At 44.0% G+C, this 975,337-nt stretch overlaps 1 long non-coding RNA gene across 5 annotated transcripts; it reads right to left on the bottom strand.

The window, feature by feature from the left end:
• Positions 1–434: 434 nt before the first annotated feature.
• LOC125963199 (uncharacterized) lies at positions 435–658,086 on the bottom strand. 5 transcript variants are annotated; one of them, XR_007475022.1, is made up of 4 exons: positions 654,859–654,925; positions 432,043–432,124; positions 403,075–403,160; positions 435–504 (listed from the first exon to the last, which is right to left on the bottom strand). It is a non-coding gene; the product is annotated as an uncharacterized LOC125963199 (long non-coding RNA). The 5 variants fall into 5 exon arrangements; XR_007475020.1 differs by lacking the exons at positions 435–504; positions 654,859–654,925 and adding exons at positions 49,679–49,748; positions 658,020–658,086; XR_007475021.1 differs by lacking the exon at positions 435–504 and adding an exon at positions 49,679–49,748.
• Between the last annotated feature and the right edge of the window lie 317,251 nt (positions 658,087–975,337).

Genomic DNA, 975,337 nt, shown 5'->3' with positions numbered 1-975,337 from the left:
TATATTCAGGAAAAAACGCATACACACTTTTTGGCCAACCAAGCAAGCTTGCAAAGGAAATCTGCACTAAAATGAAGTCTCACTTCCCCCCGGTCAAAAGGGCCATCTGAAAAAAGTGTAAAATCCAGAAGGGCAGAACAGGCCATGGAGAACTGGGAGCCTTGTTATGCTGATGGGTGGGATGTAAATTGCCAACAGCCACTGGGGAGAAGTGTATGGTGTTTCCTGAAACATCTAGGAAACAAAGCAACAGAGCCTAGGGCACTTCCACTTATGGTCCTATAGCTTAGGGAAATTAAAATCAAAAAGACACAGCCACCCCAAAGTTTGGGATGGCTCTGTTTACAAGAACCTCATTTATGGTACAAGTTCAGTATTGCAGAAAGTGAAAACTGGATAAAGAAGTTGCGGTACTTACGTACAATGCAATATCACTCAGCAATGAAATCTATGTCATCAGGCCCGTAGCAGCATAATGAGTGGATTCATGTATGATGATTCTAACTGAAATAAGTCACACAGAAAAAGAACATCATAAGATATCACTAATACACGGAATGTAAACTTGGCTACACAGGAACTGAATTACAAAACAGAACAGGGTCTCAAATTTAGTAAACCAACTTATGCTTGCTTAAGGGGAAAGGTGAGTTGGGGTGCTGCATAAAACCAGAGATTGAAATGAGCACAGATAAAGTTCCTTAAGCCAAATATGGAATAGACAAGAGCTACTCCTTGCTCAACGAAATGGACTCAACACCCTATATTAAACGCCTAAGAATGTGCCTGACTAGTAAGTATCTTAAAACCTATGGATTGCTATGTCTCCAAAAGTCAATCAAGCGTGTGTACAGGGGCATAAACGCAGCAGTGATAGGATTGGAGAGGTACGGTGAGCAAATGAAGACCCTTTGAAGTCATATTGCATGGTACCCATTCCATGGGTCTCAACTCTCCAGGTATAAAGGATTCTTCCTTCAGCTCAAACATGCATGTGGAACCCAGAGTATGATCAACCGTGTGATCGGGAGATGTGTTCTAATATCTCTCAGTTTTCAACCCCTGGTACTCGGGTGCAACATTCCAGACGCTTTACTAACACTCTCCCGACTTGGAGACTCAGTGCCTTTAACCTCCTGTTTGGCCCAGCTTGCAATTTCCGCGGAAGATGAACAGGAATAGGGAGGACCAATGAGAGACTAGCTGGAGGTGTCTGGACGGGCAAATTTAACTCTCATTTCCCACCAGGAAGAGGAATTAACCAAAGGCTCAGCGTGCCATGCCGGAACCAGATTAGGGCCTAAAGCAATCCTGCGGTGTTGTCGCCTTCTCACAAGAAAGCGAGTTGAAGAAAGGAGCTCAGGGGCACTGTAATTCACAAACCTGCAGAGTTATAAATGACAGCTATCGTCCAAAAATATACTGAAGTAAGGCTGCCAAGAGGACTTGAAAGCGGGGCAAAATTGCATGAAACCGATTTCAGGAGGAAGACTGGAATTGCATTTAAAGCATAGGAAAAGAGGCAGAACGTCGACAATAATGCACTTGGCCAAAAAGGGCGTATGCGTTTTTTCCTGAATATATTCAGGAAAAAACGCATACGCACTTTTTGGCCAACCAAGCAAGCTTGCAAAGGAAATCTGCACTACAATGTAGTCTCACTTCCCCCCGGTCAAAAGGGCCATCTGAAAAAAGAGTAAAATCCAGAAAGGGAGGACAGACCATGGAGAACTGGGAGCCTTGTTATGCTGATGGGCGGGGTGTAAATTGCCAACAGCCATTGGGGAGAAGTGTATGGTGTTTCCTGAAACATCTAGGAAACAAAGCAACAGAGCCTAGGGCACTTCCACTTATGGTCCTATAGCTTAGGGAAATTAAAATCAAAAAGACACAGCCACCCCAAAGTTTGGGACGGCTCTGTTTACAAGAACCTCGTTTACGGTACACGTTCAATATCGCATAAAGTGAAAAATCGATAAAGAAGTTGTGGTACTTAAGTACAATGCAATATCACTCAGCAAAGAAATCTATGTCATCAGGCCTGTAGCAGCATAATGAGTGGATTCAGGTATGATGATTCTAACTGAAATAAGTCACACAGAAAAAGAAACATCATAAGATATCACTAATACACGGAATGTAAACTTGGCTACACAGGAACTGAATTACAAAACAGAACCGGGTCTCAAATTTAGAAAACCAACTTATGCTTGCTTAAGGGGAAAGGTGAGTTGGGGTGCTGCATAACCAGAGATTGAAATGAGCACAGATAAAGTTCCTTAAGCCAAATATGTAATAGACAAGAGCTACTCCTTGCTCAACGAAATGCACTCAACACCCCATATTAAACGCCTAAGAATGTACCTGACTAGTAAGTATCTTAAAACCTATGGATTGCTATGTCTCCAAAAGTCAATCAAGCGTGTGTACAGGGGCATAAACGCAGCATTGATAGGATTGGAGAGGTACGGTGAGCAAATGAAGACCCTTTGAAGTCATATTGCATGGTACCCATTCCACGGGTCTCAACTCTCCAGGTTTAAGGGATTCTTCCTTCAGCTCAAACATGCATGTGGAACCCACAGTATGATCAACCGTGTGATCAGGAGACGTGTTCTAATATGTCTAAGTTTTCAACCCCTGGTACTCGGGTGCAATATTCCAGACACTTTACTAACACTCTCCCGACTTGGAGAGTCAGTGCCTTTAACCTCCTGTTTGGCCAAGTTTGCAATTTCTGTGGAAGATGAACAGGAATAGGGAGGACCAATGAGAGACTAGCTGGAGGTGTCTGGACGGGCAAATTTAACTCTCATTTCCCACCAGGAAGAGGAATTAACCAAAGGCTCAGCGTGCCGTGCCGGAACCAGATTAGGGCCTGAAGCAATCCTGCGGTGTTGCGGCCAGCTCACAAGAAAGCGAGTTGAAGAAAGGTGCTCAGGGGCACTGTAATTCACAAACCTGCAGAGTTATAAATGACAGCTATCATCGAAAAATATACTGAAGTAAGGCTGCCAAGAGGACTTGAAAGCGGGGCAGAATTGCAGGAAACCGATTTCAAGAGGTAGACTGCAACTGCATTTAAAGAATACGAAAAGAGGCAGAACGTCGACAATGATGCACTTGGCCAAAAAGGGCGTATGCGTTTTTTCCTGAATATATTCAGGAAAAAACGCAAACGCACTTTTTGGCCAACCAAGCAAGCTTGCAAAGGAAGTCTGCACTACAATGAAGTCTCACTTCCCCCCGGTCAAAAGGGCCATCTGAAAAAAGTGTAAAATCCAGAAAGGCAGGACAGACCATGGAGAACTGGGAGCCTTGTTATGCTGATGGGCGGGATGTAAATTTCCAACAGCCACTTGGGAGAAGTGTATGGTGTTTCCTGAAACATCTAGGAAACAAAGCAACAGAGCCTAGGGCACTTCCACTTATGGTCCTATAGCTTAGGGAAATTAAAATCAAAAAGACACAACCACCCCAAAGTTTGGGATGGCTCTGTTTACAAGAACCTCATTTATGGTACAAGTTCAGTATTGCAGAAAGTGAAAACTGGATAAAGAAGTTGCGGTACTTACGTACAATGCAATATCACTCAGCAATGAAATGTATGTCATCAGGCCCGTAGCAGCATAATGAGTGGATTCACGTATGATGATTCTAACTGAAATAAGTCACACAGAAAAAGAACATCATAAGATATCACTAATACACGGAATGTAAACTTGGCTACACAGGAACTGAATTACAAAACAGAACAGGGTCTCAAATTTAGAAAACCAACTTATGCTTGCTTAAGGGGAAAGGTGAGTTGGGGTGCTGCATAAAACCAGAGACTGAAATGAGCACAGATAAAGTTCCTTAAGCCAAATATGGAATAGACAAGAGCTACTCCTTGCTCAACGAAATGGACTCAACACCCCATATTAAACGCCTAATAATATACCTGACTAGTAAGTATCTTAAACCCTATGGATTGCTATGTCTCTGAAAGAGAATCAAGCTTGTGTACAGGGGCATAAACGCAGCAGTGATAGGATTGGAGAGTTTCGGTGAGCAAATGAAGACCCTTTGAAGTCATATTGCATGGTACCCATTCCACGGGTCTCAACTCTCCAGGTTTAAGGGATTCTTCCTTCAGCTGAAACATGCATGTGGAACCCACAGTATGATCAACCATGTGATCAGGAGACGTGTTCTAATATGCCTCAGTTTTCAACCCTAGGTACTCGGGTGCAACATTCCAGATGCTTTACTAACACTCTCCCGTCTTGGAGACTCAGTGCCTTTAACCTCCTGTTTGGCCCAGCTTGCAATTTCCGCGGAAGATGAACAGGAATAGGGAGGACCAATGAGAGACTAGCTGGAGGTGTCTGGACGGGCAAATTTAACTCTCATTTCCCATCAGGAAGAGGAATTAACCAAAGGCTCAGCGTGCCATGCCGGAACCAGGTTAGGGCCTGAAGCAATCATGCGGTGTTGCGGCCAGCTCACAAGAAAGCGAGTTGAAGAAAGGAGCTCAGGGGCACTGTAATTCACAAACCTGCAGAGTTATAAATGACAGCTATCGTCCAAAAATATACTGAAGTAAGGCTGCGAAGAGGACTTGAAAGCGGGGCAAAATTGCATGAAACCGATTTCAGGAGGAAGACTGGAATTGCATTTCAAGCATAGGAAAAGAGGCAGAATGTCGACAATAATGCATTTGGCCAAAAAGTGCGTATGCGTTTTTTCCTGAATATATTCAGGAAAAAACGCATACGCACTGTTTGGCCAACCAAGCAAGCTTGCAAAGGAAATCTGCACTACAATGTAGTCTCACTTCCCCCCGGTCAAAAGGGGCATCTGAAAAAAGAGTAAAATCCAGAAAGGGAGGACAGACCATGGAGAACTGGGAGCCTTGTTATGCTGATGGGCGGGATGTAAATTGCCAACAGCCATTGGGGAGAAGTGTATGGTGTTTCCTGAAACATCTAGGAAACAAAGCAACAGAGCCTAGGGCACTTCCACATATGGTCCTATAGCTTAGGGAAATTAAAATAAAAAAGACACAGCCACCCCAAAGTTTGGGACGGCTCTGTTTACAAGAACCTCGTTTACGGTACACGTTCAATATCGCAGAAAGTGAAAAATCGATAAAGAAGTTGTGGTACTTACGTACAATGCAATATCACTCAGCAAAGAAATCTATGTCATCAGGCCTGTAGCAGAATAATGAGTGGATTCAGGTATGATGATTCTAACTGAAATAAGTCACACAGAAAAAGAAACATCATAAGATATCACTAATACACGGAATGTAAACTTGGCTACACAGGAACTGAATTCCAAAACAGAACAGGGTCTCAAATTTAGAAAACCAACTTATGCTTGCTTAAGGGGAAAGGTGAGTTGGGGTGCTGCATAACCAGAGATTGAAATGAGCACAGATAAAGTTCCTTAAGCTAAATATGTAATAGACAAGAGCTACTCCTTGCTCAACGAAATGGACTCAACACCCCATATTAAACGCCTAAGAATGTACCTGACTAGTAAGTATCTTAAAACCTATGGATTGCTATGTCTCCAAAAGTCAATCAAGTGTGTGTACAGGGGCATAAACGCAGCAGTGATAGGATTGGAGAGTTTCGGTGAGCAAATGAAGACCCTTTGAAGTCATATTGCATGGTACCCATTCCACGGGTCTCAACTCTCCAGGTTTAAGGGATTCTTCCTTCAGCTCAAACATGCATGTGGAACCCACAGTATGATCAACCGTGTGATCAGGAGACGTGTTCTAATATGTCTCAGTTTTCAACCCCTGGTACTCGGGTGCAATATTCCAGACACTTTACTAACACTCTCCCGACTTGGAGAGTCAGTGCCTTTAACCTCCTGTTTGGCCAAGTTTGCAATTTCTGCGGAAGATGAACAGGAATAGGGAGGACCAATGAGAGACTAGCTGTAGGTGTCTGGACGGGCAAATTTAACTCTCATTTCCCACCAGGAAGAGGAATTAACCAAAGGCTCAGCGTGCCGTGCCGGAACCAGATTAGGGCCTGAAGCAATCCGGCAGTGTTGCGGCCAGCTCACAAGAAAGCGAGTTGAAGAAAGGTGCTCAGGGGCACTGTAATTCACAAACCTGCAGAGTTATAAATGACAGCTATCATCAAAAAATATACTGAAGTAAGGCTGCCAAGAGGACTTGAAAGCGGGGCAGAATTGCAGGAAACCGATTTCAGGAGGTAGACTGGAATTGCATTGAAAGCATAGGAAAAGAGGCAGAACGTCCACAATGATGCACTTGGCCAAAAAGGGCGTATGCGTTTTTTCCTGAATATATTCAGGAAAAAACGCATACGCACTTTTTGGCCAACCAAGCAAGCTTGCAAAGGAAATCTGCACTACAATGAAGTCTCACTTTCCCCCGGTCAAAAGGGCCATGTGAAAAAAGTGTAAAATCCTGAAAGGCAGGACAGGCCATGGAGAACTGGGAGCCTTGTTATGCTGATGGGCGGGATGTAAAATACCAACAGCCACTCAGGAGAAGTGTATGGTGTGTCCTGAAACATCTAAAAACAAAGCAACAGAGCCTAGGGCACTTCCACTTATGGTCCTATAGCTTAGGGAAATTAAAATCAAAAAGACACAGCCACCCCAAAGTTTGGGACGGCTCTGTTTACTAGAACCTCGTATACGGTACAAGTTCAATATCGCAGAAAGTGAAAAATGGACAAAGAAGTTGTGGTACTTACGTACAATGGAATATCGCTCAGCAATGAAATCTATGTCATCAGGCCCGTAGCAGCATAATGAATGGATTCAGCTATGATGATTTCAACTGAAATAAGTCAAACAGAAAAAGAAACATCATAAGATATCACTAATACACGGAATGTAAACTTGGCTACACAGGAACTGAATTACAAAACAGAACAGGGTCTCAAATATAGAAAACCAACTTATGCTTGCTTAAGGGGAAAGGTGAGTTGGGGTGCTGCATAAAACCAGAGATTGAAATGAGCACAGATAAATTTCCTTAAGCCAAATATGAAATAGACAAGAGCTACACCTTGCTCAACGAGATGGACTCAACACCCCATATTAAACGCCTAAGAATGTACCTGACTAGTAAGTATCTTAAAAACTATGGATTGCTATGTCTCCAAAAGAGAATCAAGCGTGTGTACAGGGGCATAAACGCAGCAGTGATAGGATTGGAGAGGTTCGGTGAGCAAATGAAGACCCTTTGAAGTCATATTGCATGGTACCCATTCCACGGGTCTCAACTCTCCAGGTTTAAGGGATTCTTCCTTCAGCTAAAACATGCATGTTGAACCCAGAGTATGATCAACCGTGTGATCGGGAGACGTGTTCCAATATGTCTCAGTTTTCGTCCCCTGGTACTCGGGTGCAACATTCCAGATGCTTTACTAACACTCTCCCGACTTGGAGAGTCAGTGCCTTTAACCTCCTGTTTGGTCCAGTTTGCAATTTCTGCGGAAGATGAACAGGAATAGGGAGGACCAATGAGAGACTAGCTGGAGGTGTCTGGACGGGCAAATTTAACTCTCATTTCCAACCAGGAAGAGGAATTAACCAAAGGCTCAGCGTGCCGTGCCGGAGCCAGATTAGGGCCTGAAGCAATCCTGCGGTGTTGCGGCCAGCTCACAAGAAAGCGAGTTGAAGAAAGGAGCTCAGGGGCACTGTAATTCACAAACCTGCAGAGTTATAAATGACAGCTATCGTCCAAAAATATACTGAAGTAAGCCTGCCAAGAGGACTTGAAAGTGGGGCAGAATTGCAGGAAACCGATTTCAGGAGGTAGACTGGAATTGCACTGAAAGCATAGGAAAAGAGGCAGAACGTCGACAATGATGCACTTGGCCAAAAAGGGCGTATGCGTTTTTTCCTGAATATATTCAGGGAAAAATACATACGCCCTTTTTGGCCAACCAAGCAAGCTTACAAAGGAAATCTGCACTACAATGAAGTCTCACTTCCCCCCGGTCAAAAGGGCCATCTGAAAAAAGTGTAAAATCCAGAAAGGCAGGACAGGCCATGGAGAACTAGGAACCTTGTTATGCTGAAGGGCGGGATGTAAATTGCCAACAGCCACTCGGGAGAAGTGTATGGTGTTTCCTGAAACATCTAAAAAACAAAGCAACAGAGCCTAGGGCACTTCCACTTATGGTCCTATAGCTTAGGGAAATTAAAATCAAAAAGACACAGCTACCCCAAAGTTTGGGACGGCTCTGTTTACAAGAACTTCGTTTACGGTACAAGTTTAATATTGCAGAAAGTGAAAAATGGATAAAGAAGTTGTGGTACTTACGTACAATGCAATATCACTCAGCAATGACATCTATCTCATCAGGCCCATAACAGCATAATGAGTGGATACAGGTATGATGATTCTAACTGAAATAAGTCACACAGAAAAAGAAACATCATAAGATATCACTAATACACGGAATGTAAACTTGGTTACAGAGGAACTGAATTACAAAACAGAACAGGGTCTCAAATTTAGAAAACCAACTTATGCTTGCTTAAGGGGAAAGGTGAGTTGGGGTGCTGCATAAAACCAGAGATTGAAATGAGCACAGATAATGTTCCTTAAGCCAAATATGCAATAGTCAAGAGCTACTCCTTGCTGAACGAAATGGACTCAACACCCCATATTAAACGCCTAAGTATGTACCTGACTAGTAAGTATCTTAAAACCTATGGATTGCTATGTCTCCGAAAGAGAATCAAGCGTGTGTACAGGGGCATAAACGCAGCAGTGATAGGATTGGAGAGGTTCGGTGAGCAAATGAAGACCCTTTGAAGTCATATTGCATGGTACCCATTCCACGGGTCTCAACTCTCCAGGTTTAAGGGATTCTTCCTTCAGCTAAAACATGCATGTGGAACCCAGAGTATGATCAACCTTCTGATTGGGAGAAGTGTTAAAACATGTCTCAGTTCTCATCCCCTGGTACTCGGGTGCATCATTCCAGACTCTTTAGGGAGAACCAATCAGAAACTAGCTGGAGGTGTCTGGACGGGCAAATTTAACTCTCATTTCCCACCAGGAAGAGGAATTAACCAAAGGCTCAGCGTGCCATGCCGGAACCAGATTAGGGCCTGAAGCAATCCTGCGGTGTTGTGGCCTTCTCACAAGAAAGCGAGTTGAAGAAAGGAGCTCAGGGGCACTGTAATTCACAAACCTGCAGAGTTATAAATGACAGCTATCGTCCAAAAATATACTGAAGTAACGCTGCCAAGAGGACTTGAAAGCGGGGCAAAATTGCATGAAACCGATTTCAGGAGGAAGACTGGAATTGCATTTAAAGCATAGGAAAAGAGGCAGAACGTCGACAATAATGCACTTGGCCAAAAAGGGCGTATGCGTTTTTTCCTGAATATATTCAGGAAAAAACGCATACGCCCTTTTTGGCCAACCAAGCAAGCTTGCAAAGGAAATCTGCACTACAATGAAGTCTCACTTCCCCCCGGTCAAAAGGGCCATCTGAAAAAAGTGTAAAATCCAGAAAGGGAGGACAGACCATGGAGAACTGGGAGCCTTGTTATGCTGATGGGCGGGATGTAAATTGCCAACAGCCATTGGGGAGAAGTGTATGGTGTCTCCTGAAACATCTAGGAAACAAAGCAACAGAGCCTAGGGCACTTCCACTTATGGTCCTATAGCTTAGGGAAATTAAAATCAAAAAGACACAGCCACCCCAAAGTTTGGGACGGCTCTGTTTACAAGAACCTCGTTTACGGTACACGTTCAATATCGCAGAAAGTGAAAAATCGATAAAGCAGTTGTGGTACTTACATACAATGCAATATCACTCAGCAAAGAAATCTATGTCATCAGGCCTGTAGCAGCATAATGAGTGGATTCAGGTATGATGATTCTAACTGAAATAAGTCACACAGAAAAAGAAACATCATAAGATATCACTAATACACGGAATGTAAACTTGGCTACACAGGAACTGAATTACAAAACAGAACCGGGTCTCAAATTTAGAAAACCAACTTATGCTTGCTTAAGGGGAAAGGTGAGTTGGGGTGCTGCATAAAACCAGAGATTGAAATGAGCACAGATAAATTTCCTTAAGCCAAATATGGAATATACAAGAGCTACTCCTTGCTCAACGAAATGGACTCAACACCCTATATTAAACGCCTAAGAATGTGCCTGACTAGTAAGTAACTTAAAACCTATGGATTGCTATGTCTCCAAAAGTCAATCAAGCGTGTGTACAGGGGCATAAACGCAGCAGTGATAGGATTGGAGAGGTACGGTGAGCAAATGAAGACCCTTTGAAGTCATATTGCATGGTACCCATTCCACGGGTCTCAACTCTCCAGGTTTAAAGGATTCTTCCTTCAGCTCAAACATGCATGTGGAACCCAGAGTATGATCAACCGTGTGATCGGGAGACGTGTTCTAATATCTCTCAGTTTTCAACCCCTGGTACTCGGGTGCAATATTCCAGACACTTTACTAACACTCTCCCGACTTGGAGAGTCAGTGCCTTTAACCTCCTGTTTGGCCAAGTTTGCAATTTCTGTGGAAGATGAACAGGAATAGGGAAGACCAATGAGAGACTAGCTGGAGGTGTCTGGACGGGCAAATTTAACTCTCATTTCCCACCAGGAAGAGGAATTAACCAAAGGCTCAGCGTGCCGTGCCGGAACCAGATTAGGGCCTGAAGCAATCCTGCGGTGTTGCGGCCAGCTCACAAGAAAGCGAGTTGAAGAAAGGTGCTCAGGGGCACTGTAATTCACAAACCTGCAGAGTTATAAATGACAGCTATCATCGAAAAATATACTGAAGTAAGGCTGCCAAGAGGACTTGAAAGCGGGGCAGAATTGCAGGAAACCGATTTCAAGAGGTAGACTGCAACTGCATTTAAAGAATACGAAAAGAGGCAGAACGTCGACAATGATGCACTTGGCCAAAAAGGGCGTATGCGTTTTTTCCTGAATATATTCAGGAAAAAACGCAAACGCACTTTTTGGCCAACCAAGCAAGCTTGCAAAGGAAGTCTGCACTACAATGAAGTCTCACTTCCCCCCGGTCAAAAGGGCCATCTGAAAAAAGTGTAAAATCCAGAAAGGCAGGACAGACCATGGAGAACTGGGAGCCTTGTTATGCTGATGGGCGGGATGTAAATTTCCAACAGCCACTTGGGAGAAGTGTATGGTGTTTCCTGAAACATCTAGGAAACAAAGCAACAGAGCCTAGGGCACTTCCACTTATGGTCCTATAGCTTAGGGAAATTAAAATCAAAAAGACACAGCCACCCCAAAGTTTGGGATGGCTCTGTTTACAAGAACCTCATTTATGGTACAAGTTCAGTATTGCAGAAAGTGAAAACTGGATAAAGAAGTTGCGGTACTTACGTACAATGCAATATCACTCAGCAATGAAATCTATGTCATCAGGCCCGTAGCAGCATAATGAGTGGATTCACGTATGATGATTCTAACTGAAATAAGTCACACAGAAAAAGAACATCATAAGATATCACTAATACACGGAATGTAAACTTGGCTACACAGGAACTGAATTACAAAACAGAACAGGGTCTCAAATTTAGAAAACCAACTTATGCTTGCTTAAGGGGAAAGGTGAGTTGGGGTGCTGCATAAAACCAGAGACTGAAATGAGCACAGATAAAGTTCCTTAAGCCAAATATGGAATAGACAAGAGCTACTCCTTGCTCAACGAAATGGACTCAACACCCCATATTAAACGCCTAATAATATACCTGACTAGTAAGTATCTTAAACCCTATGGATTGCTATGTCTCTGAAAGAGAATCAAGCTTGTGTACAGGGGCATAAACGCAGCAGTGATAGGATTGGAGAGTTTCGGTGAGCAAATGAAGACCCTTTGAAGTCATATTGCATGGTACCCATTCCACGGGTCTTAACTCTCCAGGTTTAAGGGATTCTTCCTTCAGCTGAAACATGCATGTGGAACCCACAGTATGATCAACCATGTGATCAGGAGACGTGTTCTAATATGCCTCAGTTTTCAACCCTAGGTACTCGGGTGCAACATTCCAGATGCTTTACTAACACTCTCCCGTCTTGGAGACTCAGTGCCTTTAACCTCCTGTTTGGCCCAGCTTGCAATTTCCGCGGAAGATGAACAGGAATAGGGAGGACCAATGAGAGACTAGCTGGAGGTGTCTGGACGGGCAAATTTAACTCTCATTTCCCATCAGGAAGAGGAATTAACCAAAGGCTCAGCGTGCCATGCCGGAACCAGGTTAGGGCCTGAAGCAATCATGCGGTGTTGCGGCCAGCTCACAAGAAAGCGAGTTGAAGAAAGGAGCTCAGGGGCACTGTAATTCACAAACCTGCAGAGTTATAAATGACAGCTATCGTCCAAAAATATACTGAAGTAAGGCTGCGAAGAGGACTTGAAAGCGGGGCAAAATTGCATGAAACCGATTTCAGGAGGAAGACTGGAATTGCATTTCAAGCATAGGAAAAGAGGCAGAATGTCGACAATAATGCACTTGGCCAAAAAGGGCGTATGCGTTTTTTCCTGAATATATTCAGGAAAAAACGCATACGCACTGTTTGGCCAACCAAGCAAGCTTGCAAAGGAAATCTGCACTACAATGTAGTCTCACTTCCCCCCGGTCAAAAGGGCCATCTGAAAAAAGAGTAAAATCCAGAAAGGGAGGACAGACCATGGAGAACTGGGAGCCTTGTTATGCTGATGGGCGGGATGTAAATTGCCAACAGCCATTGGGGAGAAGTGTATGGTGTTTCCTGAAACATCTAGGAAACAAAGCAACAGAGCCTAGGGCACTTCCACATATGGTCCTATAGCTTAGGGAAATTAAAATAAAAAAGACACAGCCACCCCAAAGTTTGGGACGGCTCTGTTTACAAGAACCTCATTTACGGTACACGTTCAATATCGCAGAAAGTGAAAAATCGATAAAGAAGTTGTGGTACTTACGTACAATGCAATATCACTCAGCAAAGAAATCTATGTCATCAGGCCTGTAGCAGCATAATGAGTGGATTCAGGTATGATGCTTCTAACTGAAATAAGTCACACAGAAAAAGAAACATCATAAGATATCACTAATACACGGAATGTAAACTTGGCTACACAGGAACTGAATTCCAAAACAGAACAGGGTCTCAAATTTAGAAAACCAACTTATGCTTGCTTAAGGGGAAAGGTGAGTTGGGGTGCTGCATAACCAGAGATTGAAATGAGCACAGATAAAGTTCCTTAAGCTAAATATGTAATAGACAAGAGCTACTCCTTGCTCAACGAAATGGACTCAACACCCCATATTAAACGCCTAAGAATGTACCTGACTAGTAAGTATCTTAAAACCTATGGATTGCTATGTCTCCAAAAGTCAATCAAGTGTGTGTACAGGGGCATAAACGCAGCAGTGATAGGATTGGAGAGTTTCGGTGAGCAAATGAAGACCCTTTGAAGTCATATTGCATGGTACCCATTCCACGGGTCTCAACTCTCCAGGTTTAAGGGATTCTTCCTTCAGCTCAAACATGCATGTGGAACCCACAGTATGATCAACCGTGTGATCAGGAGACGTGTTCTAATATGTCTCAGTTTTCAACCCCTGGTACTCGGGTGCAATATTCCAGACACTTTACTAACACTCTCCCGACTTGGAGAGTCAGTGCCTTTAACCTCCTGTTTGGCCAAGTTTGCAATTTCTGCGGAAGATGAACAGGAATAGGGAGGACCAATGAGAGACTAGCTGTAGGTGTCTGGACGGGCAAATTTAACTCTCATTTCCCACCAGGAAGAGGAATTAACCAAAGGCTCAGCGTGCCGTGCCGGAACCAGATTAGGGCCTGAAGCAATCCGGCGGTGTTGCGGCCAGCTCACAAGAAAGCGAGTTGAAGAAAGGTGCTCAGGGGCACTGTAATTCACAAACCTGCAGAGTTATAAATGACAGCTATCATCGAAAAATATACTGAAGTAAGGCTGCCAAGAGGACTTGAAAGCGGGGCAGAATTGCAGGAAACCGATTTCAGGAGGTAGACTGGAATTGCATTGAAAGCATAGGAAAAGAGGCAGAACGTCCACAATGATGCACTTGGCCAAAAAGGGCGTATGCGTTTTTTCCTGAATATATTCAGGAAAAAACGCATACGCACTTTTTGGCCAACCAAGCAAGCTTGCAAAGGAAATCTGCACTACAATGAAGTCTCACTTTCCCCCGGTCAAAAGGGCCATGTGAAAAAAGTGTAAAATCCTGAAAGGCAGGACAAGCCATGGAGAACTGGGAGCCTTGTTATGCTGATGGGCGGGATGTAAAATGCCAACAGCCACTCAGGAGAAGTGTATGGTGTGTCCTGAAACATCTAAAAACAAAGCAACAGAGCCTAGGGCACTTCCACTTATGGTCCTATAGCTTAGGGAAATTAAAATCCAAAAGACACAGCCACCCCAAAGTTTGGGACGGCTCTGTTTACTAGAACCTCGTATACGGTACAAGTTCAATATCGCAGAAAGTGAAAAATGGACAAAGAAGTTGTGGTACTTACGTACAATGGAATATCGCTCAGCAATGAAATCTATGTCATCAGGCCCGTAGCAGCATAATGAATGGATTCAGCTATGATGATTTCAACTGAAATAAGTCAAACAGAAAAAGAAACATCATAAGATATCACTAATACACGGAATGTAAACTTGGCTACACAGGAACTGTATTACAAAACAGAACAGGGTCTCAAATGTAGAAAACCAACTTATGCTTGCTTAAGGGGAAAGGTGAGTTGGGGTGCTGCACAAAACCAGAGATTGAAATGAGCACAGATAAATTTCCTTAAGCCAAATATGAAATAGACAAGAGCTACACCTTGCTCAACGAGATGGACTCAACACCCCATATTAAACGCCTAAGAATGTACCTGACTAGTAAGTATCTTAAAAACTATGGATTGCTATGTCTCCAAAAGAGAATCAAGCGTGTGTACAGGGGCATAAACGCAGCAGTGATAGGATTGGAGAGGTTCGGTGAGCAAATGAAGACCCTTTGAAGTCATATTGCATGGTACCCATTCCACGGGTCTCAACTCTCCAGGTTTAAGGGATTCTTCCTTCAGCTAAAACATGCATGTTGAACCCAGAGTATGATCAACCGTGTGATCGGGAGACGTGTTCCAATATGTCTCAGTTTTCGTCCCCTGGTACTCGGGTGCAACATTCCAGATGCTTTACTAACACTCTCCCGACTTGGAGAGTCAGTGCCTTTAACCTCCTGTTTGGTCCAGTTTGCAATTTCTGCGGAAGATGAACAGGAATAGGGAGGACCAATGAGAGACTAGCTGGAGGTGTCTGGACGGGCAAATTTAACTCTCATTTCCAACCAGGAAGAGGAATTAACCAAAGGCTCAGCGTGCCGTGCCGGAGCCAGATTAGGGCCTGAAGCAATCCTGCGGTGTTGCGGCCAGCTCACAAGAAAGCGAGTTGAAGAAAGGAGCTCAGGGGCACTGTAATTCACAAACCTGCAGAGTTATAAATGACAGTTATCGTCCAAAAATATACTGAAGTAAGCCTGCCAAGAGGACTTGAAAGTGGGGCAGAATTGCAGGAAACCGATTTCAGGAGGTAGACTGGAATTGCACTGAAAGCATAGGAAAAGAGGCAGAACGTCGACAATGATGCACTTGGCCAAAAAGGGCGTATGCGTTTTTTCCTGAATATATTCAGGAAAAAACGCATACGCCCTTTTTGGCCAACCAAGCAATCTTGCAAAGGAAATCTGCACTAAAATGAAGTCCCACTTCCCCCCGGTCAAAAGGGCCATCTGAAAAAAGTGTAAAATCCAGAAGGGCAGGACAGGCCGTGGAGAACTGGGAGCCTTGTTATGCTGATGGGCGGGATGTAAATTGCCAACAGCCACTGGGGAGAAGTGTATGGTGTTTCCTGAAACATCTAAAAAACAAAGCAACAGAGCCTAGGGCACTTCCACTTATGGTCCTATAGCTTAGGGAAATTAAAATCAAAAAGACACAGCCACCCCAAAGTTTGGGACAGCTCTGTTTACAAGAACCTCGTTTACGGTACAAGTTCAATATCGCAGAAAGTGAAAAATGGATAAAGAAGTTGTGGTACTTATGTACAATGCAATATCACTCAGCAATGAAATCTATGTCCTCAGGCCCGTAGCAGAATAATGAGTGTATTCAGGTATGATGATTCTAACTGAAATAAGTCACACAGAAAAAGAAACATCATAAGATATCACTAATACACGGAATGTAAACTTGGCTACACAGGAAGTGGATTACAAAACAGAACAGGGTCTCAATTTAGAAAACCAACTTATGCTTGCTTAAGGGGAAACGTGAGTTGGGGTGCTGCATAAAACCAGAGATTGAAATGAGCACAGATAAAGTTCCTTAAGCCAAATATGTAATAGACAAGAGCTACTCCTTGCTCAACGAAATGGACTCAACACCCCATATCAAACGCCTAAGAATGTACCTGACTAGTAAGTATCTTAAAACCTATGCATTTCTATGTCTCTGAAAGAGAATCAAGCATGTGTACAGGGGCATAAAAGCAGCAGTGATAGGATTGGAGAGGTTCGGTGAGCAAATGAAGACCCTTTGAAGTCATATTGCATGGTACCCATTCCAAGGGTCTCAACTCTCCAGGTTTAAGGGATTCTTCCTTCAGCTCAAACATGCATGTGGAACCCAGAGTATGATCAACCGTGTGATCGGGAGACGTGTTCCAATATGTCTCAGTTCTCGTCCCCTGGTACTTGGGTGCAACATTCCAGACGCTTTACCAACACTCTCCCGACTTGGAGAGTCAGTGCCTTTAACCTCCTGTTTGGCCCAGTTTGCAATTTCTGCGGAAGATGAACAGGAATAGGGAGAACCAATGAGAGACTAGCTGGAGGTGTCTGGACGGGCAAATTTAACTCTCATTTCCCACCAGGAAGAGGAATTAACCAAAGGCTCAGCGTGCCGTGCCGGAACCAGATTAGGGCCTGAAGCAATCCTGCGGTGTTGCGGCCAGCTCACAAGAAAGCGAGTTGAAGAAAGGAGCTCAGGGGCACTGTAATTCACAAACCTGCAGAGTTATAAATGACAGCTATCGTCCAAAAATATACTGAAGTAAGGCTGCCAAGAGGACTTGAAAGGGGGGCAGAATTGCACGAAACCGACTTCAGGAGGTAGACTGGAATTGCATTTAATGCATAGGAAAAGAGGCAGAACGTCGACAATGATGCACTTGGCCATAAAGGGCGTATGCGTTTTTTCCTGAATATATTCAGGAAAAAACGCATACACCCTTTTTGGCCAACCAAGCAAGCTTGCAAAGGAAATCTGCACTAAAATGAAGTCTCACTTCCCCCCGGTCAAAAGGGCCATCTGAAAAAAGTTTAAAATCCAGAAGGGCAGGACAGGCCATGGAGAACTGGGAGCCTTGTTATGCTGAAGGGCGGGATGTAAATTGCCAACAGCCACTCGGGAGAAGTGTATGGTGTTTCCTGAAACATCTAAAAAACAAAGCAACAGAGCCTAGGGCACTTCCACTTATGGTCCTATAGCTTAGGGAAATTAAAATCAAAAAGACACAGCCACCCCAAAGTTTGGGACAGCTCTGTTTACAAGAACCTCGTTTACGGTACAAGTTCAATATCGCAGAAAGTGAAAAATGGATAAAGAAGTTGTGGTACTTACGTACAATGCAATATCACTCAGCAATGAAATCTATGTCATCAGGCCTGTAGCAGAATAATGAGTGTATTCAGGTATGATGATTCTAACTGAAATAAGTCACACAGAAAAAGAAACATCATAAGATATCACTAATACACCGAATGTAAACTTGGCTACACAGGAAGTAGATTACAAAACAGAACAGGGTCTCAATTTAGAAAACCAACTTATGCTTGCTTAAGGGGAAACGTGAGTTGGGGTGCTGCATAAAACGAGATTGAAATGAGCACAGATAAAGTTCCTTAAGCCAAATATGTAATAGACAAGAGCTACTCCTTGCTCAACGAAATGGACTCAACACCCCATATCAAACGCCTAAGAATGTACCTGACTAGTAAGTATCTTAAAACCTATGGATTTCTATGTCTCTGAAAGAGAATCAAGCATGTGTACAGGGGCATAAAAGCAGCAGTGATAGGATTGGAGAGGTTCGGTGAGCAAATGAAGACCCTTTGAAGTCATATTGCATGGTACCCATTCCAAGGGTCTCAACTCTCCATGTTTAAGGGATTCTTCCTTCAGCTAAATCATGCATGTGGAACCCAGAGTATGATCAACCGTGTGATCGGGAGATGTGTTCAAATATGTCTCAGTTTTTGACCACTGGTAGTCGGGTGCAACATTCCAGACGCTTTACCAACACTCTCCCGACTTGGAGAGTCAGTGCCTTTAACCTCCTGTTTGGCCCAGTTTGCAATTTCTGCGGAAGATGAACAGGAATAGGGAGAACCAATGAGAGACTAGCTGGAGGTGTCTGGACGGGCAAATTTAACTCTCATTTCCCACCAGGAAGAGGAATTAACCAAAGGCTCAGCGAGCCGTGCCGGAACAAGATTAGGGCCTGAAGCAATCCTGCGGTGTTGCGGCCAGCTCACAAGAAAGCGAGTTGAAGAAAGGAGCTCAGGGTCACTGTAATTCAGAAACCTGCAGAGTTATAAATGACAGCTATCGTCCAAAAATATACTGAAGGAAGGCTGCCAAGAGGACTTGAAAGCAGGGCAGAATTGCAGGAAACCGATTTCAGGAGGTAGACTGGAACTGCATTTAAAGCATAAGAAAAGAGGCAGAACGTGGAAAATGATGCACTTGGCCAAAAAGGGCGTATGCGTTTTTTCCTGAATATATTCAGGAAAAAACGCATACGCCCTTTTTGGCCAAACAAACAAGCTTGCAAAGGAAATCTCCACTACAATGAAGTCTCACTTCTCCCCGGTCAAAACGGCCACCTGAAAAAAGTGTAACATCCAGAAAGACAGGACAAGCCATGGAGAACTGGGAGCCTTGTTATGCTGATGTGCGGGATGTAATTTGCCAACAGCCACTCTGGAGAAGTGTATGGTGTTTCCTGAAACATCTGAAAAACAAAGCAACAGAGCCTAGGGCACTTCCACTTATGGTCTTATAGCTTAGGGAATTTAAAATCAAAAAGACACAGCCACCCCAAAGTTTGGGATGGCTCTGTTTACAAGAACCTCATTTACGGTACAAGTTCAATATCGCAGAAAGCGAAACATAGATAAAGAAGTTGTGGTACTTACGTACAATGCAATATCACTAAGCAATGAAATCTATGTCATCAGGCCCGTAGCAGCATAATGAGTGGATTCAGGTATGATGATTCTAACTTAAATAAGTCACACAGAAAAAGAAATATCATAAGATATCACTAATACACGGAATGTAAACTTGGCTACACAGGAACTGAATTACAAAACAGAACAGGGTCTCAAATTTAGAAAACCAACTTATGCTTGCTTAAGGGGAAAGGTGAGTTGGGGTGCTGCATAAAACGAGATTGAAATGAGCACAGATAAAGTTCCTTAAGCCAAATATGTAATAGACAAGAGCTACTCGTTGCTGAACGAAATGGACTCAACACCCCATATTAAACCCTAAGTATGTTCCTGACTAGTAAGAATCTTAAAACCTATGGATTGCTATGTCTCCGAAAGAGAATCAAGCGTGTGTACAGGGGCATAAACGCAGCAGTGATAGGATTGGAGAGGTTCGGTGAGCAAATGAAGACCCTTTGAAGTCATATTGCATGGTACCCATTCCATGGGTCTCAACTCTCCAGGTTTAAGGGATTCTTCCTTTAGCTAAATCATGCATGTGGAATCCAGAGTATGATCAACCGTGTGATCGGGAGATGTGTTCAAATATGTCTCAGTTCTCATCCCCTGGTACTCGGGTGCAACATTTCAGACGCTTTACTAACACTCTCCCGACTTGGAGAGTCAGTGCCTTTAACCTCCTGTTTGGCCCAGTTTGCAATTTCTGCCGAAGATGACCAGGAAGAGGGAGAACCAATGAGAGACTAGCTGGAGGTGTCTGGACGGGCAAATTTAACTCTCATTTCCCACCAGGAAGAGGAATTAACCAAAGGCTCAGCATGCCGTGCAGGAACCAGATTAGGGCCTGAAGCAATCCTGCGGTGTTGCGGCCAGCTCACAAGAAAGCGAGTTGAAGAAAGGAGCTCAGGGGCACTGTAATTCACAAACCTGCAGAGTTATAAATGACAGCTATCGTCCAAAAATATAGTGAAGTAAGGCTGCCAAGAGGATTGAATGCGGGGCAGAATTGCAGGAAACCGATTTCAGGAGGTAGACTGGAATTGCATTTAAAGCATAGGAAAAGAGGCAGAACGTCGACAATGATGCACTTGTCCAAAAAGGGCGTATGCGTTTTTTCCTGAATATATTCAGGAAAAAACGCATACGCCCTTTTTGGCCAACCAAGCAAGCTTGCAAAGGAAATCTGCACTACAATGAAGTCTCACTTCCCCCTGGTCAAAAGGGCCATGTGAAAAAAGAGTAAAATCCAGAAAGGCAGGACAGGCCATGGAGAACTGGGTGCCTTGTTATGCTGAAGGGCGGGATGTAAATTGCCAACAGCCACTCGGGAGAAGTGTATGGTGTTTCCTGAAACATCTAAAAAACAAAGCAACAGAGCCTAGGGCACTGCCACTTATGGTCCTATAGCTTAGGGAAATTAAATCAAAAACACACAGCCACCCCAAAGTTTGGGACGGCTCTGTTTACAAGAACCTCGTTTACGGTACAAGTTCAATATCACAGAAAGTGAAAAATGGATAAAGAAGTTGTGGTACTTACGTACAATGCAATATCACTCAGTTATGAAATCTATGTCATCAGGCCCGTAGCAGCATAATGTGTGGATTCAGGTATGATGATTCTAACTGAAATAAGTCACACAGAAAAAGAAACATCATAAGATATCACTAATACACGGAATGTAAACTTGGCTACACAGGAACTGAATTCCAAAACAGAACAGGGTCTCAAATTTAGAAAACCAACTTATGCTTGCATAAGGGGAAAGGTGAGTTGGGGTGCTGCATAAAACCAGAGATTGAAATGAGCACAGATAAAGTTCCTTAAGCCAAATATGGAATAGACAAGAGCTACTCCTTGCTCAACGAAATGGACTCAACACCCCATATTAAACGCCTAAGAATGTACCTGACTAGTAAGTATCTTAAAACCTATGGATTGCTATGTCTCCGAAAGAGAATCAAGCGTGTGTACAGGGGCATAAACGCAGCAGTGATAGGATTGGAGAATTTCGGTGAGCAAATGAAGACCATTTGAAGTCATATTGCATGGTACCCATTCCACGGGTCTCAACTCTCCAGGTTTAAGGGATTCTTCCTTCAGCTAAAACATGCATGTGGAACCCAGAGTATGATCAACCTTCTGATTGGGAGAAGTGTTAAAATATGTCTCAGTTCTCGTCCCCTGGTACTCGGGTGCAACATTCCAGACTCCTTAGGGAGAACCAATCAGAAACTAGCTGGAGGTGTCTGGACGGGCAAATTTAACTCTCATTTCCCACCAGGAAGAGGAATTAACCAAAGGCTCAGCATGCCGTGCCAGAACCAGATTAGGGCCTGAAGCAATCCTGCAGTGTTGCGGCCAGCTCACAAGAAAGTGAGTTGAAGAAAGGAGCTCAGGGGCACTGTAATTCACAAACCTGCAGAGTGATAAATGACATCTATCGTCCAGAAATATACTGAAGTAACGCTGCCAAGAGGACTTGAAAGCGGGGCAGAATTGCAGGAAACCGATTTCAGGAGGTAGACTGGAATTGCATTTAAAGCATAGGAAAAGAGTCAGAAGGTCGACAATGATGCACTTGGCCAAATAGTGCGTATGCGTTTTTTCCTGAATATATTCAGGAAAAAACGCATACGCCCTTTTTGGCCAACCAAGCAATCTTGCAAAGGAAATCTGCACTAAAATGAAGTCCCACTTCCCCCCGGTCAAAAGGGCCATCTGAATAAAGTGTAAAATCCAGAAGGACAGGACAGGCCATGGAGAACTGGGAGCCTTGTTATGCTGATGGGCGGGATGTAAATTGCCAACAGCCACTCGGGAGAAGTGTATGGTGTTTCCTGAAACATCTAAAAAACAAAGCAACAGAGCCTAGGGCACTTCCACTTATGGTCCTATAGCTTAGGGAAATTAAAATCAAAAAGACACAGCCACCCCAAAGTTTGGGACAGCTCTGTTTACAAGAACCTCGTTTACGGTACAAGTTCAATATCGCAGAAAGTGAAAAATGGATAAAGAAGTTGTGGTACTTATGTACAATGCAATATTACTCAGCAATGAAATCTATGTCATCAGGCCCGTAGCAGAATAATGAGTGTATTCAGGTATGATGATTCTAACTGAAATAAGTCACACAGAAAAAGAAACATCATAAGATATCACTAATACACGGAATGTAAACTTGGCTACACAGGAAGTGGATTACAAAACAGAACAGGGTCTCAATTTAGAAAACCAACTTATGCTTGCTTAAGGGGAAAGGTGAGTTGGGGTGCTGCATAAAACCAGAGATTGAAATGAGCACAGATAAAGTTCCTTAAGCCAAATATGTAATAGACAAGAGCTACTCCTTGCTCAACGAAATGGACTCAACACCCCATATCAAACGCCTAAGAATGTACCTGACTAGTAAGTATCTTAAAACCTATGGATTTCTATGTCTCTGAAAGAGAATCAAGCATGTGTACAAGGGCATAAAAGCAGCAGTGATAGGATTGGAGAGGTTCGGTGAGCAAATGAAGACCCTTTGAAGTCATATTGCATGGTACCCATTCCATGGGTCTCAACTCACCAGGCTTAAGGGATTCTTTCTTCAGGTAAAACATACATGTGGAAGCCAGAGTATGATCAACCGTGTGATCGGGAGACATATTCAAATATGTCTCAGTTCTCGTCCCCTGGTACTCGGGTGCACATTCCAGACGCTTTACTAACGCTCTCCCGACTTGGAGAGTCAGTGCCTTTAACCTCCTGTTTGGCCCAGTTTGCAATTTCTGCAGAAGATGAACAGGAATAGGCAGAACCAATGAGAGACTAGCTGGAGGTGTCTGGACGGGTAAATTTAACTCTCATTTCCCACCAGCAAGAGGAATTAACCTAAAGCTCAGCGTGCCGTACCGGAACCAGATTAGGGCCTGAAGCAATCCTGCGGTATTGCGGCCAGCTCACAAGAAAGCGAGTTGAAGAAAGGAGCTCAGGGGCACTGTAATTCACAAACCTGCAGAGTTATAAATGACAGCTATCGTCCAAAAATATACTGAAGTAAGGCTGCCAAGAGGACTTGAAAGCGGGGCAGAATTGCAGGAAACCGATTTCCGGAGGTAGACTGGAATTGCATTTAAAGCATAGGAAAAGAGGCAGAACTTCGACAATGATGCACTTGGCCAAAAAGGGCGTATGCATTCTTTCCTGAATATATTCAGTAAAAAACGCATACGCCCTTTTTGGCCAACCAAGCAAACTTGCAAAGGAAATCTGCACTACAATTAAGTCTCAATTCCCCCCGGTCAAAAGGGCCATCTGAAAAAAGTGTAAAATCTCGAAAGTCAGGACAGGCCATGGAGAACTGGGAGCCTTGTAATGCTGATGGGCGGGATGTAAATTGCCAACAGCCACTCGGGAGAAGTGTATGGTGTTTCCTGAGACATCTAAAAAACAAAGCAACAGAGCCTAGGGCACTTCCACTTATGGTCCTATAGCTTAGGGAAATTAAAATCCAAAAGACACAGCCACCCCAAAGTTTGGGACGGCTCTGTTTACAAGAACCTTGTGTACGGAACAAGTTCAATATCGCAGAAAGTGAAAAATGGATAAAGAAATTGTGGTACTTACGTACAATGCAATATCACTCAGCAATGAAATCTATGTCATCAGGTCCATAGCAGCATAATGAGTGGATTCAGGTATGATGATTCTAACTGAAATAAGTCACACAGAAAAAGAAACATCATAAGATGTCACTAATACACGGAATAGAAACTTGGCTACACAGGAACTGAATTCCAAAACAGAACAGGGTCTCAAATTTAGAAAACCAACTTATGCTTGCTTAAGGGGAAAGGTGAGTTGGGGTGCTGCATAAAACGAGATTGAAATGAGCACAGATAAAGTTCCTTAAGCCAAATATGTAATAGACAAGAGCTACTCCTTGCTGAACGAAATGGACTCAACACCCCATATTAAACCCTAAGTATGTTCCTGACTAGTAAGAATCTTAAAACCTATGGATTGCTATGTCTCCGAAAGAGAATCAAGCGTGTGTACAGGGACATAAACGCAGCAGTGATAGGATTGGAGAGGTTCGGTGAGGAAATGAAGACCCTTTGAAGTCATATTGCATGGTACCCATTCCACGAGTCTCAACTCTCCAGGTTTAAGGGATTCTTCCTTCAGGTAAATCATGCATGTGGAATCCAGAGTATGATCAACCATGTGATCGGGAGACGTGTTCAAATATGTCTCAGTTCTCATCCCCTGGTACTCGGGTGCAACATTCCAGACGCTTTACTAACACTCTCCCGACTTGGAGAGTCAGGGTCTTTAACCTCCTATTTGGCCCAGTTTGCAATTTGTGCGGAAGATGAACAGGAATAGGGAGAACCAATGAGAGACTAGCTGGAGGTGTCTGGACGGGCAAATTTAACTCTCATTTCCCACCAGGAAGAGGAATTAACCAAAGGCTCAGCGTGCCGTGCTGGAACCAGATTAGGGCCTGAAGCAATCCTGCGGTGTTGCGGCCAGCTCACAAGAAAGCGAGTTGAAGAAAGGAGCTCAGGGGCACTGTAATTCACAAACCTTCAGAGTTATAAATGACAGCTATCGTCCAAAAATATAGTGAAGTAAGGCTGCCAAGAGGATTGAATGCGGGGCAGAATTGCAGGAAACCGATTTCAGGAGGTAGACTGGAATTGCATTTAAAGCATAGGAAAAGAGGCAGAACGTCGACAATGATGCACTTGTCCAAAAAGGGCGTATGCGTTTTTTCCTGAATATATTCAGGAAAAAACGCATACGCACTTTTTGGCCAACCAAGCAAGCTTGCAAAGGAAATCTGCACAACAATGAAGTCTCACTTCCCCGGGTCAAAAAGGGCCATCTGAAAAAAGTGTAAAATCCAGAAAGGCAGGACAGGCCATGTTGAATTAGGAGCCTTGTAATGCTGATGGGCGGGATGTAAATTGCCAACAGCCACTCTGGAGAAGTGTATGGTGTTTCCTGACACATCTAAAAAACAAAGCAACAGAGCCTAGGGCACTTCCACTTATGGTCCTATAGCTTAGGGAAATTAAAATCCAAAAGACACAGCCACCCCAAAGTTTGGGACGGCTCTGTTTACAAGAACCTCGTTTACGGTACAAGTTCAATATCGCAGAAAGTGAAAAATGGATAAAGAAGTTGTGGTACTTACGTACAATGCAATATCGCTCAGCAATGAAATCTATGTCATCAGGCACGTAGCAGCATAATGAGTGGATTCAGGTATGATGATTCTAACTGAAATAAGTCACACAGAAAAGAAACATCATAAGATATCACTAATACACGGAATGTAAACTTGGCTACACAGGAACTGAATTACAAAACAGAACAGGGTCTCAAATTTAGAAAACCAACTTATGCTTGCTTAAGGGGAAAGGTGAGTTGGGGTGCTGCATAAAACCAGAGATTGAAATGAGCACAGATAAAGTTCCTTAAGCCAAATATGAAATAGACAAGAGCTACTCCTTGCTGAATGAAATGGACTCAACACCCCATGTTAAACGCCTAAGTATGTACCTGACTAGTAAGTATCTTAAAACCTATGGATTGCTATGTCTCCAAAAGAGAATCAAGCGTGTGTCCAGGGGCATAAACGCAGCAGTGATAGGATTGGAGAGGTTCGGTGAGCAAATGAAGACCCTTTGAAGTCATATTGCATGGTACCCATTCCACGGGTCACAACTCTCCAGGTTTAAGGGATTCTTCCTTCAGCTAAAACATGCATGTGGAACCCAGAGTATGATCAACCTTGTGATCGGGAGACGTGTTAAAATATGTCTCAGTTCTCGTCCCCTGGTACTCGGGTGCATCATTCCAGACTCTTTAGGGAGAACCAATGAGAGACTAGCTGGAGGTGTCTTGACGGGCAAATTTAACTCTCATTTCCCACCAGGAAGAGGAATTAACCAAAGGCTCAGCGTGCCGTGCCGGAACAAGATTAGGGCCTGAAGCAATCCTGCGGTGTTGCGGCCAGCTCACAAGAAAGCGAGTTGAAGAAAGGAGCTCAGGGTCACTGTAATTCAGAAACCTGCAGAGTTATAAATGACAGCTATCGTCCAAAAATATACTGAAGTAAGGCTGCCAAGAGGACTTGAAAGCGGGGCAGAATTGCAGGAAACCGATTTCAGGAGGTAGACTGGAGTTGCATTTGAAGCATAGGAAAAGAGGCAGAACGTCGACAATGATGCACTTGTCCAAAAAGGGTGTATGCGTTTTTTCCTGAATATATTCAGGAAAAAACGCATACGCCCTTTTTGGCCAAACAAGCAAGCTTGCAAAGGAAATCTGCACTACAATGAAGTCTCACTTCCCCCTGGTCAAAAGGGCCATCTGAAAAAAGTGTAAAATCCAGAAAGGCAGGACAGGCCATGAAGAACTGGGAGCCTTGTTATGCTGATGGGCGGGATGTAAATTGCCAACAGCCACTTGGGAGAAGTGTATGGTGTTTCGTGAAACATCTAAAAAACAAAGCAACAGAGCCTAGGGCACTTCCACTTATGGTCCTATAGCTTAGGGAAATTAAATCAAAAACACACCGCCACCCCAAAGTTTGGGACGGCTCTGTTTACAAGAACCTCGTTTACGGTACAAGTTCAATATCGCAGAAAGCGAAAAATGGATAAAGAAATTGTGGTACTTACGTACAATGCAATATCACTCAGCAATGACATCTATGTCATCAGGCCCGTAGCAGCATAATGAGTGGATTCAGGTATGATGATTCTAACTGAAATAAGTCACACAGAAAAAGAAACATCATAAGATATCACTAATACGGGGAATGTCAACTTGGCTACACAGGAACTGGATTAGAAAACAGAACAGGGTCTCAAATTTAGAAAACCAACTTATGTTTGCTTAAGGGGAAAGGTGAGTTGGGGTGCTGCATAAAACCAGAGATTGAAATGAGCACAGATAAAGTTCCTTAAGCCAAATATGTAATAGACAAGAGCTACTCCTTGTTCAACGAAATGGACTCAACACCCCATATTAAACGCCTAAGAATGTACCTGACTAGTAAGTATCTTAAAACCTATGGATTGCTATGTCTCTGAAAGAGAATCAAGCATGTCTACAGGGGCATAAACGCAGCAGTGATAAGATTGGAGAGGTTCGGTGAGCAAATGAAGACCCTTTGAAGTCATATTGCATGGTACCCATTCCATGGGTCTCAACTCACCAGGCTTAAGGGATTCTTTCTTCAGGTAAAACATACATGTGGAACCCACAGTATGATCAACCATGTGATCAGGAGACGTGTTCTAATATGCCTCAGTTTTCAACCCTAGGTACTCGGGTGCAACATTCCAGATGCTTTACTAACACTCTCCCGTCTTGGAGACTCAGTGCCTTTAACCTCCTGTTTGGCCCAGCTTGCAATTTCCGCGGAAGATGAACAGGAATAGGGAGGACCAATGAGAGACTAGCTGGAGGTGTCTGGACGGGCAAATTTAACTCTCATTTCCCACCAGGAAGAGGAATTAACCAAAGGCTCAGCGTGCCATGCCGGAACCAGATTAGGGCCTAAAGCAATCCTGCGGTGTTGTGGCCTTCTCACAAGAAAGCGAGTTGAAGAAAGGAGCTCAGGGTCACTGTAATTCACAAACCTGCAGAGTTATAAATGACAGCTATCGTCCAAAAATATACTGAAGTAAGGCTGCCAAGAGGACTTGAAAGCAGGGCAGAATTGCAGGAAACCGATTTCAGGAGGTAGACTGGAATTGCATTTAAAGCATAGGAAAAGAGGCAGAATGTCGACAATGATGCACTTGGCCAAAAAGGGCGTATGCGTTTTTTCCTGAATATATTCAGGAAAAAACACATACGCCCTTTTTGGTCAACCAAGCAAGATTGCAAAGGAAATCTGCACTACAATGAAGTCTCACTTCTCCCCGGTCAAAAGGGCCATCTGGAAAAAGTGTAAAATCCAGAAAGGTAAGACAGGCCATGGAGAACTGGGAGCCTTTTTATGCTGATGGGCGGGATGTAAATTGCCAACAGCCACTCGGGAGAAGTGTATGGTGTTTCCTGAAACATCTAAAAAACAAAGCAACAGAGCCTAGGGCACTTCCACTTATGGTCCTATAGCTTAGGTAAATTAAAATCAAAAAGACACAGCCACCCCAAAGTTTGGGACGGCTCTGTTTACAAGAACCTCGTTTAGGGTACAAGTTCAATATCGCAGAAAGTGAAAAATGGATAAAGAAGTTGTGGTACTTACGTACAATGCAATATCACTCAGCAATGAAATCTATGTCACCAGGCCTGTAGCAGAAAATGAGTGGATTCAGGTATGATGATTCTAACTGAAATAAGTCACAGAGAAAAAGAAACATCATAAGATATCACTAATACACGGAATGTAAACTTGGCTACACAGGAACTGAATTACAAAACAGAACAGGGTCTCAAATGTAGAAAACCAACTTATGCTTGCTTAAGGGGAAAGGTGAGTTGGGGTGCTGCATAAAACCAGAGATTGAAATGAGCACAGATAAAGCTCCTTAAGCCAAATATGGAATAGACAAGAGCTACTTCTTGATCAACGAAATGGACTCAACACCCCATATTAAACGCCTAAGAATGTACCTGACTAGTAAGTATCTTAAAACCTATGGATTGCTATGTCTCCGAAAGAGAATCAAGCGTGTGTATAGGGGCATAAATGCAGCAGTGATAGGATTGGAGAGGTTCGGTGAGCAAATGAAGACCCTTTGAAGTCATATTGCATGGTAGCCATTCCACGGGTCTCAACTCTCCAGGTTTAAGGGATTCTTCCTTCAGCTAAAACATGCATGTGGAACCCAGAGTATGATCAACCGTGTGATCGGGAGACGTGTTCAAATATGTCTCAGTTCTCCTCCCCTGGTACTCGGGTGCAACATTCCAGATGCTTTATTAACACTCTCCCGACTTGGAGAGTCAGTGCCTTTAACCTCCTGTTTGGCCCAGTTTGCAATTTCTGCGGAAGATGAACAGGAATAGGGAGAACCAATGAGAGACTAGCTGGAGGTGTGTGGACGGGCAAATTTAACTCTCATTTCCCACCAGGAAGAGGAATTAACCAAAGGCTCAGCGTGCCGTGCAGGAACCATATTAGGGCCTGAAGCAATCCTGTGGTGTTGCGGCCAGCTCACAAGAAAGCGAGTTGAAGAAAGGAGCTCAGGGTCACTGTAATTCACAAACCTGCAGAGTTATAAATGACAGCTATCGTCCAAAAATATACTGAAGTAGGCTGCCAAGAGGACTTGAAATCGGGGCAGAATTGCAGGCAACCGATTTCAGGAGGTAGACTGGAATTGCATTGAAAGCATAGGAAAAGAGGCAGAACGTCGACAATGATGCACTTGGCCAAAAAGGGCGTATGCGTTTCTTCCTGAATATATTCAGGAAAAAACGCATACGCACTTTTTAGCCAACCAAGCAAGCTTGCAAAGGAAATCTGCACTACAATGAAGTCTCACTTCTCCCCGGTCAAAAGGGCCATCTGAAAAAAGTGTAAAATCCAGAAAGGCAGGACAGGCCATGGAGAACTGGGAGCCTTGTTATGCTGATGGGCGGGATGTAAATTGCCAACAGCCACTCGGGAGAAGTGTATGGTGTTTCCTGAAACATCTAAAAAACAAAGCAACAGAGCCTAGGACACTTCCACTTATGGTCCTATAGCTTAGGTAAATTAAAATCAAAAAGACACAGCCACCCCAATGTTTGGGACGTCTCTGTTTACAAGAACCTCATTCACGGTACAAGTTCAATATCGCAGAAAGTGAAAAATGGATAAAGAAGTTGTGGTACTTACGTACAATGCAATATCACTCAGCAATGAAATCTATGTCATCAGGCCCGTAGCAGCATAATGAGTGGATTCAGGTATGATGATTCTAACTGAAATAAGGCACACAGAAAAAGAACATCATAAGATATCACTAATACACGGAATGTAAACTTGGCTACACAGGAACTGAATTCCAAAACAGAACAGGGTCTCAAATTTAGAAAACCAACTTATGCTTCCTTAAGGGGAAACGTGAGTTGGGGTGCTGCATAAAACCAGAGATTGAAATGAGCACAGATAAAGTTCCTTAAGCCAAATATGGAATAGACAAGAGCTACTACTTGCTCAACGAAATGGACTCAACACCCCATATTAAACGCCTAAGAATATACCTGACTAGTAAGTATCTTAAAACCTATGGATTGCTATGTCTCTGAAAGAGAATCAAGCATGTGAACAGGGGCATAAATGCAGCAGTGATAGGATTGGAGAGGTTCGGTGAGCAAATGAAGACCCGTTGAAGTCATATTTCATGGTACCCATTCCACGGGTCTCAACTCTCCAGGTTTAAGGGATTCTTCCTTCAGCTAATACATGCATGTGGAACCCAGAGTATGATCAACCGTGTGATCGGGAGACGTGTTCTAATATGTCTCAGTTTTCGTCCCCTAGTACTTGGGTGCAACATTCCAGACGCTTTACGAACACTCTCCTGACTTCGAGAGTCAGTGCCTTTAACCTCCTGTTTGGCCCAGTTTGCAATTTCTGCGGAAGATGAACAGGAATAGGGAGAACCAATGAGAGACTAGCAGGAGGTGTCTGGACGGGCAAATTTAACTCTCATTTCCCACCAGGAAGAGGAATTAACCAAAGGATCAGTGTGCCGTGCAGAACTAGATTAGGGCCTGAAGTAATCCTGCAGTGCTGCGGCCAGCTCACAAGAAAGCGAGTTGAAGAAAGGAGCTCAGGGGCACTGTAATTCACAAACCTGCAGAGTTATAAATGACAGCAATCGTCCAAAAATATACTGAAGTAAGTCTGCCAAGAGGACTTGAAAGCGGGGCAGAATTGCAGGAATCCGATTTCTGGAGGTAAACTGGAGTTGCATTTAAAGTATAGGAAAAGAGGCAGAACGTCGACAATGATGCACTTGGCCAAAAAGAGCGTATGCGTTTTTTCCTGAATATATTCAGGAAAAAACGCATACGCTCTTTTTGGCCAAAAAAGGAAACTTGCAAAGGAAATCTGCACTACAATGAAGTCTCACTTCCCCCCGGTCAAAAGGGCCATCTGAAAAAAGTGTAAAATCCAGAAAGGCAGGACAGGCCATGGAGAACTGGGAGCCTTGTTATGCTGATGGGCGGGATGTAAATTGCCAACAGCCACTCCGGAGAAGTGTATGGTGTTTCCTGAAACATCTAAAAAACAAAGCAACAGAGCCTAGGGCACTTCCACTTATGGTCCCAGAGCTTAGGGAAATTAAAATCAAAAAGACACAGCCACCCCAAAGTTTGGGTCGGCTCTGTTTACAAGAACCTCGTTTACGGTACAAGTTCAATATCGCAGAAAGTGAAAACTGGATAAAGAAATTGTGGTACTTACGTACAATGCAATATCACTCAGCAATGAAATCTATGTCATCAGGCCCGTAGCAGCATAATGAGTGGCTTCAGGTATGATGATTCTAACTGAAATAAGTCACACAGAAAAAGAAACATCATAAGATATCACTAATACACGGAATGTAAACTTGGCTACACAGGAACTGGATTACAAAACAGAACAGGGTCTCAAATGCAGAAAACCAACTTATGCTTGCTTAAGGGGAAAGGTGAGTTGGGGTGCTGCATAAAACCAGAGACTGAAATGAGCACAGATAAAGTTCCTTAAGGCAAATATGGAATAGACAAGAGCTACACCTTGCTCAACGAAATGGACTCAACACCCCATATTAAACGCCTAAGAATGTACCTGACTAGTAAGTATCTTAAAACCTATGGATTGCTATGTCTCTGAAAGAGAATCAAGCGTGTGTACAGGGGCATAAACGCAGCAGTGATAGGATTGGAGAGGTTCGGTGAGCAAATGAAGACCCTTTGAAGTCATATTGCATGGTACCCATTCCACGGGTCTCAACTCTCCAGGTTTAAGGGATTCTTCCTTCAGTTAAAACATGCATGTGGAACCCAGAGTATGATCAACCGTGTGATCGGGAGACGTGTTCAAATATGTCTCAGTTTTCGTCCCCTGGTACTCGGGTGCAACATTCCAGATGCTTTACTAACACTCTCCCGACTTGGAGAGTCAGTGCCTTTAACCTCCTGTTTGGCCCAGTTTGCAATTTCTGCGGAAGATGAACAGGAATAGGGAGAACCAATGAGAGACTAGCTGCAGGTGTCTGGACGGGCAAATTTAACTCTCATTTCCCACCAGGAAGAGGAATTAACCAAAGGCTCAGCATGCCGTGCCGGAACTAGCTTAGGGCCTGAAGCAATCCCGCGGTGTTGCGGCCAGCTCACAAGAAAGCGAGTTGAAGAAAGGAGCTCAGGGGCACTGTAATTCACAAACCTGCAGAGTTATAAATGACAGCTATCGTCCAAAAATATACTGAAGTAAGGCTGCCAAGAGGACTTGAAAGCAGGGCAGAATTGCAGGAAACAGATTTCAGGAGGTAGACTGGAATTTCATTTAAAGCATAGGAAAAGAGGCAGAACGTCCACAATGATGCACTTGGCCATAAAGGGCGTATGCGTTTTTTCCTGAATATATTCAGGAAAAAACGCATACGCCCTTTTTGGCCAACCAAGCAAACTTGCAAAGGAAATCTGCACTACAATGAAGTCTCACTTCCCCCCAGTCAAAAGGGCCATCTGAAAGAAGTGTAAAATCCAGAAAGGCAGGACAGGCCATGGAGAACTGGGAGCCTTGTTATGCTGATGGGCGGGATGTAAATTGCCAACAGCCACTCGGGAGAAGTGTATGGTGTTTCCTGAAACATCTAAAAAACAAAGCAACAGAGCCTAGGGCACTTCTACTTATGGTCCTATAGCTTAGGGAAATTAAAATCAAAAAGACACAGCCACCCCAAAGTTTGGGACGGCTCTGTTTACAAGAACCTCGTTTACTGTACAAGTTCAATATCGCAAAAAGTGAAAACTGGATAAAGAAATTGTGGTACTTACGTACAATGCAATATCACTCAGCAATGAAATCTATGTCATCAGGCCCATAGCAGCATAATGAGTGGATTCAGGTATGATGATTCTAACTGAAATAAGTCACACAGAAATAGAAACATCATAAGACATCACTAATACACGGAATGTAAACTTGGCTACACAGGAACTGGATTACAAAACAGAACAGGGTCTCTGATGAAGAAAACCAACTTATGCTTGCTTAAGGGGAAAGGTGAGTTGGGGTGCTGCATAAAACCAGAGATTGAAATGAGCACAGATAAAGTTACTTAAGCCAAATATGGAATAGACAAGAACTACTCCTTGCTCAACGAAATGGACTCAACACCCCATATTAAACGCCTAAGAATGTACCTGACTAGTAAGTATCGTAAAACCTATGGATTGCTATGTCTCCGAAAGAGAATCAAGCGTGTGTACAGGGGCATAAACGCAGCAGTGATAGGATTGGAGAGGTTCGGTGAGCAAATGAAGACCCTTTGAAGTCATATTGCATGGTACCCATTCCACGGGTCTCAACTCTCCAGGTTTAAGGGATTCTTCCTTCAGCTAAAACATGCATGTGGAACCCAGAGTATGATCAACCGTGTGATCGGGAGACGTGTTCAAATATGAATCAGTTTTCGTCCCCTGGTACTCGGGTGCAACATTCCAGAAGCTTTACTAACACTCTCCTGACTTGGAGAGTCAGTGCCTTTAACCTCCTGTTTGGCCCAGTTTGCAATTTCTGCGGAAGATGAACAGGAATAGGGAGAACCAATGAGAGACTAGCTGGAGGTGTCTGGACGGGCAAATTTAACTCTCATTTCCCACCAGGAAGAGGAATTAACCAAAGGCTCAGCGTGCCGTGCCGGAACCAGATTAGGGTCTGAAGCAATCCTGCGGTGTTGCGGCCAGCTCACAAGAAAGCGAGTTGAAGAAAGGAGCTCAGGGGCACTGTAATTCACAAACCTGCAGAGTTATAAATGACAGCTATCGTCCAAAAATATACTGAAGTAAGGCTGCCAAGAGGACTTGAAAGCGGGGCAGAATTGCAGGCAACCGATTTCAGGAGGTAGACTGGAATTGCATTTAAAGCATAGGAAAAGAGGCAGAACGTCCACAATGATGCACTTGGCCATAAAGGGCGTATGCGTTTTTTCCTGAATATATTCAGGAAAAAACGCATACGCCCTTTTTGGCCAACCAAGCAAGCTTGCAAAGGAAATCTGCACTACAATGAAGTCTCACTTCCCCCCGGTCAAAAAGGCCATCTGAAAAAAGTGTAAAATCCAGAAAGGCAGGACAGGCCATGGAGAACTGTGAGCCTCGTTATGCTGATGGGCCGGATGCAAATTGCCAACAGCCACTCGGGAGAAGTGTATGGTGTTTCCTGAAACATCTAAAAAACAAAGCAACAGAGCCTAGGGCACTTCCACTTATGGTCCTATAGTTTAGGCAAATTAAAATCAAAAAGACACAGCCACCCCAAAGTTTGGGATGGCTCTGTTTACAAGAACCTTGTTTACAGTACAAGTTCAATATCGCGGAAAGTGAAAACTAGATAAAGAAATTGTGGTACTTACGTACAATGCAATATCACTCAGCAATGAAATCTATGTCATCAGGCCCGTAGCAGCATAATGAGTGGATTCAGGTATGATGATTCTAACTGAAATAAGTCACACAGAAACAGAAATATCATAAGACATCACTAATACATGGAATGTAAACTTGGCTACACAGGAACTGGATTACAAAACAGAACAGGGTCTCAAATGTAGAAAACCAACTTATGCTTGCTTAAGGGGAAAGGTGAGTTGGGGTGCTGCATAAAACCAGAGATTGAAATGAGCACAGATAAAGTTCCTTAAGCCAAATATGGAATAGACAAGAGCTACTCCTTGCTCAACGAAATGGACTCAACACCCCATATTAAACGCCTAAAAATGTACCTGACTAGTAAGTATCTTAAAACCTATGGATTGCTATGTCTCCGAAAGAGAATCAAGCATGTGTACAGGGGCATAAACGCAGCAGTGATAGGATTGGAGAGGTTTGGTGAGCAAATGAATACCCCTTGAAGTCATATTGCATGGTACCCATTCCACGAGTCTCAACTCTCCAGGTTTAAGGGATTCTTCCTTCAGCTAAAACATGAATGTGGAACCCAGAGTATGATCAACCATGTGATCGGGAGACGTGTTCCAATATGTCTCAGTTTTCGTCCCCTGGTACTCGGGTGCAACATTCCAGACGCTTTACTAACACTCTCCCGACTTGGAGACTCAGTGCCTTTAACCTCCTGTTTGGCCCAGTTTGCAATTTCTGCGGAAGATGAACAGGATTAGGGAGAACCAATGAGAGACTAGCTGGAGGTGTGTGGACGGGCAAATTTAACTCTCATTTCCCACCAGGAAGAGGAATTAACCAAAGGCTCAGCGTGCCATGCCGGAACCATATTAGGGCCTGAAGCAATCCTGCGGTGTTGCGGCCAACTCACAAGAAAGCGAGTTGAAGAAAGGAGCTCGGGGCACTGTAATTCACAAACATGCAGAGTTATAAATGACAGCTATCGTCCAAAAATATACTGAGATAACGCTGCCAAGAGGACTTGAAAGCGGGGCAGAATTGCAGGAAACCGATTTCAGGAGGTAGACTGGAATTGCATTTAAAGCATAGGAAAAGAGGCAGAACGTCGACAATGATGCACTTGGCCAAAAAGTGCGTATGCGTTTTTTCCTGAATATATTCAGGAAAAAACGCATACGCACTTTTTGGCCAACCAAGCAAGCTTGCAAAGGAAATCTGCACTACAACGAAGTCTCACTTCACCCCGGTCAAAAGGGCCATCTGAAAAAAGTGTGAAATCCAGAAAGGCAGGATAGGTCATGGAGAACTGGGAGCCTTGTTATGCTGATGGGCGGGATGTAAATTGCCAACAGCCACTCGGGAGAAGTGTATGGTGTTTCCTGAAACATCTAAAAAACAGAGAAACAGAGCCTAGGGCACTTCCACTTATGGTCCTATAGCTTAGGGAAATTAAAATCAAAAAGACACAGCCACGCCAAAGTTTGGGACGGCTGTGTTTACAAGAACCTCATTTACAGTACAACTTCAATATCGCAGAAAGTGAAAAATGGATAAAGAAATTGTGGTACTTATGTACAATGCAATATCACTCAGCAATGAAATCTTTGTCAACAGGCCCGTAGCAGCATAATGAGTGGATTCACGTATGATGATTCTAACTGAAATAAGTCACACAGAAAAAGAAACATGATAAGATATCACTAATACACGGAATGTAAACTTGGCTACACAGGAACTGGATTACAAAACAGAACAGGTTCTCAAATTTAGAAAACCAACATGCTTGCTTAAGGGGAAAGGTGAGTTGGGGTGCTGCATAAAACCAGAGATTGAAATGAGCACAGATAAAGTTCCTTAAGCCAAATATGGAATAGACAAGAGCTACTCCTTGCTCAACGAAATGGACTCAACACCCCATATTAAACGCCTAAGAATGTACCTGACTAGTAAGTATCTTAAAACCTATGGATTGCTATGTCTCTGAAAGAGAATCAAGCGTGTGTACAGGGGCATAAACGCAGCAGTGATAGGATTGGAGAGGTTCGGTGAGCAAATGAAGACCCTTTGAAGTCATATTACATGGTACCCATTCCACGGGTCTCAACTCTCCAGGATTAAGGGATTATTCCTTCAGCTAAATCATGCATGGGGAACCCAGAGTATGATCAACCGTGTGATCGGGAGACGTGTTCAAATATGTCTCAGTTTTCGTCCCCTGGTACTCGGGTGCAACATTCCAGATGCTTTACTCACACTCTCCCGATGTGGAGAGTCAGTGCCTTTAACCTCCTGTTTGGCCCAGTTTGCAATTTCTGCGGAAGATGAACAGGAATAGCGAGAACCAATGAGAGACTAGCTGGAGGTGTCTGGACGGGCAAATTTAACTCTCATTTCCCACCAGGAAGAGGAATTAACCAAAGGCTCAGCATGCCATGCCGGAACCAGATTAGGGCCTGAAGCAATCCTGCGGTGTTGTGGCCGGCTCACAAGAAAGCGAGTTTAAGAAAGGAGCTCAGGGGCACTGTAATTCACAAACCTGCAGAGTTATAAATGACAGCTATCGTCCAAAAATATACTGAAGTAAGGCTGCCAAGAGGACTTGAAAGCGGGGCAGAATTGCAAGAATCCGATTTCAGGAGGTAGACTGGAATTGTATTTAAAGCATAGGAAAAGAGGCAGAACGTCCACAATGATGCACTTGGCCAAAAAGGGCGTATGCGTTTTTTCCTGAATATATTCAGGAAAAAACGCATACGCCCTTTTTGGCCAACCAAGCAAGCTTGCAAAGGAAATCTGCACTACAATGAAGTCTCACTTCCCCCTGGTCAAAAGGGCCATCTGAAAAAAGTGTAAAATCCAGAAAGGCAGGACAGGCCATGGAGAATTGGGAGCCTTGTTATGCTGATGGGCGGGATGTAAATTGCCAACAGCCACTTGGGAGAAGTGTATGGTGTTTCCTGAAACATCTAAAAAACAAAGCAACAGAGCCTAGGGCACTTCCACTTACGGTCCTATAGCTTAGGGAAATTAAAATCAAAAAGACACAGTCACCCCAAAATTTGGGACGGCTCTGTTTACAGGAACCTCTTCTGTAGCACCAGTTAAATATGCCAGAGAGCAAATAATGGATAAAGAAGTTGCGGTACTTACGTACAACAGAATACCTCTCAGCAATGAAAACTATGTCACCAGGCCCGTACCAGCATAATGAGTGGATTGAGGCACGGTGATTCTACGTGAAAAAAGTGACACAGAAAAAGAAACATCATAAGGTATCACTAATACATGGAATGTGAACTTGGCTACACATGAACTGAATTACAAAACAGAACAGGGTCTCATGTTTAGAAAACCAACTTATGCTTGCTTAAGGGGGAAGGTGAGTTGGGGTGCTGCATAAAACCAGAGTTTGAAATTAGCACAGATAGCGTTCCATAAGCTAAATATGGAATAGACAAGACCTACCCCTTGCTCAAGGAAATGGACTCAACAATGAGGTATCACCTCACACCTGGTAGAATGGGCATCATCAGAAAATCTACAAACAAAAAATGCTGGAAAGGGTGTGGAGAAAAGGAACCCTCTTCCACTATTGTTGGGAATATAAATTGATACAGTCACTATGGAGAACAATATGGAGTTTCTTAAGAAACTAACAGTAGAATTACCATAGGATACAGCAATCCCAGTTCTGGACATATACCCAGACAAAACCATAAATCAAAAAGAGACATTCACCGCACTGTTCATTGCCTCACTCTTTACAATATCGAGGTAATGGAAGCAACCTAAATGCCCACAGACAGACGAATGCATAAAGCTGTGGTACATATATAAAATGGAATATTACTAAGCCATGAAAAGGAATGAAATTGGGTTTTGTAGAGACGTCGATGGATCTAGAGACTGTCATACAGAGTGAAGTAAGTCAGAAAGAGAAAAACAAATCTTGTATATTCATGCATATATGTGGAACCTAGAAAAACTGTACAGATTAACCATTTTGCAAGGCATAAATAGAGCAACACATGTAGACAACAAACGTATGGACAACAAGGGGGGAAAGCTGTTGGGAGGGTGGTGGTGGGAGGAGTTGAGAGACTGGGATTGGCCTGTATACATTTATATGTATAAAATAGATAACCAATAAGAACCTGCTGTATAAAAATATAAAATAAAATTCAAAATTAAAAAGAAAATTTAAAAAATAAAACAGAAAAAACAATTATTCCCTTCACATACATGTATTTATATGAATAAATTATTTCCATGTTTATATCTGTAAATACAAAAAAGAGGAATAAAATCTACCTTGAACCAAAAACGAAAAAGAGAAAAAAAACACAGAACCCACCAGTTCCACAGAGGAAAACCGTATCAGGGCACTTGCTCCAGTTGTAAACAATGCTGAAGTTGGTCAGTGGTGGGGAATCGTCTCCCATTCAGCCAGCAGCCCCCACGCAACAAGCGTCCTCATTGCAAAGCTGGGGCACCGTGCCGAGGCATCTGTGAGTAAACGTGAGCTGAGCCCCAGGCCAGTTGCTGCTGAACTATTCCCACCCGTTCCAGGTAAAACACCTGAATATATACGAGGACTTGAAAGCCTAGAGGAAGGGCCATAGAGCCACACGAGTGACAGCATGCCGGCCGACTTGGTGCCTGCAGGCCAGCCAGGATGGTCCTGGCCCTGGGTGCTCTTCTGGAAGATTTCCATTTCCCTGCCTGAGATACCCGTCCTGTCCCTGCCCCCACTGCTTTTTTCCTTCCCCACCTCTGCCCAGGGAGAAATTCCAGCAGCAGGTATGGGTGACACATCCTCTTCTTTAGCAGGTGGCAGCGTGGCAACTGCTGCAGAAAGTCCAGCAGAGCCCCGCTCACACTGGGCCACCCACAAAGCCGTGGCCTCTCACTCCCTCCCACCAGCCCAGCCCCGAGACTGCTGACAGGGCAGAGAAAATGGCGTCAGGCACGGCTGCAGGGGCTCTTGCTGCCTGGAGTGGTATTTATATTGATCTCAACCCAGGCACACCTGGGGAGGGCTGGCCGGCACGGTAAGGCTGCCCAGGTCAGCCAATCATCACCCCTCAGGGGCTCACAGTTGCAGAAAATGGAACTTGCTGAACCGGCCAGGTCCAAGGAACATGTGTGGGCTCCTGAGAGTCAGGATAGACAAGGGGCTTCAGCTTTGGTTTGTTTTCTAATCATTTTATCTGGCCCATGAGTGGGAGAAAACTTCAAGAAAACCCTCTCCTAATGAGAGGAACCCAGGAGTCAGGGAGAGGAGGGGTGGGTGGTGGTTGGAGACAGAGTCCTGGTGCCCCGGGTGCAGTGGAAGTCTCTGGAAGACCAGGTGGAGGGAGGCCGCACAGAGTGATGCCCAGGGTCACAGACCTGTCGCAGCTGCTGTTTGTTAGTTCAAGTCCTGCTCTGAGGTGCTCTGTGTCAGCTCTGAGCGACAGGTGAGCTGGGGGTGCTCTGCAATGAGGGCTATGTGCACAGTTCCTGTGTGCCCAGCCCTGCCACGGTACCTGCAAGGGTAGCTCTGTATCCTGGGAGGGGCCTGACCATGAGAGCCCCGTGGGCTGGGGTGGGGGTGGGGTACCTGCCCAGGTGAGCTCCATATTCTGGGATTGGTCTGACCACGAGAGCCCCATGGGCTGCTGGGGACCTGGTAAAGGATGTCAGGACAGTCAGTGAAGCCACCGAGGATATACCTCCAGCTGCTCCTAATTCCTACACCCTGCTGGTCATTCTACCAACCACCAGGACATGGTATTCTGTATTAGTCTTCAATGATGCCTTCTTTTGTATTCCATTAGTCCCAGAGTCACAAGAAATTTTGGCTTGTGAGTGGCAGGACTCAACATACAACTAAAACAATACTTCTGGGCCGTCTTGCCCCAAGGGTGCAAAAATTCCCACACCATCTTTGGGGAAAGCTTAGCTAAAGACCTAAAAGTTCTACCTCTGGAAAAGGAAATCCTCCTTCAGTACACAGACGACATTCTGATCGCCAGCCCTACTAAGGAGGCCTCTGAACTACCAAGCCAATAAAGGATAGAAGTTGTCCAAGAAAAAGCTCAAATATCACAGACTGCGGTGACCTGCCTGGGCTTCATTCTCACAGAAGGTCGGAGAAGCCCATCCCAGGAAAGGGAAGAAACCATTTACAGCCTTACCCCTTTCTAAAACTAGAAGACAGCTTAGGGGTTCCTGGGGAGGCCAGGGTTTGCTGCTTCTGGATCCCTAACTACAGTCTACTAGCTGGGCCTCTATATGAAACACTGAAAGGAAAAGATGATGATCCTTTTGAATAGAATCCAGAAGTGGCCTTTCAAGAATGGAAAGAGCAGTCAATTCAGACCCTTGCCCTGGAACTCCCTAATTTAGCTAAACCCTTTGACCTTTACATTCCCGGTGAAAGGTGAATCGCCATTGGAGAATTAGTGCAAAAACTGGGACCACTTGAAATGGAACAATGCAAGAATGCCATCCAGGTAGGATAAACTACGGTCACCAAGGGGTTTGGCCCACTGCCACATCTGGCCAAGATACTGGCGGTATCTAAAAACCTGGAAATCAGCAGCCCAAAAGGCCACCTCCCTCCTAAGGGAAAAGGACCCCACGTGGTGATCCTAACCACCAACCATGCCCTGAAGTTGCAGGGTTTGCTCCGTGGGCACACCAACCTCGAGTGAGGAGGTCCTCCAACTCCAACATCCAGAGAGATAACCGGGGGCAACAGGGCACCATGACGACTCATGTGAACATCACTTGACCTGGAGTTTCTCTCATAAAACAACAAGAGTGTGTCCCAAAAGAGTAGACTACTGCTTGCAGGACTTACTGCAACCAGAGGGGAGCTAATAATCTTGGCAGGGGAACCGTATATCACACTGTCACCATAGAAAAGCCTACAGACACCGTGATGATGGTGGCCAATAAGACCGGCTGGACTCCTGTTTACTTCAAAAGGCTGTTGACTCAGTGGCCATCATGGTCCTTGATCACCACTGACCCTGGACTGTCTGGGAGTTGAGCGGGCAGGGCTCTGACACCTGGTGCTGTTTGTACGTTAATTCAGGGGCCTAATTGAAGAAAGCGCAGTCTACTGGTCAGAGCATCTAGGCTGGCAGAAACGGTCAGCCTAAGGTGGCCAAACAAATGTGGGGTGGGGTGAAACCGGCCCCCACAGCGTCTCTGCACATCTCTTTCCTGGACCCTTAAAGGTCATTAGAATCTATAACACTTCCAATGCTGGTGCTCAGGTGGACGAGCAGGGAGGCAGGGGGCCTGGGGACAATCAACGTCACCTGGAGGCTGCTGGGGAGAAGCTCTGACCCTCGCCCCCGGATATGAGGGCTCCCAACTCAGCACTCAGCAGTTACAGAAGAAGGGTCTGCACCCTCAGCACTCCAAGAATGAGGAACGGGACAAAAGGCAGAGGAGGGGTTTGTCCCCAGCAAAGCCCATTAAAAATCCCTGGGAGATAAAAATAGAATCTGGGCAATAAAGTCAAGTCTAACCTTTTTTATCCTTTGTGCTTTGTCTAATTTCATGTGCTCCTAGGGTCCCGCATGCAGAGGTTCCACACCCGGCACTTCAGACCAGATTTCCTAGTGCAGAATGGCTGGGTCAACACCTCAGCTCCTGGGGCCCAGTGCAGACTCCGCGATATAGAGCCTGAGCTGCAGCCAACCCGGCCCTCGAGAGCTCCGCCCCCTCCCTCCCACTGACTCTGACAGGATCTCTACACAGCAGCCCAGCCCACAGCCCACGGGGTAGTGCATGCTCTCACCTCTCCATTCTCTGATCAAAATATAAAGTTTCCTTTGCTTGTGAACCAAACTCAGTCTCGATCTGTTGGTCCCAATGACACTGGGCAGGGGGACACTTGTTGGGGTCCACTCTGGAGGATCAGTAACAGAAATTGAGACTATTGTAACCTCAATGAACAGATGTGTGAGCCAAACTGTAGTTAACATAGAACAGTGTATAAGGCTCGGGTAAAATAAGATGTTTCTAACACTTCCAGTTGATATTTCCATCACTTTATTATAAGCAAGTTCAGTGAAAAGGTTTGTCTTATTTGTCAGGTCAATATTAGAGAAACGAAGTGATTTCTTTCCAAGGATGTACATCTAATAATCTTGGTTAAAGCTTCAATCTTGTTTTAAATGCTTTTCCATTGAAAATGATACCTCTCTTTCAGCTCCCCCATTTCTGAGAAGTATAAAATCTTATAATTTATTATTACCAAAGGGGAAAGGTGGGAGGAGGGATAAATTAACAGTTTGGGATTAACACATACACACTGCTATGTATAAAATAGATCATCAACAAGGAACTACTGTATAGCACAGGGAACTACACTCAACATTTTGCAATAACCTATAAGGGGAAATAATCTGAAAAAGAATAGATATTTTTATTGACATCATCTATCAGTGACAGTTAAAGTGTAACCTAAGGGAAGCTGGTGGTGAGTGCTTCTGACCCTGAAGACTTCAATCATCTAAAGTTTGGACTCTGCCTACTTCCCAAGGCCCTTAATGAACATATGTGTAGCCGTAGCTTAAAAAATTCCCCAGTTTGGGTTTCGGGGAGACACTGATTTTGAAAAAGCCCTGGTGTTCTCCTTACATGAATGGGACTCTTCCTACTGCTAAAACATGTCTGTCACACCCAGAGGATGGTATACCGTCTGATCGGGAAGAGTTTGGAAAAGGCATCTCATCTCCTCATCTCCTGGTGCTCGGGTTCACCCCTCCAGCGTCTTTACTAACAGTCTCCCCACTTGGAGATGTCAGCACTGTCAACATCCTGTTGCGTACAGTTTGGAATTTGTCCAGAGGATGAAGCGGAAGGATGAGGAACAATGAGAGACAAGTCCTAGGTGTTCAGACAGGCACATGTCACTCTAATTTCCAATCAGGAAGACGAATCGACCAAAGGCTAGGGTTGCCCATGGAAACAGTATAGGGCATGAGGAAATCCCGCTGCTTTGTGGCCAGTTCCCATAAACACAAGTTGAACAATGGAACTCAGGGGCAGTAAAATTCACGAAACTGCAGAGTTGAAAATATCCATCACTGAAAAATGTCTTGAGGAAAGTCAGAGAAAAGGACTTGCAAGCAAGGGAGAATGGCAGGAAAGGGATTTGAGGAGGTAGAAAGGACTCGCCATTAAGCACAAGAAAAGGAGCTGAACATTGCCAACATTGCAGTTGGCCAAAAAGGGTGTATGCGTTTTTTTCTGTATATATTCAAGAAAAGGGCATACACTTTTTTAGCCAACCAAACAGGTGGGCACTGGAAGTCAATACTACAAAAGATATCACTTCGCATCAGTCAGAAGAGCCATCCTCATAAAGCGTAAACAACAGAAATGCAGGACAGGGCAAGGAGAAGAGGGAGCCCTGTGAGACTTATAGTGGAAATGTATATTGCCAACGGCCATTCTGGAGAAGTGTATTGTGTTTACTAAAGCATCTAAAAAATGAGCTACAGAGCATAGGGCACTTGCACTCATGGGCGTATATCTTGGGAAAAACAAAAATCGAGAGGACACAGGCACCCCAATGTTTACCCCCTCTCTGTTTAAAAGATCCTCGACTAGGATATAACTTAAATGTCTCTGGAGGGAAAAAATGGATAGAGATGTGGTACTTAGGTAGAGTAGAATATTATTCAGCCTGGAAATCAATGAAATATGGCCAGTTGTAACAACTCCGGAGGAGTTACGTATGATCTTTCTAAGTGACATAATTCAAAAAGAAAAAGACACATATCATAAGATATCACTTAAAGGTGGAATCCAAAATGGCTACACATGAAATAAATTACAAAACAAAAACATAGTCAAATATGTAGAAAACACGCATAAGGCTGCTAAACGGGAAAGGTGGGGAGGGGTGAGGCATCATCCAGGAGGTTGAAATTAGCAAAGATACCATTCCAAATACCAAACTGATAATCAACAAGGCCTACACGGTAGCTAAAAGAACTGCACTCAGCACACTCAAGTCACCGGAAAAGAATATATACGACTGGTAAGAATCTGAAAAAGAATTTACTGATGTCTCTCTGTACGTGAATCAAGTGGATGTACAGCAGCAAGAAACAGAGCTTTGAAAATCAGCTGTAACCAATATAGTAATAAATTGAAAAAAATAAACGACAGAGAGACAGAGAAAACCTCTTACAACTTTTCCTCAGGGACGGTGATGCAACATGGATTGAACACATCTAGACCCACAGCAGGATGAGACATAAGGCTGGAAACTGTTTGCACTAAGAAAAATGTGAGGTTGGGTGAGGAAATGCACACATTAGTTTAAAAGTAATACTACCTGGTACCCATTCAATGGGTCCCAAATCTGCAGGTTCAAGGGATCGTCCTACAGCTAAAACATGCATGGAAAACCCAGAGGACTGTACACCATGTGATCGGGAGATGTGTCTAAAATGCAGCTCATTTATCCTCTCCTGGTGCTCCTGTTCACCATTCCAGCCACGTTACTTAGAATCTCCCCACTTGGAGAATCAGCACATTTCAACTTCTGTTTCACACATTTTGCAAATTGTGAGGAGGATGAACGGGAAGAGGGGGAACCAATGAAAGAATAGTTGTAGGGGTTTGGGCGGGCACATATCAGTCTAATTTCCCATTAAGAATAAGAATTGAAAAAAGGCTCAGCCCACCTCGCCGGAGCCAAAATAGGGCCTGAAGCAATCCTGCGGGTTTGAGGCCAGCTCACAAAAGAGCAACTTAAAAAATGGAGCTCAGGGTCACTGCAATTCACAAACCTGCAGAGTTATAAATGAAAACTAACGTCCAAAAATATGTTGAGGTAAGGCAAAGAAGAGGATCTGAATGCAAGACAGAATTGCAAGAAACAGATTTCAAGAGATAGATTGGACTCGTCTTTAAAGCACATGAAAACGGCAGAATTTCGACAATGATGCAGTTGGCCCAAAAGGGCGTATGCGTTTTTTCCTGATTATATCCAGGAAAAAACGCATATGCACTTTATGGGCAACGAAGCAAGCAAGCAATGCAAATGTGCACAACAAAGAAGTCTCATTTCCCACCGGTCAAAAGGGCCATCCTAAAAAATTGTAAAAACCAGAAATGCAGGACAGGCCATGGAGAACAGGGAGCCTTTATACGCTGATGGGCAGTGTGTGAACTGCCGAGAGCCACTCTGGAGAAGTGTATGGTGGTTCCTAAATCATCTAAGAAACAGAGCTACAGAGCATAGGATACTTCCAATCATGGGAGTATATCTAGGGAAGTCTAAAAATCAACAAGACACAAGCACACCACAGTTTAGGGCTACTCTGTTTACAAGAACCTCAACTTCAGTACACCTTAAATATCCCAGGAAAGAGAACAATGGATAAAGAAGATGTGGTACTTATGTACAATGGAATATCTCTTCACCATGAAATCAATGTAATAAGGCTAGTAGAAGGATAAAGAGTGGATTTAGGTCCGATAATACTACTTGAAATAAGTCAAACAGAAAAAGAAACATATCATAAGATATCACTTATAGAGGGAGGGTAAATATGGCTGCATAAGAAATGAATTACAGAACAGAACAGTGTCTCACATTTAGAAAACACACTTATGTCAGCTTAAGGGGAAAGGAGAGGTGGGGTGATGCATAAAACCAGAGTTTGAAATTAGCACAGATACCGTTCAATAAACCAAATAGATATTAGACAAGATCTACACCTTGCTCAATGAACTGGCCTCAACACACCCTATACACCGCAGAGAAATATATCTGAGTAATAAGAATCTTAAAACCCATGTATTGATATATCTCCATAACGGAATCAAGTGTGTGCAGAGCGGCACAAATAAGCAATGAAAATGAGCTAAACCCCATTATAGAAATAAATTTTAAAAACAAAATGCAGAAACAATGAAAGAGAGAAAAATTCTTACAAAATTTGCTCAGGGGCTGTGATGCAACCTGGATTGACCACATATAAACCCACAGCTGGATAAGACATAAGGCTGGACACTTGGGGCTGAGAGGATTGGTGAGCTTTGGTGAGCAACTGCCAAAAGTTTAATGCAATACTTCATGCTACTCATTCCAAGGGTCCCAACACTCCAGGTTGAAGGGAATCTTCCTACAGCTAAACCATGCTTGGGAAACCCAGCGACTGGTATACCATATGATCGGGAAAGGTTTCTAAAATGCACCTCATTTCTCCTCTCCTGGGGCTCCGGATCGACATTCCAGCCGCTTTACTAACACTATCCCAACATGGACAGTCAATGCCTTTAAGTTCTGGAATCGCACAGTCTGCAGTTATTGCGGAGGATGAATGGGAATAGGGGGAACCAGTGAGAAACTAGCTGTAGCGGTTTCAATGGGCACATGTCACTCTAATTTCACATCAGTAAGAAGAATAAACCAAAGGCACAGCAAGGTACCCCAAAAGAAGAATAGGGCCTGAAGGAATCCTGTGGTTATGAGGCAAGATCAGAAAAATAAGAGCTGAAAAATGGAGCTAAGGGCCACTGCAATTGAAAAACCTGCAGAGTTATAAAGGCCAACTATTTTCAAAAAATATATTGAGGTAAGGCTATGAAGAGGCATTGAAAGCAAGGCACAATTGCAGGAAACCGATTTAGGAGGTAGACTGGAATTGCATTTAAAGCATAGGAAAAGAGGCAGAACGTCCACAATGATGCACTTGGCCAAAAAGGGCGTATGCGTTTTTAACTAAATATATTCAGGAAAAAACGCATTCAGGAAAAAAAGCATACGCACTTTTCGGCCAACCAAGCAAGCTAGCAAAGGAAATCTCCACTACAATGAAGTCTCACTTTCCCCCGGGGAAAAGGGCCATCTGAAAAAAGTGTAAAATCCAGAAAGGCAGGACAGGCCATGGAGAACTGGGAGCCTTGTTATGCTGAAGGGCGGGATGTAAATTGCCAACAGCCACTCGGGAGAAGTGTATGGTGTTTCCTGAAACATCTAAAAAACAAAGCAACAGAGCCTAGGGCACTTCCACTTATGGTCCTATAGCTTAGGGAAATTAAAATCAAAAAGACACAGCCACCCCAAAGTTTGGGACGGCTCTGTTTACATGAACCTCGTTTACGGTACAAGTTCAATATCGCAGAAAGCGAAAAATGGATAAAGAAGTTGTGGTACTTATGTACAATGCAATATCACTCAGCAATGAAATCTATGTCATCAGGCCTGTAGCAGCATAATGAGTGGATTCAGGTATGATGATTCTAACTGAAATAAGTCACACAGAAAAAGAAACATCATAAGATATCACTAATACACGGAATGTAATCTTGGCTACACAGGAACTGAATTACAAAACAGAACAGGGTCTCAAATTTAGAAAACCAACTTATGCTTGCTTAAGGGGAAAGGTGAGTTGGGGTGCTGCATAAAACCAGAGATTGAAATGAGCCCAGATAACGTTCCTTAAGCCAAACATGTAATAGACAAGAGCTACTCCTTGCTCAACGAAATGGACTCAACACCCCATATTAAACGCCTAAGAATGTACCTGACTAGTAAGTATCTTAAAACCTATGGATTGCTATGTCTCCAAAAGTCAATCAAGCGTGTGTACAGGGGCATAAACGCAGCAGTGATAGGATTGGAGAGTTTCGGTGAGCAAATGAAGACCCTTTGAAGTCATATTGCATGGTACCCATTCCACGGGTCTCAACTCTCCAGGTTTAAGGGATTCTTCCTTCAGCTCAAACATGCATGTGGAACCCACAGGATGATCAACCGTGTGATCAGGAGACGTGTTCTAATATGTCTCAGTTTTCAACCCCTGGTACTCGGGTGCAATATTCCAGACACTTTACTAACACTCTCCCGACTTGGAGAGTCAGTGCCTTTAACCGCCTGTTTGGCCAAGTTTGCAATTTCTGCGGAAGATGAACAGGAATAGGGAGGACCAATGAGAGACTAGCTGGAGGTGTCTGGACGGGCAAATTTAACTCTCATTTCCCACCAGGAAGAGGAATTAACCAAAGGCTCAGCGTGCCGTGCCGGAACCAGATTAGGGCCTGAAGCAATCCTGCGGTGTTGCGGCCAGCTCACAAGAAAGCGAGTTGAAGAAAGGTGCTCAGGGGCACTGTAATTCACAAACCTGCAGAGTTATAAATGACAGCTATCATCGAAAAATATACTGAAGTAAGGCTCTCAAGAGGACTTGAAAGCGGGGCAGAATTGCACGAAACCGATTTCAGGAGGTAGACTGGAATTGCATTTAATGCATAGGAAAAGAGGCAGAACGTCGACAATGATGCACTTGGCCATAAAGGGCGTATGCGTTTTTTCCTGAATATATTCAGGAGAAAACGCATACACACTTTTTGGCCAACCAAGCAAGCTTGCAAAGGAAATCTGCACTAAAATGAAGTCTCACTTCCCCCCGGTCAAAAGGGCCATCTGAAAAAAGTGTAAAATCCAGAAGGGCAGGATAGGCCATGGAGAACTGGGAGCCTTGTTATGCTGATGGGTGGGATGTAAATTGCCAACAGCCACTGGGGAGAAGTGTATGGTGTTTCCTGAAACATCTAGGAAACAAAGCAACAGAGCCTAGGGCACTTCCACTTATGGTCCTATAGCTTAGGGAAATTAAAATCAAAAAGACACAACCACCCCAAAGTTTGGGATGGCTCTGTTTACAAGAACCTCATTTATGGTACAAGTTCAGTATTGCAGAAAGTGAAAACTGGATAAAGAAGTTGCGGTACTTACGTACAATGCAATATCACTCAGCAATGAAATCTATGTCATCAGGCCCGTAGCAGCATAATGAGTGGATTCATGTATGATGATTCTAACTGAAATAAGTCACACAGAAAAAGAACATCATAAGATATCACTAATACACGGAATGTAAACTTGGCTACACAGGAACTGAATTACAAAACAGAACAGGGTCTCAAATTTAGAAAACCAACTTATGCTTGCTTAAGGGGAAAGGTGAGTTGGGGTGCTGCATAAAACCAGAGATTGAAATGAGCACAGATAAAGTTCCTTAAGCCAAATATGGAATAGACAAGAGCTACTCCTTGCTCAACGAAATGGACTCAACACCCTATATTAAACGCCTAAGAATGTACCTGACTAGTAAGTATCTTAAAACCTATGGATTGCTATGTCTCTGAAAGAGAATCAAGCGTGTGTACAGGGGCATAAACGCAGCAGTGATAGGATTGGAGAGGTACGGTGAGCAAATGAAGACCCTTTGAAGTCATATTGCATGGTACCCATTCCACGGGTCTCAACTCTCCAGGTTTAAGGGATTCTTCCTTCAGCTCAAACATGCATGTGGAACCCAGAGTATGATCAACCGTGTGATCGGGAGACGTGTTCTAACATCTCTCAGTTTTCAACCCCTGGTACTCGGGTGCAACATTCCAGACGCTTTACTAACACTCTCCCGACTTGGAGACTCAGTGCCTTTAACCTCCTGTTTGGCCCAGCTTGCAATTTCCGCGGAAGATGAACAGGAATAGGGAGGACCAATGAGAGACTAGCTGGAGGTGTCTGGACGGGCAAATTTAACTCTCATTTCCCACCAGGAAGAGGAATTAACCAAAGGCTCAGCGTGCCATGCCGGAACCAGATTAGGGCCTAAAGCAATCCTGCGGTGTTGTGGCCTTCTCACAAGAAAGCGAGTTGAAGAAAGGAGCTCAGGGGCACTGTAATTCACAAACCTGCAGAGTTATAAATGACAGCTATCGTCCAAAAATATACTGAAGTAAGGCTGCCAAGAGGACTTGAAAGCGGGGCAAAATTGCATGAAACCGATTTCAGGAGGAAGACTGGAATTGCATTTAAAGCATAGGAAAAGAGGCAGAACGTCGACAATAATGCACTTGGCCAAAAAGGGCGTATGCGTTTTTTCCTGAATATATTCAGGAAAAAACGCATACGCACTTTTTGGCCAACCAAGCAAGCTTGCAAAGGAGATCTGCACTACAATGAAGTCTCACTTCCCCCCGGTCAAAAGGGCCATCTGAAAAAAGTGTAAAATCCAGAAAGGGAGGACAGACCATGGAGAACTGGGAGCCTTGTTATGCTGATGGGCGGGATGTAAATTGCCAACAGCCATTGGGGAGAAGTGTATGGTGTCTCCTGAAACATCTAGGAAACAAAGCAACAGAGCCTAGGGCACTTCCACTTATGGTCCTATAGCTTAGGGAAATTAAAATCAAAAAGACACAGCCACCCCAAAGTTTGGGACGGCTCTGTTTACAAGAACCTCGTTTACGGTACACGTTCAATATCGCAGAAAGTGAAAAATCGATAAAGAAGTTGTGGTACTTACGTACAATGCAATATCACTCAGCAAAGAAATCTATGTCATCAGGCCTGTAGCAGCATAATGAGTGGATTCAGGTATGATGATTCTAACTGAAATAAGTCACACAGAAAAAGAAACATCATAAGATATCACTAATACACGGAATGTAAACTTGGCTACACAGGAACTGAATTACAAAACAGAACCGGGTCTCAAATTTAGAAAACCAACTTATGCTTGCTTAAGGGGAAAGGTGAGTTGGGGTGCTGCATAAAACCAGAGATTGAAATGAGCACAGATAAAGTTCCTTAAGCCAAATATGGAATAGACAAGAGCTACTCCTTGCTCAACGAAATGGACTCAACACCCCATATTAAACGCCTAAGAATGTGCCTGACTAGTAAGTAACTTAAAACCTATGGATTGCTATGTCTCCAAAAGTCAATCAAGCGTGTGTACAGGGGCATAAACGCAGCAGTGATAGGATTGGAGAGGTACGGTGAGCAAATGAAGACCCTTTGAAGTCATATTGCATGGTACCCATTACACGGGTCTCAACTCTCCAGGTTTAAAGGATTCTTCCTTCAGCTCAAACATGCATGTGGAAACCAGAGTATGATCAACCGTGTGATCGGGAGACGTGTTCTAATATCTCTCAGTTTTCAACCCCTGGTACTCGGGTGCAACATTCCAGACGCTTTACTAACACTCTCCCGACTTGGAGACTCAGTGCCTTTAACCTCCTGTTTGGCCCAGCTTGCAATTTCCGCGGAAGATGAACAGGAATAGGGAGGACCAATGAGAGACTAGCTGGAGGTGTCTGGACGGGCAAATTTAACTCTCATTTCCCACCAGGAAGAGGAATTAACCAAAGGCTCAGCGTGCCATGCCAGAACCAGATTAAGGCCTGAAGCAATCCTGCGGTGTTGCGGCCTTCTCACAAGAAAGCGAGTTGAAGAAAGGAGCTCAGGGGCACTGTAATTCACAAACCTGCAGAGATATAAATGACAGCTATCATCGAAAAATATACTGAAGTAAGGCTGCCAAGAGGACTTGAAAGCGGGGCAAAATTGCATGAAACCGATTTCAGGAGGAAGACTGGAATTGCATTTAAAGCATAGGAAAAGAGGCAGAACGTCGACAATAATGCACTTGGCCAAAAAGGGCATATGCGTTTTTTCCTGAATATATTCAGGAAAAAACGCATACGCACTTTTTGGCCAACCAAGCAAGCTTGCAAAGGAAATCTGCACTACAATGCAGTCTCACTTCCCCCCGGTCAAAAGGGCCATCTGAAAAAAGTGTAAAATCCAGAAAGGGAGGACAGACCATGGAGAACTGGGAGCCTTGTTATGCTGATGGGCGGGGTGTAAATTGCCAACAGCCATTGGGGAGAAGTGTATGGTGTTTCCTGAAACATCTAGGAAACAAAGCAACAGAGCCTAGGGCACTTCCACTTATGGTCCTATAGCTTAGGGAAATTAAAATCAAAAAGACACAGCCACCCCAAAGTTTGGGACGGCTCTGTTTACAAGAACCTCGTTTACGGTACACGTTCAATATCGCAGAAAGTGAAAAATCGATAAAGAAGTTGTGGTACTTACGTACAATGCAATATCACTCAGCAAAGAAATCTATGTCATCAGGCCTGTAGCAGCATAATGAGTGGATTCAGGTATGATGATTCTAACTGAAATAAGTCACACAGAAAAAGAAACATCATAAGATATCACTAATACACGGAATGTAAACTTGGCTACACAGGAACTGAATTACAAAACAGAACCGGGTCTCAAATTTAGAAAACCAACTTATGCTTGCTTAAGGGGAAAGGTGAGTTGGGGTGCTGCATAACCAGAGATTGAAATGAGCACAGATAAAGTTCCTTAAGCCAAATATGTAATAGACAAGAGCTACTCCTTGCTCAACGAAATGCACTCAACACCCCATATTAAACGCCTAAGAATGTACCTGACTAGTAAGTATCTTCAAACCTATGGATTGCTATGTCTCCAAAAGTCAATCAAGCGTGTGTACAGGGGCATAAACGCAGCATTGATAGGATTGGAGAGGTACGGTGAGCAAATGAAGACCCTTTGAAGTCATATTGCATGGTACCCATTCCACGGGTCTCAACTCTCCAGGTTTAAGGGATTCTTCCTTCAGCTCAAACATGCATGTGGAACCCACAGTATGATCAACCGTGTGATCAGGAGACGTGTTCTAATATGTCTAAGTTTTCAACCCCTGGTACTCGGGTGCAATATTCCAGACACTTTACTAACACTCTCCCGACTTGGAGAGTCAGTGCCTTTAACCTCCTGTTTGGCCAAGTTTGCAATTTCTGTGGAAGATGAACAGGAATAGGGAGGACCAATGAGAGACTAGCTGGAGGTGTCTGGACGGGCAAATTTAACTCTCATTTCCCACCAGGAAGAGGAATTAACCAAAGGCTCAGCGTGCCGTGCCGGAACCAGATTAGGGCCTGAAGCAATCCTGCGGTGTTGCGGCCAGCTCACAAGAAAGCGAGTTGAAGAAAGGTGCTCAGGGGCACTGTAATTCACAAACCTGCAGAGTTATAAATGACAGCTATCCTCCAAAAATATACTGAAGTAAGGCTGCCAAGAGGACTTGAAAGCGGGGCAGAATTGCAGGAAACCGATTTCAAGAGGTAGACTGCAACTGCATTTAAAGAATACGAAAAGAGGCAGAACGTCGACAATGATGCACTTGGCCAAAAAGGGCGTATGCGTTTTTTCCTGAATATATTCAGGAAAAAACGCAAACGCACTTTTTGGCCAAACAAGCAAGCTTGCAAAGGAAGTCTGCACTACAATGAAGTCTCACTTCCCCCCGGTCAAAAGGGCCATCTGAAAAAAGTGTAAAATCCAGAAAGGCAGGACAGACCATGGAGAACTGGGAGCCTTGTTATGCTGATGGGCGGGATGTAAATTTCCAACAGCCACTTGGGAGAAGTGTATGGTGTTTCCTGAAACATCTAGGAAACAAAGCAACAGAGCCTAGGGCACTTCCACTTATGGTCCTATAGCTTAGGGAAATTAAAATCAAAAAGACACAGCCACCCCAAAGTTTGGGATGGCTCTGTTTACAAGAACCCCATTTATGGTACAAGTTCAGTATTGCAGAAAGTGAAAACTGGATAAAGAAGTTGCGGTACATACGTACAATGCAATATCACTCAGCAATGAAATCTATGTCATCAGGCCCGTAGCAGCATAATGAGTGGATTCACGTATGATAATTCTAACTGAAATAAGTCACACAGAAAAAGAACATCATAAGATATCACTAATACACGGAATGTAAACTTGGCTACACAGGAACTGAATTACAAAACAGAACCGGGTCTCAAATTTAGAAAACCAACTTATGCTTGCTTAAGGGGAAAGGTGAGTTGGGGTGCTGCATAAAACCAGAGACTGAAATGAGCACAGATAAAGTTCCTTAAGCCAAATATGGAATAGACAAGAGCTACTCCTTGCTCAACGAAATGGACTCAACACCCCATATTAAACGCCTAATAATATACCTGACTAGTAAGTATCTTAAACCCTATGGATTGCTATGTCTCTGAAAGAGAATCAAGCTTGTGTACAGGGACATAAACGCAGCAGTGATAGGATTGGAGAGTTTCGGTGAGCAAATGAAGACCCTTTGAAGTCATATTGCATGGTACCCATTCCACGGGTCTCAACTCTCCAGGTTTAAGGGATTCTTCCTTCAGCTGAAACATGCATGTGGAACCCACAGTATGATCAACCATGTGATCAGGAGACGTGTTCTAATATGCCTCAGTTTTCAACCCTAGGTACTCGGGTGCAACATTCCAGATGCTTTGCTAATACTCTCCCGTCTTGGAGACTCAGTGCCTTTAACCTCCTGTTTGGCCCAGCTTGCAATTTCCGCGGAAGATGAACAGGAATAGGGAGGACCAATGAGAGACTAGCTGGAGGTGTCTGGACGGGCAAATTTAACTCTCATTTCCCATCAGGTAGAGGAATTAACCAAAGGCTCAGCGTGCCATGCCGGAACCAGGTTAGGGCCTGAAGCAATCATGCGGTGTTGCGGCCAGCTCACAAGAAAGCGAGTTGAAGAAAGGAGCTCAGGGGCACTGTAATTCACAAACCTGCAGAGTTATAAATGACAGCTATCATCCAAAAATATACTGAAGTAAGGCTGTGAAGAGGACTTGAAAGCGGGGCAAAATTGCATGAAACCGATTTCAGGAGGAAGACTGGAATTGCATTTCAAGCATAGGAAAAGAGGCAGAATGTCGACAATAATGCACTTGGCCAAAAAGGGCGTATGCGTTTTTTCCTGAATATATTCAGGAAAAAACGCATACGCACTGTTTGGCCAACCAAGCAAGCTTGCAAAGGAAATCTGCACTACAATGAAGTCTCACTTCCCCCCCCCCGTCAAAAGGGCCATCTGAAAAAAGAGTAAAATCCAGAAAGGGAGGACAGACCATGGAGAACTGGGAGCCTTGTTATGCTGATGGGCGGGATGTAAATTGCCAACAGCCATTGGGGAGAAGTGTATGGTGTTTCCTGAAACATCTAGGAAACAAAGCAACAGAGCCTAGGGCACTTCCACATATGGTCCTATAGCTTAGGGAAATTAAAATAAAAAAGACACAGCCACCCCAAAGTTTGGGACGGCTCTGTTTACAAGAACCTCGTTTACGGTACACGTTCAATATCGCAGAAAGTGAAAAATCGATAAAGAAGTTGTGGTACTTACGTACAATGCAATATCACTCAGCAAAGAAATCTATGTCATCAGGCCTGTAGCAGCATAATGAGTGGATTCAGGTATGATGATTCTAACTGAAATAAGTCACACAGAAAAAGAAACATCATAAGATATCACTAATACACGGAATGTAAACTTGGCTACACAGGAACTGAATTCCAAAACAGAACAGGGTCTCAAATTTAGAAAACCAACTTATGCTTGCTTAAGGGGAAAGGTGAGTTGGGGTGCTGCATAACCAGAGATTGAAATGAGCACAGATAAAGTTCCTTAAGCTAAATATGTAATAGACAAGAGCTACTCCTTGCTCAACGAAATGGACTCAACACCCCATATTAAACGCCTAAGAATGTACCTGACTAGTAAGTATCTTAAAACCTATGGATTGCTATGTCTCCAAAAGTCAATCAAGTGTGTGTACAGGGGCATAAACGCAGCAGTGATAGGATTGGAGAGTTTCGGTGAGCAAATGAAGACCCTTTGAAGTCATATTGCATGGTACCCATTCCACGGGTCTCAACTCTCCAGGTTTAAGGGATTCTTCCTTCAGCTCAAACATGCATGTGGAACCCACAGTATGATCAACCGTGTGATCAGGAGACGTGTTCTAATATGTCTCAGTTTTCAACCCCTGGTACTCGGGTGCAATATTCCAGACACTTTACTAACACTCTCCCGACTTGGAGAGTCAGTGCCTTTAACCTCCTGTTTGGCCAAGTTTGCAATTTCTGCGGAAGATGAACAGGAATAGGGAGGACCAATGAGAGACTAGCTGTAGGTGTCTGGACGGGCAAATTTAACTCTCATTTCCCACCAGGAAGAGGAATTAACCAAAGGCTCAGCGTGCCGTGCCGGAACCAGATTAGGGCCTGAAGCAATCCGGCAGTGTTGCGGCCAGCTCACAAGAAAGCGAGTTGAAGAAAGGTGCTCAGGGGCACTGTAATTCACAAACCTGCAGAGTTATAAATGACAGCTATCATCGAAAAATATACTGAAGTAAGGCTGCCAAGAGGACTTGAAAGCGGGGCAGAATTGCAGGAAACCGATTTCAGGAGGTACACTGGAATTGCATTGAAAGCATAGGAAAAGAGGCAGAACGTCCACAATGATGCACTTGGCCAAAAAGGGCGTATGCGTTTTTTCCTGAATATATTCAGGAAAAAACGCATGCGCACTTTTTGGCCAACCAAGCAAGCTTGCAAAGGAAATCTGCACTACAATGAAGTCTCACTTTCCCCCGGTCAAAAGGGCCATGTGAAAAAAGTGTAAAATCCTGAAAGGCAGGACAGGCCATGGAGAACTGGGAGCCTTGTTATGCTGATGGGCGGGATGTAAAATGCCAACAGCCGCTCAGGAGAAGTGTATGGTGTGTCCTGAAACATCTAAAAACAAAGCAACAGAGCCTAGGGCACTTCCACTTATGGTCCTATAGCTTAGGGAAATTAAAATAAAAAAGACACAGCCACCCCAAAGTTTGGGATGGCTCTGTTTACAAGAACCTCATTTACGGTACAAGTTCAATATCGCAGAAAGCGAAACATAGATAAAGAAGTTGTGGTACTTACGTACAATGCAATATCACTCAGCAATGAAATCTATGTCATCAGGCCCGTAGCAGCATAATGAGTGGATTCAGGTATGATGATTCTAACTTAAATAAGTCACACAGAAAAAGAAATATCATAAGATATCACTAATACACGGAATGTAAACTTGGCTACACAGGAACTGAATTCCAAAACAGAACAGGGTCTCAAATTTAGAAAACCAACTTATGCTTGCTTAAGGGGAAAGGTGAGTTGGGGTGCTGCATAAAACGAGATTGAAATGAGCACAGATAAAGTTCCTTAAGCCAAATATGTAATAGAAAAGAGCTACTCGTTGCTGAACGAAATGGACTCAACACCCCATATTAAACCCTAAGTATGTTCCTGACTAGTAAGAATCTTAAAACCTATGGATTGCTATGTCTCCGAAAGAGAATCAAGCGTGTGTACAGGGGCATAAACGCAGCAGTGATAGGATTGGAGAGGTTCGGTGAGCAAATGAAGACCCTTTGAAGTCATATTGCATGGTACCCATTCCATGGGTCTCAACTCTCCAGGTTTAAGGGATTCTTCCTTCAGCTAAATCATGCATGTGGAATCCAGAGTATGATCAACCGTGTGATCGGGAGACGTGTTCAAATATGTCTCAGTTCTCATCCCCTGGTACTCGGGTGCAACATTTCAGACGTTTTACTAACACTCTCCCGACTTGGAGAGTCAGGGCCTTTAACCTCCTGTTTGGCCCAGTTTGCAATTTCTGCCGAAGATGACCAGGAATAGGGAGAACCAATGAGAGACTAGCCGGAGGTGTCTGGACGGGCAAATTTAACTCTCATTTCCAACCAGGAAGAGGAATTAACCAAAGGCTCAGCATGCCGTGCCGGAACCAGATTAGGGCCTGAAGCAATCCTGCGGTGTTGCGGCCAGCTCACAAGAAAGCGAGTTGAAGAAAGGAGCTCAGGGGCACTGTAATTCACAAACCTGCAGAGTTATAAATGACAGCTATCGTCCAAAAATATAGTGAAGTAAGGCTGCCAAGAGGATTGAATGCGGGGCAGAATTGCAGGAAACCGATTTCAGGAGGTAGACTGGAATTGCATTTAAAGCATAGGAAAAGAGGCAGAACGTCGACAATGATGCACTTGTCCAAAAAGGGCGTATGCGTTTTTTCCTGAATATATTCAGGAAAAAACGCATACGCCCTTTTTGGCCAACGAAGCAAGCTTGCAAAGGAAATCTGCACTACAATGAAGTCTCACTTCCCCCTGGTCAAAAGGGCCATGTGAAAAAAGAGTAAAATCCAGAAAGGCAGGACAGGCCATGGAGAACTGGGTGCCTTGTTATGCTGAAGGGCGGGATGTAAATTGCCAACAGCCACTCGGGAGAAGTGTATGGTGTTTCCTGAAACATCTAAAAAACAAAGCAACAGAGCCTAGGGCACTGCCACTTATGGTCCTATAGCTTAGGGAAATTAAATCAAAAACACACAGCCACCCCAAAGTTTGGGACGGCTCTGTTTACAAGAACCTCGTTTACGGTACAAGTTCAATATCACAGAAAGTGAAAAATGGATAAAGAAGTTGTGGTACTTACGTACAATGCAATATCACTCAGTTATGAAATCTATGTCATCAGGCCCGTAGCAGCATAATGTGTGGATTCAGGTATGATGATTCTAACTGAAATAAGTCACACAGAAAAAGAAACATCATAAGATATCACTAATACACGGAATGTAAACTTGGCTACACAGGAACTGAATTCCAAAACAGAACAGGGTCTCAAATTTAGAAAACCAACTTATGCTTGCTTAAGGGGAAAGGTGAGTTGGGGTGCTGCATAAAACCAGAGATTGAAATGAGCACAGATAAAGTTCCTTAAGCCAAATATGGAATAGACAAGAGCTACTCCTTGCTCAACGAAATGGACTCAACACCCCTTATTAAACGCCTAAGAATGTACCTGACTAGTAAGTATCTTAAAACCTATGGATTGCTATGTCTCCGAAAGAGAATCAAGCGTGTGTACAGGGGCATAAACGCAGCAGTGATAGGATTGGAGAATTTCGGTGAGCAAATGAAGACCATTTGAAGTCATATTGCATGGTACCCATTCCACGGGTCTCAACTCTCCAGGTTTAAGGGATTCTTCCTTCAGCTAAAACATGCATGTGGAACCCAGAGTATGATCAACCTTCTGATTGGGAGAAGTGTTAAAATATGTCTCAGTTCTCGTCCCCTGGTACTCGGGTGCAACATTCCAGACTCCTTAGTGAGAACCAATCAGAAACTAGCTGGAGGTGTCTGGACGGGCAAATTTAACTCTCATTTCCCACCAGGAAGAGGAATTAACCAAAGGCTCAGCATGCCGTGCCAGAACCAGATTAGGGCCTGAAGCAATCCTGCAGTGTTGCGGCCAGCTCACAAGAAAGTGAGTTGAAGAAAGGAGCTCAGGGGCACTGTAATTCACAAACCTGCAGAGTGATAAATGACATCTATCGTCCAGAAATATACTGAAGTAACGCTGCCAAGAGGACTTGAAAGCGGGGCAGAATTGCAGGAAACCGATTTCAGGAGGTAGACTGGAATTGCATTTAAAGCATAGGAAAAGAGGCAGAAGGTCGACAATGATGCACTTGGCCAAATAGTGCGTATGCGTTTTTTCCTGAATATATTCAGGAAAAAACGCATACGCCCTTTTTGGCCAACCAAGCAATCTTGCAAAGGAAATCTGCACTAAAATGAAGTCCCACTTCCCCCCGGTCAAAAGGGCCATCTGAAAAAAGTGTAAAATCCAGAAGGACAGGACAGGCCATGGAGAACTGGGAGCCTTGTTATGCTGATGGGCGGGATGTAAATTGCCAACAGCCACTCTGGAGAAGTGTATGGTGTTTCCTGAAACATCTAAAAAACAAAGCAACAGAGCCTAGGGCACTTCCACTTATGGTCCTATAGCTTAGGGAAATTAAAATCCAAAAGACACAGCCACCCCAAAGTTTGAGACGGCTCTGTTTACAAGAACCTTGTGTACGGAACAAGTTCAATATCGCAGAAAGTGAAAAATGGATAAAGAAGTTGTGGTACTTACGTACAATGCAATATCACTCAGCAATGAAATCTATGTCATCAGGCCGATAGCAGCATAATGAGTGGATTCAGGTATGATGATTCTAACTGAAATAAGTCACACAGAAAAAGAAACATCATAAGATGTCACTAATACACGGAATATAAACTTGGCTACACAGGAACTGAATTCCAAAACAGAACAGGGTCTCAAATTTAGAAAACCAACTTATGCTTGCTTAAGGGGAAAGGTGAGTTGGGGTGCTGCATCAAACGATATTGAAATGAGCACAGATAAAGTTCCTTAAGCCAAATATGGAATAGACAAGAGCTACTCCTTGCTGAACGAAATGGACTCAACACCCCATATTAAACCCTAAGTATGTACCTGACTAGTAAGAATCTTAAAACCTATGGATTGCTATGTCTCCGAAAGAGAATCAAGCGTGTGTACAGGGGCATAAACGCAGCAGTGATAGGATTGGAGAGGTTTGGTTAGCAAATGAAGACCCTTTGAAGTCATATTGCATGGTACCCATTCCATGGGTCTCAACTCTCCAGGTTTAAGGGATTCTTCCTTCAGCTAAAACATGCATGTGGAACCCAGAGTATGATCAACCGTGTGATCGGGAGACGTGTTCAAATATGTCTCAGTTCTCCTCCCCTGGTACTCGGGTGTAACATTCCAGACGCTTTACTAACACTCTCCCGACTTAAAGAGTCAGTGCCTTTAACCTCCTGTTTGGCCCAGTTTGCAATTTCTGCGGAAGATGAACAGGAATAGGGAGAACCAATGAGAGACTAGCTGGAGGTGTCTGGGCGGGCAAATTTAACTCTCATTTCCCACCAGGAAGAAGAATTAACCAAAGGCTCAGCGTGCCGTGCCGGAACAAGATTAGGGCCTGAAGCAATCCTGCGGTGTTGCGGCCAGCTCACAAGAAAGCGAGTTGAAGAAAGGAGCTCAGGGTCACTGTAATTCACAAACCTGCAGAGTTATAAATGACAGCTATCGTCCAAAAATATACTGAAGTAAGGCTGCCAAGAGGACTTGAAAGCAGGGCAGAATTGCAGGAAACCGATTTCAGGAGGTAGACTGGAATTACATTTAAAGCATAAGAAAAGAGGCAGAACGTGGAAAATGATGCACTTGGCCAAAAAGGGCGTATGCATTTTTTCCTGAATATATTAAGGAAAAACACATACGCCCTTTTTGGCCAAACAAGCAAGCTTGCAAAGGAAATCTCCACTACAATGAAGTCTCAATTCACCCCGGTCAAAAGGGCCATCTGAATAAAGTGTAACATCCAGAAAGACAGGACAAGCCATGGAGAACTGGGAGCCTTGTTATGCTGAAGGGCGGGATGTAATTTGCCAACAGCCACTCTGGAGAACTGTATGGTGTTTCCTGAAACATCTAGAAAACAAAACAACAGAGCCGAGGGCACTTCCACTTATGGTCTTATAGCTTAGGGAAATTAAAATCAAAAAGACACAGCCACCCCAAAGTTTGGGATGGCTCTGTTTACAAGAACCTCATTTACGGTACAAGTTCAATATCGCAGAGAGCAAAAAATGGATAAAGAAGTTGTGGTACTTACGTACAATGCAATATCACTCAGCAATGAAATCTATGTCATCAGGCCCGTAGCAGCATAATGAGTGGATTCAGGTATGATGATTCTAACTTAAATAAGTCACACAGAAAAAGAAATATCATAAGATATCACTAATACACGGAACGTAAACTTGGCTACACAGGAACTGAATTACAAAACAGAACAGGGTCTCAAATTTAGAAAACCAACTTATGCTTGCTTAAGGGGAAAGGTGAGTTGGGGTGCTGCATAAAACGAGATTGAAATGAGCACAGATAAAGTTCCTTAAGCCAAATATGTAATAGACAAGAGCTACTCCTTGCTGAACGAAATGGACTCAACACCCCATATTAAACCCTAAGTATGTTCCTAACTAGTAAGAATCTTAAAACCTATGGATTGCTATGTCTCCGAAAGAGAATCAAGCGTGTGTACAGGGGCATAAACGCAGCAGTGATAGGATTGGAGAGGTTCGGTGAGGAAATGAAGACCCTTTGAAGTCATATTGCATGGTACCCATTCCACGAGTCTCAACTCTCCAGGTTTAAGGGATTCTTCCTTCAGGTAAATCATGCATGTGGAATCCAGAGTATGATCAACCATGTGATCGGGAGACGTGTTCAAATATGTCTCAGTTCTCATCCCCTGGTACTCGGGTGCAACATTCCAGACGCTTTACTAACACTCTCCCGACTTGGAGAGTCAGGGCCTTTAACCTCCTATTTGGCCCAGTTTGCAATTTGTGCGGAAGATGAACAGGAATAGGGAGAACCAATGAGAGACTAGCTGGAGGTGTCTGGACGGGCAAATTTAACTCTCATTTCCCACCAGGAAGAGGAATTAACCAAAGGCTCAGCGTGCCGTGCCGGAACCAGATTAGGGCCTGAAGCAATCCTGCGGTGTTGCGGCCAGCTCACAAGAAAGCGAGTTGAAGAAAGGAGCTCAGGGGCACTGTAATTCACAAACCTTCAGAGTTATAAATGACAGCTATCGTCCAAAAATATAGTGAAGTAAGGCTGCCAAGAGGATTGAATGCGGGGCAGAATTGCAGGAAACCGATTTCAGGAGGTAGACTGGAATTGCATTTAAAGCATAGGAAAAGAGGCAGAACGTCGACAATGATGCACTTGTCCAAAAAGGGCGTATGCGTTTTTTCCTGAATATATTCAGGAAAAAACGCATACGCCCTTTTTGGTCAACCAAGCAAGCTTGCAAAGGAAATCTGCAATACAATGAAGTCTCACTTCCCCCTGGTCAAAAGGGCCATCTGAAAAAAGAGTAAAATCCAGAAAGGCAGGACAGGCCATGGAGAACTGGGAGCCTTGTTATGCTGATGGGCGGGATGTAAATTGCCAACAGCCACTCGGGAGAAGTGTATGGTGTTTCCTGAAACATCTAAAAAACAAAGCAACAGAGCCTAGGGCACTTCCACTTATGGTCCTATAGCTTAGGGAAATTAAATCAAAAACACACAGCCACCCCAAAGTTTGGGACGGCTCTGTTTACAAGAACCTCGTTTACGGTACAAGTTCAATATCGCAGAAAGCGAAAAATGGATAAAGAAATTGTGGTACTTACGTACAATGCAATATTACTCAGCAATGACATCTATGTCATCAGGCCCGTAGCAGCATAATGAGTGGATTCAGGTATGATGATTCTAACTGAAATAAGTCACACAGAAAAAGAAACATCATAAGATATCACTAATACAGGGAATGTCAACTTGGCTACACAGGAACTGGATTAGAAAACAGAACAGGGTCTCAAATTTAGAAAACCAACTTATGTTTGCTTAAGGGGAAAGGTGAGTTGGGGTGCTCCATAAAACCAGAGATTGAAATGAGCACAGATAAAGTTCCTTAAGCCTAATATGTAATAGACAAGAGCTACTCCTTGCTCAACGAAATGGACTCAACACCCCATATTAAACGCCTAAGAATGTACCTGACTAGTAAGTATCTTAAAACCTATGGATTGCTATGTCTCTGAAAGAGAATCAAGCATGTCTACAGGGGCATAAACGCAGCAGTTATAAGATTGGAGAGGTTCGGTGAGCAAATGAAGACCCTTTGAAGTCATATTGCATGGTACCCATTCCATGGGTCTCAACTCACCAGGCTTAAGGGATTCTTTCTTCAGGTAAAACATACATGTGGAAGCCAGAGTATGATCAACCGTGTGATCGGGAGACATATTCAAATATGTCTCAGTTCTCGTCCCCTGGTACTCGGGTCCACATTCCAGACGCTTTACTAACGCTCTCCCGACTTGGAGAGTCAGTGCCTTTAACCTCCTGTTTGGCCCAGTTTGCAATTTCTGCAGAAGATGAACAGGAATAGGGAGAACCAATGAGAGACTAGCTGGAGGTGTCTGGACGGGTAAATTTAACTCTCATTTCCCACCAGCAAGAGGAATTAACCTAAAGCTCAGCGTGCCGTACCGGAACCAGATTAGGGCCTGAAGCAATCCTGCGGTATTGCGGCCAGCTCACAAGAAAGCGAGTTGAAGAAAGGAGCTCAGGGGCACTGTAATTCACAAACCTGCAGAGTTATAAATGACAGCTATCGTCCAAAAATATACTGAAGTAAGGCTGCCAAGAGGACTTGAAAGCGGGGCAGAATTGCAGGAAACCGATTTCCGGAGGTAGACTGGAATTGCATTTAAAGCATAGGAAAAGAGGCAGAACTTCGACAATGATGCACTTGGCCAAAAAGGGCGTATGCGTTCTTTCCTGAATATATTCAGTAAAAAACGCATACGCCCTTTTTGGCCAACCAAGCAAACTTGCAAAGGAAATCTGCACTACAATGAAGTCTCAATTCCCCCCGGTCAAAAGGGCCATCTGAAAAAAGTGTAAAATCTCGAAAGTCAGGACAGGCCATGGAGAACTGGGAGCCTTGTAATGCTGATGGGCGGGATGTAAATTGCCAACAGCCACTCGGGAGAAGTGTATGGTGTTTCCTGAAACATCTAAAAAACAAAGCAACAGAGCCTAGGGCACTTCCACTTATGGTCCTATAGCTTAGGGAAATTAAAATCCAAAAGACACAGCCACCCCAAAGTTTGGGACGGCTCTGTTTACAAGAACCTTGTGTACGGAACAAGTTCAATATCGCAGAAAGTGAAAAATGGATAAAGAAGTTGTGGTACTTACGTACAATGCAATATCACTCAGCAATGAAATCTATGTCATCAGGTCCATAGCAGCATAATGAGTGGATTCAGGTATGATGATTCTAACTGAAATAAGTCACACAGAAAAAGAAACATCATAAGATGTCACTAATACACGGAATAGAAACTTGGCTACACAGGAACTGAATTCCAAAACAGAACAGGGTCTCAAATTTAGAAAACCAACTTATGCTTGCTTAAGGGGAAAGGAGAGTTGGGGTGCTGCATCAAACGATATTGAAATGAGCACAGATAAAGTTCCTTAAGCCAAATATGTAATAGACAAGAGCTACTCCTTGCTGAACGAAATGGACTCAACACCCCATATTAAACCCTAAGTATGTACCTGACTAGTAAGAATCTTAAAACCTATGGATTGCTATGTCACCGAAAGAGAATCAAGCGTGTGTACAGGGGCATAAACGCAGCAGTGATAGGATTGGAGAGGTTCGGTGAGCAAATGAAGACCCTTTGAAGTCATATTGCATGGTACCCATTCCATGGGTCTCAACTCTCCAGGTTTAAGGGATTCTTCCTTCAGCTAAAACATGCATGTGGAACCCAGAGTATGATCAACCGTGTGATCGGGAGACGTGTTCAAATATGTCTCAGTTCTCCTCCCCTGGTACTCGGGTGTAACATTCCAGACGCTTTACTAACACTCTCCCGACTTGGAGAGTCAGTGCCTTTAACCTCCTGTTTGGCCCAGTTTGCAATTTCTGCGGAAGATGAACAGGAATAGGGAGAACCAATGAGAGACTAGCTGGAGGTGTCTGGACGGGCAAATTTAACTCTCATTTCCCACCAGGAAGAGGAATTAACCAAAGGCTCAGCATCCCGTGCCAGAACCAGATTAGGGCCTGAAGCAATCCTGCGGTGTTGCGGGCAGCTCACAAGAAAGCGAGTTGAAGAAAGGAGCTCAGGGGCACTGTAATTCACAAACCTGCAGAGTTATAAATGACAGCTATCGTCCAAAAATATACTGAAGTAAGGCTGCCAAGAGGAATTGAAAACGGGGTAGAATTGCAGGAAACCGATTTCAGGAGGTAGACTGGAATTGCATTGAAAGCATAGGAAAAGAGGCAGAACGTCCACAATGATGCACTTGAACAAAAAGGGCGTATGCGTTTTTTCCTGAATATATTCAGGAAAAAACGCATACGCCGTTTTTGGCCAACCAAGCAAGCTTGCAAAGGAAATCTGCACTACAATGAAGTCTCACTTCCCTCTGGTAAAAAGGGCCATCTGAAAAAAGTGTAAAATCCAGAAAGGCAGGACAGGCCATGGAGAACTGGGAGCCTGGTTATGCTGATGAGTGGGATGTAAATTGCCAACAGCCACTCGGGAGAAGTGTATGGTGTTTCCTGAAACATCTAAAAAACAAAGCAACAGAGCCTAGGGCACTTCCACTTATGGTCCTATAGCTTAGGGAAATTAAAATCAAAAAGACACAGCCACCCCAAAGTTTGGAATGGCTCTGTTTACAAGAACCTCATTTACGGAAATAGTTCAATATCACAGAAAATGAAAAATGGATAAAGAAGTTGTGGTACTTACGTACAATGCAATATCACTCAGCAATGAAATCTATGTCATCAGGCCCGTAGCAGCATAATGAGTGGATTCAGGTATGATGATTCTAACTGAAATAAGTCACACAGAAAAAGAAACATCATAAGATATCACTAATACACGGAATGTAAACTTGGCTACACAGGAACTGGATTACAAAAGAGAACAGGGTCTCAAATTTAGAAAACCAACTTATGCTTGCTTAAGGGGAAAGGTGAGTTGGGGTGCTGCATAAAACCAGAGATTGAAATGAGCACAGATAAAGTTCCTTAAGCCAAATATGGAATAGACAAGAGCTACTCCTTGCTCAACGAAATGGACCCAACACCCCTTATTAAACGCCTAAGAATGTAGCTGACTAGTAAGTATCTTAAAACCCATGGATTGCTATGTCTCCGAAAGAGAATCAAGCGTGTGTACAGGGGCATAAACGCAGCAGTGATAGGATTGGAGAGGTTCGGTGAGCAAATGAAGACCCTTTGAAGTCATATTTCATGGTACCTATTCGACGGGTCTCAACTCTCCAGGTTTAAGGGATTCTTCCTTCAGCTAAAACACGCATGTGGAACCCAGAGTATGATCAACCGTGTGATCGGGAGATGTGTTCAAATATGTCTCAGTTCCCGTCCCCTGGTACTCGGGTGCAACATTGCAGATGCTTTACTAACACTCTCCCGACATGGACAGTCAGTGCCTTTAACCTCCTGTTTGGCTAAGTTTGCAATTTCTGTGGAAGATGAACAGGAATAGTGAGGACTAATGAGAGACTAGCTGGAGGTTTCTGGACGGGCAAATTTAACTCTCATTTCCCACCAGGAAGAGGAATTAACCAAAGGCTCAGCGTGCCGTGCCGAAAGCAGATTAGGGCCTGAAGCAATCCTGCGGTGTTGCGGCCAGCTCCCAAGAAAGCGAGTTGAAGAAAGGAGCTCAGGGGCACTGTAATTCACAAACCTGCAGAGTTATAAATGACAGCTATCGTCCAAAAATATACTGAAGTAAGGCTGCCAAGAGGACTTGAAAGCAGGGCAGAATTGCAGGAAACCGATTTCAGGAGGTAGACTGGAATTGCATTTAAAGCATAGGAAAAGAGGCAGAACGTCGACAATGATGCACTTGGCCAAAAAGGGCGTATACGTTTTTTCCTGAATATATTCAGGAAAAAACGCATACGCCCTTTTTGGCCAACCAAGCAAGCTTGCAAAGGAAATCTGCACTACAATGAAGTCTCACTTCCCCCTGGTCAAAAGGGCCATCTGAAAAAAGTGTAAAATCCAGAAAGGCAGGACAGGCCATGGAGAACTGGGAGCCTTATTATGCTGATGGGCGGGATGTAAATTGCCAACAGCCACTCGGGAGAAGTGTATGGTGTTTCCTGAAACTTCTAAAAAACAAAGCAACATAGCCTAGGGCACTTACACTTATGGTCCTATAGCTTAGGGAAATTAAAATCAAAAAGACACAGCCACCCCAAAGTTTGCGACGGCTCTGTTTACAAGAAACTCGTTTACGGGACAAGTTCAATATCGCAGAAAGTGAAAAATGGATAAAGAAGTTGTGGTACTTATGTACAATGCAATATCACTCAGCAATGAAATCTATGTCATCAGGACCGTAGCAGCATAATGAGTGGATTCATGTATGATGATTCTAACTGAAATAAGTCACAAGAAAAAGAAACATCATAAGATATCACTAATACACAGAATGTAAACATGGCTACACAGGAACTGGATTACAATAGAGAACAGGGTCTCAAATTTAGAAAACCAACTTATGCTTGCTTAAGTGGAAAGGTGAGTTGGGGTGCTGCATAAAACCAGAGATTGAAATGAGCACAGATAAAGTTCCTTAAGCCAAATATGTAATAGACAAGAGCTACTCCTTGCTCAAAGAAATGGACTCAACACCCCATATTAAACGCCTAAGAATGTACCTGACTAGTAAGTATCTTAAAACCTATGGATTGCTATGTCTCCGAAAGAGAATCAAGCGTGTGTACAGGGGCATAAACGCAGCAGTGATAGGATTGGAGAGGTTCGGTGAGCAAATGAAGACCCTTTGAAGTCATATTGCATGGTACCCATTCCACGGGTCTCAACGCTCCAGGTTTAAGGGGTTCTTCCTTCAGCTACATCATTCATGTGGAACCCAGAGTATGATCAACCGTGTGATCGGAGGAAGTGTTCAAATATGTCTCAGTTCTCGTTTCCTGGTACTCGTGTGCAACATTCCAGACGCTTTACTAACACTCTCCCGACTTGGAGAGTCAGTGCCTTTAACCTCCTGTTTAGCCCAGTTTGCAATTTCTGCGGAAGATGAACAGGAATAGGGAGAACCAATGAGAGACTAGCTGGAGGTGTCTCGATGGGCAAATTTAACTCTCATTTCCCACCAGGAAGAGGAATTAACCAAAGGCTCAGCGTGCTGTTGCAGAACCAGATTAGGGCCTGAAGCAATCCTGCGGTGTTGCGGCCAGCTCACAAGAAAGCGAGTTGAAGAAAGGAGCTCAGGGGCACTGTAATTCACAAACCTGCAGAGTTATAAATGACAGCTATCGTCCAAAAATATACTGAAGTAAGGCTGCCAAGAGGACTTGAAAGCGGTGCAGAATTGCAGGAAACCGATTTCAGGAGGTAGACTGGAATTGCATTTAAAGCATAGGAAAAGAGGCAGAACGTCAACAATGATGCAGTTGGCCAAAAAGGGCGTATGCGTTTTTTCCTGAATATATTCAGGAAAAAACGCATACGCCCTTTTTGGCAAACCAAGCAAGCTTGCAAAGGAAATCTGCACTACAATGAAGTCTCACTTCTCCCCGGTCAAAAGGGCCATTTGAAAAAAGTGTAAAATCCAGAAAGGCAGGACAGGCCATGGAGAACTGGGAGACTTGTTATGCTGATGGGCGGGATGTAAATTGCCAACAGCCACTCTGGAGAAGTGTATGGTGTTTCCTGAAACTTCTAAAAAACAAAGCAACATAGCCTAGGGCACTTACACTTATGGTCCTATAGCTTAGGGAAATTAAAATCAAAAAGACACAGCCACCCCAAAGTTTGCGACGGCTCTGTTTACAAGAAACTCGTTTACGGGACAAGTTCAATATCGCAGAAAGTGAAAAATGGATAAAGAAGTTGTGGTACTTACGTACAATGCAATATCACTTAGCAATGAAATCTATGTCATCAGGCCCGTAGCAGCATAATGAGTGGATTCATGTATGATGATTCTAACTGAAATAAGTCACAAGAAAAAGAAACATCATAAGATATCACTAATACACAGAATGTAAACTTGGCTACACAGGAACTGGATTACAAAAGAGAACAGGGTCTCAAATTTAGAAAACCAACTTATGCTTGCTTAAGTGGAAAGGTGAGTTGGGGTGCTGCATAAAACCAGAGATTGAAATGAGCACAGATAAAGTTCCTTAAGCCAAATATGTAATAGACAAGAGCTACTCCTTGCTCAACGAAATGGACTCAACACCCCATATTAAACGCCTAAGAATGTACCTGACTAGTAAGTATCTTAAAACCTATGGATCGCTATGTCTCCGAAAGAGAATCAAGCGTGTGTACAGGGGCATAAACGCAGAAGTGATAGGATTGGAGAGGTTCGGTGAGCAAATGAAGACCCTTTGAAGTCATATTGCATGATAACCATTCCACGGGTCTCAACTCTCCAGGTTTAAGGGATTCTTCCTTCAGCTAAAACATGCATGTGGAACCCAGAGTATGATCAACCGTTTGATCGGGAGACGTGTTCCAATATGTCTCAGTTCTCGTCCCCTGGTACTCGGGTGCAATATTCCAGACGCTTTACTAACACTCTCCCGACTTGGAGAGTCAGTGCCTTTAACCTCCTGTTTGGCCCAGTTTGCAATTTCTGTGGAAGATGAACAGGAATAGGGAGAACCAACGAGAGACTAGCTGGAGGTGTGTGGACGGGCAAATTTAACTCTCATTTCCCACCAGTTAGAGGAATTAACCAAAGGCTCAGCGGGCCGTGCCAGAACCAGATTAGGGCCTGAAGCAATCCTGCGGTGTTGCAGCCAGCTCACAAGAAAGCGAGTTGAAGAAAGGAGCTCAGGGGCACTGTAATTCACAAACCTGCCGAGTTATAAATGACAGCTATCTTCCAAAAATATACTGAAGTAAGGCTGCCAAGAGGACTTGAAAGCGGGGCAGAATTGCAGGAAACCGATTTCAGGAGGTAGACTGGAATTGCATTTAAAGCATAGGAAAAGAGGCAGAACGTCGACAATGATGCACGTGGCCAAAAAGGGCGTATGCGTTTTTTCTTGAATATATTCAGGAAAAAACGCATACGACCTTTTTGTCCAACCAAGCAAGTTTGCAAAGGAAATCTGCACTACAATGAAGTCTCACTTCCACCCGGTCAAAAGGGCCATCTGAAAAAAGTGTAAAATCCAGAAAGGCAGGACAGGCCATGGAGAACTGGGAGCCTTGTTATGCTGATGGGCGGGATGTAAATTGCCCACAGCCACTGGGAAGAAGTGTATGGTGTTTCCTGAAACATCGAAAAAACAAAGCAACAGAGCCTAGGGCACTTCCACTTATGGCCCTATAGTTTAGGGAAATTAAAATCAAAAAGACACAGCCACCCCAAAGTTTGGGACGGCTCTGTTTACAAGAAACTCGTTTAGTGGACAAGTTCAATATCACAGAAAGTGAAAAATGGATAAAGAAGTTGTGGTACTTACGTACAATGCAATATCACTCAGCAATGAAATCTATGTCATCAGGCCCGTAGCAGCATAATGAGTGGATTCAGGTATGATGATTCTAACTGAAATAAGGCACACAGAAAAAGAAACATCATAAGATATCACTAATACACGGAATGTAAACTTGGCTACACAGGAACTGGATTACAAAAGAGAACAGGGTCTCAAATTTAGAAAACCAACTTATGCTTGCTTAAGGGGAAAGGTGAGTTGGGGTGCTGCATAAAACCAGAGATTGAAATGAGCACAGATAAAGTTTCTTAAGCCAAATATGTACTAGACAAGAGCTACTCCTTGCTCAACGAAATGGACTCAACACCCCATATTAAACGCCTAAGAATGTACCTGACTAGTAAGTATCTTAAAAGCTATGGATCGCTATGTCTCCGAAAGAGAATCAAGCGTGTGTACAGGGGCATAAACGCAGCAGTGATAGGATTGGAGAGGTTCAGTGAGCAAATGAAGACCCTTTGAAGTCATATTGCATGATAACCATTCCACGGGTCTCAACTCTCTAGGTTTAAGGGATTCTTCCTTCAGCTAAAACATACATGTGGAACCCAGAGTATGATCAACCGTTTGATCGGGAGACGTGGTAAAATATGTCTCAGTTCTCGTCCCCTGGTACTCGGGTGCAATATTCCAGATGCTTTACTAACACTCTCCCGACTTGCAGAGTCAGTGCCTTTAACCTCCTCTTTGGCCCAGTTTGCAATTTCTGCGGAAGATGAACAGGAATAGGGAGAACAAATGAGAGACTAGCTGGAGGTGTCGGGACGGGCAAATTTAACTCTCATTTCCCACCAGGAAGAGGAATTAACCAAAGGCTCAGCGTGCCGTGCCGGAACCAGATTAGGGCCTGAAGCAATCCTGCGGTGTTGCGGCCAGCTCACAAGAAAGCGAGTTGAAGAAAGAAGCTCAGGGGCACTGTAATTCACAAACCTGCAGAGTTATAAATGACAGCTATCGTCCAAAAATATACTGAAGTAAGGCTGCCAAGAGGACTTGAAAGCGGGGCAGAATTGCAGGCAACCAATTTCAGGAGGTACACTGGAATTGCATTTAAAGCATAGGAAAAGAGGCAAGACGTCGACAATGATGCACTTGGCCAAAAAGTGCGTATGCGTTTTTTCCTGAATATATTCAGGAAAAAACGCATACGCACTTTTTGGCCAACCAAGCAAGCTTGCAAAGGAAATCTGCACTACAATGAAGTCTCACTTCCCCCCGGTCAAAAGGGCCATCTGAAAAAAGTGTAAAATCCAGAAAGGCAGGACAGGCCATGGAGAACTGGGAGCTTTGTTTTGCTGATGGGTGGGATGTATATTGCCAACAGCCACTCCGGAGAAGTGTATGGTGTTTCCTGAAACATCTAAAAAACAAAGCAACAGAGCCTAGGGCACTTCCACTTATGGCCCTAAAGCTTAGGGAAATTAAAATCAAAAAGACACAACCACCCCAAAGTTTGGGACGGCTCTGTTTACAAGAAACTCGTTTACGGGACAAGTTCAATATCGCAGAAAGTGAAAAATGGATAAAGAAGTTGTGGTACTTACGTACAATGCAATATCACTCAGCAATGAAATCTATGTCATCAGGCCCGTAGCAGCATAATGAGTGGATTCAGGTATGATGATTCTAACTGAAATAAGTCACACAGAAAAAGAAACATCATAAGATATCACTAATACACGGAATGTAAACTTGGCTACACAGGAACAGGATTACAAAAGAGAACAGGGTCTCAAATTTCGAAAACCAACTTATGCTTGCTTAAGGGGAAAGGTGAGTTGGGGTGCTGCATAAAACCAGAGATTGAAATGAGCACAGATAAAGTTCCTTAAGCCAAATATGTAATACACAAGAGCTACTCCTTGCTCAACGAAATGGACTCAACACCCCATATTAAACGCCTAAGAATGTACCTGACTAGTAAGTATCTTAAAAGCTATGGATTGCTATGTCTCCGAAAGAGAATCAAGCGTGTGTACAGGGGCATAAACGCAGCAGTGATAGGATTGGAGAGGTTCGGTGAGCAAATGAAGACCCTTTGAAGTCATATTGCATGGTACCCATTCCACGGGTCTCAACTCTCCAGGTTTAAGGGATTCTTCCTTCAGCTAAAACATGCATGTGGAACCCAGAGTATGATCAACCATGTGATCGGGAGATGTGTTCCAATATGTCTCAGTTCTCGTCCCCTGGTACTCGGGTGCAACGTTCCAGATGCTTTACTTACACTCTCCCGACTTGGAGAGTCAGTACCTTTAACCTGCTGTTTGGCCCAGTTTGCAATTTCTGCGGAAGATGAACAGCAATAGGGAGAACCAATGAGAGACTAGCTGGAGGTGTCTGGACGGGCAAATTTAACTCTCATTTCCCACCAGGGAGAGGAATTAACCAAAGGCTCAGCGTGCCGTGCCGGAACCAGATTAGGGCCTGAAGCAATCCTGCGTGTTGCGGCCAGCTCACAAGAAAGCGAGTTGAAGAAAGGAACTCAGGGGCACTGTAATTCACAAAGCCTGCAGAGTTATAAATGACAGGTATCTTCCAAAAATATACTGAAGTAAGGCTGCCAAGAGGACTTGAAAGCGGGGCAGAATTACAGGAAACCGATTTCAGGAGGTAGACTGGAATTGCATTTAAAGCATAGGAAAAGAGGCAGAACGTCGACAATGATGCACTTGGCCAAAAAGGGCATATTCGTTTTTTCCTGAATATATTCAGGAAAAAACACATACGCCCTTTTTGGTCAACCAAGCAAGCTTGCAAAGGAAATCTGCACTACAATGAAGTCTCACTATCCCCCGCTGAAAAGGGCCATCAGAAAAAAGTGTAAAATCCAGAAAGGCAGGACAGGCCATGGAGAACTGGGAGCCTTGTTTTGCTGATGGGCGGGATGTATATTGCCAACAGCCACTCGGGAGAAGTGTATGGTGTTTCCTGAAACATCTAAAAAACAAAGCAACAGAGCCTAGGGCACTTCCACTTATGGCCCTAAAGCTTAGGGAAATTAAAATCAAAAAGACACAGCCACCCCAAAGTTTGGGACGGCTCTGTTTACAAGAAACTCGTTTACGGGACTAGTTGAATATCGCAGAAAGTGAAAAATGGATAAAGAAGTTGTGGTACTTACGTACAATGCAATATCACTCAGCAATGAAATCTATGTCATCAGGCCCGTAGCAGCATAATGAGTGGATTCAGGTATGATGATTCTAACTGAAATATGTCACACAGAAAAAAAACATCATAAGATATCACTAATACACGGAATGTAAACTTGGCTACACAGGAACTGGATTACAAAAGAGAACAGGGTCTCAATTTTAGAAAACCAACTTATGCTTGCTTAAGGGGAAAGGTGAGTTGGGGTGCTGCATAAAACCAGAGATTGAAATGAGCACAGATAAAGTTCCTTAAGCCAAATATGTAATACACAAGAGCTACTCCTTGCTCAACGAAAGGGACTCAACACCCCATATTAAACGCCTAAGAATGTACCTGACTAGAAAGTATCTTAAAAGCTATGAATTGCTATGTCTCCGAAAGAGAATCAAGCATGTGTACAGGGGCATAAACGCAGCAGTGATAGGACTGGAGAGGTTCGGTGAGCCAATGAAGACCCTTTGAATTCATATTGCATGGTACCCATTCCACGGGTCTCAAATCTCCAGGTTTATGGGATTCTTCCTTCAGCTAAATCATGCATGTGGAACACAGAGTATGATCAACCGTGTGATCGGGAGACTTGTTCCAATATGTCTCAGTTCTCGTCCCCTGGTACTCGGGTGCAACATTCCAGACGCTTTACTAACACTCTCCCGACTTGGAGAGTCAGTACCTTTAACCTGCTGTTTGGCCCAGTTTGCAATTTCTGCGGAAGATGAACAGCAATAGGGAGAACCAATGAGAGACTAGCTGGAGGTGTCTGGACGGGCAAATTTAACTCTCATTTCCCACCAGGAAGAGGAATTAACCGAAGGCTCAGCGTGCCGTGCCAGAATAATATTAGGGCCTGAAGCAATCCTGCGGTGTTGCGGGCAGCTCACAAGAAAGCATGTTGAAGAAAGGAGCTCAGGGGCACTGTAATTCACAAACCTGCAGAGTTATAAATGATAGCTATCGTCCAAAAATATACTGAAGTAAGGCTGCAAAGAGGACTTGAAAGCGGGGCAGAATTGCAGGAAACCGATTTCAGGAGGGAGACTGGAATTGCATTTAAAGCATAGGAAAAGAGGCAGAACGTCGACAATGATGCACTTGGCCATAAAGGGCATATGCGTTTTTTCCTCAATATATTCAGGAAAAAACGCATACGCCCTTTTTGGCCAACCAAGCAAGCTTGCAAAGGAAATCTGCACTACAATGAAGTCTCACTTCCCCCCTGTCAAAAGGGCCATCTGAAAAAAGTGTAAAATCCAGAAAGGCAGGACAGGCCATGGAGAACTGGGAGCTTTGTTTTGCTGATGGGTGGGATGTATATTGCCAACAGCCACTCCGGAGAAGTGTATGGTGTTTCCTGAAACATCTAAAAAACAAAGCAACAGAGCCTAGGGCACTTCCACTTATGGCCCTAAAGCTTAGGGAAATTAAAATCAAAAAGACACAACCACCCCAAAGTTTGGGACGGCTCTGTTTACAAGAAACTCGTTTACGGGACAAGTTCAATATCGCAGAAAGTGAAAAATGGATAAAGAAGTTGTGGTACTTACGTACAATGCAATATCACTCAGCAATGAAATCTATGTCATCAGGCCTGTAGCAGCATAATGAGTGGATTCAGGTATGATGATTCTAACTGAAATAAGTCACACAGAAAAAGAAACATCATGAGATATCACTAATACACGGAATGTAAACTTGGCTACACAGGAACAGGATTACAAAAGAGAACAGGGTCTCAAATTTCGAAAACCAACTTATGCTTGCTTAAGGGGAAAGGTGAGTTGGGGTGCTGCATAAAACCAGAGATTGAAATGAGCACAGATAAAGTTCCTTAAGCCAAATATGTAATACACAAGAGCTACTCCTTGCTCAACGAAATGGACTCAACACCCCATATTAAACGCCTAAGAATGTACCTGACTAGTAAGTATCTTAAAAGCTATGGATTGCTATGTCTCCGAAAGAGAATCAAGCGTGTGTACAGGGGCATAAACGCAGCAGTGATAGGATTGGAGAGGTTCGGTGAGCAAATGAAGACCCTTTGAAGTCATATTGCATGGTACCCATTCCACGGGTCTCAACTCTCCAGGTTTAAGGGATTCTTCCTTCAGCTAAAACATGCATGTGGAACCCAGAGTATGATCAACCATGTGATCGGGAGATGTGTTCCAATATGTCTCAGTTCTCGTCCCCTGGTACTCGGGTGCAACGTTCCAGATGCTTTACTTACACTCTCCCGACTTCGAGAGTCAGTACCTTTAACCTGCTGTTTGGCCCAGTTTGCAATTTCTGCGGAAGATGAACAGCAATAGGGAGAACCAATGAGAGACTAGCTGGAGGTGTCTGGACGGGCAAATTTAACTCTCATTTCCCACCAGGGAGAGGAATTAACCAAAGGCTCAGCGTGCCGTGCCGGAACCAGATTAGGGCCTGAAGCAATCCTGCGTGTTGCGGCCAGCTCACAAGAAAGCGAGTTGAAGAAAGGAGCTCAGGGGCACTGTAATTCACAAAGCCTGCAGAGTTATAAATGACAGCTATCTTCCAAAAATATACTGAAGTAAGGCTGCCAAGAGGACTTGAAAGCGGGGCAGAATTACAGGAAACCGATTTCAGGAGGTAGACTGGAATTGCATTTAAAGCATAGGAAAAGAGGCAGAACGTCGACAATGATGCACTTGGCCAAAAAGGGCGTATGCGTTTTTTCCTGAATATATTCAGGAAAAAAAACATACGCCCTTTTTGGTCAACCAAGCAAGCTTGCAAAGGAAATCTGCACTACAATGAAGTCTCACTTCCCCCCGGTCAAAAGGGCCATCTGAAAAAACTGTAAAATCCAGAAAGGCAGGACAGGCCATGGAGAACTGGGAGCCTTGTTATGCTGATGGGCGGGATGTATATTGCCAACAGCCACTTGGGAGAAGTGTATGGTGTTTCCTGAAACATCTAAAAAACAAAGCAACAGAGCCTAGGGCACTTCCACTTATGGCCCTATAGCTTAGGGAAATTAAAATCAAAAAGACGCAGCCACCCCAAAGTTTGGGACGGCTCTGTTTACAAGAAACTCGTTTACGGGACAAGTTCAATATCACAAAACCTGAAAAATGGATAAAGAAGTTGTGGTACTTACGTACAATGCAATATCACTCAGCAATGAAATCTATGTCATCAGGCCCGTAGCAGCATAATGAGTGGATTCAGGTATGATGATTCTAACTGAAATAAGTCACACAGAAAAAAAACCTCATAAGATATCACTAATACACGGAATGTAAACTTGGCTACACAGGAACTGGATTACAAAAGAGAACAGGGTCTCAAATTTAGAAAACCAACTTATGCTTGCTTAAGGGGAAAGGTGAGTTGGGGTGCTGCATAAAACCAGAGATTGAAATGAGCACAGATAAAGTTCCTTAAGCCAAATATGTAATAGACAAGAGCTACTCCTTGCTCAACGAAATGGACTCAACACCCCATATTAAACGCCTAAGAATGTACCTGACTAGAAAGTATCTTAAAAGCTATGAATTGCTATGTCTCCGAAAGAGAATCAAGCGTGTGTACAGGGGCATAAACGCAGCAGTGATAGGATTGGAGAGGTTCGGTGAGCAAATAAAGACCCTTTGAAGTCATATTGCATGGTACCCATTCCACGGGTCTCAACTCTCCAGGTTTAAGGGATTCTTCCTTCAGCTAAAGCATGAATGTGGAACACAGAGTATGATCAACCGTGTGATTGGGAGATGTGTTCCAATATGTCTCAGTTCTAGTCCCCTGGTACTCGGGTGCAACATTCCAGACGCTTTACTAACACTCTCCCGACTTGGAGAGTCAGTGCCTTTAACCTACTGTTTGGCCCAGTTTGCAATTTCTGCGGAAGATGAACAGGAATAGGGAGAACCAATGAGAGACTAGCTGGAATTGTCTGGACGGGCAAATTTAACTCTCATTTCCCACCAGGGAGAGGAATTAACCAAAGGCTCAGCGTGCCGTGCCGGAACCAGATTAGGGCCTGAAGCAATTCTGCGTGTTGCGGCCAGCTCACAAGAAAGCGAGTTGAAGAAAGGAGCTCAGGGGCACTGTAATTCACAAACCTGCAGAGTTATAAATGACAGCTATCTTCCAAAAATATACTGAAGTAAGTCTGCCAAGAGGACTTGAAAGCGGGGCAGAATTACAGGAAACCGATTTCAGGAGGTAGACTGGAATTGCATTTAAAGCATAGGAAAAGAGGCAGAACGTCGACAATGATGCACTTGGCCAAAAAGGAGATATGCGTTTTTTCCTGAATATATTCAGGAAAAAACACATACGCCCTTTTTGGTCAACCAAGCAAGATTGCAAAGGAAATCTGCACTACAATGAAGTCTCACTTCCCCCAGTCAAAAGGGCCATCTGAAAAAAGTGTAAAATCCAAAAAGGCAGGACAGGCCATGGAGAACTGGGAGCCTTTTTATGCTGATGGACGGGATGTAAATTGCCAACAGCCACTTGGGAGAAGTGTATGGTGTTTCCTGAAACATCTAAGAAACAAAGCAACAGAGCCTAGGGCACTTCCACTTATGGTCCTATAGCTTAGGGAAATTAAAATCAAAAAGACACAGCCACCCCAAAGTTTGGGATGGCTCTGTTTACAAGAACCTCGTTTATGGGACTTGTTCAATATCGCAGAAAGTGAAAAATGGATAAAGAAGTTTTGGTACTTACGTACAATGCAATATCACTCAGCAATGAAATCTATGTCATCAGGCCTGTAGCAGCATAATGAGTGGATTCAGGTATGATGATTCTAACTGAAATAAGTCACAGAGAAAATGAAACATCATAAGATATCATTAATACACGGAATGTAAACTTGGCTACACAGGAACTGGATTACAAAACACAACAGGGTCTCAAATTTAGAAAACCAACTTATGCTTGCTTAAGGGGAAAGGTGAGTTGGGGTGCTGCATAAAACCAGAGATTGAAATGAGCACAGATAAAGTTCCTTAAGCCAAATATGTAATACACAAGAGCTGCTCCTTGCTCAACGAAATGGACTCAACACCCCATATTAAACGCCTAAGAATGTACCTGACTAGTAAGTATCTTAAAACCTATGGATCGCTATGTCTCCGAAAGAGAATCAAGCGTGTGTACAGGGGCATAAACGCAGCAGTGATAGGATTGGAGAGGTTTGGTGAGCAAATGAAGACCCTTTGAAGTCATATTGCATGGTACCCATTCCACGGGTCTCAACTCTCCATGTTTAAGGGATTCTTCCTTCAGCTAAATCATCCATGTGGAACCCAGAGTATGATCAACCGTGTGATCGAGAGACGTGTTCCAATATGTCTCAGTTCTCGTCCCCTGGTATTCGGGTGCAACATTCCAGACGCTTTACTAACAATCTCCCGACTTGGAGAGTCAGTGCCTTTAACCTCCTGTTTGGCCCAGTTTGCAATTTCTGCAGAAGATGAACAGGAATAGCGAGAAACAATGAGAGACTAGCTGGAGGTGTCTGGACGGGCAAATTTAACTCTCATTTCCCACCAGGAAGAGGAATTAACCAAAGGCTCAGCGTGCCGTGCCGGAACCAGATTAGGGCCTGAAGCAATCCTGCGGTGTTGCGGCCAGCTCACAAGAAAGCGAGTTGAAGAAAGGAGCTCAGGGGCACTGTAATTCACAAACCTGCAGAGTTATAAATGTCAGCTATCGTCCAAAAATATACTGAAGTAAGGCTGCCAAGAGGACTTGAAAGCGGGGCAGAATTGCAGGAAACCGATTTCAGGAGGTAGACTGGAATTGCATTTAAAGCATAGGAAAAGAGGCAGAACGTCGACAATGATGCACTTGGCCAAAAAGGGCGTATGCGTTTTTTCCTGAATATATTCAGGAAAAAACCATACACCCATTTTGGCCAACCAAGCAAGCTTGCAAAGGAAATCTGCACTACAATGAAGTCTCACTTCCCCCCGGTCAAAAGGGCCATCTGGAAAAAGTGTAAAATCCAGAAAGGCAGGACAGGCCATGGAGAACTGGGAGTCATGTTATGCTGATGGGCGGGATGTAAATTGCCAACAGCCAGTTGGGAGAAGTGTATGGTGTTTCCTGAAACATCTAAGAAAGAAAGCAACAGAGCCTAGGGCACTTCCACTTATGGTCCTATAGCTTAGGAAAATTAAAATCAAAAAGACACAGCCACCCCAAAGTTTGGGACGGCTCTGTTTACAAGAAACTCGTTTAGGGGACAAGTTCAATATCACAGAAAGTGAAAAATGGATAAAGAAGTTGTGGTACTTACGTACAATGCAATATCACTCAGCAATGAAATCTATGTCATCAGGCCCGTAGCAGCATAATGAGTGGATTCAGGTATGATGATTCTAACTGAAATAAGGCACACAGAAAAAGAAACATCATAAGATATCACTAATACACGGAATGTAAACTTGGCTACACAGGAACTGGATTACAAAAGAGAACAGGGTCTCAAATTTAGAAAACCAACTTATGCTTGCTTAAGGGGAAAGGTGAGTTGGGGTGCTGCATAAAACCAGAGATTGAAATGAGCACAGATAAAGTTCCTTAAGCCAAATATGTAATACACAAGAGCTACTCCTTGATCAACGAAATGGACTCAACACCCCATATTAAACGCCTAAGAATGTACCTGACTAGTAAGTATCTTAAAACCTATGGATCGCTATGTCTCCGAAAGAGAATGAAGCGTGTGTACAGGGGCATAAACGCAGCAGTGATAGGATTGGAGAGGTTCGGTGAGCAAATGAAGACCCTTTGAAGTCATATTGCATGATAACCATTCCACGGGTCTCAACTCTCCAGGTTTAAGGGATTCTTCCTTCAGCTAAAACATGCATGTGGAACCCAGAGTATGATCAACCGTTTGATCGGGAGACGTGTTCCAATATGTCTCAGTTCTCGTCCCCTGGTACTCGGGTGCAACATTCCAGATGCTTTACTAACACTCTCCCGACTTGGAGAGTCAGTGCCTTTAACCTCCTGTTTGGCCCAGTTTGCAATTTCTGCGGAAGATGAACAGGAATAGGGAGAACCAATGAGAGACTAGCTGGAGGTGTGGGGACGGGCAAATTTAACTCTCATTTCCCACCAGGAAGAGGAATTAACCAAAGGCTCAGCGTGCCGTTTCGGAACCAGATTAGGGCCTGAAGCAATCCTGCGGTGTTGCGGCCAGCTCACAAGAAAGCGAGTTGAAGAAAGGAACTCAGGGGCACTGTAATTCACAAACCTGCAGAGTTATAAATGACAGCTATCGTCCAAAAATATACTGAAGTAAGGCTGCCTAGAGGACTTGAAAGCGGGGCAGAATTGCAGGCAACCAATTTCAGGAGGTACACTGGAATTGCATTTAAAGCATAGGAAAAGAGGCAAAACGTCGACAATGATGCACTTGGCCAAAAAGGGCGTATGCGTTTTTTCCTGAATATATTCAGGAAAAAACGTATACGCACTTTTTGGCCAACCAAGCAAGCTTGCAAAGGAAATCTGCACTACAATGAAGTCTCACTATCCCCCGCTGAAAAGGGCCATCTGAAAAAAGTGTAAAATCCAGAAAGGCAGGACAGGCCATGGAGAACTGGGAGCCTTGTTTTGCTGATGGGCGGGATGTATATTGCCAACAGCCACTCGGGAGAAGTGTATGGTGTTTCCTGAAACATCTAAAAAACAAAGCAACAGAGCCTAGGGCACTTCCACTTATGGCCCTAAAGCTTAGGGAAATTAAAATCAAAAAGACACAGCCACCCCAAAGTTTGGGACGGCTCTGTTTATAAGAAACTCGTTTAAGGGACTAGTTGAATATCGCAGAAAGTGAAAAATGGATAAAGAAGTTGTGGTACTTACGTACAATGCAATATCACTCAGCAATGAAATCTATGTCATCAGGCCCGTAGCAGCATAATGAGTGGATTCAGGTATGATGATTCTAACTGAAATATGTCACACAGAAAAAAAACATCATAAGATATCACTAATACACGGAATGTAAACTTGGCTACACAGGAACTGGATTACAAAAGAGAACAGGGTCTCAAATTTAGAAAACCAACTTATGCTTGCTTAAGGGGAAAGGTGAGTTGGGGTGCTGCATAAAACCAGAGATTGAAATGAGCACAGATAAAGTTCCTTAAGCCAAATATGTAATACACAAGAGCTACTCCTTGCTCAACGAAATGGACTCAACACCCCATATTAAACGCCTAAGAATGTACCTGATTAGAAAGTATCTTAAAAGCTATGAATTGCTATGTCTCCGAAAGAGAATCAAGCATGTGTACAGGGGCATAAACGCAGCAGTGATAGGACTGGAGAGGTTCGGTGAGCCAATGAAGACCCTTTGAAGTCATATTGCATGGTACCCATTCCACGGGTCTCAAATCTCCAGGTTTATGGGATTCTTCCTTCAGCTAAATCATGCATGTGGAACACAGAGTATGATCAACCGTGTGATCGGGAGACTTGTTCCAATATGTCTCAGTTCTCGTCCCCTGGTACTCGGGTGCAACATTCCAGACGCTTTACTAACACTCTCCCGACTTGGAGAGTCAGTACCTTTAACCTGCTGTTTGGCCCAGTTTGCAATTTCTGCGGAAGATGAACAGCAATAGGGAGAACCAATGAGAGACTAGCTGGAGGTGTCTGGACGGGCAAATTTAACTCTCATTTCCCACCAGGAAGAGGAATTAACCGAAGGCTCAGCGTGCCGTGCCAGAATAATATTAGGGCCTGAAGCAATCCTGCGGTGTTGCGGGCAGCTCACAAGAAAGCGTGTTGAAGAAAGGAGCTCAGGGGCACTGTAATTCACAAACCTGCAGAGTTATAAATGACAGCTATCGTCCAAAAATATACTGAAGTAAGGCTGCAAAGAGGACTTGAAAGCGGGGCAGAATTGCAGGAAACCGATTTCAGGAGGGAGACTGGAATTGCATTTAAAGCATAGGAAAAGAGGCAGAACGTCTACAATGATGCACTTGGCCATAAAGGGCATATGCGTTTTTTCCTCAATATATTCAGGAAAAAACGCATACGCCCTTTTTGGCCAACCAAGCAAGCTTGCAAAGATATCTGCACTACAATGAAGTCTCACTTCCCTCCGGTCAAAAGGGCCAACTGAAAAAAGTGTAAAATCCAGAAAGGCAGGACAGGCCATGGAGAACTGGGAGCCTTGTTATGCTGATGGACGGGATGTAAATTGCTAACAGCCACTCTGGAGAAGTGTATGGTGTTTCCTGAAACATCTAAAAAACAAAGCAACAGAGCCTAGGGCACTTCCACTTATGGTCCTATAGCTTAGGGAAATTAAAATCAAAAAGACACAGCCACCCCAAAGTTTGGGTCGGCTCTGTTTACAAGAACCTTGTTTACGGTACAAGTACAATATCGCAGAAAGTGAAAAATGGATAAAGAAGTTGTGGTACTTACGTACAATGCAATATCACTCAACAATGAAATCTATGTCATCAGGCCCATAGCAGCATAATGAGTGGATTCAAGTATGATGATTCTAACTGAAATAAGTCAGACAGAAAAAGAAACATCATGAGATATCACTAATACACGGAATGTAAACTTGGCTACACAGGAACTGGATTACAAAACAGAACAGGGTCTCAAATTTAGAAAACCAACTTATGCTTGCTTAAGGGGAAAGGTGAGTCGGGGTGCTGCATAAAACCAGAGATTGAAATGAGCACAGATAAAGTTCCTTAAGCCAAATATGTAATAGACAAGAGCTACTCCTTGCTCAACGAAATGGACTCAACACCCCATATTAAACGCCTAAGAATGTACCTGACTAGTAAGTATCTTAAAACCTATGGATCGCTATGTCTCCGAAAGAGAATCAAGCATGTGTACAGGGGCATAAACGCAGCAGTGATAGGATTGGAGAGGTTCGGTGAGCAAATGAAGACCCTTTGAAGTCATATTGCATGGTACCCATTCCACGGGTCTCAACTCTCCACGTTTAAGGGATTCTTCCTTCAGCTAAAGCATGCATGTGGAACCCAGAGTATGATCAACCGTGTGATCGGGAGACGTGTTCCAATATATCTCAGTTCTCGTCCCCTGGTACTCGGGTGCAACATTCCAGACGCTTTACTAACACTCTCCTGACTTGGAGAGTCAGTGCCTTTAACCTCCTGCTTGGCCCAGTTTGCAATTTCTGCGGAAGATGTACAGGAATAGGGAGAACCAATGAGAGACTAGCTGGAGGTGTCTGGACGGGCAAATTTAACTCTCATTTCCCACCAGGAAGAGGAATTAACCAAAGGCTCAGCGTGCCGTGCCAGAACCAGATGAGGGCCTGAAGCAATCCTGCGGTGTTGCGGCCAGCTCACAAGAAAGCGAGTTGAAGAAAGGAGCTCAGGGACACTGTAATTCACAAACCTGCAGAGTTATAAATGACAGCTATCGTCCAAAAATATACTGAAGTAAGGCTGCCAAGAGGACTTGAAAGCGGGGCAGAATTGCAGGAAACCGATTTCAGGAGGTAGACTGGAATTGCATTTAAAGCATAGGAAAAGAGGCAGAACGTCGACAATGATGCACTTGGCCAAAACGGGCGTATGCGTTTTTTCCTGAATATATTCAGGAAAAAACGCATACGCCGTTTTTGGCCAACCAAGCAAGCTTGCAAAGGAAATCTGCACTACAGTGAAGTCTCACTTCCCCCTGGTCAAAAGGGCCATCTGAAAAAAGTGTAAAATCCAGAAAGGCAGGACAGGCCATGGAGAACTGGGAGCCTTGTTATGCTGAGGGGCGTGATGTATATTGCCAACAGCCACTCGGGAGAAGTGTATGGTGTTTCCTGAAACATCTAAAAAACAAAGCAACAGAGCCTAGGGCACTTCCACTTATGGTCCTATAGCTTAGGGAAATTAAAATCAAAAAGACACAGCCACCCCTAAGTTTGGGACGGCTCTGTTTACAAGAAACTCGTTTACGGGACAAGTTCAATATCGCAGAAAGTGAAAAATGGATAAAGAAGTTGTGGTACTTACGTACAATGCAATATCACTCAGCAATGAAATCTATGTCATCAGGCCCGTAGCAGCATAATGAGTGGATTCAGGTATGATGATTCTAACTGAAATAAGTCACAGAGAAAAAGAAACATCATAAGATATCACTAATACACGGAATGTAAACTTGGCTACACAGGAACTGGATTACAAAAGAGAACAGGGTCTCAAATTTAGAAAACCAACTTATGCTTGCTTAAGGGGAAAGGTGAGTTGGGGTGCTGCATAAAACCAGAGATTGAAATGAGCACAGATAAAGTTCTTTAAGCCAAATATGTAATAGACAAGAGCTACTCCTTGCTCAACGAAATGGACTCAACACTCCATGTTAAACACCTAAGAATGTAGCTGAGTAGAAAGTATCTTAAAACCTATGGATTGCTATGTCTCCGAAAGAGAATCAAGCGTGTGTACAGGGGCATAAACGCAGCAGTGATAGGATTGGAGAGGTTCGGTGAGCAAATGAAGACCCTTTGAAGTCGTATTGCATGGTACTCATTCCACGGGTCTCAACTCTCCAGGTTTAAGGGATTCTTCCTTCAGCTGAAACATGCATGTGGAACCCAGAGTATGATCAACCGTGTGATCAGGAGACGTGTTCCAATATGTCTCAGTTTTCGTCCCCTGGTACTCGGGTGCAACATTCCAGACTCTTTACTAACACTCTCCTTTGGAGAGTCAGTGCCTTTAACCTCATGTTTGGCCCAGTTTGCAATTTCTGCGGAAGATGAACAGGAATAGGGAGGACCAATGAGAGACTAGCTGGAGGTGTCTGGACGGGCAAATTTAACTCTCATTTCCCACCAGGAAGAGGAATTAACCAAAGGCTCAGTGTGCCGTGCCGGAACCAGATTAGGGCCTGAAGCAATCTTGCGGTGTTGCGGCCAGCTCACAAGAAAGCGAGTTGAAGAAAGGAGCTCAGGGGCACTGTAATTCACAAACCTGCAGAGTTATAAATAACAGCTATCGTCCAAAAATATACTGAAGTAAGGCTGCCAAGAGGACTTGAAAGCCGGGCAGAATTGCAGGAAACCTGTTTCAGGAGGTAGACTGGAATTGCATTTACAGCATAGGAAAAGAGGCAGAACGTAGACAATGATGCACTTGGCCAAAAAGGGCGTATGCGTTTTTTCCTGAATATATTCAGGAAAAAACGCATACGCCCTTTTTGGCCAACCAAGCAAGCTTGCAAAGATATCTGCACTACAATGAAGTCTCACTTCCCCCCGGTCAAAAGGGCTAACTGAAAAAAGTGTAAAATCCAGAAAGGCAGGACAGGCCATGGAGAACTGGGAGCCTTGTTATGCTGATGGGCGGGATGTATATTGCCAACAGCCACTCGGGAGAAGTGTATGGTGTTTCCTGAAACATCTAAAAAACAAAGCAACAGAGCCTAGGGCACTTCCACTTATGGTCCTATAGTTTAGGGAAATTAAAATCAAAAAGGCACAGCCAACCAAAATTTGGGAAGGCTGTGTTTACAAGAACCTCGTATATGGTACATGTTCAATATCGCAGAAAGTGAAAAATGGATAAAGAATTTGTGGTACTTACATACAATGCAATATCACTCAGCAATGAAATCTATGTCAACAGGCCTGTAGCAGAAAATGAGTGGGTTCAGGTATGATGATTCTAACTGAAATAAGTCACACAGAAAAAGAAACATCATAAGATATCACTAATACACGGAATGTAAACTTGGATACACAGGAACTGGATTACAAAACACAACAGGGTCTCAAATTTAGAAAACCAACTTATGCTTGCTTAAGGGGAAAGGTGAGTTGGGGTGCTGCATAAAACCAGAGATTGAAATGAGCACAGATAAAGTTCCTTAAGCCAAATATGTAATACACAAGAGCTACACCTTGCTCAACGAAATGGACCCAACACCCCATCTTAAACGCCTAAGAATGTACCTGCCTTGTAAATATTTTAAACCTATGGATTGCTATGTCTCCAAAAGAGAATCAAGCGTGTGTACAGGGGCATAAATGCAGCAATGATAGGATTGGAGAGGTTCGGTGAGCAAATGAAGACCCTTTGAAGTCATATTGCATGGTACCCATTCCACGGGTCTCAACTCTCCAGGTTTAAGGGATTCTTCCTTCAGCTACATCATTCATGTGGAACCCAGAGTATGATCAACCGTGTGATCGGGAGACGTGTTCCAATATGTCTCAGTTCTCGTCCCCTGGTACTCGGGTGCAACATTCCAGATGCTTTACTAAAACTCTCCCGACTTGGAGAGTCACTGCCTTTAAACTCCTGTTTGGCCCAGTTTGCAATTTCTGCGGAAGATGAACAGGAATAGGGAGAACCAATGAGAGACTAGATGGAGGTGTCTGGACAGGCAAATTTAACTCTCATTTCCCACCAGGAAGAGGAATTAAACAAAGGCTCAGCGTGCCGTGCCGGAACCAGATTAGGGCCTGAAGCAATCCTGCGGTGTTGCAGCCAGCTCACAAGAAAGCGAGTTGAAGAAAGGAGCTCAGGGGCACTGTAATTCACAAACCTGCAGAGTTATAAATGACAGCTATTGTCCAAAAATATACTGAAGTAAGGCTGCGAAGAGGACTTGAAAGCGGGGCAGAATTGCAGGAAACCAATTTCAGGAGGTACACTGGAATTGCATTTAAAGCATAGGAAAAGAGGCAAAACGTCGACAATGATGCACTTGGCCAAAACGTGCGTATGCGTTTCTTCCTGAATATATTCAGGAAAAAACGCATACACCCTTTTTAGCCAACCAAGCAAGCTTGCAAAGATATCTGCACGACAATGAAGTCTCACTTCTCCCCGGTCAAAAGGGCCAACTGAAAAAAGTGTAAAATCCAGAAAGGCAGGACAGGCCATGGAGAACTGGGAGCCTTGTTATGCTGATGGGCGGGATGTATATTGCCAACAGCCACTCGGCAGAAGTGTATGGTGTTTCCTGAAACATCTAAAAAACAAAGCAACAGAGCCTAGGGCACTTCCACTTATGGTCCTAGAGTTTAGGGAAATTAAAATCAAAAAGACACAGCCAACCAAAATTTGGGACGGCTCTGTTTACAAGAACCTCGTATATGGTACATGTTCAATATCGCAGAAAGTGAAAAATGGATAAAGAATTTGTGGTACTTACGTACAATGCAATATCACTCAGCAATGAAATCTATGTAAACAGGCCTGTAGCAGAAAATGAGTGGGTTCAGGAATGATGATTCTAACTGAAATAAGTCACACAGAAAAAGAAACATCATAAGATATCACTAATACACGGAATGTAAACTTGGCTACACAGGAACTGGATTACAAAACAGAACAGGGTCTCAAATTTAGAAAACCAACTTATGCTTGCTTAAGGGGAAAGGTGAGTTGGGGTGCTGCATAAAACCAGAGATTGAAATGAGCACAGATAAAGTTCCTTAAGCCAAATATGTAATACACAAGAGCTACACATTGCTCAACGAAATGGACACAACACCCCATCTTAAACGCCTAAGAATGTACCTTCCTTGTAAGTATTTTAAACCTATGGATTGCTATGTCTCCGAAAGAGAATCAAGCGTGTGTACAGGGACATAAATGCAGCAATGATAAGATTGGAGAGGTTCGGTGAGCAAATGAAGACCCTTTGAAGTCATATTGCATGGTACCCATTCCACGGGTCTCAACTCTCCAGGTTTAAGGAATTCTTCCTTCAGCTAAAGCATGCATGTGGAACCCAGAGCATGATCAACCGTGTGATCGGGAGACGTGTTCCAATATGTCTCAGTTCTCGTCCCCTGGTACTCGGGAGCAACATTCCAGATGCTTTACTAACACTCTCCCAACTTGGAGAGTCAGTGCCTTTAACCTCCTGTTTGGCCCAGTTTGCAATTTCTGCGGAAGATGAACAGGAATAGGGAGAACCAATGAGAGACTAGCTGGAGGTGTCTGGACGGGCAAATTTAACTCTCATTTCCCACCAGGGAGAGGAATTAACCAAAGGCTCAGCGTGCCGTGCCGGAACCAGATTAGGGCCTGAAGCAATCTTGCGGTGTTGCGGCCAGCTCACAAGAAAGCGAGTTGAAGAAAGGAGCTCAGGGGCACTGTAATTCACAAACCTGCAGAGTTATAAATGACAGATATCGTCCAAAAATATACTGAAGTAAGGCTGCCAAGAGGACATGAAAGCGGGGCAGAATTGCAGGAAACCAATTTCAGGAGGTACACTGGAATTGCATTTAAAGCATAGGAAAAGAGGCAAAACGTCAACAATGATGCACTTGGCCAAAAAGGGCGTATGCGTTTATTCCTGAATATATTCAGGAAAAAACGCATACGCTCTTTTTGGCCAACCAAGCAAGCTTGCAAAGGAAATCTGTACTACAATGAAGTCTCACTTCCCCCCGGTCAAAAGGGCCAACTGAAAAACGTGTAAAATCCAGAAAGGCAGGACAGGCCATGGAGAACTGGGAGCCTTGTTATGCTGATGGGCGGCATGTATATTGCCAACAGCCACTGGGGAGAAGTGTATGGTGTTTCCTGAAACATCTAAAAAACAAAGCAACAGAGCCTAGGGCACTTCCACTTATGGCCCTATAGCTTAGGGAAATTAAAATCAAAAAGACACAGCCACCCCAAAGTTTGGGACGGCTCTGTTTAGAAGAAACTCATTTACGGGACTAGTTCAATATCGCAGAAAGTGAAAAATGGAAAAAGAAGTTGTGGTACTTACGTACAATGCAATATCACTCAGCAATGAAATCTATGTCATCAGGCCCGTAGCAGCATAATGAGTGGATTCAGGTATGATGATTCTAACTGAAATAAGTCACAGAGAAAAAGAAACATCATAAGATATCACTAATACACGGAATGTAAACTTGGCTACACAGGAACTGGATTACAAAACACAACAGGGTCTCAAATTTAGAAAACCAACTTATGCTTGCTTAAGGGGAAAGGTGAGTTGGGGTGCTGCATAAAACCAGAGATTGAAATGAGCACAGATAAAGTTCCTTAAGCCAAATATATAATAGACAAGAGCTACTCCTTGCTCAACGAAATGGACTCAACACCCCATATTAAACGCCTAAGAATGTACCTGACTAGTAAGTATCTTAAAACCTATGGATCGCTATGTCTCCGAAAGAGAATCAAGCGTGTGTACAGGGGCATAAACGCAGCAGTGATAGGATTGGAGAGGTTCGGTGAGCAAATGAAGACCCTTTGAAGTCATATTGCATGGTACCCATTCCACGGGTCTCAACTCTCCAGGTTTAAGGGATTCTTCCTTCAGCTAAATCATGCATGTGGAACCCAGAGTATGATCAACCGTGTGATCAGGAAACGTGTTCCAATATGTCTCAGTTCTCGTCCCCTGGTACTCGGGTGCAACATTCTAGACGCTTTACTAACACTCTCCCGACTTGGAGAGTCAGTGCCTTTAACCTCCTGTTTGGCCCAGTTTGCAATTTCTGCGGAAGATGAACAGGAATAGGGAGAACCAATGAGAGACTAGCTGGAGGTGTCTGGACGGGCAAATTTAACTCTCATTTCCCACCAGGAAGAGGAATTAACCAAAGGTTCAGCGTGCCGTGCCCGAGCCAGTTTAGGGCCTGAAGCAATCCTGCGGTGTTGCGGCCAGCTCACAAGAAAGCGAGTTGAAGAAAGGAGCTCAGGGGCACTGTAATTCACAAACCTGCAGAGGTATAAATGACAGCTATCGTCCAAAAATATACTGAAGGAAGGCTGCCAAGAGGACTTGAAAGCGGGGCAGAATTGCAGGAAACCGATTTCAGGAGGAGGACTGGAATTGCATTTAAAGCATAGGAAAAGAGGCAGAACGTCGACAATGATGCACTTGGCCAAAAAGGACGTAGGCGTTTCTTCCTGAATATATTCAGGAAAAAACGCATACGTCCTTTTTGGCCAACCAAGCAAGCTTGCAAACGAAATCTGCACTACAATGAAGTCTCACTTCCCCCTGGTCCAAAGGGCCATCTGAAAAAAGTGTAAAATCCAGAAAGACAGGACAGGCCATGGAGAACTGGGAGCCTTGTTATGCTGATGGGCGGGATGTAAATTGCCAACAGCCAGTTGGGAGAAGTGTATGGTGTTTCCTGAAACATCTAAAAAACAAAGCAACAGAGCCTAGGGCACTTCCACTTATGGTCCTATAGCTTAGGGAAATTAAAATCAAAAAGACACAGCCACCCAAAAATTTGGGACGGCTCTGTTTACAAGAACCTCGTTTACGGTACAAGTTCAATATCGCAGAAAGTGAAAACTGGATAAAGAATTTGTGGTACTTATGTACAATGCAATATCATTCAGCATTGACATCTATGTCATCAGGCCTGTAGCAGCATAATGAGTGGATTCAGGTATGATGATTCTAACTGAAATAAGTCACACAGAAAAAGAAACATCATAAGATATCACTAATACATGGAATGTAAACTTGGCTACACAGGAACTGGATTACAAAACAGAACAGGGTCTCAAATTTAGAAAACCAACTTATGCTTGCTTAAGGGGAAAGGTGAGTTGGGGTGCTGCATAAAACCAGAGATTGAAATGAGCACAGATAAAGTTCCTTAAGCCAAATATGTAATAGACAAGAGCTACTCCTTGCTCAACGAAATGGACTCAACACCCCATATTAAACGCCTAAGAATGTACCTGACTAGTAAGTATCTTAAAACCTATGGATCGCTATGTCTCCGAAAGAGAATCAAGCGTGTGTACAGGGGCATAAACGCAGCAGTGATAGGATTGGAGAGGTTCGGTGAGCAAATGAAGACCCTTTGAAGTCATATTGCATGGTACCCATTCCACGGGTCTCAACTCTCCAGGTTTAAGGGATTCTTCCTTCAGCTAAATCATGCATGTGGAACCCAGAGTATGATCAACCGTGTGATTGGGAGACGTGTTCCAATATGTCTCAGTTCTCGTCCCCTGGTACTCGGGTGCAACATTCCAGACGCTTTACTAACACTCTCCTGACTTGGAGAGTCAATGCCTTTAACCTCCTGTTTGGCCCAGTTTGCAATTTCTGCGGAAGATGAACAGGAATAGGGAGAACCAATGAGAGACTAGCTGGAGGTGTCTGGACGGGCAAATTTAACTCTCATTTCCCACCAGGAAGAGGAATTAACCAAAGGCTCAGCGTGCCGTGCCGGAACCAGATTAGGGCCTGAAGCAATCCTGCGGTGTTGCGGCCAGCTCACAAGAAAGCGAGTTGAAGAAAGGAGCTCAGGGGCACTGTAATTCACAAACCTGCAGAGGTATAAATGACAGCTATCGTCCAAAAATATACTGAAGTAAGCCTGCCAAGAGGACTTGAAAGTGGGGCAGAATTGCAGGAAACTGATATCGGGAGGTAGACAGGAATTGCATTTAAAGCATAGGAAAAGAGGCAGAACGTCGACAATGATGCACTTGGCCAAAAAGGACGTAGGCGTTTCCTCCTGAATATATTCAGGAAAAAACGCATACGTCCTTTTTGGCCAACCAAGCAAGCTTGCAAACGAAATCTGCACTACAATGAAGTCTCACTTCCCCCTGGTCCAAAGGGCCATCTGAAAAAAGTGTAAAATCCAGAAAGACAGGACAGGCCATGGAGAACTGGGAGCCTTGTTATGCTGATGGGCGGGATGTACATTGCCAACAGCCACTGGGGAGAAGTGTATGGTGATTCCTGAAACATCTAAAAAACAAAGCAACAGAGCCTAGGGCACTTCCACTTATGGTCCTATAGCTTAGGGAAATTAAAATCAAAAAGACACAGCCACCCCAAAGTTTGGGACGGCTCTGTTTACAAGAACCTCGTTTACGGTACAAGTTCAATACCGCAGAAAGCGAAAAATGGATAAAGAAGTTGTGGTACTTACATACAATGCAATATCACTCAGCAATGAAATCTATGTCATCAGGCCTGTAGCAGCATAATGAGTGGATTCAGGTATGATGATTCTAACTGAAATAAGTCACACAGAAAAAGAAACATCATAAGATATCACTAATACATGGAATGTAAACTTGGCTACACAGGAAGTGGATTACAAAACAGAACAGGGTCTCAAATTTAGAAAACCAACTTATGCTTGCTTAAGGGGAAAGGTGAGTTGGGGTGCTGCATAAAACCAGAGATTGAAATGAGCACAGATAAAGTTCCTTAAGCCAAATATGTAATACACAAGAGCTACACATTGCTCAACGAAATGGACACAACACCCCATCTTAAACGCCTAAGAATGTACCTTCCTTGTAAGTATTTTAAACCTATGGATTGCTATGTCTCCGAAAGAGAATCAAGCGTGTGTACAGGGGCATAAATGCAGCAGTGATAGGATTGGAGAGGTTCGGTGAGCAAATGAAGACCCTTTGAAGTCATATTGCATGGTACCCATTCCACGGGTCTCAATTCTCCAGGTTTAAGGAATTCTTCCTTCAGCTAAAGCATGCATGTGGAACCCAGAGTATGATCAACCGTGTGATCGGGAGACGTGTTCCATTATGTCTCAGTTCTCGTCCCCTGGTACTCGGGAGCAACATTCCAGATGCTTTACTAACACTCTCCCGACTTGGAGAGTCAGTGCCTTTAACCTCCTGTTTGGCCCAGTTTGCAATTTCTGCGGAAGATGAACAGGAATAGGGAGAACCAATGAGAGACTAGCTGGAGGTGTCTGGACGGGCAAATTTAACTCTCATTTCCCACCAGGAAGAGGAATTAACCAAAGGCTCAGCGTGCCGTGCCGGAACCAGATTAGGGCCTGAAGCAATCCTGCGGTGTTGCAGCCAGCTCACAAGAAAGCGAGTTGAAGAAAGGAGCTCAGGGGCACTGTAATTAACAAACCTGCAGAGTTATAAATGACAGCTATCGTCCAAAAATATACTGAAGTAAGCCTGCCAAGAGGACTTGAAAGTGGGGCAGAATTGCAGGAAACTGATATCGGGAGGTAGACAGGAATTGCATTTAAAGCATAGGAAAAGAGGCAGAACGTCCACAATGATGCACTTGGCCAAAAAGTGCATATGCGTTTTTTCCTGAATATATTCAGGAAAAAACGCATACGCCCTTTTTGGACAACCAAGCAAGCTTGCAAAGGAAATCTGCACTACAATGAAGTCTCACTTCCGCCCGGTCAAAAGGGCCATCTGAAAAAAGTGTAAAATCCAGAAAGGCAGGACAGGCCATGGAGAACTGGGAGCCTTGTTATGCTGATGGGCGGGATGTACATTGCCAAAAGCCAAACGGGAGAAGTGTATGGTGATTCCTGAAACATCTAAAAAACAAAGCAACAGAGCCTAGGGCACTTCCACTTATGGTCCTATAGCTTAGGGAAATTAAAATCAAAAAGACACAGCCACCCCAAAGTTTGGGACGGCTCTGTTTACAAGAACCTCGTTTACGGTACAAGTTCAATACCGCAGAAAGCGAAAAATGGATAAAGAAGTTGTGGTACTTACATACAATGCAATATCACTCAGCAATGAAATCTATGTCATCAGGCCCGTAGCAGCATAATGAGTGGATTCAGGTATGATGATTCTAACTGAAATAAGTCACACAGAAAAAGAAACATCATAAGATATCACTAATACACGGAATGTAAACTTGGCTACACAGGAACTGGATTACAATAGAGAACAGGGTCTCAAATTTAGAAAACCAGCTTATGCTTGCTTAAGGGGAAAGGTGAGTTGGGGTGCTGCATAAAACCAGAGATTGAAATGAGCACAGATAAAGTTCCTTAAGCCAAATATGGAATAGACAAGAGCTACTCCTTGCCCAACGAAATGGACTCAACACCACATATTTAACACCTAAGAATGTACCTAACTAGTAAGTATCTTAAAACCTATGGATTGCTATGTCTCTGAAAGAGAATCAAGCGTGTGTACAGGGGCATAAACGCAGCAGTGATAGGATTGGAGAGGTTCGGTGAGCAAATGAAGACCCTTTGAAGTCATATTGCATGGTACCCATTCCACGGGTCTCAACTCTCAAGGTTTAAGGGATTCTTCCTTCAGCTAAACATGCATGTGAAACCCAGAGTATGATCAACCTTGTGATCGGGAGACGTGTTCCAATATGTCTCAGTTCTCGTCCCCTGGTACTCGGGTGCAACATTCCAGACGCTTTACTAACACTCTCCTGACTTGGAGAGTCAGTGCCTTTAACCTCCTGTTTGGCCCAGTTTGCAAATTCCGCGGAAGATGAACAGGAATAGGGAAAACCAATGAGAGACTAGCTGGAGGTGTCTGGACGGGCAAATTTATCTCTCATTTCCCACCAGGAAGAGGAATTAACCAAAGGCTCAGCGTGCCGTGCCGGAACCAGATTAGGGCCTGAAGCAATCCTGCAGTGTTTCGGCCAGCTCACAAGAAAGAGAGTTGAAGAAAGGAGCTCAGGGGCACTGTAATTCACAAACTTGCAGAGTTATAAATGACAGCTATCGTCCAAAAATATACTGAAGTAAGGCTGCCAAGAGGACTTGAAAGCGGGGCAGAATTGCAGGAAACCGATTTCGGGAGGTACACTGGAATTGCATTTAAAGCATAGGAAAAGAGGCAGAACGTCCACAATGATGCACTTGGCCAAAAAGGGCGTATGCGTTTTTTCCTGAATATATTCAGGAAAAAAAGCATACGCCCTTTTTGGCCAACCAAGCAAGCTTGCAAAGGAAATCTGCACTACAATGAAGTCTCACTTCCCCCCCGTCAAAAGGGACATCTGAAAAAAGTGTAAAATCCAGAAAGGCAGGACAGGCCATGGAGAACTGGGAGCCTTGTTATGCTGATGGGCGGGATGTAAATTGCCAACAGCCACTGGGGAGAAGTGTATGGTGTTTCCTGAAACATCTAAAAAACAAAGCAACAGAGCCTAGGGCACTTCCACTTATAGTCCTATAGCTTAGGGAAATTAAAATCAAAAAGACACAGCCACCCCAAAGTTTGGGACGGCTCTGTATACAAGAACCTCGTTTACGGTACAAGTTCAATATCGCAGAAAGTGAAAAATGGATAAAGAAGTTGTGGTACTTACGTACAATGCAATATCACTCAGCAATGAAATCTATGTCATCAGGCCCGTAGCAGCATAGAGTGGATTCAGGTATGATGATTCTAACTGAAATAAGTCACACAGAAAAAGAAACATCATAAGATATCACTAATACACGGAATGTAAACTTGGCTACACAGGAACTGGATTACAAAACAGAACAGGGTCTCAAATGTAGAAAACCAACTTATGCTTGCTTAAGGGAAAACGTGAGTTGGGGTGCTGCATAAAACCAGAGATTGAAATGAGCACAGATAAAGTTCCTTAAGCCAAATATGGAATACACAAGAGCTACTCTTTGCTCAACGAAATGGACTCAACACCCCATATTAAAAGACTAAGAATGTACCTGACTAGTAAGTATCTTAAAACCTATGGATTGCTATGTCTCCAAAAGAGAATCAAGCGTGTGTACAGGGGCATAAACGCAGCAGTGATAGGATTGGAGAGATTCGGTGAGCAAATGAAGACCCTTTGAAGTCATATTGCATGGTACCCATTCCACGGGTCTCAACTCTCCTGGTTTAAGGGATTCTTCCTTCAGCTAAAACATGCATGTGGAACCCAGAGTATGATCAACCGTGTAATAGGGAGACGTGTTCCAATATGTCTCAGTTTTCGACCCCTGGTACTCGGGTGCAACATTCCAGACGCTTTACTAACACTCTCCCGACTTGGAGAGTCAGTGCCTTTAACCTCCTGTTTGGCCCAGCTTGCAATTTCTGCGGAAGATGAACAGGAATAGGGAGGACCAATGAGAGACTAGCTGGAGGTGCCTGGACGGGCAAATTTAACTCTCATTTCCCACCAGGAAGAGGAATTAACCAAAGGCTCAGCGTGCCGTGCCGGAACCAGATTAGGGCCTGAAGCAATCCTGCGGTGTTGCAGCCAGCTCACAAGAAAGCGAGTTGAAGAAAGGAGCTCAGGGGCACTGTAATTCACAAACCTGCAGAGTTATAAATGACAGCTATCGTCCAAAAATATACTGAAGTAAGCCTGCCAAGAGGACTTGAAAGTGGGGCAGAATTGCAGGAAACTGATATCGGGAGGTAGACAGGAATTGCATTTAAAGCATAGGAAAAGAGGCAGAACGTCCACAATGATGCACTTGGCCAAAAAGTGCATATGCGTTTTTTCCTGAATATATTCAGGAAAAAACGCATACGCCCTTTTTGGCCAACCAAGCAAGCTTGCAAAGGAAATCTGCACTACAATGAAGTCTCACTTCCCCCCGGTCAAAAGGGCCATCTGAAAAAAGTGTAAAATCCAGAAAGGCAGGACAGGCCATGGAGAACTGGGAGCCTTGTTATGCTGATGGGCCGGATGTACATTGCCAACAGCCACTCGGGAGAAGTGTATGGTGTTTCCTGAAACATCTAAAAAACAAAGCAACAGAGCCTAGGGCACTTCCACTTATGGTCCTATAGCTTAGGGAAATTAAAATCAAAAAGACACAGCCACCCCAAAGTTTGGGACGGCTCTGATTACAAGAACCTCGTTTACGGTACAAGTTCAATACCGCAGAAAGCGAAAAATGGATAAAGAAGTTGTGGTACTTACATACAATGCAATATCACTCAGCAATGAAATCTATGTCATCAGGCCCAGAGCAGCATAATGAGTGGATTCAGGTATGATGATTCTAACTGAAATAAGTCACACAGAAAAAGAAACATCATAAGATATCATTAATACACGGAATGTAAACTTGGCTACACAGGAACTGAATTCCAAAACAGAACAGGATCTCAAATTTAGAAAACCAGCTTATGCTTGCTTAAGGGGAAAGGTGAGTTGGGGTGCTGCATAAAACCAGAGATTGAAATGAGCACAGATAAAGTTCCTTAAGCCAAATATGGAATACACAAGAGCTACTCTTTGCTCAACGAAATGGACTCAACACCCCATATTAAAAGACTAAGAATGTACCTGACTAGTAAGTATCTTAAAACCTATGGATTGCTATGTCTCCAAAAGAGAATCAAGCATGTGTACAGGGGCATAAACGCAGCAGTGATAGGATTGGAGAGGTTCGGTGAGCAAATGAAGACCCTTTGAAGTCATATTGCATGGTACCCATTCCACGGGTCTCAACTCTCCAGGTTTAAGGGATTCTTCCTTCAGCTGAAACATGCATGTGGAACCCAGAGTATGATCAACCGTGTGATCAGGAGACGTGTTCAAATATGTCTCAGTTTTCGTCCCCTGGTACTCGGGTGCAATATTCCAGACGCTTTACTAACACTCTCCCGACTTGGAGAGTCAGTGCCTTTAACTTCCTGTTTGGCCCAGTTTGCAATTTCTGCGGAAGATGAACAGGAATAGGGAGAACCAATGAGAGACTAGCTGGAGGTGTCTGGACGGGCAAATTTAACTCTCATTTTCCACCAGGAAGAGGAATTAACCAAAGGCTCAGCGTGCCGTGCCGGAACCAGATTAGGGCCTGAAGCAATCCTGCGGTGTTGCGGCCAGCTCACAAGAAAGCGAGTTGAAGAAAGGAGCTCAGGGGCACTGTCATTCACAAACCTGCAGAGTTATAAATGACAGCTATCGTCCAAAAATATACTGAAGTAAGGCTACCAAGAGGACTTGAAAGCGGGGCAGAATTGCAGGAAACCGATTTCAGGAGGTAGACTGGAATTGCATTTAAAGCATAGGAAAAGAGGCAGAACGTCGACAATGATGCACTTGGCCAAAAAGGGCGTATGCGTTTTTTCCTGAATATATTCAGGAAAAAACGCATACGCCCTTTTTGGCCAACCAAGCAAGCTTGCAAAGGAAATCTGCACTACAATGAAGTCTCACTTCCCCTTGGTCAAAAGGGCCAACTGAAAAAAGTGTAAAATCCAGAAAGGCAGGACAGGCCATGGATAACTGGGAGCCTTGTTATGCTGATGGGCGGGATGTATATTGCCAACAGCCACTCAGGAGAAGTGTATGGTGTTTCCTGAAACATCTAAAAAACAAAGCAACAGAGCCTAGGGCACTGCCACTTATGGCCCTATAGCTTAGGGAAATTAAAATCAAAAAGACACAGCCACCCCAAAGTTTGGGACGGCTCTGTTTACAAGAAACTCGTTTACGGGACAAGTTCAATATCACAGAAAGTGAAAAATGGATAAAGAAGTTGTGGTACTTACGTACAATGCAATATCACTCAGCAATGAAATCTATGTCATCAGGCCCGTAGCAGCATAATGAGTGGATTCAGGTATGATGATTCTAACTGAAATAAGTCACACAGAAAAAGAAACATCATAAGATATCACTAATACACGGAATGTAAACTTGGCTACACAGGAACTGGATTACAAAACAGAACAGGGTCTCAAATTTAGAAAACGAACTTATGCTTGCTTAAGGGGAAAGGCGAGTTTGGGTGCTGCATAAAACCAGAGATTGAAATGAGCACAGATAAAGTTCCTTAAGCCAAATATGTAATAGACAAGAGCTACTCCTTGCTCAACGAAATGGACTCAACACCCCATGTTAAACGCCTAAGATTGTACCTGACTAGTAAGTATCTTAAAACCTATGGATCGCTATGTTTCCGGAAGAGAATCAAGCATGTGTACAGGGGCATAAACGCAGCAGTGATAGGATTAGAGAGGTTCGGTGAGCAAATGAAGACCCTTTGAAGTCATATTGCATGGTACCCATTCCACGGGTCTCAACTCTCCAGGTTTAAGGGATTCTTCCTTCAGCTAAATCATGCATGTGGAACCCAGAGTATGATCAACCGTGTGATCGGGAGACGTGTTCCAATATGTCTCAGTTCTCGTCCCCTGGTACTCGGGTGCAACATTCCAGACGCTTTACTAACACTCTCCCGACTTGGAGAGTCAGTGCCTTTAACCTCCTCTTTGACCCAGTTTGCAATTTCTGTGGAAGATGAACAGGAATAGGGAGAACCAATGAGAGACTAGCTGGAGGTGTCTGGACGGGCAAATTTAACTCTCATTTCCCACCAGGAAGAGGAATTAACCAAAGGCTCAGCGTGCCGTGCCGGAACCAGATTAGGGCCTGAAGCAATCCTGCGGTGTTGCGGCCATCTCCCAAGAAAGCGAGTTGAAGAAAGGAGCTCAGGGGCACTGTCATTCACAAACCTGCAGAGTTATAAATGACAGCTATCGTCCAAAAATATACTGAAGTAAGGCTGCCAAGAGGACTTGAAAGCGGGGCAGAATTGCAGGAAAGCAATTTCAGGAGGTTGACTGGAATTGCATTTAAAGCATAGGAAAAGAGGCAGAACGTCGACAATGATGCACTTGGCCAAAAAGGGCGTATGCGTTCTTTCCTGAGTATATTCAGGAAAAAACGCATACGCCCTTTTTGGCCAACCAAGCAAGCTTGCAAAGGAAATCTGCACTACAATGAAGTCTCACTTCCCCCTGTCAAAAGGGCCAACTGAAAAAAGTGTAAAATCCAGAAAGGCAGGACAGGCCATGGAGAACTGGGAGCCTTGTTATGCTGATGGGCGGGATGTATATTGCCAACAGCCACTCGGGAGAAGTGTATGGTGTTTCCTGAAACATCTAAAAAACAAAGCAAGAGAGCCTAGGGCACTGCCACTTATGGCCCTATAGCTTATGGAAATTAAAATAAAAAAGACACAGCCACCCCAAAGTTTGGGACAGCTCTGTTTACAAGAAACTCGTTTACGGGACAAGTTCAATATCACAGAAAGTGAAAAATGGATAAAGAAGTTGTGGTACTTACGTACAATGCAATATCACTCAACAATGAAATCTATGTCATCATGCCAGTAGCAGCATAATGAGTGGATTCAGGTATGATGATTCTAACTGAAATAAGTCACACAGAAAAAGAAACATCATAAGATATCACTAATACACGGAATGTAAACTTGGCTACACAGGAACTGGATTACAAAAGAGAACAGGGTCTCAAATTTAGAAAACCAACTTATGCTTGCTTAAGGGGAAAGGTGAGTTGGGGTGCTGCATAAAACCAGAGATTGAAATGAGCACAGATAAAGTTCCTTAAGCCAAATATGTAATAGACAAGAGCTACTCCTTGCTCAATGAAATGGACTCAACACCCCATATTAAACGCCTAAGATTGTACCTGACTAGTAAGTATCTTAAAACCTATGGATCGCTATGTTTCCGGAAGAGAATCAAGCGTGTGTACAGGGGCATAAACGCAGCAGTGATAGGATTAGAGAGGTTCGGTGAGCAAATGAAGACCCTTTGAAGTCATATTGCATGGTACCCATTCCACGGGTCTCAACTCTCCAGCTTTAAGGGATTCTTCCTTCAGCTAAATCATGCATGTGGAACCCAGAGTATGATCAACCGTGTGATCGGGAGACGTGTTCCAATATGTCTCAGTTCTCGTCCCCTGGTACTCGGGTGCAACATTCCAGACGCTTTACTAACACTCTCCCGACTTGGAGAGTCAGTGACTTTAACCTCCTGTTTGACCCAGTTTGCAATTTCTGTGGAAGATGAACAGGAATAGGGAGAACCAATGAGAGACTAGCTGGAAGTGTCTGGACGGGCAAATTCAACTCTCATTTCCCACCAGGAAGAGGAATTAACAAAAGGCTCAGCGTGCCGTGCCGGAACCAGATTAGGGCCTGAAGCAATCCTGCGGTGTTGCGGCCAGCTCCCAAGAAAGCGAGTTGAAGAAAGGAGCTCAGGGGCACTGTCATTCACAAACCTGCAGAGTTATAAATGACAGCTATCGTCCAAAAATATACTGAAGTAAGGCTGCCAAGAGGACTTGAAAGCGGGGCAGAATTGCAGGAAACCAATTTCAGGAGGTTGACTGGAATTGCATTTAAAGCATAGGAAAAGAGGCAGAACGTCGACAATGATGCACTTGGCCAAAAAGGGCGTATGCGTTTTTTCCTGAATATATTCAGGAAAAAACGCATACGCCCTTTTTGGCCAACCAAGCAAGCTTGCAAAGGAAATCTGCACTACAATGAAGTCTCACTTCCCCCGGTCAAAAGGGCCAACTGAAAAAAGTGTAAAATCCAGAAAGGCAGGACAGGCCATGGAGAACTGGGAGCCTTGTTATGCTGATGGGCGGGATGTATATTGCCAACAGCCACACGGGAGAAGTGTATGGTGTTTCCTGAAACATCTAAAAAACAAAGCAACAGAGCCTAGGGCACTGCCACTTATGGCCCTATAGCTAAGGGAAATTAAAATCAAAAAGACACAGCCACCCCAAAGTTTGGGACGGCTCTGTTTACAAGAAACTCATTTACGGGACAAGTTCAATATCACAGAAAGTGAAAAATGGATAAAGAAGTTGTGGTACTTACGTACAATGCAATATCACTCAGCAATGAAATCTATGTCATCAGGCCAGTAGCAGCATAATGAGTGGATTCAGGTATGATGATTCTAACTGAAATAAGTCACACAGAAAAAGAAACATCATAAGATATCACTAATACACGGAATGTAAACTTGGCTACACAGGAACTGGATTACAAAACAGAACAGGGTCTCAAATATAGAAAACCAACTTATGCTTGCTTAAGGGGAAAGGTGAGTTGGGGTGCTGCATAAAACCAGAGATTGAAATGAGCACAGATAAAGTTCCTTAAGCCAAATATGTAATACACAAGAGCTATACCTTGCTCAACGAAATGGACTCAACACCCCATCTTAAACGCCTAAGAATGTACCTGCCTTGTAAGTATTTTAAACCTATGGATAGCTATGTCTCTGAAAGAGAATCAAGCGTGTGTACAGGGACATAAACGCAGCAGTGATAGGATTGGAGAGGTTCGGTGAGCAAATGAAGACCCTTTGAGGACATATTGCATGGTACCCATTCCACGGGTCTCAACTCTCCAGGTTTAAGGGATTCTTCCTTCAGCTAAAACATGCATGTGGAACCCAGAGTATGATCAGCCGTGTGATCGGGACACGTGTTCAAATATATCTCAGTTTTCCTCCCCTGGTACTCGGGTGCTACATTCCAGATGCTTTACTAACACTCTCCCGACTTGGAGAGTCAGTGCCTTTAACCTCCTGTTTGGCCCAGTTTGCAATTTCTGCGGAAGATGAACAGGAATAGGGAGAACCAATGAGAGACTAGCTGGAGGTGTCTGCACGGGCAAATTTAACTCTCATTTGCCACCAGGAAGAGGAATTAACCAAAGGCTCAGCATGCCGTGCCGGAACCAGATTAGGGCCTGAAGCAATCCTGCGGTGTTGCGGCCAGCTCACAAGAAAGCGAGTTGAAGAAAGGAGCTCAGGGGCACTGTAATTCACAAACCTGCAGAGTTATAAATGACAGCTATCGTCCAAAAATATACTGAAGTAAGGCTGCCAAGAGGACTTGAAAGCGGGGCAGAATTGCAGGAAACCGATTTCAGGAGGTAGACTGGAATTGCATTTAAAGCATAGGAAAAGAGGAAGAACGTCCACAATGATGCACTTGGCCAAAAATATCGTATGCGTTTTTTCCTGACTATATTCAGGAAAAAACGCATACACCATTTTTTGCCAACCAAGCAAGCTTGCAAAGGAAATCTGCACTACAATGAAGTCTCACTTCCCCCCGGTCAAAAGGGCCATCTGAAAAAAGTGTAAAATCCAGAAATGCAGGACAGTCCATGGAGAACTGGGAGACTTGTTATGCTGATGGGCGGGATGTAAATTGCCAACAGCCACTCGGGAGAAGTGTATGGTGTTTCCTGAAACATCTAAAAAACAAAGCAACAGAGCCTAGGGCACTTCCACTTATGGTCCTATAGCTTAGGGAAATTAAAATCAAAAAGACACAGCCACCCCAAAGTTTGGGATGGCTCTGTTTACAAGAACCTCGTTTACGGTACAAGTTCAATATCGCAGAAAGTGAAAAATGGATAAAGAAGTTGTGGTACTTACGTACAATGCAATATCACTCAGCAATGAAATCTACGTCATCAGGCCCGTAACAGCATAGGGTGGATTCAGGTATGATGATTCTAACTGAAATAAGTCACACAGAAAAAGAAACATCATAAGATATCACTAATACACGGAATGTAAAATTGGCTACACAGGAACTGGATTACAAAACAGAACAGGGTCTCAAATTTAGAAAACCAACTTATGCTTGCTTAAGGGGAAAGGTGAGATGGGGTGCTGCATAAAACCAGAGATTGAAATGAGCACAGATAAAGTTCCTTAAGCCAAATATGTAATACACAAGAGCTACTACTTGCTCAACGAAATGGACTCAACACCGCGTATTAAACGCCTAAGAATGTACCTGACTAGTAAGTATCTTAAAACCTATGGATTGCTATGTCTCTGAAAGCGAATCAAGCGTGTGTACAGGGTCATAAACGCAGAAGTGTTAGGATTCGAGAGGTTCGCTGAGCAAATGAAGACCCTTTGAAGTCATATTGCATGGTACCCATTCCACGGGTCTCAACTCTCCAGCTTTAAGGGAATCTTCCTTCAGCTGAAACATGCATGTGGAACCCAGAGTATGATCAACCATGTGATCGGGAGACGTGTTCAAATATGTCTCAGTTTTCGTCCCCTGGTACTCGGGTGCAACATTCCAGATGCTTTACTAACACTCTCCCGACTTGGAGAGTCAGTGCCTTTAACCTACTGTTTGACCCAGTTTGCATATTCCGCGGAAGATGTACAGGAATAGGGAGAACCAATGAGAGACTAGCTGGAGGTGTCTGGTCGGGCAAATTTAACTCTCATTTCCCAACAGGAAGAGGAATTATCCAAAGGCTCAGCGTGCCATGCCGGAACCAGATTAGGGCCTGAAGCAATCCTGCGGTGTTGCGGCCAGCTCACAAGAAAGCGAGTTGAAGAAAGGAGCTCAGGGGCACTGTAATTCACAAACCTGCAGAGTTATAAATGACAGCTATCGTCCAAAAATATACTGAAGTAAGGCTGCCAAGAGGACTTGAAAGCGGGGCAGAATTGCAGGAAACCGATTTCAGGAGGTAGACTGGAATTGCATTTAAAGCATAGGAAAAGAGGCAGAACGTCGACAATGATGCACTTGGCCAAAAAGGGCGTATGCGTTTTTTCCTGAATATATTCAGGAAAAAACGCATACGCACTTTTTGGCCAACCAAGCAAGCTTGCAAAGGAAATCTGCACTACAATGAAGTCTCACTTCCCCCCGGTCAAAAGGGCCATCTGAAAAAAGTGTAAAATCCAGAAAGGCAGGACAGGCCATGGAGAACTGGGAGCCTTGTTATGCTGATGGGCAGGATGTAAATTGCCAACAGTCACTGGGGAGAAGATTATGGTGTTTCCTGAAACATCTAAGAAACAAAGCAACAGAGCCTAGGGCACTTCCACTTATGGTCCTATAGCTTAGGGAAATTAAAATCAAAAAGACACAGCCACCCCAAAGTTTGGGACGGCTCTGTTTACAAGAACCTCGTTTACGGTACAAGTTCAATATCGCAGAAAGTGAAAAATGGATAAAGAAGTTGTGGTACTTACGTACAATGCAATATCACTCAGCAATGAAATCTACGTCATCAGGCCCGTAACAGCATAGGGTGGATTCAGGTATGATGATTCTAACTGAAATAAGTCACAAGAAAAAGAAACATCATAAGATATCACTAATACACGGAATGTAAACTTGGCTACACAGGAACTGGATTACAAAACAGAACAGGGTCTCAAATTTAGAAAACCAACTTATGCTTGCTTAAGGGGAAAGGTGAGATGCGGTGCTGCATAAAACCAGAGATTGAAATGAGCACAGATAAAGTTCCTTAAGCCAAATATGTAATAGACAAGAGCTACTAATTGCTCAACGAAATGGACTCAACACCGCGTATTAAACGCCTAAGAATGCACCTGACTAGTAAGTATCTTAAAACCTATGGATTGCTATGTCTCTGAAAGAGAATCAAGCGTGTGTACAGGGACATAAACGCAGAAGTTTTAGGACTGGAGAGGTTCGGTGAGCAAATGAAGACCCTTTGAATTCATATTGCATGGTACCCATTCCACGGGTCTCAACTCTCCAGCTTTAAGGGAATCTTCCTTCAGCTGAAACATGCATGTGGAACGCAGAGTATGATCAACCATGTGATCAGGAGACGTGTCAAATATGTCTCAGTTTTCGTCCCCTTGTACTCGAGTGCAACATTCCAGACGCTTTACTAACACTCTCCCGACTTGGAGAGTCAGTGCCTTTAACCTACTGTTTGACCCAGTTTGCAAATTCCGTGGAAGATGTACAGGAATAGGGAGATCCAATGAGAAACTAGCTGGAGGTATCTGGACGGGCAAATTTAACTCTCATTTCCCACCAGGAAGAGGAATTATCCAAAGGCTCAGCGTGCCATGCCGGAACCAGATTAGGGCCTGAAGCAATCCTGCGGTGATGCGGGCAGCTCACAAGAAAGCGAGTTAAAGAAAGGAGCTCAGGGGCACTGTCATTCACAAACCTGCAGAGTTATAAATGACAGCTATCGTCCAAAAATATACTGAAGTAAGGCTGCCAAGAGGACTTGAAAGCGGGGCAGAATTGCAGGAAACCGATTTCAGGAGGTAGACTGGAATTGCATTTAAAGCATAGGAAAAGAGGCAGAACGTCGACAATGATGCACTTGGCCAAAAAGGGCGTATGCGTTTTTTCCTGAATATATTCAGGAAAAAACGCATACTCCCTTTTTGGCCAACCAAGCAAGCTTGCAAAGGAAATCTGCACTACAATGAAGTCTCACTTCCCCCCGGTCAAAAGGGCCATCTGAAAAAAGTGTAAAATCCAGAAAGGCAGGACAGGCCATGGAGAACTGGGAGCCTTGTTATGCTGATGGGCGGGATGTAAATTGCCAACAGCCACTGGGGAGAAGATTATGGTGTTTCCTGAAACATCTAAGAAACAAAGCAACAGAGCCTAGGGCACTTCCACTTATGGTCCTATAGCTAAGGGAAATTAAAATCAAAAAGACACAGCCACCCCAAAGTTTGGAACGGCTCTGTTTACAAGAACCTCGTTTACGGTACAAGTTCAACTTCGCATAAAGTGAAAAATGGATAAAGAAGTTGTGGTACTTACGTACAATGCAATATCACTCAGCAATGAAATCTATGTCATCAGGCCCGTAGCAGCATAATGAGTGGTTTCAGGTATGATGATTCTAACTGAAATACGTCACACAGAAAAAGAAACATCAGAAGATATCACTAATACATGGAATGTAAACTTGGCTACACAGGAACTGAATTACAAAACAGAACAGGGTCTCAAATTTAGAAAAACAACTTATGCTTGCTTAAGGGGAAAGGTGAGTTGGGGTGCTGCATAAAACCAGAGATTGAAATGAGCACAGATAAATTTCCTTAAGCCAAATATGTAATAGACAAGAGCTACTCCTTGCTCAACGAAATGGACTCAACACCCCATATTAAACGCGTAAGAATGTACCTGACTAGTATGTATCTTAAAACCTATGCATTGCTATGTCTCCGAAAGAGAATCAAGCGTGAGTACAGGGGCATAAACGCAGCAGTGATAGGATTGGAGAGGTTCGGTGAGCAAATGAAGACCCTTTGAAGTCATATTGGATGGTACCCATTCCACGGGTCTCAACTCTCCAGGTTTAAGGGATTCTTCCTTCAGCTGAAACATGCATGTGGAACTCAGAGTATGATCAACCGTGTGATCGGGAGACGTGTTCAAATATGTCTCAGTTCTCGTCCCATTGGTACTCGGGTGCAACATTCCAGACATTTTACTAACACTCTCCCGAGTTGGAGAGTCAGTGCCTTTAACCTCCTGTTTGGCCCAGTTTGCAATTTCTGCGGAAGATGAACAGGAATAGGGAGAACCAATGAGAGACTAGCTGGAGGTGTCTGCACGGGCAAATTTAACTCTCATTTGCCACCAGGAAGAGGAATTAACCAAAGGCTCAGCGTGCCGTGCCGGAACCAGATTAGGGCCTGAAGCAATCCTGCGGTGTTGCGGCCAGCTCACAAGAAAGCGAGTTGAAGAAAGGAGCTCAGGGGCACTGTAATTCACAAACCTGCAGAGTTATAAATGACAGCTATCGTCCAAAAATATACTGAAGTAAGGCTGCCAAGAGGACTTGAAAGCGGGGCAGAATTGCAGGAAACCGATTTCAGGAGGTAGACTGGAATTGCATTTAAAGCATAGGAAAAGAGGAAGAACGTCCACAATGATGCACTTGGCCAAAAATTTCATATGCGTTTTTTCCTGACTATATTCAGGAAAAAACGCATACACCATTTTTGGCCAACCAAGCAAGCTTGCAAAGGAAATCTGCACTACAATGAAGTCTCACTTCCCCCCAGTCAAAAGGGCCATCTGGAAAAAGTGTAAAATCCAGAAAGGCAGGACAGTCCATGGAGAACAGGGAGCCTTGTTATGCTGATGGGCGGGATGTAAATTGCCAACAGCCACTTGGGAGAAGTGTATGGTGTTTCCTGAAACATCTAAAAAACAAAGCAACAGAGCCTAGGGCACTTCCACTTATGGTCCTATAGCTTAGGGAAATTAAAATCAAAAAGACACAGCCACCCCAAAGTTTGGGACGGCTCTGTTTACAAGAACCTCGTTTACGGTACAAGTTCAATATCGCAGAAAGTGAAAAATGGATAAAGAAGTTGTGGTACTTACGTACAATGCAATATCACTCAGCAATGAAATCTACGTCATCAGGCCCGTAACAGCATAGGGTGGATTCAGGTATGATGATTCTAACTGAAATAAGTCACAAGAAAAAGAAACATCATAAGATATCACTAATACACGGAATGTAAAATTGGCTACACAGGAACTGGATTACAAAACAGAACAGGGTCTCAAATTTAGAAAACCAACTTATGCTTGCTTAAGGGGAAAGGTGAGATGCGGTGCTGCATAAAACCAGAGATTGAAATGAGCACAGATAAAGTTCCTTAAGCCAAATATGTAATAGACAAGAGCTACTAATTGCTCAACGAAATGGACTCAACACCGCGTATTAAACGCCTAAGAATGCACCTGACTAGTAAGTATCTTAAAACCTATGGATTGCTATGTCTCTGAAAGAGAATCAAGCGTGTGTACAGGGACATAAACGCAGAAGTTTTAGGACTGGAGAGGTTCGGTGAGCAAATGAAGACCCTTTGAATTCATATTGCATGGTACCCATTCCACGGGTCTCAACTCTCCAGCTTTAAGGGAATCTTCCTTCAGCTGAAACATGCATGTGGAACGCAGAGTATGATCAACCATGTGATCAGGAGACGTGTCAAATATGTCTCAGTTTTCGTCCCCTTGTACTCGAGTGCAACATTCCAGACGCTTTACTAACACTCTCCCGACTTGGAGAGTCAGTGCCTTTAACCTACTGTTTGACCCAGTTTGCAAATTCCGTGGAAGATGTACAGGAATAGGGAGATCCAATGAGAAACTAGCTGGAGGTATCTGGACGGGCAAATTTAACTCTCATTTCCCACCAGGAAGAGGAATTATCCAAAGGCTCAGCGTGCCATGCCGGAACCAGATTAGGGCCTGAAGCAATCCTGCGGTGATGCGGGCAGCTCACAAGAAAGCGAGTTGAAGAAAGGAGCTCAGGGGCAGTGTCATTCACAAACCTGCAGAGTTATAAATGACAGCTATCGTCCAAAAATATACTGAAGTAAGGCTGCCAAGAGGACTTGAAAGCGGGGCAGAATTGCAGGAAACCGATTTCAGGAGGTAGACTGGAATTGCATTTAAAGCATAGGAAAAGAGGCAGAACGTCGACAATGATGCACTTGGCCAAAAAGGGCGTATGCGTTTTTTCCTGAATATATTCAGGAAAAAACGCATACTCCCTTTTTGGCCAACCAAGCAAGCTTGCAAAGGAAATCTGCACTACAATGAAGTCTCACTTCCCCCCGGTCAAAAGGGCCATCTGAAAAAAGTGTAAAATCCAGAAAGGCAGGACAGGCCATGGAGAACTGGGAGCCTTGTTATGCTGATGGGCGGGATGTAAATTGCCAACAGCCACTGGGGAGAAGATTATGGTGTTTCCTGAAACATCTAAGAAACAAAGCAACAGAGCCTAGGGCACTTCCACTTATGGTCCTATAGCTAAGGGAAATTAAAATCAAAAAGACACAGCCACCCCAAAGTTTGGAACGGCTCTGTTTACAAGAACCTCGTTTACGGTACAAGTTCAACTTCGCATAAAGTGAAAAATGGATAAAGAAGTTGTGGTACTTACGTACAATGCAATATCACTCAGCAATGAAATCTATGTCATCAGGCCCGTAGCAGCATAATGAGTGGATTCAGGTATGATGATTCTAACTGAAATACGTCACACAGAAAAAGAAACATCAGAAGATATCACTAATACATGGAATGTAAACTTGGCTACACAGGAACTGAATTACAAAACAGAACAGGGTCTCAAATTTAGAAAAACAACTTATGCTTGCTTAAGGGGAAAGGTGAGTTGGGGTGCTGCATAAAACCAGAGATTGAAATGAGCACAGATAAATTTCCTTAAGCCAAATATGTAATAGACAAGAGCTACTCCTTGCTCAACGAAATGGACTCAACACCCCATATTAAACGCGTAAGAATGTACCTGACTAGTATGTATCTTAAAACCTATGCATTGCTATGTCTCCGAAAGAGAATCAAGCGTGAGTACAGGGGCATAAACGCAGCAGTGATAGGATTGGAGAGGTTCGGTGAGCAAATGAAGACCCTTTGAAGTCATATTGGATGGTACCCATTCCACGGGTCTCAACTCTCCAGGTTTAAGGGATTCTTCCTTCAGCTGAAACATGCATGTGGAACTCAGAGTATGATCAACCGTGTGATCGGGAGACGTGTTCAAATATGTCTCAGTTCTCGTCCCCTGGTACTCGGGTGCAACATTCCAGACATTTTACTAACACTCTCCCGAGTTGGAGAGTCAGTGCCTTTAACCTCCTGTTTGGCCCAGTTTGCAATTTCTGCGGAAGATGAACAGGAATAGGGAGAACCAATGAGAGACTAGCTGGAGGTGTCTGCACGGGCAAATTTAACTCTCATTTGCCACCAGGAAGAGGAATTAACCAAAGGCTCAGCGTGCCGTGCCGGAACCAGATTAGGGCCTGAAGCAATCCTGCGGTGTTGCGGCCAGCTCACAAGAAAGCGAGTTGAAGAAAGGAGCTCAGGGGCACTGTAATTCACAAACCTGCAGAGTTATAAATGACAGCTATCGTCCAAAAATATACTGAAGTAAGGCTGCCAAGAGGACTTGAAAGCGGGGCAGAATTGCAGGAAACCGATTTCAGGAGGTAGACTGGAATTGCATTTAAAGCATAGGAAAAGAGGAAGAACGTCCACAATGATGCACTTGGCCAAAAATTTCATATGCGTTTTTTCCTGACTATATTCAGGAAAAAACGCATACACCATTTTTGGCCAACCAAGCAAGCTTGCAAAGGAAATCTGCACTACAATGAAGTCTCACTTCCCCCCAGTCAAAAGGGCCATCTGGAAAAAGTGTAAAATCCAGAAAGGCAGGACAGTCCATGGAGAACAGGGAGCCTTGTTATGCTGATGGGCGGGATGTAAATTGCCAACAGCCACTTGGGAGAAGTGTATGGTGTTTCCTGAAACATCTAAAAAACAAAGCAACAGAGCCTAGGGCACTTCCACTTATGGTCCTATAGCTTAGGGAAATTAAAATCAAAAAGACACAGCCACCCCAAAGTTTGGGACGGCTCTGTTTACAAGAACCTCGTTTACGGTACAAGTTCAATATCGCAGAAAGTGAAAAATGGATAAAGAAGTTGTGGTACTTACGTACAATGCAATATCACTCAGCAATGAAATCTACGTCATCAGGCCCGTAACAGCATAGGGTGGATTCAGGTATGATGATTCTAACTGAAATAAGTCACAAGAAAAAGAAACATCATAAGATATCACTAATACACGGAATGTAAAATTGGCTACACAGGAACTGGATTACAAAACAGAACAGGGTCTCAAATTTAGAAAACCAACTTATGCTTGCTTAAGGGGAAAGGTGAGATGCGGTGCTGCATAAAACCAGAGATTGAAATGAGCACAGATAAAGTTCCTTAAGCCAAATATGTAATAGACAAGAGCTACTAATTGCTCAACGAAATGGACTCAACACCGCGTATTAAACGCCTAAGAATGCACCTGACTAGTAAGTATCTTAAAACCTATGGATTGCTATGTCTCTGAAAGAGAATCAAGCGTGTGTACAGGGACATAAACGCAGAAGTTTTAGGACTGGAGAGGTTCGGTGAGCAAATGAAGACCCTTTGAATTCATATTGCATGGTACCCATTCCACGGGTCTCAACTCTCCAGGTTTAAGGGAATCTTCCTTCAGCTGAAACATGCATGTGGAACGCAGAGTATGATCAACCATGTGATCAGGAGACGTGTCAAATATGTCTCAGTTTTCGTCCCCTTGTACTCGAGTGCAACATTCCAGACGCTTTACTAACACTCTCCCGACTTGGAGAGTCAGTGCCTTTAACCTACTGTTTGACCCAGTTTGCAAATTCCGTGGAAGATGTACAGGAATAGGGAGATCCAATGAGAAACTAGCTGGAGGTATCTGGACGGGCAAATTTAACTCTCATTTCCCACCAGGAAGAGGAATTATCCAAAGGCTCAGCGTGCCATGCCGGAACCAGATTAGGGCCTGAAGCAATCCTGCGGTGATGCGGGCAGCTCACAAGAAAGCGAGTTGAAGAAAGGAGCTCAGGGGCACTGTCATTCACAAACCTGCAGAGTTATAAATGACAGCTATCGTCCAAAAATATACTGAAGTAAGGCTGCCAAGAGGACTTGAAAGCGGGGCAGAATTGCAGGAAACCGATTTCAGGAGGTAGACTGGAATTGCATTTAAAGCATAGGAAAAGAGGCAGAACGTCGACAATGATGCACTTGGCCAAAAAGGGCGTATGCGTTTTTTCCTGAATATATTCAGGAAAAAACGCATACTCCCTTTTTGGCCAACCAAGCAAGCTTGCAAAGGAAATCTGCACTACAATGAAGTCTCACTTCCCCCCGGTCAAAAGGGCCATCTGAAAAAAGTGTAAAATCCAGAAAGGCAGGACAGGCCATGGAGAACTGGGAGCCTTGTTATGCTGATGGGCAGGATGTAAATTGCCAACAGTCACTGGGGAGAAGATTATGGTGTTTCCTGAAACATCTAAGAAACAAAGCAACAGAGCCTAGGGCACTTCCACTTATGGTCCTATAGATAAGGGAAATTAAAATCAAAAAGACACAGCCACCCCAAAGTTTGGAACGGCTCTGTTTACAAGAATCTCGTTTACGGTACAAGTTCAATTTCGCAGAAAGTGAAAAATGGATAAAGAAGTTGTGGTACTTATGTACAATGCAATATCACTCAGCAATGAAATCTATGTCATCAGGCCCGTAGCAGCATAATGAGTGGATTCAGGTATGATGATTCTAACTGAAATACGTCACACAGAAAAAGAAACATCAGAAGATATCACTAATACATGGAATGTAAACTTGGCTACACAGGAACTGAATTACAAAACAGAACAGGGTCTCAAATTTAGAAAACCAACTTATGCTTGTTTAAGGGGAAAGGTGAGTTGGGGTGCTGCATAAAACCAGAGATTGAAATGAGCACAGATAAAGTTCCTTAAGCCAAATATGTAATAGACAAGAGCTACTCCTTGCTCAACGAAATGGACTCAACACCCCATATTAAACGCCTAAGAATGTATCTGACTAGTAAGTATCTTAAAACCTATGCATTGCTATGTCTCTGAAAGAGAATCATGCGTGAGTACAGGGGAATAAACGCAGCAGTGATAGGATTGGAGAGGTTCAGTGAGAAAATGAAGACCCTTTGAAATCATATTGCATGGTACCCATTCCACGGGTCTCAACTCTCCAGGTTTAAGGGATTCTTCCTTCAGCTAAAACATGCATGTGGAACCCAGAGTATGATCAACCGTGTGATCAGGAGACGTGTTCCAATATGTCTCAGTTCTCATCCCCTGGTACTCGGGTGCAACATTCCAGACGCTTTACTAACACTCTCCCGACTTGGAAAGTCAGTGCCTTTAACCTCCTGTTTGGCCCAGTTTGCAATTTCTGCGGAAGATGAACAGGAATAGGGAGAACCAATGAGAGACTAGCTGGAGGTGTCTGGATGGGCAAATTTAACTCTCATTTCCCACCAGGATGAGGAATTAACCAAAGGCTCAGCCTGCCATGCCGGAACCAGATTAGGGCCTGAAGCAATCTTTCGGTGTTGCGGCCAGCTCACAAGAAAGCGAGTTGAAGAAAGGAGCTTAGGGGCACTGTAATTCACAAACCTGCAGAGTTATAAATGACAGCTATCGTCCAAAAATATACTGAAGTAAGGCTGCCAAGAGGACTTGAAAGCCGGGCAGAATTGCAGGAAACCAATTTCATGAGGTAGACTGGAATTGCATTTAAAGCATAGGAAAAGAGGCAGAACGTCGACAATGATGCACTTGGCCAAAAAGGGCGTATGCGTTCTTTCCTGAGTATATTCAGGAAAAAAAGCATACGCCCTTTTTGGCCAACCAAGCAAGCTTGCAAAGGAAATCTGCACTACAATGAAGTCTCACTTCCCCCCGGTCAAAAGGGCCAACTGAAAAAAGTGTAAAATCCAGAAAGGCAGGACAGGCCATGGAGAACTGGGAGCCTTGTTATGCTGATGGGCGGGATGTATATTGCCAACAGCCACTCAGGAGAAGTGTATGGTGTTTCCTGAAACATCTAAAAAACAAAGCAACAGAGCCTAGGGCACTTCCACTTATGGTCCTATAGATAAGGGAAATTAAAATCAAAAAGACACAGCCACCCCTAAGTTTGGGATGGGTCTGTTTACAAGAAACTCGTTTACTGGACATGTTCAATATCACAGAAAGTGAAAAATGGATAAAGAAGTTGTGGTACTTACGTACAATGCAATATCACTCAGCAATGAAATCTATGTCATCAGGCCCGTAGCAGCATAATGAGTGGATTCAGGTATGATGATTCTAACTGAAATAAGTCACAAGAAAAAGAAACATCATAAGATATCACTAATACACGGAATGTAAACTTGGCTACACAGGAACTGGATTACAAAACAGCAGAGGGTCTCAAATTTAGAAAACCAATTTATGCTTGCTTAAGGGGAAAGGTGAGTTGGGGTGCTGCATAAAACCAGAGATTGAAATGAGCACAGATAAAGTTCCTTAAGCCAAATATGGAATAGACAAGAGCTACTCCTTGCTCAACGTAATGGACCCAACACCCCATATTAAACGCCTAAGAATGTACCTGACTAGGAAGTATTTTAAAACCTATGGATTGCTATGTCTCCGAAAGAGAATCTAGCGTGTGTACAGGGGCATAAACGCAGCAGTGATAGGATTGGAGAGGTTCGCTGAGCAAATGAAGACCCTTTGAAATCATGTTGCATGGTACCCATTCCACGGGTCTCAACTCTCCAGGTTTAAGGGATTCTTCCTTCAGCTAAAACATGCATGTGGAACCCAGAGTATGATCAACCGTCTGATCGGTAGACGTGTTCCAATATGTCTCAGTACTCGTCGCCTGGTACTCGGGTGCAACATTCCAGACGCTTTACTAACACTCTCCCGACTTGGAGAGTCAGTGACTTTAACCTCCTGTTTGGCCCAGTTTGCAATTTCTGTGGAAGATGAACAGGAATAGGGAGAACCAATGAGAGACTAGCTGGAGGTGTCTGGACGGGCAAATTTAACTCTCATTTCCCACCAGGAAGAGGAATTAACCAAAGGCTCAGCATGCCGTGTCGGAACCAGATTAGGGCCTGAAGCAATCCTGCGGTGTTGCGGCCAGCTCACAAGAAAGCGAGTTGAAAGGAGCTCAGGGGCACTGTAATTCTCAATCCTGCAGAGTTATAAATGACAGCTATCGTCCAAAAATATACTGAAGTAAGGCTGCCAATAGGTCTTGAATTTGGGGCAGAAATGCAGGAAACCGATTTCAGGAGGCCGACTGGAATTGCATTTAAAGCATAGGAAAAGAGGCAGAACGTCGACAATGATGCACTTAGCCAAAAAGTGCGTATGCGTTTTTTCCTGAATATATTCAGGAAAAAACGCATATGCCCTTTTTGGCCAACCAAGCAAGTTTGCAAAGGAAATCTGCACTACAATGAAGTCTCACTTCCCCCGGGGTCAAAAGGGCCATCTGAAAAAAGTGTAAAATCCAGAAAAGCAGTACAGGCATGGAGAACTGGGAGCCTATTTATACTGATGGGCGGGATGTAAATTGACAACAGCCACTCGGGTGAAGTGTATGGTGTTTCCTGAAACATCTAAAAAACAAAGCAACAGAGCCTAGGGCACTTCCACTTATAGTCCTATAGCTTAGGGAAATTAAAATCAAAAAGACACAGCCACCCCAAAGTTCGGGACGACTCTGTTTACAAGAACCTCGTTTACGGTACAAGTTCAATAGCGCAGAAAGCGAAAAATGGATAAAGAAGTTGTGGTACTTACATACAATGCAATATCACTCAGCAAAGAAATCTATGTCATCAGGCCCAGAGCAGCATAATGAGTGGATTCAGGTATGATGATTCTAACTTAAATAAGTCACACAGAAAAAGAAACATCATAAGATATCATTAATACACGGAATGTAAACTTGGCTACACAGCAGCTGAAATCCAAAACAGAACAGTGTCTCAAATTTAGAAAACCAACTTATGCTTGCTTAAGGGGAAAGGTGAGTTGGGGTGCTGCATTAAACCAGAGATTGAAATGAGCACAGATAAAGTTCCTTAAGCCAAATATGTAATAGACAAGAGCTACTCCTTGTTCAACGAAATGGACTCAACACCCCATATTAAATGCCTAAGAATGTACCTGACTAGTAAGTATCTTAAAATCTATGGATTGCTATGTCTCCGAAAGAGAATCATGCATGTGTACAGGGGAATAAACACAGCAGTGATAGGATTGGAGAGGTTCGTTGAGCAAATGTAGACCCTTTGAAGTCATATTGCATGGTACCCATTCCACAGGTCTCAACTCTCAAGGTTTAAGGGATTCTTCCTTCAGCTAAAAATGCATGTGAAACCCAGAGTATAATCAACCTTGTGATCGGGAGACGTGTTCCAATATGTCTCACTTCTCATCCCCTGGTACTCGGGTGCCACATTCCAGACGCTTTACTAACACTCTCCCAACTTGGAGAGTCAGTGCCTTTAACCTCCTGTTTGGCCCAGTTTGCAAATTCCGCGGAAGATGAACAAGAATAGGGAGAACCAATGAGAGACTAGCTGGAGGTGTCTGGACGGGCAAATTTATCTCTCATTTCCCACCAGGAAGAGGAATTAAGCAAAGGTTCAGCGTGCCGTGCCGGAACCAGATTAGTGCCTGAAGCAATCCTGCGGTGTTGCGGCCAGCTCACAAAAAAGCGAGTTGAAGAAAGGAGCTCAGGGGCACTGTAATTCACAAACCTGCAGAGTTATAAATGACAGCTATCGTCCAAAAATATACTGAAGTAAGGTTGCCAAGAGGACTTGAAAGCGGGGCAGAATTGCAGGAAACCGATTTCAGGAGGTAGACTGAATTTGCACTTAAAGCATAGGAAAAGAGGCAGAACGTTGACAATGATGCACTTGGCCAAAAAGGGCGTATGCATTTTTTCCTGAATATATTCAGGAAAAAAATCATACACACTCTTTGGCCAACCAAGCAATCTTGCAAAGGAAATCTGCACTACAATGAAGTCTCACTTCCCCCCGGTCAAAAGGGCCATCTGAAAAAAGTGTAAAATCCAGAAAGGCAGGACAGGCCATGGAGAACTGGGAGCCTTGTTATGCTGATGGGCGGGATGTAAATTGCCAACAGCCACTCAAGAGAAGTGTATGGTGTTTCCTGGAACATCTAAAACAAAGCAACACAGCCTAGGGCACTTCCACTTATGGTCCTATAGCTTAGGGAAATTAAAATCAAAAAGACACAGCCACCCCTAAGTTTGGGATGGCTCTGTTTACAAGAACCTCGTTTACGGTACAAGTTCAATATCACAGAAAGTGAAAAATGGATAAAGAAGTTGTGGTACTTACGTACAATGCAATATCACTCAGCAATGAAATCTATGTCATCAGGCCCGTAGCAGCATAATGAGTGGATTCAGGTATGATGATTCTAACTGAAATAAGTCACACAGAAAAAGAAACATCATAAGATATCACTAATACACGGAATGTAAACTTGGCTACACAGGAACTGGATTACAAAACAGAACAGAGTCTCAAATTTAGAAAACCAACTTATGCTTGCTTAAGGGGAAAGGTGAGTTGGGGTGCTGCATAAAACCAGAGATTGAAATGAGCACAGATAAAGTTCCTTAAGCCAAATATGTAATACACAAGAGCTACTCCTTGCTCAACGAAATGGGCTGAACATCCCATATTAAACGCCTAAGAATGTACCTGACTAGTAAGTATCTTAAAACCTATGGATTTCTATGTCTCTGAAAGAGAATCAAGCGTGTGTACAGGGGCATAAACGCAGCAGTGATAGGATTGGAGAGGTTCGGTGAGCAAATGAAGACCCTTTGAAGTCATATTGCATGGTACCCATTCCACGGGTCTCAACTCTCCAGGTTTAAGGGATTCTTCCTTCAGCTAAAAAATGCATGTGGAACCCAGAGTATGATCAACCATGTGATCAGGAGACGTGTTCCAATATGTCTCAGTTCTCGACCCCTGGTACTCGGGTGCAACATTGCAGACGCTTTACTAACACTATCCCGACTTGGAGAGTCAGTGCCTTTAACCTCCTGTTTGGCCCAGCTTGCAATTTCTGCGGAAGATGAACAGGAATAGGGAGAACCAATGAGAGACTAGCTGGAGGTGTCTGGACGGGCAAATTTAACTCTCATTTGCCACCAGGAAGAGGAATTAACCAAAGGGTCAGCATGCCGTGCCAGAACCAGATTAGGGCCTGAAGCAATCCTGCGGTGTTGCGGCCAGCTCACAAGAAAGCGAGTTGAAGAAAGGAGCTCAGGGGCACTGTAATTCACAAACCTGCAGAGTTATAAATGACAGCTATCGTCCAAAAATATACTGAAGTAAGGCTGCCAAGTGGACTTGAAAGCGGGGCATAATTGCAGGAAACCGATTTCAGGAGGTAGACTGGAATTGCATTTAAAGCATAGGAAAAGAGGCAGAACGTCCACAATAATGCACTTGGCCAAAAAGGGTGTATGCGTTTCTTCCTGAATATATTCAGGAAGAAACGCCTACGCCCTTTTTGGCCAACCAAGCAAGCTTGAAAAGGAAATCTGCACTACAATGAAGTCTCACTTCCCCCGGGTCAACAGGGCCATCTGAAAAAAGTGTAAAATCCAGAAAGGCAGGACAGGCCATGGAGAACTGGGAGCCTTGTTATGCTGATGGGCGGGATGTAAATTGCCAAAAGCCACTTGGGAGAAGTGTATGGTGTTTCCTGGAACATCTAAAAAACAAAGCAACAGAGCCTAGGGCACTTCCACTTATGGTCCTATAGCTTAGGGAAATTAAAATCAAAAAGACACAGCCACCCCAAAGTTTGGGACGGCTCTGTTTACAAGAACCTCGTTTACGGTACAAGTTCAATATCGAAGAAAGCGAAAAATGGATAAAGAAGTTGTGGTACTTACGTACAATGCAATATCACTCAGCAATGAAATCTATGTCATCAGGCCCATAGCAGCATAATGAGTGGATTCAGGTATGATGATTGTAACTGAAATAAGTCACACAGAAAAAGAAACATCATAAGATATCACTAATACACGGAATGTAAACTTGGCTACACAGGAACTCAATTACAAAACAGAACAGGGTCTCAAATTTAGAAAACCAACTTATGTTTGCTTAAGGGGTAAGGTGAGTTGGGGTGCTGCATAAAACCAGAGATTGAAATGAGCACAGATAAAGTTCCTTAAGCCAAATATGTAATAGACAAGAGCTACTCCTTGCTCAACGAAATGGACTCAACACCCCATATTAAACGCCTAAGAATGTACCTGACTAGTAAGTATCTTAAAACCTATGGACTGCTATGTCTCTGAAAGAGAATCAAGCGTGTGTACAGGGGCATAAACGCAGCAGTGATAGGATTGGAGAGGTTTGGTGAGCAAATGAAGACCCTTTGAAGTCATATTGCATGATACCCATTCCACGGGTCTTAACTCTCCAGGTTTAAGGGATTCTTCCTTCAGCTGAAACATGCATGTGGAACCCAGAGTATGATCAACCGTGTGATCCTGAGACGTGTTCAAATATGTCTCATTTGTTGTCACCTGGTACTTGGGTGCAACATTCCAGACGCTTTACTAACACTCTACCGACTTGGAGAGTCAGTGCCTTTAACCTCCTGTTTGGCCTAGTTTGCAATTTCTGCGGAAAATGAACAGGAATAGGGATAACCAATGAGAGAGTAGCTGGAGGTGTCTGCACGGGCAAATTTAACTCTCATTTCCCACCAGGAAGAGGAATTAACCAAAGGCTCAGCGTGCCATGGCGGAACCAGATTAGGGCCTGAATCAATCCTGCGGTGTTCCGGGCAGCTCACAAGAAAGCGAGTTGAAGAAAGGAGCTCAGGGCCACTGTAATTCACAAACATGCAGAGTTATAAATGACAGCTATCATCCAAAAATATACTGAAGTAAGGCTGCAAAGAGGACTTGAAAGCGGGGCAGAATTGCAGGAACCCGATTTCAGGAGGTAGACTGGAATTGCATTTAAAGCATAGGAAAAGAGGCAGAACGTCCACAATGATGCACTTGGACAAAAAGGGCGTATGCGTTTTTTCCTGAATATATTCAGGAGAAAACGCATACGCCCTTTTTGGCCAACCAAGCAAGCTTGCAAAGGAAATCTGCACTACAATGAAGTCTCACTTCCCCCAGTCAAAAGGGCCATCTGAAAAAAGTGTAAAATCCAGAAAAGCAGTACAGGCATGGAGAACTGGGAGCCTATTTATACTGATGGGCGGGATGTAAATTGACAACAGCCACTCGGGTGAAGTGTATGGTGTTTCCTGAAACATCTAAAAAACAAAGCAACAGAGCCTAGGGCACTTCCACTTATAGTCCTATAGCTTAGGGAAATTAAAATCAAAAAGACACAGCCACCCCAAAGTTTGGGACGACTCTGTTTACAAGAACCTCGTTTACGGTACAAGTTCAATAGCGCAGAAAGCGAAAAATGGATAAAGAAGTTGTGGTACTTACATACAATGCAATATCACTCAGCAAAGAAATCTATGTCATCAGGCCCAGAGCAGCATAATGAGTGGATTCAGGTATGATGATTCTAACTTAAATAAGTCACACAGAAAAAGAAACATCATAAGATATCATTAATACACGGAATGTAAACTTGGCTACACAGCAGCTGAAATCCAAAACAGAACAGTGTCTCAAATTTAGAAAACCAACTTATGCTTGCTTAAGGGGAAAGGTGAGTTGGGGTGCTGCATTAAACCAGAGATTGAAATGAGCACAGATAAAGTTCCTTAAGCCAAATATGTAATAGACAAGAGCTACTCCTTGTTCAACGAAATGGACTCAACACCCCATATTAAATGCCTAAGAATGTACCTGACTAGTAAGTATCTTAAAATCTATGGATTGCTATGTCTCCGAAAGAGAATCATGCATGTGTACAGGGGAATAAACACAGCAGTGATAGGATTGGAGAGGTTCGTTGAGCAAATGTAGACCCTTTGAAGTCATATTGCATGGTACCCATTCCACAGGTCTCAACTCTCAAGGTTTAAGGGATTCTTCCTTCAGCTAAAAATGCATGTGAAACCCAGAGTATAATCAACCTTGTGATCGGGAGACGTGTTCCAATATGTCTCACTTCTCATCCCCTGGTACTCGGGTGCAACATTCCAGACGCTTTACTAACACTCTCCCAACTTGGAGAGTCAGTGCCTTTAACCTCCTGTTTGGCCCAGTTTGCAAATTCCGCGGAAGATGAACAGGAATAGGGAGAACCAATGAGAGACTAGCTGGAGGTGTCTGGACGGGCAAATTTATCTCTCATTTCCCACCAGGAAGAGGAATTAAGCAAAGGTTCAGCGTGCCGTGCCGGAACCAGATTAGTGCCTGAAGCAATCCTGCGGTGTTGCGGCCAGCTCACAAAAAAGCGAGTTGAAGAAAGGAGCTCAGGGGCACTGTAATTCACAAACCTGCAGAGTTATAAATGACAGCTATCGTCCAAAAATATACTGAAGTAAGGTTGCCAAGAGGACTTGAAAGCGGGGCAGAATTGCAGGAAACCGATTTCAGGAGGTAGACTGAATTTGCACTTAAAGCATAGGAAAAGAGGCAGAACGTTGACAATGATGCACTTGGCCAAAAAGGGCGTATGCATTTTTTCCTGAATATATTCAGGAAAAAAATCATACGCACTCTTTGGCCAACCAAGCAATCTTGCAAAGGAAATCTGCACTACAATGAAGTCTCACTTCCCCCCGGTCAAAAGGGCCATCTGAAAAAAGTGTAAAATCCAGAAAGGCAGGACAGGCCATGGAGAACTGGGAGCCTTGTTATGCTGATGGGCGGGATGTAAATTGCCAACAGCCACTCAAGAGAAGTGTATGGTGTTTCCTGGAACATCTAAAACAAAGCAACACAGCCTAGGGCACTTCCACTTATGGTCCTATAGCTTAGGGAAATTAAAATCAAAAAGACACAGCCACCCCTAAGTTTGGGATGGCTCTGTTTACAAGAACCTCGTTTACGGTACAAGTTCAATATCACAGAAAGTGAAAAATGGATAAAGAAGTTGTGGTACTTACGTACAATGCAATATCACTCAGCAATGAAATCTATGTCATCAGGCCCGTAGCAGCATAATGAGTGGATTCAGGTATGATGATTCTAACTGAAATAAGTCACACAGAAAAAGAAACATCATAAGATATCACTAATACACGGAATGTAAACTTGGCTACACAGGAACTGGATTACAAAACAGAACAGAGTCTCAAATTTAGAAAACCAACTTATGCTTGCTTAAGGGGAAAGGTGAGTTGGGGTGCTGCATAAAACCAGAGATTGAAATGAGCACAGATAAAGTTCCTTAAGCCAAATATGTAATACACAAGAGCTACTCCTTGCTCAACGAAATGGGCTGAACATCCCATATTAAACGCCTAAGAATGTACCTGACTAGTAAGTATCTTAAAACCTATGGATTTCTATGTCTCCGAAAGAGAATCAAGCGTGTGTACAGGGGCATAAACGCAGCAGTGATAGGATTGGAGAGGTTCGGTGAGCAAATGAAGACCCTTTGAAGTCATATTGCATGGTACCCATTCCACGGGTCTCAACTCTCCAGGTTTAAGGGATTCTTCCTTCAGCTAAAAAATGCATGTGGAACCCAGAGTATGATCAACCATGTGATCAGGAGACGTGTTCCAATATGTCTCAGTTCTCGACCCCTGGTACTCGGGTGCAACATTCCAGACGCTTTACTAACACTCTCCCGACTTGGAGAGTCAGTGCCTTTAACCTCCTGTTTGGCCCAGCTTGCAATTTCTGCGGAAGATGAACAGGAATAGGGAGAACCAATGAGAGACTAGCTGGAGATGTCTGGACGGGCAAATTTAACTCTCATTTGCCACCAGGAAGAGGAATTAACCAAAGGGTCAGCATGCCGTGCCAGAACCAGATTAGGGCCTGAAGCAATCCTGCGGTGTTGCGGCCAGCTCACAAGAAAGCGAGTTGAAGAAAGGAGCTCAGGGGCACTGTAATTCACAAACCTGCAGAGTTATAAATGACAGCTATCGTCCAAAAATATACTGAAGTAAGGCTGCCAAGTGGACTTGAAAGCGGGGCATAATTGCAGGAAACCGATTTCAGGAGGTAGACTGGAATTGCATTTAAAGCATAGGAAAAGAGGCAGAACGTCCACAATAATGCACTTGGCCAAAAAGGGTGTATGCGTTTCTTCCTGAATATATTCAGGAAGAAACGCCTACGCCCTTTTTGGCCAACCAAGCAAGCTTGAAAAGGAAATCTGCACTACAATGAAGTCTCACTTCCCCCGGGTCAACAGGGCCATCTGAAAAAAGTGTAAAATCCAGAAAGGCAGGACAGGCCATGGAGAACTGGGAGCCTTGTTATGCTGATGGGCGGGATGTAAATTGCCAAAAGCCACTTGGGAGAAGTGTATGGTGTTTCCTGGAACATCTAAAAAACAAAGCAACAGAGCCTAGGGCACTTCCACTTATGGTCCTATAGCTTAGGGAAATTAAAATCAAAAAGACACAGCCACCCCAAAGTTTGGGACGGCTCTGTTTACAAGAACCTCGTTTACGGTACAAGTTCAATATCGAAGAAAGCGAAAAATGGATAAAGAAGTTGTGGTACTTACGTACAATGCAATATCACTCAGCAATGAAATCTATGTCATCAGGCCCATAGCAGCATAATGAGTGGATTCAGGTATGATGATTGTAACTGAAATAAGTCACACAGAAAAAGAAACATCATAAGATATCACTAATACACGGAATGTAAACTTGGCTACACAGGAACTCAATTACAAAACAGAACAGGGTCTCAAATTTAGAAAACCAACTTATGTTTGCTTAAGGGGTAAGGTGAGTTGGGGTGCTGCATAAAACCAGAGATTGAAATGAGCACAGATAAAGTTCCTTAAGCCAAATATGTAATAGACAAGAGCTACTCCTTGCTCAACGAAATGGACTCAACACCCCATATTAAACGCCTAAGAATGTACCTGACTAGTAAGTATCTTAAAACCTATGGACTGCTATGTCTCTGAAAGAGAATCAAGCGTGTGTACAGGGGCATAAACGCAGCAGTGATAGGATTGGAGAGGTTTGGTGAGCAAATGAAGACCCTTTGAAGTCATATTGCATGATACCCATTCCACGGGTCTTAACTCTCCAGGTTTAAGGGATTCTTCCTTCAGCTGAAACATGCATGTGGAACCCAGAGTATGATCAACCGTGTGATCCTGAGACGTGTTCAAATATGTCTCATTTGTTGTCACCTGGTACTTGGGTGCAACATTCCAGACGCTTTACTAACACTCTACCGACTTGGAGAGTCAGTGCCTTTAACCTCCTGTTTGGCCTAGTTTGCAATTTCTGCGGAAAATGAACAGGAATAGGGATAACCAATGAGAGAGTAGCTGGAGGTGTCTGCACGGGCAAATTTAACTCTCATTTCCCACCAGGAAGAGGAATTAACCAAAGGCTCAGCGTGCCATGGCGGAACCAGATTAGGGCCTGAATCAATCCTGCGGTGTTCCGGGCAGCTCACAAGAAAGCGAGTTGAAGAAAGGAGCTCAGGGCCACTGTAATTCACAAACATGCAGAGTTATAAATGACAGCTATCATCCAAAAATATACTGAAGTAAGGCTGCAAAGAGGACTTGAAAGCGGGGCAGAATTGCAGGAACCCGATTTCAGGAGGTAGACTGGAATTGCATTTAAAGCATAGGAAAAGAGGCAGAACGTCCACAATGATGCACTTGGACAAAAAGGGCGTATGCGTTTTTTCCTGAATATATTCAGGAGAAAACGCATACGCCCTTTTTGGCCAACCAAGCAAGCTTGCAAAGGAAATCTGCACTACAATGAAGTCTCACTTCCCCCAGTCAAAAGGGCCATCTGAAAAAAGTGTAAAATCCAGAAAGGCAGGACAGGCCATGGAGAACTAGGAGCCCTGTTATGCTGATGGGCGGGATGTAAATTGCCAACAGCCACTCGGGAGAAGTGTATGGTGTTTCCTGAAACATCTAAAAAACAAAGCAACAGAGCCTAGGGCACTTCCACTTATGGTCCTACAGCTTAGGGAAATTAAAATCAAAAAGACACAGCCACCCCAAAATTTGGGACGGCTCTTTTACAGGAACCTCTTCTTCAGCACAAGTTAAATATGCCAGAGAGCAAATAATCGATAAAGAAGTTGCGGTACTTACGTACAACAGAATACCTCTCAGCAATGAAAACTATGTCACCAGGCCCGTACCAGCATAATGAGTGGATTGAGGCACGGTGATTCTAAGTGAAAAGAGTCACACAGAAAGAGAAACATCATAAGGTATCACTAATACATGGAATGTGAACTTGGTTACACATGAACTGAATTACAAAACAGAACAGGGTCTCATGTTTAGAAAACCAACTTATGCTTGCTTAAGGGGGAAGGTGAGTTGTGGTGCTGCATAAAAGCAGAGTTTGAACTTAGCACAGATACCGTTCCATAAGCTAAATATGTAATAGACAAGACCTACCCCTTGCTCAACAAAATGGACTCAACAATGAGGTATCACCTCACACCTGGTAGAATGGGCATCATCAGAAAATCTACAAACAAAAAATGCTGGAAATGTGTGGAGAAAAGGAACCCTCTTCCACTATTTTTGGGAATATAAATTGATACAGTTACTATGGAGAACAATATGGAGTGTCTTAAGAAACTAACATTAGAATTACCATATGATACAGCAATCCCAGTTCTGGACATATACCCAGACAAAACCATAAATCAAAAAGAGACATTCACCGCAATGTTCATTGCCTCACTCTTTACAATATCGAGGTAATGGAAGCAACCTAAATGCCCACAGACAGACGAATGCATAAAGCTGTGGTACATATATAAAAAGGAATATTACTAAGCCATGAAAAGGAATGAAATTGGGTCATTTGTAGAGACGTCGATGGATCTAGAGAGTGTCATACAGAGTGAAGTAAGTCAGAAAGAGAAAAACAAATCTTGTATATTCATGCATATATGTGGAACCTAGAAAAACTGTACAGATTAACCATTTTGCAAGGCATAAATAGAGCAACAGATGTAGACAACAAACGTATGGACAACAAGGGGGGAAAGCTGTTGGGGGGGGTGGTGGTGGGAGGAGTTGAGAGACTGGGATTGGCATGTATACATTTATATGTATAAAATAGATAACCAATAAGAACCTGCTGTATAAAAATATAAAATAAAATTCAAAATTAAAAAGAAATAAAATTTAAAAAATAAAACAGAAAAAACAATTATTCCCTTCACATACATGTATTTATATGAATAAATTATTTCCATGCTTATATCTGTAAATACAAAAAAGAGGAATAAAATCTACCTTGAACCAAAAACGAAAAAGAGAAAAAAAACACAGAACCCACCAGTTCCACAGAGGAAAACCATATCAGGGCACTTGCTCCAGTTGTAAACAATTCTGAAGTTGGTCAGTGGTGGGGAATTGTCTCCCATTCAGCCAGCAGCCCCCATGCAACAAGCGTCCTCATTGCAAAGCTGGGGCACCGTGCCGAGGCATCTGTGAGTAAACGTGAGCTGAGCCCCAGGCCAGTTGCTGCTGAACTATTCCCACCCGTCCCAGGTAAAACACCTGAATATATACAAGGACTTGAAAGCCTAGAGGAAGGGCCATAGAGCCACACGAGTGACAGCATACCGGCCGACTTGGTGCCTGCAGGCCAGCCAGGATGGTCCTGGCCCTGGGTGCTCTTCTGGAAGATTTCCATTTCCCTGCCTGAGATACCCGTCCTGTCCCTGCCCCCACTGCTTTTTTCCTTCCTCACCTCTGCCCAGGGAGAAATTCCAGCAGCAGGTATGGGTGACACATCCTCTTCTTTAGCAGGTGGCAGCCTGGCAACTGCTGCAGAAAGTCCAGCAGAGCCCCACTCACACTGGGCCACCCACAAAGCCATGGCCTCTCACTCCCTCCCACCAGCCCAGCCCCGAGACTGCTGACAGGGCAGAGAAAATGGCGTCAGGCACGGCTGCAGGGCCTCTTGCTGCCTGGAGTGGTATTTATATTGATCTCAACCCAGGCACACCTGGGGAGGGCTGGCCGGCACGGTAAGGCTGCCCAGGTCAGCCAATCATCATCCCTCAGGGGCTCACAGTTGCAGAAAATGGAACTTGCTGAACCGGCCAGGTCCAAGGAACAGGTGTGGGCTCCTGAGAGTCAGGATAGACAAGGGGCTGCAGCTTTGGCTTGTTTTCTAATCATTTTATCTGGCCCATGAGTGGGAGACAACTTCAAGAAAACCCTCTCCTAATGAGAGGAACCCAGGAGTCAGGGAGAGGAGGGGTGGGTGGTGGTTGGAGACAGAGGCCTGGTGCCCCGGGTGCAGTGGAAGTCTCTGGAAGACCAGGTGGAGGGAGGCCGCACAGAGTGATGCCCAGGGTCACAGACCTGTCGCAGCTGCTGTTTGTTAGTTCAAGTCCTGCTCTGAGGTGCTCTGTGTCAGCTCTGAGCGACAGGTGAGCTGGGGGTGCTCTGCAATGAGGGCTATGTGCACGGTTCCTGTGTGCCCAGCCCTGCCACGGTACCTGCAAGGGTAGCTCTGTATCCTGGGAGGGGCCTGACCACGAGAGCCCCGTGGGCTGGGGTGGGGGTGGGGTACCTGCCCAGGTGAGCTCCATATTCTGGGATTGGTCTGACCACGAGAGCCCCATGGGCTGCTGGGGACCTGGTAAAGGATGTCAGGACAGTCAGTGAAGCCACCGAGGATATACCTCCAGCTGCTCCTAATTCCTACACCCTGCTGGTCATTCTACCAACCACCAGGACATGATATTCTGTATTAGTCTTCAATGATGCCTTCTTTTGTATTCCATTAGTCCCAGAGTCACAAGAAATTTTGGCTTGTGAGTGGCAGGACTCAACATACAACTAAAACAATACTTCCGGGCCGTCTTGCCCCAAGGGTGCAAAAAAAAAGCTTGGGGAAAGCTTAGCTAAAGACCTAAAAGTTCTACCTCTGGAAAAGGAAACCCTCCTTCAGTACGCAGATGACATTCTGATCGCCAGCCCTACTAAGGAGGCCTCTGAACTACCAAGCCAATAAAGGATAGAAGTTGTCCAAGAAAAAGCTCAAATATCACAGACTGCGGTGACCTGCCTGGGCTTCGTTCTCACAGAAGGTCGGAGAAGCCCATCCCAGGAAAGGGAAGAAACCATTTTCAACCTTACCCCTTTCTAAAACTAGAAGACAGCTTAGGGGTTCCTGGGGAGGCCAGGGTTTGCTGCTTCTGGATCCCTAACTACAGTCTACTAGCTGGGCCTCTATATGAAACACTGAAAGGAAAAGATGATGATCCTTTTGAATAGAATCCAGAAGTGGCCTTTCAAGAATGGAAAGAGCAGTCAATTCAGACCCTTGCCCTGGAACTCCCTAATTTAGCTAAACCCTTTGACCTTTACATTCCCGGTGAAAGGTGAATCGCCATTGGAGAATTAGTGCAAAAACTGGGACCACTTGAAATGGAACAATGCAAGAATGCCATCCAGGTAGGATAAACTACGGGCACCAAGGGGCTTGGCCCACTGCCACATCTGGCCAAGATACTGGCGGTATCTAAAAACCTGGAAATCAGCAGCCCCAAAGGCCACCTCCCTCCTAAGGGAAAAGGACTCCACGTGGTGATCCTAACCACCAACCATGCCCTGAAGTTGCAGGGTTCGCTCCGTGGGCACACCAACCTCGAGTGAGGAGGCCCTCCAACTCCAACATCCAGAGAGATAACCGGGGGCAACAGGGCACCATGACGACTCGTGTGAACATCACTTGACCTGGAGTTTCTCTCATAAAACAACAAGAGTGTGTCCCAAAAGAGTAGACTACTGCTTGCAGGACTTACTGCACCCAGAGGGGAGCTAATAATCTTGGCGGGGGAACCGTATATCACACTGTCACCATAGAAAAGCCTACAGACACCATGATGATGGTGGCCAATAAGACCAGCTGGACTCCTGTTTACTTCAAAAGGCTGTTGACTCAGTGGCCATCATGGTCCTTGATCACCACTGACCCTGGACTGTCTGGGAGTTGAGCAGGCAGGGCTCTGACACCTGGTGCTGTTTGTACGTTAATTCAGGGGCTTAATTGAAGAAAGCGCAGACTACTGGTCAGAGCATCTAGGCTGGCAGAAACGGTCAGCCTAAGGTGGCCGAACAAATGTGGGGCGGGGTGAAACCGGCCCCCACAGCGTCTCTGCACATCTCTTTCCTGGACCCTTAAAGGTCATTAGAATCTATAACACTTCCAATGCTGGTGCTCAGGTGGACGAGCAGGGAGGCAGGGGGCCTGGGGACAATCAACGTCACCTGGAGGCTGCTGGGGAGAAGCTCTGACCCTCGCCCCCGGGTATGAGGGCTCCCAACTCAGCACTCAGCAGTTACAGAAGAAGGGTCTGCACCCTCAGCACTCCAAGAATGAGGAACGGGACAAAAGGCAGAGGAGGGGTTTGTCCCCAGCAAAGCCCATTAAAAATCCCTGGGAGATAAAAATAGAATCTGGGCAATAAAGTCAAGTCTAACCTTTTTTATCCTTTGTGCTTTGTCTAATTTCATGTGCTCCTAGGGTCCCGCATGCAGAGGTTCCACACCCGGCACTTCAGACCAGATTTCCTAGTGCAGAATGACTGGGACGACACCTCAGCTCCTGGGGCCCAGTGCAGACTCCGCGATATAGAGCCTGAGCTGCAGCCAACCGGGCCCTCGAGAGCTCCGCCCCCTCCCTCCCACTGACTCTGACAGGATCTCTACACAACAGCCCAGCCCACAGCCCACGGGGTAGTGCATGCTCTCACCTCTCCATTCTCTGATCAAAATATAAAGTTTCCTTTGCTTGTGAACCAAACTCAGTCTCGATCTGTTGGCCCCAATGACACTGGGCAGGGGGACACTTGTTGGGGTCCACTCTGGAGGATCAGTAACAGAAATTGAGACTATTGTAACCTCAATGAACAGATGTGTGAGCCAAACTGTAGTTAACATAGAACAGTGTATAAGGCTCGGGTAAAATAAGATGTTTCTAACACTTCCATTTGATATTTCCATCACTTTATTATAAGCAAGTTCAGTGAAAAGGTTTGTCTTATTTGTCAGGTCAATATTAGAGAAACGAAGTGATTTCTTTCCAAGGATGTACATCTAATAATCTTGGTTAAAGCTTCAATCTTGTTTTAAATGCTTTTCCATTGAAAATGATACCTCTCTTTCAGCTCCCCCATTTCTGAGAAGTATAAAATCTTATAATTTATTATTACCAAAGGGGAAAGGTGGGAGGAGGGATAAATTAACAGTTTGGGATTAACACATACACACTGCTATGTATAAAATAGATCATCAACAAGGAACTACTGTATAGCACAGGGAACTACACTCAACATTTTGCAATAAGCTATAAGGGGAAATAATCTGGAAAAGAATAGATATTTTTATTGTCATTGTCATCTATCAATGACAGTTAAAGTGTAACCTAAGGGAAGCTGGTGGTGAGTGCTTCTGACCCTGAAGACTTCAATCATCTAAAGTTTGGACTCTGCCTACTTCCCCAGGCCCTTAATGAACATATGTGTAGCCGTAGCTTAAAAAATTCCCCAGTTTGGGTTTCGGGCAGACACTGATTTTGAAAAAGCCCTGGTGTTCTCCTTACATGAATGGGACTCTTCCTACTGCTAAAACATGTCTGTCACACCCAGAGGATGGTATACCGTCTGATCGGGAAGAGTTTGGAAAAGGCATCTCATCTCCTCATCTCCTGGTGCTCGGGTTCACCCCTCCAGCGTCTTTACTAACAGTCTCCCCACTCGGAGATGTCAGCACTGTCAACATCCTGTTGCGTACAGTTTGGAATTTGTCCAGAGGATGAAGCGGAAGGATGAGGAACAATGAGAGACAAGTCCTAGGTGTTCAGACAGGCACATGTCACTCTAATTTCCAATCAGGAAGACGAATTGACCAAAGGCTAGGGTTGCCCATGGAAACAGTATAGGGCTTGAGGAAATCCCGCTGCTTTGTGGCCAGTTCCCATAAACACAAGTTGAACAATGGAACTCAGGGGCAGTAAAATTCACGAAACTGCAGAGTTGAAAATATCCATCACTGAAAAATGTCTTGAGGAAAGTCAGAGAAAAGGACTTGTAAGCAAGGGAGAATGGCAGGAAAGGGATCTGAGGAGGTAGAAAGGACTCACCATTAAGCACGAGAAAAGGAGCTGAACATTGCCAACATTGCAGTTGGCCAAAAAGGGTGTATGCGTTTTTTTCTGTATATATTCAAGAAAAGGGCATACACTTTTTTAGCCAAGCAAACAGGTGGGCACTGGAAGTCAATACTACAAAAGATATCACTTCGCATCAGTCAGAAGAGCCATCCTCATAAAGCGTAAACAACAGAAATGCAGGACAGGGCAAGGAGAAGAGGGAGCCCTGTGAGACTTATAGTGGAAATGTATATTGCCAACGGCCATTCTGGAGAAGTGTATTGTGTTTACTAAAGCATCTAAAAAATGAGCTACAGAGCATAGGGCACTTGCACTCATGGGCGTATATCTTGGGAAAAACAAAAATCGAGAGGACACAGTCACCCCAATGTTTACCCCCTCTCTGTTTAAAAGATCCTCGACTAGGATATAACTTAAATGTCTCTGGAGAGAAAAAATGGATAGAGATGTGGTACTTAGGTAGAGTGGAATATTATTCAGCCTGGAAATCAATGAACTATGGCCAGTTGTAACAACTCCGGAGGAGTTACGTATGATCATTCTAAGTGACATAATTCAAAAAGAAAAAGACACATATCATAAGATATCACTTAAAGGTGGAATCCAAAATGGCTACACATGAAATAAATTACAAAACAAAAACATAGTCAAATATGTAGAAAACACGCATAAGGCTGCTAAACGGGAAAGGTGGGGAGGGGTGAGGCATCATCCAGGAGGTTGAAATTAGCAAAGATACCATTCCAAATACCAAACTGATAATCAACAAGACCTACACGGTAGCTAAAAGAACTGCACTCAGCACACTCAAGTCACCGGAAAAGAATATATACGACTGGTAAGAATCTGAAAAAGAATTTACTGATGTCTCTCTGTACATGAATCAAGTGGATGTACAGCAGCAAGAAACAGAGCTTTGAAAATCAGCTGTAACCAATATAGTAATAAATTGAAAAAAATAAATGACAGAGAGACAGAGAAAACCTCTTACAACTTTTCCTCAGGGACGGTGATGCAACATGGATTGAACACATCTAGACCCACAGCAGGATGAGACATAAGGCTGGAAACTGTTTGCACTAAGAGAAATGTGAGGTTGGGTGAGGAAATGCACACCCTTTAAAGTAATACTACCTGGTACCCATTCAATGGGTCCCAAATCTGCAGGTTCAAGGGATCTTCCTACAGCTAAAACATGCATGGAAAACCCAGAGGACTGTACACCATGTGATCGGGAGATGTGTCTAAAATGCAGCTCATTTATCCTCTCCTGGTGCTCCTGTTCACCATTCCAGCCACGTTACTTAGAATCTCCCCACTTGGAGAATCAGCACATTTCAACTTCTGTTTCACACATTTTGCAAATTGTGAGGAGGATGAACGGGAAGAGGGGGAACCAATGAGAGAATAGTTGTAGGGGTTTGGATGGGCACATATCACTCTAATTTCCCATTAAGAATAAGAATTGAAAAAAGGCTCAGCCCGCCTCGCCGGAGCCAAAATAGGGCCTGAAGCAATCCTGCGGGTTTGAGGCCAGCTCACAAAAGAGCAACTTAAAAAATGGAGCTCAGGGTCACTGCAATTCACAAACCTGCAGAGTTATAAATGAAAACTAACGTCCAAAACTATGTTGAGGTAAGGCAAAGAAGAGGATCTGAATGCAAGACAGAATTGCAAGAAACAGATTTCAAGAGATAGATTGGACTCGTCTTTAAAGCACATGAAAAGCGGCAGAATTTCGACAATGATGCAGTTGGCCCAAAAGGGCGTATGCGTTTTTCCTGATTATATCCAGGAAAAAACGCATACGCACTTTATGGGCAACGAAGCAAGCAAGCAATGCAAATGTGCACAACAAAGAAGTCTCATTTCCCACCGGTCAAAAGGGCCATCCTAAAAAATTGTTAAAACCAGAAATGCAGGACAGGCCATGGAGAACAGGGAGCCTTTATACGCTGATGGGCAGTGTGTGAACTGCCAAGAGCCACTCTGGAGAAGTGTATGGTGGTTCCTAAATCATCTAAAAAACAGAGCTACAGAGCATAGGACACTTCCAATCATGGGAATATATCTAGGGAAGTCTAAAAATCAACAAGACACAAGCACACCACAGTTTAGGGCTACTCTGTTTACAAGAACCTCAACTTCAGTACACCTTAAATATCCCAGGAAAGAGAACAATGGATAAAGAAGATGTGGTACTTATGTACAATGGAATATCTCTTCACCATGAAATCAATGTAATAAGGCTAGTAGAAGGATAAAGAGTGGATTTAGGTCCGATAATACTACTTGAAATAAGTCAAACAGAAAAAGAAACATATCATAAGATATCACTTATAGAGGGAGGGTAAATATGGCTGCACAAGAAATGAATTACAGAACAGAACAGTGTCTCACATTTAGAAAACACACTTATGTCAGCTTAAGGGGAAAGGAGAGGTGGGGTGATGCATAAAACCAGAGTTTGAAATTAGCACAGATACCGTTCAATAAACCAAATAGATATTAGACAAGATCTACACCTTGCTCAATGAACTGGCCTCAACACACCTTATAAACCACAGAGAAATATATCTGAGTAATAAGAATCTTAAAATCCATGTATTGGGCTTCCCTGGTGGCACAGTGGTTGAGAGTCCGCCTGCCGATGCAGGGGACGCGGGTTCGTGCCCCGGTCCGGGAGGATCCCATGTGCCGCGGAGTGGCTGGGCCCGTGAGCCATGGCCGCTGAGCCTGTGCGTCCGGAGCCTGTGCTCCGCGGCGGGAGAGGCCACAACAGTGAGAGGCCCACGTATCGCAAAAGAAAAAAAAAAAAAAGAAAATCCATGTATTGATATATCTCCATAAGGGAATCAAGTGTGTGCAGAGCGGCACAAACACAGCAGTGAAAATGAGCTAAACCCCATTATAGAAATAAATTTTAAAAACAAAACGCAGAAACAATGAAAGAGAGAAACATTCTTACAAAATTTGCTCAGGGGCTGTGATGCAACCTGGATTGACCACATATAAACCCACAGCTGGATAACACATAAGGCTGGACACTTGGGGCTGAGAGGATTGGTGAGTTTTGGTGAGCAACTGCCAAAAGTTTAATGCAATACTTCATGCTACTCATTCCAAGGGTCCCAACAATCCAGGTTGAAGGGAATCTTCCTACAGCTAAACCATGCTTGGGAAACCCAGCGACTGGTATACCATATGATCGGGAAAGGTTTCTAAAACGCACCTCATTTTTCCTCTCCTGGGGCTCCGGATCGACATTCCAGCCGCTTTACTAACAACATCCTCACATGGAGAGTCAATGCCTTTAAGTTCTGGTATCGCACAGTCTGCAGTTAGTGCGGAGGATGAATGGGAATAGGGGGAACCAGTGAGAAACAAGCTGTAGCGGTTTCAATGGGCACATGTCACTCTAATTTCACATCAGTAAGAAGAATAAACCAAAGGCACAGCAAGGTGCCCCAGAAGAAGAATAGGGCCTGAAGGAATCCTGTGGTTATGAGGCAAGATCACAAACATATGAGCTGAAAAATGGAGCTAAGGGCCACTGCAATTCAAAAACGTGCAGAGTTATAAAGGCCAACTATTTTCAAAAATTATATTGAGGTAAGGCTATGAAGAGGCATTGAAAGCAAGGCAGAATTGCAGGAAACCTATTTCAGGAGGTAGACAGGAATTGCATTTAAAGCATAGGAAAAGAGGCAGAACGTCGACAATGATGCACTTGGCCAAAAAGGGCGTATGCGTTTTTTCCTGAATATATTCAGGAAAAAACGCATACGCCCTTTTTGGACAACCAAGCAAGCTTGCAAAGCAAATCTGCACTACAATGAAGTCTCACTTCCCCCCCGTCAAAAGGGCCATCTGAAAAAAGTGTAAAATCCAGAAAGGCAGGACAGGCCATGGAGAACTGGGAGCCTTGTTATGCTGATGGGCGGGATGTAAATTGCCAACAGCCACTCGGGAGAAGTGTATGGTGTTTCCTGAAACATCTAAAAAACAAAGCAACAGAGCCTAGGGCACTTCCACTTATGGTCCTATAGCTTAGGGAAATTAAAATCAAAAAGACACAGCCACCCCAAAGTTTGGGATGGCTCTGTTTACAAGAAACTCGTTTACGGTACAAGTTCAATATCGCATAAAGCGAAAAATGGATAAAGAAGTTGTGGTACTTACGTACAATGCAATATCACTCAGCAATGAAATCTATGTCATCAGGCCTATAGCAGCATAATGAGTGGATCCAGGTATGATGATTCTAACTGAAATAAGTCACACAGAAAAAGAAACATCATAAGATATCACTAATACACGGAATGTAAACTTGGCTACACAGGAACTGAATTTCAAAACAGAACATGGTCCCAAATTTAGAAAACCAACTTATGCTTGCTTAAGGGGAAAGGTGAGTTGGGGTGCTGCATAAAACCAGAGATTGAAATGAGCACAGATAAAGTTCCTTAAGCCAAATATGTAATAGACAAGAGCTACTCCTTGCTCAACGAAATGGACTCAAAACCCCATATTAAACGCCTAATAATGTACCTGACTAGTAAGTATCTTAAAACCTATGGATTGCTATGTCTCTGAAAGTGAATCAATCGTGAGTACAGGGGCAAAAACGCAGCAGTGACAGGATTGGAGAGTTTTGGTGAGCAAATGAAGACCCTTTGAAGTCATATTGCATGGTACCCATTCCACGGGTCTCAACTCTCCAGGTTTAAGGGATTCTTCCTTCAGCTAAAACATGCATGTGGAACCCAGAGTATGATCAACCGTGTGATCGGGAGACGTGTTGAAATATGTCTCAGTTCTCGTCCCCTGGTACTCGGGTGCAACATTCCAGATGCTTTACTAACACTCTCCCGACTTGGAGAGTCAGTGCCTTTAACCTCCTGTTTGGCCCAGTTTGCAAATTCCGCGGAAGATGAACAGGAATAGGGAGAACCAATGAGAGACTAGCTGGAGGTGTCTGGACGGGAAAATTTAACTCTCATTTCCCACCAGGAAGAGGAATTAACCAAAGGCTCAGCGGGCCATGCCGGAACCAGATTAGGGCCTGAAGCAACCCTGCGGTGTTGCGGCCAGCTCACAAGAAAGCGAGTTGAAGAAAGGAGCTCAGGGGCACTGTAATTCACAAACCTGCAGAGTTATAAATGACAGCTATCATCCAAAAATATACTGAAGTAAGGCTGCCAAGAGGACTTGAAAGCCGGGCAGAATTGCAGGAAACCGATTTCAGGAGGTAGACTGGAATTGCATTTAAAGCATAGGAAAAGAGGCAGAAGGTCGACAATGATGCACTTGGCCAAAAAGGGCGTATGCGTTTTTTCCTGAATATATTCAGGAAAAAACGCATACGCCCTTTTTGGACAACCAAGCAAGCTTGCAAAGGAAATCTGCACTACAATGAAGTCTCACTTCCCCCCCGTCAAAAGGGCCATCTGAAAAAAGTGTAAAATCCAGAAAGGCAGGACAGGCCATGGAGAACTGGGAGCCTTGTTATGCTGATGGGCGGGATGTAAATTGCCAACAGCCACTGGGGAGAAGTGTATGGTGTTTCCTGAAACATCTAAAAAACAAAGGAACAGAGCCTAGGGCACTTCCACTTATGGTCCTATAGCTTAGGGAAATTAAAATCAAAAAGACACAGCCACCCCAAAGTTTGGGATGGCTCTGTTTACAAGAAACTCGTTTACGGTACAAGTTCAATATCGCATAAAGCGAAAAATGGATAAAGAAGTTGTGGTACTTACGTACAATGCAATATCACTCAGCAATGACATCTGTGTCATCAGGCCCATAGCAGCATAATGAGTGGATTCAGGTATGATGATTCTAACTGAAATAAGTCACACAGAAAAAGAAACATCATAAGATATCACTAATACACGGAATGTAAACTTGGCTACACAGGAACTGAATTTCAAAACAGAACATGGTCCCAAATTTAGAAAACCAACTTATGCTTGCTTAAGGGGAAAGGTGAGTTGGGGTGCTGCATAAAACCAGAGATTGAAATGAGCACAGATAAAGTTCCTTAAGCCAAATATGGAATAGACAAGAGCTACTCCTTGCTCAACGAAATGGACTCAAAACCCCATATTAAACGCCTAATAATGTACCTGACTAGTAAGTATCTTAAAACCTATGGATTGCTCTGTCTCTGAAAGTGAATCAATCATGAGTACAGGGGCAAAAACGCAGCAGTGATAGGATTGGAGAGTTTTGGTGAGCAAATGAAGACCCTTTGAAGTCATATTGCATGGTACCCATTCCACGGGTCTCAACTCTCTAGGTTTAAGGGATTCTTCCTTCAGCTAAAACATGCATGTGGAACCCAGAGTATGATCAACCGTGTGATCGGGAGACGTGTTGAAATATGTCTCAGTTCTCGTCCCCTGGTACTCGGGTGCAACATTCCAGATGCTTTACTAACACTCTCCCGACTTGGAGAGTCAGTGCCTTTAACCTCCTGTTTGGCCCAGTTTGCAAATTCCGCGGAAGATGAACAGGAATAGGGAGAACCAATGAGAGACTAGCTGGAGGTGTCTGGACGGGAAAATTTAACTCTCATTTCCCACCAGGAAGAGGAATTAACCAAAGGCTCAGCGTGCCATGCCGGAACCAGATTAGGGCCTGAAGCAATCCTGCGGTGTTGCGGCCAGCTCACAAGAAAGCGAGTTGAAGAAAGGAGCTCAGGGGCACTGTAATTCACAAACCTGCAGAGTTATAAATGACAGCTATCATCCAAAAATATACTGAAGTAAGGCTGCCAAGAGGACTTGAAAGCCGGGCAGAATTGCAGGAAACCGATTTCAGGAGGTAGACTGGAATTGCATTTAAAGCATAGGAAAAGAGGCAGAAGGTCGACAATGATGCACTTGGCCAAAAAGGGCGTATGCGTTTTTTCCTGAATATATTCAGGAAAAAACGCATACGCCCTTTTTGGCCAACCAAGCAAGCTTGCAAAGGAAATCTGCACTACAATGAAGTCTCACTTCCACCCCGTCAAAAGGGCCATCTGAAAAAAGTGTAAAATCCAGAAAGGCAGGACAGGCCATGGAGAACTGGGAGCCTTGTTATGCTGATGGGCGGGATGTAACTTGCCAACAGCCACTCGGGAGAAGTGTATGGTGTTTCCTGAAACATCTAAAAAACAAAGCAACGGAGCCTAGGGCACTTCCACTTATGGTCCTATATCTTAGGGAAATTAAAATCAAAAAGACACAGCCACCCCAAAGTTTGGGATGGCTCTGTTTACAAGAAACTCGTTTACGGTACAAGTTCAATATCGCATAAAGCGAAAAATGGATAAAGAAGTTGTGGTACTTACGTACAATGCAATATCACTCAGCAATGAAATCTATGTCATCAGGCCCATAGCAGCATAATGAGTGGATTCAGGTATGATGATTCTAACTGAAATAAGTCACACAGAAAAAGAAACATCATAAGATATCACTAATACACGGAATGTAAACTTGGCTACACAGGAACTGAATTTCAAAACAGAACATGGTCCCAAATTTAGAAAATCAACTTATGCTTGCTTAAGGGGAAAGGTGAGTTGGGGTGCTGCATAAAACCAGAGATTGAAATGAGCACAGATAAAGTTCCTTAAGCCAAATATGGAATAGACAAGAGCTACTCCTTGCTCAACGAAATGGACTCAAAACACCATATTAAACGCCTAATAATGTACCTGACTAGTAAGTATCTTAAAACCTATGGATTGCTATGTCTCTGAAAGTGAATCAATCGTGAGTACAGGGGCAAAAACGCAGCAGTGACAGGATTGGAGAGTTTTGGTGAGCAAATGAAGACCCTTTGAAGTCATATTGCATGGTACCCATTCCACGGGTCTCAACTCTCCAGGTTTAAGGGATTCTTCCTTCAGCTAAAACATGCATGTGGAACCCAGAGTATGATCAACCGTGTGATCGGGAGACGTGTTGAAATATGTCTCAGTTCTCGTCCCCTGGTACTCGGGTGCAACATTCCAGATGCTTTACTAACACTCTCCCGACTTGGAGAGTCAGTGCCTTTAACCTCCTGTTTGGCCCAGTTTGCAAATTCCGCGGAAGATGAACAGGAATAGGGAGAACCAATGAGAGACTAGCTGGAGGTGTCTGGACGGGAAAATTTAACTCTCATTTCCCACCAGGAAGAGGAATTAACCAAAGGCTCAGCGTGCCATGCCGGAACCAGATTAGGGCCTGAAGCAATCCTGCGGTGTTGCGGCCAGCTCACAAGAAAGCGAGTTGAAGAAAGGAGCTCAGGGGCACTGTAATTCACAAACCTGCAGAGTTATAAATGACAGCTATCATCCAAAAATATACTGAAGTAAGGCTGCCAAGAGGACTTGAAAGCCGGGCAGAATTGCAGGAAACCTATTTCGGGAGGTAGACTGGAATTGCATTTAAAGCATAGGAAAAGAGGCAGAAGGTCGACAATGATGCACTTGGCCAAAAAGGGCGTATGCGTTTTTTCCTGAATATATTCAGGAAAAAACGCATACGCCCTTTTTGGCCAACCAAGCAAGCTTGCAAAGGAAATCTGCACTACAATGAAGTCTCACTTCCCCCCCGTCAAAAGGGCCATCTGAAAAAAGTGTAAAATCCAGAAAGGCAGGACAGGCCATGGAGAACTGGGAGCCTTGTTATGCTGATGGGCGGGATGTAACTTGCCAACAGCCACTCGGGAGAAGTGTATGGTGTTTCCTGAAACATCTAAAAAACAAAGCAACAGAGCCTAGGGCACTTCCACTTATGGTCCTATAGCTTAGGGAAATTAAAATCAAAAAGACACAGCCACCCCAAAGTTTGGGATGGCTCTGTTTACAAGAAACTCGTTTACGGTACAAGTTCAATATCGCATAAAGCGAAAAATGGATAAAGAAGTTGTGGTACTTACGTACAATGCAATATCACTCAGCAATGACATCTGTGTCATCAGGCCCATAGCAGCATAATGAGTGGATTCAGGTATGATGATTCTAACTGAAATAAGTCACACAGAAAAAGAAACATCATAAGATATCACTAATACACGGAATGTAAACTTGGCTACACAGGAACTGAATTTCAAAACAGAACATGGTCCCAAATTTAGAAAACCAACTTATGCTTGCTTAAGGGGAAAGGTGAGTTGGGGTGCTGCATAAAACCAGAGATTGAAATGAGCACAGATAAAGTTCCTTAAGCCAAATATGGAATAGACAAGAGCTACTCCTTGCTCAACGAAATGGACTCAAAACCCCATATTAAACGCCTAATAATGTACCTGACTAGTAAGTATCTTAAAACCTATGGATTGCTATGTCTCTGAAAGTGAATCAATCATGAGTACAGGGGCAAAAACGCAGCAGTGATAGGATTGGAGAGTTTTGGTGAGCAAATGAAGACCCTTTGAAGTCATATTGCATGGTACCCATTCCACGGGTCTCAACTCTCTAGGTTTAAGGGATTCTTCCTTCAGCTAAAACATGCATGTGGAACCCAGAGTATGATCAACCGTGTGATCGGGAGACGTGTTGAAATATGTCTCAGTTCTCGTCCCCTGGTACTCGGGTGCAACATTCCAGATGCTTTAATAACACTCTCCCGACTTGGAGAGTCAGTGCCTTTAACCTCCTGTTTGGCCCAGTTTGCAAATTCCGCGGAAGATGAACAGGAATAGGGAGAACCAATGAGAGACTAGCTGGAGGTGTCTGGACGGGAAAATTTAACTCTCATTTCCCACCAGGAAGAGGAATTAACCAAAGGCTCAGCGTGCCATGCCGGAACCAGATTAGGGCCTGAAGCAATCCTGCGGTGTTGCGGCCAGCTCACAAGAAAGCGAGTTGAAGAAAGGAGCTCAGGGGCACTGTAATTCACAAACCTGCAGAGTTATAAATGACAGCTATCATCCAAAAATATACTGAAGTAAGGCTGCCAAGAGGACTTGAAAGCCGGGCAGAATTGCAGGAAACCGATTTCAGGAGGTAGACTGGAATTGCATTTAAAGCATAGGAAAAGAGGCAGAAGGTCGACAATGATGCACTTGGCCAAAAAGGGCGTATGCGTTTTTTCCTGAATATATTCAGGAAAAAACGCATACGCCCTTTTTGGCCAACCAAGCAAGCTTGCAAAGGAAATCTGCACTACAATGAAGTCTCACTTCCCCCCCGTCAAAAGGGCCATCTGAAAAAAGTGTAAAATCCAGAAAAGCAGGACAGGCCATGGAGAACTGGGAGCCTTGTTATGCTGATGGGCGGGATGTAACTTGCCAACAGCCACTCGGGAGAAGTGTATGGTGTTTCCTGAAACATCTAAAAAACAAAGCAACGGAGCCTAGGGCACTTCCACTTATGGTCCTATAGCTTAGGGAAATTAAAATCAAAAAGACACAGCCACCCCAAAGTTTGGGATGGCTCTGTTTACAAGAAACTCGTTTACGGTACAAGTTCAATATCGCATAAAGCGAAAAATGGATAAAGAAGTTGTGGTACTTACGTACAATGCAATATCACTCGGCAATGAAATCTATGTCATCAGGCCCATAGCAGCATAATGAGTGGATTCAGGTATGATGATTCTAACTGAAATAAGTCACACAGAAAAAGAAACATCATAAGATATCACTAATACACGGAATGTAAACTTGGCTACACAGGAACTGAATTTCAAAACAGAACATGGTCCCAAATTTAGAAAATCAACTTATGCTTGCTTAAGGGGAAAGGTGAGTTGGGGTGCTGCATAAAACCAGAGATTGAAATGAGCACAGATAAAGTTCCTTAAGCCAAATATGTAATAGACAAGAGCTACTCCTTGCTCAACGAAATGGACTCAAAACCCCATATTAAACGCCTAATAATGTACCTGACTAGTAAGTATCTTAAAACCTATGGATTGCTATGTCTCTGAAAGTGAATCAATCGTGAGTACAGGGGCAAAAACGCAGCAGTGACAGGATTGGAGAGTTTTGGTGAGCAAATGAAGACCCTTTGAAGTCATATTGCATGGTACCCATTCCACGGGTCTCAACTCTCCAGGTTTAAGGGATTCTTCCTTCAGCTAAAACATGCATGTGGAACCCAGAGTATGATCAACCGTGTGATCGGGAGACGTGTTGAAATATGTCTCAGTTCTCGTCCCCTGGTACTCGGGTGCAACATTCCAGATGCTTTACTAACACTCTCCCGACTTGGAGAGTCAGTGCCTTTAACCTCCTGTTTGGCCCAGTTTGCAAATTCCGCGGAAGATGAACAGGAATAGGGAGAACCAATGAGAGACTAGCTGGAGGTGTCTGGACGGGAAAATTTAACTCTCATTTCCCACCAGGAAGAGGAATTAACCAAAGGCTCAGCGTGCCATGCCGGAACCAGATTAGGGCCTGAAGCAATCCTGCGGTGTTGCGGCCAGCTCACAAGAAAGCGAGTTGAAGAAAGGAGCTCAGGGGCACTGTAATTCACAAACCTGCAGAGTTATAAATGACAGCTATCATCCAAAAATATACTGAAGTAAGGCTGCCAAGAGGACTTGAAAGCCGGGCAGAATTGCAGGAAACCTATTTCGGGAGGTAGACTGGAATTGCATTTAAAGCATAGGAAAAGAGGCAGAAGGTCGACAATGATGCACTTGGCCAAAAAGGGCGTATGCGTTTTTTCCTGAATATATTCAGGAAAAAACGCATACGCACTTTTTGGCCAACCAAGCAAGCTTGCAAAGGAAATCTGCACTACAATGAAGTCTCACTTCCCCCCCGTCAAAAGGGCCATCTGAAAAAAGTGTAAAATCCAGAAAGGCAGGACAGGCCATGGAGAACTGGGAGCCTTGTTATGCTGATGGGCGGGATGTAACTTGCCAACAGCCACTCGGGAGAAGTGTATGGTGTTTCCTGAAACATCTAAAAAACAAAGCAACAGAGCCTAGGGCACTTCCACTTATGGTCCTATAGCTTAGGGAAATTAAAATCAAAAAGACACAGCCACCCCAAAGTTTGGGATGGCTCTGTTTACAAGAAACTCGTTTACGGTACAAGTTCAATATCGCATAAAGCGAAAAATGGATAAAGAAGTTGTGGTACTTACGTACAATGCAATATCACTCAGCAATGACATCTGTGTCATCAGGCCCATAGCAGCATAATGAGTGGATTCAGGTATGATGATTCTAACTGAAATAAGTCACACAGAAAAAGAAACATCATAAGATATCACTAATACACGGAATGTAAACTTGGCTACACAGGAACTGAATTTCAAAACAGAACATGGTCCCAAATTTAGAAAACCAACTTATGCTTGCTTAAGGGGAAAGGTGAGTTGGGGTGCTGCATAAAACCAGAGATTGAAATGAGCACAGATAAAGTTCCTTAAGCCAAATATGGAATAGACAAGAGCTACTCCTTGCTCAACGAAATGGACTCAAAACCCCATATTAAACGCCTAATAATGTACCTGACTAGTAAGTATCTTAAAACCTATGGATTGCTATGTCTCTGAAAGTGAATCAATCGTGAGTACAGGGGCAAAAACGCAGCAGTGATAGGATTGGAGAGTTTTGGTGAGCAAATGAAGACCCTTTGAAGTCATATTGCATGGTACCCATTCCACGGGTCTCAACTCTCCAGGTTTAAGGGATTCTTCCTTCAGCTAAAACATGCATGTGGAACCCAGAGTATGATCAACCGTGTGATCGGGAGACGTGTTGAAATATGTCTCAGTTCTCGTCCCCTGGTACTCGGGTGCAACATTCCAGATGCTTTACTAACACTCTCCCGACTTGGAGAGTCAGTGCCTTTAACCTCCTGTTTGGCCCAGTTTGCAAATTCCGCGGAAGATGAACAGGAATAGGGAGAACCAATGAGAGACTAGCTGGAGGTGTCTGGACGGGAAAATTTAACTCTCATTTCCCACCAGGAAGAGGAATTAACCAAAGGCTCAGCGTGCCATGCCGGAACCAGATTAGGGCCTGAAGCAATCCTGCGGTGTTGCGGCCAGCTCACAAGAAAGCGAGTTGAAGAAAGGAGCTCAGGGGCACTGTAATTCACAAACCTGCAGAGTTATAAATGACAGCTATCATCCAAAAATATACTGAAGTAAGGCTGCCAAGAGGACTTGAAAGCCGGGCAGAATTGCAGGAAACTGATTTCAGGAGGTAGACTGGAATTGCATTTAAAGCATAGAAAAAGAGGCAGAAGGTCGACAATGATGCACTTGGCCAAAAAGGGCGTATGCGTTTTTTCCTGAATATATTCAGGAAAAAACGCATACGCCCTTTTTGGCCAACCAAGCAAGCTTGCAAAGGAAATCTGCACTACAATGAAATCTCACTTCCACCCCCGTCAAAAGGGCCATCTGAAAAAAGTGTAAAATCCAGAAAGGCAGGACAGGCCATGGAGAACTGGGAGCCTTGTTATGCTGATGGGCGGGATGTAACTTGCCAACAGCCACTCGGGAGAAGTGTATGGTGTTTCCTGAAACATCTAAAAAACAAAGCAACAGAGCCTAGGGCACTTCCACTTATGGTCCTATAGCTTAGGGAAATTAAAATCAAAAAGACACAGCCACCCCAAAGTTTGGGATGGCTCTGTTTACAAGAAACTCGTTTACGGTACAAGTTCAATATCGCATAAAGCGAAAAATGGATAAAGAAGTTGTGGTACTTACGTACAATGCAATATCACTCAGCAATGAAATCTGTGTCATCAGGCCCATAGCAGCATAATGAGTGGATTCAGGTATGATGATTCTAACTGAAATAAGTCACACAGAAAAAGAAACATCATAAGATATCACTAATACACGGAATGTAAACTTGGCTACACAGGAACTGAATTTCAAAACAGAACATGGTCCCAAATTTAGAAAATCAACTTATGCTTGCTTAAGAGGAAAGGTGAGTTGGGGTGCTGCATAAAACCAGAAATTGAAATGAGCACAGATAAAGTTCCTTAAGCCAAATATGTAATAGACAAGAGCTACTCCTTGCTCAACGAAATGGACTCAAAACCCCATATTAAACGCCTAATAATGTACCTGACTAGTAAGTATCTTAAAACCTATGGATTGCTATGTCTCTGAAAGTGAATCAATCGTGAGTACAGGGGCAAAAACGCAGCAGTGATAGGATTGGAGAGTTTTGGTGAGCAAATGAAGACCCTTTGAAGTCATATTGCATGGTACCCATTCCACGGGTCTCAACTCTCCAGGTTTAAGGGATTCTTCCTTCAGCTAAAACATGCATGTGGAACCCAGAGTATGATCAACCGTGTGATCGGGAGACGTGTTGAAATATGTCTCAGTTCTCGTCCCCTGGTACTCGGGTGCAACATTCCAGATGCTTTACTAACACTCTCCCGACTTGGAGAGTCAGTGCCTTTAACCTCCTGTTTGGCCCAGTTTGCAAATTCCGCGGAAGATGAACAGGAATAGGGAGAACCAATGAGAGACTAGCTGGAGGTGTCTGGACGGGAAAATTTAACTCTCATTTCCCACCAGGAAGAGGAATTAACCAAAGGCTCAGCGTGCCATGCCGGAACCAGATTAGGGCCTGAAGCAATCCTGCGGTGTTGCGGCCAGCTCACAAGAAAGCGAGTTGAAGAAAGGAGCTCAGGGGCACTGTAATTCACAAACCTGCAGAGTTATAAATGACAGCTATCATCCAAAAATATACTGAAGTAAGGCTGCCAAGAGGACTTGAAAGCTGGGCAGAATTGCAGGAAACCGATTTCGGGAGGTAGACTGGAATTGCATTTAAAGCATAGGAAAAGAGGCAGAAGGTCGACAATGATGCACTTGGCCAAAAAGGGCGTATGCGTTTTTTCCTGAATATATTCAGGAAAAAACGCATACGCCCTTTTTGGCCAACCAAGCAAGCTTGCAAAGGAAATCTGCACTACAATGAAGTCTCACTTCCCCCCCGTCAAAAGGGCCATCTGAAAAAAGTGTAAAATCCAGAAAGGCAGGACAGGCCATGGAGAACTGGGAGCCTTGTTATGCTGATGGGCGGGATGTAACTTGCCAACAGCCACTCGGGAGAAGTGTATGGTGTTTCCTGAAACATCCAAAAAGCAAAGCAACAGAGCCTAGGGCACTTCCACTTATGGTCCTATAGCTTAGGGAAATTAAAATCAAAAAGACACAGCCACCCCAAAGTTTGGGATGGCTCTGTTTACAAGAAACTCGTTTACGGTACAAGTTCAATATCGCATAAAGCGAAAAATGGATAAAGAAGTTGTGGTACTTACGTACAATGCAATATCACTCAGCAATGACATCTATGTCATCAGGCCCATAGCAGCATAATGAGTGGATTCAGGTATGATGATTCTAACTGAAATAAGTCACACAGAAAAAGAAACATCATAAGATATCACTAATACACGGAATGTAAACTTGGCTACACAGGAACTGAATTTCAAAACAGAACATGGTCCCAAATTTAGAAAATCAACTTATGCTTGCTTAAGGGGAAAGGTGAGTTGGGGTGCTGCATAAAACCAGAGATTGAAATGAGCACAGATAAAGTTCCTTAAGCCAAATATGGAATAGACAAGAGCTACTCCTTGCTCAACGAAATGGACTCAAAACCCCATATTAAACGCCTAATAATGTACCTGACTAGTAAGTATCTTAAAACCTATGGATTGCTATGTCTCTGAAAGTGAATCAATCGTGAGTACAGGGGCAAAAACGCAGCAGTGACAGGATTGGAGAGTTTTGGTGAGCAAATGAAGACCCTTTGAAGTCATATTGCATGGTACCCATTCCACGGGTCTCAACTCTCCAGGTTTAAGGGATTCTTCCTTCAGCTAAAACATGCATGTGGAACCCAGAGTATGATCAACCGTGTGATCGGGAGACGTGTTGAAATATGTCTCAGTTCTCGTCCCCTGGTACTCGGGTGCAACATTCCAGATGCTTTACTAACACTCTCCCGACTTGGAGAGTCAGTGCCTTTAACCTCCTGTTTGGCCCAGTTTGCAAATTCCGCGGAAGATGAACAGGAATAGGGAGAACCAATGAGAGACTAGCTGGAGGTGTCTGGACGGGAAAATTTAACTCTCATTTCCCACCAGGAAGAGGAATTAACCAAAGGCTCAGCGTGCCATGCCGGAACCAGATTAGGGCCTGAAGCAATCCTGCGGTGTTGCGGCCAGCTCACAAGAAAGCGAGTTGAAGAAAGGAGCTCAGGGGCACTGTAATTCACAAACCTGCAGAGTTATAAATGACAGCTATCATCCAAAAATATACTGAAGTAAGGCTGCCAAGAGGACTTGAAAGCCGGGCAGAATTGCAGGAAACCTATTTCGGGAGGTAGACTGGAATTGCATTTAAAGCATAGGAAAAGAGGCAGAAGGTCGACAATGATGCACTTGGCCAAAAAGGGCGTATGCGTTTTTTCCTGAATATATTCAGGAAAAAACGCATACGCACTTTTTGGCCAACCAAGCAAGCTTGCAAAGGAAATCTGCACTACAATGAAGTCTCACTTCCCCCCCGTCAAAAGGGCCATCTGAAAAAAGTGTAAAATCCAGAAAGGCAGGACAGGCCATGGAGAACTGGGAGCCTTGTTATGCTGATGGGCGGGATGTAACTTGCCAACAGCCACTCGGGAGAAGTGTATGGTGTTTCCTGAAACATCTAAAAAACAAAGCAACAGAGCCTAGGGCACTTCCACTTATGGTCCTATAGCTTAGGGAAATTAAAATCAAAAAGACACAGCCACCCCAAAGTTTGGGATGGCTCTGTTTACAAGAAACTCGTTTACGGTACAAGTTCAATATCGCATAAAGCGAAAAATGGATAAAGAAGTTGTGGTACTTACGTACAATGCAATATCACTCAGCAATGACATCTGTGTCATCAGGCCCATAGCAGCATAATGAGTGGATTCAGGTATGATGATTCTAACTGAAATAAGTCACACAGAAAAAGAAACATCATAAGATATCACTAATACACGGAATGTAAACTTGGCTACACAGGAACTGAATTTCAAAACAGAACATGGTCCCAAATTTAGAAAACCAACTTATGCTTGCTTAAGGGGAAAGGTGAGTTGGGGTGCTGCATAAAACCAGAGATTGAAATGAGCACAGATAAAGTTCCTTAAGCCAAATATGGAATAGACAAGAGCTACTCCTTGCTCAACGAAATGGACTCAAAACCCCATATTAAACGCCTAATAATGTACCTGACTAGTAAGTATCTTAAAACCTATGGATTGCTATGTCTCTGAAAGTGAATCAATCGTGAGTACAGGGGCAAAAACGCAGCAGTGATAGGATTGGAGAGTTTTGGTGAGCAAATGAAGACCCTTTGAAGTCATATTGCATGGTACCCATTCCACGGGTCTCAACTCTCCAGGTTTAAGGGATTCTTCCTTCAGCTAAAACATGCATGTGGAACCCAGAGTATGATCAACCGTGTGATCGGGAGACGTGTTGAAATATGTCTCAGTTCTCGTCCCCTGGTACTCGGGTGCAACATTCCAGATGCTTTACTAACACTCTCCCGACTTGGAGAGTCAGTGCCTTTAACCTCCTGTTTGGCCCAGTTTGCAAATTCCGCGGAAGATGAACAGGAATAGGGAGAACCAATGAGAGACTAGCTGGAGGTGTCTGGACGGGAAAATTTAACTCTCATTTCCCACCAGGAAGAGGAATTAACCAAAGGCTCAGCGTGCCATGCCGGAACCAGATTAGGGCCTGAAGCAATCCTGCGGTGTTGCGGCCAGCTCACAAGAAAGCGAGTTGAAGAAAGGAGCTCAGGGGCACTGTAATTCACAAACCTGCAGAGTTATAAATGACAGCTATCATCCAAAAATATACTGAAGTAAGGCTGCCAAGAGGACTTGAAAGCCGGGCAGAATTGCAGGAAACTGATTTCAGGAGGTAGACTGGAATTGCATTTAAAGCATAGAAAAAGAGGCAGAAGGTCGACAATGATGCACTTGGCCAAAAAGGGCGTATGCGTTTTTTCCTGAATATATTCAGGAAAAAACGCATACGCCCTTTTTGGCCAACCAAGCAAGCTTGCAAAGGAAATCTGCACTACAATGAAATCTCACTTCCACCCCCGTCAAAAGGGCCATCTGAAAAAAGTGTAAAATCCAGAAAGGCAGGACAGGCCATGGAGAACTGGGAGCCTTGTTATGCTGATGGGCGGGATGTAACTTGCCAACAGCCACTCGGGAGAAGTGTATGGTGTTTCCTGAAACATCTAAAAAACAAAGCAACAGAGCCTAGGGCACTTCCACTTATGGTCCTATAGCTTAGGGAAATTAAAATCAAAAAGACACAGCCACCCCAAAGTTTGGGATGGCTCTGTTTACAAGAAACTCGTTTACGGTACAAGTTCAATATCGCATAAAGCGAAAAATGGATAAAGAAGTTGTGGTACTTACGTACAATGCAATATCACTCAGCAATGAAATCTGTGTCATCAGGCCCATAGCAGCATAATGAGTGGATTCAGGTATGATGATTCTAACTGAAATAAGTCACACAGAAAAAGAAACATCATAAGATATCACTAATACACGGAATGTAAACTTGGCTACACAGGAACTGAATTTCAAAACAGAACATGGTCCCAAATTTAGAAAATCAACTTATGCTTGCTTAAGAGGAAAGGTGAGTTGGGGTGCTGCATAAAACCAGAAATTGAAATGAGCACAGATAAAGTTCCTTAAGCCAAATATGTAATAGACAAGAGCTACTCCTTGCTCAACGAAATGGACTCAAAACCCCATATTAAACGCCTAATAATGTACCTGACTAGTAAGTATCTTAAAACCTATGGATTGCTATGTCTCTGAAAGTGAATCAATCGTGAGTACAGGGGCAAAAACGCAGCAGTGATAGGATTGGAGAGTTTTGGTGAGCAAATGAAGACCCTTTGAAGTCATATTGCATGGTACCCATTCCACGGGTCTCAACTCTCCAGGTTTAAGGGATTCTTCCTTCAGCTAAAACATGCATGTGGAACCCAGAGTATGATCAACCGTGTGATCGGGAGACGTGTTGAAATATGTCTCAGTTCTCGTCCCCTGGTACTCGGGTGCAACATTCCAGATGCTTTACTAACACTCTCCCGACTTGGAGAGTCAGTGCCTTTAACCTCCTGTTTGGCCCAGTTTGCAAATTCCGCGGAAGATGAACAGGAATAGGGAGAACCAATGAGAGACTAGCTGGAGGTGTCTGGACGGGAAAATTTAACTCTCATTTCCCACCAGGAAGAGGAATTAACCAAAGGCTCAGCGTGCCATGCCGGAACCAGATTAGGGCCTGAAGCAATCCTGCGGTGTTGCGGCCAGCTCACAAGAAAGCGAGTTGAAGAAAGGAGCTCAGGGGCACTGTAATTCACAAACCTGCAGAGTTATAAATGACAGCTATCATCCAAAAATATACTGAAGTAAGGCTGCCAAGAGGACTTGAAAGCTGGGCAGAATTGCAGGAAACCGATTTCGGGAGGTAGACTGGAATTGCATTTAAAGCATAGGAAAAGAGGCAGAAGGTCGACAATGATGCACTTGGCCAAAAAGGGCGTATGCGTTTTTTCCTGAATATATTCAGGAAAAAACGCATACGCCCTTTTTGGCCAACCAAGCAAGCTTGCAAAGGAAATCTGCACTACAATGAAGTCTCACTTCCCCCCCGTCAAAAGGGCCATCTGAAAAAAGTGTAAAATCCAGAAAGGCAGGACAGGCCATGGAGAACTGGGAGCCTTGTTATGCTGATGGGCGGGATGTAACTTGCCAACAGCCACTCGGGAGAAGTGTATGGTGTTTCCTGAAACATCCAAAAAGCAAAGCAACAGAGCCTAGGGCACTTCCACTTATGGTCCTATAGCTTAGGGAAATTAAAATCAAAAAGACACAGCCACCCCAAAGTTTGGGATGGCTCTGTTTACAAGAAACTCGTTTACGGTACAAGTTCAATATCGCATAAAGCGAAAAATGGATAAAGAAGTTGTGGTACTTACGTACAATGCAATATCACTCAGCAATGACATCTATGTCATCAGGCCCATAGCAGCATAATGAGTGGATTCAGGTATGATGATTCTAACTGAAATAAGTCACACAGAAAAAGAAACATCATAAGATATCACTAATACACGGAATGTAAACTTGGCTACACAGGAACTGAATTTCAAAACAGAACATGGTCCCAAATTTAGAAAATCAACTTATGCTTGCTTAAGGGGAAAGGTGAGTTGGGGTGCTGCATAAAACCAGAGATTGAAATGAGCACAGATAAAGTTCCTTAAGCCAAATATGGAATAGACAAGAGCTACTCCTTGCTCAACGAAATGGACTCAAAACCCCATATTAAACGCCTAATAATGTACCTGACTAGTAAGTATCTTAAAACCTATGGATTGCTATGTCTCTGAAAGTGAATCAATCGTGAGTACAGGGGCAAAAACGCAGCAGTGATAGGATTGGAGAGTTTTGGTGAGCAAATGAAGACCCTTTGAAGTCATATTGCATGGTACCCATTCCACGGGTCTCAACTCTCCAGGTTTAAGGGATTCTTCCTTCAGCTAAAACATGCATGTGGAACCCAGAGTATGATCAACCGTGTGATCGGGAGACGTGTTGAAATATGTCTCAGTTCTCGTCCCCTGGTACTCGGGTGCAACATTCCAGATGCTTTACTAACACTCTCCCGACTTGGAGAGTCAGTGCCTTTAACCTCCTGTTTGGCCCAGTTTGCAAATTCCGCGGAAGATGAACAGGAATAGGGAGAACCAATGAGAGACTAGCTGGAGGTGTCTGGACGGGAAAATTTAACTCTCATTTCCCACCAGGAAGAGGAATTAACCAAAGGCTCAGCGTGCCATGCCGGAACCAGATTAGGGCCTGAAGCAATCCTGCGGTGTTGCGGCCAGCTCACAAGAAAGCGAGTTGAAGAAAGGAGCTCAGGGGCACTGTAATTCACAAACCTGCAGAGTTATAAATGACAGCTATCATCCAAAAATATACTGAAGTAAGGCTGCCAAGAGGACTTGAAAGCCGGGCAGAATTGCAGGAAACCGATTTCGGGAGGTAGACTGGAATTGCATTTAAAGCATAGGAAAAGAGGCAGAAGGTCGACAATGATGCACTTGGCCAAAAAGGGCGTATGCGTTTTTTCCTGAATATATTCAGGAAAAAACGTATACGCCCTTTTTGGCCAACCAAGCAAGCTTGCAAAGGAAATCTGCACTACAATGAAGTCTCACTTCCCCCCCGTCAAAAGGGCCATCTGAAAAAAGTGTAAAATCCAGAAAGGCAGGACAGGCCATGGAGAACTGGGAGCCTTGTTATGCTGATGGGCGGGATGTAACTTGCCAACAGCCACTCGGGAGAAGTGTATGGTGTTTCCTGAAACATCCAAAAAGCAAAGCAACAGAGCCTAGGGCACTTCCACTTATGGTCCTATAGCTTAGGGAAATTAAAATCAAAAAGACACAGCCACCCCACAGTTTTGGATGGCTCTGTTTACAAGAACCTCGTTTACGGTACAAGTTCAATATCGCATAAAGCGAAAAATGGATAAAGAAGTTGTGGTACTTATGTACAATGCAATATCACTCAGCAATGACATCTATGTCATCAGGCCCATAGCAGCATAATGAGTGGATTCAGGTATGATGATTCTAACTGAAATAAGTCACACAGAAAAAGAAACATCATAAGATATCACTAATACACGGAATGTAAACTTGGCTACATGGGAACTGGATTACAAAAGAGAACAGGGTCTCAAATTTAGAAAATCAACTTATGCTTGCTTAAGGGGAAAGGTGAGTTGGGGTGCTGCATAAAACCAGAGATTGAAATGAACACAGATAAAGTTCCTTAAGCCAAATACGTAATAGACAAGAGCTACTCCTTGCTCAACGAAATGGACTCAACACCCCATATTAAACGCCTAATAATGTACCTGACTAGTAAGTATCTTAAAACCTATGGATTGCTATGTCTCCGAAAGAGAATCAAGCGTGAGTACAGGGGCATAAACATAGCAGTGATAGGATTGGAGAGGTTCGGTGAGCAAATGAAGACCCTTTGAAATCATATTGCATGGTACCCATTCCACGGGTCTCAACTCTCCAGGTTTAAGGGATTCTTCCTTCAGCTAAAACATGCATGTGGAACCCAGAGTATGATCAACCGTGTGATCGGGAGACGTGTTGAAATATGTCTCAGTTCTCGTCCCCTGGTACTCGGGTGCAACATTCCAGATGCTTTACTAACACTCTCCCGACTTGGAGAGTCAGTGCCTTTAACCTCCTGTTTGGCCCAGTTTGCAAATTCCGCGGAAGATGAACAGGAATAGGGAGAACCAATGAGAGACTAGCTGGAGGTGTCTGGACGGGAAAATTTAACTCTCATTTCCCACCAGGAAGAGGAATTAACCAAAGGCTCAGCGTGCCATGCCGGAACCAGATTAGGGCCTGAAGCAATCCTGCGGTGTTGCGGCCAGCTCACAAGAAAGCGAGTTGAAGAAAGGAGCTCAGGGGCACTGTAATTCACAAACCTGCAGAGTTATAAATGACAGCTATCATCCAAAAATATACTGAAGTAAGGCTGCCAAGAGGACTTGAAAGCCGGGCAGAATTGCAGGAAACCGATTTCAGGAGGTAGACTGGAATTGCATTTAAAGCATAGGAAAAGAGGCAGAAGGTCGACAATGATGCACTTGGCCAAAAAGGGCGTATGCGTTTTTTCCTGAATATATTCAGGAAAAAACGCATACGCCCTTTTTGGCCAACCAAGCAAGCTTGCAAAGGAAATCTGCACTACAATGAAGTCTCACTTCCCCCCGTCAAAAGGGCCATCTGAAAAAAGTGTAAAATCCAGAAAGGCAGGACAGGCCATGGAGAACTGGGAGCCTTGTTATGCTGATGGGTGGGATGTAAATTGCCAACAGCCACTCGGGAAAAGTGTATGGTGTTTCCTGAAACATCTAAAAAACAAAGCAACAGAGCCTAGGGCACTTCCACTTATGGTCCTATAGCTTAGGGAAATTAAAATCAAAAAGACACAGCCACCCCAAAGTTTGGGATGGCTCTGTTTACAAGAAACTCGTTTACGGTACAAGTTCAATATCGCATAAAGCGAAAAATGGATAAAGAAGTTCTGGTACTTACGTACAATGCAATATCACTCAGCAATGACATCTATGTCATCAGGCCCATAGCAGCATAATGAGTGGATTCAGGTATGATGATTCTAACTGAAATAAGTCACACAGAAAAAGAAACATCATAAGATATCACTAATACACGGAATGTAAACTTGGCTACACAGGAACTGAATTTCAAAACAGAACATGGTCCTAAATTTAGAAAATCAACTTATGCTTGCTTAAGGGGAAAGGTGAGTTGGGGTGCTGCATAAAACCAGAGATTGAAATGAGCACAGATAAAGTTCCTTAAGCCAAATATGTAATAGACAAGAGCTACTCCTTGCTCAACGAAATGGACTCAAAACCCCATATTAAACGCCTAATAATGTACCTGACTTGTAAGTATCTTAAAACCTATGGATTGCTATGTCTCTGAAAGTGAATCAATCGTGAGTACAGGGGCAAAAACGCAGCAGTGATAGGATTGGAGAGTTTTGGTGAGCAAATGAAGACCCTTTGAAGTCATATTGCATGGTACCCATTCCACGGGTCTCAACTCTCCAGGTTTAAGGGATTCTTCCTTCAGCTAAAGCATGCATGTGGAACCCAGAGTATGATCAACCGTGTGATTGGGAGACGTGTTCCAATATGTCTCAGTTCTCGTCCCCTGGTACTCGGGTGCAACATTTCAGATGCTTTATTAACACTCTCCCTACTTGGAGAGTCAGTGCCTTTAACCTCCTGTTTGGCCCAGTTTGCAATTTCTGCGGAAGATGAACAGGAATAGGGAGAACCGATGAGAGACTAGCTTGAGGTGTCTGGACGGGCAAATTTAACTCTCATTTCCCACCAGTTAGAGGAATCAACCAAAGGCTCAGCGGGCCGTGCCGGAACCAGATTAGGGCTTGAAGCAATCCTGCGGTGTTGCAGCCAGCTCACACGAAAGCGAGTTGAAGAAAGGAGCTCAGGGGCACTGTAATTCTCAAACCTGCAGAGTTATAAATGACAGCTATCGTCCAAAAATATACTGAAGTAAGCCTGCCAAGAGGACTTGAAAGCGGGGCAGAATTGCAGGAAACGGATTTCAGGAGGTAGACTGGAATTGCATTTAAAGCATAGGAAAATAGGCAGAACGTCAACAATGATGCACTTGGCCAAAAAGGGCGTATGCGTTTTTTCCTGAATATATTCAGGAAAAAACGCATACGCACTTTTTGGCCAACCAAGCAAGCTTGCAAAGGAAATCTGCACTACAATGAAGTCTCACTTCCCCCCGGACAAAAGGGCCATCTGAAAAAAGTGTAAAATCCAGAAAGGCAGGACAGGCCATGGAGTACTGGGAGCCTTGTTATGCTGATGGGCGGGATGTAAATTGCCAACAGCCACTCGGGAGAAGTGTATGGTGTTTCCTGAAACATATAAAAAACAAAGCAACAGAGCCTAGGGCACTTCCAGTTATAGTCCTATAGCTTAGGGAAATTAAAATCAAAAAGGCACAGCCACCCCAAAGTTTGGAACGGCTCTGTTTACAAGAACCTCGTTTACGGTACAAGTTCAATATCGCAGAAAGCAAAAAATGGATAAAGAAGTTTTTGTACTTACGTACAATGCAATATCACTCAGCAATGAAATCTACGTCATCAGGCCCGTAGCAGCATAATGAGTGGGTTCAGGTATGATGATTCTAACTGAAATAAGTCACACAGAGAAAGAAACATCATAAGATATCACTAATACACGGAATGTAAACTTGCTACACAGGAACTGAATTACAAAACAAAACAGGGTCTCAAATTTAGAAAACCAACTTATGCTTGCTTAAGGGGAAAGGTGAGTTGGGGTGCTGCATAAAACCAGAGATTGAAATGAGCACAGATAAAGTTCCTTAAGCCAAGTATGTAATACACAAGAGCTACTCCTTGCTCAACGAAATGGACTCAACACCCCATATTAAATGCCTAAGAATGTACCGGACTAGTAAGTATCTTAAAACCTATGGATTGCTATGTCTCTGAAAGAGAATCAAGCGTGTGTACAGGGTCATAAACGCAGCAGTGATAGGATTGGAGAGGTTCGGTGAGCAAAAGAAGACCCTTTGAAGTCATATTGCATGGTACCCATTCCACGGGTTTCAACTCTCCAGGTTTAAGGGATTCTTCCTTCAGCTAAAGCATGCATGTGGAACACAGAGTATGATCAAACGTGTGATCGGGAGACGTGTTCCAATATGTCTCAGTTCTCGTCCCCTGGTACTCAGGTGCAACATTCCAGACGCTTTATTAACACTCTCCCGACTTGGAGAGTCAGTGCCTTTAAACTCCTGTTTGGACCAGTTTGCAATTTCTGCGGAAGATGAACAAGAATAGGGAGAACCAATGAGAGACTAGCTGGAGGTGTCTGGACGGGCAAATTTAACTCTCATTTCCCACCAGGAAGAGGAATTAACCACAGGCTCAGCGTGCCGTGCCAGAACCAGATTAGGGCCTGAAGCAATCCTGCAGTGTTGCGGCCAGCTCACAAGAAAGCGAGTTGAAGAAAGGAGCTCAGGGGCACTGTAATTCACAAACCTGCAGACTTATAAATGACAGCTATCATCCAAAAATATACTGAAGTAAGGCTGCCAAGCGGACTTGAAAGCGGGGCAGAATTGCAGGAAACCGATTTCAGGAGGTAGACTGGAATTGCATTTAAAGCATAGGAAAAGAGGCAGAACGTCCACAATGATGCACTTGGCCAAAAAGGGCGTATGTGTTTCTTCCTGAATATATTCAGGAAAAAACGCATACGCACTTTTTGGCCAACCAAGCAAGCTTGCAAAGGAAATCTGCACTGCAATGAAGTCTCACTTCCCCCCGGTCAAAAGGGCCATCTGAAAAAAGTGTAAAATCCAGAAAGGCAGGACAGGCCATGGAGAACTGGGAGCCTTGTTATGCTGATGGGCGGGATGTAAATTGCCAACAGCCACTGGGGAGAAGTGTATGGTGCTTCCTGAAACATCTAAAAAACAGAGGAACAGAGCCTAGGGCACTTCCACTTATGGTCCTATAGCTTAGGGAAATTAAAATCAAAAAGGGACAGCCACGCCAAAGTTTGGGACGGCTCTGTTTACAAGAACCTCGTTTACGGTACAAGTTCAATATCGCAGAAAGCAAAAAATGGATAAAGAAGTTCTGGTACTTACGTACAATGCAATATCACTCAGCAATGAAATCTACGTCATCAGGCCCGTAGCAGCATAATGAGTGGATTCAGGTATGATGATTCTAACTGAAATAAGTCACACAGAGAAAGAAACATCATAAGATATCACTAATACACGGAATGTAAACTTGCTACACAGGAACTGAATTACAAAACAAAACAGGGTCTCAAATTTAGAAAACCAACTTATGCTTGCTTAAGGGGAAAGGTGAGTTGGGGTGCTGCATAAAACCAGAGATTGAAATGAGCACAGATAAAGTTCCTTAAGCCACTTATGTATTAGACAAGAGCTACTCCTTGCTCAACGAAATGGACTCAACACCCCATATTAAACTCCGAAGTATGTACCTGACATGTAAGTACCTTAAAACCTATGGATTGCTATGTCTCCGAAAGAGAATCAGGCATGTGTACAGGGGCATAAATGCAGCAGTGATAGGATTGCAGAGGTTCAGTGAGCAAATGAAGACCCTTTGAAGTCATATTGCATGGTACCCATTCCACGGGTCTCAACTCTCCAGGTTTAAGGGATTCTTCCTTCAGCTAAAACATGCATGTGGAACCCAGAGTATGATCAACCGTGTGATCGGGAGACGTGTTCCAATATGTCTCAGTTCTCGTCCCCTGGTACTCGGGTGCAACATTCCAGATGCTTTACTAACGCTCTGCCGACTTGGAGAGTCAGTGCCTTTAACCTCCTGTTTGGCCCAGTTTGCAATTTCTGCGGAAGATGAACAGGAATAGGGAGAACCAATGAGAGACTAGCTGGAGGTGTCTGGACGGGCAAATTTAACTCTTATTTCACACCAGGAAGAGGATTAACCAAAGGCTCAGCGGGCCGTGCCGGACCCAGATTAGGGCCTGAAGCAATCCTGCGGTGTTGCGGCCAGCTCACAAGAAAGCGAGTTCAAGAAAGGAGCTCAAGAGCACTGTAATTCACAAACCTGCAGAGTTATAAATGACAGCTATCGTCCAAAAATATACTGAAGTAAGGCTGCCAAGGGGACTTGAAAGCGGGGCAGAATTGCAGGAAACCGATTTCAGGAGGTAGACTGGAATTGCATTTAAAGCATAGGAAAAGAGGCAGAATGTCGACAATGATGCACTTGGCCAAAAAGGGCGTATGCGTTTTTTCCTGAATATATTCAGGAAAAAACGCATACGCACTTTTTGGCTAACCAAGCAAGCTTGCAAAGGAAATCTGCACTACAATGAAGTCTCACTTCCCCCAGGTCAAAAGGGCCATCTGAAAAAAGTGTAAAATCCAGAAAGGCAGGACAGGCCATGGAGAACTGGGAGCCTTGTTATGCTGATGGGCGGGATGTAAATTGCCAACAGCCACTTGGGAGAAGTGTTTGGTGTTTCCTGTAACATAAAAAACAAAGCAACAGAGCCTAGGGCACTTCCACTTATGGTCCTATAGCTTAGGGAAATTAAAATCAAAAAGACACAGCCACCCCAAAGTTTGGGACGGCTCTGTTTACAAGAACCTCGTTTACGGTACAAGTTCAATAGCGCACATAGTGAAAAATGGATAAAGAAGTTTTGGTACTTACGTACAATGCAATATCACTCACCAATGAAATCTATGTCATCAGGCCCGTAGCAGCATAATGAGTGAATTCAAGTATGATGATTCTAACTGAAATAAGTCACAAGAAAAAGAAACATCATAAGATATCACTAATACACGGAATGTAAACTTGGCTACACAGGAACTGGATTACAAAACAGAACAGGATCTCAAATTTAGAAAACCAACTTATGCTTGCTTAAGGGGAAAGGTGTGTTGGGGTGCTGCATAAAACCAGAGATTGAAATGAGCACAGATAAAGTTCCTTAAGCTAAATATGGAATAGACAAGAGCTACTCCTTGCTCAACGAAATGGACTCAACACCCCATATTAAACGCCTAAGAATGTACCTGACTAGTAAGTATCTTAAAACCTATGGATCACTATGTCTCCGAAAGAGAATCAAGCGTGTGTACAGGGGCATAAACGCAGCAGTGATAGGATTGCAGAGGTTCGGTGAGCAAATGAAGACCGTTTGAAATCATATTGCATGGTACACATTCCACGGGTTTCAACTCTCCAGGTTTAAGGGATTCTTCCTTCAGCTAAAGCATGCATGTGGAACACAGAGTATGATCAACCGTGTGATCGGGAGACGTGTTCCAATATGTCTCAGTTCTCGTCCCCTGGTACTCGGGTGCAACATTCCAGATGCTTTACTAACACTCTCCCGACTTGGAGAGTCAGGGCCTTTAACCTCCTGTTTGGCCCAGGTTGCAATTTCTGCGGAAGATGAACAGGAATAGGGAGAACCAATGAGAGACTAGCTGGAATTGTCTGGACGGGCAAATTTAACTCTCATTTCCCACCAGGAAGAGGAATTAACCACAGGCTCAGCGTGCCGTGCCAGAACCAGATTAGGGCCTGAAGCAATCCTGCAGTGTTGCGGCCAGCTCACAAGAAAGCGAGTTGAAGAAAGGAGCTCAGGGGCACTGTAATTCACAAACCTGCAGACTTATAAATGACAGCTATCATCCAAAAATATACTGAAGTAAGGCTGCCAAGCGGACTTGAAAGCGGGGCAGAATTGCAGGAAACCGATTTCAGGAGGTAGACTGGAATTGCATTTAAAGCATAGGAAAAGAGGCAGAACGTCCACAATGATGCACTTGGCCAAAAAGGGCGTATGTGTTTCTTCCTGAATATATTCAGGAAAAAACGCATACGCACTTTTTGGCCAACCAAGCAAGCTTGCAAAGGAAATCTGCACTGCAATGAAGTCTCACTTCCCCCCGGTCAAAAGGGCCATCTGAAAAAAGTGTAAAATCCAGAAAGGCAGGACAGGCCATGGAGAACTGGGAGCCTTGTTATGCTGATGGGCGGGATGTAAATTGCCAACAGCCACTGGGGAGAAGTGTATGGTGCTTCCTGAAACATCTAAAAAACAGAGGAACAGAGCCTAGGGCACTTCCACTTATGGTCCTATAGCTTAGGGAAATTAAAATCAAAAAGGGACAGCCATGCCAAAGTTTGGGACGGCTCTGTTTACAAGAACCTCATTTACGGTACAAGTTCAATATCGCAGAAAGCAAAAAATGGATAAAGAATTTCTGGTACTTACGTACAATGCAATATCACTCAGCAATGAAATCTACGTCATCAGGCCCGTAGCAGCATAATGAGTGGATTCAGGTATGATGATTCTAACTGAAATAAGTCACACAGAGAAAGAAACATCATAAGATATCACTAATACACGGAATGTAAACTTCCTACACAGGAACTGAATTACAAAACAAAACAGGGTCTCAAATTTAGAAAACCAACTTATGCTTGCTTAAGGGGAAAGGTGAGTTGGGGTGCTGCATAAAACCAGAGATTGAAATGAGCACAGATAAAGTTCCTTAAGCCACTTATGTATTAGACAAGAGCTACTCCTTGCTCAACGAAATGGACTCAACACCCCATATTAAACTCCGAAGTATGTACCTGACATGTAAGTACCTTAAAACCTATGGATTGCTATGTCTCCGAAAGAGAATCATTCATGTGTACAGGGGCATAAATGCAGCAGTGATAGGATTGCAGAGGTTCAGTGAGCAAATGAAGACCCTTTGAAGTCATATTGCATGGTACCCATTCCACGGGTCTCAACTCTCCAGGTTTAAGGGATTCTTCCTTCAGCTAAAACATGCATGTGGAACCCAGAGTATGATCAACCGTGTGATCGGGAGACGTGTTCCAATATGTCTCAGTTCTCGTCCACTGGTACTCGGGTGCAACATTCCAGATGCTTTACTAACACTCTCCCGACTTGGAGAGTCAGTGCCTTTAACCTCCTGTTTGGCCCAGTTTGCAAATTCCGCGGAAGATGAACAGGAATAGGGAGAACCAATGAGAGACTAGCTGGAGGTGTCTGGACGGGCAAATTTAACTCTCATTTCCCACCAGGAAGAGGAATTAACCAAACGCTCAGCGTGCCGTGCCGGAACCAGATTAGGACCTGAAGCAATCCTGCAGTTTTGCGGCCAGCTCACAAGAAAGCGAGTGGAAGAAAGGAGCTCAGGGGCACTGTAATTCACAAACCTGCAGAGTTATAAATGACAGCTATCGTCCAAAAATATACTGAAGTAAGGCTGCCAAGAGGACTTGAAAGCGGGGCAGAATTGCAGGAAACCGATTTCAGGAGGTAGACTGGAATTGCATTTAAAGCATAGGAAAAGAGGCAGAACGTCGACAATGATGCACTTGGCCAAAAAGGGCGTATGCGTTTTTTCTGAATATATTCAGGAAAAAACGCATACACGCTTTTTGGCCAACCAAGCAAGCTTGCAAAGGAAATCTGCACTACAATGAAGTCTCACTTCCCCCCGGTAAAAAGGGCCATCTGAAAAAAGTGTAAAATCCAGAAAGGCAGGACAGGCCATGGAGAACTGGGAGCCTTGTTATGCTGATGGGCGGGATGTAAATTGCCAACAGCCGCTTGGGAGAAGTGTATGGTGTTTCCTGAAACATCTAAGAAAAAAAGCAACAGAGCCTAGGGCACTTCCACTTATGGCCCTATAGCTTAGGGAAATTAAAATAAAAAAGACACAGCCACCCCTAAGTTTGGGACGGCTCCGTTTAGAAGAAACTCGTTTACGGGACTAGTTCAATATCGCAGAAAGTGAAAAATGGATAAAGAAGTTGTGGTACTTACGTACAATGAAATATCACTCAGCAATGAAATCTATTTCATCAGGCCCGTAGCAGCATAATGAGTGGATTCAGGTATGATGATTCTAACTGAAATAAGTCACACAGAAAAAGAAACATCATAAGATATCACTAATACATGGAATGTAAACTTGGCTACACAGGAACTGGATTACAAAACAGAACAGGATCTCAAATTTAGAAAACCAACTTATGCTTGCTTAAGGGGAAAGGTGAGTTGGGGTGCTGCATAAAACCAGAGATTGAAATGAGCACAGATAATGTTCCTTAAGCCAAATATGTAATACACAAGAGCTAGTCCTTGCTCAACGAAATGGACTCAACACCCCATATTAAACGCCTAAGAATGTAGCTGACTAGTAAGTATCTTAAAACCTATGGATCGCTATGTCTCTGAAAGAGAATCAAGTGTGTGTACAGGGGCATAAACGCAGCAGTGATAGGATTGGAGAGGTTTGGTGAGCAAATGAAGACCCTTTGAAGTCATATTGCATGGTACCCATTCCACGGGTCTCAACTCTCCAGGCTTAAGGGATTCTTCCTTCAGCTAAACATGCATGTGGAACCCAGAGTATGATCAACCGTGTGATCGAGAGACGTGTTCCAATATGTCTCAGTTATCGTCCCCTGGTACTCGGGTGCAACATTCCAGATGCTTTACTAACATTCTCCCGACTTGAAGAGTCAGTGCCTTTAACCTCCTGTTTGGCCCAGTTTGCAATTTCTGCGGAAGATGAACAGGAATAGGGAGGACCAATGAGAGACTAGCTGGAGGTGTCTGGACGGGAAAATTTAACTCTCATTTCCCACCAGGAAGAGGAATTAACCAAACGCTCAGCGTGCCGTGCCGGAACCAGATTAGGGCCTGAAGCAATCCTGCGGTGTTGCGGCCAGCTCACAAGAAAGCGAGTTGAAGAAAGGAGCTCAGGGGCACTGTAATTCACAAACCTGCAGAGTTATAACTGACAGCTATCGTCCAAAAATATACTGAAGTAAGGCTGCCAAGAGGACTTGAAAGCGGGGCAGAATTGCAGGAAACCGATTTCAGGAGGTAGACTGGAATTGCATTTAAAGCATAGGAAAAGAGGCAAAACGTCGACAATGATGCACTTGGCCAAAAAGGGTGTATGCGTTTTTTCCTGAATATATTCAGGAAAACATGCATACGCCCTTTTTGGCCAACCAAGCAAGCTTGCAAAGGAAATCTGCACTACAATGAAGTCTCACTTCCCCCCGGTCAAAAGGGCCATTTGAAAAAAGTGTGAAATCCAGAAAGGCAGGACAGGCCATGGAGAACTGGGAGACTTGTTATGCTGATGGGCGGGATGTAAATTGCCAACAGCCACTCTGGAGAAGTGTATGGTGTTTCCTGAAACATCTAAAACACAAAGCAACAGAGCCTAGGGCACTTCCACTTATGGTCTTATAGCTTAGGGAAATTAAAATCAAAAAGACACAGCCACCCCAAAGTTTGGGACGGCTCTGTTTACAAGAAACTCGTTTACGGGACAAGTTCAATATCGCAGAAAGTGAAAAATGGATAAAGAAGTTGTGGTACTTACGTACAATGCAATATCACTCAGCAATGAAATCTATGTCATCAGGCCCGTAGCAGCATAATGAGTGGATTCAGGTATGATGATTCTAACAGAAATAAGTCACAAGAAAATGAAACATCATAAGATATCACTAATACACGGAATGTAAACTTGGCTACACAGGAACTGGATTACAAAACAGAACAGGATCTCAAATTTAGAAAACCAACTTATGCTTGCTTAAGGGGAAAGGTGTGTTGGGGTGCTGCATAAAACCAGAGATTGAAATGAGCACAGAGAAAGTTCCTTAAGCCAAATATGGAATAGACAAGAGCTACTCCTTGCTCAACGAAATGGACTCAACACCCCATATTAAACGCCTAAGAATGTACCTGACTAGTAAGTATCTTAAAACCTATGGATCACTATGTCTCCGAAAGAGAATCAAGCGTGTGTACAGGGGCATAAACGCAGCAGTGATAGGATTGCAGAGGTTCGGTGAGCAAATGAAGACCGTTTGAAATCATATTGCATGGTACACATTCCACGGGTTTCAACTCTCCAGGTTTAAGGGATTCTTCCTTCAGCTAAAGCATGCATGTGGAACACAGAGTATGATCAACCGTGTGATCGGGAGACGTGTTCCAATATGTCTCAGTTCTCGTCCCCTGGTACTCGGGTGCAACATTCCAGATACTTTACTAACACTCTCCCGACTTGGAAAGTCAGTGCCTTTAACCTCCTGTTTGGCCCAGGTTGCAATTTCTGCGGAAGATGAACAGGAATAGGGAGAACCAATGAGAGACTAGCTGAAATTGTCTGGACGGGCAAATTTAACTCTCATTTCCCACCAGGAAGAGGAATTAACCAAAGGCTCAGCGTGCCGTGCCGGAACCAGATTAGGGCCTGAAGCAATCCTGCAGTGTTGCGGCCAGCTCACAAGAAAGCGAGTTGAAGAAAGGAGCTCAGGGGCACTGTAATTCACAAACCTGCAGAGTTATAAATGACAGCTATCGTCCAAAAATATACTGAAGTAAGGCTGCCAAGAGGACTTGAAAGCGGGGCAGAATTGCAGAAACCGATTTCAGGAGGTAGACTGGAATTGCATTTAAAGCATAGGAAAAGAGGCAGAACGTCGACAATGATGCACTTGGCCATAAAGGGCGTATGCGTTTTTTCCTGAATATATTCAGGAAAAAATGCATACGCACTTTTTGGCCAACCAAGCAAGCTTGCAAAGGAAATCTGCACTACAATGAAGTCTCACTTCCCCCCGGTCAAAAGGGCCAACTGAAAAAAGTGTAAAATCCAGAAAGGCAGGACAGGCCATGGAGAACTGGGAGCCTTGTTATGCTGATGGGCAGGATGTATATTGCCAACAGCCACTCGGGAGAAGTGTATGGTGTTTCCTGAAACATCTAAGAAACAAAGCAACAGAGCCTAGGGCATTTCCACTTATGGCCCTATAGCTTAGGGAAATTAAAATCAAAAAGACACAGCCACCCCAAAGTTTGGGACGACTCTGTTTACAAGAAACTCGTTTACGGGACAAGTTCAATATCGCAGAAAGTGAAAAATGGATAAAGAAGTTGTGGTACTTACGTACAATGCAATATCACTCAGCAATGAAATCTATGTCATCAGGCCCATAGCAGCATAATGAGTGGATTCAGGTATGATGATTCTAACTGAAATAAGTCACACAGAAAAAGAAACATCATAAGATATTACTAATACACGGAATGTAAACTTGGCTACACAGGAACTGGATTACAAAACAGAACAGGGTCTCAAATTTAGAAAACCAACTTATGCTTGCCTAAGGGGAAAGGTGTGTTGGGGTGCTGCATAAAACCAGAGATTGAAATGAACACAGATAAAGTTCCTTAAGCCAAATATGGAATAGACAAGAGCTACTCCTTGCTCAACGAAATGGACTCAACACCCCATATTAAACGCCTAAGAATGTACCTGACTAGTAAGTATCTTAAAACCTATGGATCACTATGTCTCCGAAAGAGAATCAAGCGTGTGTACAGGGGCATAAACGCAGCAGTGATAGGATTGCAGAGGTTCGGTGAGCAAATGAAGACCGTTTGAAATCATATTGCATGGTACACATTCCACGGGTCTCAACTCTCCAGGTTTAAGGGATTCTTCCTTCAGCTAAAGCATGCATGTGGAACACAGAGTATGATCAACCGTGTGATCGGGAGACGTGTTCCAATATGTCTCAGTTCTCGTCCCCTGGTACTCGGGTGCAACATTCCAGATGCTTTACTAACACTCTCCCGACTTGGAGAGTCAGGGCCTTTAACCTCCTGTTTGGCCCAGGTTGCAATTTCTGCGGAAGATGAACAGGAATAGGGAGAACCAATGAGAGACTAGCTGGAATTGTCTGGACGGGCAAATTTAACTCTCATTTCCCACCAGGAAGAGGAATTAACCAAAGGCTCAGTGTGCCGTGCCGGAACCAGATTAGGGCCTGAAGCAATCCTGCGGTATTGCGGCCAGCTCACAAGAAAGCGAGTTGAAGAAAGGAGCTCAGGGGCACTGTAATTCACAAACCTGCAGAGTTATAAATGACAGCTATCGTCCAAAAATATACTGAAGTAAGGCTGCCAAGAGGACTTGAAAGCGGGGCAGAATTGCAGGAAACCGATTTCAGGAGGTAGACTGGAATTGCATTTAAAGCATAGGAAAAGAGGCAGAACGTCGACAATGATGCACTTGGCCAAAAAGGGCGTATGCGTTTTTTCCTGAATATATTCAGGAAAAACCGCATACGCCCTTTTTGGCCAACCAAGCAAGCTTGCAAAAGAAATCTGCACTACAATGAAGTCTCACTTCCCCCCGGTCAAAAGGGCCATCTGAAAAAAGTGTAAACTCCAGAAAGGCAGGACAGGCCATGGAGAACTGGGAGCCTTGTTATGCTGACGGGCGGGATGTAAATTGCCAACAGCCACTTGGGAGAAGTGTATGGTGTTTCCTGAATCATCTAAGAAACAAAGCAACAGAGCCTAGGGCACTTCCACTTATGGTCCTATAGCTTAGGGAAATTAAAATCAAAAAGACACAGCCACCCCAAAATTTGGGACGGCTCTGTTTACAAGAACCGCATTTATGGTACAAGTTCAATATCGCAGAAAGTCTAAAATGGATGAAGAAGTTGTGGTACTTACGTACAATGCAATATCAGTCTGCAATGAAATCTATCTCATCAGGCCCGTAGCAGCATAATGAGTGGATTCAGGTATGATGATTCTAACTGAAATAAGTCACACAGAAAAAGAAACATCATAAGATATCACTAATACACGGAATGTAAACTTTGCTACACAAAAACTGAATTACAAAACAGAACAGGGTCTCAAATTTTGAAAACCAACTTATGCTTGCTTAAGGGGAAAGGTGAGATGGTGTGCTGCAGAAAACCAGAGATTGAAATGAGCACAGATAAAGTTACTTAAGCCAAATATGGAATAGACAAGAGCTACTCCTTGCTCAACGAAATGGACTCAACACCCCATATTAAACGCCTAAGAATGTAACTGACTAGTAAGTATCTTAAAACCTATGGATTGCTATGTCTCTGAAAGAGAATCAAGCATGTGTACAGGGGCATAAACGCAGCAGTGATAGGATTGTTGAGGTTCAGTGAGCAAATGAAGACCCTTTGAAGTCATATTGCATGGTACCCATTCCACGGGTCTCAACTCTCAAGGTTTAAGGGATTCTTCCTTCAGCTAAAACATGCATGTGGAACCCAGAGTATGATCAACCTTGTGATCGGGAGACGTGTTCCAATATGTCTCAGTTCTCGTCCCCTGGTACTTGGCTGCAACATTCCAGAAGCTTTACTAACACTCTCCCGACTTGGAGAGTCAGTGCCTTTAACCTCCTGTTTGTCCAGTTTGCAATTTCTGCGGAATATTTCCAGGAATAGGGAGAACCAATGACAGACTAGCTGGAGGTGTCTGGATGGGCAAATTTAACTCTCATTTCCCACCAGGAAGACGAATTACCAAACGCTCAGCGTGCCGTGCCGGAACCAGATTAGGGCCTGAAGCAATCCTGCGGTGTTGCGGCCAGCTCACAAGAAAGCGAGTTGAAGAAAGGAGCTCAGGGGCACTGTAATTCACAAACCTGCACAGTTATAAATGACAGCTATTGTCCAAAAATATACTGAAGTAAGGCTGCCAAGAGGACTTGAAAGCGGGGCAGAATTGCAGTAAACCGATTTCAGGAGGTAGACAGGAATTGCATTGAAAGCATAGGAAAAGAGGCAGAACGTGGACAATGATGCACTTGGCCAAAAAGGGCGTATGCGTTTTTTCCTGAATATATTTAGGAAAAAACGCATACGCCCTTTTTGGTCAACCAAGCCATTTTGCAAAGGATTCTGCACAACAATGAAGTCTCACTTCCTCCGGGTCAAAAGTGCCATCTGAAAAAAGTGTAAAATCCAGAAAGGCAGGACAGGCCATGGAGAACTGGGAGCCTTTTTATGCTGATGGGCGGGATGTAAATTGCCAACAGCCACTCGGGAGAAGTGTATGGTGTTTCCTGAAACATCTAAAAAACAAAGCAACAGAGCCTAGGGCACTTCCACTTATGGTCCTATAGCTTAGGGAAATTAAAATCAAAAAGACACAGCCACCCCAAAGTTTGGGACGGCTCTGTTTACAAGAACCTCGTTTATGGAACAAGTTCAATATCGCAGAAAGTGAAAAATGGATGAAGAAGTTGTGGTAGTTACGTACAATGCAATATCAGTCTGCAATGAAATCTATGTCATCAGGCCCATAGCAGAATAATGAGTGGATTCAGGTATGATGATTCTAACTGAAATAAGTCACACAGAAATAGAAACATCATAAGATATCACTAATACACGGAATGTAAACTTGGCTACACAGGAACTGGATTACAAAACAGAACAGGGTCTCAAATGTAGAAAACCAACTTATGCTTGCTTAAGGGGAAAGGTGAGTTGGGGTGCTGCATAAAACCAGAGACTGAAATGAGCACAGATAAAGTTTCTTAAGCCAAATATGGAATAGACAAGAGCTACTCCTTGCTCAACGAAATGGACTCAACACCCCATATTAAACGCCTAAGAATGTACCTGACTAGTAAGTATCTTAAAACCTATGGATTGGGCTTCCCTCGTGGCGCAGTGGTTGAGAGTCCGCCTGTCGATGCAGGGGCATGTGTTCGTGCCTCGGTCCGGGAAGATCCCACATGCCGCGGAGCAGCTGGGCCCGTGAGCCATGGCCGCTGAGCCTGCGCGTCCGGAGCCTGTGCTCCGCAATGGGAGAGGCCACAGGAGTGAGAGACCCCCATACGGCAAAAAAAAAAAAAAAAAAAAAAAAAACCTATGGATTGCTATGTCTCCGAAAGAGAATCAAGCATGTGTACATGGGCATAAACGCAGCAGTGATAGGATTGGAGAGGTTCGGTGAGCAAATGAAGACCCTTTGAAGTCATATTGCATGGTACCCATTCCACGGGTCTCAACTCTCCAGGTTTAAGGGATTCTTCCTTCAGCTAAAACATGCATGTGGAACCCAGAGTATGATCAACCGTGTGATCGGGAGACGTGTTCAAATATGTCTCAGTTGTCCTCCCCTGGTACTAGGGTGCAACCTTCCATATGCTTTATTAACGCTCTCCCGACTTGGAGAGTCAGTGCCTTTAACCTCCTGTTTCGCCCAGTTTGCAATTTCTGCAGAAGATGAACAGGAATAGGGAGAACCAATGAGAGACTAGCTGGAGGTGTCTGGACGGGCCAAATTAACTCTCATTTCCAACAAGGAAGAGGAATTAACCAAAGGCTCAGCATGCCGTGCCGGAACCAGATTAGGGCCTGAAGCAATCCTGCGGTGTTGCGGCCAGCTCACAAGAAAGCGAGTTGAAGAAAGGAGCTCAGGGGCACTGTAATTCACAAACCTGCAGAGTTATAACTGACAGCTATCGTCCAAAAATATACTGAAGTAAGGCTGCCAAGAGGACTTGAAAGCGGGGCAGAATTGCAGGAAACCGATTTCAGGAGGTAGACTGGAATTGCATTTAAAGCATAGGAAAAGAGGCAGAACGTCGACAATGATGCACTTGGCCAAAAAGGGCGTATGCGTTTTTTCCTGAATATATTCAGGAAAAAACGCATACGCCCTTTTCGGCCAACCAAGCAAGCTTGCAAAGGAAATCTGCACTACAATGAAGTCTCACTTCCCCCCGCTCAAAAGGGCCATCTGAAAAAAGTGTAAAATCCAGAAAGGCAGGACAGGCCATGGAGAACTGGGAGCCTTGTTATGCTGATGGGCGGGATGTAAATTGCCAACAGCCACTCGGGAGAAGTGTATGGTGTTTCCTGAAACATCTAAAAAACAAAGCAACAGAGCCTAGGGCACTTCCACTTATGGTCCTATAGCTTAGGGAAATTAAAATCAAAAAGACACAGCCACCCCAAACTTTCGACGGCTCTGTTTACAAGAACCTCGTTTACGGTACAAGTTCAATATCGCAGAAAGCGAAAAATGGATAAAGAAATTGTGGTACTTACGTACAATGCAGTATCACTCAGCACTGACATCTATGTCATCAGGCCCGTAGCAGCATAATGAGTGGATTCAGGTATGATGATTCTAACTGAAATAAGTCACACAGAAAAAGAAACGTCATAAGATATCACTAATACAGGGAATGTCAACTTGGCTACACAGGAACTGGAGTAGAAAACAGAACAGGGTCTCAAATTTAGAAAACCAACTTATGCTTGCTTAAGGGGAAAGGTGAGTTGGGGTGCTGCATAAAACCAGAGATTGAAATGAGCACAGATAAAGTTCCTTAAGCCAAATATGGAATAGACAAGAGCTACTCCTTGCTCAACGAAATGGACTCAACACCCCATATTAAACGCCTAAGAATGTACCTGACAAGTAAGTATCTTAAAACCTATGGATTGCTATGTCTCCGAAAGAGAATCAAGCGTGTGTACAGGGGCATAAACGCAGGAGTGATAAGATTGGAGAGGTTCGGTGAGCAAATGAAGACCCTTTGAAGTCATATTGCATGGTACCCATTCCACGGGTCTCAACTCACCAGGTTTAAGGGATTCTTTCTTCAGCTAAAACATGCATGTGGAAGCCAGAGTATGATCAACCATGTGATCGGGAGACGTGTTCAAATATGTCTCAGTTCTCGTCCCCTGGTACTCGGGTGCAACATTCCAGACGCTTTACTAACGCTCTCCCGACTTGGAGAGTCAGTGCCTTTAACCTCCTGTTTGGCCCAGTTTGCAATTTCTGCAGAAGATGAACAGGAATAGGGAGAACCAATGAGACACTAGCTGGAGGTGTCTGGACGGGTAAATTTAGCTCTCATTTCCCACCAGGAAGAGGAATTAACCAAAAGCTCAGCGTGCCGTACCGGATCCAGATTAGGGCCTGAAGCAATCCTGCGATATTGCAGCCAGCTCACAATAAAGCGAATTGAAGAAAGGAGCTCAGGGGCACTGTAATTCACAAACCTGCAGAGTTATAAATGACAGCTATTGTCCAAAAATATACTGAAGTAAGGCTGCCAAGAGGACTTGAACGCGGGGCAGAATTGCAGGAAACCGATTTCAGGAGGTAGACTGGAATTGCATTTAAAGCATAGGAAAAGAGGCAGAACTTCGACAATGATGCACTTGGCCAAAAAGGGCGTATGCGTTCTTTCCTGAATATATTCAGGAAAAAACGCATACGCCCTTTTTGGCCAACCAAGCAAGCTTGCAAATGAAATCTGCACTACAATGAAGTCTCACTTCCCCATGTCAAAAGGGCCATCTGAAAAAAGTGTAAAATCCAGAAAGGCAGGACAGGCCATGGAGAACTGGGAGCCTTGTTATGCTGATGGGCGGGATGTAAATTGCCAACAGCCAGTTGGGAGAAGTGTATGGTGTTTCCTGAAACAGTTAAAAAACAAAGCAACAGAGCCTAGGGCACTTCCACTTATGGTCCTATAGCTTAGGGAAATTAAAATCTAAAAGACACAGCCAACCCAATGTTTGGGATGGCTCTGTTTACAAGAACCTCGTTAACGGTACAAGTTCAATATCGCAGAAAATGAAAAATGGATAAAGAAGTTGTGGTACTTACGTACAATGCAATATCACTCAGCAATGAAATCTATGTCATCAGGCCCGCAGCAGCATAATGAGTGGATTCAGGTATGATGATTCTAACTGAAATAAGTCACACAGAAAAAGAAACATCATAAGATATCACTAATACACGGAATGTAAACTTGGCTACACAGGAACTGAATTACAAAACAGAACAGGGTCTCAAATTTAGAAAACCAACTTATGCTTTCTTAAGGGGAAAGGTGAGTTGGGGTGCTGCATAAAACCAGAGATTGAAATGAGCACAGATAAAGTTCCTTAAGCTAAATATGGAATAGACAAGAGCTACCTCTTGTTCAACGAGATGGACTCAACACCCCATATTAAACGCCTAAAAATGTAGCTGATTAGTAAGTATCTTAAAACCTATGGATTGCTATTTCTCCGAAAGAGAATCAAGCGTGTGTACAGGGGCATAAACGCAGCAGTGATAGGATTGGAGAGGTTCGGTGAGCAAATGAATACCCTTTGAAGTCATATTGCATGGTACCCATTCCACGGGTCTCAGCTCTCCAGGTTTAAGGGATTCTTCCTTCAGGTAAAACATGCATGTGGAACCCAGAGTATAATCAACAATGTGATCGGGAGACGTGTTCAAATATGTCTCAGTTGTCGTCCCCTGGTACTCGGGTGCAACATTCCAGACGCTTTACTAACACTCTCCCGACTTGGAGAGTCAGTGCCTTTAACCTCCTGTTTGGCCCAGTTTAAAATTTCAGCGGAAGATGAACAGGAATAGGGAGAACCAATGAGAGACTAGCTGGAGGTGTCTGGACGGGCAAATTTAACTCTCATTTCCCACCAGGAAGAGGAATTAACCAAAGGCTCAGCATGCCGTGCCGGAAAGGGATTAGGGCCTGAAGCTATCCTGCGGTGTTGCGGCCAGCTCACAAGAAAGCGAGTTGAATAAAGGAGCTCAGGGGCACTGTAATTCACAAACCTACAGAGTTATAAATGACAGCTATCGTCCAAAAATATAGTGAAGAAAGGCTGCCAAGAGGACTTGAATGCGGGGCAGAATTGCAGGCAACCGATTTCAGAAGGTAGACTGGAATTGCATTTAAAGCATAGGAAAAGAGGCAGAACGTGGAAAATGATGCACTTGGCCAAAAAGGGCGTATGCGTTTTTTCCTGAATATATTCAGGAAAAAACGCATACGCCCTTTTTGGCCAACCAAGCAAGCTTGCAAAGGAAATCTGCACCACAATGAAGTCTCACTTCCCCCCGGTCAAAAGGGCCATCTGAAAAAAGTGTAAAATCCAGAAAGGCAGGACAGGCCATGGAGAACTGGGAGCCTTGTTATGCTGATGGGCGGGAGGTAAATTAGCAACAGCCACTGGGGAGAAGTCTATGGTGTTTCCTGAAATATCTAAAAAACAAAGCAACAGAGCCTAGGGCACTTCCACTTATGGTCCTATAGCTTAGGGAAATTAAAATCAAAAACACACAGCCACCCCAAACTTTGGGACGGCTCTGTTTACAAGAACCTCGTTTACGGTACAAGTTCAATATCGCAGAAAGCGAAAAATGGATAAAGAAATTGTGGTACTTACGTACAATGCAGTATCACTCAGCACTGACATCTATGTCATCAGGCCCGTAGCAGCATAATGAGTGGATTCAGGTATGATGATTCTAACTGAAATAAGTCACACAGAAAAAGAAACGTCATAAGATATCACTAATACAGGGAATGTCAACTTGGCTACACAGGAACTGGAGTAGAAAATAGAACAGGGTCTCAAATTTAGAAAACCAACTTATGCTTGTTTAAGGGGAAAGGTGAGTTGGGGTGATGCATAAAACCAGAGATTGAAATGAGCACAGATAAAGTTCCTTAAGCCAAATATGGAATAGACAAGAGCTACTCCTTGCTCAACGAAATGGACTCAACACCCCATATTAAACGCCTAAGAATGTACGTGACAAGTAAGTATCATAAAACCTATGGATTGCTATGTCTCCGAAAGAGAATCAAGCGTGTGTACAGGGGCATAAACGCAGGAATGATAAGATTGGAGAGGTTCGGTGAGCAAATGAAGACCCTTTGAAGTCATATTGCATGGTACCCATTCCACGGGTCTCAACTCACCAGGTTTAAGGGATTCTTTCTTCAGCTAAAACATGCATGTTGAAGCCAGAGTATGATCAACCATGTGATCGGGAGACGTGTTCAAATATGTCTCAGTTCTCCTCCCGTGGTACTCGTGTGCAACATTCCATACGCTTTACTAATGCTCTCCCGACTTGGAGAGTCAGTGCCTTTAACCTCCTGTTTGGCCCAGTTTGCAATTTCTGCAGAAGATGAACAGGAATAGGGAGAACCAATGAGACACTAGCTGGAGGTGTCTGGACGGGTAAATTTAGCTCTCATTTCCCACCAGGAAGAGGAATTAACCAAAAGCTCAGTGTGCCGTACCGGATACAGATTAGGGCCTGAAGCAATCCTGCGATATTGCGGCCAGCTCACAAGAAAGCGAATTGAAGAAAGGAGCTCAGGGGCACTGTAATTCACAAACCTGCAGAGTTATAAATGACAGCTATCGTCCAAAAATATACTGAAGTAAGGCTGCCAAGAGGACTTGAAAGCGGGGCAGAATTGCAGGAAACCGATTTCAGGAGGTAGACTGGAATTGCATTTAAAGCATAGGAAAAGAGGCAGAACGTCGACAATGATGCACTTGGCCAAAAAGGGCGTATGCGTTCTTTCCTGAATATATTCAGGAAAGAACGCATACGCCCTTTTTGGCCAACCAAGCAAGCTTGCAAAGGAAATCTGCACTACAATGAAGTCTCAATTCCCCAGGTCAAAAGGGCCATCTGAAAAAAGTGTAAAATCCAGAAAGGCAGGACAGGCCATGGAGAACTGGGAGCCTTGTTATGCTGATGGGCGGGATGTAAATTGCCAACAGCCACTCTGGAGAAGTGTATGGTGTTTCCTGAAACAGTTAAAAAACAAAGCAACAGAGCCTAGGGCACTTCCACTTATGGTCCTATAGCTTAGGGAAATTAAAATCTAAAAGACACAGCCACCCCAAAGTTTGGGACGGCTCTGTTTACAAGAACCTCGTTTATGGAACAAGTTCAATATCGCAGAAAGTGAAAAATGGATGAAGAAGTTGTGGTAGTTACGTACAATGCAATATCAGTCTGCAATGAAATCTATGTCATCAGGCCCATAGCAGAATAATGAGTGGATTCAGGTATGATGATTCTAACTGAAATAAGTCACACAGAAAAAGAAACATCATAAGATATCACTAATACACGGAATGTAAACTTGGCTACACAGGAACTGAATTACAAAACAGAACAGGGACACAAATTTAGAAAACCAACTTATGCTTGCTTAAGGGGAAAGCTTAGTTGGGGTGCTGCATAAAACCAGAGATTGAAATGAGCACAGATAAAGTTCCTTAAGCCAAATATGGAATAGACAAGAGCTACTCCTTGCTCAACGAAATGGACTCAACACCCCATATTAAACGCCTAAGAATGCACCTGACTAGTATCTTAAAACCTCTGGATTGCTATGTCTCCGAAAGAGCATCAAGCGTGTGTACAGGGGCATAAACGCAGCAGTGATAGGATTGGAGAGGTTCGGTGAGCAAATGAAGACCCTTTGAAGTCATATTGCATGGTACCCATTCCACAGGTCTCAACTCTCCAGATTTAAGGGATTCTTCCTTCAGCTAAAACATGCATGTGGAACCCAGAGTATGATCAACCGTGTGATTGGGAGACGAGTTCAAATATGTCTCAGTTTTCGTCCCCTGGTACTCGGGTGCAACATTCCAGATGCTTTACTAACACTCTCCTGACTTGGAGAGTCAGTGCCTTTAACCTCCTGTTTGGCCCAGTATGCAATTTCTGCAGAAGATGAACAGGAATAGGGAGAACCAATGAGAGACTAGCTGGAGGTGTCTGGACGGGCCAAATTAACTCTCATTTCCAACGAGGAAGAGGAATTAACCAAAGGCTCAGTGTGCCATGCTGGAACCAGATTAGGGCCTGAGGCAATCATGCGGTGTTGCGGCCAGCTCACAAGAAAGCGAGTTGAAGAAAGGAGCTCAGGGGCACTGTAATTCACAAACCTGCAGAGTTATAAATGACAGCTATCGTCCAAAAATATAGTGAAGTAAGGCTGCCAAGAGGACTTGAAAGCTGGGCAGAATTGCAGGAAACCAATTTCAGGAGGTAGACTGGAATTGCATTTAAAGCATAGGAAAAGAGGCAGAACGTCGACAATGATGCACTTGGCCAAAAAGGGCGTATGCGTTTTTTCCTGAATATATTCAGGAAAAAACGCATACGCACTTTTTGGCCAACCAAGCAAGCTTGCAAAGGAAATCTGCACCACAATGAAGTCCCACTTCCCCAGGTCAAAAGGGCCATCTGAAAAAAGTGTAAAATCCAGAAAGGCAGGACAGGCCATGGAGAACTGGGAGCCTTGTTATGCTGATGGGCGGGATGTAAATTGCCAACAGCCACTGGGGAGAAGTCTATGGTGTTTCCTGAAACATCTAAAAAACAAAGCAACAGAGCCTAGGGCACTTCCACTTATGGTCCTATAGCTTAGGGAAATTAAAATAAAAAAGACACAGCCACCCCAAAGTTTGGGACGGCTCTGTTTACAAGAACCTCGTTTAGGGTACAAGTTCAATATCGCAGAAAGTGAAAAGTGGATAAAGAATTTGTGGTACTTACGTACAATGCAATATCACTCAGCAATGAAATCTATGTCATCAGGCCCGTAGCAGCATAATGAGTGGATTCAGGAATGATGATTCTAACTGAAATAAGTCACACAGAAAAAGAAACATCATAAGATATCACTAATACACGGAATGTAAACTTGGCTACACAGGAACTGGATTACAAAACAGAACAGGGTCTCAAATTTAGAAAACCAACATGCTTGCTTAAGGGGAAAAGTGAGTTGGGGAGCTGCATAAAACCAGAGATTGAAATGAGCACAGATAAAGTTCCTTAAGCCAAATATGGAATAGACAAGAGCTACTCCTTGCTCAACGAAATGGACTCAACACCCCATATTAAACGCCTAAGAATGCACCTGACTAGTAAGTATCTTAAAACCTATGGATTGCTATGTCTCCAAAAGAGAATCAAGCGTGTGTACAGGGGCATAAACGCAGCAGTGATAGGATTGGAGAGGTTCGGTGAGCAAATGAAGACCCTTTGAAGTCATATTGCATGGTACCCATTCCACGGGTCTCAACTCTCCAGGATTAAGGGATTCTTCCTTCAGCTAAAACATGCATGTGGAACCCAGAGTATGATCAACCGTGTGATCGGGAGACGTGTTCATATATGTCTCAGTTTTCATCCCCTGGTACTCGGGTGCAATATTCCAGACGCTTTACTAACACTCTCCCGACTTGGAGAGTCAGTGCCTTTAACCTCCTGTTTGGCCCAGTTTGCAATTTCTGCAGAAGATGAACAGGAATAGGGAGAACCAATGAGAGACTAGCTGGAGGTGTCTGGACGGGCAAATTTAACTCTCATTTCCCACCAGGAAGAGGAATTAACCAAAGGCTCAGCGTGCCGTGCCGGAACCAGATTAGGGCCTGAAGCAATCCTGCGATATTGCGGCCAGCTCACAAGAAAGCGAATTGAAGAAAGGAGCTCAGGGGCACTGTAATTCACAAACCTACAGAGTTATAAATGACAGCTATCGTCCAAAAATATACTGAAGTAAGGCTGCCAAGAGGACTTGAAAGCGGGGCAGAATTGCAGGAAACCGATTTCAGGAGGTAGACTGGAATTGCATTTAAAGCATAGGAAAAGAGAAAGAACGTCGACAATGATGCACTTGGCCAAAAAGGGCGTATGCGGTTTTTCCTGAATATATTCAGGAAAAAACACATACGCCCTTTTTGGCCAAGCAAACAATCTTGCAAAGGAAATCTGCACTACAATGAAGTCTCACTTCCCCGGGTCAAAAGGGCCATCTGAATAAAGTGTAAAATCCAGAAAGGCAGGACAGGCCATGGAGAACTGGGAGCCTTGTTATGCTGATGGGCGGGATGTAAATTGCCAACAGCCACTCCGGAGAAGTGTATGGCGTTTCCTGAAACATCTAAAAAACAAAGCAACAGTGCCTAGGGCACTTCCACTTATGGTCCTATAGCTTAGGGAAATTAAAATCAAAAAGACACAGCCACCCCAAAGTTTGGGACGGCTCTGTTTTCAAGAACCTCGTTTACGGTACAAGTTCAATATCGCAGATAGTGAAAAATGGATAAAATATGTTGGTACTTACGTACAATGCAATATCACTCAGCAATGAAATCTATGTCATCAGGCCCATAGCAGCATAATGAGTGGATTCAGGTATGATGATTCTAACTGAAATAAATCACACAGAAAAAGAAACATCATAAGATATCACTAATACACGGAATGTAAACTTGGCTACACAGGAACTGGATTACAAAACAGAACAGGGTCTCAAATGTAGAAAACCAACTTATGCTTGCTTAAGGGGAAAGGTGAGTTGGGGTGCTGCATAAAACCAGAGATTGAAATGAGCACAGATAAAGTTCCTTAAGCCAAATATGTAATAGACAAGAGCTACTCCTTGCTCAACAAAATGGACTCAACACCCCATATTAAACGCCTAAGAAGGTACCTGCCTTGTAAGTATTTTAAACCTATGGATTGCTATGTCTCCGAAAGAGAATCAAGCGTGTGTACAGGGGCATAAACGCAGCAGTGATAGGATTGGAGAGGTTCGGTGAGCAAACGAAGACCCTTTGAAGTCATATTGCATGGTACCCATTCCACGGGTCTCAACTCTCCAGGTTTAAGGGATTCTTCCTTCAGCTAAATCATGCATGTGGAACCCAGAGTATGATCAACCGTGTGATCGGGAGACGTGTTCCAATATGTCTCAGTTCTCGTCCCCTGGTACTCGGGTGCAACATTCCAGATGCTTTACTAACACTCTCCCGACTTGGATAGTCAGTGCCTTTAACCTCCTGTTTGGCCCAGTTTGCAATTTCTGCGGAAGATGAACAAGAATAGGGAGAACCAATGAGAGACTAGCTGGAGGTGTCTGGACAGGCAAATTTATCTCTCATTTCCCACCAGGAAGAGGAATTAACCAAAGGCTCAGCGTGCCGAGCCGGAACCAGATTAGGGCCTGAAGCAATCCTGCGGTGTTGCAGCCAGCTCACAAGAAAGCGAGTTGAAGAAAGGAGCTCAGGGGCACTGTAATTCACAAACCTGCAGAGTTATAAATGACAGCTATCGTCCAAAAATATACTGAAGTAAGGCTGCCAAGAGGACTTGAAAGCGGGGCAGAATTGCAGGAAACCGATTTCAGGAGGTACACTGGAATTGCATTTAAAGCATAGGAAAAGAGGCAAAACGTCGACAATGATGCACTTGGCCAAAAAGGGCGTATGCGTTTTTTCCTGAATATATTCAGGAAAAAACGCATACGCCCTTTTTGGCCAACCAAGCAAGCTTGCAAAGGAAATCTGCACTACAATGAAGTCTCACTTCCCCCCGGTCAAAAGGGCCATCTGAAAAAAGTGTAAAATCCAGAAAGGCAGGACAGGCCATGGAGAACTGGGAGCCTTGTTATGCTGACGGGCGGGATGTAAATTGCCAACAGCCACTCGGGAGAAGTGTATGGTGTTTCCTGAAACAGTTAAAAAACAAAGCAACAGAGCCTAGGGCACTTCCACTTATGGTCCTATAGCTTAGGGAAATTAAAATCTAAAAGACACAGCCACCCCAATGTTTGGGATGGCTCTGTTTACAAGAACCTCGTTAACGGTACAAGTTCAATATCGCAGAATATGAAAAATGGATAAAGAAGTTGTGGTACTTACGTACAATGCAATATCACTCAGCAATGAAATCTATGTCATCAGGCCCACAGCAGCATAATGAGTGGATTCAGGTATGATGATTCTAACTGAAATAAGTCACACAGAAAAAGAAACATCATAAGATATCACTAATACACGGAATGTAAACTTGGCTACACAGGAACTGAATTACAAAACAGAACAGGGTCTCAAATTTAGAAAACCAACTTATGCTTTCTTAAGGGGAAAGGTGAGTTGGGGTGCTGCATAAAACCAGAGATTTAAATGAGCACAGATAAAGTTCCTTAAGCTAAATATGGAATAGACAAGAGCTACCTCTTGTTCAAAGAGATGGACTCAACACCCCATATTAAACGCCTAAGAATGTACCTGACTAGTAAGTATCTTAAAACCTATGGATTGCTATTTCTCCGAAAGAGAATCAAGCGTGTGTACAGGGGCATAAACGCAGCAGTGATAGGATTGGAGAGGTTCGGTGAGCAAATGAATACCCTTTGAAGTCATATTGCATGGTACCCATTCCACGGGTCTCAACTCTCCAGGTTTAAGGGATTCTTCCTTCAGGTAAAACATGCATGTGGAACCCAGAGTATGATCAACCGTGTGATCGGGAGACGTGTTCAAATATGTCTCAGTTGTCGGCCCCTGGTACTCGGGTGCAACATTCCAGACGCTTTACTAACACTCTCCCGACTTGGAGAGTCAGTGCCTTTAACCTCCTGTTTGGCCCAGTTTAAAATTTCAGCGGAAGATGAACAGGAATAGGGAGAACCAATGAGAGACTAGCTGGAGGTGTCTGGACGGGCAAATTTAACTCTCATTTCCCACCAGGAAGAGGAATTAACCAAAGGCTCAGCATGCCGTGCCGGAAAGAGATTAGGGCCTGAAGCTATCCTGCGGTGTTGCGGCCAGCTCACAAGAAAGCGAGTTGGATAAAGGAGCTCAGGGGCACTGTAATTCACAAACCTGCAGAGTTATAAATGACAGCTATCGTCCAAAAATATACTGAAGTAAGGCTGCCAAGAGGACTTGAAAGCGGGGCAGAATTGCAGGAAACCGATTTCAGGAGGTAGACTGGAATTGCATTTAAAGCATAGGAAAAGAGGCAGAACGTCCAAAATGATGCACTTGGCCAAAAAGGGCGTATGCGGTTTTTCCTGAATATATTCAGGAAAAAACGCATACGCCCTTTTTGGCCAAGCAAGCAATCTTGCAAAGGAAATCTGCACTACAATGAAGTCTCACTTCCCCGGGTCAAAAGGGCCATCTGAATAAAGTGTAAAATCCAGAAAGGCAGGACAGGCCATGGAGAACTGGGAGCCTTGTTATGCTGACGGGCGGAATGTAAATTGCCAACAGCCACTCTGGAGAAGTGTATGGCGTTTCCTGAAACATCTAAAAAACAAAGCAACAGTGCCTAGGGCACTTCCACTTATGGTCCTATAGGTTAGGGAAATTAAAATCAAAAACGCACAGCCACCCCAAAGTTTGGGACGGCTCTGTTTTCAACAACCTCGTTTACGGTACAAGTTCAATATCGCAGATAGTGAAAAATGGATAAAGATATGTTGGTACTTACGTACAATGCAATATCACTCAGCAATGAAATCTATGTCATCAGGCCCATAGCAGCATAATGAGTGGATTCAGGTATGATGACTCTAACTGAAATAAGTCACACAGAAAAAGAAACATCATAAGATATCACTAATACATGGAATGTAAACTTGGCTACACAGGAACTGGATTACAAAACAGAACAGGGTCTCAAATGTAGAAAACCAACTTATGCTTGCTTAAGGGGAAAGGTGAGTTGGGGTGCTGCATAAAACCAGAGATTGAAATGAGCACAGATAAAGTTCCTTAAGCCAAATATGGAATAGACAAGAGCTACTCCTTGCTCAACAAAATGGACTCAACATCCCATATTAAACGCCTAAGAATGTAACTGACTAGAAAGTATCTTAAAACCTATAGATTGCTATGTCTCCAAAAGAGAATCAAGAGTGTGTACAGGGGCATGAACGCAGCAGTGATAGGATTGGAGAGGTTCGGTGAGCAAATGAAGACCCTTTGAAGTCACATTTCATGGTACCCATTCCACGGGTCTCAACTCTCCACGTTTAAGGGTTTCTTCCTTCAGCTAAAACATGTATGTGGAACCAGAGTATGACCAACCGTGTGATCGGGAGAGGTGTTCAAATATGTCTCAGTTTTCATCCCCTGGTACTCGGGTGCAATATTCCAGACGCTTTACTAACACTCTCCCGACTTGGAGAGTCAGTGCCTTTAACCTCCTGTTTGGCCCAGTTTGCAATTTCTGCAGAAGATGAACAGGAATAGGGAGAACCAATGAGAGACTAGCTGGAGGTGTCTGGACGGGCAAATTTAACTCTCATTTCCCACCAGGAAGAGGAATTAACCAAAGGCTCAGCGTGCCGTGCCGGAACCAGATTAGGGCCTGAAGCAATCCTGCGGTGTTGCGGCCAGCTCACAAGAAAGCGAGTTGAAGAAAGGAGCTCAGGGGCACTGTAATTCACAAACCTGCAGAGTTATAAATGACAGCTATCGTCCAAAAATATACTGAAGTAAGGCTGCCAAGAGGACTTGAAAGCGGGGCAGAATTGCAGGACACCGATTTCAGGAGGTAGACTGGAATTGCATTTAAAGCATAGGAAAAGAGGCAGAACGTCGACAATGATGCACTTGGCCAAAAAGGGCGTATGCGGTTTTTCCTGAATATATTCAGGAAAAAACACATACGCCCTTTTTGGCCAAGCAAGCAATCTTGCAAAGGAAATCTGCACTACAATGAAGTCTCACTTCCCCGGGTCAAAAGGGCCATCTGAAAAAAGTGTAAAATCCAGAAAGGCAGGACAGGCCATGGAGAACTCGGAGCCTTGTTATGCTGATGGGCGGGATGTAAATTGCCAACAGCCACTCTGGAGAAGTGTATGGCGTTTCCTGAAACATCTAAAAAACAAAGCAACAGTGCCTAGGGCACTTCCACTTATGGTCCTATAGCTTAGGGAAATTAAAATCAAAAACACACAGCCACCCCAAAGTTTGGGACGGCTCTGTTTTCAAGAACCTCCTTTACGGTACAAGTTCAATATCGCAGATAGTGAAAAATGGATAAAGATATGTTGGTACTTACGTACAATGCAATATCACTCAGCAATGAAATCTATGTCATCAGGCCCGTAGCAGCATAATGAGTGGATTCAGGTATGATGATTCTAACTGAAATAAGTCACACAGAAAAAGAAACATCATAAGATATCACTAATACACGGAATATAATCTTGGCTACACAGGAACTGGATTACAAAAGAGAACAGGGTCTCAAATTTAGAAAACCAACTTATGCTTGCTTAAGGGGAAAGGTGAGTTGGGGTGCTGCATAAAACCAGAGATTGAAATGAGCATAGATAAAGTTCCTTAAGCCAAATATGGAATAGACAAGAGCTACTCCTTGCTCAACGCAATGGACTCAACACCCCATATTAAACGCCTAAGAATGTACCTGACTAGTAAGTATCTTAAAACCTATGGATCGCTATGTCTACGAAAGAGAATCAAGCGTGTGTACAGGGGCATAAACGCAGCAGTGATAGGATTGGAGAGGTTCGGTGAGCAAATGAAGACCCTTTGAAGTCATATTGCATGGTACCCATTCCACGGGTCTCAACTCTCCAGGTTTAAGGGATTCTTCCTTCAACTAAAACATGCATGTGGAACCCAGAGTATGATCAACCGTGTGATCGGGAGACGTGTTCCAATATGTCTCAGTTCTCGTCCTCTGGTACTCGGGTGCAACATTCCAGATGCTTAACTAACACTCTCCCGACTTGGAGAGTCAGTGCCTTTAACCTCCTGTTTGGCCCAGTTTGCAATTTCTGCGGAAGATGAACAGGAATAGGGAGAACCAATGAGAGACCAGCTGGAGGTGTCTGGACGGGCAAATTTAACTCTCATTTCCCACCAGGAAGAGGAATTAACCGAAGGCTCAGCGTGCCGTGCCGGAACCAGATTAGGGCCTGAAGCAATCCTGCGGTGTTGCGGCCAGCTCACAAGAAAGCGAGTTGAAGAAAGGAGCTCAGGGGCACTGTAATTCACAAACCTGCAGAGTTATAAATGACAGCTATCGTCCAAAAATATACTGAAGTAAGGCTGCCAAGAGGACTTGAAAGCGGGGCAGAATTGCAGGAAACCGATTTCAGGAGGTAGACTGGAATTGCATTTAAAGCATAGGAAAAGAGGCAGAAGGTCGACAATGATGCACTTGGCCAAAATGTGCGTATACATTTTTTCCTGAATATATTCAGGAAAAAACGCATACGCCCTTTTTGGCCAACCAAGCAAGCTTGCAAAGGAAATCTGCACTACAATGAAGTCTCACTTCCCCCCGGTCAAAAGGGCCATCTGAAAAAAGTGTAAAATCCAGAAAGGCAGGACAGGCCATGGAGAACTGGGAGCCATCTTATGCTGATGGGAGGGATGTAAATTGCCAACAGCCACTCCGGAGATGTGTATGGTATTTCCTGAAACATCTAAAAAACAAAGCAACAGAGCCTAGGGCACTTCCACATATGGTCCTATAGCTTAAGGAAATTAAAATAAAAAAGACACATCCACCCCTATGTTTGGGAAGGCTCTGTTTACAAGAAACTCGTTTACGGAACAAGTTCAATATCGCAGAAAGTGAAAAATAGATAAAGCAGTTGTGGTACTTATGTACAATGCAATATCACTCAGCAATGAAATCTATGTCATCAGGCCCGTAGCAGCATAATGAGTGGATTCAGGTATGATGATTCTATCTGAAATAAGTCACACAGAAAAAGAAACATAAGATATCACTAATACATGGAATGTAAACTTGGCTACACAGGAACTGCATTACAAAACAGAACAGGGTCTCAAATTTAGAAAACCAACTTATGCTTGCTTAAGGGGAAAGGTGAGTTGGGGTGCTGCATAAAACTTGAGATTGAAATGAGCACAGATAAAGTTCCTTAAGCCAAATATGGAATAGACAAGAGCTACTCCTTGCTCAACGAAATGGACTCAACACCCCATATTAAACGCCTAAGAATGTAGCTGACTAGTAAGTATCTTAAAACCTATGGATTGCTATGTCTCCAAAAGAGAATCAAGCATGTGTACAGGGGCATGAACGCAGCAGTGATAGGATTGGAGAGGTTCGGTGAGCAAATGAAGACCCTTTGAAGTCACATTGCATGGTACCCATTCCACGGGTCTCAACTCTCCACGTTTAAGGGATTCTTCCTTCAGCTAAATCATGCATGTGGAACCCAGAGTATGATCAACCGTGTGATCGGGAGACGTGTTCCACTATGTCTCAGTTCTTGTCCCCTGGTATTCGGGTGCAACATTCCAGACGCTTTACTAACACTCTCCCGACTTGGAGAGTCAGTGCCTTTAACCTCCTGTTTGGCCCAGTTTGCAATTTCTGTGGAAGATGAACAGGAATAGGGAGAACCAATGAGACACTAGCTGGAGGTGTCTGGTCGGGGAAATTTAACTCTCATTTCCCACCAGGAAGAGGAATTAACCAAAGGCTCAGCGTGCCGTGCCGGAACCAGATTAGGGCCTGAAGCAATCCTGAGGTGTTGCAGCCAGCTCACAAGAAAGCGAGTTGAAGAAAGGAGCTCAGGGGCACTGTAATTCACAAACCTGCAGAGTTATAAATGACAGCTATCGTCCAAAAATATACTGAAGTAAGGCTGCCAAGAGGACTTGAAAGTGGGGCAGAATTGCAAAAAACCGATTTCAGGAGGTAGACTGGAATTGCATTTAAAGCATAGGAAAAGAGGCAGAACGTTGACAATGATGCACTTGGCCAAAATGTGCGTATGCATTTTTTCCTGAATATATTCAGGAAAAAACGCATATGCCCTTTTTGGCCAACCAAGCAAGCTTGCAAAGGAAATCTGCACTACAATGAAGTCTCACTTCCCCGCGGTCAAAAGGGCCATCTGAAAAAAGTGTAAAATCCAGAAAGGCACGACAGGCCATGGAGAACTGGGAGCCTTGTTATGCTGATGGGCGGGATGTAAATTGCCAACAGCCACTCCGGAGAAGTGTATGGTGTTTCCTGAAACATTTAAAAAACAAAGCAACGGAGCCTAGGGCACTTCCACTTATGGTCCTATAGCTTAGGGAAATTAAAATCAAAAAGACACAGCCACCCCAAAGTTTGGGACGGCTCTGTTTACAAGAACCACATTTACGGGACAAGTTCAATATCGCAGAAAGTGAAAAATGGATAAAGAAGTTGTGGTACTTACGTACAATGCAATATCACTCAGCTATGAAATCTATGTCATCAGGCCCGTAGCAGCATAATGAGTGGATTCAGGTATGATGATTCTAACTGAAATAAGTCACACAGAAAAAGAAACATCATAAGATATCACTAATACACGGAATGTAAACTTGGCTACACAGGAACTGGATTACATAACAGAACAGGGTCTCAAATTTAGAAAACCAACTTATGCTTGCTTAAGGGGAAAGGTGAGTTGGGGTGCTGCATAAAACCAGAGATTGAAATGAGCACAGATAAATTTCCTTAAGCCAAATATGTAATAGACAAGAGCTACTCCTTGCTCAACGAAATGGACTCAACACCCCATATTAAACCCCTAAGAATGTACCTGACTAGTAAGTATCTTAAAACCTATCGATCGCTATGTCTCCGAAAGAGAATCAAGCATGTGTACAGGGGCATAAACGCAGCAGTGATAGGATTGGAGAGGTTCGGTGAGCAAATGAGGACCCTTTGAAGTCATATTGCATGGTACGCATTCCACGGGTCTCAACTCTCCAGGTTTAAGGGATTCTTCCTTCAGCTAAATCATGCATGTGGAACCCAGAGTATGATCAACCGTGTGATTGGGAGACGTGTTCCAATATGTCTCAGTTCTCGTCCCCTGGTACTCGGGTGCAACATTCCAGACGCTTTACTAACACTCTCCCGCCATGGAGAGTCAGTGCCTTTAACCTCCTGTTTGGCCCAGTTTGCAATTTCTGCGGAAGATGTACAGGAATAGGGAGAACCAATGAGAGACTAGCTGGAGGTGTCTGGACGGGCAAATTTAACTCTCATTTCCCACCAGGAAGAGGAATTAACCAAAGGCTCAGCGTGCCGTGCCGGAACCAGATTAGGGCCTGAAGCAATCCTGCGGTGTTGCGGCCAGCTCACAAGAAAGCGAGTTGAAGAAAGGAGCTCAGGGGCACTGTAATTCACAAACCTGCAGAGTTATAAATGACAGCTATCGTCCAAAAATATACTGAAGTAAGGCTGCCAAGAGGACTTGAAAGCGGGGCAGAATTGCAGGAAACCGATTTCAGGAGGTACACTGGAATTGCATTGAAAGCATAGGAAAGTGGCAGAACGTCCACAATGATGCACTTGGCCAAAAAGGGCGTATGCGTTTTTTCCTGAATATATTCAGGAAAAAACGCATACGCCCTTTTTGGCCAACCAAGCAAGCTTTCAAAGAAATCTGCACTACAATGAAGTCTCACTTCCCCCCGGTCAAAAGGGCCATCTGAAAAAAGTGTAAAATCCAGAAAGGCAGGACAGGCCATGGAGAACTGGGAGCCTTGTTATGCTGATGGGCGGGATGTAAATTGCCAACAGCCACTCGGGAGAAGTGTATGGTGTTTCCTGAAACATCTAAAAAACAAAGCAACAGAGCCTAGGGCACTTCCACTTATGGTCCTATAGCTTAGGGAAATTAAAATCAAAAAGACACAGCCACCCCAAACTTTGGGATGGCTATGTTTACAAGAACCTCGTTTACGGGACAAGTTCAATATCGCAGAAAGCAAAAAATGGATAAAGAAGTTGTGGTACTTACGTACAATGCAATATCACTCAGCAATGAAATCTATGTCATCAGGCCCATAGCAGCATAATGAGTGTATTCAGGTATGATGATTCTAACTGAAATAAGTCACACAGAAAAAGAAACATCATAAGATATCACTAATACACGGAATGTAAACTTGGCTACACAAGAACTGTATTACAAAACAGAACAGGGTCTCAAATGTAGAAAACCAACTTATGCTTGCTTAAGGGGAAAGGTGAGTTGGGGTGCTGCATAAAACCAGAGATTGAAATGAGCACAGATAAAGTTCATTAAGCCAAATACGGAATAGACAAGAGCTACTCGTTGCTCAATGAAATGGACTCAACACCCCATATTAAACGCCTAATTATGTACCTGACTAGTAAGTATCTTAAAACCTATAGATTGGTATGTCTCTGAAAGAGAATCAAGCGTGTGTACAGGGGCATAAAAGCAGCAGTGATAGGATTGGAGAGGTTCGGTGAGCAAATGAAGATCCTTTGAAGTCATATTGCATGGTACCCATTCCACGGGTCTCAACTCTCCAGGTTTAAGGGATTCTTCCTTCAGCTAAAACATACATGTGGAACCCAGAGTATGATCAACCGTGTGATCGGGAGACGTGTTCAAATACGTCTCAGTTTTCGTCCCCTGCTACTCGGGTGCCATATTTCAGACACATTACTAACACTCTACCGACTTGGAGAGTCAGTGCCTTTAACCTCCTGTTTGGCCCAGTTTGCAATTTCTGCGGAAGATGAACAGGAATAGGGAGAACCAATGAGAGACTAGCTGGAGGTGTCTGGACGGGCAAATTTAACTCTCATTTCCCACCAGGAAGAGGAACTAACCAAAGGCTCAGCATGCCGTGCCGGAACCAGATTAGGGCCTGAAGCAATCCTGCGGTGTTGCGGCCAGCTCACAAGAAAGCGAGTTGAAGAAAGGAGCTCAGGGGCACTGTAATTCACAAACCTGCAGAGTTATAAATGACACCTATCGTCCAAAAGTATACTGAAGTAAGGCTGCCAAGAGGACTTGAAAGCAGGGCAGAATTGCAGGAAACCGATTTCAGGAGGTAGACTGGAATTGCATTTAAAGCATAGGAAAAGAGGCAGAACGTCGACAATGATGCACTTGGCCACAAAGGGCGTATGCGTTTTTTCCTGAATATATTCAGGAAAAAACGCATACGCCCTTTTTGGCCAACCAAGCAAGCTTGCAAAGGAAATCTGCACTACAATGAAGTCTCACTTCCCCCCAGTCAAAAGGGCCATCGAAAAAAGTGTATAATCCAGAAAGGCAGGACAGGCCATGGAGAACTGGGAGCCTTGTTATGCTGATGGGCGGGATGTAAATTGCCAACAGCCACTCGGGAGAAGTGTATGGTGTTTCCTGAAACATCTAAAAAACAAAACAACAGAGCCTAGGGCACTTCCACTTATGGTCCTATAGCTTTGGGAAATTAAAATCAAAAAGACACAGCCACCCCAAAATTTGGGACGGCTCTATTTACAGGAACCTCTTCTGTAGCACACGTTAAATATGCCAGAGAGCAAATAATGGATAAAGAAGTTGCGGTACTTACGTACAACAGAATACCTCTCAGCAATGAAAACTATGTCACCAGGCCTGTACCAGCATAATGAGTGGATTGAGGCACGGTGATTCTAAGTGAAAAAAGTCACACAGAAAAAGAAACATCATAAGGTATCACTAATACATGGAATGTGAACTTGGCTACACATGAGCTGAATTACAAAACAGAACAGGGTCTCATGTTTAGAAAACCAACTTATGCTTGCTTAAGGGGGAAGGTGAGTTGGGGTGCTGCATAAAACCAGAGTTTGAAATTAGCACAGATAGCGTTCCATAAGCTAAATATGTAATAGACAAGACCTACCCCTTGCTCAAGGAAATGGACTCAACAATGAGGTTCACCTCACACCTGGTAGAATGGGCATCATCAGAAAATCTACAAACAAAAAATGCTGGAAAGGGTGTGGAGAAAAGGAACCCTCTTCCACTATTGTTGGGAATATAAATTGATACAGTCACTATGGAGAACAATATGGAGTTTCTTAAGAAACTAACAGTAGAATTACCATAGGATACAGCAATCCCAGTTCTGGACATATACCCAGACAAAACCATAAATCAAAAAGAGACATTCACCGCAATGTTCATTGCCTCACTCTTTACAATATCGAGGTAATGGAAGCAACCTAAATGCCCACAGACAGACGAATGCATAAAGCTGTGGTACATATATAAAATGGAATATTACTAAGCCATGAAAAGGAATGAAATTGGGTTTTGTAGAGACGTCGATGGATCTAGAGACTGTCATACAGAGTGAAGTAAGTCAGAAAGAGAAAAACAAATCTTGTATATTCATGCATATATGTGGAACCTAGAAAAACTGTACAGATTAACCATTTTGCAAGGCATAAATAGAGCAACAGATGTAGACAACAAACGTATGGACAACAAGGGGGGAAAGCTGTTGGGGGGGTGGTGGTGGGAGGAGTTGAGAGACTGGGATTGGCATGTATACATTTATATGTATAAAATAGATAACCAATAAGAACCTGCTGTATAAAAATATAAAATAAAATTCAAAATTAAAAAGAAATAAAATTTAAAAAATAAAACAGAAAAAACAATTATTCCCTTCACATACATGTATTTATATGAATAAATTATTTCCATGTTTATATCTGTAAATACAAAAGAGGAATAAAATCTACCTTGAACCAAAAACGAAAAAGAGAAAATAAACACAGAACCCACCAGTTCCACAGAGGAAAACCGTATCAGGGCACTTGCTCCAGTTGTAAACAATTCTGAAGTTGGCCAGTGGTGGGGAATCGTCTCCCATTCAGCCAGCAGCCCCCACGCAACAAGCGTCCTCATTGCAAAGCTGGGGCACCGTGCCGAGGCATCTGTGAGTAAACGTGAGCTGAGCCCCAGGCCAGTTGCTGCTGAACTATTCCCACCCGTCCCAGGTAAAACACCTGAATATATACAAGGACTTGAAGGCCTAGAGGAAGGGCCATAGAGCCACACGAGTGACAGCATGCTGGCCGACTTGGTGCCTGCAGGCCAGCCAGGATGGTCCTGGCCCTGGGTGCTCTTCTGGAAGATTTCCATTTCCCTGCCTGAGATACCCGTCCTGTCCCTGCCCCCACTGCTTTTTTCCTTCCTCACCTCTGCCCAGGGAGAAATTCCAGCAGCAGGTATGGGTGACACATCCTCTTCTTTAGCAGGTGGCAGCCTGGCAACTGCTGCAGAAAGTCCAGCAGAGCCCCACTCACACTGGGCTACCCACAAAGCCGTGGCCTCTCACTCCCTCCCACCAGCCCAGCCCCGAGACTGCTGACAGGGCAGAGAAAATGGCGTCAGGCACGGCTGCAGGGGCTCTTGCTGCCTGGAGTGGTATTTATATTGATCTCAACCCAGGCACACCTGGGGAGGGCTGGCCGGCACGGTAAGGCTGCCCAGGTCAGCCAATCATCACCCCTCAGGGGCTCACAGTTGCAGAAAATGGAACTTGTTGAACCGGCCAGGTCCAAGGAACAGGTGTGGGCTCCTGAGAGTCAGGATAGACAAGGGGCTGCAGCTTTGGCTTGTTTTCTAATCATTTTATCTGGCCCATGAGTGGGAGACAACTTCAAGAAAACCCTCTCCTAATGAGAGGAACCCAGGAGTCAGGGAGAGGAGGGGTGGGTGGTGGTTGGAGACAGAGGCCTGGTGTCCCGGGTGCAGTGGAAGTCTCTGGAAGACCAGGTGGAGGGAGGCCGCACAGAGTGATGCCCAGGGTCACAGACCTGTCGCAGCTGCTGTTTGTTAGTTCAAGTCCTGCTCTGAGGTGCTCTGTGTCAGCTCTGAGCGACAGGTGAGCTGGGGGTGCTCTGCAATGAGGGCTATGTGTACGGTTCCTGTGTGCCCAGCCCTGCCATGGTACCTGCAAGGGTAGCTCTGTATCCTGGGAGGGGCCTGACCATGAGAGCCCCGTGGGCTGGGGTGGGGGTGGGGTACCTGCCCAGGTGAGCTCCATATTCTGGGATTGGTCTGACCACGAGAGCCCCATGGGCTGCTGGGGACCTGGTAAAGGATGTCAGGACAGTCAGTGAAGCCACCGAGGATATACCTCCAGCTGCTCCTAATTCCTACACCCTGCTGGTCATTCTACCAACCACCAGGACATGGTATTCCATATTAGTCTTCAATGATGCCTTCTTTTGTATTCCATTAGTCCCAGAGTCACAAGAAATTTTGGCTTGTGAGTGGCAGGACTCAACATACAACTAAAACAATACTTCCGGGCCGTCTTGCCCCAAGGGTGCAAAAATTCCCACACCATCTTTGGGGAAAGCTTAGCTAAAGACCTAAAAGTTCTACCTCTGGAAAAGGAAACCCTCCTTCAGTACGCAGACGACATTCTGATCGCCAGCCCTACTAAGGAGGCCTCTGAACTACCAAGCCAATAAAGGATAGAAGTTGTCCAAGAAAAAGCTCAAATATCACAGACTGCGGTGACCTGCCTGGGCTTCATTCTCACAGAAGGTCGGAGAAGCCCATCCCAGGAAAGGGAAGAAACCATTTGCAGCCTTACCCCTTTCTAAAACTAGAAGACAGCTTAGGGGTTCCTGGGGAGGCCAGGGTTTGCTGCTTCTGGATCCCTAACTACAGTCTACTAGCTGGGCCTCTATATGAAACACTGAAAGGAAAAGATGATGATCCTTTTGAATAGAATCCAGAAGTGGCCTTTCAAGAATGGAAAGAGCAGTCAATTCAGACCCTTGCCCTGGAACTCCCTAATTTAGCTAAACCCTTTGACCTTTACATTCCCGGTGAAAGGTGAATCGCCACTGGAGAATTAGTGCAAAAACTGGGACCACTTGAAATGGAACAATGCAAGAATGCCATCCAGGTAGGATAAACTACGGGCACCAAGGGGCTTGGCCCACTGCCACATCTGGCCAAGATACTGGCGGTATCTAAAAACCTGGAAATCAGCAGCCCAAAAGGCCACCTCCCTCCTAAGGGAAAAGGACCCCACGTGGTGATCCTAACCACCAACCATGCCCTGAAGTTGCAGGGTTCGCTCCGTGGGCACACCAACCTCGAGTGAGGAGGCCCTCCAACTCCAACATCCAGAGAGATAACCGGGGGCAACAGGGCACCATGACGACTCATGTGAACTTCACTTGACCTGGAGTTTCTCTCATAAAACAACAAGAGTGTGTCCCAAAAGAGTAGACTACTGCTTGCAGGACTTACTGCACCCAGAGGGGAGCTAATAATCTTGGCGGGGGAACCATATATCACACTGTCACCATAGAAAAACCTACAGACACCGTGATGATGGTGGCCAATAAGACCGGCTGGACTCCTGTTTACATCAAAAGGCTGTTGACTCAGTGGCCATCATGGTCCTTGATCACCACTGACCCTGGACTGCCTGGGAGTTGAGCGGGCAGGGCTCTGACACCTGGTGCTGTTTGTACGTTAATTCAGGGGCCTAATTGAAGAAAGCGCAGACTACTGGTCAGAGCATCTAGGCTGGCAGAAACGGTCAGCCTAAGGTGGCCGAACAAATGTGGGGCGGGGTGAAACCGGCCCCCACAGCGTCTCTGCACATCTCTTTCCTGGACCCTTAAAGGTCGTTAGAATCTATAACACTTCCAATGCTGGTGCTCAGGTGGACGAGCAGGGAGGCAGGGGGCCTGGGGACAATCAACGTCACCTGGAGGCTGCTGGGGAGAAGCTCTGACCCTCGCCCCCGGGTATGAGGGCTCCCAACTCAGCACTCAGCAGTTACAGAAGAAGGGTCTGCACCCTCAGCACTCCAAAAATGAGGAACAGGACAAAAGGCAGAGGAGGGGTTTGTCCCCAGCAAAGCCCATTAAAAATCCCTGGGAGATAAAAATAGAATCTGGGCAATAAAGTCAAGTCTAACCGTTTTTATCCTTTGTGCTTTGTCTAATTTCATGTGCTCCTAGGGTCCCGCATGCAGAGGTTCCACACCCGGCACTTCAGACCAGATTTCCTAGTGCAGAATGGCTGGGACGACACCTCAGCTCCTGGGGCCCAGTGCAGACTCCGCGATATAGAGCCTGAGCTGCAGCCAACCCGGCCCTCGAGAGCTCCGCCCCCTCCCTCCCACTGACTCTGACAGGATCTCTACACAACAGCCCAGCCCACAGCCCACGGGGTAGTGCATGCTCTCACTTCTCCATTCTCTGATCAAAATATAAAGTTTCCTTTGCTTGTGAACCAAACTCAGTCTCGATCTGTTGGCCCCAATGACACTGGGCAGGGGGACACTTGTTGGGGTCCACTCTGGAGGATCAGTAACAGAAATTGAGACTATTGTAACCTCAATGAACAGATGTGTGAGCCAAACTGTAGTTAACATAGAACAGTGTATAAGGCTCGGGTAAAATAAGATGTTTCTAACACTTCCATTTGATATTTCCATCACTTTATTATAAGCAAGTTCAGTGAAAAGGTTTGTCTTATTTGTCAGGTCAATATTAGAGAAACGAAGTGATTTCTTTCCAAGGATGTACATCTAATAATCTTGGTTAAAGCTTCAATCTTGTTTTAAATGCTTTTCCATTGAAAATGATACCTCTCTTTCAGCTCCCCCATTTCTGAGAAGTATAAAATCTTATAATTTATTATTACCAAAGGGGAAAGGTGGGAGGAGGGATAAATTAACAGTTTGGGATTAACACATACACACTGCTATGTATAAAATAGATCATCAACAAGGAACTACTGTATAGCACAGGGAACTACACTCAACATTTTGCAATAACCTATAAGGGGAAATAATCTGAAAAAGAATAGATATTTTTATTGACATCATCTATCAATGACAGTTAAAGTGTAACCTAAGGGAAGCTGGTGGTGAGTGCTTCTGACCCTGAAGACTTCAATCATCTAAAGTTTGGACTCTGCCTACTTCCCAAGGCCCTTAATGAACATATGTGTAGCCGTAGCTTAAAAAATTCCCCAGTTTGGGTTTCGGGCAGACACTGATTTTGAAAAAGCCCTGGTGTTCTCCTTACATAATGGGACTCTTCCTACTGCTAAAACATGTCTGTCACACCCAGAGGATGGTATACCGTCTGATCGGGAAGAGTTTGGAAAAGGCATCTCATCTCCTCATCTCCTGGTGCTCGGGTTCACCCCTCCAGCATCTTTACTAACAGTCTCCCCACTTGGAGATGTCAGCACTGTCAACATCCTGTTGCGTACAGTTTGGAATTTGTCCAGAGGATGAAGCGGAAGGATGAGGAACAATGAGAGACAAGTCCTAGGTGTTCAGACAGGCACATGTCACTCTAATTTCCAATCAGGAAGACGAATTGACCAAAGGCTAGGGTTGCCCATGGAAACAGTATAGGGCTTGAGGAAATCCCGCTGCTTTGTGGTCAGTTCCCATAAACGCAAGTTGAACAATGGAACTCAGGGGCAGCAAAATTCACGAAACTGCAGAGTTGAAAATATCCATCACTGAAAAATGTCTTGAGGAAAGTCAGAGAAAAGGACTTGTAAGCAAGGGAGAATGGCAAGAAAGGGATTTGAGGAGGTAGAAAGGACTCACCATTAAGCACAAGAAAAGGAGCTGAACATTGCCAACATTGCAGTTGGCCAAAAAGGGTGTATGCGTTTTTTTCTGTATATATTCAAGAAAAGGGCATACACTTTTTTAGCCAAGCAAACAGGTGGGCACTGGAAGTCAATACTACAAAAGATATCACTTCGCATCAGTCAGAAGAGCCATCCTCATAAAGCGTAAATAACAGAAATGCAGGACAGGGCAAGGAGAAGAGGGAGCCCTGTGAGACTTATAGTGGAAGTGTATATTGCCAACGGCCATTCTGGAGAAGTGTATTGTGTTTACTAAAGCATCTAAAAAATGAGCTACAGAGCATAGGGCACTTGCACTCATGGGCGTATATCTTGGGAAAAACAAAAATCGAGAGGACACAGGCACCCCAATGTTTACCCCCTCTCTGTTTAAAAGATCCTCGACTAGGATATAACTTAAATGTCTCTGGAGGGAAAAAATGGATAGAGATGTGGTACTTAGGTAGAGTGGAATATTATTCAGCCTGGAAATCAATGAAATATGGCCAGTTGTCACAACTCCGGAGGAGTTACGTATGATCTTTCTAAGTGACATAATTCAAAAAGAAAAAGACACATATCATAAGATATCACTTAAAGGTGGAATCCAAAATGGCTACACATGAAATAAATTACAAAACAAAAACATAGTCAAATATGTAGAAAAGACGCATAAGGCTGCTAAACGGGAAAGGTGGGGAGGGGTGAGGCATCATCCAGGAGGTTGAAATTAGCAAAGATACCATTCCAAATACCAAACTGATAATCAACAAGGCCCACACGGTAGCTAAAAGAACTGCACTCAGCACACTCAAGTCACCGGAAAAGAATATATACGACTGGTAAGAATCTGAAAAAGAATTTACTGATGTCTCTCTGTACGTGAATCAAGTGGATGTACAGCAGCAAGAAACAGAGCTTTGAAAATCAGCTGTAACCAATATAGTAATAAATTGAAAAAAATAAACGACAGAGAGACAGAGAAAACCTCTTACAACTTTTCCTCAGGGACGGTGATGCAACATGGATTGAACACATCTAGACCCACAGCAGGATGAGACATAAGGCTGGAAACTGTTTGCACTAAGAGAAATGTGAGGTTGGGTGAGGAAATGCACACCCTTTAAAGTAATACTACCTGGTACCCATTCAATGGTTCCCAAAATACTGCCTGGTACCCATTCAATGGGTCCCAAATCTGCAGGTTCAAGGGATCTTCCTACAGCTAAAACATGCATGGAAAACCCAGAGGACTGTACACCATGTGATCGGGAGATGTGTCTAAAATGCAGCTCATTTATCCTCTCCTGGTGCTCCTGTTCACCGTTCCAGCCACGTTACTTAGAATCTGCCCACTTGGAGAATCAGCACATTTCAACTTCTGTTTCACACATTTTGCAAATTGTGAGGAGGATGAACGGGAAGAGGGGGAACCAATGAGAGAATAGTTGTAGGGGTTTGGACGGGCACATATCACTCTAATTTCCCATTAAGAATAAGAATTGAAAAAAGGCTCAGCCCGCCTCGCCGGAGCCAAAATAGGGCCTGAAGCAATCCTGCGGGTTTGAGGCCAGCTCACAAAAGAGCAACTTAAAAAATGGAGCTCAGGGTCACTGCAATTCACAAACCTGCAGAGTTATAAATGAAAACTAACGTCCAAAACTATGTTGAGGTAAGGCAAAGAAGAGGATCTGAATGCAAGACAGAATTGCAAGAAACAGATTTCAAGAGATAGATTGGACTCGTCTTTAAAGCACATGAAAAGCGGCAGAATTTCGACAATGATGCAGTTGGCCCAAAAGGGCGTATGCGTTTTTCCTGATTATATCCAGGAAAAAACGCATACGCACTTTATGGGCAACGAAGCAAGCAAGCAATGCAAATGTGCACAACAAAGAAGTCTCATTTCCCACCGGTCAAAAGGGCCATCCTAAAAAATTGTAAAAACCAGAAATGCAGGACAGGCCATGGAGAACAGGGAGCCTTTATACGCTGATGGGCAGTGTGTGAACTGCCAAGAGCCACTCTGGAGAAGTGTATGGTGGTTCCTAAATCATCTAAAAAACAGAGCTACAGAGCACAGGATACTTCCAATCATGGGAGTATATCTAGGGAAGTCTAAAAATCAACAAGACACAAGCACACCACAGTTTAGGGCTACTCTGTTTACAAGAACCTCAACTTCAGTACACCTTAAATATCCCAGGAAAGAGAACAATGGATAAAGAAGATGTGGTACTTATGTACAATGGAATATCTCTTCACCATGAAATCAATGTAATAAGGCTAGTAGAAGGATAAAGAGTGGATTTAGGTCCGATAATACTACTTGAAATAAGTCAAACAGAAAAAGAAACATATCATAAGATATCACTTATAGAGGGAGGGTAAATATGGCTGCACAAGAAATGAATTACAGAACAGAACAGTGTCTCACATTTAGAAAACACACTTATGTCAGCTTAAGGGGAAAGGAGAGGTGGGGTGATGCATAAAACCAGAGTTTGAAATTAGCACAGATACTGTTCAATAAACCAAATAGATATTAGACAAGATCTACACCTTGCTCAATGAACTGGCCTCAACACACCCTATACACCGCAGAGAAATATATCTGAGTAATAAGAATCTTAAAACCCATGTATTGATATATCTCCATAAGGGAATCAAGTGTGTGCAGAGCGGCACAAACACAGCAGTGAAAATGAGCTAAACCCCATTATAGAAATAAATTTTAAAAACAAAACGCAGAAACAATGAAAGAGAGAAAAATTCTTACAAAATTTGCTCAGGGGCTGTGATGCAACCTGGATTGAACACATATAAACCCACAGCTGGATAAGACATAAGGCTGGACACTTGGGGCTGAGAGGATTGGTGAGCTTTGGTGAGCAACTGCCAAAAGTTTAATGCAATACTTCATGCTACTCATTCCAAGGGTCCCAACACCCCAGGTTGAAGGGAAACTTCCTGCAGCTAAACCATGCTTGGGAAACCCAGTGACTGTTATACCATATGATCGGGAAAGGTTTCTAAAACACACCTCATTTTTCCACTCCTGGGGCTCCAGATCGACATTCCAGCCACTTTACTAACAATATCCCCACATGGAGAGTCAATGCCTTTAAGTTCTGGTATCGCACAGTCTGCAGTTTGTGCGGAAGATGAATGGGAATAGGGGGAACCAGTGAGAAACTAGCTGTAGCGGTTTCAATGGGCACATGTCACTCTAATTTGACATCAGTAAGAAGAATAAACCAAAGGAAGAGCAAGGTGCCCCAGAAGAAGAATAGGGCCTGAAGGAATCCTGTGGTTAGGAGGCAAGATCACAAAAATAAGAGCTGAAAAACGGAGCTAAGGGCCACTGCAATTCAAAAAACTGCAGAGTTATAAAGGCCAACTATTTTCAAAAAATATATTGAGGTAAGGCTATGAAGAGGCATTGAGAGCAAGGCAGAATTGCAGGAAACCGATTTCAGGAGGTAGACTGGAATTGCATTTAAAGCATAGGAAAAGAGGCAGAACGTCGACAATGATGCACTTGGCCAAAAAGTGCGTATGCGTTTTTTCCTGAATATATTCAGGAAAAAACGCATACGCCCTTTTTGCTCAACCAAGCAATTTTGCAAAGGAAATCTGCACTACAATGAAGTCTCACTTCCCCCCGGTCAAAAGGGCCATCTGAAAAAAGTGTAAAATCCAGAAAGGCAGGACAGGCCATGGAGAACTGGGAGCATTGTTATGCTGATGGGCGGGATGTAAGTGTATGGTGTTTCCTGAAACATCTAAAAAACAAAGCAACAGAGCCTAGGGCACTTCCACTTATGGTCCTATAGCTTAGGGAAATTAAAATCAAAAAGACACAGCCACCCCAAACTTTGGGATGGCTCTGTTTACAAGAACCTCGTTTACGGTACAAGTTCAATATCGCAGAAAGCGAAAAATGGATAAAGAAGTTGTGGTACTTACGTACAATGCAATATCACTCAGCAATGAAATCTATGTCATCAGGCCCGTAGCAGCATAATGAGTGGATTCAGGTATGATGATTCTAACTGAAATAAGTCACACAGGAAAAGAAACATCATAAGATACCACTAATACACGGAATGTAAACTTGGCTACACAGGAACTGAATTACAAAACAGAACAGGGACTCAAATTTAGAAAACCAACTTATGCTTGCTTAAGGGGAAAGGTTAGTTGGGGTGCTGCATAAAACCAGAGATTGAAATGAGCTCAGATAAAGTTCCTTAAGCCAAATATGGAATAGACAAGAGCTACTCCTTGCTCAACGAAATGGACTCAACACCCCATATTAAACGCCTAAGAATTTACCTGACTAGTATCTTAAAACCTCTGGATTGCTATGTCTCCGAATGAGAATCAAGCATGTCTACAGGGGCATAAATGCAGCAGTGATAGGATTGGAGAGGTTTGGTGAGCAAATGAAGACCCTTTGAAGTCATATTGCATGGTACCCATTCCACAGGTCTCAACTCTCCAGATTTAAGGGATTCTTCCTTCAGCTAAACATGCATGTGGAACCCAGAGTATGATCAACCGTGTGATTGGGAGACGAGTTCAATTATGTCTCAGTTTTCGTCCCCTGGTACTCGGGTGCAACATTCCAGATGCTTTACTAACACTCTCCTGACTTGGAGAGTCAGTGCCTTTAACCTCCTGTTTGGCCCAGTTTGCAATTTCTGCAGAAGATGAACAGGAATAGGGAGAACCAATGAGAGACTAGCTGGAGGTGTCTGGACGGGCCAAATTAACTCTCATTTCCAACGAGGAAGAGGAATTAACCAAAGGCTCAGTGTGCCATGCCGGAACCAGATTAGGGCCTGAAGCAATCATGCGGTGTTGTGGCCAGCTCACAAGAAAGCGAGTTGAAGAAAGGAGCTCAGGGGCACTGTAATTCACAAACCTGCAGAGTTATAAATGACAGCTATCGTCCAAAAATATACTGAAGTAAGGCTGCCAAGAGGACTTGAAAGCAGGGCAGAATTGCAGGAAACCAATTTCAGGAGGTAGACTGGAATTTCATTTAAAGCATAGGAAAAGAGGCAGAACTTCGACAATGATGCACTTGGCCAAAAAGGGCGTATGCGTTCTTTCCTGAATATATTCAGGAAAAAACGCATACGCCCTTTTTGGCCAACCAAGCAAGCTTGCAAAGGAAATCTGCACTACAATGAAGTCTCACTTCCCCAGGTCAAAAGGGCCATCTGAAAAAAGTGTAAAATCCAGAAAGGCAGGACAGGCCATGGAGAACTGGGAGCCTTGTTATGCTGATGGGCGGGATGTAAATTGCCAACAGCCACTCGGGAGAAGTGTATGGTGTTTCCTGAAACAGTTAAAAAATAAAGCAACAGAGCCTAGGGCACTTCCACTTATGGTCCTATAGCTTAGGGAAATTAAAATCTAAAAGACACAGCCACCCCAAAGTTTGGGATGGCTCTGTTTACAAGAACCTCGTTAACGGTACAAGTTCAATATCGCAGAAAATGAAAAATGGATAAAGAAGTTGTGGTACTTACGTACAATGCAATATCACTCAGCAATGAAATCTTTGTCATCAGGCCCGCAGCAGCATAATGAGTGGATTCAGGTATGATGATTCTAACTGAAATAAGTCACACAGAAAAAGAAACATCATAAGATATCACTAATACACGGAATGTAAACTTGGCTACACAGGAACTGAATTACAAAACAGAACAGGGTCTCAAATTTAGAAAACCAACTTATGCTTTCTTAAGGGGAAAGGTGAGTTGGGGTGCTGCAGAAAACCAGAGATTGAAATGAGCACAGATAAAGTTCCTTAAGCTAAATATGGAATAGACAAGAGCTACCTCTTGTTCAACGAGATGGACTCAACACCCCATATTAAACGCCTAAGAATGTAGCTGATTAGTAAGTACCTTAAAACCTATGGATTGCTATTTCTCCAAAAGAGAATCAAGCGTGTGTACAGGGGCATAAACGCAGCAGTGATAGGATTGGAGAGGTTCGGTGAGCAAATGAATACCCTTTGAAGTCATATTGCATGGTACCCATTCCACGGGTCTCAGCTCTCCAGGTTTAAGGGATTCTTCCTTCAGCTAAATCATGCATGTGGAACCCAGAGTATGATCAACCGTGTGATCGGGAGACGTGTTCAAATATGTCTCAGTTGTCGTCCCCTGGTACTCGGGTGCAACATTCCAGACGCTTTACTAACACTCTCCCGACTTGGAGAGTCAGTGCCTTTAACCTCCTGTTTGGCCCAGTTTAAAATTTCAGCGGAAGATGAACAGGAATAGGGAGAACCAATGAGAGAGTAGCTGGAGGTGTCTGGACGGGCAAATTTAACTCTCATTTCCCAACAGGAAGAGGAATTAACCAAAGGCTCAGCATGCCGTGCCGGAAAGAGATTAGGGCCTGAAGCTATCCTGCGGTGTTGCGGCCAGCTCACAAGAAAGCGAGTTGAATAAAGGAGCTCAGGGGCACTGTAATTCACAAACCTACAGAGTTATAAATGACAGCTATCGTCCAAAAATATAGTGAAGAAAGGCTGCCAAGAGGACTTCAATGCGGGGCAGAATTGCAGGCAACCGATTTCAGAAGGTAGACTGGAATTGCATTTAAAGCATCGGAAAAGAGGCAGAACGTGGAAAATGATGCACTTGGCCAAAAAGGGCGTATGCGTTTATTCCTGAATATATTCAGGAAAAAACGCATACGCACTTTTTGGCCAACCAAGCAAGCTTGCAAAGGAAATCTGCACCACAATGAAGTCTCACTTCCCCCTGGTCAAAAGGGCCATCTGAAAAAAGTGTAAAATCCAGAAAGGCAGGACAGGCCATGGAGAACTGGGAGCCTTGTTATGCTGATGGGCGGGATGTAAATTGGCAACAGCCACTGGGGAGAAGTCTATGGTGTTTCCTGAAACATCTAAAAAACAAAGCAACAGAGCCTAGGGCACTTCCACTTATGGTCCTATAGCTTAGGGAAATTAAAATCAAAAACACACAGCCACCCCAAACTTTGGGACGGCTCTGTTTACAAGAACCTCGTTTACGGTACAAGTTCAATATCGCAGAAAGTGAAAAATGGATAAAGAAATTGTGGTACTTACGTACAATGCAGTATCACTCAGCACTGACATCTATGTCATCAGGCCCGTAGCAGCATAATGAATGGATTCAGGTATGATGATTCTAACTGAAATAAGTCACAGAGAAAAAGAAACATCATAAGATATCACTAATACAGGGAATGTCAACTTGGCTACACAGGAACTGGAGTAGAAAACAGAACAGGGTCTCAAATTTAGAAAACCAACTTATGCTTGCTTAAGGGGAAAGGTGAGTTGGGGTGCTGCAGAAAACCAGAGATTGAAATGAGCACAGATAAAGTTCCTTAAGCCAAATATGGAATAGACAAGAGCTACTCCTTGCTCAACGAAATGGACTCAACACCCCATATTAAACGCCTAAGAATGTACCTGACAAGTAAGTATCTTAAAACCTATGGATTGCTATGTCTCCGAAAGAGAATCAAGCGTGTGTACAGGGGCATAAACGCAGGCGTGATAAGATTGGAGAGGTTCGGTGAGCAAATGAAGACCCTTTGAAGTCATATTGCATGGTACCCATTCCACGGGTCTCAACTCACCAGGTTTAAGGGATTCTTTCTTCAGCTAAAACATGCATGTTGAAGCCAGAGTATGATCAACCATGTGATCGGGAGACGAGTTCAAATATGTCTCAGTTCTCCTCCCCTGGTACTCGGGTGCAACATTCCATACGCTTTACTAATGCTCTCCCGACTTGGAGAGTCAGTGCCTTTAACCTCCTGTTTGGCCCAGTTTGCAATTTCTGCAGAAGATGAACAGGAATAGGGAGAACCAATGAGACACTAGCTGGAGGTGTCTGGACGGGTAAATTTAGCTCTCATTTCCCACCAGGAAGAGGAATTAACCAAAAGCTCAGCGTGCCGTACCGGATCCAGATTAGGGCCTGAAGCAATCCTGCGATATTGCGGCCAGCTCACCAGAAAGCGAGTTGAAGAAAGGAGCTCAGGGGCACTGTAATTCACAAACCTGCAGAATTATAAATGACAGCTATCGTCCAAAAATATACTGAAGTAAGGCTTCCAAGAGGCCTTGAAAGTGGGGCAGAATTGCAGGAAACCGATTTCAGGAGGTAGACAGGAATTGCATTTAAAGCATAGGAAAAGAGGCAGAACTTCGACAATGATGCACTTGGCCAAAAAGGGCGTATGCGTTTTTTCCTGAATATATTTAGGAAAAAACGCATACGCCCTTTTTGGCCAACCAAGCAAGCTTGCAAAGGAAATCCGCACTACAATGAAGTCTCACTTCCCCCCGGTCAAAAGGGCCATCTGAAAAAAGTGTAAAATCCAGAAAGGCAGGACAGGCCATGGAGAACTGGGAGCCTTGTTATGCTGATGGGTGGGATGTAAATTGCCAACAGCCACTCGGGAGAAGTGTATGGTGTTTCCTGAAACATCTAAAAAACAAAGCAACAGAGCCTAGGGCACTTCCACTTATGGTCCTATAGCTTAGGGAAATTAAAATCAAAAAGACACAGCCACCCCAAAGTTTGGGACGGCTGTGTTTACAAGAACCTCGTTTACAGGACAAGTTCAATATCGCAGAAAGTGCAAAATGGATAAAGAAGTTGTGGTACTTACGTAGAATGCAATATCACTCAGCAATGAAATCTATGTCATCAGGCCCGTAGCAGCATAATGAGTGGATTCAGGTATGATGATTCTAACTGAAATAAGTCACACAGGAAAAGAAACATCAGAAGATATCACTAATACACGGAATGTAAACTTGGCTACACACGAACTGGATTACAAAACAGAACAGGGTCTCAAATTGAGAAAACCAACTTATGCTTGCTTAAGGCAAAGGTGAGTTGGGGTGCTGCATAAAACCAGAGATTGAAATGAGCACAGATAAAGTTCCTTAAGCCAAATATGTAATAGACAAGAGCTACTCCTTGCTTAACGAAGTGGACTCAACACCACATATTAAACGCCTAAGAATGTACCTGACTAGTAAGTATCTTAAATCTATGAATTGCTATGTCTCCGAAAGAGAATCAAGCATGTGTACAGGGGCATAAACGCAGCAGTGATAGGATTGGAGAGGTTCAGTGAGCAAATGAAGACCCTTTGAAATCATATTGCCTGCTACCCATTCCACGGGTCTCAACTCTCCAGGTTTAAGGGATTCTTCCTTCAGCTAAAACATGCATGTGGAACCCAGAGTATGATCAACCGTGCGATCAGGAGACGTGTTCAAAGATGTCTCCGTTCTCGTCCCCTGGTACTCGGGTGCAAATTTATAGACGCTTTACTAACACTCTCCCGACTTGGAGAGTCAGTGCCTTTAACCTCCTGTTTGGCCCAGTTTGCAATTTCTGTGGAAGATGAACAGGAATAGGGAGAACCAATGAGAGACTAGCTGGAGGTGTCTGGACGGGCAAATTTAACTCTCATTTCACACCAGGAAGAGGAATTAACCAAAGGCTCAGCGTGCCGTGCCGGAACCAGATTAGGGCCTGAAGCAATCCTGCAGTGTTGCGGCCAGCTCACAAGAAAGCGAGTTGAAGAAAGGAGCTCAGGGGCACTGTAATTCACAAACCTGCAGAGTTATAAATGACAGCTATCGTCCAAAAATATACTGAAGTAAGGCTGCCAAGAGGGCGTGAAAGCGGGGCAGAATTGCAGGACACCGATTTCAGGAGGTAGACTGGAATTGCATTTAAAGCATAGGAAAAGAGGCAGAACGTCGACAATGATGCACTTGGCCAAAAAGGGCGTATGCGTTTTTTCCTGAATATATTCAGGAAAAAACGCATACGCCCTTTTTGGCCAACCAAGCAAGCTTGCAAAGGAAATCTGCACTACAATGAAGTCTCACTTCCCCCCAGTCAAAAGGGCCATCTGAAAAAAGTGTAAAATCCAGAAAGGCAGGACAGGCCATGGAGAACTGGGAGCCTTGTTATGCTGATGGGCGGGATGTAAATTGCCAACAGCTACTTGGGAGAAGTGTATGGTGTTTCCTGAAACATCAACGAAACAAAGCAACAGAGCCTAGGGCACTTCCACTTATGGTCCTATAGCTTAGGGAAATTAAAATCAAAAAGACACAGCCACCCCAAAGTTTGGGACGGCTCTGTTTACAAGAAACTCTTTTACGGGACAAGTTCAATATCGCAGAAAGTTGAAAATGGATAAAGAAGTTGTGGTACTTACGTACAATGCAATATCACTCAGCAATGAAATCTATGTCATCAGGCCCGTAGCAGCATAATGAGTGGATTCAGGTACGATGATTCTAAGTGAAATAAGTCACACAGAAAAAGAAACATCATATGATATCACTAATACACGGAATATAAACTTGGCTACACAGGAACTGGATTACAAAAGAGAACAGGGTCTCAAATTTAGAAAACCAACTTATGCTTGCTTAAGGGTTAAGGTGAGTTGGGGTGCTGCATAAAACCAGAGATTGAAATGTGCACAGATAAAGTTCCTTAAGCCAAATATGTAATAGACAAGAGCTACTCCTTGCTCAACGAAATGGACTCAACACCCCATATTAAACGCCTAAGAATGTAGCTGACTAGTAAGTATCTTAAAACCTATGGATTGCTATGTCTCCAAAAGAGAATCAAGCGTGTGTACAGGGGCATAAACGCAGCAGTGATAGGATTGGAGAGGTTCGGTGAGCAAATGAAGACCCTTTGAAGTCATATTGCATGGTACCCATTCCACGGGTCTCAACTCTCCAGGTTTAAGGGATTCTTCCTTCAGCTAAAAAATGCATGTGGAACCCAGAGTATGATCAACCGTGTGATCAGGAGACGTGTTCCAATATGTCTCAGTTCTCGACCCCTGGTACTCGGGTGCAACATTGCAGACGCTTTACTAACACTATCCCGACTTGGAGAGTCAGTGCCTTTAACCTCCTGTTTGGCCCAGCTTGCAATTTCTGCGGAAGATGAACAGGAATAGGGAGAACCAATGAGAGACTAGCTGGAGGTGTCTGGACGGGCAAATTTAACTCTCATTTGCCACCAGGAAGAGGAATTAACCAAAGGGTCAGCATGCCGTGCCAGAACCAGATTAGGGCCTGAAGCAATCCTGCGGTGTTGCGGCCAGCTCACAAGAAAGCGAGTTGAAGAAAGGAGCTCAGGGGCACTGTAATTCACAAACCTGCAGAGTTATAAATGACAGCTATCGTCCAAAAATATACTGAAGTAAGGCTGCCAAGTGGACTTGAAAGCGGGGCATAATTGCAGGAAACCGATTTCAGGAGGTAGACTGGAATTGCATTTAAAGCATAGGAAAAGAGGCAGAACGTCCACAATAATGCACTTGGCCAAAAAGGGTGTATGCGTTTCTTCCTGAATATATTCAGGAAGAAACGCCTACGCCCTTTTTGGCCAACCAAGCAAGCTTGAAAAGGAAATCTGCACTACAATGAAGTCTCACTTCCCCCGGGTCAACAGGGCCATCTGAAAAAAGTGTAAAATCCAGAAAGGCAGGACAGGCCATGGAGAACTGGGAGCCTTGTTATGCTGATGGGCGGGATGTAAATTGCCAAAAGCCACTTGGGAGAAGTGTATGGTGTTTCCTGGAACATCTAAAAAACAAAGCAACAGAGCCTAGGGCACTTCCACTTATGGTCCTATAGCTTAGGGAAATTAAAATCAAAAAGACACAGCCACCCCAAAGTTTGGGACGGCTCTGTTTACAAGAACCTCGTTTACGGTACAAGTTCAATATCGAAGAAAGCGAAAAATGGATAAAGAAGTTGTGGTACTTACGTACAATGCAATATCACTCAGCAATGAAATCTATGTCATCAGGCCCATAGCAGCATAATGAGTGGATTCAGGTATGATGATTGTAACTGAAATAAGTCACACAGAAAAAGAAACATCATAAGATATCACTAATACACGGAATGTAAACTTGGCTACACAGGAACTCAATTACAAAACAGAACAGGGTCTCAAATTTAGAAAACCAACTTATGTTTGCTTAAGGGGTAAGGTGAGTTGGGGTGCTGCATAAAACCAGAGATTGAAATGAGCACAGATAAAGTTCCTTAAGCCAAATATGTAATAGACAAGAGCTACTCCTTGCTCAACGAAATGGACTCAACACCCCATATTAAACGCCTAAGAATGTACCTGACTAGTAAGTATCTTAAAACCTATGGACTGCTATGTCTCTGAAAGAGAATCAAGCGTGTGTACAGGGGCATAAACGCAGCAGTGATAGGATTGGAGAGGTTTGGTGAGCAAATGAAGACCCTTTGAAGTCATATTGCATGATACCCATTCCACGGGTCTTAACTCTCCAGGTTTAAGGGATTCTTCCTTCAGCTGAAACATGCATGTGGAACCCAGAGTATGATCAACCGTGTGATCCTGAGACGTGTTCAAATATGTCTCATTTGTTGTCACCTGGTACTTGGGTGCAACATTCCAGACGCTTTACTAACACTCTACCGACTTGGAGAGTCAGTGCCTTTAACCTCCTGTTTGGCCTAGTTTGCAATTTCTGCGGAAAATGAACAGGAATAGGGATAACCAATGAGAGAGTAGCTGGAGGTGTCTGCACGGGCAAATTTAACTCTCATTTCCCACCAGGAAGAGGAATTAACCAAAGGCTCAGCGTGCCATGGCGGAACCAGATTAGGGCCTGAATCAATCCTGCGGTGTTCCGGGCAGCTCACAAGAAAGCGAGTTGAAGAAAGGAGCTCAGGGCCACTGTAATTCACAAACATGCAGAGTTATAAATGACAGCTATCATCCAAAAATATACTGAAGTAAGGCTGCAAAGAGGACTTGAAAGCGGGGCAGAATTGCAGGAACCCGATTTCAGGAGGTAGACTGGAATTGCATTTAAAGCATAGGAAAAGAGGCAGAACGTCCACAATGATGCACTTGGACAAAAAGGGCGTATGCGTTTTTTCCTGAATATATTCAGGAGAAAACGCATACGCCCTTTTTGGCCAACCAAGCAAGCTTGCAAAGGAAATCTGCACTACAATGAAGTCTCACTTCCCCCAGTCAAAAGGGCCATCTGAAAAAAGTGTAAAATCCAGAAAAGCAGTACAGGCATGGAGAACTGGGAGCCTATTTATACTGATGGGCGGGATGTAAATTGACAACAGCCACTCGGGTGAAGTGTATGGTGTTTCCTGAAACATCTAAAAAACAAAGCAACAGAGCCTAGGGCACTTCCACTTATAGTCCTATAGCTTAGGGAAATTAAAATCAAAAAGACACAGCCACCCCAAAGTTTGGGACGACTCTGTTTACAAGAACCTCGTTTACGGTACAAGTTCAATAGCGCAGAAAGCGAAAAATGGATAAAGAAGTTGTGGTACTTACATACAATGCAATATCACTCAGCAAAGAAATCTATGTCATCAGGCCCAGAGCAGCATAATGAGTGGATTCAGGTATGATGATTCTAACTTAAATAAGTCACACAGAAAAAGAAACATCATAAGATATCATTAATACACGGAATGTAAACTTGGCTACACAGCAGCTGAAATCCAAAACAGAACAGTGTCTCAAATTTAGAAAACCAACTTATGCTTGCTTAAGGGGAAAGGTGAGTTGGGGTGCTGCATTAAACCAGAGATTGAAATGAGCACAGATAAAGTTCCTTAAGCCAAATATGTAATAGACAAGAGCTACTCCTTGTTCAACGAAATGGACTCAACACCCCATATTAAATGCCTAAGAATGTACCTGACTAGTAAGTATCTTAAAATCTATGGATTGCTATGTCTCCGAAAGAGAATCATGCATGTGTACAGGGGAATAAACACAGCAGTGATAGGATTGGAGAGGTTCGTTGAGCAAATGTAGACCCTTTGAAGTCATATTGCATGGTACCCATTCCACAGGTCTCAACTCTCAAGGTTTAAGGGATTCTTCCTTCAGCTAAAAATGCATGTGAAACCCAGAGTATAATCAACCTTGTGATCGGGAGACGTGTTCCAATATGTCTCACTTCTCATCCCCTGGTACTCGGGTGCAACATTCCAGACGCTTTACTAACACTCTCCCAACTTGGAGAGTCAGTGCCTTTAACCTCCTGTTTGGCCCAGTTTGCAAATTCCGCGGAAGATGAACAGGAATAGGGAGAACCAATGAGAGACTAGCTGGAGGTGTCTGGACGGGCAAATTTATCTCTCATTTCCCACCAGGAAGAGGAATTAAGCAAAGGTTCAGCGTGCCGTGCCGGAACCAGATTAGTGCCTGAAGCAATCCTGCGGTGTTGCGGCCAGCTCACAAAAAAGCGAGTTGAAGAAAGGAGCTCAGGGGCACTGTAATTCACAAACCTGCAGAGTTATAAATGACAGCTATCGTCCAAAAATATACTGAAGTAAGGTTGCCAAGAGGACTTGAAAGCGGGGCAGAATTGCAGGAAACCGATTTCAGGAGGTAGACTGAATTTGCACTTAAAGCATAGGAAAAGAGGCAGAACGTTGACAATGATGCACTTGGCCAAAAAGGGCGTATGCATTTTTTCCTGAATATATTCAGGAAAAAAATCATACGCACTCTTTGGCCAACCAAGCAATCTTGCAAAGGAAATCTGCACTACAATGAAGTCTCACTTCCCCCCGGTCAAAAGGGCCATCTGAAAAAAGTGTAAAATCCAGAAAGGCAGGACAGGCCATGGAGAACTGGGAGCCTTGTTATGCTGATGGGCGGGATGTAAATTGCCAACAGCCACTCAAGAGAAGTGTATGGTGTTTCCTGGAACATCTAAAACAAAGCAACACAGCCTAGGGCACTTCCACTTATGGTCCTATAGCTTAGGGAAATTAAAATCAAAAAGACACAGCCACCCCTAAGTTTGGGATGGCTCTGTTTACAAGAACCTCGTTTACGGTACAAGTTCAATATCACAGAAAGTGAAAAATGGATAAAGAAGTTGTGGTACTTACGTACAATGCAATATCACTCAGCAATGAAATCTATGTCATCAGGCCCGTAGCAGCATAATGAGTGGATTCAGGTATGATGATTCTAACTGAAATAAGTCACACAGAAAAAGAAACATCATAAGATATCACTAATACACGGAATGTAAACTTGGCTACACAGGAACTGGATTACAAAACAGAACAGAGTCTCAAATTTAGAAAACCAACTTATGCTTGCTTAAGGGGAAAGGTGAGTTGGGGTGCTGCATAAAACCAGAGATTGAAATGAGCACAGATAAAGTTCCTTAAGCCAAATATGTAATACACAAGAGCTACTCCTTGCTCAACGAAATGGGCTGAACATCCCATATTAAACGCCTAAGAATGTACCTGACTAGTAAGTATCTTAAAACCTATGGATTTCTATGTCTCCGAAAGAGAATCAAGCGTGTGTACAGGGGCATAAACGCAGCAGTGATAGGATTGGAGAGGTTCGGTGAGCAAATGAAGACCCTTTGAAGTCATATTGCATGGTACCCATTCCACGGGTCTCAACTCTCCAGGTTTAAGGGATTCTTCCTTCAGCTAAAAAATGCATGTGGAACCCAGAGTATGATCAACCATGTGATCAGGAGACGTGTTCCAATATGTCTCAGTTCTCGACCCCTTGTACTCGGGTGCAACATTCCAGACGCTTTACTAACACTCTCCCGACTTGGAGAGTCAGTGCCTTTAACCTCCTGTTTGGCCCAGCTTGCAATTTCTGCGGAAGATGAACAGGAATAGGGAGAACCAATGAGAGACTAGCTGGAGATGTCTGGACGGGCAAATTTAACTCTCATTTGCCACCAGGAAGAGGAATTAACCAAAGGGTCAGCATGCCGTGCCAGAACCAGATTAGGGCCTGAAGCAATCCTGCGGTGTTGCGGCCAGCTCACAAGAAAACGAGTTGAAGAAAGGAGCTCAGGGGCACTGTAATTCACAAACCTGCAGAGTTATAAATGACAGCTATCGTCCAAAAATATACTGAAGTAAGGCTGCCAAGTGGACTTGAAAGCGGGGCATAATTGCAGGAAACCGATTTCAGGAGGTAGACTGGAATTGCATTTAAAGCATAGGAAAAGAGGCAGAACGTCCACAATAATGCACTTGGCCAAAAAGGGTGTATGCGTTTCTTCCTGAATATATTCAGGAAGAAACGCCTACGCCCTTTTTGGCCAACCAAGCAAGCTTGAAAAGGAAATCTGCACTACAATGAAGTCTCACTTCCCCCGGGTCAACAGGGCCATCTGAAAAAAGTGTAAAATCCAGAAAGGCAGGACAGGCCATGGAGAACTGGGAGCCTTGTTATGCTGATGGGCGGGATGTAAATTGCCAAAAGCCACTTGGGAGAAGTGTATGGTGTTTCCTGGAACATCTAAAAAACAAAGCAACAGAGCCTAGGGCACTTCCACTTATGGTCCTATAGCTTAGGGAAATTAAAATCAAAAAGACACAGCCACCCCAAAGTTTGGGACGGCTCTGTTTACAAGAACCTCGTTTACGGTACAAGTTCAATATCGAAGAAAGCGAAAAATGGATAAAGAAGTTGTGGTACTTACGTACAATGCAATATCACTCAGCAATGAAATCTATGTCATCAGGCCCATAGCAGCATAATGAGTGGATTCAGGTATGATGATTGTAACTGAAATAAGTCACACAGAAAAAGAAACATCATAAGATATCACTAATACACGGAATGTAAACTTGGCTACACAGGAACTCAATTACAAAACAGAACAGGGTCTCAAATTTAGAAAACCAACTTATGTTTGCTTAAGGGGTAAGGTGAGTTGGGGTGCTGCATAAAACCAGAGATTGAAATGAGCACAGATAAAGTTCCTTAAGCCAAATATGTAATAGACAAGAGCTACTCCTTGCTCAACGAAATGGACTCAACACCCCATATTAAACGCCTAAGAATGTACCTGACTAGTAAGTATCTTAAAACCTATGGACTGCTATGTCTCTGAAAGAGAATCAAGCGTGTGTACAGGGGCATAAACGCAGCAGTGATAGGATTGGAGAGGTTTGGTGAGCAAATGAAGACCCTTTGAAGTCATATTGCATGATACCCATTCCACGGGTCTTAACTCTCCAGGTTTAAGGGATTCTTCCTTCAGCTGAAACATGCATGTGGAACCCAGAGTATGATCAACCGTGTGATCCTGAGACGTGTTCAAATATGTCTCATTTGTTGTCACCTGGTACTTGGGTGCAACATTCCAGACGCTTTACTAACACTCTACCGACTTGGAGAGTCAGTGCCTTTAACCTCCTGTTTGGCCTAGTTTGCAATTTCTGCGGAAAATGAACAGGAATAGGGATAACCAATGAGAGAGTAGCTGGAGGTGTCTGCACGGGCAAATTTAACTCTCATTTCCCACCAGGAAGAGGAATTAACCAAAGGCTCAGCGTGCCATGGCGGAACCAGATTAGGGCCTGAATCAATCCTGCGGTGTTCCGGGCAGCTCACAAGAAAGCGAGTTGAAGAAAGGAGCTCAGGGCCACTGTAATTCACAAACATGCAGAGTTATAAATGACAGCTATCATCCAAAAATATACTGAAGTAAGGCTGCAAAGAGGACTTGAAAGCGGGGCAGAATTGCAGGAACCCGATTTCAGGAGGTAGACTGGAATTGCATTTAAAGCATAGGAAAAGAGGCAGAACGTCCACAATGATGCACTTGGACAAAAAGGGCGTATGCGTTTTTTCCTGAATATATTCAGGAGAAAACGCATACGCCCTTTTTGGCCAACCAAGCAAGCTTGCAAAGGAAATCTGCACTACAATGAAGTCTCACTTCCCCCAGTCAAAAGGGCCATCTGAAAAAAGTGTAAAATCCAGAAAGGCAGGACAGGCCATGGAGAACTAGGAGCCCTGTTATGCTGATGGGCGGGATGTAAATTGCCAACAGCCACTCGGGAGAAGTGTATGGTGTTTCCTGAAACATCTAAAAAACAAAGCAACAGAGCCTAGGGCACTTCCACTTATGGTCCTACAGCTTAGGGAAATTAAAATCAAAAAGACACAGCCACCCCAAAATTTGGGACGGCTCTTTTACAGGAACCTCTTCTTCAGCACAAGTTAAATATGCCAGAGAGCAAATAATCGATAAAGAAGTTGCGGTACTTACGTACAACAGAATACCTCTCAGCAATGAAAACTATGTCACCAGGCCCGTACCAGCATAATGAGTGGATTGAGGCACGGTGATTCTAAGTGAAAAGAGTCACACAGAAAGAGAAACATCATAAGGTATCACTAATACATGGAATGTGAACTTGGTTACACATGAACTGAATTACAAAACAGAACAGGGTCTCATGTTTAGAAAACCAACTTATGCTTGCTTAAGGGGGAAGGTGAGTTGTGGTGCTGCATAAAAGCAGAGTTTGAACTTAGCACAGATACCGTTCCATAAGCTAAATATGTAATAGACAAGACCTACCCCTTGCTCAACAAAATGGACTCAACAATGAGGTATCACCTCACACCTGGTAGAATGGGCATCATCAGAAAATCTACAAACAAAAAATGCTGGAAATGTGTGGAGAAAAGGAACCCTCTTCCACTATTTTTGGGAATATAAATTGATACAGTTACTATGGAGAACAATATGGAGTGTCTTAAGAAACTAACATTAGAATTACCATATGATACAGCAATCCCAGTTCTGGACATATACCCAGACAAAACCATAAATCAAAAAGAGACATTCACCGCAATGTTCATTGCCTCACTCTTTACAATATCGAGGTAATGGAAGCAACCTAAATGCCCACAGACAGACGAATGCATAAAGCTGTGGTACATATATAAAAAGGAATATTACTAAGCCATGAAAAGGAATGAAATTGGGTCATTTGTAGAGACGTCGATGGATCTAGAGAGTGTCATACAGAGTGAAGTAAGTCAGAAAGAGAAAAACAAATCTTGTATATTCATGCATATATGTGGAACCTAGAAAAACTGTACAGATTAACCATTTTGCAAGGCATAAATAGAGCAACAGATGTAGACAACAAACGTATGGACAACAAGGGGGGAAAGCTGTTGGGGGGGGTGGTGGTGGGAGGAGTTGAGAGACTGGGATTGGCATGTATACATTTATATGTATAAAATAGATAACCAATAAGAACCTGCTGTATAAAAATATAAAATAAAATTCAAAATTAAAAAGAAATAAAATTTAAAAAATAAAACAGAAAAAACAATTATTCCCTTCACATACATATATTTATATGAATAAATTATTTCCATGCTTATATCTGTAAATACAAAAAAGAGGAATAAAATCTACCTTGAACCAAAAACGAAAAAGAGAAAAAAAACACAGAACCCACCAGTTCCACAGAGGAAAACCATATCAGGGCACTTGCTCCAGTTGTAAACAATTCTGAAGTTGGTCAGTGGTGGGGAATTGTCTCCCATTCAGCCAGCAGCCCCCATGCAACAAGCGTCCTCATTGCAAAGCTGGGGCACCGTGCCGAGGCATCTGTGAGTAAACGTGAGCTGAGCCCCAGGCCAGTTGCTGCTGAACTATTCCCACCCGTCCCAGGTAAAACACCTGAATATATACAAGGACTTGAAAGCCTAGAGGAAGGGCCATAGAGCCACACGAGTGACAGCATACCGGCCGACTTGGTGCCTGCAGGCCAGCCAGGATGGTCCTGGCCCTGGGTGCTCTTCTGGAAGATTTCCATTTCCCTGCCTGAGATACCCGTCCTGTCCCTGCCCCCACTGCTTTTTTCCTTCCTCACCTCTGCCCAGGGAGAAATTCCAGCAGCAGGTATGGGTGACACATCCTCTTCTTTAGCAGGTGGCAGCCTGACAACTGCTGCAGAAAGTCCAGCAGAGCCCCACTCACACTGGGCCACCCACAAAGCCGTGGCCTCTCACTCCCTCCCACCAGCCCAGCCCCGAGACTGCTGACAGGGCAGAGAAAATGGCGTCAGGCACGGCTGCAGGGCCTCTTGCTGCCTGGAGTGGTATTTATATTGATCTCAACCCAGGCACACCTGGGGAGGGCTGGCCGGCACGGTAAGGCTGCCCAGGTCAGCCAATCATCACCCCTCAGGGGCTCACAGTTGCAGAAAATGGAACTTGCTGAACCGGCCAGGTCCAAGGAACAGGTGTGGGCTCCTGAGAGTCAGGATAGACAAGGGGCTGCAGCTTTGGCTTGTTTTCTAATCATTTTATCTGGCCCATGAGTGGGAGACAACTTCAAGAAAACCCTCTCCTAATGAGAGGAACCCAGGAGTCAGGGAGAGGAGGGGTGGGTGGTGGTTGGAGACAGAGGCCTGGTGCCCCGGGTGCAGTGGAAGTCTCTGGAAGACCAGGTGGAGGGAGGCCGCACAGAGTGATGCCCAGGGTCACAGACCTGTCGCAGCTGCTGTTTGTTAGTTCAAGTCCTGCTCTGAGGTGCTCTGTGTCAGCTCTGAGCGACAGGTGAGCTGGGGGTGCTCTGCAATGAGGGCTATGTGCACGGTTCCTGTGTGCCCAGCCCTGCCACGGTACCTGCAAGGGTAGCTCTGTATCCTGAGAGGGGCCTGACCACGAGAGCCCCGTGGGCTGGGGTGGGGGTGGGGTACCTGCCCAGGTGAGCTCCATATTCTGGGATTGGTCTGACCACGAGAGCCCCATGGGCTGCTGGGGACCTGGTAAAGGATGTCAGGACAGTCAGTGAAGCCACCGAGGATATACCTCCAGCTGCTCCTAATTCCTACACCCTGCTGGTCATTCTACCAACCACCAGGACATGGTATTCTGTATTAGTCTTCAATGATGCCTTCTTTTGTATTCCATTAGTCCCAGAGTCACAAGAAATTTTGGCTTGTGAGTGGCAGGACTCAACATACAACTAAAACAATACTTCCGGGCCGTCTTGCCCCAAGGGTGCAAAAATTCCCACACCATCTTTGGGGAAAGCTTAGCTAAAGACCTAAAAGTTCTACCTCTGGAAAAGGAAACCCTCCTTCAGTACACAGACGACATTCTGATCGCCAGCCCTACTAAGGAGGCCTCTGAACTACCAAGCCAATAAAGGATAGAAGTTGTCCAAGAAAAAGCTCAAATATCACAGACTGCGGTGACCTGCCTGGGCTTCGTTCTCACAGAAGGTCGGAGAAGCCCATCCCAGGAAAGGGAAGAAACCATTTTCAGCCTTACCCCTTTCTAAAACTAGAAGACAGCTTAGGGGTTCCTGGGGAGGCCAGGGTTTGCTGCTTCTAGATCCCTAACTACAGTCTACTAGCTGGGCCTCTATATGAAACACTGAAAGGAAAAGATGATGATCCTTTTGAATAGAATCCAGAAGTGGCCTTTCAAGAATGGAAAGAGCAGTCAATTGAGACCCTTGCCCTGGAACTCCCTAATTTAGCTAAACCCTTTGACCTTTACATTCCCGGTGAAAGGTGAATCGCCACTGGAGAATTAGTGCAAAAACTGGGACCACTTGAAATGGAACAATGCAAGAATGCCATCCAGGTAGGATAAACTACGGGCACCAAGGGGCTTGGCCCACTGCCACATCTGGCCAAGATACTGGCGGTATCTAAAAACCTGGAAATCAGCAGCCCAAAAGGCCACCTCCCTCCTAAGGGAAAAGGACCCCACGTGGTGATCCTAACCACCAACCATGCCCTGAAGTTGCAGGGTTCGCTCCGTGGGCACACCAACCTCGAGTGAGGAGGCCCTCCAACTCCAACATCCAGAGAGATAACCGGGGGCAACAGGGCACCATGACGACTCGTGTGAACATCACTTGACCTGGAGTTTCTCTCATAAAACAACAAGAGTGTGTCCCAAAAGAGTAGACTACTGCTTGCAGGACTTACTGCACGCAGAGGGGAGCTAATAATCTTGGCGGGGGAACCGTATATCACACTGTCACCATAGAAAAGCCTACAGACACCGTGATGATGGTGGCCAATAAGACCAGCTGGACTCCTGTTTACTTCAAAAGGCTGTTGGCTCAGTGGCCATCATGGTCCTTGATCACCACTGACCCTGGACTGCCTGGGAGTTGAGCGGGCAGGGCTCTGACACCTGGTGCTGTTTGTACGTTAATTCAGGGGCCTAATTGAAGAAAGCGCAGACTACTGGTCAGAGCATCTAGGCTGGCAGAAACGGTCAGCCTAAGGTGGCCGAACAAATGTGGGGCGGGGTGAAACCGGCCCCCACAGCGTCTCTGCACATCTCTTTCCTGGACACTTAAAGGTCATTAGAATCTATAACACTTCCAATGCTGGTGCTCAGGTGGACGAGCAGGGAGGCAGGGGGCCTGGGGACAATCAACGTCACCTGGAGGCTGCTGGGGAGAAGCTCTGACCCTTGCCCCCGGGTATGAGGGCTCCCAACTCAGCACTCAGCAGTTACAGAAGAAGGGTCTGCACCCTCAGCACTCCAAGAATGAGGAACGGGACAAAAGGCAGAGGAGGGGTTTGTCCCCAGCAAAGCCCATTAAAAATCCCTGGGAGATAAAAATAGAATCTGGGCAATAAAGTCAAGTCTAACCGTTTTTATCCTTTGTGCTTTGTCTAATTTCATGTGCTCCTAGGGTCCCGCATGCAGAGGTTCCACACCCGGCACTTCAGACCAGATTTCCTAGTGCAGAATGGCTGGGACGACACCTCAGCTCCTGGGGCCCAGTGCAGACTCCGCGATATAGAGCCTGAGCTGCAGCCAACCCGGCCCTCGAGAGCTCCGCCCCCTCCCTCCCACTGACTCTGACAGGATCTCTACACAACAGCCCAGCCCACAGCCCACGGGGTAGTGCATGCTCTCACTTCTCCATTCTCTGATCAAAATATGAAGTTTCCTTTGCTTGTGAACCAAACTCAGTCTCGATCTGTTGGCCCCAATGACACTGGGCAGGGGGACACTTGTTGGGGTCCACTCTGGAGGATCAGTAACAGAAATTGAGACTATTGTAACCTCAATGAACAGATGTGTGAGCCAAACTGTAGTTAACATAGAACAGTGTATAAGGCTCGGGTAAAATAAGATGTTTCTAACACTTCCATTTGATATTTCCATCACTTTATTATAAGCAAGTTCAGTGAAAAGGTTTGTCTTATTTGTCAGGTCAATATTAGAGAAACGAAGTGATTTCTTTCCAAGGATGTACATCTAATAATCTTGGTTAAAGCTTCAATCTTGTTTTAAATGCTTTTCCATTGAAAATGATACCTCTCTTTCAGCTCCCCCATTTCTGAGAAGTATAAAATCTTATAATTTATTATTACCAAAGGGGAAAGGTGGGAGGAGGGATAAATTAACAGTTTGGGATTAACACATACACACTGCTATGTATAAAATAGATCATCAACAAGGAACTACTGTATAGCACAGGGAACTACACTCAACATTTTGCAATAACCTATAAGGGGAAATAATCTGGAAAAGAATAGATATTTTTATTGTCATTGTCATCTATCAATGACAGTTAAAGTGTAACCTAAGGGAAGCTGGTGGTGAGTGCTTCTGACCCTGAAGACTTCAATCATCTAAAGTTTGGACTCTGCCTACTTCCCAAGGCCCTTAATGAACATATGTGTAGCCGTAGCTTAAAAAATTCCCCAGTTTGGGTTTTGGGCAGACACTGATTTTGAAAAAGCCCTGGTGTTCTCCTTACATGAATGGGACTCTTCCTACTGCTAAAACATGTCTGTCACACCCAGAGGATGGTATACCGTCTGATCGGGAAGAGTTTGGAAAAGGCATCTCATCTCCTCATCTCCTGGTGCTCGGGTTCACCCCTCCAGCGTCTTTACTAACAGTCTCCCCACTTGGAGATGTCATCACTGTCAACATCCTGTTGCGTACAGTTTGGAATTTGTCCAGAGGATGAAGCGGAAGGATGAGGAACAATGACAGACAAGTCCTAGGTGTTCAGACAGGCACATGTCACTCTAATTTCCAATCAGGAAGACGAATTGACCAAAGGCTAGGGTTGCCCATGGAAACAGTATAGGGCTTGAGGAAATCCCGCTGCTTTGTGGCCAGTTCCCATAAACACAAGTTGAACAATGGAACTCAGGGGCAGTAAAATTCACGAAACTGCAGAGTTGAAAATATCCATCACTGAAAAATGTCTTGAGGAAAGTCAGAGAAAAGGACTTGTAAGCAAGGGAGAATGGCAGGAAAGGGATCTGAGGAGGTAGAAAGGACTCGCCATTAAGCACGAGAAAAGGAGCTGAACATTGCCAACATTGCAGTTGGCCAAAAAGGGTGTATGCGTTTTTTTCTGTATATATTCAAGAAAAGGGCATACACTTTTTTAGCCAAGCAAACAGGTGGGCACTGGAAGTCAATACTACAAAAGATATCACTTCACATCAGTCAGAAGAGCCATCCTCATAAAGCGTAAACAACAGAAATGCAGGACAGGGCAAGGAGAAGAGGGAGCCCTGTGAGACTTATAGTGGAAATGTATATTGCCAACGGCCATTCTGGAGAAGTGTATTGTGTTTACTAAAGCATCTAAAAAATGAGCTACAGAGCATAGGGCACTTGCACTCATGGGCGTATATCTTGGGAAAAACAAAAATCGAGAGGACACAGGCACCCCAATGTTTACCCCCTCTCTGTTTAAAAGATCCTCGACTAGGATATAACTTAAATGTCTCTGGAGAGAAAAAATGGATAAAGATGTGGTACTTAGGTAGAGTGGAATATTATTCAGCCTGGAAATCAATGAACTATGGCCAGTTGTAACAACTCCGGAGGAGTTATGTATGATCATTCTAAGTGACATAATTCAAAAAGAAAAAGACACATATCATAAGATATCACTTAAAGGTGGAATCCAAAATGGCTACACATGAAATAAATTACAAAACAAAAACATAGTCAAATATGTAGGAAACACGCATAAGGCTGCTAAACGGGAAAGGTGGGGAGGGGAGAGGCATCATCCAGGAGGTTGAAATTAGCAAAGATACCATTCCAAATACCAAACTGATAATCAACAAGGCCTACACGGTAGCTAAAAGAACTGCACTCAGCACACTCAAGTCACCGGAAAAGAATATATACGACTGGTAAGAATCTGAAAAAGAATTTACTGATGTCTCTCTGTACGTGAATCAAGTGGATGTACAGCAGCAAGAAACAGAGCTTTGAAAATCAGCTGTAACCAATATAGTAATAAATTGAAAAAAATAAACGACAGAGAGACAGAGAAAACCTCTTACAACTTTTCCTCAGGGACGGTGATGCAACATGGATTGAACACATCTAGACCCACAGCAGGATGAGACATAAGGCTGGAAACTGTTTGCACTAAGAGAAATGTGAGGTTGGGTGAGGAAATGCACACCCTTTAAAGTAATACTACCTGGTACCCATTCAATGGGTCCCAAAATACTGCCTGGTACCCATTCAATGGGTCCCAAATCTGCAGGTTCAAGGGATCTTCCTACAGCTAAAACATGCATGGAAAACCCAGAGGACTGTACACCATGTGATCGGGAGATGTGTCTAAAATGCAGCTCATTTATCCTCTCCTGGTGCTCCTGTTCACCGTTCCAGCCACGTTACTTAGAATCTGCCCACTTGGAGAATCAGCACATTTCAACTTCTGTTTCACACATTTTGCAAATTGTGAGGAGGATGAACGGGAAGAGGGGGAAGCAATGAGAGAATAGTTGTAGGGGTTTGGACGGGCACATATCACTCTAATTTACCATTAAGAATAAGAATTGAAAAAAGGCTCAGCCCGCCTCGCCGGAGCCAAAATAGGGCCTGAAGCAATCCTGCGGGTTTGAGGCCAGCTCACAAAAGAGCAACTTAAAAAATGGAGCTCAGGGTCACTGCAATTCACAAACCTGCAGAGTTATAAATGAAAACTAACGTCCAAAACTATGTTGAGGTAAGGCAAAGAAGAGGATCTGAATGCAAGACAGAATTGCAAGAAACAGATTTCAAGAGATAGATTGGACTCGTCTTTAAAGCACATGAAAAGCGGCAGAATTTCGACAATGATGCAGTTGGCCCAAAAGGGCGTATGCGTTTTTTCCTGATTATATCCAGGAAAAAACGCATACGCCCTTATGGGCAACGAAGCAAGCAAGCAATGCAAATGTGCACAACAAAGAAGTCTCATTTCCCACCGGTCAAAAGGGCCATCCTAAAAAATTGTAAAAACCAGAAATGCAGGACAGGCCATGGAGAACAGGGAGCCTTTATACGCTGATGGGCAGTGTGTGAACTGCCAAGAGCCACTCTGGAGAAGTGTATGGTGGTTCCTAAATCATCTAAAAAACAGAGCTACAGAGCATAGGACACTTCCAATCATGGGAATATATCTAGGGAAGTCTAAAAATCAACAAGACACAAGCACACCACAGTTTAGGGCTACTCTGTTTACAAGAACCTCAACTTCAGTACACCTTAAATATCCCAGGAAAGAGAACAATGGATAAAGAAGATGTGGTACTTATGTACAATGGAATATCTCTTCACCATGAAATCAATGTAATAAGGCTAGTAGAAGGATAAAGAGTGGATTTAGGTCCGATAATACTACTTGAAATAAGTCAAACAGAAAAAGAAACATATCATAAGATATCACTTATAGAGGGAGGGTAAATATGGCTGCACAAGAAATGAATTACAGAACAGTGTCTCACATTTAGAAAACACACTTATGTCAGCTTAAGGGGAAAGGAGAGGTGGGGTGATGCATAAAACCAGAGTTTGAAATTAGCACAGATACCGTTCAATAAACCAAATAGATATTAGACAAGATCTACACCTTGCTCAATGAACTGGCCTCAACACACCTTATAACCGCAGAGAAATATATCTGAGTAATAAGAATCTTAAAACCCATGTATTGATATATCTCCATAAGGGAATCAAGTGTGTGCAGAGTGGCACAAACACAGCAGTGAAAATGAGCTAAACCCCATTATAGAAATAAATTTTAAAAACAAAACGCAGAAACAATGAAAGAGAGAAAAATTCTTACAAAATTTGCTCAGGGGCTGTGATGCAACCTGGATTGAACACATATAAACCCACAGCTGGATAACACATAAGGCTGGACACTTGGGGCTGAGAGGATTGGTGAGCTTTGGTGAGCAACTGCCAAAAGTTTAATGCAATACTTCATGCTACTCATTCCAAGGGTTCCAACAATCCAGGTTGAAGGGAATCTTCCTACAGCTAAACCATGCTTGGGAAACCCAGCGACTGGTATACCATATGATCGGGAAAGGTTTCTAAAACGCACCTCATTTTTCCTCTCCTGGGGCTCCGGATCGACATTCCAGCCGCTTTACTAACAACATCCCCACATGGAGAGTCAATGCCTTTAAGTTCTGGTATCGCACAGTCTGCAGTTAGTGCGGAGGATGAATGGGAATAGGGGGAACCAGTGAGAAACAAGCTGTAGCGGTTTCAATGGGCACATGTCACTCTAATTTCACATCAGTAAGAAGAATAAACCAAAGGCACAGCAAGGTGCCCCAGAAGAAGAATAGGGCCTGAAGGAATCCTGTGGTTATGAGGCAAGATCACAAAAATATGAGCAGAAAAATGGAGCTAAGAGCCACTGCAATTCAAAAACGTGCAGAGTTATAAAGGCCAACTATTTTCAAAAAATATATTGAGGTAAGGCTGTGAAGAGGCATTGAAAGCAAGGCAGAATTGCAGGAAACCTATTTCAGGAGGTAGACAGGAATTGCATTTAAAGCATAGGAAAAGAGGCAGAACGTCGACAATGATGCACTTGGCCAAAAAGGGCGTATGCGTTTTTTCCCGAATATATTCAGGAAAAAACGCATACGCACTTTTTGGCCAACCAAGCAAGCTTGCAAAGGAAATCTGCACTACAATGAAGTCTCACTTCCCCCCGGTCAAAAGGGCCATCTGAAAAAAGTGTAAAATCCAGAAAGGCAGGACAGGCAATGGAGAACTGGGAGCCCTGTTATGCTGATGGGCAGGATGTAAATTGCCAACAGCCACTGGGGAGAAGTGTATGGTGTTTCCTGAAACATCTAAAAAACAAAGCAACAGAGCCTAGGGCACTTCCACTTATGGTCCTACAGCTTAGGGAAATTAAAATCAAAAAGACACAGCCACCCCAAAGTTTGGGACGGCTCTGTTTACAAGAAACTCTTTTACGGTACAAGTTCAATATCGCAGAAAGTTGAAAATGGATAAAGAAGTTGTGGTACTTACGTACAATGCAATATCACTCAGCAATGACATCTATGTCATCAGGCCCATAGCAGCATGATGAGTGGATTCAGGTATGATGATTCTAACTGAAATAAGTCACACAGAAAAAGAAACATCATAAGATATCACTAATACACGGAATGTAAACTTGGCTACACAGGAACTGAATTTCAAAACAGAACATGGTCCCAAATTTAGAAAACCAACTTATGCTTGCTTAAGGGGAAAGGTGAGTTGGGGTGCTGCATAAAACCAGAGATTGAAATGAGCACAGATAAAGTTCCTTAAGCCAAATATGTAATAGACAAGAGCTACTCCTTGCTCAACGAAATGGACTCAAAACCCCATGTTAAACACCTTATAATGTACCTGACTAGTAAGTATCTTAAAACCTAAAATTGCTATGTCTCTGAAAGAGAATCAAGCGTGTGTACAGGGGTATAAATGCAGCAGTGATAGGATTGGAGAGGTTCGGTGAGCAAATGAAGACCCTTTGAAGTCATATTGCATGGTACCCATTCCACGGGTCTCAACTCTCCAGGTTTAAGGGATTCTTCCTTCAGCTAAAACATGCATGTGGAACCCAGAGTATGATCAACTGTGTGATCAGGAGACGTGTTCAAATATGTCTCAGTTTTCGTCCCCTGGTACTCGGGTGCAACATTCCAGACGCTTTACTAACACTCTCCCGACTTGGAGAGTCAGTGCCTTTAACCTCCTGTTTGGCCCAGTTTGCAATTTCTGCGGAAGATGAACAGGAATAGGTAGGACCAATGAGAGACTAGCTGGAGGTGTCTGGACGGGCAAATTTAACTCTCATTTCCCACCAGGAAGAGGAATTAACCAAAGGCTCAGCGTGCCGTGCCGGAACCAGATTAGGGCCTGAAGGAATCCTGCGGTGTTGCGGCCAGCTCACAAGAAAGCAAGTTGAAGAAAGGAGCTCAGAGGCACTGTAATTCACGAAACTGCAGAGTTATAAATGACAGCTATCGTCCAAAAATCTACTGAAGTAAGGCTGACAAGAGGACTTGAAAGCGGGGAAGAATTGTCGGAAACCGATTTCAGTAGGTAGACTGGAATTGCATTTAAAGCATAGGAAAAGAGGCAGAAGGTCGACAATGATGCACTTGGCCAAAAAGGGCGTATGCGTTTTTTCCTGAATATATTCAGGAAAAAACGCATACGCCCTTTTTGGCCAACCAAGCAAGATTGCAAAGGACATCTGCACTACAATGAAGTATCCCTTCCCCCCGGTCAAATGGGCCATCTGAAAAAAGTGTAAAATCCAGAAAGGCAGGACCGGCCATGGAGAACTGGGAGCCTTGTTATGCTGATGGGCGGGATGTAAATTGCCAACAGCCACTCGGGAGAAGTGTATGGTGTTTCCTGAAACATCTAAAAAACAGATGAACAGAGCCTAGGGCACTTCCACTTATGGTCCTATAGGTTAGGGAAATTAAAATCAAAAAGACACAGCCACCCCAAAGTTTGGGACGGCTCTGTTTACAAGAACCTCATTTACGGTACAAGTTCAATATCGCAGAAAGTTGAAAATGGATAAAGAAGTTGTGGTACTTACGTACAATGCAATATCACTCAGCAATGAAATCTATGTCATCAGGCCCGTAGCAGCATAATGAGTGGATTCAGGTATGATGATTCTAACTGAAATAAGTCACACAGAAAAAGAAACATCATAAGATATCACTAATACACGGAATGTAAACTTGGCTACACAGGAACTGGATTACAAAACAGAACAGGGTCTCAAATTTAGAAAACCAACATATGCTTGCTTACGGGGAAAGGTGAGTTGGGGTGCTGCATAAAGCCAGAGATTGAAATGAGCACAGATAAAGTTCCTTAAGCCAAATATGTAACAGACAAGAGCTACTCCTTGCTCAACGAAATGGACTCAACACCCCATATTAAACGCCTAAGAATGTACTTGACTAGTAAGTATCTTAAAACCTATGGATTGCTATGTCTCCGAAAGAGGATCAAGCGTGAGTACAGGGGCATAAACGCAGCAGTGATAGGATTGGAGAGGTTCGGTGAGCAAATGAAGACCCTTTGAAGTCATATTGCATGGTACCCATTCCACGGGTCTCAACTCTCCAGGTTTAAGGGATTTTTCCTTCAGCTAAAACATGCATGTGGAACCCAGGGTATGATCAACCGTGTGATCGGGAGACGTTTTCCACTATGTCTCAGTTCTCGGCCCATGGTACTCGGATGCAACATTCCAGAGGCTTTACTAACACTCTCCCGACTTGGAGAGTCAGTGCCTTTAACCTCCTGTTTGGCCCAGTTTGCAATTTCTGCGAAAGATGAACAGGAATAGGGAGAACCAATGAGAGACTAGCTGGAGGTGTCTGGACGGGCAAATTTAACTCTCATTTCCCACCAGGAAGAGGAATTAACCAAAGGCTCAGCGTGCTGTTCCAGAACAAGATTAGGGCCTGAAGCATTGCTGCAGTGTTGCGGCCAGCTCACAAGAAAGCGAGTTGAAGAAAGGAGCTCAGGGGCACTGTAATTCACAAACCTGCAGAGTTATAAATGACAGCTATCATCCAAAAATATACTGAAGGAAGCCTGACAAGAGGACTTGAAAACGGGGCAGAATTGCAGGAAACCAATTTCAGGAGGTAGACTGGAATTGCATTTAAAGCATAGGAAAAGAGGCAGAACTTCGACAATGATGCACTTGGCCAAAAGGGGCGTATGCGTTTTTTCCTGAATATATTCAGGACAAAACGCATACGCCCTTTTTGGCCAACCAAGCAAGCTTGCAAAGGAAATCTGCACTACAATGAAGTCTCACTTCCCCCCCGGTCAAAAGGGCCATGTGAAAAAAGTGTAAAATCCAGAAAGGCAGGACAGGCCATGGAGAACTGGGAGCCTTGTTATGCTGATGGGCGGGATGTATATTGCCAACAGCCACTGGGGAGAAGTGTATGGTGTTTCCTGAAACATCTAAAAAACAAAGCAACAGAGCCTAGGGCACTTCCACTTATGGTCCTATAGCTTAGGGAAATTAAAATAAAAAAGACACAGCCACCCCAAAATTTGGGACGGCTCTGTTTACAAGAAACTCCTTTACGGGACAGGTTCAATATCGCAGAAAGTGAAAAATGGATAAAGAAGTTGTGGTACATACATACAATGCAATACCACTCAGCAATGAAATCTATGTCATCAGGCCCGTAGCAGCATAATGAGTGGATTCAGGTATGATGATTCTAACTGAAATAAGTCACAAGAAAAAGGAATATCATAAGATATCACTAATACATGGAATGTAAACTTGGCTACACAGGAACTGGATTACAAAAGAGAACAGGGTCTCAAATTTAGAAAACCAACTTATGCTTGCTTAAGGGGAAAGGTGAGTTGGGGTGCTGCATAAAACCAGAGATTGAAATGACCACAGATAAAGTTCTGTAAGCCAAATATGGACTAGACAAGAGCTACTCCTTGCTCAATGAAATGGACACAAAACCCCATATGAAACGCCTAAGAATGTACATGACTAGTAAGTATCTTAAACCCTATGGATTGCTATGTCTCCGAAAGAGAATCAAGCGTGTGTACAGTTGCATTAATGCAGCAGTGATAGGATTGGAGATGTTCGGTGAGCAAATGAAGACCCTTTGAAGTCATATTGCATGGTACCCATTCCACGGGTCTCAACTCTCCAGGTTTAAGGGATTCTTCCTTCAGCTGAAACATGCCTGTGGAACCCAGAGTATGATCAACCGTGTGATCGGGAGACGTGTTCCACTATGTCTCAGTTCTCGTCCCCTGGTACTCGGGTGCAACATTCCAGATGCTTTACTAACACTCTCCCGACTTGGAGAGTCAGTGCCTTTAACCTCCTGTTTGGCCCAGTTTGCAATTTCTGCGGAAGATGAACAGGAATAGGGAGAACCAATGAGAGACTAGCTGGAGGTGTCTGGACGGGCAAATTTAACTCTCATTTCCCACCAGGAAGAGGAATTAACCAAAGGCTCAGCGTGCCGTGCCGGAACCAGATTAGGGCCTGAAGCAATCCTGCGGTGTTGCGGCCAGCTCACAAGAAAGCGAGTTGAAGAAAGGAGCTCAGGGGCACTGTAATTCACAAACCTGCAGAGTTATAAATGACAGCTATCGTCCAAAAATATCCTGAAGTAAGGCTGCCAAGAGGACTTGAAAGTGGGGCAGAATTGCAGGAAACTGATTTCAGGAGGTGGACTGGAATTGCATTTAAAGCATAGGAAAAGAGGCAGAACGTCCACAATGATGCACTTGGCCAAAAGGGCGTATGCGTTTTTTCCTGAATATATTCAGGAAAAAACGCATACGCTCTTTTTGGCCAACCAAGCAAGCTTGAAAAGGAAATCTGCACTACAATGAAGTCTCACTTCCCCCCGGTCAAAAGGGCCATCTGAAAAAAGTGTAAAATCCAGAAAGGCAGGACAGGACATGGAGAACTGGGAGCCTTGTTATGCTGATGGGCGGGATGTAAATTGCTAAGAGCCACTGGGGAGAAGTGTATGGTGTTTCCTGAAACATCTAAAAAACAAAGCAACAGAGCCTAGGGCACTTCCACTTATGGTCCTATAGCTTAGGGAAATTAAAATCAAAAAGACACAGCCACCCCAAAGTTTGGGATGGCTCTGTTTACAAGAAACTCGTTTACAGGACAAGTTCAATATCGCAGAAAGTGAAAAATGGATAAAGAATTTGTGGTACTTACGTACAATGCAATATCACTCAGCAATGAAATCTATGTCATTAGGCCCGTAGCAGCATAATGAGTGGATTCAGGTATGATGATTCTAACTGAAATAAGTCAGAAGAAAAAGAAACATCATGAGATATCACTAATAAACGGAATGTAAACTTGGCTACACAGGAACTGGATTACAAAACAGAACATGGTCTCAAATTTAGAAAACCAACATATGCTTGCTTAAGGGGAAAGGTGAGTTGGGGTGCTGCATAAAAGCAGAGGTTGAAATGAGCACAGATAAAGTTCCTTAAGCCAAATATGTAATAGACAAGAGCTACTCCTTGCTCAACGAAATGGACTCAACACCCCATATTAAACGCCTAAGAATGTACCTGACTAGTATGTATCTTAAAACCTATGGATTGCTATGTGTCTGAAAGAGAATCAAGCATGTGTACAGGGGCATAAACGCAGCAGTGATAGGATTGAAGAGGTTCGGTGAGCAAATGAAGACCCTTTGAAGTCATATTGCATGGTACCCATTCCACGGGTCTCAACTCTCCAGGTTTAAGGGATTCTTCCTTCAGCTAAAGCATGCATGTGGAACCCAGAGTATGATCAATCGTGTGATCGGGAGACGTGTTCCAATATGTCTCAGTTCTCGTCCCCTGGTACTCGGGTGCAACATTCCAGATGCTTTACTAAAACTCTCCCGACTTGGAGAGTCAGTGCCTTTAAACTCCTGTTTGGCCCAGTTTGCAATTTCTGTGGAAGTTGAACAGGAATAGGGAGGACCAATGAGAGACTAGCTGGAGGTGTCTGGACGGGGAAATTTAACTCTCATTTCCAACCAGGAAGAGGAATTAACCAAAGGCTCAGCATGCCATGCCGAAACCGGATTAGGGCCTGAAGCAATACTGCGGTGTTGCGGCCAGCTCACAAGAAAGCGAGTTGAAGAAAGGAGCTCAGGGGCACTGTAATTCACAAACCTGCAGAGTTATAAATGACAGCTATCGTCCAAAAATACACTGAAGTAAGGCTGCCAAGAGGACTTGAAAGCCGGGCAGAATTGCAGGAAACCGATTTCAGGAGGTAGACTGGAATTGCATTTAAAGCATAGGAAAAGAGGCAGAACGTCCACAATGATGCACTTGGCCAAAAGGGCGTATGCGTTTTTTCCTGAATGTATTCGGGAAAAAACGCATACACACTTCTTGGCCAACCAAGCAAGCTTGCAAAGGAAATCTGCACTACAATGAAGTCTCACTTCCGCCCGGTCAAAAGGGCCATATGAAAAAGGTGTAAAATCCAGAAAGGCAGGACAGGTCATGGAGAACTGGGAGCCTTGTTATGCTGAAGCGCGGGATGTAAATTGCCAACAGCCACTCCGGAGAAGTGTATGGTGTTTCCTGAAACATATAAAAAACAAAGCAACAGAGCCTAGGGCACTTCCACTTATGGTCCTATAGCTTAGGGAAATTAAAATCAAAAAGACACAGCCACCCCAAAGTTTGGGACGGCTCTGTTTACAAGAACCTCGTTTACGGTACAAGTTCAATTTCGCAGAAAGTGAAAAATGTATAAAGAATTTGTGGTACTTACGTACAATGCAATATCACTCAGCAATGAAATCTATGTCATCAGGCCCATAGCAGCATAATGAGTGGATTCAGGTATGATGATTCTAACTGAAATAAGTCACACAGAAAAAGAAACATCATAAGATATCACTAATACACGGAATGTAAACTTGGCTACACAGGAACTGGATTACAAAAGAGAACAGGGTCTCAAATTTAGAAAAGCAACTTATGCTTGCTTAAGGGGAAAGTTGAGTTGGGGTGCTGCATAAAACCAGAGATTGAAATGAGCACAGATAAAGTTCCTTAAGCCAAATATGGAATAGACAAGAGCTACTCCTTGCTCAACGAAATGGACTCAACACCCCATATTAAACGCCTAAGAATGTACCTGACTAGTAAGTATCTTAAAACCTATCGATCGCTAAGTCTCCGAAGGAGAATCAAGCATGTGTACAGGGGCATAAACGCAGCAGTGATAGGATTGGAGAGGTTGGGTGAGCAAATGAAGACCCTTTGAAGTCATATTGCATGGTACCCATTCCACGGGTCTCAACTCTCCAGGTTTAAGGGATTCTTCCTTCAGCTAAAGCATGCATGTGGAACCCAGAGTATGATCAACCATGTGATCGGGAGACGTGTTCCAATATGTCTCAGTTCTCGTCCCCTGGTACTCGGGTGCAACATTCTAGATGCTTTACTAACACTCTCCCGACTTGGAGAGTCAGTGCCTTTAACCTCCTGTGTGGCCCAGTTTGCAATTTCTGCGGAAGATGAACAGGAATAGGGAGAACCAATGAGAGACTAGCTGGAGGTGTCTGGACGGGCAAATTTAACTCTCATTTCCCACCACGAAGAGGAATTAACCAAAGGATCAGCGTGCTGTTCCAGAACAAGATTAGGGCCTGAAGCAATCCTGCGGTGTTGCGGCCAGCTCACAAGAAAGCGAGTTGAAGAAAGGAGCTCAGGGACACTGTAATTCACAAACCTGCAGAGTTATAAATGACAGCTATCATCCAAAAGTATACTGAAGTAAGGCTGCCAAGAGGACTTGAAAGCAGGGCAGAATTGCAGGAAACCAATTTCAGGAGGTAGACTGGAATTGCATTTAAAGCATAGGAAAAGAGGCAGAACATCCACAATAATGCACTTGGCCAAAAAGGGCGTATGCGTTTTTTCCTGAATATATTCAGGAAAAGACGTATACGTCCTTTTTGGCCGACCAAGCAAGCTTGCAAAGGAAATCTGCACTACAATGAAGTCTCACTTCCCCCCTGTCAAAAGGGCCATCTGAAAAAAGTGTAAAATCCAGAAAGGCAGGACAGGCCATGGAGTACTGGGAGCCTTGTTATGCTGATGGGCGGGATGTAAATTGCCAACAGCCATTGGGGAGAAGTGTATGGTGTTTCCTGAAACATCTAAAAAACAAAGCAACAGAGCCTAGGGCACTTCCACATATGGTCCTATAGCTTAGGGAAATCAAAATCAAAAAGACACAGCCACCCCTAAGTTTGGGACGGCTCTGTTTACAAGAAACTCGTTTACGGGACAAGTTCAATATCGCAGAAAGTGAAAAATGGATAAAGCAGTTGTGGTACTTACGTACAATGCAATATCACTCAGCAATGAAATCTATGTCATCAGGCCCATAGCAGCATAATGAGTGGATTCAGGTATGATGATTCTATCTGAAATAAGTCACACAGAAAAAGAAACATCATAAGATATCACTAATACACGGAATGTAAACTTGGCTACACAGGAACTGGATTACAAAACAGAACAGGGTCTCAAATTTAGAAAACCAACTTATGCTTGCTTAAGGGGAAAGGTGAGTTGGGGTGCTGCATAAAACCAGAGATTGAAATGAGCACAGATAAAGTTCCTTAAGCCAAATATGTAATAGACAAGAGCTACTCCTTGCTCAACGAAATGGACTCAACACGCCATATTAAACGCCTAAGAATGTACCTGACTAGTAAGTATCTTAAAACCTATGGATTGCTATGTCTCTGAAAGAGAATCAAGCGTGTGTACAGGGGCATAAACGCAGCAGTGATAGGATTGGAGAGGTTCGGTGAGCAAATGAAGACCCTTTGAAGTCATATTGCATGGTACCCATTCCACGGGTCTCAACTCTCCAGGTTTAAGGGATTCTTCCTTCAGCTAAATCAGGCATGTGGAACCCAGAGTATGATCAACCGTGTGATTGGGACACGTGTTCCAATATGTCTCAGTTCTCGTCCCCTGGTACTCGGGTGCAACATTCCAGATGCTTTACTAACACTCTCCCGACTTGGAGAGTCAGTGCCTTTAACCTCCTGTTTGGCCCAGTTTGCAATTTCTGCGGAAGATGAACAGGAATAGGGAGAACCGATGAGGGACTAGCTGGAGGTGTCTGGACGGGCAAATTTAACTCTCATTTCCCACCAGGAAGAGGAATTAACCAAAGGCTCAGCGTGCCGTGCCGGAACCAGATTAGGGCCTGAAGCAATCCTGCGGTGTTGCGGCCAGCTCACAAGAAAGCGAGTTGAATAAAGGAGCTCAGGGGCACGGTAATTCACAAACCTGCAGAGTTATAAATGACAGCTATCGTCCAAAAATATACTGAAGTAAGGCTGCAGGGAAGACTTGAAAGCGGGGCAGAATTGCAGGAAACCGATTTCAGGAGGTAGACTGGAATTGCACTTAAAGCATAGGAAAAGAGGCAGAACGTCGACAATGATGCACTTGGCCAAAAAGGGCGTATGCATTTTTTCCTGAATATATTCAGGAAAAAACGCATACGCCCTTTTTGGCCAACCAAGCAAGCTTGCAAAGGAAATCTGCACTACAATGAAGTCTCACTTCCCCCTGGTCAAAAGGGCCATCTGAAAAAAGTGTAAAATCCAGAAAGGCAGGACAGGCCATGGAGTACTGGGAGCCTTGTTATGCTGATGGGCGGGATGTAAATTGCCAACAGCCACTCGGGAGAAGTGTATGGTGTTTCCTGAAACATCTAAAAAACAAAGCAACAGAGCCTAAGGCACTTCCACATATGGTCCTATAGCTTAGGGAAATCAAAATCAAAAAGACACAGCCACCCCTAAGTTTGGGACGGCTCTGTTTACAAGAAACTCGTTTACGGGACAAGTTCAATATCGCAGAAAGTGAAAAATGGATAAAGCAGTTGTGGTACTTACGTACAATGCAATATCACTCAACAATGAAATCTATGTCATCAGGCCCATAGCAGCATAATGAGTGGATTCAGGTATGATGATTCTATCTGAAATAAGTCACACAGAAAAAGAAACATCATAAGATATCACTAATACACGGAATGTAAACTTGGCTACACAGGAACTGGATTACAAAACAGAACAGGGTCTCAAATTTAGAAAACCAACTTATGCTTGCTTAAGGGGAAAGGTGAGTTGGGGTGCTGCGTAAAACCAGAGATTGAAATGAGCACAGATAAAGTTCCTTAAGCCAAATATGTAATAGACAAGAGCTACTCCTTGCTCAACGAAATGGACTCAAAACCCCATGTTAATCACCTTATAATGTACCTGACTAGTAAGTATCTTAAGACCTAAAGATTGCTATGTCTCTGAAAGAGAATCAAGTGTGAGTACAGGGTAATAAACGCAGCAGTGATAGGATTGGAGAGGTTCGGTGAGCAAATGAAGACCCTTTGAAGTCATATTGCATGGTACCCATTCCACGGGTCTCAACTCTCCAGGTTTAAGGGATTCTTCCTTCAGCTAAAACATGCATGTGGAACCCAGAGTATGATCAACCATGTGATCGGGAGACGTTTTCCAATATGTCTCAGTTCTCGTCCCCTGGTACTCGGGTGCAACATTCCAGATGCTTTACTAACACTCTCCCGACTTGGAGAGTCAGTGCCTTTAACCTCCTGTTTGGCCCAGTTTGCAATTTCTGCAGAAGATGAACAGGAATAGGGAGGACAAATGAGAGACTAGCTGGAGGTGTCTGGACGGGCAAATTTAACTCTCATTTCCCACCAGGAAGAGGTATTAACCAAAGGCTCAGTGTGCCGTGCCGGAAGTAGATTAGGGCCTGAAGCAATCCTGCGGTGTTGCGGCCAGCTCACAAGAAAGCGAGTTGAAGAAAGGAGCTCAGGGACACTGTAATTCACAAACCTGCAGAGTTATAAATGACAGCTATCGTCCAAAAGTATACTGAAGTAAGGCTGCCAAGAGGACTTGAAAGCAGGGCAGAATTGCAGGAAACCAATTTCAGGAGGTAGACTGGAATTGCATTTAAAGCATAGGAAAAGAGGCAGAACATCCACAATAATGCACTTGGCCAAAAAGGGCGTATGCGTTTTTTCCTGAATATATTCAGGAAAAGACGTATACGTCCTTTTTGGCCGACCAAGCAAGCTTGCAAAGGAAATCTGCACTACAATGAAGTCTAACTTCCCCCCTGTCAAAAGGGCCATCTGAAAAAAGTGTAAAATCCAGAAAGGCAGGACAGGCCATGGAGAACTGGGAGCCTTGTTATGCTGATGGGTGGGATGTAAATTGCCAACAGCCACTCGGGAGAAGTGTATGGTGTTTCCTGAAACATCTAAAAAACAAAGCAACAGAGCCTAGGGCACTTCCACTTATGGTCCTATAGCTTAGGGAAATTAAAATCAAAAAGACACAGCCACCCCAAAGTTTGGGATGGCTCTGTTTACAAGAACCTCGTTTACGGTACAAGTTCAATATCGCAGAAAGTGAAAAATGGATAAAGAAGTTGTGGTACTTACGTACAATGCAATATCACTCAGCAATGAAATCTATGTCATCAGCCCCGTAGCAGCATAATGAGTGGATTCAGGTATGATGATTCTCACTGAAATAAGTCACACAGAAAAAGAAACATCATAAGATATCACTAATACACGGAATGTAAACTTGGCTACATGGGAACTGGATTACAAAAAAGAACAGGGTCTCAAATTTAGAAAACCAACTTATGCTTGCTTAAGGGGAAAGGTGAGTTGGGGTGCTGCATAAAACCAGAGATTGAAATGAGCACAGATAAAGTTCCTTAAGCCAAATATGGAATAGACAAGAGCTACTCCTTGCTCAACGAAATGGGCTCAACACCCCATATTAAACGCTTAAGGATGTACCTGACTAGTAAGTATCTTAAAACCTATGGATTGCTATGTCCCCGACAGAGAATCAAGCGTGTGTACAGAGGCATAAACGCAGCAGTGATAGGATTGGAGAAGTTCGGTGAGCAAATGAAGACCCTTTGAAGTCATATTGCATGGTACCCATTCCACGGGTCTCAACTCTCCAGGTTTAAGGGATTCTTCCTTCAGCTAAATCATGCATGTGGAACCCAGAGTATGATCAACCATGTGATAGGGAGACGTGTTCCAATATAACTCAGTTTTCCTCACCTGGTACTTGGGTGCAACATTCCAGATGCTTTACTAACACTCTCCCGACTTGGAGAGTCAGTGCCTTTAACCTCCTGTTTGGCCCAGTTTGCAATTTCTGCGAAAGATGAACAGGAATAGGGAGAATCAATGAGAGGCTAGCTGGAGGTTTCTGGATGGGCAAATTTAACTCTCATTTCCCCCCAGGAGGAGGAATTAACCAAAGGCTCAGCGTGCCGTGCCGGAACCAGATTAGGGCCTGAAGCAATCCTGCGGTGTTGCGGCCAGCTCACAAGAAAGCGAGTTGAAGAAAGGAGCTCAGGGGCAGTGTAATCACAAACCTGCAGTGTTATAAATGACAGCTATCGTCCAAAAATATACTGAAGGAAGGCTGCCAAGAGGACTTGAAATTGGCGCAGAATTGCAGGAAACCGATTTCAGGAGGTAGACTGGAATTGCATTTAAAGCATAGGAAAAGAGGCAGAACGTCTACAATGATGCACTTGGACAAAAAGGGCGTATGCGTTTTTTCCTGAATATATTCAGGAAAAAGCGCATACGCCCTTTTTGGCCAACCAAGCAAGCTTGCAAAGGAAATCTGCACTACAATGAAGTCTCACTTCCCCCCGGTCAAAAGGGCCATTTGAAAAAAGTGTAAAATCCAGAAAGGCAGGACAGGCCATGGAGAACTGGGAGACTTGTTATGCTGACGGGCGGGATGTAAATTGCCAACAGCCACTCGGGAGAAGTGTATGGTGTTTCCTGAAACATCTAAAAAACAAAGCAACAGAGCCTAGGGCACTTCCACTTATGGTCCTATAGCTTAGGGAAATTAAAATCAAAAAGACACAGCCACCCCAAAGTTTGGGATGGCTCTGTTTACAAGAACCTCGTTTACGGGACAAGTTCAATATCGCAGAAAGTGAAAAATGGATAAAGAAGTTGTGGTACTTACGTACAATGCAATATCACTCAGCAATGAAATCTATGTCATCAGGCCCGTAGCAGAATAATGAGTGGATTCAGGTATGATGATTCTAACAGAAATAAGTCACAAGAAAAAGAAACATCATAAGATATCATTAATACACGGAATGTAAACTTGGCTACACAGGAACTGGATTACAAAACAGAACAGGGTCTCAAATTTAGAAAACCAACTTATGCTTGCTTAAGGGGAAAGGTGAGTTGGGGTGCTGCATAAAACCAGAGATTGAAATGAGCACAGATAAAATTCCTTAAGCCAAATATGGAATAGACAAGAGCTACTCCTTGCTCAACGAAATGGACTCAACACCCAATATTAAACGCCTAAGAATGTACCTGACAAGTAAGTATCTTAAAACCTATGGATTGCTATGCCTCCGAAAGAGAATCAAGCGTGTGTACAGGGGCATAAACGCAGCAGTGATAGGATTGGAGAGGTTCGGTGAGCAAATGAAGACCCTTTGAAGTCATATTGCATGGTACCCATTCCAGGGTTCTCAACTCTCCAGGTTTAAGGGATTCTTCCTTCAGCTGAAACATGCATGTGGAACCCAGAGTATGATCAACCGTGTGATCAGGTGACGTGTTCAAATATGTCTCAGTTTTTGTCCCCTGGTACTCGGGTGCAACATTCCAGACGCTTTACTAACACTCTCCCGACTTGGAGAGTCAGTGCCTTTAACCTCTGTTTGGCCCAGTTTGCAATTTCTGCGGAAGATGAACAGGAATAGGGAGAACCAATGAGAGACTAGCTGGAGGTGTCTGGACGGGCAAATTTAACTCTCATTTCCCACCAGGAAGAGGAATTAACCAAAGGCTCAGCGTGCCGTGCCGGAACAAGATTAGGGCCTGAAGCAATCCTGCGGTGTTGCGGCCAGCTCACAAGAAAGCGAGTTAAAGAAAGGAGCTCAGGGGCCCTGTAATTCACAAACCTGCAGAATTATAAATGACAGCTATCGTCCAAAAATATACTGAAGTAAGGCTGCCAAGAGGACTTGAAAGCGGGGCAGAATTGCAGAAAACCGATTTCAGGAGGGAGACTGGAATTGCATTTAAAGCATAGGAAAAGAGGCAGAACGTCCACAATGATGCACTTGGCCAAAAAGGGCGTATGCGTTTTTTCCTGAATATATTCAGGAAAAAACGCATACGCCCTTTTTGGCCAACCAAGCAAGCTTGCAAAGGAAATCTGTACTACAATGAAGTCTCACTTCCCCCCAGTCAAAAGGGCCATCTGAAAATAGTGTAAAATCCAGAAAGGCAGGACAGACCATGGAGAACTGGGAGCCCTGTTATGCTGATGGGCGAGATGTAAATTGCCAACAGCCACTCGGGAGAAGTGTATGGTGTTTCCTGAAACATCTAAAAAACAAAGCAACACAGCCTAGGTCAAACCCACTTATGGTCCTATAGCTTAGGGAAATTAAAATAAAAAAGACACAGCCACCCCAAAATTTGGGATGGCTCTGTTTACAAGAACCTCGTTTACGGGACAAGTTCAATATCGTAGAAAGTGAAAAATGGATAAAGAAGTTGTGGTACTTACATAAAATGCAATATCACTCAGCAATGAAATCTATGTCAACAGGCGTGTAGCAGAAAATGAGTGGGTTCAGGTATGATGATTCTAACTGAAATAACTCACACAGAAAAAGAAACATCATAAGATATCACTAATACACGGAATGTAAACTTGGCTACAAGGGAACTGGATTACAAAACAGAAGAGTGTCTCAAATTTAGAAAACCAACTTATGCTTGCTTAAGGGGAAAGGTGAGTTGGGGTGCTGCATAAAACCAGAGATTGAAATGAGCACAGATAAAGTTCCTTAAGCCAAATATGTAATAGACAAGAGCTACACCTTGCTCAACGAAAAGGACTCAACACCCCATATTAAACGCCTAAGAATGTACTTGACTAGTAAGTATCTTAAAACCTATGGATCGCTATGTTTCTGAAAGAGAATCAAGCATGTGTACAGGGGCATAAACGCAGCAGTGATAGGATTGCAGAGGTTCGGTGAGCAAATGAAGACCCTTTGAAGTCATATTGCATGGTACCCATTCCACGGGTCTCAACTCTCCAGGTTTAAGGGATTCTTCCTTCAGCTAAATCATGCATGTGGAACCCAGAGTATGATCAACCATGTGATCGGGAGACGTGTTCCAATATGTCTCAGTTCTCGTCCCCTGGTACTCAGGTGCAACATTCCAGACGCTTTACTAACACTCTCCCGACTTGGAGAGTCAGTGCCTTTAACCTCCTGTTTGGCCCAGTTTGCAATATCTGCGGAAGATGAACAGGAATAGCGAGAACCAATGAGAGACTACCTGGAGGTGTCTGGACGGGCAAATTTAACTCTCATATCCCACCAGGAAGAGGAATTAACCAAAGGCTCAGCGTGCCGTGCCGGAACCACATTAGGGCCTGAAGCAATCCTGCGGTGTTGCGGCCAGCTCACAAGAAAGCGAGTTGAAGAAAGGAGCTCAGGGGCACTGTAATTCACAAACCTGCAGAGTTATAAATGACAGCTATCGTCCAAAAATATACTGAAGTAAGGCTGCCAAGAGGACTTGAAAGCGGGGCAAAATTGCAGGAAACCGATTTCAGGAGGTAGACTGGAATTGCATTTAAAGCATAGGAAAAGAGGCAGAACGTCGACAATGATGCACTTGGCCAAAAAGGGCGTATGTGTTTTTTCCTGAATATATTAAGGAAAAAACGCATACGCCCTTTTTGGCCAACCAAGCAAGCTTGCAAAGGAAATCTGCACTACAATGAAGTCTCACTTCCCCCGGGTCAAAATGGCCATCTGAAAAAAGTGTAAAATCCAGAAAGGCAGGACAGGCCATGGAGAACTGGGAGCCTTGGTATGCTGATGGGCGGGATGTAAATTGCCAACAGCCACTCGGGAGAAGTGTATGGTGTTTCCTGAAACATCTAAAAAACAAAGCAACAGAGCCTAGGGCACTTCCACTTATGGTCCTATAGCTTAGGGAAATTAAAATCAAAAAGACACAGCCACCCCAAAGTTTGGGACGGCTCTGTTTACAAGAACCTCGTTTACAGGACAAGTTCAATATAGCAGAAAGTGCAAAATGGATAAAGAAGTTGTGGTACTTACGTAGAATGCAATATCACTCAGCAATGAAATCTATGTCATCAGGCCCGTAGCAGCATAATGAGTGGATTCAGGTATGATGATTCTAACTGAAATAAGTCACACAGGAAAAGAAACATCAGAAGATATCACTAATACACGGAATGTAAACTTGGCTACACACGAACTGGATTACAAAACAGAACAGGGTCTCAAATTGAGAAAACCAACTTATGCTTGCTTAAGGCAAAGGTGAGTTGGGGTGCTGCATAAAACCAGAGATTGAAATGAGCACAGATAAAGTTCCTTAAGCCAAATATGTAATAGACAAGAGCTACTCCTTGCTTAACGAAGTGGACTCAACACCACATATTAAACGCCTAAGAATGTACCTGACTAGTAAGTATCTTAAATCTATGAATTGCTATGTCTCCGAAAGAGAATCAAGCATGTGTACAGGGGCATAAATGAAGCAGTGATAGGATTGGAGAGGTTCAGTGAGCAAATGAAGACCCTTTGAAATCATATTGCCTGCTACCCATTCCACGGGTCTCAACTCTCCAGGTTTAAGGGATTCTTCCTTCAGCTAAAACATGCATGTGGAACCCAGAGTATGATCAACCGTGCGATCAGGAGACGTGTTCAAAGATGTCTCCGTTCTCGTCCCCTGGTACTCGGGTGCAACATTCCAGACGCTTTACTAACACTCTCCTGACTTGGAGAGTCAGTGCCTTTAACCTCCTGTTTGGCCCAGTTTGCAATTTCTGTGGAAGATGAAGAGGAATAGGGAGAACCAATGAGAGACTAGCTGGAGGTGACTGGACGGGCAAATTTAACTCTCATTTCCCACCAGGAAGAGGAATTAACCAAAGGCTCAGCGTGCCGTGCCGGAACCAGATTAGGGCCTGAAGCAATCCTGCGGTGTTGCGGCCAGCTCACAAGAAAGCGAGTTGAAGAAAGGAGCTCAGGGGCACTGTAATTCACAAACCTGCAGAGTTATAAATGACAGCTATCGTCCAAAAATATACTGAAGTAAGGCTGCCAAGAGGACTTGAAAGCGGGGCAGAATTGCAGGAAACCGATTTCAGGAGGTAGACTGGAATTGCATTTAAAGCATAGGAAAAGAGGCAGAACTTCGACAATGATGCACTTGGCCAAAAAGGGCGTATGAGTTTTTTCCTGAATATATTCAGGAAAAAACGCATACGCACTTTTTGGTCAACCAAGCAAGCTTGCAAAGGAAATCTGCACTACAATGAAGTCTCACTTTCCCCCGGTCAAAAGGGCCATCTGAAAAAAGTGTAAAATCCAGAAAGGCAGGACAGGCCATGGAGAACTGGGAGCCTTGTTATGCTGATGGGTGGGATGTAAATTGCCAACAGCCACTGGGAAGAAGTGTATGGTGTTTCCTGAAATATCTAAAAAACAAAGCAACAGAGCCTAAGGCACTTCCACTTATGGTCCTATAGCTTAGGGAAATTAAAATCAAAAAGACACAGCCACCCCAAAGTTTGGGACGGCTCAGTTTAAAAGAACCTCATTTACGGTACAAGTTCAATATCGCACAAAGTGAAAAATGGACAAAGAAGTTGTGGTACTTACGTACAATGCAATATCACTCAGCAATGAAATCTATGTCATCAGGCCCATAGCAGCATAATGAGTGGATTCAGGTATGATGATTCTAACTGAAATAAGTCACACAGAAAAAGAAACATCATAAGATATCACTAATACACGGAATGAAAACTTGGCTACACAGGAACTGAAATACAAAACAGAACACGGTCTCAAATTTAGAAAATCAACTTATGCTTGCTTAAGGGGAAAGGTGATTTGGGGTGCTGCATAAAACCAGAGATTGAAATGAGCACAGATAAAGTTCCTTAAGTCAAATATGTAATAGACAAGGGCTAATCCTTGCTCAACGAAATGGGCTCAACTCCCCATATTAAACGCCTAAGAATGTATCTGACTAGTAAGTATCTTAAAACCTATGGATTGCTATGTCTCCGAAAGAGATTCAAGCGTGTGTACAGGGGCATAAACACAGCAGTGATAGGATTGGAGAGGTTCGGTGAGCAAATGAAGACCCTTTGAAGTCATATTGCATGGTACCCATTCCACGGGTCTCAACTCTCCAGGTTTAAGGGATTCTTCCTTCAGCTAAACCATGCATGTGGAACCCAGAGTATGATCAACCATGTGATCGGGAGACGTGTTCCAATATGTCTCAGTTCTCGTACCCTGGTACTAGGGTGCAACATTCCAGATGCTTTACTAACACTCTGCCGACTTGGAGAGTCAGTGCCTTTAACCTCCTGTTTGGCCCAGTTTGCAATTTCTGCGGAAGATGAACAGGAAAAGGGAGAACCAATGAGAGACTAGCTGGAGGTGTCGGAACGGGCAAATTTAACTCTCATTTCCCACCAGGAAGAGGAATTAACCAAAGGCTCAGCGTGCCGTGCCAGAACAGATTAGGGCCTGAAGCAAGCCTGTGGTGTTGCGGCCAGCTCACAATAAAGCGAGTTGAAGAAAGGAGCTCAGGGGCACTGTAATTCACAAACCTGCAGAGTTATAAATGACAGCTATCGTCCAAAAGTATACTGAAGTAAGGCTGCCAAGAGGACTTCAAAGCGGGCCAGAATTGCAGGAAACCGATTTCAGGAGGTAGACTGGAATTGCATTTAAAGCATAGGAAAAGAGGCAGAACGTCGACAATGATGCACTTGGCCAAAATGGGCGTATGCGTTTTTTCCTGAATATATTCAGTAAAAAACGCATACGCACTTTTTGGTCAACCAAGCAAGCTTGCAAAGGAAATCTGCACTAAAATGAAGTCTCACTTTCCCCCGGTCAAAAGGGCCATCTGAAAAAAGTGTAAAATCCAGAAAGGCAGGACAGGCCATGGAGAACTGGGAGCCTTGTTATGCTGATGGGTGGGATGTAAATTGCCAACAGCCACTGGGAAGAAGTGTATGGTGTTTCCTGAAACATCTAAAAAACAAAGCAACAGAGCCTAAGGCACTTCCACTTAGGGTCCTATAGCTTAGGGAAATTAAAATCAAAAAGACACAGCCACCCCAAAGTTTGGGACGGCTCAGTTTAAAAGAACCTCATTTACGGTACAAGTTCAATATCGCACAAAGTGAAAAATGGACAAAGAAGTTGTGGTACTTACGTACAATGCAATATCACTCAGCAATGAAATCTATGTCATCAGGCCCGTAGCAGCATAATGAGTGGATTCAGGTATGATGATTATAACTGAAATAAGTCACACAGAAAAAGAAACATCATAAGATATCACTAATACACGGAATGTAAACTTGGCTACATGGGAACTGGATTACAAAAAAGAACAGGGTCTCAAATGTAGAAAACCAACTTATGCTTGCTTAAGGGGAAAGGTGAGTTGGGGTGCTGCATAAAACCAGAGATTGAAATGAGCACAGATAATGTTCCTTAAGCCAAATATGGAATAAACAAGAGCTACTCCTTGCTCAACGAAATGGGCTCAACACCCCATATTAAACGCCTAAGAATGTACCTGACTAGTAAGTATCTTAAATCCTATGGATTGCTATGTCTCCGAAAGAGAATCAAGCGTGTGTCCAGGGGCATAAACGCAGCAGTGATAGGATTGGAGAGGTTCGCTGAGCAAATGAAGACCCTTTGAAGTCATATTGCATGGTACCCATTCCACGGGTCTCAACTCTCCAGGTTTAAGGGATTCTTCCTTCAGCTAAATCATGCATGTGGAACCCAGAGTATGATCAACCGTGTGATTGGGAGACGTGTTCCAATATGTCTCAGTTCTCGTCCCCTGGTACTCGGGTGCAACATTCCAGACGCTTTACTAACACTCTACCAACTTGGAGAGTCAGTGCCTTTAACCTCCTCTTTGGCCCAGTTTGCAATTTCTGTGGAAGATGAACAGGAATAGGGAGAACCAATGAGGGACTAGCTGGAGGTGTCTGGACGGGCAAATTTAACTCTCATTTCCCACCAGGAAGAGGAATTAACCAAAGGCTCAGCATGCCGTGCCGGATCCAGATTAGGGCCTGAAGCAATCCTGCGGTGTTGCGGCCAGCTCACGAGAAAGCGAGTTGAATAAAGGAGCTCAGGGACACTGTAATTCACAAACCTGCAGAGTTATAAATGACAGCTATCGTCCAAAAATATACTGAAGTAAGGCTGCCAAGAGGACTTGAAAGCGGGGCAGAATTGCAGGAAACCGATTTCAAGAGGTAGACTGGAATTGCATTTAAAGCATAGGGAAAGAGGCAGAACGTCGACAATGATGCATTTGGCCAAAAAGGGCGTATGCGTTTTTTCCTGAATATATTCAGGAAAAAACGCATACGCCCTTTTTGGCCAACCAAGCAAGCTTGCAAAGGAAATCTGCACTACAATGAAGTCTCACTTCCCCCCGGTCAAAAGGGCCATCTGAAAAAAGTGTAAAATCCAGAAAGGCAGGACAGGCCATGGAGAACTGGGAGCCTTGTTATGCTGATGGGCGGGATGTATATTTCCAACAGCTACTCTGGAGAAGTGTATGGTGTTTCCTGAAACATCTAAAAAACAAAGCAACAGAGCCTACGGCACTTCCACTTATGGTCCTATAGCTTAGGGAAATTAAAATCAAAAAGACACAGCCACCCCAAACTTTGGGACGGCTCTGTTTACAAGAACCTCGTTTACGGTACAATTTCAATATCGCAGAAAGCGAAAAATGGATAAGAAGTTTTGGGACTTACGTACAATGCAATATCACTCAGCAATGAAATCTATGTCATCAGGCACATAGCAGCATAATTTGTGGATTCAGGTATGATGATTCTAACTGAAAAAAGTCACACAGAAAAAGAAACATCATAAAATATCACTAATACACGGAATGTAAACTTGGCTACACAGGAACTGAATTACAAAACAGAACAGGGTCTCAAATTCAGAAAACCAACTTATGCTTGCTTAAGGGGAAAGGTGAGTTGGGGTGCTGCATAAAACCAGAGATTGAAATGAGCACAGATAAAGTTCCTTAAGCCAAATATGGAATAGACAAGAGCTACTCCTTGCTCAACGAAATAGATTCAACACCCCATATTAAATGCCTAATAATGTACCTGACTAGTAAGTATCTTAAAACCTATGGATTGCTATGTCTCTGAAAGAGAATCAAGCGTGTGTACAGGGGCATAAACGCAGCAGTGATAGGATTGGAGAGGTTGGGTGAGCAAATGAAGACCCTTTGAAGTCATATTGCATGGTACCCATTCCACGGGTCTCAACTCTACAGGTTTAAGGGATTCTTCCTTCAGATGAAACATGTATGTGGAACCCAGAGTATGATCAACCGTGTGATTGGGAGATGTGTTGAAATATGTCTTAGTTCTCGTCCCATGGTACTCGGGTGCAACATTCCAGACGCTTTACTCACACTCTCCCGACTTGGAGAGTCAGTACCTTTAACCTGCTGATTGCCCCAGTTTGCAATTTCTGCGGAAGATGAACAGGAATAAGGAGGACCTATGAGAGACTAGCTGGAGGTGTCTGGATGGGCAAATTTAACTCTCATTTCCCACCAGGAAGAGGAATTAACCAAAGGCTCAGCCTGTCGTGCCAGAACCAGATTAGGGCCTGAAGCAATCCTGCGGTGTTGCGGCCAGCTCACAAGAAGGCGAGTTGAAGAAAGGAGCTCAGGGGCACTGTAATTCACAAACCTGCAGAGTTGTAAATGACAGCTATCATCCAAAAATATACTGAAGTAAGGCTGCCAAGAGGACTTGAAAGTGGGGCAGAATTGCAGGAAACCGATTTCAGGAGGTAGACTGGAAATGCATTTAAAGCATAGGAAAAGAGGCAGAACGTCCACAATGATGCACTTGGCCAAAAAGGACATATGCGTTTTTTCCTGAATATATTCAGGAAAAAACGCATACGCCCTTTTTGGCCAACCAAGCAAGCTTGCAATGGAAATCTGCACTACAATGAAGTCTCACTTCCCCCCGGTCAAAAGGGCCATCTGAAAAAAGTGTAAAATCCAGAAAGGCAGGACAGGCCATGGAGAACTGGGAGCCTTGTTTTGCTGATGGGCGGGATGTATATTGCCAACAGCCACTCGGGAGAAGTGTATGGTGTTTCCTGAAACATCTAAAAAACAAAGCAACAGAGCCTAGGGCACTTCCACTTATGGTCCTATAGCTTAGGGAAATTAAAATCAAAAAGACACACCCACCCCAAACTTTGGGTCGCTCAGTTTACAAAAACCTCGTTTACGGTACAAGTTCAATATCGCAGAAAGCGAAAAATGGATAAAGATGTCGTGGTAGTGACGTACAATGCAATATCACTCAGCAATGAAATCTATGTCATCAGGCACATAGCAGCATAATGAGTGGATTCAGGTATGATGATTCTAACTGAAATAAGTCACACAGAAACAGAAACATCATAAGATATCACTAATACACAGAATGTAAACTTGGCTACAGAGGAACTGGATTACAAAACAGAACAGGGTCTCAAATTTAGAAAACCAACTTATGCTTGCTTAAGGAGAAAGGTGAGTTGGGGTGCTGCATAAAACCAGAGATAGAAATGAGCACAGATAAAGTTCCTTAAGCCAAATATGTAATAGACAAGAGCTACTCCTTGCTCAACGAAATGGACTCAACCCCCCCTATTAAACGCCTAAGAATGTACCTGACTAGTCAGTATCTTAAAACCTATGGATTGCTATGTCTCCGAAAGAGAATCAAGCATGTGTACAGGGGCAAAAACGCAGCAGTGATAGGACTGGAGAGTTTCGGTGAGCAAATGAAGACACTTTGAAGTCATATTGCATGGTACCTATTCCACGGGTCTCTACTCTCCAGGTTTAAGGGATTCTTCCTTCAGCTAAATCATGCATGTGGAACCCAGAGTATGATCAACCATGTGATCGGGAGACATGTTCAAATATGTCTCAGTTTTCGTCCCCTGGTACTCGGGTGCAACATTCCAGACGCTTTACTAACACTCTCCCGACTTGGAGATTCGGTGCCTTTAACCTCCTGTTTGGCACAGTTTGCAATTTCTGTGGAAGATAAACAGGAATAGGGAGAACCAATGAGAGACTAGTTGGAGGTGTCTGGAAGGGCAAATTTAACTCTCATTTCCGACCAGGAAGAGGAATTAACCAAAGGCTCAGCGTGCTGTGCCGGAACCAGATTAGGGCCTGAAGCCATCCTGCGGTGTTGCGGCCAGCTCACAATAAAGCGAGTTGAAGAAAGGAGCTCAGGGGCACTGTAATTCACAAACCTGCAGAGTTATAAATGACAGCTATCGTCCAAAAATATACTGAACTAAGGCTGCCAAGAGGACTTGAAAGTGGGGCAGAATTGCAGGAAACTGATTTCAGGAGGTAGACTGGAATTGCATTTAAAGCATAGGAAAAGAGGCAGGACGTCGACAATGATGCACTTGGCCAAAAAGGGCGTATGCGTTTTTTCCTGAATATATTCAGGAAAAAACGCATACGCCCTTTTTGGCCAACCAAGCAAGCTTGCAAAGGAAATCTGCACTACAATGAAGTCTCACTTCCCCCCGGACAAAAGGGACATCTGAAAAAAGTGTAAAATCCAGAAAGGCAGGACAGGCCATGGAGAACTGGGAACCTTGTTATGCTGATGGGCGGGATGTAAATTGCCAACAGCCACTCTGGAAAAGTGTATGGTGTTTCCTGAAACATCTAAAAAACAAAGCAACAGAGCCTAGGGCCCTTCCACTTATGGTCCTATAGCTTAGGGAAATTAAAATCAAAAAGACACAGCCACCCCAAAGTTTGGGACGGCTCTGTTTACAAGAACCTCGTTTACGGTACAATTTCAATATCGCAGAAAGCGAAAAATGGATAAAGAAGTTGTGGGACTTACGTACAATGCAATATCACTCAGCAATGAAATCTATGTCATCAGGCACATAGCAGCATAATGAGTGGATTCAGGTATGATGATTCTAACTGAAAAAAGTCACACAGAAAAAGAAACATCATAAAATATCACTAATACACGGAATGTAAACTTGGCTACACAGGAACTGAATTACAAAACAGAACAGGGTTTCAAATTCAGAAAACCAACTTATGCTTGCTTAAGGGGAAAGGTGAGTTGGGCTTCTGCATAAAACCAGAGATTGAAATGAGCACAGATAAAGTTCCTTAAGCCAAATATGTAATATACAAGAGCTACTCCTTGCTCAACGAAATGGACTCAACACCCCATATTAAACGCCTAAGAATGTACCTGACTAGTAAGTATCTTAAAAGCTATGGATTGCTATGTCTCCAAAAGAGAATCAAGCATGTGTACAGGGGCATAAACGCAGCAGTGATAGGATTGGAGAGGTTCGGTGAGCAAATGAAGACCCTTTGAAGTCATATTGCATGGTACCCATTCCACGGGTCTCAACTCTCCAGGTTTAACGGATTCTTCCTTCAGTTAACACATGCATGTGGAACCCAGACTATGATCAACCATTTGATCGGGAGACGTGTTCAAATATGTCTCAGGTCTCGTCCCCTGGAACTCGGGTGCAACTTTCCAGACGCTTTACTAACACTCTCCCGACTTGGAGAGTCAGTGCCTTTAACCTCCTGTTTGGCCCAGTTTGCAATTTCTGCGGAAGATGAACAGGAATGGAGAGAACCAATGAGAGACTAGCTGGAGGTGTCTGGATGGGCAAATTTAACTCTCATTTCCCAACTGGAAAATGAATTAACCAAAGGCTCAGCGTGCCCTGATGGAACCAGATTAGGGTCTGAAGCAATCCTGCGGTGTTGCGGCCAGCTCACAAGAAAGCGAGTTGAAGAAAGGAGCTCAGGGGCACTGTAATTCACAAATCTGTAGAGTTATAAATGACAGCTATGGTCCAAAAATATACTGAAGTAAGGCTGCCAAGAGGACTTGAAAGTGGGGCAGAATTGCAGGAAACCGATCTCAGGAGGTAGACTGGAATTGCATTTAAAGCATAGGAAAAGAGGCAGAACGTCCACAATGATGCACTTGGCCAAAAAGGGCGTATGCGTTTTTTCCTGAATATATTCAGGAAAAAACGCATACGCCCTTTTTGGCCAACCAACCAAGATTGCAAAGGAAATCTGAACTACAATGAAGTCTCACTTCCTGCCGGACAAAAGGGCAATCTGAAAAAAGTGTAAAATCCAGAAAGGCAGGACAGGCCATGGAGAACTGGGAGCCTTGTTATGCTGATGGGCGGGATGTAAATTGCCAACAGCCAATCTGGAGAAGTGTATGGTGTTTCCTGAAACATCTAAAAAACAAAGCAACAGAGCCTAGGTCACTTCCACTTATGGTCCTATAGCTTTGGGAAATTAAAATCAAAAAGACACAGCCACCCCAAAGTTTGGTACAGCTCTGTTTACAAGAACCTCGTTTACAGTACAAGTTCAATGTCACAGAAAGTGAAGAATGGATAAAGAAGTTGTGGTACTTAAGTACAATGCAATATCACTCAGCAATGAAATCTACGTCATCAGGCTCATAGCAGCATAATGAGTGGATTCAGGTATGATGATTCTAACTGAAATAAGTCACACAGAAAAAGAAACATCATAAGATATCACTAATACACGGAATGTAAACTTGGCTACACAGGAACTGGATTACAAAAGAGAACTGGGTCTCAAATTTAGAAAACCAACTTATGCTTGCTTAAGGGGAAAGGTGAGTTGGGGTGCTGCATAAAACCAGAGATTGAAATGAGCACAGATAAAGTTCCTTAAGCCAAATATGTAATAGACAAGAGCTACTCCTTGCTCAACGAAATGGACTCAACATCCTATATTATACGCCTAAGGTTGTAGCTGAGTAGTAAGTATCTTAAAACCTATGGATTGCTATGTCTCCAAAAGAGAATCAAGCATGTGTACAGGGGCATAAACGCAGCAGTTATAGGATTGGAGAGGTTCGGTGAGCAAATGAAGACCCTTTGAAGTCATATTGCATGGTACCCATTCCATGGGTCTCAAATCTCCAGGTTTAAGGGATTCTTCCTTCACTGAAAACATGCATGTGGAGCCCAGAGTATGATCAACTGTGTGATCAGGAGACGTGTTCAAATATGTCTCAGTTTTCGTCCCCTGGTACTCGGGTGCAACATTCCAGACGCTTTACTAACACTCTCCCGACTTGGAGAGTCAGTGCCTTTAACCTCCTGTTTGGCCCAGTTTGCAATTTCTGTGGAAGATGAACAGGAATAGGGAGAACCAATGAGAGACTAGCTGGAGGTGTCTGGACGGGCAAATTTAACTCTCATTTCCCACCAGGAAGAGGAATTAACCAAAGGCTCAGTGTGCCGTGCCAGAACAAGATTAGGGCCTGAAGCAATCCTGCGGTGTTGCGGCCAGCTCACAAGAAAGCGAGTTGAAGAAAGGAGCTCAGGGGCACTGTAATTCACAAACCTGCAGAGTTATAAATGACAGCTATCGTCCAAAAATATACTGAAGTAAGGCTGCCAAGAGGACTTGAAAGTGGGGCAAAATTGCAGGAAACCGATTTCAGGAGGTAGACTGGAATTGCATTTAAAGCATAGGAAAAGAGGCAGAACGTCGACAATGATGCACTTGGCCAAAAAGGGCGTATGTGTTTTTTCCTGAATATATTAAGGAAAAAACGCATACGCCCTTTTTGGCCAACCAAGCAAGCTTGCAAAGGAAATCTGCACTACAATGAAGTCTCACTTCCCCCGGGTCAAAATGGCCATCTGAAAAAAGTGTAAAATCCAGAAAGGCAGGACAGGCCATGGAGAACTGGGAGCCTTGGTATGCTGATGGGCGGGATGTAAATTGCCAACAGCCACTCGGGAGAAGTGTATGGTGTTTCCTGAAACATCTAAAAAACAAAGCAACAGAGCCTAGGGCACTTCCACTTATGGTCCTATAGCTTAGGGAAATTAAAATCAAAAAGACACAGCCACCCCAAAGTTTGGGACGGCTCTGTTTACAAGAACCTCGTTTACAGGACAAGTTCAATATAGCAGAAAGTGCAAAATGGATAAAGAAGTTGTGGTACTTACGTAGAATGCAATATCACTCAGCAATGAAATCTATGTCATCAGGCCCGTAGCAGCATAATGAGTGGATTCAGGTATGATGATTCTAACTGAAATAAGTCACACAGGAAAAGAAACATCAGAAGATATCACTAATACACGGAATGTAAACTTGGCTACACACGAACTGGATTACAAAACAGAACAGGGTCTCAAATTGAGAAAACCAACTTATGCTTGCTTAAGGCAAAGGTGAGTTGGGGTGCTGCATAAAACCAGAGATTGAAATGAGCACAGATAAAGTTCCTTAAGCCAAATATGTAATAGACAAGAGCTACTCCTTGCTTAACGAAGTGGACTCAACACCACATATTAAACGCCTAAGAATGTACCTGACTAGTAAGTATCTTAAATCTATGAATTGCTATGTCTCCGAAAGAGAATCAAGCATGTGTACAGGGGCATAAACGAAGCAGTGATAGGATTGGAGAGGTTCAGTGAGCAAATGAAGACCCTTTGAAATCATATTGCCTGCTACCCATTCCACGGGTCTCAACTCTCCAGGTTTAAGGGATTCTTCCTTCAGCTAAAACATGCATGTGGAACCCAGAGTATGATCAACCGTGCGATCAGCAGACGTGTTCAAAGATGTCTCCGTTCTCGTACCCTGGTACTCGGGTGCAAATTTATAGACGCTTTACTAACACTCTCCCGACTTGGAGAGTCAGTGCCTTTAACCTCCTGTTTGGCCCAGTTTGCAATTTCTGTGGAAGATGAACAGGAATAGGGAGAACCAATGAGAGACTAGCTGGAGGTGTCTGGACGGGCAAATTTAACTCTCATTTCACACCAGGAAGAGGAATTAACCAAAGGCTCAGCGTGCCGTGCCGGAACCAGATTAGGGCCTGAAGCAATCCTGCAGTGTTGCGGCCAGCTCACAAGAAAGCGAGTTGAAGAAAGGAGCTCAGGGGCACTGTAATTCACAAACCTGCAGAGTTATAAATGACAGCTATCGTCCAAAAATATACTGAAGTAAGGCTGCCAAGAGGGCTTGAAAGCGGGGCAGAATTGCAGGACACCGATTTCAGGAGGTAGACTGGAATTGCATTTAAAGCATAGGAAAAGAGGCAGAACGTCGACAATGATGCACTTGGCCAAAAAGGGCGTATGCGTTTTTTCCTGAATATATTCAGGAAAAAACGCATACGCCCTTTTTGGCCAACCAAGCAAGCTTGCAAAGGAAATCTGCACTACAATGAAGTCTCAATTCCCCACAGTCAAAAGGGCCATCTGAAAAAAGTGTAAAATCCAGAAAGGCAGGACAGGCCATGGAGAACTGGGAGCCTTGTTATGCTGATGGGCGGGATGTAAATTGCCAACAGCTACTTGGGAGAAGTGTATGGTGTTTCCTGAAACATCAACGAAACAATGCAACAGAGCCTAGGGCACTTCCACTTATGGTCCTATAGCTTAGGGAAATTAAAATCAAAAAGACACAGCCACCCCAAAGTTTGGGACGGCTCTGTTTACAAGAAACTCTTTTACGGGACAAGTTCAATATCGCAGAAAGTTGAAAATGGATAAAGAAGTTGTGGTACTTACGTACAATGCAATATCACTCAGCAATGAAATCTATGTCATCAGGCCCGTAGCAGCATAATGAGTGGATTCAGGTACGATGATTCTAAGTGAAATAAGTCACACAGAAAAAGAAACATCATATGATATCACTAATACACGGAATATAAACTTGGCTACACAGGAACTGGATTACAAAAGAGAACAGGGTCTCAAATTTAGAAAACCAACTTATGCTTGCTTAAGGGTTAAGGTGAGTTGGGGTGCTGCATAAAACCAGAGATTGAAATGTGCACAGATAAAGTTCCTTAAGCCAAATATGTAATAGACAAGAGCTACTCCTTGCTCAACGAAATGGACTCAACACCCCATATTAAACGCCTAAGAATGTAGCTGACTAGTAAGTATCTTAAAACCTATGGATTGCTATGTCTCCAAAAGAGAATCAAGCGTGTGTACAGGGGCAAAAACGCAGCAGTGATAGGATTGGAGAGGTTCGGTGAGCAAATGAAGACCCTTTGAAATCATATTGCATGGTACACATTCCACAGGTCTCAACTCTCCACGTTTAAGGGATTCTTCCTTCAGCTAAAGCATGCATGTGGATCCCAGAGTATTATCAACCATGTGATCAGGAGACGTGTTCCAATATGTCTCCGTTCTCGTCCCATGGTACTCGGGTGCAACATTCCAGACGCTTTACTAACACTCTCCTGACTTGGAGAGTCAGTGCCTTTAACCTCCTGTTTGGCCCAGTTTGCAATTTCTGTGGAAGATGAAGAGGAATAGGGAGAACCAATGAGAGACTAGCTGGAGGTGACTGGACGGGCAAATTTAACTCTCATTTCCCACCAGGAAGAGGAATTAACCAAAGGCTCAGCATGCCGTGCCGGATCCAGATTAGGGCCTGAAGCAATCCTGCGGTGTTGCGGCCAGCTCACAAGAAAGCGAGTTGAAGAAAGGAGCTCAGGGGCACTGTAATTCACAAACCTGCAGAGTTATAAATGACAGCTATCGTCCAAAAATATACTGAAGTAAGGCTGCCAAGAGGACTTGAAAGCGGGGCAGAATTGCAGGAAACCGATTTCAGGAGGTAGACTGGAATTGCATTTAAAGCATAGGAAAAGAGGCAGAACGTCGACAATGATGCACTTGGCCAAAAAGGGCGTATGAGTTTTTTCCTGAATATATTCAGGAAAAAACGCATACGCACTTTTTGGTCAACCAAGCAAGCTTGCAAAGGAAATCTGCACTACAATGAAGTCTCACTTTCCCCCGGTCAAAAGGGCCATCTGAAAAAAGTGTAAAATCCAGAAAGGCAGGACAGGCCATGGAGAACTGGGAGCCTTGTTATGCTGATGGGTGGGATGTAAATTGCCAACAGCCACTGGGAAGAAGTGTATGGTGTTTCCTGAAATATCTAAAAAACAAAGCAACAGAGCCTAAGGCACTTCCACTTATGGTCCTATAGCTTAGGGAAATTAAAATCAAAAAGACACAGCCACCCCAAAGTTTGGGACGGCTCAGTTTAAAAGAACCTCATTTACGGTACAAGTTCAATATCGCACAAAGTGAAAAATGGACAAAGAAGTTGTGGTACTTACGTACAATGCAATATCACTCAGCAATGAAATCTATGTCATCAGGCCCATAGCAGCATAATGAGTGGATTCAGGTATGATGATTCTAACTGAAATAAGTCACACAGAAAAAGAAACATCATAAGATGTCACTAATACACGGAATGAAAACTTGGCTACACAGGAACTGAAATACAAAACAGAACACGGTCTCAAATTTAGAAAATCAACTTATGCTTGCTTAAGGGGAAAGGTGATTTGGGGTGCTGCATAAAACCAGAGAGTGAAATGAGCACAGATAAAGTTCCTTAAGTCAAATATGTAATAGACAAGGGCTAATCCTTGCTCAACGAAATGGGCTCAACTCCCCATATTAAACGCCTAAGAATGTATCTGACTAGTAAGTATCTTAAAACCTATGGATTGCTATGTCTCCGAAAGAGATTCAAGCGTGTGTACAGGGGCATAAACACAGCAGTGATAGGATTGGAGAGGTTCGGTGAGCAAATGAAGACCCTTTGAAGTCATATTGCATGGTACCCATTCCACGGGTCTCAACTCTCCAGGTTTAAGGGATTCTTCCTTCAGCTAAACCATGCATGTGGAACCCAGAGTATGATCAACCATGTGATCGGGAGACGTGTTCCAATATGTCTCAGTTCTCGTACCCTGGTACTAGGGTGCAACATTCCAGATGCTTTACTAACACTCTGCCGACTTGGAGAGTCAGTGCCTTTAACCTCCTGTTTGGCCCAGTTTGCAATTTCTGCGGAAGATGAACAGGAAAAGGGAGAACCAATGAGAGACTAGCTGGAGGTGTCGGAACGGGCAAATTTAACTCTCATTTCCCACCAGGAAGAGAAATTAACCAAAGGCTCAGCGTGCCGTGCCAGAACAGATTAGGGCCTGAAGCAAGCCTGTGGTGTTGCGGCCAGCTCACAATAAAGCGAGTTGAAGAAAGGAGCTCAGGGGCACTGTAATTCACAAACCTGCAGAGTTATAAATGACAGCTATCGTCCAAAAGTATACTGAAGTAAGGCTGCCAAGAGGACTTCAAAGCGGGCCAGAATTGCAGGAAACCGATTTCAGGAGGTAGACTGGAATTGCATTTAAAGCATAGGAAAAGAGGCAGAACGTCGACAATGATGCACTTGGCCAAAATGGGCGTATGCGTTTTTTCCTGAATATATTCAGTAAAAAACGCATACGCACTTTTTGGTCAACCAAGCAAGCTTGCAAAGGAAATCTGCACTAAAATGAAGTCTCACTTTCCCCCGGTCAAAAGGGCCATCTGAAAAAAGTGTAAAATCCAGAAAGGCAGGACAGGCCATGGAGAACTGGGAGCCTTGTTATGCTGATGGGTGGGATGTAAATTGCCAACAGCCACTGGGAAGAAGTGTATGGTGTTTCCTGAAACATCTAAAAAACAAAGCAACAGAGCCTAAGGCACTTCCACTTAGGGTCCTATAGCTTAGGGAAATTAAAATCAAAAAGACACAGCCACCCCAAAGTTTGGGACGGCTCAGTTTAAAAGAACCTCATTTACGGTACAAGTTCAATATCGCACAAAGTGAAAAATGGACAAAGAAGTTGTGGTACTTACGTACAATGCAATATCACTCAGCAATGAAATCTATGTCATCAGGCCCGTAGCAGCATAATGAGTGGATTCAGGTATGATGATTATAACTGAAATAAGTCACACAGAAAAAGAAACATCATAAGATATCACTAATACACGGAATGTAAACTTGGCTACATGGGAACTGGATTACAAAAAAGAACAGGGTCTCAAATGTAGAAAACCAACTTATGCTTGCTTAAGGGGAAAGGTGAGTTGGGGTGCTGCATAAAACCAGAGATTGAAATGAGCACAGATAATGTTCCTTAAGCCAAATATGGAATAAACAAGAGCTACTCCTTGCTCAACGAAATGGGCTCAACACCCCATATTAAACGCCTAAGAATGTACCTGACTAGTAAGTATCTTAAATCCTATGGATTGCTATGTCTCCGAAAGAGAATCAAGCGTGTGTCCAGGGGCATAAACGCAGCAGTGATAGGATTGGAGAGGTTCGCTGAGCAAATGAAGACCCTTTGAAGTCATATTGCATGGTACCCATTCCACGGGTCTCAACTCTCCAGGTTTAAGGGATTCTTCCTTCAGCTAAATCATGCATGTGGAACCCAGAGTATGATCAACCGTGTGATTGGGAGACGTGTTCCAATATGTCTCAGTTCTCGTCCCCTGGTACTCGGGTGCAACATTCCAGACGCTTTACTAACACTCTACCAACTTGGAGAGTCAGTGCCTTTAACCTCCTCTTTGGCCCAGTTTGCAATTTCTGTGGAAGATGAACAGGAATAGGGAGAACCAATGAGGGACTAGCTGGAGGTGTCTGGACGGGCAAATTTAACTCTCATTTCCCACCAGGAAGAGGAATTAACCAAAGGCTAGCATGCCGTGCCGGATCCAGATTAGGGCCTGAAGCAATCCTGCGGTGTTGCGGCCAGCTCACGAGAAAGCGAGTTGAATAAAGGAGCTCAGGGACACTGTAATTCACAAACCTGCAGAGTTATAAATGACAGCTATCGTCCAAAAATATACTGAAGTAAGGCTGCCAAGAGGACTTGAAAGCGGGGCAGAATTGCAGGAAACCGATTTCAAGAGGTAGACTGGAATTGCATTTAAAGCATAGGGAAAGAGGCAGAACGTCGACAATGATGCATTTGGCCAAACAGGGCGTATGCGTTTTTTCCTGAATATATTCAGGAAAAAACGCATACGCCCTTTTTGGCCAACCAAGCAAGCTTGCAAAGGAAATCTGCACTACAATGAAGTCTCACTTCCCCCCGGTCAAAAGGGCCATCTGAAAAAAGTGTAAAATCCAGAAAGGCAGGACAGGCCATGGAGAACTGGGAGCCTTGTTATGCTGATGGGTGGGATGTAAATTGCCAACAGCCACTCGGGAGAAGTGTATGGTGTTTCCTGAAACATCTAAAAAACAAAGCAACAGAGCCTAGGGCACTTCCACTTATGGTCCTATAGCTTAGGGAAATTAAAATCAAAAAGACAAAGCCACCCCAAATTTGGGATGGCTCTGTTTACAAGAACCTCGTTTACAGTACAAGTTCAATATCGCAGAAAGTGCAAAATGGATAAAGAAGTTGTGGTACTTACGTACAATCCAATATCACTCAGCAATGAAATCTATGTCATCAGGCCCGTAGCAGCATAATGAGTGGATTCAGGTATGATGATTCTAACTGAAATAAGTCACACAAGAAAAGAAACATCAGAAGATATCACTAATACACGGAATGTAAACTTGGCTACACACGAACTGGATTACAAAACAGAACATGGTCTCAAATTGAGAAAACCAACTTATGCTTGCTTAAGGCAAAGGTGAGTTGGGGTGCTGCATAAAACCAGAGATTGAAATGAGCACAGATAAAGTTCCTTAAGCCAAATATGGAATAGACAAGAGCTACTCCTTGCTTAACGAAATGGACTCAACACCACATATTAAACGCCTAAAAATGTACCTGACTAGTAAGTATCTTAAATGTATGAATTCCTACGTCTCCGAAAGAGAATCAATCATGTGTACAGGGGCATAAACGCAGCAGTGATAGGATTGGAGAGGTTCAGTGAGCAAATGAAGACCCTTTGAAATCATATTGCCTGGTACCCATTCCACGGGTCTCAACTCTCCAGGTTTAAGGGATTCTTCCTTCAGCTAAAACATGCATGTGGAACCCAGAGTATGATCAACCGTGTGATCAGGAGATGTGTTCAAAGATGTCTCAGTTCTCGTCCCCTGGTACTCGGGTGCAACTTTATAGACGCTTTACTAACACTCTCCCGACTTGGAGAGTCAGTGCCTTTAACCTCCTGTTTGGCCCAGTTTGCAATTTCTGCGGAAGATGAACAGGAATAGGGAGAACCAATGAGAGACTAGCTGGAGGTGACTGGACGGGCAAATTTAACTCTCATTTCCCACCAGGAAGAGGAATTAACCAAAGGCTCAGCGTGCCGTGCCGGAACCAGATTAGGGCCTGAAGCAATCCTGCGGTGTTGCGGCCAGCTCACAAGAAAGCGAGTTGAAGAAAGGAGCTCAGGGGCACTGTAATTCACAAACCTGCAGAGTTATAAATGACAGCTATCGTCCAAAAATATACTGAAGTAAGGCTGCCAAGAGGGCTTGAAAGCGGGGCAGAATTGCAGGCAACCGATTTCAGGAGGTAGACTGGAATTGCATTTAAAGCATAGGAAAAGAGGCAGAACGTCGACAATGATGCACTTGGCCAAAAAGGGCGTATGTGTTTTTTCCTGAATATATTCAGGAAAAAACGCATACGCCCTTTTTGGCCAACCAAGCAACCTTGCAAAGGAAATCTGCCCTACAATGTAGTCTCACTTCCCCCCGGTCAAAAGGGCCATCTGAAAAAAGTGTAAAATCCAGAAAGGCAGGACAGGCCATGGAGAACTGAGAGCCTTGTTATGCTGATGGGTGGGATGTAAATTGCCAACAGCCACTTGGGAGAAGTGTATGGTGTTTCCTGAAACATCTAAGAAACAAAGCAACAGAGCCTAGGGCACTTCCACTTATGGTCCTATAGCTTAGGGAAATTAAAATCAAAAAGACACAGCCACCCCAAAGTTTGGGACGGCTCTGTTTACATGAAACTCGTTTACGGGACAAGTTCAATATCACAGAAAGTGAAAAATGGATAAAGAAGTTGTGGTACTTACGTACAATGCAATATCACTCAGCAATGAAATCTATGTCATCAGGCCCATAGCAGCATAATGAGTGGATTCAGGTATGATGATTCTAACTGAAATAAGTCACACAGAAAAAGAAACATCATAAGATATCACTAATACACGGAATGAAAACTTGGCTACACAGGAACTGGATTACAAAAGAGAACAGGGTCTCAAATTTAGAAAACCAACTTATGCTTGCTTAAGGGGAAAGGTGAGTTGGGGTGCTGCATAAAACCAGAGATTGAAATGAGCACAGATAAAGTTCCTTAAACCAAATATGTAATAGACAAGAGCTACTCCTTGCTCAAAGAAATGGACTCAACACCCCATATTAAACGCCTAAGAATGTACCTGACTAGTAAGTATCTTAAAACCTGTGGATTGCTATGTCTCCGAAAGAGAATCAAGCATGAGTACAGGGGCATAAACACAGCAGTGATAGGATTGGAGAGGTTCGGTGAGCAAATGAAGACCCTTTGAAGTCATATTGCATGGTACCCATTCCACGGGTCTCAACTCTCCAGGTTTAAGGGATTCTTCCTTCAGCTAAATCATGCATGTGGAACCCAGAGTATGATCAACCGTGTGATCGGTAGATGTGTTCCACTATGTCTCAGTTGTCGTCCCCTGGTACTCGAGTGCAAAATTCCAGACGCTTTACTAACACTCTCCCGACTTGGAGAGTCAGTGCCTTTAACCTCCTGTTTGGCCCAGTTTGCAATTTCTGTGGAAGATGAACAGGAATAGGGAGAACCAATGAGAGACTAGCTGGAGGTGTCTGGACGGGCAAATTTAACTCTCATTTCCCACGAGGAAGAGGAATTAACCAAAGGCTCAGCGTGCTGTTCCAGAACAAGATTAGGGCCTGAAGCAATCCTGCGGTGTTGCGGCCAGCTCACAAGAAAGCGAGTTGAAGAAAGGAGCTCAGGGGCACTGTAATTCACAAACCTGCAGAGTTATAAATGACAGCTATCGTCCAAAAATATACTGAAGGAAGCCTGACAAGAGGACTTGAAAGCGGGGCAGAATCGCAGGAAACCAATTTCAGGAGGTAGACTGGAATTGCATTTAAAGCATAGGAAAAGAGGCAGAACTTCGACAATGATGCACTTGGCCAAAAAGGGCGTATGCGTTTTTTCCTGAATATATTCAGGAAAAAACGCATACGCCCTTTTTGGCCAACCAAGCAAGCTTGCAAAGGATATCTGCACTACAATGAATTCTCACTTCCTCCCGGTCAAAACGGCCATCTGAAAAAAGTGTAAAATCCAGAAAGGCAGGACAGGCCATGGAGAACTGGGAGCCTTGTTATGCTGATGGGCGGGATGTATATTTCCAACAGCTACTCTGGAGAAGTGTATGGTGTTTCCTGAAACATCTAAAAAACAAAGCAACAGAGCCTACGGCACTTCCACTTATGGTCCTATAGCTTAGGGAAATTAAAATCAAAAAGACACAGCCACCCCAAACTTTGGGACGGCTCTGTTTACAAGAACCTCGTTTACGGTACAATTTCAATATCGCAGAAAGCGAAAAATGGATAAGAAGTTTTGGGACTTACGTACAATGCAATATCACTCAGCAATGAAATCTATGTCATCAGGCACATAGCAGCATAATTTGTGGATTCAGGTATGATGATTCTAACTGAAAAAAGTCACACAGAAAAAGAAACATCATAAAATATCACTAATACACGGAATGTAAACTTGGCTACACAGGAACTGGATTACAAAAGAGAACAGGGTCTCAAATTCAGAAAACCAACTTATGCTTGCTTAAGGGGAAAGGTGAGTTGGGGTGCTGCATAAAACCAGAGATTGAAATGAGCACAGATAAAGTTCCTTAAGCCAAATATGGAATAGACAAGAGCTACTCCTTGCTCAACGAAATAGATTCAACACCCCATATTAAATGCCTAATAATGTACCTGACTAGTAAGTATCTTAAAACCTATGGATTGCTATGTCTCTGAAAGAGAATCAAGCGTGTGTACAGGGGCATAAACGCAGCAGTGATAGGATTGGAGAGGTTGGGTGAGCAAATGAAGACCCTTTGAAGTCATATTGCATGGTACCCATTCCACGGGTCTCAACTCTACAGGTTTAAGGGATTCTTCCTTCAGATGAAACATGTATGTGGAACCCAGAGTATGATCAACCGTGTGATTGGGAGATGTGTTGAAATATGTCTTAGTTCTCGTCCCATGGTACTCGGGTGCAACATTCCAGACGCTTTACTCACACTCTCCCGACTTGGAGAGTCAGTACCTTTAACCTGCTGATTGCCCCAGTTTGCAATTTCTGCGGAAGATGAACAGGAATAGGGAGGACCTATGAGAGACTAGCTGGAGGTGTCTGGATGGGCAAATTTAACTCTCATTTCCCACCAGGAAGAGGAATTAACCAAAGGCTCAGCCTGCCGTGCCGGAACCAGATTAGGGCCTGAAGCAATCCTGCGGTGTTGCGGCCAGCTCACAAGAAGGCGAGTTGAAGAAAGGAGCTCAGGGGCACTGTAATTCACAAACCTGCAGAGTTGTAAATGACAGCTATCATCCAAAAATATACTGAAGTAAGGCTGCCAAGAGGACTTGAAAGTGGGGCAGAATTGCAGGAAACCGATTTCAGGAGGTAGACTGGAAATGCATTTAAAGCATAGGAAAAGAGGCAGAACGTCCACAATGATGCACTTGGCCAAAAAGGACATATGCGTTTTTTCCTGAATATATTCAGGAAAAAACGCATACGCCCTTTTTGGCCAACCAAGCAAGCTTGCAATGGAAATCTGCACTACAATGAAGTCTCACTTCCCCCCGGTCAAAAGGGCCATCTGAAAAAAGTGTAAAATCCAGAAAGGCAGGACAGGCCATGGAGAACTGGGAGCCTTGTTTTGCTGATGGGCGGGATGTATATTGCCAACAGCCACTCGGGAGAAGTGTATGGTGTTTCCTGAAACATCTAAAAAACAAAGCAACAGAGCCTAGGGCACTTCCACTTATGGTCCTATAGCTTAGGGAAATTAAAATCAAAAAGACACACCCACCCCAAACTTTGGGTCGCTCAGTTTACAAAAACCTCGTTTACGGTACAAGTTCAATATCGCAGAAAGCGAAAAATGGATAAAGATGTCGTGGTAGTGACGTACAATGCAATATCACTCAGCAATGAAATCTATGTCATCAGGCACATAGCAGCATAATGAGTGGATTCAGGTATGATGATTCTAACTGAAATAAGTCACACAGAAACAGAAACATCATAAGATATCACTAATACACAGAATGTAAACTTGGCTACAGAGGAACTGGATTACAAAACAGAACAGGGTCTCAAATTTAGAAAACCAACTTATGCTTGCTTAAGGAGAAAGGTGAGTTGGGGTGCTGCATAAAACCAGAGATAGAAATGAGCACAGATAAAGTTCCTTAAGCCAAATATGTAATAGACAAGAGCTACTCCTTGCTCAACGAAATGGACTCAACCCCCCCTATTAAACGCCTAAGAATGTACCTGACTAGTCAGTATCTTAAAACCTATGGATTGCTATGTCTCCGAAAGAGAATCAAGCATGTGTACAGGGGCAAAAACGCAGCAGTGATAGGACTGGAGAGTTTCGGTGAGCAAATGAAGACACTTTGAAGTCATATTGCATGGTACCTATTCCACGGGTCTCTACTCTCCAGGTTTAAGGGATTCTTCCTTCAGCTAAATCATGCATGTGGAACCCAGAGTATGATCAACCATGTGATCGGGAGACATGTTCAAATATGTCTCAGTTTTCGTCCCCTGGTACTCGGGTGCAACATTCCAGACGCTTTACTAACACTCTCCCGACTTGGAGATTCGGTGCCTTTAACCTCCTGTTTGGCACAGTTTGCAATTTCTGTGGAAGATAAACAGGAATAGGGAGAACCAATGAGAGACTAGTTGGAGGTGTCTGGAAGGGCAAATTTAACTCTCATTTCCGACCAGGAAGAGGAATTAACCAAAGGCTCAGCGTGCTGTGCCGGAACCAGATTAGGGCCTGAAGCCATCCTTCGGTGTTGCGGCCAGCTCACAAGAAAGCGAGTTGAAGAAAGGAGCTCAGGGGCACTGTAATTCACAAACCTGCAGAGTTATAAATGACAGTTATCGTCCAAAAATATACTGAACTAAGGCTGCCAAGAGGACTTGAAAGTGGGGCAGAATTGCAGGAAACTGATTTCAGGAGGTAGACTGGAATTGCATTTAAAGCATAGGAAAAGAGGCAGGACGTCGACAATGATGCACTTGGCCAAAAAGGGCGTATTCGTTTTTTCCTGAATATATTCAGGAAAAAACGCATACGCCCTTTTTGGCCAACCAAGCAAGCTTGCAAAGGAAATCTGCACTACAATGAAGTCTCACTTCCCCCCGGACAAAAGGGACATCTGAAAAAAGTGTAAAATCCAGAAAGGCAGGACAGGCCATGGAGAACTGGGAACCTTGTTATGCTGATGGGCGGGATGTAAATTGCCAACAGCCACTCTGGAAAAGTGTATGGTGTTTCCTGAAACATCTAAAAAACAAAGCAACAGAGCCTAGGGCCCTTCCACTTATGGTCCTATAGCTTAGGGAAATTAAAATCAAAAAGACACAGCCACCCCAAAGTTTGGGACGGCTCTGTTTACAAGAACCTCGTTTACGGTACAATTTCAATATCGCAGAAAGCGAAAAATGGATAAAGAAGTTGTGGGACTTACGTACAATGCAATATCACTCAGCAATGAAATCTATGTCATCAGGCACATAGCAGCATAATGAGTGGATTCAGGTATGATGATTCTAACTGAAAAAAGTCACACAGAAAAAGAAACATCATAAAATATCACTAATACACGGAATGTAAACTTGGCTACACAGGAACTGAATTACAAAACAGAACAGGGTTTCAAATTCAGAAAACCAACTTATGCTTGCTTAAGGGGAAAGGTGAGTTGGGCTTCTGCATAAAACCAGAGATTGAAATGAGCACAGATAAAGTTCCTTAAGCCAAATATGTAATATACAAGAGCTACTCCTTGCTCAACGAAATGGACTCAACACCCCATATTAAACGCCTAAGAATGTACCTGACTAGTAAGTATCTTAAAAGCTATGGATTGCTATGTCTCCAAAAGAGAATCAAGCATGTGTACAGGGGCATAAACGCAGCAGTGATAGGATTGGAGAGGTTCGGTGAGCAAATGAAGACCCTTTGAAGTCATATTGCATGGTACCCATTCCACGGGTCTCAACTCTCCAGGTTTAACGGATTCTTCCTTCAGTTAACACATGCATGTGGAACCCAGACTATGATCAACCATTTGATCGGGAGACGTGTTCAAATATGTCTCAGGTCTCGTCCCCTGGGACTCGGGTGCAACTTTCCAGACGCTTTACTAACACTCTCCCTACTTGGAGAGTCAGTGCCTTTAACCTCCTGTTTGGCCCAGTTTGCAATTTCTGCGGAAGATGAACAGGAATGGAGAGAACCAATGAGAGACTAGCTGGAGGTGTCTGGATGGGCAAATTTAACTCTCATTTCCCAACTGGAAAAGGAATTAACCAAAGGCTCAGCGTGCCCTGATGGAACCAGATTAGGGTCTGAAGCAATCCTGCGGTGTTGCGGCCAGCTCACAAGAAAGCGAGTTGAAGAAAGGAGCTCAGGGGCACTGTAATTCACAAATCTGTAGAGTTATAAATGACAGCTATGGTCCAAAAATATACTGAAGTAAGGCTGCCAAGAGGACTTGAAAGCGGGGCAGAATTGCAGGAAACCGATCTCAGGAGGTAGACTGGAATTGCATTTAAAGCATAGGAAAAGAGGCAGAACGTCCACAATGATGCACTTGGCCAAAAAGGGCGTATGCGTTTTTTCCTGGAAAAAACGCATACGCCCTTTTTGGCCAACCAACCAAGATTGCAAAGGAAATCTGAACTACAATGAAGTCTCACTTCCTGCCGGACAAAAGGGCAATCTGAAAAAAGTGTAAAATCCAGAAAGGCAGGACAGGCCATGGAGAACTGGGAGCCTTGTTATGCTGATGGGCGGGATGTAAATTGCCAACAGCCAATCTGGAGAAGTGTATGGTGTTTCCTGAAACATCTAAAAAACAAAGCAACAGAGCCTAGGTCACTTCCACTTATGGTCCTATAGCTTTGGGAAATTAAAATCAAAAAGACACAGCCACCCCAAAGTTTGGTACAGCTCTGTTTACAAGAACCTCGTTTACAGTACAAGTTCAATGTCACAGAAAGTGAAGAATGGATAAAGAAGTTGTGGTACTTAAGTACAATGCAATATCACTCAGCAATGAAATCTACGTCATCAGGCTCATAGCAGCATAATGAGTGGATTCAGGTATGATGATTCTAACTGAAATAAGTCACACAGAAAAAGAAACATCATAAGATATCACTAATACACGGAATGTAAACTTGGCTACACAGGAACTGGATTACAAAAGAGAACAGGGTCTCAAATTTAGAAAACCAACTTATGCTTGCTTAAGGGGAAAGGTGAGTTGGGGTGCTGCATAAAACCAGAGATTGAAATGAGCACAGATAAAGTTCCTTAAGCCAAATATGTAATAGACAAGAGCTACTCCTTGCTCAACGAAATGGACTCAACATCCTATATTATACGCCTAAGGTTGTAGCTGAGTAGTAAGTATCTTAAAACCTATGGATTGCTATGTCTCCAAAAGAGAATCAAGCATGTGTACAGGGGCATAAACGCAGCAGTGATAGGATTGGAGAGGTTCGGTGAGCAAATGAAGACCCTTTGAAGTCATATTGCATGGTACCCATTCCATGGGTCTCAAATCTCCAGGTTTAAGGGATTCTTCCTTCACTGAAAACATGCATGTGGAGCCCAGAGTATGATCAACTGTGTGATCAGGAGACGTGTTCAAATATGTCTCAGTTTTCGTCCCCTGGTACTCGGGTGCAACATTCCAGACGCTTTACTAACACTCTCCCGACTTGGAGAGTCAGTGCCTTTAACCTCCTGTTTGGCCCAGTTTGCAATTTCTGTGGAAGATGAACAGGAATAGGGAGAACCAATGAGAGACTAGCTGGAGGTGTCTGGACGGGCAAATTTAACTCTCATTTCCCACCAGGAAGAGGAATTAACCAAAGGCTCAGTGTGCCGTGCAAGAACAAGATTAGGGCCTGAAGCAATCCTGTGGTGTTGTGGCCAGCTCACAAGAAAGCGAGTTGAAGAAACGAGCTCAGGGGCACTGTAATTCACAAACCTGCAGAGTTATAAATGACAGTTATCGTCCAAAAATATACTGAAGTAAGGCTGCCAAGAGGACTTGAAAGCGGGGCAGAATTGCAGGAAACCGATTTCAGGAGGTAGACTGGAATTGCATTTAAAGCATAGGAAAAGAGGCAGAATGTCGACAATGATGCACTTGGCCAAAAAGGGCGTATGCGTTTTTTCCTGAATATATTCAGGAAAACAGGCATATGTCCTTTTTGGCCAACCAAGCAAGCTTGCAAAGGAAATCTGCACTACAATGAAGTCTCACTTCACCCCGGTCAAAAGGGCCATCTGAAAAAAGTGTAAAATCCAGAAAGGCAGGACAGGCCATGGAGAACTGGGAGCCTTGTTATGCTGATGGGCGGGATGTAAATTGCCAACAGCCACTCGGGAGAAGTGTATGGTGCTTCCTGAAACATCTAAAAACACATGAACAGAGCCTAGGGCATTTCCACTTATGGTCCTATAGCTTAGGGAAATTAAAATCAAAAAGACACAGCCACCCCAAAGTTTGCGACGGCTCTGTTGACAAGAACCTCGTTTACGGTACAAGTTCAATATCGAAGAAAGCGAAAAACGGATAAAGAAGTTGTGGTACTTACGTACAATGCAATATCACTCAGCAATGAAATCTATGTCATCAGGCCCATAGCAGCATAATGAGTGGATTCAGGTATGATGATTCTAACTGAAATAAGTCACACAGAAAAAGAAACATCATAAGATATCACTAATAAACGGAATGTAAACTTGGCTACACAGGAACTGGATTACAAAAGAGAACAGGGTCTCAAATTTAGAAAACCAACTTATGCTTGCTTAAGGGGAAAGGTGAGTTGGGGTGCTGCATAAAACCAGAGATTGAAATGAGCACAGATAAAGTTCCTTAAGCCAAATATGTAATAGACAAGAGCTACTCCTTGCTAAACGAAATGGGCTCAACACCCCATATTAAACGCCTAACAATGTGGCTGACTAGTAAGTATCTTAAAACCTATGGATCACTATGTCTCCGAAAGAGAATCAAGCGTGTGTACAGGGGCATAAACGCAGCAGTGATAGGATTGGAGAGGTTCGGTGAGCAAATGAAGACCCTTTTAAGTCATATTGCATGGTACCCATTCCACGGGTCTCAACTCTCCAGGTTTAAGGGATTCTTCCTTCAGCTAAATCATGCATGTGGAACCCAGAGTATGATCAACCGTGTGATCAGGAGACGTGTTCCAATATGTCTCAGTTCTCGTCCCCTGGTACTCGGGTGCAACATTCCAGACGCTTTACTAACACTCTCCCGACTTGGAGAGTCAGTGCCTTTAACCTCCTGTTTGGCCCAGTTTGCAATTTCTGCGGAAGATGAACAGGAATAGGGAGAACCAATGAGAGACTAGCTGGAGGTGTCGGGACGGGCAAATTTAACTCTCATTTCCCACCAGGAAGAGGAATTAACCAAAGGCTCAGCGTGCCGTGCCGGAACCAGATTAGGGCCTGAAGCAATCCTGCGGTGTTGCGGCCAGCTCACAAGAAAGCGAGTTGAAGAGAGGAGCTCAGGGGCACTGTAATTCACAAACCTGCAGAGTTATAAATGACAGCTATCATCGAAAAATATACTGAAGTAAGGCTGCCAAGAGGACTTGAAAGCGGGGCAGAACTGCAGGAAACCAATTTCAGGAGGTACACTGGAATTGCATTTAAAGCATAGGAAAAGAGGCAAAACGTCGACAATGATGCACTTGGCCAAAAAGGGCGTATGCGTTTTTTCCTGAATATATTCAGGAAAAAACGCATACACACTTTTTGGCCAACCAAGCAAGCTTGCAAAGGAAATCTGCACTACAATGAAGTCTCACTTCCCCCCGGTCAAAAGGGGCAACTGAAAAAAGTGTAAAATCCAGAAAGGCAGGACAGGCCATGGAGAACTGGGAGCCTTGTTTTGCTGATGGGCGGGATGTATATTGCCAACAGCCACTCGGGAGAAGTGTATGGTGTTTCCTGAAACATCTAAAAAACAAAGCAACAGAGCCTAGGGCACTTCCACTTATGGCCTATAGCTTAGGGAAATTAAAATCAAAAAGACACAGCCACCCCAAAGTTTGGGATGGCTCTGTTTACAAGAAACTCGTTTACGGGACAAGTTCAATATCACAGAAAGTGAAAAATGGATAAAGAAGTTGTGGTACTTACGTACAATGCAATATCACTCAGCAATGAAATCTATGTCATCAGGCCCATAGCAGCATAATGAGTGGATTCAGGTATGATGATTCTAACTGAAATAAGTCACACAGAAAAAGAAACATCATAAGATATCACTAATACACGGAATGTAAACTTGGCTACACAGGAACTGGATTACAAAAGAGAACAGGGTCTCAAATTTAGAAAACCAACTTATGCTTGCTTAAGGGGAAAGGTGAGTTGGGGTGCTGCATAAAACCAGAGATTGAAATGAGCACAGATAAAGTTCCTTAAGCCAAATATGTAATAGACAAGAGCTACTCCTTGCTCAACGAAATGGACTCAACACCCCATATTAAACGCCTAAGAATGTACCTGACTAGTAAGTATCTTAAAACCTATGGATCACTATGTCTCCGAAAGAGAATCAAGCATGTGTACAGGGGCATAAACGCAGCAGTGATAGCATTGGAGAGGTTCGGTGAGCAAATGAAGACCCTTTGAAGTCATATTGCATGGTACCCATTCCACGGGTCTCAACTCTCCAGGTTTAAGGGATTCTTCCTTCAGCTAAATCATGCATGTGGAACCCAGAGTATGATCAACCGTGTGATCGGGAGACGTGTTCCAATATGTCTCAGTTCTCGTCCCCTGGTACTCGGGTGCAACATTCCAGACGCTTTACTAACACTCTCCCGACTTGGAGAGTCAGTGCCTTTAACCTCCTGTTTGGCCCAGTTTGCAATTTCTGCGGAAGATGAACAGGAATAGGGAGAACCAATGAGAGACTAGCTGGAGGTGTCGGGACGGGCAAATTTAACTCTCATTTCCCACCAGGAAGAGGAATTAACCAAAGGCACAGCATGCCGTGCCGGAACAAGATTAGGGCCTGAAGCAATCCTGCGGTGTTGCGGCCAGCTCAAAAGAAAGCGAGTTGAAGAGAGGAGCTCAGGGGCACTGTAATTCACAAACCTGCAGAGTTATAAATGACAGCTATCGTCCAAAAATATACTGAAGTAAGGCTGCCAAGAGGACTTGAAAGCGGGGCAGAACTGCAGGAAACCAATTTCAGGAGGTACACTGGAATTGCATTTAAAGCATAGGAAAAGAGGCAAAACGTCGACAATGATGCACTTGGCCAAAAAGGGCGTATGCGTTTTTTCCTGAATATATTCAGGAAAAAACGCATACGCCCTTTTTGGCCAACCAAGCAAGCTTGCAAAGGAAATCTGCACTACAATGAAGTCTCACTTCCCCCTGGTCAAAAGGGCCAACTGAAAAAAGTGTAAAATCCAGAAAGGCAGGACAGGCCATGGAGAACTGGGAGCCTTGTTATGCTGATGGGCGGGATGTATATTGCCAACAGCCACTCTGGAGAAGTGTATGGTGTTTCCTGAAACATCTAAAAAACAAAGCAACAGAGCCTAGGGCACTTCCACTTATGGCCCTGTAGCTTAGGGAAATTAAAATCAAAAAGACACAGCCACCCCAAAGTTTGGGACGGCTCTGTTTACAAGAAACTCGTTTACGGGACAAGTTCAATATCACAGAAAGTGAAAAATGGATAAAGAAGTTGTGGTACTTACGTACAATGCAATATCACTCAGCAATGAAATCTATGTCATCAGGCCCATAGCAGCATAATGAGTGGATTCAGGTATGATGATTCTAACTGAAATAAGTCACACAGAAAAAGAAACATCATAAGATATCACTAATACACGGAATGTAAACTTGGCTACACAGGAACTGGATTACAAAAGAGAACAGGGTCTCAAATTTAGAAAGCCAACTTATGCTTGCTTAAGGGGAAAGGGGAGTTGGGGTGCTGCATAAAACCAGAGATTGAAATGAGCACAGATAAAGTTCCTTAAGCCAAATATGTAATAGACAAGAGCTACTCCTTGCTCAACGAAATGGACTCAACACCCCATATTAAACGCCTAAGAATGTACCTGACTAGTAAGTATCTTAAAACCTATGGATCACTATGTCTCCGAAAGAGAATCAAGCATGTGTACAGGGGCATAAACGCAGCAGTGATAGCATTGGAGAGGTTCGGTGAGCAAATGAAGACCCTTTGAAGTCATATTGCATGGTACCCATTCCACGGGTCTCAACTCTCCAGGTTTAAGGGATTCTTCCTTCAGCTAAATCATGCATGTGGAACCCATAGTATGATCAACCGTGTGATCGGGAGACGTGTTCCAATATGTCTCAGTTCTCGTACCCTGGTACTCGGGTGCAACATTCCAGACGCTTTACTAACACTCTCCCGACTTGGAGAGTCAGTGCCTTTAACCTCCTGTTTGGCCCAGTTTGCAATTTCTGCGGAAGATGAACAGGAATAGGGAGAACCAATGAGAGACTAGCTGGAGGGGTCTGGACGGGCAAATTTAACTCTCATTTCCCACCAGGAAGAGGAATTAACCAAAGGCTCGGCATGCCGTGCCGGAACCAGATTAGGGCCTGAAGCAATCCTGCGGTGTTGCGGCCAGCTCACAAGAAAGCGAGTTGAAGAAAGGAGCTCAGGGGCACTGTAATTCACAAACCTGCAGAGTTATAAATGACAGCTATCGTCCAAAAATATACTGAAGTAAGGCTGCCAAGAGGACTTGAAAGCGGGGCAGAACTGCAGGAAACCAATTTCAGGAGGGAGACTGGAATTGCATTTAAAGCATAGGAAAAGAGGCAAAACGTCGACAATGATGCACTTGGCCAAAAAGGGCGTATGCGTTTTTTCCTGAATATATTCAGGAAAAAACGCATACACACTTTTTGGCCAACCAAGCAAGCTTGCAAAGGAAATCTGCACTACAATGAAGTCTCACTTCCCCCCGGTCAAAAGGGGCAACTGAAAAAAGTGTAAAATCCAGAAAGGCAGGACAGGCCATGGAGAACTGGGAGCCTTGTTTTGCTGATGGGCGGGATGTATATTGCCAACAGCCACTCGGGAGAAGTGTATGGTGTTTCCTGAAACATCTAAAAAACAAAGCAACAGAGCCTAGGGCACTTCCACTTATGGCCTATAGCTTAGGGAAATTAAAATCAAAAAGACACAGCCACCCCAAAGTTTGGGATGGCTCTGTTTACAAGAAACTCGTTTACGGGACAAGTTCAATATCACAGAAAGTGAAAAATGGATAAAGAAGTTGTGGTACTTACGTACAATGCAATATCACTCAGCAATGAAATCTATGTCATCAGGCCCATAGCAGCATAATGAGTGGATTCAGGTATGATGATTCTAACTGAAATAAGTCACACAGAAAAAGAAACATCATAAGATATCACTAATACACGGAATGTAAACTTGGCTACACAGGAACTGGATTACAAAAGAGAACAGGGTCTCAAATTTAGAAAACCAACTTATGCTTGCTTAAGGGGAAAGGTGAGTTGGGGTGCTGCATAAAACCAGAGATTGAAATGAGCACAGATAAAGTTCCTTAAGCCAAATATGTAATAGACAAGAGCTACTCCTTGCTCAACGAAATGGACTCAACACCCCATATTAAACGCCTAAGAATGTACCTGACTAGTAAGTATCTTAAAACCTATGGATCACTATGTCTCCGAAAGAGAATCAAGCATGTGTACAGGGGCATAAACGCAGCAGTGATAGGATTGGAGAGGTTCGGTGAGCAAATGAAGACCCTTTGAAGTCATATTGCATGGTACCCATTCCACGGGTCTCAACTCTCCAGGTTTAAGGGATTCTTCCTTCAGCTAAATCATGCATGTGGAACCCAGAGTATGATCAACCGTGTGATCGGGAGACGTGTTCCAATATGTCTCAGTTCTCGTCCCCTGGTACTCGGGTGCAACATTCCAGACGCTTTACTAACACTCTCCCGACTTGGAGAGTCAGTGCCTTTAACCTCCTGTTTGGCCCAGTTTGCAATTTCTGCGGAAGATGAACAGGAATAGGGAGAACCAATGAGAGACTAGCTGGAGGTGTCGGGACGGGCAAATTTAACTCTCATTTCCCACCAGGAAGAGGAATTAACCAAAGGCACAGCATGCCGTGCCGGAACAAGATTAGGGCCTGAAGCAATCCTGCGGTGTTGCGGCCAGCTCAAAAGAAAGCGAGTTGAAGAGAGGAGCTCAGGGGCACTGTAATTCACAAACCTGCAGAGTTATAAATGACAGCTATCGTCCAAAAATATACTGAAGTAAGGCTGCCAAGAGGACTTGAAAGCGGGGCAGAACTGCAGGAAACCAATTTCAGGAGGTACACTGGAATTGCATTTAAAGCATAGGAAAAGAGGCAAAACGTCGACAATGATGCACTTGGCCAAAAAGGGCGTATGCGTTTTTTCCTGAATATATTCAGGAAAAAACGCATACGCCCTTTTTGGCCAACCAAGCAAGCTTGCAAAGGAAATCTGCACTACAATGAAGTCTCACTTCCCCCTGGTCAAAAGGGCCAACTGAAAAAAGTGTAAAATCCAGAAAGGCAGGACAGGCCATGGAGAACTGGGAGCCTTGTTATGCTGATGGGCGGGATGTATATTGCCAACAGCCACTCTGGAGAAGTGTATGGTGTTTCCTGAAACATCTAAAAAACAAAGCAACAGAGCCTAGGGCACTTCCACTTATGGCCCTGTAGCTTAGGGAAATTAAAATCAAAAAGACACAGCCACCCCAAAGTTTGGGACGGCTCTGTTTACAAGAAACTCGTTTACGGGACAAGTTCAATATCACAGAAAGTGAAAACTGGATAAAGAAGTTGTGGTACTTACGTACAATGCAATATCACTCAGCAATGAAATCTATGTCATCAGGCCCATAGCAGCATAATGAGTGGATTCAGGTATGATGATTCTAACTGAAATAAGTCACACAGAAAAAGAAACATCATAAGATATCACTAATACACGGAATGTAAACTTGGCTACACAGGAACTGGATTACAAAAGAGAACAGGGTCTCAAATTTAGAAAGCCAACTTATGCTTGCTTAAGGGGAAAGGGGAGTTGGGGTGCTGCATAAAACCAGAGATTGAAATGAGCACAGATAAAGTTCCTTAAGCCAAATATGTAATAGACAAGAGCTACTCCTTGCTCAACGAAATGGACTCAACACCCCATATTAAACGCCTAAGAATGTACCTGACTAGTAAGTATCTTAAAACCTATGGATCACTATGTCTCCGAAAGAGAATCAAGCATGTGTACAGGGGCATAAACGCAGCAGTGATAGCATTGGAGAGGTTCGGTGAGCAAATGAAGACCCTTTGAAGTCATATTGCATGGTACCCATTCCACGGGTCTCAACTCTCCAGGTTTAAGGGATTCTTCCTTCAGCTAAATCATGCATGTGGAACCCATAGTATGATCAACCGTGTGATCGGGAGACGTGTTCCAATATGTCTCAGTTCTCGTACCCTGGTACTCGGGTGCAACATTCCAGACGCTTTACTAACACTCTCCCGACTTGGAGAGTCAGTGCCTTTAACCTCCTGTTTGGCCCAGTTTGCAATTTCTGCGGAAGATGAACAGGAATAGGGAGAACCAATGAGAGACTAGCTGGAGGGGTCTGGACGGGCAAATTTAACTCTCATTTCCCACCAGGAAGAGGAATTAACCAAAGGCTCGGCATGCCGTGCCGGAACCAGATTAGGGCCTGAAGCAATCCTGCGGTGTTGCGGCCAGCTCACAAGAAAGCGAGTTGAAGAAAGGAGCTCAGGGGCACTGTAATTCACAAACCTGCAGAGTTATAAATGACAGCTATCGTCCAAAAATATACTGAAGTAAGGCTGCCAAGAGGACTTGAAAGCGGGGCAGAACTGCAGGAAACCAATTTCAGGAGGGAGACTGGAATTGCATTTAAAGCATAGGAAAAGAGGCAAAACGTCGACAATGATGCACTTGGCCAAAAAGGGCGTATGCGTTTTTTCCTGAATATATTCAGGAAAAAACGCATACGCCCTTTTTGGCCAACCAAGCAAGCTTGCAAAGGAAATCTGCACTACAATGAAGTCTCACTTCCCCCTGGTCAAAAGGGCCAACTGAAAAAAGTGTAAAATCCAGAAAGGCAGGACAGGCCATGGAGAACTGGGAGCCTTGTTATGCTGATGGGCGGGATGTATATTGCCAACAGCCACTCTGGAGAAGTGTATGGTGTTTCCTGAAACATCTAAAAAACAAAGCAACAGAGCCTAGGGCACTTCCACTTATGGCCCTGTAGCTTAGGGAAATTAAAATCAAAAAGACACAGCCACCCCAAAGTTTGGGACGGCTCTGTTTACAAGAAACTCGTTTACGGGACAAGTTCAATATCACAGAAAGTGAAAAATGGATAAAGAAGTTGTGGTACTTACGTACAATGCAATATCACTCAGCAATGAAATCTATGTCATCAGGCCCATAGCAGCATAATGAGTGGATTCAGGTATGATGATTCTAACTGAAATAAGTCACACAGAAAAAGAAACATCATAAGATATCACTAATACACGGAATGTAAACTTGGCTACACAGGAACTGGATTACAAAAGAGAACAGGGTCTCAAATTTAGAAAGCCAACTTATGCTTGCTTAAGGGGAAAGGTGAGTTGGGGTGCTGCATAAAACCAGAGATTGAAATGAGCACAGATAAAGTTCCTTAAGCCAAATATGTAATAGACAAGAGCTACTCCTTGCTCAACGAAATGGACTCAACACCCCATATTAAACGCCTAAGAATGTACCTGACTAGTAAGTATCTTAAAACCTATGGATCACTATGTCTCCGAAAGAGAATCAAGCATGTGTACAGGGGCATAAACGCAGCAGTGATAGCATTGGAGAGGTTCGGTGAGCAAATGAAGACCCTTTGAAGTCATATTGCATGGTACCCATTCCACGGGTCTCAACTCTCCAGGTTTAAGGGATTCTTCCTTCAGCTAAATCATGCATGTGGAACCCATAGTATGATCAACCGTGTGATCGGGAGACGTGTTCCAATATGTCTCAGTTCTCGTACCCTGGTACTCGGGTGCAACATTCCAGACGCTTTACTAACACTCTCCCGACTTGGAGAGTCAGTGCCTTTAACCTCCTGTTTGGCCCAGTTTGCAATTTCTGCGGAAGATGAACAGGAATAGGGAGAACCAATGAGAGACTAGCTGGAGGGGTCTGGACGGGCAAATTTAACTCTCATTTCCCACCAGGAAGAGGAATTAACCAAAGGCTCGGCATGCCGTGCCGGAACCAGATTAGGGCCTGAAGCAATCCTGCGGTGTTGCGGCCAGCTCACAAGAAAGCGAGTTGAAGAAAGGAGCTCAGGGGCACTGTAATTCACAAACCTGCAGAGTTATAAATGACAGCTATCGTCCAAAAATATACTGAAGTAAGGCTGCCAAGAGGACTTGAAAGCGGGGCAGAACTGCAGGAAACCAATTTCAGGAGGGAGACTGGAATTGCATTTAAAGCATAGGAAAAGAGGCAAAACGTCGACAATGATGCACTTGGCCAAAAAGGGCGTATGCGTTTTTTCCTGAATATATTCATGAAAAAACGCATACGCCCTTTTTGGCCAACCAAGCAAGCTTGCAAAGGAAATCTGCACTACAATGAAGTCTCACTTCCCCCTGGTCAAAATGGCCAACTGAAAAAAGTGTAAAATCCAGAAAGGCAGGACAGGCCATGGAGAACTGGGAGCCTTGTTATGCTGATGGGCGGGATGTATATTGCCAACAGCCACTCTGGAGAAGTGTATGGTGTTTCCTGAAACATCTAAAAAACAAAGCAACAGAGCCTAGGGCACTTCCACTTATGGCCCTGTAGCTTAGGGAAATTAAAATCAAAAAGACACAGCCACCCTAAAGTTTGGGACGGCTCTGTTTACAAGAAACTCGTTTACGGGACAAGTTCAATATCACAGAAAGTGAAAAATGGATAAAGAAGTTGTGGTACTTACGTACAATGCAATATCACTCAGCAATGAAATCTATGTCATCAGGCCCATAGCAGCATAATGAGTGGATTCAGGTATGATGATTCTAACTGAAATAAGTCACACAGAAAAAGAAACATCATAAGATATCACTAATACACGGAATGTAAACTTGGCTACACAGGAACTGGATTACAAAAGAGAACAGGGTCTCAAATTTAGAAAACCAACTTATGCTTGCTTAAGGGGAAAGGTGAGTTGGGGTGCTGCATAAAACCAGAGATTGAAATGAGCACAGATAAAGTTCCTTAAGCCAAATATGTAATAGACAAGAGCTACTCCTTGCTCAACGAAATGGACTCAACACCCCATATTAAACGGCTAAGAATGTACCTGACTAGTAAGTATCTTAAAACCTATGGATCACTATGTCTCCGAAAGAGAATCAAGCATGTGTACAGGGGCATAAACGCAGCAGTGATAGCATTGGAGAGGTTCGGTGAGCAAATGAAGACCCTTTGAAGTCATATTGCATGGTACCCATTCCACGGGTCTCAACTCTCCAGGTTTAAGGGATTCTTCCTTCAGCTAAATCATGCATGTGGAACCCATAGTATGATCAACCGTGTGATCGGGAGACGTGTTCCAATATGTCTCAGTTCTCGTACCCTGGTACTCGGGTGCAACATTCCAGACGCTTTACTAACACTCTCCCGACTTGGAGAGTCAGTGCCTTTAACCTCCTGTTTGGCCCAGTTTGCAATTTCTGCGGAAGATGAACAGGAATAGGGAGAACCAATGAGAGACTAGCTGGAGGGGTCTGGACGGGCAAATTTAACTCTCATTTCCCACCAGGAAGAGGAATTAACCAAAGGCTCGGCATGCCGTGCCGGAACCAGATTAGGGCCTGAAGCAATCCTGCGGTGTTGCGGCCAGCTCACAAGAAAGCGAGTTGAAGAAAGGAGCTCAGGGGCACTGTAATTCACAAACCTGCAGAGTTATAAATGACAGTTATCGTCCAAAAATATACTGAAGTAAGGCTGCCAAGAGGACTTGAAAGCGGGGCAGAACTGCAGGAAACCAATTTCAGGAGGGAGACTGGAATTGCATTTAAAGCATAGGAAAAGAGGCAAAACGTCGACAATGATGCACTTGGCCAAAAAGGGCGTATGCGTTTTTTCCTGAATATATTCAGGAAAAAACGCATACGCCCTTTTTGGCCATCCAAGCAAGCTTGCAAAGGAAATGTGCACTACAATGAAGTCTCACTTCCCCCCGGTCAAAAGGGCCAACTGAAAAAAGTGTAAAATCCAGAAAGGCAGGACAGGCCATGGAGAACTGGGAGCCTTGTTTTGCTGATGGGCGGGATGTATATTGCCAACAGCCACTCTGGAGAAGTGTATGGTGTTTCCTGAAACATCTAAAAAACAAAGCAACAGAGCCTAGGGCACTTCCACTTATGGCCCTATAGCTTAGGGAAATTAAAATCAAAAAGACACAGCCACCCCAAAGTTTGGGACGGCTCTGTTTACATGAAACTCGTTTACGGGACAAGTTCAATATCACAGAAAGTGAAAACTGGATAAAGAAGTTGTGGTACTTACGTACAATGCAATATCACTCAGCAATGAAATCTATGTCATCAGGCCCATAGCAGCATAATGAGTGGATTCAGGTATGATGATTCTAACTGAAATAAGTCACACAGAAAAAGAAACATCATAAGATATCACTAATACACGGAATGTAAACTTGGCTACACAGGAACTGGATTACAAAAGAGAACAGGGTCTCAAATTTAGAAAACCAACTTATGCTTGCTTAAGGGGAAAGGTGAGTTGGGGTGCTGCATAAAACCAGAGATTGAAATGAGCACAGATAAAGTTCCTTAAGCCAAATATGTAATAGAAAAGAGCTACTCCTTGCTCAACGAAATGGACTCAACACCCCATATTAAACGCCTAAGAATGTACCTGACTAGTAAGTATCTTAAAACCTATGGATCACTATGTCTCCGAAAGAGAATCAAGCATGTGTACAGGGGCATAAACGCAGCAGTGATAGGATTGGAGAGGTTCGGTGAGCAAATGAAGACCCTTTGAAGTCATATTGCATGGTACCCATTCCACGGGTCTCAACTCTCCAGGTTTAAGGGATTCTTCCTTCAGCTAAATCATGCATGTGGAACCCAGAGTATGATCAACCGTGTGATCGGGAGACGTGTTCCAATATGTCTCAGTTCTCGTCCCCTGGTACTCGGGTGCAACATTCCAGACGCTTTACTAACACTCTCCCGACTTGGAGAGTCAGTGCCTTTAACCTCCTGTTTGGCCCAGTTTGCAATTTCTGCGGAAGATGAACAGGAATAGGGAGAACCAATGAGAGACTAGCTGGAGGTGTCGGGACGGGCAAATTTAACTCTCATTTCCCACCAGGAAGAGGAATTAACCAAAGGCTCAGCATGCCGTGCCGGAACAAGATTAGGGCCTGAAGCAATCCTGCGGTGTTGCGGCCAGCTCACAAGAAAGCGAGTTGAAGAGAGGAGCTCAGGGGCACTGTAATTCACAAACCTGCAGAGTTATAAATGACAGCTATCGTCCAAAAATATACTGAAGTAAGGCTGCCAAGAGGACTTGAAAGCGGGACAGAACTGCAGGAAACCAATTTCAGGAGGTACACTGGAATTGCATTTAAAGCATAGGAAAAGAGGCAAAACGTCGACAATGATGCACTTGGCCAAAAAGGGCGTATGCGTTTTTTCCTGAATATATTCAGGAAAAAACGCATACGCCCTTTTTGGCCATCCAAGCAAGCTTGCAAAGGAAATGTGCACTACAATGAAGTCTCACTTCCCCCCGGTCAAAAGGGCCATCTGAAAAAAGTGTAAAATCCAGAAAGGCAGGACAGGCCATGGAGAACTGGGAGCCTTGGTATGCTGATGGGCGGGATGTAAATTGCCAACAGCCACTCGGGAGAAGTGTATGGTGTTTCCTGAAACATCTAAAAAACAAAGCAACAGAGCCTAGGGCACTTTCACTTATGGTCCTATAGCTTAGGGAAATTAAAATCAAAAAGACACAGCCACCCCAAAGTTTGGGACGGCTCTGTTTACAAGAACCTCGTTTACAGGACAAGTTCAATATAGCAGAAAGTGCAAAATGGATAAAGAAGTTGTGGTACTTACGTAGAATGCAATATCACTCAGCAATGAAATCTATGTCATCAGGCCCGTAGCAGCATAATGAGTGGATTCAGGTATGATGATTCTAACTGAAATAAGTCACACAGGAAAAGAAACATCAGAAGATATCACTAATACACGGAATGTAAACTTGGCTACACACGAACTGGATTACAAAACAGAACAGGGTCTCAAATTGAGAAAACCAACTTATGCTTGCTTAAGGCAAAGGTGAGTTGGGGTGCTGCATAAAACCAGAGATTGAAATGAGCACAGATAAAGTTCCTTAAGCCAAATATGTAATAGACAAGAGCTACTCCTTGCTTAACGAAGTGGACTCAACACCACATATTAAACGCCTAAGAATGTACCTGACTAGTAAGTATCTTAAATCTATGAATTGCTATGTCTCCGAAAGAGAATCAAGCATGTGTACAGGGGCATAAACGAAGCAGTGATAGGATTGGAGAGGTTCAGTGAGCAAATGAAGACCCTTTGAAATCATATTGCCTGCTACCCATTCCACGGGTCTCAACTCTCCAGGTTTAAGGGATTCTTCCTTCAGCTAAAACATGCATGTGGAACCCAGAGTATGATCAACCGTGCGATCAGGAGACGTGTTCAAAGATGTCTCCGTTCTCGTCCCCTGGTACTCGGGTGCAAATTTATAGACGCTTTACTAACACTCTCCCGACTTGGAGAGTCAGTGCCTTTAACCTCCTGTTTGGCCCAGTTTGCAATTTCTGTGGAAGATGAACAGGAATAGGGAGAACCAATGAGAGACTAGCTGGAGGTGTCTGGACGGGCAAATTTAACTCTCATTTCACACCAGGAAGAGGAATTAACCAAAGGCTCAGCGTGCCGTGCCGGAACCAGATTAGGGCCTGAAGCAATCCTGCAGTGTTGCGGCCAGCTCACAAGAAAGCGAGTTGAAGAAAGGAGCTCAGGGGCACTGTAATTCACAAACCTGCAGAGTTATAAATGACAGCTATCGTCCAAAAATATACTGAAGTAAGGCTGCCAAGAGGGCTTGAAAGCGGGGCAGAATTGCAGGACACCGATTTCAGGAGGTAGACTGGAATTGCATTTAAAGCATAGGAAAAGAGGCAGAACGTCGACAATGATGCACTTGGCCAAAAAGGGCGTATGCGTTTTTTCCTGAATATATTCAGGAAAAAACGCATACGCCCTTTTTGGCCAACCAAGCAAGCTTGCAAAGGAAATCTGCACTACAATGAAGTCTCAATTCCCCCCAGTCAAAAGGGCCATCTGAAAAAAGTGTAAAATCCAGAAAGGCAGGACAGGCCATGGAGAACTGGGAGCCTTGTTATGCTGATGGGCGGGATGTAAATTGCCAACAGCTACTTGGGAGAAGTGTATGGTGTTTCCTGAAACATCAACGAAACAATGCAACAGAGCCTAGGGCACTTCCACTTATGGTCCTATAGCTTAGGGAAATTAAAATCAAAAAGACACAGCCACCCCAAAGTTTGGGACGGCTCTGTTTACAAGAAACTCTTTTACGGGACAAGTTCAATATCGCAGAAAGTTGAAAATGGATAAAGAAGTTGTGGTACTTACGTACAATGCAATATCACTCAGCAATGAAATCTATGTCATCAGGCCCGTAGCAGCATAATGAGTGGATTCAGGTACGATGATTCTAAGTGAAATAAGTCACACAGAAAAAGAAACATCATATGATATCACTAATACACGGAATATAAACTTGGCTACACAGGAACTGGATTACAAAAGAGAACAGGGTCTCAAATTTAGAAAACCAACTTATGCTTGCTTAAGGGTTAAGGTGAGTTGGGGTGCTGCATAAAACCAGAGATTGAAATGTGCACAGATAAAGTTCCTTAAGCCAAATATGTAATAGACAAGAGCTACTCCTTGCTCAACGAAATGGACTCAACACCCCATATTAAACGCCTAAGAATGTAGCTGACTAGTAAGTATCTTAAAACCTATGGATTGCTATGTCTCCAAAAGAGAATCAAGCGTGTGTACAGGGGCATAAACGCAGCAGTGATAGGATTGGAGAGGTTCGGTGAGCAAATGAAGACCCTTTGAAATCATATTGCATGGTACACATTCCACAGGTCTCAACTCTCCACGTTTAAGGGATTCTTCCTTCAGCTAAAGCATGCATGTGGATCCCAGAGTATTATCAACCATGTGATCGGGAGACGTGTTCCAATATGTCTCCGTTCTCGTCCCATGGTACTCGGGTGCAACATTCCAGACGCTTTACTAACACTCTCCTGACTTGGAGAGTCAGTGCCTTTAACCTCCTGTTTGGCCCAGTTTGCAATTTCTGTGGAAGATGAAGAGGAATAGGGAGAACCAATGAGAGACTAGCTGGAGGTGACTGGACGGGCAAATTTAACTCTCATTTCCCACCAGGAAGAGGAATTAACCAAAGGCTCAGCGTGCCGTGCCGGAACCAGATTAGGGCCTGAAGCAATCCTGCGGTGTTGCGGCCAGCTCACAAGAAAGCGAGTTGAAGAAAGGAGCTCAGGGGCACTGTAATTCACAAACCTGCAGAGTTATAAATGACAGCTATCGTCCAAAAATATACTGAAGTAAGGCTGCCAAGAGGACTTGAAAGCGGGGCAGAATTGCAGGAAACCGATTTCAGGAGGTAGACTGGAATTGCATTTAAAGCATAGGAAAAGAGGCAGAACGTCGACAATGATGCACTTGGCCAAAAAGGGCGTATGAGTTTTTTCCTGAATATATTCAGGAAAAAACGCATACGCACTTTTTGGTCAACCAAGCAAGCTTGCAAAGGAAATCTGCACTACAATGAAGTCTCACTTTCCCCCGGTCAAAAGGGCCATCTGAAAAAAGTGTAAAATCCAGAAAGGCAGGACAGGCCATGGAGAACTGGGAGCCTTGTTATGCTGATGGGTGGGATGTAAATTGCCAACAGCCACTGGGAAGAAGTGTATGGTGTTTCCTGAAATATCTAAAAAACAAAGCAACAGAGCCTAAGGCACTTCCACTTATGGTCCTATAGCTTAGGGAAATTAAAATCAAAAAGACACAGCCACCCCAAAGTTTGGGACGGCTCAGTTTAAAAGAACCTCATTTACGGTACAAGTTCAATATCGCACAAAGTGAAAAATGGACAAAGAAGTTGTGGTACTTACGTACAATGCAATATCACTCAGCAATGAAATCTATGTCATCAGGCCCATAGCAGCATAATGAGTGGATTCAGGTATGATGATTCTAACTGAAATAAGTCACACAGAAAAAGAAACATCATAAGATATCACTAATACACGGAATGAAAACTTGGCTACACAGGAACTGAAATACAAAACAGAACACGGTCTCAAATTTAGAAAATCAACTTATGCTTGCTTAAGGGGAAAGGTGATTTGGGGTGCTGCATAAAACCAGAGATTGAAATGAGCACAGATAAAGTTCCTTAAGTCAAATATGTAATAGACAAGGGCTAATCCTTGCTCAACGAAATGGGCTCAACTCCCCATATTAAACGCCTAAGAATGTATCTGACTAGTAAGTATCTTAAAACCTATGGATTGCTATGTCTCCGAAAGAGATTCAAGCGTGTGTACAGGGGCATAAACACAGCAGTGATAGGATTGGAGAGGTTCGGTGAGCAAATGAAGACCCTTTGAAGTCATATTGCATGGTACCCATTCCACGGGTCTCAACTCTCCAGGTTTAAGGGATTCTTCCTTCACCTAAACCATGCATGTGGAACCCAGAGTATGATCAACCATGTGATCGGGAGACGTGTTCCAATATGTCTCAGTTCTCGTACCCTGGTACTAGGGTGCAACATTCCAGATGCTTTACTAACACTCTGCCGACTTGGAGAGTCAGTGCCTTTAACCTCCTGTTTGGCCCAGTTTGCAATTTCTGCGGAAGATGAACAGGAAAAGGGAGAACCAATGAGAGACTAGCTGGAGGTGTCGGAACGGGCAAATTTAACTCTCATTTCCCACCAGGAAGAGGAATTAACCAAAGGCTCAGCGTGCCGTGCCAGAACAGATTAGGGCCTGAAGCAAGCCTGTGGTGTTGCGGCCAGCTCACAATAAAGCGAGTTGAAGAAAGGAGCTCAGGGGCACTGTAATTCACAAACCTGCAGAGTTATAAATGACAGCTATCGTCCAAAAGTATACTGAAGTAAGGCTGCCAAGAGGACTTCAAAGCGGGCCAGAATTGCAGGAAACCGATTTCAGGAGGTAGACTGGAATTGCATTTAAAGCATAGGAAAAGAGGCAGAACGTCGACAATGATGCACTTGGCCAAAATGGGCGTATGCGTTTTTTCCTGAATATATTCAGTAAAAAACGCATACGCACTTTTTGGTCAACCAAGCAAGCTTGCAAAGGAAATCTGCACTAAAATGAAGTCTCACTTTCCCCCGGTCAAAAGGGCCATCTGAAAAAAGTGTAAAATCCAGAAAGGCAGGACAGGCCATGGAGAACTGGGAGCCTTGTTATGCTGATGGGTGGGATGTAAATTGCCAACAGCCACTGGGAAGAAGTGTATGGTGTTTCCTGAAACATCTAAAAAACAAAGCAACAGAGCCTAAGGCACTTCCACTTAGGGTCCTATAGCTTAGGGAAATTAAAATCAAAAAGACACAGCCACCCCAAAGTTTGGGACGGCTCAGTTTAAAAGAACCTCATTTACGGTACAAGTTCAATATCGCACAAAGTGAAAAATGGACAAAGAAGTTGTGGTACTTACGTACAATGCAATATCACTCAGCAATGAAATCTATGTCATCAGGCCCGTAGCAGCATAATGAGTGGATTCAGGTATGATGATTATAACTGAAATAAGTCACACAGAAAAAGAAACATCATAAGATATCACTAATACACGGAATGTAAACTTGGCTACATGGGAACTGGATTACAAAAAAGAACAGGGTCTCAAATGTAGAAAACCAACTTATGCTTGCTTAAGGGGAAAGGTGAGTTGGGGTGCTGCAGAAAACCAGAGATTGAAATGAGCACAGATAATGTTCCTTAAGCCAAATATGGAATAAACAAGAGCTACTCCTTGCTCAACGAAATGGGCTCAACACCCCATATTAAACGCCTAAGAATGTACCTGACTAGTAAGTATCTTAAATCCTATGGATTGCTATGTCTCCGAAAGAGAATCAAGCGTGTGTCCAGGGGCATAAACGCAGCAGTGATAGGATTGGAGAGGTTCGCTGAGCAAATGAAGACCCTTTGAAGTCATATTGCATGGTACCCATTCCACGGGTCTCAACTCTCCAGGTTTAAGGGATTCTTCCTTCAGCTAAATCATGCATGTGGAACCCAGAGTATGATCAACCGTGTGATTGGGAGACGTGTTCCAATATGTCTCAGTTCTCGTCCCCTGGTACTCGGGTGCAACATTCCAGACGCTTTACTAACACTCTACCAACTTGGAGAGTCAGTGCCTTTAACCTCCTCTTTGGCCCAGTTTGCAATTTCTGTGGAAGATGAACAGGAATAGGGAGAACCAATGAGGGACTAGCTGGAGGTGTCTGGACGGGCAAATTTAACTCTCATTTCCCACCAGGAAGAGGAATTAACCAAAGGCTCAGCATGCCGTGCCGGATCCAGATTAGGGCCTGAAGCAATCCTGCGGTGTTGCGGCCAGCTCACGAGAAAGCGAGTTGAATAAAGGAGCTCAGGGACACTGTAATTCACAAACCTGCAGAGTTATAAATGACAGCTATCGTCCAAAAATATACTGAAGTAAGGCTGCCAAGAGGACTTGAAAGCGGGGCAGAATTGCAGGAAACCGATTTCAAGAGGTAGACTGGAATTGCATTTAAAGCATAGGGAAAGAGGCAGAACGTCGACAATGATGCATTTGGCCAAAAAGGGCGTATGCGTTTTTTCCTGAATATATTCAGGAAAAAACGCATACGCCCTTTTTGGCCAACCAAGCAAGCTTGCAAAGGAAATCTGCACTACAATGAAGTCTCACTTCCCCCCGGTCAAAAGGGCCATCTGAAAAAAGTGTAAAATCCAGAAAGGCAGGACAGGCCATGGAGAACTGGGAGCCTTGTTATGCTGATGGGTGGGATGTAAATTGCCAACAGCCACTCGGGAGAAGTGTATGGTGTTTCCTGAAACATCTAAAAAACAAAGCAACAGAGCCTAGGGCACTTCCACTTATGGTCCTATAGCTTAGGGAAATTAAAATCAAAAAGACAAAGCCACCCCAAATTTGGGATGGCTCTGTTTACAAGAACCTCGTTTACAGTACAAGTTCAATATCGCAGAAAGTGCAAAATGGATAAAGAAGTTGTGGTACTTACGTACAATCCAATATCACTCAGCAATGAAATCTATGTCATCAGGCCCGTAGCAGCATAATGAGTGGATTCAGGTATGATGATTCTAACTGAAATAAGTCACACAAGAAAAGAAACATCAGAAGATATCACTAATACACGGAATGTAAACTTGGCTACACACGAACTGGATTACAAAACAGAACAGGGTCTCAAATTGAGAAAACCAACTTATGCTTGCTTAAGGCAAAGGTGAGTTGGGGTGCTGCATAAAACCAGAGATTGAAATGAGCACAGATAAAGTTCCTTAAGCCAAATATGTAATAGACAAGAGCTACTCCTTGCTCAACGAAATGGACTCAACCCCCCCTATTAAACGCCTAAGAATGTACCTGACTAGTCAGTATCTTAAAACCTATGGATTGCTATGTCTCCGAAAGAGAATCAAGCATGTGTACAGGGGCAAAAACGCAGCAGTGATAGGACTGGAGAGTTTCGGTGAGCAAATGAAGACTCTTTGAAGTCATATTGCATGGTACCTATTCCACGGGTCTCTACTCTCCAGGTTTAAGGGATTCTTCCTTCAGCTAAATCATGCATGTGGAACCCAGAGTATGATCAACCATGTGATCGGGAGACATGTTCAAATATGTCTCAGTTTTCGTCCCCTGGTACTCGGGTGCAACATTCCAGACGCTTTACTAACACTCTCCCGACTTGGAGATTCGGTGCCTTTAACCTCCTGTTTGGCACAGTTTGCAATTTCTGTGGAAGATAAACAGGAATAGGGAGAACCAAAGAGAGACTAGTTGGAGGTGTCTGGAAGGGCAAATTTAACTCTCATTTCCGACCAGGAAGAGGAATTAACCAAAGGCTCAGCGTGCTGTGCCGGAACCAGATTAGGGCCTGAAGCCATCCTGCGGTGTTGCGGCCAGCTCACAATAAAGCGAGTTGAAGAAAGGAGCTCAGGGGCACTGTAATTCACAAACCTGCAGAGTTATAAATGACAGCTATCGTCCAAAAATATACTGAACTAAGGCTGCCAAGAGGACTTGAAAGTGGGGCAGAATTGCAGGAAACTGATTTCAGGAGGTAGACTGGAATTGCATTTAAAGCATAGGAAAAGAGGCAGGACGTCGACAATGATGCACTTGGCCAAAAAGGGCGTATGCGTTTTTTCCTGAATATATTCAGGAAAAAACGCATACGCCCTTTTTGGCCAACCAAGCAAGCTTGCAAAGGAAATCTGCACTACAATGAAGTCTCACTTCCCCCCGGACAAAAGGGACATCTGAAAAAAGTGTAAAATCCAGAAAGGCAGGACAGGCCATGGAGAACTGGGAACCTTGTTATGCTGATGGGCGGGATGTAAATTGCCAACAGCCACTCTGGAAAAGTGTATGGTGTTTCCTGAAACATCTAAAAAACAAAGCAACAGAGCCTAGGGCCCTTCCACTTATGGTCCTATAGCTTAGGGAAATTAAAATCAAAAAGACACAGCCACCCCAAAGTTTGGGACGGCTCTGTTTACAAGAACCTCGTTTACGGTACAATTTCAATATCGCAGAAAGCGAAAAATGGATAAAGAAGTTGTGGGACTTACGTACAATGCAATATCACTCAGCAATGAAATCTATGTCATCAGGCACATAGCAGCATAATGAGTGGATTCAGGTATGATGATTCTAACTGAAAAAAGTCACACAGAAAAAGAAACATCATAAAATATCACTAATACACGGAATGTAAACTTGGCTACACAGGAACTGAATTACAAAACAGAACAGGGTTTCAAATTCAGAAAACCAACTTATGCTTGCTTAAGGGGAAAGGTGAGTTGGGCTTCTGCATAAAACCAGAGATTGAAATGAGCACAGATAAAGTTCCTTAAGCCAAATATGTAATATACAAGAGCTACTCCTTGCTCAACGAAATGGACTCAACACCCCATATTAAACGCCTAAGAATGTACCTGACTAGTAAGTATCTTAAAAGCTATGGATTGCTATGTCTCCAAAAGAGAATCAAGCATGTGTACAGGGGCATAAACGCAGCAGTGATAGGATTGGAGAGGTTCGGTGAGCAAATGAAGACCCTTTGAAGTCATATTGCATGGTACCCATTCCACGGGTCTCAACTCTCCAGGTTTAACGGATTCTTCCTTCAGTTAACACATGCATGTGGAACCCAGACTATGATCAACCATTTGATCGGGAGACGTGTTCAAATATGTCTCAGGTCTCGTCCCCTGGGACTCGGGTGCAACTTTCCAGACGCTTTACTAACACTCTCCCGACTTGGAGAGTCAGTGCCTTTAACCTCCTGTTTGGCCCAGTTTGCAATTTCTGCGGAAGATGAACAGGAATGGAGAGAACCAATGAGAGACTAGCTGGAGGTGTCTGGATGGGCAAATTTAACTCTCATTTCCCAACTGGAAAAGGAATTAACCAAAGGCTCAGCGTGCCCTGATGGAACCAGATTAGGGTCTGAAGCAATCCTGCGGTGTTGCGGCCAGCTCACAAGAAAGCGAGTTGAAGAAAGGAGCTCAGGGGCACTGTAATTCACAAATCTGTAGAGTTATAAATGACAGCTATGGTCCAAAAATATACTGAAGTAAGGCTGCCAAGAGGACTTGAAAGTGGGGCAGAATTGCAGGAAACCGATTTCAGGAGGTAGACTGGAATTGCATTTAAAGCATAGGAAAAGAGGCAGAACGTCCACAATGATGCACTTGGCCAAAAAGGGCGTATGCGTTTTTTCCTGAATATATTCAGGAAAAAACGCATACGCCCTTTTTGGCCAACCAACCAAGATTGCAAAGGAAATCTGAACTACAATGAAGTCTCACTTCCTGCCGGACAAAAGGGCAATCTGAAAAAAGTGTAAAATCCAGAAAGGCAGGACAGGCCATGGAGAACTGGGAGCCTTGTTATGCTGATGGGCGGGATGTAAATTGCCAACAGCCAATCTGGAGAAGTGTATGGTGTTTCCTGAAACATCTAAAAAACAAAGCAACAGAGCCTAGGTCACTTCCACTTATGGTCCTATAGCTTTGGGAAATTAAAATCAAAAAGACACAGCCACCCCAAAGTTTGGTACAGCTCTGTTTACAAGAACCTCGTTTACAGTACAAGTTCAATGTCACAGAAAGTGAAGAATGGATAAAGAAGTTGTGGTACTTAAGTACAATGCAATATCACTCAGCAATGAAATCTACGTCATCAGGCTCATAGCAGCATAATGAGTGGATTCAGGTATGATGATTCTAACTGAAATAAGTCACACAGAAAAAGAAACATCATAAGATATCACTAATACACGGAATGTAAACTTGGCTACACAGGAACTGGATTACAAAAGAGAACAGGGTCTCAAATTTAGAAAACCAACTTATGCTTGCTTAAGGGGAAAGGTGAGTTGGGGTGCTGCATAAAACCAGAGATTGAAATGAGCACAGATAAAGTTCCTTAAGCCAAATATGTAATAGACAAGAGCTACTCCTTGCTCAACGAAATGGACTCAACATCCTATATTATACGCCTAAGGTTGTAGCTGAGTAGTAAGTATCTTAAAACCTATGGATTGCTATGTCTCCAAAAGAGAATCAAGCATGTGTACAGGGGCATAAACGCAGCAGTGATAGGATTGGAGAGGTTCGGTGAGCAAATGAAGACCCTTTGAAGTCATATTGCATGGTACCCATTCCATGGGTCTCAAATCTCCAGGTTTAAGGGATTCTTCCTTCACTGAAAACATGCATGTGGAGCCCAGAGTATGATCAACTGTGTGATCAGGAGACGTGTTCAAATATGTCTCAGTTTTCGTCCCCTGGTACTCGGGTGCAACATTCCAGACGCTTTACTAACACTCTCCCGACTTGGAGAGTCAGTGCCTTTAACCTCCTGTTTGGCCCAGTTTGCAATTTCTGTGGAAGATGAACAGGAATAGGGAGAACCAATGAGAGACTAGCTGGAGGTGTCTGGACGGGCAAATTTAACTCTCATTTCCCACCAGGAAGAGGAATTAACCAAAGGCTCAGTGTGCCGTGCCAGAACAAGATTAGGGCCTGAAGCAATCCTGTGGTGTTGTGGCCAGCTCACAAGAAAGCGAGTTGAAGAAACGAGCTCAGGGGCACTGTAATTCACAAACCTGCAGAGTTATAAATGACAGCTATCGTCCAAAAATATACTGAAGTAAGGCTGCCAAGAGGACTTGAAAGCGGGGCAGAATTGCAGGAAACCGATTTCAGGAGGTAGACTGGAATTGCATTTAAAGCATAGGAAAAGAGGCAGAATGTCGACAATGATGCACTTGGCCAAAAAGGGCGTATGCGTTTTTTCCTGAATATATTCAGGAAAACAGGCATATGTCCTTTTTGGCCAACCAAGCAAGCTTGCAAAGGAAATCTGCACTACAATGAAGTCTCACTTCACCCCGGTCAAAAGGGCCATCTGAAAAAAGTGTAAAATCCAGAAAGGCAGGACAGGCCATGGAGAACTGGGAGCCTTGTTATGCTGATGGGCGGGATGTAAATTGCCAACAGCCACTCGGGAGAAGTGTATGGTGCTTCCTGAAACATCTAAAAACACATGAACAGAGCCTAGGGCATTTCCACTTATGGTCCTATAGCTTAGGGAAATTAAAATCAAAAAGACACAGCCACCCCAAAGTTTGGGACGGCTCTGTTGACAAGAACCTCGTTTACGGTACAAGTTCAATATCGAAGAAAGCGAAAAACGGATAAAGAAGTTGTGGTACTTACGTACAATGCAATATCACTCAGCAATGAAATCTATGTCATCAGGCCCGTAGCAGCATAATGAGTGGATTCAGGTATGATGATTCTAACTGAAATAAGTCACACAGAAAAAGAAACATCATAAGATATCACTAATAAACGGAATGTAAACTTGGCTACACAGGAACTGGATTACAAAAGAGAACAGGGTCTCAAATTTAGAAAACCAACTTATGCTTGCTTAAGGGGAAAGGTGAGTTGGGGTGCTGCATAAAACCAGAGATTGAAATGAGCACAGATAAAGTTCCTTAAGCCAAATATGTAATAGACAAGAGCTACTCCTTGCTAAACGAAATGGGCTCAACACCCCATATTAAACGCCTAACAATGTGGCTGACTAGTAAGTATCTTAAAACCTATGGATCACTATGTCTCCGAAAGAGAATCAAGCGTGTGTACAGGGGCATAAACGCAGCAGTGATAGGATTGGAGAGGTTCGGTGAGCAAATGAAGACCCTTTGAAGTCATATTGCATGGTACCCATTCCACGGGTCTCAACTCTCCAGGTTTAAGGGATTCTTCCTTCAGCTAAAGCATGCATGTGGATCCCAGAGTATTATCAACCATGTGATCGGGAGACGTGTTCCAATATGTCTCCGTTCTCGTCCCATGGTACTCGGGTGCAACATTCCAGACGCTTTACTAACACTCTCCTGACTTGGAGAGTCAGTGCCTTTAACCTCCTGTTTGGCCCAGTTTGCAATTTCTGTGGAAGATGAAGAGGAATAGGGAGAACCAATGAGAGACTAGCTGGAGGTGACTGGACGGGCAAATTTAACTCTCATTTCCCACCAGGAAGAGGAATTAACCAAAGGCTCAGCGTGCCGTGCCGGAACCAGATTAGGGCCTGAAGCAATCCTGCGGTGTTGCGGCCAGCTCACAAGAAAGCGAGTTGAAGAAAGGAGCTCAGGGGCACTGTAATTCACAAACCTGCAGAGTTATAAATGACAGCTATCGTCCAAAAATATACTGAAGTAAGGCTGCCAAGAGGACTTGAAAGCGGGGCAGAATTGCAGGAAACCGATTTCAGGAGGTAGACTGGAATTGCATTTAAAGCATAGGAAAAGAGGCAGAACGTCGACAATGATGCACTTGGCCAAAAAGGGCGTATGAGTTTTTTCCTGAATATATTCAGGAAAAAACGCATACGCACTTTTTGGTCAACCAAGCAAGCTTGCAAAGGAAATCTGCACTACAATGAAGTCTCACTTTCCCCCGGTCAAAAGGGCCATCTGAAAAAAGTGTAAAATCCAGAAAGGCAGGACAGGCCATGGAGAACTGGGAGCCTTGTTATGCTGATGGGTGGGATGTAAATTGCCAACAGCCACTGGGAAGAAGTGTATGGTGTTTCCTGAAATATCTAAAAAACAAAGCAACAGAGCCTAAGGCACTTCCACTTATGGTCCTATAGCTTAGGGAAATTAAAATCAAAAAGACACAGCCACCCCAAAGTTTGGGACGGCTCAGTTTAAAAGAACCTCATTTACGGTACAAGTTCAATATCGCACAAAGTGAAAAATGGACAAAGAAGTTGTGGTACTTACGTACAATGCAATATCACTCAGCAATGAAATCTATGTCATCAGGCCCATAGCAGCATAATGAGTGGATTCAGGTATGATGATTCTAACTGAAATAAGTCACACAGAAAAAGAAACATCATAAGATATCACTAATACACGGAATGAAAACTTGGCTACACAGGAACTGAAATACAAAACAGAACACGGTCTCAAATTTAGAAAATCAACTTATGCTTGCTTAAGGGGAAAGGTGATTTGGGGTGCTGCATAAAACCAGAGATTGAAATGAGCACAGATAAAGTTCCTTAAGTCAAATATGTAATAGACAAGGGCTAATCCTTGCTCAACGAAATGGGCTCAACTCCCCATATTAAACGCCTAAGAATGTATCTGACTAGTAAGTATCTTAAAACCTATGGATTGCTATGTCTCCGAAAGAGATTCAAGCGTGTGTACAGGGGCATAAACACAGCAGTGATAGGATTGGAGAGGTTCGGTGAGCAAATGAAGACCCTTTGAAGTCATATTGCATGGTACCCATTCCACGGGTCTCAACTCTCCAGGTTTAAGGGATTCTTCCTTCAGCTAAACCATGCATGTGGAACCCAGAGTATGATCAACCATGTGATCGGGAGACGTGTTCCAATATGTCTCAGTTCTCGTACCCTGGTACTAGGGTGCAACATTCCAGATGCTTTACTAACACTCTGCCGACTTGGAGAGTCAGTGCCTTTAACCTCCTGTTTGGCCCAGTTTGCAATTTCTGCGGAAGATGAACAGGAAAAGGGAGAACCAATGAGAGACTAGCTGGAGGTGTCGGAACGGGCAAATTTAACTCTCATTTCCCACCAGGAAGAGGAATTAACCAAAGGCTCAGCGTGCCGTGCCAGAACAGATTAGGGCCTGAAGCAAGCCTGTGGTGTTGCGGCCAGCTCACAATAAAGCGAGTTGAAGAAAGGAGCTCAGGGGCACTGTAATTCACAAACCTGCAGAGTTATAAATGACAGCTATCGTCCAAAAGTATACTGAAGTAAGGCTGCCAAGAGGACTTCAAAGCGGGCCAGAATTGCAGGAAACCGATTTCAGGAGGTAGACTGGAATTGCATTTAAAGCATAGGAAAAGAGGCAGAACGTCGACAATGATGCACTTGGCCAAAATGGGCGTATGCGTTTTTTCCTGAATATATTCAGTAAAAAACGCATACGCACTTTTTGGTCAACCAAGCAAGCTTGCAAAGGAAATCTGCACTAAAATGAAGTCTCACTTTCCCCCGGTCAAAAGGGCCATCTGAAAAAAGTGTAAAATCCAGAAAGGCAGGACAGGCCATGGAGAACTGGGAGCCTTGTTATGCTGATGGGTGGGATGTAAATTGCCAACAGCCACTGGGAAGAAGTGTATGGTGTTTCCTGAAACATCTAAAAAACAAAGCAACAGAGCCTAAGGCACTTCCACTTAGGGTCCTATAGCTTAGGGAAATTAAAATCAAAAAGACACAGCCACCCCAAAGTTTGGGACGGCTCAGTTTAAAAGAACCTCATTTACGGTACAAGTTCAATATCGCACAAAGTGAAAAATGGACAAAGAAGTTGTGGTACTTACGTACAATGCAATATCACTCAGCAATGAAATCTATGTCATCAGGCCCGTAGCAGCATAATGAGTGGATTCAGGTATGATGATTATAACTGAAATAAGTCACACAGAAAAAGAAACATCATAAGATATCACTAATACACGGAATGTAAACTTGGCTACATGGGAACTGGATTACAAAAAAGAACAGGGTCTCAAATGTAGAAAACCAACTTATGCTTGCTTAAGGGGAAAGGTGAGTTGGGGTGCTGCATAAAACCAGAGATTGAAATGAGCACAGATAATGTTCCTTAAGCCAAATATGGAATAAACAAGAGCTACTCCTTGCTCAACGAAATGGGCTCAACACCCCATATTAAACGCCTAAGAATGTACCTGACTAGTAAGTATCTTAAATCCTATGGATTGCTATGTCTCCGAAAGAGAATCCAGCGTGTGTCCAGGGGCATAAACGCAGCAGTGATAGGATTGGAGAGGTTCGCTGAGCAAATGAAGACCCTTTGAAGTCATATTGCATGGTACCCATTCCACGGGTCTCAACTCTCCAGGTTTAAGGGATTCTTCCTTCAGCTAAATCATGCATGTGGAACCCAGAGTATGATCAACCGTGTGATTGGGAGACGTGTTCCAATATGTCTCAGTTCTTGTCCCCTGGTACTCGGGTGCAACATTCCAGACGCTTTACTAACACTCTACCAACTTGGAGAGTCAGTGCCTTTAACCTCCTCTTTGGCCCAGTTTGCAATTTCTGTGGAAGATGAACAGGAATAGGGAGAACCAATGAGGGACTAGCTGGAGGTGTCTGGACGGGCAAATTTAACTCTCATTTCCCACCAGGAAGAGGAATTAACCAAAGGCTCAGCATGCCGTGCCGGATCCAGATTAGGGCCTGAAGCAATCCTGCGGTGTTGCGGCCAGCTCACGAGAAAGCGAGTTGAATAAAGGAGCTCAGGGACACTGTAATTCACAAACCTGCAGAGTTATAAATGACAGCTATCGTCCAAAAATATACTGAAGTAAGGCTGCCAAGAGGACTTGAAAGCGGGGCAGAATTGCAGGAAACCGATTTCAAGAGGTAGACTGGAATTGCATTTAAAGCATAAGGAAAGAGGCAGAACGTCGACAATGATGCATTTGGCCAAAAAGGGCGTATGCGTTTTTTCCTGAATATATTCAGGAAAAAACGCATACGCCCTTTTTGGCCAACCAAGCAAGCTTGCAAAGGAAATCTGCACTACAATGAAGTCTCACTTCCCCCCGGTCAAAAGGGCCATCTGAAAAAAGTGTAAAATCCAGAAAGGCAGGACAGGCCATGGAGAACTGGGAGCCTTGTTATGCTGATGGGTGGGATGTAAATTGCCAACAGCCACTCGGGAGAAGTGTATGGTGTTTCCTGAAACATCTAAAAAACAAAGCAACAGAGCCTAGGGCACTTCCACTTATGGTCCTATAGCTTAGGGAAATTAAAATCAAAAAGACAAAGCCACCCCAAATTTGGGATGGCTCTGTTTACAAGAACCTCGTTTACAGTACAAGTTCAATATCGCAGAAAGTTCAAAATGGATAAAGAAGTTGTGGTACTTACGTACAATCCAATATCACTCAGCAATGAAATCTATGTCATCAGGCCCGTAGCAGCATAATGAGTGGATTCAGGTATGATGATTCTAACTGAAATAAGTCACACAAGAAAAGAAACATCAGAAGATATCACTAATACACGGAATGTAAACTTGGCTACACACGAAATGGATTACAAAACAGAACAGGGTCTCAAATTGAGAAAACCAACTTATGCTTGCTTAAGGCAAAGGTGAGTTGGGGTGCTGCATAAAACCAGAGATTGAAATGAGCACAGATAAAGTTCCTTAAGCCAAATATGGAATAGACAAGAGCTACTCCTTGCTTAACGAAATGGACTCAACACCACATATTAAACGCCTAAGAATGTACCTGACTAGTAAGTATCTTAAATGTATGAATTGCTACGTCTCCGAAAGAGAATCAATCATGTGTACAGGGGCATAAACGCAGCAGTGATAGGATTGGAGAGGTTCAGTGAGCAAATGAAGACCCTTTGAAATCATATTGCCTGGTACCCATTCCACGGGTCTCAACTCTCCAGGTTTAAGGGATTCTTCCTTCAGCTAAAACATGCATGTGGAACCCAGAGTATGATCAACCGTGTGATCAGGAGATGTGTTCCACTATGTCTCAGTTGTCGTCCCCTGGTACTCGAGTGCAAAATTCCAGACGCTTTACTAACACTCTCCCGACTTGGAGAGTCAGTGCCTTTAACCTCCTGTTTGGCCCAGTTTGCAATTTCTGTGGAAGATGAACAGGAATAGGGAGAACCAATGAGAGACTAGCTGGAGGTGTCTGGACGGGCAAATTTAACTCTCATTTCCCACGAGGAAGAGGAATTAACCAAAGGCTCAGCGTGCTGTTCCAGAACAAGATTAGGGCCTGAAGCAATCCTGCGGTGTTGCGGCCAGCTCACAAGAAAGCGAGTTGAAGAAAGGAGCTCAGGGGCACTGTAATTCACAAACCTGCAGAGTTATAAATGACAGCTATCGTCCAAAAATATACTGAAGGAAGCCTGACAAGAGGACTTGAAAGCGGGGCAGAATCGCAGGAAACCAATTTCAGGAGGTAGACTGGAATTGCATTTAAAGCATAGGAAAAGAGGCAGAACTTCGACAATGATGCACTTGGCCAAAAAGGGCGTATGCGTTTTTTCCTGAATATATTCAGGAAAAAACGCATACGCCCTTTTTGGCCAACCAAGCAAGCTTGCAAAGGATATCTGCACTACAATGAATTCTCACTTCCTCCCGGTCAAAACGGCCATCTGAAAAAAGTGTAAAATCCAGAAAGGCAGGACAGGCCATGGAGAACTGGGAGCCTTGTTATGCTGATGGGCGGGATGTATATTTCCAACAGCTACTCTGGAGAAGTGTATGGTGTTTCCTGAAACATCTAAAAAACAAAGCAACAGAGCCTACGGCACTTCCACTTATGGTCCTATAGCTTAGGGAAATTAAAATCAAAAAGACACAGCCACCCCAAACTTTGGGACGGCTCTGTTTACAAGAACCTCGTTTACGGTACAATTTCAATATCGCAGAAAGCGAAAAATGGATAAGAAGTTTTGGGACTTACGTACAATGCAATATCACTCAGCAATGAAATCTATGTCATCAGGCACATAGCAGCATAATTTGTGGATTCAGGTATGATGATTCTAACTGAAAAAAGTCACACAGAAAAAGAAACATCATAAAATATCACTAATACACGGAATGTAAACTTGGCTACACAGGAACTGAATTACAAAACAGAACAGGGTCTCAAATTCAGAAAACCAACTTATGCTTGCTTAAGGGGAAAGGTGAGTTGGGGTGCTGCATAAAACCAGAGATTGAAATGAGCACAGATAAAGTTCCTTAAGCCAAATATGGAATAGACAAGAGCTACTCCTTGTTCAACGAAATAGATTCAACACCCCATATTAAATGCCTAATAATGTACCTGACTAGTAAGTATCTTAAAACCTATGGATTGCTATGTCTCTGAAAGAGAATCAAGCGTGTGTACAGGGGCATAAACGCAACAGTGATAGGATTGGAGAGGTTGGGTGAGCAAATGAAGACCCTTTGAAGTCATATTGCATGGTACCCATTCCACGGGTCTCAACTCTACAGGTTTAAGGGATTCTTCCTTCAGATGAAACATGTATGTGGAACCCAGAGTATGATCAACCGTGTGATTGGGAGATGTGTTGAAATATGTCTTAGTTCTCGTCCCATGGTACTCGGGTGCAACATTCCAGACGCTTTACTCACACTCTCCCGACTTGGAGAGTCAGTACCTTTAACCTGCTGATTGCCCCAGTTTGCAATTTCTGCGGAAGATGAACAGGAATAGGGAGGACCTATGAGAGACTAGCTGGAGGTGTCTGGATGGGCAAATTTAACTCTCATTTCCCACCAGGAAGAGGAATTAACCAAAGGCTCAGCCTGCCGTGCCGGAACCAGATTAGGGCCTGAAGCAAACCTGCGGTGTTGCGGCCAGCTCACAAGAAGGCGAGTTGAAGAAAGGAGCTCAGGGGCACTGTAATTCACAAACCTGCAGAGTTGTAAATGACAGCTATCATCCAAAAATATACTGAAGTAAGGCTGCCAAGAGGACTTGAAAGTGGGGCAGAATTGCAGGAAACCGATTTCAGGAGGTAGACTGGAAATGCATTTAAAGCATAGGAAAAGAGGCAGAACGTCCACAGTGATGCACTTGGCCAAAAAGGACATATGCGTTTTTTCCTGAATATATTCAGGAAAAAACGCATACGCCCTTTTTGGCCAACCAAGCCAGCTTGCAATGGAAATCTGCACTACAATGAAGTCTCACTTCCCCCCGGTCAAAAGGGCCATCTGAAAAAAGTGTAAAATCCAGAAAGGCAGGACAGGCCATGGAGAACTGGGAGCCTTGTTTTGCTGATGGGCGGGATGTATATTGCCAACAGCCACTCGGGAGAAGTGTATGGTGTTTCCTGAAACATCTAAAAAACAAAGCAACAGAGCCTAGGGCACTTCCACTTATGGTCCTATAGCTTAGGGAAATTAAAATCAAAAAGACACACCCACCCCAAACTTTGGGTCGCTCAGTTTACAAAAACCTCGTTTACGGTACAAGTTCAATATCGCAGAAAGCGAAAAATGGATAAAGATGTCGTGGTAGTGACGTACAATGCAATATCACTCAGCAATGAAATCTATGTCATCAGGCACATAGCAGCATAATGAGTGGATTCAGGTATGATGATTCTAACTGAAATAAGTCACACAGAAACAGAAACATCATAAGATATCACTAATACACAGAATGTAAACTTGGCTACAGAGGAACTGGATTACAAAACAGAACAGGGTCTCAAATTTAGAAAACCAACTTATGCTTGCTTAAGGAGAAAGGTGAGTTGGGGTGCTGCATAAAACCAGAGATAGAAATGAGCACAGATAAAGTTCCTTAAGCCAAATATGTAATAGACAAGAGCTACTCCTTGCTCAACGAAATGGACTCAACCCCCCCTATTAAACGCCTAAGAATGTACCTGACTAGTCAGTATCTTAAAACCTATGGATTGCTATGTCTCCGAAAGAGAATCAAGCATGTGTACAGGGGCAAAAACGCAGCAGTGATAGGACTGGAGAGTTTCGGTGAGCAAATGAAGACTCTTTGAAGTCATATTGCATGGTACCTATTCCACGGGTCTCTACTCTCCAGGTTTAAGGGATTCTTCCTTCAGCTAAATCATGCATGTGGAACCCAGAGTATGATCAACCATGTGATCGGGAGACATGTTCAAATATGTCTCAGTTTTCGTCCCCTGGTACTCGGGTGCAACATTCCAGATGCTTTACTAACACTCTCCCGACTTGGAGATTCGGTGCCTTTAACCTCCTGTTTGGCACAGTTTGCAATTTCTGTGGAAGATAAACAGGAATAGGGAGAACCAATGAGAGACTAGTTGGAGGTGTCTGGAAGGGCAAATTTAACTCTCATTTCCGACCAGGAAGAGGAATTAACCAAAGGCTCAGCGTGCTGTGCTGGAACCAGATTAGGGCCTGAAGCCATCCTGCGGTGTTGCGGCCAGCTCACAATAAAGCGAGTTGAAGAAAGGAGCTCAGGGGCACTGTAATTCACAAACCTGCAGAGTTATAAATGACAGCTATCGTCCAAAAATATACTGAACTAAGGCTGCCAAGAGGACTTGAAAGTGGGGCAGAATTGCAGGAAACTGATTTCAGGAGGTAGACTGGAATTGCATTTAAAGCATAGGAAAAGAGGCAGGACGTCGACAATGATGCACTTGGCCAAAAAGGGCGTATACGTTTTTTCCTGAATATATTCAGGAAAAAACGCATACGCCCTTTTTGGCCAACCAAGCAAGCTTGCAAAGGAAATCTGCACTACAATGAAGTCTCACTTCCCCCCGGACAAAAGGGACATCTGAAAAAAGTGTAAAATCCAGAAAGGCAGGACAGGCCATGGAGAACTGGGAACCTTGTTATGCTGATGGGCGGGATGTAAATTGCCAACAGCCACTCTGGAAAAGTGTATGGTGTTTCCTGAAACATCTAAAAAACAAAGCAACAGAGCCTAGGGCCCTTCCACTTATGGTCCTATAGCTTAGGGAAATTAAAATCAAAAAGACACAGCCACCCCAAAGTTTGGGACGGCTCTGTTTACAAGAACCTCGTTTACGGTACAATTTCAATATCGCAGAAAGCGAAAAATGGATAAAGAAGTTGTGGGACTTACGTACAATGCAATATCACTCAGCAATGAAATCTATGTCATCAGGCACATAGCAGCATAATGAGTGGATTCAGGTATGATGATTCTAACTGAAAAAAGTCACACAGAAAAAGAAACATCATAAAATATCACTAATACACGGAATGTAAACTTGGCTACACAGGAACTGAATTACAAAACAGAACAGGGTTTCAAATTCAGAAAACCAACTTATGCTTGCTTAAGGGGAAAGGTGAGTTGGGCTTCTGCATAAAACCAGAGATTGAAATGAGCACAGATAAAGTTCCTTAAGCCAAATATGTAATAGACAAGAGCTACTCCTTGCTCAACGAAATGGACTCAACACCCCATATTAAACGCCTAAGAATGTACCTGACTAGTAAGTATCTTAAAAGCTATGGATTGCTATGTCTCCAAAAGAGAATCAAGCATGTGTACAGGGGCATAAACGCAGCAGTGATAGGATTGGAGAGGTTCGGTGAGCAAATGAAGACCCTTTGAAGTCATATTGCATGGTACCCATTCCACGGGTCTCAACTCTCCAGGTTTAACGGATTCTTCCTTCAGTTAACACATGCATGTGGAACCCAGACTATGATCAACCATTTGATCGGGAGACGTGTTCAAATATGTCTCAGGTCTCGTCCCCTGGGACTCGGGTGCAACTTTCCAGACGCTTTACTAACACTCTCCCGACTTGGAGAGTCAGTGCCTTTAACCTCCTGTTTGGCCCAGTTTGCAATTTCTGCGGAAGATGAACAGGAATGGAGAGAACCAATGAGAGACTAGCTGGAGGTGTCTGGATGGGCAAATTTAACTCTCATTTCCCAACTGGAAAAGGAATTAACCAAAGGCTCAGCGTGCCCTGATGGAACCAGATTAGGGTCTGAAGCAATCCTGCGGTGTTGCGGCCAGCTCACAAGAAAGCGAGTTGAAGAAAGGAGCTCAGGGGCACTGTAATTCACAAATCTGTAGAGTTATAAATGACAGCTATGGTCCAAAAATATACTGAAGTAAGGCTGCCAAGAGGACTTGAAAGTGGGGCAGAATTGCAGGAAACCGATCTCAGGAGGTAGACTGGAATTGCATTTAAAGCATAGGAAAAGAGGCAGAACGTCCACAATGATGCACTTGGCCAAAAAGGGCGTATGCGTTTTTTCCTGAATATATTCAGGAAAAAACGCATACGCCCTTTTTGGCCAACCAACCAAGATTGCAAAGGAAATCTGAACTACAATGAAGTCTCACTTCCTGCCGGACAAAAGGGCAATCTGAAAAAAGTGTAAAATCCAGAAAGGCAGGACAGGCCATGGAGAACTGGGAGCCTTGTTATGCTGATGGGCGGGATGTAAATTGCCAACAGCCAATCTGGAGAAGTGTATGGTGTTTCCTGAAACATCTAAAAAACAAAGCAACAGAGCCTAGGTCACTTCCACTTATGGTCCTATAGCTTTGGGAAATTAAAATCAAAAGGACACAGCCACCCCAAAGTTTGGTACAGCTCTGTTTACAAGAACCTCGTTTACAGTACAAGTTCAATGTCACAGAAAGTGAAGAATGGATAAAGAAGTTGTGGTACTTAAGTACAATGCAATATCACTCAGCAATGAAATCTACGTCATCAGGCTCATAGCAGCATAATGAGTGGATTCAGGTATGATGATTCTAACTGAAATAAGTCACACAGAAAAAGAAACATCATAAGATATCACTAATACACGGAATGTAAACTTGGCTACACAGGAACTGGATTACAAAAGAGAACAGGGTCTCAAATTTAGAAAACCAACTTATGCTTGCTTAAGGGGAAAGGTGAGTTGGGGTGCTGCATAAAACCAGAGATTGAAATGAGCACAGATAAAGTTCCTTAAGCCAAATATGTAATAGACAAGAGCTACTCCTTGCTCAACGAAATGGACTCAACATCCTATATTATACGCCTAAGGTTGTAGCTGAGTAGTAAGTATCTTAAAACCTATGGATTGCTATGTCTCCAAAAGAGAATCAAGCATGTGTACAGGGGCATAAACGCAGCAGTGATAGGATTGGAGAGGTTCGGTGAGCAAATGAAGACCCTTTGAAGTCATATTGCATGGTACCCATTCCATGGGTCTCAACTCTCCAGGTTTAAGGGATTCTTCCTTCACTGAAAACATGCATGTGGAGCCCAGAGTATGATCAACTGTGTGATCAGGAGACGTGTTCAAATATGTCTCAGTTTTCGTCCCCTGGTACTCGGGTGCAACATTCCAGACGCTTTACTAACACTCTCCCGACTTGGAGAGTCAGTGCCTTTAACCTCCTGTTTGGCCCAGTTTGCAATTTCTGTGGAAGATGAACAGGAATAGGGAGAACCAATGAGAGACTAGCTGGAGGTGTCTGGACGGGCAAATTTAACTCTCATTTCCCACCAGGAAGAGGAATTAACCAAAGGCTCAGTGTGCCGTGCCAGAACAAGATTAGGGCCTGAAGCAATCCTGTGGTGTTGTGGCCAGCTCACAAGAAAGCGAGTTGAAGAAACGAGCTCAGGGGCACTGTAATTCACAAACCTGCAGAGTTATAAATGACAGCTATCATCCAAAAATATACTGAAGTAAGGCTGCCAAGAGGACTTGAAAGCGGGGCAGAATTGCAGGAAACCGATTTCAGGAGGTAGACTGGAATTGCATTTAAAGCATAGGAAAAGAGGCAGAATGTCGACAATGATGCACTTGGCCAAAAAGGGCGTATGCGTTTTTTCCTGAATATATTCAGGAAAACAGGCATATGTCCTTTTTGGCCAACCAAGCAAGCTTGCAAAGGAAATCTGCACTACAATGAAGTCTCACTTCACCCCGGTCAAAAGGGCCATCTGAAAAAAGTGTAAAATCCAGAAAGGCAGGACAGGCCATGGAGAACTGGGAGCCTTGTTATGCTGATGGGCGGGATGTAAATTGCCAACAGCCACTCGGGAGAAGTGTATGGTGCTTCCTGAAACATCTAAAAACACATGAACAGAGCCTAGGGCATTTCCACTTATGGTCCTATAGCTTAGGGAAATTAAAATCAAAAAGACACAGCCACCCCAAAGTTTGGGACGGCTCTGTTGACAAGAACCTCGTTTACGGTACAAGTTCAATATCGAAGAAAGCGAAAAACGGATAAAGAAGTTGTGGTACTTACGTACAATGCAATATCACTCAGCAATGAAATCTATGTCATCAGGCCCGTAGCAGCATAATGAGTGGATTCAGGTATGATGATTCTAACTGAAATAAGTCACACAGAAAAAGAAACATCATAAGATATCACTAATAAACGGAATGTAAACTTGGCTACACAGGAACTGGATTACAAAAGAGAACAGGGTCTCAAATTTAGAAAACCAACTTATGCTTCCTTAAGGGGAAAGGTGAGTTGGGGTGCTGCATAAAACCAGAGATTGAAATGAGCACAGATAAAGTTCCTTAAGCCAAATATGTAATAGACAAGAGCTACTCCTTGCTAAACGAAATGGGCTCAACACCCCATATTAAACGCCTAACAATGTGGCTGACTAGTAAGTATCTTAAAACCTATGGATCACTATGTCTCCGAAAGAGAATCAAGCGTGTGTACAGGGGCATAAACGCAGCAGTGATAGGATTGGAGAGGTTCGGTGAGCAAATGAAGACCCTTTGAAGTCATATTGCATGGTACCCATTCCACGGGTCTCAACTCTCCAGGTTTAAGGGATTCTTCCTTCAGCTAAATCATGCATGTGGAACCCAGAGTATGATCAACCGTGTGATCAGGAGACGTGTTCCAATATGTCTCAGTTCTCGTCCCCTGGTACTCGGGTGCAACATTCCAGACGCTTTACTAACACTCTCCCGACTTGGAGAGTCAGTGCCTTTAACCTCCTGTTTGGCCCAGTTTGCAATTTCTGCGGAAGATGAACAGGAATAGGGAGAACCAATGAGAGACTAGCTGGAGGTGTCGGGACGGGCAAATTTAACTCTCATTTCCCACCAGGAAGAGGAATTAACCAAAGGCTCAGCGTGCCGTGCCGGAACCAGATTAGGGCCTGAAGCAATCCTGCGGTGTTGCGGCCAGCTCACAAGAAAGCGAGTTGAAGAGAGGAGCTCAGGGGCACTGTAATTCACAAACCTGCAGAGTTATAAATGACAGCTATCGTCCAAAAATATACTGAAGTAAGGCTGCCAAGAGGACTTGAAAGCGGGGCAGAACTGCAGGAAACCAATTTCAGGAGGTACACTGGAATTGCATTTAAAGCATAGGAAAAGAGGCAAAACGTCGACAATGATGCACTTGGCCAAAAAGGGCGTATGCGTTTTTTCCTGAATATATTCAGGAAAAAACGCATACACACTTTTTGGCCAACCAAGCAAGCTTGCAAAGGAAATCTGCACTACAATGAAGTCTCACTTCCCCCCGGTCAAAAGGGGCAACTGAAAAAAGTGTAAAATCCAGAAAGGCAGGACAGGCCATGGAGAACTGGGAGCCTTGTTTTGCTGATGGGCGGGATGTATATTGCCAACAGCCACTCGGGAGAAGTGTATGGTGTTTCCTGAAACATCTAAAAAACAAAGCAACAGAGCCTAGGGCACTTCCACTTATGGCCTATAGCTTAGGGAAATTAAAATCAAAAAGACACAGCCACCCCAAAGTTTGGGATGGCTCTGTTTACAAGAAACTCGTTTACGGGACAAGTTCAATATCACAGAAAGTGAAAAATGGATAAAGAAGTTGTGGTACTTACGTACAATGCAATATCACTCAGCAATGAAATCTATGTCATCAGGCCCATAGCAGCATAATGAGTGGATTCAGGTATGATGATTCTAACTGAAATAAGTCACACAGAAAAAGAAACATCATAAGATATCACTAATACACGGAATGTAAACTTGGCTACACAGGAACTGGATTACAAAAGAGAACAGGGTCTCAAATTTAGAAAACCAACTTATGCTTGCTTAAGGGGAAAGGTGAGTTGGGGTGCTGCATAAAACCAGAGATTGAAATGAGCACAGATAAAGTTCCTTAAGCCAAATATGTAATAGACAAGAGCTACTCCTTGCTCAACGAAATGGACTCAACACCCCATATTAAACGCCTAAGAATGTACCTGACTAGTAAGTATCTTAAAACCTATGGATCACTATGTCTCCGAAAGAGAATCAAGCATGTGTACAGGGGCATAAACGCAGCAGTGATAGGATTGGAGAGGTTCGGTGAGCAAATGAAGACCCTTTGAAGTCATATTGCATGGTACCCATTCCACGGGTCTCAACTCTCCAGGTTTAAGGGATTCTTCCTTCAGCTAAATCATGCATGTGGAACCCAGAGTATGATCAACCGTGTGATCGGGAGACGTGTTCCAATATGTCTCAGTTCTCGTCCCCTGGTACTCGGGTGCAACATTCCAGACGCTTTACTAACACTCTCCCGACTTGGAGAGTCAGTGCCTTTAACCTCCTGTTTGGCCCAGTTTGCAATTTCTGCGGAAGATGAACAGGAATAGGGAGAACCAATGAGAGACTAGCTGGAGGTGTCGGGACGGGCAAATTTAACTCTCATTTCCCACCAGGAAGAGGAATTAACCAAAGGCACAGCATGCCGTGCCGGAACAAGATTAGGGCCTGAAGCAATCCTGCGGTGTTGCGGCCAGCTCAAAAGAAAGCGAGTTGAAGAGAGGAGCTCAGGGGCACTGTAATTCACAAACCTGCAGAGTTATAAATGACAGCTATCGTCCAAAAATATACTGAAGTAAGGCTGCCAAGAGGACTTGAAAGCGGGGCAGAACTGCAGGAAACCAATTTCAGGAGGTACACTGGAATTGCATTTAAAGCATAGGAAAAGAGGCAAAACGTCGACAATGATGCACTTGGCCAAAAAGGGCGTATGCGTTTTTTCCTGAATATATTCAGGAAAAAACGCATACGCCCTTTTTGGCCAACCAAGCAAGCTTGCAAAGGAAATCTGCACTACAATGAAGTCTCACTTCCCCCTGGTCAAAAGGGCCAACTGAAAAAAGTGTAAAATCCAGAAAGGCAGGACAGGCCATGGAGAACTGGGAGCCTTGTTATGCTGATGGGCGGGATGTATATTGCCAACAGCCACTCTGGAGAAGTGTATGGTGTTTCCTGAAACATCTAAAAAACAAAGCAACAGAGCCTAGGGCACTTCCACTTATGGCCCTGTAGCTTAGGGAAATTAAAATCAAAAAGACACAGCCACCCCAAAGTTTGGGACGGCTCTGTTTACAAGAAACTCGTTTACGGGACAAGTTCAATATCACAGAAAGTGAAAAATGGATAAAGAAGTTGTGGTACTTACGTACAATGCAATATCACTCAGCAATGAAATCTATGTCATCAGGCCCATAGCAGCATAATGAGTGGATTCAGGTATGATGATTCTAACTGAAATAAGTCACACAGAAAAAGAAACATCATAAGATATCACTAATACACGGAATGTAAACTTGGCTACACAGGAACTGGATTACAAAAGAGAACAGGGTCTCAAATTTAGAAAGCCAACTTATGCTTGCTTAAGGGGAAAGGTGAGTTGGGGTGCTGCATAAAACCAGAGATTGAAATGAGCACAGATAAAGTTCCTTAAGCCAAATATGTAATAGACAAGAGCTACTCCTTGCTCAACGAAATGGACTCAACACCCCATATTAAACGCCTAAGAATGTACCTGACTAGTAAGTATCTTAAAACCTATGGATCACTATGTCTCCGAAAGAGAATCAAGCATGTGTACAGGGGCATAAACGCAGCAGTGATAGCATTGGAGAGGTTCGGTGAGCAAATGAAGACCCTTTGAAGTCATATTGCATGGTACCCATTCCACGGGTCTCAACTCTCCAGGTTTAAGGGATTCTTCCTTCAGCTAAATCATGCATGTGGAACCCATAGTATGATCAACCGTGTGATCGGGAGACGTGTTCCAATATGTCTCAGTTCTCGTACCCTGGTACTCGGTTGCAACATTCCAGACGCTTTACTAACACTCTCCCGACTTGGAGAGTCAGTGCCTTTAACCTCCTGTTTGGCCCAGTTTGCAATTTCTGCGGAAGATGAACAGGAATAGGGAGAACCAATGAGAGACTAGCTGGAGGGGTCTGGACGGGCAAATTTAACTCTCATTTCCCACCAGGAAGAGGAATTAACCAAAGGCTCGGCATGCCGTGCCGGAACCAGATTAGGGCCTGAAGCAATCCTGCGGTGTTGCGGCCAGCTCACAAGAAAGCGAGTTGAAGAAAGGAGCTCAGGGGCACTGTAATTCACAAACCTGCAGAGTTATAAATGACAGCTATCGTCCAAATATATACTGAAGTAAGGCTGCCAAGAGGACTTGAAAGCGGGGCAGAACTGCAGGAAACCAATTTCAGGAGGGAGACTGGAATTGCATTTAAAGCATAGGAAAAGAGGCAAAACGTCGACAATGATGCACTTGGCCAAAAAGGGCGTATGCGTTTTTTCCTGAATATATTCATGAAAAAACGCATACGCACTTTTTGGCCAACCAAGCAAGCTTGCAAAGGAAATCTGCACTACAATGAAGTCTCACTTCCCCCTGGTCAAAAGGGCCAACTGAAAAAAGTGTAAAATCCAGAAAGGCAGGACAGGCCATGGAGAACTGGGAGCCTTGTTATGCTGATGGGCGGGATGTATATTGCCAACAGCCACTCTGGAGAAGTGTATGGTGTTTCCTGAAACATCTAAAAAACAAAGCAACAGAGCCTAGGGCACTTCCACTTATGGCCCTGTAGCTTAGGGAAATTAAAATCAAAAAGACACAGCCACCCCAAAGTTTGGGACGGCTCTGTTTACAAGAAACTCGTTTACGGGACAAGTTCAATATCACAGAAAGTGAAAAATGGATAAAGAAGTTGTGGTACTTACGTACAATGCAATATCACTCAGCAATGAAATCTATGTCATCAGGCCCATAGCAGCATAATGAGTGGATTCAGGTATGATGATTCTAACTGAAATAAGTCACACAGAAAAAGAAACATCATAAGATATCACTAATACACGGAATGTAAACTTGGCTACACAGGAACTGGATTACAAAAGAGAACAGGGTCTCAAATTTAGAAAACCAACTTATGCTTGCTTAAGGGGAAAGGTGAGTTGGGGTGCTGCATAAAACCAGAGATTGAAATGAGCACAGATAAAGTTCCTTAAGCCAAATATGTAATAGACAAGAGCTACTCCTTGCTCAACGAAATGGACTCAACACCCCATATTAAACGCCTAAGAATGTACCTGACTAGTAAGTATCTTAAAACCTATGGATCACTATGTCTCCGAAAGAGAATCAAGCATGTGTACAGGGGCATAAACGCAGCAGTGATAGCATTGGAGAGGTTCGGTGAGCAAATGAAGACCCTTTGAAGTCATATTGCATGGTACCCATTCCACGGGTCTCAACTCTCCAGGTTTAAGGGATTCTTCCTTCAGCTAAATCATGCATGTGGAACCCATAGTATGATCAACCGTGTGATCGGGAGACGTGTTCCAATATGTCTCAGTTCTCGTACCCTGGTACTCGGGTGCAACATTCCAGACGCTTTACTAACACTCTCCCGACTTGGAGAGTCAGTGCCTTTAACCTCCTGTTTGGCCCAGTTTGCAATTTCTGCGGAAGATGAACAGGAATAGGGAGAACCAATGAGAGACTAGCTGGAGGGGTCTGGACGGGCCAATTTAACTCTCATTTCCCACCAGGAAGAGGAATTAACCAAAGGCTCGGCATGCCGTGCCGGAACCAGATTAGGGCCTGAAGCAATCCTGCGGTGTTGCGGCCAGCTCACAAGAAAGCGAGTTGAAGAAAGGAGCTCAGGGGCACTGTAATTCACAAACCTGCAGAGTTATAAATGACAGTTATCGTCCAAAAATATACTGAAGTAAGGCTGCCAAGAGGACTTGAAAGCGGGGCAGAACTGCAGGAAACCAATTTCAGGAGGGAGACTGGAATTGCATTTAAAGCATAGGAAAAGAGGCAGAACGTCGACAATGATGCACTTGGCCAAAAAGGGCGTATGCGTTTTTTCCTGAATATATTCAGGAAAAAACGCATACGCCCTTTTTGGCCATCCAAGCAAGCTTGCAAAGGAAATGTGCACTACAATGAAGTCTCACTTCCCCCCGGTCAAAAGGGCCAACTGAAAAAAGTGTAAAATCCAGAAAGGCAGGACAGGCCATGGAGAACTGGGAGCCTTGTTTTGCTGATGGGCGGGATGTATATTGCCAACAGCCACTCGGGAGAAGTGTATGGTGTTTCCTGAAACATCTAAAAAACAAAGCAACAGAGCCTAGGGCACTTCCACTTATGGCCCTATAGCTTAGGGAAATTAAAATCAAAAAGACACAGCCACCCCAAAGTTTGGGACGGCTCTGTTTACATGAAACTCGTTTACGGGACAAGTTCAATATCACAGAAAGTGAAAAATGGATAAAGAAGTTGTGGTACTTACGTACAATGCAATATCACTCAGCAATGAAATCTATGTCATCAGGCCCATAGCAGCATAATGAGTGGATTCAGGTATGATGATTCTAACTGAAATAAGTCACACAGAAAAAGAAACATCATAAGATATCACTAATACACGGAATGTAAACTTGGCTACACAGGAACTGGATTACAAAAGAGAACAGGGTCTCAAATTTAGAAAACCAACTTATGCTTGCTTAAGGGGAAAGGTGAGTTGGGGTGCTGCATAAAACCAGAGATTGAAATGAGCACAGATAAAGTTCCTTAAGCCAAATATGTAATAGACAAGAGCTACTCCTTGCTCAACGAAATGGACTCAACACCCCATATTAAACGCCTAAGAATGTACCTGACTAGTAAGTATCTTAAAACCTATGGATCACTATGTCTCCGAAAGAGAATCAAGCATGTGTACAGGGGCATAAACGCAGCAGTGATAGCATTGGAGAGGTTCGGTGAGCAAATGAAGACCCTTTGAAGTCATATTGCATGGTACCCATTCCACGGGTCTCAACTCTCCAGGTTTAAGGGATTCTTCCTTCAGCTAAATCATGCATGTGGAACCCATAGTATGATCAACCGTGTGATCGGGAGACGTGTTCCAATATGTCTCAGTTCTCGTACCCTGGTACTCGGTTGCAACATTCCAGACGCTTTACTAACACTCTCCCGACTTGGAGAGTCAGTGCCTTTAACCTCCTGTTTGGCCCAGTTTGCAATTTCTGCGGAAGATGAACAGGAATAGGGAGAACCAATGAGAGACTAGCTGGAGGGGTCTGGACGGGCAAATTTAACTCTCATTTCCCACCAGGAAGAGGAATTAACCAAAGGCTCGGCATGCCGTGCCGGAACCAGATTAGGGCCTGAAGCAATCCTGCGGTGTTGCGGCCAGCTCACAAGAAAGCGAGTTGAAGAAAGGAGCTCAGGGGCACTGTAATTCACAAACCTGCAGAGTTATAAATGACAGCTATCGTCCAAATATATACTGAAGTAAGGCTGCCAAGAGGACTTGAAAGCGGGGCAGAACTGCAGGAAACCAATTTCAGGAGGGAGACTGGAATTGCATTTAAAGCATAGGAAAAGAGGCAAAACGTCGACAATGATGCACTTGGCCAAAAAGGGCGTATGCGTTTTTTCCTGAATATATTCATGAAAAAACGCATACGCACTTTTTGGCCAACCAAGCAAGCTTGCAAAGGAAATCTGCACTACAATGAAGTCTCACTTCCCCCTGGTCAAAAGGGCCAACTGAAAAAAGTGTAAAATCCAGAAAGGCAGGACAGGCCATGGAGAACTGGGAGCCTTGTTATGCTGATGGGCGGGATGTATATTGCCAACAGCCACTCTGGAGAAGTGTATGGTGTTTCCTGAAACATCTAAAAAACAAAGCAACAGAGCCTAGGGCACTTCCACTTATGGCCCTGTAGCTTAGGGAAATTAAAATCAAAAAGACACAGCCACCCCAAAGTTTGGGACGGCTCTGTTTACAAGAAACTCGTTTACGGGACAAGTTCAATATCACAGAAAGTGAAAAATGGATAAAGAAGTTGTGGTACTTACGTACAATGCAATATCACTCAGCAATGAAATCTATGTCATCAGGCCCATAGCAGCATAATGAGTGGATTCAGGTATGATGATTCTAACTGAAATAAGTCACACAGAAAAAGAAACATCATAAGATATCACTAATACACGGAATGTAAACTTGGCTACACAGGAACTGGATTACAAAAGAGAACAGGGTCTCAAATTTAGAAAACCAACTTATGCTTGCTTAAGGGGAAAGGTGAGTTGGGGTGCTGCATAAAACCAGAGATTGAAATGAGCACAGATAAAGTTCCTTAAGCCAAATATGTAATAGACAAGAGCTACTCCTTGCTCAACGAAATGGACTCAACACCCCATATTAAACGCCTAAGAATGTACCTGACTAGTAAGTATCTTAAAACCTATGGATCACTATGTCTCCGAAAGAGAATCAAGCATGTGTACAGGGGCATAAACGCAGCAGTGATAGCATTGGAGAGGTTCGGTGAGCAAATGAAGACCCTTTGAAGTCATATTGCATGGTACCCATTCCACGGGTCTCAACTCTCCAGGTTTAAGGGATTCTTCCTTCAGCTAAATCATGCATGTGGAACCCATAGTATGATCAACCGTGTGATCGGGAGACGTGTTCCAATATGTCTCAGTTCTCGTACCCTGGTACTCGGGTGCAACATTCCAGACGCTTTACTAACACTCTCCCGACTTGGAGAGTCAGTGCCTTTAACCTCCTGTTTGGCCCAGTTTGCAATTTCTGCGGAAGATGAACAGGAATAGGGAGAACCAATGAGAGACTAGCTGGAGGGGTCTGGACGGGCCAATTTAACTCTCATTTCCCACCAGGAAGAGGAATTAACCAAAGGCTCGGCATGCCGTGCCGGAACCAGATTAGGGCCTGAAGCAATCCTGCGGTGTTGCGGCCAGCTCACAAGAAAGCGAGTTGAAGAAAGGAGCTCAGGGGCACTGTAATTCACAAACCTGCAGAGTTATAAATGACAGTTATCGTCCAAAAATATACTGAAGTAAGGCTGCCAAGAGGACTTGAAAGCGGGGCAGAACTGCAGGAAACCAATTTCAGGAGGGAGACTGGAATTGCATTTAAAGCATAGGAAAAGAGGCAGAACGTCGACAATGATGCACTTGGCCAAAAAGGGCGTATGCGTTTTTTCCTGAATATATTCAGGAAAAAACGCATACGCCCTTTTTGGCCATCCAAGCAAGCTTGCAAAGGAAATGTGCACTACAATGAAGTCTCACTTCCCCCCGGTCAAAAGGGCCAACTGAAAAAAGTGTAAAATCCAGAAAGGCAGGACAGGCCATGGAGAACTGGGAGCCTTGTTTTGCTGATGGGCGGGATGTATATTGCCAACAGCCACTCGGGAGAAGTGTATGGTGTTTCCTGAAACATCTAAAAAACAAAGCAACAGAGCCTAGGGCACTTCCACTTATGGCCCTATAGCTTAGGGAAATTAAAATCAAAAAGACACAGCCACCCCAAAGTTTGGGACGGCTCTGTTTACATGAAACTCGTTTACGGGACAAGTTCAATATCACAGAAAGTGAAAAATGGATAAAGAAGTTGTGGTACTTACGTACAATGCAATATCACTCAGCAATGAAATCTATGTCATCAGGCCCATAGCAGCATAATGAGTGGATTCAGGTATGATGATTCTAACTGAAATAAGTCACACAGAAAAAGAAACATCATAAGATATCACTAATACACGGAATGTAAACTTGGCTACACAGGAACTGGATTACAAAAGAGAACAGGGTCTCAAATTTAGAAAACCAACTTATGCTTGCTTAAGGGGAAAGGTGAGTTGGGGTGCTGCATAAAACCAGAGATTGAAATGAGCACAGATAAAGTTCCTTAAGCCAAATATGTAATAGACAAGAGCTACTCCTTGCTCAACGAAATGGACTCAACACCCCATATTAAACGCCTAAGAATGTACCTGACTAGTAAGTATCTTAAAACCTATGGATCACTATGTCTCCGAAAGAGAATCAAGCATGTGTACAGGGGCATAAACGCAGCAGTGATAGGATTGGAGAGGTTCAGTGAGCAAATGAAGACCCTTTGAAGTCATATTGCATGGTACCCATTCCACGGGTCTCAACTCTCCAGGTTTAAGGGATTCTTCCTTCAGCTAAATCATGCATGTGGAACCCATAGTATGATCAACCGTGTGATCGGGAGACGTGTTCCAATATGTCTCAGTTCTCGTCCCCTGGTACTCGGGTGCAACATTCCAGACGCTTTACTAACACTCTCCCGACTTGGAGAGTCAGTGCCTTTAACCTCCTGTTTGGCCCAGTTTGCAATTTCTGCGGAAGATGAACAGGAATAGGGAGAACCAATGAGAGACTAGCTGGAGGTGTCGGGACGGGCAAATTTAACTCTCATTTCCCACCAGGAAGAGGAATTAACCAAAGGCTCAGCATGCCGTGCCGGAACAAGATTAGGGCCTGAAGCAATCCTGCGGTGTTGCGGCCAGCTCACAAGAAAGCGAGTTGAAGAGAGGAGCTCAGGGGCACTGTAATTCACAAGCCTGCAGAGTTATAAATGACAGCTATTGTCCAAAAATATACTGAAGTAAGGCTGCCAAGAGGAGTTGAAAGCGGGGCAGAACTGCAGGAAACCAATTTCAGGAGGTACACTGGAATTGCATTTAAAGCATAGGAAAAGAGGCAAAACGTCGACAATGATGCACTTGGCCAAAAAGGGCGTATGCGTTTTTTCCTGAATATATTCAGGAAAAAACGCATACGCCCTTTTTGGCCATCCAAGCAAGCTTGCAAAGGAAATGTGCACTACAATGAAGTCTCACTTCCCCCCGGTCAAAAGGGCCAACTGAAAAAAGTGTAAAATCCAGAAAGGCAGGACAGGCCATGGAGAACTGGGAGCCTTGTTTTGCTGATGGGCGGGATGTATATTGCCAACAGCCACTTGGGAGAAGTGTATGGTGTTTCCTGAAACATCTAAAAAACAAAGCAACAGAGCCTAGGGCACTTCCACTTATGGCCCTATAGCTTAGGGAAATTAAAATCAAAAAGACACAGCCACCCCAAAGTTTGGGACGGCTCTGTTTACAAGAAACTCGTTTACGGGACAAGTTCAATATCACAGAAAGTGAAAAATGGATAAAGAAGTTGTGGTACTTACGTACAATGCAGTATCACTCAGCAATGAAATCTATGTCATCAGGCGCATAGCAGCATAATGAGTGGATTCAGGTATGATGATTCTAACTGAAATAAGTCACACAGAAAAAGAAACATCATAAGATATCACTAATACACGGAATGTAAACTTGGCTACACAGGAACTGGATTACAAAACAGAACAGGGTCTCAAATTTAGAAAACCAACTTATGCTTGCTTAAGGGGAAAGGTGAGTTGGGGTGCTGCATATAACCAGAGATTGAAATGAGCACAGATAAAGTTCCTTAAGCCAAATATGTAATAGACAAGAGCTACTCCTTGCTCAACGAAATGGACTCAACACCCCATATTAAACGCCTAAGAATGTACCTGACTAGTAAGTATCTTAAAACCTATGGATCACTATGTCTCCGAAAGAGAATCAAGCGTGTGTACAGGGGCATAAACGCAGCAGTGATAGCATTGGAGAGGTTCGGTGAGCAAATGAAGACCCTTTGAAGTCATATTGCATGGTACCCATTCCACGGGTCTCAACTCTCCAGGTTTAAGGGATTCTTCCTTCAGCTAAATCATGCATGTGGAACCCAGAGTATGATCAACCGTGTGATCGGGAGACGTGTTCCAATATGTCTCAGTTCTCGTCCCCTGGTACTCAGGTGCAACATTCCAGACGCTTTACTAACACTCTCCCGACTTGGAGAGTCAGTGCCTTTAACCTCCTGTTTGGCCCAGTTTGCAATTTCTGCGGAAGATGAACAGGAATAGGGAGAACCAATGAGAGACTAGCTGGAGGTGTCGGGACGGGCAAATTTAACTCTCATTTCCCACCAGGAAGAGGAATTAACCAAAGGCTCAGCATGCCGTGCCGGAACCAGATTAGGGCCTGAAGCAATCCTGCGGTGTTGCGGCCAGCTCACAAGAAAGCGAGTTGAAGAGAGGAGCTCAGGGGCACTGTAATTCACAAACCTGCAGAGTTATAAATGACAGCTATCGTCCAAAAATATACTGAAGTAAGGCTGCCAAGAGGACTTGAAAGCGGGGCAGAACTGCAGGAAACCAATTTCAGGAGGTACACTGGAATTGCATTTAAAGCATAGGAAAAGAGGCAAAACGTCGACAATGATGCACTTGGCCAAAAAGGGCGTATGCGTTTTTTCCTGAATATATTCAGGAAAAAACGCATACGCCCTTTTTGGCCATCCAAGCAAGCTTGCAAAGGAAATCTGCACTACAATGAAGTCTCACTTCCCCCTGGTCAAAAGGGCCAACTGAAAAAAGTGTAAAATCCAGAAAGGCAGGACAGGCCATGGAGAACTGGGAGCCTTGTTTTGCTGCTGGGCGGGATGTATATTGCCAACAGCCACTCGGGAGAAGTGTATGGTGTTTCCTGAAACATCTAAAAAACAAAGCAACAGAGCCTAGGGCACTTCCACTTATGGCCCTATAGCTTAGGGAAATTAAAATCAAAAAGACACAGCCACCCCAAAGTTTGGGACGGCTCTGTTTACATGAAACTCGTTTACGGGACAAGTTCAATATCACAGAAAGTGAAAAATGGATAAAGAAGTTGTGGTACTTACGTACAATGCAATATCACTCAGCAATGAAATCTATGTCATCAGGCCCATAGCAGCATAATGAGTGGATTCAGGTATGATGATTCTAACTGAAATAAGTCACACAGAAAAAGAAACATCATAAGATATCACTAATACACGGAATGTAAACTTGGCTACACAGGAACTGGATTACAAAAGAGAACAGGGTCTCAAATTTAGAAAACCAACTTATGCTTGCTTAAGGGGAAAGGTGAGTTGGGGTGCTGCATAAAACCAGAGATTGAAATGAGCACAGATAAAGTTCCTTAAGCCAAATATGTAATAGACAAGAGCTACTCCTTGCTCAACGAAATGGACTCAACACCCCATATTAAACGCCTAAGAATGTACCTGACTAGTAAGTATCTTAAAACCTATGGATCACTATGTCTCCGAAAGAGAATCAAGCATGTGTACAGGGGCATAAACGCAGCAGTGATAGGATTGGAGAGGTTCGGTGAGCAAATGAAGACCCTTTGAAGTCATATTGCATGGTACCCATTCCACGGGTCTCAACTCTCCAGGTTTAAGGGATTCTTCCTTCAGCTAAATCATGCATGTGGAACCCAGAGTATGATCAACCGTGTGATCGGGAGACGTGTTCCAATATGTCTCAGTTCTCGTCCCCTGGTACTCGGGTGCAACATTCCAGACGCTTTACTAACACTCTCCCGACTTGGAGAGTCAGTGCCTTTAACCTCCTGTTTGGCCCAGTTTGCAATTTCTGCGGAAGATGAACAGGAATAGGGAGAACCAATGAGAGACTAGCTGGAGGTGTCGGGACGGGCAAATTTAACTCTCATTTCCCACCAGGAAGAGGAATTAACCAAAGGCTCAGCATGCCGTGCCGGAACAAGATTAGGGCCTGAAGCAATCCTGCGGTGTTGCGGCCAGCTCACAAGAAAGCGAGTTGAAGAGAGGAGCTCAGGGGCACTGTAATTCACAAACCTGCAGAGTTATAAATGACAGCTATCGTCCAAAAATATACTGAAGTAAGGCTGCCAAGAGGACTTGAAAGCGGGACAGAACTGCAGGAAACCAATTTCAGGAGGTACACTGGAATTGCATTTAAAGCATAGGAAAAGAGGCAAAACGTCGACAATGATGCACTTGGCCAAAAAGGGCGTATGCGTTTTTTCCTGAATATATTCAGGAAAAAACGCATACGCCCTTTTTGGCCATCCAAGCAAGCTTGCAAAGGAAATGTGCACTACAATGAAGTCTCACTTCCCCCCGGTCAAAAGGGCCAACTGAAAAAAGTGTAAAATCCAGAAAGGCAGGACAGGCCATGGAGAACTGGGAGCCTTGTTTTGCTGATGGGCGGGATGTATATTGCCAACAGCCACTCGGGAGAAGTGTATGGTGTTTCCTGAAACATCTAAAAAACAAAGCAACAGAGCCTAGGGCACTTCCACTTATGGCCCTATAGCTTAGGGAAATTAAAATCAAAAAGACACAGCCACCCCAAAGTTTGGGACGGCTCTGTTTACATGAAACTCGTTTACGGGACAAGTTCAATATCACAGAAAGTGAAAAATGGATAAAGAAGTTGTGGTACTTACGTACAATGCAATATCACTCAGCAATGAAATCTATGTCATCAGGCCCATAGCAGCATAATGAGTGGATTCAGGTATGATGATTCTAACTGAAATAAGTCACACAGAAAAAGAAACATCATAAGATATCACTAATACACGGAATGTAAACTTGGCTACACAGGAACTGGATTACAAAAGAGAACAGGGTCTCAAATTTAGAAAACCAACTTATGCTTGCTTAAGGGGAAAGGTGAGTTGGGGTGCTGCATAAAACCAGAGATTGAAATGAGCACAGATAAAGTTCCTTAAGCCAAATATGTAATAGACAAGAGCTACTCCTTGCTCAACGAAATGGACTCAACACCCCATATTAAACGCCTAAGAATGTACCTGACTAGTAAGTATCTTAAAACCTATGGATCACTATGTCTCCGAAAGAGAATCAAGCATGTGTACAGGGGCATAAACGCAGCAGTGATAGGATTGGAGAGGTTCGGTGAGCAAATGAAGACCCTTTGAAGTCATATTGCATGGTACCCATTCCACGGGTCTCAACTCTCCAGGTTTAAGGGATTCTTCCTTCAGCTAAATCATGCATGTGGAACCCAGAGTATGATCAACCGTGTGATCGGGAGACGTGTTCCAATATGTCTCAGTTCTCGTCCCCTGGTACTCGGGTGCAACATTCCAGACGCTTTACTAACACTCTCCCGACTTGGAGAGTCAGTGCCTTTAACCTCCTGTTTGGCCCAGTTTGCAATTTCTGCGGAAGATGAACAGGAATAGGGAGAACCAATGAGAGACTAGCTGGAGGTGTCGGGACGGGCAAATTTAACTCTCATTTCCCACCAGGAAGAGGAATTAACCAAAGGCTCAGCATGCCGTGCCGGAACAAGATTAGGGCCTGAAGCAATCCTGCGGTGTTGCGGCCAGCTCACAAGAAAGCGAGTTGAAGAGAGGAGCTCAGGGGCACTGTAATTCACAAACCTGCAGAGTTATAAATGACAGCTATCGTCCAAAAATATACTGAAGTAAGGCTGCCAAGAGGACTTGAAAGCGGGACAGAACTGCAGGAAACCAATTTCAGGAGGTACACTGGAATTGCATTTAAAGCATAGGAAAAGAGGCAAAACGTCGACAATGATGCACTTGGCCAAAAAGGGCGTATGCGTTTTTTCCTGAATATATTCAGGAAAAAACGCATACGCCCTTTTTGGCCATCCAAGCAAGCTTGCAAAGGAAATGTGCACTACAATGAAGTCTCACTTCCCCCCGGTCAAAAGGGCCAACTGAAAAAAGTGTAAAATCCAGAAAGGCAGGACAGGCCATGGAGAACTGGGAGCCTTGTTTTGCTGATGGGCGGGATGTATATTGCCAACAGCCACTCGGGAGAAGTGTATGGTGTTTCCTGAAACATCTAAAAAACAAAGCAACAGAGCCTAGGGCACTTCCACTTATGGCCCTATAGCTTAGGGAAATTAAAATCAAAAAGACACAGCCACCCCAAAGTTTGGGACGGCTCTGTTTACATGAAACTCGTTTACGGGACAAGTTCAATATCACAGAAAGTGAAAAATGGATAAAGAAGTTGTGGTACTTACGTACAATGCAGTATCACTCAGCAATGAAATCTATGTCATCAGGCGCATAGCAGCATAATGAGTGGATTCAGGTATGATGATTCTAACTGAAATAAGTCACACAGAAAAAGAAACATCATAAGATATCACTAATACACGGAATGTAAACTTGGCTACACAGGAACTGAATTACAAAACAGAACAGGGTCTCAAATTCAGAAAACCAACTTATGCTTGCTTAAGGGGAAAGGTGAGTTGGGGTGCTGCATAAAACCAGAGATTGAAATGAGCACAGATAAAGTTCCTTAAGCCAAATATGTAATAGACAAGAGCTACTCCTTGCTCAACGAAATGGACTCAACACCCCATATTAAACGCCTAAGAATGTACCTGACTAGTAAGTATCTTAAAACCTATGGATCACTATGTCTCCGAAAGAGAATCAAGCGTGTGTACAGGGGCATAAACGCAGCAGTGATAGCATTGGAGAGGTTCGGTGAGCAAATGAAGACCCTTTGAAGTCATATTGCATGGTACCCATTCCACGGGTCTCAACTCTCCAGGTTTAAGGGATTCTTCCTTCAGCTAAATCATGCATGTGGAACCCAGAGTATGATCAACCGTGTGATCGGGAGACGTGTTCCAATATGTCTCAGTTCTCGTCCCCTGGTACTCGGGTGCAACATTCCAGACACTTTACTAACACTCTCCCGACTTGGAGAGTCAGTGCCTTTAACCTCCTGTTTGGCCCAGTTTGCAATTTCTGCGGAAGATGAACAGGAATAGGGAGAACCAATGAGAGACTAGCTGGAGGTGTCGGGACGGGCAAATTTAACTCTCATTTCCCACCAGGAAGAGGAATTAACCAAAGGCTCAGCATGCCGTGCCGGAACAAGATTAGGGCCTGAAGCAATCCTGCGGTGTTGCGGCCAGCTCACAAGAAAGCGAGTTGAAGAGAGGAGCTCAGGGGCACTGTAATTCACAAACCTGCAGAGTTATAAATGACAGCTATCGTCCAAAAATATACTGAAGTAAGGCTGCCAAGAGGAGTTGAAAGCGGGGCAGAACTGCAGGAAACCAATTTCAGGAGGTACACTGGAATTGCATTTAAAGCATAGGAAAAGAGGCAAAACGTCGACAATGATGCACTTGGCCAAAAAGGGCGTATGCGTTTTTTCCTGAATATATTCAGGAAAAAACGCATACGCCCTTTTTGGCCATCCAAGCAAGCTTGCAAAGGAAATGTGCACTACAATGAAGTCTCACTTCCCCCCGGTCAAAAGGGCCAACTGAAAAAAGTGTAAAATCCAGAAAGGCAGGACAGGCCATGGAGAACTGGGAGCCTTGTTTTGCTGATGGGCGGGATGTATATTGCCAACAGCCACTCGGGAGAAGTGTATGGTGTTTCCTGAAACATCTAAAAAACAAAGCAACAGAGCCTAGGGCACTTCCACTTATGGCCCTATAGCTTAGGGAAATTAAAATCAAAAAGACACAGCCACCCCAAAGTTTGGGACGGCTCTGTTTACAAGAAACTCGTTTACGGGACAAGTTCAATATCACAGAAAGTGAAAAATGGATAAAGAAGTTGTGGTACTTACGTACAATGCAATATCACTCAGCAATGAAATCTATGTCATCAGGCCCATAGCAGCATAATGAGTGGATTCAGGTATGATGATTCTAACTGAAATAAGTCACACAGAAAAAGAAACATCATAAGATATCACTAATACACGGAATGTAAACTTGGCTACACAGGAACTGGATTACAAAACAGAACAGGGTCTCAAATTTAGAAAACCAACTTATGCTTGCTTAAGGGGAAAGGTGAGTTGGGGTGCTGCATAAAACCAGAGATTGAAATGAGCACAGATAAAGTTCCTTAAGCCAAATATGTAATAGACAAGAGCTACTCCTTGCTCAACGAAATGGACTCAACACCCCATATTAAACGCCTAAGAATGTACCTGACTAGTAAGTATCTTAAAACCTATGGATCACTATGTCTCCGAAAGAGAATCAAGCGTGTGTACAGGGGCATAAACGCAGCAGTGATAGCATTGGAGAGGTTCGGTGAGCAAATGAAGACCCTTTGAAGTCATATTGCATGGTACCCATTCCACGGGTCTCAACTCTCCAGGTTTAAGGGATTCTTCCTTCAGCTAAATCATGCATGTGGAACCCAGAGTATGATCAACCGTGTGATCGGGAGACGTGTTCCAATATGTCTCAGTTCTCGTCCCCTGGTACTCGGGTGCAACATTCCAGACGCTTTACTAACACTCTCCCGACTTGGAGAGTCAGTGCCTTTAACCTCCTGTTTGGCCCAGTTTGCAATTTCTGTGGAAGATGAACAGGAATAGGGAGAACCAATGAGAGACTAGCTGGAGATGTCTGGACGGGCAAATTTAACTCTCATTTCCCACCAGGAAGAGGAATTAAGCAAAGGCTCAGCGTGCCATGCCGGAACCAGATTAGGGCCTGAAGCAATCCTGCGGTGTTGCGGCCAGCTCACAAGAAAGCGAGTTGAAGAGAGGAGCTCAGGGGCACTGTAATTCACAAACCTGCAGAGTTATAAATGACAGCTATCGTCCAAAAATATACTGAAGTAAGGCTGCCAAGAGGACTTGAAAGCGGGGCAGAACTGCAGGAAACCAATTTCAGGAGGTACACTGGAATTGCATTTAAAGCATAGGAAAAGAGGCAAAACGTCGACAATGATGCACTTGGCCAAAAAGGGCGTATGCGTTTTTTCCTGAATATATTCCGGAAAAAACGCATACGACCTTTTTGGCCATCCAAGCAAGCTTGCAAAGGAAATCTGCACTACAATGAAGTCTCACTTCCCCCCGGTCAAAAGGGCCAAATGAAAAAAGTGTAAAATCCAGAAAGGCAGGACAGGCCATGGAGAACTGGGAGCCTTGTTTTGCTGATGGGCGGGATGTATATTGCCAACAGCCACTCGGGAGAAGTGTATGGTGTTTCCTGAAACATCTAAAAAACAAAGCAACAGAGCCTAGGGCACTTCCACTTATGGCCCTATAGCTTAGGGAAATTAAAATCAAAAAGACACAGCCACCCCAAAGTTTGGGACGGCTCTGTTTACAAGAAACTCGTTTACGGGACAAGTTCAATATCACAGAAAGTGAAAAATGGATAAAGAAGTTGTGGTACTTACGTACAATGCAGTATCACTCAGCAATGAAATCTATGTCATCAGGCGCATAGCAGCATAATGAGTGGATTCAGGTATGATGATTCTAACTGAAATAAGTCACACAGAAAAAGAAACATCATAAGATATCACTAATACACGGAATGTAAACTTGGCTACACAGGAACTGAATTACAAAACAGAACAGGGTCTCAAATTCAGAAAACCAACTTATGCTTGCTTAAGGGGAAAGGTGAGTTGGGGTGCTGCATAAAACCAGAGATTGAAATGAGCACAGATAAAGTTCCTTAAGCCAAATATGTAATAGACAAGAGCTACTCCTTGCTCAACGAAATGGACTCAACACCCCATATTAAACGCCTAAGAATGTACCTGACTAGTAAGTATCTTAAAACCTATGGATCACTATGTCTCCGAAAGAGAATCAAGCGTGTGTACAGGGGCATAAACGCAGCAGTGATAGCATTGGAGAGGTTCGGTGAGCAAATGAAGACCCTTTGAAGTCATATTGTATGGTACCCATTCCACGGGTCTCAACTCTCCAGGTTTAAGGGATTCTTCCTTCAGCTAAATCATGCATGTGGAACCCAGAGTATGATCAACCGTGTGATCGGGAGACGTGTTCCAATATGTCTCAGTTCTCGTCCCCTGGTACTCGGGTGCAACATTCCAGACGCTTTACTAACACTCTCCCGACTTGGAGAGTCAGTGCCTTTAACCTCCTGTTTGGCCCAGTTTGCAATTTCTGCGGAAGATGAACAGGAATAGGGAGAACCAATGAGAGACTAGCTGGAGGTGTCGGGACGGGCAAATTTAACTCTCATTTCCCACCAGGAAGAGGAATTAACCAAAGGCTCAGCATGCCGTGCCGGAACAAGATTAGGGCCTGAAGCAATCCTGCGGTGTTGCGGCCAGCTCACAAGAAAGCGAGTTGAAGAGAGGAGCTCAGGGGCACTGTAATTCACAAACCTGCAGAGTTATAAATGACAGCTATCGTCCAAAAATATACTGAAGTAAGGCTGCCAAGAGGACTTGAAAGCGGGGCAGAACTGCAGGAAACCAATTTCAGGAGGTACACTGGAATTGCATTTAAAGCATAGGAAAAGAGGCAAAACGTCGACAATGATGCACTTGGCCAAAAAGGGCGTATGCGTTTTTTCCTGAATATATTCAGGAAAAAACGCATATGCCCTTTTTGGCCATCCAAGCAAGCTTGCAAAGGAAATGTGCACTACAATGAAGTCTCACTTCCCCCCGGTCAAAAGGGCCAACTGAAAAAAGTGTAAAATCCAGAAAGGCAGGACAGGCCATGGAGAACTGGGAGCCTTGTTTTGCTGATGGGCGGGATGTATATTGCCAACAGCCACTCGGGAGAAGTGTATAGTGTTTCCTGAAACATCTAAAAAACAAAGCAACAGAGCCTAGGGCACTTCCACTTATGGCCCTATAGCTTAGGGAAATTAAAATCAAAAAGACACAGCCACCCCAAAGTTTGGGACGGCTCTGTTTACAAGAACCTCGTTTACGGGACAAGTTCAATATCACAGAAAGTGAAAAATGGATAAAGAAGTTGTGGTACTTACGTACAATGCAATATCACTCAGCAATGAAATCTATGTCATCAGGCCCATAGCAGCATAATGAGTGGATTCAGGTATGATGATTCTAACTGAAATAAGTCACACAGAAAAAGAAACATCATAAGATATCACTAATACACGGAATGTAAACTTGGCTACACAGGAACTGAATTCCAAAAGAGAACAGGGTCTCAAATTTAGAAAACCAGCTTATGCTTGCTTAAGGGAAAAGGTGAGTTGGGGTGCTGCATAAAACCAGAGATTGAAATGAGCACAGATAAAGTTCCTTAAGCCAAATATGTAATAGACAAGAGCTACTCCTTGCTCAACGAAATGGACTCAACACCCCATATTAAACGCCTAAGAATGTACCTGACTAGTAAGTATCTTAAAACCTATGGATCACTATGTCTCTGAAAGAGAATCAAGCGTGTGTACAGGGGCATAAACGCAGCAGTGATAGGATTGGAGAGGTTCGGTGAGCAAATGAAGACCCTTTGAAGTCATATTGCATGGTACCCATTCCACGGGTCTCAACTCTCCAGGTTTAAGGGATTCTTCCTTCAGCTAAATCATGCATGTGGAACCCAGAGTATGATCAACCGTGTGATCGGGAGACGTGTTCCAATATGTCTCAGTTCTCGTCCCCTGGTACTCGGGTGCAACATTCCAGACGCTTTACGAACACTCTCCCGACTTGGAGAGTCAGTGCCTTTAACCTCCTGTTTGGCCCAGTTTGCAATTTCTGCGGAAGATGAACAGGAATAGGGAGAACCAATGAGAGACTAGCTGGAGGTGTCGGGACGGGCAAATTTAACTCTCATTTCCCACCAGGAAGAGGAATTAACCAAAGGCTCAGCATGCCGTGCCGGAACCAGATTAGGGCCTGAAGCAATCCTGCGGTGTTGCGGCCAGCTCACAAGAAAGCGAGTTGAAGAGAGGAGCTCAGGGGCACTGTAATTCACAAACCTGCAGAGTTATAAATGACAGCTATCGTCCAAAAATATACTGAAGTAAGGCTGCCAAGAGGACTTGAAAGCGGGGCAGAACTGCAGGAAACCAATTTCAGGAGGTACACTGGAATTGCATTTAAAGCATAGGAAAAGAGGCAAAACGTCGACAATGATGCACTTGGCCAAAAAGGGCGTGTGCGTTTTTTCCTGAATATATTCAGGAAAAACGCATACGCCCTTTTTGGCTATCCAAGCAAGCTTGCAAAGGAAATCTGCACTACAATGAAGTCTCACTTCCCCCCGGTCAAAAGGGCCAACTGAAAAAAGTGTAAAATCCAGAAAGGCAGGACAGGCCATGGAGAACTGGGAGCCTTGTTTTGCTGCTGGGCGGGATGTATATTGCCAACAGCCACTCGGGAGAAGTGTATGGTGTTTCCTGAAACATCTAAAAAACAAAGCAACAGAGCCTAGGGCACTTCCAATTATGGCCCTATAGCTTAGGGAAATTAAAATCAAAAAGACACAGCCACCCCAAAGTTTGGGATGGCTCTGTTTACATGAAACTCGTTTACGGGACAAGTTCAATATCACAGAAAGTGAAAAATGGATAAAGAAGTTGTGGTACTTACGTACAATGCAATATCACTCAGCAATGAAATCTATGTCATCAGGCCCATAGCAGCATAATGAGTGGATTCAGGTATGATGATTCTAACTGAAATAAGTCACACAGAAAAAGAAACATCATAAGATATCACTAATACACGGAATGTAAACTTGGCTACACAGGAACTGGATTACAAAAGAGAACAGGGTCTCAAATTTAGAAAACCAACTTATGCTTGCTTAAGGGGAAAGGTGAGTTGGGGTGCTGCATAAAACCAGAGATTGAAATGAGCACAGATAAAGTTCCTTAAGCCAAATATGTAATAGACAAGAGCTACTCCTTGCTCAACGAAATGGACTCAACACCCCATATTAAACGCCTAAGAATGTACCTGACTAGTAAGTATCTTAAAACCTATGGATCACTATGTCTCCGAAAGAGAATCAAGCATGTGTACAGGGGCATAAACGCAGCAGTGATAGGATTGGAGAGGTTCGGTGAGCAAATGAAGACCCTTTGAAGTCATATTGCATGGTACCCATTCCACGGGTCTCAACTCTCCAGGTTTAAGGGATTCTTCCTTCAGCTAAATCATGCATGTGGAACCCAGAGTATGATCAACCATGTGATCGGGAGACGTGTTCCAATATGTCTCAGTTCTCGTCCCCTGGTACTCGGGTGCAACATTCCAGACGCTTTACTAACACTCTCCCGACTTGGAGAGTCAGTGCCTTTAACCTCCTGTTTGGCCCAGTTTGCAATTTCTGCGGAAGATGAACAGGAATAGGGAGAACCAATGAGAGACTAGCTGGAGGTGTCGGGACGGGCAAATTTAACTCTCATTTCCCACCAGGAAGAGGAATTAACCAAAGGCTCAGCATGCCGTGCCGGAACAAGATTAGGGCCTGAAGCAATCCTGCGGTGTTGCGGCCAGCTCACAAGAAAGCGAGTTGAAGAGAGGAGCTCAGGGGCACTGTAATTCACAAACCTGCAGAGTTATAAATGACAGCTATCGTCCAAAAATATACTGAAGTAAGGCTGCCAAGAGGACTTGAAAGCGGGACAGAACTGCAGGAAACCAATCTCAGGAGGTACACTGGAATTGCATTTAAAGCATAGGAAAAGAGGCAAAACGTCGACAATGATGCACTTGGCCAAAAAGGGCGTATGCGTTTTTTCCTGAATATATTCAGGAAAAAACGCATACGCCCTTTTTGGCCATCCAAGCAAGCTTGCAAAGGAAATGTGCACTACAATGAAGTCTCACTTCCCCCCGGTCAAAAGGGCCAACTGAAAAAAGTGTAAAATCCAGAAAGGCAGGACAGGCCATGGAGAACTGGGAGCCTTGTTTTGCTGATGGGCGGGATGTATATTGCCAACAGCCACTCGGGAGAAGTGTATGGTGTTTCCTGAAACATCTAAAAAACAAAGCAACAGAGCCTAGGGCACTTCCACTTATGGCCCTATAGCTTAGGGAAATTAAAATCAAAAAGACACAGCCACCCCAAAGTTTGAGACGGCTCTGTTTACAAAAAACTCCTTTACGGGACAAGTTCAATATCACAGAAGGTGAAAAATGGATAAAGAAGTTGTGATACTTACGTACAATGCAATATCACTCAGCAATGAAATCTATGTCATCAGGCGCATAGCAGCATAATGAGTGGATTCAGGTACGATGATTCTAACTGAAATAAGTCACACAGAAAAAGAAACATCATAAGATATCACTAATACACGGAATGTAAACTTGGCTACACAGGAACTGGATTACAAAAGAGAACAGGGTTTCAAATTTAGAAAACCAACTTATGCTTGCTTAAGGGGAAAGGTGAGTTGGGGTGCTGCATAAAACCAGAGATTGAAATGAGCACAGATAAAGTTCCTTAAGCCAAATATGTAATAGACAAGAGCTACTCCTTGCTCAACGAAATGGACTCAACACCCCATATTAAACGCCTAAGAATGTACCTGACTAGTAAGTATCTTAAAACCTATGGATCACTATGTCTCCGAAAGAGAATCAAGCGTGTGTACAGGGGCATAAACGCAGCAGTGATAGCATTGGAGAGGTTCGGTGAGCAAATGAAGACCCTTTGAAGTCATATTGCATGGTACCCATTCCACGGGTCTCAACTCTCCAGGTTTAAGGGATTCTTCCTTCAGCTAAATCATGCATGTGGAACCCAGAGTATGATCAACCGTGTGATCGGGAGACGTGTTCCAATATGTCTCAGTTCTCGTCCCCTTGTACTCGGGTGCAACATTCCAGACGCTTTACTAACACTCTCCCGACTTGGAGAGTCAGTGCCTTTAACCTCCTGTTTGGCCCAGTTTGCAATTTCTGCGGAAGATGAACAGGAATAGGGAGAACCAATGAGAGACTAGCTGGAGGTGTCTGGACGGGCAAATTTAACTCTCATTTCCCACCAGGAAGTGGAATTAACCAAAGGCTCGGCATGCCGTGCCGGAACCAGATTAGGGCCTGAAGCAATCCTGCGGTGTTGCGGCCAGCTCACAAGAAAGCGAGTTGAAGAAAGGAGCTCAGGGGCACTGTAATTAACAAACCTGCAGAGTTATAAATGACAGCTATCGTCCAAAAATATACTGAAGTAAGGCTGCCAAGAGGAGTTGAAAGCGGGGCAGAACTGCAGGAAACCAATTTCAGGAGGTACACTGGAATTGCATTTAAAGCATAGGAAAAGAGGCAAAACGTCGACAATGATGCACTTGGCCAAAAAGGGCGTATGCGTTTTTTCCTGAATATATTCAGGAAAAAACGCATACGCCCTTTTTGGCCATCCAAGCAAGCTTGCAAAGGAAATGTGCACTACAATGAAGTCTCACTTCCCCCCGGTCAAAAGGGCCATCTGAAAAAAGTGTAAAATCCAGAAAGGCAGGACAGGCCATGGAGAACTGGGAGCCTTGTTATGCTGATGGGCGGGATGTACATTCCCAAAAGCCAAACTGGAGAAGTGTATGCTGATTCCTGAAACATCTAAAAAACAAAGCAACAGAGCCTAGGGCATTTCCACTTATGGTCCTATAGCTTAGGGAAATTAAAATCAAAAAGACACAGCCACCCCAAAGTTTGGGACGGCTCTGTTTACAAGAACCTCGTTTACGGTACAAGTTCAATAGCGCAGAAAGCGAAAAATGGATAAAGAAGTTGTGGTACTTACATACAATGCAATATCACTCAGCAATGAAATCTATGTCATCAGGCCCAGAGCAGCATAATGAGTGGATTCAGGTATGATGATTCTAACTGAAATAAGTCACACAGAAAAAGAAACATCATAAGATATCATTAATACACGGAATGTAAACTTGGCTACACAGGAACTGAATTCCAAAACAGAACAGGGTCTCAAATTTAGAAAACCAGCTTATGCTTGCTTAAGGGAAAAGGTGAGTTGGGGTGCTGCATAAAACCAGAGATTGAAATGAGCACAGATAAAGTTCCTTAAGCCAAATATGGAATAGACTAGAGCTACTCCTTGCTCAACGAGATGGACTCAACACCCCATATTAAACGGCTAAGTATGTACCTGACTAGTAAGTATCTTAAAACCTATGGATTGCTATGTCTCTGAAAGAGAATCAAGTGTGTGTACAGGGGCATAAACGCAGCAGTGATACGATTGGAGAGGTTCAGGGAGCAAATGAAGACCCTTTGAAGTCATATTGCATGGTACATATTCCACGGGTCTCAACTCTCCAGGTTTAAGGGATTCTTCCTTCAGCTAAAACACGCATGTGGAACCCAGAGTATGATCAAACGTGTGATCCTGAGACGTGTTCAAATATGTCTCATTTCTCGTCACCTGGTACTTGGGTGCAATATTCCAGATGCTTCACTAACCCTCTCCCGACTTGGAGAGTCAGTGCCTTTAACCTCCTGTTTGGCCCAGTTTGCAATTTCTGCGGAAGATGAACAGGAATAGGGAGAACCAATGAGAGACTAGCTGGAAGTGTCTGGACGGGCAAATTTAACTCTCATTTCCCACCAGGAAGAGGAGTTAACCAAAAGCTCAGCATGACGTGCCAGAACCAGATTAGGGCCTGAAGCTATCCTGCGGTGTTGCGGCCAGCTCACAAGAAAGCGAGTTGAAGAAAGGAGCTCAGGGACGCTGTAATTCACAAACCTGCAGAGTTATAAATGACAGCTATCGTCCAAAAATATACTGAAGTAAGGCTTCCAAGAGGACTTGAAAGCGGGGCAGAATTGGAGGAACCCGATTTCAGGAGGTAGACTGGAATTGCATTTAAAGCATAGGAAAAGAGGCAGAACGTCCACAATGATGCACTTGGCCAAAAGGGCGTATGAGTTTTTTCCTGAATATATTCAGGAAAAAACGCATACGCCCTTTTTGGCCAACCAAGCAAGCTTGCAAAGGAAATCTGCACTACAATGTAGTCTCACTTCCCCCAGGTCAAAAGGGCCATCTGAAAAAAGTGTAAAATCCAGAAAGGCAGGACAGGCCATGGAGAACTGGGAGCCTTGTTATGCTGATGGGAGGGATGTAAATTGCCAACAGCCACTCAGGAGAAGTGTATGGTGTTTCCTGAAACATCTAAAAAACAAAGCAACAGAGCCTAGGGCACTTCCACTTATGGTCCTATAGCTTAGGGAAATTAAAATCAAAAAGACACAGCCAACCCAAAATTTGGGACGGCTCTGATTACAAGAACCTCGTTTATGGTACAAGTTCAATATCGCAGAAAGTGAAAAATGGATAAAGAATTTGTGGTACTTACGTACAATGCAATATCACTCAACAATGAAATCTATTTCATCAGGCCCGTAGCAGCATAATGAGTGGGTGCAGGTATGAGGATTCTAACTGAAATAAGTCACACAGAAAAAGAAACATCATAAGATATCACTAATACACGGAATGTAAACTTGCTACACACGAACTGAATTACAAAACAGAATAAGGTCTCAAATTTAGAAAACCAACTTATGCTTGCTTAAGCGGAAAGGTGAGTTGGGGTGCTGCACAAAAACACAGATTCAAATGAGCACAGATAAAGTTCCTTAAGCCAAATATGTAATAGACAAGAGCTACTCCTTGCTCAACGAGATGGACTCAACACCCTCTATATGAAACACTGAAAGGAAAAGATGATGATCCTTTTGAATAGAATCCAGAAGTGGCCTTTCAAGAATGGAAAGAGCAGTCAATTCAGACCCTTGCCCTGGAACTCCCTAATTTAGCTAAACCCTTTGACCTTTACATTCCCGGTGAAAGGTGAATCGCCATTGGAGAATTAGTGCAAAAACTGGGACCACTTGAAATGGAACAATGCAAGAATGCCATCCAGGTAGGATAAACTACGGGCACCAAGGGGCTTGGCCCACTGCCACATCTGGCCAAGATACTGGCGGTATCTAAAAACCTGGAAATCAGCAGCCCAAAAGGCCACCTCCCTCCTAAGGGAAAAGGACCCCACGTGGTGATCCTAACCACCAACCATGCCCTGAAGTTTCAGGGTTCGCTCCGTGGGCACACCAACCTCGAGTGAGGAGGCCCTCCAACTCCAACATCCAGAGAGATAACCGGGGGCAACAGGGCACCATGACGACTCGTGTGAACATCACTTGACCTGGAGTTTCTCTCATAAAACAACAAGAGTGTGTCCCAAAAGAGTAGACTACTGCTTACCCAGAGGGGAGCTAATAATCTTGGCGGGGGAACTGTATATCACACTGTCACCATAGAAAAGCCTACAGACACTGTGATGATGGTGGCCAATAAGACTGGCTGGACTCCTGTTTACTTCAAAAGGCTGTTGACTCAGTGGCCATCATGGTCCTTGATCACCACTGACCCTGGACTGTCTGGGAGTTGAGCAGGCAGGGCTCTGACACCTGGTGCTGTTTGTACATTAATTCAGGGGCCTAATTGAAGAAAGCGCAGACTACTGGTCAGAGCATCTAGGCTGGCAGAAACAGTCAGCCTAAGGTGGCCGAACAAATGTGGGGCGGGGTGAAACCGGCCCCCACAGCGTCTCTGCACATCTCTTTCCTGGACCCTTAAAGGTCATTAGAATCTATAACACTTCCAATGCTGGTGCTCAGGTGGACGAGCAGGGAGGCAGGGGGCCTGGGGACAATCAACGTCACCTGGAGGCTGCTGGGGAGAAGCCCTGACCCTCGCCCCCGGGTATGAGGGCTCCCAACTCAGCACTCAGCAGTTACAGAAGAAGGGTCTGCACCCTCAGCACTCCAAGAATTAGGAACGGGACAAAAGGCAGAGGAGAGGGTTGTCCCCAGCAAAGCCCATTAAAAATCCCTGGGAGATAAAAATAGAATCTGGGCAATAAAGTCAAGTCTAACCTTTTTTATCCTTTGTGCTTTGTCTAATTTCATGTGCTCCTAGGGTCCCGCATGCAGAGGTTCCACACCCGGCACTTCAGGCCAGATTTCCTAGTGCAGAATGGCTGGGACGACACCTCAGCTCCTGGGGCCCAGTGCAGACTCCGCGATATAGAGCCTGAGCTGCAGCCAACCCGGCCCTCGAGAGCTCCGCCCCCTCCCTCCCACTGACTCTGACAGGATCTCTACACAACAGCCCAGCCCACAGCCCACGGGGTAGTGCATGCTCTCACCTCTCCATTCTCTGATCAAAATATAAAGTTTCCTTTGCTTGTGAACCAAACTCAGTCTCGATCTGTTGGCCCCAATGACACTGGGCAGGGGGACACTTGTTGGGGTCCACTCTGGAGGATCAGTAACAGAAATTGAGACTATTGTAACCTCAATGAACAGATGTGTGAGCCAAACTGTAGTTAACATAGAACAGTGTATAAGGCTCGGGTAAAATAAGATGTTTCTAACACTTCCATTTGATATTTCCATCACTTTATTATAAGCAAGTTCAGTGAAAAGGTTTGTCTTATTTGTCAGGTCAATATTAGAGAAACGAAGTGATTTCTTTCCAAAGATGTACATCTAATAATCTTGGTTAAAGCTTCAATCTTGTTTTAAATGCTTTTCCATTGAAAATGATACCTCTCTTTCAGCTCCCCCATTTCTGAGAAGTATAAAATCTTATAATTTATTATTACCAAAGGGGAAAGGTGGGAGGAGGGATAAATTAACAGTTTGGGATTAACACATACACACTGCTATGTATAAAATAGATCATCAACAAGGAACTACTGTATAGCACAGGGAACTACACTCAACATTTTGCAATAAGCTATAAGGGGAAATAATCTGGAAAAGAATAGATATTTTTATTGTCATTGTCATCTATCAATGACAGTTAAAGTGTAACCTAAGGGAAGCTGGTGGTGAGTGCTTCTGACCCTGAAGTCTTCAATCATCTAAAGTTTGGACTCTGCCTACTTCCCCAGGCCCTTAATGAACATATGTGTAGCCGTAGCTTAAAAAATTCCCCAGTTTGGGTTTCGGGCAGACACTGATTTTGAAAAAGCCCTGGTGTTCTCCTTACATGAATGGGACTCTTCCTACTGCTAAAACATGTCTGTCACACCCAGAGGATGGTATACCGTCTGATCGGGAAGAGTTTGGAAAAGGCATCTCATCTCCTCATCTCCTGGTGCTCGGGTTCACCCCTCCAGCGTCTTTACTAACAGTCTCCCCACTTGGAGATGTCAGCACTGTCAACATCCTGTTGCGTACAGTTTGGAATTTGTCCAGAGGATGAAGCGGAAGGATGAGGAACAATGAGAGACAAGTCCTAGGTGTTCAGACAGGCACATGTCACTCTAATTTCCAATCAGGAAGACGAATTGACCAAAGGCTAGGGTTGCCCATGGAAACAGTATAGGGCTTGAGGAAATCCCGCTGCTTTGTGGCCAGTTCCCATAAACACAAGTTGAACAATGGAACTCAGGGGCAGTAAAATTCACGAAACTGCAGAGTTGAAAATATCCATCACTGAAAAATGTCTTGAGGAAAGTCAGAGAAAAGGACTTGTAAGCAAGGGAGAATGGCAGGAAAGGGATCTGAGGAGGTAGAAAGGACTCGCCATTAAGCACGAGAAAAGGAGCTGAACATTGCCAACATTGCAGTTGGCCAAAAAGGGTGTATGCGTTTTTTTCTGTATATATTCAAGAAAAGGGCATACACTTTTTTAGCCAAGCAAACAGGTGGGCACTGGAAGTCAATACTACAAAAGATATCACTTCGCATCAGTCAGAAGAGCCATCCTCATAAAGCGTAAACAACAGAAATGCAGGACAGGGCAAGGAGAAGAGGGAGCCCTGTGAGACTTATAGTGGAAATGTATATTGCCAACGGCCATTCTGGAGAAGTGTATTGTGTTTACTAAAGCATCTAAAAAATGAGCTACAGAGCATAGGGCACTTGCACTCATGGGCGTGTATCTTGGGAAAAACAAAAATCGAGAGGACACAGGCACCCCAATGTTTACCCCCTCTCTGTTTAAAAGATCCTCGACTAGGATATAACTTAAATGTCTCTGGAGAGAAAAAATGGATAGAGATGTGGTACTTAGGTAGAGTGGAATATTATTCAGCCTGGAAATCAATGAACTATGGCCAGTTGTAACAACTCCGGAGGAGTTACGTATGATCATTCTAAGTGACATAATTTAAAAAGAAAAAGACACATATCATAAGATATCACTTAAAGGTGGAATCCAAAATGGCTACACATGAAATAAATTACAAAACAAAAACATAGTCAAATATGTAGGAAACACGCATAAGGCTGCTAAACGGGAAAGGTGGGGAGGGGTGAGGCATCATCCAGGAGGTTGAAATTAGCAAAGATACCATTCCAAATACCAAACTGATAATCAACAAAGCCTACACGGTAGCTAAAAGAACTGCACTCAGCACACTCAAGTCACCGGAAAAGAATATATACGACTGGTAAGAATCTGAAAAAGAATTTACTGATGTCTCTCTGTACGTGAATCAAGTGGATGTACAGCAGCAAGAAACAGAGCTTTGAAAATCAGCTGTAACCAATATAGTAACAAATTGAAAAAAATAAACGACAGAGAGACAGAGAAAACCTCTTACAACTTTTCCTCAGGGACGGTGATGCAACATGGATTGAACACATCTAGACCCACAGCAGGATGAGACATAAGGCTGGAAACTGTTTGCACTAAGAGAAATGTGAGGTTGGGTGAGGAAATGCACACCCTTTAAAGTAATACTACCTGGTACCCATTCAATGGGTCCCAAATCTGCAGGTTCAAGGGATCTTCCTACAGCTAAAACATGCATGGAAAACCCAGAGGACTGTACACCATGTGATCGGGAGATGTGTCTAAAATGCAGCTCATTTATCCTCTCCTGGTGCTCCTGTTCACCATTCCAGCCACGTTACTTAGAATCTCCCCACTTGGAGAATCAGCACATTTCAACTTCTGTTTCACACATTTTGCAAATTGTGAGGAGGATGAACGGGAAGAGGGGGAACCAATGAGAGAATAGTTGTAGGGGTTTGGACGGGCACATATCACTCTAATTTCCCATTAAGAATAAGAATTGAAAAAAGGCTCAGCCCGCCTCGCCGGAGCCAAAATAGGGCCTGAAGCAATCCTGCGGGTTTGAGGCCAGCTCACAAAAGAGCAACTTAAAAAATGGAGCTCAGGGTCACTGCAATTCACAAACCTGCAGAGTTATAAATGAAAACTAACGTCCAAAACTATGTTGAGGTAAGGCAAAGAAGAGGATCTGAATGCAAGACAGAATTGCAAGAAACAGATTTCAAGAGATAGATTGGACTCGTCTTTAAAGCACATGAAAAGCGGCAGAATTTCGACAATGATGCAGTTGGCCCAAAAGGGCGTATGCGTTTTTCCTGATTATATCCAGGAAAAAACGCATACGCACTTTATGGGCAATGAAGCAAGCAAGCAATGCAAATGTGCACAACAAAGAAGTCTCATTTCCCACCGGTCAAAAGGGCCATCCTAAAAAATTGTAAAAACCAGAAATGCAGGACAGGCCATGGAGAACAGGGAGCCTTTATACGCTGATGGGCAGTGTGTGAACTGCCGAGAGCCACTCTGGAGAAGTGTATGGTGGTTCCTAAATCATCTAAAAAACAGAGCTACAGAGCATAGGACACTTCCAATCATGGGAATATATCTAGGGAAGTCTAAAAATCAACAAGACACAAGCACACCACAGTTTAGGGCTACTCTGTTTACAAGAACCTCAACTTCAGTACACCTTAAATATCCCAGGAAAGAGAACAATGGATAAAGAAGATGTGGTACTTATGTACAATGGAATATCTCTTCACCATGAAATCAAGGTAATAAGGCTAGTAGAAGGATAAAGAGTGGATTTAGGTCCGATAATACTACTTGAAATAAGTCAAACAGAAAAAGAAACATATCATAAGATATCACTTATAGAGGGAGGGTAAATATGGCTGCACAAGAAATGAATTACAGAACAGAACAGTGTCTCACATTTAGAAAACACACTTATGTCAGCTTAAGGGGAAAGGAGAGGTGGGGTGATGCATAAAACCAGAGTTTGAAATTAGCACAGATACCGTTCAATAAACCAAATAGATATTAGACAAGATCTACACCTTGCTCAATGAACTGGCCTCAACACACCTTATAAACCACAGAGAAATATATCTGAGTAATAAGAATCTTAAAATCCATGTATTGGGCTTCCCTGGTGGCACAGTGGTTGAGAGTCCGCCTGCCGATGCAGGGGACGCGGGTTCGTGCCCTGGTCCGGGAGGATCCCATGTGCCGTGGAGTGGCTGGGCCCGTGAGCCATGGCCGCTGAGCCTGCGCGTCCGGAGCCTATGCTCCGCGGCGGGAGAGGCCACAACAGTGAGAGGCCCACGTATCGCAAAAAAAAAAAAAAAATCCATGTATTGATATATCTCCATAAGGGAATCAAGTGTGTGCAGAGCGGCACAAACACAGCAGTGAAAATGAGCTAAACCCCATTATAGAAATAAATTTTAAAAACAAAACGCAGAAACAATGAAAGAGAGAAAAATTCTTACAAAATTTGCTCAGGGGCTGTGATGCAACCTGGATTGACCACATATAAACCCACAGCTGGATAACACATAAGGCTGGACACTTGGGGCTGAGAGGATTGGTGAGTTTTGGTGAGCAACTGCCAAAAGTTTAATGCAATACTTCATGCTACTCATTCCAAGGGTCCCAACAATCCAGGTTGAAGGGAATCTTCCTACAGCTAAACCATGTTTGGGAAACCCAGCGACTGTTATACCATATGATCGGGAAAGGTTTCTAAAACGCACCTCATTTTTCCTCTCCTGGGGCTCCGGATCGACATTCCAGCCGCTTTACTAACAACATCCTCACATGGAGAGTCAATGCCTTTAAGTTCTTGTATCGCACAGTCTGCAGTTAGTGCGGAGGATGAATGGGAATAGGGGGAACTAGTGAGAAACAAGCTGTAGCGGTTTCAATGGGCACATGTCACTCTAATTTCACATCAGTAAGAAGAATAAACCAAACGCACAGCAAGGTGCCCCAGAAGAAGAATAGGGCCTGAAGGAATCCTGTGGTTATGAGGCAAGATCACAAAAATATGAGCTGAAAAATGGAGCTAAGGGCCACTGCAATTCAAAAACGTGCAGAGTTATAAAGGCCAACTATTTTCAAAAACTATATTGAGGTAAGGCTATGAAGAGGCATTGAAAGCAAGGCAGAATTGCAGGAAACCTATTTCAGGAGGTAGACTGGAATTGCATTTAAAGCATAGGAAAAGAGGCAGAACGTCCACAATGATGCACTTGAACAAAAAGGGCGTATGCGTTTTTTCCTGAATATATTCAGGAAAAAACGCATACGCCCTTTTTGGACAACCAAGCAAGCTTGCAAAGGAAATCTGCACTACAATGAAGTCTCACTTCCCCCTGGTAAAAAGGGCCATCTGAAAAAAGTGTAAAATCCAGAAAGGCAGGACAGGCCATGGAGAACTGGGAGCCTGGTTATGCTGATGAGTGGGATGTAAATTGCCAACAGCCACTCGGGAGAAGTGTATGGTGTTTCCTGAAACATCTAAAAAACAAAGCAACAGAGCCTAGGGCACTTCCACTTATGGTCCTATAGCTTAGTGAAATTAAAATCAAAAAGACACAGCCACCCCAAAGTTTGGAACGGCTCTGTTTACAAGAACCTCGTTTATGGTACAAGTTCAATATCGCAGAAAGTGAAAAATGGATAAAGAAGTTGTCGTATTTACGTACAATGCAATATCACTCAGCAATGAAATCTATGTCATCAGGCCCGTAGCAGCATAATGAGTGGATTCAGGTATGATGATTCTAACTGAAATAAGTCACACAGAAAAAGAAACATCATAAGATATCACTAATACACGGAATGTAAACTTGGCTACACAGGAACTGGATTACAAAACAGAATAAGGTCTCAAATTTAGAAAACCAACTTATGCTTGCTTAAGGGGAAAGGTGAGTTGGGGTGCTGCATAAAACCAGAGATTGAAATGAGCACAGATAAAGTTCCTTAAGCCAAATATGGAATAGACAAGAGCTACTCCTTGCTCAACGAGATGGACTCAACACCCCATATTAAACGCCTAAGTATGTACGTGACTAGTAAGTATCTTAAAACCCATGGATTGCTATATCTCCAAAAGAGAATCAAGCATGTGTACAGGGGTATAAACGCAGCAGTGATAGGATTGGAGAGGTTCGGTGATCAAATGAAGACCCTTTGAAGTCATATTGCATGGTACCCATTCCACGGGTCTCAACTCTCCAGGTTTAAGGGATTCTTCCTTCAGCTAAAACATGCATGTGGAACCCAGAGTATGATCAACCGTGTGATCGGGAGACATGTTTCAATATGTCTCAGTTCTCGTCCCCTGGTACTCGGGTGCAACATTCCAGACGCTTTACTAACACTCTCCCGACTTGGAGAGTCAGTGCCTTTAACCTCCTATTTGGCCCAGTTTGCAAATTCCGCGGAAGATGTACAGGAATAGGGAGAACCAATGAGAGACTAGCTGGAGGTGTCTGGACGGGCAAATTTAACTCTCATTTCCCACCAGGAAGAGGAATTAACCAAAGGCTCAGCATGCCGCGCCGGAACCAGATTAGGGCCTGAAGCAATCCTGCGGTGTTGCGGCCAGCTCACAAGAAAGCCAGTTGAAGAAAGGAGCTCAGGGGCACTGTAATTCACAAAGCTGCAGAGTTATAAATGACACTATCGACCAAAAATATACTGAAGTATGGCTGCCAGGAGGACTTGAAAGTGGAGCAGAATTGCAGGAAACCGATTTCAGGAGGTAGACTGGAATTGCATTTAAAGCATAGGAAAAGAGGCAGAACATCGACAATGATGCACTTGGCCAAAAAGGGCGTATGCGTTTTTTCCTGAATATATTCAGGAAAAAACGCATACGCCCTTTTTGGCCAACCAAGCAAGCTTGCAAAGGAAATCTGCACTACAATGAAGTCTCACTTCCCCCCGGTCAAAAGGGCCATCTGAAAAAAGTGTAAAATCCAGAAAGGCAGGACAGGCCATGGAGAACTGAGAGCCTTGTTATGCTGATGGGCGGAATGTAAATTGCCAACAGCCACTTGGGAGAAGTGTATGGTGTTTCCTGAAACATCTAAAAAACAAAGCAACAGAGCCTAGGGCACTTCCACTTATGGTCCTATAGCTTAGGGAAATTAAAATCAAAAAGACACAGCCTGCCCCAAAGTTTGGGACGGCTCTGTTTACAAGAACCTCGTTTATGGTACAAGTTCAATATCGCAGAAAGCGAAAAATGGATAAAGAATTTGTGGTACTTACGTACAATGCAATATCACTCAGCAATGAAATCTATGTCATCAGGCCCGTAGCAGCATAATGAGTGGAATCAGGTATGATGATTCTAACTGAAATAAGTCACACAGAAAAAGAAACATCATAAGATATCACTAATACACGGAATGTAAACTTGGCTACACAGGCACTGGATTACAAAACAGAACAGGGTCTCAAATTTAGAAAACCGACTTATGCTTGCTCAAGGGGAAAGTTGAGTTGGGGTGCTGCATAAAACCAGAGATTGAAATGAGCACAGATAAAGTTCCTTAAGCCAAATATGGAATAGACAAGAGCTACTCCTTGCTCAACGAAATGGACTCAACACCCCATATTAAATGCCAAAGAGTGTACCTGACTAGTAAGTATCTTAAAACCTATGGATCGCTATGTCTCCGAAAGAAAATCAAGCGTGTGTACAGAGGCATAAACGCAGCAGTGATAGAATTGGAGAGGTTCGGAGAACAAATGAAGACCCTTTGAACTCATATTGCATGGTACCCATTCCACGGGTCTCAACTCTTCAGGTTTAAGGGATTCTTACTTCAGCTAAAACATGCATGTGGAACCCAGAGTATCACCAACCACGTGATCGGGAGACATGTTCAAATATATCTCAGTTCTCGTACCCTGGTACTCGGGTGTAACATTCCCGACGCTTTACTAACACTCTCCCAACTTGGAGAGTCAGTGCCTTTAACCTCCTGTTTGGCCAAGTTTGCAATTTCTGCCGAAGATGAACAGGAATAGGGAGGACCAATGAGAGACTAGCTGGAGGTGTCTGGACGGGCAAATTTAACTCTCATTTCCCACCAGGAAGAGGAATTAACCAAAGGCTCAGCGTGCCGTGCCGGAACCAGATTAGGGCCTGAAGCAATCCTGCGGTGTTGCGGCCAGCTCACAAGAAAGCGAGTTGAAGAAAGGAGATCAGGGGCACTGTAATTCACAAACCTGCAGAGTTATAAATGACAGCTATCGTCCAAAAATATACTGAAGTAAGGCTGCCAAGAGGACTTGAAAGCGGGGCAGAATTGCAGGAAACTGATTTCAGGAGGTACACTGGAATTGCATTTAAAGCATAGGAAAAGAGGCAAAACGTCGACAATGATAAACTTGGCCAAAAAGGGCGTATGCGTTTTTTCCTGAATATATTCAGGAAAAAACGCATACGCCCTTTTTGGCCAACCAAGCAAGCTTGCAAAGGAAATCTGCACTACAATGAAGTCTCACTTCCCCCCGGTCAAAAGGGCCATCTGAAAAAAGTGTAAAATCCAGAAAGGCAGGACAGGCCATGGAGAACTGAGAGCCTTGTTATGCTGATGGGCGGGATGTAAATTGCCAACAGCCACTTGGGAGAAGTGTATGGTGTTTCCTGAAACATCTAAAAAACAAAGCAACAGAGCCTAGGGCACTTCCACTTATGGTCCTATAGCTTAGGGAAATTAAAATCAAAAAGACACAGCCTGCCCCAAAGTTTGGGACGGCTCTGTTTACAAGAACCTCGTTTATGGTACAAGTTCAATATCGCAGAAAGCGAAAAATGGATAAAGAAGTTGTGGTACTTACGTACAATGCAATATCACTCAGCAATGAAATCTATGTCATCAGGCCCGTAGCAGCATAATGAGTGGAATCAGGTATGATGATTCTAACTGAAATAAGTCACACAGAAAAAGAAACATCATAAGATATCACTAATACACGGAATGTAAACTTGGCTACACAGGCACTGGATTACAAAACAGAACAGGGTCTCAAATTTAGAAAACCAACTTATGCTTGCTCAAGGGGAAAGTTGAGTTGGGGTGCTGCATAAAACCAGAGATTGAAATGAGCACAGATAAAGTTCCTTAAGCCAAATATGGAATAGACAAGAGCTACTCCTTGCTCAACGAAATGGACTCAACACCCCATATTAAACGCCAAAGAGTGTACCTGACTAGTAAGTATCTTAAAACCTATGGATCGCTATGTCTCCGAAAGAAAATCAAGCGTGTGTACAGGGGCATAAACGCAGCAGTGATAGAATTGGAGAGGTTCGGAGAACAAATGAAGACCCTTTGAACTCATATTGCATGGTACCCATTCCACGGGTCTCAACTCTTCAGGTTTAAGGGATTCTTCCTTCAGCTAAAACATGCATGTGGAACCCAGAGTATCATCAACCACGTGATCGGGAGACATGTTCAAATATATCTCAGTTCTCGTACCCTGGTACTCGGGTGTAACATTCCCGACGCTTTACTAACACTCTGCCAACTTGGAGAGTCAGTGCCTTTAACCTCCTGTTTGGCCAAGTTTGCAATTTCTGCGGAAGATGAACAGGAATAGGGAGGACCAATGAGAGACTAGCTGGAGGTGTCTGGACGGGCAAATTTAACTCTCATTTCCCACCAGGAAGAGGAATTAACCAAAGGCTCAGCGTGCCGTGCCGGAACCAGATTAGGGCCTGAAGCAATCCTGCGGTGTTGCGGCCAGCTCACAAGAAAGCGAGTTGAAGAAAGGAGCTCAGGGGCACTGTAATTCACAAACCTGCAGAGTTATAAATGACAGCTATCGTCCAAAAATATACTGAAATAAGGCTGCCAAGAGGACTTGAAAGCGGGGCAGAATTGCAGGAAACTGATTTCAGGAGGTACACTGGAATTGCATTTAAAGCATAGGAAAAGAGGCAAAACGTCGACAATGATAAACTTGGCCAAAAAGGGCGTATGCGTTTTTTCCTGAATATATTCAGGAAAAAACGCATACGCCCTTTTTGGCCAACCAAGGAAGCTTGCAAAGGAAATCTGCACTACAATGAAGTCTCACTTGCCCCCTGTCAAAAGGGCCATCTGAACAAAGTGTAAAATCCAGACAGGCAGGACAGGCCATGGAGAACTGGGAGCCTTGTTATGCTGATGGGCGGGATGTATATTGCCAACAGCCACTAGGGAGAAGTGTATGGTGTTTCCTGAAACATCTAAAAAACAAAGCAACAGAGCCTAGGGCACTTCCACTTATGGCCCTATAGCTTAGGGAAATTAAAATCAAAAAGACACAGCCACCCCTAAGTTTGGGACGGCTCTCTGTACAAGAAACTCGTTTATGGGACTAGTTCAATATCGCAGAAAGTGAAAAATGGATAAAGAATTTGTGGTACTTACGTACAATGCAATATCACTCAGCAATGAAATCTATGTCATCAGGCCCATAGCAGCATAATGAGTGGATTCAGGTATGATGATTCTAACTGAAATAAGTCACACAGAAAAAGAAACATCATAAGATATCACTAATACATGGAATGAAAACTTGGCTACACAGGAACTGGATTACAAAAGAGAACAGGGTCTCAAATTTAGAAAACCAACTTATGCTTGCTTAAGGGGAAAGGTGAGTTGGGGTGCTGCATAAAACCAGAGATTGAAATGAGCACAGATAAAGTTCCTTAAGCCAAATATGGAATAGACAAGAGCTACTCCTTGCTCAAAGAAATGGACTCAACACCCCATATTAAACGCCTAAGAATGTACCTGACTAGTAAGTATCTTAAAACCTATGGATCACTATGTCTCCGAAAGAGAATCAAGCGTGTGTACAGGGGCATAAACGCAGCAGTGATAGGATTGGAGAGGTTCGGTGAGCAAATTAAGACCCTTTGAAGTCATATTGCATGGTACCCATTCCACGGGTCTCAACTCTCCAGGTTTAAGGGATTCTTCCTTCAGCTAAAACATGCATGTGGAACCCAGAGTATGATCAACCGTGTGATCGGGAGACGTGTTCCAATATGTCTCACTTTTCGTCCCCTGGTACTCGGGTGCAATATTCCAGACGCTTTACTAAAACTCTCCCGACTTGGAGAGTCAGTGCCTTTAACCTCCTGTTTGGCCAAGTTTGCAATTTCTGCGGAAGATGAACAGGAATAGGGAGGACAAATGAGAGACTAGCTGGAGGTGTCTGGACGGGCAAATTTAACTCTCATTTCCCACCAGGAAGAGGAATTATCCAAAAGTTCAGCGTGCCGTGCCAGAACCAGATTAAGGCCTGAAGCAACCCTGCATTGTTGCGGCCAGCTCACAAGAAAGCGAGTTGAAGAAAGGAGCTCAGGGGCACTGTAATTCACAAACCTGCAGAGTTATAAATGACAGCTATCGTCCAAAAATATACTGAAGTAAGCCTGCCAAGAGGACTTGAAAGTGGGGCAGAATTGCAGGAAACCGATATCGGGAGGTAGACTGGAATTGCATTTAAAGCATAGCAAAAGAGGGAGAACGTCCACAATGATGCACTTGGCCAAAAAGGGCGTATGCGTTTATTCCTGAATATATTCAGGAAAAAACGCATACGCCCTTTTTGGCCAACCAAGCAAGCTTGCACAGGAAATCTGCACTGCAATGAAGTCTCACTTCCCCCCGGTCAAAAGGGCCATCTGAAAAAAGTGTAAAATCCAGAAAGGCAGGACAGGCCATGGAGAACTGGGAGCCTTGTTATGCTGATGGGCGGGATGTAAATTGCCAACAGCCACTCAGGAGAAGTGTATGGTGTTTCCTGAAACATCAAAAAAAGGAAGCAGCAGAGCCTAGGTCAATTCCACTTATGGCCCTATAGCTTATGGAAATTAAAATCAAAAAGACACAGCCACCCCAAAGTTTGGGATGGCTCTGTTTACAAGAACCTCGTTTATGGTACAAGTTCAATATCGCAGAAAGCGAAAAATGGATAAAGCAGTTGTGGTACTTACGTACAATGCAATATCACTCAGCAATGAAATCTATGTCAACAGGCCTGTAGCAGAAAATGAGTGGGTTCAGGTATGATGATTCTAACTGAAATAAGTCACACAGAAAAAGAAACATCATAAGATATCACTAATACACGGAATGTAAACTTGGCTACACAGGAAGTATATTACAAAACAGAACAGGGTCTCAAATTTAGAAAACCAACTTATGCTTGCTTAAGGGGAAAGGTGAGTTGGGGTGCTGCATAAAACCAGAGATTGAAATGAGCACAGATAAAGTTCCTTAAGCCAAATATGGAATAGACAAGTGCTACTCCTTGTTCAATGAAATGGACTCAACATCCCATATTAAACGCCTAAGAATGTACCTGACTACTAAGTATCTTAAAACCTATGGATTGCTATGTCTCCGAAAGAGAATCAAGCATGTGTACAGGGGCATAAACGCAACAGTGATAGGATTGGAGAGGTTCGGTGAGCAAACGAAGACCCTTTGAAATCATATTGCATGGTACCCATTCCACGGGTCTCAACTCTCCAGGTTTAAGGGATTCTTCCTTCAGCTAAAACATGCATGTGGAACCCAGAGTATGATCAGCCGTGTGATCGGGAGACGTGTGCCAATATATCTCAGTTCTCGTCCCCTGGTACTCGGGTGTAACATTCCAGACACTTTACTAACACTCTCCCGACTTGGAGAGTCAGTGCCTTTAAAGTCCTGTTTGGCCCAGTTTGCAATTTCTGCGGAAGATGAACAGGAATAGGGAGAACCAATGAGAGACTAGCTGGAGGTGTCTGGACGGGCAAATTTAACTCTCATTTCCTACCAGGAAGAGGAATTAACCAAAGTCTCAGCGTGCCGTGGGGAACCAGATTAGGGCCTGAAGCAATCCTTCGGTGTTGCGGCCAGCTCACAAGAAAGCGAGTTGAAGAAAGGAGCTCAGGGGCACTGTAATTCACAAACCTGCAGAGTTATAAATGACAGGTATCGTCCAAAAATATACTGAAGTAAGGCTGCCAAGAGGACTTGAAAGTGGGGCAAAATTGCAGGAAACCGATATCAGGAGGGAGACTGGAATTGCATTTAAAGCATAGGAAAAGAGGCAGAACGTCCACAATGATGCACTTGGCCAAAAAGGGCGTATGCGTTTTTTCCTGAATATATTCAGGAGAAAACGCATACACCCTTTTTGGCCAACCAAGCAAGCTTGCAAAGGAAATCTGCACTACAATGTAGTCTCACTTCCCCCAGGTCAAAAGGGCCATCTGAAAAATGTAAAATCCACAAGGCAGGACAGGCCATGGAGAAGTGGGAGCCTTGTTATGCTGATGGGTGGGATGTAAATTGCCAACAGCCACTCGGGAGAAGTGTATGGTGTTTCCTGAAACATCTAAAAAACAAAGCAACAGAGCCTAGGGCACTTCCACTTATGGTCCTATAGCTTAGGGAAATTAAAATCAAAAAGACACAGCCACCCCAAAGTTTGGGACGGCTCTGATTACAAGAACCTCGTTTACGGTACAAGTTCAATATCGCAGAAAGTGAAAAATGGATAAAGAATTTGTGGTACTTACGTACAATGCAATATCACTCAGCAATGAAATCTATTTCATCAGGCCCGTAGCACATAATGAGTGGGTGCAGGTATGAGGATTCTAAATGAAATATGTCACACAGAAAAAGAAACATCATAAGATATCACTAATACACGGAATGTAAACTTGCTACACAGGAACTGAATTACAAAACAGAATAAGGTCTCAAATTTAGAAAACCAACTTATGCTTGCTTAAGCGGAAAGGTGAGTTGGGGTGCTGCACAAAAACACAGATTCAAATGAGCACAGATAAAGTTCCTTAAGCCAAATATGTAATAGAGAAGAGCTACTCCTTGCTCAACGAGATGGACTCAACACCCCATATTAAACGCCTAAGAATGTACCTGACTAGTAAGTATCTTAAAACCTATGGATCACTATGTCTCCGAAAGAGAATCAAGCGTGTGTACAGGGGCATAAACGCAGCAGTGATAGGATTGGAGAGGTTCGGTGAGCAAATGAAGACCCTTTGAAGTCATATTGCATGGTACCCATTCCACGGGTCTCAACTCTCCAGGTTTAAGGGATTCTTCCTTCAGCTAAAACACGCATGTGGAACCCAGAGTATGATCAACCGTGTGATCAGGAGACGTGTTCAAATATGTCTCATTTCTTGTCACCTGGTACTTGGGTGCAACATTCCAGATGCTTCACTAACACTCTCCCGACTTGGAGAGTCAGTGCCTTTAACCTCCTGTTTGGCCAAGTTAGCAATTTCTGCGGAAGATGAACAGGAATAGGGAGGACCAATGAGAGACTAGCTGGAGGTGTCTGGACGGGCAAATTTAACTCTCATTTCCCACCAGGAAGAGGAATTAACCAAAGGCTCAGCGTGCCATGGCGGAACCAGATTAGGGCCTGAATCAATCCTGCGGTGTTCCGGGCAGCTCACAAGAAAGCGAGTTGAAGAAAGGAGCTCAGGGGCACTGTAATTCACAAACCTGCAGAGTTATAAATGACAGCTATCATCCAAAAATATACTGAAGTAAGGCTGCAAAGAGGACTTGAAAGCGGGGCAGAATTGCAGGAACCCAATTTCAGGAGGTAGACTGGAATTGCATTTAAAGCATAGGAAAAGAGGCAGAACGTCCACAATGATGCACTTGGCCAGAAAGCGCGTATGCGTTTTTTCCTGAATATATTCATGAGAAAACGCATACGCCCTTTTTGGCCAACCAAGCAAGCTTGCAAAGGAAATCTGCACTACAATGAAGTGTCACTTCCCCCAGTCAAAAGGGCCATCTGAAAAAAGTGTAAAATCCAGAAAGGCAGGACAGGCCATGGAGAACTGGGAGCCTTGTTATGCTGATGGGTGGGATGTAAATTGCCAACAGCCACTCGGGAGAAGTGTATGGTGTTTCCTGAAACATCTAAAAAACAAAGCAACAGAGCCTAGGGCACTTCCACTTATGGTCCTATAGCTTAGGGAAATTAAAATCAAAAAGACACAGCCACCCCAATATTTGGGACGGCTCTTTTACAGGAACCTCTTCTTCAGCACAAGTTAAATATGCCAGAGAGCAAATAATTGATAAAGAAGTTGCGGTACTTACGTACAACAGAATACCTCTCAGCAATGAAAACTATGTCACCAGGCCCGTACCAGCATAGTGAGTGGATTGAGGCACGGTGATTCTAAGTGAAAAAAGTCACACAGAAAGAGAAACATCATAAGGTATCACTAATACATGGAATGTGAACTTGGTTACACATGAACTGAATTACAAAACAGAACAGGGTCTCATGTTTAGAAAACCAACTTATGCTTGCTTAAGGGGGAAGGTGAGTTGCGGTGCTGCATAAAAGCAGAGTTTGAAATTAGCACAGATACCGTTCCATAAGCTAAATATGTAATAGACAAGAACTACCCCTTGCTCAACAAAATGGACTCAACAATGAGGTATCACCTCACACCTGGTAGAAAGGGCATCATCAGAAAATCTACAATAAAAAATGCTGGAAATGTGTGGAGAAAAGGAACCCTCTTCCACTATTGTTGGGAATATAAATTGATACAGTCCCTATGGAGAACAATATGGAGTTTCTTAAGAAACTAACAGTAGAATTACCATATGATACAGCAATCCCAGTTCTGGACATATACCCAGACAAAACCATAAATCAAAAAGAGACATTCACCGCAATGTTCATTGTATCACTCTTTACAATATCGAGGTAATGGAAGCAACCTAAATGCCCACAGACAGACGAATGCATAAAGCAGTGGTACATATATAAAATGGAATATTACTAAGCCATGAAAAGGAATGAAATTAGTCATTTGTAGAGACGTCGATGGATCTAGAGACTGTCATACAGAGTGAAGTAAGTCAGAAAGAGAAAAACAAATCTTGTATATTCATGCATATATGTGGAACCTAGAAAAACTGTACAGATTAACCATTTTGCAAGGCATAAATAGAGCAACAGATGTAGACAACAAACGTATGGACAACAAGGGGGGAAAGCTGTTGGGGGGGTTGGTGGTGGGAGGAGTTGAGAGACTGGGATTGGCATGTATACATTTATATGTATAAAATAGGTAACCAATAAGAACCTGCTGTATAAAAATATAAAATAAAATTCAAAATTAAAAAGAAATAAAATTTAAAAAATAAAACAGAAAAAACAATTATTCCCTTCACATACATGTATTTATATGAATAAATTATTTCTATGCTTATATCTGTAAATACAAAAAAGAGGAATAAAATCTACCTTGAACCAAAAACGAAAAAGAGAAAAAAAACACAGAACCCACCAGTTCCACAGAGGAAAACCGTATCAGGGCACTTGCTCCAGTTGTAAACAATTCTGAAGTTGGTCAGTGGTGGGGAATCGTCTCCCATTCAGCCAGCAGCCCCCATGCAACAAGCGTCCTCATTGCAAAGCTGGGGCACCGTGCCGAGGCATCTGTGAGTAAACGTGAGCTGAGCCCCAGGCCAGTTGCTGCTGAACTATTCCCACCCGTCCCAGGTAAAACACCTGAATATATACAAGGACTTGAAAGCCTAGAGGAAGGGCCATAGAGCCACACGATTGACAGCATACCGGCCGACTTGGTGCCTGCAGGCCAGCCAGGATGGTCCTGGCCCTGGGTGCTCTTCTGGAAGATTTCCATTTCCCTGCCTGAGATACCCGTCCTGTCCCTGCTCCCACTGCTTTTTTCCTTCCACACCTCTGCCCAGGGAGAAATTCCAGCAGCAGGTATGGGTGACACATCCTCTTCTTTAGCAGGTGGCAGCCTGGCAACTGCTGCAGAAAGTCCAGCAGAGCCCCACTCACACTGGGCCACCCACAAAGCCGTGGCCTCTCACTCCCTCCCACAGCCCAGCCCCGAGACTGCTGACAGGGCAGAGAAAATGGCGTCAGGCACGGCTGCAGGGCCTCTTGCTGCCTGGAGTGGTATTTATATTGATCTCAACCCAGGCACACCTGGGGAGGGCTGGCCGGCACGGTAAGGCTGCCCAGGTCAGCCAATCATCATCCCTCAGGGGCTCACAGTTGCAGAAAATGGAACTTGCTGAACCGGCCAGGTCCAAGGAACAGGTGTGGGCTCCTGAGAGTCAGGATAGACAAGGGGCTGCAGCTTTGGCTTGTTTTCTAATCATTTTATCTGGCCCATGAGTGGGAGACAACTTCAAGAAAACCCTCTCCTAATGAGAGGAACCCAGGAGTCAGGGAGAGGAGGGGTGGGTGGTGGTTGGAGACAGAGGCCTGGTGCCCCGGGTGCAGTGGAAGTCTCTGGAAGACCAGGTGGAGGGAGGCCGCACAGAGTGATGCCCAGGGTCACAGACCTGTCACAGCTGCTGTTTGTTAGTTCAAGTCCTGCTCTGAGGTGCTCTGTGTCAGCTCTGAGCGACAGGTGAGCTGGGGGTGCTCTGCAATGAGGGCTATGTGCACGGTTCCTGTGTGCCCAGCCCTGCCACGGTACCTGCAAGGGTAGCTCTGTATCCTGGGAGGGGCCTGACCACGAGAGCCCCGTGGGCTGGGGTGGGGGTGGGGTACCTGCCCAGGTGAGCTCCATATTCTGGGATTGGTCTGACCACGAGAGCCCCATGGGCTGCTGGGGACCTGGTAAAGGATGTCAGGACAGTCAGTGAAGCCACCGAGGATATACCTCCAGCTGCTCCTAATTCCTACACCCTGCTGGTCATTCTACCAACCACCAGGACATGGTATTCTGTATTAGTCTTCAATGATGCCTTCTTTTGTATTCCATTAGTCCCAGAGTCACAAGAAATTTTGGCTTGTGAGTGGCAGGACTCAACATACAACTAAAACAATACTTCCGGGCCGTCTTGCCCCAAGGGTGCAAAAATTCCCACACCATCTTTGGGGAAAGCTTAGCTAAAGACCTAAAAGTTCTACCTCTGGAAAAGGAAACCCTCCTTCAGTACGCAGATGACATTCTGATCGCCAGCCCTACTAAGGAGGCCTCTGAACTACCAAGCCAATAAAGGATAGAAGTTGTCCAAGAAAAAGCTCAAATATCACAGACTGCAGTGACCTGCCTGGGCTTCGTTCTCACAGAAGGTCGGAGAAGCCCATCCCAGGAAAGGGAAGAAACCATTTTCAGCCTTACCCCTTTCTAAAACTAGAAGACAGCTTAGGGGTTCCTGGGGAGGCCAGGGTTTGCTGCTTCTGGATCCCTAACTACAGTCTACTAGCTGGGCCTCTATATGAAACACTGAAAGGAAAAGATGATGATCCTTTTGAATAGAATCCAGAAGTGGCCTTTCAAGAATGGAAAGAGCAGTCAATTCAGACCCTTGCCCTGGAACTCCCTAATTTAGCTAAACCCTTTGACCTTTACATTCCCGGTGAAAGGTGAATCGCCACTGGAGAATTAGTGCAAAAACTGGGACCACTTGAAATGGAACAATGCAAGAATGCCATCCAGGTAGGATAAACTACGGGCACCAAGGGGCTTGGCCCACTGCCACATCTGGCCAAGATACTGGCGGTATCTAAAAACCTGGAAATCAGCAGCCCAAAAGGCCACCTCCCTCCTAAGGGAAAAGGACCCCACGTGGTGATCCTAACCACCAACCATGCCCTGAAGTTTCAGGGTTCGCTCCGTGGGCACACCAACCTCGAGTGAGGAGGCCCTCCAACTCCAACATCCAGAGAGATAACCGGGGGCAACAGGGCACCATGACGACTCGTGTGAACATCACTTGACCTGGAGTTTCTCTCATAAAACAACAAGAGTGTGTCCCAAAAGAGTAGACTACTGCTTACCCAGAGGGGAGCTAATAATCTTGGCGGGGGAACCGTATATCACACTGTCACCATAGAAAAGCCTACAGACACCGTGATGATGGTGGCCAATAAGACCAGCTGGACTCCTGTTTCCTTCAAAAGGCTGTTGACTCAGTGGCCATCATGGTCCTTGATCACCACTGACCCTGGACTGTCTGGGAGTTGAGCAGGCAGGGCTCTGACACCTGGTGCTGTTTGTACATTAATTCAGGGGCCTAATTGAAGAAAGCGCAGACTACTGGTCAGAGCATCTAGGCTGGCAGAAACGGTCAGCCTAAGGTGGCCGAACAAATGTGGGGCGGGGTGAAACCGGCCCCCACAGCATCTCTGCACATCTCTTTCCTGGACCCTTAAAGGTCATTAGAATCTATAACACTTCCAATGCTGGTGCTCAGGTGGACGAGCAGGGAGGCAGGGGGCCTGGGGACAATCAACGTCACCTGGAGGCTGCTGGGGAGAAGCCCTGACCCTCGCCCCCGGGTATGAGGGCTCCCAACTCAGCACTCAGCAGTTACAGAAGAAGGGTCTGCACCCTCAGCACTCCAAGAATGAGGAACGGGACAAAAGGCAGAGGAGGGGTTTGTCCCCAGCAAAGCCCATTAAAAATCCCTGGGAGATAAAAATAGAATCTGGGCAATAAAGTCAAGTCTAACCTTTTTTATCCTTTGTGCTTTGTCTAATTTCATGTGCTCCTAGGGTCCCGCATGCAGAGGTTCCACACCCGGCACTTCAGACCAGATTTCCTAGTGCAGAATGGCTGGGACGACACCTCAGCTCCTGGGGCCCAGTGCAGACTCTGCGATATAGAGCCTGAGCTGCAGCCAACCCGGCCCTCTAGAGCTCCGCCCCCTCCCTCCCACTGACTCTGACAGGATCTCTACACAACAGCCCAGCCCACAGCCCACGGGGTAGTGCATGCTCTCACCTCTCCATTCTCTGATCAAAATATAAAGTTTCCTTTGCTTGTGAACCAAACTCAGTCTCGATCTGTTGGCCCCAATGACACTGGGCAGGGGGACACTTGTTGGGGTCCACTCTGGAGGATCAGTAACAGAAATTGAGACTATTGTAACCTCAATGAACAGATGTGTGAGCCAAACTGTAGTTAACATAGAACAGTGTATAAGGCTCGGGTAAAATAAGATGTTTCTAACACTTCCATTTGATATTTCCATCACTTTATTATAAGCAAGTTCAGTGAAAAGGTTTGTCTTATTTGTCAGGTCAATATTAGAGAAACGAAGTGATTTCTTTCCAAAGATGTACATCTAATAATCTTGGTTAAAGCTTCAATCTTGTTTTAAATGCTTTTCCATTGAAAATGATACCTCTCTTTCAGCTCCCCCATTTCTGAGAAGTATAAAATCTTATAATTTATTATTACCAAAGGGGAAAGGTGGGAGGAGGGATAAATTAACAGTTTGGGATTAACACATACACACTGCTATGTATAAAATAGATCATCAACAAGGAACTACTGTATAGCACAGGGAACTACACTCAACATTTTGCAATAAGCTATAAGGGGAAATAATCTGGAAAAGAATAGATATTTTTATTGTCATTGTCATCTATCAATGACAGTTAAAGTGTAACCTAAGGGAAGCTGGTGGTGAGTGCTTCTGACCCTGAAGACTTCAATCATCTAAAGTTTGGACTCTGCCTACTTCCCCAGGCCCTTAATGAACATATGTGTAGCCGTAGCTTAAAAAATTCCCCAGTTTGGGTTTCGGGCAGACACTGATTTTGAAAAAGCCCTGGTGTTCTCCTTACATGAATGGGACTCTTCCTACTGCTAAAACATGTCTGTCACACCCAGAAGATGGTATACCGTCTGATCGGGGAGAGTTTGGAAAAGGCATCTCATCTCCTCATCTCCTGGTGCTCGGGTTCACCCCTCCAGCGTCTTTACTAACAGTCTCCCCACTTGGAGATGTCAGCACTGTCAACATCCTGTTGCGTACAGTTTGGAATTTGTCCAGAGGATGAAGCGGAAGGATGAGGAACAATGAGAGACAAGTCCTAGGTGTTCAGACAGGCACATGTCACTCTAATTTCCAATCAGGAAGACGAATTGACCAAAGGCTAGGGTTGCCCATGGAAACAGTATAGGGCTTGAGGAAATCCCGCTGCTTTGTGGCCAGTTCCCATAAACACAAGTTGAACAATGGAACTCAGGGGCAGTAAAATTCACGAAACTGCAGAGTTGAAAATATCCATCACTGAAAAATGTCTTGAGGAAAGTCAGAGAAAAGGACTTGTAAGCAAGGGAGAATGGCAGGAAAGGGATCTGAGGAGGTAGAAAGGACTCGCCATTAAGCACGAGAAAAGGAGCTGAACATTGCCAACATTGCAGTTGGCCAAAAAGGGTGTATGCGTTTTTTTCTGTATATATTCAAGAAAAGGGCATACACTTTTTTAGCCAAGCAAACAGGTGGGCACTGGAAGTCAATACTACAAAAGATATCACTTCACATCAGTCAGAAGAGCCATCCTCATAAAGCGTAAACAACAGAAATGCAGGACAGGGCAAGGAGAAGAGGGAGCCCTGTGAGACTTATAGTGGAAATGTATATTGCCAACGGCCATTCTGGAGAAGTGTATTGTGTTTACTAAAGCATCTAAAAAATGAGCTACAGAGCATAGGGCACTTGCACTCATGGGCGTATATCTTGGGAAAAACAAAAATCGAGAGGACACAGGCACCCCAATGTTTACCCCCTCTCTGTTAAAAAGATCCTCGACTAGGATATAACTTAAATGTCTCTGGAGAGAAAAAATGGATAGAGATGTGGTACTTAGGTAGAGTGGAATATTATTCAGCCTGGAAATCAATGAACTATGGCCAGTTGTAACAACTCCGGAGGAGTTACGTATGATCATTCTAAGTGACATAATTCAAAAAGAAAAAGACACATATCATAAGATATCACTTAAAGGTGGAATCCAAAATGGCTACACATGAAATAAATTACAAAACAAAAACATAGTCAAATACGTAGGAAACACGCATAAGGCTGCTAAACGGGAAAGGTGGGGAGGGGTGAGGCATCATCCAGGAGGTTGAAATTAGCAAAGATACCATTCCAAATACCAAACTGATAATCAACAAAGCCTACACGGTAGCTAAAAGAACTGCACTCAGCACACTCAAGTCACCGGAAAAGAATATATACGACTGGTAAGAATCTGAAAAAGAATTTACTGATGTCTCTCTGTACGTGAATCAAGTGGATGTACAGCAGCAAGAAACAGAGCTTTGAAAATCAGCTGTAACCAATATAGTAACAAATTGAAAAAAATAAACGACAGAGAGACAGAGAAAACCTCTTACAACTTTTCCTCAGGGACGGTGATGCAACATGGATTGAACACATCTAGACCCACAGCAGGATGAGACATAAGGCTGGAAACTGTTTGCACTAAGAGAAATGTGAGGTTGGGTGAGGAAATGCACACCCTTTAAAGTAATACTACCTGGTACCCATTCAATGGGTCCCAAATCTGCAGGTTCAAGGGATCTTCCTACAGCTAAAACATGCATGGAAAACCCAGAGGACTGTACACCATGTGATCGGGAGATGTGTCTAAAATGCAGCTCATTTACCCTCTCCTGGTGCTCCTGTTCACCATTCCAGCCACGTTACTTAGAATCTCCCCACTTGGAGAATCAGCACATTTAAACTTCTGTTTCACACATTTTGCAAATTGTGAGGAGGATGAACGGGAAGAGGGGGAACCAATGAGAGAATAGTTGTAGGGGTTTGGACGGGCACATATCACTCTAATTTCCCATTAAGAATAAGAATTGAAAAAAGGCTCAGCCCGCCTCGCCGGAGCCAAAATAGGGCCTGAAGCAATCCTGCGGGTTTGAGGCCAGCTCACAAAAGAGCAACTTAAAAAATGGAGCTCAGGGTCACTGCAATTCACAAACCTGCAGAGTTATAAATGAAAACTAACGTCCAAAACTATGTTGAGGTAAGGCAAAGAAGAGGATCTGAATGCAAGACAGAATTGCAAGAAACAGATTTCAAGAGATAGATTGGACTCGTCTTTAAAACACATGAAAAGCGGCAGAATTTCGACAATGATGCAGTTGGCCCAAAAGGGCGTATGCGTTTTTCCTGATTATATCCAGGAAAAAACGCATACGCACTTTATGGGCAACGAAGCAAGCAAGCAATGCAAATGTGCACAACAAAGAAGTCTCATTTCCCACCGGTCAAAAGGGCCATCCTAAAAAATTGTAAAAACCAGAAATGCAGGACAGGCCATGGAGAACAGGGAGCCTTTATACGCTGATGGGCAGTGTGTGAACTGCCGAGAGCCACTCTGGAGAAGTGTATGGTGGTTCCTAAATCATCTAAAAAACAGAGCTACAGAGCATAGGACACTTCCAATCATGGGAATATATCTAGGGAAGTCTAAAAATCAACAAGACACAAGCACACCACAGTTTAGGGCTACTCTGTTTACAAGAACCTCAACTTCAGTACACCTTAAATATCCCAGGAAAGAGAACAATGGATAAAGAAGATGTGGTACTTATGTACAATGGAATATCTCTTCACCATGAAATCAATGTAATAAGGCTAGTAGAAGGATAAAGAGTGGATTTAGGTCCGATAATACTACTTGAAATAAGTCAAACAGAAAAAGAAACATATCATAAGATATCACTTATAGAGGGAGGGTAAATATGGCTGCACAAGAAATGAATTACAGAACAGAACAGTGTCTCACATTTAGAAAACACACTTATGTCAGCTTAAGGGGAAAGGAGAGGTGGGGTGATGTATAAAACCAGAGTTTGAAATTAGCACAGATACCGTTCAATAAACCAAATAGATATTAGACAAGATCTACACCTTGCTCAATGAACTGGCCTCAACACACCTTATAAACCACAGAGAAATATATCTGAGTAATAAGAATCTTAAAATCCATGTATTGGGCTTCCCTGGTGGCACAGTGGTTGAGAGTCCACCTGCCGATGCAGGGGACGCGGGTTCGTGCCCTGGTCCGGGAGGATCCCATGTGCCACAGAGTGGCTGGGCCCGTGAGCCATGGCCGCTGAGCCTGCGCGTCCGGAGCCTGTGCTCCGCGGCGGGAGAGGCCACAACAGTGAGAGGCCCACGTATCGCAAAAGAAAAAAAAAAATCCATGTATTGATATATCTCCATAAGGGAATCAAGTGTGTGCAGAGCGGCACAAACACAGCAGTGAAAATGAGCTAAACCCCATTATAGAAATAAATTTTAAAAACAAAACGCAGAAACAATGAAAGAGAGAAAAATTCTTACAAAATTTGCTCAGGGGATGTGATGCAACCTGGATTGACCACATATAAACCCACAGCTGGATAACACATAAGGCTGGACACTTGGGGCTGAGAGGATTGGTGAGTTTTGGTGAGCAACTGCCAAAAGTTTAATGCAATACTTCATGCTACTCATTCCAAGGGTCCCAACAATCCAGGTTGAAGGGAATCTTCCTACAGCTAAACCATGCTTGGGAAACCCAGCGACTGGTATACCATATGATCGGGAAAGGTTTCTAAAACGCACCTCATTTTTCCTCTCCTGGGGCTCCGGATCGACATTCCAGCCGCTTTACTAACAACATCCTCACATGGAGAGTCAATGCCTTTAAGTTCTGGTATCACACAGTCTGCAGTTAGTGCGGAGGATGAATGGGAATAGGGGGAACCAGTGAGAAACAAGCTGTAGCGGTTTCAATGGGCACATGTCACTCTAATTTCACATCAGTAAGAAGAATAAACCAAACGCACAGCAAGGTGCCCCAGAAGAAGAATAGGGCCTGAAGGAATCCTGTGGTTATGAGGCAAGATCACAAAAATATGAGCTGAAAAATGGAGCTAAGGGCCACTGCAATTCAAAAACGTGCAGAGTTATAAAGGCCAACTATTTTCAAAAACTATATTGAGGTAAGGCTATGAAGAGGCATTGAAAGCAAGGCAGAATTGCAGGAAACCTATTTCAGGAGGTAGACAGGAATTGCATTTAAAGCATAGGAAAAGAGGCAGAATGACGACAATGATGCACTTGGCCAAAAAGGGCGTATGCGTTTTTTCCTGAATATATTCAGGAAAAAACGCATACGCCCTTTTTGGCCAACCAAGCAAGCTTGCAAAGGAAATCTGCACTACAATGAAGTCTCACTTCCCCCCAGTCAAAAGGGCCATCTGAAAAAAGTGTAAAATCCAGAAAGGCAGGACAGGCAATGGAGAACTGGGACCATTGTTATGCTGATGGGTGGGATGTAAATTGCCAACAGCCACTCGGGAGAAGTGTATGGTGTTTCCTGAAACATCTAAAAAACAAAGCAACAGAGCCTAGGGCACTTCCACTTATGGTCCTATAGCTTAGGGAAATTAAAATCAAAAAGACACAGCCACCCCAAAGTTTGGGACAGCTCTGTTTACAAGAACCTCGTTTACGGTACAAGTTCAATATCGCAGAAAGTGAAAAATGGATAAAGAAGTTGTGGTACTTACGTACAATGCAATATCACTCAGCAATGAAATCTATGTCATCAGGCCCGTAGCAGCATAATGAGTGGATTCAGGTATGATGATTCTAACTGAAATAAGTCACACAGAAAAAGAAACATCATAAGATATCACTAATACACGGAATGTAAACTTGGCTACACAGGAACTGGATTACAAAACAGAACAGGGTCTCAAATTTAGAAAACCAACTTATGCTTGCTTAAGGGGAAAGTTGAGTTGGGGTGCTGCATAAAACCACAGATTGAAATGAGCACAGATAAAGTTCCTTAAGCCAAGTATGGAATAGACAAGAGCTACTCCTTGCTCAACGAAATGGACTCAACACCCCATATTAAACGCCTAAGTATGTACGTGACTAGTAAGTATCTTAAAACCCATGGATTGCTATGTCTCCGAAAGAGAATCAAGCGTGTTTACAGGGGCATAAACGCAGCAGTGATAGGATTGGAGAGGTTCGGTGAGCAAATGAAGACCCTTTGAAGTCATATTGCATGGTACCCATTCCACGGGTCTCAACTCTCCAGGTTTAAGGGATTCTTCCTTCAGCTGAAACATGCATGTGGAACCCAGAGTATGATCAACCGTGTCATCGGGAGACGTGTTCAAATATGTCTCAGTTTTCGTCCCCTGGTACTCGGGTGCAACATTCCAGACGCTTTACTAACACTCTCCCGACTTGGAGAGTCAGTGCCTTTAACCTCCTGTTTGGCCCAGTTTGCAATTTCTGCGGAAGATGAACAGGAATAGGGAGAACCAATGAGAGACAAGCTGGACGTTTCTGGACGGGCAAATTTAACTCTCATTTCCCACCAGGAAGAGGAATTAACCAAAGGCTCAGAGTGCCGTGCCGGAACCAGATTAGGGTCTGAAGCAATCCTGCGGTGTTGTGGCCAGCTCACAAGAAAGCGAGTTGAAGAAAGGAGCTCATGGGCACTGTAATTCACAAACCTGCAGAGTTATAAATGACAGCTATCGTCCAAAAATATACTGAAGTAAGGCTGCCAAGAGGACTTGAAAGCGGGGCAGAATTGCAGGAAACCGATTTCAGGAGGGAAACTGGAATTGCATTTAAAGCATAGGAAAAGAGGCAGAACGTCCACAATGATGCACTTGGCCAAAAAGGGCGTATGCGTTTTTTCCTGAATATATTCAGGAAAAAACGCATACGCACTTTTTGGCCAACCAAGCAAGCTTGCACAGGAAATCTGCACTACAATGAAGTTTCACTTCCCCCCTGTCAAAAGGGCCATCTGAAAAAAGTGTAAAATCCAGAAAGGCAGGACAGGCCATGGAGAACTGGGAGCCCTGTTATGCTGATGGGCGGGATGTAAATTGCCAACAGCCACTCGGGAGAAGTGTATGGTGTTTCCTGAAACATCTAAAAAACAAAGCAACAGAGCCTAGGTCAAATCCACTTATGGTCCTATAGCTTAGGGAAATTAAAATAAAAAAGACACAGCCACCCCAAAGTTTGGGATGGCTCTGTTTACAAGAACCTCGTTTATGGTACAAGTTCAATATCGCAGAAAGCGAAAAATGGATAAAGAAGTTGTGGTACTTACGTACAATGCAATATCACTCAGCAATGAAATCTATGTCAACAGGCCTGTAGCAGAAAATGAGTGGGTTCAGGTATGATAATTCTAACTGAAATAAGACACACAGAAAAAGAAACATCATAAGATATCACTAATACACGAAATGTAAAATTGGCTTCACAGGAACTGGATTACAAAACAGAACAGGGTCTCAAATTTAGAAAACCAACTTATGCTTGCTTAAGGGGAAAGGTGAGTTGGGGTGCTGCATAAAACCAGACATTGAAATGAGCACAGATAAAGTTCCTTAAGCCAAATATGTAATAGACAAGAGCTACTACTTGCTCAACGCACTGGACTCAACACCGCATATTAAACGCCTAAGAATGTAACTGACTAGTAAGTATCTTAAAACCTATGGATTGCTATGTCTCTGAAAGAGAATCAAGCGTGTGTACAGGGACATAAACGCAGCAGTGTTAGGATTGGAGAGTTTCGGTGAGCAAATGAAGACCCTTTGAAGTCATATTGAATGGTACCCATTCCACGGGTCTCAACTCTCCAGCTTTAAGGGAATCTTCCTTCAGCTGAAACATGCATGTGGAACCCAGAGTATGATCAACCGTGTGATCGGGAGACGTGTTCAAATATGTCTCAGTTTTCGTCCCCTGGTACTCGGGTGCAACATTCCAGATGCTTTACTAACACTCTCCCGACTTGGAGAGTCAGTGCCTTTAACCTCCTGTTTGACCCAGTTTGCAAATTCCGCGGAAGATGTACAGGAATAGGGAGAACCAATGAGAGACTAGCTGGAGGTGTCTGGACGGGCAAATTTAACTCTCATTTCCCACCAGGAAGAGGAATTATCCAAAGGCTCAGCGTGCCATGCTGGAACCAGATTAGGGCCTGAAGCAATCCTGCGGTGCTGCGGCCAGCTCACAAGAAAGCGAGTTGAAGAAAGGAGCTCAGGGGCACTGTAATTCACAAACCTGCAGTGTTATAAATGACAGCTATGGTCCAAAAATATACTGAAGTAAGGCTGCCAAGAGGACTTGAAAGTGGGGCAGAATTGCAGGAAACCGATTTCAGGAGGTAGACTGGAATTGCATTTAAAGCATTAGAAAAGAGGCAGAACGTGGACAATGATGCACTTGGCCAAAAAGGGCATATGCGTTTTTTCCTGAATATATTCAGGAAAAAAAGCATAAGCACTTTTTAGCCAACCAAGCAAGCTTGCACAGGAAATCGGCACTACAATGAAGTCTCACTTCCCCCCGGTCAAAAGGGCCATCTGAAAAAAGTGTAAAATCCAGGAGGCAGGACAGGCCATGGAGAACTGGGAGCCTTGTTATGCTGATGGGCGGGATGTAAATTGCAAACAGCCACTCCGGAGAAGGGTATGGTGTTTCCTGAAACATCTAAAAAACAAAGCAACAGAGCCTAGGGCACTTCCACTTATGGTCCTATAGCTTAGGGAAATTAAAATCAAAAAGACACAGCCACCCCAAAGTTTGGGACGGTTCTGTTTACAAGAACCTCGTTTATGGTACAAGTTCAATATCGCAGAAATTGAAAAATGGATAAAGAAGTTGTGGTACTTATGTACAACGCAATATCACTCAGCAATGAAATCTACATCATCAGGCCCATAGCAGCATAATGAGTGGATTCAGGTATGATGATTCTAACTGAAATAAGTCACACAGAAAAAGAAACATCATAAGATATCACTAATACACGGAATGTAAACTTGGCTACACAGGAACTGAATTACAAAACAGAACAGGGTCTCAAATTTAGAAAACCAACTTATGCTTGCTTAAGGGGAAAGGTGAGTTGGGGTGCTGCATAAAACCAGAGATTGAAATGAGCACAGATAAAGTTCCTTAAGCCAAATATGTAATAGACAAGAGCTACTCCTTGCTCAATGAAATGGACTCAACACCCCATATTAAACGCCTAAGAATGTACCTGACTTGTAAGTATCTTAAAACCAATGGATTGCTATGTCTCCAAAAGAGAATCAAGCGTGTGTACAGGGGCATAAACGCAGCAGTGATAGGATTGGATTGGTTCGGTGAGCAAATGAAGACCCTTTGAAGTCATATTGCATGATACCCATTCCACAGGTCTCAACTCTCCAGGTTTAAGGGATTCTTCCTTCAGCTGAAACATGCATGTGGAACCCAGAGTATGATCAACCGTGTGATCGGGAGACGTGTTCCAATATATCTCAGTTCTCATCCCCTGGTACTCGGGTGCAACATTCCAGACGCTTTACTAACACTCTCCCGACTTGGAGAGTCAGTGCCTTTAACCTCCTGTCTGGCCCAGTTTGCAAATTCTGCGGAAGATGAACAGGAATAGGGAGAACCAATGAGAGACTAGCTGGAGGTGTCTGGATGGCCAAATTTAACTCTCATTTACCACCAGGAAGAGGAATTAACGAAAGGGTCATCATGCCGTGCCGGAACCAGATTAGGGCCTGAAGCAATCCTGCGGTGTTGCGGCCAGCTCACAAGAAAGCGAGTTGAAGAAAGGAGCTCAGGGGCACTGTAATTCACAAACCTGCAGAGTTATAAATGACAGCTATCGTCCAAAAATATACTGAAGTAAGGCTGCCAAGAGGACTTGAAAGCGGGGCAGATTTGCAGGAAACCGATTTCAGGAGGTAGACTGGAATTGCATTTAAAGCATTAGAAAAGAGGCAGAACGTGGACAATGATGCACTTGGCCAAAAGGGGCGTATGTGTTTTTTCCTGAATATATTCAGGAAAAAACGCATACGCCCTTTTTGGCCAACCAAGCAAGCTTGCAAAGGAAATCTGCACTACAATGAAGTCTCACTTCCCCCCGGTCAAAAGGGCCATCTGAAAAAAGTGTAAAATCCAGAAAGGCAGGACAGGCCATGGAGAACTGGGAGCCTTTTTATGCTGATAGGCGGGATGTAAATTGCCAACAGCCACTCGGGAGAAGTGTATGGTGTTTCCTGAAACATCTAAAAAACAAAGCAACGGAGCCTAGGGCACTTCCACCTAGGGTCCTATAGCTTAGGGAAATTAAAATCAAAAAGACACAGCCACCCCAAAGTTTGGGACGGCTCTGTTTACAAGAAACTCGTTTATGGTACAAGTTCAATATCACAGAAAGCAAAAAATGGATAAAGAAGTTGTGGTACTTACGTACAATGCAATATCACTCAGCAATGAAATCTATGTCAACAGGCCTGTAGCAGAAAATGAGTGGGTTCAGGTATGATGATTCTAACTGAAATAAGTCACACAGAAAAAGAAACATCATAAGATATCACTAATACACGGAATGTAAACTTGGCTACACAGGAACTGAATTACAAAACAGAACAGGGTCTCAAATTTAGAAAACCAACTTATGCTTGCTTAAGGGGAAAGGTGAGTTGGGGTGCTGCATAAAACCAGAGATTGAAATGAGCACAGATAAAGTTCCTTAAGCCAAATATGTAATAGACAAGTGCTACTCCTTGTTCAATGAAATGGACTCAACACCCCATATTAAACGCCTAAGAATGTACCTGACTAGTAAGTATCTTAAAACCTATGGATTGCTATGTCTCCGAAAGAGAATCAAGCATGTGTACAGGGGCATAAACGCAGCAGTGATAGGATTGGAGAGGTTGGGTGAGCAAACGAAGACCCTTTGAAATCATATTGCATGGTACCCATTCCACGGGTCTCAACTCTCCAGGTTTAAGGGATTCTTCCTTCAGCTAAAACATGCATGTGGAACCCACAGTATGATCAACCGTGTGATCGGCAGACGTGTTCCAATGTCTCAGTTCTCGTCCCCTGGTACTCGGGTGCAACATTCCAGACGCTTTACTAACACTCGCCCGACTTGGAGAGTCAGTGCCTTTAACCTCCTGTTTGGCCCAGTTTGCAATTTCTGCAGAAGATGAACAGGAATAGGCAGAACCAATGAGAGACTAGCTGGAGGTGTCTGGACGGGCAAATTTAACTCTCATTTCCCACCAGGAAGAGTAATTAACCAAAGGCTCAGCATGCCGTGCCGGAACCAGATTAGAAACTGAAGCAATCCTGCGGTGTTGTGGCCAACTCACAAGAAAGCGAGTTGAAGAAAGGAGCTCAGGGGCACTGTAATTCACAAACCTGAAGAGTTATAAATGACAGCTATCGTCCAAAAATATACTGAAGTAAGGCTGCCAAGAGGACTTGAGGGCGGGGCAGAATTGCAGGAAACCGATTTCAGGAGGTAGACTGGAATTGCATTTAAAGCATAGGAAAAGAGGCAGAACGTCGACAATGATGCACTTGAACAAAAAGGGCATATGCGTTTTTTCCTGAATATATTCAGGAAAAAACGCATACGCCCTTTTTGGCCAACCAAGCAAGCTTGCAAAGGAAATCTGCACTACAATGAAGTCTCACTTCCCCCCAGTCAAAAGGGCCATCTGAAAAAAGTGTAAAATCCAGAAAGGCAGGACAGGCCATGGAGAACTGGGAGCCTTGTTATGCTGATGGGTGGGATGTAAATTGCCAACAGCCACTCAGGAGAAGTGTATGGTGTTTCCTGAAACATCTAAAAAACAAAGCAAGAGAGCCTAGGGCACTTCCACTTATGGTCCTATAGCTTAGGGAAATTAAAATCAAAAAGACACAGCCACCCAAATGTTTGGGATGGCTCTGTTTACAAGAACCTCGTTTATGGTACAAGTTCAATATCGCAGAAAGTGAAAAATGGATAAAGAAGTTGTGGTACTTACGTACAATGCAATATCACTCAGCAATGAAATCTATGTCATCAGGCCCGTAGGAGCATAGTGAGTGGATTCAGGCATGACGATTCTAACTGAAATAAGTCACACAGAAAAAGAAACATCATAAGATATCACTAATACATGGAATGTAAACTTGGCTATACAGAAACTGAATTACAAAACAGAACAGGGTGTCAAATGAAGAAAACCAACTTATGCTTGCTTAAGGGGAAAGGTGAGTTGGGGTGCTGCATAAAACCAGAGATTGAAATGAGCACAGATAAAGTTCCTTAAGCCAAATATGGAATAGAAAAGAGCTACTCCTTGCTCAACGAAATGGACTCAACACCCCATCTTAAATGACTAAGAATGTACCTAACAAGTAAGTATCTTAAAACCTATGGATCGCTCTGTCTCCGAAAGAGAATCAAGCGTGTGTACAGGGGCATAAACGCAGCAGTGATAGGATTGGAGACATTCGGTGAGCAAATGAAGACCCTTTGAAGTCATATTGCATGGTACCCATTCCACGGGTCTCAACTCTCCAGGTTTAAGGGATTCTTCCTTCAGCTAAATCATGCATGTGGAACCCAGAGTATGATCAACCGTGTGATCGGGAGACGTGTTCCAATATGTCTCAGTTCTCGTCCCCTGGTACTCGGGTGCAACATTCCAGACGCTTTACTAACACTCTCCCGACTTGGAGAGTCAGTGCCTTTAACCTCCTGTTTGGCCCAGTTTGCAATTTCTGCGGAAGATGAACAGGAAGAGGGAGAACCAATGAGAGACTAGCTGGAGGTGTCTGGACGGGCAAATTTACCTCTCATTGCCCACCAGGAAAAGGAATTATCCAAAGGCTCAGCGTGCCATGCCGGAACCAGATTAGGGCCTGAAGCAATACTGCGGTGCTGCGGCCAGCTCACAAGAAAGCGAGTTGAAGAAAGGAGCTCAGGGGCATTGTAATTCACAAACCTGCAGATTTATAAATGACAGTTATCGTCCAAAAATATACTGAAGTAAGGCTGCCAAGAGGACTTGAAAGCGGGGCAGCATTGCAGGAAACGGATTTCAGGAGGTAGACTGGAATTGCATTTAAAGCATAGGAAAAGAGGCAGAACGTCCACAATGATGCACTTGGCCAAAAACGGTGTATGCGTTTTCTCGTGAATATATTCAGGAAAAAATGCATACGCCCTTTTTGGCCAACCAAGCAAGCTTGCAAAGGAAATCTGCACTACAATGAAGTCTCACTTCCCCCCGGTCAAAAGGGCCATCTGAAAAAAGTGTAAAATCCAGGAGGCAGGACAGGCCATGGAGAACTGGGAGCCTTGTTATGCTGATGGGCGGGATGTAAATTGCAAACAGCCACTCCGGAGAAGGGTATGGTGTTTCCTGAAACATCTAAAAAACAAAGCAACAGAGCCTAGGGCACTTCCACTTATGGTCCTATAGCTTAGGGAAATTAAAATCAAAAAGACACAGCCACCCCAAAGTTTGGGACGGCTCTGTTTACAAGAACCTCATTTACGGTACAAGTTCAATATCGCAGAAAGTGAAAAATGGATAAAGAAGTTGTGGTAGTTACGTATAATGCAATATCACTCAGCAATGAAATCTATGTCATCAGGCCCGTAGCAGCATAGAGTGGATTCAGGTATGATGATTCTAACTGAAATAAGTCACACAGAAAAAGAAACATCATAAGATATCACTAATACACGGAATGTAAACTTGCTACACAGGAACAGAGTTACAAAACAGAATAAGGTCTCAAATTTAGAAAACCAACTTATGCTTTCTTAAGGGGAAAGGTGAGTTGGGCTGCTGCATAAAACCAGAGATTGAAATGAGCACAGATAAAGTTCCTTAAGCCAAATATGGAATAGACAAGAGCTACTCCTTGCTCAACGAAATGGACTCAACACCCCATATTAAACGCCTAAGAATGTACCTGACTAGTAAGTATATTAAAAGCTATGGATTGCTATGTCTCCGAAAGAGAATCAAGCGTGTGTACAGGGGCATAAACGCAGCAGTTATAGGATTGGAGAGGTTCGGTGAGCAAATGAAGACCCTTTGAAGTCATATTGCATGGTACCCATTCCACGGGTCTCAACTCTCCAGGTTTAAGGGATTCTTCCTTCAGCTAAATCATGCATGTGGAACCCAGAGTATGATCAACCATGTGATCGGGAGACGTGTTCCAATATGTCTCAGTTCTCGTCCCCTGGTACTCGGGTGCAACATTCTAGATGCTTTACTAACACTCTCCCGACTTGGAGAGTCAGTGCCTTTAACCTCCTGTTTGGCCCAGTTTGCAAATTCCGTGGAAGATGAACAGGAATAGGGAGAACCAATGAGAGACTAGCTGGAGGTGTCTGGATGGCCAAATTTAACTCTCATTTACCACCAGGAAGAGGAATTAACCAAAGGGTCATCATGCCGTGCCGGAACCAGATTAGGGCCTGAAGCAATCCTGCGGTGTTGCGGCCAGCTCACAAGAAAGCGAGTTGAAGAAAGGAGCTCAGGGGCACTGTAATTCACAAACCTGCAGAGTTATAAATGACAGCTATCGTCCAAAAATATACTGAAGTAAGGCTGCCAAGAGGACTTGAAAGCGGGGCAGAATTGCAGGAAACCGATTTCAGGAGGTAGACTGGAATTGCATTTAAAGCATTAGAAAAGAGGCAGAACGTGGACAATGATGCACTTGGCCAAAAGGGGCGTATGTGTTTTTTCCTGAATATATTCAGGAAAAAACGCATACGCCCTTTTTGGCCAACCAAGCAAGCTTGCAAAGGAAATCTGCACTACAATGAAGTCTCACTTCCCCCCGGTCAAAAGGGCCATCTGAAAAAAGTGTAAAATCCAGAAAGGCAGGACAGGCCATGGAGAACTGGGAGCCTTTTTATGCTGATAGGCGGGATGTAAATTGCCAACAGCCACTCGGGAGAAGTGTATGGTGTTTCCTGAAACATCTAAAAAACAAAGCAACGGAGCCTAGGGTACTTCCACTTATGGTCCTATAGCTTAGGGAAATTAAAATCAAAAAGACACAGCCACCCCAAAGTTTGGGACGGCTCTGTTTACAAGAAACTCGTTTATGGTACAAGTTCAATATCACAGAAAGCAAAAAATGGATAAAGAAGTTGTGGTACTTACGTACAATGCAATATCACTCAGCAATGAAATCTATGTCAACAGGCCTGTAGCAGAAAATGAGTGGGTTCAGGTATGATGATTCTAACTGAAATAAGTCACACAGAAAAAGAAACATCATAAGATATCACTAATACACGGAATGTAAACTTGGCTACACAGGAACTGGATTACAAAACAGAAGAGGGTCTCAAATTTAGAACACCAACTTATGCTTGCTTAAGGGGAAAGGTGAGTTGGGGTGCTGCATAAAACCAGACATTGAAATGAGCACAGATAAAGTTCCTTAAGCCAAATATGGAATAGACAAGAGCTACTCCTTGCTCAACGAAATGGACTCAACACCCCATATTAAACGCCTAAGAATGTACCTGACTAGTAAGTATCTTAAAATCTATAGATTGCTATGTCTCCGAAAGAGAATCAAGCGTGTGTACAGGGGCATAAACGCAGCAGTGATAGGATTGGAGAGGTTCGGTGAGCAAATGAAGACCCTTTGAAGTCATATTGCATGGTACCCATTCCACGGGTCTCAACGCTCCAGGTTTAAGGGATTCTTCCTTCAGCTGAATCATGCATGTGGAACCCAGAGTATGATCAACCGTGTGATCGGGAGACGTGTTCCAATATGTCTCAGTTTTCGTCCCCTGGTACTCGGGTGCAACATTCCAGACGCTTTACTAACACTCTCCCGACTTGGAGAGTCAGTGCCTTTAACCTCCTGTTTGGCCCAGTTTGCAATTTCTGCGGAAGATGAACAGGAATAGGGAGAACCAATGAGAGACAAGCTGGACGTTTCTGGACGGGCAAATTTAACTCTCATTTCCCACCAGGAAGAGGAATTAACCAAAGTCTCAGCGTGCCGTGCCGGAACCAGATTAGGGTCTGAAGCAATCCTGCGGTGTTGTGGCCAGCTCACAAGAAAGCGAGTTGAAGAAAGGAGCTCATGGGCACTGTAATTCACAAACGTGCAGAGTTATAAATGACAGCTATCGTCCAAAAATATACTGAAGTAAGGCTGCCAAGAGGACTTGAAAGCGGGGCAGAATTGCAGGAAACCGATTTCAGGAGGGAGACTGGAATTGCATTTAAAGCATAGGAAAAGAGGCAGAACGTCCACAATGATGCACTTGGCCAAAAAGGGCGTATGCGTTTTTTCCTGAATATATTCAGGAAAAAACGCATACGCCCTTTTTGGCGAACCAAGCAAGCTTGCACAGGAAATCTGCACTACAATGAAGTTTCACTTCCCCCCTGTCAAAAGGGCCATCTGAAAAAAGTGTAAAATCCAGAAAGGCAGGACAGGCCATGGAGAACTGGGAGCCCTGTTATGCTGATGGGCGGGATGTAAATTGCCAACAGCCACTCGGGAGAAGTGTATGGTGTTTCCTGAAACATCTAAAAAACAAAGCAACAGAGCCTAGGTCAAATCCACTTATGGTCCTATAGCTTAGGGAAATTAAAATAAAAAAGACACAGCCACCCCAAAGTTTGGGATGGCTCTGTTTACAAGAACCTCGTTTATGGTACAAGTTCAATATCGCAGAAAGCGAAAAATGGATAAAGAAGTTGTGGTACTTACGTACAATGCAATATCACTCAGCAATGAAATCTATGTCAACAGGCCTGTAGCAGAAAATGAGTGGGTTCAGGTATGATAATTCTAACTGAAATAAGACACACAGAAAAAGAAACATCATAAGATATCACTAATACACGAAATGTAAAATTGGCTTCACAGGAACTGGATTACAAAACAGAACAGGGTCTCAAATTTAGAAAACCAACTTATGCTTGCTTAAGGGGAAAGGTGAGTTGGGGTGCTGCATAAAACCAGACATTGAAATGAGCACAGATAAAGTTCCTTAAGCCAAATATGTAATAGACAAGAGCTACTACTTGCTCAACGCACTGGACTCAACACCGCATATTAAACGCCTAAGAATGTACCTGACTAGTAAGTATCTTAAAACCTATGGATTGCTATGTCTCTGAAAGAGAATCAAGCGTGTGTACAGGGACATAAACGCAGCAGTGTTAGGATTGGAGAGTTTCGGTGAGCAAATGAAGACCCTTTGAAGTCATATTGAATGGTACCCATTCCACGGGTCTCAACTCTCCAGCTTTAAGGGAATCTTCCTTCAGCTGAAACATGCATGTGGAACCCAGAGTATGATCAACCATGTGATCGGGAGACGTGTTCAAATATGTCTCAGTTTTCGTCCCCTGGTACTCGGGTGCAACATTCCAGATGCTTTACTAACACTCGCCCGACTTGGAGAGTCAGTGCCTTTAACCTCCTGTTTGACCCAGTTTGCAAATTCCGCGGAAGATGTACAGGAATAGGGAGAACCAATGAGAGACTAGCTGGAGGTGTCTGGACGGGCAAATTTAACTCTCATTTCCCACCAGGAAGAGGAATTATCCAAAGGCTCAGCGTGCCATGCTGGAACCAGATTAGGGCCTGAAGCAATCCTGCGGTGCTGCGGCCAGCTCACAAGAAAGCGAGTTGAAGAAAGGAGCTCAGGGGCACTGTAATTCACAAACCTGCAGTGTTATAAATGACAGCTATGGTCCAAAAATATACTGAAGTAAGGCTGCCAAGAGGACTTGAAAGTGGGGCAGAATTGCAGGAAACCGATTTCAGGAGGTAGACTGGAATTGCATTTAAAGCATTAGAAAAGAGGCAGAACGTGGACAATGATGCACTTGGCCAAAAAGGGCATATGCGTTTTTTCCTGAATATATTCAGGAAAAAAAGCATAAGCACTTTTTAGCCAACCAAGCAAGCTTGCACAGGAAATCGGCACTACAATGATGTCTCACTTCCCCCCGGTCAAAAGGGCCATCTGAAAAAAGTGTAAAATCCAGAAAGGCAGGACAGGCCATGGAGAACTGGGAGCCTTGTTATGCTGATGGGTGGGATGTAAATTGCCAACAGCCACTCAGGAGAAGTGTATGGTGTTTCCTGAAACATCTAAAAAACAAAGCAAGAGAGCCTAGGGCACTTCCACTTATGGTCCTATAGCTTAGGGAAATTAAAATCAAAAAGACACAGCCACCCAAATGTTTGGGATGGCTCTGTTTACAAGAACCTCGTTTATGGTACAAGTTCAATATCGCAGAAAGTGAAAAATGGATAAAGAAGTTGTGGTACTTACGTACAATGCAATATCACTCAGCAATGAAATCTATGTCATCAGGCCCGTAGGAGCATAGTGAGTGGATTCAGGCATGACGATTCTAACTGAAATAAGTCACACAGAAAAAGAAACATCATAAGATATCACTAATACATGGAATGTAAACTTGGCTACACAGAAACTGAATTACAAAACAGAACAGGGTGTCAAATGAAGAAAACCAACTTATGCTTGCTTAAGGGGAAAGGTGAGTTGGGGTGCTGCATAAAACCAGAGATTGAAATGAGCACAGATAAAGTTCCTTAAGCCAAATATGGAATAGAAAAGAGCTACTCCTTGCTCAACGAAATGGACTCAACACCCCATCTTAAATGACTAAGAATGTACCTAACAAGTAAGTATCTTAAAACCTATGGATCGCTCTGTCTCCGAAAGAGAATCAAGCGTGTGTACAGGGGCATAAACGCAGCAGTGATAGGATTGGAGACATTCGGTGAGCAAATGAAGACCCTTTGAAGTCATATTGCATGGTACCCATTCCACGGGTCTCAACTCTCCAGGTTTAAGGGATTCTTCCTTCAGCTAAATCATGCATGTGGAACCCAGAGTATGATCAACCGTGTGATCGGGAGACGTGTTCCAATATGTCTCAGTTCTCGTCCCCTGGTACTCGGGTGCAACATTCCAGACGCTTTACTAACACTCTCCCGACTTGGAGAGTCAGTGCCTTTAACCTCCTGTTTGGCCCAGTTTGCAATTTCTGCGGAAGATGAACAGGAAGAGGGAGAACCAATGAGAGACTAGCTGGAGGTGTCTGGACGGGCAAATTTACCTCTCATTGCCCACCAGGAAAAGGAATTATCCAAAGGCTCAGCGTGCCATGCCGGAACCAGATTAGGGCCTGAAGCAATACTGCGGTGCTGCGGCCAGCTCACAAGAAAGCGAGTTGAAGAAAGGAGCTCAGGGGCATTGTAATTCACAAACCTGCAGATTTATAAATGACAGTTATCGTCCAAAAATATACTGAAGTAAGGCTGCCAAGAGGACTTGAAAGCGGGGCAGCATTGCAGGAAACGGATTTCAGGAGGTAGACTGGAATTGCATTTAAAGCATAGGAAAAGAGGCAGAACGTCCACAATGATGCACTTGGCCAAAAACGGTGTATGCGTTTTCTCGTGAATATATTCAGGAAAAAATGCATACGCCCTTTTTGGCCAATCAAGCAAGCTTGCAAAGAAATCTGCACTACAATGAAGTCTCACTTCCCCCCGGTCAAAAGGGCCATCTGAAAAAAGTGTAAAATCCAGGAGGCAGGACAGGCCATGGAGAACTGGGAGCCTTGTTATGCTGATGGGCGGGATGTAAATTGCAAACAGCCACTCCGGAGAAGGGTATGGTGTTTCCTGAAACATCTAAAAAACAAAGCAACAGAGCCTAGGGCACTTCCACTTATGGTCCTATAGCTTAGGGAAATTAAAATCAAAAAGACACAGCCACCCCAAAGTTTGGGACGGCTCTGTTTACAAGAACCTCATTTACGGTACAAGTTCAATATCGCAGAAAGTGAAAAATGGATAAAGAAGTTGTGGTAGTTACGTATAATGCAATATCACTCAGCAATGAAATCTATGTCATCAGGCCCGTAGCAGCATAGAGTGGATTCAGGTATGATGATTCTAACTGAAATAAGTCACACAGAAAAAGAAACATCATAAGATATCACTAATACACGGAATGTAAACTTGCTACACAGGAACAGAGTTACAAAACAGAATAAGGTCTCAAATTTAGAAAACCAACTTATGCTTTCTTAAGGGGAAAGGTGAGTTGGGCTGCTGCATAAAACCAGAGATTGAAATGAGCACAGATAAAGTTCCTTAAGCCAAATATGGAATAGACAAGAGCTACTCCTTGCTCAACGAAATGGACTCAACACCCCATATTAAACGCCTAAGAATGTACCTGACTAGTAAGTATATTAAAAGCTATGGATTGCTATGTCTCCGAAAGAGAATCAAGCGTGTGTACAGGGGCATAAACGCAGCAGTTATAGGATTGGAGAGGTTCGGTGAGCAAATGAAGACCCTTTGAAGTCATATTGCATGGTACCCATTCCACGGGTCTCAACTCTCCAGGTTTAAGGGATTCTTCCTTCAGCTAAATCATGCATGTGGAACCCAGAGTATGATCAACCATGTGATCGGGAGACGTGTTCCAATATGTCTCAGTTCTCGTCCCCTGGTACTCGGGTGCAACATTCTAGATGCTTTACTAACACTCTCCCGACTTGGAGAGTCAGTGCCTTTAACCTCCTGTTTGGCCCAGTTTGCAAATTCCGTGGAAGATGAACAGGAATAGGGAGAACCAATGAGAGACTAGCTGGAGGTGTCTGGATGGCCAAATTTAACTCTCATTTACCACCAGGAAGAGGAATTAACCAAAGGGTCATCATGCCGTGCCGGAACCAGATTAGGGCCTGAAGCAATCCTGCGGTGTTGCGGCCAGCTCACAAGAAAGCGAGTTGAAGAAAGGAGCTCAGGGGCACTGTAATTCACAAACCTGCAGAGTTATAAATGACAGCTATCGTCCAAAAATATACTGAAGTAAGGCTGCCAAGAGGACTTGAAAGCGGGGCAGAATTGCAGGAAACCGATTTCAGGAGGTAGACTGGAATTGCATTTAAAGCATTAGAAAAGAGGCAGAACGTGGACAATGATGCACTTGGCCAAAAGGGGCGTATGTGTTTTTTCCTGAATATATTCAGGAAAAAACGCATACGCCCTTTTTGGCCAACCAAGCAAGCTTGCAAAGGAAATCTGCACTACAATGAAGTCTCACTTCCCCCCGGTCAAAAGGGCCATCTGAAAAAAGTGTAAAATCCAGAAAGGCAGGACAGGCCATGGAGAACTGGGAGCCTTTTTATGCTGATAGGCGGGATGTAAATTGCCAACAGCCACTCGGGAGAAGTGTATGGTGTTTCCTGAAACATCTAAAAAACAAAGCAACGGAGCCTAGGGCACTTCCACTTATGGTCCTATAGCTTAGGGAAATTAAAATCAAAAAGACACAGCCACCCCAAAGTTTGGGACGGCTCTGTTTACAAGAAACTCGTTTATGGTACAAGTTCAATATCACAGAAAGCAAAAAATGGATAAAGAAGTTGTGCTACTTACGTACAATGCAATATCACTCAGCAATGAAATCTATGTCAACAGGCCTGTAGCAGAAAATGAGTGGGTTCAGGTATGATGATTCTAACTGAAATAAGTCACACAGAAAAAGAAACATCATAAGATATCACTAATACACGGAATGTAAACTTGGCTACACAGGAACTGGATTACAAAACAGAAGAGGGTCTCAAATTTAGAACACCAACTTATGCTTGCTTAAGGGGAAAGGTGAGTTGGGGTGCTGCATAAAACCAGACATTGAAATGAGCACAGATAAAGTTCCTTAAGCCAAATATGGAATAGACAAGAGCTACTCCTTGCTCAACGAAATGGACTCAACACCCCATATTAAACGCCTAAGTATGTACGTGACTAGTAAGTATCTTAAAACCCATGGATTGCTATGTCTCCGAAAGAGAATCAAGCGTGTTTACAGGGGCATAAACGCAGCAGTGATAGGATTGGAGAGGTTCGGTGAGCAAATGAAGACCCTTTGAAGTCATATTGCATGGTACCCATTCCACACGTCTCAACTCTCCAGGTTTAAGGGATTCTTCCTTCAGCTGAAACATGCATGTGGAACCCAGAGTATGATCAACCGTGTCATCGGGAGACGTGTTCAAATATGTCTCAGTTTTCGTCCCCTGGTACTCGGGTGCAACATTCCAGATGCTTTACTAACACTCTCCCGACTTGGAGAGTCAGTGCCTTTAACCTCCTGTTTGGCCCAGTTTGCAATTTCTGCGGAAGATGAACAGGAATAGGGAGAACCAATGAGAGACAAGCTGGACGTTTCTGGACGGGCAAATTTAACTCTCATTTCCCACCAGGAAGAGGAATTAACCAAAGGCTCAGAGTGCCGTGCCGGAACCAGATTAGGGTCTGAAGCAATCCTGCGGTGTTGTGGCCAGCTCACAAGAAAGCGAGTTGAAGAAAGGAGCTCATGGGCACTGTAATTCACAAACCTGCAGAGTTATAAATGACAGCTATCGTCCAAAAATATACTGAAGTAAGGCTGCCAAGAGGACTTGAAAGCGGGGCAGAATTGCAGGAAACCGATTTCAGGAGGGAGACTGGAATTGCATTTAAAGCATAGGAAAAGAGGCAGAACGTGGACAATGATGCACTTGGCCAAAAAGGGCGTATGCGTTTTTTCCTGAATATATTCAGGAAAAAACGCATACGCCCTTTTTGGCGAACCAAGCAAGCTTGCACAGGAAATCTGCACTACAATGAAGTTTCACTTCCCCCCTGTCAAAAGGGCCATCTGAAAAAAGTGTAAAATCCAGAAAGGCAGGACAGGCCATGGAGAACTGGGAGCCCTGTTATGCTGATGGGCGGGATGTAAATTGCCAACAGCCACTCGGGAGAAGTGTATGGTGTTTCCTGAAACATCTAAAAAACAAAGCAACAGAGCCTAGGTCAAATCCACTTATGGTCCTATAGCTTAGGGAAATTAAAATAAAAAAGACACAGCCACCCCAAAGTTTGGGATGGCTCTGTTTACAAGAACCTCGTTTATGGTACAAGTTCAATATCGCAGAAAGCGAAAAATGGATAAAGAAGTTGTGGTACTTACGTACAATGCAATATCACTCAGCAATGAAATCTATGTCAACAGGCCTGTAGCAGAAAATGAGTGGGTTCAGGTATGATAATTCTAACTGAAATAAGACACACTGAAAAAGAAACATCATAAGATATCACTAATACACGAAATGTAAAATTGGCTTCACAGGAACTGGATTACAAAACAGAACAGGGTCTCAAATTTAGAAAACCAACTTATGCTTGCTTAAGGGGAAAGGTGAGTTGGGGTGCTGCATAAAACCAGACATTGAAATGAGCACAGATAAAGTTCCTTAAGCCAAATATGTAATAGACAAGAGCTACTACTTGCTCAACGCACTGGACTCAACACCGCATATTAAACGCCTAAGAATGTACCTGACTAGTAAGTATCTTAAAACCTATGGATTGCTATGTCTCTGAAAGAGAATCAAGCGTGTGTACAGGGACATAAACGCAGCAGTGTTAGGATTGGAGAGTTTCGGTGAGCAAATGAAGACCCTTTGAAGTCATATTGAATGGTACCCATTCCACGGGTCTCAACTCTCCAGCTTTAAGGGAATCTTCCTTCAGCTGAAACATGCATGTGGAACCCAGAGTATGATCAACCATGTGATCGGGAGACGTGTTCAAATATGTCTCAGTTTTCGTCCCCTGGTACTCGGGTGCAACATTCCAGATGCTTTACTAACACTCTCCCGACTTGGAGAGTCAGTGCCTTTAACCTCCTGTTTGACCCAGTTGGCAAATTCCGCGGAAGATGTACAGGAATAGGGAGAACCAATGAGAGACTAGCTGGAGGTGTCTGGACGGGCAAATTTAACTCTCATTTCCCACCAGGAAGAGGAATTATCCAAAGGCTCAGCGTGCCATGCTGGAACCAGATTAGGGCCTGAAGCAATCCTGCGGTGCTGCGGCCAGCTCACAAGAAAGCGAGTTGAAGAAAGGAGCTCAGGGGCACTGTAATTCACAAACCTGCAGTGTTATAAATGACAGCTATGGTCCAAAAATATACTGAAGTAAGGCTGCCAAGAGGACTTGAAAGTGGGGCAGAATTGCAGGAAACCGATTTCAGGAGGTAGACTGGAATTGCATTTAAAGCATTAGAAAAGAGGCAGAACGTGGACAATGATGCACTTGGCCAAAAAGGGCATATGCGTTTTTTCCTGAATATATTCAGGAAAAAAAGCATAAGCACTTTTTAGCCAACCAAGCAAGCTTGCACAGGAAATCGGCACTACAATGATGTCTCACTTCCCCCCGGTCAAAAGGGCCATCTGAAAAATGTGTAAAATCCAGAAAGGCAGGACAGGCCATGGAGAACTGGGAGCCTTGTTATGCTGATGGGTGGGATGTAAATTGCCAACAGCCACTCAGGAGAAGTGTATGGTGTTTCCTGAAACATCTAAAAAACAAAGCAAGAGAGCCTAGGGCACTTCCACTTATGGTCCTATAGCTTAGGGAAATTAAAATCAAAAAGACACAGCCACCCAAATGTTTGGGATGGCTCTGTTTACAAGAACCTCGTTTAAGGTACAAGTTCAATATCGCAGAAAGTGAAAAATGGATAAAGAATTTGTGGTACTTACGTACAATGCAATATCACTCAGCAATGAAATCTATGTCATCAGGCCCGTAGGAGCATAGTGAGTGGATTCAGGCATGACGATTCTAACTGAAATAAGTCACACAGAAAAAGAAACATCATAAGATATCACTAATACATGGAATGTAAACTTGGCTACACAGAAACTGAATTACAAAACAGAACAGGGTGTCAAATGAAGAAAACCAACTTATGCTTGCTTAAGGGGAAAGGTGAGTTGGGGTGCTGCATAAAACCAGAGATTGAAATGAGCACAGATAAAGTTCCTTAAGCCAAATATGGAATAGAAAAGAGCTACTCCTTGCTCAACGAAATGGACTCAACACCCCATCTTAAATGACTAAGAATGTACCTAACAAGTAAGTATCTTAAAACCTATGGATCGCTCTGTCTCCGAAAGAGAATCAAGCGTGTGTACAGGGGCATAAACGCAGCAGTGATAGGATTGGAGAGGTTCGGTGAGCAAATGAAGACCCTTTGAAGTCATATTGCATGATACCCATTCCACGGGTCTCAACTCTCCAGGTTTAAGGGATTCTTCCTTCAGCTAAATCATGCATGTGGAACCCAGAGTATGATCAACCGTGTGATCGGGAGACGTGTTCCAATATGTCTCAGTTCTCGTCCCCTGGTACTCGGGTGCAACATTCCAGACGCTTTACTAACACTCTCCCGACTTGGAGAGTCAGTGCCTTTAACCTCCTGTTTGGCCCAGTTTGCAATTTCTGCGGAAGATGAACAGGAAGAGGGAGAACCAATGAGAGACTAGCTGGAGGTGTCTGGACGGGCAAATTTACCTCTCATTGCCCACCAGGAAAAGGAATTATCCAAAGGCTCAGCGTGCCATGCCGGAACCAGATTAGGGCCTGAAGCAATACTGCGGTGCTGCGGCCAGCTCACAAGAAAGCGAGTTGAAGAAAGGAGCTCAGGGGCATTGTAATTCACAAACCTGCAGATTTATAAATGACAGTTATCGTCCAAAAATATACTGAAGTAAGGCTGCCAAGAGGACTTGAAAGCGGGGCAGCATTGCAGGAAACGGATTTCAGGAGGTAGACTGGAATTGCATTTAAAACATAGGAAAAGAGGCAGAACGTCCACAATGATGCACTTGGCCAAAAACGGTGTATGCGTTTTCTCGTGAATATATTCAGGAAAAAATGCATACGCCCTTTTTGGCCAACCAAGCAAGCTTGCAAAGGAAATCTGCACTACAATGAAGTCTCACTTCCCCCCGGTCAAAAGGGCCATCTGAAAAAAGTGTAAAATCCAGGAGGCAGGACAGGCCATGGAGAACTGGGAGCCTTGTTATGCTGATGGGCGGGATGTAAATTGCAAACAGCCACTCCGGAGAAGGGTATGGTGTTTCCTGAAACATCTAAAAAACAAAGCAACAGAGCCTAGGGCACTTCCGCTTATGGTCCTATAGCTTAGGGAAATTAAAATCAAAAAGACACAGCCACCCCAAAGTTTGGGACGGTTCTGTTTACAAGAACCTCGTTTATGGTACAAGTTCAATATCGCAGAAATTGAAAAATGGATAAAGAAGTTGTGGTACTTATGTACAACGCAATATCACTCAGCAATGAAATCTACATCATCAGGCCCATAGCAGCATAATGAGTGGATTCAGGTATGATGATTCTAACTGAAATAAGTCACACAGAAAAAGAAACATCATAAGATATCACTAATACACGGAATGTAAACTTGGCTACACAGGAACTGAATTACAAAACAGAACAGGGTCTCAAATTTAGAAAACCAACTTATGCTTGCTTAAGGGGAAAGGTGAGTTGGGGTGCTGCATAAAACCAGAGATTGAAATGAGCACAGATAAAGTTCCTTAAGCCAAATATGTAATAGACAAGAGCTACTCCTTGCTCAATGAAATGGACTCAACACCCCATATTAAACGCCTAAGAATGTACCTGACTTGTAAGTATCTTAAAACCAATGGATTGCTATGTCTCCAAAAGAGAATCAAGCGTGTGTACAGGGACATAAACGCAGCAGTGATAGGATTGTATTGGTTCGGTGAGCAAATGAAGACCCTTTGAAGTCATATTGCATGATACCCATTCCACAGGTCTCAACTCTCCAGGTTTAAGGGATTCTTCCTTCAGCTGAAACATGCATGTGGAACCCAGAGTATGATCAACCGTGTGATCGGGAGACGTGTTCCAATATATCTCAGTTCTCATCCCCTGGTACTCGGGTGCAACATTCCAGACGCTTTACTAACACTCTCCCGACTTGGAGAGTCAGTGCCTTTAACCTCCTGTCTGGCCCAGTTTGCAAATTCTGCGGAAGATGAACAGGAATAGGGAGAACCAATGAGAGACTAGCTGGAGGTGTCTGGATGGCCAAATTTAACTCTCATTTACCACCAGGAAGAGGAATTAACCAAAGGGTCATCATGCCGTGCCGGAACCAGATTAGGGCCTGAAGCAATCCTGCGGTGTTGCGGCCAGCTCACAAGAAAGCGAGTTGAAGAAAGGAGCTCAGGGGCACTGTAATTCACAAACCTGCAGAGTTATAAATGACAGCTATCGTCCAAAAATATACTGAAGTAAGGCTGCCAAGAGGACTTGAAAGCGGGGCAGAATTGCAGGAAACCGATTTCAGGAGGTAGACTGGAATTGCATTTAAAGCATTAGAAAAGAGGCAGAACGTGGACAATGATGCACTTGGCCAAAAGGGGCGTATGTGTTTTTTCCTGAATATATTCAGGAAAAAACGCATACGCCCTTTTTGGCCAACCAAGCAAGCTTGCAAAGGAAATCTGCACTACAATGAAGTCTCACTTCCCCCCGGTCAAAAGGGCCATCTGAAAAAAGTGTAAAATCCAGAAAGGCAGGACAGGCCATGGAGAACTGGGAGCCTTTTTATGCTGATAGGCGGGATGTAAATTGCCAACAGCCACTCGGGAGAAGTGTATGGTGTTTCCTGAAACATCTAAAAAACAAAGCAACGGAGCCTAGGGCACTTCCACCTAGGGTCCTATAGCTTAGGGAAATTAAAATCAAAAAGACACAGCCACCCCAAAGTTTGGGACGGCTCTGTTTACAAGAAACTCGTTTATGGTACAAGTTCAATATCACAGAAAGCAAAAAATGGATAAAGAAGTTGTGGTACTTACGTACAATGCAATATCACTCAGCAATGAAATCTATGTCAACAGGCCTGTAGCAGAAAATGAGTGGGTTCAGGTATGATGATTCTAACTGAAATAAGTCACACAGAAAAAGAAACATCATAAGATATCACTAATACACGGAATGTAAACTTGGCTACACAGGAACTGAATTACAAAACAGAACAGGGTCTCAAATTTAGAAAACCAACTTATGCTTGCTTAAGGGGAAAGGTGAGTTGGGGTGCTGCATAAAACCAGAGATTGAAATGAGCACAGATAAAGTTCCTTAAGCCAAATATGTAATAGACAAGTGCTACTCCTTGTTCAATGAAATGGACTCAACACCCCATATTAAACGCCTAAGAATGTACCTGACTAGTAAGTATCTTAAAACCTATGGATTGCTATGTCTCCGAAAGAGAATCAAGCATGTGTACAGGGGCATAAACGCAGCAGTGATAGGATTGGAGAGGTTGGGTGAGCAAACGAAGACCCTTTGAAATCATATTGCATGGTACCCATTCCACGGGTCTCAACTCTCCAGGTTTAAGGGATTCTTCCTTCAGCTAAAACATGCATGTGGAACCCACAGTATGATCAACCGTGTGATCGGCAGACGTGTTCCAATGTCTCAGTTCTCGTCCCCTGGTACTCGGGTGCAACATTCCAGACGCTTTACTAACACTCTCCTGACTTGGAGAGTCAGTGCCTTTAACCTCCTGTTTGGCCCAGTTTGCAATTTCTGCAGAAGATGAACAGGAATAGGCAGAACCAATGAGAGACTAGCTGGAGGTGTCTGGACGGGCAAATTTAACTCTCATTTCCCACCAGGAAGAGTAATTAACCAAAGGCTCAGCATGCCATGCCGGAACCAGATTAGAGCCTGAAGCAATCCTGCGGTGTTGTGGCCAACTCACAAGAAAGCGAGTTGAAGAAAGGAGCTCAGGGGCACTGTAATTCACAAACCTGAAGAGTTATAAATGACAGCTATCGTCCAAAAATATACTGAAGTAAGGCTGCCAAGAGGACTTGAGGGCGGGGCAGAATTGCAGGAAACCGATTTCAGGAGGTAGACTGGAATTGCATTTAAAGCATAGGAAAAGAGGCAGAACGTTGACAATGATGCACTTGAACAAAAAGGGCATATGCGTTTTTTCCTGAATATATTCAGGAAAAAACGCATACGCCCTTTTTGGCCAACCAAGCAAGCTTGCAAAGGAAATCTGCACTACAATGAAGTCTCACTTCCCCCCAGTCAAAAGGGCCATCTGAAAAAAGTGTAAAATCCAGAAAGGCAGGACAGGCCATGGAGAACTGGGAGCCTTGTTATGCTGATGGGTGGGATGTAAATTGCCAACAGCCACTCAGGAGAAGTGTATGGTGTTTCCTGAAACATCTAAAAAACAAAGCAAGAGAGCCTAGGGCACTTCCACTTATGGTCCTATAGCTTAGGGAAATTAAAATCAAAAAGACACAGCCACCCAAATGTTTGGGATGGCTCTGTTTACAAGAACCTCGTTTATGGTACAAGTTCAATATCGCAGAAAGTGAAAAATGGATAAAGAAGTTGTGGTACTTACGTACAATGCAATATCACTCAGCAATGAAATCTATGTCATCAGGCCCGTAGGAGCATAGTGAGTGGATTCAGGCATGACGATTCTAACTGAAATAAGTCACACAGAAAAAGAAACATCATAAGATATCACTAATACATGGAATGTAAACTTGGCTATACAGAAACTGAATTACAAAACAGAACAGGGTGTCAAATGAAGAAAACCAACTTATGCTTGCTTAAGGGGAAAGGTGAGTTGGGGTGCTGCATAAAACCAGAGATTGAAATGAGCACAGATAAAGTTCCTTAAGCCAAATATGGAATAGAAAAGAGCTACTCCTTGCTCAACGAAATGGACTCAACACCCCATCTTAAATGACTAAGAATGTACCTAACAAGTAAGTATCTTAAAACCTATGGATCGCTCTGTCTCCGAAAGAGAATCAAGCGTGTGTACAGGGGCATAAACGCAGCAGTGATAGGATTGGAGACATTCGGTGAGCAAATGAAGACCCTTTGAAGTCATATTGCATGGTACCCATTCCACGGGTCTCAACTCTCCAGGTTTAAGGGATTCTTCCTTCAGCTAAATCATGCATGTGGAACCCAGAGTATGATCAACCGTGTGATCGGGAGACGTGTTCCAATATGTCTCAGTTCTCGTCCCCTGGTACTCGGGTGCAACATTCCAGACGCTTTACTAACACTCTCCCGACTTGGAGAGTCAGTGCCTTTAACCTCCTGTTTGGCCCAGTTTGCAATTTCTGCGGAAGATGAACAGGAAGAGGGAGAACCAATGAGAGACTAGCTGGAGGTGTCTGGACGGGCAAATTTACCTCTCATTGCCCACCAGGAAAAGGAATTATCCAAAGGCTCAGCGTGCCATGCCGGAACCAGATTAGGGCCTGAAGCAATACTGCGGTGCTGCGGCCAGCTCACAAGAAAGCGAGTTGAAGAAAGGAGCTCAGGGGCATTGTAATTCACAAACCTGCAGATTTATAAATGACAGTTATCGTCCAAAAATATACTGAAGTAAGGCTGCCAAGAGGACTTGAAAGCGGGGCAGCATTGCAGGAAACGGATTTCAGGAGGTAGACTGGAATTGCATTTAAAGCATAGGAAAAGAGGCAGAACGTCCACAATGATGCACTTGGCCAAAAACGGTGTATGCGTTTTCTCGTGAATATATTCAGGAAAAAATGCATACGCCCTTTTTGGCCAACCAAGCAAGCTTGCAAAGGAAATCTGCACTACAATGAAGTCTCACTTCCCCCCGGTCAAAAGGGCCATCTGAAAAAAGTGTAAAATCCAGGAGGCAGGACAGGCCATGGAGAACTGGGAGCCTTGTTATGCTGATGGGCGGGATGTAAATTGCAAACAGCCACTCCGGAGAAGGGTATGGTGTTTCCTGAAACATCTAAAAAACAAAGCAACAGAGCCTAGGGCACTTCCACTTATGGTCCTATAGCTTAGGGAAATTAAAATCAAAAAGACACAGCCACCCCAAAGTTTGGGACGGCTCTGTTTACAAGAACCTCATTTACGGTACAAGTTCAATATCGCAGAAAGTGAAAAATGGATAAAGAAGTTGTGGTAGTTACGTATAATGCAATATCACTCAGCAATGAAATCTATGTCATCAGGCCCGTAGCAGCATAGAGTGGATTCAGGTATGATGATTCTAACTGAAATAAGTCACACAGAAAAAGAAACATCATAAGATATCACTAATACACGGAATGTAAACTTGCTACACAGGAACAGAGTTACAAAACAGAATAAGGTCTCAAATTTAGAAAACCAACTTATGCTTTCTTAAGGGGAAAGGTGAGTTGGGCTGCTGCATAAAACCAGAGATTGAAATGAGCACAGATAAAGTTCCTTAAGCCAAATATGGAATAGACAAGAGCTACTCCTTGCTCAACGAAATGGACTCAACACCCCATATTAAACGCCTAAGAATGTACCTGACTAGTAAGTATATTAAAAGCTATTGATTGCTATGTCTCCGAAAGAGAATCAAGCGTGTGTACAGGGGCATAAACGCAGCAGTTATAGGATTGGAGAGGTTCGGTGAGCAAATGAAGACCCTTTGAAGTCATATTGCATGGTACCCATTCCACGGGTCTCAACTCTCCAGGTTTAAGGGATTCTTCCTTCAGCTAAATCATGCATGTGGAACCCAGTGTATGATCAACCATGTGATCGGGAGACGTGTTCCAATATGTCTCAGTTCTCGTCCCCTGGTACTCGGGTGCAACATTCTAGATGCTTTACTAACACTCTCCCGACTTGGAGAGTCAGTGCCTTTAACCTCCTGTTTGGCCCAGTTTGCAAATTCCGTGGAAGATGAACAGGAATAGGGAGAACCAATGAGAGACTAGCTGGAGGTGTCTGGATGGCCAAATTTAACTCTCATTTACCACCAGGAAGAGGAATTAACCAAAGGGTCATCATGCCGTGCCGGAACCAGATTAGGGCCTGAAGCAATCCTGCGGTGTTGCGGCCAGCTCACAAGAAAGCGAGTTGAAGAAAGGAGCTCAGGGGCACTGTAATTCACAAACCTGCAGAGTTATAAATGACAGCTATCGTCCAAAAATATACTGAAGTAAGGCTGCCAAGAGGACTTGAAAGCGGGGCAGAATTGCAGGAAACCGATTTCAGGAGGTAGACTGGAATTGCATTTAAAGCATTAGAAAAGAGGCAGAACGTGGACAATGATGCACTTGGCCAAAAGGGGCGTATGTGTTTTTTCCTGAATATATTCAGGAAAAAACGCATACGCCCTTTTTGGCCAACCAAGCAAGCTTGCAAAGGAAATCTGCACTACAATGAAGTCTCACTTCCCCCCGGTCAAAAGGGCCATCTGAAAAAAGTGTAAAATACAGAAAGGCAGGACAGGCCATGGAGAACTGGGAGCCTTTTTATGCTGATAGGCGGGATGTAAATTGCCAACACCCACTCGGGAGAAGTGTATGGTGTTTCCTGAAACATCTAAAAAACAAAGCAACGGAGCCTAGGGCACTTCCACTTATGGTCCTATAGCTTAGGGAAATTAAAATCAAAAAGACACAGCCACCCCAAAGTTTGGGACGGCTCTGTTTACAAGAAACTCGTTTATGGTACAAGTTCAATATCACAGAAAGCAAAAAATGGATAAAGAAGTTGTGGTACTTACGTACAATGCAATATCACTCAGCAATGAAATCTATGTCAACAGGCCTGTAGCAGAAAATGAGTGGGTTCAGGTATGATGATTCTAACTGAAATAAGTCACACAGAAAAAGAAACATCATAAGATATCACTAATACACGGAATGTAAACTTGGCTACACATGAACTGGATTACAAAACAGAAGAGGGTCTCAAATTTAGAACACCAACTTATGCTTGCTTAAGGGGAAAGGTGAGTTGGGGTGCTGCATAAAACCAGACATTGAAATGAGCACAGATAAAGTTCCCAAAGCCAAATATGTAATAGACAAGAGCTACTCCTTGCTCAACGAAATGGACTCAACACCCCATATTAAACGCCTAAGAATGTACCTGACTAGTAAGTATCTTAAAATCTATGGATTGCTATGTCTCCGAAAGAGAATCAAGCGTGTGTACAGGGGCATAAACGCAGCAGTGATAGGATTGGAGAGGTTCGGTGAGCAAATGAAGACCCTTTGAAGTCATATTGCATGGTACCCATTCCACGGGTCTCAACGCTCCAGGTTTAAGGGATTCTTCCTTCAGCTGAATCATGCATGTGGAACCCAGAGTATGATCAACCGTGTGATCGGGAGACGTGTTCCAGTATGTCTCAGTTCTCGTCCCCTGGTACTCGGGTGCAACATTACAGACGCTTTGCTAACACTCTGCCGACTTGGAGAGTCAGTGCCTTTAACCTCCTGTTTGGCCCAGTTTGCAATTTCTGCGGAAGATGAACAGGAATAGGGAGAACCAATGAGAGACTAGCTGGAGGTGTCTGGACGGGCAAATTTAACTCTCATTTCCCACCAGGAAGAGGAATTAACCAAAGGCTCAGCGTGCCGTGCCGGAACCAGATTAGGGCCTGAAGCAATCCTGCGGTGTTGCGGCCAGCTCACAAGAAAACGAGTTGAAGAAAGGAGCTCAGGGCCACTGTAATTCACAAACCTGCAGAGTTATAAATGACAGCTATCGTCCAAAAATATACTGAAGTAAGGCTGCCAAGAGGACTTGAAAGCGGGGCAGAATTGCAGGAAACCGATTTCAGGAGGTAGACTGGAATTGCATTTAAAGCATAGGAAAAGAGGCAGAACGTCCACAATGATGCACTTGGCCAAAAATGACGTATGCGTTTTTTCCTGAACATATTCAGGAAAAAACGCATACGCGCTTTTTGGCCAACCAAGCAAGCCGGCAAAGGAAATCTGCACTACAATGAAGTCTCACTTCCCCCCGGTTAAAAGGGCCATCTGAAAAAAGTGTAAAATCCAGAAAGGCAGGACAGGCCATGGAGAACTGGGAGCCTTGTTATGCTGATGGGCGGGATGTACATTGCCAACAGCCACTCAGGAGAAGTGTATGGTGTTTCCTGAAACATCTAAAAAAGAAAGCAACAGAGCCTAGGGCACTTCTACTTATGGTCCTATAGCTTAGGGAAATTAAAATCAAAAAGACACAGCCACCCAAATGTTTGGGACGGCTCTGTTTACAAGAACCTCGTTTACCGGACAAGTTCAATATCGCAGAAAGTGAAAAATGGATAAAGAAGTTTTGGTACTTACGTACAATGCAATATCACTCAGCAATGAAATCTATGTCAACAGGCCCGTAGCAGCATAATGAGTGGATTCAGGTATGATGATTCTAACTGAAATAAGTCACACAGAAAAAGAAACATCATAAGATATCACTAATACACGGAATGTAAACTTCGCTACACTGGAACTTGATTACAAAAGAGAACAGCGTCTCAAATTTAGAAAACCAACTTATGCTTGCTTAAGGGGAAAGGTGAGTTGGGGTGCTGCATAAAACCAGAGATTGAAATGAGCACAGATAAAGTTCCTTAAGCCAAATATGTAATAGACAAGAGCTACTCCTTGCTCAACGAAATGGACTCAACACCCCATATTAAACACCTAAGAATGTACCTGACTAGTAAGTATCTTTAAACCTATGGATCGCTATGTCTCCGAAAGAGAATCAAGCGTGTGTACAGGGGCATAAATGCAGCAGTGATATGATTGGAGAGGTTCGGTGAGCAAATGAAGACCCTTTGAAGTCATATTGCATGGTACCCATTCCACGGGTCTCAACTCTCCAGGTTTAAGGGATTCTTCCTTCAGCTTATTCATGCATGTGGAACCCAGAGTATGATCAACCGTGTGATCGGGAGACGTGTTCCAATATGTCTCAGTTCTCGTCCCCTGTTACTCGGGTGCAACATTCCAGACACTTTACTAACACTCTCCCGACTTGGAGAGTCAGTGCATTTAACCTCCTGTTTCGCCCAGTTTGCAATTTCTGCGGAAGATGAACAGGAATAGGGAGAACCAATGAGAGACTAGCTGGAGGTGTCTGGACGGGCAAATTTAACTCTCATTTCCCACCAGGAAGAGGAATTAACCAAAGGCTCAGCATGCCGTGCCAGAACCAGATTAGGGCCTGAAGCAATCCTGCGGTGTTGCGGCCAGCTCACAAGAAAGCGAGTTGAAGAAAGGAGCTCAGGGGCACTGTAATTCACAAACCTGCAGAGTTATAAATGACAGCTATCGTCCAAAAATATACTGAAGTAAGGCTGCCAAGAGGACTTGAAAACAGGGCAGAATTGCAGGAAACCGATTTCAGGAGGTAGACTGGAATTGCATTTAAAGCATAGGAAAAGAGGCAGAACGTCGACAATGATGCACTTGGTCAAAAAGGGCGTATGCGTTTTTTCCTGAATATATTCAGGAAAAAACGCATACGCCCTTTTTGGCCAACCAAGTAAGCTTGCAAAGGAAATCTGCACTACAAAGAAGTCTCACTTCCCCCTGGTCAAAAGGGCCATCTGAAAAAAGTGTAAAAACCAGAAAGGCAGGACAGGCCATGGAGAACTGGGAGCCTTGTTATGCTGATGGGCGGGATGTAAATAGCCAACAGCCACTTGGGAGAAGTGTATGGTTTTTCCTGAAACATTTAAGAAACAAAGGAACAGAGCCTAGGGCACATCCACTTATGGTCCTGTAGCTCAGGGAAATTAAAATCAAAAAGACACAGCCACCCCAAAGTTTGGAACGGCTCTGTTTACAAGAACCTCGTTTACTGGACAAGTTCAATATCGCAGAAAGTGAAAAATGGATAAAGAAGTTTTGGTACTTACGTACAATGCAATATCACTCAGCAATGAAATCTATGTCATCAGGCCCGTAGCAGCATAATGAGTGGATTCAGGTATGATGATTCTAACTGAAATAAGTCACACAGAAAAAGAAACATCATAAGATATCACTAATACACGGAATGTAAACTTCGCTACACTGAAACTGGATTACAAAAGAGAACAGTGTCTCAAATTTAGAAAACCAACTTATGCTTGCTTAAGGGGAAAGGTGAGTTGGGGTGCTGCATAAAACCAGAGATTGAAATGAGCACAGATAAAGTTCCTTAAGCCAAATATGTAATAGACAAGAGCTACTCCTTGCTCAACGAAATGGACTCAACACCCCATATTAAACACCTAAAAATGTACCTGACTAGTAAGTATCTTAAAACCTATGGATTGCTATGTCTCCAAAAGAGAATCAAGCGTGTGTACAGGGGCATAAACGCAGCAGTGATAGGATTGGGGAGGTTCGGTGACCAAATGAAGACCCTTTGAAGTCATATTGCATGGTACCCATTCCACGGGTCTCAACTCTCCAGGTTTAAGGGATTCTTCCTTCAGCTAAAACATGCATGTGGAACCCAGAGTATGATCAACCGTGTGATCGGGAGACGTGTTGAAATATGTCTCAGTTATCGTCCCCTGGTACTCTGGTGCAACATTCCAAATGCTTTACTAACACTCTCCCGACTTGGAGAGTCAGTGCCTTTAACCTCCTGTTTGGCCCAGTTTGCAATTTCTGCGGAAGATGAACAGGAATAGGGAGAACCAATGAGAGACTAGCTGGAGGTGTCTGGACGGGCAAATTTAACTCTCATTTCCCACCAGGAAGAGGAATTAAGCAAAGGCTCAGCGTGCCGTGCCGGAACCAGATTAGGGCCTGAAGCAATCCTGCGGTGTTGCGGTCATCTCACAAGAAAGCGAGTTGAAGAAAGGAGCTCAGGGGCACTGTAATTCACAAACCTGCAGAGTTATAAATGACAGCTATCGTCCAAAAATATACTGAAGTAAGGCTGCCAAGAGGACTTGAAAGCGGGGCAGAATTGCAGGAAACCAATTTCAGGAGGTACACTGGAATTGCATTTAAAGCATAGGAAAAGAGGCAAAACGTCGACAATGATGCACTTGGCCAAAAAGGGCGTATGCGTTTTTTCCTGAATATATTCAGGAAAAAACGCATACGCACTTTTTGGCCAACCAAGCAAGCTTGCAAAGGAAATCTGCACTACAATGAAGTCTCACTTGCCCCCGGTCAAAAGGGCCATCTGAAAAAAGTGTAAAATCCAGACAGGCAGGACAGGCCATGGAGAACTGGGAGCCTTGTTATGCTGATGGGCGGGATGTATATTGCCAACGGCAACTCGGAAGATTTGTATGGTGTTTCCTGAAACATCTAAAAAACAAAGCAAGAGAGCCTAGGGCACTTCCACTTATGGCCCAATAGCTTAGGGAAATTAAAATCAAAAAGACAGAGCCACCCCAAAGTTTGGGACGGCTCTGTTTACAAGAACCTCGTTTACGGTACAAGTTCAATATCGCAGAAAGTGAAAAATGGATAAAGAATTTGTGGTACTTATGTACAATGCAATATCACTCAGCAATGAAATCTATGTGATCAGGCCCGTAGCAGCATAATGAGTGGATTCAGGTATGATGATTCTAACTGAAATAAGTCACACAGGAAATGAAACATCATAAGATATCACTAATACACGGAATGTAAACTTGGCTACACAGGAACTGGATTACAAAAGAGAACAGGGTCTCAAATTTAGAAAACCAACTTATGCTTGCTTAAGGGGAAAGGTGAGTTGGGGTGCTGCATAAAACCAGAGATTGAAATGAGCACAGATAAACTTCCTTAAGCCAAATATGTAATAGACAAGACCTACTCCTTGCTCAACGAAATGGACTCAACACCCTATATTAAACGCCTAAGAATGTACTTGACTAGTAAGTATCTTAAAACCTATGGATTGCTATGTCTCCGAAAGAGAATCAAGCGTGAGTACAGGGGCATAAACGCAGCAGTGATAGGATTGGAGAGGTTCGGTGAGCAAATGAAGACCCTTTGAATTCATATTTCATGGTACCCATTCCACGGGTCTCAACTCTCCTGGTTTAAAGGATTCTGCCTTCAGCTAAAACATGCATGTGGAACCCAGAGTATGATCAACTGTGTGATCGGGAGACGTGATCCAATATGTCCCAGTTCTCATCCCCTGGTACTCGGGTGCAACATTCCATTTGCTTTACTAATACTCTCCCGACTTGGAGAGTCAGTGTCTTTAACCTCCTGTTTGGCCAAGGTTGTAAATTCCACGGAAGATGAACAAGAATAGGGAGAACCAATGAGAGACTAGCTGGAGGTGTCTGGACGGGCAAATTTAACTCTCATTTCCCACCAGGAATAGGAATTAACCAAAGGCTCAGGGTGCCGTGCTGGAACCAGATTAGGGCCTGAAGCAATCCTGCGGTGTTGCGGCCAGCTCAAAAGAAAGCGAGTTGAAGAAAGGAGCTCAGAGGCACTGTAATCACAAACCTGCAGAGTTATAAATGACAGCTATCGTCCAAAAATATACTGAAGTAAGGCTGCCAAGAGGACTTGAAAGCGGCGCAGAATTGCAGGAAACCAATTTCAGGAGGTAGACTGGAATTGCATTTAAAGCATAGGAAAAGAGGCAGAACGTCGACAATGATGCACTTGGCCAAAAAGGGCGTATGCGTTTTTTCCTGAATATATTCAGGAAAAAACGCATACGCCCTTTTTGGCCAACCAAGCAAGCTTGCAAAGGAAATCTGCACTACAATGAAGTCTCACTTCCCCCCGGTCAAAAGGGCCAAATGAAAAAAGTGTAAAATCCAGAAAGGCAGGACAGGCCATGGAGCACTGGGAGCCTTGTTATGCTGATGGGCGGGATGTAAATTGCCAACAGCCACTCGGGAGAAGTGTATGGTGTTTCCTGAAACATCTAAAAAACAAAGCAACAGAGCCTAGGGCACTTCCACTTATGGTCCTATAGCTTAGGGAAATGAAAATCAAAAAGACACAGTCACCCCAAAGTTTGGGATGGCTCTGTTTACAAGAACCTCGTTTACGGTACAAGTTGAATTTCGCAGAAAGCGAAAAATGGATAAAGAACTTCTGGTACTTACGTACAATGCACTATCACTCAGCAATGAAATCTATGTCATCAGGCCCGTAGCAGCATAATGAGTGGATTCAGGTATGATGATTCTAACTGAAATAAGTCACACAGAAAAAGAAACATCATAAGATATCACTAATACACGGAATGTAAACTTGGCTACACAGGTACTGAATTACAAAATAGAACAGGCTCTCAAATTTAGGAAACCAACTTATGCTTGCTTAAGGGGAAAGGTGAGTTGGGGTGCTGCATAAAACCAGAGATTGAAATGAGCACAGATAAAGTTCCTTAAGCCAAATATGGAATAGACAAGAGCTACTCCTTGCTCAACGAAATGGACTCAACACCCCCTATTAAACGCCTAAGAATGTAACAGACTAGTAAGTATCTTAAAACCTATGGATTGCTATGTCTCCGAAAGAGAATCAAGCATGTGTACAGGGGCATAAACGCAGCAGTGATAGGATTGGAGAGGTTCGGTGAGCAAATGAAGACACTTTGAAGTCATATTGCATGGAACCCATTCCACGGGTCTCAACTCTCCAGGTTTATGGGATTCTTCCTTCAGCTAAAACATGCATGTGGAACCCACAGTATGATCAACCGTGTGACCGGGAGACGTGTTCCAATATGTCTCAGTCTCGTCTCCTGGTACTCGGGTGCAACATTCCAGACGCTTTACTAACACTCTCCCGACTTGGAGAGTCAGTGCCTTTAACCTCCTGTTTGGCACAGTTTGCAATTTCTGCGGAAGATGAACAGGAATAGGGAGAACCAATGAGAGCCTAGCTGGAGGTGTCTGGACGGGCAAATTTAACTCTCATTTCCCACCAGGAAGAGGAATTAACCAAAGGCTCAGCGTGCCATGCAGGAACCAGATTAGGGCCTGAAGCAATCCTGCGGTGTTGCGGCCAGCTCAGAAGAAAGCGAGTTGAAGAAAGGAGCTCAGGGGCACTGTAATTCACAAACCTGCAGAGTTATAAATGACAGCTATCATCCAAAAATATACTGAAGTAAGGCTGCCAAGAGGACCTAAAAGCGGGGCAGAATTGCAGGAAACCGATTTCAGGAGGTAGACTGGAATTGCATTTAAAGCATTAGAAAAGAGGCAGAACGTCGACAATGATGCACTTGGCCAAAAGGGGCGTATATGTTTTTTCCTGAATATATTCAGGAAAAAACGCATACGCCCTTTTTGGCCAACCAAGCAAGCTTGCAAAGGAAATCTGCACTAAAATGAAGTCTCACTTCCCCCCAGACAAAAGGGCCATCTGAAAAAAGTGTAAAATCCAGAAAGGCAGGACAGGCCATGGAGAACTGGGAACCTTGTATGCTGATGGGCGGGATGTAAATTGCCAACAGCCACTCTGGAGAAGTGTATGGTGTTTCCTGAAACATCTAAAAAACAAAGCAACAGAGCCTAGGGCACTTCCACTTATGGTCCTATAGCTTAGGGAAATTAAAATCAAAAAGACACAGCCACCCCAAAATTTGGGACGGCTCTGTTTACAGAAACGTCTTCTGCAGCACAAGTTAAATATGCCAGAGAGCAAATAATGGATAAAGAAGTTGCGGTACTTACGTACAACAGAATACCTCTCAGCAATGAAAACTATGTCACCAGGCCCGTACCAGCATAATGAGTGGATTGAGGCACGGTGATTCTAAGTGAAAAAAGTCACACAGAAAAAGAAACATCATGAGGTACCACCAATACATGGAATGAGAACTTGGCTACACATGAACTGAATTACAAAACAGAACAGGGTCTCAAATTTAGAAAACCAACTTATGCTTGCTTAAGGGGGAAGGTGAGTTGGGGTGCTGCATAAAACCAGAGTTTGAAATTAGCACAGATACCATTCCATAAGCCAAATATTTAATAGACAAGACCTACCCCTTGCTCAAGGAAATGGACTCAACAATGAGGTATCACCTCACACCTGGTAGAATGGGCATCATCAGAAAATCTACAAACAAAAAATGCTGGAAAGGGTGTGGAGAAAAGGAACCCTCTTCCACTATTGTTGGGAATATAAATTGATACAGTCACTATGGAGAACAATATGGAGTTTCTTAAGAAACTAACAGTAGAATTACCATATGATACAGCAATCCCAGTTCTGGACATATACCCAGACAAAACCATAAATCAAAAAGAGACATTCACCGCAATGTTCATTGCCTCACTCTTTACAATATCGAGGTAATGGAAGCAACCTAAATGCCCACAGACAGACGAATGCATAAAGTTGTGGTACATATATAAAATGGAATATTACAAAGCCATGAAAAGGAATGAAATTGGGTCATTTGTCAAGACGTCGATGGATCTAGAGAGTGTCATACAGAGTGAAGTAAGTCAGAAAGAGAAAAACAAATCTTGTATATTCATGCATATATGTGGAACCTAGAAAAACTGTACAGGTTAACCATTTTGCAAGGCATAAATAGAGCAACAGATGTAGACAACAAACGTATGGACAACAAGGGTGGAAAGCTGTTGGGGGGGTGGTGGTGGGAGGAGTTGAGAGACTGGGATTGACATGTATACATTTATATGTATAAAATAGGTAACCAATAAGAACCTGCTGTATAAAAATATAAAATAAAATTCAAAATTAAAAAGAAATAAAATTTAAAAAAAAAACAGAAAAAACAATTATTCCCTTCACATACATGTATTTATATGAATAAATTATTTCCATGCTTATATCTGTAAATACAAAAAAGAGGAATAAAATCTACCTTGAACCAAAAACGAAAAAGAGAAAAAAAACACAGAACCCACCAGTTCCACAGAGGAAAACCGTATCAGGGCACTTGCTCCAGTTGTAAACAATTCTGAAGTTGGTCAGTGGTGGGGAATCGTCTCCCATTCAGCCAGCAGCCCCCACGCAACAAGCGTCCTCATTGCAAAGCTGGGGCACCGTGCCGAGGCATCTGTGAGTAAACGTGAGCTGAGCCCCAGGCCAGTTGCTGCTGAACTATTCCCACCCGTCCCAGGTAAAACATCTGAATATATACAAGGACTTGAAAGCCTAGAGGAAGGGCCATAGAGCCACACGAGTGACAGCATACCGGCCGACTTGGTGCCTGCAGGCCAGCCAGGATGGTCCTGGCCCTGGGTGCTCTTCTGGAAGATTTCCATTTCCCTGCCTGAGATACCCGTCCTGTCCCTGCCCCCACTGCTTTTTTCCTTCCTCACCTCTGCCCAGGGAGAAATTCCAGCAGCAGGTATGGGTGACACATCCTCTTCTTTAGCAGGTGGCAGCCTGGCAACTGCTGCAGAAAGTCCAGCAGAGCCCCACTCACACTGGGCCACCCACAAAGCCGTGGCCTCTCACTCCCTCCCACAGCCCAGCCCCGAGACTGCTGACAGGGCAGAGAAAATGGCGTCAGGCACGGCTGCAGGGCCTCTTGCTGCCTGGAGTGGTATTTATATTGATCTCAACCCAGGCACACCTGGGGAGGGCTGGCCAGCACGGTAAGGCTGCCCAGGTCAGCCAATCATCACCCCTCAGGGGCTCACAGTTGCAGAAAATGGAACTTGCTGAACCTGCCAGGTCCAAGGAACAGGTGTGGGCTCCTGAGAGTCAGGATAGACAAGGGGCTGCAGCTTTGGCTTGTTTTCTAATCATTTTATCTGGCCCATGAGTGGGAGACAACTTCAAGAAAACCCTCTCCTAATGAGAGGAACCCAGGAGTCAGGGAGAGGAGGGGTGGGTGGTGGTTGGAGACAGAGGCCTGGTGCCCCGGGTGCAGTGGAAGTCTCTGGAAGACCAGGTGGAGGGAGGCCGCACAGAGTGATGCCCAGGGTCACAGACCTGTCGCAGCTGCTGTTTGTTAGTTCAAGTCCTGCTCTGAGGTGCTCTGTGTCAGCTCTGAGCGACAGGTGAGCTGGGGGTGCTCTGCAATGAGGGCTATGTGCACGGTTCCTGTGTGCCCAGCCCTGCCACGGTACCTGCAAGGGTAGCTCTGTATCCTGGGAGGGGCCTGACCACGAGAGCCCCGTGGGCTGGGGTGGGGGTGGGGTACCTGCCCAGGTGAGCTCCATATTCTGGGATTGGTCTGACCACGAGAGCCCCATGGGCTGCTGGGGACCTGGTAAATGATGTCAGGACAGTCAGTGAAGCCACCGAGGATATACCTCCAGCTGCTCCTAATTCCTACACCCTGCTGGTCATTCTACCAACCACCAGGACATGGTATTCTGTATTAGTCTTCAATGATGCCTTCTTTTGTATTCCATTAGTCCCAGAGTCACAAGAAATTTTGGCTTGTGAGTGGCAGGACTCAACATACAACTAAAACAATACTTCCGGGCCGTCTTGCCCCAAGGGTGCAAAAATTCCCACACCATCTTTGGGGAAAGCTTAGCTAAAGACCTAAAAGTTCTACCTCTGGAAAAGGAAACCCTCCTTCAGTACGCAGACGACATTCTGATCGCCAGCTCTACTAAGGAGGCCTCTGAACTACCAAGCCAATAAAGGATAGAAGTTGTCCAAGAAAAAGCTCAAATATCACAGACTGCGGTGACCTGCCTGGGCTTCGTTCTCACAGAAGGTCGGAGAAGCCCATCCCAGGAAAGGGAAGAAACCATTTTCAGCCTTACCCCTTTCTAAAACTAGAAGACAGCTTAGGGGTTCCTGGGGAGGCCAGGGTTTGCTGCTTCTGGATCCCTAACTACAGTCTACTAGCTGGGCCTCTATATGAAACACTGAAAGGAAAAGATGATGATTCTTTTGAATAGAATCCAGAAGTGGCCTTTCAAGAATGGAAAGAGCAGTCAATTCAGACCCTTGCCCTGGAACTCCCTAATTTAGCTAAACCCTTTGACCTTTACATTCCCGGTGAAAGGTGAATCGCCATTGGAGAATTAGTGCAAAAACTGGGACCACTTGAAATGGAACAATGCAAGAATGCCATCCAGGTAGGATAAACTACGGTCACCAAGGGGCTTGGCCCACTGCCACATCTGGCCAAGATACTGGTGGTATCTAAAAACCTGGAAATCAGCAGCCCCAAAGGCCACCTCCCTCCTAAGGGAAAAGGACCCCACGTGGTGATCCTAACCACCAACCATGCCCTGAAGTTGCAGGGTTTGCTCTGTGGGCACACCAACCTCGAGTGAGGAGGCCTTCCAACTCCAACATCCAGAGAGATAACCGGGGGCAACAGGGCACCATGACGACTCATGTGAACATCACTTGACCTGGAGTTTCTCTCATAAAACAACAAGAGTGTGTCCCAGAAGAGTAGACTACTGCTTGCAGGACATACTGCACCCAGAGGGGAGCTAATAATCTTGGCGGGGGAACCGTATATCACACTGTCACCAGAGAAAAGCCTACAGACACCTTGATGATGGTGGCCAATGAGACTGGCTGGACTCCTGTTTACTTCAAAAGGCTGTTGACTCAGTGGCCATCATGGTCCTTGATCACCACTGACCCTGGACTGTCTGGGAGTTGAGCGGGCAGGGCTCTGACACCTGGTGCTGTTTGTACATTAATTCAGGGGCCTAATTGAAGAAAGCGCAGACTACTGGTCAGAGCATCTAGGCTGGCAGAAACGGTCAGCCTAAGGTGGCCGAACAAATGTGGGGCGGGGTGAAACCGGCCCCCACAGCGTCTCTGCACATCTCTTTCCTGGACCCTTAAAGGTCATTAGAATCTATAACACTTCCAATGCTGGTGCTCAGGTGGACGAGCAGGGAGGCAGGGGGCCTGGGGACAATCAACGTCACCTGGAGGCTGCTGGGGAGAAGCTCTGACCCTCGCCCCCGGGTATGAGGGCTCCCAACTCAGCACTCAGCAGTTACAGAAGAAGGGTCTGCACCCTCAGCACTCCAAGAATGAGGAACGGGACAAAAGGCAGAGGAGGGGTTTGTCCCCAGCAAAGCCCATTAAAAATCCCTGGGAGATAAAAATAGAATCTGGGCAATAAAGTCAAGTCTAACCTTTTTTATCCTTTGTGCTTTGTCTAATTTCATGTGCTCCTAGGTCCCGCATGCAGAGGTTCCACACCCGGCACTTCAGACCAGATTTCCTAGTGCAGAATGGCTGGGACGACACCTCAGCTCCTGGGGCCCAGTGCAGACTCCGCGATATAGAGCCTGAGCTGCAGCCAACCTGGCCCTCGAGAGCTCCGCCCCCTCCCTCCCACTGACTCTGACAGGATCTCTACACAACAGCCCAGCCCACAGCCCACGGGGTAGTGCATGCTCTCACCTCTCCATTCTCTGATCAAAATATAAAGTTTCCTTTGCTTGTGAACCAAACTCAGTCTCGATCTGTTGGCCCCAATGACACTGGGCAGGGGGACACTTGTTGGGGTCCACTCTGGAGGATCAGTAACAGAAATTGAGACTATTGTAACCTCAATGAACAGATGTGTGAGCCAAACTGTAGTTAACATAGAACAGTGTATAAGGCTCGGGTAAAATAAGATGTTTCTAACACTTCCATTTGATATTTCCATCACTTTATTATAAGCAAGTTCAGTGAAAAGGTTTGTCTTATTTGTCAGGTCAATATTAGAGAAACGAAGTGATTTCTTTCCAAGGATGTACATCTAATAATCTTGGTTAAAGCTTCAATCTTGTTTTAAATGCTTTTCCATTGAAAATGATACCTCTCTTTCAGCTCCCCCATTTCTGAGAAGTATAAAATCTTATAATTTATTATTACCAAAGGGGAAAGGTGGGAGGAGGGATAAATTAACAGTTTGGGATTAACACATACACACTGCTATGTATAAAATAGATCATCAACAAGGAACTACTGTATAGCACAGGGAACTACACTCAACATTTTGCAATAACCTATAAGGGGAAATAATCTGGAAAAGAATACATATTTTTATTGACATCATCTATCAATGACAGTTAAAGTGTAACCTAAGGGAAGCTGGTGGTGAGTGCTTCTGACCCTGAAGACTTCAATCATCTAAAGTTTGGACTCTGCCTACTTCCCCAGGCCCTTAATGAACATATGTGTAGCCGTAGCTTAAAAAATTCCCCAGTTTGGGTTTCGGGCAGACACTGATTTTGAAAAAGCCCTGGTGTTCTCCTTACATGAATGGGACTCTTCCTACTGCTAAAACATGTCTGTCACACCCAGAGGATGGTATACCGTCTGATCGGGGAGAGTTTGGAAAAGGCATCTCATCTCCTCATCTCCTGGTGCTCGGGTTCACCCCTCCAGCGTCTTTACTAACAGTCTCCCCACTTGGAGATGTCAGCACTGTCAACATCCTGTTGCGTACAGTTTGGAATTTGTCCAGAGGATGAAGCGGAAGGATGAGGAACAATGAGAGACAAGTCCTAGGTGTTCAGACAGGCACATGTCACTCTAATTTCCAATCAGGAAGACGAATTGACCAAAGGCTAGGGTTGCCCATGGAAACAGTATAGGGCTTGAGGAAATCCCGCTGCTTTGTGGTCAGTTCCCATAAACGCAAGTTGAACAATGGAACTCAGGGGCAGCAAAATTCACGAAACTGCAGAGTTGAAAATATCCATCACTGAAAAATGTCTTGAGGAAAGTCAGAGAAAAGGACTTGTAAGCAAGGGAGAATGGCAGGAAAGGGATTTGAGGAGGTAGAAAGGACTCGCCATTAAGCACGAGAAAAGGAGCTGAACATTGCCAACATTGCAGTTGGCCAAAAAGGGTGTATGCGTTTTTTTCTGTATATATTCAAGAAAAGGGCATACACTTTTTTAGCCAAGCAAACAGGTGGGCACTGGAAGTCAATACTACAAAAGATATCACTTCGCATCAGTCAGAAGAGCCATCCTCATAAAGCGTAAACAACAGAAATGCAGGACAGGGCAAGGAGAAGAGGGAGCCCTGTGAGACTTATAGTGGAAATGTATATTGCCAACGGCCATTCTGGAGAAGTGTATTGTGTTTACTAAAGCATCTAAAAAATGAGCTACAGAGCATAGGGCACTTGCACTCATGGGCGTATATCTTGGGAAAAACAAAAATCGAGAGGATACAGGCACCCCAATGTTTACCCCCTCTCTGTTTAAAAGATCCTCGACTAGGATATAACTTAAATGTCTCTGGAGAGAAAAAATGGATAGAGATGTGGTACTTAGGTAGAGTGGAATATTATTCAGCCTGGAAATCAATGAACTATGGCCAGTTGTAACAACTCCGGAGGAGTTACGTATGATCTTTCTAAGTGACATAATTCAAAAAGAAAAAGACACATATCATAAGATATCACTTAAAGGTGGAATCCAAAATGGCTACACATGAAATAAATTACAAAACAAAAACATAGTCAAATATGTAGAAAAGACGCATAAGGCTGCTAAACGGGAAAGGTGGGGAGGGGTGAGGCATCATCCAGGAGGTTGAAATTAGCAAAGATACCATTCCAAATACCAAACTGATAATCAACAAGGCCCACACGGTAGCTAAAAGAACTGCACTCAGCACACTCAAGTCACCGGAAAAGAATATATACGACTGGTAAGAATCTGAAAAATAATTTACTGATGTCTCTCTGTACGTGAATCAAGTGGATGTACAGCAGCAAGAAACAGAGCTTTGAAAATCAGCTGTAACCAATATAGTAATAAATTGAAAAAAATAAACGACAGAGAGACAGAGAAAACCTCTTACAACTTTTCCTCAGGGACGGTGATGCAACATGGATTGAACACATCTAGACCCACAGCAGGATGAGACATAAGGCTGGAAACTGTTTGCACTAAGAGAAATGTGAGGTTGGGTGAGGAAATGCACACCCTTTAAAGTAATACTACCTGGTACCCATTCAATGGGTCCCAAATCTGCAGGTTCAAGGGATCTTCCTACAGCTAAAACATGCATGGAAAACCCAGAGGACTGTACACCATGTGATCGGGAGATGTGTCTAAAATGCAGCTCATTTATCCTCTCCTGGTGCTCCTGTTCACCATTCCAGCCACGTTACTTAGAATCTCCCCACTTGGAGAATCAGCACATTTCAACTTCTGTTTCACACATTTTGCAAATTGTGAGGAGGATGAACGGGAAGAGGGGGAACCAATGAGAGAATAGTTGTAGGGGTTTGGACGGGCACATATCACTCTAATTTCCCATTAAGAATAAGAATTGAAAAAAGGCTCAGCCCGCCTCGCCGGAGCCAAAATAGGGCCTGAAGCAATCCTGCGGGTTTGAGGCCAGCTCACAAAAGAGCAACTTAAAAAATGGAGCTCAGGGTCACTGCAATTCACAAACCTGCAGAGTTATAAATGAAAACTAACATCCAAAACTATGTTGAGGTAAGGCAAAGAAGAGGATCTGAATGCAAGACAGAATTGCAAGAAACAGATTTCAAGAGATAGATTGGACTCGTCTTTAAAGCACATGAAAAGCGGCAGAATTTCGACAATGATGCAGTTGGCCCAAAAGGGCGTATGCGTTTTTTCCTGATTATATCCAGGAAAAAACGCATACGCACTTTATGGGCAACGAAGCAAGCAAGCAATGCAAATGTGCACAACAAAGATGTCTCATTTCCCACCGGTCAAAAGGGCCATCCTAAAAAATTGTAAAAACCAGAAATGCAGGACAGGCCATGGAGAACAGGGAGCCTTTATACGCTGATGGGCAGTGTGTGAACTGCCGAGAGCCACTCTGGAGAAGTGTATGGTGGTTCCTAAATCATCTAAAAAACAGAGCTACAGAGCATAGGACACTTCCAATCATGGGAGTATATCTAGGGAAGTCTAAAAATCAACAAGACACAAGCACACCACAGTTTAGGGCTACTCTGTTTACAAGAACCTCAACTTCAGTACACCTTAAATATCCCAGGAAAGAGAACAATGGATAAAGAAGATGTGGTACTTATGTACAATGGAATATCTCTTCACCATGAAATCAATGTAATAAGGCTAGTAGAAGGATAAAGAGTGGATTTAGGTCCGATAATACTACTTGAAATAAGTCAAACAGAAAAAGGAACATATCATAAGATATCACTTATAGAGGGAGGGTAAATATGGCTGCACAAAAAATGAATTACAGAACAGAACAGTGTCTCACATTTAGAAAACACACTTATGTCAGCTTAAGGGGAAAGGAGAGGTGGGGTGATGCATAAAACCAGAGTTTGAAATTAGCACAGATACCGTTCAATAAACCAAATAGATATTAGACAAAATCTACACCTTGCTCAATGAACTGGCCTCAACACACCCTATACACTGCAGAGAAATATATCTGAGTAATAAGAATCTTAAAACCCATGTATTGATATATCTCCATAAGGGAATCAAGTGTGTGCAGAGCGGCACAAACACAGCAGTGAAAATGAGCTAAACCCCATTATAGAAATAAATTTTAAAAACAAAACGCAGAAACAATGAAAGAGAGAAAAATTCTTACAAAATTTGCTCAGGGGCTGTGATGCAACCTGGATTGACCACATATAAACCCACAGCTGGATAAGACATAAGGCTGCACACTTGGGGCTGAGAGGATTGGTGAGCTTTGGTGAGCAACTGCCAAAAGTTTAATGCAATACTTCATGCTACTCATTCCAAGGGTCCCAAAACTCCAGGTTGAAGGGAATCTTCCTACAGCTAAACGATGCTTGGGAAACCCAGCAACTGGTATACCATATGATCGGGAAAGGTTTCTAAAACGCACCTCATTTTTCCTCTCCTAGGACTCCGGATTGACATTCCAGCCGCTTTACTAACAATATCCCCACATGGAGAGTCAATGCCTTTAAGTTATGGCATCGCACAGTCTGCAGTTAGTGCCGATGACGAATGGGAATAGGGGGAACCAGTGAGAAACTAGCTGTAGCAGTTTCAGTGGGCACATGTCACTCTAATTTCACATCAGTAAGAAGAATAAACCAAAGGCACAGCAAGGTGTCCCAGAAGAAGAATAGGGCCTGAAGGAATCCTGTGGTTATGAGGCAAGATCACAAAAATAAGAGCTGAAAAATGGAGCTAACGGCCACTGCAATTCAAAAACCTGCAGAGTTATAAAGGTCAACTATTTTCAAAAAATATATTGAGGTAAGGCTATGAAGAGGCATTGAAGGCAAGGCAGAATTGCAGGAAACCGATTTCAGGAGGTAGACTGGAATTGCATTTAAAGCATAGGAAAAGAGGCAGAACGTCGACAATGATGCACTTGGCCAAAAAGGGCGAATGATTTTTTTCCTGAATATATTCAGGAAAAAACGCATATGCCCTTTTTGGCCAACCAAGCAAGCTTGCAAAGGAAATCTGCACTACAATGAAGTCTCAATTCCCCCCTGTCAAGGGCCATCTGAAAAAGTGTAAAATCCAGAAAGGCAGGACAGGCCATGGAGAACTGGGAGCCTTGTTATGCTGATGGGCGGGATGTAAATTGCCAACAGCCACTGGGGAGAATTGTATGGTGTTTCCTGAAACATCTAAAAAACAAAGCAACAGAGCCTAGGGCACTTCCACTTATGGTCCTATAGCTTAGGGAAATTAAAATCAAAAAGACACAGCCACCCCAAAGTTTGGGACGGCTCTGTTTACAAGAACCTCATTTACGGTAAAAGTTCAATATCGCAGAAAGTGAAAAATGGATAAAGAAGTTGTGGTACTTACGTACAATGCAATATCACTCAGCAATGAAATCTATGTCATCAGGCCCGTAGCAGCACAATGAGTGGATTCAGGTATGATGATTCTAACTGAAATAAGTCACACAGAAAAAGAAACATCGTAAGATATCACTAATACACGGAATGTAAACTTGGCTACACAGGAACTGGATTACAAAACAGAACAGGGTCTCAAATTTAGAAAACCAACTTATGCTTGCTTAAGGGGAAAGGTGAGTTGGGGTGCTGCATAAAACCAGAGATTGAAATGAGCACAGATAAAGTTCCTTAAGCCAAATATGTAATAGACAAGAGCTACTCCTTGCTCAACGAAATGGACTCAACACCCCCTATTAAACGCCTAAGAATGTACCTGACTAGTAAGTATCTTAAAACCTATGGATTGCTATGTCTCCGAAAGAGAATCAAGCGTGCGTACAGGGGCATAAACGCAGCAGTGATAGGATTGGAGAGGTTTGGTGAGCAAATGAAGACCCTTTGAAGTCATATTGCATGGTACCCATTCCACGGGTCTCACCTGTCAAGGTTTAAGGGATTCTTCCTTCAGCTAAAACATGCATGTGGAACCCAGACTATGATCAACCGTGTGACCGTGAGACGTGTTCCAATATGTCTCAGTTCTCGTCAGCTGGTACTCGGGTGCAACATTCCAGACGCTTTATTAACACTCTCCCGACTTGGAGAGTCAGTGCCTTTAAATTCCTGTTTGGCCCAGTTTGCAATTTCTGCGGAAGATGAACAGGAATAGGGAGGACCAATGAGAGACTAGCTGGAGGTGTCTGGCCGGGCAAATTTAACTCTCATTTCCCACCAGGAAGAGGAATTAACCAAAGGCTCAGCGTGCTGTGCCGGAACCAGATTAGGGCCTGAAGCAATCCTGCGGTGTTGCGGCCAGCTCACAAGAAAGCGAGTTGAAGAAAGGAGCTCAGGGGCACTGTAATTCACAAACATGCAGAGTTGTAAATGACAGCTATCGTCAAAAAATATACTGAAGTGTGGCTGCCAAGAGGACTTGAAAGTGGGGCAGAATTGCAGGAAACCGATTTCAGGAGGTAGACTGGAATTGCATTTAAAGCATAGGAAAAGAGGCAGAACATCGACAATGATGCACTTGGCCAAAAAGGGCGTATGCATTTTTTCCTGAATATATTCAGGAAAAAACGCATACGCCCTTTTTGGCCAACCAAGCAAGCTTGCAAAGGATATCTGCACTGCAATGAAGTCTCACTTCCCCCCAGTCAAAAGGGCCATCTGAAAAAAGTGTAAAATCCAGAAAGGCAGGACAGGCCATGGAGAACTGGGAGCCTTGTTATGCTGATGGGCGGGATGTAAATTGCCAACAGCCACTTGGGAGAAGTGTATGGTGTTTCCTGATACATCTAAGAAACAAAGCAACAGAGCCTTGGGCACTTCCACGTATGGTCCTATAGCTTAGGGAAATTAAAATCAAAAAGACACAGCCACCCCAAAGTTTGGGACGGCTCTGTTTACAAGAACCTCATTTACGGTACAAGTTCAATATCGCAGAAAGTGAAAAATGGATAAAGAAGTTTTGGTACTTACGTACAATGCAATATCACTCAGCAATGAAATCTATGTCATCAGGCCCATAGCACCATAATGAGTGGATTCAGGTATGATGATTCTAACTGAAATAAGTCACACAGAAAAAGAAACATCATAAGATATCACTAATACACGGAATGTAAACTTGGCTATACAGGAACTGGATTACATAACAGAACAGGGTCTCAAATTTAGAAAACCAACTTATGCTTGCTTAAGGGGAAAGGTGAGTTGGGGTGCTGCATAAAACCAGAGATTGAAATGAGCACAGATAAAGTTCCTTAAGCCAAATATGTAATACACAAGAGCTACTCCTTGCTCAACGAAATGGACTCAACACCCCATATTAAACGCCTAAGAATGTACCTGACTAGTAAGTATCTTAAAACCTATGGATCGCTATGTCTCCGAAAGAGAATCAAGCGTGTGTACAGGGGCATAAACGCAGCAGTAATAGGATTGGAGAGGTTCGGTGAGCAAATGAAGACCCTTTGAAGTCATATTGCATGGTACCCATTCCACGGGTCTCACCTGTCCAGGTTTAAGGGATTCTTCCTTCAGCTAAAACATGCATGTGGAACCCAGAGTATGATCAACCGTGTGATCGGGAGACGTGTTCCAATATGTCTCAGTTCTCGTCCCCTGGTACTCGGGTGCAATATTCCAGACGCTTTACTAACACTCTCCCGACTTGGAGAATCAGTGCCTTTAACCTCCTGTTTGGCCCAGTTTGCAATTTCTGCGGAAGATGAACAGGAATAGGGAGAACCAATGAGAGACTAGCTGCAGGTGTCGGGACGGGAAAATTTAACTCTCATTTCCCACCAGGAAGAGGAATTAACCAAAGGCTCAGCGTGCCGTGCCGGAACCAGACTAGGACCTGAAGCAATCCTGCGGTGTTGCGGCCAGCTCACAAGAAAGCGTGTTGAAGAAAGGAGCTCAGGGGCACTGTAATTCACAAACCTGCAGAGTTATAAATGACAGCTATCGTCCAAAAATATACTGAAGTAAGGCTGCCAAGAGGACTTCAAAGCGGGGCAGAATTGCAGGAAACCGATTTCAGGAGGTACACTGGAATTGCATTTAAAGCATACGAAAAGAGGCAGAACGTCGACAATGATGCACTTGGCCAAAAAGGGCGTATGAGTTTTTTGCTGAATATATTCAGGAAAAAACGCATACGCACTTTTTGGCCAACCAAGCAAGCTTGCAAAGGAAATCTGCACTACAATGAAGTCTCACATCCCCCCGGTCAAAAGGGCCATCTGAAAAAAGTGTAAAATCCAGAAAAGCAGGACAGGCCATGGAGAACTGGGAGCCTTGTTTTGCTGATGGGCGGGATGTATATTGCCAACAGCCACTCGGGAGAAGTGTATGGTGTTTCCTGAAACATCTAAAAAACAAAGCAACAGAGCCTAGGGCACTTCCACTTATGGCCCTATAGCTTAGGGAAATTAAAATCAAAAAGACACAGCCACCCCTAAGTTTGGGACAGCTCTGTTTGGAAGAAACTCGTTTACGGGACTAGTTCAATATCGCAGAAAGTGAAAAATGGATAAAGAAGTTGTGGTACTTATGTACAATGCAATATCACTCAGCAATGAAATCTATGTCATCAGGCCCGTAGCAGCATAATGAGTGGATTCAGGTATGATGATTCTAACTGAAATAAGTCACACAGAAAAAGAAACATCATAAGATATCACTAATACACGGAATGTAATCTTGGCTACACAGGAACTGGATTACAAAACAGAACAGGGTCTCAAATTTAGAAAACCAACTTATGCTTCCTTAAGGGGAAAGGTGAGTTGGGGTGCTGCATAAAACCAGAGATTGAAATGAGCACAGATAACGTTCCTGAAGCCAAATATGTAATAGACAAGAGCTACTCCTTGCTCAACGAAATGGACTCAACACCCCATATTAAACGCCTAAGAATGTACCTGACTAGTAAGTATCTTAAAACCTATGGATCGCTATGTCTCCGAAAGAGAATCAAGCGTGTGTACAGGGGCATAAACGCAGCAGTAATAGGATTGGAGAGGTTCGGTGAGCAAATGAAGACCCTTTGAAGTCATATTTCATGGTACCCATTCCACGGGTCTCACCTGTCCAGGTTTAAGGGATTCTTCCTTCAGCTAAAACATGCATGTGGAACCCAGAGTATGATCAACCGTGTGATCGGGAGACGTGTTCCAATATGTCTCAGTTCTCGTCCCATGGTACTCAGGTGCAATATTCCAGACGCTTTACTAACACTCTCCCGACTTGGAGAATCAGTGCCTTTAACCTCCTGTTTGGCCCAGTTTGCAATTTCTGCGGAAGATGAACAGGAATAGGGAGAACCAATGAGAGACTAGCTGCAGGTGCCGGGACGGGAAAATTTAACTCTGATTTCCCACCAGGAAGAGGAATTAACCAAAGGCTCAGCGTGCCGTTCCGGAACCAGATTAGGACCTGAAGCAATCCTGCGGTGTTGCGGCCAGCTCACAAGAAAGCGTGTTGAAGAAAGGAGCTCAGGGGCACTGTAATTCACAAACCTGCAGAGTTATAAATGACAGCTATCGTCCAAAAATATACTGAAGTAAGGCTGCCAAGAGGACTTGAAAGCGGGGCAGAATTGCAGGAAACCGATTTCAGGAGGTAGACTGGAATTGCATTTAAAGCATTAGAAAAGAGGCAGAACGTGGACAATGATGCACTTGGCCAAAAGGGGCGTATGTGTTTTTTCCTGAATATATTCAGGAAAAAACGCATACGCCCTTTTTGGCCAACCAAGCAAGCTTGCAAAGGAAATCTGCACTACAATGAAGTCTCACTTCCCCCCGGTCAAAAGGGCCATCTGAAAAAAGTGTAAAATCCAGAAAGGCAGGACAGGCCATGGAGAACTGGGAGCCTTTTTATGCTGATAGGCGGGATGTAAATTGCCAACAGCCACTCGGGAGAAGTGTATGGTGTTTCCTGAAACATCTAAAAAACAAAGCAACGGAGCCTAGGGCACTTCCACGTATGGTCCTATAGCTTAGGGAAATTAAAATCAAAAAGACACAGCCACCCCAAAGTTTGGGACGGCTCTGTTTACAAGAAACTCGTTTATGGTACAAGTTCAATATCACAGAAAGCAAAAAATGGATAAAGAAGTTGTGGTACTTACGTACAATGCAATATCACTCAGCAATGAAATCTATGTCAACAGGCCTGTAGCAGAAAATGAGTGGGTTCAGGTATGATGATTCTAACTGAAATAAGTCACACAGAAAAAGAAACATCATAAGATATCACTAATACACGGAATATAAACTTGGCTACACAGGAACTGAATTACAAAACAGAACAGGGTCTCAAATTTAGAAAACCAACTTATGCTTGCTTAAGGGGAAAGGTGAGTTGGGGTGCTGCATAAAACCAGAGATTGAAATGAGCACAGATAAAGTTCCTTAAGCCAAATATGTAATAGACAAGTGCTACTCCTTGTTCAATGAAATGGACTCAACACCCCATATTAAACGCCTAAGAATGTACCTGACTAGTAAGTATCTTAAAACCTATGGATTGCTATGTCTCCGAAAGAGAATCAAGCATGTGTACAGGGGCATAAACGCAGCAGTGATAGGATTGGAGAGGTTGGGTGAGCAAACGAAGACCCTTTGAAATCATATTGCATGGTACCCATTCCACGGGTCTCAACTCTCCAGGTTTAAGGGATTCTTCCTTCAGCTAAAACATGCATGTGGAACCCACAGTATGATCAACCGTGTGATCGGGAGACGTGTTCCAATGTCTCAGTTCTCGTCCCCTGGTACTCGGGTGCAACATTCCAGACGCTTTACTAACACTCGCCCGACTTGGAGAGTCAGTGCCTTTAACCTCCTGTTTGGCCCAGTTTGCAATTTCTGCAGAAGATGAACAGGAATAGGCAGAACCAATGAGAGACTAGCTGGAGGTGTCTGGACGGGCAAATTTAACTCTCATTTCCCACCAGGAAGAGTAATTAACCAAAGGCTCAGCATGCCGTGCCGGAACCAGATTAGAGCCTGAAGCAATCCTGCGGTGTTGTGGCCAACTCACAAGAAAGCGAGTTGAAGAAAGGAGCTCAGGGGCACTGTAATTCACAAACCTGAAGAGTTATAAATGACAGCTATCGTCCAAAAATATACTGAAGTAAGGCTGCCAAGAGGACTTGAGGGCGGGGCAGAATTGCAGGAAACCGATTTCAGGAGGTAGACTGGAATTGCATTTAAAGCATAGGAAAAGAGGCAGAACGTTGACAATGATGCACTTGAACAAAAAGGGCATATGCGTTTTTTCCTGAATATATTCAGGAAAAAACGCATACGCCCTTTTTGGCCAACCAAGCAAGCTTGCAAAGGAAATCTGCACTACAATGAAGTCTCACTTCCCCCCAGTCAAAAGGGCCATCTGAAAAAAGTGTAAAATCCAGAAAGGCAGGACAGGCCATGGAGAACTGGGAGCCTTGTTATGCTGATGGGTGGGATGTAAATTGCCAACAGCCACTCAGGAGAAGTGTATGGTGTTTCCTGAAGCATCTAAAAAACAAAGCAAGAGAGCCTAGGGCACTTCCACTTATGGTCCTATAGCTTAGGGAAATTAAAATCAAAAAGACACAGCCACCCAAATGTTTGGGATGGCTCTGTTTACAAGAACCTCGTTTATGGAACAAGTTCAATATCGCAGAAAGTGAAAAATGGATAAAGAAGTTGTGGTACTTACGTACAATGCAATATCACTCAGCAATGAAATCTATGTCATCAGGCCCGTAGGAGCATAGTGAGTGGATTCAGGCATGACGATTCTAACTGAAATAAGTCACACAGAAAAAGAAACATCATAAGATATCACTAATACATGGAATGTAAACTTGGCTATACAGAAACTGAATTACAAAACAGAACAGGGTGTCAAATGAAGAAAACCAACTTATGCTTGCTTAAGGGGAAAGGTGAGTTGGGGTGCTGCATAAAACCAGAGATTGAAATGAGCACAGATAAAGTTCCTTAAGCCAAATATGGAATAGAAAAGAGCTACTCCTTGCTCAACGAAATGGACTCAACACCCCATCTTAAATGACTAAGAATGTACCTAACAAGTAAGTATCTTAAAACCTATGGATCGCTCTGTCTCCGAAAGAGAATCAAGCGTGTGTACAGGGGCATAAACGCAGCAGTGATAGGATTGGAGACATTCGGTGAGCAAATGAAGACCCTTTGAAGTCATATTGCATGGTACCCATTCCACGGGTCTCAACTCTCCAGGTTTAAGGGATTCTTCCTTCAGCTAAATCATGCATGTGGAACCCAGAGTATGATCAACCGTGTGATCGGGAGACGTGTTCCAATATGTCTCAGTTCTCGTCCCCTGGTACTCGGGTGCAACATTCCAGACGCTTTACTAACACTCTCCCGACTTGGAGAGTCAGTGCCTTTAACCTCCTGTTTGGCCCAGTTTGCAATTTCTGCGGAAGATGAACAGGAAGAGGGAGAACCAATGAGAGACTAGCTGGAGGTGTCTGGACGGGCAAATTTACCTCTCATTGCCCACCAGGAAAAGGAATTATCCAAAGGCTCAGCGTGCCATGCCGGAACCAGATTAGGGCCTGAAGCAATACTGCGGTGCTGCGGCCAGCTCACAAGAAAGCGAGTTGAAGAAAGGAGCTCAGGGGCATTGTAATTCACAAACCTGCAGATTTATAAATGACAGTTATCGTCCAAAAATATACTGAAGTAAGGCTGCCAAGAGGACTTGAAAGCGGGGCAGCATTGCAGGAAACGGATTTCAGGAGGTAGACTGGAATTGCATTTAAAGCATAGGAAAAGAGGCAGAACGTCCACAATGATGCACTTGGCCAAAAACGGTGTATGCGTTTTCTCGTGAATATATTCAGGAAAAAATGCATACGCCCTTTTTGGCCAACCAAGCAAGCTTGCAAAGGAAATCTGCACTACAATGAAGTCTCACTTCCCCCCGGTCAAAAGGGCCATCTGAAAAAAGTGTAAAATCCAGGAGGCAGGACAGGCCATGGAGAACTGGGAGCCTTGTTATGCTGATGGGCGGGATGTAAATTGCAAACAGCCACTCCGGAGAAGGGTATGGTGTTTCCTGAAACATCTAAAAAACAAAGCAACAGAGCCTAGGGCACTTCCACTTATGGTCCTATAGCTTAGGGAAATTAAAATCAAAAAGACACAGCCACCCCAAAGTTTGGGACGGCTCTGTTTACAAGAACCTCATTTACGGTACAAGTTCAATATCGCAGAAAGTGAAAAATGGATAAAGAAGTTGTGGTAGTTACGTATAATGCAATATCACTCAGCAATGAAATCTATGTCATCAGGACCGTAGCAGCATAGAGTGGATTCAGGTATGATGATTCTAACTGAAATAAGTCACACAGAAAAAGAAACATCATAAGATATCACTAATACACGGAATGTAAACTTGCTACACAGGAACAGAGTTACAAAACAGAATAAGGTCTCAAATTTAGAAAACCAACTTATGCTTTCTTAAGGGGAAAGGTGAGTTGGGTTGCTGCATAAAACCAGAGATTGAAATGAGCACAGATAAAGTTCCTTAAGCCAAATATGGAATAGACAAGAGCTACTCCTTGCTCAACGAAATGGACTCAACACCCCATATTAAACGCCTAAGAATGTACCTGACTAGTAAGTATCTTAAAACCTATGGATTGCTATGTCTCCGAAAGAGAATCAAGCGTGTGTACAGGGGCATAAACGCAGCAGTTATAGGATTGGAGAGGTTCGGTGAGCAAATGAAGACCCTTTGAAGTCATATTGCATGGTACCCATTCCACGGGTCTCAACTCTCCAGGTTTAAGGGATTCTTCCTTCAGCTAAATCATGCATGTGGAACCCAGAGTATGATCAACCATGTGATCGGGAGACGTGTTCCAATATGTCTCAGTTCTCGTCCCCTGGTACTCGGGTGCAACATTCTAGATGCTTTACTAACACTCTCCCGACTTGGAGAGTCAGTGCCTTTAACCTCCTGTTTGGCCCAGTTTGCAAATTCCGTGGAAGATGAACAGGAATAGGGAGAACCAATGAGAGACTAGCTGGAGGTGTCTGGATGGCCAAATTTAACTCTCATTTACCACCAGGAAGAGGAATTAACCAAAGGGTCATCATGCCGTGCCGGAACCAGATTAGGGCCTGAAGCAATCCTGCGGTGTTGCGGCCAGCTCACAAGAAAGCGAGTTGAAGAAAGGAGCTCAGGGGCACTGTAATTCACAAACCTGCAGAGTTATAAATGACAGCTATCGTCCAAAAATATACTGAAGTAAGGCTGCCAAGAGGACTTGAAAGCGGGGCAGAATTGCAGGAAACCGATTTCAGGAGGTAGACTGGAATTGCATTTAAAGCATTAGAAAAGAGGCAGAACGTGGACAATGATGCACTTGGCCAAAAGGGGCGTATGTGTTTTTTCCTGAATATATTCAGGAAAAAACGCATACGCCCTTTTTGGCCAACCAAGCAAGCTTGCAAAGGAAATCTGCACTACAATGAAGTCTCACTTCCCCCCCGTCAAAAGGGCCATCTGAAAAAAGTGTAAAATCCAGAAAGGCAGGACAGGCCATGGAGAACTGGGAGCCTTGTTATGCTGATAGGCGGGATGTAAATTGCCAACAGCCACTCGGGAGAAGTGTATGGTGTTTCCTGAAACATCTAAAAAACAAAGCAACGGAGCCTAGGGCACTTCCACTTATGGTCCTATAGCTTAGGGAAATTAAAATCAAAAAGAAACAGCCACCCCAAAGTTTGGGACGGCTCTGTTTACAAGAAACTCGTTTATGGTACAAGTTCAATATCACAGAAAGCAAAAAATGGATAAAGAAGTTGTGGTACTTACGTACAATGCAATATCACTCAGCAATGAAATCTATGTCAACAGGCCTGTAGCAGAAAATGAGTGGGTTCAGGTATGATGATTCTAACTGAAATAAGTCACACAGAAAAAGAAACATCATAAGATATCACTAATACACGGAATGTAAACTTGGCTACACAGGAACTGGATTACAAAACAGAAGAGGGTCTCAAATTTAGAACACCAACTTATGCTTGCTTAAGGGGAAAGGTGAGTTGGGGTGCTGCATAAAACCAGACATTGAAATGAGCACAGATAAAGTTCCTTAAGCCAAATATGTAATAGACAAGAGCTACTCCTTGCTCAACGAAATGGACTCAACACCCCATATTAAACGCCTAAGAATGTACCTGACTAGTAAGTATCTTAAAATCTATGGATTGCTATGTCTCCGAAAGAGAATCAAGCGTGTGTACAGGGGCATAAACGCAGCAGTGATAGGATTGGAGAGGTTCGGTGAGCAAATGAAGACCCTTTGAAGTCATATTGCATGGTACCCATTCCACGGGTCTCAACGCTCCAGGTTTAAGGGATTCTTCCTTCAGCTGAATCATGCATGTGGAACCCAGAGTATGATCAACCGTGTGATCGGGAGACGTGTTCCAATATGTCTCAGTTCTCGTCCCCTGGTACTCGGGTGCAACATTACAGACGCTTTGCTAACACTCTGCCGACTTGGAGAGTCAGTGCCTTTAACCTCCTGTTTGGCCCAGTTTGCAATTTCTGCGGAAGATGAACAGGAATAGGGAGAACCAATGAGAGACTAGCTGGAGGTGTCTGGACGGGCAAATTTAACTCTCATTTCCCACCAGGAAGAGGAATTAACCAAAGGCTCAGCGTGCCGTTCCGGAACCAGATTAGGGCCTGAAGCAATCCTGCGGTGTTGCGGCCAGCTCACAAGAAAACGAGTTGAAGAAAGGAGCTCAGGGCCACTGTAATTCACAAACCTGCAGAGTTATAAATGACAGCTATCGTCCAAAAATATACTGAAGTAAGGCTGCCAAGAGGACTTGAAAGCGGGGCAGAATTGCAGGAAACCGATTTCAGGAGGTAGACTGGAATTGCATTTAAAGCATAGGAAAAGAGGCAGAACGTCCACAATGATGCACTTGGCCAAAAATGACGTATGCGTTTTTTCCTGAACATATTCAGGAAAAAACGCATACGCGCTTTTTGGCCAACCAAGCAAGCCGGCAAAGGAAATCTGCACTACAATGAAGTCTCACTTCCCCCCGGTTAAAAGGGCCATCTGAAAAAAGTGTAAAATCCAGAAAGGCAGGACAGGCCATGGAGAACTGGGAGCCTTGTTATGCTGATGGGCGGGATGTACATTGCCAACAGCCACTCAGGAGAAGTGTATGGTGTTTCCTGAAACATCTAAAAAAGAAAGCAACAGAGCCTAGGGCACTTCTACTTATGGTCCTATAGCTTAGGGAAATTAAAATCAAAAAGACACAGCCACCCCAAAGTTTGGGATGGCTCTGCTTAAAAGAACCTCGTTTACGGTACAAGTTCAATATTGCAGAAAGTGAAAAATGGATAAAGAAGTTTTGGTACTTACGTACAATGCAATATCACTCAGCAATGAAATCTATGTCATCAGGCCCGTGGCAGCATAATGAGTGGATTCAGGTATGATGATTCTAACTGAAATAAGTCACACAGAAAAAGAAACATCATAAGATATCACTAATACACGGAATGTAAACTTGGCTACACAGGAACTGAATTACAAAACAGAACAGGGTCTCAAATTTAGAAAACCAACTTATGCTTGCTTAAGGGGAAAGGTGAGTTGGGGTGCTGCATAAAACCAGAGATTGAAATGAGCACAGATAAAGTTCCTTAAGCCAAATATGTAATAGACAAGTGCTACTCCTTGTTCAATGAAATGGACTCAACACCCCATATTAAACGCCTAAGAATGTACCTGACTAGTAAGTATCTTAAAACCTATGGATTGCTATGTCTCCGAAAGAGAATCAAGCATGTGTACAGGGGCATAAACGCAGCAGTGATAGGATTGGAGAGGTTGGGTGAGCAAACGAAGACCCTTTGAAATCATATTGCATGGTACCCATTCCACGGGTCTCAACTCTCCAGGTTTAAGGGATTCTTCCTTCAGCTAAAACATGCATGTGGAACCCACAGTATGATCAACCGTGTGATCGGGAGACGTGTTCCAATGTCTCAGTTCTCGTCCCCTGGTACTCGGGTGCAACATTCCAGACGCTTTACTAACACTCGCCCGACTTGGAGAGTCAGTGCCTTTAACCTCCTGTTTGGCCCAGTTTGCAATTTCTGCAGAAGATGAACAGGAATAGGCAGAACCAATGAGAGACTAGCTGGAGGTGTCTGGACGGGCAAATTTAACTCTCATTTCCCACCAGGAAGAGTAATTAACCAAAGGCTCAGCATGCCGTGCCGGAACCAGATTAGAGCCTGAAGCAATCCAGCGGTGTTGTGGCCAACTCACAAGAAAGCGAGTTGAAGAAAGGAGCTCAGGGGCACTGTAATTCACAAACCTGCAGAGTTATAAATGACAGCTATCGTCCAAAAATATACTGAAGTAAGGCTGCCAAGAGGACTTGAGGGCGGGGCAGAATTGCAGGAAACCGATTTCAGGAGGTAGACTGGAATTGCATTTAAAGCATAGGAAAAGAGGCAGAACGTCGACAATGATGCACTTGGCCAAAAAGGGCGTATGCGTTTTTTCCTGAATATATTCAGGAAAAAACGCATACGCCCTTTTTGGCCAACCAAGCAAGCTTGCAAAGGAAATCTGCACTACAATGAAGTCTCACTTCCCCCCAGTCAAAAGGGCCATCTGAAAAAAGTTTAAAATCCAGAGAGGCAGGACAGGCCATGGAGAACTGGGAGCCCTGTTATGCTGATGGGCGGGATGTAAATTGCCAACAGCCACTCGGGAGAAGTGTATGGTGTTTCCTGAAACATCTAAAAAACAAAGCAACAGAGCCTAGGTCAAATCCACTTATGGTCCTATAGATTAGGGAAATTAAAATAAAAAAGACACAGCCACCCCAAAGTTTGGGATGGCTCTGTTTACAAGAACCTCGTTTATGGTACAAGTTCAATATCGCAGAAAGCGAAAAATGGATAAAGAAGTTGTGGTACTTACGTACAATGCAATATCACTCAGCAATGAAATCTATGTCAACAGGCCTGTAGCAGAAAATGAGTGGGTTCAGGTATGATAATTCTAACTGAAATAAGACACACAGAAAAAGAAACATCATAAGATATCACTAATACACAAAATGTAAAATTGGCTTCACAAGAACTGGATTACAAAACAGAACAGGGTCTCAAATTTAGAAAACCAACTTATGCTTGCTTAAGGGGAAAGGTGAGTTGGGGTGCTGCATAAAACCAGACATTGAAATGAGCACAGATAAAGTTCCTTAAGCCAAATATGTAATAGACAAGAGCTACTACTTGCTCAACGCAATGGACTCAACACCGCATATTAAACGCCTAAGAATGTACCTGACTAGTAAGTATCTTAAAACCTATGGATTGCTATGTCTCTGAAAGAGAATCAAGCGTGTGTACAGGGACATAAACGCAGCAGTGTTAGGATTGGAGAGTTTCGGTGAGCAAATGAAGACCCTTTGAAGTCATATTGCATGGTACCCATTCCACGGTCTCAACTCTCCAGCTTTAAGGGAATCTTCCTTCAGCTGAAACATGCATGTGGAACCCAGAGTATGATCAACCATGTGATCGGTAGACGTGTTCAAATATGTCTCAGTTTTCATCCCCTGGTACTCGGGTGCAACATTACAGACGCTTTACTAACACTCTCCCGACTTGGAGAGTCAGTGCCTTTAACCTCCTGTTTGACCCAGTTTGCAAATTCCGCGGAAGATGTACAGGAATAGGGAGAACCAATGAGAGACTAGCTGGAGGTGTCTGGACGGGCAAATTTAACTCTCATTTCCCACCAGGAAGAGGAATTATCCAAAGGCTCAGCGTGCCATGCCGGAACCAGATTAGGGCCTGAAGCAATCCTGCGGTGCTGCGGCCAGCTCACAAGAAAGCGAGTTGAAGAAAGGAGCTCAGGGGCACTGTCATTCACAAACCTGCAGAGTTATAAATGACAGCTATGGTCCAAAAATATACTGAAGTAAGGCTGCCAAGAGGACTTGAAAGCCGGGCAGAATTGCAGGAAACCGATTTCAGGAGGTAGACTGGAATTGCATTTAAAGCATAGGAAAAGAGGCAGAACGTCGACAACGATGCACTAGGCCAAAAAGGGCGTATGCGTTTTTTCCTGAATATATTCAGGAAAAAACGCATACGCCCTTTTTGGCCAACCAAGCAAGCTTGCACAGGAAATCTGCACTATAATGATGTCTCACTTCCCCCCGGTCAAAAGGGCCATCTGAAAAAAGTGTAAAATCCAGAAAGGAAGGACAGGCCATGGAGAACTGGGAGCCTTGTTATGCTGATGGGTGGGATGTAAATTGCCAACAGCCACTCAGGGGAAGTGTATGGTGTTTCATGAAACATCTAAAAAACAAAGCAAGAGAGCCTAGGGCACTTCCACTTATGGTCCTATAGCTTAGGGAAATTAAAATCAAAAAGACACAGCCACCCAAATGTTTTGGACGGCTCTGTTTACAAGAACCTCGTTTACCGGACAAGTTCAATATCGCAGAAAGTGAAAAATGGATAAAGAAATTTTGGTACTTACGTACAATGCAATATCACTCAGCAATGAAATCTATGTCAACAGGCCCGTAGCAGCATAATGAGTGGATTCAGGTATGATGATTCTAACTGAAATAATTCACACAGAAAAAGAAACATCATAAGATATCACTAATACACGGAATGTAAACTTCGCTACACTGGAACTTGATTACAAAAGAGAACAGCGTCTCAAATTTAGAAAACCAACTTATGCTTGCTTAAGGGGAAAGGTGAGTTGGGGTGCTGCATAAAACCAGAGATTGAAATGAGCACAGATAAAGTTCCTTAAGCCAAATATGTAATACACAAGAGCTACTCCTTGCTCAACGAAATGGACTCAACACCCCATATTAAACACCTAAGAATGTACCTGACTAGTAAGTATCTTTAAACCTATGGATCGCTATGTCTCCGAAAGAGAATCAAGCGTGTGTACAGGGGCATAAATGCAGCAGTGATATGATTGGAGAGGTTCGGTGAGCAAATGAAGACCCTTTGAAGTCATATTGCATGGTACCCATTCCACGGGTCTCAACTCTCCAGGTTTAAGGGATTCTTCCTTCAGCTTAATCATGCATGTGGAACCCAGAGTATGATCAACCGTGTGATCGGGAGACGTGTTCCAATATGTCTCAGTTCTCGTCCCCTGTTACTCGGGTGCAACATTCCAGACACTTTACTAACACTCTCCCGACTTGGAGAGTCAGTTCATTTAACCTCCTGTTTCGCCCAGTTTGCAATTTCTGCGGAAGATGAACAGGAATAGGGAGAACCAATGAGAGACTAGCTGGAGGTGTCTGGACGGGCAAATTTAACTCTCATTTCCCACCAGGAAGAGGAATTAACCAAAGGCTCAGCGTGCCGTGCCAGAACCAGATTAGGGCCTGAAGCAATCCTGCGGTGTTGCGGCCAGCTCACAAGAAAGCGAGTTGAAGAAAGGAGCTCAGGGGCACTGTAATTCACAAACCTGCAGAGTTATAAATGACAGCTATCGTCCAAAAATATACTGAAGTAAGGCTGCCAAGAGGACTTGAAAACAGGGCAGAATTGCAGGAAACCGATTTCAGGAGGTAGACTGGAATTGCATTTAAAGCATAGGAAAAGAGGCAGAACGTCGACAATGATGCACTTGGTCAAAAAGGGCGTATGCGTTTTTTCCTGAATATATTCAGGAAAAAACGCATACGCCCTTTTTGGCCAACCAAGTAAGCTTGCAAAGGAAATCTGCACTACAAAGAAGTCTCACTTCCCCCTGGTCAAAAGGGCCATCTGAAAAAAGTGTAAAAACCAGAAAGGCAGGACAGGCCATGGAGAACTGGGAGCCTTGTTATGCTGATGGGCGGGATGTAAATAGCCAACAGCCACTTGGGAGAAGTGTATGGTTTTTCCTGAAACATTTAAGAAACAAAGGAACAGAGCCTAGGGCACATCCACTTATGGTCCTGTAGCTCAGGGAAATTAAAATCAAAAAGACACAGCCACCCCAAAGTTTGGAACGGCTCTGTTTACAAGAAACTCCTTTACGGGACAAGTTCAATATCGCAGAAAGTGAAAAATGGATAAAGAATTTGTGGTACTTATGTACAATGCAATATCACTCAGCAATGAAATCTATGTGATCAGGCCCGTAGCAGCATAATGAGTGGATTCAGGTATGATGATTCTAACTGAAATAAGTCACACAGGAAATGAAACATCATAAGATATCACTAATACACGGAATGTAAACTTGGCTACACAGGAACTGGATTACAAAAGAGAACAGGGTCTCAAATTTAGAAAACCAACTTATGCTTGCTAAGGGGAAAGGTGAGTTGGGGTGCTGCATAAAACCAGAGATTGAAATGAGCACAGATAAACTTCATTAAGCCAAATATGTAATAGACAAGACCTACTCCTTGCTCAACGAAATGGACTCAACACCCTATATTAAACGCCTAAGAATGTACTTGACTAGTAAGTATCTTAAAACCTATGGATTGCTATGTCTCCGAAAGAGCATCAAGCGTGAGTACAGGGGCATAAACGCAACAGTGATAGGATTGGAGAGGTTCGGTGAGCAAATGAAGACCCTTTGAATTCATATTTCATGGTACCCATTCCACGGGTCTCAACTCTCCTGGTTTAAAGGATTCTGCCTTCAGCTAAAACATGCATGTGGAACCCAGAGTATGATCAACTGTGTGATCGGGAGATGTGATCCAATATGTCCCAGTTCTCATCCCCTGGTACTCGGGTGCAACATTCCATTTGCTTTACTAATACTCTCCCGACTTGGAGAGTCAGTGTCTTTAACCTCCTGTTTGGCCCAGGTTGTAAATTCCACGGAAGATGAACAAGAATAGGGAGAACCAATGAGAGACTAGCTGGAGGTGTCTGGACGGGCAAATTTAACTCTCATTTCCCACCAGGAATAGGAATTAACCAAAGGCTCAGGGTGCCGTGCTGGAACCAGATTAGGGCCTGAAGCAATCCTGCGGTGTTTCGGCCAGCTCAAAAGAAAGCGAGTTGAAGAAAGGAGCTCAGAGGCACTGTAATCACAAACCTGCAGAGTTATAAATGACAGCTATCGTCCAAAAATATACTGAAGTAAGGCTGCCAAGAGGACTTGAAAGCGGCGCAGAATTGCAGGAAACCAATTTCAGGAGGTAGACTGGAATTGCATTTAAAGCATAGGAAAAGAGGCAGAACGTCGACAATGATGCACTTGGCCAAAAAGGGCGTATGCGTTTTTTCCTGAATATATTCAGGAAAAAACGCATATGCCCTTTTTGGCCAACCAAGCAAGCTTGCAAAGGAAATCTGCACTACAATGAAGTCTCACTTCCCCCTGGTCAAAAGGGCCAAATGAAAAAAGTGTAAAATCCAGAAAGGCAGGACAGGCCATGGAGCACTGGGAGCCTTGTTATGCTGATGGGCGGGATGTAAATTGCCAACAGCCACTGGGGAGAAGTGTATGGTGTTTCCTGAAACATCTAAAAAACAAAGCAACAGAGCCTAGGGCACTTCCACTTATGGTCCTATAGCTTAGGGAAATTAAAATCAAAAAGACACAGTCACCCCAAAGTTTGGGATGGCTCTGTTTACAAGAACCTCGTTTACGGTACAAGTTGAATTTCGCAGAAAGCGAAAAATGGATAAAGAACTTCTGGTACTTACGTACAATGCACTATCACTCAGCAATGAAATCTATGTCATCAGGCCCGTAGCAGCATAATGAGTGGATTCAGGTATGATGATTCTAACTGAAATAAGTCACACAGAAAAAGAAACATCATAAGATATCACTAATACACGGAATGTAAACTTGGCTACACAGGTACTGAATTACAAAATAGAACAGGCTCTCAAATTTAGGAAACCAACTTATGCTTGCTTAAGGGGAAAGGTGAGTTGGGGTGCTGCATAAAACCAGAGATTGAAATGAGCACAGATAAAGTTCCTTAAGCCAAATATGGAATAGACAAGAGCTACTCCTTGCTCAACGAAATGGACTCAACACCCCCTATTAAACGCCTAAGAATGTAACAGACTAGTAAGTATCTTAAAACCTATGGATTGCTATGTCTCCGAAAGAGAATCAAGCATGTGTACAGGGGCATAAACGCAGCAGTGATAGGATTGGAGAGGTTCGGTGAGCAAATGAAGACACTTTGAAGTCATATTGCATGGAACCCATTCCACGGGTCTCAACTCTCCAGGTTTATGGGATTCTTCCTTCAGCTAAAACATGCATGTGGAACCCAGAGTATGATCAACCGTGTGATCGGGAGACGTGTTCCAATATGTCTCAGTCTCGTCTCCTGGTACTCGGGTGCAACATTCCAGACGCTTTACTAACACTCTCCCGACTTGGAGAGTCAGTGACTTTAACCTCCTGTTTGGCACAGTTTGCAATTTCTGCGGAAGATGAACAAGAATAGGGAGAACCAATGAGAGCCTAGCTGGAGGTGTCTGGACGGGCAAATTTAACTCTCATTTCCCACCAGGAAGAGGAATTAACCAAAGGCTCAGCGTGCCATGCAGGAACCAGATTAGGGCCTGAAGCAATCCTGCGGTGTTGCGGCCAGCTCAGAAGAAAGCGAGTTGAAGAAAGGAGCTCAGGGGCACTGTAATTCACAAACCTGCAGAGTTATAAATGACAGCTATCATCCAAAAATATACTGAAGTAAGGCTGCCAAGAGGACCTAAAAGCGGGGCAGAATTGCAGGAAACCGATTTCAGGAGGTAGACTGGAATTGCATTTAAAGCATTAGAAAAGAGGCAGAACGTCGACAATGATGCACTTGGCCAAAAGGGGCGTATGTGTTTTTTCCTGAATATATTCAGGAAAAAACGCATACGCCCTTTTTGGCCAACCAAGCAAGCTTGCAAAGGAAATCTGCACTAAAATGAAGTCTCACTTCCCCCCAGACAAAAGGGCCATCTGAAAAAAGTGTAAAATCCAGAAAGGCAGGACAGGCCATGGAGAACTGGGAACCTTGTATGCTGATGGGCGGGATGTAAATTGCCAACAGCCACTCTGGAGAAGTGTATGGTGTTTCCTGAAACATCTAAAAAACAAAGCAACAGAGCCTAGGGCACTTCCACTTATGGTCCTATAGCTTAGGGAAATTAAAATCAAAAAGACACAGCCACCCCAAAATTTGGGACGGCTCTGTTTACAGAAACCTCTTCTGCAGCACAAGTTAAATATGCCAGAGAGCAAATAATGGATAAAGAAGTTGCGGTACTTACGTACAACAGAATACCTCTCAGCAATGAAAACTATGTCACCAGGCCCGTACCAGCATAATGAGTGGATTGAGGCACGGTGATTCTAAGTGAAAAAAGTCACACAGAAAAAGAAACATCATGAGGTACCACCAATACATGGAATGAGAACTTGGCTACACATGAACTGAATTACAAAACAGAACAGGGTCTCAAATTTAGAAAACCAACTTATGCTTGCTTAAGGGGGAAGGTGAGTTGGGGTGCTGCATAAAACCAGAGTTTGAAATTAGCACAGATACCATTCCATAAGCCAAATATTTAATAGACAAGACCTACCCCTTGCTCAAGGAAATGGACTCAACAATGAGGTATCACCTCACACCTGGTAGAATGGGCATCATCAGAAAATCTACAAACAAAAAATGCTGGAAAGGGTGTGGAGAAAAGGAACCCTCTTCCACTATTGTTGGGAATATAAATTGATACAGTCACTATGGAGAACAATATGGAGTTTCTTAAGAAACTAACAGTAGAATTACCATATGATACAGCAATCCCAGTTCTGGACATATACCCAGACAAAACCATAAATCAAAAAGAGACATTCACCGCAATGTTCATTGCCTCACTCTTTACAATATCGAGGTAATGGAAGCAACCTAAATGCCCACAGACAGACGAATGCATAAAGTTGTGGTACATATATAAAATGGAATATTACAAAGCCATGAAAAGGAATGAAATTGGGTCATTTGTCAAGACGTCGATGGATCTAGAGAGTGTCATACAGAGTGAAGTAAGTCAGAAAGAGAAAAACAAATCTTGTATATTCATGCATATATGTGGAACCTAGAAAAACTGTACAGGTTAACCATTTTGCAAGGCATAAATAGAGCAACAGATGTAGACAACAAACGTATGGACAACAAGGGTGGAAAGCTGTTGGGGGGGTGGTGGTGGGAGGAGTTGAGAGACTGGGATTGACATGTATACATTTATATGTATAAAATAGGTAACCAATAAGAACCTGCTGTATAAAAATATAAAATAAAATTCAAAATTAAAAAGAAATAAAATTTAAAAAAAAAACAGAAAAAACAATTATTCCCTTCACATACATGTATTTATATGAATAAATTATTTCCATGCTTATATCTGTAAATACAAAAAAGAGGAATAAAATCTACCTTGAACCAAAAACGAAAAAGAGAAAAAAAACACAGAACCCACCAGTTCCACAGAGGAAAACCGTATCAGGGCACTTGCTCCAGTTGTAAACAATTCTGAAGTTGGTCAGTGGTGGGGAATCGTCTCCCATTCAGCCAGCAGCCCCCACGCAACAAGCGTCCTCATTGCAAAGCTGGGGCACCGTGCCGAGGCATCTGTGAGTAAACGTGAGCTGAGCCCCAGGCCAGTTGCTGCTGAACTATTCCCACCCGTCCCAGGTAAAACACCTGAATATATACAAGGACTTGAAAGCCTAGAGGAAGGGCCATAGAGCCACACGAGTGACAGCATACCGGCCGACTTGGTGCCTGCAGGCCAGCCAGGATGGTCCTGGCCCTGGGTGCTCTTCTGGAAGATTTCCATTTCCCTGCCTGAGATACCCGTCCTGTCCCTGCCCCCACTGCTTTTTTCCTTCCTCACCTCTGCCCAGGGAGAAATTCCAGCAGCAGGTATGGGTGACACATCCTCTTCTTTAGCAGGTGGCAGCCTGGCAACTGCTGCAGAAAGTCCAGCAGAGCCCCACTCACACTGGGCCACCCACAAAGCCGTGGCCTCTCACTCCCTCCCACAGCCCAGCCCCGAGACTGCTGACAGGGCAGAGAAAATGGCGTCAGGCACGGCTGCAGGGCCTCTTGCTGCCTGGAGTGGTATTTATATTGATCTCAACCCAGGCACACCTGGGGAGGGCTGGCCGGCACGGTAAGGCTGCCCAGGTCAGCCAATCATCACCCCTCAGGGGCTCACAGTTGCAGAAAATGGAACTTGCCGAACCTGCCAGGTCCAAGGAACAGGTGTGGGCTCCTGAGAGTCAGGATAGACAAGGGGCTGCAGCTTTGGCTTGTTTTCTAATCATTTTATCTGGCCCATGAGTGGGAGACAACTTCAAGAAAACCCTCTCCTAATGAGAGGAACCCAGGAGTCAGGGAGAGGAGGGGTGGGTGGTGGTTGGAGACAGAGGCCTGGTGCCCCGGGTGCAGTGGAAGTCTCTGGAAGACCAGGTGGAGGGAGGCCGCACAGAGTGATGCCCAGGGTCACAGACCTGTCGCAGCTGCTGTTTGTTAGTTCAAGTCCTGCTCTGAGGTGCTCTGTGTCAGCTCTGAGCGACAGGTGAGCTGGGGGTGCTCTGCAATGAGGGCTATGTGCACGGTTCCTGTGTGCCCAGCCCTGCCACGGTACCTGCAAGGGTAGCTCTGTATCCTGGGAGGGGCCTGACCACGAGAGCCCCGTGGGCTGGGGTGGGGGTGGGGTACCTGCCCAGGTGAGCTCCATATTCTGGGATTGGTCTGACCACGAGAGCCCCATGGGCTGCTGGGGACCTGGTAAAGGATGTCAGGACAGTCAGTGAAGCCACCGAGGATATACCTCCAGCTGCTCCTAATTCCTACACCCTGCTGGTCATTCTACCAACCACCAGGACATGGTATTCTGTATTAGTCTTCAATGATGCCTTCTTTTGTATTCCATTAGTCCCAGAGTCACAAGAAATTTTGGCTTGTGAGTGGCAGGACTCAACATACAACTAAAACAATACTTCCGGGCCGTCTTGCCCCAAGGGTGCAAAAATTCCCAGACCATCTTTGGGGAAAGCTTAGCTAAAGACCTAAAAGTTCTACCTCTGGAAAAGGAAACCCTCCTTCAGTACGCAGACGACATTCTGATCGCCAGCTCTACTAAGGAGGCCTCTGAACTACCAAGCCAATAAAGGATAGAAGTTGTCCAAGAAAAAGCTCAAATATCACAGACTGCGGTGACCTGCCTGGGCTTCGTTCTCACAGAAGGTCGGAGAAGCCCATCCCAGGAAAGGGAAGAAACCATTTTCAGCCTTACCCCTTTCTAAAACTAGAAGACAGCTTAGGGGTTCCTGGGGAGGCCAGGGTTTGCTGCTTCTGGATCCCTAACTACAGTCTACTAGCTGGGCCTCTATATGAAACACTGAAAGGAAAAGATGATGATTCTTTTGAATAGAATCCAGAAGTGGCCTTTCAAGAATGGAAAGAGCAGTCAATTCAGACCCTTGCCCTGGAACTCCCTAATTTAGCTAAACCCTTTGACCTTTACATTCCCGGTGAAAGGTGAATCGCCATTGGAGAATTAGTGCAAAAACTGGGACCACTTGAAATGGAACAATGCAAGAATGCCATCCAGGTAGGATAAACTACGGTCACCAAGGGGCTTGGCCCACTGCCACATCTGGCCAAGATACTGGTGGTATCTAAAAACCTGGAAATCAGCAGCCCCAAAGGCCACCTCCCTCCTAAGGGAAAAGGACCCCACGTGGTGATCCTAACCACCAACCATGCCCTGAAGTTGCAGGGTTTGCTCTGTGGGCACACCAACCTCGAGTGAGGAGGCCTTCCAACTCCAACATCCAGAGAGATAACCGGGGGCAACAGGGCACCATGACGACTCATGTGAACATCACTTGACCTGGAGTTTCTCTCATAAAACAACAAGAGTGTGTCCCAAAAGAGTAGACTACTGCTTGCAGGACATACTGCACCCAGAGGGGAGCTAATAATCTTGGCGGGGGAACCGTATATCACACTGTCACCAGAGAAAAGCCTACAGACACCTTGATGATGGTGGCCAATGAGACTGGCTGGACTCCTGTTTACTTCAAAAGGCTGTTGACTCAGTGGCCATCATGGTCCTTGATCACCACTGACCCTGGACTGTCTGGGAGTTGAGCGGGCAGGGCTCTGACACCTGGTGCTGTTTGTACATTAATTCAGGGGCCTAATTGAAGAAAGCGCAGACTACTGGTCAGAGCATCTAGGCTGGCAGAAACGGTCAGCCTAAGGTGGCCGAACAAATGTGGGGCGGGGTGAAACCGGCCCCCACAGCGTCTCTGCACATCTCTTTCCTGGACCCTTAAAGGTCATTAGAATCTATAACACTTCCAATGCTGGTGCTCAGGTGGACGAGCAGGGACGCAGGGGGCCTGGGGACAATCAACGTCACCTGGAGGCTGCTGGGGAGAAGCTCTGACCCTCGCCCCCGGGTATGAGGGCTCCCAACTCAGCACTCAGCAGTTACAGAAGAAGGGTCTGCACCCTCAGCACTCCAAGAATGAGGAACGGGACAAAAGGCAGAGGAGGGGTTTGTCCCCAGCAAAGCCCATTAAAAATCCCTGGGAGATAAAAATAGAATCTGGGCAATAAAGTCAAGTCTAACCTTTTTTATCCTTTGTGCTTTGTCTAATTTCATGTGCTCCTAGGTCCCGCATGCAGAGGTTCCACACCCGGCACTTCAGACCAGATTTCCTAGTGCAGAATGGCTGGGACGACACCTCAGCTCCTGGGGCCCAGTGCAGACTCCGCGATATAGAGCCTGAGCTGCAGCCAACCTGGCCCTCGAGAGCTCCGCCCCCTCCCTCCCACTGACTCTGACAGGATCTCTACACAACAGCCCAGCCCACAGCCCACGGGGTAGTGCATGCTCTCACCTCTCCATTCTCTGATCAAAATATAAAGTTTCCTTTGCTTGTGAACCAAACTCAGTCTCGATCTGTTGGCCCCAATGACACTGGGCAGGGGGACACTTGTTGGGGTCCACTCTGGAGGATCAGTAACAGAAATTGAGACTATTGTAACCTCAATGAACAGATGTGTGAGCCAAACTGTAGTTAACATAGAACAGTGTATAAGGCTCGGGTAAAATAAGATGTTTCTAACACTTCCATTTGATATTTCCATCACTTTATTATAAGCAAGTTCAGTGAAAAGGTTTGTCTTATTTGTCAGGTCAATATTAGAGAAACGAAGTGATTTCTTTCCAAGGATGTACATCTAATAATCTTGGTTAAAGCTTCAATCTTGTTTTAAATGCTTTTCCATTGAAAATGATACCTCTCTTTCAGCTCCCCCATTTCTGAGAAGTATAAAATCTTATAATTTATTATTACCAAAGGGGAAAGGTGGGAGGAGGGATAAATTAACAGTTTGGGATTAACACATACACACTGCTATGTATAAAATAGATCATCAACAAGGAACTACTGTATAGCACAGGGAACTACACTCAACATTTTGCAATAACCTATAAGGGGAAATAATCTGGAAAAGAATAGATATTTTTATTGACATCATCTATCAATGACAGTTGAAGTGTAACCTAAGGGAAGCTGGTGGTGAGTGCTTCTGACCCTGAAGACTTCAATCATCTAAAGTTTGGACTCTGTTTACTTCCCAAGGCCCTTAATGAACATATGTGTAGCTGTAGCTTAAAAAATTCCCCAGTTTGGGTTTTGGGCAGACACTGATTTTGAAAAAGCCCTGGTGTTCTCCTTACATGAATGGGACTCTTCCTACTGCTAAAACATGTCTGTCACACCCAGAGGATGGTATACCGTCTGATCGGGGAGAGTTTGGAAAAGGCATCTCATCTCCTCATCTCCTGGTGCTCGGGTTCACCCCTCCAGCGTCTTTACTAACAGTCTCCCCACTTGGAGATGTCAGCACTGTCAACATCCTGTTGTGTACAGTTTGGAATTTGTCCAGAGGATGAAGCGGAAGGATGAGGAACAATGAGAGACAAGTCCTAGGTGTTCAGACAGGCACATGTCACTCTAATTTCCAATCAGGAAGACGAATTGACCAAAGGCTAGGGTTGCCCATGGAAACAGTATAGGGCTTGAGGAAATCCCGCTGCTTTGTGGTCAGTTCCCATAAACGCAAGTTGAACAATGGAACTCAGGGGCAGCAAAATTCACGAAACTGCAGAGTTGAAAATATCCATCACTGAAAAATGTCTTGAGGAAAGTCAGAGAAAAGGACTTGTAAGCAAGGGAGAATGGCAGGAAAGGGATTTGAGGAGGTAGAAAGGACTCGCCATTAAGCACGAGAAAAGGAGCTGAACATTGCCAACATTGCAGTTGGCCAAAAAGGGTGTATGCGTTTTTTTCTGTATATATTCAAGAAAAGGGCATACACTTTTTTAGCCAAGCAAACAGGTGGGCACTGGAAGTCAATACTACAAAAGATATCACTTCGCATCAGTCAGAAGAGCCATCCTCATAAAGCGTAAACAACAGAAATGCAGGACAGGGCAAGGAGAAGAGGGAGCCCTGTGAGACTTATAGTGGAAATGTATATTGCCAACGGCCATTCTGGAGAAGTGTATTGTGTTTACTAAAGCATCTAAAAAATGAGCTACAGAGCATAGGGCACTTGCACTCATGGGCGTATATCTTGGGAAAAACAAAAATCGAGAGGATACAGGCACCCCAATGTTTACCCCCTCTCTGTTTAAAAGATCCTCGACTAGGATATAACTTAAATGTCTCTGGAGAGAAAAAATGGATAGAGATGTGGTACTTAGGTAGAGTGGAATATTATTCAGCCTGGAAATCAATGAACTATGGCCAGTTGTAACAACTCCGGAGGAGTTACGTATGATCTTTCTAAGTGACATAATTCAAAAAGAAAAAGACACATATCATAAGATATCACTTAAAGGTGGAATCCAAAATGGCTACACATGAAATAAATTACAAAACAAAAACATAGTCAAATATGTAGAAAAGACGCATAAGGCTGCTAAACGGGAAAGGTGGGGAGGGGTGAGGCATCATCCAGGAGGTTGAAATTAGCAAAGATACCATTCCAAATACCAAACTGATAATCAACAAGGCCCACACGGTAGCTAAAAGAACTGCACTCAACACACTCAAGTCACCGGAAAAGAATATATACGACTGGTAAGAATCTGAAAAAGAATTTACTGATGTCTCTCTGTACGTGAATCAAGTGGATGTACAGCAGCAAGAAACAGAGCTTTGAAAATCAGCTGTAACCAATATAGTAATAAATTGAAAAAAATAAACGACAGAGAGACAGAGAAAACCTCTTACAACTTTTCCTCAGGGACGGTGATGCAACATGGATTGAACACATCTAGACCCACAGCAGGATGAGACATAAGGCTGGAAACTGTTTGCACTAAGAGAAATGTGAGGTTGGGTGAGGAAATGCACACCCTTTAAAGTAATACTACCTGGTACCCATTCAATGGGTCCCAAATCTGCAGGTTCAAGGGATCTTCCTACAGCTAAAACATGCATGGAAAACCCAGAGGACTGTACACCATGTGATCGGGAGATGTGTCTAAAATGCAGCTCATTTATCCTCTCCTGGTGCTCCTGTTCACCATTCCAGCCACGTTACTTAGAATCTCCCCACTTGGAGAATCAGCACATTTCAACTTCTGTTTCACACATTTTGCAAATTGTGAGGAGGATGAACGGGAAGAGGGGGAACCAATGAGAGAATAGTTGTAGGGGTTTGGGCGGGCACATATCACTCTAATTTCCCATTAAGAATAAGAATTGAAAAAAGGCTCAGCCCGCCTCGCCGGAGCCAAAATAGGGCCTGAAGCAATCCTGCGGGTTTGAGGCCAGCTCACAAAAGAGCAACTTAAAAAATGGAGCTCAGGGTCACTGCAATTCACAAACCTGCAGAGTTATAAATGAAAACTAACATCCAAAACTATGTTGAGGTAAGGCAAAGAAGAGGATCTGAATGCAAGACAGAATTGCAAGAAACAGATTTCAAGAGATAGATTGGACTCGTCTTTAAAGCACATGAAAAGCGGCAGAATTTCGACAATGATGCAGTTGGCCCAAAAGGGCGTATGCGTTTTTTCCTGATTATATCCAGGAAAAAACGCATACGCACTTTATGGGCAACGAAGCAAGCAAGCAATGCAAATGTGCACAACAAAGATGTCTCATTTCCCACCGGTCAAAAGGGCCATCCTAAAAAATTGTAAAAACCAGAAATGCAGGACAGGCCATGGAGAACAGGGAGCCTTTATACGCTGATGGGCAGTGTGTGAACTGCCGAGAGCCACTCTGGAGAAGTGTATGGTGGTTCCTAATTCATCTAAAAAACAGAGCTACAGAGCATAGGACACTTCCAATCATGGGAGTATATCTAGGGAAGTCTAAAAATCAACAAGACACAAGCACACCACAGTTTAGGGCTACTCTGTTTACAAGAACCTCAACTTCAGTACACCTTAAATATCCCAGGAAAGAGAACAATGGATAAAGAAGATGTGGTACTTATGTACAATGGAATATCTCTTCACCATGAAATCAATGTAATAAGGCTAGTAGAAGGATAAAGAGTGGATTTAGGTCCGATAATACTACTTGAAATAAGTCAAACAGAAAAAGGAACATATCATAAGATATCACTTATAGAGGGAGGGTAAATATGGCTGCACAAAAAATGAATTACAGAACAGAACAGTGTCTCACATTTAGAAAACACACTTATGTCAGCTTAAGGGGAAAGGAGAGGTGGGGTGATGCATAAAACCAGAGTTTGAAATTAGCACAGATACCGTTCAATAAACCAAATAGATATTAGACAAGATCTACACCTTGCTCAATGAACTGGCCTCAACACACCCTATACACTGCAGAGAAATATATCTGAGTAATAAGAATCTTAAAACCCATGTATTGATATATCTCCATAAGGGAATCAAGTGTGTGCAGAGCGGCACAAACACAGCAGTGAAAATGAGCTAAACCCCATTATAGAAATAAATTTTAAAAACAAAACGCAGAAACAATGAAAGAGAGAAAAATTCTTACAAAATTTGCTCAGGGGCTGTGATGCAACCTGGATTGACCACATATAAACCCACAGCTGGATAAGACATAAGGCTGCACACTTGGGGCTGAGAGGATTGGTGAGCTTTGGTGAGCAACTGCCAAAAGTTTAATGCAATACTTCATGCTACTCATTCCAAGGGTCCCAAAACTCCAGGTTGAAGGGAATCTTCCTACAGCTAAACGATGCTTGGGAAACCCAGCGACTGGTATACCATATGATCGGGAAAGGTTTCTAAAACGCACCTCATTTTTCCTCTCCTAGGACTCCGGATTGACATTCCAGCCGCTTTACTAACAATATCCCCACATGGAGAGTCAATGCCTTTAAGTTATGGTATCGCACAGTCTGCAGTTAGTGCCGATGACGAATGGGAATAGGGGGAACCAGTGAGAAACTAGCTGTAGCAGTTTCAGTGGGCACATGTCACTCTAATTTCACATCAGTAAGAAGAATAAACCAAAGGCACAGCAAGGTGTCCCAGAAGAAGAATAGGGCCTGAAGGAATCCTGTGGTTATGAGGCAAGATCACAAAAATAAGAGCTGAAAAATGGAGCTAACGGCCACTGCAATTCAAAAACCTGCAGAGTTATAAAGGTCAACTATTTTCAAAAAATATATTGAGGTAAGGCTATGAAGAGGCATTGAAGGCAAGGCAGAATTGCAGGAAACCGATTTCAGGAGGTAGACTGGAATTGCATTTAAAGCATAGGAAAAGAGGCAGAACGTCGACAATGATGCACTTGGCCAAAAAGGGCGAATGATTTTTTTCCTGAATATATTCAGGAAAAAACGCATATGCCCTTTTTGGCCAACCAAGCAAGCTTGCAAAGGAAATCTGCACTACAATGAAGTCTCAATTCCCCCCTGTCAAGGGCCATCTGAAAAAGTGTAAAATCCAGAAAGGCAGGACAGACCATGGAGAACTGGGAGCCTTGTTATGCTGATGGGCGGGATGTAAATTGCCAACAGCCACTGGGGAGAAGTGTATGGTGTTTCCTGAAACATCTAAAAAACAAAGCAACAGAGCCTAGGGCACTTCCACTTATGGTCCTATAGCTTAGGGAAATTAAAATCAAAAAGACACAGCCACCCCAAAGTTTGGGACGGCTCTGTTTACAAGAACCTCATTTACGGGACAAGTTCAATATCGCAGAAAGTGAAAAATGGATAAAGAAGTTGTGGTACTTACGTACAATGCAATATCACTCAGCAATGAAATCTATGTCATCAGGCCCGTAGCAGCACAATGAGTGGATTCAGGTATGATGATTCTAACTGAAATAAGTCACACAGAAAAAGAAACATCGTAAGATATCACTAATACACGGAATGTAAACTTGGCTACACAGGAACTGGATTACAAAACAGAACAGGGTCTCAAATTTAGAAAACCAACTTATGCTTGCTTAAGGGGAAAGGTGAGTTGGGGTGCTGCATAAAACCAGAGATTGAAATGAGCACAGATAAAGTTCCTTAAGCCAAATATGTAATAGACAAGAGCTACTCCTTGCTCAACGAAATGGACTCAACACCCCCTATTAAACGCCTAAGAATGTACCTGACTAGTAAGTATCTTAAAACCTATGGATTGCTATGTCTCCGAAAGAGAATCAAGCGTGCGTACAGGGGCATAAACGCAGCAGTGATAGGATTGGAGAGGTTTGGTGAGCAAATGAAGACCCTTTGAAGTCATATTTCATGGTACCCATTCCACGGGTCTCACCTGTCAAGGTTTAAGGGATTCTTCCTTCAGCTAAAACATGCATGTGGAACCCAGACTATGATCAACCGTGTGACCGTGAGACGTGTTCCAATATGTCTCAGTTCTCGTCAGCTGGTACTCGGGTGCAACATTCCAGACGCTTTATTAACACTCTCCCGACTTGGAGAGTCAGTGCCTTTAAATTCCTGTTTGGCCCAGTTTGCAATTTCTGCGGAAGATGAACAGGAATAGGGAGGACCAATGAGAGACTAGCTGGAGGTGTCTGGCCGGGCAAATTTAACTCTCATTTCCCACCAGGAAGAGGAATTAACCAAAGGCTCAGCGTGCTGTGCCGGAACCAGATTAGGGCCTGAAGCAATCCTGCGGTGTTGCGGCCAGCTCACAAGAAAGCGAGTTGAAGAAAGGAGCTCAGGGGCACTGTAATTCACAAACATGCAGAGTTGTAAATGACAGCTATCGTCTAAAAATATACTGAAGTGTGGCTGCCAAGAGGACTTGAAAGCGGGGCAGAATTGCAGGAAACCGATTTCAGGAGGTAGACTGGAATTGCATTTAAAGCATAGGAAAAGAGGCAGAACATCGACAATGATGCACTTGGCCAAAAAGGGCGTATGCATTTTTTCCTGAATATATTCAGGAAAAAACGCATACGCCCTTTTTGGCCAACCAAGCAAGCTTGCAAAGGATATCTGCACTGCAATGAAGTCTCACTTCCCCCCAGTCAAAAGGGCCATCTGAAAAAAGTGTAAAATCCAGAAAGGCAGGACAGGCCATGGAGAACTGGGAGCCTTGTTATGCTGATGGGCGGGATGTAAATTGCCAACAGCCACTTGGGAGAAGTGTATGGTGTTTCCTGAAACATCTAAGAAACAAAGCAACAGAGCCTTGGGCACTTCCACGTATGGTCCTATAGCTTAGGGAAATTAAAATCAAAAAGACACAGCCACCCCAAAGTTTGGGACGGCTCTGTTTACAAGAACCTCATTTACGGTACAAGTTCAATATCGCAGAAAGTGAAAAATGGATAAAGAAGTTTTGGTACTTACGTACAATGCAATATCACTCAGCAATGAAATCTATGTCATCAGGCCCATAGCACCATAATGAGTGGATTCAGGTATGATGATTCTAACTGAAATAAGTCACACAGAAAAAGAAACATCATAAGATATCACTAATACACGGAATGTAAACTTGGCTATACAGGAACTGGATTACATAACAGAACAGGGTCTCAAATTTAGAAAACCAACTTATGCTTGCTTAAGGGGAAAGGTGAGTTGGGGTGCTGCATAAAACCAGAGATTGAAATGAGCACAGATAAAGTTCCTTAAGCCAAATATGTAATACACAAGAGCTACTCCTTGCTCAACGAAATGGACTCAACACCCCATATTAAACGCCTAAGAATGTACCTGACTAGTAAGTATCTTAAAACCTATGGATCGCTATGTCTCCGAAAGAGAATCAAGCGTGTGTACAGGGGCATAAACGCAGCAGTAATAGGATTGGAGAGGTTCGGTGAGCAAATGAAGACCCTTTGAAGTCATATTTCATGGTACCCATTCCACGGGTCTCACCTGTCCAGGTTTAAGGGATTCTTCCTTCAGCTAAAACATGCATGTGGAACCCAGAGTATGATCAACCGTGTGATCGGTAGACGTGTTCCAATATGTCTCAGTTCTCGTCCCCTGGTACTCGGGTGCAATATTCCAGACGCTTTACTAACACTCTCCCGACTTGGAGAATCAGTGCCTTTAACCTCCTGTTTGGCCCAGTTTGCAATTTCTGCGGAAGATGAACAGGAATAGGGAGAACCAATGAGAGACTAGCTGCAGGTGTCGGGACGGGAAAATTTAACTCTCATTTCCCACCAGGAAGAGGAATTAACCAAAGGCTCAGCGTGCCGTGCCGGAACCAGACTAGGACCTGAAGCAATCCTGCGGTGTTGCGGCCAGCTCACAAGAAAGCGAGTTGAAGAAAGGAGCTCAGGGGCACTGTAATTCACAAACCTGCAGAGTTATAAATGACAGCTATCGTCCAAAAATATACTGAAGTAAGGCTGCCAAGAGGACTTCAAAGCGGGGCAGAATTGCAGGAAACCGATTTCAGGAGGTACACTGGAATTGCATTTAAAGCATACGAAAAGAGGCAGAACGTCGACAATGATGCACTTGGCCAAAAAGGGCGTATGAGTTTTTTGCTGAATATATTCAGGAAAAAACGCATACGCACTTTTTGGCCAACCAAGCAAGCTTGCAAAGGAAATCTGCACTACAATGAAGTCTCACATCCCCCCGGTCAAAAGGGCCATCTGAAAAAAGTGTAAAATCCAGAAAAGCAGGACAGGCCATGGAGAACTGGGAGCCTTGTTTTGCTGATGGGCGGGATGTATATTGCCAACAGCCACTCGGGAGAAGTGTATGGTGTTTCCTGAAACATCTAAAAAACAAAGCAACAGAGCCTAGGGCACTTCCACTTATGGCCCTATAGCTTAGGGAAATTAAAATCAAAAAGACACAGCCACCCCTAAGTTTGGGACAGCTCTGTTTGGAAGAAACTCGTTTACGGGACTAGTTCAATATCGCAGAAAGTGAAAAATGGATAAAGAAGTTGTGGTACTTACGTACAATGCAATATCACTCAGCAATGAAATCTATGTCATCAGGCCCGTAGCAGCATAATGAGTGGATTCAGGTATGATGATTCTAACTGAAATAAGTCACACAGAAAAAGAAACATCATAAGATATCACTAATACACGGAATGTAATCTTGGCTACACAGGAACTGGATTACAAAACAGAACAGGGTCTCAAATTTAGAAAACCAACTTATGCTTGCTTAAGGGGAAAGGTGAGTTGGGGTGCTGCATAAAACCAGAGATTGAAATGAGCACAGATAACGTTCCTGAAGCCAAATATGTAATAGACAAGAGCTACTCCTTGCTCAACGAAATGGACTCAACACCCCATATTAAACGCCTAAGAATGTAGGTGACTAGTAAGTATCTTAAAACCTATGGATTGCTATGTCTCCAAAAGAGAATCAAGCGTGTGTACAGGGGCATAAACGCAGCAGTGATAGGATTGGAGAGGTTTGGTGAGCAAATGAAGGCCATTTGAAATCATATTGCATGGTACCCATTCCACGGGTTTCAACTCTCCAGGTTTAAGGGATTCTTCCTTCAGCTAAAGCATTCATGTGGAACCCAGAGTATGATCAACCATGTGATCGGGAGACGTGCTCCAATATGTCTCAGTTCTCGTCCCCTGGTACTCGGGTGCAACATTCCAGACGCTTTACTAACACTCTCCCGACTTGGAGAGTCAGTGCCTTTAACCTCCTGTTTGGCCCAGTTTGCAATTTCTGTGGAAGATGAACAGGAATAGCGAGAAACAATGAGAGACTAGCTGGAGGTGTCTGGACGGGCAAATTTAACTCTCATTTCCCACCAGGAAGAGGAATTAACCAAAGGCTCAGCGTGCCGTGCCGGAACCAGATTAGGGCCTGAAGCAATCCTGCGGTGTTGCGGCCAGCTCACAAGAAATCGAGTTGAAGAAAGGAGCTCAGGGGCACTGTAATTCACAAACCTGCAGAGTTATAAATGACAGCTATCGGCCAAAAATATACTGAAGTAAGGCTGCCAAGAGGACTTGAAAGCGGGGCAGAATTGCAGGAATCCGATTTCAGGAGGTAGACTGGAATTGCATTTAAAGCATAGGAAAAGAGGCAGAACGTCGACAATGATGCACTTGGCCAAAAAGGGCGTATGCGTTTTTTCCTGAATATATTCAGGAAAAAACGCATACGCCCTTTTTGGCCAACCAAGCGAGCTTGCAAAGGAAATCTGCACTACAATGAAGTCTCACTTCCCCCCGGTCAAAAGGGCCATTTGAAAAAAGTGTAAAATCCAGAAAGGCAGGACAGGCCATGGAGAACTGGGAGCCTTGTTATGCTGATGGGCGGGATGTAAATTGCCAACAGCCACTTGGGAGAAGTGTATGGTGTTTCCTGAAACATCTAAGAAACAAAGCAACAGAGCCTAGGGCACTTCCAATTATGGTCCTATAGCTTAGGGAAATTAAAATCAAAAAGACACAGCCACCCCAAATTTTGGGACGGCTCTGTTTACAAGAACCTCATTTACGGGACAAGTTCAATATCGCAGAAAGTGAAAAATGGATAAAGAAGTTTTGGTACTTACGTACAATGCAATATCACTCAGCAATGAAATCTATGTCATCAGGCCCGTAGCAGCATAATGAGTGGATTCAGGTATGATGATTCTAACTGAAATAAGTCACACAGAAAAAGAAACATCATAAGATATCACTAATACACGGAATGTAAACTTGGCTACACAGGAACTGGATTACATAACAGAACAGGGTCTCAAATTTAGAAAACCAACTTATGCTTGCTTAAGGGGAAAGGTGAGTTGGGGTGCTGCATAAAACCAGAGATTGAAATGAGCACAGATAAAGTTCCTTAAGCCAAATATGTAATAGACAAGAGCTACTCCTTGCTCAAAGAAATGGACTCAACACCCCATATTAAACGCCTAAGAATGTACCTGACTAGTAAGTATCTTAAAACCTATGGATCACTATGTCTCCGAAAGAGAATCAAGCGTGTGTACAGGGGCATAAACGCAGCAGTGATAGGATTGGAGAGGTTCGGTGAGCAAATGAAGACCCTTTGAAGTCATATTGCATGGTACCCATTCCACGGGTCTCACCTGTCCAGGTTTAAGGGATTCTTCCTTCAGCTAAAACATGCATGTGGAACCCAGAGTATGATCAACCGTGTGATCGGGAGACGTGTTCCAATATGTCTCAGTTCTCGTCCCATGGTACTCAGGTGCAATATTCCAGACGCTTTACTAACACTCTCCCGACTTGGAGAATCAGTGCCTTTAACCTCCTGTTTGGCCCAGTTTGCAATTTCTGCGGAAGATGAACAGGAATAGGGAGAACCAATGAGAGACTAGCTGCAGGTGCCGGGACGGGAAAATTTAACTCTGATTTCCCACCAGGAAGAGGAATTAACCAAAGGCTCAGCGTGCCGTTCCGGAACCAGATTAGGACCTGAAGCAATCCTGCGGTGTTGCAGCCAGCTCACAAGAAAGCGTGTTGAAGAAAGGAGCTCAGGGGCACTGTAATTCACAAACCTGCAGAGTTATAAATGACAGCTATCGTCCAAAAGTATACTGAAGTAAGGCTGCCAAGAGGACTTGAAAGCGGGGCAGAATTGCAGGAAACCGATTTCAGGAGGTAGACTGGAATTGCATTTAAAGCATAGGAAAAGAGGCAGAACGTCCACAATGATGCACTTGGACAAAAACGGCGTATGCGTTTTTTCCTGAATATATTCAGGAAAAAACGCATACGCCCTTTTTGGCCAACCAAGAAAGCTTGCAAAGGAAATCTGCACTACAATGAAGTCTCACTTCCCCCCGGTCAAAAGGGCCATCTGAAAAAAGTGTAAAATACAGAAAGGCAGGACAGGCCATGGCGAATTGGGAGCCTTGTTTTGCTGATGGGCGGGATGTATATTGCCAACAGCCACTTGGGAGAAGTGTATGGTGTTTCCTGAAACATCTAAAAAACAAAGAAACAGAGCCTAGGGCACTTCCACTTATGGCCCTATAGCTTAGGGAAATTAAAATCAAAAAGACACAGCCACCCCTAAGTTTGGGACAGCTCTGTTTAGAAGAAACTCGTTTACGGGACTAGTTCAATATCGCAGAAAGTGAAAAATGGATAAAGAAGTTGTGGTACTTACGTACAATGCAATATCACTCAGCAATGAAATCTATGTCATCAGGCCCGTAGCAGCATAATGAGTGGATTCAGGTATGATGATTCTAACTGAAATAAGTCACACAGAAAAAGAAACATCATAAGATATCACTAATACACGGAATGTAAACTTGGCTACACAGGAACTGGATTACAAAAGAGAACAGGGTCTCAAATTTAGAAAACCAACTTATGCTTGCTTAAGGGGAAAGGTGAGTTGGGGTGCTGCATAAAACCAGAGATTGAAATGAGCACAGATAAAGTTCCTGAAGCCAAATATGTAATAGACAGGAGCTACTCCTTGCTCAACGAAATGGACACAACACCTCATACTAAAAGTCTAAGAATGTACCTGACTAGTAAGTATCTTAAAACCTATGGATCGCTATGTCTCCGAAAGAGAATCAAGCGTGTGTACAGGGGCATAAACACAGCAGTGATAGGATTGGAGAGGTTCGGTGAGCAAATGAAGACCCTTTGAAGTCACATTGCATGGTACCCATTCCACGGGTCTCAACTCTCCAGGTTTAAGGGATTCTTCCTTCAGCTAAAACATGCATGTGGAACCCAGAGTATGATCAACCGTGTGATCGGGAGACGTGTTCCAATATGTCTCATTTCTCGTCCCCTGGTACTCGGGTGTAACATTCCAGAGCTTTACTAACACTCTCCCAACTTGGAGAGTCAGTGCCTTTAACCTCCTGTTTGGTCCAGTTTGCAATTTCTGCGGAAGATGAACAGGAATAGGGAGAACCGATGAGAGACTAGCTGGAGGTGTCTGGACGGGCAAATTTAACTCTCATTTCCCACCAGGAAGAGGAATTAACCAAAGGCTCAGTGGGCCATGCCAGAACAAGATTAGGGCCTGAAGCAATCCTGCGGTGTTGCGGCCAGCTCACAAGAAAGCGAGTTGAAGAAAGGAGCTCAGGGGCACTGTAATTCACAAACCTGCAGAGTTATAAATGACAGCTATCGTCCAAAAATATACTGAAGTAAGGCTGCCAAGAGGACTTGAAAGCGGGCCAGAATTGCAGGAAACCGATTTCAGGAGGTAGACTGGAATTGCATTTAAAGCATAGGAAAAGAGGCAGAACGTCCACAATGATGCACTTGGCCAAAAAGGGCGTATGCGTTTTTTCCAGAGTATATTCAGGAAAAAACGCATATGCCCTTTTTGGCCAACCAAGCAAGCTTGCAAAGGAAATCTGCACTACAATGAAGTCTCACTACCCCCGGTCAAAACGGCCATCTGAAAAAAGTGTAAAATCCAGAAAGGCAGGACAGGCCATGGAGAACTGGGAGCCTTGTTATGCTGATGGGCGGGATGTAAATTGCCAACAGCCACTCGGGAAAGTGTATGGTGTTTCCTGAAACATCTAAAGAACAAAGCAACAGAGCCTAGGGCACTTCCACATATGGTCCTATATCTTAGGGAAATTAAAATAAAAAAGACACAGCCACCCCTAAGTTTGGGACGGCTCTGTTTACAAGAAACTCGTTTATGGGACAAGTTCAATATCGCAGAAAGAGAAAAATGGATAAAGAAGTTGTGGTACTTACGTACAATGCAATATCACTCAGCAATGAAATCTATGTCATCAGGCCCATAGCAGCATAATGAGTGGATTCAGGTATGATGATTCTAACTGAAATAAGTCACACAGGAAATGAAACATCATAAGATATCACTAATACACGGAATGTAAACTAGGCTACACAGGAACTGGATTAAAAAACAGAACAGGGTCTCAAATTTAGAAAACCAACTTATGCTTGCTTAAGGGGAAAGGTGAGTTGGGGAGCTGCATAAAACCAGAGATTGAAATGAGCACAGATAAAGTTCCTTAAGCCAAATATGTAATAGACAAGAGCTACTCCTTGCTCAACGAAATGGACACAACACCCCATACTAAACGCCTAAGAATGTACCTGACTAGTAAGTATCTTAAAACCTATGGATTGCTATGTCTCCAAAAGAGAATCAAGCGTGTGTACAAGGGCATAAACGCAGCAGTGATAGGATTGGAGAGGTTCGGTGAGCAAATGAAGACCCTTTGAAGTCATATTGCATGGTACCCATTCCACAGGTCTCAACTCTCCAGGTTTAAGGGATTCTTCCTTCAGCTAAAGCATGCATGTGGAACCCAGAGTATGATCAACCGTGTGATCGGGAGACGTGTTCCAATATGTCTCAGTTTTCGTCCCCTTGTACTCGGGTGCAACATTCCAGACGCTTTACTAACAATCTCCCGACTTGGAGAGTCAGTGCCTTTAACCTCCTCTTTGGCCCAGTTTGCAATTTCTGCGGAAGATGAACAGGAATAGGGAGGACCAATGAGAGACTAGCTGGAGGTGTCTGGACGGGCAAATTTAACTCTCGTTTCCCACCAGGAAGAGGAATTAACCAAAGGCTCAGCGTGCCGTGCCGGGACCAGATTAGGGCCTGAAGCAATCTTGCGGTGTTGCGGCCAGCTCACAAGAAAGCGAGTTGAAGAAAGGAGTTCAGGGGCACTGTAATTCACAAACCTGCAGAGTTATAAATAACAGCTATCGTCCAAAAATATACTGAAGTAAGGCTGCCAACAGGACTTGAATGTGGGGCAGAATTGCAGGAAACCGATTTCAGGAGGTAGACTGGAATTGCATTTAAAGCATAGGAAAAGAGGCAGAACGTAGACAATGATGCACTTGGCCAAAAAGGGCGTATGCGTTTTTTCCTGAATATATTCAGGAAAAAACGCATACGCCCTTTTTGGCCAACCAAGCAAGCTTGCAAAGTAAATCTGCACTACAATGAAGTCTCACTTCCCCCCGGTCAAAAGGGCCATGTGAAAAAAGTGTAAAATCCAGAAAGGCAGGACAGGCCATGGAGAACTGGGAGCCTTGTTATGCTGATGGGCGGGATAAAAATTGCCAACAGCCACTGGGGAGAAGTGTATGGTGTTTCCTGAAACATCTAAAAAACAAAGCAACAGAGCCTAGGGCACTTCCACTTATGGTCCTATAGCTTAGGGAAATTAAAATCAAAAAGACACAGCCACCCAAAATTTGGGATGGCTCTGTTTACAAGAACCTCGTATATGGTACATGTTCAATATCGCAGAAAGTGAAAAATGGATAAAGAAGTTGTGGTACTTACGTACAATGCAATATCACTCAGAAATGAAATCTATGTCATCAGGCACGTAGCAGCATAATGAGTGGATTCAGGTATGATGATTCTCACTGAAATAAGTCACACAGAAAAAGAAACATCATAAGATATCACTAATACATGGAATGTAAACTTGGCTACACAGGAACTGGATTAAAAAACAGAACAGGGTCTCAAATTTAGAAAACCAACTTATGCTTGCTTAAGGGGAAAGGTGAGTTGGGGTGCTGCATAAAACCAGAGATTGAAATGAGCACAGATAACGTTCCTTAAGCCAAATATGGAATAGACAAGAGCTACTCCTTGCTCAACGAAATGGACTCAACACCCCATATTAAACGCCTAATACTGTACCTGACTAGTAAGTATCTTAAAACCTATGGATTGCTATGTCTCTGAAAGAGAATCAAGCGTGAGTACAGCGCCATAAATGCAGCAGTGATAGGATTGGAGAGGCTCGGTGAGCAAAATGAAGACCCTTTGAAGTCATATTGCATGGTACCCATTCCACGGGTCTCAACTCTCCAGGTTTAAGGGATTCTTCCTTCAGCTAAACATGCATTTGGAACCCAGACTATGATCAACCGTATGATCATGAGTCATGTTCAAATATGTCTCACTTCTCATCCCTTGGTACTCGGGTGCAACATTCTAGACGCTTTACTAACACTCTCCCGACGTGGAGAGTCAGTGCCTTTAACCTCCTGTTTGGCCCAGTTTGCAATTTCTGCGGAAGATGAACAGGAATAGGGAGAACCAATGAGAGACTAGCTGGAGATGTCTGGACGGGCAAATTTAACTCTCATTTCCCACCAGGAAGAGGAATTAAGCAAAGGCTCAGCGTGCCGTGCCGGAACCAGATTAGGGCCTGAAGCAATCCTGCGGTGTTGCGGCCAGCTCACAAGAAAGCGAGTTGAAGAAAGGAGCTCAGGGGCACTGTAATTCACAAACCTGCAGAGTTATAAATGACAGCTCTCGTCCAAAAATATACTGAAGTAAGGCTGCCAAGAGGACTTGAAAGCGGGACAGAATTGCAGGAAACCGATTTCAGGACGTAGACTGGAATTGCATTTAAAGCATAGGAAAAGAGGCAGAACGTCGACAATGATGCACTTGGCCAAAAAGGGCGTATGCGTTTTTTCCTGATTATATTCAGGAAAAAAACGCATACGCCCTTTTTGGCCAACCAAGCAAGCTTGCAAAGCAAATCTGCACTACAATGAAGTCTCACTTCCCCCCGATCAAAAGGGCCATCTGAAAAAAGTGTAAAATCCAGAAAGGCAGGACAGGCCATGGAGAACTGGGAGCCTTGTAAGCTGATGGGCAGGATATAAATTGCCAACAGCCACTCGGGAGAAGTGTATGGTGTTTCCTGAAACATCTAAAAGACAAAGCAACAGAGCCTAGGTCAATTCCACTTATGGTCCTATAGCTTAGGGAAATTAAAATCAAAAAGACACAGCCACCCCAAAGTTTGGGACGGCTCTGTTTACAAGAAACTCGTTTACGGTACAAGTTCAATATCGCAGAAAGTGAAAAATGGATAAAGAAGTTTTGGTACTTACGTACAATGCAATATCACTCAGCAATGAAATCTATGTCATCAGGCCCGTAGCATCATAATGAGTGGATTCAGGTATGATGATTCTAACTGAAATAAGTCACACAGAAAAAGAAACATCATAAGATATCACTAATACACGGAATGTAAACTTGGCTACACAGGAACTGGATTACAAAAGAGAAGAGGGTCTCAATTTTAGAAAACCAACTTATGCTTGCTTAAGGGGAAAGGTGAGTTGGAGTGCTGCATAAAACCAGAGATAGAAATGAGCACAGATAAAGTTCCTTAAGCCAAATATGTAATAGACAGGAGCTACTCCTTGCTCAACGAAATGTACTCAACACCCCATATTAAACGCCTAACAATGTACCTGACTAGTAAGTATCTTAAAACCTATGGGTTGCTATGTCTCTGAAAGAGAATCAAGCGTGAATACAGCGCCATAAATGCAGCAGTGATAGGATTGGAGAGGTTCGGTGAGCAAATGAAGACCCTTTGAAGTCATATTGCATGGTACCCATTCCACGGGTCTCAACTCTCCAGGTTTAAGGGATTCTTCCTTCAGCTAAACATGCATTTGGAACCCAGACTATGATCAACCGTGTGATCGTGAGTCATGTTCAAATATGTCTCAGTTCTCATCCCCTGGTACTCGGGTGCAACATTCCAGACACTTTACTAACACTCTCCCGACTTGGAGAGTCAGTGCCTTTAACCTCGTGTTTGGCCCAGTTTGCAAATTCCGCGGATGATGAACAGGAATAGGGAGAACCAATGAGAGAGTAGCTGGAGATGTCTGGACGGGCAAATTTAACTCTCATTTCCCACCAGGAAGAGGAATTAAGCAAAGGCTCAGCGTGCCGTGCCGGAACCAGATTAGGGCCTGAAGCAATCCTGCGGTGTTGCGGCCAGGTCACAAGAAAGCGAGTTGAAGAAAGGAGCTCAGGGGCACTGTAATTCACAAACCTGCAGAGTTATAAATGACAGCTATCGTCCAAAAATATACTGAAGTAAGGCTGCCAAGAGGACTTGAAAGCGGGGCAGAATTGCAGGAAACCGATTTCAGGAGGTAGACTGGAATTGCATTTAAAGCATAGGAAAAGAGGCAGAACGTCGACAATGAAGCACTAGGCCAAAAAGGGCATATGCGTTTTTTCCTGAATATATTCAGGAAAAAAAGCATACGCCCTTTTTGGCCAACCAGGCAAGCTTGCAAAGGAAATCTGCACTACAATGAAGTCTCACATCCCCCCGGTCAAAAGGGCCATCTGAAAAAAGTGTAAAATCCAGAAAGGCAGGACAGGCCATGGAGAACTGGGAGCCTTGTTATGCTGATGGGCGGGATGTATATTGCCAACAGCCACTCGGGAGAAGTGTATGGTGTTTCCTGAAACATCTAAAAAACAAAGCAACAGAGCCTAGGGCACTTCCACTTATGGCCCTATAGCTTAGGGAAATTAAAATCAAAAAGACACAGCCACCCCTAAGTTTGGGACAGCTCTGTTTGGAAGAAACTCGTTTACGGGACTAGTTCAATATCGCAGAAAGTGAAAAATGGATAAAGAAGTTGTGGTACTTACGTACAATGCAATATCACTCAGCAATGAAATCTATGTCATCAGGCCCGTAGCAGCATAATGAGTGGATTCAGGTATGATGATTCTAACTGAAATAAGTCACACAGAAAAAGAAACATCGTAAGATATCACTAATACACGGAATGTAAACTTGGCTACACAAGAACTGGATTACATAACAGAACAGGGTCTCAAATTTAGAAAACCAACTTATGCTTGCTTAAGGGGAAAGGTGAGTTGGGGTGCTGCATAAAACCAGTGATTGAAATGAGCACAGATAAAGTTCCTTAAGCCAAATATGTAATAGACAAGAGCTACTCCTTGCTCAAAGAAATGGACTCAACACCCCATATTAAACGCCTAAGAATGTAGCTGACTAGTAAGTATCTTAAAACCTATGGATCACTATGTCTCCGAAAGAGAATCAAGCGTGTGTACAGGGGCATAAACGCAGCAGTGATAGGATTGGAGAGGTTCGGTGAGCAAATGAAGACCCTTTGAAGTCATATTGCATGGTACCCATTCCACGGGTCTCACCTGTCCAGGTTTAAGGGATTCTTCCTTCAGCTAAAACATGCATGTGGAACCCAGAGTATGATCAACCGTGTGATCGGGAGACGTGTTCCAATATGTCTCAGTTCTCGTCCCATGGTACTCAGGTGCAATATTCCAGACGCTTTACTAACACTCTCCCGACTTGGAGAATCAGTGCCTTTAACCTCCTGTTTGGCCCAGTTTGCAATTTCTGCGGAAGATGAACAGGAATAGGGAGAACCAATGAGAGACTAGCTGCAGGTGCCGGGACGGGAAAATTTAACTCTGATTTCCCACCAGGAAGAGGAATTAACCAAAGGCTCAGCGTGCCGTGCCGGAACCAGATTAGGACCTGAAGCAATCCTGCGGTGTTGCAGCCAGCTCACAAGAAAGCGTGTTGAAGAAAGGAGCTCAGGGGCACTGTAATTCACAAACCTGCAGAGTTATAAATGACAGCTATCGTCCAAAAATATACTGAAGTAAGGCTGCCAAGAGGACTTGAAAGCGGGGCAGAATTGCAGGAAACCGATTTCAGGAGGTAGACTGGAATTGCATTTAAAGCATAGGAAAAGTGGCAGAACGTCCACAATGATGCACTTGGCCAAAAACGGCGTATGCGTTTTTTCCTGAATATATTCAGGAAAAAACGCATACGCCCTTTTTGGCCAACCAAGAAAGCTTGCAAAGGAAATCTGCACTACAATGAAGTCTCACTTCCCCCCGGTCAAAAGGGCCATCTGAAAAAAGTGTAAAATACAGAAAGGCAGGACAGGCCATGGCGAATTGGGAGCCTTGTTTTGCTGATGGGCGGGATGTATATTGCCAACAGCCACTTGGGACAAGTGTATGGTGTTTCCTGAAACATCTAAAAAACAAAGAAACAGAGCCTAGGGCACTTCCACTTATGGCCCTATAGCTTAGGGAAATTAAAATCAAAAAGACACAGCCACCCCTAAGTTTGGGACAGCTCTGTTTAGAAGAAACTCGTTTACGGGACTAGTTCAATATCGCAGAAAGTGAAAAATGGATAAAGAAGTTGTGGTACTTACGTACAATGCAATATCACTCAGCAATGAAATCTATGTCATCAGGCCCGTAGCAGCATAATGAGTGGATTCAGGTATGATGATTCTAACTGAAATAAGTCACACAGAAAAAGAAACATCATAAGATATCACTAATACACGGAATGTAAACTTGGCTACACAGGAACTGGATTACAAAAGAGAACAGGGTCTCAAATTTAGAAAACCAACTTATGCTTGCTTAAGGGGAAAGGTGAGTTGGGGTGCTGCATAAAACCAGAGATTGAAATGAGCACAGATAAAGTTCCTGAAGCCAAATATGTAATAGACAGGAGCTACTCCTTGCTCAACGAAATGGACACAACACCTCATACTAAAAGTCTAAGAATGTACCTGACTAGTAAGTATCTTAAAACCTATGGATCGCTATGTCTCCGAAAGAGAATCAAGCGTGTGTACAGGGGCATAAACACAGCAGTGATAGGATTGGAGAGGTTCGGTGAGCAAATGAAGACCCTTTGAAGTCACATTGCATGGTACCCATTCCACGGGTCTCAACTCTCCAGGTTTAAGGGATTCTTCCTTCAGCTAAAACATGCATGTGGAACCCAGAGTATGATCAACCGTGTGATCGGGAGACGTGTTCCAATATGTCTCATTTCTCGTCCCCTGGTACTCGGGTGTAACATTCCAGAGCTTTACTAACACTCTCCCAACTTGGAGAGTCAGTGCCTTTAACCTCCTGTTTGGTCCAGTTTGCAATTTCTGCGGAAGATGAACAGGAATAGGGAGAACCGATGAGAGACTAGCTGGAGGTGTCTGGACGGGCAAATTTAACTCTCATTTCCCACCAGGAAGAGGAATTAACCAAAGGCTCAGCGGGCCATGCCAGAACAAGATTAGGGCCTGAAGCAATCCTGCGGTGTTGCGGCCAGCTCACAAGAAAGCGAGTTGAAGAAAGGAGCTCAGGGGCACTGTAATTCACAAACCTGCAGAGTTATAAATGACAGCTATCGTCCAAAAATATACTGAAGTAAGGCTGCCAAGAGGACTTGAAAGCGGGCCAGAATTGCAGGAAACCGATTTCAGGAGGTAGACTGGAATTGCATTTAAAGCATAGGAAAAGAGGCAGAACGTCCACAATGATGCACTTGGCCAAAAAGGGCGTATGCGTTTTTTCCAGAGTATATTCAGGAAAAAACGCATATGCCCTTTTTGGCCAACCAAGCAAGCTTGCAAAGGAAATCTGCACTACAATGAAGTCTCACTACCCCCGGTCAAAACGGCCATCTGAAAAAAGTGTAAAATCCAGAAAGGCAGGACAGGCCATGGAGAACTGGGAGCCTTGTTATGCTGATGGGCGGGATGTAAATTGCCAACAGCCACTCGGGAAAGTGTATGGTGTTTCCTGAAACATCTAAAGAACAAAGCAACAGAGCCTAGGGCACTTCCACATATGGTCCTATATCTTAGGGAAATTAAAATAAAAAAGACACAGCCACCCCTAAGTTTGGGACGGCTCTGTTTACAAGAAACTCGTTTATGGGACAAGTTCAATATCGCAGAAAGGGAAAAATGGATAAAGAAGTTTTGGTACTTACGTACAATGCAATATCACTCAGCAATGAAATCTATGTCATCAGGCCCATAGCAGCATAATGAGTGGATTAAGGTATGATGATTCTAACTGAAATAAGTCACAAGAAAAAGACACATCATAAGATATCATTAATACACGGAATGTAAACTAGGCTACACAGGAACTGGATTAAAAAACAGAACAGGGTCTCAAATTTAGAAAACCAACTTATGCTTGCTTAAGGGGAAAGGTGAGTTGGGGAGCTGCATAAAACCAGAGATTGAAATGAGCACAGATAAAGTTCCTTAAGCCAAATATGTAATAGACAAGAGCTACTCCTTGCTCAACGAAATGGACACAACACCCCATACTAAACGCCTAAGAATGTACCTGACTAGTAAGTATCTTAAAACCTATGGATTGCTATGTCTCCAAAAGAGAATCAAGCGTGTGTACAAGGGCATAAACGCAGCAGTGATAGGATTGGAGAGGTTCGGTTAGCAAATGAAGACCCTTTGAAGTCATATTGCATGGTACCCATTCCACGGGTCTCAACTCTCCAGGTTTAAGGGATTCTTCCTTCAGCTAAAGCATGCATGTGGAACCCAGAGTATGATCAACCGTGTGATCGGGAGACGTGTTCCAATATGTCTCAGTTTTCGTCCCCTTGTACTCGGGTGCAACATTCCAGACGCTTTACTAACAATCTCCCGACTTGGAGAGTCAGTGCCTTTAACCTCCTCTTTGGCCCAGTTTGCAATTTCTGCGGAAGATGAACAGGAATAGGGAGGACCAATGAGAGACTAGCTGGAGGTGTCTGGACGGGCAAATTTAACTCTCGTTTCCCACCAGGAAGAGGAATTAACCAAAGGCTCAGCGTGCCGTGCCGGGACCAGATTAGGGCCTGAAGCAATCTTGCGGTGTTGCGGCCAGCTCACAAGAAAGCGAGTTGAAGAAAGGAGTTCAGGGGCACTGTAATTCACAAACCTGCAGAGTTATAAATAACAGCTATCGTCCAAAAATATACTGAAGTAAGGCTGCCAAGAGGACTTGAATGTGGGGCAGAATTGCAGGAAACCGATTTCAGGAGGTAGACTGGAATTGCATTTAAAGCATAGGAAAAGAGGCATAACGTAGACAATGATGCACTTGGCCAAAAAGGGCGTATGCGTTTTTTCCTGAATATATTCTGGAAAAAACGCATACGCCCTTTTTGGCCAACCAAGCAAGCTTGCAAAGTAAATCTGCACTACAATGAAGTCTCACTTCCCCCCGGTCAAAAGGGCCATGTGAAAAAAGTGTAAAATCCAGAAAGGCAGGACAGGCCATGGAGAACTGGGAGCCTTGTTATGCTGATGGGCGGGATGTATATTGCCAACAGCCACTGGGGAGAAGTGTATGGTGTTTCCTGAAACATCTAAAAAACAAAGCAACAGAGCCTAGGGCACTTCCATTTATGGTCCTATAGCTTAGGGAAATTAAAATCAAAAAGACACAGCCACCCAAAATTTGGGATGGCTCTGTTTACAAGAACCTCGTATATGGTACATGTTCAATATCGCAGAAAGTGAAAAATGGATAAAGAAGTTGTGGTACTTACGTACAATGCAATATCACTCAGAAATGAAATCTATGTCATCAGGCACGTAGCAGCATAATGAGTGGATTCAGGTATGATGATTCTCACTGAAATAAGTCACACAGAAAAAGAAACATCATAAGATATCACTAATACATGGAATGTAAACTTGGCTACACAGGAACTGGATTAAAAAACAGAACAGGGTCTCAAATTTAGAAAACCAACTTATGCTTGCTTAAGGGGAAAGGTGAGTTGGGGTGCTGCATAAAACCAGAGATTGAAATGAACACAGATAACGTTCCTTAAGCCAAATATGGAATAGACAAGAGCTACTCCTTGCTCAACGAAATGGACTCAACACCCCATATTAAACGCCTAATACTGTACCTGACTAGTAAGTATCTTAAAACCTATGGATTGCTATGTCTCTGAAAGAGAATCAAGCGTGAGTACAGCGCCATAAATGCAGCAGTGATAGGATTGGAGAGGCTCGGTGAGCAAAATGAAGACCCTTTGAAGTCATATTGCATGGTACCCATTCCACGGGTCTCAACTCTCCAGGTTTAAGGGATTCTTCCTTCAGCTAAACATGCATTTGGAACCCAGACTATGATCAACCGTGTGATCATGAGTCATGTTCAAATATGTCTCACTTCTCATCCCTTGGTACTCGGGTGCAACATTCTAGACGCTTTACTAACACTCTCCCGACGTGGAGAGTCAGTGCCTTTAACCTCCTGTTTGGCCCAGTTTGCAAATTCCGCGGATGATGAACAGGAATAGGGAGAACCAATGAGAGACTAGCTGGAGATGTCTGGACGGGCAAATTTAACTCTCATTTCCCACCAGGAAGAGGAATTAAGCAAAGGCTCAGCGTGCCGTGCCGGAACCAGATTAGGGCCTGAAGCAATCCTGCGGTGTTGCGGCCAGCTCACAAGAAAGCGAGTTGAAGAAAGGAGCTCAGGGGCACTGTAATTCACAAACCTGCAGAGTTATAAATGACAGCTCTCGTCCAAAAATATACTGAAGTAAGGCTGCCAAGAGGACTTGAAAGCGGGACAGAATTGCAGGAAACCGATTTCAGGACGTAGACTGGAATTGCATTTAAAGCATAGGAAAAGAGGCAGAACGTCGACAATGATGCACTTGGCCAAAAAGGGCGTATGCGTTTTTTCCTGATTATATTCAGGAAAAAAACGCATACGCCCTTTTTGGCCAACCAAGCAAGCTTGCAAAGCAAATCTGCACTACAATGAAGTCTCACTTCCCCCCGATCAAAAGGGCCATCTGAAAAAAGTGTAAAATCCAGAAAGGCAGGACAGGCCATGGAGAACTGGGAGCCTTGTAAGCTGATGGGCAGGATATAAATTTCCAACAGCCACTCGGGAGAAGTGTATGGTGTTTCCTGAAACATCTAAAAAACAAAGCAACAGAGCCTAGGGCACTTCCAATTATGGTCCTACAGCTTAGGGAAATTAAAATCAAAAAGACACAGCCACCCAAAAGTTTGGGATGGCTCTGTTTATAAGAACCTCGTTTACAGTACAAGTTCAATATCGCAGAAAGTGAAAAATGGATAAAGAAGTTGTGGTACTTACGTACAATGCAATATCACTCAGAAATGAAATCTATGTCATCAGGCCCGTAGCAGCATAATGAGTGGATTCAGGTATGATGATTCTAACTGAAATAAGTCACATAGAAAATGAAACATCATAAGATATCACTAATACACGGAATGTAAACTTGGCTACACAGGAACTGGATTACAAAACAGAACAGGGTCTCAAATGTAGAAAAGCAACTTATGCTTGCTTAAGGGGAAAGGTGAGTTGGGGTGCTGCATAAAACCAGAGATTGAAATGAGCACAGATAAAGTTCCTTAAGCCAAATATGTAGTAGACAAGAGCTACTCCTTGCTCAACGAAATGGACTCAACACCCCATATTAAACGCCTAACATTGTACCTGACTAGTAAGTATCTTAAAACCTATGGATCGCTATGTCTCCGAAAGAGAATCAAGCGTGTGTACAGGGGCATAAACACAGCAGTGATAGGATTGGAGAGGTTCGGTGAGCAAATGAAGACCCTTTGAAGTCACATTGCATGGTACCCATTCCACGGGTCTCAACTCTCCAAGTTTAAGGGATTCTTCCTTCAGCTAAATCATGCATGTGGAACCCAGATTATGATCAACTGTGTGATCGGGAGACGTGTTCCAGTATGTCTCATTTCTCGTCCCCTGGTACTCGGGTGTAACATTCCAGAGCTTTACTAACACTCTCCCAACTTGGAGAGTCAGTGCCTTTAACCTCCTGTTTGGTCCAGTTTGCAATTTCTGCGGAAGATGAACAGGAATAGGGAGAACCGATGAGAGACTAGCTGGAGGTGTCTGGACGGGCAAATTTAACTCTCATTTCCCACCAGGAAGAGGAATTAACCAAAGGCTCATCGGGCCATGCCAGAACAAGATTAGGGCCTGAAGCAATCCTGCGGTGTTGCGGCCAGCTCACAAGAAAGCGAGTTGAAGAAAGGAGCTCAGGGACACTGTAATTCACAAACCTGCAGAGTTATAAATGACAGCTATCGTCCAAAAATATACTGAAGTAAGGCTGCCAAGAGGACTTGAAAGCGGGCCAGAATTGCAGGAAACCGATTTCAGGAGGTAGACTGGAATTGCATTTAAAGCATAGGAAAAGAGGCAGAACGTCCACAATGATGCACTTGGCCAAAAAGGGCGTATGCGTTTTTTCCAGAGTATATTCAGGAAAAAACGCATATGCCCTTTTTGGCCAACCAAGCAAGCTTGCAAAGGAAATCTGCACTACAATGAAGTCTCACTACCCCCGGTCAAAACGGCCATCTGAAAAAAGTGTAAAATCCAGAAAGGCAGGACAGGCCATGGAGAACTGGGAGCCTTGTTATGCTGATGGGCGGGATGTAAATTGCCAACAGCCACTCGGGAAAGTGTATGGTGTTTCCTGAAACATCTAAAGAACAAAGCAACAGAGCTTAGGGCACTTCCACATATGGTCCTATATCTTAGGGAAATTAAAATCAAAAAGACACAGCCACCCCTAAGTTTGGGACGGCTCTCTTTACAAGAAACTCGTTTATGGGACAAGTTCAATATCGCAGAAAGAGAAAAATGGATAAAGAAGTTTTGGTACTTACGTACAATGCAATATCACTCAGCAATGAAATCTATGTCATCAGGCCCATAGCAGCATAATGAGTGGATTAAGGTATGATGATTCTAACTGAAATAAGTCACAAGAAAAAGACACATCATAAGATATCATTAATACACGGAATGTAAACTAGGCTACACAGGAACTGGATTAAAAAACAGAACAGGGTCTCAAATTTAGAAAACCAACTTATGCTTGCTTAAGGGGAAAGGTGAGTTGGGGAGCTGCATAAAACCAGAGATTGAAATGAGCACAGATAAAGTTCCTTAAGCCAAATATGTAATAGACAAGAGCTACTCCTTGCTCAACGAAATGGACACAACACCCCATACTAAACGCCTAAGAATGTACCTGACTAGTAAGTATCTTAAAACCTATGGATTGCTATGTCTCCAAAAGAGAATCAAGCGTGTGTACAAGGGCATAAACGCAGCAGTGATAGGATTGGAGAGGTTCGGTGAGCAAATGAAGACCCTTTGAAGTCATTGCATGGTACCCATTCCACGGGTCTCAACTCTCCAGGTTTAAGGGATTCTTCCTTCAGCTAAAGCATGCATGTGGAACCCAGAGTATGATCAACCGTGTGATCGGGAGACGTGTTCCAATATGTCTCAGTTTTCGTCCCCTTGTACTCGGGTGCAACATTCCAGACGCTTTACTAACAATCTCCCGACTTGGAGAGTCAGTGCCTTTAACCTCCTGTTTGGCCCAGTTTGCAATTTCTGCGGAAGATGAACAGGAATAGGGAGGACCAATGAGAGACTAGCTGGAGGTGTCTGGACGGGCAAATTTAACTCTCGTTTCCCACCAGGAAGAGGAATTAACCAAAGGCTCAGCGTGCCGTGCCGGGACCAGATTAGGGCCTGAAGCAATCTTGCGGTGTTGCGGCCAGCTCACAAGAAAGCGAGTTGAAGAAAGGAGTTCAGGGGCACTGTAATTCACAAACCTGCAGAGTTATAAATAACAGCTATCGTCCAAAAATATACTGAAGTAAGGCTGCCAACAGGACTTGAATGTGGGGCAGAATTGCAGGAAACCGATTTCAGGAGGTAGACTGGAATTGCATTTAAAGCATAGGAAAAGAGGCAGAACGTAGACAATGATGCACTTGGCCAAAAAGGGCGTATGCGTTTTTTCCTGAATATATTCAGGAAAAAACGCATACGCCCTTTTTGGCCAACCAAGCAAGCTTGCAAAGTAAATCTGCACTACAATGAAGTCTCACTTCCCCCCGGTCAAAAGGGCCATGTGAAAAAAGTGTAAAATCCAGAAAGGCAGGACAGGCCATGGAGAACTGGGAGCCTTGTTATGCTGATGGGCGGGATAAAAATTGCCAACAGCCACTGGGGAGAAGTGTATGGTGTTTTCTGAAACATCTAAAAAACAAAGCAACAGAGCCTAGGGCACTTCCACTTATGGTCCTATAGCTTAGGGAAATTAAAATCAAAAAGACACAGCCACCCAAAATTTGGGATGGCTCTGTTTACAAGAACCTCGTATATGGTACATGTTCAATATCGCAGAAAGTGAAAAATGGATAAAGAAGTTTTGGTACTTACGTACAATGCAATATCACTCAGAAATGAAATCTATGTCATCAGGCACGTAGCAGCATAATGAGTGGATTCAGGTATGATGATTCTCACTGAAATAAGTCACACAGAAAAAGAAACATCATAAGATATCACTAATACATGGAATGTAAACTTGGCTACACAGGAACTGGATTAAAAAACAGAACAGGGTCTCAAATTTAGAAAACCAACTTATGCTTGCTTAAGGGGAAAGGTGAGTTGGGGTGCTGCATAAAACCAGAGATTGAAATGAGCACAGATAACGTTCCTTAAGCCAAATATGGAATAGACAAGAGCTACTCCTTGCTCAACGAAATGGACTCAACACCCCATATTAAACGCCTAATACTGTACCTGACTAGTAAGTATCTTAAAACCTATGGATTGCTATGTCTCTGAAAGAGAATCAAGCGTGAGTACAGCGCCATAAATGCAGCAGTGATAGGATTGGAGAGGCTCGGTGAGCAAAATTAAGACCCTTTGAAGTCATATTGCATGGTACCCATTCCACGGGTCTCAACTCTCCAGGTTTAAGGGATTCTTCCTTCAGCTAAACATGCATTTGGAACCCAGACTATGATCAACCGTATGATCATGAGTCATGTTCAAATATGTCTCACTTCTCATCCCTTGGTACTCGGGTGCAACATTCTAGACGCTTTACTAACACTCTCCCGACGTGGAGAGTCAGTGCCTTTAACCTCCTGTTTGGCCCAGTTTGCAATTTCTGCGGAAGATGAACAGGAATAGGGAGAACCAATGAGAGACTAGCTGGAGATGTCTGGACGGGCAAATTTAACTCTCATTTCCCACCAGGAAGAGGAATTAAGCAAAGGCTCAGCGTGCCGTGCCGGAACCAGATTAGGGCCTGAAGCAATCCTGCGGTGTTGCGGCCAGCTCACAAGAAAGCGAGTTGAAGAAAGGAGCTCAGGGGCACTGTAATTCACAAACCTGCAGAGTTATAAATGACAGCTCTCGTCCAAAAATATACTGAAGTAAGGCTGCCAAGAGGACTTGAAAGCGGGACAGAATTGCAGGAAACCGATTTCAGGACGTAGACTGGAATTGCATTTAAAGCATAGGAAAAGAGGCAGAACGTCGACAATGATGCACTTGGCCAAAAAGGGCGTATGCGTTTTTTCCTGATTATATTCAGGAAAAAAACGCATACGCCCTTTTTGGCCAACCAAGCAAGCTTGCAAAGCAAATCTGCACTACAATGAAGTCTCACTTCCCCCCGATCAAAAGGGCCATCTGAAAAAAGTGTAAAATCCAGAAAGGCAGGACAGGCCATGGAGAACTGGGAGCCTTGTAAGCTGATGGGCAGGATATAAATTGCCAACAGCCACTCGGGAGAAGTGTATGGTGTTTCCTGAAACATCTAAAAGACAAAGCAACAGAGCCTAGGTCAATTCCACTTATGGTCCTATAGCTTAGGGAAATTAAAATCAAAAAGACACAGCCACCCCAAAGTTTGGGACGGCTCTGTTTACAAGAAACTCGTTTACGGTACAAGTTCAATATCGCAGAAAGTGAAAAATGGATAAAGAAGTTTTGGTAGTTACGTACAATGCAATATCACTCAGCAATGAAATCTATGTCATCAGGCCCGTAGCATCATAATGAGTGGATTCAGGTATGATGATTCTAACTGAAATAAGTCACACAGAAAAAGAAACATCATAAGATATCACTAATACACGGAATGTAAACTTGGCTACACAGGAACTGGATTACAAAAGAGAAGAGGGTCTCAATTTTAGAAAACCAACTTATGCTTGCTTAAGGGGAAAGGTGAGTTGGAGTGCTGCATAAAACCAGAGATAGAAATGAGCACAGATAAAGTTCCTTAAGCCAAATATGTAATAGACAGGAGCTACTCCTTGCTCAACGAAATGTACTCAACACCCCATATTAAACGCCTAACAATGTACCTGACTAGTAAGTATCTTAAAACCTATGGGTTGCTATGTCTCTGAAAGAGAATCAAGCGTGAATACAGCGCCATAAATGCAGCAGTGATAGGATTGGAGAGGTTCGGTGAGCAAATGAAGACCCTTTGAAGTCATATTGCATGGTACCCATTCCACGGGTCTCAACTCTCCAGGTTTAAGGGATTCTTCCTTCAGCTAAACATGCATTTGGAACCCAGACTATGATCAACCGTGTGATCGTGAGTCATGTTCAAATATGTCTCAGTTCTCATCCCCTGGTACTCGGGTGCAACATTCCAGACACTTTACTAACACTCTCCCGACTTGGAGAGTCAGTGCCTTTAACCTCGTGTTTGGCCCAGTTTGCAAATTCCGCGGATGATGAACAGGAATAGGGAGAACCAATGAGAGAGTAGCTGGAGATGTCTGGACGGGCAAATTTAACTCTCATTTCCCACCAGGAAGAGGAATTAAGCAAAGGCTCAGCGTGCCGTGCCGGAACCAGATTAGGGCCTGAAGCAATCCTGCGGTGTTGCGGCCAGCTCACAAGAAAGCGAGTTGAAGAAAGGAGCTCAGGGGCACTGTAATTCACAAACCTGCAGAGTTATAAATGACAGCTCTCGTCCAAAAATATACTGAAGTAAGGCTGCCAAGAGGACTTGAAAGCGGGACAGAATTGCAGGAAACCGATTTCAGGACGTAGACTGGAATTGCATTTAAAGCATAGGAAAAGAGGCAGAACGTCGACAATGATGCACTTGGCCAAAAAGGGCGTATGCGTTTTTTCCTGATTATATTCAGGAAAAAAACGCATACGCCCTTTTTGGCCAACCAAGCAAGCTTGCAAAGCAAATCTGCACTACAATGAAGTCTCACTTCCCCCCGATCAAAAGGGCCATCTGAAAAAAGTGTAAAATCCAGAAAGGCAGGACAGGCCATGGAGAACTGGGAGCCTTGTAAGCTGATGGGCAGGATATAAATTTCCAACAGCCACTCGGGAGAAGTGTATGGTGTTTCCTGAAACATCTAAAAAACAAAGCAACAGAGCCTAGGGCACTTCCAATTATGGTCCTACAGCTTAGGGAAATTAAAATCAAAAAGACACAGCCACCCAAAAGTTTGGGATGGCTCTGTTTATAAGAACCTCGTTTACAGTACAAGTTCAATATCGCAGAAAGTGAAAAATGGATAAAGAAGTTGTGGTACTTACGTACAATGCAATATCACTCAGAAATGAAATCTATGTCATCAGGCCCGTAGCAGCATAATGAGTGGATTCAGGTATGATGATTCTAACTGAAATAAGTCACATAGAAAATGAAACATCATAAGATATCACTAATACACGGAATGTAAACTTGGCTACACAGGAACTGGATTACAAAACAGAACAGGGTCTCAAATGTAGAAAAGCAACTTATGCTTGCTTAAGGGGAAAGGTGAGTTGGGGTGCTGCATAAAACCAGAGATTGAAATGAGCACAGATAAAGTTCCTTAAGCCAAATATGTAGTAGACAAGAGCTACTCCTTGCTCAACGAAATGGACTCAACACCCCATATTAAACGCCTAACATTGTACCTGACTAGTAAGTATCTTAAAACCTATGGATCGCTATGTCTCCGAAAGAGAATCAAGCGTGTGTACAGGGGCATAAACACAGCAGTGATAGGATTGGAGAGGTTCGGTGAGCAAATGAAGACCCTTTGAAGTCACATTGCATGGTACCCATTCCACGGGTCTCAACTCTCCAAGTTTAAGGGATTCTTCCTTCAGCTAAATCATGCATGTGGAACCCAGATTATGATCAACTGTGTGATCGGGAGACGTGTTCCAGTATGTCTCATTTCTCGTCCCCTGGTACTCGGGTGTAACATTCCAGAGCTTTACTAACACTCTCCCAACTTGGAGAGTCAGTGCCTTTAACCTCCTGTTTGGTCCAGTTTGCAATTTCTGCGGAAGATGAACAGGAATAGGGAGAACCGATGAGAGACTAGCTGGAGGTGTCTGGACGGGCAAATTTAACTCTCATTTCCCACCAGGAAGAGGAATTAACCAAAGGCTCATCGGGCCATGCCAGAACAAGATTAGGGCCTGAAGCAATCCTGCGGTGTTGCAGCCAGCTCACAAGAAAGCGAGTTGAAGAAAGGAGCTCAGGGACACTGTAATTCACAAACCTGCAGAGTTATAAATGACAGCTATCGTCCAAAAATATACTGAAGTAAGGCTGCCAAGAGGACTTGAAAGCGGGCCAGAATTGCAGGAAACCGATTTCAGGAGGTAGACTGGAATTGCATTTAAAGCATAGGAAAAGAGGCAGAACGTCCACAATGATGCACTTGGCCAAAAAGGGCGTATGCGTTTTTTCCAGAGTATATTCAGGAAAAAACGCATATGCCCTTTTTGGCCAACCAAGCAAGCTTGCAAAGGAAATCTGCACTACAATGAAGTCTCACTACCCCCGGTCAAAACGGCCATCTGAAAAAAGTGTAAAATCCAGAAAGGCAGGACAGGCCATGGAGAACTGGGAGCCTTGTTATGCTGATGGGCGGGATGTAAATTGCCAACAGCCACTCGGGAAAGTGTATGGTGTTTCCTGAAACATCTAAAGAACAAAGCAACAGAGCTTAGGGCACTTCCACATATGGTCCTATATCTTAGGGAAATTAAAATCAAAAAGACACAGCCACCCCTAAGTTTGGGACGGCTCTCTTTACAAGAAACTCGTTTATGGGACAAGTTCAATATCGCAGAAAGAGAAAAATGGATAAAGAAGTTTTGGTACTTACGTACAATGCAATATCACTCAGCAATGAAATCTATGTCATCAGGCCCATAGCAGCATAATGAGTGGATTAAGGTATGATGATTCTAACTGAAATAAGTCACAAGAAAAAGACACATCATAAGATATCATTAATACACGGAATGTAAACTAGGCTACACAGGAACTGGATTAAAAAACAGAACAGGGTCTCAAATTTAGAAAACCAACTTATGCTTGCTTAAGGGGAAAGGTGAGTTGGGGAGCTGCATAAAACCAGAGATTGAAATGAGCACAGATAAAGTTCCTTAAGCCAAATATGTAATAGACAAGAGCTACTCCTTGCTCAACGAAATGGACACAACACCCCATACTAAACGCCTAAGAATGTACCTGACTAGTAAGTATCTTAAAACCTATGGATTGCTATGTCTCCAAAAGAGAATCAAGCGTGTGTACAAGGGCATAAACGCAGCAGTGATAGGATTGGAGAGGTTCGGTGAGCAAATGAAGACCCTTTGAAGTCATTGCATGGTACCCATTCCACGGGTCTCAACTCTCCAGGTTTAAGGGATTCTTCCTTCAGCTAAAGCATGCATGTGGAACCCAGAGTATGATCAACCGTGTGATCGGGAGACGTGTTCCAATATGTCTCAGTTTTCGTCCCCTTGTACTCGGGTGCAACATTCCAGACGCTTTACTAACAATCTCCCGACTTGGAGAGTCAGTGCCTTTAACCTCCTGTTTGGCCCAGTTTGCAATTTCTGCGGAAGATGAACAGGAATAGGGAGGACCAATGAGAGACTAGCTGGAGGTGTCTGGACGGGCAAATTTAACTCTCGTTTCCCACCAGGAAGAGGAATTAACCAAAGGCTCAGCGTGCCGTGCCGGGACCAGATTAGGGCCTGAAGCAATCTTGCGGTGTTGCGGCCAGCTCACAAGAAAGCGAGTTGAAGAAAGGAGTTCAGGGGCACTGTAATTCACAAACCTGCAGAGTTATAAATAACAGCTATCGTCCAAAAATATACTGAAGTAAGGCTGCCAACAGGACTTGAATGTGGGGCAGAATTGCAGGAAACCGATTTCAGGAGGTAGACTGGAATTGCATTTAAAGCATAGGAAAAGAGGCAGAACGTAGACAATGATGCACTTGGCCAAAAAGGGCGTATGCGTTTTTTCCTGAATATATTCAGGAAAAAACGCATACGCCCTTTTTGGCCAACCAAGCAAGCTTGCAAAGTAAATCTGCACTACAATGAAGTCTCACTTCCCCCCGGTCAAAAGGGCCATGTGAAAAAAGTGTAAAATCCAGAAAGGCAGGACAGGCCATGGAGAACTGGGAGCCTTGTTATGCTGATGGGCGGGATAAAAATTGCCAACAGCCACTGGGGAGAAGTGTATGGTGTTTTCTGAAACATCTAAAAAACAAAGCAACAGAGCCTAGGGCACTTCCACTTATGGTCCTATAGCTTAGGGAAATTAAAATCAAAAAGACACAGCCACCCAAAATTTGGGATGGCTCTGTTTACAAGAACCTCGTATATGGTACATGTTCAATATCGCAGAAAGTGAAAAATGGATAAAGAAGTTTTGGTACTTACGTACAATGCAATATCACTCAGAAATGAAATCTATGTCATCAGGCACGTAGCAGCATAATGAGTGGATTCAGGTATGATGATTCTCACTGAAATAAGTCACACAGAAAAAGAAACATCATAAGATATCACTAATACATGGAATGTAAACTTGGCTACACAGGAACTGGATTAAAAAACAGAACAGGGTCTCAAATTTAGAAAACCAACTTATGCTTGCTTAAGGGGAAAGGTGAGTTGGGGTGCTGCATAAAACCAGAGATTGAAATGAGCACAGATAACGTTCCTTAAGCCAAATATGGAATAGACAAGAGCTACTCCTTGCTCAACGAAATGGACTCAACACCCCATATTAAACGCCTAATACTGTACCTGACTAGTAAGTATCTTAAAACCTATGGATTGCTATGTCTCTGAAAGAGAATCAAGCGTGAGTACAGCGCCATAAATGCAGCAGTGATAGGATTGGAGAGGCTCGGTGAGCAAAATGAAGACCCTTTGAAGTCATATTGCATGGTACCCATTCCACGGGTCTCAACTCTCCAGGTTTAAGGGATTCTTCCTTCAGCTAAACATGCATTTGGAACCCAGACTATGATCAACCGTATGATCATGAGTCATGTTCAAATATGTCTCACTTCTCATCCCTTGGTACTCGGGTGCAACATTCTAGACGCTTTACTAACACTCTCCCGACGTGGAGAGTCAGTGCCTTTAACCTCCTGTTTGGCCCAGTTTGCAATTTCTGCGGAAGATGAACAGGAATAGGGAGAACCAATGAGAGACTAGCTGGAGATGTCTGGACGGGCAAATTTAACTCTCATTTCCCACCAGGAAGAGGAATTAAGCAAAGGCTCAGCGTGCCGTGCCGGAACCAGATTAGGGCCTGAAGCAATCCTGCGGTGTTGCGGCCAGCTCACAAGAAAGCGAGTTGAAGAAAGGAGCTCAGGGGCACTGTAATTCACAAACCTGCAGAGTTATAAATGACAGCTCTCGTCCAAAAATATACTGAAGTAAGGCTGCCAAGAGGACTTGAAAGCGGGACAGAATTGCAGGAAACCGATTTCAGGACGTAGACTGGAATTGCATTTAAAGCATAGGAAAAGAGGCAGAACGTCGACAATGATGCACTTGGCCAAAAAGGGCGTATGCGTTTTTTCCTGATTATATTCAGGAAAAAAACGCATACGCCCTTTTTGGCCAACCAAGCAAGCTTGCAAAGCAAATCTGCACTACAATGAAGTCTCACTTCCCCCCGATCAAAAGGGCCATCTGAAAAAAGTGTAAAATCCAGAAAGGCAGGACAGGCCATGGAGAACTGGGAGCCTTGTAAGCTGATGGGCAGGATATAAATTGCCAACAGCCACTCGGGAGAAGTGTATGGTGTTTCCTGAAACATCTAAAAGACAAAGCAACAGAGCCTAGGTCAATTCCACTTATGGTCCTATAGCTTAGGGAAATTAAAATCAAAAAGACACAGCCACCCCAAAGTTTGGGACGGCTCTGTTTACAAGAAACTCGTTTACGGTACAAGTTCAATATCGCAGAAAGTGAAAAATGGATAAAGAAGTTTTGGTACTTACGTACAATGCAATATCACTCAGCAATGAAATCTATGTCATCAGGCCCGTAGCATCATAATGAGTGGATTCAGGTATGATGATTCTAACTGAAATAAGTCACACAGAAAAAGAAACATCATAAGATATCACTAATACACGGAATGTAAACTTGGCTACACAGGAACTGGATTACAAAAGAGAAGAGGGTCTCAATTTTAGAAAACCAACTTATGCTTGCTTAAGGGGAAAGGTGAGTTGGAGTGCTGCATAAAACCAGAGATAGAAATGAGCACAGATAAAGTTCCTTAAGCCAAATATGTAATAGACAGGAGCTACTCCTTGCTCAACGAAATGTACTCAACACCCCATATTAAACGCCTAACAATGTACCTGACTAGTAAGTATCTTAAAACCTATGGGTTGCTATGTCTCTGAAAGAGAATCAAGCGTGAATACAGCGCCATAAATGCAGCAGTGATAGGATTGGAGAGGTTCGGTGAGCAAATGAAGACCCTTTGAAGTCATATTGCATGGTACCCATTCCACGGGTCTCAACTCTCCAGGTTTAAGGGATTCTTCCTTCAGCTAAACATGCATTTGGAACCCAGACTATGATCAACCGTGTGATCGTGAGTCATGTTCAAATATGTCTCAGTTCTCATCCCCTGGTACTCGGGTGCAACATTCCAGACACTTTACTAACACTCTCCCGACTTGGAGAGTCAGTGCCTTTAACCTCGTGTTTGGCCCAGTTTGCAAATTCCGCGGATGATGAACAGGAATAGGGAGAACCAATGAGAGAGTAGCTGGAGATGTCTGGACGGGCAAATTTAACTCTCATTTCCCACCAGGAAGAGGAATTAAGCAAAGGCTCAGCGTGCCGTGCCGGAACCAGATTAGGGCCTGAAGCAATCCTGCGGTGTTGCGGCCAGGTCACAAGAAAGCGAGTTGAAGAAAGGAGCTCAGGGGCACTGTAATTCACAAACCTGCAGAGTTATAAATGACAGCTATCGTCCAAAAATATACTGAAGTAAGGCTGCCAAGAGGACTTGAAAGCGGGGCAGAATTGCAGGAAACCGATTTCAGGAGGTAGACTGGAATTGCATTTAAAGCATAGGAAAAGAGGCAGAACGTCGACAATGAAGCACTAGGCCAAAAAGGGCATATGCGTTTTTTCCTGAATATATTCAGGAAAAAAAGCATACGCACTTTTTGGCCAACCAGGCAAGCTTGCAAAGGAAATCTGCACTACAATGAAGTCTCACATCCCCCCGGTCAAAAGGGCCATCTGAAAAAAGTGTAAAATCCAGAAAGGCAGGACAGGCCATGGAGAACTGGGAGCCTTGTTTTGCTGATGGGCGGGATGTATATTGCCAACAGCCACTCGGGAGAAGTGTATGGTGTTTCCTGAAACATCTAAAAAACAAAGCAACAGAGCCTAGGGCACTTCCACTTATGGCCCTATAGCTTAGGGAAATTAAAATCAAAAAGACACAGCCACCCCTAAGTTTGGGACAGCTCTGTTTGGAAGAAACTCGTTTACGGGACTAGTTCAATATCGCAGAAAGTGAAAAATGGATAAAGAAGTTGTGGTACTTACGTACAATGCAATATCACTCAGCAATGAAATCTATGTCATCAGGCCCGTAGCAGCATAATGAGTGGATTCAGGTATGATGATTCTAACTGAAATAAGTCACACAGAAAAAGAAACATCGTAAGATATCACTAATACACGGAATGTAAACTTGGCTACACAGGAGCTGGATTACATAACAGAACAGGGTCTCAAATTTAGAAAACCAACTTATGCTTGCTTAAGGGGAAAGGTGAGTTGGGGTGCTGCATAAAACCAGTGATTGAAATGAGCACAGATAAAGTTCCTTAAGCCAAATATGTAATAGACAAGAGCTACTCCTTGCTCAAAGAAATGGACTCAACACCCCATATTAAACGCCTAAGAATGTACCTGACTAGTAAGTATCTTAAAACCTATGGATCACTATGTCTCCGAAAGAGAATCAAGCGTGTGTACAGGGGCATAAACGCAGCAGTGATAGGATTGGAGAGGTTCGGTGAGCAAATGAAGGCCCTTTGAACTCATATTGCATGGTACCCATTCCACGGGTCTCACCTGTCCAGGTTTAAGGGATTCTTCCTTCAGCTAAAACATGCATGTGGAACCCAGAGTATGATCAACCGTGTGATCGGGAGACGTGTTCCAATATGTCTCAGTTCTCGTCCCATGGTACTCAGGTGCAATATTCCAGACGCTTTACTAACACTCTCCCGACTTGGAGAATCAGTGCCTTTAACCTCCTGTTTGGCCCAGTTTGCAATTTCTGCGGAAGATGAACAGGAATAGGGAGAACCAATGAGAGACTAGCTGCAGGTGCCGGGACGGGAAAATTTAACTCTGATTTCCCACCAGGAAGAGGAATTAACCAAGGCTCAGCGTGCCGTGCTGGAACCAGATTAGGACCTGAAGCAATCCTGCGGTGTTGCAGCCAGCTCACAAGAAAGCGTGTTGAAGAAAGGAGCTCAGGGGCACTGTAATTCACAAACCTGCAGAGTTATAAATGACAGCTATCGTCCAAAAATATACTGAAGTAAGGCTGCCAAGAGGACTTGAAAGCGGGGCAGAATTGCAGGAAACCGATTTCAGGAGGTAGACTGGAATTGCATTTAAAGCATAGGAAAAGTGGCAGAACGTCCACAATGATGCACTTGGCCAAAAACGGCGTATGCGTTTTTTCCTGAATATATTCAGGAAAAAACGCATACGCCCTTTTTGGCCAACCAAGAAAGCTTGCAAAGGAAATCTGCACTACAATGAAGTCTCACTTCCCCCCGGTCAAAAGGGCCATCTGAAAAAAGTGTAAAATACAGAAAGGCAGGACAGGCCATGGCGAATTGGGAGCCTTGTTTTGCTGATGGGCGGGATGTATATTGCCAACAGCCACTTGGGAGAAGTGTATGGTGTTTCCTGAAACATCTAAAAAACAAAGCAACAGAGCCTAGGGCACTTCCACTTATGGTCCTATAGCATAGGGAAATTAAAATCAAAAAGACACAGCCACCCCTAAATTTGGGACAGCTCTGTTTAGAAGAAACTCGTTTACGGGACTAGTTCAATATCGCAGAAAGTGAAAAATGGATAAAGAAGTTGTGGTACTTACGTACAATGCAATATCACTCAGCAATGAAATCTATGTCATCAGGCCCGTAGCAGCATAATGAGTGGATTCAGGTATGATGATTCTAACTGAAATAAGTCACACAGAAAAAGAAACATCATAAGATATCACTAATACACGGAATGTAAACTTGGCTACACAGGAACTGGATTACAAAAGAGAACAGGGTCTCAAATTTAGAAAACCAACTTATGCTTGCTTAAGGGGAAAGGTGAGTTGGGGTGCTGCATAAAACCAGAGATTGAAATGAGCACAGATAAAGTTCCTGAAGCCAAATATGTAATAGACAGGAGCTACTCCTTGCTCAACGAAATGGACACAACACCTCATACTAAAAGTCTAAGAATGTACCTGACTAGTAAGTATCTTAAAACCTATGGATCGCTATGTCTCCGAAAGAGAATCAAGCGTGTGTACAGGGGCATAAACACAGCAGTGATAGGATTGGAGAGGTTCGGTGAGCAAATGAAGACCCTTTGAAGTCACATTGCATGGTACCCATTCCACGGGTCTCAACTCTCCAGGTTTAAGGGATTCTTCCTTCAGCTAAAACATGCATGTGGAACCCAGAGTATGATCAACCGTGTGATCGGGAGACGTGTTCCAATATGTCTCATTTCTCGTCCCCTGGTACTCGGGTGTAACATTCCAGAGCTTTACTAACACTCTCCCAACTTGGAGAGTCAGTGCCTTTAACCTCCTGTTTGGTCCAGTTTGCAATTTCTGCGGAAGATGAACAGGAATAGGGAGAACCGATGAGAGACTAGCTGGAGGTGTCTGGACGGGCAAATTTAACTCTCATTTCCCACCAGGAAGAGGAATTAACCAAAGGCTCAGCGGGCCATGCCAGAACAAGATTAGGGCCTGAAGCAATCCTGCGGTGTTGCGGCCAGCTCACAAGAAAGCGAGTTGAAGAAAGGAGCTCAGGGGCACTGTAATTCACAAACCTGCAGAGTTATAAATGACAGCTATCGTCCAAAAATATACTGAAGTAAGGCTGCCAAGAGGACTTGAAAGCGGGCCAGAATTGCAGGAAACCGATTTCAGGAGGTAGACTGGAATTGCATTTAAAGCATAGGAAAAGAGGCAGAACGTCCACAATGATGCACTTGGCCAAAAAGGGCGTATGCGTTTTTTCCAGAGTATATTCAGGAAAAAACGCATATGCCCTTTTTGGCCAACCAAGCAAGCTTGCAAAGGAAATCTGCACTACAATGAAGTCTCACTACCCCCGGTCAAAACGGCCATCTGAAAAAAGTGTAAAATCCAGAAAGGCAGGACAGGCCATGGAGAACTGGGAGCCTTGTTATGCTGATGGGCGGGATGTAAATTGCCAACAGCCACTCGGGAAAGTGTATGGTGTTTCCTGAAACATCTAAAGAACAAAGCAACAGAGCCTAGGGCACTTCCACATATGGTCCTATATCTTAGGGAAATTAAAATAAAAAAGACACAGCCACCCCTAAGTTTGGGACGGCTCTGTTTACAAGAAACTCGTTTATGGGACAAGTTCAATATCGCAGAAAGGGAAAAATGGATAAAGAAGTTTTGGTACTTACGTACAATGCAATATCACTCAGCAATGAAATCTATGTCATCAGGCCCATAGCAGCATAATGAGTGGATTAAGGTATGATGATTCTAACTGAAATAAGTCACAAGAAAAAGACACATCATAAGATATCATTAATACACGGAATGTAAACTAGGCTACACAGGAACTGGATTAAAAAACAGAACAGGGTCTCAAATTTAGAAAACCAACTTATGCTTGCTTAAGGGGAAAGGTGAGTTGGGGAGCTGCATAAAACCAGAGATTGAAATGAGCACAGATAAAGTTCCTTAAGCCAAATATGTAATAGACAAGAGCTACTCCTTGCTCAACGAAATGGACACAACACCCCATACTAAACGCCTAAGAATGTACCTGACTAGTAAGTATCTTAAAACCTATGGATTGCTATGTCTCCAAAAGAGAATCAAGCGTGTGTACAAGGGCATAAACGCAGCAGTGATAGGATTGGAGAGGTTCGGTTAGCAAATGAAGACCCTTTGAAGTCATATTGCATGGTACCCATTCCACGGGTCTCAACTCTCCAGGTTTAAGGGATTCTTCCTTCAGCTAAAGCATGCATGTGGAACCCAGAGTATGATCAACCGTGTGATCGGGAGACGTGTTCCAATATGTCTCAGTTTTCGTCCCCTTGTACTCGGGTGCAACATTCCAGACGCTTTACTAACAATCTCCCGACTTGGAGAGTCAGTGCCTTTAACCTCCTCTTTGGCCCAGTTTGCAATTTCTGCGGAAGATGAACAGGAATAGGGAGGACCAATGAGAGACTAGCTGGAGGTGTCTGGACGGGCAAATTTAACTCTCGTTTCCCACCAGGAAGAGGAATTAACCAAAGGCTCAGCGTGCCGTGCCGGGACCAGATTAGGGCCTGAAGCAATCTTGCGGTGTTGCGGCCAGCTCACAAGAAAGCGAGTTGAAGAAAGGAGTTCAGGGGCACTGTAATTCACAAACCTGCAGAGTTATAAATAACAGCTATCGTCCAAAAATATACTGAAGTAAGGCTGCCAAGAGGACTTGAATGTGGGGCAGAATTGCAGGAAACCGATTTCAGGAGGTAGACTGGAATTGCATTTAAAGCATAGGAAAAGAGGCATAACGTAGACAATGATGCACTTGGCCAAAAAGGGCGTATGCGTTTTTTCCTGAATATATTCTGGAAAAAACGCATACGCCCTTTTTGGCCAACCAAGCAAGCTTGCAAAGTAAACCTGCACTACAATGAAGTCTCACTTCCCCCCGGTCAAAAGGGCCATGTGAAAAAAGTGTAAAATCCAGAAAGGCAGGACAGGCCATGGAGAACTGGGAGCCTTGTTATGCTGATGGGCGGGATAAAAATTGCCAACAGCCACTGGGGAGAAGTGTATGGTGTTTCCTGAAACATCTAAAAAACAAAGCAACAGAGCCTAGGGCACTTCCATTTATGGTCCTATAGCTTAGGGAAATTAAAATCAAAAAGACACAGCCACCCAAAATTTGGGATGGCTCTGTTTACAAGAACCTCGTATATGGTACATGTTCAATATCGCAGAAAGTGAAAAATGGATAAAGAAGTTGTGGTACTTACGTACAATGCAATATCACTCAGAAATGAAATCTATGTCATCAGGCACGTAGCAGCATAATGAGTGGATTCAGGTATGATGATTCTCACTGAAATAAGTCACACAGAAAAAGAAACATCATAAGATATCACTAATACATGGAATGTAAACTTGGCTACACAGGAACTGGATTAAAAAACAGAACAGGGTCTCAAATTTAGAAAACCAACTTATGCTTGCTTAAGGGGAAAGGTGAGTTGGGGTGCTGCATAAAACCAGAGATTGAAATGAGCACAGATAACGTTCCTTAAGCCAAATATGGAATAGACAAGAGCTACTCCTTGCTCAACGAAATGGACTCAACACCCCATATTAAACGCCTAATACTGTACCTGACTAGTAAGTATCTTAAAACCTATGGATTGCTATGTCTCTGAAAGAGAATCAAGCGTGAGTACAGCGCCATAAATGCAGCAGTGATAGGATTGGAGAGGCTCGGTGAGCAAAATGAAGACCCTTTGAAGTCATATTGCATGGTACCCATTCCACGGGTCTCAACTCTCCAGGTTTAAGGGATTCTTCCTTCAGCTAAACATGCATTTGGAACCCAGACTATGATCAACCGTGTGATCATGAGTCATGTTCAAATATGTCTCACTTCTCATCCCTTGGTACTCGGGTGCAACATTCTAGACGCTTTACTAACACTCTCCCGACGTGGAGAGTCAGTGCCTTTAACCTCCTGTTTGGCCCAGTTTGCAAATTCCGCGGATGATGAACAGGAATAGGGAGAACCAATGAGAGACTAGCTGGAGATGTCTGGACGGGCAAATTTAACTCTCATTTCCCACCAGGAAGAGGAATTAAGCAAAGGCTCAGCGTGCCGTGCCGGAACCAGATTAGGGCCTGAAGCAATCCTGCGGTGTTGCGGCCAGCTCACAAGAAAGCGAGTTGAAGAAAGGAGCTCAGGGGCACTGTAATTCACAAACCTGCAGAGTTATAAATGACAGCTCTCGTCCAAAAATATACTGAAGTAAGGCTGCCAAGAGGACTTGAAAGCGGGACAGAATTGCAGGAAACCGATTTCAGGACGTAGACTGGAATTGCATTTAAAGCATAGGAAAAGAGGCAGAACGTCGACAATGATGCACTTGGCCAAAAAGGGCGTATGCGTTTTTTCCTGATTATATTCAGGAAAAAAACGCATACGCCCTTTTTGGCCAACCAAGCAAGCTTGCAAAGCAAATCTGCACTACAATGAAGTCTCACTTCCCCCCGATCAAAAGGGCCATCTGAAAAAAGTGTAAAATCCAGAAAGGCAGGACAGGCCATGGAGAACTGGGAGCCTTGTAAGCTGATGGGCAGGATATAAATTTCCAACAGCCACTAGGGAGAAGTGTATGGTGTTTCCTGAAACATCTAAAAAACAAAGCAACAGAGCCTAGGGCACTTCCAATTATGGTCCTACAGCTTAGGGAAATTAAAATCAAAAAGACACAGCCACCCAAAAGTTTGGGATGGCTCTGTTTATAAGAACCTCGTTTACAGTACAAGTTCAATATCGCAGAAAGTGAAAAATGGATAAAGAAGTTGTGGTACTTACGTACAATGCAATATCACTCAGAAATGAAATCTATGTCATCAGGCCCGTAGCAGCATAATGAGTGGATTCAGGTATGATGATTCTAACTGAAATAAGTCACATAGAAAATGAAACATCATAAGATATCACTAATACACGGAATGTAAACTTGGCTACACAGGAACTGGATTACAAAACAGAACAGGGTCTCAAATGTAGAAAAGCAACTTATGCTTGCTTAAGGGGAAAGGTGAGTTGGGGTGCTGCATAAAACCAGAGATTGAAATGAGCACAGATAAAGTTCCTTAAGCCAAATATGTAGTAGACAAGAGCTACTCCTTGCTCAACGAAATGGACTCAACACCCCATATTAAACGCCTAACATTGTACCTGACTAGTAAGTATCTTAAAACCTATGGATCGCTATGTCTCCGAAAGAGAATCAAGCGTGTGTACAGGGGCATAAACACAGCAGTGATAGGATTGGAGAGGTTCGGTGAGCAAATGAAGACCCTTTGAAGTCACATTGCATGGTACCCATTCCACGGGTCTCAACTCTCCAAGTTTAAGGGATTCTTCCTTCAGCTAAATCATGCATGTGGAACCCAGATTATGATCAACTGTGTGATCGGGAGACGTGTTCCAGTATGTCTCATTTCTCGTCCCCTGGTACTCGGGTGTAACATTCCAGAGCTTTACTAACACTCTCCCAACTTGGAGAATCAGTGCCTTTAACCTCCTGTTTGGTCCAGTTTGCAATTTCTGCGGAAGATGAACAGGAATAGGGAGAACCGATGAGAGACTAGCTGGAGGTGTCTGGACGGGCAAATTTAACTCTCATTTCCCACCAGGAAGAGGAATTAACCAAAGGCTCAGCGGGCCATGCCAGAACAAGATTAGGGCCTGAAGCAATCCTGCGGTGTTGCGGCCAGCTCACAAGAAAGCGAGTTGAAGAAAGGAGCTCAGGGACACTGTAATTCACAAACCTGCAGAGTTATAAATGACAGCTATCGTCCAAAAATATACTGAAGTAAGGCTGCCAAGAGGACTTGAAAGCGGGCCAGAATTGCAGGAAACCGATTTCAGGAGGTAGACTGGAATTGCATTTAAAGCATAGGAAAAGAGGCAGAACGTCCACAATGATGCACTTGGCCAAAAAGGGCGTATGCGTTTTTTCCAGAGTATATTCAGGAAAAAACGCATATGCCCTTTTTGGCCAACCAAGCAAGCTTGCAAAGGAAATCTGCACTACAATGAAGTCTCACTACCCCCGGTCAAAACGGCCATCTGAAAAAAGTGTAAAATCCAGAAAGGCAGGACAGGCCATGGAGAACTGGGAGCCTTGTTATGCTGATGGGCGGGATGTAAATTGCCAACAGCCACTCGGGAAAGTGTATGGTGTTTCCTGAAACATCTAAAGAACAAAGCAACAGAGCCTAGGGCACTTCCACATATGGTCCTATATCTTAGGGAAATTAAAATCAAAAAGACACAGCCACCCCTAAGTTTGGGACAGCTCTCTTTACAAGAAACTCGTTTATGGGACAAGTTCAATATCGCAGAAAGAGAAAAATGGATAAAGAAGTTTTGGTACTTACGTACAATGCAATATCACTCAGCAATGAAATCTATGTCATCAGGCCCATAGCAGCATAATGAATGGATTAAGGTATGATGATTCTAACTGAAATAAGTCACAAGAAAAAGACACATCATAAGATATCATTAATACACGGAATGTAAACTAGGCTACACAGGAACTGGATTAAAAAACAGAACAGGGTCTCAAATTTAGAAAACCAACTTATGCTTGCTTAAGGGGAAAGGTGAGTTGGGGAGCTGCATAAAACCAGAGATTGAAATGAGCACAGATAAAGTTCCTTAAGCCAAATATGTAATAGACAAGAGCTACTCCTTGCTCAACGAAATGGACACAACACCCCATACTAAACGCCTAAGAATGTACCTGACTAGTAAGTATCTTAAAACCTATGGATTGCTATGTCTCCAAAAGAGAATCAAGCGTGTGTACAAGGGCATAAACGCAGCAGTGATAGGATTGGAGAGGTTCGGTGAGCAAATGAAGACCCTTTGAAGTCATTGCATGGTACCCATTCCACGGGTCTCAACTCTCCAGGTTTAAGGGATTCTTCCTTCAGCTAAAGCATGCATGTGGAACCCAGAGTATGATCAACCGTGTGATCGGGAGACGTGTTCCAATATGTCTCAGTTTTCGTCCCCTTGTACTCGGGTGCAACATTCCAGACGCTTTACTAACAATCTCCCGACTTGGAGAGTCAGTGCCTTTAACCTCCTCTTTGGCCCAGTTTGCAATTTCTGCGGAAGATGAACAGGAATAGGGAGGACCAATGAGAGACTAGCTGGAGGTGTCTGGACGGGCAAATTTAACTCTCGTTTCCCACCAGGAAGAGGAATTAACCAAAGGCTCAGCGTGCCGTGCCGGGACCAGATTAGGGCCTGAAGCAATCTTGCGGTGTTGCGGCCAGCTCACAAGAAAGCGAGTTGAAGTAAGGAGTTCAGGGGCACTGTAATTCACAAACCTGCAGAGTTATAAATAACAGCTATCGTCCAAAAATATACTGAAGTAAGGCTGCCAACAGGACTTGAATGTGGGGCAGAATTGCAGGAAACCGATTTCAGGAGGTAGACTGGAATTGCATTTAAAGCATAGGAAAAGAGGCAGAACGTAGACAATGATGCACTTGGCCAAAAAGGGCGTATGCGTTTTTTCCTGAATATATTCAGGAAAAAACGCATACGCCCTTTTTGGCCAACCAAGCAAGCTTGCAAAGTAAATCTGCACTACAATGAAGTCTCACTTCCCCCCGGTCAAAAGGGCAATGTGAAAAAAGTGTAAAATCCAGAAAGGCAGGACAGGCCATGGAGAACTGGGAGCCTTGTTATGCTGATGGGCGGGATAAAAATTGCCAACAGCCACTGGGGAGAAGTGTATGGTGTTTCCTGAAACATCTAAAAAACAAAGCAACAGAGCCTAGGGCACTTCCACTTATGGTCCTATAGCTTAGGGAAATTAAAATCAAAAAGACACAGCCACCCAAAATTTGGGATGGCTCTGTTTACAAGAACCTCGTATATGGTACATGTTCAATATCGCAGAAAGTGAAAAATGGATAAAGAAGTTGTGGTACTTACGTACAATGCAATATCACTCAGAAATGAAATCTATGTCATCAGGCACGTAGCAGCATAATGAGTGGATTCAGGTATGATGATTCTCACTGAAATAAGTCACACAGAAAAAGAAACATCATAAGATATTACTAATACATGGAATGTAAACTTGGCTACACAGGAACTGGATTAAAAAACAGAACAGGGTCTCAAATTTAGAAAACCAACTTATGCTTGCTTAAGGGGAAAGGTGAGTTGGGGTGCTGCATAAAACCAGAGATTGAAATGAGCACAGATAACGTTCCTTAAGCCAAATATGGAATAGACAAGAGCTACTCCTTGCTCAACGAAACGGACTCAACACCCCATATTAAACGCCTAATACTGTACCTGACTAGTAAGTATCTTAAAACCTATGGATTGCTATGTCTCTGAAAGAGAATCAAGCGTGAGTACAGCGCCATAAATGCAGCAGTGATAGGATTGGAGAGGCTCGGTGAGCAAAATGAAGACCCTTTGAAGTCATATTGCATGGTACCCATTCCACGGGTCTCAACTCTCCAGGTTTAAGGGATTCTTCCTTCAGCTAAACATGCATTTGGAACCCAGACTATGATCAACCGTGTGATCATGAGTCATGTTCAAATATGTCTCACTTCTCATCCCTTGGTACTCGGGTGCAACATTCTAGACGCTTTACTAACACTCTCCCGACGTGGAGAGTCAGTGCCTTTAACCTCCTGTTTGGCCCAGTTTGCAATTTCTGCGGAAGATGAACAGGAATAGGGAGAACCAATGAGAGACTAGCTGGAGATGTCTGGACGGGCAAATTTAACTCTCATTTCCCACCAGGAAGAGGAATTAAGCAAAGGCTCAGCGTGCCGTGCCGGAACCAGATTAGGGCCTGAAGCAATCCTGCGGTGTTGCGGCCAGCTCACAAGAAAGCGAGTTGAAGAAAGGAGCTCAGGGGCACTGTAATTCACAAACCTGCAGAGTTATAAATGACAGCTCTCGTCCAAAAATATACTGAAGTAAGGCTGCCAAGAGGACTTGAAAGCGGGACAGAATTGCAGGAAACCGATTTCAGGACGTAGACTGGAATTGCATTTAAAGCATAGGAAAAGAGGCAGAACGTCGACAATGATGCACTTGGCCAAAAAGGGCGTATGCGTTTTTTCCTGATTATATTCAGGAAAAAAACGCATACGCCCTTTTTGGCCAACCAAGCAAGCTTGCAAAGCAAATCTGCACTACAATGAAGTCTCACTTCCCCCCGATCAAAAGGGCCATCTGAAAAAAGTGTAAAATCCAGAAAGGCAGGACAGGCCATGGAGAACTGGGAGCCTTGTAAGCTGATGGGCAGGATATAAATTGCCAACAGCCACTCGGGAGAAGTGTATGGTGTTTCCTGAAACATCTAAAAGACAAAGCAACAGAGCCTAGGTCAATTCCACTTATGGTCCTATAGCTTAGGGAAATTAAATTCAAAAAGACACAGCCACCCCAAAGTTTGGGACGGCTCTGTTTACAAGAAACTCGTTTACGGTACAAGTTCAATATCGCAGAAAGTGAAAAATGGATAAAGAAGTTTTGGTACTTACGTACAATGCAATATCACTCAGCAATGAAATCTATGTCATCAGGCCCGTAGCATCATAATGAGTGGATTCAGGTATGATGATTCTAACTGAAATAAGTCACACAGAAAAAGAAACATCATAAGATATCACTAATACACGGAATGTAAACTTGGCTACACAGGAACTGGATTACAAAAGAGAAGAGGGTCTCAATTTTAGAAAACCAACTTATGCTTGCTTAAGGGGAAAGGTGAGTTGGAGTGCTGCATAAAACCAGAGATAGAAATGAGCACAGATAAAGTTTCTTAAGTCAAATATGTAATAGACAAGAGCTACTCCTTGCTCAACGAAATGTACTCAACACCCCATATTAAACGCCTAACAATGTACCTGACTAGTAAGTATCTTAAAACCTATGGGTTGCTATGTCTCTGAAAGAGAATCAAGCGTGAATACAGCGCCATAAACGCAGCAGTGATAGGATTGGAGAGGTTCGGTGAGCAAATGAAGACCCTTTGAAGTCATATTGCATGGTACCCATTCCACGGGTCTCAACTCTCCAGGTTTAAGGGATTCTTCCTTCAGCTAAACATGCATTTGGAACCCAGACTATGATCAACCGTGTGATCGTGAGTCATGTTCAAATATGTCTCAGTTCTCATCCCCTGGTACTCGGGTGCAACATTCCAGACACTTTACTAACACTCTCCCGACTTGGAGAGTCAGTGCCTTTAACCTCCTGTTTGGCCCAGTTTGCAAATTCCGCGGATGATGAACAGGAATAGGGAGAACCAATGAGAGAGTAGCTGGAGATGTCTGGACGGGCAAATTTAACTCTCATTTCCCACCAGGAAGAGGAATTAAGCAAAGGCTCAGCGGGCCGTGCCGGAACCAGATTAGGGCCTGAAGCAATCCTGCGGTGTTGCGGCCAGCTCACAAGAAAGCGAGTTGAAGAAAGGAGCTCAGGGGCACTGTAATTCACAAACCTGCAGAGTTATAAATGACAGCTATCGTCCAAAAATATACTGAAGTGAGGCTGCCAAGAGGACTTGAAAGCGGGGCAGAATTGCAGGAAACCGATTTCAGGAGGTAGACTGGAATTGCATTTAAAGCATAGGAAAAGAGGCAGAACGTCGACAATGATGCACTAGGCCAAAAAGGGCATATGCGTTTTTTCCTGAATATATTCAGGAAAAAAAGCATACGCACTTTTTGGCCAACCAGGCAAGCTTGCAAAGGAAATCTGCACTACAATGAAGTCTCACTTCCCCCAGGTCAAAAGGGCCATCTGTAAAAAGTGTAAAATCCAGAAAGGCAGGACAGGCCATGGAGAACTGGGAGCCTTGTTATGCTGATGGGCGGGATGTAAATTTCCAACAGCCACTCGGGAAAATTGTATGGTGTTTCCTGAAACATCTAAAAAACAAAGCAACAGAGCCTAGGGCACTTCCACTTATGGTCCTACAGCTTAGGGAAATTAAAATCAAAAAGACACAGCCACCCAAAAGTTTGGGACGGCTCTGTTTATAAAACCTCGTTTACAGTACAAGTTCAATATCGCAGAAAGTGAAAAATGGATAAAGAAGTTGTGGTACTTACGCACAATGCAATATCACTCAGCAATGAAATCTATGTCATCATGCCCATAGCAGCATAATGAGTGGATTCAGGTATGATGATTCTAACTGAAATAAGTCACACAGAAAAAGAAACATCATAAGATATCACTAATACACGGAATGTAAACTTGGCTACACAGAACTGGATTACAAAACAGAACAGGGTCTCAAATTTAGAAAACCAACTTATGCTTGCTTAAGAGGAAAGGTGAGTTGGGGTGCTGCAAAAAACCAGAGATTGAAATGAGCACAGATAAATTTCCTTAAGCGAAATATGTAATAGACAAGAACTACTCCTTGCTCAACGAAATGGACTCAACACCCCATATTAAACGCCTAAGAATGTACCTGACTAGTAAGTATCTTAAAACCTATGGATCGCTATGTCTCCGAAACAGAATCAAGCTTGTGTACAGGGGCATAAACGCAGCAGTGATAGGATTGGAGAGGTTCGGTGAGCAAATGAAGACCCTTTGAAGTCATATTGCATGGTACCCATTCCACGGGTCTCAACTCTCCAGGTTTAAGGGATTCTTCCTTCAGCTAAAGCATGCATGTGGAACCCAGAGTATGATCAACCGTGTGATCGGGAGACGTGTTCAAATATGTCTCAGTTTTCGTCCCCTGGTACTCGGGTGCAACATTACAGACGCTTTACTAACACTCTCCCGTCTTGGAGAGTCAGGGCCTTTAACCTCCTGTTTGGCCCAGTTTGCAATTTCTGCGGAAGATGAACAGGGATAGGGAGAACCAATGAGAGACTAGCTGGAGGTGTCTGGACGGGCAAATTTAACTGTCATTTCCCACCAGGAAGAGGAATTAACCAAAGGCTCAGCATGCCGTGCCGGAACAAGATTAGGGCCAGAAGCAATCCTGCGGTGTTGTGGCCAGCTCACAAGAAAGCGAGTTGAAGAAAGGAGCTCAGGGGCACTGTAATTCACAAACCTGCAGAGTTATAAATGACAGCTATCATCCAAAAATATACTGAAGTAAGGCTGCCAAGAGAACTTGAATGCGGGGCAGAATTGCAGGAAACCGATTTCAGGAGGTAGACTGGAATTGCATTTAAAGCATAGGAAAAGAGGCAGAACGTCCACAATGATGCACTTGGCCAAAAAGGGCGTATGCGTTTTTTCCTGAATATATTCAGGAAAAAACGCATACGCACTTTTTGCCCAACCAAGCAAGCTTGCAAAGGAAATCTGCACTGCAATGAAATCTCACTTCCCCCCGGTCAAAAGGGCCATCTGAAAAAAGTGTAAAATCCAGAAAGGCAGGACAGGCCATGGAGAACTGGGAGCCTTGTTATGCTGATGGGCGGGATGTAAATTGCCAACAGCCACTTGGGAGAAGTGTATGGTGTTTCCTGAAACATCTAAAAAACAAAGCAACAGAGCCTAGGGCACTACCACTTATGGTCCTATAGCTTAGGGAAATTAAAATCCAAAAGACACAGCCACCCCAAAGTTTGGGACGGCTCTGTTTACAAGAACCTCGTTTACGGTACAAGTTCAATATCGCAGAAAGTGAAAACTTGATAAAGAAGTTGTGGTACATAGGTACAATGCAATATCCCTCAGCAATGAAATCTATGTCATCGCGCCCATAGCAGCGTAATGAGTGGATTCAGCTATGATGATTCTAACTGAAATAAGTCACACAGAAAAAGAAACATCATAAGATATCACTAATACACGGAATGTAAACTTGGCTACAAGGGAACTGGATTACAAAACAGAACAGGGTCTCAAATTTAGAAAATCAACTTATGCTTGCTTAAGGGGAAAGGTGAGTTGGGGTGCTGCATAAAACCAGAGATTGAAATGAACACAGATAAAGTTCCTTAAGCCAAATACGTAATAGACAAGAGCTACTCCTTGCTCAACGAAATGGACTCAACACCCCATATTAAACGCCTGAGAATGTACCTTACTAGTAAGTATCTTAAAACCTATGGATTGCTATGTCTCCGAAAGAGAATCAAGCGTGTGTACAGGGGCATAAACACAGCAGTGATAGGATTGGAGAGGTTCGCTGAGCAAATGAAGACCCTTTGAAGTCATATTGCATGGTACCCATTCCACGGGTCTCAACTCTCCAGGTTTAAGGGATTCTTCCTTCAGCTAAAACATGCATGTGGACCCCAGAGTATGATCAACCATGTGATCGGGAGACGTGTTCAAATATGTCTCAGTTCTCGTCCCCTGGTACTCGGGTGCAACATTCCAGACGCTTTAATAACACTCTCCCGACTTGGAGAGTCAGTGCCTTTAACCTCCTGATTGGCCCAGTTTGCAATTTCTGTGGAAGATGAACAGGAACAGGAAGGACCAATGAGAGACTAGCTGGAAGTGTCTGGACGGGCAAATTTAACTCTCATTTCCCCCCAGGAAGAGAAATTAACAAAAGGCTCAGCGTGCCGAGCCAGAATCAGATTAGGGCCTGAAGCAATCCTGCGGTGTTGCGGCCAGCTCACAAGAAAGCGAGTTGAAGAAAGGAGCTCAGGGGTACTGTAATTCATAAACCTGCAGAGTTATAAATGACAGGTATCGTCCAAAAATATACTGAAGGAAGGCTGCCAAGAGGACTTGAAAGCGGGGCAGAATTGCAAGAATCCAATTTCAGGATGTAGACTGGAATTGCATTTAAAGCATAGGAAAAGAGGCAGAACGTCGACAATGATGCACTTGGCCAAAAAGGGCGTATGCTTTTTTTCCTGAATATATTCAGGAAAAAGTGCATACGACCTTTTTGGCCAACCAAGCAAGCTTGCAAAGGAAATCTGCACTACAATGAAGTCTCACTTCCCCCCAGTCAAAAGGGCCATCTGAAAAAAGTGTAAAATCCAGAAAGGCAGGACAGGCCATAGAGAACTGGGAGCCTTGTTATGCTGATGGGCGGGATGTAACTTGCCAACAGCCAATCAGGAGAAGTGTATGGTGTTTCCTGGAACATCTAAAACAAAGCAACAGAGCCTAGGGCACTTCCACTTATGGTCCTGCAGCTTAGGGAAATTAAAATCAAAAAGACACAGCCACCCCAATGTTTGGGACGGCTCTGTTTACAAGAACCTCGTTTACGCTACAAGTTCAATATCACAGAAAGTGAAAAATGGATAAAGAAGTTGTGGTACTTACGTACAATGCAATATCACTCAGCAATGAAATCTATGTCATCAGGCCCGTAGCAGCATAGAGTGGATTCAGGTATGATGATTCTAACTGAAATAAGTCACACAGAATAAGAAACATCATAAGATATCACTAATACACGGAATGTAAACTTGGCTACACAGGAACTGGATTACAAAACAGAACAGAGTCTCAAATTTAGAAAACCAACTTATGCTTGCTTAAGGGGAAAGGTGAGTTGGGGTGCTGCATAAAACCAGAGATTGAAATGAGCACAGATAAAGTTCCTTAAGCCAAATATGTAATAGACAAGAGCTACTCCTTGCTCAACAAAATGGACTCAAAACCCCATATTAAACGCCTAATAATGTACCTGACTAGTAAGTATCTTAAAACCTATGGATTGCTATGTCTCTGAAAGTGAATCAATCGTGAGTACAGGGGCAAAAACGCAGCAGTGATAGGATTGGAGAGTTTTGGTGAGCAAATGAAGACCCTTTGAAGTCATATTGCATGGTACCCATTCCACGGGTCTCAACTCTCCAGGTTTAAGGGATTCTTCCTTCAGCTAAAACATGCATGTGGAACCCAGAGTATGATCAACCGTGTGATCGGGAGACGTGTTCCAATATGTCTCAGTCTCGTCTCCTGGTACTCGGGTGCAACATTCCAGACGCTTTACGAACACTCTCCCGACTTGGAGAGTCAGTGCCTTTAACCTCCTGTTTGGCCCAGTTTGCAAATTCCGCGGAAGATGAACAGGAATAGGGAGAACCAATGAGAGACTAGCTGGAGGTGTCTGGACGGGAAAATTTAACTCTCATTTCCCACCAGGAAGACGAATTAACCAAAGGCTCAGCGTGCCATGCCGGAACCAAATTAGGGCCTGAAGCAATCCTGCGGTGTTGCGGCCAGCTCACAAGCAAGCGAGTTGAAGAAAGGAGCTCAGGGGCACTGTAATTCACAAATCTGCAGAGTTATAAATGACAGCTATCATCCAAAAATATACTGAAGTAAGGCTGCCAAGAGGACTTGAAAGCCGGGCAGAATTGCAGGAAACCGATTTCAGGAGGTAGACTGGAATTGCATTTAAAGCATAGGAAAAGAGGGAGAAGGTCGACAATGATGCACTTGGCCAAAAAGGGCGTATGCGTTTTTTCCTGAATATATTCAGGAAAAAACGCATACGCCCTTTTTGGCCAACCAAGCAAGCTTGCAAAGGAAATCTGCACTACAATGAAGTCTCACTTCTCCCTGGTCACAAGGGCCATCTGAAAAAAGTGTAAAATCCAGAAAGGCAGGACAGGCCATGGAGAACTGGGAGCCTTGTTATGCTGATGGGCGGGATGTAAATTGCCAACAGCCACTTGGGAGAAGTGTATGGTGTTTCCTGAAACATCTAAAAAACAAAGCAACAGAGCCTAGGGCACTTCCACTTATGGTCCTATAGCTTAGGGAAATTAAAATCAAAAAGACACAGCCACCCCAAAGTTTGGGATGGCTCTGTTTACAAGAAACTCGTTTACGGCACAAGTTCAATACCGCATAAAGCGAAAAATGGATAAAGAATTTGTGGTACTTACGTACAATGCAATATCACTCAGCAATGACATCTATGTCATCAGGCCCATAGCAGCATAATGAGTGCATTCAGGTATGATGATTCTAACTGAAATAAGTCACACAGAAAAAGAAACATCATAAGATATCACTAATACACGGAATGTAAACTTGGCTACACAGGAACTGAATTTCAAAACAGAACATGGTCCCAAATTTAGAAAATCAACTTATGCTTGCTTAAGGGGAAAGGTGAGTTGGGGTGCTGCATAAAACCAGAGATTGAAATGAGCACAAATAAAGTTCCTTAAGCCAAATATGTAATAGACAAGAGCTACTACTTGCTCAACGAAATGGACTCAAAACCCCATATTAAACGCCTAAGAATGTACCTGACTAGTAATATCTTAAAATCTATGGATTGCTATGTCTCCGAAAGAGAATCAAGCATGTGTAGAGGGGCATAAACGCAGCAGTGATAGGATTGGAGAGGTTCGGTGAGCAAACGAAGACCCTTTGAAGTCATATTGAATGGTACCCATTCCACGGGTCTCAACTCTCCAGGTTTAAGGGATTCTTCCTTCAGCTAAAACATGCATGTGGAACCCAGAGTATGATCAACCGTGTGATCGGGAGACTTGTTCAAATATGTCTCAGTTTTCCTCCCCTTGTACTTGGGTGCAACATTCCAGATGCTTTACTAACACTCTCCCGACTTGGAGAGTCAGTGCCTTTAACCTCCTGTTTGGCCCAGTTTGCAATTTCTGCGGAAGATGAACAGGAATAGGGAGAACCAATGAGAGACTAGCTGGAGGTGTCTGGACGGGCAAATTTAACTCTCATTTCCCACCAGGAAGAGGAATTAACCAAAGGCACAGCGTGCCGTGCCGGAACCAGATTAGGGCCTGAAGCAATCCTGCGGTGTTGCGGCCAGCTCACAAGAAAGCTAGTTGAAGAAAGGAGCTCAGGGGCACTGTAATTCACAAAACTGCAGAGTTATAAATGACAGCTATCATCCAAAAATATACTGAAGTAAGGCTGCCAAGAGGACTTGAAAGCCGGGCAGAATTGCAGGAAACCGATTTCAGGAGGTAGACTGGAATTGCATTTAAAGCATAGGAAAAGAGGGAGAAGGTCGACAATGATGCACTTGGCCAAAAAGGGCGTATGCGTTTTTTCCTGAATATATTCAGGAAAAAACGCATACGCCCTTTTTGGCCAACCAAGCAAGCTTGCAAAGGAAATCTGCACTACAATGAAGTCTCACTTCTCCCTGGTCACAAGGGCCATCTGAAAAAAGTGTAAAATCCAGAAAGGCAGGACAGGCCATGGAGAACTGGGAGCCTTGTTATGCTGATGGGCGGGATGTAAATTGCCAACAGCCACTTGGGAGAAGTGTATGGTGTTTCCTGAAACATCTAAAAAACAAAGCAACAGAGCCTAGGGCACTTCCACTTATGGTCCTATAGCTTAGGGAAATTAAAATCAAAAAGACACAGCCACCCCAAAGTTTGGGATGGCTCTGTTTACAAGAAACTCGTTTACGGCACAAGTTCAATACCGCATAAAGCGAAAAATGGATAAAGAATTTGTGGTACTTACGTACAATGCAATATCACTCAGCAATGACGTCTATGTCATCAGGCCCATAGCAGCATAATGAGTGCATTCAGGTATGATGATTCTAACTGAAATAAGTCACACAGAAAAAGAAACATCATAAGATATCACTAATACACGGAATGTAAACTTGGCTACACAGGAACTGAATTTCAAAACAGAACATGGTCCCAAATTTAGAAAATCAACTTATGCTTGCTTAAGGGGAAAGGTGAGTTGGGGTGCTGCATAAAACCAGAGATTGAAATGAGCACAAATAAAGTTCCTTAAGCCAAATATGTAATAGACAAGAGCTACTACTTGCTCAACGAAATGGACTCAAAACCCCATATTAAACGCCTAAGAATGTACCTGACTAGTAATATCTTAAAATCTATGGATTGCTATGTCTCCGAAAGAGAATCAAGCATGTGTAGAGGGGCATAAACGCAGCAGTGATAGGATTGGAGAGGTTCGGTGAGCAAACGAAGACCCTTTGAAGTCATATTGAATGGTACCCATTCCACGGGTCTCAACTCTCCAGGTTTAAGGGATTCTTCCTTCAGCTAAAACATGCATGTGGAACCCAGAGTATGATCAACCGTGTGATCGGGAGACTTGTTCAAATATGTCTCAGTTTTCCTCCCCTTGTACTTGGGTGCAACATTCCAGATGCTTTACTAACACTCTCCCGACTTGGAGAGTCAGTGCCTTTAACCTCCTGTTTGGCCCAGTTTGCAATTTCTGCGGAAGATGAACAGGAATAGGGAGAACCAATGAGAGACTAGCTGGAGGTGTCTGGACGGGCAAATTTAACTCTCATTTCCCACCAGGAAGAGGAATTAACCAAAGGCACAGCGTGCCGTGCCGGAACCAGATTAGGGCCTGAAGCAATCCTGCGGTGTTGCGGCCAGCTCACAAGAAAGCTAGTTGAAGAAAGGAGCTCAGGGGCACTGTAATTCACAAACCTGCAGAGTTATAAATGACAGCTATCGTCCAAAAATATACTGAAGTAAGGCTGCCAAGAGGACTTGAAAGCGGGGCAGAATAGCAGGAAACCGATTTCAGGAGGTAGACTGGAATTGCATTTAAAACATAGGAAAAGAGGCAGAACGTTGACAATGATGCACTTGGCCAAAAAGGGCGTATGCGTTTTTTCCTGAATATATTCAGGAAAAAGCGCATACGCCCTTTTTGGCCAACCAAGCAAGCTTGCAAAGGAAATCTGCACTACAATGAAGTCTCACTTACCCCTGGTCAAGAGGGCCATATGAAAAAAGTGTAAAATCCAGAAAGGCAAGACAGGCCATGGAGAACTGGGAGCCTTGTTATGGTGATGGGCGTGATGAAAATTGCGAACAGGCACTCAGGAGAAGTGTATGGTGTTTCCTGAAATATCTAAAAAACAAAGCAACAGAGCCTAGGGCAGTTCCACTTATGGTCCTATAGCTTAGGGAAATTAAAATCAAAAAGACACAGCGACCCCAATGTTTGGGACGGCTCTGTTTACAAGAACCTCGTTTACGGTGCAAGTTCAATATCGCAGAAAGTGAAAACTTGATAAAGAAGTTGTGGTACTTACGTACAATGCAATATCCCTCAGCAATGAAATCTATGTCATCAGGCCCATAGCAGCATAATGAGTGGATTCAGGTATGATGATTCTAACTGAAATAAGTCACACAGAAAAAGAAACATCATAAGATATCACTAATACACGGAATGTAAACTTGGCTACACGGGAACTCGATTACAAAACAGAACAGGGTCTCAAATTTAGAAAATCAACTTATGCTTGCTTAAGGGGAAAGGTGAGTTGGGGTGCTGCATAAAACCAGAGATTGAAATGAACACAGATAAAGTTCCTTAAGCCAAATACGTAATAGACAACAGCTACTCCTTGCTCAACGAAATGGACTCAACACCCCATATTAAACGCCTAAGAATGTACCTGACTAGTAAGTATCTTAAAACCTATGGATTGCTATGTCTCCGAAAGAGAATCAAGCGTGTGTACAGGGGCATAAACACAGCAGTGATAGGATTGGAGAGGTTCGGTGAGCAAATGAAGACCCTTTGAAATCATATTGCATGGTACCCATTCCACGGGTCTCAACTCTCCAGGTTTAAGGGATTCTTCCTTCAGCTAAAACATGCATGTGGAACCCAGAGTATGATCAACCGTGTGATCGGGAGACGTGTTCAAATATGTCTCAGTTTTCCTCCCCTGGTACTCGGGTGCAACATTCCAGATGCTTTACTAACACTCTCCCGACTTGGAGAGTCAGTGCCTTTAACCTCTTGTTTAGCCCAGTTTGCAATTTCTGTGGAAGATGAACAGGAATAGGGAGAACCGATGAGAGACTAGCTGGAGCTGCCTGGACGGGCAAATTTAACTCTCATTTCCCACCAGGAAGAGGAATTAACCAAAGGCTCAGCGTGCCATGCCGGAACCAGATTAGGGCCTGAAGCAATCCTGCGGTGTTGCGGCCAGCTCACAAGAAAGCGAGTTGAAGAAAGGAGCTCAGGGGCACTGTAATTCACATACCTACAGAGTTATAAATGACAGCTCTCGTCTAAAAATATACTGAAGTAAGGCTGCTAAGAGGACTTGAAAGCGGGGCAGAATTGCAGGAAACCGATTTCAGGAGGTAGACTGGAATTGCATTTAAAGCATAGGAAAAGAGGCAGAACGTCCACAATGATGCACTTGGCCAAAAAGGGCGTATGCGTTTTTTCCTGAATATATTCAGGAAAAAACGCATACGCACTTTTTGCCCAACCAAGCAAGCTTGCAAAGGAAATCTGCACTACAATGAAATCTCACTTCCCCCCGGTCAAAAGGGCCATCTGAAAAAAGTGTAAAATCCAGAAAGGCAGGACAGGCCATGGAGAACTGGGAGCCTTGTTATGCTGATGGGCGGGATGTAAATTGCCAACAGCCACTTGGGAGAAGTGTATGGTGTTTCCTGAAACATCTAAAAAACAAAGCAACAGAGCCTAGGGCACTTCCACTTATGGTCCTATAGCTTAGGGAAATTAAAATCCAAAAGACACAGCCACCCCAAAGTTTGGGACGGCTCTGTTTACAAGAACCTCGTTTACGGTACAAGTTCAATATCGCAGAAAGCAAAAAATGGATAAAGAAGTTGTGGTACTTACATACAATGCAATATCACTCAGCAATGACATCTATGTCATCAGGCCCATAGCAGCATAATGAGTGGATTCAGGTATGATGATTCTCACTGAAATAAGTCACACAGAAAAAGAAACATCATAAGATATCACTAATACACGGAATGTAAACTTGGCTACACAGGAACTGGATTACAAAACAGAACAGGGTCTCAAATTTAGAAAACCAACTTATGCTTGCTTAAGGGGAAAGGTGAGTTGGGGTGCTGCATAAAACCAGAGATTGAAATGAGCACAGATAAAGTTCCTGAAGCGAAATATGTAATAGACAAGAGCTACTCCTTTGCTCAACGAAATGGACTCAACATCCCATATTAAACATCTAAGAATGTACCTGACTAGTAAGTATCTTAAAACCTATGGATTGCTAAGTCTCCAAAAGAGAATCAAGCGTGTGTACAGGGGCATAAACACAGCAGTGATAGGATTGGAGAGGTTCGGTGAGCAAATGAAGACCCTTTGAAGTCACATTGCATGGTACCCATTCCACGGGTCTCAACTCTCCTGGTTTAAGGGATTTTTCCTTCAGCTAAAACATGCATGTGGAGCCCAGAGTATGATCAACCGTGTGATCGGGAGACGTGTTCAAATATGTCTCAGTTCTCGTCCCCTGGTACTCGGGTGCAACATTCCAGACGCTTTAATAACACTCTCCCGACTTGGAGAGTCAGTGCCTTTAACCTCCTGATTGGTGCAGTTTGCAGTTTCTGCGGAAGATGAACCGGAATAGGGAGGACCAATGAGAGACTAGCTGGAAGTGTCTGGACGGGCAAATTTAACTCTCATTTCCCACCAGGAAGAGAAATTAACAAAAGGCTCAGCGTGCCGTGCCGGAATCAGATTACGGCCTGAAGCAATCCTGCGGTGTTGCGGCCAGCTCACAAGAAAGCGAGTTGAAGAAAGGAGCTCAGAGGCACTGTAATCACAAACCTGCAGAGTTATAAATGACAGCTATCGTCCAAAAATATACTGAAGTAAGGCTGCCAAGATGACTTCAAAGCGGGGCAGAATTGCAAGAATCCGATTTCAGGATGTAGACTGGAATTGCATTTAAAGCATAGGAAAAGAGGCAGAACGTTGACAATGATGCACTTGGCCAAAAAGGGCGTACGTGTTTTTTCCTGAATATATTCAGGAAAAAAACGTGTACGCCCTTTTTGGCCAACCAAGCAAGCTTGCAAAGGAAATCTGCACTACAATGAAGTCTCACTTCCCCCCGGTCAAAAGGACCATCTGAAAAAAGTGTAAAATCCAGAAAGGCAGGACAGTCCATGGAGAACTGGGAGCCTTGTTATGCTGGTGGGTGGGATGTAAATTGCCAACAGCCACTGGGGAGAAGTGTGTGGTGTTTCCTGAAACATCTAAAAAACAAAGCAACAGAGCCTAGGGCACTTCCACTTATGGTCCTATAGCTTAGGGAAATTAAAATCAAAAAGACACAGCCACGGCAAAGTTTGCGACAGCTCTGGTTACAAGAACCTTGTTTATGGTACAAGTTCAGTATCGCAGAAAGTGAAAAATGGATAAAGAAGTTGTGGTACTTACGTACAATGCAATATCACTCAGCAATGACATCTATGTCATCAGGCCCATAGCAGCATAATGAGTGGATTCAGGTATGATGATTCTAACTGAAATAAGTCACACAGAAAAAGAAACATCATAAGATATCACTAATACACGGAATGTAAACTTGGCTACACAGGAACTGAATTTAAAAACAGAACATGGTCCCAAATTTAGAAAATCAACTTATGCTTGCTTAAGGGGAAAGGTGAGTTGGGGTGCTGCATAAAACCAGAGATTGAAATGAGCACAAATAAAGTTCCTTAAGCCAAATATGGAATAGACAAGAGCTACTCCTTGCTCAACGAAATGGACTCAACACCCCATATTAAACGCCTAATAATGTACCTGACTAGTAAGTATCTTAAAACCTATGGATTGCTATGTCTCTGAAAGTGAATCAATCGTGAGTACAGGGGCAAAAACGCAGCAGTGATAGGATAGGAGAGTTTTGGTGAGCAAATGAAGACCCTTTGAAGTCATATTGCATGGTACCCATTCCACGGGTCTCAACTCTCCAGGTTTAAGGGATTCTTCCTTCAGCTAAAACTTGCATGTGGAACCCAGAGTATGATCAACCGTGTGATCGGGAGACGTGTTCCAATATGTCTCAGTCTCGTCTCCTGGTACTCGGGTGCAACATTCCAGACGCTTTACGAACACTCTCCCGACTTGGAGAGTCAGTGCCTTTAACCTCCTGTTTGGCCCAGTTTGCAAATTCCGCGGAAGATGAACAGGAATAGGGAGAACCAATGAGAGACTAGCTGGAGGTGTCTGGACGGGAAAATTTAACTCTCATTTCCCACCAGGAAGATGAATTAACCAAAGGCTCAGCGTGCCATGCCGGAACCAAATTAGGGCCTGAAGCAATCCTGCGGTGTTGCGGCCAGCTCACAAGCAAGCGAGTTGAAGAAAGGAGCTCAGGGGCACTGTAATTCACAAATCTGCAGAGTTATAAATGACAGCTATCATCCAAAAATATACTGAAGTAAGGCTGCCAAGAGGACTTGAAAGCCGGGCAGAATTGCAGGAAACCGATTTCAGGAGGTAGACTGGAATTGCATTTAAAGCATAGGAAAAGAGGGAGAAGGTCGACAATGATGCACTTGGCCAAAAAGGGCGTATGCGTTTTTTCCTGAATATATTCAGGAAAAAACGCATACGCCCTTTTTGGCCAACCAAGCAAGCTTGCAAAGGAAATCTGCACTACAATGAAGTCTCACTTCTCCCTGGTCACAAGGGCCATCTGAAAAAAGTGTAAAATCCAGAAAGGCAGGACAGGCCATGGAGAACTGGGAGCCTTGTTATGCTGATGGGCGGGATGTAAATTGCCAACAGCCACTTGGGAGAAGTGTATGGTGTTTCCTGAAACATCTAAAAAACAAAGCAACAGAGCCTAGGGCACTTCCACTTATGGTCCTATAGCTTAGGGAAATTAAAATCAAAAAGACACAGCCACCCCAAAGTTTGGGATGGCTCTGTTTACAAGAAACTCGTTTACGGCACAAGTTCAATACCGCATAAAGCGAAAAATGGATAAAGAATTTGTGGTACTTACGTACAATGCAATATCACTCAGCAATGACATCTATGTCATCAGGCCCATAGCAGCATAATGAGTGCATTCAGGTATGATGATTCTAACTGAAATAAGTCACACAGAAAAAGAAACATCATAAGATATCACTAATACACGGAATGTAAACTTGGCTACACAGGAACTGAATTTCAAAACAGAACATGGTCCCAAATTTAGAAAATCAACTTATGCTTGCTTAAGGGGAAAGGTGAGTTGGGGTGCTGCATAAAACCAGAGATTGAAATGAGCACAAATAAAGTTCCTTAAGCCAAATATGTAATAGACAAGAGCTACTACTTGCTCAACGAAATGGACTCAAAACCCCATATTAAACGCCTAAGAATGTACCTGACTAGTAATATCTTAAAATCTATGGATTGCTATGTCTCCGAAAGAGAATCAAGCATGTGTAGAGGGGCATAAACGCAGCAGTGATAGGATTGGAGAGGTTCGGTGAGCAAACGAAGACCCTTTGAAGTCATATTGAATGGTACCCATTCCACGGGTCTCAACTCTCCAGGTTTAAGGGATTCTTCCTTCAGCTAAAACATGCATGTGGAACCCAGAGTATGATCAACCGTGTGATCGGGAGACTTGTTCAAATATGTCTCAGTTTTCCTCCCCTTGTACTTGGGTGCAACATTCCAGATGCTTTACTAACACTCTCCCGACTTGGAGAGTCAGTGCCTTTAACCTCCTGTTTGGCCCAGTTTGCAATTTCTGCGGAAGATGAACAGGAATAGGGAGAACCAATGAGAGACTAGCTGGAGGTGTCTGGACGGGCAAATTTAACTCTCATTTCCCACCAGGAAGAGGAATTAACCAAAGGCACAGCGTGCCGTGCCGGAACCAGATTAGGGCCTGAAGCAATCCTGCGGTGTTGCGGCCAGCTCACAAGAAAGCTAGTTGAAGAAAGGAGCTCAGGGGCACTGTAATTCACAAACCTGCAGAGTTATAAATGACAGCTATCGTCCAAAAATATACTGAAGTAAGTCTGCCAAGAGGACTTGAAAGCGGGGCAGAATAGCAGGAAACCGATTTCAGGAGGTAGACTGGAATTGCATTTAAAACATAGGAAAAGAGGCAGAACGTTGACAATGATGCACTTGGCCAAAAAGGGCATATGCGTTTTTTCCTGAATATATTCAGGAAAAAGCGCATATGCCCTTTTTGGCCAACCAAGCAAGCTTGCAAAGGAAATCTGCACTACAATGAAGTCTCACTTACCCCTGGTCAAGAGGGCCATATGAAAAAAGTGTAAAATCCAGAAAGGCAAGACAGGCCATGGAGAACTGGGAGCCTTGTTATGGTGATGGGCGTGATGAAAATTGCGAACAGGCACTCAGGAGAAGTGTATGGTGTTTCCTGAAATATCTAAAAAACAAAGCAACAGAGCCTAGGGCAGTTCCACTTATGGTCCTATAGCTTAGGGAAATTAAAATCAAAAAGACACAGCGACCCCAATGTTTGGGACGGCTCTGTTTACAAGAACCTCGTTTACGGTGCAAGTTCAATATCGCAGAAAGTGAAAACTTGATAAAGAAGTTGTGGTACTTACGTACAATGCAATATCCCTCAGCAATGAAATCTATGTCATCAGGCCCATAGCAGCATAATGAGTGGATTCAGGTATGATGATTCTAACTGAAATAAGTCACACAGAAAAAGAAACATCATAAGATATCACTAATACACGGAATGTAAACTTGGCTACACGGGAACTCGATTACAAAACAGAACAGGGTCTCAAATTTAGAAAATCAACTTATGCTTGCTTAAGGGGAAAGGTGAGTTGGGGTGCTGCATAAAACCAGAGATTGAAATGAACACAGATAAAGTTCCTTAAGCCAAATACGTAATAGACAACAGCTACTCCTTGCTCAACGAAATGGACTCAACACCCCATATTAAACGCCTAAGAATGTACCTGACTAGTAAGTATCTTAAAACCTATGGATTGCTATGTCTCCGAAAGAGAATCAAGCGTGTGTACAGGGGCATAAACACAGCAGTGATAGGATTGGAGAGGTTCGGTGAGCAAATGAAGACCCTTTGAAATCATATTGCATGGTACCCATTCCACGGGTCTCAACTCTCCAGGTTTAAGGGATTCTTCCTTCAGCTAAAACATGCATGTGGAACCCAGAGTATGATCAACCGTGTGATCGGGAGACGTGTTCAAATATGTCTCAGTTTTCCTCCCCTGGTACTCGGGTGCAACATTCCAGATGCTTTACTAACACTCTCCCGACTTGGAGAGTCAGTGCCTTTAACCTCTTGTTTAGCCCAGTTTGCAATTTCTGTGGAAGATGAACAGGAATAGGGAGAACCGATGAGAGACTAGCTGGAGCTGCCTGGACGGGCAAATTTAACTCTCATTTCCCACCAGGAAGAGGAATTAACCAAAGGCTCAGCGTGCCATGCCGGAACCAGATTAGGGCCTGAAGCAATCCTGCGGTGTTGCGGCCAGCTCACAAGAAAGCGAGTTGAAGAAAGGAGCTCAGGGGCACTGTAATTCACATACCTACAGAGTTATAAATGACAGCTCTCGTCTAAAAATATACTGAAGTAAGGCTGCTAAGAGGACTTGAAAGCGGGGCAGAATTGCAGGAAACCGATTTCAGGAGGTAGACTGGAATTGCATTTAAAGCATAGGAAAAGAGGCAGAACGTCCACAATGATGCACTTGGCCAAAAAGGGCGTATGCGTTTTTTCCTGAATATATTCAGGAAAAAACGCATACGCACTTTTTGCCCAACCAAGCAAGCTTGCAAAGGAAATCTGCACTACAATGAAATCTCACTTCCCCCCGGTCAAAAGGGCCATCTGAAAAAAGTGTAAAATCCAGAAAGGCAGGACAGGCCATGGAGAACTGGGAGCCTTGTTATGCTGATGGGCGGGATGTAAATTGCCAACAGCCACTTGGGAGAAGTGTATGGTGTTTCCTGAAACATCTAAAAAACAAAGCAACAGAGCCTAGGGCACTTCCACTTATGGTCCTATAGCTTAGGGAAATTAAAATCCAAAAGACACAGCCACCCCAAAGTTTGGGACGGCTCTGTTTACAAGAACCTCGTTTACGGTACAAGTTCAATATCGCAGAAAGCAAAAAATGGATAAAGAAGTTGTGGTACTTACATACAATGCAATATCACTCAGCAATGACATCTATGTCATCAGGCCCATAGCAGCATAATGAGTGGATTCAGGTATGATGATTCTCACTGAAATAAGTCACACAGAAAAAGAAACATCATAAGATATCACTAATACACGGAATGTAAACTTGGCTACACAGGAACTGGATTACAAAACAGAACAGGGTCTCAAATTTAGAAAACCAACTTATGCTTGCTTAAGGGGAAAGGTGAGTTGGGGTGCTGCATAAAACCAGAGATTGAAATGAGCACAGATAAAGTTCCTGAAGCGAAATATGTAATAGACAAGAGCTACTCCTTTGCTCAACGAAATGGACTCAACATCCCATATTAAACATCTAAGAATGTACCTGACTAGTAAGTATCTTAAAACCTATGGATTGCTATGTCTCCAAAAGAGAATCAAGCGTGTGTACAGGGGCATAAACACAGCAGTGATAGGATTGGAGAGGTTCGGTGAGCAAATGAAGACCCTTTGAAGTCACATTGCATGGTACCCATTCCACGGGTCTCAACTCTCCTGGTTTAAGGGATTTTTCCTTCAGCTAAAACATGCATGTGGAGCCCAGAGTATGATCAACCGTGTGATCGGGAGACGTGTTCAAATATGTCTCAGTTCTCGTCCCCTGGTACTCGGGTGCAACATTCCAGACGCTTTAATAACACTCTCCCGACTTGGAGAGTCAGTGCCTTTAACCTCCTGATTGGTGCAGTTTGCAGTTTCTGCGGAAGATGAACCGGAATAGGGAGGACCAATGAGAGACTAGCTGGAAGTGTCTGGACGGGCAAATTTAACTCTCATTTCCCACCAGGAAGAGAAATTAACAAAAGGCTCAGCGTGCCGTGCCGGAATCAGATTAGGGCCTGAAGCAATCCTGCGGTGTTGCGGCCAGCTCACAAGAAAGCGAGTTGAAGAAAGGAGCTCAGAGGCACTGTAATCACAAACCTGCAGAGTTATAAATGACAGCTATCGTCCAAAAATATACTGAAGTAAGGCTGCCAAGATGACTTCAAAGCGGGGCAGAATTGCAAGAATCCGATTTCAGGATGTAGACTGGAATTGCATTTAAAGCATAGGAAAAGAGGCAGAACGTTGACAATGATGCACTTGGCCAAAAAGGGCGTACGTGTTTTTTCCTGAATATATTCAGGAAAAAAACGTGTACGCCCTTTTTGGCCAACCAAGCAAGCTTGCAAAGGAAATCTGCACTACAATGAAGTCTCACTTCCCCCCGGTCAAAAGGGCCATCTGAAAAAAGTGTAAAATCCAGAAAGGCAGGACAGTCCATGGAGAACTGGGAGCCTTGTTATGCTGGTGGGTGGGATGTAAATTGCCAACAGCCACTGGGGAGAAGTGTGTGGTGTTTCCTGAAACATCTAAAAAACAAAGCAACAGAGCCTAGGGCACTTCCACTTATGGTCCTATAGCTTAGGGAAATTAAAATCAAAAAGACACAGCCACGGCAAAGTTTGCGACAGCTCTGGTTACAAGAACCTTGTTTATGGTACAAGTTCAGTATCGCAGAAAGTGAAAAATGGATAAAGAAGTTGTGGTACTTACGTACAATGCAATATCACTCAGCAATGAAATCTATGTCATCAGGCCCATAGCAGCATAATGACTGGATTCAGGTATGATGATTCTAACTGAAATAAGTCACACAGAAAAAGAAACATCATAAGATATCACTAATACACGGAATGTAAACTTGCTACACAGGAACTGAATTACAAAACAAAACAGGGTCTGAAATTTAGAAAACCAACTTATGCTTGCTTAAGGGGAAAGGTGAGTTGGGGGGCTGCATAAAACCAGAGATTGAAATGAGCACAGATATAGTTCTTTAAGCCAAATATGTAATAGACAAGAGCTACTACTTGCTCAACGAAATGGACTCAACACCCCATATTAAATGCCTAAGAATGTGCCTGACTAGTAAGTATCTTAAAACCTATGGATTGCTATGTCTCCGAAAGAGAATCAAGCGTGTGTACAGGGGCATAAACGCAGCAGTGATAGGATTGGAGAGGTGCGGTGAGCAAATGAAGACCCTTTGAAGTCATATTGCATGGTAACGGTTCCACGGGTCTCAACTCTCCAGGTTTAAGGGATTCTTCCTTCAGCTAAAGCATGCATGTGGAACCCAGAGTATGATCAACCGTGTGATCGGGAGACGTGTTCCAATATGTCTCAGTTCTCGTCCCCTGGTACTCGGGTGCAACATTCCAGACGCTTTACTAACGCTCTGCCGACTTGGAGAGTCAGTGCCTTTAACCTCCTGTTTGGCCCAGTTTGCAATTTCTGCGGAAGATGAACAGGAATAGGGAGAACCGATGAGAGACTAGCTGGAGGTGTCTGGACGGGCAAATTTAACTCTCATTTCCCACCAGTTAGAGGAATTTACCAAAGGCTCAGCGGGCCGTGCCGGAACCAGATTAGGGCCTGAAGCAATCCTGCGGTGTTGCAGCCAGCGCACAAGAAAGCGAGTTGAAGAAAGGAGCTCAGGGGCACTGTAATTCACAAACCTGCAGAGTTATAAATGACAGCTATCGTCCAAAAATATACTGAAGTAAGGCTGCCAAGAGGACTTGAAAGTGGGGCAGAATTGCAGGAAACCGATTTCTAGAGGTGGACTGGAATTGCATTTAAAGCATAGGAAAAGAGGCAGAACATCCACAATGATGCACTTGGCCAAAAAGGGCGTATGCTTTTTTTCCTGAATATATTCAGGAAAAAAAGCATACGCCCTTTTTGGCCAACCAAGCAAGCTTGCAAAGGAAATCTGCACTACAATGAAGTCTCACTTCCCCCCAGTCAAAAGGGCCATCTGAAAAAAGTGTAAAATCCAGAAAGGCAGGACAGGCCATGGAGAACTGGGAGCCTTGTTATGCTGATGGGCGGGATGTAAATTGCCAACAGCCACTCCGGAGAAGTGTATGGTGTTTCCTGAAACATCTAAAAAACAAAGCAACAGAGCCTAGGTCAATTCCGCTTATGGTCCTATAGTTTAGGAATATTAAAATCAAAAAGACACAGCCACCCCAAAGTTTGGAACGGCTCTGTTTACAAGAACCTCGTTTACGGTACAAGTTCAATATCGCAGAAAGCGAAAAATGGATAAAGAAGTTGTGCTACTTACGTACAATGCAATATCACTCAGCAATGAAATCTATGTCATCGGCCCATAGCAGCATAATGAGTGGATTCAGGTATGATGATTGTAACTGAAATAAGTCACACAGGAAAAGAAACATCATAAGATATCACTAATACACGGAATGTAAACTTGGCTACACAGAACTGAATTACAAAACAGAACCGGGTCTCAAATTTAGAAAACCAACTTATGCTTGCTTAAGGGGACAGGTGAGTTGGGGTGCTGCATAAAACCAGAGATTGAAATGAGCACAGATAAGGTTCCTTAAGCCAAATATGGAATAGACAAGAGCTACTCCTTGCTCAACGAAATGGACTCAAAATCCAAAATTAAACGCCTAAAAATGTACCTGACTAGTAAGTATATTAAAACCTACGGATTGCTATGTCTCTGAAAGAGAATCAAGCGTGAGTACAGGGGCATAAACGCAGCAGTGATAGGATTGGAGAGCTTCGGTGAGCAAATGAAGACCCTTTGAAGTCATATTGCATGGTACCCATTCCACGGGTCTCAACTCTCCAGGTTTAAGGGATTCTTCCTTCAGCTAAAACATGCATGTGGAACCCAGAGTATGATCAACCGTGTGATCGGGAGACGTGTTCCAATATGTCTCAGTTCTATTCCCCTGGTACTCGGGTGCAACATTCCAGATGCTTAACTGACACTCTCCCGACTTGGAGAGTCAGTGCCTTTAACCTCCTGTTTGGCCCAGTTTGCAATTTCTGCGGAAGATGAACAGGAATAGGGAGAACCAATGAGAGACTACCTGGAGGTGTCTGGACAGGCAAATTTAACTCTCATTTCCCACCAGGAAGAGGAATTAAGCAAAGGCTCAGCGTGCCGTTCCAGAAGAAGATTAGGGCCTGAAGCAATCCTGCGGTGTTGCGGCCATGTCACAAGAAAGCGAGTTGAAGAAAGGAGCTCAGGGGCACTGTAATTCACAAACCTGCAGAGTTATAAATGACAGCTATCGTCCAAAAATATACTGAAGTAAGGCTGCCAAGAGGACTTGAAAGCGGGGCAGAATTGCAGGAAACCGATTTCAGGAGGTAGACTGGAATTGCATTTAAAGCAAAGGAAAAGAGGCAGAAAGTGCACAATGATGCACTTGGCCAAAAAGGGCGTATTCGTTTTTTCCTGAATATATTCAGGAAAAAAGGCATATGTCCATTTTGGCCAACCAAGCAACCTTGCAAAGGAAATCTGCACTACAATGAAGTCTCACTTCCCCCTGGTCAAAACGGTCATCTGAAAAAAGTGTAAAATCGAGAAAGGCAGGACAGGCCATGGAGAATTGGGAGCCTTGTTATGCTGATGGGCGGGATGTAAATTGCCAACAGCCACTCGGGAGAAGTGTATGGTGTTTCCTGAAACATCTAAAAAACAGAGGAACAGAGCCTAGGGCAATTCCACTTATGGTCCTATAGCTTAGGGAAATTAAAATCAAAAAGACACAGCCACCCTAAAGTTTGGGATGGCTCTGTTTACAAGAACCGCATTTATGGTACAAGTTCAATATCGCAGAAAGCGAAAAATGGATAAAGAAGGTGTGGTACTTACGTACAATGCAATATCACTCAGCAATGAAATCTATGTCATCAGGCCCATAGCAGCATAATGAGTGGATTCAGGTATGATGATTTTAACTGAAATAAGTCACACAGAAAAAGAAACATCATAAGGTATCACTAATACACGGAATGTAAACTTGGCTACAGAGGAACTGAATTACAAAACAGAACAGGGTCTCAAATTTAGAAAACCAACTTATGCTTGTTTAAGGGGAAAGGCGAGATGGGGTGCTGCATAAAATCAGAGATTGAAATGAGCACAGATAAAGTTCCTTAAGTGAAATATGTAATAGACAAGAGCTACTCCTTGTTCAACGAAATGGACTCAACACCCCATGTTAAACGTCTAAGAATGTACCTGACTAGTAAGTATCTTAAAACCTATGGATTGCTATATCTCTGAAACAGAATCAAGCATGTGTACCGGGGCATAAACGCAGCAGTGATAGGATTGGAGAGGTTCGGTGAGCAAACAAAGACCCTTTGAAGTCATATTGCATGGTACCCATTCCACGGGTCTCAACTCTCCAGGTTTAAGGGATTCTTCCTTCAGCTAAAACATGCATGTGGAACTCAGAGTATGATCAACCGTGAGATTGGGAGACATGTTCCAATATGTCTCAGTTCTCGCCCCTGGTACTCAGGTGCAACATTCCAGACGCTTTACTAAAACTCTCCCGACTTGGAGAGTCAGTGCCTTTAACCTCCTGTTTGGCCCAGTTTGCAATTTCTGCGGAAGATGAACAGGAATAGGGAGAACCAATGAGAGACTAGCTGGAGGTGTCTGGACGGGCAAATTTAACTCTCATTTCCCACCAGGAAGAGGAATTAACCAAAGGCTCAGCGTGCCGTGCCAGAACCTGATTTGGGCCTGAAGGAATCCTGCGGTGTTGCCGCCAGCTCACAAGAAAGTGAGTTGAAGAAAGGAGCTCAGGGGCACTGTAATTCACAAACCTGCAGAGTTATAAATGACAGCTATCGTCCAAAAATATACTGAAGTAAGGCTGCCAAGAGGACTTGAAAGCAGGGCAGAATTGCAGGAAACCGATTTCAGGAGGTAGACTGGAATTGCATTTAAAGCATAGGAAAAGAGGCAGAACGTCGACAATGATGCACTTGGCCAAAAAGGGCGTATGCGTTTTTTCCTGAATATATTCAGGAAAAAACGCATACGCCCTTTTTGGCCAACCAAGCAAGCTTGCAAAGGAAATCTGCACTACAATGAAGTCTCACTTCCTCCCGGTCAAAAGGACCACTGAAAAAAGTGTAAAATCCAGAAAGGCAGGACAGGCCATGGAGAACTGGGAGCCTTGTTATGCTGATGGGCGGGATGTATATTGCCAACAGCCACTTGGGAGAAGTGTATGGTGTTTCCTGAAACATCTAAAAAACAGAGGAACAGAGCCTAGGGCAATTCCACTTATGGCCCTATAGCTTAGGGAAATTAAAATCAAAAAGACACAGCCACCCCAACGTTTGGGACGGCTCTGTTTACAAGAAACTCGTTTACGGGACAAGTTCAATATCACAGAAAGTGAAAAATGGATAAAGAAGTTGTGGTACTTACGTACAATGCAACATCACTCAGCAATGAAACCTATGTCATCAGGCCCGTAGCAGCATAATGAGTGGATTCAGGTATGATGATTCTAACTGAAATAAGTCACACAGAAAAAGAAACATCATAAGATATCACTAATACACGGAATGTAAACTTGGCTACACAGGCACTGAATTACAAAACAGAACAGGGTCTCAAATTTAGAAAACCAACTTATGCTTGCTTAAGGGGAAAGGTGAGTTGGGGTGCTGCATAAAACCAGAGATTGAAATGAGCACAGATAAAGTTCCTTAAGCCAAATATGGAATAGACAAGAGCTACTCCTTGCTCAACGAAATGGACTCAACACCCCATATTAAACGCCTGAGAATGTACCTGACTAGTAAGTGTCTTAAAACTTATGGATTGCTATGTCTCCGAAAGAGAATCAAGTGTGTGTACAGGGGCATAAACGCAGCAGTGATAGGATTGGAGAGGTTCGGTGAGAAAATGAAGACCCTTTGAAGTCATACTGCATGGTACCCATTCCATGGGTCTCAACTCTCCAGGTTTAAGGGATTCTTCCTTCAGCTAAAACATGCATGTGGAACCCACAGTATGATCAACCGTGTGATCAGGAGACGTGTTCCAATGTCTCAGTTCTCGTCCCCTGGTACTCGGGTGCAACATTCCAGACGCTTTACTAACACTCTCCCGAGTTGGAGAGTCAGTGCCTTTAACCTCCTGTTTGGCCCAGTTTGCAATTTCTGCGGAAGATGAACAGGAATAGGGAGAACCAATGAGAGACTAGCTGGAGGTTTCTGGACGGGCAAATTTAACTCTCATTTCCCAACAGGAAGAGGAATTAACCAAAGGCTCAGCGTGCCATGCCAGAACCAGATTAGGGCCTGAAGCAATCCTGCGGTGTTGCGGCCAGCTCACAAGAAAGCGAGTTGAAGAAAGGAGCTCAGGGGCACTGTAATTCACAAACCTGCAGAGTTATAAATGACAGCTATCGTCCAAAAATATACTGAAGTAAGGCTGCCAAGAGGACTTGAAAGTGGGGCAGAATTGCACGAAACCGATTTCAGGAGGTAGACTGGAATTGCATTTAAAGCATAGGAAAAGAGGCAGAATGTCGACAATGATGCACTTGGCCAAAAAGGGCGTATGCGTTTTTTCCTGAATATATTCAGGAAAAAACGCATACGCACTTTTTGGCCAACCAAGCAAGCTTGCAAAGGAAATCTGCACTACAATGAAGTCTCACTTCCCCCCGGTCAAAACGGCCATCTGAAAAAAGTGTAAAATCCAGAAAGGCAGGACAGGCCATGGAGAATTGGGAGCCTTGTTTTGCTAATGGGCGGGATGTAAATTGTCAACAGCCACTCGGGAGAAGTGTATGGTGCTTCCTGAAACATCTAAAAAACAGAGGAACAGAGCCTAGGGCAATTCCACTTATGGTCCTATAGTTAAGGGAAATTAAAATAAAAAAGACACAGCCACCCAAAAGTTTGTGACGGCTCTCTTTACAAGAACCTAATTTACGGGAGAAGTTCAATATCACAGAAAGTGAAAAATGGATAAAGAATTTGTGGTACTTACGTAGAATGCAATATCACTCAGCAATGAAATCTATGTCATCAGGCCCATAGCAGCATAATGAGTGGATTCAGGTATGATGATTCTAACTGAAATAAGTCACATAGAAAAAGAAACATCATAAGATATCACTAATACACGGAATGTAAACTTGGCTACACAGGAACTGGATTACAAAAGAGAACAGGGTCTCAAATTTAGAAAACCATCTTATGATTGCTTAAGGGGAAAGGTGAGTTGGGGTGCTGCATAAAACCAGAGATTGAAATGAGCACAGATAAAGTTCCTTAAGCCAAATATGTAATAGACAAGAGCTACTCCTTGCTCAACGAAATGGACTCAACACCCCATATTAAACACCTAACAATGTACCTGACTAGTAAGTATCTTAAAACCTATGGATCGCTATGTCTCCGAAAGAGAATCAAGCGTGTGTACAGGGGCATAAACGCAGCAGTGATAGGATTGGAGAGGTTCGGTGAGCAAATGAAGACCCTTTGAAGTCATATTGCATGGTACCCATTCCACGGGTCTCAACTCTCCAACTTAAGGGATTCTTCCTTAGGCGAAATCATGCATGTGGAACCCAGAGTATGATCAGCCGTGTGATCGGGAGACGTGTTCCAATATGTCTCAGTTCTCGTCCCCTGGTACTCGGGTGCAACATTCCAGACGCTTTACGAACACTCTCCCGACTTGGAGAGTCAGTGCCTTTAACCTCCTGTTTGGCCCAGTTTGCAATTTCTGCGGAAGATGAACAGGAATAGGGAGAACCAATGAGAGACTAGCTGGAGGTGTCTGGACGGGCAAATTTAACTCTCATTTCCCACCAGGAAGAGGAATTAACCAAAGGCTCAGCGTGCCGTGCCGGAACCAGATTAAGGCCTGAAGCAATCCTGCGGTGTTGCGGCCAGCTCACAAGAAAGCGAGTTGAAGAAAGGAGCTCAGGGGCACTGTAATTCACAAACCTGCAGAGTTATAAATGACAGCTATCGTCCAAAAATATACTGAAGTAAGGCTGCCAAGAGGACTTGAAAGCAGGGCAGAATTGCAGGAAACCAATTTCAGGAGGTACACTGGAATTGCATTTAAAGCATAGGAAAAGAGGCAAAACGTCGACAATGATGCACTTGGCCAAAAAGGGCGTATGCGTTTTTTCCTGAATATATTCAGGAAAAAACGCATACGCCCTTTTTGGCCAACCAAGCAAGCTTGCAAAGGAAATCTGCACTACAATGAAGTCTCACTTCCCCCGGTCAAAAGGACCACTGAAAAAAGTGTAAAATCCAGAAAGGCAGGACAGGCCATGGAGAACTGGGAGCCTTGTTATGCTGATGGGCGGGATGTATATTGCCAACAGCCACTCGGGAGAAGTGTATGGTGTTTCCTGAAACATCTAAAAAATGAGGAACAGAGCCTAGGGCAATTCCACTTATGGCCCTATAGCTTAGGGAAATTAAAATCAAAAAGACACAGCCACCCCAACGTTTGGGACGGCTCTGTTTACAAGAAACTCGTTTACGGGACAAGTTCAATATCACAGAAAGTGAAAAATGGATAAAGAAGTTGTGGTACTTACGTACAATGCAACATCACTCAGCAATGAAACGTATGTCATCAGGCCCGTAGCAGCATAATGAGTGGATTCAGGTATGATGATTCTAACTGAAATAAGTCACACAGAAAAAGAAACATCATAAGATATCACTAATACACGGAATGTAAACTTGGCTACACAGGAACTGAATTACAAAACAGAACAGGGTCTCAAATTTAGAAAACCAACTTATGCTTGCTTAAGGGGAAAGGTGAGTTGGGGTGCTGCATAAAACCAGAGATTGAAATGAGCACAGATAAAGTTCCTTAAGCCAAATATGTAATAGACAAGAGCTACTCCTTGCTCAACGAAATGGACTCAACACCCCATATTAAACGCCTAAGAATGTACCTGACTACTAATTATCTTAAAACCTATGGATTGCTATGTCTCCGAAAGAGAATCAAGCATGTGTACAGGGGCATAAACGCAGCAGTGATAGGATTGGAGAGGTTCGGTGAGCAAACAAAGAGCCTTTGAAGTCATATTGCATGGTACCCATTCCACGGGTCTCAACTCTCCAGGTTTAAGGGATTCTTCCTTCAGCAAAATCATGCATGTGGAACCCAGAGTATGATCAACCGTGTGATCAGGAGACGTGTTCCAATATGTCTCAGTTCTATTACCCTGGTACTCGGGTGCAACATTCCAGACGCTTAACTGACACTCTCCCGACTTGGAGAGTCAGTGCCTTTAACCTCCTGTTTGGCCCAGTTTGCAATTTCTGCGGAAGATGAACAGGAATAGGGAGAACCAATGAGAGACAAGCTGGAGGTGTCTGGACGGGCAAATTTAACTCTCATTTCCCACCAGGAAGAGGAATTAACCAAAGGCTCAGCATGCCGTGCCGGAAGCAGATTAGGGCCTGAAGCAATCCTGCGGTGTTGCGGCCAGCTCACAAGAAAGTGAGTTGAAGAAAGGAGCTCAGGGGCACTGTAATTCACAAACCTGCAGAGTTATAAATGACAGCTATCGTCCAAAAATATACTGAAGTAAGGCTGCCAAGAGGACTTGAAAGCGGGGCAGAATTGCAGGAAACCGATTTCAGGAGGTAGACTGGAATTGCATTTAAAGCATAGGAAAAGAGGCAGAAAGTCGACAATGATGCACTTGGCCAAAAAGGGCGTATTTGTTTTTTCCTGAATATATTCAGGAAAAAAGGCATAGGTCCTTTTTGGCCAACCAAGCAAGCTTGCAAAAGAAATCTGCACTACAATGAAGTCTCACTTCTCCCCGGTCAAAAGGGCCACTGAAAGAAGTGTAAAATCCAGAAAGGCAGGACAGGCCATGGAGAACTGGGAGCCCTGTTATGCTGATGGGCGGGATGTAAATTGCCAACAGCCACTCGGGAGAAGTGTATGGTGTTTCCTGAAACATCTAAAAAACAGATGAACAGAGCCTAGGGCACTTCCACTTATGGTCCTATAGCTTAGGAAAATTAAAATCAAAAAGACACAGCCACCCAAATGTTTTGGATGGCTCTGTTTACAAGAACCTCGTTTATGGTACAAGTGCAATATCGCAGAAAGTGAAAAATGGATAAAGAAGTTGTGGTACTTACGTACAATACAATATCACTCAGCAATGAAACGTATGTCATCAGGCCCGTAGCAGCATAATGAGTGGATTCAGGTATGATGATTCTAACTGAAATAAGTCACACAGAAAAAGAAACATCATAAGATATCACTAATACACGGAATGTAAACTTGGCTACACAGGAACTGGATTACAAAACAGAACAGGGTCTCAAATTTAGAAAACCAACTTATGCTTGCTTAAGGGGAAAGGTGAGTTGGGGTGCTGCATAAAACCAGAGATTGAAATGAGCACAGATAAAGTTCCTTAAGCCAAATATGGAATAGACAAGAGCTACTCCTTGCTCAACGAAATGGACTCAACACCCCATATTAAACGCCTGAGAATGTACCTGACTAGTAAGTATCTTAAATCCTATGGATTGCTATGTCTCCGAAAGAGAATCAAGCGTGTGTACAGGGGCATAAATGCAGCAGTGATAGGATTGGAGAGGTTCGGTGAGAAAATGAAGACCCTTTGAAGTCATATTGCATGGTACCCATTCCACGGGTCTCAACTCTCCAGGTTTAAGGGATTCTTCCTTCAGCTAAAACATGCATGTGGAACCCACAGTATGATCAACCGTGTGATCGGGAGACGTGTTCCAATGTCTCAGTTCTCATCCCCTGGTACTTGGGTGCAACATTCCAGACGCTTTACTAACACTCTCCCGAGTTGGAGAGTCAGTGCCTTTAAACTCCTGTTTGGCGCAGTTTGCAATTTCTGCGGAAGATGAACAGGAATAGGGAGAACCAATGAGAGACTAGCTGGAGGTTTCTGGACGGGCAAATTTAACTCTCATTTCCCACCAGGAAGAGGAATTAACCAAAGGCTCAGCGTGCCGTGCCGGAAGCAGATTAGGGCCTGAAGCAATCCTGCGGTGTTGCGGCCAGCTCACAAGAAAGCGAGTTGAAGAAAGGAGCTCAGGGGCACTGTAATTCACAAACCTGCAGAGTTATAAATGACAGCTATCGTCCAAAAATATACTGAAGTAAGGCTGCCAAGAGGACTTGAAAGTGGGGCAAATTTGCAGGAAACCGATTTCAGGAGGTAGTCTGGAATTGCACTTAAAGCATAGGAAAAGAGGCAGAACGTCGACAATGATGCACTTGGCCAAAAAGGGCGTATGCGTTTTTTCCTGAATATATTCAAGAAAAAACGCATACGCCCTTTTTGGCCAAACAAGCAAGCTTGCAAAGGAAATCTGCACTACAATGAAATCTCACTTCCCCCCGGTCAAAAGGAACACTGAAAAAAGTGTAAAATCCAGAAAGGCAGGACAGGCCATGGAGAACTGGGAGCCTTGTTATGCTGATGGGCGGGATGTATATTGCCAACAGCCACTTGGGAGAAGTGTATGGTGTTTCCTGAAACATCTAAAAAACAAAGCAACAGAGCCTAGGGCACTTCCACTTATGGCCCTATAGCTTAGGGAAATTAAAATCAAAAAGACACAGCCACACCAACGTTTGGGACGGCTCTGTTTACAAGAAACTCGTTTACGGGACAAGTTCAATATCACAGAAAGTGAAAAATGGATAAAGAAGTTGTGGTACTTACGTACAATGCAATATCACTCAGCAATGAAATCTATGTCATCAGGCCCGTAGCAGCATAATGAGTGGATTCAGGTATGATGATTCTAACTGAAATAAGTCACACAGAAAAAGAAACATCATAAGATATCACTAATACACGGAATGTAAACTTGGCTACACAGGAACTGGATTACAAAGAGAACAGGGTCTCCAATTTAGAAAACCAACTTATGATTGCTTAAGGGGAAAGGTGAGTTGGGGTGCTGCATAAAACCAGAGATTGAAATGAGCACAGATAAAGTTCCTTAAGCCAAATATGTAATAGACAAGAGCTACTCCTTGCTCCACGAAATGGACTCAACACCCCATATTAAACGCCTAAGAATGTACCTGACTAGTAAGTATCTTAAAACCTATGGATCGCTATGTCTCCGAAAGAGAATCAAGCGTGTGTACAGGGGCATAAACGCAGCAGTGATAGGATTGGAGAGGTTCGGTGAGAAAATGAAGACCCTTTGAAGTCATATTGCATGGTACCCATTCCACGGGTCTCAACTCTCCAGGTTTAAGGGATTCTTCCTTCAGCTAAAACATGCATGTGGAACCCAGAGTATGATCAACCATGTGATCGGGAGACGTGTTCCAATGTCTCAGTTCTCATCCCCTTGTACTCGGGTGCAACATTCCAGACGCTTTACTAACACTCTCCCGACTTGGAGAGTCAGTGCGTTTAACCTCCTGTTTGGCCCAGTTTGCAATTTCTGTGGAAGATGAACAGGAATAGGGAGAACCAATGAGAGACTAGCTGGAGGTTTCTGGACGGGCAAATTTAACTCTCATTTCCCACCATGAAGAGGAATTAACCAAAGGCTCAGCGTGCCATGCCAGAACCAGATTAGGGCCTGAAGCAATCCTGCGGTGTTGCGGCCAGCTCACAAGAAAGCGAGTTGAAGAAAGGAGCTCAGGGGCACTGTAATTCACAAACCTGCAGAGTTATAAATGACAGCTATCGTCCAAAAATATACTGAAGTAAGGCTGCCAAGAGGACTTGAAAGCGGGGCAGAATTGTAGGAAACCGATTTCAGGAGGTAGACTGGAATTGCATTTAAAGCATAGGAAAAGAGGCAGAACGTCGACAATGATGCACTTGGCTAAAAAGGGCGTATGCGTTTTTTCCTGAATATATTCAGGAAAAAACGCATACGCCCTTTTTGGCCAACCAAGCAAGCTTGCAAAGGAAATCTGCACTACAATGAAGTCTCACTTCCCCCCGGTCAAAAGGACCACTGAAAAAAGTGTAAAATCCAGAAAGGCAGGCAGGCCATGGAGAACTGGGAGCCCTGTTATGCTGATGGGCGGGATGTATATTGCCAACAGCCACTTGGGAGAAGTGTATGGTGTTTCCTGAAACATCTAAAAAACAAAGCAACAGAGCCTAGGGCACTTCCACTTATGGCCCTATAGCTTAGGGAAATTAAAATCAAAAAGACACAGCCACACCAACATTTGGGACGGCTCTGTTTACAAGAAACTCGTTTACGGGACATGTTCAATATCACAGAAAGTGAAAAATGGATAAAGAAGTTGTGGTACTTACGTACAATGCAATATCACTCAGCAATGAAATCTATGTCATCAGGCCCGTAGCAGCATAATGAGTGGATTCAGGTATGATGATTCTAACTGAAATAAGTCACACAGAAAAAGAAACATCATAAGATATCACTAATACACGGAATGTAAACTTGGCTACACAAGAACTGGATTACAAAACAGAACAGGGTCTCCAATTTAGAAAACCAACTTATGATTGCTTACGGGGAAAGGTGAGTTGGGGTGCTGCATAAAACCAGAGATTGAAATGAGCACAGATAAAGTTCCTTAAGGCAAATATGTAATAGACAAGAGCTACTCCTTGCTCAACGAAATGGACTCAACACCCCATATTAAACGCCTAAGAATGTACCTGACTAGTAAGTATCTTAAAACCTATGGATCGCTATGTCTCCGAAAGAGAATCAAGCGTGTGTACAGGGGCATAAACGCAGCAGTGATAGGATTGGAGAGGTTCGGTGAGCAAATGAAGACCCTTTGAAGTCATATTGCATGGTACCCATTCCACGGGTCTCAACTCTCCAGGTTTAAGGGATTCTTCCTTCAGCTGAAACATGCATGTGGAACCCAGAGTATGATCAACCGTGTGATCGGGAGACGTGTTCAAATATGTCTCAGTTTTCGTCCCCTGGTACTCGGGTGCAACATTCCAGATGCTTTACTAACACTCTCCCGACTTGGAGAGTCAGTGCCTTTAACCTCCTGTTTGACCCAGTTTGCAATTTCTGCGGAAGATGAACAGGGATAAGGAGGACCAATGAGAGACTAGCTGGAGGTGTCTGGACGGGCAATTTTAACTCTCATTTCCCACCAGGAAGAGGAATTAAGCAAAGGCTCAGCGTGCGGTGCCGGAACCAGATTAGGGCCTGAAGCAATCCTGCGGTGTTGCGGCCAGCTCACAAGAAAGCGAGTTGAAGAAAGGAGCTCATGGGCACTGTAATTCACAAACCTGCAGAGTTATAAATGACAGCTATCGTCCAAAAATATACTGAAGTAAGGCTGCCAAGAGGACTTGAAAGCGGGGCAGAATTGCAGGAAACCGATTTCAGGAGGTAGACTGGAATTGCATTTAAAGCATAGGAAAAGAGGCAGAACTTCCACAATGATGCACTTGTCCAAAAAGGGCGTATGCGTTTTTTCCTGAATATATTCAGGAAAAAACGCATACGCCCTTTTTGGCCAACCAAGCAAGCTTGCAAAGGAAATCTGCACTACAATGAAGTCTCATTTCCCCCCGGACAAAAGGGCCATCTGAAAAAAGTGTAAAATCCAGAAACGCAGGACAGGCCATGGACAACTGTGAGACTTGTTATGCTAATGGGTGGGATGTAAATTGCCAACAGCCACTGGGGAGAAGTGTATGGTGTTTCCTGAAACATCTAAAAAACAAAGCAACAGAGCCTAGGGCACTTCCACTTATGGTCCTATAGCTTAGGGAAATTATAATCAAAAAGACTCAGCCACCCCAAAGTTTGGGATGGTTCTGTTTACAAGAACCTCGTTTACGGTACAAGTTCAATATCGCAGAGAGTGAAAAATGGATAAAGAAATTGTGCTACTTACGTACAATGCAATATCACTCAGCAATGAAATCTAAGGCATCAGGGCCATAGCAGCATAATGAGTGGATTCAGGTATGATGATTCTAACTGAAATAAGTCACACAGAAAAAGAAACATCATAAGATATCACTAATACACGGAATGTAAACTTGGCTACACAGGAACTGGATTACAAAACAGAACAGGGTCTCAAATGTAGAAAACCAACTTATGCTTGCTTAAGGGGAAAGGTGAGTTGGGGTGCTGCATAAAACCAGAGATTGAAATGAGCACAGATAAAGTTCCTTAAGCCAAATATTAATAGACAAGAGCTACTCCTTGCTCAACGAAATGGGCTCAACACCCCATATTAAACGCCTAAGAATGTACCTGATTAGTAAGTATCTTAAAACCTATGGATCGCTATGTCTCCGAAAGAGAATCAAGCGTGTGTACAGGGGCATAAACGCAGCAGTGATAGGATTGGAGAGGTTCGGTGAGCAAATGAAGACCCTTTGAAGTCATATTGCATGGTACCCATTCCACGGGTCTCAACTCTCCAGGTTTAAGGGATTCTTCCTTCAGCTAAATCATGCATGTGGAACCCAGAGTATGATCAACCGTGTGATCGGGAGACGTGTTCCAACATGTCTCAGTTCTCGTCCCCTGGTACTCGGGTGCAACATTCCAGACGCTTTACTAACACTCTCCCGACTTGGAGAGTCAGTGCCTTTAACCTCCTGTTTGGCCCAGTTTGCAATTTCTGCGGAAGATGAACAGGAATAGGGAGAACCAATGAGAGACTAGCTGGAGGTGTCTGGACGGGCAAATTTAACTCTCATTTCCCACCAGGAAGAGGAATTATCCAAAGGCTCAGCGTGCCGTGCCGGAACCAGATTAGGGCCTGAAGCAATCCTGCGGTGTTGTAGCCAGCTCACAAGAAAGCGAGTTGAAGAAAGGAGCTCAGGGACACTGTAATTCACAAACCTGCAGAGTTATAAATGACAGCTATCGTCCAAAAATATACTGAAGTAAGGCTGCCAAGAGGACTTGAAACCCGGGCAGAATTGCAGGAAACCGATTTCAGGAGGTAGACTGGAATTGCATTTAAAGCATAGGAAAAGAGGCAGAACGTCCACAATGATGCACTTGTCCAAAAAGGGCGTATGCGTTTTTTCCTGAATATATTCAGGAAAAAACGCATACGCCCTTTTTGGCCAACCAAGCAAGCTTGCAAAGGAAATCTGAACTACAATGAAGTCTCACTTCCGCCTGGTCAAAAGGGCCATCTGAAAAAAGTGTAAACTCCAGAAAGGCAGGACAGGCCATGGAGAACTTGTTATGCTAATGGGTGGGATGTAAATTGCCAACAGCCACTCAGGAGAAGTGTATGGTGTTTCCTGAAACATCTAAAAAACAAATCAACAGAGCCTAGGGCACTTCCACTTATGGTCCTATAGCTTAGGGAAATTAAAATCAAAAAGACACAGCCACCCCAAAGTTTGGGATGGCTCTGTTTACAAGAACCTCGTTTACGGTACAAGTTCAATATTACAGAAAGTGAAAAATGGATACAGAAGTTGTGGTACTTACGTACAATGCAATATCACTCAGCAATGAAATCTATGTCATCAGGCCCGTAGCAGCATAATGAGTGGATTCAGGTATGATGATTCTAACTGAAATAAGTCACACAGGAAAAGAAACATCATAAGATATCACTAATACACGGAATGTAAACCTGGCTACACAGGAACTGGATTACAAAACAGAACAGGGTCTCAAATTTAGAAAACCAACTTATGCTTGCTTAAGGGGAAAGGTGAGTTGGGGTGCTGCATAAAACTAGAGATGAAATGAGCACAGATAAAGTTCCTTAAGCCAAATATGGAATAGACAAGAGCTACTCCTTGCTCAACGAAATGGACTCAACACCGCATATTAAAAGCCTAAGTATGTAGCTGACTAGTAAGTATCTTAAAACCTATGGATTGCTATGTCTCCGAAAGAGAATCAAGTGTGTGTACAGGGGCATAAACGCAGCAGTGATAGGATTGGAGAGTTTTGGTGAGCAAATGAAGACCCTTTGAAGTCATATTGCGTGGTACCCATTCCACGGGTCTCAACTCTCCAGGTTTAAGGGATTCTTCCTTCAGCTAAAACATGCATGTGGAACCCAGAGTATGATCAACCGTGTGATCGGGAGACGTGTTGAAATATGTCTCAGTTCTCGTCCCCTGGTACTCGGGTGCAACATTCCAGAAGCTTTACTAACACTCTCCCGACTTGGAGAGTCAGTGCCTTTAACCTCCTGTTTGGCCCAGTTTGCAAATTCCGTGGAAGATGAACAGGAATAGGGAGAACCAATGAGAGACAAGCTGGAGGTGTCTGGACGGGCAAATTTAACTCCCATTTCGCACCAGGAAGAGGAATTAACCAAAGGCTCAGCGTGCCGTGCCGGAAGCAGATTAGGGCCTGAAGGAATCCTGCGGTGTTGCGGCCAGCTCACAAGAAAGCGAGTTTAAGAAAGCAGCTCAGGGGCACTGTAATTCACAAACCTGCAGAGTTATAAATGACAGCTATCGTCCAAAAATATACTGAAGTAAGGCTGCCAAGAGGACTTGAAAGCCGGGCAGAATTGCAGGAAACCGATTTCAGGAGGTAGACAGGAATTGCATTTAAAGCATAGGAAATGAGGCAGAACGTCCACAATGATGCACTTGGCCAAAAAGGGCGTATGCGTTTTTTCCTGAATATATTCAGGAAAAAAAGCATACGCACTTTTTGGCCAACCAAGCAAGCTTGCAAAGGAAATCTGCACTACAATGAAGTCTCACTTCCGCTGGGTCAAAGCGGCCATCTGAAAAAAGTGTAAAATCCAGAAAGGCAGGACAGGCGTTGGAGAACTGGGAGCCTTGTTATGCTGATGGGCGGGATGTAAATTGCCAACAGGCACTCGGGAGAAGTGTATGGTGTTTCCTGAAACATGTAAAAAACAAAGCAACAGAGGCTAGGGCACTTCCACTTATGATCCTATAGCTTAGGGAAATTAAAATCAAAAAGACACAGCCACCCCAAAATTTGGTATGGCTCTTATTACAAGAACCTCGTTTACGGTACAAGTTCAATATCACAGAAAGTGAAAAATGGATAAAGATGTTGTGGTACTTACATACAATGCAATAACACTCAGCAATGAAATCTATGTCATCAGGCACGTAGCAGCATAATGAGTGGATTCAGGTATGATGATTCTAACTGAAATAAGTCACACAGAAAAAGAAACATCATAAGATATCACTAATACACGGAATGTAAACTTGGCTACACAGGAAATGGATTACAAAACAGAACAGGGTCTCAAATTTAGAAAACCAACTTATGCTTGCTTAAGGGGAAAGGTGAGTTGGGGTGCTGCATAAAACCAGAGATTGAAATGAGCACAGATAAAGTTCCTTAAGCCAAATATGTAATAGACAAGGGCTACTCCTTGCTCAACGAAATGGACTCAAAACCCCTTATTAAACGCCTAATAATGTACCTGACTAGTAAGTATCTTAAAACCTAAAGATTGCTATGTCTCTGAAAGAGAATCAAGCGTGAGTACAGGGGCATAAACGCAGCAGTGATAGGATTGGAGAGGTTCGGTGAGCAAATGAAGACCCTTTGAAGTCATATTGCATGGTTCCCATTCCACGGGTCTCAACTCTCCAGGTTTAAGGGATTCTTCCTTCAGCTAAAACATGCATGTGGAACCCAGAGTATGATCAACCGTGTGATCGGGAGACGTGTTGAAATATGTTTCAGTTCTCATCCCCTGGTACTCGGGTGCAACATTCCAGACGCTTTACTAACACTCTCCCGACTTGGAGAGTCAGTGCCTTTAACCTCCTGTTTGGCCCAGTTTGAAAATTCCGCGGAAGATGAACAGGAATAGGGAGAACCAATGAGAGACTAGCTGGAGGTGTCTGGACGGGCAAATTTAACTCCCATTTCCCACCAGGAAGAGGAATTAACCAAAGGCTCAGCGTGCCGTGCCGGAACCAGATTAGGGCCTGAAGGAATCCTGCGGTGTTGCGGCCAGCTCACAAGAAAGCGAGTTTAAGAAAGCAGCTCAGGGGCACTGTAATTCACAAACCTGCAGAGTTATAAATGACAGCTATCGTCCAAAAATATACTGAAGTAAGGCTGCCAAGAGGACTTGAAAGCGGGGCAGAATTGCAGGAAACCGATTTCAGGAGGTAGACAGGAATTGCATTTAAAGCATAGGAAAAGAGGCAGAACGTCCACAATGATGCACTTCGCCAAAAAGGGCGTACGCGTTTTTTCCTGAATATATTCAGGAAAAAAAGCATACGCCCTTTTTGGCCAACCAAGCAAGCTTGCAAAGGAAATCTGCACTACAATGAAGTCTCACTTCCCCGCGGTCAAAGGGGCCATCTGAAAAAAGTGTAAAATCCAGAAAGGCAGGACAGGCCATGGAGAACTGGGAGCCTTGTTACGCTGATGGGCGGGATGTAAACTCCCAACAGCCACTGGGGAGAAGTGTATGGTGTTTCCTGAAACATCTAAAAAACAAAGCAACAGAGCCTAGGGCACTTCCACTTATGGTCCTATAGCTTAGGGAAATTAAAATCAAAAAGACACAGCCACCCGAAAGTTTGGGATGGCTCTGTTTACAAGAACCTCGTTTACGGTACAAGTTCAATATCGCAGAAAGTGAAAAATGGATAAAGAAGTTGTGGTACTTACGTACAATGCAGTATCACTCAGCAATGAAATCTATGTCATCAGGCCCGTAGCAGAAAATGAGTGGGTTCAGGTATGATGAATCTAACTGAAATAAGTCACACAGAAAAAGAAACATCATAAGATATCACTAATACACGGAATGTAAACTTGGCTACACAGGAACTGGATTACAAAACAGAACAGGGTCTCCAATTTAGAAAACCAACTTATGCTTGCTTAAGGGGAAAGGTGAGTTGGGGTGCTGCATAAAACCAGAGATTGAAATGAGCACAGATAAAGTTCCTTAAGCCAAATATGTAATAGACAAGAGCTACTCCTTCCTCAACGAAATGGACTCAAAACCCCATGTTAAACACCTTATAATGTACCTGACTTGTAAGTATCTTAAAACCTAAAGATTGCTATGTCTCTGAAAGAGAATCAAGCGTGAGTATAGGGGCATAAACGCAACAGTGATAGGATTGGAGAGGTTCTGTGAGCAAATGAAGACCCTTTGAAGTCATATTGCATGGTACCCATTCCACGGTTCTCAACTCTCCAGGTTTAAGGGATTCTTCCTTCAGCTAAAACATGCATGTGGAACCCAGAGTATGATCAACCGTGTGATCGGGAGACGTGTTCCAATATGTCTCAGTTCTCGTCCCCTGGTACTCGGGTGCAACATTCCAGACGCTTTACTAACACTCTCCTGAATTGGAGAGTCAGTGCCTTTAACCTCCTGTTTGGCCCAGGTTGCTAATTCCGCGGAAGATTAACAGGAATAGGGAGAACCAATGAGAGACTAGCTGGAGGTGTCTGGACGGGCAAATTTAACTCTCATTTCCCACCACGAAGAGGAATTAACCAAAGGCTCAGCGTGCCATGTCGGAATCAGATTAGGGCCTGAAGCAATCCTGCGGTGTTGCTGCCAGCTCACAAGAAAGCAATTTGAAGAAAGGAGTTCAGGGGCACTGTAATTCACAAATCTGCAGAGTTATAAATGAAAGCTATCGTCCAAAAATATACTGAAGTAAGGCTGCCAAGAGGACTTGAAAGCTGGGCAGAATTGCAGGAAACCGATTTCAGGAGGTAGACTGGAATTGCATTTAAAGCATAGGAAAAGAGGCAGAACGTCGAGAATGATGCACTAGGCCAAAAAGGGTGTATGCCTTTTTTCCTGAATATATTCAGGAAAAAAAGCATACGCCCTTTTTGGCCAACCAAGCAAGCTTGCAAAGGAAATCTGCACTACAATGAAGTCTCACTTCCCCCGGGTAAAAAGGGCCATCTGAAAAAAGTGTAAAATCCAGAAAGGCAGGACAGGCCATGGAGAACTGGGAGCCTTGTTATGTTGATGGGCGGGATGTAAATTGCCAACAGCCACTCAGGAGAAGTGTATGGTGTTTCCTGAAACATCGAAAAAACAAAGCAACAGAGCCTAGGGCAGTTCCACTTATGGTCCTATAGCTTAGGGAAATTGAAATCAAAAAGACACAGCCACCCCAAAGTTTGGGACAGCTCTGTTTACAAGAACCCCGTTTATGGTACAAGTTCAATATCGCAGAAAGTGAAAACTGGATAAAGAAGTTGTGGTACTTACGTACAATGCAATATCAATCAGCAATGAAATCTATGTCATCAGGCCTGTAAAGCATAGAGTGGATTCAGGTATGATGATTCTAACTGAAATAAGTCACACAGAAAAAGAAACATCATAAGATAACACTAATACATGGAGTGTAAACTTGGCTACACAGGAACTGGATTACAAAACAGAACAGGGTCTCAAATTTAGAAAACCAACTTATGCTTGCTTAAGGGGAAAGGTGAGTTGGGGTGCTGCATAAAACCAGAGATTGAAATGAGCACAGATAAAGTTCCTTAAGCCAAATATGTAATAAACAAGGGCTACTCCTTGCTCAACGAAATGGACTCAAAACCCCTTATTAAACGCCTAATAATGTACCTGACTAGTAAGTATCTTAAAACTTATGGATTGCTATGTCTCTGAAAGAGAATCAAGCGTGAATACAGGGGCATAAACGCAGCAGTGATAGGATTGGAGAGGTTTGGTGAGCAAATGAAGACCCTTTGAAGTCATATTGCATGGTACCCATTCCACGGGTCTCAACTCTCCAAGTTTAAGGGATTCTTCCTTCAGCTAAAAAATGCATGTGGAACACAGAGTGTGATCAACCGTGTGATCTGGAGATGTGTTCTAATATGTCTCAGTTCTCATCCCCTGGTACTCGGGTGCAAAATTGCAGACGCTTTACTAATATTCTCCCGACTTGGAGAGACAGTGCCTTTAACCTCCTGTTTGGCCCAGTTTGCAATTTCTGCGGAAGATGAACAGGAATAGGGAGAACCAATGAGAGACTAGCTGGAGGTGTCTGGACGGGCAAATTTAACTCTCATTTCCCACCAGGAAGAGGAATTAACCAAAGGCTCAGCGTGCCGTGCCAGAACCAGATTAGGGCCTGAAGCAATCCTGCGGTGTTGAGGCCAGCTCACAAGAAAGCGAGTTGAAGAAAGGAGCTCAGGGGCACTGTAATTCACAAACCTGCAGAGTTATAAATGACAGCTATCGTACAAAAATCTACTGACGTAAGGCTGCCAAGAGGGCTTGAAACCGGGGCAGAATTGCAGGAAACCGATTTCAGGTGGTAGACTTGATTTGCATTTAAAGCATAGGAAAAGAGGCAGGACGTCGACAATGATGCACTTGCCAAAAAGGGCGTATGCTTTTTTTCCTGAATATATTCATGAGAAAACGCATACGCCCTTTTTGGCCAACCAAGCAAGCTTGCAAAGGAAATCTGCACTACAATGAAGTCTCACTTCCCTCCGGTCAAAAGGGCCAACTGAAAAAAGTGTAAAATCCAGAAAGGCAGGACAGGCCATGGAGAACTGGGAGCCTTGTTATGCTGATGGGCGGGATGTATATTGCCAACAGCCACTTGGGAGAAGTGTATGGTGTTTCCTGGAACATCTAAAACAAAGCAACAGAGCCTAGGGCACTTCCACTTATGGTCCTATAGCTTAGGGAAATTAAAATAAAAAAGACACAGCCACCCCAAAGTTTGGGACGGCTCTGTTTACAAGAACCTCGTTTACGGTACAAGTTCAATTTCACAGAAAGCGAAAAATGGATAAAGAAGTTGTGGTACTTACGTACAATGCAATATCACTCAGCAATGAAATCTATGTCATCAGGCCCATTGCAGCATAATGAGTGGATTCAGGTATGATGATTCTAACTGAAATAAGTCACACAGAAAAAGAAACATCATAAGATATCACTAATAAACGGAATGTAAACTTGGCTACACAGGAACTGGATTACAAAACAGAACAGGGTCTCAAATTTAGAAAACCAACTTATGCTTGCTTAAGGCGAAAGGTGAGTTGGGGTGCTGCATAAAACCAGAGATTGAAATGAGCACAGATAAAGTTCCTTAAGCCAAATATGGAATAGACAAGAGCTACTCCTTGCTCAACGACATGGACTCAACACCCCATATTAAACGCCTAAGAATGTACCTGACTAGTAAGTATCTTAAAACCTATGGATCGCTATGTCTCCGAAAGAGAATCAAGCGTGTGTACAGGGGCATAAACGCAGCAGTGATAGGATTGGAGAGGTTCGGTGAGCAAATGAAGACGCTTTGAAGTCATATTGCATGGTACCCATTCCACGGGTCTCAACTCTCCAGGTTTAAGGGATTCTTCCTTCGGCTAAATCATGCATGTGGAACCCGGAGTATGATCAACCGTGTGATCGGGAGACGTGTTGAAATATGTCTCAGTTCTCGTCCCCTGGTACTCGGGTGCAACATTCCAGATGCTTTACTAACACTCTCCCGACTTGGAGAGTCAGTGCCTTTAACCTCCTGTTTGGCCCAGTTTGCAAATTCCGCGGAAGATGAACAGGAATAGGGAGAACCAATGAGAGACTAGCTGGAGGTGTCTGGACGGGCAAATTTAACTCTCATTTCCCACCAGGAAGAGGAATTAACCAAAGGCTCAGCGTGCCATGCCGGAACCAGATAAGGGCCTGAAGCAATCCTGCAGTGTTGCGGCCAGCTCACAAGAAAGCGAGTTGAAGAAAGGAGCTCAGGGGCACTGTAATTCACAAACCTGCAGAGTTATAAATGACAGCTATCGTCAAAAAATATACTGAAGTAAGGCTGCCAAGAGGACTTGAAAGCGGTGCAGAATTGCAGGAAACCGATTTCAGGAGGTAGACTGGAATTGCATTTAAAGCATAGGAAAAGAGGCAGAATGTCGACAATGATGCACTTGGCCAAAAAGGGCATATGCGTTTTTTCCTGAATATATTCAGGAAAAATCACATACGCCCTTTTTGGTCAACCAAGCAAGATTGCAAAGGAAATCTGCACAACAATGAAGTCTCACTTCCCACAGTCAAAAGCGCCATCTGAAAAAAGTGTAAAATCCAGAAAGGCAGGACAGGCCATGGAGAACTGGGAGCCTTGTTATGCTGATGGACGGGATGTAAATTGCCAACAGCCACTTGGAAGAAGTGTATGGTGTTTCCTGAAACATCTAAGAAACAAAGCAACAGAGCCTAGGGCACTTCCACTTATGGTCCTATAGCTTAGGGAAATTGAAATCAAAAAGACACAGCCACCCCAAAGTTTGGGACGGCTCTGTTTACAAGAAGCTTGTTTACGGGACTTGTTCAATATCGCAGAAAGTGAAAAATGGATAAAGATGTTGTGGTACTTACGTACAATGCAATATCACTCAGCAATGAAATCTATGTCATCAGGCCCATAGCAGCATAATGAGTGGATTCAAGTATGATGATTCTAACTGAAATAAGTCACACAGAAAAAGAAACATCATGAGATATCACTAATACACGGAATGTAAACTTGGCTACACAGGAACTGGATTACAAAACAGAACAGGGTCTCAAATGTAGAAAACCAACTTATGCTTGCTTAAGGGGAAAGGTGAGTTGGGGTGCTGCATAAAACCAGAGATTGAAATGAGCACAGATAAAGTTCCTTAAGCCAAATATGTAATAGACAAGAGCTACTCCTTGCTCAACGAAATGGACTCAACACCCCATATTAAACGCCTAAGAATGTACCTGACTAGTAAGTATCTTAAAACCTATGGATCGCTATGTCTCCGAAAGAGAATCAAGCATGTGTACAGGGGCATAAACGCAGCAGTGATAGGATTGGAGAGGTTCGCTGAGCAAATGAAGACCCTTTGAAGTCATATTGCATGGTACCCATTCCACGGGTCTCAACTCTCCAGGTTTAAGGGATTCTTCCTTCAGCTAAATCATGCATGTGGAACCCGGAGGATGATCAACCATGTGATCAGGAGACGTGTTCCAATATGTCTCAGTTCTCGTCCCCTGTTACTCGGGTGCAACATTCCAGACACTTTCCTAACACTATCTCGACTTGGAGAGTCAGTGCCTTTAACCTCCTGTTTGGCCCAGTTTGCAATTTCTGCGGAAGATGAACAGGAATAGGGAGAACCAATGAGAGACTAGCTGGAGGTGTCTGGACGGGCAAATTTAACTCTCATTTCCCACCAGGAAGAGGAATTAACCAAAGGCTCAGCGTGCCGTGCCGGAATCAGATTAGGGCCTGAAGCAATCCTGCGGTGTTGCGGGCAGCTCACAAGAAAGCGAGTTGAAGAAAGGAGCTCAGGGGCACTGTAATTCACAAACCTGCAGAGTTATAAATGACAGCTATCGTCCAAAAATATACTGAAGTAAGGCTGCCAAGAGGACTTGAAAGCGGGGGAGAACTGCAGGAAACCAATTTCAGGAGGTACACTGGAATTGCATTTAAAGCATAGGAAAAGAGGCAAAACGTCGACAATGATGCACTTGGCCAAAAAGGGCGTATGCGTTTTTTCCTGAATATATTCAGGAAAAAACGCATACGCCCTTTTTGGCCAACCAAGCAAGCTTGCAAAGGAAATCTGCACTACAATGAAGTCTCACTTCCCCCCGGTCAAAAGGGTCAACTGAAGAAAGTGTAAAATCCAGAAAGGCAGGACAGCCCATGGAGAACTGGGAGCCTTGTTATGCTGATGGGCGGGATGTATATTGCCAACAGCCAATCGGGAGAAGTGTATGGTGTTTCCTGAAACATCTAAAACACAAAGCAACAGAGCCTAGGACACTGCCACTTATGGCCCTATAGCTTAGGGAAATTAAAATAAAAAAGACACAGCCACCCCAAAGTTTGGGACGGCTCTGTTTACAAGAAACTCGTTTACGGGACAAGTTCAATATCACAGAAAGTGAAAAATGGATAAAGAAGTTGTGGTACTTACGTACAATGCAACATCACTCAGCAATGAAATCTATGTCATCAGGCCCGTAGCAGCATAATGAGTGGATTCAGGTATGATGATTCTAACTGAAATAAGTCACACAGAAAAAGAAACATCATAAGATATCACTAATACACGGAATGTAAACTTGGCTACACAGGAACTGGATTACGAAACAGAACAGGGTCTCAAATTTAGGAAACCAACTTATGCTTGCTTAAGGGGAAAGGTGAGTTGGGGTGCTGCATAAAACCAGAGATTGAAATGAGCACAGATAAAGTTCCTTAAGCCAAATATGTAATACACAAGAGCTACACCTTGCTCAACGAAATGGACACAACACCCCATCTTAAACGCCTAAGAATGTACCTGCCTTGTAAGTATTTTAAACCTATGGATTGCTATGTCTCCGAAAGAGAATCAAGCGTGTGTACAGGGGCATAAATGCAGCAATGATAGGATTGGAGAGGTTCGGTGAGCAAATGAAGACCCTTTGAAGTCATATTGCATGGTACCCATTCCACGGGTCTCAACTCTCCAGGTTTAAGGGATTCTTCCTTCAGCTACATCATTCATGTGGAACCCAGAGTATGATCAACCATGTGATCGGGAGACGTGTTCCAATATGTCTCAGTTCTCGTCCCCTGGTACTCGGGTGCATCATTCCAGATGCTTTACTAACACTCTCCCGACTTGGAGAGTCAGTGCCTTTAACCTCCTGTTTGGCCCAGTTTGCAATTTCTGCGGAAGATGAACAGGAATAGGGAGAACCAATGAGAGACTAGCTGGAGGTGTCTGGACGGGCAAATTTAACTCTCATTTCTCACCAGGAAGAGGAATTAACCAAAGGCTCAGCGTGCCGTTCCGGAACCAGATTAGGGCCTGAAGCAATCCTGCGGTGTTGCGGGCAGCTCACAAGAAAGCGAGTTGAAGAAAGGAGCTCAGGGGCACTGTAATTCACAAACCTGCAGAGTTATAAATGACAGCTATCGTCCAAAAATATACTGAAGTAAGGCTGCCAAGAGGACTTGAAAGCAGGGCAGAATTGCAGGAAGCCAATTTCAGGAGGTACACTGGAATTGCATTTAAAGCATAGGAAAAGAGGCAGAACGTCGACAATGATGCACTTGGCCAAAAAGGGCGTATGCGTTTTTTCCTGAATATATTCAGGAAAAAACGCATACGCCCTTTTTGGCCAACCAAGCAAGCTTGCAAATGATATCTGCACTACAATGAAGTCTCACTTCCCCCCGGTCAAAAGGGCCAACTGAAAAAAGTGTAAAATCCAGAAAGGCAGGACAGGCCATGGAGAACTGGGAGCCTTGTTATGCTGATGGGCGGGATGTAAACTGCCAACAGCCACTCGGGAGAAGTGTATGGTGTTTCCTGAAACATCTAAAAAAGAAAGCAACAGAGCCTAGGGCACTTCTACTTATGGTCCTATAGCTTAGGGAAATTAAAATCAAAAAGACACAGCCACCCCTAAATTTGGGACGGCTCTGTTTACAAGAAACTCGTTTACTGGACAAGTTCAATATCGCAGAAAGTGAAAAATGGATAAAGCAGTTGTGGTACTTACGTACAATGCAATATCACTCAGCAATGAAATCTATGTCATCAGGCCCGTAGCAGCATAATGAGTGGATTCAGGTATGATGATTCTATCTGAAATAAGTCACACAGAAAAAGAAACATCATAAGATATCACTAATACACGGAATGTAAACTTGGCTACACAGGAACTGGATTACAAAAGAGAACACGGTCTCAAATTTAGAAAACCAACTTATGCTTGCTTAAGGGGAAAGGTGAGTTGGGGTGCTGCATAAAACCAGAGATTGAAATGAGCACAGATAAAGTTCTTTAAGCCAAATATGTAATAGACAAGAGCTACTCCTTGCTCAACGAAATGGACTCAACACCCCATATTAAACGCCTAAGAATGTAGCTGACTAGAAAGTATCTTAAAAGCTATGGATTGCTATGTCTCCGAAAGAGAATCAAGCGTGTGTACAGGGGCATAAACGCAGCAGTGATAGGATTGGAGAGGTTCGGTGAGCAAACGAAGACCCTTTGAAGTCGTATTGCATGGTACTCATTCCACGGGTCTCAACTCTCCAGGTTTAAGGGATTCTTCCTTCAGCTGAAACATGCATGTGGAACCCAGAGTATGATCAACCGTGTGATCAGGAGACGTGTTCCAATATGTCTCAGTTTTCGTCCCCTAGTACTCGGGTGCAACATTCCAGACTCTTTACTAACACTCTCCCGACTTGGAGAGTCAGTGCCTTTAACCTCCTGTCTGGCCCAGTTTGCAAATTCCGCGGAATATGAACAGGAATAGGGAGAACCAATGAGAGACTAGCTGGAGGTGTCTGGACGGGCAAATTTAACTCTCATTTCCCACCAGGAAGAGGAGTTAACCAAAGGCTCAGCGTGCCGTGCCTGAACCAGATTAGGGCCTGAAGCAATCCTGCAGTGTTCCGGGCAGCTCACAAGAAAGCGAGTTGAAGAAAGGAGCTCAGGGGCACTGTAATTCACAAACCTGCAGAGTTATAAATGACAGCTATCATCCAAAAATATACTGAAGTAAGGCTGCCAAGAGGACTTGAAAGCGGGACAGAATTGCAGGAACCCGATTTCAGGAGGTAGACTGGAATTGCATTTAAAGCATAGGAAAAGAGGCAGAACGTCCAGAATGATGCACTTGGCCAAAAAGGGCGTATGCGTTTTTTCCTGAATATATTCAGAAGAAAACGCATACGCCCTTTTTGGCCAACCAAGCAAGCTTGCAAAGGAAATCTGCACTACAATGTAGTCTCACTTCCCCCCGGTCAAAAGGGCCATCTGAAAAAAGTGTAAAATCCAGAAAGTCAGGACAGGCCATGGAGAACTGGGAGCCTTGTTATGCTGATGGGTGGGATGTAAATTGCCAACAGCCACTCGGGAGAAGTGTATGGTGTTTCCTGAAACATCTAAAAAACAAAGCAACAGAGCCTAGGGCACTTCCACTTATGGTCCTATAGCTTAGGGAAATTAAAATCAAAAAGACACAGCCACCCCAAAATTTGGGACGGCTCTTTTACAGGAACCTCTTCTTCAGCACAAGTTAAATATGCCAGAGAGCAAATAATGGATAAAGAAGTTGCGGTACTTACGTACAACAGAATACCTCTCTGCAATGAAAACTATGTCACCAGGCCCATACCAGCATAATGAGTGGATTGAGGCACGGTGATTCTAAGTGAAAAGAGTCACACAGAAAGAGAAACATCATAAGGTATCACTAATACATGGAATGTGAACTTGATTACACATGAACTGAATTACAAAACAGAACAGGGTCTCATGTTTAGAAAACCAACTTATGCTTGCTTAAGGGGGAAGGTGAGTTGTGGTGCTGCATAAAAGCAGAGTTTGAAATTAGCACAGATACCGTTCCATAAGCTAAATATGTAATAGACAAGACCTACCCCTTGCTCAACAAAATGGACTCAACAATGAGGTATCACCTCACACCTGGTAGAATGGGCATCATCAGAAAATCTACAAACAAAAAATGCTGGAAATGTGTGGAGAAAAGGAACCCTCTTCCACTATTGTTGGGAATATAAATTGATACAGTCACTATGGAGAACAATATGGAGTTTCTTAAGAAACTAACAGTAGAATTACCATATGATACAGCAATCCCAGTTCTGGACATATACCCAGACAAAACCATAAATCAAAAAGAGACATTCACCGCAATGTTCATTGTATCACTCTTTACAATATCGAGGTAATGGAAGCAACCTAAATGCCCACAGACAGACGAATGCATAAAGCAGTGGTACATATATAAAATGGAATATTACTAAGCCATGAAAAGGAATGAAATTAGGTCATTTGTAGAGACGTCGATGGATCTAGAGACTGTCATACAGAGTGAAGTAAGTCAGAAAGAGAAAAACAAATCTTGTATATTCATGCATATATGTGGAACCTAGAAAAACTGTACAGGTTAACCATTTTGCAAGGCATAAATAGAGCAACAGATGTAGACAACAAACGTATGGACAACAAGGGGGGAAAGCTGTTGGGGGGGGTGGTGGTGGGAGGAGTTGAGAGACTGGGATTGGCATGTATACATTTATATGTATAAAATAGATAACCAATAAGAACCTGCTGTATAAAAATATAAAATAAAATTCAAAATTAAAAAGAAATAAAATTTAAAAAATAAAACAGAAAAAACAATTATTCCCTTCACATACATGTATTTATATGAATAAATTATTTCCATGCTTATATCTGTAAATACAAAAAAGAGGAATAAAATCTACCTTGAACCAAAAACGAAAAAGAGAAAAAAAACACAGAACCCACCAGTTCCACAGAGGAAAACCGTATCAGGGCACTTGCTCCAGTTGTAAACAATTCTGAAGTTGGTCAGTGGTGGGGAATCGTCTCCCATTCAGCCAGCAGCCCCCACGCAACAAGCGTCCTCATTGCAAAGCTGGGGCACCGTGCCGAGGCATCTGTGAGTAAACGTGAGCTGAGCCCCAGGCCAGTTGCTGCTGAACTATTCCCACCCGTCCCAGGTAAAACACCTGAATATATACAAGGACTTGAAAGCCTAGAGGAAGGGCCATAGAGCCACACGAGTGACAGCATACCGGCCGACTTGGTGCCTGCAGGCCAGCCAGGATGGTCCTGGCCCTGGGTGCTCTTCTGGAAGATTTCCATTTCCCTGCCTGAGATACCCGTCCTGTCCCTGCCCTCACTGCTTTTTTCCTTCCTCACCTCTGCCCAGGGAGAAATTCCAGCAGCAGGTATGGGTGACACATCCTCTTCTTTAGCAGGTGGCAGCCTGGCAACTGCTGCAGAAAGTCCAGCAGAGCCCCACTCACACTGGGCCACCCACAAAGCCGTGGCCTCTCACTCCCTCCCACCAGCCCAGCCCCGAGACTGCTGACAGGACAGAGAAAATGGTGTCAGGCACGGCTGCAGGGCCTCTTGCTGCCTGGAGTGGTATTTATATTGATCTCAACCCAGGCACACCTGGGGAGGGCTGGCCGGCACGGTAAGGCTGCCCAGGTCAGCCAATCATCACCCCTCAGGGGCCCACAGTTGCAGAAAATGGAACTTGCTGAACCGGCCAGGTCCAAGGAACAGGTGTGGGCTCCTGAGAGTCAGGATAGACAAGGGGCTGCAGCTTTGGCTTGTTTTCTAATCATTTTATCTGGCCCATGAGTGGGAGACAACTTCAAGAAAACCCTCTCCTAATGAGAGGAACCCAGGAGTCAGGGAGAGGAGGGGTGGGTGGTGGTTGGAGACAGAGGCCTGGTGCCCCAGGTGCAGTGGAAGTCTCTGGAAGACCAGGCGGAGGGAGACCGCACAGAGTGATGCCCAGGGTCACAGACCTGTCGCAGCTGCTGTTTGTTAGTTCAAGTCCTGCTCTGAGGTGCTCTGTGTCAGCTCTGAGCGACAGGTGAGCTGGGGGTGCTCTGCAATGAGGGCTATGTGCACGGTTCCTGTGTGCCCAGCCCTGCCACGGTACCTGCAAGGGTAGCTCTGTATCCTGGGAGGGGCCTGACCACGAGAGCCCCGTGGGCTGGGGTGGGGGTGGGGTACCTGCCCAGGTGAGCTCCATATTCTGGGATTGGTCTGACCACGAGAGCCCCATGGGCTGCTGGGGACCTGGTAAAGGATGTCAGGACAGTCAGTGAAGCCACCGAGGATATACCTCCAGCTGCTCCTAATTCCTACACCCTGCTGGTCATTCTACCAACCACCAGGACATGGTATTCTGTATTAGTCTTCAATGATGCCTTCTTTTGTATTCCATTAGTCCCAGAGTCACAAGAAATTTTGGCTTGTGAGTGGCAGGACTCAACATACAACTAAAACAATACTTCCGGGCCGTCTTGCCCCAAGGGTGCAAAAATTCCCACACCATCTTTGGGGAAAGCTTAGCTAAAGACCTAAAAGTTCTACCTCTGGGAAAGGAAACCCTCCTTCAGTACGCAGACGACATTCTGATCGCCAGCCCTACTAAGGAGGCCTCTGAACTACCAAGCCAATAAAGGATAGAAGTTGTCCAAGAAAAAGCTCAAATATCACAGACTGCGGTGACCTGCCTGGGCTTCATTCTCACAGAAGGTCGGAGAAGCCCATCCCAGGAAAGGGAAGAAACCATTTTCAGCCTTACCCCTTTCTAAAACTAGAAGACAGCTTAGGGGTTCCTGGGGAGGCCAGGGTTTGCTGCTTCTGGATCCCTAACTACAGTCTACTAGCTGGGCCTCTATATGAAACACTGAAAAGAAAAGATGATGATCCTTTTGAATAGAATCCAGAAGTGGCCTTTCAAGAATGGAAAGAGCAGTCAATTCAGACCCTTGCCCTGGAACTCCCTAATTTAGCTAAACCCTTTGACCTTTACATTCCCGGTGAAAGGTGAATCGCCATTGGAGAATTAGTGCAAAAACTGGGACCACTTGAAATGGAACAATGCAAGAATGCCATCCAGGTAGGATAAACTACGGGCACCAAGGGGCTTGGCCCACTGCCACATCTGGCCAAGATACTGGCGGTATCTAAAAACCTGGAAATCAGCAGCCCAAAAGGCCACCTCCCTCCTAAGGGAAAAGGACCCCACGTGGTGATCCTAACCACCAACCATGCCCTGAAGTTGCAGGGTTCGCTCCGTGGGCACACCAACCTCGAGTGAGGAGGCCCTCCAACTCCAACATCCAGAGAGATAACCGGGGGCAACAGGGCACCATGACGACTCGTGTGAACATCACTTGACCTGGAGTTTCTCTCATAAAACAACAAGAGTGTGTCCCAAAAGAGTAGACTACTGCTTGCAGGACTTACTGCACCCAGAGGGGAGCTAATAATCTTGGCGGGGGAACCGTATATCACACTGTCACCATAGAAAAGCCTACAGACACCATGATGATGGTGGCCAATAAGACCAGCTGGACTCCTGTTTACTTCAAAAGGCTGTTGACTCAGTGGCCATCATGGTCCTTGATCACCACTGACCCTGGACTGTCTGGGAGTTGAGCAGGCAGGGCTCTGACACCTGGTGCTGTTTGTACATTAATTCAGGGGCCTAATTGAAGAAAGCGCAGACTACTGGTCAGAGCATCTAGGCTGGCAGAAACGGTCAGCCTAAGGTGGCCGAACAAATGTGGGGCGGGGTGAAACCGGCCCCCACAGCGTCTCTGCACATCTCTTTCCTGGACCCTTAAAGGTCATTAGAATCTATAACACTTCCAATGCTGGTGCTCAGGTGGACGAGCAGGGAGGCAGGGGGCCTGGGGACAATCAACGTCACCTGGAGGCTGCTGGGGAGAAGCCCTGACCCTCGCCCCCGGGTATGAGGGCTCCCAACTCAGCACTCAGCAGTTACAGAAGAAGGGTCTGCACCCTCAGCACTCCAAGAATGAGGAACGGGACAAAAGGCAGAGGAGGGGTTTGTCCCCAGCAAAGCCCATTAAAAATCCCTGGGAGATAAAAATAGAATCTGGGCAATAAAGTCAAGTCTAACCGTTTTTATCCTTTGTGCTTTGTCTAATTTCATGTGCTCCTAGGGTCCCGCATGCAGAGGTTCCACACCCGGCACTTCAGACCAGATTTCCTAGTGCAGAATGGCTGGGACGACACCTCAGCTCCTGGGGCCCAGTGTAGACTCCGCGATATAGAGCCTGAGCTGCAGCCAACCCGGCCCTCGAGAGCTCCGCCCCCTCCCTCCCACTGACTCTGACAGGATCTCTACACAACAGCCCAGCCCACAGCCCACGGGGTAGTGCATGCTCTCACCTCTCCATTCTCTGATCAAAATATAAAGTTTCCTTTGCTTGTGAACCAAACTCAGTCTCGATCTGTTGGCCCCAATGACATTGGGCAGGGGGACACTTGTTGGGGTCCACTCTGGAGGATCAGTAACAGAAATTGAGACTATTGTAACCTCAATGAACAGATGTGTGAGCCAAACTGTAGTTAACATAGAACAGTGTATAAGGCTCGGGTAAAATAAGATGTTTCTAACACTTCCATTTGATATTTCCATCACTTTATTATAAGCAAGTTCAGTGAAAAGGTTTGTCTTATTTGTCAGGTCAATATTAGAGAAACGAAGTGATTTCTTTCCAAGGATGTACATCTAATAATCTTGGTTAAAGCTTCAATCTTGTTTTAAATGCTTTTCCATTGAAAATGATACCTCTCTTTCAGCTCCCCCATTTCTGAGAAGTATAAAATCTTATAATTTATTATTACCAAAGGGGAAAGGTGGGAGGAGGGATAAATTAACAGTTTGGGATTAACACATACACACTGCTATGTATAAAATAGATCATCAACAAGGAACTACTGTATAGCACAGGGAACTACACTCAACATTTTGCAATAACCTATAAGGGGAAATAATCTGGAAAAGAATAGATATTTTTATTGTCATTGTCATCTATCAATGACAGTTAAAGTGTAACCTAAGGGAAGCTGGTGGTGAGTGCTTCTGACCCTGAAGACTTCAATCATCTAAAGTTTGGACTCTGCCTACTTCCCAAGGCCCTTAATGAACATATGTGTAGCCGTAGCTTAAAAAATTCCCCAGTTTGGGTTTCGGGCAGACACTGATTTTGAAAAAGCCCTGGTGTTCTCCTTACATGAATGGGACTCTTCCTACTGCTAAAACATGTCTGTCACACCAAGAGGATGGTATACCGTCTGATCGGGAAGAGTTTGGAAAAGGCATCTCATCTCCTCATCTCCTGGTGCTCAGGTTCACCCCTCCAGCGTCTTTACTAACAGTCTCCCCACTTGGAGATGTCAGCACTGTCAACATCCTGTTGCGTACAGTTTGGAATTTGTCCAGAGGATGAAGCGGAAGGATGAGGAACAATGAGAGACAAGTCCTAGGTGTTCAGACAGGCACATGTCACTCTAATTTCCAATCAGGAAGACGAATTGACCAAAGGCTAGGGTTGCCCATGGAAACAGTATAGGGCTTGAGGAAATCCCGCTGCTTTGTGGCCAGTTCCCATAAACACAAGTTGAACAATGGAACTCAGGGGTAGTAAAATTCACGAAACTGCAGAGTTGAAAATATCCATCACTGAAAAATGTCTTGACGAAAGTCAGAGAAAAGGACTTGTAAGCAAGGGAGAATGGCAGGAGAGGGATCTGAGGAGGTAGAAAGGACTCGCCATTAAGCACGAGAAAAGGAGCTGAACATTGCCAACATTGCAGTTGGCCAAAAAGGGTGTATGCGTTTTTTTCTGTATATATTCAAGAAAAGGGCATACACTTTTTTAGCCAAGCAAACAGGTGGGCACTGGAAGTCAATACTACAAAAGATATCACTTCGCATCAGTCAGAAGAGCCATCCTCATAAAGCGTAAACAACAGAAATGCAGGACAGGGCAAGGAGAAGAGGGAACCCTGTGAGACTTATAGTGGAAATGTACATTGCCAACGGCCATTCTGGAGAAGTGTATTGTGTTTACTAAAGCATCTAAAAAATGAGCTACAGAGCATAGGGCACTTGCACTCATGGGCGTATATCTTGGGAAAAACAAAAATCGAGAGGACACAGGCACCCCAATGTTTACCCCCTCTCTGTTTAAAAGATCCTCGACTAGGATATAACTTAAATGTCTCTGGAGAGAAAAAATGGATAGAGATGTGGTACTTAGGTAGAGTGGAATATTATTCAGCCTGGAAATCAATGAAACATGGCCAGTTGTAACAACTCCGGAGGAGTTACGTATGATCATTCTAAGTGACATAATTCAAAAAGAAAAAGACACATATCATAAGATATCACTTAAAGGTGGAATCCAAAATGGCTACACATGAAATAAATTACAAAACAAAAACATAGTCAAATATGTAGAAAACACGCATAAGGCTGCTAAACGGGAAAGGTGGGGAGGGGTGAGGCATCATCCAGGAGGTTGAAATTAGCAAAGATACCATTCCAAATACCAAACTGATAATCAACAAGGCCTACACGGTAGCTACAAGAACTGCACTCAGCACACTCAAGTCACCGGAAAAGAATATATACGACTGGTAAGAATCTGAAAAAGAATTTACTGATGTCTCTCTGTACGTGAATCAAGTGGATGTACAGCAGCAAGAAACAGAGCTTTGAAAATCAGCTGTAACCAATATAGTAATAAATTGAAAAAAATAAACGACAGAGAGACAGAGAAAACCTCTTACAACTTTTCCTCAGGGACGGTGATGCAACATGGATTGAACACATCTAGACCCACAGCAGGATGAGACATAAGGCTGGAAACTGTTTGCACTAAGAGAAATGTGAGGTTGGGTGAGGAAATGCACACCCTTTAAAGTAATACTACCTGGTACCCATTCAATGGGTCCCAAATCTGCAGGTTCAAGGGATCTTCCTACAGCTAAAACATGCATGGAAAACCCAGAGGACTGTACACCATGTGATTGGGAGATGTGTCTAAAATGCAGCTCATTTATCCTCTCCTGGTGCTCCTGTTCACCATTCCAGCCACGTTACTTAGAATCTCCCCACTTGGAGAATCAGCACATTTAAACTTGTTTCACACATTTTGCAAATTGTGAGGAGGATGAACGGGAAGAGGGGGAACCAATGAGAGAATAGTTGTAGGGATCTGGACGGGCACATATCACTCTAATTTCCCATTAAGAATAAGAATTGAAAAAAGGCTCAGCCCGCCTCGCCAGAGCCAAAATAGGGCCTGAAGCAATCCTGCGGGTTTGAGGCCAGCTCACAAAAGAGCAACTTAAAAAATGGAGCTCAGGGTCACTGCAATTCACAAACCTGCAGAGTTATAAATGAAAACTAACGTCCAAAACTATGTTGAGGTAAGGCAAAGAAGAGGATCTGAATGCAAGACAGAATTGCAAGAAACAGATTTCAAGAGATAGATTGGACTCGTCTTTAAAGCACATGAAAAGCGGCAGAATTTCGACAATGATGCAGTTGGCCCAAAAGGGCGTATGCGTTTTTCCTGATTATATCCAGGAAAAAACGCATACGCACTTTATGGGCAACGAAGCAAGCAAGCAATGCAAATGTGCACAACAAAGAAGTCTCATTTCCCACCAGTCAAAAGGGCCATCCTAAAAAATTGTAAAAACCAGAAATGCAGGACAGGCCATGGAGAACAGGGAGCCTTTATACGCTGATGGGCAGTGTGTGAACTGCCGAGAGCCACTCTGGAGAAGTGTATGGTGGTTCCTAAATCATCTAAAAAACAGAGCTACAGAGCATAGGACACTTCCAATCATGGGAGTATATCTAGGGAAGTCTAAAAATCAACAAGACACAAGCACACCACAGTTTAGGGCTACTCTGTTTACAAGAACCTCAACTTCAGTACACCTTAAATATCCCAGGAAAGAGAACAATGGATAAAGAAGATGTGGTACTTATGTACAATGGAATATCTCTTCACCATGAAATCAATGTAATAAGGCTAGTAGAAGGATAAAGAGTGGATTTAGGTCCGATAATACTACTTGAAATAAGTCAAACAGAAAAAGAAACATATCATAAGATATCACTTATAGAGGGAGGGTAAATATGGCTGCACAAGAAATGAATTACAGAACAGAACAGTGTCTCACATTTAGAAAACACACTTATGTCAGCTTAAGGGGAAAGGAGAGGTGGGGTGATGCATAAAACCAGAGTTTGAAATTAGCACAGATACCGTTCAATAAACCAAATAGATATTAGACAAGATCTACACTTGCTCAATGAACTGGCCTCAACACACCTTATAAACCACAGAGAAATATATCTGAGTAATAAGAATCTTAAAATCCATGTATTGGGCTTCCCTGGTGGCACAGTGGTTGAGAGTCCGCCTGCCGATGCAGGGGACGCGGGTTCGTGCCCCGGTCCAGGAGGATCCCATGTGCCGCGGAGTGGCTGGGCCCGTGAGCCATGGCCGCTGAGCCTGCGCGTCCGGAGCCTGTGCTCCACGGCAGGAGAGGCCACAACAGTGAGAGGCCCACGTATCGCAAAAGAAAAAAAAAAAATCCATGTATTGATATATCTCCATAAGGGAATCAAGTGTGTGCAGAGCGGCACAAACACAGCAGTGAAAATGAGCTAAACCCCATTATAGAAATAAATTTTAAAAACAAAACGCAGAAACAATGAAAGAGAGAAAAATTCTTACAAAATTTGCTCAGGGGCTGTGATGCAACCTGGATTGACCACATATAAACCCACAGCTGGATAACACATAAGGCTGGACACTTGGGGCTGAGAGGATTGGTGAGTTTTGGTGAGCAACTGCCAAAAGTTTAATGCAATACTTCATGCTACTCATTCCAAGGGTCCCAACAATCCAGGTTGAAGGGAATCTTCCTACAGCTAAACCATGCTTGGGAAACCCAGCGACTGGTATACCATATGATCGGGAAAGGTTTCTAAAACGCACCTCATTTTTCCTCTCCTGGGGCTCCGGATCGACATTCCAGCCGCTTTACTAACAACATCCTCACATGGAGAGTCAATGCCTTTAAGTTCTGGTATCGCACAGTCTGCAGTTAGTGCGGAGGATGAATGGGAATAGGGGGAACCAGTGAGAAACAAGCTGTAGCGGTTTCAATGGGCACATGTCACTCTAATTTCACATCAGTAAGAAGAATAAACCAAAGGCACAGCAAGGTGCCCCAGAAGAAGAATAGGGCCTGAAGGAATCCTGTGGTTATGAGGCAAGATCACAAAAATATGAGCTGAAAAATGGAGCTAAGGGCCACTGCAATTCAAAAACAGGCAGAGTTATAAAGGCCAACTATTTTCAAAAACTATATTGAGGTAAGGTTATGAAGAGGCATTGAAAGGAAGGCAGAATTGAAGGAAACCTATTTCGGGAGGTAGACAGGAATTGCATTTAAAGCATAGGAAAAGAGGCAGAACGTCGACAATGATGCACTTGGCCAAAAAGGGCGTATGCGTTTTTTCCTGAATATATTCAGGAAAAAACGCATACGCCCTTTTTGGCCAACCAAGCAAGCTTGCAAAGGAAATCTGCACTACAATGAAGTCTCACTTCCCCCCAGTCAAAAGGGCCATCTGAAAAAAGTGTAAAATCCAGAAAGGCAGGACAGGCAATGGAGAACTGGGAGCCTTGTTATGCTGATGGGTGGGATGTAAATTGCCAACAGCCACTCCGGAGAAGTGTATGGTGTTTCCTAAAACATCTAAAAAACAAAGCAACAGAGCCTAGGGCACTTCCACTTATGGTCCTATAGCTTAGGGAAATTAAAATCAAAAAGACAGAGCCTCCCCAAAGTTTGGGACGGCTCTGTTTACAAGAACCTCGTTTACGGTACAAGTTCAATATTGCAGAAAGCGAAAAATGGATAAAGAAGTTGTGGTACTTACGTACAATGCAATATCACTCAGCAATGACATCTATGTCATCAGGGCCGTAGCAGCATAATGAGTGGATTCAGGTATGATGATTCTAACTGAAATAAGTCACACAGAAAAAGAAACATCATAAGATATCACTAATACAAGGAATGTAAACTTGCTACAAAGGAACTGAATTACAAAACAGAATAAGTTCTCAAATTTAGAAAACCAACTTATGCTTGCTTAAGGGGAAAGGTGAGTTGGGGTGCTGCATAAAACCAGAGATTGAAATGAGCACAGAAAATGTTCCTTAAGCCAAATATGGAATAGACAAGAGATACTCCTTGCTCAACGAAATGGACTCAACACCCCATATTAAACGCCTAAGAATGTACCTGACTAGTAAGTATATTAAAACCTATGGATTGTTATGTCTCCGAAAGAGTATCAAGCATGTGTACAGGGGCATAATAGCAGCACTGATAGGATTGGAGAGGTTCAGTGAGCAAATGAAGACCCTTTGAAGTCATATTGCATGGTACCCATGCCACGGGTCTCAACTCTCCAGGTTTAAGGGATTCTTCCTTCAGCTAAAACACACATGTGGAACCCAGAGTATGATCAACCGTGTGATAGGGAGACGTGTACAAATATGTCTCAGTGTTCGTCCCCTGGTACTCGGATGCAACATTCCAGACGCTTTACTAATACTCTCCCGACTTGGAAAGTTAGGGCCTTTAACCTCCTGTTTGGCCCAGTTTGCAATTTCTGCGGAAGATAAACAGGAATAGGGAGAACCAATGAGAGACAAGATGGAGGTGTCTGGACGGGCAAATTTAACTCTCATTTCCCACCAGGAAGAGGAATTAACCAAAGGCTCAGCGTGCCGTGCCAGAACCAGATTAGGGCCTGAAGCAATCCTGCGGTGTTGCGGCCAGCTCACAAGAAAGCGAGTTGAAGAAAGGAGCTCAGGGGCACTTTAATTCACAAACCTGCAGAGTTATAAATGACAGCTATCGTCCAAAAATATACTGAAGTAAGGCTGCCAAGAGGACTTGAAAACGGGGCAGAATTGCAGGAACCCGATTTCAGGAGGTAGACTGGAATTGCATTTAAAGCATAGGAAAAGAGGCAGAACGTCGACAATGATGCACTTGGCCAAAAAGGGCGTATGCGTTTTTTCCTGAATATATTCAGGAAAAAATGCATACACACTTTTTGGCCAACCAAGCAAGCTTGCAAAGGAAATCTGCACTACAATGAAGTCCCACTTCCCCCCGGTCAAAAGGGCCATCTGAAAAAAGTGTAAAATCCAGAAAGTCAGGACAGTCCATGGAGAACTGGGAGCCTTGTTATGCTGATGGGCGGGATGTACATTGCCAAGAGCCACTCGGGAGAAGTGTATGGTGATTCCTAAAACATCTAAAAAACAAAGCAACAGAGCCTAGGGTACTTCCACTTATGGTCCTATAGCTTAGGGAAATTAAAATCAAAAAGACACAGCCACCCCAAAGTTTCGGACGGCTCTGTTTACAAGAACCTCGTTTACGGTACAAGTTCAATATCGCAGAAAGCGAAAAATGGATAAAGAAGTTGTGGTACTTACGTACAATGCAATATGACTCAGCAATGAAATCTATGTCATGAGGCCCGTAGCAGCATAGTGAGTGGGTTCAGGTATGATGATTCTAACTGAAATAAGTCACACAGAAAAAGAAACATCATAAGATATCACTAATACACGGAATGTAAACTTGGCTACACAGGAACTGAATTACAAAACAGAACAGGGTCTCAAATTTAGAAAACCAACTTATGCTTGCTTAAGGGGAAAGGTGAGTTGGGGTGCTGCATAAAACCAGAGATTGAAATGAGCACAGATAAAGTTCCTTAAGCCAAATATGGAATAGACAAGAGCTACTCCTTGCTCAACGAAATGGACTCAACACCCCATCTTAAACGCCTAAGAATGTACCTGACTAGTAAGTATCTTAAAACCTATGGATTGCTATGTCTCCAAAAGAGAATCAAGCGTGTGTACAGGGGCATAAACGCAGCAGTGATAGGATTGGAGAGGTTCGGTGAGCAAATGAGGACCCTTTGAAGTCATATTGCATGGTACCCATTCCACGGGTCTCAACTCTCCACGTGTAAGGGATTCTTCCTTCAGCTAAAGCATGCATGTGGAACCCAGAGTATGATCAACCGTGTGATCGGGAGACGTGTTCCAATATGTCTCAGTTCTCGTCCCCTGGTACTCGGGTGCAACATTCCAGACGCTTTACTAACACTCTCCCGACTTGGAGAGTCAGTGCCTTTAACCTCCTGTTTGGCCCAGTTTGCAATTTCTGCGGAAGATGAACAAGAATAGGGAGAACCAATGAGAGACTAGCTGGAGGTGTCTGGACGGGCAAATTTCACTCTCATTTCCCACCACGAAGAGGAATTAACCAAAGGTTCAGCGTGCAATGCCAGAACAAGATTAGGGCCTGAAGCAATCCTGCGGTCTTGCGGCCAACTCACAAGACAGCGAGTTGAAGAAAGGAGCTCAGGGGCACTGTAATTCACAAACCTGCAGAGTTATAAATGACAGCTATCGTCCAAAAATATACTGAAGTAAGGCTGCCAAGAGGACTTGAAAGCGGTTCAGAATTGCAGGAAAACGATTTCAGGAGGTAGACTGGAATTGTATTTAAAACATAGGAAAAGAGGCAGAACGCCGACAATGATGCACTTGGCCAAATAGGACGTATGCGTTTTTTCCTGAATATATTCAGGAAAAAATGCATACGCCCTTTTTGGCCAACCAAGCAAGCTTGCAAAGGAAATCTGCACTACAATGAAGTCTCACTTCCCCCCAGTCAAAAGGGCCATCTGAAAAAAGTGTAAAATCCAGAAAGGCAGGACAGGCCATGGAGAACTGGGAGCCTTGTTATGCTGATGGGCGGGATGTAAATTGCCAACAGCCACTCCGGAAAAGTGTATGGTGTTTCCTGAAACATCTAAAATACAAAGCAACAGAGCCTAGGGCACTTCCACTTATGGTCCTATAGCTTAGGGAAATTAAAATCAAAAAGACACAGCCACCCGAAAAATTGGGACGGCTCTGTTTACAGGAACCTCTTCTGCAGCACAAGTTAAATATGCCAGAGAGCAAATAATGGATAAAGAAGTTGCAGTACTTACGTACAACAGAATACCTCTCAGCAATGAAAACTATGTCACCAGGCCCGTACCAGCCTAATGAGTAGATTGAGGCATGGTGATTCGAAGTGAAAAAAGTCACACAGAAAAAGAAACATCATAAGGTACCACTAATACATGGAATGAGAACTTGGCTACACATGAACTGAATTACAAAACAGAACAGGCTCTCATGTTTAGAAAACCAACTTATGCTTGCTTAAGGGGGAAGGTGAGTTGGGGTGCTGCATAAAACCAGAGTTTGAAATTAGCACAGATACCGTTCCATAAGCTAAATATGTAATAGACAAGACCTACCCCTTGCTCAAGGAAATGGACTCAACAATGAGGTATCACCTCACACCTGGTAGAATGGGCATCATCAGAAAATCTACAAACAAAAAATGCTGGAAAGGGTGTGGAGAAAAGGAACCCTCTTCCACTATTGTTGGGAATATAAATTGATACAGTCACTATGGAGAACAATATGGAGTTTCTTAAGAAACTAACAGTAGAATTACCATATGATACAGCAATCCCAGTTCTGGACATATACCCAGACAAAACCATAAATCAAAAAGAGACATTCACCGCAATGTTCATTGCCTCACTCTTTACAATATCGAGGTAATGGAAGCAACCTAAATGCCCACAGACAGACGAATGCATAAAGCAGTGGTACATATATAAAATGGAATATTACTAAGCCATGAAAAGGAATGAAATTGGGTCATTTGTAGAGACGTCGATGGATCTACAGACTGTCATACAGAGTGAAGTAAGTCAGAAAGAGAAAAACAAATCTTGTATATTCATGCATATATGTGGAACCTAGAAAAACTGTACAGGTTAACCATTTTGCAAGGCATAAATAGAGCAACACATGTAGACAACAAACGTATGGACAACAAGGGGGAAAGCTGTTGGGGGGGTTGGTGGTGGGAGGAGTTGTGAGACTGGGATTGGCATGTATACATTTATATGTATAAAATAGATAACCAATAAGAACCTGCTGTATAAAAATATAAAATAAAATTCAAAATTAAAAAGAAATAAAATTTAAAAAATAAAACAGAAAAAACAATTATTCCCTTCACATACATGTATTTATATGAATAAATTATTTCCATGCTTATATCTGTAAATACAAAAAAGAGGAATAAAATCTACCTTGAACCAAAAACGAAAAAGAGAAAAAAAACACAGAACCCACCAGTTCCACAGAGGAAAACCGTATCAGGGCACTTGCTCCAGTTGTAAACAATTCTGAAGTTGGTCAGTGGTGGGGAATCGTCTCCCATTCAGCCAGCAGCCCCCACGCAACAAGCGTCCTCATTGCAAAGCTGGGGCACCGTGCCGAGGCATCTGTGAGTAAACGTGAGCTGAGCCCCAGGCCAGTTGCTGCTGAACTATTCCCACCCGTCCCAGGTAAAACACCTGAATATATACAAGGACTTGAAAGCCTAGAGGAAGGGCCATAGAGCCACACGAGTGACAGCATGCCTACCGACTTGGTGCCTGCAGGCCAGCCAGGATGGTCCTGGCCCTGGGTGCTCTTCTGGAAGATTTCCATTTCCCTGCCTGAGATACCCGTCCTGTCCCTGCCCCCACTGCTTTTTTCCTTCCTCACCTCTGCCCAGGGAGAAATTCCAGCAGCAGGTATGGGTGACACATCCTCTTCTTTAGCAGGTGGCAGCCTGGCAACTGCTGCAGAAAGTCCAGCAGAGCCCCACTCACACTGGGCCACCCACAAAGCCGTGGCCTCTCACTCCCTCCCACCAGCCCAGCCCCGAGACTGCTGACAGGGCAGAGAAAATGGCGTCAGGCACGGCTGCTGGGCCTCTTGCTGCCTGGAGTGGTATTTATATTGATCTCAACCCAGGCACACCTGGGGAGGGCTGGCCGGCACGGTAAGGCTGCCCAGGTCAGCCAATCATCACCCCTCAGGGGCTCACAGTTGCAGAAAATGGAACTTGCTGAACCGGCCAGGTCCAAGGAACAGGTGTGGGCTCCTGAGAGTCAGGATAGACAAGGGGCTGCAGCTTTGGCTTGTTTTCTAATCATTTTATCTGGCCCATGAGTGGGAGACAACTTCAAGAAAACCCTCTCCTAATGAGAGGAACCCAGGAGTCAGGGAGAGGAGGGGTGGGTGGTGGTTGGAGACAGAGGCCTGGTGCCCCGGGTGCAGTGGAAGTCTCTGGAAGACCAGGTGGAGGGAGGCCGCACAGAGTGATGCCCAGGGTCACAGACCTGTCGCAGCTGCTGTTTGTTAGTTCAAGTCCTGCTCTGAGGTGCTCTGTGTCAGCTCTGAGCGACAGGTGAGCTGGGGGTGCTCTGCAATGAGGGCTATGTGCACAGTTCCTGTGTGCCCAGCCCTGCCACGGTACCTGCAAGGGTAGCTCTGTATCCTGGGAGGGGCCTGACCATGATAGCCCCGTGGGCTGGGGTGGGGGTGGGGTACCTGCCCAGGTGAGCTCCATATTCTGGGATTGGTCTGACCACGAGAGCCCCATGGGCTGCTGGGGACCTGGTAAAGGATGTCAGGACAGTCAGTGAAGCCACCGAGGATATACCTCCAGCTGCTCCTAATTCCTACACCCTGCTGGTCATTCTACCAACCACCAGGACATGGTATTCTGTATTAGTCTTCAATGATGCCTTCTTTTGTATTCCATTAGTCCCAGAGTCACAAGAAATTTTGGTTTGTGAGTGGCAGGACTCAACATACAACTAAAACAATACTTCCGGGCCGTCTTGCCCCAAGGGTGCAAAAATTCCCACACCATCTTTGGGGAAAGCTTAGCTAAAGACCTAAAAGTTCTACCTCTGGAAAAGGAAACCCTCCTTCAGTACGCAGACGACATTCTGATCGCCAGCCCTACTAAGGAGGCCTCTGAACTACCAAGCCAATAAAGGATAGAAGTTGTCCAAGAAAAAGCTCAAATATCACAGACTGCGGTGACCTGCCTGGGCTTCGTTCTCACAGAAGGTCGGAGAAGCCCATCCCAGGAAAGGGAAGAAACCATTTTCAGCCTTACCCCTTTCTAAAACTAGAAGACAGCTTAGGGGTTCCTGGGGAGGCCAGGGTTTGCTGCTTCTGGATCCCTAACTACAGTCTACTAGCTGGGCCTCTATATGAAACACTGAAAGGAAAAGATGATGATCCTTTTGAATAGAATCCAGAAGTGGCCTTTCAAGAATGGAAAGAGTAGTCAATTCAGACCCTTGCCCTGGAACTCCCTAATTTAGCTAAACCCTTTGACCTTTACATTCCCGGTGAAAGGTGAATCGCCATTGGAGAATTAGTGCAAAAACTGGGACCACTTGAAATGGAACAATGCAAGAATGCCATCCAGGTAGGATAAACTACGGGCACCAAGGGGCTTGGCCCACTGCCACATCTGGCCAAGATACTGGCGGTATCTAAAAACCTGGAAATCAGCAGCCCAAAAGGCCACCTCCCTCCTAAGGGAAAAGGACCCCACATGGTGATCCTAACCACCAACCATGCCCTGAAGTTGCAGGGTTCGCTCCGTGGGCACACCAACCTCGAGTGAGGAGGCCCTCCAACTCCAACATCCAGAGAGATAACCGGGGGCAACAGGGCACCATGACGACTCGTGTGAACATCACTTGACCTGGAGTTTCTCTCATAAAACAACAAGAGTGTGTCCCAAAAGAGTAGACTACTGCTTGCAGGACTTACTGCATGCAGAGGGGAGCTAATAATCTTGGCGGGGGAACCGTATATCACACTGTCACCATAGAAAAGCCTACAGACACCTTGATGATGGTGGCCAATAAGACCAGCTGGACTCCTGTTTACTTCAAAAGGCTGTTGACTCAGTGGCCATCATGGTCCTTGATCACCACTGACCCTGGACTGTCTGGGAGTTGAGCAGGCAGGGCTCTGACACCTGGTGCCGTTTGTACGTTAATTCAGGGGCCTAATTGAAGAAAGCGCAGACTACTGGTCAGAGCATCTAGGCTGGCAGAAACGGTCAGCCTAAGGTGGCTGAACAAATGTGGGGCGGAGTGAAACCGGCCCCCACAGCGTCTCTTCACATCTCTTTCCTGGACCCTTAAAGGTCATTAGAATCTATAACACTTCCAATGCTGGTGCTCAGGTGGACGAGCAGGGAGACAGGGGCCCTGGGGACAATCAACGTCACCTGGAGGCTGCTGGGGAGAAGCCCTGACCCTCGCCCCCGGGTATGAGGGCTCCCAACTCAGCACTCAGCAGTTACAGAAGAAGGGTCTGCACCCTCAGCACTCCAAGAATGAGGAACGGGACAAAAGGCAGAGGAGGGGTTTGTCCCCAGCAAAGCCCATTAAAAATCCCTGGGAGATAAAAATAGAATCTGGGCAATAAAGTCAAGTCTAACCTTTTTTATCCTTTGTGCTTTGTCTAATTTCATGTGCTCCTAGGGTCCCGCATGCAGAGGTTCCACACCCGGCACTTCAGACCAGATTTCCTAGTGCAGAATGGCTGGGACGACACCTCAGCTCCTGGGGCCCAGTGCAGACTCCGCGATATAGAGCCTGAGCTGCAGCCAACCCGGCCCTCGAGAGCTCCGCCCCCTCCCTCCCACTGACTCTGACAGGATCTCTACACAACAGCCCAGCCCACAGCCCACGGGGTAGTGCATGCTCTCACCTCTCCATTCTCTGATCAAAATATAAAGTTTCCTTTGCTTGTGAACCAAACTCAGTCTCGATCTGTTGGCCCCAATGACACTGGACAGGGGGACACTTGTTGGGGTCCACTCTGGAGGATCAGTAACAGAAATTGAGACTATTGTAACCTCAATGAACAGATGTGTGAGCCAAACTGTAGTTAACATAGAACAGTGTATAAGGCTCGGGTAAAATAAGATGTTTCTAACACTTCCATTTGATATTTCCATCACTTTATTATAAGCAAGTTCAGTGAAAAGGTTTGTCTTATTTGTCAGGTCAATATTAGAGAAACGAAGTGATTTCTTTCCAAGGATGTACATCTAATAATCTTGGTTAAAGCTTCAATCTTGTTTTAAATGCTTTTCCATTGAAAATGATACCTCTCTTTCAGCTCCCCCATTTCTGAGAAGTATAAAATCTTATAATTTATTATTACCAAAGGGGAAAGGTGGGAGGAGGGATAAATTAACAGTTTGGGATTAACACATACACACTGCTATGTATAAAATAGATCATCAACAAGGAACTACTGTATAGCACAGGGAACTACACTCAACATTTTGCTATAACCTATAAGGGGAAATAATCTGAAAAAGAATAGATATTTTTATTGACATCTTCTATCAATGACAGTAAAAGTGTAACCTAAGGGAAGCTGGTGGTGAGTGCTTCTGACCCTGAAGACTTCAATCATCTAAAGTTTGGACTCTGCCTACTTCCCAAGACCCTTAATGAACATATGTGTAGCCGTAGCTTAAAAAATTTCCCAGTTTGGGTTTCGGGTAGACACTGATTTTGAAAAAGCCCTGGTATTCTCCTTACATGTATGGGACTCTTCCTACTGCTAAAACATGTCTGTCACACCCAGAGGATGGTATACCATCTGATCGGGAAGAGTTTGGAAAAGGCATCTCATCTCCTCATCTCCTGGTGCTCGGGTTCACCCCTCCAGCGTCTTTACTAACAGTCTCCCCACTTGGAGATGTCAGCACTGTCAACATCCTGTTGCGTACAGTTTGGAATTTGTCCAGAGGATGAAGCGGAAGGGTGAGGAACAATGAGAGACAAGTCCTAGGTGTTCAGACAGGCACATGTCACTCTAATTTCCAATCAGGAAGACGAATTGACCAAAGGCTAGGATTGCCCATGGAAACAGTATAGGGCTTGAGGAAATCCTGCTGCTTTGTGGCCAGTTCCCATAAACACAAGTTGAACAATGGAACTCAGGGGCAGTAAAATTCATGAAACTGCAGAGTTGAAAATATCCATCACTGAAAAATGTCTTGAGGAAAGTCAGAGAAAAGGACTTGTAAGCAAGGGAGAATGGCAGGAAAGGGATTTGAGGAGGTAGAAAGGACTCGCCATTAAGCACAAGAAAAGGAGCTGAACATTGCCAACATTGCAGTTGGCCAAAAAGGGTGTATGCGTTTTTTTCTGTATATATTCAAGAAAAGGGCATACACTTTTTTAGCCAACCAAACAGGTGGGCACTGGAAGTCAATACTACAAAAGATATCACTTCGCATCAGTCAGAAGAGCCATCCTCATAAAGCATAAACAACAGAAATGCAGGACAGGGCAAGGAGAAGAGGGAGCCCTGTGAGACTTATAGTGGAAATGTATATTGCCAACGGCCATTCTGGAGAAGTGTATTGTGTTTACTAAAGCATCTAAAAAATGAGCTACAGAGCATAGGGCACTTGCACTCATGGGCGTATATCTTGGGAAAAACAAAAATTGAGAGGACACAGGCACCCCAAAGTTTACCCCCTCTCTGTTTAAAAGATCCTCGACTAGGATATAACTTAAATGTCTCTGGAGAGAAAAAATGGATAGAGATGTGGTACTTAGGTAGAGTGGAATATTATTCAGCCTAGAAATCAATGAAATATGGCCAGTTGTAACAACTCCGGAGGAGTTACGTATGATCTTTCTAAGTGACATAATTCAAAAAGAAAAAGACACATATCATAAGATATCACTTAAAGGTGGAATCCAAAATGGCTACACATGAAATAAATTACAAAACAAAAACATAGTCAAATATGTAGAAAACACGCATAAGGCTGCTAAACGGGAAAGGTGGGGAGGGGTGAGGCATCATCCAGGAGGTTGAAATTAGCAAAGATACCATTCCAAATACCAAACTGATAATCAACAAGGCCTACACGGTAGCTAAAAGAACTGCACTCAGCACACTCAAGTCACCGGAAAAGAATATATACGACTGGTAAGAATCTGAAAAAGAATTTACTGATGTCTCTCTGTACGTGAATCAAGTGGATGTACAGCAGCAAGAAACAGAGCTTTGAAAATCAGCTGTAACCAATATAGTAATAAATTGAAAAAAATAAACGACAGAGAGACAGAGAAAACCTCTTACAACTTTTCCATGATGCAACATGGATTGAACACATCTAGACCCACAGCAGGATGAGACATAAGGCTGGAAACTGTTTGCACTAAGAGAAATGTGAGGTTGGGTGAGGAAATGCACACCCTTTAAAGTAATACTACCTGGTACCCATTCAATGGGTCCCAAATCTGCAGGTTCAAGGGATCTTCCTACAGCTAAAACATGCATGGAAAACCCAGAGGACTGTACACCATGTGATCGGGAGATGTGTCTAAAATGCAGCTCATTTATCCTCTCCTGGTGCTCCTGTTCACCATTCCAGCCACGTTACTTAGAATCTGCCCACTTGGAGAATCAGCACATTTCAACTTCTGTTTCACACATTTTGCAAATTGTGAGGAGGATGAACGGGAAGAGGGGGAACCAATGAGAGAATAGTTGTAGGGGTTTGGACGGGCACATATCACTCTAATTTCCCATTAAGAATAAGAATTGAAAAAAGGCTCAGCCCGCCTCGCCGGAGCCAAAATAGGGCCTGAAGCAATCCTGTGGGTTTGAGGCCAGCTCACAAAAGAGCAACTTAAAAAATGGGGCTCAGGGTCACTGCAAATCACAAACCTGCAGAGTTATAAATGAAAACTAACGTCCAAAAATATGTTGAGGTAAGGCAAAGAAGAGGATCTGAATGCAAGACAGAATTGCAAGAAACAGATTTCAAGAGATAGATTGGACTCGTCTTTAAAGCACATGAAAAGCGGCAGAATTTCGACAATGATGCAGTTGGCCCAAAAGGGCGTATGCGTTTTTTCCTGATTATATCCAGGAAAAAACGCATACGCACTTTATGGGCAAGGAAGCAAGCAAGCAATGCAAATGTGCACAACAAAGAAGTCTCATTTCCCACCGGTCAAAAGGGCCATCCTAAAAAATTGTAAAAACCAGAAATGCAGGACAGGCCATGGAGAACAGGGAACCTTTATACGCTGATGGGCAGTGTGTGAACTGCCGAGAGCCAACTGGAGAAGTGTATGGTGGTTCCCAAATCATCTAAAAAACAGCTACAGAGCATAGGACACTTCCAATCATGGGAGTATATCTAGGGAAGTCTAAAAATCAACAAGACACAAGCACACCACAGTTTAGGGCTACTCTGTTTACAAGAACCTCAACTTCAGTACACCTTAAATATCCCAGGAAAGAGAACAATGGATAAAGAAGATGTGGTACTTATGTACAATGGAATATCTCTTCACCATGAAATCAATGTAATAAGGCTAGTAGAAGGATAAAGAGTGGATTTAGGTCCGATAATACTACTTGAAATAAGTCAAACAGAAAAAGAAACATATCATAAGATATCACTTATAGAGGGAGGGTAAATATGGCTGCACAAGAAATGAATTACAGAACAGAACAGTGTCTCACATTTAGAAAACACACTTATGTCAGCTTAAGGGGAAAGGAGAGGTGGGGTGATGCATAAAACCAGAGTTTGAAATTAGCACAGATACCGTTCAATAAACCAAATAGATATTAGACAAGATCTACACCTTGCTCAATGAACTGGCCTCAACACACCCTATACACCGCAGAGAAATATATCTGAGTAATAAGAATCTTAAAACCCATGTATTGATATATCTCCATAAGGGAATCAAGTGTGTGCAGAGCGGCACAAACACAGCAGTGAAAATGAGCTAAACCCCATTATAGAAATAAATTTTAAAAACAAAACGCAGAAACAATGAAAGAGAGAAAAATTCTTACAAAATTTGCTCAGGGGCTGTGATGCAACCTGGATTGACCACATATAAACCCACAGCTGGATAAGACATAAGGCTGCACACTTGGGGCTGAGAGGATTGGTGAGCTTTGGTGAGCAACTGCCAAAAGTTTAATGCAATACTTCATGCTTCTCATTCCAAGGGTCCCAAAACTCCAGGTTGAAGGGAATCTTCCTACAGCTAAACCATGCTTGGGAAACCCAGCGACTGGTATACCATATGATCGGGAAAGGTTTCTAAAACACACCTCATTTTTCCTCTCCTGGGGCTCCAGATCGACATTCCAGCCGCTTTACTAACAATATCCCCACATGGAGAGTCAATGCCTTTAAGTTCTGGTATCGCACAGTCTGCAGTTAGTGCGGAGGATGAATGGGAATAGGGGGAACCAGTGAGAAACTAGCTGTAGCAGCTTCAATGGGCACATGTCACTCTAATTTCACATCAGTAAGAAGAATAAACCAAAGGCACAGCAAGGTGCCCCAGAAGAAGAATAGGGCGTGAAGGAATCCTGTGGTTATGAGGCAAGATCACAAAAATAAGAGCTGAAAAATGGAGCTAAGGGCCACTGCAATTCAAAAACCTGCAGAGTTATAAAGGCCAACTATTTTCAAAAAATATATTGAGATAAGGCTACGAAGAGGCATTGAAAGCAAGGCACAATTGCAGGAAACCGATTTCAGGAGGTAGACTGGAATTGCATTTAAAGCATAGGAAAAGAGGCAGAACGTCAACAATGATGCACTTGGCCAAAAAGGGCGTATGCGTTTTTTCCTGAATATATTCAGGAAAAAACGCATACGCCCTTTTTGGCCAACCAAGCAAGCTTGCAAAGGAAATCTGCACTACAATGAAGTCTCACTTCCCCCCGGTCAAAAGGGCCATCTGAAAAAAGTGTAAAATCCAGAAAGGCAGGACAGGCCATGGAGAACTGGGAGCCTTGTTATGCTGATGGGCGGGATGTAAATTGCCAACAGCCACTCAGGAGAAGTGTATGGTGTTTCCTGAAAAATCTAAAAAACAAAGCAACAGAGCCTACGGCACTTCCACTTACGGTCCTATAGCTTAGGAAAATTAAAATCAAAAAGACACAGCCACCCCAAAGTTTGGGACGGCTCTGTTTACAAGAACCTCCTTTACGGTACAAGTTCAATATTACAGAAAGCGAAAAATGGATAAAGAAGTTGTGGTATTTATGTACAATGCAATATCACTCAGCAATGACATCTATGTCATCAGGCCCGTAGCAGCATAATGAGTGGATTCAGGTATGATGATTCTAACTGAAATAAGTCACACAGAAAAAGAAACATCATAAGATATCACTAATACACGGAATGTAAACTTGGCTACACAGAAACTGGATTACAAAACAGAACAGGGTCTCAAATTTAGAAAACCAACTTATGCTTGCTTAAGGGGAAAGGTGAGTTGGGGTGCTGCATAAAACCAGAGATTTAAATGATCACAGATAAAGTTCCTTAAGCAAAATATGTAATAGACAAGAGTTACTCCTTGTTCAACGAAATGGACTCAACACCCCATATTAAACGCCTAACAATGTACCTGACTTGTAAGTATCTTAAAACCTATGGATCACTATGTCTCCGAAAGAGAATCAAGTGGGTGTACAGGGGCATAAACGCAGCAGTGATAGTATTGGAGAGGTTCGGTGAGCAAATGAAGACCCTTTGAAGTCATATTGCATCGTACCCATTCCACGGGTCTCAACTCTCCAGGTTTAAGGGATTCTTCCTTCAGCTAAAACATGCATGTGGAACCCAGAGTATGATCAACCGTGTGATCGGGAGACGTGTGCCATTATATCTCAGTTCTCGTCCCCTGGTACTCGGGTGCAACATTCCAGACCCTTTACTAACACTCTCCCGACTTGGAGAGTCAGTGCCTTTAACCTCCTGTTTGGCCCAGTTTGCAATTTCTGCGGAACATGAACAGGAATAGGGAGAAACAATGAGAGACTAGCTGGATGTGTCTGGACGGGCAAATTTAACTCTCATTTCCCACCAGGAAGAGGAATTAACCAAAGGCTCAGCGTGCCGTGCCGGAAACAGATTAGGGCCTGAAGCAATCCTGCGGTGTTGCGGCCAGCTCACAAGAAAGTGAGTTAAAGAAAGGAGCCCAGGGGCACTGTAATTCACAAACCTGCAGAGTTATAAATGACAGCTATCGTCCAAAAATATACTGAAGTAAGGCTGCCAAGAGGACTTGAAAGCGGGGCAGAATTGCAGGAAACCGATTTCAGGAGGTAGACAGGAATTGCATTTAAAGCATAGGAAAAGAGGCAAAACGTCGACAATGATGCACTTGTCCAAAAAGGGCGTATGCGTTTTTTCCTGAATATATTCAGGAAAAAACGGATACGCACTTTTTGGCCAACCAAGCAAGCTTGCAAAGGAAATCTGCACTACAATGAAGTCTCACTTCACCCGGGTCAAAAGGGCCATCTGAAAAAAGTGTAAAATCCAGAAAGGAAGGACAGGCCATGGAGAACTGGGAGACTTGTTATGCTGATGGGCGGGATGTAAATTGCCAACAGCCACTCAGGAGAAGTGGATGGTGTTTCCTGAAACATCTACAAAACAAAGCAACAGAGCCTAAGGCACTTCCACTTATGGTCCTATAGCTTAGGGAAATTAAAATCAAAAAGACACAGCCACCCCAAAATTTGGGACGGCTCTGTTTACAAAAACCTCGTTTACGGTACAAGTTCAATATCGCAGAAAGTAAAAAATGGATAAAGAATTTGTGGTACTTACGTACAATGCAATATCACTCAGCCTTGACATCTATGTCATCAGGCCTGTAGTAGCATAATGAGTGGATTCAGGTATAATGATTCTAACTGAAATAAGTCACACAGAAAAAGAAACATCATAAGATATCACTAATACACGGAATGTAAACTTGGCTACACAGAACTGGATTATAAAACAGAACAGGGTCTCAAATTTAGAAAACCAACTTATGCTTGCTTAAGGGCAAAGGTGAGTTGGGGTGCTGCATAAAACCAGAGATTGAAATGAGCACAGATAAAGTTCCTTAAGCCAAATATGTAATAGACAAGAGCTACTACTTGCTCAACTAGATGGACTCAACACCCCATATTAAATGCCTAAGAATGTACCTGACTATTAAGTATCTTAAAACCTATGGATTGCTATGTCTCCAAAAGAGAATCAAGCGTGTGTACAGGGGCATAAACGCAGCAGTGATAGGATTGGTGAGGTTCGGTGAGCAAATGAAGACCCTTTGAAGTCATATCGCATGGTACCCATTCCACGGGTCTCACCTGTCCAGGTTTAAGGGATTCTTCCTTCAGCTAAAGCATGCATGTGGAACCCAGAGTATGATCAACCGTGTGATCGGGAGACGTGTTCCAATATGTCTCAGTTCTCGTCCCCTGGTACTCGGGTGCAACATTCCAGACGCTTTACTAACACTCTCCTGACTTGGAGAGTCAGTGTCTTTAACCTCCTGTTTGGCCCAGTTTGCAATTTCTGCGGAAGATGAACAAGAATAGGGAGGACCAATGAGAGACTAGCTGGAGGTGTCCAGACGGGCAAATTTAACTCTCATTACCCACCAGTAAGAGGAGTTAAACAAAGGCTCAGCATGCCGTGCCAGAACCAGATTAGGCCCTGAAGCAATCCTGCGGTGTTGTGGCCAGCTCACAAGAAAGCGAGTTGAAGAAAGGAGCTCAGGGGCACTGTAATTCACAAACCTGCAGAGTTATAAATGACAGCTATCGTCCAAAAATATACTGAAGTAAGGCTGCCAAGAGGACTTGAAAGCGGGGCAGAATTGCAGGAAACCGATTTCAGGAGGTAGACAGGAATTGCATTTAAAGCATAGGAAAAGAGGCAGAACGTCGACAATGATGCACTTGGCCAAAAAGGGCATATGCGTTTTTTCCTGAATATATTCAGGAAAAAACGCATACGCACTTTTTGGCCAACCAAGCAAGCTTGCAAAGGAAATCTGCACTACAATGAAGTCTCACTTCACCCGGGGCAAAAGGGCCATCTGAAAAAAGTGTAAAATCCAGAAAGGCAGGACAGGCCATGGAGAACTGGGAGCCTTGTTAAGCTGATGGGCGGGATGTAAATTGCCAACAGCCACTAAGGAGAAGTGTATGGTGTTTCCTGAAACATCTACAAAACAAAGCAACAGAGCCTAGGGCACTTCCAGTTATGGTCCTATAGCTTAGGGAAATTAAAATCAAAAAGACACAGCCACCCCAAAGTTTGGAATGGCTCTGTTTACAAGAACCTCGTTTACGGTACAAGTTCAATATCACAGAAAGCGAAAAATGGATAAAGAAGTTGTGGTATTTACGTACAATGCAATATCCCTCAGCAATGACATCTATGTCATCAGGCCCGTAGCAGCATAATGAGTGGATTCAGGTATGATGATTCTAACTGAAATAAGTCACACAGAAAAAGAAACATCAAAAGATATCACTAATACACGGAATGTAAACTTGGCTACACAGGAACTGAATTCCAAAACAGAACAGGGTCTCAAATTTAGAAAACCAGCTTATGCTTGCTTAAGGGGAAAGGTGAGTTGGGGTGCTGCATAAAAACAGAGATTGAAATGAGCACAGATAAAGTTCCTTAAGCCAAATATGTAATAGAAAAGAGCTACTCCTTGCTCAACGAGATGGACTCAACACCCCATATTAAACGCCTAAGAATGTACCTGACTAGTAAGTATCTTAAAACCTATGGATTGCTATGTCTCTGAAAGAGAATCAAGCGTGTGTACAGGGGCATAAACGCAGCAGTGATAGGATTGGAGAGTTTTGGTGAGCAAATGAAGACCCTTTGAAGTCGTATTGTATGGTACCCATTACACGGGTCTCAACTCTCCAGGTTTAAGGGATTCTTCCTTCAGCTAAAACATGCATGTGGAACCCAGAGTATGATCAACCGTGTGATCGGGAGACTTTTTGAAATATGTCTCAGTTCTCATCCCCTGGTACTCGGGTGCAACATTCCAGATGCTTTACTAACACTCTCCCGACTTGGAGAGTCAGTGCCTTTAACCTCCTGTTTGGCCCAGTTTGCAAATTCCGCGGAAGATGAACAGGAATAGGGAGAACCAATGAGAGACTAGCTGGAGGTGTCTGGACGGGCAAATTTAACTCTCATTTCCCACCAGGAAGAGGAATTAACCAAAGGCTCAGCGTGCCATGCCGGAACCAGATAAGGGCCTGAAGCAATCCTGCAGTGTTGCGGCCAGCTCACAAGAAAGCGAGTTGAAGAAAGGAGCTCAGGGGCACTGTAATTCACAAACCTGCAGAGTTATAAATGACAGCTATCGTCCAAAAATATACTGAAGTAAGGCTGCCAAGAGGACTTGAAAGCCGGGCAGAATTGCAGGAAACCGATTTCAGGAGGTAGACTGGAATTGCAGTTAAAGCATAGGAAAAGAGGCAGAACGTCGACAATGATGCACTTGGCCAAAAAGGGCGTATGCGTTTTTTCCTGAATATATTCAGGAAAAAACGCATACGCCCTTTTTGGCCAACCAAGCAAGCTTGCAAAGGAAATCTGCACTACAATGAAGTCTCACTTCCTCCCGGGTCAAAAGGGCCATCTGAAAAAAGTGTAAAATCCAGAAAGGCAGGACAGGCCATGGAGAACTGGGAGCCTTGTTATGCTGATGGGCGGGATGTAAATTGCCAGCAGCCACTCGGGAGAAGTGTATGGTGTTTCCTGAAACATCTCAAAAACAAAACAACAGAGCCTAGGGCACTTCCACTTATGGTCCTATAGCTTAGGGAAATTAAAATCAAAAAGACACAGCCACCCCAAAGTTTGGGATGGCTCTGTTTACAAGAAGCTCGTTTACGGTACATAATCAATATCGCAGAAAGTGAAAAATGGATAAAGAAGTTGTGCTACTTACGTACAATGCAATATCACTCAGCAATGAAATCTATGTCATCAGGCCCATAGCAGCATAATGAGTGGATTCAGGTATGATGATTCTAACTGAAATAAGTCACACAGAAAAAGAAACATCATAAGATATCACTAATACACGGAATGTAAACTTGGCTACACAAGAACTGAATTTCAAAACAGAACATTGTCCCAAATTTAGAAAATCAACTTATGCTTGCTGAAGGGGAAAGGTGAGTTGGGGTGCTGCATAAAGCCAGAGATTGAAATGAGCACAAATAAAGTTCCTTAAGCCAAATATGTAATAGACAAGAGCTACTCCTTGCTCAACGAAATGGACTCAACACCCCATATTAAACGCCTAAGAATGTACCTGACTAGTAAGTATCTTAAAACCTATGGATTGCTATGTCTCCGAAATAGAATCAAGCGTGTGTACAGGGGCATAAACGCAGCAGTGATAGGATTGGAGAGGTTCGGTGAGCAAACGAAGACCCTTTGATGTCATATTGCATGGTACCCATTCCACGGGTCTCAACTCTCCAGGTTTAAGGGATTCTTCCTTCAGCTAAAACATGCATGTGGAACTCAGAGTATGATCAACCGTGTGATCGGGAGACGTGTTCAAATATGTCTCAGTTTTCCTCCCCTGGTACACGGCTGCAATATTCCAGATGCTTGACTAACACTCTCCCGACTTGGAGAGTCAGTGCCTTTAACCTCCTGTTTGGCCCAGTTTGCAAATTCCGCGGAAGATGAACAGGAATAGGGAGAACCAATGAGAGACTAGCTGGAGGCGTCTGGACGGGCAAATTTATCTCTCATTTCCCACCAGGAAGAGGAATTAACCAAATACTCAGCGTGCCGTGCCTGAACCAGATTAGGGCCTGAAGCAATCCGGCGGTGTTGCGGCCAGCTCACAAGAAAGCGAGTTGAAGAAAGGAGCTCAGGGACACTATAATTCACAAACCTGCAGAGTTATAAATGACAGCTATCGTCCAAAAATATACTGAAGTAAGGCTGCCAAGAGGACTTGAAAGCGGGGCAGAACTGCAGGAAACCGATTTCAGGAGGTAGACTGGATTTGCATTTAAAGCACAGGAAAAGAGGCAGAACGTCGACAATGATGCACTTGGCAAAAAAGGGCGTATGCTTTTTTTCCTGAATATATTCAGGAAAAAAAGCATACGCCCTTTTTGGCCAACCAAGCAAGCTTGCAAAGGAAATCTGCACTACAATGAAGTCTCACTTCCCCCCAGTCAAAAGGGCCATCTGAAAAAAGTGTAAAATCCAGAAAGGCAGGACAGGCCATGGAGAACTGGGAGCCTTGTTATGCTGATGGGCGGGATGTAAATTGCCAACAGCCACTCGGGAGAAGTGTATGGTGTTTCCTGTAACATCTAAAACAAAGCAACAGAGCCTAGGGCACTTCCACTTATGGTCCTGTAGCTTAGGGAAATTAAAATCAAAAAGACACAGCCACCCCAATGTTTGGGACGGCTCTGTTTACAAGAAACTCGTTTACGGTACAAGTTCAATATCGCATAAAGCGAAAAATGGATAAAGAAGTTGTGGTACTTACGTACAATGCAATATCACTCAGCAATGAAATCTACGTCATCAGGCCCGTAGCAGCATAATGAGTGGATTCAGGTATGATGATTCTAACTGAGATAAGTCACACAGAAAAAGAAACATCATAAGATATCACTAATACACGGAATGTAAACTTGCTACACAGGAACTGAATTACAAAACAAAACAGGGTCTGAAATTTAGAAAACCAACTTATGCTTGCTTAAGGGGAAAGGTGAGTTGGGGTGCTGCATAAAACCAGAGATTGAAATGAGCACAGATATAGTTCTTTAAGCCAAATATGTAATAGACAAGAGCTACTACTTGCTCAACGAAATGGACTCAACACCCCATATTAAATGCCTAAGAATGTGCCTGACTAGTAAGTATCTTAAAACCTATGGATTGCTATGTCTCCGAAAGAGAATCAAGCGTGTGTACAGGGGCATAAACGCAGCAGTGATAGGATTGGAGAGGTGCGGTGAGCAAATGAAGACCCTTTGAAGTCATATTGCATGGTAACGGTTCCACGGGTCTCAACTCTCCAGGTTTAAGGGATTCTTCCTTCAGCTAAAGCATGCATGTGGAACCCAGAGTATGATCAACCGTGTGATCGGGAGACGTGTTCCAATATGTCTCAGTTCTCGTCCCCTGGTACTCGGGTGCAACATTCCAGACGCTTTACTAACGCTCTGCCGACTTGGAGAGTCAGTGCCTTTAACCTCCTGTTTGGCCCAGTTTGCAATTTCTGCGGAAGATGAACAGGAATAGGGAGAACCGATGAGAGACTAGCTGGAGGTGTCTGGACGGGCAAATTTAACTCTCATTTCCCACCAGTTAGAGGAATTTACCAAAGGCTCAGCGGGCCGTGCCGGAACCAGATTAGGGCCTGAAGCAATCCTGCGGTGTTGCAGCCAGCGCACAAGAAAGCGAGTTGAAGAAAGGAGCTCAGGGGCACTGTAATTCACAAACCTGCAGAGTTATAAATGACAGCTATCGTCCAAAAATATACTGAAGTAAGGCTGCCAAGAGGACTTGAAAGTGGGGCAGAATTGCAAGAAACCGATTTCTAGAGGTGGACTGGAATTGCATTTAAAGCATAGGAAAAGAGGCAGAACATCCACAATGATGCACTTGGCCAAAAAGGGCGTATGCTTTTTTTCCTGAATATATTCAGGAAAAAAAGCATATGCCCTTTTTGGCCAACCAAGCAAGCTTGCAAAGGAAATCTGCACTACAATGAAGTCTCACTTCCCCCCAGTCAAAAGGGCCATCTGAAAAAAGTGTAAAATCCAGAAAGGCAGGACAGGCCATGGAGAACTGGGAGCCTTGTTATGCTGATGGGCGGGATGTAAATTGCCAACAGCCACTCCGGAGAAGTGTATGGTGTTTCCTGAAACATCTAAAAAACAAAGCAACAGAGCCTAGGTCAATTCCGCTTATGGTCCTATAGTTTAGGAAAATTAAAATCAAAAAGACACAGCCACCCCAAAGTTTGGAACGGCTCTGTTTACAAGAACCTCGTTTACGGTACAAGTTCAATATCGCAGAAAGCGAAAAATGGATAAAGAAGTTGTGCTACTTACGTACAATGCAATATCACTCAGCAATGAAATCTATGTCATCGGCCCATAGCAGCATAATGAGTGGATTCAGGTATGATGATTGTAACTGAAATAAGTCACACAGGAAAAGAAACATCATAAGATATCACTAATACACGGAATGTAAACTTGGCTACACAGAACTGAATTACAAAACAGAACCGGGTCTCAAATTTAGAAAACCAACTTATGCTTGCTTAAGGGGAAAGGTGAGTTGGGGTGCTGCATAAAACCAGAGATTGAAATGAGCACAGATAAGGTTCCTTAAGCCAAATATGGAATAGACAAGAGCTACTCCTTGCTCAACGAAATGGACTCAAAATCCAAAATTAAACGCCTAAAAATGTACCTGACTAGTAAGTATATTAAAACCTACGGATTGCTATGTCTCTGAAAGAGAATCAAGCGTGAGTACAGGGGCATAAACGCAGCAGTGATAGGATTGGAGAGCTTCGGTGAGCAAATGAAGACCCTTTGAAGTCATATTGCATGGTACCCATTCCACGGGTCTCAACTCTCCAGGTTTAAGGGATTCTTCCTTCAGCTAAAACATGCATGTGGAACCCAGAGTATGATCAACCGTGTGATCGGGAGACGTGTTCCAATATGTCTCAGTTCTATTCCCCTGGTACTCGGGTGCAACATTCCAGATGCTTAACTGACACTCTCCCGACTTGGAGAGTCAGTGCCTTTAACCTCCTGTTTGGCCCAGTTTGCAATTTCTGCGGAAGATGAACAGGAATAGGGAGAACCAATGAGAGACTACCTGGAGGTGTCTGGACAGGCAAATTTAACTCTCATTTCCCACCAGGAAGAGGAATTAAGCAAAGGCTCAGCGTGCCGTTCCAGAAGAAGATTAGGGCCTGAAGCAATCCTGCGGTGTTGCGGCCATGTCACAAGAAAGCGAGTTGAAGAAAGGAGCTCAGGGGCACTGTAATTCACAAACCTGCAGAGTTATAAATGACAGCTATCGTCCAAAAATATACTGAAGTAAGGCTGCCAAGAGGACTTGAAAGCGGGGCAGAATTGCAGGAAACCGATTTCAGGAGGTAGACTGGAATTGCATTTAAAGCAAAGGAAAAGAGGCAGAAAGTGCACAATGATGCACTTGGCCAAAAAGGGCGTATTCGTTTTTTCCTGAATATATTCAGGAAAAAAGGCATATGTCCATTTTGGCCAACCAAGCAACCTTGCAAAGGAAATCTGCACTACAATGAAGTCTCACTTCCCCCTGGTCAAAACGGTCATCTGAAAAAAGTGTAAAATCGAGAAAGGCAGGACAGGCCATGGAGAATTGGGAGCCTTGTTATGCTGATGGGCGGGATGTAAATTGCCAACAGCCACTCGGGAGAAGTGTATGGTGTTTCCTGAAACATCTAAAAAACAGAGGAACAGAGCCTAGGGCAATTCCACTTATGGTCCTATAGCTTAGGGAAATTAAAATCAAAAAGACACAGCCACCCTAAAGTTTGGGATGGCTCTGTTTACAAGAACCGCATTTATGGTACAAGTTCAATATCGCAGAAAGCGAAAAATGGATAAAGAAGGTGTGGTACTTACGTACAATGCAATATCACTCAGCAATGAAATCTATGTCATCAGGCCCATAGCAGCATAATGAGTGGATTCAGGTATGATGATTTTAACTGAAATAAGTCACACAGAAAAAGAAACATCATAAGGTATCACTAATACACGGAATGTAAACTTGGCTACAGAGGAACTGAATTACAAAACAGAACAGGGTCTCAAATTTAGAAAACCAACTTATGCTTGTTTAAGGGGAAAGGCGAGATGGGGTGCTGCATAAAATCAGAGATTGAAATGAGCACAGATAAAGTTCCTTAAGTGAAATATGTAATAGACAAGAGCTACTCCTTGTTCAACGAAATGGACTCAACACCCCATGTTAAACGTCTAAGAATGTACCTGACTAGTAAGTATCTTAAAACCTATGGATTGCTATATCTCTGAAACAGAATCAAGCATGTGTACCGGGGCATAAACGCAGCAGTGATAGGATTGGAGAGGTTCGGTGAGCAAACAAAGACCCTTTGAAGTCATATTGCATGGTACCCATTCCACGGGTCTCAACTCTCCAGGTTTAAGGGATTCTTCCTTCATCTAAAACATGCATGTGGAACTCAGAGTATGATCAACCGTGAGATTGGGAGACATGTTCCAATATGTCTCAGTTCTCGCCCCTGGTACTCAGGTGCAACATTCCAGACGCTTTACTAAAACTCTCCCGACTTGGAGAGTCAGTGCCTTTAACCTCCTGTTTGGCCCAGTTTGCAATTTCTGCGGAAGATGAACAGGAATAGGGAGAACCAATGAGAGACTAGCTGGAGGTGTCTGGACGGGCAAATTTAACTCTCATTTCCCACCAGGAAGAGGAATTAACCAAAGGCTCAGCGTGCCGTGCCAGAACCTGATTTGGGCCTGAAGGAATCCTGCGGTGTTGCCGCCAGCTCACAAGAAAGTGAGTTGAAGAAAGGAGCTCAGGGGCACTGTAATTCACAAACCTGCAGAGTTATAAATGACAGCTATCTTCCAAAAATATACTGAAGTAAGGCTGCCAAGAGGACTTGAAAGCAGGGCAGAATTGCAGGAAACCGATTTCAGGAGGTAGACTGGAATTGCATTTAAAGCATAGGAAAAGAGGCAGAACGTCGACAATGATGCACTTGGCCAAAAAGGGCGTATGCGTTTTTTCCTGAATATATTCAGGAAAAAACGCATACGCCCTTTTTGGCCAACCAAGCAAGCTTGCAAAGGAAATCTGCACTACAATGAAGTCTCACTTCCTCCCGGTCAAAAGGACCACTGAAAAAAGTGTAAAATCCAGAAAGGCAGGACAGGCCATGGAGAACTGGGAGCCTTGTTATGCTGATGGGCGGGATGTATATTGCCAACAGCCACTTGGGAGAAGTGTATGGTGTTTCCTGAAACATCTAAAAAACAGAGGAACAGAGCCTAGGGCAATTCCACTTATGGCCCTATAGCTTAGGGAAATTAAAATCAAAAAGACACAGCCACCCCAACGTTTGGGACGGCTCTGTTTACAAGAAACTCGTTTACGGGACAAGTTCAATATCACAGAAAGTGAAAAATGGATAAAGAAGTTGTGGTACTTACGTACAATGCAACATCACTCAGCAATGAAACCTATGTCATCAGGCCCGTAGCAGCATAATGAGTGGATTCAGGTATGATGATTCTAACTGAAATAAGTCACACAGAAAAAGAAACATCATAAGATATCACTAATACACGGAATGTAAACTTGGCTACACAGGCACTGAATTACAAAACAGAACAGGGTCTCAAATTTAGAAAACCAACTTATGCTTGCTTAAGGGGAAAGGTGAGTTGGGGTGCTGCATAAAACCAGAGATTGAAATGAGCACAGATAAAGTTCCTTAAGCCAAATATGGAATAGACAAGAGCTACTCCTTGCTCAACGAAATGGACTCAACACCCCATATTAAACGCCTGAGAATGTACCTGACTAGTAAGTGTCTTAAAACTTATGGATTGCTATGTCTCCGAAAGAGAATCAAGTGTGTGTACAGGGGCATAAACGCAGCAGTGATAGGATTGGAGAGGTTCGGTGAGAAAATGAAGACCCTTTGAAGTCATACTGCATGGTACCCATTCCATGGGTCTCAACTCTCCAGGTTTAAGGGATTCTTCCTTCAGCTAAAACATGCATGTGGAACCCACAGTATGATCAACCGTGTGATCAGGAGACGTGTTCCAATGTCTCAGTTCTCGTCCCCTGGTACTCGGGTGCAACATTCCAGACGCTTTACTAACACTCTCCCGAGTTGGAGAGTCAGTGCCTTTAACCTCCTGTTTGGCCCAGTTTGCAATTTCTGCGGAAGATGAACAGGAATAGGGAGAACCAATGAGAGACTAGCTGGAGGTTTCTGGACGGGCAAATTTAACTCTCATTTCCCAACAGGAAGAGGAATTAACCAAAGGCTCAGCGTGCCGTGCCGGAACCAGATTAGGGCCTGAAGCAATCCTGCGGTGTTGCGGCCAGCTCACAAGAAAGCGAGTTGAAGAAAGGAGCTCAGGGGCACTGTAATTCACAAACCTGCAGAGTTATAAATGACAGCTATCGTCCAAAAATATACTGAAGTAAGGCTGCCAAGAGGACTTGAAAGTGGGGCAGAATTGCACGAAACCGATTTCAGGAGGTAGACTGGAATTGCATTTAAAGCATAGGAAAAGAGGCAGAATGTCGACAATGATGCACTTGGCCAAAAAGGGCGTATGCGTTTTTTCCTGAATATATTCAGGAAAAAACGCATACGCACTTTTTGGCCAACCAAGCAAGCTTGCAAAGGAAATCTGCACTACAATGAAGTCTCACTTCCCCCCGGTCAAAACGGCCATCTGAAAAAAGTGTAAAATCCAGAAAGGCAGGACAGGCCATGGAGAATTGGGAGCCTTGTTTTGCTAATGGGCGGGATGTAAATTGTCAACAGCCACTCGGGAGAAGTGTATGGTGCTTCCTGAAACATCTAAAAAACAGAGGAACAGAGCCTAGGGCAATTCCACTTATGGTCCTATAGTTAAGGGAAATTAAAATAAAAAAGACACAGCCACCCAAAAGTTTGTGACGGCTCTCTTTACAAGAACCTAATTTACGGGAGAAGTTCAATATCACAGAAAGTGAAAAATGGATAAAGAATTTGTGGTACTTACGTAGAATGCAATATCACTCAGCAATGAAATCTATGTCATCAGGCCCATAGCAGCATAATGAGTGGATTCAGGTATGATGATTCTAACTGAAATAAGTCACATAGAAAAAGAAACATCATAAGATATCACTAATACACGGAATGTAAACTTGGCTACACAGGAACTGGATTACAAAAGAGAACAGGGTCTCAAATTTAGAAAACCATCTTATGATTGCTTAAGGGGAAAGGTGAGTTGGGGTGCTGCATAAAACCAGAGATTGAAATGAGCACAGATAAAGTTCCTTAAGCCAAATATGTAATAGACAAGAGCTACTCCTTGCTCAACGAAATGGACTCAACACCCCATATTAAACACCTAACAATGTACCTGACTAGTAAGTATCTTAAAACCTATGGATCGCTATGTCTCCGAAAGAGAATCAAGCGTGTGTACAGGGGCATAAACGCAGCAGTGATAGGATTGGAGAGGTTCGGTGAGCAAATGAAGACCCTTTGAAGTCATATTGCATGGTACCCATTCCACGGGTCTCAACTCTCCAACTTAAGGGATTCTTCCTTAGGCGAAATCATGCATGTGGAACCCAGAGTATGATCAGCCGTGTGATCGGGAGACGTGTTCCAATATGTCTCAGTTCTCGTCCCCTGGTACTCGGGTGCAACATTCCAGACGCTTTACGAACACTCTCCCGACTTGGAGAGTCAGTGCCTTTAACCTCCTGTTTGGCCCAGTTTGCAATTTCTGCGGAAGATGAACAGGAATAGGGAGAACCAATGAGAGACTAGCTGGAGGTGTCTGGACGGGCAAATTTAACTCTCATTTCCCACCAGGAAGAGGAATTAACCAAAGGCTCAGCGTGCCGTGCCGGAACCAGATTAAGGCCTGAAGCAATCCTGCGGTGTTGCGGCCAGCTCACAAGAAAGCGAGTTGAAGAAAGGAGCTCAGGGGCACTGTAATCCACAAACCTGCAGAGTTATAAATGACAGCTATCGTCCAAAAATATACTGAAGTAAGGCTGCCAAGAGGACTTGAAAGCAGGGCAGAATTGCAGGAAACCAATTTCAGGAGGTACACTGGAATTGCATTTAAAGCATAGGAAAAGAGGCAAAACGTCGACAATGATGCACTTGGCCAAAAAGGGCGTATGCGTTTTTTCCTGAATATATTCAGGAAAAAACGCATACGCCCTTTTTGGCCAACCAAGCAAGCTTGCAAAGGAAATCTGCACTACAATGAAGTCTCACTTCCCCCGGTCAAAAGGACCACTGAAAAAAGTGTAAAATCCAGAAAGGCAGGACAGGCCATGGAGAACTGGGAGCCTTGTTATGCTGATGGGCGGGATGTATATTGCCAACAGCCACTCGGGAGAAGTGTATGGTGTTTCCTGAAACATCTAAAAAATGAGGAACAGAGCCTAGGGCAATTCCACTTATGGCCCTATAGCTTAGGGAAATTAAAATCAAAAAGACACAGCCACCCCAACGTTTGGGACGGCTCTGTTTACAAGAAACTCGTTTATGGGACAAGTTCAATATCACAGAAAGTGAAAAATGGATAAAGAAGTTGTGGTACTTACGTACAATGCAACATCACTCAGCAATGAAACGTATGTCATCAGGCCCGTAGCAGCATAATGAGTGGATTCAGGTATGATGATTCTAACTGAAATAAGTCACACAGAAAAAGAAACATCATAAGATATCACTAATACACGGAATGTAAACTTGGCTACACAGGAACTGAATTACAAAACAGAACAGGGTCTCAAATTTAGAAAACCAACTTATGCTTGCTTAAGGGGAAAGGTGAGTTGGGGTGCTGCATAAAACCAGAGATTGAAATGAGCACAGATAAAGTTCCTTAAGCCAAATATGTAATAGACAAGAGCTACTCCTTGCTCAACGAAATGGACTCAACACCCCATATTAAACGCCTAAGAATGTACCTGACTACTAATTATCTTAAAACCTATGGATTGCTATGTCTCCGAAAGAGAATCAAGCATGTGTACAGGGGCATAAACGCAGCAGTGATAGGATTGGAGAGGTTCGGTGAGCAAACAAAGAGCCTTTGAAGTCATATTGCATGGTACCCATTCCACGGGTCTCAACTCTCCAGGTTTAAGGGATTCTTCCTTCAGCAAAATCATGCATGTGGAACCCAGAGTATGATCAACCGTGTGATCAGGAGACGTGTTCCAATATGTCTCAGTTCTATTCCCCTGGTACTCGGGTGCAACATTCCAGACGCTTAACTGACACTCTCCCGACTTGGAGAGTCAGTGCCTTTAACCTCCTGTTTGGCCCAGTTTGCAATTTCTGCGGAAGATGAACAGGAATAGGGAGAACCAATGAGAGACAAGCTGGAGGTGTCTGGACGGGCAAATTTAACTCTCATTTCCCACCAGGAAGAGGAATTAACCAAAGGCTCAGCATGCCGTGCCGGAAGCAGATTAGGGCCTGAAGCAATCCTGCGGTGTTGCGGCCAGCTCACAAGAAAGTGAGTTGAAGAAAGGAGCTCAGGGGCACTGTAATTCACAAACCTGCAGAGTTATAAATGACAGCTATCGTCCAAAAATATACTGAAGTAAGGCTGCCAAGAGGACTTGAAAGCGGGGCAGAATTGCAGGAAACCGATTTCAGGAGGTAGACTGGAATTGCATTTAAAGCATAGGAAAAGAGGCAGAAAGTCGACAATGATGCACTTGGCCAAAAAGGGCGTATTTGTTTTTTCCTGAATATATTCAGGAAAAAAGGCATAGGTCCTTTTTGGCCAACCAAGCAAGCTTGCAAAAGAAATCTGCACTACAATGAAGTCTCACTTCTCCCCGGTCAAAAGGGCCACTGAAAGAAGTGTAAAATCCAGAAAGGCAGGACAGGCCATGGAGAACTGGGAGCCCTGTTATGCTGATGGGCGGGATGTAAATTGCCAACAGCCACTCGGGAGAAGTGTATGGTGTTTCCTGAAACATCTAAAAAACAGATGAACAGAGCCTAGGGCACTTCCACTTATGGTCCTATAGCTTAGGAAAATTAAAATCAAAAAGACACAGCCACCCAAATGTTTTGGATGGCTCTGTTTACAAGAACCTCGTTTATGGTACAAGTGCAATATCGCAGAAAGTGAAAAATGGATAAAGAAGTTGTGGTACTTACGTACAATACAATATCACTCAGCAATGAAATCTATGTCATCAGGCCCGTAGCAGCATAATGAGTGGATTCAGGTATGATGATTCTAACTGAAATAAGTCACACAGAAAAAGAAACATCATAAGATATCACTAATACACGGAATGTAAACTTGGCTACACAGGAACTGGATTACAAAACAGAACAGGGTCTCAAATTTAGAAAACCAACTTATGCTTGCTTAAGGGGAAAGGTGAGTTGGGGTGCTGCATAAAACCAGAGATTGAAATGAGCACAGATAAAGTTCCTTAAGCCAAATATGGAATAGACAAGAGCTACTCCTTGCTCAACGAAATGGACTCAACACCCCATATTAAACGCCTGAGAATGTACCTGACTAGTAAGTATCTTAAATCCTATGGATTGCTATGTCTCCGAAAGAGAATCAAGCGTGTGTACAGGGGCATAAATGCAGCAGTGATAGGATTGGAGAGGTTCGGTGAGAAAATGAAGACCCTTTGAAGTCATATTGCATGGTACCCATTCCACGGGTCTCAACTCTCCAGGTTTAAGGGATTCTTCCTTCAGCTAAAACATGCATGTGGAACCCACAGTATGATCAACCGTGTGATCGGGAGACGTGTTCCAATGTCTCAGTTCTCATCCCCTGGTACTTGGGTGCAACATTCCAGACGCTTTACTAACACTCTCCCGAGTTGGAGAGTCAGTGCCTTTAAACTCCTGTTTGGCGCAGTTTGCAATTTCTGCGGAAGATGAACAGGAATAGGGAGAACCAATGAGAGACTAGCTGGAGGTTTCTGGACGGGCAAATTTAACTCTCATTTCCCACCAGGAAGAGGAATTAACCAAAGGCTCAGCGTGCCGTGCCGGAAGCAGATTAGGGCCTGAAGCAATCCTGCGGTGTTGCGGCCAGCTCACAAGAAAGCGAGTTGAAGAAAGGAGCTCAGGGGCACTGTAATTCACAAACCTGCAGAGTTATAAATGACAGCTATCGTCCAAAAATATACTGAAGTAAGGCTGCCAAGAGGACTTGAAAGTGGGGCAAAATTGCAGGAAACCGATTTCAGGAGGTAGACTGGAATTGCACTTAAAGCATAGGAAAAGAGGCAGAACGTCGACAATGATGCACTTGGCCAAAAAGGGCGTATGCGTTTTTTCCTGAATATATTCAAGAAAAAACGCATACGCCCTTTTTGGCCAAACAAGCAAGCTTGCAAAGGAAATCTGCACTACAATGAAATCTCACTTCCCCCCGGTCAAAAGGAACACTGAAAAAAGTGTAAAATCCAGAAAGGCAGGACAGGCCATGGAGAACTGGGAGCCTTGTTATGCTGATGGGCGGGATGTATATTGCCAACAGCCACTTGGGAGAAGTGTATGGTGTTTCCTGAAACATCTAAAAAACAAAGCAACAGAGCCTAGGGCACTTCCACTTATGGCCCTATAGCTTAGGGAAATTAAAATCAAAAAGACACAGCCACACCAACGTTTGGGACGGCTCTGTTTACAAGAAACTCGTTTACGGGACAAGTTCAATATCACAGAAAGTGAAAAATGGATAAAGAAGTTGTGGTACTTACGTACAATGCAATATCACTCAGCAATGAAATCTATGTCATCAGGCCCGTAGCAGCATAATGAGTGGATTCAGGTATGATGATTCTAACTGAAATAAGTCACACAGAAAAAGAAACATCATAAGATATCACTAATACACGGAATGTAAACTTGGCTACACAGGAACTGGATTACAAAGAGAACAGGGTCTCCAATTTAGAAAACCAACTTATGATTGCTTAAGGGGAAAGGTGAGTTGGGGTGCTGCATAAAACCAGAGATTGAAATGAGCACAGATAAAGTTCCTTAAGCCAAATATGTAATAGACAAGAGCTACTCCTTGCTCCACGAAATGGACTCAACACCCCATATTAAACGCCTAAGAATGTACCTGACTAGTAAGTATCTTAAAACCTATGGATCGCTATGTCTCCGAAAGAGAATCAAGCGTGTGTACAGGGGCATAAACGCAGCAGTGATAGGATTGGAGAGGTTCGGTGAGAAAATGAAGACCCTTTGAAGTCATATTGCATGGAACCCATTCCACGGGTCTCAACTCTCCAGGTTTAAGGGATTCTTCCTTCAGCTAAAACATGCATGTGGAACCCAGAGTATGATCAACCATGTGATCGGGAGACGTGTTCCAATGTCTCAGTTCTCATCCCCTTGTACTCGGGTGCAACATTCCAGACGCTTTACTAACACTCTCCCGACTTGGAGAGTCAGTGCGTTTAACCTCCTGTTTGGCCCAGTTTGCAATTTCTGTGGAAGATGAACAGGAATAGGGAGAACCAATGAGAGACTAGCTGGAGGTTTCTGGACGGGCAAATTTAACTCTCATTTCCCACCAGGAAGAGGAATTAACCAAAGGCTCAGCGTGCCATGCCAGAACCAGATTAGGGCCTGAAGCAATCCTGCGGTGTTGCGGCCAGCTCACAAGAAAGCGAGTTGAAGAAAGGAGCTCAGGGGCACTGTAATTCACAAACCTGCAGAGTTATAAATGACAGCTATCGTCCAAAAATATACTGAAGTAAGGCTGCCAAGAGGACTTGAAAGCGGGGCAGAATTGTAGGAAACCGATTTCAGGAGGTAGACTGGAATTGCATTTAAAGCATAGGAAAAGAGGCAGAACGTCGACAATGATGCACTTGGCTAAAAAGGGCGTATGCGTTTTTTCCTGAATATATTCAGGAAAAAACGCATACGCCCTTTTTGGCCAACCAAGCAAGCTTGCAAAGGAAATCTGCACTACAATGAAGTCTCACTTCCCCCCGGTCAAAAGGACCACTGAAAAAAGTGTAAAATCCAGAAAGGCAGGACAGGCCATGGAGAACTGGGAGCCCTGTTATGCTGATGGGCGGGATGTATATTGCCAACAGCCACTTGGGAGAAGTGTATGGTGTTTCCTGAAACATCTAAAAAACAAAGCAACAGAGCCTAGGGCACTTCCACTTATGGCCCTATAGCTTAGGGAAATTAAAATCAAAAAGACACAGCCACACCAACGTTTGGGACGGCTCTGTTTACAAGAAACTCGTTTACGGGACATGTTCAATATCACAGAAAGTGAAAAATGGATAAAGAAGTTGTGGTACTTACGTACAATGCAATATCACTCAGCAATGAAATCTATGTCATCAGGCCCGTAGCAGCATAATGAGTGGATTCAGGTATGATGATTCTAACTGAAATAAGTCACACAGAAAAAGAAACATCATAAGATATCACTAATACACGGAATGTAAACTTGGCTACACAAGAACTGGATTACAAAACAGAACAGGGTCTCCAATTTAGAAAACCAACTTATGATTGCTTACGGGGAAAGGTGAGTTGGGGTGCTGCATAAAACCAGAGATTGAAATGAGCACAGATAAAGTTCCTTAAGGCAAATATGTAATAGACAAGAGCTACTCCTTGCTCAACGAAATGGACTCAACACCCCATATTAAACGCCTAAGAATGTACCTGACTAGTAAGTATCTTAAAACCTATGGATCGCTATGTCTCCGAAAGAGAATCAAGCGTGTGTACAGGGGCATAAACGCAGCAGTGATAGGATTGGAGAGGTTCGGTGAGCAAATGAAGACCCTTTGAAGTCATATTGCATGGTACCCATTCCACGGGTCTCAACTCTCCAGGTTTAAGGGATTCTTCCTTCAGCTGAAACATGCATGTGGAACCCAGAGTATGATCAACCGTGTGATCGGGAGACGTGTTCAAATATGTCTCAGTTTTCGTCCCCTGGTACTCGGGTGCAACATTCCAGATGCTTTACTAACACTCTCCCGACTTGGAGAGTCAGTGCCTTTAACCTCCTGTTTGACCCAGTTTGCAATTTCTGCGGAAGATGAACAGGGATAAGGAGGACCAATGAGAGACTAGCTGGAGGTGTCTGGACGGGCAATTTTAACTCTCATTTCCCACCAGGAAGAGGAATTAAGCAAAGGCTCAGCGTGCGGTGCCGGAACCAGATTAGGGCCTGAAGCAATCCTGCGGTGTTGCGGCCAGCTCACAAGAAAGCGAGTTGAAGAAAGGAGCTCATGGGCACTGTAATTCACAAACCTGCAGAGTTATAAATGACAGCTATCGTCCAAAAATATACTGAAGTAAGGCTGCCAAGAGGACTTGAAAGCGGGGCAGAATTGCAGGAAACCGATTTCAGGAGGTAGACTGGAATTGCATTTAAAGCATAGGAAAAGAGGCAGAACTTCCACAATGATGCACTTGTCCAAAAAGGGCGTATGCGTTTTTTCCTGAATATATTCAGGAAAAAACGCATACGCCCTTTTTGGCCAACCAAGCAAGCTTGCAAAGGAAATCTGCACTACAATGAAGTCTCATTTCCCCCCGGACAAAAGGGCCATCTGAAAAAAGTGTAAAATCCAGAAACGCAGGACAGGCCATGGACAACTGTGAGACTTGTTATGCTAATGGGTGGGATGTAAATTGCCAACAGCCACTGGGGAGAAGTGTATGGTGTTTCCTGAAACATCTAAAAAACAAAGCAACAGAGCCTAGGGCACTTCCACTTATGGTCCTATAGCTTAGGGAAATTATAATCAAAAAGACTCAGCCACCCCAAAGTTTGGGATGGTTCTCTTTACAAGAACCTCGTTTACGGTACAAGTTCAATATCGCAGAGAGTGAAAAATGGATAAAGAAATTGTGCTACTTACGTACAATGCAATATCACTCAGCAATGAAATCTAAGGCATCAGGGCCATAGCAGCATAATGAGTGGATTCAGGTATGATGATTCTAACTGAAATAAGTCACACAGAAAAAGAAACATCATAAGATATCACTAATACACGGAATGTAAACTTGGCTACACAGGAACTGGATTACAAAACAGAACAGGGTCTCAAATGTAGAAAACCAACTTATGCTTGCTTAAGGGGAAAGGTGAGTTGGGGTGCTGCATAAAACCAGAGATTGAAATGAGCACAGATAAAGTTCCTTAAGCCAAATATTAATAGACAAGAGCTACTCCTTGCTCAACGAAATGGGCTCAACACCCCATATTAAACGCCTAAGAATGTACCTGATTAGTAAGTATCTTAAAACCTATGGATCGCTATGTCTCCGAAAGAGAATCAAGCGTGTGTACAGGGGCATAAACGCAGCAGTGATAGGATTGGAGAGGTTCGGTGAGCAAATGAAGACCCTTTGAAGTCATATTGCATGGTACCCATTCCACGGGTCTCAACTCTCCAGGTTTAAGGGATTCTTCCTTCAGCTAAATCATGCATGTGGAACCCAGAGTATGATCAACCGTGTGATCGGGAGACGTGTTCCAACATGTCTCAGTTCTCGTCCCCTGGTACTCGGGTGCAACATTCCAGACGCTTTACTAACACTCTCCCGACTTGGAGAGTCAGTGCCTTTAACCTCCTGTTTGGCCCAGTTTGCAATTTCTGCGGAAGATGAACAGGAATAGGGAGAACCAATGAGAGACTAGCTGGAGGTGTCTGGACGGGCAAATTTAACTCTCATTTCCCACCAGGAAGAGGAATTATCCAAAGGCTCAGCGTGCCGTGCCGGAACCAGATTAGGGCCTGAAGCAATCCTGCGGTGTTGTAGCCAGCTCACAAGAAAGCGAGTTGAAGAAAGGAGCTCAGGGACACTGTAATTCACAAACCTGCAGAGTTATAAATGACAGCTATCGTCCAAAAATATACTGAAGTAAGGCTGCCAAGAGGACTTGAAACCCGGGCAGAATTGCAGGAAACCGATTTCAGGAGGTAGACTGGAATTGCATTTAAAGCATAGGAAAAGAAGCAGAACGTCCACAATGATGCACTTGTCCAAAAAGGGCGTATGCGTTTTTTCCTGAATATATTCAGGAAAAAACGCATACGCCCTTTTTGGCCAACCAAGCAAGCTTGCAAAGGAAATCTGAACTACAATGAAGTCTCACTTCCGCCTGGTCAAAAGGGCCATCTGAAAAAAGTGTAAACTCCAGAAAGGCAGGACAGGCCATGGAGAACTTGTTATGCTAATGGGTGGGATGTAAATTGCCAACAGCCACTCAGGAGAAGTGTATGGTGTTTCCTGAAACATCTAAAAAACAAATCAACAGAGCCTAGGGCACTTCCACTTATGGTCCTATAGCTTAGGGAAATTAAAATCAAAAAGACACAGCCACCCCAAAGTTTGGGATGGCTCTGTTTACAAGAACCTCGTTTACGGTACAAGTTCAATATTACAGAAAGTGAAAAATGGATACAGAAGTTGTGGTACTTACGTACAATGCAATATCACTCAGCAATGAAATCTATGTCATCAGGCCCGTAGCAGCATAATGAGTGGATTCAGGTATGATGATTCTAACTGAAATAAGTCACACAGGAAAAGAAACATCATAAGATATCACTAATACACGGAATGTAAACCTGGCTACACAGGAACTGGATTACAAAACAGAACAGGGTCTCAAATTTAGAAAACCAACTTATGCTTGCTTAAGGGGAAAGGTGAGTTGGGGTGCTGCATAAAACTAGAGATGAAATGAGCACAGATAAAGTTCCTTAAGCCAAATATGGAATAGACAAGAGCTACTCCTTGCTCAACGAAATGGACTCAACACCGCATATTAAAAGCCTAAGTATGTAGCTGACTAGTAAGTATCTTAAAACCTATGGATTGCTATGTCTCCGAAAGAGAATCAAGTGTGTGTACAGGGGCATAAACGCAGCAGTGATAGGATTGGAGAGTTTTGGTGAGCAAATGAAGACCCTTTGAAGTCATATTGCGTGGTACCCATTCCACGGGTCTCAACTCTCCAGGTTTAAGGGATTCTTCCTTCAGCTAAAACATGCATGTGGAACCCAGAGTATGATCAACCGTGTGATCGGGAGACGTGTTGAAATATGTCTCAGTTCTCGTCCCCTGGTACTCGGGTGCAACATTCCAGAAGCTTTACTAACACTCTCCCGACTTGGAGAGTCAGTGCCTTTAACCTCCTGTTTGGCCCAGTTTGCAAATTCCGTGGAAGATGAACAGGAATAGGGAGAACCAATGAGAGACAAGCTGGAGGTGTCTGGACGGGCAAATTTAACTCCCATTTCGCACCAGGAAGAGGAATTAACCAAAGGCTCAGCGTGCCGTGCCGGAAGCAGATTAGGGCCTGAAGGAATCCTGCGGTGTTGCGGCCAGCTCACAAGAAAGCGAGTTTAAGAAAGCAGCTCAGGGGCACTGTAATTCACAAACCTGCAGAGTTATAAATGACAGCTATCGTCCAAAAATATACTGAAGTAAGGCTGCCAAGAGGACTTGAAAGCCGGGCAGAATTGCAGGAAACCGATTTCAGGAGGTAGACAGGAATTGCATTTAAAGCATAGGAAATGAGGCAGAACGTCCACAATGATGCACTTGGCCAAAAAGGGCGTATGCGTTTTTTCCTGAATATATTCAGGAAAAAAAGCATACGCCCTTTTTGGCCAACCAAGCAAGCTTGCAAAGGAAATCTGCACTACAATGAAGTCTCACTTCCGCTGGGTCAAAGCGGCCATCTGAAAAAAGTGTAAAATCCAGAAAGGCAGGACAGGCGTTGGAGAACTGGGAGCCTTGTTATGCTGATGGGCGGGATGTAAATTGCCAACAGGCACTCGGGAGAAGTGTATGGTGTTTCCTGAAACATGTAAAAAACAAAGCAACAGAGGCTAGGGCACTTCCACTTATGATCCTATAGCTTAGGGAAATTAAAATCAAAAAGACACAGCCACCCCAAAATTTGGTATGGCTCTTATTACAAGAACCTCGTTTACGGTACAAGTTCAATATCACAGAAAGTGAAAAATGGATAAAGATGTTGTGGTACTTACATACAATGCAATAACACTCAGCAATGAAATCTATGTCATCAGGCACGTAGCAGCATAATGAGTGGATTCAGGTATGATGATTCTAACTGAAATAAGTCACACAGAAAAAGAAACATCATAAGATATCACTAATACACGGAATGTAAACTTGGCTACACAGGAAATGGATTACAAAACAGAACAGGGTCTCAAATTTAGAAAACCAACTTATGCTTGCTTAAGGGGAAAGGTGAGTTGGGGTGCTGCATAAAACCAGAGATTGAAATGAGCACAGATAAAGTTCCTTAAGCCAAATATGTAATAGACAAGGGCTACTCCTTGCTCAACGAAATGGACTCAAAACCCCTTATTAAACGCCTAATAATGTACCTGACTAGTAAGTATCTTAAAACCTAAAGATTGCTATGTCTCTGAAAGAGAATCAAGCGTGAGTACAGGGGCATAAACGCAGCAGTGATAGGATTGGAGAGGTTCGGTGAGCAAATGAAGACCCTTTGAAGTCATATTGCATGGTTCCCATTCCACGGGTCTCAACTCTCCAGGTTTAAGGGATTCTTCCTTCAGCTAAAACATGCATGTGGAACCCAGAGTATGATCAACCGTGTGATCGGGAGACGTGTTGAAATATGTTTCAGTTCTCATCCCCTGGTACTCGGGTGCAACATTCCAGACGCTTTACTAACACTCTCCCGACTTGGAGAGTCAGTGCCTTTAACCTCCTGTTTGGCCCAGTTTGAAAATTCCGCGGAAGATGAACAGGAATAGGGAGAACCAATGAGAGACTAGCTGGAGGTGTCTGGACGGGCAAATTTAACTCCCATTTCCCACCAGGAAGAGGAATTAACCAAAGGCTCAGCGTGCCGTGCCGGAACCAGATTAGGGCCTGAAGGAATCCTGCGGTGTTGCGGCCAGCTCACAAGAAAGCGAGTTTAAGAAAGCAGCTCAGGGGCACTGTAATTCACAAACCTGCAGAGTTATAAATGACAGCTATCGTCCAAAAATATACTGAAGTAAGGCTGCCAAGAGGACTTGAAAGCGGGGCAGAATTGCAGGAAACCGATTTCAGGAGGTAGACAGGAATTGCATTTAAAGCATAGGAAAAGAGGCAGAACGTCCACAATGATGCACTTCGCCAAAAAGGGCGTACGCGTTTTTTCCTGAATATATTCAGGAAAAAAAGCATACGCCCTTTTTGGCCAACCAAGCAAGCTTGCAAAGGAAATCTGCACTACAATGAAGTCTCACTTCCCCGCGGTCCAAGGGGCCATCTGAAAAAAGTGTAAAATCCAGAAAGGCAGGACAGGCCATGGAGAACTGGGAGCCTTGTTATGCTGATGGGCGGGATGTAAACTCCCAACAGCCACTGGGGAGAAGTGTATGGTGTTTCCTGAAACATCTAAAAAACAAAGCAACAGAGCCTAGGGCACTTCCACTTATGGTCCTATAGCTTAGGGAAATTAAAATCAAAAAGACACAGCCACCCGAAAGTTTGGGATGGCTCTGTTTACAAGAACCTCGTTTACGGTACAAGTTCAATATCGCAGAAAGTGAAAAATGGATAAAGAAGTTGTGGTACTTACGTACAATGCAGTATCACTCAGCAATGAAATCTATGTCATCAGGCCCGTAGCAGAAAATGAGTGGGTTCAGGTATGATGAATCTAACTGAAATAAGTCACACAGAAAAAGAAACATCATAAGATATCACTAATACACGGAATGTAAACTTGGCTACACAGGAACTGGATTACAAAACAGAACAGGGTCTCCAATTTAGAAAACCAACTTATGCTTGCTTAAGGGGAAAGGTGAGTTGGGGTGCTGCATAAAACCAGAGATTGAAATGAGCACAGATAAAGTTCCTTAAGCCAAATATGTAATAGACAAGAGCTACTCCTTCCTCAACGAAATGGACTCAAAACCCCATGTTAAACACCTTATAATGTACCTGACTTGTAAGTATCTTAAAACCTAAAGATTGCTATGTCTCTGAAAGAGAATCAAGCGTGAGTATAGGGGCATAAACGCAACAGTGATAGGATTGGAGAGGTTCTGTGAGCAAATGAAGACCCTTTGAAGTCATATTGCATGGTACCCATTCCACGGGTCTCAACTCTCCAGGTTTAAGGGATTCTTCCTTCAGCTAAAACATGCATGTGGAACCCAGAGTATGATCAACCGTGTGATCGGGAGACGTGTTCCAATATGTCTCAGTTCTCGTCCCCTGGTACTCGGGTGCAACATTCCAGACGCTTTACTAACACTCTCCTGAATTGGAGAGTCAGTGCCTTTAACCTCCTGTTTGGCCCAGGTTGCTAATTCCGCGGAAGATTAACAGGAATAGGGAGAACCAATGAGAGACTAGCTGGAGGTGTCTGGACGGGCAAATTTAACTCTCATTTCCCACCACGAAGAGGAATTAACCAAAGGCTCAGCGTGCCATGTCGGAATCAGATTAGGGCCTGAAGCAATCCTGCGGTGTTGCTGCCAGCTCACAAGAAAGCAATTTGAAGAAAGGAGTTCAGGGGCACTGTAATTCACAAATCTGCAGAGTTATAAATGAAAGCTATCGTCCAAAAATATACTGAAGTAAGGCTGCCAAGAGGACTTGAAAGCTGGGCAGAATTGCAGGAAACCGATTTCAGGAGGTAGACTGGAATTGCATTTAAAGCATAGGAAAAGAGGCAGAACGTCGAGAATGATGCACTAGGCCAAAAAGGGTGTATGCCTTTTTTCCTGAATATATTCAGGAAAAAAAGCATACGCCCTTTTTGGCCAACCAAGCAAGCTTGCAAAGGAAATCTGCACTACAATGAAGTCTCACTTCCCCCGGGTAAAAAGGGCCATCTGAAAAAAGTGTAAAATCCAGAAAGGCAGGACAGGCCATGGAGAACTGGGAGCCTTGTTATGTTGATGGGCGGGATGTAAATTGCCAACAGCCACTCAGGAGAAGTGTATGGTGTTTCCTGAAACATCGAAAAAACAAAGCAACAGAGCCTAGGGCAGTTCCACTTATGGTCCTATAGCTTAGGGAAATTGAAATCAAAAAGACACAGCCACCCCAAAGTTTGGGACAGCTCTGTTTACAAGAACCCCGTTTATGGTACAAGTTCAATATCGCAGAAAGTGAAAACTGGATAAAGAAGTTGTGGTACTTACGTACAATGCAATATCAATCAGCAATGAAATCTATGTCATCAGGCCTGTAAAGCATAGAGTGGATTCAGGTATGATGATTCTAACTGAAATAAGTCACACAGAAAAAGAAACATCATAAGATAACACTAATACATGGAGTGTAAACTTGGCTACACAGGAACTGGATTACAAAACAGAACAGGGTCTCAAATTTAGAAAACCAACTTATGCTTGCTTAAGGGGAAAGGTGAGTTGGGGTGCTGCATAAAACCAGAGATTGAAATGAGCACAGATAAAGTTCCTTAAGCCAAATATGTAATAAACAAGGGCTACTCCTTGCTCAACGAAATGGACTCAAAACCCCTTATTAAACGCCTAATAATGTACCTGACTAGTAAGTATCTTAAAACTTATGGATTGCTATGTCTCTGAAAGAGAATCAAGCGTGAATACAGGGGCATAAACGCAGCAGTGATAGGATTGGAGAGGTTTGGTGAGCAAATGAAGACCCTTTGAAGTCATATTGCATGGTACCCATTCCACGGGTCTCAACTCTCCAAGTTTAAGGGATTCTTCCTTCAGCTAAAAAATGCATGTGGAACACAGAGTGTGATCAACCGTGTGATCTGGAGATGTGTTCTAATATGTCTCAGTTCTCATCCCCTGGTACTCGGGTGCAAAATTGCAGACGCTTTACTAATATTCTCCCGACTTGGAGAGACAGTGCCTTTAACCTCCTGTTTGGCCCAGTTTGCAATTTCTGCGGAAGATGAACAGGAATAGGGAGAACCAATGAGAGACTAGCTGGAGGTGTCTGGACGGGCAAATTTAACTCTCATTTCCCACCAGGAAGAGGAATTAACCAAAGGCTCAGCGTGCCGTGCCAGAACCAGATTAGGGCCTGAAGCAATCCTGCGGTGTTGAGGCCAGCTCACAAGAAAGCGAGTTGAAGAAAGGAGCTCAGGGGCACTGTAATTCACAAACCTGCAGAGTTATAAATGACAGCTATCGTACAAAAATCTACTGACGTAAGGCTGCCAAGAGGGCTTGAAACCGGGGCAGAATTGCAGGAAACCGATTTCAGGTGGTAGACTTGATTTGCATTTAAAGCATAGGAAAAGAGGCAGGACGTCGACAATGATGCACTTGCCAAAAAGGGCGTATGCTTTTTTTCCTGAATATATTCATGAGAAAACGCATACGCCCTTTTTGGCCAACCAAGCAAGCTTGCAAAGGAAATCTGCACTACAATGAAGTCTCACTTCCCTCCGGTCAAAAGGGCCAACTGAAAAAAGTGTAAAATCCAGAAAGGCAGGACAGGCCATGGAGAACTGGGAGCCTTGTTATGCTGATGGGCGGGATGTATATTGCCAACAGCCACTTGGGAGAAGTGTATGGTGTTTCCTGGAACATCTAAAACAAAGCAACAGAGCCTAGGGCACTTCCACTTATGGTCCTATAGCTTAGGGAAATTAAAATAAAAAAGACACAGCCACCCCAAAGTTTGGGACGGCTCTGTTTACAAGAACCTCGTTTACGGTACAAGTTCAATTTCACAGAAAGCGAAAAATGGATAAAGAAGTTGTGGTACTTACGTACAATGCAATATCACTCAGCAATGAAATCTATGTCATCAGGCCCATTGCAGCATAATGAGTGGATTCAGGTATGATGATTCTAACTGAAATAAGTCACACAGAAAAAGAAACATCATAAGATATCACTAATAAACGGAATGTAAACTTGGCTACACAGGAACTGGATTACAAAACAGAACAGGGTCTCAAATTTAGAAAACCAACTTATGCTTGCTTAAGGCGAAAGGTGAGTTGGGGTGCTGCATAAAACCAGAGATTGAAATGAGCACAGATAAAGTTCCTTAAGCCAAATATGGAATAGACAAGAGCTACTCCTTGCTCAACGACATGGACTCAACACCCCATATTAAACGCCTAAGAATGTACCTGACTAGTAAGTATCTTAAAACCTATGGATCGCTATGTCTCCGAAAGAGAATCAAGCGTGTGTACAGGGGCATAAACGCAGCAGTGATAGGATTGGAGAGGTTCGGTGAGCAAATGAAGACGCTTTGAAGTCATATTGCATGGTACCCATTCCACGGGTCTCAACTCTCCAGGTTTAAGGGATTCTTCCTTCGGCTAAATCATGCATGTGGAACCCGGAGTATGATCAACCGTGTGATCGGGAGTCGTGTTCCAATATGTCTCCATTCTCGTCCCCTGGTACTCGGGTGCAACATTCCAGACGCTTTACTAACACTCTCCCGACTTGGAGACTCAGTGCCTTTAACCTCCTGTTTGGCCCAGTTTGCAATATCTGCGGAAGATGAACAGGAATAGGGAGAACCAATGAGAGACTAGCTGGAGGTGTCTGGACGGGCAAATTTAACTCTCATTTCCCACCAGGAAGAGGAATTAACCAAAGGCTCAGCGTGCCATGCCAGAACATGATTAGGGCCTGAAGCAATCCTGCGGTGTTGCGGCCAGCTCACAAGCAAGCGAGTTGAAGAAAGGAGCTCAGGGGCACTGTAATTCACAAACCTGCAGAGTTATAAATGACAGCTATCGTCAAAAAATATACTGAAGTAAGGCTGCCAAGAGGACTTGAAAGCGGTGCAGAATTGCAGGAAACCGATTTCAGGAGGTAGACTGGAATTGCATTTAAAGCATAGGAAAAGAGGCAGAATGTCGACAATGATGCACTTGGCCAAAAAGGGCATATGCGTTTTTTCCTGAATATATTCAGGAAAAATCACATACGCCCTTTTTGGTCAACCAAGCAAGATTGCAAAGGAAATCTGCACAACAATGAAGTCTCACTTCCCACAGTCAAAAGCGCCATCTGAAAAAAGTGTAAAATCCAGAAAGGCAGGACAGGCCATGGAGAACTGGGAGCCTTGTTATGCTGATGGACGGGATGTAAATTGCCAACAGCCACTTGGAAGAAGTGTATGGTGTTTCCTGAAACATCTAAGAAACAAAGCAACAGAGCCTAGGGCACTTCCACTTATGGTCCTATAGCTTAGGGAAATTGAAATCAAAAAGACACAGCCACCCCAAAGTTTGGGACGGCTCTGTTTACAAGAAGCTTGTTTACGGGACTTGTTCAATATCGCAGAAAGTGAAAAATGGATAAAGATGTTGTGGTACTTACGTACAATGCAATATCACTCAGCAATGAAATCTATGTCATCAGGCCCATAGCAGCATAATGAGTGGATTCAAGTATGATGATTCTAACTGAAATAAGTCACACAGAAAAAGAAACATCATGAGATATCACTAATACACGGAATGTAAACTTGGCTACACAGGAACTGGATTACAAAACAGAACAGGGTCTCAAATGTAGAAAACCAACTTATGCTTGCTTAAGGGGAAAGGTGAGTTGGGGTGCTGCATAAAACCAGAGATTGAAATGAGCACAGATAAAGTTCCTTAAGCCAAATATGTAATAGACAAGAGCTACTCCTTGCTCAACGAAATGGACTCAACACCCCATATTAAACGCCTAAGAATGTACCTGACTAGTAAGTATCTTAAAACCTATGGATCGCTATGTCTCCGAAAGAGAATCAAGCATGTGTACAGGGGCATAAACGCAGCAGTGATAGGATTGGAGAGGTTCGCTGAGCAAATGAAGACCCTTTGAAGTCATATTGCATGGTACCCATTCCACGGGTCTCAACTCTCCAGGTTTAAGGGATTCTTCCTTCAGCTAAATCATGCATGTGGAACCCGGAGGATGATCAACCATGTGATCAGGAGACGTGTTCCAATATGTCTCAGTTCTCGTCCCCTGTTACTCGGGTGCAACATTCCAGACACTTTCCTAACACTATCTCGACTTGGAGAGTCAGTGCCTTTAACCTCCTGTTTGGCCCAGTTTGCAATTTCTGCGGAAGATGAACAGGAATAGGGAGAACCAATGAGAGACTAGCTGGAGGTGTCTGGACGGGCAAATTTAACTCTCATTTCCCACCAGGAAGAGGAATTAACCAAAGGCTCAGCGTGCCGTGCCGGAATCAGATTAGGGCCTGAAGCAATCCTGCGGTGTTGCGGGCAGCTCACAAGAAAGCGAGTTGAAGAAAGGAGCTCAGGGGCACTGTAATTCACAAACCTGCAGAGTTATAAATGACAGCTATCGTCCAAAAATATACTGAAGTAAGGCTGCCAAGAGGACTTGAAAGCGGGGGAGAACTGCAGGAAACCAATTTCAGGAGGTACACTGGAATTGCATTTAAAGCATAGGAAAAGAGGCAAAACGTCGACAATGATGCACTTGGCCAAAAAGGGCGTATGCGTTTTTTCCTGAATATATTCAGGAAAAAACGCATACGCCCTTTTTGGCCAACCAAGCAAGCTTGCAAAGGAAATCTGCACTACAATGAAGTCTCACTTCCCCCCGGTCAAAAGGGTCAACTGAAGAAAGTGTAAAATCCAGAAAGGCAGGACAGCCCATGGAGAACTGGGAGCCTTGTTATGCTGATGGGCGGGATGTATATTGCCAACAGCCAATCGGGAGAAGTGTATGGTGTTTCCTGAAACATCTAAAACACAAAGCAACAGAGCCTAGGACACTGCCACTTATGGCCCTATAGCTTAGGGAAATTAAAATAAAAAAGACACAGCCACCCCAAAGTTTGGGACGGCTCTGTTTACAAGAAACTCGTTTACGGGACAAGTTCAATATCACAGAAAGTGAAAAATGGATAAAGAAGTTGTGGTACTTACGTACAATGCAACATCACTCAGCAATGAAATCTATGTCATCAGGCCCGTAGCAGCATAATGAGTGGATTCAGGTATGATGATTCTAACTGAAATAAGTCACACAGAAAAAGAAACATCATAAGATATCACTAATACACGGAATGTAAACTTGGCTACACAGGAACTGGATTACGAAACAGAACAGGGTCTCAAATTTAGGAAACCAACTTATGCTTGCTTAAGGGGAAAGGTGAGTTGGGGTGCTGCATAAAACCAGAGATTGAAATGAGCACAGATAAAGTTCCTTAAGCCAAATATGTAATACACAAGAGCTACACCTTGCTCAACGAAATGGACACAACACCCCATCTTAAACGCCTAAGAATGTACCTGCCTTGTAAGTATTTTAAACCTATGGATTGCTATGTCTCCGAAAGAGAATCAAGCGTGTGTACAGGGGCATAAATGCAGCAATGATAGGATTGGAGAGGTTCGGTGAGCAAATGAAGACCCTTTGAAGTCATATTGCATGGTACCCATTCCACGGGTCTCAACTCTCCAGGTTTAAGGGATTCTTCCTTCAGCTACATCATTCATGTGGAACCCAGAGTATGATCAACCATGTGATCGGGAGACGTGTTCCAATATGTCTCAGTTCTCGTCCCCTGGTACTCGGGTGCATCATTCCAGATGCTTTACTAACACTCTCCCGACTTGGAGAGTCAGTGCCTTTAACCTCCTGTTTGGCCCAGTTTGCAATTTCTGCGGAAGATGAACAGGAATAGGGAGAACCAATGAGAGACTAGCTGGAGGTGTCTGGACGGGCAAATTTAACTCTCATTTCTCACCAGGAAGAGGAATTAACCAAAGGCTCAGCGTGCCGTTCCGGAACCAGATTAGGGCCTGAAGCAATCCTGCGGTGTTGCGGGCAGCTCACAAGAAAGCGAGTTGAAGAAAGGAGCTCAGGGGCACTGTAATTCACAAACCTGCAGAGTTATAAATGACAGCTATCGTCCAAAAATATACTGAAGTAAGGCTGCCAAGAGGACTTGAAAGCGGGGCAGAATTGCAGGAAGCCAATTTCAGGAGGTACACTGGAATTGCATTTAAAGCATAGGAAAAGAGGCAGAACGTCGACAATGATGCACTTGGCCAAAAAGGGCGTATGCGTTTTTTCCTGAATATATTCAGGAAAAAACGCATACGCCCTTTTTGGCCAACCAAGCAAGCTTGCAAATGATATCTGCACTACAATGAAGTCTCACTTCCCCCCGGTCAAAAGGGCCAACTGAAAAAAGTGTAAAATCCAGAAAGGCAGGACAGGCCATGGAGAACTGGGAGCCTTGTTATGCTGATGGGCGGGATGTAAACTGCCAACAGCCACTCGGGAGAAGTGTATGGTGTTTCCTGAAACATCTAAAAAAGAAAGCAACAGAGCCTAGGGCACTTCCACATATGGTCCTATAGCTTAGGGAAATTAAAATCAAAAAGACACAGCCACCCCTAAATTTGGGACGGCTCTGTTTACAAGAAACTCGTTTACTGGACAAGTTCAATATCGCAGAAAGTGAAAAATGGATAAAGCAGTTGTGGTACTTACGTACAATGCAATATCACTCAGCAATGAAATCTATGTCATCAGGCCCGTAGCAGCATAATGAGTGGATTCAGGTATGATGATTCTATCTGAAATAAGTCACACAGAAAAAGAAACATCATAAGATATCACTAATACACGGAATGTAAACTTGGCTACACAGGAACTGGATTACAAAAGAGAACACGGTCTCAAATTTAGAAAACCAACTTATGCTTGCTTAAGGGGAAAGGTGAGTTGGGGTGCTGCATAAAACCAGAGATTGAAATGAGCACAGATAAAGTTCTTTAAGCCAAATATGTAATAGACAAGAGCTACTCCTTGCTCAACGAAATGGACTCAACACCCCATATTAAACGCCTAAGAATGTAGCTGACTAGAAAGTATCTTAAAAGCTATGGATTGCTATGTCTCCGAAAGAGAATCAAGCGTGTGTACAGGGGCATAAACGCAGCAGTGATAGGATTGGAGAGGTTCGGTGAGCAAACGAAGACCCTTTGAAGTCGTATTGCATGGTACTCATTCCACGGGTCTCAACTCTCCAGGTTTAAGGGATTCTTCCTTCAGCTGAAACATGCATGTGGAACCCAGAGTATGATCAACCGTGTGATCAGGAGACGTGTTCCAATATGTCTCAGTTTTCGTCCCCTAGTACTCGGGTGCAACATTCCAGACTCTTTACTAACACTCTCCCGACTTGGAGAGTCAGTGCCTTTAACCTCCTGTCTGGCCCAGTTTGCAAATTCCGCGGAATATGAACAGGAATAGGGAGAACCAATGAGAGACTAGCTGGAGGTGTCTGGACGGGCAAATTTAACTCTCATTTCCCACCAGGAAGAGGAGTTAACCAAAGGCTCAGCGTGCCGTGCCTGAACCAGATTAGGGCCTGAAGCAATCCTGCAGTGTTCCGGGCAGCTCACAAGAAAGCGAGTTGAAGAAAGGAGCTCAGGGGCACTGTAATTCACAAACCTGCAGAGTTATAAATGACAGCTATCATCCAAAAATATACTGAAGTAAGGCTGCCAAGAGGACTTGAAAGCGGGACAGAATTGCAGGAACCCGATTTCAGGAGGTAGACTGGAATTGCATTTAAAGCATAGGAAAAGAGGCAGAACGTCCAGAATGATGCACTTGGCCAAAAAGGGCGTATGCGTTTTTTCCTGAATATATTCAGAAGAAAACGCATACGCCCTTTTTGGCCAACCAAGCAAGCTTGCAAAGGAAATCTGCACTACAATGTAGTCTCACTTCCCCCCGGTCAAAAGGGCCATCTGAAAAAAGTGTAAAATCCAGAAAGTCAGGACAGGCCATGGAGAACTGGGAGCCTTGTTATGCTGATGGGTGGGATGTAAATTGCCAACAGCCACTCGGGAGAAGTGTATGGTGTTTCCTGAAACATCTAAAAAACAAAGCAACAGAGCCTAGGGCACTTCCACTTATGGTCCTATAGCTTAGGGAAATTAAAATCAAAAAGACACAGCCACCCCAAAATTTGGGACGGCTCTTTTACAGGAACCTCTTCTTCAGCACAAGTTAAATATGCCAGAGAGCAAATAATGGATAAAGAAGTTGCGGTACTTACGTACAACAGAATACCTCTCTGCAATGAAAACTATGTCACCAGGCCCATACCAGCATAATGAGTGGATTGAGGCACGGTGATTCTAAGTGAAAAGAGTCACACAGAAAGAGAAACATCATAAGGTATCACTAATACATGGAATGTGAACTTGATTACACATGAACTGAATTACAAAACAGAACAGGGTCTCATGTTTAGAAAACCAACTTATGCTTGCTTAAGGGGGAAGGTGAGTTGTGGTGCTGCATAAAAGCAGAGTTTGAAATTAGCACAGATACCGTTCCATAAGCTAAATATGTAATAGACAAGACCTACCCCTTGCTCAACAAAATGGACTCAACAATGAGGTATCACCTCACACCTGGTAGAATGGGCATCATCAGAAAATCTACAAACAAAAAATGCTGGAAATGTGTGGAGAAAAGGAACCCTCTTCCACTATTGTTGGGAATATAAATTGATACAGTCACTATGGAGAACAATATGGAGTTTCTTAAGAAACTAACAGTAGAATTACCATATGATACAGCAATCCCAGTTCTGGACATATACCCAGACAAAACCATAAATCAAAAAGAGACATTCACCGCAATGTTCATTGTATCACTCTTTACAATATCGAGGTAATGGAAGCAACCTAAATGCCCTCAGACAGACGAATGCATAAAGCAGTGGTACATATATAAAATGGAATATTACTAAGCCATGAAAAGGAATGAAATTAGGTCATTTGTAGAGACGTCGATGGATCTAGAGACTGTCATACAGAGTGAAGTAAGTCAGAAAGAGAAAAACAAATCTTGTATATTCATGCATATATGTGGAACCTAGAAAAACTGTACAGGTTAACCATTTTGCAAGGCATAAATAGAGCAACAGATGTAGACAACAAACGTATGGACAACAAGGGGGGAAAGCTGTTGGGGGGGGTGGTGGTGGGAGGAGTTGAGAGACTGGGATTGGCATGTATACATTTATATGTATAAAATAGATAACCAATAAGAACCTGCTGTATAAAAATATAAAATAAAATTCAAAATTAAAAAGAAATAAAATTTAAAAAATAAAACAGAAAAAACAATTATTCCCTTCACATACATGTATTTATATGAATAAATTATTTCCATGCTTATATCTGTAAATACAAAAAAGAGGAATAAAATCTACCTTGAACCAAAAACGAAAAAGAGAAAAAAAACACAGAACCCACCAGTTCCACAGAGGAAAACCGTATCAGGGCACTTGCTCCAGTTGTAAACAATTCTGAAGTTGGTCAGTGGTGGGGAATCGTCTCCCATTCAGCCAGCAGCCCCCACGCAACAAGCGTCCTCATTGCAAAGCTGGGGCACCGTGCCGAGGCATCTGTGAGTAAACGTGAGCTGAGCCCCAGGCCAGTTGCTGCTGAACTATTCCCACCCGTCCCAGGTAAAACACCTGAATATATACAAGGACTTGAAAGCCTAGAGGAAGGGCCATAGAGCCACACGAGTGACAGCATACCGGCCGACTTGGTGCCTGCAGGCCAGCCAGGATGGTCCTGGCCCTGGGTGCTCTTCTGGAAGATTTCCATTTCCCTGCCTGAGATACCCGTCCTGTCCCTGCCCTCACTGCTTTTTTCCTTCCTCACCTCTGCCCAGGGAGAAATTCCAGCAGCAGGTATGGGTGACACATCCTCTTCTTTAGCAGGTGGCAGCCTGGCAACTGCTGCAGAAAGTCCAGCAGAGCCCCACTCACACTGGGCCACCCACAAAGCCGTGGCCTCTCACTCCCTCCCACCAGCCCAGCCCCGAGACTGCTGACAGGACAGAGAAAATGGTGTCAGGCACGGCTGCAGGGCCTCTTGCTGCCTGGAGTGGTATTTATATTGATCTCAACCCAGGCACACCTGGGGAGGGCTGGCCGGCACGGTAAGGCTGCCCAGGTCAGCCAATCATCACCCCTCAGGGGCCCACAGTTGCAGAAAATGGAACTTGCTGAACCGGCCAGGTCCAAGGAACAGGTGTGGGCTCCTGAGAGTCAGGATAGACAAGGGGCTGCAGCTTTGGCTTGTTTTCTAATCATTTTATCTGGCCCATGAGTGGGAGACAACTTCAAGAAAACCCTCTCCTAATGAGAGGAACCCAGGAGTCAGGGAGAGGAGGGGTGGGTGGTGGTTGGAGACAGAGGCCTGGTGCCCCAGGTGCAGTGGAAGTCTCTGGAAGACCAGGCGGAGGGAGACCGCACAGAGTGATGCCCAGGGTCACAGACCTGTCGCAGCTGCTGTTTGTTAGTTCAAGTCCTGCTCTGAGGTGCTCTGTGTCAGCTCTGAGCGACAGGTGAGCTGGGGGTGCTCTGCAATGAGGGCTATGTGCACGGTTCCTGTGTGCCCAGCCCTGCCACGGTACCTGCAAGGGTAGCTCTGTATCCTGGGAGGGGCCTGACCACGAGAGCCCCGTGGGCTGGGGTGGGGGTGGGGTACCTGCCCAGGTGAGCTCCATATTCTGGGATTGGTCTGACCACGAGAGCCCCATGGGCTGCTGGGGACCTGGTAAAGGATGTCAGGACAGTCAGTGAAGCCACCGAGGATATACCTCCAGCTGCTCCTAATTCCTACACCCTGCTGGTCATTCTACCAACCACCAGGACATGGTATTCTGTATTAGTCTTCAATGATGCCTTCTTTTGTATTCCATTAGTCCCAGAGTCACAAGAAATTTTGGCTTGTGAGTGGCAGGACTCAACATACAACTAAAACAATACTTCCGGGCCGTCTTGCCCCAAGGGTGCAAAAATTCCCACACCATCTTTGGGGAAAGCTTAGCTAAAGACCTAAAAGTTCTACCTCTGGGAAAGGAAACCCTCCTTCAGTACGCAGACGACATTCTGATCGCCAGCCCTACTAAGGAGGCCTCTGAACTACCAAGCCAATAAAGGATAGAAGTTGTCCAAGAAAAAGCTCAAATATCACAGACTGCGGTGACCTGCCTGGGCTTCATTCTCACAGAAGGTCGGAGAAGCCCATCCCAGGAAAGGGAAGAAACCATTTTCAGCCTTACCCCTTTCTAAAACTAGAAGACAGCTTAGGGGTTCCTGGGGAGGCCAGGGTTTGCTGCTTCTGGATCCCTAACTACAGTCTACTAGCTGGGCCTCTATATGAAACACTGAAAAGAAAAGATGATGATCCTTTTGAATAGAATCCAGAAGTGGCCTTTCAAGAATGGAAAGAGCAGTCAATTCAGACCCTTGCCCTGGAACTCCCTAATTTAGCTAAACCCTTTGACCTTTACATTCCCGGTGAAAGGTGAATCGCCATTGGAGAATTAGTGCAAAAACTGGGACCACTTGAAATGGAACAATGCAAGAATGCCATCCAGGTAGGATAAACTACGGGCACCAAGGGGCTTGGCCCACTGCCACATCTGGCCAAGATACTGGCGGTATCTAAAAACCTGGAAATCAGCAGCCCAAAAGGCCACCTCCCTCCTAAGGGAAAAGGACCCCACGTGGTGATCCTAACCACCAACCATGCCCTGAAGTTGCAGGGTTCGCTCCGTGGGCACACCAACCTCGAGTGAGGAGGCCCTCCAACTCCAACATCCAGAGAGATAACCGGGGGCAACAGGGCACCATGACGACTCGTGTGAACATCACTTGACCTGGAGTTTCTCTCATAAAACAACAAGAGTGTGTCCCAAAAGAGTAGACTACTGCTTGCAGGACTTACTGCACCCAGAGGGGAGCTAATAATCTTGGCGGGGGAACCGTATATCACACTGTCACCATAGAAAAGCCTACAGACACCATGATGATGGTGGCCAATAAGACCAGCTGGACTCCTGTTTACTTCAAAAGGCTGTTGACTCAGTGGCCATCATGGTCCTTGATCACCACTGACCCTGGACTGTCTGGGAGTTGAGCAGGCAGGGCTCTGACACCTGGTGCTGTTTGTACATTAATTCAGGGGCCTAATTGAAGAAAGCGCAGACTACTGGTCAGAGCATCTAGGCTGGCAGAAACGGTCAGCCTAAGGTGGCCGAACAAATGTGGGGCGGGGTGAAACCGGCCCCCACAGCGTCTCTGCACATCTCTTTCCTGGACCCTTAAAGGTCATTAGAATCTATAACACTTCCAATGCTGGTGCTCAGGTGACGAGCAGGGAGGCAGGGGGGCCTGGGGACAATCAACGTCACCTGGAGGCTGCTGGGGAGAAGCCCTGACCCTCGCCCCCGGGTATGAGGGCTCCCAACTCAGCACTCAGCAGTTACAGAAGAAGGGTCTGCACCCTCAGCACTCCAAGAATGAGGAACGGGACAAAAGGCAGAGGAGGGGTTTGTCCCCAGCAAAGCCCATTAAAAATCCCTGGGAGATAAAAATAGAATCTGGGCAATAAAGTCAAGTCTAACCGTTTTTATCCTTTGTGCTTTGTCTAATTTCATGTGCTCCTAGGGTCCCGCATGCAGAGGTTCCACACCCGGCACTTCAGACCAGATTTCCTAGTGCAGAATGGCTGGGACGACACCTCAGCTCCTGGGGCCCAGTGTAGACTCCGCGATATAGAGCCTGAGCTGCAGCCAACCCCGGCCCTCGAGAGCTCCGCCCCCTCCCTCCCACTGACTCTGACAGGATCTCTACACAACAGCCCAGCCCACAGCCCACGGGGTAGTGCATGCTCTCACCTCTCCATTCTCTGATCAAAATATAAAGTTTCCTTTGCTTGTGAACCAAACTCAGTCTCGATCTGTTGGCCCCAATGACATTGGGCAGGGGGACACTTGTTGGGGTCCACTCTGGAGGATCAGTAACAGAAATTGAGACTATTGTAACCTCAATGAACAGATGTGTGAGCCAAACTGTAGTTAACATAGAACAGTGTATAAGGCTCGGGTAAAATAAGATGTTTCTAACACTTCCATTTGATATTTCCATCACTTTATTATAAGCAAGTTCAGTGAAAAGGTTTGTCTTATTTGTCAGGTCAATATTAGAGAAACGAAGTGATTTCTTTCCAAGGATGTACATCTAATAATCTTGGTTAAAGCTTCAATCTTGTTTTAAATGCTTTTCCATTGAAAATGATACCTCTCTTTCAGCTCCCCCATTTCTGAGAAGTATAAAATCTTATAATTTATTATTACCAAAGGGGAAAGGTGGGAGGAGGGATAAATTAACAGTTTGGGATTAACACATACACACTGCTATGTATAAAATAGATCATCAACAAGGAACTACTGTATAGCACAGGGAACTACACTCAACATTTTGCAATAACCTATAAGGGGAAATAATCTGGAAAAGAATAGATATTTTTATTGTCATTGTCATCTATCAATGACAGTTAAAGTGTAACCTAAGGGAAGCTGGTGGTGAGTGCTTCTGACCCTGAAGACTTCAATCATCTAAAGTTTGGACTCTGCCTACTTCCCAAGGCCCTTAATGAACATATGTGTAGCCGTAGCTTAAAAAATTCCCCAGTTTGGGTTTCGGGCAGACACTGATTTTGAAAAAGCCCTGGTGTTCTCCTTACATGAATGGGACTCTTCCTACTGCTAAAACATGTCTGTCACACCAAGAGGATGGTATACCGTCTGATCGGGAAGAGTTTGGAAAAGGCATCTCATCTCCTCATCTCCTGGTGCTCAGGTTCACCCCTCCAGCGTCTTTACTAACAGTCTCCCCACTTGGAGATGTCAGCACTGTCAACATCCTGTTGCGTACAGTTTGGAATTTGTCCAGAGGATGAAGCGGAAGGATGAGGAACAATGAGAGACAAGTCCTAGGTGTTCAGACAGGCACATGTCACTCTAATTTCCAATCAGGAAGACGAATTGACCAAAGGCTAGGGTTGCCCATGGAAACAGTATAGGGCTTGAGGAAATCCCGCTGCTTTGTGGCCAGTTCCCATAAACACAAGTTGAACAATGGAACTCAGGGGTAGTAAAATTCACGAAACTGCAGAGTTGAAAATATCCATCACTGAAAAATGTCTTGACGAAAGTCAGAGAAAAGGACTTGTAAGCAAGGGAGAATGGCAGGAGAGGGATCTGAGGAGGTAGAAAGGACTCGCCATTAAGCACGAGAAAAGGAGCTGAACATTGCCAACATTGCAGTTGGCCAAAAAGGGTGTATGCGTTTTTTTCTGTATATATTCAAGAAAAGGGCATACACTTTTTTAGCCAAGCAAACAGGTGGGCACTGGAAGTCAATACTACAAAAGATATCACTTCGCATCAGTCAGAAGAGCCATCCTCATAAAGCGTAAACAACAGAAATGCAGGACAGGGCAAGGAGAAGAGGGAACCCTGTGAGACTTATAGTGGAAATGTACATTGCCAACGGCCATTCTGGAGAAGTGTATTGTGTTTACTAAAGCATCTAAAAAATGAGCTACAGAGCATAGGGCACTTGCACTCATGGGCGTATATCTTGGGAAAAACAAAAATCGAGAGGACACAGGCACCCCAATGTTTACCCCCTCTCTGTTTAAAAGATCCTCGACTAGGATATAACTTAAATGTCTCTGGAGAGAAAAAATGGATAGAGATGTGGTACTTAGGTAGAGTGGAATATTATTCAGCCTGGAAATCAATGAAACATGGCCAGTTGTAACAACTCCGGAGGAGTTACGTATGATCATTCTAAGTGACATAATTCAAAAAGAAAAAGACACATATCATAAGATATCACTTAAAGGTGGAATCCAAAATGGCTACACATGAAATAAATTACAAAACAAAAACATAGTCAAATATGTAGAAAACACGCATAAGGCTGCTAAACGGGAAAGGTGGGGAGGGGTGAGGCATCATCCAGGAGGTTGAAATTAGCAAAGATACCATTCCAAATACCAAACTGATAATCAACAAGGCCTACACGGTAGCTACAAGAACTGCACTCAGCACACTCAAGTCACCGGAAAAGAATATATACGACTGGTAAGAATCTGAAAAAGAATTTACTGATGTCTCTCTGTACGTGAATCAAGTGGATGTACAGCAGCAAGAAACAGAGCTTTGAAAATCAGCTGTAACCAATATAGTAATAAATTGAAAAAAATAAACGACAGAGAGACAGAGAAAACCTCTTACAACTTTTCCTCAGGGACGGTGATGCAACATGGATTGAACACATCTAGACCCACAGCAGGATGAGACATAAGGCTGGAAACTGTTTGCACTAAGAGAAATGTGAGGTTGGGTGAGGAAATGCACACCCTTTAAAGTAATACTACCTGGTACCCATTCAATGGGTCCCAAATCTGCAGGTTCAAGGGATCTTCCTACAGCTAAAACATGCATGGAAAACCCAGAGGACTGTACACCATGTGATTGGGAGATGTGTCTAAAATGCAGCTCATTTATCCTCTCCTGGTGCTCCTGTTCACCATTCCAGCCACGTTACTTAGAATCTCCCCACTTGGAGAATCAGCACATTTAAACTTGTTTCACACATTTTGCAAATTGTGAGGAGGATGAACGGGAAGAGGGGGAACCAATGAGAGAATAGTTGTAGGGATCTGGACGGGCACATATCACTCTAATTTCCCATTAAGAATAAGAATTGAAAAAAGGCTCAGCCCGCCTCGCCAGAGCCAAAATAGGGCCTGAAGCAATCCTGCGGGTTTGAGGCCAGCTCACAAAAGAGCAACTTAAAAAATGGAGCTCAGGGTCACCGCAATTCACAAACCTGCAGAGTTATAAATGAAAACTAACGTCCAAAACTATGTTGAGGTAAGGCAAAGAAGAGGATCTGAATGCAAGACAGAATTGCAAGAAACAGATTTCAAGAGATAGATTGGACTCGTCTTTAAAGCACATGAAAAGCGGCAGAATTTCGACAATGATGCAGTTGGCCCAAAAGGGCGTATGCGTTTTTCCTGATTATATCCAGGAAAAAACGCATACGCACTTTATGGGCAACGAAGCAAGCAAGCAATGCAAATGTGCACAACAAAGAAGTCTCATTTCCCACCAGTCAAAAGGGCCATCCTAAAAAATTGTAAAAACCAGAAATGCAGGACAGGCCATGGAGAACAGGGAGCCTTTATACGCTGATGGGCAGTGTGTGAACTGCCGAGAGCCACTCTGGAGAAGTGTATGGTGGTTCCTAAATCATCTAAAAAACAGAGCTACAGAGCATAGGACACTTCCAATCATGGGAGTATATCTAGGGAAGTCTAAAAATCAACAAGACACAAGCACACCACAGTTTAGGGCTACTCTGTTTACAAGAACCTCAACTTCAGTACACCTTAAATATCCCAGGAAAGAGAACAATGGATAAAGAAGATGTGGTACTTATGTACAATGGAATATCTCTTCACCATGAAATCAATGTAATAAGGCTAGTAGAAGGATAAAGAGTGGATTTAGGTCCGATAATACTACTTGAAATAAGTCAAACAGAAAAAGAAACATATCATAAGATATCACTTATAGAGGGAGGGTAAATATGGCTGCACAAGAAATGAATTACAGAACAGAACAGTGTCTCACATTTAGAAAACACACTTATGTCAGCTTAAGGGGAAAGGAGAGGTGGGGTGATGCATAAAACCAGAGTTTGAAATTAGCACAGATACCGTTCAATAAACCAAATAGATATTAGACAAGATCTACACTTGCTCAATGAACTGGCCTCAACACACCTTATAAACCACAGAGAAATATATCTGAGTAATAAGAATCTTAAAATCCATGTATTGGGCTTCCCTGGTGGCACAGTGGTTGAGAGTCCGCCTGCCGATGCAGGGGACGCGGGTTCGTGCCCCGGTCCAGGAGGATCCCATGTGCCGCGGAGTGGCTGGGCCCGTGAGCCATGGCCGCTGAGCCTGCGCGTCCGGAGCCTGTGCTCCACGGCAGGAGAGGCCACAACAGTGAGAGGCCCACGTATCGCAAAAGAAAAAAAAAAAATCCATGTATTGATATATCTCCATAAGGGAATCAAGTGTGTGCAGAGCGGCACAAACACAGCAGTGAAAATGAGCTAAACCCCATTATAGAAATAAATTTTAAAAACAAAACGCAGAAACAATGAAAGAGAGAAAAATTCTTACAAAATTTGCTCAGGGGCTGTGATGCAACCTGGATTGACCACATATAAACCCACAGCTGGATAACACATAAGGCTGGACACTTGGGGCTGAGAGGATTGGTGAGTTTTGGTGAGCAACTGCCAAAAGTTTAATGCAATACTTCATGCTACTCATTCCAAGGGTCCCAACAATCCAGGTTGAAGGGAATCTTCCTACAGCTAAACCATGCTTGGGAAACCCAGCGACTGGTATACCATATGATCGGGAAAGGTTTCTAAAACGCACCTCATTTTTCCTCTCCTGGGGCTCCGGATCGACATTCCAGCCGCTTTACTAACAACATCCTCACATGGAGAGTCAATGCCTTTAAGTTCTGGTATCGCACAGTCTGCAGTTAGTGCGGAGGATGAATGGGAATAGGGGGAACCAGTGAGAAACAAGCTGTAGCGGTTTCAATGGGCACATGTCACTCTAATTTCACATCAGTAAGAAGAATAAACCAAAGGCACAGCAAGGTGCCCCAGAAGAAGAATAGGGCCTGAAGGAATCCTGTGGTTATGAGGCAAGATCACAAAAATATGAGCTGAAAAATGGAGCTAAGGGCCACTGCAATTCAAAAACAGGCAGAGTTATAAAGGCCAACTATTTTCAAAAACTATATTGAGGTAAGGTTATGAAGAGGCATTGAAAGGAAGGCAGAATTGAAGGAAACCTATTTCGGGAGGTAGACAGGAATTGCATTTAAAGCATAGGAAAAGAGGCAGAACGTCGACAATGATGCACTTGGCCAAAAAGGGCGTATGCGTTTTTTCCTGAATATATTCAGGAAAAAACGCATACGCCCTTTTTGGCCAACCAAGCAAGCTTGCAAAGGAAATCTGCACTACAATGAAGTCTCACTTCCCCCCAGTCAAAAGGGCCATCTGAAAAAAGTGTAAAATCCAGAAAGGCAGGACAGGCAATGGAGAACTGGGAGCCTTGTTATGCTGATGGGTGGGATGTAAATTGCCAACAGCCACTCCGGAGAAGTGTATGGTGTTTCCTAAAACATCTAAAAAACAAAGCAACAGAGCCTAGGGCACTTCCACTTATGGTCCTATAGCTTAGGGAAATTAAAATCAAAAAGACAGAGCCTCCCCAAAGTTTGGGACGGCTCTGTTTACAAGAACCTCGTTTACGGTACAAGTTCAATATTGCAGAAAGCGAAAAATGGATAAAGAAGTTGTGGTACTTACGTACAATGCAATATCACTCAGCAATGACATCTATGTCATCAGGGCCGTAGCAGCATAATGAGTGGATTCAGGTATGATGATTCTAACTGAAATAAGTCACACAGAAAAAGAAACATCATAAGATATCACTAATACAAGGAATGTAAACTTGCTACAAAGGAACTGAATTACAAAACAGAATAAGTTCTCAAATTTAGAAAACCAACTTATGCTTGCTTAAGGGGAAAGGTGAGTTGGGGTGCTGCATAAAACCAGAGATTGAAATGAGCACAGAAAATGTTCCTTAAGCCAAATATGGAATAGACAAGAGATACTCCTTGCTCAACGAAATGGACTCAACACCCCATATTAAACGCCTAAGAATGTACCTGACTAGTAAGTATATTAAAACCTATGGATTGTTATGTCTCCGAAAGAGTATCAAGCATGTGTACAGGGGCATAATAGCAGCACTGATAGGATTGGAGAGGTTCAGTGAGCAAATGAAGACCCTTTGAAGTCATATTGCATGGTACCCATGCCACGGGTCTCAACTCTCCAGGTTTAAGGGATTCTTCCTTCAGCTAAAACACACATGTGGAACCCAGAGTATGATCAACCGTGTGATAGGGAGACGTGTACAAATATGTCTCAGTGTTCGTCCCCTGGTACTCGGATGCAACATTCCAGACGCTTTACTAATACTCTCCCGACTTGGAAAGTTAGGGCCTTTAACCTCCTGTTTGGCCCAGTTTGCAATTTCTGCGGAAGATAAACAGGAATAGGGAGAACCAATGAGAGACAAGATGGAGGTGTCTGGACGGGCAAATTTAACTCTCATTTCCCACCAGGAAGAGGAATTAACCAAAGGCTCAGCGTGCCGTGCCAGAACCAGATTAGGGCCTGAAGCAATCCTGCGGTGTTGCGGCCAGCTCACAAGAAAGCGAGTTGAAGAAAGGAGCTCAGGGGCACTTTAATTCACAAACCTGCAGAGTTATAAATGACAGCTATCGTCCAAAAATATACTGAAGTAAGGCTGCCAAGAGGACTTGAAAACGGGGCAGAATTGCAGGAACCCGATTTCAGGAGGTAGACTGGAATTGCATTTAAAGCATAGGAAAAGAGGCAGAACGTCGACAATGATGCACTTGGCCAAAAAGGGCGTATGCGTTTTTTCCTGAATATATTCAGGAAAAAATGCATACACACTTTTTGGCCAACCAAGCAAGCTTGCAAAGGAAATCTGCACTACAATGAAGTCCCACTTCCCCCCGGTCAAAAGGGCCATCTGAAAAAAGTGTAAAATCCAGAAAGTCAGGACAGTCCATGGAGAACTGGGAGCCTTGTTATGCTGATGGGCGGGATGTACATTGCCAAGAGCCACTCGGGAGAAGTGTATGGTGATTCCTAAAACATCTAAAAAACAAAGCAACAGAGCCTAGGGTACTTCCACTTATGGTCCTATAGCTTAGGGAAATTAAAATCAAAAAGACACAGCCACCCCAAAGTTTCGGACGGCTCTGTTTACAAGAACCTCGTTTACGGTACAAGTTCAATATCGCAGAAAGCGAAAAATGGATAAAGAAGTTGTGGTACTTACGTACAATGCAATATGACTCAGCAATGAAATCTATGTCATGAGGCCCGTAGCAGCATAGTGAGTGGGTTCAGGTATGATGATTCTAACTGAAATAAGTCACACAGAAAAAGAAACATCATAAGATATCACTAATACACGGAATGTAAACTTGGCTACACAGGAACTGAATTACAAAACAGAACAGGGTCTCAAATTTAGAAAACCAACTTATGCTTGCTTAAGGGGAAAGGTGAGTTGGGGTGCTGCATAAAACCAGAGATTGAAATGAGCACAGATAAAGTTCCTTAAGCCAAATATGGAATAGACAAGAGCTACTCCTTGCTCAACGAAATGGACTCAACACCCCATCTTAAACGCCTAAGAATGTACCTGACTAGTAAGTATCTTAAAACCTATGGATTGCTATGTCTCCAAAAGAGAATCAAGCGTGTGTACAGGGGCATAAACGCAGCAGTGATAGGATTGGAGAGGTTCGGTGAGCAAATGAGGACCCTTTGAAGTCATATTGCATGGTACCCATTCCACGGGTCTCAACTCTCCACGTGTAAGGGATTCTTCCTTCAGCTAAAGCATGCATGTGGAACCCAGAGTATGATCAACCGTGTGATCGGGAGACGTGTTCCAATATGTCTCAGTTCTCGTCCCCTGGTACTCGGGTGCAACATTCCAGACGCTTTACTAACACTCTCCCGACTTGGAGAGTCAGTGCCTTTAACCTCCTGTTTGGCCCAGTTTGCAATTTCTGCGGAAGATGAACAAGAATAGGGAGAACCAATGAGAGACTAGCTGGAGGTGTCTGGACGGGCAAATTTCACTCTCATTTCCCACCACGAAGAGGAATTAACCAAAGGTTCAGCGTGCAATGCCAGAACAAGATTAGGGCCTGAAGCAATCCTGCGGTCTTGCGGCCAACTCACAAGACAGCGAGTTGAAGAAAGGAGCTCAGGGGCACTGTAATTCACAAACCTGCAGAGTTATAAATGACAGCTATCGTCCAAAAATATACTGAAGTAAGGCTGCCAAGAGGACTTGAAAGCGGTTCAGAATTGCAGGAAAACGATTTCAGGAGGTAGACTGGAATTGTATTTAAAACATAGGAAAAGAGGCAGAACGCCGACAATGATGCACTTGGCCAAATAGGACGTATGCGTTTTTTCCTGAATATATTCAGGAAAAAATGCATACGCCCTTTTTGGCCAACCAAGCAAGCTTGCAAAGGAAATCTGCACTACAATGAAGTCTCACTTCCCCCCAGTCAAAAGGGCCATCTGAAAAAAGTGTAAAATCCAGAAAGGCAGGACAGGCCATGGAGAACTGGGAGCCTTGTTATGCTGATGGGCGGGATGTAAATTGCCAACAGCCACTCCGGAAAAGTGTATGGTGTTTCCTGAAACATCTAAAATACAAAGCAACAGAGCCTAGGGCACTTCCACTTATGGTCCTATAGCTTAGGGAAATTAAAATCAAAAAGACACAGCCACCCGAAAAATTGGGACGGCTCTGTTTACAGGAACCTCTTCTGCAGCACAAGTTAAATATGCCAGAGAGCAAATAATGGATAAAGAAGTTGCAGTACTTACGTACAACAGAATACCTCTCAGCAATGAAAACTATGTCACCAGGCCCGTACCAGCCTAATGAGTAGATTGAGGCATGGTGATTCGAAGTGAAAAAAGTCACACAGAAAAAGAAACATCATAAGGTACCACTAATACATGGAATGAGAACTTGGCTACACATGAACTGAATTACAAAACAGAACAGGCTCTCATGTTTAGAAAACCAACTTATGCTTGCTTAAGGGGGAAGGTGAGTTGGGGTGCTGCATAAAACCAGAGTTTGAAATTAGCACAGATACCGTTCCATAAGCTAAATATGTAATAGACAAGACCTACCCCTTGCTCAAGGAAATGGACTCAACAATGAGGTATCACCTCACACCTGGTAGAATGGGCATCATCAGAAAATCTACAAACAAAAAATGCTGGAAAGGGTGTGGAGAAAAGGAACCCTCTTCCACTATTGTTGGGAATATAAATTGATACAGTCACTATGGAGAACAATATGGAGTTTCTTAAGAAACTAACAGTAGAATTACCATATGATACAGCAATCCCAGTTCTGGACATATACCCAGACAAAACCATAAATCAAAAAGAGACATTCACCGCAATGTTCATTGCCTCACTCTTTACAATATCGAGGTAATGGAAGCAACCTAAATGCCCACAGACAGACGAATGCATAAAGCAGTGGTACATATATAAAATGGAATATTACTAAGCCATGAAAAGGAATGAAATTGGGTCATTTGTAGAGACGTCGATGGATCTACAGACTGTCATACAGAGTGAAGTAAGTCAGAAAGAGAAAAACAAATCTTGTATATTCATGCATATATGTGGAACCTAGAAAAACTGTACAGGTTAACCATTTTGCAAGGCATAAATAGAGCAACACATGTAGACAACAAACGTATGGACAACAAGGGGGAAAGCTGTTGGGGGGGTTGGTGGTGGGAGGAGTTGTGAGACTGGGATTGGCATGTATACATTTATATGTATAAAATAGATAACCAATAAGAACCTGCTGTATAAAAATATAAAATAAAATTCAAAATTAAAAAGAAATAAAATTTAAAAAATAAAACAGAAAAAACAATTATTCCCTTCACATACATGTATTTATATGAATAAATTATTTCCATGCTTATATCTGTAAATACAAAAAAGAGGAATAAAATCTACCTTGAACCAAAAACGAAAAAGAGAAAAAAAACACAGAACCCACCAGTTCCACAGAGGAAAACCGTATCAGGGCACTTGCTCCAGTTGTAAACAATTCTGAAGTTGGTCAGTGGTGGGGAATCGTCTCCCATTCAGCCAGCAGCCCCCACGCAACAAGCGTCCTCATTGCAAAGCTGGGGCACCGTGCCGAGGCATCTGTGAGTAAACGTGAGCTGAGCCCCAGGCCAGTTGCTGCTGAACTATTCCCACCCGTCCCAGGTAAAACACCTGAATATATACAAGGACTTGAAAGCCTAGAGGAAGGGCCATAGAGCCACACGAGTGACAGCATGCCTACCGACTTGGTGCCTGCAGGCCAGCCAGGATGGTCCTGGCCCTGGGTGCTCTTCTGGAAGATTTCCATTTCCCTGCCTGAGATACCCGTCCTGTCCCTGCCCCCACTGCTTTTTTCCTTCCTCACCTCTGCCCAGGGAGAAATTCCAGCAGCAGGTATGGGTGACACATCCTCTTCTTTAGCAGGTGGCAGCCTGGCAACTGCTGCAGAAAGTCCAGCAGAGCCCCACTCACACTGGGCCACCCACAAAGCCGTGGCCTCTCACTCCCTCCCACCAGCCCAGCCCCGAGACTGCTGACAGGGCAGAGAAAATGGCGTCAGGCACGGCTGCTGGGCCTCTTGCTGCCTGGAGTGGTATTTATATTGATCTCAACCCAGGCACACCTGGGGAGGGCTGGCCGGCACGGTAAGGCTGCCCAGGTCAGCCAATCATCACCCCTCAGGGGCTCACAGTTGCAGAAAATGGAACTTGCTGAACCGGCCAGGTCCAAGGAACAGGTGTGGGCTCCTGAGAGTCAGGATAGACAAGGGGCTGCAGCTTTGGCTTGTTTTCTAATCATTTTATCTGGCCCATGAGTGGGAGACAACTTCAAGAAAACCCTCTCCTAATGAGAGGAACCCAGGAGTCAGGGAGAGGAGGGGTGGGTGGTGGTTGGAGACAGAGGCCTGGTGCCCCGGGTGCAGTGGAAGTCTCTGGAAGACCAGGTGGAGGGAGGCCGCACAGAGTGATGCCCAGGGTCACAGACCTGTCGCAGCTGCTGTTTGTTAGTTCAAGTCCTGCTCTGAGGTGCTCTGTGTCAGCTCTGAGCGACAGGTGAGCTGGGGGTGCTCTGCAATGAGGGCTATGTGCACAGTTCCTGTGTGCCCAGCCCTGCCACGGTACCTGCAAGGGTAGCTCTGTATCCTGGGAGGGGCCTGACCATGATAGCCCCGTGGGCTGGGGTGGGGGTGGGGTACCTGCCCAGGTGAGCTCCATATTCTGGGATTGGTCTGACCACGAGAGCCCCATGGGCTGCTGGGGACCTGGTAAAGGATGTCAGGACAGTCAGTGAAGCCACCGAGGATATACCTCCAGCTGCTCCTAATTCCTACACCCTGCTGGTCATTCTACCAACCACCAGGACATGGTATTCTGTATTAGTCTTCAATGATGCCTTCTTTTGTATTCCATTAGTCCCAGAGTCACAAGAAATTTTGGTTTGTGAGTGGCAGGACTCAACATACAACTAAAACAATACTTCCGGGCCGTCTTGCCCCAAGGGTGCAAAAATTCCCACACCATCTTTGGGGAAAGCTTAGCTAAAGACCTAAAAGTTCTACCTCTGGAAAAGGAAACCCTCCTTCAGTACGCAGACGACATTCTGATCGCCAGCCCTACTAAGGAGGCCTCTGAACTACCAAGCCAATAAAGGATAGAAGTTGTCCAAGAAAAAGCTCAAATATCACAGACTGCGGTGACCTGCCTGGGCTTCGTTCTCACAGAAGGTCGGAGAAGCCCATCCCAGGAAAGGGAAGAAACCATTTTCAGCCTTACCCCTTTCTAAAACTAGAAGACAGCTTAGGGGTTCCTGGGGAGGCCAGGGTTTGCTGCTTCTGGATCCCTAACTACAGTCTACTAGCTGGGCCTCTATATGAAACACTGAAAGGAAAAGATGATGATCCTTTTGAATAGAATCCAGAAGTGGCCTTTCAAGAATGGAAAGAGTAGTCAATTCAGACCCTTGCCCTGGAACTCCCTAATTTAGCTAAACCCTTTGACCTTTACATTCCCGGTGAAAGGTGAATCGCCATTGGAGAATTAGTGCAAAAACTGGGACCACTTGAAATGGAACAATGCAAGAATGCCATCCAGGTAGGATAAACTACGGGCACCAAGGGGCTTGGCCCACTGCCACATCTGGCCAAGATACTGGCGGTATCTAAAAACCTGGAAATCAGCAGCCCAAAAGGCCACCTCCCTCCTAAGGGAAAAGGACCCCACATGGTGATCCTAACCACCAACCATGCCCTGAAGTTGCAGGGTTCGCTCCGTGGGCACACCAACCTCGAGTGAGGAGGCCCTCCAACTCCAACATCCAGAGAGATAACCGGGGGCAACAGGGCACCATGACGACTCGTGTGAACATCACTTGACCTGGAGTTTCTCTCATAAAACAACAAGAGTGTGTCCCAAAAGAGTAGACTACTGCTTGCAGGACTTACTGCATGCAGAGGGGAGCTAATAATCTTGGCGGGGGAACCGTATATCACACTGTCACCATAGAAAAGCCTACAGACACCTTGATGATGGTGGCCAATAAGACCAGCTGGACTCCTGTTTACTTCAAAAGGCTGTTGACTCAGTGGCCATCATGGTCCTTGATCACCACTGACCCTGGACTGTCTGGGAGTTGAGCAGGCAGGGCTCTGACACCTGGTGCCGTTTGTACGTTAATTCAGGGGCCTAATTGAAGAAAGCGCAGACTACTGGTCAGAGCATCTAGGCTGGCAGAAACGGTCAGCCTAAGGTGGCTGAACAAATGTGGGGCGGAGTGAAACCGGCCCCCACAGCGTCTCTTCACATCTCTTTCCTGGACCCTTAAAGGTCATTAGAATCTATAACACTTCCAATGCTGGTGCTCAGGTGGACGAGCAGGGAGACAGGGGCCCTGGGGACAATCAACGTCACCTGGAGGCTGCTGGGGAGAAGCCCTGACCCTCGCCCCCGGGTATGAGGGCTCCCAACTCAGCACTCAGCAGTTACAGAAGAAGGGTCTGCACCCTCAGCACTCCAAGAATGAGGAACGGGACAAAAGGCAGAGGAGGGGTTTGTCCCCAGCAAAGCCCATTAAAAATCCCTGGGAGATAAAAATAGAATCTGGGCAATAAAGTCAAGTCTAACCTTTTTTATCCTTTGTGCTTTGTCTAATTTCATGTGCTCCTAGGGTCCCGCATGCAGAGGTTCCACACCCGGCACTTCAGACCAGATTTCCTAGTGCAGAATGGCTGGGACGACACCTCAGCTCCTGGGGCCCAGTGCAGACTCCGCGATATAGAGCCTGAGCTGCAGCCAACCCGGCCCTCGAGAGCTCCGCCCCCTCCCTCCCACTGACTCTGACAGGATCTCTACACAACAGCCCAGCCCACAGCCCACGGGGTAGTGCATGCTCTCACCTCTCCATTCTCTGATCAAAATATAAAGTTTCCTTTGCTTGTGAACCAAACTCAGTCTCGATCTGTTGGCCCCAATGACACTGGACAGGGGGACACTTGTTGGGGTCCACTCTGGAGGATCAGTAACAGAAATTGAGACTATTGTAACCTCAATGAACAGATGTGTGAGCCAAACTGTAGTTAACATAGAACAGTGTATAAGGCTCGGGTAAAATAAGATGTTTCTAACACTTCCATTTGATATTTCCATCACTTTATTATAAGCAAGTTCAGTGAAAAGGTTTGTCTTATTTGTCAGGTCAATATTAGAGAAACGAAGTGATTTCTTTCCAAGGATGTACATCTAATAATCTTGGTTAAAGCTTCAATCTTGTTTTAAATGCTTTTCCATTGAAAATGATACCTCTCTTTCAGCTCCCCCATTTCTGAGAAGTATAAAATCTTATAATTTATTATTACCAAAGGGGAAAGGTGGGAGGAGGGATAAATTAACAGTTTGGGATTAACACATACACACTGCTATGTATAAAATAGATCATCAACAAGGAACTACTGTATAGCACAGGGAACTACACTCAACATTTTGCTATAACCTATAAGGGGAAATAATCTGAAAAAGAATAGATATTTTTATTGACATCTTCTATCAATGACAGTAAAAGTGTAACCTAAGGGAAGCTGGTGGTGAGTGCTTCTGACCCTGAAGACTTCAATCATCTAAAGTTTGGACTCTGCCTACTTCCCAAGACCCTTAATGAACATATGTGTAGCCGTAGCTTAAAAAATTTCCCAGTTTGGGTTTCGGGTAGACACTGATTTTGAAAAAGCCCTGGTATTCTCCTTACATGTATGGGACTCTTCCTACTGCTAAAACATGTCTGTCACACCCAGAGGATGGTATACCATCTGATCGGGAAGAGTTTGGAAAAGGCATCTCATCTCCTCATCTCCTGGTGCTCGGGTTCACCCCTCCAGCGTCTTTACTAACAGTCTCCCCACTTGGAGATGTCAGCACTGTCAACATCCTGTTGCGTACAGTTTGGAATTTGTCCAGAGGATGAAGCGGAAGGGTGAGGAACAATGAGAGACAAGTCCTAGGTGTTCAGACAGGCACATGTCACTCTAATTTCCAATCAGGAAGACGAATTGACCAAAGGCTAGGATTGCCCATGGAAACAGTATAGGGCTTGAGGAAATCCTGCTGCTTTGTGGCCAGTTCCCATAAACACAAGTTGAACAATGGAACTCAGGGGCAGTAAAATTCATGAAACTGCAGAGTTGAAAATATCCATCACTGAAAAATGTCTTGAGGAAAGTCAGAGAAAAGGACTTGTAAGCAAGGGAGAATGGCAGGAAAGGGATTTGAGGAGGTAGAAAGGACTCGCCATTAAGCACAAGAAAAGGAGCTGAACATTGCCAACATTGCAGTTGGCCAAAAAGGGTGTATGCGTTTTTTTCTGTATATATTCAAGAAAAGGGCATACACTTTTTTAGCCAACCAAACAGGTGGGCACTGGAAGTCAATACTACAAAAGATATCACTTCGCATCAGTCAGAAGAGCCATCCTCATAAAGCATAAACAACAGAAATGCAGGACAGGGCAAGGAGAAGAGGGAGCCCTGTGAGACTTATAGTGGAAATGTATATTGCCAACGGCCATTCTGGAGAAGTGTATTGTGTTTACTAAAGCATCTAAAAAATGAGCTACAGAGCATAGGGCACTTGCACTCATGGGCGTATATCTTGGGAAAAACAAAAATTGAGAGGACACAGGCACCCCAAAGTTTACCCCCTCTCTGTTTAAAAGATCCTCGACTAGGATATAACTTAAATGTCTCTGGAGAGAAAAAATGGATAGAGATGTGGTACTTAGGTAGAGTGGAATATTATTCAGCCTAGAAATCAATGAAATATGGCCAGTTGTAACAACTCCGGAGGAGTTACGTATGATCTTTCTAAGTGACATAATTCAAAAAGAAAAAGACACATATCATAAGATATCACTTAAAGGTGGAATCCAAAATGGCTACACATGAAATAAATTACAAAACAAAAACATAGTCAAATATGTAGAAAACACGCATAAGGCTGCTAAACGGGAAAGGTGGGGAGGGGTGAGGCATCATCCAGGAGGTTGAAATTAGCAAAGATACCATTCCAAATACCAAACTGATAATCAACAAGGCCTACACGGTAGCTAAAAGAACTGCACTCAGCACACTCAAGTCACCGGAAAAGAATATATACGACTGGTAAGAATCTGAAAAAGAATTTACTGATGTCTCTCTGTACGTGAATCAAGTGGATGTACAGCAGCAAGAAACAGAGCTTTGAAAATCAGCTGTAACCAATATAGTAATAAATTGAAAAAAATAAACGACAGAGAGACAGAGAAAACCTCTTACAACTTTTCCATGATGCAACATGGATTGAACACATCTAGACCCACAGCAGGATGAGACATAAGGCTGGAAACTGTTTGCACTAAGAGAAATGTGAGGTTGGGTGAGGAAATGCACACCCTTTAAAGTAATACTACCTGGTACCCATTCAATGGGTCCCAAATCTGCAGGTTCAAGGGATCTTCCTACAGCTAAAACATGCATGGAAAACCCAGAGGACTGTACACCATGTGATCGGGAGATGTGTCTAAAATGCAGCTCATTTATCCTCTCCTGGTGCTCCTGTTCACCATTCCAGCCACGTTACTTAGAATCTGCCCACTTGGAGAATCAGCACATTTCAACTTCTGTTTCACACATTTTGCAAATTGTGAGGAGGATGAACGGGAAGAGGGGGAACCAATGAGAGAATAGTTGTAGGGGTTTGGACGGGCACATATCACTCTAATTTCCCATTAAGAATAAGAATTGAAAAAAGGCTCAGCCCGCCTCGCCGGAGCCAAAATAGGGCCTGAAGCAATCCTGTGGGTTTGAGGCCAGCTCACAAAAGAGCAACTTAAAAAATGGGGCTCAGGGTCACTGCAAATCACAAACCTGCAGAGTTATAAATGAAAACTAACGTCCAAAAATATGTTGAGGTAAGGCAAAGAAGAGGATCTGAATGCAAGACAGAATTGCAAGAAACAGATTTCAAGAGATAGATTGGACTCGTCTTTAAAGCACATGAAAAGCGGCAGAATTTCGACAATGATGCAGTTGGCCCAAAAGGGCGTATGCGTTTTTTCCTGATTATATCCAGGAAAAAACGCATACGCACTTTATGGGCAAGGAAGCAAGCAAGCAATGCAAATGTGCACAACAAAGAAGTCTCATTTCCCACCGGTCAAAAGGGCCATCCTAAAAAATTGTAAAAACCAGAAATGCAGGACAGGCCATGGAGAACAGGGAACCTTTATACGCTGATGGGCAGTGTGTGAACTGCCGAGAGCCAACTGGAGAAGTGTATGGTGGTTCCCAAATCATCTAAAAAACAGCTACAGAGCATAGGACACTTCCAATCATGGGAGTATATCTAGGGAAGTCTAAAAATCAACAAGACACAAGCACACCACAGTTTAGGGCTACTCTGTTTACAAGAACCTCAACTTCAGTACACCTTAAATATCCCAGGAAAGAGAACAATGGATAAAGAAGATGTGGTACTTATGTACAATGGAATATCTCTTCACCATGAAATCAATGTAATAAGGCTAGTAGAAGGATAAAGAGTGGATTTAGGTCCGATAATACTACTTGAAATAAGTCAAACAGAAAAAGAAACATATCATAAGATATCACTTATAGAGGGAGGGTAAATATGGCTGCACAAGAAATGAATTACAGAACAGAACAGTGTCTCACATTTAGAAAACACACTTATGTCAGCTTAAGGGGAAAGGAGAGGTGGGGTGATGCATAAAACCAGAGTTTGAAATTAGCACAGATACCGTTCAATAAACCAAATAGATATTAGACAAGATCTACACCTTGCTCAATGAACTGGCCTCAACACACCCTATACACCGCAGAGAAATATATCTGAGTAATAAGAATCTTAAAACCCATGTATTGATATATCTCCATAAGGGAATCAAGTGTGTGCAGAGCGGCACAAACACAGCAGTGAAAATGAGCTAAACCCCATTATAGAAATAAATTTTAAAAACAAAACGCAGAAACAATGAAAGAGAGAAAAATTCTTACAAAATTTGCTCAGGGGCTGTGATGCAACCTGGATTGACCACATATAAACCCACAGCTGGATAAGACATAAGGCTGCACACTTGGGGCTGAGAGGATTGGTGAGCTTTGGTGAGCAACTGCCAAAAGTTTAATGCAATACTTCATGCTTCTCATTCCAAGGGTCCCAAAACTCCAGGTTGAAGGGAATCTTCCTACAGCTAAACCATGCTTGGGAAACCCAGCGACTGGTATACCATATGATCGGGAAAGGTTTCTAAAACACACCTCATTTTTCCTCTCCTGGGGCTCCAGATCGACATTCCAGCCGCTTTACTAACAATATCCCCACATGGAGAGTCAATGCCTTTAAGTTCTGGTATCGCACAGTCTGCAGTTAGTGCGGAGGATGAATGGGAATAGGGGGAACCAGTGAGAAACTAGCTGTAGCAGCTTCAATGGGCACATGTCACTCTAATTTCACATCAGTAAGAAGAATAAACCAAAGGCACAGCAAGGTGCCCCAGAAGAAGAATAGGGCGTGAAGGAATCCTGTGGTTATGAGGCAAGATCACAAAAATAAGAGCTGAAAAATGGAGCTAAGGGCCACTGCAATTCAAAAACCTGCAGAGTTATAAAGGCCAACTATTTTCAAAAAATATATTGAGATAAGGCTACGAAGAGGCATTGAAAGCAAGGCACAATTGCAGGAAACCGATTTCAGGAGGTAGACTGGAATTGCATTTAAAGCATAGGAAAAGAGGCAGAACGTCAACAATGATGCACTTGGCCAAAAAGGGCGTATGCGTTTTTTCCTGAATATATTCAGGAAAAAACGCATACGCCCTTTTTGGCCAACCAAGCAAGCTTGCAAAGGAAATCTGCACTACAATGAAGTCTCACTTCCCCCCGGTCAAAAGGGCCATCTGAAAAAAGTGTAAAATCCAGAAAGGCAGGACAGGCCATGGAGAACTGGGAGCCTTGTTATGCTGATGGGCGGGATGTAAATTGCCAACAGCCACTCAGGAGAAGTGTATGGTGTTTCCTGAAAAATCTAAAAAACAAAGCAACAGAGCCTACGGCACTTCCACTTACGGTCCTATAGCTTAGGAAAATTAAAATCAAAAAGACACAGCCACCCCAAAGTTTGGGACGGCTCTGTTTACAAGAACCTCCTTTACGGTACAAGTTCAATATTACAGAAAGCGAAAAATGGATAAAGAAGTTGTGGTATTTATGTACAATGCAATATCACTCAGCAATGACATCTATGTCATCAGGCCCGTAGCAGCATAATGAGTGGATTCAGGTATGATGATTCTAACTGAAATAAGTCACACAGAAAAAGAAACATCATAAGATATCACTAATACACGGAATGTAAACTTGGCTACACAGAAACTGGATTACAAAACAGAACAGGGTCTCAAATTTAGAAAACCAACTTATGCTTGCTTAAGGGGAAAGGTGAGTTGGGGTGCTGCATAAAACCAGAGATTTAAATGATCACAGATAAAGTTCCTTAAGCAAAATATGTAATAGACAAGAGTTACTCCTTGTTCAACGAAATGGACTCAACACCCCATATTAAACGCCTAACAATGTACCTGACTTGTAAGTATCTTAAAACCTATGGATCACTATGTCTCCGAAAGAGAATCAAGTGGGTGTACAGGGGCATAAACGCAGCAGTGATAGTATTGGAGAGGTTCGGTGAGCAAATGAAGACCCTTTGAAGTCATATTGCATCGTACCCATTCCACGGGTCTCAACTCTCCAGGTTTAAGGGATTCTTCCTTCAGCTAAAACATGCATGTGGAACCCAGAGTATGATCAACCGTGTGATCGGGAGACGTGTGCCATTATATCTCAGTTCTCGTCCCCTGGTACTCGGGTGCAACATTCCAGACCCTTTACTAACACTCTCCCGACTTGGAGAGTCAGTGCCTTTAACCTCCTGTTTGGCCCAGTTTGCAATTTCTGCGGAACATGAACAGGAATAGGGAGAAACAATGAGAGACTAGCTGGATGTGTCTGGACGGGCAAATTTAACTCTCATTTCCCACCAGGAAGAGGAATTAACCAAAGGCTCAGCGTGCCGTGCCGGAAACAGATTAGGGCCTGAAGCAATCCTGCGGTGTTGCGGCCAGCTCACAAGAAAGTGAGTTAAAGAAAGGAGCCCAGGGGCACTGTAATTCACAAACCTGCAGAGTTATAAATGACAGCTATCGTCCAAAAATATACTGAAGTAAGGCTGCCAAGAGGACTTGAAAGCGGGGCAGAATTGCAGGAAACCGATTTCAGGAGGTAGACAGGAATTGCATTTAAAGCATAGGAAAAGAGGCAAAACGTCGACAATGATGCACTTGTCCAAAAAGGGCGTATGCGTTTTTTCCTGAATATATTCAGGAAAAAACGGATACGCACTTTTTGGCCAACCAAGCAAGCTTGCAAAGGAAATCTGCACTACAATGAAGTCTCACTTCACCCGGGTCAAAAGGGCCATCTGAAAAAAGTGTAAAATCCAGAAAGGAAGGACAGGCCATGGAGAACTGGGAGACTTGTTATGCTGATGGGCGGGATGTAAATTGCCAACAGCCACTCAGGAGAAGTGGATGGTGTTTCCTGAAACATCTACAAAACAAAGCAACAGAGCCTAAGGCACTTCCACTTATGGTCCTATAGCTTAGGGAAATTAAAATCAAAAAGACACAGCCACCCCAAAATTTGGGACGGCTCTGTTTACAAAAACCTCGTTTACGGTACAAGTTCAATATCGCAGAAAGTAAAAAATGGATAAAGAATTTGTGGTACTTACGTACAATGCAATATCACTCAGCCTTGACATCTATGTCATCAGGCCTGTAGTAGCATAATGAGTGGATTCAGGTATAATGATTCTAACTGAAATAAGTCACACAGAAAAAGAAACATCATAAGATATCACTAATACACGGAATGTAAACTTGGCTACACAGAACTGGATTATAAAACAGAACAGGGTCTCAAATTTAGAAAACCAACTTATGCTTGCTTAAGGGCAAAGGTGAGTTGGGGTGCTGCATAAAACCAGAGATTGAAATGAGCACAGATAAAGTTCCTTAAGCCAAATATGTAATAGACAAGAGCTACTACTTGCTCAACTAGATGGACTCAACACCCCATATTAAATGCCTAAGAATGTACCTGACTATTAAGTATCTTAAAACCTATGGATTGCTATGTCTCCAAAAGAGAATCAAGCGTGTGTACAGGGGCATAAACGCAGCAGTGATAGGATTGGTGAGGTTCGGTGAGCAAATGAAGACCCTTTGAAGTCATATCGCATGGTACCCATTCCACGGGTCTCACCTGTCCAGGTTTAAGGGATTCTTCCTTCAGCTAAAGCATGCATGTGGAACCCAGAGTATGATCAACCGTGTGATCGGGAGACGTGTTCCAATATGTCTCAGTTCTCGTCCCCTGGTACTCGGGTGCAACATTCCAGACGCTTTACTAACACTCTCCTGACTTGGAGAGTCAGTGTCTTTAACCTCCTGTTTGGCCCAGTTTGCAATTTCTGCGGAAGATGAACAAGAATAGGGAGGACCAATGAGAGACTAGCTGGAGGTGTCCAGACGGGCAAATTTAACTCTCATTACCCACCAGTAAGAGGAGTTAAACAAAGGCTCAGCATGCCGTGCCAGAACCAGATTAGGCCCTGAAGCAATCCTGCGGTGTTGTGGCCAGCTCACAAGAAAGCGAGTTGAAGAAAGGAGCTCAGGGGCACTGTAATTCACAAACCTGCAGAGTTATAAATGACAGCTATCGTCCAAAAATATACTGAAGTAAGGCTGCCAAGAGGACTTGAAAGCGGGGCAGAATTGCAGGAAACCGATTTCAGGAGGTAGACAGGAATTGCATTTAAAGCATAGGAAAAGAGGCAGAACGTCGACAATGATGCACTTGGCCAAAAAGGGCATATGCGTTTTTTCCTGAATATATTCAGGAAAAAACGCATACGCACTTTTTGGCCAACCAAGCAAGCTTGCAAAGGAAATCTGCACTACAATGAAGTCTCACTTCACCCGGGGCAAAAGGGCCATCTGAAAAAAGTGTAAAATCCAGAAAGGCAGGACAGGCCATGGAGAACTGGGAGCCTTGTTAAGCTGATGGGCGGGATGTAAATTGCCAACAGCCACTAAGGAGAAGTGTATGGTGTTTCCTGAAACATCTACAAAACAAAGCAACAGAGCCTAGGGCACTTCCAGTTATGGTCCTATAGCTTAGGGAAATTAAAATCAAAAAGACACAGCCACCCCAAAGTTTGGAATGGCTCTGTTTACAAGAACCTCGTTTACGGTACAAGTTCAATATCACAGAAAGCGAAAAATGGATAAAGAAGTTGTGGTATTTACGTACAATGCAATATCCCTCAGCAATGACATCTATGTCATCAGGCCCGTAGCAGCATAATGAGTGGATTCAGGTATGATGATTCTAACTGAAATAAGTCACACAGAAAAAGAAACATCAAAAGATATCACTAATACACGGAATGTAAACTTGGCTACACAGGAACTGAATTCCAAAACAGAACAGGGTCTCAAATTTAGAAAACCAGCTTATGCTTGCTTAAGGGGAAAGGTGAGTTGGGGTGCTGCATAAAAACAGAGATTGAAATGAGCACAGATAAAGTTCCTTAAGCCAAATATGTAATAGAAAAGAGCTACTCCTTGCTCAACGAGATGGACTCAACACCCCATATTAAACGCCTAAGAATGTACCTGACTAGTAAGTATCTTAAAACCTATGGATTGCTATGTCTCTGAAAGAGAATCAAGCGTGTGTACAGGGGCATAAACGCAGCAGTGATAGGATTGGAGAGTTTTGGTGAGCAAATGAAGACCCTTTGAAGTCGTATTGTATGGTACCCATTACACGGGTCTCAACTCTCCAGGTTTAAGGGATTCTTCCTTCAGCTAAAACATGCATGTGGAACCCAGAGTATGATCAACCGTGTGATCGGGAGACTTTTTGAAATATGTCTCAGTTCTCATCCCCTGGTACTCGGGTGCAACATTCCAGATGCTTTACTAACACTCTCCCGACTTGGAGAGTCAGTGCCTTTAACCTCCTGTTTGGCCCAGTTTGCAAATTCCGCGGAAGATGAACAGGAATAGGGAGAACCAATGAGAGACTAGCTGGAGGTGTCTGGACGGGCAAATTTAACTCTCATTTCCCACCAGGAAGAGGAATTAACCAAAGGCTCAGCGTGCCATGCCGGAACCAGATAAGGGCCTGAAGCAATCCTGCAGTGTTGCGGCCAGCTCACAAGAAAGCGAGTTGAAGAAAGGAGCTCAGGGGCACTGTAATTCACAAACCTGCAGAGTTATAAATGACAGCTATCGTCCAAAAATATACTGAAGTAAGGCTGCCAAGAGGACTTGAAAGCCGGGCAGAATTGCAGGAAACCGATTTCAGGAGGTAGACTGGAATTGCAGTTAAAGCATAGGAAAAGAGGCAGAACGTCGACAATGATGCACTTGGCCAAAAAGGGCGTATGCGTTTTTTCCTGAATATATTCAGGAAAAAACGCATACGCCCTTTTTGGCCAACCAAGCAAGCTTGCAAAGGAAATCTGCACTACAATGAAGTCTCACTTCCTCCCGGGTCAAAAGGGCCATCTGAAAAAAGTGTAAAATCCAGAAAGGCAGGACAGGCCATGGAGAACTGGGAGCCTTGTTATGCTGATGGGCGGGATGTAAATTGCCAGCAGCCACTCGGGAGAAGTGTATGGTGTTTCCTGAAACATCTCAAAAACAAAACAACAGAGCCTAGGGCACTTCCACTTATGGTCCTATAGCTTAGGGAAATTAAAATCAAAAAGACACAGCCACCCCAAAGTTTGGGATGGCTCTGTTTACAAGAAGCTCGTTTACGGTACATAATCAATATCGCAGAAAGTGAAAAATGGATAAAGAAGTTGTGCTACTTACGTACAATGCAATATCACTCAGCAATGAAATCTATGTCATCAGGCCCATAGCAGCATAATGAGTGGATTCAGGTATGATGATTCTAACTGAAATAAGTCACACAGAAAAAGAAACATCATAAGATATCACTAATACACGGAATGTAAACTTGGCTACACAAGAACTGAATTTCAAAACAGAACATTGTCCCAAATTTAGAAAATCAACTTATGCTTGCTGAAGGGGAAAGGTGAGTTGGGGTGCTGCATAAAGCCAGAGATTGAAATGAGCACAAATAAAGTTCCTTAAGCCAAATATGTAATAGACAAGAGCTACTCCTTGCTCAACGAAATGGACTCAACACCCCATATTAAACGCCTAAGAATGTACCTGACTAGTAAGTATCTTAAAACCTATGGATTGCTATGTCTCCGAAATAGAATCAAGCGTGTGTACAGGGGCATAAACGCAGCAGTGATAGGATTGGAGAGGTTCGGTGAGCAAACGAAGACCCTTTGATGTCATATTGCATGGTACCCATTCCACGGGTCTCAACTCTCCAGGTTTAAGGGATTCTTCCTTCAGCTAAAACATGCATGTGGAACTCAGAGTATGATCAACCGTGTGATCGGGAGACGTGTTCAAATATGTCTCAGTTTTCCTCCCCTGGTACACGGGTGCAATATTCCAGATGCTTGACTAACACTCTCCCGACTTGGAGAGTCAGTGCCTTTAACCTCCTGTTTGGCCCAGTTTGCAAATTCCGCGGAAGATGAACAGGAATAGGGAGAACCAATGAGAGACTAGCTGGAGGCGTCTGGACGGGCAAATTTATCTCTCATTTCCCACCAGGAAGAGGAATTAACCAAATACTCAGCGTGCCGTGCCTGAACCAGATTAGGGCCTGAAGCAATCCGGCGGTGTTGCGGCCAGCTCACAAGAAAGCGAGTTGAAGAAAGGAGCTCAGGGACACTATAATTCACAAACCTGCAGAGTTATAAATGACAGCTATCGTCCAAAAATATACTGAAGTAAGGCTGCCAAGAGGACTTGAAAGCGGGGCAGAACTGCAGGAAACCGATTTCAGGAGGTAGACTGGATTTGCATTTAAAGCACAGGAAAAGAGGCAGAACGTCGACAATGATGCACTTGGCAAAAAAGGGCGTATGCTTTTTTTCCTGAATATATTCAGGAAAAAAAGCATACGCCCTTTTTGGCCAACCAAGCAAGCTTGCAAAGGAAATCTGCACTACAATGAAGTCTCACTTCCCCCCAGTCAAAAGGGCCATCTGAAAAAAGTGTAAAATCCAGAAAGGCAGGACAGGCCATGGAGAACTGGGAGCCTTGTTATGCTGATGGGCGGGATGTAAATTGCCAACAGCCACTCGGGAGAAGTGTATGGTGTTTCCTGTAACATCTAAAACAAAGCAACAGAGCCTAGGGCACTTCCACTTATGGTCCTGTAGCTTAGGGAAATTAAAATCAAAAAGACACAGCCACCCCAATGTTTGGGACGGCTCTGTTTACAAGAAACTCGTTTACGGTACAAGTTCAATATCGCATAAAGCGAAAAATGGATAAAGAAGTTGTGGTACTTACGTACAATGCAATATCACTCAGCAATGAAATCTACGTCATCAGGCCCGTAGCAGCATAATGAGTGGATTCAGGTATGATGATTCTAACTGAGATAAGTCACACAGAAAAAGAAACATCATAAGATATCACTAATACACGGAATGTAAACTTGCTACACAGGAACTGAATTACAAAACAAAACAGGGTCTGAAATTTAGAAAACCAACTTATGCTTGCTTAAGGGGAAAGGTGAGTTGGGGTGCTGCATAAAACCAGAGATTGAAATGAGCACAGATATAGTTCTTTAAGCCAAATATGTAATAGACAAGAGCTACTACTTGCTCAACGAAATGGACTCAACACCCCATATTAAATGCCTAAGAATGTGCCTGACTAGTAAGTATCTTAAAACCTATGGATTGCTATGTCTCCGAAAGAGAATCAAGCGTGTGTACAGGGGCATAAACGCAGCAGTGATAGGATTGGAGAGGTGCGGTGAGCAAATGAAGACCCTTTGAAGTCATATTGCATGGTAACGGTTCCACGGGTCTCAACTCTCCAGGTTTAAGGGATTCTTCCTTCAGCTAAAGCATGCATGTGGAACCCAGAGTATGATCAACCGTGTGATCGGGAGACGTGTTCCAATATGTCTCAGTTCTCGTCCCCTGGTACTCGGGTGCAACATTCCAGACGCTTTACTAACGCTCTGCCGACTTGGAGAGTCAGTGCCTTTAACCTCCTGTTTGGCCCAGTTTGCAATTTCTGCGGAAGATGAACAGGAATAGGGAGAACCGATGAGAGACTAGCTGGAGGTGTCTGGACGGGCAAATTTAACTCTCATTTCCCACCAGTTAGAGGAATTTACCAAAGGCTCAGCGGGCCGTGCCGGAACCAGATTAGGGCCTGAAGCAATCCTGCGGTGTTGCAGCCAGCGCACAAGAAAGCGAGTTGAAGAAAGGAGCTCAGGGGCACTGTAATTCACAAACCTGCAGAGTTATAAATGACAGCTATCGTCCAAAAATATACTGAAGTAAGGCTGCCAAGAGGACTTGAAAGTGGGGCAGAATTGCAAGAAACCGATTTCTAGAGGTGGACTGGAATTGCATTTAAAGCATAGGAAAAGAGGCAGAACATCCACAATGATGCACTTGGCCAAAAAGGGCGTATGCTTTTTTTCCTGAATATATTCAGGAAAAAAAGCATATGCCCTTTTTGGCCAACCAAGCAAGCTTGCAAAGGAAATCTGCACTACAATGAAGTCTCACTTCCCCCCAGTCAAAAGGGCCATCTGAAAAAAGTGTAAAATCCAGAAAGGCAGGACAGGCCATGGAGAACTGGGAGCCTTGTTATGCTGATGGGCGGGATGTAAATTGCCAACAGCCACTCCGGAGAAGTGTATGGTGTTTCCTGAAACATCTAAAAAACAAAGCAACAGAGCCTAGGTCAATTCCGCTTATGGTCCTATAGTTTAGGAAAATTAAAATCAAAAAGACACAGCCACCCCAAAGTTTGGAACGGCTCTGTTTACAAGAACCTCGTTTACGGTACAAGTTCAATATCGCAGAAAGCGAAAAATGGATAAAGAAGTTGTGCTACTTACGTACAATGCAATATCACTCAGCAATGAAATCTATGTCATCGGCCCATAGCAGCATAATGAGTGGATTCAGGTATGATGATTGTAACTGAAATAAGTCACACAGGAAAAGAAACATCATAAGATATCACTAATACACGGAATGTAAACTTGGCTACACAGAACTGAATTACAAAACAGAACCGGGTCTCAAATTTAGAAAACCAACTTATGCTTGCTTAAGGGGAAAGGTGAGTTGGGGTGCTGCATAAAACCAGAGATTGAAATGAGCACAGATAAGGTTCCTTAAGCCAAATATGGAATAGACAAGAGCTACTCCTTGCTCAACGAAATGGACTCAAAATCCAAAATTAAACGCCTAAAAATGTACCTGACTAGTAAGTATATTAAAACCTACGGATTGCTATGTCTCTGAAAGAGAATCAAGCGTGAGTACAGGGGCATAAACGCAGCAGTGATAGGATTGGAGAGCTTCGGTGAGCAAATGAAGACCCTTTGAAGTCATATTGCATGGTACCCATTCCACGGGTCTCAACTCTCCAGGTTTAAGGGATTCTTCCTTCAGCTAAAACATGCATGTGGAACCCAGAGTATGATCAACCGTGTGATCGGGAGACGTGTTCCAATATGTCTCAGTTCTATTCCCCTGGTACTCGGGTGCAACATTCCAGATGCTTAACTGACACTCTCCCGACTTGGAGAGTCAGTGCCTTTAACCTCCTGTTTGGCCCAGTTTGCAATTTCTGCGGAAGATGAACAGGAATAGGGAGAACCAATGAGAGACTACCTGGAGGTGTCTGGACAGGCAAATTTAACTCTCATTTCCCACCAGGAAGAGGAATTAAGCAAAGGCTCAGCGTGCCGTTCCAGAAGAAGATTAGGGCCTGAAGCAATCCTGCGGTGTTGCGGCCATGTCACAAGAAAGCGAGTTGAAGAAAGGAGCTCAGGGGCACTGTAATTCACAAACCTGCAGAGTTATAAATGACAGCTATCGTCCAAAAATATACTGAAGTAAGGCTGCCAAGAGGACTTGAAAGCGGGGCAGAATTGCAGGAAACCGATTTCAGGAGGTAGACTGGAATTGCATTTAAAGCAAAGGAAAAGAGGCAGAAAGTGCACAATGATGCACTTGGCCAAAAAGGGCGTATTCGTTTTTTCCTGAATATATTCAGGAAAAAAGGCATATGTCCATTTTGGCCAACCAAGCAACCTTGCAAAGGAAATCTGCACTACAATGAAGTCTCACTTCCCCCTGGTCAAAACGGTCATCTGAAAAAAGTGTAAAATCGAGAAAGGCAGGACAGGCCATGGAGAATTGGGAGCCTTGTTATGCTGATGGGCGGGATGTAAATTGCCAACAGCCACTCGGGAGAAGTGTATGGTGTTTCCTGAAACATCTAAAAAACAGAGGAACAGAGCCTAGGGCAATTCCACTTATGGTCCTATAGCTTAGGGAAATTAAAATCAAAAAGACACAGCCACCCTAAAGTTTGGGATGGCTCTGTTTACAAGAACCGCATTTATGGTACAAGTTCAATATCGCAGAAAGCGAAAAATGGATAAAGAAGGTGTGGTACTTACGTACAATGCAATATCACTCAGCAATGAAATCTATGTCATCAGGCCCATAGCAGCATAATGAGTGGATTCAGGTATGATGATTTTAACTGAAATAAGTCACACAGAAAAAGAAACATCATAAGGTATCACTAATACACGGAATGTAAACTTGGCTACAGAGGAACTGAATTACAAAACAGAACAGGGTCTCAAATTTAGAAAACCAACTTATGCTTGTTTAAGGGGAAAGGCGAGATGGGGTGCTGCATAAAATCAGAGATTGAAATGAGCACAGATAAAGTTCCTTAAGTGAAATATGTAATAGACAAGAGCTACTCCTTGTTCAACGAAATGGACTCAACACCCCATGTTAAACGTCTAAGAATGTACCTGACTAGTAAGTATCTTAAAACCTATGGATTGCTATATCTCTGAAACAGAATCAAGCATGTGTACCGGGGCATAAACGCAGCAGTGATAGGATTGGAGAGGTTCGGTGAGCAAACAAAGACCCTTTGAAGTCATATTGCATGGTACCCATTCCACGGGTCTCAACTCTCCAGGTTTAAGGGATTCTTCCTTCAGCTAAAACATGCATGTGGAACTCAGAGTATGATCAACCGTGAGATTGGGAGACATGTTCCAATATGTCTCAGTTCTCGCCCCTGGTACTCAGGTGCAACATTCCAGACGCTTTACTAAAACTCTCCCGACTTGGAGAGTCAGTGCCTTTAACCTCCTGTTTGGCCCAGTTTGCAATTTCTGCGGAAGATGAACAGGAATAGGGAGAACCAATGAGAGACTAGCTGGAGGTGTCTGGACGGGCAAATTTAACTCTCATTTCCCACCAGGAAGAGGAATTAACCAAAGGCTCAGCGTGCCGTGCCAGAACCTGATTTGGGCCTGAAGGAATCCTGCGGTGTTGCCGCCAGCTCACAAGAAAGTGAGTTGAAGAAAGGAGCTCAGGGGCACTGTAATTCACAAACCTGCAGAGTTATAAATGACAGCTATCTTCCAAAAATATACTGAAGTAAGGCTGCCAAGAGGACTTGAAAGCAGGGCAGAATTGCAGGAAACCGATTTCAGGAGGTAGACTGGAATTGCATTTAAAGCATAGGAAAAGAGGCAGAACGTCGACAATGATGCACTTGGCCAAAAAGGGCGTATGCGTTTTTTCCTGAATATATTCAGGAAAAAACGCATACGCCCTTTTTGGCCAACCAAGCAAGCTTGCAAAGGAAATCTGCACTACAATGAAGTCTCACTTCCTCCCGGTCAAAAGGACCACTGAAAAAAGTGTAAAATCCAGAAAGGCAGGACAGGCCATGGAGAACTGGGAGCCTTGTTATGCTGATGGGCGGGATGTATATTGCCAACAGCCACTTGGGAGAAGTGTATGGTGTTTCCTGAAACATCTAAAAAACAGAGGAACAGAGCCTAGGGCAATTCCACTTATGGCCCTATAGCTTAGGGAAATTAAAATCAAAAAGACACAGCCACCCCAACGTTTGGGACGGCTCTGTTTACAAGAAACTCGTTTACGGGACAAGTTCAATATCACAGAAAGTGAAAAATGGATAAAGAAGTTGTGGTACTTACGTACAATGCAACATCACTCAGCAATGAAACCTATGTCATCAGGCCCGTAGCAGCATAATGAGTGGATTCAGGTATGATGATTCTAACTGAAATAAGTCACACAGAAAAAGAAACATCATAAGATATCACTAATACACGGAATGTAAACTTGGCTACACAGGCACTGAATTACAAAACAGAACAGGGTCTCAAATTTAGAAAACCAACTTATGCTTGCTTAAGGGGAAAGGTGAGTTGGGGTGCTGCATAAAACCAGAGATTGAAATGAGCACAGATAAAGTTCCTTAAGCCAAATATGGAATAGACAAGAGCTACTCCTTGCTCAACGAAATGGACTCAACACCCCATATTAAACGCCTGAGAATGTACCTGACTAGTAAGTGTCTTAAAACTTATGGATTGCTATGTCTCCGAAAGAGAATCAAGTGTGTGTACAGGGGCATAAACGCAGCAGTGATAGGATTGGAGAGGTTCGGTGAGAAAATGAAGACCCTTTGAAGTCATACTGCATGGTACCCATTCCATGGGTCTCAACTCTCCAGGTTTAAGGGATTCTTCCTTCAGCTAAAACATGCATGTGGAACCCACAGTATGATCAACCGTGTGATCAGGAGACGTGTTCCAATGTCTCAGTTCTCGTCCCCTGGTACTCGGGTGCAACATTCCAGACGCTTTACTAACACTCTCCCGAGTTGGAGAGTCAGTGCCTTTAACCTCCTGTTTGGCCCAGTTTGCAATTTCTGCGGAAGATGAACAGGAATAGGGAGAACCAATGAGAGACTAGCTGGAGGTTTCTGGACGGGCAAATTTAACTCTCATTTCCCAACAGGAAGAGGAATTAACCAAAGGCTCAGCGTGCCGTGCCGGAACCAGATTAGGGCCTGAAGCAATCCTGCGGTGTTGCGGCCAGCTCACAAGAAAGCGAGTTGAAGAAAGGAGCTCAGGGGCACTGTAATTCACAAACCTGCAGAGTTATAAATGACAGCTATCGTCCAAAAATATACTGAAGTAAGGCTGCCAAGAGGACTTGAAAGTGGGGCAGAATTGCACGAAACCGATTTCAGGAGGTAGACTGGAATTGCATTTAAAGCATAGGAAAAGAGGCAGAATGTCGACAATGATGCACTTGGCCAAAAAGGGCGTATGCGTTTTTTCCTGAATATATTCAGGAAAAAACGCATACGCACTTTTTGGCCAACCAAGCAAGCTTGCAAAGGAAATCTGCACTACAATGAAGTCTCACTTCCCCCCGGTCAAAACGGCCATCTGAAAAAAGTGTAAAATCCAGAAAGGCAGGACAGGCCATGGAGAATTGGGAGCCTTGTTTTGCTAATGGGCGGGATGTAAATTGTCAACAGCCACTCGGGAGAAGTGTATGGTGCTTCCTGAAACATCTAAAAAACAGAGGAACAGAGCCTAGGGCAATTCCACTTATGGTCCTATAGTTAAGGGAAATTAAAATAAAAAAGACACAGCCACCCAAAAGTTTGTGACGGCTCTCTTTACAAGAACCTAATTTACGGGAGAAGTTCAATATCACAGAAAGTGAAAAATGGATAAAGAATTTGTGGTACTTACGTAGAATGCAATATCACTCAGCAATGAAATCTATGTCATCAGGCCCATAGCAGCATAATGAGTGGATTCAGGTATGATGATTCTAACTGAAATAAGTCACATAGAAAAAGAAACATCATAAGATATCACTAATACACGGAATGTAAACTTGGCTACACAGGAACTGGATTACAAAAGAGAACAGGGTCTCAAATTTAGAAAACCATCTTATGATTGCTTAAGGGGAAAGGTGAGTTGGGGTGCTGCATAAAACCAGAGATTGAAATGAGCACAGATAAAGTTCCTTAAGCCAAATATGTAATAGACAAGAGCTACTCCTTGCTCAACGAAATGGACTCAACACCCCATATTAAACACCTAACAATGTACCTGACTAGTAAGTATCTTAAAACCTATGGATCGCTATGTCTCCGAAAGAGAATCAAGCGTGTGTACAGGGGCATAAACGCAGCAGTGATAGGATTGGAGAGGTTCGGTGAGCAAATGAAGACCCTTTGAAGTCATATTGCATGGTACCCATTCCACGGGTCTCAACTCTCCAACTTAAGGGATTCTTCCTTAGGCGAAATCATGCATGTGGAACCCAGAGTATGATCAGCCGTGTGATCGGGAGACGTGTTCCAATATGTCTCAGTTCTCGTCCCCTGGTACTCGGGTGCAACATTCCAGACGCTTTACGAACACTCTCCCGACTTGGAGAGTCAGTGCCTTTAACCTCCTGTTTGGCCCAGTTTGCAATTTCTGCGGAAGATGAACAGGAATAGGGAGAACCAATGAGAGACTAGCTGGAGGTGTCTGGACGGGCAAATTTAACTCTCATTTCCCACCAGGAAGAGGAATTAACCAAAGGCTCAGCGTGCCGTGCCGGAACCAGATTAAGGCCTGAAGCAATCCTGCGGTGTTGCGGCCAGCTCACAAGAAAGCGAGTTGAAGAAAGGAGCTCAGGGGCACTGTAATCCACAAACCTGCAGAGTTATAAATGACAGCTATCGTCCAAAAATATACTGAAGTAAGGCTGCCAAGAGGACTTGAAAGCAGGGCAGAATTGCAGGAAACCAATTTCAGGAGGTACACTGGAATTGCATTTAAAGCATAGGAAAAGAGGCAAAACGTCGACAATGATGCACTTGGCCAAAAAGGGCGTATGCGTTTTTTCCTGAATATATTCAGGAAAAAACGCATACGCCCTTTTTGGCCAACCAAGCAAGCTTGCAAAGGAAATCTGCACTACAATGAAGTCTCACTTCCCCCGGTCAAAAGGACCACTGAAAAAAGTGTAAAATCCAGAAAGGCAGGACAGGCCATGGAGAACTGGGAGCCTTGTTATGCTGATGGGCGGGATGTATATTGCCAACAGCCACTCGGGAGAAGTGTATGGTGTTTCCTGAAACATCTAAAAAATGAGGAACAGAGCCTAGGGCAATTCCACTTATGGCCCTATAGCTTAGGGAAATTAAAATCAAAAAGACACAGCCACCCCAACGTTTGGGACGGCTCTGTTTACAAGAAACTCGTTTATGGGACAAGTTCAATATCACAGAAAGTGAAAAATGGATAAAGAAGTTGTGGTACTTACGTACAATGCAACATCACTCAGCAATGAAACGTATGTCATCAGGCCCGTAGCAGCATAATGAGTGGATTCAGGTATGATGATTCTAACTGAAATAAGTCACACAGAAAAAGAAACATCATAAGATATCACTAATACACGGAATGTAAACTTGGCTACACAGGAACTGAATTACAAAACAGAACAGGGTCTCAAATTTAGAAAACCAACTTATGCTTGCTTAAGGGGAAAGGTGAGTTGGGGTGCTGCATAAAACCAGAGATTGAAATGAGCACAGATAAAGTTCCTTAAGCCAAATATGTAATAGACAAGAGCTACTCCTTGCTCAACGAAATGGACTCAACACCCCATATTAAACGCCTAAGAATGTACCTGACTACTAATTATCTTAAAACCTATGGATTGCTATGTCTCCGAAAGAGAATCAAGCATGTGTACAGGGGCATAAACGCAGCAGTGATAGGATTGGAGAGGTTCGGTGAGCAAACAAAGAGCCTTTGAAGTCATATTGCATGGTACCCATTCCACGGGTCTCAACTCTCCAGGTTTAAGGGATTCTTCCTTCAGCAAAATCATGCATGTGGAACCCAGAGTATGATCAACCGTGTGATCAGGAGACGTGTTCCAATATGTCTCAGTTCTATTCCCCTGGTACTCGGGTGCAACATTCCAGACGCTTAACTGACACTCTCCCGACTTGGAGAGTCAGTGCCTTTAACCTCCTGTTTGGCCCAGTTTGCAATTTCTGCGGAAGATGAACAGGAATAGGGAGAACCAATGAGAGACAAGCTGGAGGTGTCTGGACGGGCAAATTTAACTCTCATTTCCCACCAGGAAGAGGAATTAACCAAAGGCTCAGCATGCCGTGCCGGAAGCAGATTAGGGCCTGAAGCAATCCTGCGGTGTTGCGGCCAGCTCACAAGAAAGTGAGTTGAAGAAAGGAGCTCAGGGGCACTGTAATTCACAAACCTGCAGAGTTATAAATGACAGCTATCGTCCAAAAATATACTGAAGTAAGGCTGCCAAGAGGACTTGAAAGCGGGGCAGAATTGCAGGAAACCGATTTCAGGAGGTAGACTGGAATTGCATTTAAAGCATAGGAAAAGAGGCAGAAAGTCGACAATGATGCACTTGGCCAAAAAGGGCGTATTTGTTTTTTCCTGAATATATTCAGGAAAAAAGGCATAGGTCCTTTTTGGCCAACCAAGCAAGCTTGCAAAAGAAATCTGCACTACAATGAAGTCTCACTTCTCCCCGGTCAAAAGGGCCACTGAAAGAAGTGTAAAATCCAGAAAGGCAGGACAGGCCATGGAGAACTGGGAGCCCTGTTATGCTGATGGGCGGGATGTAAATTGCCAACAGCCACTCGGGAGAAGTGTATGGTGTTTCCTGAAACATCTAAAAAACAGATGAACAGAGCCTAGGGCACTTCCACTTATGGTCCTATAGCTTAGGAAAATTAAAATCAAAAAGACACAGCCACCCAAATGTTTTGGATGGCTCTGTTTACAAGAACCTCGTTTATGGTACAAGTGCAATATCGCAGAAAGTGAAAAATGGATAAAGAAGTTGTGGTACTTACGTACAATACAATATCACTCAGCAATGAAATCTATGTCATCAGGCCCGTAGCAGCATAATGAGTGGATTCAGGTATGATGATTCTAACTGAAATAAGTCACACAGAAAAAGAAACATCATAAGATATCACTAATACACGGAATGTAAACTTGGCTACACAGGAACTGGATTACAAAACAGAACAGGGTCTCAAATTTAGAAAACCAACTTATGCTTGCTTAAGGGGAAAGGTGAGTTGGGGTGCTGCATAAAACCAGAGATTGAAATGAGCACAGATAAAGTTCCTTAAGCCAAATATGGAATAGACAAGAGCTACTCCTTGCTCAACGAAATGGACTCAACACCCCATATTAAACGCCTGAGAATGTACCTGACTAGTAAGTATCTTAAATCCTATGGATTGCTATGTCTCCGAAAGAGAATCAAGCGTGTGTACAGGGGCATAAATGCAGCAGTGATAGGATTGGAGAGGTTCGGTGAGAAAATGAAGACCCTTTGAAGTCATATTGCATGGTACCCATTCCACGGGTCTCAACTCTCCAGGTTTAAGGGATTCTTCCTTCAGCTAAAACATGCATGTGGAACCCACAGTATGATCAACCGTGTGATCGGGAGACGTGTTCCAATGTCTCAGTTCTCATCCCCTGGTACTTGGGTGCAACATTCCAGACGCTTTACTAACACTCTCCCGAGTTGGAGAGTCAGTGCCTTTAAACTCCTGTTTGGCGCAGTTTGCAATTTCTGCGGAAGATGAACAGGAATAGGGAGAACCAATGAGAGACTAGCTGGAGGTTTCTGGACGGGCAAATTTAACTCTCATTTCCCACCAGGAAGAGGAATTAACCAAAGGCTCAGCGTGCCGTGCCGGAAGCAGATTAGGGCCTGAAGCAATCCTGCGGTGTTGCGGCCAGCTCACAAGAAAGCGAGTTGAAGAAAGGAGCTCAGGGGCACTGTAATTCACAAACCTGCAGAGTTATAAATGACAGCTATCGTCCAAAAATATACTGAAGTAAGGCTGCCAAGAGGACTTGAAAGTGGGGCAAAATTGCAGGAAACCGATTTCAGGAGGTAGACTGGAATTGCACTTAAAGCATAGGAAAAGAGGCAGAACGTCGACAATGATGCACTTGGCCAAAAAGGGCGTATGCGTTTTTTCCTGAATATATTCAAGAAAAAACGCATACGCCCTTTTTGGCCAAACAAGCAAGCTTGCAAAGGAAATCTGCACTACAATGAAATCTCACTTCCCCCCGGTCAAAAGGAACACTGAAAAAAGTGTAAAATCCAGAAAGGCAGGACAGGCCATGGAGAACTGGGAGCCTTGTTATGCTGATGGGCGGGATGTATATTGCCAACAGCCACTTGGGAGAAGTGTATGGTGTTTCCTGAAACATCTAAAAAACAAAGCAACAGAGCCTAGGGCACTTCCACTTATGGCCCTATAGCTTAGGGAAATTAAAATCAAAAAGACACAGCCACACCAACGTTTGGGACGGCTCTGTTTACAAGAAACTCGTTTACGGGACAAGTTCAATATCACAGAAAGTGAAAAATGGATAAAGAAGTTGTGGTACTTACGTACAATGCAATATCACTCAGCAATGAAATCTATGTCATCAGGCCCGTAGCAGCATAATGAGTGGATTCAGGTATGATGATTCTAACTGAAATAAGTCACACAGAAAAAGAAACATCATAAGATATCACTAATACACGGAATGTAAACTTGGCTACACAGGAACTGGATTACAAAGAGAACAGGGTCTCCAATTTAGAAAACCAACTTATGATTGCTTAAGGGGAAAGGTGAGTTGGGGTGCTGCATAAAACCAGAGATTGAAATGAGCACAGATAAAGTTCCTTAAGCCAAATATGTAATAGACAAGAGCTACTCCTTGCTCCACGAAATGGACTCAACACCCCATATTAAACGCCTAAGAATGTACCTGACTAGTAAGTATCTTAAAACCTATGGATCGCTATGTCTCCGAAAGAGAATCAAGCGTGTGTACAGGGGCATAAACGCAGCAGTGATAGGATTGGAGAGGTTCGGTGAGAAAATGAAGACCCTTTGAAGTCATATTGCATGGAACCCATTCCACGGGTCTCAACTCTCCAGGTTTAAGGGATTCTTCCTTCAGCTAAAACATGCATGTGGAACCCAGAGTATGATCAACCATGTGATCGGGAGACGTGTTCCAATGTCTCAGTTCTCATCCCCTTGTACTCGGGTGCAACATTCCAGACGCTTTACTAACACTCTCCCGACTTGGAGAGTCAGTGCGTTTAACCTCCTGTTTGGCCCAGTTTGCAATTTCTGTGGAAGATGAACAGGAATAGGGAGAACCAATGAGAGACTAGCTGGAGGTTTCTGGACGGGCAAATTTAACTCTCATTTCCCACCAGGAAGAGGAATTAACCAAAGGCTCAGCGTGCCATGCCAGAACCAGATTAGGGCCTGAAGCAATCCTGCGGTGTTGCGGCCAGCTCACAAGAAAGCGAGTTGAAGAAAGGAGCTCAGGGGCACTGTAATTCACAAACCTGCAGAGTTATAAATGACAGCTATCGTCCAAAAATATACTGAAGTAAGGCTGCCAAGAGGACTTGAAAGCGGGGCAGAATTGCAGGAAACCGATTTCAGGAGGTAGACTGGAATTGCATTTAAAGCATAGGAAAAGAGGCAGAACTTCCACAATGATGCACTTGTCCAAAAAGGGCGTATGCGTTTTTTCCTGAATATATTCAGGAAAAAACGCATACGCCCTTTTTGGCCAACCAAGCAAGCTTGCAAAGGAAATCTGCACTACAATGAAGTCTCATTTCCCCCCGGACAAAAGGGCCATCTGAAAAAAGTGTAAAATCCAGAAACGCAGGACAGGCCATGGACAACTGTGAGACTTGTTATGCTAATGGGTGGGATGTAAATTGCCAACAGCCACTGGGGAGAAGTGTATGGTGTTTCCTGAAACATCTAAAAAACAAAGCAACAGAGCCTAGGGCACTTCCACTTATGGTCCTATAGCTTAGGGAAATTATAATCAAAAAGACTCAGCCACCCCAAAGTTTGGGATGGTTCTCTTTACAAGAACCTCGTTTACGGTACAAGTTCAATATCGCAGAGAGTGAAAAATGGATAAAGAAATTGTGCTACTTACGTACAATGCAATATCACTCAGCAATGAAATCTAAGGCATCAGGGCCATAGCAGCATAATGAGTGGATTCAGGTATGATGATTCTAACTGAAATAAGTCACACAGAAAAAGAAACATCATAAGATATCACTAATACACGGAATGTAAACTTGGCTACACAGGAACTGGATTACAAAACAGAACAGGGTCTCAAATGTAGAAAACCAACTTATGCTTGCTTAAGGGGAAAGGTGAGTTGGGGTGCTGCATAAAACCAGAGATTGAAATGAGCACAGATAAAGTTCCTTAAGCCAAATATTAATAGACAAGAGCTACTCCTTGCTCAACGAAATGGGCTCAACACCCCATATTAAACGCCTAAGAATGTACCTGATTAGTAAGTATCTTAAAACCTATGGATCGCTATGTCTCCGAAAGAGAATCAAGCGTGTGTACAGGGGCATAAACGCAGCAGTGATAGGATTGGAGAGGTTCGGTGAGCAAATGAAGACCCTTTGAAGTCATATTGCATGGTACCCATTCCACGGGTCTCAACTCTCCAGGTTTAAGGGATTCTTCCTTCAGCTAAATCATGCATGTGGAACCCAGAGTATGATCAACCGTGTGATCGGGAGACGTGTTCCAACATGTCTCAGTTCTCGTCCCCTGGTACTCGGGTGCAACATTCCAGACGCTTTACTAACACTCTCCCGACTTGGAGAGTCAGTGCCTTTAACCTCCTGTTTGGCCCAGTTTGCAATTTCTGCGGAAGATGAACAGGAATAGGGAGAACCAATGAGAGACTAGCTGGAGGTGTCTGGACGGGCAAATTTAACTCTCATTTCCCACCAGGAAGAGGAATTATCCAAAGGCTCAGCGTGCCGTGCCGGAACCAGATTAGGGCCTGAAGCAATCCTGCGGTGTTGTAGCCAGCTCACAAGAAAGCGAGTTGAAGAAAGGAGCTCAGGGACACTGTAATTCACAAACCTGCAGAGTTATAAATGACAGCTATCGTCCAAAAATATACTGAAGTAAGGCTGCCAAGAGGACTTGAAACCCGGGCAGAATTGCAGGAAACCGATTTCAGGAGGTAGACTGGAATTGCATTTAAAGCATAGGAAAAGAGGCAGAACGTCCACAATGATGCACTTGTCCAAAAAGGGCGTATGCGTTTTTTCCTGAATATATTCAGGAAAAAACGCATACGCCCTTTTTGGCCAACCAAGCAAGCTTGCAAAGGAAATCTGAACTACAATGAAGTCTCACTTCCGCCTGGTCAAAAGGGCCATCTGAAAAAAGTGTAAACTCCAGAAAGGCAGGACAGGCCATGGAGAACTTGTTATGCTAATGGGTGGGATGTAAATTGCCAACAGCCACTCAGGAGAAGTGTATGGTGTTTCCTGAAACATCTAAAAAACAAATCAACAGAGCCTAGGGCACTTCCACTTATGGTCCTATAGCTTAGGGAAATTAAAATCAAAAAGACACAGCCACCCCAAAGTTTGGGATGGCTCTGTTTACAAGAACCTCGTTTACGGTACAAGTTCAATATTACAGAAAGTGAAAAATGGATACAGAAGTTGTGGTACTTACGTACAATGCAATATCACTCAGCAATGAAATCTATGTCATCAGGCCCGTAGCAGCATAATGAGTGGATTCAGGTATGATGATTCTAACTGAAATAAGTCACACAGGAAAAGAAACATCATAAGATATCACTAATACACGGAATGTAAACCTGGCTACACAGGAACTGGATTACAAAACAGAACAGGGTCTCAAATTTAGAAAACCAACTTATGCTTGCTTAAGGGGAAAGGTGAGTTGGGGTGCTGCATAAAACTAGAGATGAAATGAGCACAGATAAAGTTCCTTAAGCCAAATATGGAATAGACAAGAGCTACTCCTTGCTCAACGAAATGGACTCAACACCGCATATTAAAAGCCTAAGTATGTAGCTGACTAGTAAGTATCTTAAAACCTATGGATTGCTATGTCTCCGAAAGAGAATCAAGTGTGTGTACAGGGGCATAAACGCAGCAGTGATAGGATTGGAGAGTTTTGGTGAGCAAATGAAGACCCTTTGAAGTCATATTGCGTGGTACCCATTCCACGGGTCTCAACTCTCCAGGTTTAAGGGATTCTTCCTTCAGCTAAAACATGCATGTGGAACCCAGAGTATGATCAACCGTGTGATCGGGAGACGTGTTGAAATATGTCTCAGTTCTCGTCCCCTGGTACTCGGGTGCAACATTCCAGAAGCTTTACTAACACTCTCCCGACTTGGAGAGTCAGTGCCTTTAACCTCCTGTTTGGCCCAGTTTGCAAATTCCGTGGAAGATGAACAGGAATAGGGAGAACCAATGAGAGACAAGCTGGAGGTGTCTGGACGGGCAAATTTAACTCCCATTTCGCACCAGGAAGAGGAATTAACCAAAGGCTCAGCGTGCCGTGCCGGAAGCAGATTAGGGCCTGAAGGAATCCTGCGGTGTTGCGGCCAGCTCACAAGAAAGCGAGTTTAAGAAAGCAGCTCAGGGGCACTGTAATTCACAAACCTGCAGAGTTATAAATGACAGCTATCGTCCAAAAATATACTGAAGTAAGGCTGCCAAGAGGACTTGAAAGCCGGGCAGAATTGCAGGAAACCGATTTCAGGAGGTAGACAGGAATTGCATTTAAAGCATAGGAAATGAGGCAGAACGTCCACAATGATGCACTTGGCCAAAAAGGGCGTATGCGTTTTTTCCTGAATATATTCAGGAAAAAAAGCATACGCCCTTTTTGGCCAACCAAGCAAGCTTGCAAAGGAAATCTGCACTACAATGAAGTCTCACTTCCGCTGGGTCAAAGCGGCCATCTGAAAAAAGTGTAAAATCCAGAAAGGCAGGACAGGCGTTGGAGAACTGGGAGCCTTGTTATGCTGATGGGCGGGATGTAAATTGCCAACAGGCACTCGGGAGAAGTGTATGGTGTTTCCTGAAACATGTAAAAAACAAAGCAACAGAGGCTAGGGCACTTCCACTTATGATCCTATAGCTTAGGGAAATTAAAATCAAAAAGACACAGCCACCCCAAAATTTGGTATGGCTCTTATTACAAGAACCTCGTTTACGGTACAAGTTCAATATCACAGAAAGTGAAAAATGGATAAAGATGTTGTGGTACTTACATACAATGCAATAACACTCAGCAATGAAATCTATGTCATCAGGCACGTAGCAGCATAATGAGTGGATTCAGGTATGATGATTCTAACTGAAATAAGTCACACAGAAAAAGAAACATCATAAGATATCACTAATACACGGAATGTAAACTTGGCTACACAGGAAATGGATTACAAAACAGAACAGGGTCTCAAATTTAGAAAACCAACTTATGCTTGCTTAAGGGGAAAGGTGAGTTGGGGTGCTGCATAAAACCAGAGATTGAAATGAGCACAGATAAAGTTCCTTAAGCCAAATATGTAATAGACAAGGGCTACTCCTTGCTCAACGAAATGGACTCAAAACCCCTTATTAAACGCCTAATAATGTACCTGACTAGTAAGTATCTTAAAACCTAAAGATTGCTATGTCTCTGAAAGAGAATCAAGCGTGAGTACAGGGGCATAAACGCAGCAGTGATAGGATTGGAGAGGTTCGGTGAGCAAATGAAGACCCTTTGAAGTCATATTGCATGGTTCCCATTCCACGGGTCTCAACTCTCCAGGTTTAAGGGATTCTTCCTTCAGCTAAAACATGCATGTGGAACCCAGAGTATGATCAACCGTGTGATCGGGAGACGTGTTGAAATATGTTTCAGTTCTCATCCCCTGGTACTCGGGTGCAACATTCCAGACGCTTTACTAACACTCTCCCGACTTGGAGAGTCAGTGCCTTTAACCTCCTGTTTGGCCCAGTTTGAAAATTCCGCGGAAGATGAACAGGAATAGGGAGAACCAATGAGAGACTAGCTGGAGGTGTCTGGACGGGCAAATTTAACTCCCATTTCCCACCAGGAAGAGGAATTAACCAAAGGCTCAGCGTGCCGTGCCAGAACCAGATTAGGGCCTGAAGGAATCCTGCGGTGTTGCGGCCAGCTCACAAGAAAGCGAGTTTAAGAAAGCAGCTCAGGGGCACTGTAATTCACAAACCTGCAGAGTTATAAATGACAGCTATCGTCCAAAAATATACTGAAGTAAGGCTGCCAAGAGGACTTGAAAGCGGGGCAGAATTGCAGGAAACCGATTTCAGGAGGTAGACAGGAATTGCATTTAAAGCATAGGAAAAGAGGCAGAACGTCCACAATGATGCACTTCGCCAAAAAGGGCGTACGCGTTTTTTCCTGAATATATTCAGGAAAAAAAGCATACGCCCTTTTTGGCCAACCAAGCAAGCTTGCAAAGGAAATCTGCACTACAATGAAGTCTCACTTCCCCGCGGTCCAAGGGGCCATCTGAAAAAAGTGTAAAATCCAGAAAGGCAGGACAGGCCATGGAGAACTGGGAGCCTTGTTATGCTGATGGGCGGGATGTAAACTCCCAACAGCCACTGGGGAGAAGTGTATGGTGTTTCCTGAAACATCTAAAAAACAAAGCAACAGAGCCTAGGGCACTTCCACTTATGGTCCTATAGCTTAGGGAAATTAAAATCAAAAAGACACAGCCACCCGAAAGTTTGGGATGGCTCTGTTTACAAGAACCTCGTTTACGGTACAAGTTCAATATCGCAGAAAGTGAAAAATGGATAAAGAAGTTGTGGTACTTACGTACAATGCAGTATCACTCAGCAATGAAATCTATGTCATCAGGCCCGTAGCAGAAAATGAGTGGGTTCAGGTATGATGAATCTAACTGAAATAAGTCACACAGAAAAAGAAACATCATAAGATATCACTAATACACGGAATGTAAACTTGGCTACACAGGAACTGGATTACAAAACAGAACAGGGTCTCCAATTTAGAAAACCAACTTATGCTTGCTTAAGGGGAAAGGTGAGTTGGGGTGCTGCATAAAACCAGAGATTGAAATGAGCACAGATAAAGTTCCTTAAGCCAAATATGTAATAGACAAGAGCTACTCCTTCCTCAACGAAATGGACTCAAAACCCCATGTTAAACACCTTATAATGTACCTGACTTGTAAGTATCTTAAAACCTAAAGATTGCTATGTCTCTGAAAGAGAATCAAGCGTGAGTATAGGGGCATAAACGCAACAGTGATAGGATTGGAGAGGTTCTGTGAGCAAATGAAGACCCTTTGAAGTCATATTGCATGGTACCCATTCCACGGGTCTCAACTCTCCAGGTTTAAGGGATTCTTCCTTCAGCTAAAACATGCATGTGGAACCCAGAGTATGATCAACCGTGTGATCGGGAGACGTGTTCCAATATGTCTCAGTTCTCGTCCCCTGGTACTCGGGTGCAACATTCCAGACGCTTTACTAACACTCTCCTGAATTGGAGAGTCAGTGCCTTTAACCTCCTGTTTGGCCCAGGTTGCTAATTCCGCGGAAGATTAACAGGAATAGGGAGAACCAATGAGAGACTAGCTGGAGGTGTCTGGACGGGCAAATTTAACTCTCATTTCCCACCACGAAGAGGAATTAACCAAAGGCTCAGCGTGCCATGTCGGAATCAGATTAGGGCCTGAAGCAATCCTGCGGTGTTGCTGCCAGCTCACAAGAAAGCAATTTGAAGAAAGGAGTTCAGGGGCACTGTAATTCACAAATCTGCAGAGTTATAAATGAAAGCTATCGTCCAAAAATATACTGAAGTAAGGCTGCCAAGAGGACTTGAAAGCTGGGCAGAATTGCAGGAAACCGATTTCAGGAGGTAGACTGGAATTGCATTTAAAGCATAGGAAAAGAGGCAGAACGTCGAGAATGATGCACTAGGCCAAAAAGGGTGTATGCCTTTTTTCCTGAATATATTCAGGAAAAAAAGCATACGCCCTTTTTGGCCAACCAAGCAAGCTTGCAAAGGAAATCTGCACTACAATGAAGTCTCACTTCCCCCGGGTAAAAAGGGCCATCTGAAAAAAGTGTAAAATCCAGAAAGGCAGGACAGGCCATGGAGAACTGGGAGCCTTGTTATGTTGATGGGCGGGATGTAAATTGCCAACAGCCACTCAGGAGAAGTGTATGGTGTTTCCTGAAACATCGAAAAAACAAAGCAACAGAGCCTAGGGCAGTTCCACTTATGGTCCTATAGCTTAGGGAAATTGAAATCAAAAAGACACAGCCACCCCAAAGTTTGGGACAGCTCTGTTTACAAGAACCCCGTTTATGGTACAAGTTCAATATCGCAGAAAGTGAAAACTGGATAAAGAAGTTGTGGTACTTACGTACAATGCAATATCAATCAGCAATGAAATCTATGTCATCAGGCCTGTAAAGCATAGAGTGGATTCAGGTATGATGATTCTAACTGAAATAAGTCACACAGAAAAAGAAACATCATAAGATAACACTAATACATGGAGTGTAAACTTGGCTACACAGGAACTGGATTACAAAACAGAACAGGGTCTCAAATTTAGAAAACCAACTTATGCTTGCTTAAGGGGAAAGGTGAGTTGGGGTGCTGCATAAAACCAGAGATTGAAATGAGCACAGATAAAGTTCCTTAAGCCAAATATGTAATAAACAAGGGCTACTCCTTGCTCAACGAAATGGACTCAAAACCCCTTATTAAACGCCTAATAATGTACCTGACTAGTAAGTATCTTAAAACTTATGGATTGCTATGTCTCTGAAAGAGAATCAAGCGTGAATACAGGGGCATAAACGCAGCAGTGATAGGATTGGAGAGGTTTGGTGAGCAAATGAAGACCCTTTGAAGTCATATTGCATGGTACCCATTCCACGGGTCTCAACTCTCCAAGTTTAAGGGATTCTTCCTTCAGCTAAAAAATGCATGTGGAACACAGAGTGTGATCAACCGTGTGATCTGGAGATGTGTTCTAATATGTCTCAGTTCTCATCCCCTGGTACTCGGGTGCAAAATTGCAGACGCTTTACTAATATTCTCCCGACTTGGAGAGACAGTGCCTTTAACCTCCTGTTTGGCCCAGTTTGCAATTTCTGCGGAAGATGAACAGGAATAGGGAGAACCAATGAGAGACTAGCTGGAGGTGTCTGGACGGGCAAATTTAACTCTCATTTCCCACCAGGAAGAGGAATTAACCAAAGGCTCAGCGTGCCGTGCCAGAACCAGATTAGGGCCTGAAGCAATCCTGCGGTGTTGAGGCCAGCTCACAAGAAAGCGAGTTGAAGAAAGGAGCTCAGGGGCACTGTAATTCACAAACCTGCAGAGTTATAAATGACAGCTATCGTACAAAAATCTACTGACGTAAGGCTGCCAAGAGGGCTTGAAACCGGGGCAGAATTGCAGGAAACCGATTTCAGGTGGTAGACTTGATTTGCATTTAAAGCATAGGAAAAGAGGCAGGACGTCGACAATGATGCACTTGCCAAAAAGGGCGTATGCTTTTTTTCCTGAATATATTCATGAGAAAACGCATACGCCCTTTTTGGCCAACCAAGCAAGCTTGCAAAGGAAATCTGCACTACAATGAAGTCTCACTTCCCTCCGGTCAAAAGGGCCAACTGAAAAAAGTGTAAAATCCAGAAAGGCAGGACAGGCCATGGAGAACTGGGAGCCTTGTTATGCTGATGGGCGGGATGTATATTGCCAACAGCCACTTGGGAGAAGTGTATGGTGTTTCCTGGAACATCTAAAACAAAGCAACAGAGCCTAGGGCACTTCCACTTATGGTCCTATAGCTTAGGGAAATTAAAATAAAAAAGACACAGCCACCCCAAAGTTTGGGACGGCTCTGTTTACAAGAACCTCGTTTACGGTACAAGTTCAATTTCACAGAAAGCGAAAAATGGATAAAGAAGTTGTGGTACTTACGTACAATGCAATATCACTCAGCAATGAAATCTATGTCATCAGGCCCATTGCAGCATAATGAGTGGATTCAGGTATGATGATTCTAACTGAAATAAGTCACACAGAAAAAGAAACATCATAAGATATCACTAATAAACGGAATGTAAACTTGGCTACACAGGAACTGGATTACAAAACAGAACAGGGTCTCAAATTTAGAAAACCAACTTATGCTTGCTTAAGGCGAAAGGTGAGTTGGGGTGCTGCATAAAACCAGAGATTGAAATGAGCACAGATAAAGTTCCTTAAGCCAAATATGGAATAGACAAGAGCTACTCCTTGCTCAACGACATGGACTCAACACCCCATATTAAACGCCTAAGAATGTACCTGACTAGTAAGTATCTTAAAACCTATGGATCGCTATGTCTCCGAAAGAGAATCAAGCGTGTGTACAGGGGCATAAACGCAGCAGTGATAGGATTGGAGAGGTTCGGTGAGCAAATGAAGACGCTTTGAAGTCATATTGCATGGTACCCATTCCACGGGTCTCAACTCTCCAGGTTTAAGGGATTCTTCCTTCGGCTAAATCATGCATGTGGAACCCGGAGTATGATCAACCGTGTGATCGGGAGTCGTGTTCCAATATGTCTCCATTCTCGTCCCCTGGTACTCGGGTGCAACATTCCAGACGCTTTACTAACACTCTCCCGACTTGGAGACTCAGTGCCTTTAACCTCCTGTTTGGCCCAGTTTGCAATATCTGCGGAAGATGAACAGGAATAGGGAGAACCAATGAGAGACTAGCTGGAGGTGTCTGGACGGGCAAATTTAACTCTCATTTCCCACCAGGAAGAGGAATTAACCAAAGGCTCAGCGTGCCATGCCAGAACATGATTAGGGCCTGAAGCAATCCTGCGGTGTTGCGGCCAGCTCACAAGCAAGCGAGTTGAAGAAAGGAGCTCAGGGGCACTGTAATTCACAAACCTGCAGAGTTATAAATGACAGCTATCGTCAAAAAATATACTGAAGTAAGGCTGCCAAGAGGACTTGAAAGCGGTGCAGAATTGCAGGAAACCGATTTCAGGAGGTAGACTGGAATTGCATTTAAAGCATAGGAAAAGAGGCAGAATGTCGACAATGATGCACTTGGCCAAAAAGGGCATATGCGTTTTTTCCTGAATATATTCAGGAAAAATCACATACGCCCTTTTTGGTCAACCAAGCAAGATTGCAAAGGAAATCTGCACAACAATGAAGTCTCACTTCCCACAGTCAAAAGCGCCATCTGAAAAAAGTGTAAAATCCAGAAAGGCAGGACAGGCCATGGAGAACTGGGAGCCTTGTTATGCTGATGGACGGGATGTAAATTGCCAACAGCCACTTGGAAGAAGTGTATGGTGTTTCCTGAAACATCTAAGAAACAAAGCAACAGAGCCTAGGGCACTTCCACTTATGGTCCTATAGCTTAGGGAAATTGAAATCAAAAAGACACAGCCACCCCAAAGTTTGGGACGGCTCTGTTTACAAGAAGCTTGTTTACGGGACTTGTTCAATATCGCAGAAAGTGAAAAATGGATAAAGATGTTGTGGTACTTACGTACAATGCAATATCACTCAGCAATGAAATCTATGTCATCAGGCCCATAGCAGCATAATGAGTGGATTCAAGTATGATGATTCTAACTGAAATAAGTCACACAGAAAAAGAAACATCATGAGATATCACTAATACACGGAATGTAAACTTGGCTACACAGGAACTGGATTACAAAACAGAACAGGGTCTCAAATGTAGAAAACCAACTTATGCTTGCTTAAGGGGAAAGGTGAGTTGGGGTGCTGCATAAAACCAGAGATTGAAATGAGCACAGATAAAGTTCCTTAAGCCAAATATGTAATAGACAAGAGCTACTCCTTGCTCAACGAAATGGACTCAACACCCCATATTAAACGCCTAAGAATGTACCTGACTAGTAAGTATCTTAAAACCTATGGATCGCTATGTCTCCGAAAGAGAATCAAGCATGTGTACAGGGGCATAAACGCAGCAGTGATAGGATTGGAGAGGTTCGCTGAGCAAATGAAGACCCTTTGAAGTCATATTGCATGGTACCCATTCCACGGGTCTCAACTCTCCAGGTTTAAGGGATTCTTCCTTCAGCTAAATCATGCATGTGGAACCCGGAGGATGATCAACCATGTGATCAGGAGACGTGTTCCAATATGTCTCAGTTCTCGTCCCCTGTTACTCGGGTGCAACATTCCAGACACTTTCCTAACACTATCTCGACTTGGAGAGTCAGTGCCTTTAACCTCCTGTTTGGCCCAGTTTGCAATTTCTGCGGAAGATGAACAGGAATAGGGAGAACCAATGAGAGACTAGCTGGAGGTGTCTGGACGGGCAAATTTAACTCTCATTTCCCACCAGGAAGAGGAATTAACCAAAGGCTCAGCGTGCCGTGCCGGAATCAGATTAGGGCCTGAAGCAATCCTGCGGTGTTGCGGGCAGCTCACAAGAAAGCGAGTTGAAGAAAGGAGCTCAGGGGCACTGTAATTCACAAACCTGCAGAGTTATAAATGACAGCTATCGTCCAAAAATATACTGAAGTAAGGCTGCCAAGAGGACTTGAAAGCGGGGGAGAACTGCAGGAAACCAATTTCAGGAGGTACACTGGAATTGCATTTAAAGCATAGGAAAAGAGGCAAAACGTCGACAATGATGCACTTGGCCAAAAAGGGCGTATGCGTTTTTTCCTGAATATATTCAGGAAAAAACGCATACGCCCTTTTTGGCCAACCAAGCAAGCTTGCAAAGGAAATCTGCACTACAATGAAGTCTCACTTCCCCCCGGTCAAAAGGGTCAACTGAAGAAAGTGTAAAATCCAGAAAGGCAGGACAGCCCATGGAGAACTGGGAGCCTTGTTATGCTGATGGGCGGGATGTATATTGCCAACAGCCAATCGGGAGAAGTGTATGGTGTTTCCTGAAACATCTAAAACACAAAGCAACAGAGCCTAGGACACTGCCACTTATGGCCCTATAGCTTAGGGAAATTAAAATAAAAAAGACACAGCCACCCCAAAGTTTGGGACGGCTCTGTTTACAAGAAACTCGTTTACGGGACAAGTTCAATATCACAGAAAGTGAAAAATGGATAAAGAAGTTGTGGTACTTACGTACAATGCAACATCACTCAGCAATGAAATCTATGTCATCAGGCCCGTAGCAGCATAATGAGTGGATTCAGGTATGATGATTCTAACTGAAATAAGTCACACAGAAAAAGAAACATCATAAGATATCACTAATACACGGAATGTAAACTTGGCTACACAGGAACTGGATTACGAAACAGAACAGGGTCTCAAATTTAGGAAACCAACTTATGCTTGCTTAAGGGGAAAGGTGAGTTGGGGTGCTGCATAAAACCAGAGATTGAAATGAGCACAGATAAAGTTCCTTAAGCCAAATATGTAATACACAAGAGCTACACCTTGCTCAACGAAATGGACACAACACCCCATCTTAAACGCCTAAGAATGTACCTGCCTTGTAAGTATTTTAAACCTATGGATTGCTATGTCTCCGAAAGAGAATCAAGCGTGTGTACAGGGGCATAAATGCAGCAATGATAGGATTGGAGAGGTTCGGTGAGCAAATGAAGACCCTTTGAAGTCATATTGCATGGTACCCATTCCACGGGTCTCAACTCTCCAGGTTTAAGGGATTCTTCCTTCAGCTACATCATTCATGTGGAACCCAGAGTATGATCAACCATGTGATCGGGAGACGTGTTCCAATATGTCTCAGTTCTCGTCCCCTGGTACTCGGGTGCATCATTCCAGATGCTTTACTAACACTCTCCCGACTTGGAGAGTCAGTGCCTTTAACCTCCTGTTTGGCCCAGTTTGCAATTTCTGCGGAAGATGAACAGGAATAGGGAGAACCAATGAGAGACTAGCTGGAGGTGTCTGGACGGGCAAATTTAACTCTCATTTCTCACCAGGAAGAGGAATTAACCAAAGGCTCAGCGTGCCGTTCCGGAACCAGATTAGGGCCTGAAGCAATCCTGCGGTGTTGCGGGCAGCTCACAAGAAAGCGAGTTGAAGAAAGGAGCTCAGGGGCACTGTAATTCACAAACCTGCAGAGTTATAAATGACAGCTATCGTCCAAAAATATACTGAAGTAAGGCTGCCAAGAGGACTTGAAAGCGGGGCAGAATTGCAGGAAGCCAATTTCAGGAGGTACACTGGAATTGCATTTAAAGCATAGGAAAAGAGGCAGAACGTCGACAATGATGCACTTGGCCAAAAAGGGCGTATGCGTTTTTTCCTGAATATATTCAGGAAAAAACGCATACGCCCTTTTTGGCCAACCAAGCAAGCTTGCAAATGATATCTGCACTACAATGAAGTCTCACTTCCCCCCGGTCAAAAGGGCCAACTGAAAAAAGTGTAAAATCCAGAAAGGCAGGACAGGCCATGGAGAACTGGGAGCCTTGTTATGCTGATGGGCGGGATGTAAACTGCCAACAGCCACTCGGGAGAAGTGTATGGTGTTTCCTGAAACATCTAAAAAAGAAAGCAACAGAGCCTAGGGCACTTCCACATATGGTCCTATAGCTTAGGGAAATTAAAATCAAAAAGACACAGCCACCCCTAAATTTGGGACGGCTCTGTTTACAAGAAACTCGTTTACTGGACAAGTTCAATATCGCAGAAAGTGAAAAATGGATAAAGCAGTTGTGGTACTTACGTACAATGCAATATCACTCAGCAATGAAATCTATGTCATCAGGCCCGTAGCAGCATAATGAGTGGATTCAGGTATGATGATTCTATCTGAAATAAGTCACACAGAAAAAGAAACATCATAAGATATCACTAATACACGGAATGTAAACTTGGCTACACAGGAACTGGATTACAAAAGAGAACACGGTCTCAAATTTAGAAAACCAACTTATGCTTGCTTAAGGGGAAAGGTGAGTTGGGGTGCTGCATAAAACCAGAGATTGAAATGAGCACAGATAAAGTTCTTTAAGCCAAATATGTACTAGACAAGAGCTACTCCTTGCTCAACGAAATGGACTCAACACCCCATATTAAACGCCTAAGAATGTAGCTGACTAGAAAGTATCTTAAAAGCTATGGATTGCTATGTCTCCGAAAGAGAATCAAGCGTGTGTACAGGGGCATAAACGCAGCAGTGATAGGATTGGAGAGGTTCGGTGAGCAAACGAAGACCCTTTGAAGTCGTATTGCATGGTACTCATTCCACGGGTCTCAACTCTCCAGGTTTAAGGGATTCTTCCTTCAGCTGAAACATGCATGTGGAACCCAGAGTATGATCAACCGTGTGATCAGGAGACGTGTTCCAATATGTCTCAGTTTTCGTCCCCTAGTACTCGGGTGCAACATTCCAGACTCTTTACTAACACTCTCCCGACTTGGAGAGTCAGTGCCTTTAACCTCCTGTCTGGCCCAGTTTGCAAATTCCGCGGAATATGAACAGGAATAGGGAGAACCAATGAGAGACTAGCTGGAGGTGTCTGGACGGGCAAATTTAACTCTCATTTCCCACCAGGAAGAGGAGTTAACCAAAGGCTCAGCGTGCCGTGCCTGAACCAGATTAGGGCCTGAAGCAATCCTGCAGTGTTCCGGGCAGCTCACAAGAAAGCGAGTTGAAGAAAGGAGCTCAGGGGCACTGTAATTCACAAACCTGCAGAGTTATAAATGACAGCTATCATCCAAAAATATACTGAAGTAAGGCTGCCAAGAGGACTTGAAAGCGGGACAGAATTGCAGGAACCCGATTTCAGGAGGTAGACTGGAATTGCATTTAAAGCATAGGAAAAGAGGCAGAACGTCCAGAATGATGCACTTGGCCAAAAAGGGCGTATGCGTTTTTTCCTGAATATATTCAGAAGAAAACGCATACGCCCTTTTTGGCCAACCAAGCAAGCTTGCAAAGGAAATCTGCACTACAATGTAGTCTCACTTCCCCCCGGTCAAAAGGGCCATCTGAAAAAAGTGTAAAATCCAGAAAGTCAGGACAGGCCATGGAGAACTGGGAGCCTTGTTATGCTGATGGGTGGGATGTAAATTGCCAACAGCCACTCGGGAGAAGTGTATGGTGTTTCCTGAAACATCTAAAAAACAAAGCAACAGAGCCTAGGGCACTTCCACTTATGGTCCTATAGCTTAGGGAAATTAAAATCAAAAAGACACAGCCACCCCAAAATTTGGGACGGCTCTTTTACAGGAACCTCTTCTTCAGCACAAGTTAAATATGCCAGAGAGCAAATAATGGATAAAGAAGTTGCGGTACTTACGTACAACAGAATACCTCTCTGCAATGAAAACTATGTCACCAGGCCCATACCAGCATAATGAGTGGATTGAGGCACGGTGATTCTAAGTGAAAAGAGTCACACAGAAAGAGAAACATCATAAGGTATCACTAATACATGGAATGTGAACTTGATTACACATGAACTGAATTACAAAACAGAACAGGGTCTCATGTTTAGAAAACCAACTTATGCTTGCTTAAGGGGGAAGGTGAGTTGTGGTGCTGCATAAAAGCAGAGTTTGAAATTAGCACAGATACCGTTCCATAAGCTAAATATGTAATAGACAAGACCTACCCCTTGCTCAACAAAATGGACTCAACAATGAGGTATCACCTCACACCTGGTAGAATGGGCATCATCAGAAAATCTACAAACAAAAAATGCTGGAAATGTGTGGAGAAAAGGAACCCTCTTCCACTATTGTTGGGAATATAAATTGATACAGTCACTATGGAGAACAATATGGAGTTTCTTAAGAAACTAACAGTAGAATTACCATATGATACAGCAATCCCAGTTCTGGACATATACCCAGACAAAACCATAAATCAAAAAGAGACATTCACCGCAATGTTCATTGTATCACTCTTTACAATATCGAGGTAATGGAAGCAACCTAAATGCCCTCAGACAGACGAATGCATAAAGCAGTGGTACATATATAAAATGGAATATTACTAAGCCATGAAAAGGAATGAAATTAGGTCATTTGTAGAGACGTCGATGGATCTAGAGACTGTCATACAGAGTGAAGTAAGTCAGAAAGAGAAAAACAAATCTTGTATATTCATGCATATATGTGGAACCTAGAAAAACTGTACAGGTTAACCATTTTGCAAGGCATAAATAGAGCAACAGATGTAGACAACAAACGTATGGACAACAAGGGGGGAAAGCTGTTGGGGGGGGTGGTGGTGGGAGGAGTTGAGAGACTGGGATTGGCATGTATACATTTATATGTATAAAATAGATAACCAATAAGAACCTGCTGTATAAAAATATAAAATAAAATTCAAAATTAAAAAGAAATAAAATTTAAAAAATAAAACAGAAAAAACAATTATTCCCTTCACATACATGTATTTATATGAATAAATTATTTCCATGCTTATATCTGTAAATACAAAAAAGAGGAATAAAATCTACCTTGAACCAAAAACGAAAAAGAGAAAAAAAACACAGAACCCACCAGTTCCACAGAGGAAAACCGTATCAGGGCACTTGCTCCAGTTGTAAACAATTCTGAAGTTGGTCAGTGGTGGGGAATCGTCTCCCATTCAGCCAGCAGCCCCCACGCAACAAGCGTCCTCATTGCAAAGCTGGGGCACCGTGCCGAGGCATCTGTGAGTAAACGTGAGCTGAGCCCCAGGCCAGTTGCTGCTGAACTATTCCCACCCGTCCCAGGTAAAACACCTGAATATATACAAGGACTTGAAAGCCTAGAGGAAGGGCCATAGAGCCACACGAGTGACAGCATACCGGCCGACTTGGTGCCTGCAGGCCAGCCAGGATGGTCCTGGCCCTGGGTGCTCTTCTGGAAGATTTCCATTTCCCTGCCTGAGATACCCGTCCTGTCCCTGCCCTCACTGCTTTTTTCCTTCCTCACCTCTGCCCAGGGAGAAATTCCAGCAGCAGGTATGGGTGACACATCCTCTTCTTTAGCAGGTGGCAGCCTGGCAACTGCTGCAGAAAGTCCAGCAGAGCCCCACTCACACTGGGCCACCCACAAAGCCGTGGCCTCTCACTCCCTCCCACCAGCCCAGCCCCGAGACTGCTGACAGGACAGAGAAAATGGTGTCAGGCACGGCTGCAGGGCCTCTTGCTGCCTGGAGTGGTATTTATATTGATCTCAACCCAGGCACACCTGGGGAGGGCTGGCCGGCACGGTAAGGCTGCCCAGGTCAGCCAATCATCACCCCTCAGGGGCCCACAGTTGCAGAAAATGGAACTTGCTGAACCGGCCAGGTCCAAGGAACAGGTGTGGGCTCCTGAGAGTCAGGATAGACAAGGGGCTGCAGCTTTGGCTTGTTTTCTAATCATTTTATCTGGCCCATGAGTGGGAGACAACTTCAAGAAAACCCTCTCCTAATGAGAGGAACCCAGGAGTCAGGGAGAGGAGGGGTGGGTGGTGGTTGGAGACAGAGGCCTGGTGCCCCAGGTGCAGTGGAAGTCTCTGGAAGACCAGGCGGAGGGAGACCGCACAGAGTGATGCCCAGGGTCACAGACCTGTCGCAGCTGCTGTTTGTTAGTTCAAGTCCTGCTCTGAGGTGCTCTGTGTCAGCTCTGAGCGACAGGTGAGCTGGGGGTGCTCTGCAATGAGGGCTATGTGCACGGTTCCTGTGTGCCCAGCCCTGCCACGGTACCTGCAAGGGTAGCTCTGTATCCTGGGAGGGGCCTGACCACGAGAGCCCCGTGGGCTGGGGTGGGGGTGGGGTACCTGCCCAGGTGAGCTCCATATTCTGGGATTGGTCTGACCACGAGAGCCCCATGGGCTGCTGGGGACCTGGTAAAGGATGTCAGGACAGTCAGTGAAGCCACCGAGGATATACCTCCAGCTGCTCCTAATTCCTACACCCTGCTGGTCATTCTACCAACCACCAGGACATGGTATTCTGTATTAGTCTTCAATGATGCCTTCTTTTGTATTCCATTAGTCCCAGAGTCACAAGAAATTTTGGCTTGTGAGTGGCAGGACTCAACATACAACTAAAACAATACTTCCGGGCCGTCTTGCCCCAAGGGTGCAAAAATTCCCACACCATCTTTGGGGAAAGCTTAGCTAAAGACCTAAAAGTTCTACCTCTGGGAAAGGAAACCCTCCTTCAGTACGCAGACGACATTCTGATCGCCAGCCCTACTAAGGAGGCCTCTGAACTACCAAGCCAATAAAGGATAGAAGTTGTCCAAGAAAAAGCTCAAATATCACAGACTGCGGTGACCTGCCTGGGCTTCATTCTCACAGAAGGTCGGAGAAGCCCATCCCAGGAAAGGGAAGAAACCATTTTCAGCCTTACCCCTTTCTAAAACTAGAAGACAGCTTAGGGGTTCCTGGGGAGGCCAGGGTTTGCTGCTTCTGGATCCCTAACTACAGTCTACTAGCTGGGCCTCTATATGAAACACTGAAAAGAAAAGATGATGATGCTTTTGAATAGAATCCAGAAGTGGCCTTTCAAGAATGGAAAGAGCAGTCAATTCAGACCCTTGCCCTGGAACTCCCTAATTTAGCTAAACCCTTTGACCTTTACATTCCCGGTGAAAGGTGAATCGCCATTGGAGAATTAGTGCAAAAACTGGGACCACTTGAAATGGAACAATGCAAGAATGCCATCCAGGTAGGATAAACTACGGGCACCAAGGGGCTTGGCCCACTGCCACATCTGGCCAAGATACTGGCGGTATCTAAAAACCTGGAAATCAGCAGCCCAAAAGGCCACCTCCCTCCTAAGGGAAAAGGACCCCACGTGGTGATCCTAACCACCAACCATGCCCTGAAGTTGCAGGGTTCGCTCCGTGGGCACACCAACCTCGAGTGAGGAGGCCCTCCAACTCCAACATCCAGAGAGATAACCGGGGGCAACAGGGCACCATGACGACTCGTGTGAACATCACTTGACCTGGAGTTTCTCTCATAAAACAACAAGAGTGTGTCCCAAAAGAGTAGACTACTGCTTGCAGGACTTACTGCACCCAGAGGGGAGCTAATAATCTTGGCGGGGGAACCGTATATCACACTGTCACCATAGAAAAGCCTACAGACACCATGATGATGGTGGCCAATAAGACCAGCTGGACTCCTGTTTACTTCAAAAGGCTGTTGACTCAGTGGCCATCATGGTCCTTGATCACCACTGACCCTGGACTGTCTGGGAGTTGAGCAGGCAGGGCTCTGACACCTGGTGCTGTTTGTACATTAATTCAGGGGCCTAATTGAAGAAAGCGCAGACTACTGGTCAGAGCATCTAGGCTGGCAGAAACGGTCAGCCTAAGGTGGCCGAACAAATGTGGGGCGGGGTGAAACCGGCCCCCACAGCGTCTCTGCACATCTCTTTCCTGGACCCTTAAAGGTCATTAGAATCTATAACACTTCCAATGCTGGTGCTCAGGTGGACGAGCAGGGAGGCAGGGGGCCTGGGGACAATCAACGTCACCTGGAGGCTGCTGGGGAGAAGCCCTGACCCTCGCCCCCGGGTATGAGGGCTCCCAACTCAGCACTCAGCAGTTACAGAAGAAGGGTCTGCACCCTCAGCACTCCAAGAATGAGGAACGGGACAAAAGGCAGAGGAGGGGTTTGTCCCCAGCAAAGCCCATTAAAAATCCCTGGGAGATAAAAATAGAATCTGGGCAATAAAGTCAAGTCTAACCGTTTTTATCCTTTGTGCTTTGTCTAATTTCATGTGCTCCTAGGGTCCCGCATGCAGAGGTTCCACACCCGGCACTTCAGACCAGATTTCCTAGTGCAGAATGGCTGGGACGACACCTCAGCTCCTGGGGCCCAGTGTAGACTCCGCGATATAGAGCCTGAGCTGCAGCCAACCCGGCCCTCGAGAGCTCCGCCCCCTCCCTCCCACTGACTCTGACAGGATCTCTACACAACAGCCCAGCCCACAGCCCACGGGGTAGTGCATGCTCTCACCTCTCCATTCTCTGATCAAAATATAAAGTTTCCTTTGCTTGTGAACCAAACTCAGTCTCGATCTGTTGGCCCCAATGACATTGGGCAGGGGGACACTTGTTGGGGTCCACTCTGGAGGATCAGTAACAGAAATTGAGACTATTGTAACCTCAATGAACAGATGTGTGAGCCAAACTGTAGTTAACATAGAACAGTGTATAAGGCTCGGGTAAAATAAGATGTTTCTAACACTTCCATTTGATATTTCCATCACTTTATTATAAGCAAGTTCAGTGAAAAGGTTTGTCTTATTTGTCAGGTCAATATTAGAGAAACGAAGTGATTTCTTTCCAAGGATGTACATCTAATAATCTTGGTTAAAGCTTCAATCTTGTTTTAAATGCTTTTCCATTGAAAATGATACCTCTCTTTCAGCTCCCCCATTTCTGAGAAGTATAAAATCTTATAATTTATTATTACCAAAGGGGAAAGGTGGGAGGAGGGATAAATTAACAGTTTGGGATTAACACATACACACTGCTATGTATAAAATAGATCATCAACAAGGAACTACTGTATAGCACAGGGAACTACACTCAACATTTTGCAATAACCTATAAGGGGAAATAATCTGGAAAAGAATAGATATTTTTATTGTCATTGTCATCTATCAATGACAGTTAAAGTGTAACCTAAGGGAAGCTGGTGGTGAGTGCTTCTGACCCTGAAGACTTCAATCATCTAAAGTTTGGACTCTGCCTACTTCCCAAGGCCCTTAATGAACATATGTGTAGCCGTAGCTTAAAAAATTCCCCAGTTTGGGTTTCGGGCAGACACTGATTTTGAAAAAGCCCTGGTGTTCTCCTTACATGAATGGGACTCTTCCTACTGCTAAAACATGTCTGTCACACCAAGAGGATGGTATACCGTCTGATCGGGAAGAGTTTGGAAAAGGCATCTCATCTCCTCATCTCCTGGTGCTCAGGTTCACCCCTCCAGCGTCTTTACTAACAGTCTCCCCACTTGGAGATGTCAGCACTGTCAACATCCTGTTGCGTACAGTTTGGAATTTGTCCAGAGGATGAAGCGGAAGGATGAGGAACAATGAGAGACAAGTCCTAGGTGTTCAGACAGGCACATGTCACTCTAATTTCCAATCAGGAAGACGAATTGACCAAAGGCTAGGGTTGCCCATGGAAACAGTATAGGGCTTGAGGAAATCCCGCTGCTTTGTGGCCAGTTCCCATAAACACAAGTTGAACAATGGAACTCAGGGGTAGTAAAATTCACGAAACTGCAGAGTTGAAAATATCCATCACTGAAAAATGTCTTGACGAAAGTCAGAGAAAAGGACTTGTAAGCAAGGGAGAATGGCAGGAGAGGGATCTGAGGAGGTAGAAAGGACTCGCCATTAAGCACGAGAAAAGGAGCTGAACATTGCCAACATTGCAGTTGGCCAAAAAGGGTGTATGCGTTTTTTTCTGTATATATTCAAGAAAAGGGCATACACTTTTTTAGCCAAGCAAACAGGTGGGCACTGGAAGTCAATACTACAAAAGATATCACTTCGCATCAGTCAGAAGAGCCATCCTCATAAAGCGTAAACAACAGAAATGCAGGACAGGGCAAGGAGAAGAGGGAACCCTGTGAGACTTATAGTGGAAATGTACATTGCCAACGGCCATTCTGGAGAAGTGTATTGTGTTTACTAAAGCATCTAAAAAATGAGCTACAGAGCATAGGGCACTTGCACTCATGGGCGTATATCTTGGGAAAAACAAAAATCGAGAGGACACAGGCACCCCAATGTTTACCCCCTCTCTGTTTAAAAGATCCTCGACTAGGATATAACTTAAATGTCTCTGGAGAGAAAAAATGGATAGAGATGTGGTACTTAGGTAGAGTGGAATATTATTCAGCCTGGAAATCAATGAAACATGGCCAGTTGTAACAACTCCGGAGGAGTTACGTATGATCATTCTAAGTGACATAATTCAAAAAGAAAAAGACACATATCATAAGATATCACTTAAAGGTGGAATCCAAAATGGCTACACATGAAATAAATTACAAAACAAAAACATAGTCAAATATGTAGAAAACACGCATAAGGCTGCTAAACGGGAAAGGTGGGGAGGGGTGAGGCATCATCCAGGAGGTTGAAATTAGCAAAGATACCATTCCAAATACCAAACTGATAATCAACAAGGCCTACACGGTAGCTACAAGAACTGCACTCAGCACACTCAAGTCACCGGAAAAGAATATATACGACTGGTAAGAATCTGAAAAAGAATTTACTGATGTCTCTCTGTACGTGAATCAAGTGGATGTACAGCAGCAAGAAACAGAGCTTTGAAAATCAGCTGTAACCAATATAGTAATAAATTGAAAAAAATAAACGACAGAGAGACAGAGAAAACCTCTTACAACTTTTCCTCAGGGACGGTGATGCAACATGGATTGAACACATCTAGACCCACAGCAGGATGAGACATAAGGCTGGAAACTGTTTGCACTAAGAGAAATGTGAGGTTGGGTGAGGAAATGCACACCCTTTAAAGTAATACTACCTGGTACCCATTCAATGGGTCCCAAATCTGCAGGTTCAAGGGATCTTCCTACAGCTAAAACATGCATGGAAAACCCAGAGGACTGTACACCATGTGATCGGGAGATGTGTCTAAAATGCAGCTCATTTATCCTCTCCTGGTGCTCCTGTTCACCATTCCAGCCACGTTACTTAGAATCTCCCCACTTGGAGAATCAGCACATTTCAACTTCTGTTTCACACATTTTGCAAATTGTGAGGAGGATGAACGGGAAGAGGGGGAACCAATGAGAGAATAGTTGTAGGGGTTTGGACGGGCATATATCACTCTAATTTCCCATTAAGAATAAGAATTGAAAAAAGGCTCAGCCCGCCTCGCCGGAGCCAAAATAGGGCCTGAAGCAATCCTGCGGGTTTGAGGCCAGCTCACAAAAGAGCAACTTAAAAAATGGAGCTCAGGGTCACTGCAATTCACAAACCTGCAGAGTTATAAATGAAAACTAACGTCCAAAACTATGTTGAGGTAAGGCAAAGAAGAGGATCTGAATGCAAGACAGAATTGCAAGAAACAGATTTCAAGAGATAGATTGGACACGTCTTTAAAGCACATGAAAAACGGCAGATTTTCGACAATGATGCAGTTGGCCCAAAAGGGCGTATGTGTTTTTCCTGATTATATCCAGGAAAAAACGCATACGCACTTTATGGGCAACGAAGCAAGCAAGCAATGCAAATGTGCACAACAAAGAAGTCTCATTTCCCACCGGTCAAAAGGGCCATCCTAAAAAATTGTAAAAACCAGAAATGCAGAACAGGCCATGGAGAACAGGGAGCCTTTATACGCTGATGGGCAGTGTGTGAACTGCCGAGAGCCACTCTGGAGAAGTGTATGGTGGTTCCTAAATCATCTAAAAAACAGAGCTACAGAGCATAGGACACTTCCAATCATGGGAATATATCTAGGGAAGTCTAAAAATCAACAAGACACAAGCACACCACAGTTTAGGGCTACTCTGTTTACAAGAACCTCAACTTCAGTACACCTTAAATATCCCAGGAAAGAGAACAATGGATAAAGAAGATGTGGTACTTATGTACAATGGAATATCTCTTCACCATGAAATCAATGTAATAAGGCTAGTAGAAGGATAAAGAGTGGATTTAGGTCCGATAATACTACTTGAAATAAGTCAAACAGAAAAAGAAACATATCATAAGATATCACTTATAGAGGGAGGGTAAATATGGCTGCACAAGAAATGAATTACAGAACAGAACAGTGTCTCACATTTAGAAAACACACTTATGTCAGCTTAAGGGGAAAGGAGAGGTGGGGTGATGCATAAAACCAGAGTTTGAAATTAGCACAGATACCGTTCAATAAACCAAATAGATATTAGACAAGATCTACACCTTGCTCAATGAACTGGCCTCAACACACCTTATAAACCACAGAGAAATATATCTGAGTAATAAGAATCTTAAAATCCATGTATTGGGCTTCCCTGGTGGCACAGTGGTTGAGAGTCCGCCTGCCGATGCAGGGGACGCGGGTTCGTGCCCCGGTCCGGGAGGATCCCATGTGCCGCAGAGTGGCTGGGCCCGTGAGCCATGGCCGCTGAGCCTGCGCGTCCGGAGCCTGTGCTCCACGGCGGGAGAGGCCACAACAGTGAGAGGCCCACGTATCGCAAAAGAAAAAAAAAAAAAAAAGAAAATCCATGTATAGATATATCTCCATAAGGGAATCAAGTGTGTGCAGAGCGGCACAAACACAGCAGTGAAAATGAGCTAAACCCCATTATAGAAATAAATTTTAAAAACAAAACGCAGAAACAATGAAAGAGAGAAAAATTCTTACAAAATTTGCTCAGGGGCTGTGATGCAACCTGGATTGACCACATATAAACCCACAGCTGGATAACACATAAGGCTGGACACTTGGGGCTGAGAGGATTGGTGAGTTTTGGTGAGCAACTGCCAAAAGTTTAATGCAATACTTCATGCTACTCATTCCAAGGGTCCCAACAATCCAGGTTGAAGGGAATCTTCCTACAGCTAAACCATGCTTGGGAAACCCAGCGACTGGTATACCATATGATCGGGAAAGGTTTCTAAAACGCACCTCATTTTTCCTCTCCTGGGGCTCCGGATCGACATTCCAGCCGCTTTACTAACAACATCCTCACATGGAGAGTCAATGCCTTTAAGTTCTGGTATCGCACAGTCTGCAGTTAGTGCGGAGGATGAATGGGAATAGGGGGAACCAGTGAGAAACAAGCTGTAGCGGTTTCAATGGGCACATGTCACTCTAATTTCACATCAGTAAGAAGAATAAACCAAAGGCACAGCAAGGTGCCCCAGAAGAAGAATAGGGCCTGAAGGAATCCTGTGGTTATGAGGCAAGATCACAAAAATAAGAGCTGAAAAATGGAGCTAAGGGCCACTGCAATTCAAAAACGTGCAGAGTTATAAAGGCCAACTATTTTCAAAAATTATATTGAGGTAAGGCTACGAAGAGGCATTGAAAGCAAGGCAGAATTGCAGGAAACCTATTTCAGGAGGTAGACAGGAATTGCATTTAAAGCATAGGAAAAGAGGCAGAACGTCGACAATGATGCACTTGGCCAAAAAGGGCGTATGCGTTTTTTCCTGAATATATTCAGGAAAAAACGCATACGCCCTTTTTGGCCAACCAAGCAAGCTTGCAAAGGAAATTTGCACTACAATGAAGTCTCACTTCCCCCCGGTCAAAAGGGCCATCTGAAAAAAGTGTAAAATCCAGAAAGGCAGGACAGGCCATGGAGAACTGGGAGCCTTGTTATGTTGATGGGCGGGATGTATATTGCCAACAGCCACTCAGGAGAAGTGTATGGTGTTTCCTGAAACATCTAAAAAACAAAGCAACAGAGCCTAGGGCACTTCCACTTATGGTCCTATAGCTTAGGGAAATTAAAATCAAAAAGACACAGCCACCCCAAAGTTTGGGATGGCTCTGTTTACAAGAACCTCGTTTACGGAACAAGTTCAATATCGCAGAAAGCGAAAAATGGATAAAAAAGTTGTGGTACTTACGTACAATGCAATATCACTCAGCAATGACATCTATGTCATCAGGCCCGTAGCAGCATAATGAGTGGATTCAGGTATGATGATTCTAACTGAAATAAGTCACACAGAAAAAGAAACATCATAAGATATCACTAATACACGGAATGTAAACTTGGCTACACAGAAACTGAATTACAAAACAGAACAGGGTCTCAAATTTAGAAAACCAACTTATGCTTGCTTAAGGGGTAAGGAGAGTTGGGGTGCTGCATAAAACCAGAGATTGAAATGAGCACAGATAAAGTTCCTTAAGCCAAACATCTAATAGACAAGAGCTACTCCTTGCTCAACGAAATGAGCTCAACACCCCATATTAAACGCCTAAGAATGTATCTGACTAGTAAGTATCTTAAAACCTATGGATTGCTATGTCTCCGAAAGGGAGTCAAGCGTGTGTTCAAGGGCATAAATGCAGCAGTGATAGGATTGGAGATGTTCGGTGAGCAAATGAAAACCCTTTGAAGTCATATTGCATGGTACCCATTCCACGTGTCTCAATGCTCCAGGTTTAAGGGATTCTTCCTTCAGCTAAAACATGCATGTGGAACCCAGAGTATGATCAACCGTGTGATCGGGAGACGTGTTCCAATATGTCTCAGTTCTCGTCCCCTGGTACTCGGGTGCAACATTCCAGATGCTTTACTAACAGTCTCCCGACTTGGAGAGTCAGTGCCTTTAACTTCCTGTTTGGCCCAGTTTGCAATTTCTGCGGAAGATGAACAGGAATAGGGAGAACCAATGAGAGCCTAGCTGGAGGTGTCTGGACGTGCAAATTTAACTCTCATTTCCCACCAGGAAGAGGAATTAACCAAAGGCTCAGCGTGCCGTGCCAGAACCAGATTAGGGGCTGAAGCAATCCTGCGGTGTTGCGGCCAGCTCACAAGAAAGCGAGTTGAAGAAAGGAGCTCAGGGGCACTGTAATTCACACACCTGCAGAGTTATAAATGATAGCTATCGTCCAAAAATATACTGAAGTTAGGCTGCCAAGAGGACTTGAAAGCGGCGCAGAATTGCAGGAAACCGATTTCAGGAGGTAGACAGGAATTGCATTTAAAACACAGGAAAAGAGCCAGAATGTCAAGAATGATGCACTTGGCCAAAAAGGGCGTATGCGTTTGTTCCTGAATATATTCAGGAAAAAACGCATACGCCCTTTTTGGCCAACCAAGCAAGCTTGCAAAGGAAATCTGCACTACAATGAAGTCTCTCTTCCCCTGGTCAAAAGGGCCATCTGAATAAAGTGTAAAATCCAGAAAGGCAGGACAGGCCATGGAGATCTGGGAGCCTTGTTATGCTGATGGGCGGGATGTAAATTTCCAACAGCCACTTGGGAGAAATGTATGGTGTTTCCTGAAACATCTAAAAAACAAAGCAACAGAGCATAGGGCACTTCCACTTGTGGTCCTATAGGTTAGGGAAATTAAAATCAAAAAGACACAGCCACCCCAAAGTTTGGGACGGCTCTGTTTACAAGAACCTCGTTTACGGTACAAGTTCAATATCGCAGACAGTGAAAAATGGATAAAGAAGTTGTGGTACTTACGTACAATGCAATATCACTCAGCAATGAAATCTATGTCATCAGGCCCGTAGCAGCATAATGAGTGGATTCAGGTATGATGATTCTAACTGAAATAAGTCACACAGAAAAAGAAACATCATAAGATATCACTAATACACGGAATGTAAACTTGGCTACACAGGAACTGGATTACATAAGAGAACAGGGTCTCAAATTTAGAAAACCAACTTATGCTTGCTTAAGGGGAAAGGTGAGTTGGGGTGCTGCATAAAACCAGAGATTGAAATGAGCACAGATAAACTTCGTTAAGCCAAATATGGAATAGACAAGAGCTACTCCTTGCTCAACGAAATGGACTCAACACCCCATATTAAACGCCAAAGAATGTACCTGACTAGTAAGTATCTTAAAACCTATGAATTGCTATGTCTCCGAAAGAGAATCAAGCGTGTGTACAGGGGCATAAACACAGCAGTGATAGGATTGGAGAGGTTCGGTGAGCAAATGAAGACGCTTTGAAGCCATATTGCATGGTACCCATTCCACGGGTCTCAACTCTCCAGGTTTAAGTGATTCTTCCTTCAGCTAAAACATGCATCTGGAACCCAGAGTATGATCAACCATGTGATTCGGAGATGTGTTCCAAAATGTCTCAGTTCTCGTCCCCTGGTACTCGGGTGCAACATTCCAGACGCTTTACTAACACTCTCCCGACTTCGAGAGTCAGTGCCTTTAACCTCCTGTTTGGCCCAGTTTGCAATTTCTGCGGAAGATGAACAGGAATAGGGAGAACCAATGAGAGACCGGCTGGAGGTGTCTGGACAGGGAAATTTAACTCTCATGTCCCACCAGGAAGAGGAATTAACCAAAGCCTCAGGGTGCCGTGCTGGAACCAGATTAGGGCCTGAAGCAATCCTGCGGTGTTGCGGCCAGCTCAAAAGAAAGCGAGTTGAAGAAAGGAGCTCAGGGGCCCTGTAATCACAAACCTGCAGAGTTATAAATGATAGCTATCATCCAAAAATATACTGAAGTAAGGCTGCCAAGAGGACTTGAAAGCGGGGCATAATTGCAGGAATCCGATTTCAGGAGGGAGACTGGATTGGATTTAAAGCATAGGAAAAGAGGCAGAACGTCCACAATGATGCACTTGGCCAAAAAGGGCATATGCGTTTTTTCCTGAATATATTCAGGGAAAAAACGCATACGCCCTTTTTGGCCAACCAAGCAAGCTTGCAAAGGAAATCTGCACTACAATGAAGTCTCACTTCCCCCCCGGTCAAAAGGGCCATCTGAAAAATGTGTAAAATCCAGAAAGGCAGGACAGGCCATGGAGAACTGGGAGCCTTGTTATGCTGATGGGCGGGATGTAAATTGCCAACAGCTACTCCGGAGATGTGTATGGTGTTTCCTGAAACATCTAAAAAACAAAGCAACAGAGCCTAGGGCACTTCCACTTATGGTCCTATAGCTTAGGGAAATTAAAATCAAAAAGACACAGCCACCCCAAAGTTTGGGACGGCTCTGTTTACAAGAACCTCGCTTATGGTACATGTTCAATATCGCAGAAAGCAAAAAATGGATAAAGAAGTTGTGGTACTTAAGTACAATGCAATATCACTCAGCAATGAAATCTATGTCATCAGGCTCATAGCAGCATAATAAGTGGATTCAGGTATGATGATTCTAACTGAAATAAGTCACACAGAAAAAGAAACATCATAAGATATCACTAATACACGGAATGTAAACTTGGCTACACAGGAACTGAATTACAAAACAGAACAGGGTCTCAAATTTAGAAAACCAACTTATGCTTGCTTAAGGGGAAACCTGAGTTGGGGTGCTGCATAAAACCAGAGATTGAAATGAGCACAGATAAAGTTCCTTAAGCCAAATATGGAATAGACAAGAGCTACTCCTTGCTCAACGAAATGGGCTCAACACCCCATATTAAACGCTTAAGAATGTACCTGACTAGTAAGTATCTTAAAACGTATGGATTGCTATGTCTCCGATAGAGAATCAAGCGTGTGTACAGAGGCATAAACGCAGCAGTGATAGGATTGGAGAAGTTCGGTGAGCAAATGAAGACCCTTTGAACTCATATTGCATGGTACCCATTCCACGGGTCTCAACTCTCCAGGTTTAAGGGATTCTTCCTTCAGCTAAAACATGCATGTGGAACCCAGAGTATGATCAACTGTGTGATCGGGAGACGTGTTGAAATATGTCTCAGTTCTCGTCCCCTGGTACTTGGGTGCAACATTCCAGATGCTTTACTAACACTCTCCCGACTTGGAGAGTCAGTGCCTTTAACCTCCTGTTTGGCCCAGTTTGCAATTTCTGTGAAAGATGAACAGGAATAGGGAGAATCAATGAGAGACTAGCTGGAGGTGTCTGGACGGGCAAATTTAACTCTCATTTCCCCCCAGGAGGAGGAATTAACCAAAGGCTCAGCGTGCCATGCCGGAGCCAGATTAGGGCCTGAAGAAATCCTGCGGTGTTGCGGCAAGCTCACAAGAAAGTGAGTTGAAGAAAGGAGCTCAGGGGCACTGTAATTCACAAACCTGCAGAGTTATAAATGACAGCTATCGTCCAAAAATATACTGAAGTAAGGCTGCCAAGAGCAGTTGAACGCGGCGCATAATTGCAGGAATCCGATTTCAGGAGGTAGACTGGAATTGCATTTAAAGCATAGGAAAAGAGGCAGAACGTCGACAATGATGCACTTTGCCAAAACGGGCGTATGCATTTTCTCCTGAATATATTCAGGAAAAGACGCATACGCCCTTTTTGGCCAACCAAGCAAGCTTGCAAAGGAAATCTGCACTACAATGAAGTCTCAGTTCCCCCCCATCAAAAGGGCCATCTGAAAAAAGTGTAAAATCCAGAAAGGCAGGACAGGACATGGAGAACTGGGAGCCTTGTTATGCTGATGGGCGGGATGTAAATTGCCAACAGCCACTGGGGAGAAGTGTATGGTATTTCCTGAAACATCTAAAAAACAAAGCAACAGAGCCTAGGGCACTTCCAATTATGGTCCTATAGCTTAGGGAAATTAAAATCAAAAAGACACAGCCACCCCAAAATTTGGGACAGCTCTGTTTACAAGAACCTCGTTTATGGTACAAGTTCAATATCGCAGAAAGCGAAAAATGGATAAAGAAGTTGTGGTAATTACGTACAATGCAATATCACTCAGCAATGACATCTATGTCATCAGGCCCATAGCAGCATAATGAGTGGATTCAGGTATGATGATTCTAACGGAAATAAGTCACACAGAAAAAGAAACATCATAAGATATCAGTAATACACGGAATGTAAACTTGGCTACACAGGAACCAGATTACAAAACAGAAGAGTGTCTCAAATTTAGAAAACCAACTTATGGTTGCTTAAGGGGAAAGGGGAGTTGGGGTGCTGCATAAAACCAGAGATTGAAATGAGCACAGATAAATTTCCTTAAGCCAAATATGTAACAGACAAGAGCTACTCCTTGCTCAACGAAATGGACTCAACACCCCATATTAAACACCTAAGAATGTACCTGACTAGTAAGTATCTTAAAACCTATGTATTGCTATGTCTCCGAAAGAGAATCAAGAGTGTGTACAGGGGCATAAACGCAGCAGTGATAGGATTGCAGAGGTTCGGTGAGCAAATGAAGACCCTTTGAAGTCATATTGCATGGTACCCATTCCATGGTTCTCAACTCTCCAGGTTTAAGGGATTCTTCCTTCAGCTAAAACATGCATGTGGAACCCAGAGTATGATCAACCGTGTGATCGGGAGACGTGTTGAAATATGTCTCAGTTCTCGTCCCCTGGTACTTGGGTGCAACATTCCAGATGCTTTACTAACACTCTCCCGACTTGGAGAGTCAGTGCCTTTAACCTCCTGTTTGGCCCAGTTTTCAATTTCTGCGAAAGATGAACAGGAATAGGGAGAATCAATGAGAGACTAGCTGGAGGTGTCTGGACGGGCAAATTTAACTCTCATTTCCCCCCAGGAGGAAGAATTAACCAAAGGCTCAGCGTGCCATGACGGAGCCAGGTTAGGGCCTGAAGAAATCCTGCGGTGTTGCGGCCAGCTAACAAGAAAGCGAGTTGAGGAAAGGAGCTCAGGGTCACTGTAATCACAAACCTGCAGAGTTATAAATGACAGCTATCGTCCAAAAATATACTGAAGTAAGGCTGCCAAGAGGACTTGAAAGCGGGGCAAAATTGCAGGAATCCGATTTCAGGAGGTAGACTGGAATTGCATTTAAAGCATAGGAAAAGAGGCAGAACGTCGACAATGATGCACTTGGCCAAAATGGGCGTATGCATTTTCTCCTGAATATATTCAGGAAAAGACGCATACGCACTTTTTGGCCAACCAAGCAAGCTTGCAAAGGAAATCTGCAATACAATGAATTCTCACTTCCCCCCGGTCAAAAGGGCCATCTGAAAAAAGTGTAACATCCAGAAAGGCAGGACAGGCCATGGAGAACTGGGAGCCTTGTTATGCTGATGGGCCGGATGTAAGTTGCCAACAGCCACTCTGGAGAAGTGTATGGTGTTTCCTGAAACATGTAAAAAACAAAGCAACAGAGCCAAGGGCACTTCCACTTATGGTCCTATAGCTTAGGGAAATTAAAATCAAAAAGACACAGCCACCCCAAACTTTGGGACGGCTCTGTTTACAAGAACCTCGTTTACGGTACAAGTTCAATATCGCAGAAAGCGAAAAATGGATAAAGAAGTTGTGGTACTTACGTACAATGCCATATCACTCAGCAATGAAATCTATGTCATCAGGCCCGTAGCAGCATAATGAGTGGATTCAGGTATGATGATTCTAACTGAAATAAGTCACACAGAAAAAGAAACATAAGATATCACTAATACACGGAATGTAAACTTGGCTACAGAGGAACTGGATTACAAAACAGAAGAGGGTCTCAAATTTAGAAAACCAACTTACGCTTGCTTAAGGGGAAAGGTGAGTTGGGGTGCTACATAAAACCAGAGATTGAAATGAGCACAGATAAAGTTCCTTAAGCCAAATATGGAATAGACAAGAGCTACTCCTTGCTCAACGAAATGGACTCAACACCCCATATTAAACGCCTAAGAATGTACTTGACTAGTAAGTATCTGAAAACCTATGGATTTCTATGTCTCCGAAAGAGAATCAAGTGTGTGTACAGGGACATAAACGCAGCAGTGATAGGATTGGAGAGGTTTGCTGAGCAAATGAAGACCCTTGGAGGTCATATTGCATTGTACCCATTCCACAAGTCTCAACTCTCCAGGTTTAAGGGATTCTTCCTTCAGCTAAAACATGCATGTGGAGCCCAGAGTATGATCAACCGTGTGATCGGGAGACGTGTTCCAATATGTCTCAGTTCTCGTCCCCTGGTATTCGGGTCCAACATTCCAGACGCTTTACTAACACTCTCCCGACTTGGAGAGTCAGTGCCTTTAACCTCTTGTTTTGTGCAGTTTGCAATTTCAGCGGAAGATGAACGGGAATAGGGAGAACCAATGAGAGACTAGCTGGAGGTGTCTGGATGGGCAAATTTAACTCTCATTTCCCACCAGGAAGAGGAATTAACCAAAGGCTCAGCTTGCCGTGCCAGAACAAGATTAGGGCCTGAAGCAATCCTGTGGTGTTGCGGCCAGCTTACAAGCAAGTGAGTTGAAGAAAGGAGCTCAGGGGCACTGTAATTCACAAACCTGCAGAGTTATAAATGACAGCAATCATCCAAAAATATACTGAAGAATGGCTGCCAAGAGGATTTCAAAGCGGGGCAGAATTGCAGGAAACCGATTTCAGGAGGTAGACTGCAATTGCATTTAAAGCATAGGAAAAGAGGCAGAACGTCGACAATGATACACTTGGCAAAAAAGGGCGTATGTGTTTTTTCCTGAATATATTCAGGAAAAAACACATACGCCCTTTTAGGCCAACCAAGGAAGCTTGAAAAGGAAATCTACACTATAATGAAGTCTCACTTCCCCCCGGTCAAAAGGGCCATCTGAAAAAAGTGTAAAATCCAGAAAGGCAGGACAGGCCATGGAGAACTGGGAGCGTTGTTATGCTGATCGGCGGGATGTAAATTGCCAACAGCCAATCGGGAGATGTGTATGGTGTTTCCTGAAACATCTAAAAAACAAAGCAACAGAGCCTAGGGCACTTCCAATTATGGTCCTATAGCTTAGGGAAATTAAAATAAAAAAGACACAGCCACCCCAATATTTGGGATGGCTCTGTTTACAAGAACCTCGTTTATGGTACAAGTTCAATATCGCAGAAAGCGAAAAATGGATAAAGAAGTTGTGGTACTTACGTACAAAGCAATATCACTCAGCAATGAAATCTATGTCATCAGGCCCGTAGCAGCATAAAGAGTGGATTCAGGTATGATGATTCTAACTGAAATAAGTCACACAGAAAAAGAAACATCATAAGATATCAGTAATACACGGAATGTAAACTTGGCTACACAGGAACCTGATTACAAAACAGAAGAGGGTCTCAAATTTAGAAAACCAACTTATGCTTGCTTAAGGGGAAAGGGGAGTTGGGGTGCTGCATAAAACCAGAGATTGAAATGAGCAGAGATAAATTTCCTTAAGACAAATACGTAACAGACAAGAGCTACTCCTTGCTCAACGAAATGGACTCAACACCCCATATTAAACGCCTAAGAATGTACCTGACTAGTAAGTATCTTAAAACCTATGGATTGCTATGTCTCCGAAAAAGAATCAAGCGTGTGTACAGGGGCATAAACGCAGCAGTGATAGGATTGCAGAGGTTCGGTGAGCAAATGAAGACCCTTTGAAGTCATATTGCATGGTACCCATTCCACGGGTCTCAACTCTCCAGGTTTAAGGGATTCTTCCTTCAGCTAAAACATGCATGTGGAACACAGAGTATGATCAGCCGTGTGATCAGGACACGTGTTCAAATATATTTCAGTTTTCCTCCCCTGGTACTCGGGTGCAACATTCCAGATGCTTTACTAACACTCTCCCGACTTGGAGAGTCAGTGCCTTTAACCTCCTGTTTGGCCCAGTTTGCAATTTCTGCGGAAGATGAACAGGAATAGGGAGAACCAATGAGAGACTAGCTGGAGGTGTCTGGACGGGCAAATTTAACTCTCATTTCCCACCAGGAAGAGGAATTAACCAAAGGCTCAGCGTGCCGTGCCGGAACCAGATTAGGGCCTGAAGCAATCCTGCGGTGTTGCGGCCAGCTCACAAGAAAGCGAGTTGAAGAAAGGAGCTCAGGGGCACTGTAATTCACAAACCTGCAGAGTTATAAATGACAGCTATCGTCCAAAAATATACTGAAGTAAGGCTGCCAAGAGGACTTGAAAGCCGGGCAGAATTGCAGGAAACCGATTTCAGGAGGTAGACTGGAATTGCATTTAAAGCATAGGAAAAGAGGCAGAAGGTCGACAATGATGCACTTGGCAAAAAAGGGCGTATGCGTTTTTTCCTGAATATATTCAGGAAAAAACGCATACGCCCTTTTTGGCCAACCAAGCAAGCTTGCAAAGGAAATCTGCACTACAATGAAGTCTCACTTCCCCCCCCGTCAAAAGGGCCATCTGAAAAAAGTGTAAAATCCAGAAAGGCAGGACAGGCCATGGAGAACTGGGAGCCTTGTTATGCTGATGGGCGGGATGTAACTTGCCAACAGCCACTCGGGAGAAGTGTATGGTGTTTCCTGAAACATCTAAAAAACAAAGCAACAGAGCCTAGGGCACTTCCACTTATGGTCCTATAGCTTAGGGAAATTAAAATCAAAAAGACACAGCCACCCCAAAGTTTGGGATGGCTCTGTTTACAAGAAACTCGTTTACAGTACAAGTTCAATATCGCATAAAGCGAAAAATGGATAAAGAAGTTGTGGTACTTACGTACAATGCAATATCACTCAGCAATGACATCTATGTCATCAGGCCCATAGCAGCATAATGAGTGGATTCAGGTATGATGATTCTAACTGAAATAAGTCACACAGAAAAAGAAACATCATAAGATATCACTAATACACGGAATGTAAACTTGGCTACACAGGAACTGAATTTCAAAACAGAACATGGTCCCAAATTTAGAAAACCAACTTATGCTTGCTTAAGGGGAAAGGTGAGTTGGGGTGCTGCATAAAACCAGAGATTGAAATGAGCACAGATAAAGTTCCTTAAGCCAAATATGTAATAGACAAGAGCTACTCCTTGCTCAACGAAATGGACTCAAAACCCCATATTAAACGCCTAATAATGTACCTGACTAGTAAGTATCTTAAAACCTATGGATTGCTATGTCTCTGAAAGTGAATCAATCGTGAGTACAGGGGCAAAAACGCAGCAGTGATAGGATTGGAGAGTTTTGGTGAGCAAATGAAGACCCTTTGAAGTCATATTGCATGGTACCCATTCCAAGGGTCTCAACTCTCCAGGTTTAAGGGATTCTTCCTTCAGCTAAAACATGCATGTGGAACCCAGAGTATGATCAACCGTGTGATCGGGAGACGTGTTCCAATATGTCTCAGTTCTCGTCCCCTGGTACTCGGTTGCAACATTCCAGATGCTTTACTAACACTCTCCCGACTTGGAGAGTCAGTGCCTTTAACCTCCTGTTTGGCCCAGTTTGCAAATTCCGCGGAAGATGAACGGGAATAGGGAGAACCAATGAGAGACTAGCTGGAGGTGTCTGGATGGGCAAATTTAACTCTCATTTCCCACCAGGAAGAGGAATTAACCAAAGGCTCAGCTTGCCGTGCCAGAACAAGATTAGGGCCTGAAGCAATCCTGTGGTGTTGCGGCCAGCTTACAAGCAAGTGAGTTGAAGAAAGGAGCTCAGGGGCACTGTAATTCACAAACCTGCAGAGTTATAAATGACAGCAATCATCCAAAAATATACTGAAGAATGGCTGCCAAGAGGATTTCAAAGCGGGGCAGAATTGCAGGAAACCGATTTCAGGAGGTAGACTGCAATTGCATTTAAAGCATAGGAAAAGAGGCAGAACGTCGACAATGATACACTTGGCAAAAAAGGGCGTATGTGTTTTTTCCTGAATATATTCAGGAAAAAACACATATGCCCTTTTAGGCCAACCAAGGAAGCTTGAAAAGGAAATCTACACTATAATGAAGTCTCACTTCCCCCCGGTCAAAAGGGCCATCTGAAAAAAGTGTAAAATCCAGAAAGGCAGGACAGGCCATGGAGAACTGGGAGCGTTGTTATGCTGATCGGCGGGATGTAAATTGCCAACAGCCAATCGGGAGATGTGTATGGTGTTTCCTGAAACATCTAAAAAACAAAGCAACAGAGCCTAGGGCACTTCCAATTATGGTCCTATAGCTTAGGGAAATTAAAATAAAAAAGACACAGCCACCCCAATATTTGGGATGGCTCTGTTTACAAGAACCTCGTTTATGGTACAAGTTCAATATCGCAGAAAGCGAAAAATGGATAAAGAAGTTGTGGTACTTACGTACAAAGCAATATCACTCAGCAATGAAATCTATGTCATCAGGCCCGTAGCAGCATAAAGAGTGGATTCAGGTATGATGATTCTAACTGAAATAAGTCACACAGAAAAAGAAACATCATAAGATATCAGTAATACACGGAATGTAAACTTGGCTACACAGGAACCTGATTACAAAACAGAAGAGGGTCTCAAATTTAGAAAACCAACTTATGCTTGCTTAAGGGGAAAGGTGAGATGGGGTGCTGCATAAAACCAGAGATTGAAATGAGCAGAGATAAATTTCCTTAAGACAAATACGTAACAGACAAGAGCTACTCCTTGCTCAACGAAATGGACTCAACACCCCATATTAAACGCCTAAGAATGTACCTGACTAGTAAGTATCTTAAAACCTATGGATTGCTATGTCTCCGAAAAAGAATCAAGCGTGTGTACAGGGGCATAAACGCAGCAGTGATAGGATTGCAGAGGTTCGGTGAGCAAATGAAGACCCTTTGAAGTCATATTGCATGGTACCCATTCCACGGGTCTCAACTCTCCAGGTTTAAGGGATTCTTCCTTCAGCTAAAACATGCATGTGGAACCCAGAGTATGATCAGCCGTGTGATCAGGACACGTGTTCAAATATATTTCAGTTTTCCTCCCCTGGTACTCGGGTGCAACATTCCAGATGCTTTACTAACACTCTCCCGACTTGGAGAGTCAGTGCCTTTAACCTCCTGTTTGGCCCAGTTTGCAATTTCTGCGGAAGATGAACAGGAATAGGGAGAACCAATGAGAGACTAGCTGGAGGTGTCTGGACGGGCAAATTTAACTCTCATTTCCCACCAGGAAGAGGAATTAACCAAAGGCTCAGCGTGCCGTGCCGGAACCAGATTAGGGCCTGAAGCAATCCTGCGGTGTTGCGGCCAGCTCACAAGAAAGCGAGTTGAAGAAAGGAGCTCAGGGGCACTGTAATTCACAAACCTGCAGAGTTATAAATGACAGCTATCGTCCAAAAATATACTGAAGTAAGGCTGCCAAGAGGACTTGAAAGCCGGGCAGAATTGCAGGAAACCGATTTCAGGAGGTAGACTGGAATTGCATTTAAAGCATAGGAAAAGAGGCAGAAGGTCGACAATGATGCACTTGGCCAAAAAGGGCGTATGCGTTTTTTCCTGAATATATTCAGGAAAAAACGCATACGCCCTTTTTGGCCAACCAAGCAAGCTTGCAAAGGAAATCTGCACTACAATGAAGTCTCACTTCCCCCCCCGTCAAAAGGGCCATCTGAAAAAAGTGTAAAATCCAGAAAGGCAGGACAGGCCATGGAGAACTGGGAGCCTTGTTATGCTGATGGGCGGGATGTAACTTGCCAACAGCCACTCGGGAGAAGTGTATGGTGTTTCCTGAAACATCTAAAAAACAAAGCAACAGAGCCTAGGGCACTTCCACTTATGGTCCTATAGCTTAGGGAAATTAAAATCAAAAAGACACAGCCACCCCAAAGTTTGGGATGGCTCTGTTTACAAGAAACTCGTTTACAGTACAAGTTCAATATCGCATAAAGCGAAAAATGGATAAAGAAGTTGTGGTACTTACGTACAATGCAATATCACTCAGCAATGACATCTATGTCATCAGGCCCATAGCAGCATAATGAGTGGATTCAGGTATGATGATTCTAACTGAAATAAGTCACACAGAAAAAGAAACATCATAAGATATCACTAATACACGGAATGTAAACTTGGCTACACAGGAACTGAATTTCAAAACAGAACATGGTCCCAAATTTAGAAAACCAACTTATGCTTGCTTAAGGGGAAAGGTGAGTTGGGGTGCTGCATAAAACCAGAGATTGAAATGAGCACAGATAAAGTTCCTTAAGCCAAATATGTAATAGACAAGAGCTACTCCTTGCTCAACGAAATGGACTCAAAACCCCATATTAAACGCCTAATAATGTACCTGACTAGTAAGTATCTTAAAACCTATGGATTGCTATGTCTCTGAAAGTGAATCAATCGTGAGTACAGGGGCAAAAACGCAGCAGTGATAGGATTGGAGAGTTTTGGTGAGCAAATGAAGACCCTTTGAAGTCATATTGCATGGTACCCATTCCAAGGGTCTCAACTCTCCAGGTTTAAGGGATTCTTCCTTCAGCTAAAACATGCATGTGGAACCCAGAGTATGATCAACCGTGTGATCGGGAGACGTGTTCCAATATGTCTCAGTTCTCGTCCCCTGGTACTCGGTTGCAACATTCCAGATGCTTTACTAACACTCTCCCGACTTGGAGAGTCAGTGCCTTTAACCTCCTGTTTGGCCCAGTTTGCAAATTCCGCGGAAGATGAACAGGAATAGGGAGAACCAATGAGAGACTAGCTGGAGGTGTCTGGACGGGAAAATTTAACTCTCATTTCCCACCAGGAAGAGGAATTAACCAAAGGCTCAGCGTGCCATGCCGGAACCAGATTAGGGCCTGAAGCAATCCTGCGGTGTTGCGGCCAGCTCACAAGAAAGCGAGTTGAAGAAAGGAGCTCAGGGCCACTGTAATTCACAAACCTGCAGAGTTATAAATGACAGCTATCATCCAAAAATATACTGAAGTAAGGCTGCCAAGAGGACTTGAAAGCCGGGCAGAATTGCAGGAAACCGATTTCAGGAGGTAGACTGGAATTGCATTTAAAGCAGAGGAAAAGAGGCAGAAGGTCGACAATGATGCACTTGGCCAAAAAGGGCGTATGCGTTTTTTCCTGAATATATTCAGGAAAAAACGCATACGCCCTTTTTGGCCAACCAAGCAAGATTGCAATGGAAATCTGCACTACAATGAAGTCTCACTTCCCCCCCCCCGTCAAAAGGGCCATCTGAAAAAAGTGTAAAATCCAGAAAGGCAGGACAGGCCATGGAGAACTGGGAGCCTTGTTATGCTGATGGGCGGGATGTAACTTGCCAACAGCCACTCTGGAGAAGTGTATGGTGTTTCCTGAAACATCTAAAAAACAAAGCAACAGAGCCTAGGGCACTTCCACTTATGGTCCTATAGCTTAGGGAAATTAAAATCAAAAAGACACAGCCACCCCAAAGTTTGGGATGGCTCTGTTTACAAGAAACTCGTTTAGGGTACAAGTTCAATATCGCATAAAGCGAAAAATGGATAAAGAAGTTGTGGTACTTACGTACAATGCAATATCACTCAGCAATGACATCTATGTCATCAGGCCCATAGCAGCATAATGAGTGGATTCAGGTATGATGATTCTAACTGAAATAAGTCACACAGAAAAAGAAACATCATAAGATATCACTAATACACGGAATGTAAACTTGGCTACACAGGAACTGAATTTCAAAACAGAACATGGTCCCAAATTTAGAAAACCAACTTATGCTTGCTTAAGGGGAAAGGTGAGTTGGGGTGCTGCATAAAACCAGAGATTGAAATGAGCACAGATAAAGTTCCTTAAGCCAAATATGTAATAGACAAGAGCTACTCCTTGCTCAACGAAATGGACTCAAAACCCCATATTAAACGCCTAATAATGTACCTGACTAGTAAGTATCTTAAAACCTATGGATTGCTATGTCTCTGAAAGTGAATCAGTCGTGAGTACAGGGGCAAAAACGCAGCAGTGATAGGATTGGAGAGTTTTGGTGAGCAAATGAAGACCCTTTGAAGTCATATTGCATGGTACCCATTCCATGGGTCTGAACTCTCCAGGTTTAAGGGATTCTTCCTTCAGCTAAAACATGCATGTGGAACCCAGAGTATGATCAACCGTGTGATCGGGAGACGTGTTGAAATGTGTCTCAGTTCTCGTCCCCTGGTACTCGGGTGCAACATTCCAGATGCTTTACTAACACTCTCCCGACTTGGAGAGTCAGTGCCTTTAACCTCCTGTTTGGCCCAGTTTGCAAATTCCGCGGAAGATGAACAGGAATAGGGAGAACCAATGAGAGACTAGCTGGAGGTGTCTGGACGGGAAAATTTAACTCTCATTTCCCACCAGGAAGAGGAATTAACCAAAGGCTCAGCGTGCCATGCCGGAACCAGATTAGGGCCTGAAGCAATCCTGCGGTGTTGCGGCCAGCTCACAAGAAAGCGAGTTGAAGAAAGGAGCTCAGGGGCACTGTAATTCACAAACCTGCAGAGTTATAAATGACAGCTATCATCCAAAAATATACTGAAGTAAGGCTGCCAAGAGGACTTGAAAGCCGGGCAGAATTGCAGGAAACCGATTTCAGGAGGTAGACTGGAATTGCATTTAAAGCATAGGAAAAGAGGCAGAAGGTCGACAATGATGCACTTGGCCAAAAAGGGCGTATGCGTTTTTTCCTGAATATATTCAGGAAAAAACGCATACGCCCTTTTTGGCCAACCAAGCAAGCTTGCAAAGGAAATCTGCACTACAATGAAGTCTCACTTCCCCCCCCGTCAAAAGGGCCATCTGAAAAAAGTGTAAAATCCAGAAAGGCAGGACAGGCCATGGAGAACTGGGAGCCTTGTTATGCTGATGGGCGGGATGTAACTTGCCAACAGCCACTCGGGAGAAGTGTATGGTGTTTCCTGAAACATCTAAAAAACAAAGCAACAGAGCCTAGGGCACTTCCACTTATGGTCCTATAGCTTAGGGAAATTAAAATCAAAAAGACACAGCCACCCCAAAGTTTGGGATGGCTCTGTTTACAAGAAACTCGTTTACAGTACAAGTTCAATATCGCATAAAGCGAAAAATGGATAAAGAAGTTGTGGTACTTACGTACAATGCAATATCACTCAGCAATGACATCTATGTCATCAGGCCCATAGCAGCATAATGAGTGGATTCAGGTATGATGATTCTAACTGAAATAAGTCACACAGAAAAAGAAACATCATAAGATATCACTAATACACGGAATGTAAACTTGGCTACACAGGAACTGAATTTCAAAACAGAACATGGTCCCAAATTTAGAAAACCAACTTATGCTTGCTTAAGGGGAAAGGTGAGTTGGGGTGCTGCATAAAACCAGAGATTGAAATGAGCACAGATAAAGTTCCTTAAGCCAAATATGTAATAGACAAGAGCTACTCCTTGCTCAACGAAATGGACTCAAAACCCCATATTAAACGCCTAATAATGTACCTGACTAGTAAGTATCTTAAAACCTATGGATTGCTATGTCTCTGAAAGTGAATCAATCGTGAGTACAGGGGCAAAAACGCAGCAGTGATAGGATTGGAGAGTTTTGGTGAGCAAATGAAGACCCTTTGAAGTCATATTGCATGGTACCCATTCCACGGGTCTCAACTCTCCAGGTTTAAGGGATTCTTCCTTCAGCTAAAACATGCATGTGGAACCCAGAGTATGATCAACTGTGTGATCGGGAGACGTGTTGAAATATGTCTCAGTTCTCGTCCCCTGGTACTCGGATGCAACATTCCAGATGCTTTACTAACACTCTCCCGACTTGGAGAGTCAGTGCCTTTAACCTCCTGTTTGGCCCAGTTTGCAAATTCCGCGGAAGATGAACAGGAATAGGGAGAACCAATGAGAGACTAGCTGGAGGTGTCTGGACGGGAAAATTTAACTCTCATTTCCCACCAGGAAGAGGAATTAACCAAAGGCTCTGCGTGCCGTGCCGGAACCAGATTAGGGCCTGAAGCAATCCTGCGGTGTTGCGGCCAGCTCACAAGAAAGCGAGTTGAAGAAAGGAGCTCAGGGGCACTGTAATTCACAAACCTGCAGAGTTATAAATGACAGCTATCATCCAAAAATATACTGAAGTAAGGCTGCCAAGAGGACTTGAAAGCCGGGCAGAATTGCAGGAAACCGATTTCAGGAGGTAGACTGGAATTGCATTTAAAGCATAGGAAAAGAGGCAGAAGGTCGACAATGATGCACTTGGCCAAAAAGGGCGTATGCGTTTTTTCCTGAATATATTCAGGAAAAAACGCATACGCCCTTTTTGGCCAACCAAGCAAGCTTGCAAAGGAAATCTGCACTACAATGAAGTCTCACTTCCCCCCCCCCGTCAAAAGGGCCATCTGAAAAAAGTGTAAAATCCAGAAAGGCAGGACAGGCCATGGAGAACTGGCAGCCTTGTTATGCTGATGGGCGGGATGTAACTTGCCAACAGCCACTCGGGAGAAGCGTATGGTGTTTCCTGAAACATCTAAAAAACAAAGCAACAGAGCCTAGGGCACTTCCACTTATGGTCCTATAGCTTAGGGAAATTAAAATCAAAAAGACACAGCCACCCCAAAGTTTGGGATGGCTCTGTTTACAAGAACGTCGTTTACGGTACAAGTTCAATATCGCATAAAGCGAAAAATGGATAAAGAAGTTGTGGTACTTACGTACAATGCACTATCACTCAGCAATGACATCTATGTCATCAGGCCCATAGCAGCATAATGAGTGGATTCAGGTATGATGATTCTAACTGAAATAAGTCACACAGAAAAAGAAACATCATAAGATATCACTAATACACGGAATGTAAACTTGGCTACACAGGAACTGAATTTCAAAACAGAACATGGTCCCAAATTTAGAAAACCAACTTATGCTTGCTTAAGGGGAAAGGTGAGTTGGGGTGCTGCATAAAACCAGAGATTGAAATGAGCACAGATAAAGTTCCTTAAGCCAAATATGTAATAGACAAGAGCTACTCCTTGCTCAACGAAATGGACTCAAAACCCCATATTAAACGCCTAATAATGTACCTGACTAGTAAGTATCTTAAAACCTATGGATTGCTATGTCTCTGAAAGTGAATCAATCGTGAGTACAGGGGCAAAAACGCAGCAGTGATAGGATTGGAGAGTTTTGGTGAGCAAATGAAGACCCTTTGAAGTCATATTGCATGGTACCCATTCCACGGGTCTCAACTCTCCAGGTTTAAGGGATTCTTCCTTCAGCTAAAACATGCATGTGGAACCCAGAGTATGATCAACCGTGTGATCGGGAGACGTGTTGAAATATGTCTCAGTTCTCGTCCCCTGGTACTCGGGTGCAACATTCCAGATGCTTTACTAACACTCTCCTGACTTGGAGAGTCAGTGCCTTTAACCTCCTGTTTGGCCCAGTTTGCAAATTCCGCGGAAGATGAACAGGAATAGGGAGAACCAATGAGAGACTAGCTGGAGGTGTCTGGACGGGAAAATTTAACTCTCATTTCCCACCAGGAAGAGGAATTAACCAAAGGCTCAGCGTGCCGTGCCGGAACCAGATTAGGGCCTGAAGCAATCCTGCGGTGTTGCGGCCAGCTCACAAGAAAGCGAGTTGAAGAAAGGAGCTCAGGGGCACTGTAATTCACAAACCTGCAGAGTTATAAATGACAGCTATCATCCAAAAATATACTGAAGTAAGGCTGCCAAGAGGACTTGAAAGCCGGGCAGAATTGCAGGAAACCGATTTCAGGAGGTAGACTGGAATTGCATTTAAAGCATAGGAAAAGAGGCAGAAGGTCGACAATGATGCACTTGGCCAAAAAGGGCGTATGCGTTTTTTCCTGAATATATTCAGGAAAAAACGCATACGCCCTTTTTGGCCAACCAAGCAAGCTTGCAAAGGAAATCTGCACTACAATGAAGTCTCACTTCCCCCCCCCGTCAAAAGGGCCATCTGAAAAAAGTGTAAAATCCAGAAAGGCAGGACAGGCCATGGAGAACTGGGAGCCTTGTTATGCTGATGGGCGGGATGTAACTTGCCAACAGCCACTCGGGAGAAGTGTATGGTGTTTCCTGAAACATCTAATAAACAAAGCAACAGAGCCTAGGGCACTTCCACTTATGGTCCTATAGCTTAGGGAAATTAAAATCAAAAAGACACAGCCACCCCAAAGTTTGGGATGGCTCTGTTTACAAGAAACTCGATTACGGTACAAGTTCAATATCGCATAAAGCGAAAAATGGATAAAGAAGTTGTGGTACTTACGTACAATGCAATATCACTCAGCAATGACATCTATGTCATCAGGCCCATAGCAGCATAATGAGTGGATTCAGGTATGATGATTCTAACTGAAATAAGTCACACAGAAAAAGAAACATCATAAGATATCACTAATACACGGAATGTAAACTTGGCTACACAGGAACTGAATTTCAAAACAGAACATGGTCCCAAATTTAGAAAACCAACTTATGCTTGCTTAAGGGGAAAGGTGAGTTGGGGTGCTGCATAAAACCAGAGATTGAAATGAGCACAGATAAAGTTCCTTAAGCCAAATATGTAATAGACAAGAGCTACTCCTTGCTCAACGAAATGGACTCAAAACCCCATATTAAACGCCTAATAATGTACCTGACTAGTAAGTATCTTAAAACCTATGGATTGCTATGTCTCTGAAAGTGAATCAATCGTGAGTACAGGGGCAAAAACGCAGCAGTGATAGGATTGGAGAGTTTTGGTGAGCAAATGAAGACCCTTTGAAGTCATATTGCATGGTACCCATTCCACGGGTCTCAACTCTCCAGGTTTAAGGGATTCTTCCTTCAGCTAAAACATGCATGTGGAACCCAGAGTATGATCAACTGTGTGATCGGGAGACGTGTTGAAATATGTCTCAGTTCTCGTCCCCTGGTACTCGGATGCAACATTCCAGATGCTTTACTAACACTCTCCCGACTTGGAGAGTCAGTGCCTTTAACCTCCTGTTTGGCCCAGTTTGCAAATTCCGCGGAAGATGAACAGGAATAGGGAGAACCAATGAGAGACTAGCTGGAGGTGTCTGGACGGGAAAATTTAACTCTCATTTCCCACCAGGAAGAGGAATTAACCAAAGGCTCTGCGTGCCGTGCCGGAACCAGATTAGGGCCTGAAGCAATCCTGCGGTGTTGCGGCCAGCTCACAAGAAAGCGAGTTGAAGAAAGGAGCTCAGGGGCACTGTAATTCACAAACCTGCAGAGTTATAAATGACAGCTATCATCCAAAAATATACTGAAGTAAGGCTGCCAAGAGGACTTGAAAGCCGGGCAGAATTGCAGGAAACCGATTTCAGGAGGTAGACTGGAATTGCATTTAAAGCATAGGAAAAGAGGCAGAAGGTCGACAATGATGCACTTGGCCAAAAAGGGCGTATGCGTTTTTTCCTGAATATATTCAGGAAAAAACGCATACGCCCTTTTTGGCCAACCAAGCAAGCTTGCAAAGGAAATCTGCACTACAATGAAGTCTCACTTCCCCCCCCGTCAAAAGGGCCATCTGAAAAAAGTGTAAAATCCAGAAAGGCAGGACAGGCCATGGAGAACTGGCAGCCTTGTTATGCTGATGGGCGGGATGTAACTTGCCAACAGCCACTCGGGAGAAGTGTATGGTGTTTCCTGAAACATCTAAAAAACAAAGCAACAGAGCCTAGGGCACTTCCACTTATGGTCCTATAGCTTAGGGAAATTAAAATCAAAAAGACACAGCCACCCCAAAGTTTCGGATGGCTCTGTTTACAAGAACCTCGTTTACGGTACAAGTTCAATATCGCATAAAGCGAAAAATGGATAAAGAAGTTGTGGTACTTACGTACAATGCACTATCACTCAGCAATGACATCTATGTCATCAGGCCCATAGCAGCATAATTAGTGGATTCAGGTATGATGATTCTAACTGAAATAAGTCACACAGAAAAAGAAACATCATAAGATATCACTAATACACGGAATGTAAACTTGGCTACACAGGAACTGAATTTCAAAACAGAACATGGTCCCAAATTTAGAAAACCAACTTATGCTTGCTTAAGGGGAAAGGTGAGTTGGGGTGCTGCATAAAACCAGAGATTGAAATGAGCACAGATAAAGTTCCTTAAGCCAAATATGTAATAGACAAGAGCTACTCCTTGCTCAACGAAATGGACTCAAAACCCCATATTAAACGCCTAATAATGTACCTGACTAGTAAGTATCTTAAAACCTATGGATTGCTATGTCTCTGAAAGTGAATCAATCGTGAGTACAGGGGCAAAAACGCAGCAGTGATAGGATTGGAGAGTTTTGGTGAGCAAATGAAGACCCTTTGAAGTCATATTGCATGGTACCCATTCCACGGGTCTCAACTCTCCAGGTTTAAGGGATTCTTCCTTCAGCTAAAACATGCATGTGGAACCCAGAGTATGATCAACCGTGTGATCGGGAGACGTGTTGAAATATGTCTCAGTTCTCGTCCCCTGGTACTCGGGTGCAACATTCCAGATGCTTTACTAACACTCTCCCGACTTGGAGAGTCAGTGCCTTTAACCTCCTGTTTGGCCCAGTTTGCAAATTCCGCGGAAGATGAACAGGAATAGGGAGAACCAATGAGAGACTAGCTGGAGGTGTCTGGACGGGAAAATTTAACTCTCATTTCCCACCAGGAAGAGGAATTAACCAAAGGCTCAGCGTGCCATGCCGGAACCAGATTAGGGCCTGAAGCAATCCTGCGGTGTTGCGGCCAGCTCACAAGAAAGCGAGTTGAAGAAAGGAGCTCAGGGGCACTGTAATTCACAAACCTGCAGAGTTATAAATGACAGCTATCATCCAAAAATATACTGAAGTAAGGCTGCCAAGAGGACTTGAAAGCCGGGCAGAATTGCAGGAAACCGATTTCAGGAGGTAGACTGGAATTGCATTTAAAGCATAGGAAAAGAGGCAGAAGGTCGACAATGATGCACTTGGCCAAAAAGGGCGTATGCGTTTTTTCCTGAATATATTCAGGAAAAAACGCATACGCCCTTTTTGGCCAACCAAGCAAGCTTGCAAAGGAAATCTGCACTACAATGAAGTCTCACTTCCCCCCCGTCAAAAGGGCCATCTGAAAAAAGTGTAAAATCCAGAAAGGCAGGACAGGCCATGGAGAACTGGGAGCCTTGTTATGCTGATGGGCGGGATGTAACTTGCCAACAGCCACTCGGGAGAAGTGTATGGTGTTTCCTGAAACATCTAATAAACAAAGCAACAGAGCCTAGGGCACTTCCACTTATGGTCCTATAGCTTAGGGAAATTAAAATCAAAAAGACACAGCCACCCCAAAGTTTGGGATGGCTCTGTTTACAAGAAACTCGTTTACGGTACAAGTTCAATATCGCATAAAGCGAAAAATGGATAAAGAAGTTGTGGTACTTACGTACAATGCACTATCACTCAGCAATGACATCTATGTCATCAGGCCCATAGCAGCATAATGAGTGGATTCAGGTATGATGATTCTAACTGAAATAAGTCACACAGAAAAAGAAACATCATAAGATATCACTAATACACGGAATGTAAACTTGGCTACACAGGAACTGAATTTCAAAACAGAACATGGTCCCAAATTTAGAAAATCAACTTATGCTTGCTTAAGGGGAAAGGTGAGTTGGGGTGCTGCATAAAACCAGAGATTGAAATGAGCACAGATAAAGTTCCTTAAGCCAAATATGTAATAGACAAGAGCTACTCCTTGCTCAACGAAATGGACTCAAAACCCCATATTAAACGCCTAATAATGTACCTGACTAGTAAGTATCTTAAAACCTATGGATTGCTATGTCTCTGAAAGTGAATCAATCGTGAGTACAGGGGCAAAAACGCAGCAGTGATAGGATTGGAGAGTTTTGGTGAGCAAATGAAGACCCTTTGAAGTCATATTGCATGGTACCCATTCCACGGGTCTCAACTCTCCAGGTTTAAGGGATTCTTCCTTCAGCTAAAACATGCATGTGGAACCCAGAGTATGATCAACCGTGTGATCGGGAGACGTGTTGAAATATGTCTCAGTTCTCGTCCCCTGGTACTCGGGTGCAACATTCCAGATGCTTTACTAACACTCTCCTGACTTAGAGAGTCAGTGCCTTTAACCTCCTGTTTGGCCCAGTTTGCAAATTCCGCGGAAGATGAACAGGAATAGGGAGAACCAATGAGAGACTAGCTGGAGGTGTCTGGACGGGAAAATTTAACTCTCATTTCCCACCAGGAAGAGGAATTTACCAAAGGCTCAGCGTGCCGTGCCGGAACCAGATTAGGGCCTGAAGCAATCCTGCGGTGTTGCGGCCAGCTCACAAGAAAGCGAGTTGAAGAAAGGAGCTCAGGGGCACTGTAATTCACAAACCTGCAGAGTTATAAATGACAGCTATCATCCAAAAATATACTGAAGTAAGGCTGCCAAGAGGACTTGAAAGCCGGGCAGAATTGCAGGAAACCGATTTCAGGAGGTAGACTGGAATTGCATTTAAAGCATAGGAAAAGAGGCAGAAGGTCGACAATGATGCACTTGGCCAAAAAGGGCGTATGCGTTTTTTCCTGAATATATTCAGGAAAAAACGCATACGCCCTTTTTGGCCAACCAAGCAAGCTTGCAAAGGAAATCTGCACTACAATGAAGTCTCACTTCCCCCCCCCCGTCAAAAGGGCCATCTGAAAAAAGTGTAAAATCCAGAAAGGCAGGACAGGCCATGGAGAACTGGGAGCCTTGTTATGCTGATGGGCGGGATGTAAATTGCCAACAGCCACTCGGGAGAAGTGTATGGTGTTTCCTGAAACATCTAATAAACAAAGCAACAGAGCCTAGGGCACTTCCACTTATGGTCCTATAGCTTAGGGAAATTAAAATCAAAAAGACACAGCCACCCCAAAGTTTGGGATGGCTCTGTTTACAAGAAACTCGATTACGGTACAAGTTCAATATCGCATAAAGCGAAAAATGGATAAAGAAGTTGTGGTACTTACGTACAATGCAATATCACTCAGCAATGACATCTATGTCATCAGGCCCATAGCAGCATAATGAGTGGATTCAGGTATGATGATTCTAACTGAAATAAGTCACACAGAAAAAGAAACATCATAAGATATCACTAATACACGGAATGTAAACTTGGCTACACAGGAACTGAATTTCAAAACAGAACATGGTCCCAAATTTAGAAAACCAACTTATGCTTGCTTAAGGGGAAAGGTGAGTTGGGGTGCTGCATAAAACCAGAGATTGAAATGAGCACAGATAAAGTTCCTTAAGCCAAATATGTAATAGACAAGAGCTACTCCTTGCTCAACGAAATGGACTCAAAACCCCATATTAAACGCCTAATAATGTACCTGACTAGTAAGTATCTTAAAACCTATGGATTGCTATGTCTCTGAAAGTGAATCAATCGTGAGTACAGGGGCAAAAACGCAGCAGTGATAGGATTGGAGAGTTTTGGTGAGCAAATGAAGACCCTTTGAAGTCATATTGCATGGTACCCATTCCACGGGTCTGAACTCTCCAGGTTTAAGGGATTCTTCCTTCAGCTAAAACATGCATGTGGAACCCAGAGTATGATCAACTGTGTGATCGGGAGACGTGTTGAAATATGTCTCAGTTCTCGTCCCCTGGTACTCGGATGCAACATTCCAGATGCTTTACTAACACTCTCCCGACTTGGAGAGTCAGTGCCTTTAACCTCCTGTTTGGCCCAGTTTGCAAATTCCGTGGAAGATGAACAGGAATAGGGAGAACCAATGAGAGACTAGCTGGAGGTGTCTGGACGGGAAAATTTAACTCTCATTTCCCACCAGGAAGAGGAATTAACCAAAGGCTCTGCGTGCCGTGCCGGAACCAGATTAGGGCCTGAAGCAATCCTGCGGTGTTGCGGCCAGCTCACAAGAAAGCGAGTTGAAGAAAGGAGCTCAGGGGCACTGTAATTCACAAACCTGCAGAGTTATAAATGACAGCTATCATCCAAAAATATACTGAAGTAAGGCTGCCAAGAGGACTTGAAAGCCGGGCAGAATTGCAGGAAACCGATTTCAGGAGGTAGACTGGAATTGCATTTAAAGCATAGGAAAAGAGGCAGAAGGTCGACAATGATGCACTTGGCCAAAAAGGGCGTATGCGTTTTTTCCTGAATATATTCAGGAAAAAACGCATACGCCCTTTTTGGCCAACCAAGCAAGCTTGCAAAGGAAATCTGCACTACAATGAAGTCTCACTTCCCCCCCCGTCAAAAGGGCCATCTGAAAAAAGTGTAAAATCCAGAAAGGCAGGACAAGCCATGGAGAACTGGCAGCCTTGTTATGCTGATGGGCGGGATGTAACTTGCCAACAGCCACTCGGGAGAAGTGTATGGTGTTTCCTGAAACATCTAAAAAACAAAGCAACAGAGCCTAGGGCACTTCCACTTATGGTCCTATAGCTTAGGGAAATTAAAATCAAAAAGACACAGCCACCCCAAAGTTTGGGATGGCTCTGTTTACAAGAACCTCGTTTACGGTACAAGTTCAATATCGCATAAAGCGAAAAATGGATAAAGAAGTTGTGGTACTTACGTACAATGCACTATCACTCAGCAATGACATCTATGTCATCAGGCCCATAGCAGCATAATGAGTGGATTCAGGTATGATGATTCTAACTGAAATAAGTCACACAGAAAAAGAAACATCATAAGATATCACTAATACACGGAATGTAAACTTGGCTACACAGGAACTGAATTTCAAAACAGAACATGGTCCCAAATTTAGAAAATCAACTTATGCTTGCTTAAGGGGAAAGGTGAGTTGGGGTGCTGCATAAAACCAGAGATTGAAATGAGCACAGATAAAGTTCCTTAAGCCAAATATGTAATAGACAAGAGCTACTCCTTGCTCAACGAAATGGACTCAAAACCCCATATTAAACGCCTAATAATGTACCTGACTAGTAAGTATCTTAAAACCTATGGATTGCTATGTCTCTGAAAGTGAATCAATCGTGAGTACAGGGGCAAAAACGCAGCAGTGATAGGATTGGAGAGTTTTGGTGAGCAAATGAAGACCCTTTGAAGTCATATTGCATGGTACCCATTCCACGGGTCTCAACTCTCCAGGTTTAAGGGATTCTTCCTTCAGCTAAAACATGCATGTGGAACCCAGAGTATGATCAACCGTGTGATCGGGAGACGTGTTGAAATATGTCTCAGTTCTCGTCCCCTGGTACTCGGGTGCAACATTCCAGATGCTTTACTAACACTCTCCCGACTTGGAGAGTCAGTGCCTTTAACCTCCTGTTTGGCCCAGTTTGCAAATTCCGCGGAAGATGAACAGGAATAGGGAGAACCAATGAGAGACTAGCTGGAGGTGTCTGGACGGGAAAATTTAACTCTCATTTCCCACCAGGAAGAGGAATTTACCAAAGGCTCAGCGTGCCGTGCCGGAACCAGATTAGGGCCTGAAGCAATCCTGCGGTGTTGCGGCCAGCTCACAAGAAAGCGAGTTGAAGAAAGGAGCTCAGGGGCACTGTAATTCACAAACCTGCAGAGTTATAAATGACAGCTATCATCCAAAAATATACTGAAGTAAGGCTGCCAAGAGGACTTGAAAGCCGGGCAGAATTGCAGGAAACCGATTTCAGGAGGTAGACTGGAATTGCATTTAAAGCATAGGAAAAGAGGCAGAAGGTCGACAATGATGCACTTGGCCAAAAAGGGCGTATGCGTTTTTTCCTGAATATATTCAGGAAAAAACGCATACGCCCTTTTTGGCCAACCAAGCAAGCTTGCAAAGGAAATCTGCACTACAATGAAGTCTCACTTCCCCCCCCCCGTCAAAAGGGCCATCTGAAAAAAGTGTAAAATCCAGAAAGGCAGGACAGGCCATGGAGAACTGGGAGCCTTGTTATGCTGATGGGCGGGATGTAACTTGCCAACAGCCACTCGGGAGAAGTGTATGGTGTTTCCTGAAACATCTAATAAACAAAGCAACAGAGCCTAGGGCACTTCCACTTATGGTCCTATAGCTTAGGGAAATTAAAATCAAAAAGACACAGCCACCCCAAAGTTTGGGATGGCTCTGTTTACAAGAAACTCGATTACGGTACAAGTTCAATATCGCATAAAGCGAAAAATGGATAAAGAAGTTGTGGTACTTACGTACAATGCAATATCACTCAGCAATGACATCTATGTCATCAGGCCCATAGCAGCATAATGAGTGGATTCAGGTATGATGATTCTAACTGAAATAAGTCACACAGAAAAAGAAACATCATAAGATATCACTAATACACGGAATGTAAACTTGGCTACACAGGAACTGAATTTCAAAACAGAACATGGTCCCAAATTTAGAAAACCAACTTATGCTTGCTTAAGGGGAAAGGTGAGTTGGGGTGCTGCATAAAACCAGAGATTGAAATGAGCACAGATAAAGTTCCTTAAGCCAAATATGTAATAGACAAGAGCTACTCCTTGCTCAACGAAATGGACTCAAAACCCCATATTAAACGCCTAATAATGTACCTGACTAGTAAGTATCTTAAAACCTATGGATTGCTATGTCTCTGAAAGTGAATCAATCGTGAGTACAGGGGCAAAAACGCAGCAGTGATAGGATTGGAGAGTTTTGGTGAGCAAATGAAGACCCTTTGAAGTCATATTGCATGGTACCCATTCCACGGGTCTCAACTCTCCAGGTTTAAGGGATTCTTCCTTCAGCTAAAACATGCATGTGGAACCCAGAGTATGATCAACCGTGTGATCGGGAGACGTGTTGAAATATGTCTCAGTTCTCGTCCCCTGGTACTCGGATGCAACATTCCAGATGCTTTACTAACACTCTCCCGACTTGGAGAGTCAGTGCCTTTAACCTCCTGTTTGGCCCAGTTTGCAAATTCCGTGGAAGATGAACAGGAATAGGGAGAACCAATGAGAGACTAGCTGGAGGTGTCTGGACGGGAAAATTTAACTCTCATTTCCCACCAGGAAGAGGAATTAACCAAAGGCTCTGCGTGCCGTGCCGGAACCAGATTAGGGCCTGAAGCAATCCTGCGGTGTTGCGGCCAGCTCACAAGAAAGCGAGTTGAAGAAAGGAGCTCAGGGGCACTGTAATTCACAAACCTGCAGAGTTATAAATGACAGCTATCATCCAAAAATATACTGAAGTAAGGCTGCCAAGAGGACTTGAAAGCCGGGCAGAATTGCAGGAAACCGATTTCAGGAGGTAGACTGGAATTGCATTTAAAGCATAGGAAAAGAGGCAGAAGGTCGACAATGATGCACTTGGCCAAAAAGGGCGTATGCGTTTTTTCCTGAATATATTCAGGAAAAAAACGCATACGCCCTTTTTGGCCAACCAAGCAAGCTTGCAAAGGAAATCTGCACTACAATGAAGTCTCACTTCCCCCCCCGTCAAAAGGGCCATCTGAAAAAAGTGTAAAATCCAGAAAGGCAGGACAGGCCATGGAGAACTGGCAGCCTTGTTATGCTGATGGGCGGGATGTAACTTGCCAACAGCCACTCGGGAGAAGTGTATGGTGTTTCCTGAAACATCTAAAAAACAAAGCAACAGAGCCTAGGGCACTTCCACTTATGGTCCTATAGCTTAGGGAAATTAAAATCAAAAAGACACAGCCACCCCAAAGTTTCGGATGGCTCTGTTTACAAGAACCTCGTTTACGGTACAAGTTCAATATCGCATAAAGCGAAAAATGGATAAAGAAGTTGTGGTACTTACGTACAATGCACTATCACTCAGCAATGACATCTATGTCATCAGGCCCATAGCAGCATAATGAGTGGATTCAGGTATGATGATTCTAACTGAAATAAGTCACACAGAAAAAGAAACATCATAAGATATCACTAATACACGGAATGTAAACTTGGCTACACAGGAACTGAATTTCAAAACAGAACATGGTCCCAAATTTAGAAAATCAACTTATGCTTGCTTAAGGGGAAAGGTGAGTTGGGGTGCTGCATAAAACCAGAGATTGAAATGAGCACAGATAAAGTTCCTTAAGCCAAATATGTAATAGACAAGAGCTACTCCTTGCTCAACGAAATGGACTCAAAACCCCATATTAAACGCCTAATAATGTACCTGACTAGTAAGTATCTTAAAACCTATGGATTGCTATGTCTCTGAAAGTGAATCAATCGTGAGTACAGGGGCAAAAACGCAGCAGTGATAGGATTGGAGAGTTTTGGTGAGCAAATGAAGGACCCTTTGAAGTCATATTGCATGGTACCCATTCCACGGGTCTCAACTCTCCAGGTTTAAGGGATTCTTCCTTCAGCTAAAACATGCATGTGGAACCCAGAGTATGATCAACCGTGTGATCGGGAGACCGTGTTGAAATATGTCTCAGTTCTCGTCCCCTGGTACTCGGGTGCAACATTCCAGATGCTTTACTAACACTCTCCCGACTTGGAGAGTCAGTGCCTTTAACCTCCTGTTTGGCCCAGTTTGCAAATTCCGCGGAAGATGAACAGGAATAGGGAGAACCAATGAGAGACTAGCTGGAGGTGTCTGGACGGGAAAATTTAACTCTCATTTCCCCACCAGGAAGAGGAATTAACCAAAGGCTCAGCGTGCCATGCCGGAACCAGATTAGGGCCTGAAGCAATCCTGCGGTGTTGCGGCCAGCTCACAAGAAAGCGAGTTGAAGAAAGGAGCTCAGGGGCACTGTAATTCACAAACCTGCAGAGTTATAAATGACAGCTATCATCCAAAAATATACTGAAGTAAGGCTGCCAAGAGGACTTGAAAGCCGGGCAGAATTGCAGGAAACCGATTTCAGGAGGTAGACTGGAATTGCATTTAAAGCATAGGAAAAGAGGCAGAAGGTCGACAATGATGCACTTGGCCAAAAAGGGCGTATGCGTTTTTTCCTGAATATATTCAGGAAAAAACGCATACGCCCTTTTTGGCCAACCAAGCAAGCTTGCAAAGGAAATCTGCACTACAATGAAGTCTCACTTCCCCCCCGTCAAAAGGGCCATCTGAAAAAAGTGTAAAATCCAGAAAGGCAGGACAGGCCATGGAGAACTGGGAGCCTTGTTATGCTGATGGGCGGGATGTAACTTGCCAACAGCCACTCGGGAGAAGTGTATGGTGTTTCCTGAAACATCTAATAAACAAAGCAACAGAGCCTAGGGCACTTCCACTTATGGTCCTATAGCTTAGGGAAATTAAAATCAAAAAGACACAGCCACCCCAAAGTTTGGGATGGCTCTGTTTACAAGAAACTCGTTTACGGTACAAGTTCAATATCGCATAAAGCGAAAAATGGATAAAGAAGTTGTGGTAATTACGTACAATGCAATATCACTCAGCAATGACATCTATGTCATCAGGCCCATAGCAGCATAATGAGTGGATTCAGGTATGATGATTCTAACTGAAATAAGTCACACAGAAAAAGAAACATCATAAGATATCACTAATACACGGAATGTAAACTTGGCTACACAGGAACTGAATTTCAAAACAGAACATGGTCCCAAATTTAGAAAACCACTTATGCTTGCTTAAGGGGAAAGGTGAGTTGGGGTGCTGCATAAAACCAGAGATTGAAATGAGCACAGATAAAGTTCCTTAAGCCAAATATGTAATAGACAAGAGCTACTCCTTGCTCAACGAAATGGACTCAAAACCCCATATTAAACGCCTAATAATGTACCTGACTAGTAAGTATCTTAAAACCTATGGATTGCTATGTCTCTGAAAGTGAATCAATCGTGAGTACAGGGGCAAAAAACGCAGCAGTGATAGGATTGGAGAGTTTTGGTGAGCAAATGAAGACCCTTTGAAGTCATATTGCATGGTACCCATTCCACGGGTCTCAACTCTCCAGGTTTAAGGGATTCTTCCTTCAGCTAAAACATGCATGTGGAACCCAGAGTATGATCAACCGTGTGATCGGGAGACGTGTTGAAATATGTCTCAGTTCTCGTCCCCTGGTACTCGGGTGCAACATTCCAGATGCTTTACTAACACTCTCCCGACTTGGAGAGTCAGTGCCTTTAACCTCCTGTTTGGCCCAGTTTGCAAATTCCGCGGAAGATGAACAGGAATAGGGAGAACCAATGAGAGACTAGCTGGAGGTGTCTGGACGGGAAAATTTAACTCTCATTTCCCACCAGGAAGAGGAATTAACCAAAGGCTCAGCGTGCCATGCCGGAACCAGATTAGGCCTGAAGCAATCCTGCGGTGTTGCGGCCAGCTCACAAGAAAGCGAGTTGAAGAAAGGAGCTCAGGGGCACTGTAATTCACAAACCTGCAGAGTTATAAATGACAGCTATCATCCAAAAATATACTGAAGTAAGGCTGCCAAGAGGACTTGAAAGCCGGGCAGAATTGCAGGGAAACCGATTTCAGGAGGTAGACTGGAATTGCATTTAAAGCATAGGAAAAGAGGCAGAAGGTCGACAATGATGCACTTGGCCAAAAAGGGCGTATGCGTTTTTTCCTGAATATATTCAGGAAAAAAACGCATACGCCCTTTTTGGCCAACCAAGCAAGCTTGCAAAGGAAATCTGCACTACAATGAAGTCTCACTTCCCCCCCGTCAAAAGGGCCATCTGAAAAAAGTGTAAAATCCAGAAAGGCAGGACAGGCCATGGAGAACTGGGAGCCTTGTTATGCTGATGGGCGGGATGTAACTTGCCAACAGCCACTCGGGAGAAGTGTATGGTGTTTCCTGAAACATCTAAAAAACAAAGCAACAGAGCCTAGGGCACTTCCACTTATGGTCCTATAGCTTAGGGAAATTAAAATCAAAAAGACACAGCCACCCCAAAGTTTGGGATGGCTCTGTTTACAAGAAACTCGTTTACGGTACAAGTTCAATATTGCATAAAGCGAAAAATGGATAAAGAAGTTGTGGTACTTACGTACAATGCAATATCACTCAGCAATGACATCTATGTCATCAGGCCCATAGCAGCATAATGAGTGGATTCAGGTATGATGATTCTAACTGAAATAAGTCACACAGAAAAAGAAACATCATAAGATATCACTAATACACGGAATGTAAACTTGGCTACACAGGAACTGAATTTCAAAACAGAACATGGTCCCAAATTTAGAAAATCAACTTATGCTTGCTTAAGGGGAAAGGTGAGTTGGGGTGCTGCATAAAACCAGAGATTGAAATGAGCACAGATAAAGTTCCTTAAGCCAAATATGTAATAGACAAGAGCTACTCCTTGCTCAACGAAATGGACTCAAAACCCCATATTAAACGCCTAATAATGTACCTGACTAGTAAGTATCTTAAAACCTATGGATTGCTATGTCTCTGAAAGTGAATCAATCGTGAGTACAGGGGCAAAAACGCAGCAGTGATAGGATTGGAGAGTTTTGGTGAGCAAATGAAGACCCTTTGAAGTCATATTGCATGGTACCCATTCCACGGGTCTCAACTCTCCAGGTTTAAGGGATTCTTCCTTCAGCTAAAACATGCATGTGGAACCCAGAGTATGATCAACCGTGTGATCGGGAGACGTGTTGAAATATGTCTCAGTTCTCGTCCCCTGGTACTCGGGTGCAACATTCCAGATGCTTTACTAACACTCTCCCGACTTGGAGAGTCAGTGCCTTTAACCTCCTGTTTGGCCCAGTTTGCAAATTCCGCGGAAGATGAACAGGAATAGGGAGAACCAATGAGAGACTAGCTGGAGGTGTCTGGACGGGAAAATTTAACTCTCATTTCCCACCAGGAAGAGCAATTAACCAAAGGCTCAGCGTGCCATGCCGGAACCAGATTAGGGCCTGAAGCAATCCTGTGGTGTTGCGGCCAGCTCACAAGAAAGCGAGTTGAAGAAAGGAGCTCTGGGGCACTGTAATTCACAAACCTGCAGAGTTATAAATGACAGCTATCATCCAAAAATATACTGAAGTAAGGCTGCCAAGAGGACTTGAAAGCCGGGCAGAATTGCAGGAAACCGATTTCAGGAGGTAGACTGGAATTGCATTTAAAGCATAGGAAAAGAGGCAGAAGGTCGACAATGATGCACTTGGCCAAAAAGGGCGTATGCGTTTTTTCCTGAATATATTCAGGAAAAAACGCATACGCCCTTTTTGGCCAACCAAGCAAGCTTGCAAAGGAAATCTGCACTACAATGAAGTCTCACTTCCCCCCCGTCAAAAGGGCCATCTGAAAAAAGTGTAAAATCCAGAAAGGCAGGACAGGCCATGGAGAACTGGGAGCCTTGTTATGCTGATGGGCGGGATATAAATTGCCAACAGCCACTCGGGAGAAGTGTATGGTGTTTCCTGAAACATCTAAAAAACAAAGCAACAGAGCCTAGGGCACTTCCACTTATGGTCCTATAGCTTAGGGAAATTAAAATCAAAAAGACACAGCCACCCCAAAGTTTGGGATGGCTCTGTTTACAAGAAACTCGTTTACGGTACAAGTTCAATATCGCATAAAGCGAAAAATGGATAAAGAAGGTGTGGTACTTACGTACAATGCAATATCACTCAGCAATGACATCTATGTCATCAGGCCCATAGCAGCATAATGAGTGGATTCAGGTATGATGATTCTAACTGAAATAAGTCACACAGAAAAAGAAACATCATAAGATATCACTAATACACGGAATGTAAACTTGGCTACACAGGAACTGAATTTCAAAACAGAACATGGTCCCAAATTTAGAAAACCAACTTATGCTTGCTTAAGGGGAAAGGTGAGTTGGGGTGCTGCATAAAACCAGAGATTGAAATGAGCACAGATAAAGTTCCTTAAGCCAAATATGTAATAGACAAGAGCTACTCCTTGCTCAACGAAATGGACTCAAAACCCCATATTAAACGCCTAATAATGTACCTGACTAGTAAGTATCTTAAAACCTATGGATTGCTATGTCTCTGAAAGTGAATCAATCGTGAGTACAGGGGCAAAAACGCAGCAGTGATAGGATTGGAGAGTTTTGGTGAGCAAATGAAGACCCTTTGAAGTCATATTGCATGGTACCCATTCCACGGGTCTCAACTCTCCAGGTTTAAGGGATTCTTCCTTCAGCTAAAACATGCATGTGGAACCCAGAGTATGATCAACCGTGTGATCGGGAGACGTGTTGAAATATGTCTCAGTTCTCGTCCCCTGGTACTCGGGTGCAACATTCCAGATGCTTTACTAACACTCTCCCGACTTGGAGAGTCAGTGCCTTTAACCTCCTGTTTGGCCCAGTTTGCAAATTCCGCGGAAGATGAACAGGAATAGGGAGAACCAATGAGAGACTAGCTGGAGGTGTCTGGACGGGAAAATTTAACTCTCATTTCCCACCAGGAAGAGGAATTAACCAAAGGCTCAGCGTGCCATGCCGGAACCAGATTAGGGCCTGAAGCAATCCTGCGGTGTTGCGGCCAGCTCACAAGAAAGCGAGTTGAAGAAAGGAGCTCAGGGGCACTGTAATTCACAAACCTGCAGAGTTATAAATGACAGCTATCATCCAAAAATATACTGAAGTAAGGCTGCCAAGAGGACTTGAAAGCCGGGCAGAATTGCAGGAAACCGATTTCAGGAGGTAGACTGGAATTGCATTTAAAGCATAGGAAAAGAGGCAGAAGGTCGACAATGATGCACTTGGCCAAAAAGGGCGTATGCGTTTTTTCCTGAATATATTCAGGAAAAAACGCATACGCCCTTTTTGGCCAACCAAGCAAGCTTGCAAAGGAAATCTGCACTACAATGAAGTCTCACTTCCCCCCCGTCAAAAGGGCCATCTGAAAAAAGTGTAAAATCCAGAAAGGCAGGACAGGCCATGGAGAACTGGGAGCCTTGTTATGCTGATGGGCGGGATGTAACTTGCCAACAGCCACTCGGGAGAAGTGTATGGTGTTTCCTGAAACATCTAAAAAACAAAGCAACAGAGCCTAGGGCACTTCCACTTATGGTCCTATAGCTTAGGGAAATTAAAATCAAAAAGACACAGCCACCCCAAAGTTTGGGATGGCTCTGTTTACAAGAAACTCGTTTACGGTACAAGTTCAATATTGCATAAAGCGAAAAATGGATAAAGAAGTTGTGGTACTTACGTACAATGCAATATCACTCAGCAATGACATCTATGTCATCAGGCCCATAGCAGCATAATGAGTGGATTCAGGTATGATGATTCTAACTGAAATAAGTCACACAGAAAAAGAAACATCATAAGATATCACTAATACACGGAATGTAAACTTGGCTACACAGGAACTGAATTTCAAAACAGAACATGGTCCCAAATTTAGAAAATCAACTTATGCTTGCTTAAGGGGAAAGGTGAGTTGGGGTGCTGCATAAAACCAGAGATTGAAATGAGCACAGATAAAGTTCCTTAAGCCAAATATGTAATAGACAAGAGCTACTCCTTGCTCAACGAAATGGACTCAAAACCCCATATTAAACGCCTAATAATGTACCTGACTAGTAAGTATCTTAAAACCTATGGATTGCTATGTCTCTGAAAGTGAATCAATCGTGAGTACAGGGGCAAAAACGCAGCAGTGATAGGATTGGAGAGTTTTGGTGAGCAAATGAAGACCCTTTGAAGTCATATTGCATGGTACCCATTCCACGGGTCTCAACTCTCCAGGTTTAAGGGATTCTTCCTTCAGCTAAAACATGCATGTGGAACCCAGAGTATGATCAACCGTGTGATCGGGAGACGTGTTGAAATATGTCTCAGTTCTCGTCCCCTGGTACTCGGGTGCAACATTCCAGATGCTTTACTAACACTCTCCCGACTTGGAGAGTCAGTGCCTTTAACCTCCTGTTTGGCCCAGTTTGCAAATTCCGCGGAAGATGAACAGGAATAGGGAGAACCAATGAGAGACTAGCTGGAGGTGTCTGGACGGGAAAATTTAACTCTCATTTCCCACCAGGAAGAGCAATTAACCAAAGGCTCAGCGTGCCATGCCGGAACCAGATTAGGGCCTGAAGCAATCCTGTGGTGTTGCGGCCAGCTCACAAGAAAGCGAGTTGAAGAAAGGAGCTCTGGGGCACTGTAATTCACAAACCTGCAGAGTTATAAATGACAGCTATCATCCAAAAATATACTGAAGTAAGGCTGCCAAGAGGACTTGAAAGCCGGGCAGAATTGCAGGAAACCGATTTCAGGAGGTAGACTGGAATTGCATTTAAAGCATAGGAAAAGAGGCAGAAGGTCGACAATGATGCACTTGGCCAAAAAGGGCGTATGCGTTTTTTCCTGAATATATTCAGGAAAAAACGCATACGCCCTTTTTGGCCAACCAAGCAAGCTTGCAAAGGAAATCTGCACTACAATGAAGTCTCACTTCCCCCCCGTCAAAAGGGCCATCTGAAAAAAGTGTAAAATCCAGAAAGGCAGGACAGGCCATGGAGAACTGGGAGCCTTGTTATGCTGATGGGCGGGATATAAATTGCCAACAGCCACTCGGGAGAAGTGTATGGTGTTTCCTGAAACATCTAAAAAACAAAGCAACAGAGCCTAGGGCACTTCCACTTATGGTCCTATAGCTTAGGGAAATTAAAATCAAAAAGACACAGCCACCCCAAAGTTTGGGATGGCTCTGTTTACAAGAAACTCGTTTACGGTACAAGTTCAATATCGCATAAAGCGAAAAATGGATAAAGAAGGTGTGGTACTTACGTACAATGCAATATCACTCAGCAATGACATCTATGTCATCAGGCCCATAGCAGCATAATGAGTGGATTCAGGTATGATGATTCTAACTGAAATAAGTCACACAGAAAAAGAAACATCATAAGATATCACTAATACACGGAATGTAAACTTGGCTACACAGGAACTGAATTTCAAAACAGAACATGGTCCCAAATTTAGAAAACCAACTTATGCTTGCTTAAGGGGAAAGGTGAGTTGGGGTGCTGCATAAAACCAGAGATTGAAATGAGCACAGATAAAGTTCCTTAAGCCAAATATGTAATAGACAAGAGCTACTCCTTGCTCAACGAAATGGACTCAAAACCCCATATTAAACGCCTAATAATGTACCTGACTAGTAAGTATCTTAAAACCTATGGATTGCTATGTCTCTGAAAGTGAATCAATCGTGAGTACAGGGGGAAAAACGCAGCAGTGATAGGATTGGAGAGTTTTGGTGAGCAAATGAAGACCCTTTGAAGTCATATTGCATGGTACCCATTCCACGGGTCTCAACTCTCCAGGTTTAAGGGATTCTTCCTTCAGCTAAAACATGCATGTGGAACCCAGAGTATGATCAACCGTGTGATCGGGAGACGTGTTGAAATATGTCTCAGTTCTCGTCCCCTGGTACTCGGGTGCAACATTCCAGATGCTTTACTAACACTCTCCCGACTTGGAGAGTCAGTGCCTTTAACCTCCTGTTTGGCCCAGTTTGCAAATTCCGCGGAAGATGAACAGGAATAGGGAGAACCAATGAGAGACTAGCTGGAGGTGTCTGGACGGGAAAATTTAACTCTCATTTCCCACCAGGAAGAGGAATTAACCAAAGGCTCAGCATGCCATGCCGGAACCAGATTAGGGCCTGAAGCAATCCTGCGGTGTTGCGGCCAGCTCACAAGAAAGCGAGTTGAAGAAAGGAGCTCAGGGGCACTGTAATTCACAAACCTGCAGAGTTATAAATGACAGCTATCATCCAAAAATATACGGAAGTAAGGCTGCCAAGAGGACTTGAAAGCCGGGCAGAATTGCAGGAAACCGATTTCAGGAGGTTGACTGGAATTGCATTTAAAGCATAGGAAAAGAGGCAGAAGGTCGACAATGATGCACTTGGCCAAAAAGGGCGTATGCGTTTTTTCCTGAATATATTCAGGAAAAAACGCATACGCCCTTTTTGGCCAACCAAGCAAGCTTGCAAAGGAAATCTGCACTACAATGAAGTCTCACTTCCCCCCCGTCAAAAGGGCCATCTGAAAAAAGTGTAAAATCCAGAAAGGCAGGACAGGCCATGGAGAACTGGGAGCCTTGTTATGCTGATGGGCGGGATGTCAATTGCCAACAGCCACTCGGGAGAAGTGTATGGTGTTTCCTGAAACATCTAAAAAACAAAGCAACAGAGCCTAGGGCACTTCCACTTATGGTCCTATAGCTTAGGGAAATTAAAATCAAAAAGACACAGCCACCCCAAAGTTTGGGATGGCTCTGTTTACAAGAAACTCGTTTACGGTACAAGTTCAATATCGCATAAAGCGAAAAATGGATAAAGAAGTTGTGGTACTTACGTACAATGCAATATCACTCAGCAATGACATCTATGTCATCAGGCCCATAGCAGCATAATGAGTGGATTCAGGTATGATGATTCTAACTGAAATAAGTCACACAGAAAAAGAAACATCATAAGATATCACTAATACACGGAATGTAAACTTGGCTACACAGGAACTGAATTTCAAAACAGAACATGGTCCCAAATTTAGAAAACCAACTTATGCTTGCTTAAGGGGAAAGGTGAGTTGGGGTGCTGCATAAAACCAGAGATTGAAATGAGCACAGATAAAGTTCCTTAAGCCAAATATGTAATAGACAAGAGCTACTCCTTGCTCAACGAAATGGACTCAAAACCCCATATTAAACGCCTAATAATGTACCTGACTAGTAAGTATCTTAAAACCTATGGATTGCTATGTCTCTGAAAGTGAATCAATCGTGAGTACAGGGGCAAAAACGCAGCAGTGATAGGATTGGAGAGTTTTGGTGAGCAAATGAAGACCCTTTGAAGTCATATTGCATGGTACCCATTCCACGGGTCTCAACTCTCCAGGTTTAAGGGATTCTTCCTTCAGCTAAAACATGCATGTGGAACCCAGAGTATGATCAACCGTGTGATCGGCAGACGTGTTGAAATGTGTCTCAGTTCTCGTCCCCTGGTACTCGGGTGCAACATTCCAGATGCTTTACTAACACTCTCCCGACTTGGAGAGTCAGTGCCTTTAACCTCCTGTTTGGCCCAGTTTGCAAATTCCGCGGAAGATGAACAGGAATAGGGAGAACCAATGAGAGACTAGCTGGAGGTGTCTGGACGGGAAAATTTAACTCTCATTTCCCACCAGGAAGAGGAATTAACCAAAGGCTCAGCGTGCCATGCCGGAACCAGATTAGGGCCTGAAGCAATCCTGCGGTGTTGCGGCCAGCTCACAAGAAAGCGAGTTGAAGAAAGGAGCTCAGGGGCACTGTAATTCACAAACCTGCAGAGTTATAAATGACAGCTATCATCCAAAAATATACTGAAGTAAGGCTGCCAAGAGGACTTGAAAGCCGGGCAGAATTGCAGGAAACCGATTTCAGGAGGTAGACTGGAATTGCATTTAAAGCATAGGAAAAGAGGCAGAAGGTCGACAATGATGCACTTGGCCAAAAAGGGCGTATGCGTTTTTTCCTGAATATATTCAGGAAAAAACGCATACGCCCTTTTTGGCCAACCAAGCAAGCTTGCAAAGGAAATCTGCACTACAATGAAGTCTCACTTCCCCCCCCCGTCAAAAGGGCCATCTGAAAAAAGTGTAAAATCCAGAAAGGCAGGACAGGCCATGGAGAACTGGGAGCCTTGTTATGCTGATGGGCGGGATGTAACTTGCCAACAGCCACTCGGGAGAAGTGTATGGTGTTTCCTGAAACATCTAAAAAACAAAGCAACAGAGCCTAGGGCACTTCCACTTATGGTCCTATAGCTTAGGGAAATTAAAATCAAAAAGACACAGCCACCCCAAAGTTTGGGATGGCTCTGTTTACAAGAAACTCGTTTACGGTACAAGTTCAATATCGCATAAAGCGAAAAATGGATAAAGAAGGTGTGGTACTTACGTACAATGCAATATCACTCAGCAATGACATCTATGTCATCAGGCCCATAGCAGCATAATGAGTGGATTCAGGTATGATGATTCTAACTGAAATAAGTCACACAGAAAAAGAAACATCATAAGATATCACTAATACACGGAATGTAAACTTGGCTACACAGGAACTGAATTTCAAAACAGAACATGGTCCCAAATTTAGAAAACCAACTTATGCTTGCTTAAGGGGAAAGGTGAGTTGGGGTGCTGCATAAAACCAGAGATTGAAATGAGCACAGATAAAGTTCCTTAAGCCAAATATGTAATAGACAAGAGCTACTCCTTGCTCAACGAAATGGACTCAAAACCCCATATTAAACGCCTAATAATGTACCTGACTAGTAAGTATCTTAAAACCTATGGATTGCTATGTCTCTGAAAGTGAATCAATCGTGAGTACAGGGGAAAAAACGCAGCAGTGATAGGATTGGAGAGTTTTGGTGAGCAAATGAAGACCCTTTGAAGTCATATTGCATGGTACCCATTCCACGGGTCTCAACTCTCCAGGTTTAAGGGATTCTTCCTTCAGCTAAAACATACATGTGGAACCCAGAGTATGATCAACCGTGTGATCGGGAGACGTGTTGAAATATGTCTCAGTTCTCGTCCCCTGGTACTCGGGTGCAACATTCCAGATGCTTTACTAACACTCTCCCGACTTGGAGAGTCAGTGCCTTTAACCTCCTGTTTGGCCCAGTTTGCAAATTCCGCGGAAGATGAACAGGAATAGGGAGAACCAATGAGAGACTAGCTGGAGGTGTCTGGACGGGAAAATTTAACTCTCATTTCCCACCAGGAAGAGGAATTAACCAAAGGCTCAGCGTGCCATGCCGGAACCAGATTAGGGCCTGAAGCAATCCTGCGGTGTTGCGGCCAGCTCACAAGAAAGCGAGTTGAAGAAAGGAGCTCAGGGGCACTGTAATTCACAAACCTGCAGAGTTATAAATGACAGCTATCATCCAAAAATATACGGAAGTAAGGCTGCCAAGAGGACTTGAAAGCCGGGCAGAATTGCAGGAAACCGATTTCAGGAGGTTGACTGGAATTGCATTTAAAACATAGGAAAAGAGGCAGAAGGTCGACAATGATGCACTTGGCCAAAAAGGGCGTATGCGTTTTTTCCTGAATATATTCAGGAAAAAACGCATACGCCCTTTTTGGCCAACCAAGCAAGCTTGCAAAGGAAATCTGCACTACAATGAAGTCTCACTTCCCCCCCGTCAAAAGGGCCATCTGAAAAAAGTGTAAAATCCAGAAAGGCAGGACAGGCCATGGAGAACTGGGAGCCTTGTTATGCTGATGGGCGGGATGTCAATTGCCAACAGCCACTCGGGAGAAGTGTATGGTGTTTCCTGAAACATCTAAAAAACAAAGCAACAGAGCCTAGGGCACTTCCACTTATGGTCCTATAGCTTAGGGAAATTAAAATCAAAAAGACACAGCCACCCCAAAGTTTGGGATGGCTCTGTTTACAAGAAACTCGTTTACGGTACAAGTTCAATATCGCATAAAGCGAAAAATGGATAAAGAAGTTGTGGTACTTACGTACAATGCAATATCACTCAGCAATGACATCTATGTCATCAGGCCCATAGCAGCATAATGAGTGGATTCAGGTATGATGATTCTAACTGAAATAAGTCACACAGAAAAAGAAACATCATAAGATATCACTAATACACGGAATGTAAACTTGGCTACACAGGAACTGAATTTCAAAACAGAACATGGTCCCAAATTTAGAAAACCAACTTATGCTTGCTTAAGGGGAAAGGTGAGTTGGGGTGCTGCATAAAACCAGAGATTGAAATGAGCACAGATAAAGTTCCTTAAGCCAAATATGTAATAGACAAGAGCTACTCCTTGCTCAACGAAATGGACTCAAAACCCCATATTAAACGCCTAATAATGTACCTGACTAGTAAGTATCTTAAAACCTATGGATTGCTATGTCTCTGAAAGTGAATCAATCGTGAGTACAGGGGCAAAAACGCAGCAGTGATAGGATTGGAGAGTTTTGGTGAGCAAATGAAGACCCTTTGAAGTCATATTGCATGGTACCCATTCCACGGGTCTCAACTCTCCAGGTTTAAGGGATTCTTCCTTCAGCTAAAACATGCATGTGGAACCCAGAGTATGATCAACCGTGTGATCGGCAGACGTGTTGAAATGTGTCTCAGTTCTCGTCCCCTGGTACTCGGGTGCAACATTCCAGATGCTTTACTAACACTCTCCCGACTTGGAGAGTCAGTGCCTTTAACCTCCTGTTTGGCCCAGTTTGCAAATTCCGCGGAAGATGAACAGGAATAGGGAGAACCAATGAGAGACTAGCTGGAGGTGTCTGGACGGGAAAATTTAACTCTCATTTCCCACCAGGAAGAGGAATTAACCAAAGGCTCAGCGTGCCATGCCGGAACCAGATTAGGGCCTGAAGCAATCCTGCGGTGTTGCGGCCAGCTCACAAGAAAGCGAGTTGAAGAAAGGAGCTCAGGGGCACTGTAATTCACAAACCTGCAGAGTTATAAATGACAGCTATCATCCAAAAATATACTGAAGTAAGGCTGCCAAGAGGACTTGAAAGCCGGGCAGAATTGCAGGAAACCGATTTCAGGAGGTAGACTGGAATTGCATTTAAAGCATAGGAAAAGAGGCAGAAGGTCGACAATGATGCACTTGGCCAAAAAGGGCGTATGCGTTTTTTCCTGAATATATTCAGGAAAAAACGCATACGCCCTTTTTGGCCAACCAAGCAAGCTTGCAAAGGAAATCTGCACTACAATGAAGTCTCACTTCCCCCCCCCGTCAAAAGGGCCATCTGAAAAAAGTGTAAAATCCAGAAAGGCAGGACAGGCCATGGAGAACTGGGAGCCTTGTTATGCTGATGGGCGGGATGTAACTTGCCAACAGCCACTCGGGAGAAGTGTATGGTGTTTCCTGAAACATCTAAAAAACAAAGCAACAGAGCCTAGGGCACTTCCACTTATGGTCCTATAGCTTAGGGAAATTAAAATCAAAAAGACACAGCCACCCCAAAGTTTGGGATGGCTCTGTTTACAAGAAACTCGTTTACAGTACAAGTTCAATATCGCATAAAGCGAAAAATGGATAAAGAAGTTGTGGTACTTACGTACAATGCAATATCACTCAGCAATGACATCTATGTCATCAGGCCCATAGCAGCATAATGAGTGGATTCAGGTATGATGATTCTAACTGAAATAAGTCACACAGAAAAAGAAACATCATAAGATATCACTAATACACGGAATGTAAACTTGGCTACACAGGAACTGAATTTCAAAACAGAACATGGTCCCAAATTTAGAAAACCAACTTATGCTTGCTTAAGGGGAAAGGTGAGTTGGGGTGCTGCATAAAACCAGAGATTGAAATGAGCACAGATAAAGTTCCTTAAGCCAAATATGTAATAGACAAGAGCTACTCCTTGCTCAACGAAATGGACTCAAAACCCCATATTAAACGCCTAATAATGTACCTGACTAGTAAGTATCTTAAAACCTATGGATTGCTATGTCTCTGAAAGTGAATCAATCGTGAGTACAGGGGCAAAAACGCAGCAGTGATAGGATTGGAGAGTTTTGGTGAGCAAATGAAGACCCTTTGAAGTCATATTGCATGGTACCCATTCCAAGGGTCTCAACTCTCCAGGTTTAAGGGATTCTTCCTTCAGCTAAAACATGCATGTGGAACCCAGAGTATGATCAACCGTGTGATCGGGAGACGTGTTGAAATATGTCTCAGTTCTCGTCCCCTGGTACTCGGTTGCAACATTCCAGATGCTTTACTAACACTCTCCCGACTTGGAGAGTCAGTGCCTTTAACCTCCTGTTTGGCCCAGTTTGCAAATTCCGCGGAAGATGAACAGGAATAGGGAGAACCAATGAGAGACTAGCTGGAGGTGTCTGGACGGGAAAATTTAACTCTCATTTCCCACCAGGAAGAGGAATTAACCAAAGGCTCAGCGTGCCATGCCGGAACCAGATTAGGGCCTGAAGCAATCCTGCGGTGTTGCGGCCAGCTCACAAGAAAGCGAGTTGAAGAAAGGAGCTCAGGGCCACTGTAATTCACAAACCTGCAGAGTTATAAATGACAGCTATCATCCAAAAATATACTGAAGTAAGGCTGCCAAGAGGACTTGAAAGCCGGGCAGAATTGCAGGAAACCGATTTCAGGAGGTAGACTGGAATTGCATTTAAAGCAGAGGAAAAGAGGCAGAAGGTCGACAATGATGCACTTGGCCAAAAAGGGCGTATGCGTTTTTTCCTGAATATATTCAGGAAAAAACGCATACGCCCTTTTTGGCCAACCAAGCAAGATTGCAATGGAAATCTGCACTACAATGAAGTCTCACTTCCCCCCCCCCGTCAAAAGGGCCATCTGAAAAAAGTGTAAAATCCAGAAAGGCAGGACAGGCCATGGAGAACTGGGAGCCTTGTTATGCTGATGGGCGGGATGTAACTTGCCAACAGCCACTCTGGAGAAGTGTATGGTGTTTCCTGAAACATCTAAAAAACAAAGCAACAGAGCCTAGGGCACTTCCACTTATGGTCCTATAGCTTAGGGAAATTAAAATCAAAAAGACACAGCCACCCCAAAGTTTGGGATGGCTCTGTTTACAAGAAACTCGTTTAGGGTACAAGTTCAATATCGCATAAAGCGAAAAATGGATAAAGAAGTTGTGGTACTTACGTACAATGCAATATCACTCAGCAATGACATCTATGTCATCAGGCCCATAGCAGCATAATGAGTGGATTCAGGTATGATGATTCTAACTGAAATAAGTCACACAGAAAAAGAAACATCATAAGATATCACTAATACACGGAATGTAAACTTGGCTACACAGGAACTGAATTTCAAAACAGAACATGGTCCCAAATTTAGAAAACCAACTTATGCTTGCTTAAGGGGAAAGGTGAGTTGGGGTGCTGCATAAAACCAGAGATTGAAATGAGCACAGATAAAGTTCCTTAAGCCAAATATGTAATAGACAAGAGCTACTCCTTGCTCAACGAAATGGACTCAAAACCCCATATTAAACGCCTAATAATGTACCTGACTAGTAAGTATCTTAAAACCTATGGATTGCTATGTCTCTGAAAGTGAATCAGTCGTGAGTACAGGAGCAAAAACGCAGCAGTGATAGGATTGGAGAGTTTTGGTGAGCAAATGAAGACCCTTTGAAGTCATATTGCATGGTACCCATTCCACGGGTCTGAACTCTCCAGGTTTAAGGGATTCTTCCTTCAGCTAAAACATGCATGTGGAACCCAGAGTATGATCAACCGTGTGATCGGGAGACGTGTTGAAATGTGTCTCAGTTCTCGTCCCCTGGTACTCGGGTGCAACATTCCAGATGCTTTACTAACACTCTCCCGACTTGGAGAGTCAGTGCCTTTAACCTCCTGTTTGGCCCAGTTTGCAAATTCCGCGGAAGATGAACAGGAATAGGGAGAACCAATGAGAGACTAGCTGGAGGTGTCTGGACGGGAAAATTTAACTCTCATTTCCCACCAGGAAGAGGAATTAACCAAAGGCTCAGCGTGCCATGCCGGAACCAGATTAGGGCCTGAAGCAATCCTGCGGTGTTGCGGCCAGCTCACAAGAAAGCGAGTTGAAGAAAGGAGCTCAGGGGCACTGTAATTCACAAACCTGCAGAGTTATAAATGACAGCTATCATCCAAAAATATACTGAAGTAAGGCTGCCAAGAGGACTTGAAAGCCGGGCAGAATTGCAGGAAACCGATTTCAGGAGGTAGACTGGAATTGCATTTAAAGCATAGGAAAAGAGGCAGAAGGTCGACAATGATGCACTTGGCCAAAAAGGGCGTATGCGTTTTTTCCTGAATATATTCAGGAAAAAACGCATACGCCCTTTTTGGCCAACCAAGCAAGCTTGCAAAGGAAATCTGCACTACAATGAAGTCTCACTTCCCCCCCGTCAAAAGGGCCATCTGAAAAAAGTGTAAAATCCAGAAAGGCAGGACAGGCCATGGAGAACTGGGAGCCTTGTTATGCTGATGGGCGGGATGTAACTTGCCAACAGCCACTCTGGAGAAGTGTATGGTGTTTCCTGAAACATCTAAAAAACAAAGCAACAGAGCCTAGGGCACTTCCACTTATGGTCCTATAGCTTAGGGAAATTAAAATCAAAAAGACACAGCCACCCCAAAGTTTGGGATGGCTCTGTTTACAAGAAACTCGTTTAGGGTACAAGTTCAATATCGCATAAAGCGAAAAATGGATAAAGAAGTTGTGGTACTTACGTACAATGCAATATCACTCAGCAATGACATCTATGTCATCAGGCCCATAGCAGCATAATGAGTGGATTCAGGTATGATGATTCTAACTGAAATAAGTCACACAGAAAAAGAAACATCATAAGATATCACTAATACACGGAATGTAAACTTGGCTACACAGGAACTGAATTTCAAAACAGAACATGGTCCCAAATTTAGAAAACCAACTTATGCTTGCTTAAGGGGAAAGGTGAGTTGGGGTGCTGCATAAAACCAGAGATTGAAATGAGCACAGATAAAGTTCCTTAAGCCAAATATGTAATAGACAAGAGCTACTCCTTGCTCAACGAAATGGACTCAAAACCCCATATTAAACGCCTAATAATGTACCTGACTAGTAAGTATCTTAAAACCTATGGATTGCTATGTCTCTGAAAGTGAATCAGTCGTGAGTACAGGGGCAAAAACGCAGCAGTGATAGGATTGGAGAGTTTTGGTGAGCAAATGAAGACCCTTTGAAGTCATATTGCATGGTACCCATTCCACGGGTCTGAACTCTCCAGGTTTAAGGGATTCTTCCTTCAGCTAAAACATGCATGTGGAACCCAGAGTATGATCAACCGTGTGATCGGGAGACGTGTTGAAATGTGTCTCAGTTCTCGTCCCCTGGTACTCGGGTGCAACATTCCAGATGCTTTACTAACACTCTCCCGACTTGGAGAGTCAGTGCCTTTAACCTCCTGTTTGGCCCAGTTTGCAAATTCCGCGGAAGATGAACAGGAATAGGGAGAACCAATGAGAGACTAGCTGGAGGTGTCTGGACGGGAAAATTTAACTCTCATTTCCCACCAGGAAGAGGAATTAACCAAAGGCTCAGCGTGCCATGCCGGAACCAGATTAGGGCCTGAAGCAATCCTGCGGTGTTGCGGCCAGCTCACAAGAAAGCGAGTTGAAGAAAGGAGCTCAGGGGCACTGTAATTCACAAACCTGCAGAGTTATAAATGACAGCTATCATCCAAAAATATACTGAAGTAAGGCTGCCAAGAGGACTTGAAAGCCGGGCAGAATTGCAGGAAACCGATTTCAGGAGGTAGACTGGAATTGCATTTAAAGCATAGGAAAAGAGGCAGAAGGTCGACAATGATGCACTTGGCCAAAAAGGGCGTATGCGTTTTTTCCTGAATATATTCAGGAAAAAACGCATACGCCCTTTTTGGCCAACCAAGCAAGCTTGCAAAGGAAATCTGCACTACAATGAAGTCTCACTTCCCCCCCGTCAAAAGGGCCATCTGAAAAAAGTGTAAAATCCAGAAAGGCAGGACAGGCCATGGAGAACTGGGAGCCTTGTTATGCTGATGGGCAGGATGTAACTTGCCAACAGCCACTCGGGAGAAGTGTATGATGTTTCCTGAAACATCTAAAAAACAAAGCAACAGAGCCTAGGGCACTTCCACTTATGGTCCTATAGATTAGGGAAATTAAAATCAAAAAGACACAGCCACCCCAAAGTTTGGGATGGCTCTGTTTACAAGAAACTCGTTTACGGTACAAGTTCAATATCGCATAAAGCGAAAAATGGATAAAGAAGTTGTGGTACTTACGTACAATGCAATATCACTCAGCAATGACATCTATGTCATCAGGCCCATAGCAGCATAATGAGTGGATTCAGGTATGATGATTCTAACTGAAATAAGTCACACAGAAAAAGAAACATCATAAGATATCACTAATACACGGAATGTAAACTTGGCTACACAGGAACTGAATTTCAAAACAGAACATGGTCCCAAATTTAGAAAACCAACTTATGCTTGCTTAAGGGGAAAGGTGAGTTGGGGTGCTGCATAAAACCAGAGATTGAAATGAGCACAGATAAAGTTCCTTAAGCCAAATATGTAATAGACAAGAGCTACTCCTTGCTCAACGAAATGGACTCAAAACCCCATATTAAACGCCTAATAATGTACCTGACTAGTAAGTATCTTAAAACCTATGGATTGCTATGTCTCTGAAAGTGAATCAATCGTGAGTACAGGGGCAAAAACGCAGCAGTGATAGGATTGGAGAGTTTTGGTGAGCAAATGAAGACCCTTTGAAGTCATATTGCATGGTACCCATTCCACGGGTCTCAACTCTCCAGGTTTAAGGGATTCTTCCTTCAGCTAAAACATGCATGTGGAACCCAGAGTATGATCAACTGTGTGATCGGGAGACGTGTTGAAATATGTCTCAGTTCTCGTCCCCTGGTACTCGGATGCAACATTCCAGATGCTTTACTAACACTCTCCCGACTTGGAGAGTCAGTGCCTTTAACCTCCTGTTTGGCCCAGTTTGCAAATTCCGCGGAAGATGAACAGGAATAGGGAGAACCAATGAGAGACTAGCTGGAGGTGTCTGGACGGGAAAATTTAACTCTCATTTCCCACCAGGAAGAGGAATTAACCAAAGGCTCTGCGTGCCGTGCCGGAACCAGATTAGGGCCTGAAGCAATCCTGCGGTGTTGCGGCCAGCTCACAAGAAAGCGAGTTGAAGAAAGGAGCTCAGGGGCACTGTAATTCACAAACCTGCAGAGTTATAAATGACAGCTATCATCCAAAAATATACTGAAGTAAGGCTGCCAAGAGGACTTGAAAGCCAGGCAGAATTGCAGGAAACCGATTTCAGGAGGTAGACTGGAATTGCATTTAAAGCATAGGAAAAGAGGCAGAAGGTCGACAATGATGCACTTGGCCAAAAAGGGCGTATGCGTTTTTTCCTGAATATATTCAGGAAAAAACGCATACGCCCTTTTTGGCCAACCAAGCAAGCTTGCAAAGGAAATCTGCACTACAATGAAGTCTCACTTCCCCCCCCCCCGTCAAAAGGGCCATCTGAAAAAAGTGTAAAATCCAGAAAGGCAGGACAGGCCATGGAGAACTGGCAGCCTTGTTATGCTGATGGGCGGGATGTAACTTGCCAACAGCCACTCGGGAGAAGCGTATGGTGTTTCCTGAAACATCTAAAAAACAAAGCAACAGAGCCTAGGGCACTTCCACTTATGGTCCTATAGCTTAGGGAAATTAAAATCAAAAAGACACAGCCACCCCAAAGTTTGGGATGGCTCTGTTTACAAGAACGTCGTTTACGGTACAAGTTCAATATCGCATAAAGCGAAAAATGGATAAAGAAGTTGTGGTACTTACGTACAATGCACTATCACTCAGCAATGACATCTATGTCATCAGGCCCATAGCAGCATAATGAGTGGATTCAGGTATGATGATTCTAACTGAAATAAGTCACACAGAAAAAGAAACATCATAAGATATCACTAATACACGGAATGTAAACTTGGCTACACAGGAACTGAATTTCAAAACAGAACATGGTCCCAAATTTAGAAAATCAACTTATGCTTGCTTAAGGGGAAAGGTGAGTTGGGGTGCTGCATAAAACCAGAGATTGAAATGAGCACAGATAAAGTTCCTTAAGCCAAATATGTAATAGACAAGAGCTACTCCTTGCTCAACGAAATGGACTCAAAACCCCATATTAAACGCCTAATAATGTACCTGACTAGTAAGTATCTTAAAACCTATGGATTGCTATGTCTCTGAAAGTGAATCAATCGTGAGTACAGGGGCAAAAACGCAGCAGTGATAGGATTGGAGAGTTTTGGTGAGCAAATGAAGACCCTTTGAAGTCATATTGCATGGTACCCATTCCACGGGTCTCAACTCTCCAGGTTTAAGGGATTCTTCCTTCAGCTAAAACATGCATGTGGAACCCAGAGTATGATCAACCGTGTGATCGGGAGACGTGTTGAAATATGTCTCAGTTCTCGTCCCCTGGTACTCGGGTGCAACATTCCAGATGCTTTACTAACACTCTCCTGACTTGGAGAGTCAGTGCCTTTAACCTCCTGTTTGGCCCAGTTTGCAAATTCCGCGGAAGATGAACAGGAATAGGGAGAACCAATGAGAGACTAGCTGGAGGTGTCTGGACGGGAAAATTTAACTCTCATTTCCCACCAGGAAGAGGAATTAACCAAAGGCTCAGCGTGCCGTGCCGGAACCAGATTAGGGCCTGAAGCAATCCTGCGGTGTTGCGGCCAGCTCACAAGAAAGCGAGTTGAAGAAAGGAGCTCAGGGGCACTGTAATTCACAAACCTGCAGAGTTATAAATGACAGCTATCATCCAAAAATATACTGAAGTAAGGCTGCCAAGAGGACTTGAAAGCCGGGCAGAATTGCAGGAAACCGATTTCAGGAGGTAGACTGGAATTGCATTTAAAGCATAGGAAAAGAGGCAGAAGGTCGACAATGATGCACTTGGCCAAAAAGGGCGTATGCGTTTTTTCCTGAATATATTCAGGAAAAAACGCATACGCCCTTTTTGGCCAACCAAGCAAGCTTGCAAAGGAAATCTGCACTACAATGAAGTCTCACTTCCCCCCCCCGTCAAAAGGGCCATCTGAAAAAAGTGTAAAATCCAGAAAGGCAGGACAGGCCATGGAGAACTGGGAGCCTTGTTATGCTGATGGGCGGGATGTAACTTGCCAACAGCCACTCTGGAGAAGTGTATGGTGTTTCCTGAAACATCTAAAAAACAAAGCAACAGAGCCTAGGGCACTTCCACTTATGGTCCTATAGCTTAGGGAAATTAAAATCAAAAAGACACAGCCACCCCAAAGTTTGGGATGGCTCTGTTTACAAGAAACTCGTTTAGGGTACAAGTTCAATATCGCATAAAGCGAAAAATGGATAAAGAAGTTGTGGTACTTACGTACAATGCAATATCACTCAGCAATGACATCTATGTCATCAGGCCCATAGCAGCATAATGAGTGGATTCAGGTATGATGATTCTAACTGAAATAAGTCACACAGAAAAAGAAACATCATAAGATATCACTAATACACGGAATGTAAACTTGGCTACACAGGAACTGAATTTCAAAACAGAACATGGTCCCAAATTTAGAAAACCAACTTATGCTTGCTTAAGGGGAAAGGTGAGTTGGGGTGCTGCATAAAACCAGAGATTGAAATGAGCACAGATAAAGTTCCTTAAGCCAAATATGTAATAGACAAGAGCTACTCCTTGCTCAACGAAATGGACTCAAAACCCCATATTAAACGCCTAATAATGTACCTGACTAGTAAGTATCTTAAAACCTATGGATTGCTATGTCTCTGAAAGTGAATCAGTCGTGAGTACAGGGGCAAAAACGCAGCAGTGATAGGATTGGAGAGTTTTGGTGAGCAAATGAAGACCCTTTGAAGTCATATTGCATGGTACCCATTCCACGGGTCTGAACTCTCCAGGTTTAAGGGATTCTTCCTTCAGCTAAAACATGCATGTGGAACCCAGAGTATGATCAACCGTGTGATCGGGAGACGTGTTGAAATGTGTCTCAGTTCTCGTCCCCTGGTACTCGGGTGCAACATTCCAGATGCTTTACTAACACTCTCCCGGCTTGGAGAGTCAGTGCCTTTAACCTCCTGTTTGGCCCAGTTTGCAAATTCCGCGGAAGATGAACAGGAATAGGGAGAACCAATGAGAGACTAGCTGGAGGTGTCTGGACGGGAAAATTTAACTCTCATTTCCCACCAGGAAGAGGAATTAACCAAAGGCTCAGCGTGCCATGCCGGAACCAGATTAGGGCCTGAAGCAATCCTGCGGTGTTGCGGCCAGCTCACAAGAAAGCGAGTTGAAGAAAGGAGCTCAGGGGCACTGTAATTCACAAACCTGCAGAGTTATAAATGACAGCTATCATCCAAAAATATACTGAAGTAAGGCTGCCAAGAGGACTTGAAAGCCGGGCAGAATTGCAGGAAACCGATTTCAGGAGGTAGACTGGAATTGCATTTAAAGCATAGGAAAAGAGGCAGAAGGTCGACAATGATGCACTTGGCCAAAAAGGGCGTATGCGTTTTTTCCTGAATATATTCAGGAAAAAACGCATACGCCCTTTTTGGCCAACCAAGCAAGCTTGCAAAGGAAATCTGCACTACAATGAAGTCTCACTTCCCCCCCGTCAAAAGGGCCATCTGAAAAAAGTGTAAAATCCAGAAAGGCAGGACAGGCCATGGAGAACTGGGAGCCTTGTTATGCTGATGGGCAGGATGTAACTTGCCAACAGCCACTCGGGAGAAGTGTATGGTGTTTCCTGAAACATCTAAAAAACAAAGCAACAGAGCCTAGGGCACTTCCACTTATGGTCCTATAGATTAGGGAAATTAAAATCAAAAAGACACAGCCACCCCAAAGTTTGGGATGGCTCTGTTTACAAGAAACTCGTTTACGGTACAAGTTCAATATCGCATAAAGCGAAAAATGGATAAAGAAGTTGTGGTACTTACGTACAATGCAATATCACTCAGCAATGACATCTATGTCATCAGGCCCATAGCAGCATAATGAGTGGATTCAGGTATGATGATTCTAACTGAAATAAGTCACACAGAAAAAGAAACATCATAAGATATCACTAATACACGGAATGTAAACTTGGCTACACAGGAACTGAATTTCAAAACAGAACATGGTCCCAAATTTAGAAAACCAACTTATGCTTGCTTAAGGGGAAAGGTGAGTTGGGGTGCTGCATAAAACCAGAGATTGAAATGAGCACAGATAAAGTTCCTTAAGCCAAATATGTAATAGACAAGAGCTACTCCTTGCTCAACGAAATGGACTCAAAACCCCATATTAAACGCCTAATAATGTACCTGACTAGTAAGTATCTTAAAACCTATGGATTGCTATGTCTCTGAAAGTGAATCAATCGTGAGTACAGGGGCAAAAACGCAGCAGTGATAGGATTGGAGAGTTTTGGTGAGCAAATGAAGACCCTTTGAAGTCATATTGCATGGTACCCATTCCACGGGTCTCAACTCTCCAGGTTTAAGGGATTCTTCCTTCAGCTAAAACATGCATGTGGAACCCAGAGTATGATCAACTGTGTGATCGGGAGACGTGTTGAAATATGTCTCAGTTCTCGTCCCCTGGTACTCGGATGCAACATTCCAGATGCTTTACTAACACTCTCCCGACTTGGAGAGTCAGTGCCTTTAACCTCCTGTTTGGCCCAGTTTGCAAATTCCGCGGAAGATGAACAGGAATAGGGAGAACCAATGAGAGACTAGCTGGAGGTGTCTGGACGGGAAAATTTAACTCTCATTTCCCACCAGGAAGAGGAATTAACCAAAGGCTCTGCGTGCCGTGCCGGAACCAGATTAGGGCCTGAAGCAATCCTGCGGTGTTGCGGCCAGCTCACAAGAAAGCGAGTTGAAGAAAGGAGCTCAGGGGCACTGTAATTCACAAACCTGCAGAGTTATAAATGACAGCTATCATCCAAAAATATACTGAAGTAAGGCTGCCAAGAGGACTTGAAAGCCGGGCAGAATTGCAGGAAACCGATTTCAGGAGGTAGACTGGAATTGCATTTAAAGCATAGGAAAAGAGGCAGAAGGTCGACAATGATGCACTTGGCCAAAAAGGGCGTATGCGTTTTTTCCTGAATATATTCAGGAAAAAACGCATACGCCCTTTTTGGCCAACCAAGCAAGCTTGCAAAGGAAATCTGCACTACAATGAAGTCTCACTTCCCCCCCCCCGTCAAAAGGGCCATCTGAAAAAAGTGTAAAATCCAGAAAGGCAGGACAGGCCATGGAGAACTGGCAGCCTTGTTATGCTGATGGGCGGGATGTAACTTGCCAACAGCCACTCGGGAGAAGCGTATGGTGTTTCCTGAAACATCTAAAAAACAAAGCAACAGAGCCTAGGGCACTTCCACTTATGGTCCTATAGCTTAGGGAAATTAAAATCAAAAAGACACAGCCACCCCAAAGTTTGGGATGGCTCTGTTTACAAGAACGTCGTTTACGGTACAAGTTCAATATCGCATAAAGCGAAAAATGGATAAAGAAGTTGTGGTACTTACGTACAATGCACTATCACTCAGCAATGACATCTATGTCATCAGGCCCATAGCAGCATAATGAGTGGATTCAGGTATGATGATTCTAACTGAAATAAGTCACACAGAAAAAGAAACATCATAAGATATCACTAATACACGGAATGTAAACTTGGCTACACAGGAACTGAATTTCAAAACAGAACATGGTCCCAAATTTAGAAAATCAACTTATGCTTGCTTAAGGGGAAAGGTGAGTTGGGGTGCTGCATAAAACGAGAGATTGAAATGAGCACAGATAAAGTTCCTTAAGCCAAATATGTAATAGACAAGAGCTACTCCTTGCTCAACGAAATGGACTCAAAACCCCATATTAAACGCCTAATAATGTACCTGACTAGTAAGTATCTTAAAACCTATGGATTGCTATGTCTCTGAAAGTGAATCAATCGTGAGTACAGGGGCAAAAACGCAGCAGTGATAGGATTGGAGAGTTTTGGTGAGCAAATGAAGACCCTTTGAAGTCATATTGCATGGTACCCATTCCACGGGTCTCAACTCTCCAGGTTTAAGGGATTCTTCCTTCAGCTAAAACATGCATGTGGAACCCAGAGTATGATCAACCGTGTGATCGGGAGACGTGTTGAAATATGTCTCAGTTCTCGTCCCCTGGTACTCGGGTGCAACATTCCAGATGCTTTACTAACACTCTCCTGACTTGGAGAGTCAGTGCCTTTAACCTCCTGTTTGGCCCAGTTTGCAAATTCCGCGGAAGATGAACAGGAATAGGGAGAACCAATGAGAGACTAGCTGGAGGTGTCTGGACGGGAAAATTTAACTCTCATTTCCCACCAGGAAGAGGAATTAACCAAAGGCTCAGCGTGCCGTGCCGGAACCAGATTAGGGCCTGAAGCAATCCTGCGGTGTTGCGGCCAGCTCACAAGAAAGCGAGTTGAAGAAAGGAGCTCAGGGGCACTGTAATTCACAAACCTGCAGAGTTATAAATGACAGCTATCATCCAAAAATATACTGAAGTAAGGCTGCCAAGAGGACTTGAAAGCCGGGCAGAATTGCAGGAAACCGATTTCAGGAGGTAGACTGGAATTGCATTTAAAGCATAGGAAAAGAGGCAGAAGGTCGACAATGATGCACTTGGCCAAAAAGGGCGTATGCGTTTTTTCCTGAATATATTCAGGAAAAAACGCATACGCCCTTTTTGGCCAACCAAGCAAGCTTGCAAAGGAAATCTGCACTACAATGAAGTCTCACTTCCCCCCCCCGTCAAAAGGGCCATCTGAAAAAAGTGTAAAATCCAGAAAGGCAGGACAGGCCATGGAGAACTGGGAGCCTTGTTATGCTGATGGGCGGGATGTAACTTGCCAACAGCCACTCGGGAGAAGTGTATGGTGTTTCCTGAAACATCTAATAAACAAAGCAACAGAGCCTAGGGCACTTCCACTTATGGTCCTATAGCTTAGGGAAATTAAAATCAAAAAGACACAGCCACCCCAAAGTTTGGGATGGCTCTGTTTACAAGAAACTCGATTACGGTACAAGTTCAATATCGCATAAAGCGAAAAATGGATAAAGAAGTTGTGGTACTTACGTACAATGCAATATCACTCAGCAATGACATCTATGTCATCAGGCCCATAGCAGCATAATGAGTGGATTCAGGTATGATGATTCTAACTGAAATAAGTCACACAGAAAAAGAAACATCATAAGATATCACTAATACACGGAATGTAAACTTGGCTACACAGGAACTGAATTTCAAAACAGAACATGGTCCCAAATTTAGAAAACCAACTTATGCTTGCTTAAGGGGAAAGGTGAGTTGGGGTGCTGCATAAAACCAGAGATTGAAATGAGCACAGATAAAGTTCCTTAAGCCAAATATGTAATAGACAAGAGCTACTCCTTGCTCAACGAAATGGACTCAAAACCCCATATTAAACGCCTAATAATGTACCTGACTAGTAAGTATCTTAAAACCTATGGATTGCTATGTCTCTGAAAGTGAATCAATCGTGAGTACAGGGGCAAAAACGCAGCAGTGATAGGATTGGAGAGTTTTGGTGAGCAAATGAAGACCCTTTGAAGTCATATTGCATGGTACCCATTCCACGGGTCTCAACTCTCCAGGTTTAAGGGATTCTTCCTTCAGCTAAAACATGCATGTGGAACCCAGAGTATGATCAACTGTGTGATCGGGAGACGTGTTGAAATATGTCTCAGTTCTCGTCCCCTGGTACTCGGATGCAACATTCCAGATGCTTTACTAACACTCTCCCGACTTGGAGAGTCAGTGCCTTTAACCTCCTGTTTGGCCCAGTTTGCAAATTCCGCGGAAGATGAACAGGAATAGGGAGAACCAATGAGAGACTAGCTGGAGGTGTCTGGACGGGAAAATTTAACTCTCATTTCCCACCAGGAAGAGCAATTAACCAAAGGCTCTGCGTGCCGTGCCGGAACCAGATTAGGGCCTGAAGCAATCCTGCGGTGTTGCGGCCAGCTCACAAGAAAGCGAGTTGAAGAAAGGAGCTCAGGGGCACTGTAATTCACAAACCTGCAGAGTTATAAATGACAGCTATCATCCAAAAATATACTGAAGTAAGGCTGCCAAGAGGACTTGAAAGCCGGGCAGAATTGCAGGAAACCGATTTCAGGAGGTAGACTGGAATTGCATTTAAAGCATAGGAAAAGAGGCAGAAGGTCGACAATGATGCACTTGGCCAAAAAGGGCGTATGCGTTTTTTCCTGAATATATTCAGGAAAAAACGCATATGCCCTTTTTGGCCAACCAAGCAAGCTTGCAAAGGAAATCTGCACTACAATGAAGTCTCACTTCCCCCCCCGTCAAAAGGGCCATCTGAAAAAAGTGTAAAATCCAGAAAGGCAGGACAGGCCATGGAGAACTGGCAGCCTTGTTATGCTGATGGGCGGGATGTAACTTGCCAACAGCCACTCGGGAGAAGTGTATGGTGTTTCCTGAAACATCTAAAAAACAAAGCAACAGAGCCTAGGGCACTTCCACTTATGGTCCTATAGCTTAGGGAAATTAAAATCAAAAAGACACAGCCACCCCAAAGTTTCGGATGGCTCTGTTTACAAGAACCTCGTTTACGGTACAAGTTCAATATCGCATAAAGCGAAAAATGGATAAAGAAGTTGTGGTACTTACGTACAATGCAATATCACTCAGCAATGACATCTATGTCATCAGGCCCATAGCAGCATAATGAGTGGATTCAGGTATGATGATTCTAACTGAAATAAGTCACACAGAAAAAGAAACATCATAAGATATCACTAATACACGGAATGTAAACTTGGCTACACAGGAACTGAATTTCAAAACAGAACATGGTCCCAAATTTAGAAAATCAACTTATGCTTGCTTAAGGGGAAAGGTGAGTTGGGGTGCTGCATAAAACCAGAGATTGAAATGAGCACAGATAAAGTTCCTTAAGCCAAATATGTAATAGACAAGAGCTACTCCTTGCTCAACGAAATGGACTCAAAACCCCATATTAAACGCCTAATAATGTACCTGACTAGTAAGTATCTTAAAACCTATGGATTGCTATGTCTCTGAAAGTGAATCAATCGTGAGTACAGGGGCAAAAACGCAGCAGTGATAGGATTGGAGAGTTTTGGTGAGCAAATGAAGACCCTTTGAAGTCATATTGCATGGTACCCATTCCACGGGTCTCAACTCTCCAGGTTTAAGGGATTCTTCCTTCAGCTAAAACATGCATGTGGAACCCAGAGTATGATCAACCGTGTGATCGGGAGACGTGTTGAAATATGTCTCAGTTCTCGTCCCCTGGTACTCGGGTGCAACATTCCAGATGCTTTACTAACACTCTCCCGACTTGGAGAGTCAGTGCCTTTAACCTCCTGTTTGGCCCAGTTTGCAAATTCCGCGGAAGATGAACAGGAATAGGGAGAACCAATGAGAGACTAGCTGGAGGTGTCTGGACGGGAAAATTTAACTCTCATTTCCCACCAGGAAGAGCAATTAACCAAAGGCTCAGCGTGCCATGCCGGAACCAGATTAGGGCCTGAAGCAATCCTGCGGTGTTGCGGCCAGCTCACAAGAAAGCGAGTTGAAGAAAGGAGCTCAGGGGCACTGTAATTCACAAACCTGCAGAGTTATAAATGACAGCTATCATCCAAAAATATACTGAAGTAAGGCTGCCAAGAGGACTTGAAAGCCGGGCAGAATTGCAGGAAACCGATTTCAGGAGGTAGACTGGAATTGCATTTAAAGCATAGGAAAAGAGGCAGAAGGTCGACAATGATGCACTTGGCCAAAAAGGGCGTATGCGTTTTTTCCTGAATATATTCAGGAAAAAACGCATACGCCCTTTTTGGCCAACCAAGCAAGCTTGCAAAGGAAATCTGCACTACAATGAAGTCTCACTTCCCCCCCGTCAAAAGGGCCATCTGAAAAAAGTGTAAAATCCAGAAAGGCAGGACAGGCCATGGAGAACTGGGAGCCTTGTTATGCTGATGGGCGGGATGTAACTTGCCAACAGCCACTCGGGAGAAGTGTATGGTGTTTCCTGAAACATCTAATAAACAAAGCAACAGAGCCTAGGGCACTTCCACTTATGGTCCTATAGCTTAGGGAAATTAAAATCAAAAAGACACAGCCACCCCAAAGTTTGGGATGGCTCTGTTTACAAGAAACTCGTTTACGGTACAAGTTCAATATCGCATAAAGCGAAAAATGGATAAAGAAGTTGTGGTAATTACGTACAATGCAATATCACTCAGCAATGACATCTATGTCATCAGGCCCATAGCAGCATAATGAGTGGATTCAGGTATGATGATTCTAACTGAAATAAGTCACACAGAAAAAGAAACATCATAAGATATCACTAATACACGGAATGTAAACTTGGCTACACAGGAACTGAATTTCAAAACAGAACATGGTCCCAAATTTAGAAAATCAACTTATGCTTGCTTAAGGGGAAAGGTGAGTTGGGGTGCTGCATAAAACCAGAGATTGAAATGAGCACAGATAAAGTTCCTTAAGCCAAATATGTAATAGACAAGAGCTACTCCTTGCTCAACGAAATGGACTCAAAACCCCATATTAAACGCCTAATAATGTACCTGACTAGTAAGTATCTTAAAACCTATGGATTGCTATGTCTCTGAAAGTGAATCAATCGTGAGTACAGGGGCAAAAATGCAGCAGTGATAGGATTGGAGAGTTTTGGTGAGCAAATGAAGACCCTTTGAAGTCATATTGCATGGTACCCATTCCACGGGTCTCAACTCTCCAGGTTTAAGGGATTCTTCCTTCAGCTAAAACATGCATGTGGAACCCAGAGTATGATCAACCGTGTGATCGGGAGACGTGTTGAAATATGTCTCAGTTCTCGTCCCCTGGTACTCGGGTGCAACATTCCAGATGCTTTACTAACACTCTCCCGACTTGGAGAGTCAGTGCCTTTAACCTCCTGTTTGGCCCAGTTTGCAAATTCCGCGGAAGATGAACAGGAATAGGGAGAACCAATGAGAGACTAGCTGGAGGTGTCTGGACGGGAAAATTTAACTCTCATTTCCCACCAGGAAGAGGATTTAACCAAAGGCTCAGCGTGCCATGCCGGAACCAGATTAGGGCCTGAAGCAATCCTGCGGTGTTGCGGCCAGCTCACAAGAAAGCGAGTTGAAGAAAGGAGCTCAGGGGCACTGTAATTCACAAACCTGCAGAGTTATAAATGACAGCTATCATCCAAAAATATACTGAAGTAAGGCTGCCAAGAGGACTTGAAAGCCGGGCAGAATTGCAGGAAACCGATTTCAGGAGGTAGACTGGAATTGCATTTAAAGCATAGGAAAAGAGGCAGAAGGTCGACAATGATGCACTTGGCCAAAAAGGGCGTATGCGTTTTTTCCTGAATATATTCAGGAAAAAACGCATACGCCCTTTTTGGCCAACCAAGCAAGCTTGCAAAGGAAATCTGCACTACAATGAAGTCTCACTTCCCCCCCGTCAAAAGGGCCATCTGAAAAAAGTGTAAAATCCAGAAAGGCAGGACAGGCCATGGAGAACTGGGAGCCTTGTTATGCTGATGGGCGGGATGTAACTTGCCAACAGCCACTCGGGAGAAGTGTATGGTGTTTCCTGAAACATCTAAAAAACAAAGCAACAGAGCCTAGGGCACTTCCACTTATGGTCCTATAGCTTAGGGAAATTAAAATCAAAAAGACACAGCCACCCCAAAGTTTGGGATGGCTCTGTTTACAAGAAACTCGTTTACGGTACAAGTTCAATATTGCATAAAGCGAAAAATGGATAAAGAAGTTGTGGTACTTACGTACAATGCAATATCACTCAGCAATGACATCTATGTCATCAGGCCCATAGCAGCATAATGAGTGGATTCAGGTATGATGATTCTAACTGAAATAAGTCACACAGAAAAAGAAACATCATAAGATATCACTAATACACGGAATGTAAACTTGGCTACACAGGAACTGAATTTCAAAACAGAACATGGTCCCAAATTTAGAAAATCAACTTATGCTTGCTTAAGGGGAAAGGTGAGTTGGGGTGCTGCATAAAACCAGAGATTGAAATGAGCACAGATAAAGTTCCTTAAGCCAAATATGTAATAGACAAGAGCTACTCCTTGCTCAACGAAATGGACTCAAAACCCCATATTAAACGCCTAATAATGTACCTGACTAGTAAGTATCTTAAAACCTATGGATTGCTATGTCTCTGAAAGTGAATCAATCGTGAGTACAGGGGCAAAAACGCAGCAGTGATAGGATTGGAGAGTTTTGGTGAGCAAATGAAGACCCTTTGAAGTCATATTGCATGGTACCCATTCCACGGGTCTCAACTCTCCAGGTTTAAGGGATTCTTCCTTCAGCTAAAACATGCATGTGGAACCCAGAGTATGATCAACCGTGTGATCGGGAGACGTGTTGAAATATGTCTCAGTTCTCGTCCCCTGGTACTCGGGTGCAACATTCCAGATGCTTTACTAACACTCTCCCGACTTGGAGAGTCAGTGCCTTTAACCTCCTGTTTGGCCCAGTTTGCAAATTCCGCGGAAGATGAACAGGAATAGGGAGAACCAATGAGAGACTAGCTGGAGGTGTCTGGACGGGAAAATTTAACTCTCATTTCCCACCAGGAAGAGCAATTAACCAAAGGCTCAGCGTGCCATGCCGGAACCAGATTAGGGCCTGAAGCAATCCTGCGGTGTTGCGGCCAGCTCACAAGAAAGCGAGTTGAAGAAAGGAGCTCAGGGGCACTGTAATTCACAAACCTGCAGAGTTATAAATGACAGCTATCATCCAAAAATATACTGAAGTAAGGCTGCCAAGAGGACTTGAAAGCCGGGCAGAATTGCAGGAAACCGATTTCAGGAGGTAGACTGGAATTGCATTTAAAGCATAGGAAAAGAGGCAGAAGGTCGACAATGATGCACTTGGCCAAAAAGGGCGTATGCGTTTTTTCCTGAATATATTCAGGAAAAAACGCATACGCCCTTTTTGGCCAACCAAGCAAGCTTGCAAAGGAAATCTGCACTACAATGAAGTCTCACTTCCCCCCCGTCAAAAGGGCCATCTGAAAAAAGTGTAAAATCCAGAAAGGCAGGACAGGCCATGGAGAACTGGGAGCCTTGTTATGCTGATGGGCGGGATGTAAATTGCCAACAGCCACTGGGGAGAAGTGTATGGTGTTTCCTGAAACATCTAAAAAACAAAGCAACAGAGCCTAGGGCACTTCTACTTATGGTCCTATAGCTTAGGGAAATTAAAATCAAAAAGACACAGCCACCCCAAAGTTTGGGATGGCTCTGTTTACAAGAAACTCGTTTACGGTACAAGTTCAATATCGCATAAAGCGAAAAATGGATAAAGAAGTTGTGGTACTTACGTACAATGCAATATCACTCAGCAATGACATCTATGTCATCAGGCCCATAGCAGCATGATGAGTGGATTCAGGTATGATGATTCTAACTGAAATAAGTCACACAGAAAAAGAAACATCATAAGATATCACTAATACACGGAATGTAAACTTGGCTACACAGGAACTGAATTTCAAAACAGAACATGGTCCCAAATTTAGAAAACCAACTTATGCTTGCTTAAGGGGAAAGGTGAGTTGGGGTGCTGCATAAAACCAGAGATTGAAATGAGCACAGATAAAGTTCCTTAAGCCAAATATGTAACAGACAAGAGCTACTCCTTGCTCAACGAAATGGACTCAAAACCCCATATTAAACGCCTAATAATGTACCTGACTAGTAAGTATCTTAAAACCTATGGATTGCTATGTCTCTGAAAGTGAATCAATCGTGAGTACAGGGGCAAAAACGCAGCAGTGATAGGATTGGAGAGTTTTGGTGAGCAAATGAAGACCCTTTGAAGTCATATTGCATGGTACCCATTCCACGGGTCTCAACTCTCCAGGTTTAAGGGATTCTTCCTTCAGCTAAAACATGCATGTGGAACCCAGAGTATGATCAACCGTGTGATCGGGAGACGTGTTGAAATATGTCTCAGTTCTCGTCCCCTGGTACTCGGGTGCAACATTCCAGATGCTTTACTAACACTCTCCCGACTTGGAGAGTCAGTGCCTTTAACCTCCTGTTTGGCCCAGTTTGCAAATTCCGCGGAAGATGAACAGGAATAGGGAGAACCAATGAGAGACTAGCTGGAGGTGTCTGGACGGGAAAATTTAACTCTCATTTCCCACCAGGAAGAGCAATTAACCAAAGGCTCAGCGTGCCATGCCGGAACCAGATTAGGGCCTGAAGCAATCCTGCGGTGTTGCGGCCAGCTCACAAGAAAGCGAGTTGAAGAAAGGAGCTCAGGGGCACTGTAATTCACAAACCTGCAGAGTTATAAATGACAGCTATCATCCAAAAATATACTGAAGTAAGGCTGCCAAGAGGACTTGAAAGCCGGGCAGAATTGCAGGAAACCGATTTCAGGAGGTAGACTGGAATTGCATTTAAAGCATAGGAAAAGAGGCAGAAGGTCGACAATGATGCACTTGGCCAAAAAGGGCGTATGCGTTTTTTCCTGAATATATTCAGGAAAAAACGCATACGCCCTTTTTGGCCAACCAAGCAAGCTTGCAAAGGAAATCTGCACTACAATGAAGTCTCACTTCCCCCCCGTCAAAAGGGCCATCTGAAAAATGTGTAAAATCCAGAAAGGCAGGACAGGCCATGGAGAACTGGGAGCCTTGTTATGCTGATGGGCGGGATGTAACTTGCCAACAGCCACTCGGGAGAAGTGTATGGTGTTTCCTGAAACATCTAATAAACAAAGCAACAGAGCCTAGGGCACTTCCACTTATGGTCCTATAGCTTAGGGAAATTAAAATCAAAAAGACACAGCCACCCCAAAGTTTGGGATGGCTCTGTTTACAAGAAACTCGTTTACGGTACAAGTTCAATATCGCATAAAGCGAAAAATGGATAAAGAAGTTGTGGTAATTACGTACAATGCAATATCACTCAGCAATGACATCTATGTCATCAGGCCCATAGCAGCATAATGAGTGGATTCAGGTATGATGATTCTAACTGAAATAAGTCACACAGAAAAAGAAACATCATAAGATATCACTAATACACGGAATGTAAACTTGGCTACACAGGAACTGAATTTCAAAACAGAACATGGTCCCAAATTTAGAAAATCAACTTATGCTTGCTTAAGGGGAAAGGTGAGTTGGGGTGCTGCATAAAACCAGAGATTGAAATGAGCACAGATAAAGTTCCTTAAGCCAAATATGTAATAGACAAGAGCTACTCCTTGCTCAACGAAATGGACTCAAAACCCCATATTAAACGCCTAATAATGTACCTGACTAGTAAGTATCTTAAAACCTATGGATTGCTATGTCTCTGAAAGTGAATCAATCGTGAGTACAGGGGCAAAAACGCAGCAGTGATAGGATTGGAGAGTTTTGGTGAGCAAATGAAGACCCTTTGAAGTCATATTGCATGGTACCCATTCCACGGGTCTCAACTCTCCAGGTTTAAGGGATTCTTCCTTCAGCTAAAACATGCATGTGGAACCCAGAGTATGATCAACCGTGTGATCGGGAGACGTGTTGAAATATGTCTCAGTTCTCGTCCCCTGGTACTCGGGTGCAACATTCCAGATGCTTTACTAACACTCTCCCGACTTGGAGAGTCAGTGCCTTTAACCTCCTGTTTGGCCCAGTTTGCAAATTCCGCGGAAGATGAACAGGAATAGGGAGAACCAATGAGAGACTAGCTGGAGGTGTCTGGACGGGAAAATTTAACTCTCATTTCCCACCAGGAAGAGCAATTAACCAAAGGCTCAGCGTGCCATGCCGGAACCAGATTAGGGCCTGAAGCAATCCTGCGGTGTTGCGGCCAGCTCACAAGAAAGCGAGTTGAAGAAAGGAGCTCAGGGGCACTGTAATTCACAAACCTGCAGAGTTATAAATGACAGCTATCATCCAAAAATATACTGAAGTAAGGCTGCCAAGAGGACTTGAAAGCCGGGCAGAATTGCAGGAAACCGATTTCAGGAGGTAGACTGGAATTGCATTTAAAGCATAGGAAAAGAGGCAGAAGGTCGACAATGATGCACTTGGCCAAAAAGGGCGTATGCGTTTTTTCCTGAATATATTCAGGAAAAAACGCATACGCCCTTTTTGGCCAACCAAGCAAGCTTGCAAAGGAAATCTGCACTACAATGAAGTCTCACTTCCCCCCCGTCAAAAGGGCCATCTGAAAAAAGTGTAAAATCCAGAAAGGCAGGACAGGCCATGGAGAACTGGGAGCCTTGTTATGCTGATGGGCGGGATGTAAATTGCCAACAGCCACTGGGGAGAAGTGTATGGTGTTTCCTGAAACATCTAAAAAACAAAGCAACAGAGCCTAGGGCACTTCTACTTATGGTCCTATAGCTTAGGGAAATTAAAATCAAAAAGACACAGCCACCCCAAAGTTTGGGATGGCTCTGTTTACAAGAAACTCGTTTACGGTACAAGTTCAATATCGCATAAAGCGAAAAATGGATAAAGAAGTTGTGGTACTTACGTACAATGCAATATCACTCAGCAATGACATCTATGTCATCAGGCCCATAGCAGCATGATGAGTGGATTCAGGTATGATGATTCTAACTGAAATAAGTCACACAGAAAAAGAAACATCATAAGATATCACTAATACACGGAATGTAAACTTGGCTACACAGGAACTGAATTTCAAAACAGAACATGGTCCCAAATTTAGAAAACCAACTTATGCTTGCTTAAGGGGAAAGGTGAGTTGGGGTGCTGCATAAAACCAGAGATTGAAATGAGCACAGATAAAGTTCCTTAAGCCAAATATGTAACAGACAAGAGCTACTCCTTGCTCAACGAAATGGACTCAAAACCCCATATTAAACGCCTAATAATGTACCTGACTAGTAAGTATCTTAAAACCTATGGATTGCTATGTCTCTGAAAGTGAATCAATCGTGAGTACAGGGGCAAAAACGCAGCAGTGATAGGATTGGAGAGTTTTGGTGAGCAAATGAAGACCCTTTGAAGTCATATTGCATGGTACCCATTCCACGGGTCTCAACTCTCCAGGTTTAAGGGATTCTTCCTTCAGCTAAAACATGCATGTGGAACCCATAGTATGATCAACCGTGTGATCGGGAGACGTGTTGAAATATGTCTGAGTTCTCGTCCCCTGGTACTCGGGTGCAACATTCCAGATGCTTTACTAACACTCTCCCGACTTGGAGAGTCAGTGCCTTTAACCTCCTGTTTGGCCCAGTTTGCAAATTCCGTGGAAGATGAACAGGAATAGGGAGAACCAATGAGAGACTAGCTGGAGGTGTCTGGACGGGAAAATTTAACTCTCATTTCCCACCAGGAAGAGGAATTAACCAAAGGCTCAGCGTGCCATGCCGGAACCAGATTAGGGCCTGAAGCAATCCTGCGGTGTTGCGGCCAGCTCACAAGAAAGCGAGTTGAAGAAAGGAGCTCAGGGGCACTGTAATTCACAAACCTGCAGAGTTATAAATGACAGCTATCATCCAAAAATATACTGAAGTAAGGCTGCCAAGAGGACTTGAAAGCCGGGCAGAATTGCAGGAAACCGATTTCAGGAGGTAGACTGGAATTGCATTTAAAGCATAGGAAAAGAGGCAGAAGGTCGACAATGATGCACTTGGCCAAAAAGGGCGTATGCGTTTTTTCCTCAGGAAAAAACGCATACGCCCTTTTTGGCCAACCAAGCAAGCTTGCAAAGGAAATCTGCACTACAATGAAGTCTCACTTCCCCCCGTCAAAAGGGCCATCTGAAAAAAGTGTAAAATCCAGAAAGGCAGGACAAGCCATGGAGAACTGGGAGCCTTGTTATGCTGATGGGCGGGATGTAAATTGCCAACAGCCACTCGGGAGAAGTGTATGGTGTTTCCTGAAACATCTAAAAAACAAAGCAACAGAGCCTAGGGCACTTCCACTTATGGTCCTATAGCTTAGGGAAATTAAAATCAAAAAGACACAGCCACCCCAAAGTTTGGGATGGCTCTGTTTACAAGAAACTCGTTTACGGTACAAGTTCAATATCGCATAAAGCGAAAAATGGATAAAGAAGTTGTGGTACTTACGTACAATGCAATATCACTCAGCAATGACATCTATGTCATCAGGCCCATAGCAGCATGATGAGTGGATTCAGGTATGATGATTCTAACTGAAATAAGTCACACAGAAAAAGAAACATCATAAGATATCACTAATACACGGAATGTAAACTTGGCTACACAGGAACTGAATTTCAAAACAGAACATGGTCCCAAATTTAGAAAACCAACTTATGCTTGCTTAAGGGGAAAGGTGAGTTGGGGTGCTGCATAAAACCAGAGATTGAAATGAGCACAGATAAAGTTCCTTAAGCCAAATATGTAACAGACAAGAGCTACTCCTTGCTCAACGAAATGGACTCAAAACCTCATATTAAACGCCTAATAATGTACCTGACTAGTAAGTATCTTAAAACCTATGGATTGCTATGTCTCTGAAAGTGAATCAATCGTGAGTACAGGGGCAAAAACGCAGCAGTGATAGGATTGGAGAATTTTGGTGAGCAAATGAAGACCCTTTGAAGTCATATTGCATGGTACCCATTCCACGGGTCTCAACTCTCCAGGTTTAAGGGATTCTTCCTTCAGCTAAAACATGCATGTGGAACCCAGAGTATGATCAACCGTGTGATCGGGAGACGTGTTGAAATATGTCTCAGTTCTCATCCCCTGGTACTCGGGTGCAACATTCCAGATGCTTTACTAACACTCTCCCGACTTGGAGAGTCAGTGCCTTTAACCTCCTGTTTGGCCCAGTTTGCAAATTCCGCGGAAGATGAACAGGAATAGGGAGAACCAATGAGAGACTAGCTGGAGGTGTCTGGACGGGAAAATTTAACTCTCATTTCCCACCAGGAAGAGGAATTAACCAAAGGCTCAGCGTGCCATGCCGGAACCAGATTAGGGCCTGAAGCAATCCTGCGGTGTTGCGGCCAGCTCACAAGAAAGCGAGTTGAAGAAAGGAGCTCAGGGGCACTGTAATTCACAAACCTGCAGAGTTATAAATGACAGCTATCATCCAAAAATATACTGAAGTAAGGCTGCCAAGAGGACTTGAAAGCCGGGCAGAATTGCAGGAAACCGATTTCAGGAGGTAGACTGGAATTGCATTTAAAGCATAGGAAAAGAGGCAGAAGGTCGACAATGATGCACTTGGCCAAAAAGGGCGTATGCGTTTTTTCCTGAATATATTCAGGAAAAAACGCATACGCCCTTTTTGGCCAACCAAGCAAGCTTGCAAAGGAAATCTGCACTACAATGAAGTCTCACTTCCCCCCCGTCAAAAGGGCCATCTGAAAAAAGTGTAAAATCCAGAAAGGCAGGACAGGCCATGGAGAACTGGGAGCCTTGTTATGCTGATGGGCGGGATGTAAATTGCCAACAGCCACTCGGGAGAAGTGTATGGTGTTTCCTGAAACATCTAAAAAACAAAGCAACAGAGCCTAGGGCACTTCCACTTATGGTCCTATAGCTTAGGGAAATTAAAATCAAAAAGACACAGCCACCCCAAAGTTTGGGATGGCTCTGTTTACAAGAAACTCGTTTACGGTACAAGTTCAATATCGCATAAAGCGAAAAATGGATAAAGAAGTTGTGGTACTTACGTACAATGCAATATCACTCAGCAATGACATCTATGTCATCAGGCCCATAGCAGCATGATGAGTGGATTCAGGTATGATGATTCTAACTGAAATAAGTCACACAGAAAAAGAAACATCATAAGATATCACTAATACACGGAATGTAAACTTGGATACACAGGAACTGAATTTCAAAACAGAACATGGTCCCAAATTTAGAAAACCAACTTATGCTTGCTTAAGGGGAAAGGTGAGTTGAGGTGCTGCATAAAACCAGAGATTGAAATGAGCACAGATAAAGTTCCTTAAGCCAAATATGTAATAGACAAGAGCTACTCCTTGCTCAACGAAATGGACTCAAAACCCCATATTAAACGCCTAATAATGTACCTGACTAGTAAGTATCTTAAAACCTATGGATTGCTATGTCTCTGAAAGTGAATCAATCGTGAGTACAGGGGCAAAAACGCAGCAGTGATAGGATTGGAGAGTTTTGGTGAGCAAATGAAGACCCTTTGAAGTCATATTGCATGGTACCCATTCCACGGGTCTCAACTCTCCAGGTTTAAGGGATTCTTCCTTCAGCTAAAACATGCATGTGGAACCCAGAGTATGATCAACCGTGTGATCGGGAGACGTGTTGAAATATGTCTCAGTTCTCGTCCCCTGGTACTCGGGTGCAACATTCCAGATGCTTTACTAACACTCTCCCGACTTGGAGAGTCAGTGCCTTTAACCTCCTGTTTGGCCCAGTTTGCAAATTCCGCGGAAGATGAACAGGAATAGGGAGAACCAATGAGAGACTAGCTGGAGGTGTCTGGACGGGAAAATTTAACTCTCATTTCCCACCAGGAAGAGGAATTAACCAAAGGCTCAGCGTGCCATGCCGGAACCAGATTAGGGCCTGAAGCAATCCTGCGGTGTTGCGGCCAGCTCACAAGAAAGCGAGTTGAAGAAAGGAGCTCAGGGGCACTGTAATTCACAAACCTGCAGAGTTATAAATGACAGCTATCATCCAAAAATATACTGAAGTAAGGCTGCCAAGAGGACTTGAAAGCCGGGCAGAATTGCAGGAAACCGATTTCAGGAGGTAGACTGGAATTGCATTTAAAGCATAGGAAAAGAGGCAGAAGGTCCACAATGATGCACTTGGCCAAAAAGGGCGTATGCGTTTTTTCCTGAATATATTCAGGAAAAAACGCATACGCCCTTTTTGGCCAACCAAGCAAGCTTGCAAAGGAAATCTGCACTACAATGAAGTCTCACTTCCCCCCCGTCAAAAGGGCCATCTGAAAAAAGTGTAAAATCCAGAAAGGCAGGACAGGCCATGGAGAACTGGGAGCCTTGTTATGCTGATGGGCGGGATGTAAATTGCCAACAGCCACTCGGGAGAAGTGTATGGTGTTTCCTGAAACATCTAAAAAACAAAGCAACAGAGCCTAGGGCACTTCCACTTATGGTCCTATAGCTTAGGGAAATTAAAATCAAAAAGACACAGCCACCCCAAAGTTTGGGATGGCTCTGTTTACAAGAAACTCGTTTACGGTACAAGTTCAATATCGCATAAAGCGAAAAATGGATAAAGAAGTTGTGGTACTTACGTACAATGCAATATCACTCAGCAATGACATCTATGTCATCAGGCCCATAGCAGCATGATGAGTGGATTCAGGTATGATGATTCTAACTGAAATAAGTCACACAGAAAAAGAAACATCATAAGATATCACTAATACACGGAATGTAAACTTGGATACACAGGAACTGAATTTCAAAACAGAACATGGTCCCAAATTTAGAAAACCAACTTATGCTTGCTTAAGGGGAAAGGTGAGTTGAGGTGCTGCATAAAACCAGAGATTGAAATGAGCACAGATAAAGTTCCTTAAGCCAAATATGTAATAGACAAGAGCTACTCCTTGCTCAACGAAATGGACTCAAAACCCCATATTAAACGCCTAATAATGTACCTGACTAGTAAGTATCTTAAAACCTATGGATTGCTATGTCTCTGAAAGTGAATCAATCGTGAGTACAGGGGCAAAAACGCAGCAGTGATAGGATTGGAGAGTTTTGGTGAGCAAATGAAGACCCTTTGAAGTCATATTGCATGGTACCCATTCCACGGGTCTCAACTCTCCAGGTTTAAGGGATTCTTCCTTCAGCTAAAACATGCATGTGGAACCCAGAGTATGATCAACCGTGTGATCGGGAGACGTGTTGAAATATGTCTCAGTTCTCGTCCCCTGGTACTCGGGTGCAACATTCCAGATGCTTTACTAACACTCTCCCGACTTGGAGAGTCAGTGCCTTTAACCTCCTGTTTGGCCCAGTTTGCAAATTCCGCGGAAGATGAACAGGAATAGGGAGAACCAATGAGAGACTAGCTGGAGGTGTCTGGACGGGAAAATTTAACTCTCATTTCCCACCAGGAAGAGGAATTAACCAAAGGCTCAGCGTGCCATGCCGGAACCAGATTAGGGCCTGAAGCAATCCTGCGGTGTTGCGGCCAGCTCACAAGAAAGCGAGTTGAAGAAAGGAGCTCAGGGGCACTGTAATTCACAAACCTGCAGAGTTATAAATGACAGCTATCATCCAAAAATATACTGAAGTAAGGCTGCCAAGAGGACTTGAAAGCCGGGCAGAATTGCAGGAAACCGATTTCAGGAGGTAGACTGGAATTGCATTTAAAGCATAGGAAAAGAGGCAGAAGGTCCACAATGATGCACTTGGCCAAAAAGGGCGTATGCGTTTTTTCCTGAATATATTCAGGAAAAAACGCATACGCCCTTTTTGGCCAACCAAGCAAGCTTGCAAAGGAAATCTGCACTACAATGAAGTCTCACTTCCCCCCCGTCAAAAGGGCCATCTGAAAAAAGTGTAAAATCCAGAAAGGCAGGACAGGCCATGGAGAACTGGGAGCCTTGTTATGCTGATGGGCGGGATGTAAATTGCCAACAGCCACTCGGGAGAAGTGTATGGTGTTTCCTGAAACATCTAAAAAACAAAGCAACAGAGCCTAGGGCACTTCCACTTATGGTCCTATAGCTTAGGGAAATTAAAATCAAAAAGACACAGCCACCCCAAAGTTTGGGATGGCTCTGTTTACAAGAAACTCGTTTACGGTACAAGTTCAATATCGCATAAAGCGAAAAATGGATAAAGAAGTTGTGGTACTTACGTACAATGCAATATCACTCAGCAATGACATCTATGTCATCAGGCCCATAGCAGCATGATGAGTGGATTCAGGTACGATGATTCTAACTGAAATAAGTCACACAGAAAAAGAAACATCATAAGATATCACTAATACACGGAATGTAAACTTGGCTACACAGGAACTGAATTTCAAAACAGAACATGGTCCCGAATTTAGAAAACCAACTTATGCTTGCTTAAGGGGAAAGGTGAGTTGGGGTGCTGCATAAAACCAGAGATTGAAATGAGCACAGATAAAGTTCCTTAAGCCAAATATGTAATAGACAAGAGCTACTCCTTGCTCAACGAAATGGACTCAAAACCCCATATTAAACGCCTAATAATGTACCTGACTAGTAAGTATCTTAAAACCTATGGATTGCTATGTCTCTGAAAGTGAATCAGTCGTGAGTACAGGGGCAAAAACGCAGCAGTGATAGGATTGGAGAGTTTTGGTGAGCAAATGAAGACCCTTTGAAGTCATATTGCATGGTACCCATTCCACGGGTCTCAACTCTCCAGGTTTAAGGGATTCTTCCTTCAGCTAAAACATGCATGTGGAACCCAGAGTATGATCAACCGTGTGATCGGGAGACGTGTTGAAATATGTCTCAGTTCTCGTCCCCTGGTACTCGGGTGCAACATTCCAGATGCTTTACTAACACTCTCCCGACTTGGAGAGTCAGTGCCTTTAACCTCCTGTTTGGCCCAGTTTGCAAATTCCGCGGAAGATGAACAGGAATAGGGAGAACCAATGAGAGACTAGCTGGAGGTGTCTGGACGGGAAAATTTAACTCTCATTTCCCACCAGGAAGAGGAATTAACCAAAGGCTCAGCGTGCCATGCCGGAACCAGATTAGGGCCTGAAGCAATCCTGCGGTGTTGCGGCCAGCTCACAAGAAAGCGAGTTGAAGAAAGGAGCTCAGGGGCACTGTAATTCACAAACCTGCAGAGTTATAAATGACAGCTATCATCCAAAAATATACTGAAGTAAGGCTGCCAAGAGGACTTGAAAGCCGGGCAGAATTGCAGGAAACCGATTTCAGGAGGTAGACTGGAATTGCATTTAAAGCATAGGAAAAGAGGCAGAAGGTCCACAATGATGCACTTGGCCAAAAAGGGCGTATGCGTTTTTTCCTGAATATATTCAGGAAAAAACGCATACGCCCTTTTTGGCCAACCAAGCAAGCTTGCAAAGGAAATCTGCACTACAATGAAGTCTCACTTCCCCCCCGTCAAAAGGGCCATCTGAAAAAAGTGTAAAATCCAGAAAGGCAGGACAGGCCATGGAGAACTGGGAGCCTTGTTATGCTGATGGGCGGGATGTAAATTGCCAACAGCCACTCGGGAGAAGTGTATGGTGTTTCCTGAAACATCTAAAAAACAAAGCAACAGAGCCTAGGGCACTTCCACTTATGGTCCTATAGCTTAGGGAAATTAAAATCAAAAAGACACAGCCACCCCAAAGTTTGGGATGGCTCTGTTTACAAGAAACTCGTTTACGGTACAAGTTCAATATCGCATAAAGCGAAAAATGGATAAAGAAGTTGTGGTACTTACGTACAATGCAATATCACTCAGCAATGACATCTATGTCATCAGGCCCATAGCAGCATGATGAGTGGATTCAGGTATGATGATTCTAACTGAAATAAGTCACACAGAAAAAGAAACATCATAAGATATCACTAATACACGGAATGTAAACTTGGCTACACAGGAACTGAATTTCAAAACAGAACATGGTCCCGAATTTGGAAAACCAACTTATGCTTGCTTAAGGGGAAAGGTGAGTTGGGGTGCTGCATAAAACCAGAGATTGAAATGAGCACAGATAAAGTTCCTTAAGCCAAATATGTAATAGACAAGAGCTACTCCTTGCTCAACGAAATGGACTCAAAACCCCATATTAAACGCCTAATAATGTACCTGACTAGTAAGTATCTTAAAACCTATGGATTGCTATGTCTCTGAAAGTGAATCAATCGTGAGTACAGGGGCAAAAACGCAGCAGTGATAGGATTGGAGAGTTTTGGTGAGCAAATGAAGACCCTTTGAAGTCATATTGCATGGTACCCATTCCACGGGTCTCAACTCTCCAGGTTTAAGGGATTCTTCCTTCAGCTAAAACATGCATGTGGAACCCAGAGTATGATCAACCGTGTGATCGGGAGACGTGTTGAAATATGTCTCAGTTCTCGTCCCCTGGTACTCGGGTGCAACATTCCAGATGCTTTACTAACACTCTCCCAACTTGGAGAGTCAGTGCCTTTAACCTCCTGTTTGGCCCAGTTTGCAAATTCCGCGGAAGATGAACAGGAATAGGGAGAACCAATGAGAGACTAGCTGGAGGTGTCTGGACGGGAAAATTTAACTCTCATTTCCCACCAGGAAGAGGAATTAACCAAAGGCTCAGCGTGCCATGCCGGAACCAGATTAGGGCCTGAAGCAATCCTGCGGTGTTGCGGCCAGCTCACAAGAAAGCGAGTTGAAGAAAGGAGCTCAGGGGCACTGTAATTCACAAACCTGCAGAGTTATAAATGACAGCTATCATCCAAAAATATACTGAAGTAAGGCTGCCAAGAGGACTTGAAAGCCGGGCAGAATTGCAGGAAACCGATTTCAGGAGGTAGACTGGAATTGCATTTAAAGCATAGGAAAAGAGGCAGAACGTCCACAATGATGCACTTGGCCAAAAAGGGCGTATGCGTTTTTTCCTGAATATATTCAGGAAAAAACGCATACGCCCTTTTTGGCCAACCAAGCAAGCTTGCAAAGGAAATCTGCACTACAATGAAGTCTCACTTCACCCCCGTCAAAAGGGCCATCTGAAAAAAGTGTAAAATCCAGAAAGGCAGGACAGGCCATGGAGAACTGGGAGCCTTGTTATGCTGATGGGCGGGATGTAAATTGCCAACAGCCACTCGGGAGAAGTGTATGGTGTTTCCTGAAACATCTAAAAAACAAAGCAACAGAGCCTAGGGCACTTCCACTTATGGTCCTATAGCTTAGGGAAATTAAAATCAAAAAGACACAGCCACCCCAAAGTTTGGGATGGCTCTGTTTACAAGAAACTCGTTTACGGTATAAGTTCAATATCGCATAAAGTGAAAAATGGATAAAGAAGTTGTGGTACTTACGTACAATGCAATATCACTCAGCAATGAAATCTATGTCATCAGGCCCATAGCAGCATGATGAGTGGATTCAGGTATGATGATTCTAACTGAAATAAGTCACACAGAAAAAGAAACATCATAAGATATCACTAATACACGGAATGTAAACTTGGCTACACAGGAACTGAATTTCAAAACAGAACATGGTCCCGAATTTAGAAAACCAACTTATGCTTGCTTAAGGGGAAAGGTGAGTTGGGGTGCTGCATAAAACCAGAGATTGAAATGAGCACAGATAAAGTTCCTTAAGCCAAATATGTAATAGACAAGAGCTACTCCTTGCTCAACGAAATGGACTCAAAACCCCATATTAAACGCCTAATAATGTACCTGACTAGTAAGTATCTTAAAACCTATGGATTGCTATGTCTCTGAAAGTGAATCAATCGTGAGTACAGGGGCAAAAACGCAGCAGTGATAGGATTGGAGAGTTTTGGTGAGCAAATGAAGACCCTTTGAAGTCATATTGCATGGTACCCATTCCACGGGTCTCAACTCTCCAGGTTTAAGGGATTCTTCCTTCAGCTAAAACATGCATGTGGAACCCAGAGTATGATCAACCGTGTGATCGGGAGACGTGTTGAAATATGTCTCAGTTCTCGTCCCCTGGTACTCGGGTGCAACATTCCAGATGCTTTACTAACACTCTCCCGACTTGGAGAGTCAGTGCCTTTAACCTCCTGTTTGGCCCAGTTTGCAAATTCCGCGGAAGATGAACAGGAATAGGGAGAACCAATGAGAGACTAGCTGGAGGTGTCTGGACGGGAAAATTTAACTCTCATTTCCCACCAGGAAGAGGAATTAACCAAAGGCTCAGCGTGCCATGCCGGAACCAGATTAGGGCCTGAAGCAATCCTGCGGTGTTGCGGCCAGCTCACAAGAAAGCGGTTTGAAGAAAGGAGCTCAGGGCCACTGTAATTCACAAACCTGCAGAGTTATAAATGACAGCTATCATCCAAAAATATACTGAAGTAAGGCTGCCAAGAGGACTTGAAAGCCGGGCAGAATTGCAGGAAACCGATTTCAGGAGGTAGACTGGAATTGCATTCAAAGCATAGGAAAAGAGGCAGAACGTCCACAATGATGCACTTGGCCAAAAAGGGCGTATGCGTTTTTTCCTGAATATATTCAGGAAAAAACGCATACGCCCTTTTTGGCCAACCAAGCAAGCTTGCAAAGGAAATCTGCACTACAATGAAGTCTCACTTCCCCCCCGCCAAAAGGGCCATCTGAAAAAAGTGTAAAATCCAGAAAGGCAGGACAGGCCATGGAGAACTGGGAGCCTTGTTATGCTGATGGGCGGGATGTAAATTGCCAACAGCCACTTGGGAGAAGTGTATGGTGTTTCCTGAAACATCTAAAAAACAAAGCAACAGAGCCTAGGGCACTTCCACTTATGGTCCTATAGCTTAGGGAAATTAAAATCAAAAAGACACAGCCACCCCAAAGTTTGGGATGGCTCTGTTTACAAGAAACTCGTTTACGGTACAAGTTCAATATCGCATAAAGCGAAAAATGGATAAAGAAGTTGTGGTACTTACGTACAATGCAATATCACTCAGCAATGAAATCTATGTCATCAGGCCCATAGCAGCATGATGAGTGGATTCAGGTATGATGATTCTAACTGAAATAAGTCACACAGAAAAAGAAACATCATAAGATATCACTAATACACGGAATGTAAACTTGGCTACACAGGAACTGAATTTCAAAACAGAACATGGTCCCAAATTTAGAAAACCAACTTATGCTTGCTTAAGGGGAAAGGTGAGTTGGGGTGCTGCATAAAACCAGAGATTGAAATGAGCACAGATAAAGTTCCTTAAGCCAAATATGTAATAGACAAGAGCTACTCCTTGCTCAACGAAATGGACTCAAAACCCCATATTAAACGCCTAATAATGTACCTGACTAGTAAGTATCTTAAAACCTATGGATTGCTATGTCTCTGAAAGTGAATCAATCGTGAGTACAGGGGCAAAAACGCAGCAGTGATAGGATTGGAGAGTTTTGGTGAGCAAATGAAGACCCTTTGAAGTCATATTGCATGGTACCCATTCCACGGGTCTCAACTCTCCAGGTTTAAGGGATTCTTCCTTCAGCTAATACATGCATGTGGAACCCAGAGTATGATCAACCGTGTGATCGGGAGACGTGTTGAAATATGTCTCAGTTCTCGTCCCCTGGTACTCGGGTGCAACATTCCAGATGCTTTACTAACACTCTCCCGACTTGGAGAGTCAGTGCCTTTAACCTCCTGTTTGGCCCAGTTTGCAAATTCCGCGGAAGATGAACAGGAATAGGGAGAACCAATGAGAGACTAGCTGGAGGTGTCTGGACGGGAAAATTTAACTCTCATTTCCCACCAGGAAGAGCAATTAACCAAAGGCTCAGCGTGCCATGCCGGAACCAGATTAGGGCCTGAAGCAATCCTGCGCTGTTGCGGCCAGCTCACAAGAAAGCGAGTTGAAGAAAGGAGCTCAGGGGCACTGTAATTCACAAACCTGCAGAGTTATAAATGACAGCTATCATCCAAAAATATACTGAAGTAAGGCTGCCAAGAGGACTTGAAAGCCGGGCAGAATTGCAGGAAACCGATTTCAGGAGGTAGACTGGAATTGCATTTAAAGCATAGGAAAAGAGGCAGAAGGTCGACAATGATGCACTTGGCCAAAAAGGGCGTATGCGTTTTTTCCTGAATATATTCAGGAAAAAACGCATACGCCCTTTTTGGCCAACCAAGCAAGCTTGCAAAGGAAATCTGCACTACAATGAAGTCTCACTTCCCCCCCGTCAAAAGGGCCATCTGAAAAAAGTGTAAAATCCAGAAAGGCAGGACAGGCCATGGAGAACTGGGAGCCTTGTTATGCTGATGGGCGGGATGTACATTGCCAACAGCCACTCGGGAGAAGTGTATGGTGTTTCCTGAAACATCTAAAAAACAAAGCAACAGAGCCTAGGGCACTTCCACTTATGGTCCTATAGCTTAGGGAAATTAAAATCAAAAAGACACAGCCACCCCAAAGTTTGGGATGGCTCTGTTTACAAGAAACTCGTTTACGGTGCAAGTTCAATATCGCATAAAGCGAAAAATGGATAAAGAAGTTGTGGTACTTACGTACAATGCAATATCACTCAGCAATGACATCTATGTCATCAGGCCCATAGCAGCATAATGAGTGGATTCAGGTATGATGATTCTAACTGAAATAAGTCACACAGAAAAAGAAACATCATAAGATATCACTAATACACGGAATGTAAACTTGGCTACACAGGAACTGAATTTCAAAACAGAACATGGTCCCAAATTTAGAAAACCAACTTATGCTTGCTTAAGGGGAAAGGTGAGTTGGGGTGCTGCATAAAACCAGAGATTGAAATGAGCACAGATAAAGTTCCTTAAGCCAAATATGTAATAGACAAGAGCTACTCCTTGCTCAACGAAATGGACTCAAAACCCCATATTAAACGCCTAATAATGTACCTGACTAGTAAGTATCTTAAAACCTATGGATTGCTATGTCTCTGAAAGTGAATCAATCGTGAGTACAGGGGCAAAAACGCAGCAGTGATAGGATTGGAGAGTTTTGGTGAGCAAATGAAGACCCTTTGAAGTCATATTGCATGGTACCCATTCCACGGGTCTCAACTCTCCAGGTTTAAGGGATTCTTCCTTCAGCTAAAACATGCATGTGGAACCCAGAGTATGATCAACCGTGTGATCGGGAGACGTGTTGAAATGTGTCTCAGTTCTCGTCCCCTGGTACTCGGGTGCAACATTCCAGATGCTTTACTAACACTCTCCCGACTTGGAGAGTCAGTGCCTTTAACCTCCTGTTTGGCCCAGTTTGCAAATTCCGCGGAAGATGAACAGGAATAGGGAGAACCAATGAGAGACTAGCTGGAGGTGTCTGGACGGGAAAATTTAACTCTCATTTCCCACCAGGAAGAGGAATTAACCAAAGGCTCAGCGTGCCATGCCGGAACCAGATTAGGGCCTGAAGCAATCCTGCGGTGTTGCGGCCAGCTCACAAGAAAGCGAGTTGAAGAAAGGAGCTCAGGGGCACTGTAATTCACAAACCTGCAGAGTTATAAATGACAGCTATCATCCAAAAATATACTGAAGTAAGGCTGCCAAGAGGACTTGAAAGCCGGGCAGAATTGCAGGAAACCGATTTCAGGAGGTAGACTGGAATTGCATTTAAAGCATAGGAAAAGAGGCAGAAGGTCGACAATGATGCACTTGGCCAAAAAGGGCGTATGCGTTTTTTCCTGAATATATTCAGGAAAAAACGCATACGCCCTTTTTGGCCAACCAAGCAAGCTTGCAAAGGAAATCTGCACTACAATGAAGTCTCACTTCCCCCCCGTCAAAAGGGCCATCTGAAAAAAGTGTAAAATCCAGAAAGGCAGGACAGGCCATGGAGAACTGGGAGCCTTGTTATGCTGATGGGCGGGATGTAAATTGCCAACAGCCACTCGGGAGAAGTGTATGGTGTTTCCTGAAACATCTAAAAAACAAAGCAACAGAGCCTAGGGCACTTCCACTTATGGTCCTATAGCTTAGGGAAATTAAAATCAAAAAGACACAGCCACCCCAAAGTTTGGGATGGCTCTGTTTACAAGAAACTCGTTTACGGTACAAGTTCAATATCGCATAAAGCGAAAAATGGATAAAGAAGTTGTGGTACTTACGTACAATGCAATATCACTCAGCAATGACATCTATGTCATCAGGCCCATAGCAGCATGATGAGTGGATTCAGGTATGATGATTCTAACTGAAATAAGTCACACAGAAAAAGAAACATCATAAGATATCACTAATACACGGAATGTAAACTTGGCTACACAGGAACTGAATTTCAAAACAGAACATGGTCCCAAATTTAGAAAACCAACTTATGCTTGCTTAAGGGGAAAGGTGAGTTGGGGTGCTGCATAAAACCAGAGATTGAAATGAGCACAGATAAAGTTCCTTAAGCCAAATATGTAATAGACAAGAGCTACTCCTTGCTCAACGAAATGGACTCAAAACCCCATATTAAACGCCTAATAATGTACCTGACTAGTAAGTATCTTAAAACCTATGGATTGCTATGTCTCTGAAAGTGAATCAATCGTGAGTACAGGGGCAAAAACGCAGCAGTGATAGGATTGGAGAGTTTTGGTGAGCAAATGAAGACCCTTTGAAGTCATATTGCATGGTACCCATTCCACGGGTCTCAACTCTCCAGGTTTAAGGGATTCTTCCTTCAGCTAAAACATGCATGTGGAACCCAGAGTATGATCAACCGTGTGATCGGGAGACGTGTTGAAATATGTCTCAGTTCTCGTCCCCTGGTACTCGGGTGCAACATTCCAGATGCTTTACTAACACTCTCCCGACTTGGAGAGTCAGTGCCTTTAACCTCCTGTTTGGCCCAGTTTGCAAATTCCGCGGAAGATGAACAGGAATAGGGAGAACCAATGAGAGACTAGCTGGAGGTGTCTGGACGGGAAAATTTAACTCTCATTTCCCACCAGGAAGAGCAATTAACCAAAGGCTCAGCGTGCCATGCCGGAACCAGATTAGGGCCTGAAGCAATCCTGCGGTGTTGCGGCCAGCTCACAAGAAAGCGAGTTGAAGAAAGGAGCTCAGGGGCACTGTAATTCACAAACCTGCAGAGTTATAAATGACAGCTATCATCCAAAAATATACTGAAGTAAGGCTGCCAAGAGGACTTGAAAGCCGGGCAGAATTGCAGGAAACCGATTTCAGGAGGTAGACTGGAATTGCATTTAAAGCATAGGAAAAGAGGCAGAAGGTCGACAATGATGCACTTGGCCAAAAAGGGCGTATGCGTTTTTTCCTGAATATATTCAGGAAAAAACGCATACGCCCTTTTTGGCCAACCAAGCAAGCTTGCAAAGGAAATCTGCACTACAATGAAGTCTCACTTCCCCCCCGTCAAAAGGGCCATCTGAAAAAAGTGTAAAATCCAGAAAGGCAGGACAGGCCATGGAGAACTGGGAGCCTTGTTATGCTGATGGGCGGGATGTAAATTGCCAACAGCCACTAGGGAGAAGTGTATGGTGTTTCCTGAAACATGTAAAAAACAAAGCAACAGAGCCTAGGGCACTTCCACTTATGGTCCTATAGCTTAGGGAAATTAAAATCAAAAAGACACAGCCACCCCAAAGTTTGGGATGGCTCTGTTTACAAGAAACTCGTTTACGGTACAAGTTCAATATCGCATAAAGCGAAAAATGGATAAAGAAGTTGTGGTACTTACGTACAATGCAATATCACTCAGCAATGACATCTATGTCATCAGTCCCATAGCAGCATGATGAGTGGATTCAGGTATGATGATTCTAACTGAAATAAGTCACACAGAAAAAGAAACATCATAAGATATCACTAATACACGGAATGTAAACTTGGCTACACAGGAACTGAATTTCAAAACAGAACATGGTCCCAAATTTAGAAAACCAACTTATGCTTGCTTAAGGGGAAAGGTGAGTTGGGGTGCTGCATAAAACCAGAGATTGAAATGAGCACAGATAAAGTTCCTTAAGCCAAATATGTAATAGACAAGAGCTACTCCTTGCTCAACGAAATGGACTCAAAACCCCATATTAAACGCCTAATAATGTACCTGACTAGTAAGTATCTTAAAACCTATGGATTGCTATGTCTCTGAAAGTGAATCAATCGTGAGTACAAGGACAAAAACGCAGCAGTGATAGGATTGGAGAGTTTTGGTGAGCAAATGAAGACCCTTTGAAGTCATATTGCATGGTACCCATTCCACGGGTCTGAACTCTCCAGGTTTAAGGGATTCTTCCTTCAGCTAAAACATGCATGTGGAACCCAGAGTATGATCAACCGTGTGATCGGGAGACGTGTTGAAATGTGTCTCAGTTCTCGTCCCCTGGTACTCGGGTGCAACATTCCAGATGCTTTACTAACACTCTCCCGACTTGGAGAGTCAGTGCCTTTAACCTCCTGTTTGGCCCAGTTTGCAAATTCCGCGGAAGATGAACAGGAATAGGGAGAACCAATGAGAGACTAGCTGGAGGTGTCTGGACGGGAAAATTTAACTCTCATTTCCCACCAGGAAGAGGAATTAACCAAAGGCTCAGCGTGCCATGCCGGAACCAGATTAGGGCCTGAAGCAATCCTGCGCTGTTGCGGCCAGCTCACAAGAAAGCGAGTTGAAGAAAGGAGCTCAGGGGCACTGTAATTCACAAACCTGCAGAGTTATAAATGACAGCTATCATCCAAAAATATACTGAAGTAAGGCTGCCAAGAGGACTTGAAAGCCGGGCAGAATTGCAGGAAACCGATTTCAGGAGGTAGACTGGAATTGCATTTAAAGCATAGGAAAAGAGGCAGAAGGTCGACAATGATGCACTTGGCCAAAAAGGGCGTATGCGTTTTTTCCTGAATATATTCAGGAAAAAACGCATACGCCCTTTTTGGCCAACCAAGCAAGCTTGCAAAGGAAATCTGCACTACAATGAAGTCTCACTTCCCCCCCGTCAAAAGGGCCATCTGAAAAAAGTGTAAAATCCAGAAAGGCAGGACAGGCCATGGAGAACTGGGAGCCTTGTTATGCTGATGGGCGGGATGTACATTGCCAACAGCCACTCGGGAGAAGTGTATGGTGTTTCCTGAAACATCTAAAAAACAAAGCAACAGAGCCTAGGGCACTTCCACTTATGGTCCTATAGCTTAGGGAAATTAAAATCAAAAAGACACAGCCACCCCAAAGTTTGGGATGGCTCTGTTTACAAGAAACTCGTTTACGGTGCAAGTTCAATATCGCATAGAGCGAAAAATGGATAAAGAAGTTGTGGTACTTACGTACAATGCAATATCACTCAGCAATGACATCTATGTCATCAGGCCCATAGCAGCATAATGAGTGGATTCAGGTATGATGATTCTAACTGAAATAAGTCACACAGAAAAAGAAACATCATAAGATATCACTAATACACGGAATGTAAACTTGGCTACACAGGAACTGAATTTCAAAACAGAACATGGTCCCAAATTTAGAAAATCAACTTATGCTTGCTTAAGGGGAAAGGTGAGTTGGGGTGCTGCATAAAACCAGAGATTGAAATGAGCACAGATAAAGTTCCTTAAGCCAAATATGTAATAGACAAGAGCTACTCCTTGCTCAACGAAATGGACTCAAAACCCCATATTAAACGCCTAATAATGTACCTGACTAGTAAGTATCTTAAAACCTATGGATTGCTATGTCTCTGAAAGTGAATCAATCGTGAGTACAGGGGCAAAAACGCAGCAGTGATAGGATTGGAGAGTTTTGGTGAGCAAATGAAGACCCTTTGAAGTCATATTGCATGGTACCCATTCCACGGGTCTCAACTCTCCAGGTTTAAGGGATTCTTCCTTCAGCTAAAACATGCATGTGGAACCCAGAGTATGATCAACCGTGTGATCGGGAGACGTGTTGAAATGTGTCTCAGTTCTCGTCCCCTGGTACTCGGGTGCAACATTCCAGATGCTTTACTAACACTCTCCCGACTTGGAGAGTCAGTGCCTTTAACCTCCTGTTTGGCCCAGTTTGCAAATTCCGCGGAAGATGAACAGGAATAGGGAGAACCAATGAGAGACTAGCTGGAGGTGTCTGGACGGGAAAATTTAACTCTCATTTCCCACCAGGAAGAGGAATTAACCAAAGGCTCAGCGTGCCATGCCGGAACCAGATTAGGGCCTGAAGCAATCCTGCGGTGTTGCGGCCAGCTCACAAGAAAGCGAGTTGAAGAAAGGAGCTCAGGGGCACTGTAATTCACAAACCTGCAGAGTTATAAATGACAGCTATCATCCAAAAATATACTGAAGTAAGGCTGCCAAGAGGACTTGAAAGCCGGGCAGAATTGCAGGAAACCGATTTCAGGAGGTAGACTGGAATTGCATTTAAAGCATAGGAAAAGAGGCAGAAGGTCGACAATGATGCACTTGGCCAAAAAGGGCGTATGCGTTTTTTCCTGAATATATTCAGGAAAAAACGCATACGCCCTTTTTGGCCAACCAAGCAAGCTTGCAAAGGAAATCTGCACTACAATGAAGTCTCACTTCCCCCCCCCCGTCAAAAGGGCCATCTGAAAAAAGTGTAAAATCCAGAAAGGCAGGACAGGCCATGGAGAACTGGGAGCCTTGTTATGCTGATGGGCGGGATGTAACTTGCCAACAGCCACTCGGGAGAAGTGTATGGTGTTTCCTGAAACATCTAAAAAACAAAGCAACAGAGCCTAGGGCACTTCCACTTATGGTCCTATAGCTTAGGGAAATTAAAATCAAAAAGACACAGCCACCCCAAAGTTTGGGATGGCTCTGTTTACAAGAAACTCGTTTACGGTACAAGTTCAATATCGCATAAAGCGAAAAATGGATAAAGAAGTTGTGGTACTTACGTACAATGCAATATCACTCAGCAATGACATCTATGTCATCAGTCCCATAGCAGCATGATGAGTGGATTCAGGTATGATGATTCTAACTGAAATAAGTCACACAGAAAAAGAAACATCATAAGATATCACTAATACACGGAATGTAAACTTGGCTACACAGGAACTGAATTTCAAAACAGAACATGGTCCCAAATTTAGAAAACCAACTTATGCTTGCTTAAGAGGAAAGGTGAGTTGGGGTGCTGCATAAAACCAGAGATTGAAATGAGCACAGATAAAGTTCCTTAAGCCAAATATGTAATAGACAAGAGCTACTCCTTGCTCAACGAAATGGACTCAAAACCCCATATTAAACGCCTAATAATGTACCTGACTAGTAAGTATCTTAAAACCTATGGATTGCTATGTCTCTGAAAGTGAATCAATCGTGAGTACAAGGACAAAAACGCAGCAGTGATAGGATTGGAGAGTTTTGGTGAGCAAATGAAGACCCTTTGAAGTCATATTGCATGGTACCCATTCCACGGGTCTCAACTCTCCAGGTTTAAGGGATTCTTCCTTCAGCTAAAACATGCATGTGGAACCCAGAGTATGATCAACCGTGTGATCGGGAGACGTGTTGAAATATGTCTCAGTTCTCGTCCCCTGGTACTCGGGTGCAACATTCCAGATGCTTTACTAACACTCTCCCGACTTGGAGAGTCAGTGCCTTTAACCTCCTGTTTGGCCCAGTTTGCAAATTCCGCGGAAGATGAACAGGAATAGGGAGAACCAATGAGAGACTAGCTGGAGGTGTCTGGACGGGAAAATTTAACTCTCATTTCCCACCAGGAAGAGGAATTAACCAAAGGCTCAGCGTGCCATGCCGGAACCAGATTAGGGCCTGAAGCAATCCTGCGCTGTTGCGGCCAGCTCACAAGAAAGCGAGTTGAAGAAAGGAGCTCAGGGGCACTGTAATTCACAAACCTGCAGAGTTATAAATGACAGCTATCATCCAAAAATATACTGAAGTAAGGCTGCCAAGAGGACTTGAAAGCCGGGCAGAATTGCAGGAAACCGATTTCAGGAGGTAGACTGGAATTGCATTTAAAGCATAGGAAAAGAGGCAGAAGGTCGACAATGATGCACTTGGCCAAAAAGGGCGTATGCGTTTTTTCCTGAATATATTCAGGAAAAAACGCATACGCCCTTTTTGGCCAACCAAGCAAGCTTGCAAAGGAAATCTGCACTACAATGAAGTCTCACTTCCCCCCCGTCAAAAGGGCCATCTGAAAAAAGTGTAAAATCCAGAAAGGCAGGACAGGCCATGGAGAACTGGGAGCCTTGTTATGCTGATGGGCGGGATGTACATTGCCAACAGCCACTCGGGAGAAGTGTATGGTGTTTCCTGAAACATCTAAAAAACAAAGCAACAGAGCCTAGGGCACTTCCACTTATGGTCCTATAGCTTAGGGAAATTAAAATCAAAAAGACACAGCCACCCCAAAGTTTGGGATGGCTCTGTTTACAAGAAACTCGTTTACGGTGCAAGTTCAATATCGCATAAAGCGAAAAATGGATAAAGAAGTTGTGGTACTTACGTACAATGCAATATCACTCAGCAATGACATCTATGTCATCAGGCCCATAGCAGCATAATGAGTGGATTCAGGTATGATGATTCTAACTGAAATAAGTCACACAGAAAAAGAAACATCATAATATATCACTAATACACGGAATGTAAACTTGGCTACACAGGAACTGAATTTCAAAACAGAACATGGTCCCAAATTTAGAAAACCAACTTATGCTTGCTTAAGGGGAAAGGTGAGTTGGGGTGCTGCATAAAACCAGAGATTGAAATGAGCACAGATAAAGTTCCTTAAGCCAAATATGTAATAGACAAGAGCTACTCCTTGCTCAACGAAATGGACTCAAAACCCCATATTAAACGCCTAATAATGTACCTGACTAGTAAGTATCTTAAAACCTATGGATTGCTATGTCTCTGAAAGTGAATCAATCGTGAGTACAGGGGCAAAAACGCAGCAGTGATAGGATTGGAGAGTTTTGGTGAGCAAATGAAGACCCTTTGAAGTCATATTGCATGGTACCCATTCCACGGGTCTCAACTCTCCAGGTTTAAGGGATTCTTCCTTCAGCTAAAACATGCATGTGGAACCCAGAGTATGATCAACCGTGTGATCGGGAGACGTGTTGAAATATGTCTCAGTTCTCGTCCCCTGGTACTCGGGTGCAACATTCCAGATGCTTTACTAACACTCTCCCGACTTGGAGAGTCAGTGCCTTTAACCTCCTGTTTGGCCCAGTTTGCAAATTCCGCGGAAGATGAACAGGAATAGGGAGAACCAATGAGAGACTAGCTGGAGGTGTCTGGACGGGAAAATTTAACTCTCATTTCCCACCAGGAAGAGCAATTAACCAAAGGCTCAGCGTGCCATGCAGGAACCAGATTAGGGCCTGAAGCAATCCTGCGGTGTTGCGGCCAGCTCACAAGAAAGCGAGTTGAAGAAAGGAGCTCAGGGGCACTGTAATTCACAAACCTGCAGAGTTATAAATGACAGCTATCATCCAAAAATATACTGAAGTAAGGCTGCCAAGAGGACTTGAAAGCCGGGCAGAATTGCAGGAAACCGATTTCAGGAGGTAGACTGGAATTGCATTTAAAGCATAGGAAAAGAGGCAGAAGGTCGACAATGATGCACTTGGCCAAAAAGGGCGTATGCGTTTTTTCCTGAATATATTCAGGAAAAAACGCATACGCCCTTTTTGGCCAACCAAGCAAGCTTGCAAAGGAAATCTGCACTACAATGAAGTCTCACTTCCCCCCCCCCCCGTCAAAAGGGCCATCTGAAAAAAGTGTAAAATCCAGAAAGGCAGGACAGGCCATGGAGAACTGGGAGCCTTGTTATGCTGATGGGCGGGATGTAAATTGCCAACAGCCACTCGGGAGAAGTGTATGGTGTTTCCTGAAACATCTAAAAAACAAAGCAACAGAGCCTAGGGCACTTCCACTTATGGTCCTATAGCTTAGGGAAATTAAAATCAAAAAGACACAGCCACCCCAAAGTTTGGGATGGCTCTGTTTACAAGAAACTCGTTTACGGTACAAGTTCAATATCGCATAAAGCGAAAAATGGATAAAGAAGTTGTGGTACTTACGTACAATGCAATATCACTCAGCAATGACATCTATGTCATCAGTCCCATAGCAGCATGATGAGTGGATTCAGGTATGATGATTCTAACTGAAATAAGTCACACAGAAAAAGAAACATCATAAGATATCACTAATACACGGAATGTAAACTTGGCTACACAGGAACTGAATTTCAAAACAGAACATGGTCCCAAATTTAGAAAACCAACTTATGCTTGCTTAAGGGGAAAGGTGAGTTGGGGTGCTGCATAAAACCAGAGATTGAAATGAGCACAGATAAAGTTCCTTAAGCCAAATATGTAATAGACAAGAGCTACTCCTTGCTCAACGAAATGGACTCAAAACCCCATATTAAACGCCTAATAATGTACCTGACTAGTAAGTATCTTAAAACCTATGGATTGCTATGTCTCTGAAAGTGAATCAATCGTGAGTACAGGGGCAAAAACGCAGCAGTGATAGGATTGGAGAGTTTTGGTGAGCAAATGAAGACCCTTTGAAGTCATATTGCATGGTACCCATTCCACGGGTCTCAACTCTCCAGGTTTAAGGGATTCTTCCTTCAGCTAAAACATGCATGTGGAACCCAGAGTATGATCAACCGTGTGATCGGGAGACGTGTTGAAATATGTCTCAGTTCTCGTCCCCTGGTACTCGGGTGCAACATTCCAGATGCTTTACTAACACTCTCCCGACTTGGAGAGTCAGTGCCTTTAACCTCCTGTTTGGCCCAGTTTGCAAATTCCGCGGAAGATGAACAGGAATAGGGAGAACCAATGAGAGACTAGCTGGAGGTGTCTGGACGGGAAAATTTAACTCTCATTTCCCACCAGGAAGAGCAATTAACCAAAGGCTCAGCGTGCCATGCCGGAACCAGATTAGGGCCTGAAGCAATCCTGCGGTGTTGCGGCCAGCTCACAAGAAAGCGAGTTGAAGAAAGGAGCTCAGGGCCACTGTAATTCACAAACATGCAGAGTTATAAATGACAGCTATCATCCAAAAATATACTGAAGTAAGGCTGCCAAGAGGACTTGAAAGCCGGGCAGAATTGCAGGAAACCGATTTCAGGAGGTAGACTGGAATTGCATTTAAAGCATAGGAAAAGAGGCAGAAGGTCGACAATGATGCACTTGGCCAAAAAGGGCGTATGCGTTTTTTCCTGAATATATTCAGGAAAAAACGCATACGCCCTTTTTGGCCAACCAAGCAAGCTTGCAAAGGAAATCTGCACTACAATGAAGTCTCACTTCCCCCCCGTCAAAAGGGCCATCTGAAAAAAGTGTAAAATCCAGAAAGGCAGGACAGGCCATGGAGAACTGGGAGCCTTGTTATGCTGATGGGCGGGATGTAAATTGCCAACAGCCACTGGGGAGAAGTGTATGGTGTTTCCTGAAACATCTAAAAAACAAAGCAACAGAGCCTAGGGCACTTCCACTTATGGTCCTATAGCTTAGGGAAATTAAAATCAAAAAGACACAGCCACCCCAAAGTTTGGGATGGCTCTGTTTACAAGAAACTCGTTTACGGTACAAGTTCAATATCGCATAAAGCGAAAAATGGATAAAGAATTTGTGGTACTTACGTACAATGCAATATCACTCAGCAATGACATCTATGTCATCAGTCCCATAGCAGCATGATGAGTGGATTCAGGTATGATGATTCTAACTGAAATAAGTCACACAGAAAAAGAAACATCATAAGATATCACTAATACACGGAATGTAAACTTGGCTACACAGGAACTGAATTTCAAAACAGAACATGGTCCCAAATTTAGAAAACCAACTTATGCTTGCTTAAGGGGAAAGGTGAGTTGGGGTGCTGCATAAAACCAGAGATTGAAATGAGCACAGATAAAGTTCCTTAAGCCAAATATGTAATAGACAAGAGCTACTCCTTGCTCAACGAAATGGACTCAAAACCCCATATTAAACGCCTAATAATGTACCTGACTAGTAAGTATCTTAAAACCTATGGATTGCTATGTCTCTGAAAGTGAATCAATCGTGAGTACAAGGACAAAAACGCAGCAGTGATAGGATTGGAGAGTTTTGGTGAGCAAATGAAGACCCTTTGAAGTCATATTGCATGGTACCCATTCCACGGGTCTCAACTCTCCAGGTTTAAGGGATTCTTCCTTCAGCTAAAACATGCATGTGGATCCCAGAGTATGATCAACCGTGTGATCGGGAGACGTGTTGAAATATGTCTCAGTTCTCGTCCCCTGGTACTCGGGTGCAACATTCCAGATGCTTTACTAACACTCTCCCGACTTGGAGAGTCAGTGCCTTTAACCTCCTGTTTGGCCCAGTTTGCAAATTCCGCGGAAGATGAACAGGAATAGGGAGAACCAATGAGAGACTAGCTGGAGGTGTCTGGACGGGAAAATTTAACTCTCATTTCCCACCAGGAAGAGCAATTAACCAAAGGCTCAGCGTGCCATGCCGGAACCAGATTAGGGCCTGAAGCAATCCTGCGGTGTTGCGGCCAGCTCACAAGAAAGCGAGTTGAAGAAAGGAGCTCAGGGGCACTGTAATTCACAAACCTGCAGAGTTATAAATGACAGCTATCATCCAAAAATATACTGAAGTAAGGCTGCCAAGAGGACTTGAAAGCCGGGCAGAATTGCAGGAAACCGATTTCAGGAGGTAGACTGGAATTGCATTTAAAGCATAGGAAAAGAGGCAGAAGGTCGACAATGATGCACTTGGCCAAAAAGGGCGTATGCGTTTTTTCCTGAATATATTCAGGAAAAAACGCATACGCCCTTTTTGGCCAACCAAGCAAGCTTGCAAAGGAAATCTGCACTACAATGAAGTCTCACTTCCCCCCCGTCAAAAGGGCCATCTGAAAAAAGTGTAAAATCCAGAAAGGCAGGACAGGCCATGGAGAACTGGGAGCCTTGTTATGCTGATGGGCGGGATGTACATTGCCAACAGCCACTCGGGAGAAGTGTATGGTGTTTCCTGAAACATCTAAAAAACAAAGCAACAGAGCCTAGGGCACTTCCACTTATGGTCCTATAGCTTAGGGAAATTAAAATCAAAAAGACACAGCCACCCCAAAGTTTGGGATGGCTCTGTTTACAAGAAACTCGTTTACGGTGCAAGTTCAATATCGCATAGAGCGAAAAATGGATAAAGAAGTTGTGGTACTTACGTACAATGCAATATCACTCAGCAATGACATCTATGTCATCAGGCCCATAGCAGCATAATGAGTGGATTCAGGTATGATGATTCTAACTGAAATAAGTCACACAGAAAAAGAAACATCATAAGATATCACTAATACACGGAATGTAAACTTGGCTACACAGGAACTGAATTTCAAAACAGAACATGGTCCCAAATTTAGAAAATCAACTTATGCTTGCTTAAGGGGAAAGGTGAGTTGGGGTGCTGCATAAAACCAGAGATTGAAATGAGCACAGATAAAGTTCCTTAAGCCAAATATGTAATAGACAAGAGCTACTCCTTGCTCAACGAAATGGACTCAAAACCCCATATTAAACGCCTAATAATGTACCTGACTAGTAAGTATCTTAAAACCTATGGATTGCTATGTCTCTGAAAGTGAATCAATCGTGAGTACAGGGGCAAAAACGCAGCAGTGATAGGATTGGAGAGTTTTGGTGAGCAAATGAAGACCCTTTGAAGTCATATTGCATGGTACCCATTCCACGGGTCTCAACTCTCCAGGTTTAAGGGATTCTTCCTTCAGCTAAAACATGCATGTGGAACCCAGAGTATGATCAACCGTGTGATCGGGAGACGTGTTGAAATGTGTCTCAGTTCTCGTCCCCTGGTACTCGGGTGCAACATTCCAGATGCTTTACTAACACTCTCCCGACTTGGAGAGTCAGTGCCTTTAACCTCCTGTTTGGCCCAGTTTGCAAATTCCGCGGAAGATGAACAGGAATAGGGAGAACCAATGAGAGACTAGCTGGAGGTGTCTGGACGGGAAAATTTAACTCTCATTTCCCACCAGGAAGAGGAATTAACCAAAGGCTCAGCGTGCCATGCCGGAACCAGATTAGGGCCTGAAGCAATCCTGCGGTGTTGCGGCCAGCTCACAAGAAAGCGAGTTGAAGAAAGGAGCTCAGGGACACTGTAATTCACAAACCTGCAGAGTTATAAATGACAGCTATCATCCAAAAATATACTGAAGTAAGGCTGCCAAGAGGACTTGAAAGCCGGGCAGAATTGCAGGAAACCGATTTCAGGAGGTAGACTGGAATTGCATTTAAAGCATAGGAAAAGAGGCAGAAGGTCGACAATGATGCACTTGGCCAAAAAGGGCGTATGCGTTTTTTCCTGAATATATTCAGGAAAAAACGCATACGCCCTTTTTGGCCAACCAAGCAAGCTTGCAAAGGAAATCTGCACTACAATGAAGTCTCACTTCCCCCCCGTCAAAAGGGCCATCTGAAAAAAGTGTAAAATCCAGAAAGGCAGGACAGGCCATGGAGAACTGGGAGCCTTGTTATGCTGATGGGCGGGATGTAACTTGCCAACAGCCACTCGGGAGAAGTGTATGGTGTTTCCTGAAACATCTAAAAAACAAAGCAACAGAGCCTAGGGCACTTCCACTTATGGTCCTATAGCTTAGGGAAATTAAAATCAAAAAGACACAGCCACCCCAAAGTTTGGGATGGCTCTGTTTACAAGAAACTCGTTTACGGTACAAGTTCAATATCGCATAAAGCGAAAAATGGATAAAGAAGTTGTGGTACTTACGTACAATGCAATATCACTCAGCAATGACATCTATGTCATCAGTCCCATAGCAGCATGATGAGTGGATTCAGGTATGATGATTCTAACTGAAATAAGTCACACAGAAAAAGAAACATCATAAGATATCACTAATACACGGAATGTAAACTTGGCTACACAGGAACTGAATTTCAAAACAGAACATGGTCCCAAATTTAGAAAACCAACTTATGCTTGCTTAAGAGGAAAGGTGAGTTGGGGTGCTGCATAAAACCAGAGATTGAAATGAGCACAGATAAAGTTCCTTAAGCCAAATATGTAATAGACAAGAGCTACTCCTTGCTCAACGAAATGGACTCAAAACCCCATATTAAACGCCTAATAATGTACCTGACTAGTAAGTATCTTAAAACCTATGGATTGCTATGTCTCTGAAAGTGAATCAATCGTGAGTACAAGGACAAAAACGCAGCAGTGATAGGATTGGAGAGTTTTGGTGAGCAAATGAAGACCCTTTGAAGTCATATTGCATGGTACCCATTCCACGGGTCTCAACTCTCCAGGTTTAAGGGATTCTTCCTTCAGCTAAAACATGCATGTGGAACCCAGAGTATGATCAACCGTGTGATCGGGAGACGTGTTGAAATATGTCTCAGTTCTCGTCCCCTGGTACTCGGGTGCAACATTCCAGATGCTTTACTAACACTCTCCCGACTTGGAGAGTCAGTGCCTTTAACCTCCTGTTTGGCCCAGTTTGCAAATTCCGCGGAAGATGAACAGGAATAGGGAGAACCAATGAGAGACTAGCTGGAGGTGTCTGGACGGGAAAATTTAACTCTCATTTCCCACCAGGAAGAGGAATTAACCAAAGGCTCAGCGTGCCATGCCGGAACCAGATTAGGGCCTGAAGCAATCCTGCGGTGTTGCGGCCAGCTCACAAGAAAGCGAGTTGAAGAAAGGAGCTCAGGGGCACTGTAATTCACAAACCTGCAGAGTTATAAATGACAGCTATCATCCAAAAATATACTGAAGTAAGGCTGCCAAGAGGACTTGAAAGCCGGGCAGAATTGCAGGAAACCGATTTCAGGAGGTAGACTGGAATTGCATTTAAAGCATAGGAAAAGAGGCAGAAGGTCGACAATGATGCACTTGGCCAAAAAGGGCGTATGCGTTTTTTCCTGAATATATTCAGGAAAAAACGCATACGCCCTTTTTGGCCAACCAAGCAAGCTTGCAAAGGAAATCTGCACTACAATGAAGTCTCACTTCCCCCCCGTCAAAAGGGCCATCTGAAAAAAGTGTAAAATCCAGAAAGGCAGGACAGGCCATGGAGAACTGGGAGCCTTGTTATGCTGATGGGCGGGATGTACATTGCCAACAGCCACTCGGGAGAAGTGTATGGTGTTTCCTGAAACATCTAAAAAACAAAGCAACAGAGCCTAGGGCACTTCCACTTATGGTCCTATAGCTTAGGGAAATTAAAATCAAAAAGACACAGCCACCCCAAAGTTTGGGATGGCTCTGTTTACAAGAAACTCGTTTACGGTGCAAGTTCAATATCGCATAAAGCGAAAAATGGATAAAGAAGTTGTGGTACTTACGTACAATGCAATATCACTCAGCAATGACATCTATGTCATCAGGCCCATAGCAGCATAATGAGTGGATTCAGGTATGATGATTCTAACTGAAATAAGTCACACAGAAAAAGAAACATCATAATATATCACTAATACACGGAATGTAAACTTGGCTACACAGGAACTGAATTTCAAAACAGAACATGGTCCCAAATTTAGAAAACCAACTTATGCTTGCTTAAGGGGAAAGGTGAGTTGGGGTGCTGCATAAAACCAGAGATTGAAATGAGCACAGATAAAGTTCCTTAAGCCAAATATGTAATAGACAAGAGCTACTCCTTGCTCAACGAAATGGACTCAAAACCCCATATTAAACGCCTAATAATGTACCTGACTAGTAAGTATCTTAAAACCTATGGATTGCTATGTCTCTGAAAGTAAATCAATCGTGAGTACAGGGGCAAAAACGCAGCAGTGATAGGATTGGAGAGTTTTGGTGAGCAAATGAAGACCCTTTGAAGTCATATTGCATGGTACCCATTCCACGGGTCTCAACTCTCCAGGTTTAAGGGATTCTTCCTTCAGCTAAAACATGCATGTGGAACCCAGAGTATGATCAACCGTGTGATCGGGAGACGTGTTGAAATATGTCTCAGTTCTCGTCCCCTGGTACTCGGGTGCAACATTCCAGATGCTTTACTAACACTCTCCCGACTTGGAGAGTCAGTGCCTTTAACCTCCTGTTTGGCCCAGTTTGCAAATTCCGCGGAAGATGAACAGGAATAGGGAGAACCAATGAGAGACTAGCTGGAGGTGTCTGGACGGGAAAATTTAACTCTCATTTCCCACCAGGAAGAGCAATTAACCAAAGGCTCAGCGTGCCATGCCGGAACCAGATTAGGGCCTGAAGCAATCCTGCGGTGTTGCGGCCAGCTCACAAGAAAGCGAGTTGAAGAAAGGAGCTCAGGGGCACTGTAATTCACAAACCTGCAGAGTTATAAATGACAGCTATCATCCAAAAATATACTGAAGTAAGGCTGCCAAGAGGACTTGAAAGCCGGGCAGAATTGCAGGAAACCGATTTCAGGAGGTAGACTGGAATTGCATTTAAAGCATAGGAAAAGAGGCAGAAGGTCGACAATGATGCACTTGGCCAAAAAGGGCGTATGCGTTTTTTCCTGAATATATTCAGGAAAAAACGCATACGCCCTTTTTGGCCAACCAAGCAAGCTTGCAAAGGAAATCTGCACTACAATGAAGTCTCACTTCCCCCCCCCCCCGTCAAAAGGGCCATCTGAAAAAAGTGTAAAATCCAGAAAGGCAGGACAGGCCATGGAGAACTGGGAGCCTTGTTATGCTGATGGGCGGGATGTAAATTGCCAACAGCCACTGGGGAGAAGTGTATGGTGTTTCCTGAAACATCTAAAAAACAAAGCAACAGAGCCTAGGGCACTTCCACTTATGGTCCTATAGCTTAGGGAAATTAAAATCAAAAAGACACAGCCACCCCAAAGTTTGGGATGGCTCTGTTTACAAGAAACTCGTTTACGGTACAAGTTCAATATCGCATAAAGCGAAAAATGGATAAAGAAGTTGTGGTACTTACGTACAATGCAATATCACTCAGCAATGACATCTATGTCATCAGTCCCATAGCAGCATGATGAGTGGATTCAGGTATGATGATTCTAACTGAAATAAGTCACACAGAAAAAGAAACATCATAAGATATCACTAATACACGGAATGTAAACTTGGCTACACAGGAACTGAATTTCAAAACAGAACATGGTCCCAAATTTAGAAAACCAACTTATGCTTGCTTAAGGGGAAAGGTGAGTTGGGGTGCTGCATAAAACCAGAGATTGAAATGAGCACAGATAAAGTTCCTTAAGCCAAATATGTAATAGACAAGAGCTACTCCTTGCTCAACGAAATGGACTCAAAACCCCATATTAAACGCCTAATAATGTACCTGACTAGTAAGTATCTTAAAACCTATGGATTGCTATGTCTCTGAAAGTGAATCAATCGTGAGTACAGGGGCAAAAACGCAGCAGTGATAGGATTGGAGAGTTTTGGTGAGCAAATGAAGACCCTTTGAAGTCATATTGCATGGTACCCATTCCACGGGTCTCAACTCTCCAGGTTTAAGGGATTCTTCCTTCAGCTAAAACATGCATGTGGAACCCAGAGTATGATCAACCGTGTGATCGGGAGACGTGTTGAAATATGTCTCAGTTCTCATCCCCTGGTACTCGGGTGCAACATTCCAGATGCTTTACTAACACTCTCCCGACTTGGAGAGTCAGTGCCTTTAACCTCCTGTTTGGCCCAGTTTGCAAATTCCGCGGAAGATGAACAGGAATAGGGAGAACCAATGAGAGACTAGCTGGAGGTGTCTGGACGGGAAAATTTAACTCTCATTTCCCACCAGGAAGAGCAATTAACCAAAGGCTCAGCGTGCCATGCCGGAACCAGATTAGGGCCTGAAGCAATCCTGCGGTGTTGCGGCCAGCTCACAAGAAAGCGAGTTGAAGAAAGGAGCTCAGGGCCACTGTAATTCACAAACCTGCAGAGTTATAAATGACAGCTATCATCCAAAAATATACTGAAGTAAGGCTGCCAAGAGGACTTGAAAGCCGGGCAGAATTGCAGGAAACCGATTTCAGGAGGTAGACTGGAATTGCATTTAAAGCATAGGAAAAGAGGCAGAAGGTCGACAATGATGCACTTGGCCAAAAAGGGCGTATGCGTTTTTTCCTGAATATATTCAGGAAAAAACGCATACGCCCTTTTTGGCCAACCAAGCAAGCTTGCAAAGGAAATCTGCACTACAATGAAGTCTCACTTCCCCCCCGTCAAAAGGGCCATCTGAAAAAAGTGTAAAATCCAGAAAGGCAGGACAGGCCATGGAGAACTGGGAGCCTTGTTATGCTGATGGGCGGGATGTAAATTGCCAACAGCCACTGGGGAGAAGTGTATGGTGTTTCCTGAAACATCTAAAAAACAAAGCAACAGAGCCTAGGGCACTTCCACTTATGGTCCTATAGCTTAGGGAAATTAAAATCAAAAAGACACAGCCACCCCAAAGTTTGGGATGGCTCTGTTTACAAGAAACTCGTTTACGGTACAAGTTCAATATCGCATAAAGCGAAAAATGGATAAAGAATTTGTGGTACTTACGTACAATGCAATATCACTCAGCAATGACATCTATGTCATCAGTCCCATAGCAGCATGATGAGTGGATTCAGGTATGATGATTCTAACTGAAATAAGTCACACAGAAAAAGAAACATCATAAGATATCACTAATACACGGAATGTAAACTTGGCTACACAGGAACTGAATTTCAAAACAGAACATGGTCCCAAATTTAGAAAACCAACTTATGCTTGCTTAAGGGGAAAGGTGAGTTGGGGTGCTGCATAAAACCAGAGATTGAAATGAGCACAGATAAAGTTCCTTAAGCCAAATATGTAATAGACAAGAGCTACTCCTTGCTCAACGAAATGGACTCAAAACCCCATATTAAACGCCTAATAATGTACCTGACTAGTAAGTATCTTAAAACCTATGGATTGCTATGTCTCTGAAAGTGAATCAATCGTGAGTACAAGGACAAAAACGCAGCAGTGATAGGATTGGAGAGTTTTGGTGAGCAAATGAAGACCCTTTGAAGTCATATTGCATGGTACCCATTCCACGGGTCTCAACTCTCCAGGTTTAAGGGATTCTTCCTTCAGCTAAAACATGCATGTGGATCCCAGAGTATGATCAACCGTGTGATCGGGAGACGTGTTGAAATATGTCTCAGTTCTCGTCCCCTGGTACTCGGGTGCAACATTCCAGATGCTTTACTAACACTCTCCCGACTTGGAGAGTCAGTGCCTTTAACCTCCTGTTTGGCCCAGTTTGCAAATTCCGCGGAAGATGAACAGGAATAGGGAGAACCAATGAGAGACTAGCTGGAGGTGTCTGGACGGGAAAATTTAACTCTCATTTCCCACCAGGAAGAGCAATTAACCAAAGGCTCAGCGTGCCATGCCGGAACCAGATTAGGGCCTGAAGCAATCCTGCGGTGTTGCGGCCAGCTCACAAGAAAGCGAGTTGAAGAAAGGAGCTCAGGGGCACTGTAATTCACAAACCTGCAGAGTTATAAATGACAGCTATCATCCAAAAATATACTGAAGTAAGGCTGCCAAGAGGACTTGAAAGCCGGGCAGAATTGCAGGAAACCGATTTCAGGAGGTAGACTGGAATTGCATTTAAAGCATAGGAAAAGAGGCAGAAGGTCGACAATGATGCACTTGGCCAAAAAGGGCGTATGCGTTTTTTCCTGAATATATTCAGGAAAAAACGCATACGCCCTTTTTGGCCAACCAAGCAAGCTTGCAAAGGAAATCTGCACTACAATGAAGTCTCACTTCCCCCCCGTCAAAAGGGCCATCTGAAAAAAGTGTAAAATCCAGAAAGGCAGGACAGGCCATGGAGAACTGGGAGCCTTGTTATGCTGATGGGCGGGATGTACATTGCCAACAGCCACTCGGGAGAAGTGTATGGTGTTTCCTGAAACATCTAAAAAACAAAGCAACAGAGCCTAGGGCACTTCCACTTATGGTCCTATAGCTTAGGGAAATTAAAATCAAAAAGACACAGCCACCCCAAAGTTTGGGATGGCTCTGTTTACAAGAAACTCGTTTACGGTGCAAGTTCAATATCGCATAAAGCGAAAAATGGATAAAGAAGTTGTGGTACTTACGTACAATGCAATATCACTCAGCAATGACATCTATGTCATCAGGCCCATAGCAGCATAATGAGTGGATTCAGGTATGATGATTCTAACTGAAATAAGTCACACAGAAAAAGAAACATCATAAGATATCACTAATACACGGAATGTAAACTTGGCTACACAGGAACTGAATTTCAAAACAGAACATGGTCCCAAATTTAGAAAACCAACTTATGCTTGCTTAAGGGGAAAGGTGAGTTGGGGTGCTGCATAAAACCAGAGATTGAAATGAGCACAGATAAAGTTCCTTAAGCCAAATATGTAATAGACAAGAGCTACTCCTTGCTCAACGAAATGGACTCAAAACCCCATATTAAACGCCTAATAATGTACCTGACTAGTAAGTATCTTAAAACCTATGGATTGCTATGTCTCTGAAAGTGAATCAATCGTGAGTACAGGGGCAAAAACGCAGCAGTGATAGGATTGGAGAGTTTTGGTGAGCAAATGAAGACCCTTTGAAGTCATATTGCATGGTACCCATTCCACGGGTCTCAACTCTCCAGGTTTAAGGGATTCTTCCTTCAGCTAAAACATGCATGTGGAACCCAGAGTATGATCAACCGTGTGATCGGGAGACGTGTTGAAATATGTCTCAGTTCTCGTCCCCTGGTACTCGGGTGCAACATTCCAGATGCTTTACTAACACTCTCCCGACTTGGAGAGTCAGTGCCTTTAACCTCCTGTTTGGCCCAGTTTGCAAATTCCGCGGAAGATGAACAGGAATAGGGAGAAACAATGAGAGACTAGCTGGAGGTGTCTGGACGGGAAAATTTAACTCTCATTTCCCACCAGGAAGAGGAATTAACCAAAGGCTCAGCGTGCCATGCCGGAACCAGATTAGGGCCTGAAGCAATCCTGCGGTGTTGCGGCCAGCTCACAAGAAAGCGAGTTGAAGAAAGGAGCTCAGGGGCACTGTAATTCACAAACCTGCAGAGTTATAAATGACAGCTATCATCCAAAAATATACTGAAGTAAGGCTGCCAAGAGGACTTGAAAGCCGGGCAGAATTGCAGGAAACCGATTTCAGGAGGTAGACTGGAATTGCATTTAAAGCATAGGAAAAGAGGCAGAAGGTCGACAATGATGCACTTGGCCAAAAAGGGCGTATGCGTTTTTTCCTGAATATATTCAGGAAAAAACGCATACGCCCTTTTTGGCCAACCAAGCAAGCTTGCAAAGGAAATCTGCACTACAATGAAGTCTCACTTCCCCCCCGTCAAAAGGGCCATCTGAAAAAAGTGTAAAATCCAGAAAGGCAGGACAGGCCATGGAGAACTGGGAGCCTTGTTATGCTGATGGGCGGGATGTACATTGCCAACAGCCACTCGGGAGAAGTGTATGGTGTTTCCTGAAACATCTAAAAAACAAAGCAACAGAGCCTAGGGCACTTCCACTTATGGTCCTATAGCTTAGGGAAATTAAAATCAAAAAGACACAGCCACCCCAAAGTTTGGGATGGCTCTGTTTACAAGAAACTCGTTTACGGTACAAGTTCAATATCGCATAAAGCGAAAAATGGATAAAGAAGTTGTGGTACTTACGTACAATGCAATATCACTCAGCAATGACATCTATGTCATCAGGCCCATAGCAGCATAATGAGTGGATTCAGGTATGATGATTCTAACTGAAATAAGTCACACAGAAAAAGAAACATCATAAGATATCACTAATACACGGAATGTAAACTTGGCTACACAGGAACTGAATTTCAAAACAGAACATGGTCCCAAATTTAGAAAACCAACTTATGCTTGCTTAAGGGGAAAGGTGAGTTGGGGTGCTGCATAAAACCAGAGATTGAAATGAGCACAGATAAAGTTCCTTAAGCCAAATATGTAATAGACAAGAGCTACTCCTTGCTCAACGAAATGGACTCAAAACCCCATATTAAACGCCTAATAATGTACCTGACTAGTAAGTATCTTAAAACCTATGGATTGCTATGTCTCTGAAAGTGAATCAATCGTGAGTACAGGGGCAAAAACGCAGCAGTGATAGGATTGGAGAGTTTTGGTGAGCAAATGAAGACCCTTTGAAGTCATATTGCATGGTACCCATTCCACGGGTCTCAACTCTCCAGGTTTAAGGGATTCTTCCTTCAGCTAAAGCATGCATGTGGAACCCAGAGTATGATCAACCGTGTGATCGGGAGACGTGTTGAAATATGTCTCAGTTCTCATCCCCTGGTACTCGGGTGCAACATTCCAGATGCTTTACTAACACTCCCGACTTGGAGAGTCAGTGCCTTTAACCTCCTGTTTGGCCCAGTTTGCAAATTCCGCGGAAGATGAACAGGAATAGGGAGAAACAATGAGAGACTAGCTGGAGGTGTCTGGACGGGAAAATTTAACTCTCATTTCCCACCAGGAAGAGGAATTAACCAAAGGCTCAGCGTGCCATGCCGGAACCAGATTAGGGCCTGAAGCAATCCTGCGGTGTTGCGGCCAGCTCACAAGAAAGCGAGTTGAAGAAAGGAGCTCAGGGGCACTGTAATTCACAAACCTGCAGAGTTATAAATGACAGCTATCATCCAAAAATATACTGAAGTAAGGCTGCCAAGAGGACTTGAAAGCCGGGCAGAATTGCAGGAAACCGATTTCAGGAGGTAGACTGGAATTGCATTTAAAGCATAGGAAAAGAGGCAGAAGGTCGACAATGATGCACTTGGCCAAAAAGGGCGTATGCGTTTTTTCCTGAATATATTCAGGAAAAAACGCATACGCCCTTTTTGGCCAACCAAGCAAGCTTGCAAAGGAAATCTGCACTACAATGAAGTCTCACTTCCCCCCCGTCAAAAGGGCCATCTGAAAAAAGTGTAAAATCCAGAAAGGCAGGACAGGCCATGGAGAACTGGGAGCCTTGTTATGCTGATGGGCGGGATGTAAATTGCCAACAGCCACTGGGGAGAAGTGTATGGTGTTTCCTGAAACATCTAAAAAACAAAGCAACAGAGCCTAGGGCACTTCCACTTATGGTCCTATAGCTTAGGGAAATTAAAATCAAAAAGACACAGCCACCCCAAAGTTTGGGATGGCTCTGTTTACAAGAAACTCGTTTACGGTACAAGTTCAATATCGCATAAAGCGAAAAATGGATAAAGAAGTTGTGGTACTTACGTACAATGCAATATCACTCAGCAATGACATCTATGTCATCAGTCCCATAGCAGCATAATGAGTGGATTCAGGTATGATGATTCTAACTGAAATAAGTCACACAGAAAAAGAAACATCATAAGATATCACTAATACACGGAATGTAAACTTGGCTACACAGGAACTGAATTTCAAAACAGAACATGGTCCCGAATTTAGAAAACCAACTTATGCTTGCTTAAGGGGAAAGGTGAGTTGGGGTGCTGCATAAAACCAGAGATTGAAATGAGCACAGATAAAGTTCCTTAAGCCAAATATGTAATAGACAAGAGCTACTCCTTGCTCAACGAAATGGACTCAAAACCCCATATTAAACGCCTAATAATGTACCTGACTAGTAAGTATCTTAAAACCTATGGATTGCTATGTCTCTGAAAGTGAATCAATCGTGAGTACAGGGGCAAAAACGCAGCAGTGATAGGATTGGAGAGTTTTGGTGAGCAAATGAAGACCCTTTGAAGTCATATTGCATGGTACCCATTCCACGGGTCTCAACTCTCCAGGTTTAAGGGATTCTTCCTTCAGCTAAAACATGCATGTGGAACCCAGAGTATGATCAACCGTGTGATCGGGAGACGTGTTGAAATATGTCTCAGTTCTCGTCCCCTGGTACTCGGGTGCAACATTCCAGATGCTTTACTAACACTCTCCCGACTTGGAGAGTCAGTGCCTTTAACCTCCTGTTTGGCCCAGTTTGCAAATTCCGCGGAAGATGAACAGGAATAGGGAGAACCAATGAGAGACTAGCTGGAGGTGTCTGGACGGGAAAATTTAACTCTCATTTCCCACCAGGAAGAGGAATTAACCAAAGGCTCAGCGTGCCGTGCCGGAACCAGATTAGGGCCTGAAGCAATCCTGCGGTGTTGCGGCCAGCTCACAAGAAAGCGAGTTGAAGAAAGGAGCTCAGGGGCACTGTAATTCACAAACCTGCAGAGTTATAAATGACAGCTATCATCCAAAAATATACTGAAGTAAGGCTGCCAAGAGGACTTGAAAGCCGGGCAGAATTGCAGGAAACCGATTTCAGGAGGTAGACTGGAATTGCATTTAAAGCATAGGAAAAGAGGCAGAAGGTCGACAATGATGCACTTGGCCAAAAAGGGCGTATGCGTTTTTTCCTGAATATATTCAGGAAAAAACGCATACGCCCTTTTTGGCCAACCAAGCAAGCTTGCAAAGGAAATCTGCACTACAATGAAGTCTCACTTCCCCCCCGTCAAAAGGGCCATCTGAAAAAAGTGTAAAATCCAGAAAGGCAGGACAGGCCATGGAGAACTGGGAGCCTTGTTATGCTGATGGGCGGGATGTAAATTGCCAACAGCCACTCGGGAGAAGTGTATGGTGTTTCCTGAAACATCTAAAAAACAAAGCAACAGAGCCTAGGGCACTTCCACTTATGGTCCTATAGCTTAGGGAAATTAAAATCAAAAAGACACAGCCACCCCAAAGTTTGGGATGGCTCTGTTTACAAGAAACTCGTTTACGGTACAAGTTCAATATCGCATAAAGCGAAAAATGGATAAAGAAGTTGTGGTACTTACGTACAATGCAATATCACTCAGCAATGACATCTATGTCATCAGGCCCATAGCAGCATAATGAGTGGATTCAGGTATGATGATTCTAACGGAAATAAGTCACACAGAAAAAGAAACATCATAAGATATCACTAATACACGGAATGTAAACTTGGCTACACAGGAACTGAATTTCAAAACAGAACATGGTCCCAAATTTAGAAAATCAACTTATGCTTGCTTAAGGGGAAAGGTGAGTTGGGGTGCTCCATAAAACCAGAGATTGAAATGAGCACAGATAAAGTTCCTTAAGCCAAATATGTAATAGACAAGAGCTACTCCTTGCTCAACGAAATGGACTCAAAACCCCATATTAAACGCCTAATAATGTACCTGACTAGTAAGTATCTTAAAACCTATGGATTGCTATGTCTCTGAAAGTGAATCAATCGTGAGTACAGGGGCAAAAACGCAGCAGTGATAGGATTGGAGAGTTTTGGTGAGCAAATGAAGACCCTTTGAAGTCATATTGCATGGTACCCATTCCATGGGTCTCAACTCTCCAGGTTTAAGGGATTCTTCCTTCAGCTAAAACATGCATGTGGAACCCAGAGTATGATCAACCGTGTGATCGGGAGACGTGTTGAAATATGTCTCAGTTCTCGTCCCCTGGTACTCGGGTGCAACATTCCAGATGCTTTACTAACACTCTGCCGACTTGGAGAGTCAGTGCCTTTAACCTCCTGTTTGGCCCAGTTTGCAAATTCCGCGGAAGATGAACAGGAATAGGGAGAACCAATGAGAGACTAGCTGGAGGTGTCTGGACGGGAAAATTTAACTCTCATTTCCCACCAGGAAGAGGAATTAACCAAAGGCTCAGCGTGCCATGCCGGAACCAGATTAGGGCCTGAAGCAATCCTGCGGTGTTGTGGCCAGCTCACAAGAAAGCGAGTTGAAGAAAGGAGCTCAGGGGCACTGTAATTCACAAACCTGCAGAGTTATAAATGACAGCTATCATCCAAAAATATACTGAAGTAAGGCTGCCAAGAGGACTTGAAAGCCGGGCAGAATTGCAGGAAACCGATTTCAGGAGGTAGACTGGAATTGCATTTAAAGCATAGGAAAAGAGGCAGAAGGTCGACAATGATGCACTTGGCCAAAAAGGGCGTATGCGTTTTTTCCTGAATATATTCAGGAAAAAACGCATACGCCCTTTTTGGCCAACCAAGCAAGCTTGCAAAGGAAATCTGCACTACAATGAAGTCTCACTTCCCCCCCGTCAAAAGGGCCATCTGAAAAAAGTGTAAAATCCAGAAAGGCAGGACAGGCCATGGAGAACTGGGAGCCTTGTTATGCTGATGGGCGGGATGTAAATTGCCAACAGCCACTGGGGAGAAGTGTATGGTGTTTCCTGAAACATATAAAAAACAAAGCAACAGAGCCTAGGGCACTTCCACTTATGGTCCTATAGCTTAGGGAAATTAAAATCAAAAAGACACAGCCACCCCAAAGTTTGGGATGGCTCTGTTTACAAGAAACTCGTTTACGGTACAAGTTCAATATCGCATAAAGCGAAAAATGGATAAAGAAGTTGTGGTAATTACGTACAATGCAATATCACTCAGCAATGACATCTATGTCATCAGGCCCATAGCAGCATAATGAGTGGATTCAGGTATGATGATTCTAACTGAAATAAGTCACACAGAAAAAGAAACATCATAAGATATCACTAATACACGGAATGTAAACTTGGCTACACAGGAACTGAATTTCAAAACAGAACATGGTCCCAAATTTAGAAAATCAACTTATGCTTGCTTAAGGGGAAAGGTGAGTTGGGGTGCTGCATAAAACCAGAGATTGAAATGAGCACAGATAAAGTTCCTTAAGCCAAATATGTAATAGACAAGAGCTACTCCTTGCTCAACGAAATGGACTCAACACCCCATATTAAACGCCAAAAATGTACCTGACTAGTAAGTATCTTAAAACCCATGGCTTGCTATGTCTCCAAAAGAGAATCAAGCGTGTCTACAGGGGCATAAACACAGCAGTGATAGGATTGGAGAGGTTCGGTGAGCAAATGAAGACCCTTTGAAGTCATATTGCATGGTACCCATTCCACGGGTCTCAACTCTCCTGGTTTAAGGGATTCTTCCTTCAGCTAAAACATGCATGTGGAACCCAGAGTATGATCAACCGTGTGATCGGGAGACGTGTTCAAATATGTCTCAGTTCTCGTCCCCTGGTACTCGGGTGCAACATTCCAGACGCTTTACTAACACTCTCCCGACTTGGAGAGTCAGTGCCTTTAACCTCCTGATTGGCCCAGTTTGCAATTTCTGCGGAAGATGAACAGGAATAGGGAGGACCAATGAGAGACTAGCTGGAGGTGTCTGGACGGGCAAATTTAACTCTCATTTCCCACCAGGAGGAGAAATTAACAAAAGGCTCAGCGTGCCATGCCGGAACCAGATTAGGGCCTGAAGCAATCCTGCGGTGTTGCGGCCAGCTCACAAGAAAGCGAGTTGAAGAAAGGAGCTCAGGGGCACTGTAATCACATACCTGCAGAGTTATAAATGACAGCTATCATCCAAAAATATACTGAAGTAAGGCTGCCAAGAGGACTTCAAAGCGGGGCAGAATTGCAAGAATCCGATTTCAGGATGTAGACTGGAATTGCATTTAAAGCATAGGAAAAGAGGCAGAACGTCGACAATGATGCACTTGGCCAAAAAGGGCGTATGCGTTTTTTCCTGAATATATTCAGGAAAAAAACACGTACGTCCTTTTTGGCCAACCAAGCAAGCTTGGAAAGGAAATCTGCACTACAATGAAGTCTCACTTCCCCCCCATCAAAAGGGCCATCTGAAAAAAGTGTAAAATCCAGAAAGGCAGGACAGGCCATGGAGAACTGGGAGCCTTGTTATGCTGATGGGCGGGATGTAAATTGCCAACAGCCACTGGGGAGAAGTGTATGTTGTTTCATGAAACATCTAAAAAACAAACCAACAGAGCCTAGGGCACTTCCACTTATGGTTCTATAGCTTAGGGAAATTAAAATCAAAAAGACACAGCCACCCCAAAATTTGGGACGGCTCTGTTTACAAGAAACTCTTTTACGGGACAAGTTCAATATCGCAGAAAGTGAAAAATGGATAAAGAAGGTGTGGTACTTACGTACAATGCAATATCACTCAGCAATGAAATCTATGTCATCAGGCCCATAGCAGCATAATGAGTGGATTCAGGTATGATGATTCTAACTGAAATAAGTCACACAGAAAAAGAAACATCATAAGATATCACTAATACATGGAATGTAAACTTGGCTACACAGGAACTGGATTACAAAACACGACATGTTCTCAAATGTAGAAAACCAAGTTATGCTTGCTTAAGGGGAAAGGTGAGTTGGGGTGCTGCATAAAACCAGAGATTGAAATGAGCACAGATAAAGTTCCTTAAGCCAAATATGTAATACACAAGAGCTACTCCTTGCTCAACGAAATGGACTCAAAACGCCATATTAAACGCCTAAGAATGTACCTGACTAGTAAGTATCTTAAAACCTATGGATTGTTATGTCTCCGAAAGAGAATCAAGCGTGTGTACAGGGTCATAAACGCAGCAGTGATAGGATTGGAGAGGTTCGGTGAGCAAATGAAGACCCTTTGAAATCATATTGCATGGTACCCATTCCACGGGTCTCAACTCTCCAGGTTTAAGGGATTCTTCCTTCAGCTAAAACATGCATGTGGAACCCAGAGTATGATCAACCGTGTGATTGGGAGACGTGTTCCAATATGTCTCAGTTCTTGTCCCCTGGTACTCGGGTGCAACATTCCAGAGGCTTTACTAACTCTCTCCCAACTTGGAGAGTCAGTGCCTTTAACCTCCTGTTTGGCCCAGTTTGCAATTTCTGCGGAAGATGAACAGGAATAGGGAGAACTAATGAGAGACTAGCTGCAGTTGTCTGGACGGGCAAATTTAACTCTCATTTCCCACCAGGGAGAGGAATTAACCAAAATCTCCGTGTGCCGTGTCGGAACCAGATTAGGGCCTGAAGCAATCCTGCGGTGTTGCGGCTAGCTCACAAGAAAGCGAGTTGAAGAAAGGAGCTCAGGGGCACTGTAATTCACAAACCTGCAGAGTTATAAATGACAGCTATCATCCAAAAATATACTGAAGTAAGCATGCCAAGAGGACTTGAAAGCGGGGCAGAATTGCAGGAAACCGATTTCAGGAGGTAGACTGGAATTGCATTTAAAGCATAGGAAAAGAGGCAGAACATCAACAATGATGCACTTGTCCAAAAAGGGCATATGCGTTTTTTCCTGAATATATTCAGGGAAAAAAGCATACACCCTTTTTGGCCAACCAAGCAAGCTTGCAAAGGAAATCTGCACTACAATGAAGTCTCACTTCCCCCCGGTCAAAAGGGCCATCTGAAAAAAGTGTAAAATCCAGAAAGGCAGGACAGGCCATGGAGAACTGGGAGACTTGTTATGCTGATTGGCAGGATGTAAATTGCCAACAGCCACTGGGGAGAAGTGTATGGTGCTTCCTGAAACATCTAAAAAACAAAGCAACAGAGCCTAGGGCACTTCCACTTATGGTCCTATAGCTTAGGGAAATTAAAATCAAAAAGACACAGCCACCCCAATATTTGGGATGGCTCTGTTTACAAGAAACTCTTTTACGGGACAAGTTCAATATCGCAGAAAGTGAAAAATTGATAAAGAATTTGTGGTATTTACGTACAATGCAATATCACTCAGCAATGAAATCTATGTCATCAGGCCTGTAGCAGCATAATGAGTGAATTCAGGTATGATGATTCTAACTGAAATAAGGCACACAGAAAAAGAAACATCATAAGATATCACTAATACACGGAATGTAAACTTGGCTACACAGGAACTGGATTACAAAACAGAACAGGATCTCAAATTTAGAAAGCCAACTTATGCTTGCTTAAGGGGAAAGGTGAATTGGGGTGCTGCATAAAACCAGAGATTGAAATAAGCACAGATAAAGTTCCTTAAGCCAAATATGTAATACAAAAGAGCTACTCCTTGCTCAACGAAATGGACTCAACACCCCATATTAAACACCTAAGAATGTAGCTGACTAGTAAGTATCTTAAAACCTATGGATTGCTACGTCTCCAAAAGAGAATCAACCGTGTGTACAGGGGCATAAATGCAGCAATGATAGGATTGGAGAGGTTTGGTGAGCAAATGAAGACCCTTTGAAATCATATTGCATGGTACCCATTCCACGGGTTTCAACTCTCCAGGTTTAAGGGATTCTTCCTTCAGCTAAAGCATGCATGTGGAACCCAGAGTATGATCAAACATGTGATCGGGAGACGTGTTCCAATATGTCTCAGTTCTCGTCCCCTGGTACTCGGGTGCAACATTCCAGACGCTTTATTAACACTCTCCCGACTTGGAGAGTCAGTGCCTTTAAACTCCTGTTTGGACCAGTTTGCAATTTCTGCGGAAGATGAACAAGAATAGGGAGAACCAATGAGAGACTAGCTGGAGGTGTCTGGACGGGCAAATTTAACTCTCATTTCCCACCAGGAAGAGGAATTAACCAAAGGCTAAGCGTGCCGTGCCAGAACCAGATTAGGGCCTGAAGCAATCCTGCATTGTTACGGCCAGCTCACAAGAAAGCAAGTTGAAGAAAGGAGCTCAGGGGCACTGTAATTCACAAACCTGCAGAGTTATAAATGACAGCTATCATCCAAAAATATACTGAAGTAAGGCTGCCAAGCGGACTTGAAAGCGGGGCAGAATTGCAGGAAACCGATTTCAGGAGGTAGACTGGAATTGCATTTAAAGCATAGGAAAAGAGACAGAACGTCCACAATGATGCATTTGGCCAAAAAGGGCGTATGTGTTTCTTCCTGAATATATTCAGGAAAAAATGCATACACCCTTTTTGGCCAACCAAGCAAGCTTGCAAAGGAAATCTGCACTGCAATGAAGTCTCACTTCCCCCAGGTCAAAAGGGCCATCTGAAAAAAGTGTAAAATCCAGAAAGGCAGGACAGGCCATGGAGAACTGGGAGCCTTGTTATGCTGATGGACGGGATGTAAATTGCCAACAGCCACTGGGGAGAAGTGTATGGTGCTTCCTGAAACATCTAAAAAACAGAGGAACAGAGCCTAGGGCACTTCCACTTATGGTCCTATAGCTTAGGGAAATTAAAATCAAAAAGGCCCAGCCACGCCAAAGTTTGGGACGGCTCTGTTTACAAGACCCTCGTTTACGGTACAAGTTCAATATCGCAGAAAGTGAAAAATGGATAAAGACGTTTTGGTACTTACGTACAATGCAATATCACTCAGCAATGAAATCTATGTCATCATTCCCGTAGCAGCATAATGAGTGGATTCAGGTATGATGATTCTAACTGAGATAAGTCACACAGAAAAAGAAACATCATAAGATATCACTAATACACGGAATGTAAACTTGCTACATAGGAACTGAATTACAAAACAAAACAGGGTCTCAAATTTAGAAAACCAACTTATGCTTGCTTAAGGGGAAAGGGGAGTTGGGGTGCTGCATAAAACCAGAGATTGAAATGAGCACAGATAAAGTTCCTTAAGCCACTTATGTATTAGACAAGAGCTACTCCTTGCTCAACGAAATGGACTCAACACCCCATATTAAACGCCGAAGTATGTACCTGAATAGTAAGTATCTTAAAACCTATGGATTGCTATGTCTCCGAAAGAGAATCAGGCATGTGTACAGGGGCATAAATGCAGCAGTGATAGGACTGGAGAGGTTCGGTGAGCAAATGAAGACCCTTTGAAGTCATATTGCATGGTACCCATTCCACGGGTCTCAATTCTCCAGGTTTAAGGGATTCTTCCTTCAGCTAAAACATGCTTGTGGAACCCAGAGTATGATCAACTGTGTGATCGGGAGACGTGTTCCAATATGTCTCAGTTCTCGTCCCCTGGTACTCGGGTGCAACATTCCAGACGCTTTATTAACACTCTCCCGACTTGGAGAGTCAGTGCCTTTAAACTCCTGTTTGGACCAGTTTGCAATTTCTGCGGAAGATGAACAAGGATAGGGAGAACCAATGAGAGACTAGCTGGAGGTGTCTGGACGGGCAAATTTAACTCTCATTTCCCACCAGGAAGAGGAATTAACCAAAGGCTCAGCGTGCCATGCCAGAACCAGATTAGGGCCTGAAGCAATCCTGCAGTGTTGCGGCCAGCTCACAAGAAAGCAGGTTGAAGAAAGGAGCTCAGGGGCACTGTAATTCACAAACCTGCAGAGTTATAAATGACAGCTATCGTCCAAAAGTATACTGAAGTAAGCCTGCCAAGAGAACTTGAAAGCGGGGCAGAATTGCAGGAAACCGATTTCAGGAGGTAGACTGGAATTGCATTTAAAGCATAGGAAAAGAGGCAGAACGTCAACAATGATGCACTTGGCCAAAAAGGGCGTATGCGTTTTTTCCTGAATATATTCAGGAAAAAACGCATACGCCCTTTTTGGCCAACCAAGCAAGCTTGCAAAGGAAATCTGCACTACAATGAAGTCTCACTTCCCCCTGGTCAAAAGGGCCATCTGAAAAAAGTGTAAAATCCAGAAAGGCAGGACAGGCCATGAAGAACTGGGAGACTTGTTATGCTGATGGGCGGGATGTAAATTGCCAACAGCCACTCGGGAGAAGTGTATGGTGCTTCCTGAAACATCTAAAAAACAAAGCAACAGAGCCCAGGGCACTTCCACTTATGGACCTATAGCTTAGGGAAATTAAAATCAAAAAGACACAGCCACCCCAAAGATTGGGACGGCTCTGTTTACAAGAACCTCGTTTAGGGGACAAGTTCACTATTGCAGAAAGTGAAAAATGGATAAAAAAGTTTTGGTACTTACGTACAATGCAATATCACTCAGCAATGAAATCTATGTCATCAGGCCCGTAGCACCATAATGAGTGAATTCAAGTATGATGATTCTAACTGAAATAAGTCACAAGAAAAAGAAACATCATAAGATATCATTAATACACGGAATGTAAACTTGGCTACACAGGAACTGGATTACAAAACAGAACAGGGTCTCAAATTTAGAAAACCAACTTATGCTTGCTTAAGGGGAAAGGTGAGTTGGGGTGCTACATAAAACCAGAGATTGAAATGAGCACAGATAAAGTTCCTTAAGCCAAATATGTAATACACAAAAGCTACTCCTTGCTCAACGAAATGGACTCAACACCCCATATTAAATGCCTAAGAATGTACCTGACTAGTAAGTATCTTAAAACCTATGGATTGCTATGTCTCCGAAAGAGAATCAAGCTTGTGTACACGGGCATAAACGCAGCAGTGATAGGATTGGAGAGGTGCGGTGAGCAAATGAAGACCCTTTGAAGTCATATTGCATGGTACCCGTTCCACGGGTCTCAACTCTCCAGGTTTAAGGGATTCTTCTTTCAGCTAAAGCATTCATGTGGAACCCAGAGTATGATCAACCGTGTGATTGGGAGACGTGTTCCAATATGTCTCAGTTCTCATCCCCTGGTACTCGGGTGCAACATTCCAGATGCTTTATTAACACTCCCGACTTGGAGAGTCAGTGCCTTTAACCTCCTGTTTGGCCCAGTTTGCAATTTCTGCGGAAGATGAACAGGAATAGGGAGAACCAATGAGAGACTAGCTGGAGGTGTCTGGACGGGCAAATTTAACTCTCATTTCCCACCAGGAAGAGCAATTAACCAAAGGCTCAGCGTGCCATGCCGGAACCAGATTAGGGCCTGAAGCAATCCTGCGGTGTTGCGGCCAGCTCACAAGAAAGCGAGTTGAAGAAAGGAGCTCAGGGGCACTGTAATTCACAAACCTGCAGAGTTATAAATGACAGCTATCATCCAAAAATATACTGAAGTAAGGCTGCCAAGAGGACTTGAAAGCGGGCAGAATTGCAGGAAACCGATTTCAGGAGGTAGACTGGAATTGCATTTAAAGCATAGGAAAAGAGGCAGAAGGTCGACAATGATGCACTTGGCCAAAAAGGGCGTATGCGTTTTTTCCTGAATATATTCAGGAAAAAACGCATACGCCCCTTTTTGGCCAACCAAGCAAGCTTGCAAAGGAAATCTGCACTACAATGAAGTCTCACTTCCCCCCCGTCAAAAGGGCCATCTGAAAAAAGTGTAAAATCCAGAAAGGCAGGACAGGCCATGGAGAACTGGGAGCCTTGTTATGCTGATGGGCGGGATGTACATTGCCAACAGCCACTCGGGAGAAGTGTATGGTGTTTCCTGAAACATCTAAAAAACAAAGCAACAGAGCCTAGGGCACTTCCACTTATGGTCCTATAGCTTAGGGAAATTAAAATCTAAAAGACACAGCCACCCCAAAGTTTGGATGGCTCTGTTTACAAGAAACTCGTTTACGGTGCAAGTTCAATATCGCATAAAGCGAAAAATGGATAAAGAAGTTGTGGTACTTACGTACAATGCAATATCACTCAGCAATGACATCTATGTCATCAGGCCCATAGCAGCATAATGAGGGGATTCAGGTATGATGATTCTAACTGAATAAGTCACACAGAAAAAGAAACATCATAAGATATCACTAATACACGGAATGTAAACTTGGCTACACAGGAACTGAATTTCAAAACAGAACATGGTCCCAAATTTAGAAAACCAACTTATGCTTGCTTAAGGGGAAAGTGAGTTGGGGGTGCTGCATAAAACCAGAGATTGAAATGAGCACAGATAAAGTTCCTTAAGCCAAATATGTAATAGACAAGAGCTACTCCTTGCTCAACGAAATGGACTCAAAACCCCCAATATTAAACGCCTAATAATGTACCTGACTAGTAAGTATCTTAAAACCTATGGATTGCTATGTCTCTGAAAGTGAATCAATCGTGAGTACAGGGGCAAAAACGCAGCAGTGATAGGATTGGAGAGTTTTGGTGAGCAAATGAAGACCCTTTGAAGTCATATTGCATGGTACCCATTCCACGGGTCTCAACTCTCCAGGTTTAAGGGATTCTTCCTTCAGCTAAAACATGCATGTGGAACCCAGAGTATGATCAACCGTGTGATCGGGAGACGTGTTGAAATATGTCTCAGTTCTCGTCCCCTGGTACTCGGGGTGCAACATTCCAGATGCTTTACTAACACTCTCCCGACTTGGAGAGTCAGTGCCTTTACCTCCTGTTTGGCCCAGTTTGCAAATTCCGCGGAAGATGAACAGGAATAGGGAGAACCAATGAGAGACTAGCTGGAGGTGTCTGGACGGGAAAATTTAACTCTCATTTCCCACCAGGAGAGGAATTAACCAAAGGCTCAGCGTGCCATGCCGGAACCAGATTAGGGCCTGAAGCAATCCTGCGGTGTTGCGGCCAGCTCACAAGAAAGCGAGTTGAAGAAAGGAGCTCAGGGGGCACTGTAATTCACAAACCTGCAGAGTTATAAATGACAGCTATCATCCAAAAATATACTGAAGTAAGGCTGCCAAGAGGACTTGAAAGCCGGGCAGAATTGCAGGAAACCGATTTCAGGAGGTAGACTGGAATTGCATTTAAAGCATAGGAAAAGAGGCAGAAGGTCGACAATGATGCACTTGGCCAAAAAGGGCGTATGCGTTTTTTCCTGAATATATTCAGGAAAAAACGCATACGCCCTTTTTGGCCAACCAAGCAAGCTTGCAAAGGAAATCTGCACTACAATGAAGTCTCACTTCCCCCCCGTCAAAAGGACCATCTGAAAAAAAGTGTAAAATCCAGAAAGGCAGGACAGGCCATGGAGAACTGGGAGCCTTGTTATGCTGATGGGCGGGATGTACATTGCCAACAGCCACTCGGGAGAAGTGTATGGTGTTTCCTGAAACATCTAAAAAACAAAGCAACAGAGCCTAGGGCACTTCCACTTATGGTCCTATAGCTTAGGGAAATTAAAATCAAAAGACACAGCCACCCCAAAGTTTGGGATGGCTCTGTTTACAAGAAACTCGTTTACGGTACAAGTTCAATATCGCATAAAGCGAAAAATGGATAAAGAAGTTGTGGTACTTACGTACAATGCAATATCACTCAGCAATGACATCTATGTCATCAGGCCCATAGCAGCATAATGAGTGGATTCAGGTATGATGATTCTAACTGAAATAAGTCACACAGAAAAAGAAACATCATAAGATATCACTAATACACGGAATGTAAACTTGGCTACACAGGAACTGAATTCAAAACAGAACCATGGTCCCAAATTTAGAAAACCAACTTATGCTTGCATAAGGGGGAAAGGTGAGTTGGGGTGCTGCATAAAACCAGAGATTGAAATGAGCACAGATAAGTTCCTTAAGCCAAATATGTAATAGACAAGAGCTACTCCTTGCTCAACGAAATGGACTCAAAACCCCATATTAAACGCCTAATAATGTACCTGACTAGTAAGTATCTTAAAACCTATGGATTGCTATGTCTCTGAAAGTGAATCAATCGTGAGTACAGGGGCAAAAACGCAGCAGTGATAGGATTGGAGAGTTTTGGTGAGCAAATGAAGACCCTTTGAAGTCATATTGCATGGTACCCATTCCACGGGTCTCAACTCTCCAGGTTTAAGGGATTCTTCCTTCAGCTAAGCATGCATGTGGAACCCAGAGTATGATCAACCGTGTGATCGGGAGACGTGTTGAAATATGTCTCAGTTCTCATCCCCTGGTACTCGGGTGCAACATTCCAGATGCTTTACTAACACTCCCGACTTGGAGAGTCAGTGCCTTTAACCTCCTGTTTGGCCCAGTTTGCAAATTCCGCGGAAGATGAACAGGAATAGGGAGAAAACAATGAGAGACTAGCTGGAGGTGTCTGGACGGGAAAATTTAACTCTCATTTCCCACCAGGAAGAGGAATTAACCAAGGCTCAGCGTGCCATGCCGAACCAGATTAGGGCCTGAAGCAATCCTGCGGTGTTGCGGCCAGCTCACAAGAAAGCGAGTTGAAGAAAGGAGCTCAGGGGCACTGTAATTCACAAACCTGCAGAGTTATAAATGACAGCTATCATCCAAAAATATACTGAAGTAAGGCTGCCAAGAGGACTTGAAAGCCGGGCAGAATTGCAGGAAACCGATTTCAGGAGGTAGACTGGAATTGCATTTAAAGCATAGGAAAAGAGGCAGAAGGTCGACAATGATGCACTTGGCCAAAAAGGGCGTATGCGTTTTTTCCTGAATATATTCAGGAAAAATCGCATACGCCCTTTTTGGCCAACCAAGCAAGCTTGCAAAGGAAATCTGCACTACAATGAAGTCTCACTTCCCCCCGTCAAAAGGGCCATCTGAAAAAAGTGTAAAATCCAGAAAGGCAGGGACAGGCCATGGAGAACTGGGAGCCTTGTTATGCTGATGGGCGGGATGTAACTTGCCAACAGCCACTCGGGAGAAGTGTATGGTGTTTCCTGAAACATCTAAAAAACAAAGCAACAGAGCCTAGGGCACTTCCAACTTATGGTCCTATAGCTTAGGGAAATTAAAATCAAAAAGACACAGCCACCCCAAAGTTTGGGATGGCTCTGTTTACAAGAAACTCGTTTACGGTACAAGTTCAATATCGCATAAAGCGAAAAATGGATAAAGAAGTTGTGGTACTTACGTACAATGCAATATCACTCAGCAATGACATCTATGTCATCAGTCCCATAGCAGCATAATGAGTGGATTCAGGTATGATGATTCTAACTGAAATAAGTCACACAGAAAAAGAAACATCATAAGATATCACTAATACACGGAATGTAAACTTGGCTACACAGGAACTGAATTTCAAAACAGAACATGGTCCCGAATTTAGAAAACCAACTTATGCTTGCTTAAGGGGAAAGGTGAGTTGGGGTGCTGCATAAAACCAGAGATTGAAATGAGCACAGATAAAGTTCCTTAAGCCAAATATGTAATAGACAAGAGCTACTCCTTGCTCAACGAAATGGACTCAAAACCCCATATTAAATGCCTAATAATGTACCTGACTAGTAAGTATCTTAAAACCTATGGATTGCTATGTCTCTGAAAGTGAATCAATCGTGAGTACAGGGGCAAAAACGCAGCAGTGATAGGATTGGAGAGTTTTGGTGAGCAAATGAAGACCCTTTGAAGTCATATTGCATGGTACCCATTCCACGGGTCTCAACTCTCCAGGTTTAAGGGATTCTTCCTTCAGCTAAAACATGCATGTGGAACCCAGAGTATGATCAACCGTGTGATCGGGAGACGTGTTGAAATATGTCTCAGTTCTCGTCCCCTGGTACTCGGGTGCAACATTCCAGATGCTTTACTAACACTCTCCCGACTTGGAGAGTCAGTGCCTTTAACCTCCTGTTTGGCCCAGTTTGCAAATTCCGCGGAAGATGAACAGGAATAGGGAGAACCAATGAGAGACTAGCTGGAGGTGTCTGGACGGGAAAATTTAACTCTCATTTCCCACCAGGAAGAGGAATTAACCAAAGGCTCAGCGTGCCGTGCCGGAACCAGATTAGGGCCTGAAGCAATCCTGCGGTGTTGCGGCCAGCTCACAAGAAAGCGAGTTGAAGAAAGGAGCTCAGGGGCACTGTAATTCACAAACCTGCAGAGTTATAAATGACAGCTATCATCCAAAAATATACTGAAGTAAGGCTGCCAAGAGGACTTGAAAGCCGGGCAGAATTGCAGGAAACCGATTTCAGGAGGTAGACTGGAATTGCATTTAAAGCATAGGAAAAGAGGCAGAAGGTCGACAATGATGCACTTGGCCAAAAAGGGCGTATGCGTTTTTTCCTGAATATATTCAGGAAAAAACGCATACGCCCTTTTTGGCCAACCAAGCAAGCTTGCAAAGGAAATCTGCACTACAATGAAGTCTCACTTCCCCCCCGTCAAAAGGGCCATCTGAAAAAAGTGTAAAATCCAGAAAGGCAGGACAGGCCATGGAGAACTGGGAGCCTTGTTATGCTGATGGGCGGGATGTAAATTGCCAACAGCCACTCGGGAGAAGTGTATGGTGTTTCCTGAAACATCTAAAAAACAAAGCAACAGAGCCTAGGGCACTTCCACTTATGGTCCTATAGCTTAGGGAAATTAAAATCAAAAAGACACAGCCACCCCAAAGTTTGGGATGGCTCTGTTTACAAGAAACTCGTTTACGGTACAAGTTCAATATCGCATAAAGCGAAAAATGGATAAAGAAGTTGTGGTACTTACGTACAATGCAATATCACTCAGCAATGACATCTATGTCATCAGGCCCATAGCAGCATAATGAGTGGATTCAGGTATGATGATTCTAACTGAAATAAGTCACACAGAAAAAGAAACATCATAAGATATCACTAATACACGGAATGTAAACTTGGCTACACAGGAACTGAATTTCAAAACAGAACATGGTCCCGAATTTAGAAAACCAACTTATGCTTGCTTAAGGGGAAAGGTGAGTTGGGGTGCTGCATAAAACCAGAGATTGAAATGAGCACAGATAAAGTTCCTTAAGCCAAATATGTAATAGACAAGAGCTACTCCTTGCTCAACGAAATGGACTCAAAACCCCATATTAAACGCCTAATAATGTACCTGACTAGTAAGTATCTTAAAACCTATGGATTGCTATGTCTCTGAAAGTGAATCAATCGTGAGTACAGGGGCAAAAACGCAGCAGTGATAGGATTGGAGAGTTTTGGTGAGCAAATGAAGACCCTTTGAAGTCATATTGCATGGTACCCATTCCACGGGTCTCAACTCTCCAGGTTTAAGGGATTCTTCCTTCAGCTAAAACATGCATGTGGAACCCAGAGTATGATCAACCGTGTGATCGGGAGACGTGTTCCAATATGTCTCAGTTCTCGTCCCCTGGTACTCGGGTGCAACATTCCAGATGCTTTACTAACACTCTCCCGACTTGGAGAGTCAGTGCCTTTAACCTCCTGTTTGGCCCAGTTTGCAAATTCCGCGGAAGATGAACAGGAATAGGGAGAACCAATGAGAGACTAGCTGGAGGTGTCTGGACGGGAAAATTTAACTCTCATTTCCCACCAGGAAGAGGAATTAACCAAAGGCTCAGCGTGCCATGCCGGAACCAGATTAGGGCCTGAAGCAATCCTGCGGTGTTGCGGCCAGCTCACAAGAAAGCGAGTTGAAGAAAGGAGCTCAGGGGCACTGTAATTCACAAACCTGCAGAGTTATAAATGACAGCTATCATCCAAAAATATACTGAAGTAAGGCTGCCAAGAGGACTTCAAGGCCGGGCAGAATTGCAGGAAACCGATTTCAGGAGGTAGACTGGAATTGCATTTAAAGCATAGGAAAAGAGGCAGAAGGTCGACAATGATGCACTTGGCCAAAAAGGGCGTATGCGTTTTTTCCTGAATATATTCAGGAAAAAACGCATACGCCCTTTTTGGCCAACCAAGCAAGCTTGCAAAGGAAATCTGCACTACAATGAAGTCTCACTTCCCCCCCGTCAAAAGGGCCATCTGAAAAAAGTGTAAAATCCAGAAAGGCAGGACAGGCCATGGAGAACTGGGAGCCTTGTTATGCTGATGGGCGGGATGTAAATTGCCAACAGCCACTCGGGAGAAGTGTATGGTGTTTCCTGAAACATCTAAAAAACAAAGCAACAGAGCCTAGGGCACTTCCACTTATGGTCCTATAGCTTAGGGAAATTAAAATCAAAAAGACACAGCCACCCCAAAGTTTGGGATGGCTCTGTTTACAAGAAACTCGTTTACGGTACAAGTTCAATATCGCATAAAGCGAAAAATGGATAAAGAAGTTGTGGTACTTACGTACAATGCAATATCACTCAGCAATGACATCTATGTCATCAGGCCCATAGCAGCATAATGAGTGGATTCAGGTATGATGATTCTAACGGAAATAAGTCACACAGAAAAAGAAACATCATAAGATATCACTAATACACGGAATGTAAACTTGGCTACACAGGAACTGAATTTCAAAACAGAACATGGTCCCAAATTTAGAAAATCAACTTATGCTTGCTTAAGGGGAAAGGTGAGTTGGGGTACTCCATAAAACCAGAGATTGAAATGAGCACAGATAAAGTTCCTTAAGCCAAATATGTAATAGACAAGAGCTACTCCTTGCTCAACGAAATGGACTCAAAACCCCATATTAAACGCCTAATAATGTACCTGACTAGTAAGTATCTTAAAACCTATGGATTGCTATGTCTCTGAAAGTGAATCAATCGTGAGTACAGGGGCAAAAACGCAGCAGTGATAGGATTGGAGAGTTTTGGTGAGCAAATGAAGACCCTTTGAAGTCATATTGCATGGTACCCATTCCATGGGTCTCAACTCTCCAGGTTTAAGGGATTCTTCCTTCAGCTAAAACATGCATGTGGAACCCAGAGTATGATCAACCGTGTGATCGGGAGACGTGTTGAAATATGTCTCAGTTCTCGTCCCCTGGTACTCGGGTGCAACATTCCAGATGCTTTACTAACACTCTCCCGACTTGGAGAGTCAGTGCCTTTAACCTCCTGTTTGGCCCAGTTTGCAAATTCCGCGGAAGATGAACAGGAATAGGGAGAACCAATGAGAGACTAGCTGGAGGTGTCTGGACGGGAAAATTTAACTCTCATTTCCCACCAGGAAGAGGAATTAACCAAAGGCTCAGCGTGCCATGCCGGAACCAGATTAGGGCCTGAAGCAATCCTGCGGTGTTGCGGCCAGCTCACAAGAAAGCGAGTTGAAGAAAGGAGCTCAGGGGCACTGTAATTCACAAACCTGCAGAGTTATAAATGACAGCTATCATCCAAAAATATACTGAAGTAAGGCTGCCAAGAGGACTTGAAAGCCGGGCAGAATTGCAGGAAACCGATTTCAGGAGGTAGACTGGAATTGCATTTAAAGCATAGGAAAAGAGGCAGAAGGTCGACAATGATGCACTTGGCCAAAAAGGGCGTATGCGTTTTTTCCTGAATATATTCAGGAAAAAACGCATACGCCCTTTTTGGCCAACCAAGCAAGCTTGCAAAGGAAATCTGCACTACAATGAAGTCTCACTTCCCCCCCGTCAAAAGGGCCATCTGAAAAAAGTGTAAAATCCAGAAAGGCAGGACAGGCCATGGAGAACTGGGAGCCTTGTTATGCTGATGGGCGGGATGTAAATTGCCAACAGCCACTGGGGAGAAGTGTATGGTGTTTCCTGAAACATCTAAAAAACAAAGCAACAGAGCCTAGGGCACTTCCACTTATGGTCCTATAGCTTAGGGAAATTAAAATCAAAAAGACACAGCCACCCCAAAGTTTGGGATGGCTCTGTTTACAAGAAACTCGTTTACGGTACAAGTTCAATATCGCATAAAGCGAAAAATGGATAAAGAAGTTGTGGTACTTACGTACAATGCAATATCACTCAGCAATGACATCTATGTCATCAGGCCCATAGCAGCATAATGAGTGGATTCAGGTATGATGATTCTAACTGAAATAAGTCACACAGAAAAAGAAACATCATAAGATATCACTAATACACGGAATGTAAACTTGGCTACACAGGAACTGAATTTCAAAACAGAACATGGTCCCAAATTTAGAAAATCAACTTATGCTTGCTTAAGGGGAAAGGTGAGTTGGGGTGCTGCATAAAACCAGAGATTGAAATGAGCACAGATAAAGTTCCTTAAGCCAAATATGTAATAGACAAGAGCTACTCCTTGCTCAACGAAATGGACTCAACACCCCATATTAAACGCCAAAAATGTACCTGACTAGTAAGTATCTTAAAACCCATGGCTTGCTATGTCTCCAAAAGAGAATCAAGCGTGTCTACAGGGGCATAAACACAGCAGTGATAGGATTGGAGAGGTTCGGTGAGCAAATGAAGACCCTTTGAAGTCATATTGCATGGTACCCATTCCACGGGTCTCAACTCTCCTGGTTTAAGGGATTCTTCCTTCAGCTAAAACATGCATGTGGAACCCAGAGTATGATCAACCGTGTGATCGGGAGACGTGTTCAAATATGTCTCAGTTCTCGTCCCCTGGTACTCGGGTGCAACATTCCAGACGCTTTACTAACACTCTCCCGACTTGGAGAGTCAGTGCCTTTAACCTCCTGATTGGCCCAGTTTGCAATTTCTGCGGAAGATGAACAGGAATAGGGAGGACCAATGAGAGACTAGCTGGAGGTGTCTGGACGGGCAAATTTAACTCTCATTTCCCACCAGGAGGAGAAATTAACAAAAGGCTCAGCGTGCCATGCCGGAACCAGATTAGGGCCTGAAGCAATCCTGCGGTGTTGCGGCCAGCTCACAAGAAAGCGAGTTGAAGAAAGGAGCTCAGGGGCACTGTAATCACATACCTGCAGAGTTATAAATGACAGCTATCATCCAAAAATATACTGAAGTAAGGCTGCCAAGAGGACTTCAAAGCGGGGCAGAATTGCAAGAATCCGATTTCAGGATGTAGACTGGAATTGCATTTAAAGCATAGGAAAAGAGGCAGAACGTCGACAATGATGCACTTGGCCAAAAAGGGCGTATGCGTTTTTTCCTGAATATATTCAGGAAAAAAACACGTACGTCCTTTTTGGCCAACCAAGCAAGCTTGGAAAGGAAATCTGCACTACAATGAAGTCTCACTTCCCCCCCATCAAAAGGGCCATCTGAAAAAAGTGTAAAATCCAGAAAGGCAGGACAGGCCATGGAGAACTGGGAGCCTTGTTATGCTGATGGGCGGGATGTAAATTGCCAACAGCCACTGGGGAGAAGTGTATGTTGTTTCATGAAACATCTAAAAAACAAACCAACAGAGCCTAGGGCACTTCCACTTATGGTTCTATAGCTTAGGGAAATTAAAATCAAAAAGACACAGCCACCCCAAAATTTGGGACGGCTCTGTTTACAAGAAACTCTTTTACGGGACAAGTTCAATATCGCAGAAAGTGAAAAATGGATAAAGAAGGTGTGGTACTTACGTACAATGCAATATCACTCAGCAATGAAATCTATGTCATCAGGCCCATAGCAGCATAATGAGTGGATTCAGGTATGATGATTCTAACTGAAATAAGTCACACAGAAAAAGAAACATCATAAGATATCACTAATACATGGAATGTAAACTTGGCTACACAGGAACTGGATTACAAAACACGACATGTTCTCAAATGTAGAAAACCAAGTTATGCTTGCTTAAGGGGAAAGGTGAGTTGGGGTGCTGCATAAAACCAGAGATTGAAATGAGCACAGATAAAGTTCCTTAAGCCAAATATGTAATACACAAGAGCTACTCCTTGCTCAACGAAATGGACTCAAAACGCCATATTAAACGCCTAAGAATGTACCTGACTAGTAAGTATCTTAAAACCTATGGATTGTTATGTCTCCGAAAGAGAATCAAGCGTGTGTACAGGGTCATAAACGCAGCAGTGATAGGATTGGAGAGGTTCGGTGAGCAAATGAAGACCCTTTGAAATCATATTGCATGGTACCCATTCCACGGGTCTCAACTCTCCAGGTTTAAGGGATTCTTCCTTCAGCTAAAACATGCATGTGGAACCCAGAGTATGATCAACCGTGTGATTGGGAGACGTGTTCCAATATGTCTCAGTTCTTGTCCCCTGGTACTCGGGTGCAACATTCCAGAGGCTTTACTAACTCTCTCCCAACTTGGAGAGTCAGTGCCTTTAACCTCCTGTTTGGCCCAGTTTGCAATTTCTGCGGAAGATGAACAGGAATAGGGAGAACTAATGAGAGACTAGCTGCAGTTGTCTGGACGGGCAAATTTAACTCTCATTTCCCACCAGGGAGAGGAATTAACCAAAATCTCCGTGTGCCGTGTCGGAACAGATTAGGGCCTGAAGCAATCCTGCGGTGTTGCGGCTAGCTCACAAGAAAGCGAGTTGAAGAAAGGAGCTCAGGGGCACTGTAATTCACAAACCTGCAGAGTTATAAATGACAGCTATCATCCAAAAATATACTGAAGTAAGCATGCCAAGAGGACTTGAAAGCGGGGCAGAATTGCAGGAAACCGATTTCAGGAGGTAGACTGGAATTGCATTTAAAGCATAGGAAAAGAGGCAGAACATCAACAATGATGCACTTGGCCAAAAAGGGCGTATGCGTTTTTTCCTGAATATATTCAGGGAAAAAAGCATACACCCTTTTTGGCCAACCAAGCAAGCTTGCAAAGGAAATCTGCACTACAATGAAGTCTCACTTCCCCCCGGTCAAAAGGGCCATCTGAAAAAAGTGTAAAATCCAGAAAGGCAGGACAGGCCATGGAGAACTGGGAGACTTGTTATGCTGATTGGCAGGATGTAAATTGCCAACAGCCACTGGGGAGAAGTGTATGGTGCTTCCTGAAACATCTAAAAAACAAAGCAACAGAGCCTAGGGCACTTCCACTTATGGTCCTATAGCTTAGGGAAATTAAAATCAAAAAGACACAGCCACCCCAATATTTGGGATGGCTCTGTTTACAAGAAACTCTTTTACGGGACAAGTTCAATATCGCAGAAAGTGAAAAATTGATAAAGAATTTGTGGTATTTACGTACAATGCAATATCACTCAGCAATGAAATCTATGTCATCAGGCCTGTAGCAGCATAATGAGTGAATTCAGGTATGATGATTCTAACTGAAATAAGGCACACAGAAAAAGAAACATCATAAGATATCACTAATACACGGAATGTAAACTTGGCTACACAGGAACTGGATTACAAAACAGAACAGGATCTCAAATTTAGAAAGCCAACTTATGCTTGCTTAAGGGGAAAGGTGAATTGGGGTGCTGCATAAAACCAGAGATTGAAATAAGCACAGATAAAGTTCCTTAAGCCAAATATGTAATACAAAAGAGCTACTCCTTGCTCAACGAAATGGACTCAACACCCCATATTAAACACCTAAGAATGTAGCTGACTAGTAAGTATCTTAAAACCTATGGATTGCTACGTCTCCAAAAGAGAATCAATCGTGTGTACAGGGGCATAAATGCAGCAATGATAGGATTGGAGAGGTTTGGTGAGCAAATGAAGACCCTTTGAAATCATATTGCATGGTACCCATTCCACGGGTTTCAACTCTCCAGGTTTAAGGGATTCTTCCTTCAGCTAAAGCATGCATGTGGAACCCAGAGTATGATCAAACATGTGATCGGGAGACGTGTTCCAATATGTCTCAGTTCTCGTCCCCTGGTACTCGGGTGCAACATTCCAGACGCTTTATTAACACTCTCCCGACTTGGAGAGTCAGTGCCTTTAAACTCCTGTTTGGACCAGTTTGCAATTTCTGCGGAAGATGAACAAGAATAGGGAGAACCAATGAGAGACTAGCTGGAGGTGTCTGGACGGGCAAATTTAACTCTCATTTCCCACCAGGAAGAGGAATTAACCAAAGGCTCAGCGTGCCGTGCCAGAACCAGATTAGGGCCTGAAGCAATCCTGCATTGTTACGGCCAGCTCACAAGAAAGCAAGTTGAAGAAAGGAGCTCAGGGGCACTGTAATTCACAAACCTGCAGAGTTATAAATGACAGCTATCATCCAAAAATATACTGAAGTAAGGCTGCCAAGCGGACTTGAAAGCGGGGCAGAATTGCAGGAAACCGATTTCAGGAGGTAGACTGGAATTGCATTTAAAGCATAGGAAAAGAGACAGAACGTCCACAATGATGCATTTGGCCAAAAAGGGCGTATGTGTTTCTTCCTGAATATATTCAGGAAAAAATGCATACACCCTTTTTGGCCAACCAAGCAAGCTTGCAAAGGAAATCTGCACTGCAATGAAGTCTCACTTCCCCCAGGTCAAAAGGGCCATCTGAAAAAAGTGTAAAATCCAGAAAGGCAGGACAGGCCATGGAGAACTGGGAGCCTTGTTATGCTGATGGACGGGATGTAAATTGCCAACAGCCACTGGGGAGAAGTGTATGGTGCTTCCTGAAACATCTAAAAAACAGAGGAACAGAGCCTAGGGCACTTCCACTTATGGTCCTATAGCTTAGGGAAATTAAAATCAAAAAGGCCCAGCCACGCCAAAGTTTGGGACGGCTCTGTTTACAAGACCCTCGTTTACGGTACAAGTTCAATATCGCAGAAAGTGAAAAATGGATAAAGACGTTTTGGTACTTACGTACAATGCAATATCACTCAGCAATGAAATCTATGTCATCATTCCCGTAGCAGCATAATGAGTGGATTCAGGTATGATGATTCTAACTGAGATAAGTCACACAGAAAAAGAAACATCATAAGATATCACTAATACACGGAATGTAAACTTGCTACATAGGAACTGAATTACAAAACAAAACAGGGTCTCAAATTTAGAAAACCAACTTATGCTTGCTTAAGGGGAAAGGGGAGTTGGGGTGCTGCATAAAACCAGAGATTGAAATGAGCACAGATAAAGTTCCTTAAGCCACTTATGTATTAGACAAGAGCTACTCCTTGCTCAACGAAATGGACTCAACACCCCATATTAAACGCCGAAGTATGTACCTGAATAGTAAGTATCTTAAAACCTATGGATTGCTATGTCTCCGAAAGAGAATCAGGCATGTGTACAGGGGCATAAATGCAGCAGTGATAGGACTGGAGAGGTTCGGTGAGCAAATGAAGACCCTTTGAAGTCATATTGCATGGTACCCATTCCACGGGTCTCAATTCTCCAGGTTTAAGGGATTCTTCCTTCAGCTAAAACATGCTTGTGGAACCCAGAGTATGATCAACTGTGTGATCGGGAGACGTGTTCCAATATGTCTCAGTTCTCGTCCCCTGGTACTCGGGTGCAACATTCCAGACGCTTTATTAACACTCTCCCGACTTGGAGAGTCAGTGCCTTTAAACTCCTGTTTGGACCAGTTTGCAATTTCTGCGGAAGATGAACAAGGATAGGGAGAACCAATGAGAGACTAGCTGGAGGTGTCTGGACGGGCAAATTTAACTCTCATTTCCCACCAGGAAGAGGAATTAACCAAAGGCTCAGCGTGCCATGCCAGAACCAGATTAGGGCCTGAAGCAATCCTGCAGTGTTGCGGCCAGCTCACAAGAAAGCAGGTTGAAGAAAGGAGCTCAGGGGCACTGTAATTCACAAACCTGCAGAGTTATAAATGACAGCTATCGTCCAAAAGTATACTGAAGTAAGCCTGCCAAGAGAACTTGAAAGCGGGGCAGAATTGCAGGAAACCGATTTCAGGAGGTAGACTGGAATTGCATTTAAAGCATAGGAAAAGAGGCAGAACGTCAACAATGATGCACTTGGCCAAAAAGGGCGTATGCGTTTTTTCCTGAATATATTCAGGAAAAAACGCATACGCCCTTTTTGGCCAACCAAGCAAGCTTGCAAAGGAAATCTGCACTACAATGAAGTCTCACTTCCCCCTGGTCAAAAGGGCCATCTGAAAAAAGTGTAAAATCCAGAAAGGCAGGACAGGCCATGAAGAACTGGGAGACTTGTTATGCTGATGGGCGGGATGTAAATTGCCAACAGCCACTCGGGAGAAGTGTATGGTGCTTCCTGAAACATCTAAAAAACAAAGCAACAGAGCCCAGGGCACTTCCACTTATGGACCTATAGCTTAGGGAAATTAAAATCAAAAAGACACAGCCACCCCAAAGATTGGGACGGCTCTGTTTACAAGAACCTCGTTTAGGGGACAAGTTCACTATTGCAGAAAGTGAAAAATGGATAAAAAAGTTTTGGTACTTACGTACAATGCAATATCACTCAGCAATGAAATCTATGTCATCAGGCCCGTAGCACCATAATGAGTGAATTCAAGTATGATGATTCTAACTGAAATAAGTCACAAGAAAAAGAAACATCATAAGATATCATTAATACACGGAATGTAAACTTGGCTACACAGGAACTGGATTACAAAACAGAACAGGGTCTCAAATTTAGAAAACCAACTTATGCTTGCTTAAGGGGAAAGGTGAGTTGGGGTGCTACATAAAACCAGAGATTGAAATGAGCACAGATAAAGTTCCTTAAGCCAAATATGTAATACACAAAAGCTACTCCTTGCTCAACGAAATGGACTCAACACCCCATATTAAATGCCTAAGAATGTACCTGACTAGTAAGTATCTTAAAACCTATGGATTGCTATGTCTCCGAAAGAGAATCAAGCTTGTGTACACGGGCATAAACGCAGCAGTGATAGGATTGGAGAGGTGCGGTGAGCAAATGAAGACCCTTTGAAGTCATATTGCATGGTACCCGTTCCACGGGTCTCAACTCTCCAGGTTTAAGGGATTCTTCTTTCAGCTAAAACATTCATGTGGAACCCAGAGTATGATCAACCGTGTGATTGGGAGACGTGTTCCAATATGTCTCAGTTCTCATCCCCTGGTACTCGGGTGCAACATTCCAGATGCTTTATTAACACTCTCCCGACTTGGAGAGTCAGTGCCTTTAACCTCCTGTTTGGCCCAGTTTGCAATTTCTGCGGAAGATGAACAGGAATAGGGAGAACCAATGAGAGACTAGCTGGAGGTGTCTGGACGGGCAAATTTAACTCTCATTTCCCACCAGGAAGAGGAATTAACCAAAGGCTCAGCATGCCAAGCCGGAACCAGATTAGGGCCTGAAGCAATCCTGCGGTATTGCGGCCAGCTCACAAGAAAGCAAGTTGAAGAATGGAGCTCAGGGGCACTGTAATTCACAAACCTGCAGAGTTACAAATGACAGCTATCGTCCAAAAATATACTGAAGTAAGGCTGCCAAGAGGACTTGAAACCGGGGCAGAATTGCAGGAAACCGATGTCAGGAGGTACACTGGAATTGCATTTAAAGCATAGGAAAAGAGGCAGAACGTGGACAATGATGCACTTGGCCAAAAAGGGCGTATGCGTTTCTTCCTGAATATATTCAGGAAAAAATGCATACGCCCTTTTTGGCCAACCAAGCAAGCTTGGAAAGGAAATCTGCACTACAATGAAGTCTCACTTCCCCCCAATCAAAAGGGCCATCTGAAAAAAGTGTAAAATCCAGAAAGGCAGGACAGGCCATGGAGAACTGGGAGCCTTGTTATGCTGATGGGCGGGATGTAAATTGCCAACAGCCACTCGGGAGAAGTGTATGTTGTTTCCTGAAACATCTAAAAAACAAACTAACAGAGCCTAGGGCACTTCCACTTATGGTTCTATAGCTTAGGGAAATTAAAATCAAAAAGACACAGCCACCCCTAAGTTTGGGACGGCTCTGTTTACAAGAAACTCTTTTACGGGACAAGTTCAATATCGCAGAAAGTGAAAAATGGATAAAGAAGGTGTGGTACTTATGTACAATGCAATATCACTCAGCAATGAAATCTATGTCATCAGGCCCGTAGCAGCATAATGAGTGGATTCAGGTATGATGTTTCTAACTGAAATAAGTCACACAGAAAAAGAAACATCATAAGATATCACTAATACACGGAATGTAAACTTGGCTACACAGGAACTGGATTACAAAACACAACAGGGTCTCAAATATAGAAAACCAACTTATGCTTGCTTAAGGGGAAAGGTGAGTTGGGGTGCTGCATAAAACCAGAGATTGAAATGAGCACAGATAAAGTTCCTTAAGCCAAATATGTAATACACAATAGCTACTCCTTGCTCAACGAAATGGACTCAACACCCCATATTAAACGCCTAAGAATGTACCTGACTAGTAAGTATCTTAAAACCTATGGATTGCTATGTCTCCGAAAGAGAATCAAGCATGTGTACAGTGGCATAAACGCAGCAGTGATAGGATTGGAGAGGTTCGGTGAGCAAATGAAGACCCTTTGAAGTCATATTGCATGGTACCCATTCCACGGGTCTCAACTCTCCAGGTTTAAGGCATTCTTCCTTCAGCTAAAACATCCTTGTGGAACCCAGACTATGATCAACCGTGTGATCGGGAGACGTGTTCCAATATGGCTCAGTTCTTGTCTCCTGGTACTCGGGTTCAACATTCCAGATGCTTTATTAACACTCTCCCGACTTGGAGAGTCAGTGCCTTTAACCTCCTGTTTGGCCCAGTTTGCAATTTCTGTGGAAGATGAACAGGAATAGGGAGAATCAATGAGAGACTAGCTGGAGGTGTCTGAACGGGCAAATTTAACTCTCATTTCCCACCAGGAAGAGGAATTAACCAAAGGCTCAGCATGCCATGCCGGAACCAGATGAGGGCCTGAAGCAATCCTGCGGTGTTGCGGCCAGCTCACAAGAAAGCAAGTTGAAGAATGGAGCTCAGGGGCACTGTAATTCACAAACCTGCAGAGTTATAAATGACAGCTATCGTCTAAAAATATACTGAAGTAAGCCTGCCAAGAGGACTTGAAAGCGTGGCAGAATTGCAGGAAACCGATTTCAGGAGGTAGACTGGAATTGCATTTAAAGCATAGGAAAAGAGGCAGAACGTCGACAATGATGCACTTGGCCAAAAAGGGCGTATGCGTTTTTTCCTGAATATATTCAGGAAAAAACGCATACGCCCTTTTTGGCCAACCAAGCAAGCTTGCAAAGGAAATCTGCACTACAATGAAGTCTCACTTCCCACCGTCAAAAGGGCCATCTGAAAAAAGTGTAAAATCCAGAAAGGCAGGACAGGCCATGGAGAACTGGGAGCCTTGTTATGCTGATGGGCGGGATGTAAATTGCCAACAGCCACTCGGGAGAAGTGTATGGTGTTTCCTGAAACATGTAAAAAACAAAGCAACAGAGCCTAGGGCACTTCCACTTATGGTCCTATAGCTTAGGGAAATTAAAATCAAAAAGACACAGCCACCCAAAAGTTTGGGACGGTTCTGTTTACAAGAACCTCGTTTATGGTACAAGTTCAATATCGCAGAAAGTGAAAAATGGATAAAGAAGTTGTGGTACTTACGTACAATACAATATCACTCCGCAATGAAATCTATGTCATCAGGCCCGTAGCAGCATAGTGAGTGGATTCAGGTATGATGATTCTAACTGAAATAAGTCACACAGAAAATGAAACATCATAAGATATCATTAATACACGGAATGTAAACTTGGCTACACAGAACTGAATTACAAAACAGAACAGGGTCTCAAATGTAGAAAACGAACTTATGCTTGCTTAAGGGGAAAGGTGAGTTGGGGTGCTGCATAAAACCAGAGATTGAAATGAGCACAGATAAAGTTCCTTAAGCCAAATATGTAATAGACAAGAGCTACTCCTTGCTCAACGAAATGGACTCAACACCCCATATTAAACGCCTAAGAATGTACCTGACTAGTAAGTATCTTAAAACCTATGGATTGCTATGTCTCCGAAAGAGAATCAAGCATGTGTACAGGGGCATAAACGCAGCCGTGATAGGATTGGAGAGGTTCGGTGAGCAAATGAAGACCCTTTGAAGTCATATTGCATGGTACCCATTCCACGGGTCTCAACTCTCCAGGTTTAAGGGATTCTTCCTTCAGCTAAAGCATGCATGTGGAACCCAGAGTATGATCAACCGTGTGATCGGGAGACGTGTTCCAATATGTCTCAGTTCTCGTCCCCTGGTACTCGTGTGCAACATTCCAGATGCTTTACTAACGCTCTGCCGACTTGGAGAGTCAGTGCCTTTAACCTCCTGTTTGGCCCAGTTTGCAATTTCTGCGGAAGATGAACAGGAATACGGAGAACCAATGAGAGACTAGCTGGAGGTGTCTGGACGGGCAATTTTAACTCTTATTTCACACCAGGAAGAGGATTAACCAAAGGCTCAGCATGCCGTGCCAGACCCAGATTAGGGCCTGAAGCAATCCTGCAGTGTTGCGGGCAGCTCACAAGAAAGCGAGTTGAAGAAAGGAGCTCAAGAGCACTGTAATTCACAAACCTGCAGAGTTATAAATGACAGCTATCGTCCAAAAATATACTGAAGTAAGGCTGCCAAGCGGACTTGAAAGCGGGGCAGAATTGCAGGAAACAAATTTCAGGAGGCAGAATGGAATTGCATTTAAAGCATAGGAAAAGAGGCAGAACGTCGACAATGATGCACTTGGCCAAAAAGGGCGTATGCGTTTTTTCCTGAATATATTCAGGGAAAAACGCATACGCACTTTTTGGCCAACCAAGCAAGCTTGCAAAGGAAATCTGCACTACAATGAAGTCTCACTTCCCCCCGGTCAAAAGGGCAATCTGAAAAAAGTGTAAAATCCAGAAAGGCAGGACAGGCCATGGAGAACTTGGAGCCTTGTTATGCTGATGGGTGGGATGTTAATTGCCAACAGCCACTCGAGAGAAGTGTATGGTGTTTCCTGAAACATCTAAAAAACAAAGCAACAGAGCCTAGGGCACTTCCACTTATGGTCCTATAGCTTAGGGAAATTAAAATCAAAAAGACACAGCCACCCCAAAGTTTGGGACAGCTCTGTTTACAGGAACCTCTTCTGCAGCACAAGTTAAATATGCCAGAGAACAAATAATGGATAAAGAAGTTGCGGTACTTACGTACAACAGAATACCTCTCAGCAATGAAAACTATGTCACCAGGCCCGTACCAGCATAATGAGTGGATTGAGGCACGGTGATTCTAAGTGAAAAAAGTCACACAGAAAAAGAAACATCATAAGGTACCACTAATACATGGAATGAGAACTTGGCTACACATGAACTGATTTACAAAACAGAACACGGTCTCAAATTTAGAAAACCAACTTATGCTTGCTTAAGTGGGAAGGTGAGTTGGGGTGCTGCATAAAACCAGAGTTTGAAATTAGCACAGATACCGTTCCATAAGCCAAATATTTAATAGACAAGACCTACCCCTTGCTCAAGGAAATGGACTCAGCAATGAGGTATCACCTCACACCTGGTAGAATGGGCATCATCAGAAAATCTACAAACAAAAAATGCTGGAAAGGGTGTGGAGAAAAGGAACCCTCTTCCACTATTGTTGGGAATATAAATTGATACAGTCACTATGGAGAACAATATGGAGTTTCTTAAGAAACTAACAGTAGAATTACCATATGATACAGCAATCCCAGTTCTGGACATATACCCAGACAAAACCATAAATCAAAAAGAGACATTCACCGCAATGTTCATTGCCTCACTCTTTACAATATCGAGGTAATGTAAGCAACCTAAATGCCCACAGACAGACGAATGCATAAAGCTGTGGTACATATATAAAATGGAATATTACTAAGCCATGAAAAGGAATGAAATTGGGTCATTTGTCAAGACGTCGATGGATCTAGAGAGTCTCATACAGAGTGAAGTAAGTCAGAAAGAGAAAAACAAATCTTGTATATTCATGCATATATGTGGAACCTAGAAAAACTGTACAGGTTAACCATTTTGCAAGGCATAAATATAGCAACAGATGTAGACAACAAACGTATGGACAACAAGGGTGGAAGGCTGTTGGGGGGGGGTGGTGGGAGGAGTTGAGAGACTGGGATTGGCATGTATACATTTATACGTATAAAATAGGTAACCAATAAGAACCTGCTGTATAAAAATATAAAATAAAATTCAAAATTAAAAAGAAATAAAATTTAAAAAATAAAACAGAAAAAACAATTATTCCCTTCACATACATGTATTTATATGAATAAATTATTTCCATGCTTGTATCTGTAAATACAAAAAAGAGGAATAAAATCTACCTTGAACCAAAAACGAAAAAGAGAAAAAAAACACAGAACCCACCAGTTCCACAGAGGAAAACCGTATCAGGGCACTTGCTCCAGTTGTAAACAATTCTGAAGTTGGTCAGTGGTGGGGAATCGTCTCCCATTCAGCCAGCAGCCCCCACGCAACAAGCGTCCTCATTGCAAAGCTGGGGCACCGTGCCGAGGCATCTGTGAGTAAACGTGAGCTGAGCCCCAGGCCAGTTGCTGCTGAACTATTCCCACCCGTCCCAGGTAAAACACCTGAATATATACAAGGACTTGAAAGCCTAGAGGAAGGGCCATAGAGCCACACGAGTGACAGCATGCCGGCCGACTTGGTGCCTGCAGGCCAGCCAGGATGGTCCTGGCCCTGGGTGCTCTTCTGGAAGATTTCCATTTCCCTGCCTGAGATACCCGTCCTGTCCCTGCCCCCACTGCTTCTTTCCTTCCTCACCTCTGCCCAGGGAGAAATTCCAGCAGCAGGTATAGGTGACACATCCTCTTCTTTAGCAGGTGGCAGCCTGGCAACTGCTGCAGAAAGTCCAGCAGAGCCCCACTCACACTGGGCCACCCACAAAGCCGTGGCCTCTCACTCCCTCCCACCAGCCCAGCCCCGAGACTGCTGACAGGGCAGAGAAAATGGCGTCAGGCACGGCTGCAGGGCCTCTTGCTGCCTGGAGTGGTATTTATATTGATCTCAACCCAGGCACACCTGGGGAGGGCTGGCCGGCATGGTAAGGCTGCCCAGGTCAGCCAATCATCACCCCTCAGGGGCTCACAGTTGCAGAAAATGGAAATTGCTGAACCGGCCAGGTCCAAGGAACAGGTGTGGGCTCCTGAGAGTCAGGATAGACAAGGGGCTGCAGCTTTGGCTTGTTTTCTAATCATTTTATCTGGCCCATGAGTGGGAGACAACTTCAAGAAAACCCTCTCCTAATGAGAGGAACCCAGGAGTCAGGGAGAGGAGGGGTGGGTGGTGGTTGGAGACAGAGGCCTGGTGCCCCGGGTGCAGTGGAAGTCTCTGGAAGACCAGGTGGAGGGAGGCCGCACAGAGTGATGCCCAGGGTCACAGACCTGTCGCAGCTGCTGTTTGTTAGTTCAAGTCCTGCTCTGAGGTGCTCTGTGTCAGCTCTGAGCGACAGGTGAGCTGGGGGTGCTCTGCAATGAGGGCTATGTGCACGGTTCCTGTGTGCCCAGCCCTGCCACGGTACCTGCAAGGGTAGCTCTGTATCCTGGGAGGGGCCTGACCACGAGAGCCCCGTGGGCTGGGGTGGGGTTGGGGTACCTGCCCAGGTGAGCTCCATATTCTGGGATTGGTCTGACCACGAGAGCCCCATGGGCTGCTGGGGACCTGGTAAAGGATGTCAGGACAGTCAGTGAAGCCACCGAGGATATACCTCCAGCTGCTCCTAATTCCTACACCCTGCTGGTCATTCTACCAACCACCAGGACATGGTATTCTGTATTAGTCTTCAATGATGCCTTCTTTTGTATTCCATTAGTCCCAGAGTCACAAGAAATTTTGGCTTGTGAGTGGCAGGACTCAACATACAACTAAAACAATACTTCCGGGCCGTCTTGCCCCAAGGGTGCAAAAATTCCCACACCATCTTTGGGGAAAGCTTAGCTAAAGACCTAAAATTCTACCTCTGGAAAAGGAAACCCTCCTTCAGTACACAGACGACATTCTGATCGCCAGCCCTACTAAGGAGGCCTCTGAACTACCAAGCCAATAAAGGATAGAAGTTGTCCAAGAAAAAGCTCAAATATCACAGACTGCGGTGACCTGCCTGGGCTTCGTTCTCACAGAAGGTCGGAGAAGCCCATCCCAGGAAAGGGAAGAAACCATTTTCAGCCTTACCCCTTTCTAAAACTAGAAGACAGCTTAGGGGTTCTTGGGGAGGCCAGGGTTTGCTGCTTCTGGATCCCTAACTACAGTCTACTAGCTGGGCCTCTATATGAAACACTGAAAGCAAAAGATGATGATCCTGTTGAATAGAATCCAGAAGTGGCCTTTCAAGAATGGAAAGAGCAGTCAATTCAGACCCTTGCCCTGGAACTCCCTAATTTAGTTAAACCCTTTGACCTTTACATTCCCGGTGAAAGGTGAATCGCCATTGGAGAATTAGTGCAAAAACTGGGACCACTTGAAATGGAACAATGCAAGAATGCCATCCAGGTAGGATAAACTACGGTCACCAAGGGGCTTGGCCAACTGCCACATCTGGCCAAGATACTGGCGGTATCTAAAAACCTGGAAATCAGCAGCCCCAAAGGCCACCTCCCTCCTAAGGGAAAAGGACCCCACGTGGTGATCCTAACCACCAACCATGCCCTGAAGTTTCAGGGTTCGCTCCGTGGGCACACCAACCTCGAGTGAGGAGGCCTTCCAACTTCAACATCCAGAGAGATAACCGGGGGCAACAGGGCACCATGACGACTCATGTGAACATCACTTGACCTGGAGTTTCTCTCATAAAACAACAAGAGTGTGTCCCAAAAGAGTAGACTACTGCTTGCAGGACATACTGCACCCAGAGGGGAGCTAATAATCTTGGCGGGGGAACCGTATATCACACTGTCACCATAGAAAAGCCTACAGACACCGTGATGATGGTGGCCAATAAGACTGGCTGGACTCCTGTTTACTTCAAAAGGCTGTTGACTCAGTGGCCATCATGGTCCTTGATCACCACTGACCCTGGACTGTCTGGGAGTTGAGCAGGCAGGGCTCTGACACCTGGTGCTGTTTGTACGTTAATTCAGGGGCCTAATTGAAGAAAGCGCAGACTACTGGTCAGAGCATCTAGGCTGGCAGAAACGGTCAGCCTAAGGTGGCTGAACAAATGTGGGGCGGGGTGAAACCGACCCCCACAGCGTCTCTGCACATCTCTTTCCTGGACCCTTAAAGGTCATTAGAATCTATAACACTTCCAATGCTGGTGCTCAGGTGGACGAGCAGGGAGGCAGGGGGCCTGGGGACAATCAACGTCACCTGGAGGCTGCTGGGGAGAAGCTCTGACCCTCGCCCCCGGGTATGAGGGCTCCCAACTCAGCACTCAGCAGTTACAGAAGAAGGGTCTGCACCCTCAGCACTCCAAGAATGAGGAACGGGACAAAAGGCAGAGGAGGGGTTTGTCCCCAGCAAAGCCCATTAAAAATCCCTGGGAGATAAAAATAGAATCTGGGCAATAAAGTCAAGTCTAACCTTTTTTATCCTTTGTGCTTTGTCTAATTTCATGTGCTCCTAGGGTCCCGCATGCAGAGGTTCCACACCCGGCACTTCAGACCAGATTTCCTAGTGCAGAATGGCTGGGACGACACCTCAGCTCCTGGGGCCCAGTGCAGACTCCGCGATACAGAGCCTGAGCTGCAGCCAACCCGGCCCTCGAGAGCTCCGCCCCCTCCCTCCCACTGACTCTGACAGGATCTCTACACAGCAGCCCAGCCCACAGCCCAGGGGGTAGTGCATGCTCTCACCTCTCCATTCTCTGATCAAAATATAAAGTTTCCTTTGCTTGTGAACCAAACTCAGTCTCGATCTGTTGGCCCCAATGACACTGGGCAGGGGGACACTTGTTGGGGTCCACTCTGGAGGATCAGTAACAGAAATTGAGACTATTGTAACCTCAATGAACAGATGTGTGAGCCAAACTGTAGTTAACATAGAACAGTGTATAAGGCTCGGGTAAAATAAGATGTTTCTAACACTTCCATTTGATATTTCCATCACTTTATTATAAGCAAGTTCAGTGAAAAGGTTTGTCTTATTTGTCAGGTCAATATTAGAGAAACGAAGTGATTTCTTTCCAAGGATGTACATCTAATAATCTTGGTTAAAGCTTCAATCTTGTTTTAAATGCTTTTCCATTGAAAATGATACCTCTCTTTCAGCTCCCCCATTTCTGAGAGGTATAAAATCTTATAATTTATTATTACCAAAGGGGAAAGGTGGGAGGAGGGATAAATTAACAGTTTGGGATTAACACATACACACTGCTATGTATAAAATAGATCATCAACAAGGAACTACTGTATAGCACAGGGAACTACACTCAACATTTTGCAATAAGCTATAAGGGGAAATAATCTGAAAAAGAATAGATATTTTTACTGACATCATCTATCAATGACAGTTAAAGTGTAACCTAAGGGAAGCTGGTGGTGAGTGCTTCTGACCCTGAAGACTTCAATCATCTAAAGTTTGGACTCTGCCTACTTCCCAAGGCCCTTAATGAACATATGTGTAGCCGTAGCTTAAAAAATTCCCCAGTTTGGGTTTCGGGGAGACACTGATTTTGAAAAAGCCCTGATGTTCTCCTTACATGAATGGGACTCTTCCTACTGCTAAAACATGTCTGTCACACCCAGAGGATGGTATACCGTCTGATCGGGAAGAGTTTGGAAAAGGCATCTCATCTCCTCATCTCCTGGTGCTCGGGTTCACCCCTCCAGCGTCTTTACTAACAGTCTCCCCACTTGGAGATGTCAGCACTGTCAACATCCTGTTGTGTACAGTTTGGAATTTGTCCAGAGGATGAAGCGGAAGGATGAAGAACAATGAGAGACAAGTCCTAGGTGTTCAGACAGGCACATGTCACTCTAATTTCCAATCAGGAAGACGAACTGACCAAAGGCTAGGGTTGCCCATGGAAACAGTATAGGGCTTGAGGAAATCCCGCTGCTTTGTGGCCAGTTCCCATAAACACAAGTTGAACAATGGAACTCAGGGGCAGTAAAATTCACGAAACTGCAGAGTTGAAAATATCCATCACTGAAAAATGTCTTGAGGAAAGTCAGAGAAAAGGACTTGTAAGCAAGGGAGAATGGCAGGAAAGGGATCTGAGGAGGTAGAAAGGACTCGCCATTAAGCACAAGAAAAGGAGCTGAACATTGCCAACATTGCAGTTGGCCAAAAAGGGTGTATGCGTTTTTTTCTGTATATATTCAAGAAAAGGGCATACACTTTTTTAGCCAAGCAAACAGGTGGGCACTGGAAGTCAATACTACAAAAGATATCACTTCGCATCAGTCAGAAGAGCCATCCTCATAAAGCGTAAACAACAGAAATGCAGGACAGGGCAAGGAGAAGAGGGAGCCCTGTGAGACTTATAGTGGAAATGTATATTGCCAACGGCCATTCTGGAGAAGTGTATTGTGTTTACTAAAGCATCTAAAAAATGAGCTACAGAGCATAGGGCACTTGCACTCATGGGCGTATATCTTGGGAAAAACAAAAATTGAGAGGACACAGGCACCCCAATGTTTACCCCCTCTCTGTTTAAAAGATCCTCGACTAGGATATAACTTAAATGTCTCTGGAGGGAAAAAATGGATAGAGATGTGGTACTTAGGTAGAGTGGAATATTATTCAGCCTGGAAATCAATGAAATATGGCCAGTTGTAACAACTCCGGAGGAGTTACGTATGATCTTTCTAAGTGACATAATTCAAAAAGAAAAAGACACATATCATAAGATATCACTTAAAGGTGGAATCCAAAATGGATACACATGAAATAAATTACAAAACAAAAACATAGTCAAATATGTAGAAAACACGCATAAGGCTGCTAAACGGGAAAGGTGGGGAGGGGTGAGGCATCATCCAGGAGGTTGAAATTAACAAAGATACCATTCCAAATACCAAACTGATAATCAACAAGGCCCACACGGTAGCTAAAAGAACTGCACTCAGCACACTCAAGTCACCGGAAAAGAATATATACGACTGGTAAGAATCTGAAAAAGAATTTACTGATGTCTCTCTGTACATGAATCAAGTGGATGTACAGCAGCAAGAAACAGAGCTTTGAAAATCAGCTGTAACCAATATAGTAATAAATTGAAAAAAATAAACGACAGAGAGACAGAGAAAACCTCTTACAACTTTTCCTCAGGGACGGTGATGCAACATGGATTGAACACATCTAGACCCACAGCAGGATGAGACATAAGGCTGGAAACTGTTTGCACTAAGAGAAATGTGAGGTTGGGTGAGGAAATGCACACCCTTTAAAGTAATACTACCTGGTACCCATTCAATGGGTCCCAAATCTGCAGGTTCAAGGGATCTTCCTACAGCTAAAACATGCATGGAAAACCCAGAGGACTGTACACCATGTGATCGGGAGATGTGTCTAAAATGCAGCTCATTTATCCTCTCCTGGTGCTCCTGTTCACCATTCCAGCCACGTTACTTAGAATCTGCCCACTTGGAGAATCAGCACATTTCAACTTCTGTTTCACACATTTTGCAAATTGTGAGGAGGATGAACGGGAAGAGGGGGAACCAATGAGAGAATAGTTGTAGGGGTTTGGACGGGCACATATCACTCTAATTTCCCATTAAGAATAAGAATTGAAAAAAGGCTCAGCCCGCCTCGCCGGAGCCAAAATAGGGCCTGAAGCAATCCTGTGGGTTTGAGGCCAGCTCACAAAAGAGCAACTTAAAAAATGGAGCTCAGGGTCACTGCAATTCACAAACCTGCAGAGTTATAAATGAAAACTAACGTCCAAAACTATGTTGAGGTAAGGCAAAGAAGAGGATCTGAATGCAAGACAGAATTGCAAGAAACAGATTTCAAGAGATAGATTGGACTCGTCTTTAAAGCACATGAAAAGCGGCAGAATTTCGACAATGATGCAGTTGGCCCAAAAGGGCGTATGCGTTTTTTCCTGATTATATCCAGGAAAAAACGCATACGCACTTTATGGGCAACGAAGCAAGCAAGCAATGCAAATGTGCACAACAAAGAAATCTCATTTCCCACCGGTCAAAAGGGCCATCCTAAAAAATTGTAAAAACCAGAAATGCAGGACAGGCCATGGAGAACAGGGAGCCTTTATACGCTAATGGGCAGTGTGTGAACTGCCGAGAGCCACTCTGGAGAAGTGTATGGTGGTTCCTAAATCATCTAAAAAACAGAGCTACAGAGCATAGGACACTTCCAATCATGGGAGTATATCTAGGGAAGTCTAAAAATCAACAAGACACAAGCACACCACAGTTTAGGGCTACTCTGTTTACAAGAACCTCAACTTCAGTACACCTTAAATATCCCAGGAAAGAGAACAATGGATAAAGAAGATGTGGTACTTATGTACAATGGAATATCTCTTCACCATGAAATCAAGGTAATAAGGCTAGTAGAAGGATAAAGAGTGGATTTAGGTCCGATAATACTACTTGAAATAAGTCAAACAGAAAAAGAAACATATCATAAGATATCACTTATAGAGGGAGGGTAAATATGGCTACACAAGAAATGAATTACAGAACAGAACAGTGTCTCACATTTAGAAAACACACTTATGTCAGCTTAACGGGAAAGGAGAGGTGGGGTGATGCATTAAACCAGAGTTTGAAATTAGCACAGATACCGTTCAATAAACCAAATAGATATTAGACAAGATCTACACCTTGCTCAATGAACTGGCCTCAACACACCCTATACACCGCAGAGAAATATATCTGAGTAATAAGAATCTTAAAACCCATGTATTGATATATCTCCATAAGGGAATCAAGTGTGTGCAGAGTGGCACAAACACAGCAGTGAAAATGAGCTAAACCCCATTATAGAAATAAATTTTAAAAACAAAATGCAGAAACAATGAATGAGAGAAAAATTCTTACAAAATTTGCTCAGGGGCTGTGATGCAACCTGGATTGACCACATATAAACCCACAGCTGGATAAGACATAAGGCTGCACACTTGGGGCTGAGAGGATTGGTGAGCTTTGGTGAGCAACTGCCAAAAGTTTAATGCAATACTTCATGCTACTCATTCCAAGGGTCCCAAAACTCCAGGTTGAAGGGAATCTTCCTACAGCTAAACCATGCTTGGGAAACCCAGCGACTGGTATACCATATGATCGGGAAAGGTTTCTAAAACGCACCTCATTTTTCCTCTCCTGGGACTCCGGATCAACATTCCAGCCACTTTACTAACAATATCCCCACATGGAGAGTCAATGCCTTTAAGTTCTAGTATCGCACAGTCTGCAGTTAGTGCGGAGGATGAATGGGAATAGGGGGAACCAGTGAGAAACTAGCTGTAGCAGTTTCAATGGGCACATGTCACTCTAATTTCACATCAGTAAGAAGAATAAACGAAAGGCACAGCAAGGTGCCCCAGAAGAAGAATAGGGCCTGAAGGAATCCTGTGGTTATGAGGCAAGATTACAAAAATAAGAGCAGAAAAATGGAGCTAAGGGCCACTGCAATTCAAAAACCTGCAGAGTTATAAAGGCCAACTATTTTCAAAAAATATATTGAGGTAAGGCTATGAAGAGGCATTGGAGGCAAGGCAGAATTGCAGGAAACCGATTTCAGCAGGTAGACTGGAATTGCATTTAAAGCATAGGAAAAGAGGCAGAACGTCCACAATGATGCACTTGGCCAAAAAGGGCGTATGCGTTTTTTCCTGAATATATTCAGGAAAAAACGCATACGCCCTTTTTGGCCAACCAAGCAAGCTTGCAAAGGAAATCTGCACTACAATGAAGTCTCACTTCCCCCTGGTCAAAAGGGCCATCTGAAAAAAGTGTAAAATCCAGAAAGGCAGGACAGGCCATGGAGAACTGGGAGCCTTGTTATGCTGATGGGCGGGATGTAAACTGCCAACAGCCACTAGGGAGAAGTGTATGGTGTTTCCTGAAACATGTAAAAAACAAAGCAACAGAGCCTAGGGCACTTCCACTTATGGTCCTATAGCTTAGGGAAATTAAAATCAAATAGACACAGCCACCCCAAAGTTTGGGATGGCTCTGTTTACAAGAACCTCGTTTACGGTACAAGTTCAATATCACAGAAAGTGAAAAATGGACAAAGCAGTTGTGGTACTTACGTACAATGCAATATCACTCAGCAATGAAATCTATGTCATCACGCCCGTAGCAGCATAATGAGTTGATTTAGGTATGATGATTCTAAATGAAATAAGTCACACAGAAAAAGAAACATCATAAGTTATCACCAATACACGGAATGTAAACTTGGCTACACAGGAACTGGATTACAAACAGAACAGGGTCTCAAATTTAGAAAACCAACTTATGCTTGCTTAAGGGGAAAGGTGAGTTGTGGTGCTGCATAAAACCAGAGATTGAAATGAGCACAGATAAAGTTCCTTAAGCCAAATATGTAATAGACAAGAGATACTCCTTGCTCAACGAAATGGACTCAACACCCCATATTAAACGCCTAAGAATGTACCTGACTAGTAAGTATCTTAAAACCTATGGATTGCTATGTCTCCGAAAGAGAATCAAGCATGTGTACAGGGGCATAAACGCAGCAGTGATAGGATTGGAGAGGTTCGGTGAGCAAATGATGACCCTTTGAAGTCATATTGCATGGTACCCATTCCACGGGTCTCAACTCTCCAGGTTTAAGGGATTCTTCCTTCAGCTAAAACATGCATGTGGAACCCAGAGTATGATCAACCGTGTGATCGGGAGACGTGTTCAAATATGTCTCCGTTCTTGTCCCCTGGTACTCGGGTGCAACATTCCAGACGCTTTACTAACACTCTCCCGACGTGGAGAGTCAGTCCCTTTAACCTCCTGTTTGGCCCAGTTTGCAATTTCTGCGGAAGATGAACAGGAATAGGGAGAACCAATGAGAGACTAGCTGGAGGTGTCTGGACGGGCAAATTTAACTCTCATTTCCCACCAGGAAGAGGAATTAACCAAAGGCTCAGCGTGCCGTGCCGGAACCAGATTAGGGCGTGAAGCAATCCTGCAGTGTTGCGCCCAGCTCACAAGAAAGCGAGTTGAAGAAAGGAGCTCAGGGGCACTGTCATTCACAGACTTGCAGAGTTATAAATGACAGCTCTCGTCCAAAAATATACTGAACTAAGGCTGCCAAGAGGACTTGAAAGCGGGACAGAATTGCAGGAAACCGATTTCAGGACGTAGACTGGAATTGCATTTAAAGCATAGGAAAAGAGGCAGAACGTCGACAATGAGGCACTTGGCCAAAAAGGGCGTATGCGTTTTTTCCTGATTATATTCAGGAAAAAAACGCATACGCCCTTTTTGGCCAACCAAGCAAACTTGCAAAGGAAATCTGCACTACAATGAAGTCTCACTTCCCCCCGATCAAAAGGGCCATCTGAAAAAAGTATAAAATCCAGAAAGGCAGGACAGGCCATGGAGAACTGGGAGCCTTGTAAGCTGATGGGCAGGATATAAATTCCCAACAGCCACTCGTGAGAAGTGTATGGTGTTTCCTGAAACATCTAAAAGACAAAGCAACAGAGCCTAGGTCAATTCCACTTATGGTCCTATAGCTTAGGGAAATTAAAATCAAAAAGACACAGCCACCCCAAAGTTTGGGATGGCTCTGTTTACAAGAAACTCGTTTACGGTACAAGTTCAATATCGCATAAAGCGAAAAATGGATAAAGAAGTTGTGGTACTTACGTACAATGCAATATCACTCAGCAATGAAATCTATGTCATCAGGCCCGTAGCAGCATAATGAGTGGATTCAGGTATGATGATTCTAACTGAAATAAGTCACACAGAAAAAGAAACATCATAAGATATCACTAATACACGGAATGTAAACTTGGCTACACAGAACTGAATTTCAAAACAGAACAGGGTCTCAAATTTAGAAAACCAACTTATGCTTGCTTAAGGGGAAAGGTGAGTTGGGGTGCTGCATAAAACCAGAGATTGAAATGAGCACAGATAAGGTTCCTTAAGCCAAATATGTAACAGACAAGAGTTACTCCTTGCTCAACGAAATGGACTCAAAACCCCATATTAAACGCCTAATAATGTACCTGAAAATAAGTATCTTAAAACCTATGGATTGCTATGTCTCTGAAAGAGAATCAAGCGTGAGTACAGCGCCATAAACGCAGCAGTGATAGGATTGGAGAGGTTCGGTGAGCAAATGAAGACCCTTTGAAGTCATATTGCATGGTACCCATTCCACGGGTCTCAACTCTCCAGGTTTAAGGGATTCTTCCTTCAGCTAAACATGCATTTGAAACCCAGACTATGATCAACCGTGTGATCGTGAGTCATGTTCAAATATGTCTCAGTTCTCAACCCCTGGTACTCGGGTGCAACATTCCAGACACTTTACTAAAACTCTCCCGACTTGGAGAGTCAGTGCCTTTAACCTCCTGTTTGGCCCAGTTTGCAAATTCCGCGGATGATGAACAGGAATAGGGAGAACCAATGAGAGACTAGCTGGAGATGTCTGGACGGGCAAATTTAACTCTCATTTCCCACCAGGAAGAGGAATTAAGCAAAGGCTCAGCGTGCCATGCCGGAACCAGATTAGGGCCTGAAGCAATCCTGCGGTGTTGCGGCCAGCTCACAAGAAAGCGAGTTGAAGAAAGGAGCTCAGGGGCACTGTAATTCACAAACCTGCAGAGTTATAATTGACAGATATCGTCCAAAAATATACTGAAGTAAGGCTGCCAAGAGGACTTGAAAGCGGGGCAGAATTGCAGGAAACCGATTTCAGGAGGTAGACTGGAATTGCATTTAAAGCATAGGAAAAGAGGCAGAACGTCGACAATGATGCACTAGGCCAAAAAGTGCATACGCGTTTTTTCCTGAATATATTCAGGAAAAAAAGCATACGCACTTTTTGGCCAACCAGGCAAGCTTGCAAAGGAAATCTGCACTACAATGAAGTCTCTATTCCCCGGGTCAAAAGGGCCATCTGTAAAAAGTGTAAAATCCAGAAAGGCAGGACAGGCCATGGAGAACTGGGAGCCTTGTTATGCTGATGGGCGGGATGTAAATTGCCAACAGCCACTCGGGAGAAGTGTATGGTGTTTCCTGAAACATCTAAAAAACAAAGCAACAGAGCCTAGGGCACTTCCACTTATGGTCCTACAGCTTAGGGAAATTAAAATCGAAAAGACACAGCCACCCAAAAGTTTTGGACGGCTCTGTTTACAAGAACCTCGTTTACGGTACAAGTTCAATATCGCACAAAGTGAAAAATGGATAAAGAAGTTGTGGTACTTACGTACAATGCAATATCACTCAGCAATTAAATCTATGTCATCAGGCCCGTAGCAGCATAATGAGTGGATTTAGGTATGATGATTCTAACTACAATATGTAACACAGAAAAAGAAACATCTTAAGATATCACCAATACACGAAATGTAAACTTGGCTACACAGGAACTGAATTACAAAACAGAACATGGTCTCAAATTTAGAAAACCAACTTATGCTTGCTTAAGGGGAAAGGTGAGTTGGGGTGCTGCATAAAACCAGAGATTGAAATGAGCATAGATAAAGTTCCTTAAGCCAAATATGCAATAGACAAGAGCTACTCCTTGCTCAACGAAATGGACTCAACACCCCATATTAAACGCCTAAGAATGTATCTGACTAGTAAGTATCTTAAAATCTATGGATTGCTATGTCTCCGAAAGAGAAACAAGCGTGTGTACAGGGGCATAAACGCAGTAGTGATAGGATTGGAGAAGTTTGGTAAGCTAATGAAGACCCTTTGAAGGCATATTGCATGGTACCCATTCCACGGGTCTCAACTCTCCAGGTTTAAGGGATTCTTCCTTCAGCTAAAACATGCATGTGGATCCCAGAGTATGATCAACCATGTGATAGGGAGACGTGTTCAAATATGTCTCAGTTCTCGTCCCCTGGTACTCGGGTGCAACATTCCAGATGCGTTACTAACACTCTGAGGACTTGCAGAGTCACTGCCTTTCACCTCCTGTTTGGCCCAGTTTGCAATTTCTGCGAAAGATGAACAGGAATAGGGAGAACCGATGAGAGACAAGCTGGAGGTGTCTGGACGGGCAAATTTAACTCTCATTTCCCACCAGGAAGAGGAATTAACCAAAGGCTCAGCGTGCCGTGCTGGAACCAGATTAGGGCCTGAAGCAGTCCTGCGGTGTTGCGGACAGCTCACAAGAAAGCGAGTTGAAGAAAGGAGCTCAGGGACACTGTAATTCACAAACCTGCAGAGTTATAAATGACAGCTGTCCTCCAAAAATATACTGAAGTAAGGCTGCCAAGAGGACTAGAAAGCAGGGCAGAATGGCAGGAATCCGATTTCAGGAGGTAGACTGGAATTGCATTTAAAGCATAGGAAAAGAGGCAGAACGTAGACAATGATGCACTTGGCCAAAAAGGGCATATGCATTTTTTCTTGAATATATTCAGGAAAAAACGCATACGCCCTTTTTGGCCAACCAAGCAAGCTTGCAAAGGAAATCTGCACTACAATGAAGTCTCACTTCCCCCCGGTCAAAAGGGCCATCTGAAAAAAGTGTAAAATCCAGAAAGGCAGGACAGGCCATGGAGAACTGGGAGCCTTGTTATGCTGATGGGCGGGATGTAAATTGCCAACAGCCACTCTGGAGAAGTGTATGGTGTTTCCTGAAACATCTAAAAAACAAAGCAACAGAGCCTAGGGCACTTCCACTTATGGTCCTATAGCTTAGGGAAATTAAAATCAAAAAGACACAGCCAACCCAAAGTTTGGGATGGCTGTGTTTACAAGAACCTCCTTTACAGTACAAGTTCAATATCACAGAAAGCGAAAAATGGATAAAGAAGTTGTGGTACTTACGTACAATTCAATATCACTCAGCAATGAAATCTATGTCATCAGGCCCGTAGCAGCATAATGAGTGGATTCAAGTGTGATGATTCTAACTGAAATAAGTCACACAGAAAAAGAAACATCATAAGATATCACTAATACACGGAATGAAAACTTGGCTACACAGGAACTGGATTACAAAAGAGAACAGGGTCTCAAATTTAGAAAACCAACTTATGCTTGCTTAAGGGGAAAGGTGAGTTGGGGTGCTGCATAAAACCAGATATTGAAATGAGCACAGATAAAGTTCCTTAAGCCAAATATGTAATAGACAAGAGCTACACCTTGCTCAACGAAATGGACTCAAAACCCCATATTAAACGCCTAATAATGTACCTGACAGTAAGTATCTTAAAACCTATGGATTACTATGTCTCTGAAAGAGAATCAAGCGTGAGTACAGCGCCATAAACGCAGCAGTGATAGGATTGGAGAGGTTCGGTGAGCAAATGAAGACCCTTTGAAGTCATATTGCATGGTACCCATTCCACGGGTCTCAACTCTCCAGGTTTAAGGGATTCTTCCTTCAGCTAAACATGCATTTGGAACCCAGACTATGATCAACCGTGTGATCGTGAGTCATGTTCAAACATGTCTCAGTTCTCATCCCCTGGTTATCGGGTGCAACATTCTAGACACTTTACTAACACTCTCCCGACTTGGAGAGTCAGTGCCTTTAACCTCCTGTTTGGCCCAGTTTGCAAATTCCGCGGATGATGAACAGGAATAGGGAGAACCAATGAGAGACTAGCTGGAGGTGTCTGGACGGGCAAATTTAACTCTCATTTCCCACCAGGAAGAGGAATTAACCAAAGGCTCAGCGTGCCGTGCCGGAACCAGATTAGGGCCTGAGGCAATCCTGCGGTGTTGCGGCCAGCTCACAAGAAAGCGAGCTGAAGAGAGGAGCTCAGGGGCACTGTAATTCACAAACCTGCAGAGTTATAAATGACAGCTATCGTCCAAAAATATACTGAAGTAAGGCTGCCAAGAGGACTTGAAAGCTGGGCAGAATTGCAGGAAACCGATTTCAGGAGGTAGACTGGAATTGCATTTAAAGCATAGGAAAAGAGGCAGAACGTCGACAATGATGCACTAGGCCAAAAAGGGCATATGCGTTTTTTCCTGAATATATTCAGGAAACAACGCATACGCACTTTTTGGCCAACCATGCAAGCTTGCAAAGGAAATCTGCACTACAATGAAGTCTCACTTCCCCCGGGTCAAAAGGGCCATCTGTAAAAAGTGTAAAATCCAGAAAGGCAGGACAGGCCATGGAGAACTGGGAGCCTTGTTATGCTGATGGGCGGGATGTAAATTGCCAACAGCCACTCGGGAGAAGTGTATGGTGTTTCCTGAAACATCTAAAAAACAAAGCAACAGAGCCTAGGGCACTTCCACTTATGGTCCTATAGCTTAGGGAAATTAAAATAAAAAAGACACAGCCACCCCAAAGTTTGGGATGGCTCTGTTTACAAGAACCTCGTTTACGGTACATGTTCAATATCGCAGAAAGTGAAAAATGGATAAAGAAGTTGTGGTACTTACGTACAATGCAATATCACTCAGCAATGAAATCTATGTCATCTGGCCCATAGCAGCATAATGAGTGGATTCAGGTATGATGATTCTAACTGAAATAAGTCACACAGAAAAAGAAACATCATAAGATATCACTAATACACGGAATGTAAACTTGGCTACACAGGAACTGAATTTCAAAACAGAACATGGTCCCAAATTTAGAAAACCAACTTATGCTTGCTTAAGGGGAAAGGTGAGTTGGGGTGCTGCATAAAACCAGAGATTGAAATGAGCACAGATAAAGTTCCTTAAGCCAAATTTGGAATAGACAAGAGCTACTCCTTGCTCAACGAAATGGACTCAAAACCCCATATTAAACGCCTAATAATGTACCTGACAGTAAGTATCTTAAAACCTATGGATTGCTATGTCTCTGAAAGAGAATCAAGCGTGAGTACCGGGGCATAAACGCAGCAGTGATAGGATTGGAGAGGTTCGGTGTGCAAATGAAGACCCTTTGAAGTCATATTGCATGGTACCCATTCCACGGGTCTCAACTCTCCAGGCTTAAGGGATTCTTCCTTCAGCTAAAACATGCATGTGGATCCCGGAGTATGATCAACCATGTGATCGGGAGACGGGTTCAAATATGTCTCAGTTCTTGTCCCCTGGTACTCGGGTGCAACATTCCACATGCTTTACTAAGACTCTCCCGACTTGGAGAGTCAGTGCCTTTAACCTCCTGTTTGGCCCAGTTTGCAATTTCTGCGGAAGATGAACAGGAATAGGGAGAACCAATGAGAGACTAGCTGGAGGTGTCTGGACGGGCAAATTTAACTCTCATTTCCCACCAGGAAGAGGAATTAACCAAAGGCTCAGTGTGCCGTGCCGGAACCAGATTAGGGCCCGAAGCAATCCTGCGGTGTTGCGGCCAGCTCACAAGAAAGCGAGTTGAAGAAAGGAGCTCAGGGGCACTGTAATTCACAAACCTGCAGAGTTATAAATGACAGCTATCGTCCAAAAATATACTGAAGTAAGGCTGCCAAGAGGACTTGAAAGCTGGGCAGAATTGCAGGAAACCGATTTCAGGAGGTAGACTGGAATTGCATTTAAAGCATAGGAAAAGAGGCAGAACGTCGACAATGATGCACTTGGCCAAAAAGGGCGTATGCGTTGTTTCCTGAATATATTCAGGAAACAACGCATACGCCCTTTTTGGCCAACCAAGCAAGCTTGCAAAGGAAATCTGCACTACAATGAAGTCTCACTTCCCCCCGGTCAAAAGGGCCATCTGAAAAAAGTGTAAAATCCAGAAAGGCAGGACAGGCCATGGAGAACTGGGAGCCTTGTTATGCTGATGGGCGGGATGTAAATTGCCAACAGCCACTCTGGAGAAGTGTATGGTGTTTCCTGAAACATCTAAAAAACAAAGCAACAGAGCCTAGGGCACTTCCACTTATGGTCCTATAGCTTAGGGAAATTAAAATCAAAAAGACACAGCCAACCCAAAGTTTGGGACGGCTGTGTTTACAACAACCTCCTTTACAGTACAAGTTCAATATCGCAGAAAGCGAAAAATGGATAAAGAAGTTGTGGTACTTACGTACAATTCAATATCACTCAGCAATGAAATCTATGTCATCAGGCCCGTAACAGCATAATGAGTGGATTCAAGTGTGATGATTCTAACTGAAATAAGTCACACAGAAAAAGAAACATCATAAGATATCACTAATACACGGAATGAAAACTTGGCTACACAGGAACTGGATTACAAAAGAGAACAGGGTCTCAAATTTAGAAAACCAACTTATGCTTGCTTAAGGGGAAAGGTGAGTTGGGGTGCTGCATAAAACCAGATATTGAAATGAGCACAGATAAAGTTCCTTAAGCCAAATATATAATAGACAAGAGCTACACCTTGCTCAACGAAATGGACTCAAAACCCCATATTAAACGCCTAAGAATGTACCTGACTAGTAAGTATCTTAAAACCTATGGATTACTATGTCTCTGAAAGAGAATCAAGCGTGAGTACAGCGCCATAAACGCAGCAGTGATAGGATTGGAGAGGTTCGGTGAGCAAATGAAGACCCTTTGAAGTCATATTGCATGGTACCCATTCCACGGGTCTCAACTCTCCAGGTTTAAGGGATTCTTCCTTCAGCTAAACATGCATTTGGAACCCAGACTATGATCAACCGTGTGATCATGAGTCATGTTCAAACATGTCTCAGTTCTCATCCCCTGGTTATCGGGTGCAACATTCTAGACACTTTACTAACACTCTCCCGACTTGGAGAGTCAGTGCCTTTAACCTCCTGTTTGGCCCAGTTTGCAAATTCCGCGGATGATGAACAGGAATAGGGAGAACCAATGAGAGACTAGCTGGAGGTGTCTGGACGGGCAAATTTAACTCTCATTTCCCACCAGGAAGAGGAATTAACCAAAGGCTCAGCGTGCCGTGCCGGAACCAGATTAGGGCCCGAAGCAATCCTGCGGTGTTGCGGCCAGCTCACAAGAAAGCGAGTTGAAGAAAGGAGCTCAGGGGCACTGTAATTCACAAACCTGCAGAGTTATAAATGACAGCTATCGTCCAAAAATATACTGAAGTAAGGCTGCCAAGAGGACTTGAAAGCTGGGCAGAATTGCAGGAAACCGATTTCAGGAGGTAGACTGGAATTGCATTTAAAGCATACGAAAAGAGGCAGAACGTCGACAATGATGCACTTGGCCAAAAAGGGCGTATGCGTTGTTTCCTGAATATATTCAGGAAACAACGCATACGCCCTTTTTGGCCAACCAAGCAAGCTTGCAAAGGAAATCTGCACTACAATGAAGTCTCACTTCCCCCCGGTCAAAAGGGCCATCTGAAAAAAGTGTAAAATCCAGAAAGGCAGGACAGGCCATGGAGAACTGGGAGCCTTGTTATGCTGATGGGCGGGATGTAAATTGCCAACAGCCACTCTGGAGAAGTGTATGGTGTTTCCTGAAACATCTAAAAAACAAAGCAACAGAGCCTAGGGCACTTCCACTTATGGTCCTATAGCTTAGGGAAATTAAAATCAAAAAGACACAGCCAACCCAAAGTTTGGGACGGCTGTGTTTACAAGAACCTCCTTTACAGTACAAGTTCAATATCGCAGAAAGCGAAAAATGGATAAAGAAGTTGTGGTACTTACGTACAATTCAATATCACTCAGCAATGAAATCTATGTCATCAGGCCCGTAACAGCATAATGAGTGGATTCAAGTGTGATGATTCTAACTGAAATAAGTCACACAGAAAAAGAAACATCATAAGATATCACTAATACACGGAATGAAAACTTGGCTACACAGGAACTGGATTACAAAAGAGAACAGGGTCTCAAATTTAGAAAACCAACTTATGCTTGCTTAAGGGGAAAGGTGAGTTGGGGTGCTGCATAAAACCAGATATTGAAATGAGCACAGATAAAGTTCCTTAAGCCAAATATATAATAGACAAGAGCTACACCTTGCTCAACGAAATGGACTCAAAACCCCATATTAAACGCCTAATAATGTACCTGACAGTAAGTATCTTAAAACCTATGGATTACTATGTCTCTGAAAGAGAATCAAGCGTGAGTACAGCGCCATAAACGCAGCAGTGATAGGATTGGAGAGGTTCGGTGAGCAAATGAAGACCCTTTGAAGTCATATTGCATGGTACCCATTCCACGGGTCTCAACTCTCCAGGTTTAAGGGATTCTTCCTTCAGCTAAACATGCATTTGGAACCCAGACTATGATCAACCGTGTGATCATGAGTCATGTTCAAACATGTCTCAGTTCTCATCCCCTGGTTATCGGGTGCAACATTCTAGACACTTTACTAACACTCTCCCGACTTGGAGAGTCAGTGCCTTTAACCTCCTGTTTGGCCCAGTTTGCAAATTCCGCGGATGATGAACAGGAATAGGGAGAACCAATGAGAGACTAGCTGGAGGTGTCTGGACGGGCAAATTTAACTCTCATTTCCCACCAGGAAGAGGAATTAACCAAAGGCTCAGCGTGCCGTGCCGGAACCAGATTAGGGCCTGAGGCAATCCTGCGGTGTTGCGGCCAGCTCACAAGAAAGCGAGCTGAAGAGAGGAGCTCAGGGGCACTGTAATTCACAAACCTGCAGAGTTATAAATGACAGCTATCGTCCAAAAATATACTGAAGTAAGGCTGCCAAGAGGACTTGAAAGCTGGGCAGAATTGCAGGAAACCGATTTCAGGAGGTAGACTGGAATTGCATTTAAAGCATAGGAAAAGAGGCAGAACGTCGACAATGATGCACTAGGCCAAAAAGGGCATATGCGTTTTTTCCTGAATATATTCAGGAAACAACGCATACGCACTTTTTGGCCAACCATGCAAGCTTGCAAAGGAAATCTGCACTACAATGAAGTCTCACTTCCCCCGGGTCAAAAGGGCCATCTGTAAAAAGTGTAAAATCCAGAAAGGCAGGACAGGCCATGGAGAACTGGGAGCCTTGTTATGCTGATGGGCGGGATGTAAATTGCCAACAGCCACTCGGGAGAAGTGTATGGTGTTTCCTGAAACATCTAAAAAACAAAGCAACAGAGCCTAGGGCACTTCCACTTATGGTCCTATAGCTTAGGGAAATTAAAATCAAAAAGACCCAGCCAACCCAAAGTTTGGGACGGCTGTGTTTACAAGAACCTCCTTTACAGTACAAGTTCAATATCACAGAAAGCGAAAAATGGATAAAGAAGTTGTGGTACTTACGTACAATTCAATATCACTCAGCAATGAAATCTATGTCATCAGGCCCGTAACAGCATAATGAGTGGATTCAAGTGTGATGATTCTAACTGAAATAAGTCACACAAAAAAAGAAACATCATAAGATATCACTAATACACGGAATGAAAACTTGGCTACACAGGAACTGGATTACAAAAGAGAACAGGGTCTCAAATTTAGAAAACCAACTTATGCTTGCTTAAGGGGAAAGGTGAGTTGGGGTGCTGCATAAAACCAGATATTGAAATGAGCACAGATAAAGTTCCTTAAGCCAAATATGTAATAGACAAGAGCTACACCTTGCTCAACGAAATGGACTCAAAACCCCATATTAAACGCCTAATAATGTACCTGACAGTAAGTATCTTAAAACCTATGGATTACTATGTCTCTGAAAGAGAATCAAGCGTGAGTACAGCGCCATAAACGCAGCAGTGATAGGATTGGAGAGGTTCGGTGAGCAAATGAAGACCCTTTGAAGTCATATTGCATGGTACCCATTCCACGGGTCTCAACTCTCCAGGTTTAAGGGATTCTTCCTTCAGCTAAACATGCATTTGGAACCCAGACTATGATCAACCGTGTGATCATGAGTCATGTTCAAACATGTCTCAGTTCTCATCCCCTGGTTATCGGGTGCAACATTCTAGACACTTTACTAACACTCTCCCGACTTGGAGAGTCAGTGCCTTTAACCTCCTGTTTGGCCCAGTTTGCAAATTCCGCGGATGATGAACAGGAATAGGGAGAACCAATGAGAGACTAGCTGGAGGTGTCTGGACGGGCAAATTTAACTCTCATTTCCCACCAGGAAGAGGAATTAACCAAAGGCTCAGCGTGCAGTGCCGGAACCAGATTAGGGCCTGAGGCAATCCTGCGGTGTTGCGGCCAGCTCACAAGAAAGCGAGCTGAAGAGAGGAGCTCAGGGGCACTGTAATTCACAAACCTGCAGAGTTATAAATGACAGCTATCGTCCAAAAATATACTGAAGTAAGGCTGCCAAGAGGACTTGAAAGCTGGGCAGAATTGCAGGAAACCGATTTCAGGAGGTAGACTGGAATTGCATTTAAAGCATAGGAAAAGAGGCAGAACGTCGACAATGATGCACTAGGCCAAAAAGGGCATATGCGTTTTTTCCTGAATATATTCAGGAAACAACGCATACGCCCTTTTTGGCCAACCAAGCAAGCTTGCAAAGGAAATCTGCACTACAATGAAGTCTCACTTCCCCCCGGTCAAAAGGGCCATCTGAAAAAAGTGTAAAATCCAGAAAGGCAGGACAGGCCATGGAGAACTGGGAGCATTGTTATGCTGATGGGCGGGATGTAAATTGCCAACAGCCACTCGGGAGAAGTGTATGGTGTTTCCTGAAACATCTAAAAAACAAAGCAACAGAGCCTAGGGCACTTCCACTTATAGTCCTATAGCTTAGGGAAATTAAAACCAAAAAGACACAGCCACCCCAAAGTATGGGACGGCTCTGTTTACAAGAACCTCGTTTACGGTACAAGTTCAATATCGCAGAAATTGAAAAATGGATAAAGAATTTGTGGTACTTACGTACAATGCAATATCACTCAGCAATGAAATCTATGTCATCAGGCCCGTAGCAGCAGAATGAGTGGATTCAGGTATGATGATTCTAACTGAAATAAGTCACACAGAAAAAGAAACATCATAAGATATCACTAATACACGGAATGTAAACTTGGCTACCCAGGAACTGGATTACAAAACAGAACAGGGACTTAAATGTAGAAAAGCAACGTATGCTTGCTTAAGGGGAAAGGTGAGTTGGGGTGCTGCATAAAACCAGAGATTGAAATGAGCACAGATAAATTTCCTTAAGCCAAATATGGAATAGACAAGAGCTACTCCTTGCTCAATGAAATGGACTCAACACCCCATATTAAACACCTAAGAATGTACCTGACTAGTAAGTATCTTAAAACCTATGGATTGCTATGTCTCCAAAAGAGAATCAAGCGTGTGTACAGGGGCATAAACGCAGCAGTGATAGGATTGGAGAGATTCGGTGAGCAAATGAAGACCCTTTGAAGTCATATTGCATGGTACCCATTCCACGTGTCTCAACTCTCCAGGTTTAAGGGATTCTTCCTTCAGCTAAAGCATGCATGTGGAACCCAGAGTATGTTCAATCATGTGATCGGGAGACGTGTTCCAATATGTCTCAGTTCTCGTCCCCTGGTACTCGGGTGCAACATTGCAGATGCTTTACTAACACTCTCCCGACTTGGAGAGATAGTGCCTTTAACCTCCTGTTTGGCCCAGCTTGCAATTTCTGCGGAAGATGAACAGGAATAGGGAGAACCAATGAGAGACTAGCTGGAGGTGTCTGGATGGGCAAATTTAACTCTCATTTCCCACCAAGAAGAGGAATTAAGCAAAGGCTCAGCGTGCCGTGCCGGAACCAGATTAGGGCCTGAAGCAATCCTGCGGTGTTGCGGCCAGCTCACAAGAAAGCGAGTTGAAGAAAGGAGCTCAGGGGCACTGTAATTCACAAACCTGCAGAGTTATAAATGACAGCTATCGTCCAAAAATATACTGAAGTAAGGCTGCCAAGAGGACTTGAAAGCTGGGCAGAATTGCAGGAAACCGATTTCAGGAGGTAGACTGGAATTGCATTTAAAGCATAGGAAAAGAGGCAGAACGTCCACAATGATGCACTTGGCCAAAAAGGGCGTATGCGTTTTTTTCCTGAATATATTCAGGAACAAACGCATACGCACTTTTTGGCCAACCAAGCAAGCTTGCAAAGGAAATCTGCACTACATTGAAGTCTCACTTCCCTCCCGGTCAAAAGGACCATCTGAAAAAAGTGTAAAATCCAGAAAGGCAGGACAGGCCATGGAGAACTGGGAGCCTTGTTATGCTGATGGGCGGGATGTAAATTGCCAACAGTCACTGGGGAGAAGTGTATGGTGTTTCCTGAAACATCTAAAAAACAAAGCAACAGAGCCTAGGGCACTTCCACTTATTGTCATATAGCTTAGGGAAATTAAAGTCAAAAAGACACAGCCACCCCAAAGTTTGGGACGGCTCTGTTTACAAGAACCTCGTTTACAGTACAAGTTCAATATCGCAGAAAGCAAAAAATGGATAAAGAAGTTGTGGTACTTACGTACAATGCAATATCACTTAGCAATGAAATCTATGTCATCATTCCCGTAGCAGCATAATGAGTGGATTCATGTATGATGATTCTAACTGAAATAAGTCACACAGAAAAAGAAACGTCATAAGATATCACTAATACACGGAATGTAAACTTGGCTACACAGGCACTGAATTACAAAACAGAACAGGGTCTCAAATTTAGAAAACCAACTTATGCTTGCTTAAGGGGAAAGGTGAGTTGGGGTGCTGCATAAAACCAGAGATTGAAATGAGCACAGATAAAGTTCCTTAAGCCAAATATGTAATATACAAGAGCTACTCCTTGCTCAACAAAATGGACTCAACACCCCATATTAAACGCCTAAGAATGTACCTGACTACTAAGTATCTTAAAACCTATGGATTGCTATGTCTCCGAAAGAGAACCAAGCGTGTGTACAGGGGCATAAACGCAGCAGTGATAGGATTGGAGAGGTTCGGTGAGCAAATGAAGACCCTTTGAAGTCACATTGCATGGTACCCATTCCACGGGTCTCAACTCTCCAGGTTTAAGGGATTCTTCCTTCAGCTAAAACATGCATGTGGAACCCAGAGTATGATCAACCGTGTGATCGGGAGACGTGTTCAAATATGTCTCAGTTCTCGTACCCTGTTACTCGGGTGCAACATTCCAAACGCTTTATTAACACTCTCCCGAATTGGAAAGTCAGTGCCTTTAATCTCCTGTTTGGCCCAGTTTGCAATTTCTGCGTTAGATGAACAGGAATAGGGAGAACCAATGAGAGACTAGCTGGAGGTGTCTGGACGGGCAAATTTAACTCTCATTTCCCACCAGGAAGAGGAATTAACCAAAGGCTCAGCATGCCGTGCCGGAACCAGATTAGGGTCCGAAGCAATCCTGCGGTGTTGCGGCCAGCTCACAAGAAAGCGAGTTGAAGAAAGGAGCTCAGGGGCACTGTAATTCACAAACCTGCAGAGTTATAAATGACAGCTATCGTCCAAAAATATACTGAAGTAAGGCTGCCAAGAGGACTTGAAAGCTGGGCAGAATTGCAGGAAACCGATTTCAGGAGGTAGACTGGAATTGCATTTAAAGCATAGGAAAAGAGGCAGAACGTCCACAATGATGCACTTGGCCAAAAAGGGCGTATGCGTTTTTTCCTGAATATATTCAGGAAAAAACGCATACGCACTTTTTGGCCAACCAAGCAAGCTTGCAAAGGAAATCTGCACTACAATGAAGTCTCACTTCCCCACGGTCAAAAGGGCCATCTGAAAAAAGTGTAAAATCCAGAAAGGCAGGACAGGCCATGGAGAACTGGGAGCCTTGTTATGCTGATGGACAGGATGTAAATTGCCAACAGCCACTCTGGAGAAGTGTATGGTGTTTCCTGAAACATCTAAAAAACAAAGCAACAGAGCCTAGGGCACTTCCACTTATGGTCCTATAGCTTAGGGATATTAAAATCAAAAGGACACAGCCAACCCAAAGTTTGGGACGGCTGTGTTTACAAGAACCTCCTTTACAGTACAAGTTCAATATCGCAGAAAGCGAAAAATGGATAAAGAATTTGTGGTACTTACGTACAATGCAATATCACTCAGCAATGAAATCTATGTCATCATTCCCGTAGCAGCATAATGAGTGGATTCAGGTATGATGATTCTAACTGAAATAAGTCACACAGAAAAAGAAACGTCATAAGATATCACTAATACACGGAATGTAAACTTGGCTACACAGGAACTGGATTACAAAACAGAACGGGGTCTCAAATTTAGAAAACCAACTTATGCTTGCTTAAGGGGAAAGGTGAGTTGGGGTGCTGCATAAAACCAGAGATTGAAATGAGCACAGATAAAGTTCCTTAAGCCAAATATGGAATAGACAAGAGCTACTCCTTGCTCAACGAAATGGACTCAACACCCCATATTAAACGCCTAAGAATGTACCTGATTAGTAAGTATCTTAAAACCTATGGATTGCTATGTCTCCGAAACAGAATCAAGCGTGTGTACAGGGGCATAAACGCAGCAGTGATAGGATTGGAGAGGTTCGGTGAGCAAATGAAGACCCTTTGAAGTCATATTGCATGGTACCCATTCCACGGGTCTCAACTCTCCAGCTTTAAGGGATTCTTCCTTCTGCTGAAACATGCATGTGGAACCCAGAGTATGATCAACCGTGTGATTGGGAGACGTGTTCAAATATGTCTCAGTTTTCGACCGCTGGTACTCAGGTGCAACATTCCAGATGCTTTACTAACACTCTCCCAACTTGGAGAGTCAGTGCCTTTAACCTCCTGCTTGGCCCAGTTTGCAATTTCTGCGGAAGATGAACAGGGATAGGGAGGACCAATGAGAGACTAGCTGGAGGTGTCTGGACGGGCAAATTTAACTCTCATTTCCCACCAGGAAGAGCAATTAAGCAAAGGCTCAGCGTGCCGTGCCGGAACCAGATTAGGGCCTGAAGCAATCGTGCGGTGTTGCGGCCAGCTCACAAGAAAGCGAGTTGAAGAAAGGAGCTCAGGGGCACTGTAATTCACAAACCTGCAGAGTTATAAATGACAGCTATCGTCCAAAAATATACTGAAGTAAGGCTGCCACGAGGACTTGAAAGCGGGGCAGAATTGCAGGAAACCTATTTCAGGAGGTAGACTGGAATTGCATTTAAAGCATAGGAAAAGAGGCAGAACGTCGACAATGATGCACTTGGTCAAAAAGGGCGTATGCGTTTTTTCCTGAATATATTCAGGAAAAAACGCATACGCCCTTTTTGGCCAACCAAGCAAGCTTGCAAAGGAAATCTGCACTACAATGAAGTCTCACTTCCCCCCGGTTAAAAGGGCCATCTGAAAAAGTGTAAAATCCAGAAAGGCAGGACCGGCCATGGAGAACTGGGAGCCTTGTTATGCTGATGGGCGGGATGGAAATTGCCAACAGCCACTCAGGAGAAGTGTATGGTGTTTCCTGAAACATCTAAAAAACAAAGCAACAGAGCCTAGGGCACTTCCACTTATGGTCCTATAGCTTAGGGAAATTAAAATCAAAAAGACACAGCCACCCCAAAGTTTGGGATGGCTCTGTTTACAAGAACCTCGTTTACGGTACAAGTTCAATATCGCAGAAAGCGAAAAATGGATAAAGAATTTGTGGTACTTACGTACAATGCAATATCACTCAGCAATGAAATCTATGTCATCATTCCCGTAGCAGCATAATGAGTGGATTCAGGTATGATGATTCTAACTGAAATAAGTCACACAGAAAAAGAAACGTCATAAGTTATCACTAATACACGGAATGTAAACTTGGCTACACAGGATCTGGATTACAAAACAGAACAGGGTCTCAAATTTAGAAAACCAACTTATGCTTGTTTAAGGGGAAAGGTGAGTTGGGGTGCTGCATAAAACCAGAGATTGAAATGAGCACAGATAAAGTTCCTTAAGTCAAATATGGAATAGACAAGAGCTACTCCTTGCTCAACGAAATGGACTCAACACCCCATATTAAACGCCTAAGAATGTACCTGACTAGTAAGTATCTTAAAACCTATGGATTGCTATGTCTCCGAAACAGAATCAAGCGTGTGTACAGGGGCATAAACGCAGCAGTGATTGGATTGGAGAGGTTCGGTGAGCAAATGAAGACCCTTTGAAGTCATATTGCATGGTACCCATTCCATGGGTCTCAACTCTCCAGCTTTAAGGGATTCTTCCTTCAGCTGAAACATGCATGTGGAACCCAGAGTATGATCAACCGTGTGATTGGGAGACGTGTTCAAATATGTCTCAGTTTTCGACCGCTGGTACTCAGGTGCAACATTCCAGATGCTTTACTAACACTCTCCCAACTTGGAGAGTCAGTGCCTTTAACCTCCTGCTTGGCCCAGTTTGCAATTTCTGCGGAAGATGAACAGGGATAGGGAGGACCAATGAGAGACTAGCTGGAGGTGTCTGGACGGGCAAATTTAACTCTCATTTCCCACCAGGAAGAGCAATTAAGCAAAGGCTCAGCGTGCCGTGCCGGAACCAGATTAGGGCCTGAAGCAATCCTGCGGTGTTGCGGCCAGCTCACAAGAAAGCGAGTTGAAGAAAGGAGCTCAGGGGCACTGTAATTCACAAACCTGCAGAGTTATAAATGACAGCTATCGTCCAAAAATATACTGAAGTAAGGCTGCCACGAGGACTTGAAAGCGGGGCAGAATTGCAGGAAACCTATTTCAGGAGGTAGACTGGAATTGCATTTAAAGCATAGGAAAAGAGGCAGAACGTCGACAATGATGCACTTGGCTAAAAAGGGCTTATGCGTTTTTTCCTGAATATATTCAGGAAAAAACGCATACGCCCTTTTTGGCCAACCAAGCAAGCTTGCAAAGGAAATCTGCACTACAATGAAGTCTCACTTCCCCCCGGTCAAAAGGGCCATCTGAAAAAAGTGTAAAATCCAGAAAGGCAGGACAGGCCATGGAGAACTGGGAGCCTTGTTATGCTGATGGGCGGGATGTAAATTGCCAACAGCCACTCAGGAGAAGTGTATGGTGTTTCCTGAAACATCTAAAAAACAAAGCAACAGAGCCTAGGGCACTTCCACTTATGGTCCTATAGCTTAGGGAAATTAAAATCAAAAAGACACAGCCACCCCAAAGTTTGGGATGGCTCTGTTTACAAGAACCTCGTTTACGGTACAAGTTCAATATCGCAGAAAGCGAGAAATGGATAAAGAATTTGTGGTACTTACGTACAATGCAATATCACTCAGCAATTAAATCTATGTCATCATTCCCGTAGCAGCATAATGAGTGGATTCAGGTATGATGATTCTAACTGAAATAAGTCACACAGAAAAAGAAACGTCATAAGATATCACTAATACACGGAATGTAAACTTGGCTACACAGGAACTGGATTACAAAACAGAACGGGGTCTCAAATTTAGAAAACCAACTTATGCTTGTTTAAGGGGAAAGGTGAGTTGGGGTGCTGCATAAAACCAGAGATTGAAATGAGCACAGATAAAGTTCCTTAAGCCAAATATGGAATAGACAAGAGCTACTCCTTGCTCAACGAAATGGACTCAACACCCCATATTAAACGCCTAAGAATGTACCTGACTAGTAAGTATCTTAAATCCTATGGATTGCTATGTCTCCGAAACAGAATCAAGCGTGTGTACAGGGGCATAAACGCAGCAGTGATAGGATTGGAGAGGTTCGGTGAGCAAATGAAGACCCTTTGAAGTCATATTGCATGGTACCCATTCCACGGGTCTCAACTCTCCAGCTTTAAGGGATTCTTCCTTCAGCTGAAACATGCATGTGGAACCCAGAGTATGATCAGCCGTGTGATCAGGACACGTGTTCAAATATGTCTCAGTTTTCGTCCGCTAGTACTCAGGTGCAACATTCCAGACGCTTTACTAACACTCTCCCGACTTGGAGAGTCAGTGCCTTTAAACTCCTGCTTGGCCCAGTTTGCAATTTCTGCGGAAGATGAACAGGGATAGGGAGGACCAATGAGAGACTAGCTGGAGGTGTCTGGACGGGCAAATTTAACTCTCATTTCCCACCAGGAAGAGGAATTAACCAAAGCCTCAGCGTGCCGTGCCGGAACCAGTTTAGGGCCTGAAGCAATCGTGCGGTGTTGCGGCCAGCTCACAAGAAAGCGAGTTGAAGAAAGGAGCTCAGGGACACTGTAATTCACAAACCTGTAGAGTTATAAATGACAGCTATCGTCCAAAAATATACTGAAGTAAGGCTGCCAAGAGGACTTGAAAGCGGGGCAGAATTGCAGGAAACCGATTTCAGGAGGTAGACTGGAATTGCATTTAAAGCATAGGAAAAGAGGCAGAACGTCCACAATGATGCACTTGGCCAAAAAGGGCGTATGCGTTTTTTCCTGAATATATTCAGGAAAAAACGCATACGCCCTTTTTGGCGAACCAAGCAAGCTTGCAAAGGAAATCTGCACTACAATGAAGTCTCACTTCCCCCCGGTCAAAAGGGCCATGTGAAAAAAGTGTAAAATCTAGAAAGGCAGGACAGGCCATGGAGAACTGGGAGCCTTGTTATGCTGATGGGCGGGATGTAAATTGCCAACAGCCACTCGGGAGAAGTGTATGGTGTTTCCTGAAACATCTAAAAAACAAAGCAACAGAGCCTAGGGCACTTCCACTTATAGTCCTATAGCTTAGGGAAATTAAAATCAAAAAGACACAGCCACCCCAAAGTTTGGGACCTCTCTGTTTACAAGAACCTCATTTACGGTAGAAGTTCAATATCGCAGAAAGTGAAAAATGGATAAAGAGGTTGTGGTAGTTACGTACAATGCAATATCACTCAGCAATGAAATCTATGTCATCAGGCCCGTAGCAGCATAGAATGGATTCAGGTATGATGATTCTCACTGAAATAAGTCACACAGAAAAAGAAACATCATAAGATATCACTAATACACGGAATGTAAACTTGGCTACACAGGAACTGGATTACAAAACAGAAGAGGGTCTCAAATTTAGAAAACCAACTTACGCTTGCTTAAGGGGAAAGGTGAGTTGGGGTGCTACATAAAACCAGAGATTGAAATGAGCACAGATAAATTTCCTTAAGCCAAATATGGAATAGACAAGAGCTACTCCTTGCTCAACGAAATGGACTCAACACCCCATATTAAATGCCTAAGAATGTACCTGACTAGTAAGTATCTTAAAACCTATGGATTGCTATGTCTCCGAAAGAGAATCAAGCGTGTGTACAGGGGCATAAACGCAGCAGTGATAGGATTGGAGAGGTTCGGTGAGCAAATGAAGACCCTTGGAAGTCATATTGCATGGTACCCATTCCACGGGTCTCAACTCTCCAGGTTTAAGGGATTCTTCCTTCAGCTAAAGCATGCATTGGAACCCAGAGTATGATCAATCATGTGATCGGGAGACGTGTTCCAATATGTCTCAGTTCTCGTCCCCTGGTACTCGGGTGCAACATTGCAGATGCTTTACTAACACTCTCCCGACTTGGAGAGATATTGCCTTTACCCTCCTGTTTGGCCCAGTTTGCAATTTCTGCGGAAGATGAACAGGAATAGGGAGAACCAATGAGAGACTAGCTGGAGGTGTCTGGATGGGCAAATTTAACTCTCATTTCCCACCAAGAAGAGGAATTAACCAAAGGATCAGCGTGCCGTGCCGGAACCAGATTAGGGCCTGAAGCAATCCTGCGGTGTTGCGGCCAGCTCACAAGAAAGCGAGTTGAAGAGAGGAGCTCAGGGGCACTGTAATTCACAAACCTGCAGAGTTATAAATGACAGCTATCGTCCAAAAATATACTGAAGTAAGCCTGCCAAGAGGACTTGAAAGCGGGACAGAATTGCAGGAAACCGATTTCAGGAGGTAGACTGGAATTGCATTTAAAGCATAGGAAAAGAGGCAGAACGTCCACAATGATGCACTTGGCCAAAAAGGGCGTATGCGTTTTTTCCTGAATATATTCAGGAAAAAACGCATACGCACTTTTTGGCCAACCAAGCAAGCTTGCAAAGGAAATCTGCACTACATTGAAGTCTCACTTCCCTCCCGGTCAAAAGGACCATCTGAAAAAAGTGTAAAATCCAGAAAGTCAGGACAGGCCATGGAGAACTGGGAGCCTTGTTATGCTGATGGGCGGGATGTAAATTGCCAACAGTCACTGGGGAGAAGTGTATGGTGTTTCCTGAAACATATAAAAAACAAAGCAACAGAGCCTAGGGCACTTCCACTTATTGTCATATAGCTTAGGGAAATTAAAATCAAAAAGACACAGCCACCCCAAAGTTTGGGATGGCTCTGTTTACAAGAACCTCGTTTACGGTACAAGTTCAAAATCGCAGAAAGCGAAAAATGGATAAAAAGCTGTGGTACTAACGTACAATGCAATATCACTCAGCAATGAAATCTATGTCATCATTCCCGTAGCAGCATAATGAGTGGATTAAGGTATGATGATTCTAACTGAAATAAGTCACACAGAAAAAGAAACGTCATAAGATATCACTAATACACGGAATGTAAACTTGGCTACACAGGCACTGAATTACAAAACAAAACAGGGTCTCAAATTTAGAAAACCAACTTATGCTTGCTTAAGGGGAAAGGTGAGTTGGGGTGCTGCATAAAACCAGAGATTGAAATGAGCACAGATAAAGTTCCTTAAGCCAAATATGTAATATACAAGAGCTACTCCTTGCTCAACGAAATGGACTCAACACCCCATATTAAACGACTAAGAATGTACCTGACTAGTAAGTATTTAAAACCTATGGATTGCTATGTCTCCGAAAGAGAATCAAGCATGTGTACAGGGGCATAAACGCAGCAGTGATAGGATTGCAGAGGTTCGGTGAGCAAATGAAGACCCTTTGAAGTCACATTGCATGGTACCCATTCCACGGGTCTCAACTCTCCAGGTTTAAGGGATTCTTCCTTCAGCTGAAACATGCATGTGGAACCCAGAGTATGATCAACCATGTGATCGGGAGACGTGTTCAAATATGTCTCAGTTCTCGTACCCTGTTACTCGGGTGCAACATTCCAAACGCTTTATTAACACTCTCCCGAATTGGAAAGTCAGTGCCTTTAATCTCCTGTTTGGACCAGTTTGCAATTTCTGCGGAAGATGAACAGGAATAGGGAGAACCAATGAGAGACTAGCTGGAGGTGTCTGGACGGGCAAATTTAACTCTCATTTCCCACCAGGAAGAGGACTTAACCAAAGGCTCAGCATGCCGTGCCGGAACCAGATTAGGGCCTGAAGCAATCCTGCGGTGTTGCAGCCAGATCACAAGAAAGCGAGTTGAAGATAGGAGCTCAGTGGCACTGTAATTCACAAACCTGCAGAGTTATAAATGACAGCTATCATCCAAAAATATACTGAAGTAAGGCTGCCAAGAGGACTTGAAAGCGGGGCAGAATTGCAGGAAACCGATTTCAGAAGGTAGACTGGAATTGCATTTAAAGCATAGGAAAAGAGGCAGAACGTCGACAATGATGCACTTGGCCAAAAAGGGCGTGTGCGTTGTTTCCTGAATATATTCAGGAAAAAACGCATACGCACTTTTTGGCCAACCAAGCAAGCTTGCAAAGGAAATCTGCACTACAATGAAGTCTCACTTCCCCCCAGTCAAAAGGGCCATCTGAAAAAAGTGTAAAATCCAGAAAGGCAGGACAGGCCATGGAGAACTGGGAGCATTGTTATGCTGATGGGCGGAATGTAAATTGCCAACAGCCACTGGGGAGAAGTGTATGGTGTTTCCTGAAACATCTAAAAAACAAAGCAACAGAGCCTAGGGCACTTCCACATATGGTCCTATAGCTTAGGGAAGTTAAAATCAAAAAGACACAGCCACCCCTAAGTTTGGAACGGCTCTGTTTACAAGAATCTCGTTTACGGGACAAGTTCAATATCGCAGAAAGTGAAAAATGGATAAAGCAGTTGTAGTACTTACGTACAATGCAATATCACTCAGCAATGAAATCTATGTCATCAGGCCCATAGCAGCATAATGAGTGCATTCAGGTATGATGATTCTATCTGAAATAAGTCACACAGAAAAAGAAACATCATAAGATATCACTAATACACGGAATGTAAACTTGGCTACACAGGAACAAGATTACAAAAGAGAACAGGGTCTCAAATTTAGAAAACCAACTTATGCTTGCTTAAGGGGAAAGGTGAGTTGGGGTGCTGCATAAAACCAGAGATTGAAATGAGCACAGATAAAGTTCCTTAAGCCAAACATGTAATAGACAAGAGCTATTCCTTGCTCAACGAAATGGACTCAACACCCCATATGAAACGCCTAAGAACGTACCTCACTAGTTAGTATCTTAAAACCTATGGATTGCTATGTCTCCAAAAGAGAAGCAAGCGTGTGTACAAGGGCATAAACGCAGCAGTGATAGGATTGGAGAGGTTCGGTGAGCAAACGAAGACCATTTGAAGTCATATTGCATGGTACCCATTCCACGGGTCTGAACTCTCCAGGTTTATGGGATTCTTCCTTCAGCTGAAACATGTATGTGAAACCCAGAGTATGATCAACCGTGTGATCGGAAGACGTGTTCAAATATGTCTCAGTTCTCCTCCCCTGGTACTCGGGTGCCACATTCCACACGCTTTAGTAACACACTCCCGATTTGGAGAGTCAGTGCCTTTAACCTCCTGTTTGGCCCAGTTTGCAATTTCCGCGGAAGATGAACAGGAATAGGGAGAACCAATGAGAGACTAGCTGGAGGTGTCTGGACGGGCAAATTTAACTCTCATTTCCCACCAGGAAGAGGAATTAAGCAAAGGCTCAGCGTGCCGTGCCGGAACCAGATTAGGGCCTGAAGCAATCTTGCAGTGTTGTGGCCAGCTCACAAGAAAGCGAGTTGAAGAAAGGAGCTCAGGGGCACTGTAATTCACAAACATGCAGAGTTATAAATGACAGCTATCGTCCAAAGTATACTGAAGTAAGGCTGCCAAGAGGACTTGAAAGCGGGCCAGAAATGCAGTAAACCGATTTCAGGAGGTAGACTGGAATTGCATTTAAAGCATAGGAAAAGAGGCAGAACGTCCAAAATAATGCACTTGGCCAAAAAGGGCGTATGCATTTTTTCCTGAATATATTCAGGAAAAAACGCGTACGCCCTTTTTGGCCAACCAAGCAAGCTTGCAAAGGAAATCTGCACTACAATGAAGTCTCACTTCCCCCCGGTCAAAAGGGCCATCTGAAAAAAGTGTAAAATCCAGAAAGGCAGGACAGGCCATGGAGAACTGGGAGCCTTGTTATGCTGATGGGCGGGATGTAAATTGCCAACAGCCACTGGGGAGAAGTGTATGGTGTTTCCTGAACCATCTAAAAAACAAAGCAACAGAGCCTAGGGCAGTTCCACTTATGGTCCTATAGCTTAGGGAAATTAAAATCAAAAAGACACAGCCACCCCAAAGTTTGGGACGGCTCTCTTTACAAGAACCTCGTTTACGGAACAAGTTCAATATCGCAGAAAGTGAAAAATGGATAAAGAAATTGTAGTACTTACGTATAATGCAATATCACTCAGCAATGAAATCTATGTCATCAGGCCCATAGCAGCATAATGAGTGGATTCAGGTATGATGATTCTAACTGAAATAAGTCACACAGAAAAAGAAACATCATAAGATATCACTAATACACGGAATGTAAACTTGGCTACACAGGAACTGGATTACAAAACACAACAGGGTCTCAAATGTAGAAAAGCAACTTATGCTTGCTTAAGGGGAAAGGTGAGTTGGGGTGCTGCATAAAACCAGAGATTGAAATGAGCACAGATAAGGTTCCTTAAGCCAAATATGTAATAGACAAGAGCTACTCCTTGCTCAACGAAATGGACTCAAAACCCCATATTAAACGCCTAATAATGTAGCTGACTAGTAAGTATCTTAAAACCTATGGATTGCTATGTCTCTGAAAGAGAATCAAGCGTGAGAACAGGGGCATAAACGCAGCAGTGATAGGATTGGAGAGGTTCGGTGAGCAAATGAAGACCCTTTGAAGTCATATTGCATGGTACCCATTCCACGGGTCTCAACTCTCCAGGTTTAAGGGATTCTTCCTTCAGCTAAACATGCATTTGGAACCCAGACTATGATCAACCGTGTGATCATGAGTCATGTTCAAATATGTCTCAGTTCTCATCCCCTGGTACTCGGCTGCAACATTCTAGACACTTTACTAACAATCTCCCGACTTGGAGAGTCAGTGCCTTTAACCTCCTGTTTGGCCCAGTTTGCAAATTCCGCGGATGATGAACAGGAATAGGGAGAACCAATGAGAGACTAGCTGGAGGTGTCTGGACGGGCAAATTTAACTCTCATTTCCCACCAGGAAGAGGAATTAACCAAAGCCTCAGCGTGCCGTGCCGGAACCAGATTAGGGCCTGAAGCAATCCTGCAGTGTTGCGGCCAGCTCACAAGAAAGCGAGCTGAAGAAAGGAGCTCAGGGGCACTGTAATTCACAAACCTGCAGAGTTATAAATGACAGCTATCGTCCAAAAATATACTGAAGTAAGGCTGCCAAGAGAACTTGAAAGCGGGGCAGAATTGCAGGAAACCGATTTCAGGAATTAGACTGGAATTGCATTTAAAGCATAGGAAAAGAGGCAGAACGTCGACAATGATGCACTTGGCCAAAATGTGCGTATGCGTTTTTTCCTGAATATATTCAGGAAAAAACGCATACGCCCTTTTTGGCCAACCAAGCAAGCTTGCAAAGGAAATCTGCACTACAATGAAGTCTCACTTCCCCCGGGTCAAAAGGGCCATCTGTAAAAAGTGTAAAATCCAGAAAGGCAGGACAGGCCATGGAGAACTGGGAGCCTTGTTATGCTGATGGGCGGGATGTAAATTGCCAACAGCCACTCTGGAGAAGTGTATGGTGTTTCCTGAAACATCTAAAAAACAAAGCAACAGAGCCTAGGGCACTTCCACTTATGGTCCTATAGCTTAGGGAAATTAAAGTCAAAAAGACACAGCCACCCCAAAGTTTGGGATGGCTCTGTTTACAAGAACCTCGTTTACGGTACAAGTTCAATATCACAGAAAGTGAAAAATGGATAAAGCAGTTGTGGTACTTACGTACAATGGAATATCACTCAGCAATGAAATCTATGTCATCAGGCCCGTAGCAGCATAATGAGTGGATTCAGGTATGATGATTCTAACTGAAATAAGTCACACAGAAAAAGAAACATCATAAGATATCACTAATACATGGAATGTAAACTTGGCTACACAGGAACTGGATTACAAAACAGAACAGGGTCTCAAATTTAGAAAACCAACTTAGGCTTGCTTAAGGGGAAAGGTGAGTTGGGGTGCTACATAAAACCAGAGATTGAAATGAGCACAGATAAAGTTCCTTAAGCCAAATATGGAATAGACAAGAGCTACTCCTTGCTCAACGAAATGGACTCAACACCCCATATTAAACGCCTAAGAATGTACCTGACTAGTAAGTATCTTAAAACCTATGGATTGCTATGTCTCCGAAAGAGAATCAAACGTGTGTACAGGGGCATAAACGCAGCAGTGATAGGATTTGAGAGGTTCGGTGAGCAAATGAAGACCCTTTGAAGTCATATTGCATGGTACCCATTCCACGGGTCTCATCTCTCCAGCTTTAAGGTTTTCTTCCTTCAGCTGAAACATGCATGTGGAACCCAGAGTATGATCAACCGTGTGATTGGGAGACGTGTTCAAATGTGTCTCAGTTTTCGTCCGCTGGTACTGAGGTGCAACATTCCAGACGCTTTTCTAACACTCTCCCGACTTGGAGAGTCAGTGCCTTTAACCTCCTGCTTGGCCCAGTTTGCAATTTCTGCGGAAGATGAACAGGGATAGGGAGGACCAATGAGAGACTAGCTGGAGGTGTCTGGACGGGAAAATTTAACTCTCATTTCCCACCAGGAAGAGGAATTAACCAAAGGCTCAGCGTGCCGTGCCGGAACCAGATTAGGGCCTGAAGCAATCCTGCGGTGTTGCGGCCAGCTCACAAGAAAGCGAGTTGAAGAAAGGAGCTCAGGGGCACTGTAATTCACAAACCTGCAGAGTTATAAATGACAGCTATCGTCCAAAAATATACTGAAGTAAGGCTGCCAAGAGGACTTGAAAGCGGGGCAGAATTGCAGGAAACCGATTTCAGGAGGTAGACTGGAATTGCATTTAAAGCATAGGAAAAGAGGCAGAACGTCCACAATGATGCACTTGGCCAAAAAGGGCGTATGCGTTTTTTCCTGAATATATTCAGGAAAAAACGCATACGCACTTTTTGGCCAACCAAGCAAGCTTGCAAAGGAAATCTGCACTACATTGAAGTCTCACTTCCCTCCCGGTCAAAAGGACCATCTGAAAAAAGTGTAAAATCCAGAAAGGCAGGACAGCCCATGGAGAACTGGGAGCCTTGTTATGCTGATGGGCGGGATGTAAATTGCCAACAGCCACTGGGGAGAAGTGTATGGTGTTTCCTGAAACATCTAAAAAACAAAGCAACAGAGCCTATGGCAATTCCACTTATGGTCCTATAGCTTAGGGAAATTAAAATCAAAAAGACACAGCCACCCCAAAGTTTGGGACGGCTCTGTTTAGAAGAACCTCGTTTACGGTACAAGTTCAATATCACAGAAAGTGAAAAATGGATAAAGCAGTTGTGGTACTTACGTACAATGCAATATCACTCAGCAATGAAATCTATGTCATCAGGCCCGTAGCAGCATAATGAGTGGATTCAGGTATGATGATTCTAACTGAAATAAGTCACACAGAAAAAGAAACATCATAAGATATCACTAATACATGGAATGTAAACTTGGCTACACAGGAACTGGATTACAAAACAGAAGAGGGTCTCAAATTTAGAAAACCAACTTAGGCTTGCTTAAGGGGAAAGGTGAGTTGGGGTGCTACATAAAACCAGAGATTGAAATGAGCACAGATAAATTTCCTTAAGCCAAATATGGAATACACAAGAGCTACTCATTGCTCAACGAAATGGACTCAACACCCCATATTAAACGCCTAAGAATGTACCTGACTAGTAAGTATCTTAAAACCTATGGATTGCTATGTCTCCGAAAGAGAATCAAGCGTGTGTACAGGGGCATAAACGCAGCAGTAATAGGATTTGAGAGGTTCGGTGAGCAAATGAAGACCCTTTGAAGTCATATTGCATGGTACCCATTCCACGGGTCTCAACTCTCCAGCTTTAAGGGATTCTTCCTTCAGCTGAAACATGCATGTGGAACCCAGAGTATGATCAACCGTGTGATCGGGAGACGTGTTCAAATATGTCTCAGTTCTCGTACCCTGTTACTCGGGTGCAACATTCCAAACGCTTTATTAACACTCTCCCGAATTGGAAAGTCAGTGCCTTTAATCTCCTGTTTGGACCAGTTTGCAATTTCTGCGGAAGATGAACAGGAATAGGGAGAACCAATGAGAGACTAGCTGGAGGTGTCTGGACGGGCAAATTTAACTCTCATTTCCCACCAGGAAGAGGAATTAACCAAAGGCTCAGCATGCCGTGCCGGAACCAGATTAGGGCCCGAAGCAATCCTGCGGTGTTGCGGCCAGCTCACAAGAAAGCGAGTTGAAGATAGGAGCTCAGTGGCACTGTAATTCACAAACCTGCAGAGTTATAAATGACAGCTATCATCCAAAAATATACTGAAGTAACGCTGCCAAGAGGACTTGAAAGCGGGGCAGAATTGCAGGAAACCGATTTCAGAAGGTAGACTGGAATTGCATTTAAAGCATAGGAAAAGAGGCAGAACGTCGACAATGATGCACTTGGCCAAAAAGGGCGTATGCGTTTTTTCCTGAATATATTCAGGAAAAAACGCATACGCCCTTTTTGGCGAACCAAGCAAGCTTGCAAAGGAAATCTGCACTACATTGAAGTCTCACTTCCCCAGTGGTCAAAAGGACCATCTGAAAAAAGTGTAAAATCCAGAAAGGCAGGAAAGGCAATGGAGAACTGGGAGCCTTGCTATGCTGATGGGCGGGATGTAAATTGCCAACAGCCACTTGGGAGAAGTGTATGGTGTTTCCTGAAACATCTAAAAAACAAAGCAACAGAGCCTAGGGCACTTACACTTATGGTCCTATAGCTTAGGGAAATTAAAATCAAAAACACACAGCCACCCCAAAGTTTGGGACGGCTCTGTTTACAAGAACCTTGTTTATGGTACAAGTTCAATATCACAGAAAGTGAAAAATGGATAAAGAAGTTGTGGTACTTACGTACAATGCAATATCACTCAGCAATGAAATCTATGTCATCAGGCCCGTAGCAGCATAGAGTGGATTCAGGTATGATGATTCGAACTGAAATAAGTCACACAGAAAAAGAAACCTCATAAGATATCACTAATACACGGAATGTAAACTTGGCTACCCAGGAACTGGATTACAAAACAGAACAGGGTCTCAAATGTAGAAAAGCAACGTATGCTTGCTTAAGGGGAAAGGTGAGTTGGGGTGCTGCATAAAACCAGAGATTGAAATGAGCACAGATAAAGTTCCTTAAGCCAAATATGGAATACACAAGAGCTACTCCTTGCTCAACGAAATGGACTCAAAACACCATATTAAATGCCTAATAATGTACCTGACTAGTAAGTATCTTAAAACCTATGGATTTCTATGTCTCTGAAAGAGAATCAAGCGTGAGTACAGGGACATAAACGCAGCAGTGATAGGATTGGAGAGGTTCGGTGAGCAAATGAAGACCCTTTGAAGTCATATTGCATGGTACCCATTCCACGGGTCTCAACTCTCCAGGTTTAAGGGATTCTTCCTTCAGCTAAAACATGCATGTGGAACCCAGAGTATGATCAACCATGTGATCGGGAGACGTGTTCAAATATGTCTCAGTTCTCATCCCCTGGTACTCGGGTGCAACATTCCAGATGCTTTACTAACACTCTCCCGACTTGGAGAGTCAGTGCCTTTAACCTCCTGTTTGGCCCAGTTTCCAAATTCCGCAGAAGATGAACAGAAATAGGGAGAACCAATGAGAGACTAGCTGGAGGTGTCTGGACGGGCAAATTTAACTCTCATTTCCCACCAGGAAGAGGAATTAACCAAAGCCTCAGCGTGCCGTGCCGGAACCAGATTAGGGCCTGAAGCAATCCTGCGGTGTTGCGGCCAGCTCACAAGAAAGCGAGTTGAAGAAAGGAGCTCAGGGGCACTGTTATCACAAACCTGCAGAGTTATGAATGACAGCTATCGTCCAAAAATATACTGAAGTAAGGCTGCCAAGAGGACTTGAAAGCGGGGCAGAATTACAGGAATCCGATTTCAGGAGGTAGACTGGAATTGCATTTAAGCATAGGAAAAGAGGCAGAACGTCGACAATGATGCACTTGGCCAAAAAGGGCGTATGCATTTTTTCCTGCATATATTCAGGAAAAAACGCATACGCCCTTTTTGGCCAACCAAGCAAGCTTGCAAAGGAAATCTGCACTACAATGTAGTCTCACTTCTCCCCAGTCAAAAAGGCCATGTGAAAAAAGTGTAAAATCCAGAAAGGCAGGACAGGCCATGGAGAACTGGGAGCCTTGTTATGCTGATGGGCGGGATGTAACTTGCCAACAGCCACTCAGGAGAAGTGTATGGTGTTTCCTGAAACATCTAAAAAACAAAGCAACAGAGCCTAGGGCACTTCCACTTATAGTCCTATAGCTTAGGGAAATTAAAATCAAAAAGACACAGCCACCCCAAAGTTTGGGACCTCTCTGTTTACAAGAACCCCATTTACGGTAGAAGTTCAATATCGCAGAAAGTAAAAAATGGATAAAGAAGTTGTGGTAGTTACGTACAATGCAATATCACTCAACAATGAAATCTATGTCATCAGGCCCATAGCAGCATAATGAGTGGATTCAGGTATGATGATTCTAACTGAAATAAGTCACACAGAAAAAGAAACATCATAAGATTTCACTAATACACGGATGTAAACTTGACTACACAGGAACTGAATTACAAAACAGAACAGGGTCTCAAATGTAGAAAAGCAACTTATGCTTGCTTAAGGGGAAAGGTGAGTTGGGGTGCTGCATAAAACCAGAGATTGAAATGAGCACAGATAAGGTTCCTTAAGCCAAATATGTAATAGACAAGAGCTACTCCTTGCTCAACGAAATGGACTCAAAACCCCATATTAAACACTTAATAATATACCTGACAGTAAGTATCTTAAAACCTATGGATTGCTATGTCTCTGAAAGAGAATCAAGCGTGAGTACAGCACCATAAACGCAGCAGTGATAGGATTGGAGAGGTTCGGTGAGCAAATGAAGACCCTTTGAAGTCATATTGCATGGTACCCATTCCACGGGTCTCAACTCTCCAGGTTTAAGGGATTCTTCCTTCAGCTAAACATGCATTTGGAACCCAGACTATGATCAACCGTGTGATCATGAGTCATGTTCAAATATGTCTCAGTTCTCATCCCCTGGTACTCGGGTGCAACATTCTAGACACTTTACTAACAATCTCCCGACTTGGAGAGTCAGTGCCTTTAACCTCCTGTTTGGCCCAGTTTGCAAATTCCGCGGATGATGAACAGGAATAGGGAGAACCAATGAGAGACTAGCTGGAGGTGTCTGGACGGGCAAATTTAACTCTCATTTCCCACCAGGAAGAGGAATTAACCAAAGCCTCAGCGTGCCGTGCCGGAACCAGATTAGGGCCTGAAGCAATCCTGCGGTGTTGCGGCCAGCTCACAAGAAAGCGAGCTGAAGAAAGGAGCTCAGGGGCACTGTAATTCACAAACCTGCAGAGTAATAAATGACAGCTATCGTCCAAAAATATACTGAAGTAAGGCTGCCAAGAGGACTTGAAAGCGGGGCAGAATTGCAGGAAACCGATTTCAGGAGTTAGACTGGAATTGCATTTAAAGCATAGGAAAAGAGGCAGAACGTCGACAATGATGCACTTGGCCAAAATGTGCGTATGCTTTTTTTCCTGAATATATTCAGGAAAAAACGCATACGCCCTTTTTGGCCAACCAAGCAAGCTTGCAAAGGAAATCTGCACTACAATGAAGTCTCACTTCCCCCGGGTCAAAAGGGCCATCTGTAAAAAGTGTAAAATCCAGAAAGGCAGGACAGGCCATGGAGAACTGGGAGCTTTGTTATGCTGATGGTCGGGATGTAAATTGCCAACAGCCACTCGGGAGAAGTGTATGGTGTTTCCTGAAACATCTAAAAAACAAAGCAACAGAGCCTAGGGCACTTCCACTTATGGTCCTATAGCTTAGGGAAATTAAAATCAAAAAGACACAGCCACCCCAAAGTTTGGGATGGCTCTGTTTACAAGAACCTCGTTTAGGGTACAAGTTCAATATCACAGAAAGTGAAAAATGGATAAAGCAGTTGTGGTACTTACGTACAATGCAATATCACTCAGCAATGAAATCTATGTCATCAGGCCCGTAGCAGCATAATGAGTGGATTCAGCTATGATGATTCTAACTGAAATAAGTCACACAGAAAAAGAAACCTCATAAGATATCACTAATACATGGAATGTAAACTTGGCTACACATGAACTGGATTACAAAACAGGACAGGGTCTCAAATTTAGAAAACCAACTTATGCTTGCTTAAGTGGAAAGGTGAGTTGGGGTGCTGCATAAAACCAGAGATTGAAATGAGCACAGATAAAGTTCCTTAAGCCAAACATGTAGTAGACAAGAGCTACTCCTTGCTCAACGAAATGGACTCAACACGCCATATTTAACGCCTAAGAATGTAGCTGACTAGTAAGTATCTTAAAACCTATGGATTGCTATGTCTCCAAAAGAGAATCAAGCATGTGTACAGGGGCATAAACGCAGCAGTGATAGGATTGGAGAGATTCGGTGAGCAAATGAATACCCTTTGAAGTCATATTGCATGGTAACCATTCCACGGGTCTCAACTCTCCAGGTTTAAGGGATTCTTCCTTCAGCTAAAGCATGCATGTGGAACCCAGAGTATGATCAATCATGTGATCGGGAGACGTGTTCCAATATGTCTCAGTTCTCGTCCCCTGGTACTCGGGTGCAACATTGCAGATGCTTTACTAACACTCTCCCGACTTGGAGAGATAGTGCCTTTAACCTCCTGTTTGGCCCAGTTTGCAATTTCTGCGGAAGATGAACAGGAATAGGGAGAACCAATGAGAGACTAGCTGGAGGTGTCTGGACGGGAAAATTTAACTCTCATTTCCCACCAGGAAGAGGAATTAACCAAAGGCTCAGCGTGCCGTGCCGGAACCAGATTAGGGCCTGAAGCAATCGTGCGCTGTTGCGGCCAGCTCACAACAAAGCGAGTTGAAGAAAGGACCTCAGGGGCACTGTAATTCACAAACCTGCAGAGTTATAAATGACAGCTATCGTCCAAAAATATACTGAAGTAAGGCTGCCAAGAGGACTTGAAAGCGGGGCAGAATTGCAGGAAACCGATTTCAGGAGGTAGACTGGAATTGCATTTAAAGCATAGGAAAAGAGGCAGAACGTCCACAATGATGCACTTGGCCAAAAAGGGCGTATGCGTTTTTTCCTGAATATATTCAGGAAAAAACGCATACGCACTTTTTGGCCAACCAAGCAAGCTTGCAAAGGAAATCTGCACTACATTGAAGTCTCACTTCCCTCCCGGTCAAAAGGACCATCTGAAAAAAGTGTAAAATCCAGAAAGGCAGGACAGGCCATGGAGAACTGGGAGCTTTGTTATGCTGATGGGCGGGATGTAAATTGCCAACAGCCACTCGGGAGAAGTGTATGGTGTTTCCTGAAACATCTAAAAAACAAAGCAACAGAGCCTAGGGCACTTCCACTTATTGTCATATAGCTTAGGGAAATTAAAATCAAAAAGACACAGCCACCCCAAAGTTTGGGACGGCTCTGTTTACAAGAACCTCGTTTACGGTACAAGTTCAATATCGCAGAAAGCGAAAAATGGATAAAGAAGTTGTGGTACTTACGTACAATGCAATATCACTCAGCAATGAAATCTATGTCATCATTCCCGTAGCAGCATAATGAGTGGATTCAGGTATGATGATTCTAACTGAAATAAGTCACACAGAAAAAGAAACGTCATAAGATATCACTAATACACGGAATGTAAACTTGGCTACACAGGCACTGAATTACAAAACAGAAGAGGGTCTCAAATTTAGAAAACGAACTTATGCTTGCTTAAGGGGAAAGGTGAGTTGGGGTGCTGCATAAAACCAGAGATTGAAATGAGCACAGATAAAGTTCCTTAAGCCAAATATGGAATAGACAAGAGCTACTCCTTGCTCAACGAAATGGACTCAACACCCCATATTAAATGCCTAAGAATGTACCTGACTAGTAATTATCTTAAAACCTATGGATTGCTATGTCTCCGAAAGAGAACCAAGCGTGTGTACAGGGGCATAAACGCAGCAGTGATAGGATTGGAGAGGTTCGGTGAGCAAATGAAGACCCTTTGAAGTCACATTGCATGGTACCCATTCCACGGGTCTCAACTCTCCAGGTTTAAGGGATTCTTCCTTCAGCTAAAACAGGCATGTGGAACCCAGAGTATGATCAACCATGTGATCGGGAGACGTGTTCAAATATGTCTCAGTTCTCGTACCCTGTTACTCGGGTGCAACATTCCAAACGCTTTATTAACACTCTCCCGAATTGGAAAGTCAGTGCCTTTAATCTCCTGTTTGGCCCAGTTTGCAATTTCTGCAGAAGATGAACAGGAATAGGGAGAACCAATGAGAGACTAGCTGGAGGTGTCTGGACGGGCAAATTTAACTCTCATTTCCCAATAAGAAGAGGAATTAACCAAAGGCTCAGCATGCCGTGCCGGAACCAGATTAGGGCCCGAAGCAATCCTGCAGTGTTGCGGCCAGCTCACATGAAAGCGAGTTGAAGATAGGAGCTCAGTGGAACTGTAATTCACAACCCTGCAGAGTTATAAATGACAGATATCGTCCAAAAATATACTGAAGTAAGCCTGCCAAGAGGACTTGAAAGCGGGGCAGAATTGCAGGAAACCAATTTCAGGAGGTAGACTGGAATTGCATTTAAAGCATAGGAAAAGAGGCAGAACGTCGACAATGATGCACTTGGCCAAAAAGGGCGTATGCGTTTTTTCCTGAATATATTCAGGAAAAACCGCATACGCCCTTTTTGGCCAACCAAGCAAGCTTGCAAAGGAAATCTGCACTACAATGAAGTCTCACTTCCCCCTGGTCAAAAGGGCCATCTGAAAAAAGTGTAAAATCCAGAAAGGCAGGACAGGCCATGGAGAACTGGGAGCCTTGTTATGCTGATGGGCGGGATGTAAACTGCCAACAGCCACTAGGGAGAAGTGTATGGTGTTTCCTGAAACATCTAAAAAACAAAGCAACAGAGCCTAGGGCACTTCCACTTATGGTCCTATAGCTTAGGGAAATTAAAATCAAAAAGACACAGCCACCCCAATGTTTGGGATGGCTCTGTTTACAAGAACCTCGTTTACGGTACATGTTCAATATCACAGAAGGTGAAAAATGGATAAAGCAGTTGTGGTACTTACGTACAATGCAATATCACTCAGCAATGAAATCTATGTCATCAGGCCCATAGCAGCATAATGAGTGCATTCAGGTATGATGATTCTATCTGAAATAAGTCACACAGAAAAAGAAACATCATAAGATATCACTAATACACGGAATGTAAACTTGGCTACACAGGAACAGGATTACAAAAGAGAACAGGGTCTCAAATTTAGAAAAGCAACTTATGCTTTCTTAAGGGGAAAGGTGAGTTGGGGTGCTACATAAAACCAGAGATTGAAATGAGCACAGATAAGGTTCCTTAAGCCAAACATGTAATAGACAACAGCTACTCCTTGCTCAACGAAATGGACTCAACACCACATATGAAACGCCTAAGAATGTACCTCACTAGTTAGTATCTTAAATCCTATGGATTGCTATGTCTCCAAAAGAGAAGCAAGCGTGTGTACAAGAGCATAAACGCAGCAGTGATAGGATTGGAGAGGTTCGGTGAGCAAATGAAGACATTTGAAGTCATATTGCATAGTACCCATTCCACGGGTCTCAACTCTCCAGGTTTAAGGGATTCTTCCTTCAGCTAAAGCATGCATGTGGAACCCAGAGTATGATCAACCGTGTGATCGGGAGACGTGTTCCAATATGTCTCAGTTCTCGTCCCCTGGTACTCGGGTGCAACATTCCAGACGCTTTACTAACACTCTCCCGACTTGGAGAGTCAGTGCCTTTAACCTCCTGTTTGGACCAGTTTGCAATTTCTGCGGAAGATGAACAGGAATAAGGAGAACCAATGAGAGACTAGCTGGAGGTGTCTGGACGGGCAAATTTAACTCTCATTTCCCACTAGGAAGAGGAATTAACCAAAGGCTCAGCGTGCCGTGCCGGAACCAGATTAGGGCCTGAAGCAATCGTGCGCTGTTGCGGCCAGCTCACAACAAAGCGAGTTGAAGAAAGGACCTCAGGGGCACTGTAATTCACAGACCTGCAGAGTTATAAATGACAGCTATCGTCCAAAAATATACTGAAGTAAGGCTGCCAAGAGGACTTGAAAGCGGGGCAGAATTGCAGGAAACCGATTTCAGGAGGTAGACTGGAATTGCACTTAAAGCATAGGAAAAGAGGCAGAACTTCGACAATGATGCACTAGGCCAAAAAGGGCGTATGCGTTTTTTCCTGAATATATTCAGGAAAAAACGCATACGCCCTTTTTGGCCAACCAAGCAACCTTGCAAAGGAAATCTGCACTACAATGAAGTCTCACTTCCCCCTGGTCAAAAGGGCCATCTGAAAAAAGTGTAAAATCCAGAAAGGCAGGACAGGCCATGGAGAACTGGGAGCCTTGTTATGCTGATGGGCGGAATGTAAATTGCCAACAGCCACTGGGGAGAAGTGTATGGTGTTTCCTGAAACATCTAAAAAACAAAGCAACAGAGCCTAGGGCACTTCCACATATGGTCCTATAGCTTAGGGAAATTAAAATCAAAAAGACACAGCCACCCCTAAGTTTGGAACGGCTCTGTTTACAAGAATCTCGTTTATGGTACAAGTTCAATATCGCAGAAATTGAAAAATGGATAAAGCAGTTGTGGTACTTACGTACAATGCAATATCACTCAGCAATGAAATCTATGTCATCAGGCCCATAGCAGCATAATGAGTGCATTCAGGTATGTTGATTCTATCTGAAATAAGTCACACAGAAAAAGAAACATCATAAGATATCACTAATACACGGAATGTAAACTTGGCTACACAGGAACAGGATTACAAAAGAGAACAGGGTCTCAAATTTAGAAAATCAACTTATGCTTTCTTAAGGGGAAAGGTGAGTTGGGGTGCTGCATAAAACCAGAGATTGAAATGAGCACAGATAAGGTTCCTTAAGCCAAACATGTAATAGACAAGAGCTACTCCTTGCTCAACGAAATGGACTCAACACCACATATGAAACGCCTAAGAATGTACGTCACTAGTTAGTATCTTAAATCCTATGGATTGCTATGTCTCCAAAAGAGAAGCAAGCGTGTGTACAAGGGCATAAACGCAGCAGTGATAGGATTGGAGAGGTTCGGTGAGCAAATGAAGACCCTTTGAAGTCATATTGCATGGTACCCATTCCACGGGTCTCAACTCTCCAGCTTTAAGGGATTCTTCCTTCAGCTGAAACATGCATGTGGAACCCAGAGTATGATCAACCGTGTGATTGGGAGACGTGTTCAAATATGTCTCAGTTTTCGTCCGCTGGTACTCAGGTGCAACATTCCAGACGCTTTACTAACACTCTCCCGACTTGGAGAGTCAGTGCCTTTAACCTCCTGCTTGGCCCAGTTTGCAATTTCTGCGGAAGATGAACAGGGATAGGGAGGACCAATGAGAGACTAGCTGGAGGTGTCTGGACGGGGAAATTTAACTCTCATTTCCCACCAGTTAGAGGAATTAACCAAAGGCTCAGCGTGCCATGCCGGAACCAGATTAGGGCCTGAAGCAATCGTGCGGTGTTGCGGCCAGCTCACAAGAAAGCGAGTTGAAGAAAGGAGCTCAGGGGCACTGTAATTCACAAACCTGCAGAGTTATAAATGACAGCTATCGTCCAAAAATATACTGAAGTAAGGCTGCCAAGAGGACTTGAAAGCGGGGCAGAATTGCAGGAAACCGATTTCAGGAGGTAGACTGGAATTGCATTTAAAGCATAGGAAAAGAGGCAGAACGTCGACAATGATGCACTTGGCCAAAAAGGGCGTATGCGTTTTTTCCTGAATATATTCAGGAAAAACCGCATACGCCCTTTTTGGCCAACCAAGCAAGCTTGCAAAGGAAATCTGCACTACAATGAAGTCTCACTTCCCCGTGGTCAAAAGGGCCATCTGAAAAAAGTGTAAAATCCAGAAAGGCAGGACAGGCCATGGAGAACTGGGAGCCTTGTTATGCTGATGGGCGGGATGTAAATTGCCAACAGCCACTGGGGAGAAGTGTATGGTGTTTCCTGAAACATCTAAAAAACAAACCAACAGAGCCTAGGGCACTTCCACTTATGGTCCTATAGCTTAGGGAAATTAAAATCAAAAAGACACAGCCACCCCAAAGTTTGGGACGGCTCTGTTTACAAGAATCTCGTTTACGGGACAAGTTCAATATCGCAGAAAGTGAAAAATGGATAAAGCAGTTGTGGTACTTACGTACAATGCAATATCACTCAGCAATGAAATCTATGTCATCAGGCCCGTAGCAGCATAATGAGTGGATTCAGGTATGATGATTCTGTCTGAAATAAGTCACACAGAAAAAGAAACATCATAAGATATCACTAATACACGGAATGTAAACTTGGCTACACAGGAACAGGATTACAAAAGAGAACAGGGTCTCAAATTTAGAAAACCCACTTATGCTTGCTTAAGGGGAAAGGTGAGTTGGGGTGCTGCATAAAACCAGAGATTGAAATGAGCACAGATAAAGTTCCTTAATCCAAAAATGGAATAGACAAGAGCTACTCCTTGCTCAACGAAATGGACTCAAAACACCATATTAAATGCCTAATAATGTACCTGACTAGTAAGTATCTTAAAACCTATGGATTGCTATGTCTCTGAAAGAGATTCAAGCGTGAGTACAGGGACATGAACGCAGCAGTGATAGGATTGGAGAGGTTCGGTGAGCTAACGAAGACCCTTTGAAGTCATATTGCATGGTACCCATTCCACGGGTCTCAACTCTCCAGGTTTAAGGGATTCTTCCTTCAGCTAAAACATGCATGTGGAACCCAGAGTATGATCAACCATGTGATCGGGAGACGTGTTCAAATATGTCTCAGTTCTCATCCCCTGGTACTCGGGTGCAACATTCCAGATGCTTTACTAACACTCTCCCGACTTGGAGAGTCAGTGCCTTTAACCTCCTGTTTGGCCCAGTTTGCAAATTCCGCAGAAGATGAACAGGAATAGGGAGAACCAATGAGAGACTAGCTGGAGGTGTCTGAACGGGCAAATTTAACTCTCATTTCCCACCAGGAAGAGGAATTAACCAAAGCCTCAGCGTGCCGTGCCGGAACCAGATTAGGGCCTGAAGCAATCCTGCGGTGTTGTGGCCCGCTCACAAGAAAGCGAGTTGAAGAAAGGAGCTCAGGGGCACTGTAATTCACAAACCTGCAGAGTTATGAATGACAGCTATCGTCCAAAAATATACTGAAGTAAGTCTGCGAAGAGGACTTGAAAGCGGGGCAGAATTGCAGGAAACCGATTTCAGGAGGTAGACTTGAATTGCATTTAAGCATAGGAAAAGAGGCAGAACGTCGACAATGATGCACTTGGCCAAAAAGGGCGTATGCGTTTTTTCCTGCATATATTCAGGAAAAAACGCATACGCCCTTTTTGGCCAACCAAGCAAGCTTGCAAAGGAAATCTGCACTACAATGAAGTCTCCCTTCCCCCCAGTCAAAAGGGCCATGTGAAAAAAGTGTAAAATCCAGAAAGGCAGGACAGGCCATGGAGAACAGGGAGCCTTGTTATGCTGATGGGCGGGATGAAAATTGCCAACAGCCACTCAGGAGAAGTGTATGGTGTTTCCTGAAACATCTAAAAAACAAAGCAACAGAGCCTAGGGCACTTCCACTTATAGTCCTATAGCTTAGGGAAATTAAAATCAAAAAGACACAGCCACCCCAAAGTTTGGGACCTCTCTGTTTACAAGAACCCCATTTACGGTAGAAGTTCAATATCGCAGAAAGTGAAAAATGGATAAAGAAGTTGTGGTAGTTACGTACAATGCAATATCACTCAGCAATGAAATCTATGTCATCAGGCCCGTAGCAGCATAGACTGGATTCAGGTATGATGATTCTCACTGAAATAAGTCACACAGAAAAAGAAACATCATAAGATATCACTAATACACGGAATGTAAACCTGGCTACACAGGAACTGGATTACAAAACAGAAGAGGGTCTCAAATTTAGAAAACCAACTTATGCTTGCTTAAGGGGAAAGGTGAGTTGGGGTGCTACATAAAACCAGAGATTGAAATGAGCACAGATAAATTTCCTTAAGCCAAATACGGAATAGGCAAGAGCTACTCCTTGCTCAACGAAATGGACTCAACACCCCATATTAAACGCCTAATAATGTACCTGACTAGTAAGTATCTTAAAACCTATGGATTGCTATGTCTCCAAAAGAGAAACAAGCATGTGTACAGGGGCATAAACGCAGCAGTGATACGATTGGAGAGGTTCGGTGAGCAAATGAAGACCCTTTGAAGTCATATTGCATGGTACTCATTCCACGGGTCTCAACTCTCCAGCTTTAAGGGATTCTTCCTTCAGCTGAAACATGCATGTGGAACCCAGAGTATGATCAACCGTGTGATTGGGAGACGTGTTCAAATATGTCTCAGTTTTCGACCGCTGATACTCAGGTGCAACATTCCAGATGCTTTACTAACACTCTCCAGACTTGGAGAGTCAGTGCCTTTAACCTCCTGCTTGGCCCAGTTTGCAATTTCTGCGGAAGATGAACAGGGATAGGGAGGATCAATGAGAGACTAGCTGGAGGTGTCTGGATGGGCAAATTTAACTCTCATTTCCCACCAGGAAGAGCAATTAAGCAAAGGCTCAGCGTGCCGTGCCGGAACCAGATTAGGGCCTGAAGCAATCGTGCGGTGTTGCGGCCAGCTCACAAGAAAGCGAGTTGAAGAAAGGAGCTCAGGGGCACTGTAATTCACAAACCTGCAGAGTTATAAATGACAGCTATCATCCAAAAATATACTGAAGTAAGGCTGCCACGAGGACTTGAAAGCAGGGCAGAATTGCAGGAAACCAATTTCAGGAGGTAGACTGGAATTGCATTTAAAGCATACGAAAAGAGGCAGAACGTAGACAATGATGCACTTGGCCAAAAAGGGTGTATGCGTTTTTTCCTGAATATATTCAGGAAAAAACGCATACGCCCTTTTTGGCCAACCAAGCAAGCTTGCAAAGGAAATCTGCACTACAATGAAGTCTCACTTCCCCCCGGTCAAAAGGGCCATCTGAAAAAAGTGTAAAATCCACAAAGGCAGGAGCGGCCATGGAGAACTGGGAGCCTTGTTATGCTGATGGGCGGGATGTAAATTGCCAACAGCCACTGGGGAGAAGTGTATGGTGTTTCCTGAAACATCTAAAAAACAAACCAACAGAGCCTAGGGCACTTCCACTTATGGTCCTATAGCTTAGGGAAATTAAAATCAAAAAGACACAGCCACCCCAAAGTTTGGGACGGCTCTGTTTACAAGAATCTCGTTTACGGTACATGTTCAATATCGCAGAAAGTGAAAAATGGATAAAGAAGTTGTGGTAATCACGTACAATGCAATATCACTCAGCAATGAAATCTATGTCATCTGGCCCATAGCAGCATAATGAGTGGATTCAGGTATGATGATTCTCACTGAAATAAGTCACACAGAAAAAGAAACATCATAAGATATCACTAATACACGGAATGTAAACTTGGCTACACAGGAACTGGATTACAAAACAGAAGAGGGTCTCAAATTTAGAAAACCAACTTATGCTTGCTTAAGGGGAAAGGTGAGTTGGGGTGCTACATAAAACCAGAGATTGAAATGAGCACAGATAAATTTCCTTAAGCCAAATATGGAATAGACAAGAGCTACTCCTTGCTCAACGAAATGGACTCAACACCCCATATTAAACGCCTAAGAATGTACCTGACTAGTAAGTATCTTAAAACCTATGGATTGCTATGTCTCCGAAAGAGAATCAAGCGTGTGTACAGGGGCATAAACGCAGCAGTGATAGGACTGGAGAGTTTCGGTGAGCAAATGAAGACCCTTTGAAGTCATATTGCAAGGTACCCATTCCACGGGTCTCAACTCTCCAGCTTTAAGGGATTCTTCCTTCAGCTGAAACATGCATGTGGAACCCAGAGTATGATCAACCGTGTGATTGGGAGACGTGTTCAAATATGTCTCAGTTTTCGTCCGCTGGTACTCAGGTGCAACATTCCAGACGCTTTACTAACACTCTCCCGACTTGGAGAGTCAGTGCCTTTAACCTCCTGCTTGGCCCAGTTTGCAATTTCTGCGGAAGATGAACAGGGATAGGGAGGACCAATGAGAAACTAGCTGGAGGTGTCTGGACGGGCAAATTTAACTCTCATTTCCCACCAGGAAGAGCAATTAAGCAAAGGCTCAGCGTGCCGTGCCGGAACCAGATTAGGGCCTGAAGCAATCCTGCGGTGTTGCGGCCAGCTCACAAGAAAGCGAGTTGAAGAAAGGAGCTCAGGGGCACTGTTATCACAAACCTGCAGAGTTATGAATGACAGCTATCGTCCAAAAATATACTGAAGTAAGGCTGCCAAGAGGACTTGAAAGCGGGGCAGAATTGCAGGAATCCGATTTCAGGAGGTAGACTGGAATTGCATTTAAAGCATAGGAAAAGAGGCAGAACGTCCACAATGATGCACTTGGCCAAAAAGGGTGTATGCGTTTTCTCCTGAATATATTCAGGAAAAAACGCATACGCACTTTTTGGCGAACCAAGCAAGCTTGCAAAGGAAATCTGCACTACATTGAAGTCTCACTTCCCCCCCGGTCAAAAGGACCATCTGCAAAAAGTGTAAAATCCAGAAAGGCAGGACAGGTCATGGAGAACTGGGAGCCTTGTTATGCTGATGGGCGGCATGTAAATCGCCAACACTCACGGGGGAGAAGTGTATGGTGTTTCCTGAAACATCTAAAAAACAAAGCAACAGAGCCTAGGGCACTTGCACTTATGGTCCTATAGCTTAGGGAAATTAAAATAAAAAAGACACAGCCACCCCAATGTTTGGGACGGCTCTGTTTAAAAGAACTCCTTTATGGCACTAGTTCAATTTCGCAGAAAGTGAAAAATGGATAAAGAAGTTGTGGTACTTACGTACAATGCAATATCACTCAGCAATGAAATCTATGTCATCAGACCCGTAGAAGCATAATGAGTGGATTCAGGTATGATGATTCTAACTGAAATAAGTCACACAGAAAAAGAAACATCATAAGATATCACTAATACACGGAATGTAAACTTGGCTACACAGAACAGAATTACAAAACAGCACAGGGTGTCAAATTTAGAAAACCCACTTATGCTTGCTTAAGGGGAAAGGTGAGTTGGGGTGCTGCATAAACCAGAGATTAAAATGAGCACAGATAAAGTTCCTTAAGCCAAATATATAATAGACAAGAGCTACTCCTTGCTCAACGAAATGGACTCAACACCCCATATTAAACGCCTAAGAATGTACCTGACTAGTAAGTATCTTAAAACCTATGGATTGCTATGCCTCTGAAAGAGAATCAAGCATGTGTACAGGGGCATAAACGCAGCAGTGATAGGATTGGAGAGGTTCGGTGAGCAAACGAAGACCCTTTGAAGTCATATTGCATGGTACCCATTCCACGGTTCTCAAGTCTCCAGGTTTAAGGGATTCTTCCTTCAGCTAAAACATGCATGTGGAACCCAGAGTATGATCAACCGTGTGATCGTGAGACGTGGTCCAATATATCTCAGTTCTCGTCCCCTGGTAATCGGGTGCAATATTCCAGACGCTTTACTAACACTCTCCCGACTTGGAGAGTCAGTGCCTTTAACCTCCTGTTTGGCCCAGTTTGCAATTTTTGCGGAAGATGAACAGGAATAGGGAGGACCAATGAGAGACTAGCTGGAGGTGTCTGGATGGGCAAGTTTAACTCTCATTTCCCACCAGGAAGAGGAATTAACCAAAGGCTCAGCATGCCGTGCCGGAACCAGATTAGTGCCTGAAGCAATCCTGTGGTGTTGCGGCCAGCTCACAAGAAAGCGAGTTGAAGAAAGGAGCTCAGGGGCACTGTAATTCACAAACCTGCAGAGTTATAAATGACAGCTATCGTCCAAAAATATACTGAAGTAAGGCTGCCAAGAGGACTTGAAAGCGGGGCAGAATTGCAGGAAACCGATTTCAGGAGGTAGACTGGAATTGCATTTAAAACATAGGAAAAGAGGCAGAACGTCGACAATGATGCATTTGGCCAAAAAGGGCATATGCGTTTTTTCCTGAATATATTCAGGAAAAAACGCATATGCCCTTTTTGGCCAACCAAGCAAGATTGCAAAGGAAATCTGCACTACAATGAAGTCTCACTTCCCCCTGGTCAAACGGGCTATCTGAAAAAAGTGTAAAATCCAGAAAGGCAGGACAGGCCATGGAGAACTGGGAGCCTTGTTATGCTGATGGCCGGGATGTAAATTGCCAACAGCCACTCAGGAGAAGTGTATGGTGTTTCCTGAAACATCTAAAAAACAAAGCAACAGAGCCTAGGACACTTCCACTTATAGTCCTATAGCTTAGGGAAATTAAAATCAAAAAGACACAGCCACCCCAAAGTATGGGATGGCTCTGTTTACAAGAACCTCATTTACGGTACAAGTTCAATATCGCAGAAAGTGAAAAATGGATAAAGAAGTTGTGGTACTTACGTACAATGCAATATCACTCAGCAATGAAATCTATGTCATCAGGCCCGTAGCAGCATAGAGTGGATTCAGGTATGATGATTCTAACTGATATAAGTCACACAGAAAAAGAAACATTATAAGATATCACTAATACACAGAATGTAAACTTGGCTACACAGGAACTGGATTACAAAACAGAACAGGGTCTCAAATGTAGAAAAGCAACTTATGCTTGCTTAAGGGGAAAGGTGAGTTGGGGTGCTGCATAAAACCAGAGATTGAAATGAGCACAGATAAAGTTCCTTAAGCCAAATATGGAATAGACAAGAGCTACTCCTTGCTCAACGAAATGGACTCAACACCCCATATTAAACGCCTAAGAATGTACCTGACTAGTAAGTATCTTAAAACCTATGGATTGCTATGTCTCCGAAAGTGCATCAAGCGTGTGTACAGGGGCATAAACGCAGCAGTGATAGGATTGGAGAGGTTCGGTGAGCAAATGAAGACCCTTTGAAGTCATATTGCATGGATCCCATTCCACGGGTCTCAAATCTCCAGGTTTAAGGGATTCTTCCTTCAGCTAAAACATGCATGTGGAACCCAGAGCATGATCAACCGTGTGATCGGGAGACGTGTTCCAATATGTCTCAGTTTTCGTCCCCTGGTACTCGGGTGCAACATTCCAGACGCTTTACTAACACTCTCCCGACTTGGAGAGTCAGTGCCTTTAACCTCCTGTTTGGCCCAGTTTGCAATTTCTGTGGAAGATGAACAGGAATAGGGAGAACCAATGAGAGACTAGCTGGAGGTGTCTGGACGGGCAAATTTAACTCTCATTTCCCACCAGGAAGAGGAATTAACCAAAGGTTCAGCGTGTTGTTCCAGAACCAGATTAGGGCCTGAAGCAATCCTGCGGTGTTGAGGCCAGCTCACAAGAAAGCGAGTTAAAGAAAGGAGCTCAGGGTCACTGTAATTCACTGACCTGCAGAGTTATAAATGACAGCTATCGGACAAAAATATACTGAAGTAAGGCTGCCAAGAGGACTTGAAAGCGGGGCAGAATTTCAGGAAACCGATTTCAGGAGGTGGACTGGAATTGCATTTAAAGCATAGGAAAAGAGGCAGAACGTCCACAATGATGCACTTGGCCAAAAAGGGCGTATGCGTTTTTTCCTGAATATATTCAGGAAAAAATGCATACGCCCTTTTAGGCCAACAAAGCAAGCTTGCAAAGGAAATCTGCACTACAATGAAGTCTCACTTCCCCCCGGTCAAAAGGGCCATCTGAAAAAAGTGTAAAATCCAGAAAGGCAGGACAGGCCATGGAGAACTGGGAGCCTTGTTATGCTGATGGGCGGGATGTAAATTGCCAAGAGACACTCGGGAGAAGTGTATAGCCTTTCCTGAAACATCTAAAAAACAAAGCAACAGAGCCTAGTGCACTTCCACTTATGGTCCTATAGCTTAGGGAAATTAAAATCAAAAAGACACAGCCACCCCAAAGTTTCGGACGGCTCTGTTTACAACAACCTCGTTTAGGGGACAAGTTCAATATCGCAAAAAGTGAAAAATGGATACAGAAGTTGTGGTACTTACGTACAATGCAATATCACTCAGCAATGAAATCTATGTCATCAGGCCCGTAGCAGCATAATGAGTGGATTCAGGTATGATGATTCTAAGTGAAATAAGTCACAAAAAAAAGAAACATCATAAGATATCACTAATACACAGAATGTAAACTTGGCTACACAGGAACTGGATTACAAAACAGAACAGGGTCTCAAATTTAGAAAACCAACTTATGCTTGCTTAAGGAGAAAGGTGAGTTGGGGTGCTGCATAAAACCAGAGATTGAAATGAGCACAGATAAAGTTCCTTAAGCCAAATATGGAATAGACAAGAGCTACTCCTTGCTCAACGAAATGGACTCAACACCCCATATTAAATGCCTAAGAATGTACCTGACTGGTAAGTATCTTAAAACCTATTGATTGCTATGTCTCCGAAAGAGAATCAAGCATGAGTACAGGGGCATACACACAGCAGTGATAGGATTGGAGAGGTTCGGTGAGCAAATGAAGACCCTTTGAAGTCATATTGCATGGTACCCATTCCACGGGTCTCAACTCTCCAGGTTTAAGGGATTCTTCCTTCAGCTAAAGCATGCATGTGGAACCCAGAGTATGATCAACCGTGTGATCCGGAGACGTGTTCCAATATGTCTCAGTTCTCATCCCCTGGTACTCGGGTGCAACATTCCAGATGCTTTACTAACACTCTCCCGACTTGGAGAGTCAGTGCCTTAAACCTCCTGTTTGGCCCAGTTTGCAATTTCTGCGGAAGATGAACAGGAATAGGGAGAACCAATGAGAGACTAGCTGGAGGTGTCTGGACGGGCAAATTTAACTCTCATTTCCCACCAGGAAGAGGAATTAACCAAAGGCTCAGCATGCCGTGCTAGAACAAGATTAGGGCCTGAAGCAATCCTGCGGTGTTGCGGCCAGCTCACAAGAAAGCGAGTTGAAGAAACGAGCTCAGGGGCACTGTAATTCACAAACCTGCAGAGTTATAAATGACAGCTATAGTCCAAAAATATACTGAAGTAAGGCTGCCAAGAGGACTTGAAAGCCGGGCAGAATTGCAGGAAACCGATTTCAGGAGGTAGACAGGAATTGCATTTAAAGCATAGGAAAAGAGGCAGAACGTCCACAATGATGCACTTGGCCAAAAAGGGCGTATGCGTTTTTTCCTGAATATATTCAGGAAAAAATGCATACGCACTTTTTGGCCAACCAAGCAAGCTTGCAAAGGAAATCTGCACTACAATGAAGTCTCACTTCCCCCCAGTCAAAAGGGCCATCTGAAAAAAGTGTAAAATCCAGAAAGGCAGGACAGGCCATGGAGAACTGGGAGCCTTGTTATGCTGATGGGCGGGATGTAAATTGCCAACAGCCACTCGGGAGAAGTGTATGGTGTTTCCTGAAACATCTAAAAAACAAAGCAACAGAGCCTAGGGCACTTCCACTTATGGTCCTATAGCTTAGGAAAATTAAAATCAAAAAGACACAGCCACCCCAAAGTTTGGGACGGCTCTGTTTACAAGAATCTCGTTTACGGGACAAGTTCAATATCGCAGAAAGTGAAAAATGGATAAAGCAGTTGTGGTACTTACGTACAATGCAATATCACTCAGCAATGAAATCTATGTCATCAGGCCCGTAGCAGCATAATGAGTGGATTCAGGTATGATGATTCTGTCTGAAATAAGTCACACAGAAAAAGAAACATCATAAGATATCACTAATACACGGAATGTAAACTTGGCTACACAGGAACAGGATTACAAAAGAGAACAGGGTCTCAAATTTAGAAAACCAACTTATGCTTGCTTAAGGGGAAAGGTGAGTTGGGGTGCTGCATAAAACCAGAGATTGAAATGAGCACAGATAAAGTTCCTTAATCCAAAAATGGAATAGGTAAGAGCTACTCCTTGCTCAACGAAATGGACTCAAAACACCATATTAAATGCCTAATAATGTACCTGACTAGTAAGTATCTTAAAACCTATGGATTGCTATGTCTCTGAAAGAGATTCAAGCGTGAGTACAGGGACATAAACGCAGCAGTGATAGGATTGGAGAGGTTCGGTGAGATAACGAAGACCCTTTGAAGTCATATTGCATGGTACCCATTCCACGGGTCTCAACTCTCCAGGTTTAAGGGATTCTTCCTTCAGCTAAAACATGCATGTGGAACCCAGAGTATGATCAACCATGTGATCGGGAGACGTGTTCAAATATGTCTCAGTTCTCATCCCCTGGTACTCGGGTGCAACATTCCAGATGCTTTACTAACACTCTCCCGACTTGGAGAGTCAGTGCCTTTAACCTCCTGCTTGGCCCAGTTTGCAATTTCTGCAGAAGATGAACAGGGATAAGGAGGACCAATGAGAGACTAGCTGGAGGTGTCTGGACGGGCAAATTTAACTCTCATTTCCCACCAGGAAGAGCAATTAAGCAAAGGCTCAGCGTGCCGTGCCGGAACCAGATTAGGGCCTGAAGCAATCCTGCGGTGTTGCGGCCAGCTCACAAGAAAGCGAGTTGAAGAAAGGAGCTCAGGGGCACTGTTATCACAAACCTGCAGAGTTATGAATGACAGCTATCGTCCAAAAATATACTGAAGTAAGGCTGCCAAGAGGACTTGAAAGCGGGGCAGAATTGCAGGAATCCGATTTCAGGAGGTAGACTGGAATTGCATTTAAAGCATAGGAAAAGAGGCAGAACGTCCACAATGATGCACTTGGCCAAAAAGGGTGTATGCGTTTTCTCCTGAATATATTCAGGAAAAAACGCATACGCACTTTTTGGCCAACCAAGCAAGCTTGCAAAGGAAATCTGCACTACATTGAAGTCTCACTTCCCCCCCGGTCAAAAGGACCATCTGCAAAAAGTGTAAAATCCAGAAAGGCAGGACAGGTCATGGAGAACTGGGAGCCTTGTTATGCTGATGGGCGGCATGTAAATCGCCAACAGTCACGGGGGAGAAGTGTATGGTGTTTCCTGAAACATCTAAAAAACAAAGCAACAGAGCCTAGGGCACTTGCACTTATGGTCCTATAGCTTAGGGAAATTAAAATAAAAAAGACACAGCCACCCCAATGTTTGGGACGGCTCTGTTTAAAAGAACTCCTTTACGGCACTAGTTCAATTTCGCAGAAAGTGAAAAATGGATAAAGAAGTTGTGGTACTTACGTACAATGCAATATCACTCAGCAATGAAATCTATGTCATCAGACCCGTAGAAGCATAATGAGTGGATTCAGGTATGATGATTCTAACTGAAATAAGTCACACAGAAAAAGAAACATCATAAGATATGACTAATACACGGAATGTAAACTTGGCTACACAGAACAGAATTACAAAACAGCACAGGGTGTCAAATTTAGAAAACCCACTTATGCTTGCCTAAGGGGAAAGGTGAGTTGGGGTGCTGCATAAACCAGAGATTAAAATGAGCACAGATAAAGTTCCTTAAGCCAAATATATAATAGACAAGAGCTACTCCTTGCTCAACGAAATGGACTCAACACCCCATATTAAACGCCTAAGAATGTACCTGACTAGTAAGTATCTTAAAACCTATGGATTGCTATGCCTCTGAAAGAGAATCAAGCATGTGTACAGGGGCATAAACGCAGCAGTGATAGGATTGGAGAGGTTCGGTGAGCAAACGAAGACCCTTTGAAGTCATATTGCATGGTACCCATTCCACGGTTCTCAAGTCTCCAGGTTTAAGGGATTCTTCCTTCAGCTAAAACATGCATGTGGAACCCAGAGTATGATCAACCGTGTGATCGTGAGACGTGGTCCAATATATCTCAGTTCTCGTCCCCTGGTAATCGGGTGCAATATTCCAGACGCTTTACTAACACTCTCCCGACTTGGAGAGTCAGTGCCTTTAACCTCCTGTTTGGCCCAGTTTGCAATTTTTGCGGAAGATGAACAGGAATAGGGAGGACCAATGAGAGACTAGCTGGAGGTGTCTGGATGGGCAAGTTTAACTCTCATTTCCCACCAGGAAGAGGAATTAACCAAAGGCTCAGCATGCCGTGCCGGAACCAGATTAGTGCCTGAAGCAATCCTGTGGTGTTGCGGCCAGCTCACAAGAAAGCGAGTTGAAGAAAGGAGCTCAGGGGCACTGTAATTCACAAACCTGCAGAGTTATAAATGACAGCTATCGTCCAAAAATATACTGAAGTAAGGCTGCCAAGAGGACTTGAAAGCGGGGCAGAATTGCAGGAAACCGATTTCAGGAGGTAGACTGGAATTGCATTTAAAACATAGGAAAAGAGGCAGAACGTCGACAATGATGTATTTGGCCAAAAAGGGCATATGCGTTTTTTCCTGAATATATTCAGGAAAAAACGCATATGCCCTTTTTGGCCAACCAAGCAAGATTGCAAAGGAAATCTGCACTACAATGAAGTCTCACTTCCCCCTGGTCAAACGGGCTATCTGAAAAAAGTGTAAAATCCAGAAAGGCAGGACAGGCCATGGAGAACTGGGAGCCTTGTTATGCTGATGGCCGGGATGTAAATTGCCAACAGCCACTCAGGAGAAGTGTATGGTGTTTCCTGAAACATCTAAAAAACAAAGCAACAGAGCCTAGGACACTTCCACTTATAGTCCTATAGCTTAGGGAAATTAAAATCAAAAAGACACAGCCACCCCAAAGTATGGGATGGCTCTGTTTACAAGAACCTCATTTACGGTACAAGTTCAATATCGCAGAAAGTGAAAAATGGATAAAGAAGTTGTGGTACTTACGTACAATGCAATATCACTCAGCAATGAAATCTATGTCATCAGGCCCGTAGCAGCATAGAGTGGATTCAGGTATGATGATTCTAACTGATATAAGTCACACAGAAAAAGAAACATTATAAGATATCACTAATACACAGAATGTAAACTTGGCTACACAGGAACTGGATTACAAAACAGAACAGGGTCTCAAATGTAGAAAAGCAACTTATGCTTGCTTAAGGGGAAAGGTGAGTTGGGGTGCTGCATAAAACCAGAGATTGAAATGAGCACAGATAAAGTTCCTTAAGCCAAATATGGAATAGACAAGAGCTACTCCTTGCTCAACGAAATGGACTCAACACCCCATATTAAACGCCTAAGAATGTACCTGACTAGTAAGTATCTTAAAACCTATGGATTGCTATGTCTCCGAAAGTGCATCAAGCGTGTGTACAGGGGCATAAACGCAGCAGTGATAGGATTGGAGAGGTTCGGTGAGCAAATGAAGACCCTTTGAAGTCATATTGCATGGATCCCATTCCACGGGTCTCAAATCTCCAGGTTTAAGGGATTCTTCCTTCAGCTAAAACATGCATGTGGAACCCAGAGCATGATCAACCGTGTGATCGGGAGACGTGTTCCAATATGTCTCAGTTTTCGTCCCCTGGTACTCGGGTGCAACATTCCAGACGCTTTACTAACACTCTCCCGACTTGGAGAGTCAGTGCCTTTAACCTCCTGTTTGGCCCAGTTTGCAATTTCTGTGGAAGATGAACAGGAATAGGGAGAACCAATGAGAGACTAGCTGGAGGTGTCTGGACGGGCAAATTTAACTCTCATTTCCCACCAGGAAGAGGAATTATCCAAAGGCTCAGCGTGCCGTGCCGGAACCAGATTAGGGCCTGAAGCAATCCTGCGGTGTTGAGGCCAGCTCACAAGAAAGCGAGTTAAAGAAAGGAGCTCAGGGTCACTGTAATTCACTGACCTGCAGAGTTATAAATGACAGCTATCGGACAAAAATATACTGAAGTAAGGCTGCCAAGAGGACTTGAAAGCGGGGCAGAATTTCAGGAAACCGATTTCAGGAGGTGGACTGGAATTGCATTTAAAGCATAGGAAAAGAGGCAGAACGTCCACAATGATGCACTTGGCCAAAAAGGGCGTATGCGTTTTTTCCTGAATATATTCAGGAAAAAATGCATACGCCCTTTTAGGCCAACAAAGCAAGCTTGCAAAGGAAATCTGCACTACAATGAAGTCTCACTTCCCCCCGGTCAAAAGGGCCATCTGAAAAAAGTGTAAAATCCAGAAAGGCAGGACAGGCCATGGAGAACTGGGAGCCTTGTTATGCTGATGGGCGGGATGTAAATTGCCAAGAGACACTCGGGAGAAGTGTATAGCCTTTCCTGAAACATCTAAAAAACAAAGCAACAGAGCCTAGGGCACTTCCACTTATGGCCCTATAGCTTAGGGAAATTAAAATCAAAAAGACACAGCCACCCCAAAGTTTCGGACGGCTCTGTTTACAACAACCTCGTTTAGGGGACAAGTTCAATATCGCAAAAAGTGAAAAATGGATACAGAAGTTGTGGTACTTACGTACAATGCAATATCACTCAGCAATGAAATCTATGTCATCAGGCCCGTAGCAGCATAATGAGTGGATTCAGGTATGATGATTCTAAGTGAAATAAGTCACAAAAAAAAGAAACATCATAAGATATCACTAATACACAGAATGTAAACTTGGCTACACAGGAACTGGATTACAAAACAGAACAGGGTCTCAAATTTAGAAAACCAACTTATGCTTGCTTAAGGAGAAAGGTGAGTTGGGGTGCTGCATAAAACCAGAGATTGAAATGAGCACAGATAAAGTTCCTTAAGCCAAATATGGAATAGACAAGAGCTACTCCTTGCTCAACGAAATGGACTCAACACCCCATATTAAATGCCTAAGAATGTACCTGACTGGTAAGTATCTTAAAACCTATTGATTGCTATGTCTCCGAAAGAGAATCAAGCATGAGTACAGGGGCATACACACAGCAGTGATAGGATTGGAGAGGTTCGGTGAGCAAATGAAGACCCTTTGAAGTCATATTGCATGGTACCCATTCCACGGGTCTCAACTCTCCAGGTTTAAGGGATTCTTCCTTCAGCTAAAACATGCATGTGGATCCCAGAGTATGATCAATCGTGTGATCGGGCGACGTGTTCAAATACGTCTCAGTTCTCGTCCCCTGTTACTCGGGTGCAACATTCCAGACGCTTTACTAACACTCTCCCGACTTGGAGAGTCAGTGCCTTTAACCTCCTGTTTGGCCCAGTTTGCAATTTCTGCGAAAGATGAACAGCAATAGGGAGAACCAATGACAGACTAGCTGGAGGTGTCTGGACAGGCAAATTTAACTCTCATTTCCCCCCAGGAGGAGGAATTAACCAAAGGCCCAGCGTGCCGTGTCGGAACCAGATTAGGGTCTGAAGCAATGCTGCAGTGTTGCGGCCAGCTCACAAGAAAGCGAGTTGAAGAAAGGAGCTCAGGGGCACTGTAATTCACAAACCTGCAGAGTGATAAATGACAGCTATCGTCCAAAAATATACTGAAGTAAGGCTGCCAAGAGGACTTGAAAGCGGGGCAGAATTGCAGGAAACTGATTTCAGGAGGTAGACTGGAATTGCATTTAAAGCATAGGAAAAGAGGCAGAACGTCCACAATGATGCACTTGGTCAAAAAGGGCGTATGCGTTTTTTCCTGAATATATTCAGGAAAAAACGCATACGCCCTTTTTGGCCAACCAAGCAAGCTTGCAAAGGAAATCTGCACTACAATGAAGTCTCACTTCCCCCCGGTCAAAAGGGCCATCTGAAAAAAGTGTAAAATCCAGAAAGGCAGGACAGGCCATGGAGAACAGGGAGCCTTGTTATGCTGATGGGTGGGATGTAAATTGCCAACAGCCACTGGGGAGAAGTGTATGGTGTTTCCTGAAACATCTAAAAAACAAAGCAACAGAGCCTAGGGCACTTCCACTTATGGTCCTATAGCTTAGGGAAATTAAAATCAAAAAGACACAGGTACCCAAAAATTTGGTACGGCTCTGTTTACAGGAACCTCTTCTGCAGCACAAGTTAAATATGCCAGAGAGCAAATAATGGATAAAGAAGTTGCGGTACTTACGTACAAAAGAATACCTCTCAGCAATGAAAACTATGTCACCAGGCCCGTACCAGCATAATGAGTGGATTGAGGCACGGTTATTCTAAGTGAAAAAAGTCACACAGAAAAAGAAACATCATAAGGTACCACTAATACATGGAATGCGAACTTGGCTACACATGAACTGAATTACAAAACAGAACAGGGTCTCATGTTTAGAAAACCAACTTATGCTTGCTTAAGGGGGAAGGTGAGTTGGGGTGCTGCATAACACCAGAGTTTGAAATTAGCAGAGATACCATTCCATAAGCTAAATATGTAATAGACAAGACCTACCCCTTGCTCAAGGAAATGGACTCAACAATGAGGTATCACCTCATACCTGGTAGAATGGGCATCATCAGAAAATCTACAAACAAAAAATGCTGGAAAGGGTGTGGAGAAAAGGAACCCTCTTCCACTATTGTTGGGAATATAAATTGATACAGTCACTATGGAGAACAATATGGAGTTTCTTAAGAAACTAACAGTAGAATTACCATATGATACAGCAATCCCAGTTCTGGACATATACCCAGACAAAACCATAAATCAAAAAGAGACATTCACCGCAATGTTCATTGCCTCACTCTTTACAATATCGAGGTAATGGAAGCAACCTAAATGCCCACAGACAGACGAATGCATAAAGCTGTGGTACATATATAAAATGGAATATTACTAAGCCATGAAAAGGAATGAAATTGGGTCATTTGTAGAGACGTCGATGGATCTAGAGTGTCATACAGAGTGAAGTAAGTCAGAAAGAGAAAAACAAATCTTGTATATTCATGCATATATGTGGAACCTAGAAAAACTGTACAGGTTAACCATTTTGCAAGGCATAAATAGAGCAACAGATGTAGACAACAAACGTATGGACAACAAGGGGGGAAAGCTGTTGGGGGGGTGGTGGTGGGAGGAGTTGAGAGACTGGGATTGGCATGTATACATTTATATGTATAAAATAGATAACCAATAAGAACCTGCTGTATAAAAATATAAAATAAAATTCAAAATTAAAAAGAAATAAAATTTAAAAAATAAAACAGAAAAAACAATTATTCCCTTCACATACATGTATTTATATGAATAAATTATTTCCATGCTTATATCTGTAAATACAAAAAAGAGGAATAAAATCTACCTTGAACCAAAAATGAAAAAGAGAAAAAGAAACACAGAACCCACCAGTTCCACAGAGGAAACCCGTATCAGGGCACTTGCTCCAGTTGTAAACAATTCTGAAGTTGGTCAGTGGTGGGGAATCGTCTCCCATTCAGCCAGCAGCCCCCACGCAACAAGCGTCCTCATTGCAAAGCTGGGGCACCGTGCCGAGGCATCTGTGAGTAAACGTGAGCTGAGCCCCAGGCCAGTTGCTGCTGAACTATTCCCACCCGTCCCAGGTAAAACACCTGAATATATACAAGGACTTGAAAGCCTAGAGGAAGGGCCATAGAGCCACACGAGTGACAGCATGCCGGCCGACTTGGTGCCTGCAGGCCAGCCAGGATGATCCTGGCCCTGGGTGCTCTTCTGGAAGATTTCCATTTCCCTGCCTGAGATACCCGTCCTGTCCCTGCCCCCACTGCTTTTTTCCTTCCTCACCTCTGCCCAGGGAGAAATTCCAGCAGCAGGTATAGGTGACACATCCTCTTCTTCAGCAGGTGGCAGCCTGGCAACTGCTGCAGAAAGTCCAGCAGAGCCCCACTCACACTGGGCCACCCACAAAGCCGTGGCCTCTCACTCCCTCCCACCAGCCCAGCCCCGAGACTGCTGACAGGGCAGAGAAAATGGCATCAGGCACGGCTGCAGGGCCTCTTGCTGCCTGGAGTGGTATTTATATTGATCTCAACCCAGGCACACCTGGGGAGGGCTGGCCGGCATGGTAAGGCTGCCCAGGTCAGCCAATCATCACCCCTCAGGGGCTCACAGCTGCAGAAAATGGAACTTGCTGAACCGGCCAGGTCCAAGGAACAGGTGTGGGCTCCTGAGAGTCAGGATAGACAAGGGGCTGCAGCTTTGGCTTGTTTTCTAATCATTTTATCTGGCCCATGAGTGGGAGACAACTTCAAGAAAACCCTCTCCTAATGAGAGGAACCCAGGAGTCAGGGAGAGGAGGGGTGGGTGGTGGTTGGAGACAGAGGCCTGGTGCCCCGGGTGCAGTGGAAGTCTCTGGAAGACCAGGTGGAGGGAGGCCGCACAGAGTGATGCCCAGGGTCACAGACCTGTCGCAGCTGCTGTTTGTTAGTTCAAGTCCTGCTCTGAGGTGCTCTGTGTCAGCTCTGAGCGACAGGTGAGCTGGGGGTGCTCTGCAATGAGGGCTATGTGCACGGTTCCTGTGTGCCCAGCCCTGCCACGGTACCTGCAAGGGTAGCTCTGTATCCTGGGAGGGGCCTGACCACGAGAGCCCCGTGGGCTGGGGTGGGGGTGGGGTACCTGCCCAGGTGAGCTCCATATTCTGGGATTGGTCTGACCACGAGAGCCCCATGGGCTGCTGGGGACCTGGTAAAGGATGTCAGGACAGTCAGTGAAGCCACCGAGGATATACCTCCAGCTGCTCCTAATTCCTACACCCTGCTGGTCATTCTACCAACCACCAGGACATGGTATTCTGTATTAGTCTTCAATGATGCCTTCTTTTGTATTCCATTAGTCCCAGAGTCACAAGAAATTTTGGCTTGTGAGTGGCAGGACTCAACATACAACTAAAACAATACTTCCGGGCCGTCTTGCCCCAAGGGTGCAAAAATTCCCACACCATCTTTGGGGAAAGCTTAGCTAAAGACCTAAAAGTTCTACCTCTGGAAAAGGAAACCCTCCTTCAGTACACAGACGACATTCTGATCGCCAGCCCTACTAAGGAGGCCTCTGAACTACCAAGCCAATAAAGGATAGAAGTTGTCCAAGAAAAAGCTCAAATATCACAGACTGCGGTGACCTGCCTGGGCTTCATTCTCACAGAAGGTCGGAGAAGCCCATCCCAGGAAAGGAAAGAAACCATTTTCAGCCTTACCCCTTTCTAAAACTAGAAGACAGCTTAGGGGTTCCTGGGGAGGCCAGGGTTTGCTGCTTCTGGATCCCTAACTACAGTCCACTAGCTGGGCCTCTATATGAAACACTGAAAGGAAAAGATGATGATCCTTTTGAATAGAATCCAGAAGTGGCCTTTCAAGAATGGAAAGAGCAGTCAATTCAGACCCTTGCCCTGGAACTCCCTAATTTAGCTAAACCCTTTGACCTTTACATTCCCAGTGAAAGGTGAATCGCCATTGGAGAATTAGTGCAAAAACTGGGACCACTTGAAATGGAACAATGCAAGAATGCCATCCAGGTAGGATAAACTACGGTCACCAAGGGGCTTGGCCCACTGCCACATCTGGCCAAGATACTGGCGGTATCTAAAAACCTGGAAATCAGCAGCCCCAAAGGCCACCTCCCTCCTAAGGGAAAAGGACCCCACGTGGTGATCCTAACCACCAACCATGCCCTGAACTTGCAGGGTTCGCTCTGTGGGCACACCAACCTCGAGTGAGGAGGCCTTCCAACTCCAACATCCAGAGAGATAACCGGGGGCAACAGGGCACCATGACGACTCATGTGAACATCACTTGACCTGGAGTTTCTCTCATAAAACAACAAGAGTGTGTCCCAAAAGAATAGACTACTGCTTGCAGGACATACTGCACCCAGAGGGGAGCTAATAATCTTGGCGGGGGAACCGTATATCACACTGTCACCATAGAAAAGCCTACAGACACCGTGATGATGGTGGCCAATGAGACCGGCTGGACTTCTGTTTACTTCAAAAGGCTGTTGACTCAGTGGCCATCATGGTCCTTGATCACCACTAACCCTGGACTGTCTGGGAGTTGAGCGGGCAGGGCTCTGACACCTGGTGCTCTTTGTACGTTAATTCAGGGACCTAATTGAAGAAAGCGCAGACTACTGGTCAGAGCATCTAGGCTGGCAGAAACGGTCAGCCTAAGGTGGCCGAACAAATGTGGGGCGGGGTGAAACCGGCCCCCACAGCGTCTCTGCACATCTCTTTCCTGGACCCTTAAAGGTCATTAGAATCTATAACACTTCCAATGCTGGTGCTCAGGTGGACGAGCAGGGAGGCAGGGGGCCTGGGGACAATCAACGTCACCTGGAGGCTGCTGGGGAGAAGCTCTGACCCTCGCCCCCGGGTATGAGGGCTCCCAACTCAGCACTCAGCAGTTACAGAAGAAGGGTCTGCACCCTCAGCACTCCAAGAATGAGGAACGGGACAAAAGGCAGAGGAGGGGTTTGTCCCCAGCAAAGCCCATTAAAAATCCCTGGGAGATAAAAATAGAATCTGGGCAATAAAGTCAAGTCTAACCTTTTTTATCCTTTGTGCTTTGTCTAATTTCATGTGCTCCTAGGGTCCCGCATGCAGAGGTTCCACACCCAGCACTTCAGACCAGATTTCCTAGTGCAGAATGGCTGGGACGACACCTCAGCTCCTGGGGCCCAGTGCAGACTCCGCGATATAGAGCCTGAGCTGCAGCCAACCCGGCCCTCGAGAGCTCCGCCCCCTCCCTCCCACTGACTCTGACAGGATCTCTACACAACAGCCCAGCCCACAGCCCACGGGGTAGTGCATGCTCTCACCTCTCCATTCTCTGATCAAAATATAAAGTTTCCTTTGCTTGTGAACCAAACTCAGTCTCGATCTGTTGGCCCCAATGACACTGGGCAGGGGGACACTTGTTGGGGTCCACTCTGGAGGATCAGTAACAGAAATTGAGACTATTGTAACCTCAATGAACAGATGTGTGAGCCAAAATGTAGTTAACATAGAACAGTGTATAAGGCTCGGGTAAAATAAGATGTTTCTAACACTTCCATTTGATATTTCCATCACTTTATTATAAGCAAGTTCAGTGAAAAGGTTTGTCTTATTTGTCAGGTCAATATTAGAGAAACGAAGTGATTTCTTTCCAAGGATGTACATCTAATAATCTTGGTTAAAGCTTCAATCTTGTTTTAAATGCTTTTCCATTGAAAATGATACCTCTCTTTCAGCTCCCCCATTTCTGAGAAGTATAAAATCTTATAATTTATTATTACCAAAGGAGAAAGGTGGGAGGAGGGATAAATTAACAGTTTGGGATTAACACATACACACTGCTATGTATAAAATAGATCATCAACAAGGAACTACTGTATAGCACAGGGAACTACACTCAACATTTTGCTATAACCTATAAGGGGAAATAATCTGGAAAAGAATAGATATTTTTATTGACATCATCTATCAATGACAGTTAAAGTGTAACCTAAGGGAAGCTGGTGGTGAGTGCTTCTGACCCTGAAGACTTCAATCATCTAAAGTTTGGACTCTGCCTACTTCCCAAGGCCCTTAATGAACATATGTGTAGCCGTAGCTTAAAAAATTCCCCAGTTTGGGTTTCGGGGAGACACTGATTTTGAAAAAGCCCTGGTGTTCTCCTTACATGAATGGGACTCTTCCTACTGCTAAAACATGTCTGTCACACCCAGAGGATGGTATACCGTCTGATCGGGAAGAGTTTGGAAAAGGCATCTCATCTCCTCATCTCCTGGTGCTCGGGTTCACCCCTCCAGCGTCTTTACTAACAGTCTCCCCACTTGGAGATGTCAGCACTGTCAACATCCTGTTGCGTACAGTTTGGAATTTGTCCAGAGGATGAAGCGGAAGGATGAGGAACAATGAGAGACAAGTCCTAGGTGTTCAGACAGGCACATGTCACTCTAATTTCCAATCAGGAAGACGAATTGACCAAAGGCTAGGGTTGCCCATGGAAACAGTATAGGGCTTGAGGAAATCCCGCTGCTTTGTGGCCAGTTCCCATAAACACAAGTTGAACAATGGAACTCAGGGGCAGTAAAATTCACGAAACTGCAGAGTTGAAAATATCCATCACTGAAAAATGTCTTGAGGAAAGTCAGAGAAAAGGACTTGTAAGCAAGGGAGAATGGCAGGAAAGGGATCTGAGGAGGTAGAAAGGACTCGCCATTAAGCACGAGAAAAGGAGCTGAACATTGCCAACATTGCAGTTGGCCAAAAAGGGTGTATGCGTTTTTTTCTGTATATATTCAAGAAAAGGGCATACACTTTTTTAGCCAAGCAAACAGGTGGGCACTGGAAGTCAATACTACAAAAGATATCACTTCGCATCAGTCAGAAGAGCCATCCTCATAAAGCGTAAACAACAGAAATGCAGGACAGGGCAAGGAGAAGAGGGAGCCCTGTGAGACTTATAGTGGAAATGTATATTGCCAACGGCCATTCTGGAGAAGTGTATTGTGTTTACTAAAGCATCTAAAAAATGAGCTACAGAGCATAGGGCACTTGCACTCATGGGCGTATATCTTGGGAAAAACAAAAATCGAGAGGACACAGGCACCCCAATGTTTACCCCCTCTCTGTTTAAAAGATCCTCGACTAGGATATAACTTAAATGTCTCTGGAGAGAAAAAATGGATAGAGATGCGGTACTTAGGTAGAGTGGAATATTATTCAGCCTGGAAATCAATGAAATATGGCCAGTTGTAACAACTCCGGAGGAGTTACGTATGATCATTCTAAGTGACATAATTCAAAAAGAAAAAGACACATATCATAAGATATCACTTAAAGGTGGAATCCAAAATGGCTACACATGAAATAAATTACAAAACAAAAACATAGTCAAATATGTAGAAAACACGCATAAGGCTGCTAAACGGGAAAGGAGAGAGGGGTGAGGCATCATCCAGGAGGTTGAAATTAGCAAAGATACCATTCCAAATACCAAACTGATAATCAACAAGGCCCTCACGGTAGCTAAAAGAACTGCACTCAGCACACTCAAGTCACCGGAAAAGAATATATACGACTGGTAAGAATCTGAAAAAGAATTTACTGATGTCTCTCTGTACGTGAATCAAGTAGATGTACAGCAGCAAGAAACAGAGCTTTGAAAATCAGCTGTAACCAATATAGTAATAAATTGAAAAAAATAAACGACAGAGAGACAGAGAAAACCTCTTACAACTTTTCCTCAGGGACGGTGATGCAACATGGATTGAACACATCTAGACCCACAGCAGGATGAGACATAAGGCTGGAAACTGTTTGCACTAAGAGAAATGTGAGGTTGGGTGAGGAAATGCACACCCTTTAAAGTAATACTACCTGGTACCCATTCAATGGGTCCCAAATCTGCAGGTTCAAGGGATCTTCCTACAGCTAAAACATGCATGGAAAACCCAGAGGACTGTACACCATGTGATCGGGAGATGTGTCTAAAATGCAGCTCATTTATCCTCTCCTGGTGCTCCTGTTCACCGTTCCAGCCACGTTACTTAGAATCTGCCCACTTGGAGAATCAGCACATTTCAACTTCTGTTTCACACATTTTGCAAATTGTGAGGAGGATGAACGGGAAGAGGGGGAACCAATGAGAGAATAGTTGTAGGGGTTTGGACGGGCACATATCACTCTAATTTCCCATTAAGAATAAGAATTGAAAAAAGGCTCAGCCCGCCTCGCCGGAGCCAAAACAGGGCCTGAAGCAATCCTGCGGGTTTGAGGCCAGCTCACAAAAGAGCAACTTAAAAAATGGAGCTCAGGGTCACTGCAATTCACAAACCTGCAGAGTTATAAATGAAAACTAACGTCCAAAAATATGTTGAGGTAAGGCAAAGAAGAGGATCTGAATGCAAGACAGAATTGCAAGAAACAGATTTCAAGAGATAGATTGGACTCGTCTTTAAAGCACATGAAAAGCGGCAGAATTTCGACAATGATGCAGTTGGCCCAAAAGGGCGTATGCGTTTTTTCCTGATTATATCCAGGAAAAAACGCATACGCACTTTATGGGCAACGAAGCAAGCAAGCAATGCAAATGTGCACAACAAAGAAGTCTCATTTCCCACCGGTCAAAAGGGCCATCCTAAAAATTTGTAAAAACCAGAAATGCAGGACAGGCCATGGAGAACAGGGAGCCTTTATACGCTGATGGGCAGTGTGTGAACTGCCGAGAGCCACTCTGGAGAAGTGTATGGTGGTTCCTAAATCATCTAAAAAACAGAGCTACAGAGCATAGGACACTTCCAATCATGGGAGTATATCTAGGGAAGTCTAAAAATCAACAAGACACAAGCACACCACAGTTTAGGGCTACTCTGTTTACAAGAACCTCAACTTCAGTACACCTTAAATATCCCAGGAAAGAGAACAATGGATAAAGAAGATGTGGTACTTATGTACAATGGAATATCTCTTCACTATGAAATCAATGTAATAAGGCTAGTAGAAGGATAAAGAGTGGATTTAGGTCCGATAATACTACTTGAAATAAGTCAAACAGAAAAAGAAACATATCATAAGATATCACTTATAGAGGGAGGGTAAATATGGCTGCACAAGAAATGAATTACAGAACAGAACAGTGTCTCACATGTAGAAAACACACTTATGTCAGCTTAAGGGGAAAGGAGAGGTGGGGTGATGCATAAAACCAGAGTTTGAAATTAGCACAGATACCGTTCAATAAACCAAATAGATATTAGACAAGATCTACACCTTGCTCAATGAACTGGCCTCAACACACCCTATACACCGCAGAGAAATATATCTGAGTAATAAGAATCTTAAAACCCATGTATTGATATATCTCCATAAGGGAATCAAGTGTGTGCAGAGCGGCACAAACACAGCAGTGAAAATGAGCTAAACCCCATTATAGAAATAAATTTTAAAAACAAAACGCAGAAACAATGAAAGAGAGAAAAATTCTTACAAAATTTGCTCAGGGGCTGTGATGCAACCTGGATTGACCACATATAAACCCACAGCTGGATAAGACATAAGGCTGGACACTTGGGGCTGAGAGGATTGGTGAGCTTTGGTGAGCAACTGCCAAAAGTTTAATGCAATACTTCATGCTACTCATTCCAAGGGTCCCAAAACTCCAGGTTGAAGGGAATCTTCCTACAGCTAAACCATGCTTGGGAAACCCAGCGACTGGTATACCATATGATCGGGAAAGGTTTCTAAAACACACCTCATTTTTCCTCTCCTGGGGCTCCGGATCGACATTCCAGCTGCTTTACTAACAATATCCCCACATGGAGAGTCAATGCCTTTAAGTTCTGGTATCGCACAGTCTGCAGTTAGTGCGGAGGATGAATGGGAATAGGGGGAACCAGTGAGAAACTAGCTGTAGCAGTTTCAATGGGCACATGTCACTCTAATTTCACATCAGTAAGAAGAATAAACCAAAGGCACAGCAAGGTGCCCCAGAAGAAGAATAGGGCCTGAAGGAATCCTGTGGTTATGAGGCAAGATCACAAAAATAAGAGCTGAAAAATGGAGCTAAGGGCCACTGCAATTCAAAAACCTGCAGAGTTATAAAGGCCAACTATTTTCAAAAACTATATTGAGATAAGGCTATGAAGAGGCATTGAAAGCAAGGCACAATTGCAGGAAACCGATTTCAGGAGGTAGACTGGAATTGCATTTAAAGCATAGGAAAAGAGGCAGAACGTCGACAATGATGCACTTGGCCAAAAAGGGCGTATGCGTTTTTTCCTGAATATATTCAGGAAAAAACGCATACGCCCTTTTTGGCCAACCAAGCAAGCTTGCAAAGGAAATCTGCACTACAATGAAGTCTCACTTCCCCCCGGTCAAAAGGGCCATCTGAAAAAAGTGTAAAATCCAGAAAGGCAGGACAGGCCATGGAGAACTGGGAGCCTTGTTATGCTGATGGGCGGGATGTAATTTGCCAACAGCCACTGGGGAGAAGTGTATGGTGTTTCCTGAAACATCTAAAAAACAAAGCAACAGAGCCTAGGGCACTTCCACTTATGGTCCTATAGCTTAGGGAAATTAAAATCAAAAAGACACAGGTACCCAAAAATTTGGTACAGCTCTGTTTACAGGAACCTCTTCTGCAGCACAAGTTAAATATGCCAGAGAGCAAATAATGGATAAAGAAGTTGCGGTACTTACGTACAAAAGAATACCTCTCAGCAATGAAAACTATGTCACCAGGCCCGTACCAGCATAATGAGTGGATTGAGGCACGGTGATTCTAAGTGAAAAAAGTCACACAGAAAAAGAAACATCATAAGGTACCACTAATACATGGAATGCGAACTTGGCTACACATGAACTGAATTACAAAACAGAACAGGGTCTCATGTTTAGAAAACCAACTTATGCTTGCTTAAGGGGGAAGGTGAGTTGGGGTGCTGCATAACACCAGAGTTTGAAATTAGCAGATATACCATTCCATAAGCTAAATATGTAATAGACAAGACCTACCCCTTGCTCAAGGAAATGGACTCAACAATGAGGTATCACCTCATACCTGGTAGAATGGGCATCATCAGAAAATCTACAAACAAAAAATGCTGGAAAGGGTGTGGAGAAAAGGAACCCTCTTCCACTATTGTTGGGAATATAAATTGATACAGTCACTATGGAGAACAATATGGAGTTTCTTAAGAAACTAACAGTAGAATTACCATATGATACAGCAATCCCAGTTCTGGACATATACCCAGACAAAACCATAAATCAAAAAGAGACATTCACCGCAATGTTCATTGCCTCACTCTTTACAATATCGAGGTAATGGAAGCAACCTAAATGCCCACAGACAGACGAATGCATAAAGCTGTGGTACATATATAAAATGGAATATTACTAAGCCATGAAAAGGAATGAAATTGGGTCATTTGTAGAGACGTTGATGGATCTAGAGAGTGTCATACAGAGTGAAGTAAGTCAGAAAGAGAAAAACAAATCTTGTATATTCATGCATATATGTGGAACCTAGAAAAACTGTACAGGTTAACCATTTTGCAAGGCATAAATAGAGCAACAGATGTAGACAACAAACGTATGGACAACAAGGGGGGAAAGCTGTTGTGGGGGTGGTGGTGGGAGGAGTTGAGAGACTGGGATTGGCATGTATACATTTATATGTATAAAATAGATAACCAATAAGAACCTGCTGTATAAAAATATAAAATAAAATTCAAAATTAAAAAGAAATAAAATTTAAAAAATAAAACAGAAAAAACAATTATTCCCTTCACATACATGTATTTATATGAATAAATTATTTCCATGCTTATATCTGTAAATACAAAAAAGAGGAATAAAATCTACCTTGAACCAAAAATGAAAAAGAGAAAAAAAAACACAGAACCCACCAGTTCCACAGAGGAAACCCGTATCAGGGCACTTGCTCCAGTTGTAAACAATTCTGAAGTTGGTCAGTGGTGGGGAATCGTCTCCCATTCAGCCAGCAGCCCCCACGCAACAAGCGTCCTCATTGCAAAGCTGGGGCACCGTGCCGAGGCATCTGTGAGTAAACGTGAGCTGAGCCCCAGGCCAGTTGCTGCTGAACTATTCCCACCCGTCCCAGGTAAAACACCTGAATATATACAAGGACTTGAAAGCCTAGAGGAAGGGCCATAGAGCCACACGAGTGACAGCATGCCGGCCGACTTGGTGCCTGCAGGCCAGCCAGGATGATCCTGGCCCTGGGTGCTCTTCTGGAAGATTTCCATTTCCCTGCCTGAGATACCCGTCCTGTCCCTGCCCCCACTGCTTTTTTCCTTCCTCACCTCTGCCCAGGGAGAAATTCCAGCAGCAGGTATAGGTGACACATCCTCTTCTTTAGCAGGTGGCAGCCTGGCAACTGCTGCAGAAAGTCCAGCAGAGCCCCACTCACACTGGGCCACCCACAAAGCCGTGGCCTCTCACTCCCTCCCACCAGCCCAGCCCCGAGACTGCTGACAGGGCAGAGAAAATGGCATCAGGCACGGCTGCAGGGCCTCTTGCTGCCTGGAGTGGTATTTATATTGATCTCAACCCAGGCACACCTGGGGAGGGCTGGCCGGCATGGTAAGGCTGCCCAGGTCAGCCAATCATCACCCCTCAGGGGCTCACAGCTGCAGAAAATGGAACTTGCTGAACCGGCCAGGTCCAAGGAACAGGTGTGGGCTCCTGAGAGTCAGGATAGACAAGGGGCTGCAGCTTTGGCTTGTTTTCTAATCATTTTATCTGGCCCATGAGTGGGAGACAACTTCAAGAAAACCCTCTCCTAATGAGAGGAACCCAGGAGTCAGGGAGAGGAGGGGTGGGTGGTGGTTGGAGACAGAGGCCTGGTGCCCCGGGTGCAGTGGAAGTCTCTGGAAGACCAGGTGGAGGGAGGCCGCACAGAGTGATGCCCAGGGTCACAGACCTGTCGCAGCTGCTGTTTGTTAGTTCAAGTCCTGCTCTGAGGTGCTCTGTGTCAGCTCTGAGAGACAGGTGAGCTGGGGGTGCTCTGCAATGAGGGCTATGTGCACGGTTCCTGTGTGCCCAGCCCTGCCACGGTACCTGCAAGGGTAGCTCTGTATCCTGGGAGGGGCCTGACCACGAGAGCCCCGTGGGCTGGGGTGGGGGTGGGGTACCTGCCCAGGTGAGCTCCATATTCTGGGATTGGTCTGACCACGAGAGCCCCATGGGCTGCTGGGGACCTGGTAAAGGATGTCAGGACAGTCAGTGAAGCCACCGAGGATATACCTCCAGCTGCTCCTAATTCCTACACCCTGCTGGTCATTCTACCAACCACCAGGACATGGTATTCTGTATTAGTCTTCAATGATGCCTTCTTTTGTATTCCATTAGTCCCAGAGTCACAAGAAATTTTGGCTTGTGAGTGGCAGGACTCAACATACAACTAAAACAATACTTCCGGGCCGTCTTGCCCCAAGGGTGCAAAAATTCCCACACCATCTTTGGGGAAAGCTTAGCTAAAGACCTAAAAGTTCTACCTCTGGAAAAGGAAACCCTCCTTCAGTACGCAGACGACATTCTGATCGCCAGCCCTACTAAGGAGGCCTCTGAACTACCAAGCCAATAAAGGATAGAAGTTGTCCAAGAAAAAGCTCAAATATCACAGACTGCGGTGACCTGCCTGGGCTTCATTCTCACAGAAGGTCGGAGAAGCCCATCCCAGGAAAGGAAAGAAACCATTTTCAGCCTTACCCCTTTCTAAAACTAGAAGACAGCTTAGGGGTTCCTGGGGAGGCCAGGGTTTGCTGCTTCTGGATCCCTAACTACAGTCCACTAGCTGGGCCTCTATATGAAACACTGAAAGGAAAAGATGATGATCCTTTTGAATAGAATCCAGAAGTGGCCTTTCAAGAATGGAAAGAGCAGTCAATTCAGACCCTTGCCCTGGAACTCCCTAATTTAGCTAAACCCTTTGACCTTTACATTCCCAGTGAAAGGTGAATCGCCATTGGAGAATTAGTGCAAAAACTGGGACCACTTGAAATGGAACAATGCAAGAATGCCATCCAGGTAGGATAAACTACGGTCACCAAGGGGCTTGGCCCACTGCCACATCTGGCCAAGATACTGGCGGTATCTAAAAACCTGGAAATCAGCAGCCCCAAAGGCCACCTCCCTCCTAAGGGAAAAGGACCCCACGTGGTGATCCTAACCACCAACCATGCCCTGAACTTGCAGGGTTCGCTCTGTGGGCACACCAACCTCGAGTGAGGAGGCCTTCCAACTCCAACATCCAGAGAGATAACCGGGGGCAACAGGGCACCATGACGACTCATGTGAACATCACTTGACCTGGAGTTTCTCTCATAAAACAACAAGAGTGTGTCCCAAAAGAATAGACTACTGCTTGCAGGACATACTGCACCCAGAGGGGAGCTAATAATCTTGGCGGGGGAACCGTATATCACACTGTCACCATAGAAAAGCCTACAGACACCGTGATGATGGTGGCCAATGAGACCGGCTGGACTTCTGTTTACTTCAAAAGGCTGCTGACTCAGTGGCCATCATGGTCCTTGATCACCACTGACCCTGGACTGTCTGGGAGTTGAGCGGGCAGGGCTCTGACACCTGGTGCTCTTTGTATGTTAATTCAGGGACCTAATTGAAGAAAGCGCAGACTACTGGTCAGAGCATCTAGGCTGGCAGAAACGGTCAGCCTAAGGTGGCCGAACAAATGTGGGGCGGGGTGAAACCGGCCCCCACAGCGTCTCTGCACATCTCTTTCCTGGACCCTTAAAGGTCATTAGAATCTATAACACTTCCAATGCTGGTGCTCAGGTGGACGAGCAGGGAGGCAGGGGGCCTGGGGACAATCAACGTCACCTGGAGGCTGCTGGGGAGAAGCTCTGACCCTCGCCCCCGGGTATGAGGGCTCCCAACTCAGCACTCAGCAGTTACAGAAGAAGGGTCTGCACCCTCAGCACTCCAAGAATGAGGAACGGGACAAAAGGCAGAGGAGGGGTTTGTCCCCAGCAAAGCCCATTAAAAATCCCTGGGAGATAAAAATAGAATCTGGGCAATAAAGTCAAGTCTAACCTTTTTTATCCTTTGTGCTTTGTCTAATTTCATGTGCTCCTAGGGTCCCGCATGCAGAGGTTCCACACCCGGCACTTCAGACCAGATTTCCTAGTGCAGAATGGCTGGGACGACACCTCAGCTCCTGGGGCCCAGTGCAGACTCCGCGATATAGAGCCTGAGCTGCAGCCAACCCGGCCCTCGAGAGCTCCGCCCCCTCCCTCCCACTGACTCTGACAGGATCTCTACACAACAGCCCAGCCCACAGCCCACGGGGTAGTGCATGCTCTCACCTCTCCATTCTCTGATCAAAATATAAAGTTTCCTTTGCTTGTGAACCAAACTCAGTCTCGATCTGTTGGCCCCAATGACACTGGGCAGGGGGACACTTGTTGGGGTCCACTCTGGAGGATCAGTAACAGAAATTGAGACTATTGTAACCTCAATGAACAGATGTGTGAGCCAAACTGTAGTTAACATAGAACAGTGTATAAGGCTCGGGTAAAATAAGATGTTTCTAACACTTCCATTTGATATTTCCATCACTTTATTATAAGCAAGTTCAGTGAAAAGGTTTGTCTTATTTGTCAGGTCAATATTAGAGAAACGAAGTGATTTCTTTCCAAGGATGTACATCTAATAATCTTGGTTAAAGCTTCAATCTTGTTTTAAATGCTTTTCCATTGAAAATGATACCTCTCTTTCAGCTCCCCCATTTCTGAGAAGTATAAAATCTTATAATTTATTATTACCAAAGGAGAAAGGTGGGAGGAGGGATAAATTAACAGTTTGGGATTAACACATACACACTGCTATGTATAAAATAGATCATCAACAAGGAACTACTGTATAGCACAGGGAACTACACTCAACATTTTGCTATAACCTATAAGGGGAAATAATCTGGAAAAGAATAGATATTTTTATTGACATCATCTATCAATGACAGTTAAAGTGTAACCTAAGGGAAGCTGGTGGTGAGTGCTTCTGACCCTGAAGACTTCAATCATCTAAAGTTTGGACTCTGCCTACTTCCCAAGGCCCTTAATGAACATATGTGTAGCCGTAGCTTAAAAAATTCCCCAGTTTGGGTTTCGGGGAGACACTGATTTTGAAAAAGCCCTGGTGTTCTCCTTACATGAATGGGACTCTTCCTACTGCTAAAACATGTCTGTCACACCCAGAGGATGGTATACCGTCTGATCGGGAAGAGTTTGGAAAAGGCATCTCATCTCCTCATCTCCTGGTGCTCGGGTTCACCCCTCCAGCGTCTTTACTAACAGTCTCCCCACTTGGAGATGTCAGCACTGTCAACATCCTGTTGCGTACAGTTTGGAATTTGTCCAGAGGATGAAGCGGAAGGATGAGGAACAATGAGAGACAAGTCCTAGGTGTTCAGACAGGCACATGTCACTCTAATTTCCAATCAGGAAGACGAATTGACCAAAGGCTAGGGTTGCCCATGGAAACAGTATAGGGCTTGAGGAAATCCCGCTGCTTTGTGGCCAGTTCCCATAAACACAAGTTGAACAATGGAACTCAGGGGCAGTAAAATTCACGAAACTGCAGAGTTGAAAATATCCATCACTGAAAAATGTCTTGAGGAAAGTCAGAGAAAAGGACTTGTAAGCAAGGGAGAATGGCAGGAAAGGGATCTGAGGAGGTAGAAAGGACTCGCCATTAAGCACGAGAAAAGGAGCTGAACATTGCCAACATTGCAGTTGGCCAAAAAGGGTGTATGCGTTTTTTTCTGTATATATTCAAGAAAAGGGCATACACTTTTTTAGCCAAGCAAACAGGTGGGCACTGGAAGTCAATACTACAAAAGATATCACTTCGCATCAGTCAGAAGAGCCATCCTCATAAAGCGTAAACAACAGAAATGCAGGACAGGGCAAGGAGAAGAGGGATCCCTGTGAGACTTATAGTGGAAATGTATATTGCCAACGGCCATTCTGGAGAAGTGTATTGTGTTTACTAAAGCATCTAAAAAATGAGCTACAGAGCATAGGGCACTTGCACTCATGGGCGTATATCTTGGGAAAAACAAAAATCGAGAGGACACAGGCACCCCAATGTTTACCCCCTCTCTGTTTAAAAGATCCTCGACTAGGATATAACTTAAATGTCTCTGGAGAGAAAAAATGGATAGAGATGCGGTACTTAGGTAGAGTGGAATATTATTCAGCCTGGAAATCAATGAAATATGGCCAGTTGTAACAACTCCGGAGGAGTTACGTATGATCATTCTAAGTGACATAATTCAAAAAGAAAAAGACACATATCATAAGATATCACTTAAAGGTGGAATCCAAAATGGCTACACATGAAATAAATTACAAAACAAAAACATAGTCAAATATGTAGAAAACACGCATAAGGCTGCTAAACGGGAAAGGAGAGAGGGGTGAGGCATCATCCAGGAGGTTGAAATTAGCAAAGATACCATTCCAAATACCAAACTGATAATCAACAAGGCCCTCACGGTAGCTAAAAGAACTGCACTCAGCACACTCAAGTCACCGGAAAAGAATATATACGACTGGTAAGAATCTGAAAAAGAATTTACTGATGTCTCTCTGTACGTGAATCAAGTGGATGTACAGCAGCAAGAAACAGAGCTTTGAAAATCAGCTGTAACCAATATAGTAATAAATTGAAAAAAATAAACGACAGAGAGACAGAGAAAACCTCTTACAACTTTTCCTCAGGGACGGTGATGCAACATGGATTGAACACATCTAGACCCACAGCAGGATGAGACATAAGGCTGGAAACTGTTTGCACTAAGAGAAATGTGAGGTTGGGTGAGGAAATGCACACCCTTTAAAGTAATACTACCTGGTACCCATTCAATGGGTCCCAAATCTGCAGGTTCAAGGGATCTTCCTACAGCTAAAACATGCATGGAAAACCCAGAGGACTGTACACCATGTGATCGGGAGATGTGTCTAAAATGCAGCTCATTTATCCTCTCCTGGTGCTCCTGTTCACCATTCCAGCCACGTTACTTAGAATCTGCCCACTTGGAGAATCAGCACATTTCAACTTCTGTTTCACACATTTTGCAAATTGTGAGGAGGATGAACGGGAAGAGGGGGAACCAATGAGAGAATAGTTGTAGGGGTTTGGACGGGCACATATCACTCTAATTTCCCATTAAGAATAAGAATTGAAAAAAGGCTCAGCCCGCCTCGCCGGAGCCAAATAGGGCCTGAAGCAATCCTGTGAGTTTGAGGTCAGCTCACAAAAGAGCAACTTAAAAAATGGAGCTCAGGGTCACTGCAATTCACAAACCTGCAGAGTTATAAATGAAAACTAACGTCCAAAAATATGTTGAGGTAAGGCAAAGAAGAGGATCTGAATGCAAGACAGAATTGCAAGAAACAGATTTCAAGAGATAGATTGGACTCGTCTTTAAAGCACATGAAAAGCGGCAGAATTTCGACAATGATGCAGTTGGCCCAAAAGGGCGTATGCGTTTTTTCCTGATTATATCCAGGAAAAAACGCATACGCACTTTATGGGCAACGAAGCAAGCAAGCAATGCAAATGTGCACAACAAAGAAGTCTCATTTCCCACCGGTCAAAAGGGCCATCCTAAAAATTTGTAAAAACCAGAAATGCAGGACAGGCCATGGAGAACAGGGAGCCTTTATACGCTGATGGGCAGTGTGTGAACTGCCGAGAGCCACTCTGGAGAAGTGTATGGTGGTTCCTAATTCATCTAAAAAACAGAGCTACAGAGCATAGGACACTTCCAATCATGGGAGTATATCTAGGGAAGTCTAAAAATCAACAAGACACAAGCACACCACAGTTTAGGGCTACTCTGTTTACAAGAACCTCAACTTCAGTACACCTTAAATATCCCAGGAAAGAGAACAATGGATAAAGAAGATGTGGTACTTATGTACAATGGAATATCTCTTCACCATGAAATCAATGTAATAAGGCTAGTAGAAGGATAAAGAGTGGATTTAGGTCCGATAATACTACTTGAAATAAGTCAAACAGAAAAAGAAACATATCATAAGATATCACTTATACAGGGAGGGTAAATATGGCTGCACAAGAAATGAATTACAGAACAGAACAGTGTCTCACATGTAGAAAACACACTTATGTCAGCTTAAGGGGAAAGGAGAGGTGGGGTGATGCATAAAACCAGAGTTTGAAATTAGCACAGATACCGTTCAATAAACCAAATAGATATTAGACAAGATCTACACCTTGCTCAATGAACTGGCCTCAACACACCCTATACACCGCAGAGAAATATATCTGAGTAATAAGAATCTTAAAACCCATGTATTGATATATCTCCTTAAGGGAATCAAGTGTGTGCGGAGCGGCACAAACACAGCAGTGAAAATGAGCTAAACCCCATTATAGAAATAAATTTTAAAAACAAAACGCAGAAACAATGAAAGAGAGAAAAATTCTTACAAAATTTGCTCAGGGGCTGTGATGCAACCTGGATTGACCACATATAAACCCACAGCTGGATAAGACATAAGGCTGGACACTTGGGGCTGAGAGGATTGGTGAGCTTTGGTGAGCAACTGCCAAAAGTTTAATGCAATACTTCATGCTACTCATTCCAAGGGTCCCAAAACTCCAGGTTGAAGGGAATCTTCCTACAGCTAAACCATGCTTGGGAAACCCAGCGACTGGTATACCATATGATCGGGAAAGGTTTCTAAAACACACCTCATTTTTCCTCTCCTGGGGCTCCGGATCGACATTCCAGCTGCTTTACTAACAATATCCCCACATGGAGAGTCAATGCCTTTAAGTTCTGGTATCGCACAGTCTGCAGTTAGTGCGGAGGATGAATGGGAATAGGGGGAACCAGTGAGAAACTAGCTGTAGCAGTTTCAATGGGCACATGTCACTCTAATTTCACATCAGTAAGAAGAATAAACCAAAGGCACAGCAAGGTGCCCCAGAAGAAGAATAGGGCCTGAAGGAATCCTGTGGTTATGAGGCAAGATCACAAAAATAAGAGCTGAAAAATGGAGCTAAGGGCCACTGCAATTCAAAAACCTGCAGAGTTATAAAGGCCAACTATTTTCAAAAACTATATTGAGATAAGGCTATGAAGAGGCATTGAAAGCAAGGCACAATTGCAGGAAACCGATTTCAGGAGGTAGACTGGAATTGCATTTAAAGCATAGGAAAAGAGGCAGAACGTCGACAATGATGCACTTGGCCAAAAAGGGCGTATGCGTTTTTTCCTGAATATATTCAGGAAAAAACGCATACGCCCTTTTTGGCCAACCAAGCAAGCTTGCAAAGGAAATCTGCACTACAATGAAGTCTCACTTCCCCCCGGTCAAAAGGGCCATCTGAAAAAAGTGTAAAATCCAGAAAGGCAGGACAGGCCATGGAGAACTGGGAGCCTTGTTATGCTGATGGGCGGGATGTAATTTGCCAACAGCCACTGGGGAGAAGTGTATGGTGTTTCCTGAAACATCTAAAAAACAAAGCAACAGAGCCTAGGGCACTTCCACTTATGGTCCTATAGCTTAGGGAAATTAAAATCAAAAAGACACAGGTACCCAAAAATTTGGTACGGCTCTGTTTACAGGAACCTCTTCTGCAGCACAAGTTAAATATGCCAGAGAGCAAATAATGGATAAAGAAGTTGCGGTACTTACGTACAAAAGAATACCTCTCAGCAATGAAAACTATGTCACCAGGCCCGTACCAGCATAATGAGTGGATTGAGGCACGGTGATTCTAAGTGAAAAAAAGTCACACAGAAAAAGAAACATCATAAGGTACCACTAATACATGGAATGCGAACTTGGCTACACATGAACTGAATTACAAAACAGAACAGGGTCTCATGTTTAGAAAACCAACTTATGCTTGCTTAAGGGGGAAGGTGAGTTGGGGTGCTGCATAACACCAGAGTTTGAAATTAGCAGAGATACCATTCCATAAGCTAAATATGTAATAGACAAGACCTACCCCTTGCTCAAGGAAATGGACTCAACAATGAGGTATCACCTCATACCTGGTAGAATGGGCATCATCAGAAAATCTACAAACAAAAAATGCTGGAAAGGGTGTGGAGAAAAGGAACCCTCTTCCACTATTGTTGGGAATATAAATTGATACAGTCACTATGGAGAACAATATGGAGTTTCTTAAGAAACTAACAGTAGAATTACCATATGATACAGCAATCCCAGTTCTGGACATATACCCAGACAAAACCATAAATCAAAAAGAGACATTCACCGCAATGTTCATTGCCTCACTCTTTACAATATCGAGGTAATGGAAGCAACCTAAATGCCCACAGACAGACGAATGCATAAAGCTGTGGTACATATATAAAATGGAATATTACTAAGCCATGAAAAGGAATGAAATTGGGTCATTTGTAGAGACGTCGATGGATCTAGAGAGTGTCATACAGAGTGAAGTAAGTCAGAAAGAGAAAAACAAATCTTGTATATTCATGCATATATGTGGAACCTAGAAAAACTGTACAGGTTAACCATTTTGCAAGGCATAAATAGAGCAACAGATGTAGACAACAAATGTATGGACAACAAGGGGGGAAAGCTGTTGGGGTGGTGGTGGTGGGAGGAGTTGAGAGACTGGGATTGGCATGTATACATTTATATGTATAAAATAGATAACCAATAAGAACCTGCTGTATAAAAATATAAAATAAAATTCAAAATTAAAAAGAAATAAAATTTAAAAAATAAAACAGAAAAAACAATTATTCCCTTCACATACATGTATTTATATGAATAAATTATTTCCATGCTTATATCTGTAAATACAAAAAAGAGGAATAAAATCTACCTTGAACCAAAAATGAAAAAGAGAAAAAAAAACACAGAACCCACCAGTTCCACAGAGGAAACCCGTATCAGGGCACTTGCTCCAGTTGTAAACAATTCTGAAGTTGGTCAGTGGTGGGGAATCGTCTCCCATTCAGCCAGCAGCCCCCACGCAACAAGCGTCCTCATTGCAAAGCTGGGGCACCGTGCTGAGGCATCTGTGAGTAAACGTGAGCTGAGCCCCAGGCCAGTTGCTGCTGAACTATTCCCACCCGTCCCAGGTAAAACACCTGAATATATACAAGGACTTGAAAGCCCAGAGGAAGGGCCATAGAGCCACACGAGTGACAGCATGCCGGCCGACTTGGTGCCTGCAGGCCAGCCAGGATGATCCTGGCCCTGGGTGCTCTTCTGGAAGATTTCCATTTCCCTGCCTGAGATACCCGTCCTGTCCCTGCCCCCACTGCTTTTTTCCTTCCTCACCTCTGCCCAGGGAGAAATTCCAGCAGCAGGTATAGGTGACACATCCTCTTCTTTAGCAGGTGGCAGCCTGGCAACTGCTGCAGAAAGTCCAGCAGAGCCCCACTCACACTGGGCCACCCACAAAGCCGTGGCCTCTCACTCCCTCCCACCAGCCCAGCCCCGAGACTGCTGACAGGGCAGAGAAAATGGCATCAGGCACGGCTGCAGGGCCTCTTGCTGCCTGGAGTGGTATTTATATTGATCTCAACCCAGGCACACCTGGGGAGGGCTGGCCGGCATGGTAAGGCTGCCCAGGTCAGCCAATCATCACCCCTCAGGGGCTCACAGCTGCAGAAAATGGAACTTGCTGAACCGGCCAGGTCCAAGGAACAGGTGTGGGCTCCTGAGAGTCAGGATAGACAAGGGGCTGCAGCTTTGGCTTGTTTTCTAATCATTTTATCTGGCCCATGAGTGGGAGACAACTTCAAGAAAACCCTCTCCTAATGAGAGGAACCCAGGAGTCAGGGAGAGGAGGGGTGGGTGGTGGTTGGAGACAGAGGCCTGGTGCCCCGGGTGCAGTGGAAGTCTCTGGAAGACCAGGTGGAGGGAGGCCGCACAGAGTGATGCCCAGGGTCACAGACCTGTCGCAGCTGCTGTTTGTTAGTTCAAGTCCTGCTCTGAGGTGCTCTGTGTCAGCTCTGAGAGACAGGTGAGCTGGGGGTGCTCTGCAATGAGGGCTATGTGCACGGTTCCTGTGTGCCCAGCCCTGCCACGGTACCTGCAAGGGTAGCTCTGTATCCTGGGAGGGGCCTGACCACGAGAGCCCCGTGGGCTGGGGTGGGGGTGGGGTACCTGCCCAGGTGAGCTCCATATTCTGGGATTGGTCTGACCACGAGAGCCCCATGGGCTGCTGGGGACCTGGTAAAGGATGTCAGGACAGTCAGTGAAGCCACCGAGGATATACCTCCAGCTGCTCCTAATTCCTACACCCTGCTGGTCATTCTACCAACCACCAGGACATGGTATTCTGTATTAGTCTTCAATGATGCCTTCTTTTGTATTCCATTAGTCCCAGAGTCACAAGAAATTTTGGCTTGTGAGTGGCAGGACTCAACATACAACTAAAACAATACTTCCGGGCCGTCTTGCCCCAAGGGTGCAAAAATTCCCACACCATCTTTGGGGAAAGCTTAGCTAAAGACCTAAAAGTTCTACCTCTGGAAAAGGAAACCCTCCTTCAGTACGCAGACGACATTCTGATCGCCAGCCCTACTAAGGAGGCCTCTGAACTACCAAGCCAATAAAGGATAGAAGTTGTCCAAGAAAAAGCTCAAATATCACAGACTGCGGTGACCTGCCTGGGCTTCATTCTCACAGAAGGTCGGAGAAGCCCATCCCAGGAAAGGAAAGAAACCATTTTCAGCCTTACCCCTTTCTAAAACTAGAAGACAGCTTAGGGGTTCCTGGGGAGGCCAGGGTTTGCTGCTTCTGGATCCCTAACTACAGTCCACTAGCTGGGCCTCTATATGAAACACTGAAAGGAAAAGATGATGATCCTTTTGAATAGAATCCAGAAGTGGCCTTTCAAGAATGGAAAGAGCAGTCAATTCAGACCCTTGTCCTGGAACTCCCTAATTTAGCTAAACCCTTTGACCTTTACATTCCCGGTGAAAGGTGAATCGCCATTGGAGAATTAGTGCAAAAACTGGGACCACTTGAAATGGAACAATGCAAGAATGCCATCCAGGTAGGATAAACTACGGTCACCAAGGGGCTTGGCCCACTGCCACATCTGGCCAAGATACTGGCGGTATCTAAAAACCTGGAAATCAGCAGCCCCAAAGGCCACCTCCCTCCTAAGGGAAAAGGACCCCACGTGGTGATCCTAACCACCAACCATGCCCTGAACTTGCAGGGTTCGCTCTGTGGGCACACCAACCTCGAGTGAGGAGGCCTTCCAACTCCAACATCCAGAGAGATAACCGGGGGCAACAGGGCACCATGACGACTCATGTGAACATCACTTGACCTGGAGTTTCTCTCATAAAACAACAAGAGTGTGTCCCAAAAGAGTAGACTACTGCTTGTAGGACATACTGCACCCAGAGGGGAGCTAATAATCTTGGCGGGGGAACCGTATATCACACTGTCACCATAGAAAAGCCTACAGACACCGTGATGATGGTGGCCAATGAGACTGGCTGGACTGCTGTTTACTTCAAAAGGCTGTTGACTCAGTGGCCATCATGGTCCTTGATCACCACTGACCCTGGACTGTCTGGGAGTTGAGCGGGCAGGGCTCTGACACCTGGTGCTCTTTGTACGTTAATTCAGGGACCTAATTGAAGAAAGCGCAGACTACTGGTCAGAGCATCTAGGCTGGCAGAAATGGTCAGCCTAAGGTGGCCGAACAAATGTGGGGCGGGGTGAAACCGGCCCCCACAGCGTCTCTGCACATCTCTTTCCTGGACCCTTAAAGGTCATTAGAATCTATAACACTTCCAATGCTGGTGCTCAGGTGGACGAGCAGGGAGGCAGGGGGCCTGGGGACAATCAACGTCACCTGGAGGCTGCTAGGGAGAAGCTCTGACCCTCGCCCCCGGGTATGAGGGCTCCCAACTCAGCACTCAGCAGTTACAGAAGAAGGGTCTGCACCCTCAGCACTCCAAGAATGAGGAACGGGACAAAAGGCAGAGGAGGGGTTTGTCCCCAGCAAAGCCCATTAAAAATCCCTGGGAGATAAAAATAGAATCTGGGCAATAAAGTCAAGTCTAACCTTTTTTATCCTTTGTGCTTTGTCTAATTTCATGTGCTCTTAGGGTCCCGCATGCAGAGGTTCCACACCCGGCACTTCAGACCAGATTTCCTAGTGCAGAATGGCTGGGACGACACCTCAGCTCCTGGGGCCCAGTGCAGACTCCGCGATATAGAGCCTGAGCTGCAGCCAACCCGGCCCTCGAGAGCTCCGCCCCCTCCCTCCCACTGACTCTGACAGGATCTCTACACAGCAGCCCAGCCCACAGCCCACGGCGTAGTGCATGCTCTCACCTCTCCATTCTCTGATCAAAATATAAAGTTTCCTTTGCTTGTGAACCAAACTCAGTCTCGATCTGTTGGCCCCAATGACACTGGGCAGGGGGACACTTGTTGGGGTCCACTCTGGAGGATCAGTAACAGAAATTGAGACTATTGTAACCTCAATGAACAGATGTGTGAGCCAAACTGTAGTTAACATAGAACAGTGTATAAGGCTCAGGTAAAATAAGATGTTTCTAACACTTCCATTTGATATTTCCATCACTTTATTATAAGCAAGTTCAGTGAAAAGGTTTGTCTTATTTGTCAGGTCAATATTAGAGAAACGAAGTGATTTCTTTCCAAGGATGTACATCTAATAATCTTGGTTAAAGCTTCAATCTTGTTTTAAATGCTTTTCCATTGAAAATGATACCTCTCTTTCAGCTCCCCCATTTCTGAGAAGTATAAAATCTTATAATTTATTATTACCAAAGGGGAAAGGTGGGAGGAGGGATAAATTAACAGTTTGGGATTAACACATACACACTGCTATGTATAAAATAGATCATCAACAAGGAACTACTGTATAGCACAGGGAACTACACTCAACATTTTGCAATAAGCTATAAGGGGAAATAATCTGGAAAAGAATAGATATTTTTATTGACATCATCTATCAATGACAGTTAAAGTGTAACCTAAGGGAAGCTGGTGGTGAGTGCTTCTGACCCTGAAGACTTCAATCATCTAAAGTTTGGACTCTGCCTACTTCCCAAGGCCCTTAATGAACATATGTGTAGCCGTAGCTTAAAAAATTCCCCAGTTTGGGTTTCGGGGAGACACTGATTTTGAAAAAGCCCTGGTGTTCTCCTTACATGAATGGGACTCTTCCTACTGCTAAAACATGTCTGTCACACCCAGAGGATGGTATATCGTCTGATCGGGAAGAGTTTGGAAAAGGCATCTCATCTCCTCATCTCCTGGTGCTCGGGTTCACCCCTCCAGCGTCTTTACTAACAGTCTCCCCACTTGGAGATGTCAGCACTGTCAACATCCTGTTGCGTACAGTTTGGAATTTGTCCAGAGGATGAAGCGGAAGGATGAGGAACAATGAGAGACAAGTCCTAGGTGTTCAGACAGGCACATGTCACTCTAATTTCCAATCAGGAAGACGAATTGACCAAAGGCTAGGATTGCCCATGGAAACAGTATAGGGCTTGAGGAAATCCCGCTGCTTTGTGGCCAGTTCCCATAAACACAAGTTGAACAATGGAACTCAGGGGCAGTAAAATTCATGAAACTGCAGAGTTGAAAATATCCATCACTGAAAAATGTCTTGAGGAAAGTCAGAGAAAAGGACTTGTAAGCAAGGGAGAATGGCAGGAAAGGGATTTGAGGAGGTAGAAAGGACTCGCCATTAAGCACAAGAAAAGGAGCTGAACATTGCCAACATTGCAGTTGGCCAAAAAGGGTGTATGCGTTTTTTTCTGTATATATTCAAGAAAAGGGCATACACTTTTTTAGCCAACCAAACAGGTGGGCACTGGAAGTCAATACTACAAAAGATATCACTTCGCATCAGTCAGAAGAGCCATCCTCATAAAGCGTAAACAACAGAAATGCAGGACAGGGCAAGGAGAAGAGGGAGCCCTGTGAGACTTATAGTGGAAATGTATATTGCCAATGGCCATTCTGGAGAAGTGTATTGTGTTTACTAAAGCATCTAAAAAATGAGCTACAGAGCATAGGGCACTTGCACTCATGGGCGTATATCTTGGGAAAAACAAAAATTGAGAGGACACAGGCACCCCAATGTTTACCCCCTCTCTGTTTAAAAGATCCTCGACTAGGATATAACTTAAATGTCTCTGGAGGGAAAAAATGGATAGAGATGTGGTACTTAGGTAGAGTGGAATATTATTCAGCCTGGAAATCAATGAACTATGGCCAGTTGTAACAACTCCGGAGGAGTTACGTATGATCTTTCTAAGTGACATAATTCAAAAAGAAAAAGACACATATCATAAGATATCACTTAAAGGTGGAATCCAAAATGGCTACACATGAAATAAATTACAAAACAAAAACATAGTCAAATATGTAGAAAACATGCATAAGGCTGCTAAACGGGAAAGTTGGGGAGGGGTGTGGCATCATCCAGGAGGTTGAAATTAGCAAAGATACCATTCCAAATACCAAACTGATAATCAACAAGGCCCACACGGTAGCTAAAAGAACTGCACTCAGCACACTCAAGTCACCGGAAAAGAATATATACGACTGGTAAGAATCTGAAAAAGAATTTACTGATGTCTCTCTGTACGTGAATCAAGTAGATGTACAACAGCAAGAAACAGAGCTTTGAAAATCAGCTGTAACCAATATAGTAATAAATTGAAAAAAATAAACGACAGAGAGACAGAGAAAACCTCTTACAACTTTTCCTCAGGGACGGTGATGCAACATGGATTGAACACATCTAGACCCACAGCAGGATGAGACATAAGGCTGGAAACTGTTTGCACTAAGAGAAATGTGAGGTTGGGTGAGGAAATGCACACCCTTTAAAGTAATACTACCTGGTACCCATTCAATGGGTCCCAAATCTGCAGGTTCAAGGGATCTTCCTACAGCTAAAACATGCATGGAAAACCCAGAGGACTGTACACCATGTGATCGGGAGATGTGTCTAAAATGCAGCTCATTTATCCTCTCCTGGTGCTCCTGTTCACCATTCCAGCCACGTTACTTAGAATCTGCCCACTTGGAGAATCAGCACATTTCAACTTCTGTTTCACACATTTTGCAAATTGTGAGGAGGATGAACGGGAAGAGGGGGAACCAATGAGAGAATAGTTGTAGGGGTTTGGACGGGCACATATCACTCTAATTTCCCATTAAGAATAAGAATTGAAAAAAGGCTCAGCCCGCCTCGCCGGAGCCAAATAGGGCCTGAAGCAATCCTGTGAGTTTGAGGTCAGCTCACAAAAGAGCAACTTAAAAAATGGAGCTCAGGGTCACTGCAATTCACAAACCTGCAGAGTTATAAATGAAAACTAACGTCCAAAAATATATTGAGGTAAGGCAAAGAAGAGGATCTGAATGCAAGACAGAATTGCAAGAAACAGATTTCAAGAGATAGATTGGACTCATCTTTAAAGCACATGAAAAGCGGCAGAATTTCGACAATGATGCAGTTGGCCCGAAAGGGCGTATGCGTTTTTTCCTGATTATATCCAGGAAAAAACGCATACGCACTTTATGGGCAACGAAGCAAGCAAGCAATGCAAATGTGCACAACAAAGAAGTCTCATTTCCCACCGGTCAAAAGGGCCATCCTAAAAATTTGTAAAAACCAGAAATGCAGGACAGGCCATGGAGAACAGGGAGCCTTTATACGCTGATGGGCAGTGTGTGAACTGCTGAGAGCCACTCTGGAGAAGTGTATGGTGGTTCCTAAATCATCTAAAAAACAGAGCTACAGAGCATAGGACACTTCCAATCATGGGAGTATATCTAGGGAAGTCTAAAAATCAACAAGACACAAGCACACCACAGTTTAGGGCTACTCTGTTTACAAGAACCTCAACTTCAGTACACCTTAAATATCCCAGGAAAGAGAATAATGGATAAAGAAGATGTGGTACTTATGTACAATGGAATATCTCTTCACCATGAAATCAATGTAATAAGGCTAGTAGAAGGATAAAGAGTGGATTTAGGTCCGATAATACTACTTGAAATAAGTCAAACAGAAAAAGAAACATATCATAAGATATCACTTATAGAGGGAGGGTAAATATGGCTGCACAAGAAATGAATTACAGAACAGAACAGTGTCTCACATTTAGAAAACACACTTATGTCAGCTTAAGGGGAAAGGAGAGGTGGGGTGATGCATAAAAGCAGAGTTTGAAATTAGCACAGATACCGTTCAATAAACCAAATAGATATTAGACAAGATCTACACCTTGCTCAATGAACTGGCCTCAACACACCCTATACACCGCAGAGAAATATATCTGAGTAATAAGAATCTTAAAACCCATGTATTGATATATCTCCATAAGGGAATCAAGTGTGTGCAGAGCGGCACAAACACAGCAGTGAAAATGAGCTAAACCCCATTATAGAAATAAATTTTAAAAACAAAACGCAGAAACAATGAAAGAGAGAAAAATTCTTACAAAATTTGCTCAGGGGCTGTGATGCAACCTGGATTGACCACATATAAACCCACAGCTGGATAAGACATAAGGCTGGACACTTGGGGATGAGAGGATTGGTGAGCTTTGGTGAGCAACTGCCAAAAGTTTAATGCAATACTTCATGCTACTCATTCCAAGTGTCCCAAAACTCCAGGTTGAAGGGAATCTTCCTACAGCTAAACCATGCTTGGGAAACCCAGCGACTGGTATACCATATGATCGGGAAAGGTTTCTAAAACACACATCATTTTTCCTCTCCTGCGGCTCCAGATCGACATTCCAGCCGCTTTACTAACAATATCCCCACATGGAGAGTCAAAGCCTTTAAGTTCTGGTATCGCACAGTCTGCAGTTAGTGGGGAGGATGAATGGGAATAGGGGGAACCAGTGAGAAACTAGCTGTAGCAGTTTCAATGGGCACATGTCACTCTAATTTCACATCAGTAAGAAGAATAAACCAAAGGCACAGCAAGGTGCCCCAGAAGAAGAATAGGGCCTGAAGGAATCCTGTGGTTATGAGGCAAGATCACAAAAATAAGAGCTGAAAAATGGAGCTAAGGGCCACTGCAATTCAAAAACCTGCAGAGTTATAAAGGCCAACTATTTTCAAAAACTATATTGAGATAAGGCTATGAAGAGGCATTGAAAGCAAGGCACAATTGCAGGAAACCGATTTCAGGAGGTAGACTGGAATTGCATTTAAAGCATAGGAAAAGAGGCAGAACGTCGACAATGATGCACTTGGCCAAAAAGGGCGTATGCGTTTTTTCCTGAATATATTCAGGAAAAAACGCATACGCCCTTTTTGGCCAACCAAGCAAGCTTGCAAAGGAAATCTGCACTACAATGAAGTCTCACTTCCCCCCGGTCAAAAGGGCCATCTGAAAAAAGTGTAAAATCCAGAAAGGCAGGACAGGCCATGGAGAACTGGGAGCCTTGTTATGCTGATGGGCGGGATGTAATTTGCCAACAGCCACTGGGGAGAAGTGTATGGTGTTTCCTGAAACATCTAAAAAACAAAGCAACAGAGCCTAGGGCACTTCCACTTATGGTCCTATAGCTTAGGGAAATTAAAATCAAAAAGACACAGGTACCCAAAAATTTGGTACGGCTCTGTTTACAGGAACCTCTTCTGCAGCACAAGTTAAATATGCCAGAGAGCAAATAATGGATAAAGAAGTTGCGGTACTTACGTACAAAAGAATACCTCTCAGCAATGAAAACTATGTCACCAGGCCCGTACCAGCATAATGAGTGGATTGAGGCACGGTGATTCTAAGTGAAAAAAAGTCACACAGAAAAAGAAACATCATAAGGTACCACTAATACATGGAATGCGAACTTGGCTACACATGAACTGAATTACAAAACAGAACAGGGTCTCATGTTTAGAAAACCAACTTATGCTTGCTTAAGGGGGAAGGTGAGTTGGGGTGCTGCATAACACCAGAGTTTGAAATTAGCAGAGATACCATTCCATAAGCTAAATATGTAATAGACAAGACCTACCCCTTGCTCAAGGAAATGGACTCAACAATGAGGTATCACCTCATACCTGGTAGAATGGGCATCATCAGAAAATCTACAAACAAAAAATGCTGGAAAGGGTGTGGAGAAAAGGAACCCTCTTCCACTATTGTTGGGAATATAAATTGATACAGTCACTATGGAGAACAATATGGAGTTTCTTAAGAAACTAACAGTAGAATTACCATATGATACAGCAATCCCAGTTCTGGACATATACCCAGACAAAACCATAAATCAAAAAGAGACATTCACCGCAATGTTCATTGCCTCACTCTTTACAATATCGAGGTAATGGAAGCAACCTAAATGCCCACAGACAGACGAATGCATAAAGCTGTGGTACATATATAAAATGGAATATTACTAAGCCATGAAAAGGAATGAAATTGGGTCATTTGTAGAGACGTCGATGGATCTAGAGAGTGTCATACAGAGTGAAGTAAGTCAGAAAGAGAAAAACAAATCTTGTATATTCATGCATATATGTGGAACCTAGAAAAACTGTACAGGTTAACCATTTTGCAAGGCATAAATAGAGCAACAGATGTAGACAACAAATGTATGGACAACAAGGGGGGAAAGCTGTTGGGGTGGTGGTGGTGGGAGGAGTTGAGAGACTGGGATTGGCATGTATACATTTATATGTATAAAATAGATAACCAATAAGAACCTGCTGTATAAAAATATAAAATAAAATTCAAAATTAAAAAGAAATAAAATTTAAAAAATAAAACAGAAAAAACAATTATTCCCTTCACATACATGTATTTATATGAATAAATTATTTCCATGCTTATATCTGTAAATACAAAAAAGAGGAATAAAATCTACCTTGAACCAAAAATGAAAAAGAGAAAAAAAAACACAGAACCCACCAGTTCCACAGAGGAAACCCGTATCAGGGCACTTGCTCCAGTTGTAAACAATTCTGAAGTTGGTCAGTGGTGGGGAATCGTCTCCCATTCAGCCAGCAGCCCCCACGCAACAAGCGTCCTCATTGCAAAGCTGGGGCACCGTGCTGAGGCATCTGTGAGTAAACGTGAGCTGAGCCCCAGGCCAGTTGCTGCTGAACTATTCCCACCCGTCCCAGGTAAAACACCTGAATATATACAAGGACTTGAAAGCCCAGAGGAAGGGCCATAGAGCCACACGAGTGACAGCATGCCGGCCGACTTGGTGCCTGCAGGCCAGCCAGGATGATCCTGGCCCTGGGTGCTCTTCTGGAAGATTTCCATTTCCCTGCCTGAGATACCCGTCCTGTCCCTGCCCCCACTGCTTTTTTCCTTCCTCACCTCTGCCCAGGGAGAAATTCCAGCAGCAGGTATAGGTGACACATCCTCTTCTTTAGCAGGTGGCAGCCTGGCAACTGCTGCAGAAAGTCCAGCAGAGCCCCACTCACACTGGGCCACCCACAAAGCCGTGGCCTCTCACTCCCTCCCACCAGCCCAGCCCCGAGACTGCTGACAGGGCAGAGAAAATGGCATCAGGCACGGCTGCAGGGCCTCTTGCTGCCTGGAGTGGTATTTATATTGATCTCAACCCAGGCACACCTGGGGAGGGCTGGCCGGCATGGTAAGGCTGCCCAGGTCAGCCAATCATCACCCCTCAGGGGCTCACAGCTGCAGAAAATGGAACTTGCTGAACCGGCCAGGTCCAAGGAACAGGTGTGGGCTCCTGAGAGTCAGGATAGACAAGGGGCTGCAGCTTTGGCTTGTTTTCTAATCATTTTATCTGGCCCATGAGTGGGAGACAACTTCAAGAAAACCCTCTCCTAATGAGAGGAACCCAGGAGTCAGGGAGAGGAGGGGTGGGTGGTGGTTGGAGACAGAGGCCTGGTGCCCCGGGTGCAGTGGAAGTCTCTGGAAGACCAGGTGGAGGGAGGCCGCACAGAGTGATGCCCAGGGTCACAGACCTGTCGCAGCTGCTGTTTGTTAGTTCAAGTCCTGCTCTGAGGTGCTCTGTGTCAGCTCTGAGAGACAGGTGAGCTGGGGGTGCTCTGCAATGAGGGCTATGTGCACGGTTCCTGTGTGCCCAGCCCTGCCACGGTACCTGCAAGGGTAGCTCTGTATCCTGGGAGGGGCCTGACCACGAGAGCCCCGTGGGCTGGGGTGGGGGTGGGGTACCTGCCCAGGTGAGCTCCATATTCTGGGATTGGTCTGACCACGAGAGCCCCATGGGCTGCTGGGGACCTGGTAAAGGATGTCAGGACAGTCAGTGAAGCCACCGAGGATATACCTCCAGCTGCTCCTAATTCCTACACCCTGCTGGTCATTCTACCAACCACCAGGACATGGTATTCTGTATTAGTCTTCAATGATGCCTTCTTTTGTATTCCATTAGTCCCAGAGTCACAAGAAATTTTGGCTTGTGAGTGGCAGGACTCAACATACAACTAAAACAATACTTCCGGGCCGTCTTGCCCCAAGGGTGCAAAAATTCCCACACCATCTTTGGGGAAAGCTTAGCTAAAGACCTAAAAGTTCTACCTCTGGAAAAGGAAACCCTCCTTCAGTACGCAGACGACATTCTGATCGCCAGCCCTACTAAGGAGGCCTCTGAACTACCAAGCCAATAAAGGATAGAAGTTGTCCAAGAAAAAGCTCAAATATCACAGACTGCGGTGACCTGCCTGGGCTTCATTCTCACAGAAGGTCGGAGAAGCCCATCCCAGGAAAGGAAAGAAACCATTTTCAGCCTTACCCCTTTCTAAAACTAGAAGACAGCTTAGGGGTTCCTGGGGAGGCCAGGGTTTGCTGCTTCTGGATCCCTAACTACAGTCCACTAGCTGGGCCTCTATATGAAACACTGAAAGGAAAAGATGATGATCCTTTTGAATAGAATCCAGAAGTGGCCTTTCAAGAATGGAAAGAGCAGTCAATTCAGACCCTTGTCCTGGAACTCCCTAATTTAGCTAAACCCTTTGACCTTTACATTCCCGGTGAAAGGTGAATCGCCATTGGAGAATTAGTGCAAAAACTGGGACCACTTGAAATGGAACAATGCAAGAATGCCATCCAGGTAGGATAAACTACGGTCACCAAGGGGCTTGGCCCACTGCCACATCTGGCCAAGATACTGGCGGTATCTAAAAACCTGGAAATCAGCAGCCCCAAAGGCCACCTCCCTCCTAAGGGAAAAGGACCCCACGTGGTGATCCTAACCACCAACCATGCCCTGAACTTGCAGGGTTCGCTCTGTGGGCACACCAACCTCGAGTGAGGAGGCCTTCCAACTCCAACATCCAGAGAGATAACCGGGGGCAACAGGGCACCATGACGACTCATGTGAACATCACTTGACCTGGAGTTTCTCTCATAAAACAACAAGAGTGTGTCCCAAAAGAGTAGACTACTGCTTGTAGGACATACTGCACCCAGAGGGGAGCTAATAATCTTGGCGGGGGAACCGTATATCACACTGTCACCATAGAAAAGCCTACAGACACCGTGATGATGGTGGCCAATGAGACTGGCTGGACTGCTGTTTACTTCAAAAGGCTGTTGACTCAGTGGCCATCATGGTCCTTGATCACCACTGACCCTGGACTGTCTGGGAGTTGAGCGGGCAGGGCTCTGACACCTGGTGCTCTTTGTACGTTAATTCAGGGACCTAATTGAAGAAAGCGCAGACTACTGGTCAGAGCATCTAGGCTGGCAGAAATGGTCAGCCTAAGGTGGCCGAACAAATGTGGGGCGGGGTGAAACCGGCCCCCACAGCGTCTCTGCACATCTCTTTCCTGGACCCTTAAAGGTCATTAGAATCTATAACACTTCCAATGCTGGTGCTCAGGTGGACGAGCAGGGAGGCAGGGGGCCTGGGGACAATCAACGTCACCTGGAGGCTGCTGGGGAGAAGCTCTGACCCTCGCCCCCGGGTATGAGGGCTCCCAACTCAGCACTCAGCAGTTACAGAAGAAGGGTCTGCACCCTCAGCACTCCAAGAATGAGGAACGGGACAAAAGGCAGAGGAGGGGTTTGTCCCCAGCAAAGCCCATTAAAAATCCCTGGGAGATAAAAATAGAATCTGGGCAATAAAGTCAAGTCTAACCTTTTTTATCCTTTGTGCTTTGTCTAATTTCATGTGCTCTTAGGGTCCCGCATGCAGAGGTTCCACACCCGGCACTTCAGACCAGATTTCCTAGTGCAGAATGGCTGGGACGACACCTCAGCTCCTGGGGCCCAGTGCAGACTCCGCGATATAGAGCCTGAGCTGCAGCCAACCCGGCCCTCGAGAGCTCCGCCCCCTCCCTCCCACTGACTCTGACAGGATCTCTACACAGCAGCCCAGCCCACAGCCCACGGCGTAGTGCATGCTCTCACCTCTCCATTCTCTGATCAAAATATAAAGTTTCCTTTGCTTGTGAACCAAACTCAGTCTCGATCTGTTGGCCCCAATGACACTGGGCAGGGGGACACTTGTTGGGGTCCACTCTGGAGGATCAGTAACAGAAATTGAGACTATTGTAACCTCAATGAACAGATGTGTGAGCCAAACTGTAGTTAACATAGAACAGTGTATAAGGCTCAGGTAAAATAAGATGTTTCTAACACTTCCATTTGATATTTCCATCACTTTATTATAAGCAAGTTCAGTGAAAAGGTTTGTCTTATTTGTCAGGTCAATATTAGAGAAACGAAGTGATTTCTTTCCAAGGATGTACATCTAATAATCTTGGTTAAAGCTTCAATCTTGTTTTAAATGCTTTTCCATTGAAAATGATACCTCTCTTTCAGCTCCCCCATTTCTGAGAAGTATAAAATCTTATAATTTATTATTACCAAAGGGGAAAGGTGGGAGGAGGGATAAATTAACAGTTTGGGATTAACACATACACACTGCTATGTATAAAATAGATCATCAACAAGGAACTACTGTATAGCACAGGGAACTACACTCAACATTTTGCAATAAGCTATAAGGGGAAATAATCTGGAAAAGAATAGATATTTTTATTGACATCATCTATCAATGACAGTTAAAGTGTAACCTAAGGGAAGCTGGTGGTGAGTGCTTCTGACCCTGAAGACTTCAATCATCTAAAGTTTGGACTCTGCCTACTTCCCAAGGCCCTTAATGAACATATGTGTAGCCGTAGCTTAAAAAATTCCCCAGTTTGGGTTTCGGGGAGACACTGATTTTGAAAAAGCCCTGGTGTTCTCCTTACATGAATGGGACTCTTCCTACTGCTAAAACATGTCTGTCACACCCAGAGGATGGTATATCGTCTGATCGGGAAGAGTTTGGAAAAGGCATCTCATCTCCTCATCTCCTGGTGCTCGGGTTCACCCCTCCAGCGTCTTTACTAACAGTCTCCCCACTTGGAGATGTCAGCACTGTCAACATCCTGTTGCGTACAGTTTGGAATTTGTCCAGAGGATGAAGCGGAAGGATGAGGAACAATGAGAGACAAGTCCTAGGTGTTCAGACAGGCACATGTCACTCTAATTTCCAATCAGGAAGACGAATTGACCAAAGGCTAGGATTGCCCATGGAAACAGTATAGGGCTTGAGGAAATCCCGCTGCTTTGTGGCCAGTTCCCATAAACACAAGTTGAACAATGGAACTCAGGGGCAGTAAAATTCATGAAACTGCAGAGTTGAAAATATCCATCACTGAAAAATGTCTTGAGGAAAGTCAGAGAAAAGGACTTGTAAGCAAGGGAGAATGGCAGGAAAGGGATTTGAGGAGGTAGAAAGGACTCGCCATTAAGCACAAGAAAAGGAGCTGAACATTGCCAACATTGCAGTTGGCCAAAAAGGGTGTATGCGTTTTTTTCTGTATATATTCAAGAAAAGGGCATACACTTTTTTAGCCAACCAAACAGGTGGGCACTGGAAGTCAATACTACAAAAGATATCACTTCGCATCAGTCAGAAGAGCCATCCTCATAAAGCGTAAACAACAGAAATGCAGGACAGGGCAAGGAGAAGAGGGAGCCCTGTGAGACTTATAGTGGAAATGTATATTGCCAATGGCCATTCTGGAGAAGTGTATTGTGTTTACTAAAGCATCTAAAAAATGAGCTACAGAGCATAGGGCACTTGCACTCATGGGCGTATATCTTGGGAAAAACAAAAATTGAGAGGACACAGGCACCCCAATGTTTACCCCCTCTCTGTTTAAAAGATCCTCGACTAGGATATAACTTAAATGTCTCTGGAGGGAAAAAATGGATAGAGATGTGGTACTTAGGTAGAGTGGAATATTATTCAGCCTGGAAATCAATGAACTATGGCCAGTTGTAACAACTCCGGAGGAGTTACGTATGATCTTTCTAAGTGACATAATTCAAAAAGAAAAAGACACATATCATAAGATATCACTTAAAGGTGGAATCCAAAATGGCTACACATGAAATAAATTACAAAACAAAAACATAGTCAAATATGTAGAAAACATGCATAAGGCTGCTAAACGGGAAAGTTGGGGAGGGGTGTGGCATCATCCAGGAGGTTGAAATTAGCAAAGATACCATTCCAAATACCAAACTGATAATCAACAAGGCCCACACGGTAGCTAAAAGAACTGCACTCAGCACACTCAAGTCACCGGAAAAGAATATATACGACTGGTAAGAATCTGAAAAAGAATTTACTGATGTCTCTCTGTACGTGAATCAAGTAGATGTACAACAGCAAGAAACAGAGCTTTGAAAATCAGCTGTAACCAATATAGTAATAAATTGAAAAAAATAAACGACAGAGAGACAGAGAAAACCTCTTACAACTTTTCCTCAGGGACGGTGATGCAACATGGATTGAACACATCTAGACCCACAGCAGGATGAGACATAAGGCTGGAAACTGTTTGCACTAAGAGAAATGTGAGGTTGGGTGAGGAAATGCACACCCTTTAAAGTAATACTACCTGGTACCCATTCAATGGGTCCCAAATCTGCAGGTTCAAGGGATCTTCCTACAGCTAAAACATGCATGGAAAACCCAGAGGACTGTACACCATGTGATCGGGAGATGTGTCTAAAATGCAGCTCATTTATCCTCTCCTGGTGCTCCTGTTCACCATTCCAGCCACGTTACTTAGAATCTGCCCACTTGGAGAATCAGCACATTTCAACTTCTGTTTCACACATTTTGCAAATTGTGAGGAGGATGAACGGGAAGAGGGGGAACCAATGAGAGAATAGTTGTAGGGGTTTGGACGGGCACATATCACTCTAATTTCCCATTAAGAATAAGAATTGAAAAAAGGCTCAGCCCGCCTCGCCGGAGCCAAATAGGGCCTGAAGCAATCCTGTGAGTTTGAGGTCAGCTCACAAAAGAGCAACTTAAAAAATGGAGCTCAGGGTCACTGCAATTCACAAACCTGCAGAGTTATAAATGAAAACTAACGTCCAAAAATATATTGAGGTAAGGCAAAGAAGAGGATCTGAATGCAAGACAGAATTGCAAGAAACAGATTTCAAGAGATAGATTGGACTCATCTTTAAAGCACATGAAAAGCGGCAGAATTTCGACAATGATGCAGTTGGCCCGAAAGGGCGTATGCGTTTTTTCCTGATTATATCCAGGAAAAAACGCATACGCACTTTATGGGCAACGAAGCAAGCAAGCAATGCAAATGTGCACAACAAAGAAGTCTCATTTCCCACCGGTCAAAAGGGCCATCCTAAAAATTTGTAAAAACCAGAAATGCAGGACAGGCCATGGAGAACAGGGAGCCTTTATACGCTGATGGGCAGTGTGTGAACTGCTGAGAGCCACTCTGGAGAAGTGTATGGTGGTTCCTAAATCATCTAAAAAACAGAGCTACAGAGCATAGGACACTTCCAATCATGGGAGTATATCTAGGGAAGTCTAAAAATCAACAAGACACAAGCACACCACAGTTTAGGGCTACTCTGTTTACAAGAACCTCAACTTCAGTACACCTTAAATATCCCAGGAAAGAGAATAATGGATAAAGAAGATGTGGTACTTATGTACAATGGAATATCTCTTCACCATGAAATCAATGTAATAAGGCTAGTAGAAGGATAAAGAGTGGATTTAGGTCCGATAATACTACTTGAAATAAGTCAAACAGAAAAAGAAACATATCATAAGATATCACTTATAGAGGGAGGGTAAATATGGCTGCACAAGAAATGAATTACAGAACAGAACAGTGTCTCACATTTAGAAAACACACTTATGTCAGCTTAAGGGGAAAGGAGAGGTGGGGTGATGCATAAAAGCAGAGTTTGAAATTAGCACAGATACCGTTCAATAAACCAAATAGATATTAGACAAGATCTACACCTTGCTCAATGAACTGGCCTCAACACACCCTATACACCGCAGAGAAATATATCTGAGTAATAAGAATCTTAAAACCCATGTATTGATATATCTCCATAAGGGAATCAAGTGTGTGCAGAGCGGCACAAACACAGCAGTGAAAATGAGCTAAACCCCATTATAGAAATAAATTTTAAAAACAAAACGCAGAAACAATGAAAGAGAGAAAAATTCTTACAAAATTTGCTCAGGGGCTGTGATGCAACCTGGATTGACCACATATAAACCCACAGCTGGATAAGACATAAGGCTGGACACTTGGGGATGAGAGGATTGGTGAGCTTTGGTGAGCAACTGCCAAAAGTTTAATGCAATACTTCATGCTACTCATTCCAAGTGTCCCAAAACTCCAGGTTGAAGGGAATCTTCCTACAGCTAAACCATGCTTGGGAAACCCAGCGACTGGTATACCATATGATCGGGAAAGGTTTCTAAAACACACATCATTTTTCCTCTCCTGCGGCTCCAGATCGACATTCCAGCCGCTTTACTAACAATATCCCCACATGGAGAGTCAAAGCCTTTAAGTTCTGGTATCGCACAGTCTGCAGTTAGTGGGGAGGATGAATGGGAATAGGGGGAACCAGTGAGAAACTAGCTGTAGCAGTTTCAATGGGCACATGTCACTCTAATTTCACATCAGTAAGAAGAATAAACCAAAGGCACAGCAAGGTGCCCCAGAAGAAGAATACGGCCTGAAGGAATGCTGTGGTTATGAGGCAAGATCACAAAAATAAGAGCTGAAAAATGGAGCTAAGGGCCACTGCAATTCAAAAACCGGCAGAGTTATAAAGGCCAACTATTTTCAAAAAATATATTGAGATAAGGCTATGAAGAGGCATTGAAAGCAAGGCACAATTGCAGGAAACCGATTTCAGGAGGTAGACTGGAATTGCATTTAAACATAGGAAAAGAGGCAGAACGTCGACAATGATGCACTTGGCCAAAAAGGGCGTATGCGTTTTTTCCTGAATATATTCAGAAAAAAACGCATAGCCCTTTTTGGCCAACCAAGCAAGCTTGCAAAGGAAATCTGCACTACAATGAAGTCTCACTTCCCCCCAGTCAAAAGGGCCATCTGAAAAAAGTGTAAAATCCAGAAAGGCAGGACAGGCCATGGAGAACTGGGAGCCTTGTCATGCTGATGGGCGGAATGTAAATTGCCAACAGCCACTGGGGAGAAGTGTATGGTGTTTTCTGAAACATCTAAAAAACAAAGCAACAGAGCCTAGGGAACTTCCACTTATGGTTCTATAGCTTAGGGAAATTAAAATCAAAAAGACACAGCCACCCCAAAGTTTGGGACGGCTCTATTTACAAGAACCTCGTTTACTGTACAAGTTCAATATCACAGAAAGCAAAAAACGGATAAAGAAGTTGTGGTACTTACGTACAATGCAATGTCACTCAGCAATGAAATCTATGTCATCAGGCCAATAGCAGCATAATGAGAGGATTCAGCTATGATGATCCTAACTGAAACAAGTCACACAGAAAAAGAAACATCATAAGATATCACTAATACACGGAATGTAAACATGGCTACACAGGAACTGGATTACAAAACAGAAGAGGGTCTCAAATTTAGAAAACCAACTTATGCTTGCTTAAGGGGAAAGTTGAGTTAGGGTGCTGCATAAAACCAGAGATTGAAATGAGCACAGATAAAGTTCCTTAAGCCAAATATGTAATAGAAAAGAGCTACTCCAAGCTCAACGAAATGGACTCAACACCCCATATTAAACGCCTAAGAATTTACCTGACTAGTAAGTATCTTAAAACCTATGGATTGCTATGTCTCCGAAAGAGAATCAAGCGTGTGTACAGGGCCATAAACGCAGCAGTGATAGGACTGGAGAGGTTCGGTGAGCAAATGAAGACCCTTTGAAATAATATTGCATGGTACCCATTCCACAGGTCTCAACTCTCCAGGTTTAAGGGATTCTTCCTTCAGCTAAAACATGCATGTGGAACCCAGAGTATGATAAACCGTGTGATTGGGAGACATGTTCAAATATGTCTCAGTTCTCGTCCCCTGGTACTCGGGTGCAACATTCCAGACGCTTTACTAACACTCTCCCGACTTGCAGAGTCAGTGCTTTTAACCTCCTGTTTGGCCCAGTTTGCAATTTCTGCAAAAGATGAACAGGAATAGGGAGAATCAATGAGAGACTAGCTGGAGGTGTCTGGAAGGGCAAATTTAACTCTCATTTCCCACCAGGAAGAGGAATTAAACAAAGGCTCAGCGTGTCATGCCGGAACCAGATTAGGGCCTGAAGCAATCCTGCGGTGTTGCGGCCAGCTCACAAGAAAGCGAGTTGAAGAAAGGAGCTCAGGGGCACTGTAATTCACAAACCTGCAGAGTTATAAATGACAGCTATCGCCCAAAAATATACTGAAGGAAGCCTGACAAGAGGACTTGAATGCGGGGCAAAATTGCAGGAAACCAATTTCAAGAGGTAGACTGGAATTGCATTTAAAGCATAGGAAAGGAGGCAGAACGTCCACAATGATGCACTTGGACAAAAAGGGCATATGCGTTTTTCCTGAATATATTGAGGAAAAAACGCATATGCCCTTTTTGGCCATCCAAGCACGCTTGCAAAGGAAATCTGCACTACAATGAAGTCTCACTTCCCCCAGGTCAAAAGGGCCATCTGAAAAAAGTGTAAAATCCAGAAAGGCAGGACAGGCCATGGAGAACTGGGAGCCTTGTTATGCTGATGAGCAGGATGTAAATTGCCAACAGCCACTGGGGAGAAGTGTATGGTGTTTCCTGAAACATCTAAAAAACAAAGCAACAGAGCCTAGGGCACTTCCACTTATGGTCCTATAGCTTAGGGAAATTAAAATCAAAAAGACACAGCCACCCCAAAGTCTGGGATGGCTCTGTTTACAAGAACCTCCTTTACTTTACAAGTTCAATATCGCAGAAAGCAAAAAATGGAGAAAGAAGTTTTGGTACTTACATACAATGCAATATCACTCAGCAATGAAATCTATGTCATCAGGCCCGTAGCAGCATAATGAGTGGATTCAGGTATGATGATTCCAACTGAAATAAGTCACACAGAAAAAGAAACATCATAAGATATCACTAATACACGGAATGTAAACTAAGCTACACAGGAACTTAATTACAAAACACAACAGGGCCTCAAATGTAGAAAACCACCTTATGCTTGCTTAAGGGGAAAGGTGAGTTGGGGTGCTGCATAAAACCAGAGATTGAAATGAGGACAGATAAATTTCCTTAAGTCAAATATGTAATACACAAGAGCTACTCCTTGCTCAATGAAATGGACTCACAACCCCATATTAAACGCCTAAGAATGTACCTGACTAGTAAGTATCTTAAAACCTATGGATTGCTATGTCTCCGAAAGAGAATCAAGCGTGTGTACAGGGGCATAAATGCAGAAATGATAGGACTGGAGAGTTTCGGTGAGCAAATGAAGACCCTTTGAAGTCATATTGCATGGTACCCATTCCAAGAGTCTCAACTCTCCAGGTTTAAGGGATTCTTCCTTCAGCTAAAGCATGCATGTGGAACCCAGAGTATGATCAACCATGTGATCGGGAGACGTGTTCCAATATGTGTCAGTTCTCGTCCCCTGGTACTCGGGTGCATCATTCCAGATGCTTTACTAACACTCTCCCGACTTGGAGAGTCAGTGCCTTTAAACTCCAGTTTGGCCCAGTTTGCAATTTCTGCGGAAGATGAACTGGAATAGGGAGAACCAATGAGAGACAAGCTGGAGGTGTCTGGACGGGCAAATTTAACTCTCATTTCCCACCAGGAAGAGGAATTAACCAAAGGCTCAGCGTGCCATGCCGGAACCAGATTAGGGCCTGAAGCAATCCTGCGGTGTTGCGGCCAGCTCAAAAGAAAGCGAGTTGAAGAAAGGAGCTCAGGGGCACTGTAATTCACAAACCTGCAGACTTATAAATGACAGCTATCGTCCAAAAATATACTGAAGTAAGGCTGCCAAGAGGACTTGAAATCGGGGCAGAATTGCAGGAAACCGATTTCAGGAGGTAGACTGGAATTGCATTTAAAGCATAGGAAAAGAGGCAGAACGTCCACAATGATGCACTTGGCCAAAAAGGGCGTATGCGTTTTTTCCTGAATATATTCAGGAAAAAACGCATACGCACTTTTTGGCCAACCAAGCAAGCTTGCAAAGGAAATCTGCACTACAATGAAGTCTCACTTCCCCCCAGTCAAAAGGGCTATCTGAAAAAAGTGTAAAATCCAGAAAGGCAGGACAGGCCATGGAGAACTGGGAGCCTTGTTATGCTGATGGGCTGGATGTAAATTGCCAACAGCCACTCAGGAGAAGTGTATGGTGTTTCCTGAAACATCTAAAAAACAAAGCAACAGAGCCTAGGGCACTTCCACTTATGGTCCTATAGCTTAGGGAAATTAAAATCAAAAAGACACAGCCACCCCAATGTTTGGGACGGCTCTGTTTACAAGAACCTCGTTTACGGTACAAGTTCAATATCGCAGAAAGTGAAAAATGGATAAAGAATTTGTGGTACTTACGTACAATGCAATATCACTCAGCAATGACATCTATGTCAACAGGCCTGTAGCAGAAAATGAGTGGGTTCAGGTATGATGATTCTAACTGAAATAAGTCACACAGAAAAAGAAACATCATAAGATATCACTAATACACTGAATGTAAACTTGGCTACACAGGAACTGAATTACAAAAGAGAACAGGGTCTCAAATTTAGAAAACCAACTTATGCTTGCTTAAGGGGAAAGGTGAGTTGGGGTGCTGCATAAAACCAGAGATTGAAATGAGCACAGATAAAGTTCCTTAAGCCAAATATGTAATAGACAAGAGCTATTCCTTGCTCAACGAAATGGATTCAACACCCCATATTAAACGCCAAAGAATGTACCTGACTAGTAAGTATCTTAAAACCTATTGATTGCTATGTCTCGGAAAGAGAATCAAGCGTGTGTACAGGGGCATAAATGCAGCAGTGATAGGATTGGAGAGGTTCGGTGAGCAAATGAAACCCTTTGAAGTCATACTGCATGGTACCCATTGCACGGGTCTCAACTCTCCAGGTTTAAGGGATTCTTCCTTCAGCTGAAACATGCATGTGGAACCCAGAGTATGATAAACTGTGTGATCGGGAGACGTGTTCCAATATGTCTCAGTTTTCGTCCCCTGGTACTCGGGTGCAACATTCCACACGCTTTACTAACACTCTCCCGACTTGGACAGTCAGTGCCTTTAACCTCCTGTTTGGCCCAGTTTGCAATTTCTGCGGAAGATGAACAGGGATAGGGAGGACTAATGAGAGAGTAGCTGGAGGTGTCTGGACGGGCAAATTTAACTCTCATTTCCCAGCAGGAAGAGGAATTAACCAAAGGCTCAGCGTGCCATGCCGGAACCAGATTAGGGCCTGAAGCAATCCTGTGGTGTTGAGGCCAGCTCACAAGAAAGCGAGTTGAAGAAAGGAGCTCTGGGGCACTGTAATTCACCAACCTGCAGAGTTATAAATGACAGCTATCGTCCAAAAATATACTGAAGTAAGGCTGCCAACAGGACTTCAAAGCGGTTCAGAATTGCAGGAAACCGATTTCAGGAGGTAGACTGGAATTGCATTTAAAGCATAGGAAAAGAGGCAGAACGTCCACAATGATGCACTTGGCCAAAAAGGGCGTATGCGTTTTTTCCTGAATATATTCAGGAAAAAACGCATACGCCCTGTTTGGTCAACCAAGCAAGCTTGCAAAGGAAATCTGCACTACAATGAAGTCTCACTTCCCCCCGGTCAAAAAGGTCATCTGAAAAAAGTGTAAAATCCAGAAAGGCAGGACAGGCCATGGAGAACTGGGAGCCTTGTTACGCTGATGGGCGGGATGTAAATTGCCAACAACCACTCGGGAGAAGTGTATGGTGATTCCTGAAACATCTAAAAAACAAAGCAACAGAGCCTAGGGCACTTCCACTTATGGTCCTATAGCTTAGGGAAATTAAAATCAAAAAGACACAGCCACCCCAAAGTTTGGTACGGCTCTGTTTACAAGAACCTCGTTTATGGTACAAGTTCAATGTCGCAGAAAGCGAAAAATGGATAAAGAAGTTGTGGTACTTTCGTACAATGTAATATCACTCAGCAATGAAATCTACGTCATCAGGCCCTTAGCAGCATAATGAGTGGATTCAGGTATGATGATTCTAACTGAAATAAGTCACACAGAAAAAGAAACATCATAAGATATCACTAATACACGGAATGTAAACTTGGCTACACAGGAACTGAATTACAAAACACAACAGGGCCTCAAATGTAGAAAACCACCTTATGCTTGCTTAAGGGGAATGGTGAGTTGGGGTGCTGCATAAAACCAGAGATTGAAATGAGCACAGATAAAGTTCCTTAAGCCAAATATGTAATAGACAAGAGCTACTCCTTGCTCAACGAAATGGACTGAACACCCCATATTAAACGCCTAAGAATGTACCTGACTAGTAAGTATCTTAAAACCTATGGATTGCTATGTCTCCGAAATAGAATCAAGCGTGTGTACAGGGGCATAAACGCAGCAGTGATAGGATTGGAGAGGTTCGGTGAGCAAATGAAGACCCTTTGAAGTCATATTGCATGGTACCCATTCCACGGGTCTCAACTCTCCAGGTTTAAGGGATTCTTCCTTCAGCTAAAACATGCATGTGGAACCCAGAGTATGATCAACCGTGTGATCGGGAGACGTGTTCAAATATGTCTCAGTTCTCGTCACTTGGTACTCGGGTGCAACATTCCAGACGCCTTACTAACACTCTCCCAACTTGGAGAGTCAGTGCCTTTAACCTCCTGTTTGGCCCAGTTTGCAATTTCTGCGGAAGATGAACAGGAATAGGGAGAACCAATGAGAGACTAGCTGGAGGTGTCTGGACGGGCAAATTTAACTCTCATTTCCCACCAGGAAGAGGAATTAAGCAAAGGCTCAGCGTGCCGTGCCGGAACCAGATTAAGGCCTGAAGCAATACTGCGGTGTTGCGGCCAGCTCACAAGAAAGCGAGTTGAAGAAAGGAGCTCAGGGGCACTGTAATTCACAAACCTGCAGAGTTATAAATGACAGCTATCGCCCAAAAATATACTGAAGTAAGCCTGACAAGAGGACTTGAATGCGGGGCAAAATTGCAGGAAACCAATTTCAGGAGGTAGACTGGAATTGCATTTAAAGCATAGGAAAGGAGGCAGAACGTCCACAATGATGCACTTGGACAAAAAGGGCATATGCGTTTTTTCCTGAATATATTGAGGAAAAAACGCATATGCACTTTTTGGCCATCCAAGCACGCTTGCAAAGGAAATCTGCACTACAATGAAGTCTCACTTCCCCCCGGTCAAAAGGGCCATCTGAAAAAAGTGTAAAATCCAGAAAGGCAGGACAGGCCATGGAGAACTGGGAGCCTTGTTATGCTGATGAGCAGGATGTAAATTGCCAACAGCCACTGGGGAGAAGTGTATGGTGTTTCCTGAAACATCTAAAAAACAAAGCAACAGAGCCTAGGGCACTTCCACTTATGGTCCTATAGCTTAGGGAAATTAAAATCAAAAAGACACACCCACCCCAAAGTTTGGGACGGCTCTGTTTACAAGAACCTCCTTTACTTTACAAGTTCAATATCGCAGAAAGCAAAAAATGGAGAAAGAAGTTTTGGTACTTACGTACAATGCAATATCACTCAGCAATGAAATCTATGTCATCAGGCCCGTAGCAGCATAATGAGTGGATTCAGGTATGATGATTCCAACTGAAATAAGTCACACAGAAAAAGAAACATCATAAGATATCACTAATACACGGAATGTAAACTAAGCTACACAGGAACTGAATTACAAAACACAACAGGGCCTCAAATGTAGAAAACCACCTTATGCTTGCTTAAGGGGAAAGGTGAGTTGGGGTGCTGCATAAAACCAGAGATTGAAATGAGCACAGATAAATTTCCTTAAGCCAAATATGTAATACACAAGAGCTACTCCTTGCTCAATGAAATGGACTCACAACCCCATATTAAACGCCTAAGAATGTACCTGACTAGTAAGTATCTTAAAACCTATGGATTGCTATGTCTCCGAAAGAGAATCAAGCGTGTGTACAGGGGCATAAATGCAGAAATGATAGGACTGGAGAGTTTCGGTGAGCAAATGAAGACCCTTTGAAGTCATATTGCATGGTACCCATTCCAAGAGTCTCAACTCTCCAGGTTTAAGGGATTCTTCCTTCAGCTAAAGCATGCATGTGGAACCCAGAGTATGATCAACCATGTGATCGGGAGACGTGTTCCAATATGTGTCAGTTCTCGTCCCCTGGTACTCGGGTGCATCATTCCAGACGCTTTACTAACACTCTCCCGACTTGGAGAGTCAGTGCCTTTAAACTCCTGTTTGGCCCAGTTTGCAATTTCTGCGGAAGATGAACTGGAATAGGGAGAACCAATGAGAGACTAGCTGGAGGTGTCTGGACGGGCAAATTTAACTCTCATTTCCCACCAGGAAGAGGAATTAACCAAAGGCTCAGCGTGCCATGCCGGAACCAGATTACGGCCTGAAGCAATCCTGCGGTGTTGCGGCCAGCTCAAAAGAAAGCGAGTTGAAGAAAGGAGCTCAGGGGCACTGTAATTCACAAACCTGCAGACTTATAAATGACAGCTATCGTCCAAAAATATACTGAAGTAAGGCTGCCAAGAGGACTTGAAATCGGGGCAGAATTGCAGGAAACCGATTTCAGGAGGTAGACTGGAATTGCATTTAAAGCATAGGAAAAGAGGCAGAACGTCCACAATGATGCACTTGGCCAAAAAGGGTGTATGCGTTTTTTCCTGAATATATTCAGGAAAAAACGCATACGCACTTTTTGGCCAACCAAGCAAGCTTGCAAAGGAAATCTGCACTACAATGAAGTCTCACTTCCCCCCAGTCAAAAGGGCTATCTGAAAAAAGTGTAAAATCCAGAAAGGCAGGACAGGCCATGGAGAACTGGGAGCCTTGTTATGCTGATGGGCTGGATGTAAATTGCCAACAGCCACTCAGGAGAAGTGTATGGTGTTTCCTGAAACATCTAAAAAACAAAGCAACAGAGCCTAGGGCACTTCCACTTATGGTCCTATAGCTTAGGGAAATTAAAATCAAAAAGACACAGCCACCCCAATGTTTGGGACGGCTCTGTTTACAAGAACCTCGTTTACGGTACAAGTTCAATATCGCAGAAAGTGAAAAATGGATAAAGAATTTGTGGTACTTACGTACAATGCAATATCACTCAGCAATGACATCTATGTCAACAGGCCCGTAGCAGAAAATGAGTGGGTTCAGGTATGATGATTCTAACTGAAATAAGTCACACAGAAAAAGAAACATCATAAGATATCACTAATACACTGAATGTAAACTTGGCTACACAGGAACTGAATTACAAAACAGAACAGGGTCTCAAATTTAGAAAACCAACTTATGCTTGCTTAAGGGGAAAGGTGAGTTGGGGTGCTGCATAAAACCAGAGATTGAAATGAGCACAGATAAAGTTCCTTAAGCCAAATATGTAATAGACAAGAGCTATTCCTTGCTCAACGAAATGGATTCAACACCCCATATTAAACGCCAAAGAATGTACCTGACTAGTAAGTATCTTAAAACCTATTGATTGCTATGTCTCGGAAAGAGAATCAAGCGTGTGTACAGGGGCATAAATGCAGCAGTGATAGGATTGGAGAGGTTCGGTGAGCAAATGAAACCCTTTGAAGTCATACTGCATGGTACCCATTGCACGGGTCTCAACTCTCCAGGTTTAAGGGATTCTTCCTTCAGCTGAAACATGCATGTGGAACCCAGAGTATGATAAACTGTGTGATCGGGAGACGTGTTCCAATATGTCTCAGTTTTCGTCCCCTGGTACTCGGGTGCAACATTCCACACGCTTTACTAACACTCTCCCGACTTGGACAGTCAGTGCCTTTAACCTCCTGTTTGGCCCAGTTTGCAATTTCTGCGGAAGATGAACAGGGATAGGGAGGACTAATGAGAGAGTAGCTGGAGGTGTCTGGACGGGCAAATTTAACTCTCATTTCCCAGCAGGAAGAGGAATTAACCAAAGGCTCAGCGTGCCATGCCGGAACCAGATTAGGGCCTGAAAAAATCCTGTGGTGTTGAGGCCAGCTCACAAGAAAGCGAGTTGAAGAAAGGAGCTCTGGGGCACTGTAATTCACCAACCTGCAGAGTTATAAATGACAGCTATCGTCCAAAAATATACTGAACTAAGGCTGCCAACAGGACTTGAAAGCGGTTCAGAATTGCTGGAAACCGATTTCAGGAGGTAGACTGGAATTGCATTTAAAGCATAGGAAAAGAGGCAGAACGTCCACAATGATGCACTTGGCCAAAAAGGGCGTATGCGTTTTTTCCTGAATATATTCAGGAAAAAATGCATACGCCCTTTTTGGCCAACCAAGCAAGCTTGCAAAGGAAATCTGCACTACAATGAAGTCTCACTTCCCCGTGGTCAAAAGGGCCATCTGAAAAAAGTGTAAAATCCAGAAAGGCAGGACAGGCCATGGAGAACTGGGAGCCTGGTTATGCTGATGAGTGGGATGTAAATTGCCAACAGCCACTGAGGAGAAGTGTATGGTGTTTCCTGAAACATCTAAAAAACAAAGCAACAGAGCCTAGGGCACTTCCACTTATGGTCCTATAGTTTAGGGAAATTAAAATCAAAAAGACACAGCCACCCAAAAATTTCGGACTGCTCTGTTTACAAGAACCTCGTTTATGTTACAAGTTCAATATCGCAGAAAGTGAAAAATGGATAAAGAAGTTGTGGTACTTACGTACAATGCAATATCACTCAGCAATGAAATCTATGTCATCAGGCCCATAGCAGCATAGTGAGTGGATTCAGGTATGACGATTCTAACTGAAATAAGTCACACAGAAAAAGAAACATCATAAGATATCACTAATACATGGAATGTAAACTTGGCTACACAGAAACTGAATTACAAAACAGAACAGAGTCTCAAATGTAGAAAACCAACTTATGCTTGCTTAAGGGGAAACGTGAGTTGGGGTGCTGCATAAAACCAGAGATTGAAATGAGCACAGATAAAGTTCCTTAAGCCATATATGTAATACACAAGAGCTACTCCTTGTTCAACGAAATGGGCTCAACACCCCATATTAAACGCCTAAGTATGTACCTGACTAGTAAGTATCTTAAAACCTATGGATTGCTATGTCTCCGAAAGAGAATCAAACGTGTGTACAGTGGCATAAACGCAACAGTGATAGGATTGGAGAGGTTCGGTGAGCAAATGAAGACCCTTTGAAGTCATATTTCATGGTACCCATTCCACGGGTCTCAACTCTCCAGGTTTAAGGGATTCTTCCTTCAGCTGAAACATGCCTGTGGAACCCAGAGTATGATCAACCGTGTGATCCGGAGATGTGTTCAAATATGTCTCAGTTCTCGTTCCCTGGTACTTGGGTGCAACATTCCAGATGCTTTACTAACACTCTGCCGACTTGGAGAGTCAGTGCCTTTAACCTCCTGTTTGGCCCAGTTTGCAATTTCTGCGGAAGATGAACAGGAATAGGGAGGACCAGTGAGAGACTAGCTGGAGGTTTATGGACGGGCAAATTTAACTCTCATTTCCCACCAGGAAGAGGAATTAACCAAAGGCTCAACGTGCCGTCCCGGAACCAGATTAGGGCCTGAAACAATCCTGCGGTGTTGCGGCCAGCTCACAAGAAAGCGAGTTGAAGAAAGGAGCTCAGGGGCACTGTAATTCACAAACCTGCAGAGTTATAAATGACAGCTATCGTCCAAAAATATACTGAAGTAAGGCTGCCAAGAGGACTTGAAAGCGGGGCAGAATTGCAGGAAACCGATTTCAGGAGGTAGACTGGAATTGCATTTAAAGCATAGGAAAAGAGGCAGAACGTGGACAATGATGCACTTGGCCAAAAAGGGCGTATGCGTTTTTTCCTGAATATATTCAGGAAAAAACGCATACGCCCTTTTTGGCCAACCAAGCAAGCTTGCAAAGGAAATCTGCACTACAATGCAGTCTCACTTCCCCACGGTCAAAAGGGCCATCTCAAAAAAGTGTAAAATCCAGAAAGGCAGGACAGGCGTTGGAGAACTGGGAGCCTTGTTATGCTGATGGGTGGGATGTAAATTGCCAACAGCCACTGGGGAGAAGTGTATGGTGTTTCCTGAAACATCTAAAAAACAAAGCAACAGAGCCTAGGGCACTTCCACTTATGGTCCTATAGCTTAGGGAAATTAAAATCAAAAAGACACAGCCACCCCAAAATTTGGTTCGGCTCTTATTACAAGAACCTCGTTTACGGTACAAGTTCAATATCACAGAAAGTGAAAAATGGATAAAGAAGTTGTGGTACTTATGTACAATGCAATATCACTCAGCAATGAAATCTATGTCATCAGGCCCGTAGCAGCATAATGAGTGGATTCAGGTATGATGATTCTAACTGAAATAAGTCACACAGAAAAAGAAACATCATAAGATATCACTAATACACGGAATGTAAACTTGGCTACACAGGAACTGGATTACAAAACAGAACAGGGTCTCAAATGTAGAAAACCAACTTATGCTTGCTTAAGGGGAAAGGTGAGTTGGGGTGCTGCATAAAACCAGAGATTGAAATGAGCACAGATAAAGTTCCTTAAGCCAAATATGGAATAGACAAGAGCTACTCCTTGCTCAATGAAATGCACTCAAAACCCAATGTTAAACACCTTATAATATACCTGACTAGTAAGTATCTTAAAACCTAAAGATTGCTATGTCTCTGAAAGAGAATCAAGCGTGTGTACAGGGGCATAAATGCAGCAGTGATAGGATTGGAGAGGTTCGCTGAGCAAATGAAGACCCTTAGAAGTCATATTGCATGGTACCCATTCCACAGGTCTCAACTCTCCAGGTTTAAGGGATTCTTCCTTCAGCTAAAACATGCATGTGGAGCCCAGAGTATGATCAACCGTGTGATCGCTAGACGTGTTGAAATATGTCTCAGTTCTCATCCCCTGGTACTCGGGTGCCACATTCCAGACGCTTTACTAACACTCTCCCGACTTGGAGAGTCAGTGCCTTTAACCTCCTGCTTGGCCCAGTTTGCAAATTGCGTGGAACATGTACAAGAATAGGGAGAACCAATGAGAGACTAGCTGGAGGTGTCTGGACGGGCAAATTTAACTCTCATTTCCCACCAGGAAGAGGAATTAACCAAAGCCTCAGCGTGTTGTTCCAGAACAAGATTAGGGCCTGAAGCAATCCTGCGGTGTTGCGGCCAGCTCACAAGAAAGCGAGTTGAAGAAAGGAGCTTAGGGGCACTGTAATTCACACACCTGCAGAGTTATAAATGACAGCTATCGTCCAAAAATATACTGAAGTAAGGCTGCCAAGAGGACTTGAAAGCGGGGCAGAATTGCAGGAAACCGATTTCAGGAGGTACACTGGAATTGCATTTAAAGCATAGGAAAAGAGGCAGAACGTCGACAATGATGCACTTAGCCAAAAAGGGCGTATGCGTTTTTTCCTGAATATATTCAGGAAAAAACGCATACGCCCTTTTTGGGCAACCAAGCAAGCTTGTAATGGAAATCTGCACTACAATGAAGACCCACTTCCCCCCATCAAAAGAGCCATCTGAAAAAAGTGTAAAATCCAGAAAGGCAAGACAGGCCATGGAGAACTGGGAGCCTTGTTATGCTGATGGGCGGGATGTAAATTGCCAACAGCCACTCGGGAGAAGTGTATGGTGTTTCCTGAAACATCTAAAAAACAAAGCAACAGAGCCTAGGGCACTTCCACTTATGGTCCTATAGCTTAGGGAAATTAAAATCAAAAAGACACAGCCACCCCAAAGTTTGGGACGGCTCTGTTTACAAGAACCTCGTTTACGGTACAAGTTCAATTTCGCAGAAAGTGAAAAATGGATAAAGAATTTGTGGTACTTACGTACAATGCAATATCACTCAGCAATGAAATCTATGTCATCAGGCCCGTAGCAGCATAATGAGTGGATTCAGGTATGATGATTCTAACTGAAATAAGTCACACAGAAAAAGAAACATCATAAGATATCACTAATACACAGAATGTAAACTTGGCTACACAGGAACTGGATTACAAAACAGAACAGGGTCTCAAATTCAGAAAACCAACTTATGCTTGCTTAAGGGGAAAGGTGAGTTGGGGTGCTGCATAAAACCAGAGATTGAAATGAGCACAGATAAAGTTCCTTAAGCCAAATATGTAATAGACAAGAGCTACTCCTTGCTCAACGAAATGGACTCAACACCCCATATTAAACGCCTAAGAATGTACCTGACTAGTAAGTATCTTAACACCTATGGATTGCTATGTCTCTGAAAGAGAATCAAGCGTGTGTACAGTGGCATAAACGCAGCAGTGATAGGATTGGAGAGGTTCGGTGAGCAAATGCAGACCCTTTGAAGTCATATTGCATGGTACCCATTCCACGCGTCTCAACTCTCCAGGTTTAAGGGATTCTTCCTTCAGCTAAATCATGCATGTGGAACCCAGAGTATGATCAACCGTGTGATCGGGAGACGTGTTCCAATATGTCTCAGTTCTCGTCCCCTGGTACTCGGGTGCAACATTCCAGATGCTTTACTAACACTCTCCCGACTTGGAGAGTCAGTGCCTTTAACCTCCTGTTTGGCCCAGTTTGCAATTTCTGCGGAAGATGACCAGGAATAGGGAGAACCAATGAGAGACTAGCTGGAGGTGTCTGGACGGGCAAATTTAACTCTCATTTCCCGCCAGGAAGAGGAATTAACCAAAGGCTCAGCATGCCGTGCCGGAACCTGATTAGTGCCTGAAGCAATCCTGCGGTGTTGCGGCCAGCTCACAAGAAAGCGAGTTGAAGAATGGAGCTCAGGGGCACTGTAATTCACATACCTGCAGAGTTATAAATGACAGCTATCGTCCAAAAATATACTGAAGTAAGGCTGCCAAGAGGACTTGAAAGCGGGGCAGAATTGCAGGAAACCGATTTCAGGAGGTACACAGGAATTGCATTTAAAGCATAGGAAAACAGGCAGAACGTCGACAATGATGCACTTGGCCAAAAAGGGCATATGCGTTTTTTCCTGAATATATTCAGGAAAAAACGCATACGCGCTTTTTGGCCAACCAAGCAAGCTTGCAAAGGAAATCTGAACTACAATGAAGTCTCCGTTCCCCCTTGTCAAAAGGGCCGTCTGAAAAAAGTGTAAAATCCAGAAAGGCAGGACAGGCCATGGAGAACTGGGAGCCTTGTTATGCTGATGGGCGGGATGTAAATTGCCAACAGCCACTCCGGAGAACTGTATGGTGTTTCCTGAAACATCTAAAAAACAAAGCAACTGAGCCTAGGGCACTTCCACTTATGGTGCTATAGCTTAGGGAAATTAAAATCAAAAAGACACAGCCACCCCAAAGTTTGGGACGGCTCTGTTTACAAGAACCTCGTTTATGGTACAAGTTCAATATCACAGAAAGTGAAAAATGGATAAAGAAGTTGTGGTACTTACGTACAATGCAATATCACTCAGCAATGAAATCTATGTCATGAGGCCCGTAGCAGCATAATGAGTGGATTCAGGTATGATGATTCTAACTGAAATAAGTCACACAGAAAAAGAAACATCATAAGATATCACTAATACACGGAATGTAAACTTGGCTACACAGGAACTGGATTACAAAAGAGAACAGGGTCTCAAATTTAGAAAACCAACTTATGCTTGCTTAAGGGGAAAGGTGAGTTGGGGTGCTGCATAAAACCAGAGATTGAAATGAGCACAGATAAAGTTCCTTAAGCCAAATATGTAATAGACAAGAGCTACTCCTTGCTCAACGAAATGGACTCAACACCCCCTATTAAACGCCTAAGAATGTACCTGACTAGTAAGTATCTTAACACCTATGGATTGCTATGTCTCTGAAAGAGAATCAAGCGTGTGTACAGTGGCATAAACGCAGCAGTGATAGGATTGGAGAGTTTCGGTGAGCAAATGAAGACTCTTTGAAGTCATATTGCATGGTACCCATTCCAAGGGTCTCAACTCTCCAGGTTTAAGGGATTCTTCCTTCAGCTAAAACATGCATGTGGAATCCAGGGTATAATCAACCGTGTGATCGGGAGACGTGTTCTAATATGTCTCAGGTTTCGTCCCCTGGTACTCGGGTGCAACATTCCAGACGCTTTACTAACACTCTCCCGACTTGGAGAGTCAGTGCCTTTAACCTCCTGTTTGGCCCAGTTTGCAATTTCTTTGGAAGATGAACAGGAATAGGGAGAACCAATGAGAGACTAGCTGGAGGTGTCTGCATGGGCAAATTTAACTCTCATTTCCCACCAGGAAGAGGAATTAACCAAAGGCTCAGCGTGCCGTGCCGGAACCAGATTAGAGCCTGAAGCAATCCTGCGGTGTTGCGGCCAGCTCACAAGAAAGCGAGTTGAAGAAAGGAGCTCAGGGGCACTGTAATTCACACACCTGCAGAGTTATAAATGACAGCTATCGTCCAAAAATATACTGAAGTAAGGCTGCCAAGAGGACTTGAAAGCGGGGCAGAATTGCAGGAAACCAATTTCAAGAGGTACACTGGAATTGCATTTAAAGCATAGGAAAAGAGGCAGAACGTCGACAATGATGCACTTAGCCAAAAAGGGCGTATGCGTTTTTTCCTGAATATATTCAGGAAAAAACGCATACGCGCTTTTTGGGCAACCAAGCAAGCTTGCAAAGGAAATCTGCACTACAATGAAGACCCACTTCCGCCCCATCAAAAGAGCCATCTGAAAAATGTGTAAAATCCAGAAAGGCAGGACAGGCCATGGAGAACTGGGAGCCTTGTTATGCTGATGGGCGGGATGTAAATTGCCAACAGCCACTCAGGAGAAGTGTATGGTGTTTCCTGAAACATCTAAAAAACAAAGCAACAGAGCCTAGGGCACTTCCACTTATGGTCCTATAGCTTAGGGAAATTAAAATCAAAAAGACACAGCCACCCCAAAGTTTGGGACGGCTCTGTTTACAAGAACCTCGTTTACGGTACAAGTTCAATTTCGCAGAAAGTGAAAAATGGATAAAGAAGTTGTGGTACTTACGTACAATGCAATATCACTCAGCAATGAAATCTATGTCATGAGGCCCGTAGCAGCATAATGAGTGGATTCAGGTATGATGATTCTAACTGAAATAAGTCACACAGAAAAAGAAACATCATAAGATATCACTAATACACGGAATGTAAACTTGGCTACACAGGAACTGGATTACAAAAGAGAACAGGGTCTCAAATTTAGAAAACCAACTTATGCTTGCTTAAGGGGAAAGGTGAGTTGGGGTGCTGCATAAAACCAGAGATTGAAATGAGCACAGATAAAGTTCCTTAAGCCAAATATGTAATAGACAAGAGCTACTCCTTGCTCAACGAAATGGACTCAACACCCCATATTAAACGCCTAAGAATGTACCTGACTAGTAAGTATCTTAACACCTATGGATTGCTATGTCTCTGAAAGAGAATCAAGCGTGTGTACAGTGGCATAAACGCAGCAGTGATAGGATTGGAGAGTTTCGGTGAGCAAATGAAGACTCTTTGAAGTCATATTGCATGGTACCCATTCCAAGGGTCTCAACTCTCCAGGTTTAAGGGATTCTTCCTTCAGCTAAAACATGCATGTGGAATCCAGGGTATAATCAACCGTGTGATCGGGAGACGTGTTCTAATATGTCTCAGGTTTCGTCCCCTGGTACTCGGGTGCAACATTCCAGACGCTTTACTAACACTCTCCCGACTTGGAGAGTCAGTGCCTTTAACCTCCTGTTTGGCCCAGTTTGCAATTTCTTTGGAAGATGAACAGGAATAGGGAGAACCAATGAGAGACTAGCTGGAGGTGTCTGCATGGGCAAATTTAACTCTCATTTCCCACCAGGAAGAGGAATTAACCAAAGGCTCAGCGTGCCGTGCCGGAACCAGATTAGAGCCTGAAGCAATCCTGCGGTGTTGCGGCCAGCTCACAAGAAAGCGAGTTGAAGAAAGGAGCTCAGGGGCACTGTAATTCACACACCTGCAGAGTTATAAATGACAGCTATCGTCCAAAAATATACTGAAGTAAGGCTGCCAAGAGGACTTGAAAGCGGGGCAGAATTGCAGGAAACCAATTTCAGGAGGTACACTGGAATTGCATTTAAAGCATAGGAAAAGAGGCAGAACGTCGACAATGATGCACTTACCCAAAAAGGGCGTATGCGTTTTTTTCTGAATATATTCAGGAAAAAACGCATACGTGCTTTTTGGGCAACCAAGCAAGCTTGCAAAGGAAATCTGCACTACAATGAAGACCCACTTCCCCCCCATCAAAAGAGCCATCTGAAAAATGTGTAAAATCCAGAAAGGCAGGACAGGCCATGGAGAACTGGGAGCCTTGTTATGCTGATGGGCGGGATGTAAATTGCCAACAGCCACTCAGGAGAAGTGTATGGTGTTTCCTGAAACATCTAAAAAACAAAGCAACAGAGCCTAGGGCACTTCCACTTATGGTCCTATAGCTTAGGGAAATTAAAATCAAAAAGACACAGCCACCCCAAAGTTTGGGACGGCTCTGTTTACAAGAACCTCGTTTACGGTACAAGTTCAATTTCGCAGAAAGTGAAAAATGGATAAAGAATTTGTGGTACTTACGTACAATGCAATATCACTCAGCAATGAAATCTATGTCATGAGGCCCATAGCAGCATAATGAGTGGATTCAGGTATGATGATTCTAACTGAAATAAGTCACACAGAAAAAGAAACATCATAAGATATCACTAATACACGGAATGTAAACTTGGCTACACAGGAACTGGATTACAAAAGAGAACAGGGTCTCAAATTTAGAAAACCAACTTATGCTTGCTTAAGGGGAAAGGTGAGTTGGGGTGCTGCATAAAACCAGAGATTGAAATGAGCACAGATAAAGTTCCTTAAGCCAAATATGTAATAGACAAGAGCTACTCCTTGCTCAACGAAATGGACTCAACACCACATATTAAACGCCTAAGAATGTACCTGACTAGTAAGTATCTTAACACCTATGGATTGCTATGTCTCTGAAAGAGAATCAAGCGTGTGTACAGTGGCATAAACGCAGCAGTGATAGGATTGGAGAGGTTCGGTGAGCAAATGCACACCCTTTGAAGTCATATTGCATGGTACCCATTCCACGCGTCTCAACTCTCAAGGTTTAAGGGATTCTTCCTTCAGCTAAAGCATGCATGTGGAACCCAGAGTATGATCAACCGTGTGATCGGGAGACGTGTTCCAATATGTCTCAGTTCTCCTCCCCTGGTACTCGGGTGCAACATTCCAGATGCTTTACTAAGACTCTCCCGACTTGGAGAGTCAGTGCCTTTAACCTCCTGTTTGGCCCAGTTTGCAATTTCTGCTGAAGATGACCAGGAATAGGGGGAACCAATGAGAGACTAGCTGGAGGTGTCTGGACGGGCAAATTTAACTCTCATCTCCCACCAGGAAGAGGAATTAACCAAAGGCTCAGCATGTTGTTCCACAACAAGATTAGGGCCTGAAGCAATCCTGTGGTGTTGCGGCCAGCTCACAAGAAAGCGAGTTGAAGAAAGGAGCTCAGGGGCACTGTAATTCATAAACCTGCAGAGTTATAAATGACAGCTATCGTCCAAAAATATACTGAAGGAAGGATGCCAAGAGGACTTGAAAGCGGGGCAGAATTACAGGAAACCGATTTCAGGAGGTAGACTGGAATTGCATTTAAAGCATAGGAAAAGAGGCAGAACGTTGACAATGATGCACTGGCCAAAAAGGGTGTATGAGTTTTTTCCAGAAAAAACGCATACGCCCTTTTTGGCCAACCAAGCAAGCTTGCAAAGGAAATCTACACTACTATAAAGCCTCACTTCCCCCCGGTCAAAAGGGCCATCTGAAAAAAGTGTAAAATCCAGAAAGGCAGGACAGGCCATGGAGAACTGGGAGCCTTGTTATGTTGATGGGCGGGATGTAAATTGCCAACAGCCACTGGGGAGAAGTGTATGGTGTTTCCTGAAACATCTAAAAAACAAAGCAACAGAGCCTAGGGCACTTCCACTTATGGTCCTATAGCTTAGGGAAATTAAAATCAAAAAGACACAGCCACCCCAAAGTTTGGGATGGTTCTGTTTACAAGAACCTCGTTTACGGTACAAGTTCAATATCGCAGAAAGTGAAAAATGGATAAAGAAATTGTGGTACTTACGTACAATGCAATATCACTCAGCAATGCAATCTATGTCATCAGGCCCGTAGCAGCATAATGAGTGGATTCAGGTATGATGAATCTAACTGAAATAAGTCACAAAGAAAAAGAAACATCATAAGATATCACTAATACACGGAATGTAAACTTGGCTACACAGGAACTGGATTATAAAACAGAAGAGGGTCTCAAATTTAGAAAACCAACATATGCTTGCTTAAGGGGAAAGGTGAGTTGGGGTGCTGCATAAAACCAGAGATTGAAATGAGCACAGATAAAGTTCCTTAAGCCAAATTTGGAATAGACAAGAGCTACACCTTGCTCAATGAAATGGGCTCAACACCCCATATTAAACTCCTAAGAATGTAGCAGACTAGTAAGTATCTTAAAACCTATGGATTGCTATGTCTCCGAAAGAGAATCAAGCGTGTGTACAGGGGCATAAACGCAGCAGTGATACGATTGGAGAGGTTTGGTGAGCAAATGAAGACCCTTTGAAGTCACATTGCATGGTACCCATTCCACGGGTCTCAACTCTCCAGGTTTAAGGGATTCTTCCTTCAGCTAAATCATGCATGTGGAACCCAGAGTATGATCAACCATGTGATCGGAAGACGTGTTCCAATATGTCTCAGTTCTCATCCCCTGGTACTCGGGTGCAACATTCCAGACGCTTTACTAACACTCTCCCGACTTGGAGAGTCAGTGCCTTTAACCTCCTGTTTGGCCCAGTTTGCAATTTCTGCGGAAGATGAACAGGAATAGGGAGAACCAATGAGAGACTAGCTGGAGGTGTCTGGACGGGCAAATTTAACTCTCATTTCCCACTAGGAAGAGGAATTAACCAAAGGCTCAGCATGCCGTGCCGGAACCAGATTAGGGCCTGAAGCAATCCTGCGGTGTTGCGGCCAGCTCACAAGAAAGCGAGTTGAAGAGAGGAGCTCAGGGGCACTGTAATTCACAAACCTGCAGAGTTATAAATGACAGCTATCGTCCAAAAATATACTGAAGTAAGGCTGCCAAGAGGACTTGAAAGCGGGGCAGAACTGCAGGAAACCTATTTTAGGAGGTAGACTGGAATTGCATTTAAAGCATAGGAAAAGAGGCAAAACGTCGACAATGATGCACTTGGCCAAAAAGGGCGTATGCGTTTTTTCCTGAATATATTCAGGAAAAAACGCATACGCCCTTTTTGGCCAACCAAACAAGCTTGCAAAGGAAATCTGCACTGCAATGAAGTCGCACTTCCCCCCGGTCAAAAGGGCCAACTGAAAAAAGTGTAAAATCCAGAAAGGCAGGACAGGCCATGGAGAACTGGGAGCCTTGTTTTGCTGATGGGCGGGATGTATATTGCCAACAGCCACTCGGGAGAAGTGTATGGTGTTTCCTGAAACATCTAAAAAACAAAGCAACAGAGCCTAGGGCACTTCCACTTATGGCCCTATAGCTTAGGGAAATTAAAATCAAAATGACACAGCCACCACAAAGTTTGGGACGGCTCTGTTTACAAGAAACTCGTTTACGGGACAAGTTCAATATCACAGAAAATGAAAAATGGATAAAGAAGTTGTGGTACTTACGTACAATGCAATATCACTCAGCAATGAAATCTATGTCATCAGGCGCATAGCAGCATAATGAGTGGATTCAGGTATGATGATTCTAACTGAAATAAGTCACACAGAAAAAGAAACATCATAAGATATCACTAATACACGGAATGTAAACTTGGCTACACAGGAACTGGATTACAAAACAGAACAGGGTCTCAAATTTAGAAAACCAACTTATGCTTGCTTAAGGGGAAAGGTGAGTTGGGGTGCTGCATAAAACCAGAGATTGAAATGAGCACAGATAAAGTTCCTTAAGCCAAATATGTAATACACAAAAGCTACTCCTTGCTCAATGAAATGGACTCAACACCCCATATTAAACGCCTAAGAATGTACCTGACTAGTAAGTATCTTAAAACCTATGGAACACTATGTCTCCGAAAGAGAATCAAGCGTGTGTACAGGGGCATAAACGCAGCAGTGATAGCATTGGAGAGGTTCGGTGAGCAAACGAAGACCCTTTGAAGTCATATTGCATGGTACCCATTCCACGGGTCTCAACTCTCCAGGTTTAAGGGATTCTTCCTTCAGCTAAATCATGCATGTGGAACCCAGAGTATGATCAACCGTGTGATCGGGAGACGTGTTCCAATATGTCTCAGTTCTCGTCCCCTGGTACTCGGGTGCAACATTGCAGACGCTTTACTAACACTCTCCCGACTTGGAGAGTCAGTGCCTTTAACCTCCTGTTTGGCCCAGTTTGCAATTTCTGCGGAAGATGAACAGGAATAGGGAGAACCAATGAGAGACTAGCTGGAGGTGTCTGGACGGGCAAATTTAACTCTCATTTCCCACCAGGAAGAGGATTTAACCAAAGGCTCAGCATGCCGTGCCGGAACCAGATTAGGGCCTGAAGAAATCCTGCGGTGTTGCGGCCAGCTCACAAGAAAGCGAGTTGAAGAAAGGAGCTCAGGGACACTGTAATTCACAAACCTGCAGAATTATAAATGACAGCTATCATCCAAAAATATACTGAAGTAAGGCTGCCAAGAGGACTTGAAAGCGGGGCAGAATTGCAGGAAACCGATTTCAGGAGGTAGACTTGAATTGCATTTAAAGCATAGGAAAAGAGGCAGAACGTCGACAATGATGCACTTGGCAAAAACGGGCGTATGCGTTTTTTCCTGAATATATTCAGGAAAAAACGCATACGCCCTTTTTGGCCAACCAAGCAAGCTTGCAAAGCATATCTGCACTACAGTGAAGTCTCACTTCCCCCCGGTCAAAAGGGCCATCTGAAAAAAGTGTAAAATCCAGAAAGGCAGGACAGGCCATGGAGAACAGGGAGCCTTGTTATGCTGATGGGTGGGATGTAAGTTGCCAACAGCCACTCGGGAGAAGTGTATGGTGTTTCCTGAAACATCTAAAAAACAAAGCAACAGAGCCTAGGGCACTTCCACTTATGGCCCTATAGCTTAGGGAAATTAAAATCAAAAAGACACAGCCACTCCAAAGTTTGGGATGGCTCTGTTTAGAAGAAACTCGTTTACGGGACTAGTTCAATATCGCAGAAAGTGAAAAATGGATAAAGAAGTTGTGGTACTTACGTACAATGCAATATCACTCAGCAATGAAATCTATATCATCAGGCCCGTAGCAGCATAATGAGTGGATTCAGGTATGATGATTCTAACTGAAATAAGTCACACAGAAAAAGAAACATCATAAGATATCACTAATACATGGAATGTAAACTTGGCTACACAGGAACTGGATTACAAAAGAGAACAGGGTCTCAAATTTAGAAAACCAACTTATGCTTGCTTAAGGGGAAAGGTGAGTTGGGGTGCTGCATAAAACCAGAGATGGAAATGAGCACAGATAAAGTTCCTTAAGCCAAATATGGAATAGACAAGAGCTACTCCTTGCTCAACGAAATGGACTCAACACTCCATATTAAACGCCTAAGAATGTAGCTGACTAGAAAGTATCTTAAAACCTATGGATTGCTATGTCTCCAAAAGAGAATCAAGCGTGTGTACACGGGCATAAACGCAGCAGTGATAGGATTGGAGAGGTTCGGTGAGCAAATGAAGACCCTTTGAAGTCATATTGCATGGTACCCATTCCACGGGTCTCAACTCTCCACGTTTAAGGGATTCTTCCTTCAGCTAAAGCATGCATGTGGAACCCAGAGTATGATCAACCGTGTGATCGGGAGACGTGTTCCAATATGTCTCAGTTCTCGTCCCCTGGTACTCGGGTGCAACTTTCCAGACGCTTTACTAACACTCTCCCAACTTGGAGAGTCAGTGCCTTTAACCTCCTGTTTGGCCCAGTTTGCAATTTCTGCGGAAGATGAACAGGAATAGGGAGAACCAATGAGAGACTAGCTGGAGGTGTCTGGACGGGCAAATTTAACTCTCATTTCCCACCAGGAAGAGGATTTAACCAAAGGCTCAGCGTGCCGTGCCGGAACCAGATTAGGGCCTGAAGCAATCCTGCGGTGTTGCGGCCAGCTCACAAGAAAGCGAGTTGAAGAAAGGAGCTCAGGGACACTGTAATTCACAAACCTGCAGAATTATAAATGACAGCTATCGTCCAAAAATATACTGAAGTAAGGCTGCCAAGAGGACTTGAAAGCGGGGCAGAATTGCAGGAAACCGATTTCAGGAGGTAGACTTGAATTGCATTTAAAGCATAGGAAAAGAGGCAGAACGTCGACAATGATGCACTTGGCCAAAATGGGCGTATGCGTTTTTTCCTGAATATATTCAGGAAAAAACGCATACGCCCTTTTTGGCCAACCAAGCAAGCTTGCAAAGCATATCTGTACTACAGTGAAGTCTCACTTCCCCCCGGTCAAAAGGGCCATCTGAAAAAAGTGTAAAATCCAGAAAGGCAGGACAGGCCATGGAGAACAGGGAGCCTTGTTATGCTGATGGGCGGGATGTAAGTTGCCAACAGCCACTCGGGAGAAGTGTATGGTGTTTCCTGAAACATCTAAAAAACAAAGCAACAGAGCCTAGGGCACTTCCACTTATGGCCCTATAGCTTAGGGAAATTAAAATCAAAAAGACACAGCCACTCCAAAGTTTGGGATGGCTCTGTTTAGAAGAAACTCGTTTACGGGACTAGTTCAATATCGCAGAAAGTGAAAAATGGATAAAGAAGTTGTGGTACTTACGTACAATGCAATATCACTCAGCAATGAAATCTATATCATCAGGCCCGTAGCAGCATAATGAGTGGATTCAGGTATGATGATTCTAACTGAAATAAGTCACACAGAAAAAGAAACATCATAAGATATCACTAATACACGGAATGTAAACTTGGCTACACAGGAACTGGATTACAAAAGAGAACAGGGTCTCAAATTTAGAAAACCCACTTATGCTTGCTTAAGGGGAAAGGTGAGTTGGGGTGCTGCATAAAACCAGAGATGGAAATGAGCACAGATAAAGTTCCTTAAGCCAAATATGGAATAGACAAGAGCTACTCCTTGCTCAACGAAATGGACTCAACACTCCATATTAAACGCCTAAGAATGTAGCTGACTAGAAAGTATCTTAAAACCTATGGATTGCTATGTCTCCAAAAGAGAATCAACCGTGTGTACAGGGGCATAAACGCAGCAGTGATAGGATTGGAGAGGTTCGGTGAGCAAATGAAGACCCTTTGAAGTCATATTGCATGGTACCCATTCCACGGGTCTCAACTCTCCACGTTTAAGGGATTCTTCCTTCAGCTAAAACATGCATGTGGAACCCAGAGTATGATCAACCGTGTGATCGGGAGACGTGTTCAAATATGTCTCAGTTCTCGTCCCCTGGTACTCGGGTGCAACTTTCCAGACGCTTTACTAACACTCTCCCAACTTGGAGAGTCAGTGCCTTTAAACTCCTGTTTGGCCCAGTTTGCAATTTCTGCGGAAGATGAACAGGAATAGGGAGAACCAATGAGAGACTAGCTGGAGGTGTCTGGACGGGCAAATTTAACTCTCATTTCCCACCAGGAAGAGGATTTAACCAAAGGCTCAGCGTGCCGTGCCGGAACCAGATTAGGGCCTGAAGCAATCCTGCGGTGTTGCGGCCAGCTCACAAGAAAGCGAGTTGAAGAAAGGAGCTCAGGAACACTGTAATTCACAAACCTGCAGAATTATAAATGACAGCTATCGTCCAAAAATATACTGAAGTAAGGCTGCCAAGAGGACTTGAAAGCGGGGCAGAATTGCAGGAAACCGATTTCAGGAGGTAGACTGGAATTGCATTTAAAGCATAGGAAAAGAGGCAGAACGTCGACAATGATGCACTTGGCCAAAACGGGCGTATGCGTTTTTTCCTGAATATATTCAGGAAAAAACGCATACGCCCTGTTTGGCCAACCAAGCAAGCTTGCAAAGCATATCTGCACTACAGTGAAGTCTCACTTCCCCCCGGTCAAAAGGGCCATCTGAAAAAAGTGTAAAATCCAGAAAGGCAGGACAGGCCATGGAGAACAGGGAGCCTTGTTATGCTGATGGGCGGGATGTAAGTTGCCAACAGCCACTCGGGAGAAGTGTATGGTGTTTCCTGAAACATCTAAAAAACAAAGCAACAGAGCCTAGGGCACTTCCACTTATGGCCCTATAGCTTAGGGAAATTAAAATCAAAAAGACACAGCCACTCCAAAGTTTGGGATGGCTCTGTTTAGAAGAAACTCGTTTACGGGACTAGTTCAATATCGCAGAAAGTGAAAAATGGATAAAGAAGTTGTGGTACTTACGTACAATGCAATATCACTCAGCAATGAAATCTATATCATCAGGCCCGTAGCAGCATAATGAGTGGATTCAGGTATGATGATTCTAACTGAAATAAGTCACACAGAAAAAGAAACATCATAAGATATCACTAATACACGGAATGTAAACTTGGCTACACAGGAACTGGATTACAAAAGAGAACAGGGTCTCAAATTTAGAAAACCAACTTATGCTTGCTTAAGGGGAAAGGTGAGTTGGGGTGCTGCATAAAACCAGAGATTGAAATGAGCACAGATAAAGTTCCTTAAGCCAAATATGGAATAGACAAGAGCTACTCCTTGCTCAACGAAATGGACTCAACACTCCATATTAAACGCCTAAGAATGTAGCTGACTAGAAAGTATCTTAAAACCTATGGATTGCTATGTCTCCAAAAGAGAATCAAGCATGTGTACAGGGGCATAAACGCAGCAGTGATAGGATTGGAGAGGTTCGGTGAGCAAATGAAGACCCTTTGAAGTCATATTGCGTGGTACCGATTCCACGGGTCTCAACTCTCCACGTTTAAGGGATTCTTCCTTCAGCTATATCATGCATGTGGAACCCAGAGTATGATCAACCGTGTGATCGGGAGACGTGTTCCAATATGTCTCAGTTCTCGTCCCCTGGTACTCGGGTGCAACATTCCAGACGCTTTACTAACACTCTCCCGACTTGGAGAGTCAGTGCCTTTAACCTCCTGTTTGGCCCAGTTTGCAATTTCTGCGGAAGATGAACAGGAATAGGGAGAACCAATGAGAGACTAGCTGGAGGTGTCTGGACGGGCAAATTTAACTCTCATTTCCCACCAGGAAGAGGAATTAACCAAAGGCTCAGCGTGCCGTGCCGGAACCAGATTAGGGCCTGAAACAATCCTGCGGTGTTGCGGCCAGCTCACAAGAAAGCGAGTTGAAGAAAGGAGCTCAGGGGCACTGTAATTCACAAACCTGCAGAGTTATAAATGACAGCTATCGTCCAAAAATATACTGAAGTAAGGCTGCCAAGAGGACTTGAAAGCGGGGCGGAATTGCAGGAAACCGATTTCAGGAGGTAGACTGGAATTGCATTTAAAGCGTAGGAAAAGAGGCAGAACGTCGACAATGATGCACTTGGCCAAAAAGGGCGTATGCGTTTTTTCCTGAATATATTCATGAAAAAACGCATACGCCCTTTTTGGCCAACCAAGCAAGCTTGCAAAGGATATCTGCACTACAGTGAAGTCTCACTTCTCCCCGGTCAAAAGGGCCATCTGAAAAAAGTGTAAAATCCAGAAAGGCAGGACAGGCCATGGAGAACAGGGAGCCTTGTTATGCTGATGGGTGGGATGTAAACTGCCAATAGCCACTGGGGAGAAGTGTATTGTGCTTCCTGAAACATCTAAAAAACAAAGCAACAGAGCCCAGGGCACTTCCACTTATGGTCCTATAGCTTAGGGAAATTAAAATCAAAAAGACACAGCCACCCCAATGATTGGGAAGGCTCTGTTTACAAGAACCTCGTTTAGGGGACAAGTTCAATATTGCAGAAAGTGAAAAATGGATAAAAAAGTTTTGGTACTTACGTACAATGCAATATCACTCAGCAATGAAATCTATATCATCAGGCCCGTAGCAGCATAATGAGTGAATTCAAGTATGATGATTCTAACTGAAATAAGTCACAAGAAAAAGAAACATCATAAGATATCATTAATACACGGAATGTAAACTTGGCTACACAGGAACTGGATTACAAAACAGAACAGGGTCTCAAATTTAGAAAACCAACTTATGCTTGCTTAAGGGGAAAGGTGAGTTGGGTGCTACATAAAACCAGAGATTGAAATGAGCACAGATAAAGTTCCTTAAGCCAAATATGTAATACACAAAAGCTACTCCTTGCTCAACGAAATGGACTCAACACCCCATATTAAATGCCTAAGAATGTACCTGACTAGTAAGTATCTTAAAACCTATGGATTGCTATGTCTCCGAAAGAGAATCAAGCTTGTGTACACGGGCATAAACGCAGCAGTGATAGGATTGGAGAGGTGCGGTGAGCAAATGAAGACCCTTTGAAGTCATATTGCATGGTACCCGTTCCACGGGTCTCAACTCTCCAGGTTTAAGGGATTCTTCCTTCAGCTAAAGCATGCATGTGGAACCCAGAGTATGATCAACCGTGTGATCGGGAGACGTGTTCCAATATGTCTCAGTTCTCATCCCCTGGTACTCGGGTGCAACATTCCAGATGCTTTATTAACACTCTCCCGAATTGGAGAGTCAGTGCCTTTAACCTCCTGTTTGGCCCAGTTTGCAATTTCTGCGGAAGATGAACAGGAATAGGGAGAACCAATGAGAGACTAGCTGGAGGTGTCTGGAGGGCAAATTTAACTCTCATTTCCCACCAGGAAGAGGAATTAACCAAAGGCTCAGCATGCCATGCCGGAACCAGATTAGGGCCTGAAGCAATCCTGCGGTATTGCGGCCAGCTCACAAGAAAGCAAGTTGAAGAATGGAGCTCAGGGGCACTGTAATTCACAAACCTGCAGAGTTATAAATGACAGCTATCATCCAAAAATATACTGAAGTAAGGCTGCCAAGAGGACTTGAACCCGGGGCAGAATTGCAGGAAACCGATGTCAGGAGGTAGACTGGAATTGCATTTAAAGCATAGGAAAAGAGGCAGAACGTGGACAATGATGCACTTGGCCAAAAAGGGCGTATGCGTTTTTTCCTGAATATATTCAGGAAAAAACGCATACGCCCTTTTTGGCCAACCAAGCAAGCTTGCAAAGGAAATCTGCACTAAAATGAAGTCTCACTTCCCCTGGGTCAAAAGGGCCATCTGAAGAAAGTGTAAAATCCAGAAAGGCAGGACAGGTCATGGAGAACTGGGAGCCTTGTTATGCTGATGGGCGGGATGTAAATTGCCAACAGCCACTTGGGAGAAGTGTATGGTGTTTCCTGAAACATCTAAAAAACAAAGCAACAGAGCCTAGGGCACTTCCACTTATGGTCCTATAGCTTAGGGAAATTAAAATCAAAAAGACACAGCCACCCCAATATTTGGGACGGCTCTGTTTACAAGAACCTCATTTACGGTACAAGTTCAATATCGCAGATAGTGAAAAATGGATAAAGAAGTTTTGGTACTTACGTACAATGCAATATCACTCAGCAATGAAATCTATGTCATCATTCCCGTAGCAGCATAATGAGTGGATTCAGGTATGATGATTCTAACTGAGATAAGTCACACAGAAAAAGAAACATCATAAGATATCACTAATACACGGAATGTAAACTTGCTACACAGGAACTGAATTACAAAACAACACAGGGTCTCAAATTTAGAAAACCAACTTATGCTTGCTTAAGGGGAAAGGGGAGTTGGGGTGCTGCATAAAACCAGAGATTGAAATGAGCACAGATAAAGTTCCTTAAGCCACTTATGTATTAGACAAGAGCTACTCCTTGCTCAACGAAATGGACTCAACACCCCATATTAAACGCCGAAGTATGTACCTGACTAGTAAGTATCTTAAAACCTATGGATTGCTATGTCTCCGAAAGAGAATCAGGCATGTGTACAGGGGCATAAATGCAGCAGTGATAGGACTGGAGAGGTTTGGTGAGCAAATGAAGACCCTTTGAAGTCATATTGCATGGTACCCATTCCACGGGTCTCAATTCTTCAGGTTTAAGGGATTCTTCCTTCAGCTAAAACATGCTTGTGGAACCCAGAGTATGATCAACTGTGTGATCGGGAGACGTGTTCCAATATGTCTCAGTTCTCGTCCCCTGGTACTCGGGTGCAACATTCCAGACGCTTTATTAACACTTTCCCGACTTGGAGAGTCAGTGCCTTTAAACTCCTGTTTGGACCAGTTTGTAATTTCTGCGGAAGATGAACAAGAATAGGGAGAACCAATGAGAGACTAGCTGGAGGTGTCTGGACGGGAAAATTTAACTCTCATTTCCCACCAGGAAGAGGAATTAACCAAAGGCTCAGCGTGCCGTGCCAGAACCAGATTAGGGCCTGAAGCAATCCTGCAGTGTTGCGGCCAGCTCACAAGAAAGCAAGTTGAAGAAAGGAGCTCAGGGGCACTGTAATTCACAAACCTGCAGAGTTATAAATGACAGCTATCGTCCAAAAGTATACTGAAGTAAGCCTGCCAAGAGGACTTGAAAGCGGGGCAGAATTGCAGGAAACCGATTTCAGGAGGTAGACTGGAATTGCATTTAAAGCATAGGAAAAGAGGCAGAACGTCAACAATGATGCACTTGGCCAAAAAGGGCGTATGCTTTTTTTCCTGAATATATTCAGGAAAAAACGCATACGCCCTTTTTGGCCAACCAAGCAAGCTTGCAAAGGAAATCTGCACTACAATGAAGTCTCACTTCCCCCTGGTCAAAAGGGCCATCTGAAAAAAGTGTAAAATCCAGAAAGGCAGGACAGGCCATGGAGAACTGGGAGACTTGTTATGCTGATGGGCGGGATGTAAATTGCCAACAGCCACTGGGGAGAAGTGTATGGTGCTTCCTGAAACATCTAAAAAACAAAGCAACAGAGCCCAGGGCACTTCCACTTATGGTCCTATAGCTTAGGGAAATTAAAATCAAAAAGACACAGCCACCCCAAAATTTGGGACAGCTCTGTTTCCAAGAACCTCGTTTAGGGGACAAGTTCAATATTGCAGAAAGTGAAAAATGGATAAAAAAGTTTGGTACTTACGTACAATACAATACCACTCAGCAATGAAATCTATGTCATCAGACCCGTAGCAGCATAATGAGTGGATTCAGGTATGATGATTCTAACTGAAATAAGTCACACAGAAAAAGAAACATCATAAGATATCACTAATACACGGAATGTAAACTTGGCTACACAGAACTGAATTACAAAACAGAACAGGGTCTCAAATTTAGAAAACCAACTTATGCTTGCTTAAGGGGAAAGGTGAGTCGGGGTGCTGCATAAAACCAGACATTGAAATGAGCACAGATAAAGTTCCTTAAGCCAAATATGTAATAGACAAGAGCTACTCCTTGCTCAACGAAATGGACTCAACACCCCATATTAAACGCCTAAGAATGTACCTGACTAGTAAGTATCTTAAAACCTATGGATTGCTATGTCTCCGAAAGAGAATCAAGCGTGTGTATAGGGACATAAACGCAGCAGTGATAGGATTGGAGAGGTTCGGTGAGCAAATGAAGACCCTTTGAAGTCATATTGCATGGTACCCATTCCACGGGTCTCAACTCTCCAGGTTTAAGGGATTCTTCCTTCAGCTAAAACATGCATGTGGAACCCACAGTATGATCAACCGTGTGATCGGGAGACGTGTTCCAATATGTCTCAGTTCTCGTCCCCTGGTACTCGGGTGCAACATTCCAGACGCTTTACTAACACTCTCCCGACTTGGAGAGTCAGTGCCTTTAACCTCCTGTTTGGCCCAGTTTGCAATTTCTGCGGAAAATGAACAAGAATAGGGAGGACCAATGAGTGACTAGCTGGAGGTGTCCGGACGGGCAAATTTAACTCTCATTTCCCACCAGGAAGAGGAGTTAACCAAAAGCTCAGCATGACGTGCCGGAACCAGATTAGGGCCTGAAGCAATCCTGCGGTGTTGCGGCCAGCTCACAAGAAAGCGAGTTGAAGAAAGGAGCTCAGGAACACTGTAATTCACAAACATGCAGAATTATAAATGACAGCTATCGTCCAAAAATATACTGAAGTAAGGCTGCCAAGCGGACTTGAAAGCGGGGCAGAATTGCAGGAAACCGATTTCAGGAGGTAGACTGGAATTGCATTTAAAGCATAGGAAAAGAGGCAGAACGTCGACAATGATGCACTTGGCCAAAAAGGGCGTATGCGTTTTTTCCTGAATATATTCAGGAAAAAACGTATACGCCGTTTTTGGCCAACCAAGCAAGCTTGCAAAAGAAATCTGCACTACAATGAAGTCTCACTTCCCCCCGGTCAAAAGGGCCATCTGAAAAAAGTGTAAAATCCAGAAAGGCAGGACCGGCCATGGAGAACTGGGAGCCTTGTTATGCTGATGGGCGGGATGTACATTCCCAAAAGCAAACGGGAGAAGTGTATGCTGATTCCTGAAACATCTAAAAAACAAAGCAACAGAGCCTAGGGCATTTCCACTTATGGTCCTATAGCTTAGGGAAATTAAAATCAAAAAGACACAGCCACCCCAAAGTTTGGGATGGCTCTGTTTACAAGAAACTCGTTTACGGTACAAGTTCAATATCGCATAAAGCGAAAAATGGATAAAGAAGTTGTGGTACTTACGTACAATGCAATATCACTCAGCAATGAAATCTATGTCATGAGGCCCGTAGCAGCATACTGAGTGGATTCAGGTATGATGATTCTAACTGAAATAAGTCACACAGAAAAAGAAACATCATAAGATATCACTAATACACGGAATGTAAACTTGGCTACACAGGAACTGGATTACAAAAGAGAACAGGGTCTCAAATTTAGAAAACCAACTTATGATTGCTTAAGGGGAAAGGTGAGTTGGGGTGCTGCATAAAACCAGAGATTGAAATGAGCACAGATAAAGTTCCTTAAGCCAAATATGGAATAGACAAGAGCTACTCCTTGCTCAACGAAATGGACTCAACACCCCATATTAAACGCCTAAGAATGTACCTGACTAGTAAGTATCTTAAAACCTATAGATTGCCATGTCTCCGAAAGAGAATCAAGCGTGTGTACAGGGGCATAAACGCAGCAGTGATAGGATTGGAGAGGTTCGGTGAGCAAATGAAGACCCTTTGATGTCATATTGCATGGTACCCATTCCACGGGTCTCAACTCTCCAGGTTTAAGGGATTCTTCCTTCAGCTGAAACATGCATGTGGAACCCAGAGTATGATCAACCGTGTGATCGGGAGACGTGTTCCAATATGTCTCAGTTCTCGTCCCCTGGTACTCGGGTGCAACATTCCAGATGCTTTATTAACACTCTCCCGACTTGGAGAGTCAGTGCCTTTAACGTCCTGTTTGGCCCAGTTTGCAATTTCTGCGGAAGATGAACAGGAATAGGGAGGACCAATGAGAGACTAGCTGGAAGTGTCTGGACGGGCAAATTTAACTCTCATTTCCGACCAGGAAGAGGAATTAACCAAAGGCTCAGCGTGCCATGGCGGAACAAGATTAGGGCCTGACTCAATCCTGCGGTGTTCCGGGCAGCTCACAAGAAAGCGAGTTGAAGAAAGGAGCTCAGGGGCACTGTAATTCACAAACCTGCAGAGTTATAAATGACAGCTATCGTCCAAAAATATACTGAAGTAAGGCTGCCAAGAGGACTTGAAAGCGGGGCAGAATTGCAGGAACCCGATTTCAGGAGGTAGACTGGAATTGCATTTAAAGCATAGGAAAAGAGGCAGAACGTCCACAATGATGCACTTGGCCAAAAAGGGCGTATGCGTTTTTTCCTGAATATATTCAGGAGAAAACGCATACGCCCTTTTTGGCCAACCAAGCAAGCTTGCAAAGGAAATCTGCACTACAATGTAGTCTCACTTCCCCCAGGTTAAAAGGGCCATCTGAAAAAAGTGTAAAATCCAGAAAGGCAGGACAGGCCATGGAGAACTGGGAGCCTTGTTATGCTGATGGGTGGGATGTAAACTGCCAACAGCCACTCGGGAGAAGTGTATGGTGTTTCCTGAAACATCTAAAAAACAAAGCAACAGAGCCTAGGGCACTTCCACTTATGGTCCTATAGCTTAGGGAAATTAAAATCAAAAAGACACAGCCACCCCAAAGTTTGGGACGGCTCTGATTACAAGAACCTCGTTTACGGTACAAGTTCAATATCGCAGAAAGTGAAAAATGGATTAAGAATTTGTGGTACTTACGTACAATGCAATATCACTCAGCAATGAAATCTATTTCATCAGTCCCATAGCAGCATAATGAGTGGGTTCAGGTATGATGATTCTAACTGAAATAAGTCACACAGAAAAAGAAACATCATAAGATATCACTAATACACGGAATGTAAACTTGCTACACAGGAACTGAATTACAAAACAGAATAAGGTCTCAAATTTAGAAAACCAACTTATGCTTGCTTAAGTGGAAAGGTGAGTTGGGGTGCTGCACAAAAACACAGATTCAAATGAGCGCAGATAAAGTTCCTTATACCAAATATGTAATAGACAAGAGCTACTCCTTGCTCAACGAGATGGACTCAACACCCCATATTAAACGCCTAAGAATGTAAATGACTAGTAAGTATCTTAAAACCTATGGACTGCTATGTCTCTGAAAGAGAATCAAGCGTGTGTACAGGTGCATAAACGCAGCAGTGATAGGATTGGAGAGGTTCGGTGAGCAAATGAAGACCCTTTGAAGTCATATTGCATGGTACCCATTCCACGGGTCTCAACTCTCCAGGTTTAAGGGATTCTTCCTTCAGCTAAAACACGCATGTGCAACCCAGAGTATGATCAACCGTGTGATCCTGAGACGTGTTCAAATATGTCTCATTTCTTGTCACCTGGTACTTGGGTGCAACATTCCAGATGCTTCACTAACACTCTCCCGACTTGGAGAGTCAGTGCCTTTAACCTCCTGCTTGGCCCAGTTTGCAATTTCTGCGGAAGATGAACAGGAATAGGGAGAACCAATGAGAGACTAGCTGGAGGTGTCTGGACGGGCAAATTTAACTCTCATTTCCCACTAGGAAGAGGAATTAACCAAAGGCTCAGCGTGCCATGGCGGAACCAGATTAGGGCCTGAATCAATCCTGCGGTGTTCCGGACAGCTCACAAGAAAGCGAGTTGAAGAAAGGAGCTCAGGGGCACTGTAATTCACAAACCTGCAGAGTTATAAATGACACCTATCATCCAAAAATATACTGAAGTAAGGCTGCAAAGAGGACTTGAAAGCGGGGCAGAATTGCAGGAACCCGATTTCAGGAGGTAGACTGGAATTGCATTTAAAGCATAGGAAAAGAGGCAGAACGTCCACAATGATGCACTTGGACAAAAAGTGCGTACGCGTTTTTTCCTGAATATATTCATGAGAAAACGCATACGCCCTTTTTGGCCAACCAAGCAAGCTTGCAAAGGAAATCTGCACTACAATGAAGTCTCACTTCCCCCAGTCAAAAGGGCCATCTGAAAAAAGTGTAAAATCCAGAAAGGCAGGACAGGCCATGGAGAACTGGGAGCCTTGTTATGCTGATGGGCGGGATGTAAATTGCCAACAGCCACTCGGGAGAAGTGTATGGTGTTTCCTGAAACATCTAAAAAACAAAGCAACAGAGCCTAGGGCACTTCCACTTATGGTCCTATAGCTTAGGGAAATTAAAATAAAAAAGACACAGCCACCCCAAAATTTGGGACGGCTCTTTTACAGGAACCTCTTCTTCAGCACAAGTTAAATATGCCAGAGAGCAAATAATTGATAAAGAAGTTGCGGTACTTACGTACAACAGAATACCTCTCAGCAATGAAAACTATGTCACCAGGCCCGTACCAGCATAATGAGTGGATTGAGGCACGGTGATTCTAAGTGAAAAAAGTCACACAGAAAGAGAAACATCATAAGGTATCACTAATACATGGAATGTGAACTTGGTTACACATGAACTGAATTACAAAACAGAACAGGGTCTCATGTTTAGAAAACCAACTTATGCTTGCTTAAGGGGGAAGGTGAGTTGTGGTGCTGCATAAAAGCAGAGTTTGAAATTAGCACAGATACCGTTCCATAAGCTAAATATATAATAGACAAGACCTACCCCTTGCTCAACAAAATGGACTCAACAATGAGGTATCACCTCACACCTGGTAGAATGGGCATCATCAGAAAATCTACAAACAAAAAATGCTGGAAATGTGTGGAGAAAAGGAACCCTCTTCCACTATTGTTGGGAATATAAATTGATACAGTCACTATGGAGAACAATATGGAGTTTCTTAAGAAACTAACAGTAGAATTACCATATGATACAGCAATCCCAGTTCTGGACATATACCCAGACAAAACCATAAATCAAAAAGAGACATTCACCGCAATGTTCATTGTATCACTCTTTACAATATCGAGGTAATGGAAGCAACCTAAATGCCCACAGACAGACGAATGCATAAAGCAGTGGTACATATATAAAATGGAATATTACTAAGCCATGAAAAGGAATGAAATTAGTCATTTGTAGAGACGTCGATGGATCTAGAGACTGTCATACAGAGTGAAGTAAGTCAGAAAGAGAAAAACAAATCTTGTATATTCATGCATATATGTGGAACCTAGAAAAACTGTACAGATTAACCATTTTGCAAGGCATAAATAGAGCAACAGATGTAGACAACAAACGTATGGACAACAAGGGGGGAAAGCTGTTGGGGGGGTTGGTGGTGGGAGGAGTTGAGAGACTGGGATTGGCATGTATACATTTATATGTATAAAATAGATAACCAATAAGAACCTGCTGTATAAAAATATAAAATAAAATTCAAAATTAAAAAGAAATAAAATTAAAAAAATAAAACAGAAAAAACAATTATTCCCTTCACATACATGTATTTATATGAATAAATTATTTCTATGCTTATATCTGTAAATACAAAAAAGAGGAATAAAATCTACCTTGAACCAAAAACGAAAAAGAGAAAAAAAACACAGAACCCACCAGTTCCACAGAGGAAAACCGTATCAGGGCACTTGCTCCAGTTGTAAACAATTCTGAAGTTGGTCAGTGGTGGGGAATCGTCTCCCATTCAGCCAGCAGCCCCCATGCAACAAGCGTCCTCATTGCAAAGCTGGGGCACCGTGCCGAGGCATCTGTGAGTAAACGTGAGCTGAGCCCCAGGCCAGTTGCTGCTGAACTATTCCCACCCGTCCCAGGTAAAACACCTGAATATATACAAGGACTTGAAAGCCTAGAGGAAGGGCCATAGAGCCACACGAGTGACAGCATACCGGCCGACTTGGTGCCTGCAGGCCAGCCAGGATGGTCCTGGCCCTGGGTGCTCTTCTGGAAGATTTCCATTTCCCTGCCTGAGATACCCGTCCTGTCCCTGCCCCCACTGCTTTTTTCCTTCCTCACCTCTGCCCAGGGAGAAATTCCAGCAGCAGGTATGGGTGACACATCCTCTTCTTTAGCAGGTGGCAGCCTGGCAACTGCTGCAGAAAGTCCAGCAGAGCCCCACTCACACTGGGCCACCCACAAAGCCGTGGCCTCTCACTCCCTCCCACCAGCCCAGCCCCGAGACTGCTGACAGGGCAGAGAAAATGGCGTCAGGCACGGCTGCAGGGCCTCTTGCTGCCTGGAGTGGTATTTATATTGATCTCAACCCAGGCACACCTGGGGAGGGCTGGCCGGCACGGTAAGGCTGCCCAGGTCAGCCAATCATCATCCCTCAGGGGCTCACAGTTGCAGAAAATGGAACTTGCTGAACCGGCCAGGTCCAAGGAACAGGTGTGGGCTCCTGAGAGTCAGGATAGACAAGGGGCTGCAGCTTTGGCTTGTTTTCTAATCATTTTATCTGGCCCATGAGTGGGAGACAACTTCAAGAAAACCCTCTCCTAATGAGAGGAACCCAGGAGTCAGGGAGAGGAGGGGTGGGTGGTGGTTGGAGACAGAGGCCTGGTGCCCCGGGTGCAGTGGAAGTCTCTGGAAGACCAGGTGGAGGGAGGCCGCACAGAGTGATGCCCAGGGTCACAGACCTGTCGCAGCTGCTGTTTGTTAGTTCAAGTCCTGCTCTGAGGTGCTCTGTGTCAGCTCTGAGCGACAGGTGAGCTGGGGGTGCTCTGCAATGAGGGCTATGTGCACGGTTCCTGTGTGCCCAGCCCTGCCACGGTACCTGCAAGGGTAGCTCTGTATCCTGGGAGGGGCCTGACCACGAGAGCCCCGTGGGCTGGGGTGGGGGTGGGGTACCTGCCCAGGTGAGCTCCATATTCTGGGATTGGTCTGACCACGAGAGCCCCATGGGCTGCTGGGGACCTGGTAAAGGATGTCAGGACAGTCAGTGAAGCCACCGAGGATATACCTCCAGCTGCTCCTAATTCCTACACCCTGCTGGTCATTCTACCAACCACCAGGACATGGTATTCTGTATTAGTCTTCAATGATGCCTTCTTTTGTATTCCATTAGTCCCAGAGTCACAAGAAATTTTGGCTTGTGAGTGGCAGGACTCAACATACAACTAAAACAATACTTACGGGCCGTCTTGCCCCAAGGGTGCAAAAATTCCCACACCATCTTTGGGGAAAGCTTAGCTAAAGACCTAAAAGTTCTACCTCTGGGAAAGGAAACCCTCCTTCAGTACGCAGACGACATTCTGATCGCCAGCCCTACTAAGGAGGCCTCTGAACTACCAAGCCAATAAAGGATAGAAGTTGTCCAAGAAAAAGCTCAAATATCACAGACTGCAGTGACCTGCCTGGGCTTCGTTCTCACAGAAGGTCGGAGAAGCCCATCCCAGGAAAGGGAAGAAACCATTTGCAGCCTTACCCCTTTGTAAAACTAGAAGACAGCTTAGGGGTTCCTGGGGAGGCCAGGGTTTGCTGCTTCTGGATCCCTAACTACAGTCTACTAGCTGGGCCTCTATATGAAACACTGAAAGGAAAAGATGATGATCCTTTTGAATAGAATCCAGAAGTGGCCTTTCAAGAATGGAAAGAGCAGTCAATTCAGACCCTTGCCCTGGAACTCCCTAATTTAGCTAAACCCTTTGACCTTTACATTCCCGGTGAAAGGTGAATCGCCATTGGAGAATTAGTGCAAAAACTGGGACCACTTGAAATGGAACAATGCAAGAATGCCATCCAGGTAGGATAAACTACGGGCACCAAGGGGCTTGGCCCACTGCCACATCTGGCCAAGATACTGGCGGTATCTAAAAACCTGGAAATCAGCAGCCCAAAAGGCCACCTCCCTCCTAAGGGAAAAGGACCCCACGTGGTGATCCTAACCACCAACCATGCCCTGAAGTTGCAGGGTTCGCTCCGTGGGCACACCAACCTCGAGTGAGGAGGCCCTCCAACTCCAACATCCAGAGAGATAACCGGGGGCAACAGGGCACCATGACGACTCGTGTGAACATCACTTGACCTGGAGTTTCTCTCATAAAACAACAAGAGTGTGTCCCAAAAGAGTAGACTACTGCTTGCAGGACTTACTGCACGCAGAGGGGAGCTAATAATCTTGGCGGGGGAACCGTATATCACACTGTCACCATAGAAAAGCCTACAGACACCGTGATGATGGTGGCCAATAAGACCAGCTGGACTCCTGTTTACTTCAAAAGGCTGTTGGCTCAGTGGCCATCATGGTCCTTGATCACCACTGACCCTGGACTGTCTGGGAGTTGAGCAGGCAGGGCTCTGACACCTGGTGCTGTTTGTACGTTAATTCAGGAGCCTAATAGAAGAAAGCGCAGACTACTGGTCAGAGCATCTAGGCTGGCAGAAACGGTCAGCCTAAGGTGGCCGAACAAATGTGGGGCGGGGTGAAACCGGCCCCCACAGCGTCTCTGCACATCTCTTTCCTGGACCCTTAAAGGTCATTAGAATCTATAACACTTCCAATGCTGGTGCTCAGGTGGACGAGCAGGGAGGCAGGGGGCCTGGGGACAATCAACGTCACCTGGAGGCTGCTGGGGAGAAGCTCTGACCCTTGCCCCCGGGTATGAGGGCTCCCAACTCAGCACTCAGCAGTTACAGAAGAAGGGTCTGCACCCTCAGCACTCCAAGAATGAGGAACGGGACAAAAGGCAGAGGAGGGGTTTGTCCCCAGCAAAGCCCATTAAAAATCCCTGGGAGATAAAAATAGAATCTGGGCAATAAAGTCAAGTCTAACCTTTTTTATCCTTTGTGCTTTGTCTAATTTCATGTGCTCCTAGGGTCCCGCATGCAGAGGTTCCACACCCGGCACTTCAGACCAGATTTCCTAGTGCAGAATGGCTGGGACGACACCTCAGCTCCTGGGGCCCAGTGCAGACTCCGCGATATAGAGCCTGAGCTGCAGCCAACCCGGCCCTCGAGAGCTCCGCCCCCTCCCTCCCACTGACTCTGACAGGATCTCTACACAACAGCCCAGCCCACAGCCCACGGGGTAGTGCATGCTCTCACCTCTCCATTCTCTGATCAAAATATAAAGTTTCCTTTGCTTGTGAACCAAACTCAGTCTCGATCTGTTGGCCCCAATGACACTGGGCAGGGGGACACTTGTTGGGGTCCACTCTGGAGAATCAGTAACAGAAACTGAGACTATTGTAACCTCAATGAACAGATGTGTGAGCCAAACTGTAGTTAACATAGAACAGTGTATAAGGCTCGGGTAAAATAAGATGTTTCTAACACTTCCATTTGATATTTCCATCACTTTATTATAAGCAAGTTCAGTGAAAAGGTTTGTCTTATTTGTCAGGTCAATATTAGAGAAACGAAGTGATTTCTTTCCAAGGATGTACATCTAATAATCTTGGTTAAAGCTTCAATCTTGTTTTAAATGCTTTTCCATTGAAAATGATACCTCTCTTTCAGCTCCCCCATTTCTGAGAAGTATAAAATCTTATAATTTATTATTACCAAAGGGGAAAGGTGGGAGGAGGGATAAATTAACAGTTTGGGATTAACACATACACACTGCTATGTATAAAATAGATCATCAACAAGGAACTACTGTATAGCACAGGGAACTACACTCAACATTTTGCAATAAGCTATAAGGGGAAATAATCTGGAAAAGAATAGATATTTTTATTGTCATTGTCATCTATCAATGACAGTTAAAGTGTAACCTAAGGGAAGCTGGTGGTGAGTGCTTCTGACCCTGAAGACTTCAATCATCTAAAGTTTGGACTCTGCCTACTTCCCAAGGCCCTTAATGAACATATGTGTAGCCGTAGCTTAAAAAATTCCCCAGTTTGGGTTTCGGGCAGACACTGATTTTGAAAAAGCCCTGGTGTTCTCCTTACATGAATGGGACTCTTCCTACTGCTAAAACATGTCTGTCACACCCAGAGGATGGTATACCGTCTGATCGGGAAGAGTTTGGAAAAGGCATCTCATCTCCTCATCTCCTGGTGCTCGGGTTCACCCCTCCAGCGTCTTTACTAACAGTCTCCCCACTTGGAGATGTCAGCACTGTCAACATCCTGTTGCGTACAGTTTGGAATTTGTCCAGAGGATGAAGCGGAAGGATGAGGAACAATGAGAGACAAGTCCTAGGTGTTCAGACAGGCACATGTCACTCTAATTTCCAACCAGGAAGACGAATTGACCAAAGGCTAGGGTTGCCCGTGGAAACAGTATAGGGCTTGAGGAAATCCCGCTGCTTTGTGGCCAGTTCCCATAAACACAAGTTGAACAATGGAACTCAGGGGCAGTAAAATTCACGAAACTGCAGAGTTGAAAATATCCATCACTGAAAAATGTCTTGAGGAAAGTCAGAGAAAAGGACTTGTAAGCAAGGGAGAATGGCAGGAAAGGGATCTGAGGAGGTAGAAAGGACTCGCCATTAAGCACGAGAAAAGGAGCTGAACATTGCCAACATTGCAGTTGGCCAAAAAGGGTGTATGCGTTTTTTTCTGTATATATTCAAGAAAAGGGCATACACTTTTTTAGCCAAGCAAACAGGTGGGCACTGGAAGTCAATACTACAAAAGATATCACTTCGCATCAGTCAGAAGAGCCATCCTCATAAAGCGTAAACAACAGAAATGCAGGACAGGGCAAGGAGAAGAGGGAGCCCTGTGAGACTTATAGTGGAAATGTATATCGCCAACGGCCATTCTGGAGAAGTGTATTGTGTTTACTAAAGCATCTAAAAAATGAGCTACAGAGCATAGGGCACTTGCACTCATGGGCGTATATCTTGGGAAAAACAAAAATCGAGAGGACACAGGCACCCCAATGTTTACCCCCTCTCTGTTTAAAAGATCCTCGACTAGGATATAACTTAAATGTCTCTGGAGAGAAAAAATGGATAGAGATGTGGTACTTAGGTAGAGTGGAATATTATTCAGCCTGGAAATCAATGAACTATGGCCAGTTGTAACAACTCCGGAGGAGTTACGTATGATCATTCTAAGTGACATAATTCAAAAAGAAAAAGACACATATCATAAGATATCACTTAAAGGTGGAATCCAAAATGGCTACACATGAAATAAATTACAAAACAAAAACATAGTCAAATATGTAGGAAACACGCATAAGGCTGCTAAACGGGAAAGGTGGGGAGGGGTGAGGCATCATCCAGGAGGTTGAAATTAGCAAAGATACCATTCCAAATACCAAACTGATAATCAACAAAGCCTACACGGTAGCTAAAAGAACTGCACTCAGCACACTCAAGTCACCGGAAAAGAATATATACGACTGGTAAGAATCTGAAAAAGAATTTACTGATGTCTCTCTGTACGTGAATCAAGTGGATGTACAGCAGCAAGAAACAGAGCTTTGAAAATCAGCTGTAACCAATATAGTAACAAATTGAAAAAAATAAACGACAGAGAGACAGAGAAAACCTCTTACAATTTTTCCTCAGGGACGGTGATGCAACATGGATTGAACACATCTAGACCCACAGCAGGATGAGACATAAGGCTGGAAACTGTTTGCACTAAGAGAAATGTGAGGTTGGGTGAGGAAATGCACACCCTTTAAAGTAATACTACCTGGTACCCATTCAATGGGTCCCAAATCTGCAGGTTCAAGGGATCTTCCTACAGCTAAAACATGCATGGAAAACCCAGAGGACTGTACACCATGTGATCGGGAGATGTGTCTAAAATGCAGCTCATTTATCCTCTCCTGGTGCTCCTGTTCACCATTCCAGCCACGTTACTTAGAATCTCCCCACTTGGAGAATCAGCACATTTCAACTTCTGTTTCACACATTTTGCAAATTGTGAGGAGGATGAACGGGAAGAGGGGGAACCAATGAGAGAATAGTTGTAGGGGTTTGGACGGGCACATATCACTCTAATTTCCCATTAAGAATAAGAATTGAAAAAAGGCTCAGCCCGCCTCGCCGGAGCCAAAATAGGGCCTGAAGCAATCCTGCGGGTTTGAGGCCAGCTCACAAAAGAGCAACTTAAAAAATGGAGCTCAGGGTCACTGCAATTCACAAACCTGCAGAGTTATAAATGAAAACTAACGTCCAAAACTATGTTGAGGTAAGGCAAAGAAGAGGATCTGAATGCAAGACAGAATTGCAAGAAACAGATTTCAAGAGATAGATTGGACTCGTCTTTAAAGCACATGAAAAGCGGCAGAATTTCGACAATGATGCAGTTGGCCCAAAAGGGCGTATGCGTTTTTCCTGATTATATCCAGGAAAAAACGCATACGCACTTTATGGGCAACGAAGCAAGCAAGCAATGCAAATGTGCACAACAAAGAAGTCTCATTTCCCACCGGTCAAAAGGGCCATCCTAAAAAATTGTAAAAACCAGAAATGCAGGACAGGCCATGGAGAACAGGGAGCCTTTATACGCTGATGGGCAGTGTGTGAACTGCCGAGAGCCACTCTGGAGAAGTGTATGGTGGTTCCTAAATCATCTAAAAAACAGAGCTAAAGAGCATAGGACACTTCCAATCATGGGAATATATCTAGGGAAGTCTAAAAATCAACAAGACACAAGCACACCACAGTTTAGGGCTACTCTGTTTACAAGAACCTCAACTTCAGTACACCTTAAATATCCCAGGAAAGAGAACAATGGATAAAGAAGATGTGGTACTTATGTACAATGGAATATCTCTTCACCATGAAATCAATGTAATAAGGCTAGTAGAAGGATAAAGAGTGGATTTAGGTCCGATAATACTACTTGAAATAAGTCAAACAGAAAAAGAAACATATCATAAGATATCACTTATAGAGGGAGGGTAAATATGGCTGCACAAGAAATGAATTACAGAACAGTGTCTCACATTTAGAAAACACACTTATGTCAGCTTAAGGGGAAAGGAGAGGTGGGGTGATGCATAAAACCAGAGTTTGAAATTAGCACAGATACCGTTCAATAAACCAAATAGATATTAGACAAGATCTACACCTTGCTCAATGAACTGGCCTCAACACACCTTATAAACCGCAGAGAAATATATCTGAGTAATAAGAATCTTAAAATCCATGTATTGATATATCTCCATAAGGGAATCAAGTGTGTGCAGAGCGGCACAAACACAGCAGTGAAAATGAGCTAAACCCCATTATAGAAATAAATTTTAAAAACAAAACGCAGAAACAATGAAAGAGAGAAAAATTCTTACAAAATTTGCTCAGGGGCTGTGATGCAACCTGGATTGACCACATATAAACCCACAGCTGGATAACACATAAGGCTGGACACTTGGGGCTGAGAGGATTGGTGAGTTTTGGTGAGCAACTGCCAAAAGTTTAATGCAGTACTTCATGCTACTCATTCCAAGGGTCCCAACAATCCAGGTTGAAGGGAATCTTCCTACAGCTAAACCATGCTTGGGAAACCCAGCGACTGGTATACCATATGATCGGGAAAGGTTTCTAAAACGCACCTCATTTTTCCTCTCCTGGGGCTCCGGATCGACATTCCAGCCGCTTTACTAACAACATCCTCACATGGAGAGTCAATGCCTTTAAGTTCTGGTATCGCACAGTCTGCAGTTAGTGCGGAGGATGAATGGGAATAGGGGGAACCAGTGAGAAACAAGCTGTAGCGGTTTCAATGGGCACATGTCACTCTAATTTCACATCAGTAAGAAGAATAAACCAAAGGCACAGCAAGGTGCCCCAGAAGAAGAATAGGGCCTGAAGGAATCCTGTGGTTATGAGGCAAGATCACAAAAATATGAGCTGAAAAATGGAGCTAAGGGCCACTGCAATTCAAAAACGTGCAGAGTTATAAAGGCCAACTATTTTCAAAAATTATATTGAGGTAAGGCTATGAAGAGGCATTGAAAGCAAGGCAGAATTGCAGGAAACCGATTTCAGGAGGTAGGCAGGAATTGCATTTAAAGCATAGGAAAAGAGGCAGAACGACGACAATGATGCACTTGGCCAAAAAGGGCGTATGCGTTTTTTCCTGAATATATTCAGGAAAAAACGCATACGCCCTTTTTGGCCAACCAAGCAAGCTTGCAAAGGAAATCTGCACTACAATGAAGTCTCACTTCCCCCCAGTCAAAAGGGCCATCTGAAAAAAGTGTAAAATCCAGAAAGGCAGGACAGGCAATGGAGAACTGGGAGCATTCTTATGCTGATGGGTGGGATGTAAATTGCCAACAGCCACTCGGGAGAAGTGTATGGTGTTTCCTGAAACATCTAAAAAACAAAGCAACAGAGCCTAGGGCACTTCCACTTATGGTGCTATAGCTTAGGGAAATTAAAATCAAAAAGACACAGCCACCCCAAAGTTTGGGACAGCTCTGTTTACAAGAACCTCGTTTACGGGACAAGTTCAATATTGCAGAAAGCGAAAAATGGATAAAGAAGTTGTGGTACTTACGTACAATGCAATATCACTCAGCAATGACATCTATGTCATCAGGCCCATAGCAGCATAATGAGTGGATTCAGGTATGATGATTCTAACTGAAATAAGTCACACAGAAAAAGAAACATCATAAGATATCACTAATACACGGAATGTAAACTTGCTACACAGGAACAGAGTTACAAAACAGAATAAGGTCTCAAATTTAGAAAACCAACTTATGCTTGCTTAAGGGGAAAGGTGAGTTGGGGTGCTGCATAAAACCAGAGATTGAAATGAGCACAGATAAAGTGCCTTGAGCCAAATATGGAATAGACAAGAGCTACTCCTTGCTCAACGAGATGGACTCAACACCCCATATTAAACGCCTAAGTATGTACCTGACTAGTAAGTATCTTAAAACCTATGGATTGCTATGTCTCCAAAAGAGAATCAAGCGTGTGTACAGGGTCATAAACGCAGCAGTGATAGGATTGGAGAGGTTCGGTGAGCAAATGAAGACCCTTTTAAGTCATATTGCATGGTACCTATTCGACGGGTCTCAACTCTCCAGGTTTAAGGGATTCTTCCTTCAGCTAAAACACGCATGTGGAACCCAGAGTATGATCAACCGTGTGATCGGGAGATGTGTTCAAATATGTCTCAGTTTTCGCCCCTGGTACTCGGGTGCAACATTCCAGACGCTTTACTAACACTCTCCCGACTTGGAGAGTCAGTGCCTTTAACCTCCTGTTTGACCCATTTTGCAAATTCCGCGGAAGATGTACAGGAATAGGGAAAACCAATGAGAGACTAGCTGGAGGTGTCTGGACGGGCAAATTTAACTCTCATTTCCCACCAGTAAGAGGAATTATCCAAAGGCTCAGCGTGCCATGCCGAAACCGGATTACGGCCTGAAGCAATCCTGCGGTGCTGCGGCCAGCTCACAAGAAAGCGAGTTGAAGAAAGGAGCTCAGGGGCACTGTAATTCACAAACTTGCAGAGTTATAAATGACAGCTATCGTCCAAAAATATACTGAAGTAAGGCTGCCAAGCGGACTTGAAAGCGGGGCAGAATTGCAGGAAACCGATTTCAGGAGGTAGACTGGAATTGCATTTAAAGCATAGGAAAAGAGGCAGAACGTCCACAATGATGCACTTGGCCAAAAAGTGCGTATGCGTTTTTTCCTGAATATATTCAGGAAAAAATGCATACGCACTTTTTGGTGAACCAAGCAAGCTTGCACAGGAAATCTGCACTACAATGAAGTCTCACTTCCCCCCGGTCAAAAGGGCCATCTGAAAAAAGTATAAAATCCAGAAATGCAGGACAGGCCATGGAGAACTGGGAGCCTTGTTATGCTGATGGGCGGGATGTAAATTGCCAACAGCCACTGGGGAGAAGTGTATGGTGTTTCCTGAAACATCTAAAAAACAAAGCAACAGAGCCTAGGGCACTTCCACTTATGGTTCTATAGCTTAGGGAAATTAAAATCAAAAAGACACAGCCACCCCAAAGTTTGGGAAGGCTCTGTTTACAAGAACCTTGTTTATGGTACAAGTTCAATATCACAGAAAGTGAAAAATGGATAAAGAAGTTGTGGTACTTACGTACAATGCAATATCACTCAGCAATGAAATCTATGTCATCAGGCCCGTAGGAGCATAGTGAGTGGATTCAGGTATGACGATTCTAACTGAAATAAGTCACACAGAAAAAGAAACATCATAAGATATCACTAATACATGGAATGTAAACTTGGCTACACAGAAACTGAATTACAAAACAGAACAGGGTCTCAAATGAAGAAAACCAACTTATGCTTGCTTAAGGGGAAAGGTGAGTTGGGGTGCTGCATAAAACCAGAGATTGAAATGAGCACAGATAAAGTTCCTTAAGCCAAATATGGAATAGACAAGAGGTACTCCTTGCTCAACGAAATGGAGTCAACACCCCATATTAAACGCCGAAGAATGTACCTGACTAGTAAGTATCTTAAACCCTATGGATTGCTATGTCTCTGAAAGAGAATCAAGCGTGTGTACAGTTGCATAAACGCAGCAGTGATAGGATTGGAGAGGTTCGGTGAGCAAATGAAGACCCTTTGAAGTCATAATGCATGGTACCCATTCCACGGGTCTCAACTCTCCAGGTTTAAGGGATTCTTCCTTCACCTGAATCATGCCTGTGGAACCCAGAGTATGATCAACCGTGTGATCGGGAGACGTGTTCAAATATGTCTCAGTTTTCGTCCCCTGGTACTCGGGTGCAACATTCCAGACGCTTTACTAACACTCTCCCGACTTGGAGAGTCAGTGCCTTTAACCTCCTGTTTGGCCCAGTTTGCAATTTCTGCGGAAGATGAACAGGAATAGGGAGAACCAATGAGAGACTAGCTGGACGTTTCTGGACGGGCAAATTTAACTCTCATTTCCCACCAGGAAGAGGAATTAACCAAAGGCTCAGCGTGCCGTGCCGGAACCAGATTAGGGTCTGAAGCAATCCTGCGGTGTTGTGGCCAGCTCACAAGAAAGCGAGTTGAAGAAAGGAGATCACGGGCACTGTAATTCACAAACGTGCAGAGTTATAAATGACAGCTATCGTCCAAAAATATACTGAAGTAAGGCTGCCAAGAGGACTTGAAAGCGGGGCAGAATTGCAGGAAACCGATTTCAGGAGGTAGACTGGAATTGCATTTAAAGCATAGGAAAAGAGGCAGAACGTGGACAATGATGCACTTGGCCAAAAAGGGCGTATGCGTTTTTTCCTGAATATATTCAGGAAAAAACGCATACGCCCTTTTTGGCGAACCAAGCAAGCTTGCACAGGAAATCTGCACTACAATGAAGTTTCACTTCCCCCCTGTCAAAGGGGCCATCTGAAAAAAGTGTAAATTCCAGAAAGGCAGGACAGGCCATGGAGAACTGGGAGCCTTGTTATGCTGATGGGCGGGTTGTAAATTGCCAACAGCCACTAGGGAGAAGTGTATGGTGTTTCCTGAAACATCTAAAAAACAAAGCAACAGAGCCTAGGGCACTTCCACTTATGGTCCTATAGCTTAGGGAAATTAAAATCAAAAAGACACAGGCACCCCAAAGTTTGGGACGGCTCTGTTTACAAGAACCTCGTTTATGGTACAAGTTCAATATCGCAGAAAGTGAAAAATGGATAAAGAATTTGTGCTACTTACGTACAATGCAATATCACTAAGCAATGAAATCTCTGTCAACAGGCCTGTAGCAGAAAATGAGTGGGTTCAGGTATGATGATTCTAACTGAAATAAGTCACACAGAAAAAGAAACATCATAAGATATCACTAATACACGGAATGTAAACTTGGCTACACAGGAACTGGATTACAAAACAGAACAGGGTCTCAAATTTAGAAAACCAACTTATGCTTGCTTAAGGGGAAAGGTGAGTTGGGGTGCTGCATAAAACCAGAGATTGAAATGAGCACAGATAAAGTTCCTTAAGCCAAATATGTAATAGACAAGAGCTACTACTTGCTCAACGAAATGGACTCAACACCGCATATTAAACGCCTAAGAATGTACCTGACTAGTAAGTATCTTAAAACCTATGGATTGCTATGTCTCTGAAAGAGAATCAAGCGTGTGTACAGGGACATAAACGCAGAAGTGTTAGGATTGTAGAGGTTCGGTGAGCAAATGAAGACCCTTTGAAGTCATATTGCATGGTACCCATTCCACGGGTCTCAACTCTCCAGCTTTAAGGGAATCTTCCTTCAGCTGAAACATGCATGTGGAACCCATAGTATGATCAACCATGTGATCGGGAGACGTGTTCAAATATGTCTCAGTTTTCGCCCCTGGTACTCGGGTGCAACATTCCAGACGCTTTACTAACACTCTCCCGACTTGGAGAGTCAGTGCCTTTAACCTCCTGTTTGACCCAGTTTGCAAATTCCGCGGAAGATGTACAGGAATAGGGATAACCAATGAGAGACTAGCTGGAGGTGTCTGGACGGGCAAATTTAACTCTCATTTCCCACCAGTAAGAGGAATTATCCAAAGGCTCAGCGTGCCATGCCGGAACCGGATTAGGGCCTGAAGCAATCCTGCGGTGTTGCGGGCAGCTCACAAGAAAGCGAGTTGAAGAAAGGAGCTCAGGGGCACTGTAATTCACAAACCTGCAGAGTTATAAATGACAGCTATCGTCCAAAAATATACTGAAGTAAGGCTGCCAAGAGGACTTGAAAGCGGGGCAGAATTGCAGGAAACCGATTTCAGGAGGTAGACTGGAATTGCATTTAAAGCATAGGAAAAGAGGCAGAACGTCCACAATGATGCACTTGGCCAAAAAGTGCGTATGCGTTTTTTCCTGAATATATTCAGGAAAAAATGCATACGCACTTTTTGGCGAACCAAGCAAACTTGCACAGGAAATCTGCACTACAATGAAGTCTCACTTCCCCCCGGTCAAAAGGGCCATCTGAAAAAAGTGTAAAATCCAGAAAGGCAGGACAGGCCATGGAGAACTGGGAGCCTTGTTATGCTGATGGGTGGGATGTAAATTGCCAATAGCCACTTGGGAGAAGTGTATGGTGTTTCCTGAAACATCTAAAAAACAAAGCAAGAGAGCCTAGGGCACTTCCACTTATGGTCCTATAGCTTAGGGAAATTAAAATCAAAAAGACACAGCCACCCAAATGTTTGGGCCGGCTCTGTTTACAAGAACCTCGTTTATGGTACAAGTTCAATATCGCAGAAAGTGAAAAATGGATAAAGAAGTCGTGGTACTTACGTAAAATGCAATACCACTCAGCAATGAAATCTATGTCAACACGCCTGTAGCACAAAATGAGTGGGTTCAGGTATGATGATTCTAACTGAAATAAGTCACACAGAAAAAGAAACATCATAAGATATCACTAATACACGGAATGTAAACTTGGCTACACAGGAACTGAATTACAAAACAGAACAGGGTCTCAAATTTAGAAAACCAACTAATGCTTGCTTAAGGGGAAATGTGAGTTGGGGTGCTGCATAAAACCAGAGATTGAAATGAGCACAGATAAAGTTCCTTAAGCCAAATATGAAATAGACAAGAGTTACTCCTTGCTCAACGAAATGGACTCAACACCCCATATTAAACGCCTAAGAATGTACCTGACTACTAAGTATCTTAAAACCTATGGATCGCTATGTCTCCGAAAGAGAATCAAGCATGTGTACAGGGGCATAAACGCAGCAGTGATAGGATTGCAGAGGTTCGGTGAGCAAATGAAGACCCTTTGAAGTCATATTGCATGGTACCCATTCCACGGGTCTCAACTCTCCAGGTTTAAGGGATTCTTCCTTCAGCTAAATCATGCATGTGGAACCCAGAGTATGATCAACCGTGTGATCGGGAGACGTGTTCCAATATGGCTCAGTTCTTGTCCCCTGGTACTCGGGTGCAACATTCCAGACGCTTTACTAACACTCTCCCGACTTGGAGAGTCAGTGCCTTTAACCTCCTGTTTGGCCCAGTTTGCAATTTCTGCGGAAGATGAACAGGAATAGGGAGAACCAATGAGAGACTAGCTGGAGGTGTCTGGACGGGCAAATTGAACTCTCATTTCCCACCAGGAAGAGGAATTAACCAAAGGCTCAGTGTGCCGTGCCGGAACCAGATTAGGGCCTGAAGCAATCCTGCGGTGTTGCGGCCAGCTCACAAGAAAGCGAGTTGAAGAAAGGAGCTCAGGGGCACTGTAATTCACAAACCTGCAGAGTTATAAATGACAGCTATCGTCCAAAAATATACTGAAGTAAGGCTGCCAAGAGGACTTGAAAACGGGGCAGAATTGCAGGAAACCGATTTCAGGAGGTAGACTGGAATTGCATTTAAAGCATAGGAAAAGAGGCAGAACGTCCACAATGATGCACTTGGCCAAAAAGGGCGTATGCGTTTTTTCCTGAATATATTCAGGAAAAAACGCATACGCCCTTTTTGGCCAACCAAGCAAGCTTGCAAAGGAAATCTGCACTACAGTGAAGTCTCACTTCCCCCTGGTCAAAAGGGCAATCTGAAAAAAGTGTAAAATCTAGAAAGGCAGGACAGGCCATGGAGAACTGGGAGCCTTGTTATGCTGATGGGCGGGATATAAATTGCCAACAGCCACTCGGGAGAAGTGTATGGTGTTTCCTGAAACATCTAAAAAACAAAGCAACAGAGCCTAGGGCACTTCCACTTATGGTCCTATAGCTTAGGGAAATTAAAATCAAAAAGACACAGCCACCCCAAAGTTTGGGACGGCTCTGTTTACAAGAAACTCGTTTACGGGACAAGTTCAATATCACAGAAAGTGAAAAATGGATAAAGAAGTTGTGGTACTTACGTACAATGCAATATCACTCAGCAATTATATCTATCTCATCAGGCCCGTAGCAGCATAATGAGTGGATTCAGGTATGATGATTCTAACTGAAATAAGTCACACAGAAAAAGAAACATCATAAGATATCACTAATACATGGAATGTAAACTTGGCTACACAGGAACTGGATTACAAAAGAGAACAGGGTCTCAAATTTAGAAAACCAACTTATGCTTGCTTAAGGGGAAATGTGAGTTGGGGTGCTGCATAAAACCAGAGATTGAAATGAGAACAGATAAAGTTCCTTACGCCAAATATGGAATAGACAAGAGCTACTCCTTGCTCAACGAAATGGACTCAACACCCCATATTAAACGCCTAAGAATGTACCTGACTAGTAAGTATCTTAAAACCTATGGATCGCTATGTCTCCGAAAGAGAATCAAGCGTGTGTACAGGGGCATAAACACAGCAGTGATAGGATTGCAGAGGTTCGGTGAGCAAATGAAGACCCTTTGAAGTCATATTGCATGGTACCCATTCCACGGGTCTCAACTCTCCAGGTTTAAGGGATTCTTCCTTCAGCTAAATCATGCATGTGGAAGCCAGAGTATGATCAACCGTGTGATCGGGAGACGTGTTCCAATATGGCTCAGTTCTCGTCCCCTGGTACTCGGGTGCAACATTCCAGACGCTTTACTAACACTCTCCCGACTTGGAGAGTCAGTGCCTTTAACCTCCTGTTTGGCCCAGTTTGCAATTTCTGCGGAAGATGAACAGGAATAGGGAGAACCAATGAGAGACTAGCTGGAGGTGTCTGGACGGGCAAATTGAACTCTCATTTCCCACCAGGAAGAGGAATTAACCAAAGGCTCAGCGTGCCGTGCCGGAACCAGATTAGGGCCTGAAGCAATCCTGCGGTGTTGCGGCCAGCTCACAAGAAAGCGAGTTGAAGAAAGGATCTCAGGGGCACTGTAATTCACAAACCTGCAGAGTTATAAATGACAGCTATCGTCCAAAAATATACTGAAGTAAGGCTGCCAAGAGGATTTGAAAGCGGGGCAGAATTGCAGGAAACCGATTTCAGGAGGCAGACTGGAATTGCATTTAAAGCATAGGAAAAGAGGCAGAACGTCGACAATGATGCACTTGGCCAAAAAGGGCGTATGCGTTTTTTCCTGAATATATTCAGGAAAAAATGCATACGCACTTTTTGGCCAACCAAGCAAGCTTGCAAAGGAAATCTGCACTACAATGAAGTCTCACTTCCCCCCAGTCAAAAGGGCCATCTGAAAAAAGTGTAAAATCCAGAAAATCAGGACAGGCCATGGAGAACTGGGAGCCTTGTTATGCTGATGGGCGGGATGTAAATTGCCAACAGCCACTTGGGAGAAGTGTATGGTGTTTCCTGAAACATCTGAGAAACAAAGCAACAGAGCCTAGGGCACTTCCACTTATGGTCCTATAGCTTAGGGAAATTAAAATCAAAAAGACACAGCCACCCCAAAGTTTGGGACGGCTCTGTTTACAAGAATCTCATTTACGGGACAAGTTCAATATCGCAGAAAGTGAAAAATGGATAAAGAAGTTTTGGTACTTACGTACAATGCAATATCACTCAGCAATGAAATCTATGTCATCATGCCCGTAGCAGCATAAAGTGGATACCGGTATGATGATTCTAACTGAAATAAGTCACACAGAAAAAGAAACATCATAAGATATCACTAATACATGGAATGTAAACTTGGCTACACAGGAACTGGATTACAAAAGAGAACAGGGTCTCAAATTTAGAAAAGCAACTTATGCTTGCTTAAGGGGAAAGGTGAGTTGGGGTGCTGCATAAAACCAGAGATTGAAATGAGCACAGATAAAGTTCCTTAAGCCAAATATGGAATAGACAAGAGCTACTCCTTGCTCAACGAAATGGACTCAACACCCCATATTAAACCCCTAAGAATGTACCTGACTAGTAAGTATGTTAAAACCTATGGATCGCTATGTCACCGAAAGAGAATCAAGCGTGTGTACAGGGGCATAAACGCAGCAGTGATAGGATTGGAGAGGTTCGGTGAGAAAATGAAGACCCTTTGAAGTCATATTGCATGGTACCCATTCCACGGGTCTCAACTCTCCAGGTTTAAGGGATTCTTCCTTCAGCTAAATCATGCATGTGGAACCCAGAGTATGATCAACCGTGTGATCAGGAGACGTGTTCCAATATGGCTCAGTTCTCGTCCCCTGGTACTCGGGTGCAACATTCCAGACGCTTTACTAACACTCTCCTGACTTGGAGAGTCAGTGCCTTTAACCTCCTGTTTGGCCCAGTTTGCAATTTCTGCGGAAGATGAACAGGAATAGGGAGAACCAATGAGAGACTAGCTGGAGGTGTCTGGACGGGCAAATTGAACTCTCATTTCCCACCAGGAAGAGGAATTAACCAAAGGCTCAGCGTGCCGTGCCGGAACCAGATTAGGGCCTGAAGCAATCCTGCGGTGTTGCGGCCAGCTCACAAGAAAGCGAGTTGAAGAAAGGAGCTGAGGGGCACTGTAATTCACAAACCTGCAGAGTTATAAATGACAGCTATCGTCCAAAAATATACTGAAGTAAGGCTGCCAAGAGGACTTGAAAGCGGGGCAGAATTGCAGGAAACCGATTTCAGGAGGTAGACTGGAATTGCATTTAAAGCATAGGAAAAGAGGCAGAACGTCGACAATGATGCACTTGGCCAAAAAGAGCGTATGCGTTTTTTCCTGAATATATTCAGGAAAAAACGCATACGCACTTTTTGGCCAACCAAGCAAGCTTGCAAAGGAAATCTGCACTACAATGAAGTCTCACTTCCCCCCAGTCAAAAGGGCCATCTGAAAAAAGTGTAAAATCCAGAAAAGCAGGACAGGCCATGGAGAACTGGGAGCCTTGTTATGCTGATGGGCGGGATGTAAATTGCCAACAGCCACTTGGGAGAAGTGTATGTTGTTTCCTGAAACATCTGAGAAACAAAGCAACAGAGCCTAGGGCACTTCCACTTATGGTCCTATAGCGTAGGGAAATTAAAATCAAAAAGACACAGCCACCCCAAAGTTTGGGACGGCTCTGTTTACAAGAACCTCATTTACGGGACAAGTTCAATATCGCAGAAAGTGAAAAATGGATAAAGAAGTTGTGGTACTTACGTACAATGCAATATCACTCAGCAATGATATCTATGTCATCAGGCCCATAGCAGTATAATGAGTGGATTCAGGTATGATGATTCTAACTGAAATAAGTCACACAGAAAAAGAAACATCATAAGATATCACTAATACACGGAATGTAAACTTGGCTACACAGGAACTGGATTACAAAAGAGAACAGGGTCTCAAATTTAGAAAAGCAACTTATGCTTGCTTAAGGGGAAAGGTGAGTTGGGGTGCTGCATAAAACCAGAGATTGAAATGAGCACAGATAAAGTTCCTTAAGCCAAATATGGAATAGACAAGAGCTACTCCTTGCTCAACGAAATGGACTCAACACCCCATATTAAATGCCTAAGAATGTACCTGACTAGTAAGTATCTTAAAACCTATGGATCGCTATGTCACCGAAAGAGAATCAAGCGTGTGTACAGGGGCATAAACGCAGCAGTGATAGGATTGGAGAGGTTCGGTGAGAAAATGAAGACCCTTTGAAGTCATATTGCATGGTAGCCATTCCATGGGTCTCAACTCTCCAGGTTTAAGGGATTCTTCCTTCAGCTAAATCATGCATGTGGAACCCAGAGTATGATCAACCGTGTGATCGGGAGACGTGTTCCAATATGTCTCAGTTCTCGTCCCCTGGTACTCGGGTGCAACATTCCAGACGCTTTACTAACACTCTCCCGACTTGGATAGTCAGTGCCTTTAACCTCCTGTTTGGCCCAGTTTGCAATTTCTGCGGAAGATGAACAGGAATAGGGAGAACCAATGAGAGACTAGCTGGAGGTGTATGGACGGGCAAATTTAACTCTCATTTCCCACCAGGAAGAGGAATTAACCAAAGGCTCAGCGGGCCGTGCCTCAACCAGATTAGGGCCTGAAGCAATCCTGCGGAGTTGCGGCCAGCTCACAAGAAAGCGAGTTGAAGAAAGGAGCTCAGGGGCACTGTAATTCACAAACTTGCAGAGTTATAAATGACAGCTATCGTCCAAAAATATACTGAAGTAAGGCTGCGAAGAGGACTTGAAAGCGGGGCAGAATTGCAGGAAACCGATTTCAGGAGGTAGACTGGAATTGCATTTAAAGCGTAGGAAAAGGGGGCAGAACGTCCACAATGATGCACTTGGCCAAAAAGGGCGTATGCGTTTTTTCCTGAATATATTCAGGAAAAAACGCATACGCCCTTTTTGGCCAACCAAGCAAGCTTGCAAAGGAAATCTGCACTACAATGAAGTCTCACTTTCCCCCGGTCAAAAGGACCATCTGAAAAAAGTGTAAAATCCAGAAAAGCAGGACAGGCCATGGAGAACTGGAAGCCTTGTTATGCTGATGGGCGGGATGTAAATTGCCAACAGCCACTCGGGAGAAGTGTATGGTGTTTCCTGAAACATCTGAGAAACAAAGCAACAGAGCCTAGGGCACTTCCACTTATGGTCTTATAGCTTAGGGAAATTAAAATCAAAAAGACACAGCCACCCCAAAGTTTGGGACGGCTCTGTTTACAAAAACCTCATTTACGGGACAAGTTCAATATCGCAGAAAGTGAAAAATGGATAAAGAAGTTTTGGTACTTACGTACAAATCAATATCACTCAGCAATGAAATCTATGTCATCAGGCCCGTAGCAGCATAATGAGTGGATTCAGGTATGATGATTCTATCTGAAATAAGTCACACAGAAAAAGAAACATCATAAGATATCACTAATACACGGAATGTAAACTTGGCTACACAGGAACTGGATTACAAAAGAGAACAGGGTCTCAAATTTAGAAAACCAACTTATGCTTGCTTAAGGGGAAAGGTGAGTTGGGGTGCTGCATAAAACCAGAGATTGAAATGAGCACAGATAAAGTTCCTTAAGCCAAATATGTAATAGACAAGAGCTACTCCTTGCTCAACGAAATGGACTCAACACCCCATATTAAACGCCTAAGAATGTAGCTGACTAGAAAGTATCTTAAAACCTATGGATTGCTATGTCTCCAAAAGAGAATCAAGCATGTGTACAGGGGCATAAACGCAGCAGTGATAGGATTGGAGAGGTTCGCTGAGCAAATGAAGACCCTTTGAAGTCATATTGCATGGTACCCATTCCACGGGTCTCAACTCTCCACGTTTAAGGGATTCTTCCTTCAGCTAAAGCATGCATGTGGAACCCAGAGTATGATCAACTGTGTGATTGGGAGACGTGTTCAAATATGTCTCAGTTCTCGTCCCCTGGTCCTCGGGTGCAATATTCCAGAAGCTTTACTAACACTCTCCCGACTTGGAGAGTCAGTGCCTTTAACCTCCTGTTTGGCCCAGTTTGCAATTTCTGCGGAAGATGAACAGGAATAGGGAGAACCAATGAGAGAATAGCTGGAGGTGTCTGGACGGGCAAATTGAACTCTCATTTCCCACCAGGAAGAGGAATTAACCAAAGGCTCAGCGGGCCGTGCCAGAAACAGATTAGGGCCTGAAGAAATGCTGCGGTGTTGCGGCCAGCTCACAAGAAAGCGAGTTGAAGAAAGGAGCTCAGGGGCACTGTAATTCACAAACCTGCAGAGTTATAAATGACAGCTATCGTCCAAAAATATACTGAAGTAAGGCTGCCAAGAGGACTTGAAAGTTGGGCAGAATTGCAGCAAACCAATATCGGGAGGTAGACTGGAATTGCATTTAAAGCATAGGAAAAGAGGCAGAACGTCCACAATGATGCACTTGGCCAAAAAGTGCGTATGCGTTTTTTCCTGAATATATTCAGGAAAAAAAGCATACGCCCTTTTTGGCCAACCAAGCAAGCTTGCAAAGGAAATCTGCACTACAATGAAGTCTCACTTCCCCCTGGTCAACAGGGCCATCTGAAAAAACTGTAAAATCCAGAAAGGCAGGACAGGCCATGGAGAACTGGGAGCCTTGTTATGCTGATGGGCGGGATGTAAATTGCCAACAGCCACTCGGGAGAAGTGTATGGTGTTTCCTGAAACATCTAAAAAACAAAGCAACAGAGCCTAGGTCAATTCCACTTATGGTCCTATAGCTTAGGGAAATTAAAATCAAAAAGACACAGCCACCCCAAAGTTTGGGACGTCTCTGTTTACAATAACCTCTTTTACGGTACAAGTTCAATATCGCAGAAAGTGAAAAATGGATAAAGAATTTGTGGTACTTACGTACAATGCAATATCACTCAGCAATGAAATCTATCTCAACAGGCCTGTAGCAAAAAATGAGTGGGTTCAGGTATGATGATTCTAACTGAAATAAGTCACACAGAAAATGAAACATCATAAGAAATCACTAATACACGGAATGTAAACTTGGCTACACAGGAACTGAATTACAAAACAGAACAGGGTCTCAAATTTAGAAAAACCAACTTATACTTGCTTAAGGGGAAAGGTGAGTTGGGGTGCTGCATAAAAACAGAGATTGAAATGAGCACAGATAAAGTTCCTTAAGCCAAATATGGAATAGACAAGAGCTACTCCTTGCTCAACGAAATGGACTCAACACCCCATATTAAACGCCTAAGAATGTACCTGACTAGTAAGTATCTTAAAACCTATGGATTGCTATGTCTCGGAAAGAGAATCAAGCGTGTGTACAGGGGCATAAACGCAGCAGTGATAGGATTGGAGAGGTTCGGTGAGCAAATGAAGACCCTTTGAAGTCATATTGCACGGTACCCATTCCACGGGTCTCAACTCTCCAGGTTTAAGGGATTCTTCCTTCAGCTAAATCATGCATGTGGAACCCAGAAAATGATCAACCGTGTGATCGGGAGACGTGTTCCAATATGTCTCAGTTCTCGTCCCCTGGTACTCGGGTGCAACATTCCAGACGCTTTACTAACACTCTCCCGACTTGGAGAGTCAGTGCCTTTAACCTCCTGTTTGGCCCAGTTTGCAATTTCTGCGGAAGATGAACAGGAATAGGGAGAACCAATGAGAGACTAGCTGGAGGTGTCTGGACGGGCAAATTGAACTCTCATTTCCCACCAGGAAGAGGAATTAACCAAAGGCTCAGCGTGCCGTGCCGGAACCAGATTAGGGCCTGAAGCAATCCTGCGGTGTTGCGGCCAGCTCACAAGAAAGCGAGTTGAAGAAAGGAGCTGAGGGGCACTGTAATTCACAAACCTGCAGAGTTATAAATGACAGCTATCGTCCAAAAATATACTGAAGTAAGGCTGCCAAGAGGACTTGAAAGCGGGGCAGAATTGCAGGAAACCGATTTCAGGAGGTAGACTGGAATTGCATTTAAAGCATAGGAAAAGAGGCAGAACGTCGACAATGATGCACTTGGCCAAAAAGAGCGTATGCGTTTTTTCCTGAATATATTCAGGAAAAAACGCATACGCACTTTTTGGCCAACCAAGCAAGCTTGCAAAGGAAATCTGCACTACAATGAAGTCTCACTTCCCCCCAGTCAAAAGGGCCATCTGAAAAAAGTGTAAAATCCAGAAAAGCAGGACAGGCCATGGAGAACTGGGAGCCTTGTTATGCTGATGGGCGGGATGTAAATTGCCAACAGCCACTTGGGAGAAGTGTATGGTGTTTCCTGAAACATCTGAGAAACAAAGCAACAGAGCCTAGGGCACTTCCACTTATGGTCCTATAGCTTAGGGAAATTAAAATCAAAAACACACAGCCACCCCAAAGTTTGGGACTGCTCTGTTTACAACAACCTCGTTTAGGGGAAAAGTTCAATATCACAGAAAGTGAAAAATGGATAAAGAAGTTGTGGTACTTACGTACAATGCAATATCACTCAGCAATGAAATCTATGTCATCAGGCCCGTGGCAGCATAATGAGTGGATTCAGGTATGATGATTCTAACTGAAATAAGTCACAAGAAAAAGAAACATCATAAGATATCACTAATACACGGAATGTAAACTTGGCTACACAGGAACTGGATTACAAAACAGAACAGGGTCTCAAATTTAGAAAACCAACTTATGCTTGCTTAAGGGGAAAGGTGAGTTGGGGTGCTGCATAAAAACAGAGATTGAAATGAGCACAGATAAAGTTCCTTAAGCCAAATATGGAATAGACAAGAGCTACTCCTTGCTCAACGAAATGGACTCAACACCCCATATTAAACGCCTAAGAATGTACCTGACTAGTAAGTATCTTAAAACCTATGGATTGCTATGTCTCGGAAAGAGAATCAAGCGTGTGTACAGGGGCATAAACGCAGCAGTGATAGGATTGGAGAGGTTCGGTGAGCAAATGAAGACCCTTTGAAGTCATATTGCATGGTACCCATTCCACGGGTCTCAACTCTCCAGGTTTAAGGGATTCTTCCTTCAGCTGAAACATGCATGTGGAACCCAGAGTACGATCAATGGTGTGATCGGGAGACGTGTTCCAATATGCCTCAGTTCTCGTCCCCTGGTACTCGGGTGCAACATTCCAGACGCTTTACTAACACTCTCCCGAGTTGGACAGTCAGTGCCTTTAACCTCCTGTTTGACCCAGTTTGCAAATTAGGCGGAAGATGTACAGGAATAGGGAGAACCAATGACAGACTAGCTGGAGGTGTCTGGACGGGCAAATTGAACTCTCATTTCCCACCAGCAAGAGGAATTAACCAAAGGCTCAGCATGCCGTGCCGGAACCAGATTAGGGCCTGAAGCAATCCTGCGGTATTGCGGCCAGCTGACAAGAAAGTGAGTTGAAGAAAGGAGCTCAGGGGCATTGTAATTCACAAACCTGCAGAGTTATAAATGACAGCTATCGTCCAAAAATATACTGAAGTAAGGCTGCCAAGAGGACTTGAAAGCGGGGCAGAATTGCAGGAAACCGATTTCAGGAGGTAGACTGGAATTGCATTTAAAGCATAGGAAAAGAGGCAGAACGTGGACAATGATGCACTTGGCCAAAAAGGGCGTATGCGTTTTTTCCTGAATATATTCAGGAAAAAACGCATACGCCCTTTTTGGCCAACCAAGCAAGCTTGCAAAGGAAATCTGCACTACAGTGAAGTCTCACTTCCGCCCGGTCAAAAGGGCCATCTGAAAAAAGTGTAAAATCCAGAAAGGCAGGACAGGCCATGGAGAACTGGTAGCCTTGTTATGCTGATGGGCGGGATGTAAATTGCCAACAGCCACTGGGGAGAAGTGTATGGTGTTTCCTGAAACATCTAAGAAACAAAGCAACAGAGCCTAGGGCAATTCCACTTATGGTCCTATAGCTTAGGGAAATTAAAATCAAAAAGACACAGCCACCCCAAACTTTGGGACGGCTCTGTTTACAAGAACCTCGTTTACGGGACAAGTTCAATATCGCAAAAAGTGAAAAATGGATAAAGAAGTTGTGGTACTTACGTACAATGCAATATCACTCAGCAATGAAATCTATGTCATCAGGCCCGTAGCAGCATAATGAGTGGATTCAGGTATGATGATTCTAACTGAAATAAGTCACACAGAAAAAGAAACATCATAAGATATCACTAATACATGGAATGTAATCTTGGCTACACACGAACTGGATTACAAAACAGAACAGGGTCTCAAATTTAGAAAACCAACTTATGCTTGCTTAAGGGGAAAGGTGAGTTGGGGTGCTGCATAAAACCAGAGACTGAAATGAGCACAGATAAAGTTCCTTAAGCCAAATATGTAATAGACAAGAGCTACTACTTGCTCAACAAAATGGACTCAACACCGCATATTAAACGCCTAAGAATGTACCTGACTAGTAAGTATCTTAAAACCTATGGATTGCTATGTCTCCGAAAGAGAATCAAGCATGAGTACAGGGGCATAAACATAGCAGTGATAGGATTGGAGAGGTTCGGTGAGCAAATGAAGACCCTTTGAAGTCATAATGCATGGTACCCATTCCACGGTCTCAACTCTCCAGGTTTAAGGGATTCTTCCTTCAGCTAAAGCATGCATGTGGAACCCAGAGTATGATCAACCATGTGATTGGGAGACGTGTTGAAATATGTCTTAGTTCTCATCCCCTGGTACTCGGGTGCAACATTCCAGACGCTTTACTAACACCCTCCCGACTTGGAGAGTCAGTGCTTTTAACCTCCTGTTTGGCCCAGTTTGCAAATTCCGCGGAAGATGAACAGGAATAGGGAGAACCAATGAGAGACTAGCTGGAGGTGTCTGGACGGGCAAATTTAACTCTCATTTCCCACCAGGAAGAGGAATTAACCAAAGGCTCAGTGTGCTGTGCCGGAAACAGATTAGGGCCTGAAGCAATCCTGCGGTGTTGCGGCCAGCTCACAAGAAAGCGAGTTGAATAAAGGAGCTCACGGGCACTGTAATTCACAAACCTGCAGAGTTATAAATAACAGCTATCGTCCAAAAATATACTGAAGTAAGGCTGCCAAGAGGACTTGAAAGCGGGGCAAAATTGCAGGAAACCGATTACAGGAGGTAGACTGGAATTGCATTTAAAGCATAGGAAAATGGGCAGAACGTCCACAATGATGCACTTGGCCAAAAAGGGCGTATGCGTTTTTTCCTGAATATATTCAGGAAAAAACGCATACGCCCTTTTTGGCCAACCAAGCAAGCTTGCAAAGGAAATCTGCACTACAATGAAGTCTCACTTCCCCCCGGTCAAAAGGGCCATCTGAAAAAAGTGTAAAATCCAGAAAGGCAGGACAGGCCATGGAGAACTGGGAGCCTTGTTATGCTGATGGGCGGGATGTAAATTGCCAACAGCCACTCGGGAGAAGTGTATGGTGTTTCCTGAAACATCTAAAAAAAAAGCAACAGAGCCTAGGGCACTTCCACTTATGGTCCTATAGCTTAGGGAAATTAAAATCAAAAAGACACAGCCACCCCAAAGTTTGGGACAGCTCTGTTTACAAGAACCTCGTTTACAGTACAAGTTCAATATTGCAGAAAGTGAAAAATGGATAAAGAAATTGTGGTACTTACATACAATGCAATATCACTCAGCAATGAAATCTATGTCATCAGGCCCATAGCAGCATAATGAGTGGATTCAGGTATGGTGATTCTAACTGAAATAAGTCACACAGAAAAAGAAACATCATAAGATATCACTAATACACAGAATGTAAAGTTGGCTACACAGGAACTGAATTACAAAACAGAACAGGGTCTCAAATTTAGAAAACCAACTTATGCTTGCTTAAGGGGAAAGGTGAGTTGGGGTGCTGCATAAAACCAGAGATTGAAATGAGCACAAATAAAGTTCCTTAAGCCAAATATGGAATAGACAAGAGCTACTCCTTGCTCAACGAAATGGACTCAACACCCCATATTAAATGCCTAAGAATGTACCTGACTAGTAATTATCTTAAAACCTATGGATTGCTATGTCTCCGAAAGAGAACCAAGCGTGTGTACAGGGGCATAAACACAGCAGTGATAGGATTGGAGAGGTTCGGTGAGCAAATGAAGACCCTTTGAAGTCATATTGCATGCTACCCATTCCACGGGTCTCAACTCTCCAGGTTTAAGGGATTCTTCCTTCAGCTGAAACATGCATGTGGAACCCAGAGTATGATCAACTGTGTGATCGGGAGACGTGTTCCAATATGTCTCAGTTTTCGTCCCCTGGTACTCGGGTGCAACATTCCAGACGCTTTACTAACACTCTCCCGACTTGGACACTCAGTGCCTTTAACCTCCTGTTTGACCCAGTTTGCAAAGTACGTGGAAGATGTACAGGAATAGGGAGAACCAATGAGAGACTAGCTGGAGCTGTCTGAACGGGCAAATTTAAATCTCATTTCCCACCAGGAAGAGGAATTAACCAAAGGCTCAGCGTGCCGTGTCGGAACCAGATTAGGGCCTGAAGCAATCCTGCGGTGTTGCGGCCAGCTCACAAGAAAGCGAGTTGAAGAAAGGAGTTCAGGGGCACTGTAATTCACAAACCGGCAGAGTTATAAATGACAGCTATTGTCCAAAAATATACTGAAGTAAGGCTGCCAAGAGGACTTGAAAGCGGGGCAGAATTGCAGGAACCCGATTTCAGGAGGTAGACTGGAATTGCATTTAAAGCATAGGAAAAGAGGCAGAACGTCGACAATGATGCACTTGGCCAAAAAGGGCATATGCGTTTTTTCCTGAATATATTCAGGAAAAAACGCATACGCCCTTTTTGGCCAACCAAGCAAGCTTGCAAAGGAAATCTGCACTACAATGAAGTCTCACTTCCCCGTGGTCAAAAGGGCCATCTGAAAAAAGTGTAAAATCCAGAAAGGCAGGACAGGCCATGGAGAACTGGGAGCCTTGTTATGCTGATGGGCGGGATGTAAATTGCCAACAGCCACTGGGGAAAAGTGTATGGTATTTCCTGAAACATCTAAAAAACAAAGCAACAGAGCCTAGGGCACTTCCACTTATGGTCCTATAGATTAGGGAAATTAAAATCAAAAAGACACAGCCACCCCAATGTTTGGGACGGCTCTGTTTACAAGAACCTCGTTTACAGTACAAGTTCAATATCGCAGAAAGTGAAAAATGGATAAAGAAGTTGTGGTACTTACGTACAATGCAATATCACTCAGCAATGAAATCTATGTCATCAGGCCCATAGCAGCATAATGAGTGGATTCAGGTATGATGATTCTAACTGAAATAAGTCACACAGAAAAAGAAACATCATAAGATATCACTAATACACGGAATGTAAACTTGGCTACACAGGAACTGAATTACAAAACAGAACCGGGTCTCAAATTTAGAAAACCAACTTATGCTTGCTTAAGGGGAAAGGTGAGTTGGGGTGCTGCATAAAACCAGAGATTGAAATGAGCACAGATAAAGTTCCTTAAGCCAAATATGTAATAGACAAGAGCTACTCCTTGCTCAACGAAATGGACTCAACACCCCATATTAAACGCCTAAGAATGTACCTGACTAGTAAGTATCTTAAAACCTATGGATCACTATGTCTCCGAAAGAGAATCAAGCGTGTGTACAGGGGCATAAACGCAGCAGTGATAGGATTGGAGAGGTTCGGTGAGCAAATGAAGACCCTTTGAAGTCATATTGCATGGTACCCATTCCACGGGTCTCAACTCTCCAGGTTTAAGTAATTCTTCCTTCAGCTGAAACATGCATGTGGAACCCAGAGTATGATCAACCATGTGATCGGGAGACATGTTCAAATATGTCTCAGTTTTCGTCCCCTGGTACTCGGGTGCAACATTCCAGACGATTTACTAACACTCTCCTGACTTGGAGAGTCAGTGCCTTTAACGTCCTGTTTGGCCCAGTTTGCAATTTCTGCGGAAGATGAACAGGAATAGGGAGAACCAATGAGAGACTACCTGGAGGTGTCTGGACGGGCAAATTTAACTCTCATTTCCCACCAGGAAGAGGAATTAACCAAAGGCTCAGCGTGCCGTGCCGGAACCAGATTAGGGCCTGAAGCAATCCTGCAGTGTTGCGGCCAGCTCACAAGAAAGCGAGTTGAAGAAAGGAGCTCAGGGGCACTGTAATTCACAAACCTGCAGAGTTATAAATGACAGCTATCGTCCAAAAATATACTGAAGTAAGGCTGCCAAGAGGACTTGAAAGCGGGGCAGAATTGCAGGAAACCGATTTCAGGAGGTAGACTGGAATTGCATTTAAAGCATAGGAAAAGAGGAAGAACGTCCACAATGATGCACTTGGCCAAAAATATCGTATGCGTTTTTTCCTGAATATATTCAGGAAAAAACGCATACACCATTTTTGGCCAACCAAGCAAGCTTGCAAAGGAAATCTGCACTACAATGAAGTCTCACTTCCCCCCAGTCAAAAGGGCCATCTGAAAAAAGTGTAAAATCCAGAAAGGCAGGACAGGCCATGGAGAACTGGGAGCCCTGTTATGCTGATGGGCGGGATGTAAATTGCCAACAGCCACTCGGGAGAAGTGTATGGTGTTTCCTGAAACATCTAAAAAACAAAGCAACAGAGCCTAGGTCAAATCCACTTATGGTCCTATAGCTTAGGGAAATTAAAATAAAAAAGACACAGCCACCCCAAAGTTTGGGACGGCTCTGTTTACAAGAACCTCGTTTATGGTACAAGTTCAATATTGCAGAAAGAGAAAAATGGATAAAGAAGTTGTGGTACTTACGTACAATGCAATATCACTCAGCAATGAAATCTATGTAAACAGGCCTGTAGCAGAAAATGAGTGGGTTCAGGTATGATGATTCTAACTGAAATAAGTCACACAGAAAAAGAAACATCATAAGATATCACTAATACACGGAATGTAAACTTGGCTACACAGGAACTGGATTACAAAACAGAACAGGGTCTCAAATTTAGAAAACCAACTTATGCTTGCTTAAGGGGAAAGGTGAGTTGGGGTGCTGCATAAAACCAGAGACTGAAATGAGCACAGATAAAGTTCCTTAAGCCAAATATGTAATAGACAAGAGCTACTACTTGCTCAACAAAATGGACTCAACACCGCATATTAAACGCCTAAGAATGTACCTGACTAGTAAGTATCTTAAAACCTATGGATTGCTATGTCTCCGAAAGAGAATCAAGCGTGTGTACAGGGACATAAACGCAGAAGTGTTAGGATTGGAGAGGTTCGGTGAGCAAATGAAGACCCTTTGAAGTCATATTGCATGGTACCCATTCCACGGGTCTCAACTCTCCAGCTTTAAGGGAATCTTCCTTCAGCTGAAACATGCATGTGGAACCCAGAGTATGAACAACCGTGTGATCGGGAGACGTGTTCCAATATGTCTCAGTTCTCGTCCCCTGGTACTCGGGTGCAACATTCCAGACGCTTTACTAACACTCTCCCGACTTGGAGAGTCAGTGCCTTTAACCTCCTGTTTGGCCCAGTTTGCAATTTGTGCGGAAGATGAACAGGGATAGGAAGGACCAATGAGAGACTAGCTGGAGGTGTCTGGACGGGCAATTTTAACTCTCATTTCCCACCAGGAAGAGGAATTAAGCAAAGGCGCAGCATGCCGTGCCGGAACCAGATTAGGGCCTGAAGCAATCCTGCGGTATTGCGGCTAGCTCACAAGAAAGCGAGTTGAAGAAAGGAGCTCAGGGGCACTGTAATTCATAAACCTGCAGAGTTATAAATGACAGCTATCGTCCAAAAATATACTGAAGTAAGGCTGCCAAGAGGAATTGAAAGTGGGGCAGAATTGCAGGAAACCGATTTCAGGAGGTAGACTGCAATTGCATTTAAAGCATAGGAAAAGAGGCAGAACGTGGACAATGATGCACTTGGCCAAAAAGGGCGTATGCGTTTTTTCCTGAATATATTCAGGAAAAAACGCATACGCCCTTTTTGGCCAACCAAGCAAGCATGCAAAGGAAATCTGCACTACAATGCAGTCTCACTTCCCCCCGGTCAAAAGGGCCATCTGAAAAAAGTGTAAAATCCAGAAAGACAGGACAGGCCATGGAGAACTGGGAGCCTTGTTATGCTGATGGGCGGGATGTAAATTGCCAACAGCCACTGGGGAAAAGTGTATGGTATTTCCTGAAACATCTAAAAAACAAAGCAACAGAGCCTAGGGCACTTCCACTTATGGTCCTATAGATTAGGGAAATTAAAATCAAAAAGACACAGCCACCCCAATGTTTGGGACGGCTCTGTTTACAAGAACCTCGTTTACAGTACAAGTTCAATATCGCAGAAAGTGAAAAATGGATAAAGAAGTTGTGGTACTTACGTACAATGCAATATCACTCAGCAATGAAATCTATGTCATCAGGCCCATAGCAGCATAATGATTGGATTCAGGTATGATGATTCTAACTGAAATAAGTCACACAGAAAAAGAAACATCATAAGATATCACTAATACACGGAATGTAAACTTGGCTACACAGGAACTGAATTACAAAACAGAACCGGGTCTCAAATTTAGAAAACCAACTTATGCTTGCTTAAGGGGAAAGGTGAGTTGGGGTGCTGCATAAAACCAGAGATTGAAATGAGCACAGATAAAGTTCCTTAAGCCAAATATGTAATAGACAAGAGCTACTCCTTGCTCAACGAAATGGACTCAACACCCCATATTAAACGCCTAAGAATGTACCTGACTAGTAAGTATCTTAAAACCTATGGATCACTATGTCTCCGAAAGAGAATCAAGCGTGTGTACAGGGGCATAAACGCAGCAGTGATAGGATTGGAGAGGTTCGGTGAGCAAATGAAGACCCTTTGAAGTCATATTGCATGGTACCCATTCCACGGGTCTCAACTCTCCAGGTTTAAGTAATTCTTCCTTCAGCTGAAACATGCATGTGGAACCCAGAGTATGATCAACCATGTGATCGGGAGACATGTTCTAATATGTCTCAGTTTTCGTCCCCTGGTACTCGGGTGCAACATTCCAGACGATTTACTAACACTCTCCTGACTTGGAGAGTCAGTGCCTTTAACGTCCTGTTTGGCCCAGTTTGCAATTTCTGCGGAAGATGAACAGGAATAGGGAGAACCAATGAGAGACTACCTGGAGGTGTCTGGACGGGCAAATTTAACTCTCATTTCCCACCAGGAAGAGGAATTAACCAAAGGCTCAGCGTGCCGTGCCGGAACCAGATTAGGGCCTGAAGCAATCCTGCAGTGTTGCGGCCAGCTCACAAGAAAGCGAGTTGAAGAAAGGAGCTCAGGGGCACTGTAATTCACAAAGCTGCAGAGTTATAAATGACAGCTATCGTCCAAAAATATACTGAAGTAAGGCTGCCAAGAGGACTTGAAAGCGGGGCAGAATTGCAGGAAACCGATTTCAGGAGGTAGACTGGAATTGCATTTAAAGCATAGGAAAAGAGGAAGAACGTCCACAATGATGCACTTGGCCAAAAATATCGTATGCGTTTTTTCCTGAATATATTCAGGAAAAAACGCATACACCTTTTTTGGCCAACCAAGCAAGCTTGCAAAGGAAATCTGCACTACAATGAAGTCTCACTTCCCCCGGGTCAAAATGGCCATCTGAAAAAAGTGTAAAATCCAGAAAGGCAGGACAGGCCATGGAGAACTGGGAGCCTTGGTATGCTGATGGGCGGGATGTAAACTGCCAATAGCCACTCGGGAGAAGTGTATGGTGTTTCCTGAAACATCTAAAAAACAAAGCAACAGAGCCTAGGGCACTTCCACTTATGGTCCTATAGCTTAGGGAAATTAAAATCAAAAAGACACAGCCACCCCAAAGTTTGGGACGGCTCTGTTTACAAGAACCTCGTTTACGGGACAAGTTCAATATCGCAGAAAGTGAAAAATGGATAAAGAAGCTTTGGTACTTACGTACAATGCAATATCACTCAGCAATGAAATCTATGTCATCAGGCCCGTAGCAGCATAATGAGTAGATTCAGGTATGATGATTCTAACTGAAATAAGTCACAAGAAAAAGAAACATCATAAGATATCATTAATACACAGAATGTAAACTTGGCTACACAGGAACTGGATTACAAAACAGAACAGGGTCTCAAATTTAGAAAACCAACTTATGCTTGCTTAAGGGGAAAGGTGAGTTGGGGTGCTGCATAAAACCAGAGATTGAAATGAGCACAGATAAACTTCCTTAAGCCAAATATGGAATAGACAAGAGCTACTCCTTGCTCAACGAAATGGACTCAACACCCCATATTAAACGCCTAAGAATGTACCTGACTAGTAAGTATCTTAAAACCTATCGATTGCTATGTCTCCGAAAGACAATCAAGCATGTATACAGGGGCATAAACGCAGCAGTGATAGGATTGGAGAGGTTCGCTGAGCAAATGAAGACCCTTTGAAGTCATATTGCATGGTACCCATTCCACGGGTCTCAACTCTCCAGGTTTAAGGGATTCTTCCTTCAGCTAAAACATGCATGTGGAACCCAGAGTATGATCAGCCGTGTGATCGGGAGACGTGTTCCAATAGGTCTCAGTTCTCGTCCCCTGGTACTCGGGTGCAACATTCCAGATGCTTTACTGACACTCTCCCGAGTTGGAGAGTCAGTGCCTTTAACCTCCTGTTTGGCCCAGTTTGCAATTTCTGCGGAAGATGAACAGGAATAGCGAGAAACAATGAGAGACTAGCTGGAGGTGTCTGGACGGGCAAATTTAACTCTCATTTCCCAGCAGGAAGAGGAATTAACCAAACGCTCAGCGTGCCGTGCCGGAACCAGATTAGGGCCTGAAACAATCCTGCGGTGTTGCGGCCAGCTCACAAGAAAGCGAATTGAAGAAAGGAGCTCAGGGGCACTGTAATTCACAAAGCTGCAGAGTTATAAATGACAGCTATCGTCCAAAAATATACTGAAGTAAGGCTGCCAAGAGGACTTGAATGCGGGGCAGAATTGCAGGAAACCAATTTCAGGAGGTAGACTGGAATTGCACTTAAAGCATAGGAAAAGAGTCAGAAAGTCGACAATGATGCACTTGGCCAAAAAGGGCGTATGCGTTTTTTCCTGAATATATTCAGGAAAAAACGCATACGCCCTTTTTGGCCAACCAAGCAAGCTTGCAAAGGAAATCTGCACTACAATGAAGTCTCACTTCCCCCTGGTCAAAAGGGCCATCTGAAAAAAGTGTAAAATCCAAAAAGGCAGGACAGGCCATGGAGAACTGGGAGCCTTGTTATGCTGATGGGCGGGATGTAAATTGCCAACATCCACTTGGGACAAGTGTATGGTGTTTCCTGAAACATCTAAGAAACAAAGCAACAGAGCCTAGTGCACTTCCACTTATGGTCCTATAGCTTAGGGAAATTAAAATCAAAAAGACACAGCCACCCCAAAGTTTGGGACGGCTCTGTTTACAAGAAACTCGTTTACGGGACAAGTTCAATATCGCAAAAAGTGAAAAATGGATAAAGAAGTTGTGGTACTTACGTACAATGCAATATCACTCAGCAATGAAATCTATGTCATCAGGCCCATAGCAGCATAATGAGTGGATTCAGGTATGATGATTCTAACTGAAATAAGTCACACAGAAAAAGAAACATCATAAGATATTTCTAATACACGGAATGTAAACTTGGCTACACAGGAAATGGATTACAAAACAGAACAGGGTCTGAAATTTAGAAAACCAACTTATGCTTGCTTAAGGGGAAACGTGAGTTGGGGTGATGCATAAAACCAGAGATTGAAATGAGCACAGATAAATTCCTTAAGCCAAATATGTAATACACAAGAGCTACTCCTTGCTCAACGAAATTGACTCAACACCCCATATTAAACGCCTAAGAATGTACCTGACTAGTAAGTATCTTAAAACCTATGGATCGCTATGTCTCCGAAAGAGAATCAAGCGTGTGTACAGGGGCATAAACGCAGCAGTGATAGGATTGGAGAGGTTCGGTGAGCAAATGAAGACCCTTTGAAGTCATATTGCATGGTACCCATTCCACTTGTCTCAACTCTCCAGGTTTAAGGGATTCTTCCTTCACCTAAATCATACATGTGGAACCCAGAGTATGATCAACCGTGTGATCGGGAGACGTGTTCCAATATGTCTCAGTTCTCGTCCCCTGGTACTCGGGTGCAACATTCCAGACGCTTTACTAACACTCTCCCGACTTGGAGAGTCAGTGCCTTTAACCTCCTGTTTGGCCCAGTTTGCAATTTCTGCGGAAGATGAACAGGAATAGGGAGAACCAATGAGAGACTAGCTGGAGGTGTCTGGACGGGCAAATTTAACTCTCATTTCCCACCAGGAAGAGGAATTAACCAAAGGCTCAGCGTGCCGTGCCCGAACCAGATTAAGGCCTGAAGCAATCTTGCGGTGTTGCGGCCAGCTCACAAGAAAGCGAGTTGAAGAAAGGAGCTCAGGGGCACTGTAATTCACAAACCTGCAGAGTTATAAATGACAGCTATCGTCCAAAAATATACTGAAGTAAGGCTGCCAAGAGGACTTGAAAGCGGGGCAGAATTGCAGGAAACCGATTTCAGGAGGTAGACTGGAATTGCATTTAAAGCATAGGAAAAGAGGCAGAACGTCGACAATGATGCACTTGGCCAAAAAGGGCGTATGCGTTTTTTCCTGAATATATTCAGGAAAAAACGCATACGCCCATTTTGGCCAACCAAGCAAGCTTGCAAAGGAAATCTGCACTACAATGAAGTCTCACTTCCCCCCGGTCAAAACGGCCATCTGAAAAAAGTGTAAAATCCAGAAAGGCAACACAGGCCATGGAGAACTGGGAGCCTTGTTATGCTGATGGGCGGGATGTAAATTGCCAACAGCCACTTGGGAGAAGTGTATGGTGTTTCCTGAAACATCTAAGAAACAAAGCAACAGAGCCTAGGGCACTTCCACTTATGGTTCTATAGCTTAGGGAAATTAAAATCAAAAAGACACAGCCACCCCAAAGTTTGGGACGGCTCTGTTTACAAGAACCTCGTTTACGGTACATGTTCAATATCGCAGAAAGTGAAAAATGGATAAAGAAGTTGTGGTACTTACGTACAATGCAATATCACTCAGCAATGAAATCTATGTCATCAGGCCCATAGCAGCATAATGAGTGGATTCAGGTATGATGATTCTAACTGAAATAAGTCACACAGAAAAAGAAACATCATAAGATATCACTAATACACGGAATGTAAACTTGGCTACACAGGAACTGGATTACAAAAGAGAACAGGGTCTCAAATTTAGAAAACCAACTTATGCTTGCTTAAGGGGAAAGGTGAGTTGGGGTGCTGGATAAAACCAGAGATTGAAATGAGCACAGATAAAGTTCCTTAAGCCAAATATGGAGTAGACAAGAGCTACTCCTTGCTCAACGAAATGGACTCAACACCCCATATTAAACGCCTAAGAATGTAGCTGACTAGAAAGTATCTTAAAACGTATGGATTGCTATGTCTCCAAAAGAGAATCAAGCTTGTGTACAGGGGCATAAACGCAGCAGTGATAGGATTGGAGAGGTTCGGTGAGAAAATGAAGACCCTTTGAAGTCATATTGCATGGTACCCATTCCACGGGTCTCAACTCTCCAGGTTTAAGGGATTCTTCCTTCAGCTAAATCATGCATGTGGAACCCAGAGTATGATCAACCGTGTGATCGGGAGACGTGTTCCAATATGGCTCAGTTCTCGTCCCCTGGTACTCGGGTGCAACATTCCAGACGCTTTACTAACACTCTCCCGACTTGGAGAGTCAGTGCCTTTAACCTCCTGTTTGGCCCAGTTTGCAATTTCTGCGGAAGATGAACAGGAATAGGGAGAACCAATGAGAGACTAGCTGGAGGTGTCTGGACGGGCAAACTGAACTCTCATTTCCCACCAGGAAAAGGAATTAACCAAAGGCTCAGCGTGCCGTGCCGGAACCAGATTAGGGCCTGAAGCAATCCTGCGGTGTTGCGGCCAGCTCACAAGAAAGCGAGTTGAAGAAAGGAGCTCAGGGGCACTGTAATTCACAAACCTGCAGAGTTATAAATGACAGCTATCGTGCAAAAATATAGTGAAGTAAGGCTGCCAAGAGGACTTGAAAACGGGGCAGAATTGCAGGAAACCGATTTCAGGAGGTAGACTGGAATTGCATTTAAAGCATAGGAAATGAGGCAGAACGTCCACAATGATGCACTTGGCCAAAAAGGGCGTATGCGTTTTTTCCTGATATATTCAGGAAAAAACGCATACGCCCTTTTTGGCCAACCAAGCAAGCTTGCAAAGGAAATCTGCACTACAGTGAAGTCTCACTTGCCCCTGGTCAAAAGGGCCATCTGAAAAAAGTGTAAAATCCAGAAAGGCAGGACAGGCCATGGAGAACTGGGAGCCTTGTTATGCTGATGGGCAGGATGTATATTGCCAACAGCCACTCGGGAGAAGTGTATGGTGTTTCCTGAAACATCTAAAAAACAAAGCTTTAGAGCCTAGGGCACTTCCACTTATGGTCCTATAGCTTAGGGAAATTAAAATCAATAAGACACAGCCACCCCTAAGTTTGGGACGGCTCTGTTTACAAGAAACTCGTTTATGGGACAAGTTCAATATCACAGAAAGTGAAAAATGGATAAAGAAGTTGTGGTACTTACGTGCAATGCAATATCACTCAGCAATTATATCTATGTTATCAGGCCCATAGCAGCATAAAGTGGATACCGGTATGATGATTCTAACTGAAATAAGTCACACAGAAAAAGAAACATCATAAGATATCACTAATACACGGAATGTAAACTTGGCTACACAGGAACTGGATTACAAAAGAGAACAGGGTCTCAAATTTAGAAAAGCAACTTATGCTTCCTTAAGGGGAAAGGTGAGTTGGGGTGCTGCATAAAACCAGAGATTGAAATGAGCACAGATAAACTTCCTTAAGCCAAATATGGAATAGACAAGAGCTACTCCTTGCTCAACGAAATGGACTCAACACCGCATATTAAATGCCTAAGAATGTACCTGACTAGTAAGTATCTTAAAACCTATGGATCGCTATGTCACCGAAAGAGAATCAAGCGTGTGTACAGGGGCATAAACCCAGCAGTGATAGGATTCGAGAGGTTCGGTGAGAAAATGAAGACCCTTTGAAGTCATATTGCATGGTACCCATTCCATGGGTCTCAACTCTCCAGGTTTAAGGGATTCTTCCTTCAGCTAAATCATGCATGTGGAACCCAGAGTATGATCAACCGTGTGATCGGGAGACGTGTTCCAATATGTCTCAGTTCTCGTCCCCTGGTACTCGGGTGCAACATTCCAGACGCTTTACTAACACTCTCCCGACTTGGAGAGTCAGTGCCTTTAACCTCCTGTTTGGCCCAGTTTGCAATTTCTGCGGAAGATGAACAGGAATAGGGAGAACCAATGAGAGACTAGCTGGAGGTGTATGGACGGGCAAATTTAACTCTCATTTCCCACCAGGAAGAGGAATTAACCAAAGGCTCAGCGGGCCGTGCCTCAACCAGATTAGGGCCTGAAGCAATCCTGCGGAGTTGCGGCCAGCTCACAAGAAAGCGAGTTGAAGAAAGGAGCTCAGGGGCACTGTAATTCACAAACTTGCAGAGTTATAAATGACAGCTATCGTCCAAAAATATACTGAAGTAAGGCTGCGAAGAGGACTTGAAAGCGGGGCAGAATTGCAGGAAACCGATTTCAGGAGGTAGACTGGAATTGCATTTAAAGCGTAGGAAAAGGGGCAGAACGTCCACAATGATGCACTTGGCCAAAAAGGGCGTATGCGTTTTTTCCTGAATATATTCAGGAAAAAACGCATACGCACTTTTTGGCCAACCAAGCAAGCTTGCAAAGGAAATCTGCACTACAATGAAGTCTCACTTCCCCCCGGTCAAAAGGACCATCTGAAAAAAGTGTAAAATCCAGAAAAGCAGGACAGGCCATGGAGAACTGGGAGCCTTGTTATGCTGATGGGCGGGATGTAAATTGCCAACAGCCACTCGGGAGAAGTGTATGGTGTTTCCTGAAACATCTGAGAAACAAAGCAACAGAGCCTAGGGCACTTCCACTTATGGTCTTATAGCTTAGGGAAATTAAAATCAAAAAGACACAGCCACCCCAAAGTTTGGGACGGCTCTGTTTACAAAAACCTCATTTACGGGACAAGTTCAATATCGCAGAAAGTGAAAAATGGATAAAGAAGTTTTGGTACTTACGTACAATGCAATATCACTCAGCAATGAAATCTATGTCATCAGGCCCGTAGCAGCATAATGAGTGGATTCAGGTATGATGATTCTATCTGAAATAAGTCACACAGAAAAAGAAACATCATAAGATATCACTAATACACGGAATGTAAACTTGGCTACACAGGAACTGGATTACAAAAGCGAACAGGGTCTCAAATTTAGAAAACCAACTTATGCTTGCTTAAGGGGAAAGGTGAGTTGGGGTGCTGCATAAAACCAGAGATTGAAATGAGCACAGATAAAGTTCCTTAAGCCAAATATGGAATAGACAAGAGCTACTCCTTGCTCAACGAAATGGACTCAACACCCCATATTAAACGCCTAAGAATGTAGCTGACTAGAAAGTATCTTAAAACCTATGGATTGCTATGTCTCCAAAAGAGAATCAAGCATGTGTACAGGGGCATAAACGCAGCAGTGATAGGATTGGAGAGGTTCGCTGAGCAAATGAAGACCCTTTGAAGTCATATTGCATGGTACGCATTCCACGGGTCTCAACTCTCCACGTTTAAGGGATTCTTCCTTCAGCTAAAGCATGCATGTGGAACCCAGAGTATGATCAACTGTGTGATTGGGAGACGTGTTCAAATATGTCTCAGTTCTCGTCCCCTGGTCCTCGGGTGCAATATTCCAGAAGCTTTACTAACACTCTCCCGACTTGGAGAGTCAGTGCCTTTAACCTCCTGTTTGGCCCAGTTTGCAATTTCTGCGGAAGATGAACACGAATAGGGAGAACCAATGAGAGAATAGCTGGAGGTGTCTGGACGGGCAAATTGAACTCTCATTTCCCACCAGGAAGAGGAATTAACCAAAGGCTCAGCGGGCCGTGCCAGAAACAGATTAGGGCCTGAAAAAATGCTGCGGTGTTGCGGCCAGCTCACAAGAAAGCGAGTTGAAGAAAGGAGCTCAGGGGCACTGTAATTCACAAACCTGCAGAGTTATAAATGACAGCTATCGTCCAAAAATATACTGAAGTAAGGCTGCCAAGAGGATTTGAAAGTTGGGCAGAATTGCAGCAAACCAATATCGGGAGGTAGACTGGAATTGCATTTAAAGCATAGGAAAAGAGGCAGAACGTCCACAATGATGCACTTGGCCAAAAAGAGCGTATGCGTTTTTTCCTGAATATATTCAGGAAAAAACGCATACGCCCTTTTTGGCCAACCAAGCAAGCTTGCAAAGGAAATCTGCACTACAGTGAAGTCTCACTTTCCCCCGGTAAAAAGGGCCATCTGAAAAAAGTGTAAAATCCAGAAAGGCAGGACAGGCCATGGAGAACTGGTAGCCTTGTTATGCTGATGGGCGGGATGTAAATTGCCAACAGCCACTGGGGAGAAGTGTATGGTGTTTCCTGAAACATCTAAGAAACAAAGCAACAGAGCCTAGGGCAATTCCACTTATGGTCCTATAGCTTAGGGAAATTAAAATCAAAAAGACACAGCCACCCCAAACTTTGGGACGGCTCTGTTTACAAGAACCTCGTTTACGGGACAAGTTCAATATCGCAAAAAGTGAAAAATGGATAAAGAAGTTGTGGTACTTACGTACAATGCAATATCACTCAGCAATGAAATCTATGTCATCAGGCCCGTAGCAGCATAATGAGTGGATTCAGGTATGATGATTCTAACTGAAATAAGTCACACAGGAAAAGAAACATCGTAAAATATCACTAATACATGGAATGTAAACTTGGCTACAGACAAACTGGATTACAAAACAGAACAGGGTCTCAAATTTAGAAAACCAACTTATGCTTGTTAAGGGGAAAGGTGAGTTGGGGTGCTGCATAAAACCAGAGATTGAAATGAGCACAGATAAAATTCCTTAAGCCAAATATGTAATAGATAAGAGCTACTCCTTGCTCAACGAAATGGACTCAACACCCCATATTAAACGCCTAAGAATGTACCTGACTAGTAAGTATCTTAAAACCTATGGATTGCTATGTCTCCGAAAGAGAATCAAGCATGAGTACAGGGGCATAAACATAGCAGTGATAGGATTGGAGAGGTTCGGTGAGCAAATGAAGACCCTTTGAAGTCATAATGCATGGTACCCATTCCACGGTCTCAACTCTCCAGGTTTAAGGGATTCTTCCTTCAGCTAAAGCATGCATGTGGAACCCAGAGTATGATCAACCATGTGATTGGGAGACGTGTTGAAATATGTCTTAGTTCTCGTCCCCTGGTACTCGGGTGCAACATTCCAGACGCTTTACTAACACTCTCCCGACTTGGAGAGTCAGTGCTTTTAACCTCCTGTTTGGCCCAGTTTGCAAATTCCGCGGAAGATGAACAGGAATAGGGAGAACCAATGAGAGACTAGCTGGAGGTGTCTGGACGGGCAAATTTAACTCTCATTTCCCACCAGGAAGAGGAATTAACCAAAGGCTCAGTGTGCTGTGCCGGAAACAGATTAGGGCCTGAAGCAATCCTGCGGTGTTGCGGCCAGCTCACAAGAAAGCGAGTTGAATAAAGGAGCTCACGGGCACTGTAATTCACAAACCTGCAGAGTTATAAATGACAGCTATCGTCCAAAAATATACTGAAGTAAGGCTGCCAAGAGGACTTGAAAGCGGGGCAAAATTGCAGGAAACCGATTACAGGAGGTAGACTGGAATTGCATTTAAAGCATAGGAAAATGGGCAGAACGTCCACAATGATGCACTTGGCCAAAAAGGGCGTATGCGTTTTTTCCTGAATATATTCAGGAAAAAACGCATACGCCCTTTTTGGCCAACCAAGCAAGCTTGCAAAGGAAATCTGCACTACAATGAAGTCTCACTTCCCCCCGGTCAAAAGGGCCATCTGAAAAAAGTGTAAAATCCAGAAAGGCAGGACAGGCCATGGAGAACTGGGAGCCTTGTTATGCTGATGGGCGGGATGTAAATTGCCAACAGCCACTCGGGAAAAGTGTATGGTGTTTCCTGAAACATCTAAAAAAAAAGCAACAGAGCCTAGGGCACTTCCACTTATGGTCCTATAGATTAGGGAAATTAAAATCAAAAAGACACAGCCACCCCAAAGTTTGGGACAGCTCTGTTTACAAGAACCTCGTTTACAGTACAAGTTCAATATCGCAGAAAGTGAAAAATGGATAAAGAAATTGTGGTACTTACGTACAATGCAATATCACTCAGCAATGAAATCTATGTCATCAGGCCCATAGCAGCATAATGAGTGGATTCAGGTATGGTGATTCTAACTGAAATAAGTCACACAGAAAAAGAAACATCATAAGATATCACTAATACACAGAATGTAAAGTTGGCTACACAGGAACTGAATTACAAAACAGAACAGGGTCTCAAATTTAGAAAACCAACTTATGCTTGCTTAAGGGGAAAGGTGAGTTGGGGTGCTGCATAAAACCAGAGATTGAAATGAGCACAAATAAAGTTCCTTAAGCCAAATATGGAATAGACAAGAGCTACTCCTTGCTCAACGAAATGGACTCAACACCCCATATTAAATGCCTAAGAATGTACCTGACTAGTAATTATCTTAAAACCTATGGATTGCTATGTCTCCGAAAGAGAACCAAGCGTGTGTACAGGGGCATAAACGCAGCAGTGATAGGATTGGAGAGGTTCGGTGAGCAAATGAAGACCCTTTGAAGTCATATTGCATGCTACCCATTCCACGGGTCTCAACTCTCCAGGTTTAAGGGATTCTTCCTTCAGCTGAAACATGCATGTGGGACCCAGAGTATGATCAACTGTGTGATCGGGAGACGTGTTCCAATATGTCTCAGTTTTCGTCCCCTGGTACTCGGGTGCAACATTCCAGACGCTTTACTAACACTCTCCCGACTTGGACAGTCAGTGCCTTTAACCTCCTGTTTGACCCAGTTTGCAAATTACGTGGAAGATGTACAGGAATAGGGAGAACCAATGAGAGACTAGCTGGAGGTGTCTGGACGGGCAAATTTAACTCTCATTTCCCACCAGGAAGAGGAATTAACCAAAGGCTCAGCGTGCCGTGCCGGAACCAGATTAGGGCCTGAAGCAATCCTGCGGTGTTGCGGCCAGCTCACAAGAAAGCGAGTTGAAGAAAGGAGCTCAGGGGCACTGTAATTCACAAACCTGCAGAGTTATAAATGACAGCTATTGTCCAAAAATATACTGAAGTAAGGCTGCCAAGAGGACTTGAAAGCCGGGCAGAATTGCAGGAACCCGATTTCAGGAGGTAGACTGGAATTGCATTTAAAGCATAGGAAAAGAGGCAGAACGTCGACAATGATGCACTTGGCCAAAAAGGGCATATGCGTTTTTTCCTGAATATATTCAGGAAAAAACGCATATGCCCTTTTTGGCCAACCAAGCAAGCTTGCAAAGGAAATCTGCACTACAATGAAGTCTCAATTCCCCCTGGTCAAAAGGGCCATCTGAAAAAAGTGTAAAATCCAGAAAGGCAGGACAGGCCATGGAGAATTGGGAGCCTTGTTATGCTGATGGGCGGGATGTAAATTGCCAACAGCCACTGGGGAAAAGTGTATGGTATTTCCTGAAACATCTAAAAAACAAAGCAACAGAGCCTAGGGCACTTCCACTTATGGTCCTATAGATTAGGGAAATTAAAATCAAAAAGACACAGCCACCCCAATGTTTGGGACGGCTCTGTTTACAAGAACCTCGTTTACAGTACAAGTTCAATATCGCAGAAAGTGAAAAATGGATAAAGAAGTTGTGGTACTTACGTACAATGCAATATCACTCAGCAATGAAATCTATGTCATCAGGCCCATAGCAGCATAATGAGTGGATTCAGGTATGATGATTGTAACTGAAATAAGTCACACAGAAAAAGAAACATCATAAGATATCACTAATACACGGAATGTAAACTTGGCTACACAGGAACTGAATTACAAAACAGAACCGGGTCTCAAATTTAGAAAAACCAACTTATGCTTGCTTAAGGGGAAAGGTGAGTTGGGGTGCTGCATAAAACCAGAGATTGAAATGAGCACAGATAAAGTTCCTTAAGCCAAATATGGAATAGACAAGAGAAACTCCTTGCTCAACGAAATGGATTCAACACCCCATATTAAACGCCTAAGAATGTACCTGACTAGTAAGTATCTTAAAACCTATGGATTGCTATGTCTCCAAAAGAGAATCAAGCGTGTGTACAGGGGCATAAACGCAGCAGTGATAGGATTGGAGAGGTTCGCTGAGCAAATGAAGACCCTTTGAAGTCATATTGCATGGTACCCATTCCACGGGTCTCAACTCTCCAGGTTTAAGGGATTCTTCCTTCAGCTGAAACATGCATGTGGAACCCAGAGTATGATCAACTGTGTGATCCAGAGACGTGTTCCAATATGTCTCAGTTTTCGTCCCCTGGTACTCGGGTGCAACATTCCAGACGCTTTACTAACACTCTCCCGACTTGGACAGTCAGTGCCTTTAACCTCCTGTTTGACCCAGTTTGCAAATTACGTGGAAGATGTAAAGGAATAGGGAGAACCAATGAGAGACTAGCTGGAGGTGTCTGGACGGGCAAATTTAACTCTCATTTCCCACCAGGAAGAGGAATTAACCAAAGGCTCAGCGTGCCGTGCCGGAACCAGATTAGGGCCTGAAGCAATCCTGCGGTGTTGCGGCCAGCTCACAAGAAAGCGAGTTGAAGAACGGAGCTCAGGGGCACTGTAATTCGCAAACCTGCAGAGTTATAAATGACAGCTATCGTCCAAAAATATACTGAAGTAAGGCTGCCAAGAGGACTTGAAAGCAGGGCAGAATTGCAGGAAACCGATTTCAGGAGGTAGACTGGAATTGCATTTAAAGCATAGGAAAAGAGGCAAAACGTCGACAATGATGCACTTGGCCAAAAAGGGCGTATGCGTTTTTTCCTGAATATATTCAGGAAAAAACGCATACGCCCTTTTTGGTCAACCGAGCAAGCTTGAAAAGGAAATCTGCACTACAATGAAGTCTCACTTCCCCCCGGTCAAAAGGGCCATCTGAAAAAAGTGTAAAATCCAGAAAGGCAGGACAGGCCATGGAGAACTGGGAGCCTTGTTATGCTGATTGCCGGGATGTAAATTGCCAACAGCCACTTGGGAGAAGTGTATGGTGTTTCGTGAAACATCTAAGAAACAAAGCAACAGAGCCTAGGGCACTTCCACTTATGGTCCTATAGCTTAGGGAAATTAAAATCAAAAAGACACAGCCACCCCAAAGTTTGGGACGGCTCTGTTTACAGCAACCTCATTTACGGGAAAAGTTCAATATCACAGAAAGTGAAAAATAGATAAAGAAGTTTTGGTACTTATGTACAATGCAATATCACTCAGAAATGAAATCTATGTCATCAGGCCCATAGCAGCATAATGAGTGGATTCAGGTATGATGATTCTAACTGAAATAAGTCACACAGAAAAAGAAACATCATAAGATATCACTAATACACGGAATGTAAACTTGGCTACACAGGAACTGGATTACATAACAGAACAGGGTCTCAAATTTAGAAAAACAAATTATGCTTGCTTAAGGGGAAAGGTGAGTTGGGGTGCTCCATAAAACCAGAGATTGAAATGAGCACAGATAAAGTTCCTTAAGCCAAATATGTAATAGACAAGAGCTACTCCTTGCTCAACGAAATGGACACAACACCCCATATTAAACGCCTAAGAGTGTACCTGACTAGTAAGTATCTTAAAAGCTATGGATTGCTATGTCTACGAAAGAGAATCAAGCGTGTGTACAGGGGCATAAACGCAGCAGTGATAGGATTGGAGAGGTTCGCTGAGCAAATGAAGACCCTTTGAAGTCATATTGCATGGTACCCATTCCAGGGGTCTCAACTCTCCAGGTTTAAGGGATTCTTCCTTCAGCTAAAACATGCATGTGGAACCCAGAGTATGATCAACTGTGTGATCGGGAGACGTGTTCCAATATGTCTCAGTTCTCGTCCCCTGGTACTCGGGTGCAACATTCCAGATGCTTTACTAACACTCTCCCTACTTGGAGAGTCAGTGCCTTTAACCTCCTGTTTGGCCCAGTTTGCAATTTCTGCGGAAGATGAACAGGAATAGGGAGAACCAATGAGAGACTAGCTGGAGGTGTCTGGACGGGCAAATTTAACTCTCATTTCCCACCAGGAAGAGGAATTAACCAAAGGCTCACCGTGCCATGCCAGAACCAGATTAGGGCCTGAAGCAATCCAGCGGTGTTGCCGCCAGCTCACAAGAAAGCGGGTTGAAGAAAGGAGCTGAGGGGCACTGTAATTCACAAACCTGCAGAGTTATAAATGACAGCTATCGTCCAAAAATATACTGAAGTAAGGCTGCCAAGAGGACTTGAAAGCGGGGCAGAATTGCAGGAAACCAATTTCAGGAGGTAGACTGGAATTGCATTTAAAGCATAGGAAAAGAGGCAGAACGTGGACAATGATGCACTTGGCCAAAAAGGGCGTAGGCGTTTTTTCCTGAATATATTCAGGAAAAAACGCATACGCTCTTTTTGGGCAACCAAGCAAGCTTGCAAAGGAAATCTGCACTACAATGAAGTCTCACTTCCCACCGGTCAAAAGGGCCATCTGAAAAAAGTGTAAAATCCAGAAAGGCAGGACAGGCCATGGAGAACTGGGAGCCTTGTTATGCTGATGGGCGGGATGTAAATTGCCAACAGCCACTGGGGAAAAGTGTATGGTGTTTCCTGAAACATCTAAAAAACAAAGCAACAGAGCCTAGGGCACTTCCACTTATGGTCCTATAGCTTAGGGAAATTAAAATGAAAAAGACACAGCCACCCCAAAGTTTGGGACGGCTCTGTTTACAAGAACCTCGTTTACGGTACAAGTTCAATATCGCAGAAAGTGAAAAATGGATAAAGAAGTTTTGGTACTTACGTACAATGCAATATCACTCAGCAATGAAATCTATGTCATCAGGCCCGTAGCAGCATAATGAGTGGATTCAGGTATGATGATTCTAACTGAAATAAGTCACACAGAGAAAGAAACATCATAAGATATCACTAATACAAGGAATGTAAACTTGGCTACACAGGAACTGAATTACAAAACAGAACAGGGTCTCAAATTTAGAAAAACCAACTTATGCTTGCTTAAGGGGAAAGGTGAGTTGGGGTGCTGCATAAAACCAGAGATTGAAATGAGCACAGATAAAGTTCCTTAAGCCAAATATGGAATAGACAAGAGCTACTCCTTGCTCAACGAAATGGACTCAACACCCCATATTAAACGACTAAGAATGTACCTGACTAGTAAGTATCTTAAAACCTATGGATCGCTCTGTCTCCGAAAGAGAATCAAGCGTGTGTACAGGGGCATAAACGCAGCAGTGATAGGATTGGAGAGGTTCGGTGAGCAAATGAAGACCCTTTGAAGTCATATTGCATGGTACCCATTCCACGGATCTCAACTCTCCATGTTTAAGGGATTCTTCCTTCAGCTAAAACATGCATGTGGAACCCAGAATATGATCAACCATGTGATCGGGAGACGTGTTCCAATATGTCTCACTTCTCGTCCCCTGGTACTCGTGTGCAACATTCCAGACGCTTTACTAACACTCTCCCGACTTGGAGAGTCAGTGCATTTAACCTCGTGTGTGGCCCAGTTTGCAATTTCTGCGGAAGATGAACAGGAATAGGGAGAACCAATGACAGACTAGCTGGAGGTGTCTGGACGGGCAAATTTAACTCTCATTTCCCACCAGGAAGAGGAATTAACCAAAGGCTCAGCGTGCCGTGCCGGAACAAGATTAGGGCCTGAAGCAATCCTGCAGTGTTGCGGCCAGCTCACAAGAAAGCGAGTTGAAGAAAGGAGCTCAGGGGCACTGTAATTCACAAACCTGCAGAGTTATAAATGACAGCTATCGTCCAAAAATATACTGAAGTAAGGCTGCCAAGAGGACTTGAAAGCAGGGCAGAATTGCAGGAAAACGATTTCAGGAGGTAGACAGGAATTGCATTTAAAGCATAGGAAAAGAGGCAGAACGTCCACAATGATGCACTTGGCCAAAAAGGGCATATGCGTTTTTTCCTGAATATATTCAGGAAAAAACGCATACGCCCTTTTTGGCCAACCAAGCAAGCTTGCAGAGGAAATCTGCACTACAATGAAGTCTCACTTCTCCCCGGTCAAAAGGGCCATCTGAAAAAAGTGTAAAATCCAGAAAGGCAGGAGAGGCCATGGAGAACAGGGAGCCTTGTTATGCTGATGGGCGGGATGTAAATTGCCAACAGCCACTGGGGAGAAGTGTATGGTGTTTCCTGAAACATCTAAAAAACAAAGCAACAGAGCCTAGGGCACTTCCACTTATGGTCCTATAGCTTAGGGAAATTAAAATCAAAAAGACACAGCCACCCAAAAATTTGGTACAGCTCTGTTTACAGGAACCTCTTCTGCAGCGCAAGTTTAATATGCCAGAGAGCAAATAATGGATAAAGAAGTTGCAGTACTTACGTACAACAGAATACCTCTCAGCAATGAAAACTATGTCACCAGGCCCGTACCAGCATAATGAGTGGATTGAGGCACGGTGATTCTAAGTGAAAAAAGTCACACAGAAAAAGCAACATCATAAGGTACCACTAATACATGGAATGCGAACTTGGCTACACATGAACTGAATTACAAAACAGAACAGGGTCTCATGTTTAGAAAACCAACTTATGCTTGCTTAAGGGGGAAGGTTAGTTGGGGTGCTGCATAAAACCTGTGTTTGAAATTAGCACAGATACCGTTCCATAAGCTAAATATGTAATAGACAAGACCTACCCCTTGCTCAAGGAAATGGACTCAACAATGAGATATCACCTCACACCTGGTAGAATGGGCATCATCAGAAAATCTAGAAACAAAAAATGCTGGAAAGGGTGTGGAGAAATGGAACCCTCTTCCACTATTGTTGGGAATATAAATTGATACAGTCACTATGGAGAACAATATGGAGTTTCTTAAGAAACTAACAGTAGAATTACCATATGATACAGCAATCCCAGTTCTGGACATATACCCAGACAAAACCATAAATCAAAAAGAGACATTCACCGCAATGTTCATTGCCTCACTCTTTACAATATCGAGGTAATGGAAGCAACCTAAATGCCCACAGACAGACGAATGCATAAAGCTGTGGTACATATATAAAATGGAATATTACTAAGCCATGAAAAGGAATGAAATTGGGTCATTTGTAGAGACGTCGATGGATCTAGAGAGTGTCATACAGAGTGAAGTAAGTCAGAAAGAGAAAAACAAATCTTGTATATTCATGCATATATGTGGAACCTAGAAAAACTGTACAGGTTAACCATTTTGCAAGGCATAAATAGAGCAACAGATGTAGACAACAAACGTATGGACAACAAGCGGGGAAAGCTGTTGGAGGTTGGTGGTGGGAGGAGTTGAGAGACTGGGATTGGCATGTATACATTTATATGTATAAAATAGATAACCAATAAGAACCTGCTGTATAAAAATATAAAATAAAATTCAAAATTAAAAAGAAATAAAATTTAAAAAAAAAACAGAAAAAACAATTATTCCCTTCACATACATGTATTTATATGAATAAATTATTTCCATGCTTATATCTGTAAATACAAAAAAGAGGAATAAAATCTACCTTGAACCAAAAACGAAAAAGAGAAAAAAAAACACAGAACCCACCAGTTCCACAGAGGAAAACCGTATCAGGGCACTTGCTCCAGTTGTAAACAATTCTGAAGTTGGTCAGTGGTGGGGAATCGTCTCCCATTCAGCCAGCAGCCCCCACGCAACAAGCGTCCTCATTGCAAAGCTGGGGCACCGTGCTGAGACATCTGTGAGTAAACGTGAGCTGAGCCCCAGGCCAGTTGCTGCTGAACTATTCCTACCCGTCCCAGGTAAAACACCTGAATTTATACAAGGACTTGAAAGCCTAGAGGAAGGGCCATAGAGCCACACGAGTGACAGCATGCCGGCCGACTTGGTGCCTGCAGGCCAGCCAGGATGGTCCTGGCCCTGGGTGCTCTTCTGGAAGATTTCCATTTCCCTGCCTGAGATACCCGTCCTGTCCCTGCCCCCACTGCTTTTTTCCTTCCTCACCTCTGCCCAGGGAGAAATTCCAGCAGCAGGTATAGGTGACACATCCTCTTCTTTAGCAGGTGGCAGCCTGGCTACTGCTGCAGAAAGTCCAGCAGAGCCCCACTCACACTGGGCCACCCACAAAGCCGTGGCCTCTCACTCCCTCCCACCAGCCCAGCCCCGAGACTGCTGACAGGGCAGAGAAAATGGCATCAGGAACGGCTGCAGGGGCTCTTGCTGCCTGGAGTGGTATTTATATTGATCTCAACCCAGGCACACCTGGGGAGGGCTGGCCGGCACGGTAAGGCTGCCCAGGTCAGCCAATCATCACCCCTCAGGGGCTCACAGTTGCAGAAAATGGAACTTGCTGAACCGGCCAGGTCCAAGGAACAGGTGTGGGCTCTGAGAGTCAGGATAGACAAGGGGCTGCAGCTTTGGCTTGTTTTCTAATGATTTTATCTGGCCCATGAGTGGGAGACAACTTCAAGAAAACCCTCTCCTAATGAGAGGAACCCTGGAGTCAGGGAGAGGAGGGGTGGGTGGTGGTTGGAGACAGAGGCCTGGTGCCCCGGGTGCAGTGGAAGTCTCTGGAAGACCAGGTGGAGGGAGGCCGCACAGAGTGATGCCCAGGGTCACAGACCTGTCGCAGCTGCTGTTTGTTAGTTCAAGTCCTGCTCTGAGGTGCTCTGTGTCAGCTCTGAGCGACAGGTGAGCTGGGGGTGCTCTGCAATGAGGGCTATGTGCACGGTTCCTGTGTGCCCAGCCCTGCCACGGTACCTGCAAGGGTAGCTCTGTATCCTGGGAGGGGCCTGACCATGAGAGCCCCGTGGGCTGGGGTGGGGGTGGGGTACCTGCCCAGGTGAGCTCCATATTCTGGGATTGGTCTGACCACGAGAGCCCCATGGGCTGCTGGGGACTTGGTAAAGGATGTCAGGACAGTCAGTGAAGCCACCGAGGATATACCTCCAGCTGCTCCTAATTCCTACACCCTGCTGGTCATTCTACCAACCACCAGGACATGGTATTCTGTATTAGTCTTCAATGATGCCTTCTTTTGTATTCCATTAGTCCCAGAGTCACAAGAAATTTTGGCTTGTGAGTGGCAGGACTCAACATACAACTAAAACAATACTTCCGGGCCGTCTTGCCCCAAGGGTGCAAAAATTCCCACACCATCTTTGGGGAAAGCTTAGCTAAAGACCTAAAAGTTCTACCTCTGGGAAAGGAAACCCTCCTTCAGTACGCAGACGACATTCTGATCGCCAGCCCTACTAAGGAGGCCTCTGAACTACCAAGCCAATAAAGGATAGAAGTTGTCCAAGAAAAAGCTCAAATATCACAGACTGCAGTGACCTGCCTGGGCTTCGTTCTCACAGAAGGTCGGAGAAGCCCATCCCAGGAAAGGGAAGAAACCATTTTCAGCCTTACCCCTTTCTAAAACTAGAAGACAGCTTAGGGGTTCCTGGGGAGGCCAGGGTTTGCTGCTTCTGGATCCCTAACTACAGTCTACTAGCTGGGCCTCTATATGAAACACTGAAAGGAAAAGATGATGATCCTTTTGAATAGAATCCAGAAGTGGCCTTTCAAGAATGGAAAGAGCAGTCAATTCAGACCCTTGCCCTGGAACTCCCTAATTTAGCTAAACCCTTTGACCTTTACATTCCCGGTGAAAGGTGAATCGCCATTGGAGAATTAGTGCAAAAACTGGGACCACTTGAAATGGAACAATGCAAGAATGCCATCCAGGTAGGATAAACTACGGGCACCAAGGGGCTTGGCCCACTGCCACATCTGGCCAAGATACTGGCGGTATCTAAAAACCTGGAAATCAGCAGCCCCAAAGGCCACCTCCATCCTAAGGGAAAAGGACCCCACGTGGTGATCCTAACCACCAACCATGCCCTGAAGTTGCAGGGTTCGCTCTGTGGGCACACCAACCTCGAGTGAGGAGGCCTTCCAACTCCAACATCCAGAGAGATAACCGGGGGCAACAGGGCACCATGACGACTCGTGTGAACATCACTTGACCTGGAGTTTCTCTCATAAAACAACAAGAGTGTGTCCCAAAAGAGTAGACTACTGCTTGCAGGACATACTGCACGCAGAGGGGAGCTAATAATCTTGGCGGGGGAACCGTATATCACACTGTCACCATAGAAAAGCCTACAGACACCGTGATGATGGTGGCCAATGAGACTGGCTGGACTCCTGTTTACTTCAAAAGGCTGTTGACTCAGTGGCCATCATGGTCCTTGATCACCACTGACCCTGGACTGTCTGGGATTTGAGCGGGCAGGGCTCTGACACCTGGTGCTGTTTGTACATTAATTCAGGGACCTAATTGAAGAAAGCGCAGACTACTGGTCAGAGCATCTAGGCTGGCAGAAACGGTCAGCCTAAGGTGGCCGAACAAATATGGGGCGGGGTGAAACAGGTTCCCACAGCGTCTCTGCACATCTCTTTCCTGGACCCTTAAAGGTCATTAGAATCTATAACACTTCCAATGCTGGTGCTCAGGTGGACGAGCAGGGAGGCAGGGGGCCTGGGGACAATCAACGTCACCTGGAGGCTGCTGGGGAGAAGCTCTGACCCTCGCCCCCGGGTATGAGGGCTCCCAACTCAGCACTCAGCAGTTACAGAAGAAGGGTCTGCACCCTCAGCACTCCAAGAATGAGGAACGGGACAAAAGGCAGAGGAGGGGTTTGTCCCCAGCAAAGCCCATTAAAAATCCCTGGGAGATAAAAATAGAATCTGGGCAATAAAGTCAAGTCTAACTTTTTTATCCTTTGTGCTTTGTCTAATTTCATGTGCTCCTAGGGTCCCGCATGCAGAGGTTCCACACCCGGCACTTCAGACCAGATTTCCTAGTGCAGAATGGCTGGGACGACACCTCAGCTCCTGGGGCCCAGTGCAGACTCCGCGATATAGAGCCTGAGCTGCAGCCAACCCGGCCCTCGAGAGCTCCGCCCCCTCCCTCCCACTGACTCTGACAGGATCTCTACACAACAGCCCAGCCCACAGCCCACGGGGTAGTGCATGCTCTCACCTCTCCATTCTCTGATCAAAATATAAAGTTTCCTTTGCTTGTGAACCAAACTCAGTCTCGATCTGTTGGCCCCAATGACACTGGGCAGGGGGACACTTGTTGGGGTCCACTCTGGAGGATCAGTAACAGAAATTGAGACTATTGTAACCTCAATGAACAGATGTGTGAGCCAAACTGTAGTTAACATAGAACAGTGTATAAGGCTCGGGTAAAATAAGATGTTTCTAACACTTCCATTTGATATTTCCATCACTTTATTATAAGCAAGTTCAGTGAAAAGGTCTGTCTTATTTGTCAGGTCAATATTAGAGAAACGAAGTGATTTCTTTCCAAGGATGTACATCTAATAATCTTGGTTAAAGCTTCAATCTTGTTTTAAATGCTTTTCCATTGAAAATGATACCTCTCTTTCAGCTCCCCCATTTCTGAGAAGTATAAAATCTTATAATTTATTATTACCAAAGGGGAAAGGTGGGAGGAGGGATAAATTAACAGTTTGGGATTAACACATACACACTGCTATGTATAAAATAGATCATCAACAAGGAACTACTGTATAGCACAGGGAACTACACTCAACATTTTGTAATAACCTATAAGGGGAAATAATCTGGAAAAGAATAGATATTTTTATTGACATCATCTATCAATGACAGTTAAAGTGTAACCTAAGGGAAGCTGGTGGTGAGTGCTTCTGACCCTGAAGACTTCAATCGTCTAAAGTTTGGACTCTGCCTACTTCCCAAGGCCCTTAATGAACATATGTGTAGCCATAGCTTAAAAAATTCCCCAGTTTGGGTTTTGGGCAGACACTGATTTTGAAAAAGCCCTGGTATTCTCCTTACATGAATGGGACTCTTCCTACTGCTAAAACATGTCTGTCACACACAGAGGATGGTATACCGTCTGATCGGGAAGAGTTTGGAAAAGGCATCTCATCTCCTCATCTCCTGGTGCTCGGGTTCACCCCTCCAGCGTCTTTACTAACAGTCTCCCCACTTGGAGATGTCAGCACTGTCAACATCCTGTTGCGTACAGTTTGGAATTTGTCCAGAGGATGAAGCGGAAGGATGAGGAACAATGAGAGACAAGTCCTAGGTGTTCAGACAGGCACATGTCACTCTAATTTCCAATCAGGAAGACGAATTGACCAAAGGCTAGGGTTGCCCATGGAAACAGTATAGGGCTTGAGGAAATCCCGCTGCTTTGTGGCCAGTTCCCATAAACGCAAGTTGAACAATGGAACTCAGGGGCAGTAAAATTCATGAAACTGCAGAGTTGAAAATATCCATCACTGAAAAATGTCTTGAGGAAAGTCAGAGAAAAGGACTTGTAAGCAAGGGAGAATGGCAGGAAAGGGATCTGAGGAGGTAGAAAGGACTCGCCATTAAGCACAAGAAAAGGAGCTGAACATTGCCAACATTGCAGTTGGCCAAAAAGGGTGTATGCGTTTTTTTCTGTATATATTCAAGAAAAGGGCATACACTTTTTTAGCCAAGCAAACAGGTGGGCACTGGAAGTCAATACTACAAAAGATATCACTTCGCATCAGTCAGAAGAGCCATCCTCATAAAGCGTAAACAACAGAAATGCAGGACAGGGCAAGGAGAAGAGGGAGCCCTGTGAGACTTATAGTGGAAATGTATATTGCCAACGGCCATTCTGGAGAAGTGTATTGTGTTTACTAAAGCATCTAAAAAATGAGCTACAGAGCATAGGGCAATTGCACTCATGGGCGTATATCTTGGGAAAAACAAAAATTGAGAGGACACAGGCACCCCAAAGTTTACCCCCTCTCTGTTTAAAAGATCCTCGACTAGGATATAACTTAAATGTCTCTGGAGGGAAAAAATGGATAGAGATGTGGTACTTAGGTAGAGTGGAATATTATTCAGCCTGGAAATCAATGAACTATGGCCAGTTGTAACAACTCCGGAGGAGTTACGTATGATCTTTCTAAGTGACATAATTCAAAAAGAAAAGACACATATCATAAGATATCACTTAAAGGTGGAATCCAAAATGGCTACACATGAAATAAATTACAAAACAAAACCATAGTCAAATATGTAGAAAACACGCATAAGGCTGCTAAACGGGAAAGGTGGGGAGGGGTGAGGCATCATCCAGGAGGTTGAAATTAGCAAAGATACCATTCCAAATACCAAACTGATAATCAACAAGGCCCACATGGTAGCTAAAAGAACTGCACTCAGCACACTCAAGTCACCGGAAAAGAATATATACGACTGGTAAGAATCTGAAAAAGAATTTACTGATGTCTCTTGTACGTGAATCAAGTGGATGTACAGCAGCAAGAAACAGAGCTTTGAAAATCAGCTGTAACCAATATAGTAATAAATTGAAAAAAATAAATGACAGAGAGACAGAGAAAACCTCTTACAACTTTTCCTCAGGGACGGTGATGCAACATGGATTGAACACATCTAGACCCACAGCAGGATGAGACATAAGGCTGGAAACTGTTTGCACTAAGAGAAATGTGAGGTTGGGTGAGGAAATGCACACCCTTTAAAGTAATACTACCTGGTACCCATTCAATGGGTCCCAAATCTGCAGGTTCAAGGGATCTTCCTACAGCTAAAACATGCATGGAAAACCCAGAGGACTGTACACCATGTGATCGGGAGATGTGTCTAAAATGCAGCTCATTTATCCTCTCCTGGTGCTCCTGTTCACCATTCTGGCCACGTTACTTAGAATCTCTCCACTTGGAGAATCAGCACATTTAAACTTCTGTTTCACACATTTTGCAAATTGTGAGGAGGATGAACGGGAAGAGGGGGAACCAATGAGAGAATAGTTGTAGGGGTTTGGATGGGCACATATCACTCTAATTTCCCATTAAGAATAAGAATTGAAAAAAGGCTCAGCCCACCTCGCCGGAGCCAAAATAGGTCCTGAAGCAATTCTGTGG

Source organism: Orcinus orca, unplaced genomic scaffold (assembly GCF_937001465.1).
Source record: "Orcinus orca unplaced genomic scaffold, mOrcOrc1.1 scaffold_73, whole genome shotgun sequence".
Lineage (NCBI taxonomy): Eukaryota > Metazoa > Chordata > Mammalia > Artiodactyla > Delphinidae > Orcinus > Orcinus orca.
The sequence above is the reverse complement of the archived record's forward strand: the minus strand, read 5'-3'. Positions and strand labels throughout refer to the sequence as shown.